The sequence below is a fragment of the Diabrotica undecimpunctata genome, chromosome 4 (genome assembly GCF_040954645.1).
Source record: "Diabrotica undecimpunctata isolate CICGRU chromosome 4, icDiaUnde3, whole genome shotgun sequence".
Lineage (NCBI taxonomy): Eukaryota > Metazoa > Arthropoda > Insecta > Coleoptera > Chrysomelidae > Diabrotica > Diabrotica undecimpunctata.
This window is the reverse complement of record NC_092806.1, coordinates 106,169,305-107,322,737: the sequence shown is the minus strand read 5'-3', so window position 1 is coordinate 107,322,737 and position 1,153,433 is coordinate 106,169,305. Positions and strand designations below refer to the sequence as shown.

Here is a 1,153,433-nt window from a genome sequence, read left to right as displayed (position 1 = left end):
CTCGGAGAAAACGTTTCAGCGAGATTGCCGAAATATCAAAGCAGCACTGTTTCATTGTTACGTTCTACACAGTTTTTTGCCATCCAGTTAAGTAATTTGTTGTACTGTCTGTCGTATGCTTTTCTCGATTTCTTTGGCAACAAGTTTTTTGTTGTTTTTTTTTGCGATTTTTTCAAGAATTTCAAAACTTTTCTCTATATTCACTTTTTAGGTTGGAGGGCAGCAGATGTTTATTTATGTTTGACATCCTCACCCTAACGCCATTGTCTACTCTACTATGAAACATTTTCTGAATTATTTAAAATATTACAATATGTGAATACAATAACAAATTAGTATGAAATAAAAGTTTGTATGCACTGTGGACATTATTAGATGTGTATTCCCTCAGGCGACGTACAAACACCCATGCCAGAGGCCCTCGTGTTTATTAGATAGTCGCCCCCAGCAATTAACATATGTACTTAATGCCATAATATATAATTAACTATTCTACAGTTGTATTAAGAGTTCAGCTTAAATTATTTATTATCTTTTATGTTGTTAGATCGTTTTCTTTTATGGATATTTTAAAAAGTCCAGAATGGAAACAAACATTGTAACGTGCAAATATTCTCTTGCATCAACTTCACGAATTCCTTGTCAAGCTTTTGAGTAGTGATAAAGTAGACAAAATTTTATGAATAAAAAAACAAAAAAATCTTCTTTAAATCTATCTTGTTTTAATTTAATTACACTTTATTGGTTACTAGACTTTCTACTTTTTTTTCTAACAAAAATGACCCTGCATCAACTACTAAGAATTATTAGCAGGGGGTACAAACACAAATTACAAGTATTCAATTTCTTACAATGTATATATAACTTAAATATATTCTATTAAATATTGTAAAAATTAATGTCTTTCAAATATTTCAGCACTTGGTTGAACCGGCAGCTTAGTAGATCCTTCATGTTGGTAGAGAGGTTATTTTTTCTTCTTTCTTGTGTGTATGTTTTGCATTCTAACAGAATATGTTTCACAGTGATTTGTGTCTTGCAGTTGTGGCAGAAAGGGATGGCTTCTTTATTTATTAAGTGAATATGGGTTGGGTTCATCACTTGTTCACAACGTTTGAGTGGGAGTGGTAAGGTGGTGCTGAAAATTTTTATGACATCTTTTAATTTGTTCAGGTTCAGGAGTATAATTTTTTTAGGTTTATTACAGAATTCTCTTTGAAGTGAGTTTCTTGTATACACAGTATTAGTGGAGAATATTTTTGAATTAATAGTTTGAGTGATTCGAGGTGAGCGAAGTACCCATTTGGGTTCCATTGAAGGATTAGTGATTTATCCATCGGATTTTTCAGTCTCTTCCGTTAAAGATGTGTGAGTGGGGTTAAGTTTTTTCTTTAATCTGGTAATATTGTTTTTTAATTTAGAGTTGTGAGAGTAACAATGAATAAAGTTAAGGATATCGGTTAATTCGGAAGGTTCATTTGAGTAGTTCTTTAAGATAGTTTCAGGATGTTTAGCATGAAGGGTATTAACTAGAAAGTCGCATATTTCATTAAAATTTAATATGAATGGGGGTGATCGGTTTTCAATTTTGTCTTTTATCAATTCTAGAGAACAACTAATGTCGTCGTTAGAGGTTTTAGTTTGTTTTTTAGGTTTTTTTTAGTTTATGTGTGATAGGAGGAGTAAAGATTTGTGAGTCCGTTTCTGGGTTACTTTGGTCGATGTCAGGTGAGGATGGGATTTGTCTTTTAACTTAAGTAGATACTTGAGTAAGTTGTTTATTAATGAAGGTTGCAGAGTTACAGTTTCAACAGGATTATTAATATTATTTAGATTTGATGATATTGTTTCTTTTGGTAAGGAGGGTTGACTTGCGTTTTCTATAGTTTCAGTTATGCTGGCGTTCGTTTCCATGTTTTGTTGTGTTTCAGGATCTCTATCATCTATTTCAGGTGTCGTATTTGAAGAGGTTTCTGAGCGTACGGTTGAGGAGTTAGCAGTTGTTATGATGGGACAATCTGTATCGTTATGTCCAATAGTCTTGCACTTAGAGCAGTTTAGTCCATCAATAGAGAGGAATAAACGATAGGTTTCATTGTGGAATACATTGAAGGAGTCAGGAATGGAGGTATTATCAAGGGGCGAAATAAATACTTACCGTCTGAAGCTTAAGACGTGGCTATATTCGGTTTCTGCCATACCAACTCTTAAGAAAGTCATCTTGGAAACTGCAGTGATGCCTAATTTTTGTAATTCTGCTTCAATGATACTGTTTGGAATTGAAGGACATGCGTTAGAAATTGCAAGTCGTTGTGCTGGTGTGATTAATCTTCTTATCTCTATTTCTGACTCATTTATATTAATATATTTGTAGGAATGAAGAAGCATATCGACTATATTTTTGGTAGAGAGGTAGATACATATTCTGTTATTTGGAATTCTAGATGCAAACAAGACGTTACGTGGACCAACCAGTGATCCAATTGCTACGATGTAATTGTGGATTTTGATGCCTTCGATACTGGAGAGTACTACTGCTTGGTCCTCTGTTGGGTGTTTGAACGTATTTACTACATTGAAATAAGTATTTTTTGGTGTATTTGAAGTAGAAGTAGTCATGTTGTTAATTGAAGTCATTTTTATTTTGTTTCCCGCGTTGCCGCAGGTCCGGTCCTGTCACCGGCCAAAGAACCGGCGTGGATCTGTTCCGAATGGTTCCAAAAAACCAGTTGAAAAAACCAGTAGGTTGAACTTGATTCGAATTGTATAGGTTATATTTACTATTGTAATATCTTATATAAAGGTTTTTTGTTACTCACGTCGGATTGAGTTGATTGGCATTATCACTGCACTATTATTTGTTGATAGTATTTAAGGATATCAAATTTTTGTTCCGTATTTTACATTTAAAAATTGAAAAATAACAGAGCGGTTTAAAACGTGGTATAATCATGCCACTGTCAGGGCCGTCTCCTTCCTACTTTTTATTAACCAATCATTGTAGTGCTTTTATGTAAGGTTGTAGAAACCCTTATTACTTTCTCGTGTATAATATATTTTCATCAAGGTTCTGAAACTACTTTCTTGTGGCATGTCTACTTTAAATATTATGTTGATATGAAATTAAGCCACAATTATTGGTTGTAATGAAAATCACATTTTTAACTAACAGTGTGTAACTAATAGTATTTGATGTTTCAACTTCCACTTTGGAAATCGTTTTCAAAAACTTATTATCAAAATTCTGGAAAGATATATAACCAAAGTTATTTGTTATTATGTTATGTAATTTTAAAATTGACATACGTGTCCTCGATATTGTAGACAGCAGCATTTAAATGGCTGAAAAAATTGGAGGGTGGTGTTTTTACCCGAGGAATATCAAATTATCATTATTTTTGATGTTTATTGTGTTATATATTTGATATTTGTATAAACTCTATTGTAATTGTGATCGTGTAGATTTTTGTATTGTGTGTGTTGCATATGTATTGTGTGTAAGATTGTAGGTGGTGTTTTTAGACTTCCTGTCATATTTTCATACAAAGTCGGACTAGCGTAGTGGAATAAGTCCGTATCAGCAGGCTTGTGTTCAACTAAACTAAAAGATTCATTGAGAAGTTTTATATTGACAGAACTCTGCATCATTCTTTAGTCAACTTTAATGCACTTGTAATATTGTATAGAGTGACTTAAGAGTTTTCCAGTGAAGGACGTCTTATACAATGGCAGGAAAGTTGATTTTACCTGCTGCTGACGTTATAACAAAACTGATGCTCGAGAAGAATGTCGTTAATCAGCTCTTGAAAATACCCCGATTACAGTAATACCATCAAAGGAATTTGCGACGTAGATGTTGATAATACCGATCAAATAAATAAATTTTAGATCAATTTAACTGCTCTGAAAACCAAATATTTTGAGATTCAGCTAGATGAAGCGACAAATGCCCACAAAGACGCTTATTTAAACTATTAAGTTAGGTATTAACAACTCTAATGTTGCTAACATATTAACAGCATTAGAGTAGTTCGATTTTGCCTACTTCGGAATTCGTTTTGAAAATCGTATATTGAGAACAATTTCCGAATTGAAAAGAAAACATCAAAATAAACTTATTTTCATTTAGAATGGTGATTAATTACATTGAAGGTAATATGTAATTCTTGATTTTTTGTCCAAATGTGTGATGACATTGACACTGAACATTCATATCTTTTATTTAACACCAGTGCATTAATCACCTCGGTGCAATTCATTACCAAGAGTATGAATTCAGAAATAAAATGTTTTCAATGTAGTTTAAATAAAATCGTGTTCTTATAAGTATCCAATTACATTTGAAATAATTCCCAGTTTTGTATTGTATATATTTTTATTTTTGCTCTCAACGTTAGTGCGCCTTCTTTATTTTTAGATTTATTTATGTTTTTATTTTCCTCCTGATTACAATTACTAAAAAATAAATTTACCAACTATTCACAGAGTTTTTAATTAAAACTAAAGTGTTATAAAAATATAAAAGTTTAACTTAGATATCTGAGCATGGAACTTATTTAAATTTAAGAATTTAAACCTGAAATTATCAGGTCTCGAGTACTGCTTTTTATTAAGGGCGCCTTCGGAACGGAAATAACCTAATCTTTAGGGCACAATGACTTTAAAAACTTTAGAAACCTCTGAATTAAAGTAAGATTTCTATTCTAAAAATAAAAGTGAAACTGGAACAAACCATGAAGTGGAAATATCCAGGAGTGGCTAGTATACCTGTTGAATACAATGCACGTGGTGTTCGTGTGTATTAAGGTATAAAAAATGCTTATTAAAAGCTTAAAATTTTTATTGTAAAGAAGATCTTTTCGGAATTAAATCATTCCATCATCAGTTTACTAAAAGAGAGAGTAAAAATACCAATATTAAAAAACAAGTAAGTTAAAATTTAAATATATAGAAAGAACACGTTGGTTTTTTACTACTTACATAAAAAGTTGTTAAAAACATTGTATGGCCACATAAAAACATTGGAAGGACATCCGTATTAAAAAATCCTCATGGTATTTATCAAGGTAAATGCAATAGACTGTTAACTTGATTATTAAAAACTGAAAATGGGGGCATCTTACATGACCCCCTTTAGTTGGTGAGGTTTTATCGACTTACATTTCCTCTGATCTGTGCTGGAGTCTTGGGCTAACTGATAGAAAGATGGTATGAAAAATCAGTTAGTACCCGTCAATGTCAAGTGGAATGATGTAGTAGGAGCAAAAGTCATTGTGTTTAAGTTTGTGAATAGGCAGTTTTTAGTGAAGAATTGTGTTTTGTGTATAGTAGGATCAATAGCAATTTTTGATATTTTAAAAAAATTGGGAGAATGTAAAACAATGAGTGACTGTGATGTAAAATAAATTTGGTATACCAAGGTAAGGCAAAATTTAAGTTAGGTAGTTAAAATTAATAAATCATTTTAAAGGCGATGAAAAGAATGTTATTTCCTAATTGTTTCCTTGTATGAAGTAAGTATAGATAGAAGTTGGTTTAAAATTTATGGAAGATGAATCGAGGAAAAAGAAATAAAAGAAAAAGAAAGAAAAGGAAATGGGAGATGAATGTAAAGATGTAAGCTGAGGATACTGAAACTGATTGTGATAAGAAATTGGTAGATGTAAAGTGAGTATTTATAAGAAAACTTTTGTGATTAGTTAGATAGTAGTTATTGGAGAGGATGGGAAATTGGATATTGGAAAAGGGGGATGTTAGTTTATTAACGGTGATAAGAATAGAGCTAAGTATGGCGGATTATATAAAGTGATATTAAGCTATGGGAAAATAGAACGAAATGTAGAAGTAAGTCAACTGGATTTGAAGTTAAAAGACAGAAAGTTAGATCAGGAGAATAATTGTCGATGAAGTGGGACAAAGTCTCTGTTGATGCTGGTGTGACGATGGTGTCACACAGGTTTTCTTATAAATACTCACTTTACATCTACCAATCTCTTATCACAATCAGTTTCAGTATCGCCAGCTTACATCTTTACATTCATCTCCCATTTCCTTTTCTTTCTTTTTCTTTTATTTCTTTTTCCTCGATTCATCTTCCATAAATTTCAAACCAACTTCTATCTATACTTACTTCATACAAGGAAACAATTAGGAAATAACATTCTTTTCGTCGCCTTTAAAATGATTTATTAATTTCAACTACCTAACTTAAATTTTGCCTTACCTTGGTATACCAAATTTATTTTACATCACAGTCACTCATTGTTTTACATTCTCCCAATTTTTTTTAAATACCAAAAATTGCTATTGATCCTACTATACACAAAACACAATTCTTCACTAAAAACTGCCTATTCACAAACTTAAGCACAATGACTTTTGCTCCTACTACATCATTCCACTTGACATTGACGGGTACTAACTGATTTTTCATACCATCTTTCTATCAGTTAGCCCAATACTCCAGCACAGATCAGAGGTAATGTAAGTCGATAAAACCTCACCAACTAAAGGGGGTCATGTAAGATGCCCCCATTTTCAGTTTTTAATAATCAAGTTAACAGTCTATTGCATTTACCTTGATAAATACCATGAGGATTTTTTAATACGGATGTCCTTCCAATGTTTTTATGTGGCCATACAATGTTTTTAACAACTTTTTATGTAAGTAGTAAAAATCCAAAGTGTTCTTTCTATATATTTAAATTTTAACTTACTTGTTTTTTAATATTGGTATTTTTACTCTCTCTTTTAGGAAACTGATGATGGATGATGGATGAAGATCTTCTTTAAAATAAAAATTTTAAGCTTTTAATAAGCATTTTTTTATACCTTAATACACACGAACACCACGTGCTTTGTATTTCTATTCTAATTAAATATTGTATTGCGATGTTGCCGGCATTTGCAATAAATACAGTAGACGGGGTTGATAAAGGTGAGTTTTCATAGAAGCGTAAATAACTCTTTCCGAAATCCTGCATTCAACATAAGATGGCTAAAGACGTTGTATAAAATATATATTACTTAAAATATAAAATACTAAGAATTTAAGTCTTGTTTTAAGAATAGCAAGAAAGTAATAAAATTTACAGAAAACCGCAAGTAACAAGAATAGTAGTCTTAAAACTGTGTTAATAACAAGGCTTAAAGCACTTAGAGAAATAATTAGACAACATAAAGGATGTAAAAATTAATAAAACAAACGTTCGAATTGGAAGTTAAAAAAAACTAAAAAAAACTAAGCAGGGATTAAATGATGGATAAGATATGCTAGAAATATCGTTAAGCCTATGCAGCCTCACTACACTTCGACCTATAAAGATCGTTTGTGCATACCTTAATCTAGTTATACTCTAGGAGACCTATACTTCTAATGAAGTTAATGAGCTTCCTAGGTGACTTGTTTGCTATATAAGAAGACGCTGGTCTGACCTTTCCTTGAAACATATCTTTTTACTTATTTAGAGAAGGGGGTTCGTTGCAGTAATCAACACTTTTATGAGCCATTTGCTTGGCTTTGTCCAGTGTAATCTTAGTTGATTGAGTTCCCGGTTTTAAAATTTCTCTATAATGTATGATTTTGAGTTACTGTTTTGGATTCCGCCAGCTTCTTAAGGGATTGTTTACAATCATAAATCAACTTTGACTCACAAGTAAATGACTTTAGAGCTTTTAAGACTGCTTGACTATCTGAAAAAATAAACGAGTGTCTCAGTTGAGATATTTTTGGGCACTAAGATCTATAGCATGTATTTCTTGCTGAAAAATAGTTAAGGCGTTTCCAAAAAAATTAAATAACCTAAAACTGGGCCCAGTAACTCCCACTCCTGCTCTTTTATCTCTCTTACATCCATCCGTATACCAGACGAGTGAACATTCTACTAGTTTTAGTTAAACTTTTAACCCATTTAGTAATTTGATATGACCATTTTAAAGGTTGTTTTGGAGTCTATTTTGACTGCCATGGCATTCGTTGGCCTGTACTTAGAATCCAATAAAATTTCTTTATCCGGGGCTATGGACGCTAAATTTTTAAGTCTTTACTTCGTCCACAATTTTTTCCGTTGGATAATCCTTACTTTCGGGAAGGTACGCAGTACGCAGTTTAATGTGAGGAGTTTCTGCTCCCTTTAAAAGTCTTAGTGTGGCACCCTCCCATGGTTATATTCAATGTGTCTTTAGCCACGGCAAGGTGACTTTGTTGGCGCAAATCAAAACTAACCAGCCAAGTCTGTTTTGAGTGCTTAAAAAGTAAAGCTTTTGCTCTTTTCTTTTTGGTATTTTAGAATCTTCTCTAGGATCATCTCCTTAACGACCTCTAATTATTCAACATATTCAGCCATTTGATTTAAGAATGATTTAACAGATTCATACACAGTATCGCCTTAATTTGCAACACTAATTAGTTTTTGTTGACTGAGGGCATTGTGGAGTGTTCTCTTTGGGACGGGGCCTTTTAAAACTTTGTTGGGGTATGTCTCCCTTATGGGCTGGACTGCTTTCTTTTGGGTTTTTTACAGAGTTAGATTTTTCTTTTTAGGAAATTTAAACCTTTTTCTGAAGCACCAGATAACTATATCATGTTTTTTCTGTGTAGAGGACTTAAGGGCCTAATCTCATCGCTCTAGTTAAGAGTAGCTTCTCCTTAATTTTTTAGGCCTGTTTTCGGCCTGTACATAAGAAACGCTAACCTCTATTTCAGTTTTCGATCGTTTTGGAGTCGATATTACTTATTTTCCATACAAGTTCCATACAGATGCCCACAAGAAGCTAGGGAACTAAATGTCACCTGCAGCTGAGTCCCGCATGCTACAGAAAGGCTACTGAAACTAATAGGTAGGTAATCTGAGGTATCTCAAAGTTTGCATAATAGTAGCCGTAGCTATAGGTAGGTAATGTGAGGTATCTCAAAGTTTGCATAATAGTAGCCGTAGCTATTTAGTTTTTGGCTTATGCTGTTCCACTTTAAAATTGAAAGATGTTTTGTTGTGGTTTCCTTCGACGGGGCCTGCCAATTAAACAAGCCCCTATATATATGTTCGTAATATGACTTAATAGACTCGGTTTATACCAGGCTTGGCAAGAAGAATATCCTGGCTTGCTAACATGAGAGCATGGTATAGAAAGACCTCAACTCAGCTATTTCGTATAGCAACCAACAAAGTCATCATAGCCAGAATGATCGCCAACGTTCGGAACGGACAGGCACCCTATGGAGAAGATACCAGGCAGATCACCCCCCAACAAAACGTCAATCTAGACACTAATCCAGTCAAGATTACAACGCAGGGGGTGAGCACCATCCTCCACGCTGTAAATCGTGTTATTGTTTACTTGGTTAAGTTGCATCTTAGTCTGCTAAAGCAGTTCATCTATACTTAGTCTCTCGACTATCTAGGAGAAATTCTCAGGTATTCCAGAGATCTAAGTGACGACAAGAACTGCTTCAGTACGGTCCTTTTATATCCGTTCTACGTACGCAGTTACCAAGCCTAGCCCGTTTATAGCGGTTACCTTTATTTAACGGAGAGCTCTTTATTAGAGAGATTCCATTCATTCACATGCACATACTTGTTATATTTCCTGCTCCAGACTAGAGACCTATCTAAATAGTCAGCTTGAGCCACTATTCGAAGACCTTCTTTTTCTTTAAGTTCCACTCCTCTTCGAGACTAGAAATCATTTTGGCAATTATAATTTTGTTGGTTACGCGCCTAACGGGGGACCACTACCAAAAGACATTGTCAAAGCAATAAAATATGTTTAAGAAACTGAATAAGAATGTTTCTTAAGAAATTTTATTGGATTTGAATGTTGTCTATCAAAATATTTATACTAGCAAACAAAACTCAAATGAGATGGAGCTTCTTGGCTTATAACTTCGCATGTTCTCGCTAAATTGTCATGAAAATATTTAAAACTTCCTAGTGAAAAACAAATGACTATGACTCAAAGTAGTAAATATTCTAGTAAAATTCTAATTACTGCAAAAAACAGGAAATATACTAATAATTACTTTAACATAGAACATAGAGTGATTTCGAATATTTTAATTATTTATTAAATCTCAAAGCATTAGTTGACATATTTTCTTTCAACTCGTTTCATTGTTAAATCTGTTTTCCGAAAACAATAGTAATTAAAGAAGTAATTTCTCCTTCATATATACGCTTAAATACATTCAACTCACTAATCAAAAGTCTTCCGTATTTTCCATTAAAATGGCTAAAACTATTGTTTTCGAAGTCACTCAACTTCCCTTCTTAATTCTCTCGAACGTCGTTCAATTTCAGGAAATATACCCGTTGTTCGGGGGGAAAGAAAAATCCGAGTTTGAAAATATTATAAAACTCTTCGTCTCTTTGTTAACTCGAGGAGAACCTAAGGAGCGGGATAGAAGTGTTTATCGATAAACAGGCTGAATACTCCGCTTTGTCTGTATATTGTTGTTGAAATTTGCTTCATTAAAACCGGAGAGAAAATATAATCAGAATTTTAGTGCAGCTCATTGAAGGGAGATGTGTACCTAGAAAATTAAAATGGGAAGTGAATTTTTCGTAGCGGAGCTAGAAAAGTTTTCAATTTATTTGATGACAATATGCTCTAACGGGTATGTAAATACATACTTTAGTATATTGTTAAATATGCATGTATATTAATGACAATGATTACGAATCTAAAATAATTTTATGATAAAATTTATAGATAGTGGGATATCAATAATCAAAATTATTTACTTTTTACAAACTGCTCCAGTAAGTGACCGTTTTGGAGTGTAATTTTCCTCGTCACGACGGATTTGCTTAAACATTTGGATCTAGGTTCCTTTTACCGTCTATTTCACTTTTGAATGTGAAGGGTTATGAGGGTTGCTTTTACTTTGGGAAGGGGAAAGCCACCCCTTCTCGGGGTAAAAAAACTTACGTTTAAAATTATCAAATACGGAAATGAATAAATTGGCTAATTCTGAGTAAATTTTTGTTCCATAGAGTTTTTTCACTAAGTCAATACTTTTTGAGGTAGGTGAGAGTGAAAATATTCAATTTTTAAAATTAAAATCACGTTTTCTTACGGTTTTTCACAGATAACTCAAAAAATATTTAACGAAAAAAATATTCTTAACAAAAAAAATGTAGCTTATATAAAAACAATAAAAAAAGGTGTGTTCATGAAATTCGTAAACCCAGAAGAAGCAGAATTGTAGCTCATGAAAAGTAGTTTCTTAGTTGTCAAATTTACAAGTGAATATTTCAACTTGAAATAACCAAATAATTAGGCGCTTTTTGGGGAAAACTCATCCAAACTTCTTGAAAGCGTTTAAAATAAGTTTTATTTTTGCTTTTATTGTTCTGAAGCTATTTTTTTAGTATATTAAAGCAATTACTATTTTTTTTTTTTTTTTTTTTTATTTATACAAATATACCCGCATCAACCACTAAGGGTTATTAGCGGGGGGACATACACAAACAGTAAGATACATATTGTTGCATAAAAAAAAATATTTTTTACAATCTGGTATATAGTTTAGTCATTTTAAGATAACTTAATAAAGACTGTAAATTTGACGTTAGTATACTTTTTAAATTATCACTAAGGGCACACGCGATTCTTTCGTTCTGGTACACTGGACACTCAACAATTATATGTTTCACTGACAACTGAGTATTGCACTTGGTACACAACGGAGCAGCCTCCTGGTTGAAGATATGCTTGTGTGTAAGGAAAGTATGTCCTATTCGGAGTCGGTTAATGATGACTTGGTCTTTTCTATTATTTGGTAAGATGAGTTTGGTTCCTACTTGACTTAGACATTCTTTGAGTTTATTAGCAGTGTGATCCCAAGTAGTTTGCCACGCTCTGTATACGTGGGCTTTGATATTTACTTTGTGATCAGTCCAAGGCATTTGATTTATGATAGCAATACTTTGGTCGGTGGTTGCATTGCTTGCCAGAGAGTCCACTTCCTCATTACCACTTATTCCCATATGAGAAGGTACCCAGATAAAGGAAATATCTTTTTGTTGAGTCTGTAGATAAGATAACTCTTCTTTGATCTTGAGAAGTATGGCGTGAGTTGTATATAGCTGTTTTATTCCAAGTAATGCGCTCATTGAATCGGTGATGATAACAAATTTGCTTTCATTGATAGAACAACATTTTTTCACGGCCTGATGAATTGCCGTAAGTTCTCCGGTATATATACAACAATTTGTTGGGATTCGTATGGTAGACTTGACGTTTTCGTAGATGTAGGCTGCAGCATGTCCTTCATAACATTTGGAAGCATCAGTGAAGATTTGATGGGTTGTTGGGTATTTGGATATTACATTTTTATAAGCTTGCTGTATAAGGAAAGGATGTGTGGAATGTTTCGGGAGTTCTTTTAAAGACGTGTCTATTTTTGGATGTTTAATCATCCAAGGAGGAACATTTACATGAATAGGCATAGTAAGACTGAACTGTTCTAAATTAAGACCAATACGTTTTATTCGTTCGGGAAATGGTAGTTTTTTTATTGCAATGTTTCTGTAAAGATCGGACGTTATATTTGTTCTGCAAAGTATTGTTGAGTAGGTTACGTTGCTGTTGTTTGCTGAAATTCTGGCAACGTAATTTAGTGATAGGAGTTGCCTTCGTTGGCTTAAGGACAGTTCATTAGCCAAAACTTGTAAGCTACTTACTGGACTAGTTCTTGTGGCACCTAAAACTAATCTCAAGCACATATTTTGAATGTAGTCAAGTTTTTTTAAAGATGTTTTGTTAGCAGTATCGTAGCATAAACAGCCGTAGTCTAGTTTACTTCGTATTAGTGATCTATATAGAGTAAGTAAGGTTGTTGTATCTGCCCCCCAAGAGGTATTTGACAGCATCTTTAGTAGATTAATTCTGGATTGGCAAGAACGTTGCAGATTGGTGATGTGGGTTTCCCAGTTTAAGTTACGTTCAAAAGAAAGTCCTAAGAAATTTATTTCTTCTGCTTGTTTCAAAACAACTTCATTTAGTGTTAATTGAACATTAGGATAATTTTTTCTTTTGCTAAAAATTAAATAATGTGTCTTTTCACTAGAGAATATAAAACCCGTGTTTTGCGACCAGCTTTCAATTGTGTGTAAGGTAGTTTGCAGTATATGTGTTCCCAGAGTTACATTGTTTGTTCTTAGATAAATGACTAAGTCATCTGCATATAGGCTAGTAAATACAGGTAGTTTTATTTGATGTATAATACTATTTATTGCAACTAGAAAAAGAGTAGGACTTAGAGTAGATCCTTGTGGAGTGCCGTTTTGAAGTACTCGTCTGGAGGATGTAAATCCATTGGTTCTGACTCGAAAAGTTCGTGTTTCTAGAAAATTCTTAATAAAGGACAACATGTGCCCTTGAACATCCCATTCTTGAAGTGTTTTTAGTATAAGATGTCTCCATGTTGTGTCAAACGCTTTTCTTATGTCAAAAAACACGGCAATAAGTTTTTGGTTGTGCAGAAAGGATTCATGTATACTTGATTCAAGTGTTATTAGATTGTCTGTTGTGGATCTACCCGTACGAAATCCACTTTGTCTGATACTTATTAGGTTATTGTTTTCGAGGTACCATTTAAGACGATAATTAAGGATTTTTTCTAAAAGTTTGCAGGTACAACACGTAAGTGATATTGGACGATAGGAATTTGGATCGTCTTTTGGTTTATTATATTTAAGGATTGGAATTATAGTTGCTTGCGACCATAGATCAGGAAAGTCATGATGAATAAAAATATTATTAAAAATATCAACTAATATTAGCTTTGCATTCAGAGGAAGATTTCGTAAGAAAAGAGGGTGGATATCATCAGGTCCTGGACTCGAATTTTTAGCACTTAAACAAAATTCTAATTCTTGAAGACTTACTGGTTTGTTTATTGGATTGCCACTCTCTGTGATTTGTATATTTGAAGACTCCGTTAGTTTTTTGTGCTCTAGAAAGGATAGGCTGTAATTAGAATCACTAGAATTACGTTCGTATATATCTGCTAGTATTTCTGGAATATCTTCTTTGTTTGAATGCATTTGGTTATTATATGATAGAGTATCTATACCTCGAAAGTATTTTGTACCTTTTATTCTACGGACTTTGTTCCATATGTTGCCTAAGGGAGTGGAAGGATTTATTGAAGAAACGTACTTTTTCCAACTTTCTCGTTTTGCTTTTTTGATTAATTGTCTGCTTTGAGCTCTGAGATTTTTAAACCTTAAAAGGTTTTCGATAGTTTTATGTTTCTTGTAAACGTTAAAAGCGTGTTTAGACAAAGTAAGTGCTTGTGCAATTTCGTTATTCCACCAAGGAACTGGCTGCCTTTGACTCGATTTTGTTTTTCCCACTGCGATTGTTGCTGCAGAAATAATAATGTTATTAAATATTTCCAGGTTTTGGTTTGCGTTATTGGTTAAATTATATTTGTTTGTTTGTTCTTCTATCAGTGTTCGATATAAATTCCAGTCAGCTGACTTTATTTTCCATGTCTGGTGAATTGGAAAAGTTGATTTATCATTAGTGTTTATGGTTATCGTGATAGGGAAGTGATCACTATCATATAAATACCCCAATGTGTCCCAATATAATAAAGGAGCTAGCGACGGACTGCATAAAGAGAGATCTATGGCAGAAAATGTACCATTGTATGAATTGAACCTAGTAGATTTGCCAGTGTTTAGTAAGACTAAATTTAAATTATCAATGAGAATATTTAGGAGATTGCCACATTTGTCGGTTTTGTTACTTCCCCAAGTACTGTTGTGACAGTTAAAATCGCCTAATATTATTTTTGGGTGTGGAATTTGGTTTAAAACATTGCTTAGTTCAGTTATGTCTAAATCAGTAGGATGAGGTAAGTATACATTGCAAATATTGATTTTCATTTTGTGGGTGACTGACACTGCAACTATTTCGAGATTTGTTTGTAGTTGTATTTCAGTTGACTCTATGTCATCCCTTACAAAAATTGCTGTTCCGCCGCTTGAGTGATCTGCAACTCGGTTTCTTAGAAAAGGAACATAATTTTTTAATGTCACACTTTGGTGCTTGAAATGGGTCTCTTCTAGGCATATGACTAAAGGAAGATATTCGTGTATAAGAAGCTTAATGGATTCTATATGTGTAAAATAACCGTTGGGGTTCCACTGTAATATGAATGTGCTGGCCATTAACTCTTTATGTGTTAACTATTTATTGTTGAGAACTTGATTCTTGGTCAGTTTCGTCAGTAGAAGAAGGACTGTTGAAAAGCAGTTTCTTCTTCAATCTGGTGATATTGTTTTTTAAAGTTTTATTTTGTATTTGGGAATATATAAAGTTTAAAATTTCTTTTATTTCTTGGCTTTCATTTGAATAATTTTTAACAATGACTTCAGGATGTTTTGAGTGAAGGGAATTTGCCAGAAAATCACATATTTCATGAAAAGTAAGTGTAAAGGAAGGGTTTCTATTTTCAATTTTTTCTTTAATTTGATTTAGAATAATTGATATATCTTCTTGGGTTTTAGGCTTTTTCTTAGGTTTTTGAGTATCGGGAGGAGGTAGGTCATTTTCAAGAATTTCAGGAGAGGATATTTGTCTTTTAGTTGCAGGAGTAATTTTAGTGCTTTTTCTATCGCTTTCAATTACTAAGGAATTATCTTGGAATATTTTTGGTTGATTCAAGATTTGTAATTCATTGTTTGTTTGTGAGGAAGTGGTTTGGTCTTTTGTAGCTGATGCGTGATTTTGTATGGTATTGGGTTCTGGTTCCATTAATGTTTCGGTATCTTCTTGGTATTGGTTTCGTGGTTGATCTTGTAGCTGATTATATTTTTCATTGGTAGAGTTATGTATATTCACGTGGTGGTCAGTTTCCATTTGATTAATTGAGTTGCTTGATGATGATAAAGAAGGACAGTCAGAGTCTTGATGTCCGACAATCTTGCATCTGGAGCAGTTTAAACCATCTATGGAAATGTATAGTCGATATGATGTATTGTCGAATGAGATTAGAAATGAGTCAGGAATTGATGCATTTTCTAAAGGACTTATGAACATTTGCCTCCTAAAGCTGAGTACGTGGCTGTATTCTGAGTCTTGCATGCCTACTCGTAGAAACGTCATGTTGGAGGCGGATTTTATACCCATAGTTTTTAAGTGCTCTTCAATTAAGCTATTAGGTATAGTAGGACATACATTAGATATGATGAGTCTCTGGGCGGGGGTTATAAGTCTTCTTACTTCAATCTGGTTACCATCAATATTTATATATTTGTGGGAGCTAAGAAATTGATCAACTACATATTTAGAGGAGAGGTAGATGCAGATGCGGTTGTTTGATATTTTGGATGCCCAAACAACATTTTTGGGCTGTACTATTGATCCAACAGCTTTTATATATTCGAAAACTTTTATTCCTTGTATGGTTGAAAGTATAATACCTTGGTCTTTTGAAGGATATTTGAAACTATTTAATGCATTGGAGTAAGATATATGTGACGTAGTGGGTATATTTCGTGAGGTAGTAGCTGATTCCGGTTCATCCATCTTCCCGCTGAGAATTTACGTACATTGGCACAGAGGATCTAAAGCCGGACTTGGCCACTTAATAAAATTAAACAGCAGCCTAGCCTAATTACTTGTTAGTAGCAAGAACCAGCAAAAAGTTGTTGTCAATAATCGATAAGTTGAATTGAAATCGATAAAATATTTTGCCTTTTAAACTTCTGATTTTAAGGTTATTAATAATGCAGTTTTGTACTCACAGAATTCTACGATTTTCAGTACACTGTCACATTTAACTTTGAACAGGATTTTGATTTTAATATTATTCACTAATTACACGTTCAGAACTAAAGAAATAATAGTTTAAATATTTAAATTTTTAAGAGAAACTTTGAAATGCGTCTAAACACTTTGACAGTTTTTTTTTAATTACTATTTTAATTGGAGATAAGCCATAATATAAGTTTAAAATAAGTTTATTGACGTTTCAATTTTCACTCGTTCTCAAATCGGAAATCATTCTCAAAATACAAAACAAAAATAAATTATACAAATTTTGTTTTTGTGACTTGGTGAACAATGCTTCTAATAATTTAGTTTTATTTGACTCATTTATTTTGACAATTCAGGCATACATGGTACATTTTAAAAAAGAGGACTTTAAAATGACATTGCCCATATTGCTGAGTTGCCTTCTTGTATTGTATGGTAAGATAGTTCATTCGACTACATAAAATCAAATTTTACTCGAGAATGTCCTTCAGAAAAATCATAGCATGTTATTAGTCTTTAAAAAGACAACGACGTTCCATGATGACAGTAAAATTCTTCTGTTCTCCTAAAAACCAGGAAAAAAACCTAATAAACTATCACTACATGGTAAGCATTTGGTCTTGCAATGAGTTTACTGTCAATAAACTCCAAACTCTAATTTTATATGTATGTTATTTAAATTATTAGGGATTTTCGAAGGGAAATTAAAACCTCAATATACTTATTTTAAACTTAAATTTTGGTCGATTCCCATTTAAAATACTAATTTATTTTTGTTAAGTTTTTAGCATCAAAATTAAGCGAGTTGGAAACATGGTGAAAATCACCCCCTAATTAGCATCACAAATAAAATTAATCGTTAACGCTTTACAATTTACTTTATTTATACAGAGTGGTCCTTAAGTAATTGTACAAAAAGAAACCGTATATTCTACACTTTAAAATATTACGATTTAAGCCAAATTGCTTTTATAAAATGTTGATATTAAGAAAGACACAGGGTGTTAAAGGGGATATTTAAAATTTTATTTTTTGCTGTAACTTTTATGTTTGTGAGCATTTATGTATAAAAATTTACAACTGGGTACTATTTAATATCAGAAATTATAATTTGATGCATACTTTGATGTAGCTGATAGAGGGCGCCACATATGCCACATATGTGGCATTCATTTGCACCTAACTTTTTTGCTCTTCAAGTTACCGGTATTTGCGATAAAAAATAATAAAGATACATTATTTTAACAAAAAAAAGGTATACTTGTTGATAATTTTAAAACTCAACAGTATTCGAGATAGTCGCATTTTAGAAATCAACTGCATAATTCTGATTTAATGCAATTACTCCAGGCAACGAAAGAAAATTAAAGAAAAACATCAATACTTCTGAATTTTGGTATAAAATATTTTTAATAAAGGTATTAGTTAACTAAATATTAAATAAAATAAATATATCAGTAGGATAATTAATAATAGGATTTCACAAAATAATAGAATAATTGGATTTTACATCACATTTTACGTTTTGTATTAAATTAAAGTCACAACCAAAACATTTTATTTACAAACCAAATTAAGAAATAGTTAAACTAAATAACATTAAACTTTTGTCAAAGTAAGTTTTTGTTATGTCCATTATTTTCTTTACCACGACACTCATTTTAAACATGAATTTTAAATAAACGTATGGTTTGGAACCATTGGTAATTATTTTTACGGACATGCGAATTACCTTGTAATTTGGATGGTGAGTTTTTTTTTACATTTTTTATAAAATGATTTTATTGATTTATTGGAAGAATTGTCATCAAACTTAAGACGAAATATGTGTTTTATGCAAGATGGTACATCACCACATTATAGAGAGAGGGCAGTGAGAATATACTATCTAAAAATATACTAAAATACAACTTTCCTGGACGTTGGATTGTTCGTGGTAGTCATATACCTTGGTCTTGTGGTGAGATATTAATATAATTATTTAATTCATAAAAATCCCAAAATAATACTTATTATTATACTCATAATACTTATAATACATACTGCAGCAGTTTCTTTAGAAACAATGATGTTATTTAATATGAGACGATATTTTATGGAACATATTGACAAATGAATTAAAGAAAATGGTGGACATATGGAACACTTACTTTAATAATTTAATGTTATTTATTTTTAACTATTTTTTAAATTGGTTTGTAAATAAAATGTTTTGATTATGGCTTTAATTTAGTATAAAACGCAAAATTTTTGATGTACAATCATATTATTCTATTATTTTGTCAAATCCTATTATTGATTATCCTGTTGATATATTAATTTTATTTGGGGGATAAAGGGGTAGAATGCGAATACATGGAGTTGATTCCAGTTTACTCCAACTAGCCTCTTCTACCCAAATCCGACTCTCACCTTTATGCTGGTGTCCCCTGTTAACCGAGCAACCCAGCTGGAGATCTGGTATCCAACCCGGGTGGAAAGTTGGGTCGGGAACTGACGAGAGTGGGTGAAATGGTCCTCCGAAAAGGGGGTTTGGCGTTGGGTTAACTACCCAACCCGGTAAAACCCTATAGTTACGAAATCGAAAGTCAAAAATGCCGGACGGAAATCTCGACGACGACCTGTGCAACGAAATAAGGACCTGAATAATGGAAATAATGATCTTAATGTATTTACCTGGAACGTTCGCACACTTAACGAAAATGGAAACATCCGCAAACTGTGTGACATATTAGCACAATATAATGCTGATATTACTGCAATACAAGAAGTACGATGGACAGGCCATGGCATAATCCAAAAAACAAACTACAATATATCCCTATAGTTGCCATAGAACCAGACATGAATTTGGGACAGCCTTTATAGTCAATAATAAAGTCAAGCACTTGGTTATAGATTTTAAGCCGATAAATCCGCGAATGAGCTGCTAAAGGATCAGGGGCAAGTTTTTTAATATTAGCCTTATTAATGTACATGCCCCAACAGAGGACAAGCAAGACGAAGATAAAGACAATTTCTATAATGAATTAGAAAGAACATATAACAATTGTCCCAGAAATGACATTAAAATAGTAATCGGTGATCTGAACGCAAAAATCGGAAGGGAAGAAATATATCTACCGCACATTGGTAAATATAGTCTCCATAATAATACTAATTCGAATGGACACCGAGTAGTCACCTTCGCAGCCTCAAAGAACATGATCGTAAGAAGCACATATTTTCTACACAAAAAAATACATATGGGGACTTGGACCTCGCCTGATGGATTAACGAACAACCAAATTAATCATGTGATCATAGATGCTAGACACTTCTCCAACCTTATGGATGTCCGCACCTATCGAGGCGCCAATATTGATTCAGATCATTTTCTAGTTGGCACAAGAATTCGGGCTAGAATCTCAAATGCGAAGAAGGAAAGAAGTACCAAAACAAGGCGCCTTAATATTGAACTCCTCAAAAACCCGCAAACGGTAGAAAGGTTTCAAAACTATATCGAAACTAAATACATAACTAAAGAGAATCTAACAATTAGCGAACAATGGGAAATGTGTAAAAATTACATTAAAGACGCAGCAAATAACATTCTAGGGCCGCAAAGACCACCACCACACAATGAGTGGTTCGATGCTGAGTGCGAGGACATTACAAGAAGAAAGAACAATGCATATAAACTGATGCAGCAAAGAAGAACCCGAGAAAGAGAACAAAAATATAAAGATCTCAGAAGAGAAAAGAAGTACATCCATCGGAGAAAAAAGCGAATTTATAAAAATAGAATATTGGAAGAACTTGAGGCATTAAAAAAGGAAAATCAAACAAGAAAATTCTATAAAAATCTAAATAAAGCAAGAAAAGTATTTAAACCAAGGATCGGACTATGTAAGGATAAGGAGGGGCATATACTCAATACAAAAGAAGAAGTATTAAAAAGGTGGGTGGAACACTATAGAGAACTGCTTACTATCGAAGTAGAAGATCCAAATCAACCACCCCCAGGAGCAAACAACAATACACCATTGGAGCCCCCATCAATTCAGGAAGTACGGGATGCAATAAAACACCTAAAAAATAATAAATCTTCAGGAAGTGATGGTATACCCGTGTGGAGGTGCTACTCTGACTAATCGTATATATAAAATCATACTGAGAGCCTAAAATGAGGAACAAATCCCAAAAAAGTGGTATATTGGGATCGTTTGCCCACTACACAAAAAGGGCGATGAATTGGAATGTAGAAACTATAGGGGAATAACCCTCCTTAATACAGCATACAAAGTGTTTTCGAGTATTTTATATGGTCGCCTGAGTGAATATTCAGAGGAACTTCTTGGCGAATATTAAAGTGGTTTTAGGCCTAGTCGATCAACAACAGACCAGATCTTTGTGCTAAGGCAAATACTGGAAAAAAACCAATGAATTCAATATCGACACATACCATCTTTTCGTAGATTTTAAATCGGCCTATGATAGTGTACTAAGAAATAAATTGTATGAAGCCATGGATGAATTCTACATCCCCGATAAACTGATAAGATTGGTTAAGGCTACAATGCGTAAAGTTGTTTGCAAAGTCGAAATACAGGGCGAACAATCACAGGCATTTGAAACGCATGTTGGGCTGCGACAGGGAGATGCGCTGGCCTGTCTCCTTTTCAACATAGCTTTGGAAAAGGCGGTCAGGGATGCCCAAATAGACAGCAGAGGAAACATTTTTAATAAATTATCCCAAATTTTGGCATATGCAGATGAAGTTGATCTAGTTGCCCGCACAACACGCAAGCTAGAAGAAATGTATACCACCTTATCAAACGCCTCAAAAAATATGGGCCTGCAAGTAAATGAAAATAAAACTAAGATAATGGCATCAATACCTAACAATAGAGCCAGAAACATCGGCCACCAATTCACGGTTGATAATTCTACCTTTGAAGTGGTGGACAAATTCACATACTTAGGCTCCCTGATCACCAAGGAGAACGTCATGACGGAAGAAATCAAGCGAAGAATAATCCAAGCAAACAAATGCTATTTATAAATATTATTTAAAGGCGCCCTCTTTCAGCTACATCAAAATATGCATTCAATTATAATTTCTGATATTTAATAGTATCCAGTTGTAAATCTTTGTACATAAATATTCACAAACATGAAAGTTATAGCGAAAAATAAAATTTTAAACTTCCACTTTAACACCCTGTATCTTTGTTAAATTCAAAATTTTATTAAAACAATTTGTCTTAAATCGTAATATTTTAAAGTGTGGAACCGGCGGTTTCTTTTTGTACAATTACTTAAGGACCACCTTGTATATTGTTTTTATGATCTGTAAGTTTGATTGTTTCAAAATGCTTATTTAAAAAAAAATGGTTTTAACGTAAACGAAAATTTTTTTAAATTTTGGAAAAAAGGTTTTTTTGTTTTTTTTTTGTAAAAAAAGTTGTTGTAAAAAAATTTAGGTTTTGCTTTCGTGAATATTCTAATTTTTTTGTTTTTCTGTAAGACAAAAATTGGTTAAAATATAGCTGTTAAAATTATTGTAAGCTAAAAATTATACCATTATAAACTGTTTTTTAATAACACATTTAATTATTTTTTTTAAATAATAGTAATTAAATACTGTATTAATAATTAAATAAATTAAAATAAAATGAAGCCACAAACAATCAAATGCAATTTATTAAATACCTCTATATTGCCTGTTTGTCTGCCTGCCTAAATAATCGCTCTCCAGGATAAACAAATTGAGTTACTAATACACTATTTGGTAATTCTATTTTAAATTAAGCAAACTTTAATAACTGATTAACTGCCATAATTTTGAGGGGTTATGCTACGTGTGATTATGCAAAAAAAAACAGTTATTAACATTTCTAAATGACTACAAAAATAAGGGCTTTTTGCAATTATTTCGAGAAGTAGTGTCTGTATTTCTATTTAAAAATAATGAAAATTAAAAAACTTTGTACGATGTACAATATTTATCTAAACTATATTATTTCTCTAAAATGTATAAGAAAACATTTTTTTTTCAATGCTTACGATTGTTTAATAAAAAAAAACAGAAAAAATGACTGTACAAGATTTTTTCAGTTTTTTTCTTCCTTGATAATTAACCATACCATTAGTAACACACACAGCACGGCTAATAGAGAAAAACACATAAGGAAGTAGAAATAGTAGAAAAACCAGCATATATACAAGTAACGCAGCACTGATTAAAGAATGTTGAGCTAAAGAAACTAAATCGAAAATGGTAAGTAGGCAGAATATTGAAATTGAACAAGTGAAGCTTGGAAATACACAATGTAATGTAGAACTAGTATATAAATACGATACAAGGGTAAGACATAAATGAAATAAGGTGTCGATTTTAATAACAATAACTAATCAAAATAACTGAATGAAATTTAGAAGTGAATTAAATAAAAATACTTCGGTAATGAAATACAGGGTTTGTAATTAAAAAAAAAAGGAACGAAAGGTATTGAAAGGGACGTTCAAAATAGGCCGAAAATATTGCATAAACGTGTTACGATAAATATACTGGCCTAACTTTTATGACTAATTATTCTGTTTTATTGTAGAAATTTCGGTGGAAGTCTAGAACCAAAATTATGGTGAACGAGCCGGCCAAGCTTCTCGATCTTTCGATGCTGTTCCAGTATATCAGGATTTCGTATATAAATACAACATTTTTATATGGAGAGACAGTTAATTCGGACGACGCGCTCGCGATAAAATGTTACGTTCGCTTTTTTTAATAAATTATGTATGTTTAGTGAAAATAAATAAATATCAGTCATTGTGCTTTTTAATGAATTAAGATAAGAACAAGACATTATAAATTAAAGACTTAACAATTAATAAATTCACAACAAATGGTGTCAGAGTGAGATCGAACATAAATTAGACTTATAATAATAATACAAGTGTGATATAAAATAAATTGTGAAAATGGCTACGATTTATGAGCTGACAGTGACTAATTTAAGAAGACATCTCGAAGACAGAGAATTAGCTTCTACCGGAAAAAAGGCTGAGTTAGTCCAACGACTAAAGAACGCTTTGCTAGAAGAAGGACTAGATCCAGAGACTTATATATTTGAAGATGCTGTCATCTCGTCGATTTCGAAATTAGAGAACAAAGTTTCCGGCGACATCGCATCATTGGAGAACAAAGTATCCGGCAACATCGCTTCTTTAGAAAGCAAAGTTTCTAACGAGATTTCTTCTCTGGAAAGCAAAGTTTCTGCTAACATCTCTAAAGTCACTTCAGAGATATCTGCTCTTGACGATAGAGTGTCTTCGTTAAAAAACCAAGTTGCTGCCGATATGTTGGCCTTCGAAGAAAAGATTAAAGAGATGGAAAGGAAGATGGAGGAAACAGGGACAGCAGAGAGAGGAAACAATCCAATTACAGTGGAGACAAAAGAAGAAGAGACGAAATGTAAGTTGGAAACACGGCCGAAATTTGAAGGAAGTGGAGGTTCTGTCCATGTGAAAGTCCCAACTTTCGATGGAAAATCGTCATGGAACAACTACATGAAACAGTTCGAATCAGCCGCAAGAGCAAATGGATGGTCTGAAAAAGAAAAGGCGGTAAACCTGACTATCGCTCTTCGAGGAGATGCCTTAGATGTGCTTCAGACCATAGCAGTAGAGGAGACCGATGATTTCGAACAACTGAAGAAGAGGTTAAATATGCGATATGGCCACGAACATTTGGAGCATGTATATCAGTCGCAGCTTAAAAATCGTAGACAGAAGAAAGATGAGGCTCTTCAAGAATATGAGGTAGATATTGCCAGATTAGTACGATATGCTTATCCAACAGCTCCCGAAGACATGATGGAAAAATTGGCCGTTCAAACGTTTATTGATGGTCTTCGTGATCATGAAATGCAGAGAACACTGCGATTAGCACGTCACAAGACGCTGGTTGATGTCCTATCCGCCGCCCTCGAATATGAGTCAGCTACGCAGGCCTCTGGCGGTTACAGTAAAGTTAGGACTGTAAAAGAGGAAGGAGATGAAGATAAACTTGACCAGCTCTTTAATTTGATGAAAAGCATGACATGCAAGAAAAAGAAGACCATAAAATCAAGAAACTCACCATCAGGAAAACCAGAACGAGTCAACCTTAGGGGGGCAGCTTCGACCCGGAACTCTTCCAAAGACCCTCTTATACTAATAGCTTCTTTGAAATGTCGTGAAGATAGTGTATATGTAGATGGAGACATAAATGGTAAAAAGCATACGTTGTTGGTGGATACCGGAGCGACCAGAACCATTATACGCCCGACAGTTATAAACAGCCGAAAGAAACTGTTACCAACGAGGTTGCGACTTCGGACCGCTACAGGTGAAAATGCCAACATTCATGGAGAAATCCAGGTACAATTGGGGATTGGAGCAGAAAAGTTTGTCCATACTGTTATAGTTGCTGACATCGAAGAGGATGTTATATTAGGAATGGACGTAATGAATATGCATGGATTCCAATTGGATTTTAAGAATAAGGTAATCAAAGTTGGCAACGAGGAAGTATTTCTCCATCCACATAATGACAACACTGTGCAAGCAGCCATTACAGAAGATACAGTCGTGCCTGCGAGAAGCGAAACGATCATAGTAGCGCGACTACAGGGAATTGTAGACGAAGGGAGACCTGTTATGATGGAGCCTTGGAACCACGACGATGAGGTTGGCCGTGGAATCATAATTGGAAAGGAATTGGTGACTTCGGCTAAAGAAATTCCTGTGAGACTTATCAATGTCAACGACTACCCAGTGACCATAAAGAAAGAGACAAAAGTAGGAACTTGTGTACCTGTGACATCCATAATTCGTCAGGCGACAACATCTGATAATTCCAACGACAAATTCGACCAAATGGTTGCAGTTGCAGGACAGTCTCTAAACCAGATGGAGAAAAGGAAATTAAGGGAATTTCTTCGGCAGTATCGTGATATTTTCGTACCGAAAGGAGGAAAGACGGGAAAAACTACAGTTGTTAAGCATAAAATTGATACTGGTAATGCTAAGCCAATTCGTCAAACAGCTCGACGATTACCACAGGCGAAAAGAGAGGAAGCTGAAACGATTGTTCAGGAAATGAAGAAAGACGGGGTGATAGAACCTTCTACGAGCCCATGGGTCTCTCCGGTGGTCCTGGTTAAGAAGAAAGACGGAACGACGAGGTTCTGTGTGGATTACCGTTTGCTGAACAACGTTACCAAGAAAGATAGTTATCCTCTGCCTCGGATCGATGACACATTGGACACATTGGCTGGAAGTAAATTGTTTTCCACTTTAGATTTGAAGTCTGGATACTGGCAGGTAGAAATGGACCCAGTAGATAAAGAAAAGACAGCCTTCACCACAGGATCTGGATTGTGGCAATTCAACGTTATGCCATTTGGACTTTGTAATGCTCCTGCGACATTTGAGAGGCTTATGGAAAATGTGTTGAGAGGGTTATCTTGGAAAACATGCCTGGTTTATTTAGATGACATAATCGTCTTGGGGGAGACATTCGAAGATCATTTGAGGAATTTAGAAAACGTTTTTAATCGACTTAAAGCTGCCCAATTGATGCTAAACCCCAAGAAGTGCCAGCTATTTCAAGGTAAAGTCAATTATCTGGGTCATATAGTCAGTAAAGAAGGAGTGGCCGTGGATAAGGGAAAAATCGATTCCATTAAGGAATGGCCAAAACCAACTGACAAACATCAAGTGAGAAGTTTTCTTGGATTATGTACTTACTACCGGAGGTTTATTAAGAAGTTTGCAGATATCGCTAAGCCATTAACGCGACTTACAGAGGAAGCAAGAGAATACCGCTGGGATATAGACTGCCAAAATGCCTTTGAGACCTTGAAAAAGCATTTAATAACAGCACCAATTTTAGGGTATCCACTGCCAGAAGGAGAGTTCATCTTAGATACAGATGCAAGTAATGTGGGAATTGGAGGAGTGCTGTCTCAGATTCAAGGAGGACAGGAACGAGTCCTCGGATATTTTAGTAAAGTTCTTTCAAAACCTGAGCGGAATTATTGCGTCACGAGAAGAGAACTTCTGGCAGTAGTGAAATCAGTAGAGCACTTCTATCAATACCTCTATGGAAGAAAGTTTCTAATCCGAACCGACCATGCCGCCCTTAAGTGGTTGATGCAGTTTAAGAATCCAGAGGGTCAGATAGCCAGGTGGATCGAACGACTCCAAGAATACGATTTTAAGATTGAGCACCGGGCCGGAGTTAGCCACAGAAACGCTGATTCTCTTTCCAGAAGGCCATGCTCAGCAGAGTGTTCCCACTGCAACAAAACGGAATCCAAGGAAGCAGCAGTGCTAAGAACGACGATTGTCAACGACGACTGGACGCCTACTAAGATCAGGGAAGAACAAGAGAGAGATCCAGTTATACAGAAAATCCGAAAATGGAAAGAGGAAAACCGTCGACCACCTTGGCAGGAAATATCAAACCTATGCTCAGTAGTTAAGACGTATTGGGCCCAGTGGGACTCATTTATCATCGAAGATGGCTTGCTTAAACGAGTCCTGGAAAATGATGACGGTTCAGAGAAGAGAAGACAGTTGGTGATCCCAAAGAGCAGAATAGCCGAAGTACTTCATCAGTTACACGACAGTCCATCGGGAGGGCATTTTGGTGTAAGGAAAACCCTTCAGCGAATTCGGGAACGGTTTTATTGGATGAACAGTTCCGACGATGTAAAAGACTGGTGTAAGAAATGTACTATTTGTGCCACGAGTAACGGGCCTTACCGAAAAAGGAGAGCTCCTATGAGACAATATAATGTTGGAAGCCCGTTTGAAAGAATAGCTTTGGACATCGCTGGGCCATTTCCAGAAAGTGAAAATGGAGGCAAGTACATGCTGGTAGTAATGGATTACTTCAGTAAGTGGGTCGAGATTTACGCACTTCCAGACCAGAAGGCCGCCACCGTTGCAGATAAGTTGATCCAAGAATATATCAGCCGATTTGGAGTGCCTTTGGAGATCCATAGTGACCAAGGCAGGAACTTCGAAAGCGATCTATTCCAAGGAATATGTGATAGACTAGGCATGAAGAAAACAAGAACTACAGCATATCATCCGCAATCTGATGGTATGGTAGAACGGATGAATAGGACAGTTGGCAAATATTTGACAAAGATGGTGTCCGATCATCAGCGAGACTGGGACCAATACCTTCCGCTCTTCACAATGGCCTACAGATCTGCTGTTAACGAATCAACAGGCCAGACACCAGCGAAAGTCCTATTCGGACGCGAAATGCGACTACCTTGTGATCTAGAGTTTGGGTGTCGACCTGGAGAAGATGTAGCAGGTGAAGATTATGTGATCGAATTACGAAGAAGAATGGACGATGTACATGAGTTGGTCCGTTCCCACCTTCAGATCGCTAGCGACCGAATGAAGAAACGGTACGATACACAAGCCGAAAAGGGTTGCTTTAAGAAGAACGACAAAGTATGGCTGTATAATCCCAAGAAGCGAAAAGGCTGTTCTCCCAAATTGCAGCAGTTTTGGGAAGGTCCATACCTCATTATGGAGAAGATCAACGATGTCATCTACCGAATAAGCAAGATTCCGAAGGGAAAGCCGATGATAGTACATCATAACCGGCTGGCGTCTTTCGAAGGTGACCACGACGTAGATGAAGAAGTGGAAGTAAACCAAGTCCACGATGTGTCTGACCTCACGTTTGAGGAATTCATGGGTGCCTATGGAGGTACCGGTAAAGCGAGACATGGTGTTACCACTGAAGAAAAGCAAGATCTACTCGCGCTCCCCGATGACTACTCGCTGGCCCTCACCATCCCGGCCAGTATCAAAGACGCACCAGGGTTGGCATCCGTCTTTCGAAGGAAGTTTGGTCGAGTTGCAGAACTTCAATGCCAGGTGCCAGCTCCCGGTAAAACCTTGAAACTCCAAGATGCATCACGTTACCTTTTCTACCTGGTAACAAAAGACACTGCCCGTGACCAACCTACCTACCGAGATGTATGGGAAGCCTTACTTCAATTGAGAGAGCACGTACTAGAGTCCGACGTGCAAAAGTTAGCCATGCCAAAGTTGGAGTGCCGCCAATTAGATTGGAGGGTTATCCGAAATATGGTGGAGGAGATCTTTAAAGACACCGAAGTCCAGGTGTTAGTCTGTTGCAATCCGCATAGTTACTGGTGCGGAGAGAAAACCGTCCCTTGTCATTTTTATACAACTGGAAGTTGTAAAAGAGGGTCCAGTTGCCGATACCAGCATACAGTTCCGGTTCCAGTCCCGACAAGGTTCCAGGAGGAACCATCTTTTAAGAGGGGGGCAATGTTACGATAAATATACTGGCCTAACTTTTATGACTAATTATTCTGTTTTATTGTAGAAATTTCGGTGGAAGTCTAGAACCAAAATTATGGTGAACGAGCCGGCCAAGCTTCTCGATCTTTCGATGCTGTTCCAGTATATCAGGATTTCGTATATAAATACAACATTTTTATATGGAGAGACAGTTAATTCGGACGACGCGCTCGCGATAAAATGTTACGTTCGCTTTTTTTAATAAATTATGTATGTTTAGTGAAAATAAATAAATGTCAGTCATTGTGCTTTTTAATGAATTAAGATAAGAACAAGACATTATAAATTAAAGACTTAACAATTAATAAATTCACAACAAACGTTATAAACAGAAGTTTGAATATACAAGCGAAAATCAGTAGAAAGAGAAGCAACGTCTGGGAAGAGAATGCATCTGCAATCGAAAACGATTTCGTATGAAAGACAAGCAGGCAACACTTTTTGTACCTCGCAAATATCTCTCTCCACTAAATAAACAGTGGATTTTTGGTGTATGGCTACATTTCGTACCGTGGAATGACGTGCCTTTCGATAATATCAAGTGTTTTAACAAATTATAAAGTATTTAATTATCAAAAATTTAAAGAATAAATTAAAGATAATTCAATTATCTTTGTATTTCAATAATCTTTGTTTTATTTTAAGAAGAAGCCCAAATTACAGCATTTCATCTCGTACCTTACCTACCAGTACCATTATATTTTTTCTGTAATTGATATAATCAGACATCCTTACTTTAAAATACAGGGATGAGTGCCTTAAGAACCGGCAAAATAACGCAAAAGATAGAAAACATAATACGTTGTGAAATAAAAAGAGATGAAAGTAGTAGAGGTGAGAAATTATCGATATTAACCTATAATTTACTTTACATTACATTAGAATTATCGAAAATTTCCTACCTTTAGACGTTAGCTTATGAGCTGGTTGACTTCAGTCATAGTAATACGTATCACGTAATGTAAGTAAAAACAGTTTAAGTAGGAGTATTTTTTTATCCAAAATTAAAGTATTGATCAATAATAAACTATGATTTGAGACGTCGCATACACTCTTCTCAATACAGAATTATCATAGCTTGTTATTCTGTATTCCTCAACACAGATATAATTATCAAATTACTACTAATTAAACTATTTACTTACATTTGCTTTATTGCCTTCAATCAGTTTTTACTTTATGCGAAATTTAAAAAATGTTAATGTTCGACGTCAACCTTGTAATATTATGACTGAAGTCAACTAGCTCATAAGCTAACGTCTAAAGGTGGGAAACTATCGATAGTCCTAATATAATGTAATGTAAATGTAATATAAGGTTTCTATCGATAGTTTCCCACCTCTACTACTTTCATCTCTTTTTATTTCACAACGTATTATGTTTTCTATCTTTTGCGTTATTTTGCCGGTTCTTAAGGCACTCATCACTGTATATTAATTTTCATATTTTACGAAAGAAAGTTACAGCTATCGTTCCCCAAAAATACGTTTCATCTATATTATGTACTTTCCATGAATATTTCAGATCGTACGATAAGCGTTTTTAAAAACCTCAAAGAAAAAACGAAAACGAAAACATCTTTTTAAGAACTCGCCACAAAATAGATTTCAAGAATATTAAAAAGCGAGATACCTTCATTAAAAACCGGAAATAACGTTAACACGTTGCAAGGACGTCGAGGCTGAGATGCCAGCCGTTGACATTAATGAAGAGCCTGTCTTCATTATCACTCAAAATTCAGGATACACGGTGAAAAATTAATCCGCCGAAATATAATTTTGTGTTGGTGTTAATAAAAAAAATCTTTTAGCAGAATCTATTAACGAATTCGCAGTATTGGTATAGTAATTATCAAATATATATATATATATATATATATATATATATATATATATATATATATATATATATATATACATATATATATATATATATATATATATCTAGATACACCTAGACGGAATAAATTCTTGAACTTCATTTTTTGACAACAGAATGACTATATTTAAAACATGCTTTGATAACAATATCAATGTTTTATCTTTTCTACTTTTTGTAAAAATAAAATTTTACCTTAAAATTTTTTGTGAAGATACCGATTTGTAAAAATTGGTTCGTACAGAAATTTTTAGTTATTATTCTTTAATCTAATTGTATTCAGTGTTAGAAAATTCCTCGAGTTCGAAGATATCAAAATTACCACCATGTAAGCGATTTTGACAGGGGCAGAATTATTGCGTATAGAGATATGGGTTTGTCGTATCGTGAATTAGGCTGTCGTGTTAATTGTACGGCAATGACGGTAATGCGTGTCTGTCGTGTGTGGACAAACAAATGTAGAGGAACACGAAGAAGACCAACTGGTCAATCGAGGCGTACCACAGAGCGTCAAGATAGGCGCTTTAGATTACTGGCTCCGACAGATCGTTTTGCTACTGCGCGTCAAATTGCTGACCAATGGTTTGAAGTAGTAGGTAGATCTGTTAGTATGAGTACACTATACCGTCGCATTTGAGCATTTGGACTGGTTTCATTCCGCCCACGACTAGTGCTTCCTTTGACTGCGGACCACTGTCATCAACGTTTGAGTTGGTGCAGAGAACGGAAGCATGGGTTGGCAGAATGGCGTAATGTAGCATTCAACGATAAATCACGATTTTGTTTAGGAATGCATGATAGTCGTAGGATGGTAAGACGCCGCCGTGGAGAGCGACGAGGTATCGGGTTTGCTGTTGAGTGGCTTGTACACAGGACAGTTGCAGTAATAGTTTGGGGGGCTATTGCCTGTGGTAGTTGATTACCACTTGTGTTTATTCGGGGCAACATGATAGCTGCGCGTTATGTTGATGATATCTTACAAACCACTTTACTGCCTTATCGGGACGGCCGTCGTGACGTCCTTTTTCAACAAGACAACGCGAGTCCCCATATTGCTTGTCAAACTATGGACTTTCTCCAAAAAGCTGGAGTTATTGTTTTGCTGTGGCCGCCCCATGTTCCAGATTTAAATTCTATCGAACATGTATGGGATATGATGGCAAGGAGACTGTATACGTTGCACTATCCTCCACAGACTTTGGCACAGTTAATACCTAAAGTTTAAGTTGCTTGGAATGAGGTGCCCCAAGCAGACGTCGGTAATCCCATTATATCAATGCCTAGTATATTCAGATACGAGGTCGCCAAACCCATTATTAATTTTTTTTTGATTACTTGTTAATATAAATTCTTGACAACGTTATCGTTTCAGTCTTGATGTAAATCTACCATGCTGCCAAAAACTTAAGTTCAAGAAATTATTCCTTCTGGTTGTAACATTTCTAATTACAGCATTTCATCGCATACCTTACCTACCAGCACCATTATATTTTTTCTGTAATTAATATAATTACATATCCTTACTTTAAAATATATTAATTTTCATATTTTACGAAAGAAAGTTAGAGCTGTCGTTCCCCAAAAATAGGTTTTATCTATATTATGTACTTTCCATTCTGGGTGTAACATTTCTAATGTCACTGAGTATTATAACACTGGGATGATAACAGCTGTTTAAATCTTATTAATGTCGAAAAGGTGGTGGGATATTGGGTTAGCAGCTGAACTTAGCTGATTGAACTATTGGCTGAATTAGAAGCCAAACTGTACTCTTATCAATGATATCATTATATTTTGTTAGATTTCTCTAACAGCTTCGGACGAAAGCTACAATAGTATTACAAAATGGCGAAATTGTATAAAATTTTAAAAAATAAGGTAAAATACTTACTAGTGTGAAGTTGCAGCAAAAAGTTCTAAAAAAAAGTCTCGAGGTGTTCATTGTAGTGAAAAAATTGACAAAAATCTTGTGTAAAACTGTTATTAAACTATTATGCAATAAACGGGACCAAAAATAATATTTTTGGATCCTACTATGCTTCCTTAAGGGATAAAGATAACCCTTAATATGAGCTCCATCGATTGCGCTAAAAATTATAGCCTTATCTTTTTGGAAATTGCTGCTGGGGTAAAGCTGTGGAATATGACTTAACGGTGGTATATTGGTTTTGATTAGGGGTAGGAATCGACTCAATATTTGATTTCACAGATATCCTGTACAGTGGAACCAAAATTCTCGCTGCTAACTTATCCAGTTGCCGTTAACCACGGCAAACAGTTTATTAGCTAATTTTTTTACTATACCTGAATTTTACTATACCATTCGTAAATCTAACCGTAAATTGCAAATTTTGTAGCACCGCAGAAGTGAATATGAAGTTTTTCTAATAGTTTTTATTTTGCTTAACATAAAGTTTGTGTTTGGTTATTTTTTAGGTCAGACTAAATTTTTAAAAACCAGTATAAAGTTTTGATTGTTTGCTGATTTACGTAAATTCTTTTAATAAATAATAATTAATATATTCTTAAATATAATATTGTAATTTATTATTCATTCTTATAATAATATTATACCCAAAACTCTTTGAATTCCTTTATATTTTTTTCTTTCAGGAAAATACGCGCAAGTATTACAAAGCACCTCGAGAAAAATAAACCCCACACAAAGTCTTCGAATATTAAAAACAGCCGCACCTTCATTATCAAAAGGAAATAAGCAACGGCAGATAGACCCCACCCCAGCCGCTGCCGTTAATGAAGAGACTTCTTCTCTACCGGCCGAGAACGCCATAAAATCTACGAGGAAGTCCTTAGGCGCTTCCGGGGCCTACAAAAGATTCAAAAACAGGCACAAAGAACCAGACGTCGCCGTCTCCGAAGAGGACAATGATCGTTCCGACGCTGCAACAGCCCAACCCAATTACAAGAAATCTCAGAAAAATAGGAGTCAATCACAGAACTCAAGAAACTCTAAGTGAGTATTTCTTTTGTAAGTGATTACTTTTAATTGCTTCAGTTGTTTTTAAAGTTTGCTGGTATTTTCTCTCTCGAGAAGTAGAAATTGTGATTGCGAATAGAAATTCTTTTTCTTTTTTTTTATTTCTTGCTAATGAAAAAGAGGCGGCGTTTCAGTAATTTAAAAGGTGATTGAGTACAACTACGAGGGGTATACGTTGTAACTATCTACAGTTTTACAGTTTATATTTAATAATGTAACTAACTTCAAACATAATGATTTAAAAAAAAATTAAAGGATGATATAATGTTTATATACGAGAGGGTTTACAATGAAACAATATTAAAGTCTTCCTAAATAATAAAGGGATAATCATGTAAATGTCTGGATAAGTGCTATTGTTAGAACATTTCTTCTTGGAGAGACTATCGGTTTTGAATGTTGGCGACCATCATAGTAACGTAGATTTTTCAGTCAGAAAATTTTTCGCCTTCCTGGTCATCATTTTCCATCTACTTTACTTTAAAGAATTAATTACAGCAACACTTATCCTTTGTTTTTTCCCATAATGTGACCGAGGTATTCAATTTTGGCTGTTTTTATTGTGGTCAATAACTCTGATAAATTGTGGCATGTGAATAGCTTAGCATTTTTTTTAATTGTAGATCTTGCTTTCTCTATCCTAGATTTTATTTCTAGGGAATGGTTTCAATTTTCATTAACGTTCGTACCAAGGTAGGTGTATGTTTTTACTCTTTTTATTGGTTGACCATTCATACAAATTCTTTCAATTTGCTGTTCCTTCTTAGAGATCATCATACATTTTGTTTTCTTAATGTTCAGAGAAAGTCTATATCTCTGACTCACTTTTGTGATTCGATCCATTAACTCCTGGAGGGCTGTCAGCGAATACCACCGTATCTCTGGCGCATCTAATGTTATTGATAGATTCTCCGTTAATTCAAATTTAGGCTTTAACATCTTCCACTGTTTCTTGAAAGATTTCCTCAGAGTATATGTTAAACAGCAAAGGTGATAGTATACATGCCTGTCAGACCCCACGTTTGATTTTAATATCATCGGATTCTCCTGCCTCTCTACGGATGGACGATGTTTGATTCCAGTAAATATTGCAAACAATTCTTAGATTACAGGTGTTTATTCCAATATTTGTTAATATCTCCATCAGCTTGTCGTGTTTTACATCATCAAATGCTTTATGGTAATCAATGAAGTATGCATAAATATTGAAATTCACATCTCTACATCGTTGAAATAGAACTCGTGTGCTGAAAAGAGTCTCTCTCGTACCCACTGCGTTTCGAAAATCAAACTGTGTACGGCTGATTTTTTCTTCCCATAGTCTGTCCAAACTAATAGACAACGAATCAATAGCAATAATCGCAAAGATATTCAACAACATATACAACTCTGGAGAAATACCAAGAGAATGGCTAAAATCTGAGTTTATTGCACTTCCAAAAAAACCAGGAGCCAAAAAATTCGAAGATAACCGTACTATAAGCCTTATGAGTCATCTCCTAAAATTGTTTCTAATGATAATGCACAAGACAATCTACAAGCTGTGTGAAAGTCAAATTTCCCCCAACCAGTTCGGGTTCACAAATGCTGTTGGTACTAGAGAGGCCTTGTTCTCAGTATAAGTCTTATTCCAGAAATGTAGAGACGTCAACTGCGACATACGCATGTCTGGTTGATTATGAGAAAGCGTTTGATCGAGTACAGCACGCCAAGATGATACAAATAGTAAAAGAAATAGGAATTAACAACCAAGATCTGAAAATAATTAGAAGTCTCTACTGGAATCAGACAACAAATCTCAGAGTTGAAGGTGAACACTGACTCTATGAAAATCCTGCGTGGAGTGAGGCAAGGCTGTATTTTGTCTCCTCTAATCTTTAATCTGTACTCTGAAAGAATATTTATCGAAGCTTTGAATGAAACTGAAAAAGATATTCTACTATAAATGGTTACCGACCAAATAACATCAGATATACAGATGACACAATAGTATTTGCGGACAACTTGGAAGACCTACAAGTTCTTATGAACAAAATCACGTATTACAGTCAACAATATGGACTCAATATAAACGTTAAGAAGACAATGCTTATGACAATTAGTAAGAAAATAATAACAGGTCAACTATACGTCAACCAATCCAGTGTAGAAAGAGTGACGCACTACAACTACCTCGGCACCATAATAAATGAAGAATAGACCAACAACCAAGAGATTAGAGCACCCATCGGAAAAGCTAGATCCACCTTCAATCGCATGGGGGCCTTCTTCAAGGAGTCACAACCTCTCTCTTGATACAAAAGTAAGAATGCTGCGATGCTACGTCTTCTCTGTCCTTTTGAAGCATTTGAGATGTAGCTATATCGGAGAATGCTTAAGATCCCGTGGACTTAAGTCACGATTAGGAGGTCCTCAGAAGAATGAATAAGAACCGAGAGGTACTGACCACCATCAAATCTCAAACGTCAGCACCTGGGTCACTTTGAACTGATAGAAATTCATTAGAGAATCTCTTGTTTACCATTATGTAATCAATTTGATTCCTTATTATGCTTCCTGGCTGATCTTGTGGAGAGACCCAAGTATACAATCGTCTTGGTGGTAGTTTGAGGAACGTATTTAGTATTACAAATTCTTCTCCCTCTACAAAATAGCAAGTGTTAAAATATATACATAAGTAAAAGTTACAATTCTTCGGACATATTATGCAAAATAAATCCAGATATTTTCTCCTTCAAGCCATTCAGCAAGGAAAAATATTTGGAAAACAAGGTCCAAGAAGAAAAAAAACATCTTGGTTAAAGAACCTCAGAATCTGGTTCAATACAACATCTGTGCAGCTTTTCCACGCTTCTGCAGATAAGATAAAGATTGCCATGATGATCGCCAACATTCTTAACGGAAAGGCACATCACGAAGAAGAAGAATAGTCTGTATATCCTTTGATATATGATTTTTAGAAATAACTTTTATAAGTGGCTCATTAAGCTGATGATCCGGAATTCATTGCAAGATACGGATTTTGTTTCTTTAGGTAGAGCAATAAACGTTGACTTCAGCCATGATCTTGGTATTATTCCGTTGAAATATATGTCATTGAATATTTTTGTTAGTCGTTGAGTACAGTGGGTAGTAAATAGCTTTATCAGTTCAGCATATGCATTATCAGGTCCAGGAGCTTTGCCATCTTTTAGTTGTGATGTTGCTTTTTTCACTTCATTTGATGTGATTGGTAAGTGATCGTTACATATGTAGGACGGAAGTTTTTTTGACATATTATCATCAAAGAGTTCTGGTATGTATTTGTTTTATATGCATATTTCTTGATTTTTATCTGTGATAATGTTCCCCTGTTGATCTTGCAGTTTGCTAGCGGTGTTGGATTTTTAAAGACCAGCTGCTTGTTTTAGCCTTGTTTGCATATTACATGTATCGTGTTTTTGTTCCAACAACTCTCTCTCTTTACACTGTGATTTTAACCAATTTTCTTTGGTCTTTCGTATTTTGGTTCTTATTTGTCTCTGAATATTTTGTACATTCTGTTGTTATTCTTTAATTTTCTTCTTTCTTCCATAAGTTGCAGTGTATTGTCATTCGTCCAACTTGTCCTCTTCTCTTTATTTTGTATTACATGTTTCTTTCTGATCTTGTTTCACAGGTTTCACATATATTCTGGAGTGATTCTTCCGGCTGATATGTTTGCTCCATGTTACTTAGCTTTTTAAAAAAGAATCCGTTCGACTGTTTCCTTTGTTTCCTTATCTTTAGGCTTCTCATATCACATTTTTTGTTACTATTTTTTTTTGTAACCTTTTTTTAACAAAACCTAAATTTACCAATAACAGGAATATGATCTGGCGATACGTCAGCACCTGGGTGACTTTTAACTGATAGGAATCCATTAGAGAATCTCTTGTTTACCATTATATAATCAATTTGATTCCTTATTATGCTTCCTGGTTGATCTTGCGGAGAGGCCCAAGTATACAAACGTCTTGGTGGTAGTTTGTGGAACGTATTTAGTATTACAAATTCTTCTTCCTCTACAAATAGCGAGTGTTAGAACATATACATAAGTACAATAAATTATATAAAGAAGTGTGGATAATCACTCCTAGCTAATATTTAAACAGAACCCGAAATTCAGTGAAACTAAATATACTAGGAATTCTAGTTAAGTAAAACGTACTAGTAAAAAGAAACCTTATAAATACCAAATAAATATCAAAGAAATCTAAGAAATGTGAAATATTGTAGCAAATATGAGATTTTTAATAACTTCTTCAATGATAGAGGTTCATTGATTAAAGAAATTTTTTTATTATGTGAAACTAATAAAGAAGTGGGATATCTATAACCTATATTTAAGAAAAAAACAAATCTCTCTGAGCAATGGAAGATACATATTAAAACCTTTCTGAACTTCACACCTACTAAATTCATTTATAAAAATGCCGTTTTTTTTTTTTATTTTTTTATTAATTCTACTTCTGGTTAGAATTCTGGTATATATAAACGATATCAGGGCAACTGCAGCAATTATGCGATTTTATTATCTGCTTTAAACCATCGATGGGTTAGTGTGGACATTTTTAGATTTTCGGATTTTTTGGTAACATCCCTTTTTAAATTCAGTTTTAGCAAATTATTCAGTCGTTCTTTCTATTGATTTACAACGAATATTACTTAAATATTATTTGTAAATGAAGATAAGTTACTAGGTATTTTCTGGTCTAGTGATTTTACGACAAAGAAAGAATTACTAGCATATTAAAATAATGACAAATGACTAAAATTGACAGATTGACATTTCGTAACAAATAATTTTACAAAATGTTTTAAATAATATTAATATCATGGTTTTGTTGACTGATTGTAAAAATCAATCTCTAGGTACATTTATCATGAGTGAAGGAAATAATCGAATAATGGAAGAAAATACAATGTATTTAAAAAATTATTTATATTCAGACACTACATATATAGATATTCTTACTTTATAATAACAAATAAATAATATCTGCATGGAATCTTTTTCAAAAATATTATTTTCGACGAAAAGAATATTTAACACTTAAACTGCTGGATGATCAAACCATATAGCAATCGAACCTTTTATATAATAATTTCAAAGAAGAGAGTAAATATTTATTAATTAAATGAAAACAAACAAGCTTCTTAGAGAAAATACATTAAATGAAAATCAGAATATAGGACCAGGTATCTTTTGCACTGCGATTTGATTTATAATAACCTAGATACCCCGATATGTCATCATTATTAGCTAACGCTTTAGCAATATACGGAGTAGGTTTCCCTAATTATATTTGTCTATACATTACATCTTGGGTCATACCAAGATCAATCTCTTTTGCCGACATGTCCTCTTCTTCCTCTCCTACTTTTGCCAGGAAATTTCATATTATAATCTTCATAGTCAGTGGTTAGCATTTAAGGGCTTAACATTTAGTGATCCTAACTTATGTTCTTTTATCTTCGCAATAATTATTGCCACTTCTTCTAGTATGCACTTGTCATTTACTATGAATGCACTCTGAGCATTTTTATTCAAGTACAGATAGCCAAGCAGCATTGGAGGCTCTTATAAACTCTATGGTTTACTCTAGACTAGTGTGGGAATACCGAGAGGAACTCGACAGACTGGCGGCACATAAAAGTGTTACACTGAAATGGGTTTCATGTCACCAGCGACGAAGGAAGGACGAATCAGAAGACGAAGGAAGGAAGAAGGACTTTGGAAGAAGAGCATCAGCAAAAATTTCCCTATCTCAAACCGGCCGTGAAAATGGAAATGGAAAATGCAACATAACTCTCACTTGTAAATACATTAGGATAAGCACAAGGGAAGGACTGACATACGCTAATCGAGCTGAAGTACTGCGGAAAATAAATAAGACCCAACTAAGAATCACAACAAACTTTCTTACTGGACATGTGCCAGTCAAGGGATACCTATATGCAATGAGACTGCTTTATGGAGACTTTGAAGCAAAGGAGCTTAAATAATAGTCAACCACATCCTTAATGACTTCAAGGCATTAAATCAAAGACAAATCTGGAGACTCTAAGTGACTTCAAACATAAGATACTCATGCTCTGGAGCTGTAAAAGCTGGTAAAGGATTTTAGAATCCTGAAATGGGTATTAATATATGAATTGAGGACAAGATAACTAACTGCAATACGACCGCTGCTTACAACCGACTGCTTTCAAAAAATTCTCATTTACGTCACATGCATTTGTTGTTACTCTTTTCTTTTTATCTGTCCGTCCAAAATTAAGTTTCGTACATTGTAGCTGGTATTATGGTAGTTTTAAAAAAAATCTGTCTCAGTTTTTTTTAAGTAACACACATTCATGAATGCATTCCTATCTATTTCCCCATTACTCTGTAACACGGATCGTAGATTATTAAAAATTATTAATATTCAAAAGTATTTCATGATCCAAGGGTATTATTTTACTTATAGTATTGACTCTATCTTTAAATATTAATTCCAAGTACTTTGCTTTTGTCCTATCAAGGTTTTAAATTTTCTTTTTTTTTTCAAGAGGTTGTCCCCAATGTTCCAGATTTTTACCTAGAACAGATTAAGTACTACCAATACTTATGCGTTATACTATGACTTTGAGATTTGTTAGTTGTAAGGCTGTTAAGTAGAATTTTCATTGTATCTAGAATGATTTCTCCACCTATTCTGATCATTTCGGTTGTTATTTCATCTGGACATGGAGCGCGGCCGTCTTTTATTTGGAATCAGGCTGATTTTATTTCTTTTTGTTTTATTAATTTTAGGAAGTAGTTCCGAGCCTACGTTAGATATATTGCGGAGTATTTAATCTGGTTTTGAGTATAGTTTTTTTTTGAGAATATTTTTCAACAGAGTCAGATATATTCCTTGTTTTTAGCATCCTCACATCTTATCTTCACATATCTTTTTAACAAACCAAAACATTAAAATTTTAATAATTTTTTAAATACATTGTATATCCACAGGCATGAACTAGGTAACCTTTTCATGTACAGGATATGACGCTAAAAATAGTAGAATTTATCTGAATTTTTTGTATAGGCATCGATTTGCTTGAAATTTTGACAGTAGTTAAAAGATAGTTCAAAGATCAAAATCTACCCCATGGAAATATGTGCTTTTCCTCTAAGGGTGGTTACCACCACAGCTCAAGGGTGGAAAAAGTTTATCAAAATTTAACTGACCACCATGGTTTTTTTTATTGACTTTGACCACCTTCGAGTTGGGGTGTAAACAACATCCAAAGGAAAGCACATATTGCCAAAGGGTAGATTTTAATTTTTGAATTATTTTTTACCTACAGTCAAAATTTTAAGCAAATCCATACGTATATAAAGAAATTCTAAGCAGAAAATCGTCATATCTTGGACTATTGTAGCATGTTTATTATACAAATTATTAGCATGACAGAATGGTTATAAATGTAACGATAAATTAAAATACCTACTAGGATGGTGGATGATTTAATTTATTATTTTAAAAATATGTAGCATCAATATTTATTGAAATTACCAATGCAACGATTTCATAAATATGTATGTACATTATTATTACTACTAAGCAAAGATGGTAATACTTTTTGTAATATAAGTTGGTGGAAAAAATAATGTGGTGCCAGAAGGGTTTATTTGCAAAATATTTTCAGTATAAGCTGTATTTTGTTTTATTATTGCTAAGTATTTTTATTCTAAGAGAAAAACCACCTCTTTATCTATTTTATTAATTTGCAGTACCTTAATAGTAAGTTTTGTAATAGACTAAATTTCTTATACATAGTCACCATATTGTAAACTGTAGATACATAGTCTGTGGCTAAATATATTGTGGTTACTGAGTTGGTTTTAGTACCTATTTTCAAGCCACTTTTGGGTCGAGGTTTTTCTTCAACAAATACTTAAATCATTTTATTAGTTCTATATTTTTGGATAATTGAGGTGGCTTTGTTTAATTGTTCCTTGTCCATTCTTGTCCAACAAGGAGCTGGCAAATTGATGGTCACTCCCAGGAGTTCCCATATACTAACCGAAGGCTAGTAAATCGTGGCCGTCCGGAGTTAGGCCTTTCTTACCTTCCACCTGGAATTGTTGATAGTCTTAAAATATAAATAAGAGACACATTTGTAAAATACGTATGCATATTACTTTTGGTAGTACTTTCATATTCCAGCCTACTTATTAAAAAAAAACGAATATGGGCTGATACTCATAAAAAATAATATCCAAAAAAAATCATAAAAACACAATGAATGAAAATGTAATTAATGGACATATTTAATAAAAAAAAGTCTTTTATAGTTCTTATTTTAATTTGAACAGGAAGCATATATATAAATAAATAAATAGCCATTTAAAGAGACAAGTCACGTCAAATACAAACATACGATACGAGAATGATAAAAAAAATATCATTAAGAGAGCAAATTAAAAAATATATTCAATTCCTCATTCAGACTATTCTGCGTGAAGTAGTACTTGTACAGTTTCAGATCGGGACGGAAACTAAAGCTTCTACAGCTATGATCATACAAGAAAAAAACTAAGGCCTAATATCAAAACAAAAATTAAAATTGTTTGAAATATGTCGTTGAATTGTGAAAAGTAAGTTTGCCAGTCTGCTACGCCATAATTTCCTAATGTATTTGCAGTCTGTAATATAATTGCAATAAGTACATTGACTCCCAAATATGTAACAAGTGGTTTAAAGGAAATCGTCCATTGGCAATTTCCTATATATCCATTACACTAAAACAATATCACAAATCTTTGGGTTTACTTGAGCTTCTGCTTCTAAATTATATTAGGTTTCTATGACTAGTTTATAGTCAATAGGCCGGCTGGGACCTTTCGCTTAAGCCTTTGTGTGACTGGTCCGTTAAATTTTGAGCGCCAGAGTATTGGGATGGTCTGCTAGTGTCTATATCGTTGTGTGAGTTTAGTAACTTCGTCTTTACCAGTTGTCATTTTGAGGTCCTGTGCGATCGTGTTGCTCGAAGCGATCAACCATTAGTTATACTTTGGAACTCTTTGATTTGGAAAACTTCTAGATTGTCGATACTGGATCTAGCTGCTCTTTTCTATAATTCTATTCCGTAACTCCATCTTAGTTTTACAATAACTTTATATATCAAAACTTTGTTGTAAGTTGACCATTTTGACTTTGGACCTATTAACCAGTATAGTTTGCTGAGGTTACGGTCCACTTATTTCATGTTTTTCACCTTGGTCCTCTTGGTTTTGGTGATCTAAATATATTTTCAATTATTTTGTGTTTTTCTTCTGTGGCAGAAGGCGACGGTTTATTGATACTGGAGGACAGTGTCCCTTGCGGCTTGTCTTTGCTACTTGCACAGATTTTGTCCTGTTGGCTTGTAAACAGCACATTTTTATCCAAGTTTGCATTGCGTTTAGGTTAGTCAGCCCCTGTGTGGTGATGCGGCTGGATGTTCGCGTGGTGGAATGACTGCTGTGTCATCTACATGCGATACTGTTGACTTCTAGGTATGTAGACAGATCTGCAGTTAATATCAGTTACAGCACTAAACCGATAACATTAACTAGTGGGAATCCAGCCATAATTAAATTAAATCTGGTATGCTCCTTGTTATGTGTTAAAAGTAATAATCATCTTACAGGAAGAACTGTAGGATTTGAAAGAAATTTTCTGATTTTTGTAAAATGCTATCATTCTTAACTCTGTCAAATATCTAGAAGGAGTCTAAGAAGATTCTATAGCAGCAATATTTTCTGTTTTCTTTGATTGGCGAATTTGCTGGTAATTCCGATAAATTTATTAAGTGGTATCGTGCTGTGGTCTAAAGCCAAGCTAGTAAAGTGAGAATAATTTTTTTGCTCTTTAAAACTTTCTTTGTTGTGGTTATTCAAGCAGTTTTTCCAAGATTTATTTAGTATGGGAAGAAAGCTGATAGATCAGTGGGATTTTATTGCTTTGGGGAGGTTTCCAAATTTTGAAATTAAAATTATTGTGGCTATTTTGAAATATTCTGTTTTAAAAAGGCTTTATATAGTTGTGGAATGTAATGTAGGGTTATTCTTTGTAATTCCTTCTATATTCTTAGGATTATTAGGTCATACCTAGTAAAATTGTTGGGGATTTAAGCTAGTGTGGATGCTATTGAAAGGTGTTGACTTCGATGTATGTAATTTTTTAAGGTGGAAGGGAGTTTATAGCTGGTAGGGAGATTCTAACATTTTTAGACCTACTTTAAGTAAGGAGTCAGAAAGTACATTAATTGCATAACAAAAAGCCTCATGAGTCACTTGATTTAAAATATTTTTAAGTAGAATACGTAAAAGAGAAATCTGATTTCCCATATTTTTAAACATTTAATTTTAAAATAACTACCAACCTAGAGATGTTAAAAAGAGTAATTACAATGTTAGAATTGTTTATCACATAACTATTGTATAATAATTATAATTATTATTAAATATGTATTCCCATTGTATCCTAATGATAAAAATTTATTACCGAGGAGCCATCGTGCACCTGTTTTGTGAAAGCTTCAGTTTACTCTTTAAAATCAGTTTAAAATAGCGATCATTTCTCTCTTTGGCCAGCTTGTACATTCCTTTATTTTCGGCGCGGCCGCGAAAATTCTTTTCATAAGTACGTTTGTAGTAAATTACAGCAGCTTTTTTTCATCACATATATTTTATTTAAATTGCTTTAAATAATTATGAATAGATTACTTTTGTTGAAAATATTTATTAAGTATTAAAAACTTCAAATATAATTCAAATTATATATAAAATATGTATAATTTTCAAAAAAATATCTTAGTCTGTACATTTATGGTTTTGGTATGATGCAATTTCATGTTTGCATGAAAATATTTAAGAATATACTTGTAAATACCCCCATAAAATATCATATAGTTCCACTGCACGTCCTCTAAAACAGCATGTTTGATCACAAAGCACTAACACTTGTAAATATGTAGACCCATCACAACTACACACAGTCAGCAAAAACCTAGAAGAAATAGAAACAGAAAAGCCTCTACTACATCCAAACCATATGTACACAGCGAGGAACCATCCACATCCTCGCCGGCCAAGAGGTTTTCGTCCACCAGAAAGACCAAGCAGAGCAAGACTGTGCAGAGCGAGGTTTCCAGTAATAATAACAACAACAACAATAATGGTTATTCTAGAAGAGCGTTTAAGCCCAAAGTTCAGCCATCCAGCGTTGACGTTAGTGGAAGTGGTTCGTCAAGTCTGTACAAGTTTAAACTTAATAGGTACGTATATCTTGCCTATTTTCATTCCTTTAGCTTTATGTGCAATATGTGGAGCGTTTCTTAAACTATTATTTAAGTTTCCGTTTATAATTCAGTTATATAAAATCCATACAATAGTCTAGTCGTTAGAGATTTGATCTCTAAAAATCATACGAACAAGCTAAATTTTGTTCAGAGAACAAGAATGTCCAGTTTGGGACCCCAAATATATGCAAAAAAGTTTAACACTTTTAACCCTGGCTTTCTTCGTAAACGCTTCATCGTAGGCGGGGGAGGCGATAAAAATCTTTTTACCTAGAATCTGTACGCTGCAGAAAAAAAATGTTTCAAATAAAAAATGTAGTTTATTTTGGAGATTATTTTTAACCATATAAATGGAAATTATTTTTAACCAAAATTTTTATTAGTGCTTTGTATGAAGTATGAACCATTATCTCAGAAAAATCGCTTGAAGCGATTGGCGATTTTGAATGTCAGTTACGCGCGCGAAATCAATTTTTAATTAAATTTGTATCAACTCGACGGTAAACAATCTTTTGATCAGAGTGTCTTATCAACAAATGTCAAAGTGCGTTTTCAAGGGATTTCGTATGAGTTTTTGCATTTTGCCGTACTTAAATGAAGTAATTTTTTATAAAGATCTTTCACTAAGATCGGTCAATGAAAGTAATAATTTGATTGATCTCGTGAGAATCGTAAAAAATGTAATTTCCATTGTTAGAGCCTAGTTTTTAAAAATTATAACATAAAATTTAAAATTTTTGTTTTCGCAACAAATATTTGAAATATGCCTAAAAAAATTAGAATTTAAACTTTTAAAGTTCAAACGATCATCCATTACGGAAAAGGTCTCCACGAAGGCGTTATCGCGTGGATTGTGTAGCTGAAGTTAAGTAGCTTCAAAAACTGACTTGTGTGATTAAAAATAAGCAGTTTTAAACACTTTAGATTGTTTGTAATATAAAAATTTAAATTCAGCGTTTTTTGGGCACATTTAAAAATGCGTCAGATTTGCTGTCAAAACTCAAAACCAAAATTTCATGCTATAGATTTTAAAGACTAGGATCGAACAATGGAAATTCTATAGTAACCAGTTAATTCAAGTAATAAATTGTAGATCTTATGAGAATCATAAAAAAATGGGAAAAATTGTGCAAAGTTTATTTATTTAACCTACTCATGCACTGTTCACGTTTAAAATTAATTTTGATTTTTGTCAAAAGGACACTCTTATCAAAAAGTAGGTTTAAAAACCTTTAAATTAAATAACGATCATAGTTATATTTATTAAGGGGATAAAACAAGGTCGATTTATAAGCTTTCAGTTGAAGGAAACATACTTTTTCCTTGCTCAAAAAAGGGACTACATTGCCCACCGGATGAAACGAACCAACTGAATAAGTCAAGAAGGAAGTAAAGTAATTGAAAATTGACAGTTCCTCAAGACAGTAGATAGTGGATTTTTGGCAAACACTTAAAAAAGCACCATGTAGGTGTTTAGCACCATATTGTGTAAAAATATTGTATTATATAATTAAAATGTAATTTTTAACAATTTAAAGTAAGTGAAAATTAAAGTAATAAGTTAAATTAAATAAGTTTATTGTATAATAAAGGTTATTCGTTAACAAAGTAACGATAATTGATTAAATTATCTTAAACTTACATTTGAGCAATGATGTATCGACTGTATGATTATAAGTTAGTTAAGAAAAATTATTATATGTTAAAAATAATTATGTTTACGTGACAATAATAAAGGTAGAAAAATGAAGAAGGTGATGAATAAATGTAAGAAGCTCACTTAATGATATTTTATTTATTGTGAAGTCAGTTGCCCATGCTAAGTAATGTTAATTAAAGTGTACAAATCATGAATGTGTTGCTTGTGTGAGTCCATTTCAAAAGGTAAAAGAAATAATAAGTTAGACTTACTCACAATCAATTTAATTTAACTAATCGGACGACCGGTTTCGCTTTCTATAATATGCAAAGCATCTTCAGGTCACGATACAAAGTTAAAATGATGCCGGTACTCTATTAATTGGTGGTTGAAAGAACATGGTTCAAACTATCTTGGATTGTTGATTGGAGAACTCAGGTCAACTATTGTAATTGTTTAACAGTAAACGGGGAAGTTCTTGAGGAGACAGATTTTATCCAATGAAGTAGAGATAGGTGAAATGTATTGTTTGTTTGATGAAAGTAATGTTCTATACCATTAAGTTCTTTAAAGTTATTTATATTTATTCTGGAGATATATTTATGAAATATGTGTTATTTATTGAGATTTATTGTTTTGTTTTGGAAGGTGACAGTTGTAAGACAATGAATAAGAATGGATGTACAGATTGTGTGGGTGTGCAATTAAATAAGCTTGTAGTTATCAAATTTCTTTGATAAAGTTGTTGCAATATCTGGCAAATTCTTGTAAAGTCCACAAAATTTTATGTTAAAATTAAATTAAGACACTTTTACACACACAGAAACACACAGGAAAACACTTAAAAAAACGGGGGACGAAACAGACATTTAATTTAAATCCTCTCCTTTTAAATTAAATGTCTGTTTCGTCCCCCGTTTTTTTAAGTGTTTTCTGTGTGTTTCTGTGTGTATAAAAGTGTCTTAATTTAATTTTAACATAAAATTTTGTGGACTTTACAAGAATTTGCCAGATATTGCAACAACTTTATCAAAGAAATTTGATAACTACAAGCTTATTTAATTGCACACCCACACAATCTGTACATCCATTCTTATTCATTGTCTTACAACTGTCACCTTCCAAAACAAAACATAAAATCTCAATAAATAACACATATTTCATAAATATATCTCCAGAATAAATATAAATAACTTTAAAGAACTTAATGGTATAGAACATTACTTTCATCAAACAAACAATACATTTCATCTATCTCTACTTCATTGGATAAAATCTGTCTCCTCAAGAACTTCCCCGTTTACTGTTAAACAATTACAATAGTTGACCTGAGTTCTCCAATCAACAATCCAAGATAGTTTGAACCATGTTCTTTCAACCACCAATTAATAGAGTACCGGCATCATTTTAACTTTGTATCGTGACCTGAAGATGCTTTGCATATTATAGAAAGCGAAACCGGTCGTCCGATTAGTTAAATTAAATTGATTGTGAGTAAGTCTAACTTATTATTTCTTTTAACTTTTTAAAGTGTACAAATTATACACAAATGTAAAAACATACTTACAAGTTAAGAAGATAACATTACTTTACATAGGCAACCAACTTCGCAATGAAAAAAATATCATTTAGTTGGGTTTTTACAGTTACTATATCACTTTCTTCATTTTCCTACCTCCATCATTGTCCCAGTAAGCATAATTATTTTTATCATATAACAATTTTTTCTTACTAACTTACCATCACACAACATTATTAAGTTAACTCGATACGCCATTGCTCCAATGTAAGATCTTGCAAAAACTGCATTTAATCAGTTATCGGTACTTTATTAACTAATACAATTTATTTCACAGTAAAATAATTAATTTATCTTATAACTCCATTTATTTTCACCTAGATTAATATTTTAAAAATTACATTTTAATGTTTTAATACAATATTTTTACACACAATACCTATATGGTGCATCCGGTTGGCAAAGTAGTCACATTTTTCGAGAAGGGAAACAGTATGTTTTTTTTAACCTATTAATGCCCAAAATTAAATTTTTATCAAAATTGAATCAAAACTTCAGAATGAAATAAAGAGAGGTTGTTTTTAATAGAAATGTGCAAAATTTACGTTATTTTCTTTGTAACTGTCTTTTTTTTGACGTATGATATATCATACGCTGGGCAATGAAGGACACAATATTTCATAAGATACGTTTTATTTTAAAATATTTACAACGTGTGATATTTGACAAAACATTTCTCGGGATGAAGTCCTACATTACATTTAATGCATCGATATTTGGTACACTTGCCACATTTGCCGCACCTTCGTTGTTTTTTAATTTTGTCCACCAAATGACCCACATTATCCAAACGAATTTCATCAGCAACATGTTTTGAAGATTTTGAACGTACTCCACGTGGTGTTGGAATATCTGGAGCTGTCAGCAGGGCCTCCACAATTCGTCTGTAAAATTCTAATAAAGAAATTGCCTCAATGTTGCGGTAAAGAAGCCACATGTTAACTATTGCCCCATTCAAGCAAAATCTAAATATCGCCCAATACTATTTTTTGGATCGAAGTCTACACCACCCATTCCCCTGTTATACATTTGCACAACGTTTGGTTAAGGGACCGCTATAATTTTTTTGTCTTTTCTGGACTATCTGTTACAGTTTCCTATAGTAAATATTTCTGGAGTTGAAATATTAGTTGCCATAGTAACTTCATTATTGTCATTCTAGCGAATAGAGCGTGGGAAGTTCCACGAATTTCTTTTTTTACTTCTTTGAGTGGGGCTTTTTCAATTCTGGCTTTTCTAATTGTGCCGATACAGTGTATCTTTTCATCTCTCAACCTTGTCAGTAAAGGTAAAGATGTAAAAAAATTATCAATATAGATAACAGATTCTTGTGGTAAAAACCCTATACACAGCTTTTCGGTTACGGAACTTCCTAATGAGTTGCCCTGTAATTTATCTCCACTTCCAGTATAGGGAAGAAATTTTGCAAGGTAACCTTTACTGGTCGCAACACACCAGAATTTATATCCGTAACGGATGGGTTTTCCTTGGATAAACTGCTTCATTGAATGATGCCCATAATATGGCTCCATCGCTTCGTCCACTGAGAAACTTTCGTTCACTGGCTGGAGGTAATTATGAAAACGTTTATTTAGATGGTCAATTAGGGGTTGAACTTTGAATGCTTTATTGGTTTGTTGGTACAACGTATTATCGTTAAAGTGTAAAAATCTATGAATCTGTTCAAATCTGTTTCGACTCATAGTATTACTTACTAGATGTGAGTGAGAGTCCCCTCGACATTCCCAATACATTCTTCTAGAAGGCAGTGGATGGTATCCAGAGAGAATAAGGATGCCGAAGTATTTATATAAATCATCAACGGACAAAGAGAAAGGGCTTTTGTGAAGCATACTTTACCGTTTCTTTGCAAAGATAGTCCATAAATTTTTTATCAAAGAATAATTTAAACACATCGATTGGCTTCAAATTTTGTTGTCTCCATTCATTTAGTATATGGGGTTCTATATTGTTTTTGAAAACATCATTTATGGCTCCTTTCTCTAGTTCTTTTTCTTCCCACTTACGATCGATTCTTTTCATAGATTTTTTTCTGTTTTCAGAAGTTTGTGAAATTTCTGCAACCTTCCTTTTTCTTTTCTTACTTGATGCGTGAGTTTTAGCCACAGTTTTATTTGACATCACTGATTTCTCATGTGCTGTATTTTTTCGAGAAACAGCTGTAATATCCATGCTTTGAGACAGTGTACCTCGGCCAATACTTTGAAAAGTGTAATTGAACTGGTCTTTCTCATCACTTCCGGCATCGTCTCTGTCAGAATCATTTCCATCATTTGGATAATACAACGTGAGTTTCATCACACTGGTCAATTTTCTTAGCCAAAGTATCGTCATCTTCTAAACTCTCATATATTTTCAACAATTCCTCTGCATCTTTGGGATTATTAGGATCATATTTTTGCGTCATTTTTTTCTAAAACAGAAATAATATTGATTAGTTACCATAAGTGCCCAGCGTATTATATATCATACGCAAGAATCAAAGATCTTCAAAATACTCACCAGTATAAATTTCAATACTATTTATATCACTATTCGATATTTAGAAGCCTTTCTAGTTGAACAGTATAAAAGATTTTTCAAAATAAGCCAAGAAAGTCATACAAACTCTACTAAAATGAAAACGGTGTACTATAATATAACCTAAGAAAACTTGGCGCAAAACTAATCGCTCTTCACCGCCAAGCGGTTATAAATTTTACATTTTATGATAAACAGTTACCTTCTATCATCTACTCTGTGACCTATATTGGGAAAGCAGCTAATTTATATTTTTTTTTTCTGACTAGTAGATGGCGAAATATGTAGCAATGTCTCGCGTATTACGTAAAATACGGTGGGCATTAATGGGTTTTAATTGAAATCTCATAACGTCGACCTTTTGTCATCACCTTAATAAATATAATCATGATTGTTATCTTATTTAAAGGTTTAACCTTCCTACTCTGCCGAAAAAAATGTTACAATCCTTCGTCTATGGGTACGGGTGGACCCAGTGGATAAAACTCATACCTGTTGTGAATTAAATTCCAATTTTTGTTTAGTAATTCTTAGAAGCTTTTGTAGTTTCATGTTTTTTTTTTGTAATAAAAAATATAATAAACTTTATATTAAATTAAAATTCTATATTTATCCATTGCAACTTTTACAAAAGATATTTGAATAAACTAAAAACATTTTTTTTGTAATTAAAAATATAATAAAACTTTATATTCAACTAAAATTATATATTTATTCAATGCTACTTTTACAAAATATATTTGAATGATCAGGACAAATAAACCTCTTACATGCTTGACATCTTTGTCTTTTTCCCATCCGCAGTCTTTACACCTTCCACGTTTTGGACTTACATTTGCATTTCCAGTTGTTCCAGATACTGCATGTAAATTTATTTGAATTTTTTGTGGAACGTTTGTTGTCATTCTAGTGTTATTCAATTTCTGTTAAATTATATGCCAAGTCTTTTATAAAGAGCCTTCTTTTATGTAGTTTGTTCCTATTATATTGAGGATTTACATGTATATATAACACATATACGTTAATTACCGCCAAATCTAAAATCTTATAAAATAAGCAAAGTGGCCACCTTCCAGTTCATCTTTTGCAGGTATAAGCTGACGCTAATTTATCTGTTGTATCTACACCTCCTTTGGTTCTATTGTATTTGTAGGACAAAAGAATAACAGATATACCCTTTTTAGGACTATATGAAACTAAAGTCATATTTTTCTGAAACCCAAAAATTGATGATAGGGCTTCTTTACTTTTATTTAGTAGAAATTCAACTGGAATAAAAGTTTTGTTCTTTGGTAATGTTCCAATTAGCGTTAGTTTACGTTTTAATAATTCAGTCGCTAAATGGTAGTCAGTAAAAAAAATTATCCGTGGTTATGTTTCGCCCAGAATTCTGAACATCTTTTATAAGTCGTAAAACTTGTAAGTCTGATTTTTTGCTTTTCCTGTATACACTTCTGCACAACACACATACGCAGTTTTGACATCAGCTAAAAGTCTTAATTTAATTCCATATTTCCCACGTGGTTTTGTTGGAATATACTGTCTGAAGGGACACTTACCTCTAAATGGTACAAGTTGTGCTACAAATAAATCAAAAAAACTTGTAATTGGTCACGTGCTCACTTGTCGAGCTTCCGTCGAATAGATCTATCCTCTTTATTATCAAATCGCAATAAGCGGCTGATGTTACAACATCGTTTCAGAGACATAGTAGCTCTAAAAATGGGCCTATCATCAGAATTTCTCCAAAGTTCCTGCAGGGATTCCTGCAGAAAGGCAGTTGATAGTACAAAGATGTAGGCTATAGAACATGCTATTAATAATTGTAGAATAGATTCCGGATATAGGCAAATAATACATAATATATACGAAAACGTAACTATGATAGTACAACTAGGCGAAAATACGATTTACATCTTTATTAAGAAAGAAGTTAGAGACGGCAACGTAATATCTCTAAAGCTTTTTAATCTAGCCCTAGAAGACGTCTTTAAAATTACAAATTGGTCAACATATGGAATCAACGTTAATGGCAACAAGTTAAACCACCTCAGATTCGCTAAAGACATAGTGATGATACCGAGCACATTCAAAGAATTACAAATTATGATAAAGGAATACGATGACAGGTCCACATAAGTCGTTAAAATAAATATGACAAAAACAAAAACAAGGACCAACACAGATGATCCCAAACGTGTAACTCTAAATGACAGTAAGATAAAACAAGTCCAGGATTATATCTACCTAGCCCAAATTCTAAAACTTAACAAAAAAAAACCAAAGTGCAGAAATCACTAGAAGAGCGAAGCTGGCATGGACAGGATTTGAAAAACTTAGTTGGATACTGAAAAACCTCAAAATACTTCCATACTTAAGAAGCAAAGTATTTAAGCTTCACAGGTCACACTGCTAGACAAAAAAACTTACGTTTTAATGTTACAATACAACACTGGAGACCTTACAAAGGTAGAACACCAAGAGGAAGACCACAGATGAGATGGGTGGACGAATAAAAAGAATAGCCGGAACAAAATGAAAGTATGTTACTTAGCTTAGAGATCGATGGAAGGAGTTGGGAGAGGCCTATACTTAAAAATGGAAGAGCAAAGGCTAAGGAGAGCATAAACTAGATTAAAGAACAATCGTTTAAAAATTTCAGTGACAATATTTATTTTACACTTTTGTTTTAACACACAAGACAGTATTCCTAAATTGATCTGGCAATAATATATAAAAAGTATATGTAAAATTTTAATTCGGCATAATTTGGTCTAAAACAATTATCATATCTTCTTCAGACTTCCATGGTTAGTAATTTATTTTACTAATTTCACCTTGTTATACATGATGTTGAGTTAATAAATTTTACGAATCTTTAATAAACCTAACACTTATGACTGTTCTCTTGCATGTCCAACTCAATTAAACTATCTGCACTTCCTAGTTACACTAAAAACTTTGTGACTGTCGCCGTTCATTTTTATTGTCTGCAGTTTACATTGTTAGAAACGTACCGCTCCAAATTTTGGAGAAACAATAGCGTAAGTTTCCAACAAGAAACTCTAACCTTCCTATCTGCGATCTCATTCATCCTATCGCGACGTCCTTCAGGAGAGTCTTGTGTTTACAAATTGCCTCCCTTTTCTGTCTTCAAAGTTGAAACTTTATTTATCTGAGCCGTATATCTCCCAAGAGATGGCAGTGAGGGTCTATTATAAGCTTATGGCTATAACTGGAAAATAGAGTTGGTATATGCTCCGCTGTGTAAAAAGAAATTGTGATTTACAATTTAAGTCTTTGTTGCAAAATGAAAAAGAAAACGTTACGAAAACAAATACGAATATTTCGTATTTGTTAATCTTTAATGACGTAGATTAAGTTTTTGGAATGATGATTATACATTCGAACCTATCTACATCTATTTACAATTAAGAAACAGGAAATTATAGTTAACAAAAAACAAAACCAAAATATATTTATTAATAAAAAATTCAGGGAATCTTATTAATCATTCGGATGCTATAAGTTATATATTTAACCCTTTCGACCCCCTTGGAACAACATGTCCCATCAGAAACTCAAAAAATTCTATTGGATACATGAAACTTATTTTTACATTGAAACTAAACATAGTGGTATTTTATAACCGTACGACCAAGTGCCTAATTCATAGGCAACCCAACATTCGTTTAACCTGTATTTATTCTCATTAATAAAACGAAGGTGTGTCTGTTTAAGTATTTGTGTGATTTCAAACAAAATTACGGCAAAAGGTGAGTTGATGTTGACTTATATTTATAAGTAAACCTCTGTAGAATGACTGAAATTAATCATATTATGACAAACAAATCGTACACAAAAATGACAATTCGCCAACAATTTTTATTATGATTCTGCATTAGATGATGTTGGAGATCCATTTGCCAATAGTGATAATCTGAAGGTCCAAACTATACAGATAGTGAAGTTTCTATTGATATCTATCTATCGATATTCTTCTCGCAACGATTCTGTAGAATCAGGTTTCAAAATCATTAAATCTAAAGATGAGATAAATAATCAAGAAACTTTAGAACGTGAAGGCAAGGAAAATAATAAAAAAATGATAGATACACGTGAATACACGTGGATACAAATGAATAACCCAGAAAAGCCAGAAAATGCTTTAGAAACCTACAATACTGATTACTTTGTTTCTTGCTTGAATTACACTTTTCAGAAATACAGATCAGACACCTTTCGTCAAAGTATTATTGAGAGCATGACGAAGTTTAGGAGCCGAAACAAGTTGAAACAATATATTTTGAACAAACCTATAAAAATAGGAATAAAGACATGGGTTAGATCCAACTGATACAGCTTGGCGGAAAGAGGTGTGCACACACTCTCAAGTACGAGAAAAGATGATAATGTCGTTTTAGCTTTTGACAGATTTTCAACTACTGTAAAACTACTTTACAAAATCAAGTTTACAGCTATTGGGTCTACCATAAGGACCAGAAAAAATATGTCTACTCAATAATAAGTTAGTCAGAGGAGAGTCACAGTTTATTTGTACCGATGCAGAAATAATTAGAAAGAAATGACAAGACACTAAAGAAGTATTGTTATTAAGTAATTGCCACACAGATACCTTAATCCCTGCAAAACGTAAAGGTCTTAATAATGCTAAAGCAGACGTCTCTTGCCCAGAAGCTATAGCTTTTTACAACTGCTGTATGGGTGAAGTTCACGTGGATGACCAAATGTCTGGATTGTCTGATTTAGATAGAAAATCGTTCAAGTGGTGGAAAAAAAGTATTTTTTAGACTCACAATGCTAGCGGCTGTCAATAGTTGGATTAGTTACAACCAACTATTCCATTTAAGAATTGTTTACTTACAGTAGGTGAAGATTTAGTAACTGAAGGAAGGAGCTCTACCAAAGTTTATGTTTGAAAAAGATCTGTAGGAAGACCTTCAAAGAGAATGAAGAATATAATAAATGTGCGGGATCATTTACCAATCATAGAAAAATCTCGTCGTCGTTGTACGGTGTGTTTTGCCAACAAAAAAGAAACACGAACACAAATGATATGTCAAATGTTAACCCTTATTTAAAGAGTGCTTTACTCCTTACCTATTACATTAGGAATGTCATACGATTAATTTTCGCATGAGACTCCTGGTTCGAAAAAATATCATTCCAAACAACTCTTAAAAATACTACAGCCGCATAAGCTTTCTTACTTGCATCTGAAAACATGCTCCAATGATCAGCTTCCATGGGTCCAGCCTGAATCCAGCGTGAAATCTCAATACTCGACAGTTCAGGAAGATGAGTAACACAATTACAAAATTCTTCAGCCATATCATTCTCTACTGAAGCATCCCATCCCTGGCGCTTCTCCCAAAGTTTCTCTAGGAACAGTTTGGGGAATAGGGATACTGGACAGGTAAAACCAACAGGGTCAAATATACTATAAGCTATGGAAAGCATCGGTCTCTTAGTTATGGGACGTTTCAATTCCATTCCTTGAAAAGTTTCACTATTGATTTTCAGAGTGTCTCTTGAAGAGTACCAGAGAAGACCAAGAACAGGGACAACTGTTTTTGTATCACCAGAGGCCTCCCACCTTCTTAAGTCCATCTTAGCCTCCTCCATAAGGGCGGTTGCTTCTGATACAAACACTCTCAACTCATAAACAGGGTTGTCCTTCTTTAAATCAGTGTTTGAAGGTGGGGCCTAATCTTATTGAACTTATTTATTCTGTTCTATTACGATTCAGACAACAAAAGGTAGGAGTTGTGTCGGATATTCGAAAGGCATTTCTTTAAATTTCTATACATTCAAAGGACAGAGATTTTTTGAGGTTCCTATGGGTGAACGATGAAGGAAAGGAATTTGTATTTCGACACAAGAGGGTTGTTTTTGGAGTCAATTGTAGTCCATTTCTTCTGGGTGCCACTATAGAGTTTCATTTAACAAAGGCGCTGGAGAAATGTTGTAATGATAATCCGTATTCTAAAAACACAATTAAAAAGCGTATGACTGTGTTTTATGTGGATAATTATGTGACCAGTGTTACTGATGAAAATAAGTTGAGTTGAATTTGTACCACCGAAAGAAACTGAATTAAATTAAAATTTAAGTCACATTTGTGTATTTTAATACAAAAGTAATTTTTTTTTTAATAGAAATTTAGTTTTGTATTTTTTTGATTTAGGAGTCTCATGCGAAAATTAATCGTAGGACATTCCTAACGTAATATTACCATTTATAAAAATCTTTTGTTATTAATGTTGTGAATTATTGTTACTTAAATTCAAAAAGGAAATTGTTTTTAAGGTTTTTATTTTTTAGAATAAAAGGTTGAAACCCATTGAAAAATTTTACTTCGATACCATTGGGATATACCGTCCTACTAAAAAAACCATTGGGACAATATATACCAGGATAAACGGACACCAAACTTAATTAAAAAAAATATTAATGTAATCAAAGACATCCGTAGAACAGCATTATATGCAGACAAATGATAAACTGTATTACATCAATATGACACTATTGGATAAAGCAGCACTAAGATTACTGTATTTGATTTAATTATATTTAGGTAAAATACCAACAGAATGGCTAAAGTTGTAGGAAACAAAGGTCATGCCAACACGTTGGGCGACAAATAGGTATAGTATAACAAACGTTGGTGATGTTTGAGGCACACAAAATAAACGAGGCCAGAATCAGGGAAGATTATAGGCGAGGTTCATTGGATCATTCTTATTTGCTCAAAAATAAAAGAACAACGGCAAAGAAAAAAATTAGAGAGATAATAGCTAGTAGATCTAAACCAGACACATTAGTAAACAACACAAAGAAAACATCTGTCTGGTTATCTGATCTGTTTATTAAAAATTTGCCAAAAAGAAAGGCGATACTTTGTTTTTTTTTTTTTGTGGGGAACAAAGAAACCTCAAAACCAAAAAACATAAATAAACAAATACAATAAATATTAATCAAAATATAATACAGACATACAAAAGATATTTATCACACTTACCTCGTACGTTAGCTTAGCAAACATGTCCGAGAAATGAAAAACAATACAAAATTATAACGAACAAGCCATATTTATTATTAAACAAAAACAAAAAAAAAATTGGGCATATAATTAAGGTCTTAAAACAGCAATGTCATGACAAATTAATATCTTTGAACATCGTTATTAAAGTTTAATAACAATTTCTCTCTATGATCTGGTAAACATATTTTTTCAAAATTGAATGTTACTTTAAAACAATTAAAATTGAGTCATTATTGTATCATGATACATGTAGTTTTTAGTTTTTAATATACATAAATAAATGTAGTGTTGTATAAAAAGAACAAATAGAACAATGATCAAAAAAATATAATTTACGGAATGTACCCCTTTCAGTAAACACTACAATAACATTCCATGACACTGGCTACATAAAATGTTAAAAATAAAAAAGATAAGATAAGGCATTTTTCCCCTGTGCAGATCACCATCTTTTGAAATATTCTTTGTTTCAATTAAGTTGCTTCTACTGTAGACTTACTGGTACTTTAAATGGAATAAAGACTTTCCCAATATTAACCAAACCATGTTTCTCAGCAATCAAAAATCAAAATAACGAAGGTATGCTCTGCCATACTTCGACAAGCAAATGAAGAATAAACTTTTACTCAACTGGTAATGCACTAAACTGGAAATTTTTAGATTCTAAGGGCTTTAAGCCCTAGAAAAAGGAAGAATACCAGCACTACTATTTCGTTCGGAACTTAACGATTGGACCTAATGGAAAACTAAGATTTTAGTTGTGTAAATAAATACTTAGAGTTTGTTTTCGCTTGTGGGATTATAAAAAGCAGTAGATCTTAAAGCCTATAGAACTTATTAGATATCATGGAGAAACGATTACCCAAGGCAATTTGGATTGATTAAACAAACACCTTTAAATTTTGTTTATTTTATTAACAGTAATCTATAAGTTTTCCGTCCTATAAGTTTTCCGTCCGATAAGGAGATTTTGAGATATTTATAAAAATCATTTCTTCGAATATATAATAGCAACACTTAAAATTTGTTTTCCCAAATCGAATTCTTAAAACGCAATACGTTTTTAGTGTATATTGGGAACTGTATAGATCATTAAGATATACAGGGTCGGACTAAAGTAAATATATTAAATGGGTATTTGAAATATTTGAAATGATAGCAATGTTTTAGAGGCTATAACTTCGTTTTTCAATACCATTTATACCAGCGGATAACTACCTAATGGTTCGTCTAATTCATTGTTTATAGCTCTACCTAAAAAGACAACAGCAAAAACCTGTGCTGATTATAGAACCATCAGTTTGTTAAACCACTTATTGAGAATTTTTCTAAAGGTAATACATGGTCGTATCTACAATAAATGCGAAGAATAACTGGATGACACAGAGTTTGGTTTCTGTAACGGGTTTGGAACGAGAGAGGCACTGTCTGGAATGAACGTACTTGCTCAAAGATATCGAGATATATCTGTAGACATATAATTTTGTTTTATTGACTTCCGAAAGGCATTTAATTGTGTTAAGCACTCTATATTGATCGAAGCTCCAAAAGACATTGGCTTGGACGGCCGAGATGTTCGAATAATGCAAATTTATATTGGAATCAAACAACATCAGTCTTAGTAGATGGGGTAGAATCACAGGCTCTTAATAATAAAAGAGGAATACGGCATGGATGCCTCTTATCACCCCTGCTTTTCAACGTTTACTCCGAAAGAATTTTCAGAAAAGCACTTTCTGAAAAACAAGAAGGAGTACTTGTGAACGGTGAAGTCATCAATAATTTGCGATATGCGGACGATACACTACTCCTAGCTTCTAGTCAAGAGGATCTGCAAACACTACTTGATCAAGAAGATCTGCAAACACTACTTTATAGTGTCTTTGAGAGTTGTATGGATGCAGGTCTGGATCTGAACATACATAAAACCAAAATACTCGTAATAAGTAAACAACAGAATATATAACCATCTATATACGTAAATAATACCAAACTTAAGCAAGTTGATAAAATCGTTTACCTTGGACAGCAATTAAATTGTAACGCAGAAAGTGACGGCGAAACTAGATCTAGGATAGAGCAGGCTAGAGCGGGTTGTAGAAGGATGTCCAAGGTATTATGTAACAGAGACCTAAAATTGGCACTGAGGATCCGCCTACTTCGCTGCTACATGTTCTCGGTCTTACTTTATGGTGTCGAGTCCTGGACTGTGAATAAAATTGATCTAAATCGCCTTGAGGCTTTCGAAATGTGGTGCTATAGAAGAATTTTAAAAGTTTCCTGGGTGGAGAAGATTCGAAACTCCACAATACTAGAACGTCTCAGCAAGACTACTGAAATCATAAAAAGCATCAAGCCGAGAAAGTTTTAGTATTTCGGACATGTAATGAGAGGTCCCAAATATAGGTTGCTACAAAATATCATGCAAGGAAAAATAGCAAGCAAACGCACTCCAGGACGAAGACGAACCTCATGGTTGAAGAACTTGCAAGATTGGTATGGTGGTGGTACAAACATGCTATTTAGGGTGGCAGTGAATAAAATTAAGATAGATATGATGGTAACCAACATTCTGATAGGACAGGGTACATGAAGAAGAAGTATTTGAAATGTGTGAGCTTTTTACTCATAGGTTTTTTTTGAACCGTTACAAAGTCTGAGTTTATTGCTTACAAAAAAATAGGATCCATGGTATGAGAAGAATACTTTTAGTACAAATCTTATAGTCTCAATCCAGAGGTACAGAGACGTCAATTTTGACGTATACACATTTTTGGTTAATTACGAGAAAGCATTTTGATCGAGTACCTAGACCATACCAAGATGATTTAAATACTAAAAGAAAAAAGCAGGAATTAACAACCAATATTTAAAATTAATTAAAAATCTTTTCTTAAGCATACCACAAATTTCAGAATTAAAGGTAAACAAACCGAATACATAAAAATCATGCATGAAGATAAATATTGAAAATAAGTGAAAAATACATTGTCACTTATTTTCAATCTTTACTTTGAGAAAATATTTAGCTTAGCTTTTTACTAAACTGAAAAAGACATTTTACTAAACGGGTAATGGTTAAACAACATCAAATAGGCAGACAGTACCATCCTATTGTGGAAAACCTAGAAGATCTTATAAAGACAATCACGTATAACAGTCAATAATATGAACTTATTATACACGTAAAGAGGACAAATCTCATAGTTTTTAGCAAGAAAAAGATAACGTAAGGTCAACTACGTAAATCAAACCCCAGTATAAAGAGTGACATACAACAACTACCTTGGCACTACAATAAATGAAGAATGAAACAACAACCAGAAGCTAAGAGCACGCATTGGAAAAGTTGGATCCACCTTCAACCAGACGATGGCCTTCTTTAAACCTTACAACCTCTCTTTTGGTCTTAAAGTTAGAATTCTGCGATACTACGTCTTCTCTGTCCTTTTTAATGATGTCAAGTCGTGGACTTTAAACGAAAAAATGTACAGACGATTAGAAGCATTTGAGATGTGGCTGTATCGGAGAATACTTAATATCCCGTGGCCTGACGATTAACGAATGATGAGCTCAGATAAAAGAGGTTAGAGGACTTCTAAATTAGACGGATTAAGAAGAACCACGAGGTACTGATTAGCCTCAAATCTCGAAAACTGAAGTACTCCAGACACATTTGAAAATTAATCCAGATATGGGCTTCTATAGATATATATATAGGATCCAGATATGTAGCCACTCTCCAAGAAAAAATATTTGAAAAGTGAGGTCCAGAAAGAAACAAAAAACATATCGGCTAAATAACTTCAGAACTTAATATCGTTTATGTTACAAAATTGCATAGGGAACACAGTAAACCTAATAAATAATCATTTGTTTTGATTTTGACATTTTAAGAATAATTCTTACAACAAAAAATGTTCTCCACAAAATAGGCCAGTTTGACTACTACCACAAATTTTGTCACAAATATATCTAATTGAATTTTTCAACTACGGTAATTAGGGATTAATTTAATGATACATTTTAAAGCCATATAATTCAGTATATGTAGATAATTATTTCATTATTAAATTAAACAAAACTTGTATTGAAAAACAAATCGAATCATTGATCACTGTTTATTTATTAAGAAAATACAAACAATTTACTTTAACAACTAAAATTGCGTTTTTGTATTTGTTGGGCTATAATATCATATTTGTTAATTAAATAGGATTATTTGTAGTCACATAAATCCCATTTCATTTAACTAGCGTGTTGTATTTTATTTGAGGTAACCTTTTTAGTATGTAATTACCTGCAAACTTTACGGTTATTGGCGATTTTAACAAATGAAAAGTGAACATTTAAAATAAACTATTATACAAAAAAACTGAAATACCATGTCTTTTAATTATATTTCGAGCTATACCCATAATAATATTTAAAATAAACTTTTAAATTAATACTGCGTAACTAAAGATTGGCCATAAAAGCCGCTAATAAAATGAAAGTAACACAGTAATGGAACGACTTATCCTGGAAATAACTTTAAAGTCATATTCGAAATGAAGAAATACGTAGAAAAATAAAATCAGAGGGTAATATACAACTTGCTTTCATTAAAGTGGTCTTGGGTAGGACATGTTGCCAGACCAGATAAGACCAAATGGCCTAAACGCATCATACAGTGGAGATCTAGGGTATCATAGTTATAAGAGTCAACCTTTAAAAATATGGCTGGACGATGTAAAAGGAAAGGCGGGAAGACAATAGTACCAGATAGCAAGAGAAGAATTTAAATAGAAATGCCAAGCACAAGTGCCTTCGTTTTCAAGGTAACTTCAGGGGCATTTTTTAAAAAAAAATTGGTTATCCAGCTCATTAGGGAGTTTTATAAACATTTAAATAAACTTATTAAAATAACTAACAGCACACTATAAACTATAAAAAGGACCAACAGTTTATATGCTTTATGGCTTATCCATCAGTACAAAGGAAATGCATAAAATATGGAAAAAGAACAAAGAAATCTTATTACTATAAGTTTAATAAGGTTCTTCTTACCCCAGTTTGTACCAAGTTTCACAACTTTATGACACTATGCTATCAACTATATAAAAATATATATATATATATTTATGGATTCTACAGTATTCACTGCCTTCCCTCGCTCAATAATTTCCATCTCTCTGTTGTCCAATTCTCCATCGTTTCTCCACCAGTAAGCCCCTCTTACTCATGGTGTCGTCTACCTCGTTCCTCCAGGATCTTCCTCCATCGGGGTCGTCCTCTTTTCCTCCTTCCTATGGGGCTCCATTCGGTTATTCTCTTTACCCATCTGTTGTCGCTAGTTCTACTTACATGTCCATACCACTTTAGTTTTTTTTGTTCTATATATGTTAATATGTCTGTTTCTATTGCTGATATTTGCTTTATTTCGTCATTACTTCTACTATCCATTCTTGTGACTCTGCAGCATCTTCACAGGTATTCCATCTCTGTTGCTACTGTCTTACTGCTGTTTTTCTTATTTATAATCCGATTTTCAGCCCCATATGTCATAATACTACGCACTAATATTTTATAAATCTGTGTTTTTGTCTTCATATTTAGGTGTCTATCCCACCATACTAAGTTAAGTTTTCGGATTGCTGTTCTTATTTGTCCTAATCTTTGCTAAAATTTCTTCCTCTGTTGTTGCCTTTTTCGTGATTATAAACCCCAAATATACGAATTTATCCTTTCTTTTGATTGTTACGTTATCGTCAACCTGTAGATCTTCTATGTCTTAGTGTGTGTCTAGTTATATAAATAAAAAGCTGAAAATTGCTTGTTTTTTTTAAATTAGTTTCATCACGTCCCAATTTAATTTTTTCAGAGCTTTTTGAAAAATCTCTTTGTCAAAATCTTGAAAATTAAAATTGAAACTATTGCTGGACAGATGAATAATTTAATGATCCCAAAATGTGAAATATGAAATTTCGATACTTCTCCAAGTATACAATTTATCATTTTAAAAACTCCCCTAATTAATTAATTAACATATAATTAGCAAACCAAAACAAAAAAAAAATAAATACTATTAAAAATATGTGATTAATTTTTATTACAGACGCCAAATTAATAATAATATGTTTGCTTATCTTAGGGCAGATTGTTCGAACGCTAATCAAAACTTGATTGTAATCAAATATTTAATTACAATCAAATACGTCACAGCAGCTGTCAAAATTATTAAAAATTGCTTATTATTATTATTGATTTATAAATAAAAACATGAAATTAACGAGAGAAAGAGTTTAATTATGGTTTATTTTAAATTAAAACGCAAAATAATTAAATTAAATAAAATAAATCAGTCAACAAAACCTCAAAATGTAACGTATTTGATTTTAATTAAATATTTGATTAAAATCAAGTTTTGATTAGCATTCGAACAATCGGCCCTTAGGGTTCTTACTTGAGTTCAAAAATTCCTTTACTTTTTAGAGTGTTCTATAACAAGTGGAGTAGAAGGGAATAAATAGAAGAATTCAAATTTTCGCAATACAATTAAAATATAATGACAAAATACCTTTGAATCTTTTTATACCAATAAATAGATCCCTTAGAATTAAACGTTTCCCTAAATTATATAATTTTTACACCTAAAATAACACAAGCAAATGGTACAAGTTTATTTCGATTAATTCATTTTTCTCAACAATTTGCTTCTATATTTTAAAACAATTAACTTTAATTAGCTCCCTAACGTAAACTTCATGCCTAGTTCTGCTTATAAAAACAGAACTGTCGATCAATAACGTGAAGTTTTGACTAATCAGCAAGTAACAATCCAGTGTACCAAAATAGGTATACTGAAACAGTTTACATTTCAAAAAAAAAAGAGCTGTTATTGCCAGTTTCGGACAGGGGATGACCTATAGATTATTTCAGCCTTATAATTGACGACACATTTTTATCCCAGATTTAAGAACACACAAATAATTATGCTATTCAAGTTTTTCTGAAAGATGGAATGTCTGCAAAGTCACGTATCCCAAATGAAAAGAACCTAACTGTTTTTCGAGAATATATGTAAAGAAATATATTTCTTCTCATCTCAAGGTGTCTACACTTTACTTCTGCTAACACAAGAGATAGCGATCGTTTAGGCAAAATAAGATCTGGACAACTGGAATAAGGAATCTCGTAGATACCATGGTCTCCATTGGAAATTTGGTCTTTTACGGATCTGACGAGATTGGACAACTTGGAGTAAGTAGTGAAGATGGTTTTGATGTTTAGAGGGTTAAGAGTTCTACTGATCTGGTCAGTGACACCTTTAATAAAAGGTAGAAAGATTTTGGGTTAATCAGGCGGAATTGCACCCATCTTTCGACATCCTCTCTGATGTTTTTTTCTCAGCTTCCGAGGTCTCAGCCTCCTGAGCCCCCAGACGCTACTAAACTGTTCACTAATCAATGCATTCAAATGCAAAAATAAGCTTTTTACTTTTTTATACGAGTTTTCATTTCGTATCTATAATCCTAGGTATCCTTAGTATTGCAGCCCGGATAGTATATTTTCTCCAATATTTCTAACGGTGTATTTCTTATTGCAACTTGGCCGTTTAGGTTGGTGTTGTTTTTAATAACCATTATTTTTGTCTTCTTACAATTTATTTTTAGGCCGTATTTGTATCATGATTTTACATTATCTATTATTCTTTGGATTCCCTGCGTACTGTCTGCCAGCAATACAATATCGTTTGCACTTCTTTTGTTGTTTATAAGTTGGCTATTTACTTTAATGTAGTATTTGATACCTACGCAATAAAAATTTTTTAGAGTTATGGAACTAAACGTTCTCCCTATAATTTTACTTCATTTAAATTATAATATTATCCTATGTTTCAATTTTTAACTAATACGTATCTATTATTTTAATGTTAATTAAAAAATTAAGTAGTTATTTTTAGTTTTACTTCGTATAAACCTAAAACGTAACTGCTAATACTATGTCTTGATAATAATCTTTTAAATATAAAAATATATCGTACAGTTATTAATAAATGCAAATTTTGATATTTGTTTCATATCGCAAATAAAGTTTTAAGAACAAACTAGCTCCATGTTATCAACAGTGTATTTTATCTTATTTCTCCCATAATTCTGCCTTCAGGAAACCAAAACTCGTTACATATTCTTGGCATCTATCTATATTACAGATCTCCAGGCAGATGGCAATACAAAACCACTACGAAGCCTCGGGTAACTATTCGAAAACAAAACAGCGACGAACCGGGAAACAATAACGAAACGCCGGGGATATCTTCTTCTCCGATGCCGCCGTCATCAGGGCAGGAAGTTCCCCACACTCCAATCAACGATGTCGTTACTCCCCAAGCCCGATCAGACGACGTAGATAGTCTTGAAGAATCCGAATCAATTGCTTCAATAATTGATGACGAAAGCGCTACGGCGAATAAACTTGACGTTCCTGCTCCTGCAGCTTTTCCAGTGGAAACTATTAAAGTCGAAATTTCCACCCCTTCTGATTTCGGGGATATTTACTACGAGATTGCGACCATCAAGTCACCCTACACGTTCCAGGTAAATTGTTTTTTTATTATTCATTTTGCATACATATTTCCTTAAATTTTCTATTTCAAACAATGATGAGCAAAAATATATATGTAGCAGTAATGTTTTAACAACTTGCAAACTGAATAAACTATCATTTTTAAATATTTTTATTATTTAATTTTTTAATATTAAGTACAAAATAAAGGAAACAAAATTCCTATAGTTGTCTCTATACCATGTAACACAAAAAGTTTTATGTAAAAAAATCTTTTATAAAGGTATATTAATATAGAAACCCTATTCGGCTATAACTCAGAACATTTTTTTAACCTTCCAGCGGTCGCGGCATTTGTACCAGCAAGAATGGTCGCGCATATTTTCTAGATACGCTAAATGCTAATTAGTTATTTTAAGATGTAGGTAATGAAATATTGTAATATTAATACAAAATATATTCGGTGGAAGATTAATACATTGTATTTCTTAAAAATTTTTATTGAATTTCATTAAAAACAACAACAGTGTCATAAATCCAAGATATCTCCTAGATATTGCACATTACACATATTATTGTATCGCAGTTTTGCAGTATTGACAAATATGCTTTTAATGTTCCATACAGATGAATTTCTGACAATGATCCTTGAACGTTTATCATTTTGACAAGGCTTACATTTTCTTTTACTTCCTGTGGCCTCCTCTACTGTCTCGATACCTAATTCTGTTTTTTTTTAAATTTTTCCTTTGAGCTCATTTTGAAGGAAGTATTGTGTTCTTCGTTCGACGTATCCTTTCACAAGAGCATTTGAAAGTAGCCGAAGGTATTTTCTTCTAAGTATTTTTTCGTTATTATTGGTGCAATAGATTATATAACTATTGATTGCGGCTACATTTAACATGGAAAAAAATACTACCATTGGCCATCTTCTGGTGTTCCTGGCAACATTGTAAGAAGCACAAAGCTTGTCTACTGTATCTACATCTTCCTTTGCCTTGTTATAGAATGCTATGATCTCGGGTTTCTTTTGGTCACCTGTTTCTGCGTCGATTGCTACGTCATCATGTAGGCTCGAAACTAATATTTCGTTTTTATTGCACTTAGGCACGTAGGAAACAATAGGTATGTCCTTCCGAAACCCAAAAATATGGGTATTGGGCTCATGCTTTTTTGTAACTTTAAATTCTTTGGGAATTTGGGCCTTATTTTTTTTCATCGTTCCTACAAAGGCAATTTTTTTCTCATTAAGATCTTTTATCAAATCAAAATCAGAAAACCAGTTGTCAGTGGTCAGTGTTCTCCCCGTTTAAATATAAGTATTGCCAACCTTTTTACCACGTCTCATTGTTTGTTGTTACTTATGGAGAATGGGCCATCTGGTTGAGTCCCTGCATAAATTTCCATGTTATAAATGTAAAAGATGCGAGCGTCAACCATTGCATAAATTTTGATCCCATATTTATTGGGTTTTTTTGGGGATGTATTGAATAAAGGAGCTTCTTCCACGAAATGCTTCTAGTTTCTCGTCAATTGTAACATTTTTCCCAAGCGAGTAGCATTTTTGGCAATTAAACACAAACTTCTCAAAAATATTCCTTATTGGACCCAAGCGATCCATTCTTTTACGTTCTACTCTCGTAGCTATGTTTACAATGTTTAATGCTCTCATTAAAAATAGAAATCTTCTCCAACTCATCACTGTTTTGAAATCATCCATTCTTCATAGTTCTTAAACCATGGTAAATGCTCGCCAAATAAAGCAAGCCCAAAAGGGCTGTTATTTCTAGTTTGTTTGTATCCCTGGCATCTCTTGGAGGACAATAATTAGATCTTACAGAACTTATGTACTTATTTGTGAAGTTCACGATGCTCTTAATCATAGGATCAGTTATGAGGTACTTCCAAATATCAACGATGTCTGTGTGATTCTTAGCTGGTCCAATGACCCCAGGGAGACGGAGTAATATATTGCGAGGTGGTCGCTTACTTTTTTTGTTTGAATTTTTTGCCAAATCCATAAGCTATATAAGCCTCGTTGGAACTGTCAGATTCGTCTTCGGCATTACTTCCATCACTTAATTCGGACTCGACTAATAAAAACCAATCGTCATCACGTTCCGAAACATGTTCCTCTTCGTCTGTATCGCTATCATTCATACGTATATCGTCATCTGACTCAGCAAACATCAAATTTGTAACAGCTTCTATATCAGTGGGATTATTGAGATTGAAAATCGTCTTGTTATCCGCCATTTCTAAAATAAAATAAACAAAATGGAACTAATTGCCACAAATGGTCGCTTGTATATGAGAAATACAGACCTCTTATATTAACGTAGAAAGTTTTCAACACAAAAAATGCATGAAATAGTAATAATATATCAATATTACAATAAGAATAATGTAACTATAACAAAAAAAACAGATGTTATAAAAACTTACCTAAAAAGTCGCGCGTATATCTGAAATACAAATGCAAAATTCTTAGCAACGTACTATCCCTTGCCAGGTTATTTGTGCACTGGAAGGTTGCTTTAGTAATGGAGTAGGAATTAGAGGTGTGCTTATTAGTTCTTTTAGACGAACTAGTTCAAGAGAACTATTTCACAAAAATGAACTAGTTCAGTGAACTAGTTCGCGAAAGAACTATTTGTAGGACCGAAATCGAAATCCAACCCTAACATAACTGGTTGCCAGATGTCTCGTCTTATCATCACACAAACTCGGCGCCGGCCGCGCGTTTTCTTCGGTTTTCAGTCAGTCTTTCACTCTTTCACTACCGTACAAGTAGTTCGGGTTCGGAACCATTTCTTTCGATCGTATGTTTAGGTTTAAATGTTTTAAATTTATTTCTCAAATGTTTTGCAAATAACATTTTTTTTATTTGCAAAAAATTATTAAGATTTGTTTTTTATTAACCGTTTTAAATATAAATATGGTTCACGTATGATTTATTTTTATATTTATGTATATTTAAACTCATAGGTATCTACATTAGGTTATTTCTAAAAGAACCTTACAAAAAAAATCAGTGAATTTTCTAGGAACATTAAATAACACATATTCATTCTCACTTTTACATAAAATTATATTTTATGTAGATGCATCAATCATTTTAACCACAACAACACAGCATGTCAACGTTCAAGCCAATGCATGATCATAAGATCCGAACCATTATGATATTAAGATAAGACTGTTTATGTTATTGTCACGTTCATAAGAATTATGATCTGTTATCTGAGGCTAATCGACACTTCTTTTTTTAAACTAGTCAGTCCATCCCATTCCCAAAATAATAAATATATGATCTCATTCATTCATTATTTTCTTCTTTAAAAGTTGAGACACAATTTATAATGCAAATCGTTCGCAGTGAACTAGTTCTATGAAAATTAATGAACTAGTTCAATTAGTTCAGTTGAAAGAATCGTTCATTTGAACTATTTCGATGGTGAACTACACATCTCTAGTAGGAATAGCGAAAAGCAGCCGATCGCAGCGCAACGTAGGTAATAGATATTATATTAAATCTATTACCCGTGTATCTACCACTACCACATACGCGCGACCGCTTGAAGGTTAAACATGAATTTACATGTTTGAAGCAACTAAATATGTGGGTAAAAGCTCTTTGACCTTTTTGTGAGTTGATGCTGTCATACTTCCTTTTGTATTCTTCAATATCCTTAAATCTTCCTGAAAATCAAGTCGACTTTGTATTATTTTTATCCATTACTTTCTTGTATTTAATTAAATCTTTCTCATTTATTCTTTATTTTTCTATTAAGTTTATGATTTCGTCTGTCTTGCAGTACTGTTTTGCTTGTTTCTCTGCCAATATATTTTCTTCAAGGACTCATGTAAATTTTTTAATTTTTTTTCCTCATTTTTTAATTATTTTATTATTTTATATACCTCTGGTATTCTTTTTGAAAGAAGTTTATTTAGTAGATTTGACGATACATAATATAATTTTGAAGATCTATTTGAGAGATTTCTACTTGCCATCATTTATACAGTTTTTCCTTATCTATTATTTTATGTTTAACTTCGTTTAACTACCACGCAATTCTCAAAGTTCCTTCCTAAGGTTTTTCAAGAATTTCAAATGCTGGTAATACTAATGATATTTCTGCAAATTGTACTATCTTCATTGTTCCAATTCATTGTTTTTTAATTAGTTTAATTAGTAGAGAAAAATAGCATTTTCCTCCATCAATGATTAAATTTTTTTTTGTTGGTACTTTCTGATGTATTGATTTTAATTTTGTTTCTTTATTCAATCAATAACCAAAGCAACTTTGTTATAATTTACAATTTTACTATTACTTTGCAGTACTTTATCTTCTTATATTTCTTTTTTTATAATAAAATAGTCTAGTCTATGTGAATAATATTGTGGATATTTTTGATTAGTCAACGTCATTTACTTTTAAAGATTGTTTTATCAGTCGTTATATCTCATATATCTCTTTGTATATTCTTTTGTACTGACGCACATGGGTAATAAAATAACCTCCTTTCTCTCATTTGACGATATATCTTTAAGCATGTCTCCAAATTGATAACAGAAAACTATTCTTTGATTATATTTAGAATGACTTACATACATATACAACATTAAATCTTCATTTAGCAAGTAAATATTCGACTGATCATATTTTACCACTAGTTCCTACAATTTCTACTTTTTAATCTTTTATTTCTTTATCAAAAATTATACCAACTCTTATTCGTCTTCTTTTTTTGTATAAGCAATTTGGTTTATTCATTGGCTGGTTGTTGCCTCTACGGAAAATTGTTATTCCCTGCCTTTCGCGTCCTCCGATTTTTCTTCTGCAACTTGGTAATTTGTATCTTGCTGTTTTAATAATTCTTGTGTCCACCATTCTATTGATGCGATTGTTTGATTTATTTTTTGTTTAGTGTCAACTTGTTTATACCCTGTACTTTCATTTTGTTCTGATAACGTCACTTTTTATTCGGCCTCTCAGCGTGTTTCTTGTAATTGTTCTGAATATTCTTATTTCTACTATTTTCATCATCCTCTGTATATTTACTGTGCCGGGGTGTGTTTTTAATGCATAAGTCATTATTGGTCTTATACTGTCCTCAACCAATTCAATTCCTAGTATTCCTTTACCTACATACCACAATTTATAACATTCGCATAATTCGTTCCGTTTTAATTTCCACTTCGTGTCTTGAATGCAAGAAGTTTGTAATCTTCTTTTAAACACTTCCATGAACTACATAATTTTTCTTTAAGACTTCCAAGAACTTATCTGCTTATTATAAAGTGATGGTGTGTGTTTCTTCTGGAAAAGTCCTAACCTGCAAATCCGAGCGGAGACTCTGTTTGCTTGCGGAACATTTTACCAAAGAAAACGCTCTCATTTTAATATAGTTTTTGTTTTGTTAAAAAAGGTGTTTATATTATTACAGACCGACAAAATATTCTTATTTGATGCCTTAATACATTTCCCATCAGTCCAATTTAGTCAAAAGACTATAAGTGCAACCAAAATTTGCATCGGCTTACACTTTTCTAACAGCCTTGTTGATCAGTACATTGTTGCCAGTATCCGTATATGCCCGTACACGTGTTATTCGTCACTAGGATGCACTTTCGGTACTAATGGGATAGCTTCCTTTTATACCATAGGGTAAGAAGTAGCCTTTGCTTTTGTGCAAAGAAATGTTATAATTATTAAGTATGCGAGGTATTTTTCACAATGTTTTTTTGATTATGTTCTACAGTCTCTCTTTCGTATCGTATTGTTGAACTAAACTGCCTTTTTTACATATTTGGTTTTATTTTATTTCATTTGGTACTGACCTACTTACCATTCTGTTATTGCCTACGGTTCGTTCATCCTTGTCTTTCTGTCTCTTTGCGGTAAGGTTAAGGTATTAAAGATGACTCGCGTACTTTTTTTTATTTGCTTTAAAGGTTACTTCTGTTTCTTTTACATTAATTACTTATGGTTTACTTATTTTTATAAGTATGCTATTGCCATGTTCTAGGTTTTTATATTAAATAAAAGTATTAAACAAAGAAATGTATATTAATGCTAATGCTAACACCAAAGATTATAAATACTATTATAGACAAAACGAAACTAAAACATAGACACCTGCTCAATTCTTATTTTAATTTTGACATATTATATTCATTTTAATTTATGGCCATTGCATTAGTGAAAAAATGTTTAAATACACAAAAAACTCTGTCTCAAATATTTGTGTTTAATTTTTTATGTATGTAAAATAAATTCCTTTAACATTTTGGTAAATTCACTTATCTTGTAAATTCACATTTTTGTAACATTATGGCACGTCAAATCAACTCACGCTCGTCAAAATAATGCCCCCTATATTCAACAATAAATAACCCGATTAGTAGCCAGTCTTTGGCTATACCTAGTTTACATTTTTGATAAAACGCGATAAGAACTTTGGTTTCGGGGTTAAATCCCACTCTCTTATGAAACTTCGGATAGCGATGGATGTGACGGATCTCGTTTGGCACAGTGAGTCGAATCTTTTAAAATTCTAGGTTAATCCGTATAAATCGTTTGAACTGCAGTCTCCACTCAAAGTGAAAACAGTTAGTTTAAGTCGAAAAACGAATTATATGCGAATAAATCTAATAAGTTGGTGGTAAAAAAGTTGGCTTGGTTAATATACTGGTAGAGTCCAAAATTCGAGATCGAAAGATAAAAAAAGTAGAAGCATATAATCTATTAATTTATTCATGTAAACTTGGTTTAAACCGTTTTAATCACGACATGGCTTTTTAATAAAAGAATAAAGTTATGATAAATAAGTTACATTTTGTTTACACCCAGGACAGTGACAGCAAAAGCACTATTAAAAATAAGTACTCTGATTAAATTCATTATTTCAGAAACAGACGACTTTTAAAAAAATCTTACAACACGTCAATTTTAATTTTTGAATGACCATCAACTGCTGTATATGTGTTGGATATTACGTCATCAGTGTCGGCGTAATGACGTAATCGACGATTTTTTTAAATACAAACCGAGGTCACGAGACAGCTCATTTGAAAGGTCTCCTTATCGTCTTTACAACGGTGTAATTACTTAAATATTTATTTCTACAGGGTTTACCAAAATTATGAACTTTGTTAAGTAACATGGAGTTACAATAAATATTCATTCACTAAACTAAAATACACTAAGGAACGCCACAGGGATTAAAACAAAATAGTGTTTTTTGCAGGTTCCGAAAAAACAATACATTGATAATAAACAATGCTACATTATAATCTGAAATTAATTATTGTAGTAAGTATTCCAAGTAATTTTTCAAAAATATTTAAATTAATATTGTCATTGACTCGTCTTTGTTTGTCAATGATCTGTGAATATGTAAAATAAAAGACGTCAAATTTTTACTCTTCGAGTTTTTTGCCGACACTAATAACAGCATTTACAAAAATTAAACTATCAGAAACAGAACGAATCGAGATTTTAATCATGAGTGGTTATGGAGATAGAGCGAGGACTTGAGCAGAAGTTCGTAATTTATTAAATGCTAAATACCCCAATCGCAAACCAATTACTCAATCAACAGTAAGTCAAATTAGAAAAACGAGCCATAATAAAGATCTTGCCAGAAGTGGTAGAAAATTTATATCCGAAGCCAAGAAACTGGACGTTGTACTAGCGTTTCAAGAAAATCACCATACCAGTTCTAGGCAGGTCGCACTAGATAAGAATGTCTACCAATCAACTGTTGTAAAAGTGCTAAAAAAGGAGAAGTGGCATCCATACAAAGTACATGTGGTCTAGGAGCTATTAAAAGATGACTTCGAGAAAAATCGAATTCTGCAAAATCGTTATGGAAAAATGTAACAGAGATCAGAGAGGGTTTCATACAAAAGGTACCTTTTTCTGATAAAACGTCTTTTATGCTGAACAGTCACGTAAATCGCCAGACATATCGATACTAGGCAAGTGAAAATCCACATTGAATGAAAGAGTATAGGACACAATATCCCGAGAAGGTGAATGTTTTGGGCCGGCATTATAAACAATCAAATTTGTAGGGCCATATTTTTTTGAGGAAAACTTAACTGCTTCTCGTTATCTAGAATTTTTTCAGGATTATCTGTTGCCACAGCTGAATCAGCTATTACCAAATAGAAATGATTTGTGGTACCAACACTACGGCGTTGAGATACGAAATTACCTTAATAACGTTTTCCCAGGTAGGTGGATAGGCAGAAGGGGGCCCATTGAATGGGTTCCAAGGTCTCCAGATTTGTCTCCGATAGACTTTTTTGTGGGGATATTTAAAGAGCAGAGTGTATCAAAATCGACCGAATAATGTAGAAGGGTTGAAGGAGCGCATCAGAACGGAAATTGCACAAATAGCACCTAAAGTCAACGAAAACGTTAGGAAAGAATTTATTGCCCATCTTTCACATTATATTATTGCTGAAGGTCGTCAATGTGAACATTTGTTGTAATTTAATTGCATTTAAGTAAACATTTATTGTAAGTTAATTGTGTTAATAAACCGATAGTTTTGGTTAACCCTGTAGAAATAAATATTCAAATTATTATATCGTTGCAAAGGCGATAAGGAGACCTTTTAAATAAGCTGTCGCGTGACCTCGGTTTGTATTTAAAAAAATCGTCGATTACGTCATTACGCCTAAACTAATGACGTAATGTCCAACACTATATAGCAGTTGATGGCCATTCCAACATTAAAATTGACGTGTTTTAAGATTTTTTTTAAAAGTCTTCTGTTTCTGAAATAATGAATTTATTCCACACATTTGCATCATACTGTATAGCACCATTGTACAAACATAAGACAGATGGAGTGACAAATACATAAATCAGAGAGATCATAAAAGTCAGACACACAATAACCGATGAAATAAAATACGAAGTGTTAATTTGGTTCCTCGAAAGACCTCGACGGAGTGGAGATGTAGTGTGGACGAAATTTAGTGATATAGGCGTAGAAGAGGATGCCTGGACTGATAGAGATGCCTGTAGATCGAAATTATTATTGGGTATCTGCCAACCTAGGAAGATATTGAGTCAGCAGCACAAGATGAAATAGGAAGAGAAACTTGTACCCAAAAAAATCACTGGTTTGACGATGAATGCAAAGACGCAACACAGAAAAAAAATGAAGCCTATGCAAAATATGAAGAAAAGAAAATACACAGAATGAAGAAACGAAACCACTTAAAAAAGGAACTTCAATATATAGAAAACCTCAACAGAGAGAAAGAATGAATTCAGAACATTCTATAAGAAAGTTAACATCAACAGAAAAGAATTCAAGGCAAACACAAATCAATGTAGAAGTTTAAATGGCGATCTATTAACAACAAGAACAGACGTACTAAACCGATGGACGGAATATTTTAACCAGATACTTAATATAGAGGAAGAAGAAGAAAACCCGGAAGACGAAAGCTGTGAGGTAAGCGGAGCAGACGAGAGGGAGGAGGATCTACCAACGATCCTGGAAGTTAAAGACGCTGTAAACAAACTAGCCAGAAACAAATCACCCGGAATAGATAATCTTCCAGCGGAATTATATAAAGAAGGTGGCCACGATATCATAATAGCGCTACAGCAGCTTATAAAAGAAATATGGATACAGAAGTCCCTTTCCAAGGATTGGAATATTGGAATACTTTGCACCATACACAAAAAATCTTTGAATGCTCTAACCATCGAAGAATTACGCTACTAAATGCAGCGTATAAAATATTCTCCAATATACTATGCCATCGTATGGCATCACATGCAGAGCGAATAATAGAACAATACCAGGCTGGTTTCAGAGGTGGTAAATCAACAATTCATCAAATTTCAACCCTGAGACAAATTCTAGAGAAAACACTGGAATACGGTGTAGACACGCACCACATATTTATAGACTACAAGGCAGCCTACGACTAAATAGAAGAAAATTGTTTAGAGCAATGATAGACCTAGGAGTACCAAATCAGTTGGTAAGTCAAACCAAACTAACCCTTAAAAAAGTTGAATGCAAAGTACGAATCCAGGGGGAACTCTCTGAACCTTTTAAAACAAATAACGGGCTACGCCAGGGAGACCCACTCTCCTGTATACTATTCAATCTAGCCCTGGAAAAAATAATACGTACGTCACAAATCACAACTACCGGTTCAATAACAAATCTGTGCAAATCCTAGCATATGCTGATGATATCAATATTGTTTAGAGAACGGAAAACGCAGCACGAGAGGCGTACGTAGCACTAAAGGAAGCGGCTACAAAAATGGGTTTAATAATAAACACCAATAAAACAAAATACATAAAAATAGGTACGCAGCCACAAATACTACGGCCACTTGTTATAGAAAACGACGTCATCGAAGCAGTCAACGAATTTGTATACCTGGGAACGCTCGTCAATACTGAAAATGACACTACCGCAGAGATAAACCGCAGAATTTGCACGGCTAATAGATGCTATTTTGGGCTTAATCTCCTTTTTAAATCTACAGTTATATCAAGAAATACAAAAGTAAAACTCTACAAAACAATAATACGCCCAGTCCTAACATATGGTTCAGAAACCTGGACTTTAACAAAAAGCAATGAAAACATGTTAAGATGTTTCGAAAGAAAAATACTAAGGCAAATCTATGGAGCGGTAAATAAAAATGGTATCTGGAGAAGACGATACAACTTCGAACTCTATAGAATATACCAGGAACCAGATATCGTAAAACACATTAAGATAGGACGTCTGAGGTGGGTAGGCCATGTAATGCGGATGGAGCAAACCGACCAAGCTAGAAAACGCTCCTTGATAGACCTATTGGTCAAAGAAGAAGAGGAAGACCCAGAACAAGATTCCTAGATAAATAGATCAAGATATAAAAATATGGAAATACATGCTTGGCGGAGGAAGGTGATGGATAGGGACGACTGAAAAAAAATTCTTGGGGAGGCTAGGACCCAGACAGGGTTGTAAAGCCAAAATGATGATGATTATCTGTCAACCTAATAACTTGTTATATTTTCAGAGGAACTATTTTTTATTAAATTTCTTACATAGGGCAAAAATTTGTTATTTAATACTTTTTTTTAGAATGACTATCAAGCAATATTTTGACATTGTGAGTAATTTTTTATCTACTAGAAACATATTGAATTAAGTTTAGGTCTAGGTAATTGCTGGATAGGATAAGGTTTAATAGCAATTTCTACGAAGTATTCCTTATCTTTCAAACTTTCCTTTTTTTATCACGCTACATATAAACTGTGTTCTTAGTTTTGACAAAAAATCAATAGTGTGAACAGGATCGCATTTCATTTGGTCGATTTGTGCCAACTATTAAGTTCTACGAAAATCTTTAGTAAGTTTTCCAATGAAGTACCCAAAACTAAAAGAATATATTAAAGACACAACTTGCTTTGTTATATTTCTTGTTAACTACTGCGTTTATTATTTTGAAAAATTTTATTTAAAATTACTACACTTACAGCGGTTTATTTGTGAGTAGTTAATTATGTGTAACATTCATTCAAAAGTTTATAGCAAGATAAAAAGTATTTAATTGGTTAAAAAAGAAGTAAGGCTTAGATGAACAACTGATGACTTATCTAAATTTGTGGGCCTAGATTAGATTTTTAGCAGACCTGTACATTAATGTGATTTAATCTTAAACTGGTAAAATAAATCTGACCGATTCTCTAAACCAGCAAATTCTTCGAAGCGAATCTTAAAAATTACCGCAATTTTCATTCTCCACCTTTAAATATAATGTCCACTGAAGTGTGAGCGCCACCCACGCAGCGTACCTGCTGACATCACGCACGAGTGCGTGATGGCTCACGGTGGTGGTGTTAACCCCTGTTCTTATCACAAACTTAAAATATGTGCCAACTTATTATTTGCGGAAGGGCTTGATAAAAACTGGGAAATAGTAGCTTATCAATATTCCTGTTCTTTGCTGTTACCCACGACGAAAAAAATAATTAGGAAATTGTTTCTAATATTTCAAATAAACTACACATCAAAAATACCTAAGAATCACAAAGTTTTTTTTTTCGTAAATAAATTAATTTACATCGGTTTTTAGAAATGAATATACAGTTATAATGCCTAATTAGTGAGCAATGAATTCATCTTAATTTTAGTCTAATACGATTTCTCTATAATCAAATAATCGGACAAAAGTTAAGAAGTGCGATCATTTATTGAAAATTTTTAAAATAAAAATCAATATAAAACATACAAATCTAACAACCAATTTATTTAACAATCTGTGTTTCCTCTACCAGAAATAATTACAGCTTGACACTGCCTTTGTATGCTTAAAATTAACCTATCAATTTTGGTTTAAGGCCCTAGGATCCATTCCTTTTAAAGAAGATCTTAAAGACCTTGTCTAGTATAAACATTATGCAGAAGAGCAGCAATCTGTCTCAATATAACCCCGATGGAATTTTAGATCTGGCGAATTGGCTGGCCACGGTAAAAGTGTAATATTCTCATTAAGGAACGAATATCTTACTGTTGCTGCAGTACGTGGCTTTGCATTATCCTGCATGTAACGCAAATTAGGACCTACAGCAGTGGCAGATGGAAGGAAGACAGGATCTAAAATAATATTATTATTTCGATATTGACTGCACCGTAAGTGCCTTCTACAAAACGGGAATAGCTCGATGATGAAAAGTTCCAAAAAAAAATTAATGGAAAAATCCCAGTAGTTGGCTGTATATCATCGTTTAAAAACCTTATACAGATGTAAAACACTTCACATTTATATTTAGGTATACAACATATAATTGAAACTTTTAAAAAGTGTCGTCAAAATTTATACAGTAGCATAACGTGTCGTTTTCGATCTAGATCAGATCATCCTCAGTGCCTTCTTTTCTAATTGAAGCTAACACTAAAATTGGAGCTGTGACATCAATATATGGTTTTACATTGTTCCAAATTTAAATTCTAATGTGACTCTAGGTCGATAATATTGGATAAAAATTTAATACTTAAAGAGCAACATATTTCTTTGCTCGACTTGAACACGTGGTTCTTGTCAGTTAAAACGATACAGACCAACTAAAAGTTCCAACTTAAATTATAACTTGTGGACCACTATATATCCGGACACCCTCTACTTACCTAGGTCTCTCTTGCCAATCACGTCCTCTCAAAACACTCACTTTTCTTGAATGAGGGGAAGAGACAAAACCGAGTTTGATCTGTGAATAACATAAAACACTACGATTTCCATGACGTAACATGGGAACCCTTAATGAGCGTCTGTCGTACAGGCCAGCTTTATGTAATCTAGGCCTCAAAGTTTTAAATTTTTATCAAAGACCTACGTTGACGACTTCCACGTCTTCCAGCGCCATTACCAAATTGTTTACATCAACGTCACAATCACGAAATAACGCTCCGAGACAAGTCACAATGTGCAAGATCAGATTGTGAAAGACTAGCCCCAATCATATTGGCAGTACTTACCGTTTGTTAAATGCCGACGATCCGTAACTCTCAATATGTTTAATAATCTTCTTTTAAAATCCACAAGAAAAATGAATTTTCTGTAGTTAGCTTTATACCTACCATAAATCACAAAAATTTAATTTAAGAAATCCTTTATAAAAGGTATAATAATATAAAAACTCTACCGGGCTAAATCGCAGAACGTTTTCGGAATGAATATTTTATCATCATTGCTTTTCATAAAACAAGTATTACCACTTTAGTTAAAGCAAACGTGAAAGTTATATTTTTACTAGGGTCATGATAAAAATGTGGTTTAATACTTACTAGGTTTATATGTTTGAAGCCAGTAAATATCTGGATAAGAACCCTTTAAGTATAGAGAAATAAATTTTAAGTTATTAGCTGATAATAAACTAAGATATGTAAGAAGTTATAAACGGAATTTACTTCATGGCAACGTAGGACTCAAGCACTGGAAGTTGATATGTCTATGAGAACTTGTTAATAGCAACTAATCAAAATGACGCATTAGGATGGAAGTCTAAACAAAGCAGTCAATGTAACCGGAAGTCTGTGTCTCAATGTGACTATAGCCAACATTGTGTATAATGTGCAAAAATATGTTAAAATTTGTTTAATTATAACAGTAGCAACCATAAATATGTTGGAATTAAAGTGTAATTTAAATTGATGGTTTGTTGGAAAATTGTAGAAGATGTATTGCTGTGAATGGATATAAGTTAGATAAAAGTTTTGATTGTAGGTAGGCAAACATTAATACAGATATCTAATAACTGTTTCCAATGTATCTGTAGGCGATCTTTATTTATACAATCGTCTGTTTCGTAGCTTGAAAAATGTGTTTGTAATGATCAAGTTCTGCTCTTGGAAAAATTATAATAGATGGTCCCCTCTCTCGTTTTGATTTTCCAAACACTTTTTACTTTCCCTAATATTAATTTTTGTATTAAGATCGCCTAGGATGCTTGTTTAGGATGCTTGAATATACATTATATTAAACTGGAATACTGCCACGAATATGGTTGGAGTCTACATTTATCCCACTTCCAAAACAACCTAATACATCATCATGTAAAGACTTTAGACTAATTAGTCTCATGAGTCACTCTCTCAAACTACTTCTTAGGATAATTCTTAATAGAATCAAGCAGAAATGTGAAGACACAATGGGAAATAAACAATTCGATTTCAGAGAAGGATTGGGAACAAGGGAAGCTTTGTTCTCAATGCTAACACTACTTCAACGATCATGGGAAGTACAGAAACCGTCTGTTTTATAGATTTTGAGAAGGCGTTTGATAGGGTTCAACATGAATAGATGATAAAAATCTGAGACTTTTATACCATCTATATTGGAATCAAGAAGCTTCTATTCTGGTAGACGGCAAAGAAACAAACAAAATTTGTATTTAAAGAGGTGTTAGACAGGGTTGTGTGTTGTTCCCAACTTTGTTTAACGTTTACTCTAAAATAATTTTTAACGAAGCCTTGGAAGGGCAATGTGAAGTTCGAATCGGGGGAGAAACTATTAACAACATCAGATATGCAGATGACACCGCGATCATGGCTGAATGTATTAAAGATCTTCAATTCCTTATAGATCGAGTCACTAGAGAATGCTCTTATAACGGACTAAGCATAAATACAACAAAGACAAAGTTACTTGTGGATAGTAAACAAGACCTCGGCGCTATACAACTAATTGTCAATAATGAACCGATAACAAAAGTTAACCATTTTAAATACCTAGGATGTTGGATAAACGAGACACCAAATCCGGATGAGGAAATTAAAACTCGTATAAAAATTGCAAGAGGACCATTTATGAAACTTAGCTCTATTCTGAGCAATTCTCAGGTAAACTTACAGCTGAAATTAAGTTCATAAAATGTTATGTGTATAATGTATTACTGTATGGATGTAAAACCTGGATTATGAAGGATAACATGATGAACAAATTAAAAGCCTTCGAGATGTGGTTATATCGTAGAATGCTCAGAATATCATGGGTTCAAAACATTTCAAACAGAGAAGTCTTGAACAGAGTAGGTCAAGGTGAAGGCAACTTAATAAAGATGATAAAAAAAAGAAAACTCGAATATCTGGGACATATAATGAGAGGAAGCAGATACAGGATAATGCAGTTGATGCTCAACGGAAAGATCGATGGAAAAAGAGGAATTAGTAGGAAGAAATACTCATTGGCAAAACCTTCGTCAATGGACTGGCTTATCATCAGATGAATTATTACATGCCGCGCAAGATCGAGAACGATATCGGCAAATCGTCATGGAAGCTACCCACACCTAAAACTTGGGCACAATACTCAAAGAAGAAGGATGCTTGTGATATCTCTAGTTCTTCCTATTTTCAGTGCCTTTTTAATATCCCAGGAAAACAGTTCTTCTCCGCACGCATTCGCCGTGCAGCATAGACTTGTGTCAATTTCAGTTTCCCTAAAATGTCACTAACTTAAATACTATTACCCTCTCTGAGACGGAAAAAAGCATTCCTCTGCTCTATTAGATATTTTCTTAACTATTACTACCTTACCAGTATAACGAAGTTAAATTAGTAATAAAACATGTACCCCACACACAATCAGGACACAACAGGAGTATTCTTTATTATTCTTTAATAGTTGATGCGGTTGATCATTAAAAAGATATATAAATTTATTTATAATAAATTTAAAACAGTATGTACCCAAAATCTGTGCCTTTTTATTGAATAATTTACCGATCACTGATTACATTCGCTGTAGTCTGATTTGCTAAGTTTAGAGGATGTTAAATTTTATACAGTTTAAAACCTATTATCAGCAAAAATATCTATCATATTCATTTTTGTACTATCCATCTACATACTAAATTAAATTTATTCATCACTGTGACTATGATTCCGTGTTCTTTGCCCCTAAAATAATGATATTGTGCATGTACAGGAACGCTAACGCATGAGCGCTCGAGACCGCGAAACCATAACGGGGTCCTTTGCCTTCCCTTTTTTAATAAAACGTTCAGTCCAGAACTGAAAAGTCACATCAGATTGCTCGCGTCAAATTTTCCGTGCTTATGAGCCCTTTAACTCCGGCTAGGACGAGCTTGTTAGGGGGAATTTCCGGTGATTTTATCTCTTTATTGACAAGTCGTTATGGAACGATTTTGTAATATTGACCAAAATGTGGAAAAAGGGTTCGAAAGTGTATGGCTCTAAATTGTAGACATACCATGTCGATAACAATTACATTAGGGTATTTAAAGAACAATAAGGTTCAAAAATTCGAACGATTTTTGATAAAACATATTTTCTAAATGTTTACCTAATTTATTTATTCATCTACGAAAGATAGTTTTTGCCTAAATTTCTAAATATCTGCACGATATATTTATTTATTTACGAAAACTAGTTATTTTTACCTTTTTCGTATCGATGGTGTACATATTTAAGAGAAAATAATTAAATTTTTAAAATCCACAAAGGAACTAAATTCCTCTAGGTGGCTGTATAACATGTATCAAAAAAAAATTATTTAAACATTACTTTATAAAAGGTATTATATATTATAATAATATATTATAATAATAAAGGTATAATATAATATATTAAAAATCCTATCGGGCTGTTTTCAGAATTAATATTCCATCATCAGTGCTATCTGGATGTATCGCTTGTCAAATTTAACGTGATACTTGGCCGATTTGAAATTAGGCTCCACCCACGATGCGCATTCGACCACAACACAATTCGTCCTTATTATTTCTTGGCTTTTCGAAGTGCAAGGTACTTGTATAGTCTGCGACAAAGTTTTTTTTATTTTACTTATGTTTAAAGTTACTGTGTGTTGAAGAAATATCGTATTAAAATAGATTTGACTTTTTAAATAATTATTGTTCAGTATTTTAAATTATAAACATGGATTTTCATTCAAAATTAGAAGGCAAAGTCTTGTCTGGACAAACGAGGGAGGTAATCGAAAATGTAATTATTTTTATGCAGAGAGAAGCGATGCAAAATCCGCATGTTAAAAATTTTAAAAAAGTTCAAGAGCGTGCTTCCTTAGCAACGGGAGTAAGTATAGCCACTATAAAACGGATCTCTCGTGAAATGAAAAATATAGATGAAGGTGCCTCTACATCATTTTCGACGACAAACAAAAGAATGAGATCTGCCCCAAAATCCAACTTGGGCGATTTTGACAAAGGTTTACTTCGGCGCATAATAATAAATTATTATGTCACGGAAAAACGAGTTCCAACATTGCGACATATAACAAAACAAATTAATGAAGACAATATTTTATACAGATTCGTATGCAACTTTAAGAAAAGTAATGAGAGATATGGGATTTCGAATGTAGAAAGCCATTTTGTACTACATTTAGTACCTCTAGCTCTTCTTCTAAACGATTTTAATTAGGCTTTGTCCGATTTTTTTACAAAAACGGACAAAAAGGGTTTCAAAATAACAGTTAACCTAGCTTTCTTCTGTTCGTTTGGAAATTCTTGATCGTTTAGTGGTTCGTTCACTATTCTTAGTATAACGTTGGATTTTTCCTTAATTATTACCATTTTATAATATATAATATAACGTATTACATATTTGTACTTGCTAAAGATGTAGTATATTGCTTACTTATCAAACTCAACTTTTACATTTCTATGATTTACCGACTGTTAAGATAGGAGTCTTTTTACGTAAGTTCATTATGGAACAAGATCATTTTCCTGGTTGCATGAAATATTGTTCTGAACCTTATTTTAAACTTAAACTTGTGCTTATTTCCAATAAAAATAATAATTGCATTAAATATGTGTGTTAAGAATTCATATCTATTTTTCGATAACCATTTTTCGTTTGCTCCTGTTATATTTTACCTGAGATAACACCATTGCTCTGGAGCTTATTTGGGGTTGATATTAAATCTGATCATATGTATGTGTTAGTCTTTTTAGTTTCATATTCCAATGTCTTTAAAATATACCTATACAGGATAATAAATAATGCGAATTACCAAAAAAATTTGATAGTTAAAGTAAATACGAAATCAGTGAAGATGAAAATACTGACCTAAGGAATAATTTTAAAGAAAAAATTCATTTGAAACTGTTTTCTTGTGACATGCATAGTTTAAAAATTTTGTTTATATAGGATTACGCCACAATTAATTGTAACGAAAATTACATTTTTAAATAATAAAAAATTGACGTTTCGATCTCCGCTGCGGAAATCTTTTTCAAAAAAAGAATATTTAAGAATTATGTTAATAAGGGTGTATAACCGCCAGAGTTTTCCTGATATTCCTCTTTCTCCACTTGCGTAAGTACACAATTTTGGCAGGTGGTAGTCTTAAATGTTATGCCTCTTATATACAAATTATTTACATATATATTTTTGTCATCTTTGGCAATGTAGAATAAATAATTAAACTGGAAATCCGGAAGTTCCGCGTCGCTGAGTCATATAACTTCTTCAACCTTACCTTTTTTTTAATCGCTTTTCGCCGGCAAAAAATATTTACACAGTGAATACAGTGAATAAAACACATAAATCAGGATAATTGGTATTTTAATTTTACAAATTATTACTTTGTCATATCATTCTTGTAGTCGATGACAAGCTGGATTCTCTTGGGCATGGATTAAGCAAAGTTTAAAAGATATTCTTCTTCCATAGTCACTTACAACCTCTTCAACTCCTTCTTCGGCTGATTTATGTTGCTCGGTCGACACTCTTGAACCTTACTTTATCATATTCCAGGCGTTTCGGTGGAATTAAGGTCGGTCGGTCATTCCAATACGTTGATATTGGACATGTGGTCATTCAAGACACTGTCTTGGCCTTGTGAGCAGAGGCACCATGCTGCATAAAGAAGTCGTATTCGTAAATTTCCCACAAGTTCAATGAATGTTTTCTAGAACAGTCACTTAGTTCCTTGCCCTTATTGTAACATACTTTGGCAAGAAATACAACCCTGCCTTTCCTTTATTTCTACTAAACGCACCCCATACCATTACACTTCAGGATGTTTGACGGGTTTAACTGTGAACTTTGGGTCGTACATTGACGCGCTTTGTGGACGACGAACAAATTTGGACTACTTTTTTCCATTGTGTATCTATCTATAAAAGGATTTTTACAGCTGTCGCCGCCTTCCTTCTTTCAGCCAACGTCTCCAATCCTTTCTGTTCTGCCATTCTCCATCTCTAAGGTCTCGTCTTTCCATGGCCTCGTTTACTTCATCCTTGATCTTCGGGGTCTACCTCTTTTCCTCCTTCCTATTGGACTCCAATCCGAAATCTTTGCTATCCACTTTATATGATCTGTTCTTCTCACATGTCCATACCAAATTAAACGTTTTTCTTCGATGTAGCTGAGTATGTCTTGTTCTACTGCCATTCTTCGTTTTATCTCCTCATTTCTGATGCGATCCATTTTTGTCACTCTGCAGCTTCTTCTCATGAACTCCATTTCAGTTGCTGTGATTTTGGACCTGTTTCGTTTATTTATTACCCAATTCTCTGCTCCATAGGTCATTATACTACGTACTAAGGTGTTATAAATTCTCTTCTTTGTATTTCTGGTAATCTGTCTATCCCACAGTACCCCGTTCATTTGTTTAGTACATGTTCTTCTCTGTGCTAATCGGCTGGTTATCTCTTGCTCGTTGGATCCATTTTTTGAGAGTATGAATCCTAAATATTTAAATTTGTCAGTGCCGTTAATTTCCCTATTATCGTCCATTTCCAAGTTTCTCACTGGCTCTTGCTCTGTTGTTAAATATTCCGTCTTTCCTAGATTTATTTCCAGTCCATTTTTTGTGTATTCCTTTTCTCATTTTCGGAGCATATAACACAGATCTTCTTTATCTTGAGCCGTTACCACTTGGTCATCTGCAAAGCTTAATGTGTACAAGAAGTTGTCCCGGATTGGTATTCCCATCCATTTTCCATTGTTCAGATGTCAAATACTGATACCTTTTATAAAAATCGAATCTTATTTTTTTCATTGCTTTTGTAAGCTAGGGCTTCTTTACAGCACGTGGACTTGGTAATGCAAGATCTTTCTGAAGCCGATGACGAATCATTCTTGATGAAACGTTCTGAATGAGATCAGGATGTTTATTTTTTAGTTCTGTGGCAGTATGGCAGTAGTGGAAGGGTTCAACATTACTTCACGACTGATGATGTTGTCAGTCCTAAATAATGTTTTTTTAGGCGCTCCAGTACCAGGTTTTCTGTCCGGAATAGAGTTTGAAGGCAACGACGCAGCCGATTGTTTTAATTGATCGCTTCTCTTGAAACCCCAATATCACGTTTTGCGGTAATTAAAGAGACTCCTTTCTCAATTATCGTTAAAGTACGAACTTTCTCCTGTTGTGTGAATTTCTGTCGATCCACATTTTCACTTCAATTTAGAATTTAACGATCTCAAACGTTACTAAGTAAATAAAAAGAAGTTTAACACTACTACTCGCACAAAGCCAACTGTGTACAGTACAAACACGCAAAATAAACTAAAGAAACTAAGCGGTCAGTAAACTAAAGACAGAGGCCGCCGCAAGTACGTTTTCCCCTCTCCTCTAAAATGCTAAACAAGCGCACACAGAGTTAATGCAATTTTTCTTCAAATTTAGTGATTAACTGGGCACTGTAAAGATTTTTTTTACCGGCACTGTACATTATTGAGCAAATAACGAAAATTCAACACCTAGTATGTCATACGGTCGGTGCATCCTCCACAGTATCTTGGATTACCGGATGGTTACCAGTCGCCGCTTCAGAAAAGAACGAAGGCATCTTCTGTTCCATCTGCTTATTTTTTGAGAAATTAGTATAGTTTGGATTGTCACTAACCAGAGGTTAACCAGGGGGCTCTCAACGGTGTGCTACTGGCAATACAGAATACTTAAGAAGTTTGATTTTTTTACATTTTAATATATATCTTACATAACAAACGTTCAGGAATACTATATACTCAAAAGGCACCTCGATTATTAAACAAAGATGTTGGTTCTTCCATTCTCTATATGCAATCGATACTATCTTCCTCAATGCCTAGGAAGATCAACACTGGACAAAGCGTTGCCATTGTGGAAATTCTACGGTGGTGGAAATACTAATAGAGATAGAACCCAGTACCTTCCGCTCGATTGCATATACAAGGTAAGATATCAACCAAAACAGCCAAATACATAAAAAGAAAGAAATAACATCAGCTTTTAGAACAAACCATATATAAACCATAAGCAAATATATTAAAAACAACAAGAGCCAAAATAAGCAGCACTTACACAGTCGAGTACACAAACTTAAATGTGGCAACTGTTCAAAAACTTACATCGGTCAAACTGGTAGAACTTTTAACAAACGTATCGCAGAACATAAATGGGTTTTAAATAATAGAAAAAAATATTCTACATACACTCTTCACCTTTTAGATTATATTCATTCTTGTAATGACAAATTTAAAATTCTTCACATCCAAAATATAGGCCTTAAACTATCTTTAATAAAATCTAAGGAAATTAACAAATTAAAAATACAGACATAATTCTGAATGACCAACTTAAGACAAACAGTTCTCCTATCCTCGACCTATTCAGTTAAAGACTAAAAAGTGTAAACACATACCAAAAATAGATTTGAAAACGTATTGTTTGTCAATATCATATTTATCATATATATATTATATATATATATATATATATATATATATATATATATATATATATATATATTTCCATGTTATTATATTATTATAGTTAAATATTCCCTATAGATTGTTTTTATAGTAACAATCTAGGTTTTCTTCTGCGCTTATTTTCATTGTCCTTTAAAAATTTATCATTTTTTAGTAATCGCTTATTATGTACGGCGCATAAACTCCACAGGCAAAAATACTCGGAGGTTTTTCCGCAGCAAAAAATTCGCTTCAACATTTTAAGGAGAGAAAATCGGATTAGAGAGTCATCACTTTTGAGGAAAAACTCCATTTATTCTTAATTTTAAGTACAGAGCGAGTAGGTAATTCCCCCTCAAAGTGAATTTTAGATGCGAGAGTATCGGCGTAAAAATCGATGGAAATGAACATCCCCTGCTTGGTGAATATTAAATATGGGATGTTATTTCTTTACATAAAAGTGACTTCCAAAATCAGATTATGCTCATTTTTTGTTTTATTTTTAAAGCTATTAAAATTCAGTTATCATTTTACAATGGAGTGTTGATCTATACATTATTTTTGGCCTATAAATGCAGACAAAGATCTTGTAACTATCCTAAGATCATTTTCGATAACGTAAGAGCAACTGGCTAGTTTTAATTAAAATTTAAAATTTAATTAAATATGTCGTTGATACTGATAATAAAATTGACCAACCTGTCAATATTTTGCCAATAAGATAAATAGTTGAATGCTTTGACGATATATAATGATAAACAATCATAGTCCAGTGTACCACAGTAAAAATATGGTATATCCTATGATTTCCATCAACATGCATTGATTTTTCTCTAAGCATAAGTCGCTCTGAGAAGACCTTATAAGTTCAAAATAAGCAGATAGCAGGTTCAGTATAAGTCGCTATGAGTGAACCTAATAAGGTCGATATACATATAAGCGTATGGCAGGAGCTCTGCATTGTAATTCAATCTCAAACATATTTTTGCTTTATTTATTCACTTATATTCGTGAGTACTAGAAACTAATTCGTGAAGGATATTTGCCGATTTTTATTGCTGGCTAATTATTCAATATATTTGCCTTGTGTATATATCTGAATTTTATTTTCAAGTTACTTAGTGAGTAGAATAAAAGCTAGAGAGATTATTGTAAATTTAACAAAAGTAACAGAGAAATATTACCTGATAGAGAAGCAACAAAACAATTATTTTTCAATACTTGTTGACGAAAGCGCAGATAGATCTACTATCAAATATTTGGTACTTTTATTTAGTACTATAAACTAAAATTTTCCAGAAAAAGATGGATTTCTGATACCAGTGATTTCTGAACACTGATACCAATCGAAGATGGTACGACAACAGCAGTACATAATAAAAATCATTAAATGTTATACCCAAAAAGACATACCTTATAAACTAAACATGTTAGGATTTGCATCTGATAGTGCCAATATTGTATTGGTGCAAAGAAACGTATTAGTGATTAAAGACATTTCAAGTTTTTGCAAACGTTAAACCACACTAACGCTAAAATAACCACCTTTAAAATTATATTTTCAAGTTGCATGATGATAGCTTACTTTCTGCTTAAACAATTTTTGACAAATCCTCGAACTAACATCTGAACTGTATCTAGAATTTTAAAATTTGCAATATCCACCCTTATAGAGCTTAACAAACTTAAATATTAATATTTATAATTCACTGAAACAAAAAAGGTGAAATATTGAGTCTAGATTTTACGGATGTGAAAACCATTTACCGTTACACTAAATATACGTTGGGGGAATGGTCCCAAAAGAGATCAGAATTAAACGTAAAACCGGTGAGCTGAATGAAGAAAAGATACACAATTTCTAGAGAGTTTTATACAGAGGAGGCACGACAAATGAAACAAATATCTCCTTTTAATGACAGAGATCGCCAAGCATAAAAGTATCTGAGGATGCTAAACTAGGGACAAATTGTTGACCTTAAAACAAAAAGAATATTTCTTCAATTGCTGACATGCTGGCTGTAATTGCGACTGAACTGGATAGAGAATTATAAAAGCTTAATCATACGGACTTGCCCTTTAACAACGAAATCTCAGAAATTAAACCATTCTGTAAACATGTTTTTCAAACAAAAAGTGGAGATGTTTCACAAACATTTCCTATTTGCGACATGGTAAACAAATAATGTGTCTGTCATATAGTTGCGCTGCCGTTGAAAGGCTTTTTTCAGCCATAATTATAATGAAAAGAAAGTTGGGAAATCAAATGTCCACGACGACTTTAAAAGACACTTTTCACACGAAGGCAGAATTAAGGAAATGTTTTTTATTTATGCAAATGAGGTGGATGTGAAAAAATAAAACAAAAGCATGTACGATTTTGTTAAAAAAAAATATTCCAAAAACATTGAAGACGTTGAAAATGTCAGTGAGTAATATTTCCATAGTAAAAAATGGATAACTTTGATTAAATCTTTTTATTTTGACTTTATTTACTTTACAATTCACAGAAATTCCCTAAATAAAGACAATTATTTTTTTTCTGAATTAGATGGCTTTGGTAAAGACCAATTAGCCAGACAATTTTTTTTGACTATAATAATTTATATTAACTTAATTGACAACTCCATTACAGTGCTTAAAGTATTAATAAAAAGTTAATCTCTGAGCAATTTTTTTTTTGTTTGCAATTTGTGGTAAATTATTAATAAGTAGTTGTATAACTATTTATCAATTCTATGAATGTTACGTCGGACAAAAAATTTGATGTTTTGAATTAATTTTTTTTTTGCTATTTTCTTTTGTTTTTTAAAGTTCCATTTGCAGCTTTTTGCTTTGTTAATATTGGCAACACTGTTCATCAGGAAACAATCGGATTTATCGCTCGGTATAACGCTTCATTCTGAGCGGTAATGAGGAAGAATGTGGAAACTTGACTAGAAGGAAATATGATTTTTATCTCTGTCTATTAAGTGGATTAGTATCTCTGTTAGTATCTCTTGTTAATTTTGTAATAGAATCTATATATGTTTTCCTTATCTGTATAGAAGTACTTAGGTAGGTAAAAACTTAACAAAAAATAAATAAAAAATATATTTGTGTGAAAAAATTTGTGTACGGACTTACTGCCTGCGCGCCCCCTGAAATGTTAAGGTAGTTTTTTATAAGTGATGTACGTTTATATATATATATATATATATATATATATATATATATATATATATATATATATATATATGTTAAAATGTTAACAATCAAGAGCTAGTTATCAACAACAAAAAATATAATAAACAGAAACGAGTGTCTTTCTGACATAAATCAAACAATCAATGTCAAAATGAATTTTTACAAAATTAAATTAAATTGGAATATTGTACTTACATAACTGTATAATTTTTAAAATAAGTTAAGTTTTAATGTTTTGCAAATTTGAAAATTTAATGGATTAACCTCATGTTGTAAGTTTTTTTACTAGTTTTATACAATGCTATTTAGTTCTAATTTCGTTGTATTTACTGATACCATATTTTAGCATATCCTGAAGAAGCAAATAAATTTTGCGAAAGCTTGATTAAAGAACAAAGAGTTTTACTTTCCTGCCCTATTAATGACTGCAACCTCAAAATAAAACTTTATTATATATATATATATATATATATATATATATATATATATATATACATATATATATATATATATATATATATATATATATATATATATATATATATATATATATATACATATATAAGAAATACTGGATATGATTGACTTTTGTGTAAACATTTACAATATATCACAAATTGTAAGTGCAACTTACTAGTCGTTGAGTGTCATAGCTTTATATAAATAATCTCAACGACTAGTAAGTTGCACTGACAATTGATATATTGTAAATATTTACACATTCTTCTAATTACAGTGTCTTGAAGAAGGAATAAAACAATTCCGAAAGCTAGACCAAAAGTCAAAAGAGTGTTTCTGTAACATCCCGGCCAAACCTTCTGACTGCAGCCCTAATAAACTGTGTTGTTTGTATATATATATATATATATATATATATATATATATATATATATATATATATATATATATATATATATATATATATATATATATATATATATAAATATACTGGTATATCTTCTTGCTCGGAATGTGTATCTTGAAAATAGTTTTTAAATAAATGGATAGAACTCAAACAAGTACATTAGTAATCGTATTGGCGTCATTTTTTTCTTGATATTTTTTATCTTTTGCAGTTTTCCTGCTGTTCTTGGAATGTATGTTAGTATTTTCTTTGTCCATATGATCAACAATTAGTATTACATGTTCAAACCATTGGAGTTTTCCTGTTGCCCGGATTATTAAAATAATGCCGAATTGGTCAGAACAACCCTTATTTTTTCTCAAAACAATGTATTTAAACTCATACTGAATTTAGTTTGTTAGGAGCACTTTTGGTATCATGACTCATCCTATATAATAAATAAATATTTATAATTAATAAATAATTATTTAGTACTTATAATAAAATAATTATTATTTTTTAACATTTTACAGATTGGTAACGTCAAAAACACTCGGTATGTAACCGTAACGTCGACTTTTGAAAAGAGTTTAGAGCGCACCGTCGACCCTACACCAAAACCGACCGAGCCCCTTACAGAGAACATCCTGGCGACATCGAGCAATTACGCCAAAGATAACAATTTCTTGGATTCCAGCATTGCTACATTGCCGCCTCTCTACCTCGCCTCGGATATGGAAACGCCACCTCTCGAAACGCTTACGGAAACCTTCAGCACGACACAGACCATGTTAAAAACTCACATTTTGCCTGTCGTACGCCACGGAAATGACACCAGCAGCTCGACTTTAGTGCAGACCTATCTGGTAACGAGGTGAGTGTTAATGATAAGTGTTAGTCTCTAATTGGAAAGCGTATTTAATCGCTGGAACGATTTCTTGTCTCAATTTGTCTGTCACGAAATGGATTTACATGAATGGAAAAGGTCGTTGTTACTTTAGGGGAGTTTAATTTAATTTAATTAAATTATTATTAAATGGAAGACGTTTTTAAAGTATTAAAAATATATTTTTAAATAAGTAAAGTTATTTAAAATATTCAAATACTTTAACGTTTTGTGACATTGGTAGGTGCGTTATATTTGATATTTGTTTATTTCTTTGGCAGATTTTTTAATAAAAAAACATATTATAAGTTAAAAGAAAAAATCCCAAATATGGAAAATATTACACACTAAAATGTGTGTAATTCTGTTCTTGTAATGAAACTTTATTACACAATTATGTTGTATTTTACATAGTTATTTCACATTTCACAAGTTATGAAACTTTATTACACAATTATGTTGTATTTCACAGTTATTTTACTCTGCGTTATATAAAAAGGTGGGAGTGTGTGTAGAAATCTTACAACCATTTCATTGTGTAAATTAATATTCTTAAGGTGGCACTACATGGAAAAATCGTATTAATTCGGCCTACAAAGGCAATTTGAGCAGATATTATAAAAGATAGAGACGTTGAAATCAGAGTGATATTTGAGGCGCATAGTGCAAGAGTGGCCTAACTAGTAAAAATTGATTTTGGGAAACAGACGATTTTTTTAAGACGAAGTTTTATTCAATTTGACCGCTCTGTGTTTCTCTAAGAACTATTAATCTTAGTTTTCAATTTTAAGACCTTAAATTAGGTTAGTTAATTTCATTTTCCATTAATATCACAAAAAAGTAAAATTTTCAAAATCTTTTAAAAAAAAAATTGTAGTCCACTCTTGCACTAACATTATATAAATAAAAAATAAAGTGCGTTTTTGCATAAAATATATTTTTACAATACTTGTATACAAGAAATTAACAAAAGTCAAAACAATGCCCTTAACTAATTTTTTTTATAAACATTTCTTCCACTATTTGTTCGGAATCTTCTATAGCGTAAAACACATTATCTTCTCCATCATCATTATTTTGTATACGTTGATCTAAATTTTTAACATTTAGATTGTTATGTAAATAAGGTGGTACATACACTAACAAATCTTGCAAATTTTCTAAATTTAGCTGCTTCAATGTCTCTGCTTTTTGGGTATAAAAGTGGAAGTTTTCCAATAAACGTACATGTATTGCGCTTCGTAATGTCTATATGTTTAAAACTAACCTCCGGATTATTAGATTCTTTATAATACAATTGTAGTGGTTCAGTTAAAGAGTATCGCAACTATTGCATTTTTAACTAGTTGTTAACGGTTTTATCTAATGGAATTCTATTATTTCTACTACTGTGGATGGTTTTTATTTTTTGGCTGTCCTAATCACTCTGGTCCAATCTCCGGGTACATAAATATCATTAAAAGTTTTCTTGTTCTTCTCTATGATTCCAAAGTCACGGTCATAGGATAAATATGAAGCCACGCCACTAAAAATTTATGGTCAATTTGCTACACTTCTGATATCTTGTTTTGTTTAATGTAATTACAAAATAGAGTCATATGATAGTATCCCGCTTGATAAATTATGGGAGGCACTGGGGAAAACAAATATAAATATAGAATTGATTGAAGCAGTAAAAACGTTGTACTACCAACAAACAACAAGATTTAAAACAGGAAATTTGATAACACCGGGATTCAAACTGACTAAAGGACTAAGACAAGCATGCTGTATATCCCCAACATTATTCAAAATATACCTCGAAGCAGCACTCAACAAATGGAAGAAAAAATGTACGAATATGGGCATACCACTAATAGACTTAACTTTGTACACTCTGTGCTTTGCGGGTGACCAGGTTATCATTGCTATATGATGACTACAAATACCTAGGAGTAAAGATCACTCAGGACGAAAAATTAGATGCAGCCTCTAAAGAACGAAATACACAGGGAAGTAAAGGCATAGGCTTTACTGAACAGCGTACTGTGGGATAAAAACATATCTAAAGAAAATAAAAGAAGAATATACAACACCATAATAAAAAGTATCACAACATATGGATGCGAAGTGTGGCCCCTAAAAGACAGAACAGAGAAAATGCTTAGATGAACAGAAATGGATTTCTGGCGCCGCTCGGCGGGAATCTCCAGACGCGACAGAATAACAAACGAGAGAGTCCAAAAAATCATGTGGGTTACACATAATATTGTTGATGACATCAAAACGACACAACTCAGATGGTACGAACACGTAAGGAGAATGCCGGAGAATAGAATACCAAGACAAATTCTTGAATGGCAACCAAGAGGTAGGCGAAGACCAGGAAGGCCTAGAAGAAGTTGGAGAGAAGCAGTTGATAAAGAAATCAGAGAACTGGAGGACGATCTATGAAATGATAGAATGAGATGGAGATTGGAAATCGGAAGACGTCGAAGAACGTTGTAAACCGGCATTATATATATATATATATATATATATATATATATATATATATATATATATATATATATATATATATATATATATATATATATATATACAAAATAGAGACATAATTAATTTTGACGTGTTAACATAGTTTTTGACATCATGCTGTATACAAGATCCAATCTCTTGAGGTCCTCTAGATGCTATGGCTTTATGCCAAATATACATGTGGGCCTGGAAACTTGACAAGTTGTGGACACCTAAACAGTATGTCCAGAACTGCCTTTTGTAGTAACATACCACAGTTGAAAGATGAGGTGTCGGAAATGTAGACATGAGATCAAACGCTATTACAGTGACATCGTTTTCAGCTATTTTACCCAATTCTGAATCCAATGCCATCCCAGCACGTTCGCTTTCTGCCTTTCGAATATGCAATTCTTTTTCTAACTTTAAACCTGCCAAAGTAACTTTAGAAGTTTCTGTTTCTATTTGTTGTTCAAATTCGTCACATCTTCGTCACAACTGTCACATACAGGCGTATGAAAAGTTAAATAAAATTTTTTTCTAAAAATATCCCTAAAAACAAATTGTGACACAGGATCATTTGTTTCTTGTTTGTATAAGGAATAGTCAACAAATAGACATATGCGTTCTCACAGAAACAAAAGAGAAAGGAAAGGGAAATGAAATCAAGAACGACTATATTCATTTATACAGTGGAGTTGAAAAATCATTAAGAGCAAAAAGAGGTGTGTCTATAGCCGTGCATACAAAACTCCAAAAACAATATCAAGAGTTGGGAAGAGATAGACGAGCAGATCATTATGATGGATCTTGAGAAACATGGGGAGACGATAGTTATAATAGGAGTATATGCTCCTAGTGACGATTCTGATACAAAAGTTAAGGATGAATTCTATGACAAATTGCTTGACGTGTTGACCCATGTAAACCGATCCAAAGAAATATGCCTATTAGGAGAGGAGATTTCAATGCTCGGGTAGGCAAAAAATTACAAGACAATGTGGTAGGAAGATATGGTGAAGACAAAATAAACAACAACGGAGAGCGACTCATTGATCTTTGTGAAACATTACAGCTTAAAATAATGAATGGATTTTATCAGCACAAAGATATACATAAATTTACCTGGGAACAACCAAAGAAAAAGATAAAATCTATAATCGACTATCTCATCCAACCAGAAAACAAAAGGCTCCAAACAAATGACGTAAGGGTGTATCGTGGTGCCGAATGCGGATCTGACCACTATATGGTGGTCGCAAAAATAACCATACACTACAGGAAAGTAAACAAGAACAAAATTGAACAGGAGAAGGTAGCAGCTTCCACAAAGATAAGATATAATATTGATAGCCTCAAACAAGAATCAGTACAATTTCTCTACAAACTTAGACTAGCCTCAAAACTAACTCACTTAACTCGAAGAGAAACAGCCGAAAAAGAATATCAAGATATAAAAAATTGCATTCATCAGGCGGCCAAAGAGGCATTGGGGTACGAAGAAGCTGACAAAAGAAAAAATCCTGAGTGGTAGAACGAAGAAGTAGGAAAATTAATTAAAGACAAAAAAAAAGCTTATCAAACATGGCTATCCACGAAAGACTCAGAAGACCGCAGAATTTACAGCAGACTCAACAGGGAAGCAAAGAAGGAAGTCACAAAAAAAAACGAAATGTGGGAAGAGAAATGCGAAGAGATGGACCGATGCTTAGGCGGAACCAAAGTGACACAAGCTTGGAAATTCATAAAAAGTATTAGAAAAGAAAGAAAAGATGAGGGAAATATAAACCTGATTCAAAATAAAAAGTGGGAAAAATATTACGAAACGCTATTAACAGAAAGTAGGCACGAATTTATGGAAAGACCTGACCATATCTCAATGACAGAAAACTCAGAGGTGCATAAGATAAACAAAGAAGAACTGAAAAAATAATTGAAACAAATGAAAAATGGAAAAGCACCCGGGCCTGGAGACATTCCCATCGAGTTGGTGAAACATGGACCGGATGCTCTTTTGGAAAGCATAGTGAATATTTTTAATAAATGCTTAATTGAAGGCCAAACGATTCCAGACAATTGGAATTTGGCCCACATTAGCCCCATTTATAAAAAGGGAGACAGAAAAGAATGCGGAAATTATAGAGGCATTAGCGTAACTAGCTCGCTGGGAAGGTTATATGGTCGTATATTGAAAAGAAGAATAGAAGAGGAGTATAAAGAAATTGAAGAACAAAGCGGCTTCAGAGCAGGAAGATCGTGCGTGGACAACACATTTACCCTTCAACAAGTAATTGAAAAACGAACAGCTCGAAACCTCCCTACGCATCTGGTATTTATAGATCTGGAGAAGGCTTATGATACAGTTCCTTTAAAACTCTTATTTAGTGTCTTGACGAAAACGGACCTTAGTAAAACATATCTAAAAGCAATACTGAACATCTATAAATGTCCTCAAAGCACTGTAAAAACAGGAAATACTTTCTCAAGGGTATTTACAGTAACGAAAGGCTTGAGACAAGGATGTTGTCTTTCCCCCACCCTATTCAAAATATATATCCAAGAAGCACTGCACCAGTGGAGACAAAAATGTGCGGGAATGGGGTTGAAGCTTAACAACCATTATCTGACAACGCTGTTCTTTGCAGATGATCAAGTACTAATTGCAAGCTGTGAAGAAGATGCAGATTATATGCTTAGAAAGCTCAAAGATGAATACGAAAAATGGGGGATGAGTATGAATATGTCTAAAACAGAATATATGCGAATAGGCAATGAAGAAGAATACCCGGATTTGGAAATTAGACAAATGAAAAGGTGCTACGAATACAAATATTTGGGAAGTATTATCTGCAGTAAAGGAACAACGGAACGAGATATAGACTATAGAGTGCAACAAGGCAGGAAGAGTGTTCAAATTCTGAATTCGATACTTTGGTCCAACAAAGCTACTATGAGAACTAAAATGACTATCTACAAAGTAATTGTAGAGCCCATTCTTACATATGGAGCAGAATGTTGGCAAATGACAGTAAAAGGAAAGAAAAAAGTTGACACGGTTGAAATGGACTACCTTAGAAGAGCTTGCCGTATATCAAGAGTAGAACGTATACCTAATTCTGAAATTAGAAGAAAAACAGATAGAGTACATACAACTTCTGAAAGAATAGAAACTAGACAGTTAATATGGTATGGACACGTACAGAGGATGGACGACAACAGATGGCCAAAAAGAGCTATGGAATACAATCCAAGTAATAGAAGGAAACGAGGAAGACCAGCCAAGTCTTGGATACAAGGTGTTATGGAAACCATGAAAGATAGAGCCATTGATGAAGACACCTGGAGAGATAGAAAAAGATGGCGATCGAAATGCGGGAAGCGGCAGAAGCTGTAGGATCCCCGCTTATATATATATATTTATATATATATATATATATATATATATATATATATATATATATATATATATATATATATATATATATATATATATATATATATATATAAGGAATAGTCGACAGATTTAAAGTGGGAGCTAAATAACAAAGATTGGGATTTTTTTTCTAGAATAATCTGACTAATATTTTGGGAACCTCGAAATAAAATGAAAAATATTGTCAAGTTTGTTTGATCTGAAACTCTCAAGACTTTTTTAAAAAACTCCTTGCAAACTGGAATATCTAGCCCTGTTTCTCTTGTCAAATAATTTTGTCTTTTCGCAATATCGCAATATTGTTAGACTGAAAATTGCTTTATAAATTCTCATCAATCACCAATACATTTTTATTTTCCCCTAAAACAAAGTGTATTGGTTTCTCGCAAACGATTATTATTAATAATAATAAAATACTTGTACTTTTTTCACTTGATGATTCCTCCATATCAGCAGTATTGTAACTGGAACCTGAATCTGCGTATGGCTCATCAATACTAGAGACATCATTGTCATCAAAGGTATTATTGCTTTTGACTGAAAGAGATAAGTTACAATAATTCAGGCGTGTATTAGTATACTTTATAACACCTTATTCAAAAATATCTTTCGAACGATTTCCGAAGTGGAAATTGAAACGTCAATAAATTTAGGTTAACCTTTAATTGTGGCTTATTCCCATTTAAATAATACCTACTTTAAAATACCACAAGAGAATAGCTTCAGAATAATATTAAGAGAGTTATATTTTAAATTGATATAAAATTAATTACAAATTATACACTTTCGGTAGTTTCTCTTCGCGAGGATTATTGGCATCTCCTGATGCAAAAAACTACCGCAGACTTGGGGGCCATCGTGTTTATCTTCGTCATTACTCTTGTTATAGTGAGAAAGTGCTGTAGTTTTCCTTTTTTGCTGCACCGCTGTACAATATTCGGTTATATAGTTATCACCATTGCGCCTGTCCTCCTGCAGAACTATTTAGATCATCTGATCTCTACTTATGTTTACTTAAGGTAATCTCGCTGCTAATTTCCATTGCTAGATTTGATCCCCTGAGTATTTTATTTCTTCCGCACCATTTATATCTACAAAGCATCCTCATATCGTACACAAGTGTAAAGACCAATAAAATTCGTAAAAGATCTCTGTTGCCTTATAAGTATTAATATAAACGTTAGCAAGAGTAAGTCATGAATCCACTATAACACAATTGTGTTAAAACTAACTGGGATAACTTCCTGGAATTGTGTAGAGTTTAGTTGTAGTAAATATTTTCGTTTTCTAATTTTCTTCTGTTGGCATTTCTCGTTAGTTATTTAGTTTTCCTTAAAACCGAGAAGTCAGATTTTAAAAAAAATACAGATTTACCCAGGTGAGTAGGATGCGTCCAAAATCTCACACTGATTTATCTCTGTCTATTCCGAGGATTCTGAGGGGGAAGACAAAAAGCTGACTATGCGGAGGGAACCCAAAAACCCCATAACTCTTTACGTTATAACATTCAATGCCAGAAGTTTACTGCCCGAGGAGAGATTCACAGAAATGGAAACTGAAATGAATAAAATTCAATTGGATGTCATAGGTGTCAGCGGAGTTAATAAGAGAGATGAAACTTTAAAAACACTGAAATCAGGGCATATATCCTATCAGACTTTCCCTGAAACGGCATCGGTCTCTTTGTCCATAAAAACCACGCGAAGAAGATAATAAACATCCAAAGTATATCATCTAGAGTGGCATATCTTATTCTGAAGTTGAACAGTAGATAGCAACTCAAAATTATTCAAGTACACGCTCCAACAACAGACAATACAGACGAAGAAATCGAAATACTTTATGACGATATATCTACTGCGCTTAATGATTCTTGTACTCAATTTAAAATTTTATGTGGCGATTTCAACGCAAAAATAGGTGTAAAAGAAGCAGAGCTAGAAACATCCGTGGGAAAATTCGGTTCCCCAGGAAGAAAGGACAGAGGAGAAACGCTACTAGGATTCCTACCCCAGAATAATTTATTCAACATGAACAGCTTCTTTTACAAAAAAATGCACAGAAGATGGACCTGGAAAAGTCTAAAGGGTAGAACAAGGAACAAAATCGACTACATCATAAGTGACAAAAAACAAATAAGTAAAGATGTAACAGTACTCAACAAGTTCACCACAAGTAGTGACCAAAGAATGATACAAGCAAAAGTCAAAATTAACACAAAACACAATGATATACCCATCCTTTTACGTAAAAAGGAGATAGAACGAACCTAGAGAATTATAATATACCTATTAGCCTGTTGAATCACATATACAAGCTCTTCACTAGGTTATTGACATCAAGATTGAAGAAACAATTAGCTTTCTACCAACCGAGAGAACAGGCAGGATTCCGATCAAATTATGGTACCAATGGTTTCCGCCATACAGTAAATACATCAATATTTACAAAAATTTCACTATGATTGTTAAGATACACAATAAAACCCGGCCAATAAAAATAAAACGTAGGATAAGGCAAGGAGATACATTGTCACCGAAATTATTCATAACGGCAATAGAGTATGCCTTTAAGATGATCAATTGGGACAATAGACAACAAAAAACTTAGCTATCTCCGTTTCGCAGATGACATTGTCCTTTTCACAGACAATTTAGGAGAAGCCACAGATATGTTAAATGAATTCGACTTTGCATGTCGGGCAAGGTGGGCAACTTGTCCAAAACCAAGTTTATGACAAATGGGGTCCCCAATAACCATTTAACTATTTAAAACAAAGTGGTTGAACTGGTGAAGATATATACGTATTTGGGTCACGAAATAAAAATCAGCCGAGATAACCAAACATGTGAAATCCAAAGACGAATTACTTTAGCGTGGTTAGCCTTTGGAAATCTGCGAGACATACTTAGGGCCAACATACCAATTAGTCTTAAAAGAAAACTATTTGACCAATGCGTATTACCGGCATAACCTATGGGGTGGAAACTATGACTATAACCAAGACTACGGCTTCGAAATTGAGAGTAGCACAGAGATGAATGGAACGGTCTATGCAGGAAGTGACGTTGCGGGACCGAATAAGAAACGGAGATCTGCCAAGAAGGACGAGTATTGCTGATGTTGTGGAACACATAGCGGAACTAAAACGTCATTGGGTAGCCTATGTAGCGAGAATGCATGAATCACGATGGACAAGCAAAATTACACATTGGAGGCCAAGAGTAGACAAAGGTAATAGAGGAAGACCACCTACACGTTGGGCTGACGGCATCAGGCGTATCACGAAAACTTGGCAACAAAGAGTACAAAATTGCAAAGAATGGAGAAGTTTAAGTGAGGCCTATGTTCAGCAGTGGACGTGATACATGAAAGCTGGATGATGGTGATGATGATGATATCTTCTTTTTCTTCTGGTTCCTATCCGTTTCGGATGTTGGAAATCATATTGGCAATCATGACCTTGCTCGCTGCGGCTCGAAACAGCTCCGTTGAGGTTTTCTTAAACCATGTTCTTAAATTCCGCAGCCATGATATTCTCCTTCTACCGGGTCCTCGCTTACCTTTGACTTTACCTTGCAATATAGACTGCAGCAGGGAGTAACGGTGCTGATTTCTCATAACGTGTCCCAGATATTGCAATTTTACGCGTTTGATCGTAAACACAATCTCTGGTTCCTTGTTCATTTTTTCTAGAACTTCCTTGTTCGTGATCCTTGCTGTCCATGATATTTTCAGCTTTCTTCTATAAAGTCACATCTCAAATGCTTCAAGTTTTTTAATAGTGGTGTCTGTAAGCGTCCATGCCTCCGCCCCGTACAACAACACAGAGAAAACATAGCATCTCAAATGTCTTATTTTTGTATCTAGGGATATGTTGTGACTTTTGAAGATGGCGCTCATTTTGTTAAAGACCCTTCTTGCCTTTCCTATGCGGCACTTTATTTCCTGTACATTGCTCCACTGTTCGTTTATAATAGTTCCCAGGTAGCAATACTGTTTTACTCGCTCTATCTGCGTCCCATTAATGTAAAGATGAGCCCCATTTATATTCTCCTTGCTAATAATCATTTGTTTCGTTTTGTGGGTATTAATGTTTAGTCCGTACTGTTGACTGTACTCGTTTATTCTGTCCATTAGCCTCTGAAGTCCCTCTAAACTATCTGCTATCACCATGGTGTCGTCGGCATATCTAACATTGTTTACTCTTTCACCATTTAGAAGGATGCCCACGTCTATTCCGTAAAGAGCCTCGTTAAAATTTTTCTCTGAGTACATATTAAATATCAACGGCGATAGGATACATCCCTGTCTAACTCCGCGTAGTATTTTTATGTGATCTGTTTCTTCTCCGTTAATTTTCATGTATGCGGTCTGATTCCAGTATAGTTCTGAAATTATTCTGAGGTCTTTGTCATCCAGGTCTGCTTCTTTTAAAATGTTTATCATCTTTTGATGTTAAACTCTGACAAATGCCTTTTCATAGTCGATCAAGCACGCGTATACGTCGCAGTTAACGTCCCTGCATCTTTGAATCAGTACCTGTACTCCGAAAAGTGCCTCTCTGGATGTCCGATAACTGTGTGTCCGATATTTGTTGTATCTGTCATGATGATGATATAGTTTCTCAAAATTATTTTCATTCGATAAGAAATATCACATCTAGTGTGATATTTCTTGTCACACCTTAAATTCTTGTCAACTAAAAATAAGTGAAAAATTGTATATTTAGTATTTCACTGTGTGAATTATTATTATTCAAAAGTTTTTAATAAAGCAACTCCGGTCTGACAACAGTAAACAATGTACTTGAATTTTGATGTCTAGTAACGAGGTGACTGGTGATTATAAAATTGTTCGTCGGAATTCGAAACCGTACTTAATTGCATCGAGTTATGACGCCTTCAAACTTAATAAGACGGGGAATGCACAAGTGTGGAGATGAAAATGGGTTAACATGATCCCGAGCATTGCTAAAGGAATTTAATTTCTTTACTAATTTAATGTTCCATTCACAAAGAAACTGTTGCCAATAGATAAGTGAATATACAAAGCAATGAATCGTCAAACAAACCATTTAAACGCAATGCTAATAAAATAGTATCAAAATTATTTGCCTTGATATTATTATTAATGTAGTGTTTTATTATTTACAGAACGTTTAAAAGAAATTTTTTTATATAAAAATTACTATGAGAATCATCTGAGAAGCTCTAAAAATGTTGCAAGAGAAACTTGGCCCATAATAATCGATCTTCGAAATAAAAGTAATACAGCTCAAATATTTTCTCTTACAAACCCTGAAAATCTAAATGAATACTTCTTTATTGTGAGCAAAAATATAACATCAGCTATTTTGCCATAACAAGATCCTATTTCCTATCTCCCCAATTCAAAAAAGGTCTTGAATTCATTTTTTGTAAGACCAGTTGATGAATCTGGACTGATCTACACAATCAGTAGTATCAAAAGTAAATCTTCGTGAAGTACTGATGGACTATCCATAAAAATTTTTTTAAACTCTGTTGACTGCCGCTCTAAAAAGTTCTGCACCACTGCATTCAAACCATTCCCTTAAGTTCTTAAGCCAGAATATTCTTCGTCTTCCCACATTTCGCTTTCCTCGGATTTGGCGTTGCATAATAAGTTGTAATTATGCGTACTTTTGCCCTCTCACGACATGTCCTAAGTACTCAAGTTTTCGTCTTTTGATAGTGTATATTATTTCCGCCTCATTTCATATCCTTCTAGTTACTTCCACGTTTGACATTCTTTGAATCCATGATATTTGTAGGATTCTTCTGTAACACCAAAATTCAAAAGCGGTCAACTTATTCAGATGGACATGTTTTAGTCTCCACGCTTCCAAGCCATAAAGAAAAGTAGAGAACACGTAACATCGAAGGATTCTCAGGCGTAGTTCTAACCTTATATTCCGGCAACAAAGAATTTTTTTTAAGTTTAATGAATGATGCACGTGCTATTTCAATGCGTGTCCTAATTTATTTGATGAGCTTTTTTTGAATATTAAAATAAATAAAAAGAGAAATCAAACGATTTCTACCTAGCGAAACCGAATTCAAATCTTTACCACTGTGTTTCCTAAAATTTGCGAAACAAACAGAGCAGTGACTATGCCGTTCTGACGAGACCTAAGGAGGTCGAAATACGTATCAGCGGTTGTCGCTGCACTGTATCAAAACAAAAATCTAATACCGTCATTCTGTTCTGATTAAAATAAATATTTGGTGGTGGTAATACTATACAAAAAGTATATTTTAAAAAAATTTAACTAAAGTTGTATAAATTCATTACAGGTTAGTGACTGCTACAAAAACTTTACCTCCCATGGAAGCATACCACTTTATTCCAAGTAAAGTACTTAACGAGTTTAACAGTCATCTGGATGAAGCTGGATCTGAGCTGCATTTGGAGCTTGAATTCGGAGATCAGAATGACCAAGAAGAAGGACTAATTAGAAAAGTCTCCCTACCAGCTGACCTTGATTTGGCAAATATTGGTTCCAATTTCGATCTGTCAGATGTGGAAAAATCTAAATTGTTGGAGGCACATATAAGGCCAAAGAAAGCACAGTCTCCCAATAAACCAACCATAAATGAGTTAACTAATAATCAGCAGATTCCACCTGTTAATCCAGATCAACTACAACAGCTCGCCTTATACAGATTACTGAACCCTCAAGCTGCAGGAGCTCAAGCTCAAGTAATCACTACATCAAAACCTGTAATAAAAGTTGAAACCTTATATGAGACTTTTGTCCTGCCCGTCACGCAAGGCCATAACACAATTCAAAGTACAATTTCCAAATTAAAGGGAACAATAACGAAAACGGATTATGAAATCGGTACGAGTACTATCGCACCTGCATTCCCACCTTTACAACCTCAACTACCACAGATTCCACAGTTACCACAAATACCACAAATTCCTCAATTACCGCAGTTGAATCCCTTCCTACCCCAACCTCAACCTCAGCTCATAGTAACTTCCTCCCCAATTATACAAAGCACCATGATAACTCAAACCAACAGCAAAGTTCTCAAGCTAACGTTTGGTGCTAAGACTGCACACACCACTATCTACTCCACTACAATTATACCAACTGTAACGACGTCCTTCGTTACAGCGTCGATTCCAGTACCTACAGCTGCGTACCCTGGATACTTCCCAGCTCCATTCCCAGGATATCCATATGTCGGGTAAAATTTAAGGCGACGTTTTAGGTTACTAGTCAATTGAAAACATGAGTTGTATTAAACAAAAGACAGAAAAGACTTTTTTCAAGAACTGGAGGTGATTGTGAATTGTGAACTTTTTAAACCAAAATTTAAGTTACCTCGAAATTAGTTCCGTATATTACGTAGTTTCTTATTAAAATAGTTTAGTAACTTTCTTTGTCGTTTAATTAAGTACATGTATCAATATCAATTAACTGAGGTCATTCCAAATTTATTTCATTTACAGTAATGAAACTTATGCTTACAAATAAACAAAACAAAATTACTCAATAAAAGGTACATTTTAAGTTTGACTTATACAATAAGTAAGTAGTAGTATGTGGTACCAAAAATTTTTGTGTAAGTTAAAAGAGTTGAATTTAATATTTTTAATAGGTTTTTGTAACGCACAACTAAATCCACGTTTTGTAACGCACAATTAAATAAATTGATATATATTTAAGGGATATATTAAAAAAAATGTGGTCCAGGTTTTAGTAATTTTAGCAGTTTTGTAATAATTGATAAAATTGTTATACGAGTAGCAACGACTGCGATTATCTGAAAAAAGTATATAGTTGAGAAACTTTACAGAAATATCTTATTACCAATAATCAATTGATAATTGCCTTATATCACAGTATTTAACAGTGTAGGCTTACACGATTCGTGCTTATATAAGAGAAGTTGATAATACCTGCCGCAACCACAGACGAAACGTCATACATATTTACAGACCATTGCCTAGACAGTCGGAAATCAGTGTAGCTTCCACAATTTGGTTTAAATATTCTTTTATTACTACTGTTTCTTTAATTTTTGTTTTTCACTTGCATTGATATTAAATATTATTTTATGGTCTCATCCTTTTTTTAAACAATACTATAAATTTTACAGGTGCCTTGGGCAAATTAAAAACATTAAAGATCTACTCAATTAAAGAGAATTAATAAACTGCAGAGTGGAACCAATAGAAAAATAAGCCAAATAGAGAAAATAATGATTCACTGGAATTGAAACAAATCAAGTAATGTGGTTTAACTACACCTTCTGTCAGGTTTATAAATCTGGACATCCTACGTCTTCTTTTAATTCCTAAGGTACGTTTGTCTTTCTAATAATTTATGTATTAGTTCAATACTAGTATATTATTAGTCTGTTCTTAATAAATTTTAGTAAAGGCCGTCCATCAAAGGGTACTAAAGTTTGGTCTATACAAATGTTATCAGACAACGTTATAGGTTGTATATTAAATACATTCCTATAGGTCTTGTGGAACTATCTGTATTTTTTGATCAGTAAAATCCGAATTATTCAGAAGAAATTTAAATTTATTTCTTGACATAACTTGTTTTATTTTATTAAGTGGAAAAACAAAGTAGACCAATAAGAAGATAGTTTCGGCATTAAACAGGTCCAATTCAAATTTGTAAGCTCAAAAATATTGGTATTTTATTTATATTCGTATTTCTCGACATTCTTATTTGAGCTTTAAGTGCTTTCTCGGCTTTTTAAGAAGCATATCAATGTGTTTGGTGGATCATTTTAGTAAGGAAATTTTCACCAAAATTTTTACAAGAAACCTATTAGTTTTTTCTCTGGTATATTTTCTATAATATCAGGTGTATTTTAAATTATTGACAAGAAGCGGGAATGCTTTCAAAACTGCCACCTGTGATAGCACTCCACTGTAAATTGCTTGAATTCGATCTTGCAAGTAACTTATCTGACGAAAAATCGTTGTACGATTTTAAGTTCTTTATAACTTCCTTAATGGTTTAATTAATTTTAGAGAAATAACTTGTACTTAAAACTAAATTGTAGTCATGATTAAAGCTTTTTGGTTAATTACTTCTGAGGTCAAACAAATTTCGTTCTTGGTAAGACGTTCTTTTGTCTTCTTTCTTACAGGCGAACATTAGTCAGAAGAAGAGATATCATTATCAATATGTACATAACCTGCTGATGAATATCCGAATGTTTCTTCATCTGACAAAATTTCCATCATGATTTTTTTAAGTTAAAGTTGTTTTTTCTCGTATTCAGACATCTTAGAGGCACAACTTATTACAGTTGCTCAGCCAATGACCCGAAATGGACTAAACGCTTGCAATCTAGAGCGATAATAGACTATTATAGACAGGTTGATTCCAGTAGGCGTGAATCACGATTAGTCGCGCGGCCTTCAAGAGGAATTTAGTACTGGGGACCGCATAGTGAGGACTATGCTTCGCAGTTCAAAGTATGATAAAAAAATATTTATGTAACACGTTTGTATACGGAATATAAATATGTTTTGAGTAGAAAAGTTGTCGTCCCAGAAAATCTTCAATACATTACGGCGTTTAACGTGTTAATTAACACTTTTTATGTTCAACTCTTTAAAACGCCCTTCCATACACTAATAAACACAAATAAATGTCTTGCTTTATTTCTAAGCATCTCTACTCCAGCATATTCCAATCTAACAAAGATTTTATTGTCCCTGTATTGTATCTTGTTTCTAAATCAACATTAGGTATTAATAATTTTGTTTTCAAGAGTTTCAATAATTATGTTCTTTGGTCTAAGCAATTTTTAGCACTTGTCTATGTGGAGATGACTACAAATCTCAATTGCAGCTACTGTTCGGGGATTTTACAGTTTTGTTAGCTTAATCTTTATGAACGTTCGCATAAATCATTTTGTTTCCTGCATTTTTTAAAGTGATTGCCCAATGTTGTGTATTCTATTCTAACAGGTATATATCATTATTTTTCTTCTTAGGATTCCGTTTTTATGTTTATTTAATTGCTGCTTATTCGTTTTATATAAAAAGCGTGTTTAGTAACTGTAATATTTAAAACAAAAATTAATTTAAGTAAATTCCTTACTTAAATTTTTTCATTTGATTTATATAGGTTTGAACTCATATTATCAAAGTCCATATAAATAAAACCTTCTATTTATTAAAACTATACAATGACTTTGTAATATTGGCTTAAAACTAAACAAAACCGGACCTACGTTTAACCAAATTAAAAATACAATTCCATAGGCCATATAAATTTTATTAATATTCTGTAGGAAAAAGTGCGGCAAAAATAAATTACAACAATATATAATGGAATGATACAAATCCAGTGCAATGGCATGTAAAGTAAAATGTACTGGAAAATTCCTAACTTTTTAAACAGTTCAGTTGTTTTTAATGGACTTTTACACAAATTGAGCATTGATACATGAGCATTGACTTTAGTCTTTATATCACAAATTGTACATATCCATTTATCATTTCCCTACGTTTAATAGACTTGTTTCCATTTATAAATTGGATTTGTTATAAAATTTGTGTCTGTTAAATTTATTTCAAACAGATTACGGAGACATCCCATAAATAATCATAGTCATTTTGTTGGAGCAATATGCATTAAAATCATTTATTTTATACGTTAATATGTTTACAATAAAGAACAATAAATATTTAAAAAGTAAAAATTAAACTGTCTAAATTTGTTATAATATATTAAAATATGTTTCCTTTTTGTAGTTGGACAACTATCTTCTACTAGTTTTTTATTACCAAGGTTTGTACTTGGTATTTAATTTCATATTTTTCCATTTATTTTTTGTATCTCAAAGTTTTCAACTGTAATTTGCTTTATTTATTATATAATTCGCTTTAATCATCTGTTTTATTTATTTAGTAGATAATATGTACCTTACCTTTTGGCCTTTAGCATCCGTTGTCGGTTGTCTTTCGGGCCAAGATCTTGCTATAACAGGTACGGAAATCTTTTCCTCGCAGTGCTGCACGGGCTAATCTGCTGGGCCAGTTTTAGTCCTTGCATTCGAACGTGTGTTTTTTCTCTCTCCTTCTGGTTAATATTTTTCTCACGAAAAGCTAGAGAAAAGCTAGAGAAAAGCTAGTTTTTCTCTGACAGGGTCCCTTATTCCACGAGAAATTTAATGCAACTTGATTATTGCAGGGTGTCCGGAGCTGAGTTGTCTTTAACTTTAACTCGGTGAAAATCACCTAACAGAATTAATAACCGTGACCAAATATAAAGTGTTCCTCCCTCATGTCCAGATCTCAGAAGGGATAAATTTTATTTTAATTCCAGCTTGTGAGATGCAACACAATCAGAAATTAAAATAGAAAACAATTTAGCTATAAAATTTCTAAATAATTTTCTCGTAGAATGACTGAAATTGAATTATTTTTGAAGTTATTTTCAATCTAATTGTGAATCGCAAGTTTGTGAATGCAGAACAAATAAGTGTAGTTATTTGTTAAGGCTGTATTTCTAAAAATTGTAGTATTTATAATTAAACACACATCATCTATTTTTCTTTTAATTCCTTTTCGCGACAAGGTATATAAAAGTTTAATTTCACCTTTTATATTTTTGATCTCTTATTTTTTTGTTTCAATATCATTTCAATCAATTTTATTAAAAAAGCATATTCAGAAGTAATACCAATTTAAAATGGAAACAAATATATTAATTCCTAATACATAAGCAAATAGTTAATAGGATTGTATAGTTAGTTAAGTTTAATACTTTTGTACTGATATTAGTAACTAATTTATTGATTGTGCAAACATTTCTACCTAAGTTTAGTGTACATTGCTAGTTTTATGTTTTTTTAACAGTGTTAAACTATATTGTAATTCAATAAATTTAAGTAAGTAATGTAGATGTTTTTTTTTCCTAATATTTCTAAGTACCTAGATAATAAAAAAATATCGTTATATAAATATATATATATATATATATATATATATATATATATATATATATATATATATATATATATATATCGATATATATATATATATATATATATATATATATATATATATATATCGATTCTTTTGATTTTTGAATGATTAGAGATAAAATAAAAAATATTCGACTTTCTTATATACAACTCCTCCAATAATTCCTGTATCTAACTTATATAGACAGAGTTGCTCAAAACAGATGGAACACGACTTCTAAGGAACACAGAAAGAAATATGGAAAATGATAAAAGGACAAAGAAAAGATGAACGAACTTATAAAAACGAAACACATTCAGAAGGAAACATGGACAGACAACTTTCGATCCCTATTTTCAAAAGGAGACCATAATGAGACACCAACACCAGAGGTGACGGAAAACGGAGAAATAAATATTAAGGAGGAATAAATAAAGAAATCATTAATGAAATTAAAAAACAAAATCATCAGGGGAGACCAGAATACCGAACAAACTTTTAAAGTACGGAGGGCCAGATCTGACCAAACAACTACTAAAACTAATCCAAAAAATAATAGAACAGAACAGAATTCCTCAAGAACGGAAATCAAGCATCCTAATACTTCTCTTCAAAAAGGGTGACAAATCGGACGCGGAAAATTACAGAGGAATTAATTTAAATAGATACCTTTAGAAATAATCAAAACGATCGAAAATATCTACCAAAACAACACAATAAAAATAGAAGAAAAACTAACTGGCTCTATTGAGGCTGGCAATGGGATAAGACAAGGAGATTTCCTGAATCCTTCGTTGTTCAACCTCATTATGGATGGAATAATAAAAAACTAAGAACTAAAAAAGGATACCAAATGGGAGAAAAATAGCTTAAAATAATTTGTTATGCAGACGATGCCCTAATACTCTCTCAGAGTGAAGATGATTGACAACGTACGCTGCATTAATTAATATACCCACCAGAAAATTAACAATGTTAATTTCTCAAAAAAAAATGCACGGCTATAACAGCAAATTTACTAAGATGTAAATTGGAGCTTGAAGGTCAGATAATAGAACAAGTGATGGAGTTTTAATGTCTAGGCATCACATTATTATTCAACGAATATCTCGATACAAAAGCGAAAGATCAATCACACAGAGCAAACAGAACCGCAGGAAGTTTTCCATATCTAGGCAAGTTGGTTCATATCTAGGCAACTTCCACCATAGTGATGGAAGTTGCCTAGATATGGACCAACTAGTGTAATGTCCAAAATTATTATTTTTTTTTGTGAGGTTATATATTATGCACTTAATGAAATATTGTTTATGCAAGTTTAGCGATAATATGCACCCGCGATAGTACACGTATATAGCTACACTGCACTTTGTTACTGTCTGGAACAAGTATAAATCGCAAAACAAGTTTTGCAACAAACAACTATTTATAAACACTGTAAATTACGAGAACGGCAAAAACGATGTTTACTCGTTCAGGTACATGTATCGAATTCCCTAGTAATATTTATTTTTCCTAATAACTGTATAATTTTAAATAAGAAGAAATCATATAACACATATCTCAGACGCGGAGTGAAATGATATCTTAAACTTGCGATCGAATTAGTAGTTGGTGCAGCAATTGTCAATGGCTACTGGCCATAGATGAATGCGACATAAATGAAAAACGAATCATTTGAGCTGAGGGTGTATAGAAGAATTTTAAAAATATCGTGGGCAGAACACGTCACAAACAAAGAGGTTCTGAGAAGGATGAATAAAGAAATAGAAATTTTAAATACAATTAAAACAAGAAAATTTAATTATTTCGGACATATTACACGTGGAGAGAAATACACCTTGCTCCAACTGAATATGCAGGCAAATATCCAAGGAAAGAGAAGCACAGAAAGGCGTAGAATGTCATGGCTGCGCAACCTGAGAGAGTGGTACGGATGTACATCAAACGAACTTTTCAGAGCAACCGTCTCAAAAGTCCGAATAGCTATAGAAATATTTTTGTATACCCATTCCTAAATCTTAAATATTTTAAATTTTCAGCTCTCATCAAAATAAATTACTGACCTATCTCTCAATTTGTAATTCGATTGTTAATCGGATAAGAGATATGTTTCTTTTTAATAATACCACAAAAATGGCACGGAAATGGGAAGTAAGCGTGCAAAAAATAAAACGAATAAAACAAAATACCACTGCGATATAGGTAGCAAGCACTTAGTAAAAGTAAAACTAAAGAAGCTAACGTATTTTTACTGTGGCCATAGTGGACAACACTCACCATATATTTAAAATGGATCTGGTGGACTAATTCTATACACCGCGACCTGAAACATGAACAGTCGTGGTGGGCATTATTGACTCACCCCGGGCACAACGGACCCACAACCTAAGTGGTGGACAACTTTTACCCACCATGGAATTCTGTGTTAATATAAATATTTTTTTACAAAAAACAAATTTTTATACATTCATCTGATTCCTAGATATTGTATGGCATTATATACTCTAACTTCAACTTTTGTCGCTTAATTCGTTATTACATAACGCTGTGGAAATATGTTAGAAAAACGAAAAAAATTTCGTTAATTTGACACATTATGTATATAAATATTTTTTTGAAAACAAATATTTAAATCGGAAATAATATAAGAAAATACTAGTACTCGAGTTGCAATACTCTAACATTTCCGCTTACTTCACTTTAGCCCTTCTCCGCAGTTTTCCCTAGCAGAACTTTTCTTTCCTAATTAACGTCAGATTTTTTTCATTCCTTTTAGAATTATAGTCCTCATACACTCTCCAACTTAAACAATAATATTAAGAGTTCTCCTGCCAAATTAACTTTTAGAGAAAGTTTTATTAGCTCTGATGCAAAAGACGCCTTCGGTGGTATAAAAAACTTTATCCATTTAGGAAAATGTTCGAATGGAGTTTCAGACATATCGGAGAGGCCTTGGGGCCACTGTAAATATCTTCTTTCTCCGTCGAAGAGGTTTAAAACTTTTTAAGTTATGGAATTCATACAATATTGAACCTTTTTAGTATGAAATAGCCAGTTTTGTAAAAAGTAAAATGGTACGCAATAATTTGTTAGATAATAAAAGTTGCGACAAATTTCTTTATCAAATATTTTTATATTATCGCACAATGCGAAGTTTAATGAAAAATTTTATTTTTAACCCTTTCGCTACTGAAATATTATTAGACGGGGAAAAAAATTTTTTTTGTGGAATTTTAGTTAAATAGGCATAAATAAATGGGATTATACAAAAAAACAAAAAAAAAATCCCCCACCAGATTTAAGAATTTTGTTGTACATGTTTGTGTACATTAATACCAAACACTAGTTGGTCTAAATGGTAAAAATATGTATTTTTTATGTAAAAGCTTTATAAATAAACCAAAACAAGTAATGATTATTTGTTTTATATTTAGCTTATATCTAAGATTAAAATAGATAAAAATTCATGAATCGCAAAAAAATCTAACACAAATACAAAGTCATTTCCAGTGGAAGGTCAAAAAGCAGTTCCTCTCCTTTCCTAGACACAAATAAACATCACACTTGCGGCGCCGGAAATGTGAACGCCCTTACAGTTGTTTTGTGTGCAGCGTCCAATCCCTTTCTCACTACTGTGAATAGGCAAATGATCTACATTATCTAATCGAACTCTGTCAATGGGACGAGTTTCAAATCTGCACCTTTTAGTGTTGTTTGAATTTGTTTCTAAAGTTACGTCTTGTAAACTTGGTCGCCCCCTTTTCTAGTCTTTACCACACATTGTACCAGCAAGTACCGAGGAATTTCCAACATCCATTCGAAAATGTAAAAGATCGAGAATTTTCTTGCTGTCAACACCTAGTCTTTTACAGTCTTCTTTGTACTCCAACCAACTGTTGCAGATTGCCATATCTATTGCCGTATACCATTTCTTCGATCTAATAAATATGCGATATAAGCCTAATAAAAAATCCATTTTATCTACACCACCCATAGAAGAATTATAACGCTTGATTACCTCTGGTCTTTCAACATCTACAAATGTTTTTTTTATTTTGTCCCATCTTTTAACGATATCTTTATCTCGAATACCAACAAAGTTAGATGCCATATTGACTACTCTGTTATCAAACCATTTAACTAAAATAACGTCACCGTCTTTACCACAGAGCTGTTCCATGTAACCCCTGGGTTTCTTGGAAAATTCTTTTTCACTGAGAAAAGGTGGTTTTTCAAATCTATTCAGTCTGGCAGTTGTCAAAGTTGTCAAAGTATAATTGTGTATAAAGTGCTTGAATTCTTTTACCAAGATGAATTATAACTGCGGCACGATGTCCAAATTTGTTTTGTAAAGTTTGGTCAATTTCGGTATTTTTTCCCTGATACAAAATAAAATCATATATCAGTCCACTTTCTCCACACAGTAGAAACAATTTTATTCCCAATAGATTAGGCTTACTTTTTATATATTATTTCACCGATAATTTTCCCTTGAAGGGGCATATCTGTTCGTCGACACATAACTTCTCCTCATGTTCTAATTCTCGACATCTTTTCAAAACGGCATCAAAAATTGGTCGAACTTTATAAAAAACATCTATATTATCTAGATTTTTACTATGTGTAAATATGTTTTGAGTTTATAGAATCTGTTTTTGGACATACTGTTTATAAAAGTGCTCATTCCTATAGCATTATCCCAATATAAATGTATTCTAGGCAGTTTCAAACATCCCATTATGATGTCTAAACCTATAAGGATCTCAATTTCTTTTGAGATTTTGAGAATTCGTGTGTGCAAAATTAAAATCGTTACATTGATTTACATAGATTTGTTTATACAGATTTGTTTTCTCTGCAACCTTTTTGAATAAAGCTGCCGGGATATATCTTGAGAAATATTCAATAGGCAACTTAACTTCTGTATCGCTATGTTCATCTTGAGGTTTGGTCCAATTTTGCATTGCCAGTGGGGCAGTTTGTCTTTCTGCTTTTGAGTTTCTTAAGCCTGCAAAGAAAAATTTTGTTGTAACTTTTGCCTGTAATCAACACACATTGGATTCAAAACCAAAATACAGTGCCTCTGAATACAGTTGTGCACGATTGTGTACACAAACAACTAACTGAAATTTACCTTCCAGTACAATTGTACGCGATCATGTATATAATGTTTTATACAGTTTTTTCAAAAACCTTTACCACATAATGATGAGATTACTATTAATAAATATTCCATAAACTTTCATAAAACCATGCAGTACAATAAAACAGCAACAACGTAACTGTAAATATATAAATGAAAGGTACTCACCTGATCCACAACTTCTTTTGGTCGCCATGTTGGTTGGTAATGATTATTTAAACCGATTTTTTATAGATAAAACCAGTGGCTTTAAATTATATTAAAAGATGTGTACCTGATCATGTACAAATGGGTTTTGCGGAATAAATATAGAAGTTCTCTTATTTCTTAAGGTTTGAAATCCATGTACACGATTGTGTACACCAGTAGCGAAAGGGTTAAATTAATTTTAATTTAGCTAGTATAGGCAAAGATAGTTGTCGAAAGTAGTAGACCGATAACAACTTACTTTAGAACTCTAGAATAAATCATAGAATTAGCTAGAATCATAGAATTTTTTCTAATTTATATTAACTAAACGGATTAAGCAGAACGTTGTAGACAATAAACACAAAAACCTGTCACATTTAATAATATTATGTTTAGTTTACAGAAAGAAGTTGTTGTGAAGAAGACACGTAATTGGTTTGGCTCATATAAAATGAGTGACTCAGAACCAGAGGTGACTATACAACAAATTCACTCTTTTAAGATAATTGAGGGTAAAGTTAATACGTTATATAAATTTCTAAATAAAGTACCATAACTACATTTTGATGTTTTTGTATAAGAGAAACTAAAACAATTCAGGTAGAATAAAGCAAAAATAAATTATTTCAAAATAAGCTTTATTTTTAAAGAAAAAAGGAAAAAAAAGTATAGGCGTTGTTCGCACTGACACTTTCGCAACAAAACTAAAAAATATTTTAAACCAGAAAAAAAAAGTATTACTCCGCCTCTTCCTCTCCCTCTTGAATCTGTGCTAGACCTGTATCCATCTCATTGGCACACTTGAGAGTTTTAAAATAGTCGTGGTGGATAGGACGCACGTACTATAAGAATGATATTAGATCTTTCTTTTTCTCTACTGTTATCCCTCTTCCTTCGGGAAATAATAAATCTATCTTTTTCGTGAAGTCTACTTCAGAAAAATAACTATTAGTGTTATTGTTGTATTTAAAATACATTTTTCTCGGCTCAGATTGTAGTAACTGAATCCAGGATATTTTTAGCCATTCTACTTTTTCTCCTGTAATTACTTTATTTCTATTTAGACAGTCGTCTGGCAAAAATATATTTGTGTGATATTTTTTTTCCTTGTTATTGACACCACAATTTTGATTACAAGTTGAAAAACTGTCTCCAGGCACAAAAAATTTTGGATTTATTTCCTTTACATTGCTTCTTTGCATTTCATTAAGAAGACCTAAAACGACTTTTATATTCCTATTCTGCCCACCATAACTATATATAATTTAGCTCTCCAGACCTAGAAGGCCCATGGCTTGGGTTACTATTCTTTTCCATTCTTTTCTGTTTGTTGCTTTATTTTTCCAGTTTGGTATTTTAAGTTTTTCTATGTCTTTTTCAACATCCTTCTTTCACCTGGTTTTCGGTCTGCCTTTCTTCCTTTTCCCTCCTATTCCTCCCATTAGCATTCTTTTTGGCAGTCTCGTGTTTTCCATCCTTTGGATGTGTCCCAACCATCTCAGTCTTTGTGACTTTATGGTCCCACGATATTCGATTCTCCATACATCTCCTCTAATTCCATATTTGGTCTTTTTATCCATATACCATTCCATAATTTACCTCCAAATATTTTCCTGGGGACTTTTCTTTCCCAGACTTGCAGCAAGACTTGCTCGGATTTGGTCATTGTCCATGTTTCATTGGCATATAATACAATAGGTCTTATTACTGTCTTATATATTCTTATCTTAGCCTTTCTAGATATGTTTTTGCTTCTTAATAAGTTGTTTAGTGCAAAAATACAACGGTTACCGGCCATAATTCTCGCTTGGATTTCTTCCTTCATATTTGGTCTTCTCGTGAATGTCGCTCCTAAATACTGGAATATTTCTACTTCTTCGAATTTATATGTTTTTTCATCTGTTATTACTGTCAGATATTGTTCTTGTAGGTAATCTCTTTCTGTCCATTCCATATATTTGGTCTTTTCTTCATTTATGTACATCCCTTTCTTTCTCGCTTTCATTTCTAATCTTTTTATTATTTCTTTTAATTTTTGCTTACTTCTGGCTATCAGTACAATGTCATCAGCGAATGCTAAGCATTGGTGTTTTCTTTGATATATAAGTCCTGACCTGTTGATTCCAGCTTCTCTGATGGTAACTTCGAGGACGATACTGAACAACAGCGATGACAGTGGGTCTCCTTGTCGCACCCCCTCACTGACCTTAAACTTATCTGTTTCTTCGCCATTTATTTTAACCCTATTCTCTGTTTTTCGGAGTGTCACTTTTACCATTCTTATCAGTTTTTCACTAATTTGCATTTCACGTAGTGCTTTGTATATTTCTTTGCGTTTTATCCTATCGAACGATTGTTTAAAGTCGATGAATAGGGCCATTGTAGGTTTCCCATATTCATAGCTTTCTGCTATGAATATGGGAGTATATGGGAGCTCTGTATTTTCGCAGTAGGAAAATTTGATCCAGTGTGCTGCGCCCTCTTCTGAATCCACATTGATATTCCCCCATGTCATCATCTATATTTTGAGATAGCTTATCTCTTATATATACTGCAAGTATTTTATATGCAACATTTAGTAGGGCTATTCCCCTGTAATTGTGGCATAAACTTTTGTCGCCTTTTTTGTGAAAAGGGCACAGTGTCGCTTCGGTCCATTCCTTCGGCAATTTTTCTTGTTCCCATATGTCTGTTAGCAACTTTTCCAAATGCTTAATTAGTACTGGTCCTCCATATTTAAACATTTCAGCTGTTACTTTATCTCTTCCTGGGCTCTTATTATTCTTTAGTTTCTCTATTATTTCTTTTATTTCTTTTTCGTTAGGCGGTCTTTCCTCTATTCGTTCTTGATCGATATTTTCCTTCACTTCTTCTTCCTCTTCATATTCTGTTGTGGGAATTTCATTTAAAAGTTCTTCAAAGTATTCTTTCCATCTGCTCAATATTTCTTCGTCACTTACTAAATTTCTTCTACTTTTGTTTTTGTAGTGTACAGGTTTTCCTTGGTACCTCTTTTTCTCATTTTTCACCCCTTGATATAAGTTTCTAATTTCTCTATTTTTATAGCTCTGTTCTATACCATAACTATCAGAATATAAATTTACGATGGATGTTGTTTCAGGCAAAAAAGAAATATACTTGATCAAACATGATACAATCTCGTGAGCACCAAGCGAAGCAACACTTTCATTCCATACAAACATATGCCCGATGTTTTCAACTTCATTATGTACACACAAATTGAAAACCCACATCTGTCGTTTGTAATAAGCTACAGATGGAGACAGAACTGGCACTGGCAAGGTTCTCTGTAGATCAAAAACTTTTCACTTCAATCTTAGTTTTCTCTTTCCCTTCATTTAATGTTTTGAGCAGAGTTTTAAAATAGTCGCATTTTTCACATGTGTCCTTTTATGGCCTGTGAAACGATAGATTAAAAGAAGAATTAAAAGTATCTATAAAGACAAAAAGAGACAATGGCTTCTTTTCCACGACTTCACAAAATATTTTATATTCATTATACATCAAGGACATGTTTAAATTGGGAGGCAAATATTTATTACTTGTGTGATGCCTACAACAATGTAATTCATATACTGAAAATTTGTTAATAAACCCCATTAGGTACTCTACATCATCTCTATTTTTCCTATTATGTGGTGCATGTTTACCACGTTTTTTTGAAATGGGAGTTCCCTTATATATAATAAAATTAAATAAAAGAAATGGTATACAAAAATTAACTTTAATAATATAATTAAAGCCTATTGTAAATCATCTAATTTCTTCAAAAAATTCATGATAACGTAGAGCCAGAATTATTATAATACAGTTTTTTAAAGAAATATTATTAAAAAATCATTTTGTCTTATCGCAAATAATACAAAGTACATACCTGTTGTCTCACTATCACTTTCACTAGGCTTATACTCCTCTTCTTTTTCATGAAAATCGGAAAAAGAATCAACATCACTCAACGACTCGGCCATCTTGAATGCTGTATAGGCATGTCTGGCGGTTAATGAAAGTGACTAATCGTGTTTTGCAATATTTTTAATAGATGGAAACAAGCGTTCTAAAGTTATTTGAAGTATAGTCATGTGTGGCTTTTGCTTAGAAAAAAATATAATTTGCAGAGTTGCACTGAACTTAAAAATTACAACTATGTTGGATAGGCACATCTGGCTCTGAGCCTCTCAAATTTTCGTTTTGCTTAGGAAATACTAATAATATTTTAATGAAATTTTTATACAGTGTCTCATAACCCACAGTCTGCAAGTGTAAATACCTATTTTGTTTTTTTGAATCGCTGAAGGTTAAATATTTGCGATTATTAAGTTCCCACATTGCAATCGTTTCTTATCGGCCAACTTAAAAAAAAACATTTAATATTAAATTAATTTATCATGAACGAGTTTAAAAACTTTATCAATAACTGTAATTCACGTCAATAAATTTAAAAGAATATAATGCCTTTATGTGCGAATTATAAACAATCTACTGCCAATTCACAAACAATTAAATATTTAGTTTGTATAAAATTACTGAATATCTCGTGCATTGGTGAATGCTAGCCGAATTACTCGAATATAAAGTAAAAATATAAGAGTAATATAATTTTATATATTGTCCCAAAGACCAACTCTGTTCTTAAAGATAAAAGGCAAGTAGTTCAAATATTATTGTCAATAAACTCTTGTATAGTTCTACTTGATTAGACAGGTACTTTTCTATTGACTGTCGGCAGTGGCTTACCATAGTATTTTATCTCATAATTCCATATGTTTACAAGTAGACCTTAGTAAATATTAGGAACTATCACCTGTCTATATTATGCTTGGTGTATTTGCTTTTCTCAGCAACCAAATTAAGCTTTGAGATTTTAATATGCCACTTATGACATGTTTTTGGTTCAGCTTCTTTCAGCTTAGAACCTTATGTTTTGTTCTCGTCGGCTAGTTCTAAATTGTAGATTTTAAAGAGGTCTAATGACCCTAGAACTATATTTAGTCTAATAAATACAGACTTCTAATAGTCTAAAATCCCACTGCAAAATCTCTACGTTCATAACGTAGGTATAGTTTATTTCACGAAAAATGGTTGAGTGCTTAATGATTGCAATAAAACCCGACCGCAAGTAACCCAGCTTAGTCAACATTAGTTGAGCAGGTAAGTATTCAGGTAAAATTGAAGCTACTGTGGAGTGTCGTTATCTTGTTTGTATAATAAATTCCTGGTAATATAAAAACGATTAAAAAATCGTATAAAATTATAAAAACGATTAGAATACATTTTATTCCATAAAGTTGTAAACATTTTAACAGTGAGTTTCACTATCAATAGTTAATCTTTTAATGACCACAATAAATTTGTTGATCGTTAAGTATTTCCTGGAATAATTATACAGGTTCCCTCTATTCTGTATAATTTGTAAAAGTATATAAAACCGATGAGGAATTTTTAAATATACATTTTGTTTCATTTAGTTGAAAGTGTTACAAGTGTTACCAGTATTATACCTATTTATACCTATAAAACAGCATTATGTGGCGTCCGTGGAAAAACATTGATGGTGCTTTTTCCAGTGCTCCAGCAAAGAAAAAGCATTTATCTGCTGACGCTAGAGAAATCGTAAAAACAATATATAGTTCTTTACTTACAAAAGGACTTACTGCTAATACTGCTGCCAGTGAAATATCTGATTTAACGAAAATACCTCTAACCACAGTGAAAAGAATTACATCAAATCCCATTAAGTCAAGAAGGAAACGTAAGGATGCAGGTTCTACCAAATGTATTAACGAAAGTGATAAGGACTTAATAAGACAAAAAATTTACACAATGTACGAAGAGCAACGGTTACCTACATTAGATGCTTTAAAACAACGGCTTACTAATGCTGATACACAAATAAACTGTAGCCGCATTAGTCTTTGGAGGATTTTGTCTAAAATGGGCTTCAGATATCGTACAATTGACAAAAGGCAAGTGCTTATGGAGTCCCATCGTTTACAAAAGTGGCGTACTGAATATATAACTTCCATAAGAAAGTAACGTACAGAAGATCGACCAATAATTTATCTGGAGGAGACATGGTTTGACACTCATGAAACACCATCCAAAGGATGGTCTATATTGGATATATATATATATATATATATATATATATATATATATATATATATATATATATATGTATATATATATATATATATATGGATGATATGTTGCAGGAAAACTGGCAAAATGTTCTCTTACAATTACAACCATGTCTTCAGGTGTTTTGTTTGATGAAAGATGATGACCTCTGCTATCTGATGTAGCAAACAATCCATATTCATCTGCTCCCTTTAAAGCTGTATCCACTTGAGAATACCTTGCAAACTTAATTTTTTTTCTCATTCTTCTGGAAATGATATTTCCTAGACGTTCCATTCTTAGTGCCTGTTCCAGTACGGACCCTTTGATATTTTAGCTTAGTCCACGAAACATAAGATAAAATGAAGTCCCTTTGCCTTTGACACTGTAACTTCCAGAAGCTTGTGCATAACTTATCACGTTCGTCTTCAGAAAAACTGGTTGAACATTGAAACTTACAGTTTTGGCAGTTGACTTTTTGTGATTTCTTTGGACTTTTAATACCAGTTTTGCTTACGTGGGGCATACATAACGATCAGTTCTGTTTGCTAATATTCTTTTTCCATTTTTCCGGATTAGCTTTATTCTATCTTGTTTTTTTTCTTTCTGATTCAGTATCACTCGGTCTGTGACGTAAATATGTTGTGAATTCAGCATCCTCATGTAGTTTGGTAGTAGTTATTCTATAATTGCCGTTTGTTGACTATTATTATTGAGTTTAGTTGGTTCTGAAAGAAAAGAACACATCGACAATATCTAATAATTTCACTCGTATATTTATATAAATACTATTTACTGTGGCAATAAATAAAATTATTAAGATAGCTATCATGGTAACCAACGTTCTGAAAGGACATGGTACATAAAGAAGAAGAATCCTTTTGTCTGACGGATAAAATGTGATTAATGGTAGATCTGTTTTTCAAAAAGCTTTATTGGTAGGATCCTACCATTTTGTCATTTGTTTTCCCTCTCTTATCTTTACTCGGTATTTCTTAGTATTGCTCCTAGTTCTTTTCTTAATAATTTTTAGATATGCGTCATTCTTCTCTTTGGTTTCTCGTTTGCATTCCTCATTAAACCAGGTATTTTACTGAACTTTGGGTACCCCACCGAGCACTTCATCTGCGGTTTTTACAGGGTGGTTTTTATAAACCTCCAGTTTATGTGAAATTAAACGATATCTACTTCACTTCTGGCATATTCTAATAGTTTACGATGTAAGCATATTTAAAAATTTCTTACGACGTCAGTACAGTTTAATCTATCAACGTTATATTTGATTATTTCTGGCTTAAACTTATAGTTCCTTACGTTTAATATAAAATGTGCTTTGAGAATCCCAGCTATGAGATCGGATTTAATATAAGTACCTCTATATCTTTTACAGTATATACTTTGTTTAATTTCAAAGTAAGCTCGACGTAAAGAGATTCAGATGCGTGATAGTTGGGTTTGTCGTGTCGGCATAACTTGTCATTGGTTGGCACTTAATTTCTAACCAATGGCAAGCTGTGACGATACATAGTTACGGATCACGTATTTGAAACTGTTTACCTCGAGCTTATCTCGAAATTGTACAGAGTATAGTACATTTGATGCATGTCTTAGATCAATCAGTACAGAGTCTATCCGATTTTTGGTCTGTTGATCTGCGGATGTCCACCTCACTTTAAATATATACAATTATGTTGAAAGTATGTACTACTGATAGTCATCTTTAGAGATGGTGCTAAATTTAGTCTCGTCCCATTACATTACTTCTTCGTGTATGTTATATGAGTTTGGGTTTAGCAGCCAAAACGAACACACGTGCAGACAACGACATCGACGAAAATAAATTCGCATATCGGACCTTTTCACGGTGTCGGAAGTCAAATAATAAATACAAGTGATTAAAGTAAAATATAGATAATAAGTGTTTATAAAAAAGAACTTTCGATTCGTCTACATTGAAAAAAAAAACGTAATTTAATTAAAATAGTGAAAGTAGCATTGATAAATAAATTAGGTTTCGGCAAAGTGACAAAAAGATAAGAAATATTTATCGGTTGGTTTTTAAGATCATTAGCCAGTAATTAAGTAAACAATACAACAGGATATCGTAAGTAAGCAGAATTTTAGTTTTAATAGTAATAATAGTAGCTTTGATACAAACAATATAAACATATAGTCAGGGCCAGCTTCTGAGTTTTAGGAATAAAAGTGTTGGAGTATTGGACGCAGCCAGCGCGGGTGTGGGCGGAAATTTGAATTGAGTAGAGTTTTCGCACAACTGCACCCGTGACGCAGTGACTAATAACCCTAGCACAGAAAATTACTATAAATAAAGAACAATGAATTCAGATGAGGAGTTAACTGATGAAGGAAAAAGGACGAGAGAAGATGATGAATATTACTCCAGGAGATCAAAAAAAAAACACCGAGAACCCCACAAAAAAGAGAAGAAGAAAACACAAGTGGAATCGACCAAATGATGAAAATGATGAAAGAATTAGCAATGGATGTAAAAGACATAAAAAAAGAACAATATAGATCACGAGACAAAATTACGCAACTAAAGAGGGAAATTACAGAACTAAAAGATCAACAAAGCGACTACAAAGATGAAATAAGAAAGATGCGAGAAACAAACGAAAAAGCTATTAAACAAATAGGCCAATTAGAGAAAGAAATTACCGCAGCAAACGAAAAAATAGAGAAACTGGAGAGAGAAAAAAAGAGGAAAAATTTAGTAATACAAGGACTAAACATTGACAAAAATGATCAAAAACTATTGCGAGAGGCCGTAGAGAACTTTCTAGAAAAAGAACTACAAGTGTCAGTAGATGTAAATGGAGCGAGAAAAATAGGAGAAAATACTACCTTAGTATAACTTAACAGCTTGAGGAACAAAATTGAAGTAATGAAAAATAAAAATAAACTAAAAAAAAACAAACGAGCGAATCTACATAAATGATGATATGTCAAAGGAGGAAAGAATTATCCAGAAAGAAATTAGAAGTAAGGCTATGGCAGAGAGATATAATGGAAAAAATGTAAAAATAGGATTCCAGAAGCTAATCATAGATGGAGAAATATGGACATGGAATAACAGCCAACGACAATTAGTAAAAGATAAAAATGTAAAACCAAAAAACTAACAGGCTAAAATAACGAAGACGACTGTGGCAAGATAAAGGTACAAGAGATGAACAAAATGTAGAGATCATTACTGGAAACAAAGTAATAAACGAATGCATATTAGTAGGGACATGGAATGTAAGAGGAACGTACGAAGAAGGAAAACTAAAACACATAATCGACGAATGCAAAAAATACAAGCTCGAAATAGTAGCACAACAAGAAACAAAACAATTAGGGCAAAACTCAATGGAAATAAACGACTATTTATTTTTCAACAGCGGGGGAGAAAATAGAATGTTAGGCACAGGCTTTGTGGTAAATAAAAAGCTGAAAGATCTAATCGTTGACTTCAAACCAATTTCAGAGAGAATATGTGTATTAAGAATAAGAGGAAAATACCAAAAAATAACATTTATAAATATACATGCACCGACTGAAGACAAAAGTATAGAAATAAAAGAAGACTTTTATAATCAAATAGATACAGTATTCGAAAATATCCCCAAATACGATGTAAAAATAGTGCTAGGTGATAGTAATGCAAAAATAGGAAAAGAAGAAATATATGTACCCACCATAGGAAAATACAGCTTGCATGAAACAACGAACGAAAATGGTCACTTCCTAATTGATTTCGCGAAAGAAAGAAATATGATCATTATGAGCACATACTTCCAACACAAAAGAATACACCAAGGAACGTGGAGATCACCGGATGGGAAAACCATAAACCAAATTGATCATGTGCTTGTTGAAAAAGATATGCAAAAATATACTGATTGTACTGATAGCCAGAAGTAAGCAAGAATTAAAAGAAATAATAAAAAGATTAAAAATGAAAGCGAGAAAGAAAGGGATGTACATAAATGAAGAAAAGACCAAATATATGGAATGGACAGAAAGAGATTACCTACAAGAACAATATCTGACAGTAATAACAGATAAAAAAACATATAAATTCGAAGAAGTAGAAATATTCCAGTATTTAGGAGCGACATTCACGAGAAGACCAAATATGAAGGAAGAAATCCAAGCGAGAATTATGGCCGGTAACCGTTGTTTTTTTGCACTAAACAATTTATTAAGAAGCAAAAACATATCTACAAGGGGGCTAAGATAAGAATATATAAGACAGTAATAAGACCTATTGTATTATATGCCAGTAAAACATGGACAATAAACAAATCCGAGCAAGTCTTGCTGCAAGTCTGGGAAAGAAAAGTCCTCAGGAAAATATTTGGAGGTAAATTATGGAATGGTATATGGATAAAAAGACCAAATATGGAATTAGAGGAGATGTATGGAGAGCCGAATATCGTAGGGATCATAAAGTCACAAAGACTGAGATGGTTGGGACACATCCAAAGGATGGAAAACACGAGACTGCCAAAAAGAATGCTAATGGGAGGAATAGGAGGGAAAAGGAAGAAAGGCAGACCGAAAACCAGGTGGAAGAAGGATGTTGAAAAAGACATAGAAAAACTTAAAATACCAAACTGGAAAAATAAAGCAACAAACAGAAAAGAATGGAAAAGAATAGTAACCCAAGCCATGAGCCTTCTAGGCCTGGAGAGCTAAATTATATATATATATATATACATATATATATATATATATATATATATATATATATATATATATATATATATATATATATATATATATATATATATATATATATATATATGTATGTTATATGATCCTATCGTTGGTCTGTATATCTTTTTTTGTCTCACCTTAACGTTCATGTCTCCAATAATCAACTTAACGTCGTAACTGGGAAATTGTCTGTATGATTGCTCTAATGTTTCATAGAATTCTTCTTTTTCTGTGTCTGATTTATCGTCGGTGGAGACGTGCTGGTAAGTCAAGATTAAGAACGGGTTAGGAATGTCAGGTATATAATAAAAAGTCCTAGCCTGAGATGTCTTTTAAAGATTCCAGACCGCCCTTCTCTATAAAGACGAAAAAAGGTATATAATAACCAAAGATATTAGAATAAACCTACTAACTTTATATAGTAACGTAAGGAGAAAAAGGAAAAATTGTGATGTTTAGTTTATTGCGGTCTTTGGTATATTTAGTCCAAGATCTTTAGAAACTGTAAAATATTTAGCACCATTTACTTTAACCAACGGCATCGTCCTCCACTCTGTTCTATTACATTCACATTTTTCTCTGTTATATCGTAACAAGCTGCCATTTCACAGTTACGCAAACAAATACCTTATCCTGTAACGATAATATATTGCCTACCTCAGGGTAAGAACATAGGGTAGAAATAGGGGACAGAAACTATGGGAGCGAAGATAAGGCAAGCAAAATAAACGCTACTATGCGAACGGCACTCTGGGGGTTGCTGGAGAGCTGGGGTCGTGGATAAGTGAATGGCAAGGGGGTTGAGATTGGGGTAACTACCAAAATATAAAAACAAGGGGTTACTGGCATAAATCTCCTAGACAAATGGGCAAAAAAGACAAGAAGAAATACCTCTAGCTATTTAAAAGGGACGCCGCTTCCAGAAAACTTCCTGCTGGAGGCAAGAACATTTCTTCCTTCCTAAAAAGTAAACCTACAAAAGATTAGGAGATTTTCTAAAATAAAAACAAAAATGGATCAGAGAAACAAATCAAAACGTTTATTTTTGTCTCATACAAACAGTTATCAACACATAAATGGCATAAAAAAATATACTATTTAAATAGTTGCCAAATACAGAATAGAAAAAAACTCACATGTGTCCGTTTACAAACTCCGTTTACAAAGGGGTTGGAGATACTACAAAAACTTACAAATGTTACCGCACAGAAATTAACCGTTGTTTAAAACAAACAAAACAAATAAATATCAAAACAAATAAAGCTATCTGTCATATGTTAACATTAAATTAAAAAAAAAAAAAACAATTAAAATGACAGCTAAGTTAAATCATAAAATTTACAATTTATTATTTATTACAAATCCTTTTAAATTTTAACGAAAGCAGTTATTAATAATTATCAAAAAAAGAGTCTGTCTTTACTTTAAAATTTAAAATGTTAATTGTTACCTTGATTTCACTGTTTCGCACTTAACTTTAAAAAAAATTGTTAACATCTATGGAACACCTATCTGGACATAATCTCCAACAGGGACAAAACAAACATTTCCATACTCAGAGACGAACAATCAAGAGATGTAGATGTTCTGTGGAGGAAGCAAGCTGACAACGGGGACATCCTATATAAACATTTCACAAAATTTCTTCAGTTCCGGTGCACTAATCTTATGGTGATTACTCTGTTCTAATCTGCCATTATGCCTTACATTTTACAAATTTCAACGCAAAATAAATTTCCCTTTACGTCTCACAGCTAGTTTTTGCCTACAAACTTAAAACAAACAATCTACCCTTTTTTGACCTCGTTCTTAGCAACGAACCGACAAAAAAACTTCTTGATTATTTACTTTTAAATTGGTTAACTGGAAATTTTTTACCTCACAATACATATAGAGAATAGGGGAATATTAATGTAAACAAAGGCAAAAAAAATATTCTCAGTCAATACGTCTTAGAAAAAACCGTATACCTGACTTGCAATATTATATTAAGGGACTCGAATGTAAACAAATCGTTGTTCAGCGACAAAAAAAAATCTTGAAAACTGAATACAAAACTTGTTATATTATCGATCGTTTTACATTCCCTTTTAAAAGACAAACGCAGATTTCCTGGTAATTTTTAATGCGTATTAACGAGATAAACAAAATAGGGACGGGCTATAAAACTTTTTACATAATTTATATTAATATATAGATAATATAGACACAAATTTAAAAACGCCACAATCCTATTACCATAGGAATTTTAAGTGAATGTTTGAGTAAGATTCGTGTGAATTTAATTCAACTATCATTTGTTCCAAGCAATTTAATGATAAAAGCAATACAATTATTTCCAGTGTTTATAAAACATATTCTCGCCATAATTAAAAAAAGTATACACCAGACAAAATATGTAATTTTCATGTAATGAAGATACTGCACTTAAAATTTTTCTTAAAATCATACATGCCAGAATTTACAAGAAATGCGAAGAAAATGTCGGTGAAATGCAATTCGGATTCCGCAATTCTATGGGTACACGTGAAGCACTTTTCACCTTACAAGTCCTACTTCAGAGATGCCGCGATGTCAGTTGTGATGTCTATATTTGTTTTATTGACTACGCCAAGGCATTTGACCGTTGTCAGCACCAGAAGATGGTCACCGCACTACAAAGAGTTGGATTGGATGAGAAGGACATTCGGATCATCATGAATTTATACTGGAACCAGCGTGCTCAAGTCAAGGTCGACGACCAGCTGACCGACCAAGTGAAGATCATGCGAGGAGTAAGACAAGGATGTGTGCTATCGCCGACTCATTTCAATATATACTCTGAGGAGATTTTTAATGAAGCCCTCACAAACCTAGACATGGGAATCCGAGTGAACGGTGAATACATCAATAATATCCGCTACGCCGATGACACTGTGTTACTAGCAACCAGCCTAAACGATCTGCAGGCCTTACTAGACCGAGTGCGAACTGTGATCGTAACATACGGACTGAACCTTAATATTAAGAAAACTAAATTCATGGTTGTCAGCCGTACAAATTTAGATCCCGGGACACTAATGGCAGGTAGCGAAGAGATCCAGAGAGTCGACAGATTCACTTACCTCGGAATTACCATCAACGTACAATGGGACTACGCTCAAGAGATTAGATCCAGAATTGAAATGGCACGGTCTACATTTATTAAGTTGAGATCCTTGCTGTGCTGCAGTGATCTCAGTTTGGGAACCAAGATGCGAATAGTGAGGTGCTACGTTCCTCCAGTGTTACTGTATGGAGTTGAAGCCTGGACACTGACGCAAGCCACTGAAAAACGAATCGAAGCCTTCGAGATGTGGATATACAGAAGGATACTAAAAATATCTTATGTGGACCATGTCACCAACGTTGAGGTCCTACAGCGCATGACAAAAGAAAAAGAAGTGCTTAATTTAATTAAACAACGCAAGCTTGAGTACCTCGGCCACGTGATGCGGAACGAAGAAAAATATCGAATTCTTCAACTTGTTATGCAGGGTAAAGTATTTGGCAGAAGAGGACCGGGACGCCGTCGTATCTCGTGGTTGAAAAATCTCCGACAATGGTTTGGGATGACCTCAGCGGAGCTGTTTCACAGAGCAGTCAACAAAACCATGATAGCCTTGATGATCGCCAACATCCGGACCGGATAAGGCACTGAAGAAGAAGAAGAAGAAGATACTGCAGTAACAAAGGTAGAGAATATCTTCTTTGGGGCACTATCCTGGACGATGCATTGGAAGTAGTTATTTCTCGGCTAAAAAAAATGCAGATCTCATTCCCATTTACTTTTACTTATGAAATTTAATGAACGAGGACGTGTAATCTGTGGAAATTACGAACCAACAAAAATTAAGGAATCGAATTATTTAAGCTGTAAATTAATTCCGTCAAAAGACTTTCCAAAATATTAAGCTTTTCTTTGTAATACAATGCCAAAGTGTGCTTGAGCAAATGGAATTTATTTTCAAAATTTAGAAAATACCCTTCATATTTCTAAATTAATAAGTAAGACCTATGTATTTTTCAGACCTCAAAAAATATATTTCTACTTAAAATTTTTAAAACATAATAAAAAAGAGGCCTATAAAAACTGGCTCTTTCAAAATGTACTAAGAAACTTTAAAAGTACTAAGTACTTATTATTTTCAAAATCTTACAGAGACCATTTAAAAATATTGTATTTAACAAATGAGGCCACAATTGTATTTTAATTGTAACGTACCCAAAAATTCAGGTGGTTTAGGCGACCAAACCACAGCAAGATTTTAATATACTCATTGATTTCGTTAATTCTCCTCTGTAAAAACGCCATCTCTTATCATAAGAAAACCATAACTTCCTTTGGACACTATATATTACAAATAGAAAATACTGCTTGCCTTTTATTTACCTATTGTTAGAAAGTATATTTGTTATGATAAAAATGTACCATTATTATCACATTGTATAGTTACTTAAGAGATTTTTTTAAACTTCTTTTTAGCTTAATGGTTTAATTATATTTAACTTTTCTTAATATATTTTTTTTTGTTATCTGTATTGTGGTGTTATCTTTTTCTAATATTTTTTTTGTAATACATTCTTGAATTATGAAGAATTATTTAGAATATTGAAGTAATAAAATTGTAATTATTTTTTTAATAAAATTCATAAAATACATTAGATTTTATTTATTTTAACGTTTCATCCCTAGTTGATATTAAAAAACACTTTTCATAAAACAAATGCATCTACTATAATATACATTTTTGCAATTATAATATAGCTCTTTGTATTCCCAATTGACAAGCCTTCAACCCAGGAGCCAATATTTCGAAATGACTTTTCAGAATTGAAACAAATGATCGAGAAAACTGTTTATCGAAGAAGAGATATAGAATAAGGGAAAATCAGATATTCGAAATGGATCTGTTCTTTTCCGGGTAATGATACTCCCCTGCTGTATTCTCCTCGTTTTGGAACTGCTTTTTTCCTATTTCCACTCAATCAATAAAACGTTTGTATGCTGATAAAAGGAATAAAGCCCTCCATATTTGCAATTAAGGTGAATTTTATTCTTGTGATGTTAAAAGTCACCCTTGCACCAAAGAGGTTGAAAAGTGATGACACAGACTATAACATTTTAATATATTATTCGATTTGATACAACATAACAGTAATGTTTAAATTTCTTTGCAGATATGTTTTATTTTATTTATTATTTTTAATGGGCATTGACAATTTCAATTGTCACCAACTATATTTTAATAGTTGGATTTCTACTTCGAGAATCGCTCTTTCCGGAGTTGTAATCAAAACGTCAAAAATAGTTGGATTTCTACTTCGAGAATCGCTCTTTCCGGAATTGTAATCAAAACGTCAAAAACGTATCTTCAATTAAAATTGTGATTAATTAACATTAAAAACAGTACATAACAAAATAACACAAAAAGATAGTATCAGAACCATATAATATTTTAGTGGCGATTTTAGTTTACTTAAAAATCATTGTAAAGGTAAGTTTTTTATACCGAGTGCTTCAAATGTTGATAAACACAAAAACACCAAAACAGAATAACTAAAAGTTTACTGCATTGCTAAATTAATACCTACCAAATTAAGTATTCAAAATGTTTCCGTTTTTAATTTCACAGTGTCCTTAACGATGGTAGAATGCGTCTATTACATTTCTTCATCTTCATCTAAAACTTAATATAGATTCATCGATAACTATTTACCTATGATCTGCAATACTTGCTGGTTTATTTTTATAAATTCTTCTTTTCATAAATATCTCAATAAAGTAATCTTTATGATTCAAATTGGGTGAACAAGGAAGCCATTCAGTAGAACCTAATCTACCAACCAATGGTCAGGAAAAAGTCTCATCTAAATAACTATCATCACATATTAATAACATACCGCTTATGCACGAGAAAAGTGTCACATTTCAAAAAAAGAAATACTTCTGAGATATTTCCATTTTAATGTCACGTCGGTTTTTTAATTTCAACTTGTAGCTCCATACGATAAAAACTTACTGTAGAACTTTGGCACTTTGAACTGTTGACGGTAAATTACCCAATATTTTTCTAGTTCTGGTCAAAAGCGTCACTTTTCATCTAAAAGAATAAGAAGGTTTTGTAGAAATAAGACAGTAGGACAAATTTGAAATTGTTATTTTATTAAAACATTAACTACAATCCCTCATAAAAGGCTCTATAGTAAATCGAATGATATTTTTTTCGAATAGAGACATAATCCCAGTCTTCTGTTTCTTATTGATTTTGGATTTTTCGGGATATTCTGATAATATCACTTTGACTTTGCTTTTAGTTTTCGTTTTATTGGTACGGAGGAATACTTGAATCCAAATGAATCGACACATTCTACTTTTTTAGTAGTTGTTAAATGAATAATGCGCAATTTGAAAACTTGAAAATTTTTCTTCCCTATTTTTCTTCCTTTGTATGTATTAGATTTGTAGGCTGGTTCTGTATTACAGTTGGAAACTGCACTGTAGGGTACTGAAAATCATTTGATCCTGGTCCGTTCCCTGTTGGAAACATTTTCTCTTCACTTAGAGCTCACTTTTATTTCACATTGACTGGATAAATAAAAATTTATTTATTTACCAATAATTATTTTAAATAATATACCAAATTTCGAGAAGATTAATAATTAATTAGCACAATTAAGGAGAATCTCAAAATTCACATTAAGTTTGATAGCTATTTTGACAATTTAAAGGGATATAAAGTATTTATTTATGTATTTATTTAAAAAAATAGATTAATAAAGTAGTATTTAAAACGATATATTTTTTAAATACGTTAAATACGTTTTTTATAAAAAATATTGATAAAAAGCGTTTTCTTTCATTCTCAAACACTCCAAATCGTTTTAACATAATTTCAACAATCAAGAAAGAAAAGTGTCACATATATATTTATCTCAATCTTTCACTACTGGTTGTTGTCTGAATTACTTTAGGTACTACAAAAATATTACAAAATAAAAAACCATAAAGCTTTGGTTTTATTAGAACAAAAGATATATAAATATACCAACTTTCTAGAAATTTCGCGGTTAGCTACGATTTTCTTTTTCCTGCTTGCATTTCACACAAATTGGAAAATTGGAAACTTCGCAAACTCCATGCTGATACTGAATAATGAACTTTCAAATGCGAGTAATTTGTGGAGTTTTAAATCGTCCCCGATTCCTTTAGTCCGATTTCACTCCTGTTCAACTCAAAATAAAATTAAATCTATAGATTGAAAAAGTTTTGTCTGCTTTTTTGCTCTTCTTGCTCGCCGTTTTTCGGTGACGATAAGAAGTTTTTGAAATTTGTTATTGTTCAGATTTGTTTATCTGCTATAGTATTTATCGCTTAATTCGTTTAAAAAGTTTTTAATTTGTTAATTTGTTCCGAAGACAAAAACTTTAAACAACAAAAACGTTAAAATGGGTAAACAACGAACTAAGCAAAAGTTTTTTATGTAGAAGAATATTTTACTCAAATAAGACAGTTAGTCCACGTTGTGAGACAGTTCTCGTAGAAAAAATGTTGCTTAACATTCCTAAGTATTTTAATAATTTTCCTGTAGGAACTACCAAAAACAAGCTCAGGATAAAATAAACCAAAACTAAACATACACATGTATATATGTATACCAATTTACAGCAATACAAGGTACAACGGGTTGACAGTTCCATATCAGTTTGATTTACCAAGGAAAATTAGCTGTACCTACTTCAATATTATAACTAATAACAACAAAGCTGAATTTAGTATGGGAAGCTAAAACTATTATATAATAGACAAACCATATTGTCTATCTGGTGACTAAAATCAAAATCCAATCCTTTACCTATTAATTAACAAATCAAGTATTACAAAATTTAGAAAGAGAAATTAACCTAATCAATCCTGTTAGATTAATCTTCTTCTGACGATGAAGAATCTAAGTCATTGACAGAATTATCTGGTAATAAAGTCTTTATATGAAATCAACCAAGACGTTTGTTGGACGAACCATCTTTCAATTCATAAAGTAAAGGAGATATTACTTTACTGACAATACATGGGACGTATTTTTGACAAAATTTGGCCGAAATAGCATCACCTTTACTAGACTTAACAAAATTACGTTTTAATACCCGATCACCAACAAAGAATCGCAAATCTATTTTCCTCAAGTTACACTGACCCTGTGACTTAAGGTAAGAAGTTTTTATTATCTTTCTGATGTCAACGATAAAGTTTATCTGATATTTGACGGAGATTTGTGGAATTGCCTGAAACTAAACCAAAATAATCACCAGATAAGGCAACATTTCGACCAAAATTTAAGTAATCTGGGGAACACTGCGTAACTTCATGGACAGAAGTTCTTGGCTTGAGCTATGGAGTGAATGTATTGATCCCAAGCTCTGTGGTCTTGGTATGTATATGATCTTAGGGCTGTAACAATACTGCGGTTTACACGATCACTATGATTAGCTTGCGGATAGTACGCAGCATTATAAAAGACCTTCTGAACTTTGTATTCAGTTAGAAGGTCTTTAAAAGCCTTAGCTACAAATTAAGGACCATTGTCACAGGAGACAATTTGGGGAACACCAAATAACAAAAAGACTTGCTCCTCCAAATATTTTACAATGGCAGGAACCGTGGCATTACGAAGAGCAAATACTAATGGAAATTTAGTAAAGTAATCCACGACCACCAAACAACAGGTATTGCCCTTATAACTACGAGGGTATGGTCCAATCAAATCCATAGATACCATCTGCCATGGGAAGTCAATGTTCCTAAAAAACCCATTAAACCAGCTTGTGGCTTATTACTTGGCTTGCATGTAGGGCAAAATGTGAATCTAGAAATATATTTCTTAATACAGTTGCGCATACCAGGCAATTAATATAGCTCCGCTATCCTACTAAATGTTTTAAAGGAATCAAAGTGACCAGATGTTACATTATCATGAAAAGTACGAAGGATTTCATCCCTATTTGCAGTTGGGACGACAATTTTCCAGTCCGACATATTAGTCAAAGTTTCAATTGGACTAACAACATGTTTATAAAGGATATTATGTTCTACTTTAGAATCAGGGTACTGACCAGGATTCTGAGAAAGCTTCTTCAACATTTTTTGGTACCACGCATCCTGAACTAAAGTGGATAAGTCAAGAAGATTGACATCAAATGTTCGCGACAAAGCATTAGCTACTACAAGACCATTTGCTTTACGGTGGACAATGTTATATTCAAACGCTGATAACTTACAAATCCAGCGGGACAACCGTGCACTTACGACCTTCTAAATAATACCTGAAAGCCTCCAAGCCATGAATTTTAGCAAGGAGTTCCCGCTCAGTAGTGGAGTAATTTTTCTGGGCCTTATTGAGCTGGGCCATCTGTCATGAGGTAAAAGTGTTCATTGAAATCAGGAGTATGACAGAAGTACTGATAAGAGCTTCTTTAATACGATGGAAAGCATCATCAGCCTCAGGAGTTCAGGTAATAGTCTGGCCCTTTTTCCTATTCATAAGGTCAGTAAGAGGTGATAATAAAATGGAATAAGAACATACAAACCGCCGATAGTACCCACACATACCCAAGATCCTACGTAACTGAGTAGTTGGTTTAGGTATGGGCAAGTCCTTCAAAAATCTATCTACTACTACTTCAATAATCACGGGATTTTAACCCTTTCCTCTCTATATATTGTAGAAACTGTTTGTTTAATTCATAAAAACCTACATGTTTTCTAGCGAAACCTAGTCATGACTACTTTACTAAAAATTCAAGCTTTGATGTGTATTTACTGATCCCATCTACTGAGTTAGTAAAGAAATCTATATTGTATTCGGCAAAAAAATTATACAACCATCTCACTTTGCAACTTAAATCTACAACTTCTTTCCTTAAGTTCCTTAAATTGACAAAAGCCTATTTATCTGAAAGACCTTATTATTTAGTGGAAGAGTTTCTCAACGAATAATATTAAGAAAGTACAGTTCGTTTATGTACAAGTAACAAAGTACCTATTTTTATTCAGTGTGAAAACCACTTACGGAATAAAATTGTTTGTGTCCTCATTACAGAAAATAATACAAAACTCTGGGACACGTTAACTGTTAAATTTAAATGTGCGCTTTTTAAACATAAATTTAAATGTACAGGGTGATCTACGCAAGTCTGGCATAGTCCATAATCCTTATTTTTAATGAAACACCCTGTATGTTTTTATGTTTTTAAAAGATTCTTAACAACCTGATTTCAATGAACTATATCATGTAGGGTCTATAATGAATAATACAAGGTGAAATTTTGAAATTAATAATTTATCACGTGTTATGGTATTAGCTAATACAGACAATACACTTCTACTCTAAGTGTTAGTATATTTAGTATATTGGGAAACATTTCTGTTTAGTAACCGTGTTAACATTTTTTGTCATGAATAGGTAAAAACTATCTAGATAGTCTGCTAATTATACTAAATCGGTAAATAATGCGGATTGTTATCAATCAGTTGTTGGTGTGTTGACATTTTACATTAAAATAATAAATTCCTAATTAAAAGCTAATTTCTTGCAGAAATAAAAATGAAATATTTAACTGAGACCCACCGAATTGAGATTTTAATGATGATCGGTTAGGGGGGGAATATTGTAGAAGTCAAGTTGAATTAGCAAACTTATTTAATCAGAGGTATCCTCAGTTGCCTAATATTGTGTCTAAAATTTATGCACAATTCATAGAACTTAAACATGTCAAACCATTAAAAAGAAAACCGAACTTCATTGAAGATGAGGTGAAAGTGGATATTTTGTTAAGTGTCGCAGAGAATCCAACGTCAAGTTCACGTCAAATTGCACGTCAAAATAATGTAATTCACACAACTGTTCTAAGGTGTCTTCATGAAGAAAAACTTCATCCATATAAATTGGCTTTTGTGCAGAAGCTAACAGAAGACGATTCAGATCGTAGAATGGATTTCTATGGATGGATGGACGGAATGGAAAGAATGATGAATAAAAAAATTAATACAAATGAAATAGCTCTTGGCACAATTCATTTTTCTGATGAATCAACATTTACATTGAACGGAGTGGTAAACTGACAAAACTGTATATATTGGTCAACGGAGAATTCTCATTGGATGCGTGAGATATACACTCAGTATCCTTAAAAGTTAAATGTTTGGGCAGGTATTATAGGAGATCATATTATTGGTCCTATATTTGTAGATGGTTATTTGACAGCGGAAAAATATTTAAGCATGCTAAGAGACGCTAAGATGTTCTTTCTCAGTTGGCTAACGTATATCCTAATCCAATAGATCTGACCCTACCGCATGAAACTGTCTGGTTCCAGCAGGACTATGCAACACCCCATTATGCTTTAATGGTGAGAAATTACTTGCATAAAATCTTCTTCAATAAATGGATTGGACTAAGGGATACTATTGAATGGCCATCTAGGTCGCGAGATCTTACGCCTTTGAATTTTTTTCTGTGGGGTTATCTCAAGAACAAAGTATATGCAACACAGCCAACTAGCATTGAAGACCTCAAAGAAAGGATAACTACAGATATACGGAATATTTCACCTCAAACTTTAAACAAAGTTCGGGACGAGTTTTATAGGAGACTGTGTTATTGCCAACAATAAGGTGCAGAGCATTTTGAGCATTTATGTTAATGTATTTTCATTTTTATTTCTGCAAGAAATTAGCTTTTAATTAGGATAATTACCTTGGATATTCTATGAATTACTTGTCTTGAAGAAAATTATACTTAACTTCAAGCTTTTACCTTGTATAATTTATAATAGACTCTACATGATATAGTTCGTTGAGATCAGGTTGTTAAGGAGCTTTTGAAATAATAAAAATATACAGTGTGTCTCATTTAAAATACAGATTATGGATTATGCCTGACTTGCGTGGATTACCTTGTACATGCAAAATTTATGTTTAGAAAGCGCACATTTAAATTTAAAAGTTAACGTGTCCAAGAGATTTTTATTATTTTTTAAAATAAGGACACAAACAATTTTATTCCATAAGTGGTTTCCACACTGTATATATTTGGGTATCACATGCAGCAGCTTAAACTTATTCGTAAACTGATTCGTAAGGTTTTATTATGTCATTTGCAATATAGTAAAATTTTGTAATGGATTGTATATTTTATGTTTTATTCTGTGATATTGACGATTTATATAATTTTAGTAAATTTTAATTGTTATTATTATTAGTATTATTATTACTTTTTTTAAGTTATGTTGGCTTTGTCCATAAAATTGTAAAATTTTCAGTGACAATAAAGCATATTTCTATTCTATTCTAAGTGCTTGACTATAAAAATATCGATCTAGTTTTTTTTCTATTTTAGTCCAAGAATAAATTTTCCAAGCAGGTAATTAATCTCCTGGTGCAACTTACTTAGGAATGATTTATTATCAATATACACGCCTTTTGTGGGGCACAACAATTTTTCCGACGCACCTTTATTTGTACACACACCGCAATACTCACGCAACACAAACAATTTATGGCTCCCCCGCAGCCCTATCTCAACATCGATACGCGAAAGTTTACAGGAACTTTGAAGTTCACTTGTGTTCGCCGCAAGTAACAAAGTATTTGAATACTTTAAGCGAGTTTGGCATTATTGTAAAAACGCAAAGTGTAAAGGCTGTGGCAAAACCAACACAAGAGGAATAAATAAGAATAACAAAGTTAACTTGTTGAAACCTTACATAAAATAGCTCATTATTATTAATATGAAATTTGTCGCTTCTTAAAACTTAACTTAATCTATTAAGTAACTAAGATTAAAACTATTTATCCCCTTCTTCTTCTTCTACGAAATCCTACTTTTTGTTTATTTTTCAAATATGTTTCATTTACAGGAAGATTACTACTTCACATTTTTCCTGGCAATTTGTTTGGAATAATTTAAAAAGATTTTTTATTCGGATTTTGTTTATGTTCATTACAATTTTTTTGGAGCCCATGTTGGTAAATATATATTTTTTTATTATTTTAAGGGCTTGTTATTTAAAGCTTATTTTTATGTACAAAAAACCCGATTTTACCTAATAACGATATTTAGCGAGCTTTAACCTAATAATGATAACCGCGGAACGGTAACAGTTAATTGCACTTTGATTAGTAAATTAAAGTCTTTTGTACAAAAAAAAATATACCCCCAGCCGGCTTTTTTTTATGTATCTAGATTCATTTTTATCTAATTAACATGCCACAGTAATTTTTCTTGTTTGATTTTTGATATATCATAAGTTTTTTTAGAATATACTGTGTGGCACAACGTTTGTTTCACACCGGCCAAAGATTCATTTGTTTATTCCAGCCGGCGTGGTTTGTTACGCGTACCACACTCTATATTTCGCGCCAAATGCATATTCATGGTTCTTGGAACAGTAGTGGGGTGACTGCATTTGCAGATCGTTTGTATTCTGTGTCTAGTTAGAAGTAGTCTTAGTTGTTATTAGTTGTTGCTGACGGAGTGTTGTTATCGTGCCATTTATTGCAATATGGGAGATTATGAAAAAGAACAGAGCCATCTGCAAACCATTTGGGATGAGATTATGTCTGATGAGGACAATGAAAGTGAATTTGCCGATGTTTATTTGTCAGAAGAATATGAACCTAAATCTTCCAATGAGTATTCTTCTGATGATTGCGAGGAGCCAGTTCCCAAAAAGCGTGTCAAGAAAAATGATGAAAAATCTGGCGAAGGTACTTCTAATGTGGTTTCTGCAACCGTAAGTTATTGAACTTTATTTTTATTTTGTCAACAATAAACAGGTAAACTTTTTGTAGACGGATTTGGAATCTGGTTCACATAAAACTATTTTAATCCAATGAACAAGGACTGTTGAACAACAAACAAATATTATTGATGTAACTATAAAAGAAGTAATTGATATGACCACAATTCTGAAGAAGTGTCATAGCAAGCAATTTCAGTGAGGGGAATTTGATGCAACATCGCTGAAAACATTCGATTATAGTGTAGAAAACGACGGAATAAAATCTTTGTATTACGAGAATTATATAGATCAAGAACCATATGATTGTTTCAAGATCTTCCTTACTGACGACATAATAAATTATATAGTTAAACAAACCAACTTATATGCACAGCAGGTTTTACAAAATTATACTACACCGTCAAATAAGAGGAAACACAAAAAGAAGTGGGTTACCACAAATACTTCTGAAATGGAAAAATTTTTTGGCATTATTATGTAGATGGGATTAGTCAAATATCCTCGAATAAAAGCATACTGCAGTAACGACATTTTGTATACAAATTTGATAAAAAGTATAATGTCTCGAGATCGTTTTGAGGAGCTATTAAAGATGTGGCACTTTGGCGACAATAATGACCGATCTGTAGTAAATGATCGGCTAAGAAAAATTACTCCACTTCTCGGGAAGCTAATTGAACAGTTTCAAGCAGTAATGGTGCCATGTGAAGAAGTATGCATAGACGAGACACTTGTGCCGTTTAGAGGACGCCTAAAATTTAGGCAATATATAAAGAACAAACGACACAAATTTGGCGTAAAACTGTACAAATTATGTACTATAGGTGGGTACACATACAATTTCAAAGTGTATTCTGGTAACGATAAGACTGATGATGGAAGTGCTTCTGCAGGAGTTGTGTTACAATTGATGGATAATCTACTTGACTGTGGGCGTACTTTATATACCGACAACTATTACACAAGTGTGAGTCTTGCAACCAAGTTATTAGAAAGAAATACACACCTAGTTGGCACTGTAAGAGATAATCGTAAACTCAATTCTCCCAAAGTGGTTAATACTAAATTAAAAAAAAAATTAAATTGTTGCTGAAGAAAGTTCTACTAGTATAGTAATGCTAAAGTGGAAAGACAAACATGACGTGATGAGGCTTACGACAAAATATCAAGCAGACACCACTGAAATGAAGAACATACGCGGTAAAATAGAGAAACCAACTGCTGTCGTTAGTTACAACAGGTGCAAGAGCTACATTGATTTATCAGATCAACTCAAGTCTTACTCTCATTGGAGTCTTACATTGGAGTCTTACATTCGATAAACATCGTGTGGACCAGATGGAGAACGAAAAAGCAGATGATATAGAACAACTAGAATACGTTTTGGTACACCATAAATGAAACCGTTGTGTTGTGTGTTATAAATAAGGCCTTAAAAGAATCAAATGACAGGAATACTGTAGCGAATACTTATTCCCGATCAGTTTGGCAATGCAATGGGTGTAAAAAGAACTATTGTATTCCTTCTTTTTTTCAGGAACATAAGATGAACAAGAAATAATATTTTTTTCGTAATTTTACATGTTTTGTTATAATTTACTAATATTCTGATGTTTCATATGCTTATTATAGCTTTCCACTAAAACAGAATTTTTACTATTTACCTACTTTACTATTTTTTTATTCACCTTACCAAAAATAGGTTCATAAAATCAAAACAAACGTCCGGCGCTTATCAGCCTCTCGCTAGGGCGGCTCTTTTTGTATTCCTGCTTTAATAGCACAGTCGCATGAACCGTTTTGTAATACACGCCGTCTAAGTGAAAATATACTATTGTACACCATTTGTGCCACGCTGTCCAAGGATCCAATCGAGTGTGAGACACGTATTATCTCACGCCGTACGCAACGTGTTGAAGTAAACAAAAACAAAAGTAGGTTATCTATAGTGTAAGTGTAGTCTCTAAGTTTAAAATGTCTTTAAGTTTGTTTGGTAAATGGTATTTAATTTGGTGACGATTGAACTTTTCGCACTCGCCACTACAGTTCATCCGTTTTTAAGACGAGCAGCATCAAAACATAAAAACGTTTATGCACGTGATAGGAATTTGAAGATCTGTTGTACAGAGTTGCAATAAGCCAAAGCGTTTATATTTTAATTAAAGCCTAAACTATGTTTAGTCCTTATATTTCGTAGTACACTTTTTGGAGTTATGTATAATAAATGTCTTTTTAATAATTAATAGTAATTTACAGTAAACAATTTTCGAATTTAAACAGTTGATAGTAGTTAATAGTAAACAACTTTTCATAAAATATAAATTTAATTTTATATATTAAAGAAAAAATAAACTACACTTAAAAAACAGTTATTTAATATTTTACAATATTATAATAATTGGATTTTTAGATTAGATTATTTTAGATAGATAACTTTAGATTAGATTATTGGATTAGATAATTTATTATAAGAAGGAAATGATAGGAAAGTATGATAGGACATCAATATTACAATTTTCAAATACGGTTTTCACAAGGGTTTAAGTTGGGACTTTAAGGTGATTTTTCGACAAAGACCGAAGATTATTAATTACACATTAAGTATTTTATTCATTTTTATGTGATTGTGTATTCGTATATTATCGTTAAACAGGAAAATATGTCATAGGGCAAGTTATGCGTGCACTTGTAGTAACTACCTTGCGACTGCTGTTTATCATTGCAAGTCAAATGTAATATAGTACTCATATGACTTCACTTTTGTATAATTAATTTTATAAATTAATACCATTAACCACTGATTTAGAAGTAGAAGGCAGAAGAAATAGAGGTAGATCTCCCACACGATACACAGACCATATTGTTGCTACCATTGGCGCTCCATTGTCAGAATGTGCTAGAATGACAGAAGATAGAAAAACGTGGAGGAACATTGGGAAATTTAGCTTTATGATATCACGATACCTACATCAGGTTAACGACTAAGAAGAAGAAAAAGAACCACTGATTTGGTTTAAAATTTTATCTACTGTGGAAATTTCATATTTAAAAAAGAACTAATGGGCAATCCTTATAGCATTCCTGGTAAATTCGTCAACATCGTCCAGTTTGCTCTTGCGGTTTTTATTTGTTTTTGGTGCAGCTAGTGTGTTAGAAGTTTTATACTCCTTTTTTTTAACCTATTCTCTATTCTTCGATTGTTGGATGTAGGTCTCCCCCAGTTCTCTCCATCTTTCCCTATCTTGAGCTATTCTCTGCCATGTGGGACCTCCTTGTTTTCTAAAGTCATCTTTCCACCTCATCTGTGGTCTGCCTCTTGATCTCTTTGCATTGTATGGACGCCACTTTCCGATGGCATTGTTCCATCGTCCATCTTGGAGACGTTCATTGTGTCCAGCCCATTTCCATTTCAGTTTTCTGCTATACGTTTTTCTGTATACTCCTTAATTACGTTAAATATTCTAGTAGCACAAACACGAACCTTATTCGTCGGTTCGTCACTCTTAAAATTGAAAAACGTGAACATTTAATTTCTAACCAATGACAAAACTCGGGACTGCTATGACGACATCGCCACACCTACCGACCGCGTGTACCGACTATCCATGTTGAAATCGGATGAACCTTAGCACATGTTATAGCTTAAGGGGTGAACCGCACTCGTCACAAATTGGGAGTTATTCTTTTTTAAAAACTGGGTATGTCTAAGTCGTAAACGGATAATAATTATGTGCTTTGGTTTCGGTACCTGGGGTGATTGCCATGGTCCAATCTTATGTTTTATCACTTGAAGCTTTGATGGTTTGAATTTCCAGTAATTGTTTCAGTTCTTAAAGATGTGCTTAATAAGTAGCTTTTGAGATCCATTGCTTACAGTTTGGGCTGATATAGAGATACTGTTGTTGTTTATAGCTTCTTTGACATTTTTGTCTGCTACGTTACCTGCTCTTCCAAGATTTGATGAGACCCAGAGAAACTTGATGTTTGAGCTTTAGTATTGAATTTATTTAGTTCTTCATTTGTTTGTAAAGGTAGTCGTATCTGCCTGTATATTTTCCTGAATATTTGTAGTAATGACATATAATCTGTCACAATTAATATTTTGTTCATCTTATTTGTATTTGCGTGCAGTATCGTTTGGTAAATTTTATAGAGTTCTCCTGTTAATATGGTTACAGTATCTGGAATTCTATATTTGAGAATCTATGTACTATTAATTATTGCTACTCCGACTTTATTTTTAGTTTACACGTGTCTGTATAGTATACTCTGTAATCGGAATGGGAGAGCGAGATCTCTAAAGTGTTGTATGATAAGATGTAAGTACTTGGAATTGTAATAGACGGCAATTCACTGTTGGAATTTTTATAATCCAAGGTAAAAATGAAGATATATTATTGTATTAATATAAGGATGAAAATTGCTTCCAGTTAAGTAGGTTTATTGCGTGATAAATTCTGCGTGCTTATAGGAGATTAAACTTTGAAGAATCATTAGCCATGGATATGTCTATATGTTATTAAAATTCCTTTATTTACAGTTATGCCGCCTAATAGCTGCCTACAAATCTTTAACGTGGGTTTACCTATTTCAAGCTTGTATGCTATTTATGTATGCTTCATAGACTTTAGGAAGGCCTTTGACCGAGTGCAGCATATGAAGGTAATAGATGAATTAAAAAACATCAATTTACACAAAAAAGACATTGAGTTTATTAAGGCTATATACTGGAACCAGAAAGCAGTAGTAAAGGTGAACGATATAGAAACAAATAATATACCGATTGCGAGAGGGGTTAGGCAAGGATGCGTCTTGTCTCCGACGCTTTTCAACGTGTACTCACAGGTCATATTCAGAAAAGCCTTATGGGAAAGAAAAGAGGGAATAAGAATTGGTGGAGAAATCATACACACCATGAGAGTTGCAGATGACACGGTAATTATGACTGAGAGTATAGAAGAACTACAAACTTTACTAGATGCAATAAATAGTGAATGCATTCAAATGGGACTGGACATCAACACAGATAAGACCAAATTTATAATAGTATCAAGGAGTCCAATAAATAATGAACAACTAACTCTTGGTGGACAGCAAATAGAGAGAGTGACAAAATATAAATATCTGGGAGCTTACATCAACACAGAATTAGATCCAGACCAAGAGATCTGGGTACGAATAGAAATGGCAAGGGCAGCGTTCTTAAAATTCAAACAATTGTTCTGTGACAAAAATCTGAATACTGCGCTGAGACTGAGGTTTGTTGAATGTTACGTCTGCTCGCAACTATTGTACGGGATAGAAACATGGACACTATGAGCGCAAATAGTTAAAAAGATTGAAGCCTTTGAACTTTGGATATACCGGAGAATGTTAAGAATTCCATGGACTGCCAGGGTCACCAATGAGGAAGTGCTGGGAAGGATAGGTCGAGACAAAAAATTGTTGAGAACGATAAAAGTACGCAAGACTGCATACCTTGGACACATACTAAAACAATAATAAATATAGTCTTCTGCAGGTCATCATGCAGGGTAGAGTCGATGGCAAAAAGGGAATAGGTAGAAAGAGGAAGTCATGGCTGCGAAATATTCGAGACTGGACAAACATGACTGTAGACGAATTATTCCACGTTGCAAAAGACAGAGAAGCTTTTAAAAATGTGGTCGCCAACCTCCGTTAATGAGGACGGCATAGGAAGAAGAAGATGCTATTTATCGGAGTTGTTCTGTACGCTCCAAGTACATTCCCTAGGCAGGTGTTATGTAATGTATTTAAAGTTTCTAACGTTGATGTGCTGGTAGATGCATATACATCCGTAATCAATTTTGTAACCAATTAAGAATTTGTAAGCACCCTAATGTGGGCTTTTTATAATTTCAGCATTTATTTACTTTGTACCCCTTGACCTGAAGATGCTTTGCAAATTGTAGAAGGAGAAACAGGTCGTTTTGGTAGTAAAATTAAATTGATTGTGAGTAAGTCTTATTTTATTTCTTTTACCTATTTTCTTTCTTAATCGACAAAGTGCCAATGGTTTCTTATATTCTGCAGACTTTTCTATAAGGTTCTTTATCACTAGTAAGTAATCGTTAGTGCTGTATCCCGATCTAAATCTAGCTTGTTCTGATTACCTTAGGCGAATATAAATATCTTTTAACTAAATATGTATTACAGTAATGTACTTTTAATATAACAATATTGCAATACTCATATAATTGTTTGCTTCATACAATTAGAATACTTCGTCACCGTTATCAATGCAAAAATCGTCATCATTATCATTATTTAAACATATATTTACCTTGCACCACCGACTTTAGTATTCTTAACACTTTTGTCACTCGAAACTTGCCAATAACGTCTACTAGTAGTCTTAAAAAATCCATGTCTCATCCAAGAAAACAAAATGTGTATAGATCTTGATTTTTTAAATTCACATATTGCTGCAGAAACATTATGTCTTTTAAAACTAATATTGGGCATTTCCATTAAACCACGGCGTGAATAATCTTTTTTATAACGAAAACCAATATTGGATACAATTTTTAATAAAGAAGTAAGAATACCACTAAAAATATACCTTTTTGCTAATCTCGCTTCTAGTGTTTGAAATAATTTAACTTGTTCCTCTAAAATGATTATTTGTTTAAAGATTATTGATACCGTAATTTCGGGTGACTTTAGCCCGCCAGGGTGATTTTGGTTCATTTTGGGAAAAAGAAATTTTAGTAACTAGTGCATATGTACAATATATTATCATGTAAATTTCATTATGCCGCACCATCAGTACCATATTAACTTCAGGAAAATTTTAATAAATCACGGTAATACTGGTTATAATAAGAAAAAAATGAATTTTTAAAATATAGCCTTTTTACATAAGATTTCTTCACTGTAAAAATTGGTTGGCAACCAATAATACTTCCAAGAGTAAGATTAATTGCATAGTTGCACATTGAATATCTGTGAATTCTTACCCGCCTGGCGTCAGTATTTCAGTCTAAACGTAGATGCTAATAAGGTCGGTTGTTATTTGCAAAGTGGTACAGAATTTAACGGTTTTCCGGTGTTTTTGGCCCAGTTTGTTGAATGTTGGATTTTGGTCATTCGTTGGTTCTATATTTAAATTAAAGTAAGTAAATGCTGATTTTTAATTTGAATTTAGCCTTGTAACAACTGCAGAGTTTGTTAACTGTATAGAACTAACGACCTTTTTTTCAGATGCCCTTAAATTACAAACGTGTTGCTGGTAGTAGAAATTATAGAAATTACACGGCAGACACAGTAGAAAGAGCTCTAGAAGCTTTCAGAAATGGAGTCCTATCTCAAAGAAAAGCTGCAATAGAATTTGGAGTGCCAGTAAGTACTTTAAAAAATAGATTAAAAAATGGGCACACAAAACAATATAGTGGTCAAACAATTTTTACAAAAGCTGAAGAGGACGCCTTCACGTCTCATATTTGTAGCTTACCTTTATACGGATTTCCATTGTATCAGACAGATTTACGAAATTTAGTGAAAAATTATTTAGATCGTGATGGTCGGATTATTAAGCAATTTATAGATAACTTGACAGGAAAAGACTGGTTAAATGCTTTCCTTAAACGCAATCCGTTGTTAACGCACCGTTTTGCAAGCAACATTAAACGATCGTGAGCAGAAATCAGTGAAATCACTATAAAAGACTACTTTAACCAATTGCAGAATGAACTCGCTGATGTCCCACATGAACAACATGTTGTTGATGAACAACATTTGGAACTATGATGAAACAAATTTAAGTGACGACCCCGGCAAAAATAAAATTTTAACAAAACGTGGAACTAAATATCCTGAGAGAATGATGAATTTTAGTAAATCGGCAACATCAATAATGTTTTGTGGAAATGCGGCTGGAAAAATGCTACCTCCATATGTCGTATATAAATCAAATAAACTGTGGTTGACTTGGGTAAAAAATGGTCCAAATGGAGCACGGTACAACAGATCGAAAAGCAGATGGTTCGACACAGCTTTTTTCGAAGACTGGTTCGCTTTTCTTTTATTGCCAACATTGAAACCTATTCCTGGCATTAAAGTGTTAATTGGTGACAACTTATCGTCCCATATATCAATAAAAGTTTTACAGCTTTGTGCAACAGAAAATATTAAATTCGTGTGCCTTCCTGCCAATTCTACGCACCTAACACAGCCATTAGATGTCGCCTACTTTCGACCGATGAAAATAGCCTGGCGAAATATTTTGGTAGAATACAAAACACTGAATGTTAACACCAACCTAATCCCAAAAGGTACCTTTCCCACCCTATTAAAAAAGCTGGTTGAAATAATTAGTGTAAATGGCGAAAAAAATTTGGAAAGTGGATTTAGAAAGTGTGGCATTTCTCCCCTAAACGCAGAAAAAGTACTAACTAGAATTCCAAATTATAAAACTGATGCTACGCAAGTACCTTCGAGAGTAAGTGACGCTGTTTTAAATTTTCTTGCAGAAAAAAGGGGAGTACAGCTGACGGAGTTAAAAGAAAAAGAAAAATAGAAATTGCTGCAAAAAAGAAAAACTAGAATGACAGCAAAAAGTAAGATTGGAAAGAAAACTGAACAGGCGAATAATCAAGCCAATAATCAGATTTGTAAAACAGAGAAAAAAAATCTACAACAAAATGAGGTCCTCGGAGACGTTAATAACGAAGTTGTACTTGACAGTAGCCTAGATCAAGATATGTCTGGACAAGCGACCATTGCTGCAGCTGGCTGTAGTAAAGTGACTAAATATAAGACGGTAAAAAACACAACGTTTAAATAAAATACAAGATTTTGGACACATTGCAGATACTACGTCTAATTCTGCATCTAATAAGAGCTACAGGAATAATGCTGATCTAGAAAAGCTTTCCATTGGAGTTGGAGACTTCGTAATTGTATCCGACTACGTCGACAGCTTTCCAGGAAAATTCGATGTATTTGTAAGAGGCAGTAATAACTGTTACGGTTGGGTGCAATTAATGGTACTCGATGAAAGAAGTTTGTGGCAATGGCCCGAAGTCCCCGTAAGAAAATCCTACCACCCTGGGTAATATTGATTTCACAGATTTCACAGAGCCATTTATTGTTCATTTTTTGTTTAAAAATGATGTTTTTTGTAAACCTAGGGTCCTATGTAGGGTTTCATTTTAGTTTTAGTTTTTTTTTATTGAAATTTAAATAAATATTTTTTTTAACTAATAAAATGTTTATTTATTATTCATCTTGTAGGGTGACTTAAGCCCAAACACTAATAATCATAGAGAATTAATGTAAAATGTAGCTTGAGACAAAGTCACCCGAAACCAGCGGGTGACTTTGCACACCACATTTTTATTTTTTTTTTGTAATAAAGTAAGCGCTTCGTTGTGTTTTAGTGTAATTTTTGTAAAAAAAAAGTAGTTAAAGACTCAAATACAAATAAATTAAGAAACATACTTTTATGTATTTAGAATACTAAAATCTACGTTCAAACTTCGAAAGTGAGTCAAAGTCACCCGAAATTACGGTATGTAAGATTGGCCAAAACCTTACTTTCTCTGTACATATCGTACACAGGCACATGCTTACATTTAACGCCGCTTCTACTCACTAAAGATAAAAACTTCCATATAACCTCACTTTTTACTCAAAATACAATCGTTTAAAAATATAAAATTTCATATTGCTTACAACACTTAATTTTACTATTAAAAAAAAAGTACAAATAATAACTTAGATCTCTAACTGCTTCAAATAGAAGTAATATAGATTGATGGTCACGTTCTGTCTCAAAATGGGTAATTAAAGCAATTACCATTTTCTTGGCACAACTTCTTAAAGCTTTGCGCATTTTTGGAAAATTTATAAAGGTTTGTTAGTTCTCAAAAGAACTTTTTTAGTTTAATTTGCGGTAAAAATTAAAACGACAAAGTAAATAACCAACACGACCTAAGCTCCAGTGCACAAACGCAATACCAAAAAGCCTTGAGAAATGAACTTGCAATACTGCAATATTTTGCCAACTGATAATTCACGAAAAGTCACTAGATTAAATCAGAACCTATGCATAAGGAGTTTGTTGTATGGCTGGATATTAAAAGTTACTAGAACGACACCATTTTATTCTTATCGTAAACGAACTATACTTTAATTATGTAATGTAAGGGTCATCTGAGCTTATTATGTGGTTAGTTTCAATTACTTTATAGACATAAATATTAATTACATTGTTAATTTAACAGTCACCATTTAAAACTTTTTTTCTCATTTTTTAAGTGTTAATACTTTCTTCTGTGGAAAAGATACAGCAAGCGATAAAAGGCAAAATCGGGGAGGATCAGGCAGGCTTCACGGTAGGAACATCATGCATAGACCACATATAAACACTGGAACAACTGTTGGAAAAGAAAAAAGCAAAAAATAGAGATATACATTTGGAATTTGTGGACCTGAGAAAGGCGTATGACACTGTACCAAGGTGAGAACTATGGGAGGCAATGTACAAATTAGAAATACAGACGGAACTCATAGAAGCTACAAAAGCTCTGTATAACGAAAATAAAGTGTCCATTAAAATGGGACCAAGAATCATAGGAGACTTCACCACAACAAAAGAGCTTATGCAGGGTTGTTTCACATCTCCAACCCTATTCAAAATGTACTTAGAAAAAGCTTTGACTACATGGAAAAGAAAACGCGAAGGCATGGGAGTACCGAGCAGATTTATAAAACATTAGTGCGAAGTATTGCGACATATGGGGCTGAAAATTGGATCATAAACAAGAAAAACAGCAGTAAGATAGTAGCAACAGAGATGGAATGCCTGCGAAGATGCTGCAGAGTAACTAGAATGGATAGGAAAAGTAATAACGAAATAAAGCAAAGAACATCTATAGAAACAGACATACTAACATATATAGAACCAAAAAGACTAAAGTGGTATGGACATGTATGAAGAACTAGCGACAGCAGATAGATAAAGAGAATAAGGAAGAGCCCCATACGAAGGAGGAAAAGAGGACGACCCCGAAAATCCTGGAGGAATGAAGTAGACAACGCCATGAGTAAGAGAGGCCTAAACGATGGAGAATGGGACAACAGAGAGAGATGGAAACAGTTGAGCGAGGGAAGGCAGTGAATTCTGCAGAATCCCTGAATATATATATATATATATATATATATATATATATATATATATATATATATATATATATATATATATATATATTTATATATATATATATATATATATATTTATATATATATATATATATACAATATAATATATATACATATATATATATATATATATATATATATATATATATATATATATATATATATATATATTGTTATGATGTATTTTTTGTTTGAATGATGAGCAATGAGTATTTTTAATAATATATAGGGTTTTTATCGCGGTTCTCAAAGAATTATTTTGTAAGTACTTTTTTAAATTATCTTTATTATAACTATTATGAAACACACATATATATCTAACCTAGCCAATGTAAATTTAAAATAAACTATCTTTAAATTGATATTCTTATAAAACTAATTAAATTCTATAGACAATCTAAAATTTAAACAAACTATCTTCAAAATTGAAATTGTTATGACACTAACTAAATTATATTAACAAAATTTTGTACCTTTCTTTCACTGAATGCCTAAATGAACTGTTTTCCACTATATAGATTCTAATCACCACTGAATGTCTTCGTACTTCAGTTATCCTTGTTTTTTGTGAAATTACTTTTTCCAATTATCAGCTTCTACCAATTTAAGATATAGTTTTCTTCACCAGCATTTATACACCACCAACCAAACCAGCAAACAGCATTTATATTTATTCTTCTTTTCAATATACCAATATCCAATTATTATAAGTTGATTTATACTAATCTCCAACCATAATATAATTTAATTTCTTCCAATATACCTTTTTTATCTTCAATAATTATTTGTGTATAATTATAAATGTGCATTAAATTATATGCATAATTTTTAATCTTCATTTAACTCACTATATTAAACAATTTCATATTTCTTACTAAACTTTTCTGACTGACTTCTTGAAAATTCTGAACAATTTACTTCACTATTCACTAACTAAATGTGTCTACTAACTTTCATAATGAACTGGCCTGACTTCTGACTAAAAACTGCCATCTTGAATCCAAATCACGGGTATTTATATCTTTTTGGATATTCCAGAACCATCTGGTAAAAGATCATGTTCCAATTTCGTTCTATTTCTTCGATATGGATGTTCTCGAAAAAATATCTGTTCCATCCACCGACATAATCATTATTCCAGAATGTTCGACCGTAAACAATGGTCACACTCTGCACTCTGGAGAATTCGTTAATGTTCCATTGATAATTTTGTTGACATTTAGGCTTTTCAGATCAGAATAAACATTCAAATTAGTAACTAACACTCTAATTTAATAAAATACACATTTCAAACAATATATTATTATAACCCCACTTTATATTCCTTATAATTCTTAATTTCTATCTGTCACTTCGAGAGTATTTTTGGTTGCCTATGCACATGGCTCACTTAAATATATTTACAACATTAAAATACAACTTTTTACAATTATTATATGATAATTTCTTAAAAATACCCTCACATAAATAATTTTTATTAAATTCTCTAGTATATAACTTATTTAAAACAACCAAATATCTAATATTATGTAGTATATAACTTATAAATTATTTTCTATTAACCCTAATCGTATCAATACCCCAAAATAATATTTAAAATAAATAATTTACTTATTATTTTTTTAAATATTAATTTTCTCATACCTTATTAAATTTAATAAATTAATAATTCAATTTTTTTTTTTTATTATTTAAAATGTGTTAAATACATCCCTGTTCGCTGTCTATGTCAAAGCAGAGAACAACGGAGCACAGTTCCGCTATTCTATGGTCAAACTGTCATGTCAAATGGGGCAATGGATGCGATATCAGAGAATAAAATATAACCTTAATTAAAAATATAATCGATATGGTGTTCTGTTTGTTTATAGACAAAATCTAGGAATTATTTCCATTCAAAATAACTTTCATCAATATAAATTGGTAAGTTTTTTTTCACTTTATTATATTAGAAAGACATTTTTATAGCAATTATAGTATCAATTTTGTGTCTAACCCCAAATTATGATTTTTAGGGTACAAATTAATTTCCATATATACAAAATTCAACAAGTATGATTCAAAATAATGAAATCTACCATCTACCATTTAACAAATCAAGTCTATTGAATAAAATGGATATATCAGTAAGTTATTAGTGTTATTATATTTGTGTTAAAGGTATAGAAATCATTATTCAATCTCTTCATGATATTGAAAAATGTCGTTGATATGAAATATGCCTCTTAGTCTGTTCTCTGCATCTATTAACACATAACTATTTAGTCCATTCTGATTTTCAATTGTATATGGACCTTCAAACATTGGTTGTAATTTCTTACAACGGTTTTCTTTAACATTACTTTTTCTAAGTGAACGAATTAACACTAGGTCTCCTTTTTGAAATGTGATTGGTTTTTTTATATTTCGATTTTGTCTTCTGATATATTTTTCAGCTTTCCTCCTAATTCGGTTATTCACTTTCTGCATTACTTGTTCTAACATATCCTGATTATATTCACTAATCCACTTTCTGTTTCCTATATGGCCAAACATTAAATATTCTGGTACTTCCTCTGTATTCAAATTATATGTGTATTATTTAAAAAATACTCTACTTGTGGTATATGTTGCTGCCAAGTTTCGTGTTGATTTTGGCACAGTATCCTTAAATATTTTATAAATTCTTTAATATATCTTTCTGCAGGATTTGCCTGAGGATGTCTGATACTTGTAAAATGAATGTTGATTCCCTTTTTCTCACAAAATGCCCGAAATTTTTGGTTGTTAAAATATGTAGCATTATCTATTATGCAATTTCCAAATGGTCCTATTTCTTCGAAAAATTGATTAATATATAATTTTAATGTTTTAACATTTGTTCTGGAGCAGGGATATAGTTTAATAAATTTTGTATATAAATCAACATATCACTAGTATATGCTTTTTTCCTGTTGGACTGAGAACTAAATTTGAAATAAAATCCATGGAAACTGTATTTAGTTTTTCATATACAACATTAGATTTATGTGTGTTCTGGTTTTTGAAATTCTTTTCTTTGTTTAGTTGACATATTGGGCATTGGGTAGTAATTTCTTTTGCTATACTTATGTCATTCTTTGCAAAATAATTGTCCCTAAATAGCATCCATAGCTTTCTTGAACCAATATGCATATAATTGTTATGTAAGTTTTTCAATATTTTCTTTGCTAAAGTTCTAGTTATTACATATACTTCTATGCCATTTATTATTTTATAATATACCCCATCTTTCCTAAAGACTTTTTGTTTTTCACTCAAATTGATCTGATCTCTTATAATTTCTTCTTTAGAATATAATTCAGTACTTTCTACTAATTGATTTAATCCAATTTTTATTGTTCGCTGCCCTTTTTGTGATGTATTTTCTAACCTTGATAAAGCATCTGCCACTATATTAGATTTTCCAGAAATGTATTTGATTTCAAAGCAGTATTCACTAAGTATTAGACTCCACCGATGTATTCTACTGTTTCCATATTTGTTATTTAATATAGACGTTAAAGCTTGGTGATCTGTTTCTATTGTAAATTCATTACCCAACAAATAAAATCTTAATTTTGTGACACAGTGTATTATACTTGCTAGTTCTAATTCTGAAACTGAGTAACCCTTTTCATGTGGCTTTGTGATTCTTGAAATGAATTGTATTGGGTATTCGACCCCATCATGTATTTGTAATAATACCCCTGATAATCTCTCTATTGATGCATCTGTTCTTAATATGAATGGCTGTGTGTAGTCAGGATAGTATATTTTCAAATTTGACAGAAAAATGTTTTTAATCTCTTGGAATGCTAGTTCTCTTCTCTGATCCCATCTCCATTTTACACCTTTTCTCAGTAGTTCAAGTAATGGAATTTCTTTTATACTTAGATCTGGTATCATTCTTTTATAATAATTAATTATTCCAATAAATCCTCTTAAAGTTCTTAAATTGTGTGGTGTTTTATATTCCTGAATGACTTGTGTCCGTTCTGGATCCATTTCGATTCCCTTAGTGTTAAGTTTATAACCTAGATATATGACTTCTTTTTGAAAAAATGTACATTTTTCTTGATTTATTTTTAGTCCAACTTTGTCTAATCTATTTATTATAATTTTTAGGTGTTTCTCATGATCTTTAGCCGTTTTAGAAAAAATTAATATATCATCAATGTAGTGAATTACAAAATGTTCATATTGATCCAAAATATCATGAAGACATCTACATAGAGCACTGCAAGATGATTGAAGTCCAAATGGTACTACTTTGAATTGATATACTACTCCATCTATCTGAAATCCTGTATACTGTCTACTTTTTTTTTCTAGAGGTATTAACCAAAAGCTATGCTGTAAATCAATTTTAGTGAAAAATGACATTCCTGTAATTCTTCCTAGTATTCCATCTATACTCATTGGTGCTTCAAATTGCTTTTCAGTGATCTTGTTAATATTCCTTGCATCCAGACATAACCTGATTTCACCTGATCTTTTACGCACTACTACTATAGGGTTGATAAAACGTGTATCTGCCTTCTCAATGATTCCATCTTCTAACATATTATTAATTGTTTTGTTTACTTCTTCTCTGTATTTATATGGTATTTTGTATGATTTTGTTTTAAAATCTTTTTCTTCTTTAACTTTTATACTATGGATATAATTTTGTGCAATTCTATTTTCTTTATTGACAAGTCCCTTGTGTTGCTGCAATATGGAAATGACTATTGATTTATATTCTTCAGGGCAATTTAAAACTTTTATCATATCTTCTTCTTTACAAATAAAATTATTCTTCATTATGTACTCATTATTCCTTGCTTCCAATTTTACGCACTCCGCCTCGTAGGCATCCATTTGCTTAAAATTTCCATTCCTTAAATATTCACTACAATAATTATTCTTTACATTCTTTTGGGACATTTCCCTATCATCAAAATACATTTCTTCTTCATAAACATCATTATTTTCTTTTAATAATATCCTATCAACTCTTATTCCTTCTTCTACCTCATCTTTCTGCATAAATTTAATTATTTGCCCTTCCAAAGTTACCATTTTTTCTTCAAAATCTATCTTTACTTTCTTCTTTTCCAATTCATCATTTCCCATTAATATATCAACACATAAATCCTTGACAATAAATCCTTGCATATTAATTTCTTTATTAAGAATATTAATTTTAAAATTGGCTAGTTTATCAATTTCACCCAACTTCTTATTATTTGCACCAATAATTTTAATTTTTGGAATCTTTATTATATCTGATAGTTTTAATGTATTAAAAATAAAATTCTCCGAGACTAATGTACTTTCTGAACCAGTATCTATCATAATTTTAATCATTTTATTTTTGGCCAAAGCATTTATATAAATTAAATTAATAGATTCAATAATTTTCTCTTCATCTAAAGAAATAAATTCAGAAGGTTTTTCATAATAGCAATGGCCTAACTTGTAATTCAGAAAGTTTACTGCACAAAATTTTGATTATTAGAATTGTCAGATTGTATCTGACCACTTGGATCTGATGTCCTATGTCTTTCCCTACTATGACTTCTACTCACATTTTCTTGCCTTGTACTATTTCGTTCCCTGTCTTCGCAGCTTCTATTCCTTCGAACACAATTTACCTGTCTGTTATAGTTAGGTCGCTCTGTATTTCTTCTATTGTTAAAATCTTGTCTATTATTATTAGTACTGTTATTAAAATGTTGTCTATTATAATTAGTATTATTATTAAAATTTTGTCTATTATAACTAGTATTATTATTAAAGTTCTGTCTATTTGGATTACTGTTAGTATTATTAAAATTTTGTAAACTATCACCATACCTAGTATTATTGTTATATGATTGTCTATATTGTTGATTATCATTTTTATTATATTGAAAGTTATTGTTGTTTTTTCTGTTGTTATTATTACTTGTCATATTGCCTCTTTGTATTCTTTGAATAAAATTAATAAAACTATCTATTGTTTGAATATTTTGTACAGTTACGGTTTGCACAACATCAGCATCAAAATGTCTAGATACATTTAAGACTGTTTCATCCTCTCTAAGTGGTGGTTCTAAATATTTTGCAACTGTTATCAATTTCAATGCATAATCTACCATATTTGATTTTAAATTTTCATTATACTTTCCAAAATATAGAATTTCTCTAAACTTGGCTTGCTCTAATTCACCCCAATAATAATTTAAAAATTTATTTTCAAATGTTTGAAAATTATCTAAATCATTCTCAATACTAGCAAACCAAGTTGCTGCATTGTCATTTAATGTCATTCTAATATAATCTTTAATATCATTAATATTATTCACAAATCTTAATTTATGTTTTAAACTATTTATGTATACTCTAGGATGCAAATTTTTTATATTACCAGAGAATTTAATCCCAGTCTCATTTGTTAAATTTAAGTAAGGTCTCCCTATGTCTCTCATTTGTGAAATATCATCTATTCTCTGTTCCACATTTCTTATTTGATTACAATTTATTTGGATATTTTGTTGTATATCGTCTAATTTTTCTTCTGTTTTTCTCCTGTCTTCATTAATTTTTACTTCTAAGTTACATTTCTCCAACTCTATTTTCTGTTCTATATCTATTTTATTATCTTGAATAATCCTCTTTACTTCTGTCCTCTCATTGTCTATCCTTTTCTTGTAGTCCTTCCGTATACTTTTTATTTCATTTGCAACTTTTTTTTCTGCAGCTTCAAGTTTTTTATCCATTTGTTTTTCCATTTGTTTTACAATTTTATTATTATTATCTTCTATTTTCTTTTCTAATTTTCTATAATTTTCTTCTAATTTCTATTCCATTTTTTTCATGTCTTCTTTGACTTCTTGTGAATTCTGTTTCATTTTGTGTTCTATTTTTTTCGTATTCTCTTCCATTGTCTTGTTCATCTGCATCATTAATGAAATCAAAGCTGCCATATTGACATTTTCCTCTCTTTCTGGATTCATTTCTGCAGTATCTTGTGGAACTTGAACTAAACTCTCCTCTTGTATAGGTTGTGTTTCTACTTCCACATCTTCTTCATTCTTTTTGCTTCTTGTACCTTTCTTTCCTTGAGACATTTTGAGACTTTACTTGTTCAAATATAATTAAAAATAAAATCTACAATTTTTTCTTTCTACTGATAATTAATTTAATTATATGAGAGCACTTATCTTCCCAAACTAATTCTTTTAAATAGAGAGCCCCACGTTGGGCGCCAAATTGTTATGATGTGTTTTTTGTTTGAATGATGAGCAATGAGTATTTTTAATAATATATAGGGTTTTTATCGCGGTTCTCAAAGAATTAGTTTGTAAGTACTTTTTTAAATTATCTTTATTATAACTATTATGAAACACACATATATATCTAACCTAGCCAATGTAAATTTAAAATAAACTATCTTTAAATTGATATTCTTATAAAACTAATTAAATTCTATAGACAATGTAAAATTTAAACAAACTATCTTCAAAATTGAAATTGTTATGACACTAACTAAATTATATTAACAAAATTTTGTACCTTTCTTTCACTGAATGCCTAAATGAACTGTTTTCCACTATATAGATTCTAATCACCACTGAATGTCTTCGTACTTCAGTTATCCTTGTTTTTTGTGAAATTACTTTTTCCAATTATCAGCTTCTACCAATTTAAGATATAGTTTTCTTCACCAGCATTTATACACCACCAACCAAACCAGCAAACAGCATTTATATTTATTCTTCTTTTCAATATACCAATATCCAATTATTATAAGTTGATTTATACTAATCTCCAACCATAATATAATTTAATTTCTTCCAATATACCTTTTTTATCTTCAATAATTATTTGTGTATAATTATAAATGTGCATTAAATTATATGCATAATTTTTAATCTTCATTTAACTCACTATATTAAACAATTTGACTATTTGTACCTGATTCACTGACTCCAACTAACTTTCATATTTCTTACTAAACTTTTCTGACTGACTTCTTGAAAATTCTGAACAATTTACTTCACTATTCACTAACTAAATGTGTCTACTAACTTTCATAATGAACTGGCCTGACTTCTGACTAAAAACTGCCATCTTGAATCCAAATCACGGGTATTTATATCTTTTTGGATATTCCAGAACCATCTGGTAATGGATCATGTTCCAATTTCGTTCTATTTCTTCGATATGGATGTTCTCGAAAAAATATCTGTTCCATCCACCGACATAATCATTATTCCAGAATGTTCGACCGTAAACAATGGTCACACTCTGCACTCTGGAGAATTCGTTAATGTTCCATTGATAATTTTGTTGACATTTAGGCTTTTCAGATCAGAATAAACATTCAAATTAGTAACTAACACTCTAATTTAATAAAATACACATTTCAAACAATATATTATTATAACCCCACTTTATATTCCTTATAATTCTTAATTTCTATCTGTCACTTCGAGAGTATTTTTGGTTGCCTATGCACATGGCTCACTTAAATATATTTACAACATTAAAATACAACTTTTTACAATTATTATATGATAATTTCTTAAAAATACCCTCACATAAATAATTTTTATTAAATTCTCTAGTATATAACTTATTTAAAACAACCAAATATCTAATATTATGTAGTATATAACTTATAAATTATTTTCTATAAACCCTAATCGTATCAATATATATATATATATATATATATATATATATATATATATATATATATATATATATATATATATATATATATATTTATATATATATATATATATATATACATCTAGCGGTTAATGTAAGCTCCGTTCTAAAACGGTATTATACTAACTCCAGGCGAATATACACCGTGTATATTATTATCTGGGTAGCGCTTTATGTGGACTCCGACCAACACGTCGGATTAAGTGGACTCCGTAATAGGTTAAAACACTTTTGGGATCCGTGTACATTTCTTTGCGTACACAACTAAACTCCTCCGATGTTGCCAATAATTTGATTAGTCGTAGATTTTTAAATTTTACAGCAGGTACGTTTTGGATCTTCAAATTTATTTAAATATCAATTAATTTAGTCATCGAGAAATTTCACAAATACGTACTTGGTTATTGTAGTTAAATATTTTATGGTGGTAATTTATATTACTTGCTTTAATTATAGATAAACTTAAATTAGTGTCTATTATAAACTTTGAAAAGGCAAGGGTCCATTTTTATGTACTAGTATCTTTTTTATGCATTGGCACTGAAACATTTATTATATTATAAATGTACGTTCCGATGTTTCGATTGCTACAGTTTATGACGAATAAAATATTTGTTTCATGAAGTAGTAAAATTTGAATTATAACAATTTATAAATCATTCTTAAAATTCCAATTTTTTACTGTCTAATTTCAGTATTTCGATTTTTAAATGTAGGGAATTCAATATCTTATATACTATATTTTAGATACACATAAACACATAGATACACTTATGGCAGATACTAAAAGAAGAAATATTTCGGTACCTTAATGTAACCTGATTCTCGGCAACATATCTATTACAATTACATATAATATGTTCGGTCTTATTGTTTTAAATGCTTTGTGATTGTACAAGCTATCGTTATTTCAACTTTAAATAATTGTGTTTTTGTATCTTTCACTGTCAGGCATATCAAAATTTAATATTTAATTTAGAAGTAAATGTATATATAATATTCTTTTTTTTGTCATTTGGTTTAAACATAGATCACTTATATTCTTCTTGCTTATTTATTTTTATTCGTAATACTTATTAACGTACTTAATAACGTACCCGTTTTTGCAAAAAGCAACAACGGGTACAAAAGATATCGGGTATCAGGGGTGGTATTTGTCAATCTAAATGCCACTTACGACATATTAAATTAGAGGACATTTCTCCAAAACTGTATGAAATCGCCTTAGATAAAAACATCACGTGCTTTATCCGCGTATATCTACAGAACAGAAAATTTTTCGTATCATTCAATGGTAAGATGAAGAACGCAGATGAATGGTCTCGCTTGGGGTAGCGTAATGGCACCTACACTGTATTACATTTACAGAAATGATTAACCGATACCAGTAGATACTAGGACTTTCATGTAGACGATACATTGCACAACCAAAACTTTTGTTGTTGAAGTGAAAAAAAATCTAAATGATGCCTTAAATATAATAAAAATAAACTACGAATTAATTTTAAGCCAAACCCCGAAAAATCTTAGGAGCGCTCCTTTAATTTGTCTAAGACAGGCGCTTTCACAAAACTGAATATCTAATCTAATATAAATCTAATATAATCTATAATCAAATAAAAATACCTTTTTTTTTAAACGCATCTACCACGCAGAGGCATTAGCGTATTTAGATTAATGTTACACTTGATACAAATAGTGTATATATATTAGTTTACAATTAATAATAATAATATGTATGTGTATTACAATGTATGTTTTAAATCTTATGAAGAAGTTGACAGTCTTTAAGATAAGAAATTATTCTTTGGGTATCTGTATTTTCTTCTAGGGCAGTTGGGTATGCTATATTTGAGTCGTTCACTGTTATATTTAGGACACTGTATTAAAAAATGTTTTACCGTTAGAACATGGTTGCACACTTCACAAACTGGTTTATTTTTGCGCTGTAGTAAATAGCCATGAGTAAGTCGTGTCTGGCCGATACGGAGACGGGTGTCATCAGGTGCCACCAATCACGCACCTCGATGTGCATTGCCCTTCCTTCTGGAACTTATAATTAAATTTAATTGGTTGAGAAATGAAAAAGTTTCATATAAAAGTTAATTTATCTTTAAATATGGGACATTTTCGGATCTCAAGTCAGTATGGTTTTACCCGTCTAGGGTAGCTCCCTAGAGCACTTTGCTCGAAGGGCTCTGCGAATTTTCTAAGACTCTGAAGCTGAGTTTTTTTCTTCTTAGAAAACCTGTGTTTTATTTCTACAAAAGTAAATAAACCATAAAGGCATTGTCTTTTTCAAGACAATGCCACAATAAGGGCGTACCGGCTAACTACGCAATATTGCAACATATTGCTCAATAGTTTGAGACATTAATAAACATGGAAACTTGCACCAAGATGCTATCGACTTTTCATACGTTTATTAATTACACCGGAGACGACACGGGTAAGCATCACATGCTCTCTTCTGTCTTTTACTTTTGGTTTCCAAAGATATGGATGTTTGTTAACTTCGTATAGCCTTAATGGAGTGTTGTTCCAAGTTTGTTGCCATTTTTGAATTATTTTTTGTTTTAAGTATGGTTTTAAATCGTTTTGTACCATTATGTTACTTTCTTCGGACATCAGGTTAGTTGGTGCGTTTTTAGCTAGTTTATCTACAACTTCGTTACCTTCAATTCTGACATGAGAAGGCACCCATAAAAAATGAACTTGGATGTTCTTATTTGAAATGTTTTTAAGTTCTTTTTTAATAAGAAGTAGAAGGGAGTTGTCTTTTTAGAATTGCGAATAATTCAGCCGAAAAGATGGTTGTAATTGACGACAATTTGAAACTAACTGAGATAGGTTTGTTAGACTGATGTCGATAGCCGGAATAGATATTGTCCGTGGCGCAGGGTTGCGGATTGAGGAGGTATCATAAGTTTTTGGAAATTGAAAATTTAATTTGGATAAGTATGAGCGTATACGAAAGTAAAAAGGATGATCAATTTGATGTGTTTGAAAATTTATTTGTAAATCGATCAGCAAAAACGTTATGCAGAACTGGATTATTTCGGTTTCATGACACCGCTGCTGCATATGTTAGGCTTATCGGAAAATATGAATTTTACTACAACGAAATATAAACAATTTATGAAAATTTGATGATTTGAAGGAAAAAAATGTCAAATTAGGCTAGAGCAATAACTGAAACAAAAGAATCAAGTGGAAATAATGTCGAATTAATTTGAAAAATTATAATACCAACATAAAAACAAAAATAAAAGAGGCTCTTTGAGAAAGAAAAATAGACACACTTTATTAAAAGAGGTAAAAGTAAAATGCTAAGAAAAAAATGCTTATATAAAATGAAGACCTAAAAGTCCGCCGGAGGGTTTGAAACAGATGTGAAAGAGGTCAAAAACCAAATCAAAGAATTGATTGAGATCAAGTACATCCCTAGAGAAGAATGAATAACATATCTCAGATAAATAAACGGAACAACAGAAACTGAGTATACACTTGTAACTCCAGAAATATCATTAAATTAATTAACGCAAATCGTACGAACTGAAATACAAGAATTCATCACACAGTTAAAAAATAGAACCCCCACGAAAAAAATACAGTAGAGTATAACTACTTTTGTACTCTAGCATTATGGTAAGAAGTTAAAAATATAAATACCTACATAATTATATTACCGAAAAGTTAATAAAAACTTCTGTTCGTTAGCGGCAAGAGAAAGCGTATATCAGAATGTATTATGAAAAATTTTGTTAATAATACAGTATGCAATATAATATAATGACAAGAATCCTTTTATATCTTTCCTTATGGCATATTTTTAAAACAAAGCTTCTATACTGGCATTGTATTACTTTTTCTCTCTACAGTAAAATGCTGAGGTGAGCGTCACGGAACTAGCGCCACAAGATGGCGTCGTGAAGGGTAGCTTCATAGAATAGCGGCTCTTGGCATCGATTCACTACTCTTGATCAATTCGTTTTTAGTCATCATATATTTACTCTAAAAATAACTAACAAAATATAGACATTAAATGAGAAGTAAAAATTAAAAGAATAATATGTCACTAAAAGACTTGATTTGTAACGATTATCAAAATTTAATAAAAGTCATAAATGTCATCCGGTTAATAACAACATTAAATCGTCTGTCAATAAAAAATGTGAAGAACAATTGGACAACACATAGTTTGGATTTAGAGGTGGATTGGGAACAAAAGAGGAATTGTGCGCAATGGTGGTACTATTACAAAAATGAAGAGATTATAATGAAAGCGTATTCTTATCTAATATAGATTTTCAAAAGTATTTGACACAGTTCAACCTGGTAAGCCCATACATGCATTAAAACACATAAACCTAGATACCAAGATATTAATTTAATAAAAAATCTACTAAAATCAAACAGCGGTCATGCGGGTGAAAGATGAGACAAATCAAGCAGAAATTCAAAAAGGAGTCAGCCAGAGATGTTTGTTGTGATGTGAAATGTCACCACAATTATTTAATGTGTACTCCCAACTACTATTTTAGGAGACACTATGGGAAAGAAGTAAGGAATGGAGTGAGCATCATTAATAACAAAAAATTTGCATACTAAACCCCAATTATTACAGAAAATATAGATGATTTACAAATTCTTATATAAATCATTAACAGATAAAGCAAAAAGATAGGACTAAACTAAACAGATAAAAGTCAATGTTTACAAATAAGAAATTGAGTATGGCTATTAGATTGAGATCGTCGAATGTTATGTATGGTTGCAACTGCTCTATGGGGTAGAAGCTTGGACCCTGAAAGCCAAATCTGTAAACAAATTAAAGGCATTCGAAATGTGGCTATATAGGCGTATTCTTAAAATTCCTTGGACTGTAAAAGTCTCAAACGAATTGTCTATCTGGACATCGTATCTGGGCCACATAGTTCCAAACGATAAATACTCTCTTCTACGCGTCATCATGCAAGGAAGAGTAGAGGGAAGAAAAGTCTTGGGAAGAAAGACAAAATCTTTAAATCTCAAAAAGAATATCTAAAGTCAAATTTAACACGATTTCAAGCCTTGTAGTGAAATTTTGTTTCTTATTACAATACCGGATCCTGGAAAATTTTAAATACATTAAATTAAATCTCTCGTAAATTATAAAGCCTATTCTTAGATTAAAATAACAGACTTCTTAGTATTATGATATGTAGTATTGTGATAATGTATAGGTGTCAGTATTCTTTTAAAAGAGATTTATAGATTGGTATATAAATTTCACGGTCATGTTTCATACGGTTTTATCTTTCATACAAACATTCTTAAAAAGTTTCATTTTACATACAATTAGCACGTTGGCTCTGAAAATGACCTATTAATATGCATTGTTAAAAATCGTATAGATTTATCAATTTAAAATGTTCTTTGTCGTCTTGATTATTTATCTCAATTCGTTCCTAATTAAGCACATGTTGTCCACAAGGTACCTCTCTCATTTTTTAATTACTACTTTTTTTTACCTTTTTGCCATAGTTTTCCTCATTTTCTTTATTCATATCGATTTCACTCATAACGAATATTGGGTAGTTTATTGTTTCATGAAACTTTCTCCTTATATGTCCGTATCATACAAGTTGTCTAGTTATTATAGCGTATATAATGTCGTATGGTAATTCCATTTTATTTAACAACAAAATACTAAAAACTTTGTTTTCAAAACTTTCACCAAATTAATAGTATCTTATCACTACAGCTGTTTCGGCAGAGTGCCTTTCTCAAGTCTCAAGTTTCTCGAATCCATCAATCATCTATTGTATTTCTTATCAAGATTTTGAAGCAGCTGTATTCCATTAGTCCATTTTTGTTGCTTTTTGTCACTGTTTCTTTTTTTTTTCTTTATTGTCATCATTACGTAGCGCTACAACACTAAGTGGGTCTTCGCTAACTACAACTTTTTTCCAAGTTGATCGATTTTCCACGAATCTTCAATGAAATGTTAATTTTCTAAGATATGATTGGATGTTTTCTCTCCATTGTATACTGAGACACCCAAGTCGCATTCTTCTGTGCTAAGTTTCTTCCATACCAGTTTTACAAGTTTGACATCTTGGCGTCTATGCATGTGTCCGATCTACCTTAAGCGATTTATTTTCCTGAACAATATCGTTATAAGAGCTTTCTTTATTCAGTATATGTTCTTATTCTATACGGATTTGTAGTGATATAATAATGAGGTTAAAAAATTTTAGAAAAATTATGCTCTGTATTTCTTTAGTGACATTATTATTAACCGTGATTATTGATCTAAGATATTTAAAGTATTCCATACTTTCGAAATTGAAGTTGTTGACTTTATTATTTTATCTAGATGTATTGAATTGCTCTCTTCTTTTGATTCGCTTGTATTTGGTTTTCATTTTGTTGATTTTAAGTCAAACATTTTTCGTACTCTCTTCACTTTGTTAATGTCGTTTGCGGACGGGAGAGAGTTTCTTATGAAATCAATATCATTAGCATATGCTAGGAGTGCTTTGTACCTTGGTCCATTAATGGATTGCATCTTAAATATGCGTTATTTCTATTTTAGTAAGCTGTTCATAAATTTTTTGAATATTTAAATCGAGAATCTGTATTTATTCGACTGTTTTATAACACAGTTTCTTGGCGCCTATTTTAATCTCTGTTTTTTTGGTTCGGTTATCATTATTACAAAGATTTTTCGGGATATCGACATAGGGAACTCGATGGTATGTCCTTAACGTTTCCATAACCAACGTTCGAATATTTGTCTTACTGTAAAGTCATGACGATTTTACTAGGAAATATAGTGCTATTTAATAATATTAAAGTTCAAGCAACAATTCCTATATGCCTTAACTTGGTACTGATATCTCTGCTCCCCGATCCCAGGTAGCAGTCAAGAAAACATTAAAACTGCTACACTCATGTTTCCTATTATCCAACGATTAGCCAGTCCAGGACTATACGCCTTATTATAGTACTGATATTGCTTCTGCCCCTCATAAGTGAATCCCCCTCATCCATTGTATTTCTTATACTTTCATTTCAATCCCTTCCAATCAAGATTTTGAAGCAGCTTTGCTCCATTAGTCCATTTTTGTTGCTTTTTGTCACTGTTTCTCCTTTCTCTTTATCATCATTGTTACGTAGCGCTATAACATTGGGTGAGTCTTCGCTAACTTTTCTCCAGTTGGTCGATTTTCCACGAATCTGCAATCAAACGAAATGTTAATTTTTTGAGATATGATTGGAAGTTTTCTCTCCATTGCATACTGAGACGCCCAAGTGGCATTCTTCTGTGCTAACTTCCTTCCATACCAGTTTTACAAGTTTGACATCTTGACGTCTATGCATGTGTCCGATCTACCTTAAGCGATTTATTTTCCTGAACAATATCGGTATAAGAGCTTTCTTTATTCAGTATATGTTCTTATTCTATACGGATTGGTAAGCGATATGATAATGAGGTTAAAACATTTTTTTTATTATTTTTCTTTCATATATTCGTAGTTCTTTCCTATTTTGTCCATGATTCGCATCCATGTATTAAAATAGGTCTAAAGTTTGAATTATGCTCTGTGATTCTTTAGTGGCATTATTGAAGTTATATTTCTATAGGCACGGTCGGCGTTGGAAATTTGCACGGGAGTGAATCTGTGAAACCATTACATATGTAAGATAATGAGTAAGAGAGAGACATAAGATATATTTTCTCTCTCTTCCTACCTCGGGAATAAAAATGTTCCTTTTGTATATATATTTAATATTATAAATATATTATATTATATTATATAATGTTATATACTTATATAATATAATATATATTAATATTATTATTTATGTGATATGTTTTGTATTATTTATTAAATGTTCATAATTATTTTAGGCTTTTGCATTTCAAAATAATCACTGTATGACAGACAACTGTCAATTTTGAAATCCGTTAGTATCATGTCTAATTGGCAAATCTTTTACGTGTTTGGTTCATACGCTAAATTTTAAAATTAAATGAAAATTTACAACATAATCCGAGTTGTTGGTTTTTTATTTTTATCTTCGTAAAGTAAGTTATGTATATTGGCAGTTTTAAATACTTATGAATATTGCATTTTAATTTGTATTGTATTATTATATTGAATTATGTTGCAGTGTATTGTATTCTAATTTTTATATTAATAACAAAATAAACAATGCATTTTACTGCAGAGTATGCGTAAAAAAATTTTTTTGCATTCAACTCCTTTTATACATATATGAAAATAAAAATATATATTTTCATTAAAATATTGATACAATCCTTCATTTACTATACTCCTATTACAGGTCAAATGTTTATATACAGCAAACGATGCACCATATACCTATATACCTAATTATTTTTCTCTTTCTGCTCTCTCTTACCTATAGCATTAAATATGTAATGATTGTGCAGATTGACTCCCATATAAATTTGTAACGGCGAACGCGTGTATAGAAGTATAACTTCTACCGGCAGTCCCACTGGACTGCCACACCCGTTTTTTTTATTAACCACGATTATTTATCTAAGATATTTAAAGTGTTCCATATTTTCAAAATTAGTAGTTATTAACTTTAATATTTTATCGAGATTTATTGAATTGGTCTCTTTTGTTGATTCGCTTGTATTTGGTTTTCATTTCGTTGATTTTAAGTGAAACATTTTTCGTGCTGTCTTCACTTTATTGAAGTTTTTGGACGGGAGAGTTTCTTATTAGAGTTATGAGATATATATCATTAGCATATGCTAGGAGTGCTTTGTCCCTTGGGCCGTTAATGGAGTACTTCTTAAATAGGCGTTATTTCTATTTTAGTAAGCTGTTCATTAATTTTTTGACTATTTGAATTGAGAATCTGTATTTTATTCGACTGTTTTATAACACAGAGTTTCTTGGAGCATATTTTCATCTTTGGTTTCCCGTATCATTATTACAGGGATTTTGCTGGATATCGACATAGTGAACCCGGTGGTATGTACATGATGTTTTCATAACCAACGTTCAAAAATTTTTCTTACTGTAAATTCATGATTATTTTACTAGGGAATATATTGTTGTTCAATAATAATAAAGTTCAGGCAATAATTCCTATATTTTCGGTATATAACTCGGTAATGATAATTCTGCTCCCCGATACCAGGTAGCAGTCCCGAAAACATTAAAACTGCTACACTCATGCTTCTCATTATCCAACAATTAGCCAGTTCAGAACTATACGCATTATTATGGTACTGATATTGCTGCTGCTCCTCATAAGTGAATAGAATATGCAAGGAAGGTTTTGACAATTTAATAGGATTTTGTATGTTAGAATATCTGAGAAAGTAAAGAATATCTATTTGCTATCCGGATTTAATCCATAAATTAAATAATAAAATGCTATAAAATAATGCTAGTAGCAGCAAAAAAAGCGGTCTAATAGTCACTAATGAGAAAATCAAATAAATGTTCTTTAACATACAAAAGAGAGGATCTAGATTAGGGCATAACGGAACAATAAAGCCATATAATTTTGAAAGATTGCAGCGTCTTAGATATCGTAGGTAACGTTGTTACATAAGAAATAAAAGGAAATATTCAGGTAGCTAACTGATGTATATGTATATATAACCCTCTTTTAAATCCAGAAGTCTAATTCGAATCCATAAAATTAGGGTATATAAAATAGTGAGCAAACCAGTGCTAATATGTGGAGACGTGACGAGAACGTATTAATTAGACCAGGATTGCTAGAAAAGCCATCAGAGGTATTTTCCGACTTACATAGGTCCGAGTACTAACCAATACCGAACAGAACTAATTCCAAGATCAAACACATATATAAAGATAGCAACGTCGTACAAGAAACTAAATCTCAATGCTAAAGTTGCGCTGGCTTTATCCAAAGACTATAATAACTGCATTTCCATGTTAAATTGGGAGGATGCCCCAAGAGAAAAAATGTCCTTAGGACTTCCACAAATGAAGGGGGAGGTAACATATGGTCAGATTTAGGAATAATGAGACTATCTACCGACCCATCATATTTATCAACACCTGCTATCCTACCTACAATCAATACTTATCTGTTGTGGACTATCAAATCAATTACATATAATCAAACGAACTAGGCTTAAAAAAATTATCCTAGAAAAGGCACTTCAGAAATATTGACATAAATTTTAAAAACGCCATTTACGTGGCTGTATTTTCAAAAAGGCAATATAATCTTGTTGCGTTCTGACTATACGATGACGATGATCTTTATATAGAAAATATAGAAAATAAAAGCAAGAGAACTATAATTATGAAACGACAAGATTACGAAATGAAAAGATTATATAAATCCCTTATATTTACACAGACTGGTTTACAAAAGGTAACCGAATGAGCATAAAAACACAGCTGTTTTAAAAACTTAATATTATTAGACGAATTTAGGATCAATTTCACTCAAAATATGATATGCTAAAATATGATATGACAGAAAAAAAGGCAATGACTTTTACAGCTGATTGCCACATAAATATCAATGTAAATATGATAATTGAAATATGAAATCCAAATATGATGATTTTGCCACAGCATATGAATATTGTCTTGTACTGTTATATAGCAATTTGTTGTCACATTTTAACCTGTTTATTTCCTTATTATCCATATATGAGTTGTAAACCGATATTACAAACTCATTTACTTATCACAAAGAGACTATATAAGTACAGTTATTACTAAACAAATCTGACTCGAAATATCGTCTATAAGTAACAGTATGCAAAATTTAAATTTTTATGGAGTTCAAAGTAAAAGCCTTCACGAAATTTGAAGTTACAATAAGACCACCGCAATCGAGCGTACTCTTACTCTGGATAATGAATAATTATTTAATCGGTTAATTCTTCAATCACCCGTTCAATATGATGTTTGTCAAATCGGTCCTTTTTAGGACCAACTATTCTACTTATGTCTATAAATAGTAAGGACATATCTACAGATACACACACTCTACTTTACTTAAGCTTATCAGACATATACGCTTAACACAAATGTGACGTATTTCTACTGCAGGAAGCAAATAGAGGGCCAAACCTAGGGTATTTGGTATTAAGCTAATCGCTGAAAATAACGAAATAAACATAATAAATGCCGGCAAAGAAGCAAAGAAAAACTTAAAATAAGAGAGGACAAAATCAGTCAGCTGAGGAAACCTTTCAACGATGTTGAGTTTGGATCCACTATCCACGTATATTATGAACAATATTACGGCTCCTGACTGAGGATCTAAACACAAAACTAATTATAAAATTTGGACAAAAAAATACAACAGTGGCTAATATCCAAAGTCTGTAGACAAGCAAAGTAAAGACAAAGTTGTTGCCTTGCTTAAACCTGACAAAAACCCCAACGACCACAAAAGCTATCGGCCAATATATCTATTTATTTTTTCACCTATACACAATACTTCTGCATATGATCCTGAATATAAACCGATAATAGAAGGAAAACTTAAATTTAAAGATAAAAGTGGCTATATATGACAGGGTAGATCATGTTCGTCACACATACTAAATCTTGCCCAACACAACGAAGACGGATATAAAAAATATCAGACATGAGGAGTGGTATTTGTCAATCTAAATTCTGCTTACGACACCTTAAATTAAAGGACATTTCTCCAAAATCTATGTGATATCCCCTTAGGTAATAGAACAACAGAAGATTTTCCGTATCACTCAATGGTAAGAAAAGATGAAGATTGAAAACGTAGAAGAACGGTCTCCTTTGGGGTACCGTAATGGCACCTACACTGTATAACATTTACACAACCCATAACAGTAAATACTAGGACTTTTATTATGTAGACGATACATCTATTGTTGCAGAACCACAAACTTTTGTTGCTGAAGTGGAGAAAGATCTAAATTATATCTTAAACACAATAAAAATAGATTATAAATTAATTTTAAGCCAAACCCTGGAAAAAGTCAGGTGTGCTCCTTCAATGTCCCTAACAGAGACGCTTTCACAAATTTGAACATATACCTGAACCAATAGTGTCATGAAATCATTAAACACACTTTGTAATTTACAGAACTTTGTTTAAAACTAAATGGCAAACTAGAACCAGAAAAATAGTATTCTCCGCGAACTTGTCAGCTAAAAACGGGAAGCACATCCTTTCACTCTTAAAACGTAGACGCTTAAACTCTATGCTTCTGCTGCCAAATATACCTAGCTTGTATGGGTGACATCAATACATACTTGACACGTAGATTTAGCTATAAATTAGTCAGCCAAATTAAGCGGATATTAAGACTCTCATCCATACATAAGCTCTACAATATCGTAGTTATCAATCCACCTAATATCCGAAGATAAGTAGCTAGAGAACAAAAGAAACAAAGTCTAGATTCGTAACATTCACTCCTCGAATAACAACCCATTTTATGACTAGAATCGAGGAAAAACTGGCTAGATCAACACATCTGCAAGATATACAAAAAAAAATAAGCTGCTTCTCGCCATCTGAACCCTCAAAAGGAACTTCCTTATGGTAGTTATCTTCCTTAAATCTGCCAGGAAGACTCTTGCCTGCAAACAGCGGTTAACCTGTGTGAATCTGGGGTGATAAAAGATTCATTACACTTTCTTCGTTGACTTTGCCATTCAAATCGCTCTTTTCTGAACGGACAAGGTTTATTTATTTAAACTCAACATGTAAAGTACAGTCAGTAAGCTATTACTTATAAAGATCATTGCCAATTTAACACTAGCTTCACTTATATTGACTACATATTACCCCTAAATAGGAGATAAAACATTCAGAAGTATCTAATATGGGTGAAGTGGTATAATTCTTGTTAGATAAATTAAGCATTCTTCCCTTTTTTGTGCACTACTATCCATTTTTACACAAAAATATCTATTTAAGCAAATAAATATTTATTTTGAGATAACCTTCTATCCAGAATTATATGTAGTACACAGATAAAACCAGAAATAAAATAATAAAAATCTGTATACAAGATATCATAAAATATTGGATGAAATAAAAAAAGTTCTTACTTATCGAATTCTTAAATAAAACGTATGAAGACATACACACGTTAACAAAATACATTAGGAAATTTCCGCATATGAAAAAAATCCAATTTGGTAACGAAATCCTTTTGTATCTATAAAGCTATTTTTAGAAAAGCACGTACCTACCAAAAACAGGTAGTTAATAGTATACATATCTGTTACACACTGTAATGCGTATGAACGATAACAAAAATAAGGAGTCCATATCAACCGTTCAACCTATACGCGAGAAGTATACAGCTTAATGGCAGAGTTGCCAAACTATCAGAGCTTACTTAAACCGATATACCTATGGTTCCAATATACAGTGAAAAAGATCTGAACGACCCCTATAAGATATACACGTGAACTATGCAATATACATTCATGATACAGGGGTACTTAAGGGCCCCACAAAATTTTTAAAAATTATGAAACTATACATGTTGACGAATCGACAGAGCCAATATTATGGAATGGTCAAGTGAGCTCCGTATATCGGTGTCCAGTTGACCACGGAGCTCACCTGAACCTGAATTTTAACATGGGCGGAGTCCACTTTATGCCGTAGATATATATATATATATATATATATATACAATATAATATATATACATATATATATATATATATATATATATATATATATATATATATATATATATATATATATATATATATATATTGTTACGAACATACTTTTGGCATGGCCCAGGTAACGGTTGCATTGCATCTCTAATACTCTCGAAAGTTCGCGGCGTATCGAGTGCGAGAGAGAATAACCGGTCACGTAGGCGAATTAGAGGTGGGACAACGCCAGAATATTCTCGAACCCAGTAACTGTAGTATATATAGGTAACAATGTTAGAAGTAGAGTTAGTCGATAAGAGAGTACCGAACTGTAAAGTTATAAATAAATGTATGTATATAAATTCGAACCGCTCGTTTTATTTAAACACGCTACAGTGGTATTACGGTGTGAGATTTGCAAATAAATTCAGCAGTGACTTTTGAAAAAGACTTTTGAACTTGAAAAGTATTATTCGTCGGGAACGACGAATTACGACGACTTTACTTTTAGGTACAATCAACTGAAGCTTAGTTTCTGTACCATCATCGTTCTCAAAGGTTCTATACAGAAGATCATCTTTTAGCACTAGGCAATTCCATTGGCTCCAGTAACACTTGACTTCTGGACTACATGCACTAATGTCTTGCCAAGAAGGTCTCTCACTTCGGCGCATCCAATCCAATACTCTTTTTATACATGGATCATCTGCTTGAGCGTCTTGTAGCTGTTGAGGCTGCCATTGCTCATTAATGACGGTGGTTCGTCTCACGGGGCAAAGTCGTTCTTCTAATTTAAGACAGTGATTACAATTTGCACTGCACGGCCGTCTCGAAAGGGCATCAGCATTTGAATGAACTCTGCCAGCCCTGTGTTCGATCTCGTAATCATATTCTTGTAATCGTTCTAACCATCTTGCCATCTGGCCCTCTGGATTACGAAATTGTAGGAGCCATTTTAGAGCAGCGTGATCCGTGCGAAGAAGAAACTTTCTGCCATACAAGTATTTATGGAAATGCTCACAAGCCTTCACTACGCCTAGCAATTCTCTTCTGGTAACGCAATAGTTTCTTTCTGGTTTTGACAAGACTTTGCTAAAGTAAGCGATGACTTTCTCCTGTCCATCTTGGATTTGGGAAAGAACAGCTCCTATTGCACTGTTGCTTGCATCGGTGTCCAACACAAATTTTCCTGCCTGTCTAGGGTAGCTTAAAATCGGTGCGCTGATCAGAGCCATTTGTAAGTGTTCAAAAGCTCTTTGACACTCTTCGCTCCACGTATATTCTTTGCCTTCTTCTGTCAACTTTGTTAATGGCTTGGAGATATTGGCAAATCCTTTGACAAAACGGCGGTAATATGTACATAGGCCAAGAAAACTTCTAATTTCGTGTTTATCTCTTGGTACTGGCCAATCCTTAATTGCTGCAAGTTTTTCAGGATCAGCTGTTACACCATTACTTGCTACAATATGTCCCAAGTACTTCACTTCTCGTCGAAACAAGTGACATTTCTTCGGACTCAACTTCAGATTCGCTGCCCGCAATCGTTGAAAGACTTCTGTTAGATTATTGGCATGTTTATCGAAGGATCTTCCAACTACAATTACATCATCCAAATAAACCAGGCATGTTTTCCATGTTAGACCTCTTAAAACTGCATCCATTAATCTTTCAAATGTGGCCGGGGCATTACATAAACCAAAGGGCATAACTGTGAACTGCCAAAGCCCTGATCCTATCGAGAATGCGGTTTTTTCACGATCAGCTGGCTCCATGTCTACTTGCCAATATCCACTTTTCAGATCGAGTGTGGAGAACCAACGAGAACCAGAAAGTGTATCCAAAGTATCGTCTATTCTGGGCAAAGGATAACTATCTTTTTTAGTTACTGCATTGAGCTGTCGGTAGTCAATACAAAAACGTGTTGAACCATCTTTCTTCTTTACTAGGACTACTAGTGATGTACATGGACTGTTTGATGGTTCAATTACCCCTTGTTTGTTCATATCTTTGATGATGTCTTCGGCTTCATCTCTTTTCGAAAATGGAAGTCGTCTAGGTTGTTGTCTGATTGGCTGAGCGTCTCCGGTATTAATTTTATGCTTTACTATGCTTGTTTTGCCATTATCCATGGCAAAAACATCTTGAAATTCTATCAGCATAGACTTCACTTTTTTAGTTCGTTCATCATCAAGATCTTGGCACGTTTTAATCATCGTCTCGACAAGCTCCTTTGGATACTTAGATTTCGACGGTTTCTCATTAGTATTCATGGAACAAATCGAAGCCACGGGAACACACTGTCCAATCAAAGTTCTTTTACTTAACTTAATAGCAGTTCCCTTTAAATTCATAACTCTTACAGGAACGAAATCTTGAATTCTCACCAAAGCTTTTGCCGTTAGGAACTCGGCATTATTCACATCTTCGACCATCCTTAAACTTCCCTCTCGGCAGTAACCATCAGGTCTAGTCATCAAAATTTTCTCACTATTACCGGGTATTGTTACGTCACAAGTAGTTATTAAGCTGATAACATCTTCTTGGTCTTCATGAAACGGCAACTCTTCACCACTGATCTCGAGAACTCCATCTTTGACATTCAATACAGCCCCAACTTTCCTTAGTAAATCCATCCCCAATATGAACTCATCGGAGATCTCTGCAATTAATACTGTATGTTTCACTGTGGTCTGGCCAATGGATACTGACAGATTAGCCTCGCCATATGTATTAATTATCTCACCAGTTGCTGTTCTAAGCTTTACTGTTGCAGGCAATAATTTAAGATGGCCTCGTACTACTTCTGGTCGTGCAATAGTTCTCGTTGCACCTGTATCTACCAAAAACGATCTACATTTATTATTGATACGACCCTCTATGTACAAGCTATGAATTCCACCTGAGGACGTAATGTTCACAGTTACTATGGGGGCTGTCTTTCTCGAGGTCGGCAGTTGCCCCTTGTTGTCGACCCGTTCTAGTTTTCCGACTGTTGTATCATTTTCTTGCAATTACGGCGAATATGACCTACGTCACCGCAATTCCAACATCTGGGCTCGCGTCTCTTCGGCATCGTGTTACGAACTACTTTTCGTACCATTTCTTCCAGACGTTCATCGTTTGGTTCGTCGCCTTCTTCGATGGTTCTTACTCGATGGCTCCGTGAAGTTTGACTAGCTGTTTCATGTTCCAAGGCAATAGCGAGCGCTTCATCCAGAACTTTTGGTCTTGCTAGTCGTAAAGCTTTCTGTAATTCACTTTCTTTTAACCCATTGACGAAGGTATCTACAGCAATTTCTTCCAAAATGTTGTCTGGTACTTCCGGATAAGCCAACCGCACTATACGAGCAACATCTGCTTCAAACTCTTGTAAATTTTCACTTGCTCGTTGAATTCTACTTCTTAGTTCCGCCTTGTAGACTTGTTGTAGATGGGCATCTCCGTAACGTTTGTCTAGTCGAGTGAACAAGGTCTGGTAACATTTTTCTTGACCCTTAGGAATCGATCTTAGTATATCTGCAGCATCACCTCGTAAAGCAGCAGTCAAGGAAACAGCTTTTTTTTGTTCTGTCCAATGATTGGCTGTCGCAATAGCTTCAAATTGTCTAAGGTATATGGACCAAGAGGACTTTCCATCAAATGGTGGCAATTTGAATCTCATATATGATGTGTCATTTCGTCTCTGGCTGATTCTTCTTTTACTACCGGATCTAAAGCTACTGTATTAACTGGTGGTAGCACTTTTGTATTAGTTATCATGCTCTCTAACTGTTTGATCTTCTCTTCTACTTTATCGAATGTTTTTGTGACTTCTTCAAATTTGTCATTGTTTTGATTACATACTTCGTCGAATCTTCTAGACATATTTTCGAATTTCTCGTCGTTTTGTCTAGCTATTTCTTTAATAGTTTGAGACGTTTCATTGAATCTTTCATCATTCTTTCGAGTAGATTCTTCAATCATTTGAGACGTTTCATTGAATCTTTCATCATTCTTTCGAGAAGATTCTTCTATCATTTGAGACGTTTCATCGAATCTTTTGGAAACAGTTTCGAATTTATCATCAGTTTTTTTAGAAGTTGTTTCTATCATTTGAGACGTTTCATCGAATCTTTTGGAAACAGTCTCGAATTTTCCATCAATTATTTTAGTTAAAACGGCTTCGTCTGCTGACTGAAACTGGAATGTCTCTGGGTCTTCTCCATTTTTGTTGAGAACAGTCTTCAGTCGTTCTTGGAGTGTCTTCTTGAACCCACTGCAGTCTTCATCGCGTTCTTCTAGCTGCTCACGCAACTGTTTTACTGAAAGTTCTACTAGCAGCATATTTGGTCAGGCACACACGTACTTTTTAAATGTTCTTTTATATAAAGATCACTACGCGGATGTTCCCGACGAATAATACTTTTCAAGTTCAAAAGTCTTTTTCAAAAGTCACTGCTGAATTTATTTGCAAATCTCACACCGTAATACCACTGTAGCGTGTTTAAATAAAACGAGCAGTTCGAATTTATATACATATATTTATTTATAACTTTACAGTTCGGTACTCTCTTATCGACTAACTCTACTTCTAACATTGTTACCTATATATACTACAGTTACTGGGTTCGAGAATATTCTGGCGTTGTCCCACCTCTAATTCGCCTACGTGACCGGTTATTCTCTCTCGCACTCGATACGCCGCGAACTTTCGAGAGTATTAGAGATGCAATGCAACCGTTACCTGGGCCATGCCAAAAGTATGTTCGTAACAATATATATATATATATATATATATATATATATATATATATACAATATAATATATATACATATAATATATTATACATATATATATATATATATATATATATATATATATATATATATATATATATATTGTTACGAACATACTTTTGGCATGGCCCAGGTAACGGTTGCATTGCATCTCTAATACTCTCGAAAGTTCGCGGCGTATCGAGTGCGAGAGAGAATAACCGGTCACGTAGGCGAATTAGAGGTGGGACAACGCCAGAATATTCTCGAACCCAGTAACTGTAGTATATATAGGTAACAATGTTAGAAGTAGAGTTAGTCGATAAGAGAGTACCGAACTGTAAAGTTATAAATAAATGTATGTATATAAATTCGAACCGCTCGTTTTATTTAAACACGCTACAGTGGTATTACGGTGTGAGATTTGCAAATAAATTCAGCAGTGACTTTTGAAAAAGACTTTTGAACTTGAAAAGTATTATTCGTCGGGAACATCCGCGTAGTGATCTTTATATAAAAGAACATTTAAAAAGTACGTGTGTGCCTGACCAAATATGCTGCTAGTAGAACTTTCAGTAAAACAGTTGCGTGAGCAGCTAGAAGAACGCGATGAAGACTGCAGTGGGTTCAAGAAGACACTCCAAGAACGACTGAAGACTGTTCTCAACAAAAATGGAGAAGACCCAGAGACATTCCAGTTTCAGTCAGCAGACGAAGCCGTTTTAACTAAAATAATTGATGGAAAATTCGAGACTGTTTCCAAAAGATTCGATGAAACGTCTCAAATGATAGAAACAACTTCTAAAAAAACTGATGATAAATTCGAGACTGTTTCCAAAAGATTCGATGAAACGTCTCAAATGATAGAAGAATCTTCTCGAAAGAATGATGAAAGATTCAATGAAACGTCTCAAATGATTGAAGAATCTTCTCGAAAGAATGATGAAAGATTCAATGAAACGTCTTAAACTATTAAAGAAATAGCTAGACAAAACGACGAGAAATTCGAAAATATGTCTAGAAGATTCGACGAAGTATGTAATCAAAACAATGACAAATTTGAAGAAGTCACAAAAACATTCGATAAAGTAGAAGAGAAGATCAAACAGTTAGAGAGCATGATAACTAATACAAAAGTGCTACCACCAGTTAATACAGTAGCTTTAGATCCGGTAGTAAAAGAAGAATCAGCCAGAGACGAAATGACACATCATATATGAGATTCAAATTGCCACCATTTGATGGAAAGTCCTCTTGGTCCATATACCTTAGACAATTTGAAGCTATTGCGACAGCCAATCATTGGACAGAACAAAAAAAAGCTGTTTCCTTGACTGCTGCTTTACGAGGTGATGCTGCAGATATACTAAGATCGATTCCTAAGGGTCAAGAAAAATGTTACCAGACCTTGTTCACTCGACTAGACAAACGTTACGGAGATGCCCATCTACAACAAGTCTACAAGGCGGAACTAAGAAGTAGAATTCAACGAGCAAGTGAAAATTTACAAGAGTTTGAAGCAGATGTTGCTCGTATAGTGCGGTTGGCTTATCCGGAAGTACCAGACAACATTTTGGAAGAAATTGCTGTAGATACCTTCGTCAATGGGTTAAAAGAAAGTGAATTACAGAAAGCTTTACGACTAGCAAGACCAAAAGTTCTGGATGAAGCGCTCGCTATTGCCTTGGAACATGAAACAGCTAGTCAAACTTCACGGAGCCATCGAGTAAGAACCATCGAAGAAGGCGACGAACCAAACGATGAACGTCTGGAAGAAATGGTACGAAAAGTAGTTCGTAACACGATGCCGAAGAGACGCGAGCCCAGATGTTGGAATTGCGGTGACGTAGGTCATATTCGCCGTAATTGCAAGAAAATGATACAACAGTCGGAAAACTAGAACGGGTCGACAACAAGGGGCAACTGCCGACCTCGAGAAAGACAGCCCCCATAGTAACTGTGAACATTACGTCCTCAGGTGGAATTCATAGCTTGTACATAGAGGGTCGTATCAATAATAAATGTAGATCGTTTTTGGTAGATACAGGTGCAACGAGAACTATTGCACGACCAGAAGTAGTACGAGGCCATCTTAAATTATTGCCTGCAACAGTAAAGCTTAGAACAGCAACTGGTGAGATAATTAATACATATGGCGAGGCTAATCTGTCAGTATCCATTGGCCAGACCACAGTGAAACATACAGTATTAATTGCAGAGATCTCCGATGAGTTCATATTGGGGATGGATTTACTAAGGAAAGTTGGGGCTGTATTGAATGTCAAAGATGGAGTTCTCGAGATCAGTGGTGAAGAGTTGCCGTTTCATGAAGACCAAGAAGATGTTATCAGCTTAATAACTACTTGTGACGTAACAATACCCGGTAATAGTGAGAAAATTTTGATGACTAGACCTGATGGTTACTGCCGAGGGGGAAGTTTAAGGATGGTCGAAGATGTGAATAATGCCGAGTTCCTAACGGCAAAAGCTTTGGTGAGAATTCAAGATTTCGTTCCTGTAAGAGTTATGAATTTAAAGGGAACTGCTATTAAGTTAAGTAAAAGAACTTTGATTGGACAGTGTGTTCCCGTGGCTTCGATTTGTTCCATGAATACTAATGAGAAACCGTCGAAATCTAAGTATCCAAAGGAGCTTGTCGAGACGATGATTAAAACGTGCCAAGATCTTGATGATGAACGAACTAAAAAAGTGAAGTCTATGCTGATAGAATTTCAAGATGTTTTTGCCATGGATAATGGCAAAACAAGCATAGTAAAGCATAAAATTAATACCGGAGACGCTCAGCCAATCAGACAACAACCTAGACGACTTCCATTTTCGAAAAGAGATGAAGCCGAAGACATCATCAAAGATATGAACAAACAAGGGGTAATTGAACCATCAAACAGTCCATGTACATCACTAGTAGTCCTAGTAAAGAAGAAAGATGGTTCAACACGTTTTTGTATTGACTACCGACAGCTCAATGCAGTAACTAAAAAAGATAGTTATCCTTTGCCCAGAATAGACGATACTTTGGATACACTTTCTGGTTCTCGTTGGTTCTCCACACTCGATCTGAAAAGTGGATATTGGCAAGTAGACATGGAGCCAGCTGATCGTGAAAAAACCGCATTCTCGATAGGATCAGGGCTTTGGCAGTTCACAGTTATGCCCTTTGGTTTATGTAATGCCCCGGCCACATTTGAAAGATTAATGAATGCAGTTTTAAGAGGTCTAACATGGAAAACATGCCTGGTTTATTTGGATGATGTAATTGTAGTTGGAAGATCCTTCGATAAACATGCCAATAATCTAACAGAAGTCTTTCAACGATTGCGGGCAGCGAATCTGAAGTTGAGTCCGAAGAAATGTCACTTGTTTCGACGAGAAGTGAAGTACTTGGGACATATTGTAGCAAGTAATGGTGTAACAGCTGATCCTGAAAAACTTGCAGCAATTAAGGATTGGCCAGTACCAAGAGATAAACACGAAATTAGAAGTTTTCTTGGCCTATGTACATATTACCGCCGTTTTGTCAAAGGATTTGCCAATATCTCCAAGCCATTAACAAAGTTGACAGAAGAAGGCAAAGAATATACGTGGAGCGAAGAGTGTCAAAGAGCTTTTGAACACTTACAAATGGCTCTGATCAGCGCACCGATTTTAAGCTACCCTAGACAGGCAGGAAAATTTGTGTTGGACACCGATGCAAGCAACAGTGCAATAGGAGCTGTTCTTTCCCAAATCCAAGATGGACAGGAGAAAGTCATCGCTTACTTTAGCAAAGTCTTGTCAAAACCAGAAAGAAACTATTGCGTTACCAGAAGAGAATTGCTAGGCGTAGTGAAGGCTTGTGAGCATTTCCATAAATACTTGTATGGCAGAAAGTTTCTTCTTCGCACGGATCACGCTGCTCTAAAATGGCTCCTACAATTTCGTAATCCAGAGGGCCAGATGGCAAGATGGTTAGAACGATTACAAGAATATGATTACGAGATCGAACACAGGGCTGGCAGAGTTCATTCAAATGCTGATGCCCTTTCGAGACGGCCGTGCAGTGCAAATTGTAATCACTGTCTTAAATTAGAAGAACGACTTTGCCCCGTGAGACGAACCACCGTCATTAATGAGCAATGGCAGCCTCAACAGCTACAAGACGCTCAAGCAGATGATCCATGTATAAAAAGAGTATTGGATTGGATGCGCCGAAGTGAGAGACCTTCTTGGCAAGACATTAGTGCATGTAGTCCAGAAGTCAAGTGTTACTGGAGCCAATGGAATTGCCTAGTGCTAAAAGATGATCTTCTGTATAGAACCTTTGAGAACGATGATGGTACAGAAACTAAGCTTCAGTTGATTGTACCTAAAAGTAAAGTGTCAGAAGTATTGCGTCAGTTGCATGACGGTGCATCAGGTGGACACTTTGGTATCACGAAGACTCTGCAAAAGGTTCGAGAACGGTTCTATTGGGTGAACTGTAAAGATGATGTAAGAAGATGGCGCCGGAAATGTGAACTGTGTGCAACCAGTAATGGTCCAGCTGGTAAAAAGAGGGCACCCATGAGACAGTACAATGTTGGTAGTCCTATGGAAAGAGTAGCAATCGACATTGCAGGTCCACTTCCAGAGACAAATGATGGAAATAAATATATCCTAGTAGCCATGGATTATTTTACGAAATTGACTGAGGCCTATGCGATACCAAATCAAGAAGCTGCTACCGTTGCAGAGGTACTTGTTAAAGAATTCTTTAGCCGATTTGGTGTTCTTTTGGAGATCCACTCCGACCAAGGGCGAAATTTCGAGTCAACCCTTTTCCAAAACGTTTGTAAATTGATTGGTGTCAATAAGACCAGAACGACACCCCTGCATCCTCAATCAGATGGAATGGTCGAGAGAATGAACCGAACAATGGGTAAACACCTGTCCAAAGTTGTATCAGAACATCAAAGAGATTGGGACCAGCACATTCATTTATTCCTAATGGCCTACCGCTCGGCCGTGAATGAAACTACAGGCCAGACTCCAACCTGCCTGATGTTAGGTCGTGAAGTTCGTTTACCCTGCGACCTAGAGTTTGGCTGCAGACCTTCCGAAGAACATGTTGCAAGCGAAGATTATGTCGACCGCCTGAAGTTAAGAATGAACAACATTCATGAACTTGCCCGACAACACATCCAGATAGCCAGTGACAGAATGAAAGATCAATATGATTCTCGATGTAAGAGTGAAAGCTATGAAGTAGGTGATCTTGTTTGGCTTTATAATCCACAACGTCGTCGAGGCTTGTCTCCCAAACTGCAAAGACAATGGGAAGGTCCATATGAAATTAAAAAGAAAATAAATGACGTAATATACCGAATTAAGAAGTTGCCGAAAGGTAAACCAAAAGTAGTTCACATAAATCGTCTTGCACCATATGCTGGCTCAAATGAAACAGAAGAAGCACGAACCCTTCAACATGAGATCAAAGATGACCGGCGACCAAGCTTTAATGAATTTATGTCAAATTACGCAGAGAGAAAGAGTGCTAAATTCGGCGTAACCACAGAAGTTCAGCAGGATCTTTTTAGTGTTCCGCATAACGTCTCTCTAGCCCACTGTGTTGCCCAAGATCTTGAGATGACTAAAGGAATCTCATCCGTATTTTATAAGAAATTCGGTCGTTTGGACGAGTTAAAAAACCAGCAGCCTAAAGTTGGAAGAGTACTGAGATTAGAAGATGGTTCCCGATCTTTGCTGTATATGGTGACCAGGAAGTCTTATACAGACAGGGCAAGCTACGAGGATATATGGCGTGCTCTAACTAATTTGAAGAAAATTGTGTGCAATTACGACATCAAGAATTTGGCCTTACCCAAGATAGGCCATGCACTAGATAATCTGGACTGGAAGATTGTCAGAAGCATGCTTGAAGTGATCTTACGTGACCGGCGTACGAATTACTGTGTGTTGCATTAACCCGATGGGATCGTATCCTTCAAAGTCAGTAGACTGTTATTTCTTTCTAAAGGGTTCATGCAGAGCTGGAGAGTCCTGTAGATTCCGCCATGCTGTGCCTACCGGAGTTGCTGATCGGGACGATCAGATTTAAGAGGGGAGCAGTGTTACGAACATACTTTTGGCATGGCCCAGGTAACGGTTGCATTGCATCTCTAATACTCTCGAAAGTTCGCGGCGTATCGAGTGCGAGAGAGAATAACCGGTCACGTAGGCGAATTAGAGGTGGAACAACGCCAGAATATTCTCGAACCCAGTAACTGTAGTATTTATAGGTAACAATGTTAGAAGTAGAGTTAGTCGATAAGAGAGTACCGAACTGTAAAGTTATAAATAAATGTATGTATATAAATTCGAACCGCTCGTTTTATTTAAACACGCTACAATATATAATATATATATATATATATATATATATATATATATATATATATATATATATATATATATATATTTTTTTTTTTTTTTTTTTTCTAGGCTTTTTACTGATGACGATTTAAAAGAATTAAAAACTTTCTGAAAATGTATAAATCTATTATGGATAATTTAAAAAAAAATAAATATTATAATTTTGTGCCATTTTCACAAGAATTTTTACTTCATAGTAAGTTTTTTAATTTGCAATATTAAAAATATATATGTAAATATTAATAATATTAAAATTCTTTTAAGAGCTATGTGTCAACGTGGAAAAACATTTTTAAAGAAAATAAAATAAAGTGTAACAAAATAGCAAAGCAATTTATGGTCTATGTATATAGCAAACAATTCATATTCCCTTATCATAATTCATATGGATTAAAATACACTGTGGCCGTATTTTGCATAAGGTTGACATTACAAGTATCGAATGTCTACTAACTTTTCCTACCCTCATATTTCCAAGTTTGTGGTCCTGGCGTAAACACATATATTTATGTATAAAATACGGTTGGTGTAAAGGTCACTCGTATTTGGAACAAATTACATTACCAGATGGTGATCATATTTCAAAAAGTTTCGTATAAAATATGGAGGAGAAAACGAAATTGGTACTTTTCAACTCTGCGGTTAGTATATGAGAAAATTTTAGGTGGATTCGTAGCAATATTTATGAAAGTTATTTTAACCCGAAGCACAAATGTTATACAAAGGAAAAAATATTTACTTTATTTTTATTTTGACTATGTAACTACAATGAAAATTATTCATGCTTCAAGAATAGAAACTAATTTTTATGATGATTTTGCCTACAGTTCAAAAGCGGTTTTAAAAATTAGCCTAAAGGGAAATGTCTTCGTAATACTTTTTAAAAATTTAAAATTTTTAAATATTTAAGTGTATATCGTATAAACGAGATATAAAGACAAAGTATACAAAAAAACATGTATACATGTGATGCAATTTTTGCAAGACCAATCTGGCAGTGCTATCGGCAAATATAACAACACAAATTAACATAGAAGTACTAATCATCGAGGATAGTCATAGTAACATCAGTACGCACACTACCGGGACAAACTTTAAGCTTTTCGCTGACTCATATTTACGGAAATCAGTTCATCGTGGAAGATTTCAATAGCCACAACACCTCTTTAGTGAGGTAACCATAATAGACAATTGGAAGAGTATACATAAGCTAATAGCTCAGCACTCTTGTAAGATCCAAAATTGCCGTTGCACCTTCTTTAGAAATATCTAGATGCGAGGTTTTAACACAGAAAATTTCATCATAAGGTTCAACATCCAGCACTGTTACATCAAAAGGGTCTATCAATAAATTTTAAATACTCAACACAAATCTCTAGAAATACAAGTTTACGTAGCAATAAGAATAACAAAAATTCCCGTCCGTAGAAGATTTAACTTTAAAAAGCACAATTGAATAGACTTGGCAAAGGGCATAGACGATTAACGGTGATCAATAATCTAAGCCCTACCCCAGAGAGTTTAATTGTTCCTGGAAAAATTTCAAGAAGATCGAGATGGTCAAAAAGATGAAGGTGGTCCAACCACTAACCAGATGGTCCGACCATTTTCAGAATTTAGCTGGCCACTCATTCTGCGAAACACTTAGAGCACCTGAGAATAGAGACCAATAAAGTAAATTAGTTGGGAGTATTGAAGAAGATAGGTAAAACCATTCTGACCAAATACGAAGGGCTATACAGTCAAATCAGATTTAATGAAAAAACAACTGCAAGTCGAATAGCACTGATGGAACTATTTGGCGAGAAAGGCAAACAAAGTAAATGGACATAATGGATATAACATACAATAGCAAGACGCAAGAAAGTTCCTTTTATCTTCATACTTGCCAAGCAAAAAGGCGACTCCAAGTTCAATAAGATGGTGTCACTCTCGAATATATGGAAAAACAAATCTATTGATAACATTTTTTTTTATTTTTTTTTGACAATGGGTGCTCGATCTATTTAACATCTGTCGCTATACCTACCAGATTCCAAAACTGTGGCGTAAATCAAAAGTAGTAGCCCTTCTGAAACCTGAGAAAGACCCTGAACTACCGAGTAGCTACCGTCCGATATCCCTGCTATGCCATTTGTATAAATTGTATGAACGCCTCATTTTAAACCGCATCCAGGAAAAATTAGATGCAAAACTAATCCCACAACAAGCAGGCTTCAGACCAGGTAAATCATGCACAGGCCAAGTGCTGAACCTAACAGAATACATAGAAGAGGGATTTGAGCAGAAAGAGATAGTGGGAGTAGCCTTGATAGACCTCACAGCGGCCTATGATACGATAAACCACAGAACCCTGCTAACTAAGATCTATAACACTGTGCTTGACTACGACCTGGTAAATATCATTAGATCACTGTTGTGTAATAGACGTTTCTACGTTTTGCTAAATGGAAAGAAGAGCAGATGGAGAACCCAAAAAATGGCCTACCTCAAGAAAGCGTTCTTGAGCCGTCCCTATTTAACATCTACACCAACGACCAACTAATGCACCCTCAGACTGAGAGTTTTGTCTACGCAGATGACCTTGGTATAGCCGTAAAGGGGAAAACACTTACACAAGTAGAGTCGACAATGGAAGAGGCTTTAAACATGATGTCAACTTACTACAAACAAAACTCATTAAAGCCAAACCCTACTAAAACCCAAGTATGTGCATTCCATCTCAACAACCAACTGGCGCATATAAAGCTGAATGTTTCTTGGGAGGGACAACGCCTGAAACATACTAATAGGCCCAAATATCTTGGAGTAGTACTAGACCGGTCACTAACGTATAAATTCTACTGTCAGAGCACAAGACAAAAGGTTTCTACGAGAAACAACCTTCTCCGGAAACTTGTAGGAAGCAAGTGGGGTGCAAACCCCCAGGTCTTGAAGACAACAGCTGAGGCCTTATTTTTCTCAACAGGGGAATATGCTTGTCCCGTCTGGGGTAGATCTAGACACGCCCAACAAGTCACCACGGCTTTAAATGAAACATGCAAAATAATTACCGGTTGTATGAAGCCTACCCCCCTACCCCTACTGTACCGGATAGCTGGATTCTCATCACCAGATGACCGTAGATGCGCCTCACAATATGTGGAGAAGTTCAGGCAAACTTTCGATGAAAGGCACCAATTATAGGTGTTTGACGAACCGCCAGGAATCAGCCGACTTAAATCAAGGAAAAGGTTTATGAGAAATGTCAGCGTCGAACCACCCGAACTGTTCCCCGTACATCCAGAACAACCTAATGGAATGAACCTGGACTGGAGAACCTGGCGGACACTGAATCGCATACGCACAGGTGTTGCCCCTGTAAAACAGAACCTCATTAAATGGGGCATCAAGACAGACAGCGACGCACTTTGTGAATGTGGGGAAATACAGAACGTGGAGCACCTGAGAGTATGCAGACTTTGCCCATCACAGTGCACCCTCGATGATTTATGGCTCGCAAATACAAAGGGTGTAGACGTAGCCCGATATTGGGCAGAAAAACTGTAGTCGGATCCAGTAGATAATGGTGATCCAACATTTTTTTTTATTTTTTCTAAAAAGAATTTAATTTTATTATTTTATGGTGTGGCATTAAACAATACAACTCTAAATTATTTTTACCCCTTTATCAATAAACCTTTTGTTTTAATAGCAATATTAGTAATTTAATAATTTTAACCCTGGTCGATAACTCATCGATTGCTAGATAAGTTATCACCGTCAGGCGTCCACCAGTGTCTCTTCTCACCCAGTAAATAGTACGCAGTACTAGTAAGGATGAGAACAAAGCCGGGTTCCTGTCTTTGTCACACAATAAACCCTCACTCTGAAAACTCTATACAATTTTTGGCTATTATTATTGTTTATGCATCGAGCGTAGTAGTGACATTTACAATTAATTATCATTTTACCTTCTCAGTGTAATTTTCAAGTAAACTTAAATTTTCTAGGACAAAATGTTTGGACAAACAATATTAGCGGAATAAAATACAGGTGTCGATTATCGAAAGGCAATTATTGTGAATATTTATCTAGGAATGTTGTTTTTGTTTAAATCAGTTAATCGAGTCAAAAATCAGTATGACTTAGTCAACTATCTTACAGAGTTTTCGAATTCACTGAAATTCAATGTACTCCCACTTAACACTTTACAATTAAACGTAGGATCAGTTATCATTGTGCTACGTAACATTAATTTAACCTCAAGTGTGCCATGGAATGAGACTGACTGTGAAAAAGCTAATGAATAGTCATTGAGACAACGATCAGTGATGAGTGATAAGTTATTGTTCCATCAAAAATATTGCAATGTGCAGATTTATAAGCTTTTGGAGCAATGATACTTTCATACCTAAGCTTGTGCCACAGTGAGTAGTCATTTTGATTTAGAGTAACTAAGTCAGCTTCTTTGCATGCACTTACTGTCACTACATGTTTACAGCATTTTACAAAATCAAGAGGGTTTGTAGCTCTGCTTGAAAAGACTAAAGATGATGCATTGACAACTTTTTCACATTATTTGGCTATTTAAGAATTTCATCAGATCATCAAATGATTTTTTGTAAGTATCACAAACTATGTTCAATGATTTTAAACACTGTAGGAAGTTTTCAGTATTCAAAGCTACTATAAGCTTACGTTTAGATTTCCATAGCTTTTATAAATTTTAGACTATAAATTTCAGCAATATTTTTCCAAATAACATTCTAGGTTATTTGTTGATAGATCTTTACTACGTCAGTGTAGCCTTGCCAAAAAGCCAAAAAGCTATACAATGCTTACATCCACCTAAAATAAAACAAAATAAATGTAAATTGATTGATGTTTATGTTATGTAAATATTTTTTCAAACATGAAGAACAAGGAAAAATTGCATCAATGGACCAATTACATCTAACAACCATTTAATGATGAAAGAGAACTGTCACTAAGGACTAAGAAGGATACTAATATTATGAGAACAATTCATCTATGATATCTAAAACATAAAAGATAGCAAAGCTTATGAATCAGATGCACTTTGAAATATTAAAACTTATTAGTAAAGATATTATTTATGTAGTGACTGCCACAAGACAAGGAAAATGTGAAAATACTGAAAAAATATTAGTTAAAACATTAAAAACAATAACAAAAAAAACCTACACAAATTAACTTGGATGTAAATAGGAAATACCAAATCATAATTCTTCTTTTTTTAATAAAAACAGTGGTAAAATTGATTGCCTACTGCTTAATGAACTTGTTAATAAAGTAGAACTAACTATAACTATAACATATATCATGACGGTTTGGTTTAATATCCAACTAGATTTGTTGTGTGTAAGAGCAGGCCCCTGAAGCTAAGCAAGTAAAATAGTTACGTAAATGTTCAGGTCAATCTTCACATTGAATAGAGAGAACAGTTTTTTCCCCTTCGTTGTAAGTGAAAGCAACAGCATAACATTTCTGTCAGACATTATGCTCAGGAATGATCCGATATTTAACTGTAAATATGTCCTCATCTTGTTTCACTTGGACATAGTCAACTGATGAATCACTGTAAGATTATTAAAAAAAATTATTAAAATCCTTTATAAAAGTTACGAGGACTTGATGATAGCAACTGGTCTTCGTAGACACTTTGTCTCAGGACGAGCAAATTCATGCAGGGTCTTACGTTCCCATGTTATCAAATCCACTGGTAACTCTAACATCTTAACATATAAGATCTAATAATGTAAAATAAATGTAAACTAATAATTTATAAAGGGGTTTTTAACCAGATATTTAGTGGCTCTAAACATGTGCACCTAGACACTGATGATGGAATATGGCTTCCGAAAACGCTTTGTCGTTTTGATATAGACCGATTGGGTTTTTTGATATATACTTTTACAGATTTTATGATTTTAGTAAATTTTTTGTGATACATGATATACAGCCAGCTACAGGAACTTAGTTTCCTTGTAGATTGTAAGAATATTGTTAAGATCTGAAACAAAAAGGTACTTAATTACTTAACGAAAATTGTTCATATAAATCCTGATATCAGTTTGTATTAGCATCAAATAATGAAATATTTATCTAATATTTGCAAAGTATATAAACTTGTTATATTTTGGTAAACTTTAATAATGTTAGGTATAAGCTATCATAAAGATGTAAAATAGGGGTTTTAGAATGATCAATTGATATGCAAAGGTTAGGTTTTGGTTTATTATAAACTGCATTTACCTGCGCATTAATAACTAAAAATCTACAGGGTGTTTTAAAAAAAGGTAACCCCGTCTCTAGGGTAGGTAAAAAACTGAAAAATAATTGGAGTATGTTTAGTTAAAAATTTTTGTAACGCCATCCGTTTTCAAGATACAGGGCGTTGAAGAAAAAAAAATTTACGCATTTTTTACGATTTTGCCGAAACTACTGGCAACATTGTAATGAAATTTTATACGAATATGTTTTGGAAGCTGATACATCCCATGAATTTGTTTTTATATCTGATTCTCATAGAGGACGCTAGTTACACGGATCGTACTAAGTATTAGTCAATATAACTTTTTTAAGAGTATAATTATTAATTAAAATTTCAAGTAAACTTAAACATCATTTAATTTTACACGAAAAAGGTAGTTTTGGTAAAACTCGATACTGTGTACCGTTTTCGGAATATTTTGATTTGAAAATTATGAAGTAATAATTGATGCTGGTAGTAATGATAAAGTTCTAATAGGTATACCTGTATTTTCTCCAAGTGTGCCATAAAAATCTGACATTTATTGATTGTTATGACGATAAATCAACAATAATTATAGTTTTGAAACCTTGTTATTTGTAAAATCAAATCAAAATATACTCAAATGTTGAATACACTGACATGTTATTAACCTTAGGCGAATGTTTAGGATGTTCTAGTGCAGCTGTGACACGTTATGCAGAAAAGTTTCCTAGAAGAAACTTACCAAGTAAAAAAACATTTAGAGCCGTTGACCGACGTTGTCGAGAAGCTTTGAATGTGAGACCAAATAAAATAAATTCTGGTAGACCAAGAACAACAAGAACAATTAATAAAGAAAATAATATTTTAAATTTACTTTATTAAGATCCAACAGTTAGCGTAAGGAATATAGCAAGACAAACAAATACTTCTTCTTCAAGTACTTGGCGGATACTGAAAGAACAGCAATTACATCCTTATCATTACAGACAAGTCCAAGAGCTCTTGCCAGATGATCTACCGGTTAGAGTGGACTTTTGTGAAACATTGCAACAAAGGACAGCCCACAATCCAAATTTTTTAAAATGCATTCTTTTTACGGACGAGGCCACCTTTACGCGACAAGGTATGTTTAACCTCCCATAATGCACACTACTGGTGTGATGAGAATCCACGAGTCAAAAGGGTATTACATTACCAACACTTATTTAAAGTTAATGTTTGGGCAGCAACTTAAGGTAACAAATTAATAGGTTATCATATTCTACCTGGAAATTTAAATGGTGATTTATGTATCTTGATTTTTTAAATAATTCCTTATTCGAGATATTAGAAGATTTAACGCTAAATGAGCGAAGATCTTTATTTTTTATTTTTTTATGCACAATGGAGCTCCACCACACTTTGATAGAAGGTGTCGTAATTGGTTGAGTAATCATTTTCCGAATCGATGGATTGGTAGAGATGCAGAAGCTCCGATTCATTGGCCTCCTCGGTCATGCGATTTTAACCCTTTGGACTACGTAGTTTGGTCGTATATTAAGGAAAAAGTCTATACTACAGAGGTAAATTCACGCCAAGAATTGAAAGAAAGAATTCAACGTCAATTTAATGACATCATAGCTGATCCCCTACCGTTTAGAAGGTTAATGTAGTCTTTAGAAAAAAGAATAGACTTGCGTATTCGCGAAAACGGAGGTCATTTTAAACACTTACTGTAATTGAATTTTATTTTATGTTCTTAGTAATTAATTTAATTTTCTTCTTGTGAGTTTTGTTTAATTACTAACTATTTTAATAACCTTGTAATATTCGGAAAACGGTACACAATATCGAGTTTTACCAAGAGTATCTTTTTCGTGTAAAATTAAATGATATTTAAGTTTACTTGAAATTTTGATTAATAATTATACTCTTAAAAAAGTTATATTGACTAATACTTAGTACGATCCGTGTAACTAGCGCCCTCTATGAGAATCAGATATAAAAACAAATTCATGGGATGTATCAGCTTCCAAAACATATTCGTATAAAATTCCATTACAATGTTGCCAGTAGTTTCGGCAAAATCGTAAAAAATGCGTAAATTTTTTTTTCTTCAACGCCTTGTATGTTGAAAACGGATGGCGGTACAAAAATTTTTTACTAAGCAAACCCCAATTATTTTTTAGTTTTTTACCAACCCTAGAGACGGGGTTACCTTTTTTTTAAACACCCTGTATATAATGGACTAAAATATATTGTGTAACATAATAATTACCTTGTAGGTTTCACTCTTTTGATCTCTGCGCTAGTAAATCGAGACTTGCCCGATGTCTGTTTGTGCGTTGCAAAACCTAGATTTACTAGAAACTACCACAAAAAGAAGTGTTTACCTCATTGTTGTTTTTTTTAACTACGGTAGGTATACAGCCCACTACTGAGAATTTTTCTTTTAAATTTGTATGAATGTTTAATGACGTCACATTTCAATTCGACCAATGGTGACGCGTTTTGTAAGTTTGAATCTGTCTCCCATATTTGTCACTTTTTATATAATATTTTATTGGTTTAAATAAAAACCTAATAAAAAAAATAGCCTTTACTGATAATAATATGACAATAATAAGGATACGAAAAAAATATTTGGTACAAATTTAAATTATATGCCTGGACTCCAGCCTTTGTTCCTATTGTCTGGACTATTACTTAAAAATTTACAATTAAAAGTAGAAACAGTCGTCATTAGGCTGCGTAACATTTGTCTACCTTGACTGTACCATAGAACGATACTGACCGTGAAAAGGCTAAGAAGTGCAGAACCGGGCAACTCCATTTTTAACCGAAATTGAGTTATTGCTTTCAGCATTTATAAAATTTGAAGTTGCGCATATTTTGGTGCAGGAATCGGGCAAATGAATCTTTATTACGATATATACCATAGCATTTATCTGATCAACCATTACGGTAGAAGAATCAGACAATTCCAGGAGTTATCTGATTTTAGCACTAAAATGGTCGCGAGTAGTGGGAGTAGTCGCAGTATGGATAACGTTCACTGGTCCGATGGTAGAGTGGTACTGGCACAGTATATTGCTTAAAGCAATATACTGTGGTACTGGTATCTAGGCGTTTTAGATGTTTAGATCATCGGACAACATTAATAGAGAAGAGGGGTAGAAAACGGGTAAGAAACGAAAGTGGATGACCAAGAAATGTAAGGAAACCGTTAAAAGCCTGTGAGAACAAGCATCTTTTTTCAATTAAAAGGATTGTTCCGAAAAGAACAATTGGAACACAATGCACTTGTCGACTTAAATGTTTTGACAAAATTGATGAAACACAAAGAATGTCTAGTCTCTCCTCTTTTAATGAATTAGAAAGTAAAGAGAAGCAAGACTCTAATTTATGTGAACTAATTTCATCAAACGTGAAATTGTGAAATTCAAACGTGAAATTTCTTCAAATGTGAACAACACGCTATTTACTATCGACAATATGCAGATTGAAAATGTGGAAAACTTTACGTATCTTGGAAGTGTCATAACAGAAAACGGAGGTACAGAAGACGATATTCGTATGAGGATACGAAAAGCCCAACAAGCTTTTAGCACGCTCAACCCTGTTTGGATATCTGGCGAGTATACTACAAGGATAAAGATCCGAATATTCCAAATGTCATGTCTGTTCTACTCTACGGATGTGAAACCTGGAAAGTGACAAACACCCTCTCAGACAAACTGAAGGTCTTTGTTAACAAATGTCTACGAAGAATTGTTCGTATATTCTGGCCTAACACCATCAGAAACGAAGATCTCCTACACCTGACCGAACAAAAGAGGGTACAAAATGAAATTAAGTCCAGAAAGTGGGGTTGGATCGGTCACACACTCCGAAAAAATAGTTCCAGTATCGCAAAGAATGCCCAGTACAAACTTGGAGGAGATCCATCATGGACGAGATAAGAGGCCAAGGAAAGTCTTGGAATGAGGTGAAGGCCTTAGCGAAAAATAGAACCCGATGGCGCGTTTTCACTGAAGCTCTATGCTCGTCTTAGGAGTTCAAGAACCTTATATATATAATTTCTTCAAAACCAGAACGGAAAGTGGCCAACATCAGAACAAACAAATCCAAAAAAGTTTTATTTTCACACGGGGTATGTTTTGGTATTTTTTACTTTACTTTATTTAAATTAGTGTTTTATTTAATAATTTCAATGAGAATTTTATTAAGTCAGATTATAATAAGTTTGTTATTTATTAGTACTGGTTTACAAAAAATTTAGTCAACTTTTAAAGATTTATTACCAGTCTGATACAGTTAATAGTTTTTTCTGATAAACATAAATTTAATTCGAGTAAATACAATCCACCATTAATATATGTTACGAATGTATTATAATATGCTGTTATACTAATAAAACAGTGTTTTGTTACAGATTCTTTTTTTTTTTTGCTTACAAAACATTAAGTCTGTAAAAAGGCGTTTTATGGTAATTATAGAGTAACCAAACATCGGGTTCATCGTCTTGCTTCGTCATTGAAAATTTGGATATTTACGCTACCTGATATGTAATGAAAACACGCCAATCGACCTAACAAGATGCCAAAGGAAATATTACTAAATATAAAAAATCATAAAAACAGCTTGCCAAAGTAAATGTCCCAGTATATCCGGGGAAAAAATATGACAAGGTATTTCTGCCTGCGGGGTTAAATATTTCGAAGATGCATAAGCTGTGTGTCCGATCAGGGGGTCGGCAGGAGGCTGACGGCCCCCTGTTCGGAAGTTGTGTGCTAGATCAAACAGTCGCCAATTTGGCAAAAACTAATTTTGGTCTCCTTGCCGGCTGAGTGATCGATGGGTCTGGCCATCAAGCCCGTGCTTGTCGCACACGGCCTCAATGCTCAGGTTTCGTGTTTGCCTAGGGCAATAATTGGTCCTGAAGGGCTGTTTCCTAAAGGGTTTTGCCTGAAGGGCATGCCTGAGGGGTCTTTGCTTGATGGGCTTTAATGACGTGTGGATCTGTGTCCAGCTATTTTTTCTTTAAATCTTTAAAGTTAACAGTTTGTTTGTTAGTGGGAATTTTGGGTGAAAATAATAGGGGTTGGGTTTAAGGGTGGGTAGGATATGCATTCTCGAGTATATATTGCTCTCACACATCCCGTGTATATGTTTTTTGGGATTTTGTTTTTTTGTTTTAACTGGTTAGTGAAAATAAAGTAAATAACTAAAATAAGACAAATCATAATAAAAATTGGGTGGTGGTTGGGAGTTAAGGATATTTTTTTGGTGAGCATACGCTCATTTTTTGGTTTTTTGATATTTTTTTTGGATTTTGGGGTTTTTTTTTGGGCCAAAACTGTTAAGCTATCTGGGATTACCATGCGAGTATCTTTTCTTTACGTTCAAAGTACTGTCGTTTAGGCCGTCTATGTAACTTCCTTAGATTTGGATCGTAATCAGTCAGCTCTCTTAGCAAACGGCTCGGATGGTTTCTGAGGTTTTTAAAGAGCTCATATGCATGTTCGTCCATCATGCTCAGGACTCTCTTTTGCTGCGAATCTCTATATACGTACCTTAAAGGTACGTACGTAGGGATTTTAAGAGCCTCCCTGATCATGAAGTTCTGTACAGTTTGGATTTTCTTCCTGTTTGTTTAACATGCATGTCCCCACGCTGCAGAGGCATATGTGAGGGATTGCAGAATGATGGCGTTTGCCATTCTTATTTTTGTTTTGAACCTCAGCTTACTTCTCCTCCCAATTAGCGAGGAGAGCTGACTTTTGAGGATCTTTGTCTTATGTACCGTTTGGTTTATGTGTTCGGTAAAGGTGAGACGTCTCTCTAGTGTTACTTCGAGATATTTGACGTTGTTTGTTGACATTCGACCGGAGTGTTTAAGATAGATAATTCCCTGTCTGGGATTCCTTGACGTCTTTTGTACATGACAGCCTGTGTTTTGTCCGGGTTAAAAGTGATTTAAAAAAAAAAACACACCTATCGCCTAAATATTTCGTGATTTCGTGTTGGTATCATGTGACCTCACGGGCTATGACGTGGATGACGTGCAACGGTAAGTAATTTAGATGAAGTATATACACCTGTATTAAGTAGGTACAGTTTGGTTTAAGATGTCACCAACTTAGAAACCATTATCACCTGGCTTTACTAATACTAAGTACACCAATTTTTAATCTGTTTATTTCTTTAATAATATTATTATTAATCTTACCAGGCTGATACACGCTCTAAACATTCCAGGTTCCAATTCTAGTGTTGAAAAGTCTTATTCTCTCGCCTCCGTTCTTCTGACAAGGAAATTGTTGATTAACTATCTAGGAGGCCTTATCTTTTTCGCCTCTGTCGGATCTTGGCTTTTGAGAACCATGATTAGTTACGATGTTTTTAATGTGTTTAATGTAGTGGTTTACCCTTACCTTCTACATCCTTACAACGTTTACAAAGTTTTGGTTCACCCACCTTCGGGGTCTATATCTCAACCTCAAGACAAAAGGGTACCCTATCACTGTTCAACTAATAACCCCAAAAGCGTTTGTCAGTAAGTGGGGGATTTCTTATATTGGTAATCGATCAGTAAAATTTTAAATGTACCTGGCTACCCTCACTTAGTTTAGCCTGCAGACCATCGAGCTGCAAGGGATGTCACAATTAAAGACAGTTAGATATCTTATGAGGACCAGGTATGAATAACCATCACCCGTCTATAACGCTTAATGTTGTCATTTCAATGTTGTCATTTCAATAAAAGTTTCTACCTCTATAACACAACCTTACTGACCATTGAAATATTGTATATTTTTTTTTATTTTGCAAGTTGGCGATCATTCTGGCTATAATGACTTTATTGGTTGCTATACGTAATAGCCGTGTTGAGGTCTTTCTATACCGTACTCTCAGTTTAGCAAGCCAGAATACTCTTCTTCGTCCTGAGGCCTTTTTTTCTTCAATTTTACCTTGCAAAATGCATTGAAGTAGCTCGTATCTGCCTTGATTTCTCATTATATGTTTTTTCTTTTTTTTTTCTTTATTGTTTTTGGTATTATCAATATGTATTTGAAAGTGAAAAAAGTGCTTAAACGTAGTTTTAACAATATAGTTTAAATACCTTTTGTCCACAGATTAGTCAAATCGTACACTGTGGCCGGTGTTGCCGTGTAGTATCCAGCTGATACTCATACTTGTATTAATAAGCTATGTGAAGATACACCACCACCACTTCTTTGAACGGATTCCAATTCTATATGTAGAGATGTTTTGGTCCCTTAAATCCGTTCCTCCCATATTATTGTTATATTTGGCAATAATTTGCGGTCTTGGAATTTGTACATTTGTTCTTTTTTTGCTATATCTATACACAGTTCCCACAGGCGCAGCACCATAAGCTCTAGATGCAGCAGCCACAACTTTATTGTCTACCCACTTTATGAAAAAAATACCATGATCGCTGTCGATACACGAAGGTCCAAATTTTTCAATTCCTTTTTTCTCTTCCTTTTTTTTATGATATATCGTAGAATTTCAAACCCATCTTCTGTGAATACTTTGAAAAGTTAAGAATACACTTAAAAGGTAATAAAATAATTAAGATTTATATAGACCTTTAGAACATAAAGCATAGTTCCTTTAAAACCGATACGGAAATAATAAATATTAAGCAATAATTAGACGAAACAAATAAGATTTAAGGATAATCCGAAAAAAAAAATCCAATAATGGTTTAGAATTGTTAGCTACTGGTAGTTTATATTGCAATGATGGAGATTTAACATTATAGAATATCAATTATAAATTACCATAGAGAGGTAGAAAAGCAGATTAGCACATCGTAGTCTCATTTGTGCTGAAAATCCTATGTATGTACATAAATTGAACAATATTACACAATGCGCATAATTTTAGGAGTGGCAATTTTCAACTCGCAACACAAATTGTTTGTAAGCCAATTATAAAATTGTTATTTCACATTTAACAAAGGAAGTAATGCTAATTGAAAAGCACTATTGCACGATAAAATAGTTGTTACGAAGCTTTGAGTAAATATAATATATCAAATATCATTTCCATATGTATATTTAATTAATTATTGCCCTCTAGTACATGTTTTGCTTTTAAATATTTATATTTAAATATTAGGATAGGTAAAGTCAAATAGACACTTAACAAAAATTATCTCCTGAAAAAGTGTCGTAATTTATAAGAGAGAGTAATAGCCGTAACATGCGAGTAGAATATTATACTTTTTCTACCATCTTCTCTTTTTATTAGTAGTATATATATATATATATATATATATATATATATATATATATATATATATATATATATATATATATATATACGTCTTCATAACAAGGCGAGATCCGATTAAATCGAGGACAACCCGAGATCCACCAATAAGAAATTAATTATTTGAGTATATTGTTCATAACTATCTTTATAATTAATGTCCTCGACGCATCAAGGAATTTGGATATCGGTTAAAATACTTGGGAATTCCAAGGTTGGCCAAATCCAAATTTCTAATTGATTCGATGCAGGGAAAATCCACTTTCGCTTCGTAAAACAAAGGATTTGTTTTACATAAAAGCAGGTAGATTTTCTCTCATCGGTCAGTCGAGCTTTGCCTCTTCTTACTGTAGACCTAGTCGGTGCTTTATTGTATCAACTTGAGCTATTGTTTTATTTCTGATTTCCTGTGTACCTTTTTATTTTAGCATTTGTCGTATATTCAGACCTTTTCAGGTTAGAATATTACTATTGTTCGTGTATTGATTTATTTACTATTTTATTTGATTATTTTTGATTGTTTATATTTCTTGTATTTGTGTCTAAGTAGTTCTTTCCGGTAAGTTAAAGAACTCTTAGAAATATTTTTCTGATATTTCACTTGTGTTTCATTGTGTGTCTAAGTCGTTCTTTTCCGGTAAGTCAAAAGAACACTTAGAAGTATTTCCATATTTGCACTCTTATTTCTGATATTTCGTATACTTGTCTTTGTTATTTTCATTTTCACGCTAAGTCGTTCCTTCCGTAAGTCAAGAAACACTTAGCTATATTTCTATATCTTTTCCGCATTTTATTTTCTTATTTTCTATTACAAGTTGTTTCTTCTGTAAGTCAAGAAACACTTGTAAATATTTGTATTCTTATTTTTGCATTTAATTTTTTTCTATTCTATATTACAAGTCGTTTCTTCCGTAAGTCAAGAAACACTTATAAATATTTATATTCTTCTATTGCATATTTGATTCTCTTGTTGTTTTTTTTCTGTTCTAAGTTGTTTCTTCCGTAAGTCAAGAAACACTTAGACATATTTTCACATATTGTTTTATATTTCATTTGTTTATATTCCTCTCTTAAGTTGTTTCTTCCGTAAGTCAAGAAACACTTAAGAACATTTCTGCATTCTTTTACCTTGTGTATTTTTACTCATATTTCTGCATTTTTCTATTCTTTGATCTTGTACATTTTTTACTTTTCATTCTAAGTTGTTTCTTCCGTAAGTGAAGAAACACTTAGAAACATATTCTTTGCACTACATTTATCATACCATTTTATTTTATTGTTTACCAAGTTATTCCTTCCGTAAGTCAAGGAATACTTAGATTATTTTACCTGTTCTGTTTTCCATTTTTGATCTGTTATTTTGTAACTGTTCCTTTGAACCGTTACCTGTAACAGATACTTGTCGCTGTAACGGTTATTCTGTAACGGCAACAGTACTGACCCATTTCACTAGCGACAAACGAAGATGGTAAACACCCGTTCCAATTCCGGAGACAGGAAAAAGTCCGAAGAGCCGGCGATGGGTCCTACAGGCCCAAATGCCCCCTCTCGGCAACATGGCGCCCAACCCACTAAAACCGAATCCACGACCCCAGGACCGTCTTCGAGCCAGCCTTCCACAGCTGACTTCATCTCCGCCCTTATGCAAGCGATGACGGCCCTATCGACCACTCAAGGCACCACACCCCAGATGCCTCATCCTGAGCCACCGAAGCCCAGGATTTCATATATGAAGCCCCCTCAGTTCTCAGGCCGGGACACTGAAAACCCTCTCAGCTTTCTAACCAAAGCCGAGACCTTCTTGACAAAATACGACGTGGACGAGGACAATTGGATAGATTACCTCATCGACAACTCACTCCACGGCGACGCGAAGAAATGGGCCCAGAAGTTTTCCCACACAGACCTACCGTACGACACCTTCCGAGACCGTCTCCTGAGGAAGTACAACGACCCCGCTTTGCTCTCAGCCCTCACGTCGAAACTTCATGGAGAACATCAACGGAAGGATGAACCCACGGAGGACTTTATCAACGGTAAAGCAGCCTTATTCAGACGTCTCGCACCATACACCCCTGAGGACCAGAGGTGTATCACCATCGTAAACCAACTGAGACCCGACATCGCGATCTGCCTACGAGTGAACATTCCAAAGACCGAGGAGGACCTCCTAACAATAGCCCAAGGAATGGAAGCTGATACCCGCCGGAACACCGTCGCTAACAAACCCCAACATCAATCCCAGCAACAATCCCGACAGCGACAGCACTACCGTCCCCCACGTCAAAACAACACACCACGCCACCCTGAAGCGATCGAGGAATGGAGGAACCCCAACAGACAGTCCAGGATGCCACCAATGAGCCAACCACCACCTCCACTACCTCAGAACCAGGGAAACGCCAACAGGGGCGCCAACTAAACCCTGTTGTGAAGATGGTGCCCCAACTGAACCCGATTCAGACACGACCCTCGACAACAGGCCTCCCCCAACTCCATGGAAGGATCAACGGACAACGTGTGAAGATCTTAGTCGACACCGGTGCATCTGGGAACTTCATTCACCAGAGATTGATCCAGAGACGGGACCTGCAACGAGGATCAGGATTGGTTCAGCTGGCGTGCACGGGCAGCACGTCCCGCACCCTAGGGACTGCTGAAGTCAAGATTAACATCGAGACTCTGGATTCAACCGTCAACTGCGTGGTTATGGAGGACTTGAACCACGACGTTGTGTTAGGGATGCCTTGGTTGGAACAGGAAGAGGCCAATGTAGACATACCACGTAAATGTCTACACGTCGGTACCACCTGCAGAACCACCATTTACTGGAAGAACCCAGCAAAAAGGCAATCCAGGACGCAGCGGCTGGAACCCCATCAAGCTCCATCCTTCGCTTTGCAACAAGTTGAAAAGTTGATTCAAGAGTACGATGACGTTTTCGACGACCGTCTACGTCAGCCGACCACCAAGGCCACCGAAATGAAAATCGAAGTGACCGACGCCACGCCTATCAACGTTAAGCCCTATAAATATTCTACGGAGAAGAAGCAGATAATGGCCAAGGAGGTGAGAGAGATGCTAGCCGCAGGAGTCATCCGCCCCAGCAAATCTCCTTACAATAGCCCGGTGGTTATTGTAACCAGAAGGATGGCACCCCCCGTTTCTGCGTAGACTATAGGAAGCTTAACAACGTGACCATCGACGAAGCCTCCAGCATGCCACCAATCCACGACTCCATCAAAGAGATTGGCACGGCTCAGATCTTCACCACCTTAGATCTGAAGAGTGGATTTTGGCAAGTCCCACTGCACAAGGACTCCAGCCCGAAGACAGCGTTCAGCCTGCCTGACGGGTCCTCATACGAATTTACGGTGATGCCCTTCGGCCTCAAGAACGGACCAGCTGTGTTCCAGAAGCTCGTGACTTCAGTCTTCGCAGGATACATCGATGTTTTCATCAAGGTATACATGGATGATATTATCATCTATTCAGAAGACTGGACCCAACACCAGAACCACCTCCGCCTGGTTCTAGAGAGACTTCGGACACACGGACTATGGGCATCCCTAAAAAAGTGTAAATTCGCAGCAGACGAACTGGAGTACCTAGGACACAAAATCACCTCTGCCAACACCCAACCTCTGGAGAAGCATGTGGAGAAAATCAAAGGCTTCGACACTCCACGGACGATGAAGCAACTGCGAAGCTTCATCGGGACAGCCAACTGGTTAAGGGATTTTATCCCTCGATTTTCGGACATCATAACACCCTTGACGGACCTCACCAAGGGTAATAAGAGACGGATGCACTGGAACGACGCCGCAGAAGCCGCCTTCCAACGTCTCAAGATCGAAATCGAGGGAGATCTCCTACTCCACCGACCAGACGCGTCCAAACCCTTCTGCCTCCAGACGGATGCCTCCGATGTCGGCATGGGCGCAGTCCTGTTCCAAGGAACCCAAGACGACAAGAGAGTCATCGCATACGCCTCCACGAAGTTAAAACCAGCAGAAACCCGTTACCATATTAACGAGAAAGAGTGCCTCGCATTAGTTTGGGCACTCAAGAGGTACAAGCACTTCCTCCAGGATCAGCACTTCACGCTGTACACCGACAGTCAAGCTCTCCTGTGGCTCCATCGGTTCAAGGAAGACAAGGCCAAACTATCCCGATGGGCCTTGCTACTTCAGGAGTTCAACTTCACCGTGATACATATCCCAGGGAAGGAGAACGAACTCCCTGACCACTTGTCCAGGAACCCAACCACGGAGAGAGAAGAAGAAGCTGACCAAGACGAGGAAGTGGTGCGACTTAGCTGGCCTACAACGGACGTGGAGGAAGACGAGTCCTTTCCTCTACTATGTATGATGGAGGACGTCGACGAGGATGAAGACACCAACCCCATCCTAGATGATCTGGTTGACCTACCACTCCAGGATAAAATCCGGAGAAGCCACCAGACACACCACGGTATGCAGCGGTTTCGGAGACGCTACCTAGAGATCTCCGGACGTGGACCACGGAACGAAGTCGAAGAAAACCTTCTCCGTGAATTCACACTAGTCGATAACGCCGCTTACTACAACGCTGGACCAGACCACAGGACGCTGATAGTACCCCCATCCCTCCGGAAGGACGTGATGAAGGTCTATCACGACTCAGAGGAGGCCAACCACCCAGGACAAGACGAGACCATCCGGGCCATTAAAAATATCTATTACTGGCCCACATTATCAAAGGATGTTCGCGCCTACGTCAAGTCCTGCCTGACCTGCTTGAGGACCAAAGCTGCTCCACGACAACCAGCAGCTCCTGTGATGCCCAGGGAACCCGCCAACCCCTGGGAGAGAGTGTCCTTCGACATTTTGGGACCATATCCACCAGCCAGAGGAACACGCAACCGCTACATCCTCTTGGCGACAGATTGCTTGAGCAACTGGGTGGAATATCGATGCGTCCAATCTACAAAAAGCCGGGACATCATCCAGTTCCTCCAGGAGGAAATCTGCGGCCGCTGGGGGAAACCTACCACCCTCATCACGGACAACGCAGCCCAATTTCGGACAGATGCATGGGAGAGATTCTTGAGACGGCACAACATCAAAGCCGAATTTAGCCCTATCTTCCACCAGAGAGCCAACCCGGTTGAACGCCGAGCTCAGGAGCTCAAAAAGGGACTCCGCGCCCGATGCAAAACTGCAAATGATCCGAAATGGGAATCCTACCTGGCTGACATCATGTTCAGCCTAAGGACACGGAGGAACGAGGCCACCCAGGAAACACCCGCTGAACTTCTGCTAGGCTATCTGCCACGGCGCGCAGAAGAAACACAGCGTGAGCATCGTCTGGCAAACACCGCAGCCAGACGAGACGAAAGGGTTGCCAGAGCGGTTCAAAAGGCCACTGTATATGCGAGGAACATGTTTCCTGACAACCCTAACGCTCCACCCGCCAGGAGGTTCATCGAAGGAGAGCAGGTCATGGTGAGGAACCACGTCCGAGGGAACTTCGGACCGACATGGACGGGACCACACACGATCCTGAAGGTGCTAGGCGATCATACCTATGAGATACACCGCGACCGGGACGTGAATAGGACCATCCATGTAGATGACATCCGCGCTGCTCCTCCACCTAGGGACGAACCTCCAGAGCAGGATTAAGGTTTATTACGACACGTGTAGATATCAAGGTGAACTGAGTAACCTTATATCTTCACGACGTCGTAAGACCTTCCTCAGGGTGAATTAAGTAGCCCTGCCAGAACAGCTGAGGATAACGGGGCCCTGTTACGAAACGTTACAGACACCAGGGTGAATCGAGTAACTCTACGTGTTCTGAAACGTCGTAAGGCCCCAGCCGGGTGAATTAAGTAGCCTGGCCGAAACACCTGGACCACCTGGACCACCTGGGCCATCTGGATATTATAATAGTTAAGTGTAACATATCTTAGTCGCTAGCGTAAGTTTGAATTGTATTTCTTTGTATTTCTTTGTATTGTATTTCTTTTTTTTAGGTTAAGGACTTTTTGTATTATTGTATTGTTTGATTTTTTTTTATTAATAAATTTTTTTAGCACCGTTAGGTCTTTCAGAGGAGGGGGGATGTCCTCGACGCATCAAGGAATTTGGATATCGGTTAAAATACTTGGGAATTCCAAGGTTGGCCAAATCCAAATTTCTAATTGATTCGATGCAGGGAAAATCCACTTTCGCTTCGTAAAACAAAGGATTTGTTTTACATAAAAGCAGGTAGATTTTCTCTCATCGGTCAGTCGAGCTTTGCCTCTTCTTACTGTAGACCTAGTCGGTGCTTTATTGTATCAACTTGAGCTATTGTTTTATTTCTGATTTCCTGTGTACCTTTTTATTTTAGCATTTGTCGTATATTCAGACCTTTTCAGGTTAGAATATTACTATTGTTCGTGTATTGATTTATTTACTATTTTATTTGATTATTTTTGATTGTTTATATTTCTTGTATTTGTGTCTAAGTAGTTCTTTCCGGTAAGTTAAAGAACTCTTAGAAATATTTTTCTGATATTTCACTTGTGTTTCATTGTGTGTCTAAGTCGTTCTTTTCCGGTAAGTCAAAAGAACACTTAGAAGTATTTCCATATTTGCACTCTTATTTCTGATATTTCGTATACTTGTCTTTGTTATTTTCATTTTCACGCTAAGTCGTTCCTTCCGTAAGTCAAGAAACACTTAGCTATATTTCTATATCTTTTCCGCATTTTATTTTCTTATTTTCTATTACAAGTTGTTTCTTCTGTAAGTCAAGAAACACTTGTAAATATTTGTATTCTTATTTTTGCATTTAATTTTTTTCTATTCTATATTACAAGTCGTTTCTTCCGTAAGTCAAGAAACACTTATAAATATTTATATTCTTCTATTGCATATTTGATTCTCTTGTTGTTTTTTTCTGTTCTAAGTTGTTTCTTCCGTAAGTCAAGAAACACTTAGACATATTTTCACATATTGTTTTATATTTCATTTGTTTATATTCCTCTCTTAAGTTGTTTCTTCCGTAAGTCAAGAAACACTTAAGAACATTTCTGCATTCTTTTACCTTGTGTATTTTTACTCATATTTCTGCATTTTTCTATTCTTTGATCTTGTACATTTTTTACTTTTCATTCTAAGTTGTTTCTTCCGTAAGTGAAGAAACACTTAGAAACATATTCTTTGCACTACATTTATCATACCATTTTATTTTATTGTTTACCAAGTTATTCCTTCCGTAAGTCAAGGAATACTTAGATTATTTTACCTGTTCTGTTTTCCATTTTTGATCTGTTATTTTGTAACTGTTCCTTTGAACCGTTACCTGTAACAGATACTTGTCGCTGTAACGGTTATTCTGTAACGGCAACAGTACTGACCCATTTCACTAGCGACAAACGAAGATGGTAAACACCCGTTCCAATTCCGGAGACAGGAAAAAGTCCGAAGAGCCGGCGATGGGTCCTACAGGCCCAAATGCCCCCTCTCGGCAACATTAACATATTAATTATGGCACACTTAGAGGGGAAAAGATTTTTGAACTTAAATTTTTTTGATAAATTAAAAGCGAAACGAGATCCGTAGCTGAAAAGGGAAGGGGAAGACTTATATACAAAATTTTAGATATTTTCCGATCAACGCGAGATCCCACACTGTTGCCAGCTCTAAAGGGTATTAGTCGAGCGACCAGAGCTCGTCTTGTATTGCATATTTCCTACTCAAGGAGTAAAGTAATTTGCGGTTACCGTGTTTTATATTTTAAAAATGTCTCGAGGGCAGCGGTTAGTTGAAATAGTGAAACAAAATTCAAAGATAACAGAAGGTAAGTAATGATTATAATTTTTCTGTATATAATCAAATAATTCAACATAAACTTTATAAACCGAATAACTAAAATGCTCTGTTTTATTGAATTTGTTGAATTCTATTCTCAAAGCTATTTTTGTTTATTATTTATGTACAAAATTAAAAAGGAGAAATTATTTAAACTTAACAGTTTATCTGTATAAGACAAGCTATCATTGTAACATTCTAATCGTGTTTTTACATAAAAATATTAGTTTTGCACAAGAGTAAATACGTTCCATATAGTAGAGTAAATCGACTGACAAAAATTTATTATTTACTTATTTGTCAATAAATTTGTTCTGTCTTAAATTAACTATGCTGTGGTTTTTTAAATGTTGTAATTTTTTAGATATTGGTCAGTAAGAATTTCTCACTGTGATTTGTTTTAAATAATTCCCTTGACTTTAGTAGACTGATTTATTTTCTTTTTTTAATAGGTCAGCACTTCGAAGGGCAAAAGTGTAGAATGTAGTCTGCGGAAAGGAAGGTTGTGGAACAAGAGAGACCGCTGCCTATACTGCAGTTTGGACGTAACAAATTTTTCGAGGCATATTTTTAGAAAACATCCTAAAGAGAAGAGTGTTTTAAAAATAACCATGTTACCCAAAAGAGATATTGCTAGAAAGCATATGTTAGATCTCCTAAGAAAGCAAAGGAATTTTTCATATTTGCATGCAGCCGATACCATTAGACCTGTCCAGAGACCTTCGTCTTTTTTAAATTCTAAACTGTATCAGCAGATTACTTACCCTGTATATACTGCAAAGGTTTATATAAACAAAAATCCCTGAAGCGACATGCAAAAAAATGTTATTATAATAAGGAAAACAAAGCAGGAATTAAATATGCAAGTGAAGGCCAAACCATGCTTTCATTCACAGAATCTCGAAAGAGATTTTTGGATAAATTAAGATTGAAATCTGAAATTTTTAATTCGATGCAGGCTGATCGAATTTCATTAAATGGAAAGGGAGATGTAATAATATGCCAATATGCGGAAGATTACTTAAGAAGGCATAAAAGGCCCCATATAAGAAGTGCTGTTTCAAATTAAATTCGTGAATTAGGCAGATATATTGTTAATTCCTCCACAAGATTTGTATGGCATTAATACTATGATAGAAGCACTTAAAGCTGAACATTTCGATAAAGTTGTTGCAGCGTCTCAAATAATTTCGGGTTATGATGAAGTTACACATTCCTTTCAAGCGCCTTCTTTAGCACTGCATATGGGAACCACATTGATGGCGGTAGCTGCAGAGGCCAAATCCCTACTCTTTAAAAAGGACCCTATTTTACCATTTCAAAATTATGAAGAAAGTTTAAAAGATGTTAAAAGATTTAATGAACTGGTGGACAAAAACTGGAAATTTTCTATGGAATCGCTTGCTCTTAAAGATCTCAACGAAAAGTAGTGTCTCAAACCACAAACATTACCAGTAACTCAAGATATTAAATTGTTTAAGGATTATGTGCAGCAAGTGGCTGAAACCTCTTTGACAAAATTAAATATAAATTAAAATGATGAAAAATCATTTAAAAAATTAACAGAAGCTGCTCTTGCCCTTTTAATTGTATTGAATAGGAAAAGAGTAGGTGATGTGCAGTACATCAAAATTGAATCCAATGTTAACACCTCCACTAACAGTAATCAGGAAGAGTGTCTAAATATACTTAGTGAAAGCGAAATTGCTCTTTCAAAACATTTAAAAAAATTATTACTATTGATAAAGGCAGCAAAGCAGTACCAGTACTTTTTTCTAAAAATATTCAAAGATATGTGGATAGTTTGCTTTCGGTTAGAAACTCTACAGACATCGTGCCAAAAGATAATCCATTTCTGTTTGGTCTTTCGGGAAGTTCCTCAAAATGGGCAGATGGCTCCAAAGCTTTAAGAAAATTTGCTGAGAATTGTGGTGCTAAAAATCCTAAAACTCTGAAATCGTCAAGATTACGAAAACAAAGTGCCACAGTGTTGCAGATCTTAAACTTAGATGAAACTGAAATGAAGCAAGTGGCAAGATTCATGAGCCACACAAAAAAAAACGCACGAGGAATTTTACCGGTGAGTGTTGTACTTAAAATAAAAAAGCTAGGGTACTTATATTATATATTTCTTTTAAGATTACCTCAGGCTATTTTCCACACGGCAAAAATAGCAAAATTACTTTTGATGGAGAAGGGCGTTGGTGCTGAAAACAAAGGCAAAACATTAAATGAAATTGATTCGCAACTAGAAATGTGGAACAATCAAGACACACGACTAGAAGAACCTGATGATATATCTAATATGTATGCATCAGAACCAAATTGTAGTAAAGAAATGGATTCCGATGTGTTGAATAGAGAAGACCACGAACTCGAATCAGATTGGTCGAAAGATATCTTAGTGGATCCAAACTGCAATGAAGAAAACTATGTCAACGCAAATAGAGATACTAAAGAGGGTAGGTAATATTTTATTATTTGTATTACATATTACATATGTTACTATAAGATTATGTTCTAATTTTGCTATGGTATTTAATTTTAATGTTAACAAAAGGAATCGTACATAACATATTGTCCCTTAATACCTATTACAATTAGATAACTCGAATTTTTGCAATTTTGAGTGGTCGACTTTTCACACTTTTTTGTTACTATAACAAAATAACTTCTAAGGCGTTTATAAAATATACTCCTATATACTAGAAGTTATTTTGTTGCAGCTAACTATATGAGACAGCTAAAATTCGAGTTACCTATTTGTATTACTTATCAATCGGCGATATGAGTTGATTAGCTTACATTTAAAGTTACATAAACCGAAAATCACTTAAATTACTAAAACATGTGAATTGAATTCATAAATTTAAACATTTTTAAGAACTTAAACTAAAACAATCTATTTACTAAATTGAAAATAAAGATAATATGTATTTTAATCTCTTAATTATTTTAGGTTTGAACCCTGAAATAATAAAAAATGTTTGCGGCAACAAGAAAAAAGGGAAAATGCATTACCGGGGGACATGGACTGCAAAACAGAAGTCTGTTATATCTGCATTTTTTAAGAGCCATCTTAAAAGTAAAGTGGCTCCAAAAAACAAGAGTGCTTAAAACTTAAAAATGAGAGACCTGATTTATTTAGAGACAAGACCTGGGTTCAAATTAAAGTTTTCGTTTATAATTTTTATAGAGCGATTTAACGTTCATCCATCTCTTGAAAATAAATCTTTTTAAAAGTAATACAGCTGCTGTTTATTAATATTATCCTATATACATATATACGAATAAACTATTCATTTACAGTGTTAATTCAAAACTCAATTTAACTAGGTACATATTTTACTGTTTACTAGTCTTAATACATAAATATTATGAATCTAATTGGTGTATTTTGAAAAGTTATAGTAGTTAAAAAAATGACTCTGGTTACTGCTCTTACTGGTACTGGTTACTTCTTTAGCCCTTTTTATTTTACTAATTATTAATATAATAATTATTAAATTGTTTATATAATAAGACAATTAAAAAAATCTCTGATTCAAAAACATTTTTTTTTCAAATACAACTAAATTTTGAGTCATTGAGTTAAAATCCCCTCCCCTTAAAAAAACCCTCCCTACTTTGACCTTCGTCCGGGCTCAATAAACGAATAAATATTTTTTTTTTTTTACTAAAGACACAGAAGTGTACTTACATTAAAATCTGGTCAGTAAGACCAATTATCAATTTGTTTCTAACTAAAATTACTAATAAGATCTTAAAATTAGGTGTCTACTCACTAGTATCTTTCCTATTATTTCTAATAACTAGCATTAAATTTAGCATGCATACTCGCACAACACTTTACTCTGCTTTTCACTCACTCATACCAATTCAAAAGGCTTTGTTCTTTTGAGCCTTCTCTCTAGGTTCGTATTGTCGAGGAGCTGGATAGCATCGACGTTTACATGATGATGGAGTCGTTGTTCATGGCTCCCTGCAAATTTCTTGATTATCTGATTGACGTCTTCCATCTTGAGGTCCCGGTGAAGGTCGTTGTTCCTAACCTACCAAGGCGCATCTACGATGTTCCTCAGTACTTTATTCTGGAATGTCTGGATTACTTTGATGTTACTAGGCTTGGCACAGCCCCAGAGTTGGCAGCCATAGTTCCATACTGGTCTCAGTATTTGTTTATAGATTAGAAGTTTATTATTTATGGATAGAGAGGATTGTCTTCCCATTAACCAATACATTTTCTTGTAGCGGATGCCTAGTTCTTCTCTTTTCTTCTTTACGTGAGCTTTCCAGCGAAGTTTCGCATCAAGAGTGATCCCCAAGTACTTTGCTGATGTTGCGATAGGCACTTGGACATCATTTATTCTAATAGGAAAATTATTAATTCTCTTATTGGTAAAATTTATATGGACTGATTTATTCTCATTTAGCTTAATTTTCCATTTTTTGGTCCATTCATGGATTTTATTTATTGAATTTTGTAGTTTTTCTGTAGCTTCTTCGACGGTGTCACTTACCGCTAAGACAGCAGTGTCATCTGCGAAAGTAGCTATGGTGTCGTCTTCTAGTTGAGGTATATCACACATGTATATTAGATATAGGACTGGACCCAATACACTCCCTTGTGGAATACCTGCTTCAATATCCTTGAGATCAGTGTATGCATCTTCTTGTTTAACTCTAAAATGTCTGTTCGCTAGATATGATTGTAATATATTTGAGTATTGTTTAGGCATGAATGATTTAAGTTTATGTATCAAACCCTTATGCCAGACTTTATCAAACGCCTGTGCCACATCTAGGAAGGTTGCAGAACAGACTTTTCTTTTCTCTAATGATCTTTCAATTATAGCAGTTATTCTATGCACTTGGTCAATTGTCGAATGCTTATTTCTAAATCCAAATTGATGATCTGGAATTATTTTCTTTTCTTCAATTATTGGCAGGATTCTTCGCAGGAGGAGTTTTTCAAACACCTTGGACATCACAGGTAGGAGTGATATTGGTCTATATGATGTCACCTCATTGGGGGGTTTCCCAGGCTTTGGTATCATGATCACCTCAGCTATCTTCCATAAATCTGGAACATATTGTAGTCTAAAGGCAGCATTTATTAAATTTGTTAATTTTACGATAGCTTTTCTTGGTAGATTTTTTAGCAGTCTTCCGGTAATGAGGTCATAACCTGGTGCTTTATTTGGGTCGATTTGTTCTTTAATTAACTCAGCTACTTCTTTTGGGGAAGTTGGCTTGATATTCTCATCTATTTGCTTTGGTTCAGGCCAATCCTGGTCATCGTCTTGGTCATCTTGCAACTTAAATGTGTTCTCTAGATGAGTGGCAAATCTCTCTGCCTTCTGCTGATTATTTCTGGCCCAACTACCGTCTTCCAGTTTTATTGGAGGAGAATGTAATATTGGCCTTTTAATTCTTTTTGTAGCTTTCCAAAGCGAATACTCTGTGCTGCTGTCATTTGTTCACTCTTCCAGATAAGATTAATAGATTCATTCTTAATTTTCTGGATTTCTCTTTTAAGTTGCTGGCTGGCATTGTTTAGGTTAGTTTTGTCTCGAGGGGCTCTCGTTTGCTGCCATTTTCTTCTTAGTTTTCTTTTTTCTTTTATTAATTCACGAATTTATTTAGGGTAGTTATTCCCTTTAACTTTTGTTTTCAAAACGAATAAATATGAAGTCAATTTGTTTATAAAGCTGTAGCTCGTAAACTATTTGACGTACAGTGTCCAAGTTTAGCAGAAATGAACTACATATATTGAAAAATATTCCCTTGGAATCTCAATATAGTATGTGAACAGCATAGTTGGTCCCTTAATTATAAATGATATGCAAAATAGATTTGTGTTAATAACTCTCAATCAAATTGAAAGCGGTTGGGTTTATTTTATAGGTCTTTTAAAAGCGATTAAAATAAATTTTTAACATTTTTTGTACAGCGAACAATGGAGAAGATATATAAGAAAAATTGTAAACAAATAATACTACAAATAAACAATATTCCGATACGACGTCTAGTTCTCGAGATATTTGACAATCGCCTTTCTGGACAGAGCTCTTTAATAATGTAAATATTATTATTCAAACAAGAAATAAGCCGAGGGGAGGGAGAGAGCTGACTGTAAAATTCATTTGCGATGTTGCCAAGTTTACCGGATCTCGGGTTGTCTACAAAATGTATATTTAGCATATACACAACAGATCACTCGCCCTGACCTCTACAGCGAATTTCGTGGAACTACTGCAATATAAAATTCGCCAAAAGGGGTGCAAAATGAGGTCCAGACAAAAATCGATTTCCTTGTACCCCCATCATTGTTACATCGAGATATCACTATATACACGTGAATACAAGGTGAGATCCAAAATCGGATCTCGCCTTGCAAAATGGATCTCATCTTGTATAGCTTATGATACAAACGGATCTCGCATTGATATGAAGACATATATATATATATATATATATATATATATATATATATATATATATATATATATATATATATATATCTATATATATAGTAGTATATATACAGGAATGAGTGCCTTAAGAACCGGCAAAATAACGCAAAAGATAGAAAACATAATACGTTGTGAAATAAAAAGAGATGCAAGTAGTAGAGGTGAGAAATTATCGATATAAACCTATAATTTACTTTACATTACATTAGATCTATCGAAAGTTTCCCACCTTTAGATGTTAGCTTATGAGCTGGTTGACTTCAGTCATAGTAATACGTATCACGTAATGTGAGTAAAAACAGTTCAAGTACGAGTATGTTTTTACCCAAAATTAAAGTATTGATCAATAATAAACTGTGATTTGAGACGTCGCATACACTCTTCTCAATACAGAATTATCATAGCTTATTATTCTGTATTTATCAAATTACTACTAATTAAACTGTTAACTTACATATACTTTATTGCCTTCAATCAGTTTTTACTTTATGCGAAATTAAAAAAAATATTAATGTTCGACATCATACTTGTAATATTATGACTGAAGTCAACTAGCTCCTAAGCTAACGTCTAAAGGTGGGAAACTATCGATAGTCCTAATGTAATGTACTGTAAATTAGAGGTTTCTATCGATAACTTCCCACCTCTACTACTTTCATCTCTTTTTATTTCACAACGTATTATGTTTTCTATCTTTTGCGTTATTTTGCCGGTTCTTAAGGGACTCATCACTGTATATATATATATATATATATATATATATAAATATATATATATATATATATATATATATATATATATATATATATATATATATAAATATATATATATATATATATATATATATATATATATATATATATAAATATATATATATATATATATATATATATATATATATTACTATTATTTATCTGTACCATTTGGTCTTCTTCTTCAAGTGCCATCTCCGCGGCGGAGGTCGGCAATCATCATAGCTATTCGAACTTTTGAGACGTTCTGAAAAGTTCATTTGATGTACATCCGTACCACTCTCTCAGGTTGCGCAGCCATGACATTCTACGCCTCCCTATGCTTCTCTTTCCTTGGATCTTTCCCTGCATGATCAGTTGGAGCAAGGTGTATTTCTCTCCACGTGTAATATGTCCAAGATATTCCAATTTTTTTGTTTTTATTGAATTTAAAATTTCCATTTCTTTGTTCATCCTTCTCAGAACCTCTTTGTTTGTGACGTGTTCTGTCCATGATATTTTCAGAATTCTTCTGTACACCCACAGCTCAAATGATTCCAGTTTTTTCATTGATGTAGCATTCAAGGTCCAAGATTCCATTCCATAAAATAAGGTCGAAAAAACATAGCACCTCGCCAACCTAACTCTTAGTTCCAGTTTTAAATCCCTGGTACATAGAACTCTTCTCATTTTGTTGAAATTTGCTCTAGCCTTTTCTATTCTTATTTTTATCTCCTGATTGTAATCATTTGTGAAGTTAATCATTGTTCCCAGGTATGCATATTTGTCCACTTGTTCGACGTTGGTTTCGTTTATTAGAAGACTCTCGTTATTTCTTTGAGTTTTCGATATTCTCATAAATTTCGTCTTCTTGACATTCATTGTTAGACCATACTCTTTTCCATACTCTGCTATTCTGGTCACCAGTCTCTGAAGATCTTCAATGTTTTCGGCTAAAATCACAGTGTCGTCCGCATATCTAATGTTGTTAATGGGAACTCCATTTACCTTTATTCCAGCTGTTTCACCCTCAAGAGCTTTTTTCAGGACCTCTTCGGAGTAGGCGTTGAAAAGAATTGGCGACAATACGCATCCCTGTCTTACTCCACATCTAATTTCAATTTCTTCTGACAGCTGTTCGTTAACACGTACTTTTGCTCGCTGTTTATAGTATAAATTTGATATGATCCTGAGGTCGTTGTAGTCAATCTTCTTTGATTTCAGGACATTCATTAAATGTTCATGTCGTACTTTATCGAATGCTTTATTATAGTCAATAAAACATGCGTATATATCTTGATTGACGTCCAGGCATCTTTGTATTAGTATATTAAGTGAAAAAAGAGCTTCACGTGTTCCTAGGCCTTTGCGGAAACCAAATTGTGTATTATTAACGTCTATGTCCAGTTTGTGATATATTCGGTTATGGATGACTTTAAGTAGTAACTTTAGCGTATGAGACATTAAGCTAATGGTGCGGTAATCGCTGCATTCTCTTGCGTTTTTCTTTTTAGGGAGACAAATAAAAATAGATGTCAACCACTCTTTGGGTAATACGCCTGAACTATAAATTTGGTTCAAAAGTGTCACTAAAACATCAATGTGCTTCTCATCTAGAATTTTTAGGATTTCTATAGGAAGCATATCAGGTCCAGGGCTTTTCCCGCTCTTCATTGTTTTTAATGCGTGCAATATTTCTTCTTTTGTAATATATGGACCTATTTCTTCTGACGTAAGTTCTATGTGCTCCAGATCTCCTCTTTCATCATCGAACAATTCATCGATATATTCTGCCCATCTTTGTATTTTCTCGTCCGTATGTGTTATAGCAGTACCGTGTCTATCCAGAATTGCACAAGTGGGATTTTGTTTTCTTAGTCCTGCCAGTTCTTTGACTTTCTTGTGTAGGTTAAACAGATCATATTTATTTTGAAGGTCTTCGATCTCTTTGCATTGTTCTTCAAAGTATTATTCTTTTGCCTGCTTTATCGTCTTTCTAATCTCGTGGTTTATCTCTCTGTATTTATTGTTGTCCTTGTTTTTAAATTGTCTCCGTTGTTCCATCATATTGAGTATCTCGTCATTCATCCATTCCTCTTTTCTCCTTGAGAAAGTCTTTAATATTTCTTTACAGGGTTCCAGTAGACAATCTTTTAGTCGATTCCAGTACTCGTCAATATCATTGGTGTTTGTGTTCAATTTGTTGCAGTTCACATGCAGTTCATTTTGGAGGCATTCTTTTACTTTAGCTTCTTTAAGTTTTCTTGTGTCTATTGTAGGGATTCTTTGATGTCTTTTAATATTTTTAAGGGTGAGTGTAATTTTGGCTATAAGTGGATTGTGATCTGAGGCCACGTCTGATCCAGGATATGCTTTCACGGCTTTAACAGCATTACGGTATCTTTCATTGATCATAATGTAGTCTATCTGGTTCCTGACTACTTTCTCCGATGTATCTGCGGGCGATCGCCATGTATACAGTCGTCTGTTTGGTAACATAAAAAATGTGTTTGTATAATAAAGTTCTGCTCTTGACAGAATTGTAACAGACGGTCTCCTCTCTCGTTTCGATTTCCCAGACCATAGTTTCCTATACACTTTCCGCTTTGTCCCTTTCCAATCTTTGCATTGAGATCACCTAGGACTATCGTGATTTCTCTTGTTTTCGTTATTCTAAGTGCCTCTTCGATATCTCGATAAAATAATTCTACTTCTTCTTCGTCGGCATTCGCCGTAGGAGCATAAACTTGTTTCAAATTCAGTTTGGCATGAGATGTCACTAACTTCAGTACCATTACTCTTTCTGAGATAGGGAAATAGCATTCCACCGCTCTATTAGATTTTTTATTAACTATTACTGCCACGCCGTGTCTGTGTTGGTTATTCTCGCTACCGGAATAATATATTGTGGCTTCGTCTGTTGAAAAACAACCTGAGTTGGGCCACCTAGCTTCACTGATACCCAGTACATCGATATTCAACCTGTTCATTTCTTGAATAACATTGTGCATTTTACCAGGCTGAAACATGCTCTGAACATTCCATGTTCCTATTCTAGTGTTGGACAGTCTTATTTTTTCATCTGCGTTCTTTTGAGAAGGAATTCGCTGATTAACGACCTGAGAGTCGTTGTCTTCTTCTCCCCTGCCGGATCTTGGCTTCCGAGGGCCATGATCAGTAACGCCGTTATTAGTTTCTAAAACCATGATGATTTTACTAGGGATATCCATGGGGATCTTTAATGTAGTGGTTTCCCCTTGCCTTCTACATCCTTATGCTGTTGACCAGTATATTGGTTCTTCCATCTTCGAGATCGATTTCTCAACCCCAGGACAAAAGGGTGCCCTACCACCTACCAATTCTTCCGCCCAGAGCCGTTGATTAGTAAGTGTGAGATTGCTTATACCGGCAATCGGTCGGTGAAATTTTCACCATATCTGGCTACCCTCACTTAGTTTAGCCTGCAGACCAATGCAGTTGTCCGGGGTGTGGCACTTGGAGCCATAAGTGAGAGTTAGGTGTCTTATGAGGACCAGTTACCAAGAACCATCTCCCATCTATGATGCTCGATGTGGTCGTTCCGATAAAAGGTGCTACCTCTATAACACAACCCTACACCCCTACAACCCTGACCATTTGGTCAGAAGGTGATAACTGCATTTTTAGCCATTTTGTGTTTATTGTACAAAAATAATCAAAACCACATTCGTCATCATTTGGGCAGACACTGCTACATGCATGACGAATATATATTGATTGACAACGTTGGTTATTTAATGATATATGCACATTTTTTTTGTTTATGTGTGATCAGATTATCATAAGTATTTTTGTCACGTAATGATCAAAATACATTTTTCATTTTTTATGGTCAAATAGTCATAAGTGTTTATATCATATAATGGCTAAATAACTCTTAATCTTATTACTGAAATCAGAAAATGATAAGTGTCATATTGAAGATGAAACGAAAACGATATATTTTCGTGACTATCGAAACTTAAAATCTCGGCATTAACAACGCCAATTTTTAAGTTCTTTGATTGAACTTGCTCCACCAAATCGTAAGCTGCAAGTATCACGCCGAAGCAGAACTGTGTTTTTACAGCAAAATATTTTATCACCCAACATTCTTTAAAAGTTGAAGGTTGTAGGACTTGCTGACACTGCTATTATACAGGGAGATAAACGAGGTAGGCACACTCCCTCCAACAAACGGTCAGATGAAGATATTAGTATTGTAAAGCTGTACAAATTGTACAATGACAATGGAATATCTTCAGGATTGTCGACTTCCCTAAGTTTCAGTATATACCGAAAATGTTTTTTAGAATTTGGTCTAAAATTAAAAAAGCCTCATAATGATATTTGTAAAACTTGTGATACTTACCTGTCTAAAATTAAAAATGTGACCAATGAAAATGATAAGTGTAGGTTGCAGTTGGAATATAATATTCACGAAGAAAAGGCCGATTTTCATTACAAATGTAAAGCAGATGATAACATTAGATTACGCAATTCTGAAGGAAAAGTACTGATAGCCGTATTTGATCTCCAGCAATCTTCCTACACCGTGCTTAAATACAAGTATCAGTTTTTACAAACGTAAATTGTGGATATATAATTTCACAGTAAGGAATTGCAATTCGAACACCACAAGCTACTTTATGTGACATGAAGGTAATGGTCAACGTGGTGCCAATGAAATTGCTTCTTGTTTACTGAAGTTTATTCAGGATATACCCAATGGGGTTAAGCATAATGATATTATCATATTCTATTCCGATACATGCCTAGGCCAAATTCGTAATAATATTCCGTTGCTCTATACTTACGTATTTAAGATTAAACCTTGTGTAACAACCACAGATCACAAATATTTGGTCCCAGGACATACGCATTTAGAATGCGACTCAGATCATGCCAATATAGAGAGGAAGAAGAAACAGTTCGATGGGGTAATTAGTGTGCCTCATGACTGGTATAATTTGGTGAGAATAAGTAGTCAGAAACATAAGGTATATGAAATGAAAACTGAAGATTTCTTCTCTTTTTCAGATTTGTTGAAATCAAGTTTGTTCGTGAGAAAGACAAAATATTTTGTTTCTGGAACCAAATATTTTGGATACTAAATACGCAAAGAATCCTTTAGAAAAACATTTTATACGTGCAGTTTACTTGAAGATGAACCACTTAAAATTATTGATCTAAGAAGGAATAATTACGACTCGTCAAACATTATTGTTTCTCATGCCTATGACAAACAGCAAATTCGAATCAGTCAAGAAAAATATAAGGACATTTTAAGTCTATTACCTTTCATAGACCCACTTTATCATCCCTTTTATAAAAACCTACCTCATTAAATGACGAAAAACGACGTTGTTAGTAATAGCGACGAAAGCGAAAACAAGATATTTTATATAAATATTGCCATTTTGTGTGCGAAACATTTTAACAAATAAATATTTTGTCGTAATTAAGTGTAATTCCAACATACGAAGATAATAAGTGATATCCTTTAACAATAATCATTTGGTCAAAACATGATAATTGGCATTTTTTCAAATTTTTCTTTTATTTTCAAACTCTGGTTTAACTATTTAGTGGTCATAAATTAAATTATAACATATGACATTAACTACTATTTTATATATTCAAAAAAATTGCTAATTTATGGGTAAAACCTTAAACACAATGTCCCATAAACGGTTTTTTCGCTCTCCTGTAAAGTAGTGAAAATGCACATAACATCATCTGATCAAATGGTACAGCTACTAATAAAAAGAAGATGGTAGAAAAGTAGATGTAATAGTCTATTCAAACATAATGATATTATTCTTCTTCTTGACGTGCCTATCCGTTACGAATGTTGGCGATTATCATGGCAATTCTTATCTTATCTGCAGGAGCGCAGACAAGCTGCACAGATGTTGTATTAAACCAGATTCTGAGGTTCTTTAACCAATATATTCTTCTTCTTCCTGGACCTCGTTTTCCAAATATTTTCCTTGCAGGATCGCTTAAAGGAGAGCATATCTCGATTCATCTCGCATAATATGTCCGAAGAATTGTAACTTTCGAGATTTGATGGTGGTCAGTACCTCTAGGTTCTTATTCATTCTTCTAAGGACCTCCTTATTTGTAACTCGGTCAGTCCACAAGGATCCTAAGTATTCTCCGATATAGTTACATCTTAAATACTTTCAGTTTTCTGCACATATCTTCGTTCAAGGTCCACGATTAAACACCATAAAAAAGGACAGAGAAGATGTAGCATCGGAGCATTCTTACTTTTGTATTAAGAGAGAGGTTGTGACTTTTGAAGAAGGCCCCCATCCGATTGAAGGTGGACTTAGCTTTTCCGATGCGTGCTCTAATCTCCTTGTTGTTCTTTCATATTTCATTTATTATGGTGCCGAGGTAGTTCTAGTGCGTCACTCTTTCTACAGAAGATTGGTTAACGAAGAGTTGACTTTATGTTATCCTTCTCTTGCTAATTATTATAAGTTTTGTCTTCTTAAGTTTATATTGAGTCCATATTTTTGACTGTAATACGTGATTTTGTTCATAAGAACTTGTAGGTCTTCTAAGTTGTCCGCAAATACTATGGTGTCATCTGCATATCTGATGTTGTTTAGCCGGTAACCATTTAGTAGAATACCTTTTTCAGTTTCGTGCAAAGCTTCAATAAATATTATTTTAGAGTACATATTGAAGATTAGAGGAGACAAAATACAGCCTTGTCTTACTTCACCCATGATTTTCACATAGTCAGTGTGTTCACCTTTAACTCTGAGATTTGCTGTCTGATTCCAATATAGATTTCTAATAATTATTTTCAGATCTTGGTTGTTAAATCCTGATTCTTTTAGTATTTACATTATCTTGGCGTGCTGTACTCGATCAATCGCTTTTGAGTAATCAACCAGACATGCGTATACGTCGCAGTTGACGTCTCTACATCTCTGGAATAAGACTTGTACTAAGAACAAAGCCTCTCTAGTACCAACAGCATTTGTGAACCCAAACTAGTTGGGGGAAATTTTACTTTCACACATCTTGTAGATTCTCTTATGAATTATCTTTAGAAACAATTTTAGGAGATGACTCATGAGGCTTATAGTACGATAATCTTCGCATTTTTTGGCTCCTGGTTTTTTTTTTAATGCAATAAACCCAGAAACTTCAGCCATTCTGTTGGTATTTCTCCAGAGTTGTATAGTTGTTGAATATCTTTGCAATTATTGCTATTTATTCGTTGTCCATTAGTTTGAGTAATTCTGCTTGTATATTATCAGGGACTGCCACTCTGCCACCCTTTAACTGTGTTATTACGGAATAAACCTTCTTGCTGTAATATTTTTGGTCCATCATTTACCTCTTCCTCTAGCTCAAAGGTGTGTGTCTCTTTGGTCTTTAAATAGTTTTTCTAGATATTCTTTCCACGTTCTTATTTTATTCTGTTTGTCCAAGATAATGTTTCTGTCAGAATCAGTTATATTTCTATTCGGCCTTCGTCTTAGTCCCCTGTGAGTTCTTTAACTTTCCTTTGTACATTGTGACTATCGTACTTTGACTGCAGAGTTTCAATTTCTTCGCATCTTACCCTTGCTTCTGTTTTTTTTTTGCTTCTTTGATTTTCATGGTTATTAATATATTTATGGTTTTATATTTGTCTGGGTTATTTTTGGCTTCTCTTCTCTCGTCCATTAGTTTCAGGATCTCATCTGTCATCCATTATTTTTTCTTCATTAATTGATCTGTCTTTAAGTAATTATTCTTTACATTTTGCACAATTTCTGTAATATGTTTGTTAGTTTGTTCTTCGTTCTCTTCATCTCTAATTGCAGTCACTTGCTTGTTTAACGTGGCTTGGACTATCATTCTCGTATCGAGGTCTTTTAGCATATGTAGGTCGTATAATTGTACTTTCCTATTCTGCACGGTTTTGAGTTTTACTCGAAATACTCCCACCAGTGGAACGTGGTCTGTCTCCAAGTCTACTCCAGGATAAGTTTTGATAGATGTAAAGCTGTTTCGGAATCTTTTATTCACTAAAATGAAGTGTATTTAATTCATTATTATTCTCCCGGGTCTGTCTTGAGAAAATTTCCACGTGTACAGCTTGAGAGGTGGTAATTGAAAGAATGTGTTGGTGACAACTAGCTCTAAGTCTTCTTCTAATTTTTCTTGGACTTCTCTCTCGTTTCTGACTCTAAGTCTATGTGCTTCAATGTACTGTGTCTTATCTTCAGCTTCAATTTTGGCAGTAAAAGCGCTCATAATGATGAGAACTTCCTGTCGAGGAATTTTCTGTATGATACTGTTAATGTTCTGATAGAACTTAGTTGCTTCTTTCTGCTCTTTGTCTCTAGTGGGAGCATTGACTTGGATGATGTTTATATTTATAGGGTTATCTTCTACTTGTAGTAACATTACTCTCTCTAATATTGGTGTAAAGTTAGTAACGCATTTGGCAACCTTGGATAATACAATTATTCCAACTCCATATTCATGTGATTCATTACTTTTTTCTTAGCCATATACCTTGTAATCTTCTCTCTGTATTTCTGCAGAATCTGGTCATCTCATTTCTGCTATTCCCATGATTTCAATATGCATTCTCTTCATCTCCTGTATTGCATTGTAGATTTTTCCTGCTTTGTATAAAGTTTCGACATTTCATGTGCAGATCTTGATATTCCTTCTTCACTTCAATTTATTATCTTTTGGTAAACTCAAAACTGTCCTCCCTGGAGACCCGATCGTAGGACTTACTCCGGAATTTATTTTAATATTGAGCATTACCATAATTGAGTGTGTAGGGCGTATCCCTGTGGATCTTTAATGAAGTATTTGACCTACTTGCGCTTCCGTATCCTTATGCCGTTGATTATATCTTTGGTTTATTCGCATTCGAGGCCGATTTCACAACCTCACGACAAAAGGGTGCCCTACCACTTACCAACTTATCCGCCCGAAGCCGTTGGTCAGTCAGTGGGGGATTGCTTATACCGGCAATCGCTAGGTGAATGCCTCGTCATACTGAATCACTCGCCACACTGAAAAGTATGAGGTAGAAGGACATATAGTGACCCGTCTGCTCTCGGAAACCTAATAGCCATTCGGGGTCGGAAGAAACAAGAGTTAGCCAAGAGACGCTGATAGGAATGATTAAAGACTCAAGACGTTGAAAATGAGTAATTTCTGAAGGCCCTTATGATGCACCAGGTGCATTTCATAAGCGTATGAGTATTAATGCACCTTGCGTTACCACTCATACCTCGGGGTGTTGACGACAGACTGTATGGCTCGTCCAGCATGTCATAGCATGAAGGATAGGGTGCGCGTCATTTTTTACTATATAGATACCCTAACTCCATGGCCTGACAACAATAATGGCATTAGCTGTATTCTATTTTAAAGTATTTTATACTTAAAATATTTTTATGTTTAATTTTCTAACAAGTTAGCAGTGATATTTTCAGCAAGCCTATAGAATTAATATTTTTGCAAATTTGTTATTTGGTGATATAAGAAAAATTACTAAAATAATCGTTTCGATTACAGTAAAATAAGATACGAAAGAAACTAAGGCTGATTACAACTACTAAAGTAACAAGCTTTGTTAGATGATGGGCTTGATTTGGAATATGATGAGGGACAAAACATTGTGAAGAAATCATAAGCGAAAAATGTAACTGTCACTAAATCAAAGACAAATATTAACAATTTATGTTATACTGGTAAAGATAAAGTGACGTTATTAAAGAAATACTGTCCACCAGTAAATTTATAAAGATCAAAAAACATTGTTACACAATTACCTTGCCCAAAACAGGTTACTCGCAATTTAAAAGACCCTGTAAAAATCTGGAAAAAGTTTTTTGGCGACTTTTTATCAATACCATATTACAGAGAAACTTATATGAGGCCTTAGTGATTTCTTAAAGGTGGAAGCATTGGTTGGTTTATTGTACTTACTACCGGTGATTCACCATAGTTTTTTTTTTTTATTTTGATCATGTCACAACAACGTTTTCTGTTTTTCCTTCGACATATAAGATTTAACGACTGTGATACATAAGAAACCAAAAAAGCTGTAGAAAAAGTAGCTCCAATTCGAGATGTCTTTTGCCAATTGAATAAAAATTGCATAAGTAATTTCAGACTGATAATAAACATAATAACCATAACAATAAACATATACAATAAACAAGTGAAGAAGACATAGAAGATCTACAGATTGATGACAACGTAACAATCAAAGGAAAGGATAAATTCAAATACCTGGGGTTTATAATCACGAAAAAGGCAACAACAGAGGAAGAAATTACACAAAGATTAGGACAAACAAGAACAGCAATCCGACAACTTAACTCAGTATGGTGGGATAGACACCTAAATATGAAGACAAAAACGCAGATTTATAAAACATTAGTGCGAAGTATTATGACATATGGGGCCGAAAATTGGATCATAAACAAGAAAAACAGCAGTAAGATAATAGCAACAGAGATGGAATGCCTGCGAAGATGCTGCAGAGTAACAAGAATGGATAGGAGAAGTAATGACGAAATAAAGCAAAGAACATCAATAGAAACAGACATACTAACATATATAGAACAAAAAAGACTAAAGTGGTATGGACATGTAAGAAGAGCTAGCGACAGCAGATGGATAAAAAGAATAACCGAATGGAGCCCCATAGGAAGGAGGAAAAGAGGACGACCCCGAAAATCCTGGAGGAACGAAGTAGACGACGCCATGAGTAAGAGAGGACTAAACGATGGAGAATGGAACAACAGAGAGAGATGGAAACGGTTGAGCGAGGGAAGGCAGTGAATACTGTAGAATCCCTAAATATATATATAATAAACATAATAAATACTGATACTAAATCCGTAAACTAATTTTTCGAAACCAGATTCAGATTTATGCTTTAATCTGTGCCTTTTAAGAATTGCAAAGCAAAACAGACGTTGATAAAGATGCTATTAGAGACATGAAGAATCTAAAATTGCATTCCACAACTTGTTTACTCAACTAAGCAAAAATCCTTAGCTAATTGGTTTCTAGTACTCATAGAGAGTATACCGGAATGAAAGGAAAAAGACTGTTAAGATTTGATTTCACGTATAGTGCATCAGTATATCCGCTTATACGTATTTCACGACTATTCACAAACGCTCTGAACGTGAAAATCCCTATTAGGGTGATATTAGAATGATCCCATATTAGGATGATCAACTTATCTTCTGGACTGAGTACCATATGTGGTACTCAAATGACTCTTTGACAATGCAAGGAAAAAGAGGCTGGCAGTCAACCTTTTAACTGTCTTTTTCCTTTTATTTTTGTTAGTTTTTTTGCTTAAGGGGGTTGCTCAGCACAAACCAGGCATCAAAGCATCTTTATATTAACCCAGATATTACTGAAACTTTTATTGTTAACATTTTGAATTAATTTCGATACCTGTCAAGTTTTGACATGTTCTTTTAAAAGGACGGTAGTAATATACGGTACCAGATATCATATATATTTTATTAGTATCAAAATTTTGGATGTAAAGGTATTTTGCACTTTTCACACAAAAACTGGACTTTTTTGTGACAATATCCACATCGCGATTGCTTTTCTTGATAAAGAACCAAGTGGTTAATACCGTCATATCTTGAATTGGCTACCGAATTCGAATTCCGCTTAGAAGGTTCGCGTTTTGTTTCTTTTTTAAAAGTTTCCAAAATATTAGTTGCAATAGATCTTCTAAATTTAAGTTGATCCAGTTTATCGTCTTGAGTTTTGTGAATCTGCCACGCATTTTGAATAGCCATATCAACGCAATGAGCAAAAAGGGGAAAATACCATTTCTTTCCTCTTATGGACACTCGATATAAACTGATGTTCTGGTCACTGCGATCAACGCCACCCATGAAGTTATTGTATATTCTAACAATATTTGGTTGAGGAACTTGAATATGTTTTTTCTCTGCTCGTGAAAATCTCTTTACAGAGAAGCAAGGTATTACTGGTACAAAATTGGAAGCAATAGAAACGATATTATTATCATGCCAGCGGCAAACCACTATTCCTGTATTTTTATCAAGACGATACTCGTATTTCCCACGTTCAGTTTTTTTCATAATAGATGAACAGGGTAAAGGGCATTTCATTGTGCGATTTTCCCTTACAGTGCCTGTACCAAATATGCCTCTTTGTTTTAGCTCATGCAGTAAATGCATAGAAGTAAAATAATTATCAAAAATAAGATGGAATCGCCTTTGAGGTCATACTTAATTCAATCTGTCTGCATAGGATAGAACTACTGATGCACCCAATCCAAGAACTTTATATTGTTCAGGTGTTGTAGTGGAATTACCTTGGTAAGGAGAAAACCAAACTATGTACCAACGGATTGGTTTTCCCTTGGTGAATTCTTTTGTGGGATGGCGACCAAAATACGGAATCATTGCCTCATCTATGCTGTGATGTTGTTCTCAAGGGGAAAATTGTATAAATTTTTTGTTTATTACGTCGAACAGGGGTCGCATCTTGGCAAATCTATAAAATTTATCTAATGACAAGTTATTGCAAACATGCAAAACTTTCATTATGTGGGAAAATCTATCCCTAGATATAGCAGCTACCACCATCGCGTTGTGCGAATCGTCACGATTCTCCCAGTACATGTACCTTTTCGGCACAACCACATAACCACTCAATACAAGAACGCCTATAAAACATCGATTCTCATTTTGAGTAATGTCGTTCAAAATATTTCTTTGTCCTGCGTAGATGTTAGTGTATTCGGTAACCAAATTGATGACTTCATCATCAAAAAACAAATTGAAAATTTCCATCGGCGACTGAGTCATTTTCGGTCCAAATTGAGTTTTCCAGTAAGTACAATCAGGGTGTTGATACAAGTCTCCTTGAATCCAGTGTGCAGATAATCTCTTCTTTAATTGATGGGGCAGCTTTTCCTTGGAAAGAAACAAAGCCAATGGTATATTGTCATCATCCGAATCTTCTTCTGGTAGGCTGGAATTCACAGAATCTTGTGGTAATTCAGTCGCGTTGTCAAAAACAAGTTCTACATCGTTTCTCAACTGACTACCCGGTAAATTATTTATTGTAGTTAGTTCTTCATCGCCGGAGTCGCAATCGGTGACATCATCATTGGCATTTTCTGGGGGAAATATGATCAAACCATCTGAAGGGACTGGGATTTCATCAGAATCAAGCTCTTCTAATAGCTCATGCAATTTGAGAGGCCTCCTGAAACAATACGCACGTTGGTAGTACTAATTACTACCGTCCTTTTAAAAGAACAAAATGAAATCCCAAGCGGCGAGCCTTTGAAACAACGTGACAACTATTCGAGCCAAGAATATACGTACATAAGTCCGCATTCTACAATAATCCACATGCCAATGCCGTGAAATACCAGTTTTTTAATTCTAGACTTACCTCCAATTATAAGCATCCATTTTGCAGTCCAAAACCTGGCAATTTACACAGATAACCTCACAATTACAGAATGTGCGCGCACTAAAATCGTTAAAACTTGTCGAATGCTGGCTCTTGAAAACACTCCATTTAGAGCCATCTATCAGTTGGTAGCTGTACTAACCTAAATTACGCATAATCGTTGATTGAATAACCCAAACAATCAACGGCATAATTTACACTGCCTTTTAAAAGGACGGTAGTAATATCTGGGTTAAACTAGTTATTTTTACCTTGTAGTTAAATCTTTCTTGTTTTATACCTCATGATTCTAGAAATTTGTATTATGGATCATCCTTGCTGTTTTGCTATGTTTTTTAAATTCTTAAAAAATCCTTATCTTTAATACTTCGCATCAGCTCTTTATAGATATAACAATATAAGTAAATTAGGCTACTTCTTGTTGTTACAGTGTGCATATGACATCACGTATCTTTAAAACTTGAACTTATAATAAAAAAGTAAGTTTCGGTTATAGCACAGCAAAAAAAGTAAAATTCTATTATCAAAAAAAAAAAAATATATTGCGGAGTTTTTATGAAACACCGTGTATTAAATGTGAAGTAATCACACCTTCTTTCTATCAGTGTTAATATATTCTTAAAACAGAACTAATTTACATAACTATTAATCATTAAAAACATTATCAAATGAAATATTTGATCAATAATATAAATGAATGTGTATTTGTTGTTTCTACTCCAAACAAAAACATTCATTGCAATGAAGCAAAATGAAATAATATTTTTAAATAGAGTTTCCAATATTTATGGATTTGTACAATTTGGTACTAGATCAAGTTGTTTATACAAGTTCATATCCGTTGCGCCTTTAATTACAATAATTTGTATGTTTTGTGTTTTTCAAATAAGGAACCTTTCGCAAGGATTTAATTTAGATTTTAGTGTAAACTATGTAACATTTTCGATATTTCAATTAAATGAAATGTTTTCATTTTTAATATTGGGTACAAATTTTCTGAAACGAAGAATATGGAAAAGATTTATATATTTACTAAGCTCTAATAGATTCCATGTAGAAACAGGAAGTTGGTTTGTTTGGAAATATCTAGCTATAGGTATTTTGCCACCATTATTGTATTCCATTGGCTTTTTGTTATGTACCGCTAATACAATATTAGATTGTATTACAGTAGGTTGCACCATACTCCTTAGTGGCATTTATATGTTTTCTATCTGTATATTTATTACAAAATTAGCTCAAATTATTACAGAATACCAAAAGAAACTCAACAATGAATTAGAAGCAATTTTAAGTTATGACTTATATCACCTAAGAAAAATGGGGTATATGATTAGTTATAATTCTGAGCTAATTGATTATTTTAACGCATTGTTTGGCTGGATTAATCTAGTCCTTATCTGTCATTCGTGTCTTTTAACCCTTCTGATATTTCGTAGTGGACTTGAAATCAATGGCAATTTTGCCTACTGTAAGGTAGCATACATTTTTTTATTCATGGTAAGTTCATTTTTAATATCTAGCTTGTTTTCAATTTCTTATATATATATATATTGTTACATTTTTTTTAACTAAACCTAGGTTTTATTACTAAAATAGTCTCCTAAAGTTTGTTTCATAATTTAATTATTCAATTTAGTCAAAAGAGGCGAATAAGCGTACATAACGGAATAAAAAAAGAGTTTATAATAGTCTAGGATGTGACCGTTTTCTGCTCAGAATTCTTTTTATACATATGGATTTGTTTGCAAATTTGATAGTAGATAAAAAATAGCTTAAAGATTGTGTATGTGTAAAGGAAAGGAATGGCCTTAGACATAGTCTATTAGCCACATGATTTATTTTTATTCATACACATATAGGTACATATTAGGTGCTTATAAGGTTAGATATCGATTTTAGCTTCTTTAACGTAATTTATTATTGCATCTGCAATGCGTTTATTATGACTTAATAACAGGGAACCAATGTTGAGAGGGAGAGGGGTGTTGTATTTTATTAGAGAATTATATAGTCTAGAGATAGCCGTAAATTTTTTTTTACACTCCAGAAATATGTGGTTAATATCACCTATGGACATGTCACAGTCACATAATGGGGAGTTTAGTATCCCTAATTTATGAAGGTGCGCAGGAAAACGGCCATGATTCAATTTTAAGCGTGTTAGTGTTGAAGTATACCTTTTTATATAATCAAAAGTTATGTCCGGTATTCTATTTGGTAGATGTGGGTAAAGCTGGAAATAAAGATTTTTCGATGTCTTGCTGAAATTATTGTAAGATTATGACCATCTGACTTTAGCAGCTTTGTTAAGATGAGTAGTTAAGTCGGTATAAGAAAAAAAATTCTACAAATTTATCTGATTTACAAGCTTCTTTTGCTTCACAATCTGGTATAATAAGTTTTTTATTCCACCAATTATTTTTTGATTATAAATATTCATTGGAGATCCTTCAATTGCTTGCAAAACGGACTTTGAATCTGACATCATAGAAACCGTTTTAACTGGATTTATTGTGCACCATAGTAGGCTTTTTTTTATCGCGATAGACTTAGAACTGTAAATAGAGAGTGTATCTGCTAGTCTAAATTTTTCGACATGGTTGATGTCTGAAACAAAAAATGCTGCACCTGTTCCATTTTCACATTTGGAACCATCTGTAAATATTTTAGTAACATTTTTTCTAAAAGCATTCAATGTGGTTGAGAGTATTAGGTTATTTAAATTAGCGTTTTTTCCCCAAGGAAGGGGAGTTTTTTATTCTCCAATAAGGAGTTGTAAGGTTACAAGTATTACTAAAGCTATTTTCTGATTAATATTCGTATTAAATGCCCTGTATTTAATTATTTGTTTTTCAGCTAAATACTGTCTACGTATATTTAACGCAGGTTCTTGTATTTCTGCAAGGACTGCTTGGTTAGGTGATGACATCATTAGACCCATATAAATTTTTAAAGCTCTATATTGTATAAGCTCGATAGTTATCAGATTTGTTTTAGATGTTGCCTCATATAATGTACAGCTGTAGTCCAATATGGAACGAATATATCGCACCCTCAGTGCAAGACTGCAGTTACTCAAAATTTTATGAAAATGAAGTAATCATGGAATTCGATTGTAAACATGCATATCTATCCCCTGTAAAACTTTAGTAACTTTCAAATGCTTAACCGGCTAAATATTACAACAACAACAGTTTAACTATTTTGCGTTTTTGTACATAAGTTCCGTGCAAAACTGTTGTAACTCTAATGTAACAGAGTTACAACAGTTTTGCACGGAACATTGCAACGGTTTCAATAACAAGCAATGAAAAGCACGAAACAAGTAAGATATTTGTCATATTTATATGTATATCTGTGGTATTTAATATTAATATACAGTGTGTCTACGTAATCCATTAACGGTCGAGACAATTAACAAAGATTAACGAGACCAATCTATTCATGTAAGTTTTATGTCCTTTGTGTGTCATTATATTTTCCATAAAATGTTTGCGATGTCGTTTGACCATTTATTTATTAGATTGGATTAAAAACACATAAATTAAGACTAATTATTTACAGCCAAAAAGTATTTTTTTTATGAAAGGAAAAACAGTTATCTTAAAACTTGTGTATTAACAATACTGACAGGTTAAAAATATCTATTCTCAGAAAACTTGTTCTATAAAAACTAAATCCCAAACTATATTAAATCTTCACGTAACCTACCGGGGCGATTGTCATCATATTATTGTCCCCACGTAATTCCCAACTTTTACTAAGGTAGTGAATTCTAATCCTTTTGTTATTCACTTTACTCAAGGTAGCCTAATTTGCATATTTTTATTATAGTCCTTTTGTTTTGAATTTAAATAAAAATATTCAAAGTTTTACAAATAATATTTCTACCTTGTTATGGTATTGTCATTACAAAGCGAAGGATTTGTGGCTATCAGAAACATGTGCAGAAATAATAATATTAAATTGTCGCTAACAATAAGCCGTTTTATTAGGTATAATACCTATTTATTCTAGGTAGCTATCTGATTTCTTGGACTCTATTAAATGTAAAGTTTATTACCATACTAAACCACGATTGCTGTTGGGGATTATTTTTTCTTTACTTACCCTATGATTTATTGGAATTTATTAAACGTATATACTAAACCCCGAGAATTACTTTCCCTTTATCTACCAGGTGATTTCTGTGAATACTTTAAATGTAATGTTTAGTACTATTCCTATCGTTGTTGGAGATTACTTTCTCTTTACCTACCCTATTAACTCATTAGAAACGAGTTCTCAGGGAAGAAGTAAGAGTAGGTACATTTTAGTAGTATATTTTTTAATATAATCTGTTATTAGCCCTTGTAAGTGATAGATGCAGAATTAACGATTTCGAAAATGTCAAAATTTTATAGTTCCAGAACATTGAGGATTTTATCCCTGTGTGCGCAGACAAGTGAGGATAGCAACGACATGCAGAGTAAGTTGAATTTAAATTAATCGTTGTATTATAATCTATTTATCTACTCTTGTTTTCAAATTCAATGGTGGGAATTTCTACGACTCATGTAAACTGAACTGATTTAAGCGAAATGATTAAAAGTACATAGACAAATAAGAAGAACATAGAAACAATAATACTAAAGTTTATTTATCAAAATAATTTTATATTCGAAACCGCACGATAGCAATATTACTACTTATTTACAGAGATTGTTTCAACTTCTTCTTTTTCTTCTTCTTTCGGTGTAGCCATGTTTACCTGTTTTTTCAATGCGTGGTCATTATATTCTATTCTTCTGTTTCTTACTCAATTATTGTTTGTTTTAACTTTAAAATCATTATTATTTTTCACAGGTATGATATAAAGGACCGATATAAAAATTCGGCATTGTAGAAAAGATAGTCCTCACATAATTTTCTTTAAGTACAACTATGATGACGAACTATGGAATTCTTTTAATCTAAAAAAATCATCGCGGACTACACATAATATACGAGAAGTGCTACTTAAACCTGCCTACAAAGAACAGCCAAAAATTCAAATGGCCAAAAAGAAAGATTTGGTATACTTATGCCATTCGAGTATGATACCAGAAGCTTACAATAGTTTTTATGAAAATATTCTGGCCCAAGATGATCAAGAAGAGGACAACAACTAAAAGAAACTGTGTCTACACTTTTTACAATTTTTTCCGTGCAAAAGTGTTGTAACTTTAAAATTCCAATACTAAATGTGTAGTGATTAACAATTTTCTCCGTGCAAAAGTGTTGTAACTTTGAAATTCCTAATTTTTTTAACATTAATATTATTTTATTTAAATTTTTATTTTTCGTTAATGTAATATAGGCTAAAAAGCATGCAAAATAATAATTAAATGTTAATTTTTCTTTAAACTTGTGTCTTATTTCACCGATATTAGAACGAAAATAAACAAAATCGTGTTTATCTTGAAACTTACTTATTCTGACTTACTGCAGTCTTGCACTGAGGGTGCGATATGCCTTGTAGAGTGTATACGATACAGTAACATCAGCTCCCCATTTTTTCTTGGAAACTACTTTTAGCAGATTTATGTCTTTTTTACATCTTTTTTAAATATATTTTATGTGGTTAGTCCAAAGCAATGTTATATCTAATACTATACCTAGGTACTTATATTCGTCGACGTATGGAATCGTAAAACCATCTAGACAAGCAGATCTAGTAGTTCTTACTCGGTGACGAGTAAAACATACCAAGGCAGTCTTATCATGAGAAACACTAAAACCCATGTCCATAAACCACTCTATTAGTAAATGAATCCATTCACTCAAGTCATATAAACATTTCTCATATGAACCATGGCTGAAGTAAAAACATAAATCTTCCGCGTATTGTATCATGTTGAACTTGTCACCTACTAACGTATGCAAATCTGCAGTGTAAATATTAAATAAATAAGGGCTCAATACGGACTCTTGAGGTAAACCGTTACATACTGTGTGTGGACCATGTAATACGTTATTATGATCCCAAATAAATATTTTTTCATTATGAAAGAGACTTATGATATTGGGACATACGGTTTTATTAATTCCAATTATTTCCATTTTTTTTTGTTAAAATATTTAGGTCAATTACATCATAGGCCCCTGATAGATCTATAAATAAAGATAATGTATATAGGTTTCTGAAAAAACTTATTTGTATTTCTGAAACTAAATGACTCACAGCATCGATTGTTCCTCGTCTTCTACGAAAACCATATTGAATGCTTGGTGATAGAGATCTCTATTCAACAAAATGTTCTAATCTAAACTTAATTAATCTTTTGAATGTTTTTTTGACACATGATATTAACCAGATTGGACGGTATGAAGATGGAATTTCTGGATCTTTATAAGGTTATATAATATTTATTAAGATGGAATATCTGGATCTTTATAAGGTAATATTTTTAAAGCAGTCGGAATATTTTTGTTTTCTTCACCAGTCATTAAATAACTGCAAAAGAAAAAGTTTAGCAGAATATGGTAAATTATAAATTATTTTATAGGTAAAGCCATCTAACCCGGGAGCAGTGTTCCGACTATTTTTAATCGCTAAATCCAGTTCGTTCATTGTGAAAGAAGAAGACAATTAATCTTCGTGATTAAATCGAAATTTGTTAAATAGTTTTACTACGAAATTAGAAGCAGAAGGAGGACTTATTTTGTTTAGAATTTGATCTATTTATTTTTTGAAAGCGGTTTTTGGACGGAGAAAATTTTTGTTATTTACATCTTAACGAACTTCCAAATTTAGGTCAGTGGTGTATTTTTGTTAAGCTTGTTTAGAAAGTTAATCCAGCTGCAACGTTGTTTGTTTTTAAATAAACGTTTAGTTTGGGCGGCTACGTTTTGATATACTAAATAATTATTATGACTGGACTGAATTCTATAATTTTTTAAGGCCGTTTTCCATTTTTCTACCATCCTGCTACATTGCTGATCCCACCAAACTAGTCCAGGAGAAATGGGAGTAAAATATTTTTTAATAGGCATAGACAGATTCGCTGCAGTGGAAATCATCTCGACAAAAGTTACTGCATTATTCATATTATTTTCAGTAAGTAACTCAGTAACATCTTTTTTCAAGAGTATTCGAAATAATTCCCAGGCTGCGAATGTGTCATTTCATTTAGTAGAGGGATTTATTAAAAAGTTGACGGATTAATTTGGATGTCGATAGCTATTGGGAAGTGGTCTGATCCCATTGTATCATTTAAGACGGTACAAGTTAATTTATCAACTAAAAAATGGGAAGTTATTGTTATGTAAACTGCTGAATGATTTCCACTAGAGTTAATTCTAGTGGGAGTACCATCATTTATTACAACAAGGTCTAGATGATCTATTGCGTCTGCTAAAATTTTTCCATGTCGATCATCAGGTATAGGTCTCCAACTATCATGGTGCGCGTTAAAGTCTCCGCAAAAAAGAAATGGGCCTTGACCTGCTGAAATAATTCTATACAATCGGTAAATTTGACAATACTTTATACTGCTATGGTACTTTATAGCAGATAAAGTAATTGCGCAAACTTCTAACTCTTTGTTTGACGATTGAATAGTATTAACCTCTTTAAACACTTACCCTTCAGCTATAAATATGCCTACCCATGCTACATTTTTTAACTAAATTGACCATATAAAACAAAAATGTCAATTTGTGTACTGTGAGTAAAATTAATTAAACTTGCTTTCTTTGCTTTTAATGATCTAGTGTTCCATTGCAAAATACATGTTTTTCTTTTGTAATTTTGTAGTTGGGAATCGGGAAGGCTAATAATATTCGAATTCAGACCCAGTAATATTAAAGTCCTTTCCGTGAGTGGGATTATCGGAATCAAATATATTATTAACAAATTCTCTTATATCTGAATCTGCAAAAGTAACTGAGCTATGGAAAATGTTACACCGAGAGTGCAGTACGGCTAATATAGGAATGCACAATTACCGGATTTCACGCCTTGTGCTTGGCGATACAAAGAGGTCCAAGTGGCAGTCACAGAACCGTACCCAGATCTCTACGCCGGGCTCTGTTATTTATTATAAAATAATATATTGATAAAATAATTGCCTTCAAGTAGCCAAATAAGTGGCATGAATTTGAATAAAAAGACCTTGATTTTTTAGCGAGAATTTTATTATAAAACTGTATACTTTATTAAACTAACAAATGTATTTTAAATTACATTTCTTGATAGCTATAAATATACCGGGTGGAACCTCCGGTAACTCGATTTCCGTGCACCCAGCCCAATATCCAAGAAAAACTTTTTCTTTTGTAAATATGTGAAAAATTATCAGGAACGGGAATATCAAAAAAGCTTTGCACATTTTTTAATCCCGGCCTTGTTATTAAAAAAACAAGTTGCGCACTTGAATCACTGCGAAATTTTAACACCTACTATGAAATTTTTTTTTGTGGAAATCTGAAGTGCAGTTTTTGTCCTTGTTAAAACAGAATGCAGTCTCGCATTTTTTACACACAACATAAGTTTACCTAGTTCCTTGGCATAGCAAGCTGGTAGTTTTCAGCGAAACCTTGTGTTATTCCATATGGGATAATGGTTTTCCTTGCCCACACTTGACCAGATGAGCAGGTATAAGGTTTATAGTGTAAGTTTTTTAACATTATATTATATTTATACTTTATTAAACTAACAAATATATTTTAAATTACATTTCTTGATAGCTATAAATATACAGGGTGGAACCTCCGGGAACTCGATTTCCGTGCACCCAGCCCAATATCCGAAAAGCCCATACTCTGATTGGACTGGTAAATGCATTTTATTGGTTATACAGTGTAAAATAATCGAGGTTACTAACAGATATTCAATTAATTATACTAAAGTCGTTCTCTACATCCGAGATGTTGGATTCGCTTTCGCTACTCTCCCCTGTGTTGGCGTGTATTATCAATTGGTCTACGTCATCTTGCAGGTTGTCCGCAGTCCACATCTCAGTTTCCGTTTTCTCAACAACATGAGTGACATAATTGCGCCAATTTTGCTCTGTGACGCGTGCGAAACCGTCGTCGACCAACTGACGTACCTCATCGTTTTTAAAAGTGGTATTATGGGTACCTACATATCGCTTAACTTGGTTCCACACCATTTCTATAGGATTCAATTAGCAGTGATATGGAGGAAGCCCTTAAATAATAAACATTATGTTGTGAAGCATACTCATCAAGATAATACTTATCGTATTGATCTTTAAAAGCACGCGCTGCTTCTAATAGCTCGGATTTCAAATAACACTCCTCGAAAAAAATGTCTTTTTCCACTAGCCATTCCTTGATTGCAGCTTTATTCCAGGAATTGTTAGGGAATTTCTCTTTACGGGAGTGGTACGATGCATTGTCCATTACAATGACATTCCTGCGACCATTATTTTATTATTTTATTATTATTATTATCGCACCATTCGTAATTTATAGATTGGCCAACATTAACCCACGATTCGTTTAAATATATGATATTGCAATGGTCTTTTCGCAAACGTCGTATAGTTCTCAAATAATTATGGCGCCAATGAATAATATCCTCTCGCTCCACCATGATGCTTCTTCGGCCACGTTTCTTATAAACAAATCCAATATCTTTCAGAAGTCTGTACAAAGTAGAAAGAGACAACGGCTGTATATTCTCATTACCTTGTATGAAGTTATGTATATGCTTTAAGAATGGCGGCAAATTTTTCATGAAAAATTCACAATGAACAATTCTCCGTAGAATACTTCTTACACCCTCCTCATATGTGAATATTCTAGAATTTGATTGACACACTCGTTTTTAACGTTTTTTTTGGCGATTTCAACGTTCCACTCTGTTCTTTTTTGCTTTTTTGAAATTGTAAATGCCTCTTTCGCTAACATCAGTCATCAACGAAGTACGTCTTACAGCAGCACTTACATTAAGTTGTTCCGTATTTTGTAAAAAACACAACACATTTAACACTACGAGTTTAGCGCAACCGTTAAATAATTCACTGGATTTAAACTTATGGGACTCCATGCTCTCTGTTGAAACTCGGACTAAATTTTGAAGTGTAGTTTCGTTTTCCAAAAGCACTTTCACCCCCTACTCATCCTTAGGATGGGTAGGGGGTGAAATAGGGAAAGCTTGGAGTTTATCAAATACTAATTATGACAAACAAGTTTATGGCCATATTTAGGTGATTATGTTGATGATGGTAATTTGTAGCAGAAGTTTTACAAAAGAAATAAAGACCTATTTATAGAAACAACATAACTGTATTTCTAATATTTTACATACAATAGAAAAAATCTAATTTCTATGAAAGAATTCTAAATTTGAATATTATATATAATATCTATGTATAATATCATTTCCAAGTTTCCAAATTCTTTCCTAGAAATTATGTAGGTTTTTTCTATTTTATGTAAAACATTAAAACTACAGTTATTGTATGTTGTTCTTGTAAAAAGGTGTTCGAATGTTACTCTTATGAATATGATTCAATTGTATATCTCATGTTGACGTTTTATATGCAAAATTCATAGTTTTCGTTGTCAGTAACTCATCAATGCCTTTCTATTCTACTGTATACGTATACAAGCAATCAACAGCTGGAGAAAACCGACAACCCTGCGCGTTTATTCTCCATAAGAAAAGCATTGCCGTATCTTACCCATACTGCACCCTCAGTATGACATTTTCTATAGACGAAAAATTTTTTTGAAGTTGTTTAACGAATGTAGAAAGTATAACTACGGATTTTATAAGGATTAGGAAAAACAGTATTAGCATTAAATGTTAAGTGAGAAGTTTTTTTTATTGGTGAAGTTTGTGGGGGATAAAGGGAAAGGTTTTCGTTTTTTTGAAGTAGGCATAATTGTTTTGACAGGAGGTATTCTTAAGACTGCTGAAGAAGGTTGAGAGGATTTTTCTTGACATCAGGTAATGGTGGAAAGTTATTAATATTATTTAATATCGATAACTTGTTCGTAATCATTTTTGCATAAGAAGGATCCATTTGGATCGCCAACCTTCGAAAGGAGACGGCGCCATGATAAGAAGAAAGAAGAATTTATATACTTATTTTTAGCTTCTTTAAAGGAAATATTGTCCTGGGCCATAATTTGTTTTATTTGTTTTTGTTTTGTGAAGACAGCTTAAAGATTAAAATCTACCTTATGCTAATATATGTTTATTCTCTGGGAGTGATTACCACCGCAACATGGTTGTCGTTAGAACAGTGAATTTTAACAAAAATGTTCTTTGGAGTTTTTTTAAAAAGTCAATATTTGTGGACTTATTCGTGAGTGAAAGTTCACAAACTACACGTCAAAAAGCAGGTATTTAAACAGTGTTTCGCGAATAACTCCAAAAATTTAGATCGTATCGGGAAAAGTGTTTGGATATAAAAATAAGGTTATTAAATAAAGAGATTTGTATTTTATTACTCTAAACATAATATTAACAAAATTAGGGCTGTTCGAAAGTAGACTTTTATTCTTATAATTCAGCTTATATTTTTTGTGGAGCAAAAAGTAACAAACTCATCCCTGCCAAAATCACACTAGTTTAAACTACTCGTTATTCTGAAATGAAAAAGACAGTAAAGATTCCATTTCACGTACAAATCGTCTATGTATCTGTTTATACGTATTTCGCTTTAATAAAGCTCATCAGAACAGTTATTCATAGGCGTTCTCAACGTGAAAAATAGATCTTTTCTGTCTTTGGGAAGCAACGATAAAATGGCTTCGAGACAAACGCAATAGCGACATCTGATATTAAATCCGTAAAATAGTTTCGAAACACAATTGTTCTGATGAGCTTTATTAAAGCGAAATACGTATAAACAGATACATAGACGATTTGTACGTGAAATGGAATCTTTACTGTCTTTTTCATTTTATTCGGATCTACTCTGTATGAGTACAAGAAACCAATTCGCTAACGATTTCTGTTTAGTTGAGGAGACATGTCGTGGAATGCAAATTTTACATTCCCCATGTCTCTATTAACATCTTTATCAACGTCTGTTATACCTTGCATTTATAGAAGGTTCAGATTAAAGCAGAAATCTGAATTGTGTTTCGAAACTATTTTACGGATTTACTCGTTATTCATTTAAAATTTAGTTTATTTATATATAAAAATTTTATTCTGGAAATTTAACTGGTTTAGAAATTTAAGATTGGAAAAAATTCGAGTTGAAAGTGAAGACACTATTTTCGGATTTTTTTAAAAATCCCTTTTATTTAAAAATATACAGATAAAAACTGCTAAAATATAAAAAAATAAATAGAGGAAGGGCAGGCGAAATAAGATACTTAAGGTTTAAACTGGTATTTAAAACAAATCTGTAACTTTCAAGGTCTTAACAAAGAGGGGAAGTTTTTCCTATAATATAAAAAACACAAATTATTGTAAATTACCCCATTATGCTTGTCGTATAAGGTAAAATGGGGTACATAATTAAAAACTATGAAAAGCGTATTGACAAAATTCGCTAGTAGTACAAGTAGGTACAGCTTAATCATCCTCATCTTCTACATCTGTACATGGATTGTGACCCCATTTACGACAACTGGAACCACTTATCCTCCCTGCGTAAACTTGAATAAACGTCTCCTCGGTACAATCAGTCAATGTCACTATTTTTGCCTTTTGAGTCTGACTGTACATTTTTAATTTTTGTTTACTTCGATTTTTTACTTGTCTGTGATTTGGTTTGATTATCGGCTATCTTTCTTTTTGCTGGTGTGCCTTTGTTTTTGAATGAACTTAAAATTCGACTCACTTTTTTTCAAGGATCCTGGTTGAGGCTCGGGCGTCTCTCTAATGGACGATCTTAGTTGAGGCTCGGGAGTTTTCCCTCTAATGGACTGTATAATCGGATTTACTTGATTTTTAGGTTTGCTGGGTTCAATTTTTATATCATTTTTAACTAATAGCAAATAATCTGTTTTATGAAAAACAGCCATATCTACAGGCCACTCACCGATTGCTTTAAAACTAAATAAGGACGAAATTTGCTAAAATGTAACTACTTTTTCAGGATGTGCTCTAAGCCATTTCCTTACTTCATCATAATATGCATTTAATGGCTTTATAAATGCAACATCTAAGGCCTGAACACGATGCGTGCAATGGGGTGGAAACATATAATATCCACCCTATTTTCCTCGCATAATTAATTAGGTCTAGATTTTTTGTATGTGAGGAATGACCAGCTAGCAAAAACAGAACCAGTAAATTCTTTGAAGCTCTAGAATACTCAACAATCTTCTTAAACCATGAAAAAAACAATGTTTTATTTATTCACCCTTTTTCATTAAGCTCAACCCATCCACCAGGCATGAGACCATCCAAAAACCCCTATTGCATGCGCTTTCGGGAAAATGTATGCATGGGAAGAAAATAGTCTCCTGAGAAACAAATTTCTGCTCCTATTCATCTGCCTTAACGGTTCCTACTGTTAATTTATATTTCTGGACAGCTTCTTTTAACAGTTTCACGAATTGTTAAACAGTCACTTTAATAAATCCCATCGCAAGGACACCTGACCTAGCCTCGGGCGTTCTGATTAACAACTCTTTGTGTCTATTTATAAATTCGTGCATTCATTCATTCGTGTCCAGTCATTTTATGATTTTTGTTAAAATAGTGCTCAATTATTTTTTTATCAGCAAGGTCAAGCGCAAGTCTCCTACATTCTTTCATGTTCAAGCCAAACAATCTTGCTTCTGTATCTCTAAGATAATCAACAGGTTCTAATTCTTGTTCGGGAGTGAAAACAGCGTCACAAACTTTGCAACAGAATAATTTGCATTATCTCGTTGTTTTTGACATGATATTCTGAAGTTGTTTGAGGTACAGTAAATGCTTTTGATGCTTGGTAGTAACCCATCTCACCAGTTACTACAGAATTTACAGCCTGTTGCATGCTCTCTGTTGACCACTTTTGACCATCAGTTTTCCTTTTGTAGGTAAACACCATCTGAAATAAAACCTAACAGTTTTTGAAAACTTGCATAAACTAAAATACTATTTTTATAATAAAATAAATAGGTGATGATGTTAACATATAAATACTCACGGAGTAAAACAGGGTACCAATAAATAGGGTAAAACGGGGTACCATTTATACTCTACCCAATGGTACTTCAAAATTTGACAATATTACAAGTATTTATTTTTTAACATAATCACAAAGATATTCTCTAGAGCACATTCTCTGTTAGTTGGAAATAATGTTATTTAATAATAAATTGGTTTAGTAATACTAACGATGGATTATATTAAGGCTGATACTATAACTTGGTTAACTAAAAACGCATATGTACCATTCACAACTAAAGGGGTACCCCGTTTTAGACAGCTACTTCGTTTCGTCCCTTTTTTTGTTTCTATTTACTAACAATTAAATGATATATGGTTATTTAAATGTTGAATTTGCATGCGTTTAGCACCATCTTCAAGCCCTGTTAAAGTAAAGAGCTTGAAAAAAATTTAATATATATACTCTATTTTTTAGTTTAATATAAAAGCTACAAAATGGTGTTTATTGAATTTTTTTCAAGCCCGTTGTTGAAAAAGGGTTGAAGATGGTGCTAAACGCATGTGAATACAACCTTGAAACGAAACAATCATCTCGTTTATTTTTTAGTTTATAGAAATAAAAAAATCAAAAATAGCAGTTTTTTGTATTTAAGCCTTTTTTCTGTATCCTTTGTAGTTCTTGTGTTATTTTGAAAAGAATGGGTTTTTTTTGAGAAATTTCAAAATAGTATCTTCAACTTAAATTCAGAAACTAGAACAAACAATCCGAAATGTTATCGTTGTCAGCTCCAAAGAAGAAGAAATCACAATACAAAAAGAAACGTTCAAAGACATCAACGATGAATGAAAATACCTGATTAAGAAAAAGAACAAGAAAAAAAAAAGAGCTAACAGAACAAGGAATCAAGAGGATAAAATAATTGCTGATGAATTAAATAGGAAAGTCACGAGGCAATTGGTAAACTATTGAAACGGAATCTGGGAAATTATATCCAAGCGCTAAATCCTAATTAATCGGCGTTCTAAAAACTTTTAAAAATACTGCGTAAAGACAAGAAACTAATTCAACCACTACATAGGGAAAGTGTAATTGTATACTCCGAAGAGGAAAAAGCAAGATTCATGAAGAATATGCCGAAGATGGGATGCTGAAATAACTACCATCCCAACAAAGACATAGGTTTTACAGAAGAGGTGCAAAGAAAGGCCAGAAATCTAAAAAAAGAAGGGGTAGAATAGGTAAAACCCATATCTCCCCTGAAGACATCAAACAGTACATAAAAACGCAAACGTAAAGAATGCACTAGATCTGGATTACATTACCAACAGAGCTCACAAAAACCTGCCAGCGAAAGCAACTGTCTATATATCCTACATTGTCTATATATAGCATAATAAACAACATGCTACGGTTAAGATACTTCCCCGACAGATGGTAGGAGGCTCACGTAATTATGATTGAAATACCGGGAGAAATGAAACTTCTCCAACCGATAAGTATATTATCATCAATAAGTAAGATCTTTGAAAGAATTCAAGAAAAAGAAGAAGAAGAAAGAAAGAACTTAAAGAAAACCATTCCAGAAGCACAGTTCAAATTTCGATCAGAACATTCATGCAAGCTACAGGTACTAAGGCTAACGGAACATATAACGAAAGAGTTTAACAAAAAAATTTACACAGCAGCTGCCTTTCTCGATGTCAGTAAAACTTTTGATAGAGTTTGGCACGAAGGCCTTCTATACAAAATGAATGAATATAGTTCAGGTAAAGAGATGACATGTATTTTTGCGTCATATCTAGCCAACAGTAGGTTTAGAGTTTGAATAGGGTAAACCCTGTCTAAAGTCGGAACTTTGGAGGCAGAAGTTCCGCAGGAAGCAGCACTGCCGCCTTATTTGTACACCATGCGATATTTTTTGTAACAAAAAGAACTAAAAGATACGTCACAAAACCTTAAACTTAAAGTATGTATATTAAAAAGTAAAGATCGAAGATATAATATTCACGCAAAAAAGTAAATGTAGTTTTTAATACCGATAGGAGTTATGCTTTAATGAAAACACTAGATTAGATCGAAAAAAAATTAAAGGAAGATCTTTCCTTGGAAGGAATACCTCGTTATCTATTTATAGCAAACTCTAAATATATAATTAAATAATCAGATTAATAATTAATAACATTATAAGAGTTGCTTGTTACTTATCAAATAGTGTCCCTAGTAAAAATATCCCTAAGCATTCAACTAGTCTAAATAAAGCTGGACAGTTGTAAAGTCAAACCTTCTTCTTCTCATTGCGCCGTCACCCTTCGAACATTGGCGATCTAATTGGTAATATTTAAACGCAAAATGGCGGCTCCAAAGATTTTGGATAATGTTTTGCTGAGCCATCGACGTAGATCATTGAGCCAGGAATTTTGCTTCGTTGAGGCCTACCTGAAGTATTTTACATCTATCTCCTGCATTAGATGTCCCATGTACATTAGTTTTTTATAAAATGTCTTTTTTTTAATCAACTTCTGGTTAAAAGCACATCCAGGTATCTGAAAGACGTCACTTATTTAACTATATTATAGTGTTCAGCTATTGCTAGTGAGTATTCCTGACAGTATCCAGTGATGGACGTAGTCAAAATGTTTATGATAGTCTATGAAACAAGCGTTTATTTCCACGTTTATATCTCGGACTCTCTGTATAAGCATATTGAGAGATAATAGAGCCTTTTGTATATACGAATATGTTTGAGTTGCAAGAACGTTTTTAATACATATAAGACATTAAGTTTATCATGCGCTACTCATTGCATTCAGATCCAGTATTTTTTGAGTAAGATGATAGAAATTGACTACACCAATCTCAGGGAATTTTTCTATTTTGTAAATGGTTTTGGACAGATTTGGTAAAACGATTAAACCTAAACCATTTTCGTGGATTAAGAGTTTTTAAATAGCTGAAATAAAAAGACGCATACAATTGTCTTGGGTAGCTTTCGGCAAGTTAAGCTTTATCTTGACTTAATCTTGAAGAATCAATATATACCAATGTGTCTAAAACGTACAGTCTATAACAAATGTATCTTGCCTGTAACTACATATGGACTGGAGACCATGACCTTCACAAAGAAAACCTTAGAGCAGCTCAGTACAATCCAAAGAGCGCTGGAGCGGGCCATGCTAGGGATTAGTTTAAGAGACAGGATTCGAAATATCGATATTCGTGAAAGAACAAAGATTACTGATGTCGCAGAACGTATAGCAAGGCTCAAGTGGCTATGGGTCGAACATGTTTCCCGAGATAATTCCGAAAAATGGACACAGAGATGTATCCATTGTGTCTCCAACAAACTGGAGACCAAGACAGAACAGGCGAGGAGTAGGCAGACCACAGAAGAGGTGGGCAGATGATATCAAACAAGTCGCGGGAAAGCAGTGGATGAGAATTGCCAAGAGTAGAAATCAATGGAAGCAAATGAAAGAAACCTATGTCCAGCAGTAAACGAATACAGGCTAAAGAAGAGAAAAGAAGATTAGTATCTGTTTCCACTTTAGTTGTATTTACGATGATAGCTTTACTACAGATATCATCACGGACCTTTAATGCATTGGTCTCTCGTTTCCTTCTGCATTCTGATGTTCTTGACCAATATCTTGGTTTTTTGCCTGCGAGACAAACTTCTCAGTCTCAGAACAACAGAGTGTCCTTTCACTTACCAGCTTATTTGCCCGAAGCCGTTGGCCAGTAAGTGGTGGATTGCTTATCCCGGTAAATACTCGGACGTCAGAGCCTCGTTGGTGATCTAGCAGGATGCATTAGATAACCATAATCTACTTAGATCATAATACAAGCAGGTGAGGTTGACATTTAAAAAGAAGGAGCTATATGTTGCGCATCACTATGCAATAACATTTCTGACAGTTTTTTATAAAAACAATTTTGTGACATATAGCCATTTAAGATTTTTCTTAAATAAAAAATACATTAATGCAGCGATTAGTTTTTACTAAACACTAATTATAATACTTATATTGACTGTACGTTAAACAAATGTTATTGCTCGTATAGGATATCATGTTATATCTTAATAATTTGAAAATGTATTTAATTTATGACAATCGATAAATTGCTCTAGTATGATTCCAATTTCAGGTCTCCGTTATCAATTTAATCGAGAAGTGTGATAAAATTGAGAAATACAACAAGGACTTTGTGCTCTCATGTTATTTCCTTCAAGAAAATATGTCGAAGTGTGAAATAAGAGATGAATTGGCACACCTAGCAAGTTACGCAGAAAATATCGCCCCAAAATGTTCCGCAGCTGGTTTTTTTAATATTAACAGATCAATTTTAGGTCCACTGTTTTCTTCCATTACTACTTATCTGATACTCTGTATTCAGTTTAATTTAACAGATACTGCGGTCAAAAATTAAACTACTCGCACATAGCACTATGATTAAACTCATTTTTTTTAAATATGCATTTTTTTTTAATAATATAATTCTCCTACTTTAAGGTAAACCAGATTTTAATCTCATCCTAGAATTTCAATTAAAAAAAAAATGAAAATATCTTTCTTTATAAAAGACCTAAAACCAATGTAATTCTAATTTAAAATATGTTTAATTCAAATTATAAATATAAAACCTAAAGAGCGCAGTTGCCGAAAGATAGGAGGTAAAACGTTAAAAATAAAAACAAGTTTTTTACTGCTTCAAAGCGCTTAGATATATTTTGAGGAATTTCATGAAAAATATGCTCTTTAAATTTTAACCCAAAATATATCAATTTTATTTAAACTTTTATTAGAAGTATGTGTCTGCCAGACATGTATCTCTAAAATTATAAATTCTGAGGTTTTCTGGCGTTTTCTGCGCGGTCGCGCATTATCTTCTGGGAGAAGTGGGTTGGGGATTATCCATATATAAAGCAAAACATGTGGATCCACTATCTGCTGGATGCACGCTGGTCATATTGTTTCTGATAAGACAATATGACCGCAATGACTATTCGAACAGTATGATACAGACGTCTTTCCATAGAAAATTGAAGATCTCGTCTTTTACCACATTACCTTCTCATCGTTGCATGGCCATTATCCATGGCCAAATAAAATTTGAATATGAGTGAGAGGTAGGGCAAAATGATGACTGTATAAAGTGAGTCCACAACTAAATTATTGGTGATAAATAGTTGGCATAGTAATAGGCTTGCACTTACTTTAAAACACTAGTCTGTAATTTACTTGCTAGGTGTGAAGCTGCCACGTATAGATCCAAGCCTTTGTGTGTGGCTGTTCTTGTGACACGCCCTGTACCTATAGCTCTCTTGGACACGATCTTCCTCATACTATGCACAACAACAAACTAACAGCATATTGATAACTTTGTGCACCCTCGTGGCTATTTTTCTAAAGGACATATCGGCCTCATGCAAGTTCATAATCCGCCCCCTATAAACTCGAAAAGTTGTTGAAAACTGACTCGTCGTCCCAATCTACAAATAATAAACAGATTAAAGTAGCTCTTTACTTGATCAAGTGGCAATTGTACATACAAAATACAACTATTATTGCTTACTTACTTTTTTTGTAAGAACAGAGGCTATCACAAAAACCACTTTATCGAACGTATTTTGTCCTACTTAAGCAAACATATTTATATTCCTAGAAATCAGTTTTACTAAATTCAGTAATACCATTGTAATACTAGGTATTCTTTTTTATATCACTTGGTATATTACATAAAAGTATATTTATTATGTAGTCTTAGGTTTTAAAGTAATTATTTTACATTGAAAATAATAATTATTTGAAGTAAATATTATCATTATTCATCATTTGTAAATCATGTTTATGTACTTTAGTAAATAAAGCATTGAAACAATAATGTAATTGACTATTTATTTTATTCTATTCAAACAAAAAAAATACTCTATAAAATGAAACACAATAAAATGATATTTTTATTAGTTCTCTCCAATCTTTAAGAGTTATTTAACCAACAAGTGTATTAATAAGGGCGATTAACAATTGAGATATTTTAACGCGTGAGCGAAGCGAGCGCGTTAATGTTCGAAATTGTTAATCGCCATTTTAATTCACGAGTTCGTTACAAAACTTTTCCGTCGACCGAACTTTTCAGAAATAGAAATATCTTAGTTTAAATTTTTATTTACTTAACGATAAATAATGACATACAATGACAGATAGTACTTACAGCGGCTATGTCATTTTAAATAATTTTTTAGTGGGAATATAAATAGGTACCTATATGTTTGGTTGCCTACACCACAGGTCACTGCCAATCACAGAGCGTTAAATGTGGTTAAATTAATTTATACAAGCAATGTATGTTGTGTTGCGTATAATAAAATCGTTCATTAATAGAAAATCATTCATTAATAGGGGTCATTAATCAATGATTTTGAGGGTGTTAAAATTAATTATAAATGGATGGTCGACGGAAAAAGTTTTTAAAGTTTTTTTTTTTATTTATTTATGCCTCAACTTCATAGAGTCATTGGCGTTGTACAACTTAAAGTTTTACAATTTATTTAGTACATTTATGGAATATAAGTATGATGTCAAATTTTTCATATCAGTTACGTCACTTAATTTTGCCTGTAAGGTATCTTGTAATTTATATTGAAGTCTCTTCATGCAATATAAAGGACACTCCAGTAAAATATGGCGAACACTGAACACAATATCACATATGTAGAACTGTGGTTTTAATTCACTCTCCAGCAGATGTTTATGGGTGATGACATTGTGGCCTATTCTCAGACGAGATAGGATGGTTTGATATATACGCTTATTTGGGGTTGATTTCCAAGGTAATATAGAATGTTTTACTTCTCGTAGTTTGGATGTTAACTGATTCCACTTGGTCTGCCAATCATTAATTATTAAGTTCTTGATTATAGGTTTTATATCTAGATGTGGAATGCTTCTGATTTCTACAGCTTCCGGACTCGAGATTGCTAGTTTTGCCAACGAATCTACTTCTTCATTACCAGCAATTCCGATATGGGAAGAAATCCATACAAAGTTGACATTTATGTTCATAGTTTGCAGTTGGCTTAATGCTAATTTAATAAGTAGCAGACTTGGATGAGTAGGATATAAGTTATTCAGGGTAATTACAGAACTTAGTGAATCCATAATAATGACAGGGTTTTTGATACTATTTTCTACCAAACCACAAAATTTATTGCATTGAGAATAGCGGTTAACTCGGCTGTGTAAATGGATGTTAATTTAGGGAGTTTCATTAATATTTTTGTTTAATTAGATATAAATACTGCTCCCACTCCATCTATAGTTTTAGAGCCATCGGTATAGATAAGATTATAGTTACTGTATGTCTTGAGTTCTTGGAGGACATATTAATATAATGCTTTGGGATGGTTATCTGCTTTTTTATATATGGAGAGTTTGGTATTGATAGATGGAATGGAATAGTCCAAGGAGGTTAATTAACAGTGTTAATATCGGGTATACAATAGGTATCTTGAAATTCGAATTCAAGTTCATTGAGGTATCTATTTACCCTTTCATAAAAAGGAAGGTCAAGCCTAGCATGTGTTTTAAAGATATTCCTAAAACGGTCTGAATTTACATAGTGGCTAACAGGATTCATAGGATTTGCCTGTATTGATGCCGCATATATGTTGGTGAAAGTTGTTTTCTTCAAAATTCCAGGGGGACTTCTCCAGATTCACAGTGTAAACTTTCAGTAGGGCTAGTATAAAAGGCACGTAGTTTGGTTTGCAAAGCACTATCTTATATTCGATCGAGTTGTTTTATGATATATGGTTTTGCTGAATCATAAATAATACAAGCGTAGTCGAATTTGGACCTGATCAATGACTTGTACATAAGGGTCAGTTTTTTACTATCTGCTCCCCAAGTGTTGTGTGCAACAGTTTTTATAATGTTAAGTGCAGATTCACACGTACTTTTTAGATCATGAATGTAGTTATTCCAGGATAATCTGTTGTCAAATGTCATGCCTAGACATTTAATTTTCTCAATATATTTTATTTCTTTATTAAATAATTTTAATTCTGGAGTGATATAACTCCTTTTTTTGAAAATAACATAGCCTTTGATTTTGTTGTTGATAATTAAAGACCTGTGGAATTTGTCCATAATTCGAGATTCCATAGCACTTTCTGTAGATGGGTCTGAAGGGTTTTATCATTTATCCCCTTAACAAAAAAGATTAAGTCATCTGCAAAGAGTCTAGCTTTTACTATTAGGTCACAAGTGGAGATAATATTATTTATTGCAATAAGAAATAGGGGGACGCTTAAATTAGATCCTTGGGGAATTCCGTTTTTTTTTTAATTTTTGTATTAGATACAGTACCGTTAACTAGTACATTAAAAGTTCGATGAGATATAAAATTGTTTATGAATTGTGCTATATTACCTTTTATTCCCCATCCACTAAGTGTTTAAATAACACCATGTCGCCAAACTGTATCGTATGCTCTAGTTATGTCAAAGAATACTGCGATACATTTTTGTCCACATGCCATTGCTTCATGAATCTCAGACTCTAAACTAATAAGATTGTCCAGTGTTGAACGATTTTTTCGGAATCCGCTTTGTTCCGGGGCAAGTAATTTATTATTTTCTAAAAACCACATTAATCTGTTGGATATGATTTTCTCGAGAACTTTACACATTACACAAGTTAGAGAAATAGGTCTATATGAATGTGACAAATATTTTGGTTGATTTTGTTTATAAATAGGGATGACCATGAATCGGAGTACTCCTGATTTTTGTAAACTGGCCGTATCTCCATATATTATTATAGATATTCAGCAAGTCTTTTTTTGCAGATAAAGAAAGTTTTTGGAAGAAATATTGCAGGGATGTTATGAAGACCGGGAGAAGAATTTTATTAAAAATGGGTGCAAATACATGTTGCGTATTTAATTGTTTTAATGAGTGTTCTAGTGAGTGTAGTTTTTATAGGTTTACAAAGATTACATATAGTAAAAAAAAGAATAAAAAGATGGATTCGTGCTATTAATATGAAAAAGTAAACATCACATAATTTCATTTTTATGCAATTGAAATTGGAAAAATTTAAATAATTCACCTTAAATGATATTTCACTTCAACATAACTGCAGCCTGCCTGATGACTTTAGAGATCATAATTTTTACTATTATTGTTTTTAATTACATGCCCTTCGACATGAAAAACTTGATTTGCCAGTACTAGATTTTTCCCTTTCTTTTAGGTTTGGGGTTGAATAGATAAATTGTGATGAATTTTTAGAAACCCTGTTTTAAATACATTTATTTTGTACATAACCTAAAAAAATATAATTAAAAAACTAATTATTAATAATTGTTAATTTCGTATGTATTATGTTTAACCTCAAATTGGGAGGTCCAAAACTGTCAGACGAAGCCGGTAGGTGTCGCGTCAGCCACGAACGGAGCGAATAACCCATATATCAATTCTGTACTCATAAAAAAATCTTATGTCAAAAATATCGGTTTGTTTTTTTTTAACAAACAAATTAACGTACTAAAAGTATTTTAGTACGTTAAAAGACCGATAAAAAGCGATTAAATTTAAGAGTTAATTTCAAACTAGAGATGACAATCAGTCGGTTTCTATTACTTTTTATCGTTTTTTTAAGGTTTATTAAAAAACTTACTATAACTCAAAATCTATATTTTTGACTAAAGACTTTTTACTTACTTTTGAAATTTTTATTAACATTGTCTTAAGTTGCTGATTTTTTTTTTGTTTCCTTTAGAGAAATTTCTTTGAATGTAAATATGTATTAACCTCCAACACCACAATATGTTCGTTGCACATAGAAACTCTGCAGCTGCGACTAGAATGACTGTATACCCCTTCGATTTCTTTCTGTGCATCTAGAGTTTCTAAAACTTCTGGTTGTACAGGACCCTTAAGTTAGCGGTTAGACACATGAGCGGAATCCAATTTAACCTACGTAATATTTTTTCACCCATTTTTCACTAATTTATTACCACCCTAATAATTTTTCACCACCAAACCAATCTTAAGGGGAGCGAGTCTGCTGGCTTAAGATTCAAGCTAGCAGAATTCAAAAAAGAAACTTTTTGTTTGTGGCATATTTTTCACCAGTTTTTCACTAATTTATTACCACCCTAATAATTTTTCACCACCAAACCCCCCTTAATGGGAGCGATTCTGCTGGCGTAAGGTTCAAGCTAGCAGAATTCAAAACAAAAACTTTTTGTTGATGACATATTTTTTCACCCATATTTCATAAATTTATTACCACCCTGATAATTATTCACCACCAAACCACCCTTAATGGGAGCGGTTCGTCTGGCTTAAGGTTCAAGATAGCAGAATTCAAAAAAAAACTTTTTGTTGATGACATATTTTTTCACCCATTTTTTACTAATTTATTACCACCCTAATAATTTTTCACCACCAAACCAATCTTAAGGGGAGCGAGTCTGCTGGCTTAAGATTCAAGCTAGCAGAATTCAAAAAAGAAACTTTTTGTTTGTGGCATATTTTTCACCAATTTTTCACTAATTTATTACCACCCTAATAATTTTTCACTACCAAACCCCCCTTAATGGGAGCGATTCTGCTGGCGTAAGGTTCAAGCTAGCAGAATTCAAAACAAAAACTTTTTGTTGATGACATATTTTTTCACCCATTTTTCACTAATTTATTACCACCCTGATAATTTTTCACCACTAAACCACCCTTAATGGGAGCGGTTCGTCTGGCTTAAGCTTCAAGATAGCAGAATTCAAAAAAAAAAACTTTTTGTTGATGACATATTTTTTCACCCATTTTTCACAAATTTATTACCACCCTAATATTGTTTCACCATCAAACCACCCTTAAATGGAGCCATTCTGCTGGCTTGCGGTTCAAGCTAGCAGGTATTAAAAAAAAACATATTTATAATATACCACAGTGTTTTGCTACGTTTTACAAATTTATTACCACCCTAGTAATTTTTCACCCCTTAACTACCCCTTGTGAAAAGTCAATAATTGTGTTAGATTAAAATTTAAGGAGAATTTTTTTTTTCATATTTACTCTCCACTACTTATAACTGAAATAAAAAAGTGTTTTGTTAAGTTTTTACTAAACTTTGACCATCCTGATAATTTTGCTCCCATAAACCTATTCGAAAACTTTCCTACTAGCTGAATATTTGAACCAGCAAAATTGAAAAAAAAACGTATTTTTGAAATACCACAGTATTCTGCTAAGTTTTTACGAATTTATTACCACCCTACTAATTTTTCACACCTAAACTACCCCTTGTGATAAGTCAATAATTCTGTTAGGTTAAAATTCAACGTGAAAAAAATCTTTTTTACAATTTTACTATCCTCTACTTATAACTGACATAAAAAAGTATTTTTACTCTGATAAGTTTCCATTTCTAAACCAATCTTATTTGGAAACGTTCCTGCTAGCTTAATATTCGAGCCAGCGGAATTAAAAAAAATTATTTATGATATACCACAGTGCTTTGCGAGTTTTTACGAATTTATTACCAACTTAGTAATTTTTGATCCCTCGACTAACCCTTAGTGGAAGTCAATAGTTCTGCTACGATTAAATTAAAGGTGAAACAGTTTTATAATTTTACTGAATACTATTTATAAATAAAATAAGAAACTGCTCTGGTTAGTTTTTACTAAAATGTTAACCAACTTCACCAATTCCACCATCTACACATTTACGTTAGTTGAATGCAAAACAAATCTTTTCGAAAATGTGAGATACTACAGTATTATGCTAGATTTGTACTAATACATTACCATCCAAGTAATTTTTCACCCTTCAACTACCCTCTATGAGAAGTCAATAAGTTAAAATTTAAGGTGATAAAAAAATCTATTTTTATAATTTTACTGTATTCTACTTGTAACTGAAAATATAAATTGCTTGCCAGGTTTTTACTGAATTTGACCCACCTTTATAATTTTTGACCCCCTAAGCCTCAGTTAATGGGAAACATTCAACAAGACACACATTGACGCTAGGTGAATAAAAAATCTTTTTAAAAACACAAGAGTGCTCTGCTAGAATTTTACTATATTTTTACCAGCCTAGTCATGTTTTTCTACTACCCTAATTGAAAAACATTTTCAGATGTTATTCTATACTAACTTATATTTATTTTTTTAATGTTTAAATATTAAAAATATGAAAACACTTTATTCCAAAAACTATAAATTTTACCTGTTTTAAAAAATTGACTCTGATTCGAGTCGTATTACATGGCTAAGCGAAATCGAATTGTTAGTACCTTTTATGAATATAAAATAACTGAAATCAAGTTGAGTTTTATTACATACAATGGAATTTTTATATTTCACAGAATAAATTACCAGGTAAGAAATATTTAAATTGAAATAATTTTATTACGTCTATTACATTATTTAACTAATTGTAAAGGAGGGTCGGGACCGTGCGCACCTATTGTTAAAAGATTAAAAGATTAGGTACATGAAAATTTGAAAAATCATTTAGGTATTTAATATTTTAATATTATTTAAATAAGAAGAGTATTAACGATTGGTCAAAACATAATTTTAAGATTAGGTGTATAGCATAAAGAATTTATATTGGAAATAATTTTAGGATATAAATATTTTAAGTAGGTATATTCAAATGAGACCGAAATTACCGGTTGGTCAGAACAGCTGATATAGATTATTTGCGTAGTAAAATAAATTTATATTAGCAGCATTTTAAAAATTTAAAAATATTTGTATTTTAATTCTTTGTCGATTTTTCATTTATTGTCAGTTTAATATAGGTAAAAATTAAAGGTTATTGCAAAGAAATATTAACCTATTTATTTTATTTATGGAAATGTTTGAAAGAATCGCCCACGGAGAGATCTGGTTTCTCGGCACAATCCACACACTCATAAATTGGGTTTTTTCTTATTTTTAGGATAGGACATACTCTGCATCTTTTCGTTTTCGTTTCGCGTTTGTCCGATTTATTAGCAATTATTTACAGGAAAATGTTCGCGTGCGATATTCCGTCTTTCTTTGCTTTTTTATAAATTTATTTACAAATTAATTCTAACCTTGATATCGTCTTTTATTTAGTATATTGTTTAAAACTAAGTCTAACTTTCCACGGTACCATCGATTAATCTAGTGATAATTCTTTTATTGGATAATGCAGAGCAGTCATTTTATTATTAAAAAGTCTATAACTGTTCTTATTCTATAAAACCGATCTTGAGGAATAATATTAGGTCTCATTGGATTAAGGATGAAGTTTAAGCACCTTAAAATTATAAGAAAAAGATCTCTTCCGATGTTTTGCAAAAAAGATTTTAAGTTGAATAGTGGATCTGTTTTCCAATAACCCTCCAATCTTGAAATCCGTATGTGTCAGTGTGGAAGATAATTCCCATAAATACTAAAAATTCAAATAAGGAAAGTAGTTTACATCTTTAAATGGTAAAATTTACACAAACACCAACTTCACCAACTTTTTTATATGCTAAATATTGCAATATTGTTGTTTTGTACATTGCCTATTTTTTAACAAAATTTTACAACTTAAAAAGGGATAATTCCCCTGAGTTGGCTGTATATCATATAGTTAAAAAACTCGAACATTAAAGTAAAACACTGTTGTAATTGGTATATTTAATTAAATTTTAAAAATCCAAAAGGATTAAGTTCAAACCGTTTTCGGACTTCTCAGTCCATCTTCAGTGAAATTTGTAGTACTTTTAGTAAGTAATTAATAAGTAATAGGTAAGTAGTAATTTTTAATTAAATATACCAATTATTACAACAGAAGTGTTTTCCACACACACACACACACACACACACACACACACACACCGTGTAAATGTATTGAAGTATTTTTGAAAAAACAAATTTATTTAATTTTTGTTAAAGGGGTAGTAAGGGGTGAAAAATTACTAAAGTTGTAATAAATTCGTAAAAACCTAGCAGAACACTGTGGTATATCACAAATATTTTGACGTGACAACGTCTTAAATTAGGTTGTGGCTCGGAGTCACTCATGAAAAAGTGTAACGCCCGCTCACGTCTGTTACGATGAGTCACCGAACGAGAGAGAGGCCCGCCGAACCGGCGAATACCTTGCGTCTCTCTCCCACTCAAACATGATCGGTCCGCTGCGCGCGCAGCACTAGAGAATTAGGCGCGTTGAATCGGTGCGTGCTTGTGTCTCTGTCTTTCTCGAGCGTTCTTGGCGTTGGAAAACCGAGAAAGCGTCATAATACAAGTTCACACGTGTGGTTAAAGTATCGTCAGCTGTGTCTGTAGTGAAAATGTGGAGTGCTTAGATTCGTCATTTACAACAACTACAACAATGAAGGTAAATAATTGTACACTAATATTTCATTATCGTAAACTATGATTGATTGATTAATTGTTAGATTGACACAAAAGTTGAGAAACTGAGTTTATAGGTTATGTCATACTATTGACAAATGTTGATAGTGTTAAGTAAATTATTAGTTTAAATCACTCTGCAATCAATCGTAATTCAGTCGATTCAGTATCGTCAACAAAATCACTCAAATAGAAATTAGTTAAGTTTAAGTTTACATGTACAATGTTTTAGTAAACAAAATATATTTCTATAGTTAAAATTTGTGCAATTCTTATTTTCATTCAATTCCTTGTTCCTATTGTGCAATTTAATAATATTCATATCAATAAATATTCTACCGAGAAAAAGACGTTGTCACGTAAAATCTTCGCCCGTAAAACCGACTTTACAGGCAACCGATTTTTTTTTGAATTCTGCTAGCTTGAACCTTAAGCCAGAAGAATCGCTCCCATTAAGGGTGGTTTGGTGATGAAAAATTATTAGGGTGGTAATAAATTAGTGAAAAATTGGTGAAAAAATATGCCATCAACAAAAAGTTTTTTTTTGCATTCTGCTAGCTTGAACCTCAAGCCAGCAGAATCGCTCCCCTTAAGGTTGGTTTGGTGGTGAAAAATTATTAGGGTGGTAATAAATTAGTGAAAAATGGGTAAAAAAATGTTACGTAGGTTAAATTGGATTCCGCTCATGTGTCCCCGCTAGCTTAAGGGTCCTTGGTTGTACGGTACTACATTCAATTCGCCTGGACATATCACATTTGTGGGAGGGAGGGGTAATACATATTTTTGTACAAACAAGAAACAAATAACATACAAACATTCAAAGTAAATAAGTTAATACCTATTAGTGATTAGTTAAATGCATAATACAGTTGTAGAAGCAATAAATAAAATTACCTCTTACCAGAAACTCTTCCATCAAAGTATCAGGTAGAGTATGTTTAGCATCAGTTTGATTTTTAATATGATATATTAAAACACATAAAGATAGGACGTCTGAGGTGGGTAGGCCATGTAATGCGGATGGAGCAAACCGACCCAGCTAGAAAAACGCTCCTTGATAGACCTATTGGTCAAAGAAGAAGAGGAAGACCCAGAACAAGATTCCTAGATAACATAGACCAAGATATGAGAAATATGGAAATACGTGCTTGTCGGAGGAAGGCGATGGATAGGGACGACTGGAGAAAAATTCTTGGGGAGGCTAGGACCCACACAGGGTTGTAAAGCCAAAATGATGATGATGTTGATTTTTAATGGCAACTGGCTGCACATTATCTATTTCAGTTGTACCTAAAACCACAACATAAATGTTACTCATTATGTAACCATAAGATATGTTCTTGATTAGGCTTATTAAACATCATAAAATTTCACAATTCCAGATCCTGTTTATATTATAAAAAACAACAAACAATTTATATAAGTAGATACTGATTTTTATATGACTTTTATAATGAGGCATTATAATTGAGAATAAATAAAAAGTATCTACCTTTTAGCCTTATGACTTTCTTTAATGGTTCGTTTGTATATTGTGAATATTGGGTGTGTGAGAACTTCGTAGGATGTGCTTGCATAAATAATGTCTTCCTTTTGTTTCCTTTCGTCATGTATACTGGTTCAAAATTTTGCTCGCACATTTTATAATTATTATGCAATTCAACATGCATGGAAAGCACATCTTCCCTGTTTGCTGCTTTTAGCCTAATTCAGCTCTAGAAAAAAGTATGTTAAGCTAAAATATAAATGTTCAGATAACTGTCATAACGCGTTTGAATTTCAAATTTAATTTGTTTAACTGCTACGATCACTCGGTATTGAAAAAAAACTTATTTCCTTATCAGATTTAGATGGGCACCTACGAACAACATAATAAAATCCTCCTTTTCGTGTACTGCATCTCATAATTTTGTAATAAACTTATCACAATGAGTTTATTACAATAATATGTATAATAACTATTATTCTTTTTTAAAGTAATAAAAAACACACACGAGACGACATTTCTCAATACGTAAACCACCTTCAGTTTTTAAAGGATGACAGAAAAACTATTTAGAACATAGCGGAGCCCTTCGTTTTGCTTCTTGTTGGGATGGTGTATTCTGTGATATTGTTGGTGTTCCATACAAAGTTGATTTAAAAGAAGTGTAATATTGGTGATAGCTGTGGGATCAAAGAAGTATTTAGTATTTGTTATTGGTAAATACAAGATCCTGATTTTGATAAAGAAATGTATACATCCGGCACCCCCGTACCGTTTTTCAAAATGAAAGAAGAAAAAAAGAGGCGTAGACAAAAAGAGAAAGAGAGGCATAAACAAGAGAAAGAAGAGAGGCTTAAACAAATAAAGTTAAAAATGATGAATAATTTATCTCAAATTCATGAAAATTCAACAAAATCAACAACAAAACGATTTAAAAAACGATCTAAAGAATAAAATATTACAACCAAACCATTCAGAAAATAAAATAGTACGATTATAAACGATTTTATATCTAATTTAGAAAGACAAAAAGTTGAGTAAGTTTAGTTAAAAATGAATACCCAAGTGTCTCTATCTAATATTGGATATGGTTCATCTAATAATGTCGAATCTAAACACAGCGCTTACATAGTTAAACCAGGTATAATTATTAGTAGAAAACCATTTACATTCGGTGGCCAAACAGCATAGGAAGTGCTGAAAGCTTCTTTGATGGTATCGCTGCAGGGAAGGCAGTACCCCAGGATGCACTTAGTTATACCTCTCTCATTGAAGCTGTAGAGACAAGATATGGCGGACATCATCTAAAGCAGGTTTTTCAAAAATAGCTAAAAGTTCGATATTAAAAACATAACGAAAACCTGCAAGAATATAAAGCCGATATTAAAAGATTATTGTATGTGGGGCACCCCTAGGCACCTACAGATTTTCTGGAACAAATTGAAATACCAGCATTCATAGATAATCTACAGGATGTTAAAAACCAACAAGATTTCCGATGACAATACCACAAAACGCTAGAAAAATATCTCAGCCTAGGTGTATGAAGCAGCGAAAAGCATTTCCAGATCTAGCCCAAAATTACAAAAAGTAAAAGTTTCGAGAAAATATAATATTAACAACCGCAGATAACCAACAATCAATTTTATTCTAGATATTAATCATCCTGCTTAATTTTCAACAAAAATCTCAAAATCAAAATAAAATGTTTTAAATGCGGAAGAATAGGGCATTTGCAAAATAATTGCAGAAGCTGATCCCAGACAAGGACAGAAGAACAAAATAGTGAGGTTGTAAGGTCCTCACTATTTTTTAGACTAAACAATTACATGAATTATAAGATGCTTTAAATGCATTACAGGCTTAAAGTCGGTGTCAGTTTAAAGAAGAGAAAATGTAACTGAAGAAATAAGTCTCCGGAGGACTACAGTTAAGCACTAAGAAGATAACGATCAGATCTTCCTTGAAAACCTAAAAAAGAGTCAAAAGAAAGGCAATGATTAAAAAATTACACGAAAATGGAATAAAAATGAAGTAAAACCTATTTGGCAGAAAATAATCAAATACAGTGGTACTGTAAAGGCGTACTGAGCTCAGTGGAAATCTCTGTATTTTTCAAATGGTCTATTGTAGCGGAAGTGGAAAAATCCTGATAAAGTACGTACATTGCAATAAGTGGTACTGCCAAAATGACACGTTAAAAGTGTATTACAAAAACTTCATAGCAGTCTCTCGGGAGAACATTTCTGAGTTAAACTAACACTTGCCAGAATTCGAAACAGATTTTACTGGATCAGTTGCCGCAGAGATGTAGAAGATTGGTGTAAAAAATGCGATTTATGTAGTGATAGAAAAGGCCCTAAAACAATTAGTCACAATACAAACAAAATGGCACAATATCTTTTCAGAAAGCCTTTTGAATGACTTGCAGTGAATATTGTCGGTTCACTTTCGATAACAGAGGGTACAAGTACTTAATGGTCGCCATGGGTAATTTTTCAAAATGGCCTAAATTAGCTTTTAATGCTTGTAAAAGTAAATCACTTATAAGGAGACATTTTCTCAAAAACCTTGTAGGGAACTTGATGAAAGAACACCTACACACACGATCAGAAATCACAACACTTCCACGTGATATAACCGAGTGTTTGTTTATGATGTTTCTAAAGCAACCAGTTACTCATTAAGAAGACAAAAATTCTGCTAAACGTGGTAGATACTTCAACTGTTACAGTAAAAAATTAAGGTTAATCTGCACCCTCCAACAACCAAACTACACATTTAAATAATTTAAGTAGGTATATGTAATCACTAGAAGCATTTTGACAAATTTTGAGCAAACTTCATGTTTTCGTTTTCGAAAAACTCAAAAAAGCTACTTTTTTTCAAGTTTAAAGTGGGAAAACCAAACATAGAATTTTTTATAGTAAAAAGATATAATCCTAAGAGATTGTTGCGTTCTGCACATATGATGACCTCTATATAACAATTGAGGTCATCAGAAAGTAAAAAGACTGTCTATATTCAATTTAGATCTCGCTGGTTTCTCGCTATCGCTTTTGGTATTAATATTAAAATAGAAAAAAATGAAAGCCAGAGTATATGAAACTCTATTTTAAAAAGAAGTAAAATCAAATCACAAATATTTATAAACAGACATGCAATTATAATTAAACAAGAATATCTACAAACTTAAATATTAGTGGATACGAAACGATACCAAAAAGACAATTATTTTACGGTTAGAATAATGATGAATAATGATGTTAATGGCTTAAACAAAGCGACAATGGATTTTTGTACGCGAAATCTTGGCAAACTATAAGGGGAGAATCAAAACTGACAAAAAGTCTGTTAATATTTCATCAATATTTATATACAGTTGCGAAACCTCCGGCTTATAATAAAGCTACTGGTAAGAAACCAGACAAAATGGTAATAATAACATTATACAACCGTAAAAGTGGAAATGTGAAAAGTCGTATATATGTCTATGAAATGTGCAAAATGTAGTGCATTCATTTGTACACGACATTCTAAATTTAATATTGTATGTACAAATTGTAGTGATCACATAAATTGAGGTTTTTTTGTATAATTTATTAAAGTTATTACAAATAATTAAAAAAGTATCAAAAATATTAAGGAACTGCATGTTAGCCAATTTCTGTCGCGCGCCAGGTTTTGTAATCATTTAAGGCGAGCCCTTTCCAAGGTTAAACAAACTGACAAGTTTCAATATTAAATCTTTTTAAGAAAATATCCGAAGACAATAGAGATATTGAAAATTGAACACCACATAAAATAAATATAGGAGCAAAAATACCGTCAGAAAAATTAATGCCTGAGAAATCACAGAAAACGTACGAAACGGTGTTATTGGAAAGAAAATGATAACGAAGCAGTCTTTCTAATTTAGTAATTGGTAAGATGTCTTATTTGCAATTTCTTATTTTGTATTGATTTGTTGATTATTTAGAACTCAGAGAAACTGAAGGAATCATGAACATAGACGATGTTAATTTAAGAGTAGGTAATGTAATTTGAAAAGAAACAGATGGCCCGAAAGAACCACACAAATTTGAATTTACTGATAGTCCAGAATTTAACATTGACGAAGAGCAACTTCGTGGTCATGTACCGATTACTTAGTATTTGTTGATAATAAAATTCAAGATTTGTTAATAATAGAAACAAATAGATATGCCCAACAGAAAGTAAATAAGGGAATTGTAAATAAAACCATAAAAAATTATTAGCTTTTGTGCAAATGGCAATACTCAGATAGAGATGAATTACTTCGTTTTTTAACAGTTATAATGTGGATAGGACTAGACAAGAAACCAGAGTTGAGAGATTATTGGAGCAAGAATTCACTTTATAAAAAAGCGATTTCTCAAAGTTAATATATAATTAATAATATATATTTCACTAAATGGCAGACTATACAAAAGCTCACCTCTTATAACAATATTAAATAGTAAATTTCAGAAAATTTGTAAGCCTAACAATTTTCTGTATATTGATGAGACGATGGTGCCTCTTTGTGAAAGGTTAAGTTTTCTTCAATATATACCTGGAAAAAGGTGGTGAGAAAGAAATACCATCAAAAAATCCTTAGTTTCTAGAGTAGTTATGCAACTCTTGCAACTTCTTTTAGGTACCGGAAGAACAATATTCACGGATGATTCCTATACAAGCGTTGAACTAGCACGCGAGTTAAACAGACAATGCACCCACATAGTTGGTACATTACGTTGTCATCATCACGTAGCGCTACAATCCTGGATGGGTCTTGGCTGACTGTACAATTTTTTTCCAATTTCAGTCAAATGGAATGTTCATTCTCCGGAGATCTGCTTGGATGTTATCCCTCCATCGCATTCTGGGACGTCCTAGTGGTCTCTTGCCTGTGGGACTTTCCTCCCATACCAGTTTTACAAGTCTCTCGTTCAGCGGCGGCCGGCCAGGTGAAGTAGGTGAAGGTAAGGTTCACCAAAAAAATATAATTAAATTGAGACAAATAAATAAAAAATGAAAGCAATTATTATATCTAAATTCTAAAATCAATTATTTATTCTCTTTTAATTAATCTAAAAATTAAAAAGACAACTAGATTTATTAGCGGTACGTACTTGACGGTCAAGTCCTGACCTGTTTCACTAGCCGTGTACTGAATCTTAGTATTCAGGAATAGGTGAATATAATTTTTGAAATTCGAAATGCATCTGCATGAGCGTTCACGGTTGCCATGGCAACTTGACGTCAGCCTATCCTTAGTGATAGATGAGAAAACTGGTGAGTGCAGTTCCGACTTTACAAATACATATATTATTCATCTTTACCCACTGTTGGATGTGTATTTGGTATTCCTATTTTCCCTATAAAGTGTTCTCGTGAATTTCGTTTGAACAAAAATAATTTTAGACAGACATAAATCCAATTACTTGACATGACTTCTTCTTCTTCTTCCTATGCCGTCTCCATTAACGGATGTTGGCGACCACGTTTCTAAAAGTTTCTCTGTCTTTTGCAACGTGGAATATTTCGTCTACAGTCATGTTTGTCCAGTCTCGAATATTTTGCAGCCATGATTTCCTCTTTCTACTTATTCCCTTTTTGCCATCAACTCTACCCTGCATGATGACCTGCAGAAGACTATATTAAATGGTGGCTAAATTAATGACTTGGTGTGTAATATATTAGAGACTCCGTTTAGGCATTGGAAAAATGAAGATAAAAGGGATGTTCTTTTACATGGTCGACTAACCAGTATTTTAAACATCTGAGTCTGTTCCAGAGTGGTCGGCTGCAATCAGCATCTGACTCAGAGTGGGCGGCTGAATCGAAACTCACCAACCCGTTTAAGTAGGCGTGGTGATTTAATCGCCAAAAAGCCCTCAATGAAATGTCAAGGTTCAGAATTAAAATACCCCAGGCAAGCAGAACGAATCGTATCTAGTATAAGTGCCCTAAAAAACTGTTTTCAAGTTATTAGAGCCCTAAACTCTATACATTTTTTTAACAAATTTTTAATGCGCGACGTAGGTAACAAACCTCCTTTTGGTCCGACAAGCTTTCCTTATCTTCACCACTTTTTTAGGCCACGAGCCGCCGCTGCTCTCGTTATGCAGTCAGTGCACGTGGCCTGCCCATCTTAGTCGCTGTGATTTAATTTCTTGGATAATACCAACAATATCCACGAAAGACATCTTCAACAAGGTGGAAGGAGCAACAAGTGAAGTAGAGCTGAAGATTAATGAAGAGAAGACATTACATTGTCAGCAAGTAGGAAGATAAGAGAGACCTTCTCTTTCTAACCACTAAGGATCCTCCTTTAATGATTAAAGTAGAAACTGAACGTGGACCTGTTACTAAGCCATCGACTGCTGTCGAATACAATGCAACGAAAGCCTTCGTTGATATTTTGGACCAAAAAGCGGCATACAGTTCTTCCATTCGTAAAAGTATCAAGTGTTACCGAAAAGTCGCTATCGAACTTTTGACTAATACGGTAGTTGTCAATGCGCATGTTTTTTATAAATATGTTACGTGTAACATAGTACTTATTACTTCTTTCCGAGGGAAAATAGTTTTATCATTGCTACACACTAGGGGTGCTCCCGAACCAAAACAAGAACAATCCTTTCGACACTGCATTGTAGAAAAAGAGAATAGAGGAAAATGCACATTTTGTTATAAATCTTTTTCAGAACGCGATTTAAGGCAATTCGCAATGAAACATGCTAATAAAGTACATAATGTTGTCCATGCTACCCCTCAACTACTTTTATGTGCATTAAGTGTTTTTTGATACCCATGCAAGTACTGTTAAGACGTTAATGTAATAGAATAGCATAAATATGTATATTTGTTGCAATATATTTTGTTCATACTTCAACTACTTTTATGTGCATTAAGTGTTTTTTGATACCCATGCAAGTACTGTTAAGACGTTAATGTAATAGAATAGCATAAATATGTATATTTGTTGCAATATATTTTGTTCATACATTACAAACTGTGTGGGACAACTTAGCTTACACGGTCAGGACTGAAACCAAGAACAAAAAATTTTATCCACAGACCGTGTGCACCAAAAATGACCGCAATGTTTTTACCTTGTTTTAATGGCTAGAACGTCAAATTGTTATGCATACACAAAATAGTATATTAAAGTATAAGTGGATAATGAGGTCTTTAATAACACACGCGCAATTTTCCAGCACGACGGCGCAGCCGGAGTGCTCGAAATAGAATAAGTTTAAAGACCAGTTATCCAAGAATACTTTTTACGCTATTTTTTTATTGTTACACTTTGAAATCATGTATTATTACTAAAAAAATTGAAATAAGAGCTGAGAATATAAAATGGTTGAATTTGTGATGTACATTAGTATACCTTTCGTTATTATGGAAATGAGAAAAACAAAAATTAATTTGCAATATGTCACATTAAACTAATTATTATTACTGTTTGTATATTGCTTAAAAGAAGAATAAGAAGAATGTTTGAAATATTATTGGGAGTGCCATTAATGAAAGTACAACACCATTGGCTTCCGAGAATGTCAATAGCATTAATGTGAACAGCATTTCCTCTGGTTTAAAAAACGGAAGTATAAATGTTTCAAACAATACCAACTGTACACATTCATTTAAAAGATTAAGATTTCCAAATATTTGAATAAAGCTTTTAAAATATTTGTTAGTAATATTTTATTCATAATTTTTATTTGACTTTCTAAGTTATGTACTTCTGTCAGGTCAGATAAATATTTAAAACTGTTGATGTTGCCATGGTAACTTTTAAATACGCGCGTTTTTGAAAGTTGAATTTAAACACGCTACGGCGTACTTTAAATAAGAAAAATGGGGTATCAATATAAACAACTAATTTAATTTTTGTTATTGGAAGTGTAGCATTTGCATTTTTCTTGATATATATTTTGAAATCCCCTCGTGTATGTATTAAATTGAAATCCCCTCATACATGTATTAAAATAACGAAGAATGTTTTCCATGCTTCTCTGTTCCTATCGTACGAGTTAAAACCCAAATAGTATTTCGCCAAATACCCAAATAATATTTACGTCGCCGAGTAAAATAAAACATTTTTAGAGTTGGTTATATTTCCTTGGTATTTTCTTTGATTAAACCCGCTCGAAATATGCGTTTCAAATAAACATCCATTTAGATCGCTGAGAAGTTTTTGCCGGAAATATAATTGTTCACTCTCGGTAAGAGAGCCAGAATTTATTTTCTAATTCGTAATCTTTTCGTTTTCCTTTTTTTGTCATGGAAATATAGTATAAAGTGACAATAGCAGTTAAATATGTAGTATTGAGCAGTCAATAGTTACAGGTTAAGTGGAGGTTGAAAGATTTGGAGGTCAAAGGGAATGGTCATTATATAGTTGTGTGAAAAGCCGGCAAATTTGTCAACGACAAAGTGATTTTTACTCAAAGTAATGTGTCAACTCTGAACGAGTAATCACTGTTTTTTTTTGTTGTGTGCCATATCTCATATGAGGGATTTGTAATGGCGTTATACAACAGTTTTTGAAGATAACCTCATGTTGCCATTGTGCTGTACCTGTTCCAGTCTTTAAGGAAGACCAGTTTTTAAGGTTTGTGTTCCAGCCAGTGCTAGCTTCCACCCTCATCTTCTTATCCCTGGTCGTCATCCCAGATCTACCTCCAGAAATTTTAATAGATCCAGTTTCCGACCTCAGAAAATATGTTAAGTAAAGACATTTAGTGCAACCAAGGTAACTTTTTGTTTTAAACTTTCAAAAAAATAAATAAACATTAAAGTAATAATTGCTTTCATAATTTAAATAATAAATAATAAAAATAAAAGGTTTTAATAATTGACACTGTAAATCTTAGGGTGTGGCTATGCTGTCATTTTAATTATTCTTTGTTATAAAATTCAATGTTGACATATGACAGCCAGATTCATATTTTTGTGACATTAGCTTCTTTTGTTTTTAGAAAAGGTTAATTTATTAGTAGGTTAAAATTTATTAGCCACAGTTTATAGCCCAGTAACATTTGTAAGTTTTGTTGCAATTCCCACTTGTAAACGAATAGGACACATGTAAGTCTTTCTTTGTTATTTTTATATTTATATTTACTTTTGTGGCTATTAATATAGTTTCTATGTATTATTTGTATTTGTAACTGTTTGTGGTGAGACACAATAAATGTTTAATTTATTTCTCTAAACCATTTTTTTTTATTTATTTAAAAAAAGTTTATAACCCCTTTTTATTGTTGTAATCGTTATAATTTGGCACCTCGAAGCGGCGTCCATTTTAAATTGCTAGAGATCCTTTCTGTTGTATTGTCTGTCCATTTGTTGCAAAAGACTTATGTAAGCATCCCTTTGTTTCTTTTTTGTAGTTGCCCCAATCAAACCCCATTCAACTTATCCACGACCCAGCTCTCCAAATAAGCCCTGAGTGCTGTTCGCACAGTATCGTTTATTTTGCTTGCCCTATCTCCACCCCTATGTGGTAGGCAAAATATTACGTTACAGAAGTACAAAATATCCTTTGGCTCGAGACAAAAGGAGCGCATTTATGCTTTGGGGCTTAACGTGTTAAAATTGAGTGTATGGGCTGTTTGTAGATGGCAATTGATTGAATTCCCCATTGTAGGATAACGGGCAAATTTACCAGTATACTGTAATGCTAGTTAAGCTTGAGATTTATATTATCATGCTATATTATATAAGACAATCCTGTAGTTTAAAAAAATATAATTATGTTGTGACCGGCTGTAAAACAATGATTTCATTTAATTGAATTATTATTTATCACAGCCTTAGTCCGTTTTCAAATTTTTTAAAACTTACAAATATTAAGAAATCTTTTATTTTTTGTCACATATAAAAACGCTGCTATTATAAAAAAAATAAGTAGATCAAAATTCATTCACTTCCTAGGCTCATTTGGCCCATGGAATATGGAGCCCGCCTGATTGCTAAATTGATTCAGTTGTGTGTTACTCCACAAATAAGTTCCCTTTAATATAGTTACAATAAATAAGCTGATATATTTTAAAGCAGAATTTTATTAACGATAAAACAGTAATTTTCTTAAATGGAGTGAATATTATTTGTTTGTATTCGAAGAGCAATCACTATTTACTACTGACAGTATATTAGTATTCAGAGTTAACGAGAGGTTTTCTATACATATGGCAAATATTTTTGGAATTCTTTTATTCGTTTTAAGGTGGATTGGATGTATTCCTCTTAACATAGGAGGTAAAAATAAATGCTTTCGTAAATTTTCAAAAGGATATGCAATTCTTCTGTTAAGTACTTTGTGCACATTGCTTTTTTTAGATGTGTATAATTCTCATGATATCATTAGTAAATATGAAATTTTTAATCTGCACGCATCTATCATGATTATGGTGTTTTTATTGGCGAATATTTTAAGCCAAGAAAAATGGGAGGATTTATTTTTAAAACTGGATCGCATAAACGGAAAATCGTTTTGTAACAAAGAGAAAAGGTTAAGTTTTACGATCCAGTTTCTGGTTATAATTTTATTGCTCTTGCAAATTATTGGTGGTATTCAGATATACAGCTTATGGATGAATTTTAATCGACTGCATTTAATACGCATTCCTCTTTCCGATGTTTTTCATATCGGAACTTGTATAATCGTTACACAGATATGTGATATTATAGCCCATTCACAAAATAGTCTTCAGGAAAATATAAAAACATTGAACATGCAACTTGACTTGCTATTAAGATGTAATTTTTTTCAGCCAAAATCGATTGAACACAAACTAAATGTTATTTCTGATGCATTGTATAGTGCTAACCAAGTTATTGGATGGTATATGTTGATCGTTATTGTAAGAACTTTATTGAACATATTATGGCTGTTTAGTTTTTACTTCGGTCAAAGTTTTCCATTTGACAATAAATTAGTTGTGTTGTTTAACTTTCTGCGGATTGGTATATATAAGGTGAGTTATGCTTAAATTTGTTTAACTTTTTGTATATACAAAACTGTACAATAAAACCGGACGCATATATTTGTAACATAAATAAACACATTGGGCACTATATTTTAAAATTTTTTTTTTACAAAATACGCTTTATATGATCATAAAAATGTAGTAAAAATTCCCAAAAACTTGTTCACTAATATGAAAAAATAAGGTAGATATTATTGTTAATAACTCAAATGAGAATAGTGGGTATTAGTTAATCACTTTAATAAATATAACTATGATTGTCATCTAATTTAATAGTTATTTATTGTACAAGACGATAAAATTGTACTTTATCTTCGAGAGCGTTTTTTAGCGTCGAGACGTCAGTCGAGACGCTAATTATGCTCGAGAAGATAATGCGATTTTATCGTCGTGTGCAATACAACATTTTTTTCCATAACAAGACTTCAAATTCAGGTGAAAAATAGAATTTCAAAGAAAATTATAATTTTTAGCACAAAAATCGCAATTGTGTTGCTCCGTTGCTAGGGATATGAATTACTCTGTCAACAAGTGTCAAACAAATGTTACGTTTTGCTTTTTGCGGAGAATATTGATGCGTTTTGTGTACAAAGTGAATAAATACGAAATGGACGGAAAGGAATTGACACAAGAAAAGGAAAACCTGCCATTAGATGTAGAAAATACAGCGTTGGAAGCAGAAAGTTTATTGTTGCCACAAAAATCTAGGATGATGTATAAGAAAGAATACCAGTCTTTTAAAAAGTGGAAAAGCATTAAGAATATCAATGTTGTGAGTAAAAAAATACTTCTGGCGTATTTTTCTGAAAAGTCGAAGAAAGCGATGCTATCGTCATTATGGTCGTTTTATTCGATGCTGAAGCGTACGTTGTTGGTGAATGAAAATTGTGACATTTCTAAATTTAGCAAGTTAACCACCTTACTTAAAAACCTGAGTGGAGGATAAAAAGCTAAAAAGTCCAAAATCCTGGAGTCAGATGACATTATTAAATTTCTGACAGAAGCTCCTGATGACGTCTATTTGTTGATGAAGGTTATTGCTATTTTTAGTGTGCATGGAGAGACTAGGTCCGATAAATTGTACAAGTTAGAAGTGTTTAACGTGGACGACAGAAAATCGGTGATAATCGTTTCATTATCTGATACTAAAACCAAGCAGGAAAGGTCGTTTTGTATTACTGACAAGAAAACTGGTCTGAGTTTCTTGGAAATTGTGAGAAAGTATATTGCCTTGCGCCCCAAAAACGTTCCTCACAGTAAGTTTACTTTAGAAGTATCCAAGTGTATACTTCTCGGACCAGAGAATCAATCCAGTACCTCGAATCTACCCTTGCGGTTAAAGTGATACTTTATCTACTCAAAACAGTTGTTATAGCAACACGAACATTAGCTGTGGAGAAAAGGTTTTTAAACGTATTTCAGTAGCTATACTAAATTTCAATAAGCGATGCAATGGACTTAAACATTAGTACGTGTAGGCCTCTAACAGGATCGCATTTACGATTATATTTTCGTTTGACCAGAAGTATTATTTTGTAAAATACGAAATTTATATTTTAATTTTGCAAAAATGCGAGGCAAATAACCTGATTGATTTTAGTTGATATCCGACAATAGTAAACTTTTAGACAGGACGAAAAAAAACAAAGAAATTATACGTTTATGTCAGAAATGGCCAAAAAATTTTATATACAGGGTGTTGTCAAAAAATATAAGTTTTATTAATATTTTTTGTTATACTTGTTTCTACGATTCCAAAAAGTTTAAATATTGAAAAACGGTTTTTTTGGCATAAAAATACAAAGTGAATTATAATTTGTTTGAGTTTGAGTTCGGCGTAAATATATGGCACAGATTGAGATCTCGGCTACTTTTAAACATTATTCTGATAAACTGGATGGAGCATGAGTTCTATGGGGTTTAACCCACAGTGATACAGAGGCAGTCTCAATACTTGTTTATTCTGGTATGGCATGTTTAATTTAAGCATATATTGATCAAATGTTATATTTTTCGAACGAAGCCAATTCTGATACATTTATCTATATAAAGATCTTTATCTGTAGATGATACATTTATTAGAAAAGAAGCCAATGTCCAAATATATTTAGTTTTCAAGTTATTTTTATCATAATTTGGCCTAAGTCCATTTCCATTAAAATGAAAAAAGGCCAATGTAAATCTCACTGGAATTTGGCCCTTTAATTATTATTTTAAACAGGGCCAATGTCCAGCTTCCTGGATATTGGCCGTTTACTCCTTTCTTTAGTGATCATTGGCCCTAACTAAGACATTGTGACAGTTGTTTCTTTAACCTCAAAGAATTTACTAGGCTGCTGTGTGATGTTTTGTATTTCTTGCTAAGGGTATATTATTGTACAATATGAGTAAAAGAACTCTAACGATACTAGAAAACTGTAGATTGTTTTCTAAAAATGGTAAGTAAAAAATTACTGTTATTTGTAAAAATATAAATTATTCAAATCATGAATGTGTTGCTTGTGTGAGTCCATTTCAAAAGGTAAAAGAAATAATAAGTTAGACTTACTCACAATCAATTTAATTTAACTAATCGGACGACCGGTTTCGCTTTCTATAATATGCAAAGCATCTTCAGGTCACGATACAAAGTTAAAATGCTGAAAATAATAATCCCATATTAGGGTGTTGTCTAATAAAGATAAAACCAAGATAAAAACAAAGATAAAAACATAAATATCATCACCTACCTATGTTTTTATCTTGGTTTTATCTTTATTAGACAACACCCTAATATGGGATTATTATTTTCAGCATTTTAACTTTGTATCGTGACCTGAAGATGCTTTGCATATTATAGAAAGCGAAACCGGTCGTCCGATTAGTTAAATTAAATTGATTGTGAGTAAGTCTAACTTAATATAAATTATTATATTTGATTTATTTTAGTTAGCGAAGGTGCTAGTAGAAGTAAATTAACGTCCGCAAGTTGCCTTTCCCCTGACTTAGATTGTAATGTCAATAATAATATAATACCATTAGTCCTTTAACTTCTAGTAAATGGGTAAGTAAATAAACTATTTCTGTACCTTCTTAGTTGTTTGTTATTAATTTACTTTTCTATTTTGTGTGGAAAATTCATGATTCACGTTTCAGGTATTTTCTAACAAGGAAGAATTTTTGGGCAGCAAAGTACTAAAGAAATAATAACACTAAAGGAAATTCCCTTTGCGGTAATAATTTAATTCATAAAATTTATTGGTTACAAAAAAGCTTTTGTTGGTAGGTAGGTATATTATTATTTACCTACTGACAAAAACTTGCCATGGCAAACTACCTATACGTTAGGTAACATGTTGATTTTTTCAGACACATTGTGGCCTAGAAGAAATAGAACATGTTCCTGAGAGTGATAATGATTCATTTCGAGACCCTGATTATGCACCATCAGATATTTTAGGTGGTACAGAATACCTAGTTACAGCAGTGTTTGAGGTAATTGATAATGAAATGTTACAAGATAAAAAAGAAAAGACACCAGGAAAAGATAGGACAAGGAAGCGAATGAGGAATAGTAAATCCTGAAAGGAAAATAAAAGAAGAGAACTGAAAGAGAAAGGGAAATAGTATGTATCTAAAAAAGGAGTAATTCAAAAGGAAAAGCAAATAAAACGTCCATGTGATTGTCAGAAAAAATGTTATCAATAATTTACTGAAGAATATAAAAAAAGATTGTTTGAAGGTTTTTATAATTTATCAAAAGATGGACAAGATCAGTATATAGCAGAAACCGTCAAAGAAACGACAAAAGGAAGAACAAGAAATTGAAAACTCTGACAACATTAGGCTGAGGAAATTTACCAGAAGTTATTTTTTAACTACTGATGAAAACGCGTCTATTGAAATGTGTCAAGCGACGTATATTCAAACGTTTGATTTAACTTTGAAAAAAGTAAGGATATTTGTCGAGAAAAATGAACTAGTCAATCTAATATCTGCCCAATGGATGGCAGAGCAAAGCATTCCAAACATTATAAAATCCAGGAAAGATGTGATTAGGAAGCATATCAACAGTTTTCCGGCTTATAATAGCCACTATTTCCGGCAAAGTGCTTACAAAAAATATCTAAGTCCTGATCTTTCAAAAAAACAAATGTATCGACTTTATTGTGAATATAAAAATAATAATATAAACTATGAAAAGGCGTCACTGTATAGAAAAATATTTAATGAAAAATTTAATCTTTCTTTTCACGGTCCTGCAAATGACACTTGTACTAAGTGTGACCAGTTTAATATACGTCTAAGAAGTATGGAAAATAAACAACTAACTGAAGAAGAAGAAGATGAACATGAACGGCTTTTACTTGAGAGGGGAAAAACATTTAGGTTTGGCTGAGAGTGCTTATAAGCAAAAGTCGTTAGACAAAGAACGAAGAAAAATAGACCAAACATTTGTGGTTGCTTCTTTTGACTTAGAAAAATATCTACCAACCCCTCCGGAACGGTGTTTCGTTTTATAAAAGGCAACTATGGACCTACAACTTAACAGTGTTTGAGACTACTACAGCAGGCAATGTGGGAATTTGTTTCCTATGGAACGAGACAGTGGCTGGTCGTTGTGGGCAAGAAATAGCTTTATGTATAAGAAAATTCATTTTGTCGCTACCAATAGAAGTAGAAATGCTTCATTTGTACAGTGATTCTTGTTGTGACCAAAACAGAAACATTTTTGTGACCACAATGATATTGTTAGTGATGCGTGAGATGAAGAAAATAGGAAAAAGTGTGAAAGAGGTACATCATAAAATCCAGAGCCTGGCCACACCCATATGAAGGCAGACACAATTCATGAGGCCATGGAGACAGCTAAGAAAAGAACAACATCTGAAATTGAAGTTCCACATAATTGGAGTAATTTTATAAAATGTGTACGGAAGACTCCTCCCCTTCAAGTAGTAGAGATTGAACAAAAAGATTTTTTAAATTTTAGTAGCGTAGGTACTATCAGGAAAATTAGTACATCGTAAAAGGAATGATGATGGGAAAGCTGTACCGTGGATGCAAATAAAGTGGTTAAATTACACCCAAGGACATAAGTTCTAATGATTTTACAAAAAAGTTTTGCAAATGATGAAGATTTAAAAAAAATTGATTTAAGGAGGCGTTCTACTAGAAATCAAAAAACGAAATCGAAATTGAGCAACCAGAACCTATTAATTCAGGACCTTTGCCTTTAGCCGACATTAAAGTAAAAAAATTGTTGGGTTTAATACCTACCATTAGTGAATACAATAGGCCATCAAAATCTTTAAAAATCAAATGACATCGATGCTGACACTATTTCAGTTCCAGACACAAACGACGAAGATAGAGTTTAATTTAATTTCTTTTGTATTTTGTATGTTAAAAAATAAAGAATTTTCTTCTAAATCATATTATTTTACTAATCTGTTGCAGGGCCAATGTCCCTATTCGACAAAATGTGCACAAGGCCAATGTCCTATATTGTCTAGGTACCTATAAAAAAAATAAAATAGTATTCAGTGCAGTGAAGCTTGGCATTAAGTTAATACATATTTAAAAAAAACACCACAATATTTTATAAACTGATTAGATATTTGGATAAACAACATACTTCAAACCTGTTAACCCAATTTTCTCCAAACAGAAAAAAGGGACATTGGCCCTTTTTCTATTAAGGTACAGAAATAATATTGTTTATATTATATTTATATGGTGGAAATTTTAAGACGTAACAATGAACTGGAATAATCTTTCAATTAATAAAAATAATCATAAAAGTTAAATCCTGTCTACCTGGTATAAATATACTACGATCCCTTGCCTTTAAAAACTGGGGTGCCGATTATTCAAGTTTAATACTTATTTACAAATCCATAATTCGATCAAAACTTGACTATGGAGCCATCGTCTACAACTCCTCCAAAAAACACATTTGAAGTCACTGGATATTATCCAAAATAGATGTCTACGTATTTCTTTAGGTGCTCACTACACAAGTCCCATTCTAAGTCTTTATTGGGAAAGTGGAGAACTTCCTCTTTCTTTCAGAAGACAATATCTAAGCCTAACATATGCAGCGGCAGTGTCATCAAACCGAAATAATCCAGTACTGCATAACGTTTTTGCTGATCGATTTACAAATAAATTCCAACAAACACACCAAATTGATCATCCTTTTTACTTTCGTATAAAATCATACTTATCCAAATTAAATTTTCAATTTCCAAAAACCTATGATACCTCTTCAATCCACAACCCAGCACCATGGACAATATCTATTCCTGATATCGACATCAGTCTAACAAGCCTAAGAAAATCAGAGATATCATCAACCGTCATTAAACAAAAGTTTTATACACTATTATACAGATATGGCAATACCTACAACGTATACACCGATGCGTCAAAAAATGAAGACAGAGTTGGAGCAGCAATTTATTCGGAAGACTCCTCAGTTAGTTTCAAATTGCCATCAATTACAACCATCTTTTCGGCTGAATTATTTGCAATCCTAAAAGCACTATTGTTAATACAAAACAAAAACAAAGAAAGATATATACTAATCACAGATTCTTTAAGTTCATTATCCTCACTGACTCAATTGTACTGTGACAACCCCCTTCTACTTCTTATTAAAAAAGAACTTAAAAACATTGCAAATAAGAACATTCAAGTTCACTTTTTATGGGTGCCTTCTCATATAGGAATTGAAGGTAACGAAGTTGTAGATAAACTGGCTAAGAACGCACCAACTAACCCGATGTCCGAAGAAAGTAATATATTGGTACAGAACGATTTAAAACCATACCTAAAACAAAAAATAATTCAAAAATGGCAAGAAACTTGGAACAACACTCCATCAAGGCTATACGAAGTCAACAAACATTCACATCTTTGGAAACCAAAAATAAAAGACAGGAGAGAGCAAGTGATACTTACCCGTCTCCGTATCGGCCATACACGACTTACTCATGACTATTTATTACAGCGCAAAAATAAACCAGTGTGTGAAGTGTGCAACAGTGTTCTAACGGTTAAACATTTTTTAATACAGTGTCCCAAATATAATAGTGAACGACTCAAATATAACATACCCAACTCCCTAATAGATGCCCTAGAAGAAAATACAGACACCCGAAAAATATTTTCCTATCTTAAAGACTGCCAACTCCTTCAAAAGATCTAAAATGAACATTATTATTACACACAAAGATATTATTATTATTATTATTGTAAACTAATGTATATTTTACTTATTGTATCTATATTGTATTAATCTAAATACGCTAATGACCCTGCGTGGTTGATGCGTTAATAAAATAAAAAAAAAATCATAAAAGTTTTAAACTCAAACGATATGCTGAACTCTTGCGTGTTGACTTATCCATTACTTTCGATTTTTGATGAATTTATATCGAATAATTTTTACTCCCAGGATAGCCACTACGATAAGGTCCCACCTCGATAAGGTCTGTTGTAGGAGTAGTAACATAATTAGTTTAAATTCCTAAAAACATGTATTCTGTAACATAAAATTTTAAAAGTTTATGAACATTTTATTTTTATTAAATTACACTATTATAATTTTAAACTATTAAATGTGACGATGTTTTGTATTTTTTAGATTGCGTTGCTTTTGATTGTACAAAGATTCGATAAAATTGATGGAAACAAAAAGAAGTTTATTAAAATATGTTATCGCATGCAAAACAATCTACCCAAATGCGATGCTCAGGAAAAGTTGTTTTTCCTGGCAAACCACGCAGAAAAAATATTACCCAAGTGTTCGGCAGCAGGATTTTTTTACCTTAACAGATCAATTTTAGGAACGCTATTTTCTTGCATTATGACCTACTTAATTATATTTTTACAATTTTATGTTAGCAAATAATAAGAATACGATTATTTTATTAGAATAAGAAAAATAATTAATATCCACAAAAAAAATGAATTCTTGTAGTTGACTGTATAGCATGAATCACAAAAATTTTTATTTAAAAATCTTTTATAAAAGGCATATTAATATAAAAACTCTATCGGGCTACATCATTGAACGTTTTCGGAATAACCATTCCATCATCATTCCTATTCTACAAAAAAATGCAAGCACTTTAATTAAAGTAAACGTGAAAGTTAAAATTTTAACCAAGGTTATAACAAAAATGTGGTTTCACTCCGGTAATCCCGCCAGAAGTCCGGTATTAAAATAACCGAATTATTTTAAAATCTAAAATTTATTTCCTCTTACATCGACTACACCGCTTTTCGACAAGAATACAGTCGACCAAAGTTCAATTACTTGAGAGATATGGTCAGCTACATGGAAGCATGGAAGTAATAGTACTTAGAAATTATTGTTCTGGTGTAATCGAACCGTAAAATTAAATAGTTCTAGTTGTCCAATTGATTTCATATTTTTTTGATAAGTACTTATAGTATCTATTTAATAGACCGTTACCGTATTTGGCAAAAAATACAAAATTAGTGCTGTTTTTTAGTGTTGACTGATACCTACCTTTTGGCCGGTTTGTCGGTGTACGGTAAAATAAGTCCTTCCCGTATTTAAATAAAAGTACTTCTTCTTTTTTAAGTGCCGTCTCCCGATCGGAGGTTGGATATCATCATCACTATCTTTACTCTATCTACTGCTGCTCTGAAGAGTTCTATAGAACTGCATTTAAACCAGTCCTTAAATTCTTCAACCATCACATTCTCCTTCTTCCTATACTCCTTGTATTGTACTCCTGTATTATAAGCCTTAGCAGTTCATATCGCTGTCCCCTCATTACGTGTCCCAGAGATTGTAACTTTCTTATTTTTATTATTTCGGATTCTTTGCCCATTACTCGCAATACTTCCGTGTTAGTTTTCTTCTGTGTCCATGCCATTCTAAGCATCCTCCTGTAACGCCACATTTCAAAAGACTGTAACCTATTTATGTGTTCTTGCTTTAATGTCCAGCTTTCAAGTCCATATTGCAGTATCGAGAACACGTAGCATCTCAGTGCTCTTACTCTCAGTTTTAATCTAAGGTCTTTGTTGCAGAGAATTGTTTTCATTTTTACAAATGCATTTCTTGTTATTTTTATTCTGGCTCTTATTTCGGTTGTTTGATCATTATTGTCTGAAATCCAGGTTCCTAGGTATTTGTATTTATCAACCCTTTCTATCGGTACAGTTCCCAAATGTATGTTTGTTTTCTTTGTTATTATCATGTATTTGGTCTTTTTTATACTCATTTTTAGTCCATATTTTTCACAGAAACTGTTTGTTTTGTTTAGCAGTAATTGCAATTGTTCAGCAGAACTTGCCATAATCACGGTGTCATCTGCATATCTTATGATGTTAATAGATCTTCCGTTAATTATTACTCCTGCACTTTGAGATAGTAATGCTTCTTCAAAAATGGCTTCACTATATACATTAAATAGTAATGGGGACATAATATATCTCTGCCTAACTCCTATTTCAATTTCTGGACTAGGTTCGTTATCTATTACGATTTGTGCTCTTTGATTCCAGTAGACGTTTGTTATTATTCTTAAGTCCCTATGGTCTATGTTTTTTGTCTTTAGAATTTGGACTAATTTTTCATGTCCTACTTTGTAAAATGATTTTTCAAAATCAACGTAACAAACATGCACATCAACATTCATATCCATGCATCTTTGGGCTAACACATTACAAGCAAATAACTAAGAATTAAGAAAATCATTAAGGATGGAAATAATCATGAAAGAAACAACAGAGACAAAGAATAGATATAGGGAGCAAAGACAAAAAGTAAAGAGGGTGCTGAGAGAAAAAAAAAGAAAACACATAGAAAATAAGCTAAAAGAAATAGAAGAGAATTACAGAAATAAAAAAAAATAAAAAACCTATATTAAGGTGCTAGAAATGAAAAAAGAAGGTTTTCAACAAAAACCCATATTCGTTAAAAACAAAGCAGGAAATAATATAAGCGGGGAAGCAGAAATAGCCGAAAGATGGAAAGAGTATTTTGATGAATTACTAAATGGCAATAATAAGTCAAACCACAGAGAATGTATGGAAGCAGAAGCAAGAATCGAACACTTAGAAGACATAGAAGATAATCCACCCAGCAAAGAACAAATCGAGGAAATCATAAAAATCTGAAAAACAACAAATCCCCTGGAAGCGATAACATAACAGCAGAGATGATGAAATATGGTGGAAAACTGCTAAATAATTGGATATACAAGATCATAAAGGAGATATGGATAAAAGAACGAATACCAGAAGATTGGAAGGAAGCCATTATTTGCCCATTACACAAAAAAGGAGACAAAACAGAATGCAGTAATTACAGAGGAGTAGCGTTACTAAATACCGTATATAAAATCCTATCAAAATCCATAAAAGATAAGCTAGAAAAAGAAATTGAAAATATAATAGGCGAATATCAGTGCGGATTTAGACGAGGGAGAAGCACAACGGACCAAGTATTCATAATCAGAGAGTTACAAGCAGAAAGCTATGAACACAACTTAGCAACGATAGCGGTATTCATCGACTTCCAGCAAGCATACGATAGAATAAAAAGGAAGGAATTAAAAGAGACCCTTGAGGAACTGGGAGTTAGCAGAAAGTTGCGTAACATGATAGATCTTACTTTAGAGAATACAGAAAACAGAGTCAAAGTAAACAATCATGTATCGGACAAATTTATAGTAAACGAAGGATTAAGGCAGGGCGGTCCTTTGTAATCATTACTCTTTAATTTATGCCTAGAAAAAATAATGCGAGAAGTGAAAATCAATAGAGAAGGACTCCTATATCATAAAAGATACCAAGTTTTGGCATTTGCGGATGATATAGTGTTGCTGGCAAGAGGAAAAAAAGAGCTACAGGAGATAGTACAGAGAATAGTAAAATCAGCAAAGAAAATGGGACTTTACATAAATGAAACTAAAACAAAATGTATGCAGTGGACAGATGATCAGTTCAGGGATGGACAAAAGTTTAAAGTAGAAGTAGAAGAACGATTATCATACGAATTCGAAATGGTAGAAAGATTTACATACCTAGGTACAATAATATCGCGCAAACCTAACATTAAAGAAGAAATACAAGCTAGAATAATGGCAGGCAATAGAAGTGTACATGCTCTTAGTGGAATGTTGAAAAGCAAGTTTTTATCAAGAAAGGCAAAAATACAGTTATACAAAACAACTATACAACCAGTAGTAACGTACTGCAGTGAGACATGGACAATGACAAAAAATGAACAAAATTTACTGGGGAAATAGATATGGGAAAGGAAAATCCTGAGCAAGATATATGGAGGAATGATAAGGGACTATTTATGGATAAGAAGATCAAATGATGAGTTAAAGAAATTATATAATCAACCTAACATAATAGGAGTCATAAAGGCACAGATACTAAGATGGCGAGGTCACCTAGAAAGGATGCCGAACACGAGAACTCCAAAAAGGGTACTGAACTACACTATAACTTTAAAAAAGAGAAAAGGAAGGCCAAAAAATAGATGGAATCAGGAGGTAGAAAAAGATATGGAAGAAATTGGACTAGAAGGCCAGAAAAGAAAAATGAATAACAAGAAGGAATGGAGAAAAATCACATATCGAGCCAGAGAAGATCTCAATACATAAAGGAAAGCGAAAATGAAGAAAGAACAAATTTTTTAAGCCATGGGCCTCTAAGGCCTTTAGTGCTATTGTATATATAATATTTTCAGGAATAATTTGATGTGTCACCTAAATAAAACTGATTGCATTCACAAGGTATTTTATAAATGCAATTCTTTTTCATATCTTGTTCATTGTTAGGTTTGGTTTTGGACAAAATAGATCTCAACGTGTTTGTTGTTTTGAATGTTGTTGAAATGTTGAATTTATTTCCTATCATTTTAAGTTTTTTTGATAATCCTTTTATGTATGGTATTGTTATTTTTCTCGTATTATTCTTTGTGTATGCTGTAGGTTATCGTTCTAAGTTGTTATGTTCTATTTGATCGATTGTTGAAAACTCCTTATTTATAAACGGTAAAGAATAATCATTTTTTAATAAAACAGATGTTAACAAATGTTTTTCCTTAATCAAGGCCATTAAATGTTAGAATAAGTGAACATCAATCTTACATTAAAAATAGAGAATTTGATAGATCTCAAATATGTAAACAAGCATGAGATAATGAACATAGGGTTCAATGAAATGATTAAAATATAGTCCTAAAAGAAACGGATGGTAAAAAGAGAAAAATCAAAGAAGCGGCTCTAATTATGCTAAATGAGACCAATTGTGTCGCAAATTCCTCGGCAGAATGTATTAGGATCTGGTTACCCATATTGAAAGAGGAAGTTATTAAAAGGAAAATACCAGTATTAGTAAGTTAGTAACATATAGAGCATGCATCAGTTATGTTTTTTAAATAACAAACATATAGAATCAGAATTTGGTGTTTATTGAAGAAAAACTAAATGAACGACCAAATACTTACCATATCCGGATAGTATTATGAGCTTTTTTTTTGTTTCTTGGTTTTTTCCTCATAATTTACTATGGAATCACTAACAGGAGAATTTTAGTGTCATCATGACATGTATTTGTCTTTTTAAAGACGAATTACATGCTATGATCTTTTCTGATGGATATTCTCAAGCTAAAGTTGATTTCATGTAATCGAATGAACTATCTTATAAGTAAAGTCGTCCCAGGAGCGCAACTCAACAATATTGGCAATGTTATTTTAAAGTCGTCTACATTAAAATGTATAATGTATGTCTGAATTGTCAATATCAATGAGTCAGATAAAATTAAATTATTAGAAGAATTTTTCACTAAGTAACAAAAATACAAAATTTGTTTAATTTACTAATGTTTGTATTTTGAGAACGATTTCAGGAGTGTAAATTTAAACGTCAATAAACGTACTCTAATTGTGGCTTATTCCCATTTAAATAGTAATTACTTTAAAATGCCACAAGAAAATAGCTCCAGAACAATCTATAGGGAATTGGTCTGCACCTACTGCTTTACCATTTTTGCTGTTTTTTAATGCCATTTTAATTTCCTCTTTTAATATCTTTAAAACCAGATCCTCTTCTACTTCTATCTCCATCTGTTCTGTTCTATTGTCTTTGAACAGTTCATTGATGTATTCTATTCAACACAAGTTTCCCATTTGCATCTTTCAGTATCCCAGTTTTCTTGTTCTATTGTTGTGAGTTAATTCTTTAATTTTTTTATGTGTGTTAAAACTATCATGTCTTTTCTGATATTCTTCTATTTCTGCGCATTGTTCTTTTAACCACTGTTCTTTCGCTGTCTTACCTTTGTACTAACTTCTAACTTTTTTGTACATCTGATTAACTTTGTTTTGTTTCTCTTCCATTGAATCTAAATTTCTTCCGTCATCTATTGCTTCTTTTTATATCTGGTTGGTATTAGAATTTCTTATTGACTTTTATTAAAAGTACATATTTGTATTATTTATACTTTTATTACTTCTACATTTATTTTTTTTTTATCCTAGAATATGAAGAAGAATAGATCTCAAAGACGAAGAAAGTATGGTACGAAAAGGTATCACGAGCTGACAGGTGAGGCAAAAAGACACAATACGATCTTTCCACAATAACCGATGAACAAATCGACGAGATCATGAACTCTACTCTTAATTCAGATGACGAGTCAGTTTACGAAGGTAACGATGATAGCATAGCCGATCCGGATTATGACTACAAGGCGGATGTGCTCACAGCCGAAAACGATAAGACGATTTCTTCTTGTAAATGTAATTGATTTGGAGCTCTCCATGAACCTTTTGTTAGAGCTAACTAATATCACTAATATAAGTGATGGTTTAGTGGGTGTTTCAGAACCACAAGTAAATATATCTATTTCTGAAATGGCAACATTAACTTTACCGGAAATTATTATAGCAGAAACTACATCACCAGAAATTTCAACAACTGATCCTCAAATGGACGTTTCAGTATCACCCGTACCGTTAGCATCAAAATAAACAATTTCATGAACTTCCACACAACTAGCAACAACCACTAAATTAAAACCAAAGAAAAGATCCAGATTCCGTTACCAACTGTAGAAGCTACGGGACCACAAATAGTACCATCCGCGGATGGTTTCACTGGCACAGTTATGCTAATAAAACACGGAAAATCGTAATGGATTACTATTTTTTATCTTTCTTCTTTCAGGCTTGAATGAATTCGACAAAAATTCAGCAATGTTCACAAAAATTTTTATGGCGAAAAAAGTCAATACAATTGCATGTCAATGAAGTCGCATTTCGATGAAACACTACATTGCCATATACTGTAAAGAATCTGAAGGCACGTTTAAAAGACAAACACACAGTTCAACGTTGATGCATTGCAGATTGGACAATGCGTCTGAATTCTATTATACATGTCCATTTTTCGTTATCATAACATGGAGTCACACTGTGGAGAATTTGGATTTAGACAAATTCCTTAGTGTATGCCATTGAGGAAATTTGAACGGATGAAAAATATTTATGTTTTGCTAATAAAGCGGAGTGCATTTAAAAAGGACAACCTGAACATCATTCGTTTTTTAGAATCAGGAGAGTTGCCAATATTTTAAATAAACGCTTCCATTCCCTTCCAAAGAATATGCGGTTATGTATTGACGAGCAAATGTGTTCGACAAAAATGGCGCACCATTTACGACAGTACATGTCAAACAAGCCCCATAAATGGGAACTAAAGTTGTTTATACTGTGCGATACCATGTAATATTTGTACCAATTTGAAATATATAACGGTGCTGGAAATAACATCATTGTGCCATGAAAACCAGATTTCGGAGCTAACAGCAAAGTTGTTATTCGGTTGTCACAAACAATTCCAAATTTCAATTATATCGATATTAACCGTCACCAATGGGGCGCCGATCCTAAGGTTAATCTAACGTTTTATAGAGCATATACCAAGTCAGTTCTTGACTATGGTTGCTTTTTATATGGGTCTGCTACAAATACTAGACTTAAAAAATTAGACCAAATCCAGTACAAAGCTCTACGTTTGGTTTTAGGTGCACTTAAATCTACGCCTACTGAAAATCTATTAGCCGAATGTATGGAACCTCCACTACTTTTAAGACGTCTTTTTTTAGCTGAAAAGTTTATCGTTAAATGTCAAAGTAATAACCAATCCTACCTATTGCAAAAAATATCCGAAATATCTGTGTCTAACTTAGTTGACAAATGGTGGCATAACAAAAATTCTCCAACTTTAGCTATAACATTTCCTAATGTTTCTTTCTATTTAGAAATCCCAGCTAAAACTAATTTCTTCCAATCTAATTTCAATATTCTTTATTCCCAAACCAAAGTTTATTTCCCTACTTTTGATGATAACAACGCCATTCAACTTCAGAAACAACTTGCCAAATTTGATAAGCCATATAGGATTTTCACAGATGGGTCAAAATCCATTTTGGGAGCTGGTTGTGCGGTATATATCCAAAACAACCAAGAACACATTACGTTTAAATTAAACCAACAATGTTCCATTTACTCCTCAGAACTGTTTGCAATATATCAAGCTCTGGAATGGACTATTGAGAAAAGAATGTCTGATCAAAAAATAGTAATCATATCGGATTCAAAATCTGCGTTGTCTGCTTTAGATAATTCGCATAAGCATTTATACAAAAACAGTATTATGGTCAAAATTTTAGAAAATTAACTAAAGCTACTTGAAAGAAATAATTCAGTCTCTTTCATTTTGGTAAAAGGACATACTGGTATCTCGGGTAACACCAAAGCAGATTATTTTGCTAACAAAGCGGCTTCAAAAGGATTAGAAATTAGCTGGCTCAATAGAAGTGATTTAGTCTCGCTGCGTAAACAAGAAGTAAAAGAAAACTGGGAAATTGAATGGAATGCTTTTTGTAACGGAAGTAACAACCTTTATACAAAAATTCACCCTGTTTTACCTACTGTACCTTTTGCTGCAAGAAGTCATCCCAGTAGAAGAGTATATTCAATGTTTGTTAGATGCCTTGTTAATCATGCCACTGTGAAAGCCTATCTTCATAGATTTAATTTATGTGAAACCGAACTTTGTGATTGTAATGGTAACACTGACGATATCAATCATTGGATAATCGGGTGCATATATAATGATGCTGCTATTAAGTATCTATTGGAAAATCTGATAAAAGAACAAGTACCTTTTCCTCAGTGTCAATCTTCCATTTTATATATCTCTCGTCATAATATTAGGTTTAACCAAATGTTTTGGGAATATTTAAAAAGGACTAAAAGAAAAATTTAGGATGGAATGTGTAATGTGAATGTATAAATCTAGCTTTGCTCCCTCTGTCTATCCTTATCCCTATCCCTTAATAAAGTCGCTATGAAATGTTGTAATAAAGTCGCTATGAAAGGCACCTTAGCGTGAATAGTATCCCTACATTATGTAATCCCTTGTTGGTTCTAAATATTCACTTTAAGTTGGTTAGGGCATTGAATGAAACGAATGAATGTATGGTTTTTTTATCAATCTACTGATTCTTGTCATACTGACGTTTACATTATATTTTTAATCTACCTCTATGTGAAGTACTATTTTGTTAACAAATGCAATAGGTCAATACATCATTAACAAATTCAAGTAGTCAAATCCTTTATTCTGGCTGAATGGATCAAGTTATCCAAAGCCATTAATTAAATAAAAAAAAAATTATATCGATAATATTCAATATCGTATATTGTGACAATTTTTACACATCGTTGCCTCTTCTAATTTATTTATAAGATCGTGGAATGTTTAGGATAGGGACAATACGTGCAAATCAAATTTCCAATTGTAAACTTTCGCTGGGTACAGATAGTGAAATTAAAGACGCAGAACGGGGTTACGCTGTGGAATATATGGGTTAAGCATATGCTGCGAACCTTACCACTGTCTTCTGGAAAGATACCAAGAATGGAAAGATTTGTTTTACTTAAGTTGGGGTCTAACAATTTTAAAAATTGAATACAGACAAACAGATAGCAAAAACGACTCATTACGACAAAAAAAAAAGAATACATTAATGTCGACTACCCCCAAATAATTCGTGCGTACAATTCGCATATGGGAGAAATTGACCTCATGGACTCTTATATGGGACGAAGTGGACTGCGTATTATAACAATGGATGCAATGACGCATTCAAAGAAAAAGAAAAAAATCATGAGACTATGTTTCGTGAGTAAAAATTGCTTAAGGTCTGTGCTTTTCTGTTCACAAAAGACACACTGGTAGACCCTTAAACTCACCCCTCACTACTAATATCTAGCACTAATGCTGGTATAAAGGCAGCACATCCTGTTGAAGATGTATGTTACGATGGAGTAAATCATGTTTCTGAATGTATTCCAGGTCGTAAAAAGTCTTGCAAATACTTATTATTCTGGTGCCAAGGATTGTTGGAAAGTGTACCAAGTTCGCAATTCATGTGTTTCGTTTATTAGTATTTTTTTTGTTAAGGGTATATCAATAAAAATTTAAATTATAAGCAGTTTTTATAAGCAACAAAAAAGCACTAGTCCATTTTTCACTGAAGCGCGATATATCGGCCGTATGGCCGGGATTCTTCTTTATAACTTTGAGGCTGACTCAATATCGATATAGCAAAATTAACTTTCCATTCATGTTTCATGTAGCAAAATCACCCGGAAACCAAAATTTTTAGAAAGTTGAACCGCCTATTTCTATTTTGCCGATTAGAGGGTTAATACTTACTAGATTTACATGTTTGAAGCCACTAAATATCTGTATAAAAACCCTTTGAATATAGTTAAATTAATTTTAAAGTACATTTTAGACGCAGTGTCTCTGAGGACTTGTTGACTGCAACTGATCAAAATGACGTATTAGGAAAGTCTTAAGCAAAGCAGTCAATGTAACCGGAGGTATTTATCTAAATGTGACTATAGCCAACATTGTGTAAAATTAAATATGTTAAAATTTGATTAAGTATAACAGTAGCAACCATCAATGTATTTGAGTAAAGTGTGATATATTCTGAAAAGAATTTTAGAATAGGTATTATTGTGGGTGAAATGAAGTTAGAAAAAAGTTTTGACTGTAGGTAGGCAACCATTAATACATATATTTGATTTAATATTAATCAGGTAAAAAACTAAATAATAAGACATTTTTATCACCATTTGGTGCATGGAATTTCAAAAGCAGATATGTGCACGATGCTGGATTCTTTATTATTAAAAATTTAGATGTTAATTGATGTATGTGCGGATTTATTAGATAAAATACCTGATAATAAAGCCTAATACTAGATATTAGAGATTATCTAATATTAGATAATAAAGCTGACAATATACCATTAAAATTACTAATTAATCATCACAGTCCATCTTTTTAACATTCAAAAACTTAGAACTCAAACACTTTACATTTCTCAGTTAGCAAATGTTGTTTTTTAAACATGTAGGATTTTATTTTTACTTAAGTTCACTTAAGAGATCTTATCATATAACTATATATCCATTACTTAATATTTTAGTTAAATAGTGCCGTATTTGATTTATTAATTATGTTGGTTATATCATATTCCATATTATAAACGGTCACATAAAACCTATTATATTACATTCGAAAGGTGTTTCTTTAGAGGTATAAAAATTTATGTTAAGTTTGGTTTGGAATTTCAGTATGAATAGAGTTGACGCCTGAACAGCGCTTCCAAATTGTACAAATTTATTTTGAAAATTCTGATTCTGTTCGAAATACGTTTCGCGCTCTACATTTATTTCATGGTCGACTTAAAAGTCCATCAGGGCAAGTAATTCGATTACAATGAAACGTTTTTGAACCACTTTTACTCTAAATGGTAATATGCATAAACGGACACGTCTTAAAATGAAGTGCGTACAGAAGAAGGTGTCACTGCTGTATAGTGATATAGAGCTATCGTGCGTAGCAGTTAAATACGTGTCCTTCCACTTTATGACAGATTTTGCAAAAAGATCTTGCTTTGTGTATTTACAAAATCCAACTCATGCATAAATTAAAGGTAAACTGTCACCTAGCAAGGACTAGATTCGTAGATTCGGTGAGCAGGTCCAAAACGAGATTGCCGTTGATTTTGATGTTAATAAGCGAATTTTGTTTAGCGATGGAGCTCAATTTTGGTTAAATAACAACTAACAAAACTAACAAAACTGCCCTATTTGGAGTCAACATAATCCTCAAATGTATGTTAAGAAACCATTACGTTCAGAAAATTTGACTGTTTGATGTACTTTATGGTCTTGTGAAATCATCAATGGAATGTACTTCTTTAAAACCGATACTGGCCAGAATGTCACAGTCAATGATGACTGCTATAGAGCCATGATTACTGTCTTTTTTATTTTTCACGGCGCAACATGTCACACAGCTTGTGCCACAATTGATTTATTGAAGGAAACGTTTGGTAACCGCATAGTTCCACGTTTCGGACCATGAATTGGCCTCCAAGATCGTACGATTTAAAACGCTAGACTATTTTATGTAAAGACATGTGATATTGCTAGTCTACGCCGAGAAGAATAAAGCGATTGATCACTCGGAAGATAACATTCTCAATATTGGAAACAGTGATTAACAATTGGACCCCCGATTAGACTACGCCAGGGCCAGCTATGACGTTATATGCCAGAAATCATATTTAACCCTGCGTTAGTGTGCCTAGATAAAGTAGCACGAGAGGTGTTTATGTTGGTTTTTTACTTATTTATGATTCAAATGAATTAAATATGGTACTGTAAAAGTCTTATGTTTAAATGGTAAACATCATTTATCCAACATGTTGCAATTATGCTTGTCAAAAAACACGAGTGAACAATAATACACTCAGATATTATAAAAAATTTTATTGATCACACAACTCTTAATATTGCCTAAGATTCTACAAACTAAATAAAACAATGTTCGCTAAAATACATTAAAAAATAAAAAAGTTATGACTTCTTAAAATTGTCGCAATTTGAACACGTCATTATTGCGTGTTGCAAACAAATTGAAGTATCACATCGCAAGCATATTGAAAAAGTCTTCTTATCTTTATTTCTTGGACAAACAGAACATCTACTGTTAGTCCTATGTCGCTTAAGTCCCAACTGATGTACCTCTGGTTGCTAAATATCACGTAGTGGTCAACGCAAGGAAGGGTTTTTTCTTCGTTGGTTTCGAAACTCAGAAATCAGCTGCACCCCCAGTTCTTTCAAAAAAATTCGTCTTTTTAATTTATTGCTCCATTCACTCCAGCTGTATTCAAAAACGAAAAAAATAGTATCAAATTCCAACGACGACTATTTCTTGATAGGCTGTAATTCGCAGATAGCTCATCCAGTGTGTCTAAACTGCCTTTGGTTAAATTGTAAAAGTCGATAATTTTAAGTAATTTCTTTTCACCAGATGTTTCAATTATTAACCAGATTTTGTTTGACATTTTTTGAATTTTTTGGCACATATGAGACAGCCGTTATATCTTCTTTGAAGGCACATTTTGGACTGCAAATTTCTCTTCCTTGTGTGTTCAGAAGTAAACCAGTTATCGAAATTAATATTAGGATTAGTACCAGAAACTGACCCAATCAAACGTTTAACTATGATTTGTGGATTGTTACTTTGTCGGAAAGGTCCTTCTGGCTGTGTGCCGATGTAAACTTCCATATTTAGACAGTAGTAAGTTTTGGGATCCACTAGCGTAAATACTTTTAAGCCATACTTCACTGGCTTATTCGGTATGCATTGAATAAATGACACACTTCCCCTGAACGATTTCAGTTTTTGTCTATTGTAAGATGTTGACTTGGTATATAGTGTGTGTTACAGTTGACCACGAGTTGATCAAATATACCTCTAATTGTTACCAATTTGTCGATCTGTTTCCGTTCTACTCTATTTTGCACATTGTCGAAATAAAAAAATTACAACAAAATGGAATATCTTTGTCGTCACATTAATGTTGTAAGATCTGAAATATTTTGTCGGTTTGACTTGTAAAGTCTCGTCAAATAGAGCAGGACTATAACAGCTTTGATTTCTATTTTGTCAGTATCTTTGACTAAATACTGATGTCATGCATCGTACCGTGGAGCTTTTGTCGTTAATTTTACATTTGTATAGTTAACAATGCCATCTAACATTTCTTCTGTAAAGAATAACAATCAACAATCAAGAACACTCTGCTTTTCTAGTGCTAGTCCTTTTACACCAGGTAAATATGTAATTAGATTGTCCGACCTTGTTCTCACTTGTTTGTTTTTAGGAAGCTTGAAGCACTTTGATTTGTCTTTATCTAAAAATATCTCTTTCCATTATCCTCACTACCGTTTTCTAAACCACTTGAAAATTTAATTTCTTCTTCAGCCTTCATTTCAGAATCCTCCCTTTTGTGTGCTGTCTCTCCTTGAGTCCCTTGTTCCAATATGATTGTCTCTTGACTTTCTAATGCGGTTTGTTCTTACTAAGATTCACTATCAATGAACGATTTATCATCGTCAGAAACACTGCCAAACTCCGCCCATAAACGTTTTAACCTTTCCTGCTCTTGTTCTTCTTCTTCACGTGCCATCTCCGCGACGGAGGTTGGCAATCATCATGGCTATTCTAATCTTAGATGCTGCTGCTGCTCTGAATAGTTCAATTGATGTGCATCCGTACTATTCCCTCAAGTTACGCAACCATAAGATTCTTCTTCTTCCTACACTTCTCTTGCTCTGGATTTTCCCTTGTATAATCAGTTGAAGTAGGTTGTATCTCTCATTACGCATAACATGCCCCAGGAATTGCAGCTTTCGTGTCTTGATGGTTTCCAATACTTCCATTCTTTTGTTGATTCTTCTCATGACTTCGTTGTTTGTTACATGCTCGGTCCATGATATCTTCAGGATTCTTCTATACACCCACATTTCAAATGCTTCCAACTTTTTAGCAGTCGACGCGTTAAGTGTCCATGCTTCTATCCCATAAAGCAGAGTCGAGAAAATATAGCACCTTGTTAGCCTAACTCTCAAGTTCAATTTTAGTTCTCTTGCACAAAGTACCTTTCTCATATTATTGAAGTTTGTACGTGCTTCCTCTATTCGAACTTTGATTTCTTTGAAGTAATCGTTTGTGTGATTAATTATTGTGCCAAGATAGTGGTAGTTTTCAACTTGTTCTAAAGCACTACCGTTAATTGTCAGGCTTTCACCATTATTTTGGGTTTTTGATATCCTCATAAATTTGGTCTCTTGTTCGTAAGACATAATTATTCTACAATTTAGTAAAAAATATCAAAAATATCATGTAAATTTATCTCTAGAACACAAAACAACTAAAAGTTACAACAGTAGTGTACCGGTGTATCGCACACCCCAACCGTCTTTGACCAACTCCTAATTCAAACTGAAATTGTATGTACATTGTAACGAAATATTTTGAATACCACATAGGGTATTACTATGGGGGTTGAAAATTGGGGACAAAAACAATTGAGGTGGAGATAGGATAAGTAAAATAAACGAAACTGTTGCGAACGGCACTCAGAGTCAATTTGGAGTAGCTGGGTCGTGGATAAGTTGAGTTGCAAGGGGGTTGGATTGGCAACTACAAAAAATAAACAAAATGAGTCTCCTGGTCAAATGGACAAAACACAAGAAAAAGGACCTCTACCTATTTAAAATGGACGCTGCTTCAAAGGAACCTCCTGTTGAATGAAGGAGAAAGGCTCTTCCTTACTAAAAAGGAACACAAAACGGGTTAGGGGACCTTTTTAAAATAGGAAATAAACAAAATGGTTTAGAGAAATAAATTAAACATTTGTTGTTGTCAACACAAACAATTAAAAAATTGACAATACAAAAATACTATATTAATAGTCACAAAAGTAAATACAAAAATAATAAAGAGAAACACTTACTATGTACTATTTGTTTACAACATATATTTACAAGTGGGAGATGCTACAATACTTACAAAAAATTGTTACTAGGCTATCAGTTACTGGGCTATAAACTGTGGTAGAAATAAATTATTACAAATAAAGAATTATCTTTTTAAATGAAATTATGTAAAGAGGTTAACCTTCTTTCAAAAACAAAACAAACCAATGTCAAAAATAATAAAACTAGCTGTCATATGTTAACATTAAATTTTACAACGGAGAAAAACAAAATGACAGCAATGGCCACACCCCAAGACATATAATTTTAATTATTACAATTTCTTTTTTATAATATGAAAACAAATTATTATTTGAAAAGTTTATTCTTCCTTTAAAAGTTTAAAACAACAAAAGTTACCTTGATTTCATTAAGTTACAGTTTACTTTAAATTTCTGGGAGTGGGAACTGGAACTAATTCAGCTCCATACTATGAAAAATGTATCCTGAAACGTTTCAACACATTTTGCCGGCTTCTGGTAACTATAAAACGACTTCTCTCTGAATCGCCCATCTTCTCAATCCTAAAATTTGAATTCTCTTAACCCTCGATATCGGCCAAGGCTACTAGTTTTGCGTCTCACCTCTTTATCGTTTCTTCAAACATCAAACAACCCAAAATTCCTGTTAAACATATTGCAAAACGACCTTGAATCACTTCCAGTTCAACACGAACACGTACAAATAAATAAAACCTAGTATAATCATAAATTCTGTCTTGGGGAGTGCGGGATGTGTACAAAAAGACACCAAAAATTATATATAGCCCAGGAGCGTACTAGATAATTTGTACACATCCAATATTCGGAACAAGGTCATCGTGAGAAAACATGTATAAACTAAAGCTACTAGGCGCTAGAAAGCGTCATTTCATCTACTTTCGATTTTATAGAAATAAAAGGAGTACCTGGGGTATGGTATATCCCACAACACTAACTGGTAGTTAAATTATAACGCCAAAAGATTTTCTTTCGAATAAAGTCAATTCCATGTTAATTTATGAAAATCATCTTTGTTTTATTCCATTTCAACTTTCTATACCTCTAAAAAAACTTTCTTTATAACCGCAATCTTAAACACCACAGTACACAACTCCAATCATACCCTGACTTTTAATTAATAATAACTTTTCCAGAATTCAGCTACAACAAAATCATAAAACCCATTAACGCCTACGGGTCCCATATGGGGACACAAAACCGCCCTCTATTTATGTGCGTGTACTAACTAACAAATTTAATTTGAAAGTCACTAACTGAGAACTAATCGTTCAAAATGATCATCGGATGCGCCTGACAAGATCAGTTGCTTGTTGTACACGCGAGTGAGAGGTTGTGCTATTTTTTATTGGACAGATTATTTTCGACGACGAAAATATGGAAATCCCGTTACGGTAAGTTAAATTATATGGATCTTATTTATTTTATTGTATATCTAGGCAATAGATTTTAATTAAAAAACGTATATTCGCAATACTGTTTGTTGATTTTCTAAATATATGGTTCTAGTTTTTCATAATTTCCTCGTAAACGTCACTGTCACCATATGGGACCAGTAGGCGTACTACGGACAATATGTATTAACCTATAGTTTTATACGATAATTTTAGTTTCAGAGGAATAACTCGTCAAGAAGCCTTAGATATCGCCTACTAATCTGATAACGAAGTCACTGATATATACATACAGCCACCTGACTGTCAGGATCTGACCGATAAGGATTCAGGGGATGAAGATGAGGGTGGAATTGTTGAAAATTTGAGTAGTCGTCAACTGTTAGGTCCAACTGAAGTTGTATTCCAGCTGTTCAAATGGTACGAGAGTGGAGGACACATCTGAAGATTTAGCAAATGAGCAATTACATACTGTGGTACAAAGTGACGCTAAAGCAAATTCAGTACTGATGGTATTCCATGGTATTCTTTATGTAAGGTGGATGGACAATAATGTGGTAACAGAGGCCAGTACGTGTTTTGGGGTTACTCCAGTGAAATCTGTAGAGAGATTTTCAAGGAAAGAAACGTACCTATACCACGTCCGGATGTAATTTCCAAATACAATAAAATCATGGGAGGCACCGATCTGATGGATGCAAATGTATCTTGGTATGTAAAGTATATTGATTATAATAATATAATAACATACATTGTTTCAGTTATCGTTTTGGTGTAAGATCAAAAAAGTGGTACTGGTCGATATTCACATATCTTATTGATGTATCTATACAAAATGCTTGGATTCTCTACCGCAAAAGTGGCAGAAATATCAGCCAGTTGGAGTTTAGGCGAAGTATTGCTCAGATAATGTTATAATTTACTACATATTTACGTAGTCTTACATGTTACTGTGATTTTTAGACATATTTGGCAAATTACAAAACGACAGCTAAAGGTCCAGGTCGAATGCCTAAAGCTGCTGGAAGTAACAGCCGTGTTGGAGACGATGTCAGATTTGATGGGTTAAACCATTACGTAGTAGTAGTGCCAGAAGGAAAAAGAAGAAGATGTGCCGGGTTCAATTGTATAAGCAAAGGGCGTACAATGTGTATCAAGTGCGATGTTGGTTTATGTTTAGAATGTTTTATGAAATTTCACACAAACACTTAATTCAGATAATATTTTGTGTATACCCTGGAACGCCTACAGGGCTTATACGGTGACAGCATGTTTTTTGTATATTTTGAAATAAAAATTAATTTTTTTCCAAACGTAGGTTAATTTTACACCTTTCTTTATGAAAGTTCAAATAAAAAAATCGTAAATTCAAAAAATTATTTTTCTCGGCGTTAATGGAATATTCTCATCTAAGTAACACAACTATTGAGCGGCATTTATCTCAACTCATATTTTCATTCATAATTCCACCAGCAACATACTACACCATTTATTTTGTTCGCTTTCTAGGTATATCTAATATATCAGCACATACATCAACTAACATCATAATATTTAGACATAAAGAATCCAGCATCTTGCACATATCTGCCTTTCAAATTCCAGGTAGCAAATGTTGATAAAAACATACATGGCCTTTTTATTAAATTTTTTAGCTCATCTGGCATGAATTAGATATATGTAGAGATGGTTGCATACCTACATTCAAAGTTTTATCTAACTTTTACCGCCCAAAATAATATATATTTTACAATTCTTCGAACAAAATTTCAGAGTATTTCACACTTTAAATTCCAGCATACTGATGGCTGCTACTATTATAATTATACTTCTATAACTTTTAACATAATTAATTACACACAACGTTGGTTATAGCCACATTCAGATAAATACCTTTAGTTACACTGACTTCTTTGTTCAGATTTCCGCCCTAATATATTATTTTGATCAGTTGTTATTAACAAGTTGTCAGAGAAAATTCTGCTACCTTGTCCGAATCCTACGTTGCCATGAAGTTAATTCCTTTTATCACCTAAAGATTTTAGTTTTTTAACATTTAATTTAACATAAATTTAGCTATACGTATTTAATATGATTTTACCGATGTGTTAGTGGCTTCAAACATGTAAATCTAGTAAGTATTAAACCACATTTTTGTTACAACCTTGGTTAAAATTTAAACTTTTTCGTTTGCTTTAATTAAAATGCTAATACTTATTTTAGGATAGCACTGGTGATGGAATAGTCATTTCGAAAACGTTCTGTGGTGTAGCCCGACAGCATTTTAACATAAATATACCTTTATTAATGACTTTTTTTAATAAAATCTTTTTTTCATATAATTAAATTACCGTTAATTCTTTTAGTAATAGCTCGTTTCACTCTTTTTTATTCACGTGTGGGATAAACTGTTGTGATATCATATCAATTTCATGCACTAGTATTATTAACAAATAAAGCGAATGTAATTATAGAATATTTTGTTTTATTTTCTCCTTTTCAGTTTGTAATTCCTTATTTTAACAAAGTATTATGAACGTAATATTTATGTATTTCTAAATTCGACGTTAGTACTTATCTTAGCTTCTTTCATCATCAGTTGGCGCTACAGCCCTTCGTGAGCCTTGGCCTGCTTCAAAGCATTCTTCCATCCTTGTCTATCGAGTGTCTGTCTTCTCCAGTCCCTCACTCCAATCTCCCTCAGATCGTCCAGATATCTGAGTTTAGGTCGTCTCCTTCTTCTTCTTCCGACCGGCCTGTTTAGCATAGTTATTTTAGTGGGATCACTCTCATCTATCCGCATAACGTGGCCCACCCACCTTAGGCAATTTATTTTGATGGTCTTCACAATATCTGCATCACCAAAAAGTCTATAGAGTTCAAAGTTATATCCCCTTCTCCAAAGACCCTGTTCGTTTACTCCGCCATATATGGTCCTCAATACTTTTCTTTCAAAGACTCGCAGTAACTCTTCATCTCGGGTCGTCATTGCCCATGTTTCCGATCCGCATGTGAGCACTGGGCGTATTATTGTTTTATAAAGTTTGCACTTTGTTGCTATTGACATACTTCTCGCTCTTAGTTGAGGGCACAGGCCAAAATAACAGCGGTTAGCCACGCATATTTTTTTTTTATCTCGTTGGATGTGTTATTTTTGTAGTCTACCAGTGATCCTAAGTAGCAGAATTCTTCTACCATTTCTATCGTTTCTTGTTGCACCTCTAAATTATTTTGTTGAATTCTTGATATGGCCGGCATATATTCAGTTTTCTGGATATAAATCAGAAGTCCGATGTTTTCTGCGGCATTTTTGATACGTGTGAAAGCCTCCATTGTTTCATTTTGGGTTCTTCCAATTATGACGATATCATCAGCGTATGCCATTATTTGTATACTACGGGTATATATCGTGCCTTTTAAGTTTATTCCCGAATCTCTCATAACATCAGCGTGTATGATAGCGTATCTCCCTGGCGCAGTCCTCTGTTCTTTTTAAATGGTTTTGAAACATCCCCTTGTACGTACACTTTACATTCGACTTTCGTCTTAGCTTCTTTGGCTAAGCAATATATTTTTCGAAAAGCTTTGGTCAAATTAAATTTTTTTGTAAACTACCCAATTTTTTAAAAAATCAGATAAAGTGTGAAGTTTGGTAAGTTTATTAATTCTAAATTAATTGCCAATTATAAACCTGAGTTCAGTTTCAATTTAGCTTTCTTTAAACGACGTAAGGATTACCAACAAACATTGTTTATTATATGTTCAGATATTTTGATGGAAATTTTAATGAACTATGAGCGGGAAAATATCGAAACAAGACGAGACAAGATTAAAATTACAGGTTCAATGTAATTTTAATTTTATTTATTTTGTTCTCAAGAAAAGCAAGTTGAATTGAAGCAAAGTTTAGTTGAATTGTAAAATTAAATGGATTATCTTTGTAAATCGTCTCTTTAAGGGAAATATAATTAGCATTCATTAAGTAATCCGATCGCTGATTAAATTTAGAACTTTTTTTGGCTGGTTTGGGTGGCATCGAAAATGTCGAAGGAGAAAGAAGATGATGGGGCAAGAATAACGGATGGTGAGAGAATAGTAAGAGTGTCAGAGGGACTATCTGTAGAGTGTCCTCTTTTTTGTTCCACTGTCAATATGGGCTTTGAATTAGTATGAGAAGTGATGGATAAATCCATAATGGTAGCCGAGGTGGGTGTATCGTTAACAGGGATTGACTCAATTTCTGAAGATGAAAATTCTTTTGATGAATTTAGGGAGTCAGCTGAACGTAAAAAATAGGGAGGAGCATTAGCTGCAATAAGTGTGTGGTCTGGTTCATTTAGGAATTTAGGGCAGGACTCCGCTGTATAACCCGTAAGCTTACACCGTAAAAAAACACTTTAGTCTGTCAGTGGATAAAAATATTCTAAAGGGTTTATTTTTATGGTTATCAGGGGAAATTACACTTCCAAGTCCTCTTTGTCATGAAGTATACATGTTACCCTACGTAAACTCATGATATGTGCATATTGATTATCTGATGTTACCATTTTACAAAAGTATCAGGTGCTGCTAGCTGTAAACCAATATCTTTGAAGGACTGTTCGATTAGTGAATGCATGATAGAAGGACATACATTTAAAATAGGGATTGCTTTGAACAGAAAAATAAGCCTGCGCATGGGGACAACAGTGGAAATAATTATGACGTGCGGTGTATTTTTAAATAGTTGATTAATGATGTCGGTAGATGTGAGAAAAATGCAGATTCGATTATTCGAAATGCGAGATGCAAAAGTAATATTTTTTGGGTAACTATTTTACCAATTGCTTTAAATATTTAAATAAAACGGTATTTAAAGTGAAGTGCATCACAATAGCTTGGTCCGTTTTAGGAAACGAGGGGGGAGAATGCACAGAACGTATGGCAGCGACATAATTTTTGGTTGGAATTGGAGTTATTTTGTGTAGATATAGATGGTTGAGTGCATTTCATGGTGTGTGTAGTCCTGGTTACCAAGACCGCAACACAATATGTGATAGTATCTATTAGACCCTCTTCCAAATAAAAAGAAAGAAAAAATAATCTCACCTGATTTCTCTAGATTTTTACTGGTTTTCATTAATTACACTAATATAGCCACAATTAAATTGGACTTGTAAAATATTAAATCAAATTAGATACTCGTTTTCTTATCACATTGTGATGGAAACACAAGTATTGTTAATTCATAGAGGAATGAGTTCATATGTTTAGCATTGTTTAAATCTTTTAAGTCCATGCGGAACTTTAAAAAGCGTATTTAAACTTTGACAGTTATTTGACGTTTTTGTGTAAGAATTAAAATAAGTATGCTATATTAGTGCTGTTTATTTACATATCTTAACTTGATCCTGGAGCAAACAGCGGTAATACTGCAAACTACGACTGTGAAATTTCAGCGGCTCAAAATATGTTTTTGTTTAGATAAATTAAACAAGTCAACCAATTTAGACCATAACAGTTTTAATCTCAAAAGAAAGTTCGTACTAGCAGCGTTGACAATTTCGCTGCAATCTTAAATGTTTATTTTGCAAGTAATTCTTAACTTTAAATGAAACAACAGGCTTTAGTGAACTTTATTACTTGCCATTTTCTTCTAAGCCTGCCTGTTTTATTTTAAAAATAACTTAATTAAAAGTTTTTACATTCGAGACGAATGGCAAAGAAAAGTACCTTGGTTCATAAATATTCAAAGCATATACACCTAGAAATAACTATAAACTCTACCTATTTTTCTTACAGATAGACCAGGAAATAAAGTTAACTATTTCTTCTGGTAGTATTAATATATTGGAGAATATATAGCATTTCTTTGATTCGGTGACATTAACAATAAAGCTGAACAATTTAATTACTCAAAGTTTCACTTTCTTACTCAAGACATTATATCTCTTAATTGCGCTCAGTTACAGGTGTACGTAATTTTTCAATTGAAAATTTTTTATTTTTATTTAAAACAATTTTCAGTATATTAGCACATTTTAATCACAAACAGTTAGGACACTCGGAGTCGGCGCCTTTATGCCGACTGAAACACTGAAAGCAACTGAAAAACTTCTATTCCTACTAAAGTAAAAAACAACTCTTACAATTATTTCGGGAGGCAATTTTGTGTGTAAACTAACTTAAATAGACTTACTGTTAACTTCTACAACAATATTTTAACAAAAGTAAACTTACAAAAAATTTTAACAAGTAAAAATGATATCTGAAAAATTAGGAGAGAGTGAATACGTATATATCTTAATTTCTAAAACAATCTTGACAAAAGTTTCGGGTGACACTACGTTCCTTTCAACTTGCTTTCTTACAGTCATCATATGATTTCACTTTTCTGTCTTTATGTTTCGGACAAAAATGACATTTTGTTTGCTTAGCAGGTTGTCAATTTGGAAGTTCTTCTGTTGGATTTCTTAAAGTCTTGTCTTGATCTGTACCAAGAATTTTTATGATTGTGGTTTTTAAATCGTTAGACAGCTGTTTCATATCTTTTCTTTTTTTCAGATGTTCATTCAAAAGACTTTTACCGAGTGATATCGTGTAATATTTTTAAGACAAAGAACATTGACTATTTGCGCTTTTATAAAAAACATATGCATTTTTTCTTGTTATATCTGAATTTATATAAAAGACAGCCAAAGGCCATCTTTTTTATTATAAGTTTTTTACCTGCCTTTTTAAATTCCATTCTTTGCAGTTTCTAGTAGAATAGTTGTGAATTTAAGATTTTTTAGTAGCAATGGTACTTGTACCTTTTTAAAGGATTTCGTACAATTCTAGCAGTAATAACAGTTTCTTTTGAAATTAGGGTGCTGTTACAAGGAAAATTGATTTCAGTTAGACTACTTACGGCAGTTTCACGCTGTTCCTGTTTCAAGCTGGTTAATTTATCTCTCTATTTAATGTTGCGAATTGCAGATTTTGATGGTATAGGGTCTTCGAATGAAAACGAAAACGTACCGATTATATCGTTGGCACTACTTCCAGAATAATATCATTTAATAATTTGAATTTTATGTTCAGTTGTAAAGGTTACCATTTTCCTAACTGGAAATATCAATTCCTTTTTTTTGGGAATAAAACCACAATTATTATTTATTTATTTATTAACGGGATGTCCCCATTTTTTACAAAACAATTAACAACATAAAATATCCCAACCATAACACAAATACTAAAACTAAATATTAAATAATTATTAAATATTGTTAAACAATTATTAAATTACATAAATTAAATTTTCCTGAAAATCATTTTAAAATGAAATGAATACCCCCAAGTTCTTATAAAAATGAAATCAAAACTCACAAGTTTCTCCCAAAAGCACCTGAATAGCGGAAACCTCGTAGTTTCTTGTTTGTCTGGGCAATCTGTATGGTTATAAAATTAGCAAGTTCCTTTGGACACAACTTAAAAATCAACTGCTGACAATCCTCTGCAGACAATGAATTAAGAACATCGGCTTTTTGCATCAGAACTTGACTCTCAAGTTCATTTATTTTTTGGGACAAACGATAATTTTCATTTCTCAATTCCTTTACTTTTAATCTGAGAACTTCCTTCCTTGGAGTATGGGAAGATAGAAGTAAAGGTGAGTGCTCAATGTTGCAGAAAATTCTGGCAGTGGTGAAGTTGTCTGATTGTTTACATTATCTGTAAACAGAAAAAAAATGTATTATACATAAGTCAATACTCTTGACTTATGTATAATACGTAATAATAGAAAAAAAGTCCAATTTAGAAATGTTATAATGTATGGTACATTTCTTTAGGAAAAAGAGTACTAATTCTATCACTTGATATAAATGCAGCCTCTGAATGTTTACTACTAGTATTAAAATGCATATAACTTTTAACAACTTTTATTTTTAACTGTTTTTTAAAAATAGGATTATACATGAGTCCGCTAGATACAAAACTTTGTATTTACTGTATAAGTCAAACTGAGTTATTTGCAAAAAACTGATAAATTTTGCAAAAAACCTTAGACATAATAAATGGCACTGTTTTGTGATAGATAAATGCTTTATTAGGTAAAATATAATGATTTTTTTCTTAGAAAAGTTATTGGGTTTGCTAGAAAAGGAAGAAAAATTTGAAAATACCGAGTTTTGCAAGTGAACTATGTAAATACAGATTTATGCAACTAACATTTGCAAATACATGATAATAGTCAACCATTAACGATATTAGTTTTTGTTATATTAGTCTGTTTTCTAAACCTAGTGTGTTAGGAATAAGAAAGAAAGCATGTGGAAGTAAACTTTTAGTGAAGTTTATTTTTATCCAAAGTACAAAAGGTATTACAAATTATAATATGTACATATTTATAATAATTCCTAAACTCTAAGTTCCTCTGGGTCCTCATCATCAATATGATCATTTTCTGCAGCACTCTCGATATTATTTGCTTGTACGCCAGTATCTATAATTTTATAAAATTTGAGATCCGGCTGGTCTCTCCAATTTTCACCAAAATGGTTTCTAAGGAGAGTGCCTATGGACAATTTATCTCCTTTCAATGAACATCCAATCTGTTGTAACTTTGGTTTCAATAAAGAAATCTTTTTCCCTTTTCGTATTATAGACTTGCTAAATCCTATGTCAGAACGATAAAATATTTCCCCCCTTACCGTAGCCATATAATCTTTGTCCTTAGAAAATATAAATCGTTTCGTTGCATTACATTTAAAATGCCACTAAGAAGGTTTTTTAACAACAACGTCACTGGTCTTTCTCCAGTCCGATATCTGCCAGTCTTTACCAAGTCTCAGCACCTTTGAGTGTTTTCCAATTATGTCTTCATATTCTTTTCTGTTTATTACAACATTCTTATTTTTTATCTCCCTTTCTATCATACCGAAAATCCTATCTGGTAGCAAAAAGGAATGACCAACAACAGCAAACGTAAACTGCACTTCCTTGATGTGACCAGGTGCTTCATAAACCAACCAGTAGATTATCATAGACATCATCGTGCTATTTTTGTTATGTTTACCACATCCATCTGCAAATAGGTAACCTTTTTCGATTTGATTTTTAAAGTTGAATTTTATGAGAGTATCATGTACAGCAGAGGCAACAGCATTTGAAGCTTTTGGATGTTCAAACTCCAGAAACACATATGACGTCACATTTGCAGAAGAAAGATGGGATTTCGAATTTCCAACCACGATGGTGAAATTATAAAAATTTATTTGCTGTGAGAAATAAGCCGCCTGGTCGGGAAGCTTTGGCAAAGAAAGATTTTTTGACAATCAAAAGAAAATATTTGTATGTTATGATTTGATTCATTTTTTAACAAAGAATAAAAGGCTTTAGCTCTTAACGTATGAACTCTCTGCTCTGTTATAACCTTTAACTTTTTATCTTCTGAATTTTCTTTTCTCAAAATTTCCCTCTGAGACACGCAGAACAAGCATCTACTAAGAGAGTGCCGAATGATATGTTGTAGTGTTCATTAACGTATGTTCGGAAATATGATAACTTTACGGAATGATGTGGATGACGTTGACAATACATTCTGTAAAGCTTTGTAAAATTCAGATCACATGGTAAATACAATCTAGTCGATCGTCCTTTATTATAATGACTCTCTGCACCGTTCAAACGCCCCATAAATGTTTGGATAGATATTTTATTGGATCAAATCTACCTTTTGTTGTATCTCCCCCTCTTCTCTCTTTTGGTATTTCACCCCGGATAACAAACGTTCTTACAACATGCTCTATTCTTTCAGAACTTAAATGAGTTATTCCAAGAAATGCTGTCTTGCATACTCTTAAAAGTCCACCCTCTACTGTAGGAACAAAACATTTAATTGAAATTCCATGTAGGTTTGTACCTAATCTCTTGGGCTTTTGACCTTCACAAAATTTCAGCAAAAAAATATCTTGTTTTATTGTGTCAGTTGTTGAATACAGATTATTATGGAAACGCTGAATGTCTCGCATCTTTAAATCTATACAACAATACACTTTCTTTGTATGGTTACAGGTGGGAAAACCGGGTAAATCCTTAGGTTTATGCCTAAAAATATTGACAATAAGTCCCAAACCTATCTAGTAAATTGTAGACACCTCTTACCTCTTAAGTTTCATTACATTTCGTTTCCATTTTTCTGTTTGTACAACTCGTTTCCGGCTTTTTTCTTTTTCACAAGGTCTAATATGTACATGAAGATCCATAATGTTAATTATTTGCAATAAACTTGGTGTTTTTAGTACTCAAATAACAAACAGTGAAACCGGTAATGGCGAATGATGGAATAATTGACATGTGCACATGAGACGTGTCATGTGACTCAAACAATGTAAGCGATTGGCCAATTGCAATTACACAGTTATGCAACTGGCATAGGCTGACAAATACAGAGTTTTGCGTCTGATTCAAGATTTCTAATGCCTTTTTCTTAGTAAATACCTTACTTTGCTGCTGAATTTCTACATCAGCAGATGGCTATAACATGTGACAAATAACTGTCAGCTAAAACTCAATTTTTACAATTTTTGCAAATACAGAGTTTTGCATCTAGCGGACTCACATAGAGTGGATCAAACAGACTAAATAACCATGTATAACCTGTATAGCATTTTTAACTTTGATATATAATAACGTAAGGAACACTATTTAAAATTGAAACATAGGTTTCAATAGTTTAGAAAACACTAAACAAATCAAAAGAAGACAGATTATATACATATGTTTTATAAATAAAATTGAAAAAATGTTAAAAGTTGCACTATGTATTTACATAATTCATTATCAGGATGGAAATCTCTTGATACTTTTGGAAAGTTTCAGGATAAGCAGTTAATATTCTGCAAAATATTAACTGCTTATCCTGAAACTTGATTTTGTACAGACTCTTCCCCACCTTGCATTGAACACCCATTTCTACAAACATTGATATCTGCAAGAAATAAAGTTAGCTGTTATTTTTTCCCTCACTTTGTTAGTTTTAATTTTAATTTAGTTTTAATAACGTTTTGGACTTGATGTCTTATAATGAAACATTAATATCTGATACTAAGAATAAATATCTTTTTGGGATAACTAACATATTAAAAACTTCACTGTCCAATGAATCACATATGATTCAAATACCGTGGTTATATACCTAATCCGTCCATGAATCAAATGTGATTCAATTCATGATCTTCTTCTTCTTCATGTGCCTTGTCCGTTCCGAACGTTGGCAATCAACATGGCTATTCTGACTTTGTTTACGGCAGATCTGAATAGTTCAGCAGATGACAATCCGAACCATTGCCGCAAGTTTTGGAGCCACGAGTGTCTTCTCCTCCCTGGACCCCTTCTGCTGTCTATTTTCCCTTGAACGATCAGTTGTAGTACTCTATATTTATTATGTCTCATAACGTGACCCAAGTATTCCAACTTTCTTTTCTTTATACTTATTCCTACCTCTCTCTCTCTCTTTACCTATCCGGCGTAGTACCTCTTCGTTGGTCACGTGCTCAGTCCAGGATATACGTAATATACGTCGGTAAGCCCACATTTCGAAGGCCTCTACTTTTTTCATCAATGTTGCGGTCATTGTCCACGCCTCCATTCCATATAACAAAACCGGAAATACATAACATTTCAGAAGTCGAATTTTGAGAGGTAGGGTGAGGCTTTTAGAGGTGAAGATTTGCTTCATGCTAGTGAACGATGCTCTTGCCTTTTCTACTCTTATACGTATTTCCTTCGCTTGATCCCAATTTGAGTTAACTGTTGTTCCCAAGTAGATGTACTAATCCACGTGTTCAATTCTTTCATTGTCTAATATCAGTTGCTGTAGTGGTTGTTGGGTTTTGCTTACTAATATCCATTTGGTTTTTGTGATATTTAGTCTAAGTCCGTATTGTGCACTTGTTTTTTGTATCTTACTCATTAGGCAACTCAGTTCCTCCACGCTACTTGCTAGAATCACAGTGTCATCAGCATACCTTATGTTATTAATTATTTCTGCATTTATCTTTATGCCTTCTGTGCTTTCCTCCAGCGCTGTCTTAAATACTTCTTCTGAGTATATATTAAAGACAATAGGAGACAAGATACAGCCCTGTCGTACCCCTTTCTTGATCTCAATTTTATTGGTCAATGTAGATCCTACTTTCACTTTAGCTGTTTGGCCCCAATAGAGACTCGCTATTGTTCGAATGTCTCTGTAGTCGAATGTCGAATGTTCGAATGTCTCTGTATCAATTCATGATATTTAATATTAGAATCACATTGGACTTGGAGACTCTTCATAGCTATTACCATTTGGATAGTGAAGTTTTTAAAATAATAGATAAGTATTTACCAAAAAACACTAATAGAAAATGATTTACTTCAATGTGAGTATAAATGATCAAGGTGATTGGCTGAGGATTCCTGCATACATGGAAAAATGGTAGGAACTGCAGTAGGCTTAAGCCTACGGGGATAATTTAAAAAACAATTGTCACCAAAATGTAGATGACAAAGTTGATAACTTTTATGAAAAGCTGGAAGCTTTACAATAATTCCTCCCGTCCAGCAGCTCGTGCCCAGGTTTCTGCCCTAAAACAAATATATTTTAAGATTAAGAATTTGAAAATTATTGAAAATTGACTAGATAAAATAGAAATATTCATAACATCAGACTGGTACAATAAAAATGTAACATTCGCTCTGTTATATATATAAATATAGGTAAGTACACAAGTATTATTTTAATAGTTGTAGAGATAGAGCAGCAAATAGGGTTCTACAAAAATGAACCAGTCATTATTAAATCATTTAAACTTGTAATTTTTGTTTATTAGTTACGGATATTGACAAACAGAAATACATACCTTTGGGGATCCTTGGGAAACGTAAAAAACGTACCTCCCGTCTTCGAACGCGAATTTTTGCAAGTGTTCACAGCACAATGGTCTCCAGGCATAATGAAGTTACAAATATACAAATATCTCTTGAAAACTACAAAACTAATATATACGTATATAATATACTTATAGGTTGAAATTTGATAATACAATTAAGTTCTAAAAGGACTCTTTTTAGACTTAATGAAACGAAAAATAAAACTCGACGACAAAAAAATAAACAAACAAATCACGACAGATGACTACACGTCACATTAATACCAGTCGGATTAATACCACTAGCGTACGGACTGTTTTCAACATGGCGATATGGCCTGCGCTAAATGATGCGCGTACTTTTTCCCGCCTATCGAGTGTCCATACTATATTAGTCTCTTAAGAAACTATCTTAAACTATTTAGTTGATATTTAAGCAATTTATTTCGTTCTTTCGAGTTAAGCTTTCGGAGTTTGAACCAAGTTAGACAGAATAGTTGTTACAAGTCCAAGCTCCGTAATATTAGACAATGGACAGGTCGAACGATCGAGGATTGGTTTCGTATAGCTACCGACCGAGAAACCTTTCATCAGCTTGCGTACGACACGGCACATAAAGAAGAAGTTGGTACTAGGTTGTATGGTGTCAAAAGAACAGTGGAAGGGGGCTTGTAAATGACCTCAGTGTGTAAACAACACGTGCTGCACCCGGTTGTGTATAGGTAAAGACATTTTATGAAATTAAATCGTTATTTTATTCACTATGAATTCTAACCAGGGTAGTGAAGATTCAGATGACAGCTTTGAGCTAGATGTGTCTGAGACATCAGAAATTAAAGGTAAAAGTGAAATGTTGAAGATGATGTCACTGCAACCGGTTTACTTTAAGCAGTCTGGTAATGGGTTCGAGTGGATGTAGACCGTCCAGGTCCAGCTCCACCGATGTTTCCTTTTGCTGAGAAATCGGAGTGTTATTTCGATATACAGAATGTTGAAAATAAACTTGAGTTATTCAGTATGTTCTTCGATGATGGACTAGTGGACAAAATTGTTCAAAAAACAAATCATTTTGGTAATCAGAAATGGCGATCAGGCTTTTGCAGAGTTATAAAAAAAAACAAATGGACACCAACAAATAGGGATGAAATGCGAGTAATTTTTGCAATTATATTACTGCAAAACTCGATAAAGCAACCAGTGCACTGGGTTCCTCAAAATAAAGCAACACCTGAATTTCTCTAATAATAAATCTTTTTAAAAAGATACTCACTTAAGTCCAAAACTCTATAGGATCTGGGAAGTTTATAAATACCTAGATGCTAAGTACTAATATTTGTATGTTTTCAAATGAGACGTAACAATTGACGAGAGCTTACTTCTCTACAAAGGCAGACTGGGATAGATTTAATACATTTTAAATAAAAGGGCACGATTTTGTATAAAGAAATATATGCTGTGTGAATCCTTCTCCGGATACATTAAGCATAACATAATTTATACGGAAAAGAATACAAAGTTTGACGAACAATATAAAGATCTTGAAAGTATTAACACGTATTGTTATGCGTTGTAGCTCTTTTAATTACAATTCGAATAAGACATCGTAAGATCCGATCGGTCAATTTTTTTCAAGATACGTTTAGTTTTTTATATGTTCGTGTCTTAAATGTTTATAAATTCTTATATAGTTATAAAAAACTTCAATCAAATCTCAGAGAGTTTAAAAAAGTTTGCAGACACAGACAAAGAGCTACTTGGAGAACCTTCTGTGAGGAAATCGAAGATTTCCCGCAGGTTTTCAGGCTACCAAAAGCGCTCTCAAAGGACCCACATCGGCATGTCGGCAGACTAACGAAGGAAGATGGAAACAGAACTTCCAACCTTAGCGAAAGTGCTGAGGTCCTGATGAAAACACACTTTCAGGTTCTAGTGTCTCAACAACACCAAACTGGATGGAAGAAGTAATCATACCCTCAATAAACGACTGGCATCTCGCCAGAACAATGATTAATGAGGAAAAGGTAAAATGGGCCATATTGTGCTTCACCCCTTTCAAATCACCAGGGCCTGACGTCATATATCCAGCCTTACTACGGTGTGGACTGGATATCCTTCTGCCGCACCTCGTGGAAAAATATTCAGAGCCTCTTTGGTTCTGAGATATATTCCTAGGAAGTGGAGAGAGGTACGTGTGGTCTTCATACCAAAACTAGGTAGGATAACCTACACCCTACCAAAGGCTTTTCGACCAATTAGCCTAACATCCTTTCTGTTGAAAATTATGGAAAGGCTATGCGAGAGGTACATAAGAAATGAAGTTCTGGTCCATAACCCACTTCACCCAAATCGGCATGCATATACTTGGGGAAGATCTACTAATTTTGCACTGTATCATGTAGTGGAAAGAATTGAAAGATCTCTGGATAATAAAGAATCCACCCTAGGTATATTCATAGACATTGAAGGAGCGTTTGATAAAACCACATTCTCATAACCATCAGCCAACAGCTCAACGTTAGGAATGTACCCCTGGCCGTAAGCGAATGGATATTCAGTATGATCTCTAATAGAGCAATAAGTATAAATGTAGAAGACGTTTCTGTTAGAGGCATGCTTACGAGGGGGTGTCCACAGGGAGGGGTGCTATCACCACTACTCTGGAACATAGTTCTAGATACCCTGGTTGACCAACTCAGCAGTAACGGTTTCTACACAATAGCCTATGCAGACGATATTGCTGTCCTGCAAAGCGGTAAGTTTGAGAACACACTATGTGAGAGATCACAAGTTGCTCTCCGACTAATAGAAACGTGGTGCAAGGAACACCTACTATCTATAAATCCTAAGAAAACAGAGATGTTGCTCGCTCTTCACCAGGAAAAGAAGAATCACGGGCTTAATACCCTCAAGAATTCTAAACTACACTCTAAATATTTCTGACGAGGTGAAGTACCTTGGTATTACCCTTGACAGGAAGTTAACATGTAACTCAAACTTAGATGGTAAAGCTAAAAGAGCATATATTGCCTATGAGCAGTGTCAACGAACGGTCGGACGCACCTGGGGTCTTACGCCCAGGGTGATCGTCTGGGTCTACACTGCTGTCATTAGGCCAATGCTAACTTACGAAACTATTGCTCGGGTACCAAAAGTGCTACAGGCAACAGCGATTAACAAACTAAACCATATTCAGCGGATGGCTTGCATAAATATAACAGGTGCCATGAAAACAACACCAACTACTGCAATGGAGTTGATGATTGGCATCACGCCTCTAGATATATATGTCACAGAGGTGGCGCTAGTGACAATGATGCGACTGCGCTCAGCTGGTGCAAACCTTGATGTAGAAATGGGACAATTGAGAACTCATTTCTGGCGGGGAGAGCTGTATGCGCTACCACTGCTACAGGCAGGCTGCGACTCAATTGAACCAAAGTTTGTCTTTAACAAACCCTACAAAACCAAAACAAAACAAACGTGGCAAATGCCTATTGCATATACACCGATGGCTCCAAAATGAAAGAAGGCTCAGAATGCGGGATATACTCCAGATCACTGAACCTAAGAATAAAGTGGGGTATGGGCAAAAATGCCAGCGTAGTTCAGACAGAACTGAGTGGTATCTCCATAGCCGCAAAAGAGATAACCCAAAAAGGTATAGCAGAGATAACTATAATGATCTGCACAGATAGCAGACAAGCGCTACTAACCTTGAATAGACCACGTGTCACATCAGGGTTAGTAATGAAGTGTCACGAGGCACTAATTCAAGCTTCGGATGGTAATATTATCATCCTGAGGTAAGTTTAAGGACACAATAGGAATAAAGGCAACCGCATTGCTGACCAATTATCTAGGAAGGCAGCAGGCATAAGACTCTTATGACCTGGGGATCTTTTTGGTTGGTCAACTACAACAATCGCGAAAATTCTCAAATGTCACTCCCATACGCAAACCGTAAAAACATGGGAAGAAGGGGAAGGATGTAAACTTGCCAGGGTAACACTAAGTAAACTTGAAGAGTCAACATCAAAGAAGTACTTGGGAATGACCAGGAAAAACCTACGTTTATCAGTTGGTTTTTTAAATGGTCATTGTCAACTAAGCAAACACCTTCACATACTGGGGCTAGCAGACACACCTCTATGTAGGAAGTGTGAACGAGAAGACGAAACTGTAGAGCATGTCCTATGTGAATGCCCGGAGTTATCGTTAATACGAGAGTACGCGTTCGGCGAGTCTTGACCCACACCTGCCTATAAGAGAGATGTCTCCTGGTGACTTGTCCACCTTCCTAGAAATGGCAGGATGGACAATGAGCTAAGGATGACAGCACCCTGGGAGGATGCACAATGGGTCAATTGTGGCCTAAGTGCTGTGAAACTTAACTCGCCCTCCCTACTCTATAGATACAGAGATACAGATGCAGAAATATGAATAAAAGTATTTGCTTTAAATATTTTTCTATCCCTTATTGATAACTTTTGAAATAGGAGCGACCTTTACGTTATAAATTAATTGAGAGCGCTGTCTCTACGTTACACACATTTTTCTTATTGATTCTTATAGCTGAATTCAGGAAAAACATTAAAAAAATTTTCTTGTTCGACCAATAGAAGTGGAGTGTCCCAATGGATACAAAATATAGGGTGTCCCATAAGAAAAATTATAACTTTGATACTCCGCAATTTATGGGGCAGTCCTATTAAAATAATTTTAAAATGTAGCTTTTATCAACTTACCAACTATTATTATAATTTTTTTTAAATCTTTCACTCTTTCAAAGAACATTAAAATACAAACATTAGTAAATTAAACAATTTTTTTAAATCATTGCCTAAAATAGCAAATCCTTCACTGTATTCTTTAAAATTTTTATTCACCAGAAACATTACTTTAGTTTCATATGGAACCATGCCTAACAAATTTGTCGTATTATTATCGACCTTGCACAATGAACATGAAATTTCTGGTAAAGATCAAAAGTTTGAACTAAAGATTATTTTGGATTATAACAAAACCAAAAGTGAAGTTTATATTTTAGATAAATTGATCTGAGAATATGTAACATGCAAAACAGAAATAAGAAGATGGCCCCTCCATATATTTTTTTAACTTTTTGGATTTTACATGCTACAATGCTTTCGTTTTATGGAATATGAAAAATCCTGAATGGAACACCCAAGTTAACATAAAATATCGCAGAAAACTAGTTCTGGGGGAGCTTGTAAAACAATTAACCTAACCCAATATAAAACGAAGAGCTAAAGCAATACAAGAAGATCTCACCGGGTACTGTAAATTCGTAATCGTTGCAATAGAGACCGCCGGTATAGGTGTAAAGAAGCAAACAGAAGTGCCGGAATCTGCAACAAAACGAGGTCCGTGTTATTTTTGTAGAGGTAGTGATAATAAATATTCAAAGAGGTGTTACTTTTGTAAAAAAATTGTTTGTAATACTAATTCAAAATCTAAAGAAGTCCACATTGTTAAAATTAAATGCAACTACTACCAAAAAGACGAGGATAGAGAACCATCTTAAAAAATTTAAACAAATACAATAATTTAGGACGATAGCTTTTATGTTTCTTTGTTGTTTTTTTAAATTAAAGATAGTCTTTAATAATACTGACTATTTAAAACACACTTATAAATAAAATAATGGAAAGTATGTTAAAAGAATTGGTAGCAGAAGGGAAAGTAATGGGCTTAGTAATAAATCAAGAAAAAACAAAAATAATGAGATTTGACAAAAAATATGAAAACAAAAAGACTAGACTGAGGGAATATATATTTGAAGAAGTAGAAAAGTTTAAGTATTTGGAAATATTATTAACAAACAATGGAGAAAGATAAACAGAAATTAAAGAAGGGATAATTACAGCAAATAAGATATACCATGCAAACAAAATCTTCTAAAAAATAAAGTACTGAGCAAGAAATTGAAAATGAAGATATATTAACCCATTTCCGGCCAAAATAAGAAAAAATCGTTAATTTTTAGTAAAGTTTTATTTTTCTATGTTAATGAGAGCTATTTGTAACAGAAGTATAAAAAAATTTGGAATTTTTTCAAAAATGTTTGAATTATGACATGGTGCGTATACGCACCATTGGCCAAATCTAAGAACATAATTTGTACAAACAAAAGAAACTAATTTAATTTCTATTGTGAAATTTTTCAAAACAATCTGCATGTAAATGTACATTACACTTTATACAAAGGTAAATAGTATGATTTTTACACTCTTTGCACCTTTTTCGAGTCTTATCGGCATGTTTTGTTATTGTATGTCCCATTTTATCAAATCTTACTTCTGATGGAACGGGTTCTCTTGGTGGCCTCCCAATGCTGGTACTTTTTGTAGCGTCGCCTTCACATTTCATCAGACAGACTGCTAAATAAGATTTGAATTCTAATTGAGACATATTTGAACTATTTGCTATTCTATATAATTTCCACGAATTAGTTATGACGCTATCTAATGTATTGATGAAAAGAGGCCACCACCATTTTTTACCTCGTATATTTGTTCTGTAATTAGCAATGGCGTTGTCGTGAAGATCTACTCCGCCCATGTATTTATTATATTGTTTTATGAGGTCAGGTTGTGGGATTTGGATATCTTTACGTTCTTTTCGGTTGTATCTTTTAGCAGTTGTAAGTGGTTGAACAGCAAAATTATTACTAGCGACTGTAACAACTGAATTATCATTCCACCTAACCAGAGTAACTTTGGATTTTTCACTGTAAGCATAGTCATATGCTCCTCTGTCTTTTTTTGTTAATATTTTGACCCCATCTAAAGGAGCTTTATTTGTTCGATTTTCTCGAATGGTACCCGTAGCAAAATAATTCATCTGTTGTAATTTTTCGAAAAGCTTATACGACGAAAAATAATTATCAAAAAAAACTCTGTGGTGCAATGGATTTTCAAGTGCAGATAAAAGGTCAATCACTATTTGGCCACCAAGTCCAAGTGGAGATTTTTCTTTTTCCGTGTTTGCTCCAGCGTACGGTATAAAAGTAAACAAGTACCCATCTGATGAACACAAACACCACAACTTGAAACCAAATCTTACCGGCTTTCCTTTTATAAACATCTTACAGGAATGGCGACCAAAATAGGGTACCATTTGTTCGTCGATCGATAGATTGTGGGCGAATATTCCAAACTGTTTATTCCTAGCGTTTATGGCTTCAAAAAATGGTTGAAGTTTTGCGAATTTATCATTTTGATTGAGATTTGCATTGTTTGATAGATGGATATTTCTTTTGATATTCCTGAACATGTTTCTACTCATACATTTTCTTACAATAGGCAAACCCTTATCTTCGTCCAAACTCCAGTATAAATCTGTTTGCGGTAATATGTGGTAACCCGATAGTATCAAAATACCAAGAAATTTTTTTAAGTCTTTTATGCAAAATTTAAAATCCTGACGATTATTATCACGAGCATATTTTACTGAAAACTCAACTATCATGGTCAAAAGTTCTTCGTCCAAAAACATTAAGAAAATTTCCAATGGTGTTTTGCCCTCCAGTGCGTCTTTTATTTGTTGTAGACTATTATGTTCATTTGAGGTAGGTAAATGGGTATAAACAACTTCTTTTTTTTCCCACTCTATATTTTCCCTCTCTTTTTTACCAGAAAATCGTCTTTTCTTTCCTGGCACAGGTTCTTCAGGCTCATCACAAATGTCATTATCGATATCAACCTCAATTTCCAAGGTACCAGCTATTTCTTTATCAATTGATTCGTCATTCATAAGTAAATTCTCGTCAATATCCTCTTCATCAGTCAACTCGTCTACATTAGGTGGTATATAGACAGCATCCACAAATCCTATCAAAATTTATGATGTTATTTATACACGAAAAATAAAAAATTATATCAACATACCTCGTTCTATTTCTAAATCATTAACAATTTCTTCTAACGCACTTTCTAGCTCCCTATGGGTCAAAATATGTCTTTTTGGCATAGCTAAATTCAGTAATAAACAGCACGTGTATACTTAGTTCTTGTCGATACGAAATCTACCGCATAACTAACCACTATAACTACTAAAGAATGAGCCGACAAGATCTGTCGAGTTGCTGCGTACTTATTCACAGATTCCGCCAACGGTGCGCTAACGCACCACTATATAATGACAATCTGTTTCTTAGAAAAATAAATATCTTATCACCAAAAATGACTTATACATAGATTTGTTTATCTTTTCAGAACAGTAATAAATAAAAAGCGTCCAAACAAAAATGTATCATATAGTTTATTTTTAAAGTTATGGCTAGGCATTTTTAAAATGGTAAACATGAACTATATTAAAAAATTCACAGAAAGCAAGGAAACAATAAAAATAGAAAGATAATATATTGAATTAAATGTTTAAAGGTTGTATATTAAACTACCGCAATGAGGTTTTCTGTTGAAATGCTTTAATAAAAAAAAAATCTAAAAGGTAATGGTGCTTATACGCACCATTGGCCGAAAATGGGTTAAACAATAATTCGACCGACTATGATGTATGCTGCCGAAACCCTTAGCATGACAAAAAAACAAGAGGAAGACCTTAGAATACTAGAAAGGAAAATGCTGAGAGCAATATTAGGACCAATGAAAATTATAAAAATTAATGAAAACCAATATAGACAAAGAACGAATCATAAACTACTAAACGAAATTAAAGAGGATATAGTTTGTAAAATAAAACAGCAAAAGGCAAAATGGCTAGGACATAAATGGAGATCAGGACCATCTACGACAATATTTTTAATATTGGAATGGACACCAGCTGGCAAAAGAAGACGTGCAAGACCAAGATCTGCATGGCTACAAGAAGTAACAAATGATCTCAACAGGGCGGGCGTACGGCAATGGAGAGAAAAAACCAGAGATATGAAACAGTGGAGAAAAATAACAGGAAAAATTAAATAAAGCAAATGAGGACTGATGTACCTCGTAACATAGATCTAGAGAGCTTAAGCGGCGTAACTCCGTGTGGGGTGTTTAGCCACAATATACATAAATGCCACAATATATATAAGAATGGTTACCGCTTGACCCATCATCGTAATCTAAGTAAGTAAAATAATCTCTGTACTCCGAAGGAAAAGCCGAGATTTAAAATTTAGAAAAATATCTGTGTATATCCATAGATTTTGGTATGTCTCTCCAACGGTAAACTATAAGAAAACATGTTATTTACTGGTCTATAATACTTCTCTTTAGTATTGGTCTTAGTGCTTCTCGTTAACTTCAAATTAAAATAAACCTACACAGCCGAAAACGAGCGGAGTTAGTGAAAGAAATACCAACTACTTCATATGCAGCTCCAGCGGATTGGTTTTCTAAAGAGGACACAACTCTTAGGCGCTGTTTGTATTCGGAAGTTCTGAAAGTTTGGATTAAAGGACGAGTTTCTAAATAAGTAGAATGTAAGTGTTGTTGTTTTTTGTTGGGCACGACAAAGTTAACGAGCAGAAGTAATAAAGATAAATAATTTTTTATGTTTTCTAACAGAAGGAATTATATACTTTTTAAACCAAATTTTAATGATTAAATCACTGTTACACTGAGTTATTTTTTATTTTTTTAAAATCTGTATCTATCTAAATGTAAAAATGATTGTTTGTCTGTATGTCCTTTAAAAAATTGTAAAGGATGCATTTGATCATGTGATGATCTTTGGTAAAGTTGTTGGGCATTATCTCAAGAAGGTTTTTAAGTTGGTACGACCAACTTATATATGGCACTCGATATATGGCACCTTTGTCATTCCAATAAATGTCATATATTGCCGTGACATTCCATGCTGATTTGAATTAAAACGAAAACAGCAAACAAATGATGACGTATCTAGTTATTAGTGACATAACACTTTGTCTAACTAAATAGTGAAATTCATATCCCGCTCACATGGAATAAGCAATAGTGTGCGTATTTTAACGTTTGAAAGAGTTTTTCGAATGGTTTTTTTAAATTTCATTGTGAGTTAAACTAATTTAGATAAATAATTTAATCGAATTAAATCCGATCAGATATTATCGTAAGTGGAATTAAAACCGATTTCAAAAATTCTCGAAAGCTGATTTTTTTTCTTTCAAATTTTCCTCAGCGACTTGGTGATCACCGTCAAAAATATATCTGTGTGTAAACAAACTGTTTGATTAAATTGGATATATTATGAGGTTTGGATTGCTGATTGACATCTTGTAAATTTAAAAGCATTTTTCCGTCGTTCCCGTACAATTATGCCTACAAATCGACAAGCAATTGGCCGACCTACACCTCAAGCATGGAAGAAAATAGCTTTACGAGCCTCAGAATCAGAAGAGCAACGAGCAGTAAGGCTGGAAAATCTTTGAGTACATGACTCTGAGACTCGTTCGTCTAAATAATCTAAACGACGAGAATTAAGGTTAGAAACTAATCTATTAAGTACTACTCACTCCCGTTTGTCTGAGAAAACTGAACAACGGGAAAGGAGGCTGCAAAATGTTCAAATAAGTACCGCTCAATCAAGCTTAACACTGCACGCTGATTTAAATATTGGTGCATTCCATTATTATAGTTATAATGATAACATTCTTTATCCAAGTGTCATCCTTAGAAAATGGATAAAATTTGCATGTATTTTTGCACCCTCAAATTTAAGAATAAAACGCCAAGGAATGTGCTGCGCCAGTGAAAAAGTTAAACTTCCAGAACTACATCCACCACCCGAACCACTATAACGTTGCTATCAGATATTACACGTGAGTCGAATCATTTCTTAAGAAGCATCCGCAAATACAATAACTACATGTTTCCAAATGACATCGTTAGGTGCAACGAACATCGTGCGTGAAAATTACATGCCAACATTCAAAGTCCAAACGCAAAAAAATAGTTATTGCTATAAAATTCATACAAATATTTTATATTGTGTATAGGAATGAATAAAAAATATTTTTGAAAATATTTTATTGAAAAACAACAGATACAAAATAAAAAACACTAGTATAACAATACATTGTTATTTGTAATATAAAATTAAATTAAAAAAAAAGTTCTTCAAATCTTTGAAATAAAAAAACAGTTCGTAATTTTTAGTTAAAAGCGATATAGGTTTATTAAACAAAATAACTCAGGTTTTTAACAAATATATAAAGTAAGCATTTCACTTGATTTATTAAGTGAGACATTTTATGTTGTAGCGTCACTCAGGCAAAGCTGACATATTCCATGAATATGTTCAAGGCACATAATTTTTTTGCATTTTATGCATGAAAAGCGAGTACACCTGTTCTTTTTGGTAGTACAAAATGCACAACGACCCTTTGTTTGATTTCTTTCTGGAATTGCTGCAGGAGTTACTGCAATTCCAGAAAGGCAGATACCACCACCACTAACTGGCAGATTTGTAGTCTACTTTTTAAATAAGGATATATAAGCTCATTTTCAAGGTTTCTTAGAATATCACGTCGTTTCACGTTTTCCTTATTCTTATCGTTTGCATTAAAGATAACCATTAAATTCGTGCCAGATATATTCAATATGGTATAGAATATAACCACTGGCCAACGCTTTGTGCTTCTTGAATAGTTGTAGTTAGCACTGAGTTGGTCTACCATGTCGACTCCTATTTTTGTTAAATTGTATAGGGCGATAATTTCTATTTATTTTGATTACTCCTACTATAATCAATTGCATCATCATGATGTAGTGAGAATACAAGCAATACATTTTTAATTTTTATTTTGGAAATATGAGAAACTGGTGTAATATGTTAATTAAAACCAAACATACTTAAGTTTATAGGATTCTTTGGTTTTGTGAATTCAAACGGCAATTCTCTTTTATTCTTCCTAATGGTTCCCACTCCTGTAATTTTCTTCTGGTATAACTTGTTCACCAACTCGATACTTGTAAACCAGTTATCAATTGTTAGATTTCGGCCTGAATTATAAATAGGTTCACATAGCCGTTGAACAACTTCACTAGGTCTGTTACTAACTTGAAAACGTCCTTCAGGTTGTTGGTCAACATATACCTCTAAATTAGCCGTATAAAACATTTTAGCATCAAAGAGTGCAAAAATTTTTATGCCGTACTTGTTCGGTTTTAATGGGATATACTGATGAAATCGACACTTACTCCTAAATCCTGGTAACATTTCATCGATGGTGACATATTTGGAAAGACTGCATTCACTTTTACAATGAGTTACAAAAGTGTCAAAAAAACTTCGTATAGGAGCCAACTTGTCTTCCTTTAGTCGGTTTTCACGAGTTGCTTTGTCATCGAATCGCATACACCGAAGGAGAAATTTAAATCGTGGAAGCGACATAGTCAGGCGGAACATTTCTATACTTGATCCATCAGTGTTACAAAACTCATCTGGATTCACACGATTACCTTTCAGACATGCAGCGTAATAAATCAGTCCTATTAAGGCCTGCACTTCTAATATAACAGTGTGTCTATCAACACTATCACAAAGTTAATTCTTATTGAGTCTATATATTTGTTCGTACTTTCCACAATTATATCGAACATAGCGTTATTCACAAAATATTTCCAAATATCACTGGGAGTCTTTAAGTCACGTGTAGGTAATCTCGACATCAGTAAACGTACTAGGTAATTTTTTTGTCTTGTTCTAACATTTTTCGGTGGAATAGCCTTTTACCATCTGTTAACTCTATCTTTTCCAATAAACGCTAAGATATTACTTTCACTTTCTTCTCCCTTATCTGTCACATCTTGTTCCGATTCACTTTTGATATCACATTCCTCAATTTGATCGATTTCGTTTTCACTTCCCTCATCGTTAAAATAATTTTCATCGTTGGTAGGAACCATTTCCCATAATTCCAAGTGTTTTTGTTTGGCTTCAAAGGACATCTATAAATAAGAATTGAAAAAAACTTACAAATAAAATACAATAATAAAATGATAAATATTTACTTGATCTGCAAGTTATGCCAACAAGTAATAGCTACACCGTTAGTCGGTACGAAGTCGCGCACCGAAAATAACTATCCAGGCAGGTAGGAATGTACACTAACATGAGTTTGGTTGATAGGGAGAGGTACAGAAAGTGGCGATATAAAAATAACAGTTATTTGTAAATCCCGAATGAATAATTCTGTCGTCGGTGTGTGATACCGATAGCGATTAATGAAGGGTTAACGCACCAACAATCGATTAAAGTGGCGATTTTGATAGTTGGCGAAGATTTGAATTGCGCGACATAGTTCTTCATCGTAGAAGTGGTGACGTTTTGTATATTTGACTGAATTAAACCGAGTTGTGTTCTTTAGAATACATTTTCCATTTACGAGACGTAATCGTTAAGGATGCTAACGTGAATCCAAAAGAATTTGAAAGAAAGATCATATTATCGTCTACTACATGAATGGGGTAGTTGGGGGTACAAACACGCATGGGGCAAGCGAACGGACGATTTTAGTTACAAACGTTTGGCAACACTGTGCCATATGTGTTGATCAAATTTTAAAGCTGATTTAAGGCATTGTTTATAAACTATGAAGTAAATATTATTTTTTACTATTGCACTGTAATATTGGCATAACAAAATAATTTGTAATAAAATCAAATTGGCATTTTTTGTTGAATTAGTTTATTCGGATATTTTCTTGGTTTGATTGTGGGTTATTATGTTAGGAGTTGTTGATTGAGGTTAGGTCCTTAAAATCTCAATAGATGGTTTTGACAGTATTGCCGAATGGTGCAAAAATAGGCGAGAGTTATGGGGCAAAACTACAAATGCGTATTTTTCCTTATTATCATAAATTAATTTTGTTTCTACTAATTATGGAATTAAATATTAAATTCATCTTATTCTTGGTTTCTGTTTTTTAGAAACTACAAAAGAAAATCAGAGCGCAAGCCTTCGACAAAAATTATTTTGTGCTAAGCTCGTGAACTTATTAATAATGGCGTTTCTATACGTCAGACAGGAAATGCTATGGGATGAAGCGATACTACGGCAAAGGTTGAAAAAAGGAAATGGTGTTCAGTCTTTTGGCAGATTTAAAGCAGTTCTAACCAAGATCCAAGAAAACGAAATAGTTCAGCATAGCACATAACTCGACAAAGGATTTTATAAAATTACGCTGAAGTCATTGCGTTTTTTAATTTACTTTTATTGTCTAAGAAACCGTATTGACCATCCATTTTCACCTGTAAATTAGTTGGCTGGTCGGTACTTCACTAGATCTTTCATGAAAAGGAACTGACTATCTTTACGGACTTCACGAAAAACAAGTATTGTGGGCTTCAATAGAGTGCAACTAGCGAAGTATTTTGAAGTTTTGGAAAACACTATAAAAAAATATAAGTTACCTCCCAACTGTATCTATAATATCAATGACACGGGCATTCAGACAGTCCGAAACCATCTGGCTAAACATGTTGCCTCAGTTAGAAAGATAGATGTAGCAAAAGATGTAGCTACCGAGCAACGACAAACAATTACGGCTGTTTGCTGTATAAGTCCAACTTCTTTTATTTAAAGACGAGCTCACTGCCTGCGACATGGCTGTTACTGATAGTGGTTAAATAAACACTCTTACGTTTATCAAGTATCTGGAGCATTTTAAAAAACATTCGTGTCCTAACCCCGTTTTTCTAATTTTAGATAATCATGTATCGCACACAAATCTTCAAGCACTAACATTTGCAAAAGATAATTTAATCCATTTATTGAGTCTATTACCACCTTATAGTCATAAGACCCAGCCACTTGATTAGGCATTTTTCAAACCAATAAAAGCTTATTATGAGAGCGTTGCTGACAGCTAGACCAGTTTCTATCCAAGACAGGTTCTCTCCATTTACCATGTGGCTGGTCTCTTATTCACAGCATTTGCAAAAACTGCTACTATAGATACAGCAAGAGAGTGCTTTCGGTGCTACAGAAATCTACCCACTAGATAAAAATATTTTTTCGGACGTAGATTTTATGTCAGCGGAAGTAACAGAGCAAGATTTGGGTGAAGATTCAGGCGATGAAGGTCATGTTTTTATCCAGTTTCAACAAGAAGAAAAATAACTTCTTACTGGCGCGATTGAGCCTATGCCGTCATCAAAATCGGAAGTCAGAATTTTTGTACCTCGTTCTTAAAATATTTAAAAAGAGACATATACTAACACGAAAGAGTCTCAGCCGTTGAAAGATAAAAAGGAAACGAGCCAGAAAAAGTTTATAGTCGACCCTACTACCATCGACACCTAATAGGGAGCGACCTTTATAACAAGAAGAAAATAAGGAAACACAAAAAGAGAAGGAAAGGAAAGCATTACTAAAGAATTGGAAGATTAAATCTCAAAGTGCTAAAGTTCGTGTTGCCAAATGGAAAGTTTTCGACGAATCAGTAGCACTCTCCTATCAAGAAAGTATTGATTCTTGTGACATTCATTTTTCCAACAACGATGAAGAGCAAGACTTTGATATTGCACCAAATATTTGTAAGACAACAAAAGATGTTTTTAAAAAAAAATGTTTTAAAGGTTTTAAAGCCAATAAAAACCAGCTCTTTCAGATTTTCAAATTCATAAGGTTCTCTCACGACCTCGCCAAATACAGTACTTTTTTTGATTAACGTTTTATATTTTACGTTTGGTTTTTTTCAATAAAGATTGGTTTTTTTTTAAATGCCTACCATCTCATTTGTTTGGTGTTTTATACATTTTGGTATTTTAAATGCCACAAGAAAATAGCTTCAGAACAATACATTTTGGTTTTGATCAAAAATACGCACTCTGCTACTACTGCCCCATTTGTAGGGGCAAAAGTACGCAAATAAAGATTGTTTAAAAACTTTTTTTTACTTATTAGTAAAATTATAGAACTACTGTCGATACTTAAAATGAAAAACAATATGTAAGCTCTTTCGTAATAACATTGGCAAAGTTTTAAACTGCGTGTTTTTACCCCCAACTACTGTACGCACAAGATGCGATGACATACGTTGCGCATATGGTGGTTTAGATTTGTTAATCAAATTTACATGCAATCCAACAAGAGATGAAATTAAAGAACTTGTATTAGCTGGATAACCAATAACCATCTTCGAGCCGCAACGACATTTCCGCATGCGTTTTTAAACAGAAATTGAAATCTTTGATAAATATTATTATCAATCATAAATATCGAAGTAGCTTTTCACAAGCATGAAACTCGTTTTTATTACCAATTCGTATTTATAGCTATCAATAATTACATTGACCAAAAAGTAGAAAAGTCCGTATCGGATATTGCAATTGACATTACTGAAATCACTCATCAAAAGTCATAAAAAAAATTAGCTAAGTAAACCTTACACCAACAGCTGGAATAGGCAAGATTACTCCAAAACATGATGTAAGAATTATCAACAAGGGTAATTATACTAATCACGTATATTTCCAACGCGATACTAAAACTTAACCAATGAACTTTGATCAAATATAAGGCAGATATCGAGTACAGTTTTATTAATTAAATCTTGCCCAAGTACTTTCGCTTCCTACAGCATCTTCAGGGGCATCTGAAATAAGCCAAGAATCGTTTTTTTAACTGAAGAAATTAATTAACTTCGATAAAAAACTCGAAGTTGATGGTTGATAAAAGTTTTTATGTGAATAACGTTTTAGACTTACTTTGTCAATTTTGGTCTATCCAACAAATAAAGAATGTCATGAACATAAAATTGTACATCACACAACACTACACAAGGACAAACACTTTAATTTTTTTAAAAAATAGGCGAAGCAACATTGTGGTCGGCATCAGGAGAGAGAATGTCTCCCGATCTTAACGGAAATGTTAAGGTTCACCTTGAAATACAGTAAAAAATAATTAAAATTTTAATTAAACAATAACGTAACCTTACAATATGAACATTCATAGTAAATATCTTAATACTTTGATGTTCTTACCTCACAAACTTCCGAAGAACAAATAATACCAATCGCACAGAATGAATGTTTAGAAGCAAAAGTCTTTATTTATTCTTCAAACTATTTAAAAAACCAATGTTTTCAACTATGGAAAAATTGTAACGTCAGACTTAGGTAGACCATTATTATTTTTGTACACTACAGGCCTACCAACAAACAGAAATACAAGAAATTTTGACGATAAATACCATCATAATAGCATAGCATGATTCCATAAAAGCTTTTACCGTTTTACAGCTTGAGTATCTAGAAAATACTCAAGCATTGTTTCAAAAATGGAGAAAAAAACAATTAAACCAAGCTAACGTAAACTCTACTAATACAGCAATATACTCGTAGAAAACTTCACCACAATATTAATAAAATTTCTCGATTTACAATTATTGCATCTCCTATGGACTAAAAAGTTTTATCATAATAAAACTATCATTAAAAAATAAATTTACAATAATTTTGTTTAACTAAAATTTAAACTAGATAATTAATCCTAGTATTAAGATGCTTTAAAAATTATTCATAATTTTTCTAAGACTTTTTTATACGTAAAGTAGAAATGATTAAACCTGCTAATTCGGCGAACTAAAATACAACTGCTTCAAATATTTTCGACCTGTTTATTTTAGTTAAAATAAGATAAGGACAGCAGTTATCTTGTTTATGTATGTCGTTCATTGACTATTGTATGACGAAATCATCGCGCAGTGATATTTAGTAACATAATTAGAAGGTAAAAGTTTACGCAAGATAACGAAACACTATATTTCTATGCAATATCTACCATAAATAATATATTTGCTATAAATAAACCATCGTTACAATATTCACATAATGGGCGACTTGATTAGGAGATAAGGTAACCATGGGTTCTTCTGCTGTATCCTACATACAAAAGAGCGACCTTCAAGTAGAAGTGACGGTCAAAATCGGATACCGATACTGCCTTCACTAACACCGACTTCACGTGCTTGATGATCAGCTTTGTCGTTTCCTTGCAAACCGGTATCAGATGGAATTCAAATGAAACTAACTTGCTGATTTGCTTCATTTAGAATCCGTAGGGAATCAGTAATTATCCAGCTTTGGAGTTGGTGTGGTGACTTAAATAAATTAAAGCTTGTAGAATTGTGTATAGTTCCCAGACAGGAAACTACTAATCGATGGTAATTTAAATTGTAATATAGTATTTGAAGCAACAACTGCTGATCCTACACCATAAGTGGATTTAGAGCATCTGTATATTATATGTGGTACCAATCGGAAAAACAGGAAAGGTTGTTACGGAATAATTGGTTAAGTATTGCGTAAGGGGTTATTAAATTGTCGTAGTTAGTGAGAGTCATATTACATTGTAAAGGAGCGTTTGCTTCAGATTGAAGGTAGAGCTTTCGTTAACATATTAAATAATTTTGGAAATTGGATATTATTAGACGATAAGTACCTTCGAATTCTCTTGTAGAATAGAGGATTTGTCCAACTGATTTCAGTTTAAGTTTCTTTGAAACCCTTCGGAATGGTATCATACAGAAAAGGATGCAATTTTGTCGCTTGAATGGTTGACGAGTAAGCTAATTAAAGATATATTCTTCTGAATTTTAAAGATTGTTCACCTGTTAAACATAAGTTTTCTTTGAAGAAGAGAAAACAATTAATCCATAGTCAAGTTTGGATCTTATTAATGTTTTCTAAATATAAATAATGCTTTTAAAATCTGCTTCTCGATTGTTGTCACACAAACATCCTAAAAAATTAAAGCCAGTTTGGTCAGATTGTTTAACGTTTAAGATAGTTTTTTATCAAAAAAATTTCTTCAAATTTCATATTGTCAACCTAATGTAAACTGTTTTCATATATTTGCAGATCTAGATATAGACAATTCTCATATTTTAAGAATATTATACACTTTGTCTTGGCTGTAGAAAACTGTAAGCTTACAAATTTTGGCTAGTTTTATAGATGGTTAACGAGTTGAGGTAGATGTTCTAATATTTTTTTTTTATTGAAATCATAAAAAGTGATGCACTGCTAACAAATTTTTGAGCAGTTCTATCTACTCAGGCTTTAAATTCTTTCTTGCTTACAAAATTTTCTATAAAATAGAGCATTCTACCCCTGACACTCCAGTGACTTATATGTTTAAAATATCTTACCTCCAAGCCATATCCAATGCTTTTGTTATGTCAAAAAATGCAACAAGACATTTCAATTTTATGGAGAAGCTTTCATGTATTTCTGATTTTAAATTTATCAGATTGTCCAGGGTTGGTTGTTTTTACAAAATCTACTTTTTTCGTTAATTATTAAACTATTTGTTTTTTTAATACTTTACGAACCGTGTTTTTGAGTGAAATTGGTCTATATGACCCAGGTCATTTCGTGTTTTGGTTGGTTTTAATAAAGGAATTATTAGAGCCTCAGCCCATTTTCAGCGAAATTTGTGGCTACTCCATACTTTGTTATAGAGATTATAAGACGATACATTTTGAAATTCTGTAGGAGATTTTGAACAAAACTTATGGGAATATCATCTGGTTATGCTGCAGACTTTTCAGCGGGAGTACTAAATTTAGTTCTTCCACTGTAAACGGTATGATAATAAGATTATCTTTCAGATCATTGAAATCTATTACTTATTATTCTATATGTATTTTCATATCTAAAAATCTTTAAAGTATTGTCACTAGTGTTTTTTTAAGATTGCATGCAAATAATTCAGCAATATCAATATTAGACTAACATATATTTATTTATGTATCAGAACGGAACTTTGTTATAACTGTTGCATGCAGATATTTTTCTAATATTCTTTCATAGAGTGATCCTATAGAGCTAGTAATAGTAAATAGAAATTCTTGCCAAATTTTTTTCTACTTGTCTACATCGATAGAATGTGATTTCTCGGCCAATCGGCTTCCTTTAAGTTCCAGCTGGGAGTCGTTACATACACTGTTATCCAAATTATCAATTATCAAAGAGACTCTAATAGGGTAGTGGTCACTACAAATTATGTAGGTTTTAAGGAGTATTGGGATTAAATAGGTCTTCATAAAATTTTTTATTTTCTTTCTTCAAATAGGGAACCATTGCCAACAAGTTTTGTTTTTTTTTGTCTTCAGAAATTCTACTCTGGCAGGTCAAGTTAGGAAGAGTCATTTCTGCAATAGTTTTAATTGTAACATTTCTCTTTAAAACTTTTGTTGATTTCCAAGTTTCCAATTCATTCAGAGTTTCTCGTATTTTAACTAATCCCGGATTTTGTCGTTTAATGTTTATCCATCGAGCTTTTGAAATTTAAAGCTTGGTTGTACTGATTGAACTTTCAGAAGCAACTTTAAAATCGAAGAAGTTCTCACGGTTCATTATTGTAACAAGAAATTTACAGTTTATTTACAGCTGTTGTCATCATTCTTACCAAATCCATAGGTACCTCATACTTCTCTTTTCAATTTGGACGAAATTACTGTCGCAACTCACAAACACCGCGCAAAATGTCTTCCTACACACCTGTAAAATGTTGCCTTCTTCGTTGGGCAATGTAAAGGAAAGCGTAACCTGTCTCTTACCCTCTTCTCGTCTTTTATAATTTCCATGCCTTCTTCTCTTGATAGCACACACATGGATAAAATTCATAGCATACGTATTTTGCCATACAACCATAAAATTCATGAAAAAGCTTTAATTTTTGTTCATACTGTATCTCTTTACACTTGAAGTTGCATTTGCACAATATTTAAAAATAAAAAATTTCAAAATAACTACTGCACAAAAATAAAAGCAATATTCGACTAACCTTATTTTCAGGAGGCTGCTTGTCAAGAACGTTTTTATTATTTTTCTTTGTACAGTACTCTTCTCCAGCATTTCTTTTTTTTTCTGCCCTCTTTTTTTCTTTTTGCTTATTGCCATTTCTAGAAATACCACCAGCATTCATTCTTATATGATTTTAAGATTATACAGATCGAGATAAACAATAACAACTTTACTAATACAACATCAAAACAGTACTGAAACTGTCATATTTATTGGCACTTACCACATTGTTTACCGGCGACGTTGTGGCGATTGACAAACACGCACTCTGTTGAATATTTTTTAAGTACGTAATAATAACCCGGCGACTTAGCGCATTATACAGGTTGTTGGTTATGATACTTGGAATATTTTAAAGGTATAAAATAAAAATGAGATTTTTTGGCCCTTACCACATTATTTATTTTATGTCTTCAACTAGTGTGTAGTAGGCTTCGTGATTTAAAGAAGATATTTGATAGTAAACTATTTGACTTTGTTAAAACTTTAGTAAAGACCAATTGGATATTTAATAGGAGAAAATAGAGAAAATATTGGATTGATTAGCAGTTGCTGTTTCTGTTGTAATGGATTTGTGGGTTAATTGGTTAATTGATTATATTTTCTTTCAGATATGTTACCGTTAGAATAGGATATTTGGTTAATATTTTTTGTATTGGTTGATTTGGTAGTACAATTTTTATCTATATATCCTGTGGTATACCATTCAGAAAAATTTATACTATCTAAGAAGAAGTAGATTTTATAAGGGATATTGTCATGAGATATAAGAACTGAATTAGGGATAGTTTAACTCTTGACTACCCATTCAAAATTCCTACCAACTACCCCCACCTTGGGCGCCAATATGTAACCTTTTAGATGAGAATTTATAAGACCATAATTAGACCAATATTATTATATGCAGGAGAAACAATGACGATGGTTAAAAAAGATGAAGAAGACAGCAGAGAGAAAGAGTGTGAGAACCATACTAGGACCAATCAGAACAGAGCAAAATGAATATAGAAACAGAACAAATGCAGAGATTAAGGAAGAACTTAAGGAAAACATCGTATCTAAAATAAAGCAATGCAAAGATACATGGTTAGGTCACATTTGGCGAACAGGAGATGAGGCAGTGACATACGAAACGATAGAATGAAATCCAGGAGGAAGAAATAGAAGAGGAAGACCAAGATCAACGTGGCTGCAAGAAGTTGAAGAAGACCTCAAAAGGGCAGGAGTCAGACAATGGAGGGGAAAAACTAGAGACAGGATAAAATGGAGAGATATTGTCAATAAGATAACATAAACAAAACTCAAGAAATAGGATCTAGAAAGCTTTCGCCGTTTAACCCCACGCTGGGGTGTATAGCCATTAGATATATATATATATATATATATATATATATATATATATATATATATATATATATATATATATATATATATATATATATATATATATATATTGTTTAATTGCTACTTATTTCTTTATGTATTTGTTTATAAAAAATTATACTTATACTTATTTTGCCTTAATAATTGATTAATAATAATGAAACAAATTTTTTTACAAAAATGTTTCTGCCAAAGAAATAAACACAAATTTTAATGATAGCATAAATTGGAAAAACAAACAGTTTAAGAAAAGAGTAAGTAATTAAATATAAAAAGACATATAAAAAAATACCGCAAGTTATTTTAAAATAGGAAGTTACTCAGTATAGATACAATAACCAATTAAGAAATAATATAAAAATATTACGAATTTGTTTATGTAAAAGTTCAGGTCAAAATACACTGGAGTCGTTATAGGTCGATAAAACAGAAGTCCTAGGAACGATGAATATCGTTAGAAAGAAATATAGAGGTATATCTGAATACCTTGGAACAATTTTTATTTACGATGTCGAACACTATTATGTGAGTACTTACAACTGTTATCACTTATCACTGAATTTAATTTTAACTTTTAAAAAAATATTTCTTTGTACTTGTTACTTTTACGGATGCCTACAAGGCTTATGGTTAACAAAAAACGACACTTTTTTAGTTTTCTTTTTTTTTTAACAGAAACTGCTCCTTTCGGCTAACGGGAATTAAATCTCTACACTGTCCCTACACTCACTGTCGTTTTCTTTTATTCCTTTAAATCTCTCTTGGCTCAACACCCCTTCCATCAATAACTTTCCTTCCTTTTCATTGGTAAACACAAATAGACTTAACTAGAAATCAGTTAACTTTAAGCATCAGCGAGAAGTCTTCTTGAAGTCAGTCTTTTTTCCCCACCTTTTGACCGGAAAACCCACCACTCTTCGAGTGTTCCTGTTCGATTTCGGAACTTTTCTAATATTACTTTTCCTAATAATAAGTAGGTTACATTAGAGTACTAGTAAGAACTATTTGCATAAATTCTTTAGAATAGGAAAGTTGGATAAATTGTTTCTGGGAGCCGGGAAAAGTAGTTTTCTATTTTCGTAATTCCAAATGGTCTAGGATGACGTAGGTTTTTATGATAACAAAAAACTAGTAGATATTTTGTTTGTATTAAAAGACGCAATAGGACAAAATGAGGAGAGAACAATAGAATTGGCGAAAGAAGGAGGAAATAAGATATGTCTTTTTTTGGAGTGTTGTGATTGATTAAGGAAGGTATTTTAAGGAAGTGGTAGGCAAGCAAACCGAGGTTTGGATTTGGAAAAAGAAACACAAGTTCAGTATTTTGATACGAAATTTAAAAAGGTGTTTGTTCTTTCTTCGTCAAATTGTAAAAGAAAAATAACTTTTTTTGTTTTTTATTGGCGATAAAAAATGAGTAGTAAAAAAAGTTTGTTAAGTTTTGTGAAAGCAGCTAAGTAGTGTAAGCAGAGATCTCCAAAGCTCACAATGTAAGTTTCTTTAAATACAAATTATTTGAAAATAGGCTGTCTATGTCTTTCTCAAGAGGACACCAGATTCGAAGAGTTAGAAGCAGCAGCAGATTGTCAATTTTAATTTCGATAAGAAATAATTTTTTGGACAAAGATTGCTTAGGAGAGTACCTAAACCAAGAGGAGTTAGAGAGCGCAAGGAAAAGCAGTTTCAAGTAATATATTCATTTTTTTTATTTTTTAAGTCAAGTCAAGTTAGGTCATTCACAGGTAGTTTAGAGTTAATTAAATTTATTTTGTTGGTGATTGAATAGAAACAATTTTCTCATTAATTTCTAGAACCGGAGAGCACGTTAGGAACATCTGATCTGTATGTTGTAGATGTTGAAAATTCGTGGTATAAACTTGTTCTGTTAGAAGATTTTATGTATTTATATTTTTAAATCTTATTTCGATACAAGCAATTGACAAAGTTTTTATTTGATATTTTTGTGTGTTTTTATTTATCCTTTTAGTTTCAAATACGAAAATAAAGCACACAGCACAACTTGAGACAAATTGAGTTATGGGTTAGGTCATTAATTCAAAATATTAAAATTCAAAAACTATATATATATATATATATATATATATATATATATATAGTTTTTTCTATAAGTTATATAGAGTTTACTATATATGTATATATATATATATATATATATATATATATATATATATATATATATATGTATGTACATGTTATATATGCATCCCATGTATAAAAATATTTTATAAACTCCGTTAATATTTAACGCAAACCATTCAACAGGTGAATCACTATGTACATGATATTGTTCAATTAATGATAAAATTGTTATCTTATCAGTTGTAAATAGGTGAGGTGAAATTAATTTCAAAGATCTATGTTCAGTGAGCTTTGTTTTAAAGTGCGGTAATACCGGTTTTATTATACATCTCTGTATAACGTTTTCGCGAGTTCTTAACCCCCTTTTTTTGTGAAAAATGATTGGGAAAGTAGACAAAGAGGAAGATGCTTCCTTCGCCAAATTAGAAAATCAGATTGCGATCATCAAATACGTAATACTATTTACCAACGTCTTGCAGTGGGTAAGTACCTTTAAAATATTTCCCTGTTGGTTTACTAAGTAAGTTTGTGATAATGAGATTTAGAACCTGCTACTGGGGTGGCAGCTCAATTAACCTGTTGCGTTTATTTAACGGTTAATATTTAGATAAAGTGAAGACAAAAATATGAAACTGATGAATTATTTATTATAGAGGTTACTTGTGTTATGTATTTTTGACTGCAGACTTATATTACCCGCCAACTGTCAATAACGATTTCAACCAAATACCGAAATTATGCTTCAAATGCTTTCCATATATATATATATATATATATATATATATATATATATATATATATATATATATATATATATATATATATATATATATATATATATATATATATATATATATATATATATATATTGTTATGATATGTGAATTCGATGCAAGTAAACTACAAGTTGCTCTTATTTACCGGCTAGCTTTATGCAGATAAAAATAATTTTTTTAAGTTGATTAATTTGTAATATTGTTAAATTTAGAAATGCTTTTAATAAAAATTATTGAACGCCTGAAAATAAAAAAAATTTGACAAACATTTATTCTACTCACCTTGTATTCTCTAAATCTGTATTTTGAATTTAAATTTTTTTTACTTATTTGTCTTAGAACATGCAGACTCTTAACTCAAGCGAGTTCTGTGACCTGTACTGCTTGATAAAGCTATATAAAATTATATAAAGCAAAAATCACCACACAAGAAGTTTTATTTTTAATGTACTGTGCAATTATTCACAAGTGATCAATTAAATATTACACAACGATATCTTGTATAATATATAAAAAAAATTATTTAAGATTCTTCCAATAAATAAGCCAATACTTAACCGTTTAATACTAATATGAATGGATTTAGATTTATGACGTAATACAATATTGAAGTAAGTATATGAAATTAGTGTTTTGTGAAGTTGCAACAAGAAATACTTGATCTAAGATCTAATACGTTTTTGTTTGTCAAAGTATTTATAACCTCACTTACTATCTTTTTAGAGCGAAAACAAAGGTTTATAATCCTTCAATTTTTTAGTTTAACTGTTTTGTTTAATGATTTTAGTAAGCAAAAGAAACGGTGAATTATATTTGGTTAATATTACAAAAGCGATAATAAAATTTTTGTGAACTTGACTTCAAATTATTTTGTTTTTTAACACAAAGATGATTTAGAATGATATAGGCTGCTTAAAAAAAAAAGGTAAGATTATTTCTAAAGAAATTTCAAAACTTGCGTTTAACTTTATTAAAGTTCACTTTCGTCTTTCAGATAATCCCTTCTCTAAAAATTTTATGGAAATCTTCAATAACAAAGATTGCATCTTTCAGTGACGTCTTCTAATGGATTAGGGCCGCAAAACTATCAGAATTATCTCTCCAATGGTTGAGAAATATTTATAAGTACCCAAAATGAATTTTAAATGATCTTCAGTCAAAAATAAACACCAAACGGTCTCTTTATTCAGCGAGAATTCAAATGAGTGGAAAAACTCACCTTTCTGGTAGCTGTGGACCTCTTTATGATGACTGCTAACAATTCTCTTATCGGAAAATATACTGTTAATCTGCAGGCTTTGCTAAAATTTAATCAGAAACGATGGTTTCTTATCGGCAAGGTAATTTGAATATACTTTGTTATAATTCAGGACTTTTTTAAGGTTTTTTAAAATACTTTTGAAAAATTGTGACTGCTGAAAAAAATCAAAAAAATTTTTTTCCTCTTCGTAACTATTGATTTTCTATCTTTTATTTTTCATTGCTTACCAGATCTCCAAGCATTTTGACAATGTTTTTTAAGATCTGACAGGATTTTTGTATATTTTTGACATTTATGATTAAAATAAAAATATTTTAAATTTTCATAAATTGTTAAATCTTGAGAATTATATTGACTTTTGAAATGAATTGAAACAAATACTAGAGAATTTAAGCATTCTTTTGACATATAATTTCTACAACAAATGATAATTTAAATATTAAAATTTTTACTAACAAATTTGACATACACCAATTTTAACATGAATTAGTTGCTTTTATTTTGCTTTTATTTAATTTTAAAGCTATCTGAAAGCATTTTTGATATTGAATCACTGAGAATTGTCTTCAGATTACCTGTCCATTAAAGATTATATCATTCTGAACTCTTATTTATGAGATATATCCTATTTCACCTCCTAACACGTTTTATTTTCCGAGCTCTATCCATGTTAACTGTATGTTTACTAACAAATTGAAACTTCTTACTTTGTGAATAAATGACTTAAATATTTTATCTGTTTTAGGACTGTTGAAGATTCTATTGACTTGTATATATTAGAATTTGGATTATAATAAAAATTGTAATTAATTAATAAATACAAATTTATGGTTTTTATTTCCACTCGATCCGAAGTGGTTTGATATTTGCTTTTTGTATCTTTATGTTGTGGCTATATTGGCTTATTCTGTAAGTATCTCTTACATAAATAATATAATATATATATAACGAACAATAACTTAAGTTTAAATCATAATCAATTTCATGATCAACAATTGTTTTTGGTTTAATTTTTTTTTTATATATTTTTTTTTAATTGAAAAGTGTTTATCAACCAACTATAACTCAGTGGCTATAATAACTCACGTATTAAAAGAATCTTATTTCTATTATGCTAAATTTGCTTATAATAAACCAACTGGTTTTAATTATAATAATAATAAAATTATTTTGAAAACATTAATTAAATCTGGTGATACAATATAGTCCTTATTGGTTTGTTACATGTCTGTGAATTCTGCTTATTTTTGCTTTTAGTTTCTTTCTTATTGTTGAATCTAGTTTCAACTATTAAATTAACAACAATAATACAATTGTTTGAGTTAAATATATATGTGGTATATTCAATATTGTCATTTTGTTTTATGTTCATACTATTCATAAAAAAAACTGTTTAGGAGCTTTAATTTCATAACAATTCTCCAAAAATTAATATTTCATATTTGACAATTTTTTTGGCAAATATCAAATATTCATTTTTCTTTGACTGGTTTTTTTGCAAGTTGTGTGATTGTTTCTCTGAACGTCGACACAAGTGTATGTTTCAGTGATTTTATGAATGTGTGATGGTTAAAAACAATTAAATTTTTGATTCAGTTGCATATATATGGTATACAATTATGCTGCAGATAGTTTGAATGCTCTCTTTGAAAAAAAATAATAATTAGTTTTGTTCTTTTAATTTTGCATGTGTAAGCTTAGGTTGCTTTAGTTTGTTTTATTAATGCATGTTTTATTTTGAATATATACAAAAAAATATAGAGTTTAAGTTTTATTTAAGCACGTGTGAGCTGCATTTTGTGGTTAGAGTGTAAGCTAGTTTGAATGTGACTTTATTATCATTCGGTTATTTTTAATAAGTTTTCGTTGAGGGTTGAGTTTATATTCTACTTTTGAATCCATTTTATAGTTGTTTTTCTTCCTTGGTTTCTTAGAGTTCTGCCATCTTCGTTTCAAATTTTTCCTCTCCAATCCTTCTTCTGTAATTCCATTCCAAGTTTTATTATTATACTGCATAATTATATCATTATAATCTTTCATAATTCATCATAATTCATATTATATTATATATCATATTCATAATCATAATATCCGCAATAATTCATATTTCATCATTTTTCATAAATAGCAGCATTATTATTATTATTATTCCATCTTCTGTATCCCATTCATGTCCTTTACTTAAAAAAAAATTGTTTCATTTTATAAATATAACTTAAAATTAATAATGTCTTCTTATTTCTTCACTTATTGTTCATATTTGTAAATGTCTTTTATGTTAAAAACTCCTCTAAGATACCCACTCTCAGGATATTTCAATAAATAACTATTTTCTCCATCTTCTGTTTCAACTTCATAAGGTCCCTCCAATGGTGGTAAAAGTTTGTTACAAATGTTATCTCTATAATTGCTTACCCTATGTGCTCTAATTAATACTAGTTCTCCTTTTTGAAATTTTTGGTTTGTTCTCATCTTCCTTTTGTTTTGTCTTTTCAAATATTTCTCTCCATTCTTGATGATTCTTAGTTTTACATCTTGACAAATTTGGTCATATTCAGGTTCTATTTCTATAATCCAAGGTCTTTCTGGTCTTATCCTTTTCATTAGAAATAGTGGTATCTCATTAGTCACAGTGTTTGGTAACTGATTTATGTATTGTTCTATCCTTAATAAATGTTGATCCCATACAGTGTGTTTGTTTTCTATTGATATTCTTAAAAATTTTATCACTTCTTGAATATATCTTTCCGAAGGATTTGATTGAGGATGTCTGATGCTTGTAAAACTTAATTTGGTTCCATTTCTTGTCATAAAATTTTTGAATCGGTCGTTTTGGAAATATGTGGCATTATCCAGTATGCATTGTTTAGGTTTTCCTATTTCTTCAAAATAATTGTTTAAATTATTTATGATAGTGTTGACTTTTGTATTTTTACTGGAATAAAGTTTGATGAATTTTGTAAATAAATCTACGATTACCATGATATGTTTATGTCCATTTCCTTCCGTTTGTATCAAGTCACTCAAAAAATCTATAGCTATTATATCTAAGGGCTCTTGTGCTATTATATTTTTGGGAGTATTCCAATTTGAAAAATTCTTCGATTTTTGTCTTTGACAAGTATGACATTTTCTAGTCAAGTTTTTGATTATGCTTGTATCCTTCTTGGTGATATAGTTTTCTCGAAACATTAACCATATTTTCTTACTACCCGCGTGTCCATTCTTTTCATGTAAATCCTTCAGTATTTCTTCGGCTAAATTTTTGCTGATGTAATATAACTCTTGCTCTCTAATTCTTTTAATGTAAATTTGATCTTTCAGTATACATCTTTCCTTTTCTTTCTGTGTTAAATTTTGCTGATCTTCTCTAATGGCTTGTTTTGAGTACATTCCCTCCTGTTCTTTTAATATATTTAATCCGATTTGAATTTTTCTCTCTTCTCTTGTTCCTTCCTCTTCGTTCCTTGTCAAGGCATCTGCAATGACATTATCTCTTCCTTTTATATGTCTAATTTCGAAGTTATATTCTTGAAGTAGTAAAGTCCCACGATGTATTCTATTATTAAGCAATTTGTTATTCATGATATTTATTAACGATAAATGGTCAGTTTCAATATAAAATTTTGATCCTAATAAATAATACCGAAATTTTGTTACACAAAATAGTATGCTAGCAAATTCCAATTCGGTGACACTATACCTCTTCTCGTAATTTCTGGTTACACGTGACACAAATGAAATAGGAACTTCTTCATTGTCCTGGACTTGTAACAACACTCCTGCAAATTTGTGCATGGAAGCATCTGTCTGTAGAATGAATGGCAAATCGTACCTGGGGTGATAAATTCTTAGATTAGTCCGAAATATGTCCTTTAAATTTTGAAAGGCCTGGTTTTGTTCTTCTTTCCATTTCCATTTTTGATCCTTCTTCAATAGTTGAATTAATGGTAATTCTTTCTCACTCAAGTCTGGAATTAATCGTTTAAAGTAGTTGATTAGGCCTATAAATCCTCGTAAATGTTTCAAATTTTTCGGTGCTGGATAGTTCATTATTTTCTCAATTCTTTCTTCGTCCATAGAAATACCACTTCTGTCTAATTTATATCCTAAATACGTGACCTCTTGTTGATAAAACTGGCATTTGTTTAAGTTAATTTTTAATCCTGCTTCATTCAATGCATTCAACAAAATATTTATGTGTGTTAAATGTTCGTGTGATGTGTGAGAATAAATGAGAATATCGTCAATGTAGTGTATAATAAAGTCTTCGTATTGATCCAAAATTTGATGTAAAGCACGTACAAGAGCTGAACATGCACTTTGCAAACCGTATGGAACTACTTTAAATCTATATATTACCCCATCTATCGAAAAGGCTGTAAAATCCCTACTATCTTTATGCAATGGTATCAACCAAAAGCTATGCTTCAGGTCAATTTTTGTAAAATAATTTGATTTAGTTATTTTTCCAAAGATTGCATCTACACTTTGTGGTGCTTCATATTGTGGTGTTGAATATTTGTTAATGTTCCTGGCATCGAGGCATAATCTTAACTCACCATTGCTCTTCTTCACTACCACTATAGGGTTTATGTACTTTGAATTGCTGTTTTCAATTATTCCGTTTTGTAACATCTTCTCTATCTCCTTTGAAACTTCTTTCCGGTATTTATAAGGAATTGGATATGTCTTCGATTTAAAATTTTCTATTCCTTTTACCTCAATTTTATGCATGTACTTTTCAGCCACTCGGTTTTCGGATTTTATCAAACCATCATATTTTTGCAACAATCTTCCTACATCTTCTTTCCATTCTTCTGCACATACTAAATTTTCTTCCAATTCCATTTTACTTTCTTCTGGTTCATTATTTATAAAATTGTAGTTTGTATGATTTTTAATATTGTTAATTTCCTTTATCTTTAATTCCTCTTGTTTTGATTCCTCGTCTTCTGTATTTCCAAATTTCAGTACTTCTTCTTGAATTTGTAAAGTTTTGTTTACATAATCGATGACCATTCCATTTCTGTCCATTTCGTCTGTCCCAATCAAAATATCATGTCTCATGTTTTCTACTATTATGAATTGCATACTATATTCGGTTGTATCAAATAATACTTTTCCCACTATTCCCTTCTTTGCTTCATATAGTTTTTTGTTGTTTGCACCCACTAGATTAACCTTTGGAATTGAATAACAATATTTTTGAAAATTTAATTCATTAATAACTTTATTGTCAATTAGTGAAACTTCAGAACCCGTGTCTATTAAAATTTTAACTTGTTTTTGAAAGAATTTACCCTGAATTAAAATTAACCCTTGCAAATTTTGATTTTTCTTTTCTTCCCCAAATGTTATGAACTCCCTTGGATGCTCATAGTGACATACGGCCGCATTTAGCAGGTGCTTTATTGAAAATTTGGTGATTGTGAATCTGTTGTGTATTGTGTGTCAAAGGGTTGTGATGGTGATGATGTGTTGAGTGTTTCAATTGGTGACTCTTGTTGACTGACGTCGGTGTATGATTGATGGTGACTTAGAAAATTCACTTGTCTTTTTTGGTTATTTCTATTTATATCTTCTAGACTTCTAGTGTTATGGTTTCGATTGTTTGTGTAGTTTTGATTTGACTGTTGTTGTGAATTGTTTGTCTGATTCTGTTGAATGGCACTGTTTGAAAATGCATGATTCATATTGCCATTGGAGTTAAAGTTTCTGTTGTTATTATTGTAATTATTTCTGTTAAAATTTCCGTTGTTTTGATTATTGTAATTACCGTTTTGATACCGTCCATTATTTCCATAGTTATTGTTGTTAGTTTGATTGTTACGATTATAGTTTTGGCGATTAAAGTTCTGATTATTTTGGTTGCGGTAGTTATTATTATTATTCCTAAAGTTCGAGTTATTATAGTTGTTGTTACCATTATTTTGTCTATAGTTATTGTTAAAATTACGATGATTATTGAAATTATTGCCGTTCTGATTATTGTTTCTGCTGTAGTTATTGCTCCCATTGAAGTTGTTATTATTGTTATTATTTGCTTGGTCATTGTTTTGATACATGGGGTTTCGTTGCTCATGCATCATCAAAAATTGGCACAGTTTGTCTATTTCTTTAAAGTTGTATAACATCATGATATCTTCCAATGTCCGATCAAAGTGTTGCACGATACAACCCACAATGTATTCTTCGTTAAAACCACAGTCTAAGTATTGAGCTGTGCTGTAAATTTGCATGGCGTACCGGTGGTATGACATGCTACGATTTGGGTTGTATTTGCCACTTAACAGCTCGTTTTTGATTGAACGCTGTTGTGCTTGACCCCAGAAATATTCACTGAATTTGGTCGCAAAGTCTTCCAGATCCACCAACTCATTTTCTTTGTTCGAAAACCATAGTAACGCCTCATCCGTCATCTGGTTTCTGATGAATTCTTTAAAGTCTTCGAAATTTCTGTAAGATGCATATCTGTGCCTAAGGAATTTCATGAAAGGTACTGGATGCTGCTGTTTTATTCTTCCACTAAAATAGATTTTACAATCTCTTTCGACCGTTTGTACAACCGGCCTTGCATCCAATTCCTTCTGTGTCACTTCTTTAAAAGACTCTTGTACTCTCCCAATTTCTTTCTCCATTATCTCTTTGGTCTTATTCATATTTTCATCTATTTCATCTTCTTTTTTCTTCCACTGTTCATTAATGTCTCGTCGAAATATCTCTTCCTTCTGCTCAATATGATGCTCCAGCTGTACTGCCAACACTCCCATTTGTTCGTCAATATCTTCGAACTTTTTTTGGTTATTTTGTTGTTCTAGCTTCAAATTTTGTTCCATTAATTCAATCTTTTTATTTTGAGTTTCATTATTCTTTTCCAGCTGTGCCGATAACACTTCCATTTGTTTTTTGCACTGCTCTTCCATCTTGGCCATTTCTAGGGTTAACTCTTCTTTTACTTCTTCTATCTTCTTTCCCAACTTATCCTCAACCTGTTGTGCCATCTGTTGTATTTTGTCATCAAAATTTTGTGTTATTTCCCGTTTTATTTCTTTTTTTGTATCTTCAAGTTCTTTTGTCATATGTTGTTTATTTTCTTCTGCTTTCTGGTTTATATTTTGCTCAGTTTTTTTTATTTCCTGTAACAAAATTGCCATCATCTTGTGAAAGTCCAATTCATCCTTCTTTACGGGCTGAGCTTGGTCTCCACTTGCCATTTGCCTTTCCATTTGTGCTTCTTCTGGCTGTCTTTTCTCCTCCATTGTCTCCTGTACTTCTTCAGTCTCTTTAATTTGTTCTTCGGTTCTGTCTGTCACTTCCTGTTCTTCTTCTACGTTCTTATGTGATCTAGTCTTTCTTTTGTCCATGTTTATTTTTATTTAATTTCAATTCACTCAATAAACTTATTATCTACACAAATTATACTCTTAACACCCTGTATATTATGTTATTAAATGTTTAAGGTACACCACTGGTTAATACTTTGTTATAATGCACTACCTGTCACCGTCCAAATACACAGCCACACGTTGGGCTCGCCAAATTGTTATGATATGTGAATTCGATGCAAGTAAACTACAAGTTGCTCTTATTTACCGGCTAGCTTTATGAAGATAAAAATAATTTTTTTAAGTTGATTAATTTGTAATATTGTTAAATTTAGAAATGCTTTTAATAAAAATTATTGAACGCCTGAAAATAAAAAAAATTTGACAAACATTTATTCTACTCACCTTGTATTCTCTAAATCTGTATTTTGAATTTAAATTTTTTTTACTTATTTGTCTTAGAACATGCAGACTTTTAACTCAAGCGAGTTCTGTGACCTGTACTGCTTGATAAAGCTATATAAAATTATATAAAGCAAAAATCACCACACAAGAAGTTTTATTTTTAATGTACTGTGCAATTATTCACAAGTGATCAATTAAATATTACACAACGATATCTTGTATAATATATAAAAAAAATTATTTAAGATTCTTCCAATAAATAAGCCAATACTTAACCGTTTAATACTAATATGAATGGATTTAGATTTATGACGTAATACAATATTGAAGTAAGTATATGAAATTAGTGTTTTGTGAAGTTGCAACAAGAAATACTTGATCTAAGATCTAATACGTTTTTGTTTGTCAAAGTATTTATAACCTCACTTACTATCTTTTTAGAGCGAAAACAAAGGTTTATAATCCTTCAATTTTTTAGTTTAACTGTTTTGTTTAATGATTTTAGTAAGCAAAAGAAACGGTGAATTATATTTGGTTAATATTACAAAAGCGATAATAAAATTTTTGTGAACTTGACTTCAAATTATTTTGTTTTTTAACACAAAGATGATTTAGAATGATATAGGCTGCTTAAAAAAAAAAAGGTAAGATTATTTCTAAAGAAATTTCAAAACTTGCGTTTAACTTTATTAAAGTTCACTTTCGTCTTTCAGATAATCCCTTCTCTAAAAATTTTATGGAAATCTTCAATAACAAAGATTGCATCTTTCAGTGACGTCTTCTAATGGATTAGGGCCGCAAAACTATCAGAATTATCTCTCCAATGGTTGAGAAATATTTATAAGTACCCAAAATGAATTTTAAATGATCTTCAGTCAAAAATAAACACCAAACGGTCTCTTTATTCAGCGAGAATTCAAATGAGTGGAAAAACTCACCTTTCTGGTAGCTGTGGACCTCTTTATGATGACTGCTAACAATTCTCTTATCGGAAAATATACTGTTAATCTGCAGGCTTTGCTAAAATTTAATCAGAAACGATGGTTTCTTATCGGCAAGGTAATTTGAATATACTTTGTTATAATTCAGGACTTTTTTAAGGTTTTTTAAAATACTTTTGAAAAATTGTGACTGCTGAAAAAAATCAAAAAAATTTTTTTCCTCTTCGTAACTATTGATTTTCTATCTTTTATTTTTCATTGCTTACCAGATCTCCAAGCATTTTGACAATGTTTTTTAAGATCTGACAGGATTTTTGTATATTTTTGACATTTATGATTAAAATAAAAATATTTTAAATTTTCATAAATTGTTAAATCTTGAGAATTATATTGACTTTTGAAATGAATTGAAACAAATACTAGAGAATTTAAGCATTCTTTTGACATATAATTTCTACAACAAATGATAATTTAAATATTAAAATTTTTACTAACAAATTTGACATACACCAATTTTAACATGAATTAGTTGCTTTTATTTTGCTTTTATTTAATTTTAAAGCTATCTGAAAGCATTTTTGATATTGAATCACTGAGAATTGTCTTCAGATTACCTGTCCATTAAAGATTATATCATTCTGAACTCTTATTTATGAGATATATCCTATTTCACCTCCTAACACGTTTTATTTTCCGAGCTCTATCCATGTTAACTGTATGTTTACTAACAAATTGAAACTTCTTACTTTGTGAATAAATGACTTAAATATTTTATCTGTTTTAGGACTGTTGAAGATTCTATTGACTTGTATATATTAGAATTTGGATTATAATAAAAATTGTAATTAATTAATAAATACAAATTTATGGTTTTTATTTCCACTCGATCCGAAGTGGTTTGATATTTGCTTTTTGTATCTTTATGTTGTGGCTATATTGGCTTATTCTGTAAGTATCTCTTACATAAATAATATAATATATATATAACGAACAATAACTTAAGTTTAAATCATAATCAATTTCATGATCAACAATTGTTTTTGGTTTAATTTTTTTTATATATTTTTTTTTAATTGAAAAGTGTTTATCAACCAACTATAACTCAGTGGCTATAATAACTCACGTATTAAAAGAATCTTATTTCTATTATGCTAAATTTGCTTATAATAAACCAACTGGTTTTAATTATAATAATAATAAAATTATTTTGAAAACATTAATTAAATCTGGTGATACAATATAGTCCTTATTGGTTTGTTACATGTCTGTGAATTCTGCTTATTTTTGCTTTTAGTTTCTTTCTTATTGTTGAATCTAGTTTCAACTATTAAATTAACAACAATAATACAATTGTTTGAGTTAAATATATATGTGGTATATTCAATATTGTCATTTTGTTTTATGTTCATACTATTCATAAAAAAAACTGTTTAGGAGCTTTAATTTCATAACAATATATATATATATATATATATATATATATATATATATATATATATATATATATATATATATATATATATATATATATATTATATATATACATATATATTATATATATATATATATATATATATATATATATATATATATATATATATATATATATATATATATATATAAATGTTTTGGATGGGTTGGAGTCAATAAAAGGGCTATTGGTTAACTATTTTTTTATATCTCGAGCTTTCAATTGTGTTTATATATATATATATATATAAACATATTGTATATATATATATATATATATATATATATATATATATACAATAGGTAAATTGTTGCATCATCAATAAATTTCTATATTTCAAAAACTATTGGTAGTCTGTTACTAAAACACCCAACAGACTAACATTAGCGTCCATTTCTAATAAAATACAGATGACTAATTCCCCATTCACCCCTGAACAAACCACAAAATATGCTTCGCTTTCGTACTAACCACGAATCACGCTTACCAAACTTTTCAAAAACGTACCTGTGGAAATAGCCTTAAAAAACACCAAAACCGTAGGATAGTTATTTTCGAACATAAAAACTCCATTGGCCAATTTAGAACAGTTTTTGGTCATATACCCTGTGCAGAGTGCAACCCCTGCTATATTGGCCAGATCAGCCGCTATCTTCCCGGTCGACTAACGTCCCACAAAAGCGACATTAGGATTTCTAAATTATCTTGTGCCCTTGCACAACATGCCATTTCAACTAAACAGAGTATCGATTTCACGAATACCAAAATACTGTGCAAACAACAAAATTGTCATAAGCCATCCATTCTGGAAATGTATCAAATTCCAAAATATCCAGCTTCCCAAAATAAAAGAGCCGACATCGATAACTTGAGCTAGATATATCACTCTCTCATCATACAGAACAAATAAAAAACCCCATACAGGACAAATACGAACTTCATATCCCTATTCTTCTTCCTCTTATAAATAATTGTCTAAATTGGTCGATTCTCCATTGAATATATTATATTAAAAAAGTAAAAAATAAATTTAAATCCTTTTCAAATAAATTTCGTTTTTTGAAAAAAATAAACACATGTACGAAAGCAAGCCACATGTGGAACTACTGACATGCAACAACGGATAGTAAACAACTCAAATATGCTGGTGTAGTTTGACCATTGAAAGAACTTTAAGAAAACATCCAAATGAAGCCATTGGTAAAAATAGAAAAATATCCAAAATAGTACTGGCATACAGTTTTTCTTGAGTTTTTTGTTTTTTTTTTTCTGGTTAAGTTTGTTAAACTCTGTTAATTTTTTACTTATATTCTAAGATCATTACTTTTTGTAGAGAACTGAGGATGCTTTTAAAGCATTAATAAAAGCGATTTATATATATACATATATATTAGTTTTGAGTTTCTTGAACCGTACTGTTTAATATAAAATTAGTACTTCTTGGGTTTAGGTTCAATAAGATATATATTACTTGTGGAACTCGATTTTATTTTCAATACCAATCAACATTTCGGCAGGAAACCCTTGCCTTTGTCAAGATTCAAAACGTAAAACAGACAATGTCTGTGTAAATGAACTGGCAAAAAATATGATAAAATAGAATATATTACCCAAGGAGGCTTGTTATATGTCTCCTTGGGTAATAAATTTGTAGTTGGCTTTCTCCTCTTTTTTAAATCTAATTAGCCAACGAAACTTTTTACAGTTTACTTTGTTATTCTGAGCCATCAGTTTTGTGGGTAACTAATATGGAACTAAATAAGCCACAAAAAAACGCCGAACTCTGCATTTCTATAACCAAAATTAATGTTTTCTCTCTACTTGCCGAATTAGTTAAGCCAAATCATGTTGATGTTCTATTTGATTACTATTTTTTTTCTGTAAGACTATGATCCGTATTGCACTCCATATATGTATGGCCTGGTATTAAAAACTTGTGGTCAATAATTTTTAAATTCGCGGAGTATTGTAAATCAATTGAATCAGCTCCTGTTATGAAAGTGTTTTTATTCTGATCAGGATTCTTCTTCTTCGCGTACCATATCAGAATTATCCGACGTTGGCGATCAACATTGCGAAGGCTCCTCGATCTTCTGCAATATGGAATAATTGTCCTGCATTTGATATCTGAGTCCATTTACGAATATTTTTTAACCAGGAAACTTGATTTCTTCCTACACCTCTACGGCCCTCTATTTTACATTTATGGATCAGTTGTAATATTTTATATCGAGTTCCCCTTACTATATGTCCCAGATAACACATTTTTCGATGTCTAACAGTCTTTAGTAGTTCTCCATCTTTGTTGACGCTGTCCAAGGTATCTTTAGCATTCGTCTATGAACTCACATTTCCAATGCTTCAATTTTGTTTATGATCGATACTTTTAGCGTCCACACTTCTGCACTATACAAAAGCACGGACCAAACATAGCACTTAACCATTCTTTCATCATTCAATCTTCGCTTATCCACTGCTGGACATAGATCTCCCTCATAATTTTCCATATATTTCGATCTTGTGCCTCTTGCATCCAATTCCTATGACAACGTTTTAGATCGTCAGTCCAACGTGTTGGTGGACGACCTCTACTTCGGTAGGCATCATCTCTTGATCTCCATTCCAGTATCCGCTTTGTCCATCTATTGTCTGTCATTCGAGCCACGTGACCTGCCCAGTTCCATTTTAGTGTTGCTACTCTCTCTACTGCATCAGCCACTCCTGTTCTTTGTCGTAGCTGGCGATTTTTGATCTTGTCTCGTAGTGAAACGCCCAACATAGCACGCTCCATGGCCCTTTGACACACACGGATCTTTTAGATATATACTTTAGATAGACACAAGTTTTAGATATATTTATTTTCAATCCCCTTTCTAGTGAGGAAAGGTAGAGCTGATTTAAAAGTTCTTTGGCCTCATCTATCCTATCAGCTATTAGTACAATATCATCTGCAAACCTTAGATGGCTAAGCTTTTCTCCGTTTATGTTTATGCCCTTGTCGGTCAGTTTTCCCCTTTTACATATATATTCCAAAAGCGTAGTGAACAGTTTCGGCGATATGGTGTCCCCCTGGCGTACTCCACGTTGTATCGGGAATTTCTGGGTTTGACGATCACCCACTCTAACACTGGCTGTTGCGTTTTGGTATATATGTTTAATTATATTTATATACCGATAGTCAATTCGGCATTCTGTCAAGGCTTCCAACATTTTTTGTTGATTTACGGTGTCGAATGCCTTTTCATAGTCGACAAATATTAAAGCTAGTGGTTTATTATATTCAGTGCATTTTTCTATAAGAAAATAGATAAAGAAAAGTCTAAAGAAGAAGTCTTTCTATAGAAAAAAAAAAAAAAAATAACCATTCTTTGTCTAAGATCTAAACTGAGATGATTATTGCCAAGAAATGACTTTATTTTCATAAAAGTAGTTTTAGTCATTGCTATTCTACGTTTTATTTCTATGTCTGGATCTAGTTGGTCCGTTATCACAGTTCTCAAATATGTCATTTTGTGAACTTTCTCAACTTGGACTCCGTTTAATTAAAGCTCGTCATCGGGATGTGGGCCACGACTACACAATAAAAATTTGGTTTTGTTTGAGTATATTTTAATGTTCATTTCCTCTCCTACCTCGTGAATACGATCAAGCAGAATTTGGAGACCTTCAATATTATCTGATCAGGATATCAATCTAAAAATAGGTGTTAAAATTATAATTTAAATCCTTTGTAAAGTATTTACACAGACAAGAACCGATTTCATTTTCACCACTTTTTACTAAAGATTCATATTACAAAAAGTAGCAGTGAGCTTGAGAATTGCCAGGGTCGTGAACCGTAAAATTCAATATCCACAACTGCCTCTTCAAAAACTACTCATACGTCAGAGGTTTGGTGTTGGCATGCATTGCTGGATATCAAAAGTGATACTCTTAATTGTAGCATGATTCTTAGTTATACGTCTATCATCTTTCTTTTTATATCCTTGATTACTTTGTAAATTGTGTTCGTTAAACTGTTCTTTCAGTTGTATTGGTTGAATATTTGTCGAGCTTCAAAATTATAAACCAACTGAAATGGAAAAAGAAATTGTTGAAGGAATAAAACGGAATCATATAATACCGACGTGATAAAATTTTTGCTCAAATGAGCGAGTCCCACAATAACACAGAATAACTTAAATTAAAAGCATTAGACAAGTTACTTTAGTGATCTGTCAACACATCTGTATTATTATAATTTATTTTCATCCATAAATATGTTTACTTATTAAATTTCTAGAAATTTTTATTCTTACGAATTATCGATTTGTTCATATTTTTACGGATAACGGTTTATCAGCAAGAAGTATTTATTATCTCGCATATTCTGAGTATTTCGTGAAACCTGTTGTTATCGATGACGCGCTGAGTAAACATTACTAATATTTTGTGATCGTAAAACAGCCTTATGATATATGTAGTTTCTCGTTAGAACGCAAATATATCTCTATTTATTTTTACGGCATCTAAGATAAGGTTTATCTTGTTGATAATTAAACGTTAATATGTTATTCATCTAGTAAGTTAAAATGTTAAGATTAAACAAAATGTATTTGTGTTTGCAACATAAATTTCAAAAGGGAACATCCGTAAACTACATCGTAAACTTTTTTTTTTAATAACGTCCTCCTCCTTGCTCGTGAAGCTTCGTTTATAGTCTAGGCCTCCCTCATATCGACATCGCAATTGCAACTCATGGCCCACCCCTCTTTTCAGAGATTTTTAAACATTTATCAGTGATTTATAGTATATCTTATATACTAAAACGCTAAGCCCTTTTCTTGTTCACCACTTTACTCAAAAACCATATCAGATAATAAAAATATTTTTTCGGAATATTATTAGTATTACGTATGAGATTGTCAAGATATACTTTTGGTACAAAAATTCACTTCCGGTTTTGAGATGACCGGAAGTTAAAATTTACTTTAAGTTTTAGACCCCACAATGTATATATGGATCGAAAGGTCTCGTCGAGACGAATCTAAATATGTACTTCCGGTTGCGATCTGACACCGGAAGTGACCCGAAACGCGCATAAAACGTCAAGATAGAGCAAATCTGACACCGGATTCGCGATCAGCATGCAAAATTAACTGCTAAATGATATCCATGTCGACATTTGATGAACTAAAAATTGCATTCTGGTTTTGAGGTCGACTTCCGGTTTCATTTTTATTTGTCAAATCAATAGAGAATTCAACGTAGAGTTCAAAAATGTAAGTTTACGAAATTATCATTTATAGTTTTTGAGTTATTGATAAAAATATTTTTACTTCCGGTCATTGTATATATTGTATATTTTTCTCGCAAAATAAAAATTTCATTTAAAAAACTCGATGTCGAGTTGGTCCGCTACTATTATATAAATTTAGTATTGGAACATAATGACGGTATTAAATTTTTGTTTCGATACAAGGCAGCGACAGCCGCTTATACGTATTTCGACCTCTTTAGGTCTCCTCAGTCTCCCGTTCTGAGAAGACCTAAAGAGACCTAAAGAGGTCGAAATACGTATAAGCGGCTGTCGCTGCCCTGTATCGAAACAAAAATCTAATACCGTCATTATGTTTTCTTACTTACTTCGTTTGGAGTACCAGAAACTGAATTCACTACGAATTTTGACCAGGATGAACGGCATGTGGAATGCAATTTTAGATTCCCTTGCCGAGTAATTTATCCAGCTGTTTGCTTCGCAAGTTTTAGGAAACACAGTGGTAAAAATTTGAATTCGATTTCGCTAGGTAGAAATCGTTTGATTTCTCTTTTTATAGTATTGGAACTTTACGTTTTTCATCGTAATAAGCATAGTCCCCCCTAACCGTTACTTATATTAAAATAATTAAGTATTGTTATGATTTAACTTCGTCTTCTTTCTTTGTAGACATGACTCTGTCTGTTTTTATTGTGCCTTCAGTAAGTTGTCGTTAAATCGTTTACGTGGTCTTCCTATTGATCGTTTTCCTATTGGGAATCTTCTCTTACTGTTTTTACTACTATCTTTGTTGTCATTCCGCTTATGTGATCGTTCAATTATTCTACTCTTCTATTTTTTACTCAGTTTTTGCTGTTCTCCACCTTGCATCTACGGCGTACATCTGTACTTCCAGCTCTGTCCCATAGTGTTTTATTATCAATTTTTCCAAGTGTTTTTATCTCTGCTGTTTCTAACATCGTTTGCTGTTTCTAACATGTCATTATTGGTCTGATGACTGTTTTGTAAATTCTGCCTTTCATTTCTTTTTCGATATTTTTATTTCTCCATATTGTTTCATTCAGGCAACCTTCGGCTCTGTTTGCTCTATTCACTTGATCTTTCACTTCCGTTTCGATCTTTTTGTAGCTAGTTAATGTGATGCCTAGATGTTTAAACTCCATCACTTGTTCTATTTTCATACTCTTCAGTTTGAATTTACATCGTAGTAAATTTGCTGTTTGTTAACTATGCATTTAGTCTTTTTTGGGGAAATTAACATGTTAGATTTTTTGGCGGTTATATTAAATTGCTGCAGCATACGTTGTAAATCATCTTCACTCTGAGAGAGTAGTATTGCGTCGACTGCATAGCAGATTATTTTTTTTTCATTTGGTATCTTTTTTTAGTTCTTACTTTTTTTATTATTTCATCCATAATCAGGTTGAACAATACAGGACTTAGGGAATCTTCCTGTCTTATTCTATTGCCAGCTTTAATGGGGTCAGTTAGTTCTTCTTCCACTTTTACTTTTATTGTGTTGTTTTGGTAGATATTTTCGATCGTTTTAATTATTCCTAGAGGTATCTCTCCTGCAAACAATAATTGGATATCCTCCCTTAATTTAACCAGATCAAATGTCTTCTTAAGGTCCAAAAATAATAGATATACCGGTTTATTGTATTCTAATATAATAGGCACGTGATACGGAACGAAGAAAAATATCGAATTTTTCAACTCGTTATGCAGGGTAAAGTATTTGGCAGGAGAGGACCGGGACGCCGTCGTATCTCGTGGTTAAAAAACCTCCGACAATTGTTTAGTTGCCGAAGAAGAAGAAGAATGATTTATTTTGCACTTCTTTTTCTTCTTCTTGTAGTGCCTATCCTTTTCGGATTTTGGCTACCATCATGGCAATCTGTATTTTGCAAACTGTCTTTTGCATTTGCCTTATTATAAATATAGCGTCTTTGTTTTATCTTCCTGACCTAAAACCTTGTTGTTCTTCTGCTGTGTTATAATTTCATTTAATTTATTTGTTATTACTTTGGTTGTTAATTTTAGTACTGTATTTAATAAATTTATTCCTCTGTCAGCTGCATTGCATCCAATGCAAATGAATGTTCAGAACATCGAACAATATCTTTAATGAGCCATTTACTAAAGATATTTCTAAAAGTCTTTCACAACCGAGTTTATCAAAAGTTGAATTCAGATATTAGTGATACACAGATGGGGTTCAAAAAGGGACTAGGTACTCGAAAAGCTCTCTTCGGTTTGAATGTTCTTACACAAAGATGCCTAGACGTTAATCAGGACGTACATGCATATTTTATCGATTTTGAAAAAGCGTTTGACAGAGTACGCCATGATAAGCTAAGAGACATTCTTGAAAAAAAGGACATAGATAATAAAGGTCTGCGAATAATTCTCAATATATATTGGAATCAGAAAGCTAACATCAAAATAGAAAATGAGATATCACAAGCAATAGAAATACGTAGAGGAGTACGATAGGCATGCATTTTGTCACCACTACTATTTAATGTTTATAGTGAAAGCATCTGCCAGGAAACCCTTTTGCAAGCAAACTAAGGAATCGTAATCAATGGAGAGGTTGTAAATATTATTCGATACGCAGACGACAGTGTACTAGTTGCAAGAACAGTAGAAGAATTACAACGATTACTTACAAATATAAAAATTGCCTGCAACAATTATGGCATAAGTATCAATATCAAAAAAACCAAGTATATGGTCTTCAGTAAGAACATGACACAACCAGCACATATTAGTATAAACGGCATTCAAATTGAAAAAGTATAAGTTACAAATACTTGGGGACTTTAATAAACGACAATGAAATAAAAAGACGTATCGAAATTGCCAGGACCACCTTCATAAAGAAGAGGAAATAATTCTTCTGCAACAGAGATATAAGCATCCCTCTACGATTAAGAATGCTAAGGAGCTACGCATTTAACACGCTAATATACGGTGTAGAGGCCTGGACTCTCAAACAGAACAACATAAAAAGTATTGAAAGTTTCGAGATGTGGTGCTACCGTCGAATGCTGAAGATAAGTTGGGTTGAAAGAGTCACATTTGAAGTAATTCGAAGGATAGGAAAAGACCCAGAAATTTTGTCAACGATCAAACGAAGAAAACTCGAATATTTGGGTCACTTGATGAGAGGATATAAATACGCATTACTTAAAATTAGAATGCAAGAAAAAATAGAAGGAAAACGGAATCCAGGCCATAGAAGAATGTCATGGTTGCGTAATGTGAGAGAGTGGTTTGGCTGTACCACTAATGAACTCTTTAGGTCAGCTGTAAAAAAGGTCAGGATAGCCTTGATGATTTCCAATCTCCGATAAGAGTGGCACAAGAAGAAGAAGAAGAATTTTTCAGGTCCAATTTGTCTCCCTTTTGAAGCGAGGTATTGAGATGCTTTATCTCCATTCTTGAGGAATTCTGTTTGGTTTTATTACTCTTTGGACTAGTTTTATTAGTTGCCTGGTCAGATCTGGTCCTCCGTACTTTAAGATTTCATTCGGTATTCTGTCCTCTCCTGGTTATTTTCTATTTTTAATTTCTTTAATTCTTTCTTTATCTTTTCCTCCTCAATATTTATTTCTTCGTTTCTCTCCACCTCTGGTGTTGGTGGTTTATAATCGTCAGCTTTAGCAAATAGGGATTGAAAGTAAGCTGCCCATGCTTCTTCCTGAATGTATTTTGCTTTTATTAGTTCGTTCGTTTATACGGATTTAATTCTGATACGGTTGTAAGCCTATGGTTTTTGTTGTGTTCTGTATTGTAAAAAGGTTTTTATCTTCTCTTCACATTTTGTCTTTACTTCTCCTCTAAACTTTTAGGGTTTTCTTTTTTCATATGTTACCGTTCGTTACTTTCCTTTCTTCAAGTGATTCTGTTGCTCACTTCTTTATATTATTTTTAATTATTTTCCAGCTTTCCTCGATGTTATTGTTTTCTTATATTTCGTTCCCAGCCATCCTCTCTGATATTTTTTTTGTATAAGTATTCCCTGGATGGATACATTTGTTAATTATAACATAATCTATCATAGATCTTTGTCCACGGATGTTAATGAATAACTTTTATGATTATGATTATACCATGAACTTATATGATTTAACTTTAACCATTTACCAATACTAAACGAATGTCTTAAATAAGTACAGCGGAAAATGTAATTAAATATAGGCTGTTCCATTTATAGTAAGCAACTTATAAATAATTTAAATTTTGGATGTTGACGGCGAAGTGTAAAACACCCTGTATGAATGGTCTAGATTTTTTTATTTTGAAAAAAAAAATAGAAATATATCGAAAATACTCCATATTTGGTATAGCACATTGTGCACAAATTTTATCTTTTATCTCAAATTTCATGTAAAAATTGAAAATAAAATAAACAATATTTTCTATTTAAAATAATAAAGTTGACGTCTACCTACAACCGGTATAACTGGGAGTGCCACATTTAAGACATTATATTTTAACTCAGGGTCATCCAAAACCCGCACCTTCATCGTTTCATATTTCAACAGCATCAAAAACTTGGAGGCCTACGTTATATCTTTTTAGGTTTAATTCAAAAATACTAAAAGAAATATTTTTTAATTGTCTCTTATATATTGGAACAATACTATATATATATATATATATATATATATATATATATATATATATATATATATATATATATATATATATATATATATATATATATATATATATATTGTTATGATGTGTTTTTTGTTTGAATGATGAGCAATGAGTATTTTTAATAATATAATATATAGGGTTTTTATCGCGGTTCTCAAAGAATTAGCTTGTAAGTACTTTTTTAAATTATCTTTATTATAACTATTATGAAACACACATATATATCTAACCTAGTCAATGTAAATTTAAAATAAACTATCTTTAAACTGATATTCTTATAAAACTAATTAAATTCTATGGACAATCTAAAATTTAAACAAACTATCTTCAAAATTGAAATTGTTATGACACTAACTAAATTATATTAACAAAATTTTGTACCTTTCTTTCACTGAATGCCTAAATGAACTATTTTCCACTAAGTATATAGATTCTAATCACCACTGAATGTCTTCGTACTTCAGTTATCCTTGTTTTTTGTGAAATTACTTTTTTCAATTATCAGCTTCTACCAATTTAAGATATATTTTTCTTCATCAGCATCTATACACCACCAACCAAACCAGCAAACAGCATTTATATTTATTCTTCTTTTCAATATACCAATATCCAATTATTATAAGTTGATTTATACTAATCTCCAACCATAATATAATTTAATTTCTTCCAATATACTTTTTTTTTAATCTTCAATAATTATTTGTGTATAATTATAAATGTGCATTAAATTATATGCATAATTTTTAATCTTCTTTTAACTCACTATATTAAACAATTTGACTATTTGTACCTGATTCACTGACTCCAACTAACTTTCATATTTCTTACTAAACTTTTCTGACTGACTTCTTGAAAATTCTGAACAATATTACTTCACTAAATGTGTCTACTTAACTTTCATAATAAACTGGCCTGACTTCTGACTAAAAACTTCTAAAACTGACCTAAAAACTTCTTAAAACTCTTCTGACTGCACTATCTAAAACTTTTCTGACTAAAAACTTTCAAAAACTGCCAAAAACTGCCATCTTGAATCCAAATCACGGGTATTTATATGTTTTTTGGATTTCTAGAACCATCTCGTAAGATATCATGTTCTATTCAGTTCTATTATATACATGTCTGAATTTTCTGGAACAAACCATCTCGCAAACATGGCCATCTCCGGAGATCCAGAGAATTCCATTCTTTTCTATTAATAATTTTGTTTACATTTAGGCTTTTCAGATCAGAATATATAATTAAATTAGTAACTTAACATTCTAATTTAATAAAATACACAATTCAAACAATATATTATTATAATAATAACCCCACTTTGTATTTGTATTATGATTCTTAATTTGACACTTGGAGTATAAATATCTGTCAATCTCCGAGAGTATTTTTGGTTGCCTAAGCACATGGCTCACTTAAATCTATTTACAACATTAAAATTACTAAATACAACTTTTTACAATTATTATAATATGCTAATTTATTAAAAATGCCCTCACATAAATATATTTTTATTAAATTCTCTAGTATATAACTTATTTAAAACAACCAAATATCTAATATTATGTAGTATATAACTTATAAATTATTTTCTATAAACCCTAATTGTCACAATACCCCAAAAATAATATTTAAAATAAATAATTTACTTATTATTTTTTTAAATATTAATTTTCTCATACCTTATTAAATTTAATAAATCAAAATTTTTTTTTTATTTAAAATGTGTTAAATACATCCCTGTTCGCTGTCTATGTCAAAGCAGAGAACAACGGATCACAGTTCGGCTATTCTATGGTCAAACTGTCATGTCAAATGAAGCAATGGATGCGATATCAGAGAATAAAATATAACCTTAATTAAAAATATAATCTATATTGTGTTCTGTTTATTTATAGACAAAATCTAGGAAGTATTTCCATTCAAAATAACTTTCATCAATATAAATTGGTAAGTCTTTCCACTTTATTATACTAGAAAGACATTTTTATAGCAATTATAGTATCAATTTTTTGTCTAACCCCAAATTATGATTTTTAGGGTACAAACAATTTCCATATGTACAAAATTCAACAAGTATGATGTCAAATTTATTCACAACAAAGAAATCTACCATCTATCTATGAAATGGATCTATCAGTAAGTTTTTTTTTTAAATTCTTTTCTTTGTTTAGTTGACATATTGGGCATTGGGTAGTAATTTCTTTTGCTATACTTATGTCATTCTTTGCAAAATAATTGTCCCTAAATAGCATCCATAGCTTTCTTGAACCAATATGCATATAATCGTTATGTAAATTTTTCAATATTTTCTTTGCTAAAGTTCTAGTTATTACATATACTTCTATGCCATTTATTATTTTATAATATACTCCATCTTTCCTAAGGACTTTTTGTTTTTCACTCAAATTGATCTGATCTCTTATAATTTCTTCTTTAGAATATAATCCAGTATTTTCTACTAATTGATTTAATCCAATTTTTATTGTTCGCTGCCCTTTTTGTGATGTATTTTCTAACCTTGATAAAGCATCTGCCACTATATTGGATTTTCCAGAAATGTATTTGATTTCAAAGCAGTATTCACTAAGTATTAGACTCCACCGATGTATTCTACTGTTTCCATATTTGTTATTTAATATAGACGTTAAAGCTTGGTGATCTGTTTCTATTGTAAATTCATTACCCAACAAATAAAATCTTAATTTTGTGACACAGTGTATTATACTTGCTAGTTCTAATTCTGAAACTGAGTAACCCTTTTCATGTGGCTTTGTAATTCTTGAAATGAATTGTATTGGGTATTCGACCCCATCATGTATTTGTAATAATACCCCTGATAATCTCTCTATTGATGCATCTGTTCTTAGTATGAATGGCTGTGTATAGTCAGGATAGTATATTTTCAAATTTGACAGAAAAATGTTTTTAATTTCTTGGAATGCTAGTTCTCTTCTCTGATCCCATCTCCATTTTACACCTTTTCTCAGTAGTTCAAGTAATGGAATTTCTTTTATACTTAGATCTGGTATCATCCTTTTATAATAATTAATTATTCCAATAAATCCTCTTAAAGTTCTTAAATTGTGTGGTGTTTTATATTCCTGAATGACTTGTGTCCGTTCTGGATCCATTTCGATTCCCTTAGTGTTAAGTTTATAACCTAGATATATGACTTCTTTTTGAAAAAATGTACATTTTTCTTGATTTATTTTTAGTCCAACTTTGTCTAATCTATTTATTATAATTTTTAGGTGTTTCTCATGATCTTCAGCCGTTTTAGAAAAAATTAATATATCATCAATGTAGTGAATTACAAAATGTTCATATTGATCCAAAATATCATGAAGACATCTACATAGAGCACTGCAAGATGATTGAAGTCCAAATGGTACTACTTTGAATTGATATACTACTCCATCTATCTGAAATCCTGTATACTGTCTACTTTTTCTTTCTAGAGGTATTAACCAGAAACTATGCTGTAAATCGATTTTAGTGAAAAATGACATTCCTGTAATTCTTCCTAATATTCCATCTATACTCATTGGTGCTTCAAATTGCTTTTCAGTAATCTTGTTAATATTCCTTGCATCCAAACATAACCTGATTTCACCTGATCTTTTTCGTACTACTACTATGGGGTTGATAAAACATGTGTCTGCCTTCTCAATGATCCCATCTTCTAACATATTATTAATTGTTTTGTTTACTTCTTCTCTGTATTTATATGGTATTGGGTATGATTTTGTTTTAAAATCTTTTTCTTCTTTAACTTTTATACTATGGATATAATTTTGTGCAATTCTATTTTCTTTATTGACAAGTCCCTTGTGTTGCTGCAATATGGAAATGACTATTGATTTATATTCTTCAGGGCAATTTAAAACTTTTATCATATCTTCTTCTTTACAAATAAAATTATTCTTCATTATGTACTCATTATTCCTTGCTTCCAATTTTACGCACTCCGCCTCGTAGGCATCCATCTGCTTAAAATTTCCATTCCTTAAATATTCACTACAATAATTATTCTTTACATTCTTTTGGGACATTTCCCTATCATCAAAATACATTTCTTCTTCATAAACATCATTATTTTCTTTTAATAATATCCTATCAACTCTTATTCCTTCTTCTACCTCATCTTTCTGCATAAATTTAATTATTTGCCCTTCCAAAGTTACCATTTTTTTTTTTAAATCTATCTTTACTTTCTTCTTTTCCAATTCATCATTTCCCATTAATATATCAACACATAAATCCTTGACAATAAATCCTTGCATATTAATTTCTTTATTAAGAATATTAATTTTAAAATTGGCTAGTTTATCAATTTCACCCAACTTCTTATTATTTGCACCAACAATTTTAATTTTTGGAATCTTTATTATATCTGATAGTTTTAATGTATTAAAAATAAAATTCTCCGAGACTAAAGTACTTTCCGAACCAGTATCTATCATAATCTTAATCATTTTATTTTTGGCCAAAGCATTTATATAAATTAAATTAATAGATTCAATAATTTTATCTTCATCTAGAGAAATAAATTCAGAAGGTTTTTCATAATAGCAATGGCCTAACTTGTAATTCAGAAAGTTTACTGCACAAAATTTTGATTATTAGAATTGTCAGATTGTATCTGACCACTTGGATCTGATGTCCTATGTCTTTCCCTACTATTACTTCTACTCACATTTTCCTGCCTTGTACTATTTTGTTCCCTGTCTTCGCAGCTTCTATTCCTTCGAACACAATTTACCTGTCTGTTATAGTTAGGTCGCTCTGTATTTCTTCTATTGTTAAAATCTTGTCTATTATTATTAGTACTGTCATTAAAATGTTGTCTATTATAATTAGTATTATTATTAAAATTTTGTCTATTATAACTAGTATTATTATTAAAGTTCTGTCTATTTGGATTACTGTTATTATTATTAAAATTTTGTAAATTATTACCATACCTAGTATTAATGTTATATGATTGTCTATATTGTTGAATATCATTTTTATTATATTGAAAGTTATTATTGTTTTTTCTGTTGTTATTATTACTTGTCATATTGCCTCTTTGTATTCTTTGAATAAAATTAATAAAACTATCTATTGTTTGAATATTTTGTACAGTTACTGTTTGGACAACATCAGCATCAAAATGTCTAGATACATTTAAGACTGTTTCATCCTCTCTAAGTGGTGGTTCTAAATATTTTGCAACTGTTATCAATTTCAATGCATAATCTACCATATTTGATTTTAAATTTTGATTATACTTTCCAAAATATAGAATTTCTCTAAACTTGGCTTGCTCTAATTCACCCCAATAATAATTTAAAAATTTATTTTCAAATGTTTGAAAATTATCTAAATCATTCTCAATACTAGCAAACCAAGTTGCTGCATTGTCATTTAATGTCATTCTAATATAATCTTTAATATCATTAATATTATTCACAAATCTTAATTTATGTTTTAAACTATTTATGTATACTCTAGGATGCAAATTTTTTATATTACCAGAGAATTTAATCCCAGTCTCATTTGTTAAATTTAAGTAAGGTCTCCCTATGTCTCTCATTTGTGAAATATCATCTATTCTCTGTTCCACATTTCTTATTTGATTACAATTTATTTGGATATTTTGTTGTATATCGTCTAATTTTTCTTCTGTGTTTCTCCTGTCTTCGTTAATTTTTACTTCTAAGTTACATTTCTGTAACTCTATTTTCTGTTCTATATCTATCTTATTATCTTGAATAATCCTCTTTACTTCTGTCCTCTCATTGTCTATCCTTTTCTTGTAGTCATTCCGTATACTTTTTATTTCATTTGCTACTTTTTTCTCTGCAGCTTCAAGTTTTTTATCCATTTGTTTTACAATTTTATTATTATTATCTTCTATTTTCTTTTCTAATTTTCTATAATTCTCTTCCAATTTCTGTTCCATTTTTTTCATGTCTTCTTTGACTTCTTTTGAATTCTCTTCCAATTTTTTTGTATTCTCTTCCATTTTCTGTTCCATTTTTTTCATGTCTTCTTTGATTTCTTTTGAATTCTCTTCCATTGTCTTGATCATCTGCATCATTAATGACATCAAAGCTGCCATATTGACATTTTCCTCTCTTTCTGGATTCATTTCTGCAGTATCTTGTGGAACTTGAACTAAACTCTCCTCTTGTATAGGTTGTGTTTCTACTTCCACATCTTCTTCATTCTTTTTGCTTCTTGTACCTTTCTTTCCTTGAGACATTTTGAGACTTTACTTGTTCAAATATAATTAAAAATAAAATCTATAATTTTTTCTTTCTACTGATAATTAATTTAATTATATGAGAGCACTTATCTTTCCAAACTAATTCTTTTAAATAGAGAGCCACCGCGTTGGGTGCCAAATTGTTATGATGTGTTTTTTGTTTGAATGATGAGCAATGAGTATTTTTAATAATATAATATATAGGGTTTTTATCGCGGTTCTCAAAGAATTAGCTTGTAAGTACTTTTTTAAATTATCTTTATTATAACTATTATGAAACACACATATATATCTAACCTAGTCAATGTAAATTTAAAATAAACTATCTTTAAACTGATATTCTTATAAAACTAATTAAATTCTATGGACAATCTAAAATTTAAACAAACTATCTTCAAAATTGAAATTGTTATGACACTAACTAAATTATATTAACAAAATTTTGTACCTTTCTTTCACTGAATGCCTAAATGAACTATTTTCCACTAAGTATATAGATTCTAATCACCACTGAATGTCTTCGTACTTCAGTTATCCTTGTTTTTTGTGAAATTACTTTTTTCAATTATCAGCTTCTACCAATTTAAGATATATTTTTCTTCATCAGCATCTATACACCACCAACCAAACCAGCAAACAGCATTTATATTTATTCTTCTTTTCAATATACCAATATCCAATTATTATAAGTTGATTTATACTAATCTCCAACCATAATATAATTTAATTTCTTCCAATATACTTTTTTTTTAATCTTCAATAATTATTTGTGTATAATTATAAATGTGCATTAAATTATATGCATAATTTTTAATCTTCTTTTAACTCACTATATTAAACAATTTGACTATTTGTACCTGATTCACTGACTCCAACTAACTTTCATATTTCTTACTAAACTTTTCTGACTGACTTCTTGAAAATTCTGAACAATATTACTTCACTAAATGTGTCTACTTAACTTTCATAATAAACTGGCCTGACTTCTGACTAAAAACTTCTAAAACTGACCTAAAAACTTCTTAAAACTCTTCTGACTGCACTATCTAAAACTTTTCTGACTAAAAACTTTCAAAAACTGCCAAAAACTGCCATCTTGAATCCAAATCACGGGTATTTATATGTTTTTTGGATTTCTAGAACCATCTCGTAAGATATCATGTTCTATTCAGTTCTATTATATACATGTCTGAATTTTCTGGAACAAACCATCTCGCAAACATGGCCATCTCCGGAGATCCAGAGAATTCCATTCTTTTCTATTAATAATTTTGTTTACATTTAGGCTTTTCAGATCAGAATATATAATTAAATTAGTAACTTAACATTCTAATTTAATAAAATACACAATTCAAACAATATATTATTATAATAATAACCCCACTTTGTATTTGTATTATGATTCTTAATTTGACACTTGGAGTATAAATATCTGTCAATCTCCGAGAGTATTTTTGGTTGCCTAAGCACATGGCTCACTTAAATCTATTTACAACATTAAAATTACTAAATACAACTTTTTACAATTATTATAATATGCTAATTTATTAAAAATGCCCCTTACATAAATATATTTTTATTAAATTCTCTAGTATATAACTTATTTAAAACAACCAAATATCTAATATTATGTAGTATATAACTTATAAATTATTTTCTATAAACCCTAATTGTCACAATATATATATATATATATATATATATATATGTGTGTGTGTGTAAAAACTATTTTGATACCAAAGAATTATATATTTTATTCCTATATGACGAAATTACTAAACTCTACCTTACACACATAAAATATCCCAAATTTCCCTTTTACCTTAAAATATTAAAACGTGTACTTTAATAACTTATAAATATTACAGTCTTGAGTAGCTCACTCGGTATCAGGAATCATCAAAAGTTATCAGTATTCACATTAACTGGTATTCCCTACAGTGTGGAGGTCATCAAGTCAGAATATGGCTCACAGACGGTGAATGTCACAAGCGCAACCCCTAGGGTGAAATATAGGAGAGATAAATCGGGTGCGCCCCCCTGTTGACATATGACAACGCCGTTCTGGGCACGTTTTTCTTCTTTCTTTGCGTGTGTCGCTACTAGAAAGCGTGGATTCTAGATTTCGAGGCTAATTTAGTGGGTGGCGCAATTGTAAGGATTAAAAATAGGTCGAAACAAAACAGTTCTTGAAACATTTGTTGAGTATTTTGAAAAAGATGTAACAATAAAAATATTAAGACAGTTTAAATAATAGGCAATAAACAGCAGAAAAAGTCATATTTGTAAATGCTCAATTAACCCCTCAGTAGTCAACTAGGAATTTTTGAAAACTACAGTCACGCGTGATCAAAACGACCGCTTCTTTTTTTTACTTATTAGCTCGTGTTAATAAAAATATTTGAAACTTGTTTAAGTAAAATACTATGTTATTAAGATTTGATAAGTATTATAGTAGGTAACATATAACATAATATTGTTCTGAAGCTATTTTCTTGTGGCATGTTAAAGTAATTACTATTTAAATTGAAATAAGCCACAATTAAAGGTTAAAGTACGTTTATTGACGTTTCAATTTCCACTTCGGTAATCGTTCTCAAAATACAAACATTAGTAATTAAACACTAATGTTTTAATATAACATAATAATATAAAAAGTGAACTAATGTTATGAATACTGGACAGAACACTAACAAAAATATTCTCTACTCTGACAAAACAAAGAAAACTTCTAGTTAGTCTGATACATGTTTAGTTTGGCACTCTTTTGTATGCTCTCTGCACAAAAACTTTGTACATCCACGGCAGAAAACAGTCGTTTTATGGTTCTTTTACGTCGCAAAAGTAGCATCCACCATGTAGTCTATCCGTCGTTGGATTGTAGTTTATTAGAACTATTACATATTTCTTTAATATGTAATTTTAGTTCTTTCCTCTGTTTAAATTTTCTACTGTCGCTCGGACTCGAAAATGTTCATCCATAAGATAAAATGCTATAAGATTTAAAAATTTTCTTCTAAGCATTTTGCTTTCAGCAGGTTTGTTCCTTGTATAAATTACTAGCGAATTAATTCCTGCGATCTTTAGTAGCGCGTTGAAAATAACCATGGGTCAATGTCTTGTTTTTCGCGAAACATCCTAGGAGAAGTACAGCTGATCAACGACGTCAGCCCTGCCTTTTGTATAGTAATAAAACGTCAAAATTTCTGGTTTATAATGTTCAACTGTGTCTTTATGTATATCGTTGTCATCATGCAGACTTGAAACATGCAATACACCTTTCTTCTTTTTGGATATATACCACACCAAGGTACATATATCGCTAAAAGTAAACATATCTCATTATAGTGAACAAGATCTTTGAAGTAATTGAGGGGGCAGTTCGCTTTTGTTCTTTCTGATAATCCCCACAACTGCAAATCAAAATTCTTTGTTTAAAACATCAACTTGAGAAATACTAAGGAACCAAATATCTTAAGCACTGTTACGCTCAACATTCTATATTGGCACACATATTTTTTTTATAACTTCGTTTGGAGGGAATTGTCTACAGTAAACGAGCCATCTTGTTGACCACCCACATAAACCTCCACATTTATGGTTTAATACATTTTGACATCACATAAACTAAAAATTTGGAGCCCATACTTCGAGGTTTTGCTTGGAATATATTGAATCCAAAGGCAGTTCCCTAAAAAACCAGAAATCATTCCATCGCACGTAACAAATTCCAAATGGTTATAGCGCGACTTACACTTTTCTATGAAATTGTCAAAACATATTCGAATGGCGTCTATCTTATCTAGTCTTATACGTTCTTCACGATTGATCGATAAGTAGTCAAAATATTTTGATAACTTAGCCATTAGTTTCCCATATATATTTTGTATTTAGGTGTTGGCTTTATATATACATGCCAAATATAAGAACCCTATAAAACCGTAAATTTTAGATTTATTTGTAAGCTTTGCCTCCCTCTCCCTTGAGAAATTGCTTGCTATACTATCAATATATTTATTAGTGTTTTCCACAATTAAGTAAAACATTTCCTCATCAAAAATAACTACATATTTCATAAATATTTTTTAAATCTTTTGTAATTTTATTAGGCTCAGGTTAATGTTTTATTATATAAGGCCTGATTATATGTACTTTTTTGTTTCTTCTTGGATGTTTTTTTCACATTCTGTCATGTTTTCCCATAAAAACATTTTCTTCTTGTATGTTATTTAATAATACTTCTCATGTTTTCTCTAAATCCTGTTCTTGTTCGTTTTCCGAATCTTCAGTCCTCTGATCAACACCTTTCAAATCATCATTCACCTCATAGTCCTTTTCAAATAAAGTGGAACAAATTTAATGTAAAAGTTTGCTGTAGCGTAAATTTAAAATATAAATCTTGGATGCTTAATAAAAGAAAAAAGGGAATCATGAAATGGCATAATAATAATTTGCTGTCAATTGAGCAAAGTTATTTTAAATTTGATCACATGCGGAATTTCTGACCGCAGTAAAAGAAAACGAGGTATACTCAAAAGTTTACTAAAGAATGAGACAGTATATTACTATATTTAAAAAACTAACGTAACTAAACTAAACATAATAAAACGATTTACAAAAACTATACAAACTTTTTAGATGACCAGAAGCACGCGGAATTTATGACCTTTGCCTTGTGACTCCAAATCAACACACCTCCCGTATCTCTAATTTAGTACTGACGCTCTACGTTTTGAATAAGGGAATAAGTAAGCTAATGAAGGATGTAGTTGCCAATTGTAAATTTTTGGCCAAAATATTAGTAATTAGTAATAGGTGCGGTCTTTTTGATCGCTTAGCGACTAGTTAAGGGCTAATAAAAAAAATACTTCTTATTTGGAAATATACTTTGCCTTTCATAAAAGTCGTTAAGTAATATTGGATGTTTACATAGAGGATATAATATATTATGTAGATTCCCTCTTTGACTTGTTTTTCCTCTGTATATATTCCCTTAATAACATGTTGGGCCTCTTGAAAATTTTGTTATATACGAACAAACATTTCAGAATAATTTAACATGGAGACTCACACCTGAGCTGTAAATAGTTATATAAATAAAGAGATACATTACAAAAATAATTTGGTGAAATTCACTACTATCTTTAATGCATAACAAAATAACCAAGTTTTCAAACAAATTAATCTTAAAAAATACGAGCTATATTTCAAACCCTAGTAAGCTGCATGTGTAAAAAAATAATTATAAATATTTATAAAAATTAAGATTGCATCGCTACCACATTTAAAAAAGCATTGGAGTATTTTAGTATAAAATTGTTGTCACGTTAACCCCGATTTCTTGTTTTTTTTTATTCGTTTTTTCTAATTTTTATATTACGACCCTTTATTTGTATTATGTGACTTATATATAGGAAATTTAGTTTAATTTGTGTCGAAATATGGCTGAAAAAAAATTTGTAACGTATTAAAATTTTTAACACTGCTTTTTAAACTTCTACTGTTGTTTTATTAGTTATGATTACTATTTTCAGGAGGATTGGTGTTTATTTGGACCTGATAAATTAGAAGGAGCTCAGCTACATGAATAATATAAAAAATAATAAATTTAATGAAAGAATAACAATAACTTAGATTTTAATGTAATAAGAAATAATTACAAAATTTAGTGAATCCTTTGGTAGCTGTTTTTTAGCCCCAAATTGGTCTTTAAGTACTCTACCATTCTTTAAGTACTATTCTGGAAGTAACAGTTCTGGAAGTTGACAATCACCATGATCATTGTAACTTTCGAAGTAACTGTTTTAAATGATAATTTTGAACTGCAATCATACCATTTCCCTTAAGTTTTGAACCAAGTTATCGTAATTATTATACATTCAAATCCTTTATTTTTCGTTTGATGATGATCCACAATAGTTACTATGTTATTTTTCGCATTATTTGTCCTAATGTAATATCCTTAAAAGATCTTCGAAAAGTTTTTTGTCATATTTTTTGTCATTTCTCCACTGTAGCTTAATATTCTATTCCTGATTATTTGTAGGCTTCCAACTTTTATACCCATTAAAAACCCATTTACCTTTATACCTGTTGTTTCTAATTCAATAGTTTCCTGTATTATTTGTTTCAGATTAGTATTTTGTCATTTGGACTTTGAATTATGTGAATCCCATTTTTACTATTATTCGTCGATTGTAATATGGATTTAAGACTATTCTCGCCCAGGTTTTTGGTTCTGATAATTTCAATATATTTTCATGTTTAACCCTCTCGAAGGCTTTTGTGCAGCTTAAAAACAGGCGCAAAGGTCCTGTTTACCATCTAAGCATATTTGAATAAAACACTAAGAAAACCATTTGCCACTCTTATGGCATACGTGCCAAAAACTCAAAAAAGTATTATACACAACACTCCAAACCATAATTATATATTAGTGACATACTTATAGGCTTCCCTAATACTACCACTAATTTTTTTTTGTCATATTTTTTGTCATTTCTCCACTGTAGCTTAATATTCTATTCCTGATTATTTGTAGGCTACCAACTTTTATGCCCATTAAAAACCCATGTACCTTTATACTTGTTGTTTCTAATTCAATAGTTTCCTGTATCATTTGTTGCAGAGTAGTGTTTTGTCATTTGGACTTTGAATATGTGAATCCCATTTTTACTATTATTCGTCGATTGTAATATGAATTTAAGACTATTCTCGCCCAGGTTTTTGGTTCTGAGAATTTTAATAGATTTTCATGTGATGATTTTCATTTTAACCCTCTCGAAGGCTTTTTTGCAGCTTAAAAACAGGCGCAAAGGTCATGTTTACCATCTAAGCATATTTGAAAAAAACACTAAGAAAACCATTTGCCACTCTTGGGCTTACACTATTAGGGAAGCCTATAAGTATGTTACTAATGTATAATTTTGTTTGTTTGGAGTGTTGTGTATAATACTTTTTTAAGTTTTTGGCACGTATGCTATAAGACTGGATGCAAGGAGGACTTTAATCGGTGCAAGAGGCACAAGATCGAAACAGATGAAAAATTATGAGGGAGATCTATGTCCAACAGTGGACAAGCGAAGATTGAATGATCGTGATGACATAAGACTAATTATTGTTAGCTATATAAACGCCGATTTTAACGTTTCTCGGGGATTGTTCCAGTTATGTACATTATGTTTGTTATTTGATGTATTCGATTAAATTATTTGGTTTTTTAACATTGATCAGCATTAACAACTCATTTTGTATTTGGTCTAGATTAGAAAAAATGTCTTAATAAGGTTTACTAATAAAAAATATTACACTTCTGCTAAGATCCTTGATGTGTCTTCAAAATAATTTTTATACTAATTGCTTCGGTTTTTATTATTTCTATAAAGGCGGTTTTTTGATAATCAACAGACCTTTGCAATCATTTTAAAACTAGCATCCAACCTACTTGTAACTGGCTATTAAATTAAAGCCTGTAAAACAAATTATCTTATACATTTTTTCCAGCCTGGCTAAACCTTTTTGACTAGCTGAAATCAGCTTTGAAAATGTTTACACATTTATTACCATTTGCAAATCTTTCGATTTCTTTTTTTATTTACATATTGGCTTCAAAAATCGAGTTTTCTGAAAAATACCTTTGTCATTCATACCAAACATACCTGTATTTGTTCTAACGTTAAAGATTCAAGTTATCTAATTATTTGAATATTATGTTGATCTACTTTTTGTACTGCCGTCTACTTCACAGGTTGCCTACTATTTCGGTGAATTGTTCTCGATTTTATGCAACCCTTAAAAGTAGTTACAAATTTAAAACGTTACAGTCATGTACAGTTCATTTTTAAGGTATGCTCATGGTAAAAAAGTTAAACTTTCAAAATATGTTGACTGTACATAAATTAATAAATTTTAAATGAAGAACGAATAGTTTAAACCAGGGTTGTTTGGGCGGGGGTGAGGTTGTTACTTTCTGCATCACAAAAAATATATGCGGACTTTATTTGAGTTATAACTTACCTTTATTTTCATGCAAATAACTTTTACCAGTAGTCATTTTAAAAGTTTTTTTTAAAGTCTTTAGAAAAGTTTTTACAAGTTTTGCATCAACATGTTTTTCGGTTATTCAACATCATGTTTGGGTTTTTTGTATTTAGTGAATTAAATTACACTTTCAAACGGCTGTTACTTTGTCGATATTCTCTCTTTCTCTCTTGCTCTTTCTCCAATGGCGAGCAAGTCGAGCCTTGGCCTTCTGCAAACTACTCCTTTAACCTTGCCGGTCCCGCGTCGATCTTCTCCAGATTCTGACGTCTAGCAAATTTTTTTGCGTCCACTGCCACTTTATTCTCCCACCTTTTCCGTGGCATTCATTCGGATCTTGCGCACTGAATTTTACTATCTAGGGCTCTTTTTGACAATCTTTCAGTCTCCATTGTCACTACATGACCAGCCCATCGAAGTCTCTGAAGTGTAACGAATGCTGAGATCGGTACCTCTTGAACAGTTAGTGAAGTTCATGGTCGTACCTGGATCCCCATACTCCATTTTCGTTAATAGGTCCAAATATCTTTCTTAGGACTTTTCTGTCAAAGAATTCCAGCTTTCGTTTTGTGTCTTCTGTCATCACCAATGTCTCGCATCCATAACATGCTATTGGTCTCATAATAGTTTTGTAGACCATGATTTTCGATCTCCAGTGTATGTTTTTGGAGCAGAATACGTGGGTGAGTAAAAAGTAAGCTTTGTTTTCTCTTACTATTCTTCTTTTGAATTTCTGGTTCTTCTGTTATAGTCGTGTTTATCTAATTTAGCTGTGCGTCTGTTTCTCCTAGTCTTTTTCTGTTGAATATTTATTTCTAGTCCGGTTTATTCTCTCCATGTTTTTAATTGTGAATATATTTCTGCCGCCTCTTCTGTTCTGCGAGACATGATGCTAATGTCATCGGCATAGGCCGCAATCTGTATTGATTTATTTGTTAGGGGATTACCTCTTCCTATATTCAGCTGTCTCATCACATACTTAAGAGTCGGTTTGAATAGTGTCGGTGTCAGCAGGTCTTCCCATTTTAATCCTTTGACTATTGAAGAATTCTTAGTGAGCTCACTTTGTAATCTTACAGTTGCTGTTGACGATTTTATTATTGCTTTTACTAGTCGGGTGTATTTTTGGGGGATGTTAAAGCAATGCAAGATTTGATATAACTTTTGTCTATTAATTGAGTCGAACGCCTGTTTGAAATATATAAATATGATGTGGATGTCAATGTTGTATTCCCACGATTTGTTTAAAATTTGTTTCACTGTGAATAGCTGGTGAGTTTTAGATCGTCCTTGTCGGAAACAGGTTCGATATTTCCTGAAAATAATTTTTTGTCGATATTATATTAACGTTAATATTAAAAAGCTAATCTCATTGTTGTATAAGGCCTATTTTATAACACAATTTTTTTTTAATAAAGTTTAATTTTTTGTGAGTTATTTATGAAAAAACTTAAAAGCATGCTTTTTTGATGTGTAACATGTGAATACTCAGTCACGAATAACTCAAAAAATATTGACTTCTTAAACGGCTTAATACAGGTAACAGATCTAGGGTCATAAGACAGCATCGTCACGGGTAGCGTCACAAAATGCGGACTTTACATCAATTTATCACTCTCGATAAATTCGTTTTTAGTAATAATATATTTATGACAAGCAGGTTTAAATAATTAAAAACTGCATAAAAATAACTAATAAAATATAGACAGTAAATGAGAAGTAAAAAATTAAAAGAGTATTATGTTATTATAAGATTCAATTGTCAAAACTTAAAAAATTATAAACGTCATCCGATTAATAACAACAGTTATTTTTTTTTTATTTAATTTAACGTGCATGTGACAGCTTCGGTCATTAGCACGAGGCACCGTGAATACAATTATATATAAGGTACAATTACATATTATAATATACTATAGATATATATTATTTAGTAAGTTTTCTAGCTTCAGGAACTGGATAGCTGTGATGACTTGGTTCTGGTTCGATAATATATCTGTGATGTCGCCCTTCACGCCCAGTTCTTGGCGTCATTTATTTTAATGAGGGCAGTCCACAAGGACGTGTAGAACGCTTAGTGGAGATTGGCAATAGTAACAGATTGGCTTAGGTGTAGAATTCATTAGGTGACCATGTGTAAATCTGGTGTGACCGATACGCAATCTTCTAGCAACAACCATCTCATTTCTAGTTATACCAGGGATAACGAACCGCTCAATCGTCTGATCTATTTGGTGTAAAAATGTAGTGGATTGTTTCAAATGATTGTGCCAGTCATTTCGTTCGAGTTACTTTATACTAGTTTTTAGGTCACTGGCAATTTGTATATTATGTAGTGTACAACTGGATACAGCAGCTTCTTTGGCAAAGTGATCGGGTGATTTTTTTCTACAAGAGGGCGATGGAGGGGAGGGAAAGTGTTTTGATAATATTTAAAGCACTCTGCTCTAGTTTCCTAAATATGTTGTTTCCAAGAAAGTCGGGAGTCGAATATTAGTCCCAGAATTTTGCGGTGATCGACGACTGGGAGAGGGTGGTTATTCACTAAGATTTTAGGATCAGTGGAGAGTGTTTTTCTGGTGAATTTAATGAGTTGTGATTTTGTAGATGAGAGGGACAGGCCGATGGCAGTCAATCTATTTTGTCATAAGTCCACTGATGTTTGGAAAAGTTTGCAAGTAGTAGTGGTCGCAACACCATGGCAATATATTACAATATCATCAGCATACGTAGTAAATTTGACTGGGGAGGGAAGACTGTAGCATATATGGTTAGAATTATGTGTTTATATTTTTATGATATTTGATCTGAATTGGATAGGTTTGTCATGAGTAAACAACCTATGTTTTGTTGCTACGTTAACAGGTTGCGTTAGAAGTAAACATAAAAATCTATTGAATTTGTTTAAAACATAAAAAATTAATAAATAATAAAATTATTTTGTATGCCAACTGTACCGCCTACTGTACTCCTACCTTTTTTGTAAGGTTTTTACGTTTCATGATGTTATTTTAAATTTAACGAAATCTTATAATGTGTCAACCTACTCACCATGAATACTCTTTTTCAATTTATTCTGCATTATTAGGAATACTAAAAAGGCATTTCTTGTTATATCTAATTCTATTCCAGCCGGGATGCGAATGGTTATTTAAAAAAATCTTATTGTGGGTATTCGTTTATATTTATATGACCAGTGATTTAAGTAATACATTTTGAGCCAAATATTTTGAAATTATAAATTGTAGCAAGCCAATCTTTATAAATTTTAGCCTTGTAATATCTTTAAATCTGTATTAACAAGTCGTTACCTTTTCTAAAAACCCTAATACTGATGCTACAAATTTTTTTGTAGTAGCTCTTGAGGAAAGGGCTGATAAGTTTAGTTTGCAAATAGAAGGAAATATGCTAAAGTTTGTGGTTTTTTCTTGAAGAAAATTGGCGAATGGAGAGTGTAGGAGAGGTTGAAAGAATGATTAGTATTTATTTTATGCTGATGTTTTGGATTGTTATAAAAGCAAGAGGGAAATTCTGGAGTGTGGTGTTGATTCTTTTCTCGCGTGTGTGAAAATAAGATATTTGACATTTAAGATAAGTAATATTTTTTTATTTCTAGACATTTGTTATATAAACAGTTTATGAACAGATATATAAACAGTGATTTTGATTTTATTTGTAATATTGCATCATTTAAATAATTTTGCCGATTTTATTAATACACATACGTACTGTGTCCGTAAAAAATGAAATAAGTTCATTATTTTCTAAAATATAAATAACAAAAAAAATGCATCTTTTAGATTTCCAAACTTAATTCTTCACGATTTACAACAAAAAAAGTTATACTGTGTGATTATTATATATAGTACATGGTACGATAAGTAGGGCCTTGTAGATAGAATTTTCAAGATATGGGCTTACACAATGAATATTTCCTATATATTATAGTTTTTCATTTCATTTTTATGTTTAAATTTTATTAGTAGTTGAATAACATAAACAATGTTATATTGTTAACTGAACAATTACATTGATTGCTTTACGTTAATTCGAAAAATCAATTCAAATGTAAAGTAAAGAATTCACATAATTATAAAAAATGGTTACGTTGACAGAGTATTTACTTAAATTTAAGTTGTAATTTGTTTAATATTAAATGTTTAAAAAGATCCAAGAAGCACTCAACGGTGAGTAAAATTGAAAAACAATTTAGAGAAATTGTTTTGTTAAAAACAATTTAGAGAAATTGTTTTGTTCAAAATGAAAAAATACAACGAACATAAAAAGTTACAATTACAAAAACGCATCCATTTAAAAAGAAATGTGTACGAGCATTAACACTTTAACTGCCACATGTACTATAGATGGACATAGGCAATTTTAGTTCTCTACCAAATGTACCTGTATTACACACTGGTTTTATCAGCACTTCCACCATGTATTTATGGCTGGTACACATTTACCGTGTATTTAAACATGAATAGTCTGGCGTAGAACTATAAGATCAAAACATATTAGGAGGTCTTTTTGATTTTTAAAGGTAAAAGGCACAATAAAATGAAAATTGACAGTACAGCATATATAATTAAAGTAACCTAGAACGTAACTTGAAAATTAAGTACTGACAGTCAGTTTTATTGTACAGGTTCTAGTTGTTTTTTTGTGAAAACATGGTTGACAAAGAAATATTTTAAACACATAAAAATAATGCCTTTACATCCATTGCATAAACATGTTACTCGTTTTGTATTTTCTACAGCATAATTTCAACCATTTAGTTAATAGGTATTTTTATAACAAATCGTGCATCTTCCTCTTTTGTTCAAAGCATTTTGAGTAGGTTCATGTTTGGTTTAAACTTGTACAGGAAGGAATAGGTAACTACTTTAAAGAAGTTGCATGTACACATTTTCTTTGAATTTTGTAACTGGCATTTTCTTTTAGTTGATGGTATTAAAAATAATTAAAGCATTCACCAGTGAAGTACTAGTAGTCATCTTAAATGCCACTTTTCTGTACCATTTGATAGACTTTCGTAAACAGTTTAATTAAACTGTCTTTTGATTTGATATATCCATAAACACTTTTGCGTTATTTTACTCGACAGTGGCTGCAGGTTATCTTTTAGAAACATTTCTATGCGTTACCTCTATCATATCGTCTTTATGTTTTGTAGACAGAAAAAGTATGTCTTTCTTATCATACCACTTCATAACTACAACATTATGTTTGTTTTGTTTGGCAATAATCTCCATTTTCTTGAGTTTAGCTCCTGCAAAATCTTTGGAAAGGTTTTTTTTGGTTTTTTCTCAATGTTCCTATAAGATAATTGGATCCAGATTCCAAAACTTTAGCAAAGTTAACTGATGTATATCAGTTATTCACATCAAGAGTCCTACGTTGATCATATAAGAGTTCAATTATTTTCATAACTACCCTTTTAGCAACCGGTTATCCAATAAGTTTTTCTTTACCGCAATATATTTTAATTGTATGGGTAAAGCCTTCTAACAAACAAATTTTAAACAGCTTTATTCCAAATTTATAACGTTTACCCTTCACGTAGGTACTGTCGAAAGGAGACCTTGTCTTTAAATGGATTATCGTTTGATCAATGCAAACAGTTGAGCCTGGAATCATACATCGATGAAAATTAGCACTTAGTTTATTGAGAAGACATTGAGTTTTGAGTGAGACATCACTGTCTATCATTTTCAGGACACTTGTCATTGTTTTCTAGACGAAACATGTGCAAGAGCAATTCGAACTGATTTCGGGGCATGTATTTCGAAATATAACTTTTATACAATGCAATTTTAAGCCAGTAACCAGCCAATGATGGCTTTGGGTCTAGTCGTTTTTTGTTTGGTAGATGTTTTTTTTAAATAATGTTTGTATTTTGAGAATGATTTCCGAAGTGGAAATTGAAACGTCAATAAACTTGCTTTAACCTTTAATTGTGGCTTATTCCCATTTAAATAGTAGTCACAAATATATTTGTAAAACCCATTTGTTTTATTACTGTCCCAGTTGTAAACTAAATTAAATTTTGTAGGTATTTGTTCTTAGGTTTTTCTGGGAAAGAAAAAATGACTTCTATTTTTGTTAATAAGTTTTAATTTATATTCCTCCTCCTATGTGCTTTCTCTGTTAAGGTTGGCGATCAATATGGCAAATTTCTCTCTGTTTTGGGATTGATGAATTATTTCATTTCCTTTTGTGTGGGTCCAATCTCTGGTTATGATGATTGCCGACCTCCGCCGCGGAGATGGCACTTGAAGAAGAAGAGAAGAATCTCTGGTGTTTCGTAGCCAAGATTTTTTCTTTCTTTCTTTTACCTTCAACCTTGCCTTCTAAAATTACCTGGAGATGCTCAAATTCCCTATGGCGCATTATGTGTCCAAGATATGACGTCTTTCTAATTTTGATAGGTTGATGAGGGCGTGTGTTCATTGCTCTCAGTACTTCTTCATTCTTACTTGTGCGGGTTCAGCTTATTCTTAGCATTCGGCGGTACATCCACATTTCAAATGAATTTAATTTGTTGACGTCATACTGTTTTAATGTCCAGGTCTCACAGCCATATAGTAATAGAGACCACACATAACGCTTTAGTGTTCTCAATCTTTTTGAGATTGATAGCTGGGGGTTACAGAGCATTTTACGCATATTTATAAAACCAGATCTTGCTATTTTAATGCGTCTTCTAATTTCTTTTGAGTGGTCTAGTTGACTAAATAGTTCTCTGTCCGGGTATATGAAGCTTTGGGAACTCTGAAGCGTGATACCATTTATTTGTATGTTAGGTTTAACTTGTTCATGGGGGTTTTTGTGAAATACCAGAATTTTGGTTTAAGAAAAGTTAATGTCCAAGCCCAGCCTGTGACTTTCTTCTGATAATATGTTCATCAATATTTTTACATTAGCAACATCATTTTTATTTTATTTTTACAACGAAAAAGGATAACGCAGGCAAACAAAGCTTATTTTGCCCTCTCCCATATATTTCGGTCTAAAAGTGTCCACCGAAATACAAAGATGAGAATCTATAAAACTTTAATTCGGCCAATAGCATGTTATGGCAGCGAAGCATGGGTCCTGAAAGAAACATCCAAAAACAAACTCGACACATTCGAAAAAAAAGTACTGAGGAGAATACTAGGACCTGTGAGGGAAAACGGAATCTTCAGAATTCGATATAACAACGAGCTCTATCAACTGTATAAGGAAACACCCCTGTCAGACTTCATTAGAATACAAAGATTGCAATGGGCCGGACATGTGATACGAATGGGAGAGGATAGGCTACCAAAACGAGCACTGAACGCCAGAATGCAGGGAAAGAGACCAGTTGGAAAGCCAAGAAAGCGCTGGGAAGACACAGTAAGCAGCGACGCACAAGCACTTTTAGGAGTCCGTGTATGGAGAAGAGCAGCCACAGACAGACAAGGAGACCAAGGCTCATTTTGGGCTGTAGTGCCGTAGAAGAAGAAGAACATCATTTTTGTTTAATTAACTATAATTTTTTGTTTAGCTCCATTAGCTTATTTTATTTCGATTAAGGACCGTAAACCATAGTTGGGTCATATTCTCTCAGGTTACTCAGATTTACCTGTATTATAATTTTTTACTACGCATTGTCTAAATCTCCTATTAATATTTTAGTAGGATATTTTTGCCTGTCTTTATTCTTCTAGGCTTTAATCTAATTTATAACTATCTGTAAACTGGGTATTATTGTAAAGCTATTTTCGGATAACATTTTTGGAATAACTACTATATTTTTTAACAATAAAACAAAATTTTACATAACTAATTTATTTTTTCGATTTCCACCTCAATTTCCTCTGGAAATCGAAACTTCAAATATAAAATAGTTTTAATTAAAATGATAAATAGTTCGTATAAAAGATAGCAGTTTAATATGTATAAACTTTTTTTATACTACGATCCTCAATATCAAATATTTTTATTACCTGTAACTGTTTCGTGTAACAGTTAAATTTTGGATGGAAAAATTTATACATGAGACCAAACACTTTGTGTTCATTTAAGGAAATCCAAAAATGATTAATGTATACCTATGAAAATTAGGAATATACGGTTACGATTAAACGAATGCAGTTGAAACAGAGCTTTTAGTGTATTAATATAGTTTAAATTTTAACAAAAAGATATACAAAACGTTACCAGTTAAAAAAATACTGCCGATAATAATTTGTATTAATCCTTCAGTAGTCGCTAAAAATTTTTGAAAATTAACAGTTGCGCGCGGTCGAAACGACCGTTTGGTCTTTTACTTCTTAGTTTGTGTTAATAAAAGTATTTGGAACCAGTTTAAGTAAAACACGATTTTATTAAGGTTTAATAAGTAGAGTAATATATTACATAACATAATATAAAAAGTAAACTAATGTTAAAAAACATTAGTTTTTTTGGACAGAACATTAAAAAAACTATTTTCTACTCCGACCAAAAAAGGGAAACTTTTAGTTAATCCGAATAAGTTCAGTTTGGCACTCTTCGCATAATGCACGTGTATGTTCTCTGCATAAAAACTTTTTACATTTACAGCAGGAAAAGGTCGTTTTCCGGTTCTTTTTACGGTCGCAAAAGTAGCATCTACCATATACTCCTTTATTCGTTGGAGTGCCGTCTGTGTTAGGAATATTACATATGGCCTTAATACGATACTTAAGATCTCTATTTAAATTGTCTACTGTTGCTCGGACCGGTAGATGTTCATCCATAAGAGAAAATGCTAAATGCTTCAAAAATTTTCTTCTAAGCATTTTATTATCAGCAAGGTTGTTACTTGCATGAATCACTGGCGAATTAATGCCTGCGATATTTAGTATCGTGTTAAAAATTACTATGGGCCAACGTCTTGTTTTTCGCGAAACATCATAAGAAGAGCATATCTGATCAACGACGTCAACCCCGCCTTTTGTTTTGTTATAAACCGTCAGAATTTCTGGTTTATAATGTTCAAATGTTTCTCTATCTATAGCGTCGTCATCATGTAGACTTGAAACAAGCAATACAACTTTCTTTTTTTTGGGGATATACGACACTAAGGTACATCGCTAAAGGCGAACATACTTGATTTTAGAGGACGAGATCCTTGAAGTAATTCAGGGGGCAGTTCCCTTTTGTTCTTTCTAATGGTCCCCACAACAGTCATACCAAATTATTTTTTTAAAACATCTATAGGAATGCTAATGAACCAATTATCTAGAGTAATGTTGTGCCCAGAATTCTTTATTGGCGCACACATTCTTTTTACAACTTCTTTTGGGGAATTGTCTACAGTAAATGGGCCATCTGGTTGACGACCCACAAAAACCTCCATATTTATGGTATAATACATTTCAGCATCACATAAACTAAAAATTTTGAGCCCATACTTTGAGGGTTTGCTTGGAATATATTGTATCCCAGGGCAATTTTCTAAAAATCCAGGAAGCATTTCATCGCATGTTAAATTTTGCGAAGAGTTATATCCCGATTTACACTTTTCTACGAATTTGTCAAAAAATACTAATAATGGCGGCCATCTTATCCAGTCTCCTACGTTTTTCACGATCGACCTTATTATCAAATCTAATGCATCTTAGAAGAAACCGAAATCGGGATAAGGACATAACTAATCTAAATATTTCGATATCTTCGCTATTAGATTGCCAGATATCTTCTGTATTCGGGTGATGGGCTTTATATGTCCCTGCCAAATATCAAAGGCCTATAAGAGCGCAAATTTCAGATGGGTTTGTAAGCTTTGCACCCCTTTCCATAAAGAAATTGCTTGCTATACTTTCAATGTATTTATTAGTAGATTCTCTTCTTTTTAACATGCCATACACCAAAGTGCGTAGGCGACTATCTCATTACTAGAATTTTGTTCTTGGCGGCGTGACATAGCTCGCCTGTATTGTGTATTCCTGTCCATTCTTTAATATTCCTTAACCAGGATAATTGTTTGCGGCCGGCTCCTCTCCTATCTTTGATCTTTCCTTGTAGGATTAACTGTGGTATTTTATATTTTGCTTCTCTCAATATGTGCCCAAGGTAACCAATCTTGCGTTTTTTAATTAATTTAAAGAGTTCTCTTTCCACGCCGGCTCTCTTAAGGACGTCATCGTTTCGAACTCTATCCACCCAAGATATGCGCATCATTCTTCTTAATGACCACATTTCAAATGCTTCAAGTTTGCTGATAGATGTTTTTTTCAAAGTCCACGTTTCCATGCCATAAAGCAAGATGGACCATATGTACCACTTGACCATTCTGTAGCGTATTTCGAAATTTAGGTTTTGATTATATAGGAGCGGTCTGAATTTCACAAAAGCTTGTCTTGCCATTTATATTCGGGTTTTTATCTCTTGTTGTGGATCTGATTGGTCATTGATTGTGGTGCCAAGGTATTTAAAAGTTTTCACGCGTTTTATGCGATCGTCACCTATGCATATTATCGGGTTTTCTGGAGGGTTTCTACTAATGACCATATATTTCGTTTTCAAAATGTTGATTTTGAGGCCATATTTTTTACCTATGCTATTCACCCTATCAAGTAATAATTGCTGATCTTCCAATTTATCAGTTATAATCACTGTGTCGTCCGCATAGCGTAGGTTGCTAATTGGTATGCCGTTCTCCTTAATGCCTAATTCCGTGTCTTCTAATGCTTCCGCAAATATATTTTTAACATGTAAATTATAAAGCATCGGAGAGAGTATGCAGCCTTGGCGGACACCTTTCCGGATTTCAAATTCATCCGTATTCATCACCAATATAGTCTTGATCAATCCTCACCTTTGCCATTTGGTTCCAGTATAGATTCTGAATAATTCTGATCTCCTTCTGGTCAATGTTGGCCCTATGTAGTAGTTCCATCATGATATCATGTTTAACATTGTCAAATGCCTTCTCGTAGTCGATGAAGGTGAGGTAGGCATCTTTTCGTTGATCTAAACAGTTTTGAATTAAAGTGTTCAAACATAAAATTGCCTCTCTTGTTCCTAGTCCTTCCTTAAAACCGAATTGTGTTGACCCGCTAAGTTCTTCTAGTATCTTGTACATTCTTGAGTGTAATATCCTAAGGAAGAGTTTCAGCAGGTGACTCAATAAACTGATTAAGCGGTGTTCATTGCATTTTGTGGCATTAGCTGTTTTTGGGATCATCACAAAGGATGACTGCAGCCATTCTCGCGGAATGTAACCAGTATCATAAATTCTATTGAACAGTTTTACCAAGATTTCGATATTCTCCTCGTCTAGTAGTTTTATTGCTTCTATATTAATTTCATCTGGACCTGTTGCTTTATGCATCTTTGTGGTTCTAACTGCATATTCTATTTCACTTTGCATTATTGATGGCCCTGATAAGTTTTCGGAAGGAAGTTTGCGCGTTGGTTGTGTTGGTCTTTCGTCATTAAAAAGTCTTTCTGCGTATTCTTTCGACGTCATTGCTATCTCCTCTTCTGACTCTATGTATTCGTTTCTGTCGTTGCGTATTCCTGTTCTGTGGTGGCTTTTGTGTATATTCGATATTTCTTTGATCTTCTTATGTAGTCCAAAACTATCTCCTTTTTCCTGCAATTGTTTTATTTCGTTGCACCTTTTCACCATCCAACGTTCTTTTGCTTTCTTAATTTTCTGGCGAATTTATTTTTTTTTTGGATGGATTCTGTAGTGGATTCTACAATTATGTAAATCATGTACTCATCAATGAAATAACTCCATATTTAATAAATGTCTTTCAACTTTTTTGTAAATCTATTAGGCCCAGGTGATTGTTTTACTAATTGCTCATGCCTTTTGTTTTTTCTTTGATGCTTTCTCCACACTGTACCATCTTTTCCCCTAAAAACACTTTCTTCTTGTACATTATTCAGTAAAACTTCTTCTATTTCCTCAAAATCCTGTTCTTGTTCGCTTTCCGAATCATCCGACCTCTCATCAATAACTTCCGGATTTACTTCATTCTCGTCATCGTCGTCGTCAAATTCTATATCAAGCGGTTTTTTTTTCATGAGGGCTTGAAGTCTTCTTTGTTCCTTCTCATAGTCTATTCTAAAAATAAAGACAAACAAGTTATATAAAAGTTTGCTGTAGCTTAAAATTTAAAAAAATTAATATTTGATTCTCAATAATAGAACAAAGAAAATTATGAAATATCGTAATAGTAATTTGCTGCAAAGTAATTTAAAATTTGATGACTAATTACATAGTAAAAGAACGAGAGGTATATTCAAAAGGTTACTAAACAATAAGACGAAAGTATAATAGTATATTATTAAAAAAAAAAAACTAGCGTTTATACATACCTTAACGTAATAAGAAACACAATAAAACGATTTATAAAAACTTTTTAGCTGACTAGACGAGCGCGGAAATTATGACCTTTGCACTGTAACTCCTAATGAACAAACCTCCCGCTACTCTGATTTAGTACTGAGGTTCCTTGTATCGAATGAGCAAGCTACTGAAGGCCGTGGTTGACAAATGTAATTTTTTCCGAAATATTAGCAATTTTTAATACGTTTGGTCTTTTTGACCATGTAGCGACTAGTTAAGGGTTAAAACGATGTTATCTGAATAAATTATTTCTGTAGATCCCTTGCTCCCCTAGCAATTATATTCGGATAAGATGGCACTTCAACTCAAAGCACAGGATCTGTAATACCGCATTAAATGAGCTATAAAAAATCCAGCAAAACCAAGTTATAAAACAGAAAAATTGTCTTAAACTACCAAGAATTTGCATATCTGCAAACATTAACAAAGTTCAAATGCAAACTTTCTCTAAAAATAAGGACATTAAGAAAATGGTTTTCCTCCTTAATTGATAAACGAATTAGGAGAACAAGCATAATAAAAAATAACCCTAAAAAAACTAATTATGTACTCAGTTTCTATTAAAATTAAACGTGAGAAAGAACATTTCAGAAAATTGTTTTTCGCCGGCGATGAAGCCCAGCCCCCGGCATAAATTATCTGGCTAATACTCCGGTGTCGGGGCCGTTATATTCCCGGCATAATTAAATTCCATAAATAAAAATAAATTATCTGGTAAACGCGATAATAAGCATGCAAGGTAGTTCCCAAGAAAGCAGCGAGAACTTATGCAATCTTTGTATAAACGAGGGCCTGCTCTAAGCCAGCGTATTTGCATATTTATTAGTTAAGGGGCTAGTTTACGTTAACCGATGAATGATATTAGGGCAATTAGATCTATAAATGCCTTTTAAGACCTAATCATTAATATTATCGAATATTTATACAAATCATTGGCAAAACTCCCAAGTTAGTAGAAAATAGTGTGAATTGATTTAGGATGACCTGTGATTGTTGTCCCTAAGTCTTATGGAACGAGAAATAAGAGTGTTGATAACTGAATTAAGTTGGGCGAGTAGATAATATGACTGGGCATTGAGATAACGGTTTGAATGAGTGGATTTCCGTTACACGGAATAGGAAAAACTGTGAAGTGGTTTTTTCCAAATAAGAGCATCAAGGAATGGTTAAGACGCTTAGGGCTCAACTTCCGTCGTGAATTGAATACGGGATGTATTCAATTCAGGTGGGAGGGGAAGAGATCTAATGTGTCTTTACCATGGGGCCAAATGACAAAGGTATCATTAACGTACCGTAACCAGCAGGTGGGTTTGGGATTTGATGAGGACAGGGCTGCTGATTAGAAACGTTCCATATTGATATCAGCTATTACGGGAGAATGGGGTGATCCCATTAATTAAACAATGGAAATGATTTTATAATTAAAAATATGTATTAGACATGCAGTGGTTTATAAGAGATATTGTATATATTGTATAGAGATATTGTATATCCCCCAAGATACAATATATCTTGGGGGATTTGATGTGTGATGAAAGTTTAAATATCGAGTTCAACTTTAAAGATTTCCTATCAAAAAAAATAAGTGTTCAGAAGAGAGTACGACAGAAATGTATTATCTCAGAAGTGCTATTTAATTTATAATGAACTGAACTTTCTGTGAAGCATTGCAACACTAGTCAGCATGAATAGCGATAAATGAAATTTTATCAACAACATAAGATATACTGACGATACAGCAATAATAGCCAGCAATTTGAGATACCTCCAGAGACTCTTTAATAAACTATACAGTATTAGTATGACGCACGGTTTAAATATCAATATCAGGAAAACCAAAATGCTGGTCTTCCGCTACAAAACTCTTATTGATTGAGACTAACCAACATTCAGAAGAAATTCGTTCACGTATTTAAAAATCATGACCTGCGTTCGTCAAAACGATTATTTTGAATACTTTACCATTAATTTTTATACAATGTGTTAAAAATTAATTTTTCATTAAACAGAGATGAGATGTTGTCGAATAATTTTAGTAACCCCTCAATATCTTTTGCAAAAGTTTGGGTAACACTTAATTGGTCGGGTGGACCTCACGCGTCTTTAAAAAATGTATCATTTCTTGGTAACTAAGAACACTTTCGTTAGCGTCGTCTTCAGAAAATGCTTTAATTGGCTGCATTAATTTATATTTATTAATAGGATCACTTGTTGGGGTAGTTATCTTCTTTTTTAAACGTGTATCTTTAGCAGGTTGTATAAAATATTCAGAAGTTTTCGGTGGTAAATTCGGGACGAGATGTGCCAATTTTAAGGAATTATATGAGAGACATAAGTTCACGGCAACATCGAAGAAATATACGAGCATATAAAGGCGAGTATAAAGCAAGCAGCATTCGAAGCCCTTGGGGAAAAAGAACATATAACAAATAAACAGCACTATAATGAAATAAATGAACCAACAAAAAGAATAATTGAAGAAAAAAAGCAACTATACAGAAAATGGCTGACTACAAACAACGATGAAGTTTATAAAGAATATAGAGAAAAAGATAGAGAAGTGAAAAAACAAATAACACTGCAAAAGAACGAAGAATGGGAAAGAATCTGCTTAAATATTGAAACATATATAGGAGGTACAAGAACTTCGGAGTCATGGAAAGTACTGAGAGGATTGAAACAAAACTCAAAAGAAAAAACTAAATTGGGAAATATACAGGACAAAGAATGGAAGGACTACTATAAGGAACTATTAACAGAACAAAGACCACAATTCATTGGAAAAGAAAACAGGCGAAGACGAAGCAGATTCCCACAACAAGAAATAGAAATAACAGATAGGGAAATGAGAACGGCCATAAAAGCAATCAAAAATAAGAAAGCACCGGGACCTGGAGGCATCTCACCTGAGCTTATAAAATACGGATCAAAAAAATTACACCGGATGATACAATGGATATTTCAGAAAGCCATAAATGGAGAACAGCTCCCAAAGGAATGGACGGCGGCATATATGACATCTATATTTAAGAAAGGAGATAGAAAACGATGCGAAAACTACAGAGGAATAAGCGTAATATCATCAATAGGAAGATTATATGGGAAGATACTGCGAGAAAAGATAGAGCAAGCGATAAAAGGCAAAATCGGGGAGGATCAGGCAGGCTTCACGGCAGGAAGATCATGCATAGACCACATATACACACTGGAACAACTGTTGGAAAAGAAAAAAGCAAAAAATAGAGATATACACTTGGCATTTGTGAATCTGAGAAAGGCGTATGACTCTGTACCAAGGTCAGAACTATGGGAGGCAATGTACAAATTAGAAATACAGACGGAACTCATAGAAGCTACAAAAGCTCTGTATAAAGAAAATAAAGTGTCCATTAAAATGGGAACAAGAATCATAGGAGACTTCACCACAACAAAAGGGCTCCTGCAGGGTTATTCCACATCTCCAACCCTATTCAAAATATACTTAGAGAAAGCCTTGACTACATGGAAAAGAAAATGCGAAGGCATGGGAGTACCGGTACGGAACGAATACCTATATACGTTAAGTTTTGCAGACGATCAAGTAGTGATTGCACAAGACCAAGACGACCTCAGCTACATGATGAAGAAACTACAAGAAGAATATACCAAGGCTGGCCTAGATATTAACCTCGCGAAAACAGAGTACCTATCTACAAGTGAAGAAGACATAGAAGATCTACAGATTGATGACAACGTAACAATCAAAGGAAAGGATAAATTCAAATACCTGGGGTTCATAATCAAGAAAAAGGCAACAACAGAGGAAGAAATTACACAAAGATTAGGACAAACAAGAACAGCAATCCGACAACTTAACTCAGTATGGTGGGATAGACACCTAAATATGAAGACAAAAACGCAGATTTATAAAACATTAGTGCGAAGTATTATGACATATGGGGCCGAAAATTGGATCATAAACAAGAAAAACAGCAGTAAGATAATAGCAACAGAGATGGAATGCCTGCGAAGATGCTGCAGAGTAACAAGAATGGATAGGAGAAGTAATGACGAAATAAAGCAAAGAACATCAATAGAAACAGACATACTAACATATATAGAACAAAAAAGACTAAAGTGGTATGGACATGTAAGAAGAGCTAGCGACAGCAGATGGATAAAAATAATAACCGAATGGAGCCCCATAGGAAGGAGGAAAAGAGGACGACCCCGAAAATCCTGGAGGAACGAAGTAGACGACGCCATGAGTAAGAGAGGACTAAACGATGGAGAATGGAACAACAGAGAGAGATGGAAACGGTTGAGCGAGGGAAGGCAGTGAATACTGTAGAATCCCTATACATAAGTTTAACGCCTAGCTTTTGTAGTTCTGTTTTTAGAATATTATTTGGAATTGTTGGACATACAGTGGATAGTATAAGTCGCACTAGAAGTAATTAATATTATTCCTTGTATTATTCTTCTGTTGATAAACAAATACAAATCATATTATTAGCTACACGCGAAGATAACATTATATGTTCTGAAGATATAACTGATTAAAGTGGTATAAGGTAATTTTCTAATTTTATATATATATACATCGGTTTAGAACGTCTTTCGACGTTCTCCGATACCTAAACACCATCTCTTCCTATCTTCGCAGTCGTTTGTTGTTAAATTTCTTTCGCTCATGGACTTGTTTACGCCGTGTTGCCATTCTAATCTGGGTCTTCCTCTTTTCCGTCGACCTATCGGTTGCCATTCTATTACTTTTTTTGGGGAGTCTTGATGCTGGCATCCGTTGCACATGCCCATACCACCTTAATTGTTTCTTCTCTATATCTTGAGTTATATTTCCTTCTATTCCCATACGTTGTTTTATTACATCATTTCTGATTCGGTCTCGTCTGGAAATATCTAAAGATCTTCTCATTGCATCCATATCTACTGCTTCTATTCCCTTTTTGTTCTTTTCACTAATTCTCCATGTTTCGGCGCCATAAAGAAGAGTAGTTTTAATCATGGTCTCATATATATTAAATTTCCTTCCTTTCGTTATCTCTTTACTCCACAGTATACCATTGAGACATCCTAAGACTTTCTTTGCTTGAGTGATTCGTTTTTCTATTTCCCGTGTATCAGTTCCTGTATTGTCAAAGATAACACCCAATTAGTCATAGCTCTCCAAGTATTGGAAACCATCAAGACACGAAAGCTGCAATACCTGGGGCATGTTATGCGTAATGAGAGATACAACCTACTTCAATTGATTATACAAGGGAAAATCCAGGGCAAGAGAAGTGTAGGAAGAAGAAGAATCTCATGGTTGCGTAACTTGAGGGAATGGTACGGATGCACATCTATTGAACTATTCAGAGCAGCAGCATCTAAGATCAGAATAGCCATGATGATTGCCAACCCCCGTCGCGGAGATGGCACGTGAAGAAGAAGAAGTCATAGCTCTGACAGCAGGAAATATGTTGTCCGTTTTCGAGGTCTATGTTATCTGACTCGTTTCCAATACAAAGATATTTGGTTTTTGTTGTATTGACATTCATTCCCCAGTCGTTATATTCTTCTATCAGTTTTCTTAGCATGTACTGCATGTCTTCCCTGTCGGTCTAATTTTCTAATTTTACATTTTCTAATTTTACATTTTCTAAAAAACTGAATACAATAGCTTGCTTTCCGGATGGAAAATTAAGAATCTCGTTACTGATGAGGAAGTTTTTTTAGGCGTTGGTGGTGAAATGCAGATCATTTCTTGAGCTAATTTGGAATTATTATTATCCATTACAATAAACTTTGAAACTAGTCATTAGATCTGAATGTGGTCCTGGATCATAATTATACCAAGGCAATTTAGCTAATGTAAAAATAAAAAAAAAGAAATTCTTGTTTCTATTTAAAATATTCAGTGGTATTTCTTTTGTTCTCAAATGAATCTTGTATTATTACTGATAATTCTTGATGTAATATAATCTGACTTACAGAGTCTCTGATGCAATTCCCACTCAGCAACTTCACCAAATCAGTCTTGCAATTTTTTAAACAGGTATATTTAACTTAAAATTTACTTAAGAGCTGATATTTTTCTACTATACTAGTAAACTTCCAGGTTAGGATCTTATATACTAAATACTGCTTATTATAATTTAAAATTGTCTAATAAAATAAAAATGTCAGTATTATTAAGGTGAGTTCCTTGAATAACTTTGTTGGAGGATAGTTTACTCGACTATGTGAAATCAAGTTAACACAGAAACACAGATGAGAAAAGTAATAATAATATCTGAACGGTGTTTATAAAAGCTGCCATATTCAGTAATAACAGTAACATTGTACTTTTGGTAAACTTCCTGTAAATGATAACGGAAAAGAGGAAAAATGGCTCATATTACGACCCCGACAAATAATTATTCGGTCTTATATTTAGCTCAATATTAACATCGACGTCAAGTTAGAGTCTTGGATAAATACATTAATTTTAAAATAAAAATGATGTCTTGTATCGTATATACATTATTAAATTACTCATATTGTGATTTTCTTTGTAGCCACTTTTTCTGTTAATACCGGTAACTAAATGCTACATTCTACTAGAAAGTTTGCGACGTAGTTGGTATTATTTAGTACAATGGAAGTCGCTTTCTTTATTTTTCTCCTTAACTATACGTTCCTTTAGGACATACCTAAATCTTTTTTAGAATCTCATGCGCCTTTATATAGCTTATATATTTTTGTTTGCAGATAAAAATTTTTTCTATCAGGATAGTTGTAAAGTTATTATTACCAAGAAATTCTTAATAAGAGGATGTTACTGTTACGACTGTATATAATCACCAATGTTAACCAATTTTGAATCCAAATAAATAAAAGAAATTATAATTGTTTTAATAGTTCATAATCCAGTGATTATTATAAAAAATTTTCTGCAAGGTATTGTGAAGTTACTTTTTAAAATCACGCCTTAAATATAAAGCAGTGCAATTTTAAAGTTTTCTGCTTTAAAATGTATGTTAATATCTGAATTGCCTTTATACAATTCAGACAGATAATTTTTAAAAAACTATTTGAAGAATTTTTGTACTTCCGGTATTTTATTCACAAAATTATAATAATTAATATAAAAAAAAGTATGGGCCTTGGATAGTGCTGCAAAAAGTGCATACTTTATATTACGTTCACGTTAATTTTTTATAAGAACACTACACATTTAAGTTCTGTAAAATTTAAAAAATCCTAATTTTTTTCCTTTAAAATTTTGCTTAGCTGTTTTAGTAATTTGAAAAATTTGTTCAATATAATAAATAATAATATTAGTAATGCTTATTTAGGAAGCTCACATACTAGGTATATCTAGATTAAAAGAAACAAAAAACATTTTTTTTTGCATAAATACTAAATAAACATAAAAATTTACTGAAGTAGAGCTACTATATCCACTGCTGGAGATAGGCCTTCCTTAAATTCGTCTTATCTTTGCGATTTTGTGCTGTTTGTTGCCAATTTTTGGTGAAAAATAAAATATTTAGCAATAAATGTATAAGTCTAAATAGCTACATAATGTGTATTTATAAAAATACATTAATTTTAATGTTAATATAGCATGTGACACAAATTTAAGTAGATAATTATTTAAGAAATGTAGTTGGTAATAAAAGTCTACTTAGATATTTATTATTTATTACTATTGTCCATCAATCAGTTCTCCATAAAATTGTGTTGTTTTATTTCCAATCCATTATAATACCTACACAACTTATTGATCATATAATATACGTTTTGATTATTATCTTGTATTTATGCTTAATTATTTATTTTGATTATCATTATATTCTAAGAAGAATCATGAATCAAAAAGGTATATTAAACAATTTTCAATAAAAACTTTCCATTTGTAAAGACTTTTATTTAATTATATATATATATATATATATATATATATATATATATATATATATATATATATATATATATATATATATATATATATATATATATATAAAGTATTCAACTATTGAATTCAGAGGTGTTTAATCGGTCATTCAGGTAAGCAAATAAAAAAAGAAGTCAACTACTTCATAAGTTTATGGAAGACGTTTCGCTTTATATTTCTAAAGCTTCATCAGTTCACTAAAATACAACAGGTGACATAGTGTTAATAAGAAATACAGATGTTTATAGTTCATAACTCAATATGTAGTATATTTATCGATGTTATTATATATGTACTGTAAACTTTACTCATTATTTAAAACTAACTTAAAAAAAAAAAAAAAACACACAAACTCTGCAGAAAATAATGAGTGTAGAGTTTGTGTGTTTTTTGTATTGGCATCTTCCTAGTTGGTCCAATAATTCTGATATTTGTGGTAGAGAATAACGGTCTTGTACTGTGAGTTCGTTAAGTTTTCGATAATCAATAACAACAGCCATGTTTGTTTTCCTGACTCATCTAATTTCTTCGGTATGACCCAGACTGGACTCGACCAGGGCGACACGCTTCTCTGGATTATTCCTTCTTCTAACATTTTATTAATTTGCTTCTTTACCTCTTTTTTATGTATTTAAGGATATCTATAGGATTTAGTGAAGATAGGTTTAGCGTTGTTTGTTTCGATTTTGTGCTTGATTTCGTTTGTGAAGTTCAGTTTGTCGCCTTCGACATAAAATATATCTGCATATTCAGTGTATATATCTAGAATTAGTTCTTGTTCTTCGCAATTTAGATGATCAATTCTTAGTTGTTCTTTAATTTTTCGTGTTCTATCTACTACGGGTTCTTCAAAATCATTTCCGTTGTAGGATAGGAGTTTTTCTTTATTTAATGGCCTTGGCATAGCCAATTGACCAGACTATTTTGTAATTTTTATTCACAGAACAACAATCAGAGTTCGAGTTAGTACTAAATGTAAGTTAAAAGTAAATTAAAGAATTAAATTTTTTTAATTTTTATTTTTATTTTTACTTTATTTTTATTTTTATTTATTATATTTTTTTTTATTTTTTTTAAATTATTTTCTTATATTACTTTTATATTACTTTTTAGTCATCTTTTATAATAATTTTGTTTTACATATTTTTTTTTTATTTGTTTATTTTTTTTTTATTTTTTCGTAATAAAAGGTTTATTACATGATTGCTGTGTTCGCAAATTGCTTACAAGTTACAATTATCTCTTAATTTTACGGTTGGTACATTATATTGTTTAAAAATTATATTAACAATTTCTTATTAACTGATAAATACAATTAAAGATTTCTACGTTTCCAGAGAAAATTAATTCATTTATGTGAAATGGGAAACAGACATTTAGTTTTCGTAAGTTTTCATAAAAACATTATTTTCTTGTTGGTTTACACATTCTAATAGGATATGTGTTAAATCTGTATATTTACCACAAGTACAGTTTGGAGTGTCTGCTAGATTCATTTTGTACATTCTTGAAGGTGTTAGAGCATGATTTGACCTTAGCCTATTAATAGTTGTTTTAATAAAACTTCTGTTGGACTCTGAATGAAACCACCTTTTTTTAAGAAGTGTGGGTTGCCAATATTTAATGGATGACTGTCTTTCGGATTCCGTATAATTGGCTTGCCATTTTAATTTGAGCCAATGTTTACTACATACATCTATATCTGACACCGGTAGAATATTGTTGGCTATGGTTTCTCCGCTTGATAATGCTTCTTTTGCCAAAGCATCTGCTATTATGTTACCCTTTGAATGTTGAATGATGCGAGTAACTAAAACACAACATTAATTTACTAAAGATCTTTTATTGTGATGAAAACAAAATGAAAATGCTTCCCATCAAGTATATACTAAGTTTAAAAGATAGTTGCCGTTTTTCTTATTATAATTAGATATAAATAACATATGTTTATAAATTTATAAACATTTTAAACTATATTTAGTATAAACACCATCTAAAAAAATATCACATTCAATACTATTCGCATATCATCAACTCCAAGTTATTACAAACAATATAAAGAGTCAGACATCGATTTAGATATTAGAGGAAAATAATATTCAGTGCATAATTTATATTCGGGATGTATGTAAAAATAAAAATTTAATAATTTTATTAGTCTTCCAAAATATCCTCTCCATTTATGTCTTGGTGAGGTTCATGAACAACTACACCATTTTGAATTTCTTTATTTCCATTCTTTGAATAATTTCACCTAAAAAATATCTATGGTAAGACATTCATAATACAGACAATAAATCAATCATCCTATAAACAGTAAGATAAACAATCTATAGTTATGCTATGCAATAATTGCTGCAATGAATCTGCTTATATGTAAAGTAAAAAAAAATTTTTTTCCTTTTCTTCCCTTTTTATGTTCTTATATCTGTAGAACCAAAATACTTGAAACATTCTAGTAGAGTATACAATTAAAAACTTAAATTTATTTTTTTTAATAACTTACTTTATGATATCATTACTTAGTATACTATCATCAAACATACCAAGTAAAATATCATTCAATGAGAACAGTAAAAGGTATGTACATGATACTTAAAATAAAAATATTTGTACACTGGTATGTCTCCAAAAATATGTCACACAAAAACTGTTGTACTTATGTCTATAAAAAGGAAAAATATTTTGATTAAACCAGAAGGGTGCTATTACAATCATTTCTTATGTAGCTCATAAATTTTAATTATAAAAATTATTTAGTAGTAACAATAATATACTTGATTATAAAAATTAAACTTCTTAAATGTGTTAGATAATTTTACTATATAATAGTGGATAACCCATATTTACTTACTTAAAATTGATTTGCTTCAAGAAGTTATATAATAATGAACGACTCATATTTTGGAAGATCTAGGCGGTTCTTAATTTCACTTAAAATGTTACTTAAAGTGGACATTTCATTCTTGAAAAAGAATCTTTGTACTATCTGTCCTACAGATGTTTTAACTCTTTCATCATATGTTGCAAGGATAGAAGTGCGACCTCCAATATTTTTAGGACATCTTACTGTTCAAGTATGCTCATATTCCTTAATTGTTCTGTAAATAGTTGAATTCGCAATACCTAAAATTAGCACATTACTTTAGTAAAGCTTGATTTTAGCAATAACTATTCTGCAAAACTAACCTGTTGCCTGTTTTATTTTTACTACCATGGCTGTTATTTTCATTCTAGAAATTTTTATTTGTTTGTACATGTTTATAATGCATTGTTTTTCATTTGATGATAAATGACCTAAATCTACTCAGGGTTTTTTAGGTTGAGAAGGATAATTACCACTAGTACTTGGCATTGAATCCATATTGTTATCATAATAACACTAATATGTAGCTAAATAGTTCTAAACATAACTGTTTTTTATATAAATGCAAACGAAAAATCTGAAAATTAAAGGAATAACGCAGAAAATACAAAACATCGTCGACATAAATTTTGAATTTTAAAAATTCATAAATGTCATTAGTGTCAAAATAGTGGGCTAAACTTGCCCGCGGTTGGACCAATTAGAAACAAGCATTACGGCGCGATAAATTTGAATTACTCTTCCTGGTTAAAAAGCAAACCATAGTAAGTTTTTTCCTATAACTGTATGATATGTTAGACCTAAAATAAGTAATAACAGCATAATAAACTATACTTTTACTTAATTATTTGCTCCGATAACCAAAAAATTATTGTTACTTACATAGTCGATTGGCGTACTATAATATAGTATGCACCACTTAGTAACACGCATCAACAATGACGTCAATTTTGGTACTAAATTTGTAGTGAGGAAGATTGAAGATTTACACTAAACTCTAACGTAGAAGACTGTGTGGTATGGGGATACAGGAGCGGCCTTGCATATTTTACATCAGGATGTAAAGCTATGACGTTTTAAATAAGAATGGCGCACTTTTTACGCCTTAGCGACCACTTAAAGGTTGATGAGAATAAGGCACAATTAAGGGTTAAAATAATAGCTTTAGAACAGTAAATTCGTTACAGTAATAAACGAACAAAATATGTTTTTCTCGAAAAATTTCAAAATTAATTAAACTTTTTACCAGAAAATGCAAAAAAATATATTACCGCATATTACATATTACAATAATATGCTTATTTAATTCATAACTATAATTCAATGTATTATTGTAATTTATTTTAATTTGTAATGTTTATTATAATAAATTATATATTATTTAATATAATATAAATTGTTTCACTATCAATAATCTTTGTAGTGGAGACACAATAAATAAATAATTATAATTTAAACAATATCGTTAATATTTCGTTATCGTTAACAAATATAAAAATAAATAATATCGGATTTCCTTTTCTCTATAAATTTTTCTTAAACCATTTTACCTTTTTTGCCCACCGACTAATACAATTTGAATGGCTTAAAACTTATTTAGCTTAAAAATTTGTAAGTTCATTTTACTTCAACTTAATTGACCTTAAAACTTCTCGCACTGAAGTTTTAAAATATCATGTTTTCTAGCCGTAATATATTGTAGAGCGGTTGGCTTGTTATTGAAATATACTTTAATCCAGCTATATATTAGTTCTAGCCATACAAAAATTCGGGATAAACTTTGCAGAAAAATTATTACTTTCTAGATTTTTGAGTTAATACATTGAGCACAAAAAAAAGGTAGAATAATGGCCTTGATTTTATTAAAGTTTTGGTGTTAATACACATCTCCAAGAAATTAACGCACCACTTCAATAAATTAATTTTATTTGTAAACAGGCAAAGAATAAAAAATAAAACTTCGCCAGGTTTATTTTACATTTTATTAGTAATCAAAACAATTTCTCTAATCATCAGAAAATGTTGAAGTACAGGAGAAAAAAAATGAAACGAAAAATTCTAAAAAATAATGATAAGGAAAGTAAACTAAAATATGAAAAAAAGTCTTAATAACGAGTGTTTCACCCTCTCCTACGTAGGAGACTCACATCGTTGGCCCATTCTTAAAATTAATTGCCGTATTTCATTTTGGTCTAGTTCTCTCCAAATCTGGATCAGCCTCTCTCCCACTTCCTGTACGTTGTTTGGTTGGATCGGTGTCGCTCTTAATTGCGTACCAAGGATATCCCAGAGAATTTTAATTGAATTTAAATCCGGACTATGTGCTGGCCATTCCATAGTGTTAATTTTTACCTCTTCTGGATAATTTCTGACGATCTGTGCAGCGTGAGGTCTGGCATTATCTTGCATTAGTCAGAAATTTTCACCGATACAAGGAGCGAATGGTACTACATGTTGCTCCAGGATCTCCAATATGTACCTTTCAGCTGTAACAGTTCCATTTTCTATGACTACTAGGTCCGTACATGCGGTCAAAGAAATACCACGCCACAGCATAAAGGATCCTCCACCAAAAAATGAGGTGTGAGACGTTACACTGAGCATATATAATATATGCTCAGTGGCATATATTATATCGTTCGTTGGGTTGTCGCAACACACTAACACGTCTGTCGTTATTGTACAAACAAAATCGGGATCCATCAGTAAATAGCACTCGTTATCAGTTAGCCTCTAACTAATTAACGTGTTCTCTGGCAAAATGTAGTCTCCCCCTTCGATGCTCTGCAGTTAATAGAGGACCTCAGGCGGCAATCATAGGTGTTAAGTTGTATTCTATAAGTCGCTGGCGAATGGTTTCAGTACTAATTTGTATAGCAGGCACGTCTCGAAGCTAAATTTGTAGACTTAGATGTGTTACAAAACGTTGTCGAAGAGCAGAAATTCTTAAAAATCGATCTTGAATAGGGGTAGTTACCCGGTTTCGTCCTTGCCCTGGTCTGCGAGTATGATCCCCTGTTTGGAGGAATCTTTCTAACACCTGTGAGACGGATGTGTGGGACACATTAAACCGACGACCAATTCTCCGGTAACTCCAACCTTCCTCCGACAGTATCACTGCTTGGGCACATTCATCTCGGGTTAAATTACGTGAATAACACTCCATAATAAACACAATTACCAATAATTAACAATTAAACAGTAGCCGAATAAAATTCGTGGACACTTGAAAATTAGTAAATTTATAGAATTAGTACATTTTTTGCTTCTTTTTGTTTTGTTGCAAAAAGAACTATAGCGATAAAACACAGTCAATAAATAAAGAGTGTACGAATAGCATATACAAGGGGCATGCAAAATATAACATGACAATGGTAATTTTTATTAACGCTAATAAAATATTTTAATATTTCAAAGTGGTACGTTAATTTCTTGGAGAAATGTATTAACATGTAAGACTTGAACCATATTTTCATATTTGGCACCAAGATATAATTTATAATATTATTCTGTATTTTGGTTAATATTGTTTATAATATAATAATAGTGCCTAGTACCTAGCTTACGATATGCATCATGTATATCTACATTCTAAAATTTTCTTCTGTCATTTTCCATCTGTGACTCTGGCAACACGGCCTGTCCTGTTTCATTTCAGACTAATTCTTTTAACTGCATCCGTAGTAACAGTTTTTCTCCTTATTATTTTATTTAAAACTCTGTCTCCTAAAGATATATTCAACAATGACTTCTACATTTCCCTCTGTATCACTTGTATTTAATTATTACTTTTCTGATGAGTCTCTGTCTTTCTGATCCATACGTTAAATGCGGAAGCATACACTCATCAAAGATCTTTCTTTTCTAGCACATAAAAATATTGAATCCAAAGACTTGCCTCAGTTTTCTGTAAGCTGTCCATGTTAGACATATTTTACTGTTTAACACTGTTGTTTGGTTGTCTCTGTCTAGTTTAATCACGTGATCCAGATACCTATAGGTATCCACTTTTTTAATTTGCATGCCAACGTGGAAATATGTTTGGCCAGTACAAGTTTGATCATGTATTGCAAAGCAAAAGTTAATTTTAAGGCCAATAACAAAAAAGTTGGCGTGCATGATCTACCCGGTCTGCAATAAGGACTTTGTGGGTTGCAAACCTCAAGTTGTTTAAAAACTCTGACTGCAGGTGTTGCGCTGTTATGTATATTTCGAAGAAGAGTTGTGTACCTCTTAATATGGAGCTATGCTGGACTGAGTCAAATGCTTTCTCAAAGTCTACAAATATTATTATTAATGGCTTGTTGAATTCTATACCTTTTCCTATCAAGGACTTCATTATTTTTTGTTTTTCCAAAAAAAGTAAAATAGTATATTAGCACAAAGATAAATACAGAAAATAAACATATTAACGATTACTAGCACCTGATATGTGATTTCCTTATATCACTACATAAAACATTAAATACAACCAATAATACTAGAGTAGTTTTTTCAAAAGGCGCAATTTATACAGCTACTATAGTTCTATGGAGAGCCAAGAAAGGATTAGTTGTTTAAACTGTTTCTAAAAGGCATTTTTGTGCATATTTCTAATTACTACGTATGTGTGGTGGTGAAAGATGAAGAACAAGGAATTGTAATGGCGATCTTACTACCACATAGGGTGAAATTAGCATATTAATAAATTTAATATCGAAGGACCATCCACGAATGTGAGAACAAAGAAATAAAATAATTTACAAATATTTATTCTAATGGCTAACTCTATCTCTGTAGCTAAAATAAGATCTGGTCAAAGTCCTGTCATAAAGTTCTTATCTCACATATTTAAACCGCCGATTTGATACTAGTTTACCGCGAAACATAAACACAATAGAACTATTTACAGCTTAAAAGTAATTAACTAGGACATAAACTAAGGACGTTGTCTTTAACACTAATCAACTTATGTAACTACGTAATAATAAGCGGCGTTTGCTAACGTGTAGCTTCCCAACTGCAAGCGAGGTACAAAATAAGTGAGAGTTGGTACTCAAACAAAAACTGAATGGGGTGTCCTCAATCTGTGGTGTCTAAACTATTACTCTTTTCTGCCTAAATGTTGCGTTCGTACTCGATAAAGTCTAATGCTATTCTCACTACTGACATCGCTACAGACTACACTCACAATATAACTGCATATTCTATAGGCGGTCTAACAACTACCCAATAGGATTATTACTTGAAAAAATGACTGCTAGAGCGTTAGCAAATAGTTGGAGAAATTTCATATAGAAATTTATCATATACTTAATGGTATTGGACAGAAGTGTATTTGCCAGATAATGGTATTTACAGATGCGATTTGTTAAAAGTCAATTGGGAACTGTACTAAAATTATTCCATTATCTAAATTCATCACAATCAAGTGATCTATCTTGAGCGGTTGCAATTCAGTTGGTACATATTTTCTTTAGGTCGTCTGTCCATCTCGTGGGTGGTCTTCTCGGGTTTCGCCTATCCGCTCTTGGTCTTCACTTCAAATTTTTTCGGTCTATCTATTAGCTTTTACTCTATCGACGTGTTAAGTCTACTTCTATTTAGTTTTAGTTATGTATTTAATAATGTTCTCTACACTGAATTGCAGTGTTTGCGGAAAAATAAACAAAAGTATTGTATAACATCTTCTTCTTTCTTTGCCCTATCCGTTTCGGACGTTGGCTATTAACAAGGCTATTTTGACTTTGTTTACGGCACCTCTGAACAATTCGGTCGATGTTAGTCCGAACCATTGTCACAGGTTATGCATCCATGAGTGTCGTCTTCTTCCCAGTCCCCTCCTACTGTCGATTCTTCCTTGGACTATAAACTGTAGCAGCCGGTACTTAGTACGCCTCATGACATGTCCGAAGTACTTAAGCTTCAGTTTCTTTACGGTGAAGATTATTTCGTTGCTTTTGCCTATTCTCTGCGTTACTTCCACGTTAGTGATGTGGTCTGTCCAGGATATCCGAAGAATACGGCAATATATCCACAGCTCAAAGGATTCTAGTTTCCTCATGGTGGCTTTCGTTGTGGTCCATGCCTCTGCTCCATAGAACAAGACCGGGAAGACATAACACTTGACCAGTCTTAATTTTAGTTCCATTGAGATTTTGCTTGTGAACCACTTTTTCATATTGTTGAACGCGTTTCGCGCTTTTTCAATACGTGATCTTATTTCTGTTGACTGGTCCCATTTTGTGTTGACTGTGGTTCCAAGGTATGTGTATTTCTCCACTTGTTCTATTTTTCGGTTGTTTAATGTCAATTGCATCGGAGGTTGTTGTGTTCTGCTGATGAGCATGCATTTAGTTTTGGTTGTATTGAGTTCTAAACCGTATTCTTGACTTGTTGTGTGTATGCTTTGCATAAGTCTTTGAAGCTCGTTGCAGTCATTTGCGATAATAACTGTGTCGTCAGCATATCTAATATTATTGATTACCTCTCCGTTTACTTTGATACCCTCCGAAACTTCTCCCAGTGCTTCTCTGAAGATTTGTTCAGAGTATATATTGAACAGGAGCGGCGAGAGGACGCATCCCTGTCGTACACCGTTTTTAATATCTATCTTCCCACTGTGTAAGTTGCCCATCTTTATCTCAGCACTTTGGTTCCAATAGAAACTGGTTATTATGCGCAGATCCTTGCCATCAATATACATCTTCCTGAGCATTTCCATGAGTTTATCATGTTTGACCTTGTCAAACGCCTTAGAGAAGTCGATAAAGCACAAGTGGACGTCCTTGTGCGTGTCTCTGCATCTTTGAATTAAAACCTGCAGACTGAAGATCGCCTTTCTTGTACCCAATGCGCTTCGGAATCCGAACTGTAACTCCGATATATTTACTTCGCATTTGTTATATATTCTAGTGTGTATGATTTTGGTGAAAACTTTGGTAATGTGATTTATCAAGCTTATTAAGCGATGTTGATCACAGTGTTTTGCACTTGGTGTTTTAGGTATGGCTACAAAGTTCGATTGAAGACATTCCTCCGGAATCTCCCCTTTGTCGTAAAAGGTGTTTAAAAGGCCTATCAGAAAATCGAGGAAGTGGCCATCCGTTTCGCATAGGAGTTTTATGATCTCGCCCTGTATGTTGTCGGTACCTGGTGTTTTGTCGTTTTTTAGCGATGAAATGGCTTTTCCACTTCAAACCTTAGTATCTCGGGTCCAGTCATGTCGTCATCTTGGTCCACTGTCGTTCTGCGTTTATCGTTAAAAAGTCGTTCTACGTAATCTTTCCATGTGTCAATGAGCTTCAAGTCGTCGGATATAAGGTCTGTATAACATCGTAGCAACTAAATGTTCGGACATTTCAACACAGTAATTTCTTTAAGTCCGGGTAGGGATCGCGAGTACTTGGTATAAGACTATTTTTCAAAATTTGTTGTTACTTTGCTACGTTGTGTCTTTCACCAATATATATCTTTGTAGACCCGCTAATGACATGCACCCTTATTTCTCAATTCCATTACTTTGGATAACCTATTTTTAAAAGTAACCAACGCATGAATCAAATTTCGCTTTGTCACTGAATATGCCTCTAGACCAGTTATCAACGGTCCATGAAATCGTCGTTCTCGCTCAATTGGAGAGATTTGTTTTTTGCTTCTCTGTTAACTGTTCTTTCGCCTAAAATATTGAGTATTTAAAAAACAGCGCATTCAATAAAAAATTACATATCAATCTTATAAAAATTAAGTCCTGATTTGTATATCCATTCTCCCTTAATATTTTGTTGTCTCTTTCTTCATTCCATTGTGCTGTGATAGCTCAGCTCGTAAAGTTTTGCGACAGCCCATTTTGTACATTTTCACTAGTAATCGTCGATCCCTATCAGACTCTGTTCATTTTTAAATAAATATTTTATCAGAGCTTTTCAACGACTAGAACGTTTTACATCTATTATTTATTAATGTTCAATGCATACAAGTTCCCAAATTTCTATCTGTATACAGTAGTAAAACGCCAAATGCGAATAATATAATACTAATATCAGAGCGACAAAGAGAATAACATTAATTTTAATTAAATCAGAAGCTTCAAAACCACTCATTACAGATCCAAATGCGTGAATGAGAAATCATACAGTTGTTAATCCCACTGATCGGAATTTTTACCTAGTAATAAACATATATTAAAATATTGTGTTAATTAGCTTGCCTTTCCTACAATGTCTCTTATGTTAAAAATCTGTTCTCCAGTGCCAATCGACAATTTAATAAAGTTTACTGACTACACCATGTGCCAATATCCACTTAATTAATTAATATTTAGTAACAACTTTATTTTATTTCTTAAGTTTATTTGGATACTAGTCACCATTTTAGATCTTAGCTCATTTTCATACTACCTAGCTATAAGCAATGGCAGTCGGAATAATTTCAATCATGATAAAAAATTAGCTCGCTGAGACTGGGTTGGTGGAGTCAGACGTAGGCATCCCGTAATTATTAAAAAAAAACATGACAAACTTCTGCAGCGAGGGCTAAGGTATTTAATAAACATTACGTGAGAATAGTCAACAGTTTTTTATTATATTTTAGTATCTTTAACCCTGCGTTAGTCTGGTGGGGTCTAATAGATCCATTGGTTCAAATATCTAAGCGCCATATTATGTGTACCTACTCCAACTACGGTATCGCGGCGAGTATCTATCTGCGTTGAGTCAGGACATCCGTAGTGAGTACAATTTTAACCATTGAGCAACGCCTGGGTTCTTTTTTGAGTATTTTATTTTACTTATTGGGTCTTATATGAATGAATAAATAAAATAAATTATTTCTCAGGACTGTATTAACCAACAACGAATAAACCGATATTCGAAGATTAACTTTATGCGTAGAATAAATTCTATCAATTTCATTTCATCAATTACAAGTAGTAGTACCGAGAGAAAAAAAAACAAGATAAGCTCGACCTGATTAGAGAGATATTTAGTCAGTTTGTATCAATTTCGAAAGCTGCTTTTTTATTAAGTAAGTATTTGACCATCGACGAAAAGCTTAAATCTTTTTATGGCAAATGCTCTTTTCACCAATATTCCGAATAACCCGGCCAAGTATGGCCTTAACATTTTTGCATTGGTAGATGCTAGATGTTTTTACACATTATACATGGAGGGATATTTTTAGCAAAGCAAAACAGGTGAAGACATCGTTATTCCTCTAATTGAGCCAGTAAGTAAAACTGGTCGTAATATAAGCTTTCATAACTGATTTACCACCAACATCCTTATGATATGCCTTTTAGCTAGACACCGATTGACTTCAATGGAACTGTTCAAAAAAACAAGGACTTGCTGCTACGTCTACTTTTTAGTAAAGATCGGAGTATGCCATCTAGTATGTTTGATTTTTCCAGTATTTTATCAGTAGTAAGTGACATTGATAAAAAAAACAAAAAGGTCATTCTTTTTTCCACTTTTTACCATAATGATTTCATTGATACGAGTGTAGGAGAACAAAAAAGCCACATAATGTTACACACTTTTTATAATCTAACAAAGGGAGGTGTAGACATTATCTATCAGCTATGTGCAACATATGATGTATCCAGAAATTGTCGCAGATGGCCACTTACAATTTTTTTTCTCCCTCTTAAATACTGTCGCTCAAGACACTCTCGTGATTTATGGAAATAACACAAACGACCAGAAAATCACAAGGAGTGCTTTTATTAAATTACTTGAAAAGGAGTTGTTAAACGAGCAATAAGAGATAAGACTACAAAACCAAAGACTACCTTGTTCATTACGTAAACTTACCACCAGTGGGAGTGCGCTTGTAGACAGTGAAGAAAAACCTAAGAAACGACGATTTAAAATGTTCCCACAAAGATCGGATAGAAAGTCGTAATATTTTTGTTGAATGTAAAAAAACAATATGTATTCTGCATTCCGTTATGACATGTTAAGATTACAAAAACGGACAATCCGCAGATAATGTTACCTATTAATTTAATCTTGTTATTCATTTGTTTATTTAGAAAAATAACGTTTTTTCATAGTGTATTGTTTTATTAAAGAGAACAAACATATGATTTCCAATATAATTTTGGAGCTACGGCATTTTAGATAGTTTAGATAGTTGACCAGACCCCAGCAGACCTAAGTCGCTATAATTAGGTACCAGACTATCCCAGAGTTAAAAAGGCAATTCTATCCTGTCTACAGGGTTTTCAATGTTAACGAGACAGGACTCATAACTATCTAGTTCAAAAGCTCCAAGATTCTCGCTCTCAAGAGTTGGCGTCAAGTTGGCGCTTTGACATCGGCTAAAAGAGTTCAGATATCAAACTTTGTTATGTATATGTCAGCTAAAGGAAGCTTTATTCTGCCATTCGTGATTTGTGTCCTAAGACTAAGGATGAAAGTACATCTTAAAGATAGAGCTTCACCTGGAACTATCATTATCTCTCACCAATCTGGATGGATGCAAAAAAAGATTTTGCTTTAAGTTTTATCCATTTTATGACTCATGCCAAACACTATCTTTCCACCTAGTCGAGTTAGTCTTATGACAAAGTGGCCAGTCTTGGCCACTTTGCCATGACCATGTTCGGACATTTTACAGTATACTGAAAAAATATTTTGAAAAATACAAAATGATATATTTATAGTACTACTCAGCATATCAATACATAGGTTACTAAATATGTAAGATATTGACGTAATTTTGTTTAAAAAACAATATAAAACTCCCTTAGAGTGGCCACTTTGCCCGGGTTTCCCCTATGGTTAAATTTTAAAGAATTTCAGTTTAAATTAAAAACAGATATTGAATATTGTTTAATATTGTCGTTCGATATATTCAGCAGTACGCGTGAGGTCAAATACAATTGCCTTCTGTCTTCTTCTACTTTATGTTCCATCTTATGTCAAAGGTTGGAAATCATGATCAATTTGCAGATTTCGTTAACCACAACTCTAAATACTACTGAACTTCCTGTAAACCATTCCCTCAAGTTCTTCCCACATTTCGCATTTCTCTTGCATGCCTTCCTTTTTTGACCTAAAAATATCTATAATTTGTACATTTAAAATTCAATTGCACTTGAATAATTTTAATTTAAAACATAAATTTCTCTTCGTCATTGGTAATTTGAATGACAGTTTCATCTTACTTTAGTGGTTTTTAATATCAAATTGGCCAATACGGGTGAAACACATACTATCAAAAGAAGTAACCTTATGAATAATTAAGCATTTTTTTTTCCATTTACAACATTTTTGCACAAAACAATTAGCATTTTAATATCATTGTTTTTATAATTTTTTATTATACACACTTGTCCTCTTTTAAAAATTGGAATCTAGGGCGGTTGCAATATTAGTTGTGAACATTTGATGCATAATAAAAAATCAGGCAGTGGGTAACTTTATATATTATACATTTTTTTACCATTTTTTTTCGTTTTAGATATGCAAGAATTAGCAATGAAAAACTTGTCTATATTACATTACTCATTCACCAACGCAATACTTGATTGAAGTGTTCTGTAAATATTGTTGAAGCCACAGCGCCAATTTTTGTTTAATTTAATCCATAACTCTAAAAGTTTTATAGCTGGATAAATACCAGCATTAAAATAAAATATTAAACTTTAACGATTGCACAAATAAAAATGTGAAATTAAAAAAAAAATCTGCTTTTGTGTACTACTTTACTGGCCAGTGGGAGTAATTAAGTACGGTCGAAGTGTGGAAGTTTGTTCCGACAAAAGTTCTGCCATACCAGTAGTAAAAAATGTGAATTCTAGTAAAATTTACAGAAAATAATTTTTTTTATAAATTATACATATAAATTTTATGTTACTATAACTTTTTTTACCAGAATTATATACGTCAGAATTATACGAATATAAGTCGTATACAAGATTTTTTGAGCGCCTCAATAAATTAAGTTTTAAACTACTATATATATATATATATATATATATATATATATATATATATATATATATATATATATATATAGTAAACTCTTAAATATTGGGGAAATCTGCAAGAAGGACTCTAATGAGTATCAATTGTTTCGCCGAACGTTTTCGCCAAAGAGAATTAATTTGGCTTCTTCAGGAGGGCTGAAAGAGTTTATAATTAGCTACCATATATTATCTATTAAAAACATTATTGATCTTACCGTAACTTAGAATTGTAGAGTTAGAATGTTAAAAAACTTAGCTAGTAACAACATAGTGGTGTTTTTTGTTACTATGTGCAAAAAAAAGTTTTTTTTTAACGTTGGAAATGTATGGTAGCTTTGAACTTAAAACGCAAAGGTTTACCCAAGGTTAATCGAAAAACCCAATGTAACTACATTTAAAATGAGGTAATTCTTTGAATTGTCGGCAATAACTAAATTTTTGATTGTAAGAAAGTTTAAATGTGAGGTTCTGTTTTACCAGAACGCATGTGCTGACAATTCAAGTAGTTCTTTTGAATCTTTATGTCGTTAAAGTTCATTGGTAAAACCGAATGAAGTTAAATCCCAGTATAGGGAAATATTATTTTAGATTTTCATTTTAATTATATTATATTGTTCATGTATTATTATAATAATATCTTATTGAGATGTATCCAAGAAAAACAAGGGAATGTTATCTTTTTTTAGTTAATGAAAATTAATTATTAAAGTAGGTTAGTTGTTAATGGATATATCAGTCAAGTTAGTTATCTGTGATGTTGTATTGTTCTTGGTATCTGATTTAAGTAAGAAGTGGTATATATCGCTTAAATTCTTAATGTCACCCTTAACATTGATGGAGAAATCGTCAAGGAAAATATAAGACATTTCAATCAACTATCTTTTAGATTTATTGTTCTCACGGTGGAGAATTGTAGTGTTAGTATAGTCCATGAGATGACCAGTGGAATGGACATGTTTGGCTAATGCGCAGCGGTCAGGGTGAAGTCGAGAATCACTTTTGTGTAGCGTAATACGTGATTTCAATAATTGAGATGTTTGGCCGATGTAGGAATTGCTGCAAGAGAGGCATGGAATGTTGTAGACAGTGTTACTAAGCCTATCTCTGGGAGTTTTATCTTTTATCTTAGAATAAAGATTAGTAATTGTTAGGGTTGATCTACAAGCCACATTAAGTTTAATGTTGTTATTATTATTACCAAAGCTATTTTCAACACTTTTCAGAATCCTTGTTAACCCCAGAGTGATATCTCTGAAATATGGTAATGAAAAATATTTGTTGATAGGAGTATCCGAGACTGGGTTCCCACTTAAGACATCAGGATCAGCATTGTTAGTCGCGAAGGAAGGTGAAGTATCTTCGTTATGAATAGTATTAAACAAAATCTTATTCACTAATGGTGTTGGATAAGCGTTTGAAATTAAAAGTTTCTGTCGGATTTGTAGGTTTTTTTGTATGAAATAAAGGATCTGATAGTTTTATTACTCCATTTTTTATCTGTTTGATTAAGTTGACTTTGGTAGAATTATTATGGTAAGAGTGGTAGTTAAGGTATCTACCAGAATGGGTCGGTTTTTGATACCAATCTATTTTAATGTTATTGTTTTCCCCGATCATCCTTATGTCGAGAAAGGGGACGGACCAATTACCATCTTCCCTCTCTATAGTGAACTGGATGTAGGGGTCATAGCCATTAAAAAATATCTAATAGTTCATCTACCTTGTCATTGGGTATAGCCAAAATGATATCATTAACATATGTTTTAATAAGTGGAATTTGAAAGGATACTAAAGGAATGACTGAGTCTAATACATAATCCATAACGTACGTTGCAATGATAGGAGAAATCTTTGCTCCCATAGGGGTACCAAAAGTTTGTTGATAGAATTAACCATTAAATGGGAAGTAAGTGTTAAAGAAAAATTCAACGATGCTGATGAATCTGTCATAAGACATGGAGCAACAACCTCTAATACGGTCCCAGTTGATCTCTATTGATGTCAAACATATTCCTAGATGAACGTTGCTGAATAAGGATACAACGTGAAGGCTAACGAGGACATAATTTGATGGTAGTATGTAACCATTATATTTATTTACTATCTCAAAAGAATCTTTATTGTAATATTAAACTTCATAATTATATGCATTAGTAAGTATGTCTGTAACAAAAGCTGAGATATTTTTAGTGGGAGTTCCAATGGAAGCTACTATGGGACGAACCGATAGTGTTGGTTTGTGGATTTTTGGCAAAGCATAAAACTTTGCAATGTTTCCATTTTATGTTGTTAGTTTTTTCTTTGTGTTACGGTCAATCTCATTGGAAGAGGCTAAGGATGCGATTAATGTATTGCATTTCCTTTGTAAAGAAGAAGTGGGATTGGATGTAAGTGAAATGTAAGATCTATCATTCTGAAGGAGAGAAGAACACAGTTGTAAGTAGTGAGTTCTTTCTAAGATGACTGTAACATTACCTTTTTCTGCTTTGTCACTAAAAACTCAGGATTATATTTAAGAAATTTTTTAGTTTTAGTGTATAGTAGTAAGTTTTAGTATTTAGTAAAATAGTAATTTAGTAAGTATTTGTATAAAATATTTATACAAATTTTGTTCATTATTACATATTTTTCTCAGGTGTAATATAAAAAGCTCCTTTCTAAAGAGAAGTAACAAAATTAAACAAAAACCTGTAGCGGGTTTTTGTAATGAATTTTAATTTGCCATGTTTCCGCCGCAAAGTAATTTGGATTTCAAATTTGATCTGATTGATATCGAACCAGGAGAGTATTTTAATGAATTTTGCATATAGAAATTATAGTCATGATTGTGTCTATTTTCCAATTCCGTTTATCCCGTTGATTTAATTAGATCTAGTGCCAAATCGGCTTAGAGATTGAATATAAAGCTTCTCATTTAACAAAATAGCTTTATGACTGGATAACCAGCTTTTATGGAGCTATAAAACGTTTTATTATTATACTTTGACTATTAAAAATTATCATGATTTTAATGATAGATGAAATCACGAAATAAACACTTAAAAATTCTGATTAAATAAGATTTTTTTATAAATAAAAAAAAATTACAGAACAAAAAAATGCTACTAACGGATGTTTACGCCCCAAGTTTACCTAAAATACTAAAATTTGAATTGAATAAAAACACAGTTATTATCTTCTCTATGTTGTATTTTTTTATTAATTTATAAAGTAGATAGGATAGGGTTATGTATGGAAGAGCGCATCAGGTAAATGGCCTCTTAATTTTCGATGCCCATTGTGCATAAATGTAACTGAATTTCGTTGATCATCATCAGCATTCTAAGTGGCTCGACAATCTGTTGTGGATCTTGACCTGCTCAAAAAGAAGGCGCCACTCCTGTCGATTCCTGGCAACTTCCATCCATTTTCTAACCCTTAGAATCTGTAGATCTTCTTCCACATCATCAATCCATCTCCTACGTGGTCGTTCTCTACTTTTTGTGCTCTCTGGTTTTGAAAATGTTAATATCTTCGTGTATTCGCGATCTGATATCATAGAAATGTGTCCATCCTATCTAAGTGTCTGCACTTATGTGTAACTGATAAAGTTCAAAGTTGTATCTTCGACGCCATAGCTCATTTTCAATTACGGCCCCAAAAATCTTTCTCCAAAAACACTTTTCCTTTCAAAAATATCAAGTCATCATCATTTTGAGATGAGGTCCACGTTTCAGCTCATATATTAAAAACGGTCTTATTAAGCTCTTGTATATATTGAGCTTTACTGCACTTTTCTATTTTTATTTTTTAAACGTTTCTGGAGACCGTCAACAGTTCTGTTTGCTATTGCTATGCGTCTTTTTATTTCGTCACTTGTCGTGTTTGTTGCGTTTATTAGCGATCCAAGATATGTAAATTCTTTGACTTGCTCAAAGGTAGGTATAGATGTTAATTTAATTTTTTTGTTGCATATTTCGAAGGTTTCAATCTAATTCAATTGCCGCGTCCGCAAGCATTGTAAAACACTGCACCATATCTCTCATACTTCTGCCCGCTATAACCGTCAGTGAATGCGAGAATTTGCGTCGATCTATTAAATATAGTTCTATTCATTTTATTATTTAATTTTCTGATTGCATTTTCCAAGGCAATATTAAAAAGGAGATACGCCAGCATGTCCCCCTGTCTTAGACCATTATTAATGTCAAAGAAAGTATGGTTTTCTCCTTGAATTCTAACGCATGAACTTATGTTTTGCATTATTAGTTGGGTCAACTTAACTAACTTAGGTGGGATCCCAAAATCTATCATTGCATTATATAATGCAGTTTTTTTCACACTGTCATAGGCTGCTTTGAAGTCTACGAAGATATGGTGTGTATCTATGTTATATTCTAGTAACTTTTCTAGAATTTGCCTATGTGCTTGAATTTGATGTGTAGTTGACTTTCCAGTAGTATATCATTGATATTGACCAACATATCCTTTGTAAAATGTTTAAGTCTTTCAAACAATACATTGTTAAAGATTTTATATGCAGATACTAACAAAGTAATGCCTCTATAGTTCTTACACTCCAGTTAATCACCCTTTTTATGCAACGGACATATTACTCCCTTTAGCCCTCTTCTGGTACCAATTTATTTTGCCAGATAAGTACTATTAGTTTATGGATTGCTGCAAAGAGTTAAGCGTCACCTTTTTTTTGTACATTTTCAAACATATTTCATTGATTCCTAAGGCTTTATTCTCTTTAAGTATTAGGATGGTATTTGACACTTCTTTTCTTGTTTGGTCTTCACTGTGTAGTTGATGTTGTAGACTTTGTTGATTTTGTATGTTGTAATTTCCTTTAATCTCGTTTATATTTAGATGTTCGCTGAAATGTTGTGCCCATCTGTTAAGAACTGAGTTTTTATCATGTATAATTTCATCGTTAGTGTCTTTACAGAATTTCGTCGATGCAGCGTTGAATTTTCTCCTTTAATGCGCGGATGGTTGTAGGATTGTTAGCATACACTTTTGGGTTTAAATAACTGCATAAAAATAAATTCAATGGTGTTAACACACGATCTAGGTGGCAAATTCTGAAATGGGAGAGTACACAAACGAGAATTATCTCACGTTGTATGGCATATCCCAGCGCCTGGTTCAATCCACCAATGTCATTTACATTCATGTCATCCAATTTATACAGAAAGATTTATAGTATCATGTTGTGGTAGTATAATTATAATATATATTTATATATTATGTGATTTATAAATAATTTTATCTATACTCTGAAGAAATCTTAAGGAAGGCTTTTTGGATGACAGTTAAAACAAGAAAATTGAAATAGATGGTAACTTTTTAGAGCAACCGTTCGTTAAATCCGAGTTGTTATGATGATTGACGACCTCCAATGAGGAGATGGTACTTGAAAAAGAAAAATAATTATATTGATTAGTTGATGTTTTAAAAATTTGCTTTGTGCAGCTGTAGACTTTTCAGGAATGGTTGTACTTTTTGCGTACATGATATTGCTTATATATTTCTTTCGACAATGTAAATTGTTGAAATAAAAAACTATTGCTTTGTTTGCTTTATCAGTTTCGTAAATAATGTTTTATAAAAATACGAAGTTCTTTTATCATTAAGTATAAATAAATATTGAAATATATTTTGATTCTTCGACTTTCACGAAAAAATATACATGATTTAAAACAAATCAAGCCACTGCCATGTTTAGAAAAATCTATACATATAAAACATATTTTGCACTGCCCATATATTTCTTCTGATTAAATTTCATGCTTTGACCAAATAACTCTCATAAATCCAGGAATATACATCTACGCTGTGACTTTCAGCTTTTGAATATATTTTAATAAATATGCCATCAGATCTCGCACTTTTCACTCAATATGTGAATGATATTTCTGCCGCAAAAGAAAAACAGTTTTCTCGTAGGAAATGCTTTTCAGGACAAAATATATGGCTGGATGACCATTGGGAATGGCAAAGAAGTATACTCGTGAAACGCATTTTTTTTATATCTCATGGATATGAATGATGAAAAAAATGTATAGGGATTGCGGAAAATGAACACTCAAAGATATTTGTAAATTAATGTTATTAAATTAACTATTTTGACTCACTGAATTCTAATTTTGAAATCATGAATGTGTTGCTTGTGTGAGTCCATTTTAAAAGAGGTAAAAAAGAAATAAATTAGACGAATAAAATAAATACTCACAATCAGTTTATTTTTTCGTCACCTCCAATGCAAAAGCAAGTTCAAAATTAGAAAAAAAGTAAAAAAAAAGAGGTAAAAAAAGAAATAAATTAGACTTACAATCAGTTTAATTTTACTACCTAAGACGACCGGTTTTGCTTTCTAAAATTTGCAAAGCATCATCAGGTGAGTGGTACAAAGTAAATTAAATGCTGAAATTATAAAAAGCCCATATTGAGGTGCTGTCTTATAAGGATATAGATCAAAAAAGTTATAGATCAAGAAAAGTTTTAGTAATTATGCCAATATTACATGTCTGTGTTAATTAATATGCATAAATTGCATTAACAGACAGAGTAACAACCCACAAATTGGCAAGAGAAAAAATCTGTTGAATTGTAATAAATTAGAAAAAACAAAATACTACTTACATTCCGGCACAAGAGTTATTATATAGTGATTGGTGATTCATAGTTCAAACTATTCTTTATTACTGATTAGACAGTTACAACATTGACCTAAGATCAATCATTATCAGTAATAGGGGATGGTTAAAACTATGAATCACCAATCACTATATAATAACTCTTGTGCCAGAATGTAAGTAGTATTTTGTTTATTTCTAATTTATTACAATTGAACAGATCTCTTGCCAATTTGTGGGTTGTTACTCTGTCTGCTAATGTAATTTATGCATATTAATTAACACAGACATATAATATTGGCATAATTACTAAAACTTTTTTTGATCTATAACTTTTTTGATCTATATCCTTATAAGACAGCACCCTAATATGGGCTTTTAATAATTTCAGCACTTAATTTACTTTGTACCACTGACCTGATGATGCTTTGCAAATTTTAGAAAGCGAAACCGGTCGTCTTAGGTAGTAAAATTAAACTGATTGTGAGTAAGTCTAATTTATTTCTTTTTTTGCCTCTTATTTTTTACCTCTTTTCTAATTTTAAACTTGCTTTTGCATTGGAGGTAACGAAAATTTGTTATAAACAATTTAATTGCTTAAAAGGTCAATATTCACAAAATAAAAAATATAAATCTTGTTACAAAATATAGTTTGTTTCTTTAAAAAAATCCACAAAATAATGTTTGATAAACCTCGATCTAATAATTAATAGAACTGGAGATATTTTAAAATTATGGCATTTATGTGATTTTTCATTTTAACTCGGCTAAATTTTTAATAAATTATCCTTATAATAGCTTAAATCGAAGTAAAATATACCAGCTTTAAAATTACAGTCAAAATATTGTTTTAAAACAATTATAAATGAATATATTTTATTAAACAGGGCATATAATTTGCGTATATGTTTTTTAGCTACTAAAACTTTCAAAAATAGCAAAGCAAGGTAGACAGTTGTATTGTATGATCCAAGACAAAGAATTTTATATATTATAAATATGTCTAAATATCTCTTTTAATGCCGTATAGTAGTTTTAAAGTAAATTTGGCGCCGACCGTCTAGTACTCTATAAATATGAGATTTACTTTAGAAGCGGAATACAATAATTATATAAGCGCAGCGTATGCGCGTGTGGTTTAAGCCGCAGAGATCAAAGACGAAAATGCGCTTAAGTGGCTACCTTTCTACTTATCATATGTCAAAAATATAAATTTATGAAATAGTTCCTAAAATAATGTGTCTAATGAAAATGTGTCTAATAAAAGTATAACACATAACATAACTAATTTGAATTTGTGCAATTATTGTCAAAAACATAAACCTTATGCTAAATTAAGCAGTACAGAAATAGCTGGCATCATGTACATCTTTTAACGATTGAATGTTGGAGTGGAATACGCAGCAACGTATTTGGATTGAAGACTTACCTCCAACTACAGATTAAATTTCACTACATCTTTTAAGGGCAATTTATACATTTTATACCCAAACAAACTGTTTAAGTAAATTAGTAAATATTGTAAATTTTGAAAGTTTTCGATGGGACACACACAATAATTTATTAATGCCCAAAAAATTATATGTGTTCTTACAGCCTTTGGAAGACTTGCCCTCTAGTTGCACTGATGGAACGTGCTTGAAAGAAATTCTATGTTTGTCACTGGGAGTATCGTGTATTTCTTATTGTAAATGTCAAGAAACCGTATATCCGAAGATATCCGTAAAGATATTTATAACGCCGGTTAATGAAGAAGAACTCCAATAAATTATATGCCTTTTTTTAATATTAAAAATATCCGTTTATAATTGGTAATTTGCATTTGCAATTGCAATAATTTTGCAATATCTCCAATTCCAATCATTTTATAGTCTTTTTTAAGGGAATAAATTGGATTGTGTAAACATGATTTATATTTGTTAGTTTACGAATTATAATTATTTAAACAATTAAACTGTTTATAAAAAATTCCCGTCTCTTTCGACGTAAAAGCATCTTAAAGTTTTAAATTCGAATCAGCGGGTCAAAATAGATAAGAATACACTGTAAAACTCCATGGACTTTGATCGGTACGAAATAGCCCTAGCCCCAGGACTACAAGGTGAAGTTTGCCGAACGTTAAGAATAAAGTAGCATCATACTTGCTTTATTATACTTGCGACCATTATACCCAATGAAAGCATTTTGGAAAGATTGTGTACCTAGTCACCCAACGTTTTTTAATAGTATGTATCGGCAGTGCTAAAAGTACAAATTAAACTATCAACATACATTTTTTTTCAATATTTAAGGTCTACACAAATGCTAAGGCAATATTCAGCTCGTACACATTTATATAGCAATAACATTTACATTTATATCAAGTCATTCTTTTTTTATGGTAAATAGGTCATACAGATCTAATAAGTCATTTAACGTTTGAGCAGTTGTTTGTTATTTTTCATAATTCAGGAATTTATACGAAACTTTCTCTAAGAAGACATTCTCTGGTTATTCTTTGTTTAAATGATCTACATGAGAAAAATTCCTTTAAGGAAATTGAACCGTTCGCGCCAGTTAGTTTTGTAGTTATATTTCTATATGACATATAAATTAAATCCAGCACATAATTTTTTAGAGTTTTCCTCAAGACTGTCGTTAACTGAATTGAAGATCCTGCATTACCTTTTCTAGAAGCTTTCCTCTGTGATCTGTACACTTAGAACCCCAAATAAAGTTATGACCGATAAAATCACCTACGATGATTCGAGGAGAGGGTATCTGTTCAATAAGGCTTTTTAAATCTTCATATGTAGCTGAGGAACTAGATGGAAGGTAAATGTTACATATAAAAAATTAAAACGGGAGCGGTGGTCTCTATAACTATAGCTTCAATGTTACTATTAACAGGAAAAACATTTGCAAAGATTTTTTGACAAGTGTTATAGCTCCACCTGAAGAGGAATTATTGTCATGTACTCTATCTTTTCTAAAAATGAAAATATTTTAAATTATAGTTTTTTTGGGGGTTTAAATTTGTTTCTTAGAGACATATTATTTCAGTAGAGAATTCAGGAATAAGTTTTTGTAAGGTTGGAAGTCATTTTTATTTTTCCATGGTTTTGCATGAATTCGTCCACGATATGTTTGTTTGCAAGGTACATGCAAATCCGATTATTGGATAGACGGGAGGAAAATATAATATTTTTGGGATGAATTAGGTTACCCAAAGGAATTAAGTAATCTTGCAGTCGCGTATTTTCTAAAGCGCTGAAGACAATTGCTTGATGTTTTGAGAGAAATTGTGTAGAAGCTGCTGATGAATAGGTTTTATGAGTATTTGTTTGTAATTGCGATACATGTGGTGTGTTAGAGAGACTCTAAATATTAGGTTCCATTTTTGATTTTAACACGGGACATGTGTTTAAAAATAATACGGACCTGACTAGTAATCAAACAGGTAATAAAACTGGAATAATGTTTCTTGAGTTGTATCTTATTGATAATTGTTAAATTACAAATCAACCAAAAACTGGTTGATCACGTTATATTATTGAAAACCAATATGATGTGTTCACTTACTGGTATTTCATGTAATTGTCACTTAACTATTTATAAATAAACTGTTATAATTACTGCATAAAATTTGCAAATTTGTTGAAACCAAAATAAACACGCCTTTCGGTGGCTCATTCAGCGCCGAACTCCTAAAGCCAAATTGTGTGTTACTTATTTCATATTCAAGAGTTTTAACCATTCTGCTGAGTATTATTTTCAGACATGTTTTTAAGTGTGTGACTCATTAAAGCTATTGTTCTATGATTTAAGCAGGATATTGCACTTGATTTTTTGGGTATTGCCACACAGGCCGATTGCATCCATTGTCTATTGATTGTGGCAGTCTGATATAGGTTAAAAAATTTAACCATTACATCAATGACATCTTCATCAACCAGTTTTATTAATTCGATGGGCATATTATCTGGTCCGGTAGCTTTGTCCTCTTTTGTGTTTTTGATGGCATATATGACTTCTTCCCGTAATATTAATGGTCCGGTATCCTTTGTGGTTTCCAATGACAGTTCTTCTCTTTCATCATTAAATAGCTTTTAGATAAAAGTTATTATCTAAGTAAAAACAAAAATCATTAGATGTTTAAAACCGAAAAAATAAAGATTATTATTAAATTTTTTTGCACACATTTTATTCGCACACGATCAAGTGATAATGACTAACTATAGGAAATTTGTGAATTACATGAGGCGAAATCATATCGAATAATACAAAAATTTGGACAATAATAAAATAGAACATAGTAATAAAAGACAAATGAAACTGTTTCGATGTTAAAATAAATGGTATAAACCCAGTTAAAAGTGAGATAATCTTAGAGTAAACATTGCGTTTGATACGAAATTAAATGACCTAAATTCATTTCAATAAAAACAATGACATTCTCACAATGAAAACTCCCAGTTACGTGTTTCTTACTATTGTGAATATTAGTAAGATAAAAAGTATGCATTATATTAATATTTATAGTATTTTAAAAAGTCTTTCATCATGTCCTACTTCTGTAATTTTATTTTATTATAACTATACAAATAAAAAATGTATATGATTTCTAGTTATCGACAAATAAGTAATTAATTTTTTTTTATATTTAAATTAATGTGTCTTGGCTGCAAAGACCATTGACACAAACAATACTGTGTACAATAATTACAAAAAGCACATGTTACTACTTGCTACAGTTAATCTATAAGCTTAGAACCTATAAATAAATAATACAATAGTTTTACCAATAGGTTATAAGTTAAAGGTAAAGTACATGGAAAACAGGGGTCATATTCTGTTGAACAACTGAATGTCTTTCAAGAAAAAAAACTCGGTTTCTCTTCATTAGGTGGAATGTATGTACTGCATATGGTTATTTAGTCGGGACACCAGACAGTTATTGCTATGGCCTCTAAATTGGTAGTTAGGATATAATGTATAGAAAATAAATCATTAGACATGAAGATAGATGTTCCTCCACTTGTTCTTGTATACGTAGTCCGAAGGAAATGGTAACCTTCAAAATTTTTAAGATCACGTCTATGAGTTTCCTTGAAATTGGTTTTTTTAAGGCAAATGAGATCTGCTTTTATATTATTGATTAATTGTTGTAAGCGTTGTAAGCGTTGTAAGCGAGGGTAGAATCCATCGCAGTGCCACTGCACTAACGTGAAAGTAAAATATAATTAACATTGAGAACGTTGAGAGGTTAGAGAACAGTCGGTTAGATAATCTTAATCATTATTTGTAGATTGCGATGTTGTGCTTCCTATTTCTGAATTGTCTATATTAAGTTGCTGTTTAATTTTCTTAGAAACTCTTGTAAATCTATTATTGATTTTTCTATCTTCCAGTGAAGGATATACTCTAAACATGTTGTCGAGTAGTTATCGAACATTTTGAGTAAACTGCTGTGCTTCTTAAAGAGGGTTATTACTGCCGAAAGAGTTTTTCAGAAAGGCAAGAAAATTTTTAACCGGTAAAGAGAATAAGTTTGGATTTTCTTGATAAAGATTATTGATTGTGAGAACAGAGGTAGATTGATCGGGTGCGACTTTCTTGGATTTTTTAATTTTATGCTTTTTATGCACTTTTGCATCGGGTGAAGGCATTTTTATGTCTTTGCTGGGTAAGTTAGTAAATGTGTTTGTTTCTTGGGAGGTAGAATCGCTGAAGTCAGAACGAGTTCTTTTCTGACCAGTGGTAGGAGGAAGAAATTCGTTGTTTGCGGCAATAGAAGTGGTGGATATATCGACAGTTTTTATCTGTTGACTGGGAACCGTATTTTGTATTGTGTTTGGTGGTGCCATATTATTTGATATTGGGTAGCAGGAATGGGGTCAGCTGGGGACGTTTGTTCATTTAAGAGAGGATTGCTAGGTAGATTTTGACAGTTATTTGCTATATGTCCATGTTTTTTGCATATAAAACATGCCATTTTGTCGGTGGAGAGAAATATTCTGTACGAATTATTGTCGAATGGAATTAATAATGAAGTTTCAATTTCGAGGCTATCTGTGGTTGGAGTAACGTATACCTGTCTTCTGAAGATCTTAATATGCGTAAATTCATCACCGGGGATTCCAGCTTTATTATATGACACTGGTGAAGCAAGTTGAAGACCTAGATCTTGACGGTGTTTTTCTATAATTTCATGAGGTATTGATGGACAGACATTGGAGATTATTAGTCTGTTGGCTGGGGTAACCAGTCTTCTTACGGGTAGTTCTACAGAGTTGATTGTAATCGTAGGGTATTCTGTTAAAATATGTTCGACAAGTTCAGGATTTGTTAAGTAGATGTATATCCGATTATTGGAAATTCTTGAGGCGAAGCATATGTTTTTGGGGCTAACAATGTTACCTATGGCTTTGACGTATTCGAGTAGTAATAGGTTTGGTTCAGCATGTATTAATACGGCTTGATCTTTTTTGGGATATTTCGGTTTGGGTTTTGACATAGTAGCAGTTGCAGATGAATTTGGATTATTACTGAAGATGCTGTTCCCAGACATGGTGTTGCTAACTGTAGGAGAACATTGATTTAAGTTGTTACTCATATAGTCAAAAGTAACTATTTTTGGTTTTCTTGTAATAAAGTTTCGAATGATAGGCAGCAATTGTAGCGCATATCTGTATTACTGGTTGCCTGGCTAATACTTTGCCGAACCAGTCCTTGATAGGACTGGCTTATGTCAAATGTGACAAAAAATGTTAATACAGCTGAATGTTTTGGTTAGAAAAGTATTAATAAACAATTTCTTACCGAATAATATTACAGCTCTTGATGTTAAAAACTCTAGAACAATTAAAAACACAACAATTACTAATTACTTTTTGTTGGTTAAATACTTTTAAAAACTGGTATTTACCGCGATAAACAGCCAATTTTTACACTCATTCACAGAGCGGCATGTACTTGTCTCGTATATCGTAATTTAATTAAAATCAGATAAAAATAAAAATTTTATTGGCTACAGAAATATATTAATAACATTTTCTGTGATAAAAGGGTATACTTTTGTGTTGAAATTCGAAATTTTCAATGTTTAGAGCTTCCATTTTGCTGGATTTATTTCAATTTGCTTAACCATAGTGTGGGATTACAGCATTTACTTTATTTCAGTAAAATAATTTTGAGGTTATTTTTATTTTATTCATAACAGCAATAATCGCTTTTGATTATTAACTATACTATAATAATTAATACATAGATACTTAAATCTAAACAGTTTTATATTTTTGATTAATTATAAGGTTCACAATTAGGTAAGATTACAACTGTTGATCCCACAGCATTTATAGTTTTGGATGAATCTGTATAGATTTGACAATTATCTGGGAAAGATGAAAGTATGTTGTTAAAGGATTAACCAATTGTTGCATTGGGGGTCTTAAGCTTATTGTACTTAAAAAAGGGAGGTGTGACTGAATTTTCTAATTTTGGGAATTAAATATTATGTAGGAAGACATATCTTTTAATTCTCTCGTAAAAGGAAGGGTTTGTCCCTTTTTTATTTATATAAGTTACTTTGAAACGTTCAACTATATTAAGGAAAGTGGGATGCGATTTTATCGTACAAATGGATGATGCGTATGTTAGTTACAGACGAGTTGTACATTCTTCTGAAATTTAAAGGTAATTTCCCGGCTAAACATTAAAGAATTTTATTGAGGCTAGTATAGAATGCTCCTGTAGCTATTCTTACTGCTGTATTTTGTATGATTTCTAGTTGAGCAAGTATCTTTTTTCAGATGAGTATACAACTGACCCATAATCGGTTTGGATCGTACTAGTGATTTGTAGATACGAATCAAACTTTTAAAATCTTAGCTCCAATTAGAATTGCACAGTTTTCACATTAAATTAAGACCAGTTGCCAAGATTTATTAATTTGCATAATATGGTATTTCCAAATAGTTTCTGATAAAAGATCATTACTAAAAATTTTTAGTGTTGCACATAAGTTGTTGTTTACATATAACTGAAAATCTGGATTTGTAAAGTGCGGTTTTTTTGAAATAAAACCCATTTGGTGTTAATTGCCTGAAATTGCAATCCTACGGCTTTTGACCAGTTTTGAACGTGAATTAATGCTTACGATTTTGAGTTTAAAAGTTTAAGATTTTGTTTACCGCTACTAAAAATAGTGTTGGTCTATAATAACAGATCATTGAGTTGTTAAATTTGTTTGATCTTTAGTGCTTGGTACTGTACCATTAATCTTAACTTTAAATTGTCTCTTGTTAGGAAAATTATAAATAAAATATGAATGTATATAATGCTTGTAGCATTTGACATCCCAATGTCTAAATCTATTAAGAATGCCGTATCTCTAAGCCATGCCAAACGCTTTTGTTATATCGAAAAAGACATAAGACATTCCCGTCCAATTGCATATAATTTATGTATTTTATACTCTATCAGGTCTATTAAATGATCTATTGTAGATCTGTTTCTGTGAACGCCGCTTTGTTTATTGAATAATAATTTTTTATTTTCCAAAAACCATCTTAGTCTACAATTCACCATTTTTTTCTAAGATTTTGCACATTTTATTGGTAAGAGAAATTGGCCCACAGAAATCAGGATCAGTTCATGATTTATTTGGTTTTAGTAATGGAATTTTTATCGCCTGTGTCAATTTTGTGGGAAACTTATTATTTGTCCAAATTTTGTTATATAGGTTAAGAAGATATGTTTTCCATTATCTGTACAACAGGGTCTTCCTGTACGACGGGGTGTTGAGGCTAAAGATTCCAAGGAAATGCACTCTTGTAGGTTACGCCGATAATCTCCCATTGGTTGCGAAGGCAAGTCAGAAAACAGACGTGGCTCAGGCGGCTAACACAGCCCTGCGTCGTTTTAGTAGGTGGATCAGAGAGAGTAAAGCTCTTTGCTTTATATTGGAAGGTGTGGAGGTTGCACCGGCTAAATCGATTAAGTATCTGGAAGTCTGGTTGTCGAAAGGACTAAGGTTCGAAGTACACATTCAAAAGGCTCATATTTTAAAAGTTTCAAAATAGAGAAGGCGAACCGAAATCTGGAGGCGTTAATACGGCTAATCCCAAATATTGGAGGCCCAGGTAGCACCAAAAGAAGGGTGCTGAATGGAGTTTTCCAGTCGGTGGTAACTTACGCTGCCCCCGTGTGGTGTAGCGTACTGAATACTGCGAAATACGCTAAGATGATAGAGACTTTGCAAAGGCGAATGCTCCTTAAGGTATCTAGCGCATGTAGAACGGTTTAAAATGAGGCTCTATATGTCATTGGAGCAGTGATACCGATCGTTTTGTTGTGCAAAGAGCGAACGCGGGTGTATGCGAGAAGGATGGATGGAAATATAGATAAAAATGAGAGAGAAAGAACAAAAGTAGAGTGATAAAGAGAATGGAGGAATTATAGCGTAAAAGGCAAGGTGGACGAAGAAGCTTATTCCCGATTGAGGCCGTGGTGAGAATGTAAGTTCAGGACACTAGACTACTTTCTGACGCAGTTTCTGACCGGAGATGGTAGTTTTTGGCACCTTCACAAATTGAATAGGCAAATCTGTCTTGGCAGACTATACTGTTTGCGGGGTACCTGCGGCACATTTTTAACTGCTAGAGATGGGCAAACAAGAGGGGTGATTTCAAGAGGCGAATGAATTTCGGTAGGGATGAAAGAAACGATGTAAACATAATGTTGAGAGGAGAGAAGTACACTATCTAATTTCTGAGGAGACGAAGGAAACGGAGCAAGAAAACAGAGAAGGAAATTGAAACAGGGATCTGAAATTTATGGTCATTATATTTTTATTAGTTTATGGCGTAACGGCTGAAATATTTTCTAATTTATAGTAATAAATATGGCTATTTATAAGTTTTTAGTTTTTTATTTTAGTTCTTTATTGAGTGGAAAGACCACCACTCTGGAACAGTGGTTAAGGTTTTAGCCGGAACACGGTTAATCCGGCACTACCCTGGGGTTTTCTAGCCTAGTATCCTACTCGGTCGAAAGATGCCAGGGTGTCTTGCTGCGTGACGTTAGATGTCCAAAAAAGATTTCTAACACCGTTGCCTGCCAGAATTCAATGGATACCTTTTTAGGCTCTTAATGGAATCTGGCAATACGGCAATTAAAAAAAAAGGTTAAGACAATATTTTTTCCATTATCTGGTAGATTTTGTCAGAAATCGTCTGATCCTGGCGCCTTTTTATGTGCTGGTACTTAAAGAGTGACAAAGCTCTCTCATGGTCAATGTTTTATTAAAATGATTATCGTTAATGAAAATTAAAACCTATTATTTTTTTTCCAAAATCATCTAAGTATTTATAAACTCTTCAGTATAGTTTTTAATGCTGGAGTTCATTTTAAATTGGTTGGCTAAAATAGTAACATTGCTATGTCGTTATTAGACGTTAAATATTGCTTCCAGATATTTTTCTAACATTTTTCTTAAACTCTTTATTGTTTTTTTTAGTTATATATTTAGCTTGAGCCCGTAAATTCTTATATTCTATGGTATTTTAAGGTGTTCTGTAAAGTTATTTGTAAAATAATTTTTAAAATTATTGTATTATGTCAGTACACTCCGCGTTCCACCATGGTAATGAATTTCTTTTATGTAGAGTTTGTATTTTACCTATAAATATGCATTTCACTAGCAAAATCGATTAGAGAAATAAAATAATTTAGAAAATCAACTCCTTGATGATTTTCTGTGACTTCTTTTATGATATGGCAGTTCTGTTGGATATACTTTTTGAAGAAAGATAGGCTTTTTTAGATCCCATTTTGGAATTGGAGTTGTATTAATATAATTATTGAAACACACTTTAATAGAATAATGATTACTTTCAAATAAAAATAGGATTACATTACATAAAAGCTTTGGTGAGAGTATAGAATCACGTAATGACAAGTCGATTTATTTATATCTTATTATAATTAAATATTTTGTTTGAATATGACAGATTTGTTACAAGACAACAATGTATGCTTTGTCAATAAGTCAACAGGAGGCGTTAAAAGCAATGAATTATTTAAATACAATTTAATTTGTTTAAAATATAAATAATTAATAAAATTAAGTTATTTAATTTTAAAAATAATATTTAAGATTTAAAAATATAGAAAATATGGTATAAAGCATCACTGTAGTCTACTGTACCGCCTACTGTAACATATTTTTTTTGGATAATTTTCTTTATTTGTTATCTTTTTTTATTTCTTACTATTTTTGTTATTTCATCCATGATCAGGTTGAACAATAGATAACCTAGGTAATGTCCCTGTCTTTCTGTAACGTTATATTAATTTTCTTAATTCCTACGCATAATAATTATTTTGTGTTAAAAAAGAAACTGGTAGGCTATATCTGAATGTACAATAAGTGCATTAGCTAAAGGAATATTCGGATATTAAAGTGCAATTTTTCTCTATGTTTTAATGGTTTTATCTAAGCAGAAGTAGCAATCACGAATAGTTCTTAGGTTCTTGTGTAACCATAAGAACAGCAAAAACCATAGTTTCTTTTATTATTTTTTAACCAACCTCATAATATGTCACAACAGAACAAGGGTAGCAACAAATATGTGGAGCTCAAGTTTTGTGCTTATCATCATTCATCATCATCAACCTGTATACGTTTACTGCTGGACATAGGTCTCCTTCAGTTCTTTCCATCTGTCTCTGTCTTGTGGGGCTTGCATCCAGTTATTGCTAACACGTTTCAGGTCGTCAGTTTATCTAGTTGGTGGGCGTCCTCTGCTTCGTATTGCTTCTTGTCTTGGTTTCCACTCTAAAATACGTTTTGTCCATCGGTTGTCTGATAATCTCGCGACGTGTGCTGCCCAATTTCATTTTACCGACGCGATTTTTTCAATAGAGTCTGTTTTTTTTTTGTTCTACGACGTATTTCTTCATTTGGGATTCGGTCTCTCAGAGAGACACCCAACATCTGGCACTCCATAGCCATCTGGGTCATGCGAATCTTATAAACTACCTTTTTTGTGTTAATATTTTCGCTCCATAAGTGAGTACAGATAACACACATTGATCAAAGATTTTCCTTTTGAGGCATTTAGGTAGATCCAATTTAAATACTCAGTTTAATTTACCAAAGGTTGACCAGGCTAATCCTTTGCAACGTGGGAGCACACATGTCCCGTTATCTCTGCCCCACCGAATTTCATGTCCTAGGTACTTACACGATGTAGTATGCACAATATCCCTACCATCAATATCACTATTTCGATTTAGCACCAGATTAGTCATTATTTGCGTCTTGTTCATATTAATCTTTAGTCCGACCTCCAAGGAAGCGTGATATAATTTTTCTAACATTATTATTGCATTATCTATACGATCGGCTATAAGGACGATGTCATCTGCAAATATGAAATGACTGAGCTTCTCTCCATTTATGTTGATACCATGCTCGTTTAGATGTGTCTTCTTACAAGTATGTTCTAAATTCGTCGTGAATAGCTTTGGAGAGACTGTCTCCTTACCGTTATCCTTGCTGTATACAGAATTTATTTGTTTCTTGTTCAGATAGTTTTACGCTAGCTGTGGCATTTTGGTAGATATATTTAATTATGTTAGTGTAGCTATGGTATATTTGTCATTCCGTCAATGCTTTTAACATTTTCTGATGGCTTATGGTAACGAATGCTTTCTCGTAGTCGACAAATATCAGTGCCATGGTTTGTTGTATTCTGCACACCTCTCTATCGGGTTATTTATTAGTAGTAAGTGGTCGTTAGTGCTCTATCCCGATCTCAATCCAGCTTGTTCTCTAGGCCGATAGAAGTCTAATTAAGCGCCCAGTCTTTTTTTGATAATTTTTGTGAAAAGTTTATATATGTGTAAAAGCAAACTGATAGGACGGTAGTTTTTTAAATCTGTTATGTCTCTTTGCTTGTGTATTAAAGTAATGACTGCATTTTTCCATTAAGAACGAGTTTTTTCTTGATAGATGCATTTGATGAAATGCTTGGCCAAAGCTTGGATAAGTTTATTTTCACCTAGTTTGATTGCTTTGATTACTACTCCGTCATCGCCAGGGGATTTGTTATTTTTTATTTCTGAAAGTGCCGTTTTAATTTCGTATAGAGTTATTTCTGGCATTAATTCTGATCCCTGGTTTGTGATTTTGGGCAGTGTCTGATCTTGCTTTTCGTCGGTGCTCTGATACAATTCGCTGTAAAAGTATTCGACAACCTTAAAGACTTTGGTTCAATCAGTTGTAATGTTTCCATCTTGGTTATTTATTTTGTACATATTTTTCTTGCCTATGGTGTTCTTATTTTGCCTTAAAACTTTTAAACCATTGTTTTTATAAATTATTTTAGTTATTTTTCTTTTATTGTTTTCTCTTACAACTTTTCGGATAGAACGGTGGATATTTTTATTTAATTTCTTCATTGTTGTGTAGTTTAATCCGTATTTTTCTGTCAGCTGTCTCCTTTTACCAATTAGCTCTTGTTATTTTGGCTCAGTTTTTCTTTAATGGGTCAGAACCGTCGGCAGCACTCCCTTTCCGTTTCTTTTAGAGCCTTCATTATGCCATCATTTGCTTGATCTACATCTTCTACTTAGTCTTGCAAGTTTCGTATATGTCTGGTTAGTGTATCTTCATACAAGTCCTTGTTTTCTGAAAAAATCAATTTTTTTTTCTTGTTTTTAGGATCATCTTTGTTCTGTCAAATTCGACATTTAATAGTACCTCAGCTCGGAATAATCGGTGGTCGCTTCCTATTGAAAATTTGTTGAGTACTTCGATGTCTTTGATGATTTCTTGACTGTTTGTTATGATATAATCTATTTCATTTTTGACACTGCCAACTGGTCTGACCAATATCTGTTAAGGTTGAGGCTTTTTCTTAAAAAAAGGGTTGATCATGAATAAATTTTCCCGGTATAAGAAGTTCAGCAATCTTTGCCCTCGTACATTTGTTTTGCCATAGCCATACTTACCCATTGCTACTTCTGCATCATCTTGTTTAAACCCCATTTTCGCATTAAATTCAGCCATAATTATTGTGTAATACGCTGGTGTGGCATGTAACGCTGTTTCTAGGTCCTCATAAAATTTTTCAATTTCTTCATCCGAGTGGGTAGTCGTTGGAGCATATGTCTGGATTTACTCCCTTAATGTTATATCTTGCATTTAGTTTGAAGATGAGATATACAATTTTAATACCAATATAAAAGTAATTGACAGTTTGCACAAAAGAGTGAGAACACGTATCTCACATATATATATATATATATATATATATATATATATATATATATATATATTTATATATATATATATATATATATATATATATATATATATATATATATATTTATATATATATATATATATATATATATATATATATATATATATATATATATATATATACATACAGACAATATTTACTAAATTGACAAAATTAGGGAGCATATTGAATTTTATACAAAGCGTTCTGAAATGAAAGAAATGTTGCCATTAAATTAAATTTTTGCTTATTTAATAAAACGTAGTTGAGAGTTTCTAAATAAACCTTAATATCATAAATTAATTTCCCTGCCGGTTGTAGCGGAAAAATTAATAGGAGGAAACTTTTTAAGTGATTGGAAATTAAATATTAATTGCCTACTAAGTTTTGAGGTAGGCGTATTTTGTATCGAAAATATATTAAAATTGCTAGTAATATTTACCCACTTAACTGAAAATAATGTAGAATTTTCATTAGAATCTTAATTTTATGAAGATCGATATACTTTTACATTTGAAAAGCTTTCAGAATTGAACACTAGTTTTTTTTTAATAAATAGCAAGCCTTAAGGGAATAAGAAATAAAATAAACACGTAACTTTTTATTATTTTTAAGCCATTTTTCTATAGATACTTAGTTAATTGTTACTTTAAGTGATCTGATTAATTAAATTTTATATTTTAAAACCCCGTTTTCGATCTATAGACCAAATATTAAAATTAAAAGAATCATTACATTTTTGCGGCAAGCAACAATACGAGTAAACCCAGCCTGTGAGACTTCGTCTTCTTTAAGTTCCATCTTGTATCGAAGGTTGGAAATCATCATGGATATGCGCACCTCTTTGACTGCAGCTTTAAATAGTTCTGCACTACTGCATTCAAAGCATTTTTTTTAAGTTCTTAAACCACGATATTCTTCGTTTTCCCACGTTTCACTTACCACTTAACACCAAAGCATTCTTAGTCGTAGCCCTAACCTTATATCCTGACAACAAAGAAACTTTTTAAGTTTAACAAATGAAGACTGTGCTGATTTAATACGTGTCTTGATTTCTTTGGTTTAGTCTACATTTTATTTTATCCATGATTTTAAGTCTGTGAGTACTCACTAAAAAGACCCATATCCCCTACTCATCTAAAGAACTCTTATTACTAGCAACCGTTATACAGGGTGTCCCATAATTAATTGGACATTAGCTAATGGGCGATAGCTGACATCAAAATAAAGCGTTTGAGCTCAAATTGCTTAGAAAAAATGTTGCTAGTTTTCGTTCTACAGGGAGATTCATTAATATTTTTTTATATTATTTTTAAGGATATATTGAAAACTATTCAACCGATTTAAGTGAAATTTGGTATCTTGCTATTATTTAGTATGCTTAATAAGAAAATGGTATTAGTTTTACCATTGACACTAAGTGGCGCCACCTACTGTAACATTGGTTCATTAATGGGGCCATAAAAAAAAACATGAAATAACATTTAATTCTACACAAAAAAGGTATTCTTGTTTCAAATCAAAAAAGTACATCGTTTTTATAATAAACGTACCAAGCAGGTACCTAGGTATGCTGTGAACTTAATGGCAAAGTCAAGGCGTAAGTACGAATTTGTTTACTATTTGTTGTCAAAGTGCAGTGCGAGTCTATTATTAAAAAAGAATATGTGTGTACTTTGTACGCAGGTAAGAAGTTATACTTCTATTATATGACTTCAACGAAATTAATATATTTTAAACAGTTTATTTGTGTTTTATTTAAATATTAAAGTAATTTTAATACTTACAAGTTTCCTAAAAATTTTCTTAAATAATACCGAAAATAAAAAAAAGTAAGCAAGGCAATAACATGACATGTTATGGTCCTAAGCGGTCACCCATCCAAAGTATAACCCCGGTAGACACAGCTTGACTCCCGTTTTCTAGCGACAACTGATGTAGCCAGTGTGCTATGGCCGTAAAATTCATACTAAAGTGAATTATTTTGACAGATTATATCTACAAATAATATTAAGATTGCCTTTTAATCTTCTTATCATTATATTTTAATATCTATTATCCTATATCCAACGAAGACAAATTCAAAGACACAAAAATTATAAAATATATTTTTTTCACACTTTATTTGCACTGATACATACGTAAATTCAAAGATTTAGCAACTAGCACATTTTTATAAAAATTCACTCTCAATATTTTTCCCAATTGCACCTAAAGAAGTATAACTTCAAAAACATGAACTAACATTCAATTCTACACAAAAAAGGTACCTAGTCTTCTTTCACATAAAAAAAGTACACCGTTTTCGAAATAAACGTATTTTGTTAATGATGCATATCTCTATTTAATTTTTTGCAACACAAGTATGCTTTGAACTTAATGACAACGTCAAGACGTAACTACGAATTTATTTATTATTAGTTGTCAAAGGTAACTACGAATTTATTTATTATTAGTTGTCAAAGTGCAGTGCGAGTCATTATTTGTCAAAGTGCTATTAAGTTTTTTATAAACCACTTAAGATAAAGGAAAAATGCCACGTCGTAGTGAATTTTCTAATGTAGAAATGCCCGATATGATCTGTTTGTATGCCCAGGAAAATTTTTGTTCTCGTAAACCAGCTGAACTCTATTTCGAACTTTATCCCAATAGAAGGCAACCAAACCATACAACTATTAGATCATTGTTCGACAGATTAGGCGAAACAGGGTCATTTCATCCCAAAAACAGGAATGCTGGAAGACCGAGAGTAATTGATGCGGATATGGAAGATGAAATTGTTGTGCATGTTGTAGAAGATCCAGAAACCAGTACAAGGCTTGTTTCTGCGGCCACTGGTATAAGCAAATCTACGGTGTCAAGAATAATATGGACAGAAAATCTGTATCCGTATTGTTTTACTCCAGTACAGAATATTTTACCACAGGATTTTTCAGCAAGGCTCCGATTTAGTCAGTTTATGATGGGGCGGCATTTAGACGATCCAATGTTTTAAAATAAAATTTTATTTACCGATGAAGCCACATTTACTAGAAGAAGTGTATTTAACTGGCGCAATAGCGATACCTACGCGACAGAAAATCCTCATGCATTTCAAGAACATCATTTTCAACACGAGTTTTCCATAAATATCTGGTGTGGCATATTTGGGGATTGTATTGTAGGACCATTCGAATTACCAACTAGGCTTGACGGAGTAACGTATCTAAATTTTTTGAGAAAAGATTTACCAACTCTTTTAGAAGACATACCTCTAAATGCGGGACGGAACTCTTGGTACATGCATGATGGTGCACCACCACATTATAGCCTAGAAGTTAGAAATTATCTAGATAAAATTTATCCTCAAAGGTGGATTGGTAGAGGTAGTGTATACCCATGGCCAGCACGCAGTCCCGAACTAAATCCCCTAGACTTTCACTTGTGGGGCTACCTAAAGTCACTTGTTTATAAAAAAAAATAAATAACCGTCAAGAGTTATGGCAAAATATTGTAGAGGGAGTTAACGTAATTAATGCCCAAAGAAACTCATTATTTAAAATAAGACATAACTTACACAAAAGATTTAGATTATGTAGTTTATCTAATGGTGCACATTTTGAACACTTATTGTAATTTTTTTTCGTTTCATTTTGAATTATTCACTTTGTTAATTGTTTTATATTCACTTCATTGTTTGATTTAATTTCTGATTTTTTTTTAAAATTGGTTACTGAGTCAAAGGTTTATTAAAAATAATTGTTTCAATCATATGCATTTTGTTTGCAAAAATTATCTACTACTAATACATTTAAAATTCACTTTTATTTAAGACCTTTTGAATAATGTTTGAATTTACATAAGTTTGTGTAAATTTTTTTTATTTTATGCACGTCTCTAAAAAATACGTTTATTTCAAAAACGGTGTACTTTTTTGATTTGAAACAGGAATACCTTTTTTGTGTAGAATTGAATGTTATATTATGTTTTTTTCCTAGAATGTTTATACAGGGCGGGAAAAAAAATTATGGCCCCATTAATGAACCGATGTTATAGTAGGTAGCGCCACCTAGTGTCATCGGTAAAACTAATATCATTTTCATAATAAGCATACTAAATAATAGCAAGATACCAAATTTTACTTAAATCCGTTGAATAGTTGTCAATATATCCCTAAAAATAATTTAAAAATATATTAATGAATCACCCTGTAGAACGAAAACTAGCATTATTTTGCCTAAGCAATTTGAGCTCAAACGCTTTATTTTGATGTCAGCTATCACCCATTAGCTAATGTCCAATTAATTATGGTACACCCTGTATACAAAAGCACAATAGAACGTTTTCATTAAATTTAAGAGGCCTCTAAAATTTAACTTTTAACGGTCCTGTTAAAGTTTTAAGTAACATTAACATTCTATAAAGAAATATTATAGAGGACCACTGAAATCTATTTCTTTAGAGGAATCCTCTAAAAGGTTTTCAAACAGATATGGCAAGGTCGCACGTTTATTATGTTTAAACTACTGGTCAGGTAGAAATTGACCAAAAACTAAGTGACGGAGACCAAAAACTTAAGAAAGAAAAAGAAACTGACAATCTGCTTGACTTTATTTGCGTTCGCGTTGATTTTATTTTCATTTTAATACAATTTTATTATGTCTCGTGCTCCACGAACCACAAAATCTCAAAAAGAGTTTTTGATAAGTTTTTTAGAAGAAAATAAAATTCTAACTACAACTAAGAATAATCATAATGAATTGGGAATCGTCCATAGTGTGTTACAAGAGAAAATGGTGATGGAACTAATTAAAATGGGGCCGACCAAAACCCAAAATGCATGGAAGGATGTAAGTATATCTCAGCAATATATATATATATATATATATATATATATATATATATATATATATATATATATATATATATATGTATATATATATATATATATATATATATATATATATATATATATATATATATATACATATAAACAAGACACCACAGGTTCATTCTTAAATAAGAAGCAAACGTACACCACATGGCACATGGTTCCCTGAATCAAAAATTTTAGTTGTGGCCATGTGATGCAATTATATGCTTCGAAGTTTAAATGAGGATTTTGAAAATACCATGGACCCAACGAGTTACAAACGCAGAAGTGTTAAGAAGGCTATAAAAGAATTGCGAGGTCATAAAGCACATTAAAACAAGAAAGCTGGAATATTTAGGCCACATTACCAGAGGTGCGAAATATGAGATATTAAGGCTCATAATGCAAGTAAAATCAAGGGTAAAAGATACATAGGAAGACGAAGAATTTCCTGGCTGAGAAACCTAAGAGAGTGGTATAGTAGCACCTCAGTAGATGTTTTAAGAGCAGCCGCCAAAAAGGTACGGATAGCTGTGATGATAGCCAACCTCCGATAAGAGAAGTAACTACAAGAAGAAGAAGTTTCAATAATTTAAAACAACAACAATATATTACAGGAGTTTAAATACTTATTCATAGTTATTTATCATTTTTATTCGTCGATACTCATAACAGAAATAGCTAATATACTTAGATTTAATAAATCTTCCTCTTCTTCTTCCGCTCTAAAAGTAATTCTGCTTGTTTAAATACCTCTATGGAAGGTTGTCATTCCATCTTTTGTAAGGTCGTGCGATACTTCTTTTGCCGATTGGTGACTTATCTCTTGCTATTTTAACGACACGGGTCTTCTCCATTTTGCTTATGTGATTATTTCATTCGTTTTTTCTATTTTGTGTCCATCCATTGATACACTGTACGTTACATTTCTTCTAATCTCTTTACTTTTCTTTTGATCTCTCAGCGTATTTCCCATAATTATTTACAGTAATCTCATCTCTGTCGTTTCCAGTAGCCTTTGCGTTATGGCTGTGTCGGGTCTTGTTTCTGAGGCATATGTCATTATAGGTCTTACACTGGCTTTATAAATTCCTAACTTCATCTTAGTGTTAATGTGTCTCTTTTGACATACAGTGTTATTAAGGCATCCTGTCAGTCTATTTGCTTTTTGTACTTGATCTTTTACTTTTTTGTCCACGTCTCCATAGTTAAACAGTGTAATTCCCAGGTATTTTATTTACATTACTTTTTTAATACTGATGCCATGAATTTCTATTTTATATCTGGTTGGTTCTTTGCTGACTAATATTACTTTAGTTTGCTAAGGTGAGATTGTTATATTAAATTCTTTTGCTTTTATGTTAAATCTGTGGACTAGTTATTGCAGACTATCTTCGTCTTGGGCTATCAATATTTCGTCATCTGCGCAACAGAGTATTGTTATTTCTTTGTTTACCATTGTGTATTCTCTTCCTTTGTTATCGCTTTTGATAATTTCATCCATGATCAAATTGAAGAGCATGGAGCTTCATGAATCCCCTTGTTTAATGTCGCTGCCTATTTCTGTAGGTTCTGTAAGTTGTCCATCTATTCTGACTTCCATTTTTTTGTTTATGTAGACGTTTTCTAAAGTTTTTATATTATTCAGGAGAAATTCTTTATTATACAGAAAATGGATTACATCTTTGAGTCTTACTTTGTCGAATGCTGGTCTGTTATACTCTAGTGATTTCTTAGTAATTTGCTTTATAACGAATATTGTATCTGTACACGATCTTCTACTACGAAAACCCTGTTGTTTATCTGCTAAACTTATCCACTGATTGAATAGCATATAAAATTTTAGTTGTGAGTTTCAGCGTAGTATTTACATAACAAGTTAATACTTTTGTATTTTTCTGGCTTTTTTATTTCCTTTTTTGCATCAGTTTGCTTGTTCTCCATTCTTCCAGTATATTATTGCGTTTTATAATTTTATTAATTAATGTTCTTAAATTGTTCTGTTCTTGCTGCTCCACAATATTTCTGTAATTCGTTTAGTATCCCGTCTTTACCTGATGCTTTTCTGTTCTTTAAGTTTTCAAATATTTTCAAAACATTCTGTACATTTATATTAAGTTCATTATTTGTGGTAATTTCCGATCTCTCAGGTTCTAGCGTCGTTTGTTCTTTCCCTGCGTAGAGCTTTTTTAGGTAGTTAATCTACGTATCCTTTTTTATGTGTTTTTGTTTTATTAGTTCCTTTACCTCCGTTCTTTGACCTCTTATGAAGCGCCATATTTCCTTTTGCAGACTGTAAAAATCATGTTCCATTTCTTTCAAAAAGCATTCCCAGTGATCATCTTTGATTTAATAAATGGAGCAATATTTTCAGTTTAGTGTCGGTTATTAATATACCCCAATTTTCACCATGTTTGGTGAAATTATGAATGGGCTTATTTAGTTGTTTATCAAATAAATGTTACTAAATAATCGAAAAATCATTATATGTATATATATTATATATATATATATATATATATATATATATATATATATACGGAACGAAATTTTAATGTACTTTTAATAAACTTTTAAATACCTACTAAAAATCGTATTGAGATTGTGATGTAAAAGATGACTAACAATATCTCTTCACAAGTAATATGTAAAATTGTAGTGAGAACATACAATTTTAATTTTCGACCATTTATTAAATATGCCTCACTTAGGTTATAATAATATGCCCAGAGGAAGAATTATTGCTTTAGTGGAGTAAAGAATGTCACAAGAAGAAAGTACACGGACGGTGGGAGTATCTCTATGGGTTATATTTAAAAACATATGTAAGTCTTTTTAGTTAAAAACTTCAAAATATAGAAGGACTTGCGGAAAGTACCCACCGAAGAGTAGGACCATATTTTAGCTTAAATCGTAAAACTAAATATCACACTATATCATCTAAAGCTTCAAATGTATCTTCTATGTTATATTGGTATTAGTATTTAGCTAAAACTTTCAGGCAAAGAGTTCAAATTCGAAAATTATTCAACAGACAGTAGTTAAATGTTACCAGATATGAAGGCAACATAACATCGACCATCTAAACTGGTGTCTAAAACACTGAAATTAAACAAATTTGGATTAATGTTAAATTGGCAGAGATCTGACTAAAGGCCAGTTAGACTTTGCTCGAATAATTATTGGGTGGAAGGCCAGCTAGATTCTGACGTACATGATTGATATAATACTCAAAACTCAAACAAAAAGTTACAATGTTTTGGATTTCTTTATGTAACAATCAACAACTTTATTTTTTGTAGAGTAAACTCTTACTGGTAAAACTATATGGATTTAATATTGGAACCTATTGTAAGATTTTAGACTTTCATTGAGCGCTAGATTTTGTATTTCTTCATGTTAATACAAACGACTAAAGTTGCAAATTTTTTTAGAAATGTATGATGTAATTGTTTTATATTGAAACTCTGAATTTTATATTGATTTAAATCTTATAACCCACTAATGGAGTATGATTAAAAGAATTATAAGAACTCGTTAATATAAGTGGCACTGCAGAATAACTGGTGCCAGAAGTTTTCAGTTCGTGTGAAACCCTCCTTATATGAGAATTAGACAGGCTAGAATAACGGTTAATGAAATGAGATAAAGTGAAATAGTTTTATATAGTAGTGACCTTAGTTTACCACTAAAATGCTTCTCTATGATACTTGATCCCAGGAAAGAAAATTAGTGACTGACTAAAAACGTCTGAGATATAGATCTGCAGAAGAATATTAAAAATAAAATGGGCAGGTAGACTAACAAATAATAAGATGCCAAGAAGTATAAAAAAAATAAACTGGTAATGAATACAATTAAAATAAAAAATGCATACTCTAGGTCATGCAATGAGAAGAGATAAGTATTTATTTCTACAGATACAAGAAAATTGATAGAAGGAAATAAAAGCAACGAAGTACGACGAATTTTTTGGTTAACTAATTTGAGAATTTATTATTTAAAGCTGAATTATAAAAATAAATAACATACGTAACGATACGAAACCTCTAACAATTGTGAAAGCACCAAAAACCATACCAAATTTTAGAAAAAAGCTTTTAATAGTAAAATCTTTTTAAATCGCAATTTTCTGGTTACCTTTCAACGTTTTTTAAAAAGTAAGTTGGCACTGAAATTTATGGTAACTTTCTTTAAAACTTTAATTTTAAAATACAGTAATTTTATATAAAAACATATTCTGCAATCAAGTTACACAATCCAATTTTAACACAAAAGTCCACGAAGATAAAAGCCAAAGTCAAAGTAGTAGCGTAGAGTTTGGTTAAAAAGAGTATATAAATACTCTCAGAAAAAGGTTTTTGAGCGAAACTAAGCCTGCCATATTGTGAGATTATCTTATAGAGACCTGACAAAGAATAATATATTCAAAAAGGTTGCAGCGCTGAAAGGCATAATTACATTTCTTTTCTTTACAATTAAATCTGAAACGTAGACTGACTCTAAATGTAGCAACTTGCAACTCGCATAATCAGCGCTGTGAATGGAGGCTAGAGTTTAATTGCTAAAGTTTGTTGTCGATCTGGGAGTATAAGAATAACTATTTTGTACGTTGACAAAGAAAGCACTATAAAAACCATATTTAATGCCTGAAACCGTTGAAAGGCTTGATTTTTGTAGGAAGTAATTTGCATTTGGGCAATAAAATTTAACAAAAAGATTTCTCTATGTGATTGTTTGTAAATATAAATAACCGTAAACCATAATATATATATATATATATATATATATATATATATATATATTTTATGGTATGTATATATATATATATATATATATATATATATATATATATATTGTTATGATGTATTGTTTGTTTGAATGATGAGCAATGAGTATTTTTAATAATATAGGGTTTTTATCGCGGTTCTCAAAGAATTAGTTTGTAAGTACTTTTTTAAATTATCTTTATTATAACTATTATGAGACACACATATATATCTAACCTAGCCAATGTAAATTTTAAAATAAACTATCTTTAAATTGATACTCTTATAAAACTAATTAAATTCTATAGACAATGTAAAATTTAAACAAACTATCTTCAAAATTGAAATTGTTATGACATTAACTAAATTATATTAACAAAATTTTGTACCTTTCTTTCACTGAATGCCTAAATGAACTGCTTTCCACTATATAGATTCTAATCACCACTGAATGTCTTCGTACTTCGGTTATCCTTGTTTTTGTAAAATTACTTTTTCCAATTATCAGCTTCTACCAATTTAAGATATATTTTTCTTAACCAGCATTTATAAACCACCAAGCAAACCAGCAAACAGCATTTATATTTATTCTTCTTTTCAACATACTAATATCCAATTATTATAAGTTGATTTATACTAATCTCCAATCATAATATAATTTTAATTTCTTCCAATATACTTTTTTTAATCTTCAATAATTATTTGTGTATAATTATAAATGTGCATTAAAATATATGCATAATTTTTAATCTTCATTTAACTCACTATATTAAACAATTGGACTATTTGTAACTGATTCACTGACTCCAACTAACTTTCATATTTCTTACTAAACTTTTCTGACTGACTTCTTGAAAATTCTGAACAATTTACTTCACTAACTAAATGTGTCTACTAACTTTCATAATAAACTAAACTGCCTGACTATAACTTTCTGACTGACTTACTAAAACTGTGAACAATTGACTTCACTAACTAAATGTGTCTATCTTCTACTAACTTTCATAATAAACTGGCTATCTTGAATGCAAATTACGGGTATTTATATCTTTTCAATCTTCCAGAACCATCTGGTAAGAAGTCATGTTCGATTTAGTTCTATTTCTTCTATATGGATGTTCTCGAAAAAAAATATATGTTGGATCCACAGACATCACCATTATTTCCAGAATGTTCGACCGTAAACAATGGTCAAATTCTGCATTCTGGAGAATTTCGTTAATTTTCTATTGATAATTTTGTTGACATTTAGGCTTTTCGGATCAGAATAAACATTTAAATCATTAAATATATATAAATTAAACATTTTAAACTAACATTATTATTATATCCCCACTTTATATTCCTAATTATTAAAAATGTCACTTGGAGAGTATGTATATCTGTCTATCACTCACTGTATAGTTGGTTGCCTATGCACATGGCTCACTTAAATATATTTACAACATTAAAATACAACTTTTTACAATTATTATATGCTAATTTCTTAAAAATGCCCTCACATAAATATATTTTTATAAAATTCTCTAGTATATAACTTATTTAAAATAATCAAATACTTTTTTATATCTAATATTATGTAGTATATAACTTATAAATTATTTTCTATAAACCCCAATCGTATCAATATATATATATATATATATATATATATATATATATATATATATATATATATATATATATATATATATATATATATATATATATATGTATGTATATTATGTGATTATTTCAACCAAAAAATAATTTATAAATACGTTGGAATTATCGGGTAAAGTGGTCTCTAATGAAAATCTTCTAAGATACTCAATATTTCGCTATTTATTTGATAGCTTCATCAAAAGTAAAATAAAACAATTTGAACATTACAAAAAATGGCTTAAAAATACAATTAAAAACACTCACAGAAATTAAAAGATTTCGCAAATAAAAACTGACATTGAAGTATTTGAAATATTGAATATCAAGATTAAATTGTCTTAAGCACGTTCGGTACGAATACGATACGATATTAAAATTACTTCAAATGTTGTTTGATGCGTTGTTTTAGCATTTGTGATGTTTTGCCAATGTAGCTATTTTAACAGGGCAATAAAAATGCGTTATTATTCGGAAGCAAATATCACCAAACAATGACACTAATCAAATCAAAGCTTTTGTCCGTATAATAAATTAGTTAATTACAAAATACAACATGCCAAACGAACAGTACTTTGATTATGTAATTTTGTGTGCAAAATATTTGCGATGATGTTACTTGGTCAGGTCAAACTGACCGAAGGATTCAAAAAGGAATTTATGTATAAACTCATGTTTAATTCGTAATGTAAATTATAAAGAAAAAGTTAATAAGACTTTTACAAAAACTTAACTATCCGTTTTACCTATCGATTTTTATTGTTCTATTTATGTAATTATATGACGTATATAGAAAAAAATAATAACCTAAACCGTATAAATTGTATAAATGAACGTACTACTACCGCAATTTAAGAAAGAGACTTTGTCGTCGAAAACTTATGGTATTGGATTATATTCCTATTCTCTGCTAACGAGACAAGTTCCTTTCATATTTCCTTCCCCTTTCTTCCGGGCCACTTTCAAATGGCTTTCGTTGTTTCAGTGTCTCACCCCTGTGTGTCCCAGCGTTCTATATTTCCTAGTATATCTTAATACTTCCTTACAGTGGCGCAACGAATTTGATTGTACTTTAATACGTTTATTATTAATAAGTTAATTAAATCAAATTTGGTTCAGAGACATTTGCTTTTGGCCAGTATATTTTACACGGTAGGGTTTTGCTTTGGTACAAATACATTTAAGAACATTCTGTATATTCTGAAGAACCCATTATTGAATATAATTAATAAAACTAGATAGTTCCTCAGATAACCACTTGTTATGAAGACTTAATTATGTATTCGTTATTTTGTAAAGTCGTCTGAAAATTAATTTACACATCCCACTAAAGACGGATAAACAGACCAAATATGCAACAGAACATTTTAACACAGTTGTACAGGAAGCAGCATGGAACTCAACCCTATTACCTACAAACTAACACAAGAATAAAACTTCTAGAATACAATAGACAAAAAAATAATGGAAAACAAAAGGCTCAGAAAATAATGGCAAATATAAAGATTACCCAAGAGTAAGATATCTTAATAAGGTACAAAAAGTAATGAAAAAACTGATAAAAACAGAAAAAAACTTTTGAGTAATACAAAAACTAAATACAACCCAAGCCACTGACTACATGTTATAGAAAGCTACAAGGACCTTACGAAGGCAAAACTATTTAATGCTACCTTAGAACAGAAAGAGAAAAAATGGGCGAAAAGTCCGAAAGCTGAGACATCTGCGAAACACCTTAAAAAAGTTTTTATGTCAAATGATAGTTTATAATCTCCACAAACTCAAGAAAAGGTTATTTCAGTACTTGCAAAACTTTATCAACTAGAAATTCCTGAAATAATATTCAAAAAAAGTTAAATAAAATATATTATACAACACAACATCGATCCAAAAATGGCCACAGGAGAAGACCGTATTACTGAAAAAACTCTGCAGCAAGTCCCAGAGAAAAGTTTCCAATTTCTAACACAGTTATTTAACCCTATAATAATATTAGGTAATTTTTCACCACAATGGAAATTAGCACAGATAAAAATGAGCACCAAAGCCAGGAAAAGAACTAGAAAATATACAGTCCTATCGTTCTATTAGTTCTCTTCCAGTGGTTTCCAAAGTTTTTTAAAAGCTGACACTTGCTATACTGGAAAACTAAAAACTAATACCATCATACCAATTTGGTTTAACAAAACAATATACAACAATACAACAGATACATAGAGATGTAGAGAGAATCAATGAATACTGAAAATAATAGGTACTGTTTAGCGGTATTCCTTGACAATAGCCGGGCATTTGATAAAAAAATGGCATAATAATCTTTTACGTTCACTTAAACAGAATTTACCAACAAATTACTATATAATTTTAAAGTCCTACATCACCAAAAAAACGTTCCAGGTAAAGTATATGTAAGAATACACAAGAATATAACAAATTCTCGCTGGGGTGTCCCAAGAAAGCGTCCTAAAACCCATTGTATACCTTATATTTACTGCTGCCCTACAGATAGATACAAAGATCACCAGAGCCACTTTTAAAGATGATACGGCAATACTATTATTTAATAAAAGTTACAAAATATCCTCAGAAATCCTACAAAATAAGGTATGTACTTGGACAGAATAATAATCTGGAGAAATCATATCTTTACTAAGCAAAAATCACTGTGTCATAAGTTGAGAAAGATGTATTGGTTTTTAAGCAGAAAATTAAAATCAATTTCTAAATTCATAAAAAGATTTTAATCCAAAATAATAAAAACAATATTAGGAGTTCCATGATTTATATTCAATAAGCCAATCTATTAAGACCCCGAACTAACCTACTGCAAAGTTGATATCAAAAAATGTTCAAAAAAATATACAAAGTATCTTCTGAATCCGGATGTGTTTGCAAAAAGGTAAGTGAATAAACTAAAAAGTTTAGTGAAAACAATTTTAGCGTACCAACTATGATTTCTTTGTGATTGAATAATCAAAGAAAAGTTACGAAGTTCACTAATTTAATTGAAATTTTTAACATAAAAGTGAATAAAAAACTAAAATCTAACAAAAAATGTGTTTAATAATCTGTGATTTTTTTAACAGCATTCTTTAAAATTTAACACCTTCTTGGTATTCTTAAAATTAATCATTAATTTTGTTTTGACACAATAGGATCCATTCCTGTTTAAAAAGATTTTACAAATCTTGCCTAGTATAAAGACTGTGCAGATCATTATGAAACCAATCTCTTTCTGTTGCTGTATGCTTCCACATCACGACCTACAGCAGCGGAAAATGGAAGATTAGTCTCCCTTGTCGACTAGGTCCTCTCCAAACTCTCACTATTTTTTTATCAGGGCAGAGATAAAACCTAGCTTCACCACGCTAAAACCACAGAACTTCATTCTTGTAAGCCCCACTGCCACATGTTTTTATTCTCACCTTAATCTGAGTCCACGATTTCCTTGACGTAACATGGGGGCCCTCAATGTACGTCTGGCATGCAGGTCAATTTCTTGTAATCTATTCCTCAAATTTTGGTAACATGGGTTAATCCTACCACATACCCATCATGTCGAGGAGGAGTTTCACGTTGACGACCCTGATACATTTCAGTGAAATTACCAAATTCTACATAATATAGACACTACAATCGCGAAATCCCACTCCGAGACACATCAAAATATCGTACATCATCTTGTGAATCATTTTCACCGTACCTACAATTTGAATGTAATTTAAATGTCGGCACTTCATGAGTATCTTTGCATTTAATTATCTTGTGTTAGTAAAATTATAATCTTAAAAATTTGAAGCACTATTTCTTTTCAATTTGATGTGTTCCTTTTTTGATGTCTGTAGTTGCAAGCAGTTTTTTAGATAAAAAAATATAAAATATTGGAGAAATTTTTGATTTGGTTGAGGATACAGGAGTTATAATTATTGATAGAGAGTTTGTTATGTTCGCAAAATTATCATGAAAATACGTATTGTTTTCGGTATATTAAAAAATTCACACTTACTTGTCGGTCGCTGTATTTATAAACGCAAAATAGTATTGTAGCATTTTTACTTTTCACCCAGTATGGTAAGGTTTTAATTTACGTCCTATAATTATTGGAAAGTGAGTTTTATATTACTTTATATAAACTTTATTATATTTTTATATAAACATTTTATTTACAATTAAACGTTCTATAATTATTGGAAACGTACAACAATTTACGTCCTATAATTATTGGAAAGTGAGTTTTATATTACTTTATATAAACTTTATTATATTACTTTATTAAAACATTTTAATTGCATCTCAAAATCTTCAAATAAAAATACTTTAGTATAAATACAAAATCCAATTGTTAGTTTATATGGCCTGATGCCTCTACCGAAATAGCTAGTTACTGTTATTCTCTTAACTCGTTTTCTCTGTTTCGTCCATATTATTACGTTAGTTCATTTACATGCCAGGAAATGAAGTTAAAGTCTGGCTTGAAGCCAAGTCGTGCTAGAATTAGCCCAGTACTATCAGATTCCCAATAAACATCGTAAGGGAATGAGATCAAATTCTTATGTTGGCGGTGGAGTCAGATGGTGCCAACGTATACCATCCCGGTACATTAATGTTTGGATATTGAAATATTTTATGGTTTTATTGTTGAGCTGCCTCTTATCTTCCATGGATTTTTACTTTGGTCCAGAACCACTCCTAGAATGAGGTTCATCCATTTATTACTGACTACAGAAATCAAGAATTGCAGTGAAAGATCTAATAGGTAGATTAAAAGAAATCCCAAAAATCACCATAAGTGTTTTTTTTACTTTTGGTACTCCTGCTAATTACTAAAAAATGCAAGAGCTTAAATTTTTTTAACTTTCGGTCGTGCAGTGGTCAGTAAAGTGTTTTACGGGATATGTCTTATTGTAACAGGAATAATCTCTTTATTTTATTTGTATGTATTTAATGTAAAAATAAATGTATGTGAATTTTTATATGATCAGGGTAAATTCCCAATTTTTGTTAATTATTTTCAGTTTTTTTATTGTTATTTTATATTTTGCTATGTCATCGAATGAAAAACATTATACTTTTTTTTTAAATATATGTTTGAGGGTATCATTCGGTAATGGACATTTCTGTGTTTATTAAATGAAATTTATACGTCCGATTAAACTAGGTTTTTGTAATTTAGCTAGCAATAAACGTAATTAATTATTATATATTATTTTTGTCTCTAATAAACTTACCATCTGTCGGAGAGAAAGCGCACAATTTGAATAAGTTTGAATATACTCCATATAAGGTGAGCGTGATTATTGCTTTTTACATGGGACATTTTACAAAAAGGTTTTACCTATTTTTTTTTAGTTTTTGAATCCTCCGACATGTAGGATTCCTAGTTTTCCTTGTCACTCAACGCAAAGATAAGGTGGCACCCTCATTCTTTTTTGTTTAAGTCCATTTTTTATTCATTTTTCTTTAATTTGTATGATTTTAACTTTCTTTTTACTTAATTAGAGATCTTCAAAGCCACTTTCCAGCGCACGCCGTTGTGTCCTTCAAAACACTTAAAAGCCGTCATATTTTGAACAACTTTAGAGCTAGAATTCTTCACTTATCTTAAATTTTAAAAATAAACTTTCCCTGTAATTAATTTTTTCATTACCCAAAACAATACTTAAATTCTGGACATCCTTTCCTTCCATCCAGGTTAAATTTATATTACGGTATATTATGCAACAAGTGCAGAAACTTTCAAATTTCCAAAATAGCGGCATTAGCATCAGTCCGTACCTCATTTTAAATGAGATTATACGCTACAGTTATTCTACATCCACACTTTTTGCTAAAAATAAAAATCTTTTAAACTCATATTTTTCTCTTGGAGCTAAAGGTAATTAGCTTAATGATAACCCATTGACTTATAATCTCAGGTCTGGTGTAGTATTTTTAGTTTCAGAACTATCGCTAACCATTTTACTTTAAACTTATAAAATTAATATTGTCTTATATTTAACGTTTGTGGACATACCTAGTACTAAGAGACTCAGATTATTAAATATTTTGGTTGCCCAGCAACATGTAGTAGGTCTTAATGGGACAACAATGATACATATATGATTTTTGTTAAGAATTATCTGCACAGAAACAAATTTTATGACACAAAAATATCACTATCCTATACACTTATGTCATATTTCCCTTATTGTGAGAAAACATCAAGTTTGATTAAATAAAACTATGCACAAAAGCGCTATTAGCGTATTAAAAAGTATAAAAAAGTACTAAAAATATTAAATTATTAAGAAATATTACAAACGTGCATTAAAAACTATTTTTTATACATAAAAGGTATATTTTACTAATGGTGTTTTGTCTAAAAATTTACTTATTGATTCCCTTGGAACTTTCTTAGTTACGTTCTTGTCCAACACTATATCTTAATACTTCCTATTCTCTTCCATTTCTTCTCATTAAGTTCGTTGTTGTGTCGTTGTTGGTTTTAGCTCGACTGGGGACGGGATTTCACCGTTATATTTCAACAGAATATAAAATATTTAAAAAGCTTTTACGGGTCTGCTTGAGGTAAAAATTGGTCGTAGAATTTTGTGCCAACTTTAATTGGCTGATGTGAAAAGTTGTTTCTTTATTAATGGAAAGAATAATGGATACTTTACCTTAATTATTTACATTTGAGGATATGCTTAGAGACTTTATAAGTGGAATTGTATAAAAAATTTAGGTTTATTAAAACCACTTTAACACACTGATGTGACATTTAAATACTGATATATATATATATATATATACATATATATATATATATATATATATATATATATATATATATATATATATATATATAAAACTTTATTTTACATAACGTGTCAGTCAATAATACCTAACTACTTTATATATATATATATATATATATATATATATATATATATATATATATATATATATATATATATATATATATATATATATATATATATATATATATATGTAAATATATACAGTGAACAGCTAAATTATGGAATATTATCATTATTTCGAAAACCGTCAAGTTTTGAGGGAAATCCCGAAACAGGTCGATTTTTGTTATAAAATACCCATCTTATAACGTACATGGAGTAGGGATGACGTCACCGGTGTGAGTGTAGTGACATAACCATAATTTTTTTAAATAGAAATTGGTATAATGAAGGGGAAGGGGAATTTAATTCTCTATTTAACGAATTTAATTCTCTATTTAACGACATTACATTTTTAACTAAAATATTTTTTTAGGGTACAAAAACAATTTTTTTTTATTTAAATTCAACTAAATTACAACTAATGACTTAATTTATAATGTACTTTAAAGTAATCAAATTATGCATAACAAATATTTTAAATTAAATGTTCGAAATGCCATCCATCGGTTCCTGCCATGACTTTCGGAAGTAAATACTTAAAAAAGCAAAAATAAGTAAAAGTAATAATGGACACAAAAGTTATCTCATAAACACTGAAATTTTTTGTCAAATGTTAATTCAAGCAAGTGATAGTGGCATAATTACTGTAATATTTATTGACGTAAATGTTTTGATTTTGTAAATTGTCATCAGTTGTCAATTGTAGTTTTTACTTTTGAATACTAAATTATGGCTCACCTAAATGAAACACAACGCATAGAAATAATAATTCTTAGCGGATGCGTAAATAAAAAAAAAGAACACAGAACGAGGTATGCAATTTATTCAACGCAAAATATTCAGACAGACCCATCAGCCAATCAACAGTAAGTAAAATAGTCCGAAAATTTGGAGAAACTGGGCACGGTAAACATATTCCAAACGCTGGGCGTCCTAAAATTAAAGGCAATGTGAAACTTGATATTTTATTAAATATACATGACAATCCTCACAGTAGTTCAACACAAATGGGCAAACATGCTGGAGTTTACCAACGATCGGTATTACGTATTTTAAAAAAAGAAAAATACCATCCCTACAAAAGTAAACTACATCAGGACTTAAACGACGACGATCCCGATCGCCGGCTTCAATTTTCTGAAATTATGCAGGATTTATGTATCCGCAATCCACAAGAAAATTAGAATATCTCGGACATATTACACGTGGAGAGAAATACACCTTGCTCCAACTGATTATGCAGGGAAAGATCCAAAGAAAGAGAAGCATAGGGAGGCGTAGAATGTCATGGCTGCGCAACCTGAGAGAGTGGTACGGATGTACATCAAATGAACTTTTCAGAGCAGTCGTCTTAAAAGTCCGAATAGCTATGATGATTTTTGACCTCCGCCGCGGAGATGGCACTTGAAGAAGAAGAAGAATCCACATTTCATCAATCAAAACCTTTTTTTCGATGAAGCCACATTTTTTATACATGGTACCGTGAATCGTCAAAATTGCAGATATTGGAGTCAAGAAAACTCATATTGGATGACTGAGTCACACACGCAATATCCTCAGAAAGTAAATGTATGGGCAGGGATTATTAATGACAGAATCATTGGCCGTTTTTTCTTTAAAGAAAATCTAACAGGAGTACGTTATTTAACTTTTTTGAGAAATTAACTTATACCTGTCCTTGCTAACATGTATCCAAATGCCAATAATCCAAATTTATCTAGTGATAATTTCTGGTTTCAACAATATGGAGCTCCTTCGCATTACGCACGTGAAGTACGTCCATTTTTAAATCATTGCTTTCCCAGGAGGTAGATCGGAAGATGAAGTTTTATAAAGTGGCCAGCAAGGTCGCCAGATCTAACACCTCTAGACTTTTTTCTGTGGGGTTACATAAAATCAAAAGTTTATGTCAGACCCCAAAACTTACAGGACTTGAAAGATAGAATTAGACATGAAATGAGTCTAATTACTCCAGAAGTCATCCGCAATGTACTTGATGAATGTGTCCGTAGATTCGCATATTGTCAAGAAACCGATGTATGGCATTTCGAACATTTAATTTAAAATAATTATTATGCATAATTTGGTTACTTTAAAGTACATTATTAATTAATTCATTAGTTGTAATTTAGTTGAATTTAAATTAAAAAAAATTGTTTTTGTACCCTTAAAAAAATATTTTAGTTAAAAATGTAATGTCGTTAAATAGAGAATTAAATTCTCGTTTAAATGAGTTGTCGCATTATACCGATTTCTATTTAAAAAAATTAACGATTGGGTCACTACACCTACAACGGTGACATCATCCCTACTCCATGCACGTTATAACATGAGTATTTTATAACAAAAATCGACCTGTTTCGGGATTTCCCTCAAAACTCGACGGTTCTCGAAATAATGATAATATTCCATAATTTAGCCGTTCACTGTATTTATATTATTATACATTATTTTTTATTAGTCATATTAATGTCACAGAGTTAGTTGCCATATTCCTTCGAAACAGTTTAACCGATTTTTATGAAATTTCGTGTATATGCCATTTTCAATAAGCAGTTTATTTTATAAACATTACATGTTATTTCAAGTTTACACTCTTTTTAGAAGGTTAACATACATTAAAAAATTGGTATCTGACATTGACTGATGATATCTGGCAGGTAACTTGTAACACGAGAGATTCAGGCTTATATCTTAAAATATCTGCCATGGTGCAATTGATTAAATTATGATGCATATTAGAAAAATCTTTGATGTCAGTCTTATTATTGACAGAATTTCTTGGTATTAGTAGAAGATCTTTTTTTATGTGAATCATTTCCAATATGCATCTTTTGTTGTAATTTTGTTCTTTTTCAAAAATCTGCACATTTTCAAAATCAAGAATGGCTATTTTCTAGAGAATCCTTGGCTAGGGCTGTTGTATTTAATCTGTTGGTTTGTACACTATGTTTGTGTGCAACAATTCTTCTATGTAGGTATTTGTATGTTTGACCAATATATGTCGAATTAAAGTCATTACAATTTATTTTATAAATAACATTTGATTGATGATCTGTATTTACCTTGGATTTTGACGATTTATGTCCAACATTATCATATTTTGCCATTATTTTATGTTAAAGATGCCATTATTGCACGTTAAGGTTATGTGTTCGTTTGATTTAGTATCATTGTTATTATTATTATTGCTAGGTATCGTTTGGGTTTGTAAGAGTAAAGGTAATTTACTCTTGAGAGAAATTCATATTTTTGGACATACCTCATATAAGATTAATAAAATTTGATATGTGATAGTTGCAGCTTAGGTTTTAGACCATACACAGCTGTTTTTCGTAAAATTAATAATAAAGGAGTTATCATATGTGTAATAAATCAAAATAATGTTTGTCATCGGTAATTTATGAAAAATTTTCCAAAAAATTGTGTTCAATTAGAAACATGAAATTGCATTATTATAACTCAGTTTTTAATTACAAACACCTTTTTTTTACAATAATTTTCGAAATGGCGAAATATAAAGGTACATTACTTTTTAGCGAAATTCATAACTTTTGACATATTTTAGGTTCTTCGTATAATATTAATTAAATTGGATATGTACTGGATATCTAATATCTTAGGTTTTACACCATTCAAACTTTTTAATAAGTATAACTTTTTACTTAAAATTAATAATAAAAATGTTTCTCACATGATACCGACTTAATTTAACACACTTTGTATATATATAGTATATACACACATTGTATTTATATATATATATATATATACATATATATATATATATATATATATATATATATATACATGTATACATTGTACATATATTTGTAAATCATTCGTTATCAGTATCAGTCTATATCTGTAAGAACAAAGCTGCTGTTAAAAGGAAAACAGTTTTTTTTTAAATTAAAAGGAGCTTGCCAATTTAAAAAATGACATCTTCATATAGACGGAAAAAATAATTAATGTAAAAAGGTGACGTATATGTGAAGTAATACATTCAGTTGGTCAAAAGAAACTCAATTATACAAAATATTGGTCGTGAAAATCAAAAATTCACATGGTGTATTCGCGTTTGGAAGATTTATAGCAAAAATTACTTAATCTATGTATAAATAGATGTAATTAGGTGTAATTGTAATCTAAGTATAGTCTTAAATGTTACACTGCGCAAAAAGGAACCAACATATTCTACAGATGAGAAGATATAAAAGAAATCGTATATACAAGTAATTATATATCACCAATAAGGACGCATAATAATACTTTTGAACCAGATTTTCTGAAAAACAGGTCTTTGACAATGCCGCTATGTTGTTTATTATATCTCACTATATTTGCTGCCCCCTCTCCTTTTCACTGATGTATCATACGTGTAGATCCGACGAACTATTCTGTCCCTCCCTGACAAAAAGAGCAAAAATGACCAAAATTAATCTTAGAATTCAAATTTCTTCAGAATCTAGCCAAAAATTGATTTCCTCCCTCAATCTAACACATTTACTCTTATGGAAAGCTGCTGCCAGCAATTGCAAAATACCCCGTTTTTCAGACGATCTGGAGAAAAAGTATTATTATGCGGCCATATCAGTGCTGTATAATTACTTTTATAGGATTTACCCCGTAAAATATTCCAGCTTGATATTTGGTAATATTCATATTTTGTAAAAATGCTTAGAGAGGTCGTTTTTTGTTTCATATGGGTCATCTTTTAACGATATAGATATCGGATATTTGTCAACCCCCTTCCATCTAGTACCACAAATTTATAATTTTAAATAGGAAACAGACTATGAGGTCTGTTATTTACCTGTTATTAGAAAGGTATTTCGCTAGGAAATTTAGACATCAACGATTTTTCTTTTATACTCTTTACCCTAATTGTATATAAAAACGCGAGTGCGCCAGTTTGGCTCATATGTTTTTTAACAATTTCCGCCTATATCAGGGACTTTATTAAAACAGTTACCAAAAACATTCATTCGAATTCAAACTTTCAAAAGTAATAAACATGCATAAAACCATTTTATTTTCTTTCAACCGCTGTTATATAATATAATAGACAAAACATAATAACTCAATTCTTGCGAAAAAGTGTCGATTTGTTAAAAGTTTTACACCTGCTAAACACTAAACATAACGTGTATAATCATAAAGATGCATCAAAAAATGTTTTGCTTATCTTGCCTTAATTGTTAATTTTAAAATATTTGAACTAAAAGAAAATGAAATAAGAAGCTATCTCGTGAACCATATGTTACATATATTAAAACAATTTTTATACTATATTAATATTATTATATTCTGAACAATAATGTAACTTACCAATATCTATCAAATTGGACTCAATCCAAAAACAATATATTTTTAAGAAGAAATACTTTGTTGGAGTTTTTGTTGTAATTAGGAAAGGCCGCAATACCAGTTACATGTAACAAATCAATATTTTTTAAATCATCGAGCATTCGCAAGTCCAAAAAACTAAAAACAATTAAGAAAACAATAATCTACCGAAGCACACTTTATTACTTGTGCTTTTTTATTTTTAACTATATATACTAAAGAAAATGAGGAAAACTACTTAGAGGAGAGATTTATGGTTCATAAATCATCCGCAATATCTCTTGGCGTTTTTTCCTTAAAAATATATTATCCCTCTGGCTCGTAGAATATATCGTTCGGCGAGTATCAATAATAGACCTTGCATAGTTTCAGTTAAAACAACATAAACTATAAAATCGTTAAAAAATGTGTTTTCTTTTAAATTGTTTAAGAAGTACGATCAAATAATCTTTTTTGTTGGTTGATATTTTACTTTAAATATTAGTGTCATCAATACAGTTTATTTTAATCCATCAATACTTTCTGCTGTTAGTTCTTACTTCTAAATTATGGATATTTACTTTTATTTTATCAAGTGTTTTCTCCCCTCTTGAAACATATCTTCACTGTTAAATCTGGTCACTATCTGTTAAATCTAAAACTAAGATTAATACTATTAGAGGAATGTCGATTATCATTGAGCCGAGCTATCAACATCCTCTTAGATATTTCTTCAGACAATACTACACTGATCACTAACCAATGCATGACTGTTGCTGTGAATAGAGGACGGTTCATTTATACCGTCGATAATGACGTGGTTTGCGTAAAGGTTGGTGTGGGGATTAGCGTGGAATTGGTGCGGAAATTTGTGCGGGGGTTGACGCATGGGTTGTCGTGAATATTTCTGACAGTGGAAGTTTGATTGACGGGTGAAGCAGACGATATTTTCTGTATGAGATATCTCCAAATCGAAGGTAACTGTATGCCGTCATTTCTTTTATTGAGACAATTTGCCTGTTTTAAATTTCTATGGCTTTTTGGATAATTCTTCGTTTATAGAAGCGGATGTAAGCTATGGTTCTGTAGTTTTTAAAATCAATTATGTGACATGTATGAAGCTGTTGTTAACCTTGAGCTGAAATTAAGTTGGAATTACAAACAGAAATAAAATGTTCATAAATCCTATTTTGGATATTACGGTTTGTTTGGCCTATATAGGATCAGGGGCAGTCTGCACGGGGAATTTCATAAACTGCGTGTTGTTCTTCTGAAATGTTGTCTTTAATTAATCGGACAAGGGATGAAAGTTTTTGTTGGGGGATAAATATTTTCTTTATTCCTCTTGATTTAAAAATTTTGTCGATTTTGTCAGTGACACTTTTGATGTAAGAAACGAAAGCTTTCGTTTGATGAGGATCTAATTCTTTGGGTTGAGATTGAATGGGAGATTGATGTCTCTGGAAGCTCCTATTGGTGGAATTTTAGCGGTAACCGTTTTGGACCAGGGCTTGTTTTAAACTAGAGAGCTCATCGGGTCTACTTGCATCATCACAAAGGCGTATTGATCTGGAGACAAGCGTATTAATGACTAAGTTAATTTGTTACGGGGCACGATGAGAGTTGGCATGCAAGTAACGATTGGTATGGGTGGGTTTTCAATAAACAGAGTAATAAAAACATTGGGTTTGGTGTTTATTTATGATAACGTAGAGAAACGGTATGAACGAATCAGTTTCTACCTTCATCGTGAACTGGATACTAGGATCTAGACCATTTAGATGGGTTTGAAAAGACATCGCAGCATCCCTGCTATGGGGCCAAATGACGAATGTATGGTCAACGTATCGTAGGCAACATATAGGTTTGAACATTGATGTGGATAGTGCTCGGATATCGAAGTCCTCCATAAATATATTGGCAATTACTCGAGAGAGTGGGGGTCCATTGGGGCACCATTTATTTATATGTATAATTTATTTTGGAAGATGAAATAAGTGTTGGAAACATAATGTTCAATGAAACATAAGTCTTGCTGGATACTGTATTTAGTTTTCAGAATGTTTAGAGTTTCGTCTATATAAATGTTTATAAAAAGTGAAGCCATTTCAAAATAAACTGAAATATCTGACGGTGATATAGGGTATTGTTTAAGAAGTTGGATGAAATGAAAAAAATTTTTGATGAAGGACGAAGTATTTTCAGCGAGCGGTTGCGGAATTTTGGCCAAGTAATTCGCCAATGGCTGTATCGGGTAGTTATATGTACTGACAATGGGACGTAGAAGAATATCGAGTTTGTAAATTTTGGGAAGGCCATATATTCAAGGTGTTTTTCAAGATTATTCAAGACTTTTTACGAGGAATTAGAGGTTGTTTTAAGTCAACAGACAGAGAGGTTTTATTGACAATGGCTTCTGTTTTTAACTTTAGATAATTTTTTGGATTATTAGGAATTGGTCTGTAGTCTGAAGCATTAATGAGATTTGAAAGTTTATTAATATAAGAAGAAGTGTTGAGGATGACGGTGGCAGTGCCTTAATCGGCGGATTGGCTAATGTGGGAAGTAGGAGTTTTTGAGTTTTTATGAACTGTAGCGATGTCGTATCTAGTTATTTCAACGTCTTTGGAAGGTAAACTAGAGATGGATTCTTTAGTTTGACAGATGATTGTCTCAATTGACATGTGACTTGGGGTATTAAAGTAATTGAAACCTTTTGCTAAAGCTTGAGTAGCAATGGTCGAAATAAGGGTATCAGAAAAGTTATGAACCAGTGTAGTGGGTTTGTGGTTTTGGAAACTTGTTCTGCAAATAGATGCGCTAATTTGAGCTTCTGAGTTTCAGTTGTAAATTCAAAAGTATTTAGAGCTATCTGTGTGTTGATGCTATCGAAAGTGTTCCATAATATAGGATGTACAGTAATGAAAGGATGAATAGATGACCAAATATATATATATATATATATATATATATATATATATATTTATATATATATATATATATATATATATATATATATATATATATATATATATATATATATATTTGGACTAAGTTATTTTCATAGATATGTATATATATACATATATATGACTGATTGCTGATACTATAAATCAATATATATATATATATATATATATATATATATATATATATATATATATATATATATATTGTTATGAAGTGTTTTTTTTTTTTAATGATGAGCAATGAGTATTTTTAATAATATAATATATAGGGTTTTTATCGCGGTTCTCAAAGAATTAGCTTGTAAGTACTTTTTTAAATTATCTTTATTATAACTATTATGAAACACACATATATATCTAACCTAGCCAATGTAAATTTAAAATAAACTATCTTTAAATTGATGTTCTTATAAAACTAATTAAATTCTATAGACAATGTTAAATTTAAACAAACTATCTTCAAAATTGAAATTGTTATGACATTAACTAAATTATATTAACAAAATTTTGTACCTTTCTTTCACTGAATGCCTAAATGAACTGTTTTCCACTATATATATTCTAATCACCACTGAAAGTCTTCGTACTTCGGTTATCCTTGTTTTTGTGAAATTACTTTTTTCAATTATCAGCTTCTACCAATTTAAGATATAGTTTTCTTCACCAGCATTTCTACACCACCAACCAAACCAGCAAACAGCATTTATATTTATTCTTCTTTTCAATATAGCAATATCCAATTATTATAAGTTGATTTATACTAATCTCCAACCATAATATAATTTAATTTCTTCCAATATACTTTTTTTTTAATCTTCAATAATTATTTGTGTATAATTATAAATGTGCATTAAATATATGCATAATTTTTAATCTTCTTTTAACTCACTATATTAAACAATTTGACTATTTGTACCTGATTCACTGACTCCAACTAACTTTCATATTTCTTACTAAACTTTTCTGACTGACTTCTTGAAAATTCTGAACAATTTACTTCACTAAATGTGTCTATGTACTAACTTTCATAATGAACTGGCCTGACTTCTGACTAAAAACTTAAAAAAACTGCCAAAAACTGCCATCTTGAATCCAAATCACGGGTATTTATATGTTTTTGGATTTCTAGAACCATCTCGTAATAGATCATGTTCCAATTTGTTCTATCAAATACTTGTCTGAATTTTCTGGAACAAACCATTTCGCAAACATGGCCATCTCCGGAGATCCAGAGAATTCCATTCTTTTCTATTAATAATTTTGTTTACATTTAGGCTTTTCAGATCAGAATATATAATTAAATTAGTAACTTAACATTCTAATTTAATAAAATACACATTTCAAACAATATATTATTATAACCCACTTTATATTCGTAAATATTCTTAAACGTCACTTCAGAGTATAAATATCTGTCAATCTCCGAGAGTATTTTTGGTTGCCTATGCACATGGCTCACTTAAATTTATTTACAACATTAAAATTACTAAAATACAACTTTTTACAATTATTATATGCTAATTTATTAAAAATGCCCTCACATAAATATATTTTTATAAAATTCTCTAGTATATAACTTATTTAAAATAATCAAATACTTTTTTATATCTAATATTATGTAGTATATAACTTATAAATTATTTTCTATAAACCCTAATTGTCACAATACCCCAAAAATAATATTTAAAATAAATAATTTACTTATTATTTTTTTAAATATTAATTTTCTCATACCTTATTAAATTTAATAAATTAATAATTCAATTTTTTTTATTATTTAAAATGTGTTAAATACATCCCTGTTCGCTATCTATGTCAAAACAGAGAACAACGGATCACAGTTCGGCTATTCTATGGTCAAACTGTCATGTCAAATGGAGCAATGGATGCGATATCAGAGAATAAAATATAACCTTAATTAAAAATATAATCGATATTGTGTTCTGTTTATTTATAGACAAAATCTAGGAATTATTTCCATTCAAAATAACTTTCATCAATATAAATTGGTAAGTTTTTCTTTTTTTTTACTTTATTATATTAGAAAGACATTTTTATAGCAATTATAGTATCAATTTTGTGTCTAACCCCAAATTATGATTTTTAGGGTACCAAACAATTTCCATATGTACAAAATTCAACAAGTATGATGTCAAATTGATTCAAAATAATGAAATCTACCATCTATCTATGAAATGGATCTATCAGTAAGTTATTAGTGTTATTATTACTTGTCATATTGCCTCTTTGTATTCTTTGAATAAAATTAATAAAACTATCTATTGTTTGAATATTTTGTACAGTTACGGTTTGCACAACATCAGCATCAAAATGTCTAGATACATTTAAGACTGTTTCATCCTCTCTAAGTGGTGGTTCTAAATATTTTGCAACTGTTATCAATTTCAATGCATAATCTACCATATTTGATTTTAAATTTTGATTATACTTTCCAAAATATAGAATTTCTCTAAACTTTGCTTGCTCTAATTCACCCCAATAATAATTTAAAAATTTATTTTCAAATGTTTGAAAATTATCTAAATCATTCTCAATACTAGCAAACCAAGTTGCTGCATTGTCATTTAATGTCATTCTAATATAATCTTTAATATCATTAATATTATTCACAAATCTTAATTTATGTTTTAAACTATTTATGTATACTCTAGGATGCAAATTTTTTATATTACCAGAGAATTTAATCCCAGTCTCATTTGTTAAATTTAAGTAAGGTCTCCCTATGTCTCTCATTTGTGAAATATCATCTATTCTCTGTTCCACATTTCTTATTTGATTACAATTTATTTGGATATTTTGTTGTATATCGTCTAATTTTTCTTCTGTGTTTCTCCTGTCTTCGTTAATTTTTATTTCTAAGTTACATTTCTGTAACTCTATTTTCTGTTCTATATCTATCTTATTATCTTGAATAATCCTCTTTACTTCTGTCCTCTCATTGTCTATCCTTTTCTTGTAGTCATTCCGTATACTTCATATTTCATTTGCTACTTTTTTCTCTGCAGTTTCAAGTTTTTTATCCATTTGTTTTTCTATTTGCTTTACAATTTTATTATTATTATCTTCTATTTTCTTTTCTAATTTTCTATAATTCTCTTCCAATTTCTGTTCCATTTTTTTCATGTCCTCTTTGACTTCTTTTGAATTCTCTTCCATTTTTTTCGTATTCTCTTCCATTTTCTGTTCTATTTTTTTTATGTCTTCTTTGACTTCTTTTGAATTCTCTTCCATTTTTTTCGTATTCTCTTCCATTTTTTTTGTATTCTCTTCCATTTTTTTCGTATTCTCTTCCATTGTCTTGTTCATCTGCATCATTAATGACATCAAAGCTGCCATATTGACATTTTCCTCTCTTTCTGGATTCATTTCTGCAGTATCTTGTGGAACTTGAACTAAACTCTCCTCTTGTATAGGTTGTGTTTCTACTTCCACATCTTCTTCATTCTTTTTGCTTCTTGTACCTTTCTTTCCTTGAGACATTTTGAGACTTTACTTGTTCAAATATAATTAAAAATAAAATCTATAATTTTTTCTTTCTACTGATAATTAATTTACTTATATGAGAGCACTTATCTTCCCAAACTAATTCTTTTAAATAGAGAGCCCCACGTTGGGCGCCAAATTGTTATGAAGTGTTTTTTTTTTTTAATGATGAGCAATGAGTATTTTTAATAATATAATATATAGGGTTTTTATCGCGGTTCTCAAAGAATTAGCTTGTAAGTACTTTTTTAAATTATCTTTATTATAACTATTATGAAACACACATATATATCTAACCTAGCCAATGTAAATTTAAAATAAACTATCTTTAAATTGATGTTCTTATAAAACTAATTAAATTCTATAGACAATGTTAAATTTAAACAAACTATCTTCAAAATTGAAATTGTTATGACATTAACTAAATTATATTAACAAAATTTTGTACCTTTCTTTCACTGAATGCCTAAATGAACTGTTTTCCACTATATATATATTCTAATCACCACTGAAAGTCTTCGTACTTCGGTTATCCTTGTTTTTGTGAAATTACTTTTTTCAATTATCAGCTTCTACCAATTTAAGATATAGTTTTCTTCACCAGCATTTCTACACCACCAACCAAACCAGCAAACAGCATTTATATTTATTCTTCTTTTCAATATAGCAATATCCAATTATTATAAGTTGATTTATACTAATCTCCAACCATAATATAATTTAATTTCTTCCAATATACTTTTTTTTTAATCTTCAATAATTATTTGTGTATAATTATAAATGTGCATTAAATATATGCATAATTTTTAATCTTCTTTTAACTCACTATATTAAACAATTTGACTATTTGTACCTGATTCACTGACTCCAACTAACTTTCATATTTCTTACTAAACTTTTCTGACTGACTTCTTGAAAATTCTGAACAATTTACTTCACTAAATGTGTCTATGTACTAACTTTCATAATGAACTGGCCTGACTTCTGACTAAAAACTTAAAAAAACTGCCAAAAACTGCCATCTTGAATCCAAATCACGGGTATTTATATGTTTTTGGATTTCTAGAACCATCTCGTAATAGATCATGTTCCAATTTGTTCTATCAAATACTTGTCTGAATTTTCTGGAACAAACCATTTCGCAAACATGGCCATCTCCGGAGATCCAGAGAATTCCATTCTTTTCTATTAATAATTTTGTTTACATTTAGGCTTTTCAGATCAGAATATATAATTAAATTAGTAACTTAACATTCTAATTTAATAAAATACACATTTCAAACAATATATTATTATAACCCACTTTATATTCGTAAATATTCTTAAACGTCACTTCAGAGTATAAATATCTGTCAATCTCCGAGAGTATTTTTGGTTGCCTATGCACATGGCTCACTTAAATTTATTTACAACATTAAAATTACTAAAATACAACTTTTTACAATTATTATATGCTAATTTATTAAAAATGCCCTCACATAAATATATTTTTATAAAATTCTCTAGTATATAACTTATTTAAAATAATCAAATACTTTTTTATATCTAATATTATGTAGTATATAACTTATAAATTATTTTCTATAAACCCTAATTGTCACAATATATATATATATATATATATATATATATATATATATATACGTCATATCCTATTTTTCATATATTTACGGTTCATTCTGATATTAAATCTATTACGTCTCAAAATATTTTTGATCACTTATACCATACTTCCTTCCTTCTATTAGATAATTTTGCATCTTCCTAACACAAAAAATTAAATGTAATATACCATAAATCTATGGATCATCTCCGTAAGAAACTTGACATCTAAGATACCCGTGAGTTTAAGAAAATCCCATTTAATCCTAAATGGATTAAGAATCTTTCTAACGTTGAGGTTACTGAAAACTTTTTAAAATTGTTTTTGCTAGCTTTCAAATTTTGCCTTTAACCTTTACTGAAGGAATACTCCATTTGCAGAATCTTAGTTGATGTTGGGAATATTTTGTCCTTTTCTGACAATCCTGACCTTCTAGGTCTTGGGTATCTTCCAACAATATCTTGTTGAATTTTACTAATCTTCTTCGTCAACCACTTACTGAGATAAGAAAAGTGTTTAGGAAAACGGTATCGTTTTTAAAGATCCACCCTAATCAGTAAGTTCTCACTAGTGATAAAGGGATAAATGATGTGAGATCTTAATGGATAAAGACCAATATCTTAGTCTGAGTCAATCTCTATTAGATGATATTATCAGCCTCTTACTTCTAATCCATGTACCAAATTTACTAATAAAATAATAAACTTAATACTTAAACTAACTTAATAAATAATAACATAATTTATAAACCCTTAGTTAAATCATTAGATAATTATGACGGTTATGCATCGAGATTTTACTGTCTACCTGAAATACACATTAAACAAGCTTACATTAAGCATGAGACCCATTGTATCCTCAATTAACGCTTCTAACACCAAGGTTGCTCAGTTTGTGACAAACATTTTGTCTGAATCTTATAATTGTAAGAATGATTTTTTTATAGTTGATTCCTTTTTTTAGTAAATTTAATAATGAATTCCAGTTACCGCGAGGGTACATTTTTGTTACAAGGGTATACAAGTTTTGATGTAGTTTTACTTTTTACTAACTTACCTTTGGCAAGTGTTCTATTTTCCATAAATAACTATTGGAGTGCTGAATGGAGACATTCTGATTGTTATTTGGTAAAACATTAAATGACCTAGGACCTAAGTAAGTGAAACAATGCTGTAATATTGTTCTTTTACTTGTCGGGGTATTGATTTATTGCTGTTTTTGTTCGAGCATGCATGTAAGGGAAACTGCATTGTATGTTTATTTTTATATTGGTATACTCGTACAGCAACCAGTATAAAATAAAGCTGCCTAATATCAAAAATATTAGTTTACTTGTATAGCAACTCAGTGGAGTAAAGCTTGAGTATGCGATACATTGACTTAAATATTTTTTTGGACAACATTTAGTTGTTCTAAATGATTGATATATTCCGCAATCTCCCCAAGAATACCATTCTGTGTCACCATTCATCCACATTTATACTGAAAATTACACGGTTCCTATCTATATTAGCCATCAAACTGGATATTGCTTGTCTACTTGGAGAGGCAGATTTTCATTTTCCCTTCATTCCTTAAGACTTGTCGGCCTTTTTCTACATCTTAAAAGAATTAACTTCTTAAATTATGATAAAGTTTTATACATCTATGTATAAATAGTTGCATAGCTATTGGGCCTGTTAAAGGTTTAATTATTGGATTATATTAATTTAGTTCTGTGTATTGCTAGAAAAAAAAAGTAAAACGACCCTACCTAATTTACTTCGGTCACATAGCTAGAAAAACGGGTACAATGGAATTATTGGTAGTAGAAGGAAAGGAAGAAGGCCGAAGACCAAGAGGAAGATCTCCGACACGATGGGTAGACCAAATAAAAATTCTTGTGGGAAAAACCCTACATGAAGCCGTCCGTATGGCAAAGGATCGCAGTTAATGGTGGCAGCCAATACAGGCATAATATTTAGAGTGTCACCATGCCCTTACAAGGGCTCTAGGAATGGGGAGGAGGACTGATAGTTCTCAGAGAGGTCCTTTTTCGGCTCTTGTCTTGTTTAGTCGCTTGAAAAGTAAACATATACAGATTACACCTTGGTCAATCAGCCAGATGAAGTTGAAAATTATATTTCTGATTCTTTGTTATCTAATTTTATGAAATTTCTGTTAAATTATGTAAATATGTAGGTAAATGAATTTCGACGCCAATTTGTAGCTAAAGCCATAAGTTAAACACAGATTTCTACTTTGATGTTTGCCGAAATGGATAATGGTCAAAAAATTTGTCCATATTTGTAAGCAAGGAATATTGCGCGTATACAGTGGTAAGGCGTTTTACCTAAAGCTATTTTTTCTATTTTTAAGAGTGTTTCTCTAAGTGTCTATTCTTGATGGTTTTTAGAGAAACTTAAGTATCTCCCTTACTTTTCAGTTTTTATTAAATAGTTTCTGTTTATTATTTTTGGTTTTATATCATACGAAATTTTTTTACGGTTTTTTTTTAACTATTCTACATAGCTCTTGGAGAACTAATTTAAACTTTCGAAGGTTAATTTTTAATTTTTTTTATATTACTTTCCTTTGTATAAAACTATCATACTATTTAGAAGATATGAAAATTAATTAATTTTGTATAATATTGATTTTGCTAATTTTGTTTAAAAATATATGTATTGTATTTATGTTTCTTATTTCTAAAATCCACCGAGAATAACTCATCCTAGGCCAGAACAGATTGAGTCCTCCTTATGCGTTCTTACCTACAGAGAATTCTCTATTCTCTATATAGTTTGATTTTGTTCTATTTCTGTTTTCTGTGCTTATAGCCACAATAGTTATTATAACTCAATGCTTTACGACGACTACAACGATTTTATCTGTCTTGTATTTTCTAATAGTTGTTTCTGTTATACAAATTGTCCATATTTCGTATTTATATTTTCAAACATTGAACTAAGTTCAAATAATTTTCTAATTTTGTTTTCTTATACAGATTTTCTTGTATACGATTGTAAAGTAAGAATTGTTTAACTTTCGGCCAGGCGCGCCCTAAATAATTACATCATCAGGCGCTCCGCAGCAATTTGCTGCCATGTAGTTTCTTATTGTTTTCGACACTTTTAATTATTGATTAACTGTATCGTTATTTATTTTGTCAAAAAATAAGAACGCTTTATTAATTTAACTAATTTTAATAAATTGTACAGAAAAAAACTTTTAATTTATTTGTTCATTACAATTAATACATACAATATTAGATTTAGAATGTCTTTTACAAGTGAATGCACTAAATTGTGTACATTTCATAGAGGTATACGACTTGATTTTTTTACTGTAACAATAATTGCAGCATCTACCACGTTTAGCAGGATTTTCGTCTTCTTGATAGGGTACTGGTTGCTTCGGAAACATCCTGGACAGGAACTCGGTTATATCACGTGGAAGTGTTTTAATTTGTGATCGTGTATGAAGGTGTTCTTTCATCAAGTTCATTGCAAGGTTTTTGAGAAAATGTTTCCTTTTGAGTGATTTTCCAGAATTTGCAGCGGAATGTAGAACAAAAGCATTTATGCCTCCAATATTCATTAAATTATAGAATATAACACACGGCATCTTTTAGTAATTCGTGAAACACTGTATGATGAACATAATTTATCTACAGTATCAACTCCTCCTTTTGTTTTATTGTAATCTAAAATCAACTGTGGTTTCTTAGTATCCATGTCAACTGTACTTTCGTTGTGCATAGACGATAATAATATGACTGACTTACTTTTACGCGGCACGTAAGAGGTAATCATATAATCTTTTTGAAATCCAAATATGCTAGATTGAACTGCCCTGGATTTATGTGGAAGAAACTCTTGAGGAATTTCTCTTTTGTTTTTCTTCAGCGTCCCAAGGAGAGTAACTTTCTTCTGCAGAAAATATCTAGCTAACGGAATACTAGTATAAAAATTATCTGTTGTTATGTTTCTTCCTGTCATTTCTACGGACTCTATTAGACGTTTTACAAAGCCAAAGGCCGAATTTGATACGTCGTATGGGCCACTTGACTGTTTACCGCAATATATCTCTAAATTGGCGGTATAAAATGTTTGAGCATCACATAACGCACACATTTTTATCCCGTACTTAGCAGGTTTGTTGGGTATATATTGTATTCAGCTACACTTACCTCTAAAGGGATGGAGCATTTCATCAATTATTGTATACTCTGACAAATTGTATGAGTTTTGACAATTTTTTATAAATCTGTCAAAAAACGATCTAATGGCCGACAGCTTGTCTATTTTATATCTATCACTCCTTGTATGTTTATCATTAAATCTCAATGAACGTGCAATAAATAGGAAACGTTTGTAGCTCATTACCGCTCAAACAATATCAATCGCTGTGTCATCTTTTTCCTAAAGTTCCATCACATTTGTGTAATTGCCGTGCTTTATGCCAATCAAATAGAGGAGTCCAAAAAAGGCCAATAACTCACTCCTGTCCACATTCCTGCAATCATTATCTCTCAAATATTGCGTTTTATCTCTATGTTCATTTATATATAAATTGGTAAAAATTTGAATTTCATCAACCATATCAATATTGATAATAGTAAAAAACGCATCAATTTCTGTTTTTATTTGACATGCAGTTCCTTTTAATCCCGGTGGTACTCTCATTATATTTTGTTGCTGTGTCTTAGATGTGACAAAAGAAGTTTTATACCACTTACTTGTTTTATCCTTGCCAATGAATGTATCTTCAACGTTTTCGTAAAACACTTCCTACTCATCTGACATATCTTGCTCTGAACATGTATCGTCATGGTTTACCTCAATTTGTTGTTCATCAAAATCACTATCACTTTCCAATATTTCATCTGTTGCATCTTCAATATCTGTCGTATTATTTAGAATTTCCTCTAATTGTGCTTGGGTTATCGCTTCCTTTGGATTTTTACGAGACATGGCGTAATCTAAAATTATAAAATATGTTATAATATAGAATTCTACAATAATCTAATATGTTTCATATATATTATTAATTATTATAAATAATTATATGATTAACAATCTTACTTACCAATAAAATTTCAATTTCTCGAAAAAGATATATAATATATTAGTTATTTAAAAAAAAATGCGCGAATGTCACTACCAGGCGCCTTGCAGCAATTGTCTGCCTCGATGTACTATTCACAATAAAGTACGATAACTAACTAATTGGATTTGGATTTCACAAGACGATGATGGGTACCGACTAAGGATTAACACATAAGGGAATTTTAAAAATATCACGAACATAGCGTATCTCGTTAACACTTTACCTGTAAATATTGAGTTTACGCAGCAAATTACTGCGGCGCGCCCGGCTGAAGGTTAAGTTGATTAATAAAACTTAATATAAATTAGTAACCTTTTGTTTAAAATACATAGAAAGTTTATTTCAGGCATTAAAGTTGTTATTGGTTGATGTTAAAATTGTTCGTTGGACTTTTTACAATTATTGTTAAATAAGTAGTTGGATATATTTAGTTATTAATATTGCAAGTGTATGTAAGAGCTAAATAATTTTAGATCATTAAAGTATATGCAATTTGTTTGTTGTTGAATTTTTAATAAAAAACTTTCTACATTTATGATAATGGTTACCTGAATTTTAAGTATAGTGAAATTATTGATATTATTTTGGAATTAAGTGAGTAATTTTTGTTGATCTGTAGTATCTTCTAAGTTATATAACTAGTATCTGTAGTAAAGTTTATTGGTAGTATGGCTCCATTTAAACCTAAGGTTAAACATTTGCTTTCTGAAGAATTAGCTTATGAGTTAAAAGTTACAGGATTTAAGATGTCATTGAATGTTGAGTTTAAAAGGTTAATCTTGTGGGGAGTAGTAATAGAAGATAGGAGAAAATACTAATAGACGTGTCCTAGATACAACCGTTGTTATGGACTTTAGAAATGTTAGAACTGTTAAGATGGGGAAACCGCTATAGTGAGCTTTAGAGGACCTGTTTTTTGCTTGTTAATGACTATTGAATGTTTGTTTCTGTATTTGCACCAGTAAGCAGTTTTGCATAATACATCTTACTTAGAGAATACAGAAAACAGAGTCAAAGTAAACAATCATGCATCGGACAAATTTATAGTAAACGAAGGATTAAGGCAGGGCGATCCTTTGTCATCATTACTCTTCAATTTATGCCTAGAAAAAATAATGCGAGAAGCAAAAATCAATAGAGAAGGACTCCTATATCATAAAAGACACCAAGTTTTGGTACCAAGCACCAAAGAGTTACAGGAGATAGTACAGAGAATAGTAAAAGCAGCAAAGAAAATGGGACTTTACATAAATGAAACTCAAACAAAATGTATGCAGTGGACAGATGATCAGTTCAGGGATAGACAAAACTTTAAAGTAGAAGTAGAAGAAAGATCATCATACGAATTCGAAATGGTAGAAAGATTTACATACCTAGGTGCAATAATATCAAGTAAACCTAACATTAAAGAAGAAATACAAGCTAGAATAATGGCAGGCAATAGAAGTGTACATGCTCTTAGTGGAATGTTGAAAAGCAAATTTTTATCAAGAAAGGCAAAAATACAGTTATACAAAAAAACTATACAACCAATAGTAACATACTGCAGTGAGACATGGACAATGACAAAAAATGAACAAAATTTACTGGAGATATGGGAAAGGAAAATCCTGAGGAAGATATATGGAGGAACAATAAAGGACGGTTTATGGATAAGAAGATCAAATGATGAGTTAAAGAAATTATATAATCAACCTTACATAATAGGAGTCATAAAGGCACAGAGACTAAGATGGCGAGGTAGCATAGACAGGATGCCGAACACGGGGACTCCAAAAAGGGTCCTAAACTACACTATAGCTTTAAAAAAGAGAAAAGGAAGGCCAAAAAATAGATGGAATCAAGAGGTAGAAAAAGATATGGAAGAAATTCTACTAGAATTCCAGAAAAGAAAAATGAATAACAAGAAGGAATGGAGAAAAATCACATATCAAGCCCGTGAAGATCTCAGTACATAAAAGAAAGCGAAAATGAAGAAAGAACAAACTTTTCAAGCCATGGGTGCAAAATGCTGATGCAAAACTGCTTATATAGATATATATATATATATATATATATATATATATATATATATATATATATATATATATATATAATATATATATATATATATATATATATATATATAAGCAGTTTTGCATCAGCATTTTGCAGGTGGTTAGCATCAGTAAAACATATCTCACTCCGGAGACGTAAATTTATTATCAATTTAAGCACTGTAATATGGTTTAAGTATTTTTTATATTCAAGTTTACACAACAGTTTATTACACACCTATTTCGCAGCATCCCCATTTATTTCGTTAAAAATATTTTAGTATTCTGTCAACTAAAACGATTTTCGGCAAAATATTGTTCTGCATTAGGATATAGTAAATAACAAGAGAAATTGTTCTAGACGCTAACCGAAAACATATATACCAAATAAATCTTCAGTATGTGTTGGAAAGTGTAAGATTAATATCACGACATCGTCTCAGTTTTTCTATATATTAAAGAACGCTCTTCGTGTATGAAACTATTTTTTGCTCGGAGGCCGCTATATTTTTGTTTCAACCGCAGATACGTTGACTAGTGCGATAAATCTTCGCCGGGTTGTGGCGAGGGAAACGAAAATGTGTGATATATTTCAGCTATTAGATGATAAATTAGATATTTCTACTGATTGAATCGATAGGTTGACAGCTGAATTCTCTCTCGGTTCAACAAGATGATGAAGATAAGTAGTAACGATTGGTTGCCCCAATAAAGAAATATTTTTCGTTTTTATGCCACCAAAATCTTTTCTTTTTGGTGTGATTTATATATTGTTTTTATTATGTTTGATGTTGAACGCAGCATTGCTAAACGAAGGGAGATTGAGGAAAATGGATAACTTATTTTATGACTAAAAATTGAGGAACTAATTTCGAACATAACAGAATTTTCCGAAACGTTCTTATTGAACATTAACAAATTTTCCAATTAGTTACTACACATAATTTTAAATTCCGCTAATAATCTTGCATAGTGGATACGCATTTTTATAAATAAAGAAAAATTTAATCGTACACAATTTATAAAAATTTGATTTTCCAATGGGTAATACTATTAGATAATATTGAAACAAAAGTATGACCTTCAATTAATTCGGGTTAATACCAGAGCAACTCTAGAAGTATTCTTAACATATGTTGAGAATTGCTTTAGCTTTAATTAAAAGCCTTTTAGATCAGTAGCCTGAACTTATTTGAGAAGGTTGATTAGGCTATTTCGGGAATTAGCAAATGTCTGATACATTTGAAAAATGATTCTAGTACGAAATACTCGTCACGATGTTACCAAAAAATACTACTACTACTATCGGTTAACAGCGTTCTCCGACGCCTTCCGACTCCTAACCGCTATTCTTCTCTATTTAACCATAGGCCTGGAGGGATTTCTCTTTCCTCTAGTTCTTTTTCAATTCCTTCTCTCCAGCTTCTTCTCCGCCTTCCTCTTTTTCTTCTTCCTTGTGATATCTACGTCAAAATCTGTTTCGGAATCCTGTCATCTGGCATTCTCTGTACATGTTCGTGCCATATTAACTGTTTTGTTTTTATGTCATCAACTATTGTATGCTTGACTCACATCATTTCTCGTATTCTCTCATTTGGTATCCGATATCTTCTTGATTTGCCTGCTGCTCTTCTCCAGAAGTCCATTTCTGTTGATAGTAACAGTTTCTCTGTTCTTTATTCTCTCTGTTCTTTGTTCCAAGAAATAAAAGAGACTAATTATGCAAAGGTGTTTGGAGAAGGAGGTACAACTACGAGATATATCACAGATATAAACATATATTTGGTGGTAAAGACGTAGTATTCTTTATAAAAATAGGAAGACTAAGATGGGCAGGACATCTGGCAAGATCACAGTAGAACAACCCTCCTAGAAGAGTCCTTATGTCACAACCTGTGGGAAGTAGAATTAGGGGTGAGCCAAAACTCAGATGGAGGGACGGTGTAGATGAGGATGGTAGACAAATAGTTGGCAATGGATAAAACTGACTGGCGTAATAGACTTGGTAAGGTCAAGGCTCTTTTATAGGGCTGTAGCACCAATGATGATGAATTATGCAAAGGTCTCCTATAAGAAATTAACATAGTATTTAAGTTGTTCAATACGATGATGTGGTTATTTCTTTAACCACACCAAAAAAAGTTCAAAATGAAATGAACACGAAAATTAATCCCAAAAATTGAATCGAATTTAGGCATCGATTCGTTTAAATTATATTCCACAACTATGGAAGGTAGCCGAGATCAACATGATCCCAAAACCAAGCAAACCACCAAACAAAAAGACGTCGTGTTGGCCGATATTCTTGCTACCAATTATGTTAAAACTGTTTAAAAAGCTTTTGCTCAAGAGGCTGAAAAAAGTCTGAAAAAAGTCCATGAACACTACTAGTTTGCACTCATTTTACATATATTACCTTGGTGTTCGCCACATATAGCGTGATAACATTAGTTACAATATACTAGTCATGGGTTTCTTTTCATTCGGACAATGTAAACATGCTTTGCGTTCCTTTTCTTCGGGTAACGGACGTTAAACTTTTTCGGAAATTTTAAGGACATCTTTAATATGGAAATATTTCTGCTTTTAAGATTTCGACGTAAAGTTGTAATACTTAATTGTTCTTTCAGCCAGGTTTTCGTCGAGATGACAAACCAATTCAACCACATATTGGTATCGGGATAAAACTCTTCTATATTGTTTTAATGTGTTTGTAGTATAAATAATATACGAGTTAATACTTGCAATATTTATCATATTATAGAAGATATACAAAGGCTATCTTCCCGTTTTACGACCGGCATGCGGCATTCATATTTAAACACATCTGATCAAATGCATCCACTACACCTTTCGTTCCATTATAATCAACTATTATAGTGAGTTTACCATTGATTTTGCAAACGTCCACCTTAAGAGTAAGGAAAATAAGGTAAAGGTAAGTAAGGAGTGTAATAGAGTACGACATAATATATCACCTGAAAAAAAAATGTAAGAAATATTCTTCAACTTTTGTGTAGTTTCTGGCATTTCCTTTAGGACCAGCTATAAAACGAATATTTCTAGCCGCTGCTGTTTTGTTTTTAACAATCAAGGTATTTTGTTTGACCACTTATGCCTTTTTTATCTTTTAAAGCCTTTTTTAAATTTACAATAAATTGAGAAACAGTGGCATTCTCACCTAATGTTCCAGGTACTTCTGTATTTTTTTCGCATTCCAGCAATATTGCTTTTATATCTGGATCAATTAAATTTACACATGAACTGGTTACACTGGATCGCTGAAAAATTTCTGAATTATCACTAATCTAATAGTCATCTTCGTTTAACTCCCAGTCACTTCCACTATCTTCAAAAGGTTCGTGCTCACTATCTTCACCATTCAATATATGCTCTATTTCATCGTTTATTTTATTTACCCTCAAATGTTTTATTGAGGGCATACTGCTACAAATAAATAAAATAATATTTATTAAATTATAAAAAAAGAATAAGATCTTCTTCTTAAAGTGCCCTCTCCTCAATGGAGGTTGGCTACTACAATTTTAAACTCTTCTTTATCTTCAGCTGTTCTTATTAGCTGTTCAAAATTTAGCCCTGTCCATTGTCGGATGTTTCTGAGCCACGATGTCTTTTCCTTCCTAGGCCTCTTTTTCCCTCGATTTTTCCTTTCACTATAAGTTGGGCATAATGGTACTTATTATTTCTCAGTATGTGGCCTAGGTATGATGTTTTTCTAACTTTTACTGTGTTAAAAAGTTCTCTTTCCTTGCCTATTCTATGCAACACTTCTTCGTTTGAGGTATGCGATGTCCATGAAATTTTGAGTATTCTCCGGTAGATCCACATTTCAAAGGCCTCCAATTTATTTACGGTTGATGTTTTAAGGGTCCACGTTTCAACTGCATATAGAAGAGTCGACCAGACGTAGCATTTTGATAAGCGTAGTCGAATTTAGAGTTTTATTCGAGAATCACAAAGCAGTTTTTTTATTTTTTCGAAAGATTTTCTGGCCTATTCTAGATCTTATTTTTAGATCAGGATTTAGGCTGCTATCGATCCAACATCCCAGGTACTTAAATCTATTGACCTGTTCTAAAATGTGCCCATTTATTGTGCAAGGTTGAGGTACGTTTTGGTTTTTTTCGGATTGACATCACTTTGGTTTTTTTAATGTTTATTTTCATACCAAATTGCTCACAGGTCGAGTTGGTCTTGTCTATGAGTCGTTGTAGACCTAAGTCGGAAATCGCAATTAACACTGTATCATCGGCGTATCTGATACTGTTGATATTTACGCCATTCACATTGACTCCATCCTTGGAATCCTCCAATGCTTCTTTAAATAGAAACTCGGAGTAAAGATTAAACAGTAGAGGCGACAAAACACATCCTTGTCTAACTTCCCTTCTAATTTCTACTTCTGCGGATGTGGAACCTTCGATCCTAACTGTGGCGTTTTGGTTCCAGTACAAGTTTTTTAAGAATTTGATGTCTTTTCCATCTAAACCGGCTTTTTGCAAACGTTCTAATAGTAGGTCGTGTCTTACTCTATCAAATGCTTTTTCGAAGTCTATAAAGCATATAAATATATCTTTCTGTTGGTCGTAGCATTTTTGGGCGAGAACTAGTAAACTGAACAGGGCTTCTCTCGTTCCCATGCCGGCTCTGAATCCAAACTGATCGTCTCCGATGATTGTTTCGCACTTTCTATAGATACGATTATGTACGATTTTTAGTAGGACTTTTACTGCATGACTCATTAGGCTTATCAGACGGAACTCATTGCAGTGTTGTGGGTTTGGCTTTTTTGGTAGTGGGATGAATATTGACTCCAGCCAATCTTAAGGTATTTTACCTGTATCATAAATGCGATTGAACAAAAGGACAAATATTTGGATATTTTCTTCGCTGATTAATTTTAACGTTTCTGGGTATATTCCGTCTGGACCTGGGCTTTTATTTGTTTTAAGATGATTAATTGCATTTATGATTTCAGATTTCAGAATTGTTGGCCCTTCGTTGTTATTTTCCAATCTTGGTTCTTCTCGTATGTCGTGAAAAAGAATTTTAATATAGTTTTCCCATTCTTTCAGTTTATTTTCCGTTGATTCTAGCAGTTTGCCATCCGTGTTCAGCATGGTGTGAAAAGTCGTTCTCTTGGTAGTCGATGTAAACTCTTTTACCTTTTTATGTAAATAAAAAAATAGTGCCTTTGTTGTAGTTCTTCTATTTCCACGCATTTTGTTTCCAGCCATTTCTCTTTTGATTCGGTTATTTTTTTTCGAATTATTCTATTTAGTCTTTTGTATTATCCGTTCTTGTCATTTTTTCCTTTAGATTCTCTTCGTTTGTTCATTAGTTGTAAAATCTCTTCTGTCATCCATTCCTGTTTGTTATTTCTAGGTGTTACTTTTAGATGTTTTTCCGTTACATTGTTTATTTGTTCTTTAATAGTTTTCCACAGAACGTTTATGTCATCGTACTCGCTAATTCTATTGTGGTCGATATTTCCTAAATTTTTGTTTAATTCTTTATTTACTGTCTGATGTATGGTGTCGTTTTTCAATAATTGGATGTCTAATAGTTGGTGTTGAGGTTTTTGTTTCTTTATTAGTTTCCATCTTGCGCGAACTTTTGCAACAAGAATTAGATATGACTTACCAAAAACGTGTAACGGCTTCCAAGTAAACTCGAGAGAAAAAAACTAACGTAGAAAGTGAATTTTCGTAAAATTTACGACATGCCTTCAAAAAATCTAATACATAATTACAGTGATAATGAAACACACCCACCACCTGTTAAATCAAGACTAAAGAAATAGCTACTAAGGAGTGGAATGAAATGGAAATTAATAGGTTACGCTATTGCCCCGAACTTCGATGAAAACCGAGGAGCATCGTCAAATTTACGATAGTCCACCCCTAGAAAGGTATTGAAGGTACTAGAAAGGTTTCTAGGGTATTGCTAGTTTTAATTTTCTTTACCAAGCATCACATTTTTAACTTATGAAAAAAATATCTTTTTTTAACGGTTATTGGTAATAAACTTTAAATTATAAAATACATTTTTAATATTCCATATTGCTTGCGATCTGAAAATAGACACAACAAATAAAAAATATGTTTCACAACTTGTGATTTAAAAAAAATAAACAAAGTTTTAGGAAAATCTATCTAATTTTAATAGGAAACTAATCAATTTTCTATCAATTAATCCACTATTATTTTTCATTATCATGTATTGTTTTTTATTCTTTAAGATTTTCTACAATTCCAGTATAAAATTTTTATTTTAATCTATTGTTCTTTCCCAAGCAGAAAATCTCATCTTCGTTTGATTAAATAAAGTTTTTGACTAAACTAATTCCCGGAAGCACAATATATCATAAGATTTATAATCAAGTTAAACTTTCTCAAAAACATTTATCGTATTGCAAAGAAATATACTGCGGTATTTTCCTGTCAGGACTTAAAAGTTTGTTTTGAAGAAAATTGGTTATCTCCCCAAAGGAAACATCTGATCATAAAAGTGAAATTAGAAAAGAAAAAAGGTACAGATTTAATACAGAACACATTGCGACATGGAATATAATATAATAAAAAAGTAATATAACATATTTTTTACAATATTTTTTGTTTAAATTAAATATTTCTTTCCATAGCTAATGTTTAAGTGTTGCTATAACAACTGTTTTGAGTAGATAAAGTATCACTTTAACCGCAAGGTTATCTACTCTTGCTGTTAAAGTGACACTTTAACAGCAAGAGTAGATAGAATGTTTTAACTTTTTTTTATTCAATAAAATTTACAAATTCAAACACATTAAGGATTAAAAATAACTTAAATTTGACAATTAACATTATTAGAAATATCTATTTTTGGAGCATCACAACTTGTACTCGTTTGCTTAAACACTTGATTTAAGATACTGGATTGATTTTCTGGTCCGCCAAGTATACATTTGGATACAGCAATCTTATTGCTTATTGACTCTTCAATGTAAGATTCTGCAACAGATGACGATTTCCATCCACCTAAACGTTTAACTTTTACTAGATCAGCTCCAGAATTTGCGAACATAGTAGCTGAAGAACAACGGAATCAATGCCCTGTCGGTAATTTACAAAAAACTTACTGTGACGTACGTTTTTGGGGAGCACGGCAATATACTTTCTCACAATTTTCACGAAACTCAGTCCACTTTTCTTGTCAGTAATAGAAAACGACCATTCCTGCTTGGTTTTAGTATCAGATAATGAAACGTTAAACACTTCTAATTTGTACAATTCATCGGACCTAGTCGTTCCATGCACACCAAATATAGCAATAACCTTCATCGACAAATAGACGTCATCAGGAGCTTCTGTCAGAAATTTAGTAATGTCATCTGACTCCAGGATTTTGGAATTTTTAGCTTTGTATCCTCCACTCAGGTTTTTTAGTAAGGTGGCTAACTTGCTGAATTTAGAAATGTCACAATTTTCATTCACCAACAACGTACGCTTCAGCATCGAATAATACGACCATAATGACGATGGCATCGCTTTCTCCGACTTTTCAGAAAAATATGCCAGTAGTATTTTTTCACTCACGCCATTGATATTCTTAATGCTTTTCCACTTTTTAAAAGACTGGTATTCTTTCTCATACATCATCCTAGATTTTAGTGGCAACAATAAACTTTCTGCTTCCAACGCTGCATTTTCTACATCTGATATAATAAGTAATACGTCCATTTCGTATTTATTCACTTTGTAGACAAAACGCAACAATATTCTCCGCAAAAACCAAAACGTAACATTTGTTTGACATTTGTTGACAGAGTAATTCATATCCCTAGCAACGGAGCAACACAATTGCGATTTTTGTGCTAAAAATTACAATTTTCTTTGAAATTATATTTTTCACCTGAACTTGAAGTCTTGCTATAGAAAAAAATGTTGTATTGCACACGACGATAAAATCGCATTATCTTCTCGAGTATAATTAGCGTCGAGACGTCAGTCGAGAAAGTGCTTTCGAAGATAAAGTCCAATTTTGTCGTCTTGTACAATAAATAACTATTTTATTTAATATATATTTTTTAATTTTTAATAAACCATAATTTTAAGACCATATTAAAATAAAATTGTAAAAAGGAGTTTAGATATAAAAGTTAATGGTCTCAAGTACCTATAAATATATTTGGTAGAAAAGAAGCAACGCTATAAAATATAAAGAAAACTTTATTTATTGCACACAATAATCCACCAAATAGAGTAACAATGATTAGTTACTTGGAGTGTTTATACAAATAAAAATATTAGAAACTTGTTTTTGTTAATCTATCAAAGACAAATTTTGGATTTACTAAAAAGCCCCTCAACTTACCCGCACTTTCGAGATTTTTACAGCGTCCTGCTTGATTTTCTTGAACTTGCTTTACTACATGTTTAAATTTGTTGTAAACTTCAGGTGAAAAAAGAGTTTAATATTTATGGTGCCTGTTGTTTTTAATAATGAGGCCATTATTTCCAAAACTCGCTATTTGACAAAATCTTGGAATTATTTTTTGTTAATGTAATTTTAATTTTAAAGACGAATCAAATGATAAAAGTAGAATTTTCCAAAACTAATTTTTCTACATACAAATGCTGTCGAGAAAATTACAGTTATATGCAGAAATCGCGCTTTGCTTTGAGCTTTTACTTACAAAACTCGCTGCTAACTCTACCACCAATGAAATTTTTCTGTACGTCCACGTGATAAACACTAGTTTATAATCATTTAATCGACCAAACACTTTTTTTTTTGTCGAATAGCAATAGTTTTGTATTATTTTTATGGAGTTAGTAAGTGAAAAAGTTTGTTTTGTTAAACCTAGTCTACGGAAAAAAGGACACAAAAAACTTCTTTAGTCAGAAACAAATAAAAGGCATGTTGATAAATTTGCTAGATAAGAGCTTCACCACAAAATATATGATTTTAGACTTGTGCGACAATCCTTTGACTTCTTATGCTGTTTTGTTTGTTTTTCGCGTTTTTCGAATGTTGAGTAAGGCTGGACAAAAGTTTACTAAAAGAGTTTTACTGTTAAAGAAATATACTAAAAGCACTGCCAGTCTTTCCAACTTATGGTCATAACGGATGACATGGATTGCTATATTATTGTAACACACTCACGATGAAGCTAGTGAAAAATTTTCACGCCTACCTTTATCAGTCAAAAAACTAAAGAAAACAAGACCTTCTGATATTGGCTCATTGTTAGGGAAAAACGAAAAACAGGGAAATCTAATCGTCCTACAGCGTCAATATACGTTTGAGTGGGGGTAAATTGATAATAATATTTCTATATTGATAATAAGTCCTTTCTAGGAATCACAAATTTAAGCAATGACCGCACACAAAGGATTAAAAAAAAACTTGTTGTCACTGGGAAGCTACCCAGGGAACGTAGATATAGATGCAAATAGAGTTGGTCCAAAAAGCAATGAAAAAAGAAACTGCATTAAAAAGTTTATAGAATCCAATTTATGTAACGAGTCTTATTACTACAGAGGAAAGGAAAGCGTGAGGGTCTACTTGCCATGTAACTTGATTTTTAAAAAACTTTTCGATCATTCTCTTCGGAGATTGCATTAACCTAAGCATGTGAAGCTCAGGTATTTTTGAAAGTATGTAAATGTTAGCTATAGCATCGCTTTTGGAACTTCGCTGACTGACTGTTGCTCCACTTGCTTAAGAACAAATGAGCAGTTAAAAGTAGCAACTTCTTTAGCTGTTTAACAAAAGTTAGCCACTGAGCATCGTGTTTTGTATAACAAAAGCAAAGGCTTTTTTAAAACTCCTTAAAAATCAAAAAATTAACATAACTTACTTTTTATTCGAATGTCAATAAACTAGGCACCGCCTAGACTGCCAAAAAAACTGCATTATTTAACCAGAAAATTGACTATAATAATTGTACAGTTATTGCTGAAACCTTTACAAATAAACTAAGACCAAGAAAAGTGTTTTCTTACTTGTGGACAGAAATTGCTCGAAAAGATTCTAATATAAAAGCATTAGTTTTTCAACATGTTTAAAAGAATATTGATTTTGATGTCAGCATAGAAACAGTACGTTGGTTCGCTGATAGTAGCGGCAGAAAAATCACTTAATGACTTCTAGGAGAATCCCCGAAACATATTAAATAAATTGAATTAATTTTTCCAACCGTAATTAGTGGCTACAATGATTTATTCAGTAAGCATTCCACTGTAAGGAAAATCGGTATCGATTGGGATGTGTTTGATTTGGAGAACAAAATCAAAACGAGTTATTATGCTACCCAGTTTATGGCCCTTTGAATTTAATAAGGCAAAACGGTTTATTTTTTACAAAAAAGTCAAAAATGTTCTGATCCAAGGTAAACCCAATTACTGCAATTTTGTTGGAAAAGCTAAAAGTGTTTTTAAGAAAAATTTTTTTCTTTCTTCAATGGCTCCTGAGGAATTACCACTAGAAAAAGAAATAAAGGAAGATAAAATAATTATTAAAAGTTCCCTTTCCAAACAATACGGAGAAAATTGGAGAATTTTTCTTAAACTATTTTTTTTTAAATAACACTTAAAGAAAGATTCTACCTCTTCATAACACACTGTTGATGGTTTGGAAAATAGCCAAAATGCCGAAAATGTCAGCTTTTTCGTTTGATTATAAGTCTTTTGATTTTTTTTTTTACATATTATTTTTATGATTAAAAATGTAAAACTTTTATTTTCATGAATAAATCGCTTATGTTATAAAACTTAATACTTTTTGTTTTTATTTTAGATATTTATTTGCAAAACTGGATAAAAAATCTGTATATAGGTGGGGCAAGAAGCTTCTATTTTCCATTGCTAAAAACTCTAAATAACATTAATAAAATTCTTAACGCTGTGAGCTAAATACTGCTTGACCATTAATCGTTTTTTTTTTCGACTTCCCAAAGAACAGCTTTCTAGCAAATAGCGAGTTTTGGAAATCATGGCCTCAAATGCGACTTTTTTTAAAGCATACATTAAAACTCTCAAAAGTAATTCTTCTATATTGATTCCAAAGCCCTGGTGGTCCAATATTTCCATTTCATATTAAGAGTTTGGTATAATTAGAGACTGTATGTACATAATCATTTTTAAACGCATAACATTGATTTTCAGGAAAATTCTTAGTTAGATACAGTGATTTTGGTATCCAATCTATATTTTTTTATTTTGTCATCCATTTATTTTATGTGTCTATAAATATTTGGTATAAAAAATACTTGTTTGTATTTTTTAAAAGTTTTTAATAATAAAAAACCAATTTAGAAATAAAATTTACCGTTGTAAAATATTTTTTCTTATTACTTATCTATATGTCAAAGAAAGCATTAAATTAATTTTTTTATGCACCTATATTTTAATAACACATCTGTTTTTCTTTTTAGGTAAGTTCGTCTACAACAAATTTAACAGTCATTAAGTAAGTTTAAATATTATAAGTTTTAAGTAAGTAATTTATATAAGTAATAAAATATTTAAGTAATTTTAAAAAATAATAGTAAATAGATCATAGTGTATTACCAATATTGTATTGTATTAAAAAAAAGGAACGACGGCCCGACGAGCCGACGAGCCGACGAGCCGACGATCCGACGGAAAAGGTTTTGCCATGGATTACCGAATGCTACCTTCAGAGCTAATTTCCTGTATTCATCAGAAAATCTTGACCTTGTCCACTGACCAAATCTTGTCAGTAAGTGATTACCTCTACCGGCAATTATTTGGTATCACCATTTATTACTATTTTAAAAACGATATAGATACTTACATATTATATCTGAACATACCTCCAAAACATTATTTTTAATTGATACTCAAAAATCATAGATTGTTAAGATTACTTATTGGAGTTTTTCTAGCTGTGATACTTATGGGGATCTAGCAAGGATCTTTGTTTATAGCCCTTGGTCTGAAAGGGGAAACTGCTTATACTTCCAATCACTAGTATTACACAGTATCATAGCTGGTTAGGTCAATATGTGACTGCCACCTGTGACTATATGTATTAAAGCTAGAAATATAATTCAATTTAATACAATTTACACATATGTTCTACATCTCTGTAGAATGTTCTTTGTTGGCCATTACAATGATATTTTTCAGAGATAAAGACATCCCTTTTTAGTCTCTCTTCTATGGAATACTAAAGACCACTTACTTATTTCAGAGCTTTTCCTTCACAGAAGGTGGAACCTACACGAAATACAAATATTACCTTTATATTTTCTTATAGTTGGCAGAGATCATTTTTTTATTTTTGGCCATAGATCTTCAGGCATTCTCATTTGTCTTTTTTGTTCCTCACACTATCAAGCCTAGTAAGCTAGCAATATCATAACCAATAATTTTTTGATGTGGCCTTAATTTTTTGAATTCTATGATTTGATTTGATTTATTTCCAGAGTTCAGCGCTGTGCAACCCAATTCATTCTATTTCTGTTTTACAAATGTTTTTTTTTCTTATTTTATTACTTCACAATAGTCAGCGTAACTGTCTAGTGGCTGATATCGATTGGCCAATCCGGGAATGTTTTTTTTTTTTTTACTTCAGTCTCTAAATGTTATTTACTCTTAAGTATTTAAGGGCTTCAGTTGATCTTATAGTTCCCATTTCACTGTTTAGGCCCTTTGATTTTTTTCATGCAGTTAGTACCTACTCAATTTTTTGTGTACTAGTTGTAAGGCTTCACTTGGTGTACTCATCTACCAGTTTTCTTAGCATAGTCTATATTACTCTGGTCTTCCGGTCACTTAAATTTTTTTATTTGTGTATGTTAATTGGTTTTTGTATTTGATCGTACAGCTTTATTAAGTTTGCTATAGTTTTTCGACAAAATAATTATTGTTAGTCCTTGTTAAAATTTATTTCATATATACTTGAGTGCTAAAAATCTATTAAATTTTAATTCAGAAAATATTTTTTTATTTGTATTTTCTCGTTTTCTGGTTTATAATACTTCACCTAGAATAACAGACAGTTCTAAATCTCAAAATTGTCGGTACGTGATTTAATAGTATCTATCGAAATAAAACATTTATAGGGATTACGGTCTGAGGTTTTGAGGGTTTAAGGGTTATTTCCATAGGCGCAGAAATGGTACAAATAAGTCTGAAAAGGTAAACAAACGAACCATTTAATACTTGTAACTTATCCACACAAGCAGGCTTTTAGTTAGAAGAGATTTAAAAACGGACTAGATATTATATAGTAATTTTAACAACAGTTTAAATATCGAAATAAGTACCTCCTCAATATACAGCTGTTTAATAGATAATTTTTATAGTTTTTGTCGCTTAAGAATAATTTTAATAATATATAAGTAATATTACCCCTTGTAAAGACTGTTAATATAAGAGAGGCGAATTAAATTAGTTTCGACTAAGTAACCACTCGGACGTCGCACCCTGGCGTAAAATGGCTTTTAATACATACTACACATAGTTGTAGATATATAGCTACTATATTATAGTTATGGTTTATAAATAAATATATATTTCTATTGCTCTTCCTGAAACAGAAATCAAAACTTCAGGTTTTATAATTATTTTTCTGTATAACTTTGAATATAAAACCTGTCATTCCTTTTTTCTCTATCTATTGTAGTTTTGTCTGAGACGTATAGATGGGCAATATTTATGTAAAGGATTTATATTTTTATTTCAATCTAATTTTTTGACGCTGTTATTATTTTTTATCAGATTTTGTGTCTGTTCATTATGCTTATATAACTCTTCGCAATAAAATTTTACATTTTTTTTACATTTTCTAGTTGATTTACCCCTTTCTTCTTCTTCTTCTTATAGTGCCGTGCGCCTGTAGTGCGTTGGCGAATTATATTTAAGGCTAGACGTCTATCTTAAGCGGCATGCAAAAGCTCACCAGTGTTATTTATGCCTGTCCAGTTCTTTATATTTCGTAGCCACATTTGTTTGCGACCTACACCTCTCTTGCTCTTAATCTTTCCTTAGATAATTAGTTAATGGATTGCGCATTCTTTTCTCTCAGGAAACATTCTTCGTAAGGTGCACATTTCGAACGAATTCAACTTGTTAATCGAGGATATTTTAACGTTCATATCTCCAAGCTGTATAACAATATGGACCATACATAGGATTTCACCATCCTGTAGCGGAGATTGAAGAATAGATTGTTAATACCTATTAGGGGATTAAATTTAATAAAAGCTTGCCATACTGATTTGGTCCAGCTTTTTCTTTCTTGTTAAGGATCCCATTGGTCATTCATTTGCCATGCATTTAGACTTTTTAGCATTTATCCTAAGCCATATATTTTTCCTACGGTATTTATTTTATTTAGCATTAACTGCATATTATGTTCGTTGATTATAGCGGTATCGTCGGCGTAACGAATGGTATTTATAGGGTACCTGACAGCGGTAGAAAATGATTAAAATATATATAGAGATGTAATTAAATATAATTAAATCTCTATATAAAATTACACAGATTTATATATATATATATATATATATATATATATATATATATATATATATAATAAAAGTTTTGACTAACCAAGGCATTGAAAAACCTAACATAGAGACTTCAGCAAAATATATACAGAAAAGAATTTTTCACTACCAGAGGCATTCGACAAGGAGACGCCATATCACCAAAGCTCTTCACTACAACTCTAAAAAATATATTTAGCAAAATGGACTGGCAGACCAAAGGCCTATCAATTAATGAGAAATACCTTAACCATCTAACATTTTAAAGACGACATCGTTCTAATTGCTAATAATCCTGCAGAACTACAAAAAATTATAAGCGACCTAAATGCAGCTAGAATGAAGTTGGCCCAAAAATGAACTTAACAAAAACAAAAACAATGTGCAATGGGCTAATGCACGTCCACGATGTAATAATAATCAACGCTGCTGAGACAGTAGACGAGTATGTACACTTGGGACAATTAATACATAAAAAATCTGACTCCTTACTCGTAAAAATCAACAGAAGAATGGAACACGAATGCAGTTATATTTTAATTAAGAATACGCCTCCACCTGAAGAAGAAAGCGTTCGACCAGCGCATATCATGACATACAGCTGCAAAATTTAAACATAAAGAAAGACATACTAACGAAACTCAAAGTGATTTAAAGGTCAATGGAGAGATGCATGCTAGGTACAACAAACACACTTTAAAAAATAATAGTATGGATCAGACAGAACCAAGGTCACTCATGTAATTCACAGAATTAAATGTTTAAACTGACAGTGGATAAGACCTTTAACAGAAGATATGACAATAGATGATGCACTATAATTATATTTTGGTATCCAAGTGCAATCACGAGACCAAAACGACGTCCAAATTTAAGATTGATAAATATAACATAAGGAAACAAGCCAGTTCAACATGGCAGAGATAAGGGAATGTTAGACAATCGTGGGCAGAAATGAAGAATGACTATTTAAGGGACGCTGCACCGTAATCGGTAGAATACGCTGAGAATAACAATAATGATGATGATAATGATGATGATGACGATGATATATAAAAGTAGAGTTGTCCCGTAAATTTTATTATTACATTCAATAATAATTAAAAAAACATGCATAACTTTTTTTATCCAGTTTTCCTAGCGTCTTACAACTTTCGGTTTCAATTTCCTAGTTAGACTGTCGTTCTCAGGTCCAGCCTAAATATTCCCCTTCATTTTTCTTTGAATGCTATCTAACCATATTTGCTTTAGTATTCGCCTTTCTCTCTCTTTTCCTTCTTAAAACCGGTACAGATATTACTATTTACTTAAAAAAATTATATACCATTCATTCTTTGAACCATAGCAAATAAGCTGTCTGCGTTCAATTTCTTCAAAAATAGTTCTTCATACTCACATTTTGTTGTGTTTTGTAGATGGGTATTTTTTTAAGTATCGTTTTTCTGGCAGATGTTTGCTATAAATCTATTTCTAAGGGCAATATACGAGGTTATATAGATTAGGTTAGCTGCACATACATACAGTACGATACTGTTTAAGAACGAGTTAAAAAGGAGGTGTTATCTTTTTTGAGACATACATACCTTTGAACCCCAGTATGGGATTTATACATTTTTAAGCATTTGGATCATTTTCCCTATTACTACTTGTATTTCTACTTTTCTCTATTTTTTCGTTGTGGCCAAATGTGTGTGCCCCTACAAGCTTTAATTGCCATATTCTCATCTATGATCAAATTTCTTGTTAAGTTTCCAATGCACAGATATTTTGTTTTTAACCGATTCACGTATAAAACTGATTCTTCATGTTTTTTATATAAGGTTTTAGCCATAAATTGTACATCATTTTGTCCTGGGCTATAGTCACATAAATATCAACGAATTATTCAATTGTACGCTCATTCCAGAGCAGGATCTAACATAACTTCAATTGTTTATATTTTAAAACTGAGAATGCTGTATTCAAAGAATTTGTTTTTAAACGACTTTAAAAAATTCCTGCTTAAATATCCCTACTTGTGACAGAAGGATTTAAAAAATACTTTATAATTTGCAAAAAATTCAAGTTTTTATATGAAGGCTTGTACTAGATGGCTCTACAAGCCTTGTTCGCGTGGCAGTATATTTCCTTAAATCTATTATAGCGAACAAGCTGCTATAGTTGTTAATGCCTTTTAAAGGAAAAGAGAACAGCTTCTTTGCTTCTCTTTATTATTTTGAGTAGTTCAACAATTTTCTCATTTGTAATTTCAGTGGCCATTTCCATTACTACTTTCGGTATTTCAACTAATTTTCTATCAATTTTTTTATTTAAGAAACTACAAAAGTATTTATTAAACATTTTTTTATGTTCTTTTATGTTCTGTTGTCCATGTTCGGCTATTTTATATATTTTATTTTTCTCCTCCTACTTTTCTACCGACCTACTTTCTTGCCACTCTTTACATATGTTTATTTTCTTCTTTATTTTTTTAACTAGGTATATTTAAAATCACCAGGTTTTTGTTATTCTTAAATTCTTTTCCAAAGTTTTTGTTAAGTACTTTCATTGCATTATTTATAATAATACTACCCATTTTTCTTTCAAATTGTATTACAACTTTATTTTCTGTTCAAGCTTTTCTCTTTTTGTGGGTTTTTGTAATATATCAGTGTCGTTTGACTTTTTACTATCGTATCCAGAAGCAGCAATTTAAGTTGTTGGCTATATATGTTGGCTAAAAAAATTATTTTGTCTTTTTCGAAAGAAAGTTAATCATCGTCCTATTTTTGTAACTGATATTGTTACCATCTCCTTCCAAAGAAACTTAACAATATATGTAATTATCGTATTAATCCTAATTCCAATATATCACAGCAGATATTATTTGCTTATCTAATTGGTCATAGAAATCTTTTCTTTTGTTTTTATATAAATCGATTTAAGGAGCATGCAAACGCTTTCTTATTAGTTACAAATATTTTCTCTTTTATTTTTCAATTACTAATTATTGCTCCAATTCCATATCCACTTTTCCGTTCATAGCACAGTTGGTTTCTTTCGCCATTTGTCATTTCTACTTTGTCTTTCCAATACAAGCAATTTGTACTCTTCTCCTTTTAATAGCACATGACAACTTCTCTCACATCCTCTTACCAGTAAGACTTAAAAAAATTAAAAATTCATTTTGGGTACGTAATCACAAATCTCGAAAAATATTTTACTACTTTTTTCTTTAAGTATATTATAAAGACATATTATCAGAATGAAATATCTATCAAAAAGGACTTACACAATTATTTAGATGGGAGTAATTATATCCATTCCAAATAAGTCCAAGAAACTGCATAACCGGAAATTTTAACTACTAATTGATATTAAACGTCATTTGCCACATGATATAATATTTTGTTAAATTGTACCCTATACTCCGCCGATGCAATGGGGTTGCAGGGTCCGGGGAGGCAGGTTGAGCAGTCAAACGTAGCGGTAGTTTCTGTTTCGGGAAGATTAGATTTACTGACGCCTACTCTGAAAGGCAAAATGGAGTTGTGATGTACTGACTGGTTCACTCTCGTTTCAATATTGGATCCTTTGGCGGAGCAGCTTATCAGTCACTGGAGAATGTCATGGTGAATGTACATCAACATTGGCTAAACAACGTAACTACAATAGAGATTGAAAAGTTTAGCCTTAAAAAAGGAAGTATTAATTAATGAAGGTAAATCATGTAATCCAGGTGAATAAAAAAATTATGTTTCGTTATACAATTAAGTAAATAAAATTTTGTTAGAAATTATCAGATACAGTCTACTCCCATACAACCCTCATTAAGGTACACGTATTAAGATATACATTTTTCTTAAAATTATACAAAATGTAGTGGCATACTTTATGGTTTTACTAAACAACCGTTAATCTTTGACAGATAACAGCAAACTTTTTGTTATTATAAAACTTAACTGTTTTTTGGCAATCATCTGATTCGTTTGCACGCATTTGTGTGATCTCCAGGTAACGAAATCTGTTACTAAAAAATTCTATTTTTATAAATTAAAGGTAGTATAGTCGGACCAGCTCTTTAAGATTTGGTTTAAATCCAATATATATCCGGAGAGTGGGGTGGGTAAAATGTTATGGCCCAATTTTATCGAATAATGCCGCGTATCAGACCATTAGCCATAACCCCGCGGAGGTGTTGTTGTCACCTATCTATGGTTGTCACCTGTCAAGAACTACACTTTATGTTTATAGTTTAAATTTTTATTAAATAGTGAAGTTAATTGTAAGAATGCTTAGAGCAAATAATATGGATTGTTACAAAGATTTGAATAACCCCAGCGTATATATATACCTTAGGTGTACAATACTTTATCAACGGTAAGTTTCTAACTTAATATTATATCACACCGTTTGTATTTTGTGGTAATTTATTCCTACTAAGTTTCTAACACTAAGTTAACTAAATTAAATAAACCTTGAATTCTATACCCCTAATTAGTAACTAAATATCTACCTTTACTTATGATCTAACCTAATCTAATTATACTTTAAACTACGAATTATAATTTAAGGTTACTTTTATTTCAGATATCAATAGTTTCAATTATCTAAACGTCTGGTGGAAGAGAAGGTTATTATAAATACATCAGTTGTATGTAACCACAGATAAACTATTTGAATATGTGACTAGTATTATCCCAAATATGATAAGGTAGACAAGATGGTTGCAGGGAAGGTAAAATGGTTCATTCTCACCAAGTTTATTGTTCACTTTCCTTCTTAGGGTCTATAGCTTGGTCTTCTATATATCCAATAACCCTACAATCAGCTTCTTGAAGTTGTAGATCCAAACGACGAACAGCTTATATGGAAGCCAATGAAAAGTAAACACCAGATAGAAGATTTGAAGGAGGAGACGAATATAAAATAAAAGTATAAAGTCGTTGATGTAAGGTGACCTTAATGTAAAATAATTCTCAATCAAGAATTTAATCCGCTATAAGCGCCTATTTTACAAATAGAATTGATTCCTGATCCTGTTGAGGTGAAATTGAGTTTTAAATCCAGAAATTTCCTGTATATTCAGTACCCTTGGCACATGTGAACCCAAAAATCTAAACTTTTTTCCTCAAAAAAAAGACAACTCAAAAAACCCACAAATCCAACTTTTAAATGAACTGATGACAAGATATCTTGTCTCCAACCTATTAGGACCAACAATTCAAAGTACAACTTTTAGTTCTATGAACCAATAAATTAACCTTTAGAAGTTGATGTCAAATAACCTGTAAGAAGAGGCTAAATGTCATGTCACTCAAGATAAGCATACCCTGCCATTAACCTAACAGGTGACAGTTTTGATAAAGAAAACATTTGATAAGAAAACAATTACCTAAAGAAGAACAATTTGAAAGATACATGAAGATACTACCAGAAGAAAAATTAATTAATATTAAGCAATAACCTAAATTAACTATAACTAAGTAAGTTTTTATAAAATAAATTCAAAGCCAATTTATTGTCTATTTTATTTCTAGTTTCATTGACCACATAAGGAAAATAAACAAAGGAAATATTAAACCTGTAACAACTCTCCCCTAACTACAAAAAAGGTTTTCCTCAAGAAAACCGTAATGGAGCCATTAAAATAATTAAAATTTGTATAAATATAAGAAGATCATTAATGCTATTCTAAGTCTGAATCGTCAGTTTTATCGGCATCTGGTGGGTGACTTTTTAAATCTTTCGCATGCCATACTCCTAAGTTTCGTCCTTTATCGTCTTTCAGTTCATAGGTCCATGGAGATAGGATCCTGGTAATGTAATAAGGTCCTTCAAATTTCGGGGCCAATCCCGATGTTATTCCTTGAGCTTTATTTGACAAGGTGTATACTCGTTTCCAGACTCGTTGGTTGAGTGTGAACTTATCATCTCTTCTTCTAAGATTATAGCGAGTCCGACTTTTCTTAAAAGCAGTTTGAATTCGTTCAGCTACATCCTGAAATACCTCCAGAAGTGCTTTTGATCGAGATAAGGGATCATAGATATCGTCGAGAATTTCCAAGGCTGTGTTGTCTGAACCTCGAAGGTTTAGCTCTCGGGAAAACATAATAAAATTTGGGGTCATTTGGGTGACCTCATGGCGGCCGGACCGCATAGCACAAGCAACCTTTTGCAAGTATGTATCCCAAAGGCGATGGTTCTTTTCCACATAGGCACTCAACATGGTCTTGAGTACTCGATGATATCTCTCAACAGTGTTTCCCTGAGGAGAATAGTTTGAAAGGTAACGTTTTTCTACACCATACTTGTTCAAAATCGTATTGACCTGATGACTATGAAACTGTTTCCCATTGTCCATAATAATCTTTTCAGGTACCCCAAATAGTAGAAATACGTTATCTTCTATATGTTCTGCGATTTTTGAAGAGGTGGCGTTTCGAAGAGGAAAGAACAAAACAAATTTGCTAAATACATCACAGACCGTGAATATGAAGGTGTATCCTGCTGACGAACGGGGAAGAGGTCCAACTAGATCTAAGCTCAAACTTTGCCATGGACGTGAGGTAGTCGGAGTCATACTTAGCATCAACCCTCGTGGTGCTTTCTGTTCGGGTTTAGTTTTGAGGCAAGTTTCACAGCGACGAATATAACGGGCAATATCTGCTTTCATTTTTGGCCAATAATATTTTTGATTTATCCTACCCAAGGTTTTATATACACCCTGATGTCCACAAGTGACGGGTGCATGATGATCATGAATGAGAGAAGTGCGATTTTCTTTGGGAATTACTATTTTCCATTCTTGAACTCGGCTGATGAGGTTCGGATACGGAACCTTGGATAGTTTATAAAGTTGTTCATTCTCAATTCTCCAATCGGGATATTTATCTGGAGTCTTCTTTATTTTTCCTAGTTGACGGATGTACCAAGAATCTTTTATCGGAGGATTAGACGGAGTGGTTTGTATGGTTTCGACGCAAGGAACTGATCGGGAAAGAGAGTCTGGTACTACATGTTCTGCTCCTTTCCTATGTATAATCTCAAAATCATACTGTTGTAGACGTACTGCCCATCTGGCTACACGACTGGCCTGGTCCTTAAAGTTGTACAGCCATTTGAGGCTGTAATGATCGGTAATTACCTGAAATCGCGTTCCTTCCACATAGGATCTGAATTTCTCTACGGCATGCAATACCGCTAGGCATTCCTTTTCGGTGGTTGTATACCTACGTTCTGCCTTACTAAGAGATCGGCTTAGGTAGGCGATTACTTTCTCTCCGTCCTCGAATTTCTGAGATAATGTTGCTCCGATACCATAATCACTCGCATCTGCTTGGATTATAAAGGGCAGATCGAAATTAGGACAGGTAAGTATTGGAGCTGATATCAGATGTTCTTTGATTTTCTGTAAGGCAGCCGTGCATGAATCGTCCCAACAAAATTTAACATTTTTATGAAGTAACGCTGTCAACGGGGCGATAAGGGTGTCGAAATTCGGTATAAAGCGGCGATACCAGGATGCCAGTCCAATAACTCTACGAACCTCTGAGGTGGTTTGGGGGTTTGGGATGCCAACAATTGCTTCAACCTTTTCTGGGTCCACAAGTAAACCAGATTCATTAACTACATATCCCAAATATTTAAGTTCTGGTTTACAAAAATGGCATTTCTCTCGATTGAGCGTCAAACCCGCATCTTTAAGTTTCCGAAAAACTTTAGCCAGTACATCCAGGTGTTGTTCAAAGGTTGGAGTACAAATGATGATGTCGTCTAGATAGACGAATACGAATTGTTCCAGTTCATATCCTATGACACGATCAATAAATCGTTGCCAAGTCGCGGGGGCTGAATGTAGCCCAAAAGGCATTCTCTTAAATTGAAATAGTCCTCGCGTGGGGACAACAAAAGCCGTTAGAGGTCTGCTAGCCTTAGCCACTTTTATCTGCCAATAAGCTGACTTGATATCTAGTGTCGAAAGATATCTTGCATCCCGTAATTTGTCCAGGGTGGATGAGACAAAAGGTATAGGATATGCGTCCTTCTCACTAACTTCGTTAAGTTTTTTGTAATTGACACAAAATCGGTAGGATCCATCAGGTTTTCTGACTAAAACAATAGGAGAAGCCCAAGGGGAAGTCGATGGTTCTATTATGTCTTCTTTTAACATCTTATCTAGTTCAGTATTCACATGTTTTTGCAAAGCCGGTGAAAGAGGGTAATGTCTTTGTTTTATAGGTTGAGCAGTGGTTCTTATCTCATGTTCGACTAAATCAGTACATCCTATTTTACTACCCATTGCACGGAAAGTGGTCTCGATCAATTCGTCCAAATGCATCTTTTGTGTCGTAGATAGACGCTTGACGGAATGGATGGCCATTATGTGATTTAGTGGTAAATCATTGTCTGTCCGAAAAGACCATTGTCCGGAGTATAAGTCAGGAACGATGTTCATGGAAATCCAAAAATCTATGCCCAGGATAGCGGTGTGTGGAAGGCTAGGTACCACCATTACTTCCATAATTTTCACCCTATCTTGTAGTTGGATGGGTATAGTGATGGAACCAAGAATAGGACACCTTTCACCGTTGGCGACAGTACATTCCCTAGGTTGTCCCGAAGGTTTCAGTGTACACACTCTTTTGAGTCGTTCCCAACCAAGACTACCGATAACTGTCTTAGAACATCCACTGTCCAACAAAGCTAAAAATTGATTACCTAAAATCGTGATGGACAAATAAGGTCGAGTGTCATGCTTTGCATGAGCTAATACAAAATCTAGTAGTACGGACATAGAAGAAATTTTGGAAGTCGGATTTTCAATAGCGACCGATCCCGACCGACTTACTGTGGACCGGCCCGGAAGTTTTTTGTGCAGGTAGGACAATTCTTTACCATTACTCCGGCATAACCACACTTAAAGCAGAATTTTTTACGCGGATCAGGACAATTTCGGAATTTATGCGTATCTTTGTGACAGTTCCAACACTGTGGTTGTCGGCTAGTAGTGGTGGAGTGAGAAGTAGGAGAAGAGGTAGGAGGGTCTCCTAAAGTACTGGTCCTACTATCAGTGTGGTCGGAAAAGTTTCCTTGTTGGCCAGTGCTTCCTAAGGAGGTCCGTATCGCGGAGATGTGTGGTGGTTGAGATGGACGATGGTATGCCAGTTCCGGTTCAAGTAAGTTTCTGTAGGAGGTAGAAGGTGGGGTGAAATTCTTCACTCTTTCTTCTGTCTCCTCAACGGCTCTACATAACCGTATCAACTCGTGAACTGTCCTAACCTGATGGAGGGCTAATTGACTCTGGATATATGGTAAAAGGTTTCTTCGTAAGATGTTTACTCGGTACTCTTCGGATGGCTGACGGTCTAATCGGCGAAATAAGTTCTCCACTGCGGTTACGTAAGTCAGAACTTTCTCTTGGCTACCTTGAGTCCTACGGCGAATTTCGTCCCATAAACTGTACTCGTAGTCATATGGTCTAAACGCATCCCGTAACTGAGTCACTAGGTCATCCCAAGAATGAAAATTTCCTGTCCTGAACCAATACAACGCCTCTTTTTCGAAGAGTTCCGGGGCAGATAGAAGAAGTTGGGCTTTACTTATGCCACGTGAGAGCCGGAGTTCTTCAACTCGTTCCAAAAATTCGTTAACGCTAGAACGCCCGTTGAATCTGAGATTCCATCGATAAACGAGTGGATTTGAAGAATATGTCCCCTCTCCGTAACCAGGTATAGAAGTAGTATTAGGTCCCAGACGAAGGTTACCAAACTGCGGGGCAAGGGATCCTGCGGTATCCACAAATCTACGGGAACAACTAGGTTCTTCTAGCGTTGTCATATTACGGGGATATTCCATTTCATCAATAGCCACTATCCGCGAAATATCAGAAGAAAAGTGAACTTTGGAATTGGATGAACTAGGAAGCTCCTCGTGTGTTTTGTTAAGTCCTTGTGGAAAAGTTGCTCGGGCTGAATCCAGGTATGAACTAGATTGCCTAGTCAAAAATTTGCTCCTATATGGGGGAGGGTGGTTTAAATTGTCCTCCGGGTGGTCTACAATGTCTCCTATGATGTTTAGGCTTCTTGAGATATTGGGTAAACATGGGGGGTTCAAGATATCCAGAAGGGATCTTCGGTTTCCCTACTAACCACTGGAATCCGTTGACCATTTGGTTCTGTTCCGATAGCGGCAGCCGGATCCTCACGTGAGAGTAGATATCGGTTTATCTCTCGAGTTACATCACCACGGTTTCTTCGCATTGGACTAACCATTTCATATGCCATATTTAAGTTGGTAAATAATTGGTTACATTGCGTAGTAAGTTTGCATCGTTCTTGCTCATCTTCACGGTTATCGCCTTTAAACCTTTCCAATCGATGAGATAAGTGTATCAGTCGTGCACATATTCTACGAAAATCATTTTCATAGTTATCTGGATCAATTTCATTTATCATTTCAGCTAACCCTTCTACTTTATCTCGACAAACTGCATATTCTTCAGCGAAAGTCAATGAAATGCAAGATGTAGCTATTTCTTGATTTCCTGTTTCCTTTTCAGATCGAAGTACCTGTCGTAATTTTGCTCGCTTTTCTTCTACTGTAGCGCCAACCGGTATGCCTCTTATCCGTAGTTCATATGTTAATTCCTCATTCTTTAATCTGTTTACTTCCATGATAATTAATAATAAATATCCAATTCTTAATACATTCAATGAAAATATAAAACAGTTTTTCGAACTTACAACTAACAACAAAAAGAATGGTACTATCTAAATACCGAATAAAGTGTCTATTTCTATAATAATTTAAAGTTCGCAAAAAAATTTATATAACAAATGAAAGAGTATACACAAAAATATAGTCATGTAAACACACAATTTCCCCTCCTTCCAGGAAGAAAAGAAATTTAAAAGAAAGTCACTCCTAAAATGTGAAATTTTTTTTTTTTTTTGTTACAAAAAAAATTTTTTTATAAATAATATAAAGATTTAATTAGAAAGTTGTATATAAATAAATATGATAATTTTGTTGTGTTGATGTTTTATATATATATATATGTTTATTAAAGATTAAGGTGTAGGTAGGTTTAAGTACAATATAGCACTAGTATTATTATTTTATTTATTTATTTTTTTATAATAACCTTCCGTTTTCTAACTACAAAATGTAAACCACAAAAAAATAACAATAGAAAAGCCTTTAAACCACGTAGGGCGCCACTGTTACTAAAATATTCTATTTTTATAAATTAAAGGTAGTATAGTCGGACCAGCTCTTTAAGATTTGGTTTAAATCCAATATATATCCGGAGAGTGGGGTGGGTAAAATGTTATGGCCCAATTTTATCGAATAATGCCGCGTATCAGACCATTAGCCATAACCCCGCGGAGGTGTTGTTGTCACCTATCTATGGTTGTCACCTGTCAAGAACTACACTTTATGTTTATAGTTTAAATTTTTATTAAATAGTGAAGTTAATTGTAAGAATGCTTAGAGCAAATAATATGGATTGTTACAAAGATTTGAATAACCCCAGCGTATATATATATATACCTTAGGTGTACAATACTTTATCAACGGTAAGTTTCTAACTTAATATTATATCACACCGTTTGTATTTTGTGGTAATTTATTCCTACTAAGTTTCTAACACTAAGTTAACTAAATTAAATAAACCTTGAATTCTATACCCCTAATTAGTAACTAAATATCTACCTTTACTTATGATCTAACCTAATCTAATTATACTTTAAACTACGAATTATAATTTAAGGTTACTTTTATTTCAGATATCAATAGTTTCAATTATCTAAACGTCTGGTGGAAGAGAAGGTTATTATAAATACATCAGTTGTATGTAACCACAGATAAACTATTTGAATATGTGACTAGTATTATCCCAAATATGATAAGGTAGACAAGATGGTTGCAGGGAAGGTAAAATGGTTCATTCTCACCAAGTTTATTGTTCACTTTCCTTCTTAGGGTCTATAGCTTGGTCTTCTATATATCCAATAACCCTACAATCAGCTTCTTGAAGTTGTAGATCCAAACGACGAACAGCTTATATGGAAGCCAATGAAAAGTAAACACCAGATAGAAGATTTGAAGGAGGAGACGAATATAAAATAAAAGTATAAGGTCGTTGATGTAAGGTGACCTTAATGTAAAATAATTCTCAATCAAGAATTTAATCCGCTATAAGCGCCTATTTTACAAATAGAATTGATTCCTGATCCTGTTGAGGTGAAATTGAGTTTTAAATCCAGAAATTTTCTGTATATTCAGTACCCTTGGCACATGTGAACCCAAAAATCTCAACTTTTTTCCTCAAAAAAAAAACCACTCAAAAACCCACAAATCCAACTTTTAAATGAACTGATGACAAGATATCCTGTCTCCAACCTATTAGGACCAACAATTCAAAGTACAACTTTTAGTTCTATGAACCAATAAATTGACCTTTAGAAGTTGATGTCAAATAACCTGTAAAAAGAGGCTAAATGTCATGTCACTCAAGATAAGCATACCCTGCCATTAACCTAACAGGTGACAGTTTTGATAAAGAAAACATTTGTTTTATTAAAATTAATTAATATTAAGCAATAACTTAAATTAACTATAACTAAGTAAGTTTTTATAAAATAAATTCAAAGCCAATTTATTGTCTATTTTATTTCTAGTTTCATTTACCACATAAGGAAAATAAACAAAGGAAATATTAAACCTGTAACAAATCATATAAAAGTTTTTCTTGTAATTTTGATCTAAGTTACATTTTATTATGATTGTTTAAATTTTAAGCATTCTTAAATATTTTATTTATTTATTAAGTAACACTGCGACCGCACATTACAACAAACAGACTAAAATAAGGAGGTCACATGAAAGGGATGCCACAAGTAGATTGGTTAAATAAGTCTGCCGTAGAAGGCAAAGGAATTCGAGGGAGTCTTTGCTCGATCAACGTTAATAAAGATGATTTAAACAAAAAGAAAGTTAAGAGATAGCGAATAGTAGCTGAAGTTTATTCTGCTTCAAAGCAGATAGTTGGAAAGATCTAGGCCCACCATGGGCCGTAACGTACTTGGTGGTAAAAGTGTGGACATATCTAAAAGATAAGAGTAAGTAAATTTGTACTTTAATTTTTAAAATTGTAATAAATAATTTGTAATCGCTCAGATGAATTTACGTAAGATAAATATAATTAAAAGGAGCAGAAAAGAATTAAAGATTATTTGTTAAAAATATACGTCACAGCATAAGCTTATTGATTAAGTTGTTTGGGAATAAGAAATGGTTACTATTTTTCACTGGAAAATATAAATAATTTTAAATATCCTGTGATAGTCTAATTAAGATATTATCGTAGATCCAAGTATCCAAATATAAAGATTAAAATATATACTAAATTCATAATGATAAGAAAGTAGTTTCTGCCATGAGTACGGAATATTATTTGTTGCTTTATGTTTTTAGAAAACATTTTAAATAATGATTGCTGATATATAATATGTAAAATAACAAGGTATGTATGAAATATATTTATCGGATTCGGACCCTCCTGATTTTAGCAAATATGGAAGTCCGAAATTGCCTGGAAACGCCGCAAAATAGCTGCTTATGAGCCTAGTCCTTAAAATAGAGGGGATATAATGGACCCAACTTAGGAGGTCCAAGTGTCTGAAGGGCTCACAAATAGACTCTGTCATGATCTACTATAACTATAAACCCTTACATCATTATTATCATCATTGGTGCTACAGCCCTATAAAAGAGCCCCGACCTTCCCAAGTCTATTACACAAGCCAGTTCTATCTATTGCCAACGGTTTCCAGTTTGCTGCTCCTATTTGTTAACCATCCTCATCTACACCATCCCTCCATCTGAGTTTTGGCCTACCTCTACTTCTACTTCCCACAGGTTGTGACATAAACCCCTATATATAGCATCTGTAAAATTCATCAAATTGGTTTGTTTCTATATTTGCAGTGCAAAACTTACTCTTTTAAAGAAGTAACACTACATTACAGCATATCATGTTACGATCATAGAAGCAATTAATGAAAATACAACATAGCTTACGTTTCTAAACATAAAGGGTTGCGATAAAAATTTAACTGTGTCTGCCTTTATTACTTAATTTATTGTTATCATTCATTTACATCAAATATTAAATCCAACTGACTGTTTGCTCGTTATGAAGAGGCTAATCCTAGGTTAATTAGAAATTCTTCCAGCTCCTTATTTGTTCGCCATATTCATGTTTCCCTTCTATTTTTACCTGCATATATAGCTCTGAATATTTTCTTTTCCACCTTTATACAAATTTTTCCACATCTGATATTTCATTATTTAAACTTACTACCAGACGTCAATGTGGATCTTATTCGCGTCTTATAAATTCCTATTTTTTATTTTCTTGATAAATATTCAGATTTCATCAGTTTCTTTTAGCTCTAATTCTTCATTTATTCATTTCTTATTATCATTTCTCTTTCATATTAACCCTCAGAAAAGTAAATTTGTTAGTTGTCTGTTGTTTGAATTCCCTTGCTTGTAAGATGTGATAGTGAACTGACCATTTTTGTTTTGCTCTATGTTCCCTAAAATCATGTACTCTGTAATCCTGGTTTTTTTCCAGTATCAAATTTAAATGCATGGCAAATAAAGTTTCTTCTTGTCTTATACATCTGTTGCCTTCAAATTTGTCCGATCCATAATACATGATATCGTTTGTTATTTAATGTAATTCGTAATAATTTAACCTTTTTCGTGGATATTCCCAAGGATTTCAGTGCTTTATAAATATCGTTTATTTGGATTCTATTATATAAATGCTTAATATATATATATAAAATAAATACATAAATTAACACTAAACAAAAGTTTGTTCAGGGCGCAAATTTAAATTTTTTTATTTATTTATATTATATTTTACGCTAAATAGTAAATAACAATAAAACAGTATATCAACCAATCCAGCTTCGTTAATAAATTCAAATTAAGAACTAATTTAAAACTATCTAAAATGTTGTTACTTTTCAGAAGAAACCTAAAGAGAAAATTCACAAAACATTAAAAAAATCAAGTTGATTTTCTTCATTCCTGTAATTAACTGATGGAATAATGTAATTACTAAGGATGATAGCACACCACTGGTTAAATTATTTAAAACTGATGTTGGCATATCTCGTAACAAGTAAAAAACGAAATAAATATACAAGATGAAAACAAAACCGAGGACTAAAATAAATAATGAAAAAACAAAGTATAATATGCTACTCTTAAAGAAAAATTACACAGACAATATATAAATTGATTAATGAATTATGTATATTTTAAAAACTAGAGAGATTTAGGTAGAATGAGAGATTGGTCAACCGACACGAGAAATACGGAATTAAGATTTATACCTTGGTGGACGCTAGAACATTTTTTGCACAAAATCTCGAAATTTACCCCAACAAACACGCAGAAGGACCATATCAACTACCCAACGATGCATCTAGTGAAGTAAAACGACTTATACGACCCATAAGTGAAACCAGTCGAAATGTAACTACGGATAATTACTTTTCCTCTGTACCCTTAGCCAACTCTTTATTGAACGATCATTGCTTGACAACGATAGGTACTTTGCGTAAAGACAAACAACTAATTCCCCCTGAGTCGACAAACGTAAAAGAAAGACCTTTATGTAGTAGCATTTTTGCATATGGTGATGATGGAAACAAGTGTGTACTTGAATCATATGTGTCAAAAAAAAATAAAAATGTACTACTTATTTTAAACACTACACAGCGATGGTTTCATTGATGAAAACACCAAAGAGCATACCATGAAGCCAGAGATTATTACTGATTACAACCTCACAAAAGACGGAGTGGATGTTGTTGATAAAATAAAGACAGAATACTCGGTGACTGTGACTCGATTTAGCAATCACTGGCCGTTTACTGTTTTTTGCAGCCTACTAAATATTTCAACTATGAACAGCCAAATAATTTACAACAATAACACTAATATTGTAACATTTTGAAGAAGCTACATTGCGGAGCTTGGCAAGCAACGTTTAATGTCCCATATTCAACGACGTTCCAATATCCCAAATCTGCCTTTTCAGTTGAGACTCAGGATCCGAAATATTACCGGAGAAGAGCCATCAGTTTCTCAAGGGGCAACTCCAACTAAAAACCAAGATGTTCTTTTTGCCTTTTAAGGAAGAACAGGTTTACTTTACATTATAATACTAACTTTAAGTTGCCGATATGTAAAGAGCACACTGGTTTAACAAATTTTACTAGCTACCACTGCCTAGAAGGGGAAGAAATCTAATTTTATGCGTATTGCGTACAATTTTTTTGGAATAAATCACCTTATTTGTTTTTTTTCTAGGGTAATGTGTATATTTTTGTAGTTTACTTAGTAGTTTTTTTTGCAGTTTTGTTTTAAAAAAATATAAGTTTATCGTTTTTTGTGAGTTAATAGCCAATAAACTTACCCAATAAGTATTAATGACTCATTTATTTGACCTATACCCATATGTTAGATAAAATCTAACACGCGAGTGATGGCGTAATTTTTTGAGGTGCAAGTGATGGAGTTATTGAATATAGCAATAAAATTGTTTCATTTGTGCAAAACTAACTGTTTAATTTGTTTAACTATTTTAACTTATTGTTTCTTAAGCAATAATTTTAAAACCTTATCCAAGAATTTTTATATATACCAGCGCGGTCCAATAAATACTTGGATATTACTCAGATAATACTAAAAATTTTTGGAAAAATGGCGATTTATTTCTCAACTTCTTCTTCTTCTTGATGTGCCTATTCGTTACGAATGTTGGCGGTTTTTACAAGATAAAATAACAAACTCACTGAAGACCTTCTCTGATTGGTCCAGTAATCAGTCGCTCCTGTTTAATGTTCACAAAACTAAATTTTTATCTTACATCTCGTTCAAATTCTACTAAACCAAATTTAAGTATTTCCATCAATGGTGAGGGTATTTTGAGTTGTAGTGATGTGAAGTTTTTAGGAGTGACTTTCGACTCTCATTTATCTTTTAAGACTCATTGTTGGAATGTATGTAAAAAACTCAATTCTAAATGTTATCAATTAAGAAATTTGGGTAGAATACTTAGTCTGCAACACCTTCGTCGTTTTTATTTTGCTGAGGTACAATCGACAATGAGTTACGGTATAACTGTCTGGGGTGGCTCTTCTAGTATAAAGGACGTTTTTAAGGCCCAAAAGCGTATTGTCAGATGTATTGCAGGTGTTCCGTATGGTTGGTCGTGTAAAAACCTATTTAGAGATTTAAATATATTAACAGTGTATGGAATTTACATTTTGGAATTATTGATACTAATTCATAAAAATAAAAGAACTTTTTTATGTAACAGTGATATTCACTCACACAACACAAGAAATAAAAGACAGTTTGTAGTACCCTATCGACATTTAGAAATAAGTAGGAAGTCATCTACTGTCTCTGGTTTACTACTGTATAATCAACTTCCTCAAAAATTTAAAAACATTCATTCAACTACAGCTTTTAAAAACCAAGTCAAAGAGTACCTAGTGACCATGTGTCCTTATACATTAGGTGAATATTACCAGAGTGTATCTGTGAATGCCCAAGCTGCAACATAACCAAATTTAATATTATTTTAATTATATTATGATGTCCATATTGTACGTTTTATATGTATTTTAATGTTTTAAATATTTTTAGTGTATTGTTTTCATTTTTTTGAAATGACTTTATAGTGATTTATATTATACTTTGTAATTATTTAAAATTTATATTTATAATTTTAGTTTTGACTTGATGTAAACCTTGTTGTAACTTACAGTCAAATAAACTATCTATCTATCTATCATCATGGCAATCTTTATCTTATCTGCAGCAGCGCGGAAAAGCTGCACAGATGTTGTATTGAACCAGATTTCTCAACTTAGTTTACTTTTACTCCGATGCACTTGACACACCGATGCTTTATTTTCTTTTATTCGTTTTTCAAGTTTGAAAACAAAAAGAAGTAACTCGAGGCCAAATCTGAAGAACACTTTGGATGACCCAATTCGACCAATTTGGTCATATCGACAGCGAGGGTGTGAGCCGGTGCGTTTTGTGCTGTGTTAGAACGTTTTTCTTCTATGAGTGGTGTCGCTTTTTCTGCAATTCGAAATCATATTGGCCCAATAATCAGCACTATTCTGTAACTACAAATCGAATAGAAATGAGTCAAATCGAATAGAGGTCAGCAAGTCGGATCGGAATTGTAGGAAACGGTATTCTGTAACTCATCTTGACCTCTACTATCGGAATGTTGTGTAAACCCTATTCATTCTACAAATTCCCAATCGTCAATAGAACCACGTGTAAGCCAAACAGGGTCGTCCTGATGTACGATCTATGTATCATATGATTTTTAAAAATTTTTACTTTTGAAACTGTTAGTGTAAGAATTTCTGGAAAATTAATCATTATATCACAATTAAACTAAACTCTAAAAAATAACACGACTAGTATATAACATAACAATAATTATAACATAAATATAACACAATATATTAACTTAAGAATCAACACTATACAATTTGAATTTAAAATGTTGGCAAGTTAGGATCTGTAACATGAGAATCTGTCTAATAAATTATATTTAATAGCCTCTTGACGAATGAGATGGCGAAAATTAACACGTGCTCATAAAAGGAATAAACTTTAGAAATTGATTTCGACTAGACAAGCTTTGTCCAGATCAAGTTTCGACATCGAAATTGGTCTTGATGCTTGCGCATTGGTATCATTATTGTTTTGACATTTATTTGTTGACTTGTTGATATAAATTAGGGGTTGATTGATTTTTGTAGTTGCTTCATTTTTTAGTCTTTGGCGTTATTTATGTAGATCTATTTAGATAAAGTTTACTAAATAATTTAACTGCTCAGTCTTTAACTGATGTCTTTTTCTTTGGTGTTCCGCTTGCCATTTTGTATTCTTGTAACGAACGTTCTTTTTTAACTTAACCAAAACAAATCAAAACTACTTGACGACAAGCTTGAAATATAACCTTCTTTTTTGATGAATTTTTCGCGCGTACTAGCCTTTCCAGTAACAACGTCACAGAACACTTATTTCTCTTTTTAGTGTGGTGTTGCCACCAACTTCTGAGCGCGTGAAGTAGAAGTTGGCGTTTTCGATTTACACCGATTACGATGTGAGTTACAGAAGGCCAATCCAAACACAAAAACGACGCGATAGATATCCAACATTCCGATTTTGGGTAATTACGATTCGACTTGGTCATTTCTATTCAATTTTAAAAGTTACAGAAAAGATCTGAATATGGTAAAGTAAAGCCCTGTGACCATTTTTCCCTTCTTAAGGTGGTCGATGTAGATCACACTTTGTGAAACTTAGACAACAGTGGCCATCATCATTTTGACCGATGGGATATTGTTTGCCTTCTTCAAGACACGTTGGCCGAGTGACGTCCACTGCTTTGACTCTTTCTTAGTCACTGGTCTGTACCAGTGCATCCATATTTTGTCGATGTTTACGAAATGATGTAGAAACTTTTTCGAATTTCAATTAAACAACGTCAAACACTGCTTTGAAGTGGTCTCACAGTTGCGTTTGTTATTATTTATTTAGTTATAACATTATTATAATGAGTACATCAATTGTATTTTACAATTGTAGTAAATGTTTAAATTAAATTAAATTTGTTGGTATGGATCTTTAATAAATAATCTAAAATAAATTCACCTCTTCGCATTAATTAATAGTGTTGGCATGCTTTAAAAAACTATCATTTATAATCAGGATTAAATAGAATTTTAATTACTCCTACCAAATTATATTTTTATTATTTCCATAAAATTTCTACACAGTCTCATAAAAATGTCACCTTTGGAGCGTTATGTCGGATGCTTGTCTTTTTATGAGTCACTAGATTAGTCAAAAATGTACCTTCTTAGTTTCCTCGCTTTAATTAAAGTGGAGTGCGCAGCCAAATTTCTGCTTATATTATCTTAAAACCTTTATTAAGTGAATAATTCTTGTTAAAATTGTAGGCAGCAGTAAAACGTGTTCGTGATGTCTTGTTAATTACGAAATCAAGTACCTTTTAGTGCCTTAACATAATTTATACATCCTGGAAATGAAAATATACCTTTATTTCTCTTAGAATGGCGGGAATAAATCCTAGGGTTATGCTGTAGAATTTTGAGGAAGAAATAGTACGGGAGAAGAATTTTAATAAAATGAAACACTTAGTTTTGCACGATTTTTTATATTCGATAATTTGAAAAGTTTTTGCAAGCTCATTTTCCTGGCGCAACATTTATTGAAGGTAAAGCACCGATTGAGCGTGATTGATCTATAAAGATTATTAAAAACAATAAAGGGTCTCGTAAGTAAAATCTTTACAAAAGATATAATCGTTTAGTTGGACAATAATTGTGTTAATCCTACAAGTATTCACAGGATGATATCTCAGTTAGTACATTATATACGTTTATTTACATAAAAGGGCATTGGATAGCAACTTTTTTTTAGGTCTATTAATGATGTCGCAGCAGAAAGAGCCCTCATAAAAACAGTTGTACTAATGTCTACTAATATGTAGTTGAGAAATAATAACAAAGCATGTCAGCCAACAATCTAAAGACTAGAAAAATTCAGATTATTATAAATTCTCTACAAACGAACATATCAACATACAAAAAATTATTTGAACTTTTATGCGGGAAACAATACTTACGTAATAAGCACCATTATGACTAAGTAAAGGTCGATTCTCACTATACGTTCCGTTTACTTTCCATACCCGTTCCGTATACCTCCCATTATTTTAACCACAATTCTCAGTAGACGTCGCGTTCACTTACAATAAGTCTGGTTTTTCTCAATGAACTTTAAATTAGAGTGGAAACAACTTCCACGTTCAGTTGTGTAGACAAAAATTACTTTTTCTGAGTCATCCAGTATCACAGTTGCTAAGATTTTGCATTATACACATAAACAAACAAATAATTTAAAATTTACTTACCTGTGGCATCGAGTTCCTTGACAATAGCTGACCAAATATTGTCTTTAAATAAATTATCGCTATCTTTTTTATTTGCAAAATCATATAAGGCATTATTTTGCCTGACAAGTTCTATCAATTTTTCGTCATTCATATGTATTTTAACAACTTAGACTGAACCGCGATGTAATAATATTCGCACTATCCATTCCATACCCGACACATCGCAGCTTGTCGCAGAAAAAATACGTGGCCGGTAATCTTGAACGCGAGGCTTCGGGAATGGTAGGTAAACGGAACGGAAAGTGGGCATATACTATATGATTTGTGTTTAATAATATTTTATGTAAATGGAAAGCCACGGATATGGAAAGTAAACGGAACGTATAGTAAGAATCGACCTTAAACGAGAATGAAAGCATAAAAGATTATGTAAAAACTGTCTTACCGATGCTAAAATTCTGTAGACGTCTGCTGTACTTCTATGGAAAATTATGACAATGACTATCAGACAAAAAATCTAAAATATTACCTACAATATTTCGACACCTGTTTACATCTGTATTGGTACATTCCAAAACTTTACTAGCGCACTGGTCTGCTGCTTCGATTCCATCAATAACAATATGAGACGAAATCAATGTGCAAATCAATCAATGTGAAATCAAATCAATGAAATCAATGTGAAAATGCTGAAATTTTGGCAAAGTATAAATTTAAAATAATTTAAGTATTATGTTTTTCCACAATTATTGATTGTGATTGTAATAAAAATCACATTTTTTTAATTACTAATATGTGAGGTTTCGACTTACATTCCAAAAATCGTTCTCAGAAAAGGTTTTTGAACAAATTCTCAAAAAAATATGTATATCCAAATATTTTGTTATTGGTTATGTCATTTCAAAGTTGACATGCTTGACCTAGATCTTTTAGGCCAACTACCCATAGTGGCTACAAACTTTTTGAGGGTGGTGCTTTTACTTTGGAAATATCAAATTCTGACTGTTTTTTGTGTGTTCTGTGTTATATGTTTGTGTGAAAAAAGTATATAATAGTTGTGGTTGAGTACTGTAAATTGAGTAAAAGTTGATTTATTTTTCTGTGTATTGTGTGTTGCATATGTGTTTTGTGTTAGATTGTAGACGATGATTTTGACCTTCTATTACTCTGCTATTATTGTTTTATTCTTGTTGTTGACTACTTCTTTTAGCATTGGCAACCAAGCCGATTACATTCTGCTATTGAGTTTGCTAGACATTATTATTCGTTGAGTAGGAAAAATGTTGCTTCTCTGATTTTTCTCTTTTTCATATCTGTTTTATTTATTATTAATAATGTATCTTTCCATTATGGTCATTGCTTGTTGTCCCAGGCATGTTTACATATCTGAAATTTCTTGAAGTCTTTGTTTTTGATGTATATTTCATGCTCGTTTATACTAATATTAAGTGGTTTTGCTGTTTCTCCTAAGTAAAAATTGTTGCATTTACAGGATATTTTATAGATACAGCTTTTTTAACTTTCTTTTGTGTTGTTGGGTTTGGTTTTGAAAAGGATAGACCTTAGTGTGTTGGTTGTTGTAAATGTTTTTGAGATCTTGCACTCATTTTTTATCCTCTTCAGTTTATTTGATAAGCCCTTTACATATGGAATTGCTATCATTTTTGACTCCCTTCTTGTAAGTGTTTGTAGATTGTTTGTAGTGTTTTGTTGTTGTATTTACTCAATATTCTGTAATTTATTGTTTATAAATTACAATGGGTATTCTTTTTTTAGTTAGAACCCTGTTACCAGGTTGGTTTCTTCCTAAAATGCATTTTCATTAAAGTAGGCGGCGCTTCGGGTTCTATCATATAGGGATTGGATTATTTGTTTCCTGATGTTTACATTGAATTGTAAAGTGTGTGAATTGAAGTAGTAATTTAACTTTTAACTAGTCCGGTACTGTAGCAGTAGCATAACTGGTCCGGCGTAGTCTCCTAAACTACTGTTTCCAAGAATGCGAAATTACACACAAAAATAATTTTTTTAATAAAATTAATGTTACTAACATATCCTGATTATATTTATATAAAATAAACGTATTATATTTGGGCCTTATTTGGGCTAAGAAAAAAAAATAATAAAATAAAACTGAAATCCTTACAATTATTTGTGAATTTAAAGTAAATAAAAAAAAATATAAAAAACTCCATGAAAAAAAAAAGTGTATTTCTAGGATAAATGTTTAATCTGCACACTTTAGTCCATCCATTTAAAAAGTTTGTTTCCAGCATCAGTCAAACTTTACCATTTTTATATACAATTTTTACATAGTGGTTTTTTAAGTCCCAAGCAAACAGGATTTTATAACGCAAACACAGACATTTTTGCAAGGTAAACTGAAAATCTTGCGCTTTTCTAAAATAAGAACAAACATCTGATTGTCCTCTTTAACTCCCAGTATCTGGATAATTGTAATACGTAATTGACGTGGAATGTTCATTATTCTTTTCATGTGATCTTGCACTAACTGCATAGCCAACTCTAAAGCAAAAACACTTTTTTCTTTGATTACTGGATTATTTTTAGAGCACTGATATAAAATGTATGAATTTGATACAAAAATGTCCAATACACGGAAAAAATTGTTAAGGACCATCTTCGGGTTTGACAGCATGAGGTGCTTTTGAAGCATTTCTCATCTAAGGAATTTATACCTTTCTTTTTCTTTATATATTAAGAAATAATTTCTGGTTTATTACTAAAAGCATAACTATAATATCTATTATGCATTGAAGATATAAGTACTGTAGCCTTTCCCACTTTTCCTACATGAGAAATTAAGGTACATTCTTCCCTAAATCCACAAATTGTTGACCCCTCAGGTCGGTTTCTGTTGTGCAGAAAATATGGAGATATTTCAGATTTATTTTTTTTTTCAGTGTGCCCACATAAGTCAATTTTTTCTTTTTAAAAATATCCACTAATTGAACTGAAGAATACTAATTATCAACTGTGATATTTGGGTTGCTACCAAAAAGCGGTTCAGCTAAGCACAACACAGTTTGTATAGGCTTAGGAAGTTTTTTGTACTCGTCACTGATACCAAATCCATCTTTTGAGTCTTTTTCGCTGTAGATGTAAGTATTATACAAATACCCATTAAGTGCATTAGTAAGACACTGTAGTTTGAGTCCGTATTTAGCCGGTTTGATAGGCACGTACATTTTAAACCGACATCTACCTCGAAAACTTACAAGCTATTCATCAATTGTGGCAAAAGTCCATACACTTTAACAATTTTCTATGAAAGTATTGAATATAAATAAAATACCTGCAGTTGGAGCATCTTGTTTGCGTTCCTCCCTATCTTCAAGATTGTCGAATCGAAAAGCATATCTTTTTTTGCTCATGACTGCTTTGAAGATTTCTCTTCCAGTTCCATCTGTTGCAAATAAACGGTCTATATTTTCGTGACTGGAATTGAAAATGCCAGTGAAAACAAGAAGTCCCAAAAATGCTCTTAACTCAGTAACATCCATTACTCTAAGATGATGGATATAACTAGCAGAATATTTCTCACGCATTGCTGGTAATTTTATGTCTGTATTCTGCTCAATATGTTCTAGAATTTTACCATTGAACAGCATATTCCAAACAAAAAAGGGTATTGCATCCTTGCCCAGCATTTTTGCCTTTGTTGTTAGAATGAGTACTTATAGTATTATGTTTACGTGTTTTGGATGAAGGGATAACTTCTGTACACCAATTGTGTCGATTTTTACCATAAACATACTTTTTGTTACCATCACTAACTGCTAATTCATCACAATCTGCAGGTTCGTCAGATCCCGAAAATTCCGAACATGTATCGTGTTTAGATTCAATGTTATGGTCTTCCGAAATATTGTCTACATCACTGTCACTATCACATTCCTCATTGTACAACTTTAAAAGAGTTTTCTCATAATCGTCATCGCCGAAACGCATCGGTTTTGATGACCCGGCCATTACTTTTAAAAATGCACAACACAAGAAAAAGTAACACACATGGTCCGACGTCGTCTGAGCAACAAATCCCGACCTAACTGTTGCGACAACTTTTTAGGAACTGAGAAAAACTTGTCACAAATACACCCACTTGTCAAGCTTGAATATTTAAAGGATTAGATAAAACGACTTGCCTGTGGGCGGTGCCGATTGCCAATAAGAAAGAATTAAAAATATTGAATCGTCTGTCAGACGACGCCGGACTAGTTAAGAGTTGAATATCTGTTTGTGTGGGTTGCTTTTCTGTAGACTTTGGTTGGATATCATGTGTCTTTTTTTATAATTAGCACGTCCAGAAAAGGAAGTGTGTCATTTTTTTATGGTGAATTTTATTGATTTTTCTTTAGCTATTGTTAGAGATATGCAGATGATATGTTTTCTCCCTTTGGCACCACTGATCACAAGCATTAAAGAAATTTCTGATGGATATTAACAATAAAGAAGATCTAATTAAATTCACTGGGGAAAAAGGAAACAACAATTCAGTTTCTTTTCTGTGGATGGTTATCTGGATACTTATCACGAAAGGAGACAAATAATGTGTAATCAATCACAGTGCAATCAAAGTCTACAGAAAACCAACCCACACCAACAGATATTTAAACTACCCCTCCAACCATAACGTAAACATCAAAAAAGAAATTTTAAAATCATAAGATGATAGAGCCCGAAGTACCTGCTCGAATGAAAATATATATCAGGAAAAACAAAACTTACTAACAAAGGTATTGACAAAGAATAATTACCCATTGCCATAAACAAAGAATTACGAAGGATTGAAAGAAGGAGACAACAAAACACCACAAGCAATCCAGAAACACTCACAAGAAGGCACTTTAAAAAACATTTTAATTTTTGTCGATAGGATACACTATTCAAAAGATATCAAATTTTAACCTTCTGGTGGACGCGTTATCGGTCCTGTATGCCGCCTTTTTACTAATTTTAAGATTTCGTTAAATAATATTAGTTACGTCCGCATGTCCATTGTCCGTCCCTCTATTATGAAATGCCTATATTGGGCGACTTACGACGCACATACCGCGTTGGTATAATTATGATTTACTTAACCTTCCAGCGGTCGCAACTTTTGTACCAACAAGAATGGTCGCGCGTGTTTCCTAGATACCCCAAATGCTAATTAGTTATTTTAAGATGTAGGTAATAAAATGTTGTAATATTAATACAAAATATATTCGGTGGAAGATTAATACACTGTATTTCTTAAAATTTTTTATTGAATTTCATTAAAAACAAGAACGGTGTCATAAATCCCAGATGTCTCCTAGATATTGCACATTACACATATTATTGTATCGCAGATTGGCAGTCCTGACAAATATGCTTTGAATGTTCCATGCAGATAAATTTCTGAAAAATTTCACAGCTGAAACGCGTGATCCTTGAACGTTTATTATTTTGACAAGGCTTACATCTTCTTTTACTTGCTGTGGCCTCCTCTACTGTCTCGATTCCTAATTCTGCTTTTCTTTTTGAAATTTTTTTTTTGAGCTCATTTTGAAGGGAGTATTGTGTTTGTCGTTCGACGTGTCCATTCACAAGAGCATTTAAAAGTAGTCGAAGGTATTTTCTTCTAAGTATTTTTTCGTTATTATTGGTGGAATAGATTATATAACTACTGATCGCTGCTACATTTAACATGGAAAAATACTACAATCGGCCATCTTCTGGTGTTCCTGGATACATTGTCAGAAGCACAAAGTTTGTCTACTGTATCTACACCTCCTTTGCCTTGGTATAGAATGTTATAATCTCGGGTTTCTTTTGTTCACGGGTTTCTTTTGTTGTTGTTTTAGGAAATAAGAGTCATGTCCTTCCAAAACCCAAAAATACTGGTATTGGGCTCACGCGTTTTTGTAACTTTAAATTCATTGGGAATTTTGGTCTTATGTTTTTTCATCGTTCCTACAAAGGCAATTTTTTTCTCATCAAGATCTTTTATCAAATCAAAATCAGAAAACATGTTATCAGTGCTTAGTGTTGTCCCCGTATTAAATATAGCTGTTGCCAACCTCTTTACCACGTCTCGTGGTTTGTTACTTATGGAGAATGGGCCATCTGGTTGAGTCCCTGCATAAATTTCCATGGTATAAGTGTAAAAGCTGCGAGGGTCAACCATGGCATAAATTTTGATCCCATATTTATTGGGTTTTTGGGGAATATATTGAACAAAGGAGCATCTTCCACGAAATGCCTCTAGTTGTTCGTCAATTGTAACATTTTTCTCAAGTGGGTAGCATTTTTGGCAATTAGACACAAACTCCTTAAAAATATTCCCTATTGGGGCCAAGCAATCCATTCTTTTACGTTCTACTCTCGTAGCTGTATCATCAAAATGTAATGCTCTCATTAAAAATAGAAATCTTCTCCAACTTATCAGTGTTTTGATATTATCCATTCTCCATAGTTCTTCAAGATTAACTCAATTACCATGGTAAATGCCCGCCAAATAAAGCAAGCCCAAAAGGGCTGTTATTTCTAGTTTGTCTGTATCCCTGGCATCTCTTGGACGACAATAATTAGATCTTACGAAACTTATGTACTTATTTGTGAAATTCGCGATGCTTTCAATCATAGGATCAGTTATGAAGCACTTTCAAATATCAACGATGTCAGTGAGATTCTTAGCTGGTCCAATGACCCCAGGGAGGTAATATATTTCGAGGTGATCGCTTACTTTTTTTGTTTGGATTTTATTTTGCCAAATCCATGAGTCGAAAACATTTCCATTTTTCTTTAGATGAGCTATATCAGCCTCGTTGGAACTGCCAGCTTCGTATTCGGCATTACTTCCATCACTCAATTCGGACTCATCACAATCGTCATCACGTTCCGAAACATGCTCCTCTTCGTTTGTATCGCTATCATCCATGTATATCGTCATCCGACTCAGCAAAATTTGTGACAACTTCTATATCAGTGGGATCATTGAGATTGAAAATCTTCTTATCCGCCATTTCTAAAATAAAATAAACAATATGGAACTAATTGCCACAAATGGTCGCGTGTATATAAGAGATATAGACCTCTTATATCAACTTAGAAAGTTTTCAACAAAACAATGCATAAAATAGTAATATCATATCAATATTACAATATGAATAATGTAACAATAACAAAAAAAACAGATATTATAAAAACTTACCTAAAAAGTCGCGAGTATATCTGAAATACAACTGCAAAATTCTTAGAAACGTACTATCCCTTGACAGGTTATTTGTGCACTGGAAGTGGAAGGTTGCTTTAGTAATGGAGTAGGAATAGCGAAAAGCAGCCGATCGCAGCGCTGCGTAGGTAATAGATATTATACTAAATCTATTAGTCGTGTATCTACCATATACGTGGACCGCTGGAAGGTTAAGTAAAATTGGTTTAGAATTTTATCGCTTTATTTAAAAAATTGAAGTCGCGCGCGTAACTGTATTCGTTAATTCTACACAAAAAGTGTTTATCAACGTTTTGTTCAAAATTATCTTACCTATACATTTCTTAGGGCTTATAGTTTCTTCGCAAATCGATATGTATCCCCCCCTCCTCCCCCCACAAGAGAACGGTAAACATTGCTAGGGGGGACGATCGAGTAGGACTGAAAAACTTCTTACATCTTTTTTGGGGTGCCAAAATTGACATTATTGGCAAAATTCAGCTTGTTTGTCTCATTTTTAGAGATCATATCTCTGACGACTGGACTATTCTTAAAATAAATTTTTGATATTATCTCTCATTAGAAATAAAAGAAATGAAAATGAACCATAATCTGGTTTTTCGTTATTTTTGCAAATCCTCCCGCTATAGACTTCTCGTAAGTATCTATACATTTCGAGGAGAAAATAATACTAAACCTACTTTTCCACGTTCTAATGTTTGCGGGCTTAGTCGTATTCGAACATTAACGTAGGATACGTGTCGGAATTGTGTGCGTCGTTCGTTTTTCTTGTTGATTCCTTAAGCCGTTCAGGATCTACCAGTCTTTGGTCAACGGCGGCCGCTTTTCCCACCGACTCATTATTTAAGCCATCTTCCAAAACCGACTTTGTACGGCCTTACTCAATCAACCTCGGATCTAATAGTTGTCACGAGTTAAGACGTTTGCTGCATAGCGCTTGAATGTTCACGGACATGGACGTAGAGAGAAATTATATTAGGAGTAAAGTAATTACTGGTTTATAATTAATAAAGGACTAAAATAGACATACATATAAACGTATTGCTTCGTGTATGGCATTATGCACTAGAAGTTAGATTTATACCGGGTGTACCTACCAAACGAAGTGGGACGATCGAATATATCGCGAAATTTACATTGGATCAAAAAAATTTAAAAACACGTGTTCAATATTTTTTTTTTATTTTTTTTAAAAAGATTCTGTTTTATTGTTTATAAAATTTAAAGGTTGATTAAATCGTCTATTTTTAATATATATTATTCTTATTATTTAAAATCAGAAACGATGTTAAAAGTCATCATCATCGTCATCATCATCCAGCCTTTATTTATCACGTTCACTGCTGCACATAGGCCTCCCTTAAACTTCTCCATTCTTTGCGATTTTGTGCTCTTTGTTGCCAATTTTTCGTGATACGCCTGATGTCATCAGCCCAACGGGTAGGTGGTCTTCCTCTACTACGTTTGTCTGCTCTTGGCCTCTAATGTGTAATTTTACTCGTCCATCGTGAGTCATGCATTCTCGCTACATGGCCTGCCCAATTCCATTTAGGTTCCGCTATGCGTTCCACAACATCAGCAATACTCGTCCTTCTTCGCAGATCTTCGTTTCTTATTCGGTCCTGCAACGTCACTCCCAGTATAGATCATTTCATTCGTCTCTGTGCCACTCTCAATTTCAAAGCCGTAGTCTAGTTTCAATGTTAAAAGTAGCAAGTGAATTTTCCATCTTGTTATGGATATGATTTTTGTTATAACCTTTAAAAATTATGTGCACTCCTTTTTTCACTGTTTCTTAAGTATCATACAGTCATCCTTTAATTTGTAACATATCTGTAGATTATCTTTCGAGGCGCGAACCATTTTGATTGAACGCACTATTCTTCTTCTTACTTCTCTCAGCTCTCAGCAACGTAATGTTTGAAGCGAAGCTTTTATACTGGCGTTGTATTACCCTTTCCTCTACAGTAAAATGCCAAGTCAAGCGTCGCGGATCTAGTACAACAAGATGGCTTCGTCATGTGTAGCGTCATAAAATAGCGATTCTTCACATCGATGCACTATTCTCGATCAATTTGTTTCTGGTCATCATATATTTACTCTAAGAAGGTATAAATTAAAAAATCCATGAAAAATAACTAATAAAATATAGACATTAAACGAGAAGTAAAAAATTAAAAGAATATCCGTCACTAATTCGATTAGTGTTAATTGTTAAAATTTTAAAGTCCTAAACGTCATAAAATTAATAAAAAATCATCTGTTTAAATTTTTATATTTCTAATTTTAAAATAATTTCATATATAAATACAATAATTATTATTTTTGCACATATTATTTCTTTTATAGAATAATTAAATTTACCATAAAATGATATATATTTATATTTTATAATTAATTTAATATTTATCTGAATTTGACAAGTATGTCAGAAGTAAACAACCTATGCTTCGTTAATACGTTAACAGGTAGCGTTAGGAGCAAACATAATAATTTATTGGATTTATTTATTACATAAAAAATAATATATAAATTACTTTATTCAATTTTTAAATATTTTTTAAATATTAAACATGCAGAAAACATACTCTAAGATAGCTAGTCTGCAGTATCGGCTTCTGTTTCACTTTTTTTTTAACCATCTTACGTATGTGATTATTAATATTGCAGTTTTTATGTTTCCAGCTTGTTTTCAGTTTTTCTTGAGTTTTTTTTTGGACTTTCCAATGTCACGCTGTTCTTGGTAGTCGGTTTTCCTTTATTCCGAATGCTTATATGTTCATAATATTTTAGTTATTGTTACTGTTAAATGTCTTTGTTTTTACCCTTTTTGATTTCACAGTAACCAATGTCTTTTGTTTTATATGATTACTTTTCTTCTTTTTCTTATATCTGTGTGCCAATATCTACTGCTATTCTATTGACATTATGAACTCGATTTCCTGTCTATTAGTGAGTTTATTTATTGTTGATGAATTTATCTATAGTCCCAATATTACTTTTATTTTCATTTTCGTCACTTTTAGCGCAGATATCTTGTTTGTTTCACTAGACATACATATTTTGTTTTGTGGAGACTGGCTTCATGAAGATGATTTCTTACAGTACCACGGCGTATGGCTACCCAGTGTGCTTGCTGCAAAGCGCTAAACAATTCACGTACTGTTGGTTGTCTTCTAGAGGTTAATATTAAAAATCGGTCTTGAGCTGCAGTTGTAGCAGGCTCATGTCCTACATAAAGTTGGCTGAACTTACAATTTCACAAAAACACCACCACAACCGACTTATAACACTCTGATGCACTCAGCTACATGAGTTTTCATCATGCCACCTTAAAAAAGCCCTATTTATCTCATCCACGGTTAAATCACTCCAAAATAAAAAACAATATTCTCTATGCACTAACTAAACAAGAGTTTAATCATTATTTTTTTAATCCATGTCATCAAACGTCGAATGTAAGCATGCCTTAGGTGTGTCCATCCATTACTATTAGTTGATTCTTTGCATCCATTTGTGACCAGCCAATAGCTTAATGTCATCAGTCCATCTGTTTCGAGATCTGCTGTACTTCTCTTGTTTGCTTTTGAGCTCTGTTCATTCTTCCTATGTGTCCTGCTTAGTTTCATTTTCAACATGGCAATATTTTGGATTGCATCTGTAACTTTTTTTGGCTTCTCATTTCTTCATTGTGATCGCTGAGATTAATGTTGAACATTATCCATTCGATAGCTCTCTAAGTCACTTGGAATTTGTGAACTTGTTGTTGTGAAAAACTTCCGTTTTAGTTCCATACTATCGAACAGAATTAACAGAAATGAACAATACGTAGAGCACCTTTCTACCACGTAGAGCAAACAAAAATCAAAAAGCACTGACATTGTTTTTTATTTAAACAATAATATATATATATATATATATATATATATATATATATATATATATATATATATATATATATATATATATATATAGGCCCTCGCCCTTCCGGTAGGGATCTATGGAGGAGTATCACTGAGCCGCAAGCCCTTATCTCTTGCCGTACTGCTCCACCATAGGTGGACACCAGCATATTCTAGTCTAAGTCGCAGATTTATTTAGAATTTTAAACTGCTGCGTTAGCCTTTTTGTTTTCTGTACACCGAGCTGGGGATCGAACCACTGAACCACTCGCAGTGAAGCGAGTGAGAATAGGCCGCCCAGCCCGCTTGGCTATCTGACCGACATTTTAAACAGTAATAACTTTATTTGGCCACCTTGTTTCAAATCAAGTAAACGAGAGTTTGTTGCCAGTGAAAGCACCTAGCTGACACTTTAAAGGTCTATCAAAGTTACTGAAGCCACCTTTTTTTTGTATTCTTAACAAGAAAAAAACAGTCGTCTATGATTGATTAAAGACTATGGAACTAGAATTTTAGATGCAGCTCTGGCAAAGGAATTTTGTATATGAATATTTTTATTATACCCTGGTATGTATTAGTTGTTGTATACTATATTCTTCATCATCATTCAGCCAATCACGTCAACTGCTGGACATAGGCCTCTCTCAGTTCTTTCCAGTTGTCTCTACACTAGGCCGCTTGTAGCCAGTTTCCCGGTACACGTTTTATCATCGATCCATCTAGTCGGTGGTCGTCCACGGCTTCTTTTATAGATTCTGGGCCTCCATTCCATAATACATCTTGTTCACCGTTCATCTTTTATTCTGGCTAAGTGCCCTGCCCAGTTCCACTTAAGCGTCGTGGTTCTTTCGATGGCGTCTTGAACTCCTGATCTTTGCCTGATTTGTTGGTTTGTTATGTGGCCTTGAAGGCTCACGTTCGGCATTGTACGTTCCATGGCTCGTTGTGTAACTCTGAGTTTATCCGCAGATTTTTGCATGAGTGTTAAAGTCTCTGCTCCATAAGTTTGTACAGGCAAAACACATTGGTTATAAACCTTTCGCTTGAGACACATGGGAATTGAACTTTTTATAATATGGCTTAATTTGCCAAATGCTGCCCATGCCAGGCCTATTCGCCTCTGTGTTTCGTGTGTTTGATTGTCTCTGCTTATTTTGATCTCGTGTCTCAGATATTTGTAAGTGTCTGTTTGTTGTATGGTATTATTGTCTATAGTTATATTTCAACTCATTACGAGATTTGTCATAAGTTTAGTTGTCTCAAAGTTTATCTTCAATTCTGCTCTTTCAGACAGACTTTTAAGCGAATGTATCATAGAAACTTTATCCTGTAAGTTATCTGCGATTAATACAACAATATCTGCAAACCTTAGATGATTTAATCTTTCTCCATCTATATTGATGCTCATATCTTGCCATTGAGTATTTTTCAATATTGACTCTAGAGCTGCCGTCAACAATTTTGGTGAAATATTGTCTCCTTGTCTAACTCCTCGTTCTAAGCTGAATTTTTCTGTGTCTTCGTGCAGTCTTTGTATACTTGATGTAGCGTTCTCGTAGATGTTTTTGATTAGTGTCGTGTACCTGTAATCTATTAGGCTTTAATTCAGGGCTTCCAGTACTGTTTCAAACTCTACAGAATCAAAGTCTTCTCGTAATCGACAAATGCAAGAACCCGCGGTATGTTGTACTCGATGGACTTTTTATTAAGATCTTTATGGTATGCAAAATGGTCATTTGTGCCATATCCTGCCCTTAGTCTCTTTGTTACGATGAAAATCGTAAAGAGTTTGTACATATGTGTCAAGAGGCTGATGGGTCTATAATTTTCTAATTTAGTAATATCGCCTTTTTTGTGTAACAAGACTATCACTGCATTGTTCCAGTCTTTTGGAATCGTACCCACATGTAAGCAATTATTAAACAGTTCGCTTACTGATTTTAATAGAATTTCTCCTTCTGCTTTTATTACCTCAATAACGAGTCCATCATCACCATGCGATTGTTGGTTCTTTATTTCCTTTAAAGCTGCTCTTATTTCTGACACAGTAATGGGTAAAAGTATTTCCGATCCCTGATTTATGAGAGTCTTTACTCGTGTCGGGAAATTGTCTTGTGGTCTTTGGCTGGTATAGACGTCTTTATAAAACTGTCTGGTTATTTTCAGAATGTTTTGTTTTTCTGTTGTTGCCTTTCCGTCTTTATCTCTCAGCTTGTATATTTCTTTTTTACTTTATGTGAGTTTTCTTTTCATTATCTTTAAACTTTTGTTCTCTTCTACTGTTTAAGTCAATACATTAGTATTATATCTTCTTCCACCTTGTTTAATTTCCGCTGAAATTCTTTTATTTAGTTTTTTATATTCTTTATTGTTTCCCTGTTCGTTCTTTCTTAGGTTTTGTCGTATTTCCATGAGACCTGTTGTATCTTTGCTAATCTTTTCACTTTTGGTGTCATTTATCTTGCAAAATTTGAGTTGTGCGTTTCCAGTTAAGTCTGTTATTAATTTGTTGTGATCTTCGATACTTAGAGGTTTGGAATTATTACTCTGTAAAGTTTCGGCTAAATTTTTTATGTGTGCTTCTGGCTGATTTGGTGAATTCCAAACTATGCGTTTGCAACTGTTTATCATCTTTTCTCTTTCTTTTTGTAGGTTTATCATTACTCTAGCTCTTACTGATCTATGGTCGCTTCCTACTGATACTTTATTGAGTACAGTGACATATTGAATATTTTGATTTTTGTCTGTAATCGCTGGTGGCGGCGTGTACCTGGATTATTTTCAGATTATATCTCTTATTTAGTCTTAGATTTATATACATAACTCTTGGGGAAATGCAGTCATTGTTCGGTATATTTTTCTGTAATTTTTTGTGTACTAATAAACCTATTCATCCAGTTGTTGATTGTGTTTCCCCTTCATAGTGAAATATATTGCCTGATTTTAGTTTGACCTGATCTTCACCTCTTCCTTTGACTTTGCTAATTCCTATAATATCTGATTTCACATGTTTGAGTTCTTCCCCAGTTGAGTCATTTTTTCATCCTTAGATAAGTTTGTTACATTACACGACGTTCATCGTTCTTGGTAGCCTCCTATAACCCGGGGATTCTTCGCACCCTCTGCCCGCTGTCAGTGAGTCCTACCGCTACCTTAGTTGGGAAATAGCGAGCTGCCGGGGACTGAGGGCCGTTTTCTTGAATGTCTGTTTATGCTGAGGGGGTTTTGGCATTTAAACAATACGTTTGCCAGGCGGGTTGGTGAGTTGATTTGGGAAATTAGTAGGATAGTAAGTATTGGGTAGGAATGGGGTTAGGGCATGGTTTCTCTCCACAGGAGTTGAGAGCGAATCAAGGCTCGCGTAGGCCATGGTCGCATCCCTGAAGTAAGTCTATATTCTTAATGGATTAAAAAAAAAACGACAAACCAGTGGAGTTAGTTTCGTACTTGAGGACCATTTCTTAGTATCACCTTATCTGATTCAACTGTCGCTGTAGTTATTATTTAATATACACCAAACCTTTTCTGTATGATGCAGGAATCCTCTGACAAGCAAGGAGACTCATCTATTTAAAATCGATGATACTCATTTCTAATAACAGCTCGCTCGAGAAAGTAATGTCCAAGTAATATCCAATGTTTAAAATAAGTTTGTTCAATTTTTACTTCGGAAATCGTTCTCAAAATACAAACGTTAATAAATATCTAAATGTTTATTAAATTTATTAGTATATTTAAAATTATGTTGTAACATTATCAGTTGAATAATTTTTACTAGGATACGGTTTTTGATTGACATTTTGATTTATATCAAATGTAATTCTCAATAACATATTTCCAAAATAACTGTCAAAGTGAAAATTTGAATTTAAAAGTTCTCCGATAAAAATTATAGTTTTTAATAATTTTAAACCAGTCGAAGCGATACATTGATATCGGGTAGACGTGTTTATTGATAAAGTCATTAAGCTCCCAGTTTTTGTGACAATTAGAATATTTTAATTTCGTCGTGTTTAAAAATATTTACATATTATAGTAAAATAGTGATAAAAAAGTGAAAATATTCTCCCCTGATGGGGGAGAATACCAATAAGACGCCAATGCGCGAACTAAATACTTCTGAAGTTGTTAGTGTTAGTGAACAAGATATGGATACAGGAATTAATACCACCATTTCTCCTGCTACAAGGGAAGTCAAACTTTTTAATATTAATTCTAGTAATTACGATTTTCAAAATTGTTGTGTATATATTGAAAAGACCAATGATCAGAATATAGGCCGATTGCACCCTATGGTTGTGGGTGATATTTTACATCAAAAATTAAAGATCAACAATATTAAGGAAATTAAAAGTATAGGAAGAAACCGTGTTAAAGTAATCCTCAAATCTATTTTGGATGCAAATAAATTAGTCACTAATAGTCATTTAAAAGACGATAATTTAAAGGCGTATATTCCCAATCACCTCTTAGAAATCAAAGGGCTGATACGTGATGTCGATACCAAATATAACATTGAATATTTGAAAAAATATATGACCTCTACTTCACAAATTATTGATATTAAAAGAATGCACAGGAAAATAGAAAAGGATGGAAATACAGAATATGTACCTAGACGTAATGTTATAATTACATTTGAAGGCAATTGTTTACCAAACTATGTTGTAATTAATTATGTATATTTTCAAGTTGAAAAATTGTTAGGTAAAGTTACACAATGTTATAAATGCCTCAAATTTGGACACATTTCTAGACAATGTAAAGGTACACAGGAATACTGCATACGATGTGGAGAAACTAAAACTGATACACATACATGTGATGAAAAAAAAATGTATTGCATACACTGTAAAAGTGATAAGCATATATCGATCTCTAAAAACTGTCCTTTTTTCGAACATCAAAAAAAAATAAAAAATATCATGATTGAACATAAAATTTCATATTTGGAGGCCAAAAATTTAAACGATTCTTCTTTTTCTGGTCTTATTTGTAATAACAGATTTGAAATATTGTCAAATTCAGATAGAGAATTTCCAAAATTAACTAACACATCTGAAGTTAATAAACCTGCTTATTCCAACCTATTGAGGCCTCATTTACAGAAAACCAAAAATATTAGTCAACCAAGTTGTAGTACATCAAGCACTGATTATAGAGAAAATAAAAAAAGAAAAGTATCATCTCCAACTCCCGAATATCCTACATCTCCTCACATCCCTTTCAGATTTGGACCATCTCAACCTTTACCACCCTTAAACAAGGAAAGTTTTTCAACTATAGACAATGATAAAAATAAATTAGTAGATTCTTTAGTAATTCTTTTCTCAGATTTTATTCAAAATATTAATTGTTTAGAACAGGCAAAATCACTTGATATTAATATGTTAGCCAAAGGTATTAATAATGTTCTAGATAATAATTTTAAAAAATAACTAATCTAATTACTTTCAAAGCTAAACTCAAAATAATACAATGGAATGCTCGATCAGCTGTTGCTAACAAAAACAGCCTTCTCAACTTTTTAATAACCGAAGATATTGATATAGCTTTAATAAGTGAAACCTGGTTTAAACGGGATGTTGTTTATAGTTATAGAGGTTATAATGTAATTCGCGAAGATCGGGATGACGGCTATTCCGGAGTTGCTATTTTAATTAAAACTGGTATTCCCTTTGAAAACATAAAAATTAAAAAAAATTATAATAAAGAATTGCTTGCTTGTGGTATTAAAATCAACTATAACAAAAGTCATTTAACTTTACTCTCTGTATATAGGTGTCCGAAAGCTAAAACTAACACCGAAGATTGGGATAAGTTATTTTCTCAATTAAAACACCCTTGTATCATTGGAGGAGATATGAACGCACATAATTCTCTGTGGGGCTCATCTAAAAATGATAAAACAGGCCATCAAATTGTGGAGACAATTCAGAATCTAGATTATGTGGTAATGAATAATGGACAACCAACTTGCCAAACGAGACCAGGAAACACAGATTCCATGATTGATGTCACATTTTGCTCACCTTCTCTCTTTGATAAAATTTCGTGGTCTGTAGATACTGATACTTTGGGATCAAATCACTTCGTTATAAGGGTTGTAATCGATATCTTGGGAACTGATGCGAATATCATTTATCCCAGCAGTAAGTGGAACATTAAAAAAGCCAATTGGTCAGTATACTCTCAGTTTATTGAAACCTTATTAACTAACAACCCTCACGCCTACTCAGACACGCAAGAAAAATATAATTTCCTTATTGACTGTATTAATGAAGCTTCTAAACAATCAATTTGTCAATATAAATCATTTAAATGTAAACGTACTCCCGCTCCGTGGTGGGATTCGGAATGTGATGAATCCGTTTCGGAAAGAAAGAAAGCATTAGTAAACTACAAAAAAAATCCTTCTCTTGAAAATTTTTGTAAATGCAAAGAAGTGAATGCTCGTGTCAAAAAATTCCTGAAATTGAAGGCCAAACAAAGTTGGGTTGAATGGTGTTCAAAATTAAATAAACAAACTTCATCTAGTCTTATTTGGAACCAAGCAAGGAAAATGAACAGGAAAAAAGTTAACTTTCCACTGCCTCTAAATAACACATGGGTAGACGACTTTTTTGATAAAATAGCTCCACCTTACGTAAATAACCAGATAGATGTAATACCATCTGAAACTCTCTCATCTGATCAAAATCATTTTCTCTTAACACCTTTTTCAAGAGCTGAATTAGAGTTTGCCCTTGATAATCGCGTCAGTACCTCACCAGGATATGATGCAGTCAAATATCCTATGATACAAAATTTGCCAGATAACGCAAAAGAATTACTTTTGAATATATTTAACCAGATAATTATTGAGGGTAAAGGCATAATCGATTTTAAGCGTATTATAGTTGTCCCTATTCCCAAACCGGGAAAAAACCCTAAATTAGCTGAAGCTTACCGACCTATATCATTATTATCATGTATATTGAAGACTCTTGAACGGATGATTAAAATTAGGTTAGATTGGTGGCTAAGGGATCAAAGTCCCTTACCCGCTAACCAACATGGCTTTAAGAAAGGTTATGGAACCTTAGATTCCTTAACAACACTTGTTGTAGACATTCAGAATAGTTTTTCCACTAACAGTTATGTACCTGCTTTATTTTTAGACATCGAAGGTGCTTACGACTCGGTATCTCTTACAATTCTCCAAGAAAAAATGATTAAATTTTTTCATATTCCAGCGCAGTTTGCTTCTAACGTTGTGAACTTGTACACAAATAGGATAATTTATTTAAAAGACAATCATACTCTTATAGGACCTAGACTTAATAACAAAGGATTACCTCAGGGCTCCGTTTTGAGTCCTATTTTGTTTAACATTTACACAGCAGATCTACACAACATCACTATTACTAATATTGCATTTAATATTGTACAATATGCTGATGATTTCTGTTTGTACACAGAACACAAAAAATATCAGCAATCCATTGAAAACCTGAATGAAGTGTACGGATTCCATAAAAAATGGTTTATAGAAAATGGTTTCGAATTATCCTGCAGTAAATCACAAGTTTGTTTATTTACCAGACATAACTTTCCTAATGCTAGTACAATAAATTTAGGTGGGCACCAATTTTCCCTTAAAAACACAATTAAATATCTGGGAATGATACTCGACCAGAAATTGACCTGGAAGTTACATATTGATGACATGTTGAACAGATGCAATAAGGGATTAAACTTTCTTAAATCAATTAATAAAACTTGGTGGGGATCGGATGTTGAAGTAAGTTTATTATTTTACAAAGCTTACATACGATCTATTTTGGATTACGGAAGTGTTTTGTATGGATCAGCAAGTAATGTACTACTAAACAAAATCAACGTTTTACAGAACTCAGCCTTACGAATATGTTTAGGAGCCATGAGATCCACTCCAGTACAAGCTTTATATTTGGAAGCCTTAGAACCTCCTTTAAATATAAGACGAAGGTTTTTGTCCAAAAAATATTTAATGAAAGTATACTTACTGAACTCATCTCTATACGAAAAGATAGTCACTTTGAATTGCCATGACCTGACAAATAAATATTGGCAAAAAAAGAAATCTCCCTTACTTTGCGAAGCGTATAATCAAAATATAGCACTTTTAAAAAATATAGATAGAACGAACTATATATTCAAAAATTACTCTTCTTTCTTTTTACATACAGATATTATTGTACCAAATTATAGTGAAAATATATATTTAAATAAAAATATTGTTCTATCTTTAACAAGCAAATACAAAGAGGCAATAACTCTATATACAGATGCGTCTAAATCTCCAGATGGAACCGGATGCGCTTTTTTTATACCATCGGAACATATAGAAAAGAAATTCAAACTGAACCCGGAAACTTCGATTTATACAGCAGAGGCTATTGCAATATATGAAGCTTTATTATATGTAGCTGAAGTTGAGTTTGCCCATATTCTAATTCTGTCGGACTCCTTAGCAGTGTTAAAATCCATTGGTAAATATGGACCACCTAACTTACAAGACTGCCCATACATTTATAGAATTAAACATATTATTCAAACTCTTTTAACTAAAGGAATCAATGTACATTTTCTCTGGATTAAAGCACATGCAGGATTTGAACATAATGAATATGTCGACTTATTAGCCAAAGAAAGCATTTTATCCGATACTGGTATTCTACATAAAGTAACGCTTTCTGACAGTATTGTTTCTTGCAAGTTAACATTGCTTCGAGAGTGGAGCTACCAGTGGAAGGAATACTCTTTTGTGAACCAAAATAGATACTCGATAATTCAGCCAGATATTCCCAAATTTCCTTGGTACAAGTCTTTTAGAGCTTCCAGGAGGCACATAACCTCCATTATTAGAATACGTTTCGGACACGCATGTTATCCAAAGCACTTATTTAAAATAAAGGTTTTGGATGATGACAAATGTGAGCATTGTGGAGAGGAAAGTGATTTAGATCATATATTTTTTGGTTGTTCTAAAAACAGAGTGTACTCATCCAAACTTATAAATGATTTATTAAAATATAAAATAGCAGCTCCTTGGAATATACTATATTTATTATCACTTGGCTCTGTAGATATTTACAACTCCTTAATTCAATTTTTAAAAGACAGCAAATTATCATTATAATTCTCTAAAAATTATTTAGTTAGTAGATGTAATAGTCTTTTATTTTGATAGGGCATTTAGGTAAATAATTATAATGATGACTGTCTTAGTCCTTTTGTGTCTGGCTGTATGACGATAAGTCTAAGCCAAAAAAAAAAAAAAAAAAAAATTCTCAATAAAATTAATTGTGACTTATTCCCGTACAAAATATCCACCTCTTTGGTTTTAACAATAATCATAATTATCGAATTAAGTTAGGATTTTATTGATATCTATTTCCCCTGTTAAGTCTTAAAGCAACATACTATAAATTTTCTTAGACAAAGTGAGTAAATTCTACATTTCAACATAAAAGAGAAGTCTAAAGTATACGTAAGATCAGTGTAAACATATTCCGACATTTTCACAACCAAACTTTGTATTCATACCTATAAATCTTTTATTTTTCCTGCGCCACTGCTCCTAGGTAAGGATATTGTCCAGGATCAAGCACGTACAATGGGATTATTTATCACCACCTGGATCGAGGGTTATTGGTTTCTTTCGATTGTGTAGGTATTGTAGGAGAATCTTTTCTACGCTCCAGCAATATATACCAAATCAACTTCCGCAGCTTGATCTAAATTTAGTTGACTCGATGCAGGGAAGCTGTTTAATGAAGAGAGAATATTTATTGAAAGAAACTGCAGTATACGTATAAGGATAAAAGGTGTATTTTTTTTTTAATTAAATCAAACTATAACAAAATAGGATTTTTATATTATGATCTTCGGTTTTCATAAAACATACATACATAGAAACAAAAGTTTGTATTGTTGTATTATTTTGTCATTTTCTATATCTGCAATTGTTATTATTCCAATTTTTAATTAATTTAAAATGCAGATTTCAATTAATTTGTTGAGAAAAGCTTCTCAATAATTGGCATTTTTTTACTTAACTTACTAAAAAATCATTACGGTAGGGTATTGTTTTCTTTTCTTTTATTTCACTTAAGATTTTCTGAACACGGTGCCGGGCAAGCAATGTAGGAAAAATTAACACTAGTGCAATCGAAAAAAGCGGAGGTGTTAACCTTCTACCACTGACGTGTACTTTCTGGAACATAACTACGGATGTGGTGCCATTTTGACCCCATGTAATTTCTATTTGGTATTGCCAACATTTTTTAAAAATATGACAAATTATGTACAATAAAATTTCTTTAATATATTTTACATTAGTGTATGCATTTTTTTATAATATTTTTCCAAATTGTTAGTTATTAATATTGTTACATATTACAAGTTACATATCAAAATATCCTAAATAATGAAACGGTTTACTAAAAATGTTGTAATTTTTTTATTGTTTAAAATGTTTATAAAATAACTAAAATAGTAAATATGAAAAAACCAAATAAAACAAAAAATAAACCCCCCATATAAAAAAATACAACACCCAAACTTTAGCAATTTTGTAATTCAGATAAAAAGTTACTTTGCACATTTTTTATAAATATTAGCTCTACAGTTGAAAGGCTCCTTTCAATCATCTAGAGGGAGTGGGTATACTTTGTTGAAACCACGTTTGATGATGCCAGTGGAAGTTTTAGCTGACGCTACTCGAACGATATTGTCCTTTCCCGGATGTACACTGATAATTCGACCCAGTTTACAATGGGTTGAATTTGTGTTGTCGTTCTTCATAAGGACTACACAAATTGCTCGAACAACGTTTTCGAACTAAAAACCTATCATCCGTGTTTTGTTACTAGGTACACATAAGTCCTGCCAATAAATACCTAAGTAAAAACTCTTTCTGTGATACAAAATTTAATATGTCTTATATTTTATTTAAATATAAATAAAAATTTATTTCATGTAACCTGAAAGGGATTTTAAATTATATACTTTTTATAAAGAATTTATTAATAAACTTTTGTGATTGGTGGTATAGAGTCAACTACAGGAATTTCATTTTAATTGGGGTTGAATAAATTCGAAAAAATTCAGTAGTAAAATTTTAAAAAAACTTGCTAAGATTTATTTAAATAAAAGCTTGTAAATATTTATTTATTTATACCCTAACAAAATGTTTGTTTTCTTTTAAAACTGAGTCTGTTATAAAACAAAATCCAGATGTAGATTATTATTTCCGAAAACGAAAGGGTTTACAGACCTCTGGTAAACCCGCATCAGGTCCACGGTTATTCTCAATGGTGTAAAAACGTACAATTAGAGGAAAACCAAATATATCTAAAAAGCACTTTGTACCTATATACAATGTTGTTATTTTAAAATATGACTTTCACAAAATAGTGAAGAATACTATTTTCATTTCGCTATATCTTGTCTCGAAACAACCATGAAATTATGACTTTTTTCATTTTTACGTTGACAAATATGTCAAATGCAATTAGTCTTAATTTTTTAATTGTTATACCATATGGCTAAATCAAAAATGTAGATAAAGTGTAATATTTCGAAATACTCTTGTTAAGAAAAAAATCCATAGCAATAGTTTCGAAAACGCAACACTAGGAAAAAAATGGGTTAAATCATAACTTTAAATTTTTCATAAATACTTGGTTACTTATTTATTCTAAAATTACCACCATAATTTCTTTTATTATTTTGTTTTTATTCCAAATACAGAGTAATTAACAGTTTAAATTGACATATAATTGAAAATACATAGAAATTATGGTATTATATGCCGTCTGAAGAACTAATTCCAGACAATATAAATGTTAATGATATCAGCCTTTAGCTGTCAGGTCAAATGGAAATAATTTCACGTAATGATGATCGAAAAAATAGAGAAAAATGGCACATTTTCACAAATCTAATGACCAACCAATCTGTCTAATACCTGAAGCACGAACGCATTTAATATGTCATGAAAGGGTTTAATAAAAAAAATTATGTTGTTTTTATTCTAAATACAGAGTAATTAACAGTTTAAATTGACATATAATTGAAAATACATAGAAATTATGGTATTATATGCCGTCTGAAGAACTAATTCCAGACAATATAAATGTTAATGATATCAGCCTTTAGCTGTCAGGTCAAATGGAAATAATTTCACGTAATGATGATCGAAAAAATAGAGAAAAATGGCACATTTTCACAAATCTAATGACCAACCAATCTGTCTAATACCTGAAGCACGAACGCATTTAATATGTCATGAAAGGGTTTAATAAAAAAAAATATACAGCAGCAGCATTTCTAGATATCAGTAAATCTTTCGATAGAGTATGACACGAAGACCTGCTGTATAAAATGAGCCGGTATGGTTATAGTACGGCGATGACATGTCTCTTGTCGTCATACCTAGGCGACGGAAGTTTCAGAGTTTGGATAGGGCCAACCATGTCCGAAGTCAAAACTATCGAAGCTGGTGTGCAACAGGCGGTGCTGTCGCCATACCTATACACCATATATACGGCAGATACACCATCTGAACCAAGTTCGATGCTAAACCGATACACCAATGATACAGCGATCTAGCAGTATTAACCCAGATCTTGCGAGGGGATACCTACAAAGGATAATCAAAGAAATTCAGGCGTAGTGCAGTGGAAAATAGCTATGAATTCTAACCAGTCTTATAATACTCATATGTGTGTCAGTGTTGATTATCTGTATTAACCTTTTTTTTGTTAAGTTTAAATTAATTGGTATATCAGAGCATAAATTTATAATATTATTTGTCTTACCTGGGTGCTCGCTACTGGGCAGTTTTTCACTATGTTATTGTACATAAATTATACGTGTGGCTTTTTGTTTGTAATGAGACAGATTGCAATAAACATTGGATCGTTTGATGTTAAAAAGAAAAAAAAAATCTGACGAAAAACAGGCTGTTATGTATAAAAAAAATAAAAGGCAGACCAAATGGGTTACTATCTTTATTCAAAAATTCAAATCAAGCCAAATATTTTGGCATAATGTTGGATAAAAAGTTGACCTTCACAGAGTACGTCAAACAACTGATCAACAAAGCTAAAATGCTCATAAGTGAACAAATTTAAAACAAAGATTAGGATGACAAACTGCATAATTTTGCCAACACTAGCATACGATTCCGCAGCATGGCGCATACACGTAAAACTAACAGAAAAAGAATACAGACCATTCAGAACTTGATGATCAGAGAGGCACTCGGTTTGTCCAGCAAACTAACGGCGCCATCTAGGAAATAAATATGAACTACCATATTTCAATCATATTTTGTTCTAGAAACAATACGTTTAATTAATAATATTACATTAATTACATATTAATATAATTAATAATTAATTTAAATAATATTTTTAAGGTAGAATTTAATACAAAATAATTTAAAGCTTCATGTTACTTTAGATATAAAATCCTAACGCCATCTAAACAAAGAAATCTGAATTAAATATTTTTTTCAAAAATTGCTAAAGATATAGGTTACTGTAATTGTAAGGTAAAATCAGTGTCGTATAATATATATTTAATATATGTCATTGGGTAAGATAAACATACACTTACTATAAAAATCAAATGACGTTTAATAAACGTCAACGCTTAACCAAAATAAAATAAAATAAAAACTAAATAAGATTAAATAAAATTAAATAAAGGTAAATGGAATTAAACAAAATCCAATCAAGTTAAACAGAATTAAGTAAAATTAAAAAAAAAACATGATGTCAGGTCAGAAGTGCACTAGAATATACTTTATATTTACTTGGACTATATTTATGCAAAAAGCTGAGAGCAAAAAGGCTGACTAGATAACAATTGATTGGATTCCTCCTCGCATGCGATGGGCAAATTTACTGGTAATATTATAAAAATCAAAATAACTTGCAGACAAAATGCGTATTAGTAAACATTCCCAAGGATTATTAGTAAATTAATCGAAGTAAAATGTAAATGAGGTATAGGAAAAAAATAAAAAGTCATGGCTGTGTAACACAGGATATTGGACCCTCACAACAAGCTTCGAAATGGTTTGTAATTACCTTCTTGTAACCTACTTCTAGGTCAGTTTATTCCAGTCTATTATTTTGCAATGTTTTGTTTCAAAAACATTGCGTCTTTTGATTTAATATATATTCTACATTAATGCTTTCACATCTTACAAAATGTTTGAGAATTTGAGACTGGAAAACTGATCTATATTATAAGAAATGATACTAAATGGTTGAAGTAATTAAGTGACCACTTTTGATTGGGTCACGTAATTCACAAAATTAATTAGACATTAAACGAAAAATATAAGTTTATCAGTTTTATTGCACATAACCATCATACCATAAAAAGTATTTTTGTTTTATAAGTATTGTAATGTAACGAACAACAATACAAACAAAATATTGAAATTGAAACTAAATACTTGGAAATATAAGAGAAATAAATATTAACGTTTTCTTCAATAATTGAGTCTCATAAAATACGATTCTTGACAAAATATGACAGACGTCTTTACTGTGAAGAATATTGTATCATCTATATTTGCCCTTTTAAATAATAAGACATATTTCGTTAAATTCTTACTCTCCTGTAAATAAAAGTATAAGTTTCTGAAACTCATCGAATATTAAGCTCTTACTTAAAGTTCCATCTCAAACGATAAAATATTAATATCTCGATTGCGAGATAGATATTTCAAATTTAAATGCATAACCTAATCTACAGACTTAAACTCTTAAATTCCAGATATACAGACAATTATCCCAGAATTACATTTTCATGGTATTTCTTGGGAAAATTCAAAGAGAACGTTAGAAAGGAGGATACGCCTTAGATCTAAATTGTTGTAGGTGTATCTGCAGGAGGGATTTAAGGAATTTTGTAAGGGATGTTCCATTACATTCTTATACAGAATGATTTTTAGATTGTAATTAGATTATTAATTTACGTGTAAGCTAAGTAAGAGGGTATTATTGGATATATGTTCTTAGATTACAATTTTTGAACAACATTGCTATATTTTTGATAGTTTTCCATAATAAAAATTGCTTCATGATTATGTATAAATAAATATATATTGGCGTTTTGTTTACTTTTACAAAAACGTCGATAAATTATGTTTGAACAATCCTATACAGTATGTCTCAGTATGTGCCTTTTTTTATTAAGTTTACAGAAAATAACTATTCCCCCTTTAAAGTTCGGTATAGTACAAAAATTAAAATTTAACCAACAGATTTATCAAGAATAAAATAACTTAATTTTTGAAAATATCATAAATGGTTTTTCAAAAACATGTAAAAAAAAGTTGCAATAGCTAATAACCATGTTCCAAAACGATGCAATAGAAAGAAAATACATATTCATACAGTTGACGAAATATCCACAATCTTGCCGCAATCTGCGAAATTATAAATAATTTCAAAATTGATACTAAAACCAATTTTAATATGTAAGGATGTTTCAACAGTAATAGCCGAAAAATCTATTTTATAAAAAATGCTTATAAGGAAAGTGCAAACGAAAATAACAGAATTCTTAGACTTAGTTTTTCTCTATATAGCCCATCTCCAACTCCTTTATCGGTTTTAGAGTTATCTGTATACCAACGTTGATCTGCCACTATGAGATATGTTTTACTCGACTGTCATTCGTAATCTGGTACCATTTCCAACTCTTAACAATTTTTTAATTATCTCTCCAGTTTTGATCCCGTTATCCTTTGGGCCTGCTTCCTGGCGTTTAACTCCTCCTATGAATGCTCCTACTTTCGCCTTATTTTTCATCCATATATAATATATATAATAATATATAATATATAATAGTATATAATGGAGGGAGGTCAATTATGATTTTCATGGAGATCTTTGTGGTAGTTGTCTATGACACTTATTCAGCTTCTCGTCTATTGTTGGTATTTAGACTACCATATTATTGCACCATAAATAATCATAGGTCTGACTACACTTATACACTACATTTATTTGGGTGTCAATTTATGTTTTCTTAAGTATCCTTAGAAATGTTCAAAGGGAAACTTTCTTTGTTGGTTTTTCTTACCAAATAGACGTTCCATGTAAGCCGTTTTTCTAGAATTAATCCTAGATATTTGACCTCAGTCGCCCCTCTTAAAGTTTCTTCATACAGAGCAGGCATCCAGATATTATCTAGCTTCCGTCTTCTTGAAAAACTGAAGGCGACTGTTTTACTAGGATTGACAGAGTGTTTCCCTGTTGCACCACCTTTTAAGGATATTTAATTGGCTTTTGAGTGTACTGCATAGAACATTACCATATTTATATACCTCTTACCATAATTACTAGATCCTCTACCTAGGCCTGCATTTCTACTTCTGTGCGTCAAATAGGGAAATCAAGTTATCCACCAGAAGTGACTACATGAGAGGTGAAAGCAACCCATTGGGGCACCACTTAGCTGGCTAAAATTTCCTGTATTTTCCAGTTATGCTTTAATACAACAGCATACGATAGCGGATATCTCTTTGGCAACATAAATACAATTTAGTAGTGCATTATTAATTTCACCTTCTATATCTAGAAAGACGATTAATGCAATATCTTCATTAATAATAAAGTGACTGATTTTCTATACTACTTCGTCCGGTGCCGTTTCTGTTTTTCTTCTTTATATGAATGCTGGTTGTCATTAAGAGGTTGATTTTCTAATAACTCTTCCTTAATATGTCTATCTTAATTTTTTCTATTGTCTTTAACAGAAATTATGTCAGAATGATCTGCCTGTAGGATTTAGGTAGGGCGCTTCTTGTCTTTTTTGCGTATGTACACTATCTTTCTAGTTATCCAAGTCTTTGGTATATAACCTGGTGCTATGCTAGCTCTAAAGGGCCCTGAATCTGGGAAACCGTTTTGTAGTTAGAGCTCTAGCGGTTTCTTTTCAGTTTCGGCAAAGGTGCTCATCGAGTTTTTTAAGTAGGTCTGGTCCCTTTGTCGGATCTTTGGAAAGAATTTTGTCACTTCTATGGCTGGCTATATGTGAAACACTCTAGCTGAACCTACTCCATTATTCTGTTTTCACTATTCTTATCTTTTTATTGTATTTTTTAAGAGATTTTCTCAATATTTCTGTTTCCCAATTCTGTGGCTATATTCGATAGCCTGCTTACTTCTTTTCTAAATTTTTTAAGTGTTCTGCAACATTAAGGCGTTTGCCTGTTGTTCGGCTTATCAATAAATAAAAAATAGGAATATTATTAAATTAAAAATACATAATGAATTAATATATATATATATATATATATATATATATATATATATATATATATATATATATTATATATATATATATATATATATATATAACGGTATATATCGGTATATATATATATATATATATATATATATATATATATATATATATATATATATTTTACATACAATTCTTAATTTGATTGGTGTAGTAAACCTTAGATTAATTATTACTATCGTTTCTTTTCTTAAATCGTTCGTGTTTACTTTAGCACAAATAGTGTACTCGTCTGGTACTGTTATGTTGATATTTAATTTAATTTAATGATAGAGGTGTATAAAGGCTTGATTACTTCATTAATTGTGTCAACTCACATTACTTGTGGTAGACTTCGGTATATTACCAATTTTTATATTACCGCCTTATTTGTTGGAGTCTAAAAAAATGTCACTTTTTTATTGTTTTGTATACTCTTTCTTTGTTTTAATTTGAAACAAGGTATCCATACAATTTTATCTAAATATAAACTTTTATGAATTATTAACGATAATTATACCACATTGTTAGTGTTTTGGAATTCTGTTTTTCTTCATGTTAGAAAGTATACTGTTCGTTTACACAATTTTTTATATACCTACATAGTTCTGTTCTTTGCAATATATATATAAAAACTGAACTAGTCTTGGTTTTTCATATTAAAAAATTATCGTTCAACTTATACTCCACTTCCAACTTCTTATATCTGCAAATACTGGTTAGTCCTTTGTAATTTTCTCTAGGGACGTAAGCTTATTAAATAACTTATAGGTGAGCTGATGACGTGTATGGATTCATATACAAAAACGTCTTCAATTAACGATTAAGTAGCAAATTCCGCTTTAATTTTTTTTTTTTTTACAATTTTGTAACCAATAATCCTCTTACAAGTATTCTTGTAAACTACGTAATATCATTGTTTGTCATGAAATGTCGTTGGAGATATGTATCATACCCATTGCTTATTAAACATCACAGTATTCTAGAGCTTATCATTCAAGCAAAAAGCTCAGTACCGAACAAAGAAGAACTAAACTAATTACAGAAAATAATCTTCAACTTTCTCAATATTATAACGCTGTCAAAAATAATCTCGCTTTTTAAAACATTAGCAGAATCTGCCAGTTCACTATTATATACAGCAAGTTGCCTAGATAACTTGTCAGATCCTTTAAGATTGGTTTCATAAAAAGTTAATTCTCGAAGTTAAGTCTTATTTGAAGCACGAAAAGTTGCCATAAAAGACGCTACTTTTTCTGGTTAATGCTCATCCCTATAAGGCAGCTCTAAGATCTGACGTTGAAAATTTTATTGATATTTTTTAGCCAATGTTACATCACTTGCTCAACCAATGGATTAAGGTATTATTGAGAAAATGATACTCCTGCGCAAAAGAATTATAATGAACTTGTTGAATAAGGTTTTGGAAATCGTTCATAAAGAAAGATAAACGTATCATGGAACATGATGATAAAGAGACAACCTTATCTGAACTAACTGAGCTAAAACGCAACGCCAATGCGGGAAATTGATGAAACCGGTATGGAGACGTGGAAACAGTATGGCAAATATGATCAGGTTATTAGATTATTAGCAATGACGATATTGTTGAACTAGTTTTGAACCATATTGTTATATCACACGAACCTGATTCATCTGAAAATGAGAGTAAAACCGTTTATATTACGGGACAGTATCGATCAAAAGAATACATAATCAGGAGACTAAGAAGGCTGTCAATGTTCTACTAGACTATTTTGAGTAACGAGAACTTCGGATATTTTCGACAATTTGAACTTGTGCATCTCCCCAAAATATATAACCGCTTTAAGTAAATGCGAGTTGATCTTCATACATATGTAGTTTTTCCTATTTTTTTTATTTAGTGTAAAAGTTTACGTGGAAATCTGTTTTCTACTATTTAACTTTTTATGCAATTTGTGTTAGATTAAATTTATGAGATTTATTGTTTCAGTATCTTTTTAATGTAGGTATACATATGTATGTACATATATGTATATATATATATATATATGTACATACATATGTATACCTACATTAAAAAGATACTGAAACAATAAATCTCATAAATTATATAATATGTAATATATAATATATAATATATAATATATAATATATAATATATAATATATAATATATAATATATAATATATAATATATAATATATAATATATAATATATAATATATAATATATAATATATAATATATAATATATATATATATGTGGCTAAACACCCCTTTAGGGGTTACGCCGCTTACGCTCTCTAGATCTATGTTTTGAGGTAGATCAGTCCTCATGTTCCTTATTTAATTTTCTCAGTTATTTTTCTCCATTGTGTCCTATCTCTGGTTTTTCCTTTCCACTGTCGTATGCCCGCCTTGTTGAGATCATTTACAACTTCTTGTAACCATGTAGATCTTGGTCTTCCACGTCTTCTTTTGCCAGCTGGTGTCCATTCCAATATTGAGAATATCGTCGTAGTTGATCCTGATCTCCATACGTGTCCTAGCCATTTTGCTCTTTGTTGTTTTATTTTACACACTATATCTTCCTTAATTTCTTCCAGTAGCTCAAGGTTCGTTCTTTGTCTAAATTCATTTTCATTTATTTTTATTGGTCCCAGTATTGCTCTTAGTATTTTTCTTTCTTGTATTCTAAGGTTTTCCTCTTGTTTTTTTGTCATGCTGAGGGTTTCGGCTGCATACATCATCGTCGGTCGAATTATTGTTTTGTATACCTTCATTTTCGATTTCTTACTCAATAGTTTATTTTTTAGTAATTTCTTATTTGCATGGAAGGTCTTATTTGCTGTAATAATCCTTTTTTTGATTACTGTTTCTCTTTCTCCATTGTTTGTTATTAATATTCCCAAGTACTTAAATTTTTCGACTTCTTCAAAAATGTATTCGCCTAGTCTAACCTTTTTGTTTTCGAAGTTTTTATCAAATCTCATTATTTTTGTTTTTTCTTGGTTTATTTTTAATCCCATTACTTTTCCTTCTGTTACCATTTCATTTAACATTTTTTCCATTGTTTTTCTATTTTTTGTTATTAGCACAATATCGTCAGCGTATGCTATTATTTGTCCTTCTCTAGTTCTAAGGGTACCTTTGTTTATTTTCCTGACGATGTATTCCAGGGCAAGATTAAACAGGGTTGCTGATAACGAATCTCCTTGTCTAACCCCTTTATTTATGACAAATTCTTCTGTGTCTCCTACTTGAGTTTTTATACTCACTACAGTTCTACTCATTGTCATTTTTATTAATCGTCTTAATTTGTTTTGTATTCCCATTTCTTTCAGAGCTACCATTAATTTTGATCTTTTTATTGTATCAAATGCTTGCTGAAAATCTATAAAAAGCAGTTCAATTTCTATTTTATATCCATGAGCTTTTTCCATAATTTGTTTAACTGTATGTATGGCATCTGTTGTAGACTTTCCCTTAATAAATCCGCATTGATAGTGTCCTATGATATTCGTCATAGCGTTGGTCAGTCTTCGATGTATTAAGGTCGACATAATTTTATATGCTGTGTTTAATAGCGTCAGTCCTCTGTAGTTATTACACATTTGTTGGTCTCCTTTTTTATGAATCGTGATAATTTGTCCTTTGTTCCATTCTTCCGGCATTTTTTCTTCGTCCCATATGTCTTTTATTAAATTGTACAGTTTTTCTTTTAATTCTTCACCACCATATTTTATAAGTTCCATATTGATCCCGTCTGATCCTGAAGATTTACCATTACGGCTGCTATTTATAATTTCCTCAACTTCCTCTTTTGTTGGTCTTTCTAGCTGGTTTCCTAACATCATTGTCTCTTCTTCTACGTTTTCATTTAGGTCTTGATCTTCTTGCTCTGTTAATAATTCTTTAAAATAGTGAGTCCAAATTTCTTTATACTCTTCATCATTTTCTGATACTTTTCCATTTTTATCTTTTATGCCTTTTATCTTTCCTTTAAAAGTTTTGTTTTGCTCGCTAATTTTCTTATAAAATGCTTTTGTGTTTCTGTTCTTACTTTTTTTTCTATTTCTTTTATCTTATCATCTAACCAGGCGCGTTTAATTTTCCTTATTTTTTTCTTACATTCATTCCTTATTCTATTGTATTCTTCCCTATAATCCTGTCTATTTGTTCTTATCCACATTTGTCTAATTTCTATCTTCTTTTTTAGCATGTTATGGCATTCTTCATTATACCATTCTTGTTTTTTTTTGTTTCTTTTTATTCCTATGTGTACATCCGCTGTTTCATTTATACATTTTTTTAAATTTCTCCATTCTGTTTCTATATCCTTTGTATATTTACACTGTTCCTTTAGTTTTTTGTTCATGTCATCAGCATACTTAATCCTTATGTCTGGAGCATTCAGTTTTTCTACGTACCATTTGTCTTTCATTGTCGTGTTTTTTAGAGTTCTTTTGACTTTTTGTTTTACCTTTGCAGTCACCATAAAATGATCTGTGTCTGCATGCGCACCTCTGTAAGTTCTCACGTCCGTAACCGATGTTTGTTTCCTTCTTGTAATCAGAATATGGTCTATTTGGGACCATGTTTTTTGGTCTGGGGAAATCCATGTTACTTTATGGTATTTAGGATGTTCGAAATTTGTACTAATGATAATCATATTGGTACTAGCTGCTAGGTTACATAATCTTTGACCATTGTCATTTGTTTTTTCGTGTAATGTGTGTTTACCTGCTACTTGGTTAATGTAGTCTTCCTTACCTACTTGGGCGTTAAAATCTCCCGTTACCAGTATTGTGTCTTCTCTAGGTAAATTCTCCATTTCTCGTTCAAGTTCCTCATACATTTTGTCTTTTTCCTCCGCAGCAGCACTTTCAGTTGGAGCATATACGTTTATGATTGATATATTAAATGGTTTGGCGTTAATTCTCAGGTAAGCCATACGTTCATTTATTGGTTTAAATTGCATAATGTTATTTTTTATTTTTCCCATAATTATGAAAGCAACTCCATATTGACCTTGTTTTCCATGTCCCGAATACTGTAGTGTGTAGTTTTTTTTATTTATTTCTCCTTGACCTGCCCATCTAATTTCTTGAATCACTGCAATATCAATTTGGTATCTTTCTAGTTCTGAGACAATCTCCTGCATTTTTCCTGGTTCAAGCATTGTTCTGATGTTCCACGTACTTATTTTTAGTTCATCGCGTTTTTTCATTTTTCTATTATATTTTTTCCTGCTCGTCTGTTTTATCTTATCTAATCTATTCATGTCCTTTTCCTTTGTCATTTTCGTTTCCGTTTCTTGTTGTGTGTACGATATTTGTTGTTTTATCGGTTCTTTGGCGTGTCTTGGTTTGCCTTTTCCAGTTCATTCTTCTCTTTGTTCCATTTCCATATAGCCCCGTCAATATTTAATTTTTGATAACCTACTCTGGTGTTCATACCTTTTTCTTGTTGAAATTTTGCAATTTTCCGTATTTCTTGTTGGATCTTCATCTCTTCTTGCGTTAGATCGTTATTGATGTATATTTCTGGCTTTGATGCCCTTAGTTTGTTTTTGTTCTTCATGATTTTAATTTTTTCATTTCTGTTTTTTAGTTTTACAAGACATGTTTTGTCGCCTATTTTATAAGCATCTTCTATTTCTACTTTAATGCCTAATTCTTTTTCCACGAAATTTGCCATAATCTCGTTGACTACATTTGGGTTATTTGTATCCATCGGTAGACCCTGGACAATAACATTGTTAGCCTTTCTCTCTTTCTCGAGCTGTTCTACCTTCAACTTCTTATATCTGCAAATACTGGTTAATCCTTTGTAATTTTCTCTAGGGACGTAAGCTTATTAAATAACTTATAGGTGAGCTGATGACGTGTATGGATTCATATACAAAAACGTCTTCAATTAACGATTAATTAGCAAATTCCGCTTTAATTTTTTTTTTTTTTTACAATTTTGTAACCAATAATCCTCTTACAAGTATTCTTGTAAACTACGTAATATCATTGTTTGTCATGAAATGTCGTTGGAGATATGTATCATGCCCATTGCTTATTAAACATCACAGTATTCTAGAGCTTATCATTCAAGCAAAAAGCTCAGTACCGAACAAAGAAGAACTAAACTAATTACAGAAAATAATCTTCAACTTTCTCAATATTATAACGCTGTCAAAAATAATCTCGCTTTTTAAAACATTAGCAGAATCTGCCAGTTCACTAGCAATACAGCAAGTTGCCTAGATAACTTGTCAGATCCTTTAAGATTGGTTTCATAAAAAGTTAATTCTCGAAGTTAAGTCTTATTTGAAGCACGAAAAGTTGCCATAAAAGACGCTACTTTTTCTGGTTAATGCTCATCCCTATAAGGCAGCTCTAAGATCTGACGTTGAAAATTTTATTGATATTTTTTAGCCAATGTTACATCACTTGCTCAACCAATGGATTAAGGTATTATTGAGAAAATGATACTCCTGCGCAAAAGAATTATAATGAACTTGTTGAATAAGGTTTTGGAAATCGTTCATAAAGAAAGATAAACGTATCATGGAACATGATGATAAAGAGACAACCTTATCTGAACTAACTGAGCTAAAACGCAACGCCAATGCGGGAAATTGATGAAACCGGTATGGAGACGTGGAAACAGTATGGCAAATATAATCAGGTTATTAGATTATTAGCAATGACGATATTGTTGAACTAGTTTTGAACCATATTGTTATATCACACGAACCTGATTCATCTGAAAATGAGAGTAAAACCGTTTATATTACGGGACAGTATCGATCAAAAGAATACATAATCAGGAGACTAAGAAGGCTGTCAATGTTCTACTAGACTATTTTGAGTAACGAGAACTTCGGATATTTTCGACAATTTGAACTTGTGCATCTCCCCAAAATATATAACCGCTTTAAGTAAATGCGAGTTGATCTTCATACATATGTAGTTTTTCCTATTTTTTTTATTTAGTGTAAAAGTTTACGTGGAAATCTGTTTTCTACTATTTAACTTTTTATGCAATTTGTGTTAGATTAAATTTATGAGATTTATTGTTTCAGTATCTTTTTAATGTAGGTATACATATGTATGTACATATATGTATATATATGTATATATATATATATATGTACATACATATGTATACCTACATTAAAAAGATACTGAAACAATAAATCTCATAAATTATATAATATGTAATATATAATATATAATATATAATATATAATATATAATATATAATATATAATATATAATATATAATATATAATATATAATATATAATATATAATATATAATATATAATATATAATATATAATATATAATATATAATATAAAATATATAATATATAATATATAATATATAATATATAATATATAATATAATATAATATAATATATAATATATCTGCTCATATACTAATAGAATTCTATTTTGGAGGTTACTTTGTAAAATTTGTAAATTTACTTAAAAAGACAAGTAATATGATTTTATAACGTTTGGGCCATTTTTGTTTGTAGTCATCTAGTAAATATAATTTTTTGTTTTTATTATTTCTGTAAAGATTTGCTCATGCTTATGTCTTGTTTGGAAAATAATTTGATTGCCTTGCATTAATTTTAGTTACAATTTTTCTACCGTTTCTTATCACTTTAAATCATAATACTGCATTCTCCTGGATTTATTCAACTATTCGTATCTTCTAGTATTATTATTATTATTATTATATTACAAATAAGGGCAGAGGAGCGAGCTCCTATTATGCCCAAAAATCAAAAATAAAAAACATCCTTATAAAACTAATACCAATTATAAAGTTAAGTAAACATAAACAATTAAGTATATCATACAAAAGTTGAATGGTGAGACAATAAATAAATAAATAAATAATGCTGTCAAAGAAAAAAATCCTATAAATAAAATAAACCACTATCAAGATTATTTTTAAAGATGTTAACACTATAATAGTTGCCGATATGGTGTCTTGATCCAAATTGTTCCAGATATTAAAGATTCTATTTGGCAAGAAGTTCACCCTGGACCTTGCAGTAGTTTGTTCCCTTTTCAATTTGTATCGATGGCCTCTTAATCCTTCGTCTTGATTCAAAGTGAATATGGTGCTTAGGTTTCCAAAGTTATGTTTTAAAATACGGAAGGACATAATTAGATTACCTCGAAGACGTCGCTGCTCGAATGTCGTAAGATGAGCCATGGATAATCTATCTTCATAGTTAGGTCTTACACGACCGTATGCCAGTCTTGTAGCTTCACGCTAACATTTTCAAGTAGGAATTTATCGCGAATGAGATCTGGATTCTACACTGGTCCGGCAAACTCAAGAATAGAAGTTAGAGATATACGTGTAAAACATTTACGGATCAAAAACAGTTTCGAGTTTGCACGTTTATACACCGACACTATGTGATCGGACCAATTTAAGTCACTATTAATTATCACTACGAGATCATTGTGGGAGGTTACCGAGTTTAAGGGATGTCCATTAATAAAGTACGGTAGTGATGGGTTATTTTTGCCGATATGTAAAACAACGCATTTTTCAATGTTAAGCGGAAGTAACCATTCTGAGGACCATTTGAATATTGCGTCAAGATCTTGTTGAAGAACATGTTGGTTAACAGTTGGATTCACATATAATTTTGTGTCATCAGCGTAAATGGAAACCTTACTGGATACGATGAGCGGAAGATCACTAGTGTAGACACAAAATAGTAGCGGTCCAAGTACTGATCCTTGTGGGACTCCACTCTTGACTGGCTTATCTAGTGAGTGGTCTTAACCAACACGAAGCCTGGAGTATCTATCGGATAGAAAATCTTCAATTCAAATGTTCAGCTTTCCGCGGATACCGTAGTGATCCAATTTAGCTAGTAATCGACGTTTTGGAACACGGTCAAAAGCTTTGGAGAAGTCTAAGTAGACTACATCGACAGGATTCCGATTGTTTAAAGATAATGACCAATCATTTACACAATGAAGTGAGTTTGTGATCGTTGAACGACCTTTGATAAAGCCATGTTGTTGGTGAGAGATGATATTTTCTTGAAGAAGAAACTCAGACATAGCTTCTGAAATAATTGATTCCATGACCTTGCCGACAATAGGAACCAGGCTGATTGGACGATAGTTATTGCAATCAAGTTTATGTCCTTTCTTGAATATAGGAGTAACCGAAGCCAATTTCCAGGACGAGGGGAGAGAACCTTTAGAAGATAAAGATGTACGAATGTACCGATAAACTTTTTTACTATTACCACTAGCAATGATAGATTCTTCAAATTCTGTTCTTAACTTTAGCAAAGATTGTTTGACTCGGTTAGAAAAATTACGGTGGGCGAGAAAATCATCAAGGGATCCAGTAAGTTTATATCTTCGCCAAAGCTTTCGCTTATGTCGAATTAAATGGGTAGCTGAGAGGTTAATCCAAGGTTTTATTCGGTTTCTGTATAGCTGCCGTTCGGTTGTATAATCAGAAATTGTTTTAATAGCAGTATGAAGAAAAGAGTCCCACATTGACGATGGATCAGAGTGATTAAGAAAAATAGATTGCCAGTTTAACTGGGATAAAACTGAATTTACATTAAAGAAATCAGTAGTGGCATACTTTACGAAATTATTTTTGCAAAGCGGTGTTAAACTAAATTGAATGTGAGCAGTAATAAGTGAGTGGTCAGAAAGACCCACAGCAGAGGACACTTCAAGTGTAGAAATTAGTTGATCATCATTTGTGAAAAATAAGTCTAAAATTGAAGGATTATTGTTCGCTCTAAACCTTGTAGGTTCAGTTATCAGTTGTAATAAATTTGAGTTCATGACAAAGTTTCTAAACAAATTTTGGGAATTGATAGTATCAGTTTTGGAAATAATGGGCCAGCTTATGTCTGGAAAATTGAAATCTCCAACAACAATAAGATTTTCAAGGGATGATAATTCCTCAAGTTTGTTAATAAGCATATTGTCCTGAGTAAGTACTGTATCCGGAGGTCGGTATATGCAAACTATATTAAATATGAAAGAGTTATTAGTAATAAGTAAGTGGATAATTTCTATACCGGGTACGTCTATTGTTTTATTACTAATGGAAAAAGTATTGGTAATTTCATTTGCTAAATAGATGCATACTCCTCCCCCACGACGAGTACCTCTATCTCTACGAAATATAGTGAAATTATCAATGTTTACAAGAGCGTCGGGAATAGAAGAATTAAGCCACGTTTCTGTTAGAAGAGTAATGTGAGGTTTTAAAAGTTGAACAGTACTTATAAATTCATTAAATTTGGACATAAGTGAGTTTAGATTTGTATACATAAGAAGCCAATCCGTAAATTTTGGTGCAGAAGAATTATGAACGAAATTTCATTATCTTTGGACAGCCATTCATATATTTAATCGTAAGGTCATTTTCTCCATTATTTTTACGAGTTTCAATCTCAGTACGAAGTTCCTTTAAACGAAGTTGCTGCATAGGTGTCTTGTCATCAATAACAGAATAAGTTTCAGTAGATTTGTTTTCCAAAAGTTAATTTTTGTTACGAAGAATTTTTCGAGTATGGTGTTCAGAACTCATTATCACTTTCATCATGCGGGGATAACGTTTATTTTGATCTGGTTTACCGACTCTATAAAATGTAACAGGACTTTCTTGACATCCAATGATTTCTAGGGCTAAATTTATTTTATTCTTATCATGATCTTTTTTATTTTGTGCGTCCCCTGTAGGTTCACGGACGCCTCTAACCAAAAAATTTTTGGAACGAGATATGCGGTCAGCTGCTTCATTGACAATGCTGTCGGTAAATTCTGTTGTTGTAATAGAATCAAGTTGATTTAATTTATTGCTGAATTCAGATAATTTAATATCAAAGTTTTCAATTTTCTTCTTAATGTCCGCTTTAAACTCGACTAGTAAACTCTTGATTTCAGTAATATTCCCAATTTTTGAAGTACATGGATTGCAAAGTATACATATCCCACGTACTTTTTACCTCGTAACTCGAGCATCGACCGAAAGATCCCTACAAGCAATGTGTATTGGTTTCTTACAGCCATCACACTGGAGCTTTCTATCGGAGGTAGAAGTTAGCTTTGAGCAATTAGCGCAAAACGATATATTGGGCATAATTAACTTTGCTAGTTTTAGATATGAATTGTAATTATTTGATTGATAATAAACACCAAATTTATCGTTATCACTTACTTGAATGTCTACAAACACAATCACAATAAATTATTTCTTTGGTTTTAAAATCAATTAAATTTTAATTTGTCGGAGTGTAGCAAAATACGACCGCTTCAATCGAAGTCTGATATTGGTATCTCAAAATAGTAAATAGCAAAGTATAGGTACTTCCCAAACAAATATCTGTAATCCTCAGCACAATCACCTTAATATCTGTAGGAATTAAACTTTAAAATGTACAAATTATTTGTCTTTTCATTTCTGACAGTGTAATATTTCGTTAATTTTGTTGGTAGCGTGTTTAATTTTGATAGAGCGCATCATATATTTTTTCTTAACAAGTATTTATCCAATAATAAAGAGTCGTTACGAGTACATAAAAATAGCAGATAACCATCATCTCTATACATTAATTTAAAACATGGGAGGGTATGGAAACTTAGCACATACCCAATAAAATCTAATTTTCTGGACAGTTAAACACAATTTCTTACCTCCATCTACCCTCCACCGTCGCTTCACCCTACTACCAACTACGACTCAGAACATTTTCCGTATGAATAAAATATTGATTTAAAGCCCGGACTAAGTGCTTATAGCTTTTCGAATCTACAAGTAGGCTATTTACTATGCACCCTTTTAATGCATTAACATTATCCAACATGTGTTGGAGTGCACTTTCTGTGAGATATTGGGGTGAAGTTTTATTTTCTGACATGACCTTGATTACAAAGGTATTACACTTGAGTGGTGACTGCAAATCGATTTTCTCCAATATAATACGACCATCGGACCGCAGCGTCTGACCCCTGCTCGTAAATTGTTGTAAACGCAGCCATAAATCAAACCGTCTTAGGAAAAATGTGTTAGATTTAAATGTATTATTCAATCCCGTTAAAATGTTAAAATAAACAACAATTAAATCTAAAGTATTTAAAATAGTTACTTTTTGTCTTTAATATTGATCTTTTATTAATTATTGGCAATTTATTAAATTTATCATGCCCAAATATAAGAAAAAAATGCTGTTTCAGTATCAAACTTGTTAGTCTAGAATTTAATCATAAATTCTTGTAATAATTTTCTATCTTCTAGTAAAGATCTAGTTATTTTTTTGTGCGATTGTTACACCCATATAATATGATACTGCAATCAATTTTCTAAGAACTTGAAAATTAAGTTTCCTACGTTATTTTTAATATTTTGTCTGATTTTAAGTAGTTATTTTGTTTTACAAAATATTTTGCAAATATCTATAAAACCAATTACTATTTAAATGGGAATAAGGCATAATTAAAGGTTAAAATACGTTTATTGACGTTTCTATTTACACTTCTGAAATCGTTCTCAAAATACAAACATTAGTAAATTAAACAAATTTTGTTTTTTGTTACTTAGTGAAAAATTCTTCTAATAATTTAATTTTATCTGACTCATCTATATTGACAATTCAGACATACCTTATACATTTTAAAGTAGACGGCTTTAAAATGATATTGCCAATATTGTTGAGTTGCGTTCCTGGGACGACTTTACTTATAAGATAGTTCATTCGATTACATGAAATCAACTTTAACTTGAGAATATCCGTCAGAAAAGATCATAACATGTAATTCGTCTTTCAAAAGACAAATACATGCCATGATGACAGTAAAATTCTCCTGTTAGTGATTTCATAGTAAATTATGAGGGAAAAACCAGGAAAAAACCTCATAATACTGTCCCGACATGGTAAGTATTTGATCGTGCATTTAGTTTACCTTCAATAAAACCAAATTTCGATTTTATATGTTTGTTATTTAAAAAACATAAATGATGTATTCTCTATATGTTACTGACTTACCAATACTGGTATTTTCCTTTTAATAACTTCCTCTTTCAATATGGGTAACCAGATCCTACTACATACTGCCGAGGAATTCGCGACACAATTGGTCTCATTTAGCATAATTAGAGCCGCTTCTTTGATTTTTCTCTTTTTACCATCCGTTTCTTTTAGGACTATATTTGAATCATTCCATTGAACCCTATGTTCATTATCCCATGCGTGTTTACAGATTTGAGATCTATCAAATTCTCTATTTTTAATATAGGATTGATGTTCACTTATTCTAACATTTAATGGTCTTGATGTTTCACCTAAATAAAACTGATCGCATTCACAAGGTATTTTATAAATGCAATTCTTTGTCCTTTCTTGTTCATTGTTAGGGTTGGTTTTGGACAAAATAGATCTCAACGTGTTTGTTGTTTTGAATGTTGTTGAAATGTTGAATTTATTTCCTATCCTTTTAAGCTTTTCCGATAATCCTTTTATGTATGGTATTGTTATTTTCCTCGTATTATTCCTTGCATATGCTGTAGGATCTCGTTTTAAGTTGTTTTGTTCTATTCGATCGATTGTTGAAAATTTCTTATTTATAAACGATAAAGGATAATCATTTTTTAATAAAACAGATGTTAACAAATGTTTTTCCTCCAAGAACGAATTTTCGTTAGAACAAGTAATTTTGGCTCTATCGTATAAGGATTTAATAATTCCCTTTTTAATATTAATATTGTGATTTGATTTGAAATTTAAATATCTGTTGGTGTGTGTTGGTTTTCTATACACCTGAGTTTCGTATCCAGTATCGTTCTTAGAGATTAAAACATCCAGAAAAGGTAATGTGTTAGTATATTCCTTTTCCATGGTAAATGTTATTGTCTCTTCTTTATCGTTTATATCATTTAGGAATGTGTCCAACAACTCTGATCCATGAGGCCATATTGAGAATACATCATCTACATATCTCCACCATACTGAGGGTTTTAAATTTTGTTTAGAAATAATATTTGTTTCAAAATCTTCCATAAATATATCGGCTAATAATGGAGATAAACTAGAGCCCATTGCTAGTCCAAAACTTTGTTTATAGAATTCATTATTTAGTTGAAAGTATGTATTATCAGTACATAATGTTATTAACTCCATTATAGCTGATATATTTAGTCTTGTTCTAGTTGCCAATGTATCATCACTTTCTAATTTTGTCTTGACTATATTTAAAGTCTTATCTAATGGCACATTCGTAAATAAACTATTTATGTCAAAACTTACTAAAGTATTATTTGAATTAAATTCAATATTTGATAATTTATTTAAAAAATGTTGTGTATTTTTTATAAATGTGTCATTTTTATTTTCAATTGGTTTTAAAATATTTAATAAAAATTTTGATAGTTCACTACAAGGAGAATTCATGGTACTACAAATGGGTCTAAGTGGTATCTAAACAGGAGAATTTTACTGTCATCATGGCATGTATTTGTCTTTTTAAAGACAAATTACATGTTATGATCTTTTCTGAGAGATATTCTCAAGTTAAAGTTGATTTCATGTAATCGAATGAACTATCTTATAAGTAAAGTCGTCCCAGGAACGCAACTCAACAATATTGGCAATATCATTTTAAAGTCGTCTACTTTAAAATGTATAAGGTATGTCTGAATTATCAATATAGATGAGTCAGATAAAATTAAATTATTAGAAGAATTGTTCACTAAGTAACAAAAAACAAAATTTGTTTAATTTACTAATGTTTGTATTTTGAGAACGATTTCCGAAGTGGAAATTGAAACGTCAATAAACGTATTTTAACCTTTAATTGTGGCTTATTCCCATTTAAATAGTAATTAATTTAAAATGTCACAAGAAAATAGCTTCAGAACAATATCTATAAAACCATACATAACTGGTAGTTCTGTATGATCATCATCATCATCATTATATTCACCATCATCATCATCATAATCATTATCAGCCAGCCTTTTGCATTAAAAGTTTAACATAGGCCTCCCCTAATTGCTTTCAGTTCTGTCGGTCTTGAGTTTCCTGTAGCTAATTTCCAGAGATTCTTTTGTCGTCGTCTGTCCACCGTGTAGGTGGTCTATGTAGGTGGTTTACCTCTGCTTTTTTTTGTCAGCTCGTTTTCTTCACAGTGTAATTTTTTGGATCCGTCCGTCACTCATTTTGGCCACATGGCTCGCCCAGTTTCACTTCATCTATGCTATGCGCTCTATGACATTCGTGACTTCTTTTTATTTTTTGTTTCTAGCTCTGTCTCTAAGAGTCAGTCCAAGTAGCGAGGGTTCCGTTTGTCTTTGGATTACTCTGACTTTGATTTGTTGTAGCCTGGGTTAAGGAAAGTGTTTTGGCTTCTTAATTCATGACTGGAAGCACACATTGGTCGAGCGTCTTCTTTTCTAAATAATTTGGTGTGTTCCTCTTGAAGATATTTGATAGAGCTCAATATGTGATTCATGCTAAAGTGATTTTTCTTCGCAGTTCAGCAGTTTAGTTGTCCCTAGCGATATGGATTTCACGACCATAGTATTTATATTTATGAACTAATCCTATTTCACTGCAGTCGACTTTGAGATTTTCGCTTGTTATCACATTTGGCATGTATTGTACCTTTCCAAAATATATATTCAAACCAACTTCATTACAGTTTGCTGTGGAACCCTGAGAACCTTATCATCTTGATTGTATATAAATATAGATAAAAATAAAATAATACAAAAAAAAGTAATTTGAACACAATGATGATGTTAAAAATTATCTTATATTAATTTTAGTACTTAAAACTGTAGATAGTTTTAGATAATCTATGCAAATTGTCTCAAATTCTCTCATTAGGCTGTTAACTTCGATCGCATCGAATACTTTGCGAAAGTCTATAAAAGCTAGGAATAATGGTTGGTTGTATTCGATGTATTTTCTATAACCCCTTTTATACAGTGGAGATGGTCGTTGGTGCCAAAGTTTTTCCTACTACCTGATTTCTACGTTGGTAAATATCCAATATACACTCCAAAATATACGAAGATGTGAAATTCGTCCTTGTAAGGCAATCAAAAAAATATGACATTATGCTTTCTATCTTTCACATGTTTTTTTCATGTTTATTCGATGTTGTTATAGTGTAGATAAAGACAAATAGCATTTAGTGCTTATAACGCACACTTATAGCAAACACATAATTCTATAGAGTTGACCACTCAAAAGAGTTCACCCCAATATTTCGCAATTTTCATTGAATTTTGTGAAAATTATAAAATTGGTCGATTTTTATTTTGAAATGGGTCACTTTTCCTATCCTTTTCAGTTTCACGAACCTTTAATTTTAAATAGGGAATATACTATGTATGGCACATCATTATACAGGTATCTTGCTGAAAGTTTAAGGCATCAATTTAATCATGAGAAAAATATTAGTTTATGAAAAGTGTTAGACCATTTAAAGACTAAAATGTGACGTCTATGTTTTGTTATTATTAGTAAACTCATTTATTTAACTTTATCAAGATTTTTGAAGCGTAGAATTTATGCTAATGATCGAGTATAGGTAGATCAGACAAAGTATTAATGTTGCTGTGCTTAATTTTATTTAAATAAGTGAACACTTTCCGCTTTTAAATTTTAATAGATAACTGTTGTTACTGCCAAGGAATTTCACTTTTAATTTTAGAAATCAGCTCAAGCTGACAAAATCATTTCCTTTCAATCTTATATTTCTTATAGAATGAAATCTATAGGAGGTATCACAAATTTTATTGTACCTTTGTGGTCAATAGCATAAGTTGGCAGGTTTTTTAAAGGGTAGAGGTACTAGAGAACAAATTCTTAATGTAAGAAACATCATAGAAAAAGGCATTTAATAATGTTAGATCAAGATAACCTGGCATATATTCGAATGAACGGATACCCATCTGACGAATGCACTTTGGAGAAGGAAGTATGCCAAGGATGCGTTTCATCTCAGATTTATGTCAGCTTTCATAATGCGCAGAGTCTTGGATGGTTGAAAGGGAGGAGTAAACTTATGCAGTGTCAAGATATCTAACTTGCTTTTCGCAGACGACACTACAGTTCTAGTCTATACTCTAGAAGAAATTACTTATTAAAAAAACTCAAGGTAGAAAGTGCTAAATTTGGACTTTGGAAGTTAACTACAACAAAACCGAAATCATGTTTATTGATTTCCAACAACAGGTTCCTAAATCTCGTTCTAAATCTCAAACTATTGCGGAATGCTAGGTAGTTTCTTCTATAATATATCTCGGAGCTCTAGTTAAGGACACAGATAGTTGTTAACCTGAAATTCGAAGACTTATTCAATTAACAAGAGCAGCAAAGACTGAACTAAACGGGGTCTGGCCTGATTGTCGCATTATTATGACAAACAAGAAAAGACTTGTTTTAACTCTGATGATTTCTATATTTTACTATGCATCCGAGACACGGACGCTCAAAGAATCATATAAATGGCGCATTGAGTTTTTTTTTACTGTGGACATGTAGACGACTGCTTCGAATTCCATGGACGGCTCGCCGTACGAACATCTCGGTTCTAGATGATACTAAACCCAATCAGCGTTTTTCCAGTACTGTTTGCTCTACATATTTAAAGTTTTTTTGTCATACTCCATAGCGATGGACAGACATTATAAAAAAGCTTCTCAACAAGCAGTATACTGAGGCAGTACATATAACAGATGAACGCGACCATTATATAAGTATTATTAATCAGATTCTCCGAGCTGTAGAAGTTTAATGATAAACCACAAGATATATGCAGAGATGCTTTTAGCCCATGATGATAATGATGATAATGGCCGATAGCAAAAAATATTATCAGATCTTCAGAAAGGTTATTACAAGAGTTCTCACTTGACATGTCTGACTCATATATCACACACGTAAAGTGACCAAAGTCGACAGAGCAATATGCAACTTCTGTTATAATATATCTTTACGTTCAGAAAAACCTAAGATATCAAAACAGGGAGGAGTCCGCCAGTGTTGCGTACTGTGACTACTACCTCTATATATATATATATATATATATATATATATATATATATATATATATATATATATATATATATATATATATATATATATATATATATATCTCTCAATGGAGAAGTTTTAAATAACTTGCGTTTTGCAGACGATACAGAAATAATAACGGATAACAACAATGATCGACAACAATGATGACTTAACGAATGCTTTCATGAATAGGGACTAAGGATGAATTTAAAAAAATCTAAATGCATGATCATGAATCATAACCAAATCAGCAGATGTAAACATTCAATTGATTGTTTAGGATACTGTAATGAAGAGTGTTGATACCTACAAATATTTAGAAACATAATAACATCAAATGTAGATCAAACCAAAGAAATTACGACGCTTATTAAAATATCACGTGAATCATTTTTTAACCTTAAAAAGTTTCTTTGTTGGCGGGATATAGGGTTAGGACTACGAACGCCAAAAAATTCTTTGGTGTTACATAATCACTACTTTTTCTATTGTTTGTAAGTGTGGACATTAAAACAAGTGCATCTTTAAATTATAGTGTTACAAAAGAATCCTACAATTATTATTGACTCAAAGAATATCAAGCAAAGAAGTTACTAGAAGAATAAGATATAAAGCTGAAATAATATTGACTATAAAAAAAAGGAAAACTTGAGTATTTACGCCATGTTATGAGAGGGCACAGATACTCATTATTTCAGCTTATTATTCAATGCAAAATACAAGGAAAGCGAAATGTGGGAAGACCAAAACTATTGTGGCTTAAGAGTTTGAACTATTTAGAGTAGCAGTCAACAGGGTCCGCATAGCCATGATGGTTTCCAACCTCTACATTCGAACATACGCTGCAGATAATATTACTGTTCAATAGGTATTTTCCAGCTTTATTAATAACTAGAAGAAATCTTTATATAACCTGATTAGGTAACAAATATAGTTCGTAATAGGTATTTTTAAAAATAGGGATTATTTGGTCCAAAACATAAATATGTTACTTAACCCTTCAGTAGTCGCTAGGAATTTTTGAAAATTAGTAGTCACGGGGGTCGAAACGACCGCTTGGTCTTTTACTTCTTTTACTTCTTAGTTTGTGTTAATAAAAGTATTTGGAACCAGTTTAAGTAAAATATGATTTTATTTATTTTTAATAAGTAGAGTAACATATTACAAAATAATATAAAAAGTAAACTAATGTTAATAACACTGGACAGAACATTAAAAAAACTATTTTCTACTCCGATAAAAAAAGGAAACTTTTATTTAATCCGAATAAGTTCAGTTTGGCACTCTTCGCATACTGTACGTGTATGTCTTCTGCATAAAAAACTTTTTACATTTACAGCAGGAAACAGTCGTTTTCCGGTTCTTTTTACGGTCGCAATAGTGGCATCTACCATGTAGTCCTTCATTCGTTGGAGTGCAGTCTGTGTTAGGAATATTACATATGGCCTTCATTACCGAATACGTAACTTCAGATCTTTATTTAAATTGTCTACTGTTGCTCGGACGCGTAGATGTTCATCCATAAGAGAAAATGCTAAATGCTTCAAAAATTTTCTTCTAAGCATTTTATTATCAGCAAGGTTTTTACTTGCATGAATCACTAGCAAAATAATGCCTGCGATATTAAGTATGGTGGTAAAAATTACCATGGGCCAACGTCTTGTTTTTCGCGAAACATCATAAGAGGAGCAGAACTGATCAACGACGTTAACCCCGTCTTTTGTTTTGTTATAAAACGTCAGAATTTCTGGTTTATAATGTTCAAATGTTTCTCTATCTATAGCGTCGTCATCATGTAGACTTGAAACAAGCAATACAACTTTCTTCTTTTTGGGGATATACGACACTTAGGTACATGTATCGCTAAAGGCGAACATACTTTATTTTAGAGGACGAGATCCTTGAAGTAATTCAGGGGGCAGTTCCCTTTTGTTCTTTCTAATGGTCCCCACAACAGTCAATCCAAATTCTTTTTTTTTAGAACATCTATTAGAGGAATGCTAATGAATCAATTATCTAGAGTAATGTTGCGCCCAGAATTCTTTATTGGCGCACACATTCTTTTTACAACTTCTTTCGGGGAATTGTCTACAGTAAATGAACCATCTGATTGACGACCCACATAAACCTCCATATTTGTGGTACAATACATTTCAGCATCACATAAACTAAAAATTTTGAGCCCATACTTTGAGGATTTGCTTGTAATATATTGTATCCAAGGGCGATTCCCTAAAAATCCAGGAAGCATTTCATCGCATGTTAAATTTTATGAAGATTTATACCCCGATTTACACTTTTCTACGAATTTGTCAAAAAATGTTCGAATGGCGGTCATCTTATCCAGTCTCCTACGTTCTTCACGATCGACCTTATCATCAAATCTAATGCATCTTAGAAGAAACCGAAATCGGGATAAGGACCTAACTAGTCTAAATATTTCCATACCTTCACCATTAGTTTGCCAGATATCTTCTGTATTTAGCTGATGGGCTTTATATGTCCCTGCCAAATAGAAAAGGCCTATAAGAGCGCAAATTTCAGATGGGTTTGTAAGCTTTGCATCCCTCTCCCTAGAGAAATTGTTTTCTATACTTTCAATGTATTTATTAGTGGATTCTACAATTATGTAAATCATGTCCTCATCAATGAAATAACTCCATATTTCATAAATGTCTTTCAACTTTTTCGTAAATCTATTAGGCCCAGGTGATTGTTTTACTAAATTAGGCTTGCTCATACGTACCCTTTTGTTTTTTCTTTGATACTTTCTCCACACTGTACCATCTTTTCCCCTAAAAACACTTTCTTCTTGTACAATATTCAGTAAAGTTTCTCCTATTTCCTCTAAATCCTGTTCTTGTTCGCTTTCCTAATCTTCGACTTCTCATCAATAACTTCCGAAATTACTTCATTCTCGTCATCGTCATCGTCATATTCTATATCAAGCGGTTCTTCTTCCATGAGGGCTTGAAGTTTGTTCCTTCTCATAGTCCATTCTAACAATTAAACCAAACAAGTTATATATAAAAGTTTGCTGTAGCTTAAAATTTAAACAAAATTAATATTTGATTCTCAATAATAGAACAAAGAAAATTATGAAATATCGTAATAGTAATTTGCTACAAAGTAATTTAAAATTTGATGACTAGTTATATATTAAAAGAAAGAGAGGTATATTCAAAAGGTTACTAAACAATAAGACAAAAGTGTAATAGTATATTATTTAAAAAAAAACTAGCGTTTATAAATACCTTAAGGTGATATGAAACACAATAAAACTATTTATAAAAACTTTTAAACTGACTAGACTAGACTAGATTTAGTACTGAGGCTCCTTGTATCGAATGAGTAAGCTACTGAAGGGCGTGGTTGCCAAATGTAATTTTTTCCTAAATATTAGCAATTTTTAATACGTGCGGTCTTTTTGACCATGTAGCGACGAGTTAACGGTTAAAAAAGGTTTTTAAATCGCCACATGCCCCTAAACTAAATAGGACAATTAAGTTAGTTTTTTTACTTAACAAAACTGTAAAGACGGGTTAGTGAAGAAAATTAAGCTATAATGGTAACAAACTTTCTGAAAAAGCATGGAACATATAAAAGAATATAAGTCTTATAGACAAGGTGAAGGAAATAGACAAGGTGATCTCAGTAGAGTAAAATCTGGGCGCGGAATCCATAAATGTGGATAAAATCAAGAAATAATAATTAAAAGTCATATCTTCAAAACCGCTAATTTTTATACTTTACAAAAATACGTTTATTTAATTGCTGCCACCCTATCCCAAAAAACAACACAAATTAATATGGCAATTAACCAATAAATTAGACTGTTTTTAAAGGTTTGTACCTCTTTGCTTAAACCGAAATTTTAATTACACTTTTATCGACTTTCTACTCGACAAGTTCTTTAGAAATTCTAACACATAATAAAATATGTAAAAGTTTACCAACTTAAAACAATATTTTTTGATATTTATAAAAATAGTTCAGATGTGGATAATTTAAAAACTGTATAATGAATTTAATTCGTTACAGCTCTAAAACATTAATAATAAATATATCTTCTATCTTGCTTAGAGAGCTCTAATATTCTCATCACGAGCACTACGAGGTCATTCTCCGTTTATTATATCAACTTCAAACAGCCCTTTTTCAGCTGTAATTTTCAGAGCTGTATTTTCTCTAGTTCCCGGTGAGTTATCAGCTATTTAAATGGAATTTTAAATTTTATTTACGATGTGTTACATAACAAAGAAAAAAGGGCTATATATATTTCTTTCAAAAATTAACATATTTTTTCTACAATCGCTTAATAAAAATATGACTCTTCTTCTTTAATTTAAGGACGTTACAATACTTGATTAGTTCAGGTGTATTTTGTTTCAAATCTTCGAGATAAAAAGTTATACTCTTATTAATATTCGCATCTGCTCTAAGTTGTCATTTAAAATTTTTATTTATAATGTGGCACTTGTCACTACATTTAAGTTTACATATAACCTAACGGGAGGAAACGGATTACGAAGTCATAACGGAGATGGAGGCAATACATGGAAGAATTATTCAAGGAAGAGTAAGAGACATAAGTCAGTTTTTCTGTATATTCAGGACCAGAAATAACGCTCGGTGAAGTAACATATGTAATAAAAAGACTAAAAACCAACAAAGCACCTGGACCTGATAACATACAACCTGAAATATTGAAACTGTTTGAAAATAACTAACTCAAACTCCTAACAAGTCTACTGAACAAAATCTATGAAACTGCATAATTTCCTACAGATTGGCTAGTTTCCACATTCATCTCTCGACCCAAAAAAGCAAATGCCACCAGATGCTCTGACTACATAATTATAAGTTTAATGAGCCATGCACTCAAAATCCGTCTTTCTGTTATTCACTCTCGCATATATAGAAAACTTGAAGAAAACATTAGCAGTGTTCAGTTTGGGTTTATAGAAGCGGACTAGGAACGCGAGGGGCCATATTTTCATTACAAGTAATGATACAAAGAGCTCAAGACGTAAATTGAGAAGTCTACGCATGCTTCATTAACTTTGAAAAAGCATTTGACAAGGTGCAACATCAAAAATTATTTCAGATACTGAAAGAATCTAGTATTGATGACAACGATTTACGCCTGTAAAACTGTACGAGTAGACAACGAAACCTCACGACAAGAATTCACGATAAAAGAGGAGTACGTCAGCGCTACATGTCTTAACGATGTTGTTTAATACTTACTCAGAAGTGCTGTTCAGGGAAGCCATTGATGGTTTAAGAGAAGGTATAAAAATCAATGGTGAAATCATAATCAATTTAAGATATTCGGACGATACGGTTTTCTTTTTCTTCTTCCCGTAGCACTACCACCCGGGGTGGGTTTTGGCTCACTGCACAACTTGCTTCCATCTTGAACGGTCGTCCATAATAGTTGGGTCAGTGAGCAGTCCCATTGTTCTTAGATCTGACCATATATTGTCTCTCCATCGCATTCGTGCACGTCCTAAGGGTCTTCTTCCTGTAGGGCCTTCGTCCCATATTAATTTGGCAAGGCGGTTGTTAGAGAGTCTATGGACATGGCCAGCCAGACGTTGGGATTTAATTTCTTGGACTATATCGCTCGCTCTATACATCTGCTTGACATAGATATTGTTATCTGCAGTGATCGTTGCTCCTAGATATTTAAAACTCTCCACTCTTTCAAAGTTATATGGGTCTATTGTCACATTTTGCCCTATTCTATCTCGTCCCTTTTGTCTGTTGATGCACATGTATTTGGTTTTCTCTTCATTTACCCTTAAACCACTTTTCTTTGCCTCTACCTCCAATTTATTAAAGGTCTCCTTCACATTGGTGACAGTGTTTCCCACAACGTCAATGTCATCTGCGTATGCTAGTAATAATTTTGGTCCATTTACTGTCAGTGATTCTGTTTTAAGGTGTGCTGCTCTTACTACTTTCTCCAGGATGATATTAAAGAGGAGAGGTGACAGCGCATCTCCTTGTTTCAGGCCATTGCTTATTTCAAAAGATTCTGAGAGTTTGTTACCTATCCTTACTCTGGATCTACAGCTATTCACACATAACTTAACAAGCTGGATAAGTTTTTTTGGAACTGAAAGTTCTGCCGTTGCATTCCACATCTGATCCCTTTTAATGCTGTCGTACGCTTGCGTACGCTTGCGATACGGTTTTGATTGCTGATAAAGTGGAGGATCTTCAAACATTAATAGACCGTGTAGTAAAAGCCTGTGGCAGATACCGCATGAAATTAAACTGCAAGAAGACCAAAATTCTTGTAGTAAGTAAAAACGACGTAATACAGTACCAATTCACAGCTAATAATGAACCCTTGAAAATAATCGACAAAATTACATACCTTGCATCCAGCCTAAATAAGGAATGGGACCACTCATAGGAAATAAGATGTCATATAGAAAAGACGAGAGCTGTCTTCAATTGGCTTAGGAAGATTTTATGTAATATGCACCTAAACATTGATATATTAACACGAGTCTTGAGATGCTATGTATTTTCTACCCTTTTATATGAAGTCGAAGCCTGGACCTTGACGGAGGCAACATCCAAACGAATAGAAGCCTTCGAAATGTAATGCTACCGACGCATGCTCAGAATTTTCTATATCCGTCATGTTACAAACAAAACCGTGATCCAACGTATGAATAAAGATCTGGAAATTATGCGTATCGTGAAAATCAGAAAGACGACATACTTAGGGCATGTGATGCGCAATGAGAACTATCAACTGATTCAACTAATTTTACAAGGCAAGCTGGAAGGCAAAGGATCTCAAGGGCGCAGAAGGACATCGTGGTTGAAGAACATCGAACGGTGGGCAGGAATGACTACCATACATCTATCTAGAGCAGCTGTCAACAAAGTTGTATGGACCAACGTGGTTGCCAACATCCACAAACGATAGGCACCAAAAGAAGAACAAGATATTTTTTATAAAATATAGTACACATGTTTAAAAACAAACATCTAACTTTTTTATATAGTCAATCGACTCTGAAGTCACCATTAGGAAATCCTCTAACCTACCATGATAGGCTCTTGTGGGACACTGTTCTGTGATGTGACAGATGGTCTGTGGTTGTCCGCAATCACAGAGTGGGGTTTACCCATTGGTCGTTTACCCAATTTGTGCATCATGCAACCGCATCTGCCGTATTGGATTCTGATTCGGTTGAGTATAGTACATTATGGTGCGTAGCAAGTCAAAACCTTGTGTTTTTTGTGTGACGCACAAAAGCTGCTATTTTGTTGTTCCATCCATTCTCGAGTCTAAGTAGTCGTTAAGTTGAACTTATTTTTCACAGTTTAATGTAAAAGCTATACCTGTTGGTTATATCTATTGTGTCATATATTTACCCAGGTTAAAGTAGAAGATTTTTTTAGAGCTCAGATCCTTCGTCATATGTTTGATCAATGAAACTCCATAATAAATTCTTTTTTAAAACTCTTATTTCTTCAGGTAATACTTTTCTATATATTGGCCAAATTCCTCACCGCAAAATAAAAATAGGTTTTTATTTTAAAAATATTAATGAACTTTAAAATTATTTTTATAATATAAACTACCTATAATATAAACTACGCCTTCTTCTAAGATATCTTGCTTTACTAATTCCAATTACTTCTTTTTTGGGCGTCTCTTATTTTTATCTATTTGTCTCTTCTTCAGTATTCGTTTAATATTTAATATTGAGTTTCTCTGGTATTCTAATGCTTTGTCCCTCTTTGGACTTATATTCGTTTTCCATCATCATCATCCAGCCTTCTGCGTAAAAAGTTGAACATAGGCCTCTCCTAGTTTCTTTTAGTTCTGTCGGTCTTCAGCTTTCTACAGCCAGTTTTCAGCTATTCTTTTGACGTTGTCTGTCTATAGTGTAGGTAGTCTACTTCAGCTTGTGGTCTCCATACTCTAATTTTTTGGTCCCACCGACCGTCGTTTATTCAGGCCACATGGCCCGGCTAGTCCTAACCCTGTCTCTAAGAGTCGGTCCAAGTAGCGTTTAATTCTTTTTTAAGCTAATCTGAGTTTAATTACTGTAGCCTGGATTAAGAAAACTGTTTTGGCGCCGTTAGTCATGACTGAAAGCACAACATATTGGTCGAACGTTTTCTTTTTCAAATAGTTTTGTATTTTGCTCTTAAAAATATCTGATATAGCTTTATATGCCGCCTATGCTAAAGTGATTTATTTTTTAAATTCAGCTGTTTATGAAATAATCCTATTTCGTTGAAGTCGACTTATCAAAAATTCGCTTGGTACCGCATTTATCATTATATTGTGTCTTCCAACATTTATTTTAAAACTTTTATTTAATTGATGGATTCGACCGTTACTTGATGGAAATTCATTTTATGTAACAATAAAACACTGAAAACTTTGTTTTTAAAACTTCCACAAAATTTATTTTACACTCTTTCACTACAGCTGTTTCGGTTGATTGCCTTTCTTAAGTGATGTATTTTTGTCATGCGTTTTTTTTAGTGCGTTCCTTATTTCGTCTGTTCAAATATCAGGCAATAATTCCAATCCTTGGTTGACTAACCTTTTTCCTGAACTTTTCAACTTTTGTGTTAGTTGTTTATTATGGTTATGTTGACTTCTGTATAATTTTGTATAGAAATCTTCTACTACTTCCACTACTTAGTAATTCATCTTTGTCGGTAATATGTCTCTATCCTTTAATTTTATGATTTCTTTTTTTGTCATTTGTCAATTTTCTATATAGACCTTTCAGACTTGTCTTATTTTCAATCGTTTTTTCTATTTGTTCACTGATATGCTTTCGGTTGTCTATCCAAATAGATTTTTGTATCCTTTTACTTATCTCTTTAAGTTCATGATGTGCTTTGCTTCTATTACTTTGCATTTTGCTTCTCTCTTTTATTAATGCTTGTGTTTAGGAACTTATTCTTTTGTTGCATGATTTCTTTTGGCAGTGTGCCTTCCCCTAAGCCTTTCTATCACATTCTCTTTTTCTGCAGAAATGAAAGTTATGAAAAGTATTTACCAATTGTAGTGGTTTACTAAAACATTTAGTGATAAAGATAAAGATAGAGATAAACACAATTATTCTATCTATCTAATACTAGTGCATGTATAAATTATACTTAAATAGTAGTTCTAAATATCCGTCACTAATGTAGCAATAGCGCCACAACCTATTGTGTATCCAAATTATAAATCTGAAAAACCTTCTTTTTTTCTAGCTACCATAAATTCTATAATCTCAATCTCCACTATCCACCTACCCTCGTTAAGGTATTCTCAGCATGTTATATATTCATCCGTCAAATCCATCTGGTCCAATCAAGTTAAAAAACAGTACAATTTTTACCCTGTCTGAGCTCATCTTATTTTTTTAATGACTGCGCCATGTAATAATAACAACTTTAATTAAATTTATACCTTTGCAGCAACGGTGTAATTTATTTCTTAATGTATACTTTAAGTCTATTTATTTTTAAACTAGTGACTTAGCCTATTAGTACAATAATAACCGTGTACGTAAAATGCATGCAGAACAAGCCACAGCAAAGCAATTGAAACATGCGTATTAAATAAAGGTTAATTATTAACTGATGGCTCTTAAATAAAGTATTGTACTACAAAGAAAAAAAACAAATCATTTTAAAATACACCCAAAACCAAATAATTTTGCGTTACAATAAATTGTAGTCCGTTCCTGTAACAGAGTAGTGGGCATTTCCCAAATGAAACTGGATGAGAGGAAAACTGGAGGAATGTATCGAGTTTTATGGATATATGGGATGATGTTTGATATCCCTTGATATTGATACAAGATCATACTGTAGGTGTACGTTTTCTAATACACGTGCCAGGCACTTAAATTGGGAATTGAAATAGGAAATTTTACTCAACATATTTTGTTACAAGTGCGCTCAACTGCAGGAGCGTTATCATTTTATTGTTTTGAAATGGAGAACTTTCGTAAATGAAATTTCTACGTAAGAGAATTACATCAACAATTCTGCTGTATGAAATAATCCCGTATATATAATTCTACAAAAAACTCGTTTTTTAAATAAGTGAAAAATTTACAATTTTATTTACAGTCTCTATCGTAAAAACTTATAAAGAATAAAGGTTGACATCTGTGTTTTAAAATAAAAAAGAAAGGAAACAATATTGACAAAGTTGAAAAATGCATTCACATATTCAGTGAGGAAATAGAAATGCAAGGCAAAACAAAGAATCTTAATAGCTGTCCATTCCAAGCTTAAAAATAAGAATTAAAATTGGGAAGAAGTAAATAAAATAGTTATAGTATTAAACATCACAACAAATGTACACGACATGGTAACTATTGAGGTAGAAGCGTTAAACAATGATGCTGATTCAAAAGTCAAAGACGACTGTTATAGTAATTAGACCAATGTTAAAAATATAAGCTTTCGAAAGAACATTTTTCTTATCGTAAGCTTTAATAGTAAAATGGGAAAGTCTGACAAAAGTTTAATAGTGGGCAGATATGGGGAACATATACATACCCCAGCAAAAGAGCCATTGGGTAAAACTCGGAATGGTTTGACGATGGTATCAATACTTTGGAAAAAGACAAAAAAAGAGCGTGGAAATACAGACGAGCGTTACCAAGATGGCAGAGGCATGAGAATTTTCAATAACTTAAGAAGAGACACAAGCGAGAAAGTCAGAATACAACTAATAAAATTCCAAGATTGGTGATCGCATTATGAAAGTTTAGTAGCGGAAAGTTGACAAAAATTTATATGGAAAGAAAAACAGTTTGTCAAATATAATAAAACAGAAGATAAAATTACAGTCGACTAAATTAAAAAAGGATTAGATAGTACAAAAAATGGAAAGACATCAGGGACGGGAAATATTCCTATTAAATTTATAAAATATGATTTAGATATGCTTGTCGAGCAGATATGTATTGCTAACCACTTTAATAAATGAATCTCAGGGGAAGAAATATCTAACGAATGGAATTTAGCAAATATACTCTCGATACATAAAAAATCAAACAAAAAACCTTTACCAGATTTATTGTGGGATAATTGTGAGGAGTTCGATAGGAAGACTATATGAAAAGCCACTCAAACCAACAATAGAACAATACCTAAAATAAATTGAAGAACAGAGTGGGACAAACAGTTTAAAGGAGACTAGAGATAAACCTAAATATCTACTTTGTTTTTGATGACTAAGAAAAAGCTTACGGTAATGTGCCTTTGATAAAATATTTGATGTTTTGAGAAATAGCAGCTTAAGTCAACCACATGTAATAGCTTTTAATAATAACTATAAGATGTAATAAAAAACCTATAGTTTTAAACTACAGTGATATATTTGTTTAAAATATTCTCGAAAAAAAATTTCAATAATGATTTATAAATTTAGTATTCTTGCCATATGCTTTTAGACTCGCTCAGTAAAAAACTTTATTAAATTGGAACATTTATTCCATTTGCAATTAGTATTGTTCTAGATTACTCCATTCTGGCAAATAAAATTAGAAATGCGTAAACTTATGCTGGAATTACATTCACTTCGCAGTCATCACCATCCCCCTCTTGTTCAGTGTCTGAATTTATAAGTGTTCCTCGATGTTATCTATTTTGTCCCCGGATTTAATGTCATCAAAAAACTGATCTGTGTCGATTTCTACTTTCTGGAGCTATTGAAATAAACGACCTTCCTCCTTTTCGAAACTCATTTTGCTAAAACTAATAAATTTTATAAAGCAAAATGTAATATAATACATGTTTACATAAAAGAATACATGATATCAGCAAAATTACTCATCATGTGTAAAGTAGATTCCAAGGAAAGAAAACAAAACGACAGTCACAAAAGGGCAAGAAGTTTATAGTTTAACCCTTTCCGACACGGCGTACACTGTAGTGTACATATACTTCAAATGCTAGTAATGGGCTATTTCCGAATCAACTCTCTGTAAGTCATGCGGCACACTGTAGTGTCGTATGACAAATTGCATATAAAATCGACGCATCACATCAAAACGTTTACCTTCTACTGTTTTGTGTAAAGTGACCATTCTTAGTACAGTGAATATCACGTTGGCGTATAACCTTAAATTAGTTATAAGTGTTTCTGGTGTTTTTTGCGTGTTTATCAAACTGTTATATTTTTCTCGAGTCTATTGTAATTTCAGGTAAGTTATGAATTATTGGTTTCTTAGAAAACTTCTAATATTTTGATAGCATGAAGGTTTACAAATATGTACTTTACAGTGTACATGATGACTGACAGACGGTACTGGAAAAAACCGTTAACTGAGAAGGAACTTTATGAAATCATCAATGGAGATAATTCCGATTTAGAGGAACTAGATATGGAAGAGGATAATTACTTTGAAGATCGTGATATGCAGTGTAGGGGTAAGTGGGACTCTTCTTAGTTTTTTATTCCTTTTTCTTTAGCAAAATTGTGTGATATTAGAGTACTGTTGTTTGTAGATGAGAATAAATTGGTGGAAGGCGATATATGTGAGGAACCAGAAGAAGCTGCGCTGTTTAAAATTGTGTCCGAATCACATGATATTCAAGACACGCCAATGCAAGTAATACACACATGTCAGACAGCACACGAATTTGCAAGCGAATACCTGAAGTCACAAAATTTAATTGAAAAAGAACAGATCAGTTGGACAAAGGGGATCTATGAAATGTCAAAAAATATTCAGTTTTATAAAAATAAGAAACAAGAAGTGATAAGTTTACCCAGTCCAGTAGAAATTTTTTACCAGTATTTCACGGATGAACTCCTTAATATCTGCGTAGAAAAAAAACTTATATGCTGTTGTTAACTCTGTGCCAAACTTTCCCGCTACAAACATTGCAGAAGTCAAGACATTTTTTGGAATCCTGTTAATAATGGGTAATTTGAATTATCCGAGAGTCCGGATGTACTGGGAACAAAAATTTGCAGTTCCTCTAATATCTGAAAATATGCAAGTAAACAGATTTTTCAAACTACGAAATACGATGCATTTCACTTCCAACGAAGATCAACAGCCGGAAGACCGACTGTAGAAAGTACGCCCCCTTTTCAATACCATAAGAAAAAGATGCAGGCAGTTGGAACCGGAGGAGGTATATAGTATCGATGAACAAATGGTTCCTTTTAAGGGTGCTGTGAATATTAAACAATACATTAAAAATAAGCCGACGCGATGGGGTATAAAGTTATTCCTATTATGTGGGATAAGTGAAACAATATATGATTTCATCGTCTCACCAAGGTGCAAATACAGAATTGAAGGCAGAGTATATGTTGTTTGGCCAGTCTCCGGCTGTAGTAATGCACCTATCCGAGCAAATACCTCCAGGAGCACAACTTTATTTTGACAATCATTTCAGTTCTTATTGATTATTTCAATGGTTGTCAAAGAAACCAATATATGCCGCTGGTACAATTCGATTGGACCGCTTTTCTAAACCACCTTTTACTATGTGCCAAGAGAATAAAAAGAAACTTACCAGGGGTTTCGTCGAGAACGTTATCTGCAGAAAATCTGGTGTTGTACTAACCAAGTGGATTGATAGCGGAGTTGTTACTCTGGGTTCCAATTTCGTTGGAGTAAGTTCTTCTGATGTATGTCGAAGATGGGATAAGAAGATAAAAGAGTATATTGAAGTGACACGCTCCAAAGTAGTTTCTCTTTATAACAATGGGATGGGAGGTGTTGACAAGTGCGATTTTCTTATTTCTTTGTACAGGTCGTTTATAAGAACAAATAAATGGACTGTTCGATTAATGTCACATGCTGTTGACATGGCTGTCACCAACAGCTGGTTGGAATATAGAAAGCAATCGGAGGAGCTGAAAATACTGCAACAAAATATCATGGACCTTATACATTTTCGACACCACGTTGTTGAGGCACTTATTTTGGCAGGAAAAATACCCAGCAAAAAACGGGGGAGACCAGTTTCAAATAATCCTCTACATCCTCAAGGTAGTTCTCCTGTAGGTAACGCAGCAGGTCCTTCTGGTAAACAAGTGCGTCCGATTGAAGATATTCGTTATGATAACTTTGGCCATTTACCGACTTTCTGTGACAAAATCGCTCGTTCTAAAGGAAGCAACTGTGGATCAAGAACGTATATTCGTTGCACAAAATGTCAAGTATCATTATGTATTGCTCGAAATCAAAACTGTTTTACAGATTTTCATACCAAATAAATGGTTTTTGTCAATTACAGTCTTATAAATAAAAATTATTTCATATTGATATCTGTCTGTTAATCATTGTGTACACTGCAGTGTACATGACGTAACTTCAGAATGTCAAATTTGACAAATTTCCTGAGGAGCTTAAAAATTGTAGAAAAATATTTCTAATAATCGCTAAAACTTAAAAAAAAATTATATATCGTTTTAAAAAATTCGTGTCGGAAAGGGTTAAACCTCATTTTTTTTATACCATCTAGTGCGACGCTTGGGTCTCAGAGCTTTGGCACCACTGCTGCAGGGTTAAATCTCTCCGAATTCGTCAAATTAAAAGTGTTAATTTTTCCATGTTTTTCCTGGTAAGATATTCCAAAACAGTGACTCAGCTGTTGACTAACACATCAATTCTGTATTATGAATACTGTACTATAATACTTTATTAAATTTCAATATAAGCGCTAAGTAAATAGTTTCGCCTACACGTGATTGGTGGGTGTGTCGTGTCCTCGCAACTTTTTATTGGTTACCACTTAGTTTCTAACCAATGTCAAACTGTAACGACATGACATAAACACCGATCACGTATCTGAAGCTGTTTGCCTCGAGTTTATCTAGAAACTGAATGATGTATAGTCTATTATTTCTCTCTTATACCACAACATAAAGTCATTTCACTTTTAACAAAAGTCGTTTCGCTTGTAACAAATAAATGCAAGTGATACTCCGTTCACATTCTCTTATCACTCTATAATTCGATGTCTGGAAAATATATGGACCTTTTAATGAATTAATAATTTCACATTTGAGCAATATATTAACGTATTGATTGAATAAGATTAACGGTGAATCAGCTAAGACTAATTCATGATTTGTTTATTGTTGTTATGTAGACTCAAACGGCGTATACTTATTTATGGTTATCACCTCAGCTATTATAGTTAAATGTGACATTAAAAGTAAAAATTTTCTTACAATTTTCCTCCCACCAATTTGAAAAATATTTTCTATGGATTACGAAATCGTCTCATTCGATAATCGTATATATTACGTTTTTTTTTCAGCGAATTTTGGCTAATCTTTATTGAAGTTTAGGTAATGGGATATATTCCTAAACTTATATTTTTTAGGTTAGCAATAGTTTTATTACTAATTACATTATAATAAACAACATTACTTTCTTGTAACCAATTATACTGTTCCATTAATCCCAACCTATTCCAATATGCTAGCTAAATCGAGCACAACCGGAGAACACGGACACCACCCTCTAAATGTCTATAAACCCATCACCCTGATGAATGTTGTGGCTGACTGTACGTCTGTTTTGATGTCGTGATAGTTCGGCCCATTTACTTCTCAATGACCACACTTTATTATTGCCGCTCTGTAATTGCAGCCGTAATCGGCCACTCCATTCCAAAATGACTCCATTGCTTTTCAGAATAGACTTTATCTAAGATGGGAACCGATATGTGTTGATTACGTTAAGGAAACTTGTTTAATCCCTATTTCTCTCAGTAACGACGCGCGCTTGAACGTACAGAGAGTTAGAAAAGAGCGTAATGTCTCTGAGCTGGAAGTTTGTGGTCTTGGAGACAATTTTAGCTCTCTTATCCCCTTTTGGTCTATCTGGTTTTATTTTATGTCGTGAAATTAAAGTAGATAGTGTGATTTCAAAGTAAAATTGGTTAATGTTACGGTGGTGCAAAGTAATATTTACATTGTGATATAGTATAGTAAATATATTATATAATCATAACATCACGTGTTAAATTTTATTTTATTTTTTGTCTTTTATTTGCGTTTCTTTGTCGTTCTTTTTTCTCTATTTTAATTTCTAATATTTAAATTTTCCTTTTTTTCTGAATTCATTTCCTTCTTTACTTTAATATTTCGATTTTCTTACTAAGTTTTTTTTTTATTTTGTTAAGTTACGTCAAGTTGTTAGAATTTCCATATATATATATATATATATATATATATATATATATATATATATATATATATATATATATATATATATATATATATATATATATATATATCTGAAGTATTTAATTGATTGATGACTTGTTACAGCTTTTTTAGCATAACTATGGGCAAACGGAAATTTTTTAATCAAAATTCGCTAGTGAATTAAGTAGATCAATGGATGTTCGGATATTTCTCGGATAAGTCTTCGAGTAGAAACGGATAGAGCTATGGTTCTGGAGTTTTTAAAATCAATTTTTTAAACTGTACGATGATGTTAATATAGAGCTGAAATTAAATTGGACTTGCAAACAGAAATAAAAATTTTATAAATAATATTTTAAATTCTACGATTGGTTTGACCTATTTAAGATCGGAGACAGTCTGCACAAGGAATTTCATAAACTCTTGATGTTCGTTTGAAATGTTTTCTTTGATTGGTCAAAAAAGATATGAGTTTTTATTGGAAGGTAAAAATTGTCTTTATTTTTTATAAAATAATCTACGGTTAAATGCTCGAATAAATGAATTTTAATCAAATAAAAGGAAGATATCGAGCACAGTTTTTTATAAAATGTTCCCCAAGTACTTTCGCTCTCAGAGCATCTTCAGGAGCAGAAAAAAGCAAAAAAAGCTTGCTGTTTATCACAATGTTTTAAGCCAATGCCACAAATACCATCAGATATTTCTACTTTACTTATACTAGCCACGTTAAAAAAAAAAAACTTTTTACTTCTGCAATTGAAGACATCAAAACTTCCTTTAACTCACACAACACTATAGGTTCCTTTTTAAATATCACCAAAGATAGGATAAACACTTTTGACAAAAGCGGTATTTATAAATTTAAATGGGATGATTGTGATGCCTGTTATGCAGGTAGAACCATTCGAAAGTGATCTACTAGAATCACAGAACATTTGAAAAAATCAAACTCTTTTCAAATGTTCAGACCAAAGACCAAAATTTTGGTCACCATTTATTGTCCAGTAACCATAATTTTAATATCAATACTGGTTTATCTATTTTATATGACATTAGTAAAAAAAAAACAAACCCCATGTTTACACTTTGTTTTCAATTTTGATTTTTAATTCTAAGTGTTTCAATTTCATAGTTCGATTTCTTCTTTTTTGCAGTATTGGTAGTGCTTGGTAGACCTTTTTATTGTAGTCAACCACCCTCTATCCAATAGAATGTTTAATCTATTTCTTACATTTACACTCTATGTTCAGTTCAGTTGCCCCCAAAATAACAACGAAAATATTACTGAAAGGTTTGAGTGTGAGATCTGGGTTATGGAATCTACATAAAGTAATCTTTATGTAGATTGCATACCTACTTGACTTTCTATATTAGTGTTAGTTGGACTTTTGGTCAATTTTCAGTTTATCATAGAATTTTGAAATGTATATATCACATCCCCATGATTGTGACTGCTCATCCAAGTTGTTATATGTCAGATGTCACTTTAACCTTTATTTTCTCTTAAGACTAGGAGCTATTCTCTCTCCTGCTGTCACCTACTATGTAGCTTCTTTAAATTAAAAAAAAATTAAACTCTTTGTCATTTATCTAGTGTTATATAAGTGTATTAATTAATGTTTATGACATTCATAAAAGTGCTGAATGCCTATAATATTGACAAAGTTAGTCTAAAACATTAAATTAAATTTTTTTTTATTAACAAACAACTTTCAACCACCAACGAGTTTTTTTAAAGTTAATTAATATTCCTTCACTTGAAAAGACGTTTCTTGACTTATTTCAAATGCTCCTGAAGATGCTCTGAGAAAGAAAGTACTTAAGCAAGATTTACTTAAAAACTGTGTTCGAGATTTAATTAGAAGCTGTGACAAGTAGAGGTAAAAAGATGACCATAATAGCATATACAGATTAAATCAGTTTATGTGAAGTCGTTAAGGACATCCAGCCTCACCGCGCTTCAACCTACATAGATCTTTTTTGCACACGATAATGCAGTCAAACTTTAGCGTTTGTCCAGTAACTTATTGTGTATGTCAAAGGGCGCTAGACTGACCTCTTCCAGAAATTTTAGTCGTTGCAAAACAGTGCAAGGTTGCATAGTATATATTTTGCCGTTATCACAGAAACGATAGTTCTCACTCTATCTAATATGCCTATTTTTTTTGAGATGATATCGCAGAGGGCAGTAGCCAGTGCGAAGGCCATTGATCATTTTGTATCTTATTTAGTTCGAGACAGCAATTTGTTATAGTGAGCGACACTTTTATGAGCCTTTTTTCTTGCCTTTTTCTTGTTTTGTTAGACCAATATAATCTTAGTTGATTGAATTCCCAGATCCGGAATAACTCTCTGATGTGGCTTTTCGATAATCCACATAAAAGTTTTAGGCACTGGAATGGAGTACAAGCTCCTTCTTTTGCAAGGCTGTCAGCTTCAATCAACTTTGACAAGTAAATGACTTTAGAGCCTTTAAGACGGCTTGGATTTCTGATAAAATAAAGACTTTTGCCCTATCTATGTCTCGGTTGAGACATTTTTGGGCACTAATATCCATAGCAAGTCTAGTGTGACTCTATTTATTAATCGAGCCAGTAAATTGTATTAACGTCTTCTTGTGAAAGGTATACCATTTAAAAATGGCTTAACAAAAAAATTTTAAAGGATAAGAAATAAATACATCACAACATTTAAAACAACCATTACACTAGGATCTATCCTGTTAAAAACCAAACCCAACAACAACCAGGAGAGATGAACAAATGACACTGCGCTAGTGCAACAATTTCTATGTGGGAGAAACAGCAAGACAACTAAGTATCAGCATAAACGAGCATGAAACAAATGTTAAGAACAGAGACTTTGACAAATCTCATTATAATATGCCAGCATGCCTGGGATACCGAGCGCAGAGTACAATAAAAAGTACATCAATAATAAAAAAAGAATAATATAAAAAGAGAAAAGTCAAAGAAGCAGCTAAGCACAGTCAAACTTTCGTTACGGACTCACTACTTACAGAGTTGACCTATATTTTTAATGTAGTTGAATTTTCTCAATGTGTTTTTTTTCTAATTTGATAGATTATCAGATCGAACAATAATTTAACTAACTTATTATTACGTATTCGTAAGCCATTTTTGATAAGTATTCTACATCAATATTGCTTAATAGTCTTTAAATTTTATTAAGAGATTCTTAATTATTAAGCTGCCGATTAAGAATACGTATTGGACGATTTTAATCTATTCATTACATCTAGTTTCATCAGATTTAAGTTTCGCTTTTAGTGGCCCAGAAGAGCTCTTTTTCTTCTTCTTCTTCTTTGCGCGACTAGGATTATACCTGTTTGTCTGCCTCTTATTCTGTTTCAGTCGTTGTTGCCTATACATTATCTTTCCACCTTTTTGGCGCCCTTCCAGTGGGTCTTCTGCTATACGGCTTGTTGTTTTTATAGATGTTCGCTAATCTATCTGGTTTCATTCGGTTTACATGTTCGTTCCAGTTTTTTTTTTTCTTGTTTTTATCCACCTGTTAATGTTTTGAATTTTGCATTGTTCGCGTATACTTAATGACCTTAATACTTTCATTTCGATATTGTTGATTTGTTGTTTGGTCTTTTTTGTATCGGTCTTTGTCTCTGCTGCATATGCTAGGATTACTGTCTTACTGTTGTCTTATGTATACTTTCCATGGTCAGATATTTGTTTCTCCATATGGTTTCTCGGAGGCGACCACTTACTCTTGCCGCTTTTGATGCTTGCCTTCTGGTCTCTGTTCTTATATTCCTATCACTAGTGATCTCTACTCCTAGGTAATTGAATTTCATTACCTGTTCTACAATTTTGCCGTTTATTTCTGATTTTAAGAAGAGCTCATGTACCACATTTATTTAAATTTAAAACCGTTCTTATATCCAACTATTGAGTATTATAATGGCATACATATAATGTTTTCCTAAATTTATCTATATATTTCGTAACTAACAATCAATTTCCACGGTTTAGAGCTATTTAAATGTGTTAAAACCACTTTTGTAAATACCACGTGGGGACTAAGATAAGAGGTATTATACTATGGAATATGTAGATATATAACGTTGTAACAATATTTCATTCCTACTGTTGTAATATATATATAAATATATATATAAATATATATATATATATATATATATATATATATATATATATATATATATATATATATATATATATATTCTAATTTAAAATATCTTACACTAACATACTCGTTAAAACCTCTTTAAAATTTAAATCTCTTGAAAACAGTAATTTGGCCATTCCATATCGATTTCACCTCGCTATTATTTAGTCGTAATATCTCTCTAACTTCTTCGCTGAAAGATAGAAAATAATTAAAATAACTGCAGCAAAAATAGCATGGCGGTAAAGTTAATGTGGCCTGAAATTCAAATTAATGACTAAATGTAATTGTGGTTGCTTCGTTAATTAGAAAATTTTGTGATTCCCAAGGGGATTGCTGTAATTTATCTAAAGTAAAATATCCCATTTAAGTGCTTGCAGATAAAGGATTTATATGCGGTGTTTGAGGAGTGATTTCCAAGGTTTTAATAGCAAATATTACATTTTTGAATTTATTTAAGTACCTTTTTATCAAAGACGCTACACTTTTCTTATTATGCTTTAAAATATGTTGCAGAAAGTTCTAAAAAGTAATATTGACTGAATATTTAGTTTTTGTGTCTTGAACTTTCAAATAACGTATACCCATTTATTGTATATATTAATGCCCACTAAAGTATAACTAAAAAGAAAAGAAATCATTCAAAATTGAATTACAAATGCATACAGATAATAGATAGATATGCACGAAAACTACAAGGAAGGAAAACATGATATTCCAGACTGACTAGTTAACAAAAACTCTTGTGTGGTACTATTAAGTACATAAAATGCTTTTTTTGTTAATTAGGCTTTGCAAAAAATTTCTTTTATTAAAACATCCAATAGGGGTTATTAACTAGTTACAACATTAATAATTTCAAACACATGAATAACAGAAAGCAAATAACCTACACTATTAATTCTCTACAAGAATGGTCTAAAACAGCAGGACTGAAATTTTTTACGGTTAAAACCAAAGTAATGTGCATTTCTCGAAAACATTAAATTGTTGCAAATCTTTCAAAATTAACACTTTATAATCAAGTTTTAGAAAACTTTGAGGAACGTTGAGATTTCTGGGTATGATTTTTGATTCAAAACTTACTTGGAACAAATACATCCAATTAGGCTATGTTAGACAAAACGTTTTCGGAATCCATATTCCATCATCAGTGTCTAGGAGTACATGAATGTAGCCACTAAATATATGGGTAAAGACCCGTTAAAAAATAATTAGTTATATTTGGTTTACAGTATTTCTTATAAAATATTAATATGTTAAAGTTACCGTTGGATTAGGTAACATGTTACCTAATCTAACGGTAACTTTAACATGTTTACAGAACATAAATATTCTTAAAGTACTAGCAAATCATAACTAGGGCGCAGACACAATACACCCACTAAATATTTACAAATCCTTTATCCGCAGTAAATTAGATTATGGATCAATTGTATATAATTTAGCTAAAGACTAAACATTAAAAAAATTAGATATTGTACAAAATAACGCACTAAAACTAGCTCTAGAAGCCTACAGAAGCAGTCCAGTTAAAAGTCTTTATGTCGAAGCAAATAAATCTCAACTTTATATTAGAAGATTACGTCTCAGTTTACAATGCGCAAGCAAGCTATCATCTAATCCAAACAACCTGGCTTACCCCTATGCTTTCTCGAACACATTACCATTCTAATTAGAATCAAAATCCTAATCTTCGACCATCATTTACCAAATAATTAGCAACTTTACATTTTCGGGTATTATGCATATCAATATTGATTATGCTCCCCCTTGGACTACAGATTATATATTGTAACATAAATCTGTCAACTTATACTAAGGACAATATCCCTTTATTTTTTTTCTCTAATACTTCTACAACATTAAAAATAAATATTCATCCTGTCAACTAGTTTATACCGATGCATCAAAAACACCCGAATTGGAAATAGTAGGATCCGCCATTGTCACAGACGATTCTGTGCTCAAGTTTTGACTACCTAAGGACTACTCAATATATTCTGCTGAACTTTTTGCGATATCCAAGGCAGTACAACAAACTCTTAATCGACATGAAGACATGACAGTAATATTCACAGATTCTTTAAGTGCAATCCAGGGAATTCAGAAAATATATCCGAATCATCCGATTTTAGAACAGATTAAAAAATACCTTGTGACTCTACAAAATAATCATAAACAACTACATATTGTGTGGATACCATCTCATGTGGGGATACCAGGAAATTAGATAGCTGATAAATGGCCAAAGAAGCTTGTAAAATGGAGAGATCCGATGATAGAACTAACCAAATTCCTCACTCAGATATAAAAAAATGCATCAATGAGTACACAAAAAACTGATGGTTAGAAAGATGCCAACTCTTAAGAAATAATAAATTGCGGCAAGCAAACCCAGATCTATCAGCGAAAACAACAAATTTAGTAAAGCGAAAGGACCAGGTTGTACTAAACCCTATTCATTCTACAAATTTCCAATCGTCAATAGAATCACGTGTAAGCCAAACAGGGTCGTATTAATGTACGACCTATGTATCCTATGATTTTTAAAAATATTTACTTTTGAAACTGTTAGTGTAAGAATTTCTTGAAATTTAATCATTATATCACAATTAAACTAAACTCTAAAAAATAACACGACCAGTAGATAACTTAACAATAACTATAACATAAATATAACACAAATTAATTAACTTAAAAATCAACACGATACAATTAGAATTTAAAATGATCACAAGTTGGGATCTGTAACATGAGAATCTGTCTCGCTTACGGTAATAAATTATACTTTATAGCCTCTTGACGAATGAGATGGCGAATATCAACACGTGCTCATGTTTACTGATGGGAATTTGGTAAACGAATAAAACTTTACATCGTATCCGAATAGGACATACCAGACTGACGCACGGACACCTACTAAGGAAGGAACCTTCTAGAATATGCTAACCCTGTAATACCAATATAACTGTAGGCCACATTGTTATAGACTGTCCATTATATCAAATGGAAAAACAAGCTACTGGACTACCAAGTGATATAAGGTGCGCTTTAGACACTGCGAATCATTGGGTTTTTAAAGAAACCGAAATTGTATAATTAAATATAAGTGATGCTTCAAAAACAATTCTAAATTATATTCAACTTTGTAAAAACTTTATAGTTTATCTTTTTTATTAATTACTATGATATATTATAGCCTATATTGTACCACCGCTAATAACCTTCTATTGTTGATGCGGGTTATTCCCAATAAAAAAAATAATCTACACATATTATTCAGATAAAAGTTTGGGTCTAAAATTGAGAAAAGTGCATATTTAATTTAAATTATTTATCGTTATAAACTTAACCCTTCACTGCATGAGTACTTGCAAGCATGGAATAAAAAATATTTTTTGTATTGTGGTTTTTAATAAGGCATAGAAAAGGCATTAGTACATTTAAAATAATTGTTTAGTGCTTTATATAAAAGATTTTTTGCAAACGCATATATAGTTTCACATGCATTAACTATAAACTGGAAGTTTTTATATATTAGTAACGAAATTGTGATAGACAATTCCTTTTTTGATTATAATATAAAAATACTTTATTTTTTCTTTACACAGAATTTGACGGTATCTCTTGATTTCTTGCATAAGTTTTTCTTAATTTTATTTTGTTGTTGTTGGGGTTCTTCCATTGGTTAACACATGTAGAGTTCCTTGATGACTAGACGTTTGGAGTCCCATTTTGTCCTACTGGAAGACCTCTTTTTCTTGGCAGTGATTTCCGAGATTTACATAAATGTTCAGAAATTGCTTATTTGAAACCAAACAATGCTATATAGCAATTTTAATCATTTTTTCTAAGCCAGAGTATCCAAGCGTTTAAAACACATAGATCCAACATATGAAAAAAAATCGATTTTACCATTTTCTTGATATTAGATGGATTTTGTAAAGCCCCAACATAAAGTCTAATATGTCCATTCCTTTTATAAACTGATTATAAACTTTAACAGCTTGTTGGCATGAAATCTCTTTGTACATCTTTTCTTCTTACTGGCGAAACACAGGAGTCTTCCAGGCTTCTTAATGGCTCTTTACTCTGGGATGTTATCATTAAATTCCCAGAAATTTTTATAGGTCATTAACCCAACGCTTAGGTGGTATCTCTGCTATGTTTGTCTGCTCGTGGTTGTCATTCTAATATTCTTTTAGTACATCCGTCGTTCGGTGTTCTCGACACATGACTCTTCCATCTTTATTTTATTAAAGTTTCACGTTTTACTATGTCTTTGACCTTTCATTTACTGATATTAAGCATTACTTGTTTCATGAAACTCAGGGCTTTTGCTAAATGTTCCGCTGGCTTTTTTTAATGTTAGTGTCTCCACTCTATATGTAATTATCGGTAACACTTGGTAACCGGATGTGGTGACACCATCAGGTCTTTACAGTTTTTTCACGATTTCTCTCCATCCTTCTCTGTCCTGGGCTAGTTGTTCGGCTTCATGTAATCCTTGGTTAATCAATATTTTTGTTTGATCTACCCAGCTATTTGGAGATCTTCCCCTATGTCTCTTTCCTTCAACTCTACCCTCGACTATCAATTTTTCCATCGTACCTGTTCTTCTAGCAATGTGTCCAAAATACTGCAAATATCTCTTATTGATACTGCAAATATATTTACAAGGAATCTACGTTCCTGTATTTAGCTGTATACCATATATTAAAAAATTTATTAAAATCCTTTGTAAAAGGTATATATTTAAAAACCCAAACGGGCTGTGTTAGACAGAACGTTTTCGGAATACATCATTCCATCATCGGTGTCTAGGAGTACATGAATGTAGCCACTAAATATATGGGTAAAAACCCGTTAACAAATAATTAGTTACATTTGTTCGACATTATATCTTATAAATACTTATGATGTTAAAGTTACCGTTGGATTAGGTAACATGGCGACATATGACTCCACGTTGAAGTTGCAAGGACTTTATGGAAGCAACTGGGGGCAACTATGGGGGTTTTTAAATATATACCTTTTACAAAGGATTTTAATAAATTTTTTGCAAATATATTTATTTAGGCAATATATCCTTTACTTTAAGTTGTTTTAATATCGATACGTTAGTGCGATGATCAATCCAGGATATTATCAACATCCAGCGGTATACCCACATTTCAAAAGCGTCCAGTTTAATTTTATCCGCTTTCTTTAAGGTCTACGTTTCGGATGCATATGTCGCTATGGGAAAAATGAGCGCCCTTACCAGCCTTAGTTTTGTGTATATTGTTATGCTAGAATTTTTCCAAATTGCTACCAGTTTCATCATACCCTAGTGTATGTAGGTACATCACTTTTAAATATCTTCAATATAATATCTGAATGAGGCGCTCTCAGTGTTCAGAAAAAAATGCTGCAATATGGGCATTATAATCGAAGTCGAGAGATTGTATACGATACATTTTGCTGACGACCAAGCCTTTCTATATATGCTTAGAAAATTGTAGAAGGAGTACACCAGGTGAGTCTGTAAAATTAATATACAAAAAAACGATTATTTAGTTACAGGAGAAAATTCAGAAAGCCTACAAATTGAAATAGGAACTATAACATCAACTGAAACCTTTAAATACTTGGGTATTTAACTTATATCAAAAGCAGAGATTAACAAAGAAATACATTCTAGGAATGGCCAAGCAAGATCAGCCACTAGACAGCTTTACAGACTAGTGTGGAATAATAAAATAACAAAAGAAAATAAAAGAAAAAATTATAAAATAATAATAGAAAGTACTGGGTTGTACGGCGCCGAACTTTGAGAAGTCAATAAAAAAACAAATAAAAAATTAAGACAATGGAAACGGCCTATTGGAGAAGATGTTGCCGGAATTTTAGATCTGATAGGGTGAGGAATGTAGACATTAGGAAAGAAATGCAAATTGACTTTGATATAATAGATACTATCGAAGCCAAAAGACTAAACTGGTATGGATACATGCAGAGAATGCCTGAAAATTTATGGCCAAAAAGATACAAAAATGGACTCTGCTAACTAGAAAAAAACGAGGTAGACCAAGACGATCATGGACAGAAGATATCGAAGATGAAATGATTTCCAGAGATTTAAAAACTAAAGATTGCTTCGACAGAAAACGATGGAAATTAGTATGCGAGAAACAGCGTCAGCTGTAGAAGACTCGCCTATAAGACATATAATATCTTCCATAATTTTTCAAAATAGCCCAACTCTACATCTATGTTTTTTTTTAAACGACGTTGCCTATTCTAATTTTTTGTGGTAGCACTAGATTTAATATTATTTAGGTTTAAAATAATTCGCTAAGCACCAGTTTTGCATTAACAATGTTGTCTATGGTAAGAATCATTTCATATGCAAAAGTAAGGTTAATCTACGGAAGAAAATAAAACAACCATAAGGATGTTAAAATAATGGATAATAATATATGGACTAGAAAACATCACAATGGAAGAAGTGAAAAAAAAACAGGTCGATTAAAAAATGAATATAAGGGACAAAACCAAGACAAAATAAATGGAGGAAGTGTATAAAATATACGAACTTTTTTACTAACGGATTACTAGATAACGAACAAGAGATAGCGACGTACATAGCAAGTGTACTTCAATTGTATTAGACATATCGATTGTGTAAAATTGATTTTATTTTGACATAATACTCTTGTATCATACTTCTTCTTCTTATGTAGATATGACTCTGTCTGTTTTCCAATGTGCCTCTAAAAACTTGTCGTTCCGTCATTTTCGTGGTCTTTTTACTGATCGTTTTCCTATTGAGGAGCCCATGTCTTGTCGTCTTCACTACTACTACTCTATTTGTTGTCATTCGGCTTTTTGTCCTTTCTGTGTCAGGTCGTGTTTCTGCCGCGTGTGTCATCATTGTTTTGATGACTGTTTACTGATAGTTATATTATATAATACTATTCAAGATTAAATATATAAATATTTAACAGTTATATTTTATACTATAATTACGTGATATTTTTCGCTGTAGGTATTTAAAAATTAAAATACGATAAACAAAGAGATTTTGAACAGCATTGCTTGTTTTGTGCTTTATTCCAATACTAAATTTACATTTATACATTCAGCCCTTTATTTTACTCTAATTTAATCCTATTTTCAATTGTTAATGAAATTATTTACTCTTACGAGGACAAAAAATTATGATAAAGGAGCATACATGGCAAAATATCATGAAGTAATTGCTAATAGATTTAATTAATGTTATTTAGTAAACAGTTGCAGAAGTATACATAAAGACAAAATAACATTAACTGAGTTAAAATATTTTCCGTTTTAAACTAAAGAAATTTATACATATCTCTACTCCGTAGTTTTGTGGCATATTACGCACATTCACAGCGTAAAACACAATTACCTAAAAAATAACATCAGGAATTTTAAAATATATTTTTCGTCATGACGACAAAATCTGATCGTATTTCAATAATTAGATACATTTATTTCGTTCTCTTATAAAAAAAGACTAATAACGAATTCAGAAAACAACTGTTCACTATTCCCACAAAACGAAAATACGTGAGAAGTGGAAAAAAAACTTCATAAAACTTCCGACAAATTCATTACTTGTTTGAGGGAGCCAATATAAAAAAACATAAATGACCAAAAATAAGGGACATTTCCAGATGATAGCTTCCAATATTGGTTCAGGGGATTTGCAGACCCTTGTCTATCAATCATAAAACTTTTCATCAGAAAAGAAATCCCAAGAATGGACTAGGAAGTTAATCCAATATTTTTAAGAGTCAATGCTTTGCTGACGCAGGCCAAATAGTTTCTAAGATTGAGTGCTGAAAGTTGGCAAGTTTTTTAATATATGGGACCTAGCGACACAATCTGGATTTAGGTTCGATAAATAATAAAAAGGTCATGGAAATAACTTCGAAAACTTTTTTCGAAAGTATGAAAAAAGTTACCTTTCACCTTTATGACAGCCAAAGAAAACGTAAAGAAGTTTATTTTTAAATGTTGTATGTTGCAATCGTGAAAGTTGATATTTTGTAGAAAAAGTATTTTGCTTATACAATTTAGAAATATTGGTTAAAGATTATTTATTTATAATAAAGGTATATCTTTTTCTGTTAATAATAAATAAAAAAGCATAGAATTTTATATTTACATTTACAACATACATTTACCGGGTTTGTCAAAAGAAGCGGGACGATCGAATATTTCGCGAAATTTACATCGCAACAAAAAATTGAAAAACACGTGGTTATTATTTGCAATAAAAACACGAACCACTATATCACTCGCAGGGGGCGGGGTGAGGGGCAACTTTAAAATCTTAAATAGGAACCCCTATTTTTAATCGCAATTGTAGATTTTAATTGAATATGCAACAATCCCGAATAAATACACATTCAGATGAAACACCATACACATGTGTGTATTATTTTTCCAAAAATCTAGCAAGTGGCACCAAAAAACCACATTTTTTAGTAGCGATAAGGATTCTACGTGAAAAAATAAAAAAAGTGTATCTGATTTTTTTTCAATTCGCGATAGATGGTGTTGTAATCACAGAAAAACAAGTACAGATCAGAAGTATGAAAACTAATTTTTATGGTACTTTATCGGGAGAAATCGTTTCCTGTTTGGGGAAAATATGCTGGGAAAAATATCCCCAAATGAAGTTTAAACTGAAATGAAATGCAATCCAGTATTTGGCCATTATAATTAAAATAATAGCCTAATACGCTAGCAACGGCATCTGTACGAAGTAACAAGACGTCGAGAGACCTCTCTTTGATAGAGAATTAGGTGAACCGCTAATTTAAGGTCTATTACTGGAGGTTGTTAAACGACCTTTACTCCGACGTGCATCTACAGTTCACCATCTGCAGTTGACAGATGCTATGTTTTTCACTCTTGACGTAAAGAAAAGACGTTAAAATGGAGGTTGCATTTTATTTAAATTCGAATTCCACCATTGTTCTACAAGTGTTTCGAGTTATTCAACTCATCATCAGGAACACTTATGAAAGTTCAAACTGAAATAGATATATTAGGAATGTCTCTAAATCAGCGTTTTTCACGTGTAGTTATTTTATTTACGATATTTGAGATGGTTATTTCAAGTCGTAATACTAGGAAGTTCGTTACCAGCAAAGTGTAGAAGCTTAGCTGAAGGGAATGGGACTTTTATTTGGAGGAGCCTGGTGAGTATATGCCCTTGGCGATGGCAAGGTGTTCTTAGAGTTTGATTAGCTCTGTTGTTAGAGCCATCTATTGTGCGGGGGACGTATCTTTTGCTGTGAGGCCAGACTCTGTCCTTTATTGATGGTAGTTTCACACTTGGGTGATTTAATACTGACGGATAATCTGCATGTTTCCTCATGCACAATGGCGTTGGTTTCTTTATTTTATTGGGAGTTTTATTTCAGGTATTTCCGAGTTTTCCAGACAGTGCGCCTAGGCGTTAAGCCCTTTCTCTTACCCTTACTGTCTACGGTGTTTTTAATGATGATGTCCCAGTTAAGAGTCCCGATAAAATGAACTTCCAAGTAGAAAACCAAGGTTCTGAAATCAAGATTTTCTCCTAGGGGGTTATCAGTTTCTTTAAATATTGGGGCTGTTATGTGATATTTACAGGATGATGCTCCTGCTCAGTACACCAAAACAGTACAACAGTACAACTTCATTTTATTTAATAATTTTTTTGTCACTTGTAACGTAACAAATATGTGGTTACCTACGTTATTCAAAAAAATTGATAGTCAGAACGATGGAGAAGCTTGATATCTTGAAATGTGCGTGGTCGCCGTAGAACAGAGCAAATGCTGGAGATGGAAATATTAAAAATTCCATTCGTGTGCATGTAAACTCTATTCCAGCAAAATAATAACACTACTCAAGAAAAGAACAACTAACATGTATTTTGATGGGTAACTTTTCCCACATTGTATTTACTGTATTTATTGATGAGTTTAATACCGGCTTTGTGCACCAAAAAAAAATTGCAAATATACGAATATAAATCTTGGACCCTACGATAAGCGGAAAGAAGAAAGATAGACGCCACTAAAATGTTCTGTTGTAGAAGATTGTTATGAATTCCGACCGACCATAGGATAAATATTTCAATTTAAAATGAGCTAAAAAGTCAGCAAACGGCTATCCAGCAATGTTTATCTCCAATAATTAAAATACTTTTAACATGTTATAAGAGCAGACTTGGCAGACAACATGGAAAGACTTATCCACCAAGGAAAGGTAAAAGCCCGAAGATCACGAGGAAGATGTAAAACAAAATGGATCGATCAAATTACAGGCATATGCAAAAGACCTATGGATAAGTTAAAAGAAATGACCAGAGACGGAGATCTTTGTAGTCATACAATACAAAACATCACGATGACCAGTACACTCCCTCGGAGGAGTCAGCATTACAGATAGAGAGGAAGAGAGAGAGAGAGAAAGAGAGAGAGAAATTACAAACAAATGCCAAATACCCTGATAAAAAGGTTACTAAGAAAACAGCAACAGTTGTAACTGCTTGCTTTGATTTGCAAAGAATATTAGCTACACCCCAATCAGAGGTATCATAGTTTTAATATTAGAGGAAATTGTAAGTGTATGATCTTACTATTTTTAATATTGAATCTGCGGAAGGTTATTGTTATACAAATATTATAAACTGTTTTTTAATTTGTAAATGCTTATTTTGTAATAAATAAATCTGACAGATATTATTTTATGTACTTATTGTTAGTATGTATGATATGGATTCTTAAATACTTGTTTGAGTAAAAAAATTACTTTATGGTAAAATCAATAAAAAAAAACTAATGATAATCTCCTTATTCTGATATACTTATTAGTTACAATGTATATGTACCTAATCAAACAAACATACTTTGTTGAAATATTATCATTGTATAAACCAATTACAGCTGGGTACTTACCCAAAGCTGGGTATTATAACTCGACCGAGCGGTACGTAAAAGTGAAAAGCTGAGGAAAAGTTATAAAATATGTACTGAAAAAAAACTACTAAAAAATATTAAAACTGACGAAGTAAAAAATAAAATGTTATGAAAATTTTTTTAAATCACTTTTCTCTAAACTAAGCAAAAGTGAGTTACAATGTTTTTTATATCAGGTGTCAAAATAAACGCAACGATATCGCCAAATTGTAGACGGTTCAATTTTTAGACGACTTTTTCTATGGGCCTGTTGTATACATGTGTGCGCTCGCTTAAGGATTAAAATTACTAGTAAGTTTTCATAAAAATAGTTATTTAATAAGTTTGCTGTTTTTAATAAGTTCAGTTTTCTTTAATAGGTTCGCACAAATGGAGTCTGTTATGTTCATTATACTACGATATGAGATATGACTTTATTGCAGTATATATTTTGTAAAGTATTCAAAGTTAAAATATAATTTGTCGCAGAGTTAAAAACTATGTTACTTTCCGCATTAGTGACGCTTTTGACTTTTTCCTTAATTATTTACCCGCCTGGGCATCTACACTTCACAAGAGACGATGTTTCAGTTTCATACGTAACTCTGTCCAATTAGCTTTGTTGTAATTAGAACTAGTGAGAAACAAATTTACTCTGCAGTCGTGTGCAATGCGGTCTGTTTTGTTTCAAGTCCGTAAGCTACAGAATAACAGTCTACTCCGAATAAATGTAGGATATTCTTAATTAAGCTTTGGTTAGCGATAGAGAAATTTGTGACTTTTCTGGTTTATTATTTCCTACAACACATTGGTCGATAGTGATATAGTGTGAACCATTCAAAACATGAGCAACTGAAATGAGTATGGTGCGTGAAAGCACATAATTAAGATATACGCTTGAGTGCAAAATTAACCGGCCATTCAGATTTTAATATATTTTTTTGGTATATAATGTTATGAGAGAGGAAATTTTGACGGCAATATTTTCGACTGTTATGAAAGTTTGTTGACTGGCAATTTTCGCGAATTAAATTTTGACAGTTAAATTACTAGAGGTTAGTCGATTAATTTTGTCAAAATTTCATAAGCGAAAATTGCCAAAAGGAAACAAACGTGAATGAAACCAGAAGAAAATTTTGCCGGCAAATAATTTGAATAATATTTGACACGACTATTGCACCATATCAGCGATCATCCCATCACCCATCATCTTTATTTATTTGTTAACAATATTAAATGGACAATTATTATAAGCTATAGTAATTTGTCCATTTTTTCTACCAAAGCATGATTTTGTGTATAATTGACCTGTAGCATTTGAGAACTCGAAGGTCCAGCTTCGTTTGTTGTTCTGAGATTTTCAATCAACTTCTAGTGGTGACTGGTATCCAGCTGCAGATATGGTTTTAGAGAGCTTGCATTTAAGTGACCCATTTCAAGTCCTTTTCAGAAACATTTTGCTTGAACCAGGCTGACATATCTAAAGATCGATGAGAATGGTTTGTTATTTTATGTTTTTTTTGTGTCTATTCCAATTTTTTCAGCTGATATTTTTGTCCACTTAGATGCGGTGTTGATTCCAAGTGGACAGTTTTTGAACCAAGATCCATCCTTTCAGTTGGGGTGAACGGTAAGAAAGAGTCTATCTGATAAAATCTTTGGTCCCTTATTTTCCATTAGTTTTAAAAATATTCTAACTGGGCAAAAAATTTCGTTTGATGAATTTCTTACCAGCAATTTGCTGCTTGCCAAACTTTTCGAACCGCCTTGATTTGTTTTGGAAAAAATGCTGTTGTATTCAATTCGGCCCGTAAATTCTCCTATCACATCACATTCCTTCTGGACTGGAAAAAGTGAATCTTGCAGTTTACGGCCTCATTGCCTCTCTAAGCAAGTTCAAATCAGCAAAGATGAAAAAACCTTTTTGGTGCTCCATTGGGGTTTTCTCGTCGTAGCTTTGGATGATTTTTAATAGTTCTTCGGTAAACAATGCTTTTGAACTGAGTGTTCTTTTTTCTTAAATACTTTAAAGCTGCCTCCGCTTGGTATCTCTGGCCAATCTTGCACATTTGAAAGATAAATCTTCCAAAGGGTCGATTTTTATGCCATACTACGTAAAATATTTCTCTTTTACTATTTTTGCTGTAGTATTTCACATTGCCTTTACAGACGACTCTTTATAGTCTTCGCCATTGCCTTTTTTCATGTTAAAGCCATAATTCTCAAGAATTTTTGCTTAACTTTTTATGATAGTACGTCTTTCAAGCGTAAGATTTTTCACCCGTAAAAACTCCGAAAATTGAATCCAAATGGAGCTTCTGGACTCTGAGTGTTAAGTGGAACATTTTCCGAAACCAATGTTTGATTTCTTCAGCTGACTGGCATCTAAATCTTTATTTTTCGTCTGGATTCATTATATCTATCTAAAATTGATTAAGTCTCAATGACGTTTGTCAAACTGACAAGAATAGAATTACCAGACTCCTTCGTGACGGATTTGTCATAAATTTTTCGCTGAGAAATCACGGACAGGAAATAGTTCTCTAGTAGGGAACGTGACGTTGCTATGCCGTTTTATCAGTTAAAAATAGTCTAGTAAAATAGTCGTTGCTGTATAAAAACTTATTTAATTTTTTTAAATTTTACTTTATGCCTTATTAGCGATAACGTTTTTTTCTTTTTTGAACCTATTTAGATAATTTTGCGAACAACAACAGTTCTACATATCCTTTTGTTATTAATGTGAAATAGTGTCTTAAATTAAACAACAATATTTTAAGTCCATTTTGATATTATAAGTGTTTATAAGTTTGGCTTTAGTGTTTTTTTTTCCTTTTCAAAATTTGCAATAACAAAATGATGAAATCAGAAGAAATATCACAAGCTGTCGCTTTACAGGATGATGGGCGGAGCGTTCATTACATTAAAAATGATTTAGGAATTTCTCGAAATACAGTGTTTGATGCAAAACAAATATTTCGGATAACAGGACAATATACCAGGAGGCCAGATCAACGTAGATAAAGAACCACAATTCATGTTAAGGATCGCCTTATTAGATAGCAACCGTTACGTAACCGCATATTATCAGAAGAAGTACTTGTTCAACAACTAATAATGTCCATAGAACCACAGTTTCCATTTATACCGTTCAAAGACGCTTAAATTAATATGGATTAATGTCCAAAATACCTGCCACGAGACTTTTATTAACAGCAGATCGTCAAAGCCTACCTCGGGGCAATTTAAACGCTGAAAGGAATATTGAACAATTTTTGGAAGATCATTTAGTGCCACTTATTTTATTTTTTAAAGACAACCTTCCTGCGATTCAAGATAATGCTCGTCCGCACATTGCAAAAAAAACATGAAATTACTTTAATGAAATTGGGATTTCTTTATTACCATTTTCCCCAAAGAGTCCAATCAAGCATGCATGGGATATTTTTGTACGACGTATTCGACATAACCGTGTTAAGTTTCAAATCGTTAATGACTTGGAGCAAGCAGTTCCTGAGGAAAGGGAGCAAATTACTATGAAAGAATTTGCTGCCATAATCCGAAGTATACCTGATTGAATTAGGGCTCATGGAGCTAATACACCCTAATAAATATCGTTTTTTACTTAAAGATGTTTACAAACTTTTGTTTTTTTCCTGATTTTTAATTTTTTTAAATTTTCATTATTTTTTCATTGTTAAATTCTTGATTTGTAATAATTTTACTTTTAAATTTTGTTTATTATTAAATACTCAATTGGGAACACCTTAAACTTTTTCAACCGCCAGTTTTTAGGAAAAATCTGGGTGTCTGGTAAATTTTACTCTCCAGTGTATTTTCAAAAATAATATATCGTAAGCTTATCTGTTACACTAAAATTTTAGATTAGGTTAATTTTAAAATAAAAAAGGATTTTCTAGCAGTTCTGTTAATAAACAAATTAACCTAAGTTAACATGATTCTGATTCTGATTCTCAGATCAAATACATGAAAATAAACAAATTCTTATTCTTTTATCATAAATATATACGGCTACAGTGTGTCTGTCGTGGTTTAACCATGAGATTCTAACCACAAATCAAGTTTATCCATATAAACTTTAATTATATTTAAAAACAATTGCCCCGATATTTGGATAGATAACATCGAAAACACAGTCGAAGCGCAAAGGTATTTAAAATTTTTATATAATTTATATTTTAAATAGTCTATTTCAATTTTTGGGCAATTAGGAGTGGATTAAAAACAAATAAGTAGTTATATACAGAACGAAAAGATATCCCATAAAAGATGAGATATCCCATAATAAGGTTGAAGGGTTTGCCCAGGCGAAATATTATTTCACTTTTTTTAACAAATTTTAACAATAATTTTTTGGTTAGAACAAAGTTTTTGTAATTTTTTGGATCATTATAAACAAAAAAGGTCTATTTTAAGTTTTTTCGAAAGTTGATCGTTTTCGAGTAATACATAATTTAAAACTTAAAAAAAGCTCCTTATAAAAATTGTTTGTTTATTTAACTTACTCAAAAATATTCGTTAATATTTTTCTCCAAACATATGCGTTATACCAGGTAACAAAAACATATTTACCCTTAAAACACAATATTTATGCAAAATAAGTAAAACGAAAATACTATACAAAATATGGTACATCAGTAAAAAAAAATGTTCTATTAAGTTTGGGTATAGTAAGAAACAAAGAATTGTAAGCTGAACTTCCGAAAGTGTCAACTGTAGGACGCCAAAAAGATGCAAAATATTTTACTTCTTTTACCCCCGGCTTTTTCCTAACCCACCCCTCCGAGAGGAGAGAAAACGAAAAAAAAAACGATATATCAAAAATCTGGACGCCATAGAAAATAATGTTTTAATAATTATATATTTTATATATTTTATTATAATATATTTTATTACCGTACTTATTTGGTGTTTTTGGCTTACAAACTTTGAACTCACAGCGTCCTCTAAAGGCTCTAATTGTTCATCGGCTGTACAATAGTGTGACATAGTGCAGTGTTTTGGCAAATTGGTGTTAGTCTTTAAAACAGTTTTGGATAGGAGCAAATTTATTTTTTTTTATCTATGTAGATACCAATAAAAATTTTAATCGCTCGTATAACATTGTAGGGCGAAATATTTCTAAGAAAGTACCGTTTTTTCTGCTATGTACAACAGGCCTATAAGTGCTTTTATTTCTATTATATTTGTCTTTATGTAGTTTCTGTTTAGAAGATCAGCATCTAGGTCAATATGTATGTTTCTATTTGTTACAATACGTTCCAATATCTGGTCTGTTATAAAACATCCCCAAATATCACTAAAGATTAATTTATCCCTACATCTGGTAAATGCCTCATTAAACTCTCTGCTCTTATACGCACTCGCTTATTACCAAGATGCTTTCGCCATTTGGTCTTGTTATCCTTACCAAAAAAATAGGAATTTGCCGGCAAATATTTTCTGCTTCTTCCTCATGAAAAACAATATTTTCTGCTTCTTACAGTTAGGTAACATATGAAGCTAATGAATGACCTAGCCCGAATATCTAAACAGGTCGTTAATTATCGGTATGAATAGGTTCGCTCCATCTGTGAGACCATGCGTTAGCACTGAAAAGTTAGGAAGTAAAATTAGTCAAAGGAAAATTCATGAGACAAATTTGAGATGAAATGGAGGATGTGATACCAAGACATTTTTATGGTGCACAAAAAGTAAAATAAATAAGTTACGTATTTAAAAAACTAGTTCCCCCTGTATCAGTTAAAAATAACTACAAAAATTTTGTAAATGAGAACGAAATAAGAAGAGAATCACAACTTTATATATCAGAGTTATTTAAAGATGCCAGAAATAATATTACCGAATTCTACCAAAATTATACTGACGGTCCAAAAATTATGAAATCAGAAGTAAAACACAATTTCAAAAATGCTAAAATTAGGAAAGCTTGTGATAATACACCAACTGAATTGATGAAGCTCAGAGATGAAGATACCGCAAAAATACTAGTAAAACTTTTTAATGCAATATGTCATACTGGAGTAATTCTTGCAGATTGGCTCAAGTCTGTCTTTGCTACAATACCAAAAAAAAACAATGCTAGAAAACGCTCACAATATCGATTAATTACGCCTCCAGAGTGTGGCGCCTAATGCGCCACACTCTGGATTTTCTTAGAATATTCCACAATAAATTTAAACTCAAATGCGAAGAAGATCTCGAAGATACCCAGCTTGGTTTTAAAAATGCTATGGGTACCGTGGAGGTACTTTTTGCGCTAAATAGTCTATTACAAAAATGTCTTGATCAAAGAAAAGATGCATTTGTATGCTTCGTGAATTTTGAAAAGGAATTCGATAAACTACAACATCTAAAATTAATACAGATGCTAAAAAATAGAGGAATGTAAGACAAAAAAAACGGGTGTGGCAGTCCAGTAGGACTGCCGGTGGAAGTTACACTTCTATACACGCATTCGCCGTTACAAATTTATTTGGGAGTCAATCTGCACAATCATTATATATGTAATTCTATAGGTAAGATATAGCAGAAATAGTAACAGAATTAATAACAACTTACTAACAATGAAGGATTGAATCAATATTTTGGTGAAAATGTATATTTTTATTTTCATATATGAAAATATATTTTATTATATGAATATATATTTTCATATATCAAAATTTATTGTTTATTTTGTTATTAATATAATAATACAATACAAATTAAACTGCAATATTCATAAGTATTTAAAAATGACAATAATATACATAAAAAAATACACTACAACACAGTGCAACATAATTCCATATAATAATACAATACAAATTAAAATGCAATATCCATATGTATTTTAAAATGACAATAATGTAATAATATTAATAAAAAAGTCCTCCCCGACTGGGAATCGAACCTCGGTCTCCCGCGTGACAGGTGGGGATACTGACGACTATACTACCGAGGACATGACACAAATGTATTTTAAAATTGACAGTTCTGGATCATACAGTGATTTATTGAGATTATTATTTTGAAATACAAAAGACTAATATAATTATGAACATTTAATAAATAATACAAAACATATCACATAAATAATAATATTAATAAATATTTTATTATATGTATAATATTATAAATTATATATATAAAAGGAACATTTTTATATTCGAGAGAGGAAGAGAGAGAAAATATATCTTCTGTCTTTCTCTTACTCATTATCTTACATATGTAATGATTTCACAGATTCACTCCCATACAAATTTCCAACATGGAGAGCGCGTATAAAAGTATAACTTCAAAAAAATCAAACTATACTAAACTGTACTAAAATCGTAACAGCTATCGTAAATATTGAAGACAATTACACCGACGAAATCTCCACACAACGAGATCCTTAACAACGTATAATTCGTTTTTTCGAGATTTGCCATTATATTTCAGTTTTATTCTTCACTCACATTAGCTTTTTCTATTTGTTCTATTTGGTATTAGAGTTAACAGACCCCGAAACCATCAGGGTCTGTTAACTCTAATGCCAAAAATTGGTCGCATTGCTCCTGTAGTGATCCTGTCTTAAGTTAACCTATTTCTTTTCTAACTTGGCTGCACCGTACTGATGACGACCAATTAGTTAAAAAATACGTATTTATAGTTGTCTTCGTCGTCGTCGATGTACCTATTTTGTTTTTTATTTTTCTGTTTTTCGACACATACCATTACATTTTACTTTAATTATTCATTCGCATATTACATTATTAAAAAATATACATTATACAATATAATTTGCGACAATATAAAAGAGGCATATTGTAATAATATACTAGTTAAGTTTGATTGGTTGGTTTTTATATTGCGTACTATTTTGTATTTTTTATATTCTCCTTGCTCCTTTAAAGATCCAAAAACATTATAACTAAACAATATTACGAACACATAAACTCCTTATTGCGAAAACGTTATTTAAAGTTTGTTTCTAGCAATAATTCCTACTTTAATTTACTCTAATATTTAAGTAGAAAATTTAATTAGTAAAGAAGTAGGTCACTACACAAAAATGTAATATGGAAAGGTAAATTATACTGTGTATAACTGAAACAGTTGTATATCAAAATATTGCATGGTTTAATTAACCACTTTTTGCATGTAAAATATGTTACTACATCAGCAGAAACAAATAATTATAGGTGTTTTATTGTTGTATTTTATTAAATAGCTAGAAGAAAACACCCAAGTAACGATTAATTTATATTAGTATAATTATAAAATATTTAGAGGAAACATCTAGTGATACTGTATTATACACTGACCGGCAAAAAAGCAGCTACCCTATAAATTTCCGATAATAAACATTCATTAGAAGTTTTATGGACTGTTGCATGTTGTACACTCAACATCTTTTATTTTTAAAAGAAAAAACGGCCATTACTGCTTTATTCCTTAGCATTATTTATTTAATTAGAAGTCTACAAAAGAAAATAGTGTAACATCAAAACGAAGTAATTATAAGATTTGTCCCAATCATACGAAATTTCCTAAACTAGTTTTCAGTGTTTTCAATGTTTTCACGAATATCCTTATTATGTTCATATTAATAAGACGCTTAACTGAAAAGATTTATAAAACTCACTGAGAATGCATTTACACTTTAAAGTCTTTAAGGAAATAAGTTGAGGAGGGGAGAACTGTTTGTCAATAATAGAAAAACAGACTCTACATACGCACTTCACCTTCTAGATCATAATCATTATTTTAATGACGAATTTCAAATTCTTCACATTCAAACTAAAGGCCTTAAGCTATCTTTGTTAGAATCTATGGAAATTAACAAATTAAAATACACAAATATAATTCTGAATGACCAACTTGAGACAAACAGTTCTCCCCTCCTCAACCTGTTTCATTAAAGACTATAAATTGTAAATGCATGCCAAAAATATATCACTTGAGAAAGGTAATCTGCCGAAACCGCTGTAGTGCTAAGATTTTATAATAAATTTTGTGGAAGTTTTGAAAACAAAATTTTCAGTGTGTTATTGTGACATGAAAGTTTAAATTTAGGCATATTTGAAATGCCTAATATTTGTTACCAAAACTCAAAATAAAAATTTAATGTTTTAAATTTTAAAGATTAACCTCTACCAATAGAAATTAGACAACCACCGGTCAACGAAAGCGATAAATTTAACTGATCTTATGAGAATCGTTAAAAATAGCAAAAATAGCATAACGATTATATTATATCAAAGATCTTTAAAAAACCTCACTTAATTTGCTGCAAAACATAAAAACTACATCCAAAAGCAGCACCCTTTACCTTTAAAACGCATTTTGACTTGTTTTGATAGAAAAATCTTTTCAAAAGATATCGAATTTTCACCGTCGAGTTGATACAATCGCTGGTTGCTTCAAGCGTTGTTGCTGAGAGAACGGTTCATTCTATACAGAAAGTAGTAACACATATTTTTGTTCAAAATTATCTCAGCTACATTTTTTATTTAAAACATTTTTTTCTACGGCATACAGATTCTTGGAAACTCAATTTTTTCCATTTTTCGCCCTCTATGCGGGGCGTTTTAGTGGGAAGCCAGGAGATAAAAGTGGTAAATATGTTTGCATATTTTTGGGTTCCCAAAATTGACATTCTTAGCAAAATTCAGCTTGTTCCTATAATTTTTAGTGCTTCAGTGGCATTTTCGTCTCTGACAACAGAAGTAATTTAAATTTAAATTTAAAATAAATTAAAAAAAAACACACATATTCCATAGTAAATGGTTAAGGTTAAATAATGCCTTTTTCATGAGTGCCGACTTGACGAAGAGCTACCATTCTTAAACTGCCGTCCTAACACAAAAGGTCCTATAAAACCGTCGGATCTCAATATAAGTTTAGCTACGATTTTATCCCTAATTAGTAGCTAGGGTTACTAATTATGACCTTAACGTTTAATGTTAATAGGTCAGTGTCCGTGATTTTCTCCTTCATACCAGTTATATGTTTGTTGGTGTTCATGAAAAGGAACTTGCATACAATTTTCCTAAATTTTCTTTGCTTTTTGCTTCTCTCATATGACATTTTTCGTACAAAAATGGCATAAGAGATACAATTTTCGTTAAACTTCGTATTGAAATTTGACAGTTTATATCTACAAATTTAATTTAATTAAATTAAAATCTACCGATTTTTGAGAAAATCGAGTTTTTGTTCATTTTTATTGTATAATACATATTATTTTAACCAACTCTATATATTTTTTTACATATTTTGTGAAAATAGAATCTAATCCTTAATTTTGAACTACATTTTCCCGATTAGTAGATTTTTACTTATGTCACTGAAAAAAAATATGACTTAGTATCTAAAATATGTTTTTTTATATTACTTACTAAAATTGTCCTAAACGAAACTAATATTCTAATTTCCTAAATACTTTAATTAATTAAAATAATTTTTAAAAAAGTAATAGCTTTATAGCGATAAGATCAAACTAGAATATTAGGAAAATTGATCATTCTCTTCCTCAAAACCCTCCGTTAACCGGCAAGTCTTCCCCAAATTTCATACGATTTTGAGGAATGTGCACTTTTAAATTGGATAAAATAAGAATAGTCTTTTGAGCTAAAGCCACATCGCGACATATATTACGAGTCTGTGGCTTCGTTAGCGTGTCCTTAACGTATTTTAGTATAGGAATTTCTTTTAAATTAATAAAATCATTTTCAAATTCTTTTTATTACCTAAAAAAATATTTGCATTAGTTAAAATAATGACAAACCATATATTATAGATAAACTAGAGAAATAATTTTTATACTTATGTTTGTACCCGTACCATATTAAGGGAAAGGTTCTCTTTGAACTTAAGCTATTTGGATGAAGTCTAAAAAATTTTATTACTCTCTTCCAAGCGCTATAAAAAAAGGGGGCCTAAATGTTCTTTGTTTTCAAAAAAATGACGATTACTCCCAAATTTCTAACACAGCTGCGATCAAGTATCTGCATGTTTCGGTACTTCTTTTAAAAAATAAAAAAGCTGAAAAACATATGAAGAATTAGGTCTATTAAGAAACAAAATTCTAAAGTACCGTTACATTCTCATAAAACACTATATCGGCACCTCTCATTCGTTTCGGCGAGGTGCTAAAGGGAGATTTCTGGATACAGCCATTGGCGTAGCTGCGGTAATTGCAAAGGGTTTTTAAAGTTTATCTTAAAGTAATATATAATAATTAGTTACTTATATTATTAAAAAAATGTTTCGCCATTCAAACCACCTTCAATATAACACTTTTTATCTACAGAAATCTTGAGCATATCGCAATCAAGCAAGCAAGCAATCAAGGGCCATTCAAAAGTCTACCTTTTCTCGTTCTTCACATTCTACCTGTGGCGCATAGGCAAAATTGATGTTCACGTTGATATTGGTTGTATTCAGATGGACACTTATTATTCTATCACTTATATTAACTTGCATTTATCTGAATGGCATAAGAGCATCATAATCCCCATATTTAAAAAAGGACAAAAAACTTGCCCACAAAACTTCAGAGGAATAAGCCTCTTAAATACAACGACAAAATTTTTCACGAGTTTTCTTAAGGACAAATTGGAAAGGCAAATCACTAATGTTGAAGAACAACAAGGTTTTACAAGAGGGCGGTCTATATTAGATGCAGTATTCATAATAAAACAAATAAGAGAGAAAGCTATAGAGTTCGGCATATCAGCGTATATTTGCTTCATTGATCTGACGAAGGCGTTTGACAGGGTTCGTCTGGGAGACATTCTAAATATATTAATAGAAAATAAGACACCGACCAATATATCAAAGATAGTCCATAACCTAAATAACAACAATGTAACCAAAGTTAGGGCAGGAGACCAATTCAATGAAAATATTCCAACACCGGGAGAAATTACATAAGGCGACAATTTAAGCCCCTTCTTGTTTAACCTACTCATGGACAAAATTATAAATAAACAAAGTAACATCTCTCAATCTCGGATACAGAATGGGCAACAAAAGAATTGGTATGGTGTGTTACGCAGATGATGCAACAAATATTGCCGAATCAGAAGATCATCTTCAGAGACAGCTCTTTCAGTTCTTTCAAATAAGCCACCAACTAAATATAACCATTTCTACCAACAAAACTAAATGTATGACAATAGCAAAAGATCAGCTAAGGTGTAAGTTAGTGGTTGAGAACAACTCCATAGAACAGGTGATGCAATTCAGATATCTCAATAGATATATCAAGCACACACGACCCAGTAAAGGATCTAAGGAGTCAGATCAACAAAGCATCCGCATTGTCGGGATGTCTGCGGGAGATAGTCTGGTCAAATCCGTATATCCGCACAGATAGTGAAATTAGAATCTACAAGAGTTGCATACGACCGATCATGACATATTGCATAGAAGTGCGCGAAGATACCAACAAAACGAAACAGATGCTAAGGGTTGCCGAAATAAAAACCCTAAGAACAGTAGTGGGTAAAACAAGCAGAGACAGGGTAAGAAATACAAACGTCAGAGAGCAGTGCAAAATTCAAGATATTGTAAGATGGGGAAGGCAGCGTAAGAGGATGTGGTACAATCATGTGAAAGGAATAGATGAGAATAGACACCCAAAAATTGACCTACAAAACAACGCCCAGTTCAAGACCTCCCGGAAGACCACCTAAAAGATGAAGGGATAGTTAGCAATCTACCTCTCAAGAAATTAACCAGAGGCAGCTTCAGAATTAAATAGATCGAAAGATCTCCAACAAGTAGAAGAAGAAGAAGAAGCATTTATCTCCAAGATCTCTTGACATATTATCTTTTTAGCGAATTTCCCGCACACAAAGTACACCAATCCTTCTCCTCTATATGAAATCGGCGAGCTCTCATCCTTTACTTGTCATGCTTCAGACGTTGAGAGTTGCAACTCTCGGTGGATGCATAAATAGATCAAATATTATTAATCTTGAAAGTGACCAAATATTTTTATTGTTTATTAACATTAAGAGTTTAAACTTTGGCAAATTGTAAATGATGATCTAAATTTTATGATCCAACTTCTAGATGGTATACACAATGATGAAGTAAAAAGTAATAACCCGTTAAAATGATGGTACTCCTAAAATACCGCCAAGTGGAAGGAAAAACTGATAGCTGCAATATCTCAGCTAGTTTCTTATTATTCGTTAGAGAAGGTTCTGTTTTTTTCTTTGGAAAGTGTATTTTATTACGAGCTTTTCATTGAGTATGATATAAAAAATATCAAAGATATTATAAATATTTAGAAGCTAGAGTCATGTGTTGAATGGCGCTGTAAGTGTAGGTTGTGTTAAGTTGGTTAATATATATAGTTCTGAAAAATAGTAATAATTGTTTGTTGATAGTTAAAATTCATCGCATTTGTTCTTCATTAAGTCACGATGAATGAAAATTTAAGAAAAACCCGTCGACAACAGAAGCCCAATACGTCGGATCAGGAACATCTTGAAAGTCAGGTTAAGCGGCTATAAACTGACGTGAAAAGTGACATTGAGGAGATCAAATCGCTTATTGATCACAATCCAAATTTAAACTATAAAACATTTAACGAGTTTTAACCCAAATATTTAGTGGCTCAAAACATGTACACCTATAAACACTGATGATGGAATACAGACTCCGAAAACGTTTTGTGATATAGCCCGATTGGCTATTTTAATGATATAGCTGTTATAAAGAATTTTAAATAATTTTTTTTTTAGAAATATGTTTACTTTAGCTGTCAGAAGAGAGAAAAAAGCCTTCTATTCAAACAATTTGGATAATAAAAACGGGAAAGATCTTTGGGATTCCTAAAACTGATAGGTCTTGGTAGGGATACTAAAAATACTACGCAACTATCAGGAAATTTAAGTGATATTTCTGCAATGAATGAATACTTTATAAATTGTATTCCTAATATGAATCCTGATTTAAGAATTAACAACTTTTATATTAATAATTTTCGTGTAGATATAGGTGCAAATTTCTCTTGTGTCCAAGAAATTGACGTTTTAAATGTTAATAAAAGTATCAAGAGTGCTGCCACGGGATGCGACAAAATGAATATACTAACAATTACTATGAGCCTTCCGTTTTTATTACCATATTTGACACATATTATCAATGTTTGCATTATAACAGCAGAGTTCTCATCGATGTGGAAAGTTGCTACAATTATACCGTTACCGAAAACTAATAATCCGACAGGTTTTAATGAAAAACAGCCAATTAGTATACTACCTACGTTTTTAAAAATTCTATGGAAAATTTTAAATCAGCAACTACAGGTTTACTTAGATAAACATAATATTGTGCCAGAAAATTAGTCCGCTTTCAAAAAGAATCACAGCTGTACTAGTGCCCTTCTAAAAATAACTGATGCCATATTTGGTGGTTGCGATAATGACTTAATTACAGTGCTGATTCTTTTGGATTATTTCAAAGCTTTTGTTAGACCATTTTCTGTTGAGTTCAATGTTTAAGTATGTCTAAGAAGGCATCTGATATGCTATTCAATTATCTCAATAAGAGAAGTCAAGCTATTCATTACAATGGTAAGACATCGAACTATCTTAAAACAAAGAAAGAGGAGCCACAGGGCTCTATATTGTGTCCCAAATTATTTAGTATATATACTTTAAACTTTCCTGCTAATTTTTTTTCCAGTAATTAGCACTATTTTGCTGATGATACTCAGATCTACTAATCCTTTAAGCCTAATGAGTTGAAACAGGCAGTGGCTGCAATTAATTATGATTTAGAAAGATTTTCTCAATTTTCTTCTTGTCATTGTCTTCGACCTAATAACAGTAAATCTGTAGGTATAGATTTTGGTCCAGTGACACAAAGAGAAATATTTTTAAGGGATTTTGCTCATATAACCACCATTGATAATTCGTCGACAGAATTTAAGGAAACTGTCAAAAACTTAGGATTACATATAGATCAAAACTTAAGACTTCGTGGTCATATAGACAAATGCTTGCAGAAAAGTTATGTAAATTTGAAATTTATATTCCAATCTCGTCATGTATTGACTAAAGGGTTAAAAAAAATTGCTGTGTGATACTTTGGTATTATCACACTTTAATTATTGTGATATTATTTATAATTCCTGTATTACAGAACGTGATAGTTATCGTATACAAAAAATGCAAAATTCTTGCCTTCGTTTGATACATGGTATCCGTAGAAATCAACCAATAAGTTACAAACTTAAAGCAACAGGTTGGATAAGTATGAAACTCAGACGACATTTTCATTCAGCTTGTCAATTCCAAAAAACTTTTATTTTTAAAACCCCACCATATCTCTATAACTAATTACTATTTAAATGGGAATAAGCCACAATTAAATCGAAAACGATTTCCGAAGTGGAAATTGAAACGTCAATAAACGTATTTTAACCTTTAATTGTGGCTTATTCCCATTTAAATAGTAATTAATTTAAAATGCCACAAGAAAATAGCTTCAGAACAATATCTCTATAATAAAATAAAATTCCGTACTGATGTACATAATATTAACATTAGACATAAAAACACCATTTCTATCCCTTATCATCGTACACAGCACTACAAGCGATCCTGTACATATCATATCGCCCAAGTTATGAATAATTATACCACTACTCTCAATATTACTCAAAACAAATTTAAAAAGTTCGTTTTTGAAAAATTGTGACATATTGCATAGGTAGGGTATAACAACCATAATTATAGTGAGTAGAACTTACATTTAGGACGCATATTAATTGAATGCTAGAATCAATTATTTTTTTATTTTCCTATATTAATTTAAAAAAAAAGACTAACCTCTTTTTGTTATACGTGGTATACAGCCAGCTGCAGGAATTATTTTCCTTGTGGATTTTATATTAATTTAAACTAAAATTTATTTAATTTACATTTTGATTATGTTTTTATATAAATATTTGTACTATAAATTGGTTACAATTCTAGATATTTTTTATTATTTGTTTGCCCAGGATAGCTGAACAGACATGATTTATGTCAGTACTTCGCACTGTACATTTCCTGAACTAAAACTTGCCGTGAGCTTTTTTAATAACTACTAATTAATTTATGTAAATAAAATTATTTGATAATTAAAGGCCTTCCAGATTTAGCCATACGGCTCCCACTCCCTATAAGGGGAACAGAGTACTAGGTAACTTGGTACGTCGGTGTATCTCCCAAAAAATTTCGCACGTATCTTGACGTCGAAAGTAGCACATATTTCCGCATAATCTTATATAGATGTTTATTTAGACCCAGCTTTTTTATGTTTTCTAGGAGGTTCTTCGGGATGACTCCAGTGGTAGAAAGAATAATAGGTATCGTCTGGGTATTTTCCATTCTCCATTGTCTCCTTATTTGTATTCTCAGATCTCTGTACTTGGCGATCTTTTCGTTATACTTAACACGCAGATTATTGTTATTAGGTATTGCCACATCGATTAGTGTTGTTTGTCTTGTAAGTTTATTAACTAGCACGATATCTGGTCTATTATGTGCTACAGTTTGGTCTGTGAGCACAGTGCGATCCCAGTATAGCTTGTAGTTGTCATTCTTAAGCATACTCTCAGGAACGTATTGATAATATGGGAGATGGTTTGTTTGTAGAAGTCCCAGTTTAAAAGCTATCTCTTGATGGAGGATCTTCCCTACTGAGTCATTCCGTTCCTTATATTCAGTTGCAGCAAATGCCTGGCAGCCCCCGGTAAGATGTTATATAGTTTTTTGGGCTTGACATCCATATCGGCATTTGTCGTTTTGGACCTCAGGGTCTTTGACGATATATTTCAGATAATTTTTGGTTGGTATAACCTGATCCTGAATGGCGAGTAATGAACTTTCTGTTTCAGGGAACATCTTTCCTGATGTCAGCCAATAGATCGACGCTATATTGTTGACATAGTCTTGACTTACTTCATTCGGATGTCGCCCGTGCAGATGTTTACCCATCCAGATGCGCATTTTTTCGTTCTTAGTAAGATGGTTTATGCGCATTTCTTGTTCTCTCAGTTTGATCGGTGTTGTGTCATCTACTGCACAAATCGCGCGATGAAGAGTAGATGTCTCCGCCTGCAGCTGAAAATAAGTTCGTAAATTAGTAATATGGTTTTCTAATTGCTGGCTTATATCAATAAGTCCACGTCCTCCTAAATACCGCGGTAATGTCGTTGAATAAAGTAATATATAAAATATAAAGTAATAAAGTACTAAAGGCGTTTATTATTAATATTATAATTATTAAAATGTCTCTCTTTTAAACTGTTTTTAATAACAAATTTATTAAAATTTTAATGTCTTTTTATACTTTAAAAATGAATTACTATTTAAATGGGAATAAGCCACAATAATGTGGCTTATTCCCATTTAAATAGTAATTAATTTAAAATGCCACAAGAAAATAGCTTCAGAACAATATTTAAAAATGAAGACTCAAATAATCGATTCCGATTAAAAGTATACCTCTAGGGTGACTGTTTGCGGAAGTAGAGTTATCTAAATAATTGCTCTTCGACTCGAATTAATGTATTTTAGCTATAGGAAATTAGTGGTTATTAAATGAAAATGTTTGTTGTTAGTTTATTAAAAAAATGATGTTAAAGTTTGGGTAATAGTAATTGTGAGTGTTTCCCTTGTTTATAAATAAATGAAATGTTGCTAATTATCAGGCGATTCCAAAACTTAATAAATTAATTTTCTAGACTGCATTGTTAATTATACAATTATCAGCAGAAGTAAAATTTTCTGGTTATCGTTATCGAAAATTAAAAACACGCTTCAGATTAAACAGTACGGCATGAACCGAGGCTAATTTTTTTTAAACCGATTCAACGGTCGGAAGAGTGCACACAAGAGAGCAATTAATTCCGCCAAAATAAGATAATTATGAAATCAAACTGCGACAATGAGAAAGAAACAGAAAACAGCGGAACTCAAACAAAAGTGTTTCCACATTTTAGGGTCACTTGCCAACTGGTTACACGCGAAATCGCAAGAATTTAATTACGTCGTTTTGAGGTTTAAAAGGCAGAAGTGGATATCTGAACAAACAGCAAATTTTCAATTTCCGGCACGTTTTGTTTGTTAATTCAGCGTAGCTAGTTCATTTCAAAAGCTGGAGAGGAATTTTAAAGCTATGTACAAATCAATTATTGTTTTTTATGTTTTCTCTCAATGTTTTATAAAAATAAGGCTATTGCTGTGTCCGAGACTAGCAAAATACCATTATGAATTAATGACTAGAACGAAAATTATAAAACAGAAATTGTTTGGTAATAGAAATTTTAGCTTTTAATGACAGTAAATTTGTGCGGAATACAATTTACGTTTTTGGGACAAGGAGTCATTTTTCATAAAAGGAAATTGATTATACAAGAGATTGAGGAATAAGAAAATGTGAGCCATATTTATACAAAATTTTGCTTTTTAAATTTTAGTTTTTTCTCCAAAAACTTTAAATGTAAAAGTGTGTAACTAATGTTCTTGTTTCTCTTCGAATGGAACTAGAGTACCAGTTTACGAGAGTATACAAGAACTATAAACACCGGTTTTAAAACCAGCTTGTAAAGGTTGAGTTACAAATTAAGGTTACAAAAAAGCTTTAATCTCCCATAAATTAAAATTGTATACCTAAATCTTCTGAACTGAATACGGATCATCTGACAACAGGTGACATGCAGACGAGAACAATTAAGTCTAAGAATATGATACTTTATGGTGAAAATAATACAGAGCAAGCAGATTTGGCTGAAAAAAAAAAACGTAGTGTAGGACGTTGTTAACCCGCGATTACTAGCGTTATAAGATTTTGTCTAACATTTTAACATTTTTGTTTAACATCTTAAATAATAATTCATTTTGCCTGCTACCTTTGTTAAAACTTTTTTCAGTAGCTATTAGGTAAAGGTTCCGTATCTGTTAAAAGGAATGTTTTTCTACAAAGTTCTTAGAAAGTATCCAATAACGCGAGTGATCGTGTCGAAAATTTTGAAACTTTTTTTTTTACAAAAAGTCATTTTAAAGAGAGCAAAAATAATACAAACCCTTTGGAAAGCTTCCCAAAGAAATGTTGCACGCAGTTGAGTCTGTTGTCTCAGATGAAGATGTATGGTCTGAACACAGCGACTATGAGAAGGACACAGAAAATCTGATGTTGAGTACCCTCAAAATCATACAACTGAAACGGTGACTTAAATAAACTATATTACGTTTACACTATAAGTCTTTTACCAATGATCTCTAAAGTATTTAAAAAATTTCTCAGAAAACGGTTTAAGCCAATCCTCTTAGAGCGAAACTTAATCACATAACATCAATTTGATTTCCTCAGCTGACATGGAACCGAAGAACAAGCTCATAGCTTGGTAAAACAGACAAATAATGATATAAAAAACAAGAGGTACTGTAGTGCAGCCTTTCTAGACATCAGTTAAGCTTTCGACTAGTTATGGTATACCCAACTTCTACAAAAACTCAAGAAAAATCCTATTCAAATCTTGAAATGTTGCCAGTGTAAGTCCATTTCAAATAGGTAAAAAGAATTAAGAATAAGACTTACTAGCAATTAATTTATTCTACCACCAACAACAGGTTTTATATTCGCATACCTACTACAATTTGCTGTGAATTACATTATCAGTTGTTGCAATATGTGTCATTTCTAAAAAAACTCTTTTAATAAAGTACGTTTCTTTTTCAATGATTTTGACATCTGCAAAATTCATTCTGTGATTCTGGGTGAAAACTCACAACTTATTCTTTATCACTTACTACCCCTGGAGACCACCTCAAAAACCAACCGTTCACTTTTAGAAACTGGAACTAACTGTCTCTCTCATCTCATCTATCCATCCATCCAACCTCTCATTATACACACCCATCTCACCACTTTCCAAATTCTCGGCCAATCAGAAATTTGCATACCACTCCCCACATAAAATCAGAAATACCTACAAACTTTCCTAATTCATATTATTTCTACAAGGACACTTAATTTCTACTGGGTATTTACAGATTCCAAACAACCATTTACTTATTAACTATTTTTATTGTCCTGTTCATGGCGCAATCCCGGATTACGGAACACTTTATGGCTTATGGGAAAAAACCATCGTTAACTTCTATTCATTGTACCCGCACTATCCACTAGTTATATTTATACAAAAGATTATTTATGACTAAGATTACCTTTGGTTAATTCCAGGCAGTTCGGAGTATTTTTACTTTCTATAATCTCTAAAATGTTGATTTCATCGTACATTTAATATGTTTACTCTTCAATTTTGAATGCCACAACAATATGTATATATATATATATATATATATATATATATATATATATATATATATAAAGAGAGAGAGAGAGAGAGAGAAAAGGAGTACGACCGTCAATCCAAAATAAGCTAAGGTAGACTCGAAGAGTGGTGGGTTTTTCGGTCAAAGTGGAGAAATAAAAGACAAAGAAGGTGGCTACTTCATCTATTTATTGAAGACGTTTCGCTTTCTGTTTAGAAAGCATCATCAGTTCATCTAAAAAGAACAATGTGAAAAAACCAGACATCCAAAGAGAAGTTAAAACATGTGTGTTACCTCAAAAAGACATGTAGCAGTCAACGATATTAAATTTGTAAAAAAGCTTCCAATAATGGAACATTCAGAGATAAAGTTATTTATTCAGTATAAACAATTAATTGAAACTAGGAACAGTTTACAAATTAACGAACTTAGCACAGCAAAAGAACATGTGATAATAATACATGTATATAAAAAATTTGTTATAAAAAACTTAAGTAAAAAACATTAAAATTTTGATGTGTAAAGAACTAGAAAGATCATGAGATGCACTTCCAACAATGTATTAACAGTAAAATTTAAATTTGACTTTAGGTAACATTATTAATTAGTTGAGATTAAAGTATAATATTTAAAAGTAAAAAAGAAGTTACCAGTCAGCTTACTGAATGCGGCAAGTAAATGAATCCACAGGTGTAACACCCACGCTAACAACGTGAAAATACAATGGCCTTGAGGTCAACAAGTGACAGAATAGCAAGGCGAGATACCAACAACTAATGTAGTAGAGCGGTATATTTAAAGATTATAGTAAATTTGGGTGACAACTTGTCATTGTAAGTCAAAAAGCCAAAAAATGAAAGGGAAAGGTGGTTAAAAACACCACTTTCCCCCCAGTGATTGGTTCAAAAACTCAAAAACAAAGCAAGCGAGGTCAATCCAAAATATCATATATTATAATATCTCCGTTGTGACTGGTTAGCCAGCCAACAGATGAAGATCGATTTAACTTCCACAGTCCAAGGTTCATAGCATTTGGAGCTGTAAATGAAAAAGATTCTATGAATCAGTTTCAATAAAAGGTTTTATTAAATAAGTCAGCCAACAAAAACAATTACTTAATGTATGCAAATGTGATATTGACAAAATATTTAATAAAATTGTAAGTTAATAAATCAAAGTTAATTAACGGAAGAAAGAGAAAAATTTTAAAATTTTTATTTTATTTATTTTATTATTAGATATAAAAAATATGATCACAAACACCTTATAGGACAATTCAAAGTAAATAACATATGAAGCCTAATTCTGCAGAATTAATGCATGATAAATTTGGCTCAAGTTGCTAATGTCGGTTCTTTTATTAAGAGTATTTGGGTGTTTTAGTATTGAACATATTTCCAAAAACTGTCTTTTGACGAGATTGCGTTCAGTGCCAAGAATTTTAACTTCATCAAAGTTCACTTTGTGCTTAGAGTTAATAGCATGTTGGGCAAGAGCACAAGTATGCTTAGATAAGTTGATTACTTAAGTTGTTTTTTACTTAAGTTTTTTATAACAAATTTTTTATATACATGTATTATTATCACATGTTCTTTTGCTGTGCAAAGTTCGTTAATTTGTAAACTGTACCTAGTTTTAACTAATTGTTTATACAACTTTATCTCTGAATGTTCCATTATTGGAAGCTTGTTTACAAATTTAATATCGTTGACCGCTCATGTCTTTTTGAGGTAACACACATGTTTTAACTTCTCTTTGGATGTCTGGTTTTTTCACATTGTTCTTTTTACATGAACTGATGATGCTTTCTAAACAGAAAGCGAAACGACTTCAATAAATAGATGAAGTAGCCACCTTCTTTGTCTTTTATTTCTCCACTTTGACCGAAAAACCCACCACTCTTCGAGTGTACCTTAGCTTATATATATATATATATATATATATATATATATATATATATATATATATATATATATATATATATATAAATATTTTTGGATATAAATACGAGCTTCACAATCTAAGTTGTATCTAATTGTATAATGCATTGCCTTCAATCAATATACCTCTTATCCAATTAATACTATTTGGAGCACGTTCTAGTTAAGCATTGTCTTCACAACTCGCTAGAGACGTCTGTTTGTTACAAATGTTCCTTTGGAGTGTAAAGATTAGTAGCTGTGGTCAGATTTATTGCAATAGGAATATTGCAGTAAACAGCAAGGAAGCGTGTAATTTCGTTCTGTTTAATAATGCAGTTTTGTGTGATCTGGTTTTAAGATAAATAAAGTGGAACGTGGATTAGATTATAGGATAATGTAGATGAAGGTTATGCGGAGGACATTAACGATGGCATTTAATTAGAACGGCACAACTAATAATATATTTTATTTGTTATATTATTTTCATAATTTTTTTTTACAATAATTAAATTTTAATTTGTGTCTTCCACTAATCTTAAAATTATAACGTAATAAAGTGCCAATGTAACCAAGACATACAATTATTTATTTAAGTCTAAACTTATACCAATTTTTTAGTTAAACAAAGTAAAACTCTATTTAAGGTTATTAGTGAGTTTTTGATCTACTTACAATTTTCTGTTATATGCTTACAATTTTCCAGATTGTAACGTACAAACCAGAATCATCTCAAAAAATATTGTGATACAGATTTACTTCCTATTAAATTTGAGATATCTTTATTTGTTTAGCAAAACATAATTAGTCTAATATACCATTTAAACTCATTCTTGAAAACATTATCATTTGATATAACATTGAAATTTGATAGGTCATCATGGAAGTTTAAGAACTTTTTAATAAATAGTTTGCATATGGCATATAACAAAGGGTCGAGCCGGTTGAGATCGTAAAAAATGGCCCCAGCCATATTTCAATAATCAAAATACCTTGTTGTTCTTATCAAAAGCATCAGACCAAAAAAGTTTAAACCCTTAGACCCAAACATAACCTCGAAAGAAATTAAAATATGTTTTTTCGTTTGTTGGCGATATATTCGGTTTTAATCATTGCAGAAACTTATTCTTTTTTTTTTAATTGTAGAATATTTTATTGTCTAAATGACGGTATTTCTTATAACTTTTTTGGCGAGAAATTAAAATTTTTACACGCTTTAGAAATTTTTAAAATTCGTTAAAAAAAATTGTCTCGAATAACAGTCCAAAAATATATATATATATATATATATATATATATATATATATATATATATATATATAAATTCTGCAGGATTTTTTTTTAGATTTATATAAGTGTTGCATCATAATAAAAGAAAAGGAAAAAATAAAATCAAATGAAAAATAAAAATATCATGTTGATCTACATTAAAAGTACTAAACCAAATGATTTTTAGAAGTTGTGATTTGAAAGTGACTTTAGAGTTCTAGAAGGTCAAAAAAATTTAAAACGTGTTTTTTTATATCTTTCTTTTTTATTTTTAAACTTTAAAAATTTGTTTTTTTTTTATTAAATAAGATATGGAATAATAGCGTTATTATGTACTATGTGAAAAAAACCTGAAACAGGTCGATTTTTATTCTTAAATTGACAATTTACAGTATAAAAATATTATTTTCCTCCAGCACCCCCTTTGAATTATAAGCACCTCCTCGAAAATTTTAAATAACAATGGTAGTCGTGTGGCACCTTGTTAGAAAGGGATTTTAGTCCTCTATTGGGCAATATAAAGTTTTTTGAATTTGTGCAAGCATACCTAAAAATGTTGATTTTTTACTATTAAATTAAATGTTCAACTTGACCATCATTATTCACTTCTTGACAATAACCGAGGCGATTTTGGAATTCTCGTACAACATTTTGTATGACCTCGGGGGTTATTTTGTTAATTTCTTCCGTTTTAAATCAGCAATATTGCCTGGTCTATTAAAATATACTTTAGTATTCATATATTATAAAATAATCAGGTATTTTCGTATCTGTTATGCTAATCATTAGGGAAAAAACTTTGAAGATAATAAAATATTAGTCAAAAAGCCAAATAAACAATAATTGATATGAATCTAGTAGGCTACTGTAATTTAGGTATTTAAAGTTACTAAAAGACGTCAGTATAATATTTGTGCGAGTATTAAATTTAATTATGGTTCATTTGTCCTAAACTCATAGAATAGACATTTTAATTATGACTTGTTTAATTATGGTTGAGGTAATAAAACAAGAACTCAAAAGGAAGTTTGTGAAATGTTTAATAATATATACCCTGGTCAACAAGTTTCGCAGTCTACATTTAGCAAAATTAAAAATAAGTTTTATATAAGTTATACTGGACATGTAAAAAATATTGAAAAACCAGGTAGAAATGTTAAATTTACTGATGAGAAAAAGTTATATGTACTTCTAGAGATTGAGAAAAATCCACATAAGACAACTCAAAAACTTGCCGCTGTCAATGATGTAAGGAAATCATTTATTTTGAGAGTTTTGTGTAAAATACCAAAAATACCACCCTTACAAAGTTCAATTGGTTCAGGAGTTAAATGAAGTTGATCCTGATAGAAGGTAAGAATTCTGTGAAATGACGATGGACAGAATGAACGCAGATTTGTAGTTAATAAACGAATTAGTTTTTTCTGATGAAGCGACGTTTCATTTAAACGAAACGGTTAACAAACATAACTGTAGATATTGGAACAGAGAAAATCGTCTCTGGCTGTGTGAGACTTGCAATATCCTAAAAAAGATAACGTTTGGGCTGGTATCATTAACAATAAAATTATTGGTCCTTATTTTTTTGAGGGCACAGTTGATGGTGAGGTTTATTTTTTTATTAACTTTTTAGTGCCTACATAACAAAGATTTTTTCCTGATGTTAATCAAATCAATCAAATGTTGTACGAGAATTCCAAAATCGCCTCGGTTATTGTCAAGAAGTGAATGCTGGTCATTTTGAACATTTAATATAATTGTAAAGAATATTGAAACATACATTCTGAGTATTATGTGACATTATTATCTTCATTAAATTTAAAGTTTTGTGATAGAAACATTATCAAAATTCTACATCTTAAAAATCAATTTTCTCAGTTGTGATTGCACCAAACTTAAAAAACTTTATATTGCTGAACAGAGTAATAAAATACCTTTCTAACGGGGTGCATACGACCCCCTTTGTTATTTAAAATTTTCGAAGGGGTGCTTATAATTCAAAGGGGATGCTAGAGGGGTATACTATTTTCATACTGTAAATTGTCAATGTAAGTATGAAAATCAACCTGTTTCAGGTTTTTTTTCACATAGTACATAATAACGCCAAAAATGAATGTAATCCATACATATGGACCGCATGGTATACATACGAACGAATAATTGCAAAAAAGTAGTAACTCACCAAATAAAATTTTATTGCTGCTACACATACTTTGATAGCTATAACATTATTATAAAAATCATTGGTCTAATAAATGTTTCTCTTTCTGTTTTTTTTTTAATTATTTTAGCAAGGTAATCTTAAAAAATTATTTAAACAAAAAACATGAATTTTGATAAATTCTAATTAAATTAGAATAGCAACCAATACAAAGTTAAAAATAACCCTCAATATCATGAATGCCAACTTCAAGAGAAAGTTAGTTTGTAGTTTAATTTATTTTTGACAATTATGTTGCTATCATGAAAATTTTGTTTAATATTCTTTTTTATTTAATAAGAAAAAAGAAGATTTATTTAATATTCACAGATACCTGAAAAAATGTAACAAGTATATGGAAAATTTAATTAAAAATGTGATATGTTGTTGGTTTTATAAATAAATTATAATATTTATTTTTACTTTGTCTAAATAAAATTTACAATTTTATCATTTTTTCATAATTCATATATAAAACCAACAAACATTTTTTCTTATTAAATAAAAAAGGATATTTACCAAAATTTTCATATTATCAATATAATTGTCAACAATAAATTAAAATATAAACTATAAGTTGTAATTCATGAAATTGAGGATGATTTGTAATTTTCTATTGGTTGTTATTCTAATTTATTGATAATTTATCAAAATTCATTTTTTTTGTTTAAATATTTTTTTCAAGATTACCTTTCTAAAAGAATTAAACAAAAAGAAAGAGAATTATTTATTATTCCATTGACTTGTATAATAATGTTTTTAAGTATGTGTAACAGCAAAATTTTGTTAAAAAATCTAATTTAAGTTGGTGAATTACCACTTTTTTGCAATTATTGGTTCCACTTTATCAGATCTTTGTTAGACAGGCCATTCACATTCCGACTTTTAGTCCGACTAGTGGTCCAACTTCTGCAGTTGGATCTGAAATCGGACCGTGAGTGGGTTGGTTGGATTAGTTGGACAACTAGTGGTACGAGTCGGAAGATCTAGTGGGACGACTTGAAGGTCCGACTTCTGACTTGCGACGAAGTCGGAGTGTGAATGGTGAAGTTGAAAGTCGGATCACAGGTCGGATCGAAAATTTCTTTGGTCAGTTGGCCTTTGGCACCTGTTACGTATGAGATTTCTATGAATTACTTTACGCAAAGATCCCTAGTTCGCAAATTATTAATAGAAAATAACCTTTCAATTGCACGAAAATTACCATTATTAAAACACACGATTCTTAATCATCATCTACTTTTTGTTAGGGCAAATAATTTTTCTTTCTGTAGATCTATTTCGGACAGTCCCACACAGGTACAATTTCCAACAATCCGGATTAGCTACGGAAAAAATTATCAACAAACAACGAAAATTAAATCATAGTAGTACTGAAATTCAAAGTAACTCTTTCTTTATATTGTTCTGAAGTTTTGCATCTTATGCAAATTTACTATTTTAATTGGAAATAAGCCTGAATATTAGTTACAAATTAAATTTATTTGACGTTTCGACTTCAACTTCAAAATATTTTAATAACGATTTCCGAAGTGAAAGTCCAAACGTCAAATATATTTATTTTCTAACTCATATTGTGGCTTATTCCCAATTGAAATATTAAATTTACTATTTACATTTGTAATTGATATTTCCTCACTGTATACAATATGCTTACAAGATCAGCTCCAAACAAAATCTCAATTGGTGCTGTCTGTCCGACATCGCTAAGCAAAGAGCCCTAGTTCGCAAATAAATAATAGAAAATAACTTTTAATTGCACGAAAAATTGTTCCTATTAAAAATATACGACACACACACAACAAAGTAAGTCCCAGCTCCAATTTAAAACAAGTTTTTATTTATTTTTAAAATATAACCACACAAATCCTTAAAATTTATAATTTTCCAATACTTCTTAAAAGTAATGAACAGTGAAGGAATTTCCAAGTGGTACCGCAAGTCGCAACGTGAATGCCCAGCTTTATTTTTAGTTTAGCTCTTGAAAGTAATTATAAACTCAATAGAAATCTTATAAAGTAAAGAATGGTTATCTAATAGCCCCTTTTTATTGACTCCAACCCATCCAAACATATTTATATTTTTTCCAAACTGGTCACAAGTAATTCTTTTTTCTTACTTATATAGTTGGCTGTCTACCATATAGTTAAAAACTGAAACATCGAAGTCAAACTCTTCTGTTGTAATGGGTATTTTTGATTAAAATTTTATTACAAAAAAAATACGATGCTGTAGGCAATAAAATACCCTATAAAATAAAAAAAAAGGTTCTACGATAATTAAAACGGAAGATGGAAAACAAAAAATATGTTTTAATTTTTTTAAGGTTGTGGTTGGGTCCAGGGGTCTTAAAATATTTTTCGGTCTGGTACTTTTTAATGTAGACTAACATGGTATTTTTATTTTTGGAATATAGCGGCGCAATTTTACCATCTTAACCGGCTAGACCAAAAATAATTTTTCATTAATTTGACCATGATGCCCCATCTATAAAAATGTGAAAAAAATCATGGAGAAAAACTGACAGTTAAATAATACACATATTTTTTTGAAATGGCGTTCGAGACAGTTTTTTTAAACGATTTTAAAAATTTCAAAAGCTTTCAAAACTAAAAAAAAAGGAATTTTTGCGATGATTTGAAACAAGGATAAATAGTCAATAAACAAAAAATACATTTTAATTTTTTTAAGATTGTTTCGGTCTAGATGTACAAAAATTTTTTTGTCAGATACTTTTTGCTATATAACAACATGGAATTTTTATTTTTGAAATATCGCTGGGGGCATTTTTCATTATCTTAACCGGTTGAACCCTTTATTTGTTAAGCTTTATGTTTGCCGAAATAAACGGCTTCGGATTCTCTTGTTAAATAGCTTTAACAATTATACCTACGTTTAGATCATTGTCCATTTCACAGTCTTTCGAACAACTCTCCCATTATGACTAAAAACTGCAAAGGCTTGGCATATTATTTGGTAAAACAATAATTCACAATTTCCTTCAATACAACCGGCCATGAGTTCTGTCACTGAGTACATATCGTCGGCATACTGCCAAAAGTGACCAAGTCAAAAAAATCTCATTTTGATGTTTATTGACCAAATGACTTAAAACTATAAGATCTTTTCCAGAAAAAATGCCCAACTCGTGATATAAATATGGTTGCCTAGTTTCAGGCATGCCTTAGAATGCTTAAGTCATAATACTGGTATTCGCTACCGCCAAAACTGACCAAGGCGACTTGGTCACTTTTTTCGGTAGGTTGTTGTTATTAAACTTGTCTGATCAATTTAACTTAAGTAGACGTTACGTACAAGGATACTTAATTTTGTGTCAAAATCATTGTCCTAAAGCAAAGAAAATTCAAAAAATGTGTTCCAGGGGGAAGTACATAGCCTCCTTGTGTGCAGAAAATTTAACAAATGAAATTGCAGTAAACATTACAGGTATGTAATTATTTATATTATGTTCCAAAAATTACGTTATAGGTTAGATATTACTTTTATTGTATTTGATTGATTATGATTTATTTTTAATAAAATATTTCAAGTTATGCCAAAGGGGTATTACATAAATAATATACGAGTGAAATGATTAAAGATTATTGCTAACTTCTTTTATTTTAGATCCAACTACTAGCCTCAATAACAGTTCATCGGGTGGTAATCAAAATCAAATACCTATCAAACTGCATGTAGATGCTGAATTTACAACGAGTGAGACTGAATCAGAACCATTTGGAACAGTGAGTGATGATAATTACATTGCCACTGAAGATGAAACCAAGATGAAGTAGAAAAAAGCCAGTCCAGAAAAATGGAAAAAGAATATTGCCAAACAGAACAGATCGTTAAGTATTCCCTACGTAAGTAAAACTGGTATAAAAAGTCCAAAAAAACCAAAAAAGGTCAATTGCAAAAACTGTAAATTTCAGTGTTCAACCAGTTTTTCTGAAGAAGAACGTGACAAGTTATGCGCAAGTTTCTGGAAGTTACAGTATGAAAGGCAAAAGGACTTTATTCTATCTTGTGTTTCGTGGACTAAGCCAAAATATCGAAGGGTTCGTACTGAAACAGGCACTAAGAAGGAAACATCTAGGAAATATCATTTGAAGAAGAATGAACACAGAATTCAAGTGTGCAAAGTATTCTTTCATAAAACTCTATGCATTAGCCACGGGCCTGTGAATACAGCTTTGAAGGGAGCAAATGAACATGGATTGTTTGCTATTTCAGATAACAGAGGTCATCATGTTCCATCTAACAAAACATCTGAAGACATGATAGTAATAGTAAGAGAACATATTGCCAGCTTTCCTGCGATGGACTCCCATTATTGCAGAAAATCTTCAAAGTGACAGTATCTAGATCCAAGTTTATCAATTTCCAAGATGTATGACTTATACGTCAATAAATGCAAAGAAGATAATAAACCATACGTTTCCGAAATTACTTATCGTCGTATATTTGGGAAAGAATTTAATTTATCTTTCTTTCACCCGAAAAAGGATCTTTGTGAAGTATGCGAGAAACACAAAAAGAAATTAATATCGGATGAAGATTACACAGCTCATATTGCGCGACGTGACGAAGCAAATCAACTCAAGGCCAATGACAAGGTTAGAGCAAATGCAGATACTAATTTTATAAGTGCAACTTTTGATCTACAAAGCGTTTTAAATATTCCAACTTCGGCCGTTTCTCAAATGTATTATACAAAGAAGTTATGTGCCTACAATTTGACTATTTATGAAGCTGCGAAACCCAATAATGCTCACTGCTTTTCTTGGACGGAATTAAATGGTCAAAGGGAAAGTTGTGAAATAGGAACTGCGTTACTCTGCTGGATAAAAAGTATTCCAACTACTATAAAAGAAATTAGTGTTTTTTCTGATAGCTGTAGTGGACAGAACCAAAATCAATTTATTTCTGCTCTCTTTCTGTATATTGTACACCACATGCATTTTGATGTTATCCAACATAATTTTTTGGAGAAAGGGCACACATACATGGAAGTGGACTCAATGCATTCTGCAATCGAAAAAGCAAAGAAAAATGTATGCATCTTTACACACAATGACCTTTTAAACATTTTCCGACTTGCACGTTCTAATCGCAATAAAAATAAAAGTTGTAGTCCCTATAATGTTCAAGAATTAAGATTTTCTGATTTCATTGACTTAAAAGCTCTAGCAAATACCTTAATTAAAAATAAAAGCAAAGATGAGAAAGGAAACAAGGTTGAATGGCTAAGAATAAAATGCATGAGGTATGAAAAGGCTAATCCAGGATGTATTTTATTTAAATACAGACCTTCAGAGACCGAGTTTCATGTGCTTCGGGTAGCTGGAAGAGGAAGACCAACAGCAGCGGCGATGGATCTACAGCCATTATATAAATCGTTGTTACTAATAACGGAAAAGAAGAAAAACAGTTTGCTTAAACTTATAACAAGTAGCATAATTCCGCCTGAATATCATGATTGGTACAAGTCTTTGCCTGTGAATAATAAGGCGCTTGATAGAGTTCCAGAACCAGCAGTATCAGATTCAGATAGCGATATTGATATTGATTAATTTTATTGTATGTAAGCAATAAACATCTATACTACAAACAATTTTTTTTATTTTTATCGGTTCTTACGTTGGTTTTACCATGTCAAGTTATACATGCCCAAGTCATATTGGTTAATTTTATCTTACATCGGAAGTGACCAAGTCATCTTTATTGCATTTTTGTTAGTGTACCATAAGAGTTATTTTATTATTAACTAAAGTATTTGCCTCTAGATGACTAACCGAAACATAAAACCTTCAAAACTGTGTAGTTATCATGTTCGATTTTATAGGCACTTCTAAAACTTTACACTTCATTTTCTCGAAACTACCTAAACATGACTTGGTCACTTTTGGCAGTATGCCGACGATATGTTTGAAAGTGTTTTAATTTTCATTTAAAAATTTTGGAAACTATAGAGATATTAACAATTTAATATTGACAATGTCAAACCATAACTGCCATTTTATTGTTTGTTTGATGGCCATTTAAACTTGGGATTTTATTGGGTTTTAATTTGACAAACTTAATTTATTAAAAAAATATTTTATGTCCTAAGACCAATGATTTAAAAGTCAATATTAATAAAATTAAAACAAAATAAAACACTAAATAAGCAACTTAAATTTTAGACGCTACCGAGTAAATATTAAAACATAAAGGTTTTATGCAATTCAAGATAAAAAATCAAATAAATAAACCAATTACCTTGCGGCTAACGTTAAGCTAATGTTTTTATGTCTATTTCACGAAAACACAATCGTTCTTGCATTAAGTTAGTTAAATGTCTTCATCCAATATCTCCAACTATTAAACAAGTTTGTATTACAAAAACTAAGCTGTTGTCTCCGTAGGGCAAAATACGACGATTGTGGATTAAGGTGTGGTTTTTAGGAAGCTAATAAAGGCTTTAGGGTCTTGCGTATTTAATTAAAGTTTATTTACCACGACATAAATAATATTTATGATGATGACAATATAATGGATACATATTATATATATATATATATATATATATATATATATATATATATATATATATATATTATATATATATAATATATATATATATATATATATATATATATATATATATATATATATATATATATTATATATATATATAATATATATATATATATATATATATATATATATATATATATATATATATATATATATATATATATATATTTAATACTATCTTTTAGGGTTCTTTTATTACTATTTATATTTAACAAAAAAAAAACGGGGCTTCAATTTATTGTTTATAGTTGCGTTTAAGGAAAGACTAGACAATAGAAAAATAAATTTACAAACTAACCTTTTGTCTTTAAAACGAATGACTCCACCTTACTCTCCTTTGATTGTGATCTGTCCACCTCGCTCGTACTTCCCAGTTTCTACAACTACACCTGCTCTCTTCTCTGCCTATTGTTTTCGATAAAACAATTTTACAACTGCATTAATATTTGTTCAACTCCTCCCTGAAACTCCTAACTCCAGGAACAACTCCTTCTCTTCAGACACAAGAATATCTCAACTGATCGACTTCTTTCTTCTTCTTAACATGCCATACACCAAAGTGCGTAGGCGACTATCTCATTACTAGAATTCTGTTCTTGGCGGCGTGACACAGCTCGCCTGTATTGTGTATTCCTGTCCATTCTTTAATATTCCTTAACCAGGATAATTGTTTGCGGCCGGCTCCTCTCCTACCTTCGATCTTCCCTTGTAGGATTAACTGTGGTATTTCATATTTTGCTCCTCTCAATATGTGCCCAAGGTAACCAATCTTGCGTTTTTTAATTAATTCAAAGAGTTCTCTTTCCACGCCGGCTCTCTTAAGGACGTAATCGTTTCGAACTCTATCCACCCAAGGTATGCGCATCATTCTTCTCAATGACCACATTTCAAATGCTTCAAGTTTGTTGATAGATGTTTTTTTCAAAGTCCACGTTTCCATGCCATAAAGCAAGATGGACCATATGTAGCACTTAGTGCATGATCGACTTAGTCAAATATAAATCTGTTTAAATATAAACATCTGTTTTGGTTTCGAAAATTAGTTTACGGATTTTAATATCAGATGTCGCTATTTGCGTCCATACGAAGCCATGTTAGAGTTTCTTTCTAAGACAGAAGAGATTTAGTTTCACATTCAGAGCGACTGTGAATATCCGTTCTGAAGAGTCTTTTAGGGCGAAATACGTATAAACGGATACACAGACGCACTATACGTGAAATCAAATCTTAACTGTGTTTTTCCTTTTATTTCGATATAGTCTGTACGAGTAATAGAAACCAAATTCGCTACGGATTTTTGATTAGTTGAGGAGATATGTTGTGGAATGAAATTTTTTCATTCCCCATGTCCCTATTAATATCTTTGTCAACGTCTGTTTTGTCTTGCAATTCTTAGAAGGCAGATTAAAGCAAAAATCTGAATTTGGTTTCGAAAATTAGTTTACGGATCTTAATATCAGATGTCGCTATTGGCGTCCATACGAAGCCATGTTAGAGTTGCTTCATAAAACAAAAGAGATTTATTTTCACGTTCAGAGCGACTGTGAATAGCCGTTCTGAAGAGCTCTTTTAGGGCGAAATACGTATAAGCGGATACACAGACGCACTATACGTGAAATCAAATCTTAATTGTCTGTTTCCTTTCATCTGTTTTTTACTTACAGTATGTCATCTATTTCTTTAACTTCTTTTGCCTGCTACCACAAACTGCTACTCTTTCCACAAATACAAAACATACCTTTTCACAAAATTTACTTTTTGGAAACTCCGGCCTTTTGGCTACTTAGCACCGTCTTATTAGAAATACTGTAGTGTCATACACAGGTCTTCAAAGCACAATTCCATTTCGTTTTCTGGCAGGACTTACATCGACCCCTCAAAAATCTCTCTATATTTTCTAAACCAATTATATCGCACAAATATCCCTCTCATTTACAGCCGTTTTCTACCAATCTAATTTGAATGTTTCCACAAAAATCCCACTGCTACCAAAAAACCATCAATCAACATTTCTTAATAAAAGGTGGTAAAACACTTAATATCCCTCATACCTGGTTTATATTTTACAAACTTCTTTTTTGTAAGATTTGTGTTTGCTTTTCAGCAACACTCATTTTTTGGGTTTCCGCTGATTTTTTCAGCTTTCTGTTCTGCAACTTTTTCAGTTGGTGTGTCGGCAACTTTTTCGGTTGGTTTAGCAGTGCATTTGTCGGTATTTTTTACTTTTACGGCTCTTTTTAAACGGCATCGTCATTATTTTCTCTCTCTGTTATTTCTTGCCTTTTACTGTTTCCATCATGATCCGAGGAAAAGCCTTTGAATTGTTTTACAGTTATTTGTTCTATAAGTGTCATAATATGCTTCACTAGTTGAGTTTCCTTGCCCTATAATATTTTCCGTAACTTAGTCATCTCGAGTTAACAGATTTTCGATTTTTTCCATAATGTTTATGAAGAAGCTTATTTTTAGCCTCCATTTTCTTCTTTTAACTGATGAATGTATCCATTGACCAAGCTTGTTAGCTTTTTTCTCTTTGGTTTTTTTTGCTCTTTTTTCAATTCCGAATAGTCTTCTTTGGATCGCTGTCTTTTGCGGATTCAGAGGTTGTCTCTAAAACGTCTAGATTGGAGTTTAATTTTGGAGCATTGTCAACTTTAAAATATATCAATAGACACTCAGAATTATTTTTGGGACCTGATATAGGAGAGGAATCACTTATATCTGCCTTACGGCTTGGTGAGGTACGTTCAAACGACATTTTAAGGTTATTACACAGTAGACTTTGTTTTTTTTTACCGATTGACCGCTGTCAATCGGCTTCTGGTTGTCGTTCCAGGACCCAAAGCGGTTGTTCACTTCCTGTGTTCTCAGGAAGGTTTCTCTTACTACAGACCCTGTGGCCGTTTCTGTTTTATTATGAATACAATTAGTCAAGATCCTACAGTGTCATATCAGACGCGTCATGTAGTCTAGCCGCAGGTTATCACCCGATATGCTTCACTAGCGCTATCTAAAAAAGAACCTCCGAGAGAAGTGAATAAATTTAACTTTCCTTGCTTTAATTTGTTCTAGAGCTGCGCTTCTCCTTTTGCCTAGTTAAATTTTGATTAGCTATATCAACATTCGGTATCTTACCCACCTAGGTCTGATAAGACCTGTATCAACAGCTTAATCTCAACGATATTTGGCACGTCTACTCTGCTTGCTATCCGTAGTCGAACTTAACTGATAAATATTTACTATGATTCCATTCACAATTTAAGTCGATGCTATTAAACTTAATTCAAAACAGCCCGAAATTAACGAAGTATACGGTGGTCCATATATTTTATAAAAACAATGAAATAGAAAAAGAAAATATCCGTAATTAAATTATTTATTTATAAAAATTAAAAAAAGTTTTATGGAAAATAAACTATACGTTTATACTAAAATTTTATTTTAATGTCAGCACCAACTGCCGCTTTTAATGAAATTGGGTCAACAAACTGCAACAAATGTACATCAATGTAACGTTGGTGGCAACTTCACAATAGCTGAAAAATTCAACCACAATCATAAACTCTGCCATATGGGACGCGTTGCTCAACATATAGTGTTTATTTAACAAAAAACACACCTGCTACCGCGGAAAGCAAGAGAAAAAGTGGGTTATAAATTCACTGGGACAGGATTTTTAAGGTAAACAAGGCGTTGAGGCAACGACGAGTTTTATAATATTTTGGAAATACGTTTAAATATCAGAGGTATTGTTTTCATATAAAAAATATCTTTTTGATATACATGTGCATATAGAAAGATTAACTTTACGTAATATATACGAAGAAATATTTAATGATGAAATAAGTTTTTATTTTTTTTTTTAAATAAATGTAATAATAAGGGCAAAAATATACTGACGAATTGATAAGACTGAATATTTGTAGAAACCAAACTAAGAGATGAACATAATACAAACGGGAAAATGTAAAATAAAAAATATACCAGGCAAATGTACCTACGATCAAATAATAAGTACAATAGGAGTTTAAAGATTCTAATACTAGACGATATAGTCATTTCATTACATATTATGGCCCATTGAAAACTTAAACTAAATAAATAACTTACTAGTGGTGTGAACTAGTTGTCCAACATAAATGATTTTATTTCACTTGTTACAATTTTATTCAAGTTTTTTCTCTAAAGTTATCTCTAAAGAGGTTCTGAAACTGTTTTCTTGACTTACATTTCATATTCGTTTCGGGGATTCGATTTCCAATTCGTTTCAAGGTTTCCTTTTCAAAAATGTATCAAGAATTTAAAAATCTTATCCTGTACATGATTTTAATTATAGGTGGGTGGAAATACTAAATTAACAGAAGACTTAATTGTTGTCAATTAAGTTGGAATTGGCCATGTTGTGAGTAAAAGTCTGAAAGATGTTATTATAGCTTAGGCTTAATGTCAATTTCCCTCTAATTTTTATTTAAAATTTGGCTCATGCCTACAAAATCGAGGCATCTGTCAAATTAATTGATATTTCCACCCACCGCCAATTATAAACATTTACGGTGGAGGCACCACTTCAGGAACTTTTTTATTATTTTTTTATTAAGCAACAGGTAGGATTCAAATAAAATCTTTGAAATCAGCTTTAATAGAAGATCAACTGATTATAAAGATTCAGTTCATAATAGAAATATTATAACGTTTTATATTTTGATCATAAATATTTACTGTTGAAACAGAGGAATATAATATGGTGCCATTTCTCGACACTAGTGTAACAAGATATGAGGATAATACAATAAGGTTGGACTGGTACAGAAAGAATACAAAGAATACATAAAAACAGAATAAAAAGAATTTGTCACCCTTCTAACTACAATAAGAATATCAAGTTACTTTATGAAATTCTTAGAAAAGAGAACACACCAAAGACAAGCATTGGAAGGAGAATCAGTAGAACTTTTCTATGGGAGATTCTCTTACATCAAACCTTTTCAGACAGTTTAACATAGTGATAGTAAATTCAGTGTACAAAAGATTATGGACGTACTTTACTCACCTGACAAAAAGAGTTAAAAAACTAGATAATTTTAATGTAGTGTATTCTGTTCCATGTGGTTCCTGTTCGGAAGTGTATGTCGATCAAACCAGCCAGAAACTATCAAAAAAATAGCTTTGCGCAAAAGTGGTGTTGTGAGGAAATCTACAAGTACAGCTTTTAGACAAGATGTTAAGAATACTAGACACATGGCTAATTAAGATAATGTAGAAGTACTAAAAAAAGTACACAACCAACTCTTTTATAAACTGTAAGAAAGATGTGGAAAACTTGAGTTGTATTTACACATTTTTGCTTCGACAAGACTTGACAAGACGTAACATAATGGAATATGGAGGCAACTTATAATATACACAGATGACCTACCTGCACTTGAGAAAAGGTTTCATCTCACGGCTGATTGTATTTTTTTAAAAGTTTTGTTCCGGCTGTGGGTTCCATAATTTTTACATGAGGTATAATTGTGAATATAACCTTATCACATGTAACATTGAGATGTTGACAGAAGATGGCAAGATTTTCAGCAAAAGAGAAGAAAAATTCTTTTATTCTACTTCTTCCCTTTGAAGTGCCATGGACATATAGTGCTTTTTTTAGCTGTTTTTGTGTTGTAGTTGTAAAGATACCCTTTTATGTTGTAATCTTTTTATTTAAAAATTTAAATTGTTTTTCACATATTCTATGACAATGTTCACTACAAGAACTAATTGAACATTTTAAATGTAAGTTTCAGACGTAAACTTCCACGACTTGTACTCAATAAGTTTTTCATTTATGTTCTGATATAGGTGACAGCCTATCACCGAAAATTGTAAATTTAGAATAAAGTTCTTCACCAAACGGGCTTATACTATCTTTAGCCAATCCTTCACCTAACGCTTTCCCGAAGGTTACCTGCTAAAGAAGATATATCTATATATATATATATATATATATATATATATATATATATATATATATATATATATATATATATATATATATATATACATATATATATATATATATATATATATATATATATATATATATATATGTATATATATATATATATATATATATATATATATATATTGTTATGCTATTTAAATTGTATTATATTGCTTACTTAGGAAAAATCCTGTCTATATTTATTAAATGATCTAATCTCCAATTAATCACAATAAATCAGCATTAATTAATTACAATCTCAGGCAATTTAAATTGTACTATTTACCTTTGATCGTGGATTCAAAATATTTTCCAATTGGCTTCCTAATCGGGATAGGTAATATGACCTGAATAAAATACATAGAATTTCAACTGAACTATATGTGAGATGTCCTTTATTTTAATGAAATTTTATATAACAATCAATCCTGTAATATTTGCAATATACTAACTTTAAATATATGAGAAGTTGTTTTCTATCATGGACCCAAATGTTATTTTACATTGATTTGTAATATGTGTTATAACTAAGCTCTTTTTATAATTCTTTTTTTTTTTTTAGTGATCGTAAAATTAACTGTCTCTATTCTTTATTCAATTTATTTAATTAATAAATGAAAATCACACTCCGGCTCTAATGAAAATTGACTGACCTTTCCTTCTCTGCCGTTGCAATTCTATGGCCACGCCACAACAAAAAAATCCTTTCTCTGCTTCTGCTCCTATTGTGGTCCAGATGACGTACACCTTTCTCCTATCTGTCACTGTATCTGCAACCCAACAACTCGTGTTAGTCTATGCAGCCTCCCTTTGAGCCAATCTCCGCGCCTGTTTACAACTCCAAATGTTTCCGGCTTCGTCTGCTATTAAAATTCTTATACCCTTTGGTTTTCTATCTCTCTGTACCCCGTTCCTCACACTGGTCAGCTTTTACACAGCAAATAAACACACCCGGTAAATTACGTCTTCGGGACTTCAAACAAACACAAATCACAAAGCTCCTTCCTTCTCGGACGACTAAAACTGACTAACTAACCTTTTTTCTCTCTCCTATCTCATAGCCAAAACCAACCTCCTTGCATTCAAAAATTGACCAATAAAAATCATCCACCTCTTGTGACGTATATCGTTACCAACCAACTCTCTCTATAAAACGTCATTCGGGTAATTCCAGAAAACAACCTTCTTTAATTATTCTAACTAAATCTATCTGCTTTACAAATATTTCTTACTAATAGCTACAAACCATACCTGTTTCTCAATTCAATGTCTTTTGTTAATAAACTTTTACCGATATATTCTTTCGGGGAGAAAACCACAGCAAATCCCGGTCTATTGTTCAACACTTTCTATATACACTTATTCCGGGTAAATCCATTCCACAATAACCGACTTATTTAAATTTCTTATCGATAATATTTGAAAGTCTTGTCTCTGAGGCCTAATGAACAATTCTTCGAACAACTTAAAATACATATTTTGTCTTATACAGGATGTTTGAAAATTTATATGCCCGTGTCTTTATGAAATATCAATAATTTTAATTTTTATTTAAGTAATAAAATTTGTATATCGGTTTTTTATTGCTTATGGACATTCAAAAGTACAACAATATATATATATATATATATATATATATATATATATATATATATATATATATATATATATATATATATATATATATATATATATATATATAAGAACATCTGTAAAAGTATAAAAGTACACAGGTATCATTGGGATGTATGTTTTGATATATTCGATTGAAAAATATACACACCCCCCCCACACATATACACCCCCCCCCCCCCAAACACATATACGGATCAAACAAATCATATATACTTTATAGTATCACAATTTATTATATTTTATTGTATAAATATTTTGTATAACTTTATTACGTGATTTTTTAACTAATATACAATTTGAATTGTATATAATGTATATTTTGTTTTTTGTTTCTTTACTTGTCTTTAAGCTAAGGGTTACTATCCTAGTACTTTTTTAAAATTCTGATGCGTTAACCCTTACATTTTTATAAAAGCTTCGAAACCGATACCGTTGCTTTTACAGCATAAAATTGACGTGGATACTTCGATTATAGACACCTAAAAGCCGTATAAGAAAAAATGTTATAAAAATAAATAAATGGACTCACTGGAGAATACACCTCGTAGTCATTTATCGTCTTTTAGTGAAAAATATCTGTAAAAATTCAGAAAAAATTCGACCTCGAATAGTTATATAACGATGGTTTTAGATAGCATTTAGACAAATACGTGTATACATACATATATATATATATATATATATATATATATATATATATATATATATATATATATATATATATATATATATATATATTATGATATGTTAAGCGACCTATAACACTGACTAAAAAAGCATATTTCATAAAGAGTGCATTGGCAATAACAGTTTTAGTGTTTGTATATTTGAGAACAATTCACATTATTGATATTTTAGAAAACTATTTATTTTATACAAAATAGTTTTTAATTTATTTTTTGTTGACATTAATAAAAATCTTATAAAACACTGTATAGGTAAAATTTTATTTCACCTACTAGAAAAATCTTTTGCTTAAAACTTACCCATCAATTTACAAACATATTGTTTTCCAGGCTCTCGGTGCAGCAATCTTCGCTCTTTGCCTTTGGCTACGATTCGAGGAGGGCATTCAAGAATGGCTCCAGAAATTGGATTCAGAACAATTTTACATCGGAGTATATGTACTTATAGTCGCTTCACTGATCGTCATGATTGTGTCCTTTATAGGATGTATTAGTGCCCTGCAGGAGAGTACCATGGCCCTTTTAGTGGTGAGTACACCTTTATTGTGCTTCCCTATTGTTATTGGTGTTTGCTGTTGTTGAAAGTTGTAGGATTATTCCAGTAGAATGAGCAGTGTATTTGGCAGTTATATTTCCCAATGTAACGGCAAAGGTAGTTCAGAATTTTAGCAATAATAACGACAAATAATTTTTTAGGTTATACAAAGTCTGTTGGGATATTATTTTTACTTAATACTTCTTTCTTATTACATATATACATATATATATATATATATATATATATATATATATATATATATATATATATATATATATATATATATATATATATATATATATATATATATAATATACATTATTAACGTTGAAATAGTAATTTCTTGCTTTTTTTTATAAAAAAAAGCCGGAATGCTTTTTTATAAAAATGCGTGCATTTTTCTATATAACTTTTATAGTAAATGTAATAAATTTTTATTATATATTATAATAATAATGGATGCAAACCAGAATAATAAAAATTTTCCGATAATTGGAATGTTTTTAGAATACGAATCCGCCAGAACAGTTTTATGTGGTTTAACAATATTTACGGCACAATCATGTACATGTACATAATACATCGTCAACACAACTTTGTCAATCTATACGTTTGGATTTGTAGATGTGTATTTACATATATTATATTGGGCATGAAATAGCGATAACGTTATGCTATTTTACAAATTTCGAATAGAGATGTTGACAAAGCTTTGTATTTTCGAGGTATAGACTCCCCTTTATGTATCTAATGTAAGAACAAATCTAAAAGATTGATTTTGCACGTAATTAGAAATAGCGCAGATGAGTAACAAAAGTCATTGGTTGGTCATCAAAGTAATTGTTATCTTTGTACGATACCATGACGGTTGAGAAATCGGCACACACATACTTGCTGGTCTCTGAGTTTGAGTGTTTTCAAATACTTTCGTATGCCTAATAATGTACAGGTACTTTCAAATTACGTTTAATAAACTGTACCTGAGAGCCAGACTAACCCAACTCCATTTTTGGCTAATATAGGATGTATACAGTAATGAACTGCTTGTTTCTTATTCTATAAGAGCCATATAAACTTTTCTCCATAATATACATAAAATTAAGGGAAATTTAGATGTTTAAAGAACCCCAAGTGAAACTTACTTTTAGAGCCAAATAGACCTAATTGGTAGATAGGTTACTTTGGTTCAAAAAAGTTTATTTAAATAAACCTATCTTGGAGTTGGCTTTCTATGGTTCTAACTAGTTTTGCTTAGGTACAGCGCTCTTTATGTTGTGTCAAGTTAAATCCTAACCTTACTAAATTATTCAAATTAAAAAAGAGTAGAACCGTTGAACTGTTATAAGCAAACGAGTTGATGTGATTTTATTTGTTTGTGCAAGATTCTTTTTATCGTTTAATTGTAATATGGACAAAGCAAAAATTATTATATTTTACAGTAAACCAAGAAGAAATATGGAATACTTGAAGGAACATAAAACACATGCAAGGAATAGTGCACTAAATGCACTGCCCAATGAAGATACAACTTCACTGATGGAAGAAAACATATTCTCTTGTAATACAGGTAATACTAATGGTTTGTCTAAATTACTGGTTGGTTAAGAAGAAAATTACATTGAAGTGATTCCTACATGACGCAGTGAAACAAATGAAGATGATAATTCAGATTTTACATCATTACATAGAAATTACAGTAGAAAATACTGGTATATAAAAAGGTAAAAAGCGAGTACGGTGTGAAAAGCAGTGGGAAAAAACCTTAGGAAATCCAAAAATTTTGCTGGAAAAAAATACGTTTCATCATTAGGAAAATTCGTTCCAGCAAAACAAATGAAGCCTACTTGTCGAAATTGTCGAAATTAATGCTCCACAAAATTAGATGAAACTCAGAGGTAGCATATTTTTTTTGCCTTTTAAAATGAAGAAACAACTTGGAATTGCAAAAGATAATATGTTGCTTCGCATGTAAAATCCCGGGACATTGCTCGTAGACCAAGCCACTACCGAGAACCAAATCAATGACGGAAAAGAAAAACAAAATACTTTTACGTACACACTAACATGTAATAATCAGGATATAAAAGTCTTCAAAGCTTTTGTCTTAAATATTTTATCAGTTTCGAATACTTTCATTAAAACAGCTTTAAAAAAGCTCTTAATTCTGGTATTATAACACCAGACTTACGAAGACGACATACCCCATCCAATAAAAGATCGGAGGCTACTGTGGAAAGTAGAAGAGAAAACATTAAAAAGTGTCCAACGTACCAGTCACATTATAGTCAAGAACGAACAAAAAAATTATATTTAGGTAGGCACTTAAACATTTCCAAAATGTACTCCCTATACGTAGAATAATGTCGATCCTTACGGCAGATTCTAGCAAAAGATTGGCAGTTTAGGCAAGTATTCAATAAAGAATTTAATTACTCCTTCCATCTACCCAGTAATGATACATGTGACACTTGCGATTCATTTACTGCCAAACTTAGAGAAAGTACATTAAGCAATGCCGAAAAAGAAAAAGTTAAAACTGATCAAGAAAATCATTCTACCTGGTGTATTTTGTGGGATAAAGTAAGAGGAGAACGTGGAGGTAATTAAATGGCGTCATGTTTGTTAAAATGGGCTACTAGTTTTTTGCATAACTCAGGTGCCAAAGAAATAACAATATGGTCAAATAATTGTTCAGGCCAGAATAGGAACATGATGATCGTAATCTTGTACTTCTGGCTGGTGTTTAACATTCAAGGGATTGAAACAATAAATCATAAATTTCTACTTCGCAGCCACACACACATGGAGGTTGATGGCGAACACAGCATCATAAAGAGAGCGTAAAAATATTTATTATCCTCGGAAATATTTACTTGTAATGACTGTGCTAATTTTATAAAAACTTGCAGGCCTAAAAACCCATTTAGAGTAAGTATCATGCAGTTACAGTATTTTAAGTTATTTTCATCTTTGATAAATTCTTCTATGAGTCCATTTACGGTACGAAAAAGAACTGTAGAAAACCAACATTTTCAAATTTCTAACGTCGTTTGGTAGTAAATTCGAAAGCATGACTTTGGGAAATTGTATTTTAAAAATTCCTTTTCGGATGAACGAGTAAGTTTGTAATTTACGATACCAATGTTAATACCTTTCTTATTCTTATTGGATATTGTTGATTTTATTACACCCATGTACTGATGCTATGTTAGAGCTAAAGTGACCCAACTCCATTAATTATTAAACTATTTAATTTAAAGCAGTGTCGTTACACAAGATAATACATAAATTGTATTTATATATACACACATGTCCAAAAGTTTGGAATACGTACAAATAATATATCTACGCCTATGGTGGTTTTAAAACTGTTGTTGATATTCATTCTAGAGGGTTTTTAAATGAAAATGATAAAAAATTTGAATCGTTTTTGTATGATTTTGGTCACTTTCAACTGATTAGCGTATTTACACATTATTTCAGTCTTCGTTTAAATTTGAATTGAGCCGTTTAAAAATGCCTAAAAACGTGATATCTCATTTTGACAGATCCACAGTAATTGCTTTGTTACAACAGGACTTTAGTCAAAGTTATATCGTTAATATTGGTGACGTTACTCAGAGTGCTGTATCGAAAATTAAAAAAAAATTCCAAGATACAAATAAAGTCAAGGATCGTCTCAGAAGTGGTAGAAATCGATGTACAACAGCAGCACAAGACCGGCAAATAACATTTATAGCTGGTAGAAATCGTCTAGAATCTACAAGTGGTATATCCAGAGAAATTTCTAGGCTTCAAGGACTGAATATCGGCTTCACGGCAAACAATAGCACGCAGACTAAATGCGGTAAATTTGTATCGTAGAAGACCGCTACGTGTTCCTAAACTAACCTACCAACACAAAATAGTAAGGTTGCAATGGGCTATAGAAATGGCGCATCATGATCCTAACTGGAATAACGTGATGTTCTCTGATAAGTCAAAAATTGACTTGGTATCTGATTCGCGAAGAACACTGGTTTGGAGGGCCCCAGTACGAGAAGCCCCACTAGAAACAGCTAAACCGCGTGTCCCATTTGAAGGTGGCAGTATTATGGTTTGGGGTGGTATTATAAGTGGTACACGGACGCCACTGCTGGTTCTGGAGAGAAGAGTCACTGGTGCTGTATACATCAAGGAAGTTTTAAATCCTGTCGTACGTCTATTTCGAGGGGCAGTAGGTGATGAATTTGTGTTTATGCATGACAACGCACCTCCTCGTCGAACATCAGCAGTACAAAATTTTCTTGAAGAAGAAGGAGTATCTACATTACAGTAGCCCTCGAATTCCCCCGACATGAACATTATTGAACATGCTTGGAACATTCTCAAAACATGCATCAAGAAGCGAAACAATCCCCCTATTACACTTTAAGAGCTTAAAGATGCTGCTCGTGAAGAATGGGAGAGAATTCCGCAAGCTCAGCTCGACCAGTTAATCGGCAGCATGCCAAATCGCCTACAGGCCAATGAAGGAAATACTTATTATAAGTTTTATTACAAATTATTTTTTTCTATACTAATTTATTTTTAAATGTAAGTTGTACATTGTAAGTTTTTCACTCCAAGAAAATAAATATTTTTTTCGCATATCGTTTATCTGGTTTTGAGATTTATTTAGTATTGTTGATAATTGAAACAAAATGATGTTTAAATATTCAGAAGATTTTATATATAAAAATCAATAAAAAGATGAAATATTCCAATATTCCAAACTTTTGGACATATGTATATATATATATATATATATATATATATATATATACATATATATTTAAAAACTGCAAATGTATTGGATTAAAGTAAATATATTGACTTACAATATATGCTTTGTATTTGTGATTTCGCGCCCTCCTGAAAAATTGCAATAAAGGATTTGGATTAGTCTGGCTCTCAGGTACAGTAAAAAATCATATATATATTTACTAAAACTTGCTAAAGGGCAACAAAAATTTAAAAGTTTTGAATTTTTATTTCTTAGACTTTCTCTTTTTTTTGTTTTTCAATATTTTTGCTTCCCACATTTTTTTCACTGATAGAGTAAGAACGTGTATCATTTGACATTTCACAAAATATTACTTTTGGATTTTCTTATTGGACAAATTATAATGCTAAGAAAAAATTTTTTTGTGCAACCCATTTTTCGGACTGTTTTAAATTATTTTGAATTTTGTTATTTTAAAAAGCACCTACTTGTAGCTTTGACTGGTTTGTAGGTACCTTTCTATAGAGGTTGTACCTTTGGAAGTATAAAAAATTAATTACAAATATGTGTTATTTTTGTTATAATCATTAAAATGGATAAAGTTAACTAAGAAATTGTATTTTACCAATATAAGTAACAACAATAATAATAAAATATTGTTTAATGAGTATATTCAAACATATTGTAATTGTCAAAAGATACGTTAAATTTAATATGAGAGAAAAACCTTTCGATTCTCTCACGTTTTGGCAGTGGTTATTAAGGCACTATATGTTGAAAATCGACTGTAAATGGTTCTTCCTTTCCTACTATGAAATGAAAGCGTTGCGTTTTCTCTTAAAAATTTACAATATCACTAGTATTATATCAATCATTTTCAGCACTTTAACTACCTAATGTTTGCTTAACTTTTTAGAGCTGAGTTTAACCAAAATGCGGTCTCCTACTTGTGTCTTCTAAAGACTACTATGTAAAGAACTACTTCTAATCGAATCTTAGGAAAATTATGCTCTTTAACCATATTAACAGAATCCATTGTATTAGACGTGTCACAGCAGGATATTTGATCTTCATCGTCACTATCAGATGAAGAAATGAAAGGAAGTTTAATCAGCTTCTTTTTTACTTTTTTCTTAGGTATCTTTATTTCTTGGCGTTAATTTTTTCTTTCTGTTTAGCAGCTCCAACATAATACAAGTTTCTCTGGTATACTGGCCAAAATTCTAATTTTTTCTTTATTACGCATTCCTCATCCCAGTAAATAATTTCTAGCTGGAGCTTTTGGAAACGGAACTATAGACTCTATAGATATATTGTGAGACAGATCGGTTACAGGTAATGTATGTTCACTCTGTAGTGCAGTTAAAGACTTTAAAGTTAGATCGTCACCTTGAAAAAAAAATAATGCACGGAACAGCTGTAGAAACGGAAGTAGACGGAGTAGATAAATTTTCAGCTGGGATTAAAGACAAATAATTGTGTCCTGAGTCACCAGGAGCGCTAGATAAAGTAAATTTTTAGCCATTGTTGTATTCGGTCGATATGTAACATACGATTGCATATATTCTTCTTCTGTAAAAATATAGGTGTTAACTGGCCAAACACCTGTAACCTCAAAACTTTTTACAATATTTTTGGTGTCAATGCTTGTAGATAAGCTTTTCTGTAATTACATAACAATTAGTCTTTTGGAGTTTTGTGGTAAATAGTTTTATATGGACCAAAAACTTGTTAAATAAACTACACCGGAATTTTTGGTTCTATTGAACTATGCATATTATGATTAACCATGATCATTAATATTGGTTTTTCCCGGGTGGGTTTAGTATAAGATACTATGTGTTCCAAAAATTGCAGAAAAATCTGTGCTGTCGACCATCCTGAAGAATATGCTGCGCCAATTCATGCATCTGGGTAGACCTTCATCTGGGCCAAATTAATACATCTTGATAATGTTAGCGTAAATATAAAAGAATTGCTTAACGCTTGTTTATTAAAACTAGTGGCTGTAGCTAAACTTGTTGCCTCCGCGTTTCTTATAGATAATGCAGGCCATCTTCTTATATATTAAACCAGCCATTCTCTGCCTGCAATTTGCTTGTTTTGTGATATTTTTTTACCCAGGACTGTGACATAATAAGTTTCAAATAAAAATAGGCAGCTTTTCCTAGATAATCAAACAGTTGCTATTCTTCTGTAACACTAAATACTTTATGAAAAGAGTAGTTTGGTGAGGAATTTATGATATCGTTAATACTAGTAACAAAATTATGCTGCTTTTTCATAAAATTGTATAACGTAGATTAACTTATATTTCATTTCTTGGTCACACTACGTATTATTTGACAAAACTTTATGTAACATCTCCTTTAAAGACTCTTGTTGTACACGTTTATTGTTAGAAAATTATATATGAGTTAAATATAGTTGTGTGTCTAATTCGTACTAAGATACCAACATATCTGACTTATCTACAAAGCCCATATATTTATTGTAATCTTTTACTAAATGTTTGCAATTAATTTTTACTGGTGTCCTATCTTTTTGTTTCCACTTCACAGTGATATGTTCTTTAATTTTGATAAAATTACTTAAAAAATGAATGGATGTTTTATCCATCCATTGCAAAGCGAGAACGCCAGCTTCACTCATTCTTTAGGTTGAGCAACCCTTTTTCATTTTTTTTATTTGTTTATATTGTTGTATATCTTTTCGAGCTGTTCTACATATTATCTTGTCTCTTAGCAAGTCACATTGTAATTCAATAGAATTAAAATAGTTATCGAAATAAACTTTATAATTTTTTTCAACTAAATCTCTTGTGAGATCTATTTTTACTTTTGCCCCTAGGTGTTACTGCCTTACATATTTTACTTTTCCGTTGAACATTTGCAATTATAAAACATATCCTGACTAATCAGCACGTACTTATACCTTGTAACCCCTTTTATGGTCTTTATCAGCATATATTGGCATAAACTACTTTGTCCTTTGAACCCCATTATTAATTCGTCTATTGATTGTTGTATGCTGAGATATAATAAACTTTTGTTAGCGGTTACAAGTTCGTCTAGCAATGGCCGCACTTTTATCACACAGTTTATCGCACAGTTTATCACAATCGCCATTGTCTTTATTGGGTTCTGATTAATTGTCGTGTATATGAAGATGAGTAAGTAGCCATAATATAAAAATAGTATACAAAATAATTCGAACAATATGCTGCTATCCCCCCTATCCCCATTTTTCTCTTTAAGTCGAAAAAATTAAAATGAAATTGTAGGAAATCGCATTTGCAACAATTTCATTTCTAACCATTTTTGTCGAAAAGTTTGAAAATGGCGGTGAGATTGAGCAAAAATGGTTCTCCTTTTTCATTTTAAAATTTTAGATAACGACAAACACAACGGTTAGATTCAGTCACTTTTTTCAATTAACACTACTCTTAACTACCGTAAAGGTCAGAATAATAAAATTTGAGGCAGCTCGCCATACAAGGTTGAGCCTTTTTTTCATTTAACTCGACTAAACTATATACAGTGCATACATAAATGTTTTAAAAGCTGAATTCTGTTTTTTTATTGTGATATATTGTGATATATTTGTGAAATATTCTTCTTAGCCGTAATTATTACTTTCAAATATTTGAAACTTTTAACTCTTTCGAGGTTGAACTGCGATTTTCTCTGACTGCGAAGTCAAAAAGAATCTCTAGTAGTGGCTTGATAGATCAGGTAAGCTTTAGATAGGACAGACAGAAAAATATTTTAATATTCTCAATAAAATAATATATTATAGTTTATTCGTCTTCCGGGTTTGGACCGTGTCATTTGTGAGTGACCCAAAAGTGGGTTCATCTCGACGTTTCGCTACAATTGTATGTAGCTTCTTCAGGAGAACAAAAAAAGAAAAAGAAAACAAAATACAGGAAGATGGGTAGTTAGCAACGGTAACTCAGTTAGTCAACGCAACCAGAGGCGAATACTAACTACCAAGATGGGCGTTTGGTCACAGTAACTCAACTACTTAACGCAGCCAGAGGTGAAAACCAAATGCCAGGACAGGGATTCACGTCCAACAGCTCAGAACACTAACGCGTCGAGAGGCGGGGAGTGAATCCGACGATTACTCCGCTACCGCTCTATTTATAGTCGCGGTGACCTGTCGTGTCGGGACGTATCGGCACATTCCGTGGCGCGAACGTCAAGAAGCGCGCGCTGGCCAATCATGTGGCTGCATCATGGTAGCGGGACCGGACGGCGGCTCTAGACTGAAATTCCAGATGGGAGACAAGTAGTATCCTTCCTCTCGATTGATATTATGTGGATTTTTTCGGATCTCTAGAGATTCGCGGATTTTCCTGGAATAAAAGAAGGGGCTCTTAGAAATAATATGGGTTTTTTCGAACAATATGGAATGACCGGTTTCTTGGCAGTGTTCTGCAAATGCAGAATGGGAGAAAAGACCTGATCGAATGCATCTTTGATGCTCTTGAATCCGAGTTTTGACGGAACGACCAGTTTCGCCAATATACACTTGTCCACATGAACAAGGAATAGAATAGACCCCACAGGAAGATAGGGGCGGTAATGGGTCCTTAGGAGAGGGTAGATATTGTGAGATTTTCTTGGGTGGTCGAAAAGTAGTCCTGATACCTTCTTTCCGAAGAATTTTGCCAATCCTATCAGTGACACTTCGAATATACGGAAGAAAAGCCACAGGAGTATTACCCGAAAATTCTGAATTTGTCGTCCTAGGGTGTAAAGGGGGATGTAGATGTCGGTGTGTAATATTTTGAATTGTGGACTTGGAGTAACCGTTGGCGACAAGGGTTTTTTGCAGATGGCCAAGTTCTTCTCTAAGGTTGTCAGGTTCAGAAATCGAAATGGCCCGATGGATGAGAGAGTTGATCACAGAATTCTTTTGGGCAGGATGGTGGTGTGATGAAGCATGTAGGTAACGATTCGTGTGAGTCTTTTTTCTATAAACAGAGTGACCGAATCGGTTATTGGGCTTGGAGGTGACTAACACATCGAGAAAGGGAAGGGACCGATTATTTTCTACTTCCATTGTGAATTTTATACTCGGATGTTGTGAGTTAAGATGATCTAGGAAGGGAGAAAGGGTATGTTGACCATGGGGCCAGATGATAAATGTATCATCAACGTAGCGGAACCAGACTTTTGGTTTTAGGGGGTAAGATTCTAGGGCTAAAGACTCAAAGGCTTCCATGAAAATGTCAGCAATGACAGGGGAAAGGGGAGAACCCATTGGTGTTCCAGATATTTGTTTGTAGAAATTGCCTCTAAAAGAAAAATATGTTGAAAGGAGGCATTTTTCCGCAAGATCTGCCAAAACCAAAGACTTGTTATCATTGGTCAAGTGATCTCGCAGAACAACTAGAGAGTCATGTATGGGGATATTGGTAAATAGGGATGATACATCGAAACTGACGAGAATGTCTTGGGGATCGACCGTGAGGGAGGAGATTAGTTCGCGCCACGGAATGTGCCGATACGTCCCGACACGACAGGTCACCGCGACTATAAATAGAGCGGTAGCGGAGTAATCGTCGGATTCACTCCCCGCCTCTCGACGCGTTAGTGTTCTGAGCTGTTGGACGTGAATCCCTGTCCTGGCATTTGGTTTTCACCTCTGGCTGCGTTAAGTAGTTGAGTTACTGTGACCAAACGCCCATCTTGGTAGTTAGTATTCGCCTCTGATTGCGTTGAGTAACTGAGTTACCGTTGCTAACTACCCATCTTCCTGTATTTTGTTTTCTTTTTCTTTTTTTGTTCTCCTGAAATAGCTACATACAATTGTAGCGAAACGTCGAGATGAACCCACTTTTGGGTCACTCACAAATGACACGGTCCAAACCCGGAAGACGAATAAACTATAATTCTGACTCTGGCCGTGGAAGCCTACGATTTCAAAATAATATACTTAAATATACTATACTCAACAAAAAGCAGAATGAGAGGCTGGATGTAGTAAAAACAATAAATCAGTAGACACGAAATCATTTATTTTAATATTTAAAAAAGAAAATATGTGCTTTTTACATTTTTTCTATATTATGTCATTGTCTATTTTTAAATCGAATTATAAAGATAAAATCGTAACACGATGGCTATCAATGCCATTTATACAATATTGTGTTGATTTTACTGTTTAATTCCAGTGTCCAAACTCTAATAATGAAAATATATATATAGCCTTTATCACATCTACAGTCATTAAAAAGAGAAAAGTTTGTTATTCCCTTTATAGCGGCATAAAAACTAATCATAAAACGTCCATTAACCGTCTTTGATGCTTGTGGAAACATCATTTCATGTAGAACGTTATGTGACGAAAAGAACATTTTGTGACAAACAATAAAAACTGGCTTCATAACCACTGACAATAGTGACATAACGATGACGGTTTCTATTGAATGTTTTGTGATTAATTTCTTGCTTTGCGGAGCGGATTGCCAAGCTTTTCGGAGTTAATTTGTTGAGAATAATGAAATTTTTTTAGCTGCTGTAATTTAGCTGCTCTCTACTGAATTCCGTAATAAAGTAAAAAGAATATGAAATCACAGGATAATTACTGAATTTAAAATTTTCTTTTAAAATATGTACTTTGTTTTGATTTTGATCATATTGGTTCTGCATAAAAAAATTTGGGATTCAATAAAAGCTTGATAAATATAATATTATAATAACTATTTTTACATGGAAAAATTCGTAAATTTTTATATGGATCTATTAACAAAATGTACCCATTAGTAAAGCTCGGATTTATAGGCAACAAAAATTGAAGAATATATAGGCAAAGATTTTTATTAAAAAAGGCAGGAATAAGAACATTTAGGCAAAATATAGGCAATAAAGGAATATACCTTATTATTTATTGTACAGAGTGAACTAACGTAATATTAACTTAAGGCAGGTATATTTACATATATCATAATCATATTAGTATAAATAAACTAGTAACTAAATGACTGTAAATTAATAATTAAACATTTTAACCACTTAAAATTTTATCATTAATAAAAATAACTAAATGTTTTTCAATATTTGCGGTCTTAAAACTATGTCTTCGATCACTTATAATTAATTTGTACATTGAAAACGAACGTTCGACATCGACAGATGTAATTGGAGCATATTTCAGAGCGGATAATAAATCTGGCATAATTTGAAATTCCTCGGAAAATGTCCCATTCAAAACTTTAGCAACATTAGGTAAAAACGAAAAACCTTCATTCTTGTCGAAAACATATTTCATTTTTTTTTTAAATTAATTGACCGTTACTTCCACGTGCCGATTTAATTTTCGTGTTTAAATTATCTATTAATTTTATTGACTCACATAACATTATCTCTTGTTTTTCTAATACGGTAATTGTGGTAACTATTAATTTATAATTGTCATTGATATAAGCGAGTTCCTGTTTCAATTTGGGATTTTTTAATATTTTTTTTTCTTTTCGAATGGTTTCGGAAATATCATCATCAAATTCTGACATAACTAATTCTATTTCATTGCAGTGTTCAAAATAAAAAAACTGCTTTGAGCCACGTTCCCCACCTTGTAGTTACTGGTTTAGGTGGCAAAGGGACACCCGGAAGTCTTTCTTTATATATTTGCACCCTCAACGGAACCTTTACAAAAACTTTTTTCATAAAATTTATAAAATTATTTAACGGAAACAGATTTCTTATTTCTTCAGCAATTCTATTTACCCCGTGGGGTACACAAGTGCAATGAATTAAATTAGGATAAAAAATCTTTAAATTAACAGCAGCTTTTAACATATATGCCGCAGCATCTGAAAGCATTAAAACTATTTTATTCACTGGTATAGCGTTGGGTAAAAAGAGGTTTGTTAAACTATCTTGTATAAATCGACTTATTGTTAAATTGTTTGTTTTTTCCAATTCTTTAACGGCAACTAAATAAGGTTTTCTCGCAAAGTTTTCGTTCAAAATTCCAATCAATAAATTAGCTATATACCTGCCGCATCCATCTGTCGTTTCATCCACGATAATATACAAAAAATTGCCCTCTAACTCCCGCTTAATTTTTGAAATACATTTCAGATAACATTTTTCCACAGTATGTTTTCTCAATGTACTCTCGTCCGGTAAGGATTTATTGAGATATTTTTCGAAAAAGCATTTAAAACTAGGGTTAATAACTTTATATAGAGGAATGCTGGATGCATTCATCATCTAGCATAAATCAAATTTAAATGCGTCTTCCTCCTTTTTTTTTGAACTGATTAAACTATCCCGCAGAGATATTCGAGCTAACTTAGAGGAATTTAATTTTTCCAAATTACGTTTATGAAGTGGGGTCCCACAATGCTGGTCAATAAAGTACTTTTTTCTACTTGAAATCTGAGAATTAAAAAAAAAAATAATTAGAATTCTAAAACCGCTTTAGAAATTAGTTATGTTGTGGGACGAGAAAAAAAGAGAAATAATAAAACTTACCGATTTGCCGCATGGTTTACAAAATAATCCATCTCTTTCTAGAGAAAGTTCCGAATAAGGTGCGATCCATAGCCTTAATTTAGATGTCATCTTTTCATACAAATGTCTAAAATGTTTTAAAACGTGTTCTTTGCTTTTCGGTATACGCAACAAAACTAAACTAGTATATAGCAATTTGTGACTAAACTCTGATACAGTAACCGACTGTACAACTGATAATAAACTAAAGCTTAGGGATTTCCAAATAGTTAACCCTCAAGTCTCGATCAGGTACATTTTCCTAGAAATCTGTTATATAAACAAACCATTGATATTTTATTATTGACCCAAAATTTTATTATAGAATGGTTTAGTAATAGAATAATATCATGGGTAGTATCATGAAATTTTAAAAAATGCACAAATAGGCGGGATTTACGAAAAAGGGCAAAAAGTGCAAAAAACAATTATAATAGGCAAAATAGGCAAAAAAGGCATTTTGCCTATAATCCGAGCCTTACTCATTAGAACGTTAACAAACTACTTTCTTGATGTCGGAAATATCCTTTTTTTTTAAACGTAGTTGAATTATTTTGTTTTTTTTGCTTAATTTTCAATTATCGACATCAAAATTGCAAGTCTATTAGCAAAGTATTATTGTTTGATAAGTAGTTGCCTTATTGCTAAATAAAGGTCATCGTCTTATTACAGTTCTACCTAGGCTTTTATCTTGTTTTGTTGGGTTGAGACTAAAATTTTTCTGAATTTATTTAAATCATATGAAAGGCAGATATCCAGCACAGTTTATTTAATAAATTTTACCCAAGTACTTTCGCTCCTAAAGCTCTAGGGGCGAAAGTACTTCTGCAAGATTTAATAAATAAACTGTGCTTGATATCTGCCTTTAATTTGATTAAAGCTCATACATTTATTTTCAGAACAAGGAGTTTTTATTCCGTTTTTGGAGGTTTTGCATCCATAATATACAACACTTTTCTGTTTAGAGATAATTTTTGACCGGAGCAGTCAGTTTAGTGCGCCTATTATTTTTTCACCTTTATGATGACCTTTCTTTGATTTTTTCGATTTTTGAAATGAAGCCAAGTATGAGTACTTAAGAAAGTTGCTAAATTAAGAGCACCAAAGGAGAGACAGCGGATGCGGGATTTCAAATAAGAATGTAATGCCGGGGATAGCGAGAAATAAACTTGTCGAGTCGTTAAATAGGATGAAGAATGGTAATATAGTAAGTAGTACCTGACACAATACCTAGAGACGTTAGGAACGGTTTAGGAGAGGAATCAATTTATATTTTGTTTCAAATGATGAGTAGGATATATAAGTAGGAAAAGATGCTTTATACATGAAGAGAGAGTGTGGTGGTATTATTGTTTAAAGATAAAGGGAACATTCAGGACTGTAAGGATTATTGCAAACTTTCTCAGTTATTTTATTTATTCTTGTTTATAATCATAAATAAACTGGCTCTGTGCAGAATATTTTCAAACCTTCTGCTTGAATATGCTGGACGTAACTTCAAGCCCTATGCATTTTGCGCTTAATAAACTTATTTTAAACTTTAATTGTGGCTTATTTTTATTAAAATAGTTATTACTGTAAAAACTATAGAGGGAAGTAAAGTTCACACACAATGAAAATTTGGGAGACAACCGTAGAGCGAAGGTTAGGGAGAGATACATCGATACGAGAATAAAAGTTTGGATTTGTGCTAGGGAAGAGGAACACGGATGACTTGTTTGCTTTAAGACAGTTAGTAGAGAAATACAGTAAGAAGAAAAAAAGCTGCATTTGGTATTTTTAGATTTTTAGAAGGCCTACGACACAGCCACTAGACAAGAGCAATGAAGATGTAAAAGAGATAATTGGGTTGCTGAGAAGTACGTAAGGCTCATAAAGGAAAGGACTGCAGTCGGATTGACCGGAAGTTTTCCAGTGACAACTAGTTTGCATTAATGCTCTTCACCGAGTCTGTACCTTATTGATATTATTGTTGCGGACGTACTGACAGAGAAAATAAGGGAGGGGGCTCCTTGGTCAATTCTCTTTGCTGATTATATTGTGTTAATAGAGGGGAGAGAAGATTTGTTGTAGGAGAAGTTAGAGGGTTGAAAAAGAGCTATCAAAAAAGAAGGACTTAAGATTAGCAAGTCTAAAGCGGAGGATATGTGGTAGAAGATTAGGAGAATTTAAATAATTTAGCCCCTACATAACGAAAAATGTGACACTATGTCGAGAAATTGCCCACATGATACAGGTTGGTTGGTTTAACTGGAAGCGAATGAGCTGGGCAAAAACCGAGAAGGGCTGAAAGAAAAGATATACAGGAGTGTGGTGAGACCTGCTTTGGTGTACAGCGATGAAGACGATTCAGAGCAAGAGCTAAAATGAAAATGTTACGGATGATGTTGGGTAAGACTAGAACGGATCGGATCAGAAATGACTTGATTAGGAAAACGGCCATGTGATGACAGTTTCAAAAAAGATTCAACAACAAAGACTACAGGAAATGAAAATACATTTTGTCATGTTAGACGTAGAAATGAAAATGATGTAGAACGAAGGATATAACTGTTATAAGTTGATGGAAGAAGAGGTAGAGAAAAACTAAGGAGAAAATGAAAGAACTGTATGGTAAAATATTTGTAAGAAAAAGCTTTAGGTGAAGAAGTACGGATGGCCAAAAATGAGTGGTGAAGAAAAGTAAGGAATAACGATTCCTGAATGGAAAAACGCTGAGGAAGTAGAAGAAGAAAGGAGAAATAATAAAAACCTCCCAGAAAATATAGCATTTAACTAAGAGCCTAGGAGCTTACTCACCTCACGATATAATTATAAAGTTATTACTAGAGGGATTAGCACTCGATAGCTACTTTTCTTAAGTTATTTTTATTATTTAGTTGTAGTTACTTAAAGCTCTTAAACATAAATTTGCGGTTTTTTTAATAGCTTTGTACTATAATTGTACTTTAATACAATAGTAGAACTGATAATTGTAAAAATCCGACATTTTATTCATATACAATTATTTTAAAACGAGAAGTATAAAAATTTAAAAAGATAATTAGGATTGTTGTTAATTGGATGACATTTATGACTTTTAAATTTTGACCGTTCGACACGAGACGAATTTGGTATAATTTTTTTATTTTTTTGTTTGTTTTATTACATCTTTTACTGACAGATACTTTTATTTTTATTTGTATATTCTGTTAGTTATTGTTTTATACAGTTTTTAATTTAAAATTGCTTAGAATAAATATATGATGACTAGAAACAAATTGATGGAAAGTAGTGAATCAATGTGAAGACCATTATTCGTCGCGCAACTCGGGACGCCGTTTCGTGATGCTTTTTCCACGGCTCTGGCTCAGCATTTTACTATAGTGAAAAAGTAATAGAATGACAGTATAGGAGCTGCGCTTAAAAAAACATATTTTTTAAATTTTTTTTGAGAATAACTCGTATAACAATATAATACACCAAACGAAACACATTGATATCTATCAGAATCTAATACATCTATCAAAAACAATTTTTTTTAATTGTCATTCACGCAATGTAAAGCGAAATATAGCTTAATGAATTAAATTTTTTCTTGACTGAACATTTACTTGAATACTTTAACATTAAATATAGAAAATTCAGCAATCAATTTATGAGAAAAATCTAAGTAAATAGAATAGTTTGGAAAGTGTTTAAATATATTTTTAAATTAGCTTTTGTCTTTAGGAAAGAAATTAAAAGACAGAAATAAATAAAATAGGTGATATAATCTAAAAATAAAGAAAAATTGGAATAAAGGTAACGTTATTATCACCTAAACCAAAACTTATTGTAACCCTTGAATAAACCACTTTATTTATGTTACAATAAAATTTGTTCAGCAAACGGAAAAATATAAAGAACGTTAATCTAACTTTAAATGGACATATTCTAAAAAAAACAAACGAAATAAATTACCTGGGGTTAACTCTAGATTGCACCCTAAACTGTAAAAGTCATATACATACCTTGCAAAAACAATGTTAACCTAGAATTAATCTCCTTAAAATTCTCTCAAACCGTACGTGGGGAGCAGATACAAGAACCCTATTAAAATTATACCAATCACTTATACGTAGTAAATTAGACTACGGTAAAATCAGTGTTTTCACATTCTATTAAACATACGACTCAATATGTTATGGTACTGCTAAAAACCTACATTAAAAAAACTAAACTCAATTCAGTCAACGTCACTAAGAATTCTCTGTGTGCATTTAGAACCAGCCCAACGAATAGCCTTCAAATATTAGCTAACGAATTACCTTTACACTTACGAAGACAACATGCATTCAAATATCTTAAAACCTAAATGTATTAATAATTACAAAAATAAACCTATGAATACACTCCCTTTTCATGAAAGAATTAAATTCAATGGTTACCACTGTGAGGAGTTTAGTGCCATCATAAATCCAACCGAAAACTTTCCCTCTTGGTCAACTAGCCCACCAATTGTAAATACATCTCTTACTCGCTATCCCAAAACATCCACTAACCCAACAGCAATACATCAATCATACCATGAAATAATATCCCTATATCCAAATTCTGAACATATCTACACTGATGCATCAAAAACTCAATCAGGACTAGCAGCGGCTTACATACATGGATCAGACCATTTTAAAATAAAAGTCCCTCCGAGTTGTAACATATTTACTGGAGAAGCATTGGCTATTTTAGAGGCACTGAAGGTTTGCAGAAGAAAATCCGCACCTCATTATATTATAATATCTGACTTATTAAGTACACTAAAAGCTTTACAGCCATCGTGCCATCACACGTGGGAATAAGGGAAACGAAGCAGTGGATCAATATGCGAATGAAGCTGCACTAGATGAAAGCATCCCTGTATCACACATGCTAACAAGAAACGACCACAAAAACTCGATTAAAAAATATATTAACAACTTATGGCAGAGTAATCGGAATTACACATCCAGCAAATTAAAAGATGTCATAGAAACTGTCGGCACCACCTTACCACTTCCACTCAAACATTGTGAACAAGTGATAATAACTCGACTACGAATAGGACATACTAGTATACCAATCCATATTCACTTAATAAATAAAGAAGCCATCCCTTTCTGCCACAACTGCAAGACACAAATCACTGTGAAACATATTCTGTTAGAATGCAAAACATACACCCAAGAAAGAAGAAAAAATAACCTCTCTACCAACATGAAGGATCTACTAAGCTGCCAGTTCAACCAAGTGCTGAAATATTTGAAAGACGTTAAATTTTACAGTATTTAATAGAATATATTTTAAGTTATATAATACATTGTAAGAAATTGAATACTTATAATTTGTGTTTGTACCCCCTGCTAATAACTCTAAGTAGTTGATGCAGAGTTATTTTTGTTTAAATAAAAAAAAATAAAATTTGTTCCAGAAGTTTTAATATTTTAGAAATCATAAATTTAGAAATACTTTTTTTTACTACTATATTAGAAAGAGCATTTATTAAGAATAAAAAAAATCTATGCTTTTTAAAATATTTACAAGGCAAAAGAACATATCGGCACTATATGAGTTATTTTTCTTATATGAGCTATTTTCCAACTCAAGTCAAGTAAATCGTTGCAGTTTTCCAGAATTCTTAAAGAAAACTGTTCAATCGCTGGACCAGGGCCCTGAGTCTATTTCATTTTGATGTCGAAATTTAAAAGCGACTACGCCATGACAGTTGCGATCGCTAGCGATTCTCATTCATTTAGATTGTAGTTAAAACTAGGGATATTTACTTTATCATCTTGACACTGCTGAAAATTTGGGTTAACCCTCTTGTTTAATGGGTGCATGCTGCACTATGCTTCTTGAATGTTTGTTTTGTTTACGTTACGTGAACGTCTTTTTTTTTCTTGTTTGAGTTGTTAAATCATTAATAGTGGCCATTCTCAATTATATTTTGAATTAAAAGAAAAGATGGCAAGGAAAGAAAAAAGGCGATGTAGGAGATCCTTAAGTTATAACCATTTACGTTAATATAACCACTAAGATTTGACTTAGTGGTTATATTCTAATATATTTTTAAATTTACTGCAGCTTAGTAATACTTACCCTAAACATTTTGGGTATCCTAGAGGCATAAATACCCTCCTCCAAATATGGTTTTAATATCCTTATCAAATAATTTGCAGCTTGTTTATTAAGCCGGAATTGCTGCCCAAATTGAACATCACTTAGTGAAAAAGGATTTTGAGTATCCAGTAACATTCTTCTTATCCTCCGTTGTGAGCGTCGGATATCTATCCTCTCTAATTCCTCCACAACCAGAAAATGTCCGTAAAACGCAGCCATATTAATACTTTTTGCCTCAGTTTTCATTGAAACAATCAACCGCAACACCGCCTACCTAAACCTAAAGTTCATTTCTTCCAGTCCAGCCAGTCATGTCAGATTAATTTCGACTCGAAATGAAATTTTAACCACTTTCTTGAAGTTGAAATTAATTTCGATAAATCGAAAATTAGTGACGTCGTTTGGTTAGTTCAGTTGAAATCCACAAGGCTCGCAAAGTCGCATTTCGACGTCGCCATATTAATTTCGACATGTGTTGAGTCGAAATCTCAATTAAAATCAGGGCTCAGATCTGTTAGGAGCTGAAATTTTCAAAAAAAAATCTTTCTAACTGTTTCCAATTTAATTAAGTAACCTACTATTATTTTAATAACTTTTAATATTTTCCATAACTAGATTTAAGTTTACCATTTATATCAGTTTCTTCTAGTAGTTTGACTTATAACCTCTACTTTTGTTTGTAGAAGAATAAAAAACATGAATTATTTTGCCGGAATTGGTGTCTGTAATTTTAGAAATTCTACCCACAAAAAAGATAATTTCATTTTCAGAAAATGTGATACATCAAATAAATTTCTACGAACATACAATCATGAAATGTCTCTTTGTATTGATTCCTGAAGCCACAAATTCGATAATTTGTTCTATTTTTTATGTTTCCTGAATATTTTATGAACATGGCAGACTTATAAATTGATTTACTTTGATTTATTTATAGGTTAACACTATTACGTTGATTTTTGTATAGACCTGACAACGGAGGGTGCTTTTATTTATATTAATAAAGTACACCAAAAAGTAAATATTTAGTATTGAGTAAGTACATATTTATAACAACTTTCGTAAAATATAATAAGAAATAGCCCATATATCGATATAAAAATATCTTATAAATTAAAGATTTCAACGGAAATTATAAATGGTAAATTTGAAATTAAAAAAATTGAATAATAATAATTGGCTTAAAATAATAGGACGTAATAATTGTAGATATACCAAACAATGGGGGCTATGATGTATCACTTACGTAAATAATTACATACTAGTGTAAAATTCAGAAAACGTACATCAGATTACAGTTCTCAAAACATAATGTGTAAAAACAGTATGATGTATCATGCCCTGCGTTGCTATGCGTAACATGACCAAGCCACAGCAGAAAATTACATAAAATGTTATTTATGGTTATGCCATTTATAAATGATGTGGCAGAACGAAATTATGTAAATGTAGAGCGACGTCAGTTACGGGACACCAGTAACCCATGTGAAATAGATAACCAGCTCTCCAAAGTCCCCTCTTTTGTATAAAGATATTATTCGGCATTTTTTTACAGGCCTCTGGGTTTTACAGGTATATTTATTTATGCACCATAAAGAATATGCCTCCTATACCTTCTTTATTACATGAGTTGTACTGGAACGAAGTGTGCCTTGATTTTAGTAACGTTAATATTAACGCCTTGTCTCGCATAAGCCTACAATGTCCAATTGTATAGCTTAAAATTCTTTTTGCTACCCTTCGAGGTTATCTTCTGTGGTTATTGTTCTGATGTAATATGTTTCGATGTGTATTCTGTGTGTACTAAGCGGATTCTTGCCTTTTCAGGTTCCATGAAGCAGGCCTAGTTTGGATGTGATATTCGGCATTAAGCCTTAAATTTATAGCCTTAAAAAGCCATTCTGGCTTGATACGTTGATTAGTTTAGATCGACCTTTCGGTCTCTCGGTAATTATTGACCTTTCGGTCTAGATCCGTTATGTTCAAAGTTAACACTGATATCTCGTGTAATGTGGCTCTTTACCACACGTTATGGTCTTGACTAGACAGAGGCTAAGACTCAACATGAGAAACCTTTTTCGTTCTTTTTTAAACTTCGTGATATAAATTTGTATATCGCATAGGATTTGTTAGTTTTATTCCAGTTTTTAAAACCAAATTCAAATAAAAATAGTCAAGTTTTAGGACCTAAAAAAAGCCGATAGATCAACCCAAGACTATCTGTGTAAAAAATCAAACGAATTGAAAAAAAAATCCTACAAAAGTACCACTGGTGGAATGCAAGTTCATAAAATTCCAAAATAGTTGATTGACCTAAATATCAATGATTTAAAAGTGAAACTGGAACAAACCATGAAGTGGAAATATCCTCAATGATTTAAATACCAAAATATCTTTTTTGATGACAACTGTAGGTTATGCAATGTTATCACTTCAAATATAGAAAAGCTTTTATATTATTGCATGTGTTTTTAAATAAAGTAAAGAGTAGTACCTAGGACGAGGAAGGGAGAAAATAGCAAAATGCGAAATAAGGCAAAATCTTATTTTTTCGCGAGAATGGAAAAGAAGAGTCAAATAATGTTTTAAAAAATTTCTTGTAGAAAATTGTCTATTTTTAGTATGACTATAATTAATGCCTTTAAAGAGCAAAATGAAAGCGGCGCACATAGTGGACAAGATAAAAAGGGCCATATTATTCCTGGCAATAAAAATTCAGGAAATACAAGAATAAGAGCAAAGAAACACATGAGAGCTTTTCTGTCATAAAAAGTCACTACACCAGAAAGTCTTTAAAAAGGCTTTATTTAGATTGCAATCGGAATATTAAAAAAATGCACGAAATTTTTCTGGAAAAGTGTAAAGAGCATAATTTGCCAAGCTTGAGTCAGATCACTTATAAGCGAATTTTTTACAGGGAACGTAATATTCAAACCTAAGGAAGACCAATGTTTTACTTGTAACGGGTAAAAAGAAAGCATCGTAACAAGAAAACAAATCAATGGTTCTCGACTGTAGAAGTCATTTAGATATAAAATATTCTGACGCGAAAGAAAAAAATTCAGAAAAAAAAAATAGCAACAAATTTAAATTAATTACATGTGCTATGAAAAGCGTTTTACAAACTCAATCAAGGAAGTCTTTTGTATTATCGTAAAAAGCTAAACCACTACAATTTTACAGTTTACGAATATGCTTTACCTAATTAGGCATTTGGCATGGCATGGTGCTGTGAAATTGGTACTTGCGTGGGAATTAACATTTATTTATTATCTAATATGGAATATTTTACGATTTTTTAGTTACGCGGATAGAAGTAGATTCCATGCATAGCACTATTGAAGGTGCCAAAAAATTTGGAGATTTTTAGTGTTCACAAATAGTAAAATGTCTAGAATTGACAAAAATGGGAATAAATCTTCCTATAATACTGATATCGTGAAGTTAATTATAACGAGTTCTTAGATTTAAAAATGCTTGGTCAATTTACCATTGTTATCATAAAGAGTATCAAAAAGGATAAACAGTTTTAGTTTTGTAGCTTGGTATTTATATACTTGGTAATAACTTGGTTATTCATTAATTATATTTTAAACAGCTTTCAATTTTGGATTCAGAGAAAAATTTTTGTTAAGTCATTTAACAAAAAAAAAATAGTTCTGCAAACGCTCCATACTTGGTTCAAAACCCTGCCAAGTTCTTTTTCTGTTCGACACTAAACAGACCAAAAGATCTGACTAAGAAGACATTGAAAATTAAAAGCATCCACTTTTTGTACTGTTAAACCTGTTTTTTGTATTAATGTTCTTGTTTTGTGTAAAACTTACATGAAAAAATTTAAGCAAATTACTTATATAAGTAAAAATTATTGTATTATTTACAATGTGAATGTAAATATACGTAGAATATACGTAACTCTTAATTTTATAGTCAAATTTAAGAATTAAACACATTTAGTTAAATACTTCATGTAAAATGCATTTAGTCAACGTACTCAAAATCTAAAATTAAATAAACATTAGTAATTTGATAATATAGAATTTAGTTTTTCTAATAAGTAATCATTATTAATACTTTATGAAAACGGTCGTTTAATTACAAAACAATTTTAAATGTGAAAATCAATTAAATTATTTTAAAATATTGAAACGTTTATCTAAAAAGTAGGTTTTTCTGACTTCGTGTATTTCGTTTGTAAGCCGACGCGACGATATATACCTATATAAAACTATAGTATATAAAAGTTTAAACACTGATTGAAGAAATATCGCGAAAAAATATATATTGAAAAGCATTAATAAACACCCAATTCCAATTATTTTCAATGCCAACTTGAGAATGTTTGTAATCTAAATTTTCGCATCCCGTCCACATCATAAATTTTCAACCTCAAGAAAAATACTATTTAATATATCAGGCTGAATCCAAGGAAATTGCTGATTGCAATCCAGACACAAGATTTATCAAAAAGGAAACGGATTCCAAGTCTCGCGATCATTAATCCAAAAATAATAAAAAAGATTTACCAAACTTTTCACTGAGAAGTGATAAATTAGGGGTAACCAAAAAATTTCTCTCTCAGCTTAGTTGCAATTCTGTCACGCACAAGGTACAATAGTTCACTGAGAGTCATTTGTAGATGCCAGAGTATTTTGCTACTATGTACTGTTTTCATAAAGGACAGCGGCGTCCGTGTAAAATCTACTCTTTTATAGATATTATTCCTTTATAGAAAAAAAAAAAACAAAAATATAATAACTGGATATGGGATTTTAAATCAAATGTTAAGAAATAATTACAGCTAGATATTTTTAACGTTATGTAAAAAAATTTCAGGAGAATAAGAAATATTTATCTATCTGTATAAAAGCCTAGGACGACAAGTTATACTGTTTGTCAGGTAGGATAACTGCGCCACTTAGGAATTAAATCTGAAATAGCAACTGAAATCTCAATCACATTTTGTTCTTAAAACGATATGGTTGATGTATCTAACAATTTTGATTAATGACGTATAATATAAATATATAATGTTTATTAAATAAATATATGTATTTATTAAAGAAATAACATTGTTTATAAAGAAATAAATGCTTTATAAAATTTACAAAAGAATATTATGTAGTCTTTACTCTTACATAGTTCATAATGACATTGCATCATAATTCCTTTTTTGTATAGGTATCAAATTATTTTTGCCAATTTACGCACTTTTTTAATTATTTCAGTATTTCTTTTTTTCCAATAACTATACTTTCTTTGGTATTGTTTATCGCAATTATGTGTTAATATGCACTTTATTGTTATTTATATTACTTCGGTAACCCAACATGTTTGTTTTACAAAAATCTATACGGAAAGAATAGTTAACACGCTTTTGTGATGGGGTAGCGACTATTTTAAGACAGAAAAAAGACACATGGCGGCATTACCAAAAGGGCATTATTTCATATCCTATCATTCAAAAAGATTAATATCGTTCAGTGGTTTGATTTTTTTTTAAGAAAAATCGAGTAACAAAATCAAAATGTGCATAGATGCTGCGTACAATGACCCTCATTTTTTGATAGCAATCGCCAAAAATTGGTATAACAAGTTTCAACCTAGTCGCACGTCGGTTCCATCAAAATGGCTACCACGGAGGATAACGTAACAAAAATTCACGATTTTATATTGGCATACCGCCGACTGAAGGTGCACGAGATAGCTGAGACAGCAGGCATATCGAAAGACCGTGTATGTCATATACTGTTTAAAATTTTGGATATTAGAAATCTATCCGCACGTTGTGTGCCGCATTTGCGCGCACTTCGGTTAACAAGAGCAACCATGAGTTTACTTCGGAACAGTGTTTGACAATATTTAAGCATAATCCTAAGGAGTTTCTACATCGTTTCGTAACCGTTAACGGAACATGGATCCACTGGTGCATATCAAAGACCAAGAAAAGTCGAAACAGTGCGTGTCACCCTGCAAACGTACTCCGAAGAAGAGAAAACTGTTGTATTGGCCGGAAAAGTCATGCCCACCATTTTCTGAGTTTCACTAGGGGTGATCTATGTCGTTTACGTAAAGAAATGCAAAACGGTCTTAGGGTTCTACTAGGACGAAATATAAGACCGATAAAAAACGACCGAATTTGTCGAAGAAAAAAGTGCGAAATTTGTTAAATTGGGTTACAAGACTGTTGATCCATCCACTGTATTCTTCAGATTTGACCACATGTGACTTCTTTTGTTTTTAAACTTATAAAGGCACTAGTAAGACAGAAATATAAGTCGAATTAGGAGATTATTGTCGCCTACTTTGCAAACCTCGAGAAAACGTATTTTTCAAAAATATTCAAAAGATGTATTTTGTATTTATATATGTATTTTGTGATGTGTGCCGAACCCTTAAAATTTTAATTCGAGCAATCAGTTTATTTATTCCAAATATCTTTTTTTTTACAATAACGTAAATCAAGAAAGAACAAGGTTTATTTGTTTTTGTTTCAAGGTTTTCTAACAAGAATATATTAATATATTAATAATTAAATGTTGCTTTAGTCACATGCGGTATACATCGGTTTACGAAAAATGACCTCTCACTTAGATCTGTTCTGGTCTGTGTGGCTGTTCGCCTAGACGTATAGCTGAAATGGAGTTGGGCAGGTCACATAGTGAGACTGAAAGACACAAGACGAACCATAAAAATAATGGAATGGCGCCTACGAGAAGACAAACGCAGCAGAGGACGACCACCAACAGGCTGGATGGACGACATTAGAAGAATATCCAAGAAATGGCAACAAGAAGCACAGAACAGTGAAGAGTGACGAAAAATGGAAGAGACCTATGTCCAACAGTTGGCAGAAGAGGTTGCATGATGATTATGATGATTATTCAATTTATTCCAAAAGAGGTAAATAGTAACTTACACATAGCACTTATCAATGCCGGTGATGGCCTGACCAACGTCATTTTTAAAAAATTGATCAGTGATGCCGCCAGCCCAAGATCTGCACCACACAATGATTTTTTGGGATGTGTTTTACAGTCTTTGATTAAATTTGTGTTGGTATTGTCTTAAATTCAGCAGTTCTGTTTGAAGACGTACCAATTCGTCCAAAAATTGACCTCGCTGAAAATTATTGTTCGATAAAAATTCGGATTAGTTTCAAACTTCTCCAGAGCCCATTTAGCGACCGAATCCAAATTAGTCGTTGTCTATGATTATTTACCTTCAGCTCCTTTGTCAAAATAAAATGTTAAATTGAAATTTAAAAGTTAAAATTAAAGAAAACTTTTAAAAACTTCAGCTAAAGTAATATTAACAGGTAGCTCGAATGGTGTAAAAGCGACTACCGAGAGTAGAATGGATTTAAAGACCCCAAGAGAAAAGAAAGAACACCATAAATTTTTTTTGGAAAATAATATGACAAAAGCTATTCATCATCATCTTTTTCTCTACAAAACCCTGTGTGGGTCTCGAACTGTTCAAGAATTAGTCTCCATCCCCCCCCCCCCCCCAGACAAAAGCTAATAACACAAAAAATTTGGTGACACACTGTACCAAAATAGAGAGATGTAGGTAAGGATACAATTAAATAAGAAATGTGAAATTCTTCTTCTTCTTCAGGTACCATCTCCGCTACGGAGGTTGGCAATCATCATAGCTATTTTAATTTTTGAGGCAGTACCTCTAAAAAGTTGTTTTGAGCTGCATCCAAACCATTCTGGCAGGTTCTTCAGCCATGAAATTCGTCTTCTTCCGATGCTTCTTCTGGCATCTATCTTTCCTTGCATTATGAGTCGCAGGATGCCATACTTCTCGCCCCGCATCACATGTCCGAGATACTGTAGCTTTTTTGCTTTAATTGTTAGTTCAACTTCCTTCTCTTTAGCGAGTCTTCTCAGTACTTCATTGTTCGTAACTCTATCTACCCAGAAAACCCTCATAATTCTTCTATAGGTCCACATTTCAAAGGCGTTTACTCGTCTCATTGTGTCTAGATTTAACGTCCATGATTCCACTCCATAGTATAGTACACTGTATACGTAACATTTTGTTAGGCGTACTTTAAAGGCCGTATAAAACCGTATGCATTTTCTTGTATCATTTCCTATATCGTTTCTGATATAACAAAAAAATGGATAGTGTCATACAAGCGTATAAGTTCTTATATCAAAAAGGATACAAGAATTTGTGTCCGCTGCAGTTTCTTGTACAATAAATGCGCCAATTTGTGCGCAACGCCGCAAAAGCAAAAACGTAATACTTCTGTCATAATGGCGGCTGGAGGAGAACTTTGATATACAATTAGACCAAGCAGACATCAGAGAAAAGTGCCCACAAACAATAACCGAAATTAGAACAGCAGTAGCCAAATTAAAAAACAATAAATGACAGGGATTGGATCAAATAGCATCGGAATTACTGAAAGTAGGAAGAGATGTATTACTAAAAACAATACATAACCGCTTTAAAAATTCGTGATAAGTTTAAAGATTATTTTATATCTCCAAATAAGAGTGTAGAATTTCAAGAGCATGCCATTCAAACACATAATTTGTAAAAAAAACAAATAAATTATTACAACCAAATTATTATTTCTGTCTTTCATTACAACCTGTTAAATATGATCAAAAATTGTGGTTTTCAATTTAGTTTTAATATTGGGACATTTTATTTCTTTCATTTTTGAACCACAGTATTTTAAAAAATAATCAGTAGCATCTGGCTTGGGGTCCTCAGGTACTGCAGTTCTATTTTTATATGTGTCGAAATTTCGCCCAATCATGTGCCGAATCTCATACAGTTTCCGATAAAAGAACTTGCATAGTGTCATACAGAGCACAAATGTACGTGCAAGAAACGATACAAGAAAACATAAATAACTTTCTATATCAGAAACGATATAAGAAATGATACAAGAAAATGCGTAGTGTCATTAAGAGCTAATGTTAAATCTTTGCCACATAGGACCTTTTTTATTTTCATAAAATTAGAACGTGCTTTTTCGATTCTGACTTTAATGTGAGATTGAAATAAATTATATCTAGGATAGCAATCAAGAAGATAGAAATCATTGAGAAGTGAAAAATCAGTAGTTGAGAGAAAGAATTAAATATAGAAATAATTATGGTTAAACAGAAAATATTATTGTATATGATAAAAACAGCTAAAAATTAGAATATTAATGATTTTTCACATGATTTTTTTTATAAAATTTTTATAACAGGTAAAACTGCTGATAAAATAAGTTTATATCTTTGTGCATTTTTGTAAGTGTATAATATTCAATAGCGATTAAATACAATATGACATCCTCTTAATTTTAACCTACGTCTCTGATATGCCGTATTTCTCATTCAAAAGACGAAAATATTGCAAATTGCTCAAGACTTCTTATCTTAACAAAAGAGAAGCCACAAAACATCGTAACAAAACTTTGTGCAGACCGGATAAAGCAAACAAGACAAACATCCAAGTCGGCGTCGCCTGACTGTTCACTTAATGTGAAATGTGATTTTCCGTAAAGTAACAGATTGATGGAAATAATTTGTTGTTTTTGCCAACAAAATCAGTGCTGATAATAATAATTTAATGGTCACTGTTGTATTTTCTGTCCTTTCACCGGTCACTAAATTTTCGTTTCAACTAACGATCAATTCAGTAATTACTTTGTCATTAACTGAAGAAAAAAAGAAATTTTAAATTATAAAGTCCATAAATTTCAGTTTTTGTCAACATTATTGTGCTTTTAGTTAAAAGTTGAACTAAAGGATGTTTCGAAACTAAAACTTGTGAATTGGTATTAACATAAATAAAGTATTATAAGAGTTATAGTTATTGAGTAAACAAAATGTAACTGTTTTTAATGACATAAACGCCCACATTTTGTGGTTGCCAAAAATGGTTGTAATAACCAGAGAATAATTTTGAAATGTGGGAGTATTTTATCTTTAGGTTTGAACATGTCAACTGTGATTTCTTACAGTATACAGTGATGAGTGTCTTACCACCCGGCAAAATAGCGGAAAGGATAGAAGACAGATTAAGTTGTGAGATAGTATGAGATAAAGCTAGTTCTTGACGTGGCTATTTCACTTCAGTCATAATTATACGGATGACCTCGAAAATATTTTATTTTAATAATTTCTGATGTTAAATAAATTAAGATATATTATAGTAATAAACATTAATTATTAGCGATTTTAAATTATAATTTTTTAAGTTTATTTAATAATAAAAATAACTTAACTGAAATATTTGATTAAACTAAAGGTAGGTATGTATATATATATATATATATATATATATATATATATATATATATATATATATATATATATATATATATATATCGGTTTCAAAACGTCTTGCGTCGTTGTCCGATGCCTAATTTCCACGAATTTCTATCATTCCATTGTTCTTCGGTCAAGTCTCGGGAGCTCATTGCCTTTGTTATTCCCTCCTTCCATGTTCTTTTTGGTCTTCCTCGTTTCTTACGATTTGGTGGTATCCATTTCATGGCGATTTTTGGTAGTCTTGTTTCTGGCATTCTTTGAACATGGCCATACCATATAAGTTGTTTCCTTTCTATGTCTCTTGCCAGTGATCCATCTACCCCCATCCGATTTCTTATTTCATCGTTTTTAATTCTGTCTGCTCTAGATATTCGAAGTGATCGTCTAAATACATCCATTTCTGTTGCTTCGAGTTTTCTTTTATTGCTTTCTGTTAGTCTCCATGTCTCTGTACCATAGGTTAAGCTAGTTTTTATGAGAGATTCCATCCTAAAACAATTATTGTGTGTGGAATTGGCGTAATAGTTAGAGACGTGGTCTAGTGACAAGAAGATTGGAGGTTCAATTCACACCAAGGATAAAATTTTTGTGTTAGTCAATCAAAAAATAATAGAAAATATGATACATATTAGGTAAAAAGTTTTCGAAAAACTCATTATTTACAATTTATTCTTATTCCAATGTTAAAAAACAGAAATACAAAATAATTCAATTTCAGTTTTACAGTCTTCAGTTGTGATGGCAAAATAATCCGGTTAAGACTGTTTAATGCCAAATCCATCACTAAATTCTCAGTGTTAATATCAATTCCTCTGTACAGGTAATGATTTTCAAAACAATTAACAACATTGTAATGGATGCGCGCGAACAGCTGCCTGCTTTACAGCTAACCAAATCATCAAGCCATCAAAAATAATAACATACCGAGAAGTGTTTTTGCGTAAACAGAAACTTTTTATTGAAAAAATAATTCGTGAAAATGGTTTTAACGGTCGAGGAAAAGTGCAAATTGTTATCTGGCATGTGAATTGATTATCAGACAACATGATTAGACAACAATTTATAAATATGTTTCCAAATAGGCCGGCTCCAGCACGATCAACAATTCAGTCTATTATACGTAATTTTTTTACTTATGGATCCGTGTTCACTCCAAGAGGAGTTCGTAGACGAAGGGAGGTAAATCCAGATTTGGAACTAAGGGACACTTTGATTTGTGCAAGTATTGAGCAAAATCCTACCCAATCAACATCTCGTCTCGGAGAACAATATGGAATTTCAAGATATAGAGTAGGTAAAATTTTGAAAAGACATGGATACCGTCCCTATAAACTTCATAAATCCAACGAACAATTCCCTTGGGATCAATATAGACGTTTAAAATTTTGTCAAACTGCAATGGAAATGTCACATCAAGATGAACATTTTTTAGAGAACGTTTTGTTCACCAAGGAATGTACGTTTTTATTGCAGGGCCGTCACAATTCAATGAATGCTCGGTATTGCTCTCGAGGAAATCCTCGTCAGATTTATGTCGCTCGTACCCAGCGTCCTCGAAAAGTAAATGTTTGGTGAGGCATAATAGGGAATCATGTCATTGGTCCATTTTTTATAGACGGTATGTTGACTGGGTGGAAATGCTTGGAACTTCTGCAAAATTAAATTGTCCTAGCCCTTCGTAATTTACCAATACCTTTTGATTCCATATGGTTTCAACACGATGGTTGTCCCGCACATAGTTCTCGCATCGTCAGTGAATATCTCAGTGCGAATTTTCCTAATCGATTGATTAGTGGCCACGCAGATTTTTTTGGCCTGCAAGATCACCTGATCTTGCACCTTGTGATTTTTTTATGTGGGGATATATCAAGTCCAAGCTATATGGAATTGAAGACGATAGGCCTAATTCTCTCCAAGAATTAAGAGAAAAGATCTCTGATTCAATGAGAGGTATTAGTCCAGAAACATTAACTAATGTTAGACGAAACTTTTATAATAGATTGGGTTATTGTTCTGCTGCTAATGGAGGCTTATTCGAACATTTATTGTAAATACATTTTATTAGAATAATTTTTTTTTTATTTTTATAGAATTTCTACCTATTTAAATATTTTTGGAAGTACATTTATTTAGAACGTTCTTTTATGTTTGAAGAATTACTTTATTTTCGAAGTACTACATTGTTTTTTCAATAAGATTTTCATGTTTTACTATAAACACTTCTAATAAAAACTGAAATAAATGTCTAGTGATTTAAAGCAAAACGATATAATATCTGCATAATTTCAAATTTTTAAAAAAGTAAAACCTTCATGTGGGATTTGAACCCTGAGCGCCTGCATGAGAACATCGTGACTTGAACTCTGATCCATCAAACTTTTATATTTCTTTAATGACAGTTTGGGATATTGTTCTGCTGCTAATGAAGGCTTATTTGAACATATTGTAAATACGTTTATTTATAATATTTTTTTTTATTTTTGTAGAATTTTTATTTATTTAAACATTCTTTAAATGTTCTTTTAATTTTGAAGAATTTTTACTTTATTTTCGAAAGTACGACGATACTTTTTTTTTAATAAGATATTTGTGTTTAACTTTAAGCACTTCTAATACTAGTAACGACTGACATAAATGTTTAACGATTCAAAGCAAAACGATCTCTGCATAATTTCAAATTATAAAAAAAAAATATTTTATTCACATTTTTGCTTTATTGTTGTCAATCAGTTTTTACTTTATGCGAAATTAAAAAATGGAAATACGTCACACATACGTTACACATAATAATTATGACCGAGGTGATTTAGCTCGAAGCTAACGTCTAAAGGTGTGAGACTATCGATTTATAATGTTAATTATAGGTTTCTACCGATTATTTCCCACCTCTACGAGTTTCATCTCTTTTTATTTCACAAGGTAACTGTGTTTTCTATCTCTTACGTTAAAAAGCCGGGTGGTAAGACACTCATCACTAGACTTAGGCAAATATGCAAATAAAAAAGTATGAAATATGCGCATAAATATGCAGTATTTTATGCAAAAATATGCAGTATTTTATGCAAAATATATTTATCTAGAAAATATGCATGTAATAAAAAATATTTACAATATTTTTTTATTTACAAAAATACTTACATTATTATAAATACATAACATATACAATTATTTTAACATAAATATTATTTTGAATTGTGGTAACAATAGATTATCAAATGATGTTCAAAATTTTGTAATAAAAACGATGGTTCTAAATTAAATGGTTCGGAAAATGTCCCAGCTAGTACTTGGACCACTTCAGAAAGAACCTGGTAACCACTATTTTTTTCCATGGTTACTTTAAATTTAAAAAAAAAATCCTTTCCAATAGTACCTTTAACGTTTTGACACCATGACTTAAATTCTTTTATTAAAACTGTACTCTCTAACAATAATAATTTGGAGGATTCTAATTGAGTTATAGTTTTCTGGACAAAACTATAATTTTATTTTATGAATGACAGTTGCTGTTGGAGGATGCTATTTTGGAAGGCTTGCTTAGCAACTGTCATCCGTTAAAAGGTTCATTATTTTTTTTAAATCAACAAAATGATCCGCATAGAAATTAGCTGCTTCAAACCATGTTCCCCAACGTGGTAAAATGAGTTGCGGTGGCAGTGGAACAGCAGGAAGCATATCTCTGTAACATTATATTCTTACAGGTGATTTCAAGAATACCTTTTTGACGCTCGCTATTAAACTGTTAACTAGTGGAAATTTTTTTTCTTACTTCCTCCGTAACTCCGTTTATTCCATACGCTAAACAAGTGACATGTATTAAGTTTGGATAAAATATTTTTAAATTATTTCCTGCTTTCACCAATCAGATAAAATAAGTAATAATTTATCATTAGGCACAGCAGCAGGAAGAAAAAAGTTTGCTAATGCTTTTTGTAGAAACCGTGATATTGTTAGAGCGTTGGTTTTTTCCACTTGCTTACAAGAAATTAAATATGATTTTGTAAAGTTTTCATCGCTAAGTACACCAATCGATAAGTGCACAATGTAACTTCCTGGCAAGTCAGTGGTCTCGTCCACACATATGTAAAAGTAATTATTACCTAGTTCGGCTTTTATGTTGTGGATAACTGAGGAGTATAACAAATTGACATTATTTCTCTTTAGAGTTCGTTCACTGGGAATGTTTTGTTTGCAATATTTTTTTATAAAAGAACTTAAGTTTTCATTAGATAATTTTGAAAGCGGTATATTAGAAGATACTAATGCACGACACAAGTCTTCGTTAAAAGTTTCTTGTTCGGGTTGTTTTTTTGGAACTGGACTGAAAGCACTTGGACACTGAAGGTTGATATTTTTCACCGGATGTGGTTTTTACTTTTTTAGCTAAATGTTTCGCGGTTCTGACATGCTGATCTATTTGAATTTTTTTCAGATAAAATCTAAAAAAGAATATAAATATTCTATAGTTGTACCCATTGTTAAAATCTAAGATTGTAAAAGTAAAGTAAAAATGAACCGTTTTTTGCATAACAATTAAAATATTTAAATTAAATTACATAAAAATCGGTGTAGTAATCTTGAGAATGTCAAGAAATGACTGTGCAAGAAGGAAGAACACCCAAATATTTACAAAAGGCTCTTGGTCTTTTCTGTTTACATTTAAAGAAAAAATACTGTGAGCACAAATTAAAAGCACACACAATTAAGTCCAATATATGATATGTTTTTGTTTTTAGCAAAATTAAAGCAAACTATGCTATTGTTAGAAAAAAAAATGTTAGCGACCTTTCAGTAGACTATTGAATGATTTGAATTTTAAAAAGATATCCTATTTTTTATCGCAAGTTGTTTAAAAAATGCATGAAAAAAGAAAAAATACATTGATTTATTGCGAACTAGCCTTGTGTCAGTACTTTTCTTAAACATAATCTCCAATATTAAAATCTTTGTTTGTACCACCGTGTAAATTTTTAAAATAAAATAAAAAATAATACGTATGTACTTACGGTTTTGCCACAACATGAGCAATAAACTTTATCCATATCCATTTTTTTTTTGTAAGGTTTTATCCAAGTTGAAACATTGCTTATTTTCGGCATTTTCAAAGCACAATAATTATTCACAATTAGAAATACATGTTGTTTACGCCTCCAATTTTACAACAAAAGGGAAACCAAGTGAAATTGAACGTCAAAATAAAAATGTTTACCTAGAGACATAAACTGGAAAGCACAAACCCTTAATTCCAGGACAAAACGTGACAAAACTATAAGCCGCTGTCTTTTATTAGTTACTATAAAAAGAATTTGAATACCAAGTGATTATAAAACAAAATTAAATATTGGCATTTTCATGGTATTTGTATGTTTGAATATAAAAATATATAGTTAACACCAAATTTTCAAATTATATGCACTTTATGCTCACTTTTATAAAAATATGCAAAATTTGACATTTTTGCATTTTTTATGCATTATATGTAAAATATGCAATTTGCATATTTGCCTAAGTCTACTCATCACTGTATAAAATATGTTTATGTTTTTTTGTACTTGTTATTATGATCTATTTATTAATTAAAGATAAATACTTATGTTATGTATTATTTGCCGCACATAACAAAAAAACATTGAAATGTTAACAGTTGGCTAATTTAGAATAAATATTGATTTTAATTAAAATTAAGTCAAAATTTATTTTGTTTTCTACTTCGAGATCTAGCAATTCTTATAATTTCAGAATTCAAATTCAAAATTTTACTAGAAAGCCGTGATATACATTTTGCCGAAAATGTATACCACCAAATTTAGTTCTCTTCCTATTTTCAAATGCAAGATCAATTTAAAAAAAAATTAAAGTACAAGAGGTTGGTTTTGGATCAGAATATTTGCTTCTTTAATCTAGACTTGGAATTCTTATAATAATAAATTAATTAATCGATTGGACACCTTAAAGAATATTCGCTTGCTAAATATAAAGAAAATATACAGTGTGGTTAAAAAGTTATAAACAAAATAAAATGTTGGCAAAATAGATGAAACGCCCAATATCTCGTATTAATGAAGAAAGTTATATTAGGTATATGGAGTTTTTGAGATCGCCTAAGTGCCCCCATTTTTCAGTTAACGTATGTTTCTTTCTCAAAGAAACACTTCGTTATTTTTCTTCTGTAATTCAGCATCTTTTAATCATTTCGTTATTTTTATCTTTCTTGTAATAATTTTGGATTTAGCATTGGGATTATACGTTATCTCTCTTCTTTGTTTCGTTAAAGTTAAGTAATTTGTAATTATATCAACAATGCAAAAACATGTCAGATTAAACTCTAGGGTTCTTTATTTAAAATAGGAATCAATACTTCCGTCGAGTTATGTTATCTGGGTAAAAAAAACTTATGAAAAACTTTGTAGGGAATTTTAGATGAAATCGATCAAAGCAAATCTTTGGAACGAAGTAACAACAGTCTATTGAAAAGTTGCCGAGTTTATCAAAAGTTTCAAAATCATTAGTCAAAAATCCTGACAGGTTTGGAAATTAGTTTTTTTCTTGTTTCATTTGTTGCCTTTTACCTCTTCTTATTACCGTTCGAAAACTTTGCGAAATGAGTTTGAGTTTTCAAAATAATTTAAGTAAACTTTAAGTGTTTGAGGGATGTATAATTAGTTGGTGAGAAAACTAATGAATAGCTATTTTCTTGTTTACACGTGAGATGTTATCAAACAATGTTGATGAAATTATTTTTTTAATAAAGTTTTCGCTATTTACTAGTTAAAAATTTTCTTCTTCTTCTTGCGCCTTTAGTAAAATATCCTTCCATAATTTTCGTGCACTTCCCGCTGACCGGCTTTATATTGGAGAACCGTCTCTCACCGCCTTCACTACTCTATTTTTTTTCATTTACTTTATATGATCGTTCCATTCTACTCTTTTATTTCTTGCACCACCTTTTTCTCTCCACCTTGCATCTCTGTGTTATGTCTGTACTCCCAGCTCTGTCTTATAGTGTTTATCATAAATTTTTCCGAAAGGTTTTGATCTCAGCTATTTCCAGCATTCTTTTTGTACTTTCTGTATTAGGTCATGCTTCTGCCATATATGTCATTATTGGTCTGGTGAATGTTTTGTAAATTCTGCCTGTCATTTCTTTTCCGATATTTTTATCTGTCCATATTGTTTAATTCAGGCAGCTTGCGACTTTGTTTGCTCTATTGGTTTGATCTTCTACTTCTGTTTTGATTTTTCCATAGCTAGATAACGTGTTGCCTAGATTTTTAAAGTCCATCACTTGTTCTATTATTTGATCCTCTGGCTACAATCTACAATCATATTTACTTTGAGAGATTAGTATTGCGTCATTATTATTCTAAGTTGTTTTTTCCACATTTATTTATGTCTGCTATTGATTATTTTTAATAACAATTGTCCGTGGTTAGGGCACAATTTTTTAATGAGTTCAAATTTTCAGTTGTATTATCGTCGCTGCTTGTCACGTCATAGACCTGGTGGACAAAGACGCAATAAATGGAAGCTGCTAGGCTGCTAGGTACTATACAAATACTAGCATGCTTATGCAAAATAATTGCTACAGCGCTGTTGGAAGTCCTCATAAATCTTCCACCACTTAATATCTATTTATAATGCGAAGCATGATCTGTAAAGCAATGATTCATATACAGCCAGCAACACATAAGCCAGGTGCATAATGCTGACCATAGAAAGCTGGTTGAGGAGCTAAATGTAGATATCATAATGGGGCACCCCATCGATGTAATAGATATGAGATATAGCTTTTGAAATTTAAATTTAATATACCAGGCAGGGAAGACTGGAAGAAAGGTGAACCCATACAGTCGGAAGCTACCTAGTACACTGATGGCTTAAAAACATCGGAGGGTGCAGAAGCCACTATATTAGGGATAAAGCAAGGCATAAATTTTCTAGTAAGTCTATCTAAGGATGACAATCTTTAGGCAGAAATAACGGCAATCCATTACTGCATGGAAGAACACGGCAGAAAAGAACGCACCGTTCAATTCTGTAGAGATCAATTATGAGCTAATATGGGATTGTGTTGAAGCCCCAAATAAACAATAATGGCAGCAAGAAAGTGAGTAGCTCACAAACTTCTAGAATGATGAAGGAATTCACCAGAACAAAGACAGGCCAAACAGAAGAGATTAATTTACCGAACAACTTCGTCCAAAGTTTCTATTCTTGGTATTCCTTCTTGAAATGGGTGCTGGTTGCCATTGAGAAAATAATTTCCAAATGGCCCCTCCTTAATGAGTCTGTCAAATTTTTTTTCTATTTTGATTTAACAGAATGATGTAAGAAGATGTTGAGCGTTGTTTTATTGTCAATTTTATAAATGTGCACAATCCTTACACTTTGATATGTAATCTAATGTCATATTTGCCCTAAATATTCTGGTTAGATGTTTATGTTTACATAAAGCAAAGTGGTTTATGGTTCACTTACGTTCTCTGGTTTCATTTTTATTGTAGGGAATTAGTCTTCTTTTCTAAGACGTTTAAGTGCTTTAAGGTTTTTAGCCGGAGCCTGCTCAGCAATAAATGAGAATCCCGGAAAGTGCTTCCGTAGTAAGAGCTCTAGTGCTTCCTTTTTAGACTCGGCAAAGGTGTCATCCGGTATTTTTAAATGAGTCGAATTTTTGGAAAGAATGTTTTGAATTCGAGTGTCGACAGATTTATCTTAAATACTTTGGCTGAACCTCCTCCAAGATTTTCTTTCAACTCTTTTTATCTCTTTATTGTATTCAGTAAGAGATTTTCTGTATATTTTCCAGTTCTTAAATTCCTTGGCCTTACTTGATAACCTTCTTACTTATTTTCTTAGTGTTTTAAAGTTGTCTGCTCACCAATGCGTTTGTTTGTTATTCATCTTAGTTTTCATTAGGTAATTATCCTGGTGTAATGAGAGAATGGCTTTCCTGATTCGATTATTTGCCTTTTTTATATCTAGACATATTTTAATATTACCAAAACTATTTTCTATCTTTGCTGACAAATCGGTTTGATATCTTTTCCAATTTGTATATTTCGAATACCTATTATATAGCTATTTAAGGATGTTTTACCTATATATAAGATAAATATCCTTCTTTCGATAGTTGCCAATTAACAATTTTATTGCTAATTTATTCAGTACATAATTTTATATCAATAATATTAAATTAAATTTAAAATATTGTTTTGGCGTTACACAATAAAATAGTTTTGAAACTTTATAAATTTAATATAAACTTATTTTTGCGATCCTTTATTTAGATATCTAGAAAAAATCGCCATTGGCAAAACGTCAATCCAGCAGTACAGTTCACCAAAAATAGCTGAAAGTCTGAAATTCTAACTGCCTGCGCGAACAATGAAGTGAGAACGCACTCGGAACGAAAAAGATAGCCTGTACGCGCGGGTGAACTTTAAAATATAGGTACAATCGGAGACACAATTATAGAAACGTAAAGTTGGAATAGTTTGAATAGGTCCTGTTCATAATTTGTTACTGTCATTACTTTCCTTCGGTATATTTCAGTATATTTGTGGTATTTGTTCTACAAAGTGAGATTTGAAAAAATTGATACAACAAAACCCGCTTGTATTGCTATAAGTTATGACAATATAAACCAAAAATTATATTTTTATATTGACCATATATATACTTTATATTACCATTATATTGACCAAAAGGTTTTGGAGAAAAAGGGCGTAAGCAGTAGCGTAATAACGCAGTAATAAAATCGTCTAATGCAATACTAATAGAAATTAGATGTTCGGTTCCAGTGAAGCATAAATATGGTATCTTTGTACCAGTACCTTTTTTTTAAAAGCGGCCTTTATCTTTGAATATTTACCCAAAGTATGAAAAAAGTGTTGAAAAAAGTGTAAACTCTGAGAACAGGTCAATTTACAGAGGACTATGTACATCTTTAAAAATACGAGAATAGAATGATATATTTATAATATAACATTTCTCGTATCATATTTCCATAGCATTTGTCGTCATCGTTTTATTCAGTCCAGTTCCGAGGCATCTTGACGATTCCATAACAAAATATTTTTTATCTGGCTTTGCGGTTCGTATTTACAAAAAATGTTTCGCAGACTGTACCGGCTTGTTCACGTCACAAACGGTAGATATTAAGTGGACGCTCAGTGCGAGATCCGTCGGATGACGAATGCGCATCATGGGCGTGGTTATTTTCAGACTTTCAGCTATTTTTGGTAAACTGTAATAAAAAATTGAGAGCAACAACTGGTGAAAATACCGTCAATCCGAAGTAATACAATTAAATAAACTATTGAAAAAGATTGACCGAATAAAAGAAAAAGTGATGCAAAAAAAGTAATTTCTCAATTGCTAGAAAAAGTCACATAGTTGTATTAAAATTACTTTTATTTAAAAATAAATAAAAGAACACAAAAGCTATACTCTCTTAATGTCATAAATGGATAAAGATTTATATGTTTTCAGAGTAGAGTTTAGTTATGTGCATGTCCAATGTTTTCAAGATATTCATTTCGTATTTCTGTGCCATTGAATTCCGACGACTATTTTTATGTCGTTGTAAATTGTAGACAAAAACATGAAGTAAACAACACTATCCTTTTTAAGTGGCATAAAAACAGAGCTGCCAAGTCAATATTGCCATTCATATAATTCCCACTTGTTTTCAAACGACTAGACGTCCAAAGAGAATTTAGCTATTCTCTTTTGTTGCTCTAGAAATCCGTTTAATAACTGCCATTTAATATGATAAATGAGAACACACAGGAAAGGCAATATTATTTATAAATAGTGAAAAGATCTCAACTACTAAAAATGTTATTATGAAATATTGTCGTTTATTTTATACACATTTATATATTTGGTGCATTCGATTCCTGCGAGCGTCAGGAAATTTTGTAAACTAATGCGATCATGAAAAAACCAAAATGGATATCAAAAATCCAGATTAAAAGTTTTGTTTACTGGAATTTAATTTTTTTTAATTAACCTCCTTTTTTGAAGTAAATTTGGTAGTACTAGTGTAAAATACTAATACTAAGTATTTTAAAAAAGTTGGTAGCATTGATGCTACCCTTAAGCTACTTCGGGTAGGAAGATCTTTATCTACTTTCACTGTATACAGCATTACAGCATGTATAAACGCTCACGTGCATATTTTGTCCCATATGCTGTTATATTGTAAAAAGTTATTAAAAAAAAACTAGTATAGAAAGTTTTATAAATTAAGTAAGTAATTAATTTAATTTAATTAAAAAAAAATGAATAAATTTTTTATATAGGTACTAAACTTATAACCGGTTAGATAAATACAACATTTAAATTTTTCAGTTATGCGCTTAATTACCGATAGAACATTCTATTATGATTCAACAAATAATAAATAATTATTTTTTTTATATTTTTTTAAATATTTTTTTTATGTATTTTATATTTATAAAATTTAATTACATTTCTCACTTTCGCCAACATGATATTCGTGTTCAGCGACCTCGAAAAACCCCAAAAAAATAAGTTTTGAAAATGATTTTGTATAGAATCTGCATAAAACTACCGGAGACGAGGTGAGTATGCTGTCGCATTGGGTACCAGGTACCTCGCAGACCTTCGATACTATAATATTCGCCTCCAGCAATTTTGAAAATCCCAGAAAAATAAGTTTCGAATGATTTTATAAAGAATCTGCAGAAATATTTCGGACATGAGATAGGTACCGTCGGCCCTGGACTTCAGGTGCATTAAAGACCTTCGCCGACATGATATTCGTCTCCAGCGACCCTCAAAACCCCCTAGTAGCAAAACTAGACGTATTTTATTCAATATTTGCTGAGTAAATTTTTTTTTAATTTGCAATTTTGCAAAATGCAATTTTCCGAATGCAATTTTTATTTCTTTACGATCGCGTTAGTTCACAAAGTTATCTGACGCTCTCGCTAAGCGAATGTAATAAACTGCATCTTAATCCGTCTGACTGCGCCGATTTTTGAAGATTGAGCCGATTTTTATGCTTTATTAACTCGACTAGATACCGCCTGACGCGTAATGGAGCTGTGCGCAGTAGTTACATGGAATTATTGTTATTTTTGCTTGTGTTGCTCATATTTACAATTATTTAATAAGATAAAATTATTTTAAATCAACTTTATTGAATTATTTATAGTAGATGGTAGACTAAATCTAAAATCAGATCAGAAATCCGTTTTGCTTAATGCCAAGCAAGTACAAAAAACAAAGTTTATAGGCATAAGAATACATATTATTATGCATATTGGTATGGATATAATGTTACCAGAAATTAAATGTCTGATATCATATATTATTATATAACGGTAGTCCAAGATAACAAAGAGAAAATGAAATTAAAGATGGAAATACATGTCTTTAGTAAATTTAAAACAGTTTGCAACTTTTTTATTCAAAGTTAAGTTTTAACTTTTAATTAATAAAGTACGTTGAAGAAACGAATAAAATCAATGACAATTGGAGAATAAAAAAAATTCGACTTAGGATCGAATTGTCTTTTATTTCAATTTTTTTACTTACTACGTTTTCACGCAACTATGGCTAAAATTTACAATGAAATTACCAGATCCACCAAGTCTCATAACGAAAACAAATTTCATTACATACTACGGTAATTCCGGATTAGATGGACCACTTTTTTCAGTTTGACTTTAAAATAAAAGCTATGATATTCTGTTATGATTAATTTTGTTTAGAAGAAATACTGTATCTACATATACTATTTGTTTCATTTGAAATATTTCTTTTTGACAAGTGGACTATCAATCCCATACCCTCCGGTTTAGATGGACCACAATATAGAAGATAGTTGCACCAGTAATTTTAAAGTCATTGTAATAAAAAAAATAAAAGAAATGTTTTTCAATAAAACAACGTATTGCAATTATATTTTAATAAATATAATACTATAATACATAATAGTTAAAATTATAACTCTTTTCCTTTGAATATGATAAAAAATTAAACAAACAATTTTACAACTGCGTGTACAATACAACATATTTTTTAGTTTTTTTTCCTTCTTAATCTTCATTTTTAGCTGCGTTTTATCCTTCAATTCCCTTTAACCACAACCATCGCTTATTTGACCAAATCTAGTACAGTTTTCATGCATTTAATGTGAACATTTGATATATTTGGTATAATCTTTTATTTTATTGGTTCGGCAGTAATCTTCATAAGAACGTATACATTCATTTATGTTCAAATAAAGTACATCATCGATATTATCACTGTCTTTATAAGATAAATATATACTTGGGGGTTTTCCTAGTAGGTCTTTTAAATAGGCTAACCTCCTGTTGATTTTAATCCTGTCTTGTTCATTTTCTATCTCTAACTCTTTTTCTTTCCTTTTTTCTTTTCTTCTCCTTTCTTTTTTTTTCTACCCTTACTTTTTTATTTTGTTGTTTTATATTAATGCTTGACTCTTTTTGTCTTTTTTCTTTTTAAAGGCAATTATATTTTCTGAAGAGTCTAAAACTGTAAAAATTTAAGATTTTCTTTTCAAAGACTTAACTATATTGACATAAGGCAATGGATATATTTTCTCCAATAACTTAGAGGGTGTTACATTTTCAGATAGTCATATATGCTTTAATTACTATTTAACTGGGAATAAGCCACAATTAAAGGTTAAAATACGTTTATTGACGTTTCAATTTCCACTTCGGAAATCGTTCTCAAAATACAAACATTAGTAAATTAAACAAATTTTGTTTTTGTTACTTAGTGAAAAATTCTTCTATTAATTTAATTTTATCTGACTCATCTATATTGACAATTCAGACATACATTATACATTTTAAAGTAGACGACTTTAAAATGATATTGCCAATATTGTTGAGTTACGTTCCTGGGACGACTTTACTTATAAGATAGTTCATTCGATTACATGAAATCAACTTTAACTTGAGAATATCCGTCAGAAAAGATCATAACATGTAATTCGTCTTTAAAAAGACAAATACATGTCATGATGACAGTAAAATTCTCCTGTTAGTGATTCCATAGTAAGTATTTGATCTTGCCTTTATTTTACCTTCAATAAATACCAAATTCCAATTTTATATGTTTGTTATTTAAAAAATATAAATGATGTATTCTCTATATGTTACTGACTTACCAATACTGGTATTTTCTTTTTAATAACTTCCTCTTTCAATATGGGTAACCAGATCCTACTACATTCTGCCGAGGAATTCGCGACACAATTGATCTCATTTAGCATAATTAGAGCCGCTTCTTTGATTTTTCTCTTTTTACCATCCGTTTCTTTTAGGACTATATTTGAATCATTCCATTGAACCCTATGTTCATTATCCCATGCATGTTTACATATTTGAGATCTATCAAATTCTCTATTTTTAATATAGGATTGATGTTCACTTATTCTAACATTTAATGGCCTTGATGTTTCACCTAAATAAAACTGATCGCATTCACAAGGTATTTTATAAATGCAATTCTTTGTCCTTTCTTGTTCATTGTTAGGTTTGGTTTTGGACAAAATAGATCTCAATTTGTTTGTTGTTTTGAATGTTGTTGAAATGTTGAATTTATTTCCTATCCTTTTAAGCTTTTCCGATAATCCTTTTATATATGGTATTGTTATTTTCCTCGTATTATCCCTTGTATATGTTGTAGGATCTCGTTCTAAGTTGTTTTGTCCTATTCGATCTATTGTTGAAAATTCCTTATTTATAAACGATAAAGGATAATCATTTTTTAATAAAACAGATGTTAACAAATGTTTCTCCTCCAAGAACGAATTTTGGTTAGAACAAGTAATTTTGGCTCTTAAAAATTTTAGCTCTTAAAAAAGCCCAAAAAAAATCGTTCTTGGAGGAGAAACATTCGTTAACATCTGTTTTATTAAAAAATGATTTTCTTTTATCGTTTATAAATAAGGAATTTTCAACAATAGATCGAATAGAACAAAACAACTTAGAACGAGATCCTACAACATATACAAGGGATAATACGAGGAAAATAACAATACCATATATAAAAGGATTATCGGAAAAGCTTAAAAGGATAGGAAATAAATTCAACATTTCAACAACATTCAAAACAACAAACACATTGAGATCTATTTTGTCCAAAACCAAACCTAACAATGAACAAGAAAGGACAAAGAATTGCATTTATAAAATACCTTGTGAATGCGATCAGTTTTATTTATCCTATATATATAATCCTATATTAAAAATAGAGAATTTGATAGATCTCAAATATGTAAACATGCATGGGATAATGAACATAGGGTTCAATGAAATGATTCAAATATAGTCCTAAAAGAAACGGATGGTAAAAAGAGAAAAATCAAAGAAGCGGCTCTAATTATGCTAAATGAGATCAATTGTGTCGCGAATTCCTCGGCAGAATGTAGTAGGATCTGGTTACCCATATTGAAAAAGGAAGTTATTAAAAAGAAAATACCAGTATTGGTAAGTCAGTAACATATAGAGAATACATCATTTATATTTTTTAAATAACAAACATATAAAATCGGAATTTGGTATTTATTGAAGGTAAAATAAATGCAAGATCAAATACTTACCATGTCGGGATAGTATTATGAGGTTTTTTTCCTGGTTTTTTCCTCATAATTTACTATGGAATCACTAACAGGAGAATTTTACTGTCATCATGGCATGTATTTGTCTTTTTAAAGACGAATTATATGTTATGATCTTTTCTGATGGATATTCTCAAGTTAAAGTTGATTTCATGTAATCGAATGAACTATCTTATAAGTAAAGTCGTCCCAGGAACGTAACTCAACAATATTGGCAATATCATTTTAAAGTCATCTACTTTAAAATGTATAATGTATGTCTAAATTGTCAATATAGATGAGTCAGATAAAATTAAATTAATAGAAGAATTTTTCACTAAGTAACAAAAACAAAATTTGTTTAATTTACTAATGTTTGTATTTTGAGAACGATTTCCGAAGTGGAAATTGAAACATCAATAAACGTATTTTAACCTTTAATTGTGGCTTATTCCCAGTTAAATAGTAATTAATTTAAAATGCCACAAGAAAATAGCTTCAGAACAATGTCATATACGCTTATTATTGTATTGTTTAGACGATTCAGACATAGAAGTATCTTCATAATTTCTTGAGCTACCAAGATTGATATCGTTTATTGAGCTACTAGGACCCGCAACAGTCATACCATTCATATCATTTTGGGAAAGAACAGATAGATCTTGAGGACTGGAGTTGATAGATTCTGATAGAAAACATAATACTTGAAAGATGAAAAGAAAAAGACAGTCTGTTTTCTTGCCACGCCTAGCCACCTGCTGGTATATTAAAGGATCTTATTGTTTTCCAAGGTTGGCAAAATTTTTCCATGCTTAAGTGTCGCATACTCTATTGGTAATGCATCAGGTTCAAAAAGAATGATACCAAAATCAAAAATATTGATTTTCTCAAGATAAGTTAAGGAGCGTATCAAACTGCAGCCGATTGAGCTACCTTAAGAGATTATTGGTCATGTAGTTACAGCAAGTGAAATAGTAGTTTATTTTGAGAGACATAAAGAAAGCACGATCTAATGGTTGAAGCCAATGGCCATAGTGGGCAGGAATGCCTATTAAAATTATTTCATTTTTCTACAAACTCCCGCATTTTATCAAAACTAGTATGCGATATGTGTCCATCTAGAAAAAGAAGTACTTTTTCTGCTGGTTTATTTGAAGTAAAATGGATTTTTATCCAATAAAAAATTAATCAGTATTTACATAACTTGATTTTGGAGACATTTTTACTTATCTCCTACAACACTTTTCATGGGTAAAATCATTGTTTAATTCTTTAATTCAGGATTTTTGCTAAATAATAAAGCATGGAACGTACTAAATTTTGGTTGAAGTCAATCCTGTTAATTTTAGTTCTTTAATATGCCCAACCATTTTTTCGTTTTTAACTCTTCACAATGAGCTTTTTCCCATTGGACCTATAATAAAAATCTTTGACTTAATACGCCTTTTTAAAGTGGTTTTTGATATTATGTCAAAGCATAAGCCTCTTCTGCAGCATTTTCTGCATAAATTTTCTTATTCTCAACAGCTTTGACTGCATTTTTCAAACTGTATTCAGACCATTCTCCTCTCTGATACGTGCCTTTTTTTTATAAAAAGTAGGCATTTTTCTGTAAAAAAAAATATTAGAATATGACTTAAATTTGAAATAGATTTTTATAAATAATCTTTAATTTTAAAATATGATTAAGACCTAATAGGAGATGGTCCAACCATCCCAAATTTTTTTAGACCGTCTCTCCCTCTTGTCAGTGATACATGGACCAGCTCCCCGTTGAAAAAAACAACCGTACCAGCACAAAATTTTAGGTTAAGATTATAGCTAGGTGTACAATAAAGTTACAGCAATGATCTCAAATGAAAATCATTTAAATTAACTTAGCCACATAACAAAAAATCTAGTATAAGGAATAATTTTTCAACTCACCAATAGAAACAAACGAAGTTTTTTTTGCAAAATACACATGAAAATTACAAGAAAAAGCAGCGTTCCGTCTACTCAGAAGCAAGTATTCAACACACTGACTTCAGCTGGATGCAAACAAGAACTTACGTGGACCAACCAGTGATCCAATCGCTACAATGTAGAGGATTAGTACTTGATCCTGTGTTGGGTGTTTAAAAGTATTTATTACATTGAAATAGGTGTGTTTTGGTGTATTTTGAGTAGAAGTACTCATGTTGTCAGTTGAAGTCATTTTTATAATTTTGTTTCCTGCGTTGTAGCAGGTCCGGTCCTGATACCGGCTAAAGAACTAGCGTGAATCAGTTCCGAACCGTTACAAAAAAACTAGAAGTAGCTTGAACTTTATTCACTTTTTATAGGTTAAATTGACTATTTTACTAACTTATATAAAGGTTATTTGTTACTCACATCAGGTTGAATCGGTTAGCATCAATACTGTACTATAATTTGTTGATGGTATTAAATAATATAAATCTTTGTTTATTGTTAAACAATCAAAAATTAAAAAATAATAGATCGGTTTAAAACGTGGTATGATTATGCCACTGTCGTAATATAAGCTAATGGTTGCTTACAAAACAGTTTAAGCAAGGGTCAGCAAAATGTAAATGAGGAAAATTAAGGTATTTGGAAAAGAGGTTTTGAAGAAAAAAAGGTTTATACGTAAATAGTTAAAATAAAAATTGTATTCTATTAAAATTTGCATAAACATCCCTATATATTTGTTTCCTATTGAGCCATCAATTTCAGTTATTTAATATTTTAAAAAATAATATTTTATTTTAAATTTAATTATTTACATGCACAATCTTCAACAAAGCATAGAGCAAAAACCAAATAGGTCTCATTATTTCGAAGCTTATTTGATTAACTCCAGTCTGACGAGCGAAAAATACAACAAAAAATATAAAGAGCCAATTCGAAAAGTTGTACGACAAAAGTGTATTGTTCTGTCGTAGTGGGAGAGCCCTTCTCATAATACAACGTTCTTCACTCAACTCTAGCCGCACAAGGCTTTCATAACAATTCCCTAGCTATACAGTAATTTCCCTGTCTCTTGGATTTTAATAGACCTTTAACGATTTCAGTGTGAAACTTTTCTTCCCTCGGACGAGTTTCAGAAAATTTCATGTGATTCAGGAGAAAGCTTTTTGGTATAAAACTGACCGCATCGTGATATGGACGAACAATAAGTTTTTAATTTGCATATCTATAGGGTACTGGGGATATATAAGGGAAACCTTGTTAACAAGCTCGGATTATAGTAAGAGGACTGAGGAGAATAAGGACTGTTTTGAAAATTTTCATAGTTAGCTCAATTATAATCTCAACATAATTAAAGCTTTTAATAATTCATTAATGCAATGTACAAAATTCTTTTTTAGGGTATGTTCTTTGAATATAATAAACAATAAATTTTGATTGGGCTTTAGAAAGTGACACCGTTAAAATGCATGAAAAGTCAGAAATAAACTTAATTTCAGTAAAAGATGATTTCTCCATGACGGAATTATAAAACACAAGTGGATTATTGCACTAATTTAAAAAAATGTTTCAACATAAAAGTCAATATAAAATATAAAAATCCGACAACAAATGTGTTTAATAATCTATATTTTCTTCAGTAATATTAATTACAGCTTAACATCTCCTTCACATGCTTAAAATAAATTATCAAGTTTGTTTTGAGGCAATAGTATTCATTCCTTCCATATGATCTGAAAGACCTTCTCTAGTGTGAATATTATGCAGATAAGAAGCAAACCGCCTCTGAAGCATATTATATACATGCTCGATGGGATTAAGATCTGGTGATTGTGTTGGCCACGGTAAAGTGTAATATTCTCATTACAAAACCAACCACTTACGGTTGCTGCCGTATGTGGCTTTACTTACTTACTTACTTACTTACTTACTTACTTCGTGACGTTACAACCCTTCGTGGGTTTTAGCCGACTCGACAACAGGCCTACACTGTTTTCTGTCTTGAGCAACCTCCATATAATTTTCCAGGCCCATAGTGCTTAGGTCTCCTCATATATGATCTCGCCACGGGAGAAGAGGGCGTCTGCGTGTTCTCCTTCCAGTTGGGACTTCCTCCCACACTAGTCTTACTGTTCGTTCGTCAGAATGTTTTTTGAGATGTCCTGCCCAGCAGAGTCTTCTGGACTTTATTTCTTTTATGATGTTGGCGTCTGGGTAAAGTTATTCGAGCTTTGTTAGTTCTTATCATATATTGTCCTGATGCTTCATCCAGCACAGGGCCAAAGATCTTCTGATAAAAATTGAGTTGTTATTAGTTGTTAATAAATATTGTAGTATTGTTTTATATGTGATTCATGCTGGGTCAAGTGACCCATTAAAAATCTTTCGTAGGCTTATAGACTATCATATTCACAGCAGTTATCATTTGAACATATGTATTAAATGCCGACGCTCCATGACTATCTTTGAATAATCTCGTTTTAGTAAAATTTAAGGTAAATACAGATCTTTAAAATTTAAAGCATATTTCTTTTAAATATAAAGCAATTAATTGTATGAATTTATAGCTCTGTCACTGTTGCTTTAATAAAACCGTACTATTTGACAGATTATTTTAAATGGCGTACATTGTATCGTAAAGAACAAGTTTTCAAATCGAATGGTACTAAGTTTTTAGTTTTACTTAAGTTTTAGCTATTAAGTTTTTATTGAAAAAGGTGGAATGATAATGGTGTTCTTTAAATATTTCTGATGTGTAGAGTTATAATTAAACTTGTTAATAATTTTTTAGTCAAAATTTGCACCCTCTATAGCTTTTGTTAAAAGTACTAAACAAATAACTGTATTTAATACAATTAATAACTAAGCGATTGTACCGTGGTCAGTAAACCGAACTACTAGGAAGAAGAATCAGAATACGCCTTAATATTCTGTCATGTCTTAGTCATTATTCATTGTATATGATGGGCAGAATTGTTTAGAAAGGTAAGGAATATGCAAAATGTATAAACAAGCACAAGAAAGGAAACTTTATGGAATATAAAACTAAATGTGTTTAGACTGTGTAAATTATGTTCACTTTCGTAGTCGTAGTTTAAATAAAAACTGTTTAATCTGAAATAAAGAAAGTGGAAAGTAGACTATCTCGGTAATTTGCGTAGACTGCAATCTAATGAGAATTTGGCAGATTAAAATTCGTGGGGCACCGGAAAAAAATAAAAACATTGTTTCATTTTATTTAGGCATACTATTAATGAGTACAGGAAACCAATTCGCCAAATCTCTATTACATCTTTAGCGTAGTCTGTTTTGCCTTGCAAATTTATATAAGGCACAGATTAAAGCAAAAATCTGAATTTTGGTTCCTGAAGAGAAAGCAAATTTGGAGAAATATAAAAATAAAGAGAATGCCAATCGATTAGAAACAGAAACCATAAATAAATCTAAAAAATAAAGATCAACAAAGGGTCGCAAGAGACGAGTTAAAAATCAATCCCAGCAATCTCGAAAACTTTTATGTGAAACCACTAAGCTACATGTAAGTCAAAAGGACAAAACCGTAGACACTAGACAGTTTACAGATTATCGCTGCAAAGACAAATGTTACGACAAAATAAGTTTAAAAGAAAGGCAACAAGAATATAACAGCTTTGGGTACTTAATAACTATCAAGATAAGTGCCTTTATGTATCATCTTTAGTCGTAGTTGTGCCTACAAAAAGAAAACGAGCTAAACCATTGACTAAAATAAACCACACAAGAAAATACTACCTAGCTGGTAAAGTAGTATGTTCAAAAATGTTTATTTAAACTTATCCGAGAATATCTCCGGCAAGAGTTGACCGGATTTTAAGAAAATTTGGTTCAGAGAAGTCATTAAAGATTATACAGGAGAAAACACAGCTACCCATCGAAAAATGCCTGAAGATTAACAACAAAGAATTGTTGAACACATCAGCAAATTTTCAAAATATAAGTCTCATTATTGTAGAAACGAAAGTGAAAGACTAGAAGATTTAAAAAATATTGTAAATAGAAAGAAAGATATAAATGGAAATTCTATTAACTGGCTTAAAACTAAAGAAATACTGCTCATGAAAGAAAATCCTTTTAAAATATATTTTAGCAACAATCACAGAGGAAATTTTCAATAAGTAAACATAAATAAACGAGTCAACCAGAACTACAGAATTTTAATATTTCTCCAAACTGCAAATTTTGTGGCCTAATGGAAAACCTGTCTCTATCGCAAAACTTAAAATGGCATAATGTCGTTATTGGAGCTTGTTCTATTAAATGCTGAAAAATTCTATGAAAATATCGTATGGAGTGAAATTATTTAAGAAAATATTGACGGCTTTAATGGATTTATGGATATTCATTGGATTTTGATATTTAAGACTTATACAGATTGAACGAATTTAAAACGGAACATACGAAATCAATGTATTTCGGCTCAACTCCGCTCTAGGTGGTTGGCCAACAAAAGGTTGTCAAATAATTATATTATAAAAATCCAATACTGCAGCGGACTGCTGGATTCTGAATTCATTCAAGAACAAGTCAAAACTCCACCCAAATAGGTTGCCTAGAATCACTGAAAAAACTAGACTACACAAGCAGTTATTATGCTGTCAAACCACTTATCGCTTCCTTATAGTCCAAGAGATAGAGCCGAAATTTTGAACTGATCAGTAATATGACATTTCTCTATTGGAATATATTCATTGTAACTGGGTTAAGACTTTGCCTTACAGGCGGACGCCCCTCGTGGTACAGGGGGTGGCTATACAGGGATGAAGTTGTAATTTTTTTCGGAAAAATTAACGATCGATAATATGGCTGAAAATTTGCCCAGAGTAAGATCTTGGTATAACTAGACGAAATCCCAAAGAGGGGAACGCGAGAGTGGATACATAAGGGGTGGCGGACAGGAGTGAAGTTGCAATTTTTTTGGGGAAAAATTAACGATAAGTAATATGTCCGCCATTTTCATGGCTCATTATTTAGCACCTAAAAACTCTAAATCCAAAAGGGCGGACAGCTGGGTTGGTACATAGAGCCATAAAACGGGGTCAAATGTACCACTTGCCTGCGCATTTTAGGTCTCGGTAACAATTTTCAAACTGATTTTATTATGATATTTTTATACCGATTGATTTGAAAATTTGTATGCTCACTTCTGTTACTATTCTGAGAAGCGTCAAGTAGAGTTTTCCTCAAAATTTTCCAAAAAAATTTCCGTAAATGAAAATTTTCGTAATTTTTAAAGGTAAAATCTAATTTGTAGAATCCTTTCGATTTTCTGTATGTTTTTTTTACAAACTAAAGTCATATTTACTTTACAAATCACATTTTTTTCTTAAATATAAATATTTTACGAATTAATTTTTAATTGAATAAATGTTTGATGTTTGATATTTTATTAAATTAAAGTAATATTATAATGTTAACTATTAAATATTTTTAGTATAACAAATAGTAATTTTACTTATTTTTTATTACAATAAAAAGGTTTTTAAATTTATATTGCATAAATAATGGTTGTTCAGATATAAGAAAAATTTGATTTATTATTACATTAATAATCAAATACAAAATATATTATTTCTATTTATCAATAGGTAAAATTCAATTTGTAGAATTCCTTTAACATTTTACAAATAATTATTAATAAAAATCAATTTAATAGTGGAATTATCAATTTTTTAAGTTTTGAAATTTACTTTGTAGATATTTTCAATATTTTTTTTAACTTTTAAATTGATTGACTTTTTTTTTCATTAGTTAATTATAATTTTACAAATTCTGTTTGGACATTAATTTTGCATCATTATTATTTTAAAATATTAAAATAATAATGATGCGCGTTCCATTTAGATCAGTAATTCTAGACGCATGCGCTAAATGTAATAAGTATCAAGATGCTTTTATCCAACTTGGTGAAACTGACTTCGATTGTAATGAAGTTTTTGAAACCTTAGAAACTTTCATATGTCACTTATATGGAACAGGACTGACGAGAACAATTCCAAAAAGAAAAGTAAACGATGTCAGATTTTCACTATTTAACCGGCAGTATAAGTTGCATGATGTAAACGAGCCTTTTTTAAAAAAAAAAACTAAAAAATTTCGATGCTTCAAGCTTACCACCAGGTCAAGATGAATTACACCAACATCTACTGCGAGCCCATTATATTTCAAATATTTGGACAAATGCTCATAAAAAAGTACCAACAGAATTGATTGTTGAAGAACATGGTTGGGAGTTTGAAGATGAAACATATAAATTCAAATGGTTTAGTGGACCTCAGATGCCAGAATCAGTTCGAGAAGTAGTGATTGAAAATGAAGCAGATAATGAATGTGATATTATTGAAAGTGAAAGTGACGAAGATGATGAATGTGATGACATCAATGAGAGTGAGAAAAATGACGAAATTTTTCTAAATTTTTTTTTCTTATCGGAAAAATCGTTTGAAAATTTTTGGAAAAAAATCATGGTATAACCTACAGAAAATCGAAAGGATTCTACAAATTAGATTTTACCTCAAAAAATTACGAAAATTTTCATTTACGGAAATTTTTTTGGAACATTTTGAGGAAAACTCTACTTGATGCTTTTCAGAATAGTAACAAAAGTGAGCATACAAATTTTCAAATCAATCGGTATAAAAATATCATAATAAAATCAGTTTGAAAATTGTTACCGAGACCTAAAAGCGCAGGCAAGTGGTACATTTGACCCCGTTTTATGGCTCTCTGTACCAACCCAGCTGTCCGCTCTTTTGTATTTAGAGTTTTTAGGGGCTAAATAATGAGCCATGAAAATGGCGGACGTATTAATTATCGTTAATTTTTCCCCAAAAAATTGCAATTTCACCCCTGTCCGCCACCCCTTATGTATCCACTCTCGCGTCCGCCCTTTGGGATTTCGTCTAGTTATACCAAGATCTTACTCTGGGCAAATTTTCAGCCATATTATCGATCGTTAATTTTTCCGAAAAAAATTACAACTTCATCCCTGTATAAAAACCCCCTGTACCACGAGGGGCGTCCGCCTGTAAGGCAAAGTCTTAACCCAGTTACAATGAATATATTCCAATAGAGAAATGTCATATTCCTGATCATTCCAAAATTTCGGCTCTATCTCTCCGACTATTAGGCAAGCTCCTCTTTCCTTTAAAGGAGACAGATAGTTGAACGATATTTTATACAATGTCTATCACTGGGTATGGATTTATTTTTGTCCAAGTTTTATATTGGTCCACTATTTCAAATGCAGTTCAAACAGACATATATTAAATTGTATGTTCCGTTTTAAATTCGTTCAATCTGTATAATAAAACATTATCATAACACATTAAGCCATACATATTTAAAAAAAATCATTAACGAATTAAGTGACATTTGATCGAATTTTTATTATATAAATTATTTTTTAAAAACTTAAAAAAAAAACATGTAACAGATTTTTTATATTTGTATTTCTCTGTCAAATATTAAACTTCACTACTATGTTTTAGAAATAGCCCCAAAGACAAATTTAAAATCTTTAAACCTATTTTTCTCAAAACTACATTTTGGCACTTCATCCGCTATTACATAACGCGGTCCAATTGTAATTTAATCCCATGCATGTAAATACAATATTTAACTACAACATGCCATAAGAAAACAGTCCAAGAACCTTTTTAGAAAATACTGTTTTTGTAGAGATAAACTATGGTTTTGTGTACTAAATAATACAATATAAAAAACATTAAAATTTCTGTTATCATTTTAAAACAACCCTCTTTTTTGTGGATAGAGCAAACCATAGACCCCAAAAAGAAGGCCGATATACTTGATATATTTCTCACATCTACTCCGTTCAGAACTCTATTCAAATCAAACCAAAGATAGAAAAAAGGATTGTATAGCAAAGACAATATTTTCCACACACTCGCGCCTTTTACGAGAAGTGATGTTATTGGACCCAGTAGACCTTAAAGCCTGAATATTTATCAAAATCTCCTGAGGGACTTTTTTCATGATTTCGTTATTTGCCTAAGATATCACGTAAAGTCGGATGAAAGGAAAAGATGGAAATTTATGGGGCTAACATGACACGAATAACTTTAGAACAATAAAATTTATTAGGGGTATAATGCAGATTGTTTAATCGTATTTGTTTTCGAATAATTAAATACGTGTTATTGAAAAATCCACAAGAAGTTCGAACTTGCTTTTATTATATTTAAAAGACAGCATATCTTTTTTATAATCTTTTAATCTAACTTAGAAACATGAAAAACAATGTCAATTTTAGTTATATTTATTCTGTTTTGAACCATTCACTTTCGAAACGCCCACGTAAAATGTGAAAATATGAAACTCTGAATAGTTTGATTGATGTGCATCTGTACCGTTTCCTTAAGTTACGCAACCATGAGATTCTTCTCTCTCCTACACTTCTCTTGCACTGGATTTTCCTTTGCATAATTAATTGAAGTATGTTGTATCTTTAATTACGCATAACATGCCTCAGGTGTTGCAGCTTTCGTGTCTTGACGGCTTCCAATATTTCCATTCTTTTGTTGACTCTTTTCATGACTTCGTTCTTTGTTACATGCTTAGTCCATGATATCTTCAGGATTCTTATATACACCCACAGTTCAAATGCTTTTAACTCTTAAGTAGTCGACGCGTTAAGTATCCATGCTTCGATCTTTTAAAGCAAAGTCGAGAAAATGTAACACTTTGCCAGCCTTACTCTTCAGTTCTAAGTCTAATTTCAGTTCTCTTGCACAAAGTACCTTTCTTATTTTATTGAAGTTTCTTCGTGCTTTCTCTATTCGAACTCTAATTTCTTTGAAGTAATCGTTTGGGTAAATAATTATTGTGACAAAATAATTGTAGTTTTTAACTTGTTTTAAAAGTTTTTCCGTTAATGGTCAGGCTTTCATAATTATTTTGGGTCTTTAATATCTTCATAAATTTGGTTTTCTTGATGTTTATTGATAATCCACAATCTTTCCACACTTAACTATCTTGTTCATTAGTTTTTGGAGGTCTTGGAAGTTGTCTGCTATTATGATAGTATCGTCCGCATATTTAATGTTGTTAATTGGTTTTCCATTGACCTTTATTCTTGCTGTTTGTCCCTCAAGAACTTTTTTTATAATTTCTTCAAATTATGCATTGAATAGTAGTGGTAACAATACACACCCCTGTCGCACTCCTCTTTTAATCTATGTGTTTATTAATAAGTACGTGTTCCTGCTGTTTATAATATAGATTTGTTATAATTCGAAGGTCATTGTATTGTAATTGTTTTGCTTCGAGGAAGTTCATCAGCTCTTTGAGGCAGACTGTATCGAAAGCCTTGCTATAATCTACGAAATAGACGTACATATCTTGGTTCACATCCAAGCATCTCAAGATTGGTGCGAGTGAATGCAAAGAGAGCTTAACGGGTACCTATGCCTCTACGGAATCCAAATTGTGTTTCTTCAATATCCATATCAAGTATTTGGTAAATGCGTTTATGGATGATCTTCAAAAACAGTTTAAGTATGTGATACATTAGGCTTATGGTGCGGTGGTCAGGCATTTTTTAGCATTTTTCATTTTTAGGACACAAATAAATGTTAAGATGTATAATGGGGTATGTCAACCGACTGATAAATTTCAGTAAAGAGCTTTAAGAGGACATCCATGTACTTTTCCTCTTTATCTGTTCTTAGCCATTTATTTCTGGCTTGCACTTATTTTCCTGTTATTTCTCTACATTCTTGGATATAACATCCATTTTTTGTTTTAGTCTAACTTTTACCTATCTGCATATTTGCACCTTCTTCTATTTATTTTTTTATCGTCTCCCATTCTGTGTTTATATCTTCTGCTTTATATTTCTCTTTTATTTGAACTGTTACTGCCTCTTCATATTTATTTCTTACTTCTTTATTCCTAATTTTATTGATATTCCACTTTTTATGTTAGTTTTTCTGTTTTGTTTCAATTTTAACTTTTTGTCTTATAGTGGCTGTGACCATGTAGTGGTCTGAATCTGCACACGCACCTCTGAATCAATATATTCATTAATAATTCTATCAGCATTATATTGCATATTTTATTCTGTTCGCTTTCTATTTAATAAATCCGTAGATACATAAATTAACATCCTAATCTTTAATAATCAATAATTCATCCTACATATATCTGCTTAGTATTTAATTTTTCAATTCATCACCGATGATTCACATATATGTAGGTATTGATGGTTGCCTAGATACAATAAAAAGTTTGATCTAACTTATATCCATCCATAACAGTACCCCTTCTAGAATTTTCCAACAAACCTATTGATGCTTGCTACTATTATAATTAATCAAATTTCACCATTTTTAATTATACACAATGTTGGCTATAGTCACATTGAGACACAGACTTCTGGTTACATTGATTGCTTTGTTCAGATTTCCGTCCTAATGCGTCATTTTGAGTAGTTGCTAAACTCCATTCGCTTAGCTCGGACAAATTTTGACAGATTCATTGTCGGAAACCTACAACACAACAATTCCTACTTCTCAGTATTAATAGCTCAAGTATCCTGCTATTACAGACTTCTTTCTTTAAAAAAAGAAGAATTATTCTAAATAGTCGAAGTGTATACTAAACCCATCAAATTTTGGGTAGTATATATTTAAAAAATATATATTTAGTTGTTATAATTTAACATAACTATTTATTATATGGTGCAGATAAATAAATATTGATTGTCGGTAATTCGCAAAGTTCTATTTTATTTACTATTTAGTTTGTTTACTATTAATATTGGCTATGAGTACGGGTGCTTGGTTGTATAGTAATTTCCAGCCACTTTTAGTCTGTCAAAAAGTAACTAACTTCGCGAAAAAATACTTACTAAATTCACTAGACAGTTCGGACTGGGATTAGCAAACCGAGTTTATCAACAAGTCCTCATAGACACTTCATTAAAGGGCCTATCAACATCAGTGTTGGAGTCCTACATTGCCGTGAAGTAAATTCCGTCTATAACTTAAACATCCTAGCTTATTATCAGCAAAAGTGTAACTTAAAATTTATTTATCTTTATTTATTAAAGGGTTTTTCCCAGATATTTAGTGGCTTTAAACATGTAAACCCAGGAACTAAAAATTACATTTTTGTTAAAACCGTAGTCAAAATTTAACTTCCACGTTTGCGTTAATTAAAGTGATAATACTTAGTTTAGAAAAAGCGTGGATGATCGAATATTCATTCTGAAAACGTTCTGGGATGTAGCCCGATAGGGTTTTTGTATTATTATGCCCATTACAAAGCATTTTTAAAATACAAGTTATTTAATTTTACTACAAATTTTATCTGGTTAGGAAACAACTGATTTTCATAAACAATTAATAATAATTATCTGGAAAGTATAAAATTATTTTAGAGCTAAACTAAATCAATCATCAATTATTTACCGGTATGATTAATTTTCCCAATTAATAATAATAATAACAGGTCCTAACAAATTACAAGCCATAAATTAAACGGCCTCTTTGGTTAAATAATAGCTTTGCCATAATATCACACGATATAGATAGCCGTGGAATCAGATCCAAATGTTTACGTATAAATTAATTATCACAAATTACACTACACTGACTGAGTTTAGCTTCCATTGCTTTATGGTCTCAATAAATTATTGATATCGTAGTATCGTTCACCCAAATCCTGATCAAATTAACTAACTGGATGAATTCTTTCAACTTACAATTCCTGACAATTTGGACGATACTATATTCGGAATAATTTTAATATTCTGGTAGTCAAGCTGATGTAATCTTTACATATACAATACATATATATATATATATATATATATATATATATATATATATATATATACATATCTATATATTTATATATATATCTATATATATATTTATATATATATATATATATATATATATATATATATATATAAATATAGATATAGATATATATATATATATATATAAATATATAGATATGTATATATATATATATATATACATATCTATATATTTATATATATATATCTATATATATATATATATATATATATATATATATATATATATATATATATATATAAATATAGATATATATCCCTTGACTGGTCCGGCGTCGTCTGACAGACGATTCCATATTTACATTATGCATTACATAAGTAACATAATTTTTTTAAGTAATTGAAGGGATTCCCTTCGATTATAATTTATTATTTATTTATTATATTAATTTATATTTATTTATTCCCTTCGATTATTATTTATAAAAAAAAATTCTGATTGAGAATTCCTATCCATCCTCCCTTATCAATAAATACCTTTTCTTACAAAGCTATGGTTCCTGTTTAAATGACATACCCAATGGTTACCTACTTAGAATAATATCAAATAATTCTGCTGTACTGTTAAAATTGCAGTTAAGAATGCTAAGACTGTCAGGAATTTGTTTTCTAAAACTAAAACACCTCTGTCCCTTCTGGAACAAGTTAATGTAATTTATCATATACCTTGTGCTGAGTGTGACTAATGTTACATCGGTCAGACAGGGAGATCACTGAGAGGGCGTCTTACGACACACCGCAGTGATATCAACTTATCTAAGCATACTTGTGTTCTTGCAAAACATGCTATTAACTCTAAGCACAAAGTGAACTTCGATGAAGTTAAAATTCTTGGCACTGAACGCAATCTCGTCAAAAGACAGTTTTTGGAAATGTGTTCAATACTAAAACACCCAAATACTCTTAATGAGAGAACCAACATTAGTAACTTGATCCAAATTTATCATGCATTAATTCTAAATAATTATGCTTAATATGTTATTTATTTTGAATTGTCCCATAAGGTGTTTGTGATCATATTTGTCATATTCTAATAATAAAATAAATAAAATAAAATAAAATTTAAAAAAAAAATTTTTCTTTTTCTTCCTTTAATTAACTTGAATTTTTTAACTTACATTTTTATTAAATATTTTGTCAATATCACATTTACATATATTAAGTAATTGTTTTTGTTGGCTGACTTGTTTAATAAAACCTTTTATTGAAACTGATTCATAGATTTTTTTTCATTCACAGTTCCAAATGCTATGAACCTTGGACTGTGGAAGTTGAAATAATCTTCACCTGTTGGCTGGCTAACCAGTCACAACGTAGTTATTATAATATATGATATTTTGGATTGACATCGCTTGCTTTGTTTTTGAGTTTTTGAACCAATCACTGGGGGGAAAATGGTGAAAATGGTGTTTTTAACCACTTTTTCCTTTCATTTTTTGGCTTTTTGACTTAATGAAAAGTTGTCACCCAAATTTACTTTAATCTTTAAATATACCGCTCTACTACATTAGAGGTTGATATTTCGCCTTGCTGTTCTGTCACTTGTTGACCTCAAGGCCATTGTAATTTCACGTTGTTAGCATGGGTGTTATACCTGTGGATTCATTTACCTGCTGCATTCAGTAAGCTAAAGACTGGTAACTTAATTTTACTTTTAAATATTATATTTTAATCTTAACTAATTAATAATGTTACCTAAAGTCAAATTTAAATTTTACTGATAATACTTTGTTGGAAATGCATCTCAAAATCTTTCTAGTTCTTTACACATCAAATTTTAATGTTTTTTACTTAAGTTTTTTATAACAAAATTTTTTATATACATGTATTATTATCACATGTTCTTTTGCTGTGCTAAGTTTGTTAATTTGTAAACTGTACCTAGTTTTAATTAATTGTTTATACAAATTTATCTCTGAATGTTCCATCATTGGAAGCTTTTTTACAAATTTAATATCGCTGACTGCTACATGTCTTTTTGAGGTAACACACATGTTTTAACTTCTCTTTGGATGTCTGGTTTTTTCACATTGTTCTTTTTAGGTGAACTGATGATGATGCTTTCTAAACAGAAAGCGAAACGTCTTCAATAAATAGATGAATGTCACCTTCTTTGTCTTTTATTTCTCCACTTTGACCGAAAAACCCACCACTCTTCGAGTGTACCTTAGCTTATACATATATATATATATATATATATATATATATATATATACATAAATATATATATATATACATTAATATATATATATATATATATATATATATATACATATAAACTAAACCTACTCTTGGGGAAATCACAATCAAAAAACTTATCTCAACTGTACCGCCTAACGTTTTCGTGAATGTTTTTTCACATCTTCAGGGCTGAAATAAAAAAAATATTAATTATCCAAAATTTATCTTATGCAAAGTGTAAGTTGTGTTACCAATACGTAGAATTGTAGAGCAAAGTCCTTCAACGTTAAAAAGGATATTATGTAAAAATGCATACCTGCCCATGATTCTCTAATATTTGCTTTTCTGTCCCATGCTGTACCGACTTGTTTCCTTATGTCATAGTCCCATCTTAAATTTGGACGTCTTCTTGGTCTCGGTCTCTTAACGCCTCTTGGATACCATTGTGTATTTCTAGTGGACCAGTTATTGTCAGTTGACTACCTAAAAATATTCCGCCCACTGCCATTTCAAAGATTTTATTTCGTGGATTACATGAGTGACCTTGGTTTTCTGTCTGATCCATTATATTCTTTTTTGATCTCTCCGTGTTATACGTGGCATGCATCATTCCTCTAGTGACTTTAAGTTTTGCTATTATCTCTTTGTTTAGTGTTCAAGTTTCGCAGCCGTATGTTCGTAAAAATAAAAAGCTCGTTTTATTTTTTTGTTAATTTCTGGGAAAAAGAAGCCAGACTTATGTATTAATTGTCCCAGGAACAATTGCATACATACATACATACTCATCTGCTGTCTCAGGTGCAGTGTTTTAATTATTACATCTTGGACATACACTAGCTCATTGTATATGTTTTTTTTTCTGTTAAGTTCATTTTTTGGCCAACCTCATTGTAGCTGCAGTTAGATCGCATTTATAAGTTCTTGTATTATTAGCAATCAGAACAACGTTGTATGCAAATCTTAGATGGCTGAGTTATTCTCCATTAATGACTAAGCCTTTGTGTTACTAGTTTATTTTGCTAAATATATTTTCCAGAGTTCCAGTGAAGAGCTTTCGTAATATTGCTTCTCCTTGTCAGACGCCTCTGGTAGTATGAAATTCTGAAGTGTTTTCATAATTTTTTTCCTTAGCTTTTGCTTGTCTGGATACTTTTACTCTATATCTCTATGCACGGTTTGTCACCGCCTTGCTTAATCAAACCTTTTATTACGGACTACGAAAACGTTATAAAATCGCAAGCCCTCTATGAAGGTTAATGAAAACCTTTTTCAAACAGTAACTGAGGATCATATCAGGAACCAGTAACATTTATAAAACATTTATAAAACATACGCATCTGCTTTAAAAACATTACTAATACCACTTCACAGCACATACAATGCTGGTATAAGAATTCTGCCTCAGGACAACTCTCGTGAAAGCATACTGAATAAAGACGGCAAGCCACCCCTACACTACCAAAGAATATATTTCTAATTTTTCCGTTTCTTTGTTTATTTTTATCTTAGTTTTTGATGATACGGATATTTATATCTATACATTCTTTAATTTCAAAATGTTGCAGCTTTAAATTTACAATTCCTAAACTAATTTTGCCACTTTTAAAAATTTGTTTCTTATTAGGCAGATAGATCTAAATCTATTTTTGCATTGTTTAAAAAATCAATTATGTACCAAGTACATTTTTTTGGTATATTAGGAAAAATATAAACTTAGTAGATACAAAATTATCTTATTTTCAGATCAACTATCGCTTTAAACACTCCAACACCATCAACAAATTTTACATAAATTTATTTAGAATTAAAATTTTGACCTTCATATCCAATAAGTTGTAAAAAGTTGTACTAGCTGTACTTTATTTAAGACTTGTATCAATTAAGGCTTGACCTTTCTAATCCAATAGACTGATGCGTTAGGTAGGTAGGAGACATCTTCAATTTTCCGTGCTTCCGTAGGCAAATCGTTAAAATTTGCAACTAATTCTAGAGAAGTCTTTTCTCTAATTTTTTGTGCAATAATACGTACACTATCTCTAATTAAACTGATTTCTTAAGACTAACTGCTTCTTATTGTGTAATTACAGCAGAAATAAGAATCAAAAGAGATATATCGACATAAACCTTTAATGTATGTAAAGAAGTACATCGTGCAAATGATTCTAGAAGTAAAAAGAAGAAGCATTAAAATAAACAGAATTCCAATAGAAAATATACGATATACTGAAGACAGAACAATACCAGTACCAACTTTAGCGGTTCTGAAGGATACCTTAGATAGGATTGACGCCACTGGTACGTAGTTTGGACTTAAGATCAATGCTAGTAAGATCAAATAATTGCAATAAATGGTTAGCCGATAACCAATACTTTATTGACAGTCTCAGCCATACGCAGGTATTACGATTTAAACATGGGCACCACGGTCAACATAAAATGAGATTACGATAATGAAGTTAGTTAAAATAAGAATCAGTTACGCAAGAATAGCATTTGCTAAACTTAAAAATTTTACGTGTTGTGAATTGCTACATATGACCCATTTTACTACATTGAATTAGTGCATTTAGATCGCTGAATCGCATTGATGTATTTGAAATGTGGACTTACGAATACCATGGACTGCATATGCCACGAACAAAGCAATTTTAAAAACCGCTGCTTGTATATCCTTAGGGGTAACAAATACTGTATTTCCAATCTAATCTTACAAGAACTGATACAGAGCCGATGAGGAGGCCCAGGAAAAACAACATTCATTACTAAGAAACGTAAGGTATTGGTGTAATATCATAGACATAGTCACAGTATTCCGAAGAACCGAAAATTTTTTGTTTAGTATAGACAATGCAATTAAATTTAAGAATAAGAAAACAAAATTTAAGAATCGTTCACCAGTATTATCTGCCTCAATCCAGGTTTTATTCCATTCATTTAACAAATAAATATTTTATCATTTTTATTCAGCTGTGGCTTTTAAATAACATTGTATTTATGTCAGTTCCATGTGGAAAATTAAAAATTCAAAGAATGATTTATTCATGTCTAATTTGAATTTATATATAATTTAATTCCGGATTAAAATTTATGTTTTAAATAATAGAATTTGGTATAAAGGTAAAACGAACCTAAATAATATGCTTCAGCTTTTGTCTAATTACTAAATAGACCCCTTGTGTATTTTTAATATGCTCGCTATAATATGCTCGATAAATTTATATTTTATAGTTTTGAATTTTTAATAAAAAGTTATTAAGAAAATATAGAAGCTTTCTAAGTACGTATCCATTTTGCACATATATCTAGATGTTGTAGAAATTTCCTATAAAGGATTTTTCTAAAATTAATAATTATTTATAAAATAGCTAAATATTTATCTTATACGAAACATTTTTAGAAACTTATTTATCTGTTAGAATAATATTAGTTTCACATTGGTTAAATTTGTTGCCATAGTATTTGCTAAATCAATTAGTAAGTTTCTGTATGCGGAAAGCAAGATTTCTTTGGCAATATATTATATTGAATTTATTTTTGTATTACACTACACTAAGAAACTTTTTCTGCCTACCTGCGAATTCGTGCAGTTTACCGAGTTTTTTAACTTGGGTTTCTCCTATTTATATTCTGAGTAACCTGAGAAATTGATAAAAAATATATTCGAAGAAAAAGAAATTCCATAGACTTCTTCTATACTCCAGTAGCCAGAGACAAAATGCCACTGAACCTTTAAAAATCATATGAAAAAGCTGAATTTTTCCGAGAATGTTACTTTTAGGATGACAAAAAAAATGCAAGGAGTTTACCACTTTATCAATATGAGTTTTAAAGGCTAAGAGTATAGGTTTTCTACACAATTTTTGTGATTTCTTGTAAGTAAACTAATTTTTTTTAAAGGTGTTAAATTAAGAAATATGACGCGATTTTTGCCATTTTTTAAGATCAGATCAATACAAATTATCCCTTTCATTGAATGGTTACTATTTAGTTTTGATTATTGGAGACCAGTCATCAAAACCTAAAGCACAAAATTTTAGTTTTCATTTTTTGGAACAAATGTAGGGCATTTGAAATATGCTTAAAAAACGATGAATTTAAACTTTTACATTACAAACGATATAAAACGTTTTAGCTGCTCTTTTTCAATTACACTAGTACGTTTTTTAAAAGTACTTAACTTCTTCTACAAATAACACTTAAATTTGTCTTATTATAGACATTATCCGTGACATGCAATATTTTGTAATGTAAAAGTTTAATTTCTGCATTTTTAGTCATATATCAAATATTTGTTGCCACAACTAAAAATTCAAACTTTTAGGTTTTGATGATTGACCTCAAAAATGGAAATTTTATTATTGTCACTAGAATCGTAAAAAAGGCAAAAATTGCGAAATGTTTATTTATTGAACAAATTTGTAGAAACTGACTTTATTTTTGACAAAATACAAAAAATTGTATGTGAGAACACTCTCCTTTAAAAAGCTTTTTGATTTTTGTTGGTAGGACTCTGTTATCAGAGGATATTGAATTTTTACCGTCGAGTTAATACAAATTTTATTTAAAATTAATTTTGAGCGCATAACTGATACACAAAATCGGCGATTGCTTCAAACGTTGTTTATGTGAGAACGGTTAATTCTACACAAAAACTACTAATAAACAGTTTTGTTAAAAATGATAGCGAGATACAACTTTTGGAGAAAGGATTTAAACACAACTTTCCCCAACATAATAATCAGAAAACTGTAGAATAATTAGGCGTAGAATGTCAAGTAGCATTAAACAAAACTGCTAACAATATCGAAAAAAGTATAATTGCATACACCAGCCATTTCAATTAAAAATAAATCAATAGAGAATAACATAGTATTTACAAAAGCAGAAAAAGGTAACACTACTATTGCTATAGATAAAATAGAATATAACAACAAAACAATAGAATTTTTAAATAATCAAAATATTGAAATGTTACACAAAGATCCGACAGAAAAGTATCAAAAACAAATTAAGTTAGCGTTAGAAAATTCGTAATCAATAGTAAATCGAATAGAACAAAAATACCTCAATATCATGAACCGACAGCCTCCTAAATTATACTCTTTCATTAAACTACACAAACCGGATCACCCAATAAGACCTGTAATTTCTTTTTATATAGCTCCGTCATATACACTTTTAAAAAAACCGTTACAAATTATTTTAGAACACACTAAATTTTCACCTAAATTTATCATAAAAAATACAATAGAACTAATTCATAAAATACAACATTTTCAGTTACCTAACAATTCCAGATTAATTTCATTTGACGTAAAAAATCTTTTTCCTAGTATCCCTCCTACACAAACTTTTATTCTAGTAAAAAACCTTTTAGACCAAAATAGTACAAAACCAGGACTACTTTGAATTTAATAATGAAATATATACAAATACCAGTGCAGGACTTATAATGGGCAATCCTCTAAGCTCATTGCTATCAGATATTTTTATGGATCATCTAGAGATAAATATTTCAAAACATCCCATATTCAAACAGTTTTTATATTGGTGGAGATACGTAGACGACGTACTGGTATGTTTCAGAGGAACTAACAGGCAACTCGACCAATTTTTATCGTATAACAATTCACTTCATAGTCATGTTGAATTAACAATAGAAACAGAAAAAAACTCAATCCATAAATTTTTTAGATTTAAAAATTATCAGACTCAAAAACTAACATGACTTCTCCATATTTCATAAACCTACCCATACTTACACGACTATACATAATTCATCATCCCATCCCACACAACATAGACTGGCAGCCTATCATAGTATGTTACATTAATTAACAGAAATTCCAATGTCAAAATACAATTTTGAGACAGAATTAAATATCATTAAGCAAATAACAGTAAACAATGGATACAACAAACAAACAATTAATAAAATGTTAAATTAAAAACTACACAAGAAAGCCCTGAAATTAATATTTCCACCACCAGAGAAAAAACCCAGTACCTTCTGCTCGATTACATATACAGGCAAAATATCAACAAAAATAGCCAAACAAATAAAAGAAAAAGGAATAACACCAGCTTTCAGAAAAAATAAAAACCTAGGCAAATATATTAAAAACAACAAGAGCCAAAATAAAAAACATTTACAGTGTCGTGTGTACAAACTTAAATGTGGCGACTGTCCAAAAACTTACATCGGTCAAACTGGCAGAAATTTTAATAAACGAATAGCAGAACATAAAAGGGCTTTCACCTTCTAGATCATAATCATTCTTTTAATAACGAATTTAAAATTCTACACATTCAAAATAAAGGCCTTAAACTATCTTTTTTAGAATCTATGGAAATTACCAAATTAAAAAACACAGATATAATTCTAAATGACCACATTGAGACAAACAGTTCTCCCCTCTTCAACCTATTTCATTGAAGACTATAAAGTGTAAACGCATGCCAAAAATAGATCACTTGAGAAAGGCTATCAGCCGAAACAGCTGTAGTGATAAGAGTTTAAAATAAATTTTGTGGAAGTTTTGAAAACAAAGTTTTTAGTGTTGTATTTTTACATAAAATTTAATAGTGTAGTCTGAAGGATCATTAGTCCCATAATATTTATCTAGCTTTTCTTCTGTTTCCTTAGTCGTTTTACTTTTTTAAATAGTAATTTTAATGAGAGATCTAACATTGATTTTTTAAAGATGCGTCATTATTACCAACACGTGAACTATACGTCGCTGTAAAAAATATACGGATGACCGCATCGCGCTAAAATTTGACATTTTGGCCTAGAAAAGGGTTGGGTTTTTAAAAGTAATGTTTTCTTAAGGTTGAACCGCACTAATAGTCGAAGGAGGTTACTAATCCGACCACCAGATACATTCCTACAAACTAACCTTTCAATAAGGATGAGCTAATAAACCTGATATTTGATCATCTGAGCTTTAGATGTAGGGGATTTTAATAATCATGCATTGTAAAATTACAGCTATCCACTTTGTAGAGGTTAGATTATTGAAAAGGTTATTATGTAACTGCACCGGTATCTTAAACGCTGGCTCCTATATTCACGTCCATATTTATTACGACCCAAATCACATAGGGTGTGAGAAACCTCAGAGTTCAGAGAGTAATCGTTATAAGTTCAAATTTCAATCCAAACACCAACATCGCTTTAGTAGCTTTCGAATACATATTTGTCTACAATCTGATGCAATCAGGTCAGTCGGCAGCTAGATATACCGTGAGTTGTGGAGCTTTCAAGTTGTCTGGGGTTTGTCCCACCCCACGTGTCGGAAGTCGCATGGTTATTTTTTCCGTTTTTATTTTGCACTTCCACGTAATTTTTAGAGATAAGCCATCTTATATATATCCTATTTATATTGAGTTATTCATAATTTTACTCTCGTAGATTTGGAAATAATGGACGAATATGAAAAAAAGCTGCCTGTTCTTATGCGTATGTGAGAAGAGTGTGAAAATAAGGACACATTTATTGATCAAGATAACTCAGAGACAGAAGATAATATTGATAATGTAAGTATCAACAGCGATTATCCCGATATGGAATAAGAACCCGTAGAAGATAATGATAATCAGCAAGCTGTTATAGAAGGTATCAGACAAGTTTGTCATTATTTTCGAAAAAATGGAATAAAAGTAAAGAACCCAATAATCAAAATGTTTAAACAAGAGCGGATAACTAGATTACACATCTACTGGGAGTCGAAAATCATGTAAAGCATGTCAAGACACCAATTGAGAGCTTTCTGCTATTTATTGATGGAAAAATAATTGCCGACTTTGTTAAGCATACTATCCAACGAATTGCAGAAAAATCTGAAAGTTGAAAGGACTCTTCACATTCTGAAATAGAAATCAAGGCTGTGTTGGGGCTCATTTACCTGTCTGGTGCATTCAGAAATAACCATCGTCATTTATATGAATTGTGGAACACTGATGGAACAGGAATGGACGGTTTTCGTTGCACAATGAGCCAACGTCAATTCGAATTTTTAATTTCATGTCTACGATTTAGTAACAAACAAAATCGTAAACAAAGAGCAAAGTTAGATAAACTAGCTCATATCAGAGTTTTTTCTTTAAAGGTTTTGTGGAAAATTACAAATCTGCGTATTTTCCCTTTGAATTTTTGACAATTGACAAAAAACTTGAATCGTCACAGAGGAAGATGTGCTTTCAGTAATCTAAAATATTTAGTAAACTACCTACTTAATATGGGGATGTATGTGAAACAACAGCCGGAAGGTCTCTTCCTAGGTAGCAATTTCCCGAAAGACATTGTAGAAAGATGCCTATAGAATTCCTGCAAGAAAAAGGAAGAGAAGTTTTTTGACGTGACAACGTCTTAAATTAGGTTGTGGCTCGGAGTCATTCATGAAAAAGTGTAACGCCCGCTCACGTCTGTTACAGTGAGTCACCGAACGAGAGAGAGGCCCGCCGGACCGGCGAATGCCTTGCGTCTCTCTCCCACTCAAACATGATCGGTCCGCTGCGCGAGCAGCACTAGAGAATTAGGCGCGTTAAATCGGTGCGTGCTTCCGTGCTTGTGTCTCTGTCTTTCTCGAGCGTTCTTGGCGTTCAAGACACATTACAGCAGAAACACTTCCTTTCATTTCATATTTCTCCTATCATCGTCCTATCCTCAACAAAATCACTCAAATAGAAATTAGTTAAGTTTAAGTTTACATGTACAATGTTTTAGTAAACAAAATATATTTCTATAGTTAAAATTTGTGCAATTCTTATTTTCATTCAATTCCTTGTTCCTATTGTGCAATTTAATAATATTCATATCAATAAATATTCTACCGAGAAAAAGACGTTGTCACGCAAAATCTTCGCGCGTAAAACCGACTTTACAGGCAACCGATTTTTTCAGTATGTTTGGATGTCAGAACGGATACACTATTCTTTCGTATGCACCAAAGAAAGAAAAAGTTGTTTTACTTATATATTTTCTCCACCATGATACAACAGTACCAGCTACTCATAATAAGCTACCTAAAATTATTTCTCTTTAAAACTCTACCAAAGGCAAAGTTATTGTAGTAAACGAGCTATCTACAACGTATAATGTAGCACGCAACAGTTATCGGTGGCTTTTGACAATTTTTTTCTCTCTAAAGAATACTGCAGGAATCAATAGCCAGATCAATAACAGATAAAACAACAATTATAGTCCTAATATTGCTAAAAGCCTTTTCCTAAAGAAACTGGGTTTCCCATTAATCGAAGAACATCAAACAGAAAGAATGAGTAACCCTAGATTATTTAGAGAGTTGAGAAGCAGTATCCAAAAGATTTTAGGTAAAAATTCGGAACCGCCTACAAAGAAGAGGAAACTTAATCAGCAGGGACGATGCTTAAAATGTCCCAGAAATAGAGAAGGAAAATTAGATACGTGTGTCAGGCATGTGAAATTTTTGGTGTGTTTAGAACATTGTGTGACATACTGCGAAAATTGCTCCAAATTTAAGAACTGATAACTCAATAATTGATTTATAGAATTTAATTCTGTTTTTTTCTTTAATAAGCTAGATACTCCGTTTACTGTAGTTTCTTCTTTTTATACTATTATATTTAGATAGAAATGTATTGATTCTCCGGTCATAATACATGTTTTTTCCTAGAAAAAAAAATTGTTATTTCATATAATTGGCTTAATGTTAAATAGTAAACTATTATTAGCAAATGCTCTTCGGGAATTTATTACTGCAATGTATCCTGAAGCTATAGCATTACATATTATTATGAAAATCTACGAGATATAGGACTGAGGGTATTTATTTTCAACTTGTGGTTTTTCACACGTGTATATCACCGTTACAAAATTTCACCTGACGGATCCCGAGATAACATGGCTTACGACTTCATTATAATCATTATTTTTAAGTCTTTATAACTAATTCTGGTCCAATTTTTAAGCATTTCCAAACAGTTTTTGGCACTTTAGTTTTAAATGAAGGCGAGATTTTTTTAAAGCCTTTTTTTAATGAGCTTTTATTTGATGATGTTCAAAATATTTAAATTGCCTAAGTAAATGTAATTTTTTGACGTTTTAGTTTTAATCATAGTTGATTAAAATTCGCTTCTCTTATATTTTGCTGCGAAAATACTCGCACAAAGCATTATCGCAAGGTATAATTAATAATATGTAAGACAATAAAGACCTAAATTATGCTGGCGTCAGTTTTAAGTGCAGGAAAATGAAAAATATTAGATGATTTTAGGAAAAATAAAATACAGGTTTTACTCTAATCTATTATGTTTATTATGTGGGATTAAGCCACAATTCATTGTAATGAAAATTAGATTTTTAACTACTGTTTGATATTTTGATTTTCACTCTGGAAATGGCTTTCAAAAACAGTTATTTTAAAAATTGTGTGAAAAATATAACTAATACGTTGTTAATAGGGTTACGTATTTTAAAGCTAACGGTTGACTTACTTGGCCTCGATCTTATAGGCAATAGCCAACTTTTCTTCTTCTTCTTCAGTGCATTATCCGGTCCGGATGTTGGCAATCATCAAGGCTTTGTTGACTGCTCTGCGAAACAGCTCTACGGAGGTCATCCCAAACCATTGTCATAGGTTTATTAACCACGAGATACGACGGCGTCCCGGTTCTCTCTTGCCAATCACTTTACCCTGCATAACGAGTTGAAGAATTCTATATTTTTCTTTGTTCTGCGTCACGTGGCCGAGGTACTCAAGCTTACGTTGTTTCACTAAATCGAGCACTTCTTTTTCTTTTGTCATGCGCTGTAGGACCTCAACGTTGGTGACATGGTCCACACAAGGTATTTTTAGTATCCTTCTGTAGATCCACATCCCGAAGGCTTCAGTCCGCTTTTTAGTGGTTTGCGTCATTTTGCGAGTTTTTGTACTATTTAGCTATGTATTATGCGTTTATGTATTGTGTATAGTGTGTATAGTATTATAATTTTGTATATTGTAAGTTGCATATGTATTATATATAATTGTAAATGACCTGTCTCCGACTTTTTATTAATTTTCATTATAACCAATTGTATCTTAGTTCAATATAAACATAATATTTAACCCTTATTCGGGCAAGGTATATCCAATGGTCCCGAGACGCTACTTCTATTATCATAAACTGATAATAAATATTTATTAAATTTTATGCATTAATACATATTTTTAAAAGTGTGTTTCCGATAACATAATGTTTGGGAAAGTATTTAGTATTTAAATCCGTAAAATATTTTCGAAACACAATTCAGATTTCTGCTTTAAGCTGAGCCTTCTAAAAATTGCAATTCAAAACAGACGTTGATAAAGATGTTAATAGAGAAATGGGGAATCTAAAATTTGCATTCCTCAACTAAGCAGAAATCCTTAGCGAATTGGTTTCTTATACTCATACAGAGTAGATCCGAATAAAATCAAAAAGACAGTCAAGATTTGATTTTACGTACAAAGTGTCTATGTATCTGTTTATACGTATTTTGCCCTAATAGGGCTCATCAGAACAGATATTCATAGGCGTTCTCAACGTGAAAAATAAATCTTTTCTGTCTTTAAGAAGCAACACTAAAATGGCTTCGATATGGACGCAATAGCGACATCTGATAATAAATCCGTAAAATAGATTCTGCCTTATCCTATCAGATTTCTGCCTTAATCTGAGCCTTCTAAAAATTGCAAGGCAAAACAGACGTTGATAAAGATGTTGAGACGTAGAATTGAGAATTGAATTAACTGAATTGTGTTTCGAAACTATTTTACGGATTTATTATCAGATGTCGCTATTGCGTCCATATTGAAGTTTTTAGTGTTGCTTCTTAAAGACAGAAAAGATTTATTTTAAGGGGAAAATGCCTATAAATAACTGTTCAGATGAGCCCTATTAGGATGAAATACGTATAAACAGATACATAGACACTTTGTACGGGAAATCAAATCTTGACTGTCTTTTTCATTTTATTTAGATATTTTACTGTTAATATTTTTTTACAGTATTATACAATATGATCTTGTTTAATGATATATTCTAACAACTTATTTACTTTAAATAAAGATAAGAGTATTTTATTTTTCTTCTATTCAGTAAATTTTCATTGTCAAACTCGCTAACACATGGTAATCTGTTTTTAAGTTTAAAGAAATGCACTGGTCTTTAAGGTATTTGTTATCTCTAGAAAACACAGAAAATGCTACAAAATATCAAATTTCTGTAAACCATTTATTTAAATGATCGCCTTTCAAAATTGCAATACAATAGCGTGATTTATCGAGATGCGCTTATCCTGCTAACCTACGGACCACCTAATAAGAGTGGTCAGAGGGTTTTTGCTAATACCATACCAAGGGAACACAGTACACAGTTCGAAATGAGACATCGGACTGTAAACATCTCCAGTTTATCGGAGACGTTTACAGAGATTGCTCAATAAAAGTTACACCATTTTGAGCATCGGATTCATGGTGGAGGGTAGGTAAACCGCAAAACTATGCGGTTTAGCGTGAACAATTTTATATACAAAAATAATCTACAATCAATTTAAATAAAAAAGGTCCTATGCATAATCCTTCTAAAACGAAAGGTTCCAAACGGAGAGTACCAATTTTACCATGGATAAGGGTTAACTTAGACATGACACAAGACTATAGTTTAAAAACCTTGATAATTTTAATCTGAAAACCTAACAAAATATATATAAAGAATACAGTAGAAAAATAAAATAATAATATGGATTCAAATAAAGTGTTGGTAACATTCGGAGATTGTTATAAAACTATTCTGGTGACCAATATCGAGTTTAATTAAATATGATAAATACATCAAGTGGTTGTTTAAACAACCTCATATTGTGTATGGTCTTTTACCCAAATTAGGAAAGCTTTATTGCTAATATAATTTCTAATATTTTAACATAACATAAACAATCTTCCATTTTTATATTCATAAATTATAACATGTCCAAAATCTTTTTTACATAAATGTTCGACTAGATTGTAGATAAATAGGAAGTTTAACTCCATAGACGTCTCCATACCACGACCTGAAATATCCTTTCTTTATATCTCCATCTATGTTTCTGGGTTTCAGATATAACCTTACCTTAGCATGCAGTTATATGTTTTCATCGCTGCGCCGCTAACGCTCGTGCGCAGGATATTTTAAGGTCCTGGCTGAGCTTCATAGCGGTTTTGTTGACTACTTTTCAGTAGTTTCTCTTTAATTTTGAAGGTACGTTCTGTAACAGAACAGATAATAGTGTTATAAGTTTTACTAGATCTAATTTAATTGATTATTACTGATGTATTTTTTGTCCCACGATAAGCTAAAGAAAGTATCGTCACTAGCAACAATGACCGATCGTGAAGAAGCCTTTAACTATGACAAGGTCTGATGGCTCTCGGGAAGTTGTGAGGACTTTAACTAGATATCATTTTATCACATATTTTATACCTTTTTAATTATTTTAATGTACTTTCAAACTATTAGACTAACAGAATTAATCATAACTCTTGTATTGGGATTAAAGAAATAAAATAGAAGGAAAAATTTAACGGTTTTTCTATTATATGTTGCTTTATAGGAATTAGCACTGGTTCAGTATCTTTTGTTAAAAAAATTTGGTCATTATATCGTTATCCAAGTGTTCTTTATAAGGAATCGTATTGATTTCTATGCTTTTAGATTTTTCATATTAGAAAATAAGTTAAAATAGTATCTTTTACCATCTTAATGACTATTTTTAAAAACTACGTCTGGTATTTAGAACTTTCAATAAAATTGAATTATTCTAAATATTTTTCCTTTAATTAAGAAATTCTAAAAAAATTTTAAAAGTCTTTTTTAAATGCCCCTCATAATTCCTGCAACTTCAATTATCTTCTTGAAATCACGAGTTTTGAGAATGTAAAAGTTAAAACAATCATTATAATAATTATCAGAGGAGCCATCAAATCTCAGAAAAGTAGTTAAAAGTATTGAAATGGGCTTTACTTCCTTTTCTTTGAATGCAGCAAGTATCCAGGACTGGACTGATGCTTAGAAAGTTAGATATTAAATAATATTATCCTAAAACTAATTGCGTGTGACGTTTTTAAAATATACTTCAGGGAAAAGCGAAGAAATATAGGATAAATCTTTGAAAATTAATTTTTATCTTTCTCAATACAAGAATAGTTTAGTATATTTTAACAACCTTTATCAATTTCACAAGTGCTATCTGTTCCGGAGACTTGGTCTTTTTTCGCCTTTACTTCTACTACTGTAAAGTTATTTACAGTTAAAATTATTTGCAGTAGTAGAAGTAACAGATTAAGCAAGATTTGTAAAAATGCAGAACTTTGTCCTATTGGTACAGGTAACACTGCTTGTAGATCATAAGTAGCCAGATGTATATTGTTATCAAAATTTTTTGTTTTCAGTTTATCGTTAGTTTTTTCTTTACAGCTTAGATCCTTTTTCTATAAGTGATTTTAATTGATTGTTTGCATATTTTCTTTTTCTTCTTATCCGCCATTTTCAAAAGATTCCCATTGGTTACAATGATCTTTATTCGCGATAAAAAACCCTATATTAAATTGGCTGTTGAAAATTCGAGAATAACAATCGTAGGTTGCTGACTCCTCTTCGTTTGCTTCTTTTCGTGCCTTTATATAGTTCCTGTGAACTTCCACAATAACTAAACCACCGTCTATGTATTGCCTCAAAGAATCACTTCGAAGATAGTGACTTTCAATTCGTGGAATTGAATTTATATGGCTACGAACAAAATCCAAATTTTTGTCACTTATTTTCTTGTGACTCTCGTGCTTCCCAAGTTCATCTTCTGGTTTAATAGTAGTTTTTTCGCTTGAAACTGCTTTAATTATAGAGCCAATAGCTCTTTTATTTATTTCAAAAGTATTAATGAGAAACGTTTTACATAACCGTTCTTGTTTTCCTTTGCCTGTAATAAAAAATGCACAATTTGTATTTCTGAGAGTGGTTTTTGATGTAGAAATACGTCGGTAGCTCAACTTAAGTGACTGAATACAAGAAGCCAAAATATCTCGCTGTCTTTGCAAGGACCCCAATACCCAATACTCTTTAAACTGTGTCTCTCTCAGCTTTTCAGATACCCTATTTGGACATTTCAAACGGCATTTGTCGGTACACACAGGTTCCATTTTTTTAGCAGCTACTCTGGAAGGATACCCCTATCCAGAATTCTTTAGTCTTTTCCTATTTTCTTTTAACCAATTATCCACATTCCTTTATCTTTTTTTCCCTTCTTGACTGAGAGAGCATTACCAACTACTACTATTACATAATATTTACACAGCCAATTGTTGATGTTTGGGGATCTTGGTGTATATTTTACTTACATAAAATGCACTATGTCAATATTGCCTTACAATAAGGAGAAATCTAGATGAAAAATGACACAAAATACAGTTACGTCAATGTTTTCGCGTATTTGTAATAAGACCTTAGAGCAACGTTAACATAAAATACAATTGCGTCAATGTAGCACCGTCAATTGTTTCTCCGGAGATCGGATGATTTTTCAAATATGACGCATTTGCTCCCTGGTGGCTAAAAGCTGAACAACACGTCTGATAGTGATTTGGCGAATGGGGTCACCAAGTTTGGATCCAATGACGACATAAACTCATTTTCGATAAATTTGCAGTTAGGTCAATGTTCCACCGGGACAGCGAATTTCGTCCATTAAGTTTGTTAGCATATTGTAAGGTATGTTCTAAGAAAGAACTTGTCATTACTGTTAATCTACAAATGTAGTTAAATAAATAATATTTCTTCTTGAGATCCACTTTAACAAAAGAATGATGCCGTTTCTGTGTACGAGAATATGATTCGACAGTACCTAAATAGGTTATTAATTGAACTATTGTTAATCTTATTTCCAGTTAATATTAAGACACCTTCACCTTAGGCATTATCTCTTTAATTGTCGGTTTTTAATTAAGATAAAACAAACCATACCAATATACTTTAGTCCTTTCTCTTAATAATATCACATTATAAAGATTACTACTTCTTATATACTGTCGCATCAAAAACCTCCGACAGCTTTGGAGCTACTATATTCTGATCAACAGCAAAAGTTGAAATTATTACCGTTTCCTACTATTTATACTACCATAATTTATAATATCCTACAAGTATTGATAGTTATACAAAAAGGACCGCTAATATCAAGGCAGTACAATTCGTCAGCTGTATACAAAACATTCAATTGGTTACCTTGTAAAAAGCAAACCATCAACATTGTAATAGTTTGGATCTCATCGCATGCAGGTTTTCGAGGAAATAAAGAAGCAGAGTCCTGTAACTTCCCCCTTAACTTTCATAGTGAGTTAAATAGGAGAACTTCTAATCGAAATTAAACCACCCATACAAAAAAAGCACTTGAAAAGTCGAAGAACAGAAAAGTTGCAGATAACAAAGAAATACCAAACAAATTAGTGAAATTTTGTAAAGCAGCAATGACAAAACAATTACCAATATCAATTATTAACAAAATTATAAAACGCAATAATATACCGGAAAAAAGTAAAACTTGCGAACTAATTCTACATTTTAAAAAAATAAATAAAAAACAGTTAGAAAATTACAGAAGTATAAACTTGTTAAATACTACCTTAACCTAAGACTAAAATTTTACAAAAACGAGTAAATCAGTGGATAATTTTAGTAGATAAACAACAGTGTTTTCGTACTGAAAGATTGCGTGCAGATGCAATACATTCGTCCTAAGGCAAATTACTGAGAAATGACTAGAGGATAATAGACCAGTATTTCTTGTCTTATTGATTCGAAGAAAGCATTTTGACGGAGTAAGACTCAACGATGTAATCCATTGTGTGTACTAGAGAAGTTGCCCTAGGTATGATAACAATTATTGAAAACATTAAGCAAAACAACAAAGTGAATGTCAAAGTAGATGGACAATTTACAGAACACTTAGACATAGGCAGCCCAATATGATATGGAGACTCATTCAGTCTCCATGTCTTCATTATCATCATTATCTTATGGCCTACTCTATGATTCGTCGCTATGCTGTTCAGTGTCTGGCAATCGGTTTTAACTCCATCTAACCACCTAATTCACAGTAAGCATCGGCTTCTTCTTCCCACTGGTGTTCCTAAGGTTAGCTTTTTTGAAATCGTGTTGTATGGCATTCGTAATACGTCTGGTTCATTAAGTAGTTGGTATAATTCGAAATTATATCTTTTGCGTCACTACCCTTAAACTTTTATAGCTTCAAATATTTTGCGGAGTATTTTACACTTGAATATTCTTTGATCCTTGAAGGTTTATTTGTCTTTTAATTGCTTTACTTCTTTTGTTCGTCTTCTTCTTTAAGTGCCATCTCCGCGGCGGAGGTTGGCAATCATCATAGCTATTCGGACTCAGGTTGCGCAGCCATGACATTCTAGGCCTCCCTATGCCTCAATCGAAGACTATTTCTTGTTCTTCATCTGCCAACATGTACTTAATTTTGTCTTCGTTGATGACTAGACCAACCTTTTTCGCCGCTGGGGCCGTTTTCAATTGAAGTAAATTTTGCTTGACATATCGCTTGCAGTGTAAGACTAATAATGACATATTTATCAAAAACAAGATACGACACAGCCACAGAAATTGTAAGAGATACATGACTAAATGTTAGAAGAAGTATCGGACATCCTCACAAAAATGGAGTGACAACCTTCTCTAGAGGTATTAATCCGCCAACGAACAAGCGGAATTGCTTATAAAAAGCAAGAAGATGAAAAGAAAAACAAAAAAAAATGTGAAGAAAGCTAAACAAAAGTCGTGGTAACAAAATTAGAATTGATCAATTACGTTCAGGTCATACACGAATAACACAGGCATATTTATTCGATGTAAGAAATCAACCTGGGTGTAATAGAAGTAAGACAACTCTAAATGTAAAACACTAAAGTGTGCAAAATTGTTTCAAGATAAATTTAACAATTATCTTTCCCACAATCTCAATATATTAAAAGGCGCAAACTACAACGTAAGCAATATTATAAATTTCCTTATAGAAACTCACTTTTTTAATCAATTTTTAATTAATAAACCGTTAGTAGTTAATACAACTGAAATTAAATATGGAGTACAAGAACACATAATCAGATAAACAGAATAATATGACGATTATAGTACCGTACCCCTTATTAACACAAGGAAAAGAAAAAGTCAAATATCAAAGTAACCATGATTTAATGGGACTGGATTAAATCTGGAAAAAAATTAATTTCACTTATGTGAGTACACTCGTTTTATTACGTTTTCAAAATTCATACTGCAGTATTACGATAACCATCGTGGAGAGTACGGCCCACGAGTAAGAAGTAATTATACGAAAAGGATTTGCAAACTGTACAAATATTACAGGAAGCTTTATTTTTATAGTTATTATTATTATGATCGTGGAACTAAAACTGTATTAAAAGTGAAATACAGATACAATAATCATTAAAAAAACTTCGGACGTAGCACGAACTACATAATGTATATTACTTGATGTTATCGGGGTAATAAAGTTAGCATAATTTCCATTGCTATATGAAACTGGTTTGTAGAAAGTATATAACCCAACGATATTTTATTTAATTGAATGGTATTTACTTTTACAGCATAATTTAATGTTTTACTAAACTAAACTGTTTTTGTTAAACTAAAAAAGGTTTTATATTAATTGAATTTTTATATCAAAAAAATTAGTGGTACTTTACATAAAACAATAGAGAGACAGTAAAAAATAAATATAAATTGCAAATATTTTAATTTTATTAGTAAAATTTTATTAATTATATACGAGTATATATATATATATATATATATATATATATATATATATATATATATATATATATATATATATATAGAAAAGAAATTTAATCTTTGCAGATTAGTTAAATAGTAAACTCTTAAATATTGGGGAAATCTGCAAAAAATACTCTAATGTATATCAATTGTTTCGCCGAACGTTTTCGCCAAAGAGAATTAATTTGGCTTCTTCAGGGCTGAAAGAGAATAAATTATAATTAGCTACCATATATTATCTATTAAAACATTATTGATCTTACCGTAACTTAGAATTGTAGAGTTAGAATATTAAAAAACTTTGCTAGTAACATAGTGGTGTTTTTTGTTACTATGTGCAAAAAAAGTTTTTTATAAGGATTAAAATGTATGGTAGCTTCGAACTTGACACGTAAAGGCTTACCCAAGGTTAATCGAAAAACCCAATGCAACTACATTTAAAAGGAGGTAATTCTTTGAATTGTCGGCAATAACTAAATTTTTGATTTTTAGATAGTTAAAAGTGAGGTTCTGTTTAAGCCAGAACGCAAGCGCTGACAACTTCATTATTAGTTTGTATGAATCTTTATGTCGTTAAGGTTCATTGGTAAAAAACGAATGAATTTAAATCCCAGTAAAGGGAAATATTATTTTGATGTTCTTTATGTAATTATATTAAATTGTTCATGTATTATTGAATCTTATTGAGACGTATCTAAGAAAAGCAAGGGAATGTTATATATTTTTTGTTAATGAAAATTAATTATAAAGGTATGTTAGTTGTTAATGGATATATCAGTCAAGTTAGTAATCTGTGATATAGTATTGTTCTTGGTATCTGATTTAAGTAACAGGTGGTATATATCGCTTAGATTCTTGATGTCACTCTTAACATTAATGGAGAAATCGTTAAGGAAAATATAAGACATTTCAATGAACTCTCTTTTAGATTTATTATTCTCACGGTGGAGAATTGTGGTGTTAGTATAGTCCATGAGATGACCAGTGGAATGGACATGTTTGGCTAATGCACAACGGTCAGAGTGAAGTCGAGAATCACTTTTGTGTAGTGTAATACGTGATTTCAATAATTGAGATGTTTGACCGATGTAGGAATTGTTGCAAGAGAGACATGGAATGTTGTAGACAATATTACTAAGCCTATCTATGGGAGTCTTATCTTTTATCTTAGAATAAAGATTATTAATTATTAGGGCTGATCTACAAGCTACATTAAGTTTAATGTTGTTATTAATATTGCCAAAGCTATTTTCAACACTTTTCAGAATCCTTGTTAACCCTGGAGTGATATCTCTGAAATATGGTAATGAAAAATATTTGTTTATAGGAGTATCCGAGACTGGGTTCCCACTTAAGACATCAGGATCAGCATTGTTAGTCGCGAAGGAAGGTGAAATATCTTTGTCATGGACAGTATTAAACAAAATCTTATTAACTAATGGTGTTGGATAAGCGTTTGAAATAAAAAGTTTCTGTAGGATTTGTAGGTTTTTTGTATGAAATGAAGGATCTGATAGTTTTGTTACTCTATTTTTCATCTGTTTGATTAAGTTGACTTTGGTAGAATTATTATGGTATGAGTTACTCATACCATAATAAGTTTTTTAATATTCTAACTCTACAATTCTAAGTTACGGTAAGATCAATAATGTTTTAATAGATAATATATGGTAGCTAATTATAATTTATTCTCTTTCAGCCCTAAAGAAGCCAAATTAATTCTCTTTGGCGAAAACGTTCGGCGAAACAATTGATACACATTAGAGTATTTCTTGCAGATTTCCCCAATATTTAAGAGTTTACTATATATATATATATATATATATATATATATATATATATATATATATATATATATATATATATATATATATTAATTATATATTTTATTAATTTATAAACTCTTTTTACGTTTTTTCTATTTAGTTAGAACTACATATCAGGTTACACTTATTTAATTCATTTTTGTAGTTTAGGTCAAGGGCTTTTTTTTCTAGTCCTCGCCCAGTTTTCACTATTTCACTATAGTTTAAAGATGATCGCTGTTGTAATAATTATCCATATAAAGAGAGTGACCAGTAGGGACCGGCTCAAGCCCATCCGACCAAGCTTTTGACAATACTGAGCTCGTCTCGAAATTTACAGCCGAGCTCAAGCCAAATGTTGGACCCAAATATTGTACAAATTCTTATTAGAAATTGCTGATGGTTTCGTAAGAAATATTGTTTGTATTACTATGTGTATTGTATAACTGTTCGACTTCTTTTTTTTTAATATTTAAACCACATACTTTAGATAGCCCTACATAATATAATCCAAAGGTCTTCCAATCCACCTGTTCCCAAAAAATTTCGGCTATGTACCTTCGAACATCTACAGCATAATGCGGAGGCGCACCATCCTGTTGAAAGCATAAACGTTCATCAAAACCTCCAGGATTAATTCTTCTGAAAAATTAATTAATTAAAGTAGGTATGAGGTGTTCCCTTAAAAACATGAGTTATGTGGTCCGTTTCAATTACCTTAAAGAAGTAGGGCTTATGATTATATTATTTATTTACAATGTCAGCCAATACGTTTACCTTTTGCGGGTATTGTGTATGATGCTCACGCATCCAGTTGGGTTGTTCTTTTGCCTATTAACTAGAATTCTGACGGTTGACCTTGCCATTTGATGTGAAAATAGCCTAATCAGAAAAAGTATTTTTTGCTTAGCAAAATAATTGTATTCTTTTATCTGGATCATTCTCGTTTAATTTCTGTGTGCACGTATCTTCTTTAAAAGTAAGTAAAACATCTGATGCTGTATCATAATTTACATAGGGACGACCTGATTTGGATGTGTTTTTAACCCTACCAGTTTCTCGAAACTTATTTTCAATCTTATTTACCCTTAACTACATTAGGGGCCTTTCTTGATATTTATAAATAAATAAATTACACACTACCATCAAAGTTTCCGATCTGTCTCCGTACCCAATCATCATGAGTATCTCAATTCTTTGCTTTACACTTAAATAAAATTTATTTCTACTTCAAATTGATTCTAAGCAATAGTACAGAACGTTATCGAAATAATACAACAATTATTGTATTACTTAATTGTTATTGAACGTCAATAAAATAATGACATTTCACTACAACACTAGTAAGTTACTTTTGTGCAAGTGACAAGAAATAATTTATATTCTAAGCGCATATATTTCAAATTCTGTCCGCCAAGACCCAACTATTATACCTTTTTAAAATCAGCTCATTTTTATTGATCTAATATGTGACACGATAAAGGGTGTTAACTTTACAAAAAAATCAGATAGCGTCATCACCTTTATGTCTATCACTCTGTATCATTTAATTTGGTTGTAACATATAGGTCATTAAAATTAAAAATCGACCTATTATAGATTTTTTTAAAAGGGGACACACAATACATTGAAAAAAATTTCAACAGACAACAAAACAAAGAGAAAATAAAATAATTGTTTCTGTATGTATGGTCAGTCTAAAAAATTAGCAGTTCTGAAACAATTATTTCTCTTTCGAAGTCAAAATTCTTGACCTTTCTTTACCAACACTAGTACAGAGGATCTCCAGAACATACATATGGGTTTCTCGTACTCTCATTTCTAAAAGTTCGTCATCAACCAATATTCTGAACCAATTATAAAGATGCTCATCCGGTGATTCAACCAATAATTTATTTCCTTTTCTTCTTTTTCTTCTTCTTGTGCCACTCCTATTGGAGATTGGAAATCATCAAGGCTATCCTGACCTTGTTTACAGCTGACCTAAAGAGTTAATTAGTGGTACAGCCAAACCACTCTCTTAAATTACGCAACCACGACATTCTTCTACAGCCTGGATTCCGTTTTCCTTCTATTTTACCTTGCATTATATTTTGAAGTAATGCGTATTTATGTCCTCTCATCAGGTGACCCAAATATTCGAGTTTTCTTCGTTTGATCGTTGATAAAATTTCTGGGTCTTTTCCTATCCTTTGCATTACTTCAAAGTTTGTGACTCTTTCAACCCAACTTATATTCAGCATTCGACGGTATCTCGAAACTTTCAATATTTTTTATGTTGTTCTGTTTGAGAGTCCAGGCCTCTACACCGTATAATAGCTTATTAAATACGTAGCCCCTTAGCATTCTTAATCGTAGAGGGATGCTTATATCTCTGTTGTAGAAGAATTTCCTCATCTTTATGAAGGTGGCCCTGGCAATTTCGATACGTCTTTTTATTTCATTGTTTTGGTCCCCAGTTTCATTTATTGAAGTCCCCAAGTATTTGTAACTTGATACTTTTTCAATTTGAATGCGGTTTATTCTAATATGTGCTGGTTGTGTCATGTTCTTACTGAAGACCATATACTTGGTTTTTTTGATATTGATACTTATGCCATAATTGTTACACGCAATATTTATATTTGTAAGTAATCGTTGTAATTCTTCTACACTTCTTGCAACTAGTACAGTATTGCCTGCTTATCGAATTTTATTTACAAACTCTCCATTGATTACGATTCCTTTGTTTGCTTGCAAAAGGGTTTCCTGGCAGATGCTTTCACTATAAACATTAAATAGCAGCGGTGACAAAATGCATCCCTGTCGTACTCCTGTACGTATTTCTCTTGCTTGTGATATCTCATTTTTTATTTTGATATAATTTCTATTCTAATATAGATTGAGAATTATTCGCAGATCGTTATTATCTATGTTCCTTCTTTCAAGAATGTCTCTTAGCTTGTCATGGCGTACTCTGTCGAACGCTTTTTCAAAATCGATAAAACATGCATGTACTTCCTGATTAACGTTATTTTTTTTAACATATTGTTAATTTGATATTCTCACTTTAAAATGTCTTAATTATTTATTTTAGAAACAACTCTATTATTTTCACTCACCGGCTAATATTCGCCTTCGCTTGTAGAACTTTCAGTTTTATTCTTGTTCTGTATTTGAACTGGAAATACAATAATATAAATTAAAAGTTTATATATTTATTATTTTGCTAACTTACATTCATAATCACTATCGTTGTCATCAACAAACTTTCTTGATCTGAATTATATAAAAACTCCATTATTTCTTTTAATGTTCACTTATTTTAATTTTTCACACAGTTGGGTGATTATAGTATAAGTATATAAAGGCCTCGATTACGCACCGTCCGCCAGGATATGGCTCAACTTGGCTAGACCCCATACACGCGCCTCCCACAGCGAAAGGGCTAATTAACTACATCTCAGGTTACAGTTACAAATACAAAGAATACAAATAATCGAAAACAGAGTAAAGCGCACTCAAATAAACGTATAGAGTATAGATAATTGTTCAAGCTTTCGTCAGTAAAAAAATTTTTTTACCTCTGCGTCTATACCTAGTTATCTGTGTAATTTTTGCTCTTTGTTTAAAAAAGGTAAATCATCATTATAGAATGTATCATGGCATACACACACCTAGCGAAGTCATTAACGCCCACTTTAGGCACTTCCGATTCAATCAATCCGGGTAATCAGTCTGTATTACACAATATTTCTCCATTCATTTCTGTTTTTGCTCATGGTTTTTCTAACTAAGATTTTCTTAAAAGTCCAAAATTATCTAGTTCTGCTGTCTCATTTTCGGTCTTCCTCGTGATCTGCCTGATACAAGCCTCCATTTGGTGATTTTCTTGATAAGCGATTCTGGATTTTTCCTTTATATGTCCTATCCATGTAATTATCTCTGCCTTGATAAATCTGACGATGTCTTTACTTTCAAAAGTTCTTTTAATTCGTAGTTGCTCAGTTGTCCGAGTTTATTATTACCTAAGTTTAGTGGGCCCTCTATTCTTCAAAGGTTTTTTCTATCTAGGATTCTTTATCTTTTTTCTCTTTCTCTAGTTAGGCACATTTCTTTAGTACCATATGTGTTTATTGGTACAATTGTAGTTTAGTACAATAAATTTTTAGTTTAGTATTCTGAGTAAGCTTTTTGTCTTTGGAAAAATTGTTATTTTTCCAGTAAGTTTCCTGTCCTGCCAGAATTCTTTTATTCATTACTATGCTTTTACCATCAATTATAATAACTGAGAGCCCAAGATACTTACCTTTGTGTAGTACATTGTCAAAATCATACTCGTCACTATAACTATAACATAAACTGTATTTTTTCTTGATCTTATTAGGTATTTTGTTTTATTTTGATTTATTGCCAAACCTCTCTTGGATGCTTTCTTACACACCATTGCAAATTCTTTCTTTAAACTGTTTAGATTTCTGCTAATTAACTCTACGTCGTCAGTGTACTACACGTTGTAAGGTCAATATTATAATTTTACCTTTTATTTATGGAGTTCTTACCGTTTCTTCAATAGCGACATTCATGACGAAGATCGAGAGTGGCCTTGTCATACTCCAGTTGCTATTTCTATATTTTTGGAGTTGCTGTTATCTAATATTATTGCTGCCATCGATCCTGCCATTGTCATTGTCGTAAGTTTTATGAATTTAATTGGGATATCTATGTTTTTCATTTCTTTTTCACGTCTGTTGAAATCTATGAAAATGATATGTACATCGATATCATGTTCGTAACGCTCCTTAATTGACAGTGTGATTATGACAATGCAGTACACATTGTGTACTGCATCCATTGTTGATCTTCTCTGTCTAAATCCCTGCTGGTAATCTTCTATTTTAGTTTCAATGTATTTTAGGATTTTTTGTCTGATTAATGAAACAATATTTTGTAGCAGCTGTTCAACAATTTCAGCTCTTTATTAGTTGTTGCATTCTGAGGTGCATCCTTATAGAATAAATATTTTTATTTTAGCTTTCACTAATTCTTGGAATAATTCAATGCAAAGTAATTAAAAAAAAACTAATAGAAATAGTTGTTAGCTCCATTAAAATAATTGTCAAAATTAGTAAACCATTGTGTCTGATGTAGAAGAATCAGTGTGAATGGTCAAAAAATAGGAAGAGTAAAAACATACAACTACCTTGGTACGAGCATCAATGAAAATTGGGACCATTCTCTAGAAATCAAGTAAGATAGAGCAAGCAAGATCTGTATTTGAAAATGGCAGAATAGCAGCAAATATCATGATTGATTAATGCCCGTAGAAATCAGATTACTACGAGGTTATACCTTTTCTATACCGCTGTACGGAGTTAAGTCATGTACTCCCACACACGTCATCTGCAAAAGATTGGGGCTTTCTAAATGTGGTTTTTTCATTAAATCCGGAAGATATCTTATACCGATAAAACGTTACTAATTAGGACGTTTTATTAGGGATACAGAGAGGAAAAGAGCTGTTAACCACAATAAAAACAGCTAAAATAAATACGTCGCTTAAATCATGAAAAACAACGCCAGATATAAGTTGATGCAATTATTTTTATCGAGAAGTAAAAGAAAATCGAGGACCAGGAAGGCGAAGGGTTTCCTGGCAGAAAAATTAACATACGCGGTTTAACTCAACAACTTCAAATCTTTTCAGTGCAGCAGTGTGCTAAATAAAGATTGCCATGATGATCGGCAACACCCCAACGGATAGATACTACAAGAAGATTATGTCTATACCTGTGATACCCGAATAACGGGTAACGTAATCAATAGCTAAGAAGAGAAAGTTATCAAGTAAGAGAGTGAGAATACGGTAACGTTATTTTATCGATGGAGCATGCTCAGTATGAAAATTGAATAACGCGAATGATTTTAACGTTAACGAGCTCCGTTACCGTACGTCGGATAGCAGGTTTGATATACGGTAACGTTAGCAGCAAATCGCACCAATTCGTCAAGATTCGGGACTGGATCATTGAAGTTCCTGCTCTGTAATTTTATTTCTGTGCATTAGTTAACACGTGCTTCCTGTTTTCTTGGTTAAGCATCTGCGAGACAATTAAAACATTTTATAATATTTCATTATATTTATCAATTATGAACACGGAAATCGTGAAAAAGACAAAAAGGAAAATATGGTTTTTAAATCACTAAGTCTATAAGGGTATGCTAGACGACGCAATAATATGCACAGCCCGTCAAGTCCTACAATATGCAATATTTTAGTTATTTAAAGTTGTAGTTCCTTTCGATTGTATCTGGTATCCCTAATAATTGTGCAAGCCTTAGAATGTCCTGTTTTTCAAATAGAAAATACTGTTAGGCTTGCTCAGGCTCTAAACTATCAAAATTGAGCACAGAATGTACATTTTGTTATCACTTAAAATACTTCTATAACTTCGTCATTTTCTTCAACTGATATTGCTTCTTCTAAGATGTCTTCTATATTTCTGTAAAAAAAAAATTGAAACCCAAAATGTACAAAACTTGACAAAATATTGGGTGAAAGAAAACATAAAACAAAAAAAATTAATTATTTTGCTATCACATACGACATTTGACTGACAGCTGCCAACTATTAACGTGAAGCACCAATTCGACCATTTGATAACTCTAAAATTACATATTCGTTAAAACGTATACCGTAAAAAAATAGCGTTTACGTGTCAAAATAACGGTAGGATAAAATTTAACTTGATAACTCTCTAAGATTATGTTCTACAAATCTATATTTATTAATTTTATAATAAAATTCATGGTTTAGTACTATATGTATTCTGATTATATAATAAAAGTTTAATTTCAAATGCATTATCTACATTTACTTATGTTCACTGGGTGTTCGTTGCATAGTGGACGATTACAAACTTCAGACGATGTCTTTCCAAATCGCTTTTTGCTATATACATACAAATGTAACAATTTGTATGTCTTTAGCAAAAGACATCCAGTGAAATCTCGAGTTAAGGATTTAGAAATATTTGATTTAGTGACTACTAAAGATCTTCACAGCATACATCCAATTCCGTTTCTGGTAGAAAAATTTCATTACACAATAAATACTAATGCTGGCAAAGCCAATTGTTTTCCAAATCTTGTAAAACAATTTTGCACCTACTCGTAGAACTCTGTAGAATATTTTTTATATAAATTATGTAGAATGCTATATAAGCTACGTCTAGTATCTTATAAAAAAGGGTACTGGCCAAAAAAATGCAAAATTCTATGTTTAGTGGAGTAATGGAAAACAATCTTGTCCCCCTTTATTTTATTTAAGTACTCACTAATGTCGAGTTTATTTTTTGACCACGTATATTATCATCGTTATGTATAGTTAACAAAAAATTAACGGTTTTTTTTTTTCTTTTTAGGTACGTATAAACAACTAGTAACATGGTCTACATTAAATCCAAATATTGACGATTCACGCTTTGAGGAAGACAGCATGTTCCCGCGTAATGTATGGTTTATTTGTTTTTAGTGTAACGATAAATTCCAAAACATCAAAATACGGGCTAGTGGATATATAAAAAACATTTTAATCTGTTAATGTCCGTCCTTTTTTAAACAATTTTAAAAATAGATAACTGGTTGGGGAGAGATTTATGGGGGTTATCTAAATACAACATCTACAGGTTAATATGTCCAATTATACTGTGATTCTTTTATTAGTTTTATAGGCCTGAATTCATTGTAAACTCCGAAGCCAATGGTAGAAATATATCATCAATTAGTACTTAATAAACTTAAAGGAATGTGAGTACAAAGTTTATTCTACATCATGTTGCCAAAATATTTTTGATTGTTATGATACAATAAGAATTGTTTACAACGTCTTTCTAATGATTAGTACCGCGTCCAATTAATGATTTACCAGTATTATATTTGTCGAATAAGTGAGTATAAAGTAAGAGCATCGCAGTACGAACATCAAAGAGTCTGAAAATTTTTTTTTTTTTTTTAAGAAAATAAGAAAAATACAAAAGTGATAAAGACATAAATAGGCATATACAAAATATCAATTACATAATAATGTATACAATATATATTTTAATTATTAATGTATTGTATTAAATTTTATTGAAAAGGTTTATAGTTTTCAAGAATTCTATCAAGTCAGCTACGTATTTAGATGCTCCTAAAAGTTCTTTTAATGTTTTTGGAAAGTGATGATATAGTCTTTCCACTGAGTATATTGGACACTCAATCAAAATGTGCTTCACTGTCACTTTACATTCACAAACAAAACACACTGGTTCCTCTTCTTTCTTCAACAAGTATTCATGTGTTGTAGAAGTGTGTCCTAATCTAAGACGTGTTATTAGGACTTGATGTTGTCGCTTTGAAGTCCAGAAGTTCCATGGAAGGATGGAAGATTTTATTTCTATCAATTTAGTGGTGCTTCTATTCCATTGGTTTTGCCAAACATCGTGCAATTTTGATTTTAAGTAAGGTTTTAAATCCAAATGCACCGTTAGATTTTCCACTAATGCTGCTGTATTGGTTACTGCGGACCTAGCTAGACTATCTGCCTTTTCGTTACCATCTATTCCAACGTGTGACGGTACCCAGAGGAACTCTACTGTCAAATTGTTTTGGTATATACGGTATAAAATTAACTTAATCTGCTGCAATGTTGGATGAGAGGGATATATCTGAGAAATTGATGTCAGACAACTAAGTGAATCAGATATTATAAGAGATTTTTAAAGTTTTTTTTCTAGAATATAGGTTAGGGCCTTATTGATGGAGTATGAAAATTGTTTCCTATTTCTTGAAGAAAATAACTGTTCTTCTAATATTGTTCTGAAGCTATTTTCTAATTGTGGCTTGTTCCCATTTAAATAGTAATTAACTGTTCTTCTAGTATAAGACAATTAGCTGGTATATAATTATGACATTAATTGGTCTGTTGATATTCCAAAAATCTTTTATACTCATACTAGCTCGGTATAAAATAAGAATCTACTTTCCACAAATCTTTTAACTATTTTGAATTTAAATAACCTACTCCTGCTATGATAAGAATACCTAAGAGAACAACAAACTTTTTTTATCATAAGGTTTCTAAAATTTCTGAGGTTTGCTTGGGTTTTTAACATCACACTCCTCAGATACACTTAGTGTTTTTTGATTGGTCTCATTTAAAATTATGTGAAACATTAAACATTACATTACTGACAACATATTTAAAGTTCATTCTATGATAAGCGGTTTTCGTTGCCAAGCAGTTTTACTTTTTGCAACCAAGATATAATCGTTTATTACCATTAGCTTTCCAGGATAGTTGCTTTCTTCCGACTTAGCGTTTTCCTTCGATTTTGCTTTGAATGATCAACCGGAGTAAGCGATATTTAGGTCGTCTAATTAAATGGCCGAAATATTGGATCTTTATTATTTTGATGATGTTGATCAATTTCCGTTCTTAAAGTAACATTCGAGATACATCAAGTGTGTTTTGTAAATCATCTGTAAAACCTAAAAAAAGTTAATTACTATTTAAATGGGAATAAGCCACAATTAAAGGTTAAAATACGTTTATTGACGTTTCAATTTCCACTTCGGAAATCGTTCTCAAAATACAAACATTAGTAAATTTACTTTTTTTTTTGGAATCATCGTCGCGTTTTGGAAAATTCTCCATTTGGGTTGTTGCCTTTGTAAATTACAAATGCATCAATTGCTGCGAGATTAAGGATATTATAAACTACTACCATTGGCCAACGTTTCGTATTTCTGGAAACATTACAATATGATGTGATCATTCTGTCTACAACATCTACTCCACTCTGTACATTAATTATTACAATTATAAAATTGTATATTAAAATATTACAACAGTAATTATTTCAGGTTTTTTCTGATCACCGGTATCTTCATCAATCCGATCATCTCTGTGCAAAGTAGAAACAGCAATCCCATTTTTTCCTTTCTTCGGTGTATATGATACGGCAGTCATATCGTTACTAAATGCAAAAACTGAAAAATATACCTGCCTATTTTTAATTTGCGTTATTTCTGGCTAAGTGAAACAAGATTGCAAGAAAAATACAACTAAGAAGCAGAGCAAATTTTGTTACACATTTGATCGGGTGAGGTCTGCTAGGACAAACGGCCATGCAGCAGCTATTTAGAAATTTCAAAAACAGTTTTGTATAAAAAAAAACGAATGGTATTTAGTTTTTAGGAAGGTACTGAAAAAGTAGAAATTAAAAAAAATAAAATGAGAGAATTATCCAAAATTTTTATTTTGTCGTAGACTCACAGACCACACACGATGAACGGAGGGTTAATTCATCCATGTCTATTGTAAGGACTCCTAAGTCATGTTATATTTAAATGATTTTTATACTCTTCAAATCATATTTTCTATGACGTTATCTCGTCTGTTTTAGATTGGCGTCCATTTGATGGTATTTCTTATGTTTCTCCCATTCCCGCTTGGTGTAAGTGACCTAGCTAACAGACTTTCTGAGATTCTCTATATCTGTCCTATGTAGAATAAGTCAAGTGATAACAAATTTTCCATTTATCCAATGGCACTAAAGCACAAGTCGGTCTGTGGTCTCCTTCAGTAAGCTTCACCAAAAATCTCGATTTACAGCCGTTCTTTTTTATAAACGTTTTTAGGAGTTCTTTGGCATTCTAATCTACTCCATTCAAATACCTTTTTCTTGGTCTTTTAACAGGCTTTTTCTTGCATTTTCTTACTTTCAGGAAGATTCAGGGGATTCTGCTGTCACGCATCCGTTTCACGTTTCTGCCTAACGTACTCGCTGCAGCGATGTATATCGTGTTAGTGATGGTTTTATATATTGTTCGTTTATATATAATATCCGGTTTATAGCGTCCTGCATCCTTCGTTTCACAGTCTACATTCATGCGTATCGACCCGCGACTCCTAGTCGTAGATTTCTCCCTCACACTCTGACATCGACTTTTGAAGAGCCACTTTGTTTTCGGTCTTCCGTAGCAGCTGAGGTAGCTGCCAATCCTATTATTTGTGTTCCTTTTATGATTTGTTCTTCGGTATCTGTTTCAGTACGTCCGTCTCTCCATCTTTGCCAACAAATGGATATATTCGGAAAATAACAAATTATATTCTTCTTCTAAGTTGAGTACAGCGTTTTTAGCTCCAATGCATATGTATTTCATTTTTTGGAGTTAGCGTTTAGTCCCCATCGCTCGTATTTATTTAGTAATCGCTTTGTTCATATACTTTATATGATTATTATAATGATTATTATTTTATAATCACAGAGTTTTTTTTCCGGTGTGCATCTCGCAATTTAAATATGTGTTTTATGGATAAATAGTCTTTATCAGCCAGATAACAGCTTTTATTTGCTAATAAATATTAAAAAATAACTTTCATAAAAATTTATTATTTTGAAGTATAAAATTATAGACTGATAATTACAATCGAAATTCTCTTAAGCTATAAAATTCTTATTTGTTTTACCGTATGAGTACTGTTTATGGGCTATATTTAAACTTTTAGCATAACAATGTTAAAATATCACAGAAATCAGTAAAACAGTAAATTGTTTTTACTCTCTTATTCCATGCAAACAAAGACTTAATTCAGAGTCATTTTACGAATGCCCCGATTAAAAAAAGAAAAATGGGCTTTATAAATGATTAACTAAGAAACAAAAAAAAGCTCGTTGTGTGTCTCGATCCTTATCATCTCACTGTTTAAATACCTCTTGTTCAGAATCAACGTTGTGCACGCGATGTGGCATTTTTTTCGTGACTTTGCGTGATGCCCTGAAGTTGACAGTAAATGAATGGAACTTAAAACAATTAACCGGCGTATAATGTGAAAAAGTTATTTTATCAAAAGATAACAGTGTTCATTACGGAATTGCTGGGCGTATGCATAAAACGATGATAATCCATTTCAGTCATTGTGTGAAATTATCATAATTATGTGAATTATTAGCACTACATGAACTTAGGGCTAATCCATGATGATTGACCATATTCCTGAATCAATCATTTATTATTTAATTATACATTAAAACTAAGATTACAAAACGGAGAATTATTTATCGTTTATTGCTGTTTGAAGAGAGAGTTAACTGTTTTATAACAGCCGTCAGCGTCATCCCTAACACTGTTGTCAACCTTAAACTACGAAAGATAAACGCAGTACACTTAAACCTAGAGCTAAGATTAATACTATTATAAAAATTAATATTAAACTCACCAGTCTTCCGCGTTGATCGCGTCGATATCCATTGGGCCGAGCTTTCGACATCCTCTCTGATGTCTTCTTCAGGGCTTCCGAGGTCTCAGTCTCCCGAGCCCCAGACACTACTACACTTACTAGTCACTTCACTACTGTAGTAGTTCTAGTAATAGCGCGACATTCGTAATTCTTTCTCGCAATTCCCCAAGTAACGCAGGTTGAGTTATATAAACAACTGACTTGAAGTCCCCATAGAAATAAGTCAGGTGGCGGTAAGTCTGGTGACCTCGGTGGCCACTCGATAGGACCTTTTCTTCCAATCCATTTGTTCGGGTAATTAATATCTAACCAGTGCCTAACTGAAGCTGCATAAAGAGAAGGTGCTACATATTGTTGGAAGCGCAGCAAGTCTTCGTTTAGAGCTAGCTTGCCTTAATCGTCCCTTTGGTTCTCTAATACATGCACAATTAAAGGTTCGATGGTGTTTTCCACATATCGAGATAAATGTCGCCACTTAAATTACCTGGTATGAACAAAAGGCCAATTATAGCATCGCCTAATATCCCTGCCCAACCATTTAGTTTATCAGAATATTGAGTGTGACCTTCCCTAAATCAATGCGAGTTTGCATCACTCCAGTACCGACAGTTTTGTTTATTTACATTACCATTCAGCATAAAAGTACATTCATCAGTGAAACAAATATTTTTTAACGTTCTCGATTCAAAGCGAATTCTTTCAGTCATGAGTTCACAAAACTCAATTCGTCGGTCTGGATCATCATCGCCTAGTTATTGTAGAATTTGTGTTTTTTACAGGTGAAACTTTTGTAATTTCAACACCTTTCTAACCGACTCATGTAAAAGTCCTGAAATTGCAGATACTTTACGTGTTGATGCAGCACTTCATTCAGTAATCTTGGGGCATCCCTTTTTTCGCATTTCTACGCCTTCAGGTATATTGCAAACCATCGTGACAACTACCGCTGAATGACAGTACAGATCGTACAAATGATGAAAACTAACGACATTTAAAATTCTCAAATAAACCAAAAATTTTTGAATCTGACAGAACCCAAAAAACAGATATTTTCAACTTGTTTTGCAAAAACGGCAAATTAAGTTATGGTAAGCTGGCTAGTATTAACACCCTGTATAATAATTAAACAATAAATATACAGGATCATCAACAGAATCAACTAAAACTTTATTATATTTTCCATTTAAGCCAAAGTTTCACAAGTATTGCTTCACCCTGTATAATTAATATTTATACCAATGGATAGCATTTTTTATAGTCTTTTCAATGATAAATCACAAGTCGGGGTTTGCGATTTAAACTTTTTTGGTTGTGGCTATTTATTTGATAGCTTTCTCAGGAGTAAACTGAAACAATTTTAACATTAACAAAAAATGGCGTACAAATACATTTAAAAACACTCACAGAAATTAAAAGATTTTACAAATAAAAACTGACATTGAAGTATTTGAATTATTAAATGTCGAGATTAAATTGTCCTAAGCACGTTCGTTACAGCAATACGATAAACAATTAAACTTACTTCAAATGTAAACATAAAAATAACAAAAGAGACGTTAGAAGAATGATATTTCTTTGATGAATTATTAAGATAGTTGTTATTAAGGTGAATGTTGGCTATTTTGAATATTTAGAAATTTTGTTCAATATATTACAATATATGTTACTTAACTGTCCAGTGTCCGGTTTATAATTTAAAGTGTTTTTATTTTTTTTAATGTAATACATCTCAAGAAATAATCTACTTTTGTAGTTATCAGTATGTGCCAAAATGTGAGTTTTGTTATAGTCTAGCATATGATCAGTGTTTTCATAGTGCTCAACTACTGCGCAAGTATTTTTGCCCAAGCGGCAATCACTTTTATGTTGTGTGATGCGTTGTTTTAGCTATTGTGATGTTTGGCCAATGTAGCTATTTTGACATCCTAGAAACGGTATTTCATCAACAACATTACTTTTATATATAAGGTTGGTACTGGGTCTTTGATTTAAGAAAACAAACAACTACTTTCAAAAATCAAAGACCTAGTACCGACGTTATATAAAGGTAATGTTGTTTATGAAATACCGTGTCTAGGATGTCACAATAGACACATTTCAACATGTAGATAAATCAGTAAAACTTAAAGCTATGGTTTGTTAGAACAGTGAGCGACGCATAACTCACAGTCAGTCTAACGCCGCTCACATTCGTCAAAATCAAAGAAATGGTTCTCTATGAGAACGGTTTGTTAGGTTCTGCTGAAGTGCGCACACTGCAGACCGATAGCCGTGTACGTCGACGGTGTGCGCTTGAATCAACTGCGATTTGATTTGGATGCAAACGTTCAGCTGAGCTCACAGCGTACACATCTATACCGAAATTATAATTGTATTTTTATATAGTTATTATTATTGTAATAATTAAGTGATATCTACTAAATTTTCTCCCGGGGAAGATGAAAGACTAGTGGATCTAGTACAGATCCCTGGAAAGTCTAAAAATTTTATAAAATTTTTCCTCGTTTGAAACAATCTTTCTTCGACTGTTAATTTAAAAGCACTTTCTGTATTAAGACATGAAAAAAATTCGTTTACATTTTTATTTCTTTTATTTAAATTTAACGTTATCTTCTTCTTCCTCCTCTTCTTGGAGTAATAAAATTATTGCGTTAAGTTTGCGAAAATTCATTTTTTTAAACGTACTATATTTGAAAGAATAAATGTGAAACTAATTTCTAAACTTGTTTTCAGAGCGACAGAATATGTATGCGAATTAATCTAACAAACCGACTCACCCAAAACTGCCGTGAGTCGAGTATAACAGATTCTGCTGCATGTATATGCTGTGCGCTGCGCACTATTCTAACAAACCGTAGCTTAAGAAGCAATGAAAAACTGCTGAAGCAATTTCATTTGATCATTTGCGAAATTTTAGCTTCATCCAGGTGAATATGAACACCTTGTTGTGGTAAAGTTGGGCTTTTGAGGAGTCTTTTACGACAGTAAAGTTATATGTGTACAGTTGGCAGCTGTATTAAGCAATTTGGTCTTTTACTTTTGGATTGATCAAGTTCTTTTGACAGTCAAAATATAAAACGGGAAAAGCTGGCTTTGTTTTCCTTTTCTTAGTAAAAACTGTTTTTCTTTTGAGTACATGATTTATTTTCCTAATTTGAAGCTGATTTTAGGCAAAAATGTTTTTGTAAACTCTCAAAACTTAAAACTTCCCTAAAAGATAGTTTTTTTACGATTCAAATTCTTTTAAGGTACGTGGTGATTATACACTGTGAGCAGTTTATTAATAGTTAAATCAGAAGCCAAATACTGTAGGTTACTTTTTTCTCTACAATAGTGGACATGAGAACATTGCAATTTTTCAGCCTTGCATGTTTCTTCTGAACATAAAGGTGTTTTTGTTTTGAACCACCTCGATTCTTTTTCGAGAGTAAACCTTTTCGTAAAAAAGTGCGACGAATTCTTTGAATGTGATAGTTGAAAACTTGAAGAATATTCCTTAAATGCATTTTGACATACCTGCACTTTGAAGTCCTTCATTTTCCTTATTTTTACAAAGTATTTGATAGCTACCTCACCTGATGGATTCTTGGTAAATCGATTTTTTGCGTTTTAACCCCCTACGAGGGAGGTTTTAAGGGAAATCCCGGAGGTAAAGTGGTAAACTTTTTTGCATCGTCTTTGGGGTTCCAAAATTAATATTCTTGTCAAAATTCAGGTTGTTCGTATGATTTTTAGTGGTCAACTCTGACCACATGTCGACTGGACTTTCTGCAAAAAATTATGGACTTTGGAGTTATTGTTCTAGAATCTACGTGAGAAATTTATTAGAAAGTGATAAAAAATAGGTGTATGTATGATATGGTATGGTATTTCGTTCTGGTGGATATTAAAATCCATCTTTACATTTTATTTTGGTTATAAACAATACCAAATATTTTATTCCGATTTTTTATTAATTACAGGTTTTATTTTTCTTGTGTGGTTTCTTTCTTTCATTAGTTACATTTTCTTTTAATTTATTTTTAACTATTGTACTTTTTATGCACTTTTTTCTTTTTGTGTTCCTATTTTCTCCTTTAGTATTTTTATTACTTATCGTTTTTATAAAATCTTCTGTTTTAAGCAACCTAGAAGATTTTTCTTACGAGCATCTTTAACTTGTTTGCAAGGTATGCATGTTTAAGTTTTGTGCTAGTTATCTTTTACTAAGTTCCTTTCTAAAATATTCCAAATAATATAAGTATTTTAATCTTACCTACAAACTAGAGGGTTTACTTAGAAAACTGAATGTCTTATGTAATTATATAGAACCGGAGCATGTTTTCTGGCCTAATTGTGCCCACTTTTAGTAAATTTCTAAATTTCCCAAAGTATATACACTTTAATTAATATCTTGTATCTTTAGGCAAAGTTGTCTGAACTTCCCTTTTGAAGTATACTAAAATTGCTGCCTTAACACTATATTGATTTCCTCAATAAGATGATTAAAATGTATTAACATAAGAAAGGATGTATCAGTGGCGTGTTTATCTAATACAATTCAAGCAAAAAATACAAACGTTGGCGTTAGTAAATTTTAAAATGATATTGTTTGTTTGATGCATAATATATGAAAAAATGTATAAACAATAAAATATAAAAGCACTATTAAAAAGAAAGCACTAAGTATATAAATAATTTTTGTGTCCATTTTGTCATGAAGATCTTAACACCTTCACGGCGGTTCGGGACCCCGAGGTCCTGTACATGTAATGATCTAAAATTTTTGTAGAAATCTTTCTTGACTTTCCCAATATTCGAAATGCGTATTTTTACTATTAGTCAACCGATGTCGATAGTTTAAAGAGCGCCTTGTATAGAATTTCGCGGCAAATCTCATAGTAACCGAAATGAAGTTCGTGACCCAGGCGACCCTAGCCGTAATATAATAATAATTTTGATCGTAACACGGTACGTACCGCGGAGGTCTTTCGATCTTTTTAAGTTTTGTGTCAAAATTGCAGTATTGTATTAATCTTTGAAGGTAAGCTATTATTACCTATAGATTTATTTATAGTTTTTACATAAAACTACACTAATATTTAGATAACCAAACCGTTGAGCTTCTCCGTCGTATAAGACTGACTTGGGCAGCCTTCGGCAAGCTGAACCATATTTTCAAATCGTCTAATATACCAATATGCCTTAAAAGAAAAACGTTTAATCAGTGTGTTTTGCCAGCGTGCTATGTTGGGCGTTTCACTACGAGACAAGATCCCAAATCGCCAGCTACGACAAAGAACAGGAGTGGCTGATGCAGTAGAGAGAGTAGCAACACTAAAATGGAACTGGGCAGGTCACGTGGCTCGAATGACAGATAATAGATGGACAAAGCGGATACTGGAATGGAGACCAAGAGATGATGCCTACCGAAGCAGAGGTCGTCCACCAACACGTTGGACTGACGATCTAAGACGTTGTCATAGGAATTGGATGCAAGAGGCACAAGATCGAAATAGATGGAAAATTATGAGGGAGATCTATGTCCAGCAGTGGATAAGCGAAGATTGAATGATGATGATGATGATGACACTAATATTTTAACAAGAACACATTAAAATTACTATAAAGTTTTGGTTTATTTTGCAATCTAAACCATTTTAGACACAGATATTTTTCCATTGTTGCAAAATTAAATACTACATGATTCTCTTTGCAAGACACAAGGTAGTATCTATATAAAATATAGATGTATGTGTGTGAAGATGCTTTGGATTATAAAATAGAAGAGCGACCAAAATATTAAAACTAGCTCTTGAAACTAGAAAAGAAAACCAATCTTCTCAATCAAAAGTCATTGTACAGAAACTAGTTGATTATGACGAGTCACCTGCATGTTCTGTTTTTTCGGAAGAATCTGGTAATAATCCATTACAAGAGCAAAATGGAAATTATTTTGGAATGGTTACAAGAGTTACTTACGAAGAAGCAGTAAATCAAGACAATTATATTAGGGAAGATGTGTTGGAAGAAGAAATTGAATATGACCCGTCTGAGAATACTACTATGTGTAAAAGAACTAATATCGAAGTATCAAGTGACAATGATGATGAGCCATTTTCTAGTGACGATTCTATAATAGATAGAAACTACATGCCGTCTTCTGAAGAAGAGTCAATTTCTGAAGCAGAATCAGATTTATTTTCTGCTTCAGATGCAGGGGATCAAGATAATCAATACTCTGATCAAAATGTCACTAACATTCGAAGTCAACAATGTGATCTATGAGGGCCTATTTTTCCGAAACTCGACCCGTTTGTAACAAATTGTACACAAAAGTTAAATGTTAATATGGAAAATGTCAAATAACCGCTAGACGCTTACATGCTTTTTTTAACCGACGATGTTTTGGAACTGATTATTAGGGAAACTAGTATGTATGCAATTCAAAAATTAGATATTTCCAAGAAAAGTAAGAAAGGAGTTGAATGGAATAATACCGATAAAAATGAAATTTTATCATTTTTTGCAATAATTTTGTGCTTATTGGAGTAAAGACGAAATGTTTCATAATGCATTTGTAAGTTCCATCATGGCCCGTGATAGATTTTTAACATTGCTCAAATATCTACATTTTTCCAAAAACACCGTTGCTATTGAAAATGGGCTCTGCAAAGGAAAACCATTGCTTGATATTCTGCTGGAAAACTTTAAGTCTGTCTTGACACCTAAGAGATTATAATAGATAAAAGCATGATATCTTTGCAGAGCCAGATTGTTATTCAAACGTACATTCCGAATAAAACACATAAATATGGCATCAAACCATACAAATTATGTACAGTAGATTGTACTAAAATTAATTTTAAGTTTAGACCAGAACCTTATACGCTGATAATTTCTATTCCAGCATTTTTTTAGTGAAGGAATTGTATCAAAAAAATATCAAATATTGCGGAACACTTCAATCTAATAGAAAAGGGATTCCAAAATCTTTTGAAAGAAAGATAAGGAAATCTGAGGTATATGGAGAAGAAAGTGGGAATTTAAGAATAATAAAGTGGATAAATAAGATACCAGTTTTGATCATCACATCTGATGTCACACATGAAGCGATCTTTGTAGAAACTAGTAAAATAGATAGAACAGGTAATGAAATAAAAAATCCAAAATGTATTATTGATTACAATAAAGCTAAAAAAGGTGTGGATATAAGACAAATGATCAAATGTCCGCCTATTTTACGGTTTTGAGGAAATCAATAGAATGGTATCGAAAGCTTTGTTTCGCGTTGCTTTTTGGAACATGTGTTGTAAATGCATGGGTTGTTTTTCAGTTAGCCACATGAAAAAAGTTGTCTATGATGCAATTTAGAAGGCAATTAGCCCATTACTAGTTACTACGGTTACGAGAGATAAGATAAATAAAACACCAAAACGAAAAATTCATACATTTGTAAAACCGGAGGTTAAAGGACGCAAACCAAGAAAAAAGTGTGTAGGATGCTACACAATGTTACGGAAATCACTTTCAAGTCGAGAAGCGAATAAAAAAGTTAGAAAAGTAATCAGCTATTACGCTGATTGTACATGTCAGCCAGGATACTGTTTACCTTGTTTCAACGAAAACCATGTAAATTAATTTTTAATGCATATTTGTTAATTTTGTCCAGGTATTTCTTTTATAAATAAAATACAGATTTTTTCTTTTAAAAATTAGTCTTATTTTTTATTATATTTATTTCCTGATAAAACCTTGTATTTAAAATATAATTGTCGACATTTATTTCACATATTAGAATTTTAAGAATATTTGTTTATATGGAAAAAAAACCATTTAAAAAACGGCACTATTAGGGACGCCGGAGACCCGAATCGTATACGAATAAAATCTTGATACAGGATGTTCGTGACCCGAATCGTATTTTAATAGTTTCAGTGGAAATACCACCCGTCGTGAATGTGCTAAAGCACAATTCAAATTTTTTAAACAAATTTGACACTTTTTGAAGTGATTGTGCCACGTAGGTCATCTACTTGGGGTAAAATTAACTATGAACTTAGTATACAACTATAATTATATTTAAAATTATGCTTACTTTTAACTTTGTTTTGGACAGGTAGTATATTCAAAATAGTATCAAGTCTACTTTAATCTAGAGTTTGGACATTCACTTCTAGTTCCGGCGTCACATTTTGATTCATCTATTTCAGGGTTTTCTCATAGTTCTCCTAGGTTTCAATGTGTAATTTAAAATTTATTTGGTGAGTCAATTTTTATCCATTCACTTTATATGTTACTTTAATTTTGCTCTGTATTCTTTTTTTTGTCCTAATTGTCTTTTATTTGTATTGTATGGTACGTCTAATTTTCTCTTTCTATTAAGTATTGTTAGGCCTTTTGCTTTCGTTTCGCTCTTTTGGATTTTACGGTTATCTCTTTGCGTCACGACCCAGCCTAAATATTCAGAATGTTGTGTTTATTGTAGGAGATGTGACCGTTGTTTTATGAAGTTTAATAATTTTTTTATTTCCACTTGTCTTTTTCTTCAACGTTCCGAAAGTTATTTCACATAAATAATAAAACGTATTAATTTTGTGATCAATATATTTTGTTTTCTCAAAACTCCTTCCTAAAATAATTGAAATGATTGTTTTATTGGTTGTTTAATTTCAAACACAATAGCTTTTGTCTACTTCGTGTACTTTTGTTTATTTTAGGACGAAACACGTTTTACAGAGAAACTACAGTAATTGATGCTAATTAGCGCATAATATTTCGTCTTTTGTAAAACAAATTACAAGAACTTGTTTCTGGAAAATACAACTATTTTCTAAATATTAAATGTATGCTAAAACGCAGCAAACGATCTTTGAAATAAATGACCTGTAAATGAGTTAGCATTTTCACAACGTTATTATTATATTCTTCATTGTGATATGCATAAAAGAGGCCACAAGCCTATGCTGCTGGACGAAGCGCCATGCAGTTTCTTTAAAATTTAATATGTCCTTCATTTACTACAAATCTGCCGTTTACATAATTTTTTGTTTGAATCTAACTTCATCAGAATTAATATTTAAAAATCACTAATTTCTGTACTCGCAAAGATCGCTACTTTATTGATCCTGTAATATCACTGTAATATTCCCTATCTTTTGCAACGTCAAATATATGCTAAACACAGAGGTTAGACCAATCTCTGATATTTCTTAGCTAACATTTTTTTATCTTCCCTCTACTCTTCCTTACATGATGACGTGTAGCAGAGAGTATTTATCGTTTCGACATATGTGACTCGGATACGATGCTTTATTATTTAAATAATGGTCTTTATAAGCCATATTCTGCCGTATTTAGTTTGTTTTAACACTTTTTAGTTTCAATCTTTCGTAGTCCAAGAAATTTTAAAAATACTCCTATATAGTATACAGGCACATTTCGAATGCCTTCAATTTTTTAACGGATTGGTCTTTTAAAACCCAAGCTTCTACTCATATAGCAATTGCTATCACACATAGCATTAGTCGAAACCCAATCTAGTAGCCAATTTTTCTTTCTTATGTGTAAATATTGGTTTGTATTCTTTAAATACTTTTCAAGCTATTTTAGTTCTGACCTTTTACTCCTCATCTTGATCTAACTGTGAGTTTATAAACGCTTTGAGGTATTTATACTTCTCGACCCTCTTTAACGGTTTACCCTCCAATGTCAAATGTATGTTGTTAACAGGGATATTCGAGATCACCATGTAGTTGATCTATATTCATTGTTGGTCTCACATTTTGCTTTCTCTGTAAATGATTTCTGCAATAATTTGTAAATTATTTTATATTTTCTGCCATAATAATCTGCGGCATCCTCTGCAAATCTTATGTTATTAATAATTATGCTCCCTTGAATCCTTACACGTTCAGTTCTTTCCCATAGTGCCTCCTGAACAATTAGTTGAGAGTACACATTAAATAATTTTGGCGGCTGCACGCATTACTGTCTGACTTACTCCACTTCGAATTTCTACTTGGTTTATCACACTATCTTGAACCGTACGACCGCTGTATACGTTTTCGATTAACAAAAAGGCCGAAACCGAATTCAAATTTTTACCACTGTGCCTTCTAAAACTTGCAAAGCAAACAGCTTGATAAATTACTCGGCAAGGTAATCTAAAAATTGCATTCCACCTGCCGTTCATTAAGGTCAAAATTTGTAGTGAATTCAGTTTCTGGTACTCCAAACAGAGTAAAGAAATAAAACATAATGACGGTATTAAATTTTTGTTTCGATACAGGGCAGCGGCAAGCCGCTTATCAGAAACTGAATTCACTACGAATTTTGACGATGATGAACGGCAGGTGGAATGCAATTTTTAGATTCCCTTGCCGAGTAATTTATCAAGCTGTTTGCTTTGCAAGTTTTAGAAGGCACAGTGGTAAAAATTTGAATTCGGTTTCACCAGGTAGAAATCGTATGATTTCTCTTTTTGTTATTAGATGACGTAGTTACGTCCGTAAATAGATATTTTGTTAACTATTGGTCTACGACCAGATAGATTTTGTTTCGATTCAGAGCAGTGGCTATACCGCTCTGAGGAGACCTAATGAGGCCGAAATATGTATAAGCGGCTTGCCGCTGCTCTGTATCGAAACAAAAATCTAATAACTTCATTATGTTTTGGATTAAATTAATATCTTTGGGATTTATTTGTTTTAATGCACGAATAAGTGTAGCATGTTGAACGCTGTCAAACGCTTTTTGAAAATCTATATAACATAATAAATACATTTTTATTATATTCCTTGTTTTTTTTTGTAATAGTACCGTTATTGCACACAATGCCTCTCTTGTTACCATTCCACCTCTAAATCCAAACTGTGTGTTGTTAAATAATTGTTCTTCACATTTTTTATATAAATACACTGTTGAATTACTTTAAGTAGTATTTTTAACGTATGGATTTTACCATATGGACATATGGATAAAAATTTAGGATTATTTTTCTTGGGTAAGGTAAAAAGATAGATTTTAACCATTAATCAGGAATTTGACCGTAGTGGTATATTTTATCAAATAATTTAGGACACTATATTTTCGTTATTCAGAATTTTTAATATTTTAACTGGAAGTTCATCAGGACCTACTAGTTTACCAATTTTTGAATTTTCCATTACTTGTTTTTACCGCTGATATTACAGTTTGTTTATTTTCATTAGTTGGTTATGTTTTCTTTATTTCTTCTCTATAATCTGTAAATATATCCTTGATGTATTTATTCCAAGTTTATTGTTTTTTGTTTTCTGATAGTTGGAGATCTCAACTGGACTTTATTATAACTTGTGTTATTCTCTGTCGTGCCGTATCCGTAATTTCCTTCAGTTCCTTATATAGGTTATGTATGTTATGTTGTATATTAAATTACTCTATTTCTTTACAATTTTTATGATTTCGGCATTCTTTTGATCTGCGTTTGTACTAGTTTATTCATTTGCTTGTAATTTTGTTAATATTGATATTTTTGTGTTTTGGTTTTTCTTAAATGAGCTTTTAATATCTGGTGTCATAAAGTCGTTTTTGGCACTTGGGCACTTTTCTATCCACAAACTTTAACCTAGACTAATCTTACACTTCAAAATTCACATCGATAACTCTGACTGTAATATATTGTAATAATAAATTTTACTACAAAATCTATGTTTTTTTATCACAGCAAAAAAAATTGTGTATACACGGAAAAGATATTAGAATTTAACTTTCGCTTTTTTCTGCCTCTGATTTGCGTCGGTAGACAACAAAACCTCAAACTAAAATCTAATAAAAAACTTTGAATAAAGTAAAATGGTATATTATATTTATTATAAATTTTAAATTACCCAAAAGGGTTAAAAATTTTAGAACGTTTTCAGTCTTATCAGATTATTATCAATGACAACCGAAAAGTAAGTATTTCTACTTAAAATAATTAATACAAACAGGTAAAATATTGGGTGTTAAGCTAAAAAAAATGGTAAATACTTACATCTTAATGGTATTTGAAACTAGCTACATAGCTAGTTCTAGTAACCTTTACATTAATTACATATTGAATAATTAAACTTTTAAATGACAACGGAGAGGTAATCATGGACAAAAAGAGTATTGATAATACCTGGGAAAATTATATACGAAATGAATTTTGGATAAGAGGAAGAACAAGTCCCCAATACCTACGGAAACAGGACCACCTATACTAGTGGCAGAAATAAGAGCAGCCATAATAACACTAAATTAACGGAGAGCTCCAGGACGAGACGGAGTACAGTCTGAATTTCTTAAACTTCTTGATGATAAATCTTTAAGAATACTATGTAAAATCTTTAATAACATTTACGACACAAGCAATATTTTAAAGACTGGCTAGTTTTTGAATTTATTACGTTACCAAAGAAACAGGGAGCGAAAAATTGCGGAGGATATAGGCTAATAAGTCTAAAGAGCCATACGCTAAAACTTTTTCTTAAAATTATTCATCGCAGAATATACAAGCTATGCGAAGAGAGAATACAAGACACACAGTTTAGATTCGTGAAAGAGGAGATGACGAAATGACGAGTGCATCTCTCGTCGTACGAGAGATGCACTGTTTAGTCTACAGGTAATATTCCAAAGATGCAGAGATATGACTTGCGATATTTACAACTGCTTTGTGGACTACCAAAAGCATTTAACAAAGTTCAACACCGAAAAATAATGGATGCTCTAACAAAAGTCCAAATACGTGATACAGACCGGCGTATAATACAAAATGGAACCATTTAGCCACAATAAGAACAAATATTGGAGATAAACCGACGGAAGCGATACAGAATCTGTGAGACGTTAAATAAGGATGTATACTTTTACCTATATTATTTAACCTATATTCAGAGAAAATATATAATGAAGCCTTGGAAAATTGCGAACTTGGAATCCTTTTAAATGGAGAACGCCTAAACAACATGCGCTACGCAGATGACATCGTTATTTTTGCAGACAGTTTAAACAGTTTACAGCAACTGATAAACAAAGTTAATGAAGTAAGTGAAAGATTTTAACTACAAGTAAACATATCAAAAACTAAATTTATGGTCATCAGCAAAAATAAAATTTGAGACGTCCAACTGTTTATCAAGAATACACCAGTGGACCAAGTAAAACAGTTACCTATCTTGAAACAATATTAAATGAACAATGGGATCCACGATTCTCTCACAAGAAGTAAAATGTAGAATGGAGAAGGCTAGGAGTGCATTCAATAATATGGCCAAACTCTTTAAAGCCACAACCTTAATCTGGAGATAAAAATAAGGCTTCCACGATGTTATATCTTTTCGATAATATACTATGGAGTTGAATTCTGGACACTCACTAATGCGGTGGAGAAAAACTTGAAGCCTTTGAGATGTGGCTATACAGACGAATCCTCAGGATATCATGGACGGACAAGATAACCAACGAGACTTTACTGTGAAGAATGGGGAAAGAAAGAGAGGTGATGTATACCATTAAAAGGAGAAAGTTAGAATATCTAGGACATATAATCAGAAGCGGCACTAAATAAAGATTACTGAAAATAATCCTTCAAGCCAAAGTATTCGGAAAGCGAACAATTGGGAGAAGAAGAATATCATTGTTAAAAAACTTGAGTAAATATTTCTCGACAACAACAACTAATCTATTTAAAGCATCAGTTAGTAAAATAATTATAGCCAAAATGTCGCCAACATTCGAAACGAATAGGTACCAAAAGAAGAAGAAACTTTTAAAAATATTGTGATACCTAGTCGATGTTTGAGGATGTCACTTTAATAGAACATACATATTATTACTTAAAACGAGGACCTGGATATTAGAGTCCTACAGAAGATTCCAGTCAACTGAATAGATCAGGAAGTATACAGTAGCACATGGTAGACATCGAACTGATTTCAATACCCTTCTCGGTGGTTTAATATTACAGATTTTCTTTAGATTAGGATAAACTAGACATACCTTTAGGTAATCCTAAAATATATTTTTTAGATATATTGGATTATAACAACCTTGTCAATAAGTTTATTGTGCAATAATTCTTTATAATAGGTATATCTTATCGAAAGTGATCACTTCCCAATCTAGTCAGTCGACTAGTATCTACCGTAGGACTCTAATTCCTTGTTTAAAGTAGGGATCTGAAGTATGTTCCCATAAAGTGGAATTAACTAACATGGATCTCGTGTCACAGCATTTTTAAAAATTTTAATAAGTAATCTAAAGGTTATTAAATTTTGCTATGTTGTTATAAGTAGCATATAGTAGGATCGTTTTAGCCTGTCGCATAAGTAATAAAAGTGTCTGTTTAGATTTGCCTCAGGTAGTCAGCGGTTCTCAAATTAAAAATGTACGGTTTTCTTAATTTGATAATACGACATTGGGGATTTTTTTTAATAAAATAACTTTGTATTATGTTTTATAATATTTGAATATCATAATGTAAATTGATAAACATTGAGTATGAAATATACAGGGTCATTCACGCAACATGTTGGTTAAAAGTTTCCAAAGTTCTGGTCGTCACTGGTTTCTGCAAACTTGGAATAATAAGTTATGCAAAGCATTCTCCATTTTTTAAATATTTGCATTTTTCTAGCACTTCCGGTTGTACCGGAAGTCGCCATTAAGTTTCTTATTTTAAATAGAAACTGTGCTTTTTGTTATTTTCTTTTAGAATCTACGAAAAGTTCTGGATCGATTTTTATTGGGATATCATTCTCGAAAAAATAGCCGTTTTTGAAAAATTTTTCATATTACACATGCAACTTCAAAAATTCATATTGTGGTTAATATTTATGCTAAAAAAACAAAAATTATTTTTCAGCGTGTACTAAACTCTGTTTTTATTTAAGCATACAAAAAATTGCCAATGTTAATACTGGGTGTTCAAAATTTTGTATTATATTTTTATTTTTATATATTTTATAAATATATCTATAAAAATATATATATATCTATATAAAACAAAGACTTATTCCTACTTCCCACCGAGGTAAGTTGTCCTCCTGCGGTACAACCAGCCCCGGCTTTCCTCCGCCCCCTGGTCTTTGGAGCCAGGTCTCGACTATTTCGCGGTATCCCCCATCAGGCAATGTGAGATTTCCGTGTATTTACATTTAAGTGGTAATTTAGCCCATTTGGCTTTATCACTACCGGTCAAAGCAATTGTTCGGCGATCTAATGATGGTTGTGTGTGCCGATACTTGCTTGCCCTTTTCTGCACCAAGTGCAGTCAAGAGCGAGCAAGCATCGAATCCTTTCATCCGTCGTCTAATACCCAGTCATGTCCTTAATCTACCTTACGTGCTAATCTAAGTTTTTTGGTGCTTGCATTCAAGAGCGTCGTGCGGCGTGCCTCCGGCTCTCTCCTGCATGCGGTTTTTGTTTTATTTTTTGTTTTTTTTTGTGGTTGGTTGTCTTTTGTGTTAATTTTTCTACCTACATCTTAATTTATGGACAGGTATCATCACTATCTGACTCGCTATCCGATTCATCTGAATCTTCATCATTACGAATAATTAAAGGTCTTGCTTCATCAATAACTTGTTCTATTTCATATGACTCTAAAATTTTTTTTTCAGTATGCTCAATACATTTCCGCCATTGTTCCTCATTGACTTGGTTTAGTTCATCGTGCTGAGTTGTAAAACGATGGCTTCGTCGGTGGTCTTACATGCATGTTTATCATAATAGTTTTTAGTGATGGCCCACACCAATTCAATTGGATTGTACTGGCAGTGATATGGTGGTAGTCTTAGGACCTTATGACCATATTTTAGTGCCATTTGGTCAAGGTCATGGACCATATTTAATAATTCAGCTTTTAAAACTAGATGTTCGTGTTCTATATTTTTCTCCGACAGCCACTTTCTTAAGTCTTCTTTTTTCCAGCTGCTTGTGGGAAACTTTTTCTCCTCTCTGGTGTGATACGAAGCATTGTCTAAGACTATTAATGACGGATTTTCCAGATTTTTTAATAATTTTTCCTCAAACCAATGTTCAAAAATATCGGCGTCCATATTTCCGTGGTAATCATCAGTTTTTTTTTGTCGAAGAAAATATAAGACTAGCATTGGGTATTGTTTGGGAAAGTATGTACTATTTCTTTTCATATTTTTACTATTAATATTTCTGTTACGGTACTGTTATGTGATCTAAATTCAATGCTATGTATCCTAACGACTTTGGTAAATATATTGCTTCCTGTAAAACCTGGTCGTCTCATGTATTATGTTTAAGTGCGGAGAATTTGACTTCTCTTTTGTCTTGTGTCGCCAATACACACAAGTGTACAAGTACGGTTTCGTATTACGGTCACAATTAACAATACAATAGGGTGATTTATGGGTTTGTCCTTTTGCCACCTCGAAGCGTGGTCAGAGGGTTGTTTCTGACCGTCTTAAGTCTCAACTCAACACACTTCATCTCAACACAGCGAACGAGACACACCAAGTTTGTTGGCTCTCGTGCCATAGAGCCGCGTCGGCAGGCGTCCTCCAGGAGATCTCCTTGGCTAGGAATCCATCAGTATTTTAAAGGGTAAGTCAATATTCTTTGTACAAACATCAATAATGAGTAAGACCAGTTATTTTCCTAATTTATTGACAGTTATATTTGCTATTTTTCGCTAATTGATTTAAAAACAAATTATTTCATTTTTTCGTTATAATTATTTATCTATTATCATTTAACCAGCGATCTCATTAAGTTTTATACAAAACAGGTATAAAACCTTCCGTATTTCCTGCACGCAATATAATATATCTTTTGCCATTACTCGCATTTGGTAAAATAGCATTTGGTAAAATCATCTTGCCAGGATGATTTGGTACTATTTCCTTTCGCAAAAATCTATGTTTCTTCAAGAAACACAAATTGTCTGGCAAATTCGGAATTCTTGTTTTTTAAATAGTTTCTTATAAATGTCCACCTTTTTCCAACAACATTGAAACATAAACGACTCGCACAACACTTTACGATTATTGGTTTTTTTGTATCCAAAACCCATAGCTTTTAATACTTTTGATAAAACTGTTCTAACCCATATCACAAAGTTCTCTGTCCTTTTTCACGATTTATAAAAAAATTGTTTTGGTAGCGCCGATTTATCCTCAAGTACTACAGCCGACCAGTAGGAGGTTCGGTACCACAAAGCAGCTAGAAAAGGGAAAGCATAACAGAGTGGCTGTAACTAGAGTCATAAATTATTTTTCGGGCGTTAATCCAAAATACGACAGGGTAAAACGACTTCACTATAGCTTCATTTACTATTAAGATGTTATTTCTCACATTTTTTATCTTAATATCTTAACAGTTAACATTTTACCTCTTTGTATTAATTATTTTAATAGAGATTTTTTCACTGATGATGGTCTGATAAAACCGAAACCATTATGAGATGTTTAGTCCTTTTTGGATAATTTAAATTTTATAATAAATATATTGCATTTTACATACAAATTTTTACTTCATTGTAAGTTTTATAACTACTTTATAGAGCCAACCATTGAGATTTTCATTTATATTGATTAAAATCTAACACTTCTCCTCCTGTTTATCAATAAAAATATTTCTATCAGTTAAATTTTATTAATAAAGTGTAGACTGTTTGACGCCGCCCATGGCGTGGTTTCTGTAAACATTAACACTTGGATTAGTTTTAAACCAATTTTAGCGAAGTTTCGCATTATATGTTGGTTTTTGATCTCAAATAAAGGTTCATCTCTCTGATCCTCAAATTATAATTAACGGCATTAAAATGATTAAGTTCGGGTATAAGGCGATTATATTAATTTGAAAGCGATGTGGAGATACGAAAAGACTTTTAGAAACTTCGTAAGTAACTCATTCATAAAGAATTAAATCTAGGGGATGAAACGATTGCTGATGCATTATATACGATGAGATATCTGGATCTGAGGTTAAAGATTTAAAAATTAGCCTTTTTGGTAATCTTTTTATTATCTATTTATAGATACAACGTAAAAAACAATAGGTGATTACATCGCAGTTAGTGATTTCGTGATGGAAAAGGTTAAATCTTATATACTAAAAGGCTAAGCCCTTTTCTTGTGCACAATACTCCTCCTAAACGGTGATAGATAGGAGAATAATTTTTTTGAATAATTAAACAAATTGTTGAGTAGATTCCCCCTAAGGTTTAAAATTTAAAAAATTTGAACGGGTTTAAAAATGGCGGCCATAAAATGAATTTTTCCTATAGTAAAGTATAGGAATTCAATATTATACACAATGCAACAACGCGTCAATTCTCGAATGCTGGAATGCACCAACAAGTGTTTCCACTTAAGGAATAACGATAATGACCACTCAAAATTCGGGATCCTCCTGTCTCCGAATTTAATTTATGGGGTCTGTTTTACACTATCTGATGAGTTGGTATTTTTTTATTTTTATGTTTAGTTAGAAAGTATTCTGTTTCCAACAAGTTCAGCGTGTGTGAGGTGTTGTGATTGATATTTAGAGATTTAGACTACGTTTTAAACTCAAAATACTTAAAGAATTAAATAATGAGGTAAGCATTACTTTGTTTTTAATGTATTAGTAAGAAATATATTAATAATTTTATTGGGAATAAGCCACAATTTCACTTTAAATTAGGTTTATTTTAAATAAATAAATAAAAAATAAACTTAATATAAAGTAAAATTGTGGCATATTCTCAAAAAAGTGAAACAGTAGGCGGTAGTGTAGACTAGCGCGGAGCATCATACTGTTTTCTGTATTTTTTAAATTTAAATAATATTTAAATATAAATTTAGTTAGTTAGTTAGAGTTCTCAAACCGACTTCTTTTTTTTAAACGTGGAATTTTACAATCTAAAATATGCAAAAAAAAGGTACTGCCGGTTTTACTTCCGTTTTTTATTTAAGAGGGGTGGAGTCTAACAATCATATTGTTTCCGTTTCCTAATGCAAATCTTCCTGAAAATCCTAAAAAACTACTGTATCGATTTTCAATTTAAAAAAAAAGTCGTCGATACAGTTTATTTTTAGGATTTTTGGAACATTTACACCAGGCGACGGAAACGATGTCTCGTTAGACTCCGCCCCTCTTACAGCAAAACTTACATCAAAACTCGATGTCGAGTTGGTCCGCTAGTTATACATTACATCTATATTCTTTTTGTTTTTTTTTGAGAGTTTTCTAATACTACTTTGATTTTTTCTATATTTCTACCTTGTTTGAGTTAATTCTACTCATTAAATCTTTAAAAATGTTTTTCGCTATTAATTACAAACACAATAAATTTTTTCCCTCATGAAAATATCCTTTATTTTTAATATGTTTGATCTTTTTGTTTTTTTTTTGCTTTTACATTTATATTTGTAACTATGCTAAAGTATTACATATGTCCTTTGTATACTTACCTTACATTTATTTTTCGTATATTTATTTTAGGTCTTTTTTATTATTACTGCCAAATAGTGCAATGTTATTTATCAACACTATTTTCCAAAAGGTAGTATCGATAATATTGCTTTTAGCACTGGAATTCGTAGTAAGAAAAACATCAGAAAGTAGAAACAACATTATCATCATCATCATCATCATCATCATCCAGCCTTCATTTATCACATACAATGCTGGAGATAAGCCTCCCTTAAACCCCTCCATTCTTTGCGATTTTATGCTCTTTGTTGTCAATTTTTGGTGATACGCCTTCTTCCTCTACTACGTTTGTCTGCTCATGACCTCATGAGTGGTTTTCCATTTGCCTTCTTGATTGCAGTGTTACACTGTTCATTGGACCAATATGTAGTTGTCGCCTGTAAGTATCCTCTATTAAACCTATACTCCAGTCGTCAGAGACAAAAATGCTACTGAACCTTTAAAAATCATACGAACAAACTGAATTTTGCAGAGAATTTTGGGACCCCAAAAAAGATGCAAAAAAGTTGACCACTTTTACCCCCGGGCTTCCCCCTAAAATTTCCCTCGCAGTGGGGTAAAAACGAAAAAATCGATTTTCCAATAATCTGTACACTGTAAAAAAAATGTTTAAAATAAAAAATGTAGATGAAATAACTTTAAACAAAAATGTTTACAAGCATTTTTTGTGTAGAATGAACCGTTCGCTTAGAAACAACGCTTGAAGCGACCGTCGATTTTGTGTCAGTCGCGCGCGAAATCAATGTTCAATAAAATTTGTATCAGCTAAAAGGTGATATTTATGATATTTAGGTGTTTTATAAATTTTTCAAACGCCTCATATTTGTTACCAGAACTCAAAATCAAAAATTTTATGTCATAGGTTTTGATTGATCTCTAAAAATGGAAATTTTACTACAAGTCGTCAATGAAAGTGATCAATTTTATTCATCTCACAAGAATCGTAATAAATTACAAAAATCGCGCCACGGTAATTTATTTAACACCTTTATTAAAACTGAGTTTATTCTAGGCAATATACAAAGACTGCATACGAAAGATGTAGTTTTTGCCTTTAAAACGCATCTTGATCTTTGTGGATAGGACGTTTAGATCAGAAGATATCGAATTTTTACCGTCGAACTGATACAAATTTTATTGATCATTGATTTTGCGCGGGTAACTGACATGCAAAATCGACGGTCACTTCAAGAGTTGTTTCTAAGAGAATAGTTTATTCAACACAAAAAATGCTTCTAAACATTTTTGTTTAAAATTATCTCAGTACATTTTTTTCGACGGTGCGTGTACAGATTCTTGGTAAATCGATTAGTTTACGTTTTTACCCCCCTACGAGGGTTGTTTCAGGGGGAAGGCCGGGGGTAAAAGTGGTAAACTTTTTTGAATTTTTTTAGGGATCCCAAAATTAACATTCCATGCAAAATTCAGCTTGTTCATATGATTTTTAGGGGTCAACTCTCTGACAACTGGACTACTATGAAAAACTTCATGCTTTATAGCTGTATTCTTAGATTTCATAGTTCTCTTAATTTTTTTAAGTATGCTTTCCTAAGGCATACCCACTATGCCCTACATTAAATAATTATGCTGCTTCAGATTTCATGAACATCAACACCTGTAAATTTTTCATATTTGTATTGTACAACATATTTTAATAAACAAATGCATTAACCACATATATGTGGTTAACAAAACATTGCTGGAGAGATTTTTAGTTGTTTCTTATTTTATTTATTGATTCTCCTGACTTATCTATCTTTTTTATTTATTTGATTAGGATATTGCTAAATCTAATTATATGAGTTAATTCTATAGGTCCGTTACGGGCTATTGCGAATCTTATCTTGCTTTCTTTACCACAGCTTGCTTTGTTGTAATGTTGGATCTTTCTTTATTGTTAACCCTAAGAGTTTTGGACTCTCCTGTCTATGTAACCTCGTAACCAATTGTACAATAACCTCGTACAAAATAAGCCAACTAAGCGACTATTTAAGTATCTACCTTAAGTTTTTTTTATTTTACCTTGAATATTAAATGTGTATCGAAGACATTATTAGAAAAATCACTGACAAACTAGAGATCTAAGCGGTATGAATCAAGATGATCATGATCCGAACAGGAAGTTAATGCCAAGTAGAAAAAATCCCTGTTTGACGGGATTCTATCGTTAGTTAGGCTAAACCTAGATGATCTCAGGGCTACAGTATTGTGCGAATTATTGGAATTGTTGTGACATTTTTTAATATTCGACGTTGGCAACACTGTACACACGTTTACACTTAAACAAGCATTGAATACATGACCTCACTTTTCTTTGCTTTTCGCTTGAGGGTGTTTTAGGACATTTCCCACTAAGCTGGTGTTATTTTCGGCAATTAGTGAGTTTGTTACGTTTAAGTCTATCATGAATATCATGCCTAGGAAGCGTGAAAAGATTACCACGTTAAGTGAACACACTTCAATTTCACAAAGAGGAGAAATCGCAAGAACATATCAAGTAAGTGAGGGGATAGTAAGCAAGATTTGAAAGCGTAAACGAGAAACCAGATCCATGGATGTGAGAAGGTTAAGAAAATGTGGAAGAACTAGAAAGCCAATACCAGCAGATGAAAAATTTTTACTTCAAAAGAGCAAATTGGAGCCAAGAAAAACAAACCAAGTGCTACAACAAGATGTAGAAGCATCAGGTGTAGTAATTTATGACTTGACTCTCTGAAAAAGACTTTTGAAGAATGGTAGAAGGACAATGCGTCCACAGAAAAAAACAGTTTCTTACTTAACGAATGAAGAAACAAAGGCTATTTTGGGTCAAAAAATAGAGACCAAACTCACTTTGTAGTTTAGAGACAGAGGTCAAAATTTGTTAGAGAGTCTGATAGTGAAAATCTTATACCATCTCACATTGAATAAACTTTAAAACATCCAGTCAAAAAAATGTTTTGGGTATGTTTTTCATACATGAAGGTTGAATCTTTGGTACTAATGGAAGGCATGATGAATAGCCAAAAATACAAATCCTTTTTGGAACAGCGTTTGGACACAGAACTCCAAAAATGTCAACCCCAAGGAGGATCGATTCTTCAACAGAACTCTGCTTACTGTCACAAGTCAAAGCAACTAATGATTTTTTTTAAAATGAGAAGATTTATGTTTTAGATCGGCCTAGTAATTCACCAGACATCAACCCCATTAAAAATTTATTGGCCATTTGAAAAGCTAGACTGCGCAAAATTAACTACTACAAAAATAAAAATGATCCATGACTGACTGACTGACCAATAACCGCTGAAGAAGCATTCATCCAGCTTTGGTTTCGAGATAAACGGATATCTGGGAACTATCAGAAGCTCATAAAATCTATGACAAAACGGGTAAAAGCAATAACTGCAGCCAAATGATGACATATTTCCTACGAAATAATGTAAGTTTATCTTTATAGTTTTGTCAAAATATGACGTTTTTCTAAATAAACTGTATTTTCATTACAGCAGCCTAAGATTCCATTAATTCGCACAGTACTGTGCATGATACAGGCAAAATGAAAGTTAGAAAAACAACGCTAATATGTATATTCAGGGTTTTTAAAAATGAGATTTGATGATGCAAGAACTCGGCCTAGGCGTTAAAAATTCACTAACTAGCAGCCACCAGATGTTAACAAATGTTTTGAATATATATTATTAATGTGTTTTTGTAAATAATAAATTAAATTAAAAATATGTGAAGAATAATTCGTATTACAGTAGGTACATAAAATGCACATTTGGTTATGGGGTCAACTAGACTCCACCAGACTTAAACAGTAAATTTGTCCCATTAGACCGGCGGAAGGTTAATTTCACAATGCGAATGAAGCGAATCAATCTGTGATGATATTTCCTAAAAAATTACCAAAATTTGTACATGTACATAGGTAAAACAATAAAACAATAGATAAACAATTAACATTTTAAATCGACTGTATACACACCTGAAAATAGTTCATTATACAGGATATCCAGAAAGTCTCCTGACAAACGAAGACTAAAGATTTCTCCAATATTTTTAAGACAATTTAACCCAATTCACCTAGTACGAAAATTCTTCCTAAGAGAGCTAAAGCTCTTTGAAGATGTCGCCTTGTAATTAGTTCTTTTTTAATACCTCCAGAACGCGTATAGTTAGAAAAACGAAAACTAGTACGAATATTTATCATTCAGAGTTGAACCGATATCATTCATTGCGAATTTATAGTACCGATCGTAGGCGTCGGTTGTGGGTAGGTCAACGGTTATTTTAACCCATAATTTTTTTGTATTTATCTTTTATGCGTATATTGTACTAGATTATTAAATTTTCAGGTATTTTAGTACTAAAAGGTACTCTTACTATAAATCGATATGATGCACCATTTTCCAGAAATATCGATTAAAAATTTTTGTTGATTTAAAAATAAATGCAGCATACAATTCGTAAAAAAAGTTTGGGAAAAAAAGCAAAAAATCTAATTGAAACAAAATTTTATTTAAACGGTTTTAAAAACAAAGTACTTATTACTATGAAACGAAACTAACACAAAAGAACAAGTATTAAAAGTAGATTAGTAGTAGTTACAAAAGATGCTTGATGTTGATAACCATTAATCTCTATGCATTAATTTGGCCTTTTGCCTAGATAACGTCAGATTATTGCAAAAATTCCAAGGTTATTTCTAAATTCGTTGCGAGCATCTTGTATCCTTAACCAGAGTTGTGTACGATTTTGTATTGGAACACAATAATCGCAAGGAATAAAATCCGGCGACCTTGCTGGCCAAGCAACCAAGCAGTCTTTTTCCATCCAGTGGTCTTCGTAGGTATTATTAATAAAGTCTCCTACATTCCTGCTAAAGTGGGTCGGACAGCCATCATGTAGAAACCATAAGTTTTAATAAATATTTAAGGTCACATCGTCTAATGAATCAGGTAAAACATTTTACAGAAAACGTGAGTAATCAGCACCATTTAAACGAGCAGGCAATTCCACAGACCTAAGTAGATAGTCGTTAACTACTCCTACTCAGACGTTTATGATAAACCTATGCTGATGCTTAAATTCTGGAATAACGTGGGGATTGTCACCAACATACGAATTATATTGTTCACTATGTATATAAAAAATTTTATTTTTTGTGAATGTAGCTTTGTTGAAAACAAAATGTAGCTGAAAAAAATTATAATTTTCATTTTTCTGATTTTGCGAATTCTTCACGAGCAGAAAAATCTCCTTGAAGCAATACTTGTAGCTTTGTAAAACGTACATTTTTGTTGTGTAAGACATTCTCTACAAAAGGTTTTAAAATTGTGGGATACATGGCTAATTTCTGGATTTTCCTCAACTTCCATTAAAATAACATCTTCATAAGCTGCGGTTACATAATCATGTAATCCTCTTTCATTATTTTTTGCGACCACTGAACCTGTTTTTCTTAATGGTTGATAAAGAGCTGTAAATATTGAGTGAGTGATAGTGGGGCATCTACGTTGTGCTGCTCGAGAGTTACACCTCATTTCGCCATAAACTAAAGCATATTAGCGTATTCCTCATTAGTAAAAATCATTTTTGTTGAATTGTTGTTAGTTTTCTATGCCACAAAGCAAAAAATTAAAAGATAAACTTCGCGGAACGACCACAATCTATTAATGAAAAACGTCTATTAGACTTCTGTTTACAGGTCAAAGCCAACTTATGGAAAAAATATTAATTTAACTTTCATGACTAAAAAACGAAAAATTTTCAAATCGATTTTTCTGGACAACAGTGTATCCTATCGACTTAGAGTAAGGGTATCTTTCATTACTATAATACCTTAAAATTTAATAATCTAGTATCATGGATGCTCAAAAGATAAAGGCAAATAAGTTAAGCGTTAAAATAACCGTTGACCTGCCCAAAATGGACGCTTATATCGTTACTAAAAATTTAAAATTTATGAAATCGATTCAACTTAAGAGAATAAATAATCGTAATAGTTTTCGTTTTTCTAAATGAAAGAGTTCTGGAGGTATTTAAAAAAAATTATTACAAGGCATCATTATCAAAGAGCTCTAGCTCCCTGAGGAAGCATTTTTAGATGAAGTGAATTAGGTTAAATTGTTTAAAAATTATCTGAGGAATCTCTTGTTTTCGTTTGTTAGGAGAGTTTCTGGACACCCTGTTTTAATTTAAATATACTTTGTATTACGTTATATAAACAATACAACTACAGTAATTCAAAAGGTTTTATTAATTTTCCTAGGTTATTTAATAAATTGGTTGTTTGCTGGAAATAGGAATTTTTTAAAGCGTATTTTAAATATACATTTGAGCAAAGAAAATTGGCGTCATCCAACTAAAAGCATACTCTACCCTCTAATGTTTTAAAAAGCATTCAATATTCCCTTGAAGGTTATTTATTAAAAGACGCAAAAGCCTTTATTCAAATTTTTGCAAATTTTTCATCAAAGTGTCCGTCGTTAAGTAAATTACATCAGACCTCGGCTTTTCTTCTCAAATTTCAAGTATTCTTTTTTTTTTCGCCGTCTCACGTTTATAACTTGAAATCACCCTTCTCTAATCTGCAGTACGAGAATATTAAATTATCATAATGGCTCTTTATCATTTGACATCAAATTTCCCCATGAGAGATTAAAATTTCTGGTACAATGTGGGTCCAATCTAATAACAAAATAATTCCAATTTAGTGCGTTTAAATTTTACATTAATCGAAGTGTCCTACCCAGCTCGAATTCTTTTACGTAAGACTTTAGACTATAAAACCGGATGTATGTGATGCAATATTATAAGATACATTACATATAAAACGTTTATAAATATTTTAAATGATAAATAAATTTACAAAACAAAATTTTGCTGTCTACAACGAAATAGTTTTATGAACAGACAAGGCAACTTTGTCACTAAAAAATGCTTAGAATAATGTGCACTGAACTATACAAGTCTGCTATCCAATTGGTCGCAATTATTTTGACGTTTTGGTCCATCTTGTAGGGGGGTGTTACTTGGCTTCATTTGTCTGCTCATGTTTTACATCCAAGCGACTGTTTTGTTCACCCGCCGCCTTTTATTCTTGGAATATGTCCCACCCATCTCATTTTTTTGTTTTGTACTACGTTTGGTAATGAAATAATACGTTTGATATTATTGTTGAGAGTAAACCAAATAATGTAAGACTAAATACTTACTATGTCCGGATAGTATCATGAGTTTTTTCCTGGTTTTTACTCATGATTTAATGTGGGATTACTTAGATGAGAATTTTAATGTCATTATTGCTTGTGAAAGCCTTTTAAAAGAAAATTCACATGCTGTGATTTTTCTGACAAGTATTCTTAAATTAAAGTTTTTTTAAGCACTCTTCTCTGTTCGGATTGCCGAATATAGGCCTCTCCTAATCTCGCCATTCCTCTCTGTTGTTTGTAAGACATTTCCACATTGGAAGCTTCCCTGCAGTTCTTTTAATATCGTCGCTCCATCGCACTTGTGGTCTTCCTCGTGGTCTTTTGATTTCATATGGCCGCCAATTCCCGATTTCTGTATTCCATCGGTTATCCGTAAGACGTTCGTTATGTCCAGCCCATTTCCATTCCAGTTTAGCTGCCAGTTCAAAAGCATCTTTTACTTTTGTTCTATTACGAATGTTTTTATTGGTTTTATGGTCTTTGAGTGAGATACCCAGCATATGCCGTTCCATAGCTGTCTGAGTTTTCTGATCTTCTCCATGTTTATTTTAGTGAATGTCCAGGTTTGAGCTACATAAGTAAGTACAGGTAGGATACAGGAATTAAATACTTTGGTTCGCAGTCTTTGAGGTATATTTTTATTTTTAAGTACATATGAGGGTCTTCCGAATGCTGCCCATCCCATTTCTACACGTCTGCTTATAGTCTGCGGTAGTCTAAAACATTAAAGTTCATTCCATAAATAAATAAACCATCTTCCAATAAAGTCATCCCAGAAACGCAACTTAAAAACATTAACAATATTATTTAATTCATATAGTTATAACTGTATAATATATGTCTAAATTGACAATTTAAATGAGTCAGATAACATTAAATTATTAGGTTTTTTAAACAAAATTTAAAATATATTTAAAAACAATTTCCGAAGTGAAAATAAACTTACTTACGTAAGTAATATTGTGGCTTATTCCCAATAAAATAGTAAATTGTACTAACTACATAATAATTAAAGAGTAACAAGGTAGTATATAAAAATAAACTTAAACAAAACCAAATTTTTAGTCTTTAGTCGTAATCCAAATCCAAATGCAGAGCTTCAATTAAATGGAGTCCAAGTTAAAAGAGTCCACAAAATTTTATAATTGGGAACTATCATAACGGACTAACTAGATTTAGACACAAAAATAAAACAAAAATTAGCAATTACCAAAACTACTGATATGAAACTTAAGAGCTTTCTTTGTATAAGATCTTGATAGTCTCAGTTTAGAACTAAAGAATGGTTAAATGCTATATTTGGTCTGTACTTTTGTATGATGCAGAAGTGTGGACAGTAAAAGTATCAAGTATAAACAGAATTAAAGCATTGGAAATGTGGATTCATAGACGGATGCTGAAGATACCTTGAACAGTAAGAAAAACCAATGAGGTAGTACTAAGAATGGCCAACAAGATAGAGAATTGATAAAGACTATTACAGGAAATACGGGAAAATGTTTTAATTAAGACATGTAGTTAGGGGAAATCAATATCGGATACTACAACTGATCCTTAAAGGTAAAACGGGAGGCCGTAGATGTTTAGGAAGAAAACAGGTTTCTTGTTTTAAGAACATTGCTGAATGGACGTAATATCAAATACCGGACAATTATTCCATACGGCAGAAGTCGAGAAGCCTTCGCATTGATGATCGGCAAGTTCAAATAACTGTGATATGGCACATGAAGAAGAAGAACAAGGTAGTTGCCACAAATTCCATCCTATGGCTCTACAGCCTCATTTGAGCACTGACCTCCCTCATCAAACGTCTCCATTTATTACAATCTGTAGCCATTCTCCTCCAATATCTCCAAGACCAAGGAGATTTCTAGCGTCCTTATTTATATCATTCTCCTATCGCTTTCTCGGTCTTTCAATAGGTCTCGTCCGCTGCATACTTGCACTCCATAGTTTTGTGGTCGATATGTACCGAACTGTGGTGTATTTATGAATTGAACGACAGTAACTGAATTAAAAAAAAGAAATGTTTACAAAAACTTTTTTCCAAAGATATTACTTTCAGTATTTACTGTTTCCAAAATGGGAACGTTGGTAGCAACGAAACACTATTATTCAAAGTTTCCTACATGATTCCCCCTCATAATTGTAACAACTTGAATAAGTCGCCACGAGCTTGTTTGAAGAAAACACGTGGTATTTATAATGATTCAGAGTTTTAATTACAGTTCAGTGGAGAGATGGACATCTCTTTGGATCCAAAATGTTTTATAGTAAGTTAGCGACAGTAAAAAAAAATAATACGTATAATATAATATATATATATATATATATATATATATATATACTTAGATTATCTATAAAAGTCAAGATGTATGATACCCAACGACATACAAGCTTCCACATCAGCAGAACCAGTGGATATTGTTGTTTTTCCTCCTAATTCAGCGGATCACGGTACTAAAAACAACCAGGATACTATTGACGATCAGCTGTTCGATAATCCTCATGTACCAGACGAAGTACGTAGTGAAGTAGAAATCCGTGCTAATGAATATTTAGACGAAGATAAAGAAAAAATATGTCGGCCCAACATAGATGAAAAAAGAGTGAACAGGTTGGAATTCAAGCTCAAGCTTCCACACCACCAAGAGTAGGCGATGAATAGTTTGGAAAAATATGAGTTGGACATTTTTTCGTTATTTTTTTATACCTGAAATAATAAAATTTATTTGTCACAATACTGAACTCTAGGCGTAGAGGAACGGATAAAAATATTCAGAACTTTACTCTTTTTGAGAAGAAGCTTGCCAGTTTCTGGGGTTTCTTTTGATAAGTAGATATCATTATTTCCCTTCTTAAGGTTGGTTACTGGGCTACTGCAAAATAAATGCATATGAAGGTATATGATTTGATATAACAAATCATATTTTGAGAAGGACATAATAAGGAAGATGTAATGTATGCCAAATAAACACAGGCTTAAAACGTACTAAATGTGAAAAGAATCTACATAAAAATGTTTTTTTTTGATAAATATAAATATTAGGTTTACAGCTTTAATTTACATATTTTGAGTTTTGTTATTATGTAAGACATACAATATGTTTTTACTGCATTGATAGTACTTTGTTATATAGTGGTAACCTATAGATACGAACGTTCCCATTTTGGGAACATGAATGTTCTCTCAAAACAGAGTATTATCATTATTTTTCGCAAAATATTATGATCAAAAATACCCCAATAACATGTTTTTTATTGATATTAGTGATTTTTTTTTTCAGTTTTTAATGACTCGGCATTTATAGGGTTAAGGGTATTTGTTAGTAGTGAGCAGACAGTTGTAATAAAACTTTTTGTTACCTTTGGACTAAAATTATTGTTCTGCAGCCGTCCCGAAAATAAAACTTTTGGTATGATTTATTACATCGAAAGTACCGTTTTACATAACTCGTACAAAAAGTAGCTACTTTACTAGTTTTTTTTTACTTTTTTGGAACAATTTTGGGTATCTAGGTAACGGCTTTGACAATAACATCAACTTTATATTTTATTATGATAACGCTTGTCATTTAAGATTCGTGTGTTTTCGCTCAGTTTTTCGTTTTTTAATTCCAAGGAATGTAAACCAGCAGTGAAAGTGAAGCCAAAATGATTCCTGATTTTTCGGTATATTTTAAATCATGTTCGGTAGAATAAAAGGGCACTAGCTCCTTTTATACCAAAACTATCAGCTAGCTTGTTACCAGCAAATTATTAAAGCACCGGAACCAATACCAAAGTTACTTTTTTGCTCAAGTAACTGTTTTAAAATTCAAGTTATTACATACTTACCTGTTGTAGTCTTTAGTGCACCTCGGGTGTTAAAGGCAATAAATATTGGCCAAATTGGCAAGTTTTTTTATACATCCTTGAGTACAAGAATCTTTTGCTTGCAATTCTCTTTGAACTAGTGTATAGTATTTCATATATTTATTAATAGTCAGGCTGTGTTAGTAATAATAACAACTACTTTAGCATGTTTTTAGGACCTATCGTTATAATAGATCAGATCATCAATTGAAATTTAATCGATAACTATTTAAAGAGCATAATTCCAAAACTTCAAAAGTCCAAAAAATCGACAATTGTGATTTTAACTCCATTGTATAACCAAGAATCGCCTTTAACGATATAATCATTCATGTTTAACAAAATATGGTCCAGTCCTAGGAAAAATCCATACATACTTTTAAGTTTATTTTCAAAATGAACTTAAGTCCAAAATAAATTTATTCCAAAATTTACTAAGTCCTCTGGGCATGCGCTATGATTGCAATTGCGTGCAATTGCAAGAACTAACAGCTGCTACAAGCATTAATGATAGTACCAAAAGCTCAACCAAACTGCAATTGCATAAGCTACGAGCGAAAAAGTTTTATCAACTCCTAGAAAAAAAAGAGACCAGCGAAGTGGTTGAAGTTTGTTTTGATATGCAACAAAACCAACCTTTGCTTACCAAGTTTTGACTGAAACTGTGACCTTACACTTTGACTGAAAACAAAAGTGGTAAAGGGTCAAATGAAGTAAGTTCCGCACTAATGCATTTTGTTCGTTCATTAGAAGTAAAGTACCTTGCTTTAAACCCAGATGAAAGAGCTCAAATCTTAAAACTATATTATGATTCTTCTCCGGGTCAAAATAAAAATTCTGCAATTATATTTATGCTATTATGTTATGTACAAAACAGCATATTTAAGGAAATTTAGCACATATTTCCAATAAGAGGCCATAGTTTTATGCCGGCTGATCCCGTCTTTGGACGATCTGAAAAAATAATAAGGAAACAAGAACAAATTTCGGGTCCTCAAGGTTATTACAATATTTTTGATAAAAATTACAAAGTGTTGCAAAATGGTTAACAATGGGTTAATAAACCCATTGTTGGCCTAAAAAAAACTAAGTTAACGAAAGTTAACTGAGCAACGAATCTTTACTTATTACAAAGAAAAAAAAACAGTTTCTGTGCAAAACACTTACACCGGCAATGCCTGTTCACACAGTGTATTGAAAAGTACCAGTGTTAATATTTCACGTGCTCTAGAAACAGCCACATTGTTACCATCTGTTAATAAAATTAGTGCTGTTAAAAACGCAAATGTCGGACATCTTTTAAAATTTGTCAAGTTAACCAATGAGGAAAAGATGTTCTGCGAACGTGCACTGCAGAATGTTGGCAATGTCAATGAAGACGTTGCGGAAGAAGTCATGGACAATGAGGACGTATTTCTTTAGTGTAATTCATAGTGTATTTGTTTTTTTTTTGTTGTTTTAGTTAAGTAAATCTCTTAATAATTGGACTTAGTTTAACTTTGGAATGTTATATAATCTTTTTTATTTTATCGTAAAGACAAAAACAAATAAAACCTAAATTTAATTAAAAGTGGTTAATTAGAAGGTTATGATTAATAAATCTGCAAAAAATCTTTTCTCTACCAAATTCGAATCACTGGCAGGAGAAATTCGGTCGTACTGAAAAATCACAAATTTGGAATTGGTAAGTTTTGAAATAACGCTCTTCATTTGGTTTACTTACACTCATGTATAATGATAGTTCAAAATCTTGTTTTCTAGCCCTCATGTCTGACAATAACAAACTTATTTGCTTGCCTTTTGCTTTTTATCTGTTCTTCGTTAATATATTATGCGATCAAATGTATTAACGCTGTGAGTTTTTCATTAAAGCCGTATTTTAACATAATTCCATATTTATATCACAAAAAATAGTAATATTTGAAAATATTGTATGGGTGTATTATATTATCCTTAATAATAAATCATTCTTTAAAAGAAGTTGCGGCTATATCATTTTTAATATTTAAACTAAAAACGTTATTCTGTAATGTTGTCTATAACGACATTATTTCTTATAAAGAAATTTATTCAGGCCTTTTTCTGGGACTCTATATACATTTTTCCTTGAACAATTACAACGCCTATCGCTTTAATGGAATGATTTACATTTTAAACATCCAGAGAAAATTACCACATCTTCGTCGTAATTAATAAAAGAAGGAAAAGATAATGAAAGATGAGGAGAGGCTGGGATGTTTAGGCGTCTAGCTTAAACATAAACCGTTTTTTCTTGGGGATAACACAATTTATTATCTCTTTAGGGTCACTTTGGGACAAAGTAATTAATAAAAGACCTGTTAGATATATTATTAAGTGAAAAATATTTATTAGCATATGTCATGATATTTTTTATTTTCCCTCTTTTCGTTATAATGATGATGATTAAAATTAAATTTCTAACTATATTAAAATTTAGATAACGTTATTTGTAAATTTGTTTCTATACGTATGTCATATATTAGAAATTATTGGCAAATTTGGTACTATTAATTATAAAACCCATAATGGTTAAAACCCATAATTTTATAATACACTGTTTTATAACAACTTTTAACATTGTGCATGATGTACCTGTTCAAGTTCACTATTTACCACTAAAAGGGCCAGGATGTCACAATTTTGTGTGGTGATATTTGGAAATAATGTTTCGAATAATAATGTAAAACCTAACGTTAATTTTTTGTATTATAATATAAAATAGGGCAAGGAAATAAAAGGAAAAAAGAATAAATGTTACAACAGTTCAATATTTACTATGTGAAAGGAACTAAAAGTGATCGTAATTTTCTGAAATTACATGGGCAAAAAAAATAATATTTAATTTTTTGTCCTCTTTCATTTAATAAAACAGATATGAGTGTTATTGCTTCGGTTTTATTCCACAGTCGTTTTTATATGTTTGTTCTTGTCATTCAACAGCTTTTGCTTCAGTATAATTCACTGTCTTTAAATGCTCATTCAATAAAAAATATATTTCAATTGGAACGTGTGTATAGTCAAGAGTTGCAATTGCAGAATTGCAATAATTTGACTAAAATAATTTGAGCAGAGGTTCTCTAAGATTTGTACTATGTAGTCTGTCCTATGATAAAGTACTATGATAAATCTGTCCTTTACATCTGGTGCTGTACCAAAAAAATCTTAAAAAATCAAAAGGAATACATGTTTTTAAAGGTAACGACTCAACTATGGCAAGGTACAGGCCTATAAATAACCGATTTCGTTTGTCAAAGGGTCACAATGGCTTAGAGCGTAGTAGTAGTACTGCTTCTTCCTCCCCGGTTGCGTTTCTACAGTTCCTTCTAGGTTTTTTTTAAGTCGTTTTTACAAGATTCAAGCTACTCTTTCCGTAGTCTTTTTTTTTTCTCCTTTCTTATCTCTGCAGGGTATCTTTTATCTATCTTTCCTTGTGCATTCTCACCACGAGCCCTAACTATATGAGCCTTTTTGTTCTTCTATTTTGTCGTCTATTGTGGATAATTTGAGATTTTTATCTCTCTTATTTCTGCATTTGTTTTTATTTTGCTTAAAGGTTTTCTTTAAGAAAGAAGGGTAAATAGTTTCCTTTTCTAATTTTAAAAGCCGAGAAATCATAGGTTTAACGAACAGTATTCTCATAATTTAAGAAAAAATTAAGGATTCTACGTCAACGTATGGCGGATTATCGAATGACATGGATTTGTCCTCATGTAGAAGAAATAATAACGGGATTATATTAAAAGCATATTCTTGAAAACATAATCTTGCCATCAGTGATCTAGATCTTCCCCAATGACATCTTTATCTTTTAACATGACAATTGCCCGGTGCATATGAGTATAATTGTTCGAGAATGGTTGGAAGAATGAAAAAGGTTTGGTTTTTCCGTGACCTTCCCGGAGTCCTGACTATATCCCCAATAAAAATAGAATTGAACTATGGGAAGCAATTGAGGAATGGGAGGAGCTTGTTGAATATAAAATGAGGAGATTGGTGTTATCTATGAACAGAATATTGTAAAATTGTATTTACAATAATGAGGCTTTCAGCAAATATTTGTCGGCTTAGTGACACAAAAATGTAACTACATTTTTTCCCGTTTTAAGATATCTACACTATTGAACTTACTTTAGTGAGTTCTATTGAGTTACAAAAAACTGTATCTCTCCGACCACCTAAAACCCCAGTAAGGAGTTTTCGTAACTACATTGCATAGCAATATTTTAGTGTCACAGAAATGTAAGTGCTGTTACATTTCTGTGATACTATGTTTTCGTAATATAAATAAGCTGATATTGAGTTACATTTTTGTGGCATCAATTTTTTTGCACTGAATGGTGATTGCAGATTGCAGGTAGTAACTGTGGATTTGATAATTTGTTTATTATGTTTAGTAGGGTGGTCCGTTGTATTTGCAGTTCTGTTACAGTTGTGAAACACATGAATAAGTTGATAATTTGTTTATTATATTTAGCAGGGTGCTCCGTTGCATTTCCAGTTCTGTTACAACTATGTGACGTAAATACGTGAATCAGTTTTAAGTTAATTGTTGTAGATGTTGTTATAATAATCGTTATACTCGGTTATTGACTAATATAGTATTACTCTACTTTGGTGACAGTTGGAGGTAATATTAATAGTAAGATCGCTTACATTAACTCTAGATAATGTTGCCTCTTAAATCGCACTGAATTTAAACTGTACTCAAGTTTAGAATAAAACACTGAAATTAATTTATAATGTATATTTGATCTACTCGGGTGTTACATCAAACTACTTGAGATACAATAAAAGTGTATATATTCACTTATAGATGAATTTCCAGAGAAAGAACGTCCAAACTCTTAGACACTGCAATCAAAAGTCCGTCTAATCTCTTAGACTAATTAACGAAAAGTAATTCTCTTTTTCTCAAATTGGACAAACTATCCCATAGAATAGAATAATGTCCACTTAAAGAATTCCTTCTTAACAAGAACCGCCTTATTTTCATTTTCGGCGCAAACATATAAACATACCGGTATTTTTTAAAAGGGGAAGCAAAAAGGCAAATAACTGTACAATATTGAGGAAAAGGTTCTCTTTGAAGTAAAGTAGCCGCTTCTTTTACCCAACGGTTACAAGTCCGATAAAGGTAGCTATTTGTAAGAAGTTAAAAACGTTATTAGTCCCTTTCCACCTAAAAAAGCGACCTAAATGTTCTTTGTTGCCAAAAAATGACGACGAAGAATGTTACTCTCACATTTCTAACAAAGCAGTCATAAAGCAATCTGCATGTTTCGGTACTGCTTTCAATGAATAAAAAAGCTAAAAGATATACGAAGAATTAGGTCTATAAAGATACAAAATTCTAAAGTACCGTTACATTCTCATAGAAGACTATATCGGCACCTCTCATATGGTGCAAAAGAGAGATTTTTGGATACTGCCATTGGCGTAGCTGCGGTAATTGCAAAGGGTTTTTAAAATAAATCTTAAAGTAATATATTATAGTTAGTTACTAATCTTATACATAAATATATAAAAAAAATACTACAACATTTTGTAAAAAAGATTTATTTTATTTTCATTTTTTAATTTTAATCAACCTATTCTGGGCCCACCACTAGTAATTAACGTCACTGTGACGTAAAATGTGCGTTTAAACGAGATAAAAATTCAAAAAATCGGCTACTAGATACGTAAGCGTGTAAACTACTCAATGGCCCTAGCCGAACCTACTGTTTACAATAAACAAAAAATACAAAAATAATAAATTATTTTTAATTTAATAAAAGCCTAAAATTTTTTAATAGGTTCAATTTAAAAACCTGAAACAACATCTAATTTTTATTATACAAGAAATATTTTGGATGTAACCTCAACTTAAGTTTTTTTTAAAAGGTACACAAGGAGTCGTCACAAAATCCAGAGAATATAGTTTTACGTCAATTTTATTTATTAATTACATACGATTAAAGAAAGTCTAACCTGCCCTTAAAATGAAAATGTTTTCTATCTAGACGATCTATTGGCATCTTTTGTCGAAAAAGGTGGATTTCATACCCGCAAGCTAAAACCAATTGTAGTCAATAGACTATAGTGCTAATAGGCTTCGTTTAAAAGTTTATTGAAAATTTTTTACGGGAACCTATTTATTTATAACAATGTTTAAAGAAATTATTAAAAAGTGCTTTTTTTCCCTCCTAAGCCAGTTTTTTTTTGATAACTTGAATTATTTTAAGACGAATGTTTGAAGACGAATCTTTTAAGTTTTTTGGTAAAATGCCTACTTTAAGCGAAAAATACTAATCAATTATTAAAAATGCCAAAAACAGCCAATTTTAGCGTTTTCGAGACCATTTTCAATAGGTTGGACTCGGCTTTAGAAAGATAAACAAGATGATATGAAAGATTAGGTCAAGTAGTTTTAAAATGCGCAATTCCATTTTAATTGTATATTGCAAAAGTAAACTGAAGTAAAAATCCATAAACAATTTAATATACCGTTGTATACAATTTAATATACCAAAATTATTATTATTAAATAACCCACGTTTCTATCACGATTAAAAGCTTAAAATTAATTTTTATAATGAAATAATAGAAAACTTTTTTGATGCATAATGTAGACAGTCATGATCTTCAATAAGATGATCTTCAATCATACGCAATACCTATGTAACCTACAACACACATACACAATACACGAACACTATTTTACACACAAACGCTTATAGCACACATGCTTAATGCAGCAGAACGCTTAGAATAATAAGAATTTGAATTTACATAGGTCAAATATCCACCCTCATATCTTTTCATCCAAAGCATGGCCGTTGCCAATAACACTGTGGGCAAGTGAATTAACTTAAATTTAAAAAAAATAACAGCATTGTCAACAAGTTTAGCCGTTATACACTCTTTCTAGCAAAATGAATAAATAATCCTTTTTGAGAACGATTTGCGGAGTGAAAATCGAGAAGACAAATTGTTAAGTTAAAAGTGTAATTATTACAATAAATTTTGATTTCGTGTAATGTAATTATTACAATAATCTCATATAAACACAAGATTTTACTTGGACATGCTACAATAAAACAGTTTCAGATTTTTATTATACAATTTGGTATCTTGATTTAGGAAAGATCCCCTTTTGCATCATGTATTAACCTTCCAGCGGTCGCGCGTATGTGGTAGATGATAGCGATACAGCCGAAGAGGAACATGTTTCGCAACGTGATGACGATTCTGAGTCCGAATTGAGTGATGGAAGTGATTCCGAAGACGAAGCTGACAGTTCCAACGAGGTATATATAGCTCATCTAAAGAAAAATGGAAAAGTTTTCGACTCATGGATTTGGCAAAAAAATCCAAACAAAAAAGTAAGCGACCACCTCGCAATATATTACTCCGTCTCCCTGGGGTAATTGGACCAGCTTAGAATCTCACAGACATTGTTGATATTTGGAAGTGCCTCATAACTGATTATATGATTGAGAGCATCGTGAACTTCACAAATAAGTACATAAGTTCTGTAAAATATAATTGTTGTCGTCCAAGAGATGCCAGGGATACAAACTAAAACTAACAGCCCTTTTGGGCTTGCTTTATTTGGCGGACATTTACCATGCTAATCGAGTTAACCTTAAAGAACTATGGAGAATTGATGATTTCAAAACAGAGATGAGTTGGAGAAGATTTCTATTTTTAATGAGATTATTACGTTTTGTAGGCATAGCTACGTTAGTAGAACGTAAAAGAATGGATCGCTTGGCCCCAATAAGAAATATTTTCGAGGAGTTTGTGTCTAATTACCAAAAATGCTACTCACTTGGGAAAAATTTACAATTGACGAGAAACTAGAGGCATTTCGTGGAAGCTCCTTTATTCAATACATCCCCAAAAAACCCAATAAATATGGGATCAAAATTTATGCCATGGTTGACGCTCGCATCTTTTACACTTATAACATGAAAATTTATGCAGCGACTCAACCAGATGGCCCACTCTCCATAAGTAACAAACCACGAGATGTGGTAAAAAGGTTAGCAACACCTATATCTAATACGGGGAGAACATGATCAGTGACAACTGGTTTTCTGATTTTGATTTGATAAAAGATTTTGATGAGAAAAAAATTGCCTTAAGGAACGATGAAAAAAAATAAGGCCCAAATTCCCAATGAATTTAAAGTTACAAAAAGGCGTGAGCCCAATACCAGTATTTTTGGGTTTCGGAAGGACATGACTCTTGTTTCCTACGTGTCCAAGCGTTATAAAAACGAAATATTAGTTTCAAGCCCACATGATGACGCAGCAATTGACGCAGAAACAGGTAACCAAAAGAAACCCGAGATTAGATCATTCTATAACAAGGCAAAGGGAGGTGTAGATACAGTAGACAAAGTTTGTGCTTCTTACAATGTTGCCAGGAACACCAGAAGATGGCCGATGGTAGTATTTTTTTCCATGTTAAATATAGCCGCGATCAATAGTTATAAAATCTATTCCACCAATAATAACGAAAAAATACTTGGAAGAAAATACCTTCGACTACTTTCAAATGCTCTTGTGAAAGGACACGTCGAACGAAGAATGCAATACTCCCTTCAAAATGAGCTTAGAAAAAATTTCAAAAAGAAAGCAGAATTAGGTATCGAGACAGTAGAGGAGGCCACAGCAAGTAAAAGAAGATATAAGCCTTGTCAAAATGATAAAAGTTTAAGGATCACGCGCTTCAGCTGTGAAATTTTCTAGAAATTCATCTGTATGGAATATTCAAAGAATATTTGTCAACACTACAAAACTGCGGTACAATATTATGTGTAATGTGCAATATCTAGGAGAAATCTGGGATTTATGACATCGTTGTTGTTTTTTATGAAATTTAATAAAAAATTTTAAGAAATACAGTGTATCAATCTTCCACCGAATATATTTTGTATTAATCATACAATATTTTATTACCTACATCTTAAAATAACTAATTAGCATTTAGCGTATCTAGGAAATATCATCAATTAAAATCAAAGGCCGTGACAGCTGGAAGGTTAAATAAACTCTCCTTTAAAAATAACATATTTCTAGTACACGTGTGGGCACAATAAAATTTGAATTTTATTAGTGTTGAAGTTTGAGACATCTTAATATTTATTATTAGTTTTTAGAGATTCCTCTTACTTTCTTAATTTCTTAATTTTTATATGAGCTATCCCACGTGTAATTACAACTGAACTAAAGTTATAAATAACCTCAAGTTACATTTTATGTTATATTATCTGTAAGAAACATATCGAAAACGACGCCATTATCACTGTCTGATCCTATACGTGATTCCAATACCAAAAATCCAGATCGCCCTAAAAAATGTTCTTTCCTTTTCTGGAGATGTGCTACTAGAAGAAACACATAATCAGAAATGTCCAGCCGTTGTTCCCAAGAGTCATGTCAACATTTTAGTGTAATTGGATACGAACATCGCAGTGACCGTCCTAGATGCCCTTTATATACTGAAAAGTTTTCTATCTATTGCTTTGCCTCGCATAACTGCCTTTCGGGGATATCACGTAACTACTGCTTCGGAAATATTCATAATCCCTTACTCAGAGAAAAAGGGAAAGATAAAAAATAAAATAATATTTTTGATTTATAATTGATATAACCTTCGAAATGATGATTTTGTAATAAATAGGCGTGGTAATCGTTACCATAATTAAAATTTGGTTATTTTATTTAAAATTTGAAAAATCATTACATATACCCATTAGGTATATAAAAATAAATTTGCTTATATATTATTTGTTTTAAGTTCGATATTCAGAAGATACACTGCATAAGATCGGGCAAGATGATTGCGCTTAGGATGAAGAATAGTTTATCCCCTGGATCTTTTGCTTCTTCGATAGGTCGTGGACTTTATATTTATTTTTTCTATAAGGTTAGTTGAAGGTAACTGCAGACTTAATCGCATAATTGGCTTAGCAAGGGTTGTTAAAAATGGTTTGTTTAATAAAACTCATTACATCCCAAAGACCATATAATGACACTACCCAGACTACAATACACTTACAATTAGTTATTAGTACATGATTTATTTCTCTCTTTTTTAACTCTCTTTCTCAACGTTCCGCTGCTAAATTTATGTCTTTCCTTTTGAGGACATCTTCCAAACGTTGATATGTCTGTACCTTAATAGAAAATGGGCCAATGTCCATTTTTACTGTTTGGAGAAAATAGAGTTAACAGGTTTGGAGTATGTTGTTTATTCAAATATTTAATCAGTTTATCAAATATTTTGGTGTTTTTTTAATATGTATTAATACAATGCCAGGCTGTATTATACTGAATACTATTTTATTATGTTTCTTTATACCTAGAAAAACATGGTCATTGGCCTTGTGCAGATTTTTCCTGATAGGGACATTCGCCCTGCAACAGTGCAGTAAAGTAGTATGATTTAGAAGAAAATTCTTTATTTTTTAAAATACAAGATACAAAAGAAATTAAATTAAACCCTATCTTCTAAACTAAACTTTCTAATCTAAACCCTATTGTCGTTGATTTCTGGAACTGAAATAGTGTCAGCATCGATGTCATTTGATTTTTGAAGATTTTGATAAAATGGCCCAATTTATTCACTAATGTAAGGTAATCAGTATCAGTCAGTAGTTCGGCTATAGCAGTCGGACGATACGGACGCGAGTCAGCGAAGTGTACTTAGGTGGGGACAACTGACCTGTTGCCAACGGAGCTTCTCAGCTCCCGGTGTGTAAGACACCGTGCGTGACACAGGCACTTGTTTACAAATAAGTGAAGAGTGGATGCGAGGCCGTCATTAAGTTAAACCTCGAGGGGTTGCCTTTATAGGCTCCTCGTAGGAGGCTTTTGATAGCTTCGTGTTCACGAAAAATTCGGGTTCATCTCAGTGGGTCGACAGGGATGACACTGTAAGGCTTAGTAATTTGCATCTAAGTCGGACAGAAACGGCCCCTGCCTCTGAGGTGAGAGAAACGGCAAGAGGATCCCTCCCTGAGAAATCAGGGAGTGAACTACCGCGAGGTTGCTGGGACGACACCCAGGAAAACTGTCAGGCAGCGGCTTGACAGAGAGAAAAAAACAGAGTCTACCAAGTAGTAAATTCTCAATCTTGTTTGAACCTATGTTCACCGCCTTACGGCAATATGAGTGACTGCCCTCCCCTAAATAATGTTGTCACGCAGGTGGCAACATGCGAAGAAGAAGATGATGACAGGCCCCAGTCATCCACCCCAAGTGTCTCAGCTGCAATAGATTTATACAATAACTTCACAGCAAGCCTAAACGACCCCTTGATAAATTTACCAACCTCCGATGACGACTCCTCTTATTCGCCCGAGTCCGAGGACGAAAAAAACAGCGAAGATGATATGGACGCAGCCATCCCCGACGAAGCTTTGAACGCTGAGTCGGACGCACCGCTGAACGCTCAGTCGGACGACCATCTGAACGTCGAGTCGGACGTACCATTGAACGCCGTAGCCCCGCCCCTAGACGACAATAACGTCGAGATGGAAGCACCATCTAAACAGCTGAAGAGACAGCGTGCCCCAGAAGTAGACGAAGACGAAGAAGAAAGAAAAAAAGCAAAAGAAATGGAAGCCATAGAAAGAGCAAAGGAACTAAGTAGGTCAGTCAATGCACTGACCGAACAGATGAAAGAGATGAAAAGAGAAATGCGTGCCAGGGAAGAGAAACTTCTTAGCCAGCTAAACGAGCTAAGAAAAGAAAATCAGGAGAAAGATCGGGAGGTCAAGAGACTCACCGACAAGATATTCGAGTTAATGGACGCATTAACTCAGCAACGCAACGAGGCAAAACTCGTTAAAGAAAAAGCAGAGGCAATCCAAGAACCACCTAAAGAAAAACCAGCCAAGTCGAATTCGGTGAAAAAAACGAATTCGAAAAAAGTAACTCAAAAAGAAGTTACAGTGATACCAATCACCACTAGTGACGACGCTATGGAACTGGAAGCTGAAGACGAATGGCACTCCACCTGCAACACCGAGTGGAAAACAGTCGAAACAAAAAAACCAAGACAAAGCGCTGCGGAAAAGCAAACCCAGCTGATCCAAAAGCGAAACGAAGAGGCAATGTCAAAAACAATAAAATCAAGGCAGGAGAACAGACAAACTCCTGAAAATAAAAAAGAATCAACGACAAAGGAGTCGCAACCTCCTACCAAAAAAGTTGATGCAAAGAAAAAGGAGGCGCAAACTCCTACCAAAAATGTTGGCAACATGGAGTCACAACCTCCAACCAAAAAAGTTGAAGGAAAAGCGACCCCAGAGATCACACCCGAAGTGGTCTCCACTCCAAAACAACAGAAACCACCGGCGATAATTTTAAAATCAGTCGGAGAACACCAAAAGATACTGCAGCAAGCAGCATCCATGAAGATTATCTCGGCAAACAAATTTGCCAGATCTGGAAGGTCTATAGTCATCCAGACTAAGACCAGGGAGGATTACCTGAAAATGGTAAGACTTCTAGAGTCTTACACACCAAAGATCGATTTTATCGCGTATCCTATTGATACCGATAAAATGAAGAGAGTCATCATTAGAGGACTATCGGCAAAAACCGATACGAATCTAATTCTAAATGAAATAATAAGCAAAGGAGTGGAGGCCACCAAGGTTGTAAATATGATCTCCAGAAAACCGGACAAGAAACCTCTTCCAATGTTTTTAGTCACAATAAAAGCAGAAGAGGACACCAAAATCAAAAACATATCTGACCTATGTTATATGAGGATCAGCATTGAAGACGAGATGAAGTCAAGACAGGAAACAATCCAATGTTTCAACTGCCAAGGCTTCTACCACAGTTCCAAATCTTGCCACTGTGGATCTAGATGTGTAAAGTGCGGAGGAAATCACCTTAGTAGCGAATGCGAAAAGGATAGAGAAACAGACCCAAAATGCGCTAACTGCGAGCAAGCGCATACAGCAAACTACCGCGGATGCCCAAGAGCTCCAAAGAAGAAAGCCGCCCCACAACAACAAAGGGCAAGGCCAATCAGCGCAAACAATACCAACAAAGGAGTCAGCTACGCTCAGGCTACCAAACAGCCTGAAAGCGTACCCACTGAAAACACTGCCACAAACGAAGCAGCAGCACTAATAGCAAAATTCAACGCCGATCTAAATGCTAAAATGGCACACGTCACTAGCATGCTAGATCAAGTTCAACAAGTAATGACAGCCATAGGAAACATAGGTCAGAAATGTTAGTACACCAAACGGAAGATCTTCGCATTGGGTCATGGAACTCCGGCGGATTATCCAAAAAAATCAACCTTCTGGACGAAATGATAAATAGATTAGAGCTCGATATCGTAGCCCTACAAGAAACCAAATTAGTGGAAAGGAAGAAAACAAAATTTCCCGGCTACGATATCTACAGGACGGATCACAGAGCATTATCAGGTGGAACAGCCATAATTGTGAAAAAAGAAATCGAACACGAACACATCCCAACACCAGATGGACTGGTCACAATGGAAGCCACACTCATAAGAATAAAAGCCAACAACGACTCATTAAAAATAGTGTCTGCATATGTCAGACCAAATGAACCGATCCTAGATGAAGACTTGAGCCTAATATTAAACTCAGAAGAGCCAACAATAATAATAGGAGACCTTAATGCGAGATCTCCCAATTGGCACGACAGGACGACCAATAATAACGGACGACGACTATGCAACCACTTGGAAAATAGACCAAATACGTACGTGATCGGACCAACTGAACCGACATGCTTTCACGGACAACTTCCCACTCATCTAGACATTGCAATCCTACACAACGTGGGTCAACAATATGAGATACACTCTCTTAACGAAGGCGATTCAACACATAACTTAATCGTACTGACCCTGGGCGCAATAGAAACAAACTATTTGCAGCCCCACAACAGGAAAAAGACTAGTTGGCCTAACTACAGAAGAATTGTGAGCGAGAACATCGGTAATATCCCCACAATCAACAACATAACAGAATTAGAGGACAGTGTAATAAAACTAGAGGAAACAATTAACAATGCTATCGATGCCAGCTCCAAAACCGAAACAATAACCAGACAAAAAGGAAGATTTAGGGATATAAGCACAGAACTTAAAAACCTAATCAAACAGAAAAACCGTAAAAGAAGAAGAGCCTACCGCACAAGAACGGTAGAAGACAAAAGGATTGCAAATGAGCTAGACAGGGAAGTGAAAAAACAACTTCAAAATCATCGAAATGAAAGCTGGGACTCCTATATCGAAGAGCTAAATCCAAACAAATCTGCGTTCTGGAAACTATCAAAAATTCTACGTAAAGACAAAAAACCCATACCCCCTCTACACGGAGTAAACGGGATTGTCTACACAGAAATAGAAAAAGCAGAAGTCCTAAAAGACGAAATAGAAAGGGCGTGTAGAAACAACGAACACCCCAACGAAGATATAGACTTCGAAGAAGAGGTAGAGAGGACAGCAAGAAGACTAAAAAGGACAAAAGGCAGAATAGGGATACTTCATACATCTCCCGAAGAAATAAAAGAACTTATAAAGCAGACCAATGCCAAAAAAGCCCCTGGTCCAGACAACATCACAAACAGGGCGCTGAAAAACCTACCAAAAAAAGCTATTGTCTATATTACCAACATCATAAACAATATGCTGAAGCTAAGATATTTTCCAGATAGATGGAAGGAAGCTCACATAATCATGATTGCAAAGCCAGGGAAAAATGGCACATTTCCTCAAAATTACAGACCAATCAGCCTACTATCATCTATAAGCAAGATTGCGGAAAGAGTAATTCTAAAAAGATTGAATGAGGAATCTCAAGCATTACACACCATTCCAGAAGCTCAATTCGGTTTCAGAAGTGAACACTCCTGCGAACTACAGGCATTAAGACTCACAGAATTTATAACCAAAGGTTTCAACGAAAAGGCCTACACAGCAACCGCATTTCTGGACGTCAGTAAAGCATTTGACAGAGTCTGGCACAAAGGACTCATCTATAAAATGAACTCATTGGGATACAGCGAGGCGATGACATGTCTCCTTGCGTCATACCTTGCTAACAGAAGGTTCCGAATTCGTATAGGGGCAACCCTGTCTGAAGTCGGAACCCTGGAAGCGGGTGTGCCTCAGGGTGCTGTGTTATCACCATACCTGTACACCATCTATACGGCCGACACGCCAACAGAACCCGGATCTCTGTTAAGTCTTTACGCAGACGATACAGCAATAGCGGTTAGCTGGAGAAACCCGGATCATGCAGCTAATCATCTGCAAAGAGCACTAAAAAGATTTCAACGATGGTGCATAAAATGGAAAATAGCCTTAAACCCAGACAAAACTCAGGCTGTAATGTTTAGTCATAGAAAAAGTGTACCAAACCGAGAAATCACGATAGACAACACCCCAGTTGAATGGACCAACCAGGCAAGATACCTAGGAGTGTTACTCGATAAGAAGCTAACATTCACAGAACATATCAACCAACAGGTATATAAAGCCAAAGCGCTGAAAAGTCAGCTCTCAACGCTCATAGGAAGAAGAAGCAAACTTAGATTTAAAACCAAAATCAGGGTTGCAAACAGCATCATCATGCCAGTCCTAACGTACGCCTCGGCAGCTTGGGGACATACCTGCAAGTCAAACAGGATGAAGATTCAGAGATCTCAGAACCAAATTATTCGAGATGCACTAAAAATACCAAAATACGTACCTTTAAGGTACGTATTCAGAGACTCAGGACAAACCAGGATACTACGGACGCTTGACGAAAGAGCCTACGATATATTCAACGGACTTACAAACCACCCTAGTAGGATGCTAAGAGAGCTGACAAACTACAACGAAAACATCAGGACGGTACACAGAAGACCAAAACAGCAAATTGCAAGATATAGGGAGAACCCAAACGAATAACCAAAGGATGCAATGGTGCATAGTCGTCATAACCTCAAGATCAAGATAAATAGGAGACCAACCAAAAAAACACTCTGGCGAGAGGGTACGCTTTTCTTTTAGGTTTTTAGGTTTTTTAGGTAGAATTAAGTCCAATATACACCGGGGTGAGTGAGAGCAGTATACACTTGGGAATGCTCACCCCAACACACGCACACAAATAGGATAAGGAAAAAAAAGGAAAGAATTGGGACCCAGGCATATTATAGTTCCGAAGCTCCAAGGAAGTCCACAAAAAACAAAAAAAAAAAAAATAAAAACAAAAAAACAAAAAAAAAACAAAAAAAAATATATAAAACGGTCTCACTATTTGAATCACTCGGATTCATCCAGTACTTAAACATTTGTCACTTTTTCGTAAATTCACTTCAATGACCAAATATGGAGGGCCCATCAGGCCCCACATATACCGTTACAACGGACTAGGCCCCTAAGGCGGATCAGATGAACACTGATATTCTCGCGAAATCCGAGCACTGAGGTCTTGTGCGGCATACAAGGGCTCAGTGGCCGGACCCTACTCGGATGCTCGGCCGGCGAGGAGAACAAAATTTATTTTGCCAAATCGGCGGCCGAGTGACCGAGCACACACTCTTTTCCGAACATAGAGTCGTCAGCCACGGCTGGGGGCTCTATGGTCGGAACACACGCTTTTTTTCTTTTGTTTTAGGGACTCAAGTCCCGAAGTCATGATAGAGTAACTTCAATAGAGTCAGTAATGTAAATAGGGAGAAAAGCCTAGATGTGGCTACCCCTACAGTTAGGTGGCATAACCACAGTAATTAAAAACAGAGGGTGTTCCATTACCCAGGACACCTTAAGTAACTTTCAAATCACTAAGATCATAAGCCTCCTCACGTAAGTCACACGATGAGGAGGGGTGGAGGAAAAACCTGGGGGTCAGATAGGTACCACTTCGACTAGCGAGGTGAGACCGGTTTGATCTTCGGACATGTGGATCCCATTCTTAGATTGGTATACACATGTTCCTAGGGGCAGGGTTGATCACTGCGTGTGTGTGTGTGTGTAATGTAAGGTAGTAAATCCAACAGATTTTTTACTTTAATATTGGCTAAAAGTAAAGGTTCTGAATTAATAAGTTCTGGTTGCTCAATTTCCATTTCGTTTTTTTGATTTCAAGTAGAATCCCTCCTTAAATTAATTAATTTAAAAGCTTCAGCGTCTGCAAAACTTTTTTTGTAAAAGCATTGGAACTCATATTCTTGGGTGTATTTTAACCACTTTATTTGCATCCATGGTACAGCTTCTCCATTATCATTCCTTTTGTGATGTATTAATTTGACTAATAGTACCCCACTAAAATTTAAAAAATCTTTTTGTTCCATCTCTACAACTTGAAGGAGAGAAGTCTTTCGTACATTTTTTATGAAATTACTTCAATCGTATGGAACTTCAATTTCAGATGTTGTCTTTTTCTTAGCTGTCAATATGGCTGCCTGAATTGGGTCGGCCTCCATATGGGTGTGACCAGGTTCCATAAATTTATTTCAAACTTGTTACTTCTGTCAAACGTTTTTCTATTTTTTTTTTATCTCACGCATCGCTATCAATATCATTGTGGACACAAAAATGTTTCTGTTTTGACCAGAACAAAAATCACTGTACAAATGAAGTATTTCTACTTCTATTGGAAACGACAAAATAAATTTTCTTATAAATGAAGCTATTTCTTGAGCATCATGACCAGTGACTGTCTCGTTCCATAGGAAATAAATTCCCACATTGCCTAATGTGGTAGTCTCAAACACTGTTAAGTTGTAAGTCCATAGTTGCCTTTTATAAAACGAAACACCGTTCCGGAGGTATGGGGTTGATAGACATTTTTCTAAGTCAAAAGAAGCAACCACAAATGATTGGTCTATTTTGCTTCGTTCTTTGTGTAACGACTTTTGATTATAGGCACTCTCAGCTAAATGTAAATGTTTTCCCTCTCTTGCTTATTTCCCATACTTCTATATATATATATATATATATATATATATATATATATATATATATATATATACATATAAAGTAGTTAGGTATTATTGACTGACACGTTATGTAAAATAAAGTTTTATTTTGAGGTTGCAGTCATTAATAGGGCAGGAAAGTAAAACTCTTTGTTCTTTAATCAAGCTTTCGCAAAATTTATTTGCTTCTTCAGGATATGCTAAAATATGGTATTTTATTAATGACTGCAACCTCAAAATAAAACTTTATTTTATATACATATATATATATATATATATATATATATATATATATATAATATATATATATATATATATATATATATATATATATATATATATATATATATATATATATATATATATATATATATATATTGAGATATTATTAAATATAGGAGAACCGAAGGTAATCTAGAATGAACTTAAATAGTGATTAAAGAAATAATTTATAAGTTATATACTAGAGAATATTATAAAAAGTATTATATAAAAGTATATATGAGGGCATTCTTAAGAAATTAGCATAATAATAAGTTTAAAAAAATTTTTATTTTGCAATGTATTTGGTTATTTTAATAATTATGATATTATAAATATATTTGAGTACGCCATCTTTATAGGCAACCAAATATACACTGAAGTAAATTTGGTTGTGGGAACTTTTGTGAATAATTATGGATTTAAAATAGTAAATTAATTTATATTTAAATGGGAATAAGCCACAATTAAAGGTTAAAATACGTTTATTGACGTTTCAATTTCTATTTCGGAAATCGTTCGAAATCCGAAGTGGAAATTGAAACGTCAATAAACGTATTTTAACCTTTAATTGTGGCTTATTCCCATTTAAATATAAATTAATTTAAAATGCCACAAGAATATAGCTTCAGAACAATATTTAAAATATTGTTATTTATTAAGTTAAGATGTTTAATTTATATATAAGTTTATATTCTGATCTGAAAAGCCTAAATTTCCATATGTTTAATTTATATATAAGTTTACATTCTGATCTGAAAATCCTAAATTTTCATAAAATTCTCGATAGAAGAGTAAAGAATTATCTAGAACTCTAAAATAAGACGTCAATAGAAAGAATTTAACCTTTTTTCGGAATAGAATGTTCACGAACATTGTAGTGTCTATGAACTAGAAGGACTCGAATATATTTTCTTTCAAGAATATTCGTAAATATTGAAATGATATAAATACGATGTGATTTGGATTCAAGAGGGTCAGTATATTCAGTATGGTCAGTCAGTCAGTATGGTCAGTGTATTGGAGTATTAGGGTATTAGTACAGTATTCAATAATGCAGTATTCAAGATAGTTAGTAATCAGTGATTCGGTAATTGGAAAGTATATTAGATGAAGATTAAAAAAATAGTATTAAGAGAATATTAGTTGAAGATTAAAAATTATATTATGTATATGGTGATTGGAGATTGGAAGAGAAAAAAAGATTATTAGAAAGAAGAATAAACAAAAAAGCAATAAAAAAGGAAGAATATTTTACCGATTTATAAATGCTATTAAGAAGAAAAATATTTTAAAACGGTGGAAGCTGATAACTAAAATATTGTGGTGTATTTGGCAATGCAAGTTCACAAAAAGAAGGATAACCGAGGCTGACAACGAAGACATTGAGTGGTGATTAAATCTTTATTTTGGAAAACAGTTTCATTTAGGCATTCAGTGACAAAAAGGTACAAAATTTTGTTAATATAATTTAATTAGTGTAATAAGAATTTCAATTTAAAAATAGTGTTTCATAATAATTATAATAAAGATAATATCAAAAAGTGCTTACAAACTAATTTTGTGAGAACCGCGATAAAAACCCTATATATATATATATATATATATATATATATATATATATATATATATATATATATATATATATATATATATATATATATATATATATATATATATATATATGTTATTTAAAAACACTAATTGCTCATAAAACTGTACACAAACAAAACATCATAACAATTTGGCGCCCGACGTTGGTTCGCGGTTCTAACAAATCGTAGCTTAAAGACTACGTGCAACTGCCGAAAATAACAGCTAAATCTCTACAAATTGGCTTTACTTGTTTCGATCGTTTGTTAGGCAATTCCAATAATTTTGGTGAAAGTGGTTGAACTTTGTTACAATTTGCCTAGTTTTTAAACCATACCACATAATGAAATAACAGGTAGAACGTAATACCAGATCCACAACACAAAATAAATTTTGTATCCACAGTTGGATACCTGGTAGCAAAGGTTTTAAATAATCCCCAACTCTAACAGCTGCAGTTTGTTCGTAATAGATATTGTTTATTATACGGTGATCTCCGCTGTCTAGACCAAGCGAATTTAATATTTATCAGTTCGTCATGTTTTATTCTATCGAATACTTTCTGATAATCAACAAAACATACATATGGATCTTACCATTCACGTCAAAATGCTTCTCTAATACACAATGCATTACACTTTTTATATACTCTTATTTATAAATATAGCAATATTTAATTCCCTAGATTTTATAAAAACTATTTCTTTAAAATGCAATTAACTAAAATGGAGTTTGTCTACAACTGTCTTTAATACATTTCTCTTATTGCCAGAGACGCTGACAAAAACATTAAGTTTAAATTCTAGGAAATAATGACACTTTTGAGTTCTAAATTGTCGGTAAGAAAAGTTTAAGTGGCGAGGCGTCAAGAGAAATCGATTACACCGAAATGTTTTTAGCTTTGAAGTTTGGAGGGTTTTCAAAGCCGCTTGGAAGTTGCAATTAAATGCTCAGAGTTGCGCGAGGTGGGACCTAGCGCTGGGGAAACATCGACGTTGGGGTTTGCCGAAGCCTTATTTATGGGTTATTATCGTTTCTTGCTTGTTTTAAACTAAAAATGACAAGAAATCGATAATAGGAACGGTTTGTGAGTGTAAAGTAAAGTAGGGTTGCCTTGTATAAAAAACTATTAAATATTTTGCTTTTATTAAATAATTTCTAAAACGAAAGAATAAAAAACTGATGAGTAAGTTACGTAAGAGGTATTTTAAAACAAAATTAGTTAATCAAAATAAATAAAACGCGGCCATGCAATAAAATTAAGATTATAAAAGAACGAACTTTATTGATATAAGAATTGCTCTGGTCTCTTTCTATCTATTATTATAAAAAATATGTTAAGCTTGTGTTCCTATAGTAAGACAGTAGATAGTCTATGTATATCTGAGCACATCCCCTAATTCGCATCCCCTAAAATCGCAACCCCCGGTCGTAAGTTCCAAACGGCTTAACGTAGGATGACGTACGAGGGCTCGTTGGAAAGGGGATGAAAAATGGGGTTGAACGCAGTATGTGCCGTGCGCATCGGAGCATGCCAAAAGGTCATTACGTCATATCTTTGTTTCTATTGGTCCGATCGTGACGTACGAGGGCTCGTTGGAACGGGGAGGAGACGGGGAATACTTTGACACAAAAACAAAGATGGCAGCAGTGCCAAATGGGCGCTAGAACGTATCTTCGTTGCTATTGGTCCGATCATGACGTACAAGGGGTCGTTGGAAAGGGGGTGAAAAATGGGGTTGAACGCAGTATATGCCGTGCGCATCAAATCATGCCAAAAGGGCATTATTAGGTATCTTTGTGTCTATTGGTCCGATCGTGACGTACGAGGGGTCGTTGGAACGGGGAGGAGACGGAGAATAATTTGACATAAAAAACAAAGATGGCAGCATTGCCAAATGGGCGCTAAAACGTATCTTCGTTGCTATTGGCCTGATTTTGACGTATGAGGTGTCAAATGAAAGCGTTGGTGACACAGAAGCCATGTCAACGTTCAGTATGAACATTATTCTTCTTCTTTTCCGTACAGTGCCTAAGAGAACGTGACATTCGACGTAGAACGTGACATTCGACGCAGGACGTGACATTCGACGTAGAACGTGAAATGTCACGTGACATTCGACGCAGGACGTGACATTCGACGTAGAACGTGACAGTTATGTGACATTCAACGCAGGACGTGACATTCGACGCAGAACGTGAAATGTCACGTGACATTCGACGCAGGACGTGACATTCGACGCAGAACGTGAAATGTCACGTGACATTCGACGTAGAACGTGACAGCTATGTGACATTCAACGCAGGACGTGACATTCGACGCAGAACGTGACAGCTATGTGACATTCAACGCAGGACGTGACATTCGACGCAGAACGTGACAGTTATGTGACATTCAACGCAGGACGTGACATTCGACGCAGAACGTGAAATGTCACGTGACATTCGACGCAGGACGTGACATTCGACGTAGAACGTGACAGTTATGTGACATTCAACGCAGGACGTGACATTCGACGCAGAACGTGAAATGTCACGTGACATTCGACGCAGGACGTGACATTCGACGTAGAACGTGACAGTTATGTGACATTCAACGCAGGACGTGACATTCGACGCAGAACGTGAAATGTCACGTGACATTCGACGCAGGACGTGACATTCGACGCAGGACGTGACATTCGACGTAGAACGTGAAATGTCACGTGACATTCGACGTAGAACGTGACATTCGACGCAGGACGTGACATTCTACGTAGAACATATTTCTTCGTTGCTATTGGCCTGATTTTGACGTATGAGGTGTCAAATGAAAGCGTTGGTGACACACAGAAGCCATGTCAACGTTCAGTATGAACATTCTTCTTCTTCTTCTTGTCCGTACAGTGCCTAAGAAAACGTGACATCCGACGTAGAACGTGACATTCGACGCAGAACGTGAAATTTCGTGACATTCGACGCAGGACGTGTCATTCGACGCAGGACGTGACATTCGACATAGAACGTGAAATGACGTGACATTCGATGCAGAATGTAACAGGGTGTCAAAGAGATCTTATACATAGAATTTTATTAAATCAAACATCACAATGTAATTCATCATTCAAAATCCTTTAATTTGATGGGTCATACGTCGATTTCCGCTTATCCGTTCAAAAGATATATGGTAAGGTGTCATAACGGCCGTTATAATAACTTGGTCGAACTATAAATGCTTATTTATTGTTATTAACATTAAAACAAAACCATTGGCATAGAAAAATCTCTTATCGCAGTTTGATCTCTAGCAAACCCTAACTCGCTCAATTTTGCACCAAGTGCTCCGTGCAGTATACCATTAGAAAGGTATTTTCATGTATATTACGAAAATTACCGACCAAGTGCGATACGATCATTATTTATGGCTAAAAACCTCATAAAACGAACCAACGTCAAATTCCCAATTCTCTTGTACTAATACAAATTATATCTTTATAAAATTTATCTAGAAACTTGCCATATAAAACGTGACATTCTACGTAGAACATATTCAGTAGTAATGCGTAGGAGAAATATACACATCTTTCATTAAAATATCTTTTATTATTGAGTTACATATAGATACAAGTTATATATACAACACTGAAACTTTTATATTAAAAAAAGACATAGACATGTACAAGTATTGTTTATTTACATTACATTAGTACCAAAAAAGCACTTCTTTATAATCTTCCTCCATCTTTAGTAAGCGATTGGGATATGCCAGCCAAAATCGTCCCTTTTTCACAAAACCTAGTAGTTCAAGTAGCGTTTTACTCAGGTAACCTCTATTCAAATATCGGATAAGGGTATTTCGTCGATCAGTATTTTTAATTATGTGATGTAATTTAATTTGAACGTCGTCCGTTAATGCCTCAATTTGCGTTTTTATGTGTAAAAGTCGTTGTTCTCTAAGTATTCGTTCTGCTTCCAATCTCCTTTGATCTTCAATTCGCAGGTTTGTCAATTGTTCTTTACATGATTCACATAATATGTACTCAGTCCTAGTATCGATCCAATCGTTCATTTTGAATATTTCTATACAACCGCAAGGTTTTATAGTTTCACTTATTGTCTCATAAGGCATTGTGTATCCTAACCAGAGGAATAAATGTAAGAGACTTCTGAAGAGGTATCCGAAACGTTTAAGAAAAGAACTAGCATACTCCAGAGTGCTATTCTCTGCATACACAGACACAGAGAGCAACAATAAGGCATGTAAACAGACCAGCACCTTGATTTATACTAATTTCCAAAAAATTGTTAATACGGTTATTTATACAAAAATCCAAACACACACATCTTCTGACTGAAGAAGGTAAGAAATAGTTACATAGACTGTACTCGTAAAATATGTTTGCAAGTTAAATGGTCTCGTCCAACAGTACTTGATCCTAACCTTAAATATGATTGGCTATATGTATATGGTTTTTCCGATGACTAAACGATCTTTCTAACTATTCTTTAAAGGTGTATTTTTCGCTACTTATTATTTAACATTTTAAGTCGTAAATGTATTGCAGTTTCGCTAAAAAACTTTTTATTCTTTACAATTCTAACATAATATTTCTTAAAAACATATCTTTTACACTTTTAATTATATACAGATACAAGTTTAGATATTAGAGTTTTTAATTGTTGTAAGATATTTTCGTTTGGACAAGGCACTTCAAAAAGATTCCAATTAAATGATCCTGCTGCAATAACTTTTCTCCAAAAATTGTTAATACAGTTATTTATACAAAAATCCACGGCACTAAGCTTGAAACGTCTAAAAAACTCAACGTACGACAACGAGCAAGGTATCGATGGAAAGTGGCGGTGAGAACGAATATGTTAAGATAAAAATCAAACGTAAAGACATTGCCAAAGGACACTAAGTTTGTAACGCCCAAACAACTCAACGTACGACAACGTGCAAGGTATCTATGGAAAGGGGAGCTGGTAATAATTATGTTAAGATAAACATCTAACGAAAAGACATTGCTAAAAGGACACTAAGCTTAAAACGTCTAAACAACTCAACGTAAGACAACGTGCAAGATATCGATGAAAAGGGTAGGTGGTAATGATTATGTTAAGAAAAAAAAAAAAAAAAAAAACGAAAAGAAAATGCCAAAACTGCATTAAGCTTGAAACGTCCAAACGGCTCAACGTGCAATTAAGCTTGAAACGTCCAAACGGCTCAACGTGCAAGGTATTGATGGATAAGGGAGATTGTAACGAATATGTTAAGATAAAAATAAAGCGCAAAGACACTGCCAAAAAGACACTAAGCTTGAAACGTCTAAACAACTTAACGTACGACAACGTGCAAGGTATCGATGGAAAGTGGCGGTGAGAACGAATATGTTAAGATACAAATCAAATGTAAAGACATTGCCAAAGGACACTAAGTTTGTAACGTCCAAACAACTCAACGTACGACAACGTGCAAGGTATCGATGGAAAGGGGAGGTGGTAATGATTATGTTAAGATAAAAATCAAACCAAAAGACATTGCTAAAAGGACACTAAGCCTGAAACGTCCAAACAACTCAACATACGACAACGTGCAAGGTATCGATGGAAAGGGGAGGTGGTAATGATTTTGTTAAGATAAAAATCAAACGAAAAGACATTGCTAAAAGGACACTAAGCTTAAAACGTCTAAACAACTTAACGTAAGACAACGTGCAAGATATCGATGGAAATGGTAGGTGGTAATGAATGTGTTAAAATAAAAAAAAAGGCAAAGACAATGCCAAAACTGCATTAAGCTTGAAACGTTCAAACGGTTCAAAGTGCAAGGTATTGATGGATAAAAATAAAGCGTAAAGACATTGCCCAAAGGACACTAAGCTTGAAACGTCTAAACAACTTAACGTACGACAACGTGTAAGGTATCGATGGAAAGGGAAGGTGAGAACGAATATGTTAAGATAAAAAGCAAACGCAAAGACAACGGTACTAAGCTTGAAACGTCTAAACAACTCAACGTACGACAATGTGCAAGGTATCGATGGAAAGGGTAGGTGTTATTAAATATGTTAAGATAAAAAGCAAACGCAAAAACAATGCCAAAACGGCAATAAGCTTGAAACGTCTAAACAACTCAACGTACGACAACGTGGAAGGTATCGATGGAAAGGGGAGGTGGTAATGAATATGTTAAGGTAAAAATCAAACGTAAAGACATTGTCAAAAGGACACTAAGCTTATAAGTCTAAACGGCTCAACGTACAATAGCGTGCAAGGGGTAGAAATGCAAATATCGATAGAAAAGGGGTGGTCACAAACATGCTAAAACAAAACACAAATGCATAAACATTGCCAAAACTACACTTCAGCAAATCTTTGTTGTTATTAGTCAGATTACTACGTGTAACACGTTAACTGAAAGAGGAGCGATATTTAATACGTAAACACAAAAATCAAAAGACAAAGACATTATCAAAACGGCACTATATCGGATCTTTGTTGCTACTAATCGGATATAGAAAATAATAATCAAAGCAGTCTACATGCAAACATTAAAAAACATCGAAAATCATGAGCGACAACACGTAATAAAAATACTTTAAAAAACATCAAAAATCATGAAAGGCAACACGCAAAAAGTAATAAACACATACAGCCAAGAAAATAATATTCACAAGCAGTACACATCAAAGAAAATACGGTTAAGATACATACTCAATTATGCAAACGAGACATGAACCTGTAAATTAACAACAAAGAATTGTAAAAACGTAGCGAGTACATACCCAGACAGGCGTAATCTTTGGAAAAAAAAAAACGAGAGACAACCAAACAAAAATTTGTGAAATATGCTCAAATACAACAAAACTATGTTAAATACTATCAAAATAAATACCCGCAAAGAAAAATGAACAAAGTATAGCGTGAACAATGGTAAAATATAATAAACTATGTAAACTACAGTAAAAAAAACACCCTACAAATAAAGAAGAAGCAAAAAAAAAATAACATAAAACATAACAGAAGAGGTACTAGTGTGTACAACAATTTAAAAAAAAGTAATAAACACGTACTGAGGGCTAGCAAATAATGTTCAAATAAAATCGACATACAATGAAGTAATAAAACACTTATCGATGGATAGGAACTAATGATCAAAGCAGTCGACATACAGTAAAAAATACATTTGAAAAAACATCAAACTTATAAGAGGCGACACGCAAAAAGTAATAAGCACCAATCGACTAATAGGAAATAATGATCAAAGCAGGTGACATGCAATGAAAATACATTAAAAAATATCAAAATTATAAGAGGAAACATACAAAACAGTAATAAACACCTACCCGTCGGAAAGGTAATAAAATGCAGTTAATTCAATAAAACATATTGAATTATGCTAAAAACGAGACATAAGACAGACAATTAGCGACAAATAGCAAAGAACATCAAAAAATGTTTACAAATACCTGAGTATATATCCGATAGATGTAATCTTTGGAAAAACGAGACAAAAAGAAGGAACTTCTGTGAAATATGTTAAAATACAATAAAACTATATAAACTACAGTTAAAAAATAATAACCTACAAAGAAATAAACGAAAAAAATATATATATATATATATATAATGAACAAACATATCTTAAAACAGAAGAGGTGTTAATATGTAAAACAAGAAGGGTTACAACCTCACGGCAAAATACCGTCTAACAAAAAAAAAAAGCAAAGGGCAAGCCGCCTAAACACAATAACAATAAAATAAATTATTAAAAATAATTATTTCTAGCAGCCGTAAAAAGAAATAATGCATAAAGTCAACGAAATACCGTGAAAAATATATGAAAAACATCAAAAAACATACACACAAAATGTAAAAAAATGGAAAAAGCAATCTAGCATTTAACATGTAATGGCAGCAATAAAAAACGTCAAAAAGGACAAGAGGTGTTGACATAAACAAAAATTACTTGTCACCGTCCCACGGCAAAAGAAATTAGTGCATAAGTCATCGAAATACAGTGAAAACACAGAAATATCTACCAAAATACTGCTAAGGGTAAAGGTAAAAACAGTGCCAAAATAGTAGAGTAGAGCTAGACGTAATCTTTGGAAAAATGAGACAACCGAACGAAAATCTGTGAAATATGCTCAAATACAATAAACTTATGTAAACTGCTGTCGCAAATAAAGAACTGCAAAGAAATAAACAAATATACAGGGGTGATATGCTAAAAAATAATAAAAACTACATGTAAATTATTTTCAAAAATAAACACCTGCAAGGAAAGAAGCACAATCTAAAGCGAAAAAAAAAAATGCTGAAATATAATAAAAATATTTAAAATACAGTCACAAATAAATACCTGCAAAAGAAATAAGCATATATAACGAAAAACAGAATACAGCATGCGTTTTATGTAAAAATAAGCAACTATATATGATAATCAGTACTTGTCTGAGTAAACACTATTTGCGAAAACACTCACACTACGGCTGCAGAAGCTTGGATATTGTCTATGTACAGAACACATCGACCCCAGTGTTCTCAGAAAATAACACAGAAACAGTAGACACACTAACAGTGGATGTATGTTGCAGATGCTACAGACTCTGTCACTGTAGTGTCACACGCCGTTTATACCGTTAAATATCACAGAATACTAGCGGTGTGTAACAATATAGTTTCTGAAGGATACGACGTTTAATTTTGATGACTGAACACTTACATACTGATTTGAAAACTGTACAACCAATTGCTTCCACCCCATGTATTGATAACAAAAAACCGATAACTTGAAAAAACACATAAACATGTTTACTATTTTGGCGAATTTTCTAGGCTGGGATTATGAACAAATAATGGATCACACAATATTCGTTCAATCTAAATCAAAAATAGTCTCAATACAAGCAAAAATAAGAGTGTATAAAATAATAATTCGTCCCACAATAACGTATGGAAGCGAGACATGGACTCTGAACCAGCGGGAAACGACAAAATTACTGGTACTGGAAAGAAAGATACTGCGGACTATCTATGGGCCTTGCAGAGAAGAGACAACAGGAGAATAGAGAAGAAGACACAATGATGAACTTTAGACAGTTTATGGAGATGAAAATATAGTACGCTACATTAAAGCAAACCGAATAAGATGGGCGGGCTACGTACTAAGATCGAGTGACGAAAGACTCCTGAACGCCACATTCTGGGAAAGGCCCGATGGCAGAAGGTCAGTTGGTCGCCCAAGAAAGAGATGGAGTAGCCAGTGATCAACGCAAAATGGGAATACAGCAATGGGAAATAGCTACTCAGGACCGACAACAATGGAGGGAAATAGTAAACGCGGCCAAGACTCACATAGAGTTGTAGAGCCAAATGATGATGATGATTATGACAATATTCTTTCAGGAATTGCGGTTTTCGATCTAACCACGAGACTGTAAGAAAACAATAACTAGTAATGTACTACACAAAAACAATTAAATTTATCATCTGTAGTTTCAAATGAAATTAGGAAATAACAATTACCTAAATATGCCAAATAGCCAATAAGGCCTGTCGTTCGATAGATCCAATAATATGTTATTTTTATTGGCAAAAAAAAAAAATCAACCGAATCGACTGCTTTGACAAAACACAAAAAATATTTGTAATAGAACCACTGAAAGACCAAAAGACCGATATTATCGGTCAACAAAACCAATAGTGATCGATAGGGTCTGTGACAAGCAAACGCAAGGACAATGCCAAAACGGCACTAAGCTTGAAACGTCCAAACGGCTCAACACCCAACAACGTGCAAGGTATCGATGGAACGGGGAGGTGGTAACGTATATGTTAAGATAAAAATAAAACGCAAAGATATTGAAAAAACGGTACTAAGCTTGTAAAGTCCAAATGGCTCAACGTACAACAATCTGCTACTAAATGACATCGACAAATAGAATACCATTTTACGTTAGAAGCATATACTAGAAGAGCAAAGTCACTCTCATTTAAGATTAAATGATACCATTCTCTTGGTGACTCTTCGTAATCATTTACCATCTAAATAGATGGTAAATGTATTAGGTTAGATGGTCTCTGCATACCTCTGTCTACGTGTTACAGATGGTTCTGTGTGCCTCTGCATGTCTCTGCGTACCTCTGTCTACGTATCACAGATGGCTCTGCGTGTCTCTGCGTCGAATATCACATCATTCATGTTATTTCACGTGACATTTCACGTGAAATGTCACGTCCTGCGTCGAATGTCACGTGATTCATGTAAACGTTAAATGTCACGTTATAAACGTCACATTTTTACGTGAAGACGTCACGCGTCACGTCAAAACGTCACGCATCACGTCAAAAACGTCACGTTTTAAAGTCAACACGTCACACCTTACATATGGATAACATGGGAGTAAAGCGTCTTTTCGTCCCTTGAGTAAAGTTAGCGATGGTTGAGCGATGGTTAATTTATTAGGTTAGGTGGTGCCGCGAAGCGACTACTTTGAAACTACAGATGATAAATTTAATTGTTTTTGTGTAGTACATTACTAGTTATTGTTTTCTTACAGTCTCGTGGTTAGATCGAAAACCGCAATTCCTGAAAGAATATTGTCATAATCATCATCATCATTTGGCTCTACAACTCTATGTGAGTCTTGGCCGCGTTTACTATTTCCCTCCATTGTTGTCGGTCCTGAGTAGCTATTTCCCATTGCTGTATTCCCATTTTGCGTTGATCACTGGCTACTCCATCTCTTTCTTGGGCGACCAACTGACCTTCTGCCATCGGGCCTTTCCCAGAATGTGGCGTTCAGGAGTCTTTCGTCACTCGATCTTAGTACGTAGCCCGCCCATCTTATTCGGTTTGCTTTAATGTAGCGTACTATATTTTCATCTCCATAAACTGTCTAAAGTTCATCATTGTGTCTTCTTCTCTATTCTCCTGTTGTCTCTTCTCTGCAAGGCCCATAGATAGTCCGCAGTATCTTTCTTTCCAGTACCAGTAATTTTGTCGTTTCCCGCTGGTTCAGAGTCCATGTCTCGCTTCCATACGTTATTGTGGGACGAATTATTATTTTATACACTCTTATTTTTGCTTGTATTGAGACTATTTTTGATTTAGATTGAACGAATATTGTGTGATCCATTATTTGTTCATAATCCCAGCCTAGAAAATTCGCCAAAATAGTAAACATGTTTATGTGTTTTTTCAAGTTATCGGTTTTTTTGTTATCAATACATGGGGTGGAAGCAATTGGTTGTACAGTTTTCAAATCAGTATGTAAGTGTTCAGTCATCAAAATTAAACGTCGTATCCTTCAGAAACTATATTGTTACACACCGCTAGTATTCTGTGATATTTAACGGTATAAACGGCGTGTGACACTACAGTGACAGAGTCTGTAGCATCTGCAACATACATCCACTGTTAGTGTGTCTACTGTTTCTGTGTTATTTTCTGAGAACACTGGGGTCGATGTGTTCTGTACATAGACAATATCCAAGCTTCTGCAGCCGTAGTGTGAGTGTTTTCGCAAATAGTGTTTACTCAGACAAGTACTGATTATCATATATAGTTGCTTATTTTTACATAAAACGCATGCTGTATTCTGTTTTTCGTTATATATGCTTATTTCTTTTGCAGGTATTTATTTGTGACTGTATTTTAAATATTTTTATTATATTTCAGCATTTTTTTTTTTCGCTTTAGATTGTGCTTCTTTCCTTGCAGGTGTTTATTTTTGAAAATAATTTACATGTAGTTTTTATTATTTTTTAGCATATCACCCCTGTATATTTGTTTATTTCTTTGCAGTTCTTTATTTGCGACAGCAGTTTACATAAGTTTATTGTATTTGAGCATATTTCACAGATTTTCGTTCGGTTGTCTCATTTTTCCAAAGATTACGTCTAGCTCTACTCTACTATTTTGGCACTGTTTTTACCTTTACCCTTAGCAGTATTTTGGTAGATATTTCTGTGTTTTCACTGTATTTCGATGACTTATGCACTAATTTCTTTTGCCGTGGGACGGTGACAAGTAATTTTTGTTTATGTCAACACCTCTTGTCCTTTTTGACGTTTTTTATTGCTGCCATTACATGTTAAATGCTAGATTGCTTTTTCCATTTTTTTACATTTTGTGTGTATGTTTTTTGATGTTTTTCATATATTTTTCACGGTATTTCGTTGACTTTATGCATTATTTCTTTTTACGGCTGCTAGAAATAATTATTTTTAATAATTTATTTTATTGTTATTGTGTTTAGGCGGCTTGCCCTTTGCTTTTTTTTTTTGTTAGACGGTATTTTGCCGTGAGGTTGTAACCCTTCTTGTTTTACATATTAACACCTCTTCTGTTTTAAGATATGTTTGTTCATTATATATATATATATATATATTTTTTTCGTTTATTTCTTTGTAGGTTATTATTTTTTAACTGTAGTTTATATAGTTTTATTGTATTTTAACATATTTCACAGAAGTTCCTTCTTTTTGTCTCGTTTTTCCAAAGATTACATCTATCGGATATATACTCAGGTATTTGTAAACATTTTTTGATGTTCTTTGCTATTTGTCGCTAATTGTCTGTCTTATGTCTCGTTTTTAGCATAATTCAATATGTTTTATTGAATTAACTGCATTTTATTACCTTTCCGACGGGTAGGTGTTTATTACTGTTTTGTATGTTTCCTCTTATAATTTTGATATTTTTTAATGTATTTTCATTGCATGTCACCTGCTTTGATCATTATTTCCTATTAGTCGATTGGTGCTTATTACTTTTTGCGTGTCGCCTCTTATAAGTTTGATGTTTTTTCAAATGTATTTTTTACTGTATGTCGACTGCTTTGATCATTAGTTCCTATCCATCGATAAGTGTTTTATTACTTCATTGTATGTCGATTTTATTTGAACATTATTTGCTAGCCCTCAGTACGTGTTTATTACTTTTTTTTAAATTGTTGTACACACTAGTACCTCTTCTGTTATGTTTTATGTTATTTTTTTTTTGCTTCTTCTTTATTTGTAGGGTGTTTTTTTTACTGTAGTTTACATAGTTTATTATATTTTACCATTGTTCACGCTATACTTTGTTCATTTTTCTTTGCGGGTATTTATTTTGATAGTATTTAACATAGTTTTGTTGTATTTGAGCATATTTCACAAATTTTTGTTTGGTTGTCTCTCGTTTTTTTTTTTTTTTCCAAAGATTACGCCTGTCTGGGTATGTACTCGCTACGTTTTTACAATTCTTTGTTGTTAATTTACAGGTTCATGTCTCGTTTGCATAATTGAGTATGTATCTTAACCGTATTTTCTTTGATGTGTACTGCTTGTGAATATTATTTTCTTGGCTGTATGTGTTTATTACTTTTTGCGTGTTGCCTTTCATGATTTTTGATGTTTTTTAAAGTATTTTTATTACGTGTTGTCGCTCATGATTTTCGATGTTTTTTAATGTTTGCATGTAGACTGCTTTGATTATTATTTTCTATATCCGATTAGTAGCAACAAAGATCCGATATAGTGCCGTTTTGATAATGTCTTTGTCTTTTGATTTTTGTGTTTACGTATTAAATATCGCTCCTCTTTCAGTTAACGTGTTACACGTAGTAATCTGACTAATAACAACAAAGATTTGCTGAAGTGTAGTTTTGGCAATGTTTATGCATTTGTGTTTTGTTTTAGCATGTTTGTGACCACCCCTTTTCTATCGATATTTGCATTTCTACCCCTTGCACGCTATTGTACGTTGAGCCGTTTAGACTTATAAGCTTAGTGTCCTTTTGACAATGTCTTTACGTTTGATTTTTACCTTAACATATTCATTACCACCTCCCCTTTCCATCGATACCTTCCACGTTGTCGTACGTTGAGTTGTTTAGACGTTTCAAGCTTATTGCCGTTTTGGCATTGTTTTTGCGTTTGCTTTTTATCTTAACATATTTAATAACACCTACCCTTTCCATCGATACCTTGCACATTGTCGTACGTTGAGTTGTTTAGACGTTTCAAGCTTAGTACCGTTGTCTTTGCGTTTGCTTTTTATCTTAACATATTCGTTCTCACCTTCCCTTTCCATCGATACCTTACACGTTGTCGTACGTTAAGTTGTTTAGACGTTTCAAGCTTAGTGTCCTTTGGGCAATGTCTTTACGCTTTATTTTTATCCATCAATACCTTGCACTTTGAACCGTTTGAACGTTTCAAGCTTAATGCAGTTTTGGCATTGTCTTTGCCTTTTTTTTTATTTTAACACATTCATTACCACCTACCATTTCCATCGATATCTTGCACGTTGTCTTACGTTAAGTTGTTTAGACGTTTTAAGCTTAGTGTCCTTTTAGCAATGTCTTTTCGTTTGATTTTTATCTTAACAAAATCATTACCACCTCCCCTTTCCATCGATACCTTGCACGTTGTCGTATGTTGAGTTGTTTGGACGTTTCAGGCTTAGTGTCCTTTTAGCAATGTCTTTTGGTTTGATTTTTATCTTAACATAATCATTACCACCTCCCCTTTCCATCGATACCTTGCACGTTGTCGTACGTTGAGTTGTTTGGACGTTACAAACTTAGTGTCCTTTGGCAATGTCTTTACATTTGATTTGTATCTTAACATATTCGTTCTCACCGCCACTTTCCATCGATACCTTGCACGTTGTCGTACGTTAAGTTGTTTAGACGTTTCAAGCTTAGTGTCTTTTTGGCAGTGTCTTTGCGCTTTATTTTTATCTTAACATATTCGTTACAATCTCCCTTATCCATCAATACCTTGCACGTTGAGCCGTTTGGACGTTTCAAGCTTAATTGCACGTTGAGCCGTTTGGACGTTTCAAGCTTAATGCAGTTTTGGCATTTTCTTTTCGTTTTTTTTTTTTTTTTTTTTCTTAACATAATCATTACCACCTACCCTTTTCATCGATATCTTGCACGTTGTCTTACGTTGAGTTGTTTAGACGTTTTAAGCTTAGTGTCCTTTTAGCAATGTCTTTTCGTTAGATGTTTATCTTAACATAATTATTACCAGCTCCCCTTTCCATAGATACCTTGCACGTTGTCGTACGTTGAGTTGTTTGGGCGTTACAAACTTAGTGTCCTTTGGCAATGTCTTTACGTTTGATTTTTATCTTAACATATTCGTTCTCACCGCCACTTTCCATCGATACCTTGCTCGTTGTCGTACGTTGAGTTTTTTAGACGTTTCAAGCTTAGTGCCGTGGATTTTTGTATAAATAACTGTATTAACAATTTTTGGAGAAAAGTTATTGCAGCAGGATCATTTAATTGGAATCTTTTTGAAGTGCCTTGTCCAAACGAAAATATCTTACAACAATTAAAAACTCTAATATCTAAACTTGTATCTGTATATAATTAAAAGTGTAAAAGATATGTTTTTAAGAAATATTATGTTAGAATTGTAAAGAATAAAAAGTTTTTTAGCGAAACTGCAATACATTTACGACTTAAAATGTTAAATAATAAGTAGCGAAAAATACACCTTTAAAGAATAGTTAGAAAGATCGTTTAGTCATCGGAAAAACCATATACATATAGCCAATCATATTTAAGGTTAGGATCAAGTACTGTTGGACGAGACCATTTAACTTGCAAACATATTTTACGAGTACAGTCTATGTAACTATTTCTTACCTTCTTCAGTCAGAAGATGTGTGTGTTTGGATTTTTGTATAAATAACCGTATTAACAATTTTTTGGAAATTAGTATAAATCAAGGTGCTGGTCTGTTTACATGCCTTATTGTTGCTCTCTGTGTCTGTGTATGCAGAGAATAGCACTCTGGAGTATGCTAGTTCTTTTCTTAAACGTTTCGGATACCTCTTCAGAAGTCTCTTACATTTATTCCTCTGGTTAGGATACACAATGCCTTATGAGACAATAAGTGAAACTATAAAACCTTGCGGTTGTATAGAAATATTCAAAATGAACGATTGGATCGATACTAGGACTGAGTACATATTATGTGAATCATGTAAAGAACAATTGACAAACCTGCGAATTGAAGATCAAAGGAGATTGGAAGCAGAACGAATACTTAGAGAACAACGACTTTTACACATAAAAACGCAAATTGAGGCATTAACGGACGACGTTCAAATTAAATTACATCACATAATTAAAAATACTGATCGACGAAATACCCTTATCCGATATTTGAATAGAGGTTACCTGAGTAAAACGCTACTTGAACTACTAGGTTTTGTGAAAAAGGGACGATTTTGGCTGGCATATCCCAATCGCTTACTAAAGATGGAGGAAGATTATAAAGAAGTGCTTTTTTGGTACTAATGTAATGTAAATAAACAATACTTGTACATGTCTATGTCTTTTTTTAATATAAAAGTTTCAGTGTTGTATATATAACTTGTATCTATATGTAACTCAATAATAAAAGATATTTTAATGAAAGATGTGTATATTTCTCCTACGCATTACTACTGAATATGTTCTACGTAGAATGTCACGTTTTATATGGCAAGTTTCTAGATAAATTTTATAAAGATATAATTTGTATTAGTACAAGAGAATTGGGAATTTGACGTTGGTTCGTTTTATGAGGTTTTTAGCCATAAATAATGATCGTATCGCACTTGGTCGGTAATTTTCGTAATATACATGAAAATACCTTTCTAATGGTATACTGCACGGAGCACTTGGTGCAAAATTGAGCGAGTTAGGGTTTGCTAGAGATCAAACTGCGATAAGAGATTTTTCTATGCCAATGGTTTTGTTTTAATGTTAATAACAATAAATAAGCATTTATAGTTCGACCAAGTTATTATAACGGCCGTTATGACACCTTACCATATATCTTTTGAACGGATAAGCGGAAATCGACGTATGACCCATCAAATTAAAGGATTTTGAATGATGAATTACATTGTGATGTTTGATTTAATAAAATTCTATGTATAAGATCTCTTTGACACCCTGTTACATTCTGCATCGAATGTCACGTCATTTCACGTTCTATGTCGAATGTCACGTCCTGCGTCGAATGACACGTCCTGCGTCGAATGTCACGAAATTTCACGTTCTGCGTCGAATGTCACGTTCTACGTCGGATGTCACGTTTTCTTAGGCACTGTACGGACAAGAAGAAGAAGAAGAATGTTCATACTGAACGTTGACATGGCTTCTGTGTGTCACCAACGCTTTCATTTGACACCTCATACGTCAAAATCAGGCCAATAGCAACGAAGAAATATGTTCTACGTAGAATGTCACGTCCTGCGTCGAATGTCACGTTCTACGTCGAATGTCACGTGACATTTCACGTTCTACGTCGAATGTCACGTCCTGCGTCGAATGTCACGTCCTGCGTCGAATGTCACGTGACATTTCACGTTCTGCGTCGAATGTCACGTCCTGCGTTGAATGTCACATAACTGTCACGTTCTACGTCGAATGTCACGTCCTGCGTCGAATGTCACGTGACATTTCACGTTCTGCGTCGAATGTCACGTCCTGCGTTGAATGTCACATAACTGTCACGTTCTACGTCGAATGTCACGTCCTGCGTCGAATGTCACGTGACATTTCACGTTCTGCGTCGAATGTCACGTCCTGCGTTGAATGTCACATAACTGTCACGTTCTGCGTCGAATGTCACGTCCTGCGTTGAATGTCACATAGCTGTCACGTTCTGCGTCGAATGTCACGTCCTGCGTTGAATGTCACATAGCTGTCACGTTCTACGTCGAATGTCACGTGACATTTCACGTTCTGCGTCGAATGTCACGTCCTGCGTCGAATGTCACGTGACATTTCACGTTCTGCGTCGAATGTCACGTCCTGCGTTGAATGTCACATAACTGTCACGTTCTACGTCGAATGTCACGTCCTGCGTCGAATGTCACGTGACATTTCACGTTCTACGTCGAATGTCACGTCCTGCGTCGAATGTCACGTTCTACGTCGAATGTCACGTTCTCTTAGGCACTGTACGGAAAAGAAGAAGAATAATGTTCATACTGAACGTTGACATGGCTTCTGTGTCACCAACGCTTTCATTTGACACCTCATACGTCAAAATCAGGCCAATAGCAACGAAGATACGTTTTAGCGCCCATTTGGCAATGCTGCCATCTTTGTTTTTTATGTCAAATTATTCTCCGTCTCCTCCCCGTTCCAACGACCCCTCGTACGTCACGATCGGACCAATAGACACAAAGATACCTAATAATGCCCTTTTGGCATGATTTGATGCGCACGGCATATACTGCGTTCAACCCCATTTTTCACCCCCTTTCCAACGACCCCTTGTACGTCATGATCGGACCAATAGCAACGAAGATACGTTCTAGCGCCCATTTGGCACTGCTGCCATCTTTGTTTTTGTGTCAAAGTATTCCCCGTCTCCTCCCCGTTCCAACGAGCCCTCGTACGTCACGATCGGACCAATAGAAACAAAGATATGACGTAATGACCTTTTGGCATGCTCCGATGCGCACGGCACATACTGCGTTCAACCCCATTTTTCATCCCCTTTCCAACGAGCCCTCGTACGTCATCCTACGTTAAGCCGTTTGGAACTTACGACCGGGGGTTGCGATTTTAGGGGATGCGAATTAGGGGATGTGCTCAGATATACATAGACTATCTACTTAAGACTGTTGTTTTTTTTTGTTCTTTTTATTTTTATGTAGACATGACTCTATTTGTTTTTCAATGTGCCTTAAGTAAACTGTCATTCCATCGTTTTCGTGGTTTTCCTACTTATTGTCTTCCTATTGGGAATCGGTCTCTTTCGTCTTTACTTTACTTTATATTTAAACTACACCACTTGTTCTATTATCTGACCTTTAGATATTTATCGACAGGTCAATTTCGCGGTTTTTGTCACCACAAGGAAATCAAATGAAGCGTCGGTAAAATTTAAATTCAACGGACAATTAAACTAATAGACTATAGTGTATTGTAGTTAAGATAGTTAGTGGTGACCGAATGAACCTCTGCATTTTTTTAAGATGTTTGCTCTAACTTTACAGTTTCTAGAATATCTGAAAGACCACAAATTGTTTTGTGAGTATAGTAATCAAAGATTGTAGGAGTTTACATCTAAACTTCTTCAATATATTTGTAGTAAACTGAAGAAGCTTTTCGAAAATTCAAAAAAGGGAAACGTATTCAATAAACCAATGACGTAGTTGACATTTTCCCAAAATAAATAACCGAATGAATCTCTGCATTCATTGTCCAAATATTAAGATTTTGTTATAAATAATAATAATAAAATACGTTTATTAATATAAACGTGGTAGATCTAAATAAACGTCTTAATTTTTTTTTCTTTGAATAAATAAAATAAAAAAAATGATTATTTGGTATTTAAGCCACAAATACGTCAATATCCTATCTAAAAGCCTAAAACAAGGATCTCCTTTACACTACTGACCTCCCCCACATTTAACCCAATTTTAGAGTAACTCTACAATGGACAATGTAAACTGGTCGAACAGAGAGGCTAACATAGTAGACACACACAAATATACACAGATACACACTGTGGAAAGGAGCATGACAACGTAAAATAGATCAACCGTTTTTAAATGAGAAACAAAACATCCAGCTGAAATTTGTTTGAGATTGTTGTATAGACCTGGCAAAAATGAAATATTTTCACTCAAAATCAAACATATTTATGCATTGGCATTAAAATCATAAAAATATACAATCTATTTATATACGAGGCTACGCCGACAAGTCACTGTTTGTCCGGTAGGGTAAATATGCCACATAAGAAAGAAATTTTTACTACCAATATCTGACATTTCAATCGAATTCTCTTGTTGAATGATACATTTAACTATTAAAAGTAATAAAATTAATTACGTGTTATTATAATTAATATTGGTTACTGTAATTTTAGGTAAGAAGCAAAATAATTAAAAGATTCATGTTAGTATAGATTTAAACTCCTAGCGCCACCTAGGAAATAAATCTGAACTACCACCTGACATGCCAACCTACTGAATCAATCATATTTTGGTCTTGAAACGATATGTTTAATTAATATTATTATGTTAATAATATTATTTACATAAAATAGTGAGGCATATTAATTAAATAAATAATTTAAAATACGATTATTTTTTTGGAAAATTGCCAAAAATATTGGTTGATTTAATTTTAAGGTAAGATAAATTTAGCAACATAATTTAAAGTTTCACGTTAAATAGTTATATTATATAATTTAATTAATTATAATAAATATAAACTTTATTATTATATAATCCAGTTTTACACCCGCTATTCACCTCTCACTGATTCCCTTAAAATCTGTTGAGTTGATGGGAAAGTGCTCAAATAACAAAAGATATATACTGCTGATGTGCATTTCCGCCTTAGGGGTGGTTGCCACCTCATCTTCGGATTAAAAAATTCTTTTGATCAAAATAATTACGTTAATTGATAAAGGCTTAAATTCTAAGCAACTTTCATTCTATAGAGATTTTTTATAAAGTCAATACTGTTTGAGTAATTTATGGTTGAAAACGTTTCATTGAAAAAAGTCACGTTTTTAAACAGTTTTTAATCGAAAAAGTATGCAAAAGAAAAATTAAGCTTACAAAACAATAATAAGATTCATTTTTTTAAAAATATTCTAGATATAATACAAAGTGAGATATTTATGATCGGTCAAAGGAGACGTTCTTTCGAATATTTGGATCAATGTATTCAACGTTAAAGTAAGGATGAATGTTGTAAGGAAAGAGTTGATTTTTCGGGGTAATGATACAAAAAATTCTTATAGTACATAAAATGTTCTTTAAAATAACCACATCAAAAGTAATTTTCATGTAAACTGAGTATATGAAAAAATTACAGCTCGTCATTAGAGTTACAGCTCGTTAAAGATGGACTTTTGCAATACTTAAAGAAAAAAAAGGCAGTATAATCACACTAATAACCACCAGAATTATTCGTTTTACTTCCATAATACATTTCATTTTCGTGTTTTTAATTAGATCCAGGAGTTTGACTGGTTTAAAAGCATTATTTAAAAAAAATTATTTATATCGTCTATTTTCAAAATTTTTTATTTTGAAAATAGACGATAAGAGAAGTAAGAAATTTTTATACGCTGGTTTGATAGGTAGATCGATTTAATAAGACAACTTCACGGAAAAGTTGGGCTATTCTCCTAAGGTAACTAATTTGTTATGAAAAGGTTCTTTGTATTTTTTATTAATTTTTTTTAACTTTTAAACTAAGTACCAGATCGATTTGGCTAATTTTGATTTTAAAGTATTTGTATAAAATAAAATATACTAAATTATTAAAATAAAATTAAATAAAATTGAACAAAACAAAATAAAATTAAACAAAATTAAGTAAAATTGAATCAAATAAAATAAAACTAAAAACCATGGCTCAACATATCATATTTAATTTTTTTAAAATCATTATACAATAATATAATGATAATAAAAATGAAGTAATTGTACTTAAATGTATAGTGGTATAAAAAAATATTCACAATCTATCTATATAAAAGATAAGACAAACACTCACACTGTTTGTTCGGTACTATAACTCCTAGCGCTATCTGGGAAATGAAATGTGAACTACTAACTGATATTTCAATCATATTTTGTTCTTGAAACGATATCGTTGATTGCTATGCTAATCATTTTACAAATTGGAGACTCATATATCCTTACTTGGATATTTTCCTATCTTATCAGTAACTATTTTTTCGCAAAATTGCTAAAAATATAATTTACTGTAATTGTTAAGTAAGATTTTTATTAAGCAAAATATCTTTTGAGCGTTTTGTGGTGGAAATAAAATAGTTAGTCGGTTCGTGATGTATTTTACATCATTAGAAAAGAGAGGGGGTAGCGAATATGTTGAGACAGAAAAAACACACATGGCTGTATTGCCAAAAGAGTATATTGCATTTCCGTTGTTACTGGTCAGATTGGAGCGTGTGATGTGTTTAATACAAGGGGAGGATATAAGGAGTATACAAAACAAATAAGGCGACTACCTTGTTTATTTTGTATATATCTACTTCATTATTATTGAACCTATAGTTACACACGGGATATCATACAGCACTATGGATAAAAATAGTTTAACTACAAGACAACTTTTGGTTTATTAACTTAAAGAAGGTCTCTGACTGAGCATAAAATAAACAACTGCTCGAATCCGAATAAACGACACAGCAAATAAAAAGGTAAAATATAACGAATATTCTAAAGAAGAAACACACAAACAAGGTGACTACCAAAAGGGCACTAAACAGCTTCTTTAATAATGAATGTATACCGATGAGTATATGAGATATTACATGACACTATGAATAATAATAGATACACTATAAGGTAAATTTCTTTTATTGATCTAAAGACGACCTTAACTGAGTACAAAATAAACAAGTAGCAGAATACCAGCATATGAGACACCAAATAAAACGACGTGAGACATATAGTACATAATATAATAGTATATATATATATATATATATATTAGTTACCATCCAAAACTAAATTTTACCATAGAAATTGAACAAAATAATAAAATAAATTTTCTGGATATCACCTTACATCGTATAAACAATACAGTAAAAACCATGTGGTTTACAAAAGAAACATGGTCTTCACGATATCTTAACTACAATTCTCATCATCCATTTTCTATAAGAAGTCTGTAATTATAAGTCTTGCAGATAAATCTATACAACTAACAGATCCAAAATACAGACCAACTGCAATAAAAAAAGCAAAAGATGCCCTTCTAAAGAACGCATATCCCGAACATCTAATCGAAACTATTTTCAAATCAAGACTTAATAAATTTTATAACAACACAAATAACAACAAACCCACCCAACAGCATCAAAACTAATTACACAACTCTTCCATATATAAAAGGTTTATCCGAACAATTAACAAATCTTTTAGCCAAACATAATATAACAGTGGCCCACAAAGGCAACATTCTTTTAAATAAATATTTCACAAAACTAAAAGCACAAACTTCAAAACTTAAGCCGTTGTCTTCTGAGAACAGTTCGAACAAACAGTATAACAAACTAGACGATGACCGTGAAGGCCTAACGCATTTTATGTACCAAATGTCCGAAAAAGGATAATACTGATTGTCATATGTCCAAATTAAATACCAAACCTTTTTGGAATATAAGTTAAATTTTAATATTAATTGAATTAAAAAGAAGTCTACCATGACAATCAGCTAAGCCATAAATCTTATAATTTCATTTATTTACAATTTTTTAGTTTGTCATGAAAGCAAATTTTTTTATTATTGAAAAATGTCTATTTTTACTTAGAAAAATTTTAACAAAAAATACCTTATATTACTCTGGCTGGTATTTCCTTTCAGAAGTTTTTGAGATTGGAATTGGATCAAAAGCACTGTCCCACACAAAGTGTTAATGGTCTGAAACGACCATGGAACACGACAAAATGGGCAACTCTTGGGAAGGTTGGATACTGATTCGGGCCTCGGATTATCCTGGATGACAACAAACTGCATTTTTCAAAACTCGGCCTCTCAAACGCTTCTACTTAAAACCATGTGGACCTTGTCAAATTATAAAGCTGCTTTTTAAAACTCCTATAGGACACAGCACAACAAATAGGTGATTAACTCAACAAAGACTGCCATTTAGCATCTTAAACTCAAATTCACCTCTCCACAAAAAAATTGCCGGCTTTGAAGAACCACACGCCGCAAGCTGTTTTTTCCGAATCAAAATACTAACCTTCACTTAAACTCCACACTGCTACTGTCTACACATTATATTTCAATGCCAAAAAAAGAAAATCGAACAATAATAACAAATTTGAAGAAAATCTGAACTAAACAATGAAACCAAATGCGTTCCATCGTAGAGTAAATCACTTTACACTCATTTTCTATAACAAAAAACGAATAACGAAAAATCATTACGAATTTAAAAAAGAAAAAATCGGACAAAACAATGACCTGATTCCTATCTTGGTCTATTGCAGAGTGATCTCATAATCTCCCCGCATCACTTTCTCCGCCAACCTAAGTGGATACTTATTTGACGAGCAATATTAAGCGGAATTTACATGAAAGGAAATACCAATGCAATTTGTGTTATTATAAACACAGACTAAAACTGTTTATATTATCAATCTTAGCGACGCAAAAAAGATTGAGAATGTTTTTCGGTGTTTTAACATATACGAAAATCGAAATGCTACAAACTCAATTTGTTTCTGTCTCTACTTGTATGCAAAATTTACAGCGCCGTGCCGTATCGTCTATTGATTTTTAAATACCTGTACGAATATAGTAATAATATTTTTAGAAAAAGATTTGATTGATTACTAAATGGAGTTAATATTTTAACAAAAACGAAGCAAGGGTTCTGGCTGTATTGACTTATTCCATTAATTGGAAATTATTATGAGAAGGCGCTTGTATATATCCATTTAGTAGGTAGTGTATTCTCTTTGAGGATCTGCTAACAAATTACTGTTCAATTCCAGAGAGTATGTAGATGTTAATAGTATTAATATTCCAAGTGTATGATATAATTAAAATGTCAGCCCCACTAGGGTAAACTTTAGCAACCCTAATAAAACCTAAAATAAGATTCTGTTTGAAGTTTGGAGATAAAGGAGTCTATAGCGGAATGATAAAAGTAGAGCTCGTGCTATAGTTTGCAACACGTTCTTGATATATAATAAGACGGAGGATACGGATTAATAATTATGTCTCATATATTATGACATACCTGTATAAAAGATATATTGGATGTTAAAACAGAAGTGTTTTTGTTTCACATCCTAAGTTTTATCGTTTTTACTTTATTTAAGTTTATATTTTAAAAATATTTTTAGCTTGTTTGTCAGTTGTTCCAAAATTGGAATCTTTTTTGAAATTTATATATGGTGATGCAAGAGTTTATTCTTGCAAAAGTTTTTTATCTTTTTAATAACATTTTTAAAGTTTTAACAATAACTGATCGTTCTCTAGAATATGGGATTTTAAGCGAGCGGCAAAGGACCAAAAAATGCTTAATTTTCCATAAACACATAACTTTCTGACTTTTTGGCAAGTTTGGTATCAGAATATTTATACTAAATATCAGCACAACTTTTTTTAGTATTTTTTTTTAATTTGAGTAAGAAAACATCGAAAAAAAAGAAAAAATTTTGGTTTTATAATTTTAATAAAATTTCGGCTCACCTTATCTCGGCTCTGTTTAAATATTTCGATTTCAATTTTTGACAGAATCTGCTATGAACATTTTTTCGAAACGAAATGTATCCGGACTCTTAGCCTTGTATTATCTACAAAATGACGACTTTTTTAAAAAATCGTTTGCAAAAAATTTTATTAAGAAAATATGCAGATTTTTATGACACACATCTTGGTATTAAATTTAGCTGGAATTCAACGATTTATAGGTCATAGTCATCTTTAACTTACATAAGGAGGTAACAGCCTTAAGTCACACAAAAATCAAAGTTGAGTTAAATGTGCTAATGCATTGTTCTGTTATAGCCAAAGTGATTTATTATATCGGATTTATGCAAAAAAGATTAATATTAATAATAAAAGCAGGTTAAAAACCACCTTCACATGCAAAACAACTTATTTCCACTATACTGGTTCATGCTAAGAAGTTTATTTCCAACCAACCAATAGGAGCTCTGCAACTGCCACTTAGCTGACCCGGTGAGTCTCACGTCTTACAAATTTAAGGATAAATGAGGATTTATTGTCAAAGTATTAATAAAAAAATAATAATTACTTGATTATTTAAAAAATAATGGATGGGGCAAATGCAAGTAAGGAGGTTGCAAGTGGAAAAAGGAAAAGTGAACAAATAACCAGGTATGTAGCTCCTAAAACAGCCCTAAATTACCAGTCTGATATATACAACACAAATCAAAAGACATAGACGTAGGTCGGTAAACAAAAACAAAAGGAAAAAACTTTGACCTGAGCAAAAGTACTCAATACAATATTTTTTTTCATTTGTCTCTGGTGCTAAAACTTTTGTATATATAAAGCTTTTTCGCACCGTTGTTGGTGTTGTAAAAACTACACTGACTCCGATACTTACAGTACGTGCTGTCTTCTCAAAGAACAATTAAAAGTGCATCAGCAAAGTCTGCTGAAAAGGCGCAACTAATGGTTGAAAAGCGGATTCATTCAAGATGAGCAAAAGCGTTTTATGAGTACATGAAAATGGATGATTATCATTCTGTTAGCCTTTGCTTTGATCTTTAACCAATTCAGCCACAACCAAAAGTCCAATTATTTTAATATATATATATATATATATATATATATATATATATATATATATATATATATATATATATATATATATATATATATATATATATATATATATATATATATATATATATATATATATATATATATATATATATATATATATCCCCTTCATAGCGTAATCCGCCTTTGGGTTCCCGTTTGCCAAGCCTGTCTATTCTGCCAGTCTTCTTCAGATAGATTTCGTGCTGACAATGCTATTGAAATATTTTCCACCCATGTTGTTGGTGGTTGTCCTTGTTTTCTTTTCTCTGGTGGTATCCATTCTAATATTCTTTTTGGTAGTCTTTCTTCCCCCGTACGTCTAACATGTAAGTACCATGTTAATTGTTGTTTTTCGATGTCTTCTATAATTGATCTTCGTACATTTATTTGAGTCCTTATGTCCTCTCATATGTTTTAATCTAGACTTTTTTGCTGCTCTCCTCCAAAAATCCATATTAAATGCCAATAGGTTACCTTTAAGTTTTTGTGATTACATCCATACTTCTGAGCCATAGACGATTACTGGTTTCAATATGGTATTATAATTCTTTTTTTTCGTTTTCGGTCTTATATTTTTCTGCCATAGTACGGAATTCAATGCACCTATAACTTATCTCCCTTTGATTATTATGTCTTTTATGGCTTCATCAGTTCTTCCTGTCTTTGTTAATTTTACCCCCAAATATATACATTGATCGCATTTCCTAATTTTTCCGCCTTCTAAGTTGAGGTCATCTGCAGTATTGTCTCCTCCTTTGCAAAGATAGTGCGTTTTTTGTAAATTTACTTCGAGGCCCCATTTTTTGTACTCTTCCATTAGTTTTCTAGCCATATACTCCAGGTCTTCCTTGTCTTGTGCAATAACTACCTGGTCATCTGCATAGTGCAACGTGTCAATTATTCTAATAACAAGTAACAATTATAACAAATTTGGTTTTACAACTTTTGTATTACTAATTTAACAACTCAAAACCACATGTGCTACAATTATATAGAGAAGATGGCAGGAAAAAGCAGTGTGAAAATATCATCCGCTCTCTTTAACTATTTAAAACAAGCTGATTTTTAGGGTGTTCTGTACTAAGGTTGTTTAGCGATGGTTTTGTTTCTTAAAATAAAAATAATGTTGTCCTGACAACACTGATTAACTTTTTTGGATCAGACCAAACATCAATCCAAAGGATTTTATTGTATTTCGCTGTACGCGGACCTAGTTTCATACCCACCGACCGTGTTTTTGGAAGGGCTAAAAAAAGTTACGAAAAAGACTCATAATTTTAATGTACCAGGAGTACCATGGTATCTACACTGGTATAGAGAAGGTAAGAGATCTAGGAATGTATTGACCACTTTTTGATATTAAGACGCTAAGTGAATAATATAAGGACATCCAATAAATTAGTGAACTGAAGAGAATTAAAATATGCTACCGGATACAAGAAGAAACTGAACACCTCCGAAGGTTTGAAAACTACAATTATGAAGGAAAAGAGTCTTATATCTTTGAGAAAAAAAAAGGAAAAAGAATTTTAGAGAAGTAAGTTTGAAAGAACTGCCACTTCCTCATGTGTTAACCAAAGAAAAAACAAAGATGTTTACAAACTTTTGAAAAAAAATTTTTCTGACCCACGCCTTGGTTGGTACAAAAGTTTGGTTTTTGATGAACCCACTACAGCAGTTGCTGGCAAAGAGCAGGAAGTAATGAGTGACTGTTTAGACGATGAGCGCTGTGACTTTTATATTAAAAACAAACTGTTTTTTTGTTGCATTAACTACCTATTATGACAATGTTGGTCACTTAGGCCTATATTATTATTTTACAAAAATAGAAGTTTATTTAAAAAAACATTGTTCCTTTACTTTATTAATTTTTTACTTTATTTACATGCAAATCATCTTATGTCAACAACATTTTACATGCAAAACGACTTATTTTCAGGTGTTTGTGCAAAAGGTCTTCTTGCCAAAACAAAATCAGATTTTTAAACTATTTTTTAGCTCCCTTAAGTAAAATAAGTGTTTTCTCATGTTTGGAACCACTCATGGTCATGACTGCATAACATTGAATAAAACTCATTATCCTTTTTCAGATCAAAGCTGTAAGTTTTTCGCCCTCTCTAAAAAATTACTTATTTGTGACTTAAACTTGTTTGCATTTTACCTCCTTACATAAATATGGCTCTTATAATATTCCATAATTATTAAATGCAGTAAATGTTGTCAAAGTCTTTTCTTATGTTATCCCATTTAGTAAAGTATCATCTTAGGAATGAACTACAATTTATAACACACTTATTGTGTTTTCAAGATGTTTTTTTGGTACACTATTTTCGATTCACAAGCTGGTATATGTAATAAAAAACTTTATTGTATAATTTTGTTTTTCCAATGAGATATTGACAATATGCATTATAAAATGTTCGTGCTTTAACAACCGTGTTGTCTTGCAACCATGACATCAGTTTAATTACTGAATCATGGTTAAATACTAGTGTCCAGGATGCTGAGCAGTTTGAGAAAAGGAATAATGTAGCCAGAAGAGATAGAAATAATAATAAAACTCGTGGTGGTGGTTTGATCCTTGCAGTTAAGAAAAATGTAGTGTTTGAGCAAATTAATTTTATCATTGACAGTAAAATTGAATGCCTAGTAGTAAAAATAAAATATCACAAGAGTAACTTATTATTAATATATGTGTATGTTCCATCTTCTGTTTCTATTTTAGTATTTAAAAATTGTTAGTAAATATTGTTTGTAATAATGTAGATGTGTTTCTTGTTGGAGATTTTATTATACCCAATTATATATAAGGCACATGTGATAAAAACTTAAAAATGAACCAGTGGTGTCTTACAGAAGTATGCTTAAAAATTTTAAATTTGTAACACTGGAGCCTAAACGGAGAATGCAAGCAATGCAGTTTGTATATTATGCAGAGGCTCTGAATCAAAATTAAATCTCTCTTGTCACAATACAATACTTATATAAATAACCATTATGACGTTACAACGCTATCTTATAACAACAATAGAAATCCTAAGATTTCCTACTTGGTGAACCTAAATTCAAATTTTTACCACTGTGCTTTCTAAGCAGGTAACAATTTGAATTTAGTTTCGCCAAGTAGAAAATCTTAGGATTTCTAGAGTAGTTAATACAGACAATAATTTAATAAGTGGTACAATCTTGTTTACTTACAATCATCTATGTCAGACCGACTTGAATATTAGAATGCAAAGGATATTTTTTTGGCTAAAAAACAAATTGCCTCGTACAAATAAATAACTTCCTTATTTTTTTATTCAATTATCAGGTATAATATTTTTAACAAAATATTTTTATTTATTGATAATTTTATTTACTTAACTCTTATATTCTTAACGCTTTTAGTATTTTAACCTGACAAAATTAAGACATATAATTCTCACTGTAATCAATTCTTCGTGGAAAACTAGAGTTAATGATGGTTCATTAACTCGATTATTAATTTTCCACCAAAACTCGGTTAATTCAGGCAACAACAGCTTGGTGCAGACATCATATATTCAAAATTTCATTAGAAACATGTGTGAGAGACATGTTGTGCAATTTGCCCTATTTATTGGTTCCTAATTGAATTTTACTCCGAATGTGTGACGCTCTCGCGAAATACGTTTGCTTGTTAGTTAGGGATTTGGTTGAAATTAAAATAAAAACGTGACCACTGTAATTGCTCAAAAAACAGAGTTTTAATGCCTGACAAAAACTCGTGCGTTAATAGATATCACGCAAATAGGAGGATTTTAACCAGACGATTTTAACCAAGCTCTAGTTAACAGGTTTTCTTTGAAGTTGACATTTTATATTTTCCAATGTTTTGTGAATCATTTTTAATTAAACACCCAATAATAAGTACGTATCAAAATATTCTAATTTTCCAATAAAATGAAGAGTATAAAATAAACAAACACAAATTTATTCTTGTATAAAAATACGAAGTGGGCAGACATATAACCTACTGAGCGTTAGTTGGGTTAGCTACAGGTTCGAATCTCGGTTAGCCGGGTTGGTAATGTTTCTAATAAATAGAAAAAGATATATAAATATTTGTCCAGAAAATCCTAGTCATTTAAATATACTAAGCGATTTTTTTTGTATGTTACGCAAAACATATGTGTGACACAAGGTGAAACAAGGTATGACATAAAGTTCCAAAGATCTCGATATCTCATATCGTCATTTTAGAATCTTCTAAAAACAAAAACACAGGACACACTCAGAAATTTAGAAATAAAATAAATTTTAATTTGTTACACAAATATTGAAGTAAATTATTAGTGTAAACTGTATATTTTCTTATATGAATCTATAAGACGTGCATAAGTTCGATCATGACTAAGCATAAAAATCAGAGCAAAAAACACAATAGAGAGAATGTCAAACCACCACAACAATGCGAACAATAAAAGCAATAGCAGAATATACTCTATACGACCGTAAAAGGTATCCAAGACGTAGTGAGATAGGTAAGAAATAAAAGAAGAGAATTGAAGGACCACAGTACCAGACACAGTACCAGACGATCGGTTGGCCAAAATTGCCAAACAAAAATGTCCAAACACACCTCGACTGCATGAACGACTGCCTAAGTGGGAAAAGAGGAATAAAAATTGATGGGAAAATGCTCAGTCATCTGCGTTTTGCCGACGATATAGTACTTCTGTAGAAACAGAGCATAGTGTCATAGTGTGGTGAAATAACAAGTTTTTGTTCTGGTGTTATCTAAAACTTTTTAAAATTTTTTTTAGACTTGTAATACTCACATTTGCTGTCAGTGTCGTTTATCTGTATTAACCTTTGTTAAGTTAAAGTTTAAATTAATTGTTATATCATATATTAAATTTATAATATTATATGTCTTACCTGGGTGCTCGCCACTGAACGACTTCCTACTATGTTCTTGTACATAAATTATACATATTGCTTATTATTGCAATAACGACTTAATATTAAAATAATTGATCAATATCTTTATTTTGTCTGACATCCTGTTATTGTTTATCTATCTGCTGTTGGCGGTTCTTTTATTTTGCAATGTCTCAAATCTATCATTTCTTTTTTTTTGGGTCAGCGTCTTTAAAGGCATTCCGTCTATGACAATGTACAATAATATTCCGTACTTATAGTTTCTAACTCGAGTCCTTGTTTTTCCTAGCCTTTGTTGTTTTTACCGATTTTATAACTTTTAAATGTAAAAATGTCTGTCTGTTTATCCGTAAACAGAACTCATTCGTTATCAGAACCGGTAGAATGACAAATGAGATGTCAAATGAAAGATTGTAACTTAAAGTTGGTAGTAAAGGTGACAAATTTGACCACAGACTTCGGATTCCGGAGTTGCAATATATACTATCGATTTCATATCTATCTATCCGTTCATCTGTGCGTTTATAAACATTACTGTTCCGTTATTAGAACAGATATAATGATTATAAGCCAAAGATGCTAGTAAAGATAGGAAATTGGAACCTGGAACTTCCAATTCTAGAGATCAAGCGATATATTTTTCGACTCGGCTTAGCAAGACAAAAACAAATATATACTTCCGGTCAAAAATTTGTAACCGAAAGTGCCACATTATGAACGCAGAAATAGTACATGTAATATATTAACCGACGCATACTAAAAAGTTGTGCTGACATATTCAATTCTGGTTTTGATGTAATTTTCAGTTAAAAAGTATGTGTCGTTCAAATATGCCGAAGAAAATTGTTCTACATTCTTTAACCATTAGGTGTTTCAAAATGTCAATAGTGTATGGTACAGTAGCGTATACCTTAGACTTCAAGTATTCCCACAGAACAAATCTAATGGAGTGAAGTCCGGTGACCAAGTTATCCATTTTATCAAACCTCGTTGCCCAATTTATCTACCGAGGATCAAAACTATTGTTGGCCTTCGCTAATGATCTAGATGCAGTCACTGCTGTTAGACAGAATATAACTATTATTGGCCACAACTGCGAAGTAGAAAAAGAGTTTAAATATCTATGGTGGTAATCAAAGATGATAACTACATAGACAAAGAGGTATCAGCAAAAATAGCTGCGAGAAATAGAGTATTATACTCCCTATTCTCATTATTAAGATCTTAGCTGCTAAAAAATCTAAAATAAGACTATACAAGTCAATTATTTGCCCAGTTGTTACATATGGAAGTAAAACATGGATTATATTTTAGTGGAAAATAAATAATCTGCTGATATTTAAAAGGAAGGCTCCTAGAATGATATTTGGAATTCAAAGAGAGTGGAGAAGGCATCGTAATGATGATTTGTTTACTTAGACTCAGTGAAAATATCGTCATACATATAAAAGCTAAGAGCATGTCATATGGTAAGATCAAAGGAAGACAGAGTGCTAAAGACAGGGTTGTTTGAGAGACTAGACGGTAGAAGATCATTTGGCCGTCCCAGAAAAAGATGAAAGGATGATGTTGATGCTGATTTATCTAAGATTGGAATACAACAATGAGAAGATGGAAGGCTATAGTATATATTATAGGATATAGCTAAAGTAAAGCTATATCCTTACCCCGAGTTCTAAAGCTAGTCAAGAAAAAGAAATTTATCTAGATTATTTTCCAGAATTTTAACAATTAACGGCTTAATTACGTTTTGTAACCACTCCAGATACACTTCACTGGTTAAGTCAGCAATATTTAAAACAGGCTTAACTGTGTGATTTTTCAAAATACCTATTCAAACATTTACTATTTCTGGAAATTGAGTATAATTTTCATGAAATACATAAGAATTTGTGTCAGTTCAATAAATCCCATTATGAGTTTTAACATTTTAATTACTAACGCTAAAACAAATTGTCCTTATGTAATCTGGCTGTTGGTTAATTAAATTGGACATATTTTCATAGAATTTTAGTCTTCGATCGGGGTCATTATCAATAATCTGGTGCACAAATTCCAATTTGTATGGATAAAATTTTTTTTAGCCAACAACTTGCGTAGTGTCTTTTGACTGTTTTCACAGATAAATGCAACTTTAGCTATGACATGAGTAGGGTTCATTACCGTTTCTAAAATTATTCCAATTTTTTTTGTGATCACTAATTTTTGGTCCAACAGAATATTTTACGTCTTAAACACTACCTCTTTCTTCAAATCTCCGAAGAAGCTTTCTTAAATAAGTCCTCGATATAGGAAAATCGAAGTACCTCTCAATAAAAAGACGTTCCGCTGCATGGAAATTGTTTCTACATTAACCAGTTATTAAAACAGCTGCTACTTGGTGACCGTGGCTCTGTAAAGTGTTACTGTTACTGTTACGTCACCTATTATGACTAGTTAGAAAGCTTTTTTTTTTCTTTTATGAGAGGGGGGTGGTTAAATTTTCAAAACATACCTCGGTGTTATAAGGTGGGCAGAACCGCCCGCCAGCCTCGGATATGCAGAACTCCTCCAGCGTGGCCACGATGATTGAAAAGCAGCTGCTTCGTGTTACTTTTCTTTGTGTTCCTTTCTCTCTAATGTTCTTCTTACATATCTCTAAACTGCTTTCCGCCGATCTGACGATCTAAGCATTTCCTCCACAGGTTTGGTGACTGATTGCACCTTACTTCCTAGCTCTTTCTCAAGCAGACTCCTCTCACCTATCCATCTATAGCATAACAATAGAGTTTATGAGACAGTGTCCGATATATCACAATACAGGACTTTGTCATTTTCTGCCTTTCCAAATCTGAAAGGTATGCCCTGAAGCAACTATCTTCTGTGACCATATGTTTCAGGAAGTAATCCAAACGTCGGTGTCCACAATCCATCCATCTCCTCAGATTAGGAGTCAACGACTTCGTTCACTGCGTCATCTCGTCTCATTCCTCTTGCCACACCAATATGGACCTCTCCCTTTCTTCTTTTTTTAAATGTTAGTTGTCTTTATTTCTTCTCTCGTATGATCTTCCTCTTTCTTTCACTAGCTCGTGCATCGGAATACGCTCGGTAATAACTCCCAACGCCTTTGCAGAGACTGTTCTGTATGCACACGCCACCCTCAGTAGACTCTTTCTATCTGCTCGGGTAAGCTGCTTTCTGTACGCCTTTGTTAAAACTGCAGGTCTCTAGACAGGCACAGCGTAGAGGACGATCGATTCCACAACATAATGAAGGCCCTCATCCTCTCAGTTTTACATCTTACCGCAGCTCTTTGAGTCACCGCCTTTACGTGGTCACGTGTTTACATCTGCAAATGCAAAAGGGGTTACACCCTCTCCGTATTGTTGGCTCATAACCCCGTCATATGCCAAGTTCCACAGCGTGGGTCCTAGGACCGACCCCTGCGGCACTCCAGCCGTCACATTAACCACTACTTCTTTTTCTACCACAATTTTTCTCTTTGACAGATAGTCGAACACCAAATTCATCCAGTACCTCGGACACCTTCTCTCTCCTAAAGCCTTCATTACCTCTTTTCATTTTAATGTGTTTAAAGCATTCCAGACGTCAAACAACAGTAGGATTGCCCACCTCTGGTTAACGCCCCACCATCAGCGCATCCACCGTGCTTCTATTCTTTTTGAAACTGCAGTGCCCATGTGACAGCCCATCTAACTCTTAAATCACTGTGTCTATTTACCCTCTTAGAAGCCTCTCGTATAATTGACCTATGCACGACAGAAGGCAAGTAGTTCGATACTTCCTTCCCCCTTTGGAAGTATCACGAGCCTCGAGATTTTCCAATTTCCCGTTGAGAAGCCTACGTCTGTTTGTTTCGTCCTTCTAAATTTCACTATTATCAGTATAATCGTTTAAAAGATATAATGGAAGAAAGGATTTTTGGATTGCACTCTATAGAAGCTGCACACAATTTTTTCTCATTAATATCCTTTATATTCCTCTTTTAAATTAAATACGATAATAATTATTGTCTGTTCATAGCTATAAAAAAATCTAACTGTATTATTATGTTTTGTGTATTTAGTATTCAAGATAACAATGTCTTTATGTTATCGCAAATCCTGAAAATTCACGATATTTCTAAAACAAATTGATTACATAACAACAATAGCTACAATCAAAGAAAGATTTTCCTTAATTTATACAATATAAAAATATGTGAAGCTGTTAGGGACAAATATTCCAAGACACTGTTTTTTTTTTAATTAAACATTAGAATTTTCTCTGAACGGAAATAACTTTGACGACAAATCCCTGAAAGACCTTAACGCAAATCTGGCTCACTTGCTAATGGGTAAGATTATCTCACAAGAACAAAACGTTAAAGGATATAAACTTTCGGAGCGAAGAAGAACTAAATGATAAAGGTTATAGTTTTCCAATTACTTACGATTCGAAATCCTATTACGGAGTTTTAAACTTATCTAATAAATCAAAGTTCCATTTCCATCTTTTTGACAAAAGTTGAAATTAAAACGTGGTCTATCTAAGGTGACAAAATTAAAATATTAACTTTTGCAATTGGATTTGTGCAAAATCGGTTCTATATTATCAGAAACTCGTTAAAACTATTTAGTAACTACAAGTAACTATAAAAAAGTCTAAATTACACAGTGTAGTAAAACAGCACACATGATCCACAAAGTGAAAGAAATTGTGTGTTCCAAAATATAGTCAATGGTTTTTAATAATACTTGCATAATAATTAAATATATTCTGTGAAAAGGTATAAAAGTCCATATAATTTAGTGCGGTCGTCAAAGATTTGACAGCTAAAAATCATACAAACAAGCTGAATTTGGCCAAGGATATAAATTTTGGAACCCCCAAAAAAAATGCAAAAGAGTTTACCAATTTTATCCTCGGGCTTCCCCCTAAAATCCACCAGTAGTGGAGTAAAAACGCAAAAAAACCGATTTACCAAACATCTGTACTCTGTAGAATAAAATATTTTAAATAAAAAATATGTCTGAGAAAATTTTGAACAAAAATTTTTTTGTAGAATAAAACGTTCTCTCAGAAACAACGCCTGAAGCGACCAGCGATTGTGAATGTCAGCGATTGTGAATGACACCATCTATCTATCGTCCGTCGGCAAATTTAAACAAAAATATAACTTCCAGACCATCTTTTACCACCTTTAGTCCAGACAAATAATGTATGCATTTAATATATTTTTTACCACTAAAAATGAGAAGTTTTAATTAAATAATGCTTCAAATATAATGTGCAGGATAATTTTGAATTACGTTCCGCTAATGAACTTGCTTTTTTTTTCCTTAAAGTAGAAAAAAGTTTCAATTATATTCCTTAATATTTCGTCTATAGTACGTCGGTTCACAATTTGTCGATAGCTCACTACAAGTTTAACCCTAATTAGAGAAATAAAATACAGAGAGGATAGGTAATACGATATAATAGTAAAAACCAACCTGAAACTGACGGTTTAAGATGTTTTCGACTAACCTACCTTGTATCTGAAGGAATACAATACCTTATAATCCTATTAGGAGGGTATAGTGAATGGTTAGAGATCACCGACCAGTGTCGTAGAGTATATGATTGAAACATTTATTTGAACTAAATAAATATATTTTTTAAATAAATTGTATTTTTTAATTAAACTTATTTATCATATTTAAAAATAAAAAAATTCTTGCCATTTGTAAAAGATGCATTTATTTAATTAAGGGGAAAGGCGCCAAATGTCGCCTGGCAAAATTTTCAATGTGTTTTAAATGTATCCATTATTTTCGAATCCGGAGAAAACTAATAAATATTTTTGAAAAATTTAAAAGCAGAATGAAAGATTACATTATTACTGAGGGCAGAAAGTCCCTGTAAACTTCTACAATGTTTATTTTAATATGTTATGTAACAGGGATGGAACATGGCGACAGGCGACATTTTGCGCCTTTCCCCTTTAATACCTTACGATTACAACTACTATTACCTACCTTATATAATTACGATTAGAAAACTATTCAAATTAAAAATAAATAGGATCAACTTCGGAATCCGGTCGTCTTGAGGGTTAATAATTAGCGGTTGTGTCTCTACGGTAGCATCAATTATGTTATCAAGATCCCACATTTTTTGTTATTCTTCTATTACATGTCTTACTGTATCTTTCCAGTTTTGTTCTGTAATATGTTGTAACGACTCGTATAACAATTCACGTACAGCTTCTATTTTATATGACGTATTTTTTCTAGCCACATAACTTTTCATTTGTGTCCAAATGAGTTCAATTGAATTTATTTCTCAGTGGTACGGTGGAAGTCTAAGGACTGTGATGTTTTGCCTTTCCTCCATTTTGTCAACTACGGATTTCTTGAACTTAGATTTGTGTTGCCGGCAATTTTTAAAAGTTCTGCTTTTACCATTCCATCTTCGTAAGGGAGATACTTATTCCGCAGCCAGTCAAGAATATCCTGTTTCTTCCACGCAGTCGTTGGAAGTCTTTCTACTAGTCGTGAATGATAAGGTGCATTATCTAATACTATAATTGAATTTGGTGGTATGTGTTCAATCATCTGCTCAAAATACTCTTCGAAAACATCAGCTGTCATCTCCTCGTGATAGTCTTTTGTGCTTTTGGACTGAAATTCCAACAAACCATGCTTACCAAATCCTTTTTCACTGCCAATACAAGAAATTATTAATCTACTGCCTTTACCAGAAGATGGGGAGATGCCAGTAGACCAACCTTCCATAAAGGCTTGCCTGGAGCTTAATATATTTTTATCTGACCAAATTTTTTTAGAGTATGACCTGAGTTTACCCACGTTTCATCCTGGTAGAAGATTGGCCTTCCTTCATTCAGCCCGGAATTTTCGTATGGATCTTAGATAATTTCTTCTCCAACATATTATCTCCTCCCGGTCAATCAAAAATGATTTTCGGTCTGATTTCTCCCACCGGAAATTTAATTCTTTTAAAACTTGCTACAATTTAGTTCGTCCAATATGAGGCAAATCCGGGTCGTCTCTAACTTCTTGTAAAATTTTGTTTAGGTTTGGTATTTCTTTGTTAAAAAAAAATCCATGAATTTTCCTTCGAATACCATTTTTGGCAAATTCATCAATTTCAATAGGCTTTTTCCCTCTTTTTAAGTGTTCGTTTGTGTTTAGGCTAGGTATACCGTGTTTTTTTCTTTCTGATAGGAACCTATATATAGTTGACTCTCCTACGCCTGTCATGTTGGCACAACTTTCGACTATGTTGCGAACAGTGTTTGTGGGATTCTGAGAAACCAGAGCATCGTGAACATTCAGGACAATAATCTTCTCTCTTGGTAAATAGACAGACTTACTGACTGTACGCAACAGTTTACTATAACTTCACCCTTTCAAGTTAAGTTTCGAATATAAACTGAACGGACGAGGCACGTGGCCAAAGCCGGCATCTTTATACCCATTATATTATTAAAAATTTGAGGAATTCCATCCTAATTATCTTGCAACGAATAGTACCTTCGGATATGAATTCCAGGTTTTCTACTAAAGTGATTAAACGCGAAGATTAGTATTGAAATATCCAAAGAGATAATTAGGAACACCTATGATTTACGACCGTTTTATGAGTTTGAGGCACATTTCGTGCTATCAACAATTTGTGAACGGAGAAATAATAGGTAATAGATATAATCCTATAACAATTTTAACTGTACTAATGCCCAAGTATCAATTTTCAAGTTTTAAACGGATTGATTTACGATGAGTAATCCGGTTGTAAAAGTACCGGCATGTGCTTTATCTAATGGACTGGACTTGCAAATTTTTAGTTTAGTTGTATCTTTGCAACTAGCTTGTTTATAGATAGATGTGCATTGTGCATTGCTTTAATTTTGAGTTGTGTTGCAATTTTGTTGTGAGTAGTTATAATAATTGTATTATTTTTTTGTTGTTTGTTTTTTTGTAACTGTCTATTTGTGTATAAAGAAAATGTTTAGACCATGGGAAAAATCACCTACAGTATTTCGTGCATGGGAGCAAGAGAACCCAAGTAGTAGTAGAGAAAGTGTAGTAGTCAACAATCTTTTGAGAATAAGTGATACAAAAACAATGACACTGAGACTGTAACTGTAGAAAAGTGTTTAAGACTCCTAAAGAAAAGGATTGTTTTGAATGAACAATATTTACATTTGTTAAATATACTATGGCTCTCGCTGGTAAGTACTTAAGAGCCCTGTTCGTTATTTGATCTGGACCAGGTGCCTTTTTCGGCGAGCTGTTTTTAATTAGCTCGTTTAACTCCTCCGGTGATATGGGAGGGATAATTTCATTTAAATTTTCGGGTCTTTCTCTTTGTCTTTCGACTTCTTTTACGAAGTTGATGTCCTCGTCTGGGTGGTAATTTAGTGTACACTGTCTTTCAAAATTATTCCTCATTACTTCTGCTTTTTCCTTGGTAGAATACACTATTTTCTCCGTGTAGTGAAAGGATTGGCTTCCTGTCACTTCCAAGTATTGTTTGGAGTCTTCAAATATTTTGCATATTTGGGCCTTGTTCCTCCATGTCTCTGATATGGTTTTCCCAGCTTTCACTAAGGTGTTGTTGTAGTGATGATTTGACCTCTCTGTTCAATCTATTTGCTCTGTTTTTGTCTGCCTGGTTCCTTGCTGTCTGCTTTGCTCTGTTCTTTTCTCTTATCAAATCTTTTATTTCTTGCAGTATATCCTTTAATCTTCCCGTGTGCATTTCTACTTTCTCTTCTATAGTGCTATTTCTGAATGTTTGTTGGATGATCTTTTCCAATTCTAGGACTCTGTCTTCTATTTCTCGTGGGTTGTCTATCCCTGAAACTATATATATTTCAGTGTTCACAACTCTTTTGAAGTTTGTCCACTTTGTTGTCTTTTTTACTCTTTTGATTGTATTTTCTTCTTTCCACGTTCCTAGTTCTAATAAAAAAATAAATTAATTGTGGTCTGTTGTGTCTTCTTTTAATATTTGCAATTCCGTTTGTAGTCCTAGGTTTCTTGCAACTACAATATCTATTTGTGTAGAAAGTCCGTTTCCTGGGTAGTGTGTTGGATCTGTGGGGCCCATTGCCATAACGTCGTCATTGTTTTCTAAATATGTATTTAGTAATCTTCTTTTTCTGTTTGTAACTCTGTTGTTCCTATTTGGGGATCTTGCATTTAGGTTTCCTATTATAATTAAGGATACGTCGTTTAGGAACGTGTTTAAGTCATCTTCGATCAGGGGATATTGAGGTCTTACGTAGGCGGAGGTAATAATGACTTCTCCTTGCTTCATTTGAATTCTTACTGTTGTTGCTTGCATAGTATTTAGTTGTGATGTTAGAATTCAGATGTGTCTTATGCCGGAAACTTGACATTGTTGTTGTTAGTGAGCTTTGTTTCCTGTATTGTCATAACATGCAAGACATAGAGGAACGGGCAATAAGAACAGCAGAATATAAACCCAAACTATGGCTTAGATATGTGGACGACACTTTCATCATATGGACACATGGAGTAGACAAACTTACTGCATTTCTAGAATACATTAACAGTATCCATCCCAAGATCAAGTTTACGATGGAATTAGAAAGTAATCAACAACTACCTTTCCTAGACGTCTTAATAATAAAGAAAGAAAACGGCAACATTGGATATACAGTGTATCGAAAACCAACTCACACTGACAGATACCTACATGCAGATTCACACCACCATCCTGCACAATTGAATTCAGTCATAAAAACTCTGACTATAAGATCTGAACGACTAACAGACGAAGAACACAAGAAAGAAGAAATGCAGAAAGTTACAAAAGCGTTAAAAAACAACGGCTTTTCCACACACAGAATCGAAAAGGCACGAAGACCACAAAAAACAACAAAAGAAATAAAAGAAGACGAAAAACCGATTGCCAAAACCACTCTACCGTATATTAAAGGCACAACAGAGAAGATAAGCAGGGTCCTGAGAAAACACAAAATAGAGACTGTCTTCAACACCGACAGAAAAATCGCAAATATATTACCATCTGCCAAGACAAAGATTCCCCTAGAAAACCAAGGAGTATACAAAATTCCCTGTGGAGAATGCGATAGAGCCTATATTGGACAGACAAATAGAAGGATCCAAGTAAGACAAGAAGAACATCGCAATGCCATCGAACGAAAAGAAACGACGTCATCCCTAGCCCAGCATTCTTTAGCTACAGGACACAAAATTGACCTCAAACATACGGTAATGTTAGCGAATGTCGAAAACAAGAGAAAACGAATTATCAGAGAAGCAATAGAAATAGAAAAACAAGAAAATAATTTAAATTCTCGAGACGATGCCCAAAGATTGCCAAAAACATGGAAAACAATTATCCCGAAGAATAACGCAAGAACGGAATCGACCAAGACCCCGCCCACTGACCTGCGCACCAGACCAATTACAAGAGCGCGCGCAACACGCAGTAACTACAAAAGCCAGCTGCCTAACACCCGTAGCGTCACTTCCACTCGAACATCGACAAGAAGCAGACCATCCAGAGAGACTTGAAAATGGCAAGTGAGATCTTGCCGAATCGTCGTCAAAATGGTTTTTATCAAAACCAACAACATTTAACGTGGAGTCAAACCCGGAATACCATTGATGTAACATACAGCTCCCGCGGAAATATCAAAACTAACATATATATATATATATATATATATATATATATATATATATATATATATATATATATATATATATATATATATATATATATATATATATATATATATATATATATATATATATATATATATATATTTATTTACGGTAACAATTGACTTCCCACATGTAAAGTTGTAGGTTCAATTGGCTTCCGCTGGTCAATTGGCATCCGGTATTCGGATGCCAATTGACCTCTTCAAAATAATATCAAAAACGCATAGTGGATGATATTATAAGGCTCTTTACGCGATATGAACCCGGAATCCAATTGGACCGTTTTTTGATTCGTAAATAAATCGTAGTTCGAGGCAAAAAATAAGCAGCGCCACCATCGATTTGTGTATATTGAGTTGAAGCGATATTCATGTCGTTACAGCTTAGCGGTTCAATTGGCATCTACAGGATGTGATACGATTTTGGAAGCCAGTTAGTCACTTAGATTGTCTTAGATTCCAGGTTTATAAAGGTTCGAGTAACATCTGGTCGATTCGCGTTTGAGTTTAATTCTTAGAATGGATATTTTTTGTTTAGTTTTTGGATTTACAATATATTATTGGTTTTATCTTACTTTCTTGTTATCTGCAGTCTTTTATTCTTTTTGAAAGGTTTTATAACCTTATTTCTCAGCGCCATGTGTATAATTTTTTGAAGCACATTGCTAAAACGTTGTGTATTAAAAAGCATTTAATGTTAGGGGTTGTAAATGCATTAAAAATGTTGTGAATTTTGAAAATGTGGTTTGGCGCTGTGTTAATAAGATTCTTTCGTTAAGATGCTTAGTTTTAATCTATCTCTGGTTATGCTTTGTCTTTTTTTCTGTGAAAATATTAACTAATATTATAAATGTGAGTGTAAGGTGTTTGTCGGCTTGTTTTTTTTTCGCATTCCCTGTTTAACTTTTTAACCGATCATATTAATTATTTTTGCAATTTTGACAGGGACACAAATAAGCACAGATGATACATTTTATTAAAAAAAGTTGTATTTTCAAGGGATACTTCTCGGCAGAATACGCCATCACAATCGAATCGAGGATAAAAGCTAGTATTTTATATGTAAATGAGAATGCAATCCACTCTCAACTGATCAACATTTAATATGTCATCACAGGTGTTCCGTGTGCAATCCTGCCAGGTCACCCATGTACAGCTTGGAACAACAAGAGACATTTGCTGATCGGTTTAGGTCACCGAAACCCAACCAATTATGATTGGATCAACAGAAACAACTACTCCGTGGGCTAATACCCCTACCGGCATTGAATTATACTATTGATCCAATGGTCGCAGAACAACACAACCCATCAAGTGTGAAACGCCAAACAGCTGTTTCGGTCCGCCAGACCTTATCAGTGACGCTTGGCTTCTCCATTGGAAAGTTGTCCGTTCTGCTTAAGGGGACAAGGTCCTCTGAATCTCAAATGTAAATGAGAATGCAATCCACTCTTAACTGATCAACATTTAATATGTCATCACAGGTGTTCCGTGTGCAATGCTGCCAGGTCACCCATGTACAGCTTGGAACAACAAGAGCCATTTGCTGATCGGTTTAGGCCGCCGAAACCCAATTAATTATGTTTAGATCAACAGAAACAACTACTCCGAGGGCTAATACCCCTACCGGCATTGAATTATACTATTGATCCAATGGTCGCAGCACAACACAACCCATCAAGTGTGAAACGCCAAACAGTTGTTGCGGTCCGCCAGACCTCATCAGTGACGCTTGGCTTCTCCATTGGAAAGTTGTCCGTTCTGCTTAAGGGGACAAGGTCCTCTGCATCTCAAATGTAAATGAGAATGCAATCCATTCTTAACTGATCAACATTTAATATGTCATCACCGGTGTTCCGTGTGCAATGCTGCCCACGTACCCATGTACAACTTGGAACACAAGAGCCCTTTGCTGATCGGTTTAGGTCACCGAAACCCAACCAATTATGTTTGGATCAACAAAAACCACTACTCCGAGGGGTAATACACCTACTGGCATTGAATTATACTATTGATCCAATGGTCGCAGATCAACACAACCCATCAAGTGTGAAACGCCAAACAGCAGTTTCGGTCCGCCAGACCTCATCAGTGACGCTTGGCTTCTCCATTGGAAAGTTGTCCGTTCTGCTTAAGGGGACAAGGTCCTCTGAATCTCAAATGTAAATGAGAATGCAATCCACTCTTAACTGATCACATAGGTGACCTAGCAGCATTGCACACGGAACACCTGTGATGACATATTAAATGTTGATCAGTTAAGAGTGGATTGCATTCTCATCTACATTTGAGATTCAGAGGACCTTGTACCCTTAAGCAGAACGAACAACTTTCCAATGGAGAAGCCAAGCGTCACTGATGAGGTCTGGCGGACCGAAACAGCTGTTTGGCGTTTCACACTTGATGGGTTGTGTTGTTCTGCGACTATAGGATCAATAGTATAATTCAATGCCGGTAGGGGTATTAGCCCTCGGAGTAGTTGTTTCTGTTGATCCAAACATAACTAGTATTTTATAGTATAGCAAAGTAATACATTTTCGGGTAGATCAGATATGTAGGATTTAGTGCTCGCTCTTCTACCTATATTTTATTAAAGTGTCTTATGAAATTTCAATTTCTGGATCATTTTTTGTCTTTAACTGGGATATTATTACTCTCCTGCCTTCTACTATTCTTTGCTTTTCTCACCACTCCTGCTGATATCTCTATATTTGTGTTTCGTTTATTTATTCGTTCATAGTTTGTTATTAATTTTGCCTCACACATATTTGCGTCTTAATAATTTTAATAATATAGAAATCGTATTACCTGAATAAAGGAATCATGTTTTGTTCAAATAAATTTAATAAATTAACACCATTTCTACATACCATTTTGAAGATAATCATAACAACTTGAAAACACTACAACAAATGAAATGGAATAAGCAGTTGTTCCACATCTCTAACGTAAGGATATGAAGAAAAATTGATTCTTAATATCGTGTGTATTTTTCACCAGCGCGAATTAGTGCTTGAAATCTACGTGGCATGCTGCGTATAAGCCTGTCGATATCTTGTTGAGGTACCTATATTTTCCCATTCTTCGATTAGAGTTTCTTTTAGTTGTTGAAGGATTTGAGGTGGATGTGGGCGCCTCGGGACACATCTATCTAACATATCCCAAAGATGTTCAATTAGTATAAGCGAATAAATGCAATACACTCTTAACTGCTCAACACATCAAGGTGTTATAGCAGGTGTTCCGCGTGCAATGCTGCCATGTTCACTATTGGAGTCACTGGAGTAGTTGTTGCTATTGATCCAAAAAGTTAAGCTTTGCTTGGGTTTTCGGTAACCTTAACCGACAGCAAATGACTCTTGTTTTCCACGCTGTACATGTGAACATGGCAGCATTGCACGCGGAACACCTGCTATAACACCTTGATATGTTGAGCAGTTAAGAGTGTATTGCAATTTTTCGCTTATATTTTATAGTCAGAGGACACAGTCCCCAAAGCAGAATGGACAATTTTCCAATGGTGAACCCAAACGTCACTAATGATAGTCTGGGTGGACCGAAACAGCTGTCTAGTGTTTCACACTTGGTGAGTTGTGTTGTTCTGCAACCATTTGGATTAATAGTGTAATTCAACACCGGGAGAGGCATTAGCCATCGGAGTAGTTGTTGCTATTGATCCAAAAAGTTAAGCTATGTTCAATTAGATTTAGATCGAGACTCAGGGGTGGCCAATCCATGGTTTGAATCCCGTGCTGCTGAAGGAAGTTCTTGGGTTTGATTTCCTTTTACGACCCTGTCCGATGCGTCTTTTATATCGACCGGTTTCTACATATCGATTCCAAGCATGATGGATGACGGAAGAACTGACGATAAAATTCCTTGCCACCTGTCGAATACTGGTACCATTTTCATTAGTAACAACAAGAACGATTTCTTGCTTATTTGTATATCATTCTGTCATCTCTCATTTTGAAAAACTAGTGTGAAACTTAACAATTTATGATGAAATGTAAAATTTCTAGAATAAAACAACTGAAAACTTTTGTTTTCTGTACTTCCACAAAATATATTTAGTAATTGTCACTACAGCTGTTTCGGCAACTTGCCTTTCTTAAGTGATGGTTAACCTACTGTGCGTTCAGGTTATATAGTTTCACTGAACAGGTTGAGGAGGGGGGAGTTGTTAGTCTCAAGTTCGTCATTCAGAATTGGTGTCTTTTAATTTTCATAGATTCTAATAAAGATAGCTTAAGGCTTTTATTTTGGACGTGAAGAATTTGAAATTGGTCGTTAAAAGAATGATTATGATCTAGAAGGTGAAGTGCATATGTGGATTCTGTTTTCCTATTATTGAAAGCCCTTTTATGTTCTGTTATACGTTTGTTGAAGGCTCTACCGGTTTGACCGATGTAAGCTTTTGGACAGTCTCCACAGGTGAGTTTATAAACCCCAGTGTGTAAGTGCATGTTTTTCGTTTGGCTCTTGTTGTTCTTAATATATTTAAATGCTGGTGTTATTCTTTTCTTTTGATCTGTCTGGCTATTTTAGTTAATATATTACCTGTATATGACGTGATCGAGCAATATATTGTATTGGGCTTTTTCTCTTGTGGTGGGAAGATTGATTTAAGGGCTTTCTTGAGTAGTTTTTGCTGTAACATTTTGTTTATTATGTATTCGTTGTATCCAATATTTATTGCTATAAGTTTAATGATATTCAATTCTACTTCGAAGTTATTATTTGACATTGGGATTTCTGTCAATCTGTGGAACATACTATAGTAGGCTGCTAATTTATGTTGTGCAGGATGGGATGAAGTACTGTGTATGGTTGTGTCAGTATGTATAGGTTTATGAAATACAGAGAACTCGTGTTTGTTTTCAATTCTTATAATTTTTAAGTCTAGAAAATTTATTGACTGGTTTTGTTTTATTTCTCTTGTAAATTTAATATTACTATGGATTGAATTAACGTATGATAAGATTTGGCCAAATTCATGAAACATAAAATAATGCAATGTCAAAACATGTAGCATGTTATTAATTATTCATACTTTATAGTACATTCTTAACTTTTGTTAAAGGTATTTCATACCGAAATTAAGAAGTATTCATGGTTTAGCCTATTTCTCCTTCGTGGCTATGAGTAATTGCATTAAATCAGAGTTGTGCAGCTGATTTGTAAAATGGGATTATTTCGTAAACTGTTAAGTTTTAAAGTTATTAACAATTATACCTTTTTTTACAACCTTACAACCACAGTTGTAAGAAGTCAGATACCAAAAAATAAAGGAGAAAGTTATGTGCACTTTGCGTTCGGCAATAATGTACATACATTCTTAAACATCTTCACTTGCAAAAATTTTCACAGTGAGTGTTATCAAATGGTCGTATACTCTTATAAGTACTTTTGTTTGCTTTCTAAGTATTTTTCATGGACTTTGAATTTGCTAAAATATTGGAAAGTGTCATCGAAAATGCAAATCGAAGAGAAATACGAACAAGAACGAGAAAATACAGCCCATATAGCCCATAATGCGACGTAACAGCCCAAGACATGAAGTTACAATCATTGTAACATTTAATTTTAACATTTAATCCTACTATACCAGAATTTCTTTAGTAATACCAAATAATTCATTACAACAGAGCTCTTTTACAAAGGGAATAATCAGACTAGAAGTTGTTAAAAGACGATAAAACATTTTTAAATTACTGAGCTTAAAAAATGTAAAATAAAAGTATTTAGCAAATTAAATCAAATTTGAAGCTGTCATAATTTTAAAAGAAAAATATTCAATCTCGAAAAAAGCAATAACTACCAGCCTACAATTTATAGATAAAGAGTTATATACTCTAACAAGTTAAATTTTTAAACATCCGTTTCGACAACAAAATATTACAATGACTGAACAGATGAATTGGCTCAGGTAGAATTCCACCGAAACCTTTAGGTATTATTGTCGACTTGAGTCATAAACCAATGGATGCTAAAGGTCCAAAGCCAATCGATGCCAAAGAAACCGCAACAGCGATTGATGCCAATTGGTACCGCAACAGAATTCGCTGTATATTGTGGCCCGTGAATATTCACGGATGCCAAATGGGAATACTTTTCGTCCAGAAGTCAATTGGTACTACAAAGAAATATATATATATATATATATATATATATATATATATATATATATATATATATATATATATATATATATATATATAGGGTTTTTATCGCGGTTCTCAAAGAAATAGTTTGTAAGCACTTTTTTTAATTATCATTATTATATCTATTATGAAACACACATATATATTTAACACAGTCAATGTAAATTTAAAATAAACTATCTTGTAATTGAAATTCTTATGAAACTAATTAAATTATATAGACAATGTAAATTTTAAACAAACTATCTTTAAAATTGAAATTGTTATGACACTAACTAAATTATATTAACAAAATTTTGTACCTTTTGAAACGACTTTATTCAGTTTGGCGCCAATTGAAACAACTCAAGTTGCAAACGCAAAAGCGCCAATTGAAACCTAAATAAAATTTAGGGGTGGTATATGGAGAAGGAGATGATCAATTAGAGAAGAACTAGCAAAGAAATTATAATAAAAAGAATGGCTTAGCTCAAAAGAACACAGAGACACAAAACCTCAAGCACGAATTCGGGCTAGCCTCACTACACTAGAATTTGGCTTTGAGATAAGGGGAAAAGAGATCTTTTAACCAAAAGAATACAATATAATAATGCACCGGAAAATCTGGAACTATAAAAGGGGTAAGATAAGAGAATATACGGAGATGCCTAGGAAAATACTAAAATGGGCGCCAGCTAATTTCTGAAGGAAATTAACAAAAAAAAAAAATAAATGAAGTTATGAACAACAAGGAATAAAGTACTATTGATTTAATACCCTGTAATAATGTTTAAAAACCGAAAAGACACTATTGACCTTGTTCTGCTATATTATAACTGTAAGCAGGAACTGAAATAAAAGCAAAACTATTTGTAACAAATATATTTATAATGTTAACAACTAACAAAACTCACCTATATATATATAGAGAAAATCTAATTACAGTAGTGGGGCTACGGTATGCGAGGACCAAAAAGCCACGACAAAATTAAATATCCCCACTACTGGGCCAAACGAAAAGGTGTATTAGTAAATCTATAATCTAAGTCCATGGGAGAAGCGAAATCTTAACACTAAGGTTAGTTACGAAAGTTAAATCCTAGATAGGTAAGGTAGGGAATATAAATACTAAAAAAAAACCGTGACGGTTATACCAAAGAAACTACCTTACCTAACAAATATACGACTAATATGTGTCGAAGCAGCTAAACACCAGATCTATGTGTAAGTGTTATGCTTACACACAGATGCTGGGAGATATCTAAAGTGATCAAGTGTGATGAGTATGGCCAACAGACTCGGAAAGATATATATATAATTTTTAAAAACCCTGATACATAAATTTCTTCCCTTCCCTTTTAAAAACCGCTATACAAAAATCATGAACCCCTTCCCTAACAATGAATCTAATTTAATTAATTAATAGCTATTTACCTAACTTTTATAGATGTTACAAAAAACTGTAATAAGTACTAACCTTGGTATATGCATATACAAAGTTGTAAATTACAAGAAAAACCTTAACCCTGAGAAACTAGTTGTTACTGTCTGTCACAACACTACAGCGGTCCTGGATAAGTCCCCTTAAGACTCTGACGATCCTTGAGGCTCCAAAAAAAAAACGAATGAAGAGGAACGCTGTGGTTCTGGAGACAATCGGTTCCTGGTTTCCAATGGGTTGAATTAGGTGTTTGGTTAAACTAATTCTAGTATTAAACGTTATCCTAATCGGGTGAAATCTACAAAAAATAACATTTAGAGAAACATCAAGGCACCCAAAGATGACTGTCAACACATACTCTTACATCGAATTACCACAACAAACAAACATTTTATTTTATCAGCTGACTGTCATCGTGTCTATTTATTGCGTCTGCGCATTTAAAGAATATCTAGCAAATCAGGCATGAAACTTTTTATACCAAGTAGGCATACAAAAAAACAGAAAAACTAATTAGGTGTCCGATAAATTAACGATCTAGGCTCAAGGCCACATGATACATATGAGAAAACTCGGATTTTACACTTTTAATATTTCAAAAGACAATGAAAATATCAATAAAATGATAGGCCTATAAAACTAAATGATTTAATTGCTCACCTGGGTTTTAAATAATTATTTCAGTAGATTTGGAAGCCGGGTCTTAAATATTCATTTCTATAGATTTGGAAGTCGGTTTTTCAATCAAGATTCTTTATCATCTGTTCTAATTTCTCCCTTGATGTTCGGGGAAAATATTAAATCCAATCCCAGATGTTCTACCCGATTTAAAGACAAAAAAAATGCCGGTTAAGGCTTGGAGAGATACACCTCTCTGCTTGAGTTGTTGGCCAAAACTGACTTTAGCGAGCGCTGTACCTGTAGTTTGCGCATCGTCGTACCGTCTATTGCCCATGAACGTTTCATAAACGGGATTCTGAGGGGTTTTAGGATTTCAATAATAAATTATATTAATTAATTATATGTTAGCAGTTGTGACTGCTACATCCTCCCTCAACTCCAGAAAAAAAAAGGAAAACTTTCCACTTACCAGAAGTTTTCTTTTTTTTTTTTATTGTCTAGGACAATCTAGCCTTAAAAACAAACCAGACGATGAATATGATGAAGCCGAAACGTTGTGGTGTCAACCACAAGGATTTTGAGCTTATCAGCCACACTGTTTACTCATTAGATGGGATAAAAGTAATGACACTGACAGACGTACAGTAGACAGACAGCATGTGATCTATTTAATAATGCGTAATTTACCAAAAAAAAATTAAAATAATTTAATTTATTTAGACAAAGTATTAAGAAAAGTAAAAAAAACATATAACCCAATCACTTAGGTACTTTCTAAATATAATTCAATAACCTTATATAGAGTAAATTAACCTTCAACAATACTTAAATTCTATATTTCCAAGTATTAGTAAAACTATTAATAAACTACACTACTGAGGTGTGTTAACAACCTCTAAAAGATAGGACCAAGAACCATTCACAACACAAACTCAAACAAAGTCCTATCAAGTTTACCAAACGTTGACACTAGAGCGAACAGATTCTATCAATCACCCAAGAGTTCAATGAGGGCTTAATTTATTAGGACTAGTTGAAACTATATTACTACAAACCTAAACATCTATATGATATGGTTCTGGATATCAGCAACATATTCGAAAATTCAAGGTAAAAGATAATTCCATACATCTACTTGCTTTAGCAGCGGTAGGAAAAACACACAATCGGTAAAGGCACTAGCAAGCCTAGATACTAGCAAGCCCACTATACTCATGGTATAGGGTATGCTAAAAAAAAAAATAAGTAAGTTAACTGCAATCCCAACTCGTAGTAAAGAATATGCACGAAAGGTAAAAGATAATTGCAAGTCCAGATCTACTCATGGTAGAGGATATGCACAAAACTCACTTCTACCAGCTATACACTTGGTAGAAGGAAAGGTAAAAGAGATCCTAACTGTAATACCCAAACTGTACTATTGACGTGGTCCAATTCTTTACTCACGACAAGAACAGTAAAGGACAGATTTTTAGGACTCCATAATCAAGATAAAGATAAGATATATATTCATAAGATATAGATAAGAAATAAACTTATCAAGGTAAAGGTAAAGATAACTAACTTAAGGTAAAGGTATGAGATAAACCAATTAAGGTAAAGGTAAAGGTACACTCAAGGTAAAGATAAACTCACATCTACCAATCCGTACGAATGGTAGGTAGACAGGTACAAACTCAAGATACTAAGATATGTTAAAATCAAATTCTTGAGAAGATAACAACATAGGAGATAACAAACCAAGTTAAACAGACTTACTTATTGCTGAATATCAGAACGATCCAATTCTAAATGACACATTCTAATTTCAACCTAAGAGACATTCAAGAAACAACTAATATGTATAGATATATTTCTGAGCCAAGTGAGGGCACACATCCAGGGTGATCAATCCTGAACCCACGCTAAAACACCGACACAGTAAGTGAATATGAATGCATAAGCTTTATGGCCATGGTCCACAAAACCATACAACACTATTAAAGAAAATATTTGGAATGTTTTCCGCATTATCCCTGTAGATATCTATTCAACTCAGAACTCAAGATGGGGAAATTCCCATATATCCATCCTGTACTCCTATGATATGCAGTTGGACTTTTAGAGAAAACAAACAACAAAATTAACAAGTCCATAAACTAAGATAATAACCAACATTAAGATAAGATAAAAAAAATAGAAGGCAAAATAGCACTACTCTTATTGTTTTGCCAGGTAAACAAAAATAGATAAACCGATCTTAAACAACCAAACTGGTACAGCATTGATAAGGGACCAGTTAATCTTCATCTGAAGATGAAGAATCCAAATTATCTGACAAGTTATGTGGACCTACTGTCTTGTCCTCCAGTAAGTCTTTGACATGAAACCTTCCTAGTTTCCTGCCAGTGGAAGTTTCCTTCAACTCATAAATTAAAGGAGAAATGACCTTAATAACTGTGCAAGGTATGTACTTCTGACATAACTTGGCCGATTGAAAGTTCACTTTATCAGATTTGACAAAGTTTCTTTTCAACACAGAATCTCCAATTCTGAAGGATAACTCTCGCTTTCTCAAGTCATAATGGCATTTATTTCTAGCATAAGATGCTTTCAAACGTTTGCGAACATCCACATAAATATCAGGAAGATGCTGGATATCTTCTAAACGGTGTAATTTATCTGATATAGTGGGAAAGTTATTGGCATTTTCTGAAATTGTACCAAAATAATCACCAGAAAGAGGAACATGACGACCAAACATCAAATAAGATGGAGGACATTTGGTTATTTCGTGAGAAGAAGTCCTGATAGCCTGTACTATAGAGTGGATATGAGTATCCCAAGCTCTTTGATCAGGAAAGGAATATGACCTTAAAGCAGTCACGATTGATTTATTAACTCTTTCGGTATGATTGACTTGTGGATGATAGTTCGCATTGTACCAGATCTTTTGGACATTATATTTAGACATGAGGTCGCGAAAAGCCTTAGCTGTGAACTGTGGTCCATTATCGCAAGACACGATCTGTGGAACACCATAAATTAAGAAAACCTCATTCTCAAGATACTTGATAATGGATGAAGTAGTTGCCTTAGACATAGTATGAACCAAAGGAAATTTTGTAAAATAATCAACAACTACCAAGGCATACTGAGAACCTTTATAAGACCTAGGATAAGGACCAATGAGATCTAAAGATATAAGTTGAAATGGAAAATCAATCCGTCGATAACTACCCATTAAACCTGGTTGGGGAAGATTTGTCGGTTTGCATGTAGCACAGATTTTGCATTTAGCGATATAGCTACGTACAGTTTGACGCATCTTCGGCCAGTAATAGAGTTCCGATATACGACGGAAAGTTTTGTAAAAACCAAAATGAGCTGCAGTAGGATGGTCATGAAAAGTGGCCAAAACCTCTGCTCTATTAGGAGTTGGAACGACTATCTTCCAATCCGACATTCCAGTAAGGGCATCCATGGAACTTAAGACATGTTTATACAAAACACCATGTTCAACTTTAAAATCAGGAAATTTACCTGGTACATTCTGTACATCATACAACATTTTTCGATACCAGTCATCTGGTTGCAAGGAAGATAAATCTAACAAATTAATATCGAACGTTCTAGAGAGTGCATCAGCGACTACTACACCTGCAGCTTTACGATGAATAATCTTATAATCATATTGTGCCAATTTTAAAATCCACCTAGCCAAACGAGGAGATGGGTTCTTCATATTCTGTAACCACACCAAACTACTATGGTCAGTTATGACCGTGAAAGAACGACCCTCAAGAAAATATCTGAAATGTTCAATACCAGTAATTATAGCTAGCAACTCTTTTTCAGTTGTAGTATAATTTTTCTGGGCTTTATTTAATTTCTTGCTTGTATAAGCTATAGGGTGTTCTTCTCCATCTACCATTTGATAGAGTACACCTCCAGATGCAGTGTTAGAACAATCTGTCATCAGATAAAAAGGCTTAGTAAAATCTGGGGCTACCATAACAGGAGAATTTGTGAGAGCCTCCTTGATTTTAATGAAAGCTTCATTAGCCTCAGGAGTCCACACAATATTTTGTCCCTTTTTCCGATTTTGAAGTAAATCTGTGATAGGAGACAACAAGGTCGAATAAGACTTAACAAACTTCTTATAATAACCAACCATTCCTAACAATCGACGGACCTGAGTGGTATTTTTAGGCACAGGAAAATCCCGAATCGCTGACATCTTATCAGGATCAGTACGAAGACCCTGAGAATCTACAACATATCCTAAAAACTTAATAGAGTCACGACAAAAGCTGCTTTTATCCAAATTAATAGTCAAATTTGCGTCTTTTAAACGCTGAAACAACTGCTGCAATACAGAGATATGAGTTTCGAAATCAGGAGTAATGACAAGAATGTCATCAAGATAGTATTGACAAAATGGGTCTAAAGCAGGACCTATTACCAAATCCATTAATCGACACATAGTCTGAGGAGCAGACACAAGACCAAAAGGCATTGTAGTGAACTGATACAATCCTTTGCCATTTACTGCAAAGGCAGTAAGCTTTTTACTCTCCTCGCTGAGAGGAATCTGTAAAAACGCCTTCTTTAAGTCGATAGATGAAATAAATTTTGCATTCTGTAATTTACTTAGGATGATATCTATACGAGGTATAGGATAAGCATCTCTGTTCATAGTTATACCGTTAAGTTTACGTCCGTCAAAACAGACACGAAAAGTCCCATCTTTCTTTTTTGTCAGCCACAGAGGGCTACAAAAAGAAGAAGTACTGGGCTCAATAATACCTAACTTAAGCATTTCATCTACCTCCTTTACTAAACTTTCATGCCAGGCTTGAGGCAAGGGATATTGATATTGCCTGAAGGGCTTAGACGAACCAACATCAATGTGATGTTCGATGAGATGAGTTCGACCTAACTGATTTTTCGATGAGATAGAAGAGAATGATGTGATGACACTATTTAACTGCTCTAATTCCTGAGCATTAAGTCGACTCATATCTTTAACAGCATTGACACAAGAGATATTGAAAGAAGACACAGATAAGGAAAATTCAGTAAAATTTAATTCACTATTAAAAGTTCTCAGAAAATCCATACCTAGGATGACTGAATTCTTAACTGAAGGAATAACAAAGAATGTAATCATTCTTTTACAAAAACTAACAGAAATCTCAGTAGTGAATTGACCTAAAATTGGTTGAATTTAACCATCAGCTGTAGTCACTTGCAAACTTTGATCTATTCCTATATTTACATTTGAATTCTGGAGAAATTCCAGACCTAGAGAACCTAAAATAGAGATATTGGACCCTGTGTCCAGTAAAGCTAAACAAGAATGTCCTAAGATAGATATTTCAAGATATGGACGATTATCCTTGTTTTTTCGAACTAACAATGAGTTTATATCTAAATCAACAAACGACGACAAGAGATTACTTGAAGAAACTACAGAAGAATCACGGTGTTCATGCTCAATTAACGTTGTCCTCTCTTCGGTTGGTATTTGCCGTTCTGTGGTCTTTTGTCTTTCGGTAGAGCGTGAGATGTTTGGCTTGTGGAAGCTTGGGCATCCAGACTCGAGAAACTGGTTCCTTGGTTTTGAGGAGTTTGGACAGTGTTTGTATTCCCTGTATTTTGACGAGGAGTAGGAGCCAGGGCCAACCCACCCCTTCTGTCGTTTCCCGAACAGAATTCACACTCAAATTTACGGACACCTTGACGTCCACAACCATAACAGAACCGAATTCTAGGCTCAGAACATTCGTAATACCCATGTCCTGACTGACAACAATTCCAACAGGTAAGCTTCGAATTAAAAGAAGAGACATTACCAGACCGAGAATAGTTAGGCCTACCAGAATAGGATGAGTCATTATTTCTGAAATTTCTACTATTACTAGACCGTGAATAATTAGGCCTACCAGAATAGGATGAGTCATTATTTCTGAAATTTCTACTATTACTAGACCGTGAATAATTGGGTCTATCAGAATAAGATAGTTTCTTTGCTAGTTCTTCTCTAATTGATCATCTCCTTCTCCATATACCACCCCTAAATTTTATTTAGGTTTCAATTGGCGCTTTTGCGTTTGCAACTTGAGTTGTTTCAATTGGCGCCAAACTGAATAAAGTCGTTTCAATTGGCGCCCAACGTTGACTGTCAACACATACTCTTACATCGAATTACCACAACAAACAAACATTTTATTTTATCAGCTGACTGTCATCGTGTCTATTTATTGCGTCTGCGCATTTAAAGAATATCTAGCAAATCAGGCATGAAACTTTTTATACCAAGTAGGCATACAAAAAAAACAGAAAAACTAATTAGGTGTCCGATAAATTAACGATCTAGGCTCAAGGCCACATGATACATATGAGAAAACTCGGATTTTACACTTTTAATATTTCAAAAGACAATGAAAATATCAATAAAATGATAGGCCTATAAAACTAAATGATTTAATTGCTCACCTGGGTTTTAAATAATTATTTCAGTAGATTTGGAAGCCGGGTCTTAAATATTCATTTCTATAGATTTGGAAGTCGGTTTTTCAATCAAGATTCTTTATCATCTGTTCTAATTTCTCCCTTGATGTTCGGGGAAAATATTAAATCCAATCCCAGATGTTCTACCCGATTTAAAGACAAAAAAAATGCCGGTTAAGGCTTGGAGAGATACACCTCTCTGCTTGAGTTGTTGGCCAAAACTGACTTTAGCGAGCGCTGTACCTGTAGTTTGCGCATCGTCGTACCGTCTATTGCCCATGAACGTTTCATAAACGGGATTCTGAGGGGTTTTAGGATTTCAATAATAAATTATATTAATTAATTATATGTTAGCAGTTGTGACTGCTACACTTTCTGTCACTGAACGCCTAAATGAAACTGTTCTCCTTTATATAGATTTTAATCACCACTCAATGTCTTCGTTCTCAGCCTCGGTTATCCTTGTTTTTGTGAAATTCCTTTTTCCAATTATCAGCTTCCACCAATTTAAAATATTTTTCTTCTTAATAGCATTTATATTTATTCTTCTTTTTAATACACCAATATCCAATCACCAAATATATTATATAAATTTAATTTTCAATTAATACTTTCTTCTTAATTATCCAATCACCATTTCCACATAACATAATTTTTAATCTTCAATAATATTCTTCTAATATACTTTCCAATACTATCAAATTTTAATACTAAATCACTGATTATTACATACTTTATACTTTCTTCCTAATTCTGACTGACTAATCTTGAACTTACTGAACAATTGACTTCACTAACTTTAACTAACTGTCTGTCTTCTTAATAACTAATTGTCTGACCATCTTTATACTGACTTCATCTTAACTCACTGACTGACTGGACCCGCTGACTCCAAATCACCGAGTATTTATATCTTTTCAATGTTCCAGAACCATCTGGCAAGAAATCATATTCGAATTGTTCTATATATGAAGGTTCTTCTGTAAACAAAGGTTAAATTCTGTATTCTAGAGAATTCTTTACTTTTCTATCGAGAATTTTATTGACATTTAGACTTTTCAGATCAGAATATAAACTTATATGTAATTTAAACAACCTAAATTAATAAACTACACTATTTCAAATCCGTAACTATATGTAAACTAAACATTTTAAACCAATATATAACCCCACTTTATAGTTATTTTATATATTTTTATATATTTATAAAATTTATATATTTACAATATTATAATTATTAAGAAAAAACTTTTTACACTTATTATATGCTAATTTCTTAAAAATGCCCTCACATAAATAATTTTTATAAGATTCCCTAGTATATAACTTATTAAAATAACCAAATACTTTTTATATCTAATATTATCTATAGTTTATTTTTATGAACGAGAGAGTAATTAGCATAATTTTAACTGGTACCTCCGACCACTCCATGGGCGTGCTCAAGATTAATTGAAAAATTACTTTGAATAATTGTAAAAAATAAATGAATTATTTCAGTGTTATAAAGTGTTATGTGTATGTAAACAAAAGTAACCTCTTTTATCACACACTATATTAGAACTGACTGGCCTACATTAAAAAGGGCTTTAAAAAATTCACATTTTTTTTAATTTTTAAAAATTACAAAAGAGAAAAAGAGTTTTTAAAACCGTCTAAGGTATGTTAAATAGATGAATAAAAATATTAATATAAAACTTACAGCTACTTGTTACAAATCCAAATCAGATTCAGAAGATGAACTTTCAGAACCAAGATTTATAATAACTGGCTCGATCATTTTATCAGTAATATTGTCCAGCTTCCACATTTTTTCCTCTTCTTTAATAGTGTGATTTACTGACTTTTCCCAGTTTTCAGGTTTTACATTATTTACGGCCTCCAAATACAACTGTTTAACATCATGAATTTTAAAAGTGGTATTTTTTCTTGAAACTTCACTCTTTATCTGTGCCCATACCAGTTCAATCGGGTTTAATTCACAATGATATGGTGGGGATCTAAGTACTGTCATTCCACGATTTTTGGCAATTTCATCAATTTCGTATTTTTTAAATTTTTCTTTATAAAGGGCACACAACGAATAAAGTTCCTTTCTTATAGATCCGGGATGGTACGTAATATTTTTTGAACTCAGCCAATTCTGCAAGTCTTTTTTTAACCACTTGGTTGTGGGCAGTCCTTCTATAAGTCTAGAGTGATAACTTGCATTATCCATTACTATTACACAGTTCTTAGGAAGAAGATCTATCATTTGTTCGAACCATTCTTGAAAGACATCAGCGTTCATGTCTTCATGGTAGTCACCGGTACGAGTTGATTCAAAAGTTAATAAACCACCTTCAACAAAACCGTCTGAACTGCCAATGTGTACTATTATCAGCCTGCGTCCCTTTCCTGATGGTGGGTTTAAACCAGTAGATAAGTTATTTACAAAAGCGTGCCTTTGACTTGTAACACTTTCATCCTGCCAAAATTTATTTGGTGTATGACCCTCGTTGATCCATGTTTCATCAAGATAAAATATTTTTCTTTTTTGGTTTCTCATTTCATGGTTCTTAGAAAATGTCTTCTCCATATGACAATATCGCTTCTTTCTAATTAAATAGACTTTCTGGGATTCTTTTTCCAACGGAAGCCTATTTCTTTTAAAAGTTTCCATAACGTACTTCGACTCATTTCTGGGTAATCCTTATCATCTCGAACTGAGACAAGAACTTTATCCAATGTTGGAAATTCTTGTCTAAAGAAGAATTCATGCACTTTCTGTCGAAGTCCTTCTTTAAAATAATATTCTATTTGAAATTAGAATTGGAGCATTACGTGGCATTTGAAAACTAACACATTTCTCTTCTTTAATAACTCTGTAAATCTTAGATTTCCCAACACCAAGTGTACTGCTAACTAACTCAACGGTCTCATCAACACTTTCACATAAACGTTTGTCTGTAAATGATTTAAAACAATTAAATATTAATGTTTTTTCATTAACTGTTAAAGGACCAATTTTTCGGCGTTTACACGACACTTCCAAATTTTCCATAACACTGGTATACACAATAAACTGCACCTTGCAACTGAAGTACCTACTTTTAGTGAACTGTTAAGAATTTTGAATACGCCACTTGGACCTTCCTACAAAATGGAAAAACCCACTATCACATTTTCTGTGGAATAAGTTTAGAAGGTAATTATCTAGTCAATTACTGTCATAGATTCCTGGAATTAAAGAATTAAATGTTTAATTGTTGAAACCCTTACTTCGTGAAATGCACTCATTTCAGATAAAATAAAACGTTTTATTTTATCTAAAGAATTAAACTTTATTTTGCAAATAGGTAGGTACTTATTAAACTTTTATTGGTTATATATAACCAATAAAATAAACATCTTACATTTCTTGCAAATTCATTAGTACCTGTTAACCTCCATCACTCCGACACTGGCAACCTTATTTAGGGATTAGTAACCCTCACAACTATTGTATTCTATTCTGCTCCAACCTTTATACCTGGTGGTCATAGTCAATTTAAAATTGTTTTCCTATATACTTCTGTAAACTTGTTGACAAATATCTGTTTTTCATTGAGTTACCCGTATCAATAGTTTATTGATTTGCATACATAATTTATTGTTTTATTACTCTCTCATACATAAAAATACACTATAGTGTGTAACTTATAAATTATTTTTAATCACTATTTTTCTTTCTCGTATATTCTATATCATTTCAATACATATATATATATATATATATATATATATATATATATATATATATATATATATATATATATATATATATATATATATATATATATATATATATATATATATTATATTAAGGCGTACGCATCAACTCGTACAGTTTACACTCACTTCCGTATTATAATACAAACTAAAATGCAAATTTTCTTATCGCCGCATAAATAACTACTAGTATAGATCCATATCCTTCTAGTAAAATGTAATAAACGTCGACATTTAATTATGAACCATTGACTCATAGTTCAGAGCACTAAGTTTTGAGCATGATTTACGTTTGGTAATTTCTGGTAACCATAATCAAATTTCAATAGTAACAAACAAGTCGTAACAGCAAAGTAATGTGCTCTACGTCACTAACCATTAAGTCGTTAAAACAATGATATGTTTTCGCTATCGCTATACCACACTAGCTAACTAATTGTTTTGCTCATGTTTATGTAATCATGAATAATATATGACTCTTTGGTAGGCGGGGTGAATTATACTGTTGTTGGATATTTATGTCCTAAATGGTTTATTAAACAGAAATGTATAAATATCTGTCAATTTGGAGTCCTGCGACTGTTTTATCGATATTTGTCTTTCAGTTTTACCATTATATAAATCGGTGGTCCTTAATTTTTTTAGGCTATAGAACCCTAATTAATCAACAGCATCTTAACACAATCACAATTTTGATTAACAATGCTATCTTTAATAAAACGGATTTATAGCATCGATATTCTCACCAGGAGTTTTTGGAATGTATAACAATAAATTAAAAAGATAGGAAATTGTTAATGTTGTTTTAATGTTGGACTTTTTAAAATGTCTGAACCGGAGTAAACTGAACTTTTTAATCAGATGCATTTACTTCGCGACAAGATCTTAGCGCTGTATTGACATATGCAGCTTCATGTTAGTATTTCCAGTAAATCTTAAGTATACTTTGTTTCAAGTTAAGAAAATAACATTGCGCTTATGGAGATCAGTGTTGCCAAAACTCTCAGGCAGGTGTTGGTCTTAGATTGTCGATATATTATGGTTCATTCTAATCAGAGCCGTATTCCGCACTGTGTAGTTGTAGTTAATTAATTTCACTAATAAAAGGATATGTATAGTTGAATACAAAATAATGCATTATAAATATTTGTTTCTTTAATTGTCAGATATAGGTATGTAATTATTATAGGTCTAATAAAAATAGTTAAATTTTACTATTGTTTAACATTACATATTTATTTACGCTTTAGATAAGATGTAACTAAAAAAAACAAGTGCAGCTTTAATTTTATTTTCATGTAAGTAATAACAACAATTACTTATTTTTCCTTGTATACAGGGTGAATCACCACTAACGGAATGGAAGATTGCAGCGAAAGAGTAAAAAAATTTTAAAATTTTTAAATTATTAGTTTGTAGGTTGATAAAAGCTACATTTTAAAATTAATTTGAAATATACAGGGTGTCCCAATAAATTTAGGCGTATCAAAGATATATTTTATCTTCTTATTTTTCTTCCTCTTTATATGCAATCCTGCTTGTTCATTGGCAGATTGATACCTCTATGGAATGTTGTCAATTTATATTTTGCGCGGTAGGCCGATACTTCTTTTACCGATTAATAATTTATCTCTTGTTATTTTGACCACACGTGTCTCTCCCATTCTGCTTATGTGTTTTATATTTAGTGTCTATTTATCTATACACTATACTTATATATATATATATATATATATATATATATATATATATATATATATATATATATATATATACATATATATATATATTGTTATGATTGTTTATTTTGAGTTCAAACTTAGTTTATTGAGCCAATAAAAAAATTATAACTTATCTGTTATCAAAAGTAAAATAATCCTTATATTACCTGTGTTCGATGGATTCAAAAGATTTTCTAGTTGTCTTTTATCGGGAGAAGAAGAAAGGATAATAATACAAATATATTATATTACAAAGATTTACGTTTCTTTATTTTATATGAATGAATAAAACAATTATTAAATTCTGTCGTTATCTTATCAATCAGCATACAAGAAAATAAATCAAATTATTATGATAATAAGATTATAAAACTACATACATTTATATTACGTGAAAAACCAATTTTACTTAAAATTTTCTTTACTTGAAAAAAAAAAAGAAACCACAAAACTTTAAACTTTTGATTAACCTAACAAAACCTCAGTTCTTAAATTTGAATGCTAATGACCATGATGTCGAAACGATCCTTCACAGATATAAAATTCAATAATTGTAGAAACACTTACAGTTTATTTTCTTCTTGAGTTGTATGTTGGAACATACCCAGAAAAGTCCAGTCTTCTCAAAGATGTGATCTCCCCTCTTTGGCACCTTGGCTCCTTCTTTACGTCTCTGCAAACCTCCTTCAGACTACACAAAAAAAACGCCTGATTCACTTCTCCAAACTCCGCTACTTATTTATGACACCAGGACCTCCTTTTGTCAACTTGATGCCGTAAGAATACTTTCACATATACTTTATAAAATGCCCACGGTAGATACAAAGACCTCTTTTAATTCACTTGTTATCTCCGTCTTCAAACTATTCACTTCTTTTCGTTACGCCGGTATCCAAAACTCACGAACCACACCCTATCTTGAGAAAAAACGACTGTTTCCTTTCGATGACCAAAATATATCTGACTTCTCCTGTCTCCTCATCGACTCCCAAATTCCCATTTAAAAACGACCGTCCAATCAAAAAGCTTAAATTGTGTTTACCATGATTTTGGAAAAGCCTAATTTCGGTTTCAGAGAAAACTAAATAGCTTACTTTAAAATTGGTTTTTTTCAATACATCATTTATACATATTTCAAAAGATTAAAATATGGTCATTTAATACTCGACTATACAAACAATAAAGAGATTAACTTACAGGTAAAATGTCTTCTAATTCTAAACAAAGGTTTTTTGATAATTTTGTTTGCAACGGAAACAGGTCGTTTGCCAAACAAATTTCTATTCTTATCTACACTAAATCTTATCTTAAATTAATATATATATATATATATATATATATATATATATATATATATATATATATATATATATATATATATATATATATATCGGTTTCAAAACGTCTTGCGTCGTTGTCCGATGCCTAATTTCCACGAATTTCTATCATTCCATTGTTCTTCGGTCAAGTCTCGGGAGCTCATTGCCTTTGTTATTCCCTCCTTCCATGTTCTTTTTGGTCTTCCTCGTTTCTTACGATTTGGTGGTATCCATTTCATGGCGATTTTCGGTAGTCTTGTTTCTGGCATTCTTTGAACATGGCCATACCATATAAGTTGTTTCCTTTCTATGTCTGTTGCCAGTGATCCATCTACCCCCATCCTATTTCTTATTTCATCGTTTCTAATTCTGTCTGCTCTAGATATTCGAAGTGATCGTCTAAATACATCCATTTCTGTTGCTTCGAGTTTTCTTTTATTGCTTTCTGTTAGTCTCCATGTCTCTGTACCATAGGTTAAGCTGGTTTTTATGAGAGATTCATAAATATTGTATTTTCGTCTTTTACCAATTTCTGAGCTCCAGAGAACTCCGTTAAGGCATCCAATTGTTCTACGGGCCTGGGTTATTCGTTTTCTAATTTCCCTATTGTCTGTGCCTGTGGTGTCGAAATCAATTCCTAGGTAGGTATATTCAGTGCAGAATGCAATTTCGGTTGTGTCCATCTGAATGTTGGATAGTTCTGCGCCTATTGGGAGATATTTTGTTTTTTGTGTATTGAGTTCTAAACCCCACTTCTTGTATTCTTCCTGTAGTTTTCTGGCCATATATGTCAGGTCTTCTTTATCGTTGGCTATAAGGACTTGATCGTCTGCAAACTGTAGGGTATATAGGCAAGTTTCTCCCAAATCAATGCCCATTCCTCTACACTTTCTTTTCCACTGATACAGTGCTTTCGCCACGTAGATTTTAAACAATGTGGGGGATATGCAACACCCCTGCCGGAGTCCCTTGTTTACAGGAAATTTTTTTGAAAGTCTATTTCCAATTTTTATTCCCGACGTTGATCCTTCATAAAGCTGTTTAAGGGCGTTAATTACTGTGTGGTTAATGTTTGTTTCCTGCAAAACTTTCCATAGCTTTTTAGCGGGTACAGTATCATAGGCCTTCTGAAGGTCTATAAACATAAGGTGGGTTTCTTGATTGGTACTTGATCTTTTTTCTATTATTTGTTTCAAAACAAACACATTATCGGTGCAGCTCCTTCCCGCTCTAAAGCCAGATTGTTCCTCTTCTTCTTGTTCCTTATATTCTTGTTCGATAATGTCTCGAAGTATCCTTCCATATAGGCGACTTAAGGTACTGGTTACTGATATACCTCGATAGTTTGAGCAGTCCAGTTTACTTCCCTTCTTATGTATAGATGATATGAAGGATACTTTCCACTCATGCGGGACTGGTGCACCGTTTAGATATTGGTTTATACACCAGGTTAATCGTTCAAACAGTTTGTTAGTACCGCATTTGATTAGTTCTGCTGGAATTCCCTCCGGACCTGCAGCTCGACCATTTTTTAGTAGTTGTATCGTTTTTATGACAGTCCTCTCATCGATGTTTATCGTTTCTCCCTGTATGTGTATTTCAGTTGGAGACATTTCTCTATATTCCTCTCTGTTTTCTGTTAATAGATTTTCGTAATGTCGGATCCAGTTCTCTGTTGTTATTAATTGTATGTTTGTTTCTCTTTTTTCATTTGATTTAACTTTTGTCAGGAATTTCCACGTCTCTGAGCATTTTCTACCTCCCATATATGTGTCTATCTCTTTGCATTTTTTGTCCCACATTTCTCGTTTAGCTGTGTTTACTAGTTGTCGTGTTCTTTTTTTAATATCTTTGTATTCTTCTCTATCCAACTCCTGTTTTGTATTTAGCCATTTGTGGTATGCTTTTTTCTTCCGAAGTACTAGTTCTTCAATTTCTTGATTCCACCAAAGTTTTTTACTAGCGGAATTAGTTTTTAGTCCAATGGCCTCCTCTGCTGCTTCTTTGATGCTACTTGTTATGTTTTCGTAAATTTGTTCTACTGACTGGTCTTCTATATTATGTAGCAACTTTTCGTCTAATCTGTGCTGGTATAGGTTTCTTGTGCTTTCGTTGATAAGTATAAATAGATATAAATTAATATATACATTTTTGTTTATAATGATTTCTTAAAATTTTATTTCGATGGATTTTTTTATTTATTTTTCTTTGGTTGGAAAAGAAAAAGTATGACAATATATATATATATATATATATATATATATATATATATATATATATATATATTATATATATATATATATATATATATATATATATATATATATATATATATATATATATATATATATATATATATATATATTAATGTTTTGGATGGGTTGAAGTCAATAAAAGGGCAATTGGTTAACTATTTTTTATCTCGAGCTTTCAATTGTGTTTACAATTATTATCAAGAGCTGCTAAAAAATACAAAATATCTTACAAAGTTGAACTAGAAAGAAAAAAATTTTTTGTTAACTCACCACATAAAATTAGTTTGATTAATAAAATTGCTGCTAACATATTTCAAAAAGAATTATTATAAAAATGTTCTTATCTAATAAATGTTTCCCTGAAGTTTTAACCCTCCGTTAGTCGTTAGGAGAAACTGAGCATCAAGAGTCGCTACGGTGTCTGAGACCGACAATTAAAAAAAAATAGTTATTGCTATTCGCTCCGTGCGTGACCATGGTAGGGGTACCTTGAAATGATGCCAGCGTGCGTAGCAGCGAAATATGACAAAATTGGAATCTTGTTACCCATAAATTTTATCAAAAATGTGTGCAAATACATGTTGCGTATTTAATTGTGCTAATAATAGCAAAAATAGTAAGTGTAGTTTTGATATGTTCCCAAAGATTACATATAAATTAGAGAAAAGAAAAAGATGGATCGGTGCTATTAATATGATTAAGTAAATATCACATAACCTCATTTTTATGCAATTGAAATAGGAAATATTTCAATAATTTACCTTAAATGATATTTTATAAGGCTTCAAGCTAACTGCAGAGTGCCTGATGACTTTAGCTTTTATATCATAACTTTTACTATTACTGTTTTTAATTATATGCTCTTTCACGTTAAAAACTTAATTTGCCAGTACTAGATTTTTCACCTTCTTTTTCGTTTGGGGTTAAAAAGATATATTATGATGAATTTTGAGAAACCTAGTTTTTAATACTACATTTATTTTGTACATAAACTGAAAAAATATAATTAAAAAGTTAATTATTAATAATTGTCAATTTCGCCTGTATTTAACAATGTCAAACATATGTCATATGTTTAACCTGAAAATTGGTAGGTCCAAAACTGTCAGATGAAGGCAGGTAGGTGTCGCGTCAGTCACGCACGGAGGAAATAAAATTCAGTCAAATATTTTATATTGTGTATTGGAATGACTGAAAAACATTTTTGAAAATATTTTATTGAAAAACAACAGATACAAAATTAAAAACACTAGTATAACAATATATTGTTATTTGTAATATAAAATTAAATTTAAAAAAAAGTTCTTCAAATGTTTAAAATGGAAAAACAGTTCGTAATTTTTAGTTAAGAGGAATATAGATTAACTAAAAAAAATAACTGAGGTTTTTAACAAAAATATAAAGTATGTATTTCACTTGATTTAGTAATTGAGACATTTTATGTTGTAGCGTCATTCTGGCAAAGCTGACATATTCCATGGATATGTTCAAGCCACATGAATTTTTTGCAGTTAATGCATGCTGCGAGTACAGCTGTTCTTTTTGGTAGTACAAAATGCACAACGACCCTTTGTTTGATTTCTATCTGGAATTGCAGAAGCTACATCTGTGATGCCGCAAATTTCGCGAATTCGGCATTTGAGGCTAACTGGTATATTTGTAGTAGTAACTCGACTTTTTAAATAGGGATGTATAAGCTCATTTGCAAGGTTTCTTAGAAAATCACGTTGTTTCACGTTTTTCTCATTCTTACCGTTTGCATTGAAGATAACCATTGAATTAATGCCAGATATATTTAATATGGTATAGAATATAACCATTGGCCAACGCTGTGTGCTTCTTGAACAGTTGTAGTTAGCACTGAGCTGGTCTACCATGTCGACTCCTATTTTTGTTGAATTGAATAGGGCGATAATTTCTGGTTTATTTTGATTACCGCTACTATAATCAATTGCATCATCATGATGTAGTGAGTATACAAGCAATACATTTTTATTTTTTTTTTAGGAATATAAGAAACTAGTGTAATATGTTGATTAAAACCAAACATACTTAAATTTATAGGATGCTTTGGTTTTGTGAATTCAAACGGCAATTCTCTTTTATTCTTCCTAATGGTTTTCACTACTGTAATTTTCTTCTCGTATAACTTGTTCACCAACTCGATACTTGTACACCAATTATCAATTGTTAGATTTCGGCCTGAATCATAAATAGGTTCACATAGCCGTTGAACAACATCACTAGGTCTGTTACTAACTTGAAAACGTCCTTCAGGTTGTTGGCCAACATATACTTCTAAATTAGCCGTATAAAACATTTTAGCATCGGATAGTGCAAAAATTTTTATACCGTACTTGTTCGGTTTTGATGGGATATACTAACGAAATCGACACTTACCCCTACATCCTGGTAACATCTCATCGATGGTGACATATTCGGAAAGACTGTATCCACTTCTACAATGAGTTACAAAAGTGTCGAAAAAACTTCGTATAGGAGCCAAAAAAAAGCAACAAACTTTTTATGTGTTCATCTTTTGTACAAAACCAGTCTGCTTACAGTGTACAAAGAACAAAGAACAAGTTGCAGATTTCAGGGAACCTAACATGTGGTCTCCAAATCGCTCTGATCTTAATCCGGTTGATTACAATATGTGGAGTATATTAGAGCCCATGGTTCACGATAACTTTATTTTTAACACTGTCGATAAATTAAAACATCGGATAGTTTTTTGTTGGAACTAATTCGATCAAAAAATTATTAACTGATTAATTGGACAGTGGCGTCGAATACTGCAAGCTGTAGTAAATAACCATGAAGGAGACGTTCATATTGAATTTAGTTAATTTATATTGAGTGCCTGACTATTTATTCTTTGCCTGAAATGGACGAAAACGCCCAAGAGCCGCCCCCACCGAAAACAAAACTAGAGAAGCTATTTCAAAGCTGAAAAATAACAAAGTACCCGGTTTGGGCAATCTTCCTGCTAAACTCTTTAAAAATGGTGGTGACACCCTTTTTAAACACATGCATAAATTAGTAACCGAAATCTGGCAACGGAAGGAAACGCCCGCGGACTGGAAATTTGGTGTAATGCATCCAGATGTTGTGTGATAATTATAGAGGCATCGCCCTACTTAACGTGGCATATAAAGTATTGTAACGAGATTAAATAAAACGAGCGGTTCAAATTTATATAAATATATTTATTTATAAGTTTACAGTTCGGTACTCTCTTATCAACTAAACTCACTCATAACATCGTTACATATATATACCAAAAAGTATTATTCTCTAAACTTCTGGGGTAGTCCCACCTCTAATTCGCCTACGTGACGTGTTGTTCTCTCTCGCACTCGATACATCGCGAATGTTCTTGATGCCTTTTTCGAGATGCAACCGTTACATGGGCCATGCCGAAAATATGTTTGTAACAGTATTGTCGAACGTATTGTACAGAAGATTGATCCTCTATGCTGAACAAATATTTGGGAACTGCCAGTGCGCTTTCCGACCCAATAAATCAACAACGGATTAAATCTTCACAGTCAGGCAGATTCTTGAGAAGATGCTTGAGTTTGAAGTCGACACCTACCACATATTCGTGGATTTAAAGCCGCATACGACTCAGTCAACAGACAAAAACTTCTACAGGCTATGGTGGAATTTCAAATGCCGCTTCATCTCGTTTAACTAACGGAACTTACACTCAAAGGCGTAGAGAGTATCGCCAGAATCCAAAACGACTTTTCAACGCTCTTTCATTGTAAAAATGGACTGAGACAGGGAGATGGATTGTCGTGTCTCTTATTTAACCTTGCACTAGAAAAAGTAATTCGAGAGTGCCATATTAATACAAATGGCACCTTCTTTAATAAATCTGTACAGGTGGTCGGATATGTAGATGACATAGACATTATTGGTAGGTTCACAGAATCTCTGATTAAAGCATTTCGATCACTAAGGGCGTCTGCACTAAGAATGGGATTAAAAATAAACGCACAGAAAATCAAGTATATGTATTCTACTAGATGGAACTACCAGTGCGCTTTCCGACCCAACAAATCAACAACGGATTAAATCTTCACAGTCAGGCAGATTCTTGAGAAGATGCTTGAGTTTGAAGTCGACCAAGTTTCTGACCAAGTTTCTGACCCGTATGTTAACACTGGCCTTATTAGTGTTTTATATATAATAACTTTTTTTCTGTGTAGTTTTGGGGCCATTTATTTCCTCAAGCCATAATAGCACTTATTGGCAAGCACTATTCTTCTTTTAATTTCTTTGCTGACATTGTTGTCTTTGGTTAGCAGCGGGCTCAGGTAGACGAAGGTGTCCACACCTTCCAGTTCCAGATCATCAATTAATAGTCTAGGTATCTGGTTGCCTAATCTAGTACAATAGATATACTTGATTTTCTGTGCGTTTATTTTTAATCCCATTCTTAGTGCAGACGCCCTTAGTGATCGAAATGCTTCAATCAGAGATTCTGTGAACCTACCAATAATGTCTATGTCATCTACATATCCGACCACCTGTACAGATTTATTAAAGAGGTGCCATTTGTATTAATATGGCACTCTCGAATTACTTTTTCTAGTGCAAGGTTAAATAAGAGACACGACAATCCATCTCCCTGTCTCAGTCCATTTTTACAATGAAAGAGCCTTGAAAAGTCGTTTTGGATTCTGGCGACACTCTACGCCTTTGAGTGTAAGTTCCGTTAGTTAAGCGAGATGAATTGCTTAAAGATTTTGAGAGAAAAATTCTAAGGAAAATATATGGAGGAGTCCAAGAGCAGGGTTTGTGGCGTAGGCGCTACAACTTTGAGTTATACAGAAATTTTGGGGAACCTTACGTTGTAAAATGTATTAAATTAGCACGCTTTCGATGGATGGCATTTGTAATTAGGCGAGATGAAGATGCAACGATCAGAAACATTTTCGACGGAAGAGGACGAGTGGGATGACGAGCCAGAGGAAGACCAAAACTTAGGTATCAAGATAGCATAAAGGATGATCTAAAATCCATCGGAGTTAAAGTATGAAGAAGAGAAGAGACAGGGGCGAATAGAAGATTGTTCTGAAGAAGGCTTTGGCTCCTAACGATCTGTAATGCCACTGATGATGATGATGAATTTTTTTTATTGATATATTAACTTCAAAATCTGTATTACCTTTCGGATAAAAAAATTAATTTAACAAAGATACCATGTACGTACTTTCACAATGTCATTTATTTTGCTCCAAATGCTTAAAAGTGTTTAATACGAATTTTAGGGTAGTTTTTCTAGATACTTATTTAAGAGTATAACTAATTTTTTAATTTAAATATACAGAGGGTTACTTTTGTAACGACCTTGAAAATAAGCCACTATAAAAATGAACCCCCGTAAGTTTTTTCGTTAGTCGTGTAAATTTTAATTTAAATACGCGCTATCAATATAGGTTTTATATTTCATTAAAATCTTAAAATCAAAAATAGCTAAAAAAGTTATTTGGGGTCAAAATGGGTTCCAAATAAATTTGGCCCACCCATCATTGTATAATATATTATAAATTATACCTGGAATCATGAAATCTATGAACAGTGTTTATATATTATCCCTCTTTTAATTACAATGATTTTAAAGCTAATGCTTTTAAAAATAATTTGCAAAAACTTTTAAACTACCACTAAACTCCTCACAATAACTCTAAGTCCCACTCAATAAAATTTTCAATCATCCTCTATGCATAGTCGGCCTTTGTTTTAAGAACGAACATTAGAACTCTCCCAAACTTGTTCGAACTTTTTAATAACGTTCGAATTCCCAAGTAATTGGAAAACTAACCGTGATTATCTAATTTCTCTCCCAGCTCTGAAATGTTCATTCAGCTGTTTCTCTATTTGATTTGGAACACTTTTCCCTCTTTGTTCAATAAGATAAATTGATTTTTCTGCTCTGGGGAGCACTATAAACGGGAACATAAATTGAGAACGTGTCCTCCGGACAAGAAAGAAATGCCCGAATTCAAACCTTCCACAGAAGCTGAACATAGTTCTTATCCCTAGTTTTTTTTCTTGTAGTAAAGATAAAGTACTTGAAAAACTGCGTATTTTTAATCATGGTAAAAGTATTTTAAAAGCTTTGTGCTTCAAACGAGAATGTATTTAAATGTGATTTCATGTGTAAATCTCATTTTTGATTAATTATATTTATTTACCAGTGTACTCTATTATATAGATAGTATATTTAGATGTTATATTTAATTGAAATTAGCAGTTAATGGAATACTGGATGAATGGAAGGCTAATACCTTCAACTTCCATAAAAGCTTAAATAAATAACAAACACCTTCAGGAAAAGTAACTACTTAAAAAACAAAAGATAATAACGTTATAACAGTCCACAGCAAACTTTACAAACTCTGGCAAATATATCTACTAGACCTCTTCTTTGACGATCGTAACTTAAAATACACACTTAACCCTCTATAGCCCCGTGTGTACTCAAGGCAACAAGGGTGTTTTTAATGCAGAAAACTTTTTTAAAACAATTTGCGACTCTAAGATGCCCTCAGTTGATTTCAGGCAACATTTGGTTATACATTTTAATACACTTAGTGCCATCTATGAACCTATGACGAAACCTATATGGAAATTTTTAACAGTATGTCAAATGCACATGGCTGTCTTATTAGTTTGTATTTTCGATCGTGATTTATTGTTATACATTGTGTACAATTTATATAAAAATATATAGAGGCATTATATCAGCATTTAGATATTGATAGCCGTTGAAATTTGTTTATTTTATTGTGTTGTTTCAGTACTGTGATAAAAAACGGGTATGTTACTTTGAATCCACACTGGACCATATCATTTTAAATTTTTTTAGGATGAATACAAAAACGTTCTACGGGAAAAGCAGTAAATATCCGTTATTGTTTGTAAACGTTCCCAACAAATCCGAGGAATTCAAAGACTCTTACTTTGAAGAGAGTGATAATAAATTTTCCATAGGTACTCAGATATCAATCGATCCAGGATCAAATGAAATGAAAAATGAAGACGATTTGTACGAAGCAAATTTAGACCAGGATACCAATTTAGATTTAGACTAAGATGAAGATAAGGATGATACCGATAAAACAGAAAAACACACTGAACAAAATGTGTTCAAAAGATCAAAAATGATCGAAAAAAACATTCAGTGAAAGAGTGGTCCCCGAACAGTATTTCCAATTCCAGAATGGAAATAAATAAAGCATTGAATATGACACTAGCAGAATTAAACCAATTTATTGGATCTGTTCTACTGATGTCAATATATGGCTTGCCAGGGACAAGATCATTTTAGCAAAAGGAAACACGTGTTGCTCAAATAGTTGACACCATATCTAGGAATCGCTGGGAAGAAATAAAAACTAAAATTCATTTCAATAATAACGAAAATATGAAAATATGGTCAACAATAATGATAAGTTATACAAAATTAGACCATTCATCAACGGTCTAGTTCAAAATTTTCAGATTATTCCAATGAGTGAAAAATTGTGTATTGCTGAAAAAATGATACCATTCAAAGGGGCACATTCTTTAAAACAATATGAAGAACAAACCCCAAAAATGGGCATACAAGCTATTTTTTTGTGTGATAGCAATGGTATTGTTTATAACTGGGAATTATATACAGGAACTGTTGAACATCCTCTTCATTTACCTAATGTAGGCACCAGCGGTAATGTAGTAATAAGATTGTGTGGGATAGTCGAACCAATACTATAAAGTATATATTAACAACTGGCTCAATAGCATTCAGTTGCAGATTGAAATGGAAAAACGTGGACTGCAATGTTTGGGAACTGTTCGTCCAAACAGAGATTGCCTGATTGCCATTTTTCTGATGACAAGAATATGAAGAAACAGGGCAGAGGTACTGTAGAAGAAAAGCACGCTACAGTAGATGAAATAAGACTAACAGCGTTAAAGTGATACGATAATAAACCGGTTCAATTGCTTAGTACATTTGTTGGTTCTGAGCCTACTTCGTTGGTCAAGAGGTGGGATAAGAAACAAAAATCAAGAATTGATGTACCTATACTTTTCAAATGCAGTGCAATTATATAATAAATTAATGGGAGGTGTCGATCTCATGTATTCACTAATTGCTCTTTACCGAACAGACATAAGATCTAAAAAGTGGCATCTAAAAATATTTTTTCACCTCCTGGATTTAGCTGTTGTTAACAACTGGTTGGTGTATCGTCGTGATTGCGATTACTTTGAAATTGAAAAGAAAAATCAGTTGCCTTTGTTACAGTTTAAGTCCCACTTATGTAGCGTACTGTTAGCAAGAACTGACCAGATCAAAACCAAAGGACGTCCCAAGCTCAGTGCAATTGAGAACGAAATTAAAAAAAAAAAAAAAAACAGAAGAGAGGACCTACTGCTATTGTACCACCAAAGGAAGTTAGGCTTGACCAAACCTCCCACTGGCCAGTATTTTCTGAAAAAAAGGGAAGAAGAAAAAAACCAGGATGCTGTAATACTCCTAAAGTAATGTGCGATAAAGTTGCTTTTTGTTTTATAACTACAAATAATTGTTTTTTGATTGGCATAATAAATAAGTATATAACTTAATTCGTTAGTTTTTGCTGCCCACAGTTGCCTGAGGGCAACACTCCCAAAACTCTCCCCAAACAAAATTTAAAAAATCCAAAAAACTTACTAGTAGTAAATGCATATTTAAGCATATATACAAATTAAAACATTTTCTCTTAAGTTTACAAAAAAGTCGGGCAATAGAGGGTTACCTGGACCACTAATATTAGAATCAGAAGTGGAATATGCGATCTCAGGTATAAAAAGTAATAAATTTATAAGACCCGATTATGTAAATGCGAAAATATTGAATCTTTTTAATATTAAGCACCTAAACAAACTCTTTTATAACGTGCACAATAATGGCAAAACACCATCATATTGGCCAAAATCAACCTTGTTAACAAATTCAAAGAAACACAAAGTCAGTTGCTGAAAAGTTCATTGCTTAATCAGCTTAATAAGCTACGTACTTAAAGCGTTTTTTATATTTATTTATGAACGGAGTTATAACAAAAGTAGAGAGATAATGTTTGGTCTTAAAAATGGTTTGGGGACACAGGAGGCATTTTCTGCAAGCACATATTGGTGCAGAAATGCTGTGACCACAGAAGCAATATTCTTATTTGCTTTATCGATTACTAAAAAACTTTGGACCTCGTAAGATATGATTTGGTATTACATCTATTAAGGGAGAATGGTGACGACGGAAAATATGTGGGGATGATTTGAAAGCTGTACATAAATCAAAGAGCAAAATTAATATTTATTAATAGTGCACAGACAGAACAAGTAGAAATAAATAAGAACGTGAATCAGGGCTGCACCCTCTACCCTCTACTATTTAACATATAATATATAGTAAATATTTTTTTAACTTAAACAGCAGAATGAAAAAGGTATTAAAATAAACAAAATTACTATAAATAATTTTCGATATACTGATGATACAGCTGCGATAGCTTACAACTTATAAAAATTACAGAAGGTAGTAAGTAGTATTAATACAGTGGAAGAGGAATATGGTCTCAACATTAACACCATAAAATCGAAATTAATGATAATGAGCAGGCGATCCCATATGCCAGCACAGTTGAAAAATAAACATCATTGCTACTGCCATGCAGGTGCGTTTTAATAAATACGCGCAACTAACTTTATACAGTGATTCTGAATGAATAATAATGACAGAGATACGGGGTGTTAAAATTTTTCTTACAAAGTAACGATTTATTTATTGCCCTGAAAGTGGTTAAGATACGCAAATAAAATTTGGTGGGTTTTAAGAGCTGGTTATTGCGCATTTTTGAGATAATTAGGAATTTTGTATTCATCATTGGGGCATACAAGTAATGGTTTTAATTTTTTTAAAGAAAAAAATAGTACGCCCCTGACATTTTTAAAATAAAAAACTATTTTCGAATTCTTCATTTAGTTTGTGCTTAATTCGTTTGCGATGCTAATACATTATGACAAAAAAATGCAAACCATACTGACAAAAGCATTTTGAGAAAATTACTGTCAAGAATTTTTCCCAAGAAACATTCTTTTGAGAAGATTCTCGCTTCATATCACTAGTTCAACTCAATACGATCCATTTTTTAAACTATTTTTTTGACGATCCTGACTAGACTATAACTTAAAAAAATTAGTCCAGCTGTAGAAAAATTTAAAATACGAAACATTTTATTTTTCCAAGATGTAATGTGATGTAATTTCTTCTAGCGTCGTTCAACAGCCTCTGGTGAGAGGCTTTGAGTTTTGCGGTTCACCTAATTTGCCATCAAAATCTTTCGACTTCTTGTTACTTCGTATAGATGCCGCTGCTAGCGTACCAGACTGTTATTTTAATCATAATCACTTCATTTTAGTTTGAACTTCCTTAAGTGTTCCTGATGAGTAGTTGAATAATTGGACAATCGTGTAGAATCTGTAGAACAATGGTGGAATTCGAATTGAAAGGAAATGTAATCTTACACTTTCATCTATATATATATATATATATATATATATATATATATATATATATATATATATATATATATATATATATATATATTTATATGTGCGTAAAAATAATAATTTAATATAACATATCAATTATATCAAAATTAAACTGCTGGGTGGGTAGAAGCGGATGAAAATAAATATTGTCCCTCAAATATTTAATTGCCAACCGAATAGGAAAAGATTATATTATCATTATTCTAGAACAGCAGCCCTTACGAGGGTTTAATATCAATAAATTGACCATACAGTTGCTTCAACTTCTTCAAAGTCTCCAAATTGTTTTGGGAGTATTATGGAAAATAACACATATATACATATTTCCTTGGTTTCTTAATTAATTTCACAACTAACAACATATTGTTTTCCCTTAACATTATGTTCAGGTGTTATTTTTGCTGTTAAGGTAATAATCTCCATATTATTATCTTCCAAATTTAAAAGAAAAAGATAATTAAGTTAATTTTGTTAAATTTCAGTACAATAGCAAAAAAAAAATATAATATTGACACCATACTTAGTATAAGGTATGAAGCTTTATTATTAAATAAGTAAAATGAGAATAATGATCAGACTAAAATATTGTTACGATAAATATTATGGCGCATAAAACTGTAAATACGTTATTTCTAATTCTATTCTAGTAATTTCGCCACTCAGCTAAAAGACCTCTTTTGTCAACATTAATGGTTGAGAGGGTCGCCTTCTGAATTCGAAGGCATTCTCGATTAACGGCATTTTATATTTAAAGAGGAAATTTTGTTAAGGACAGTTAGTCTGAAAAATACCATCGCATCGAGTTTTTTTTAATGTAGCGCGCGTATTGTAATAGATGTAAATAAATTATATAATTATTAGTGTGAAATAAATTAGTTATATTGTACAAATAAAGACTTTAAATAAACTTTTAAGTGTTATAAATGTAGAACCTTTGATAATAAATAAAGACAATAAATTAGATTAATAAAAATATTACAATATACTTAATTATCTGCTTTAACCCCCCGAACTTTTTTCATGGAAAAATTTTCACCAATTTCACCCTATATTTTAAAATAGTAGCCACCATATAAAACTGACCTTTGGAAAAACCCACACTTCGGTAATAAAAAAAAAATGTATTACCAAAAACGCTCAAATATTATAAAATATGTAGATTACAGCAACTATCTAAAGATTTATCAAACTGACAAATACCATAAAAAAGTAAATGAATGTCAAACGTAATGAATTAATGATGCCGATCCTTCAACATTCTCACTGTATGACGTCATGACCAATGAGGGCGCTTATTGGACTGGCTACTATAATTTGAATCTTTTCTCAATTTTAATTGTTTTTAGGGGCCAAACGAGAGAAAAAACAACTTTTTTTCTTAGATACATATTTTAAACAAATATTTTAAATACTTATCGAAGTTTCCCAAAATCAATATCTACAACCAGAGACAAGGCTGATTTGTCTTAACTTTTCTGTTCATTATACTTATAACAAAACCACGAAATCCACTTCCAAAGTTTATTCATAATTTATAATAACCCCCATCAAAATCAGCTCAAACCAAACTCAAAGTTTCTGCTCTAAATGCACTTATGCAATAAAATTGCTGATAGTTGATTATGACAAGAGAATTTTGCGAAAACTTGTGAGCTTGAACTTAGTCATGCATTAGACATTTCATTAAAAACAGACTTTTGCATAGTGCGTCACGTGTTGTTAACTTCTTACATTTAGCGAAGTTTTCGGAGTTGGCTTTTATGTGTGAGTGAAACCATAGGCGATGACAAAAGGGTTACCATTATATTATAAGGAGAATATTTAATAATTTTCACATCGTAAAATAATTTAAGAGTATATAATGAGTTCATTAACGAAAAAGCCAGACTACATGAAAGCACAACACATAAATTTAGAAAGTATATATATATATATATATATATATATATATATATATATATATATATATATATATATATATATATATAAATATATATATATATATATATATATATATATATATATATATGTATATATATATATATACATATATATATATATATATATATATATATATATATATATATATATATATATATATATATATATATATATATATATATTTCTAAAGTATTCAACTAGTGAATTCAGAGGTTTAATCGGTCATTCAGGTTGGCAAATAAAAAAAGAAGTCAACTACTTCTGTTGGTCTTCAGCGGAGAACCATCTAAATGAAGCCAAATGTTCGTTTAAAATTTTTTAAATATTCATATCTACGAATATGAACATTATTTTCGGCAAAGTTTGTGTGTTGTTTTTTGTTTTTTGTTTTTTGTTTTTTCTTTTTTGATTAAGTTAGTTTTAAATATTGAGTAAAGTGTACAGTAGATATATGATAACATCGATAATATACTACATATTGAGTTAGAACTGATGAAGCTTTAGAAATATAAAGCGAAATGTCTTCGATAAACTTATGAAGTAGTTGACTTCTTTTTTTATTTGCCAACCTGAATGACCGATTAAACCTCTGAATTCACTAGTTGAATACTTTAGAAATATAAATTGACGGTCGTAGTTTTTACAATATATATATATATATATATATATATATATATATATATATATATATATATATATATATATATATATATATATATATATATATATATATATATATATATATATATATATATATATATATATATATATATATATATATATATATATATATATATATATAAATATATATATATATATGTATATATATATATATATAATATTATATATTATAATTATTATTAATTATTATTGACTCGCATAATACGAGTAACCAATAACCAATATTGCCAAATAATATCCTGATATAGAGCAACGGCTATCAAGCTATATCAGAAAAGGAACTGCAATACCGTTAACAATGTTTAACAAAAAAAATTGAGAGAAAAAAGCACAAAATATGGTAGAGTGTAATGGCATAGCTCGTAGCCGAAATTAAACAAAAATATAGAAAACGTGGAAGGCAATCGTAAATCCGTATTGCTGACCCATTGGTCATCGTCGATACGGTGCCCTCAAGTTATAATCACAAAAAACATTAACGGGCCAAAGGATCACTACAGGCGAAATGCAACAAATTTGTGGAGAAAAATTTATAAATCCTAAAGCAACAACTAACATTTAGAACACCAACAACGTTTAGAAATTTAAACTTTCTTAGCTTCAAGCATCAGCGAGAAGCGCTACTACCTGACCTGACAATCGCAAGTCCGACCTTGAAAAAACGTTTTGGTCAAAACAATGGTTTCAATCAAAACCAAAATCATTCAACGCGGTGTCAAACCCGGAAAATTACATACAATATGTTATAGTCAAACCTTAAAACTCCGCCGCTCCTAGCTTGGACTAGCCTGACGTCCGGTCTTAGCAAAACCTCCAAAATAAATTCCATTTTCGGGTATTAAAACTTACGAAACGTTATAATTTGTTAGATTAGGTATCATAAAACGTAATTAAGGACAAGTGCGGATTTATCCCTAGTTTACAATAAGTAATATTTGACAAAACAGCTTGTAAAAGTTATTCATTCATTATCATCGTCATGAGAAATATTTTTTAACAGTATTACTTATATCAGCTGATAAAACTATCTTCTGCCAAAATAACGTAGAATGCTGTTCGAAAATTCCTGGGTTATTTAAAAGTAATTTAACATCTTTCCACTTCTTTTTCTTAATTAAATGGCACAAGGCTCTTTGTTTGCCTAAAGAGATTGCCATTTCTTTTCCCATTTTTAACAGTGTCTAAAAAACGTATAGAAAAATCCGAGTAGCTGGACTTGCCGCCCGCTCTACTACCTGTTATCTATAGATTTTATTTTATTTCTGCTATATTGAACTCGATTTTGTATTGTGCCTCATAACCAATAGTTTCCAGTCATGAGTAAATCATTCCTCGCCAAAGAAAACCACATACCCAAACTTTTTAAATGTAATATGGTACTCAGTTGGTAGCAAAACTTCAGTTTTCCGTAATGTTTTTTCAACTTTTCTTTAAATTAAATCTACTGGCAAATAACTTGTTCGTGATCTTTTTCCCGCCGAACGAGCCGAGTCAGACCTCTTCTTTAAAACTAGCCAATATCGTTACTAACACATTAAAAAAAAAACAATGCACCTTTGTAACAGAGATTCTTGACGCTTACTGTACTCATTAACTATAATCTAACGAGTAAACACCAATAATGAGTAACGTGTCTTCTATGAGCTCATATGTAGATTGACCAGGAAGATTTAAGACGCCTTGCAAATAAAACCAGTAGGGAGATGAGACTTTTGAAAATAAATACAATTTTCAAATTCCCTTTCAAATGATAAATAAGACGTTTTGGTGCATGAAACTTTATTGTAAACTTGAAAAAAAAACTATAACGTCTTTAATAAAGTAAAAACTTTGAAAAATCGAAAGGTTGGATCTTTGACACTTTGGAAATAAGCTCTTTAAAGATTATTTACATGTAATTTTGTTTGGCAAAGTATATGAATTTTATTTTGTGGTTTAATATACTGTAAACATACCTATTCCCAGCTGTGATAGAGCCATATGAGATCGAAATATTGTTGGTATCATATAAGATAAAACAATTGACGGTTTATACAGAGTAAGGACGACACACGAAGCAACAGACATACTTTTTTGAGGTATACTTGAATATATTTGAAATTGAGTATATTTGAATACTTTACACTTTGATTTGTAGTATTTATGATTACTTAACTTATTAGTAATCATACTGCTTTGTTCCAGCTTGTATACTAATAGATTTGGGCTTTGTACATTTCCAAAAGCTTTATCTTAATGTAAACATATTTTTATATTGGACAATGAATCTTCACGAAACGATACATTAAGGCAAATTGGATAAGATGGGCATGGCATATATATTGACATTGAATGATAAAAGACTAGTAAATACAACATTCTAGGAAAGGCCGGATAGCAGGTTAGTTGGTCGCCTAAGAAAAAGATGGAAAGATGTAGTAACGAGTGATCTACGTCAGATAGGGGTGCAACAATGTGGAACTGCTGTACAAGATCAGCAAGAGTGGAGGAAAATAGTAAGCGCAGCCAAAACTAACTAAGAGTTGTAGAACCAATAAAAAAAAAAGAAGAAACAATGAGTTTTTAGTGTCCATGTAGTTGCTAAATTGGAATTAAACCTTCATTATGTCTCTTTTGCAGATGTATGTCTGATATCTGGTATCTCATATATGATATCTGATATCTGAATATCGGATATCCGACAAATATTAGACATCTTCAAAAGCAACATGCTAAATTATTTGAAAAAGAAGACGTTCGACCCATGTGTGCTTCCAATCATTTGTTTAATACATGCTACAGCAATCAAACTCCGAATAGCCCAAAAACGAACGAAGCACTCCCTACTTCGACTGACTTTCGGAGACAGAGTTAGAAACGAAAAAATAAGAAGAAGAACAGGCGTCACAGATGTCATAGAGTGCGTAGCATGGCTGAAGTGGAAGTGGGCGTGCCATGTGGCCAGAACGAATGACCTGCGGTGGACCCAAAAAATTACGTAGTCGAGACCACGAGCTGACTGAACAAGCAGAAGTAGACCACCTACACGATGAACAAACGATGTCAAAATAATCGCTTTAAATTGGCCGCATAAAGCTCAAGACCGACAAAACTGGAAGAAGTTAGGGGAGGCCTGTATTTAAATTTGGACGCAGAAGGCTAAATGATGAGAAAGATGATAATGTCTCTTCTTGGTATATCAGGAAGTTATATTAAGCTTCTTGTTGATGCTATATGTAATAAATAATGTCTATTTTACCATATGTGAAAACATGTGATAAACATGTAAAACATACGCTGTGTTTTTTTCCAGAAAAATACAGATAATTATTTTCACGAAAATTAAAAAAGTTTGGATTTGGATTTGGAAAAGTAGAGACTATGGTTTTATATTTAATACGGATACTCAAATTTAACTTGACTACCCATACATACTTTAACGTTTATTAGTAGTTTAATACAATTTACTATTTTTGTAGTAAATAAGCCACAAGATTACTTTAAAATAAATTTATTTTCATGTTTTGATTTCAACTTCGGAAATGGTTCTCAAAATTCTAACCGTAGCTGTTAGTACAAAATCCCACTACAGGATCACTACGTTGATAAGGTAGTTCATTAAACTCACATTTTTACATACATTTAAAATTAAAAGAATACATTGATAATTGGTCGAAAATTGACCGCAAAAATTTATTATTTAATTAATAGTAATTAATTTTTGACAAATATTTTATTACTTTCATTTATTTTTTTTAATAAAATCCGCTGCTCATGACTTATATGCATGTTTTGTATATCAAATTAAAGCTAAATTTTTTTTAATATGATGATATAAGTTGGCCTGAGAAACAATGGTCGAAAATTAGGATTGCCAGCTGTTAAAAACACGATGTATCAAAGATAAAGCTACATGTAGTTAAGGCGCAAGGACACTGGTTTGACAAAGGATAATTATGTATATTATTATATATCTATCGACACATGCTTCAAAAACTCACACAACTAACACTGCAAAACAAGTAGAGTTGCGCGTTAGCTGTCTTTTATTTAATTTTTAATACCTTACGTTTTTAACAGCTGGCAACGCTAATTTTCGACAATTTTTTTTAATCAAACTTATATCATCATAATTAACAAAAAATTAGGTTTAATTTGATATAAAAAAACATGTATATACGTCAAATAAACGAAATAAAATTCCTGTCCAAAAATTATTTACTACAAATTAATTGAATTACAAATATTTGCGACCACATTTTGACTAGCAACCTATTATCAACATGTTCTCCCAAGTTAAAATGTATGTAAAATGTGAGTTTGAATAACTACATGAGCTTTTTCATATTGTTAAATGCTGCTCTAGCTCGTTCTATTCTCTCCCTAATTTCTGTGGCCTGTTCTCAGTTTTGAATTTACGTTGGTGCCAAGGTACACAGATTCTACATGGTCAATTAGTCTGTTACTTATCCGTAATTGTCGAGCAGGTTGTTGCTTTTGCTTATCAGCATCCACTTTGTCTTCTTGAAGTTGAAGATCAGGCCGTATTCCTCACCAACTGAATAAACTCTTTCCGTTACCTGTTGTAATTAGTTTATGGTACTGGCAAGGATCACCGTGTCGTCGGCATATCTTATATTGTTCGTTAACTCGCCGTTTATTTTTATGCCCCCATTTGCATTTTCCATACATTTGTTAAATATCTCGGAATAAATATTGAATAGAAGTGGGGATAACACTTTCAGTGAGTTCGTTGAAAATTTTTGCTTTTGCTGTTTGACAAAAGTATAGGTTTGCCACAATTTGAATGTCCTTGTCGTCAATACCTGTCTTTTACAGAATATCCATCAATTGTTCATGATTGACATTGTCAAATGCTTTTCTAAAATCCACAAAGCACAAATACACGTCCTTATCAACGTCTCTACACCGCTGTATAAGCAGCTGGAGAGCGAAAACTGCCTCTCTAGTTCCAAGTGCTTTCCGAGAACCAAACTGCGATCTATCGATATTTGACTCACAATTATCATATATTCTTCTATAAATGATCTTAGTGAACGCTTTAGTGACGTGACATGATTGATCAAGCTTATAAGCCGGTAGTCATCACAGATCTGGGCATTCGGTTTCTTCGGGATTGTAATAAATGTTGACTGTAGCCAGTTCTCCGGGATTTTACCACTATTATTTATGTTGTTAAAAAGTACAATTAGATTATCAAGGAACTGTTTGTCTGATTTACATAGGATCTTTAATATTTCGCAGGGTACATTGTCCGGACCTGTTGACTGTATCTGTTCATGTAAATTTTGGAATCTTTTTTCTAATAATACAGTTTTCTATTAATCCACTGACATTTTTCAAAGTAATATCTGGAATACTGATCATTTTAATGTCCCAAATGTTATGATATCTACTGAGTATGTACTGTAACCACCGTTTAAATATTCAATAGAGTTTATATTTACTAATCATTTGCTTCCATATCTTTTAGCAGTAGCAAATAAAATTAAAAATAAGTAATTATATAGTTCACGTAATAAATACGCTATATCTACGAGTAATAACTGCAATATCTTGGTTGCAAAACCTGCTTTTTAAGTGCTCTGTTTCGAGTTCCTAGTTTAAGTTTCTTGGTTGAATGGGTAATGTTCGTTAAAGGTGGAAACTTTACCCTCCTTCAAAATACCACTACATGGTAATAAGGATCTACTAATTAGAGTTTTAGCTATATAAGATATGCGAATGGCTAATGAGGCAACACTTTGAACGTTGTTCGTAAAACTTTACTTAAGTCTTTGCAGAAGTGTATACTTTGGGATTATTTCGGAGGAGAAAATGGGATTTCAGACGGATTTTCTATTGGATATATTCATCTTATACTTTTACTTTTAAATAAAGGTACAACTAAGCAACTTTTAAGAAAAACCGTAAAAAAGAATTCTCTTTTACTTTATATATATATATATATATATATACATTTATCTCGAGCTTTCAATTGTGTTTACAATTATTTTCAAAAGCTGCTAAAAAATATAAAACATCTTACAAAGTGGAACTAGAAAAATACAACGGGTGTGTCAGTCCAGTGGGACTGCCGGTGGAAGTTATACTTCTATACAAGCATTCGCCGTTACAAATTTATTTGGGAGTCAATCTGCACAATCATTACATATGTAATGCTATAGGTGAGACATAGCAGAAAGAGAAACAGAATTAATAACAACTTACTAACAATTAATAAACAACTTTTGACCTGTAATAGGAGTATAGTAAATAAAGGATTGAATCAATATTTTGATGAAAATGTATATTTTTATTTTCATGTATGTATGAAAGGAGTTGAATGCAAAAATTTTTTTACACATACTCTGCAGTAAAATTCATTGTTCATTTTGTTATTAATATAATAATACAATACAAATTAAAATGCAATATTCATAAGTATTTAAAAATGATAATAATATACATAAAAAATACACTACAATACAGCGCAACATAATTCAATATAATAATACAATACAAATTAAAATGCAATATTCATAAGTATTTAAAAATGACAATAATATACATAACTTTTCTACATACGCATATATGTTTAATTTACCATGTAATAATATTAATAAAAAAGTCCTCCCCGTCTGGGAATCAAACCCCGGTCTCCCGCGTTACAGGCGGGGATACTGACTACTATACTACCGAGGACCTGACACAAACGTATTTCAAAATTGACAGTCTGGGTCATACAGTGATTTATTGAGATTATTATTTTGAAATACAAAAGACTAATATAATTATGAACATTTAATAAATAATACAAAACATATCACATAAATAATAATATTAATAAATATTTTATTATATATATAATATTATATGTATATATATCTTTATATAATATATATATATATATATATATATATATATATATATATATAATCTTCTGTCTCTCTCTTACTCATTATCTTACATATGTAATGATTTCCCAGATTCACTCCCATACAAATTTCTAACGTGGAGCGCGATTATAAAAGTATAACTTCAAAAAGTCCTCCCCGACTGGGAATCGAACCCCGGTCTCCCGCGTGACAGGCTGGGATACTGGCTACTATACTACCGAGGACATGCCACAAACTTATTTCAAAATTGACAGTTCTGGGTCATACAGTGATTTATTGAGATTTTTATTTTGAAATACAAAAGACTAATATAATTATGAACATTTAATAAATAATACAAAACATATCACATAAATAATATTTTATAATATATATAATATAATATGTAATATAATAAATATATATATATATATATATATATATATATATATATATATATAATATTAAATATATATACAAAAGGAACATTTTTATATTCGAGAGCGGAAGAGAGAGAGAAAATATATCTTCTGTCTCTCTCTTACTCATTATCTTATGTAATGATTTCACAGATTCACTCCCATACAAATTTCCAACGTGGAGCGTATAGAGTATATATATAGCGTATACGTATAGAAGTATAACTTCAAAAACTCACCAAATAAAATTAGTTTTGTTAGTAAATTTATGCTGCTAAACATATTTAAAAAAACTATTCTAATTTTTTTTTCTATCTAATAAATGTTTCTCTTAAATTTTGTAATATAATTTTGAAAAACTTTTGAATTTATAAATAAGTTAGAATAGCGACCAATTACAAATAAGCCTCTATGTCATGAATGAATTATATTGCCAAAAATAAAATTTTGTTTAAAAATTCTATTTTGTTTAGTAATAAAAAAGAAGATTTATTCATCATTGATAGATGTCTGAAAAAATGTATATGTCTGTAAAATGTATATGGATAATTAAATTAAAATATGATATTTTACTCGTTTTAAAAAAAACTATAGAGAAATAATATAATTATAAATTTTGCTTAGATTTTAAATTTCTGATCTTTTGTTTAAATTATTATAACTTCTGCTAATACAAACCATTTCTAAAAATTATTTTTTAATTTATTTCTTTCATTACACAAAATTGATGTTATCAAACTCCATAATATGGTCTTTGTTGATTACATGCTCTGCTAAAGCACAAGATAATTTTTTAATTCTACAATCACTTTTGAGGGAAATAATGCGATTTGACAGATTTCTTTCGGTCTCACCAACATACTCAGCGTCACATTGAGTACAACTAATGTTCTATACTCCATTTGTTTTATCTAATTTGTCTATAGGATACTTAGTTTAGGAATATAAAGATGAAATGGTTTTGATATTTTATGTTCCTATTTTTATATTGTCAATAACCTTTAGTGTTTGTATTAATTTAGGTGTTAATGATGGTATAAAAGGTAGTGAATGATAAAATAGATGTTCTGATTCATTATAGTCATCACGTAGCGCTACAACCCTGGGTGGGTCTTTGCTGACTGTACAAGGAAGAAGAAGTATATCTTGGTGAGAAAACTTTAGAATCTGGTTCAATACAACATCTGTGCAGCTTTTCCTCGCTACTGCAGATGTGATAAAGATTGCCATGACGATCGCCAACCTTCGTAACGGATAGGCACATCAAGAAGAAGAAGAAAGACAAAAAAACTCTAACCTTTCGGAAAAAATACGAAGCAACTGAGAATTACACAGTAAATATACAAGGCAGACTATTTAACGATGCTACTCAAATACTTAAATTGAATGAATGGTTACGGTTGTAGGATGGAAAAAGTGGCATATTAGTAAAACGGCGACCAAATTCTGTACAGCGCAGCGTTCAGCTGAATGGTTTGTTGTACTTGTGGAAATATGGCTAAGGTATTTCCAAATTTTGGAAATACCTTAGGAAAAGTTTTTAGGAAAAGTCCAGAAAAAGTTTTTCGGAAAATGGAAAACGGAATTTACAACAAAAATACAAAACTACTCGATTTTGTAACCATAGTGATTGTTAGTTGCTAGATTGCCATTTAAGGTGTTTATTTAAAACGAATATCAAAAAAAGTTTAACTCAGAAAATGAATTAAATTTTCTAACAATATCATCATTATTGTGGCTTTACAACCCACCCTTCGTGGGTTCTAGACTCTTCAGGAATTTATCTCCAATCGTCACTATCCATCACCTTCCTCCGCCAAGCACGCATTCCCATATTTCTTATGTCTTCATCTATGTTATCAAGGAACCTTATTCTAGGTCTTTGTCTTCTTCTTTGACAAAAGGTCTATCACGGAGCGTTTTTATAGCTGGGTGGTTTTGTTCCATCTGCATTACATGCCCTATCTACCTCAGATGACCTATCTTAATAATATGTTATACGATATCTGGTTTTTGGTATATTCTATAAAGTTTTAAGTTGTACCGTTTTCTCCATTATCACTGCTCCATTAATTCGCCTTAGTACTTTTCTTTTGAAACATCCTAACACGTTTTCATTACATTTTGTTCCAAGTATCTGACAGATATGTTAGAACTGATCGTATTATTGTTTTGTAAAGTTTTATTTTTGTATTTGTCGATATAATTGTGGATAGAAAGATGAGATCGGGCCCAAAATTGCATCTGTTGGGCGTATAAATTCTGCGTTTTATTTCTGCGATAGTATTGTTTTAACTGTTAAGGAAACTTCCAGGCATACAAATTCGTTCACTGCTTCATTGACGTTTTTTTTATAACAAGTGGTCGTAGGATTTGTGGTTGCGAACTTATTTTTATACACTCCGTTTTGTTCGTGTTTATTATTGAATCCATTTTTGTAGATGACTTTTTTAATGCTACATACGCCTCTCATAAGTTGTTTTTCATTCTCCCAACAATATTGATATCACCAGCATAGGCCAGAATTTGCAATTATTTATTATATATTGAACCAATGGTTTTGATTTGTAAGATATCTATTACTTTTTTCAGAGCCAGATTGCACAGTAAACAGGAGAAAGGGGCTCTCTAGCGCAGCCCGTTATATACTTTAAAAGATTTAGAAAGTTCCTCCTGAATTTGTAATCTACATTTAACTTTTTAACAGTTTGTTTTGTAAAATTTACCAACTGATTTGGCATTTATAGTTCTTTCGTTGCTTTAAACATTTCTCTTCTACTCATAGAGTCCTAGGCTGCTGTATAGTCTATAAACATGTAATGAGTATCTATGCCTTAATCCAGTATGTTTTCCAAAATTTGCCTAAAGAGTTGCAATCTAATAAATTGTCGATTTACTACCCCTGAAACTTGCCTGGTATTTTGCTACTATCCATTCTGCATATGGTGCCATACGGTGACATATTATTGTGAAAAATATTTGATATGCTGTATTCAGAAGCGTATATTCTCTGTAGTTAGAGTATTTAAAGATGTCTCCTGTTTTGTGTATGGTGCAAAGTATTCCAATATTCTAATCATTGGAGAGGGATTTCTGTGTCCATATTTTCTTTCTAAGATGATTTGTTTCTGGCTAGTTTTGCTGCATCTTTAACTTCAAGAATCATTGGTGGTTCATCTTTACACTTGTCTGTTTTTCTTACCTAATCGCTTTTATCCTACAGGTTTCCCCTTCCTCTATATTAAGTGCCTGGTTAAAGAATTTCACCCATTTATTAAATACATATTTCCTTGTTGTTAAGGTCGCTACTTTAACTTCTGCATTAACTTGTGGTTACCCTGAATTATCTTCTGTTGATGTTTACTTTCTTATAGAATACTCTTAATTCTTTCTCTCTGTTGAGTTTTTCTATATATTTGAGTTCCTCATTTAAGTGTCTTCGTTTTTTTTGTATATCTTCTTTTCTTCTCTTTTCTTTGTCTGGTGATTTTCTACAGTTTTTCTAGTTCTTCAGGTAAGCATCTTGCTGCTAATGTCTCTTTCTATTTTACCTTTGGCTCGCTTTGGCTTTAATGTCTTCCTTATTTCTGGTCCATTATCAGTCTTTATCTGTGGGTCTTTTTGATTTAAATTTTGATTCCTTAGCCTGTTGGTGATGTTTTTTGAGTACTGTTCTGCATTTGTCGCATCTCTGCAACAATAACCGCATTTCAAATTAATAGTATATCCAAAATTAATATGCATGTTATAAAATTAAATTTTTTTACATCAAGGTTAGCTTTAGTCAACAATTTATTTTATTTCCGTTTCCGCAGTCAATTAACTTATTTTTTCATTTATGTGTAGTGTAGCCAACCGCCAAGTTATTTCCTATTCATCATTTTACTAATGTTAAACTTGTATCATTTGTGTTTTACAATAATATTGTAAAATTAGTTACTTTATTACTGTTACTTTAAATAAAATTATTGTACACAATATTGTTTGTGTCAATGGTCATTGCAGTCGAGACACATTAATTTAAATAAAAAAAATTAAATAAAATAAATATAAATAAATAAAGTAAATACAGTTACTTTAATTACTATTATTTTACATATGAAGATTTTATTGAGTTGTCTTTATTATACTTAACCCTTTTAAAATAATTTTATATTTCCAAATACTTCTTTATTATTGTTGTCTAACAAGAGATTTGGAAAGTTTAAACTGCGAAGTACTAAATTTATTAAAAATGCTAAGAGCTTTCTGTAATTAATCCAACTCTATTTCAAAACATTTAAATGCTGTCATTAAGGGTATTTGCTTTTTAAAGCGAAATACATATAAAAGGTTTTTGCATAAAAGACCCTTATCCCCGAACTTCACATATTAATTTGAGTTTTGGATCTTTCCGGTTCATTTGTTTTTATTATACCCCCAAGGCAGATTTTGTTTTATTACGGAATTTAAGCTGAATATAATATATAAAAAGGTTTTTGTTGTGTTCCTCTCTATATTTGCGCAAAAATATGGACAGTTTCTGCGACTTATTCCCTTGTAAACATTTTAAGAAAGATACACAAAATATTAAAAAAAATAAACACGATTTCACCAAAAGAAAAGATAGTTAGTTTAACCTGATTAAACCACAACGTATGTCCCTAAACTTTTCGGAAAAAAAAATATGTATTTTCTAATTGTGAATTAAATTTAGTTTATGAACTAAATACAGAAAATAAAGTCCACATATTTAAGGTTTATAATGCATTTTTATAGATCAGAATGAGTTCCATGATCTTCGATGGCACGTAAATTTGGTCATGCATGTTCAATAAGCCTTTGGCCTGTTTCTATCGATCTAACAAAATTTTTGCAAAATTCTTCGCCTTAGCTAATCTCTATTTTGGCATTATTATACACCATTCGACTCAAAACAGCCCAAAACTCTTCTATAGGCCTCGCATGAGGTACATTTAGAGGGTTGTCGCTCTTGGGAAAAAAAATTATATTTTGAGCAGTTAACCAATCTGTCGTTATCCTGGCGTAATGGCATGACGCTAGGTCGGGCCGTAATATGATTTCATCATTGAGGTGATGAGTATTTATAAATTGAACAAGCTTTGTAACACATCTATCAACGTAATTTTCAGCATTGAGAGCTTCACCGTGAAAACGCACAACAAACGGCTGTGAAACACCAGCTTCTGAGATGGCACACCATACAAAAATTTTATCGGCAAATTTTACTTTTTCCTTAAACCTCACTTTGTTTGGTGCATCTACTACATTGCGTACCTATATAAAATCCATCGTTGCCCTTCATTTCGAAACGGGATAAAGTAAAATACTTTTCATCACCAATAATGGGAATTTTACCAGGAAAATGATTACGTCTGAATGCACAACAACATCTAAGACTTTTTTCTAATTGGGCTGGTGTGTACTTAGGAGCTTTTTTTCTTTTATATCGTTTTAAATTATTTCTAGAATTTGTTCTACTTACAGTCATTGAAACATTATATCTTCGGCCAACATTTCGCAAAGATTTTCCTAATTGTTTCTCCATACTCTAAATTAATTTCTGTTCCCCAGCAAAAGTTAAGACTCTTGGTCTCCACTTTTGGGCAAATTAAGGCATGGTCTACCATTTTCGCATTCTTTAATTGTCCCGTAAATCGTTGACACAGAAATATTTTGAGCACTAAAAATTCTTACTATCGCGTTTTGGTACATGTCTAACTAAACGATAAATACTTTGAAAAATATTAAGTTTGTACCCTAACGAACCGTATTTATCAAAATTAACATTGTTTATATCGGTTAAGTTGTTTACTAACTTTGGTTTTTAATGGCAACTTGATCAAATGCTTCCTACCAATAATACTTTAAAAACTAAAATTTTTCGAAAACTTTAGGGACGTACGTTAGTAGTAAATTAGTAACAATAAACTCAATGATTACAGAGGAGCAACTTTAAGTCTCTGTCTCTGGCTACTTAAGATTTTATGAAGAAATAGAACAAAGCAAAAACTTGCTTAAAATAAATTAATGTTTAAATTTTATTAATTTAATTGTCGAGATACTTACACTTTATTCATGAAATAGTGTAAAAATTGATTTCAAATATTTTTAGCTGTTTTATCCCCATTTACTGAATTCACTGCCCTATCATTCAAACATTGAACGCTTAATATATGATCTTGGGCTTAAAATATATCTTTAGCGAATGATTCAGGAACATTTAAAGGTCTATGAAAAATTCGCCATTTATTACTGGTATTCCAAAGGTACTTTCCAAATAGCTTTTTGCTCTGCATAGCCAATAGTTGAAAATTATAATGGCATAATAGGAAAGCTGTAACTCCATATCTTTCATCGAACTCTCACATTAGAGCATTCTAGTTTTTTTTAATACTTTTTTAAGTTTTTAAATTTACATAGTTGAATCTGATAATTGACCATAAGAACCAATATCCACATAAAGAAACCAGTAATTGGCTTTGCATATTACCAACGATAGTATCAAGAAGAAAAATTTTTATGGTGTAAAAGAAAAAACTACTATTGTTCGGTTTTTATCACTTGAATGTATTAACCGTCTATTGGCCTACACAATTTAAAAAAATTGTGAGTTTACAATACCAATTAGCAATTTTCAGCTAGTTCACTTCAGTCGGAGTAGGAATACAGATTTCCTTCCTGCCTTCCTAAACTGTTTAACACACTTCTCGTATAATTTGAGCCATAGTAAAATTAGCCAATCCTATAAGCAAAATGTAATTCGATCATTGAACATCCAGATGTTGCAAGATATTTACAAAAAATATGTCAAAAACTAATTATTAATATTCGTTTCTTTATTTGTTTCCTCCGCCATCGAATTATTAACAATACACCTGCCAAGAAAGGTCGGTTTTCACGCTATGTCTTATTGTAGGTTTTATAAGACAGGATAAATTCTGTCCAATAAAACGTACCATTAAACTTCAAAACGTACGTCTTGTCTAATGATAATTAAATCCAAGGTCAGATTGAATAACTGATGGGAGAAGCATCATTTTGCGAGAGCTTCTAGGACAAAAAGAAACGTGTAGACTTATGTTCAGATAAGACGTCAGACCATGCCTCAGTTCATGACTAGATCCACTCCAGTTTACTTCCTTTGTTTCCAAAAAACCTAATAATCTCAGACTAGTGGCAACGCACCTACGATTTTCTTGGGGAATTCATTGAAATGTATAAAAGTTTTCCGTGTTTTCCGTATCTTTTTGACGAGGAGTCTCAAAAGATACAGTCTTTCAGTTTGTATCGTATTATCAACTCTAGTAATTGACAATAGACCGATGCGTTCACTCATAAATAATTATGTCAGTCATTAGGGTCATCTTTCAGTTTTGTTTTTTCAGAAGCGACTTCCTTAAACATCTTGTCGTTTTCCTCTTTGACCCTTTTTCCCTTAGTTGTTGTATCTATTAATTTAAAAAATTAAAAAAAGCAGTTGTGTCTCCTCCATATAGTCCAGGAAATAACGGTAAAAAACTTAATAGACAAAAGACCAACATTGGAACAACACAATACAACATTAGACACTTACGAGGAAGACCACAGTTGAGATGGGGAGACGATATAAAAAAATAGCCGGAACAACTTGGACGTATGTTGCTCAAAATAGAGATCGATGGAAGGAGTTGGGAGAGGTCTATGTCCAAAAATGGACGATAGAAAGCTTAAAAGATGACAGTAAAAATAGTGGTAAAATAGCTGTTTTTTTACTGCAGCATGTTTTTTGTATTTTTTTAATTGTTGAGTTATTTTAAAAAAAGTGGGATATTTTGAGAAATTTTGAAAATAGTGTATTTAATTTAAACTTAAATTTTTTCAAAACTAAACAATATAAATTAGTTAAACTTTCAGAATATAATGTTTGTATAAAGTAAATTGTATATGAACAATAAATAGTTTCAACCAGGAGGGTTTGGGCGGGGGTTAGTCTGTTAATATCTTCACCACAAATAATATAAGCGGACTTTATTTTGGTTATATCTTACCGTTATTTTCATGCAAAATTCTTTTACTAGTAGCCACTTTGAAAGTTTTTTAAGATAATTAACAGGTTCACTGTCCACAGACCACATTTGGTCTGTAGACTAAAAACACTACCAATTCACAGATCATGGATTTCATAACTATCCATTTCGATACAATTTTCAGGGTGTTTATAAAAGTGAACGTAGAGAATAACCTCTATTAGACGTGGACTTGACAAACCATTTCCCATATATTACAAATCGTTTTGGGACAGAAAAAACGTTCCATTTTATCATAATTGCGATAAAATGTATTATCAAAACAAAAGACCTATATTTTATTGCGTTTTCACTTTTAACAAACTTAATAATGGACATGTAAGATAAAATATAAAATCTATTGAAAAGTAAATATTTATTGAAAAAGAAAAAGTATCAAAAAAATCAGTTAGTACTTGATCAACACAAAGATAATCTGAATTTCGTGTAATATCATTGAATTTGCTACTCTTGTGCTGTGTTTATTCTGAGTAGAAAACGGGGCTTGTTTAAGTATGTAATAAATGCATTGATTCTAGTTGTGCTGCTCGAGATCAATTTTAACGTTCCGAACGTTGGCGATCATTCTGGCTATGATGACTTTTTTGATTTCTATACGGAATAGCTGTATTGAGGTCTTTCTATAAGAGCAAGCCAGGATATTCTTCTTCGTCCCGGGGCCCTTTTTCCTTCAATTTTATATTGCAAAATGCATTGTAGTAGCTCATATCTGCCTTGATTTCTCATTATATGTCCCAAGTACTGCAGCTTACGGCCCTTCACAATGTTGACCAAATCTGCGGTTGTGTTTATCCTCCGTAGTCCTTCATTGGTGACTTTGTCCGAAGCACTGAGTGCACGTAACATTTAAGGAGCCTTACTTTTGTTTCTAGAGTGAGGTCATGGCTCTTGAACAGGAGTCTCATAGTCAAAAATGCATTTTTTTGCTTTTCCAATGCGACATTTAATCTCTTGGGTATTGTCCGACGACTCATTAATTATAAATAGTTCCCAAGTAGTTGTACTGTGAGACACGTTCAATTCTCATTTGGTTTATATACAGATTTGCTTTAGTTATGTTTTCCTTGCTGATGATCATTGATTTTGCTGGTATTTATATCCAGTCCATAATTATGTTCTAATTATTTCCATAATGTTGTTTATTAAGTTTCGCAGCCCTTCTACGGTATTGGAAAACACTATTGTATCATCTGCATACCGCAGCTTAAATCAGGTGTTTATTATTACTAATTGATTTGCTTCCGAAAAAATCTCCAATGTATCTCCCCGATCGTTCCGGTTTCCTAGTCCAAATGGTCCAACTGCAGATGGCGTTTTACTGGCTCCAACTTTGGCGTTGAAGTCACCCATGACAATTGTTAGGTCTCGCTATTGATGTTGTAGGTGCATACACTTGAATTATATTGATGACGATCAATCTTGCTTTCAGTTGTATGAGCATCACTCTTGCTGAAATTGGGATGAAGTTGTCAACATATTTTGCCAATTTTTTTGTCAATACAATGCCAACACCTAATTTATGTTTGCCGTTATCTGATTCAGAATAGTAAACACGGTGTTCCCCAATATTTTCGGTTCCTTAACCTGGCTAACACATTTCGCTTATTCCCAGAATACATAATTTAATGTGTGCCATTTCTTGTATTGCATTATGAATTTTACCTTCCTGTGCCATGATTCTACTAGGACTTACCCAATCCGGATCTTTAATGAGGTGCCTTGTCCCAATCTTTCTTCCTCATCTCTATGCTTTTTACAGCTTCCACGGATGTTGCAGAATTCGACAGAAGTTTCGGTGCGTGTTAGTGATGATTATGTTACACTATTGGTTGTTTAGATCAATTTTAGTGTTGCTGAAAGTCGTAATAATAAATCATGAATATTTAAGTTTGAATATATTTTTTTAAATTTTATCAAGACTGTTAATTTTTTCCCAAAACTTATATCTTGTACCTTATTACTTAACAAAAAATGTTTATGTTATATCTCACCAAGCAAATTTTGATAAAACAGAGATGTAGTATGTATATATAGGTTGGTTAAAAGTATATTTGATCAGCTTTATTTATTGATAACTAATAGTATAAATAAAACGATATAACTTATGTATTGATACTAGTATAATTATGAATAATATGTAATAATAAATAATAATTAATAAATTATGACAATAGTAAATTATAAATGAAAAACAACAGATAAATATACTGAATTTGACTGGTTGCGTTTGACTATTTTTATAATTATGTTTTTTTTTTTTTTAGGTAAGTGCTTTCAACTGCTAATTCCAAACCAGACCTTACACGTTTTGCCGGTAAGATAATTCATTAGTAAAATTTTAGAATACAATTTTTGTTTTTAATTATTGCTTAACAAATGGAATAATAATTTGCTCTTTTTTATGTTTGTAAGTAATACAGGGTTAAGATAAAGTATGTATCCAAATAAATATCCAAGTTTTAAAACCAAAAAGAAGCATAACGCATTTGAAGCCATCATTTTTGTTACTACTCTTCTTCCGGTTTCACCGGCAGTACCTTCAACTTATTTAAATTTAAATGAGACACCCTATATATTTTGCAGTCTTTGAAAGAACTTGTTATTCTTATTCATATAAAATTTAATAAAAACAATATGTTAAAACGAGAAACAAATTACTTTACAGTTAAAGAATATAACAATTTATTTACTAAGACCAGTGAAAATAATAATTTAAAAAAATTTCTTTAGAGTTTTAAAATGCCAGCAGATTATATCCAGATAATTTGTGAGCCTATTGATTTAATTACTAGTGTATTGAGAATAAAAACGGAAACATGTATCTTAAGATATTTTTTTGTATTAAAAAAATGGAGCAAGAACTAAAGGAGTACTTTTAGGAGATCTAGTATATAATTGTTGCCAAATTAAGTCACAGAAATAAGTTGTATATTAAAAATGGTTTATTTAAATATAAAAGATCGTATTAAAATGTTAATGATGATCGATTAAAGTGATTGTAATAAAATTCATGAAGAAGTGTTTAACATTTTTAATGATAAAGTATCCCGAAAGAAATCCCATACCACGTTCAACGGTTACTAAAACATTGCAACGTTTCAGTGCAACTGAGATGATCAAAAATTTGACAAAAACTAAAAGACCGCGAACCGCTTCGAATGAAGTTATTAAGCATAACATTACAACTTTTTATGCATTCTTCTATTAAAAAACCTTAAACTTTTACAACTAATTTAGCTCTAAACCATGATATAAGTGGACGTTTTATCAGGAAAATATTCAAAATTGAATTAAAATATCATTTGTATAGGATACAATTAGATCAAAAATTTTTAGTCAATAATTTTGAACGATGGATAGAGTTTTGCAAGCGATTGCAAAACGCTTGGAATGGAGATTTGTAATGACGACGAACGTTTTGCACCTACGGTATCTTTGTTTTGTGCGTTATTATTGTCGTTTGGTCGATATACTTCTACCATATACTACTATATAGTTTTATTACGGCTTTACTTAATATAATTCATTTCTATTAGTTATACTCTCTCTGACCATAGAAGCATTCCAGAAGTATATCTGTTTTTTCCGTCTTTTATGTTTTAATAGAACCTATACTTGCAGCTGGTCTTTTATCTTCTGTTACTCCGCTAGATCTTGAGGTAAGATTATTTTTCATTTTTACTATTCCTTCTACTCTTTTCTTTATCTCTGATATTGCTAGTATATTTAATTCAGCCTCAAACTCCCGTTATTGTCTTATTTTTTTACAATGTATGCTGTTTATATTCCTCGCTTCAATTTTCTAAATGATATGCTTATTTTTTTCTCACCTGATGAGTCTACGTGCTTTATGCGTTTTATTTTCTGATTTAATTTATTTTTGTCCTATCTCATAGTCAAGGTTTTGTCAGTTTTCCTTTATCATATTTGTTTTCTGCCACTAATTGTCTTCGTTTTTCCGATTTCTGTTCCTTCTCCTTTAACTCTTTGAGACACAGAAGTCTGTTAATGTTCTAGACCCTAGTTGCACACAAAATAAAGTTTTAAATTTTTGTCTTTAAGGTGTAGTTGGTAATCAACAGAAATAAAAAATATAAGAAATATTCATTTAAAAAATCTGTCACTTTGACACATAAAGGGTGGTACAATAGTTGTACCACTGTGCAGCACCAGTATTTTTTTTGTGTATTAGAAATAATGAATATTGTTTTAAAAATCTTTATTTTCAAATAAAAAAATATATAATTTTTTGTGATATTGTTGGAAACAATCTTTTGTTTTGCTGAGGCATAAAGGAACCTTACAAATGGTACAAGTCTATTCAGTACGGTTTTGCTATGCTTTAGTGCTAAGTACATCGGGCACACCTTCTTGTTGACCGTATTGGCTGATGGTATGAAGACGTAAATCTTCCTTCTTCAGGCAACCTTATTTGTCTCCACCAATAATTCATATTATGTTACTCTTCTTCAAAAGTCTTTTAGAGATTTTTTTGTAGATCGCGTATTTTATGTAATATAAAGGCGTTTACAACAAAACAGTCTAGAAAATGGAAAAAAATTCTTATCCACTATTTTTTGCTTTTCATATCCAACTCGTATGAAGACTTCAATTGGTCAAACCTGTCTACAAAATACATGTTAAGATTATAATCAACCAAAGCCGTAGGATATGGAACAGATATTTTTTATCCATCTTTTTGCCTTTTTTGTACGTAGGTTGTACGGGTGGGACCGTGAAAATTAGAAAGAATATAAACAGATCTTCTATCTTTCCATTTAATAAAAGTTATTCCATCACTACTTGCAAGATCATCGTACTCACCCTGCTTTAGTTGCTTATCTTCACGTCATTTCGTCAAATGCTTTCTGTTTGACATAACTGTTCCACATGAATTAAATCCGCGGTCTTTTCGTTTTATTTGTAAGTCATAGGAATTAAAGTAATTATCAAAGAATTAAATATCGTTTTTTTGCTTCTAGTTCTCTGTCAACCTTAAAACTACTTTTTTGCCTAAAGAGTGTTCTACATAGTCGCCTGTTTTGCCTGTAGAAACAACAAAATTATATAGTTAACCATTTTTATCAGTGAGTGTCTAAATCTTGTAGCCTCTTTTTATTGGTCTTTTGGGCGGTGGGCCCCACCGCGCTCCATTGCTCCAGACCATCACTTTCCCCCCTATAGCACTGTGATGCGCGATAGAGGCACAACTATCAGCCAAATGCTCTTCATGTGGAGGTTCTGGGTAATAGAACCCCAACATGGTTTCCTAACCGAATGCAAAACTCAGGACAGCGCATTGTCGCTATATTCCTGTTATCTTAATGTGGCTTATCCGCGAACTAAAACTTTAAACATCTTTGTTAGGCGGTTAAGTATAGTGGTACATTTTAGCCGTCGCTGTGCCGAACGATAAATTTATTCTGTTAGGTGGTACGTTTTATGGACCGTTGTGCAACATGGACTAATTTTTAGTGTTACAAAAAATATATCTGTGTACTTCAAAGAGTTAAACCACGTTTTTTTTGCATCCCAATACTTTTAAAAATGCCTTTCTTTTCCCATCCCTAGTTCATATATAAATATAAAATGTAACATAATCCAATTGGCTAAAGTACAACTAGCTTCCAACAGTCGGAAGGTCAGTAGGAAGGTGAAGGCATAGACTTGATGATTGCCAATATTTGGAACGACGGCCTTACGGCACGGTATGTCTTACGTTAGGGGTGAGAAACAATAATCGTATCTTACAACGATCTCATTTTTTTACAGTAGTCTACTATCTACTAATATTTGACAAATATACGGAAAATGCAAATGAGAGCATAAAAATAAACGGCGATTTAACGAACAATATAAGATATGCCGACGACACGGTGGTCCTTGCCAGTACCATAGACGAATTACAGCAGGTAACGGAAAGAGTTTATTTAGTTAGTGAGGAATACGGCCTGAGCCTCAACTTCAAGAAGACAAAGTGGATGCTGATAAGCAGGAAGCAACAGCCTGCTCGACAGTTACGATGATAAGTAATATACTAATTGACCATGTAGAATCTTATGTGTCCCTTGGCACCAACGTAAATGCAAAATGGGAACAGGCCACAGAAATTAAGGCGAGAATAGAACGAGCTAGAGCAGCATTTAGCAATATGAAAAAGCTCCTCATAAGCAGGGATTTGTCTCTTCCCCTAAAACTACGTCTAGTTAAATGCTACATTTTTCCGATCTTACTGTATGGTGTGGAGGCCTGGACGCTGACGGAGACGCTCACGAGAAAACTAGAAGTATTCAAAATGTGGGTGTATCGACCCATTCTTCGTATATCCTGGACCGAACATGTCACCAACATAGAGGTAATCCAAAGAATCGGAAAGGAGAAAGAAATCGTGAATACAATTAAACAAAGAAAGCTTGAATATCTAGGCCACATATTGAGACACGATAAGTACAGTCTACTGCAATTGATTGTCCAGGGAAAGATAGACAGTAAGCGAGGGCCAGGCAGGGGAAGACACTCGTGGCTCCAAAATCCGAGGAAGTGGTTCGGGCTCACATCGGTCGAACTATTCAAAAGCGCCGCAAACAAGATCAGAATTGCCATGTTAATAGCCAACGTTCGCAACGGACAGGGCACTTGAAGAAGAAGAAGTCTACTATCTCATAGATAAGCTAATACGAGTGGTAAAAGAGTAACTAGGAAATCTGTAATTTATAAATCTAAAAATTCATAATTACTATCTTTTATATATTGCATTAGATAAATTAGATAGTACTACAATTATTTTCAAGAAAAATTAAGGTAGTACTATTATATCCATTTAAATTTATAATATACTCACACAAAAATTATAGCCACTGTATATTTTATCCATTTTTAATATATTTGGAATAATACTACATTTATGTCTCGTCGTAATACATTTTAAGGGGGAATTAATTACATATCCAAAGCAGAATATTTCTTTTACAGCAGTCGACAATAATATTACGTCAAAGAATGTACATCCGCTTCACATCCGGATGGAATAAAAGGGACCCTAAAAGAAAATGCGCGACATTCGTAACCACAGACTGTCATATACTTTTCTCGTCTACTTATTTTAGAAGAAATATATGAGGCGTTATTCTCTAAATAACTAGATGTCCTCTTGCATACAAAAGAAACAAACGATGATGAATTCAACCTTTCTTTGCATTCTTGCATCTTAGAATGGAGAGAAGTAAACCTGCCAAGATTTATGCGCGGGAAAGGAAACATGTGACGAAACGAAGTTTTCGCGTTAATTTACAAAGTTTTGTTAACCTTTTAGTTTCTTTTGTATTTTTCTGGAAACAATGAGAGAAAGTTTTTATTGCTGACTCGTAACTGTGCTTTGTTCGAACGCTAACAATTGGTTTAACATTTTAATTTAAAAACATTTTAAAAGTTACGGAGCTGCATATCTGCGAAAAGCGTAATTATGTAAAAATACAAAAAAAAATTATCAAATAATAAAATATAAATAAGCAAATAATACAGAATAGAATAATGAAAAAGAAACAGAAGCAGACCAAATAAAAATGAAAATTCTAAGACATGGATGTCTGTTGCCATACACTATAATACAATTTATAAAATATGCTTTAAAAAGAAAAACAAAATTATAAATATAATTTAACCTAGAGAAATGTATATTTTATTTAAGGATTTTAAGAAAACCTTTGACTAGATCGCTGGACACAAACTATTTGAAATTAGCGAAAATTGAGGACACCCAATATATTTTATTTGTGCGATCAAAAGTATGCATAGAAATAGAAATAATAGAATTATTGCGCACACAATTAATACAAACTATCTAATCTGTAAGAATTTTAATAAGAAAATCACGACAATAATAATGAAATTTATAGTGTGTTAAAGTAAATATAGTATTTATAGTAAATTTAGTATATTTAATGTAAAAAAAGATTAAAACTATTTGTAGAGGAAGAAGAATTTGCAATACTAAATACGATCTTTAAACTACCACTAAGAGGTTTGTATATTTGGGTCTCTCCGCAAGATCAATCAGGAAACATAATAAGGAATCAAATTGATTACATATAATGGTGAACAAGTCATTCTGTAATGAATGCCTATCAGTTAAAAGTTACCCCGGGGCTGAAGTATCGTCAGATCATATTCCTGTTATTGGTAAATGCAGGTTTAGAGTTAAAAAGGTCACAAAAAAGAATAGTAACACAAAATGTGATATGAGATGACTAACAGATAATTAAACAAAGGAGACAGTAGAACGGATTCTTTCAGAAAAGCTAAGTAACATGGAGCAATCATATAATCCAAAAGAATCACTCCAGAATACATATGAAACCTTTAACAAGATCAGACAATAACATTTAATAGAAAATAAAGAAAAGAGGAAAAGTTGGATGTATGACAATATACTGCAACTCATATAAGAAAGAAGAAAATCAAAGAATAACAAAAGAATGTACAAAAATATTCAGACACAAATAAGAACCGAAGTATAGAAGTCCCCCTTCTCCCTAAGACCCCCCTCGTAGGAGGGTAAAAACGCAAAAAATCAATTTACCAAGAATCTGTGTACCGTAGAAAAGAATGTTTTAAATAATTAATGTAGCTAAAAAAAATTAAAACAAAAATGTATGTTAGCACTTTTTATGTTAGCACTGTATGTAGAATAAACCATTATCTCAGAAATAATGCTTGAAGCGACCGACAATTTTGAATTTCAGTTACGCGCGCGAAATTAATGTTCAATTAAATTTGCATCAGCCCAACTGTAAAAATTCGATATCTTTTGATCCAAGTGTCCTATCGACAAAAATCAAGATGCATTTTAATGTCAAAGAGTACAGATTTCACCTTTTATAAAGGTGTTAAACGTGGCGCGATTTCTGCAATTTTTTGCGATTCTCGTGCAATAAATGGAAATGATTACTTTCATTGACCAGTAGTAGTAAAATTTCCATTTTTAGAGAAGAATCTTTAGAGTCTATGACATAAAATTTTAATTTTGATTTGTGGCAACAAATATTAGGCATTTGAAATATAAATAAAAAACGCAGAATTCAATGTTTTACATTACAAACGATTGCATGCCACTGGAAATGCCTCAAAGAAGACGGTTTTTGGGTGTGGGATGTAGCAGAAGTTTTGTTCTTTTGAAAAACGTACCAGTTAGTGTAACTAGAAAATAAGTTTTAAACGTTTTAGATCATTTCATATGTGAAAGTTTAAAACCAGCGTTTTTTAACCATATTTCAAATGCCTTACATTCGTTGCCAAAACTTAAAACTAAAATTTTATGCTATAGGTTTTGAAGAAGGTTAGACCTTACTAATCGAAACTTAATTTATTGCCAGTCAATGAAAGGGATAGACCGATCCTTGGCAAAATTCAGCTTGTTCGTATGATTTTTACGGGTCAACTCTCTGACTAGTTGACTATTATGTACATTAAAAGCAAGATAATGTCATCGAATGCCATAGTCTGTTGACTAGTACGCATTTCGATGCGCATCGCTCCGCGTCGAATTTTCCCATTGGCTCTTGACCTGGAAATCCCTATTTATCGCTCGAACAGCGCATATAAATATTGGTGATTTTCAGGTCGGCCAGGTCAGTCCCTCACGGGCTCTCCGAGAGCTTAGTGCTCTCGGAGCTCTGCTCCTGTTCTATTTTCCATACTCTGTGGCTGAGAGTTATTTTCAACTTTAACTTGGTGTTTCTATTTCGACAATCCTTTGTCATGTAAGAAAATATCTTGTCTTTCTCAAGACAAGCCATCGGAAGACCACAACCTAATGTACCATTTTCGACGAGGAATTTGTTGTGTAAGAAATTTTTTCAAGGTAAGACACCGAAGATATAAATATTTACAAGTCCATACCCAGTAAATGTACTTAAGTAGAGGAGCTCTCGACAGTATATTCGAAGCCCTCTACAGAGCACCCGGGGATATCAGAAGGTGGTTAGACCCCTATTTGTTCCCCCGAGGTGACAATAAGAACCCCTACAATAATAAAAATTTAACACACAATGGCCACTTCTACTCATTTAAATGAATCTGAAAGCTTCGTTATCTTAGATATTAAATAAATAAATAAAATAAATTAAAATAGAATAATAGAAAGAAGATATGTAGTTGGTCGCTAGTAAAATGGAACGAAATTTTATATCCCAGGGTACAAATTCCTAAACACTAAATTAAAAAGGAAGGAAAATAATAATAAAAAATAAAATATGTTTATATTTTTTTTAGAACACTTTAAATATTTGTATTGCATTAATTGCATTTGTGAAAAATAGAAGTTCTTCCTGGTTTTATATTTACATCACTACTTAATAACATATTATATTCTTAGTCTTAGAACATAGACTATTTGGATGTTTTCAAATAGCATACAACCTACAACATCCAAAACAACCTAAAGCTCCCATGTAAGAACATAAATTGTCAAACTACTTTCATTAGCTTAACACTAATTTAAGGCCAAAGGGCATGATTTGTAAATTTTAAACACGTCCTTTGGCTATAACTGGATACCGGGTTAGTTGTTAGAAATGTTATTACGTCGCCCTCTCGTTTTGTAACGATGTTGTTACCTCGCATGTCGATGCTCATCTCAACCTTAACAGAGGTGGGCGTAACCTCCAAGTTATCAGGTATAAACGTTAAAAATAAAGCAAAATGAAACGAAATCTTTCATTGATTATTTAAGTAGACATCTTTTATTACTTTTACTAATAAAAATCGTAGAACAATAATTTTTATATGTCACTTATTAAGTAAATTTTACATCAAAACTATATTCTTTATAAACTCGTTAAAACGCTGATCTCGTTAAATGTTGTAATTATTCATTTTTAAACCATCTGGATTTCTTTAAAGTCTGAATTGTTTCATAAAATACTATTCAAAGAGTATAAAAAAATGTGATCACTACAATTAAAAAGGGAACATGCACCATGGATACGAAGATTGGTATTAAAGATGATTAAAAAAATATTTGTGAGCGTCATAGGTACATATACAACAAAAACAATTGCTGTGGTTACACATGCATTGCATATGGAATAAAAAATAATAATAAGTACCTCAACCTTAGATTGTAGATTGCTTTTTCGAAGCTTCTGTACTGGTATTGTATTTCATTTTTTCTCTATAGTGAAATACTGAGGTGAGCGTCACGGAACTAGCACCACAAAATGCAGTCGTCATGAGTAGTGTCATAGAATAGCGGGTCTTCTAAATTAGGTTTCAGTAGTCATTATAGATTTACTCTAAAAACGTTTAAATTAAAAACTTCTTCTTCTTCCTATGCCGTCCCCATTAACGGAGGTTGGCAACGACATTTTTAAAAGCTTCTCTGTCTTTTGCCGTGGAATAATTCGTCTACAGTCATGTTTGTCCAGTCTTGAATATTTCGCAGCCATGACTTCTTCTTTCTACCTATTTCCTTTTTGCTATCGACATTATTTCTTAGTATGTGTCCAAGGTATGCAGTCTTGCGTACTTTTATCGTTCTCAACAATTTTTTGTCTTGACCTATCCTTCTCAGCACTTTCTCATTGGTGACCCTGGCAGTCCATGGAATTCTCAACATTCTCTGGTATATCCAAAGTTCAAAGGCTTCAATCTTTTTAACTATTTGCGATTTTAGTGTCCATGTTTCTACCCCGTACAATAGTTGCGACCAGACGTAACATTCAACAAACCTCAGTCTCAGCGCAGTATTCAGATTTTTGTCACAGAACAATTGTTTGAATTTTAAGAACGCTGCCCTTGCCATTTCTATTCGTACCCTTGATCTCTTGGTCTGGATCTAATTCTGTGTTGATGTAAGCTCCCAGATATTTATATTTTGTCACTCTCTCTATTTGCTGTCCACCAAGAGTTAGTTGTTCATTATTTATTGGACTCCTTGATACTATCATAAATTTGGTCTTATCTGTGTTGATGTCCAGTCCCATTTGAATGCATTCACTATTTATTGCATCTAGTAAAGTTTGTAGTTCTTCTATACTCTCAGCCATAATTACCGTGTCATCTGCAAATCTCATGGTGTTTATGATTTCTCCACCAATTCTTATTCCCTCTTTTCTTTCCCATAAGGCTTTTCTGAATATGACCTGTGAGTACACATTGAAAAGCGTCGGAGACAAGACGCATCCTTGCCTAACCCCTCTCGCAATCGGTATATTATTTGTTTCTATATCGTTCACCTTTGAAATTAAAAACTACATGAAAAATAACTAACAAAAGAGAGACATTAAATAAAAAGTAAAAAAATTAAAGTATATGTGGCAATAAAAGATATTAACAGAAACAATAAAATAAAAAATCGATGCGAAAATTCGATTCGTAAGCATTCTCGAACGTCAAAATTCATCATAAATATCCAAAGTCATAATCTTCACCCCATCCAATTAATAACAATAAATAAATTAATAAAACAGAAAATATAGTATTTTATAAACCAACACGTTACAATTTAAAAATAATTAAGACTGAGCAGTTTGGACCTGTAAAATGACAATTATTTTCTCTCAAGACAATAAATCATATTTAATATCCTCTTGGCAAATGGGAAGGCGAATACCGTCGGAACACTTGCGTATCAGGCCTCGATAATTTGTTTATGTTGAGAATATGCAATATGAATAGAGTTTATTCAAAATAATTTGTTTGCAATAATGTTACTAAAATTGGTTTGTTTCAATTTATACTAAGTTATATCAGTAGTAGTATATTATGCAAATAGGGTTGTAATTATATAATTTTGTCGACTGGGAGCTCCTTATCGTCAAGATTTTTCCACCGATCTAATATCACATATTTTTAAGATTATTAATAGATTTAACCCGTCGGTCTCTAGTTAATGTTATTAGCAGAAACATTTTTTTTATTGTTACATTGTATGTTTACAATCTACTTGATATACAGAGTAATAAGTTAATAGCCTTTAAGTTAATTAACGTAAGTTAGGTACCGTCCAGTGACGGTCCTCTAAGTATTATTGTGGTAGATCTTCTGGTAATATTCTCTTCAATCTTCTTTCTGCAAGTTGTTGGGGGAACAATTTATTTATCGGTTCGTTGTTGTGATTAGTCTTGCGATTATTTTTATATTTTATTGAGTGATACTTTATTAGGTCCTTAAGTAATGGGATGTCCAGATCATAGTGAAGTGTTTGGTTAGATACATACCATGGAGCTTTTCTTATCATACGGAGTAATTTGGATTGGAATGTTTGAAATATCTTCGTATTTGAAGGCTTACTACAGCCCCATAATTCTGTTCCATATGCCCAAACTGGTATGAGTATAGCTTTGTACAGAAGCAGTTTATTTTCAAGAGATAAATGAGAACTTTTGTTAAATAGCCAGTTCATATTTTTTAGTTTAAGATCTTATTGTTTCCATTTAGTTTTAATGTGCGTTGTCCATGTAAGGTTTTTATTCAGATGTAATCCCAAGTATTTGACAACTGGTTTTATAGGAATGGGAGTATTATTAATATAAACTTGTGGACATGTAGATTTTCTTATAAAAGTAATTTGTATTGATTTGCTAGAATTGACAATAATCTTTCATCGTTTAAGCCAGTTTTGTAATTGGACTGAATGATTTTGTACTTTTTGTGATGCTACATTAGGCTCAATATCCACTGCCAAGATTCCCGTGTCGTCGGCAAAAGTAGCTAAGAAGGTATCATTGTTGGTTGGAACGTCTGCTGTAAATATCAGATACAAAAATGAACCCAGAATGCTACCCTGAGGTACGCCAGATTGTATGGTGTGGTAATTTGTCTTCAATTTTGACTTGAAAGTAACGGTCAGTAAGATACGATTCTAGTAAAGTAAAGTTCGTGTAACCTTCTGACTAAGCTCTGTTAAGTGTAATTTCAGTTTGTAGAGGAGGCTTTTATGCCATAATCTATCAAATAACTGTTGTATATTCAGAAAAATCCAGCGCAAAACTTTTTATCTTCGAGAGTTGTTTTAATTATATTTACTATTCTGTGACATTGTTGAATGGTTAAGTGTTCACATCTACATCCAAATTAATGTTGTGGTTATATGCCTACATGCAATTAATCTAAATCCCCAAAAAAGTGGCGGATACTAGTCGCGTAACGATATCACCAGTGACGCATCACAAACAGAGTGTCGGAGTGTCGCAGGCGATCTAAAGTTTATTTCAAAAATAAGGTGTTAAATGCGTGGAATCGGGAGTGGAATGACTCTAGTTCGAAACTTAAAACCATCAAAAGTGACGAAAAACCATGAAAAGTTTTTTCATGGAAGTCCACAGCCAAAAGTAGAAGATGCCAAACTATTATTATACGTCTACGACTTGGACACTGTAGGTATACTCACGCCTATCTCTTCTTAAATAGTGAACCTCCAAAATGCGAAACATGCAATACAGTAAACAGTATAAAGCACTTCTTGATAGACTGTCCTTAATATGTAAATCAAAGACAGTTTTACAATTTGCCAAATAACCTGAAAGCACTCCTCAACAAAAGTTCAATTGCGGACAATTAATTTGGTTACTTAAAATGTATAAATATGTTACACAAAATTTAACTTAATTAATTGTTACAAATGTTCAATTGTTCACAAATTGTAATAAATTTATTGTTACAATGATTGATTGTTACAAATGTTAAATTTAATATTATAACAAATGTTACAGGAATGTCGCTAATAACCTTTGGGTGGATGCGACTTTGTCTCTTTAAATAAAAAAAAAATAAAAATAAAATATTTTAATATTTTAAAAATGATAAAGAAAATCCCTAAAAATAGCAAACAGTATAATGATTCTTATTCAAAATACAGCTTTTTCTTTTGTAGATTTGCTTATAAATATGTTATTAATTTAATCACTTTTCCTCATTTAATTGCCGCACATTTCCTTTTATTATTTAACATATATTTTAGCATATTTTAAAAATTACATTTTCCTACAGATTTGAAATATAGGCACTCAACAATTATAAAAAATAACGTTAATTAACAAAAGTAACAAAACCAACTCTTCAGTGCCTATTACCTCGATCCACAGAACAACGTCTACTCGCCTCGTTCCTTTATGGATATTTGAAAATCCTTGTTGCTTTCCTGATGGTCAGACAATTACGAGTTTTCAGGAAGGAAATGATATTGTCCCCTGGTACGTCTTAGGCTAGAGTGGATCAATATCTTAGTAGAGTAGTTATATATTCAAATCATGTTTTATATATTTTACGATGCGGGAATAGTTAGTTATTGTTGTTTTGGAAAATAAGGTATAAAATAAATAAATTATTTATGTTTCTTGAGGAATTAGGAATTCGCCCAATAGTTGCGGTTACCAAGCACTGGCTTAAAGTCAACGAGTCTTTTTTTGAAGTAAAAAATTAACCACAGTTGCTAGGTATGATCATCCAAGGTCAGCTCATGATGGCACCCTAATTCTTTCTACAAATAATGATTTCTCTTCTATTACAAAATATGACTTTCTGTTGAATAAAGACTTTTTCGAGTTTTCATTGGTTAATAACAAGAATTTTAATCTATACATTTTTTGCATTTATAGATCACCTGATTCTTTTACGGAACTATTTTTTCAGAACTTGTTAAATTTGTTAGACGACCTGCCGATTAAAAGCAGAAAGATTCTATGCGGTCACTTGAATATGAATTACGCTGTTGAGTTTGCTACCCAATTATCCTTGGTTAATATATTCGAATCGTATAGTTTCACAACGCACGTTAATTCTCATACAAGAATTACTATTATTGATTATATTGTCTCAGATTTCTCACCCCTTAATGTACCCTCTACAATTAATAATGCAAGACTTTCTGATCATGAAAAAGTATATACCAAGTTTAACACTGGAGTTCGGCCCTGAATGAGCCACCGAAAGGCGTGTTTATTTTGGTCTCAACAAATTTGCAAATTTTGTGCAGTAATTATAACAGTTTATTTATAAATAGTTAAGTGACAATTACATGAAACACCAGTAAGTGAACACATCATATTAGTTTTCATTAATATAACGTGATCAACCAGTTTTTGGTTGATTTCTAATTTAACAATTATCAATAAGATACGACTCAAGAAATATTATTCCAGTTTTACTACCTGTTTGATTACTAGGCAGGTTCGTATTATTTTTAAACACATGTTCCGTGTTAAAATCAAAAATGGAACCTAATATTCAGAGTCTCTCTAACATACCACAAGTATCGCAATTACAGACAAATACCAATAAAACCTATTCATCAGCAGCTTCTACACAATTTCCCTCAAAACACCAAGCAATTGTCTTCAGCGCTTTAGAAAATACTCGACTGCAAGATTACTTAATTCCTTTGGGTAACCTAATTCATCCCAAAAATATTATATTTTCCTCCCGACTATCCAATAATCGGATTTGCATGTACCTTGCAAACAAAAAAATCGTGGACGAATTCATGCAAAATCATGGACACATACAAATCCAGAACAATATTGTACACGCTAGAAGATTAATCTCACCAGCGGAACGTATTGTTTTTTCAAACGTATGTCCAACAATACCACACAGTCTGTTAGTTGATTATCTACAAAGTATTGGACTTAATATGGTCTCTCCTGTCACTTTTCTGAAAATAAGTTCCACCCTTCCGGAATATAATCATATTTTAAGTTTCAGAAGACAAATATATGTCAGTCCCCATAATATCTCCTTACCTGACTCATTCACCTTAGACTTCGATAATACAACATATCGAATATTCTTATCTCAAGAAACTATGGCCTGTTATAACTGCAAAAAGTCTGGACATATCGCCACCAACTGTCCCGATAAACTAGAATCAACAACAAATTTAATTGATTCTAATAACAGTCAATCTACTACTCCTTTCACCCCTGACATCATGCCTCAACCTGCATCAACATCCATATCAAACGAACAAATTTCCGTCCAAGAAAAATTAGCAAACAATCTGAGCAATCCCAATGGTCAAGAAGAAGTTAACACCTTGGAAAGCTGCAAAGTAATCAATACCGATCTTCAGCCAAAACGTAGTATCAATGATGTTCTTACGTCTCCAGAAACAACTCATACAGAAAAATCATTTGCTGTACCTACATCCAAACCTAGAGCCAAGAAAGTTAAAAGCAACGAGGAGCCTACATGCATGAAATCGACAAAATCATATGACCTTGAACCTGCCAAAGATTATATCCAAAATCATTTACCCACATTTGTTCTCAATTTTGACCAATTAAATCTACTCCTAAGCAATGTTAGCGGCGTACAAGATCCTTCTAACATAATTCAAGAGTTTACTTCTGACCTTTTGGGATTAGTTCATATGTTAACTAAAGTTTATCCGCAATTAAAAGATAGATCAACCAAACGTTATATCACCTTCTTAAGAAAGAAAATCCTCCGACACTTGGGTAACGACATCTCTGAATCCGAGGGCGAGTCATCTCAGGTTAACCCGTAAATTCATATTTTTCGTATACAATACAATTCACTAAACTACTGCAATGGAATATAGATGGATTTTTCCATCGACTCCCAACCTTACAAAAACTTATTTCTGAATTCTCTACCGAAATAATATGTCTCCAAGAAACAAATTTAAACCCCCAAAAAAACTATAATTTTAAATATTTTAACATTTTTAGAAAAGATAGAGTACATGACAATAATTTCTCTTCAGGTGGTGTTATGACACTTGTCAAAAAATCTTTGGTTGCAAATGTTTTTCCTGTCAATAGTAACATTGAAACTATAGTTATAGAGATCACCGCTCCCGTTCCAATTTTTATTTGTAACATTTACCTTCCATCTAGTTCTTCAGCTACATATGAAGATTTAAAAAGCCTTATCGAACAGATACCCTCTCCTCGAATCATCGTAGGTGATTTTAACGGTCATAACTTTATTTGGGGATCTAAGCGTACTGATCACAGAGGAAAACTTTTAGAAAAGGTAATGCAGGATCTTCAATTAAATTTTCTAAATGATGGTTTACCTACAAGATTTAACATCTGCACTGGAGAATCCTCCGTGATAGATTTAAGCCTCTGTGATCCAGGTCTTGCTCCGCGTCTCTCTTGGAATGTTCTCGAGTATACTTATGGTAGCGACCATCACCCTATTACCATTGATAATCTCTCAGGTCAGCCTTGCCCAATATCCTTCTTGCCCAAATGGAATATAAATTCGGCTAAGTGGATCGATTTTGAAAATTATATAGATAAGGCTTTGGAGAGTCTTATACTGAATGATAATATTAACGATTCTTTAGGCACTTTTAATAGTGTCATTCTGCAGAGTGCGGAGCTCTTCATCGGCAAAACAAAGCCCATTAAAAATCATGTTTCTGTGCCTTGGTGGAATTCGGAGTGTAACGAAGCAGTACGTGCCAGCAAAACAGCTTTTAATAGATTTAAGAAGAATAAAACACTCGAAAATAAAATTAACTACAAAAAGATGAAGGCCAGAGCTCAACGTTTAATAAATCAAACAAAAAAATCCAGTTGGGCCCAATATGTCTTTAGCATTAACAGCTCCACTCCTGTAAGAGAAGTATGGAAGAAAATACGTAAAATTTCTGGTATAAAGGAGTCATCCCCAATATCTAGTCTCAAAATAGGTAATCAATTTGTCACCTCTCCTCTTGAAATTGTTAATACATTAGCTAAAAACTACAGAGAAATGTCTTCCAATGAAAATTTTGACCCTGTATTTCTGGAAAATAAACTAGAGGCCGAAAGGTCTAACCTCTATTTAGAAAACTATAACATTCCATTAAACGCTCCTCTCACGTTACAAGAACTAAACAACTCACTGAACGATCTAAAAGAAACAAGTCCTGGGCCTGACGATATCCCAAGTATTTTCTTAAAGCACCTACCCACTTCCGCTAAAAATTAGATGCTTCAATTATTTAACTTCATTTGGCAGCGACACCAGTACCCATCTGTTTGGTCAAAATCTATCATTCTCCCATTTCTTAAAAGCCAAAAATCTCGTCTAGATCCCAATTCCTATAGACCGATAAGCCTAACTTGTGCAATGGGCAAGCTACTAGAAAAAATTATTAACTCAAGGCTGATTTGGCATCTAGAAAATTCGAACTTACTTATAAACGAACAAAATGGTTTCCGACAAAACCGATCCGGTATAGACAACATATTGGACCTGGAAAGTGATATTCACGAATCTCTGGCAACAAAACAGCATTGTATCGCAGTATTTTTTGACTTAAGAAAAGCATTTAATACATGTTGGAGATTCAACATTTTAAAAAAGTTACAGTCATGGAACATTCGTGGAAATTGCCTTCATTTTATCAAGAACTTTCTAGAAAACAGATCTTTTCGTGTAAGAGTTAACAACTTCTATTCCGAAATGCAGGAGGAAGAAAACAGTATCACTCATGGCTCAATTATTAGTCCTACACTTTTCTTAATTGCTATTAATGACATAATCAAGAACCTCAAAAAACCTTTAAAAGCACGTTTATATGCAGATGACTTGGTGGTTTACGTAAAAGGCAAAGATATTAATTTAACTTCAACAATTTTGCAAACTTTCTTACAAAAACTCGAAAAGTGGTCTCACGATACTGGTTTTCAATTCTCGGTTACAAAAACCATTGGTATGGTATTCTCAAAAAAGAACTTCTCAAATAATCCCAATCTCAAGTTTTTCAATACATCGCTATCCTTCAAATCATGTGTAAAATTCTTAGGTATGTGGTTTGATAATCAACTTACTTGGAAAGAACATATTAGACAATTAGTGTCGACTTGTCATAAGAAACTTAACCTAATGAGAACACTGTCAAATAGATTTTGGGGCTCTGACCTCTCTACCTTACTTACAATCTACAGAACTCTAATTAGATCAAAAATTAATTATGGATCAATCGCTTACGCCTCTGCTTCCCCCACATTGTTAAAACAACTAGACTCTATTCACAACACAGCACTTAGACTCTCTCTTGGCGCATTTTGAACGTCACCGGTGGAAAGTTTATATTCTGAAAGTGGGGAGCCTTCATTATATCACCGCCGAATTTCCTTAACACTTTCACACGCAACGTCAATAGCCTCAAATGTAAACAAACCTCTATTTAATAATACGTTTACTAATAAATATATAAATCTCTTTACCAATAGTACCAAACATAAGCCTTACTATGAGCGAGTACGGTGTTACCTGAGATGTCTTAATATAAAATTCCCAAATACCTTTCCAATCAATATTAAAAGCCCCTCTCCTTGGATAATTAATACCCCAAATTTAAATACTTGTCTAACCCAATACAACAAACATATTAACTGTTACGCAGAGATTAAGAATAATCTAGATCTAATTCTCCGTCAGCATTACGAACATAGCTATAAAATCTTTACAGATGCATCTAAGTGTGATAAAGGAGTAGGTGCTGCATTCGTTACTCCAAGCGATACATATCAATTTCAGATCTATCCTAAAGGTCCCCTTGAGAAACTGATAAAACTAGAACTCATGAAGGCTCAAGAAAATTCTAGGAGTATCAGATTTATATGGATTCCATCCCATATTGAGAATCGAAATAACGCGAGTGATATAAAAGCTTTTATAAAAAATCGAGTTTTGTACAAGTGGAAAAACGAATGGCAATCTTCTCAAACATCACTGAAACAAATTAAAAATGACGTTACAGCTTGGCAACCCTCAACCAGGAACAGAAGAGAACAATTGGTGATAACTAGATTACGAATTGGACACACGAGACTTACTCACTCATATTTACTGTCCAAAAGTGATCCACCTATTTGTGAAACATGTAATGTACAAATAACCGTTAACCATTTATTAATTGAATGTCATAGATTTGCCCATTTTCGTCTTACATTTAACATACCTAACAGTTTAAGTAATTTATTAGGCACTAATTTTTCTGTTATTAATATCGTAAATTTCTTAAAATCTATAGGAATATTTTATAAACTCTAATTTTGTAATTCTGTAGCCGCCGCTAATAACCATTATGGTGGATGCGGCTGTAATTACTAAATAAAAAAAAAAAAAGTTTAACACTCTTAATAAATAATCCTCGAAAACCCAACGTTTAGGTAGGATTTTTTTCGCTCAGAACTTTCGTAAATTCCAAAATTTGTGCTTGACTTCTGGGTGGCACTTTCCTTCTGTGGACGTGGACGATACTCTCAGTCATTTTTTAGATAGGCTTGTCTGTGTAATAATTCAAGGCATTTCCTTTATTTACAATTAAAGCAAAACGTCATACACCCTGGACTACCAAACGTATCCGCATATCAGCCAAACATACGCGTTTACCACTGTACATCAAGAAATTTACTACCGACGTCTTTGTCACTGAATATATCTCCAAGTACAGAGAAACCTGTCTAAACCTTATCAAACCAGCTAAAAATGTACTATTAGAATTGTCTGGAATGCTTTAAAAATTGTGCAAGAGAAACTTGGTCCATAATAAACGATCTTCGAAATAAAACTGTCACAATTAAAACATTTTCTCTTCGAAACCCTGAAAATCTAAATGAATACTTCGTTAATGTAAGTAAAAATATAACATCAACTATTTTGACACAACAAGATTCTATGTCCTATCTTTCCAATTCAAAAATGGTCTCAAACTCATTCTTTATAAGACCAGATGATAAATCTGAACTGATCCAAACAATCAGTAGTATCAAAATTAAATCTTCCTGTAGTACTGATGGACTATAAATAAAAATTTTGTCAAATCTCCCAAAAAATGTGTTCCTGGAAGTCCTGGTCTTACTAATTAACGATGATTCCTTTAAAAAAGGTATATTTCCTAGTGCCTTAAGACAAATATTATTATTTCTTCTTATAAACAGGGTGAAAAATTAAATGTCTTTAACTATAGATCCATTGCCCTACTACCAGTCCTATCCAAATTTATTAAGAGACTTATAAAAGCACGACGTATGTCCTTTCTCGTTGAAAACAATATTTTATTATAAAGTCAGTTCGGCTTTTTACCTAATAAATGTACCAGTGATGCTATGTTTTCTGTACTACATAGGGTCGATCAAGCGCTTAAAAATAATCTTTACACTGTCACTGTTTTTTGTGACTATGCCAAAGCTTTTGATTGTATCAATTACGACTTTTAATAATAAAAACTAAATTTCTAGGGAATTCAATGTATTTCTTTGAATTGGTTACAATCTTATTGAATTTACGAAACGGATAAGAAACAACTAGTTAGGACAAATGATATTGACTAGTCACAAAAGCATTGTATGTGGAGTACCACAGGGTTCAGTATTGAGTCCTCTACTTTTCGTTATATTTATAAATGACATCACGATGGACCGATTGAGCACCGCTGATATAGAGTATTTAATTTCCTTTTGTTAAATTTTAAAATGAAGTTATTTCGGGAATATTCTTTAAAATTAACATTATTGATTATTTAATTTATCAAGTCATCGTGATGTAGGGTTGAAATAAGAACATTGCCATTTTCTGGAAAGTAATAAATAATGGCAAAATACTATTGTACTCCAAATAAAGAGTTAATACTTCTATTTGTATTATTAAGAAATTGTTTTATGTTAATCTATATCAAGATTACTAATCTCCTTAATTACTAAATAATGGAGTCATGCATCTCTTAGAGCGTGAACTATGACATCATATTTAGGTTTGTTGAATATGTACTGCATAAATAAGCATGTACCTCTAAAAGTTTTAAATTGATCGTGAACAGTAAGGTGTTGACTACCTTTTATTGGTTGTTTAAATTGGAATTAGTTTGTTAAATTGATTGATTTTATTCCAATATTTTTTAATTTAAAATAACAAACACGTGAGTGGGTATACTCTATCCAGAGATTTAGTGTCTTATTTTAATAAATACAAGTTATTTGAATAACACTTGTAAAACTGAATAATCCCTTTTAAATACTCTATTGATGTTTAATTATCACAGCTACCCAAGCTGCTAGAACCAGCATATAGCCAAGTCAACTGTAGGTAGGTACATATAATCAGATCAAATATTATCATTCAAGCGTAATGTCAAAAAACTCTTTTTATAAACATATAAATTTCCCATAATTGTGTATTCTTTTATCAATCATTATTTTAAGTCTCAACGAAGAAAATGCGCCCAAAATTATGAAGATCTTAATTTAGTCGAATTGACTGGACCGGTCGTGGAAATTAAGAAGTTTTGCGAAAACGGGTAATATCTGAAACAGCACATTCCAACTGACAAACTCGTATATACAATTATGATGAGTCAACGTTTAACTTCATTGACTTATTAACAAATTACTTGGAATTTATATAACATTCTACCTGTTATTTATCGTTAATTGTGTTTTAATTTGAAGAGAGTTGTACGATAACACAATAACACTTAAAAGTCTGCGCTTTTGATGGAATTGGTTGTAAAGTCGTTTGAGTGTTCAGTTTGTGCAAAAAATTAGTTCAGTATTGTTATAAAAGTGTTTATTTTTAAATTTAGAGTGTGTACACTTGCCGTTGAATCCACGTAAGTTAAATTTACCTTTATTGTATAAAACAATGTGGCGTTCCTGGAGTCCAGAGGATAATAGGGCAATTTCACCAGTTAATGAACCGAAAAAAAAAGAACAAGGAGGTGATCTCATTCAAATATAAGAACATGAACACTGCCAACGAATACATTTATCTACTGATGTATTTATCCGCAGTCAGAAAAATTGTAAGTAATCCTATTATACCAAGATTAACAAGACAAGATAACAGTATTTCTCGGAAGCTCGATTGTGCAGATAAAGATCTTATTCGTCGCAAAGTGTATGCCTTATATGAAGAACAAATTGTACCTACACTAGATATATTAGTTGACAGGCTTTACGTCGACAACACTGAAATTAGGTGCGGTAGAACAACTATTTGGAAGAATTTGCAACGTATAGGGTTTAAATACAAAAAAGTAGATAAAAGACACGTACTTGTGGAATCCTATCGTTTACGGATATGGCGAACGAAATATTTTAACAAATTTAAATAGTATCGTCGAGAGAATCGACCTATTATTTATTAAGATGAAACGTGTTTTTATACTCACGATACGCCATCTAAAGGTTGGGTAGATAATGTCAATCTTGTTCATCAAAAGCGCCTTCTAATAGAAGAAAAGGAATAACAATATTCCATGCTGAATCAGTCGATGGATGGGTTCCAAATTCCCTATCTCTATCAGTTAAAAACATCACTGATTCATGTCTCGATTATCATGATAGCACAACTTCAGATATATTTGAAGACTGGTTTAAAAATAAGTCAATACCCAACTTCTCCCTGATAGTGTTATAGTTAGGGACAATGGAACATAATATCATAGCAGGCAATTAAATAAAATTCCCAGTTCAAGCGATACGAAAATAACAATACAGAATTACCTATATGACAAAGATATTTATTTTCACATAAATAATACTAAGAAGGATTTATTGGACATTTTAAAAAGTTTCGCATTGAAAAAAAGAATACTTTTGTGATAATTACGCCAAAAATATGAATCATACGATTTGACTAGCTTTTATTGGTTGTTTTACTTGGTTCAGTTTGTTAAATTAATTGATTTTAAAAGGAAAGACAGTTAAGATTTGATTTCAAGTATAGTGCCTCTGTATATCCGCTTATACGTATTTCATCCTAAAAGGAATCTTCGGAGCGGCTATTTACAAATGCTTTGAACGTGAAAACAATCTTTCCTGTAGCAACATCTGATAATAAATCCGGAAACTATTTGTCGAAACCAAATTCAGATTTCTGCTTTAATCTGTACCTTCCAAGAATTGCAAGGCAAAACAGACGTTGATAAAGATGTGATTGATTTTATTCGAAAAATTTTATAATAAAATGGCATGTGAGTAGGAACTCTAATTTCCCCTAGTTATTTGAAGCGAGTACTGTAGTGATAATTATTTATGTTGTAAAATCTTAAGCTGAATAAACTTAATAACGTAGCCTTATTTTTATAGGATACGCCCATGGTTTAATGATGTGGTTTTAGTGTTTAACATGAAATCGTCGAAATGAACTTTACTAGTTCAAGGGATAAAGGACTATATTTTATTTTTCGGTGCTTAACCCTCCGTTAAATTAAATACAGCCATAGGGTCGAAAACTGTAAGTTAACACTGAGATTTGAATGTGTCTGACAAAATCTCTGTATAAATATTTTGCTAAGCTTAAGCTTTTATGGCACATATCAAGTCGTTGGGATGTGCAGATTATTACGGAGATAACCGACTCAAATGTTATGTGTTGCCGTTTGCTGCTCTGTTAAACAAAATAATAGAGATTTAAGAAGTAGAAATAACTGTTATTAATAAAGAAGTTAACTACGGTCTCATACTACTACTAATACAAATAGATAAAATTTGCTATTTAGATGCAGAGGATTTAGGATTTTATTTATAATTAAAGGAAATTAGGATTAAGTGACCTCAATCACAATGTTGCAAAATAAATTTTATTTATACGATTTTAAAATAAAATTCTTAAAACAAAATATATTAAACTAGTTATGTAATTACGTGTAAGATTTTAAAACAAAATTTTTAAAGCAAAATATATTTAACTAATTACTTAATTACGTTATTTACTATTTTTATTGGGAATAAGCCACAATATTAACTTAAAATAAGTTTATTTTGACGTTACTTTTAATTAGTTTTTAAACAGAAAGTTACCTGAAATGATGACAGTAAAATTCTCCTGTTACGTTGTTTGTTTGTGTTTATATGACTGCGGACACCAAATCCATTCGCCAATTTTACAATTCTTACTAATTTTTTTAGTAGTTATTGTTTCATATACAACCTTTTACCTAAATCTATTATCAGTATTGATCTCTAATATAAGTTTTTTTTTTGGTAATTTGTTTCTAATTTTTTTTTCTTTTATTAGGTGCTTTTTTACTTATTTATATATATAAAATAGGTGATAAGGTCCTCAGGGTACCACAGCAAACTCTTATGCAGCTATTTACCTAATTTAATAGCTACTTTGCCATGGACTGTCCAAGTTCCTCATTTTTTCCCTTTTTTTCCATTTTTATTTTTTTTTTATTTTTTTTTATTTAAGTATTTCTTTCTTTTACTTTTTTTATTGCTTTTTTTATTTTTTTTATTCTAACTAATTATAAAGAAATACTTACTCTATATGTACAATTACAATTTGAGTTTAATATGTAAAACGTGTTTACACAATAATCTATATAAAAACTCATTGTTTTCTAATGTTAATAAATAATTTAAATTAATGGGATGGTTAACATTGGTCAAAGAATACAGCGAATTAAAAAAATTATTAACCTTATTAGATATAAGAGAACAGTTCAAAATTCTATGCTGTAGGTTACCCATCCGACCAGAAGTAAATTGTGGACTATCAACTATCTCATTCTGAATATAGTTCTTGCCATATATCTCATGTCGACTCCTTTTTAGAAAACCAAGATTTATCCGTAATATGGTTTCTGATTGCTCGGTAATGGTTTCCTGTATTTATATTCTCATTAATATACCTTTCTTTCTATTCTTTCTTAAGCTCTTTGAATATGTCTGATTTTATATCTCTAGACGTACAAAGATAATGAGTTAATACTCCTTGTGTCACCTCGTTGATGCCAGTTGATCTACTATTTTATTTCCAGTTATTCCACAGTGGGTTTTAATCCATTCCAACTTAATAGTTTTGCCTTGTTGCTGAAGTTATTTAATTTTATTTATTATATATAATTCAATGTAATTTACTTTTAATTTAGGATAAAGAACTTTTGCTGTCACTATAAGTTATAAACTATGAATGATTTATATCTGATAAATATTTCAGTGCTTCCACTATGGCTATTAATTCAGTTGTGTATATATTCAAGATGGAATTGAGTTTAAACATTTTACTGTTTATATTATTGTTATCTCAGTATTCACATCCCACACCTTCGACGCTTCGGATGCATCTGTATATAGCATACAACAATCTTTGAACAATTGTAAACTGTCAGATATAAATATTAATTTTGTTAAAGATAAAGGCAAATTGCTGTAGTCCCTTAACAAATATACCTGTACTTGTTCCATAGTATTATAAAGTCAATATAGTAATTTGGGTTTATGTCATATTTATATATTTCTTTATCATATACTGTCATTTTTGAATAGAAATCTACTATGTACTGTATTTCAAGTTTTCTTTTTTATCCAATATTTTTCTGTTAAGTCTGCTAAGAACAGCTGGTGTACTTTGGATATTAAACTTGACTTTTTCTTATACAATCTAACTAAAAACCTGATGAAAACTTCTTTTCGTCTTATATCCATTGGCATTTCACAGCATTCGACTTGAAGGTTATTAATGGGTGTACTTCTTAGGGTTCCTATACACAATCTAAGGCATTCATTAATGATTTTGTTTATTTTGTTTATGTACCTTTCGGGTCAATATGACCCAACTATGGCTTACGCTCCTTAATCGAAATAAAATAAGCTAATAGTGCTAAACTAAACTTTACTAACAAAAAATTATGGTTAATTAAACAAAAATGATGTTGTTAATGTAAATTAAACCTTATTAAAAAACAAAAGGTATTTTTTTCTTTCATTAACCAGAAAAGCCTAATGACAAATATCTACAAAATTTAATTCAGTTTACAACTGGGACAGTAATAAAAAGAATGGGTTTTACAAATCATTCCACAAACTTTTAGTTGATTCACCATGGGACTTAAAAACTCCAGCTAACAATAAAAGACCAATGTATGCTTGAAAACCAATTTTATCCAAGTCTTTCCAGTTGGTTCCAAAAACACGCTGGCCTTCCATGTTTGTCATATTAATAATTTGGTTTGCAACTATGTCAGAAAAGAGTACTTCAAATGAATTTTTGATATCGAAAATTCGCGCACATGTGTACCTTGTAACTCCTGAAACATTATTTATAACATTGGCCGTAGAAAAACGACCGCGTTGATAAGGAGGATGTGGTACGTAGAATGGAATAACAGAATCATCACTACTTTCTTCTTCACTCTCACTACTTGTATGGTTTTCTGTTTCTGATATGTATTCATCACTGTCTGACACGTTCGCGAGCTCGCGCAGCTCATTTTCGGTTAGCGTTCTTCGATGCGACATTATCAACATGCAAAAATAGACTAAAATGTATATGAATGGCATGAATGCGCTTAACATATCATCAGTCTCCTACCACTTGTCTATCACTCCCACTTCCTTCTACATGACGTGCCCTTCTGCCTAACATCGTTCAGCTACACTTCAAATTTTTTACAAGTTCTAGCTTGCACAAACTTGTTTTTATTTATAAACTTACATGACTGACAAACACTGTTAGAAAATATAAAACACTGCCAACTAAACATACGTACACAGGAAATTTTTAACGGTTTAAATACGTGGGTCATATTGACCCGAACGTATCATAGGTAACAATTTAATTTTTATCAAAAAAATCAGGAAGTTGAAGTTTTATCTCATATGCAATTGAAAGAGCTCAGATTAGGTAATAGTCACGGAATACCAAAACGTTACGCCGCGTAATAATTTGTAAAATAAGAAATAATTTTTTTTTGGGTCAAATAGACCCGAACAGGACAGCAGGGTTAAAGATCATTGGACACACGACACAGCCTTGTCGGGTACATCTTTGTATATGGACGCTTTAAGTGGTGTAGATGGAATATTTTAAGGTTACTTCTTGGTTCCACTAAAGGTTTTGAATTATGCGGATATTCTTTCCGTCCAGTTTCATTTTCTGTAGTTCATACAACAATTTTTTAAAGAAATACTTTCTGGTAATTGAGACACTTTTGAATGAGTGTACGAGACGCAAGCAACTAATTTGCTGTTCCCAAGGCCTTTCTAAATCCGAACTGAGAGTCACTGTTTAGGAATCCTAATTTATTTATTTTATATCCAATATTATTATAATACTTAGTTTATTTCGGGTAGAATAAGTTTTAGATCTTTAATAATTATATTTCCTTGAAATGATGCAGAATTACCTTATGTGCTTATTGGTCGCATTTCATTCAAAGCGTGCTATAATATGATTTTACTTCGACCCACACAAATCGCTCCTATATCCAAATAGGCATGCTCCAATGAGTAGATTTTAACCGACAAGGTACTACTTCACTTCCAACCTTCAACGAAAAATGTGAAGAAATTGGAAGTTACGTATCGGGAGGTACCGTCTCGCGTCCAACAGGAATTTTATGGAAGGAATCCATTGAAGGGATTGAGCTGTGATGAATTAAGTAGTCACATTTGGGTCTGCATAGTTAACCAAATCCTAAAGAACACCAATTTAAGGTAAGCGATTTTGTGCACAACTTGTAGAACCATATTATTTGAAATTCAATCTTAAATTTACCAATTCGTTTTCATATTTCCTACAATTACTATTCAGTTACTTATGTCTATTTCACATTTTTTTAATAAATTCGATTTTGTATCATCGTTGAGAATATTTTTAGTAAGTGATTGATTATGCTAATGAGTCTAAATTCGTCGAATTTGCGGGAACTAGATTTCTTTATTATAGCTATGAATTCTGAGTTAAGCCATTTCTTTGGTGTTACGCCATTTTCATATATGTTATTAAAAATATGTGTTAGTAGTTTTATGTTGTTATCATTTATTAGTTTTATTACATTTTTTTTATATTTTGTCTGTTCGACAAGTGTTTTAATTCTTTCCATTCATTTCAGTTCATTGTATCGCATGTTTTACCTCTACGTTTAGGATTGGGGGTCCTTTTATGTTCCACGTCGACGTCTGTTACGAAAAAAATATTATTTCTTGTTCATCTTATAATCCTGAAAAAAAAACAAGGAATACAATAATTCTTTCTACACCCATTGCATTGCCAAACTGATCGGGAACAAGTATTCGCTGCAGTGTTCCTGTCATTTGATTCTTTTAAGGCCTTATAACACACAACATAACGGTTTCGTTTATGGTGCACCAAAACGTATTCTAGTTGTTCTATATCATCTGCTTTTTCGTTCTCCATGTGGTCCACATGATGTTTACCGAATAATAACCTTGCAGCTAACAGCTTTCTGTATTCCGTTATTTGAATTGTTTTCTGTGTTACCTCCTTATATATTAGAAAGGAATTTACTAATGCACAGCCAAAAATCAGTTCAACTGCTAATTTTTGGTACCACTTATTACCTCGTCTAAGGCAATGAGAGTAAGACTTGAGTTGATCTGATAAATCAATGTAGCTCTTGCACCTGTTGTAACTAACGACAGCAGTTGGTTTCTCTATTTCACTGCGTCTGTTCTTTATTTTAGTGGTGTCTGCTTGATGTTTTGTCGTAAGCATCATCACGTCACGTTTGTCTTTCCACTTTAGCATTACTATACCAGTAGAACTTTCTTCAGCAAAAATTTCATTTTTTTTTAATGTAATATTAACCACTTTGGAAGAATTGAGTTTACGATTAGCTCTCACAGTGCCAACTTGGTGTGTATTTCTTTCTAATAACTTGGTTGCAAGACACACTTGTGTAATAGTTGTCGGTATATAAAGTACGCCCACAGTCAAGAAGATTATCCATCAAATGCAACACAACTCCTGCGGAAGCACTACCATCATCAGTCTTATCATTACCAGAATACACTTTAAAATTGTATGTGTACCCACCTATAGTACATAATTTGTACAGTTTTAGGCCAAACTCGTGCCGTTTGTTCTTTATATATCGCCTAAATTTTAGGCGTCCTCTAAACGGCACAAGTGTCTCATCTGTGCATACTCCTTCACATGGCACCATTACTGCTTGAAACTGTTCAATTAGCTTCTCGAGAAGTGGAGTAATTTTTCTTAGCCGATCATTTACTACATATCGCTCATTATTGTCGCTAAAGTGCCACATCTTTAATAGCTCTTCAAAACGATCTCGAGACATGATACTTTTCATCTAATTTGTATACAAAATGTCGTTACTCCAGTATGCTTTTATTCCAGGATATTTGACTAATCCCATCCACGTAATACTGCCAAAAAATTTTTCCATTTCAGAAGTATTTGTGGGAGCCCACTTCTTTTTGTGTTTCCTCTTATTTGATGGTGTAGTATAATTTTGTAAAACCTGCTGTGCATATAAGTTGGATTGTTCAACTATATAATTTATTATGTCGTCAGTAAGGAATATCTTGAAACAATCATATGGTTCTTGATCTATATAATTCTCGTAATACGAAGATTTTATTCCGTCGTTTTCTACTCTGTAATCGAATGTTTTCAGCGATGTTCCATCAACTTCCCTCCACTGAAATTGCTTGCTACGACACACTTCTTCAGTAATTGTGGCCATATCAATTACTTCTGGTATAGTTACATCAATAATATTTTTGTTTGTTGTTCAACAGTCCTTGTTCCTCGGATTGAAATAGTTTCATGTAAACCAGATTCCAAATCCATTTACAAAAAGTTTACCTGTTTATTGTTGACAAAATAAAAATAAAGTTCAATAACTTACGGTTGCAGAAACGACATTAGAAGTACCTACGCCAGATTTTTCATCATTTTTCTTGACACGCTTTTTGGGAACTGACTCCTCGCAACCATCAGAAGAATACTCATTGGAAGATTCAGGTTTATATTCTTCTGACAAATAAACATCGGCAAATTCACTTTCATTGTCCTCATCAGACATAATCTCATCCCAAATAGCTTGCAGACGGCTCTGTTCTTTTTCATAATCTCTCATATTGCAATAAATGACACGATAACAACACTCCGTCAGCAACAACTAATAACAACTAAGACTACTTCTAACTAGACACAGAATACAAACGATCTGCAAATTCAGTTACCCCACTACTGTTCCAAGAACCATGAATATGCATTTGGCGCGAAATATAGCGTGTGGTACGCGTAACAAACCACGCCGGCTGGAATAAACAAATTAATCCTTGGCCGGCGTGAAACAAACGTTGTGCCACAAAGTATATTCTAAAAAAACTTATGATATATCGAAAATCAAACAAAAAAAATTACCGTGGCATGTTAATTAGATAAAAATGAATCTAGATACATAAAAAAGTTATTGTACAGCCGTACGCAACGTGCTAAATATGTTTGCATCTTTCTATAATTATTCTTTCTTTTTTGTCAGCTAGAGTGGATATATTATGTTTCTTGTTATTATCTAGGATTTCTATTTCGTCACTCATTTTATTTATCCATTTTTCTTTAGCTTCCTTGATATTTGAATCTATGATTTATTGGATTTCTATATAAAGACTGTTCTTGTGTTTGTTTCTATCTTCAATGAGTTTCAAAATATCTTTCTTCATCCATTTTCTTTGTTTCGTACTTTTTACAATTTTTCTTGAACTCTAGATACTTAATTTATATCTATGATTATTCAAAACGAAATTAATTTCATTCCTTACAATCTTTCGATTGGTGTTTTGAGGTGGGGAAGTAGTTTAAACCAGCTGTCTGATACAACATATTTTTATTTTTGGCAAAATTGTATCAAATAATCACTCCTATTAAACAATGGTATTTCTATAATAAATGAAAATATTTATTTACTAAATATTTCTTTATAAAATTACAAATCGGTGACATATGACGCATAATATATGTATTATAGGTTATTCAGTTATTACACACTTCATATATTTATATTTGGTTTTAATAAGAATCAAGTCTGTTCTATTTTTATCTTATTTTTAATATTATTATTATCTTCAGCAGAAGATGACCACCTATATATGATTTTCATTTTAGTAGTCTGAACCATGTGTCGGTTACAGCGGAACCTTCATTTTGACAATTTTCTTTCTTCTTTCCTTTCCCAGTAAGCATTTTCTTTCCCTCTTCGATATAAGAATATTTTTTAATCGATATTTTGTTTTCTACACCCATGAGTAATAACTTTTAACTAATTTCGAATAAAAATAACATAACACTTTATATCACGAGGTTCACCCTGTTCAACGAGGATCATCGCCGTCATAATATTGGTGTTTAGTGATCTCGAAAACTTCCAAGTAATGACTTTCGACTGACCCTTTAACGATTTCTGGTCGATATATCAACCGGTTATGAATCACTCACTTCTTAATGTCGTACAGGTTTGTGAATAAGCCAGTTATCACGATTCTGTCTAAGGAACGATCTTTCGATGACTTAGTAACGGTAAATGCAAACGCGCGCGAACTGCAGTCACAAGTGGTTTATTATTCAACCTGTGCGCCTTTAGTGTACTAGCTGTGTTACAGGTGTTCTGTTTTGTTGTTTTAAGTGCCCGATTTTTATGAAAAAAACCGATATTTAGGTAAGTTTTAATTATTTTATATTATATTTGTTTATACAGAACGTTATCACATTATGTAAAGTAAACGGAATGCTGCTTCTTCTTCTTCTTAAGGTGCTATGCATTTCTGCGTAGGCGTCCACCGTACATCGTCTTGTCAGGTGAGATGTTAAATATTCTGGATTAAATAATTCTGTTTTTAGCAGCATTGCGAAGCATTTCATAGCTGTGGATTCCTGTCCATTGTCGAATATTGCGCAGCCATGACATTTTTTTACGTCCGAGACCATTCCTACCCTCTATTTTCCCTTCGAGTATCAGTTGCTGAAAAGTGTATCGTTCTCCTCGTATAATGTGCCCCAAGTATGCAGTCTTCTTACTTTTTACATAATTAAAAAGTTCCCTATCCTGTAAGCCCGCTCTTCTGACTACTTCCTCATTTCTGACCCTGTCCGTCCATGATATTTTGAGCATTCGACGCAGGCACCACATTTCGAACACTTCAAGTTTGTTAATGGAACTGGCCTTTAACGTCCATGCTTCCATTCCGTGCAGGAGAACAGGCCACACGTAACACTTAAGCATCTTGTATCGGAGGTTGAAGTCCAACTTGCGATCAGTCAGAAACTTACGAAGCCTCAAAAAAGCATTTCTGGCTTGTTCAACTCTGCTCTTTATTTCATTCTCGGGGTCCCAACCCTCATTCAGCAAACATCCCAAGTATTTGAATTGCCTGACTTGTTCGATTTCTTCTCCAGAGACATATATCTTTGCGTTGGGGTAATCATTTCTACTTATAATCATTGATTTTGTCTTCTTGATATTTATTTTCAAACCCCGAGCTTCACTTGCAAGAGTTAGATCATTCAAAAGGCACTGAAGATCTTCGATGTTATCTGCCACTATGGCTGTATCATCGGCATACCTGATGTTATTAATAAATATGCCGTTAACTTTAATACCCTTATTAGAGTCTTCCACTGCTTCTGCGAAGGCTTTTTCTACGTATAAATTAAACAGCATTGGAGACAGTATACAACCTTGCCTTACTCCTTTTTTAATGGAGAAATCTTCTGTTTCGTTGGAATTTTGAAGACGTACTGTTGCTGTCTGATTCCAATACAGATTGGCAATGATTCTTATATCCTTTGCATCCAATCCCAACTCTTGTAGGTATTTTATCATCAATTCATGTTTTACATTATCGAATGCTTTCTCGTAATCGATGAAACAGATAAAAACATCCTTTCTTTGATCTAAACAATTCTGTATCAATGTTTGCATACTAAAGATCGCCTCTCTCGTGCCAAGTCCATTTTTGAAACCAAACTGACTCCATCCACTGACCTCTTCACATTTCTTAAACAATCTAGTGTGAAGTATTCTCAGGAAAAGTTTCAAAAAGTGACTCATTAGGCTTATTAGTCGGTGGTCCTTGCAGAAGTTCGCACGTGGTGTTTTTGGTAGGGCGATAAATGTAGATCGAAGCCAATCTTTTGGAATCTGGCCCGTATCGTAGATGTCGTTAAAGAGCTTGACAATAATGTCTAGGTTTTCTTCATTGCAGCTTATTAGTGATAAATACAATAAAATACTGTTAGAAGGCAAAATTTTTAGGTTACGAGTGCTTTTATTTCTGTTCTACTTTTTAAATTAGTAGTATTAGCAAAATTCTTTAAGCTTATTTTCATTAACTAAACATTATATGTATGAAATAAAATTCAAAATTAGTATATAAAGTTTCGGCTGAGATGTTATTCCATGTTATATCCAGTTCATACTGCCAACACCTTAGTTGATTTGAAACTGGTAATTATTTATTTTGTCTGTATAATAATGATAGAAATTTTTATATCAAAATAATAATTATAAAGCATTGGTAATAATAGCAACATTAAATTTTTTGTTATAGTAAATGAAGTATCTGTTTAAGAATGTCCAGAATCAGGATTAACAAGCTACAAGAGCTAGATCCCAATCAACTCTACAGATGGATTGATGGTATAACTGATGACCAAGCCATAGACTCAGAAGATGGTGGTGACAGTAATGCAGAGGATGCTGTAATATACAATGTAACAAATGGTACATGCACACGCTCAAATGTGGATGCTCCTTCATGTAAGTATGAATGTATTGATAGTAGACATACCTACTAACTGATGTTATTTTTTTAGCATCAGCTAATGGTAACTCTGAAAGTATTCTTTTGCCTGATAGGCCACGACCCAGTTATGAGTTTGAGGAAGCTACAGCATTTGACTCTGATGATTCTTTGACTGACCCGACTTATCAATATTCCAGTAAAAAAATATGTCACATTGATGATTACGAGATGCTAGTGGATGATGACGACGATGGTGATAATATTCCTACTGATAACGATGACAATTTTCTTACATATAAAAAGGAAGCTTCAAATCCTCTTTTGTTTTCAAAGACTACATTTTCTGAACGAAGTGGTCAACGCCAGTCAACGTTGACTCTCCGATGTCCATCTTCCACCAACTTTTTGGTCAAAATATGCTGCAGAACATAGTAGAACAGTCTAATTTATATGCTCAGCAGCATGGAATGACAATAAATTTAAACGTTCAGGAGCTCAATTCATTTTTTGGGGTGCTTGTCATAATGGGATTTCATTCCTTACCGTCTCTCAAATACTGGTCAAGTGATAAACATTTTAGGGTAGAGAGAATTTGCGAAGTAATGTCCCAAAAGCGGTTTCTTCAAATATTACGATTCATCCATATAAATGATAATTCAAAAATGCCAAAAAAAGGTGAAACCAATTTGACAAACTATACAAAATACGTCCACTGATTGATAATATCAACAATAATTTCAAACAGAATTGTGTGCCTTCTCGAAATATATCCATCGATGAAAGTATGGTTGGCTTCAAGAGTAGGTCAAGCTTGAAGCAATATATGCCTCTAAAACCAACTAAGCGAGGTTTCAAAGTTTGGGTTGCTACATGTGCTGAAACAGGATATATGTATTCGGTTGAAGTGTACCAAGGTAAGTCCACTGAAAGCGACAATTACTCATTAGGGAAAAGGGTTGTCCCATCCCTTTCAAAAGACGTGTGGAATAAAGGTTATTGCTTTTACTTCGACAATTTTTTTAGCAGTATTCCCCTTCTACAAGAACTGTCTAAGAGACAATCATTTGGCTGTTGCACATTTAGAATTAACCGAAAATATTACCCAAAAGAGTTTTTACGAAGTGACAAAGATATAAAACTTGGAGACTCCGACTTTGCTCAAACTGGAGACATATTTGTGGTAAAATGGAGAGATAGAGGGAAAAAATGTATGGTAGTGATCAGCAATATGCATAATCCTGCTGAAAAAGGAACTGTAAAGCGTACTAATAAAGCTGGAGTACGGAAAGAAATTGAATGCCCAAAAGCAGTTTCTGATTACAATCGGTTTATGGGAGGCGTCGACAGATTCGATGAGATGCTTTCTTGCTATGATATCTCTTGGAAATCCAGAAAATGGTGGATGAAACTACTGTACTACATCCTAAATGCTACAGTAGTAAACAGTTATATATTGTATAATCTTGGAATGAAAAGAAATTCTCGCAAACCTATGTCGCATTTGGCATACCGCAGCTTTTTTGCCAATGAGCTGATAAATCATTTTTCGAGTAGAAAACAAAGGGGTCCTGTAGCAACAATATTTCGTAAAATAAACAAGATTGAATGACGAAAGGTGTCTACTGATCCTGTAGTTAGAAATTCGATAGTTGGTGAACATTTACCTGTAAAAGGCACCTCTCGGCGATGTGCTTCCTGTAGCACAGAGAAGAAACCAAAGCGATCTCACATGATATGCAAAAAATGTGATGTTGCCCTTTGTTTGGAATGTTTTACACCTTTTCATTTGTAATTGTCTCTTATAATAATTGCCTTTTGAATAAAACTTTGTCTAAAGTGGTTTTTTTATTTAGTAACACAATTTACTTAACAAATTGAACAAGCGGTTGAGTTTTCAACCAGTGAAATTTTCAAAGTCGTTGAGACCGCAATGGTTCTTTGGTTGAAAAATCAACCAGGTCCTGTTCGACAAAGAAAAAAACATAATGCCATAAGGATACATTATTACTCTATTTATACTTGTTTTGCATCGGTTTAATGAATATAAGCTTTGGACGACGCAAAAAGTTTTGCGCCTTAAAGGGTTAAAAATGAAAACAACATTTTACTTTAGAAGGTGAGGTTTACCCTGGGAATCAGGCAGCTTAAGGATCATCGCCGTTATCATATTTGTATTGATCTACCTTGAAAACCCACGAGTTATGACTGTCGATTAATTTAGAATTAAATTAACATACTCCAGTAAACCAGATCCAATGTGGGCAGCAGGAATATGGGTATTATCATAGTGTTGTTCAGCAACTTCGAAAACCCCCGAGTAATAAAATTAAACGCATTCCTGTCGATATTTTCTTAGTTGCAAAGTATTCATTTTCTATGAACTTTAAAAATACATATTTCTTGGGAATAAAATAAAATTTTTATTTTACCAGCATGAAGTTTGTTTACAAACTTTCCTGACGCTTTCCCGAATCTAATGCAAAAAGTTTCACAGACAGAATGTGCCTTGGAACTTTTAGTTTCTTTTTTTTTCCTTTTTTTTTAATTAGAATTCTTATTTTTTTTCGTCTCTCTGTGTATATTGTGGCAAGGCCATCTAAATTAAGGTAAATTAAATTAAATTAAATATTTTAGTTCTATCCAAAATAACTCGATGGACATAATTTAATTGTGTGCCTATAGGTATTAGTCTCTAAAATTTCTATTCAATTACCACCGACCATGTAGCCTTCCAGCTTCACAATTTCGGAAGCGAAATTTGCCAGAGTATACCTAGTCGATGTCAAATAAAGCGGACTACTATAGGCTTTTCTATTCCACAAATAAATTGGGAGTAAATATTTATCGCCGGCAGACTCGGGAATGCATACGTTACCGTTGGGGCGTGTATGGACATGTCTACCTCGAGCTGTTACTGACAATGGCGTACAAATGCGTTTTGGAGATGGATGGTCGTTTGACCCATCTATCATCTGGATCCGAGCGACCTCACATGCACACACGACCGCCTAAGGCTTGTAGTTACTGAACACTGCATAATTCCGTTTTTATGTTTGTCACATTGAGAAAAAATGAATGCATGAACTATGATTCGTCGAGCTTTATAGAGTGGTATTGCTAAAAGATATTCATTTTAAATTATCGATTGAGTATATATTTAGCCTAGTTTCAAATAAACTAATAATAACAAAAATATTTACAAGCTATTTTAAGGTAAAGTTTTTCTAAAATAGAATAATTATCATTAAAATTGATTTATTCTGTTTTTAAATATTTAAACTACAAAACTACAAAAAAACATTGTAAACATATCAATTAAAATTTTTAAAGATTTTAAAATGGTATTACGAAGTTTCAAAGCTATTCCGGGATAAATGATAACATAATAGCAGAATCCGTGGCCAAAAATACATTATCACGCAGAGCAAATATAAACGACTTTACCGGTATCACATATGCAGGTTTGTAGTAAACATTGGCTTAGATTAAAGTGACAAGCAATAATATGAAATCTGAAAGAGATTCATCCTTTATTTAAACAATAATAATCCAAACTTCTTTAAAAAGATGGTTTATTTGGAGTCAACAAAATTTTAAAAACCATTAACCATTTCAGTCCCAGAGGTACTTAGAAGTACCAGTAACTGGAACAGTCACTATATTTAGATATTGATATCATAGCGATAAATATTTAAATATAAATATTTTTTTAATAAATTTTACACAATCTAATATTCATAATTGATGTTGCGTTGTTACTAAAACAATATGGTACTGAAAAGTACCATATTCATATGGATAAATTCAGAGTGGAAAAAATATTGAGGTATATTATACTAACTATATTTTTAAATTATTTATCTTATGATATTCTATGAAACAGTTTTTGTTTTAAATAATACATAGAAAAACTTTACATAAAGAGCAAATTGACATCGGTTAAAAATTGATTGTATTTTGTTCATACTAAAAATTTCACATCTGGTCAGCCAACAAATTTTGGCCAGCGATTTCCTCTATTGAGGAATTATGATTTTACAATTTTACCTTATCAAAGATACGCTAAAATTATGCCTTTATTTTTTTCCTCTTCGAGTCTTGTTTGTTCTGTAGGGAGAAGCAAAACAGAGGCTACTAGTAAGGTCTCTACGAAAATCCAACTAATTTTTTGGAGGTGGTTCTAATATTTTTTTAGCTATAAAGAAACTATTTACAAGGGTTATTTCTAGGCGCAAGCCCAAAAAAGTCGATGTCACCATTTATTAGATCTTCTGTCCAAACCGTAATATCAACTCAATTGGTCGTGATGGTCTACACCACCACGTGGTCTATAATCTTCTATTATTTGGGGTGCTGGTATGTTGAATATTTTTGACATCACATTGGTTTCGTTTCAATGTGGTTGATTTGCTCCCATAAAAGTTGGAAGCAGTAGTGACTATGCAATTATTCTTTTACTTAAAAAAGAAAATTCCTGCTTTAGAAATACGGTAGCCAAAGTCACTTCTAGCAAGTTTTTTATCTTCGAACTTTTTTTTACAAAATCCTTTCTATTAGCTCGGAGCTCTTCAACTTTTAGTTGCTCCAGTAGTTTTATAATGTTGTAAATTTTATCAAAACAGTAATAATTTTATTTTTTCCCAGTATGCTTCTGTCAAAGATAAAACAACTCGTTCACCTTAATTATATTTGAAGTATTTCTCTTGATTTTTTTCATTTCCGCCTTGATCTGCTTGAAATTTTGTTTACAAAACCATTCACGTCGGAGCTTATACCCTCTTTTTATCGGTTACATCGGATTATATTGTTTAACAGATGGTTGGACTTTAAATTTTACAATTGACTCGTCTACACACATTTTCTATCCACCATAATAATTACCCAATTGAGAATTTAGACAATCCAGCAAAGGTTTAATTTTATATAACCGATCGGTATTATTTTTTGGTATTAGCGAGTTGTCGTTTACATGCAAAAATCTCAAGATGGTGTGTAAGAGTTCTTCCTTTGACACATTTAGTTCTTTTTCTTGTGTGGCCTAAAGGTTACTCTAAATAGATATATCTTCTATGCTTTTCTCTAAAAGTTTAACAAAAATATTTAAACTTTTATATATACTTTCAAGGTCAGCGACAGATCCTTTTCCGCTTGGAACATCTATGTAATATCCAAAATCTCCCTGCACGCTCTATTTGGAACCAGTCTTTTAAAAATTACCAAAACTTCCCGAGTTTTCCAGAATTCCCTCAAATTTCCTATTTAGGTTTTCAATAAACAAATCCGACAATGGAATCTGGCTTTCTCAACTTTGAGCTTTTGCAATTAACATATTTCAGAATTCAATCCAAAATTTTACCAGAAAAAACATTTTGCCGAAAATTAAAAATATACAACTAAATTTAGTTTTTCGTCCTCTTTTCAACTGCATAATCCATTTTAAAAAATCTTATGCACAGAAAGTTGTTTTTTGGGTCAGATTTTTTTTCCAATATTTTTTAATTGGTACCTGAATTTTTTATATTATAAGAATAAATAAATTATTCGATTAGAAACATTAAAGAATATTCGCTTGCCCAATATAAAGAAAATATAGTGTGATTAAAACGTTTTGAACCAAATAAGAAGTTATCAAAAGAGATAGAATACCCAGTATCTTTGTTATTGATGAACTAAGATCCATTAAATGTTGGGTTTTTAAAATGGCTCAAGTGACCCGTTTTTCAGTTAACGGATGTTAATTTTCCAAAAATACACCCTGTACAGTAGAAATAAAAAGGAAAAGGAAAATAGATATATAATAAATTTTATGTGGCTGGTTTAATAAAATGAAATAAGGAAAATACGAACAAAATAAGATTAGTCACAAATAAGCAAACTAAAAATAGCAAATTAGATGGCAATATTAATCGTCAACACTCGAAACAGATAGGCTCCATAAGAAGAAGAAAAAATTTAGAAGAGTATAGTTTTTGTTTGGCAATTCACTTGATTACGCCAATGTACGACATGGATAATAACAAAATAATATATATTTCCATGATAAACGTGTGAGTTTGTTTGCAGTGTGCATCAGTAAACATTTTTCATCAGAGATCATTAATAATAACATTAAGAACAGAGCATACAACGAATTCATTTTCAACCGAAGTTACCATGTTGGTAATATATGTGCAAAGATAAGCGGCATAGACAAACTTATTATTATAAATCGCTGTCAGCTGTTCTGCTATGTTCTGTACCGTCCTGATATCCTTCTGAAATAATGGCATGACAGCGACAACAATAACTCGCTGCTTGGGGTAAAATTCCTTACGTTACAAACGCTTTTACACGCAAAATCATAGAATTGAGTGTTTCTTAATGTATTCTGTTCACAACCTCTGACACGATATTTAAACGAGAGAGTTCTTGCGTTCTTTTGAAGCCGATATATTTTAATTTTAATATTCAATGTGGTTTCACAACGCTTGAATTTCCTTAGCGATTTAAACCGATCATCTTTTTACAATCAAATCTTTTGAGATGGATTTATTTTACATATTATTTTTTAATTACAATTCCAATTTATTGATAAATTTAATTAAACTGTATTTATGACTGAGTAAATATAATCCAGTAAAATAAGGCAACAAGGGGGCAAACCTCGGAATGACAGATAATAAGCTGAAAATTTGCATACGTCTTTATTTTGATGGTATAAAACTTACCTCAAAAGTCTCATATAATCACGTGTCCGCGACTTAAGATATTAAAGGTCAAAGGTCACGAAAATGAGTTTTCTGCAAATATCTCGTTTCCCTTACACTTTATGACATTTAAGGTGGTAAGAAAATTGTAGAATGGAAAATTCTCTTTAATTTTTTTCTCAAGTAATATATAGTTAATTATGCACTTAAAATACTATTATTATCATTAAATTTGCTGTTGCTGTTGCTGTTTCTGCGAAACTGTAGCAGATGCTCCTTTGTTATATATGACCTAACCGGTTTTTTTTTAATATGACTTTCTACACACCGTGGCGAATGAGTTTGGTACTTCTATGTATATACGCACAATAGCGGTGGAGGGATATTTCACTTGATGATGGAAATGGTAGGGTAGAGCTATTTCTCTGCGTTAGTATTTCTTTACCGAAAGAAATTTATTTTATCGTTCAGTTGAAAACAACATCTTAGCATCGACAGACGTATAATTTTGAGTGTATATTTTTAATTGCAATGGCTGATTTGTGTTTTATTTGTAACAAGTTAATATATATATTTGTAACAAGTTAATACAAGAATTATTTGAAAATGGAGTACGTATTTTCTGAGCAGCGTATAATGCTCCAACATCAGAAGATGATATAGACTCTTTTCGATACACCCAGTTCATCAAATCAACAAGACTCAACAAACCAGTGCAGTTATCAAGTCTTCCACCTTCAAGTGCAGCAGCTCGTCAGCATATCATTCGTGTCTATTATCAGATCCAAATTTGGTTGGGAAATGATTTAGAACCCCAAGAATTCGGCTGGGTAATGCAAAATGAATTTCTGGAACCAATAACAACATTATTACCGCCGGCACCAGAAGAACTGCTAAATACTATATTTTGTAATTGCAAGAAAGGTTGTGGTTCTAATTGCGGATGCAGGAAATCAGGATTGCAATTTACTTTAATTTGTGGGCAGTGTAATGGACAATCATGTCTAAACCCTTCATCAACTTCAGATGATTTTATTGAAGAAAGTGAATATGCACCTGATATTCTTGAATATTTTTATTCTGATACTTTAATAAACGAGAATGATGATGATGAATCCGATATTGAGCAGTCAGAGGAAGAAGAAGAAGAAGAAGAAGAAGAAGAAGAAGAAGACGATGAAGAAGAAAATTAATACAAAAATATTAACCATACATAATAAAGGAATATATATTATATTTGTAACTTTAATAAATCGATTATTGGATTAATAAATAAATATATAATTTAAAAAAATAATAAATATGATTTTTTCAGTATTTAATTAAATATAAAAATGATTATTGTTGAATTCTGCACTTGATCTTAATTTATCGTATATACAGCTGTTAAAAATATCATTAAAGTTCATTTGAAATATTTCATTTAATATTGTGTTTGTTAAAAATAAAATAAATATTATATAAAAAATATATATTTTATAATTAATATCTATAAATATAGTTTATTAAATAATATATAATAAAAATTTAATGATAATAATAGTATTTTAAGTGAATAATTAACTATATAACTTATTATTTATTGAATCCTACTGTCTGACTTCGCGTTACCGTATACATAGGTAAGCGGTCCCCCACTATTTGCGCTCTATCTTAAGAAGGGTTGAAGGTACATAAAAGTACTTGGGACAAAAATTAAAGATAATTTTCCATTCTACAATTTTTCTTACCACCTTAAATGTCATAAAGTGTAAGGGAAACGAGATATTTGCAGAAAACTCATTTTCGTGACCTTTGACCTTAAATATCTTAAGTCGCGGACACGTGATTATATGAGACTTTTGAGGTAAGTTTTATACCATCAAAATAAAGACGTATGCAAAATTTCAGCTTATTATCTTTCATTCCAAGGTTGCATCCTTATTTTACCGGACTAATACAATATAATAATAAATATATAGAATATTGACCCACGTTGATTATCGTAGTTTTGTCTTTAATTATTTATAGGAAACACGGGCCACAGAAACTTTTAATATATCACTGATTCGTTCCCCTGATTGTTTAATGGAGGTTTAATTATAAGTAACGTCGAAAATGCTTAAAACTATGTTACTGCTGTAGCAAAACATGATGCTTCTTGGAAGAGTTGTAAAGCTTTTATTTTACACTTCCAGAATAAACCTTCTCTTTCAACGTATGCTTTAAGTAAAAATTGGCTTAAGTAGAATCATCATCATTATTCTGGGTTTACAACTGTACGTGGGTCCTCGCCTTAAGAATTCCTCTCCAACCGCCCGTAACCGTCGCCTTTCTTCGTAAAGCACGTATTCCCATATTTCTCATGTCTTCATCGATGTTATCAAGGAACCTTGTTCTAGGTTTTCCTCTTGTATTGTTGATTGATTTAAGTACAAAGAGTAGTATAAGTATAAATTCCTTATAGTAGTATACGGTTTTTTAATTATTTGTATTTAAGAAATACCAAGTGCGTATTTTTTATGGCAGCGACAAAGTAAAACTTTGAGTTTACCGTCAATCACAGAATACAAAGAATGAATGGACACATCTGGAGAAAAAAATATTCATCGGGCAATAAACCATATATTTTAATGCAAGACGGCCGTCAATAAAGAAGTTTACCTGGTGTACGTAGACTTACAAAAAGCATATGGCAGTGTACCCCTCAGTAAACTATGGTCAACCCTACAGCAAACCGACATTAAGCAGTCTTATCAAAGCAGTGCAAAGTCTATATAATGGAACGACTGCAAAAATTAAAACTGGATCAAGGATATCTGAGCGATTTAAGGTCACGAAAGGACTAAAGCAGGGTTGCTGTATTTCGCCTACCCTTTTCAAAATTTATCTGGAACAAGCACTCCAGATGTGGAAAAGAAAATGTAATGGCTTGGAAATCCCTGTCAATGACGAGACTACACTGTACACCTTATGTTTCGCTGATGACAAAATACTAATTGCTCAGGATCATAACGACTTGAGTTACATGACTCGGAAGCTAATAAAAGAATATAACAAATGGGGTCTCGAAGTCAACATTAAGAAAACTGAAACCATGTGTATTGGAGGGACAAAGCAGTCCATTATATTAGACGATGGGGTAGAAATTAGACACTGTGATGAATACAAGTACCTGGGTATAAAGATAACTCAAGATGGAACACTTGATACTGCTATAAAAGACAGAAACATACAGGGTAGAAAAGCCATATCCATGATGAACGGCATTCTGTGGGACCAAACAATAACTAAAGCGAACAAACAACTCATATACAACACCATACTTAAAAGTGTAATCACATTATGGCAGTGAAGTTCGGCCAATGAAACAAAGAAGAAGAAGCTGGAGAAAGGGAATTGAAAAAGAACTAGAGGTGAGAAATCCCTCCAAGCCTATGGTTTAACAGAGAAGAATGGCGGTTAGGAGTCGGAAGGCGTCGGAGATCGCTGTAAACCGATAGTAGTAGTAGTTTTAATGCAAGAAATGTTGTTCAATTTAATAACCACTGAGAAAACATCAGATAGCCAAGCAGGCTGGGCGGCCGGTTCTCACTCGCTTCACTGCGAGTGGTTCAGTGGTTCGATTCCCAGCTCGGTGTACAGAAAACATAAAGGCTAACGCAGCAGTTTAAAATTCTAAATGAATCTGCGGCTAAGACTGGATTATGCTGGTGTCTGATCGGCCTATGGTGGAGCAGTACGGCAAGATATAAGGGCTTGCGGCTCAGTGATACTCCTCCATAGATCCCTACCGGAAGGGCGTGGCGCCTAAAATACCGGGTATATATATATATATATATATATATATATATATATATATATATATATATATATATATATATATATATATATATATATATATATATATAGAATAATAAACTCTTCGCCATACTAATTTAGGAAATACTCACAGTCTTAAGTATTTTTTAAATGTTGTTTAGTTGAAGGGTTTATTTTAAAAACAACCAATGCCAAAAAAGTTAATTTTTAGAAATTATTAAAAACTTAATAACCTGGTAATATTCAAGCCAATGAATTTTTTCTTAATTTTATGAATTAAGATATATACAAGCAAATATTATTTAATGTACTAGGTGTCAAAAGAGTATTTACTTTTTGAAAAAATAATGAAAAACACTTTGACTTTGGCTGTTTTTGACTGAAATACAAAAAAAAATCCCACGTTTTGCTGTAAATATTTTAACCCAGAACACAGATGACAACACAGTATGTTTTTTTTTTTAAATTTGAGTTACTCACATACAATCTACAACAACGTCAACAGTTGGTACCGTTTCAGTGACTCGAAATGTTTGATAAAAAGGAACGTTTTTAGGGTCCTTTTAAAAATGCAGATAGTTATAGAATATTCAGAATTTTCTCAGAAATAATAGCAATGGGACACTCATATCACTTATCTATCTTATTCCGAACAGCACAGTGAATACATGGACCAGAATATGTACTACGCGTTTTAACGTATGGAAAATCTACAAATATCTTGATAATACGTGCTTCTCTAATACCCAGACTTGGTCTTGGGCTCTTTAGAAAGTATTAGGAACATTCTTTATTTATATCGAAAAAATTTTACTGAATCATATTAACCACCTTAAATGAAGATCGCTTTTCTCTTAAGTAACATTTGAGTTACTCCCAATCTTCTGGAACTTCTGGACTACATATTCTCTTTTTTTTTAATCATGGCAGAGTCCTGGTCATTCGGAAGAACGGAATTGCCTCTGATTAGAAATATGTAGGTTTTTTTTTAAATCTTTAAAGAATGCACCAGCATATATTGTAAATAAACCATAGCCATGGTTTGTGTTTTGGCCAGAACATCCGTCACTAAAGATAACAAAATGATCATTAGATAGATTTTTATGATAAGAATAATGCAAAAGTATAGAAGTTACATCGTTCGACCTTTTTTTTGCAATATCTTCAGTATAAACGTACATTGATGCTGAATCATCCGCCATGTCGTGAATGCCAAATACATAGCACCACAGTTGTTTTTTAAAAAATAAGTCGTTAGTTCTTATATGCGGTAATGGTAGGGTTTGTTTAAAGTCAAACGATATAGCCATACATCTACCTGCCCTTGCTTCCAATTTATAATTGTTTTTTAATTCCGTAAATTTACTGGCTCTTTTTAAGTGCAACTCTTTTTCCAATACCAACTGATTTTTATTTATCTCATCACTAATGGTTTCTATTTTTAAAATCCGTTCATCATACGTGAACAAGTGTCTGTTCTTGGTACACTAAAGGAAAAGTTGAAGTCTTTCGTAAAAAACATTATAATAAACATGATATGACATGTTAATTTGGATTTCCTGCAAAAAAATTTGTGCATTTTTTCACACTTAGCTCCTCCTTTCAGAAGTTTTAATAGAATCCTGAAGTCTGTATCTCCTGATTCGACCTCTGGCAATACCATGGAAGCTAAAAAGCAGTGTGACGCTGATGTTTTTCCTTATCTTGATTCCGAAGTTTTTATTAAAAGGCTACAGAATGATCAAAAGAAGAATCGTCATCTTCATCTGCATAATGGTCTAAATATGGTATATTAATGTTTACATCTAAAACAAAGAGAGTATTCTTTAACTAAGTACGCAGTAAATAAGCTATAAAACGTCTGTATGCAAGTAAATATAATATTAGACCGTTAAAATTCTTACTTGTAGTCTATTCCTGTAACTCTGGCAGGCATTTCATTGGCCTTATGGTTAACATAAGCTTTTCCCGATACCTTTTATTTTTTGATAAAATCACTTTTTCTTGGCTTTCTTTTACGTTTACCCGGCCACTCAACATTCGGTTCGCGGTCTCTTAATGCTCTTGATAACATAGCAATAATAATTCTTACTTGTACACCAAACAATAATATGATGTGATAAGCACAACTATAGATATGCACGTCATTACCTCATTAACTCAAATTATACTAAAACAAACATAACCGTTGCCAATTGGGAGCAAAAACTGCCGATGTTAAATGACATTGGTTGTTACTAATAAAATATATACTAATATTGGTTGTTTATGCAAAAACAGTGTTTTTAGAACTCGTTATAATTTTAAGACTACGGCGGTTATTGTCACGATACGTTTGTGACAAGTGTAAATAATAATTTGCTATCAGATAGTCAACCGTTAAAAATTCTATAAAATTGACATTAGTTGTTTTTGTAATAATTGCTTCAATTTGGGCTGCCGGTTATAAGGTTTACAACGTATGCCCCATCATCAGGCCCCCATGCGTAAGTATTTGTTTTGATAAAATTTACAAGCTAAATACAACATGAAACAAACAATAACCAACTAAATCAAAACAAAAAATTAAATAAACAAACAACCATAACATTAATTACGTCAGAGAATAAATAATCGACAGAACCATAGAAATTGGGAGCTTCAAATAATTTTCTGAAAATACTGCTGTAAGTCCATATCGAATAAACACTCAGTGGCACCTGAGATTCCACCACCAGCCAAGCCAAGCTTTACACCTACACGCCGCAGTTTCCCTAGGGATATCCGTGGAACTGGAATACGTTTTTAACTTCTCTATATTCTACACCTTTATACTCGTACTCCTTCTACACGGTGACTGACTTTCAACGCAAGCAAAAATTTAATGGTGAAAGAGATAAACACGTAAAAAAAAGTATATATATATATATATGTAAATACTTTTTTCTTTTTGGGTGTGGTAGTCAATAAAAACAGAGCTTTGCTAAGGTTTCCTAAGTTTGAATGGTGCCAAAAAAAAGGCTATAAAAAACTATAAAAAACTTACCCGAATGTAAGATTCGTGGCAGAAACAACAACGTTAAATAACATGATATACTGAAGTTGCAATTACACTTTAAAAATTACTGTTAAAAAAACACTTTAAAATTACTAAATACGTTAAAAGTTAAAAACAAAATGAAGGACATGTTAAAACAGTCGTCGCTGCAGGCTTGATTTCAGTCACATTTCACGAGCAGAAAGAGAACGTGGGTGGACAATTATTGTTTAAATAGTTAGGAGAAAATACAAAAAACAACTTTGAAATTAACGTCTCACAAAATACTGTTTATGAATTTTGAGTACTACCAACTGTATTACCAACTTAAAAATAAGCGGGAAGTTAAAAATGTTATTTATGACATAAGCAATCGAAAAAAATTAGTATTTAGTAAATAGGTTTAGAAAAAATAATAACTCAAACAAAACAAAACTAAATTAGTAACTGAAGTTTGATCACAAGTATTCAATTAATACTGAAATTTTTAACAAAAGAAAAGAACAAAGAAAACTCTGAGATGCAAAATAGCTCAGTCAAAAGTCAATATAAAATTGTAAATTTTGCTAAGATTCTGGATTTCAGATCTCTTATTAAGATTGTTATTATCACTCTTGCTGATATGTACCATCTCTAAGAAAGTTCTCTTAAATTTATTTTTCTCTCTGGCTAATATTTTTACATTGTTAAAATCTATCTTATGGTCTAGATCGATAGTATGCTTTGCCAAAGCACAAGTAGGTTTGTTTAATCTACAATCACTCTTATGAGAAATAATACGGCTAGACAGAATCCTGCCAGTTTCACCAATGTACGTGGATGGACATTCAGTACATTGAATGCAATAAACAACATCTGTAGTCTCTAGAGTAGTTAGGGGTTGTTTTATTTTGCTATACAGCTGACGTATGGTTTTGATGTTCTTGTTAGCTATTTTGATATTCATAAAGTCTTAGTGAGTTCAACGGTTAGTTTTGGAATATATGGAAGGGCATAAAAATACACACTTGTTGAAGCTGAATTATTTTGTGCTGAGGGCACTGATTGTGACATAGTAAGTCTGTTGTTTCTATTAACAAAGGGAACATTAAAAATTAATTTATTAATCAGTCTTAGAGGATATGAATTTTCAACAAAAATATTACGTAAGAGGTTGAGATCATGTTGGAGATAATCCGGATGAGATAACCTTTTGACACGTTCTTTCATCGCTAGGACTAAATTAGTTTTCATCCTCGGAGGATGGTGAGAGTGGTAGCTTATGAATCTATTGCTACATATGGGTTTTCTATACCATTGTGTTTTCACAACATTATCCTCACATCTATGCAATCTCATGTCAAGGAAAGGCAAAGATCCCTCCCGCTCCTCCTCCTATATATATATATATATATATATATATATATATATATATATATATATATATATATATATATATATATATATATATATATATATAGTATACTCGTATACAGTGCTTTTCAGATAAAAGTGTCCGACTAAAATAACTTTTGAACTTCTAATTTTTATAAAATTCGCAAAAATACGTCAACTAATATTTGAAATTTAAATTTACTGGGATAGGCACCCCTCAACCCGCGTATCATCGCTCATTTTTTTTTAATTACTTCACCATTTTTTTTTATTTTATAATTATTGTATTCTAATTATTGTACTGATTTCAAAAATGTATATTACATTCGACTTGAAGTGATTAGCTTATGAGATAGACTATTTTTCTTTATTTACACTCTGCAAAAATGAATCGAAATTGTACAATTGTACAATTGTACAAAAATAATAATTGTGCAAGAGCAGCTGCTAAATTTTTTATTGAAGCACACCGCAGTAGCCATGCAACTTATAAATATGTGATTGAACTGATGCAAAAATTTAGAGCAACAGGGCCAGTTTGCAATAAAAAACATAATTAACAGAAATCGTAAATAATAAAGAAATGCAAGTAGCCGTTTTAGGGTGAGTTAACTTAGGGCCTGAGCAATCACAGTTACTAAGCAATCGGTGTTTTACCTTCTACGGTCTTCCGAATCTTCCAGAAATTTAAGTTTCATGCATTTAAATTTAAATTGGTACAAGATTAATAATGCATAATTATTAAGCAATATTTGCTTTTCCGATGTATGCTTATTTTCATTAAATGGCTTGGTGAACGGACATAATTGCAAATCATGAACGTATTGCTTGTGTGAGTCCATTTCAAAAGGTAACAAAAATAATAAATTAGACTTACTCACAATCAATTTAATTTAACTATCCAGACGACCGATTTCGCTTTCTACAATATGCAAAGCATCTTCAGGTCTCGATACAAAGTTAAATAAATGCTGAAATAATAAACCCATATTAGGGTGTTGTCTAATAAAGATAAACAAAGATAGATGATATAAATTACAGTAATTATGCCAATATTACATGTCTGTTTTTCAAAATGAATAAAATTTTTAAGCAGACAAGGGAAGACCTACAAATTGGTAAAATAGTCTATTAAATTGTAATAAATTAATAAATGAACAAATAAATAAAACATTACTTACATGCCGGTACTCTATTAATTGATGGTTGAAAGAACATGGTTCAAACTATTCTGTATTGTTGAATAGAGAACTTAAGTCTGCTATTTTAATTGTTTGACAGTAAACGGGGAAGTTCTTGAGGAGACAGATTTTATCCAATGAAGTAGAGATAGGTGTAATGTGATTGTTTGTTTGATGAAAGTAATGTTACATACCATTGAGTTATTTAAAAGTTATTTATATTTATTCTAGAGATATATTTATGAAATGTGTGTTATTTATTAAGATTTTATTTTATAAAGTTGACAGTTGTAAGACAATGAATGAGATTAGATGTACAAATTGTGTGGGTGTGCAATTCTTTCAACTTGTAATTATCAAATTTCTTTGATAAAGTTATATTGTTATATATGGCAAATGATTGCAAAGTCAAGTATTTAAAATTAAAAATTAAGGACAATTTAAGACACACAGAAACCACTTAAAAGGGGGACGAAACAAACATTAAATTTAAAAAAGGGGGACTTGAATGCACTACATCTCTTACTTGGAGACAATGAGTTTTTATGTTATCTATTAGATTTTAGATGTAAATTTGACAAATGTAGGTTAAAGTGTGACAGTTCTTCTTCTATTTCTGAATACTGTAAGTTATCCGGTTTTATGGATAAAACTTATATTTCACCGATTCACTCCTGTGCAAATTTCTAACGTGGAGCGCGTATATAGAAGTATAACTTCAAAAATTAAACAAAAGGCATACAGATATTAGTTACAAAACAATAAGAAGTTTTTAAAGTTTTTTATGAAAAGGTGATATTTTAACTACACATGTCATTAAGTTAACTATTCTTCTGTGGAATTTAAAAACAGTGCATGATTTACAACAATATTTATGTATAAACTATAAATATGATTTTACATTAAATTTTCTTTGGCTCTATGTATGTATGTTGTCTTTTTAATGTTAAGATAAAACAAAGTCAAAATATATCTTGTTCAATAGAGTACCGCCCTGTAGGTAATATTTTCATTGTCGACATATAAAGCAACTTAACTGGATGTTCCTGGTAATGGAGTTTTATTAGTAAAGGTGATTCCGGGAGGGTGTCGACTGTTTTCTTTTTGAGCGGTATAAAGAGAAAATTATTTGTCTTTACCTTTTATGAGCTCGCTTATGTTATGTAATAAAATATTATTTTTAGACGTTTTACCATTTCATTCTAGAACGTCGTCAAAGAAGATAACAAAATAGACCGGTTTCTGAAACGGTTTCTTGCATGTTTTTTAAGTGTGAATAATTTAACGGGAAGTTTGTTTTTCAAGAAATATATTCTGCGAAAAATAACACTTACATAATTCTACCATTATGTCCATATGTATGGAATTAATTCAATTTTAGCGTTATTATGTATTACGTGAAAAAATCTGAAACAAGACGATTTTTATTCTTAAATTGACAAATTACAGTATAAAAATATTATCTCTGTCCAGCAATCCCTTTGAATTATAAGGACCCCCTTAAAAATTTTATATAACAAAGGAGGTCGTATGACACTTTCCTGTCTCTTTTATTTCTTCTAGTATATCTTTCATTATTTCCCTGTTTTTTGCAATAAAAGTAATATCGTCTGGCTATGCGATTACTTGACCACCTCTTTTTTTAAACTTCCTTTATTTATATTTCGTAGTACATTTAAAGTTAATTCTTTTTGAAATATTTACACTTTTATTGAGAAAAACGGAAATATTTAAAGGCCTGTGAATTAGGTTTTCAAGGTAATAAAAATTTAAATGACATATCAGAGTTTCATTAGTATAGTGTAATTTTTAAATAATTTAATATCCTTAATATCTATCCATATAATATACCTAAAGTGTGATCACTATTTTTATATACAAAATTTTCTCATTTTTTTTAATAGAACATCCTGTATATTGCATTTTGTAGAAAATGCAAACGAAAAACTCTTTCTTTGTTAAAAGGTTGTACATACGTAGCATGACTCGTTATGTAAATATGGTGGATATTTTATTAAAATGATTTTTGCAAAAATAATAACTATAATCTGATTTTCTACCTGATACACAACCCTCACTGAAAGCGATTCTGCTGACTGCTGACTAACTGTCACAACCCTAAGTCCTCTATTATTTAATATGATTATGAATGAAATGATAACAAAGTAAAAACTAAAAAATGATATCAAATGGGAGAAAAACAACTTACAACTACTTAATGTAACCGCCAGAAAATTTAACATTTTTATTTTCTCAAAAAATAAAACTGCATGGTTATAACAGCAAATTTACTAAGATGTAAATTGGAGCTGAAGGATCATATAATAGAACAAGTGATGGAGTTTAAGTATCTAGTTATCGCATTATCTAGCTACGAAAAGCTCGAAATAGAATTGGAAGATCAAGTCAATAGAGCAAACAGTGCCACAGTTTGCCCGAACGAAACAAGATGGAGAAATAAAATATTGGTAAAGAAATGAAGGACAGAATTTACAAAACAGTCATCAGACCAAAAGTTACATACGCGGCAGAAACACGACCTAATACTAAAAGGAAAAAAAGGATGTTAGAAAGAGCATAGACAACAAAAATTAATGAAAAAACACTATGAGATAGAGCTAGAAATACAGATAATATTGATAAAAAAACACTATGAGATAGAGCTAAAAATAGAGATAGTTTACGTAGATGCTAGGTGGAAAACATCGAGGACTGGGTAAAAAGTAGAAGAGTAGAACGAAACTATCGTATAAGTCAAATGACAATAAATCGAGTAGTAAAGACGCAGAGACGGTTTTCCAATAGGAAGATGATCAGTAGGAAGATCACGAAAACGATGGAACGACAACTTACTGGAGGCACATTAAAAAACAGACATTCATGCCTACATAAAAAAGAAGAGGGAGAAAAAGAAGAAGAAGAAGAAATATATTTTTTTAGTTCAAAATACAATCTATCAGAATTATTGGTTTCCAAGAACACGTATTTAAGGAGTAAATAATTTATTAGGGTGGTAAACGAATAGCAAAAAGAGGTAAAAGAAATAAATTAGACTTACTCACAATCAGTTTAATTTTACTACCCAAAACGACCGGTTTAGCTTTCTAAAATTTGCAAAGCATCATCAGGTCAGTGGTACAAAGGAAATTAAATGATTACGGTACAAGAGTTTTTATATAATGATTGGTGATACATAGTTCAAATAATCCCGTATTGCTGATAATGGGTGATCTTGGGTCAATGTTGTAACTGTTTGACAATTAAGGAGGATGTTTCTTAAGGGGAGGGATGTTAACAGATAATATAGAAGTAAGGTATATGTTATTGTTTGTTGAATGAAAAAGTGATGTTTTATATTATTTAAATTATTAAGGTTATTTATATTTATTAAAGAGATATATTTTTGAAATGTGTGTTAAATTATTGAAATTTTTTTATACAGAAAAAGGACAGTTATATGACAATGAATGAAAGTAGTTGTACTATTTTGTGAGTGTGCAATTTCTTTTGGCTTGTAGTTATCAACTTTTGGATAAAAGCATTTAATTTCTGTTAGGCAAAGAATTGTGATGTCAAATAATAAAATTATAAAACTAAAACACAATTAGGGACAAACAGAACACAATTAAAAGGACAAAACAGACATAAAACTTTAAAAAAGGGGGGCTTATTGGCACTACATTGCTTGGTAGGAAAGGAATTGAGTTTTTTTGTTGTCTACTAGTATTTTACTAGTATATAAAATACTAGTAGACAACAAAAAAACTCAATTCCTTACCAAAACGGTTTAATAAACGTTCTCCAAGTAATGCTGTAATTTTAAAGGTTGTTAAAAAGTTAAGAAATAAGGGTAATATATTGTGCCAACGAAAAGGAAACGTTAGGGCGTCCCAGGACAGTTACAACAACGATAACCATAAACGGGTTTTTGGGTGAATCTTGAAAAATCCGAAAGCCAGCCAGACAAAAACAGCGTTGCATCTTGGCATAAAACGAACTTCCTTGCAAAGAATCCTGAATGAGCTGGGCGCATGTTCGTATCTGATTCAGGTACATCACAAATTGCATCCCAAGAATTATCACAGTAGAGTGGAATATTCAGAGTTTTTGCAGTGCAGTATGAAAATCCTAAATTTTTTAAAAAATGTATGGTTTTCAGACAAAGCACATTTTCATTTGTCAGGCCATGTAAATCGTCGCACAATTCGCTTTATGGGCTTTGCCAAACCAGATAAAGTTCACGAAGTTTCTTTACATAGCGCAAAAGTGAGTGTCTGGTATGCAGTTTCGGGACACGGAATCATTGGTCCATACTTTATCGAAGAAAATGGTAGGCAAGTCACACTTAACCAACAGGAGTACATAAAAAAATTAACACGCTTTCCCTGATCTACGCCAATTTTGTCGTGAACGGAATTTGCCATTTCTAGACCAATTTTTCCAGCAGGATGGGACAACTTGCCATACTGCTGTTGCAGTTCGTCAATTTCTTCAGGGACATTTTCCAAACAACGATTTACTGACTTCCCGTGTCCTGCACATTCTCCAGACTTAACATCTCCAGGCGCATACATTTAAGGCATAGCTAAAACTGCCGTTTTTAAACGGGCACCACAAACCATCATGGAGTTAAAGGATGCCGTTAGAGCCTTCTTTGCGGAATTGAGACAACCACCTCATAACATTACGAGAAATCTAGAATATAAGTATGACCGTCTGTATTGAGAGAGGATGAGCTCATTTAGAACATGTTATAAGGTGTCAATAACATGTATTTTTTAAAACAGTAAAATAATAACCAGTTCAGTACTGTTTATTTTGGGCTATATTGTATTTCTGTCTATTTGGACGTTTTCAAATTTACCCCCCGCAGTTTTAAGGGATGAACTTTTCTTATTACATACTCTGGACGAAAATATGTTACGTTGTTATCAAAGGTAGTTTAAAACATTGCAAAGAGCATTGAATATTCAATAGCGCACTATGCTGGAGGATTAAATTTATAAAAAAAATAAAAAAGGAAAAATAATTAAAAATAAAAAAATTGTTACAACCAAATATGTCATAATAGAAATAAAATAGCTAAAAAGCATTGCTATGTGAAACCTAAAGATTCAGAGTTGATCAAGAAATTAAAAATACGAACAAAAAATGCATTGAAAACACCGAATGATTTACACTATGCGGCTTTATTTTTGGACCCAAATTTTAAAACAATAAAATTTTTCAGTAAGGCAAGACAGATAGATTTAAAGGAATTAGTAAAAGCTATGCTTAAAGCTATTTAAGAATCCCTTTCTACGAATAAAAATTTTTAGGGCGAAAACAGACCAAGAAAATGTCGCCAAACTGACGAACCTATTAACTCCACAAACTCGACATACACATAATTTTTAACAATAAAATACCGATACAAAAAAGACGAAACAACAAATCAACAATATCGAAATGAAAGTATTAAGATCAATAGCGGGCATATCATTAAGAGACAGACAAACCAACAGAAGTATACGCGAACAATGCAAAATTCAAAATATTAACAGGTGGATAAAAACAATAAAAAAAAACTGGAACGAACATGTGAACCGAATAGGATCAGATAGATTAGCGAACATCTGTAAAAACAACTAGCCGTATAGTAGAAGACCCGTTAGAATGCCGCCAAAAAGGTGGAAAGATAATGTACGGTCAATAACGACTAAAACAGAATAAGAGGCAGACAAAGAGGAGTAATCCTAGTCGCACAAAGAAGAAGAAAAAGAAGAAGCATTGAATTAAAAATTTTCGTGTTGTTAGTATAAAGTGATATGATGTCTTTTGGGGTTGGTGCTCCTAGGTCATTGTGGATGATTGCATTGGTCACATATCAAGGAGCGTTAGCTATCATATGCATTTTAATTGGAAGGTCTGCAAAATTTTTTTGTTTAAAGGCTTGCTACAGCCCCAGAGTTCTACTCCGTAAGTCGCCGTCACCAATGACAGTTGTGACTTTCTGCCATGTAACCAATTTATTTCAAATGTCTTGGACATCAAGGGTAACAAGCTTATCGGATGATAGGAAGAATGTGCTGTAGGCAATGACCTGGCTTTCCAATCAATATATTATGAGCATATTTCTACTAGATTGGAAAATGACTTAACTGCAGCATTCTACTATAGATAATAGTAAGCATGAGAACTAATTTCCTGGTTAGATGTTTTAGGATTCTTTCAGGGATACAATCGTATCCTGGGCTTTGTGTTGGTACTCAATATTATCCTGCGAACACCGAATGGAAAGAATGCTTTTATTGGAAGTGATAGTTGGCAGGATGCTTCTATATATTCACTAACAACATCATTATTATTTTTTTGAAATAAATGTGGTGTAAATATATTTTTTAAATATTCTGCAAATATATTAGCTTATTTATTGTCAGCCTGTGTCCAACTTTTTTTAGGTTTTGCTATTGTAGGAACTGGTAGTGTCGGTTTCTTCAAATTTTCAGTTGCTCTTCATATAGAGTGGTCATCTGGAGAGAGAGATTGTTAATATAAAAATTGAAGGTGTGATTTCGAGCTTGGTTTAGCACTGACGTTAGCTGAAGTCTATGTAGGTATCTTATTTAGTGGATTTCGGGACCTTTGGCATTTTGCACGCGCTCTCCTTTCTTTTTTGTTTAGAATTTGTTTGATATGTTATGACACATTGATGTCTTCAAGATTATCCTTTTTACTCATAGGAGTAGATTCCCAAGCAGCGTGTTGTATTACAGCCGTTAGTTTTTGTAATGCAAATTTTAGTTAATCAGGTTATTTTCTTCGTTAATCAAACGTTATATTCTGGTTAATGGTGTTTTCAAATTGTTCCTAGTTTGTTTTTCATTAGATAGTCTTAATGGCTCTTGAAAGATCAATATTAAATTATTCTTACGACAAAAGATTCAAGCAAATGTGGATGTTTTAGAATTTTGAAAAAACTTCAATGATCTACTTCCACTAAACAAATTAGCTAGCCGAATTTGTAGTGTGCCTGCTGGCTCTGCCATTTCGAAGAGGTTGCTTTCTTATTTAGGTTATTATTGGAAAATTTGGATAAATTATTATTTTTGAGTACCAATTAGGACTTGAGTTTGTAGTTTGTAGCTTGACTTAAAATAATTGTTTAAAAATATTATCTTTTTAACGGTCATACTGTTTTAAAATGTTATGCATAAATACATTTTCAAATGTTAGAAACAATCAATTATTAGATTTAAGAAAAGTGCTCCGACATATGTCGATGTTTATGTTGACATTTACATTGAATTTGGATTAAACTTAATTTATGCATTTTATATGATGTGGCTCGTGACTCACTTGTTCGTGAGTAATACTCAATTTAGAATCTCATGTACGTGAACGAGCTTGAGTGAAATTAGCATAATTTAGTGAATAAATGTCTAAGATTTTTGCTTGAAGCCTTTAAAAGTACACGAGTTTTCAACATTCATATAAAATGTTGAGAAATTCCTTTATAGCTAAAAATGAAATATATCTGTAATAATTGTTTGTTAATTTTGTTTTTGTTTAAATAGTAGTCTAGTTAGTAAAGTTCACAAGTAGCACAGTCTGGTTAAAAAAAAAAGGTGGAAAAATATTTCGCAGATATCTGAAGCTTTTAAGACATAGGTGGGGGATACTAGATGATGAATAGATGAAAAGATACTCCTAGTTTTACCTTCCTTTTTTTTTAAGCAATAATTTATGGTCACAATTTGATTTTTTGTCTATAAATTTTTTGCCTTATATTTTAAATAAACAATATTTATGTCATTATTTTATGTCAAGAATATCTTTATTTTCCCGTTTTTTTAATTAAAATTGATAAATAATTTACAGAGATATTTGCAAAAAAGCAGTTTTTTTGCACTAATTTATAAATTTTATTATTTTTTTTTATTAACAAAATAAAATGGTATTAATACATTTAAACATTAAGGAATTACCATCTTTTAGATTTGTGCGAAATTTCCTCCCGATCAGTCAAATATTTTATAAGTTATTTAATTTGTTTATCCCTGAGGTTAATTATTTAAACTATTGAGCTTGCCCTATGCATGATGCTAGACACATTCAGCAAATTTCATAGGATTCTTTAAGACTTAGACTATCTTAGAAGTTAAATGGATATTGAGTTTTCATCGAAATTATTTACAAAATAAACGTTTGAAAAAGGGGTATGTTTTTTACTTACAAACAATTGTAATAACTTCTATATTTTTCAAGCTACAGACTTGTACGTACAACCATTGAATAGCTGGTAACAAAGCTCACATTAAAAAATAAAAAACCTTCTATGACCAATAGGAACGAAGTTAGTGACTATTTATAAAAAAATCATATATTCATTGTTTATAAACATTAAGAAGTAAAATTTGCACAAATTTTGAATGAAAATCTAAATTTTATATTAAAACTTATAGCTATAAAATTTATCTAATTTTTCGAAACGACGGTACTTTCGAAAGATCGACATAGGAAAGTGGAAAGGATATCTGTTTCAGCTCCGTTTTTTTTTTTCGGCATTGGAACTTCAAATTGCAACACGTAGGAAAAATTTTCATTATATCGGCTTTCTTTGCAGCTGCAAGCCTCTTTTCTTATTGTGGGGTAGCTCGTCGAAATATGAATAACTACATAGTTTTCACTGGCCGGAAAATATGGGAAAACTCGGAAAAATTGAGTCCATTTGAAATTCACCCTAAATACTTATTTTTTTTAATTTGCTCGAAAAGTCTGTCTCAGTATTAATAATGATGACATAATTTTCACCCCCCATAAATCTCGGAAAATCCCGGAAAATCAACATATGTTTTTTTATTTTATATCAATGATGTAATAATACTTATATATTTTATAAATTAAATTTCAGGTAATTCATTATATTACACATAGGTACACATTATATTCCTTATATTAATTATAATTGTTTATATTTTTATAATTAACAATATTGATTTTTATTCTATTTTTCTTACAAATATGATATACAATATTAATCTAATCTGCCTTACTGCTTTGATAAAATAAGTCGATTTTTTCATCGCTTGCCTTATTAAATTTTGCAATGTTTATTGAACTTTAATTTTTTTATTTTCTTTACATACATTGGTTTAAAAGTTAAAATTTAGTTCATTTATTCGACTTCACTGTCAGGTCTGAACCTTTTTGTTGCAGGTTGTTTGTCTTCACTTATTAAATCAGTCTTTTCATACATTAACATATTAATGGGCGATCTTAATGACACGGTGGGTCAAGGTAAGGTAGGAGAACAAGTAGAAAAATATGGGCTTGGAAACAGATATGACAGAGGAGATCGATTGATTCAATTTTGCCAAAGTGAAGACTTCGTAATAACAAATACCTTTTTCAAATTACCTCCTCGACAGGTATATACATGGGCATCTCCACAACATACCAAAGAAAAAATAGTGAGAAATCAAATAGACTACATTATGATAGCAAGGAGGTATCATAATTCTGTTAAATGTACTAAGACGTACCCAGGAGCTGATATAGGCTCAGATCATAACCCGGTAGTTACTGTGATAGAGGCGAGACCAAAAAAGATTAGAAGACCACACAGAAAGGCACTAGATTTAAATAAACATAGAAACAAAAATTTACGTCAAGAAACAGGGGAAGAAATAAATGAAAATCTCCGTTCAGTGCAGCAACAAACTAACGATACAAATAACGTTAACCAAAAATTAAAGTACATAAATACAGCTATACAAACAGCAGGAAAGAAACAAGAAACAAAAACAAAGAATAAGGGGTGGATAACACAAGATATACTAGACTTGATGGAACAAAGAAGAAAGATGAAGAATTACCCAGACAAATACAAAGAAATAAATAAACACATAAAAAAAAGAATAAAAGAAGCCAAAGAGGAGTGGATTAAAGAACAATGTGAAGAAATGGAAACCTATGAGAAAAAGTACGATGCGTTCAATATGCACAAAAAAGTAAAAGAGATAACAGGAAGCATAAAGAAGTGCCAAATAGGTAAACTTAAAGACAAAGATGGAAATCTTATTGTAGATCTAGAGAATAAAATAAAAAGATGGACAGAATACCTGAATAAATTATTTGAAGACGATAAAAATAACTTAACTCAGATAATCAATGCAACTGGGCCAGACATATTGAAAGAAGAAGTAGAATACGCAATAAGAAACGCTAAAAATGGAAAAGCAATTGGACCTGATGAAATTCCTACAGAACTGTTGAAGCTTTTGAATGATAAATGCGTAAACATAATATTAAATTTTGCAGCGAGGAGCTAAAACAGTTTCCCCTCCAGTTTCCTATGTCGATCTTTCGAAAGTAACTTCGTTTCGAAAGGTTTGAAGTTTCGAAAAATCAGATGAATTTTATAGCCATAAAATTCAATATAAAGTTTAGATTTTCATTCAAAATTTGTGCAAATTTTACTTCTTAATGTTTATAAACAATGGAGATATAATTAACAAAAAAATTGTCGCTAACTTCGTTCCTATTGTTCATAGAAGGTTTATTTTTTTTTGTTAAATAAGAGTTTTTTTACCAGCTATCTAATGGTTGTACGTACAAGTCTGTATCTTGAAAAATATAGAAGTTATTTCAATTATTTATAAGTAAAAAACATTCCCTTTTTTCAAATGTTTATTTTATAAATAATTTCGATGAAAACTTAATATTCATTTAATTTATGAGATAGTATAAGTCTTAAAGAATCCTATGAAATTTGTTAAATGTCTCTAGCATTATTCATAGGTCAAGTTCAATAGTTTAAATAATTAGTCCCAGGTATAAACAAATTGAATAACTTTTAAACTATTTGACCGATCGGGGGGAAATTTCGCAAAAATTTAAAGGACGGTAATTCCTCAATGTTGAAATGTATAAATATCATTTAATTTTGTTAATAAAAGAATTAATTAAATTTATAAATTAGTCCAAAAAAACTGCTTTTTTTCAAATATCTCCGTAAATTATTTATCAATTTTAATTGAAAAAACGGGAAAATAAAGATATTCTTGACATAAAAAAATGACATAAATATTGTTTATTTAAAATATAAGGCAAAAAATTTATGGACAAAAAATCAAATTGTGACCATAAATTATTGCTTAAAAAAAAAGGAAGGTAAAACTAGGAGTATCTTTTCATCTATTCATCATCTAGTATCCCCCACCTATGTCTTAAAAGCTTCAGATATCTGCGAAACATTTTGCCGTGAAATCGATGATTTTTGTATAACCAGACTGGGCTAAAGCTATTTATAATGGATTAACTAATAAATACTGCAAGAAAAAGAAATACTAGTTTCATGTGAATCATATATTAAGACTTAAGACAAAAAAAAAGAGAATATATATAAAAACGAACTGTTGGCGATGTACAAAACAAACTTAACCCTTGAGTAATCGGATACATGCAAATTACATGAACAGTCGGGTGAGGTCTGTAAAGTCCAGTTTTTCTTTTCCACAATACATTAGAAATTATTAAAATGAAACTATTTAATATAAGTACAATCTTTTTTTTATTTTATTTTTAATAAAATTCAGGTATTTTATTTCCATTGCTTGTTTAATAGTGATGCCATCAATTTATATTTTACATCTGCTTAATTCTGTACTGACTACTATTGTTCTAGTTTTCTGAAATGAGATTGTCATATTAAACTCTTTTGCTCTTATTTTAAATCTGTGGACCAGTCTTTGCAAACTAACTTTATCTTGGGCTATCAATATTGCGTCGTCTGCTTAACAGAGTTTTTGATTTCTTTGTTTCCCATTTTATGTCATCTTCCTTTGTTAACGGTTTTGATGATTTTATCCATGATCAAACTAAAGAGCATGGGGCTCAATGAATCTCCTTGTCTTATTCCGCTGCCTATTTCCATAGGTTCTGTAAGTTGTCCATATATTCTGACTTCCATTTTGTTGTTTTGGTAGATGTTATCGATAGTTTTTATAATATTTAGGAGAACTTTTCCATTATACAGAAGATGGATTACATCTTTGAGTTTTACTTTGTCAAAGGCCTTTAGGTCAATCAGCCACAGAAATGCTGGTCTATTATACTCTAGTGATTTCCCAGTAATTTGTTTTATAACGGATATTAAATCTGTACACGATCTTTCACTACGAAAACTCTGTTGATCATTTGTTAAACTTATCCTCTGATTTATTAGTACTTGCAAAATTTTAGTTGTAAGTTTTAGCGTAGTATTTATTAAGTTTATACCTCTGTAGTTTTCTGGCTATTTTTTATCTTTTTTTTTTGAATAGTAGAATTAGTTCACTCGTTCTCCATTCTTCCGGTATTTTATTGTGTTTTTTAATTTTATTAATTAATGTTGTTAATTGTTCTGTCATTGCTGCTCCACAATATTTCAGTAACTCGTTTGGTATCCCGTCTTTACCTGCTGTTTTTCTGTTCTTCAGGTTTTCCAGTAGTTTCCGAACTTCCTGTACATTTATATTAAGTTATTCATTTGTGGTAATTTCTGGTGTTTTCGGTTCTAGCGTCGTTTGTTCTTCTTCTGGTCTTTTAGGTAGTCAATCCACGTATCCTTTTGTATGAGTTTTGGTTCTATTAGTTTATTTACCTCCGTTCTTTGACCTCTTATGAAGCGCCATATTTCCTTTTGCAGTCCGTAAAAAATCATGTTCCATTTCTTTCGAAAAACGTTCCCAGTGATCAGTTTTTATTTTTCTTACCAGTGCGTTATTTCACTTCTAATTGTCTTGTAATTATGGTATGCCTCTTGTATTTTGGTTGAAAAAAGACTACTCAAGGGTTAACTAATGTGTCTGAGATAGAAATAGGCTTTCTAAGATATTCTATTTACCTAAGTCGTTGAGAAATGTGATATTTAATTTAGATATAGAAAATATTAAATGATGTTTAAAAAATTATATCATATTTACAGACTTTAAAATGCCTTGGGCATTTTGTGATCCTATACAAAACTATTTCAAGGCTAAAAAACTTGCAAGTAAATTTTTAACTTATTCAGCAAGCTAAATAACTCGCTATATTAGAAACGATAAAATAAATTAGAAATCATTTGTTTATTAAACAACAATTTTTATTAATATAACTTGTAAAAGTGTTTTACATAAACTTATCTACTAATTGTAATATTAATTAATTTTAAAACTCTGTACGGAGGTGGAAAAATAGTTAAATTTGTTTGGGTTAAAGCTCAATGGGATTATCCATAATGAAAAAGTAGACATACTAGCCAAAAAAAAGCATTGGAATCCATTAATTTTGTAAAATAATTAACAATTTGGAAGATATATAATTACCACATAGATAGGCAGAAATGGATGGATAAAAATAGTCATAATACCAAACGACTTTTTTATTAAGGCATTCAGCCGAAAAATCCTACTAAACCATAGTTCTCTAATTTTATTTCAATCAAAGACGCATTATGAATTTTATGTAAAAGTAGATTTATTCATTCACTGGTACTTTCACACATATTTAAATCAAAAATTTTAAATTCTCCTAACTGAGAGAGAGGAGAATATGGCAGACTAGAATATATTATTAAATTGTATTAAAAATAGACTAAAGATCAATATTTTTATGGAAGCAATAAATTTGGGTTAATATAAGTATCGAACAAGTTTTAACGCATAACTTGTTTAAAAATAAGAATTTATAGCAATAATTTATAAAAAAAAAGTATACCAAACTTGTAGATAAATTGAAAAAGATAGAAAATAAATAAATAAAAGTGGTAATATAATTAGTAAAAAACAATAAAACAAAAAGTAAATATCATTCCAATTATAAAAAAAATTTTAAACAATAAAAATAGTTTACCAATTTTATAATGTAGAATTTTTTACCGAATTTATACTGTTTTTTAAATATTAATATTATTAATCATTGAGAGTGGTACAGAGATGAATGGAACGGTCTATGCTGGGAGTGACGTTGAGGGACCAAGTAAGAAATGAAGATCTGCGAAGAAGGACGAGTATTGCCGATGTTGTGGAACGCATAGCGGAACTAAATTGGAATTGGAATACAAACGTAGTAGAGGAAGACCATCTACACGTTGGGCTGACGACATCAGGCGTATCACCAAAAATTGGCAACAAAGAGCACAAAATCGCAAAGAATGGAGGTACAGGTTAAAGAAATGAGGTTAAGGGAGGCCTATGTCCAGCAGTGGACGTGATAAATGTAGGCTGGATGATATTGATGATGAATAATATTAATGAAAAATAATAATAAATTTAATTTTTCTTGTCCTAAGAATCAAAGTCAAATATGATTAGGCAAATATAATAATAGGTTCCTCGGGCAGTGTCTTAACCACAGACACATAAGTAATCGCGAGAAGGCGTAAACGGACATGGAAAACTACTTGCACGTACCACCTAATTGCAATTTAGTATATTTAATATGAACCCCGTGTCTTCATACTGGTTCTTTATAGTATTATCTACGTTTCTGATATTTTCTCCAGTTGCTATCACCCATTTTACAACAATAAAATGTGAAACCTTAAATTATCTACATCTGTCTGTCCGTAAACATAACACAAGTAACGGCATAGCTCGCAACAGAGAATAAAAATATAATTAAATATGTGTATAAGATGAAACGCAACCGTATATACGTATTTTTCACTATTAATCGTGTTCAGTACGGTGCAGCCAAGTTATAAAAGATGCTTGTTAACTTGGAAAAGGATCATTACGGGAGCAATGCGACCAATTTGTGGCAATATTGTTATAAGACTCTAGTCTTCTAACAATATTGTACTGTGTAAAGAAGAAGAAATCCTTGTGAGGATTTCAAAACAAAAACTAACACATCCACTGAGAAAGCTTGGTTTCCTGAGGAAAGAAATGCCTAACGTTTAGAATGTTTCAGACATTAAGAAAAGGTTAATGCAAGGAGTTAAAAGCAAAATAACTCTGGAATCTTCAGAGTATTCTAACAATATTGCTAAAAATTGGTCGCATTCCTCCAGTAGTGATTCTGTCCCAAGTTTATATGCTCCTTTTCTAACTTGGCTGCACCAAACTGAAGACGAAGAATTAGTTAAATCGAAAAATACGTATATATAGTTGCCTTCCTTCTTATACACATATTTTATTATATCTTCTTCTCTCTCTTGCGAGCTATGCCGATACCTACTAACTTTATTTTGCTATTATTTCGCACTGACCTTTTCTTGTTTTTTGAAACGTTCTAAACGTTTTGTATTCCTTCTGTAGGTAGTCTAAGTTCTTCCGTGGATGTGTTAGTTGTCGCTCTGGAATCCTCACAGTCTTCTAACATTATTGCCAAGAATTGGCCCCTTTGCTTCTGTAGTGATCCTTTCCCAAGTTAACATGCTCCTTTTCTAACTTAGAAATACGGATCTACGGACGTACAGTACATTCAACCAAATTACATCTCTAAACGAGGTTTTCTGAGAAACCTTTCGTTGTAGTAAAAGGCACGGTAAACTGCACTGGAGTTTTCCATAATCTTTTTAATTACTTACTTTGTTTAGAATATCTTTGCCTGTATTAAGTTACAGTTAATTTGTATAAAATGAGGAGCAAAAATCCAAATGGAATTTTAAATATTATTGTTTATTTGGCTATTATGAATGTATAAATATAATGGTTAACCTGCTGTACAATTATTTTGTAATTAATATTATAAAAAGGTACTTACTGATTATTTAAATTTATAAATCGTCATCATTGTCACTAAATTCATTACCGCTCTTATTATGTAAATCTATAATCACTGGATTAATTTTACTAATTTTATTTTCCCGTATCCACCACCCTTGTATTAATTTTTCACATTTGTTTACAGTTTTGGCCCATATTTCTGGAGTTGCAGTTTTAAAAGCGTCTTTCCATATTTTCCTAACTGCATGTATCAAACTGTATCCACTGCATCTAATGTGATTATCATAATAAGTTTTACATGTACCCCAAATGTGTTCGATGGGATTAAACTGGCAGTGATACGGCGGTAACCGTAGTACTTGATGTCCATAACTTAATACAATTTGGTCAACTTTATAAACTGTTGGTTTTTCATTACCTTTCGAAATTTCCAGTAACTGAGTGATTTGAAGGCGTATTTCGGAAAATTGATATTACTCGTATTTTCAACTAACCAATTTTTTGTGCTCGGTACGTTCCACAACTGTTTTTGTTATTTCTCCAAAATCTCCGAATGGTAAGGTGCATTATCTGAAACTAAGTGTAACTGAGACTAGGTAACAGCTTCTCCTTAAGTTATTTAACAAACATATCTGCATTCATGTTTTGATGGTAATTAGAAGATTTTGAGTTTGTAGAAAAAATCAAATCTGCGTTTTCTATAAAGCCTTCTTTTCCTCCTGCATGAAGAATGATATGTCTTTTGCCTTTGCTATATGTGTGTTTTATGCTGTCGTCTTGCCAAATTCTTTAATTCCACCCTTTGCAAATTGTCTTTAAATTGTTGTCTCATCTAAGTATACGAATGTTGAATTTTTAGATTTAAGTCTATTATATTCTCTCAAAAATTTAATTCTTTTGTGAACCACACTACTCATTTCGCATAAAAGTAAACTATTATTTTCTTTTTTGAATTTAAATCCTAAATATCTCAACACTTTCCTAACGCTAGTCCTCTTAATTTCAGATACTTGACTTTTTTTTATTTTGGCAATTAAAGTATCTCAACTGACATGTTTATTGTTTTCATGCATACGGTACAAAATATTGCGAATTTCAAATTTTTCTCCATCAAGTAAATCAATGCTCCTAGAATGTTTACGAGTTGCTTTCTTGTCTTCGTGATACTCAGTCACACTAAGATCTTTTAAGAATCTCTGACAGTCCTCATTACAGTTTTTAGCTTACTTTTACTTATCCCGAGTTCGTCACAAACGCGTTGATTTATACATAATAATGACTTTAAAGGTCCACCATTGTCTCTTTCCATGGTAAAATATTTATGCACATTTGCAATTAATTTATCAATATCCAAGTTACTTCTAGGCATAATGGTTACTTGAAACTACACGTTTGAATTACAATATAGTAAGTTTAGATCAATATGACAGAAACCTTCTAACTGTTGTGATTAAGAGGTAAAATATAATATAACCGCTTACAAAGATCCGAAACACATTAAGCAAATTAGCCTAATGATCATTAGGAATGCCTATTTTAATTTAATTATATTTGATAAAAAGTTTAGAAATGGTTGGAAACCGTACATAAACAAATTAAAACGTTTCTTACAATTACTTTAATTTTAGTACAAGTATTTTCATTTGCAAATAAAAAGTTAAATATATAAAATTTACGGTAAATAATTAATTAATTATGCAAGAATACTGTTTATTAAAAAAAAATGTATCAAAATATGCAAAACGAACAAAGGGTGAATGACACATATATTATTTATTTTATACCTAAAATTTAGCAAAGTGTTAAACATTATGGAGAGCAGCAGTGCAGTGTACGTATATATATATATATATATATATATATATATATATATATATATATATATATATATATATTAATATATATATATATATATATATATATATAATATATATATATATATATATATATATATATATATATATATATATATATATATATATATATATATATATATGTTTTGTTTGTGCACAGTTTCATGAGCAATGAGTGTTTTTAAATAACATAAATATAGGGTTTTCATCGCGGTTCTCAAATAAATAGTTTGTAAGCACTTTTTGAAATTATCTTTATTATAATTATTATGAAACACACATTATCTAATATAGACAATGTAAATTTTAAATAATCTATCTTTAAATTGAAATTCTTATGACACTAATTAAATTATATAGACAATGTAAATTTAAAACAAACTGTCTTTAGATTGAAATTCTTATGACACTAATTAACTTATATTAACAAAATTTGGTACCTTTCTGTCACTGAATGCCTAAATGAAACTGTTTTTCAAAATAAAGATTTTAATCACCACTCAATGTCTTCGTTGTCAGCCTCGGTTATCCTTCTTTTTGTAAACTTGCATTGCCAAATACACCACAATGTTTTAATTATCAGCTTCCACCATTTAAAAATATTTTTCTTCTTATTAGCATTTATAAATCGGTAAATATTCTTCTTTCTTTTTTTTATTTGCTTTTTGTTTATTCTTTTTTCTAATAATCTAATACTCTCTTCCAATCTCCACTCACCATATACATTATATAATTTTAATCTTCATCTAATACTCTCTTCCAATCTCCAATCACCATATACATAATATAATTTTTAATCTTTAATTAATATTCTCTTAATTCTATTTCTGAATCTTCATCTAATATACTGGATCACTGATAACTGAGCATCTTAACTGAACGACTGAACTATACGAACTGACTATATTAAACATACTGACCCCTATACTGAACTTACTGACCCCTATACTGAACTTACTGACCAGCTTGAATGCAAATCACATCATATTTATATCATTTTTAATGTTCACGAATATGCTTGAAAGAAAATATATTCGAATCCTTCTATTTCATAGACATTACAATGTTTGCGAAGATTTTACTGCGAACAAAGGTTAAATTCTTTCTATTGACGTCTTATTTTATATTTCTAGATAATTCTTTTTTATTCTATCTAGAAAACTAGTATTATAACTAAAATTCTATTGAGAATTTTATGAAAATTTAGGCTTTTTAGATCAGAATATAAACTTAATAAATGACACTATTTTGAATCCATACTCATACACAAAAGTTCCTACCACTAAATTCACTTCAGTGTATACTTGGTTGCCTACAAAGATGGCGTATTCAAATATATTTATAATATCATAATTATTAAAATAACCAAATACAATGCAAAATAAAACTTTTTAATTTTATTAATATATTAATTTCTTAAGAATGCCCTCATATAAATACTTTTTATAAAATATTCTCTAGTATATAACTTATAAACCATTTCCTTAATCAATATTTAAGTTTATTCTAGAAGATTACCTATGTTTCTCCTATATTTAATATCATCCCAGTATATATATATATATATATATATATATATATATATATATATATATATATATATATATATATATATATATATATATAAATATATATATATATATAAATATATATATATATATATATATATATATATATATATATATATATATATATATATATATATATATATAAAATAGAATATAGATACCTTAAGGACAACCGCTTGATATATAAATTTTTGTGTCTTTTGATACATAATGTTACTATTTCTGCAATATTTTTTTCTATATGTTCCCTTATATTTATTAATGCACATTACATACATATGAAAAAAAATATATCTTTTGTGCCTTTTTATAAAAACCAAATTTTAGGGCAATATTTCCGTTTTTATTTCAGTTTTATTGCGAGTTTTAAACAGTAAAAATCCAACAAAGGAACTGCCTCAAAGGTTTTTCTTTTGCCTTTTTGTTTCTCTAAGACATAAAATAAACGGTCTAGTATTTTGCATAACTATCACATAAATATTTCCTTTTGAAACAAAATACGTTTATAGCCCTTACAAAACCATAACTAACCTTTTAAACGTATTCTATCCCTTAGATGAATCTTCGAGATGCCAGACGCATAAACAAAAGGAAATTAAACTATAGCTAACAGCCCTCTGGATACATATTTCCGCGAAAAGCCAAGCGGAAGACATAAAAATTCTAATATATTTTTACAATAACCGGAAAGATAATCGGAATATAGTACGTTGGTGTATAATCGTGAGAAACATTGCCGTCGCGAAAGTGCAGCTTCTCGCTAATGGGTTCGTATTACTCCCTGGGAATTTAGGGAATAAAGTAGACGAACAGAGTTGGTTTAAAATAAATGAAACATTTTAAAGTTTCGATATTTTTTATTTTCTGATCTGCTAGTCCTTACACTTAAAAAATTGTTACGCGTTAGCAGAAGTTGGAAATATCAGAGATTCATTGATTAAAATGAAAACTTATTTGCTACCTTTAATGGGAAGATTTTAAGTAACTATTTTTACTAACTTTAAATAACTCCCTATAGCATCTTTAAGGAGCGAAAGTACTTGGGTAAGATTAAATTAATAAAACTGTGCTCAATATCTGCCTTTAATTTGATCAAAGTTCATTTATTCGAGCATTCAACCTTATATCAATAAAATAACTAAGGCTATTGATGCAGTTCGAAATAAAAAGAGGTGGTGAAAGAAAACCAGTAAACATTTTAATGTGCCGAAGACAACAATGACGAGATTAATCAAAGATAAGTATGGTATGCCTATCGAAGCAGCACAAACAAATAGAGACAGACCTAAAATATTGGGCGAAAATCTGGAAGACGAGCTAGTCCAATATTTTTGTGCAATGGAAGCATCATTTTTTGGAATCACTAAAAGTGATTTAAAAAGAATGGCTGCGAAGATGGTCCAGAGAAATGGCATTAATTATGCAATCAAAGAAGAAATAGCTGGTAAAAAGTGGGCTAATCTATTTCTTAAACGGCACAAAACAAAACTGTCAGAAAAAAAGCCCACTAATACATCTTATAGCAGGACTTTTGGGTAAAATAAGGAAAATACGCAGAAATTTTATTAACTTCTGGATGATTTGTACGTTAAAAATGAATTTACTCCTATAAAAATCTATAATGTAGACGAGAGCGGAATCAGTGTGGTGCAATCTAAGATACCCTAAGTTATAGGCCTTAAAGGTAAAAATAGGTTATTGCCATGACATCAGGAGAAAGAGCCCTTATAACGATTATTGCATGTTTAAATGCCACTGCTTTATTCGTCCCTCCTTTCAGCTGTCACCTGTGAAGAAATCTGTGCTGTTACTCTTAGATGGCCATTAACTACTAACAAAATATTGAAGTGATCGATTTGGTAAAAACACACCATGTTACCATTGTGTCCATACTCACTTCTCACTCGTCATACAAACTTCAACCTTTGAACAAAAGTTTAATGGGTTGTCTCAAAACTATTAATAGAGCTCTTTGGTAAAGTATACATTAAATGTTAAATAAAAATAAATTAAATAAAAATAGCTGAAATTGCAATCAATGAAATTAAAGCTACAGGTGTATATCCACTGAACAAGAAGCTGTTTTCTGAGGCTGAATCTATTAAAGAAGCAAACAAAATAAATGCTAGATTCATCTTTCTACGAATCCATGTCAAAGCAAAAACGGCAGATAATGAAAGCTTTGCAGGGATCAGGTAACAATGTGTTATGACGATGGATGAATCACAAGTTAATGCAAAGTTTGACCCGAATTAATCGTCAACGTCAGGACAATCCTGTGTTGCCGTCTACATTTGACAATCCTTATAGTCCAAAATCATCTATGATAAGCCCGTTTGATATCACTTCTATTCAAAAAATCAGATAAAGGACCACTAATAGGGGCCAGAAAACCCTACAGTTTATCATACCCTACCATATTCTTATAAACATAAGTTGATGGAATCTAAAAAGCTACAGAAGCTAAAGTAGCCATAAAAACTGAACATCAAGAACGTACTCAAGGTTTCAAAAATAACCGCAAAAATATTTTGAGAAAAATATAAAAGAATCAGACACCGAAGATGAAATCAGTGTCTAATCTGGAACATCTGAATTGGACATTATTCCGGGAATGTCACCATCTAAAGAGGATGACGCTTTATGCACGTTTTGTGACAGAAAATATTTGGATGATTGTAAATAAAAACTTGTACATTATGTGTTCTTTGTGAGCCCATTTGATTTGTGCTGATAAAAATGTCTACGTCTGCGATTTTTCTAGATGAACTAATTTGTCCTAAATATTTTCGTATATTTTATATTTATATATATATATATATATATATATATATATATATATATATATATATATATATATATATATATATATAGATATATATTTTTTTCTTCTTGTGCCACTCCTATCGGGATTGAAAATCATCAAGGCTATCCTGACCTTGTTTACAGCTGACCTAAAAAGTTCATTAGTGGTACAGTCAAATCACTCTCTCAAATTACGCAACCATGACATTCTTCTACGGCCTGTATTCCGTTTTCTTTCCATTTTTTCTTGCATTATATTTTGAAGTAATGCGTATTTATTTCCTCTCATCGGGTGACCCAAATATTCGAGTTTTCTTCATTTGATAGTTGACAAAATTTCTTGGTCTTTTCCTATCCTTCGCATTACTTCAAAGTTTGTAACTCTTTCTACCCAACTTATCTTCAGCATTCAATGGTAGCACCACATCTCGAAACTTTCATTATTTTTATATTATTCTGCTTGAGAGTCCAGGCCTCTACACCGTATAATAGTGTGTTAAATTAAGTTACTTAGCATTCTTAATCGTAGAGGGTTGCTTATATATATATATATATATATATATATATATATATATATATATATATATATATATATATATATATATATATATATACATATATAATATATATATACATAATGTTTATATAATCTATTTCATCTCTATTTCAAAAGATTTGGTAATATTAATTACTCTAATGTCTAAAATTTCCTTTATATATTGGTAATAATAAACATCTCATTATTTCCGTCTTTCTTCTCCCTTTTCTTCTTACCTTTATGAAAATATTGGAAAATTATGCAAATATATTTACGTTTGTATTTAATATCAGCCATAAAATTATTCTTGACTTATATTCACCTCTTCATTAATTTAAAGCTGCTCTGACGAAAAATCTAATTTAAGAAACACCTTCGTCGAAAATTTATTTCAAAGAATTCAGATAATTCCATTTACATTTTTTATGTCAGTATCCAATGATTTGGGGAATTGATGTTTTAAAATGTTATTAAACCTACAGAGAAACAAATTTAATTCATTCAAAGAAGTATGGAAGATATCAAATAATATAAAAGAAACTTCAAAAACGTAATATTTTTTATTTTACGCGACTTTTCAACAAAAATTTACTTTTAGTTGACGTTGATTTTGTACATGTGTTTAAGAAAATTAATTGTTAAGTAATTTATTTATTTTATATTAGGACTACTAGATCTAAAATGTTTAATATACAATTTTATCTTATATACTTTTTCCTCACGACCCCATGATTTTATAAATTCTAGTGTGGTCAAAAACGTTCCACTAAAATTTGAAGGTCTTTGCTTTCGGACTGAATGTTTGGATTCGGACTGCTTCTTGTCTAGGCCCTATACGAGCATATTGCACCCGTCGAGGAATACAGTAACATCTCAAAATTTGTAAATATAAGTTTATTATGCTTCAACGGTAGACCGACTGATGGCGCTTGTTACACTTTTGCCATTGTGGGAAAAGCCCGCCCGCGTCCGTAGAATACTATATCCACCCAGTCACTCTAAGACTGCCGGATAATTCGCTCAAGCTCCTTTAGAAGTTACGGTGTTTCGCGGACGATTATTATATATTTTTAGTTTATTATTAAGAAGTAGCGTTGTTTCACGGACGATTATGGTATGTTTTAGGTGGTTTATAATGATAATAATATTTATCATTTTTAATTTGTTACTAAAATGAGTTCGTGAAGTGCAAAACTTGTTTAGATGGTTAACCTTAAACCACCAAGTCAAAAACTTATTGTCCCAAAAATAAAACACGATAATAATACAACAGTAAAAGAGCAGTATTCCTTTAAAGATGAAGATATTTTGGCACCTTTTCCTTTCAAGACAGACAATGTTTTCACAACTATTAACCAGGACACACTCCAAATCTTACAATAAACATTTCCTGTTGAAAATGTTGAACTTGTAGAAACATCAAAAAATGATTCAAAAGTCAGCAAAAATCAAGTAAACGAGCCATTATCGTCCTCCAGCTCAAGAAGTTTAAAATCTGGCGGCATTTATTTCCCTTCTCAGTATTTTCAAATTATGAGAACAGCAAAGAAGAGCACTCCATACTTTAAGGTCAACGAAATGAGCCATAAGGATTTTATTGACTTCAAAGCTCTTGAAAATGAGCTTGGTGACAATTTTGAGAAAAACGAAAAAAGTGAGAATTTACCATTTTCTGATATCAAAGTTGTAAAGTTTTCACAAGACAACCCCTTCAAATTTTCATATAAAATATCCTACCTCGCTGATGACTTTGAAGAACTAAATACATTTAAAAACCAACTCCAAAAAGATACAAGATCATCGGCGATTACCTTGTCTGTGCAGGAAAGGAAAGAAAAAATTATAAATTGGACCGTAAAGAAAGCGTACAATGGGCCCATTCCCATAGTTCCAAACAAAAAAAAAAGGTCTCATGTACTTGGTGGACAATGACTACGTTAAAAGAACCTAATACGAATTTTATAATAGTCTTAGGGTATAGGACAAAATTTGTGATGATTTTCAAGACTGCATTGCTATTTTTAGAAATGTGTTATTGTTGTACCCTAAGTTTTTATTTATATTACTCGTTACAAATGACTAAAGTTACTTGTTAAAAGTTATGAAAAAATTTTTTAAATATAAGGTTGAATGCTCGAATAAATGAACTTTGATCAAATAAAAGCCATATATCGAGCACAGTTTAATTTAATCTTGCCCAAGTACTTTCGATCCCTAAGATCATCTTCAGGGGCATTTTGTCAATTGCGGCCTATCCGACAAGAACAAAATGTCATAAACATAAAATTGTACATCACACTACACTACAAAAGGACAAACAAACATTTTAAAATTATTGAAGGAAGGCTACATTGCGTGCAGAAGCCGGAGACAGAATGTTCTTGTCAGATAGGCCGCAATTGACGAAATGCCCCTGAAGATGATCTAGGGATCGAAAGTACTTATGCAAGATTAAATTAAACTGTGCTCGATATATGCCTTTTATTTGATCAAAGTTTAAACAATTTTTTGTTGCCATTTTTTAGAATATTACTGTTGTTTTTGTTCCTCAATTTATATTTATAACAGTTTTTTGTGTTTTGTTTATTTGTTTACTTTTATCAAAAATAAATTAATTTTTTTTAATATCGTTAATTTTTTCTCGCTTTATTTCATCAATAAATTATTCAATGACAGAAATGACTACTATAGTATTTTTCATATAAAAATGCGTGCACGTCGTTCAAGATTTACGACATCAGAACCATCATAATTTAAATAGTTAGTGAGGAATTTTAAAATGTCAACTATTTGTCAAACTATTATATTAACAGTAAATACACTTAGTTTGAAGATTACTGCAACACATTAAAATACATAAGTAAACATTTTCATAAAAAATTATATACTCTAAACTTTAAAATACCACTTTTAGAACATAAATAATAAAAATTTCCCGCTATTATTTCTTGTATAAAATAATCTATCTTATATGAAAGCTTATCAGCTTTCTACAGACTATTTAGTTGTTTTGGCATAGCACAATCACAATACACAACAATAATTAGTTTTTTAAGCTATTAATCTAAATTTAATATGTATTTATAAATACAATTTATTAATATATAATATATTATGATCAAATTGTTGAAGAAATCAAAACATAAACAAAATTCTTACTCTAAAAAAGCGGCAACACTTTAAACAATTTTGCCACACGCTGAACTGTCAAAACATTTGAAGTATTCCCGTATCAGTTCAGATGGTTCAGAAAACCCATATGTAGTAATAGATTTATAAGCTATTACTCTGATCATCCAAATAAGATGAAAATGAACCTTATAACAGGATTAAAAGAACGTGTTTTAAAACTTTCTCATCCAGATAATCTACATGAAGATCTTCAATTGTTAAAAAATATTTTAATTGAAAACTCTTATCCTCCAGATATACTACATAGGATGCTTTTTTCTAATATTGTTAATATAAATAACTTAACACCATTTTTTGCCAAATCTCAAAACATTGTATCTAACAATCAGAACATCTATTATCATTCACTACCTTTTATACCATCATTAACACCTAAATTAATACAAACACTAAAGGTTATTGACAATATAAAAATAGCAACAAAGAACATCAAAACTATTTCATCTTTATATTCCAAAACTAAATATCCTATAGACAAATTTGAAAAAACGAATGTAGTATACAGCATTAGTTGTACTCAGTGTGAATCTGACTATGTTGGTGAGACCGGAAGAAATCTTTCAAATCGCATTATTTCTCACAAAAGTGATTGCAGAATTAAAAAACCATCTTGTGCTTTGGCAGAGAATGTAATCGATAAAGACCATATTATGGATTTTGATAACATTAAAATTTTATGTAGTGAAAGTAATAATTTCAGAAGGACTTTTTTGGAAATGGTTTGTATTAGCAAAAGTGATAATAGTTTAAGCAAAAGATCAGAAATTCAAAACCTAAGCAAAATTTATAATTATATTATTTCTTTATAATTTATATATAAAACTTGAAAAATATTACATTTTTATTTAATTTTCCATATATCTGTTACATTTTTTCAGACATCTATCAATGGTGAATAAATCTTCTTCTTTTTTGTTACTTAACAAAAAAGAGTTTTTAAACAAAATTTTATTTTTGACAATATAATTGTCAAAGGTAAACATTTTAAGTTGGTATTTATGACATTGAGGCTTATTTGTAATTGGTTGCTACTTTAAACTATTTATAAATTCAATTATTTTTTTGTTAAGAAAATGTTTTCAAAATTATTAAAATTTCAGGGAAAAATTTATTAGATAAGGGCATTTTAGTATTAATTCTTTTTGACATGTATTTGCAGCAATTTCTATTAACGAAACTAATTTTATTTGGTGAGTTAACAAAAAATATTTTTCTTTATAGTTCAACTTTGTAAGATATTTTGTCTTTTTAAGCAGCTCTTGATAAGAATTGTAAACACAATTGAAAGCTCGAGATATTAAATAGTTAACCAATAGCCCCTTTTATTGACTCCAACCCATCAAAAACATTTATATATTTTTTCCAAACGAGTCACAAGTACTTCTTTTTTCTTACTCTTATATATATATATATATATATATATATATATATATATATATATATATATATATATATATATATATATATATATATATATATATATATATATATATATACATATATATTGCAAAAAGTACGACCGTTAATTAAATTTAAAATATATTCTATGGTTGAATTTCAGAGGTTTGATCGGTCAATAATTGGCAAATGAAAGTCGTCAAATATTTCATTAATTTAATAGAAAACGTTTCGCTTTTATTTTTTTTAAAGCATCATGAGTTATTTACAAATAGAAATGATATTAAAACTTAACTAACTAAACGAGAAAAAAAAACACAAGAAAAACTGTATAAGAGCACTATTGTTCATTTATTTTATTTTTTGGTGATTTTTTTTTATTTTAACCCATAGCTTCATTTGGATGTTAGTTAAATATTTTTCAAGGGTCAAACCACACTAGAATACTTTCTGTTGTTTTTCAATTCGTTGTTGAATGTCATAATTTCACACGTGGCTTGCTTTCGTACATGTGTTTATTTGGAATGCAGTGAGGTACGATTATCGAGGGAATTCGTAAAAGAAAAGTGACCGACCTTTTTTTAAAAAGAATTATTTTCTTTTCCTCTTTTTTTATTTAATATATTATATTCCATGGAAAATGGACTAATTTGGAATATTAGTTAGAGAACAAAAGAAAAAAAGGGAAGAAGAATAGGGATATAAAGATCTTGTATGGGGTTTTTTTATTTGTTCTGTATGATGAGAGAGTAATATATCTGGCTCAGGTTGTCGATGTCGGTTCTTTTATTTAGGGCCGCGAATGGAGTTTTTGTCTTTGAAAATAACTTTCCTAAGGTTCTGGTGGTTTTCAAGGCTTAACAGGTAAGTTTTTAAAAAGTTTGGTTAGCTTGTTCGTGATCTGTGGAAAGTACGAGAGCGAAACATATCTTGTGATTTGTTCAGGGGTGAAAGGGGAATTATTCATCTGTATTTTATTAGAAATGGACGCTAATGTTAGCCCGTTGGATTTTTCAGGAATGGACTGTACATAGCTTTTGGAATATAGAAATTTATGGATGCGGCATAGGAGTTATGTATGAGAATGGACTTAGCAGATTGAGGGATTCTTCTTTGTAAAGCGGGTGTGTAAACGTGTGTACTCTAAGGAAGAGGGCTTGTAACAGGTTAAGTTTATATCTAATTGGTGTGTAGAATGGTAATTTAAGACGGTTGCTAGCCATTTCTTTTCTGGTTTCTTAACTAAGTTAAAAATGCCGTACAAAAATTTTTGATCAAGTTATGCTCCCCCCCCCCCTCCACCCCGCTTTAAGTGGTACGTTTACCTTACCAGTAAAGCCACCTTTACCGATAAAAATTGACGGCATAGTTTCTAAACTTGTTATTAATTACATATACATATTGTAATATTATATATTGTAGTATTGATTTATATATTATACATGCTGGGTCAAATTACCCTTTAAAAATGTTCCATCGGTTTGTAGTCTATTAGTACATGCTTCGGATCAATAGCTTACTTTACTAATTACACCGTCAAAACCAAACTTTGGTTATTTATTGGTTTGCTTTATTTATCAGGAACTTTTAAATATTACCACGAAGATACAGAAGGTGTGTGGGCTACAGATGGTATTGTGCGCGGTAACTTCAGCTACTGGAGGGAGCAAAGTAAACATTGGCAAAGCTGGGATTTATAGACAACAAAAATAGAAGAAAAAGGTGCCTATATAGATAAAGAATTTTATTAAAAAAAGACAGAAATCTTATATGAAACATATAGGCTATTAATAATTAAACATTATACCCACGTAAATCTTTATCATTATTAGCTACAATTTAATGCTTTTCAATATTTTTAATATTAAAACAATATCTTCTTCACTTAAAATTAATGTCAGAGGCTACAAAGAAGTCTACGCATATAGCTTCAGTGACCAATTATTTCTATAAGTTTTTTGCTCTGTTGGTGATTTCCACAGCTTGAGGAGTAAGAATATGTGGGGTCTTTTCTAGAGTTCTGGAAAGACGTAACTCTTAGCACACTTTTTTAGAATCTCTAAAAGTCATTGACGGGTAACGCACCCTAAAATGCTTCATCTGTTCTAGTACAATATCGTCTCGATAAGACATTTTGTATAATTTCGTGGCTCCGGTATTACATGATATTTCTTGACTAAATCTCAATAATTGTTGTACAAAATATATCACAACATGCTTTAAGATTTACGTTTACTGGCTTTGTAGTCAAAATTATCTTTTTAACGTATTGAGAAAAACTGGCGAACGTTTTGTAATGCTGTTTTCAAAAAAATTAATTATTTTGCTCAATCAATTTAATTAAAAGTCAATCAACCTAACTATACTCATATAATTTTTTAACAAAACTATATACTGTTGGTAGTATTATATCAATTAATAGTCGTAACAATCGATGTATGTAAACAGTTATCTTACTACTGACGAAAAACAATATTTGAAGATTTGTTGCTACCTATACAAGCATGCTTTAAGTGATGTGGAGTTGGGTCATATATATCATACTATATTTTAATTCTCAGTATATTCCTTGGGTGGATATTTAACTATGTATATTTCTCTTACACTTACTGCGTCTTTTTGAAAACGTATATTTTTTCTGAATTTGCTAACCAGTTAATTTAAAAAAAAAACCTTTAAGCTCTAGTAATCCAGAAAAGCAACTGTCGCAATGAAATCAAACAAAGAAAACCATTAATTTATATTTCTGAAAGTCCTAATGAAGTTTAAATTATTTAGAATGACACGTTTGGCTCTTTTTCTGCCAGTTCTCTGCTATTCGGAGTTATATCAGGTGCAATTCGACTGTATTGATTTTGATCAAATTTATTGTTCTGTTTAATACTGTTTGAAAAGGGATTTTACAATAAATCACATGAATTCATTCTGGTAAATTTTGCTTTGTCGACATTTTGAAGGTGTTTTACAGCTTTGCGTTTTGTTCGCCGGTGTGATACAAAATCTGTGATTCGGCGCTAATTGGACGGCCTTTGTCTATTCTATTTAATTTTGTTAACTATTGCAATTATAGAGACACGTATGCAGTAGTCAAAGTAAAATTTAATTAAGAGTACTAAGTCATTAATACAACAAAAATATATATTATTGACATTCACAAAGAATATAATCTATCACAACATACACACATGCTTTATTTATTCGTAGTAAAGAATTTGATTTATTTGATCCTTTAAACAAGAATTTATACAGTAAAAACAGTGCTAAAATATTAGGGAATTGAGAACTTAAAGTAATCTGGGTTAACTTTATCCTTAAATTTAAAAGCATAAAAGAACGTTTTGTTGTTTTTATATTAATGGCATAAGCATTAAAAAATACAGAGTTGGCCGTCGGTTACAAGAATCTCCCTGATACTTGTCACTATTTATTGGATTGTGTGAAAATGCTGGTTTTAATTCCAAAGAGGACATCTTCTAACGATATAGATATCAGTCACTTTTCAACATCCTTTTAGTACCTCAAAAATATAATTTTAAATAGTTAATATAACATGAGTGCATATCATTATACACGTAGGGAGGGTCGAATTTTTCAAATCGAACAAAACAAGTATGGGTATAAATCGCAAGTTGCATTAGACTATTAGAAACAGTATAAAGATAATAAAAATTATATCACATATATATGTTTTAGCTCTCTACCGGGACTTGAAATTTCCCATAAATGGAAATTTTCCCCCTGACTGTCGAATTAGTTTTACAAAATAAAACAAAGTTGTATTCATTTAAATTTTTAATTTTAAAGAAAATTAATGCGTGTTACGCTACTGATGAGCTGTTGTTACTAGTTTCACGCATGCGCAAGCGAGATTGCTAGACTGACCTTTCAGCTAATTTCGTAGAAATCGCAGTACAGTTTTGTCTCGACAGGTCGGCAGACCACAATTTTTTTTGTATGATTTGTTGTCGGATTTTGCATAATTGAAACTGCTTCGTGTTATGTACGGCATTATTGCCTATATAACGTTTAATAACTAATAAGTTAATTGAACTGAAAAAGATATAAGTGGGTTAGTAAAATGAGTTTTACACTTTTAAAAATTCGAAGTAAAGTGCGCTGTCCTATATTTGGAATACCTTCTGAACCATCTTCAAGTGTTTTGCCTACTGTTAGTGACATTATAAGTTATATACTATATGTGCGATATGATTTACAAGAACAAAACTCTGGAAAATAGCCGCCTATAACCAAAGTTCACACTGTAGTTTGCCAACGCATCGAAAAGGTCTGGGCTTTGGCTTCAATTCCAACTGTAAGCTCAAAACGCATTAAGGACCTTCTTAATAGGTATTATGATCAATATATTAAATTAATTTGATATCCAAAAAGAAAAAGGTCTGATGCATACAGAGAAAAAGTGGGCGCTTTCCGAGAAACTTCCATGGCAAGACTTTTTGACATTGTATCGTGTAAATGCTTGACTTTAGATTCTTCCAAATGTCCTAAGAATCATAAAGTACCTATTATCGAGCGGCTTTTTCTATTAAATCAGAGGGAAGAAAGAAAAATGATGATAACAGGTGTCGATAAAAATACTACCCATCAATTACAGCGCGCATTGGATCGACAAATGAAACATCATAAAGAAATCGAACTCAATGATAGAAGTCGTTGCAAAAAAAGAAAGATGTCTAAAATGAGTAAGAATGTTTCAGAAGCACATGTTGATAACTATATTGTTGACGTTGATACGGAACCTCTACCTTCAACATAAACTTTGGAGTCTAATAAAACCTATAATACAGTACGTCTCCCAAAACTCGCAAGAATCTGCGATAGATATGGAGTTTCAAACCGATCCGCGGCTGCTATTGCTACTGCAGTGTTACAAGATGTCGGTCTAGTGTCCTCCGAAGAGAACTGTTTGGTTATAGATAAGAGTAAGATACGTCGAGCACGAAATAAAGCAAGGCAACATCTACAAAGTAATGTACACCGAAGCGCTCTAGAAAGTATTTATTTCTATTTACTTCTAGAAAGTAAGATGGGAGAAAAGATAAAACTATTCTGAAATGTATAGGATATGACGAAACTAGTACGAATACTGGATGGAAGTCTGGAGCAATTTGATTTATGGACTTACGTCTGCAAAGGCCTCTGCAATGGTTTATTTGCCTACTACACGCAAACGAATTGCCTCTAAGACATTTATTTAGTGTATTGGATGGTCGAACCAGCGGACCTCACTAAAAACTTGCGACCATCTCTATGTTAAAGCGTTCATCCCTGTCTCGGGTAACATTTTTTCTCAAAAAGAAGATGTGATAAAATGTTTAAGCACCGATCCAAAATACATGTACGAAATGTGTCAGGCTGTATCATTGGGTGTGTGTAGCGACTCGCTAACAGGCAGCCTAGCAATATGTTACATTCTCGCTGGCTTACAACGGCCAACCGCATATTACGCCTTTACATTGGAACCATTGACCTATCTGAAGAACTCCACACATTAGTTGATTATATCATAAAAGTCCGTATGGTACCACATCAAAGAGCAACCTTCGTGTGAAATGGGTCCCAAACATCTTTTTAAATTAATTCAATACTCCAGATGTTTATCAGATTAAGTAAAAATAGTTGTTGATCCAGTAATAGAACGTAATGCATTTTTTGCTCACCCGGAAAATCTTTTGCTTACTATGATTACAGACAACAGAGGTTTCGTCAAAGAATTAGCTCTAAGACGTATCATAAAAGCAAGAAAGGAATCACGTGATAAGGTAAGTAAGGTGTTTAAAGTTCCGAAACTAAATTTCAATGCAATAGACTTCATTGAAATGATACACTGTACCGATTTACTAGTAACTTCACCTCCCTTACTAGGAGACATTACCGACTCAATTCTTGTGGATACGTTGTCAAACATATGTTCAATTAAAATAGAATTTTCAAAATTTCCTTGCCATACTCAAGCAGTTAAGCGTTGCGTAAAACTGGTAACTGAGGCATCTATCACTGTAGTAGGTGAAAAGTATCGTGATGGATTAATTTACCTGATGATGAATAATGAACCTATTTATGATTTAGGCCGAAATCTAACAATTGATAATTGGTTTATAAGTATCGAGTTGGTGAACAAGTTATACGAGAGGAAAATTACAGTAGTGGGAACCATTAGAAAGAATAAAACAGAATTGCCGTTTAAATTTACAAAACCAAAGCATCCTATAAATTTAAGTATGTTTGGTTTTAATCAGCATATTACACTAGTTTCTTATATTCTTAAAAAAAAATTAAAATGTATTGCTTGTATCCTCACTGCATCATGATGATGCAATTGTTTATAGTAGCGGCAATCAAAATAAACCAGAAATTATCGCCCTATACAATTCAACAAAAATAGGAGTCGACATGGTAGACCAGCTCAGTGCTAACTACAACTGTTCAAGAAGCACAAAGCGTTGGCCAATGGTTATATTCTATACCATATTAAATATATCTGGCATTAATTCAATGGTTATCTTCAATGCAAATGGTAAGAATGAGAAAAACGTGAAACGACGTGATTTTCTAAGAAACCTTGCAAATGAGCTTATACATCCCTATTTAAAAAGTCGAGTTACTACTACAAATCTACCAGTTAGCCTTAGATGCCGAATTCGCGAAATTTGCTGCATCACAGATGTAGCTTCTGCAATTCCAGATAGAAATCAAACAAAGGGTCGTTGTGCATTTTGTACTACCAAAAAGAACAGGTGTACTCGCTTTTCATGCATTAAATGCAAAAAATTTATGTGCCTTGAACATATTCATGGAATATGTCAGCTTTGCCTGAATGACGCTACAACATAAAATGTCTCAATTACTAAATCAAGTGAAATACTTACTTTATATTTTTGTTTAAAACCTCAGTTATTTTTTTTGTTGAAAGAATTGCACACCCACACAATTTGTACATCTAATCTCATTCATTGTCTTACATCTGTCACCTTCATAAAATAAAATCTCAATAAATAACACACATTTCATAAATATATCTCTAGAATAAATATAAATAACTTTTAAATAACTAAATGGTATAGAACATTACTTTTATCAAACAAACAATCACATTACACCTATCTCTACTTCATTGGATAAAATCTGTCTCCTCAAGAACTTCCCCGTTTACCGTTAAACAATGACAATAGTTGACTTGAGTTCTCCAATACAAGATAGTTTGAACCATGTTATTTCAACCATCAATTAATAGAGTACCGGCATGTAAGTAATGTTTTATTTATTTGTTCATTTATTAATTTATTACAGTTTAATAGACTATTTTACCAATTTGTGGGGCTTGCCTTGTCTGCTTAAACATTTTATTCATTTTGAAAAACCACAGACATGTAATATTGGCATAATTACTGTAATTTATATTATATATCTTTGTTTATCTTTATTAGACAACACCCTAATATGGGTTTATTATTTCAGCATTTATTTAACTTTGTATCGAGACCTGAAGATGCTTTGCATTTTGTAGAAAGCAAAACCGGTCGTCTGGATAGTTAAATTAAATTGATTGTGAGTAAGTCTAATTTATTATTTCTTTTACCTTTTGAAATGGACTCACACAAGCAACATATTCATGATTTTTTTTAGTTAATCTATATTCCTCTTAACTAAAAATTACGAACTGTTTTTCCATTTTAAACATTTGAAGAACTTTTTTTTAAATTTAATTTTGTATTACAATTAACAATATATTGTTTTGTTATACTAGTGTTTTTCATTTTGTATCTGTTGTTTTTCAATAAAATATTTTCAAAACTGTTTTTCAGTCATTCCTATACACAATATAAAATATTTGTATGAATTATTTTATAACAATAACTATTTTTTTGAATTGTCGGTCTCAGACACCGTAGCGACTCTTGATGCTCAGTTTCTCCTGGGGACTAACGGAGGGTTAAGGATTTATTTTGAACTACAAACGGATAAATGGGGTTTTGTTCGGCGAAGACTTTGGCTTTAAGGAAATTGGCTGCCTATTGTTGATTCGATAATTGGCCGTAATAGATTCTCCCAAAAATATTTGCAATCTCACTGCTGGCTGTTATGAAATTATTATTTTCCTTTAAATCTGTGAAATTGTGTGAACTATGCAAACCAGATAATATCTGTCTAACTTTTAGATATCAAAGAGAAGGGTATTGTTATTAATTCTCAATATGTACTTATTCAATGAAAATATTTTAGCAGTTTAAAAGTTAGTGGTGCCGGTATTTTAAGCATTTTATATTTTACTTTATTTTCAGGTGTTTTATGCCAATTATCGCTGACACACAGAATTCATTTGTGATACAGCAAAATCATTCTCTCAATCTTAGCATACATGACGTCTTTCTGCGACCACGATTTCTCTTAATTTTTTTATTGCGTTATGTTTTGAAATAATAATTGGATGAAACAAACATAAATATTAACATCACTACATCGCTGGAGTTTTACATACTGACTAAATATTTTTAAAATAATATTATTAAATAAACTTAAAATATACTTAATCTTACTAAAAGATTTCTATAGCTTTACTCGATTAACTTCGCCAAACTTTAAACTTTAGCAAATATTAAATGAAACTATAAATCACAAATTAGGCATCGTAAGTAGTGAAAAGTAGGCGAAATCACGTGTATCATTTTGAATTCGATCATTAATGGCGCGTAAAGAAATATGTTTCCTTGCTGGACACTTTACATTGTAACAATACAAAAAATATTTCTGCTTATAATAGTAAAAACAATACACTAGATCCAGTTTATAAAATAAGTTTTCATCCACATTAATATTGCGTAGACCGAGAAAATGTGCGTAAGTCGACTATATGCCTAAAGATGTCAAATACTCAAATTAGTATATTCTTTTTATTTCAAAACGATATTAAATTATTGAGTCTGGCAGTAGAAAGAATGCTAGCAACCGCAGATGCTTGTTTGGTATGTACATATTGTCTTTTAAAAACATGCCAAAACCTGTTTATTTGAAAGAAGTTATACCTCAAGTCATGCATGATATGAATAATATTGTTAATATTAACCAAGAAGTCTATTTAATAATGAAATTTATCAATGTCCTGACATTATGTCGAAATCTGTTTATACAGCACAATAAAGACACAATACATGAATCAACAGCTGAATCAGCAAACTGCCGCAACTGCACAGTGAAGCAAATACATTCATTTTATAAGCGTCAATAAAAAACTAAAAATTCCGTCAAAGGAAGAACTGGAATACAAAGTAAACCTTTAACTTGCATGGTATGAAACAGGAATAATAACACAGCCCAACAAAATGAAAAAATTTGGTGCTTGAGAAATATGCTTGATAAATGCTTAAGAATTTCAAATATTTTTGAAGCTCTGATTTTAAAAGTGACTTCTTTTTCATAATAGTTTTTTTTTTAATTCATGGTACAATTTTAACTTCGCTCAAAAAAGTATACACATAGGCACGTGGAAATCACCAGACCGACTTACAGTAAATATAAAAGATCATTCTATTGTAGACTCAAGACACCAATCCAATATAATAACCACATCAAAAGAGGATACGGGTTCTGATCACTACTGGATCGATAGTAGGGCAAGGGCTAGAACTTTAAACATTTAAAAAAGAAAATGGGTTCTAAACATGAACTACACAATGTAGAAGGACTTAAAAATACAAACAAAAATAAACAATATGAACAAAATATAAACGTCAAACTAGAAAACAGACTAAAACATGAAAACATAAATGAAGAGTGGGAAAGGTACAGAAACATCATGAAAGAAATAGCTGAAATATTACTAGGTATGAAAGGTGAACAAAGAATATCAGATTATAATAGGGAGGAAAAACAGAGCATATTTAATGATGCAACAGGGGTATAGAACCCGACAAGCAGAGAAGGAATATAAGTAACCAAGCAAGGAAGAAAAGAAAATCTACCGCAGAAATAAAAGCAAAACTATGAACAAAGAACTTCAAGAACTATAAGATCTAAGTAGGCCAAAGGAGAAAATTTTACCAGAAACTAAACAAAAACAAAAGGAATTTAAACAAAAAAAAAATAAAGAAATAACTAAACAAAACAAAAGAAATTCAAACAAAAGAAATAAAGAATAAGGAGGGAATATACTGACAGAACAATACCAAAAACTAAAAAGATGGAATTCCTAAATAAGACCGAAAATATTTCGGATTAAATTAATATATTATATATTATAATATATTATAATATATTATTCTAATCTAATATCTAAATAAAAAATAAATTCTCCGCCACTGATACGCTTCTTCGCTACGCAACGCAATCATAAAGACAGCTAAAATGTGCGATAACTTACAATATCGTGCATATGACTTATTTCATTATTTCTTTGCTGTAGTATAACAAAATTTAGCAAAAATACTTATTGCCTAAATGTACCCCACTGTATGTTCTATTTTAGTTACATTATATTCTGTAATAATTACTGAAAACATCGGCAGAGATCCAAAATTATCAGCTATTAGCACTTTGACTTTTGGGTACTTAAATAAATAGCCTTACCAAATAACTAGAAAGTACAAACTTCTATTTAGCAGTCTAAATGTCTACCTAGGATTTTATTAAACTTTTAACTTCTTGGAAAATTCTAATTCTATTTTAGCATTTCGTTAACTAGTATGCTCGACAGAACTTAACTTTTGATAACTGTTTTCAAGTTTAAAATTTAAACTTTTCTGTCGTGCTGGTCTCTGCAGCATTGGAAATGGGAATGCAAATCAAGTTTTTGTTAAGTTGGTTAATTGTAGCTTAATGGCCTCTGTCTGGAAGGACAATAAAACAATGATATCAGCACTGCAGCTATTAGTCAGACGGACAAAATCACTGGTTGTGTAAATAAAGGGCCTATTACGCAGATTGAGGCCTAACAATAGAGGTAAACTGAGCTCTCCCGTTTTATTACTTGCTAAGAGGATGGGAGGTTTTCGGTTACAAATTCGGACGTTTGTCAACAGAAACTTTGTTTTGTTCCGACGTATATAGTGTTCTTTGTTAGAGTGACTCATATATACTTTTAGAAATTTGTTATTTCAGATATTTGGTAAAAAAATTCGGTGCATTTTATAATATAGTTCCTGTCTATTTATTTGATAACAATAAACATCACGTACGTAGACAGAAATGGGTGCCCTTTAAAATTTGTATTTATTTTGTTGTTGTATGAACCAAAAAAATATTTTAGTGTCCATATTCATTATTACAATATATATATATATATATATATATATATATATATATATATATATATATATATATATATATATATATATATATATATATAAACAAGCGAGTCTTCTACAGCTGGCGCCACTTCTAGCATCCTAATTTCCAGCGTTTTCTGTCGAAGCAATCTTCAGTTTTTAGATCTCTGGCGGTCATTGCATCGTCGACATCGTCTCTCCAGGATCGTCTTGGTCTACCTCGTTTTCTTCTAGTTGGCGGAGTCCATTCTTCTTTTTTTTTGGCCATCTATTTTCAGGCATTCTCTGAAGGTGTCCATACCAGTTAAGTCCATTATGTCTAGATCGATTTCCATTTCTCTCCGAATATCTTCGTTTCTCACCCTATCAAGTCTAGTGAGCTGGCAACATCGTCTCCAGTAGTTCATTTCCATGGCCTTAATTTTTGATTTGTTTCTTTGGTTTATTTCCCAGAGTTCGGCGCCGTACAGCCCAATACTTTCTATTATTGTTTTGTAAATTCTTCTTTTATTTTCTTTTGTTATTTTTTTATTCCATAGTAGTCCATGTAGCTGTCTGGTGGCTGATCTTGCCTGGCCAATCCTGGAGTGCATTTCTTTGCTACTTCCTGCTTTTGATGTTATTTTGACTCCCAAGTATTTAAAATTGTCTTTTGGTTTTATAGTTCCCGTTTCGATTTGTAGGCTCTCTGGTTTTTCTCCTACAACTAAGTACTCAGTTTTTTGTATATTAATTGTGAGGCCCCATTTGGTATACTCATCTTCCAGTTTTCTAAGCATGTAGCCTACATCACTCTCGTCTTCAGCTAGAATGGCTTGGTCGTCAGCGAAGTGTATTGTGTACAATCTATCATCTCCGATTAGGATGCTCATATTGCAGCACTTTCTTCTCCACACTGAGAGTGCCTCATTTAGATATATTTTGAAGAGTGTAGGTGCTATGCAGCAGCCTTGCTTTAGGCCCTTACTTATAGGAATTTCTCTAGTTAATCTATTTCCAGTTTTAATGTTTGCCGTCATATTTTTGTAGAGCTGTTGTACTGCTTGTATATTTTTTTGCTTATTCCTTGTTTTTCCATTGCTACCCAAAGCATTGAAAGTGGTACACTATCGCACAAAAGATCTCTATAGGTCGAAGTGCGGTGAGGCCGCATGGCCTTAATGACCTCACATAATCTAATCTAATGTCAACTTTTTTGTCGTCACTATTGTTGGTCGACCAGATCGCTCGACATCTTGAACACTACCTCTTTCTTCAAATTTCCAAAAAAGCTTCCTCAAATAAGTCCTCGATATAAAGCGATCGGGGTAACTCTCATTAAAAAAAAAGTTCTGTTGCGTTGAGTTGTTTCTACATTCACCACTTATTAAGACATCTGCCAACTTTGTCAGCTACTGTACGTACCATTCTGTCCATTTTAAAAATGTAAATGTCGAATTAGAGAATAATTAAACTAAATATTTAAAATATATACACTTTATCAAAAAGTTAGCCAATTAAAAACAACTAGAGAATTTAAAAACAAGAACTTTTTTGAAACACAACCAGAGGCAAACGTTAAAATCTTTATTAATTACATTTAAAATTCTAATTATATTATATTAGCTTAAACTTAATTAAAATTAGTTTGACTGGATATGTATGTTTCACAGAGAACTACAAGGAAAAGAAAAACCATAAATTTATCTATAGTGATAATTATCATTAAAAAAGAACAGAATATGATTAAATGATAAAAAAGTTTTTATAATTAATAGTCCTTTTTACCAAGTAAATAAGAACGAATTAAATATGATAGGTGTTTTAGTATAACTTGATGCATATAAAAACAGTTATCTTTTTTACAACTTGAAACAAAAAATAGTAAATTTAATTGTTCCAAAACAGTTATATTTGTGAATTTTTAATTACTGTATCAAATGTATTTATTTCACTCTGTACGTTCTCTAACACATTCACTCTCACACATTTCGCGCAGTTGATTTACGACCTAACCATTAAAGGATGATCAAATCCAAATAAAATTTTTATCTTTGTTCCAGTACATCGGCACCCAAGTGCTCAGTTTTATATTCGGTTTATCCGGTTCGGCGGTTCTTCTGGATAACAGCGCCAGAGATTCCCACTTCCAACCGAGGATCCGAGAGAGTATGCGACGTCTTATCATGAATGCTCATCACGACCAATCCAGACAAACACTAGCCATGATTCAGGAAAATGTAAGTGACGTTTATTTTTTGTCTTTCTTTTTTTGCAGGAAAATTCAATTTAAGTTTTATTTACGTAAACGAAAAGGTATCTACGTTTGAACAAAGAAATCAGATAAACCATAAATATGTTTATGCTGTTAAAAAAGTTATAAAATTTATTAGACTTTGTTTAAAATTATTCGATTTCTTTAGGTAATGTCTTTATAGGAACAGAATTTTAAAATCTTCCACGTAGAACCTTGATTTTACCTTTACTTCTTCAGCATACTGATCCCTATATTGTTTATATTTACTAAAAGTGCTTAACTGGATAGTCATTAATAATATTTTTTTGGTATCTCAAGTCAAGCCAATACAACAAAATAGAAAATAAATTATTATATTTATATGGAATTAAGGTACACTTAATTCTACAAAATATCATTTTTAAAGGCTATTATATTTTTAAATGTAAATCATTATATTGTAAATGCTGTTTGTCGTTTCAAGTTCCACCCCGGTTCGTTTTCAAACAAGATTGTTTTAAAAATTTTGCGAAAAATATAGCCAAAAAGTTGTTGAATGCTTGAATATTGTTATATTTTTAGTACAATTTTTAAAATAGTCAAAATAACCAAACAGATTTCGAGACGCATATAATGGATACCAATTGCCCCGGTACTAAAGAAGACCATCCAGATCAATCGAAACAGCGACAGAAGCCTTAGACTACGTTTACTGTAGCAGCCGTTTTTTTATTTGTTTGATAATAAAGTTAATCACTTTTCATCACCTTTATATTTAAAATATAACTTTCTATTTCTTCTTCTTTTACGTATAAGCAATTCTGCTTGTTCGTTGGCGGATTAATACCTTTATGGAAGTTTTCGCTCCATCTTTTGCGTGGTCGTCCGATATTGTTCTGCCGATTGGTTACTTATCTTGCTCTTTTGACGACACGGGTCTTCACCATTCTACTTATGTGGTTATTCCATTATTTTTTTGCCTACCATAGGGTATTACTATGGGGGGTTGAAAATTGGTGACAGTAGTTATTGAAATAGAGATAGGGCAAGCAAAATAAACCAAAATTATTGCGAACGGCACTCAGAGTTTATTTGTAGCTGGGTCGTGAATAGGTGAATGGCAAGGAGGTTAGATTGGGGTAACTAAAAAATGAAACAATCATGAATTGAATCAAACATTACATGAATCTCCTGGGACAAATTGACAAACAAAACAAGAGGAAAGACCTCTAGCTATTTAAAATAAGGACGCCGCTTCGAGATGACAAATTATAACGATTACAAAAACGAGATGTAACTATTGAAATAATTATTAAAAATGCAAAATATATCTTTTTAAATGAAACTCAAAAAAGGGGTTATAAACTTTTGTTCTAAATAAATAAAAAATGGTTCAGAGAAATAAATCAAACATTTATTGTTGTCTTACAAGCTCTGTTTACAAGTGGAAGGTGCTACAAAACTAACAAAAAAATTGTTACAAATAAAGAAATATCTTTAAAATTAAACTATTGACTTGAGAGGACTTTCTTTAAAAAAACCAAAACAAATTAATGTCAAAAATAATATAACGAGCTGTCACATGTCAACATTAAGTTTAAAACAGAACAATTAAAATGACAGCTAACCACGCCTCAAGACATATATTTTTAATTATTACAAATTCTTAAATTTTATTAAAAGCAATTATTATTATTAAAAAACGTCTATTTTTACTTTGAAATTCAAACACAAAAAAGTTACCTTGATTGCACTAAATTGCACTTTAAAAGGTTTATGGGGTTACCTTCTCTGCCACACGGTTAAATCCATCTCTTCGGCGGCTTTTTAGGACAAATACAAACTTGAGGTTGAAAGTTTGGAAAACAAACTTTGGACTGGGCTTCTTAAACAACAGGAACAGGCAGAATTAGATTGCAACTACACATTGAATCTTACAGGTAACTTTACACTGCTACACATTTTCCATAACAAAGAAACAAATAAAAAACATTTACGAATCTGAAGAAAATTCGGACTAAACGCTGGAAGCAGTTGTCTCTAACAACGCCTCAGCGAGTGAATAAATTCTTAAAAATCCTTCGCTTAACTTGGTATAACCAAAACACTAAACGGGAATATTGATTTAAAACGCAGTATCGAGCGTCTTAACAATAAAAGAATACCGAGGAAATAATCATCTGTAAAATAATAAACAAACTCTAAAATGGTTTACATCAATTCGACGACGCAAAAAGGAAATTGAAAGATTCGGTGTTTTAACTTATACGAAAGAAAACAGAAATACACCGAAATTACTCTTCAGTGTTTTAATACATATACGAGGGGATTTCAATATATATAAGAGAATTTAGAAATGTTACAGTGTCCATTCATTTATACACTGTACATTACATTTTCTTCACATGTCTTCACTTCTCTTTCGATCTCTCAGCGTATTTTCTGTAATTCTTCTCAGTACTCTCATCTCTGCCGTTTTCAGTAGCCTTTGCTTTGTGACTGTGTCGGGTCTTGTTTCTGAGGCGTATGTCATTATTGGTCTTACACTGGCTTTATTAATTTTTGACTCAGTGTCAATGTGTCTGTTTCGCCATATAGTGTTATTAAGGCATCCTACCAGTCTATTTGCTTTTTGTACATAATATCTCACTTCTTTGTCGAGGTCTTCATAACTAGACAGTGTAACTGCCAGATATTTTATTTCCATTACTTGTTCAATACTAATGCCATCAATTTCTATTTACATCTCGTTGGTTCTTTGCTGACTACTATTGTTTTAGTTTTCTGAGATGAGATTGTCATATTAAATTCTTTTTCTCTTATTTTAACTCTGTGGACTAGTCTTTGCAGACTATTTTCATCTTGGGCTATCAATATTGCGTAGTCTGCGTAACAGAGTATTTTTGTTTCTTTGTTTCCCATTCTGTATCCTCATCCTTAGTTAAAACCTTTGATACTTTCATCCATGATCAAATTGAAGAGCGTGGGGCTCAGTTAATTTCTTTGTCTTATTCCGCTGCCTATTTCTATAAATTCTGTAAGTTGTCTATTTATTCTGACTTCTATTTTGTTGTTTTGGTAGATGTTTTTGAATGTTTATATTATTTAGGAGAACTTCTTTAATATACAGAAGATGGATTACATCTTTGAGTCTTAGTCTTTCAAACGCTTTCTTTAGGTCAATTAGAAAAAGAAATGATGGTCTATTATGATTTAGTGATTTCTCAGCAATTTGTATTATAACAAATATTGCATCTGTACACGATCTTCCACGACGAAAACCCTGTGGTTCTTCTGCTAAACTTATCCTCTGATTTCTTAGCGTTCTAGCTTCTAGTAAGTTGGTTCTATAGGTTCTATAAGTTATCCATCTATTCTGACTTCCACTTTGTTGTTTTGGTAAATGTTTTTTAAAATGTTTAATATTTACTAAAAAAATTTTAAGTCTCTTAATTTTAGGTAAGCATTATTTAAATTACTTACAGTAGTAGTAAGGGTTAGTTCATCGTCACTCTATGGTAAATGCTGGGGTTGTTATATTTGATGACCATTTATTTAGAACACAACTTACACTATTTTCTTAACATTACTTATTTTAATTATATTCAGTACTTAGTTGACGTTGCTGAGACTACTTCATAATTAATGATACGCGTTATATCAAGTTGCTATCTTGACGTTAATTTAGTTCTGCCCTTAAGATAAAAGTCGTTGTCTCTTTTATGATAGACCTTGCAACAGTCAGAAGTCGTTCATTAGTGGGTCAAGTTTGTTTTACTTAACCTACGACAAATTTGCGATTCATAATTCTGCCGACTTTACACATTCTAATCGAGGCTATTTTATTGATGTCCTCGATTCGAATTATTAAACATATTTTATATAAACAAATGCGAAATGTATTACACGTTTCTTTTAAACTTTATCTTTTTATGAATTGTAATATTTTAGGGATAATACCACAACTCTCATTGTCGGAAACATTGGACATCTGTTCGTTTTTTTTTTTTAATCACTAACGCAACTAGCTAAGTTTACTTCAGGATTTTCCATCAATAGAGCTGCATTAACCAAACACTTTTTAATGTCTTTGGTTAAAATATCTCTTTATGTTAACACAATCCAAATTAAGGCGTTAGCAATCATTATGGACTTTTCCAGTTTAGTCGTTGATTAAGAACATTCTATAGATGAAAACATTCTTCTATTCAAAAACTTTTTATACGGGGATTTAAAGTTTTTAATAATTCCTTGGTCTAACGGTTGATAATGTGCAGTCCTATTAGGTGGCAAAAATATTATTGATATGTTAGATAACTGAACATCCGGATAGGATATTGCATTGTCTAGGAATATAAGCATTTTTCTTTTTTGACGTTGCATTTTTCTGTCAAATTTATGCAGCCAATCTGTCATGATATCTCTAGTTATCCAGGCCTTCTTGTTGTAGTAGCAATCGACTTAGAGTTTATTAATATGAAAACTTTCCTTAGCATATTTACCCCAGTGCACTTTTCATTACGAAATGTAAAGATTTTACTTGGTAAGGCTCGATAATACAGACCAGTCTCCTCAGCGATATAAATATGTTTAGGTAAATAGCTTCTTTAGAAATTTGGCAGTATTCTTTGTCACTCCTAAACGTCGTCAAGGTTAACATTTGCAGCTTCTCCAGAAATTGTTCTAAATTTAATGTTGTGTCATAAGCAAAACTTGTCAAGCCAAACCTTGGAAGCTTTAAAATTCAAATTGAGTTCTTTCGCCGGCTCTATAGCTGTTTCTTTTATTATCGGTCCAGAATGTTAGTATGTCTCACTTTACAAAACCAACCGTACACTATAGTATTGATAGCAACAGTTTTTTCTATTTGAAACTTTTCGGCCAAAACTCAAATATTATAATTATTTTTTTTTTAGATGTTTTTATCACCGATATTTTTTTTCCAAACTTAAAAACATTCTTTTAATCGAAGTCATTGTTAAACTTAGATCGGAATATCGCAACTAAATTAGACGAATATATTCTAAAATGGGTTTTTCCAAATCAAACTCGACGTACCCAAGGTACCTACCCAGTTTTATGACCATAAGTACCTACTTATATAATTAGTTTTATGGCTACAATAATGTATGTACAGCTGGTTCCTAAAAAAACTGATACGACTCTTAAAGTGTATTTTGTAGAAAATTGAGCAGTGTATTTTGAAGGATAAATACTTATTATTTACATACTGTCACTGTCACTGCCAACTATTAAAATTTGTCAGATAACTTATTTTGTTCAACCTCAAAAAATGGTTCCACATGCTAGCAAAGAACTAAAAGCAAGAATTGTAACGAAATTAGAAGATAACTGGTCACTATCTGACGTAGCAAACCATTTTAACGTAAGCAGAAAAACAATTTTTAATATTCATAAAAGATGGAGAGAACAAGAAACTCTCGAAAGGAAGCAAAGATCTAAACGACCAAAAATATCTACCGCTCATGAAGATAGTACGCTTTTGGAGAGATTAGAAGAGAATCCTTTTAAAGATGCAAGAACTGCAATGCAAGAATTATGTCACACATTAATCTGAATCAGAAAAGATCATGTTTCCCAGTGTAGGACAGTTGGAACCAGAAATAATTTTATCCTTCCAGATAATTGTCATGCTCGCACTGCAAATATAATAAACCACCATAATAAAAGAACAAATCGACAAATTATTATATACACTGATACAAAAGAAAAGGACAATTAAAAAACAGTTTAAAAGCCACGTATGCCGGCCACCTGTGATTTGTGAGGTTAAGAGAAAATGTCATTTCTAGACATTTTTATTTATTTATTTGTGAGGCATCGAGTTAGAATCTATGGAGAGGGCATCACGTGACTAAAAACGACCTCACTTCGGCCATATTGTTATGATCGTTTTGACAGACCGTGTATGATTGTTTACGTTTGTTGTTTTTCGAATATTTTTAGTTTTATAATACTTTTAGAAAAACTGTAATATTATATTGTGATAGTGCATAATAATGGTTTCTTGTTCTCAACGTAGTTGTAGTAGCAGAATTAATGTTAAAAAAAAATCTTCAGGGATAACGTTCCACAGGTCAGTATACAAATATCTAAACAAAGTAATGGCCCGTACTTCAGAAAATAAATTAATAGTATTCATAAAAAATCTTATAAGTAAGGTAGATCGTGCTATTCTTAAGAATACTCAAATATCTTCATTCTAAATATCTTGAAATTTCTTATTAACTACTGCAACATAATTATTTTTATTTCTACACAGTATTTCCACTGTGATATTCGGCAGATATTTAATTTTGTTTTTTTAATAATAACTTTTCTAACTTTGTTAATTGAACTAAATTTTTAAGTGTCAGTTAATTTGTAGCAATCAAATATATAAGTTGTAAAACGAACGTATTTCTTTTATTCCATACCGTATATTCATTTTACCCTTTAAAATACTATTTATATTATTATCTCTTTCAGATACTACTTGTTATTTAACTATATTAATTTATCTTTATGTATAATTATGTCGTGTTTTTAGTGTTTACCGCGGGATAAATAAATTATAGTTTATTAGAAATGTATTGCACTTTTTTAGATTATGATTAAATCTTCTGAATAACTAGTCATATTTGTATGGTAGTTTTAATATTATTGAGTCAGACTTTGATCCTTAGCCATATTGGTATGATCGTTAGCCACACCTACTGACGTCGTTTTTAATATACACGTTAATATGCTCATAGCTTCTCCATAGATTCTAACTCGATGTTGTGAGGTTAAGAGAAAAATGTCATTTCTGGACATTGCAAACGACACCACTTCTTCTTTTATTTTTTCTTTTTCTTATGAAATACTACTACTGATAGAATACACATCAAAATGTCAGTCTATCTAAAAGTATTTAGTATACAATTTTGGTTTTTGCAGCGTTGTCAGCGAAGACTTCTCTTTTCCTTTTCTTTATATATATATATATATATATATATATATATATATATATATATATATATATATATATATATATATATATATATATATATCTATACAAATATATACATTAATTACCAGAGATTGACTTTGTAGTTATACGCCACAACCTCTTCAGCGTTATTTATTAGTTATAACAATTTTATATATTTATTGAAATTCTATTTACATCCAACTTATGTTTATATTACGAGAAGCACAGACAATATATGCTGATCACAAAAATCTATGTAAACAATCTCGTTCAGAAAAACCTAAGTGGCGTTTATTTTTGTTGTTTTTCTGACGAAAATTCAATCTTGGCTCACTCGTCGGGCTGTATAATATAATATATTGGGGTATTCGCATCGGATTGTAGGTTCTATACCGTTGGAGGTATGAGGGGGAAGTATTTGGTATTCTTGGAGCGTTTTATTAGACAAATACAAAATATAAGACATTTATTTTTACTGCTGCGACGAAAGCATATATTGGAGAGAAGTGCACTCGATAAAATTAAATTATTACGTCTTGGATATAAGATTGAAAAAGTAGAGTCAGTTAACCCGGCGTCACATACGTGGATTTTTCTGTCATTAGTACATATGTGGGGTGTGACAAACCCCAATTTCTAAGAAAATCAGAATTTTTTCTGGCAGTTTTTTATATGTTTTCTAATTTCATGGTCTGAAGTGATCATCTAGGGACTATTTAAGCAAAAAAGAAATAATCAGAACAGCTTTATTCAAAAGAAATTAAAAATAAACTAATAATGGGCAATTCTCCATAAGCAAAAACCACAACTTAACTGAACAATCTTACCAAAAAATATAAACACCATATGATCAAAAATACAATAGTAAATGAAAATCTAATAGTAAGATAATACAAGGAAAAACTCTGCCCGGTTGTACATTGAAAGTAAAAAAAATTTATCGCTATTTGAATTCATGCAATTTTGACAACTTATAACAGCATGCTCCAGGCACAGTAATGATTCACAGTTTGAACAGAAATATTTAGTTTTCCGATCTCGGCTTCTTGGACATACTGAAGATCTTCCCATGAGTTTTGGCATCTTGGCAGGTGGCACTGCAGGGGCATCTTGGCCAAAATGTGCAATGTTTTGACGAATACTCCTTGGTATTCTTGGATTATTTTTTCTTTCAGATATGTGGTCCTGGATCAATTCAATGCCCAACATTTTGATAAACAATCTTCTGGCAAGTTTGAAATCTTGATTGTTTTCTCTGTATATCACCAAAGCATTTATGGCGGCTGTATTCAAGAGAGAAAACACGATTGTAAGAGGCTATCTGCGTGAGTTTCTAGATACGTTATATGATGCAGACAGTTCATCCACTACATCTACTCCACTTTTAGTAAAGTTGTAAAAGCTTATTATTTCTGGTAAATTTTTATCCCCAGTCGCTTCATCAATAGCTCCATCATGGTGCATGGTGGACAACAGTAGGACGTTTTTATTTTTTTTCGGCACATACGATAAACGTGTAATATCTTTCTGAAAGCCAAATAAAGATGTCATTTGTTCTCTGTTCTGGACTGTCGAAAATTGTGCTGATGCATCGTTTGTTCTTACTCAGCGTGCCTACTGACGTAAGTTTATGTTCGTTCAGCAATTTTATCATTAATTCATAACTACTGTACCAGTAAGAGCAATGCTAGGTATATCACTTAAGGACAAGAAAACAAACACATGGATAAGACAGAAAACCAAAGTCACCGATGTGGTGCAAAAATCATTGAAGTTGAAATGGGAATACGCTGGACATGTAGCTAGGAGCGATCTAAACAAATGGCACAGATCAATTGTAACCTAGAGACCATACCAACACAAAAGACCCAGAGGCAGACCTCCTATGAGATGGACAGATGATCTGAAAAGGACTGCCGGGAAAAATTGGCTACAAGTAGCGTACAATAAAAAACAATGGAAAGGAAGACTTGAAGAGGCTTATGATCAGATGTGTACGTGAATGGCTAGACGAAGAAGAAGAAGTACCAGTTGTCAAAGGTCACATTTCGGTTGGAACCAGAAATAGGTTGTATTAGCTTCTCTACTATATCTATTGGGGAATTACTAACACTGTAGGGACCTTTTGGCTGTTTTCCTGCATACACTTCCAAATTTAAAATGTAGTACGAACGGGCATCAACTAGGGCTTGCACTTTGATCCCATACCTTGCGGGCTTGTTGGGCATGTACTGTTTGAAAGCACATCTTCCACGAAAAGACTCCAACTTCTCATCTATCGTCACATATTGAGAAGGAGTGTAGTCCTGCTTACAATTTTCAATAAATTTGTCCAGAATTTCACGAACTGGAGCTAATTTGTCAATCGCCAATCTGTCTTTACGATTCTCGATGTTATCGAACCGAAGACAGACCATCAGGAATTGAAAACGATTTATAGACATCGTATTGCGTAATATATCGACACCAGTCCCATCTGTTTACCATAAGTCTCTCAAATTCTGACGATTAGAATGAAACATACCTGCTAAATAAAGAAGTCCGATAAATGCTTTAATTTCACATTCATTGGTTGGTTTCACCATGCATTTATTTTGATATGCAATTGATTTTTGTTAAATTTTGAGATTGGTCCAGTGCACTATGTTTTCGATCATTTGTCGGTCAAAAAACAATTGCCAACAATCTAAAGCACGTTTAGCATTTTTTGCATAATGCTTCACACCCGGCAAATGAGTAATAATGTTCTCTGATCTTGTTCGAACCCGTTTAATATTTGAAGCAAGTTTGTTCCATTGTGTTCCGTCTTTTCCGAGATACATTTCTTCGTTACTTGGAGGTCCGTCAGTGCTTTTATTTTCCGTCTCATTCTGAAGTTCTGTTTTTAATGTCTCCATGTCTGAATCTCCGTCAGAAACTACATCTTCTATTGCGATATCCTGCTTCGAGTCGGTGTTGGGGTCGCTTTCAGAGATATGGTCAATATCGTCATCGATTGCCGATTCGATGGCATCGTCATCAATTTCAGCCCATAGAGCTTCAAGCTTTTTCTGTTCTGCTTCGTATGACATGATATTTTAGCTAAAAAATTAAACAATTGAATATGCAGATTCAAATAAGTCAAAAATAAAAACTTACTTATAATGTGAAAAATGCAAACGCGAGTACATAGGTGGGGTTTGACACACCCCAGAGCGTTTCAGGCGCGTGTAACTTCACTCACTGCCTACAATGTACTGAAGTAACTCCTGACTTCGATGTTGGGGACATTTATGGGAAGCTATTGGGGTGGACGTGCGCATAAGTCTGCGTTTGATTTTTTTTAAGAGCGATATTTGGGAGCTGGGGTTTGTGAAACCCCACATATGTAGTGCCGGGTTAATGTTTGTAAATGATAGAGGTGTTTGTATATTGTAAACACAAAATTAAATCATAAGTAAAATAACTCCCACTATTTTAGTCTATGACTTTAGGAGAAATTAAGAAGCATCTTAAAAACTGCATACAAGATAAAATTACAAAGATAAATCTACAAAATAATTGCATGCAGGTAAAATATTTCTTATTGCAGAAAATGTGAACATAACTAATAAGTTAACCTTTGGGTTATGTTCAATTTTATACACATTTCTGGAACATACCCTAGCCAAAACCTTTTTATTTTTGAGGCAAAATTAAAAACAGGTCTCGTCATCATTAAAGATCCTTGTTGGGCCTTAAAGAACATCTTCAATTCATCTTTTATCCAGATAAGATTTTATGTTGTTATCCTCTATTTTGGTAATAAAAAATTCAGAGTTGTTTCTCTTCATTCTTTGAAAAAATGGATCTGGTCCATGCGTTATCTTGTTGTGAAATGTTTCACTTTTATAGTAACTTATGGTGACTCTGGGAATATTAAAAGTTCTCAAATCTTCTCGCTCACTCATACCATTTTAAACTAAATCCAATGCTTTTTGAACATCGTTTTCGGAATACTTTTTTTATAAGAGTTTTCAGTTTTGGATCGTTTTGGCATAGTTGCTAAAAGATAATATAATAACACTAGTTTTCAACCAATTTGCGACTCGAATGCAAAATTTTATTTTTTGTTACTTTTGGCTCTCTGAACATGAATATGATGATAAAAATTTCCTAACACGTAAGATTTTTGAGTTATGATTTAAAAAAAAAAGTATTTTAATAAAAAAAATTTTAAAGTCATTTGTAATATATCGTAGCGAAATGTTATCAAAGTAACGTTTTTCCTAAAAATTGTGCATAATTTGGCAACACTGGGATGTCTAATGTCTACGAATAACACACTATTTACTACCCATTTAAACCTATATATTAAATTTCTTCGTTCTCCAGAGCCGCATCTATTTTTAGATGGCTGATGGTATACGAGAATTTCGCCGTCGTTTCTCGACCTTTCAATTTTCTATAAAATGCTACAAGTATGGCTGTAAAAGCAGCTCGCCGGTAATCACACCCTCAGTGTTGGTTTACCACGGATAGTGGTATTTCATCAAAAAGCGAAAGTGTATGGAATAAAGTTAGTTGACACTAGTAAAGAACATCTTCGAGTTAAGTGTGTGGGATAGTACAAAAATGTCCAAAGTCCAGAAACGTGGTTGTGTTAACCCCAAGGATAGTTTTTGCTACGTATGTGGTCAGTTTACCTTTAAATCGCAGAAAAGGACAATTAATAAGATGACAAAAGTAAGTTAACATAAGTATTTTGGATGTGTTATTGGCGATCAAGATCGGGACTGGGCTCCTCACATATACTGACAAACCTGTAATTGGTTAAATGCTAAACGCTTTTCTATGCCGTTTGCAGTTCCGATGATTTAGCGCAAACCAACAAATCATTTTAACGACTGTTACTTCTGCATGGCAAAAGTGTCTGAGTTTTCAAGGAAGAACAAGCATAAAATTGAATATCCAGATATTCTCTCAGCAATAAAACCGGTTGTTTATGGAGAAGATTTACCAGTTCCGGGACCACGCCAAATTAGGAGGAAGATTTGTAAATGTATGACGATAAAAGTGAACCCAATGATGTATCAGAAACAGACGATTCTTATTTTACCGAAAGCGATGATAAAGCACCCCATTTCATCCAACAATCTGAATTGAATGATTTAGTTCGAGACCTTCACTTGTCCAAAGAACATGTTGAACTTTTAGGTTCTCGATTACAACAATGGAATTTACTATCCAATGGAACCAAAGTTACAATATTTAGGAATCGTAACCAGAAGTCATCCTCGATTTTACTATGCACCATAAAATGTGTGTTTGTGTTAATCCAAATAGTGTTATGGAAAAATTAGGATTTACACATAACCCTGAAGAATAGTGTTTGTTTATAGATTCTTCTAAATCAAGTCTAAAAGCAGTTCTGATCCATAACGGCAACAAAAGACCATCTATTCCTCATGCGCATGCAGTTGATATGAAAGAAACACACGAAAGTATATCGCTGATCCTAAATGCAGTAAGCTATGATACATATAAGTGGCAAATATGTGGTGACTTAAAAGTCATCGGAATATTTCTAGGTCTTCAGGGAGCATTTACAAAATTTTGCTATTTTCTTTGCCTTTGGACAGTAAAACAATACAGAGCCATTACAAAATTAAGGAATGGTCACCAAGAGATCAGTACATTCCAGGTCAAGCTAACGTAAAAATATACTTCTAGTTGATCCCAAAAACGTTCTGTTACCTCCGTTACATATTAAACTGGGATTGATTAAAAATTTCGTTAAAGCATTAGATAAAGAAGGAGATGCGTTTAAATACCTTAAACAAATTTTTCCTAAGCTAAGTGACGCGAAGCTTAAAGAAGGGATATTTATTGGACCACAAATCAGAAAAATACTGAGGGATCAACAGTTTGATGAAAAATTTAGTGATGTTGAGTTAGCTGCGTGGATTTCTTTCAAAAGAATTGTTTTCGAGTTTTTGGGGAACAAAAAAAAATGTTGTAGAAGAACTTCTTAAAAATGACTGCAAAATGGGCTGTCGCATGTCTCTAAAAATCAAATTTTTGCACTCCCATTTAAATTTTTTTCTGGACAATTTGGGTGCGGTCAGCGACAAGTAAGGAGAAAGGTTTCAGCAGGATATTCTCACAATGGAGTAACGCTACCAGGGAAGATGGGATGCAGCAATGATGGAAGATTACTGTTGGTTCTTCATGAGAGAAAGTGATACAGAGTATAAAAGGAAATCAGCGTTTGCAAAGAATTTGTATACAAAAGACTTACCATAGGTTATGTTTCTAGTTCTGGACTTATTTATATATAGTACATAAGAATTTTTATAATAAATAACATTTGATGCATTCTATAACTCAAAATAAATACTTGGTGAGAAATTTTGGTGTTTGAATTCGCAATCAGGATGCTTTAAACCCCCGGTACAGCCACTTTAACATCACTCGCAGCTTTTTTTTTTTAATTTGTTGACTAATAACAAATTATAATTTGTTATCAGCCGCACATAAAACACTAGGCATCAATATATGTCAATCACTAGATTTTTACAAAAACTGATGTCTTAGTTATTGGTCTAGATGGGAAATAGTTAATATATTAATAATTGTACCTAGTCTTTTGTAGTTGGCCACCTTAAAATTTCTCTTCTTTGTCATCCATTTTCCATCCACTTCTGAATGTAGGTCTCTCTTAATTGCTTCCATCGTTCTCTATCTTGCGCCAATCTAATCCACTGTTTGCCTTCCACTGTTATTATGTCATCTACCCATCTTTTTTGAGGTCTTCCCATGCTTCTTGTTGTCGTCCTTGGTCTCCATTCCATAATTCTCCGTGACCACCTGTTGTCATTATATCGGGCTACGTGACCTGCCCAGCGCCATTTCATTTTTGCAATTTCTTCCACAATATCCCTAATCTTCGTTCTACGTCTTATCTCGGTGTTTCTAATCTTGTGTCTTAGTGATATTCCAAGCATGATTCGTTCCATTGCTCTTTGCGTTGTTTCTAATTTTTTAGCAGATTTTTTGGTAAGGGCTACTGTCTCCAAGCCGTAAGTACAAACTGGTAGTATGCATGTGTTATACACCTTTTTCTTTAAGTTTACAGGAATGGAGGTATTTTTCAAGATATATATGCTAATTTGCCGAAAGCGCCCCATGCCAGTTGTGTTCTTCTTTTAATTTCAGCATCTTCATTTGGTTTTCCTAGTTTGATAACATGACCTAGATATACATAATGTGCAACATTTTCTATGGTATGATTTTGTATTGTTATATTTGTCTGGTCTCGGCTCAGTATTTTTGTTTTGCTGTAGTTCATTTTTAAGCCTACCGCTCCTGAAACTGCATTTAATTGTTGTAACATATTATTTAGTTCTTGGATATTATCGGCTATTAAAACTATGTCATCTGCGAATCGCAAGTGGTTTAAGTATGATCCGTCGACGTTGATACCCTCATTGTTCCATTCTAGTTTCTTAAAAATGTCTTCTAGAGCAAGGGTAAATAGTTTGGGAGAGATGGTGTCTCCTTGTCTTACTCCCTGTTGTAGTCTCATGGGATTAGTTTTTGTGCTTTCGTCCAGCTTTATCTGCATGGTGGCATTTTCATAAAAACCTTAAAATTTACCTTATTAAATAAATAACGTAAAATTAGTTATACAATTTCGTACAGGACATACACTATATACTCACACTAACATAAAATATACAGTAGAAAAAGAATTGCAGTATATAATACTTACCGGCTACCACAAGTTTCTCTAGAAAATTTTGGTTGAAAACTATCGGCACAGAATAGTATCTCAATCAATGTCGAATACTGACTAAAACGTTTTGTTTACCTTGAAAAAATACGTGTCATATTCTAGAAGACATGATTCCAAACTTAAAAAAAGTAGTCAGATTAAACAAAATATCAACATTTTCCTAATTCTAATCAAAACATATTAATAGGCCAATAACTCGCTCATGACCAACAATTAGTGCATTTACCCTATACAACTATTTTTTCTATAACCAAGACAGCATCACAGATCTACTCTTAATAAAAATAATTTGTATTCAATATAATAACTGAAAGTAACAACATAAAGAAAGAGTATCATTATCTAAGATTGGTAAGCAAAGTTGCATAAGAACAAAAAGTGAAAGACAAAAATCAGAGCGTCTTTGGCTATTTGACAAAATAAAGAAATTATTAAAAAAATACAAAAAAAAATACTTTACAAAAGGTGACAATAACTTAGTTAGTCCAATACAAAAACGAATAATTTTTCAAAAATAGGGAACTACTTTGTAGTAACGTATGGTCCTAAAGGTTTGGGAAAAATTTCACCTAGTCTGATTGAGAAGCACAATGCATTTAACAAAGAAGGTCATGGAATTGAAATGTCATCAGTTATTGACATTTAATAAACAAAGCAGAATATTTTGGTTTGTGCTCTGCAAAATGTCTTATAAAATTGATATTCGTCGAGGTGTTTATAATATGGTTGGGCGAATGTCGAAACGAGATATTGTTAATATTTATCGAGATCAAAATATAAGCAAATCGACAATTTATCGCATAATCAGAGAATGTGAAGAAGGGATACCATGTGTTAACTTGCGTAAAAGTGGCCGACCGCGGATTTTAAACCATATAAGAGAGGCAAGACTGATTGAAGCAGCTAAGAACAACATTGGGGTCTCACCGCGAAAACTGGCCAGAAGATTTCATGTTGGAAAGACTACAGTATACAGGACCCTATCGAGTAACAATATTATCTACCGGAAAAGAAGGAAAGCTCCAAAATACACAGAGGATCAATTAGAGAGAATTCCGAGATGTTGCCGCGCGTTAAGGCTAGTGCATTTCGTCAACAAGTTGATCGTGATGGACGATGAAAAATATTTTACTTTGTCCAACTCTGAGATGAAGGGTAACGATGGGTTTTACACGAACGATTACGAAAATGTACCTGATGAAATAAAATTCAAAAGTAAAAAAAAATTTGAGGACAAAATTTTGGTATGGTGTGCAATTTCTGAGGCTGGCTTTATCTCACAACCCTACATTGGTGTTGTTCGAGGCGAAGCCTTAAACGCAAATATTTATATTCAAAGATGTCTTTCTAAATTGCTTCAGTTTGTGAACACACATCATGCAAAAGATCAAATAGTCTTTTGGCCAGATCTTGCTTCATGTCATTACGCGAGGATCACAAGGGACTGGTACGAAATTAACAACATTACCTTTGTACCGAAAGCAGACAATCCCCCCAACCTACCTCAGGCTCGTCCAATTGAAGAGTTCTGGGCCATATTAAGTCGGAAAGTCTATAATAACGGATGGGAAGCACAAAATCAGAAACAATTAAGACGCCGCATATATACAAAAATTAGAGAAATTGACGCCGAGGTCGTCCAAAGGATCATCCAACGTGTCAGGGGAATTATTAGGCAAATCGAAAATAATGGTCCCTTGTCTGTCATTTAAATTTTGATTTATAATAAGGATAGTTAAGTTAAATTGTTGAATAATTTAATAAAAATATAAGATTATTGTGGTCAGAGTTATATGCTTTTGAAATTTTTCCCAAAACTTTAGGACCATACATTAAAATCATTGTAACATGATGAATTCAACTCAGAAAATTAGAATAGTAATTAGAAATAAATTACTGAGATGCTCAATAAAAGTCGATGGAGTTTCCATCGACATTAAATTAATTAAAATAAAGTTTCCGGTGATTACAATTTCCAGCTATGGTGAGCAAAGAGCAAATAGATTAGCAGGATGCGTTAATAACACCATTTATGTCAAGAAATCTCTAAGGAAAGTATAAGCCCAATAATATACGTACTCATCAGAAACACTCATCACACTCTTTTGTAGATACTTAACGGTGATAGCAATAACGCTATTGACATCAATATTAATGACGAGATTATTAACACTGATGCCAACAATGACGACAGCTCAGCAGGGGATATAAGTAGCGAAGAAGAAGATATCTTATCCAAAGCCGGCGAGAACGACAAAGATAAGAATAGAAGAAAGAGACAACGTCCTGGTGAAAGCGATTCAGAGTCAGGGAAAGAATGTTCGTCTACGACGACAAACAATTCCAAAAAACACACAAAAATATTAAGTGCGTTGCTTACCCAATAGATGTAAAAAGAGCCAAGAGAGTAGTGACCAGGGGTCTTGGTGAAACTACAGACCTCAAAGGAATGCAGCAAGAGCTAGAAAACACAGGCATTGAACTCATAAAAGTTAATATGATTTCTAAAAAAGACATAGAAGTAACAATCAAAGAAGAAGATAACAAAAAAACAAACAAAAATAAAATCATGAAAATATACGTAGACAATGATGCAATGTTACAATTGCCAGGCGTTCTATCTATCACTGCTTAAAGGCTTGCTAAAGGCTCTTTCGTGAGAACTGCGCTGTGGAGCGTCGGGTTGAGGCACAGCAGACCCTCTCTATCGGCGGGCGGTCAAAAAGCAAGCGAACTTTAGGATATCCCAAACACAGATGTAAAGATGGAGATTGCGGTTGTCGCATCAATTTCGCTTATTTTTTGAACTTTGATACCTAGTTCACATATTTTAAAGTTGAGGAATTACAACAGTAATTATCCATAAGTAAACTACGCTAATTCATTTAATTTTTTTATCCTAGGTTAAAAAAAGGTATTATTTTATCTATGAACATAAAATATGTTAGTCTCTTTAAACGTCTTTTTGAAATACTACATCTGTAAAACTTATATATCTTACTCAATATTGGAAGGGACTACAATATATTGCAGGCTAAACTCTACCTACCGATAGAGAAAAGAACAGAATTAATGATTAAAAAGTATAAATAATAAAATAGCCAAAAGCAAGATCTCCAATTTCCTATTACAATTTTTTGATTACTACTCTCTTTAAAAATAGCGATTAAAACGTTTCCATTAGTTCTGTCGACCTGGGAAGCACTTTAGCAACACGAGTTTATAATACTCTCTCGCTAATTCAACTCTATTGGAGGGATAATAAACCCTGGAGAGTGAATCACTGCGAGAAGTGCTGATAAGGTGGATGATCATATAACGACAAATTCGTATAGAAATCTCCAGAGAGTAACGAGCGTGTTATTGTATAATGCAATATCGTTAATTTTAATCAAAGTTGTTAATACGAATCCACGATGCATGGAAAAATAAACTAAATAGGATGCAGGTTATTTGGTTTTCAAGAAAAAGTTTACATTTTGATTAATAAATAGTTATTTTGGATTTTTACTACCTACAACCTTTTTGCTAACATACTGAAAACTTTATTATATTATTAATTAACCCAAGTTTAAACAATATTTATAATAATGGGAAACATGTTTTTAAAACGTGTGACAATAAATGTAATTAAAACACAGTAATATAAATATTTTGTTTTTTGGCAATAAAAATGTAAGTGTAATTAAAATAAAAATAAAAAATATTGTTAATATTTTATTTTATATATACCTAGAAAAATGACTGGAGCATTTATGCACCACTGGTAAATACCGGTAAAAATACAGGTAATAGAAAAAATTTTCTTCGAATTTTTTCTGTAAATAATTTAATGAAGGATTAAGCGGGTCATATTTTTTAACTGCATTTAACATTAATTAGAGTAATGTAGTGATTTAATTACTATTTGTTTTTATTATTTATTATAAATTTTATATTATTGCTCTGTACCAATGGCCACAGTTATTGAGGTACTTTACGTAAAAAAAATTGTTTAATAAAAACTCTTTGTCTGATAAGTTATATTCTGTTAAAGAAGTTGTACTTCAGTATGTACAACTTTAAAGTTCCTTTAATATCCCTTGATGCTCTGGTCTTTCAATATTGTTATCCTCGTCGATGTCTTCTACCTCGATAATTTCATCTTCTGCAGGATGGATAAGTATATACGGCATATATTATATTACATATACAAAAAAGTCAAACAAAATAGAACTACAACATAAATATCATGATTATAATATATAACTAGAGATCGTGAACTTTGCACTTAAAAAACCCTAAAATATGTTCAAAAAACAGCTGACATACGCACTAAAATATTCTTTTTATGCTTTTTATAGCCCTCTGGGCATAAACATCTATTTAATGCCCTTGGTACATAAATGTAAACACAAGCATATGCACCAACAGCAGATAAGTCAGAAGAAGAAATAACTAAGTTCTATAAAGATCTGGAAAAAGCAAGACTAACAAAGAAAGAGGACATAAACATAATAATGGGCGACTTTAACGCCAAGGTGGGTAAAGGAAGATATGAAGACATAATTGGAGAGTACGGCCTTGGAGTTAGAAATGAAAGAGGCGACCTGCTGTGTGAATTCTGCCAGGAGAACGGTTTTGTCGTCATGAACACATGGTTTTAGCTCCCACCTCGTAAGTTATATACTTGGAAATCACCAGGAGACCATCCAAATCGAATAACTAGAAACCAAATTGACTACGTTTTAATAAACAGAAGATTTCGTAACGCTATCAAAAGAATCGCAGCATATCCAGGTGCTGATATTGCATCCGATCATAATCCGCTAATAGCAGATGTGAGGTTAAAACTAGCAAAAATTAAGAGAACAAATACAAACACCAGCACGCCTATAAATACAAGTGAACTGATGAGAGACGAAAATCTGAAGTAGAGTTATGCAAATCAAATTAATGAAAGAATGCGAATAATAGAACAAAATGATGATATCGAAGAGATGGTCAATGATATTAAAGGAACGATTCTGGTAGTAAACAGGGAAGTTAAAACACAGATCAGAAAGAGAAAGCATAACGAATGGATGACGGACGAAATTATGGATCTAATGGAAAAGCGAAGGCAACATAAACAACAACGTAATCAAGACAAATACAAACAGATACACAAAGAAATTCGCCAGAAAATTAAGAAAGCAAAAGAACGTTAGATGGTGGAAAGGTGCAACGAAATAGAACAATTGCAGGAAAAAGGAGATAGTTTTGGACTACATAAGAAGATCAAAGAAATATCGAATATACACAAAAGCCACCACAGAACAAGAATACGCAACGACAGAAACGAATACATAGAGTCAGAAGAGGAGATAGCAATGGCGTGGAAAGAATACGCAGAAAGACTTTTTAATGAGGAAAGACCAACACAACCAACGCGCAAACTTCCTTCCGAAAACTTATCAGGGCCATCAATAATGCGAAGTGAAATAGAATATGCAGTTAGAACCACAAAGATGCATAAAGCAACAGGTCCAGATGAAATTAATATAGAAGCAATAAAACTACTAGACGAGGAGAATATCGAAATCTTGGTAAAGCTGTTCAATAGAATTTATGATACTGGTTACATTCCGCGAGAATGGCTGCAGTCATCCTTTGTGATGATCCCAAAAACAGCTAATGCCACAAAATGCAATGAACACCGCTTAATCAGTTTAATGAGTCACTTGCTGAAACTCTTCCTTAGGATATGACACTCAAGAATGTACAAGATACTAGAAGAACTTAGCGGGTCAACACAATTCGGTTTTAAGGGAGGACTAGGAACAAGAGAGGCAATTTTATGTTTGAACACCTTAATACAAAACTGTTTAGATCAACGAAAAGATGTCTACCTCACCTTCATCGACTACGAGAAGGCATTTGACAATGTTAAACATGATATCATGATAAAACTACTACATAGGGCCAACATGGACCAGAAGGAGATCAGAATTATTCAGAATCTATACTGGAACCAAATGGCAAAGGTGAGGATTGATCAAGACCAATATACGGATGAATTTGAAATCCGGAAAGGTGTCCGCCAAGGCTGCATACTCTCTCCGATGCTTTTTAATTTATATGTTGAAAATATATTTGCGGAAGCATTAGAAGACACGGAATTAGGCATTAAGGTGAACGGCATACCAATTAGCAACCTACGCTATGCGGACGACACAGTGATTATAACTGATAATTTGGAAGATCAGCAGTTATTACTTGATAGGGTGAATAGCATAGGTAAAAAATATGGCCTCAAAATCAACATTTTGAAAACGAAATATATGGTCATTAGCAGAAACCCTCCAGAAAACCCGATAATATGCATAGGTGACGATCGCATAAAACGCGTGAAAACTTTTAAATACCTTGGCACCACAATCAATGACCAATCGGATCCACAACAAGAGATAAAAACCCGAATACAAATGGCAAGACAAGCTTTTGTGAAATTCAGACCGCTCCTATGTAATCAAAACCTAAATTTCGAAATACGCTACAGAATGGTCAAGTGCTACATATGGTCCATCTTGCTTTATGGCATGGAAATGTGGACTTTGAAAAAAACATCTATCAACAAACTTGAAGCATTTGAAATGTGGTCATTGAGAAGAATGATGCGCATACCTTGGGTGGATAGAGTTCGAAACGATGACTTCCTTAAGAGAGCCGGCGTGGAAAGAGAACTCTTTGAATTAATTAAAAAACGCAAGATTGGTTACCTTGGGCACATATTGAGAGGAGCAAAATATGAAATACCACAGTTAATCCTACAAGGGAAGATCGAAGGTAGGAGAGGAGCCGGCCGCAAACAATTATCCTGGTTAAGGAATATTAAAGAATGGACAGGAATACACAATACAGGCGAGCTGTGTCACGCCGCCAAGAACAGAATTCTAGTAATGAGATAGTCGCCTACGCACTTTGGTGTATGGCATGTTAAGAAGAAGAAGAAGAAGGTACATAAATAACTATTTCCGTCGTCCGTCGACCGTTTAATGCATATTAATAAAAAATGCAGTAATACTTCTATTGAAGGTATTTGATTTATTAAGTTTATTATTGTGTTTTTATTGCTAAGTTACCAACTACGTAATAGTGTACTTTATGCCCGCGTAGGCATAAAGTGTACTGTATGGCCCGCACAGTTTTACTAATGTGTTCTACTAACGGTTTTCTGTCATCTAGTGCTGTAATTTTTTATATTCGTTGTCGTAGGCATATCTCGACTTATGTAGTAGTAACTTTTGCGTTGCTTTTTCCGGTTTTTTTAAAAGTTTGTTAGGGATCTCAACAATATCTTGAATATTCACGGTTTTAGTTTGACACGTTTGACAGCATTTCCGCAGCGTAGCAACATAACATGGACGATGGAATGTCTACTATAGATAAAGTCACGTTGAGATGGCAGTGTACGGATATAGGATAACAGCGTTGCCAATTCTACTGCCATTGTAAGTTTTGCTACTTTTGTAAAATAAGCAGGGCCAAACTCACGGTAAACTAAGATATGTTTAGGTAAGCTAAAGTTGTTAATAGAAAATTCGTGAATGAAATAAGTGGTAATAATTCCTAAAATGCTTTTATACATAATACCGCAGTTAATAGGGAAAAAAATATGAAAAATATTCTACAGGTTTTTTAATGTTCTAAACGGTAGATAAGGGATAACTGATGATAATTCCTTGAAGAATTACAGCCAATTTTGCTTTGTTTATTTTTTAAAGAAAGATGAAGTTTGGAAAAAATCATTTTTTTGCCTATTTTGTTCCTCGTGCATTTTAGGGAAAAATGTTTCAAATAAATGTTGCAGATCTTTAACAGTTTTTTAATTTTTTAGTTTGTAAATTAAAATACATAAACAAATGACTGAGATAATTGCAAAAAACCCCTAATTGAGGCCCCTAGAACACAAGGGTGTAAGTGCAGTTGCTTATCACTTAGCAACTGATATCTAACAACAGGCACGTACTTTTGGCTTCAAACTTTCTACATTAACAACAATAACACCATCAAAAATTACATGTCATTGAAAACATGCTGAAAACTGAAAAAGTGCTACCTAGGTTTTTAAATTTATATCGAACTTTGAACAAAGATTTTTCAAAACTTTGTTTTTGGCACTTACACCCCTTGTGTTCTAGGGGCCTCAATTGTGCACTAATTTATTAAATGTTCATAACTTTATTTTTTGCATAATGACGTCTAATATAACTACTTGAAATTATGTCAATTAATGAGTTATTTAAGTGTGCTACATTTCAACCAGATCAACTAAATATTTTATTACCTTTACTGAGAAAAGAATACCCCCGAAAAACAATTTTCAATCATCTTCATTTTCATAATCTAGTTCATCTTCAGAATCATCGTTTAATGAAATTCTAATAGGTTCAATGTCATCTTGATGTTGTCTACTGTCCAAAAATTATTCTCCAATTTTATAACATGGTTGACGTAATTTTCCCAATGTCCATTATTCTGTACTTTATCATAACCTTCATAAATCAATGTTTTAACGTCGTTTAGTTTGAAACTTGAATTCTTAGAGGACACGTACCGTTTCACTTCACTCCACACCATTTCTATTGGGTTCAGTTCACAGTGATAAGGCGGAAGTCTTAAGATATGTACATCTACGCGGCATTGTTCGTCACTGTGATTCCTGTATTTTTCACCAATACAATCAATTTTGTATTTGTCATAAATATTTTTAAATACATTAGCAGTTTCCAGAAGTTCATTTTTTAAGTAATCTTCTTCAAAATAAATGTCCTTTTCATAGAGCCACTCCTTAATTTGACGTTTCACCCAATATTGTTTGGGAAAATTTAATTTCCTAGAGTGATAAGATGCATTGTCCAAGATAATGACATTCTTTTTATTTTTTGGGAGATTCGGTATTAACATCTCTTCAAACCATTTTTCAAATAGATCTCCGTCCATCTCTTCATGGTAATCTTCAGCACCTTTTTTGGCAAGAAAAGTGATGTCAGCACCTTCAACAAATCCGTCTTTGTTTCCTGCATGGACTAAAACAAATCTTGGTCCTTTTCCGGTCGGAGTTTTTAAACCTGTGGTAAGTCCATTTACGAAAGCCTGTCGGCTATTTTTTATTGTTGTATCTTGCCATACTTGCCCATTGGTTATTCCAGTATTAACCCATGATTCGTCCATATAAATGATATTGGCTCCTTCGTTCCTCAGTTTCTTTATTTCCCGGAGATAGTGACGCCTCCAAGCGACTATTTCTTGTTTTTCTATTAATATTGAATTTCTACCTTGTTTGCCATATATAAAACCCATGTCGTGCAATAGTCTTCTCAACGTACTCTTGGAAAAATTCGGAAGATGCTCCATTTGCTTAATTTTTTCTAGTACTACGTCAAGGGTTGGAGGAATATTTTCCATAAAAAAACCGTGCACTACTTGTCTTATTCTAGACCGAGTTGCTTCATCATATCTATTCTCACGACTATTCAAATAACCGGTTCTTTTTTTTCTTATAGGAGTTACGAGTGGACCATTTTTACTTTCACTTCTATATCGGAATATCGTTCGCTCAGAGACTCCAGTCATAGCAGAAACTTCCCGCACTATTGTTGATACACTTTTATCATTATTACTGTTTGATAAATAGTTAAAAACATTTAACACTATTTTTTTGCATTCACTATTTAACAAATTACCGTTTTTGAATTTTATTACACTCGCGGCCATTTTGACACTGACACGACACAAACGTCTGATATCAACTGAAAATTCTTTTAATGACTCTCAAGTATTTACCTGAATTTATAATTGCTGGCATTAGACAATAATTTTGAATTTATAACTAGGTATATTTTTTTAATTCTAAATTATTTTTTAATGTCTGTAACTGTAAATGCAAGTAGAGAAAGTGTGTCATTAAAAGGACATTAAGATCAAAAACGGATTATACAAATAATTATTTCATTTCCACGAATTGTAAATAATTTTAAATAGAAGATATAATTCCGAAAAGACCAGATTTCCGAAATATAACTTTCTATTTTTAAAATACCAACAGAAAAATTAGATAATTAAAAAAATGTAGTATTTTTCCGTTTCACATTCATAAATATTTCCGAAATTATAATTCTTTTATAGGAGCCTGCCCATAACGTACGATTGTAGGTACGATTAAAAACTGACAACAATGTAGTTATTTCTGGCATATAGAAAGTACAGGCCTATCTCTGGAACGCTGCCATCTGAATGTGAATTTATCTATAGTAAATATATTGTCAAAATGAAATCGAATTTTCGGATTTTTTAGAACATATTTATTTGTAGATGCAACAACGAACTAATACGACATAAAAGTTTGTATGCACCGCGGGTATAAATAGATGTATATGCCCTCGGGCGACTTACAAATCCTTGGGGCCGAGGCCCTCGGCTTTGTAACATCGTCGCCTTCTGGGCATAAACATCTGTTTAATACACTTCAAACCCCCAGATATACCCAGATCGCCTCGTCAAACCAACGAATTAGAGGTGGACTACTCCAGAATATTCTAGTACATAATACCTTTTATACATAAGCAGACCTTCTGTGAGTAAAGTTAGTTGATAAGATATTTTCGTGCTGTTAACTTATAAATAAATATATTTATATAAATTAAGAACCACTCGTTTTATATAAAAACGGTACAATATTTATTTGTAGATGCAATAACGAATTAGTACCACATAAAAGTTTGCATGCACCGCGGTTATTATTATAGGAACTTACAAACCCTCGGGCTAGAGGCTCTCGGGTTTGTGACATCGTCGCCTTCTGGGCATAAACATCTATTTAATACCCTTGGTACATAAATAACTATTTCTGTTGGCCGTCCATTTATGATTAGTTTTAACACCTTCAAAATCATTGATTAATGACCCCTATTAATAAATGATTTTCTATTAATAAACTATTTCATTATAGGCAACACAACATATATTGCTTGCATAAATTATTTAAACGCCCTATGATTGGCAGTGACCTGTGGTGTAGGCAACCAAACATATACCTATTTATATTCCTACTAAAAAATTTAAAATGAAGTAGGCGCTGTTAGTACTATCTGTCATTGTATGTCATTATGTACTTTATTGTTTAAAATTCTGTGTATTTGAAAAATCAAAAGATGGATATTGACGAAGAGTTTAATTTAACCCCACCAGAAGTGGCAGAGACTGCAAATGAAATATTTTTAAGTTTACTGCCTACAAAAAGCAGAGCATTTATTGCATGGTGTGACGAGAGAAAAATAATACGATATTTAGAATCTGCATTGTTAACATATTTTTCAAACATTGCCGAAAAAGGACTAGTAGTAAGTTTGTGGCCCAAAAATTCGATGCTAAAATCAACCTTAAGTTTAAAATTAAACATTGATATATATCTAAATATAATAAGTTAATTATATTTATTAAGAAAATAAGAACAGGTTATGTACCAAAGAAATCAAAAACACTTGAAAAAGAACAAGTCCAGAAATTCATCTCTGATGGCCAACACGGAAAAGTTTTGTAACGAACTCGTGAATTAAAATGGAGATTAACAATCTCGAACATTAACGCGCTTGCTCCGCTGACGCGTTAAAATATCTCAATTGTTAATCGCCCTTATTAATACACTTGTTGGTTAAATAACTATTAAAATCAGTGCATTAAACAAATAATTTTTTCATAACGAATGACAGTCCTATTCCAGAACTTACATTTTAAAGTAAAATTATATTTAGCTTAATATAAATTAAACATAATACTTACCGGTTTGTTACAAACCGTGCAAAATATATGGTTGTGATCAATGATTTTGAACTCTGTTTTACTATTAATCCACTTTTTCAGAAGAATTGATTTACTTGCACTTTGTTTTGGCATTTTCAAACACTTTTGATAAACACTTAAACACAACTTTACTGAACCAAAGAATAAACCAAACTGAAATAACTGTAACGGACAGAACGACAATTGCGTTTTGTTTTTTGCTAATGCAAATTCTGGTAATTTGTTATTTGTTAAAATTTCGGTAAAAATTATATTGACTTATGATTTTATTTTAATGCCGGCAATCGGCTTATCGCGTTTTACTGCCCATATTGTCATAATATGCTAATAAGGTGTATTTCGGAGGAAAATCTTTTTACCTACCTTGCTAAATTGCATTAGTTGCGTTCTCAGATATTTGTTTATATCGTGGTACCTATACCTAAAAATAATAATGAATATGCACTTATAAAATTTATCAAAAATATGCAAATATGCACTTAATATGTATTTTGCATATTTTCCAAGCTCTATATATAACAAATAATGATATGCAGAAAAAATATGTATTTACTGTTTACATTGTTTTAAATTTCATCGACAGCTTTTTCTATAATATTTTGCAATTTTGCTTTAGATGAATTCTAATATTTATTAGTTTATACCTTAACCAAAGGTTCATCCTCAGTTCAATTCTAAATTTCACGAAAGTATGTATGTAAAATTTCAGAACGACTTAAAAGGATTATAACCGCGTCTATAATGGAATAAAAAGCAGTCTGAGATTATTATTTTCAAAAACAAAATTATTTGCACACCTCTGGTAAATCCGCATATCTTCCCAGGGGAGCAAAACGCATCAGTAAATTGAACTCATAATTGAATGAAAACCAGCGATATTTAAATATACACAGAATATAATACTAAAATAATGACACATTTTACATAGATGGAAGATGTATCTATATAAAAGGTGTTATTATTTTGGATTATAATTGTCATATTTACACAATTGTATTAAATGTATTTTGTCTTGAAACAACTGTAAAATTATGTTTTTTTTTATTTTCATTAAGACTTTGCATTGAAAAAAGAAACTAAAAATGTAGTCAAAATGTGATGTTTTAAAATACTGTTGTTAGGAAAAAATTGGAACAGAAGTAGTTCGAAAACGCACCACTGGAAAGAAATGGGTTAATGTCTACTTCTAATAATATACTATTACAAACCGTTGAACAATAAGTTTAGAAAATAAACTATTAATTTTAAACTTAATAAATAAAATATGTTGATTTGTCATATTGGATGTACAACAAAATAACTATCTCTTGTTAATTTTAAATGATTTCACATTAAAAATATTCGATAAAAAAATTCATTTTCAAAAAGCATTTCCTGATATTTTACGGCAAAAACTCACAAGAACATCCATTAAAATTTGTTATCAACTTTAAAAACATCCCTTTTCAGAATTGCCCTATTTATATAGCTCCATAAATTTTCTTTTCATTCCGGAAAATACAGCCCATAGGCCTACTGCAATAAATTGGGCATTAGCGAAGTCCTCGCACATCCATTTTTTCTACCACCTTTATCATTATTGAGATTTTCCCATCTCACGAAAGCGGACTTCATTTAAAATGTTTCGAAGGGGATTTAACAAAATAACAAGCATTCTTTGACATACCAGAGAGGAGGTTTACTATAGGTTGTTTGTTAATACCAACTCCTTTTAAAAAAAGCATTTGTAGTATATATTTATCAGTTTGTGTCGGAAGACAATTATTGAAACTGTTGAACAAAGGTCATATACTGGTAAGAATTTAGCGGTGTTTTTATAAAACTGTATATATATATATATATATATCTAACTTTAAAATTTAATATAATTTTTTTTTATTTTAGAAAAGTAGCATCCACTTAAGGATTATTGGCGAAATACATGATACAATTTTGTGGTACAAATAAGTATAAGGTTACATAAATTATTTTCAAAAACATATTAGATTTTATTGAATACACCAATTATTTTTAAAAAGTCAGTTAAATATTTTGGTTCCTTATTATTGTCAAGCAGGAATAATATAATATTTGACACGATATTAAAATCAATACGTTTTTTTTGTAAAATTTTTGCATTCAAATCGAATATGTCTGACAATAGTTGACACTACTCACAAAAAGGTAGTTCAGTTCTTGGGAAAAAATACGAGTGATTAAGCCTAGTCGTAGGCGGTTAAATACTGTTTGTTCATAACAACTTTTATACAGTGTTTTGATTTTTTTACTGTGTCACATTTTATTATATTTTCTGAATCCGCACTAGTCACTGCACTACGCGCACACTAGTCTGCATCTTCATTTCCGCTAATGCCCACGTGGGAAGGAATCCAAATAAGGTTGACCATTCTGTCATTATGTTGAGATAAGTGAAGCTCCAACTTGATCATGTTTTAGTTGGATAATTTTGATATATTCTTTGTACCGATGTTATCGAACTAAGCGAATCAGAAAGAATTACTACTCTAGTTATGCTATTGTCGTAAAAAAACTTAAGTGCTTTGTAGAGAGCGAATAGTTCGGCTGTATATATACTGCAGTGTATAGAAAGTCGAAACAAGTGCATATTTGAATTAACAATGAAAGCCGCACCAACTCGTTCATTGGTTTTCGAAGCATCTGTAAATATATGACAGAAGTTTTGGCAGAGTTCCAATATATTTGACACATCAGCTTTAATGAGCGAGGAAGGTGTTTCTTTTTTAATATAGCAGCTTAGGCTAATATTACATAATGGAATCTTGATGTACCAAGGAGCTGGATCATTGACGAAGTTGAGTCGAAAAAACTCGTGAAGTCAAAATTAAGTTCACGCAAATATTTTCTGACTCTTTCGTAATATGATTTTCTAAAAATTTGGTTTGGCATTAAACAGATTGCAATAATTATTAGTAAAGGTGTTACTGTACAAAAGTTTATTCGGGGTACAGTAGACTGAGGATGTCTGCGAAAGAGTTAGTTGCATTCGTCTGCGATAAAGAGATGGTTCGCCCAGCTCTGCGTATATACTCTCTGTAGGTGTACTCCTAAATGCTCGCAATACTATTCTCATGCCGTTCGTAGGAATTACATCTAGAGTTTTTAAAAGAGTTTTTCTTGCAGATGCATAAGCAATGCAGCCATGGTCCAGTTTAGATCGAACTAATGATTTGTATACTGATAACATAGTGTCTTAATCGGAATCCCACTTCTTATTTGACAGTTTGTTTAAAAGGTTCAATCTTAAGTGGCAAGTTAAATGGAAGAGTTTTATATTTTCTTTCCATGACTGTTTGTTGTCCAAATGCGTTCCTAAGAATTTTAAATGAAAACAGTTGGCTATTGATTTTTCATACAAAATAATACATACTTGTGTTGATATTTGTATTTGTTTTTGAGAAAATAATGCCTTTTGTTTTGGAATTAGAAAATGCAAAGCCATTGTTCAAAGACCAAGTATCCAATTTATTTATGGAACATTGTAAATTTCTCGTCATGGTTCTAATATTTTTTTTTACAAAAATTATTACGTCATCCGCCATATAGTCTTGCTTTTAACGGCTTTTCTAAGATTTATAGAATATCGTTGATTGCTACTGGAAAAAATGTGGGACTAATGACAGATCCTTGAGAGACTCTATTTTATAAGTATTGGATTTGTGAATAGGAATTTAAAACTTTAACTTGGAAGAACCTGCTATTTAAAAATTTTCTTATAAACTATAGACAATTTCCCCGTCTGTTCCACTCGTATATTCTACGTAGTTCATTGTTTTTACATGCTGTATTAAAAGCATTTTTTAAGTCAAAAAAAAATTGCCGTACATTTGCTGTTAGTTTGCAAATGATTCTAGTATATTGCTTTCTGGTTCCAGAATAGAATCACTAAGATTAAGATATGCGTCAGATGTATCTCTTGAGGTAAGAGCATGCGCATTGTAATTTTGATCGCTAGAGAAACTTTGGTAGTATTCTGCCAAAAAGTTTGCAATGTCTTCATCGGTTGATATTATTTGATCTTAATGTTTCAGATATTTACTGGCATTTCTTTGTGTAGTGTCACAAATTTTTCTAATTTTTTTTATGAGGCTGAGCAGGAAGACGAAATGTTTGATTCTCAACAGTATTTTCAGAAGATGGAGATAATGTTTCTTCTAGGGTTTATTTAGCAGAGAAACACGGTGATTTTTTGGTCATCGCTAGTGAATTCTGTGAAATTATCTCCATATTTTCGGCTACAGCAGCAGATTCTAGTGGAGTATTGTCGTTGGTTTTTAAATCTTGGGTTTAACTTGGTATAGACTTTATACTCTCTAACTTCAAAAATATTGCTAAAGATGTTACTGTATTAAATTCTGTCAACACTGTTAGGGGATTATCGATTAGTTAGGGTGCGAATAGAAGTAAATACGAAATTCTATAGAAGAATATTATTAACACAGGATAAATTACCAAACATAGAAGCAGTCGAAATAAATCAAGAGAAATATCAAAGTAAACGAAAAAAGAGACTAGGACCTCTACCAATATTCAACACAAAAGATATAAATGAAGTAACACAAAAATTAACGAATGACATAACATTAACTGCGAAAAAGATCTGTGGTAAAAATAAAAATCCGAGAAAAACGAAATTGAAACAAACAACACTGGATTTAATGGAAGAAAGAAGAAGAATATCGAGAGAATCACCAGAGTATAAGCCTATCAACAATAAAGTTAAAAAGAGCATAAAGTCAGACTTGTGAGCATATCAAACAAAACAAATATTACAAACCATCGAAAACAATAGAAACATGAAAGTATTGAAATCAAACTTAACTAAAGGAAAAACAAAGATAACTAAAATTAAAAACCAACAGGGGAATACAGTGACGGAAAAAACTCAAATAATTAAGAACCTACAAACGTTCTATGAGAATCTGTATACATCTACTATACAGAACCCCGGAACACACCATAGAACAATTCTAAATATCGGCTCGGAAATTCTCCATAAAATAACTTCTTCGGAAATTAGACATGCCTTGAATGAAAGCAAATGAAAAATAAAAAAGCTCCGGGTGAGGATTGTATACCGTCTAAAATGTTAAAAATGGGCGGCAACATCGTTGTAGAGGTTGTGGAAGTTTTGTTGTATACAGGGTCGCCGCTAAGGTATTGGCCGCCCGTGTGCAACTTAATATTTGCCGCCCCCCTTCCAACACTTTAGACATACATACTATTATTTAAAGAAATGTGCAGAAGATGCATAATATAACAATAATAGTTTGTAAATAGATAAATACTTACTTGAACATTTAGTCCATGATCCAACGTCCATATATTATCCGAATGTATATCCTAATATCCCATCCTAATATCCTAATTTAAACGTCCATTATCCTAATTTAATAACCATGATCCAACGTCCAGAATATGTATATCCTAATATCCTAATTTAAACGTCCAGTTAATTAAAATAAACCGTGAATAGAAACATAAACACATAAAAAAACTAAAAACGCACTTTTTGGGCTTTCGTCTCGTCTCGGGCTTCAATGTTCAATGTCGCACACACTTCATGTTCTATAGATAACATTGCAGAAAGCAGAAACACATCTTACTACAATTGTTAATTATTGTTCTACGTGCGCCTCAATGTTTTTTCTCCATTTCATTACATTAATTGTTCTGTCTTGTTGGTGGTTACAGGTTCGGGTGTTTCAGCATCAGCACTCGCAACTATCGCTATTATTGTCATCAAATCATCCGTCTCTATCTGCAGGAATATTCAATTGTTTGGTACTTTTTTCTATGGTATGGACTTCGCTTGAAGTTGATGGTCCTAAATTTATATCCGAGTCTTCTATATTTTCATGTATATTTTTCATCAAAAATGATTCCAGTGCACCGCTAATTTTTTTTTTTTTTCGTCTCAGTTTTTGCCTCTTTTATTTTTCTATATTAAAAATCTGAAAGTCGTTTTCTTTTTCTTTCGGACATTTTGAAATTATCACTTAAGAACGAAGCCGGGCGAATTTAACAAAATAAATCCAAAAACACTGCAAATAAGTTGTCCAAATAATGTTTCTCCAAATAATATGTAGCCGTAACGCGTATACGAATAAAATTGCTCTGATCTCGACGTTACTTCGAAATACAGTACCTACTGTGCAAAAGAAGGTACACTACTATATTTAACAAACAAAATCGTTTATCAATAGCGTGTTTAAATTCATCGAATTCTCAACTAAGACTAAACATAAGACATAATAACCCATCTATAAACATAACCATAGGAACAATATTATAACAGAAACTTTACAACCACTTGCCTAAATTCTTGTAAAGTATCTACGTGTGAAATCTCAAATAACTGAAGTCCAAAAGCCGCCAGCCGCTTTGAATTAAAAAGTATTCCCGAAACTGCTTTATGACTATACCTGCAAAAGGGCGGCAGTTCATACAATAAATAATATTTTCTGACATTTTTTTTTTTAGATTAGGATGAAAAAAAGAAGTATATTACATGATAAATGAAACGCATTTAAGTATTATCACGTAATGAATAATTATTATTGTTTGGAATATTAGAGTTCACAGAATTATCTGAATCATCACTATTTAATTATTTGAATTTATTTTCGTTTTTAAAAAGTATTATCATCAGTGGACTGCTTTTGGCCGCCCCTATTGTTGGCCGCCCGTGTGCGGTGCACACTTGGCACACATGGTAACGGCGGCCCTGGTTGTATAAGTGTCTAACAGAAAATAGAATAGCTAGTCTGCAGGAAAACGCCGAAATAATACTTTTACACAAGAAAGGACACACTACTAATATTAAAAATTACAGACTTACATAAGTTTGTTGTCACACTAATACAAATTGCTAACAAGAATAATAACCAACCGCATAACACAAAAACTTGATTTATAACAACCGGTTGAACAGGCGGGATTTAGAAAAGAGTTTGGTACTAACAATCACTTACAAACCATCAGAATACTGATAAAAAATACCACAGAGTATAATGTACCTCTACATATGACATTTATTGACTTTTACAAGGGTTTCGATAGTATTGAAACTTGGTCCTTTTTGTCAGCCATGAGGGATGCTCGAATAGACTCATGGTACACTACACTTATTAAAAACATTAATGAACAGACCACATTCCACATCAAAATTGATGAAGATGAAAAAACCTTGGTAAAGGTATTAGACATCATCATCATCATCATCCAGCCTCAAGAGTCCACTGCTGAACATAGGCCTCTTCCTCATGTTTCCAACCCCGTCTATCTTGCGCCGCTCTCATCCAGTTTTTATCGAGTCTTCTTAAATCGTCAGTCCATCTTGTAGGTGGTCGACCGACGCTTCTCTTGTCTTTCCTTGGCCTCCATTCCAATAACCTCTTTGTCCATCGCCCATCTGCCTATCTGTATCAAGGTATTAGACAAGGTGATATTATTTTACCAAAGCTTTTTACCTTAGCATTAGAATATGTATTCAAACAGCTCGACTGGGAGCAAAAAGGTCTAAACATTGATAGTGTACGTTTGAGTCATTTGAGGTTTGCGGACGACATAGTATTATTTAGTTCAGATATATATATATATATATATATATATATATATATATATATATATATATATATATATATATATATATATATATTGTTATGATGTGTTTTTTGTTTGAATGATGAGCAATGAGTATTTTTAATAATATAGGGTTTTTATCGCGGTTCTCAAAGAATTAGCTTGTAAGTACTTTTTAAATTATCTTTATTATAACTATTATGAAACACATATATATCTAATTTAGCCAATGTATATTTAAAATAAACTATCTTTAAATTGATATTCTTATAAAACTAATTAAATTCTATAGACAATCTACAATTTAAACAAAACTATCTTCAAAATTGAAATTGTTATGACACTAACTAAATTATATTAACAAAACTTTGTACCTTTCTTTCACTGAATGCCTAAATGAACTGTTTTCTACTATATAGATTCTAATCACCACTGAATGTCTTCGTACTTCAGTTATCCTTGTTTTTTGTGAAATTACTTTTTCCAATTATCAGCTTCTACCAATTTAAGATATAGTTTTCTTCACCAGCATTTATACACCACCAACCAAACCAGCAAACAGCATTTATATTTATTCTTCTTTTCAATATACCAATATCCACTTATTATAAGTTGATTTATACTAATCTCCAACCATAATATAATTTAATTTCTTCCAATATACTTTTTTTTAATCTTCAATAATTATTTGTGTATAATTATAAATATGCATTAAATTATATGCATAATTTTTAATCTTCATTTAACTCACTATATTAAACAATTGGACTATCTCCAACTAACTTTCATATTTCTTATAAAACTGCTTGACTGATTTACTAAAACTGTGAACAATTGACTTTACTAATTAATTGTGTCTATCTTCTACTAACTTTCATAATAAACTGCTTGACTTCTAACTAAAAACTGCCATCTTGAATCCAAATCACGGGTATTTATATCTTTTCAATCTTCCAGAACCATCTGGTAAGAAATCATGTTCCAATTTGTTCTATCACTTCTATATAGATGTTCTCGAAAAAAATATCTGTTCGATCCACCGCCATAATCATTATTTCGAGAATGTTCGACTGTAAACAATGGTCACACTCTGCACTCTGAAGAATTCGTTAATGTTCCATTGATAATTTTGTTGACATTTAGGCTTTTCAGATCAGAATAAACATTTAAATCATCAAATATATATAAATTAAACACCTCAAACCAACATTATTATTATAACCCCACTTATATTCGTATTATGATTAATTTCTATCTGTCAATCCACTGTATAGTTGGTTGCCTAAGCACATGGCTCACTTAAATCTATTTACAACATTAAAATTACTAAAATACAACTTTTTACAATTATTATATGCTAATTTATTAAAAATGCCCTCACATAAATATATTTTTATTAAATTCTCTAGTATATAACTTATTTAAAATAATCAAATACTTTTTTATATCTAATATTATGTAGTATATAACTTATAAATTATTTTCTATAAACCCCAATCGTCACAATACCCCAAAAATAATATTTAAAATAAATAATTTACTTATTATTTTTTTAAATATTAATTTTCTCATACCTTATTAAATTTAATAAATCAAATTTTTTTTTTTATTTAAAATGTGTTAAATACATCCCTGTTCGCTGTCTATATCAAAGCAGAGAACAACGGAGCACAGTTCGGCTATTCTATGGTCAAACTGTCATGTCAAATGGGGCAATGGATGCGATATCAGAGAATAAAATATAACCTTAATTAAAATATAATCGATATGGTGTTCTGTTTGTTTATAGACAAAATCTAGGAATTATTTTCATTCAAAATAACTTTCATCAATATAAATTGGTAAGTTTTTTTTTTACTTTATTATATTAAAAAGACATTTTTATAGCAATTATAGTATCAATTTTGTGTCTAACCCCAAATTATGATTTTTAGGGTACAAATTAATTTCCATATATACAAAATTCAACAAGTATGATGTCAAATTGATTCAAAATACTGAAATCTACCATCTACCATTTAACAAATCAAGTCTATTGAATAAAATGGATATATCAGTAAGTTATTAGTGTTATTATATTTGTGTTAAAGGTATAGAAAATGTTATTCAATCTCTTCATGATATTGAAAAATGTCGTTGATATGAAATATGCCTCTTAGTCTGTTCTCTGCATCTATTAACACATAACTATTTAGTCCATTCTGATTTTCAATTGTATATGGACCTTCAAGCATTGGTTGTAATTTCTTACAACGATTTTCTTTAACATTACTTTTTCTAAGTGAACGAATTAACACTTGGTCTCCTTTTTGAAATGTGATTGGTTTTTTTATATTTCGATTTTGTCTTCTGATATATTTTTTAGCTTTCCTCCTAATTCGGTTATTCACTTTCTGCATTACTTGTTCTAACATATCCTGATTATATTCACTAATCCACTTTCTGTTTCCTATATGGCCAAACATTAAATATTCTGGTACTTCCTCTGTATTCAAATTATGTGTATTATTTAAAGAATACTCTACTTGTGGTATATGTTGCTGCCAAGTTTCGTGTTGATTTTGGCACAGTATCCTTAAATATTTTATAACTTCTTTAATATATCTTTCTGCAGGATTTGCCTGAGGATGTCTGATACTTGTAAAATGAATGTTGATTCCCTTTTTCTCACAAAATGTCCGAAATTTTTGGTTGTTAAAATATGTAGCATTATCTATTATGCAATTTCTAAATGGTCCTATTTCTTCGAAAAATTGATTAATATATAATTTTAATGTTTTAACATTTGTTCTAGAGCAGGGATATAGTTTAATAAATTTGGTATATAAATCAACTATCACTAGTATATGCTTTTTTCCTGTTGGACTGAGAACTAAATTTGAAATAAAATCCATGGAAACTGTATTTAGTTTTTCATATACAACATTAGATTTATATGTGTTCTGGTTTTTGAAATTCTTTTCTTTGTTTAGTTGACATATTGGGCATTGGGTAGTAATTTCTTTTGCTATACTTATGTCATTCTTTGCAAAATAATTGTTCCTAAATAGCATCCATAGCTTTCTTGAACCAATATGCATATAATTGTTATGTAAATTTTTCAATATTTTCTTTGCTAAAGTTCTAGTTATTACATATACTTCTATGCCATTTATTATTTTATAATATACTCCATCTTTCCTAAGAACTTTTTGTTTTTCACTCAAATTGATCTGATCTCTTATAATTTCTTCTTTAGAATATAATCCAGTACTTTCTACTAATTGATTTAATCCAATTTTTATTGTTCGCTGCCCTTTTTGTGGTGTATTTTCTAACCTTGATAAAGCATCTGCCACTATATTGGATTTTCCAGAAATGTATTTGATTTCAAAGCAGTATTCACTAAGTATTAGACTCCACCGATGTATTCTACTGTTTCCATATTTGTTATTTAATATAGACGTTAAAGCTTGGTGATCTGTTTCTATTGTAAATTCATTACCCAACAAATAAAATCTTAATTTTGTGACACAGTGTATTATACTTGCTAGTTCTAATTCTGAAACTGAGTAACCCTTTTCATGTGGCTTTGTAATTCTTGAAATGAATTGTATTGGGTATTCGACCCCATCATGTATTTGTAATAATACCCCTGATAATCTCTCTATTGATGCATCTGTTCTTAATATGAATGGCTGTGTGTAGTCAGGATAGTATATTTTCAAATTTGACAGAAAAATGTTTTTAATTTCTTGGAATGCTAGTTCTCTTCTCTGATCCCATCTCCATTTTACACCTTTTCTCAGTAGTTCAAGTAATGGAATTTCTTTTATACTTAGATCTGGTATCATCCTTTTATAATAATTAATTATTCCAATAAATCCTCTTAAAGTTCTTAAATTGTGTGGTGTTTTATATTCCTGAATGACTTGTGTCCGTTCTGGATCCATTTCGATTCCCTTAGTGTTAAGTTTATAACCTAGATATATGACTTCTTTTTGAAAAAATGTACATTTTTCTTGATTTATTTTTAGTCCAACTTTGTCTAATCTATTTATTATAATTTTTAGGTGTCTCTCATGATCTTCAGCCGTTTTAGAAAAAATTAATATATCATCAATGTAGTGAATTACAAAATGTTCATATTGATCCAAAATATCATGAAGACATCTACATAGAGCACTGCAAGATGATTGAAGTCCAAATGGTACTACTTTGAATTGATATACTACTCCATCTATCTGAAATCCTGTATAATGTCTACTTTTTCTTTCTAGAGGTATTAACCAAAAACTATGCTGTAAATCGATTTTAGTGAAAAATGACATTCCTGTAATTCTTCCTAGTATTCCATCTATACTCATTGGTGCTTCAAATTGCTTTTCAGTGATCTTGTTAATATTCCTTGCATCCAAACATAACCTGATTTCACCTGATCTTTTTCGTACTACTACTATGGGGTTAATAAAACGTGTGTCTGCCTTCTCAATGATCCCATCTTCTAACATAGTATTAATTGTTTTGTTTACTTCTTCTCTGTATTTATATGGTATTGGGTATGATTTTGTTTTAAAATCTTTTTCTTCTTTAACTTTTATACTATGGATATAATTTTGTGCAATTCTATTTTCTTTATTGACAAGTCCCTTGTGTTGCTGCAATATGGAAATGACTATTGATTTATATTCTTCAGGGCAATTTAAAACTTTCATCATATCTTCTTCTTTACAAATCACATTATTCTTCAATATGTACTCATTATTCCTTGCTTCCAATTTTACGCACTCCGCCTCGTAGGCATCCATCTGCTTAAAATTTCCATTCCTTAAATATTCACTACAATAATTATTCTTTACATTCTTCTGGGACATTTCCCTATCATCAAAATACATTTCTTCTTCATAAACATCATTATTTTCTTTTAATAATATCCTATCAACTCTTATTCCTTCTTCTACCTCATCTTTCTGCATAAATTTAATTATTTGCCCTTCCAAAGTTACCATTTTTTCTTCAAAATCTATCTTTACTTTCTTCTTTTCCAATTCATCATTTCCCATTAATATATCAACACATAAATCCTTGACAATAAATCCTTGCATATTAATTTCTTTATTAAGAATATTAATTTTAAAATTGGCTAGTTTATCAATTTCACCCAACTTCTTATTATTTGCACCAATAATCTTAATTTTTGGAATCTTTATTATATCTGATAGTTTTAATGTATTAAAAATAAAATTCTCCGAGACTAAAGTACTTTCTGAACCAGTATCTATCATAATTTTAATCATTTTATTTTTGGCCAAAGCATTTATATAAATTAAATTAATAGAGTCAATAATTTTATCCTCATCTAAAGAAATAAATTCAGAAGGTTTTTCATAATAGCAATGGCCTAACTTGTAATTCAGAAAGTTTACTGCACAAAATTTTGATTATTAGAATTGTCAGATTGTATCTGACCACTTGGATCTGATGTACTATGTCTTTCCCTACTATGACTTCTACTCACATTTTCCTGACTTGTACTACTTCGTTCCCTGTCTTCGCAGCTTCTATTCCTTCGAACACAATTTACCTGTCTGTTATAGTTAGGTCGCTCTGTATTTTTTCTATTGTTAAAATCTTGTCTATTATTATTAGTACTGTTATTAAAATGTTGTCTATTATAATTAGTATTATTATTAAAATTTTGTCTATTATAACTAGTATTATTATTAAAGTTCTGTCTATTTGGATTACTGTTATTATTATTAAAATTTTGTAAATTATTACCATACCTAGTATTATTGTTATATGATTGTCTATATTGTTGATTATCATTTTTATTATATTGAAAGTTATTATTGTTTTTTCTGTTGTTATTATTACTTGTCATATTGCCTCTTTGTATTCTTTGAATAAAATTAATAAAACTATCTATTGTTTGAATATTTTGTACAGTTACGGTTTGCACAACATCAGCATCAAAATGTCTAGATACATTTAAGACTGTTTCATCCTCTCTAAGTGGTGGTTCTAAATATTTTGCAACTGTTATCAATTTCAATGCATAATCTACCATATTTGATTTTAAATTTTGATTATACTTTCCAAAATATAGAATTTCTCTAAACTTGGCTTGCTCTAATTCACCCCAATAATAATTTAAAAATTTATTTTCAAATGTTTGAAAATTATCTAAATCATTCTCAATACTAGCAAACCAAGTTGCTGCATTGTCATTTAATGTCATTCTAATATAATCTTTAATATCATTAATATTATTCACAAATCTTAATTTATGTTTTAAACTATTTATGTATACTCTAGGATGCAAATTTTTTATATTACCAGAGAATTTAATCCCAGTCTCATTTGTTAAATTTAAGTACGGTCTCCCTATGTCTCTCATTTGTGAAATATCATCTATTCTCTGTTCCACATTTCTTATTTGATTACAATTTATTTGGATATTTTGTTGTATATCGTCTAATTTTTCTTCTGTGTTTCTCCTGTCTTCGTTAATTTTTACTTCTAAGTTACATTTCTGTAACTCTATTTTCTGTTCTATATCTATCTTATTATCTTGAATAATCCTCTTTACTTCCGTCCTCTCATTTTCTATCCTTTTCTTGTAGTCATTCCGTATAATTTTTATTTCATTTGCTACTTTTTTCTCTGCAGCTTCAAGTTTTTTATCCATTTGTTTTTCTATTTGTTTTACAATTTTATTATTATTATCCTCTATTTTCTTTTCTAATTTTCTATAATTCTCTTCTAATTTCTGTTCCATTTTTTTCATGTCTTCTTTGACTTCTTTTGAATTCTCTTCCAATTTTTTTATGTCTTCTTTGACTTGTTTTGAATTCTCTTGCAATTTTTTTATGTCTTCTTTGACTTCTTTTGAATTCTCTTCCAATTTTTTTATGTCTTCTTTGATTTCTTTTGAATTCTCTTCCATTTTTTTTGTATTCTCTTCCATTGTCTTGTTCATCTGCATCATTAATGACATCAAAGCTGCCATATTGACATTTTCCTCTCTTTCTGGATTCATTTCTGCAGTATCTTGTGGAACTTGAACTAAACTCTCCTCTTGTATAGGTTGTGTTTCTACTTCCACATCTTCTTCATTCTTTTTGCTTCTTGTACCTTTCTTTCCTTGAGACATTTTGAGACCTTACTTGTTCAAATATAATTAAAAATGAAATCTATAATTTTTTCTTTCTACTGATAATTAATTTAATTATATGAGAGCACTTATCTTCCCAAACTAATTCTTTTAAATAGAGAGCCCCACGTTGGGCGCCAAATTGTTATGATGTGTTTTTTGTTTGAATGATGAGCAATGAGTATTTTTAATAATATAGGGTTTTTATCGCGGTTCTCAAAGAATTAGCTTGTAAGTACTTTTTAAATTATCTTTATTATAACTATTATGAAACACATATATATCTAATTTAGCCAATGTAAATTTAAAATAAACTATCTTTAAATTGATATTCTTATAAAACTAATTAAATTCTATAGACAATCTACAATTTAAACAAAACTATCTTCAAAATTGAAATTGTTATGACACTAACTAAATTATATTAACAAAATTTTGTACCTTTCTTTCACTGAATGCCTAAATGAACTGTTTTCTACTATATAGATTCTAATCACCACTGAATGTCTTCGTACTTCAGTTATCCTTGTTTTTTGTGAAATTACTTTTTCCAATTATCAGCTTCTACCAATTTAAGATATAGTTTTCTTCACCAGCATTTATACACCACCAACCAAACCAGCAAACAGCATTTATATTTATTCTTCTTTTCAATATACCAATATCCACTTATTATAAGTTGATTTATACTAATCTCCAACCATAATATAATTTAATTTCTTCCAATATACTTTTTTTTAATCTTCAATAATTATTTGTGTATAATTATAAATGTGCATTAAATTATATGCATAATTTTTAATCTTCATTTAACTCACTATATTAAACAATTGGACTATCTCCAACTAACTTTCATATTTCTCATAAAACTGCTTGACTGATTTACTAAAACTGTGAACAATTGACTTTACTAATTAATTGTGTCTATCTTCTACTAACTTTCATAATAAACTGCTTGACTTCTAACTAAAAACTGCCATCTTGAATCCAAATCACGGGTATTTATATCTTTTCAATCTTCCAGAACCATCTGGTAAGAAATCATGTTCCAATTTGTTCTATCACTTCTATATAGATGTTCTCGAAAAAAATATCTGTTCGATCCACCGCCATAATCATTATTTCGAGAATGTTCGACTGTAAACAATGGTCACACTCTGCACTCTGAAGAATTCGTTAATGTTCCATTGATAATTTTGTTGACATTTAGGCTTTTCAGATCAGAATAAACATTTAAATCATCAAATATATATAAATTAAACACCTCAAACCAACATTATTATTATAACCCCACTTATATTCGTATTATGATTAATTTCTATCTGTCAATCCACTGTATAGTTGGTTGCCTAAGCACATGGCTCACTTAAATCTATTTACAACATTAAAATTACTAAAATACAACTTTTTACAATTATTATATGCTAATTTATTAAAAATGCCCTCACATAAATATATTTTTATTAAATTCTCTAGTATATAACTTATTTAAAATAATCAAATACTTTTTTATATCTAATATTATGTAGTATATAACTTATAAATTATTTTCTATAAACCCCAATCGTCACAATATATATATATATATTGGACATACCATTAAAATCGGCAGAGAAAACCAAATAGCCGAAATAAAAAGGCGCATACAATTGCCTTATGTAGCTTTCGGTAAGTTAAGCTTTATCTTGAAGAATAAAGATAGATATACTAATATGATCTCAAACAAGTCGCAAGCAAGCAGTGGATGAGAATTGCTAAGAGTAGAAATCAATGGAAGCAAATGGAAGAGGCCTTTGTCCAAATACAGGCTGAAGAAGAAGATATAAGTACATTAATTATATAGTTTTTTGTTTTTCCTTATTTTTTTTTAAATCACCTTTTTAGGCTCTTTGGATTACATTTTTTTCAATATCATAATTTTCTTCCTCAAATATTATACAAATATGCACTTTAAGATTATTGAACAAAACAGATAAAAAATAGTAAGTTCTTCTATAAATAGGTATTTAAGTCGAAATAATGCATCAGAATGAAAGTCCTAAAAGACTATCTAACACATGCCTTTAACCCTGAAGTACCCGCATAGCAACTGAGAATCGCCAAGCAGTTTTTATTTTGCACTATTTTTTAATTACATACCTAATTCATGTCATTTATCAAATGCATAAGTTGGCGTTCCAGATGCGTCATGCGGGTAATTATTATGGCATAAATTATCACCGACACATTATCTGATTCGGGAATTTTGGTACCGTATGTTGTAATGCCGTATCTTGCCGTTGTAATACCGTATGCATGACAGAGGCAAACAGTGTGTGGTCGTAATTAGTTCTCTTCATGATCCTTCATTGAAAGTTGATTTTGTTCGAACAAACAAAGAAGAAAAAAAAAGTACCCTGTCCACAGTCAGTAGCTGAATACAATAAATTCATGGGAGGCGTTGATCTTTTTGATCAATACCTTGCTTCCTACTCCATCTCATGGAAAAGTCGTAAATGGTGGATGAAAATTTTCTTCTAACTTTTAGATTCTGCGATTGTGAACGGATATATAATGTACAAAACATCAATGGCCGCTGAAAGAAAAAAAAAGCCATGTTCCATTTACAATTTCAATCTAGCCAATGAACTAATTGACAAAAAGAAGACAAAAAGCTGGCGATGAGGCAAATATACTTTGCAGTGTCTTATGAGATATCTATCACCAAATGGAAAGATAGAAGAATAAAAGCAGTTACTGTGTGTAGTAATATGCACAATGCTGCTAAAACTGGCCACGTTTTTCGCACGAATAAAAAAGGATAGAGAGAAGTTGTTGAGTGTCCATCTTCTATAGTTGATTACATTAAATATATGGGCGCTGTTGACCGCTTTGATCAAATAATGGCAGCATATTCCATTTGTTGGAAAAGTAGAAGATGGTGGGTGAAGCTTCTATAATACTTTATAGATGTATATATTGTGAATGCCTATATACTTTATAGAAAGGATCTAAAAAAAAAACGACCTGGCCTTTAGGAGCAAATTGGCAGATCTGCTCATAGGAAATTATAAGACCAGGACCTATAACTATAAAGGGAAATGATTTTGGGAACATTACGCACGTTTCAGTTAAAACAACCAAAAGGAGGTGTCAAGAATGTTCCAAACGGGGAATCCAGAAGCCTAGTAATGATAAATGCCATGTCTGTGATGCAGCTTTATTTGTGGAGTGTTTTGGGCCATACCATAACACTTAAGAAATTTAAAATATATATTGTTTTATTCAGATAATGTTTTGATTTGATACTGTTTCTATTTTTAGTGTATTTTTATAATAAATAATATTGAATGGTTTCGGTATACTATACCAGAGAACTTTCATGATTTTTTCCCCTTTAATGCTCCCTGGTACAATGGTTTACCACATTTTTACAGAAAAATTAACCATCAAAGAAATACAAAAACAATTTTTTACTACTTAGTGTACATATTTTTGTGTAAAAATGCACTTTTCAACTCAGTTTAGCAAAAAAATAATTTTGCGCCTTAAAGGGTTAAAAAAACATTTGGCTTATTGAAAAAGAAAATAATTTAAATATTTGTGTCACTATTAGTAATATTATTGTAGAAACTTTAGTATATTTTTAAATTTCAGTTTATGTTAATACTTGTCGTCGCATTTGTTTATTTTTATCTAAGCATTTTGACGTGTAACAAAAAAGCAAAGCTTGAGAAAATATCGATCGTGCAATCGTACCTGACGGCTCTGCTTTGGAATCCATATAAAAGTCTTCAATCATGTTGACGCCAAAGAGACGCCCGTATTGAAAGAGAAAAAATATAAATAAGGAAATATCGAATATCCTCTAAAATTCATTATAGTGACATACGGCCTCGTCACGTCTATTGATTGCCATTTTCCGACATGGATCAGATAACTTAGACGTTATGAAGTGACTTTTGTTAATTTTAAAATATAATATACAAGAAAAAGAGAATTTAATAGGAATTAAGTAAAACTAACGTATTCAATGATTATTATTTGTATTTGTATACAAATTTTCACGGCTTATGACGTAACTAGACATACATTTTATTTGGTGATATCTCTATTGTTTTTCTTCGGTGGAGAAGTTTATAAAGAACGAGAATATTTATTGAAAAAAGGACTACATTTTTATGCTCTATCATTTTCATCATTTTTATGTATATATTATTATTCCAGTCGTCAGAGGCGAAATTACCACTAAACCTCTAAAAATCATACGAATAAGCTGAGTTTCACCAAGAATGTCAATTTTAGGACGCCAACAACATGCAAAAAAGTTTACGACTTTTACCTCCATGTTTTCCCCTAAAATCCCTCTAGTAGAGAGGGAAAAATGGAAAAAAATCGATTTACCAAAAATCTACACACCATAGAAAAAAATTTTAAAAAAATGAAGCTAAGATAAATATAAACAAAAATGTTTTTTAAAATTTATTATGTAGAATTAGCCGTTCTATCAGAAACAACGCTTAAAGCGATTGGCGATTTTGAATAACAGTTACGAGTGCGAATTCAATGTTAAATAAAATTTGTATCAGCTCGATCGTAAAAATTCGATATATTTTAATTAAAGTGTCCTAACGATGAAGATTAAGATGCATTTTAAATGCAAAGAGTTCAGCTTTTGTATGTTATTTCTGTTTTATGGCGCAAATTAACTTCGTTTTTATAAAGATGTTAAATAAATAAAAGTGGCGCAATTTTTGCAATTTTTTATGATTTTCATGAGATCAATACAATTTCTCCCTTTCATTGACCGGCCACTATGAGGTTTTAGTTACTAGAGCTTTATCTTCAAAACCTATAAACTATATTCATTTTACAAAGTCGCAACTGTAAACAAATGCACGTGAAAGCCAAGCAGGGCCGTACTGAGGTATATCATATGATTTTTAAAAATAGTTACTTTCAAAACAATTAGTGTAAGAATTTCTTAAAATTTAATCATTGTGAGCAAAATTTAATGTTCCATTGAAGAAAAATGTGTTAAAATAATTCATTAATTGAGAGACACATAACAAAGTGAAAATTTTTGAATAAAGTAGCATTGTCATAAGTTTATAAAAGCATAAAAACATACCATTTAAATTACTCAGAGTCTGAGGAGCTACATGTGCTGCTGTCTTCGTCTGGATTTATTATTATTGTTACAATATGGTTCTCTATTATATTGTAAAAACTTTCACATTTTGGTCCACGTAGGTAAACTAATATTATTTATTGGATCATAAAAAATATTTTTCATATGTGCAAATTTAAAAGTAGTGTTTTTGGCTGCTACATAATTTTTTACTTCTGCCCAGATGAGCTCAATCGGATTGAGCTCACAATGGTATAAGGGCAGTCTTAACACTACTTTGTTTTGACGTTTTGACATCTCATTAATGATATATTTAATATTATTGTCATTTATCTTCCTTAACGATAGCCAGCAGTTGCATTTTTAACATGGAGTCTTCAAACCCTATATTTTTTGATTTCAGCCACACTTGGATGTCAGCTTTTCTAGAAGCAATAGTTGGAATTATTTCCAATTTTCTGGAATGATATGACGCGTTGTCCATTACGATGATAAAGTTGTCTTCTAATCGGGACAGTATATTTTTGAACCAATTTTCGAAAGATTTCCCTTCCATGTCTTTATAGTAGTCCCCACTTTTTTTTTATTCAAACACCCACAGCCCTTCTGGAACAAACCCATCTTTACTGACAATGTGACAGATTATTAGACTTTTTCCTGATTTTATTATTTTAAAACTTACTTGAAGTGAAAAATCACATAACCATTTACCTGTAGGATTTTTTAACCCCGTGTTGTGAATTTATTAAAAGGTTCAATATTTATAACACTTATGGATTTAATTTATTTTTTTATTTATATTAACTTATCTGAAAATAATTTATATATATCCGTACGTAACAATTAAAGTTGTGGCCGCGGGTCTTCAGAATTAACTGTCCCTTCCAAATAAAATGTCCTGTTATATATGCCATTGCCTTTACGCTAGAACCATCGAACAGCCTTCTCGACTAGCGGCGAAATTATAACGGTAAGGCAAACGGGTATTTTTACATCGGCTCGACCGTTTCTGGAAGGTCCCTTCAGGTAAATAGAAGCCTCTCGTAAAATCTAAAACATAAACATGTGAATAAAAACATGTTTACAGGTTAAAACTATGACTCATATTTTTACGTAACATTACCCCCCTCTCAAAAGATGGTTCCTCCTGGAACCTTGTCGGGACTAGAACTGGAACGGTATGCTGGTATCGGCAACTGGACCCTGTTTTACAACTTCCAGTTGTATAAAAATGACAAGGGACGGTTTTCTCTCCGCACCAGTAACTATGCGGATTGCAACAGACTAACACCTGGACTTCGGTGTCTGTAAAGATCTCCTCCACCATATTTCGGATAACCCTCCAATCTAATTGGCGGCACTCCAACTTTGGCATGGCTAACTTTTGCACGTCGGACTCTAGTACGTGCTCTCTCAGTTGAAGTAAGGCTTCCCATACATCTCGGTAGGTAGGTTGGTCACGGGCAGTGTCTTTTGTTACCAGGTAGAAAAGGTAACGTGATGCATCTTGGAGTTTCAAGGTTTTACCGGGAGCTGGCACCTGGCATTGAAGTTCTGCAACTCGACCAAACTTCCTTCGAAAGACGGATGCCAACCCTGGTGCGTCTTTGATACTGGCCGGGATGGTAAGGGCCAGCGAGTAGTCATCGGGGAGCGCGAGTAGATCTTGCTTTTCTTCAGTGGTAACACCATGTCTCGCTTTACCGGTACCTCCATAGGCACCCATGAATTCCTCAAACGTGAGGTCAGACACGTCTTGGACTTGGTTTACTTCCACTTCTTCATCTACGTCGTGGTCACCTTCGAAAGACGCCAGCCGGTTATGGTGTACTATCATCGGTTTTCCCTTCGGAATCTTGCTTATTCGGTAGATGACATCGTTGATCTTCTCCATAATTAGGTATGGGCCTTCCCAAAACTGCTCCAATTTGGGAGAACAACCTTTCCGCTTCATGGAATTATACAGCCAGACTTTGTCGTTCTTCTTAAAGCAACCCTTTTCGGCTTGTGTATCGTACCGTTTCTTCATTCGGTCGCTAGCGATCTGAAGGTGGGAACGGACCAACTCATGTACATCGTCCATTCTTCTTCGTAATTTGATCACATAATCTTCACCTGCTACATCTTCTCCAGGTCGACACCCAAACTCTAGATCACAAGGTAGTCGCATTTCGCGTCCGAATAGGACTTTGGCTGGTGTCTGGCCTGTTGATTCGTTAACAGCAGATCTGTAGGCCATTGTGAAGAACGGAAGGTATTGGTCCCAGTCTCGCTGATGATCGGACACCATCTTTGTCAAATACTTGCCAACCGTCCTATTCATTCGTTCTACCATACCATCCGATTGCGGATGATACGCGGTAGTTCTTGTTTTCTTCATGCCTAGTCTATCACATTCCTTGGAATAGATCGCTTTCGAAGTTCCTGGCTTGGTCACTATGGATCCCCAAAGGCACTCCAAATCGGCTGATATATTCTTGGATCAACTTACCTGCAACGGTGGCGGCCTTCTGGTCTGGAAGTGCGTAAATCTCGACCCACTTAGTGAAGTAATCCATTACTACCAGCATGTACTTGCCTCCATTTTCACTTTCTGGAAATGGCCCAGCGATGTCCAAAGCTATTCTTTTAAACGGGCTTCCAACATTATATTGTCTCATAGGAGCTCTCCTTTTTCGGTAAGGCCCGTTACTCGTGGCACAAATAGTACATTTCTTACACCAGTCTTTTACATCGTCGGAACTGTTCATCCAATAAAACCGTTCCCGAATTAGTTTATCTTTATCTCCTTTCTCTTTTACAGTCCGAACTTTACTGTAACCGCCAGAGGCCTGCGTAGCTGACTCATATTCGAGGGCGGCGGATAAGACATCAACCAGCGTCTTGTGACGAGCTAATCGTAGTGTTCTCTGCATTTCATGATCACGAAGACCATCAATAAACGTTTGAACGGCCAACTTTTCCATCATGTCTTCGGGAGCTGTTGGATAAGCATATCGTACTAATCTGGCAATATCTACCTCATATTCTTGAAGAGCCTCATCTTTCTTCTGTCTACGATTTTTAAGCTGCGACTGATATACATGCTCCAAATGTTCGTAGTCATATCGCATATTTAACCTCTTCTTCAGTTGTTCGAAATCATCGGTCTCCTCTACGGCTATGGTCTGAAGCACATCTAAGGCATCTCCTCGAAGAGCGATAGTCAGGTTTACAGCCTTTTCTTTTTCAGACCATCCATTCGCTCTTGCGGCTGATTCGAACTGTTTCATGTAGTTGTTCCATGATGATTTTCCGTCGAAAGTTGGGACTTTAACATGAATAGAACCTCCACTTCCTTCAAATTTCGGCCGTGTCTCCAACTTACATTTCGTCTCGTCTTCTTTTGTCTCTAGTGTAATTGGATTATTTCCTCTCTCTGCCGTTCCTGTTTCCTCCAGCTTCTTTTCCATCTCTTTCCATATCTTGTCTTCGAAGGCCAACATATCGGCAGCAACTTGGTTTTTTAACGAAGATATTCTATCGTCTAGGGCAGACATCTCAGAAGTGACTTTAGAGATTTCCGAAGAGATGTTAGCAGAGACTTTGCTTTCCAGCGAAGAAATCTCGTTAGAAACTTTGTCTTCCAACGAAGCGATGTCGCCGGAAACTTTGGCTACATCACCAGAAACTTTGGCTACATCAGAAGAAACTTTCGAGATATCGTCAGAAACTTTGTTCTCCAATGATGCGATGTCACCAGAAACTTTGGCTACATCAGAAGATACCTTCGAAATATCGTCAGAAACTTTGTTCTCTAATTTCGAAATCGACGAGATGACAGCATCTTTAAATATATAAGTCTCTGGATCTAGTCCTTCTTCTAGCAAAGCGTTCTTTAGTCGTTGGACTAACTCAGCCTTTTTTCCGGTAGAAGCTAATTCTCTGTCTTCGAGATGTCTTCTTAAATTAGTCACTGTCAGCTCATAAATCGTCGTCATTTTCACAATTTACAAATATTCACTTGTATTATTATTATAAGTCTAATTTATGTTCGATCCCACTTCTGACACCATTGTTGTGAATTTATTAAAAGGTTCAATATTTATAACACTTATGGATTTAATTTATTTTTTTATTTATATTAACTTATCTGACAATAATTTATATATATATATATATATATATATATATATATATATATATATATATATTTATATCCGTACGTAACAATTAAAGTCGCGGCCGCGGGTCTTCAGAATTAACTGTCCCTTCCAGATAAAATGTCCTGTTATATATGCCATTGCCTTTACGCTAGAACCATCGAACAGCCTTCTCGACTAGCGGCAAAATTATAACGGTAAGGCAAACGGGTATTTTTACATCGGCTCGACCGTTTCTGGAAGGTCCCTTCAGGTAAATAGAAGCCTCTCGTAAAATCTAAAACATAAACATGTGAATAAAAACATGTTTACAGGTTAAAACTATGACTCATATTTTTACGTAACACCCGTATACTGTCCATCTAAAAACGCTTGTTTATAAGACGTTACCGAATTGTCGACCCATACTTTAGATTTGGTGTGACCAGCATTTAGCCAAGCCTCGTCTAAGTAGTAAATTTTGCGGTTTTCATTTCTGTAGGACTTTTCTGTAGGACTTATTTTTTATCAGAAATTCTTGTCTCCACAAGACAATTTCGTCCCTGTCCATCAAAATGATGTTTCGCTGAAGACGTTGAAACTTAAAAATTTATTTCTTTCAATAATTTAAAAAACGTAGTTCTTTTGCAGTTAGGCAAAACCGGATCTTCATTAACAACCCTCAGAACTTTGTCTACTGTGGGTATTTCATTTCGAAAAAATATTTGATGGATTTCTTCTAATTGCTTTCTTATTGCTATGTTCCCGTAATTTCGTATTCATGAATCATATTGCATACACTACGGCTACACACGCCTACAGTAGATAAAAAGTAACACTATTTGTTAAATAAAGTAAAAATGCGCACTCTAAAAAAAATAATGGAGAAACAATATCAGTACCTGTTTTATCTGCTACTCTAATAGAAATCGCACTTTTCGACATCGTAGGGTTCTCCTGCATTTCCGATTGATAATCATTTTCTTTGTTTTAACGTCAAATTGCCCTTTTACGGGTATTTTTTTAGGTGGAGTGTGGATTAAATCAATATCAAGGAGTTCATCGACTATATCAGTGCTTGACATTTTTGTTATTCTATTTATCTTCAATAACTAAATGTACTTAGTTGATTAAGAGAATGTCAAAATAGCCTAGGGAAAAATAATATGTATTGTAATAAAATCAGCATCATCGAAAATATCGGTAAAGTTATGAAACTGCTTTCTGTATACCTTTTTAAGTTCAGAAATATTCCACTTACTCACGGTAAAACCTTCCCAAAGAACAGCTTCGATGGACATGACATTTGACATACACATAGCTAAAGTGTTAGATAAAAAAATTTATATTGTGCCAATGTGTGATTTTGCCCTAGAGGTGAGTTTCACCTATTCTCAGGGGAGAAAAAACATAGTTTCAAAATAAGTCAGGAATTGGATAAACTAACTAATTCTAAGCAACCTTTGTTCTATGACTTTGACTTTTTTCACTTTAAGTCAATACTTTTTAAGTTATTTAAGAGTGAATATATTCAATTTTCAACAACAAAAAACAAGGTTTTTAAACGGTTTTTGCAAATGACTCAAAAAGTAAGTATTTTATCGAAAAAATATTCTTAGTTAAAATATAGCTTATAAAATATCAAAAAAAAAATGGTGTACGTATAAAGCCACAAGCACATTTGTAGCTAATGAAAAGTAGTTTTTTATTCGTCAAATTCCAAATCGAATATTTCAACGTGAAAGAATAAAAAAAAAACAATCACTTTCCCCGACAGCGAGTTTTCCCCGAAAAAAACTTAATTTTTTTGATATTTCTCTTTGAAATATTCGATTTGAAATTTGAATTACTTTTCATTAGGTACAACTCTGTTTTTCCGAAGTCTACAGACTTCATATAGGTATAAGTACATAATTTTTTTTAACTTTTCTTAAGCTATATTTTTGCTAAGAATATGTTTTTCGATAAAATACTTATTTCTTGATCTATTTGCGGAAAACCGTCTAAAAACGTGGTTTTTTATTAAAAAATGATCATATTCACTCGCAAATAACTTAATAAGTATTGACTTTGTGCAAAAACTGTATAAAATAAAAGTTGCTTAGAATTAGTCAGTTTATTCAATTCTGGACTTATTTTGAACGCATGTTTTTTCACACCCGAGAAGGGGTGACACTCACCCCCATGGCAAAAGCACACATCGGCACAATATCAATTTTTGTTGTTGTTAGCTCTGTATATGCCAAATTTCATGTCAATTCTAGCGGTTGTTTAATATTTACAACAAAACCGTGAATAATTGGACTAAAAAGCAAATAAAACTTTTCGAAATATCAATAAATTAAAATATTGGTTTCTCTTTCCTTTATTAAAGTGATTACCGCAATACATTTTTACTTTTGATTAACAAATACTTTGTTTTTGAATACTAAAAGTTCAATACACACTATAAAACTTAATACTAAACTCAAAAAATAACACAGCCAGTAAATAACTTAACAATAACTATAACATAATTATAACACACAATATATTAACTTAAAAACCAACATGCTACAATTTGAATTTAAACAGACTGACAAGTTTGGATCTGTAAAATGAGAATTCGTCTGGCTTAAGGCAATAAATTATATTTAATAGCCTCTTCACGAATGAGAGAGCGAATATCAACACATGAGTTTGTTTACAGTTGGAAATTTGCTGAAGAATGTACTTTAACGTAAAATTTTAGTTTTAAATGTTTACAATATATGTAAGGCATTTGAAATATCCTTAAAAAACGCTGAATTTAAACTTTTACGTTACAAACGATCTATAAAGTTTAAAATTGCTCTTTTTAAATTAAAATAGTACAATTTTCAAAAGCTTGCAATAACTGCTACAAAATACACACAAAACTGTCTTCTTGGGCGGATTTTTCGTCACGCGCAATCGTTTTTAATGTAAAAGTATTAATGTGTTTTTTAGTCATATTTCAAAATGCCTCACATTTGTAGCCAAAACTCTTAGGTTTTAAAAACTGGTTTAAACTGAGACTCAAAGATTCTGCCGGTTACCGGTATAAAATAATTTAAGTATAAAAAAGTACTTAGCTTTAGCTCGTTCTGAAGGAGTCGTTCAGTTCTCCACGAAGGGTTCCGATCTTTGTGGAAGTTAGCCGCTGTTGGTGGTTGTTGGTTGAGCTAAGGGGGGTTGTTGGTCGAGATTATAAGAGTCATTTTTGTCCCCATGTTAGTAAATGGGTTTCAAATTATATTCTGATGCATCAGTGGATTTAAGGTAGTATGGGTGGTTGCTGATTGTTTCCCCAAGGTAGTGTGGTTGGATGTTGTTTGCTTCCCAAGGTAGTGTGGTTGGCTATTGCTTGCTCCCCACGGCAGTGGCTAGAAAATTCATACAAAGATCAGTTTTCTCCCAAAAGAAAAAACACGATCAGCAATAAAATAAAGAGTATTCAGAAAAAAACAATCTCAGCAAAATCTCTGATCACAGCGTGGCATTAATAAAAATAAATTTATAGGAAAATATTTTATTAATAAGATATTAAAGAAAATAATGTAATATAGGTACATATAAAGAAAATAAAAGTTAAAATGTTTTCAGCTTTATTTTAAGAAAGAAAGTATCTGCTATGCAAAAGGAAACAAGTAAAAAACAGGCCTAAATCTAGAAAAAGATACTTACCCGTGTATACGGCTAAGACACTAACCAATTTGTGTGACTAAAGTTTCATTGTTGAATGATTGTAGTGATATGATTGAAAAAAAAAGCGAATAAAAATTTGTATCGGCTTATATAGGATAGAACGGCTACTAAAAATATTTATAATTTAGTGAGTTCGCTTTGGAATATTATAGTACGGGGGACAAGTACCAAGCGGAGCTTGGTGTCACGTTCAATTGGTTGATTGAAACGTTACACGATTAATGGAAATTTTACTACGACCAATGAAACTGATAAATTTTATTACACATTTTAAGTTTTGTCGACAGGACACTTTGATCAAAAGATATCGAATTTTTACCGTCGAGTTGATACAAATTTTATTTAACGTTGATTTCGTGCGTGCAACTGGCATTCAAAATCGCCGGTCGATTCAAGCGTTGTTTCTGAGAGAACGGTTCATTCTACACAAAGAGTGCTAATAAACATATTTATTTAAAATTATTTCAGCATTTTTTTTTATTTGAAATATTTTTTTTTATAGCTTACAAATTATTGGTAAATCAATTTTTCCGGTTTTTATTCCCCTACTAGATCAGTTTTAAGAGGAAGCGCTGTGGTAGTAAACTTTTTTGCATCTTTTGTGGTGTTCAAAAATTGATATTCTAAGCAGAATTCAGCTTGGTTGTATGATTTTTAGGGGTCAAATATCTAACGAATTGACTATCTCCCTTTGTATTGTATCTAGAATGCGTTTTTTATCAAAGGCATATTTTTGTGTTATTTATGAAAAACTTTTAAAAAACGTTACTTTTTTTACTAAAAACTTGCTGTTTTTAACAAAAAATATTTCAAACAGTATTGACTTTAGAAAAAACTATATTAAATGAAAGTTGCTAAGAATTTAATCCTCTATCGATTTCCGTGATTCACCCTGGACCAGAAGCACAAGTTAGCATTCTATAACTTTTGTTAGGCTCTCTATATAAACACTTTCGCATCAACTCACCAAATTATAAGTGAATCGGTTCAGTTCGACAAGATTGGGAGGTCTAGTACCGGTCAGGGCGTTTGCCTATTTACCACCTGGGTATGCTTCGGATGTAAGGTTCTAAACACGAAACAGTTTGGATTCAGATGGCACAAAAATCGGCGAAAAGCATGCGATAGCTCTATGTTCTCCGTGGACGTTGAAAGCTAGATGATGACGACGATGATGATAAAAGCTTACCCTTGTACTACACAAAAATTGCTAAGTGATCTTATTTAACATAATACAGCAACTTATTAAGATATAACATCCAAAATATTATGTAAATCTGTATTTATGGACAGCAGCTCTATTTATTTTGTTAGCGTGCATAATTGGTTTTAGAATATCCGTGATATTTTATCCCTAAGCTTTTTACTTTTAAACCGTTTTATTTTACTAGCTATCAAAACATTTTGGCTATTTCAAAGTTTGAGATTTCCAAATCAGAATATTTTTAATTAACTTTTTCAATTTGAGATGCTCGTTTCAGCTGTCACAAGGCTACCTTTTTAATTAAACTTTTAATCTTTCAATAAGGCGCTAAGACACTTAAATTAAAACTACTAATGCAAAGGTGGAATTGTTTTAAAATTTAGTTTTTGTATTAATGAACAAAAATGTTAAGGTGACGAAGTCTAATTCTAGTTATTTCTGGTTGGAGTTTTCTATTCAGTGGTGTAGCAATTACATCAACAAATATTTTTTTTCTGGATTTTTTTTGTTGCATTTACATGCTATTGTAATTAATATTTTAAACCTTTCGAATAGTTTTATTTTTTCATAGTTATGACCTTTATTTATTCGTCTTAGTTATTGTTCTGTAGCTAATTTCTTGTGGAATTTTAAAATAATTACTATTTTAATCAAAATAAGCCACAATTGAAGTTTAAAATAAGTTTATTGACATTTTTATTTCTACTTCGGAAATGGATCTCAAAATACAAACATAATTAAATCAAACAAATGTTATTCTTTTGATATAAATAATTCGTCTTAAGTCTTTATCATTCACAATGCGTTCTACAGGAGAAGAAAATAACGCCCTATACATATTTAAAACTAACAATTAGGAAAAGGTTATTGACATATTCACGAGAGCATAAATTATTATCAAGTGCTAGAACAAATTGTGTTTCAATAAATGCTTCACGGGAGAGAATATTAAATTAGGTACAATGTTGTTGATTAATTTTCCATTAACGCTAACTTCCACTTTGATGTTATTAAAACCTGGAATATAACGTCACTTAGACGGGAAGCCGGAAAAATAGAGTTAACAAAGGAAATGGACAATTATAATATCCAAATATTAATAATCATAAAATAATTATACTTTCGTCTAGGTGTTTTTTTTTAGGAGCGGCATCCTGTGAATGGGGATGCTCTCTGTTCGTAATTCAAATACTGTCGAACAAAATCTGGCATATGGCCGTAAATGTAAAATGCACACCCATGAGAATGGAGTTAAATGGTTTATGTTTAGGGTATCTACATGGGGATCACCAAGGCACGTCTGAAGAAGGCGCTGGACTTGACAGCATGCGGGATGTCGGTGGCATGAGTTTGTAGATGCAGGTCTCTGACAAATAATCAGTTACAGTGAGCATAGCTGAAGTATTTCGGACATGTAATGAGAGGTCCCAAATATAGGTTGCTACAAAATATCAAGCAAGGGAAAATAGCAGGCAAACGCAGTCCAGGATGATGAAGAACCTCATGGTTGAAGAATTTGCGAGACTGGTATGGCGTTGATACAAGCATGCTATTTAGGGTGGCAGTGAATAATATTAAGATAGCTACGATGGTTACCAATGTTCTGAAAGGATATGGTACATGAAGAAAAAGTGACTGAACAAGAAGAACTACAGACGAGCCAAACATTACCAAATCTCCAATCGCTAAAGATGATGTACCGGAACATCAGCCGGTGCTCACTCAAGCCGGATGACCGAGGCAACACATGAAATAAACTGTGTCTATGAATGAAAATAATTTAAACTTTTATTATAAGCTGAATAACTTCAGTCAAGAAACCATCAACTATCGACAAAATTTGTATGCCGAATTTTAAAAGAACTACTAAAAAATTTAAAGTATCTAAACAACGAGTAGCAAAGCAATAATTGGTAATTATAAGAAACAATCTAATCCCAGAGACTAGACGCGATACCATCAGAAGTGGCATCAAACGAGAGATACATAACCAAGAAGCAGCTGTAGACCAAATATACAATGAAATACATCACACAAGAAACTGAATATAATACACAGCTAAATAACAATGAGTTGTACGTTAGCCTACTAAGCGAAATGGAACGTGTCATACAAGAACTTAACGGAACAAACCTACTAGGCACACTATCGCACTGAGAATAAACTCTTGTAAGAAACTAGATATGCTGTTACAAATTATAAACGCCGAAGTCCTACCCAATTATTTCGTAGATTTTGCATATGCTGATCTATTCGACATTTTATGTTTTGATAGTTGTTCGGATTTTTGTCTCCGATTACCATATTCAATAGTATCTTTTACGTAACTAGTGCTAGGCATTATATTTTTTGTAATAGATATAAAGTTTAGCTTTACATTGATTCAGCCGTCTTCAGGGTCAATTTCTCCACCTCTGGTTAAAAGAGTACCCTTACATTTTTCTGTACTGTGTCTTAAATCCAAGCTTTCAAACTCACCAGATTTTCCGTTTTAAACATTATTTTTATATGATTTCATCACTGTTGTGGTATTCATCGGTAAGCATAGACAAAGGCCTACCCCTGCTACCAGCCAGGTCAGTTTAACTCTGGATTTTATAGAATTACTACTCTATCCCTTTCCGTCTACCTGTGTTTAGTACTAGCTATATCTGGTGTAGAGCTACTTAGTTCACCCCACAACCGATATGCACGTAAAGTTTTCTCAAAACTAGGGAATATTACCTATCCATAGCATAATTATTAAAGAAATTTCTTTAACTTTCGACGCTATTGAAAACGGATGAAATAGTCCAGAAATAGAAAAAAAAGTTACTATATTAACCATAAAATGAAAAACAAATAATATTTCGTAAAGTATTAATCACTGTAAATGAGATATTTGGAAGATTCTCTTATATTTCTTGTGCGCCACGAAAATTATGAACTTGACACAATAATCTATTTATAGCTTATAAAATTTTATTTTTCAGTATTTGTTTAATTTTTTTAATTTGTGTAGATTATCCTATTGCAGAAACTATATTTAATCCCCGTTTCTAAATAATTTCAGGTTGGTTGTTGCGGAGCTGATGGCGCAACAGACTACCTACATCTCCAACAGCCCCTTCCAAGTCAGTGCAGAGATACAGTTACTGGAAATCCTTTCTTCCACGGATGTGTAGATGAACTCACCTGGTTCTTCGAAGAAAAATGTGGTTGGATAGCAGGTTTGGCCATGGCGATATGTATGATTAATGTAAGTAAAAATTTGTGTTTTTATAATGCCACTTTATTATTTAGCTAATATAAAATATGCATTGAATAATCAATATTTTAGTACATAATAAACACAAAATTAAACTGATTAAAAAAATTAATTGAATAGAAAATAGAAAGCGCAGCTATACTTATTTAAAAACCATAAGTTTTTTTTGTGGTAACTGATAATCTAATTTATTTCTTTATCTAAACCAACTAAATAGTAGTAGATAACAATATAACAAATAGAGACGAAGAAATAGATTTACACTAAAAACGACGTACCCAATAATCTTATATTCCATAAATTATTAGCTATTATGTCAACTCTTAAACTACTTAGACATTGAGCCGGCGTTCTCAATTTCCTTACATTAATATTTATGTTGAAACATTCCTAAACCTATATTAACCGTTATTCAGTCCCCACTAGATAAACAGGCATATATATTAAGATATCAATAGATTCTAAACGTGCTTTAATCAGGAGATTCCTATGACCTAAAATGACGGATATTACTTACAATAATGTCCATATAACTGGCGTTCTGTGACAAATCAATACGGAAACATGAACATGGGCGGAACTTTATATAAATTTCATGAGGGATTATTTAATATTATGTATTTCGTTAATTAAAAATTAAAAAGAACAGTAGGTTATCGAATCTATTCATCATCATTTTCTTTACCTTTATCACTTTGCGAGGTAATTACAATTCTTTATAAGTTTTTACTTATGGTCATACCAATTTAATCACCTTCACCGGCCTGTCCTGACTAAGCATCTCCCCTAGGTCTTCTTTGGTCTTCTTCTCCTACTCCTTTCAGGAAACGGCAGATCGGAAATTCTTCTTATTTGTATGCTCTGTTATCTTGGCAACAATTGGTGTCACCCCTAGACTTCCCCCAATATACTTATTCCTAATATTATCCTTTTTTGTCACTCCACTCATCCATCTAAGTATTCTTATTTCTGCCACATGCATTCGTTGTTCCTCTTTTTTTAACCTTAAGGTTGATTTAGAGAATTTTCTCTTCAGCATCATTAGAGTTTTTCGGTCACAAAAACACACTACTTGCTTTCTCTCACTTCATCATCCTAATCACAATTCTTCTGCATATATCTCCATAAACTAGCTTTATGGCCCTGTAGTTTGTACCTTGTTGTATATCTCCCATGTTTTGTAAACAGTTACTAGTTACTGCCCCTCCATTTACCTGAAATACGTGCAACTTCCATAATTCTATTAAATGAACCTGTTAGCCAACTTGTGTCTGTCTGCTCTAAAGCTCTCCATACAAATATTACCTGATCCAAGTTGTTTTCCTTTCTTTATTTTTTAAAGTGATTAAACCACTTTCGCGTTTGTTATTTTCGTGACCATGGTGTTACTGTCTCCGGTAGCTCAATTGAGTTTTTGTCAAATCATTCATTTAACAAACTGTCAAAGTACTTTATTCATCTCTTGTTTTGTCACTATTTTCATAAATTAGTATTTTATTATTTTCATCTCGCATACATTTAATAGAGTACTACAACTGATCATTCAAGGGAAAATAGACAGCAGAAGGGGTCCAGGGAGGAGAAGACACTCGTGGCTCCAAAACTTGCGGCAATGGTTCGGATTGTCATCTGCTGAACTATTCAGATCTGCCGTAAACAAAGTCAGAATAGCCATGTTGATTGCCAACGTTCGGAACGGACAAGGCACATGAAGAAGAAGATACATTTAATCTGATTAAAATCTTTTGCTTTCTTTGCTTTACGTTTGGCTATTATATTTGTTTGTTTGTTTCTCATTCCCTGGTTGATCCTGTAGTTTTTTGTACGCTTTTCTAAGTTTTTCTATGCTTAGTTTTCAAATTGTTGTCGTGCATTAGAATTTTAATATTTTGTTCTTGAATGCGTCCCGTCTGGTCAAAATCTTTTTTTGTCTCTGCTGTATGTTAGATGTTTTTGTTTGATTCTACTTAATATAAACTTTATCATATGAATTTATGGACTTTTATTTGGTTTTACTTTAACTGTTGCTACATAAAATTATGCTTTATTTTTATTAATCTTGTAAATTATAGATAAGTGTCAGTCTGCCTTCCTAGGTTTGCTTCATGCCGTGTTTTCTTGTTCGTTCGTAAGTCGCTGCTACACAACTGCAAGATATGTACAAAATCTATGTTCGTTTGTCTATTGACACATAATCACTAAATAAAAGGATAAATATTAAAGGAATCGGGTGTAAAACTTAATAACGTAAACGATAAAGAAGTAAACTCGTCGTTAACAGACACATATGATAACTGTTTAACAATATGTACAGTACTGATAACTGCCTAATAAATTTAAAGAGTCACTTATTTATGGCGTTCATAAATACAATACATTGTATTTGCCACTAATGTTTGGTTTTTAAAATGGCTTACTTGGGAAGACAAGAAGCACTTTTTTGCGACAAATATTATGACGAGATTCAGAATAAGTTTAACTGCTCTATCGATAATAAAACTCAGAATTAACAATGGTATGTACAAAATAAATGAAACTTTATAAACGATTGTAATGGGGCTGCATCTTTTCAATTAATTTATGTTTACTATATATTAAGACCTCTCTCTTTAATCCTGACCCCCCGGAGGAAGTGTAGTGGTCATCGTGCTGTCTGTATTGAGCGTCTCCAAAGATCTCTGTCTCTAGTCATTTCTTTTAACTCATGCATAGGTCTTTTACGTATTCCTGTAATTTAATCAATCCAACGATATATTAAGATATAGTTTACGTATTGAGTAAAGCTTGAAAATGAATAAAAAAGCGAGCAGAAGGGGAATACAGTAGAGGTGGAGTAAATATCACTACCCTGTGATTTAACAGCTATAATTAGTAAAATGACACTCACGACCTGTGAATAACAACAAAATATACCGTGACTGTGATTTTGATCTTATTCTACATCACGTTTTCGTCTTAGTCGTAAAGTTGTGAAATGAAAGTCGTGTAACAGGATAACAAGGAACGAAATAGAGGTAGTCGGCGGTATTGTAAAGTCTCTTTCTAATGAAGAATGCAAAGCACAGCAAAATAAACATCGCTAGTTTAGTGTAATATTAATAATGCATTAATATTATTATTGTAAATAAACGTTATTTGAAAAAAATGAAAACGGGTATTTAGAGTTTCAGTTTACTGAATTAGTGTAACTCGTCGTATTTGCATTAATATTCAATCACTTTTATTCTCATATATTTTTTAAAAATGCCACCAGTGCCAAATAAAAAAAGAAAAATTATTAGTTTATGGAACTTTTTTATAGAAGTGGATGATAATTGTGCATCATACAATATTTGTTATGCAAAGTTGTCTTATAAAACGAGCACACCTAATAAAAAAAAGACGTGCAAGTAAAACATACGACCATATTGGAGATACCGAAATAATAACACGTGTAGAATTTTACGATGGTTCATAATGGCAACACTTTTTATTCGGAGTTTAACATAAGACTATTTCCTTGGTCTGTTAAATCACAGTCACAGGTAAAAATTACAATGAATGAAAAATCACGATCACAGTTATACCTGTGATTGTAGAACCACGGTTTAACCCATCACTAAACTACAGTGATAATGAAGCCCAAAAAGAGACTGGCTTCAAAGTAGGTAGATCGACTATTGACCATCTCTTAACGATTGCACAACGTATAAAAAGAAAAATAGCAGGAAACCAAGAAATACACCTTTTAGACGTAGATCTTCGAAAAGCGTACTACAGTATACCACAACAAAAACTATGGAAAGCTTTAAAAAAAACAAACGTTAAAGTTACTTTAGTCAAGGCAATATAAGAACCCTATAAAATCAACAGAAGCAAAAGAAAGATAGGCCAGGAGATACTTAAAAGTTTGTGGGAGACAAAGAAGAACAAGAATGCTGTCTATTTCCGACTTTGGTTAAGATATACTTGGAGGAAGCGCTGAAGATGTGGAAAACAACATTTGCTGGTATGGGAATCCCTCAAAACGATACCACATTGTACACACTCTGCTTTGCAGATGACTAAAAGAGTCTTGGCTCAGGCAATGAGGATCTAGAATATATGACACGAAAAGTTATTTAGGAATATAAGAAATGCACTTAGAAGTAAATATTCATAAAAAAACAGAAAAAATATTATAGGAGAACAGCAAAGTCAGGGGAGGTCACACTTGCCATTGTCAACAATGTCGACAACTGCAAGTATGACCTTAATTTTTCTAAAACCCAAAACAATTTAACGCGGATTTAGACCCGAAAAACCACAAAAACCACATATAGCTCCTGCTAAAACTTCAATACATATTTACATATTGTACATATTTTATATATAATATAATAACTTCAATACATATTTACATACTGTACATATTTTATATATATATATATATATATATATATATATATATATATATATATATATATATATATATATATATATATATATATAGTAAACTCTTAAATATTGGGGAAATCTGCAAGAAATACTCTAATGTGTATCAATTGTTTCGCCGAACGTTTTCGCCAAAGAGAATTAATTTGGCTTCTTCAGGGCTGAAAGAGAATAAATTATAATTAGCTACCATATATTATCTATTAAAACATTATTGATCTTACCGTAACTTAGAATTGTAGAGTTAGAATAGAGTTAGAATTCTAACTCTACAATTCTAAGTTACGGTAAGATCAATAATGTTTTAATAGATAATATATGGTAGCTAATTATAATTTATTCTCTTTCAGCCCTGAAGAAGCCAAATTAATTCTCTTTGGCGAAAACGTTCGGCGAAACAATTGATACACATTAGAGTATTTCTTGCAGATTTCCCCAATATTTAAGAGTTTACTATATATATATATATATATATATATATATATATATATATATATATATTCTATGTATTGTATATTGTATAAAGTATATTGTATCATGTGTAGCAGAATGAAAAGTATGTAAAGTACTAAATGGAATTCCTATAAATATTCTACGACATGGTTATCTAAGCAGACAACACAGGGAAGTTACAAAAGGCAACGAATTTTATTTAAATTATGGTCAAGCTGTACAGTGTTATTATTAACATTATGCATACATACAATAAAAAGTAAATAGGACTGAGAAAAAGAGGTAAAGATACAAGTAACAGTAAATTAAAATATTTTATGTAAATTATAACAAATTTATTCAAAGCGAGACTTCTTTAAAAACTCTTATTAGCTTTATAGAATGCTTTATATGGTAACACCAATGTACCGGATCGATACTGATTTAGTTTATATAAGATTGAAAAATCGTAAATAAAGGTTAAAAATGTAGTATTGTAGAAGTATCAACCAATTAAGAGGTCTCAAGATAAGCAAACACTTAATGAAAACTACGAGATAACAAACTAACATAGATAACAGAGAACGATTTAATACTAAGGTCATGGTTTTAGATATAACAAATAGAATCTCTTAAAATATATCATCTTAATGGTCAAAATGAAACTGGACCAGATCGGAAACAAGACCAATGGTTCAGTTTCATAAGAAAACCTTATTTCAAACCTTCTCTTGATAATAACAAACAACAACAAAAATTATCTAATTTGGTGCATTCGTTCTGAAGTGAGGCCTGTACAAACATTTCGGCGATTCATTTTTATTAATATAGATAAAACAGAAGCTGATAACTCACAGAATTTATTATTTGTTAAACGTTTATTATTTTAAAATTATATTGATACTAATATTTTATTATAGAAACCGTAGCATATGTTTATTTTTGTTTAAATTATGTTTACATTATTTTTATGAGGATTCCTTCCAAATACATTGAATATTAAGGTCTATTATTAAAGAATTTCCATGAATGAACCCTCATTCTTCTCAAAATATTTTATTGTTCCTGGAAGTTCCGTCTCTGTGAGGGAAAATTTATTAAACCGACGCAGTCCCTCCCTTAACCAAGACAATAATATTGAACCTCCATACTACCTAAGTTATGGCCAATAATCCGGCGTTTTAACGCCGTAAATTTTGGGATATTCAAAGAAAACAAATTTGAAGTTCGACGTTAAATGAATAACGGATCCTTTCGGGATTACTTATAAGAAGTGCTTGCTTGGCAATATCGGCTTCTATGTTTTCAGATGGGAATTTGGAGCAAAATGATAAATTTCCCGGAGCACGTTGCAATTGGGTAAAAACTTTTGCTTTATGGTAAGAGAAAAGCTGTTGCTGCGAAAGTTTCCTTGTGATATTAAGTCTCGAATTACGGGCGATAGAGTACACGGTATAAAATAGTTTCTTGTGCACAAGATATCAGTTTACTCTCAACTTTCGAAGAGACTTCAGCCTTCTGTTTACTATATAAATATAAGTTTAAGGAAACACTAAATGATACAATTAGAAATTAGGACAGTAACAAAATACAAGTAAACTAAAAAAGAAAAAAAACAAACACAAAACAAAAAATAACTAAAAAAAAAGAGGTTAATCTTTGTAAATGGGTATATTTATAAAAACCCTTAAAAGGGCTACATCAAAAACACGAACGTTTTCGGAACAACAGTTCCACCATCAGGTTAAAAATACCTAAAATAAGTATAAACCATTTAATTAAAACAAACGTGGTTTAAAATTTTGACTAAGGTTAAAAAAGCAAAATGGTTATACTTACAGGTTACCATGCCTGAGCCACCAAAATATTAGGGTAAAAACCCTTTAAAATATATAATGTTACCAAAGATTGTACATAATGTTATTCATGTTATTTGATGTTTAATATTTTAATTAAATTTTACTTCAGGTAACATACACCCATGCTTTAAGTGAGTTTCAGTGTCCGGAGAGTAAACCTCTTCAAACGGACTTCAGCTGGTAACTGATTGACAAGATACCCATGAACGGTGTCGAAAACAAAATGTCAATGTACCATGAAACAATATTAGTTAAACATAGTATTACTACAGCCAAAAGATTCAAAACTTTGATGATGTTAAAAATGATAACAGCAATCCAGGTGTTGGGATTTAAAAATTTTTAATTATTTAGTATTGGATATAAAAAATGTAAAAATAATTATGTTGTTAAAGGTCATGTTTAAGAGAATGACGTATGCATTAGGCAGCTTATATTACTCTTTGTCGTATGGAGTGTGGTCTAAAAAGTGTAATTTGTGACAAATTAGCTTAGATATATGGAATTGTCCTTTTATGTTGTTCACATCTAGGACAAGGCAAAATTGAATAGTATATATTTGTAGCTATATAAGACTTCGTATTTAAATGAAATTGTTTAATACTGCTCGCATGGTAAAAAGGTTAATATGTATAAGTAAGTCCAATAAATTGAAAAAAGGGTTAGAAATCTTCCGGCTGAAGGAATTAAAGTTATAACATATGGAATTAATTTAAAATTGAAAAGGCTGAGCTCCTCAGAGACTTGATAAGAATAAAAGTAAAGGAAATGACAAAAGAATAAAGGGGAGGGGGTTAAAGGAAAATAAATGAGATAATCAACAAATTAGAGATAATAGAGGTCCTTCATGCTTAAAGCATCTAGCACCCTGAACAAAATATGTTTTGGTTGTATTAAATTCGGTATATAAAAGCCTGAAATTTTATTTGTGAGTATGCTGTACTAAGTTGTTGACTAAGATAGGGAAGCAATGGTTGATTAAGGATTTTGGTAAAGTAGGAAATAGTGAATTCTGATAAATTGTTGGGTTATGTTTAAAGGGTTACTGAGTTTAGAACTAATGAGTGGATGGTAGATATATGAAATGACAGAGAAAAGAAGAATGGACAGGAATATGATGTAAACGTGAAGAGTGTAAAAATGATGAAATAGTGAGGTATGATAGATGTAGATGATTATGAAGGTAACAATAGGGTCGGAAAAATTGGGAGGGAGGGTTGTGACAATAGTGTAAAGAGAATGGTTGTTTAAAAGCAACAATTGTTGAAAATGATTAAGATATTGACGTTTATAGAGGAAGGTCAGGTAAAGAAGATGAGGCGAATTTGGGAAGTGTGGGCTATGAGAAGAGTTGTCGGTGTAAGGGTTAAAAGTCACGGTTGAAAGATACATGGCGATTAACGCAGTTGGGGCTTCTTTGCTTTTCTTTGACTATTTCCAAGTCTTCATATAGATCTAATTTTAGAAAAAATTTTTGAGGGATATTATGTAACAAAGAGACGTCTTCTGGGATGTTGAGGGTATGTTTATGTTGTGCGAGATGTTGTGAAAAGGTGGAAGTGTTCTCTTTTTTAGTGTGTTCTAGGGAACGGGAAGTTAGTGATCTACAGGTTTTACCTATATATGTAGCATCACAATCAGAGCACTGTAATTTGTAAACACCACTACGATCCATGTAGTTGATGCGATCTTGTGAATTGGTTAAACATTGTCCTAGATTGTTCAGGACTTTAAAAGAAATGTGGGTATTCTCAACAGATCTTTTTAAGATATATCTGATATCTCCAGAAAGACGTTCTTGAAGGTATGGTAAGGAAGCATAATTAGGTCTTATGGTCAAGTCTGTGGGGAACGCAGCCCCTCTCAATAGTTTGAGTTGTCTCTTATGAATTAGTTTGTTAATGAGGTTGGGGTCATACCCATTGTTGGATGCTATTTGCTTTAGAATATTGAGTTCTGTGTGGTAGTTGGATTGTGATAGTGGGATTGTTTCTAGGCGGTGAAAACCCATTTACAATTTTCTTGTGGATTTTAAAAAATAACTTTTCTGCCACTGTATTGGATATTTTTTTACTGATAGCGTGTAATAACAGATGAAAATATTTTTACTTTTACACACGAATTTCTTACACATGAAAAATTTGCAATTGGTAATTTTCTCACCTATTAACCACGACTTTAATTTGGTTTCCCGTTCTGTCGTACACAGTGTATTTTCTCTAGGTGCTTTGTTTTTATTTGAAGGGTGCAGATCCTTAAAGAGCTAAGTCACTAAATATTTATTTCGTACAAAACGAAGTTTAAAGTTTAAAATCAGTTATTGATAAATTATTGATTGTTATCATGAACTCTATTGATTAGATCAGTTACTTGGAAGAAGACACACACAAGAAATTAAACTTATATTAATATTACGCAAAATAAAACAGAAGCTTTAATTGGTCAAACCACCAAACGTTATTGGCCTAAAGTGGCCAAGTCCAAAAAAACAAGTTAAAATAACAAGTAAACAAAAGTTATTAATATTAAATAATTCTAATTCTTGGGCAGGTTATCAAAAAATTGTTTCCTTCGTCACCAAAGAATCATTTAAATCTTGTAAGCATTTAAATTTTTAGCCAAGATTGGTATCAAAACTAAAAATAATGTTGTTTAATAGTAGTATTCCAAGATATTAATTTTTTTATACCTGAATAAGAATACGGAGGAAGTTCAAATTCATTTTATATTAGCACAGGTCCCTTTTGCTTACTTTTTTTTTTCCTTCACTATTGCTGACTCCCATGCTCTATTATAGGACTCTCGGTGATATATTAGTCTACCGATGTATTTCTAATTCTCGAATTGGACGTGAATTGAAAGGATATATCTTTAAATATTCTGTTTTCGTATTAAAAAAATTCCTCCATGTTCGAAAGTAGGATTAATCTATTTCCACAACGTCAAATGGCGATGGTTTTGCATGAGCACTTCTAAAAATTTCAACCTAATCCAAAGAAAACTCAGCTCGTTGTTTGGATTTTATCAAGCCCATATTTTTATCAGGTTTCATGCGGACTGTTCACGAACGTGGAAAGTAACTTTAACATAATCAAGACTACGGATCTTATATTATATATCGTGGACAAGATAATACAAAAACCGAAACATGGTGAAATTTTTATTTTGCCCCCCACACGAGTCGCAGAATATTTCAAGCGATCTTACTTTTACATCTAGAAAATTCCATAGAAAGTCATTTAGCATTGAGCATACACCGTAGCTTCCCTTTTTGCCAAGTGTTACCGGGTAAATGTAAAACACACTTTTTGCTGTAGATAGAATGTGGATATTAAAGGCATAGACGTTCAGCTGACTATTATAGTAAACATCGTCTATTGTTATGTTTGGAACATCAAGATTTTTTCCAAAGTCGAGACAAATAGCTTCGTGAGTCACAGTTTTTTTTTCTTCGCAGCCCTTCTTCTACTGTAAAATACTTCAGCATTTCTTTTGTGTACATCATTTTGTATCATAAGCTAGAGTATTTTCTTTTGCAAGGTCCTTAATTCGTAGCACAAATACATTTCTTACACAAGTCCTTTACATCGTCGGAACTATTCATCCAACAAAACCGTTCCCGAATTCCCTGAAGGTTTTTCTTTACATCAAAATGCTCTCCTAATGAACTCTCGTGATCTTAGTCCTCTACAAAATAGAATCTTATAATATTTAATGTAATATAATTAGGGAAGCAGAATCAGTATCCTCCTGTGGTATCTCGGTCTATGCCTTAATTAACTCCTCCGCAAGTGCGCTCAAAGTTTAAGAAGGATAGTCTAAATTAGAAAATCTTTGACCTATTATGTCCCATACGTATTTAATTGGGTATATATCTAGGGATCTCAGAAGCTAGAGCAAAATATTGACTCCGGCCTGTTCAAAGAAGACCATTGTGACTCTCACACTGTATAGCCTTGCATTGTAGTGCTGAAAAATTGTATGTTGGAGCATCTTAAGGTAGGGTATGTGATGAGGTTCCCTAATTTCTGATACGTAGCGCTAAGCTGTTATATTCTTTCTGACAAAGACTAGAGTTGACCTCTTATAAGTGATGCACCTTACGTTATATTCAAAAGAGTACTGTATACGTGCCGTTCGGCAAAAAACTGTAAATTTTATCTTTCACCACGTCGTCCTCTGATCCTGTGTCTGCCACCACAAATCCCTAATCCGAATGGGGATTTCTCACTAAGCATAACGTCATTCCATTCCTGGTGTCAAGCCAATCTTTTTCGGATCTAAATAAGACGATTACGTATTAAGACGATGTTTAGGAGTAAGCGGTAAAATCAGTGTAGACGAAATGAAAAACGGTCAAAACTACGAATTAAACAAAAAACTCTTCGCATCCAAATTGGTTTTTCATGTTCTGCAAACCATTGATTTGCAATAAACCTAGTAGTAAAGAAGCAATCTTTTAAAGCCTACAACCTTAGACGATTAATCTTTATGTTGTCTTGTTCTTCGGTGCAGCCCTATACCCCCAATCTTCGTGTTTAGCCTTGCTAAGTTATGACTCAGCAGTTAGAAATTAGAAATAGAAAAAGTTAGAATTTTTAGTGATTAGCTAATTTTATTTAGTTTAAAACTAAGACAAAGAATGGTTAAGTGCTATGTTTGGTCCGTACTTTTGTATAGTGCAGAAGTGTAGACGTTAAAAGTATCGATCATGAACAAAATTGAAGCATTGGAAATGTAGTTTATAGACGAATGCTACAGATACCTTGGACAGCAAGGAAAACTAATAAAGTAGTACTAAGGAGCGTCAACAAAGATAGAGAACTGCTAGACTGTTAAACATCAAAAAATGTCTTATCTGGGATATATAGTAAGGGGAAGTCGATATAAAATATTACAACTGATCCTTAAAGACAAAATAGAGGGCCGTAGAGGTGTAGGAAGAAAACAAGTTTCTTGTTTAAAAAATATTCATGAATGGACTCAGATATCAAATGCATTATTTTATCTTGCAGAAGATGGAGAAGCCTTCACAATGGTGATCGCCAACGTCGGATAATTCTGATATGGCACGCGAAGAAGAAGTCAATTAAAAAAAAAATAAATAAATAAAAAACGAAAACTTAAGCTAATATAACCGAAGTTCTAATAATGTATTATTTAACAAATATATACCTGTATAGCAAATTTTATTAAAATTAAATAGTTTATAATAATGGCTTAAATTTTTAAGTGACTTTAAGGCCCCAATTTAGATCAACAGTAACAAATCCAAAATAAAAATCACCTGAGATAATCCACACATTTTATATTTTGTATACCTTATATAGAGGTAAATAAAGCAAACATTTCTGTTAGCATTTTTCTACCTTAAAGATTTTTTAAGCTGTCTTAAGTTTTTATTATTACATTTTCCACCAAGAATAAAACCATAAAGAAAGGGATTAAAAACTAAAATAAACTAGTAAAAATACTGGCTAGATTTACATTTCTACCGAAAACAGCTGAGAAATAATTACTTACTTAGGTAAACACTGAATCTCCCGACAGAGTTTGTGTTTCTAGATTTTATTCTTTTCGTAAAATTAATGTTTTTACTCATCTGGCAGAAAGAATGATCAAAAAGTGTAGACAAGAATTATTTGCTTTCGGGATAAAGTAAGTCATAATTAAGGTAATTGGTAAAAATACCTGAAAGAATAATTTTACTGAGAATTAACGTTCTGCCAACAACTAAAGACTGACAAGTTAGCTTACAGGACAAAAGTTTTCCTATAAATGTAATACGTTTCAGCAACCGGCGAGAAATGTTATTATACTGTGTAATTTAACATCTTTTGGTAATATAAAATGTGGTCCTCAACAATACCAAGCAACATACGGTACAATGGAGAACAATTTAAATAGAAATCTCACGATGTACAATGTTCATGTCCCAATACTCTATTCCATCCTCAAATAATATACTAAGTGACATAGAAATCCGAACACCCAGTTTAAGTGATTTTATTTCAATAAAATTTGGTGTAATTTATTTATCTTACAGAAAAAAACAAGTGATAAAGTTTTTAGCCTTATCAGTTGGAGATTCCGGTTTTTATATTTTTTGTTTTTAAATTCACTAACAATTAGGGATGGCGGTTTTTGACAAAACACCGGTTTTCGGTTATACCCGTTTTTTTTGCTTACGGTTTAACCTGGCGGATATAACCGGCCCAAAAAAAACGGTTTTTGTAAAAACCGGTTTTCGGTTTTTCTGATCCAATAGGTTACAAGTTTGCACTTTCAGTTTGCAATTTGCAAATTTGCAGTTTGCAAATACAGTCTGTATTTATAAAATAAAATAAAATTACTGTTTTTTACTGTTACTGTTAAAATTAAAATTAGTTTTGAATAATTACTTGAGAATAATAATTATAATTGGGATCCAAAATTACCTAATAACTAACCTAATCCTAATTACCGTAAAAACCTAATAACCGATATTTACTTTAAAAATAAAAAACCGGTTATAACCGGGACAAAAAAACAATCGATAAAACCGGTTATTGCGAAGTAAAACAACCGGTTTTCGGTTAAAACCGATAGGTTTTTCCCATTCCTACTAACAATCTAAAAATGAATATTTCAGCCGCAGTAAAGATCCAAATTTGGCGGATTGTGGTTCTTGACATTCTTTACAATTGATTACGATGCCTAGAGTACGGAGACCTGTACGATTTCGTCAACTTAGTAAGTTTGATAGGGGCCGTATAATGGGACTTTAGGAAGCTGGACTTTATTTTCGGGAAGTTGCAGTTAGAGTGCAAAGAAGTGTAGACACAGTGGTTAGGTGTTGTCAGGCATGGCTTCAAAAAGGCCGTACGTAAAGAGCAAGGGGCACTGGACGCCGCCGTAGAACAACAGACCGTGAAGATCGCCGCCTTAAGATTATTGGCCTTAAGAGACCGTTTCTCCACTACCAGCTCCATTGCAAATAAATGGTTTGCAGAACACGGAAAACCTATTGGCATGCGAAGTGTTTACCGACGAATGAGAAGTTTTGGCCTGTTTTCATACCGACCACACTGGGTCCTCCCTTTAACTCCAGAACACCACCGTAATCGCCTTCAGTGGTGCCGAGAACGGTCACGCTGTAATCAGGAATGGAACAGTATTGTCTTTAGTGACGAGTCTCGATTTTGTTTAGGCATGCACGATGGTCGAGCGAGGGTTAGAAGGCGACGTGGTAAAAGAAGGAATCCACAGTTTTTTGTTGAAAGACATGTTCATCACACTGTTGGAGTTATGGATTGGGGTGCTATAGCTTATGGTTCCAGATCACCTTTACTCTTTATCAGAGGTAAGATGAACGCGCAGCGTTATATCCAAGAAGTTCTAGAACCCCACCTTTTACCCTATCTTGACACCCTGGCAAATCCAACTTTCCAACAAGATAATGCCCGACCACATGCTGCAAGAGTCACAATAGACTTCTGTCAACATAATGATGTTACATTGTTAGCATGGCCACCAAGATCTCCCGACTTATCCCCAAATGAGCACGTATGGGATATGATGGGTAGGAGATTGCTCAATTTGCAACGTCCTCCTCAGACTCTACAAGCACTTCGAGAGGAGTTGGTGGTTGCCTGGAATGAGATACCACAAGAGGACATTGACCACCTGATCAGAAGCATGCCTAGGCGCGTTAGAGAATACGTAACACATCGGGGTGCATCCACATTTTATTAAAGGTAAAAGGGCTTTAAAGCACTGCAATCATTTTCAAATTTTAATCATTTACCTATTATGCTTTATTAAGTACTTACAAAAATACTTACATACAAAATTTTATTAAAATAAAATCATTTAAACTGGGTGTTCGGATTTATATGTCACTTAGTATATATTTTAATATCGTCGGTACAAACACAAAAAACGGTAATAAAATTAAGCATACTGGGCAATAAGCCCTATGTAAAAAGATACACAAACCATAAAAAATCACAGAATATTGTAAACTCAGACATCTAGTACCAAAACTGTTATAAAATTTGACTTGGATCGAAATTGTTTAGAAATATTTTTGGGATTGTTGATTTTCAGTGTTGATTAGAGATCACATTTTTCCACGTGTTAAACTTTACTATAAACTTTACTTTAGATAAACAAGACAAACTTACAAAAATTAGTACAATGATCGACCTGTTAAACAAAAGTTTCTTAAAATATGGCGTTTTTAGTCAATACTTATCAATAGGTCTATTACCTTGGCCTATATTTGTCAAAAATGTTTATAAAAGTGAAGCCTGTTCATTTTGGGCAGGAAATTTGGTGCATCTTATCTAGGAATGGATATTAATACAACTTTGTCTCTTATTCTGGAAAATCTAACTACTTTCATTCAAAAGAGTTTAATATGAGTGAAGGAGTTGTTATCAATCTTTTAAATGTTTTGGAAAACAAGTCTGCACACAAGATATATACAGATCTCTTACTTTTACTACAAGATATAAACCAAGATTACCTAATCATATATTTATTGTACATAAATAAATATAAAATTTTAATTTTCTTATTAAATCAAAATCAAACAAAACAAATCTTGCCTATAGCTGTACATAAAAAGATTTTGAAATGATACTCATGGTTTACGATGTTGTGTTCAATTAGTTGGACAGGATTACAGAATGTAGTGGTTAGTTGCTGATGTAGCTGAATTTAGATACTTTAGATTTAGATATGTTTGTATCTTCAGGTGGCCATGAGTTCTGAGTAACAGCTGCACTTGTTATTGCATGGTCGACCATGTGCTGTAGAAAGTCTTTAGCAGGGCTCAGGAAATTCTACAAATGTGATTTCGATATGCCCACCAACAGGTACACATGACAAATTAATAAGGCCAAAAAACCCAGAAAAAAATTTAATTTATAAATGAATTTTGAATTTGAAAATCCAGCTTAAATAATCAAAACTTTATAAAAACCAATCTCCCTTTCTATTTCAGCCTTGAAGTGACAGAACAGGGCAGAGGTATTAACTGACAAATACATATATATATATATATATATATATATATATATATATATATATATATATATATATATATATATATATATATTTTTCAAATGATTTTTTCGACCGTACTGTTTTAAATATTGATTTAGAGTATCAGCAATCGGTCAGGAAATAAAACTCTATTTGTTTAGTCTCAATATTTCGTCACGATTTTGTGACTTCTTCAGGAGAAAACTGTAAATTTATTAGAATAATTAATGATTATATGTAAACAAAATGAATATTTTAATACTTACAACTATAAGAATGAAAATTTAAATTTTTCTGGCATATCTAAATAAATGACATATTTTTGTTTGATTTTATTAAGGAGTTATGGTAACCGCAATATGTTATAGAGTGAATTCCCGTTGTACAATTTTCAGCGAGTAGGTTAAAATAAACAATTACTATGACAGTATTATTCATTTTATAAAGTGGAAAGATGGAATTAATAAAATTGAGAAAGAATCAGGAACACGATAAATTGATCTATAAAATGTAATTGATGGTATGTAGTCAGTTACTGCAATACTGATATTTAGGAATGTAATAAAATTATAGGTACAGTTACTAGAGAATTACTATAATAAGTATGTGTTTAAAGGTTAAGATCTATCATATTATATATTGTTTAGTATGTTGCAGTAGATATTACTTAAATGATTGGTGTCTGTCTTATAATTGATAGATTCAGGAGTTTTATTAATGTGTACCATTTCAAGGAAAAGCCGATTTTTATAATTATCAACTTGTTCCAAGATTTTTACATTATTAAAGTCAAAGTTATGTCCTGTCTTCAAGTGGTGGTCCACTAAGGCACAAGAGTTTTTTTGTATGTTACAGTCACTTTTGTGTTGAGTGACACGTTTTTTAAGCCACTGTTGACTTTGACCAATATAACAACTTTGACATTGACTGCAATTTATTCTATAAATTATATTACTCATTAATGAATTTGGAGTTTTAGCTTTTATTTTTGTGAATAACATTAAATTAATTAAATACAATCCACTTCTAAATTCAAGGTTATTCACAAAAATAAAAGCTAAAACTCCAAATTCATTAATGAGTAATATAATTTATAAAATAAATTGCAGTCAATGTCAAAGTTGTTATATTGGTCAAAGTCAACAGTGGCTTAAAAAACGTGTCACTCAACACAAAAGTGACTGTAACATACAAAAAAACTCTTGTGCCTTAGTGGACCACCACTTGAAGACAGGACATAACTTTGACTTTAATAATGTAAAAATCTTGGAACAAGTTGATAATTATAAAAATCGGCTTTTCCTTGAAATGGTACACATTAATAAAACTCCTGAATCTATCAATTATAAGACAGACACCAATCATTTAAGTAATATCTACTGCAACATACTAAACAATATATAATATGATAGATCTTAACCTTTAAACACATACTTATTATAGTAATTCTCTAGTAACTGTACCTATAATTTTATTACATTCCTAAATATCAGTATTGCAGTAACTGACTACATACCATCAATTACATTTTATAGATCAATTTATCGTGTTCCTGATTCTTTCTCAATTTTATTAATTCCATCTTTCCACTTTATAAAATGAATAATACTGTCATAGTAATTGTTTATTTTAACCTACTCGCTGAAAATTGTACAACGGGAATTCACTCTATAACATATTGCGGTTACCATAACTCCTTAATAAAATCAAACAAAAATATGTCATTTATTTAGATATGCCAGAAAAATTTAAATTTTCATTCTTATAGTTGTAAGTATTAAAATATTCATTTTGTTTACATATAATCATTAATTATTCTAATAAATTTACAGTTTTCTCCTGAAGAAGTCACAAAATCGTGACGAAATATTGAGACTAAACAAATAGAGTTTTATTTCCTGACCGATTGCTGATACTCTAAATCAATATATATATATATATATATATATATATATATATATATATATATATATATATATATGTATATTTGTTATATATAACATATTTATTTTTAATTTTATTAATCTTTATCCGGGCAACACGTTTTAGTATTCTTTTTTGATTTTTTATTAAAATTAAATATAAATTGTCTAGATTAAAAAAATGTTCCACTATAGTATGCGGTCTACTAGTCAAGGGTGCGATCTGCCTGAAGGATTTGCACAAAATTATGAAATGCAAGAAAACTTTTGTAGAAAAAATATTTATTCACAAGTAATAAACATGTGGATCCAAATAAAGCCTAGAAAGACTATTATTTAATTTCTTAACAACATTTATTTTTCTTTATTGCAATATTTACAAACTTTTTTAATTATACAGTGATCGATACACACATTTCTACTGCATATTTCACAAATTTGTTTTTGTTTGCTGTATTTTTTTGTTGGGCACATGTGACCTCTTTTCCTTATTAAAACTGGAGGTTTTTCTAGTTTTTGTGTTTTATTGTGTGGTTCAACTTCCTGTAAGTATTTTTCAATACACTGTTTTGTTTCCCATTGTAGTCCCCTTGATTTTCTTCTCAAAATTTGAGGCAATACTAGTTGTTCTGCTGTTGTTGTACGAAACAATCTTCTCTTTTCATTTTTGGTTTCGTTCCATTTTGGATGAAAATTTGTCCAAGAAATAAATGGGGCTACCTCAGCCACGTCTAAAATATTCATAAAAAATGCAAAAGGCCAACGCGTTAGTTCGTTTTTTGCACATATATTTATAAACCATTTGGTCTAGCGTATCGACATCACAATTTGTACTATTATAATAGAGTATCATATTTGGTTTTTTGTCAACATCATCTGCACAGTAAGCATTATGATGCATAGTAGATAGGATTAGGACACTTCTTTGTTTTTTTGAAAACGTAAGAAATAAAAGATGCTTTTGGAGTGAATCCGAAAATTAAAGATTTCTCTAAAGGGTTCTTGTTTGGTAGAAATTCCTGAAGAACATATCTCTTATTTACGATGCCCACAAAATCGTTGTCTCAAGTTACATTCCTCTTGGAATTATAATAAGGCTCAACAAGTTGCTTAACAACTTGAGTTGCAATACCTTTGTCTACTGTATTTCCATTTTTTCCTGTATACGTTATTCCACCTAAAGGGTAATATGTTTTCAGGTCACAGGCTCACCATATTTTCATACCATAATTCCACACATCGCCTATTGCTGCTAATTTGTCGTTCCTTCTTCATTCAGATCTCGTGTCCTTATCATCAATTCGAACAAATCTTTGAATCGTTTTAACCCCATGGTAGCTTTAAGTATAGTAGGTCCATAAAACTTACTCCAAATTATATCTACATTATGGATGTTGGCACTCAGGTGCCCTACAGTTAGTACTAGACCAATAAAGGCATATAGCTCTGTAGAGTAGCAATATTTCCAGTTCTCTATCCCCAAGACTTTTTTGGCTTCTTTATTTGTACACTTCACTATTGTGTTCACAGTTTTTCCGTCCACAAACAATCAAAATAGATCAACAGATCTACACTTTGACCAGGGGCTAACATTACTTTGTGCACTTTTCTTTTTATTATGTCGCAGGATCGCATACTTCTTGTCGGTTGTGGTTGACTCTTCCATTTAATTCCATACGTAGTTTTAAAAATTATGTATTTTGCAATCTGGGAACTTGTAGCTACACATTCTTCTTTATTACCACTCATTACTAATTGCTGATCATCATCTTCATGTTTCCGAAAGATGATCTTCAATTTCAGAGTCACTTTTAATGCCACATACTTCGGGAGATTTTTCATCATTAGAATCCCATATGTTATTAGCAAATATCTTGCAGCTCTGCAGTTAATAATTATTTTCGGGATATTTTATTCGCATTATCTACTTTCATTGTAATTCAATATAATTTTAATAGCTTAGTTGTCGACACTAACATTAATATCAAACGACTGATAGCAGATGCATTATTTATTTCAAAATATGTATAGGTACCTACCTAACAATATTATTGCATTCCAACAATGATTATCAGTTTTTAAAATTTGTTTAGAATACATAGATAAAGCCGCCTTTAAATTTTGGTGTTACAGAAAAATCCTAGGAATATCATAGATTCAAAGAATGTCAAACGTGGAAGTAACGAGAAGGATAGGAAATGAGGCGGAAATAATAATAACTATCAAAAGTCGAAAACTTGAGTACTTAGGACATGTGATGAGAGGGCAAAAATACGCATTATTACAACTTATTATGCAAGGCAAAATCCAAGGAAAGCGAAGAATTCGAAGACAAAGAATATCCTGGCCTAAGAACTTAAGGGAATGGTTTGAATGCTTCTTCTTCTTCTTCTTCTGGTTCCTATCCGTTTCGGATGTTGGAAATCATATTGGCAATCATGACCTTGCTCGCTGCGGCTCGAAACAGCTCCGTTGAGGTTTTCTTAAACCATGTTCTTAAATTCCGCAGCCATGATATTCTCCTTCTACCGGGTCCTCGCTTACCTTTGACTTTACCTTGCAATATAGACTGCAGCAGGGAGTAACGGTGCTGATTTCTCATAACGTGTCCCAGATATTGCAATTTTAAGCGTTTGATCGTAAACACAATCTCTGGTTCCTTCTTCATTTTTTCTAGAACTTCCTTGTTCGTGATCCTTGCTGTCCATGATATTCTCAGCATTCTTCTATAAAGCCACATCTCAAATGCTTCAAGTTTTTTAATAGTGGTGTCTGTAAGCGTCCATGCCTCCGCCCCGTACAACAACACAGAGAAAACATAGCATCTCAAATGTCTCATTTTTGTATCCAGGGATATGTTGTGACTTTTGAAGATGGCGCTCATTTTGTTAAAGACCGTTCTTGCCTTTCCTATGCGGCACTTTATTTTCTGTACATTGCTCCACTGTTCGTTTATAATAGTTCCCAGGTAGCAATACTGTTTTACTCGCTCTATCTGCGTCCCATTAATGTATAGATGAGCCCCATTTATATTCTCCTTGCTGACAATCATTTGTTTGGTTTTGTGGGTATTAATGTTTAGTCCGTACTGTTGACTGTACTCGTTTATTCTGTCCATTAGCCTCTGAAGTCCCTCTAAACTATCTGCTATCACCATGGTGTCGTCGGCATATCTAACATTGTTTACTCTTTCACCATTTAGAAGGATGCCTTCGTCTATTCCGTAAAGAGCCTCGTTAAAAAAAATTTCTGAGTACATATTAAATATCAACGGCGATAGAATACATCCCTGTCTAACTCCGCGTAGTATTTTTATGTTATCTGTTTCTTCTCCGTTAATTTTCATGTATGCGGTCTGATTCCAGTATAGTTCTGAAATTATTCTGAGGTCTTTGTCATCCAGGTCTGCTTCTTTTAAAATGTTTATCATCTTTTGATGTTGAACTCTGTCAAATGCCTTTTCATAGTCGATCAAGCACGCGTATACGTCGCAGTTAACGTCCCTGCATCTTTGAATCAGTACCTGTACTCCGAAAAGTGCCTCTCTGGTACCCACTGCGTTAATGAAGCCGAACTGTCTGTCTGATATTTGTTCCTCGCACTTCTTATAAATTCTTCCATGGATGACTCTAAGAAACAGTTTCAACATGTGGCTCATTAGGCTGATTGTTCGATATTCTTTGCACTTTTTAGCCCCCTGTTTTTTAGGTATCGCTATGAATTCTGATTCTAGCCATTTATCAGGGATGATTCCTGTATTGTATATTTTATTGAAGACAGCCGTGATCCAATTTATTCCTACATCCTCCAAGAGTTTTAAAAATTCAGCTTCGATATTATCAGGCCCTACAGCTTTTCTGCTTTTCATCCGTTTTATTGCTTCTTCTACCTCGGATTTAAGTATGTCCGGGCCCGTCATCCTCTCTGAAAATGGATGCCTATAATCCGTTCTTTGATCTTGAAAAAGTGTCTCCAAATATATTCTCCATTTGTCCTTCATCTCTTGGGTGTCAATAATTAATTTTCCATTGGTGTCTATGAGTTTCATTTGTGTTCTCTTTTTAAAAGTACCCGTTATTTCTTTTACCTTTTTGTGTACATTAAAATTGTCATGCTTGGCTTGTAGTCTTTCTATTTCTTTACATTTTTCTACAGCTTCTTTTTCTTTAGCTTCTCTTATTTTTCTTCTGATGTAAGCCTGCATTTTTTTGTATTCATCTTTATTTCCTTTAATTAACCTTCTGCGTTCCATTAAGTGAAGGATTTCTGGAGTCATCCAAGATTTCTTCTTTGTTTCTTTGTTTGGTTTTAGCAGATCTTGTTTAGTTTTCTTAATTATTTCTTCGAATTGATTGATTTCTCGTTGGATGTTATTTTCTTCTTTTAGTTGCTTAACTTGATTGTTAATATATTCCCCCACTTGCTTTTTAACTTCCGGATGTTGCAGGGCTGTCATGTCGTAGTTAGGTCTAGACTTTTTCTTTATTGTCTTCAGTCTCACATCCATGACTCCCACTAAAGGTATGTGGTCAGATTCAATGTCCGCTCCTGGATATGTTTTGACAGATTTAAAACTGTTTCTGAATCTTCTATTTACCAATATATAATCTATCTGGTTTCTAATTACCTTATGGGGTTTATCTGCTGGTGCCTTCCATGTATACAATCTCCTCGGTGGTAGTTTATAAAATGTGTTTAGAACCACTAGCTTGTTATCTTCTGCGAATATTTCTAGTCTGTCACCTCTTTCGTTTCTTTGTCCTAACCCAAAAGGTCCGATTAGAGACGTTTTCCGTTCGGCCCCAAGTTTTGCATTGAAATCCCCCATTATGATGCTGACTTCGTGTTTAGGTATTCGTTCTAATATATCCTCTATGCTTTGGTAGAGAGTCTCTACTTCCTCGTCGTCTTTATCTGCAGTGGGAGCGTATATTTGTATTATGTTTACATTCACTGGATTGGCTCTTATTTGCAGTAGTATTACTTTGTTGGACACTGGGACAAAATTTAAAATACATCTACTAATTTTTCTCGTTATTATCACACCAACTCCATGCTCTAGTTTTCCATCTAGTGACCCTGAGTAGAATATTCTGTGATCTTTTTTGTCAATGCTTCCTGTTCCGGGCCATCTCATCTCGCTTATTCCCATTATGTCAATGGTCATTCTTTCCATTTCCTGAATGGCATTGTCTATTTTTCCACTCCTTGCCATAGTTTTCACATTCCATGTGCAAATTTTTAAATATTGTGGTTTTGCCGCTTTTTCTTTTTCATAGGTACTCATAACTGTCCCCCCCGGAGATCCGATTGGGGAACTTACTCCGGAATCGTATTTGGTTGTGAGCATTACCATATATGATTTTATACTAGGACTATTCAATGGAATCTTTAATGTAGTGGTTGTCCTCGGCCTTCTACATCCTTATGCCGTTGACCTCTACTGAGGTTCCTTCGCCTTTAGGGCCAGTTTCCCAACCTTCGGACAAAAGAGTGCCCTGTCACTTACCAGCTCATCCACCCGAAGCCGTTGGCCAGTAAGTGGGGGATTGCTTATACCGGCAATCGCTCGGTGGAATTTTCGCCATATCTGGCTACCCTCACTTAGTTTAGCCTGCAGACCAATGCAGTTGCCCGGGGTGTGGCACGTGGAGCCATAAGTGAGAGTTAGCTGTCTTATGAGGACCAGTTATCAAGAACCATCTCCCGTCTATGACGCTCGATGTGGTCGTTCCGATAAAAGGTGCTACCTCTATAACACAACTCTACACCCCCCAGAGTTTTGAATGCAGTAGTGCAGAACTTTTTAGAGCGGCAGTCAACAGAGTCCGCATAGCCATGATGATTTCCAACCTTCGATAGAATATGGAACTTAAAGAAGAAGAATGTTGAAGGAAACATACTTCTAAACAAATTCAGTAATGCATAAAATTCAATAAAAAATTTTTAATCAATTTATGATAAAATACTTGGCGTCTCGGGCCCCTTGGACCCACTTGAACATTGAAAATGAAAAATACAAATTAAATAGGATATTTAATCAATTGAAGAGTTGTCTAAAAAGTTGAGAGGCAACTGTATTTAAAACAAAAATAGTAAAATGGGAGATAAAGTTAATTAGATGAATAAAATTAAAAGAATTTGAAATAATATAATTATTAAAAAAAAATAACAAACATGTGATGTTTAAAACGTTACAAATTGATTGAATTCTGAATAATAATTCATTTTTATATGTACAAAGCTGATTCTACAAATTTTATTAGTATGATTACTTTAGAATGAAGCATCCAGCTCCTCTTAAAAGAGAGGTGCCCTGCAGATAGAGAAAACAAATAAAAATCACCGACGCTTACAAATTAGACGCTTTAAAACTAGAATAACACATAAACTATTTACCTGCAATAGCTCGTAATTTCAATGTAAAACTAAAAGCGTAAAATGTGCATAGACTAAATATTACCCCTTTTTTAGCAAAATTTTCTGATTTTTCTTTTTCAACACGTTTTTTTATTTAATCAACATTTAATCTGAACTCCCATTTAACGATGAACGAACTTGAATGGACTCTATGAACAAAAATATTCTCATAAAAATCCTATTGATTTAGAGTATAAAGCCTTGCATAAAGCTAATAGCGATATGAAATCTTTTCATAAAGCAAGCTATATCTAGTGAGTTATACTGGGTAATAAAAATAAAGTACACTGATAAAAGTCATTTTTATAGTTTTTTTAGTGGAAAATAGCAAAATCCATTTTAGCAAAAATTTAAAACCATAATTAATAAATGTATAACCCCTATATGATGATATTATTTTAATATTATTATTTTTTTGAGAAGAAAGATCATAATAATCTTATAGTTTTAAGCGACACACCAATACAAAATATAGCTTTACAGTTTCATAGTTTTTAATAGTTAACAATTAGACTAGTAGACAATCATCTATTGTTCATCTCAATGTTTAGCCAGTTTTTTATGTGTTTTGGCATAAAACTTTGTTTCATCCTTCCATGGAACATTCTACACTTCTTCCTTGCACTTCATTACTTTCAATACCAAAGTACAATCCTTTAGGTTTGTAATTTAGTATTTCCTAAGTTATTCGATGGCGTAGTAGAACAATTCAACCTCTCGTATTTGAATTCATAATCAACAGAGTAATATGAAGTCATTTCAGGCTAAAATGCCTTCATCAGATACTCAGGCTGAATGCAAAGTAAAAGCGGCAGGCCAACGAATGAATTGTTTATTACTCAAGTGGTTAACGCAAAACGATGCCATCTTCTTTGTTGGCCATTAATGAAAACGATCTACTTATATCGTTTCTATCCTTTGCGCTGTACGAAATGTTCAAAAGGTCACATTTTCACAAAAGGGATTAGTAGATTAGGAAATATTGACTGGCCTCATGGTTTACCCAATTTAAATCCTAAGGGTTATTTTAGTTGGACATGATTTAAAAGTAGAATTTATAAAACTCAACCAGCAAGTTTTGCGAGCTAAGGCAAATATTTATTGATGAATCCATATTAGTTTCTAGAGAAACATATTCTAGAGAAATCTAATACATATTTTAACATCGTTTAGGATACTCTCAAATTAACAATGGAGGACATTTTAAACACTTGATTAGGTATTCAATAATTTAGCACTGTGCTAAACTTATTATTACTGTAGTAAAATTATTGAGATCATTAGGCGTTTTTAGTATTTGTTTTCTCTCTTTTAAATGTTACTGTCTATATAAAATCAAAAGTCTTGTATACGGTTGAACAGATATTGAAGTGGAGATTTTAATAATGGTACAATATACAGGGTCTTCTATTTAAAAATATAAAGTGACTAATGATATCAGAACAAAGGTAAATCTGATCGTTTCAATCATCAAATTTCAAATCTCATATTGCAAAATAGGTGTATATTAGTTTGTGTATAATTCGGATCACCTATTTAAGAGGTAATTAGACGTTTTCATACTTTTGTCCCAACCAAAATTTCTATCTTCTCTTGGATATAAAATTCCCCTAGCCTAATCTTCTCTCGACGCAATGATAATTGATTGGTACTTACAAATGCTGTGAACATTAACGCACTGCTACCATTCATGCAGGGAATCACCACGGCTACAACTTTTTCAAGCACGTTTGAAAACAAAATTACTTTTTACTTCACAAAAACTTAATTTTATTCTATCGTTCAAATTCATTAGCCTACAGTATCTTTTTTTCTTCAAAAGTTATTCTTTTTGCGACTAGAAACAGACTGTCTTTTCCTGTGATTTTAAAATCCCCTCAACACATAACTTCTACTCCCCTCTCTATTTTCTACCAATGACCTTTTAATATCCAAAATAAGTAAAAGTAGTCCAGAGATGGAAGCCCCAAGGAAACAGAACAAGAGGAAGGCCCCGTAAAAGATGGATAGACGACGTAGAGAGGGATCTTAAAACCATGAACATCAGGCAGTGGCGAAGGAAAGTATCCGACAGGGCAGAATGGAAGAACATTGTTAAGCAGGCCAAGACTCACAAAGGGTTGTAGCGCCATTAGAAGAAGAAGAAGAAGACCTTTTAATATTTCAAATAAACACACAGAATTCCAAGTTTCTACGAAATCCATAACATTATTATTTTCTTGTTTTCGATACACACCCAACAATAGAATCTGTATAAATTAAATTTCTGAACTTTCCGATTTTTGACAAGACAGTAGCTGAATACTGTTAATCGGGGTTTTATGATCCCCTCGTTAAAAAAGGTTTTAAGGTGTTTCCCTGAATTTTAAATCTGTTATCTATTACAATCTAATCTTTAATAACTAATTTATTTTCACTCAAATTTTGATCGTAAAGCTTCTTTTAAGAAGATTTACTAATATGATATGCTTATATCTATAAATAGTTTTTGTCAATTTTCCTCTTTTCTGTATTTTAAAACTCCATCTATATTTCTGAACCATAACAATATATATATATATATATATATATATATATATATATATATATATATATATATATATATATTCGGTTTTTTATAACGTCTTACGACGTTGTCCGACTCCCAAACGCCACTGTATTCTGTCTTGAGTTAGGTTTTCGTCCAGATTTCGAGCGCTAATCGCTTTCCTAACTCCCAGGTTCCAGCTCTGTGGTGGTCTTCCTCGTTTCCTCTTCTCTGGGGGTTGCCACATCATCGTTTTTTTAGGCAATCTTTCGTCCCCCATTCGGCTCACATGCCCATACCATATGAGCTGTTTTCTCTCAATATCCTCAACTATAGTGCCCTCTATACCCATTTGTTGTTTTATCACTTTATTCCGTATTCTGTCGGCTCTTGATATTCTCATCGATCTTCTGATGGCATCCATTTCCGTGTCTTCGACCTTTTTCTTATATTTTTCGGTTATTCTCCATGTCTCAGCTCCATAAAGTAGGCTAGTTTTAACCATTGTCTCATAGATGTTCCATTTTCTTTTCTTTGATATTTCTTTACTCCATAGAATTCCGTTCAAACATGCTATAGCTCTTCGTGCTTGTACAATTCGATGTTCTATTTCTCGTTCGTCTTTTCCACTACGGTCGAAGATGACGCCCAGGTATTTATATTCGTTGCATGGATTTATTTTTTGATTGTCATCGATATCGAGTTGTTCTGCTTTAGCTTCAATTGAGAGGTATTTTGTCTTTTCTAAATTGATATTTAATCCCTATTTCTGGTATTCTTCAATTAGTTTTCTAAGCATGTATTCCACGTCATCTTTGTCATTTGAGATCACCACCTGATCATCTGCAAACTGTAAAGTATATATGTAATCCTGATCGTTCAATTGTATACCCATTCCTTTGACTTTCCTTTTCCATTGTTTCAGAGCTGCAGAGATATAAATCTTAAATAGAGTCGGAGAGATACAACATCCTTGTCTGAGACCCTTAGTAACTGCAAATTTTTCAGCTAAGAGGTTTCCGAATTTCATTTGGGAGTTTGAACCATAATATAGATCTTTGAGAGCACGAACCAATGTTTGATGTATGTTTGATGTGCCCAGGACTTCCCATAGTTTATTTAGCGGGACTCTGTCATATGCCTTCTCAAGATCTACAAAAGTCATATGTAACTCTCTATTTGTCACAATTTTCTTTTCTATAATTTGTTTAAGACAGAAGATGTTATCTGTACATGAACGACCTGCTCTAAATCCTCCTTGTTCTTCGTCTTCAGACGATTGATAATCTTCCTCTATCAGGTCCCATAGTATTCGACCGTATAGTCGACTCATTGAACTTGTGACCGATATCCCTCTATAGTTTTTACAATTTCTCCTGTCACCTTTTTTATATATTGGGGTCATATATGCTGTTTTCCATTCATCTGGTGTTGGATGTCCATTAATATATTCGTTAAATATCACCGTGATCATTCTGTGTAATTTCTCTGAGCCATTCTTTATTAATTCCGTAGTTACTCCCTCTGGTCCACTTGCTTTCCCATTCTTCATCCCTGCTATAGCTTTTTGAGCTATGTTGATGTCTATGGTAATATGCTCTCCCAGAATTTCGATTCTTGATGAATTCATATCTTCTTTAAATTCGTCTCTGTTCTCATTTAATAGATGTTTGTAATAATGTGTCCAATCCTCGGGATTTATGGGATTTAGAATCACTTTCTCGTTAGTCGGCTTCTTAACAGAGTTTATAAACTTCCACGCCTCAGTGCATTGTCGTCCTCCAATATAAGATTCTATCTCTCTGCACCTTCTATCCCACATCTCATTTCTGGAGGTCATAACTATCTTTCTAGTTTTCTTCTTCATTTCATTGTATCGGTCTTTGTCTACGTCATCTTTTGTATTCAACCAATTATGGTATAATCTTTTCTTTTCTGTTACCGCATTTTCGACGTCTTCATTCCACCAAAGCTTGTTACTAATTTTATTTTGTTTGATTCCTAAGACCTCCTGTGCTGTTTGATAAATTCTTGATATTATGTTCTCATATTTGTATTTGGTATTTGTTAGTGTTTCGTCAAGTTTGGTGTCCATTCGAGTCTTATATAGTGTGCGGGTGCTCTTATGAATTAAACTGGACAGATTGTATTGAGGAAGATCAATTCTTTCTAAAAGTTGTTCGTCTTGGCTTGATGAGACACTGTCCTTTAATCTATATGGGAAAACAATTTTGGAATATATTTTATATATATATATATACATATATATATATACATATATATATATATATATATATATATATATATATATATATATATATATGTATATATTTATATATATATATATATATATATATATATATATATATATATATATATGTGTGCAAACGAATAATAACCCAGAAACCTAACTTAAATAATAACATATAAACTCGTTTTCTGTGTGTGGAAGTTTCGCCGTTGATTAAAACACGTATAGAATATACATCTCGGATTTAAAGATGGTTGACTATGACTGAATCTTTAGAGATGCTCTAAATAGAACAATCGTCTTCATAGTTATGTAAATAATATCATGGGATAACATGAATATAGAATTTATATCAACTACGAGAGATGCATCTGAAATGCTATTTTAATTTATTGTTTTTCGTTTCCTTTTACTACATACCACTATTGTAATTAATATGGGGAACTAAAGAAATATTACTGCGGAATCTTCTACTAAATTGGTAAGCTGTTTCTTTTTTCAGTATATCTAACTATAAAATACGTACACGCTGGCGCTGGTGAAATTAATTAAACCCAATTTAACATGCAGGGACATATTTTCTTGATCAAACAGGATTTTTCATCCTGCAGTTAAAAGTACAAATATTATATAGCAGAATTTTTTTAATCAGAAGTTTTTGTTCTCTAAGATATCGCCTATTAAATTTAAAAACTATCAAACAATAACTAATTTTTAAAAATTTTTTGTTTAAAGACTGCATTTTCAGTCAATTTAATGATACTGAGTACAAATCTGCCGAGCTTTTTTGATTCACAAGACGCACAAGATGTCAAAGTTGAGCTAGCTAAGCTAGCAGTACAATATAAACAGATGAAGTTTAGAAAGTTTCAATTAGTCCTAGATTGGTTAGATTGAATTCTTCTTCTTGTTGTGTCACTTCTACAGGATACTGGAAATTTTTAGGTTGGGTTAGCTTTGATTAATATTGCATGGACATATAATACAAGATAGACTGACTGCTTTAATAGCTTTTATACAGTCAAAGCAGTCCCTACATCTCTGTCTAATAGGCCGAGTTTATCGACCACGTGTTCTTCTTATTGGTCGGTTAGGTCACGTGGTCGATAAACCTGGAAAATTAGAAAGAGATGTAGGGACTGCTTTGCGTCAGTTTTCTCTGTCGCACCAGGAAAATGGGCTGATATTGCAACGATCAGTCTTTCTTTTATTGTATGTCTATGATTAATTGCGTAGATATAAAAAATAGACTGACTGCTGTCATAGTGATTCTAAAATATATTTCCTATATTTACTACAAAATTGAAAAAAGCTTTTAATAAGTTCAAAGCACAGTGTAAACATTATTATTGCTTTTAATACATATATTATTTGGAAAGAACAATGTTTTAAACTCTGCTCAAAAAAAATCAGGATGGTACCAATATCATCATCATCATCATCATATAACGGGGGTCCTACGGCGATTGCCGCTTCCCGCATTTCAGCCTCCATCTTTTCCTATCTCTCCAATCTCCCTCTTCTAAGCCTCTAGATTGCATTGTTTTTGTAATTTCTCTTCTCCAAGAATTTGGTGGTCTTCCCCTTTTCCTTCTTTCTGGCGGAGCATACATTAAGGCTTTCTTGTATTCTATCTGAAAGAGTATCTCTAATTCCTGTACGGTTTCGTATTTCCTCATTCCTGATTCTTTCCATTCTCGATACTCGACATGACCTTCTAAGATAATCCATTTCCACAACGTCTACTTTATCTCGTTCATTCTTTGTCATCGTCCAACATTCGGCACCATATGAGGTAATGGGTTCTACAATTGCTCTGTATACGCGAAGTTTGGTATGCATCTTTATTTTATTAGACCACAGTAATGAATTCAGTATTCGGATGCATTTTTTCCCTTGGGCTATTCGGTTTTGTACATCTATCTTAACTCTGCCATCTGCTGATATGATGCTTCCTAGATATTTATACTGGTTGCAGCCTTTCAAGCCTCAGATCTGTGGTATTTCCTCCAATTTTTAAATATTCTGTTTTGCTTATGTTTACAGTAAGCCCCCATTTGGCATATTCCTCAAATAATTTTCGATTCATATAATTTATATCTTCCTCATCGGTTGCAACCACCACCTGATCATCTGCAAACAACAATGTATACAGAGTTTCTTGTCTCACTTCGATGCCCATAAATCTACATTTATTTCTCCAATTCCTCAATGCTTCTTGGACGTATATTTTAAAGAGTGTCGGTGACAAACAGCATCCTTGCTTTAGGCCTTTAAAGACTTTAAATTCATTTGAGGTTCTGGTTCCAATTTTTACACAAGTAACTGCATTTTCGTACAATTTGTATATCGCTCGGATATACGTCGAATCCAATCCGGACCTTTCGAGGACCTCAAACATTTTCTTTAACGGGACACTATCATATGCTTTCTCAAGGTCTATAAATACCAAATGGGTCTCTCTACTTCTTTCGACACGCTTTTCAATTATTTGTCGTAGGATAAATATATTATCAAGGCAGGATCTCCCGGTACGAAGCCGCTTTGTTCTTTAATATCTTGTATCTGTCTTTCAACCCTCTTCTTTAATATTCTGCCGTACAACCGGCCCACAGAGCTCGTCACACTAATACCTCTATAATTGGAACAGTCTCTTTTATTCCCTCTCTTATATATGGAGCTTATATAAGATTTATTCCAATCTTTAGGAATTTCCTGGTCTCCACACATACATTTATTGAAAAGGTCCGATATAAAAGCATTATAAATTAAAACATCTCTAGATCATCAATTCAAAGCTTAGAGTATTATCTACCTCAACTATCATCATCACCATAATGGTGCTACAACCCTTAATAGATCTTGACCTCAAAATTTTTGTGCCATACTGGTCTGTCGCTTGCTTGAATTTTCCAGTTGTCAACAGCGATCTTCTCAGCAGCTTCTCTTCTATTTTAGTCTGTCCATCCACCTTAGCTACGGTCTACTTCGCGTTCTTATTTCCTCCGGCTGCGCTGTTGTGTACATGCCCTGTCCACTGAAGACACTTTAGCTTGATTATAGTAATAACACCTTCTTCACCAAACTTATGCTTGAAAATATTTTGCACTTTAAAGTTATACCTACGCCTCCATATTCTGTTCTCACAGATCCTTCTGAATATCTCGAATTCGATATTTCCTAAACGAAAAGACTTTGTAAAAAAATCTAAAACACGTCGATTTTTAAATTTAATGTTCTACATTTTACAATAAAATTTCATTGTACAAGGTGATACACATTACAGTGATGACGTCATCGGTTCTTTTTTAAATGTAACACACCCTGTATTTTAGGACATTTTTAGATCGATAAGAATGATCTGATTCCAAAAAAAGTATAATACTGGGGGTCTAACAGATATAATTTGAAAGATATGTGCTTAGAAAATTAATTTTTATTGATTTGTAATATTAATATATTATAAATAAATTATAATAAATAACTTGAAAGTAATCCAGTAATTAATACATGACTTAATCTTAAATGTTCGAATTGTAGCCCGTTTTGTATATGACAGTAACCTAAACATTGTACAAATTCTTGTAGAACCTTGTTTATGCTTTCTTAAGAAATATTGTTATTTCTTCACGAATTCTTTTTTTAAGTCTTGCAAATTTCGTTTTATAAACAACATTCTTTAAATGACCCTACATAAAATAATCCAAAGGATTGTGGTCTGGCGACCTCTCAGGCCATTCAATATTTCCACGTCTTCCAATTTACCTGTTCGGAAAAATTTGGTTTAGGTACCTTCGGACATTTAAAGAATAATGCGAGGGCGCACCATCCTGCTGAAACCATAAACTTTTATCAAAACAAGATTAATTGTACTGGGGAATAAATTAACTAAAGTAGGTACGAGATACCCACATAAAAACTTGTAGTATGCTGGCTCGTTTAAATTACTTTCGAAATAGTAGGGTCCAATGATTTTATTTCTTACAATGCCAGCCCATCTTCTTCTTCTTCAAGTACCATCTCCGCTACGGAGGTTGGCAATCATCATAGCTATTTTAATTTTTGAGGCAGTAGCTCTAAAAAGTTGTTTTGAGCTGCATCCAAACCATTCTCTCAGGTTCTTGAGCCATGAAATTCGTCTTCTTCCGATTGTTCTTCTGCCATCTATCTTTCCTTGCATTATGAGTCGCAGGATGCCATACTTCTCGCCCCGCATCATATGTCCGAGATACTGTAGCTTTCTTTCTTTAATTGTTAGTTCAACTTCCTTCTCTTTACCTATTCTTCTCAGTACTTCATTGTTCGTAACTCTATCTACCCAGGAAACCCTTAGAATTCTTCTATAGGTCCACATTTCAAAGGCGTTAAGTCGTCTCATTGTGTCTAGACAGCCCATACGTTTACCTTTTGGGGGTGTTTTATATGATGTTCCCGCATCCAGTTGGAGTTTCCTTTTCCCCGTACCTACAATTCTAACTGTTGACCTCGCCATTTAATTTGAATTAGCCAAATCAGAAAAAATAATATTTTGAACCAAGAGAGAGTTTCGGTGGCTGTTATCCATCATTATTTCGCAAAGTTATACACAATCACGATCACAAAGTATAATACCTAATATAAAATTATTTTAACACGCGTTTCTAATCCTTGCATAAAACTGACCGGAGAAAACAAGAAATAAAATACGCCACCCTTAAAGCATCAAAAAACAGTTAAAACCGCTTATTTTTAGAACACACTGCTGATGTCTTTTCACTTGACTTCTTTCACAATGCAAGTTGTGAAGCAATCAACAATTTTTTAAATGCTCCATGCCAAATCTTAACTAGAGAAATTAAAAATTTTAAAACTTTTAAAGAACTAGGTTGATTGTACTAGGAGACCTGACCTAAGACTATAACCTAAACTATAAACCTAACTACAAACTAAAGAAGTATTATCACAAAGTTGTTCAATAGTTTTGTTGGTTACATTCTTTCCCCACACTTCTTAAATAATCTTTTTTGAAAACGATTTGCGGAGTAAAAATCAAAACATTAACATAAGTTAAAAATGTAATGTACATTGCAATCAATTGTGATATATTATATACGATGTATCCAGATAGATAATTCTAAAGTACCGGGTTTCTCATTATATTTTGACCGCCACTTATTTTCCTTAATTTCGAGAATACAAAAAAAAAGTTTCAAACAAAAGTTGTCTTATTTTATCTGTACCGACCAACAATGTAACAACAGACCAAATTTTGTATACAGGGAGTGCCCAATAAAATTCATCTTCAATATTTCAAATGGGACACCCTGGATGTTTTTATAGTTTTGAGTAGCCAAGCATTTCCTGATTACCAATATATACCATTGTGTAGCATTAGTTTTGTTCTATAATGGCATATGGTACTACAAAAGGGTAACCAGAGGTGGCTGTGCAACTGACATTTCATGATGAAATAATTATTAATTTATTATGAACTTTCAGTCCTCATACCTAAATGAGTTATACTGCAGATGAAAAAGTAGATATATTCTCAATTTATGTAAAAAATAATTAAAACTATCAAGCGGCAAAAAGAGAATATAGGCTGATTTATCCAGATCGACAGACTCCTTCATCTGCAAATACATTTTTATGTAATTATCGTTATGTCATAAATGAAAAAATGTTTGATCGGAAGAAACGTACTATCGAAGGAAATGATGATGAAGATATTATTAATTTGCTTTACTTTGAAGGTAAAAATTAAATACATAAATAATAGATTAAATCCATAATAACATTTTCATTTTAGAAAATTCCGAAACTAGGCTAAACAATGCTACTAATGCATGAGAGAAAAGCTGTGCGACGATTTATAGAGTTTTAAAAGAGCAGAACTATAAGCCGTACAAAATATTACCGGTACAAGATCTTACCGATGTTCTGTATCGGTAATCTTCTTTCTCTGAAGAGAAAGCGTTTACAGATCTGTCGAGACATGCTTACAAATTTGAACAATGATCCTAATTTTTTTTATAACATTTTATGGACAGACGAATTAAATTTTTCAACTTCGGGCATTTTAATAGAAGAAATAGATATTCGAGGGAACAGAAAAATAATAGGAAAAGAAAAATTTAGCAAATAAAAAAGTCAGGAAGAAAATCAATAAATGTGTCGTGCGGAATATTTCAAAACAAGATAGTTGGACCATTGTTTTATGATTATAAATTAACTGGAGAATCATATTTGGACACAGTCATTACAGAAGTGGATAAGTTATTTAATCAAAATTATACACAAAATCAATTAAATAGTATGATATGGCAACAAGATTGAGCACCGCCACATATGTCGGATGTAGATAGTCTAATTTGTAGTGTACATAAGTATTTTACGGATGAAAAAGAAAATGGCGGTCCTTTAAAATCGGTAATGTCTGTTCAATAACGCGTATGTGATGCTCTAGGAATTAGTGAAACCAAACTAAGAGGAGTATTACAAAATCGCAATAATGAACGGCCGAAAGCAGATCACCGAAAAACTCGCCTATCATTGAAAACGAAAGATATTCAAATTTGAAATTCGTGATACCATTTATCGAATGCGAGAAAACAAGGAACATGTAACCTTAAATACAATTCTCTCGGAATTAAAAGATAGAAAATTTAATGAAATTGGCAGAACAAGTCTATGGCAAGTGATACATAATTTGGGTTTTAAATTTCAAAAGGAGGATAACAGAAAAGCCCTTTGTGAAAGAAGTTCTGTTGTGCATAAAAGAATTAACTTTCTAAGAAAATATTTTAAATTAAAAGAAGAAAGGGCAAATTTTATATATTTAAACGAAACATTGATATTTTCTAGGGGTGCAACCAAGAGAATATGGCAAGATGATAACGTAAAGTCTTTCAAACATACTGATGGAGAAGGGAAGCGACACATAATTTTACATGCAGGAGGGAAATCGGGTTTTATAGAAGGTGCTGATTTAATAGTTTCATCTAAATCAAAATCAAGTGACTATCACGATAATATGAACACAGAAATGTTTGTAAAATGGTTACATAAAAAACTTCTCCCAGGTTTAAGTGAGCCCAGGGAGATTATTTTAGACAATGCACCTTACCATTCTGAAGTATTAAACAAAAGTCCAACGAATTCTTGGACTGTTAATAAAATTAGAGAATGGTTGACAAAGGAACATATACCATTTACACAACATATTTTAAAATCAGAATTATTACGCTTGGCAATTATCCACGCAAAACCAAAAACCTTTTTTGTGGATCAGATTATTGAAAGTTACGGTCATTAAGTTTTACGTCTGCCACCGTATCATTGCCAGTTTAATCCCATCGAATATATATGGGGAATAGCAAAACAATATTATGACAACCATATTGGGCCTAACGGTTATAGCGACAACGCAGTTCGGGAAACTTGGCGAAAGGCACTTCAATTGTAACTCCAGAAGTGTGGTGCAACTATATTCAAGTACGAGAAACTAATAGAAGATTGGTGGACTCGTGAAAATAAAATAAACGAAATAAGTCCAATCATAATAACAATTAATGGTGATGACAGTGATGATGCTGACGATTATGATATTTGTGATGATAATTACTGATTTTCATTTTTGTTGGCAAGTTAAATTTTTTTATTTTTCATTAGAAATTCTCTCCATGGAACAAAGATACATAGACCATATTTTCTGTGTGAAGTGTAATATAAAATTATTATTCGGTTTATATAAGCCACATTAGACTCCATTAATGAAGTAATTCTTCTTATTATACTGTCAATTATATAAAAGATTTTCCATTATTATTTACTTAAAAAAAGTTATGGATTATTTTTTATTTCTTTTGACCAGTTGATATTTCCCCAAAGAGCACTTAATTAAAACTGGGTACTTACAATAAAATTTTTAATCCGAAACCCGCGTAAATATAGCGAACCGACTTTAATGTCGTAGCCGTTCAAGAACATTTAAATAATCTATTTAATGTGTGGATTGGCAATAAGGGTACCATTACATGGCCACCAAATAGTCCCGACTTAACACTATGTGATAGCTTTTTATGAGGGGTTTTTAAAAGAAAAAGTGTATTTTAATTCAAATACAAATATTAACACTATCACGGAAAAAGTTCGCGCGGAAATTGAAAATTTAAATGGTCATAACAACACAATACCTGACGCATTAGAAAATTTGAGACGAAGATATTACTTGTGCATTGAAAACAATGGAGGGCAGTTTGAGCACTTTGAGCATATTGTAATCTTAAATGTAGTATTGTATCTTAAATGTAGTATTGTAAGACATAAGTTTTGTTGACTTTCTAAATATATTTTTCCTGGAATATATTTTTTTCTGAAAATATCTTAGTATAGTATTGTAGTACCATAGGCCATTATAGAACAAAAGTAATGCTACACTATGTTATATATTTGTAATGAGGAAATGCAGGGCTACTCAAAACTATAAACGAAATACAGGATGTCCCATTTGAAATATTGAAGATGCATTTTATTGGGCACTCCCTGTATACAAAATTTGGTCTGTTGCTACAATGTTGGTCGGTACAGATAAAATAATACAACTTTTATTTGAAACTTTTTTTCGCATTCCCGAAATTAGGGAAAATAAGTGGGGGGTCAAAATATAATGAGAAAACCTGTATTTACTAAATATAGAGGCTAAGATTTTGGTCACCAATAAATGTACTAAATATTAATAATGTGAGTCTTGTTAGTTCAGTTTTTATTCTCGTGATAAACTATGGAACGGTAAAGGATTTTTTAATGTAAATTTAAACAAAATCTACATTCCAAATACAATTAAAAGAAAAAGAAATAAGATACCTGTTTGAAAAATATATAATAGAAGTTTGCGTAAAAAAGAATCGATTTAAATTAGACTTTCACATAACCCGACATAATAGTTCCGGATCAGTTCCGGATTCTTTTCATCGAATGATTTATTAGAAAAACCAAAGTTCTTCCGAACGCGATTCATTCTGTAAGCTTCCGATTAATAAATCGTTGAAAACTAAGTTGAAAATCCCGAAAGCCAATGAACACAAGCTTTCGGCGCCTTCAAATTATTCGAAAACACTGTTTCGCCGACACAAAAGTGAGAAATAATCTACATCAAAAGAGTTAATGATAAAAGTTCCAGGGCCTTAATTTCCAATTCTAAAAAGAGAAGTTTTCGGTAGTCAGCAACTTCAGCTAACTATTGCTTGGGATTTTTTAGATTCGTGCCTGCTGAGAGTGGGTTGAAGTTAATTCCTTTTTAATCGTACATTGATACTACGTTTCAGAAAAGATTGTTGTTTTGAAAATCCATAAAGACTGAATAATGTTCTTAGTAATTGTTATATTATTGTTAACTTTTTCTTAAATGAAATCGTAGGTTAATTACTATTTAACTGGGAATAAGCCACAATTAAAGGTTAAAATACGTTTATTGACGTTTCAATTTCCACTTCGGAAATCGTTCTCCAATGATTCCCAGTTAAATAGTAATTAATTTAAAATGCCACAAGAAAATAGCTTCAGAACAATATTAAGAAACCGCTATGGGCCCAGCGTTATTCAAAATTTTCGGAGGAGAACGATTTCCGAAGTGGAAATTGAAACGTCAATAAACGTATTTTAACCTTTAATTGTGGCTTATTCCCAGTTAAATAGTAATTAATTTAAAATGCCACAAGAAAATAGCTTCAGAACAATATTATGAAATCGTAGGCTTCCACGGCCAGAGTCAGAATTATAGTTTATTCGTCTTCCGGGTTTGGACCGTGTCATTTGTGAGTGACCCAAAAGTGGGTTCATCTCGACGTTTCGCTACAATTGTATGTAGCTTCTTCAGGAGAACAAAAAAGAAAAAGAAACAAAAGAAAGGAAGATGGGTAGTTAGCAACGGTAACTCAGATACTCAACGCAACCAGAGGCGAATACTAACTACCAAGATGGGCATTTGGTCACAGTAACTCAACTACTCAACGCAGCCAGAGGTGAAAACCTCTGGCTGCGTTGAGTAGTTGAGTTAACTAGTTTAGTAGTTTAGTAGTTGAGTAGTTGAGTTAAAACCTTTGGTTTTCACCTCTGGCTGCGTTGAGTAGTTGAGTTACTGTGACCAAATGCCCATCTTGGTAGTTAGTATTCGCCTCTGGTTGCGTTGAGTAACTGAGTTACCGTTGCTAACTACCCATCTTCCTTTCTTTTGTTTCTTTTTCTTTTTTGTTCTCCTGAAGAAGCTACATACAATTGTAGCGAAACGTCGAGATGAACCCACTTTTGGGTCACTCACAAATGACACGGTCCAAACCCGGAAGACGAATAAACTATAATTCTAACTTTTTCTTATTCGTTTTGTACTCTATTATTTCGTTGTACCGTAATTTCCTGTCGTTTTAAATACAATATTAATGTTCCAAACGATCTAATAAAAGAAATATAATTTTTGGGACTTACAACTTAATTAAGACTTATTTTTTATATTACCTTGTACACTTTATAACTAATATACTCTATAGCTTCATAGTAATAACAATTTCGGCTTGAAATATTATGAAAATTATGACTTAAAAGCTTCCTATACCTTATTTATATTATATTATACATATTTATATATTATATATACATCTAAATCACAGAAAGCTTTTCTGGAAGATTTATGTTATATATTTTGTGTAGGGTAAAGTACAGTAAGCTATTATTAATAAATTGTTGTCGTTTATGGCCATCAGAATAAATGACACCTTTGTACGCTACCACTTACATGGGAAAATATGGGTTTATTGGTGTTTAGTTTCGAATTTGTATTCATCTGTGCATGTCTAATAAAGGGCAATAACCTTAAAATGACCATAATTACCAATTAAAAAAAAAAGTTTTAAAATCTTTTTACAGATCATATTTGGTTTCACCATAGGTTTGAGATCACTTTTATGTATGACATTTGTACAGTACGTTGGTAGTAGATACAACGTCTAATAGCATCATGTCGATAACATGCCCTTTTTAACCGTTTATACCCTTTTTAACCAAGTAATTTATTGACAACAGAACTCTTCTGGTCTACAAACATAAGAAATTAAGCTGGTCCAATTGCTTCCTGATGATTGGGAAACTTTAACAAAACACTTACAAAAATAAAAGAAATATCACCATTTATATCATCATTATTAGCGTGTTCTACCAATTAGGGTGCATCCTCCTTTATATAGTCGTTCTTCATTTTTACCCCGATTGTCTAATATTCGCTTTTATGTATTATGTTGTACCGGTCTATTTCCTTATGTCATCCCGTCTTAAATTTTGACGTCTTCTTGGTCTCTTGAAGCTTTTTGACTACCACAGCGTAATTTTAGTGGACCAGCTACTGTCAGTTCTTCTTATTAAATATTCGCCTACTGCCATGTTAAAAATTGAATTCTGTGGATTACATCACTGACCTTGGTTTTCTGTCTGATCCATTCTTTTATTTTTGGATCTCTCTTTGATATACCTAGCATGCATCACTCAAATGACCTTTGCGTGAGTTTGTTTTTTACTATTATCTCTTTCTTTAACGTCTAAGTTTGGCAGCTGTTTCGATTGGTAGTATACATTTACCAAATGTTTTTTTATAGATAAAGTGGCATCTTCGATTTGAATATAACTGTGTTTGTACTAAAAGACGCCCAAGCCAGTTTCATTCTTCTGTTGATTTCTGGGAGTAAGGAGCTAGATTAATGTATTATTTGTCTCAGGTATATATATATTCGTCTACTATTCCAAGTTTATTTTTAGATCAACTTCATTGCTTGCTGAATTTAGCTCTCTTATAAGTTCTTGTAGTCCTGTAGGATTATTAGCAATCAGAACGATGTCGTCTGCAAATTTTGGACGACTGAAGAATTCCCTTTTAATGTATAGACCTTTGTTCTACAAGTTTATTTTGCTAAATATATCTTTTAGAGTTGCAGTGCAGAACTTTGATGATATTAAGTCTCCTTGTCGGACACCTCTGGTAGTATTTTAACACAAAATTAGCTTCTGTTTTTCTATATATATATATATATATATATATATATATATATATATATATATATATATATATATATATAGAAAAACAAAAGCTAATTTTGTGTTAAAATACTACCAGATATATATATATATATATATATATATATATATATATATATATATATATATATATATATATATATATATATATATATATATATATATGCAAAAGTCTCTTTGTACAGTTTTTACAGTACAAAGATTTTATTACTGCCTTAGGATATATATAATCGAAAACCTTCTTTTAAACTGTTGTTCACGAGCTTGGTAAATATCTTAGTTTTTTATATCGTCTCTGCTACATTTCTTATGAATAAGAATATGTGTGATATATTCCAGTGATCTAGTATGCATTTTGATATTAGGCAGTTCATAAATATGCCTGCTAAGACTTTCCAGGTTTTTTTGCCAGTACATTTAAGCAGTTTCACTATTATGCCACCTATTCCAGCTGCTTTACCGCTTTTAATTTTTATAACTATGGTTTATTCTACTTCTTTCGGAAGTACTTATAGTACATCTACTAGTGATTGCTTCTTTAAGTATTTTAAGGGCTTTTTATAGTTCACTATAGAACCTAGTTACGGGTTGTATTATTATATTTATGTCTGTAATTCTGGTGTTTTCGCTTATTAGAGTAACGGTTAGCTTCTTGCCAATGGATAATTCTTTTTTCGTTTTCTTATAGTTTATTCTGTTTTCGATTGCATTTTTACCAGTATTTCAATGTACTTTCTTATTTATTTCTTAATATTTTTCCTGATTGCCTTACAAAGTTCTGTGTATTGTATTCTCTGTAAGTTACTACTTATTTTCATTTTCCTTTTTTGATTTACCATTATTTTGGTTTTATCAGACAGTTTACTATGTTCATTTTGTTGTTGTGGACTATCAATTTCTTTGGCACTATCAAAGATGATTTCCATTAATTGAGAGCTGTTGACTTGCTATCGTAATCTTTTATCAATTGTCCTTTAGTAGTGTTCCGAGTTTTCTTCTAGATTGTTAATATTTATGCCGGTTACTGTTGGTTTTGTGAGCAATTTTATTTTTTCAAGTTTCAGATTTAAAATATTTTGTGCTCTAATTAGTCTATGGTCGCTAATACCTTAAGAGTATTATCTAAACTTCTGGTACAAAAATTTTAAAAATTAAGAAAATGAAAGCTGATTTTCCAATATGAAAAAAAGTTACTTTGCAGTGTTTATCTAAACTTATAACTGGATCATCTGTTGACAAAAGACCAAAAAGATTTCGTTAGATTATGACCATCTGTACCTTCCAACGTCGAAATATTTTTTATTTTATAATTTTTTAAAATTGTATAAGTAAAAAAGACGAATTTTGTTATTTTTAATAATTTTTTGTTTAAATTTGAATAATTTGAGGTTTTAAAATCAATTATAACAACACAATAAACAATATCTCAAAAATGCGGCTTAGTATTTTATCTAAGTTCCGAGACAAACGCGTTTTAAAAAAAGCGTATTTTGTTTTATACTCACACAGTATCGTCTATTCCAGGCTCATATAGTGACGTGATTCCGGCTAAAACATCTAGAGCATCTTTTTGGTTCTGCATTCGAAGAACTCTGTTTTTTTTTGTTGCATCTACAGCCATTTTTTCCGCTCTAATAATTTGATTGTTATCTGGCGCAACTGAATAATTATAACAACTAGACAGTATACCTATTCCAATTTCTATGTAAATGCTCACTAACCTCACTTACTTTGTAACGATAAGACTACCAAAGAGAATTAAAATAATATTAAAAACGTAATACCCCAATCAACCATGGAAACTTATTATCTATGCTTTGCCTAGCTCAGTATCTCAAGTTTAAGTTCATTTTATCTTAAACCAGGAATCAAACCTGAACCCCGAGCTGATACCAAATTAAAAAAATTTTAACTAATCATATTAATTAAAAGGAGGAAACAATCAACCCTGCCAATGCTTAACAAAAATATAGTGGGGGTGATACTTAAGGCAACGATGGCATCAATGGGCTGCTTGTGTGTCCTCCAATTAGACGGTTAGGTCCTCCTGTGAACTGCAGTTGTACCATGTAAGTGACTCCCAATTAAGTGGTTTGGTCCAATGGTCAATAAATTTTCACCCAATGTGACAAATAAAGTTTGGAATATAGCCAATAAAGTCTGGAATACCTCACAATGGAAACGAAAACAAGGATATATAAATCAACAATAAGACCGATAATAACGTACACAGCGGAAACAAAAGCAGATACGCCGAAAACACAAAGACTACTGGAAACAACAGAAAATATAGTCAGACAACGTCAATTGAGGCTAAAAACCGAAGTAAAACAGGCATTTTACCTATTTATAAAGTAGGAAAAAAAAGAAGAAGTCTGGAATACGGCCAATAAAGTCTAGAATACAACCAATAAAATCTGTAATACGGCCAATAAACCGTGAATATGGTTAATTAATTCAGCCAATAAACTAAAATACAAGAAATAGCTCGAATTAGAGACACATCATAAAGGGTTTAATTTCCTTGCCATTTTACAAAATTACAAATAAACAAATAGCGGATGGTAAGGATAAAATGAAATATAATTACCATTACTTAGTTAAATTCTGTTAACGAGTCCTATATGCATAGAATTGATAAACGTGGTTTCGAAAGAAGTGAGGTTACGAATATTGATAATGTTGTCAGAATTATAGAATAAAGAAAACAATTAAAGTAATTACCCCAAGAGAATATTGCAGACCATAAAATGAAGCGTTTTATAATTCCTACCTTCTTTTATAAATTTAAATTAAAAACAAAACGTAATCCCACAATTAAAGGTGACTGACAGAAGTAGGAAGGGACTGCATGAAGTTAGCACAGATGTCATAGGATGTTCCTATATGATGGAATTAGCTTTTTTTGTCAACATAAAACAGAACACTTAGTCTACCGGACACAGAGAGAACGCAAATATTTATTCTACAGGTGAGAAAGAGAAAGAAAAGAAAGACAGAGGGCGCCAACTACTTTTTGAAGAAAAAATAGTAAAAAAGAAACTAAATGTAAAGAAATTAATAAATTAATAAAGAAATTAAAATAAAATAATTATTTAAATATAAATTAATAAAAATGTCACGTTTATAACGCTAAAACTTATATCAATCATTTAACAAGTTTACTCAATTCACTCACTTACCTCACGCACTTACCGAACTCACTCACTCAACTCAATTACTCACCTCACTCATCCCGCCCACTTACTTACTTTAGTTGGTCACCTCACTCACTCATCTTACTTATTCAGCTCATTGACTCACCTTGCTCACTCAAATCACTCACTCCTAAATGCCTATAACTCCATCAATTTTGGTGGGGACCTTAAAAAATTAACTCGATACCCTTTATGTATATCCTCCCATTGCACTTCCTATGTCGCATGTTAGGAAACGTCTAGTTGTTAATTTTGTACAAGTCAAAAGTTTTCTTCACATTAATAAAGTCAAATGTGTCTTATTATAAGTCTATTTGTATCCATAGTGACCTATGATATCTCGTATGTCGATAGACCTTCATTAATAACGAAGTTGCTGTGTGGTGCCCCTTTGGGATTTAAATTGTCTGTCTCTATCTCAATATAATCTTTATCCTTTTCCCTATTATTTAACATCACACGCTCCAATTGGACCAATAACAGCGGATATATGATACCCTTTTGGCAATGCCGTCATGTTTGTTTTCTGGCGAATCGTATTCGCTATCCTTGCTCCTTTGTATCTGGTGTATCATACGTCACTATGCGACGAACTATTCTATTTCATTACAGAATGCTTAAAAAATGCAAAATATTTTTTTCTTGCGGTATTTTACATGAGAAATGAGGCCGTTCCATTGCAGCCTATGTACTATCATTTTACCAAATTTTCAAGATTCTTGTATGAATAGTACAATAAGAAGAGGGATAAATAGTTGTTCATAAAAAAAATGGCAAGTACAGAGAAGTTTATAAACCCCTGGCAATAAGAAAATTTTACAAAACACCTTGTAGATCCAAATAACGTGCTCCTACCGTATCTACATATTATTAGTCTCATACTGTCTAATTGCGTTTTTTTTTTAATAGTTGAAATAATTCAATTTAAAACAAAAATACCAAAATTTAAATCGAACTAACATTTTCGGCCTTTTCGATATAGAAATAAGTTAATTGTCGCATATTAGACAAATTAATATTTGTAATTTTTCTAATTGTTTCAGGTCCTTAGTATTGTTTTATCTACGGTACTCATCCAGGCATTGAAAAAAGAAGAAGAGGCTTCCGATTCATATAGAAGATAGATTTAATGGGATAAATATATCATGTAGTTATTACGTTTAGTGTATCTTTAATTGAATTACTTTGTATTTGGATATATACCTCAAATAGTAAAAAACAGGAAAATGAAATAAGAAATAAAAACTAAATTGAACCATTAAGAAAATTGAACCATCTAAGATAAACTGTTTTTGTTAAGTTAGCTAAATGACATAAATTTGGAGTTTTTAAGTTCTTTATTATATTTGTAATATTAGATTTTGGATAAGGTTGTTTTATACGTGGTGTTAAAAAGTCCTGCATCACCTTACCAAATACATGAAAATAGAAGTTTAAGGCATTTACCTTTAATATTTTTTAACCATTTACTATCTACATCAAACAAGCACTTAATCACAATAATATAAAATTGAAACACAGCAAAAATTTTGATTAATAAAAAAATGTAGTTCGGAAAATGTTTTATTCAATATTACAAAAAGTAGGCTATTTACATCAAGACGATATTGTACATCACATTGAAGTAATTTAAACTAATTTTATTACTTAATTGGCTAGCCCTTTTTTTAGTAACTAGTTCACATCTTTTGAGCATGGAATTTATTAATTTTTGCAGTTCCTCCATGGAAATACAGTGATGCCAAGCGTGGATTAGAGATTCAATTAATTTTGTTTTCTTTGTGGGTTTGCTTTTTAAAATGATGTTTGATATACTTTGCCATAAATTTTTGATAAAATTGAGGTCCGGGGATTGAGCTGGCCAGGCCATCCTATCTATTTCATTACTCTCCATCCAAGCTTTAACCAATTTTGCTCTATGGCAAGGAGCATTATCATCTTGAAAAATATATTTTTCTTTGCCATACAGGTATTTTACACTACGCAGCATCTTATTCTGTAGTATCTCAATGTAGTTGGTAGCATTCATCATCCCAAAGACAACGTGTAGGCGACCAACTCCTCGAGTGGACATGCAACCACATATCATAACGGAGGTTGGATGTTTAATTGTGGGAAGAACACATTTTGAAGAAAATTCTTTACCAGGAAATCTTCTGACGTAGGCATTTCCAGCATGATTATTAATGTTAAAAGTGGATTCATCACTAAACAGTACACTCTGCCACTGCTCTGCTGTCCAAATTCGATGTTCCTTGGCCCACTGCAAACAGTGCAATCTTTGCTTTTCTGAAAGTAGTGGTTTCTTCCTTGCCTTACATCCTCTAAGTCCAAAACTAAGCAGTCTTTTTCTCACAGTGGAAGTGCACACGCTTACATATATAAATTTAGACCACAGCTTCGTCAATTGGGTGGCATTAAGGCTTCTATCTGCCAGACTTGTTCTTCTTAACGCAGCGTCATCCCGAACAGAAGTTTTCTTTGGTCGGCCACTACGCGGTCTGTCTTCGATTTTTCCTTGTTTAGCATACTTCTTAATGACTTTGATTACTGTAGATTGATTACAGTTTACTGTGGATGCTATTTCACGACTAGATTTGTCATTTTTATGATGAAAAATAATTTCAAATCGCTTTTCGTCCGATAATTTAGTTTGTTTGGTCTAGGATGACATTTTGACCTTTTCATCAAAAATCAAAAAAAGAATAATTGTGTTAGGGTAACAACAGTGTTTATATAAACAAAATATGTGGCAAATTCGTCATTAACATTTAGTTTAATAGTACTTTAACGACTTAATAATCACCTCATAATTTTCTCGGATTATGGGAAATCCCTTCAATCAGACTATTTTAATCTTTTTTGTAGAATTTTGAGCTAGTAATTAAAAAAACATTAGTAAGTATACCGATAATGCTATTTACAAGTACAAAGTTAAAATGAATTAGCGAAAATATACAAAAAAACTTGTGTTAAACCTCAAAAACTATAAGGCGCTAAGGTGATGTAGGACTTTTGAACACCACTGTAGTTAGTATTTTTAAAGTTATTGTATAGGACGGAACCTAATTATATAAAAACGTACAACAATAAACAATTTTCGACTTACACTAATTAGAAAATAAAGATTGTGAATGTTATATAAATAATAATCTACTGCTTAGTGACGAATTAATAAATAGTTAGTTATGTATAATATTTTTTGCATTTATTACCATAGATTAAACTGTTTACATTGTTAATAATACTGTAAATATATATATGGTATATATTTTTAAATAGTAGCTTTGATCCTTTTATACGCTAAATAGAACTGTTTTGGTTTACAAATATGTATTTGCCGATGACAAAACTTTATCCATTATTTCATTTTAGTAGAAATTTATAGCAATAATATAACATCTACCATAAACCATAACACTATTTTAATTTTCACAGAATATAATATATTTGAAACGTTTTGTTAAAACATCAGCTTACAATAAAAAGAAAAAATAACAAAAATAATAAAAAACTAGCTTTCTCTTTTAGGTGTTAACAACCTGTGCATATTATGGTTATATTACTCCTTGTAACTGAATAACCCCTAAAGACAGTAACACTGATCTTGCACTATTTTGTTTATTTCCAGAATTATGTTTGCGTTTTGCAATCCATTATATCCAGCAATTCTATTTATTTTGTTTTTGTAAATTTTCAAAGTTACGGTTGAATTAAAGATTTTTGTACCTAAATTATATGCCTGTATAGAATTGTTTTTTCCATTGACAAAAGTAGCTGTTCTCAGTTAATCGTTTTTTTATAGATTTGTTATGTATTTGGCATATTATTTTTATAAACTTATTATGTAGGTATTTCCTTGGCATATACAGCTTTATTTTATTTTAAGTATTTGCCCATAGAATTGTTGGTTTATTCCAAAGCAAATCTGATGTTTAGCTAGCTTAGTAGATTGATTTAAATTCTAAAATTATTTTATTATAAGTTTTAGGGTATGTAAGTCGTAAGATATAATGGTAGAAAAATAACAAAAATAATCAGAAATTAGATATTCCGTCACACAAATAAATAGGTTTGTAGAGATAAATTACATTTAATCATTTTTATTTATATCATTTATAATTTTTTAATCAATAAATTCTTATTAAAAATCTTGTGTATCATTTTCTAATAATCTCCATAGTCTATGTTGTAGCATTTGCAAATTCTTTGAAATATATATTGAAATATATTGAAATCCCCTCGTATTTGCTAAAGCAATCGAATAATATTTTAGTGTATTCATTTCCTATCATACGAGTTAAACCCCAAATAGTATTTCGTTCTTTTTACGTCGCCGAAGTTAACGTAAACCATTTTAAAGTTTGTTTATATCACGGACGCAAATTCTTTGATATTTTTCTTTGATCGAAACCGCTAAATATTCTGCGTTTCAAATAAATATTCATTAGGATCGCTGAGAAGTTTTTGCCGGCAAGATAATTGTTCACTCTCGCTGAGGCGTGGTCAAGAGCGGTTGAGCGGTGGGCCTCAGCGTTATGTCCAAATTCTACGTCGAATTTGAAAGCTTTCTGTTTTGTTCCTTTTCATGGAAAACGTGTAGCAGGGTAATCAGTTTAATGGTTCAGTTGCAGTTTAAGTGAGGTTTGGAAGAATCGTTGTTTCCATCCTCGTTTTGTTTCTCCCTGGCAGTTTGGAGATGAATTTATTCGTGTTCAGAGATTTCCAATCCAGTTTCAACCCCCAGAAACTTAAGTGCTTTTTTGGTGAAATCAGGTAACTTTTTGTGTTTTAACTTTGAAGTAACGACAGACTCTTTTTTTAAATAATAATAGCTTTCATTATTTAAAAAGATAATTGTTTATTTGCCACAGTTTATAGCCCAGTAACATTTGTAAGTTTTGTAGCAACAGAGTTTTTAAACGAATTGGACATAGTTATGTAAGTTTTCTTTGTTTTTTTTTGTATAAATCTCTGTAACTGTTAATATAGTGTTTTTTGAGCCATCTGCATTCTTGTAACTGTTTGTGGTGAGACACAATAGACGTTTGACTTATTGCTCTAAATCATTTTTGTCTTTTTATTTTAGAAAAGTCTCCTAACCATTTTTGTATTTCTAATTATTATTTCAATAGTTACAACTAGTTGTTGTAATCAATATAATTTGGTACCTCGAAGCGGGGTCCATTTTAAATTGCTAGAGGTCCTCCCTGTTGTTTGTTTTGTTTGTCCATTTGTTCCAAAAGATTCATGTCAGTACTCTTGTTTCGTTTTTGTAGTTACCCTAATCTAATCCCCTTGCCATTCTACTTATCCACGACCCGGCTCTCCAAATAAACCCTGAGTGCCGTTCGCACAGTTTCGTTTATTCTGTTTGCCCTATCTCCACTCCAATAGTTTCTGTCCCCAACTTTCAAACCCCCTATAATAGGTCTACCTATGTGGCCATACCCTATGTGCTAGGCAAAATATTACGTTACAATGTTGTGAGGCCGCTCCTGTGGGAAAAAAATTTCTGATTTGGTTTCTTTTTGGTTTTTATTTAAAAAGTCCCTTTTAAAGAAATCAAAAGGACGAATCTAAATTTTTGGACAGAATTTTTAATAACAATTTTTTAATCAAATTCCAAAAATCACCTCTTTTGCTCCGAAATATAATTTTTTTATCCGGTTTTTATTTTTGGGGTTAGAAGTGATATAAAGTCTAAAAAGTGCGTAGAGACGCATTTTCGAGGTTTATAAACTCATGTAAATTATTATTTTTAAGGTTGCCAAGTACCTAAATTAATGTTTAAACATTTAGTTTTAAGATTCTGAGGAATAATCGGGGCTTATTTCAAATTAGACCTTTCTTTTATAATTATTAATTATTTGCATACACTCCAATGTTAATAATAAAGCTAGTTGATATATTATAATTAAATGTTGCCGTAAATTGAAAACAAAAAATTATTGTACCGATATACAAAAATTAATAAAATCCCAAAATATTAATAAATGTCAAGTACTTATTGGGAATACTTTGCGTAAGTAGGTATAATATGTATAAGAGCGACAGAGACATACCACATAGTGTTGGACACCTCGGCGCGTCAGCTTAAAAATCGAGTTGGTTTTTATTTGACATCAATATGATGTTCCTTAAGATACTAGGCTTAATTTTTTAAAGTTAACTATTATGAAAACCATTGATTACAAACGTCAAACCTAATTGCTTAACTAGATTAAATCCAATAAAATCTCTAGCAAACCATCACTGGGTAGCTGATGAAGATATTCTAATTAAGGTATAAAGATCTCTCATTTGCTCTCGACTGGATTATGGATGCTTACTATACATGTCAACATCAAAGACTTATTTAAAGACTCTTAACATTATTCAAAATCCCGCATTACGAATATGTCTCGGACCTTTTGAATCCAGCCCCGTCCAAAAGTCTTCGCTATGAAACAAATAAACTTCCTCCTTCGCTACGCAGGCAACAACTTCTTCGGATATACTTTGCTAGAGTGTCTGCGCTAGAGAATCAAAACAACTCTATATATATATATATATATATATATATATATATATATATATATATATATATATATATATATATATATAAGCTTATATACAAACCCTATAATTATGAGCCTAACAATAAATACCGGACATTACCTAAAATTTTACTTCTCCTGTCACGACCTGTTGATTTTTTAATAACATATACTTATATACTGTCATCAACTCCTCCTTAGATTTTGATATGGTATTCCCTACCACAAATTAACTGGTCAACACAAACTCATATGATGATATTCTCTACACAGATGCATCTAAAACTGAGACAGATATTCTGTAACAACTTTAAATATTATCATTTAGAAGTTCTACCTTGCAAAATCCACATTTATCCATATAGGAGAGCTGTATGCCATCTTATAAGCATTAAAAGGCTTATTAAATCAAACTAAAGCCAAGAACACTGCAACATGTATAGATTCGATGTCCTCCATCGACTCGAATAAAAATATACATTCTGTTCAACTAACATCGGATCTAACACCTCTTTTCAGGTTCCAAATCAAAAAGTCTTGGCAACACCAATGACAGAATTTAACCTCAAAATTACACAAAATACAATCTAACATCAAAACCTTTCAACTACCTAACTTAAGTAGAAGAGACAAATTAATTGTTCGCAGGCTAAGAATTGGTCACACACGACTGACACATGGACTCCTAATGGATTCGGAGAAATCACCTGTGTTTGAAAAGTGTAGTGAATCATTTACTGTTAACCATATTTTTACAAATACGAGCGAGTGTGTCAAATACGAGCAAGAACAAAATAAATACACTATACAGGGTCTTACAAATGTTATCCTTAGCCAATTAGAACTTGTTAAAAATGTACTAGATTTCCTTCGAGAAACGAATACTTCTTTTGTATATTCTCCTTATTCTTCTTCTTTAGGTGCTGTCTTCTTAGCGAAGGTTGGCGATGACCTCTGCAAAGTCTTCCCTATTTTGGGCTTTCCTTATTAAACTTTGAAAGTCTAATCCTGTCCAATCTTTGATGTTGCGCAGCCAGGTCATTTGTCGTCTACCCGGGCAGCGTCTGCCTTCTATTTTCCCTTCTATAATAAGCTGAAAGAAGTAATACCTGTCGTGTCTAAATATGTGTCCAAGATAAGACGTTTTACGCTTCTTAACAATTTCTGTGAGTTCGCGTTCTCTATTCATACGCCTTAAAACTTCTTCATTTCTAACGCGGTCGGTCCATGGAATTTTCAGCATACGACGAAATACCCACATCTCAAAGCTCTCTAGACGTCGTAACGAGCTGACTCTTAACGTCCAAGCTTCCACGCCGTGTAATAGTACACTGTATACATAACACTTTATCATGCGGTATCGTAGGGACAAATCAAGATTACGGATAGTGAGTAACTGTCGCATCTTTAAGAAGGTGTTTCTTGCCTGTTCTATTATACATTTAACCTCTTGTTCTTGGTCTAAGGTTTCATGTATCCAACAGCCTAGATACTTAAACTTTTTCACTTGTTCAACTAGATTGTTGTTGACTAGTATGTTTATAACTGGTGTGTGTTTTTTTGAAATTACCATTGTTTTGGTTTTTTTTTACATTCACGTTAAGGCCGTATAGTTCTCCTTCTCGCACTACTTTGGTTAACAGAATTTGTAGTTCTTCTTCACTGCCAGCTCCTTATTGTAAATTATTAATAATGTAATGTAAAGTGAATAGTAAAAAAATTGACCCAGTACCCTTGTAGTTTAGACACAATAAACCAAATAAAAAATTAATAAGCAATTTAATTTGAGCCTAACTCAACTAACAGAATCTATCAATACTAAGTTACACTCTTTGGCGTTTTTAGTTTAACTATCTTAGTTTCGTAAACTACTTTAACTTCTACACTATCCTCTGCACCTTTTCGCACTTACTCTGTCAAATCATGTGATTTTGTTCGTGGAAGTCGTCTAATCCCATTAGTACTGTCTAAAAGCTGACGAACCTCTGGATTTACGTGCTGATGAAGCCTTTTTTCATGGTTCTTAGCTTATTTTTATTACTTCAATGACAGTTTTTACAGGTAAGTCTTTATGAAGGTTATCGTTAAGAACATACCAGGGGGACGCGGATAATTAACAATTATAAAACAGCTTTCTAAATTTAAATAAGCACTGATGACTTTAAACAATTTTGAAACTAAATATTTAAACTTCAATTTAGGCACTTATTATATAAAATATTAATTGACATATGCGTTTTCAAGCCTTGAAAATGCATATAAAAGAGTCAAAGCCTCTTGGAGGTATAGCGACTACAGGCATAAAAACTAGAATAAATTAAAACTAGAATTGTACAATATATCACAAATCATTATGAATCAATTTAAGAAAAAACTAACCAAAACACATACATTTACAGTTAAAGAAGAAAGGACAGTTGTTTCTTGTAGTCATTAAATGAGCGAGTTTGGGATCCTCTTGACTGAAATAAAACTTTATTAAACAATCAAAACATATTTAAATAAAAAAGATACATTTAAAATTTTATTTCTTTTTAACAGTTAGGAGAGTAACCCGTTCTAAAGATAATCTTTCTGGTAAAGACTTAGTTAAAGCTTTTTTAAAGCGATATATTAATTCATCATAGATTTTCAACTAACACTAAAAGGACATAAGCAGCTCTTAATGGACACCAAATGAAGGTTTATACAGAAAATTTAAAGCAGACCTTTTTCAGAGATTCCACACCTAGATTCTAGGCTACCTTTTTTGTGGTCTACAAATCTAAACATCTGTGGGACTCGTGGACAGAGAATGATCCACCTAGCTATTCGCTACGTTAACGCAGTGTCTGAAAGGTTCGTTTTTTCAACTTTGTTTTTCAACTTTGTTTGTTTTTTTTAAATTTTGTAATATCATTGATATTACACAATGTCAACACAATGCAACAGGCTCAAACTAAATATTGTCCGACAAGCAAAAAAGATGAAAAACTGAGTCAACCCACGAAAACCCTTATAGAACTAAGGCGACAAATGAAAGGAGATAACACTACAAGCAAAGAAGCGATAAATTAAATAAATAAGACGATTACAAAGGCAATAAGAAAAGACATAAGAAAAGAACATGAAAGTTTTGAAGAGGAGCGTACAAAAGGGGAAAATAGAAATTAACAAACTGAGAAACAGAACTGGAGAAGAAACAACGAACAGAGATGAAATATTAAGAATAGTCGAAGAGTTCTACACAGAGTTATATAGATCAAGAAAAAAAGATAACAATACGGAACCTCCAATTACACTAAAAACTGGGGTATTAAACCAAGGATCAGATTTAATGCCCGATATAACAAAATCAGAAATCAAAGAAGCCCTGAAGAAAATGAAAAATAATCGAACCCCGGGTGAAGATGGAATAGTATCAGAAGCACTAAAAATTGGAGGGGATGTATTACTTGAAAAAATTAAACAACTTTTCAATATCTGCCTTCACAGGTTGTTTACGCGAATACTAGTTAAGAGAATGGAAAGAAAATTAGAGACTTATCAACCAAGGGAACAGGCAGGATTCCGAAAAAGTTACGGACCAAATGACCATCTACAGAGTATAAAAACCGTAATAGAGAAAGCAGTGGAATACAATAAACCTCTAGTTCTAATATTCATCGATTTTCACAAAGCCTTTGACACAGTTGAGCTAAGCAAAATATTACAGGCGCTTAAAGAATGCAGGCTAGATTATAGATATACTAAATTATTATAAAAAATATACCTGCAGGCAACAACCACTGTCAGATTACATACTAACAGTAATCGCATAAAAATAGAACGGGGGGTTAGACAAGGAGACCCAATGTCACCTAAACTTTTTAATACGGTGCAAGAACATGCTTTTACGAATTTGGATTGGATGACAAAGGGAATAAAAATAGATGGAGAATATCTAAACAACTTACGTTTCGCCGATGATATACTTATAATAGCTGAAGATCTAGGTATGGTAAGAGAGATGGTACAGGAACTCGTTGTGGCTACAGAAAATGTAGGTTTAAATATAAATATCTCGAAAACAAAAATCATGAATAATTTGGTACAAAACCAGAACATCAGTATTGGTGGGAAAGAAATAGAACTCGTAGATAGATATAAATACTTGGGACATGAAATTATGATTGGCAGGGATAACCAGACTCATGAACTGAAGAGAAGAATCGGCCTTGGGTGGGCAGCATTTGGAAAACTGAGAGAAACTTTTAAAAGTGAGCTGCCCACATGCCTAAAGAGAAAGGTATTTGATCAGTGCGTCCTCCCAGTCTTGACGTACGGAGCAGAAACACTTACCTTAACAAAAGCAGCAGCTACCAAACTGAGAGTCACGCAGAGAAGAATGGAGCGGTCCATGTTAGGAATAACTCTGCGAGACAGAATAACCAACGAAGACATCAGGAGAAGAACCGGAGTGACAGACATCATCGAGAAGATAGCCAGACTAAAATGGAGATGGGCAGGACACATAGCCAGAATGACAGATGGGCGATGGACAAAGAGGTTATTGGAATGGAGGCCAAGGGAAGACAAGAGAAGCGTCGGTCGACCACCTACAAGATGGACTGACGATTTAAGAAGACTCAATAAAAACTGGATAAGAGCGGCGCAAGATAGACGGGGTTGAAAACATGAGGAAGAGGCTTATGTTCAGCAGTGGACTCTTGAGGCTGGATGATGAATATCATTGATCAGTTTTTGTGATAATAAAACTTACAATGTGTAAAACCTTACATTGTGTTAAATAATAATATCAAAAATCAAAAGATTTATATTAAAATAAAGGCTGTTTCTTAAACTTTACAATGGTGTACGGTTTCTTTAACCCAGATAAATTTTACTATAAACTAGACTTAAATGAACTGGTGTAAAGTAAACCCATCACATAACCTACTTTATACCATATTTCAAATGTACGTATTTTAAACCCCGCTCAATGTATTATTTTTAATTTAGGCAAATATCCATTTTGATACCCTTAGTATTAATATAAATAATCGCAAAATCTTTTATTTTATTTAAAACCTACATATTACAGATAAATAGAATTCAAGTAAAAAATGTGGATCAAAGTAACCCCGTTTTACGATACTTTATTTTCAATACTTGTTCAATACTGATGCCACCAATAATTCCTATTTTACATCTGATTGGTTCTTTGCTGATTACTATGGTTTCAGTTTTCTAAGATGAGATTGTCATATCAAATTCTCTTGCTCTTATGTTATATCAGTGGACCAGTTATTGCAAACCATCTTTATCTTGGGCTATCAATATTCACAAGCATCGTAAAATCTTTGCTTAAAAACAGAAGATGTCACCTTTGAGGGGAAGAAAAGTCGCTGACGGAACCAGAAGAATGGCCTAGTGCAGGGTGGGGTGGAGTACTATCGCTTATGATGTTTAACGTTGGCACTAACTAATAAATATAGTAGCCGGTTTCAAACAGTCTCTGATATTTACTTGGTAGGTCGCGTGCATTGCCGCTAAGGTGCGGGACGTCTCGTACAGCCTCTAGAAGTGACTTTCAGGAGAGTTTTCAAACTATTTCGATAAAGGCCTCATAATTTGCTGGGTTAGTTTCAAGGTTTTCCCCTGCGCGGTTTATTTTAACACCGTATCTGTCTCATTTTAAAGTACTGAGTACTTCCTGTATGCTGACGACCTTACTTTGTACATGACAGAACTTTTAAAAAGGTCAAAACCAGGCTAGAGAAAGCACTTCAATGCTTTACAATTTACTATTATAGGAACTCGCTAAAGCCTAACCCCACCAAAACTCAAATCTACTATTTTTACCTAAGATCAAACGAAGCAAACAGAAAGCTTAAGATCTGATAGAATGGACACCAACTCTAAATGGGACGCTCAGCCGAACGTCCTCATAAATACAGTTAAGGCTCTTAGCTTTTCCATGGACGAGTATGCTGCTCTGTCTAGAGTAGATTGACAAACGTTAAGAAAGTGGACGTAACCCTGAACAAAGCATGCCGAATAGCAAAAGGGTGGTTCAAATTAATGCCACTAGAAAAACTATATCAGTGTGCGCAATCGACTGACTGGACCTGCGAAGACTGACCACGGCAAGCGCTTCAGGCACTCATTTTAGGACAAGCATGTAATGTTCGATGCGGAAGAGCACTTAGACGACGACATGTGGCTAAAATCCAGGAAAGGTTTTCTCAGTGGCGTTCTCATGAAACCTTCGGACTGCCATCACCTGAAGCCAAACACACCGACTGGTTTGAACTGCGACTGAAGGACCAACTTGCTCTGTTGGTGAAGATCAACAGTGAAAGATAAGAGCATCTGGATTAAAATGACACCTTATTGTACGTGCGGTCAACGACAGCCCGTTTCCAATATACTGTGGTCGAGCATTTGAAGGCCAACATCAAGGCAGCAAACTGTGACCGATTTTGGGCCGAACATCTAAAATATTTACGCTTGGTTGCGAAAAAGTAAAATAAAAGCTTAATATAGCATGGAAGAAGTGCAGTGATTAACTTGACTTTCAAATCTCGCTGTTTAACAAGATGTGCAATGAAGTTTATGATATTACCTCTAATATTCCATGTGTACAGTCATTTGATAATAACGTAGCCCCATGGTATATTAAATACTTTTGTAATCTCTCTATAACACTGCAATACTTTTCTATTTGTTTGAAAAATATTTAACTTCATTCGCGTTTTAAAACAAGTTCTGAAGAGCGTTATTTTTTTACTACTTGGTATCTAACATTACGTACATTAGTGACTAACATGATTTTTTTTCTTCTGCTCTAAACAGTCCAAAGGCAAATAGTAAAAATTACTTTTTATTACTACTACTCCTATTACAGAGCCAGCAAATTCTTTATCCTTCCGAACCCTTTTTGCTTTGATATTTTCTTTGCACAATTTAAGGTGACAAGACCGTATCTGTTAATTTATCATTACGCGGTCAAGATATATAAGCTGGGGAGCCGGGTTCGACTCTCCAGCTTTTTTTCAAAAATTGTTGAACTTATAGTTTAACTAAGCCGCCATCGTGCTTTAGAGGGCACGTAAAGCCATCGGTCACGTTTACAGAAGTGACCTACTTAATACTACCTTACTTACCTTACTACCTTAGCCAGAAGGTTACATAAAATTTACTTTAATTTTACTTAACAATTTTCGGTATGAACAATATATTTTAACACAAATGCGTAAATGTTTAGAACTAAATAGTTAATTATGTTTCTATTCTAACTCTTAAAATGAAATATATTTTTTATTTATATTCTTTTCAATATTTTTAACCTACTTTTTAGCTTCCATTCGTTTAAATTATGTCATCGACCCCTACGGTGGGATCTTATACTGTATATTATATAAGTTGACACGTCCGAGGGTATAAAATGAGGGAAGGTTTAGTATATTTTTAGATCCTTTTTATTTCTTGTTCATGATACTTTATGGAGTCCAAGTTTTAGGTGTCGAAAAATATAAGTTTAAGACAATGGTGTGTAAGGAATGGCTTTTTTGTGGACAATTTAATAATATTGGTTATTCTTGGTTATTTTTGCTTTAAATCTTTATAGGTCAAATTATTTATATGATGAAATTCGCAGTGTATTTTGTGTAAATAGTATTAATTACAGTTCCCTATAACTTGAAACGTAGTATAATGTTAGGAAAAATAATGAGGCTCTATTTTAGAGGGTGGTAAATTATTATAACAATTTGCAATTAGAAACATGTAATACGGGCTTAAACTTGGTAAAATATTTTACTACTTTTTAAGAGAAAAGTAACAAACACTATTTTGATGTTTAGAATTTTGTAGAAAATATAGATGTGTTTACAATCTATTACCTTTTTATCTCAATTTGTTATGTTATAAATAAAAGAATAGATATATGTAAATATAAAAGATGTTCACTTTGATACATTTTAAAAAATATTTACATGTTACATATTTGTATTAAATGGCTCGAAGCATTATTTACAAAGAATAACTTTACAAGCTTGACAACATAAATGACTTCTTTTATGTTTTTCTTGAGTGCTGCAGAACGAACACCTCCGATAAGTATAAATTATAGGTAAAAGAGCACCTACATTTGACAAATGAATTAAATTCTTTACTATGCCTCGTCCATAGAGAGAATTAGTTTTGCGTCCAGATCACTATGCATTTACTGGCCTTCTCCATTGTTTTGTACTAGAAAATGGGCCAATAAGTTCATCTTGTAAAAGTGCGATTTTCGCTTTTGTATTTTTTTGTACAATATCAACGAATTGACGATTGCTGCATCCAAAAAATTGTAAAATAACTTCCACCATCTTCGTAATTTACAAACAATAGTATGTCGAATGAATCTGGTCAAACAAATTAACACCTCCCATTATGCCGATTATAGTTGTGAATTGCTCTTGAACAGAGTTGTTGTTGTCATATCTAATAGATCATGCATGTTACTGGCAAGTACAACAGGTTTCGCGTTTTTGTTTTTTCATCTATATACAGTGATATCTGCAGCAGAAGCGAAGTCAAGTTGTACTTACGATAAATTTTTATTCGCTGTCAATTCATCATGTGGAACTTTAATCTAAATGTTTTCTATTCGATATAAATGTTTCACATGCACAAAGTTTGTCGTCTTAATAATCTTTTTGTAAGTGAAAATAAGGAGAAAAAATAATCAATATACAAGCAATATCCTTCTTTCTTTAGAAGTTTTAATAAGTCTACTAATAAGTAAACAGCTTTTTCATCTAAAGCTAACTGCTCGGAATTTTTGGATTTGCCTTAAAAGTCTACCATATAGTCAGTATCGCTACAAGCAGTTGCCCAAGCTTTGAAGCTGCGTTTGACAGGCTTTAAAGGCATTATATTCTTTCATTGAAGAACGACTTTTTAATATCATCATACTCTCATTAATAAAAAAATATCTAGAAGATTTAAAATTATCACTGAGTTAAGTAGAAAGCTGAGTAAATATGGGATGAATTTTATACAAATTAGTATATTTACTCTTTCGTTTTTTTGGCATTTAAGTATTGTCCACTATATAAAAATATTTTAGTAATTTCAATGTTTGTTAGTTTAACTGTTTCTTTGACACAGATGATGTTAGTTCGTTGTGCTCGACCAATACAACCTTATACTTAAAAATCTGTTGAGTATAAACAAAATTAGAAAGCCAACGAATGCTTTTAGCTTTTTCATTGATAAGTTCGTTTATCACCTCGCTGTGATGCATATAAGTTGTTTTTGATATTCAATTACCTTTACGACGTTATTGTCAATAAACCATTTAAAAATAGAAAGATTATCTGTTTCAATAATACACTGTACACCAAAGGGCTAACCAAATACAAAAGTCTTGTAAACAAGATGCTGAAGTGGAGAAGTCTTCGTCCAGTTTAATATTTCAGGCTCTATTTGAACGTTTTTCTTTGGTCCAAGTTTTCCATACAATTCTGGCTCTTCACCATTCATCATCATCAGTAGCTCGACAACCCTTTCTGGGTCCTGGCTTGTTCTAGGATTTTCCGCCATTCTATTCTGTTCCTTGCTTTGTTTTTCCAGTTGGTAATCTTAAGTGTTTTCAGATCTTGTTCCACTTGTTCCATGTATCTAAGTTTGGGTCTTCCCTTTGACCTTCTTCCTACTGGTGTTTGTCTCATAATATGTTTTGGTGTTTCAGTCTCCAACATTCGTTCAACATGGCCCATCCAGCGCAGACGTCCGATCTTTATGGATGTTATGATCTCGGGTTCGTTGTATGCTGTGTACAGTTCAAAGTTATATCTTCTGCGCCATATGTCATTTTCCTTTATCCTCTTATATATGTGTCTAAGGATTTTTCGTTCAAATGTGCCTAATAGATTTTCATCGCTTTTCGATAGTGTCCATGTCTCTAATCCATATACAAGGACCGGTTTTATCAGGGTCTTGTATATTTTGCATTTGGTGTTTCTTGCGATGTTGTTAGATCTTAGATGTTAAATTAGTCCATTATATGTTTTATTAGCGATATGTATTCTTCTCTTAACTTCTTCACTGACATTGTTATCTGCGGTAACTAGTGAACCTAGGTATGTAAAATTTTTCACGCTTTCGATGTTATAGTCTCCTATTGTCAGATTCTGTAGGTTTGTTTGGCCTGTCGATTTACTGACCTTCATGCATTTGGTTTTTATTTCATTAATGTTTAGGCCACTGTTTTGTGCCGCTCTTTCTATCGCATTAAATGCTTCTATCATCTCTCTTTCGCTTCTGGCTATGATATCAACATCATCTGCAAATGCCAATATTTGTACACTTTTTGTTATTATTGTTCCTCTGGTGTTGACTTTTGACTCCCTAATTATTTTCTCTAATGTGATGTTGAATAGGATACAGGATAGGGCATCTCCCTGTCGTAGGCCCGTTCTCACATGAATTGTATCTGTTAGTTCGTTTTGAATTCGAATTTTGCTTTGTACTTTAAGTGTTTCTTTTATGATATCAATGAGTTGAGTTGGAATATTAAACTCTTTCAGTACCTGAATCAGAAATTCTCGATGGATGCTATCATAGGCACTCTCAAAGTCAAAGAAAAGATGATGTGTGTCTATATTAAATTCAATAGTCTTTTCCAAGATTTGCCTCAAGACGAAGATCTGATCTATTGTGGAATTCTGCCTGCGGAAACCACATTGATATCCCCCAACTATTTGTTCCGCATATGGTCTCAATCGGTCATACACAATATTTGACAGTATTTTATATGCCACAGTCAGTAGCGTTATTGCTCGGTAGTTTTTACATTGAAGCTGATCTCCCTTTTTATGTAGTGGAATAATTACTCCGGTATTCCAGTCTTGTGGCAGTTGTTTATTATTCCATATGTTCACTATTAGCTTGTGTATCGCATTCAATAGGGAGTCTCCACCTTCCTTTATTAATTCTGCGCTGATATTGTCTAATCCAGGTGACTTGTTGTTTTTCAGTCTAGTAACTGCTTCTTGCATTTCAGCCACCGAAGGTGGGGTTGTTTCTCTGGTATCCGTTTGATCCAGTATAATTCCATCATATAGTGGATCTTTGTTTTTTTTAAACTTTTCTTTGAAGAATTCTGTCCATCTTTGTAGTATTTCACTCTGTTGAGTTACTATATCTCCTTCTTTGCCTCTACACATCATTGTTCTTGGTTTAAATTCTTTTCTACTTTTGTTAAGTTTTTGGTAGAATTTTCTGGTTTCTGATGGTTTATTTACTTCTTCCATTTCTTGGAGTTCTTTTTCTATGTGTTCTCTTTTCTTTCTGCGATGCATTTTCTTCTCTTCCCTCCTTAGCATTCTATATTCCTCCTCTGCCTTTCGTGTTCTATGTCGTTGTTGTAGTCGTTGATATGCATTATTTTTCCTCTGTTATGTTGCGAAACTCTTCATCGAACCACTGTCCTTCAGTTGATTTGGGCTTTTTTTGTAGACCTAGGATCTCTTTGGCCGCGTCTTGTATGATGGTTTTACACGCTTCCCATTCTCTGTTTATTTCCTCATGCTTTTGTCTCTTTTCTAGCCTTACTTTTATATATTCTTTGTATTTTGCCTTTTTGCTGTTGTCTGCTAAGTTTTTTATTTCATATTTTTCAATTTTGGATCCCTTTTCTTTTTTAATGTTTGAGATTCTGGCTATTATTCTACTTTCCACTAGATAGTAATCGGAGTCTGCATTTGCCCCTCTTCTGCTGCATACGTTTATTACGTCTGAGTGATGTCTTGAGTCAATAATAACATGATCGATCATGTTTACTGTAACCCCATCTGGAGATCTCCACGTTCCCTTATGAATATTTTTTCGCTGGAAGCATGTGCTGGCAATGACCATGTTAAGGGAAGTTGCTAGATTTATTAGTCTGATGCCATTGTCATTGGATACCTCATGAAGGCTCTGCTTACCTTTACTTGGTAGGTATTGATAGGCCCTTCACAATTACTACAGTAATTTTGTGCTTGTAGCCATTTTTGAATATATTTTTGATCTTTAATATTGCAATAAGGATCTCGTAAGCGTCTGAAGAATATGGATTAATATGTTGTTCCAAAATTATACTTGATGCATTTAGTTCTTATAAGTGGGTATTACTATATTGGGCGTGTACTGATTTTTACTCGAGCCTGATCATCTACTGGATGGGGTTGATCTTAAAGACGAAGAACCGCAGCTTTTTTATGTGTTATAATATCTACTTACTGATAAGCTTCATTGCTTCTCATTTTGTTCAAATTATAGCTAATAGGTGTCAGGAAAAAAACAAACTACTTACGTAGTTTTCCCAATTTTTAAACAGAATCACTTCAATATAAAAACAAAACAAAAAATCACATGGATTACTATTGCTAAAAATCTGGTATAAATATTTACCAACTTCAAATGTTTACAACGGTAGTTAGTACATGAATTATCGTAGACGGTAAATGGCGGTTTAAGTGTCAGTAGTCGACCTTCTATTTAGAGTAAAGGCGCATTGTGCATAAAAAATGTGTATATATCGAACCTAAATGAAAGGTGGTAAAAATATATGCCACGGACCGTTAAAGGGTTAAATATAAATATGTGACAACAAATATGATATTGGTTATTCTGAGAAAAAAAGAGGAGTTAAAATGTAGTATTTACATTTATTGTAATTCAGTAACAGTCGCATTATGCTTTGTTTCGTATAAGGTCGAGTGTTAGGATTCTTCTAATATTAAGAATTTGGAATAATTTTTGAAAATATACTTCGATACGTGCGTTCGATGTTGGAAATTTGTAGGGTAGTGAATCGGCAAAATCATTACATATGTAAGATATATTTAATATTTAATAATATTATTATTATTTTATATTAATTCGGTAGATATATACATTTGGCCAAAGTCTTTTACAAATAAATATTCTACCTGGAACTTCTATGATTCGTAATAACCTTTCCATTTTTGGAATACAATAAATAAATAAACACTAACACAAAATACAACCAAAAAACTGACATCTTAAATAATAATGTTCTTGTCAAATAATGACATTGATTACCCACCTTATTATTTAAGGTTACTGGTCGAATGAGTTGAAGCGCGGTATTTAGAACCAGTACCAGTAGAAAGTCGCGAGTTCTGATTTTTGATTTTGATGATTATTTTAATTAATATGTTCTGATTTTTGGATTGGTCACTTTGGTTTTAAAAATCAAAGAATGGAAAAATCATTTATTTTTACATAGTAGTCATGGCGGAATTTAGTACATAGTAGTCATGGCGTAGAGATGAAAGGGACAAATATAATGATTGTTATTTTAAATTTCTTTTATGTATATGCTTATATGTATGGAAATAAATCTCAAAAAAGGTCGATTTGATTTTTAAATTATTATTTTTTGGTATATACATATGATACTAGTGACGATATCCATCTAATACGATTTTCACAATTTAGTGGGGATTTTGAAACGGTGACACAAAGAATAAAAAAAAACCAAGGACTTAATGATTTATACAAGTTCTTTCAAATAATATATTATTTTTTCCATGGTCCCATTTAAAAGTATCTTACAAAATGGTGCCAAGACGCTATTAATAAAACTGAGGCTTAGTTCAGGTACCTAAAAATTTTGTAATTCAAGTTTTAAGCTTCAGAAAAGAGTTGTTTGGGGACTTATTTCGTTTTTTTTTTTCACGTTAGTATATTGAATAAATTTATTCATTTTCGCTAGAACATATGTTGAATATGTTGTAATTATCTCCACAATTTATGAGAACAAACTAAATACTAAAATTTTTGACCCTTTTAATATTTATTATTAAAGACTCAATAGTTATTGTCTGTCTGTTTTTCTGCCTTTATGTGCTATAACTATAAAGAAAAAAACCTAAAAACTTGATACTTCACACATGGCTTGTAACAAGGTCGAACCCTATTGAATTTCTTCTTCTTATATTCTTTATAAGCAATTCTGCTTGTTCATTGGCGAATTAATACATTTATGGAAGGTTGTCAATCCGTCTTTTGCCCGGCTGTCCGATACTTCTGGTAACTTACCTCTTGCTATTTTGACGACACGGGTCTCCCACATTCTGCTTATGGGGTTATTCCATTTTAATTTTTTCTTTTTATTGTCTATTCGCTTGTACACTGTACGGTACATTTTCTTCTAATGTCTTCGCTTCTCTTTCGATATCTCAGCGTATTTCCTGAAACTCTTCTCAGTACTCTCACTCTCATCTCTGCCGTTTCAGTAGCCTTTGTGTTGTGGCTGTGTCGGGTCTTGTTTCTGAGGCATATGTTATTATTGGTCTTATACAGATTTTATAAATTCTTAACTTTATCTCAGTGTTAATGTGTCTGTTTCGCTATATAGTGTTAATTCATCCTGTCAGTCTATTTGCTTTTTGTACTTGATTTCTTACTTCTTTGTCCAAGACTCCATAGCTGCACAATATAGCTGCACATTAGTAATAATGGTATTTTATTTCCATTACTTGTTCAGTATTTTTCTAAAATGAGATTGTCATATTTTTTTGCCCTTATGTTAAATCTGTGGACCAGTCTTTTCAGACTATCGTTATCTTGAACTATCAATATTGCGTATATATATATATATATATATATATATATATATATATATATATATATATATTGTATATATATATATATATATATATATATATATATATATATATATATATATATATATATATTGTATATATATATATATATATATATATATATATATATATACAATAGCAGTAAAGGCCTTAGAGGCCCATGGCTTGAAAAGTTTGTTCTTTCTTCATTTTCGCTTTCCTTTATGTACTGAGATCTTCTCTGGCTCGATATGTGATTTTTCTCCATTTCTTGTTGTTATTCATTTTTCTTTTCTGGCCTTCTAGTCCAATTTCTTCCAATTCTTTTTCTACCTCTTGATTCCATTTATTTTTGGCCTTCCTTTTCCCTTTTGTAAAGCTATAGTGTAGTACCCTTTTTGGAGTTCTCGTGTTCGGCATCCTTTCTAGGTGACCTCGCCATCTTATTGTCTGTGCCTTTATGACTCATATTATGTTAGGTTGATTATATAATTTCTTTAACTCATCATTTAATCTTCTTATCCATAAACCGTCCCTTAATATTCCTCTATATATCTTCCTCAGGATTTTCCTTTCCCATATCTCCAGTAACTTTTGTTCATTTTTTGTCATTGTCCATGTCTCACTGCAGTATGTTACTATTGGTTGTATAGTTGTTTTTTATAACTGTATTTTTGCCTTTCTTGATAAAAACTTGCTTTTAAACATTCCACTAAGAGCATGTACACTTCTATTGCCTGCCATTATTCTAGCTTGTATTTCTTCTTTAATGTTACGTTTACGTGATGTTATTGCACATAGGTATGTAAATCTTTCTACTATTTCGAATTCGTATGATGCTCTTTCTACTACTTCTACTTTAAACTTTTGTCCATCCCTGAACTGATCATCTATCCACTGCATACATTTTGTATTAGTTTCATTTATGTAAAGTCCCATTTTCTTTGCTGCTTTTATTATTCTCTGTACTATCTCCTGTAGCTCTTTTTTTCCTCTTGCCAGCAACACTAGATCATCCGCAAATGTCAAAACTTGGTGTCTTTTATGATATGGTGTCCTTCTCTATTGATTTTCGCTTCTCGCATTATTTTTTCTAGGCATAAATTGTATAGTAATGATGACAAAGGATCGCCCTGCCTTAATTCTTCGTTTACTATAAATTTGTCCGATGCATGATTGTTTACTTTGACTCTGTTTTCTGTATTCTCTAAAGTAAGCTGTATAATGTTAAGCAACTTTCTGCTAACTCCCAGTTCCTCAAGGGTCTCTTTTAATTCCTTCCTCTTTATTCTATCGTATGCTTGCTGGAAGTCGATCAATAGCGCTATCGTTAGTAAGTTGTGTTCATAGCTTTCTGCTTGTAATTCTCTGATTATGAATACTTGGATACTTGGCCCGTTGTCTTCTTCTCCTTCTCCTTCGTCTAAATCTCGTCAAGTTACAGATACTATTTAAAAATATACCAGTCAAATTAGTAACACTTGGTATGCTAACTGATTTGAAATTATCGGTCTGTTAGGTTAAGCTGTATAAAATGTCACTCTTGTTTTTCATGTATACTCATATTTGTACGATTCCATTCATAGTAGTTAACACACTTTCAAATGAATACCTTTTGAATTCATAGATCTCTTCCTATATAACTCTTGGTTGGCAATTTTACTTTGTCACTAATTGCTTAAGCTTACAAAGCCGATTAAATAGTTTTACCTAAAGTTAAATATAGACAACTATAATGTCTATTAATAATAATTACTGATATTACTTAACTTTGGAACTTCCTTCGTCATCCATGTTGGATACGATTTTTTTTTTGTTACTTACACTAAAGCTTTTTAACATGTCTGTTCTTTAAAATCCATTTTAACTTGTACAAAACTTGCTTAGTTCTATTTTTTTAAAACTCAAACTGAACGTTTTGTACTTTTTAATCTACATGATGGAAGGTAATATATTGACAGAACAGCAAGAGATACTAAGTAGATGGACAGAACATTTTACGGAAAAGTTTGAAAGAGATCGGAGAGAGACGAACCCTGACATACCATTAGACCAAGCAGACAACAGAGAAAAGACTCCACCAACAATAGCCAAGATTAGAGCAGCAGTAGACAAATTAAAGAACAATAAAGCTCCGGGATTGGATCAAATAGCATCGGAGTTACTGAAGGAAGAAGGAGAAGCACTAAAAAAAAACAATACATGAATTGATAACAAAGATATGGTCGAATAAACAGCTACCAGCGGAGTGGAATAGCGGTATTATTGTACCATTACATAAAAAAAAGGAAATCAGTCAAAACCAGTGGAATCACGCTGCTGAATGCAGCATACAAAATAATGTCCAACGTCATTTATGAAAGACTTAGATCACACGCTGAAAAAATAGTTTGCAAATACCAAAGTGGCTTCTGTAGACAGAAGTCAACAATAGACCAGAAATTTGTTCTGTGACAGATCCTCTAAGAAACAAGTAAATATTACATCGACACACATCATCTCTTCATAGACTTTGAAATCGCATATGACAATATAAACCGAGAATTCTTAATAAAAGCAATGAAAGAATTTAATATACTAACACAACTCATAGAACTGATAAAAGACTATCTAAAAGTAGAAAGTAGAATCCGGATACAGAATTAATTAACGGAAACAATAGATGTGAAAAAGGGACTACGCCAGGGAGACGCTCTATCATGCATCTTGTTCAACATCGTACTCGAGAAAATACTAAGGGACACAACAGTCAATACACAAGGAACAAACATTAATAAAAGCGTGCAAATACTAGCATTTTCAGATGATGTTGACATAACTGCAAGATCAAGAAGAGAAATGATAGAGGCATACAACCAAATAGAACGAGCTGCACAAAATAGTGGTCTTAAAATCAATCAGACCAAAAAAAATATATACAGGTAAGTAAAAACGCAGAAATAAGGCATCCACAAAATATAACAATAGGAGAATACAACATAGAGGGGGTAAAAAACTTTATATACTTGGGATCCCCAGTCACGTCTGATAATAAGGTTACGGAGGAAGTGAAGAGGCGACTATTGCAAATAAATGTTACTATGGCTTAATTATGCAACTAAGATCAGATAATGTTGCAAGAAAAACAAAATGCCAAATATATAAAACCCTAATAAAACCGGTACTCACATACGGCTCAGAAACCTGGACACTTACTAAAAGATAGGAAACGTTGTTAGCCACCTTCGAAAGAAAAATCTTGCGACACAAATATATAAGAGCACAAAAGAAAATGGAATATGGCGAAGAAGATACAACTTTGAACTATACAAAATATACCAGGATCCGGATATTAAAACATTAATTAAAATAGGACGGCTGCGTTGGATAGGACATGTAGAAAGAATGGAAGAAGGCGAAATACCAAACAAAATATTTACACAGAAACAGATGAAAGTAGGAAACAGAACAAGAGAAAGGCCAAAGCTGAGATACTTAGAACAAATAGAAAATGATATAACAACCTTAAAAATAAAAAACTGGAGAAAAAAAGCACGAAACAGATCAGAATGGAGAAGAATCCTGGAACAGGCCAAAACCCAAAAAGGGTTGTCGAGCAAGTGATGATGATGAATCTACATAATGCATAAATTAAGCTTTTTCTTAAATTAAATCATATTATTGCTGCATATCTTTTGTAAGGTAAACACTGTGCAAATTTTTTTGGATCTATAAATATTTGTTTATTTAAATAATTTTGTAGATGAACGGATGATGTGTATAAATTTAATACATGTAACGTCTTTAATAAAAGGATGAAGTAGCTGATATCGTTTCTTTTACTCTACAACTGTTGAGCGAGCACCCTCCACTATCTTAGTGAACCACAGTTAGTATATATATTATACTATATTATACATACTATACATTATTGTATCAGTAAAGGCTAAGAAAGATAAGAGAGTTAAAGAGATTTCGCTGCATTTATAACATAATTGCGATTTAAGCTGTGACTTCCAATATACAAATTTACCATACCCGCCCAATCAATTTTATGTAAATCCCAAACCCCATACCAAACCCGGTAAATCCGCCGATGTTTCATGGATCCCACCGCGAATGAGTTTTTTATCCCTTTAATTCCCTTTACCTGACCGCAACAGCCATGAGGATCTAAGGGTGTCTTTTTTCGGAGAGAGGATTTTTAAGAGTGGTCTTTGTTTGGATTTAGATTTTGTTTATTTAAAACCTATTTGAGACTTTTAACGGCGTCTCTGAGTGAACATTTTGTAAACTTTTTTTGGGATAGCTACATTAAGACGTAGACAGGGATTTATTGAATTCTGTTTAAAAAAAGAAGCTGTTTTTTTTATATCATATTTTTTCATATGATATATCATCATGGCTATAGATGGTGTTTCGGAGTATTTATTAAATTTTAGTTTATTGATTAATATCTTGTTTAGGAACCACTTTAAATAAATTATTTTAATTAAGTATGGATTGATATGTCTCTTGATCAGTTAAAATATTCAAAAATAGGCAAAATATCTAATATTATTGTTATAGATATTGTTGGTACGATAAAATTTGATAATAATATGTGTCAAGTCCTATCGACTCAAAACAATTTGAGTCCAAACGTAACACAGGATAAGTACAAACGTGAAACAGATAAAATATAGTACAAATATATTAGTATATATATATATAGTATAAATAAACAGATATCATAGTACATGGCTTAGGATCATACAAACGTAACTATATTTTTTTTATTTCGGTATTTTTGTGTACAGACCTAGACATCTTAAACTGCTGTCTATTTAATTATCTGCATGTGTCCACCTTGCTTTAGTTCTGGTTGGCGCTTATGGCTTATCCTTGAAAATCCTAACGGTAAAATTCAGTGAAATATCTATTTCAAAAATATCTTTCTTTACGAAAACAAACGCCATTCACGAAGAATATTAACGTCATCTTGTACTAGATTTTATATTTATATATATATATATATATATATATATATAAGCGGGGATCCTACAGCTTCTGCCGCTTCCCGCATTTCGATCGCCATCTTTTTCTATCTCTCCAGGTGTCTTCATCAATGGCTCTATCTTTCATGGTTTCCATAACACCTTGTATCCAAGACTTGGCTGGTCTTCCTCGTTTCCTTCTATTACTTGGATTGTATTCCATAGCTCTTTTTGGCCATCTGTTGTCGTCCATCCTCTGTACGTGTCCATACCATATTAACTGTCTAGTTTCTATTCTTTCAGAAGTTGTATGTACTCTATCTGTTTTTCTTCTAATTTCAGAATTAGGTATACGTTCTACTCTTGATATACGGCAAGCTCTTCTTAGGTAGTCCATTTCAACCGTGTCAACTTTTTTCTTTCCTTTTACTGTCATTTGCCAACATTCTGCTCCATATGTAAGAATGGGCTCTACAATTACTTTGTAGATAGTCATTTTAGTTCTCATTTTATATTTATACCTACTTAAAACCCCCTGTTTTGAAAAGTCTTGGGTCTCTACAAAAAGCGATCGGGCGGTCTTCTATTCAGTGCGGTTATGGGGTAATTAGAATAATACGAGTATACCAAAGTAATCTTATTTATTGAATAATTAATTCACAACTTAGCAAGGGTACATACAGGTAACAAATAATCGTCCTGTAAATGATTCATAATAATCAAATCGAAGACAAACTTTTATAAAATTTGATTACAAAATAATGCATAACAAGATATTTTGAGGTCACACTACCTATTGGTTTTTTTATGTCTTATATTTTCTTTTGTTTATTTTTGTAACTTTTTTTTACTGACAAATTGGATTTTAACGTAGATTACAGTTTGATGATAAATATTCTGAAATGGAAAATGTTGAGATGTGGCGAATAAAAACATTCATGAAATTAAAATGAAAGGATTTACGTCTATTAGTGGTGCGATTTATAAAATTAGTACTTACAGCCCAAATCGCGGGAGGAATATGTGCATCAGTTTTCAAATATTTATTATTTACTATATAATTTCTAAATTGAACCACTTTCACTTCTTTAGGTAACAATGTATCTGTCTTGACAACTAAATAGATAATTAGACAAAATAATAAGTATTATTAATTTCAAAACAGGAGTATAAAAAATTGGAAGGAGGTAGTCCGGGCCCAGTTAAATGGTCAAGCAAAAAGAATGACAAAATCCATTGAGTAGATCCGGAGATATAGAAAATTTTATTATTTTGAAATTGTTTGTTCGGTATTTAAACTCCATGGATTTGTAGGTTCTTGCTAGTCACAATTTGATCTACATTTTTGAAAATTCGTAGAAGGTCCTGTAAAGGTACAATATTTGTGCAAATTTTTAACAAAAAATACAAATCCCATTCTTTAACATGGCGTCAAAGAGGTTCCTTAATTATTATAATCAAATTAGCTGTGAATTAACAAAAAACATGGCTAACTTTAGCATAAATTAACCTATGCCAAATTTTTTTATTTGAAAATTCGGGTGAAAATACTAGCTTTTCGAATGTAAAAAAAGATTTTTTCTAAGGACCATGTTTTTAAAGTTATTCTAAATGTTTATAAACTACATAATTTCAAAAATTTGGCATCAGGATTTTTGATTATAATCAATCATTTTTTTATCTTTATTTAATACATATTAATGGTATAAGTCTTTTACTTTCATTTGTCACCCACAGCATTACCCTATCTTTATTATTTTCTGTCTTATCTTATTGTAAAAAAAATGCCTCTGGGAAAAACAATTACAATAACTTTTAAACTAATTAATACATCGGTTCCAAATTTTGAGGGTTTGTTAAGTACCCCAATATCCAACCTTGGCTGGAACTCTAAAGTTTAAAGTTTAAGTTTACTAAAAGTTTTTAACAAATATCAATTGTCACTTATTTTGCAGTTTGCAAAGCAACAAATTGACTTTTTAACTTACAAAAATCGGCATTTTGAAGCTTTGTCAATATTCTAAAAAATAAAATTTTTTAATTTTATTTCAAGTATTTATTTCTAATGGAGTGCAAAAAATCGCGTTTTTTGCATTAAATTGTTAATAATTAAAAAACAGCTCCGAACTGTAGGCAGGAAACAGGTAGGGTTTGTTCTTATATGTCTACAATAACTAAAAAAGTTGTCAGCTACCTAGATTATTGATTGTCACGAGAAAATCCTTATCCACGTAGGCATGAACATAATGAGAGAAGAAGCAGGCTTATTTTCGTTGGCCAAAATCAGGGAAAATCAGGAAGAATTGAATGAAAGAGAAAAGCAAAGGGCTGAACAAGAAAATAACCTATATTTTAAGAGGGTCGATGGTAAAGAACTCTATGTAATCACGGAGCAAATGGCAAAAGAAGTTTTTTTAAAGTTACACTGTGACAACGGACATATTGGAAGTAGAAAGGTGTGGCTTATGTTCAGGGAGAACTACATTTGTCGACAGGACTATACAATAGCCAAAGAGGTGACTCGAAATTGTGTGACATGCCAAAAGTGTAAAAGTAGGAACTTTAAAAATGAAAACGTCACAAAAAACGTCGTAGCTCGGAAGAAACTGGATATTGTTGCTATTGATATGTTGAGCGATTTGATACCAACAACTCAAAGGAATAAACACATATTAGTTATGGTGGATCTTTTCTCAAAATATGTTAAATTGTACGCATGCAGAACCACAAAAGGAATTGAAATACTTAGGAAGATAGACAATTTTATAGAAACGGTGGGAAGACCAGACAATATTTTATTGGACAATGCGACATATTTTAGGAACGAACGTTTTAAAAGGGAATTAAGAGAGAGGGGCATAGATACAAAATTTATAAGCATCCGTCATCCACAGAGCAACCCATCGGAGCGTTTTATACAAGAAGTCACAAAATTTCTACGAATTGCCGCGGAAGAACATCATCGACATTGGGACAGAAAAGTGTTTGAGATCGAGACCTATTTGAATTGTGCTCCAAATACGGTTACCAAAGAGACGCCTTTATATATAATGAAAGGAACAATGCCTACAAGACCGTGGGAAGACACCGCCCCCAGACAATACGAAGAAGTGATCGAGTTGGTTCAAAGAAGATTGAGACGAAGTGGAGAGAAATATCTCCAAAGACAAGAGAGAACCCGAAGAAGAAGGCCGATCAAATTCCAGAAAGGAGATAAAGTCTTAGTGAAGGCACTGAGGGTGTCGAATTTACAAAATGGTATTTGTGCTAAATTGATGCCGATATTTGAAGGTCCATATAGGGTCAATACGGAAAATGGGGTAAATAGTTATGAATTAGCGCACATAGAGACAGGAAATATACGGGGTATTTTTAACATTCACGACATCTATCAATATCATGAATAGATTTTAATAACATAGTGAAATAATTTGATCCTAGAAAACTTTTGTCATTTTTAAAATTTAACAAAGAGTTTTCGGCAGATCAAATGGCGGGGATTTGTTATGATATGTAAAATCGAGAAAAATATTGGTTTGTTTAAAAATATTTCAAAATTCAATAACATCAAAATAATTCAGATAAGTAGGATAATATCCAACAAACATTTCGAAGAAGGAGAGTTATTAATTTCTTGAATTACCTGTACTAAACAAAATGTAAGCTTTACATCAATCATTTCTTTGTTATACTTGAGTGACCCGCATAAGTTTAAGTGAAAGCCAAAGAATTGAACGGGGTTTTTCAAAATCCATTAATGCAGTGATTAAAGACAATAGAAGGGATTATAGAAAGAGGTTTTTGTTAGTTTTTAAGATTTATAAAAAAATATTATTTGTAAATAAGTTTTAGGAAATTTATAATTATAGGTAAAAATTTGTTTGTTATCGAAATGAAAAAATGGGGGAATTGTGACGAGTTTTGATTGGCGGAGATTGAAAAAGGTGGGATAAGTATGTAGGAGGGAGTTTAGCGAGATTGGGGAGAGAGAAAAGATATGAGCAGTTGGTTTTCCAAATCTGTAAGAGGAACAGTGATTGTTCTCTGGTAGTTCCCAAGAAGTAGCAAGCAGTAGTGTTGAATGTTAGTGAGTTTTTGTGGAGTTAGTGTATCTGACAGAAGCTGAAGCAGCAAATTATTGTAAGTCATATTTTCCTACTTATATTCCAAGAGTCACTGTTCAGGCCAACGAGAGATTCAGTTTATCATAAAGAGAAGATATTCCAAGAGTCATTTTTCACTCGGGCCAACGAGAGATTCAGTTTATCGAGAGGAGAAAGGCTATCATAATTTGAATGTTTGTTGCTTTTGAAGGAGATCATTAAGGACGATATACTTGCAACAATCTGTTGTAAGATTGCTGATTACATAGGGAGCGGTTGAGAGGAGATAATACAGTCTACAAGGAACAAGGATTTGGACCACTCATCATCAGAGAGAGATATTTTTGTTTTCTGCAGTTTTTTTTCTTTTATTGATAACACAATTTTTACACGTAATTTATAAAGGATATAAATATTTTGATTAGGAGAGTTAGAATAGTTTGGATTTTGAGTTTTCAATTAATATTGTTTGTACCATTAATTTTGATTGTTCACGTACGGAGAACAAAATTTTGAGAATCCTTATATGAGATTTGTTATTGAAAACTTTTGAGTGTGAATTATTTCATTATTTTTATTTCAATATATAGTGTTAGATCATATGTGTTTTTTATTATTCCGGTATTCTCTGGACCTTACCTTTCACATGTAATAGCATAGATTTTGAAGCACGAATTTAACCCTGAGATAAAAGAATTAAAATTTGTGATAGAGTCATAATCATATCATTTAAATAATTTTAATTAATCAAAAAAAATTAATTAGCTAATTATTGCTTGGCGCACCAAGACTTTGAATATCACAATAATATATATATATATATATATATATATATATATATATATATATATATATATATATATATATATATATATATATATATATACCTATATATATATACCTATATATATATACATATATATATATATATATATATATATATATATATACATTACGATTCCAATAAACTGCTTTATGTCACTTCGTGTAATATTCAGTGGTTTATTAGAATTATGCTGTATGGCATATAACTTTAACTCCTCCACAATTTCGTCTAAAATGCTATCTGTAAAGAATAAATTAAAATATTCATAGGGACTTTCTAGTTATATGATATGATTTGGAAGATATTGTTCTGAAGCTATTTTCTTGTAACATTTTAAATTAATTACTATTTAAATGGGAATAAGCCACAATTAAAGGTTAAAATACGTTTAAATACGTTAAAATACAAAATACAAACATTAGTAAATTAAACAAATTTTGTTTTTTGTTAATTATTGAAAAATTCTTTTAATAATTTAATTTTATCTGACTCATCTATATTGACAATTCAGACATACATTATATATTTTAAAGTAGACGACTTTAAAATGATATTGCCAATATTGTTGAGTTGCGTTCCTGGGACGACTTTACTTATAAGATAGTTCATTCGATTACATGAAATCAACTTTAACTTGAGAATATTCGTCAGAAAAGATCATAACATGTAATTCGTCTTTAAAAAGACAAATACATGCCATGATGACAGTAAAATTCTTCTGTTAGTGATTCCATAGTAAATTATGAGGGACAAACCAGGAAAAAACCTCATAATACTATCCCGACATGGTAAGTATTTGATCGTGCATTTAGTTTACCTTCAATAAACATCATAAAATATAATAATAATAAAATGGAATGATTCAAATATGGTCCTAAAAGAAATGGATGGTAAAAAGAGAAAAATCAAAGAAGTGGCTCTAATTATGCTAAATGAGACCAATTGTGTCGCGAATTCCTCGGCAGAATGTAGTAGGATCTGGTTACCCATATTGAAAGAGGAAGTTATTAAAAGGAAAATACCAGTATTGGTAAGTCAGTAACATATAGACAATACATCATTTATGTTTTTTAAATAACAAACATATAAAATCGGAATTTGATGTTTATTGAAGGTAAACTAAAGGCACGATCAAATACTTGATCTAGAAAATACTATCCCGACCATGTCGGGATAGTATTACGAGGTTTTTTCCTGGTTTTTCCTTCATAATTTACTATGGAATCACTAACAGTAGTAGTATTTTTGATTACAAGTTAATTGTAAAATAAGTATACTCTTGCCCTTGGAGTAAACCAGAGTTTCTGGAGGCTCTACCTCTACAGTGCTATTAACTATATTAGTGTCTACAGCATTCTTATCCATTTCGTTCACTGGTTCAGAATCCTGATTATCATACTCATCATATGTACCAACTGGTTCGTCAGGTAAGAAATCTGGATCGACAATGTCATCATCATCATCATCATCAAACCTATCTTCGCTATCCGAAAGCTTATCTATTACATCGGCAAGTTCCTTGTCAGTCAGCAGCCTTGTATCTTTCCAACTCATAATAATGTATCTAAAAGATGAAATTTACTAGATATGCATGATGTTGTTTGTAAACAACAAAAACAAAAAACATCATTATGAGAGAAATATACGCAGTACTGTATACCGCAAGAAATCATGCATTTTACTTACCTTATTAATAAATCGTAAAATATATTTACTCAAATTACTTTGGTAAAACTAATAAAAACAATCTGAAGCACGTGTCAGTGTCTAATCGTGTACACTACCTAACTAAGAAGACACAATACTGGTCAACACCATCTATGATTGTTTAGTCTACTTACGCTGATTAATACTGCTTTGTTAGTGAACAACGTCATGCACAAACTGATTCATTTTTATCTGCTATTAAGACAAATGTTTATTTTTAGTATGTTATTTTTAAACAACATGATGCAGTGAAGGGTTAAGGGAAGTTGAGTTTTAATTAAAAAACTAACTATTTCTACTGTGGGTATAGTCTTTGATTAAATTCAATCAACGGTATAATATGTGTCTTTCATTTTGCTTCTAATACATGGATTACTTAATACTTTCCACCATTTTGTACTTATATAGGTTAAAAGTTTACAAGTACATTCAGTCACTTCAACACGTGTGTTAAACAGTATTCAATCTGAAGTTGAATTTTATATTTTGAGTGCATCTGAAATGGACTTAATATTAGCTAATATTGATGATATAGCTAATGGATTATTTCTGGGAGATTGCAGCTATCCCTGCATAAGCTAGTAAATGGTGAGGAAAGTACTTGACGAGTCAAATACTGGTTTTAAATCTGATAACAGCAATACATTATTCGAGCCACTACAAGAAAACATTAATAGTTCCAGTTCGAGCGTATTCGAGAAAGTAATACGTGACGGATCGCCTGTAGGAGACATAATACATGATAAAACTGCTGGCCCCTAAAATATAATACGCAAATTAAAAAAAAAGCAAGCTAACTTGACTCAATGGAAAAAAATATCAAAAAAAAAATTGTGAAATAGTCTATTAAGGTATGTGCCACATCCAAGAAGAGAGCGAAACAAACTTTTCGTTCTTCTTAACATGTTTCGATAATATCAGTAATTCGATGAACTTGGTTTATTGTCGAATAACTCTCCCTAAAACAAAACTGATGGGTGAGGATCAAATTATTATCTTCTGTAATTGGTTTTCATCTCTTAAGCAGTAGCTTCTCATAAAGTTTCAAAATGACAAGAAATAATGAAATGGTTCTACGGGATGAAATTTCATGTGTTGATTTATGGTATAAATATCATAATTACCTGTGCTACTTTTTACAATTAAGATACATAGTTCAACCGAAATGATGCACTACTAAGATTAGTAAGTTTATGCGTATCCTTTTTGGTAGTTGTCTTAATACTTCTCCAGTTTAAGATCAAAGCCAGGTGCTTTCTTTGAATTTATGTTTGTTTTAATTATGTCAGATATTTTTTAGTGAACTGACATAATTATTATATTTTATGGACCTGGTTTATTCGACACTTTAGAATCTTCTGCATTTTTGACCAGTGGATTTTGTATATTAGGTCGTTTTAGTCGCTTTGTACCATTACAAAGCGTATAGTCTGTTTTCTTGCCATTGGTGAATTCACTCAAATAATCATTAATTTATTTATTTTTAATACCGTGAATTCTACGTGCATATTTTAGGTTGCTTTATCTAGTGAGGCTCTGGTCTACTGTTATTTTCTTTTCGTTTATCAAAAATAAGGTCTCTAATTTGTTATTGGTACTTAGTTTCGAAGTAATCAGCGGTGTTTCAATTCTTATTATTATTTTCGATATTTCTTCCTTATCCAATCTGCCTCCTATGTGAGTTTATCTTCAAAGTTACTGGTGTGGCATTGATTCTTTTTTTTTTGAATTGTTGGAACTATCGCCAAACTTTTTTATAACCCCGTTTATTTATTTTGCAAATCTAAATAATTATTTTCTATTTTCTATTTGTTCAAATTGCTGTTTTATTGTAATTTTTTTTATTTAATAAACAACTTTGTTTATATTCTAAATTTTCCAAGCATTTTGTACTTGTTCATTTTGCGATCTTGTAGTGTTTTCCTGAAACTGGACAATATTTTGCTGTACGAACATCTTCTCTGATGTTTATACAGTCTGAACCTTTTAAAACAAACAACAGGCTGCACTAGGGTGCCTCTTTATCCTGAATACTGTTTAATTTAACACTAGATCAAGTAATAAGTATGTCAAAAATCGCAACCATTGGTTTAATGTATAATAAATCAGTGGAATCTTTGCCTATGCTGATGATATCAATATTTTTGTAAGAACGAAAAACGCTCTAAAGGAGGCGTATGTAGCATACAAAAAATCAGCTACAAAAATGGGCGTACTAATAAACATCAACAGAACAAAGTGTATAAAAATAAGCACGCAACCACAAATCCAACGGCCACTTGTTATAGAAAACAACGTCAACGAAGCAGTTAACGAATTTGTATAACTAGGAGTGCTCCTTAACGCTAAAAATATTACTACCGCAGAGATAAACCACATAATTTACACGGCCAATAATGCTATTTTGGACTCCATAAATTTACAATTATGTCGTGAAATACAAAAATGACACTCTAGAAAATAATAATACGCCCAGTCCTAACATATGGTTCAGAGACCTGGACTCTTACAAAAAGTAATGAAAACCTGTTACGATGTTTCGAAAGAAAAGTACTAAGGCGAATGTATGGAGCAGTAAATTACAATGGAGTGCGGAAAAGACGATACAACTTTAAACTTTATAGAATATACCAGGAATCAGATATCGTAAAACATATTAAGATAGTATTGTTCTGAAGCTATTTTCTTGTGGCATTTTAAATTAATTTATATTTAAATGGGAATAAGCCACAATTAAAGGTTAAAATACGTTTATTGACGTTTCAATTTCCACTTCGGAAATCGTTCTCAAAATACAAACATTAGTAAATTAAACAAATTTTGTTTTTTGTTACTTAGTGAAAAATTCTTCTAATAATTTAATTTTATCTGACTGATCTATAGTGACAATTCAGACATACCTTATACATTTTAAAGTAGATGACTTTAAAATGATATTGCCAATATTGTTGAGTTGCGTTCCTGGGACGACTTTACTTATAAGATAGTTCATTCGTTTACATGAAATCAACTTTAACTTGAGAATATCCGTCAGAAAAGATCATAACATGTAATTCGTCTTTAAAAAGACAAATACATGCCATGATGACAGTAAAATTCTCCTGTTAGTGATTCCATAGTAAATTATGAGGGAAAAACCAGGAAAAAAACCTCATAATACTATCCCGACATTGTAAGTATTTGATCGTGCATTTAGTTTACCTTCAATAAACACCGAATTCCGATTTTATATGTTTGTTATTTAAAAAACAGAAATGATGTATTCTCTATATGTTACTAACTTACCAATACTGGTATTTTCCTTTTAATAACTTCCTCTTTCAATATGGGTAACCAGATCCTACTACATTCTGCCGAGGAATTCGCGACACAATTGGTCTCATTTAGCATAATTAGAGCCGCTTCTTTGATTTTGCTCTTTTTACCATCCGTTTCTTTTAGGACTATATTTGAATCATTCCGTTGAACCCTATGTTCATTATCCCATGCGTGTTTACAGATTTGAGATCTATCAAATTCTCTATTTTTAATATAGGATTGATGTTCACTTATTCTAACATTTAATGGTCTTGATGTTTCACCTAAATAAAACTGATCGCATTCACATTTTATAAATGCAATTCTTTGTCCTTTCTTGTTCATTGTTTTTGGACAAGATAGATCTCAACGTGTTTGTTGTTTTGAATGTTGTTGAAATGTTGAATTTATTTCCTATCCTTTTAAGCTTTTCCGATAATCCTTTTATGTATGGTATTGTTATTTTCCTCGTAATATTGCTTGCATATGCTGTAGGATCTCGTTCTAAGTTGTTTTGTTCTATTCGATCGATTGTTGAAAATTCCTTATTTATAAACGATAAAGGATAATAATTTTTTAATAAAACAGATGTTAACAAATGTTTTTCCTCCAAGAACGAATTTTCGTTAGAACAAGTAATTTTGGCTCTATCGTATAAGGATTTAATAATTCCCTTTTAATATTAATATTGTGATTTGATTTGAAATTTAAATATCTGTTGGTGTGTGTTGGTTTTCTATACACCAGAGTTTCGTATCCAGTATCGTTCTTAGAGATTAAAACATCCAGAAAAGGTAATTTGTTATTATATTCCTTTTCCATGGTAAATGTTATTGTCTCTTATTTATCGTTTATGTCATTTAGGAATGTGTCCAACAACTCTGATCCATGAGGCCATATTGAGAAAACATCATCTACATACCTCCACCATACTGAGGGTTTTAAATTTTGTTTAGAAATAATATTTGTTTCAAAATCTTAATGAACAAGAAAGGACAAAGAATTGCATTTATAAAATACCTTGTTAATGCGATCAGTTTTATTTAGGTGAAACATCAAGACCATTAAATGTTAGAATAAGTGAACATCAATCCTATATTAAAAATAGAGAATTTGATAGATCTCAAATCTGTAAACACGCATGGGATAATGAACATAGGGTTCAATGGAATGATTCAAATATAGTCCTAAAAGAAACGGATGGTAAAAAGAGAAAAATCAAAGAAGCGGCTCTATTTATGCTAAATGAGACCAATTGTGTCGCGAATTCCTCGGCAGAATGTAGTAGGATCTGGTTACCCATATTGAAATAGGAAGTTATTAAAAGGAAAATACCAGTATTGGTAAGTCAGTAACATATAGAGAATACATTATTTATGTTTTTTAAATAACAAACATATAAAATCGGAATTTGGTGTTTATTGAAGGTAAACTAAATGCACGATCAAATACTTACCATGTCGGGATAGTATTATGAGGTTTTTTTCCTAGTTTTTCCCTCATAATTTACTATGGAATCACTAACAGGAGAATTTTACTGTCATCATGGCATGTATTTGTCTTTTTAAAGACGAATTACATGTTATGATCTTTTCTGACGGATATTCTCAAGTTAAAGTTGATTTCATGTAATCGAATGAACTATCTTATAAGTAAAGTCGTCCCAGGAACGCAACTCAACAATATTGGCAATATCATTTTAAAGTCATCTACTTTAAAATGTATAAGGTATGTCTGAATTGTCAATATAGATGAGTCAGATAAAATTAAATTATTAGACGAATTTTTCACTAAGTAACAAAAAACAAAATTTGTTTAATTTACTAATGTTTGTATTTTGAGAACGATTTCCGAAGTGGAAATTGAAACGTCAATAAACGTATTTTAACCTTTAATTGTGGCTTATTTCCATTCAAATATAAATTAATATTAAGATAGGACGTGTGAGGTGGATAAAGCATGTAATGCGAATGGAACAAAATGACCCAGCTAGAAAAACGCTCCTTGATAGACCTATTGGTCAGAGAAGAAGACCCAGAACAAGGTTACTTGATAACATCTATGAAGACATGATAAATGTGGGAATATATGCTTGGCAAAAGAAGACGATGGATAGGGACGACTGGAGATAAATTCTTCAGGATGCTAGGGGTTGTTAAGCTAGAATGATGATTATGATGTGTTTTGTTCTAGTTCTATAGCTATTTTTTCAAGTAGGTATTGGAATTGTCTGAGAATATATACAATTATTCTTCATAAGAAACAAAAATAGAATAAAACGAAATTTAAAAGTAGGGTACGAATTAGAGTTTCGTTAGGATAGCTTAGGTAAGATTGGGTTAGGTTAGACTATATCAAACAGGATTTGTTTCACCTCTTCCGAGGCTCGCGAGCCGCCATTGATAAATATTAGTTCTAGCCTAAATATTTTCTACAAACTACATACATTACAATTAATATAGCAGGAAAAAATATTTCATAAAAATAATAGAGGTGCGTGGGGTTTACGCAACGCTAGTCATTATAGGGATAAGGCACGCTCAGAAAATTAAATAAGCTTACTATTTTCCTATTTATTTTGTTAATATTTCAATCGATACTAAACCTATTATTACTATAGCTATAGGGAAAACATAATATTATTATTTTTCATATGACTACATTTAAAAGGTTCAAAATTATAAAAATATTAATGTAACATGGAATATCGAATAACAATATATTTTGATTAAAACCTAATTTTACTACAGCATAGGACTATATAAAATAATATTCGTGTTCATGCTATTTCTCTTTCCTATATCCTGTGTAGTAATTTTTTATTATCAGAGCTAAATGGAGTTTTATTTAAAACCCTTAAAAACCATAACATGAAAATTTTGAAAATGTATATCCATGTAAAAGTATTTACTCTGTTATATTAAACAATATGGTAAGTAAAATAGTTTATTATGAAATTATAATTTTTCATAAAATAATAATTGGTAGTTTTAGTTAGACGTCTTCTTATTCTGCTTCTTCTTCCGCAGCCTCTTCCTTTTAAGAGGTCGCTATTTGTTATTCTTCTTTACCATTTATTTCTGTCTATTGTGTCTTCTCCATTTAAACCTTTCTCTTTTAAGTCCTTTGCCTCATAGTTCGTTCACCTTCTTCTCGGTTTTCCTCTCCGTCTCGTTCTTTCAGCATCTAACAGCTCCATCATATCTCTAATGTGACAAAATCATCATCGCCTTGGTTGCTGAAAGTTTTTTGAGACTGTAGTTATTTCGGCTCCTTTCCTTATCACATCGTTCCTAATCTTGTCCCTTTCGGTCTTACCCAACATCCACTGCAACATTTTCATTTTGGTTATTTCTAACTTTTTTTCCTCAACCCTCTTTATAGATAACACTTTACCGCTGTACAGTAATGCAGGCCTTACCACACTTTTGTATATCTTTCCTTTTAGAATATCATCGATTTTAAGACCACAGTTAGCCCACTCACTCGTTTTCAGTTACACCGCTGTTCATGATCTATTGTTTCATTTTTCGTTGTGTAGGAGCCAAGATATTTTTCGTTTGTATTCGCGATTACATAGTGCTTAACAACTACCTTACTTTCATAGACTGGCAGGTGTATATGGTTTATGATATTGATGTTGCTACAAAATTATTCTATGAAGTTCTGTCTATAGAAAATGCTTAGTATTAAAGAAATATAAAGAATTAGAAGACTGACTCTGAAGGAAAAACATGACTATTATATTTAAGTTAATAGTCGTTCTGATGATAACTATATTGGATTTTTCCACATAAGAGTTGAATTTATACAACTGTCTGGAATTTGAATCAGGAACTATATCAAAGGTATAGATACTGGCCTAAAAATATATCCAAAATCATTTTGAAAGTATATCAATCTTAAGCGATCTAGGCATGACCTACCTAACTCCTTATTTTATCAAGTCCACTCTACAACAAATGGTCACGACATAGCAAATTTATTTATACTTCTTTCAAACTGTATATTTACCAAATAACAACAACAATTACCTACCTATTTATCCATGAAATAGCAACATTATTATAAATATTTGTTATTCTAAGATTACTATGATCGATATTTTTAATGGTATAAATGAGCTTAGTACGCTTACTGCTGGCCCAGATAGAGTGCATAATTTTTTATTAAAAAAGTGTGTCTGTACGCTTGTAACGTCGCTTGTTTTATTTTTTAATAGATCTCTGGAGACTCCACGTTGTTTCTATATTTAAAAATGGTCAAAAACATTAAAAATGATCGTAGTATTTGTATACAATCTGCAATTCCTAAGCTCTTAGACTGTCTTATGAAAAGCTACGTTCTTGGTTATGTAAAGGTTTAATATCAAAATCAGAACGTGGTTGTCATAGAAAAAAATCCACTGCAGCAAACTTGGTTTTCTATCAATCTGATACATTATCTCAAATAAAAGGGCATAAATAGGTAGAGCCAATATAGACAGATTCAAAGAATTTGATCGTGTATGTCACCAAAAACTTTTGGGCAATTAGTTAATGTAGACAGGTTTGTTAAATGGATTAAAAACTCTACATCTGGTAGATGTCAAATAGTGAAGGAGGTTGTCATCTGTCTGATACTATCTCAGTAACATCTGGAGTTCCTCAAGGCGGTCACATTTCTTCACTTCTTTTTAATATCTTCGTTAACGACATCACTTCCTATTTCCTAAATAGCCAATGTCTAATGTTGGCAGATGACTTGAAATTTTGGAAAGTTAAAGATAGCTTAAAAGATCAAGGCCTTATTTCCAGATAATATAGACCGACTACAAAGTTGGTGCAATCAGAACAAACTCCACTTAAATGTAGAAAATGTTGTTTTATAAGTTTTTGTTCGTAAAGTTATTATAATTGAAATAAGCTTTACTACTAATAATTAGTCACTGAAGTATGTTTCTTGTATTCAGGATTTGGGTGTCATTTTTGATGAGAAGCTTACTTTCTCTGCCCACATATTATTTCAATAAAGGCATCTAAATTTTTTGGTTTCGTTACTAGAAATTGCAAGTATTTCTTCATTGAGTCAACAAGATTAGTGTATTGTTGCTTATTTTGAATTCTTTTGGAATACTGTTTAGTTCTTTGGTCATCCTATTTTCAGAACAATATTGATACTACAGGAAGAGCCAAGCATAAATTTTTGAGAAATTGTGCTTACCATGTCCACTCTACTATTGAAAATTATGATTACTCCCGTATCTAACAACAATTATCTTTACCCTCACTCAAGAATCATCGTGATTTCAGGAACTTTATTTATATATAAGATCATGTATGGATTTATTGATTGTACAAACTTGTTAAGCCTGATTAAACTTAATGTCCCCCATTATGTTCTACGTTACCACAATGTGTTCAATATTCGTTTCCATAGAATAACCTATGATAGTCACATTACATTGGATACATTCACGGCGCTATTACATGTTCTCGATTTTAATATTTTCAGTATAACGTTAACTTAGTTAAATTTAAAAAGATCTCTGTCTTTTTGATATGTATACTGATATTATCGGATAGCCAAGCGGGCTGGGCGGCTGGCTTCTCCTTCGCTTCAATGCGAGAGATGTCAGTTCAAATCCCCGGCCCGGTGAATAGAAAACAAAAAGGCTAACGCAGTAGTTTAAAATTCTAAAATGGATCTGCGGCTTAGTCTAGAATATGCTGGTATCTGATCGGCCTATGGTGGAGCAGTACGGCAAGAGATAAGGGCTTGCGGCTAGGTGATACTCCTCCATAGATCCCTACCGGAAGGGCGTGGAACGCCTAAATACCGGGTATATATATATATATATATATATATATATATATATATATATATATATATATATATATATATATATATATATATATATCTATATACTGATATTATTGAATTTTGTTCTTGTTATAATTTGTTTGTTTACTACGTAAATTTTATATATTTTTTTTTTAATATGGCTTCGGCAGTTTGCCATACAGCCAGTTACATGATCTTTTAATCTCATTAGGCGCAGTAAAAAGTTTTTGAATAATTTGCAATCGAATAGGCTAAAATAAATAAATTTAAAGTTGGAAAATCAGTACAACATTTAACAAAAAGAAGAGAAAAAATATATATACATACACATATATATCCATAAACACATACAATTAACATGGGTCACTCGCTTTACGTCCAGGGGCCCATCAGGACATTATAATATATAACGTACACAGGAGAACTAGGCCACGGTAAATAGGATTAAACATATAAAGGAGAGAAAACAAAGGTAAAAAGTAAAAACATTTTTTTTTGTTTTTTTTAACTAAAGAAAAATATTACATTTGGTCAAAAAATTGATTATGCAATCGTAAATTAATCTATTTTGAGTCGGTAGGGCAGATAAAACGTTAAACGGAGATTTACCGGTAATATGAACTATATTATTGTATAATAAGGTGGATTCCAAATTATATTTGGCACAACCAAAAATTACATGATCTAGGTCACCTTCTACTCCACATTCCACACAGTTTTTACTCTCGATCACATGAATCCTTGCAAGATGAGCATGAAAACAAGCATGTCCAAATTTAAGCCTAGATATGGTTGTTATATAACGCCTAGGGACATTATAAGTTCTGTGCCAATGTGCAACAGGGACAGTTGTGTGTAAAGAAGTGTATCTATTTGGGTTGGTAAAACAAAACTCAGATTTGATACGTTACCTAGATGAGGAATATTGTGGTAGATGGTTTCGACGACCAGGTTCTATAGAATGTCCAGACCAGTCATTGGACCTGATACCATTAGATTTTTTTTCTGTGGTATTACTTGAAATCTAAGGTTTACGCTACATTATCTAGCAGTATTGACATTTTGAGACTTTTTAAAAAATGTAGGGCAATTTCACCCCACACATTTAAACGAATACGACGACGACAAGTGTTTAGCAATAGGATGCATTACTGTCAGGAAGTAGGTGGAGCACATTTTTAACAGTTATTATAAGAACTGGCTCTTTATTCTTTATTAATTAAATTCGAAACTACAATTTTAGTAAGGTAACGGGTACACTTGTTGGCCAGTCACTAGTGATTGGCCACTTTCACGAAAATCCGAAATATTAAGATTTTCAGAAACTATAAGGAAATAAGTTTATTTGAATTGAAATTCGGTAACATTGCTATATATTTGGTCTAGCTATCATCTCTCTCAGTTAATAGTACCTAGTTGTAACGGCGTGTATTGTTCAAGATGCATCCAGTTTTAAGAGTTTTTTAAAGAATTTGATAAGGAAGGCTATTCACATGGTGAGATACCTTGGATAATAGTATCTTGTATGTGGGTATACTTATGTTTTGTGACGAATTAGTGCAGCACATCTAACATCATCAGTGGTTTTAATAGTAAGGTTATAAATTTTTGGCGGTAAATTTGAGTGGCCAAGCACTATATTAAATATATCTGCGTTATAATGATTGCTGACAACAATTGCTCTACCTATTTTAAATTAAAATATTCATTATAATTTAGGCTTTTTTAGCCTATTTTGGTCCAACATAAGATATTTTTAAATGATTTTTATTTTTAGAATCAAAAATGCCAAATATCCGGAAAGATAAAACGTATCACAAACAATATACAGAACAAGATCTTCAGTTTGCTTTTCAGGCCATAGAAAATGGCATGAGTCAACAAAAGATGCTAAACAATTTAATACGCCAAGATTAACACTGCAGTTTGGAGCAAGCGAAAAATTTAATGAAAAACCTGCCTTAGTTTCAATCCTTTTCTTTGTTTGGAGAAAGAAAATCGTTTAAAGCAAACCAACTAGAATATTTACAAACAAAAACGGTGTAATTTCACGATCAAAACTAGATTATTTTCTTACCAATATTCCTCAATTATACAATGAGGCTGTCGTGAACTACAATTTAGGTGATCATCTAGGACTTCATTTTAGTTTAAACATATCTGAGAGTAACAATACTGCTACATCCCAGATAGCTACTTATAGAAACTTATCAAAGAATTGTTTGTCTAATCTTTTATTGACTCTTGATTCTGAGAATTTCGAAAATGTTTATACATATTCAAATGATGTAGATGATGCATATAGAGCTTTTTTGAACACTGTCTCCTATTATATTGATATAACATGTCCTTTAATATCAAAACGCATAACTACTAATACCAACAAAAAATGGATCAATACTGAAATTCTTCAGCTTAGTAAAAAGCTGAAGGCTTTATTTTGGCTAGCAAATGTTAGTGGTAATCCAGATTTAATGTATAACTATAAAATATAAAAGGCCAACTTTATCCGTAAGGTAAAGGATATAAAGAAAGCCTCATATCAAAGTTATCTACATAATCAAAATAATAATAAAAGAAGGAAGGAGATATGGAAAACTGTGAATCGTCAAACTGGTAAAAATAAAAACAATTTTGAGTGGAGCATTACTGACAATAATAAATTATTGATACATCCAGAACACATAGCAAACAAATTTGGTGAGTATTTTTGTACATCAGTCAAACATACATTATTAAAACATTTCAATAACTATACCTTTAACGATTTCACAACTATGACAATTAACAACACATTCTTTTTTTCTGAGGTCTCACCATTTGATATTGAGAATGCTATATCTTCATTAAACTACACCAGCTCAGTAGGTATTGATCAAATCCCCACTAAAATAATTAAATACATTTCTTCATATATTGTTCTGTCTCACATCATCAACATATCTATCAAGGATGGCAAGTTTCCAAGTGACCTTAAAACGGGAGTAGTTAGTCCAATTTTCAAAAAGGGAGATCCATGTTTGGTTGATAATTACAGGCCAATCACAGTAACAAGTGTACTCTCTAAGATTATCGAAAAGTGTATTTACAGTAAAATGTTAAATTTTCTGAATAAATATGATATCTTAAATAAATGCCAGCATGGGTTTCTTCCTAATAAATCTACAGAGAGTGCTTCTATTTCATTATTTAATTATATCCACGCTGCTTTGGATCGAAAAAGGTATGTGGGTGCACTCTTTTTTGACTTAACTAAGACTTTTGACTCTATTGACATTGAAATTATACTGCATAAATTAGAAGCCCTTGGTTTTCGGGGTCATTTCTTGAACTGGTTAAGGTCACACTTACAACATCGTAAATTCCTAGTAAAAGTCGATAATAAGAAGTCATCTGTTTTTAATCTTGATCAAGGTGTACCGCAAGGCTCCGTATTGGGACCCTTAATATTTCTTTTATATGTCAATGATTTGATAAATTTTTTAACTGCAGACCATACAGTTCTTTATGCAGATGATTCAACAATTGTAGTTGACGAGTCAACTGAAGTCGAACTCATTTCAAAAATGAACTTAGTAGCACAGGAATTTACAACCTGGTGTAAAAGGAACTCTTTAATGGTAATTGCAAAGAAAACTATTTGTATGCAGTTCTACTCGCGCTGTAAGCCATCCCATGGTTGTAAAATCACAGTTAGTTCTGAGGAAATACCCTTTAGTGATACAACACTATTTCTTGGTAGTATTCTAGAAAGTAATATGACATGGGATGAAAATGTCACTAAAGTCTGCAAAACAATGAATAAGGGTTACTATGCGATCCTTCAGTTGAAAACCCTATTTAACACCAATCAATTGATAAGTGTGTATTATGCATTGGTTTATTCATATATGGCCTATAATGTTGTCTTATGGGGAAACTCTAGAAACTCTTCTAGAGTTTTTATAACTCAAAAGAGAATTCTTAGATTGATATTCAATATTGATAATAGACAATCATGTCGAAAATATTTTATTGAACACAGACTGTTGACTTTTCATGCTTTATATATTTATAAGTGTATTATTCACGTCAAAATTAAATTTCAAAATTTTACCCTTAACTCTGACTTTCATAATTACCCGACAAGACACGGGAGGTTGATAAGCGTGTGTAAACACTCCACAACTCTTTTTGAAACTAGCCCTGATTTTGCAGGATCTAAATTTTACAATTGTTTGCCACTTAATATAAGAAATAAAAATAATATTCAAAAATTCAAAAATAAATTAAAAGCATGTTTGATCCAATTATGCGTTTACAACCTAAATGATTATTTTGACTTAATAAAAGACTACAGGGAATGAGGACCGACGGGTTCAGAGACGGTCTATATCGCATATCTTTTTTTTTATATTAATCTATATTTTATTGATTTTGTTTTATGTAATTGTCCTATATAATTTGTTGATCATGCTTTATGTACTATATGACTTGTCCTATATCACAATGTGATCTGATGGGATTAATAAAGAATATTCTATTCATTGGATTATAAAATTGCAAGATAAAGGTTTTCCAGTAAGAGTGAAAGATATGTAAGACTCGGTTAAAGGTTTTCTTGACGCAAATTAAGGTGCCAATCCTTTTACTGACAATCGGCCCGGAAGGCGTTGGTACTGATCCTTTTTAAAGCGACACACAGATTCAATTGAGAGAAATCCAGAAGCGGTTACTGCAGCAAGTTTAGTTGTGTCTGAAAAATATATAAAAAAATGGTTCACCGGTGTTCAATAATACTTGCATCGTAAAAGTTACATTGATATTCTTCAAGACCCTTCATATACTTTAAATGGCGATGAAACCTGCTGCTTCTTGTGTTCTAAGAATAAACGAGTGTTGGCTGTGAAGGGAAGCAAAAATGTTTATCAAATAGAGCATCACTCCAAAGGTAATTTGACGGTAATGATTACCCTTGCAGCACCTGGAGAAATAACAGCACCAATGATTATTTACATATTTACCCTTATAAATGAATTTCTAGCAATTTTCTAAATTCCGTTTCACGGAAATAAGGCATAGGATGTAGTTATACGGGATGTATAAAGAATGAAAACTTCTATAAATATATAGTACTTATTTGCAAAAATAATAAATTTCCAGTCATTTTGTTCGTTAATAAACATAAAACTTACTTAACCATTCAAACCAGTGAATTATGTTTAAAGTAACAAATTATTTTTGTGGCATTATATCCCAACGTGACCAGAATTATACAATCTGCAGATATTGCTTTATTTCAACCATTAAATACAAATTGGAAACGGATAGTATTAAAATTTAGACGCGAAAACCGATCTCAGTAGTTACCAAAGAGAATTTTGCATTTATACTTAACACAGCCATTAGTCAATTAAAATCAGATTCCATAATTAATGGCTTTAAAGCATCTGAATTGTATCTATGAAACCTTAAAGCAATAGGCTATTCCAAGTGTATAGGAAAGATCACAGACCCGTATAAAGGTATAAATCACACTATTTCTATGACAAAATCAATAGATATCATATGAACACTTTGTACACACAATTGGAGCCGCATTAAAATTTCAAAGTTTGGATAATTGCGAAGAACTAAATAGAGATTAAAAATTGATCGTTAATATATTTAATTTATTTCAAAATACCATAGATCTACTTCCTCTGGCATTCTACTGATGTGTTCGTTCTACTTCTGTTTCCGTTTTGTCACCCATCCATTTATGTCTTCTATATTGCATGATTGTCTTATGTTTTCGCTTCTTTCCCTATCCAACAGACTTTTCCCTGATATTTGTATGAGTATTTTCATCTCTGTTGTTTCTAGTAGTCGTCTTGTTTTAGATGTGTCAGGTCTTGTTTCCGATGTTTATGTTAATATAGTTTTAATTACTACTTTATAGATTCTTGTTTTTGTATCTTGTCTTAGGTGTTTGTTCTTCCAGATTGTGTCATTAAGAGATCCCGCAGCTTTACTTGCTTTTAAGCTTTGTTGTCTTACTTCTTCTTCAATATCTCGCTAACTAGTTATAACTATTCCCAGATATCTATATCTTGCTTCCCGCTTTATTATTTTCGCATCAATTTTGATTTTGCATCGTACCGGGTGTTTAGATGTCATACATTTAGTTTTCTCTGCTGATATCTTATTATATTTCTTGGCTGTTGTATTGAAGATGTGTGTTATTCTTTGGAGCTCGTCTTCTATTTTGGCGATTGATGCGGCGTCGTCTACATAACATAATATTTGGATTTCATTGTTCCTCATTCTGTAGCCATGACTTTTACGTACTGCTTGTAGTATTTCGTTCATTATTATAATTAAGAGAAGTGGGCTTAACGAGTCACCCTATCTGACACCGCTTTTTACTGGTATACACTGTGTTATTTTTCCATTTATCTTTGCCTGTATTCGATTATGAAAGTAGACCATTTCGATGGTTTGTATAATATGGATTGATATGTTTTTTTTATACAGTAGGTGGAAGACGTTTTCGACTTGGATGCGAAAAAAGACTGTATCAGGTCTATAAAACACAGATAATATGCTGGTTTATTGTACTTGATGGCATTTTCTGTGATTTGTCTTAGTGCAAATATGGCGATCTGATTCATCTGATAAAGTTGTTAATTTATTGATTTTGTTGGTTAGGACTTTTAGCTCTGCAATTGTGGTTTTGCTTGGCTTGTCGTTCGCCAGACGTAATTGGCTGAAGAGTATGCAGCTCGAGTCTTCCAAATCTTCTGTAAGCTACCTTCAGTTATATTTGCGTTTGGGTGAACGTTGTGTTTCTTCCTTACCACATAAAACCATCCTTGTACAAACCTCCTCGTTGGTAGAGCTGGGAATCCATATTCGTTGGATCAGAAACACGAGCACTTTTTAGAGAGCGTACTCTGATTTGCGAACAGTGATTTCTGATTGTACAGGGTGCACCCGATTGGTAGTGTGCGCCATATTCACGCTCTAACCGGTCCCTATGGGATCCTTGACTCCGCGCGCCTGTGCAGTTAAAATCCAGTCGGGTTTTCGAACTTTTTCGAACCCAGATTCCTGGGATCCCAGTTTTAAAAATTGCGTAGATCACAAATTATTTAAGTGATGGGTAAGTTATTTTTTCCTATTTATTCAGCTATTTTACTAACCATCGAACGAGATGGTCATGTCTATTACGTCACCTGTTATGACTTATTGAAAAGCCGACGTTCGTTTATTCCCTCCCTTCAACTTTCACTATTATAAGTAAGTATAACTGTTCAAAAGATACGAGGGAACTTTCGACTAGCACTGTATATTATACATGTAATGAATTATAATGTAAATAGCACTAAACACTGAAAGGTGTCAAGGGTTTATTGATTAAATAAAAAAAATTAAATAAAGAAATACAAAACAATCTTAACATACTCGCTGAAAAATAAACATCCATTTTTAATAAATATATTCAATCAAAAACAATAAAAACAATTATTTATTTTTTGTAGTTACTTTAAAAGTATTTAATATAAAAAAAACTCCAAATCTCAGAAGAAGAATTTATAAAACTTCCTTTTTAAAAAAGACCTTAACCAGAGGGCATAAAGGAAATTGAACATAACAGTCGGTAACCTATTTCCTGTATCGTTATTTTTTCTTTGAAAAGAAAACTCATGATTTCCTTAACAGCGGCAACTTAAAATATTCTTATTTATCTCATACGACAGGTCTCTGGTAAAGAAGGCGGTATCGTGATCGAAATCCGTAGACAATACTAAAGTTGACACTTTACCGGAAGTATCTCGGTTATTCCGCAGCGTCACATTGTGCTCAGAAAATCTCCTACCTCCGTAAGGAGTAAGAATAAAGCCTCGTGGAGATTAGCAAACGCGGGGCTTTGGTATAATTCTATTCCTCTTAGGTTTCCACTGAGATTTTCGTCTTAAATGTAATTATACTTCCTCTAGGTCTCTGTCGAGATTTTATTCATGTGTTTATTGTCTTTGAAGGGGTGTATTTCCTTGCAAAATATGGTTTGTCTAACTTCCATTTTTGGTGACAATTTGATTATACGTTCATTATACGTCTCAATTATTTGGGTTCAACAAGTAGATAGCTGAATTAATAAAATCCTGCAAGAAAATAGTTATTTATGTTTATATTATTAGTTAATTGATTAATAATGACATTTTAAACAATAACCAAAAAAATTCTTGGTGACTAGTTCACTAACTATTGATGAAACATAGAATTAAAGTAAAAAATCACAAAAAAAAAGGAATAAATATAATTGCTTATGCAATAAAAGAAATTTTTAAATTTAATTTTTTTTATATAAGAAAAGCGAAAAGCTCGAGTTCGTTTGAAAAAATATTACCATGAGATTTTTTTACATATTCTTTCATGAGATACCTCAAAATAAGGTTCAAGAGGTCGCCCAGACGAAAAGTTATTTAAAATTTTTAAAACAATTTTTTAAAACAAATTATAAAAATCAATTTTTTTTGGCGTAAATATATTTTTTTTTTATTTTTGGATCATTCCGAACAAAATAAGTTTCTTGTAGTTTTATTGTAAACTTGATGGTTTTCGAGTTATAAATAATTTAAATCCAAAAAAAGTCAAAATTACGATATTCAAGGCTCAAAAAGAGAAGTAAAAAACATTATTTTTGAATTCACCAAGAATATAAATTTAAGATCAAACCTTGTTCTATCAGTTTCCGATAAGTACTTTGGGCTTATTTCATTTTAACGTATGGTTTTTAATCGTTAATGAAGAGCTTATGACAGGACGGGCGCTCGGTCTGCGGTGTATATAAGAGAGAATAGCAAGATCTAGGGTACACATTTTTGCTGGAATAATTTCTCCTGTACAGATGAGCGCCCGATCTGCCATACGCGCTTCATTATTAAACAAAACACAATGGTTTGAAAGTTATTATTGCACCAAGGGTGTTATTAAGATGATTACGCTCAGAGAGTAACATAATCCTGCCAGAGGGCTTCTGGTCTGAGAGATGGATGTTGCTCGATAGGTGTAATCATTCAGTAACATCATTGGTACATATAAGATTTCATTTTTTTCTCTTAAACAATATCAAAATTGAGACATGTTAACTATTTATTGCACTGCACCTATATAATATATATGCATATTTTGTGTGTACCACTAGTGTACCGGATGAATATGCCCATAGAGCAACATCCACGTCTCGAGGCAGAGGCTCTCTGGCTGGGTTATGTGGCACTCCGTGCGTAATCATCTTAATAACACCCTTAGTATTGTTCTGAAGCTATTTTTTAGTCACATTTTAAAGTGATTACTATTTTAATGGAAATAAGCCACAATTTAAAGTTAAAATAAGTTTATTGACGTTTCAATTTCCACTGCAGAAATATTTTTTAAAATTCAAACTTTAGTAAATTAAACTAATTTGGTTTTTTGTTACATGGTGAAAAATTCTTTTAATAATTTAATTTTACTTATCTGACTTATTTATATTGACAATTCAGACATATATTATACATTTTAAAGTAGACGACTTTAAAATGAAATTGCCAATATTGCTGAGTTGCATACCTGGGATGACTTTATTGTAAGATAGTTCATACGATTACATGAAATCAACTTTAACTTGAGAATACCCATCAGAAAAAAATCACAGCATGTAATTCGTCTTTAAAAAGACCATGATGACAGTAAAAATCTTACCTACTTACTTACTTACTTACTAGCCAACGCCCACCCTTGGCATGTTAGCCATTTGGTGGCGCGCTGACCAGTACCTATAGACGAGCCGTTTCTCGTAGGCGATCATCATCCTCCTCGGGTGGGTCTGTTTTCAGCAGTTTCATGTAGATGGGAGGCCAGGTAGTCATACCCCGTAGTTGTTCTGAAGACGGCTACACTAATGGGTCTCGGCAAGTTGCGAGGGATTGGTTACTCTATTAGGTGGGCCCAAGATTTTCCAGCACCGGCTTGTATTTGCTGCTCTTATATCTTCGCTTTGATTCCTCTTCTAATGGTAGACTTTGCTGATGTGTACGATTGGAAGCTAGGGGGCTGTGGAAGAGTAGTGCCTTCTTTTGCAAGTTCATCCGCCGCTTCATTTCCTTCAACACCGACATGACTAGGGATCCATTGTAGAGTAATTAGCCACCCTTTTTCATCAAGGCTTGGCAGTCGATGAAGAAGGCAACTTTTTGGGGGTGTTGGATATTCTCAAGATTTTTTGCAGCTTCGTGTATAGCAGCAATTTCGCCGTCGTAGTTGGTGAGAGGGGCACCCACAGCTATAGAGCCCTTTGAAGAACGTTGAGACATATCCTGCTCCTATTCTTCCCGAGTCCGGCATCGAGGATCCATCGCAGTAGATGTGGAGCCACTCATGTGCTGGGTACTTGGTGTGTATCGTCTCTAGCGCGGCTTTCCTTAGGGCAATGTCTGACGATAAGTGCTTCGGGTCGTTATGGTTTTCAAACAGTAATTCTGTATTTGGTAGACATCGGGCCAGTGTGGTTTGCGCTGGGAAGGGGGCGGCTTCCGACAGGACAATGTGGTACTTTTCCATGATTTGGTTTGCTACTGTAAGCGAAGTGGTTTGTGTTTTAAGACGTGAGGCTGCTTGTCTATATTCGTCCAATTTTTGTGGAAGTAAAATTCTCCTGTTAGTGATTCTATAGCAAATCCTGAGGAAAAAACCAGGAAAAAAACCTAATAATACTATACCGATATTGTAAGTATTTGGTCTTACATTTAGTTTACTCTCAATAAACACCAAATTCTGATTATATATGTTTGTTATTTAAAATAAATTCAACACTTCAAAAACATTCAAAACAACAAATACATTGAGATTTATTTTATCTAAAACTAAACCTTAAACAATGAACAAGAAAGAACAAAGAAATGTATTCGTAAAATACTTTGTGAATGCAATCAGTTTTACTTAGGTAAAACATCAAGACCAATAAATATTAGAATAAGTGAACATCAATATTATATTAAAAATAAAGAATTTGATAGATCTCAAATATATAAACACGGATGGGAAAATGGACATATGGATCAATGGAACGATTCAAGTATAGTCCTAAAAGAAACAGATGGTAAAAAGAGAAAAATCAAAGAAGCGGCTCTAATTATGCTAAATTAGACTTATCGTGGCGCAAATTCCTCGACAAAATACAGTAGGATTTAATTACCTATATTAACCATCATCCGGACACTTACTTTTTCTGACGTAGTAGGACAAAGTGTGTCCGTCGGACACATTGTAACAATATTATGGTATTTTATGTTATAATTATTAAAATATGTGACAATTCTTTTAAATTTTTATTTTTAGCTAATAAAGTAATAATTGGTGAGTGCTCGGTCTATAAAAAATAAAAAAACGGGTGTGGCAGTCCAGTGGGACTGCCGGTAGAAGTTGTACTTCTATACACGCGTTCGCCGTTAAAATATAGGAGTCAATCTGCACAATCATTACATATGTAATGCTATAGGTAAGAGAGAGCAGAAAGAGAAAAAGAATTAGTTATATAGGTATATGGTGCATCGTTTGCTGTATATAAACATTTGACCTGTAATAGGAGTATAGTAAATAAAGGATTGTATCAATATCTTAATGAAAATATATATTTTTATGTTTATATATGTATAAAAGGAGTTGAATGCAAAAAAAATTTACACATACTCTGCAGTAAAATTCATTGTTTATTTTGTTATTAATATAAAAATTACAATACAATAAATACACTGCAACATAATTCAATATAATAATATAATAAAAATTAAAATGTAATATTCATAAGTATTTAAAACTGCCAAATACATAACTTACTTTACGAAGATAAAAATAAAAAACCAACAACTCGGATTATGTTGTAAATTTTCATTTTATTTTAAAATTTATGTTTTTTGCGTATATAACATATATTTAATAAGATTAACGTGAGGTTTTTAAATATTTCAAAAATAAAAGAGTAAATTCATAATTGGGATTCGAACTCACAACCACCAGCGTATGAACCAAACACGTAGAGGATTTGCCAATTAGACATGACACTAACGGATTTCAAAACTGACAGTTCACGGTAAAACAGTGATTATATTTTAAATTACAAAAGCCTAAAATAATTATAAACGTTTAATTTTAAATAATACAAAACATATCACATAAATAATAATATTAATACATATTATATTATATATAATATTATATATATATATATATATATATATATATATATATACAATATTATATATATAATATATATAATATTAAATATATACAAATATATATACAAAAGGAACATTTTTATTCTCGAGAGAGGAAGAGAGAGAAAATATATCTTCTGTCTCTCTCTTACTCATTATCTTACATATGTAATGGTTTCACAGATTCACTCTCATGCAAATTTCCAACGCCGACCGTGCGTATAGAAGTATAACTTCAAAAACAAAGCAAATCTTAACCTATAATTCTAAAGTATCTACAATGATCTGACATTGTATTAATTTCTTAGGAAACTAATACACACACAATTTTACCCTGCTGTACTCGTTGTTAACGTTCTTGTTGCAACTATTACAAGTTAGTTTTTCCGTTCTTGATTTTTTTAATGAATATAAGTAACATCTTCTTTTCTGTGTTGACTAAGGTGTGGCACTTGTGGCAGCTGCTTCTTCTGCAAAGTTCACCATAAGGAATCTAGTTGATTTAGACAGTCCTACGTTCAATCTGCGGATAATATAGGACTTTATAAGTTGTTCTGCTGTTTCAATTATCAATAGACGTTTTTTTTTTCGTGTTTTTTTATGTTCCAGTTTGGATGCGGTTGATCCAATTAACATAAGTTGTTAGATATCATACATCTAACATATTCATAAAATATGCAAAAATACAACGGTTTGTTTTACGTTTGCATATATATTGATCCGCTATCTGGTCGAGCGAGTCAACTTCATCTTTTGTTTTATTATAGTCGAGAATTGTAATCTATGAGTTATGGTTCATCTCCTCTCTAATCTTATTCGAGTAGTGCATTGTTGACAACGTTATGACACTTTTCATAGGCGTATGTAGAAGGCAATGCCTCCTTGTTCTTACATGGCTGAAACTCAGGAAAAATAAACTTTTTATGTTTTCTAACTATGCTAGCAATTGTTTAACTATTAGATAGCATATTATAAGCAATATCTTTGTCGGTAAAATAGTTCTCACATGTTAAGTTTCTGTTGGTTTTACGTTCTAAACCAGTAGCTACTTAATTACCTTCTTTACCGAGATATGGAATTGCATTTAGAGGATAAAAGGTTTCTGAGTCACATGCCCATCATATTTTAATTCCATACTTGTCGGGTTTTGAGGAAAATATATTGTTTAAACAGACGTATTCCACGATAAAGAATCAACTGCTCGTCGATTGTTATATTTTGTCCTGGCAAATAATGCTTTTTCAAATTTTCTAGTACTTGATTACATATATCCCGTATAGCAGCTAGTTTATCTTTTTTACGTATCTTGAATCTTGTCGTTTTGTCGTCGAAACGAATAAAACGCAAAAGCTCTTTGAACCGATTTATACCCATAATGATTCGAAAAATCTGAGGTCCATAAACTGAATTCCACAAAGCTTCATAACTTGCACAGTTTGATTTAAAATACACGGCGGTAAACAGGAGATCAAAAAAAGCATATATTTCATTTCTATCGTGAGACTTACATAGTTTATTTTGCAATACAGGATGAGCCTCTGGATTGGTGTAACGGACAATGTCATCCACAACATTTTCAGTCAAATATAAGCGAAATGTGTCTAGTGGATCTTCAATGCTTGTTTTATGTGAAAGTAAAACTTTGTGTATTGGTTCTTTTACTAAATTATAAACTCGTGTTCGTCCAGTCGGAAAAGGTTGTGATCCCCACTCAGTTTTTTTTTGCAACACACATTTCTGGTTGACTGTTTCTGATGTGCTGTTCAAGAGCTGAAATTTTATTATGAAGTATAATAGTCTCAATCTACGTTTTATTTTATACTTACTTATAAATTACTAGTCAAACTAGTCATAGCTTGTTTAGTACTTCACGTGACCGACAGTGGATAAATATTGATGACCAGTGGCGTAACCGCATCGAATAGCACATTGTGTCCGACGGACACGTACTGTCCGGTTAGGTCAGTAAAAATAATTTTATTTTGATTAGCTTAAAATATTTAGTTGTTGTCCTAATAAAGTCCTAATTTTTAACTCCATTTCTAATTTAGTTGTTGTCCTAATAAAGTCCTAATTTTTAAGGTAATAGTATACTGTAATTTTTGAAATATACAGTAATATATCTACAAGTGTGTCCGATGGACCCACCTTTTCCGGATAAGGGTTGAAAAGAAAGTTAATAAAAAGAAAATACCACTATTAGTAAGTCACCAACATATCGAGGATACATCATTTAAGTTTTTTAAATAACATTAATATTAAATTAATATAAACACATCATAATTTCTAATAACCATTTAGTTTTTTCTCGCGTATATGCGAATTTTAATTGGATTTTAAAAAATCACATGTCATTATAATAGATAACAAGCAGATGGGACATTTTTATTCAAAATTATCTCAACAACATTTTTTATTTAAAACATTTTTTTTCTACAACGTACAGATTTTTGATAAATCGATTTTTTGTACAAAAAACTTTATTCTTTTGTAAGATTTTGGATCATGAAGCATTATGTTAATAAAAACCGGACCTCCTCTGTGATATATCTCATAAGATAAGTATAAAGTTTCCATTACGAAAGTGTCTTCCAAAAACATGGATGCAGTTCGATGGTGAACAATCATTGTAGACACCATAACTTATAGTCTGTAGACTGTAGATTGTTCACATGGAGGAGTTCTGCTACCTTTTTGGCAATATTGGTAGATGGCTTTCTCAAAAATTTATCCACAAAAGATTTTTATTTTCTAGGATATGGTGACGATATTGCAATCATCGTCACTGGCAAATTTGTCCAGGTGGTGTCTGGGAGAATGCAATAGGCCCTAAATATTGTTGATAACTGGTGTAAATTAGGGAGATAGTCAATTCTCAAATAATTTTTAATAAATCGTCAACTTCACAAAAAAGACAGCATTACAAGGCCTTAAACCATTGATGCTGGAAGGGATGAGATTTCATTTGCTAAAGAAAGAAAATACCTAACTATCTATATATAACTAACTATATAGTTCAATTGGTACCTCCAAAGACAGCTAGGGAGCGCATAAGGCTTAAAGTTAAACTCCAGTTCTAAAATTCGGATGTAGAAATATTTTTTTTTAGTATGGACTACTTGACTAGGATACTAAATGGTTCCTGTTTAGTAATCCAATTATATCGGCATTTTGCCGTATAACTTAATACTCTCAAGTATATTTTTTCAATGTAAACCTAAGTATTGTTTGGTTTCGCGGTTAGTTAGTTTCCTAAAAATGGACTGGCTAGTCCGAAAACGTTTTGGACTTTGGTCCAATCTTACTAAGTTGATCATTCTCTGTCTGAAATATATGTGTGCTCGGTCCCTCAGTCATCGATTTGGCAAAAAAATATGTTCTCCTGGCCGGCTGGGCGTCCCAGAGTTCTGACCACCGAGCCCATGTTTGTCGCACATGACCTTGATGCTAAGGTTTCACGAGAAGGTCCTCATTTGATCTACCGGAATGATTTACGCCTGTGCGGGTGGTAAGAGTATAAAAGACCTGACGGACCTTTTATGTCTATTAGATTGAGCTCGATCTGAAGGTCCGTATACACTTGATATGTAATGGGTATGCGTGATTAGTTTAGACAGAATGCGATTTTTTTAATATTTTTATGTCTTTTACCTTCACTACCTTAAAATAATTATGGGGTGTGCATTCCAAGTATATAGTGCTCTCACACACCTCGTGTGCCAAAAGTTTTTTGGTTTTTTATTACCTTTTTCGGTACCGTCTTTCTTTGTGGCCTGTGCTTTTATTTGCAGATACTTGTGTAGTTAAAGCGTTGGGTATTTTACTCCTTGGTGTTGTAGGAATATTTGGTTTTCTTTATGGCACTTTTGAACAGCCTTTGTAATTTGCGGTGTACGATGTGCTCTTGTCCTTTGTACACTCGTTGCGTGTATGTTCTTCTCCTGTTTAACGCATTTAGCGCCACAATGGTAGCATCTTGGCCCATTTAAGAAGCTCTGGCAGTTATAGCACTGCTTGGTATCTTCCTTAATCCTGACCTCCGGAGGGAGTATAGTGATTGTCATTTCTTTTAACTCATGCATAGGTATTTTGCAATTTTGCATATGCTTGCCTTTGCATATTATGACAATTTTCACTTCTTATTTGCTTACATGTTTTTTTAGCGCTTATATTCCAAACTATACTAATGATGTATAATAAAATTTTATTATAATTATTATGCAGTTTTGGTAATCTTATAGAAAAATTAAACGCTATCATACCATACTCTTATGGTAAAATTTAAAAACGAAATATCTTAGAGTCGCATTTATTTGACATTATAATCAAATTAGCAATTTTTAAGAATCTTTCTTACCGTAAAACCCTTTAAAAATATTGAAATGCCCTGTCTTATTTTTAAGACTGTAATTAAAAGTCCAAGTTATGAATATAATAAATATATAATATAATAAAAAATAAAATATAATATAATAGAAATGTGATACTATTTCCATAGAAAATTATATTAAATTATTACAATGTAGAAAGTATAATCTGCTTTATCATTAAAGTCGAGATATTCGTGTGTTCTGATTTCTATCTTCGAGAAATCCACTGAATTTGTAGAGATAGGTTTCCGTCTTTATTAGAGATCCATAAATGTCAATGGTTCTGTATAAGGCTCGTTTTTATCAAAATTTATTAACTCACAATCGTGTTATGGTTTTAGGCGACTCGAGTTATTACCTCTAGACATGCAATAACTTAATTATTTTCTGTTAAATTTTGAAAACGCCTCACAGACCCTATTGACCCATTTTCTCGATTACTCAAATGACGTGTTCAATATCTTTGTGTCTCTTAAATAAATTTGAATTTCATTGAATGTGAATTTTTCAAATAATGCGTTAAAAGAATAACATTTTAAGAAAATAAATTATAATTTTTTTATTGAATAAGAGCTGTCAATTTGTCATGAACTTCATAAAAGACAATACAAAAGAAAGTATTTTTAATACAAAAGGAAATCAATTTCTGAATGAAAAATAAGAGATTCGATGATAAAAAAGCTATTATACATTTTAAGTATTGTCTAAGTTATTAAGTTCAAAGTATATAATATATATATATATATATATATATATATATATAATATATTTGTATGTGTATGTTGTGTGTATGTTCACTATAACAGTGGAGGGTTCTAGGTGAAAAATTGAATAAGAAAGGGGATATTAGCTACTTCATCTTTTTTTTTGAAGACTCAAAGTCAAAAATTTATTTTTTTTTTGAAGACCTTTTTTGAAGATTTCGTGTAGTAATTCATACACATTATCAATTTATCTACAAATTAATTAAAAAAGCAAATATCCATAGAGACAATAAATTTTGCATATGGTTTACCCTGCAACAGATATGCAGCATATTAAGTTGGAAGTTAGAAAAGTAACTTAATTTTTGAACCATACAGATTAAAATACAAAACGTTCAGTTTTATGTTAGAAAAAAAAAACAGAAATAAGTCAGTTTTGTAAAATATACAAAAGGGTTATGTGTTATAAACAGTATTATAAAAAACTGTATTGTAAGTAATAGAACAAAAACAAAAACCTATCCAAAATGGAAAGTAAACAGTGATCTAAAGTAGCACTGATTTATCTAAAAAATGACACTATTATGGTTTATATTTAACTTTAGGTAGTAGCTTGTTAAAAAGCAGTTATTGTCAAAATAATATTAACAATTAAGTACTATACGAACACTTTAAAGGTTAGGCTAAATATTAAGAAATCCAATATTTGAAAGTGTGTTGACCGACTTACGAGAAAACTCCTGCGGAACGAGTAGAGCCAAAAAGCCAGAATGACATTTGATCAAGCTCTTACTACCAGGGCGGTAATTTCAAATAAGGTAACATACCAGACTGGTACCCAGGTTATTGTAAGTTGATATCGATGATGTAAACAAAGTTTTAAAACACCTTTATCAGTAATGTGGATCTCAACTTTGCCTTAAACTGTGTGGTCACAAATATTGCTCAAATAAAAGCTCTAATGATTGGAATGAATAAATCATAGCGGTTAATCTATGATTCACTACACTCTACAAATTAAAAACTATATAAATGGAATTAACAGTATATTCACAAGGAAAATAAATTCCTGCAGCTGGCTGTATATCATGTATCACAAAAAGAGGTTTAATCTTTGTATGTAGGTACATATTTAAAAACCCTTAAAAGGGCTACATCGAAAAACACAAACGTTTTCGGAATAATAATTCCATCATCAGGTTAAAAAGCAGGTTAACATGCCCGAGCCACCAAAATGGGTGCAACTCTTTCCAAAAAATAAAGTTACTAAAAAATGTACATGTTTTTGTTTAAAAATGAGTAATGTTTAATACTTTATTAGATTTAACTGCAGGCAACACATAACCATGCCTCACGTGAGTTCCAGGGTCCGGAGAGTAAACCTCTTCAAACGGACATCAGCTGGTAACAGTATATATTTATTGGTATTTAATATATAATTAATTATTCATTTATTATAATCATAAGAGAATTTATAAAAAATATTATTTTTTTATAGAGTATTGAGAAACTTTGAGAAATCAATAAAAAAACAAATCAAAAATTAAGATCATGGAAATGGACTATTGGAGATGATATTGCCGGCACACTAGACTTGTTTGGGCGAGGAACGTAGACATTAGGAGAAAAATCAAAATCCTGAAAATAGATCGACAAAAAAATAGAAAAAGGGACTGCGCCAACTAGAAGAAAACGAGATAGACCAAGACGGTCATGTAGAGATGTAGAAGATGCAATGACCGCCAGATATTTAAAAACTGAAGATTACTTCGACAGAACAAACTGGAAATTAGAATGCGAGAAACGGCGTTAGTTGTAGAAAACTCGCCTATTAAGTAATTATTTGTCAGTGGAACACAAGTTGTGCTATTTCGAATAAAAATAATTTATTGCATTATCTTGTAAATAATAATATTGATCTAGCAATAATAAGTGAAATATAGTTTAAACCCAAAAACGTATATAATTTCGTAGGTTATAATGTAATTCATAAAGATAGACATGCTAGTTTTTCAGGAATGAGCATTTTGGTCAAAAAGTGGATTTTACACCTAGAATTAAGCATAAATTCCAATTTTATCCTCGACCTTCTCGTTTGTAGTCTTCTTCGAAGACTATCGTATTCGTATCTTTGAAGCTGTTGCTCCAAATAATTGGTTAAATGTGCACTGGAACCAGTCAGTTAAATTACGCAGCCAAGACATACGTCGTCTCCCCACGTTTCGTTTGCCCTGAATTTTTCCTTGGATAATTAACTGGAGCAATTGGTACTTTTTCCCTCTCATCACATTACCAAACCAACTTTCTTCTCTTGATGGTGATCAACAGCTCCCGTTCTTTGTTCATTCTTCGAAGAACTTCACTATTTGTTACTTTGTCTGTCCAAGGTATTTTTAAAATTCTTCTGTATATCCACATTTCGAAGGCCTCTAGTTTATCAATATTGTTCTTATTTAAAGTCCAAGTCTCTACTCCGTACAGCAGTATCGAGAAGATGTAGCATCTAACCAATCTCATTTTCAGGTTTAAGTTAATGTCATGACTTCCCAGAATGTCCTTTATATTAACAAAAGCAGCTCGAGCCTTTTCAATTTTAGTTTCTATTTCTTCTGTGATGTCATTGTTGTTATTAACGCTTGTTCCCAAATATTTATATTTGTGCACACGTTCGATTTTGTTATTGTGAATGTACAGGTTTGCATTAAATCTTTGTTTTTTTGAAATAATCATGAATTTCGTCTTCTTGACGTTCATTGTTAACCCTTCGTTTGTAGTACTAATATTAAATTCAACAATAAAACTTTAAGTATAATTTCCGAATATTGAATATGTAAGACAGAAAGTTTAATAATTTATAATTTTGAAACGTTGACTAAAAACCGACATTTTAAAGTTCTGTAACTCACAAACAATTATTGATTTTTGAGTCTTGGTATAACGAGGTACTTTTAATCAACATAATCTATGCTACCACTCAGCAAAGTATCAGTTAATTTAACCCAAACCACAGTTACATAAAATAAGTGCCGGGGTTCTTTAAGTTTATTAATACAGTCACATTGGTTTTAATTAAAAATGAACAGTCTATATGACGCATAATGATAGCACACCACTGGATTTATTTTTAGGGAAAATTTTCTACCTACAGGAATACTTATATGCTTATTATCGCTACATAAAAAATTGTCAATTTGTGATATGATTTTTATTAAGAAAACACTGGTTTTTGTCTGTTACTGCAATATTTGAAAAAAATTTGGGTTCTGGTCAAATCTCTTAACCTTCATCTTCCCACGTCGGTAAAATTACGTGGAGTCCCATGTGGGTTCAATTTGTACCCCAGAGAAAAAAATGCGTATATGTAATTTTTATTATAAGAAAATGAAATAAAATTTTAAATTAACACATTTTTATTACATCAAAGGGTATATCGAACGAAAAAATAATTTTCTTCATTTAATTAAATTAACTGTAGGAATAAAAATAAATCTTAGGACCGAAATCTAGTCAGAAGTTTCTTGGCATCGGATGCAAATTACTTCCTTCATATGGTGTTCTGCACATACAAAATTTTTACAAAAATGCTTACCAAATTGCTTTGATTTACGATCTTTATTTCGACTACGTAAATAGCAACGTCCACTTGAAGATCGTTCACATGCTGCTTCCATTTGCATCTTCAGCAGCGCCAACTCTGGAACAACATCTTACATGTACTGCTTCAATGTCTTACTTAATCGTACTCCCTCATTATATCGCCTGGTAATATTTTCTTTCACTAAAGCTTCTCCTAGATTTAGTAAAAAATTACGTTCATTATCTTTTTCTCTAGACTTAGTAAACCATACTTGATACACCATAAGATGTAAGCGTTCAGGCCAGAAATATCCAATATTTGGCCAAACACTGCCATTGGCCATCGGTTGCATATCCTACGAGCAGAGTATTGCTTTACCATCTTATCTGTGGTATCTATTTCGTTCGATGTTCTGTTCTTAGAGTTGCGACATGCGCGTAGTAATTTGCAAAGCCACCGATAATACAGATGACACAGATTTTCACGCGGGGTACGAATGTACCCCAAGCCGATCATAGTTTATTTATTTTTAATTTGAAACATCGCTACTGATTTTATGAATAGGATATTATTTGCAATACCCTAATGGACACAAATAACCAATAACCAAGAGGTTATTGGAATGGAGGCCAAGGGAAGACAAGAGAAGCGTCGGTCGACCACCTACAAGATGGACTGATGATTTAAGAAGACTCAATAAAAACTGGATGAGAGCGGCGCAAGATAGACGGGGTTGGAAACATGAGGAAGAGGCCTATGTTCAGCAGTGGACTCTTGAGGCTGGATGATGATGAATGGACACAAAATGAAATTAGCCAAACGAAACAGGGGCTAGTTTCAAAAATATTACAAAAAATGTGTATCTAGGGTACAGCTGTACCCCACCCGGGAAGACGAATGTTAATCCTGTTAGAACCCCCCTGTTTTAACTCCTCATGGCATAATTTCTGCTTCCTTTACTATTTTATTGAAACATCATTCATTATCTTTTAACAGTGGCATATATTGAAATATCCCGTTCCTTATGTTGCTCAGTTACAGGCCTTATTGTAGCCCTATTACGTAACCAACATTATTTATGTATACGAGAATTATTTAAATATGAGTTCCTGGTATTAGTTTGATTCTATTTTTTTACTCTTAATTTTATTACGCATATTTATAAAATAAAAACTAACAATGGGAAATTTTAAATAAATATGAACTAATACAACAATTCCGATAATAAATTGGAAAATAATTGTAGTTTGTAACACGTAAATATATATGATTTATATTTGACATTCATATTTACATAAATTCCGTTCGACCGTTTTGTAAATTTTAACAAACGTGACAGGTTTGTTTAAATGATAATTTGTTTTTACCCTTTAAAATTTAATACCTTTTATTATAATTAATCTGGATTTTAATGCACTGTCATTCCAGCAAACTGTACTAAATCGCGTAAACCAAGTAAACCAAATAAATAAAATACATTCAGTGATTGCCAATAAATCCCAGATTTATTTGTTGAGCTAATATAATTTTTATAAAACGATTATACAATTTTTATAATTGTAAATATTTAATTTAATTTAATATATTTTAAAAATTATACCAGAATTTATAAACTTATAATCAAACAAATTAAAATCAAAATCCAAATAATGAAAAAGAACAATTTATATAAACGAGAGATAACCCGTTAGACCTAATTTATATAAAAACTTATTGATTAGCCCATTAATGGCCAAACATTGAAATAATCAGAGTTTTTGCAATTCAAGTTTATATACTTTATTAATAAAAGCATAATAACAATATTTCACTTAAAATTATAAACAATAATTGAAATATACAAAAAAATAATGTTTTATTAACGAAACTTGACATAATATGAAAGGTATAGGGGAAGAATGATCATAGTCACAAAAAGTAAATTTTTCAGGGGAGCGTTTTTAAACTTTAAAGACTTGTGCCGATGGTTTGATGTTTTTTATGCACTTTATTTTTATTTTAAAATTGACTTTATCTTATTGAGATTCTATAATTCTAATACTAAACTTGTATCAGCATCGATTTATTATTATACCTGGTGTAAACAAAACTACTGCATGGACAATGATCATTATTCCCCTGTAACTTGGGAGAATTTAAACAAAACAGCTGTTTGTTTAACGTAATTTAATTGTACATAAATTATTTTTATGATTTGGATGAATTATATTTTATTAACATATTTTGTTTACAATCCAAAAAACGAAGTTTATGTTCAAAAAAAAATATTTTTTTTATTCGGAGAAGTCTTGTCTTTTTTAATCTGAAAAATAAATCTTGTTTAGTTATCTAATATAAATTCTAAATAATTTTCATGAGATTGGAGTCTCTCAAGATATGTACCTACTAACCTTTTAAAGATAATTATCATAGTTGCCCTCTTCGCCTTGCTGTTTGTAGGGAAGGCTATTGTAGAACTCTTGGGCTTCCAGTCTACAGAATTTCTTTAAGACCTGAAGGTCGCTGTACTTGGACCTTGGTACAGGAATAGGCTCTGGATATGAAGATTGTAGCTCCGTAGGGGCTTTGGACGAGGGTTTGTTAACACTCATCTGTGTGGAAGTGAACACTCCATTGTAACTATCCCGGTGTTCAATTGTTCGTGATTTTGTCTGCGAAATCTTCACTTCTCGAATGGGACGTATTGCAGCACTAAATTTTTTCGTGTACTCAGTTGAGAGAAAATTTCCCTATAGCTTGAAGTTTTTTCTTTCAAATTTCGCAACATAAAAAAGGCGAAGGCTTGACTTTTGCTGATGCTATAATGTCCCTCCAATCTTCAGGCATTTTGGCTGACAAACTTTTTGGGATCAAACCCATATTCTTATCGGCTTACATGTATGAGTGGCCTCGTATAGGGAACGTGATTGTCACCTCCTTGAATCTTTTTTTAATAGCAATCATGTAGTGGAAATATCTGAGTACAGTAAAGTTTTTGTTTTGGCCACTATATGAGTCGCAAAATACATCAGCTCCTCAACTGATTCATCTAAGTAGTTTTCAATGTAGTGATTTATCATTGAGACAACATCATTTGCTCCTTTTTTACTTTCTGTTTGTGTGTATGTGTACTGATTCAAATGTTGCGAATACGTGGACAATAAATAAATAAAAAGATAATTGGCGTCTAAAGTATACCTCACTTGTTGATATATCTGGAATTTGTAGGTTTCTGCCAAAGTCCATGGCAATAGCTCCAGTTTTAGCAGTTTTTCTACTAATTCTTTTAGCTTCTCTTTTACGACTATAAAAACTGTCAGCTTCCTTTTCGTGCAAAGTTATCTAAGCACGTAATTTCCTTAGCTTTTGTTCCAATGAAACCTTATTTTCAGCAGATGCGTTTTCTAGCGATTTTTCTAAACTGTTTTCTTTTACTTGGCACTCATCACATAACGCACACGTATCGGTGCGTGGGTAGCCAAAGGCAATGTAAAATTTTGTAACAAACATTTTGCGGAATACTTCGTAAGGGATTTCAAAATGCTTATCGCTATACTTTTTCAAGAATAAAACCATCAGCTTTTAACCATATAGTTAGATGTTCAGGTAGGTACACTCTTTTTGAGTGCTTAAGACTATAGTGCGCTTTTCTACCCTTAAGAGAAGAAAAAAATCTATCAAGGCTTTTTTTGTGTCATCTGGTAATTTACGAGGACGGTTGTTATGCCTACCTCTACCATCAATAGGAGCTTTACTGCTGTCTGCACAAGAGCTTTCTTAACTGTTATCAAGCGTCGGTTAGTGACACCAAAAAACGACATAAAAGCTTTAAAGCAAACTTTTATTTCTTGCAGCTTGCCTTCACGTAACACTCTTACCTTATATTCATATGAAAATTCATGAAGATTAGCATCTTCTTCGGGTTTCCTAAGTCATCTTCGTTCAATTCCATGCACAGAAATTAGCCCTGCCAAAAATGAGTTTTGTTCATTTCTGTCTTTCAACCCATTAAAAGTTTTGATCAACCGAGAACGCTCTGAATCGTTAACATTTTCAAAACATTTCAGACGTTTGCAATGAAAATCACCGCCAACCTCATTAGTACAATTTCTTAATATTTTATCGACATCACGAACTCTATCGGTCACTTTCCTCTTTTTAGAACTGCTAGGTATGCTAAACAAGCCTGAATCATTTTCTTCACTGGAACTCATTGTAAGAAAAGGTAGAACTACGGTAACTATAACTACTACGCAGTATCACTTTAGAATACTTGTTTAGATAAACAAAACACGAGAACAAACAATGTGAGATGCACTCTCGACAACGCAAACAAAGCGACTGACTCAACGAAATAAGCCCGCTGAGACCTGTTCGGACTCGGACCCTGATCGTTTTTACGTTGGGACTGTGGACTAGGATCATTCTTCTCCTGCATTTCGTTTTTATATTCGGTTCTACAGCGGACTACGTCTGATTTTCACGTGTAATGTCAGCACGAGGTTAATATTTTCGCATACTGTTATCATAATGGCATAGATTTTGGATTTTTTATTTTTTGTGACTATGATCGTTCTTCCCCTGTACCCTTCATGTAGTAAATTGAAAGTTATACGTTTTATAGTGTGTAAACAAAATGTCTTGGTTTTATCATTTAAAAACCAAAGATATTGCTACAATAGTTAATTATATAAGATAAAGTGATTACTTGGAAGTTTGGTAATATGGCAGTAGCGTCATTATGGCATCTCATTTTTTATGGAAAGCACTAAAACAGTCAGCATGCAAGTGAACCTTGCATTTTCCGCACATATAAACAGAGTTACTTTTGCACAATCTGTACCGCCGTCTACGTCCCTCCTCTTCGCGAAGGATATTATGACCAGTCTATATTGAATATCAGAAGGTAAACTTTCTTTAGAAGGACGACTCCTTGCAGATGTGAATGGTGTTGGCTCTGGGTCTAATTCGGAGTCACCTTCTTCAGCAGCTGTTTTCACTTTAAATTGTTTTCTTTCTGTATAAATGACAAAACCAACGAAGAACGGAATTGCAATTGAGAGATTTGAGAGTCATTCGCAATGTTGTAAATTCTCCATGAATTTACAGCTGTGCTATCCACAAGATTCCTAAACAAGAGCCACCACCACTTTTTACCTCTTACTCGGATCCTGTAATTTGATACCGAATTATCTAGGAGATCATCTAATGTGTATTGAGATTTCTGATTTCTGGATTTGCACCACCATAAGGAATGAATTGGTATAGATAACCCTCTGAGCTACACAAGCACAAGACCTTCAAGCCAAAGCGCACTCGTTTACCCTTCATAAACATTTTTGCAGAAATAGTCCAAACTTTAAATATCGTTTGTTCCTCAGCAAAAATAATGGACTCATTTTTTAGTGGGCAATGGACTTATTGATTTTTATCGTAATAAGAGAAATTTGGGGTCCGAAAGACCGTGATCATTTCCTAAAAAACTTAAAAGATGATGCATGGCGAAAATAAATCCTGTAAGCTCCTAAATAAATCTTCAGTCGTAAGAAATCTAAGCGTTGCTTCCAATTTGAAATAATAAAATGCCAGTTATTGTATATTATATCTACAATATACAACACTAATGAGCCAAATTGTTGATTTTGACTGTCTTGAATAAAGATTACAGCACTAAAATATGTATATTTTTTTTTTCAATATGTGGTCCAATCCTTTGAAGCAGATTTTCAAAATCTGAAGGTCACTCGGGTAAATTTTTTCTATTTACCACTCATTTCTTTATTCTTTATATCCAACGTAAGTTTTGTATCTAAGCGTACTCAGTGTGCCAACACCGTCGTGCTTTTTTTTCTGCTTTTGGAAAAGTAGTCATGAGTAAAAGCTGCACTCGCTCTTACCAAAATAGCTGTATTATATTGACGATCAGATATGTGTTCACTCTCAAAATATATAACATTCTTTCACTTCTATATAAACAAAACATTGTTATTTCGCACAAGTTAGTTCGTATTTCTTTCGTCGCTTTTCATTGATTGTGACTAGTTTGCGATGAGTTCGCCGTAAACATATTTTAAACGAACAGTTCGGCTCGCATATGTATACCCTTCTCAAGATTCACAGATGACATCCTAATTAGAGTCGATTATATGGTAGAGATAATAATAATGGAAAAATTATATGACGCTTTCTTGGAGGTAGGACTGAATATTAACATAACCAACACGCAAATAATGACTTTCTCCTCAGTCTCCTGACCTCCGGAGAAAGTGTAGTGGTTATTATGATGTAGTGTATTGTCTTTGCACAAGGTCTTTTGCATATTTCTGTAATTTGGCAGAGCCATCTTATTGGGGATCTTTGTCCTAAATTTCGGTTTTCTACCTTTCCTTGTATCATAAGTCTTTTCACATGTTTCCAAAAATTAGTTTATTGAGAATTAAAGTATTTGTCGTGATTAGTAGTATAAGATTAGTAACATTCTTCTCCAACAGAGCATTTCAGTAATGTCTCTCTTCTTTCCGCTTGTCGTAATGTCTAAGATTCACATAAGTTTGTCAGTATAGATAACATTAAGCGGTTGATAATTATTGCTAAATCGTAAAATTGGTATTAATGGAAGGAATTTTGAGAAGACTGCCTCGTGTGAGTACTTAGGACATGAAATTAGATTGGTCAGGGATAACCGGATATATGAACTCTCACGTCTCATAGGACTAGCCTGGGCAGCACTTGATAAATTAAATTATACCGGACCTACCCATACGCCATAAAGGGAAAATCTTTGATCAGTGTGTGTTACCTCTACTTACTTATGGAGCGGACATTAGGGAGTTAACATTATCAAAAATGGTGGTGAACAAGATTTGCGTGACTCAGAGGGCGACGTATACATTATCCCATATACATATTATCAGATATGTACGATAATACATTTATGTCTACGTTTCTGAAAGGATCTTCTATTTTTAGACTGTCCGAATATGAAATGAAGAGACCTCTTTCAGTGAAAGAAATGCAACATCAATTCATTTGGATGATAATTTTCTTGTAGAGGAAAGAGTTATAACTGATATCGCTGGAACATTCAAAATCCATACAAGGTCTCGAGATAAGGCTAAGACGCCCACTGAATCCATATTGGAACCATCTACAAGTAGGGGGAAGAAAAAAAAGTAAGTTTCCAACGAAAACGCAAGCTAACGCAGCATACACCTTACTGGTCTAAATCATCAGAAAACTATTCCTCTTCTCCAAAAGAAAATGAATTTAATAAAAAGGAAGAAATGCAGCTAAGCTTTCTGGAAAAACACCATTTAAAATATTCTCCTTAGTTTTTGACGATATTGTATTCCAGGAGATACTCGAATTCTGCCTGCAATATGCCCGGTACAACAACAGACATGATTTCAAACTCTGGCTAGCTCAACTGCAGAAGTTTTTTGGTATTTCAATCCTTACCGTTTATCGTACACTTCCGGCGTGTGATATGTATTGGTCAAAAGACCCAGATAAAGTGCATGAGTCAAAACACTTTCCGAAACATAAAAAGAAATCTTCATGTCTCTGATAATAATAACTTAGACAAACATGATAAATTTGCCAAAATACCTCCATTATTTTAGCTTATAAACGAACGATATTTGCAGTTTGGACTATTTTTGCAAAAATGTTTATGAAGGGTAAACCAGTGCGCTTTGCCTTCAAGGTCAGGTGCTTTTGTAGCTCAAAAGGTTATCTATACCAATTAATTCCTTATGATGGCGCAAATCCAGAAAGGCAGAAATCTCAATACACATTAGGAACGCAAGTAGTTTTGGATCTGCGTGTAATGCAAAATCCTTCAGAACATAGAGTTTTTTTCGACAACAAGTTATGCACTATGTCCTAGGTGAAAAAGGAATTTTCTTTACTAGCACAGTGAGAGAATAGGTTACCAAGATGTCCTCTACAAAGTAGCAAAGTGCTTGGAAAGAATAACAGGGGCAAATTTTATCATGCTTTCGACAAAAGGCAGAAGTATCGAGATGGAACGATAATTCCGTTCTCACTGTAGTCACCAACAATGGAACGATTCATCCAATTGATTCAGTTAAAAGATATAATTGGAAGCTACGAAAGGAAGATTCTATACCTTAGCCCAATATGGTTAACGCTTATAACTGACATATGGGAGTTTCTTAATATTGCTCTAAAGCTATTTTCTTGTGGCATTTTAAATTAATTAATATTTAAATGAGAATACGCCACAATTAAAGGTTAAAATACGTTTATTGACGTTTCAATTTCCACTTCGGAAATCGTTATCAAAATATATTGCATATATATACAACAAATGTTTTTTTCGTTATCAAAATACAAACGAAAGAAAAGAAAAGTTGTTTTACTTCTCTTCACCATAATACAACAGTAACAAATACTCATATGAAGCTACTTGACATTATTTCCTTTTATAAATCGACGAAAAGTGGAGTTGACGTAGAAGACGCAGATCTGCAACGTATAATGTAGCACGCAATAGTCACTGGCCTTTGACAATTTTTTTCTCTCTAATCAACACTGCAGGAATCAATAGCCAGATCATTCACAGACAAAACAACGATAGTTCTAACATTGCTAAAAGGCTTTTCCTAAACAAACTGGGTTTCCAATTCATCAAAGAACATCAAAAAGAAAGAGTAAGTAACCATAGATTATCTAGAAAGTTGAGAAGCCGTATCCGAACGATTTTAGGTGAAAATTTCAAAACGCCTGCAAAGAAGAGAAAACCTAATCAGGGACGATGTTCAAAATATTCCAGAAATAGAGACAGGAAAACTAGATACGTGTGTGAGGCATGTGAGGTTTTTTTGTGTTTAGAACACTGTGTGACATACTACGAAAATTGTTCCAAATTTAAGAACTGATAACTCAATAATTAACTCGTAGAAATTGATTTTCTGTATTTCTTTGATAAGCTAGATACTCTTTCTATTGTAGTTACCTGTTTTCATACTATTAATTTCAAAAGAAATGTATGATTCTTCGGGCATAATACACATTTTTTTTCTCGAAAAAAAATTGTTATTTCATATAATTGGCTATATGTTCAATAGTAAACTATTATTAGCAAATGTTCTTCTGGAATATATTACCTTAATGTATCCTGGAGCTATAATATTAAATATTATTATGAAAATCTACGAGATATAAGTAATGAGTATATTTTTAACTTGGGATTTGTCAAACCCCCACGTGTCGAACAGCGTTACAAAATTTCACCTGTCTGGTGCCGGGTTAAATTATTTAATAAAGCTCATCAGCGCCAAAAAAGAAACTTATAATATACTTCTCCCAGATATTTTGTTAGTTATACATTTGTGAATAAAGAAGGGAATATTGTTGCTTATGGGGATAAGTTTTTTATGATTACTGAAATTCAAGAAACAATGTGCTATATTTTCTTAACCGGTAGCTTTTTACTTATCCAGTGTTATAAAAATCTCATGTGTAATAATTTAATAAAGCGTATAGCTTATTTTATTTGATAATCCATAAACTTTTTCTCATGTAGCCATGAAAAACAATTAATCATTTTTATGCAAACTAGTGGACAGAAATTACATGAAAATCAAACATAGCATATGTCAATAACTAGAATAAATATGGCTTTAATTGATATGGAACTAAATGAACTGGAAAAATAATCGTATAGTTAAATTTGTCGGAAACGAGGTACTGCAGAAGCATTAATGAGTTCATTGTTCGAAGTAACGTGCACGTTATGTTTAAACGTCACTACTGACAAATTATACTCAACGAAAACTCTCGTTTTATTGCTACGCAGAGAGTAGAAAGAACGAACTAATTTGTATTTTTATACAAGGTATTAGGTAGTTAACAGAGCTCTAGAAATGCAATTAATGTTTTTTTTTTCTCGGGATTTTTATTTTCTATATTTTTCTAGATTTTAGATGCCATTGCAAAAAATTAATTACAATTTTGTTTTTCAGAAAATACAGTTTAAAAAAAATCCTTGGGTGAATAAACCAACTGACATTCAATAAATCAAATTTTTTTAACATAAAAAAGTTTTTAAACTAGTATTTAGTATATCGTCTACAAAAGTTTGCTTTTAAATTGCTGCTCAAAATATAGTTCATTTTTAACTGTCCACTGGGTCCGCTCCATCTTTTCCCATCCATGAAATTATTCACTTATAGATATTTTTTTACTCATAGAAACTTTTATTGCAAAATTAAGTCGTTTGTCCATAGAAATCACAATAAATTAAACAAAGATCAACAATATGGCATGTCTTTGATACCTACCTTGTTTACTGTAAATTTTGATGTTTATAATTTTTTATTGACAGTGACATTAGCTTATTAAATTTGTCGTGTTTATTGATTGATTTGAATTTTTTTTTTTTTTGGTTTTTCAAATTATTTGACTTTGGGTATGTCATTTGAATTATATATTTTCAAGCATAATTGTGGCGGTCGACGTGAGAAAGGCACATACGCTTATGTGCCCTTTTTACGCAGAATGACTATTTAGGTCTGCCATATTTTCCTCTTTTTAATAATATAGCTATAGTGATTGTTTATAAACTGTTTTTGCAGGTGTTTTGTATACTTGCAGAGCTATTTATCCCTTCTCATTTGTCTCGGTCTCTTGTCATATTTTGTCATAATATATAAGTAATATATTATAGTGAGGTGAAAGTATCGGTGTTGTTATTCTAATAAGATTTATTCTATTATAATATTATTATATTAAGTTTTATTCTGATAAGAACCATAATACGTAATGGAGAATATAGTGGTTATGAAGATATTCAAGAAGTTAATAGTTCTGATGGGAAGAGGAAAAGTAAAGTGGTCCATAAACAGAAAAATAGGAAATCTCTGTCAGGAAAGAAGGCTAGTTCCAAGTCATTCAATTGAGTTGCCGACTGTTGCCAAAACAAATATCACAAAAATCTGCCTCTTGATTTTTAAGTAGAACTTTTTGATTACTTCTACAAACTTCCAGAACAAAAGTCTCCAAGATACCAGTTATACAGCTGTATGAACGTAGAACGTAGTTAAAGATCCAGAAACTAGAAGGAAATATATTAACCAAAAAAAAAAAAACAAGAGATCATACCTGGGAGTATAATCTATGAGAAGAAACGTTGTTTCGTTGACAACGTCAGATGACGTTGTTGTGTTAATGAAGAGCACTTAGCTAGTATACCCCATGATGAAAGTCATTACTGTAGAAACAAAAGTAATTTGCAATATTTTGACAACACTGTATTAAATTAAAATCATTGTGTGGATTGTTCCAGGTCTTTTTCAAAGAAAGAAAAAAGGAAACTCTCAAGATGTCTTATTAAACATGTTATCAGTACTTTAAAATTAAGTTTTCCTATTCTGTTCGCAAACCTAAAACAGATGCGTAATATGTATATTGCTTAATCCAAAGAAGAAAAGTTCTCATACCTAATTTTGGAGTTTGACTATTCCCAAAATTTCCCAATATCAAAGTTATTCAAAGACTCTAGTTATTGCTATACATTTACTGAGTGTAATGGAAAGAAAAATTCTAACTCTGTGACATCTTTTTTATTTGATTATATCAAAATACAGATAAGTAAATTTTCTACCATCAAAACTAGTGTGTTGTTATCTGATGCCGCATAAGGACATGCGTTTAAGAAATTTAACTGTTACAAGATTTTCATCGTGATTTGCAAGAGTATTCCAAGTAACTGCCATACAACTGTTTCCGATTAGAGGTCACTGCTTTTCCCAATGTGACAGAAATTTTGGTGTAATCAACAAGGCTATTAACAAAACTGAAGTAATAGGAAGTCCTAAGCCATACCTTACTGCTATAATAACATGCAGGAAAAATCATTCGCCATTTAAAGTAAAAATGAACAGTGACTTCAAGACTGGGACTCTTTCCTTAAATCCTTTTTCTTGCCTAAACTTGTGTCTAGAAATAAATTCCCTTCAAAATTATGAAGTACGTTATTGTAAAGTATGATCGTAGCGGTGGCATTTTATGTTTCCGAAGCTATCCAGAAAACTTTGAACTGTTCAGATTTTGGAAACATGGAGTACAACAGTTTTAGACTGTCACTAAATGTCACAGACCAGAGGTGAACCAGAAGAAAGTTGAAGATGTTACAAGCCTTTTCAGATTCCTAAATAAATATAATATAAAATTCATTAAATATGAAATGTTAAATGGATAGTGTTTATTAATATATTAAAAATGTATTATTTAATATATTAAAAAAGTATTAATTTCTATAATACTTTTTTTTCTTTACAAGCAAAATTAATTTCAATCAAAAATCTTCTCAAAAACAACTTCTTGTATTTCCTTATTTTTAAACATAAGCTTTATTTTTATCGATGTCATACGTAGCAAATTGCTTTCTAGATAAATATTTTTAATGTATTGTAAGCATTCTTAATTTTAAAACCATAAATTAGAATCTATAGCAACAAGTTAAAATTTCAAACTGGTTTATCTCAAAACATACTTTTGTCGTATGTGCCCTTCTCACGTAGACCGCCTCAATTTTTGTTAGAACGACTAACTGTTGCTCTCTTAGTTTGATTACTTCCGGTAAGTATTCATTTTTAAGCTATAGAGAAAAGTAATAATTTCTTATCTTCAAATTGTCGTTAGACTTTATGAGTCTGGCTCTAGTTCCGTCAAACGGAACCTTATTTGTATTCTTTTGAGATCACTTATTATTATTTTTATTATGTTATATTATAATATTATAGTGTTCAATATATTTTTCAGAAATGCCTGGAAAAATGCTAAATTCCCAAGCGCAACAACTTGTGTTGAATTTATATGAAATATGTTGAGCTAGAAAAGAAGTAAAGCAGGAACTATGAATCCTCTTACATCTGTTCAAGAGGTAAAATATCTAATTTTTGTTTGTTAATTAGTTACTATTAAATAATTATTTTTTAAGAAAGTTGTCGCTGTTGTAAAAAATCATCATCATCATCATCCAGCCCCATTTTCACATCCATTGTTGGATGTAGGCCTCCTCCAAACGTCTCCAGTTCTCTCTATCTCTAGCTGCTGCAATCCAGTTTGTTTCTATTCTCCTTAGGTCGTCGGTCCATCGGGTGGGTGGTCTGCCTCGACTTCTCTTGTCGGCTCTTGGTCTCCACTCCAATAATCTCTTCGTTTATTATTATTGGATTATTGTAAAAATATCACGGCGGACAATATACTCGATACTAAAAAAAAGAAAACAAAAATAGTCCTAAAAGTAAGACGAATGATGCCTGAGGCATCAAAAATGGCAGTACTAAATAGGTTGTCTGATCTTCTTCTTTAGGTACCGTCTCCTCTAAGGAGGTTGGTAATCATCACAGCTATTGTCACAGAGATTTCACCTCTGAACAAGTCGACGGAACTGATGTCGTTCTTGTGGATGTCTTCAGTGTGGATTTTATGATTAACAAAAACCTGTTTAGGTACTTCAATTTTCATGAAATTTTCTATCTACTTATTTTTGGCTATAAAAATGATAATGAATTCCTATTTTTAGAGAAGCATTTTACTCGGAGTTTGACCGTTAAGGGATAAAGAAGTAGTGGATATTGGAAAATTATCGCTTAGTACATTGTTAAAAGACATCGAATTTAAATTTAAAAATGATGACAATCGACGAGCATTAATAATTGAGCAAACTAGTATTGCTGTCTATGAGCCAGATTCCTTCGTAAATATATGAAAAATCTTGAAAGTAATTATCATTTAAATGGAAATAAGCCACAATTAGGTTAAATTATGTTTTTTGACGTTTTAATTTCCACTTCGGAAATCGTTCTCAAAATAAAATAAAATAAAAATAAAAACTCTAGGCAAGACTAGTGTTAAAAGTGTCCGGAAAAACGAGGTTATGATGGTAAACGTTATGTAGGTGTTTACGCTGGTTCATGCAAAGGATTTGTTTTGGGAGCAAATTTATTGTTTTGTTCGAAATCTAACATAGCTGATTTTTATGGTGAAATCAACAACGAACTTTTTACTAAGTGGATAAGAACACAAATGATACCTAATTTAGAAGAGCCATCATTGGTTGTAATCGATAATGCTTCTTACCACAGTGTCCTTTTAAATAAGCAACCTTCAACTACTTCGAGGAAAAATGGAATTATTAGTTGGTTAATAACAAATAATGTTTAATATGACCCACATCTGTCTAAAGCTGAATTGCTACAAATAGCCAAAAATAACAGAAAAGAACATAATATGTATATATGTAATTGACTAATTGCTCCGAGAATATGGTGTTTTAAATATGTGAAATAAAGCACTGGAACAATGTAATGCAGATATTTGGGAGAAATGTGTCAGACATGCTAATGAAATTACCAAAATATGGTATATCCGATACAAGAGTATGGTGAACGTTGACATTCAACTAATTATAATAAATCCTGGTGATAGCTCCAATACAGAGAGTGACGAAAATTAAAATACATGAGATTCTATTTCGGTTGGCATTCGGTTGGCAGTTTATTGTTATATAGTTACTCAATATTTTATTTCGGTCTTGTTTGAAGATATGTTTTGTAGTTTTTTTAAGAATATGCTATGGTATGGAGCGTTATCTATTATAATTATTAGGGATGGTTTAGACAAATTTTTTAATACTTGATTTTAAAACCAATTTTCTTGATTCATTTCTTCATGTTAGTCCGTTATAGCTGATTTAGAGGAAAATGTAGCCTATGCACCCTTAATGAAGCCATTTTTATTACCAGCATGTGGAATAATACACCTACAAAAAAAAAACAGCAATATGAGATTGTTCCATCAGTCCTCGCCTTGGATCATCTTTTAGCCATTTAAAACCAATGTCTTACAGTACAATATTGCGTGACATACGATAACCACTACACAGAACTGTTTCCTTCAATTGAATCCATAAATGAGTCAAAGACAAAGACAAATATTTGTAAGATTGTAGGGTTGATAACTTAATTTGTGAAAAATTTGCACTTGTATCACTGTTTCCCCAAAGGTGCGATATATTAAAAATAGTAATTGTTTTTTATGTAATTCACTCTGCAGTTTTATATTTCTCAACATTAGGGAATATTAGATCGTCTTAGATTAGATTATAATGTCCAATGTTGTTGGAAAAAGGTGGAAATTTATAAGAAACTATTTAAAAAACAAGAATTCCGAATTTGCCAGACAATTTGTTTTTCTTGATGAAACATGGATTTTTGCGAAAGGAAATAATACCAAATCACCCTGGCAATATGATTCTACCAAATGCTATTCGAGTACTAGTGCAAGTAATGTCAAAAGATATATTATATTGCATGCAGGAAATACGGAAGGTTTTATACCCAATGCTAGTCTTATATTTTCTTCGACAAAAAAACTGATGATTACCACGAAAATATGGACGCCGATATTTTTGAACATTGGTTTGAGGAAAAATTATTAAAAAATCTGGAAAATCCGTCAATAATAGTCTTAGACAATGCTTCGTATTACACCAGATAGGAGCAAAAGTTTCCCACAAGCAGCTGGAAAAAAGAAAACTGTCGGAGAAAAATATAGAACACTAACATCTAGTTTTAAAAGCTGAATTTTTAAATAAGTGCAAAGAACACATTACTTAGAAAAAATTTGTCGTTCACCAAATGCAACTAAAATATGGTTATGAGGTCCTAAGACTACCACCATATCACTGCCAGTACTATCCAATTGAATTGGTGTGGGGCATCACTAAAAACTACTATTATAAACATGCATGTAAGACCACTGACGAAGCTAGCGTTTTGCAACTCTGGCAAGATGCACTAAACCAAGTCAACGAGGAGCAATGGCGGAAATGTATTAAGCATACTGAAAAAAAAGTTTTAGAGTCATATGAAATAGAACAAGTTATTGATGAAGTAAGAACTTTAATAATTCGTAATGATGAAGATTCAGACGAATCGGATAGCGAGTCAGATCGTAATGATACCTGTCCATAGATTAAGACGTAGGTAGAAAAATTAACACAAAAGGGTACCAACCACCAAAAAAAAAAACAAAAACCGTATGCAGAAGAGAGCCGGAGGCACGCCACACGACGCTCTTGAATGCAAGGACCAAAAAAATTAGATTATCAAGTAAGGTAGATTAAGGACATGACTGGACGAATTACTGGGTATTAGACGACCAATGAAGGGATTCGATGCTTGCTCGCTCTCGACTGCAATTGGTGCAGAAAAGGGAAAGCAAGTATCGGCACATACAAACATCATTAGATCGCCGAACAATTGCTTTAACCGGTAGTGATAAAGCCAAATGGGCTAACTTACCACTTAAATGTAAATACATGGAAATCTCCCATTGCCTGACAGGGGATCTCGCGAAATAGTCGAGGCCTGGCTTCAAAGACCAGGGGGCGGAGGAAAGCCGGGGCTGGTTACTTACTATTTTCCAAAAAAAGTCAATAAAATAATACCAAGAATGAAAAAAAAGTAAGACAACAACACGAACACGAGGTGTTCCACAGCTACGTGGTACAGCAAATACACAAAAATTAAAATAAATATATATATATATATATATATATATATATATATATATATATATATATATATATATATATATATATATATATATATATAGGTATATAAATTTATTTACTAAATTTAACTTTATACATTCAACGAGATAATAGCCATTTCGTAAATATTACATTGAAAGTAGTAGCTATAAATGATAATTATCTACACATCGACGTACGTTTCATTTAATATTTTGATTTAATTTGTTTTTTAATGAATCAGGATGCACTGGAAAAGATACAGAGGAAGTACTTGACGAGCGCAGGCGTGTTTTGTACATAGACATATTATAATACAAAATAGACTGATTGTTGCAGTACCAGCCCGTTCCCCTAGTGAGATAGAGAAAACTGACTCAACGCAGTCCCTGCATCTCTTTCTAATGGGCCGGGTTTATCGACCACGTTACCTTCTCATTGTTGACTTAGGTCACGTGGTCGATAAACCTGACACATTAGAAAGAGATGCAGGGACTGCTTTGGGTTGGTTTTCTCTGTCGCGCTGTGGGAACGCAACTGTATTGTAGCAGTCAGTACATTTGTATTATATGTCTATAGTTTTGTATGCTATATTTGATAATTCATAATTCATAAATATATTTGACAATTCAAAGGCAGCATCACCCATTTAACCCACCGCTGGAAGATGCTTAACAAAATATTTTTAGTTTAATTTTTAAAATTCTTAAAATTTTGGCAAGCTTTATCTTTTATATTTCATCTTATTTCAACTAAGTCAACAAAGTCCCCGAAAAGATTCTCTCGTCGATCGCCAAGTATGGACTGGAAATAAAATGCTGTTGACACTTGCATACAAATCGTTTTAAAACATCTCGTATAGCTACCAGTTTATCTAGTCTTTTTCGTTCTTCTCTATTTTCGATATTATCGAATCGTAGTCACTTTAAAAATATAAATCTCTGTATGGATATTGTTAGTCTCAGAATATCAATAGAATAGAATAGAATATCAATTCCTGTTTTATGAATAAACCAAATATCCTCCAGATTTAACCTTTTTGCTTTATAGACGCCTAATAAATATTTTTTTTGTAGCTTAGACTTTCGTCATTCAGCCAGTCTGAAAAGGTTATAATATATTCTTTAAGAAAGCCTATAGTAATCCGAAAACCGCACGAATTTCTATTGCATCCGTAGGCTTGGTGATATACGTATGTTGGTCATTATAATTTTGAGCAACTAAACTGATTTTTTTATTAGTGCATTGAAGAATAATTATCAGCAAGAAATAGGCAACCTGTAATGTTTTAAATTATTTCGAACAACGGGAAGCAGAGTGATTAAATTTTCTTGTTCTAACAAGATATATCCATCTAAAAGTAATATTGTCTTGGGAAGATTATTTTCCACACAACTTTCCACTGATTGAAGTTGGTTTTCTAAAACATCCTCACTGGGAGGAAAGCTAACCTGCTGAGTTTCATTTACAGATTGGCTTTCAGATCCTAACTTTGATCCAATTAATTTATCCTGCCAAAGCTTCAAGGGGACTTCTTGTTCTTTCTCCCAACTACACATATTTCTATATGTCTAAAATTAAAAAAGTCTAATTAATTTTTAATATCTATCTTCTTCTTCACGTACCATCTCCTCTAAGAAGGTTGGCAACCATCATGGCAATTCGCACTTTCGACACCGCTGCTTTAAAGAGGTCAGCAAAAGTGCAGTTAAACCAAGCACTCAAATTATTTAACCAGGAGATGCGTCTTCTTCCACGACTCCTTCTACCCTATATTGTTCCTTGTATTATTAATTGTAACAAGTTATAACGTTCACCCATGATGACTTGTCCCAGATATTACAGTTTTCTGACTTTAGTTGTATTTGAAACCTCTTTATCTTTTCCCAGTACTAGTAGCGCCAGAAGAATCTGGCGATGTTGCCACTATTTTGACGAGCTAATGAACGACGTGGGTGATCTTCACCCCACAACACAGTTGCCGGGTTAAAGTACTAAAGATAGCAGTGCCAAAAATTTATATATATATATATATATATATATATATATATATGTATATATATATATATATATATATATATATATATATATATATATATATATATATATATCGGTACCTCGGAGGTAAAGAACACTATGTCCATTTTTTTACTTTTTCAGGAGAGTAGTTTTAAATTTTTTTAAATTTGTAATCAGTAAATACTCCAATGTTTCTTATATTTAACCAAGATTAATATATTATTTTTGTGGTGTGTATAATCGTTTTTCATTCCATGAAGTGTTATATAGGCTTGAGGTTTACCGTTCAATATTTAAAATTTTTTTAAAAATGTGTAGTTGGACATAGTGTTGTTTACCTCTAACAACTTTTTTTAAATAATGTGGCATTGCATGTTAAGGTCTTTACGAAATAAACAATAGAAACACATTAAACAGCTTATACTATTATTTTATTAGAGGTAAATATTATAATGTTATAATAATTAAGTAAAATTATAGACGACAAGTTTCAAAAGTGTTAAAGATGCTCCATATCATCTTCATCTTCTTGTGGGTAATCGTTTGTGGCTACATCGCTATGTGTTAAATTTTGATAAAACGCATGACAAACTGACGGAACAAAAGGCAGTAATGCAATTAAGTCATTGTACTTTTGTTTTGTAATTGGTAATGGGATTACTGAGACTTGATTTAATTGGGCTGGAAACGTTACTTGCTGTCTTCGATACCTCATGAAGTCCACTTCATACATATTTGAATTATTGAAATCGGTCTTATAAAAGAACTTCCCAATGTGTTCTTGTTGGACTTGTAGGAAAATACATGTTGACAGTAGAACAGGGTCTTTATTAACATTTTTTTTCTATTTTTACAAAAGGAGGATTAGATGACTGTTAAAGTCATTTGGATCATTTGACATAGCACAAAGAGGGCGTGAGTTTAGTACTGCTTCTATTTGTGCGAGAACTGTGCTAAAGGCTTCAAAAGTTAAAGTGGTATTGCCTAAAAGCCTTAAAATGTGATATTTGGCACTTTTTATGGCTGCCTCCCAAATTCCACCATGATGCGGAGAATGGGCTACAATAAATTTCCATTGGATTTCAGAAGAGGAGAGAAAATTGAATATGGACTCAGAGGTTTCCTTTTGTTTAAGAAATAGTGCAACTTCCCTCAACTGATTTCTAGCTCCTAGAAAATTAGTGGCGTTATCTGAGTAGATAATTTGTGGACAGCCTCTCCTACTGATGAATCTTTTTAAAGCAAGTAAGAAACTTTCGGTAGAGAGACCTGTGACTAATTCGATGTGCACTGCACGAGTAACCATACATACGAACAACGCTATGTAGGATTTTATTTTTGGAGCCTTTCTTAAATTGGAGCTTTTTATAAGAAATGGACCACCAAAGTCTAGACCAACATTGGTAAATGGAGGGGAGAAACATGAACGTTCCCGTAATAAATCAGCCATTAACTGTGTGGCTGTCTTTGCTTTAAATTTAAAACAGTCGTGACATTTATTAATTATTTTTTTAGTTTCTTTGAGACCATTTAGACACCAATATCTTAAACGAAAATTGGAAAGAGTATTTTAAGGGCCTGCATAACATAATCTTATATGTTCTCTATGCAGCATTAATTTTACTATGTGATTATGAGAGGGTAGAAGTAATGGGTACTTCTGTTCATATGGGACGTCTGAGTACCTTAGATGACCACCTACACGAATCATTTGCTGATTATCTATGAATATGTTGAGTTTTAAAATTGTTCTATTTGAAATTATCTCCTTATTTTTAAGACAAGAAAATTCTCGAAAAAAGTGTGCCTTTTGCAAAAGTTTTATTATTAAATTTTCAGCATTTTTTAATTCTGAAACAGAGAAGGGTCCAACATATTTTTCATTTGGAAACTTGAAATTGTGAATGTACCTGAGAATAAGTGTGATACTGCGTTGTAGGTTTGAGAAGTTTGAAAATTTGAGAGATAAATTTTCAATGAAACTTATTGGACTTTCTTGTGCTAGATGAACTATTTTCTTTTCCTCGGGTATTTTACTTACATTTGGTTTTGAATCATAAGAAGTTAAATCTAAGTCATAATTAAGTAGAAATGAGGGACCTTGAAACCAAAATTTTGAGTTTAGAAGTTCAGGAGCAGACATGCCTCTTGACGCAATATCTGCGGGGTTTTGTTTTGACTTTATACATCGCCACTTAAATTGTGGGTTTTCTTGTATTTCAGAAACTCTATTTGCAACAAACTGTGACCATCTCGAGCTATGTGAGCCTAACCAAGCAAGTACGATTTCTGAGTCCGTCCAGCAGTTTATTGAGTCTATTTGAGTTAATTTATTATTTAGAATTTCAACTATTCTTTTAGTGAGTTTGCTGCATAAAACAGCACCCATAAGTTCTAACTTAGGTAAAGTTAATGTTTTTATTGGAGCTACCCTACTTAGAGGTGATGAGTGTGGAACAGACATTTCTTGAGCTATAAGTAACTCTAATATATATGCAGCTGGCGTATGCCTTTTCACTAGCGTCGGAAAATGCGTGTATTTGTATAGTACATATATAATTTTCAATAAAAAAAGGTCTGTGAATTTTTAAATGTTTTAGTGCTGAAATATGTTTGAGAAAATTTAACCATTCATTTAAGAGTGTAGAGTCTAAACTTTCATTCCACTGAATTTTTGAAAGCCAAATTTTTTGCATTATTATTTTTGCAGTTACTATTACAGGATTAATTAATCCCTTGGGGTCGAAAAAACTTGCGATTATTGAGAGCACTTGTCTCTTAGTGTAGGAATCTTTTATTTCGATTTCTGGTACTGAAATAGAGAAACTATCTAATTTAGAGTCCCAACAAAGACCTAATATTTTATTAGAATGATTTTCTGGAGATATGACATACGTGGAGTCAGTTGAAAATTGTGAAATATTTTCTAATAATTGTGGTGAATTTGAACACCATTTGTGAAGAGATATGCCTGCCTTTTGTAGCAGTGCAGTGATTTGCTCATGCGCAAGTGTGAGTGTTTCAATACTATTTGTACCATATAATATGTCATCAATATAGCAAAATTTAATGAGCATATCATGAGCGAGAGGATATTCTTCCTTATGCATGTTTGCGAGTTCAATTAAACATCGTGTGCTAAGGAAAGTAGCTGGTTTCGTTCCATAGGTAACCGTTTCCAATTGTATACATTTTAGCGGCTCCGAGGGAGAGTTGCGCCACAAAATATTTAATAAGAAAGTTTGGTTGGGGTTAATTCTGATTTGTCTAAACATCTTTTTTATGTCAGATGTGAACACATACTTAAAGAGTCTAAAATTGACTAAAGTGTCAAATAGTTCTGGTTGTGTGGTATAACCCTTTAACATAATATCATTAAGGCTAAAACCAGAAGTGGTTTTCATGGATGCGTCAAAAACTACGCGCAAACGAGTTGTGAGAGAAGTGTCTTTTTCTACACTGTGGTGAGGCAAGAAATATTTGTTTTCTGAGTGTACATTCTGCAGAGACAACGAAACATATTTTGCATGTCCTAATTCAACATACTCATATATAAAAGATTTATATTGTTTGTAAAGAGAATCATTTTTTGAGAATTTGTTCTCCAAATTTAGAAATCGCCTTCGCGCCATTTGGAAAGAGTCGCCCAATTTATTATTTTCATTAGGCGTGCATAGGGGTAAATCTACTTGGAACTGTCCATTCGGTAGGATTTGTGTTGTGGCTTTAAATATTTTCTCAGCCTTTTCATCATCAGGACTTAAATGCTTTATTTCGGGAACTTCTTCAATGTCCCAAAACCTTTGGAGAAGATTATTTATATTTTCTTCTTCAGTGTGAGATTGAACAAATAAAGAAATATGATTCGAGTGTGAATAGTTACAGTTTGAGTGAGAGTACATCTTTTTCTTAGATGAAACTTGTGGAGATAAGTTACCGAACATGACATATCCTAAATGAGTGTTTTGAAGCACTGGAAGACCTGCTCCAATATGAATTAAACCATCCTTTAATAGATCACAGTAAATTTCTGCACCTAATAAGAGATCGATTCTCCCTGGGGAGGAGTAAGAGGGATCACTGAGCTTTATGCCAGCTGGAATTTTTATTTTGCTACGATCTAGAGGTACCTGAGGTATATTACACGTAATATTATCCAAAACTGCACATGATACTTCAAATTTCATATCATTGTTTTTATATGGGAAAAATTCAATGTTTACCATTTCATTTGAGATGGAACAATTTTGAGAGATTGTGGAAATTTGTAATTTTTTATTAGTGGTAGAGTAATTTAGTTTATTTACTAAATCTTTTGTTGCAAAGCTCGATTGAGATCCATTATCGAGAAGACATCTTGCGTGTACAGGTTGTCCACTTTTAGAGTAAATTGTTACCAGCGCTGTGGCTAGCAAAACTTCGTTTTTTGGATTAAAAGTGGAGAGAGAAGAGATGCAAGATAAATTTTGACTTTGTGTGTCTGAGAGTAGACAATTTTTATTTGTCTGAGTGCTTAAGTGAGTAGAAGTGTTTAGTGATTCATTATATGAATGTGTAGAATTAATTGTTTGAGTAACTTGGGCATTATTATTCCTTTGAGGAGCATGAAAATGACTTTGAGAGATATGTGGTGCACTATGGCGAGTTTGTGAATCACCCTGTATACTTGCGGAGGATTGAGAGGTTTGTGGTGCATTAAAGCGTGATTGTTGTCTATTGGCGTGACTTTGATTACCATCATGTGAATTTGAAGCACTTTGATTGCTTCGAGTGGGAGAGAATACATTATTTTCATGAGTGTGAGAAAAATTATTTTCTTCATGCAGAAGTGTATTGTGCTTTTTATTGCAAAATTTACATGTGTATTTAGTGATGCATTTTTCAGTAAAATGCTTAGTGCCAAAACAGTTTCTGCAAAGCTGTGCTTGCTTTACAAAATTAAACCTTTCTCGAGAATTTGTGTCTTTAAATAAGTTACACTGATATATTTTATGACCAGTTTGTTTACAAAATATGCAATTTTCATAGCTAGATTTATTATAATTTATAGTGGAAATATGAGCAGTTTTTTGAGTAACTTTATTATTAAACTTTGACTGAGTTTCAGTGTAATTAAGTTTCTCTAAAACATCACATCTTTTTTCTAGAAATTCAAAAAATTGTTTGAGTGCTGGAACATTCTTAGAACCTACTTCATATTCAAAAGCCTTGTGAGAAGCAAAATCTATTTTTTCTAAAAATATTTCTATTAAAAGGAGGTCCCAATGTTCAATTGGAACTTCGAGATTACTAAGAGCTTGAAGCGTTTGCTTTGTGTGTACAAGAAAATCTCTTAGTACCTGAGGAGTGCATTTAACTAGAGATTGAGACTTTAACAGCTTTTTTATAAGAGTACTAATCACTCGTGATTTGTCATCATATCTTTCTTTTAGGGTTTTTATAGCGATAGCAAAATTTGCATCCACTACTTCGATGCTGCTAATTAAGTTTAAAGGTTCTCCTTTGAGGAAGTATTTTAAATATATAAACTTTTGTACATTATTTAAACTTGAATTGTTTGTGATCAGAGTTTCAAATAGTTGAAAGAATTCATTGAATTCTGAGAAATTTCCGGTAAAGGTTTTCATGCTAATTTCAGGCAGCCTCGCACTGGAAACAGCATTATTATTTGAGCTAGGTACTTTATTTTCTGTTAAATTTAATTCTATTATTTTTCTTTGCAAACCTTTGAGTATGTTGAAGTATTTTTCTTCAACATTTGCTCGATCAGCTGATTGTTGGTCGCTGTCATCAGTCTGTTCGATTTCTAATTGAATTTGTTCATATTGTGTGAAAAAATTAAAAAGTTTTTCTTTCCTATTTTCAAAATCAAGTATTTCGTTTTCTGTGTCTTTATTGGCTATAAACCATTCTGAGATACGTGTAATTGATGCTTTAAGTGATTTGCGCTTTTTCTTTAAAGCTTCCATTTTTTATTTAAAGTGAATTTATTTGCAAATATATGCTGAGCGAGAAATAAGAGTAAATAATTTGTTTAGTGTAAATGTCTTTTTTAACTAAGACGCGATTTTAATTTTAATAGAGTATTTTTACTAGAGTGATAAACAAATATTATTCGTGAGAGCGGGCTGTGAGACAATCTGTATAATAAACAATTGTCAGCTATCTTTAGCGATATTGAGAAGAAAGATCTGATGTCAAATCAAAGCCATTAGTTAATGTAAATATTAATAAACAAATAAAAGTCGAAACAAATATCTACCAATATAAATTATGTGCATGCAGTGATTATAGAAAATATAGAAAGAGTTTTAACCTCACCAAATGTTTTTCAAGTATCCAATTTAATTACCGCTGTCGCTTACCAATACATAACGCACTTTTCACAAAACACACGTGTCTAATCTTGAACGAAGGTCAACTTGTGCAATCTTTCTTCTAGGGACGAGAAACCATTATTCTTTCTTCCTGTTGCTCTCCGGCGTGTGTAATCCTTTTCTTTCTTCAGTCCTGTTTCATCAAATAATCTGTGCTCGATAGGACCACGAAATGAGGGGGCCTTGTAACTGGATCCCTACATTCGAGGGTTGGAAATCTTTTGATTCCAAGCCTTACTTCAAAGGACTTGTGAGTGGATGTATCTCCATAGGTTTGGTTCTCCAGTGACCGTTGAAGGATAAGGATTGTTAATGTGAGCAAATATAACTCCAGAGAAATAAAATCACCTTTAGTTTATCGACTTATAGTTAACTATTTTTAGAGTAGAGAGGTTCAAAACGACCGTAGCTGACAGTACAATATCAAATAATTCTTTCTTTATCACACGTAAAAGAGAAAACCGTATTTATGAGAAAAATGCCCGATTTCGGCGTAGAGAAATATTTTATACGTGAATTGAGAGTGTTTTAAAATGCGATGCCTCAAGGGCGATCTGTGAGAACGAACTAATAAAATAATACTTGGTGCGTAAAAGTGTAGATTACCCCTCTTGTATTTAGGTGTGAAAACTATTTAAGAGGCTGTGGCGCCATTAAGTCGGCTATCCCGAGCAAACTAGATATTAGTGAATATTTTACTTATTCTACACTAAGAAAAGTGTAAAGAACTATATTTTTATTTTATATTTTAAAATGATATGTTCATTTCTGGAACAATGACAATTTCTTATCGAACAGCGTTTTGAAGTTTTTGAAATCTGCAAGTTCCATATTGTGCACTGTGTATTTACCTGATGTTTGCCTAACTAGTTGTTGCCAGTCCCATGGTGTTAAAATTGCCAAATTGGAGAGATTCTTTCTTTTTCTTTCGATTAAAGCATGAACAGTGTCTGCTTCCATATGTATGTGCCCTTTCAGTAAAAACTTTTGAGTGATCGTCTTTATTTGCAGTATCCAAAAATAGCCCATAACAATACTTATATTTTTATTTTGTCCATAGCAGTTATTGGTCCAAAGAGTGATGTCCTCTACTTGACTACCTGGAATTGTATTGTCAGCCCATTTCAAAATTGACGAGACAATTTAATTTGCACCTCGGGCCCCTTTCGACTCGTCCCACATTATACATTGTACAGAAGAATCACTGGCATCATGTATTGTAAAATTTAATATCCAAAGCTTCCTTTTGTAGAAACTAATACAATTGTTTTTTAGTGGTGAAGGCAAACATTTTTGCAAATCACCAGATAGTCCTTTGTATTTTGGTGACTCTTTAGCTATTATAAAGTCCAATTGTTTTAAGTTATACCAAGTTTTAGATTCAATTAGGTGAGCATCATGATCAGCCTGTACACTGGTTAGTTCATCTGCAGTAAGATTATTTTTTAATTGAGCGGTGAATGTACTGCATGTATCGCAAATGTCTCTTACGGGCGGTTTTAACGACAACTTGAAGTCTTTATTAAAAATATCTGCGTACAACCACTTTTTTGCTCTGAGCTTTGGATCTACATGTCTTTAATTGCATTTATCAATGTACAGTTGATACATCTTTTCTATTGTAAGTTCTGTGCCCAGATAATCTCTCTTATTCCTTTCTCTGGAATAATGACTCGTATTTTGGGAATGATTTAATATGTTGATGTATACTATTTATGGTTTCGGTAGGAGTTTTATTGGTTGGCGTGTGTCTACCTCTTTGATCAGCTTTTATTAAACCTCCTGGCTCAATTTTTTTCAACATATTTACTACTACTAAATTAGATATACAAAGTGTGTTTACAAACATAACCTTGCACATCTTCAATAGCTGATTGTTCACTGTAAAATGGTAGTGTAGTGTATTATTTTTAGATTTGGTAGAATTTAGATCTTTTTTTCTTGATCGAAGAGTAAGTTGGATGTCGATACATGAGAAGATAAATTGCTTTTTAAGATCTGAAACGTTTGTCTCAGTCCAGTATGAGTTGAAAATTTTTTGTCTTTCTTATTCTAACCATCTTTCAGAGCATTTCATGCGACACATGCAAGGCTTTAACATTTTTTCAGGCATGTCTTCACCTCTTTTACTGAGATAATCTTTCCCACCAGCTATTTTTCGTTTGCGAACATTACAAGCCCAATTTTGTTCAATTACTACACGTTTTTTACCTTTTTGTTTGCACTTAGTTATATTTTGTACATTTCTTTTAACACTTTTGTCTTCTTCTAAAATAACTTCATTATGTTCATTGAAATTGCCTGCATCACTGCTTAGGGATAAATCGTCCTAAAGAAGATTTTTTTTTATTGCCCCACTAATCGCTAATCGTAGGAGTAATAATAGCTTTCTCTTTTACCTTTGTTTTCGCTGGTTTACTTATACGTCTCATATTATTGTCGTCCGATTCTGAGCTTTCACCACTTAGAGGCTCATAGATTTTATCAATATCCAGCTAACAAACCAGCTAAAAGAAGGACTTGAATCGTGTTTTATTATAATTTATGAAAATATTTTAATTCAAAAATAATGTTAAAAAATAAAAAAATTAGACACGACTTTAAATTATTATGTTTAATTTCAAATCGAGAGCTGTCATTCGTTTCTCGTAAAGTGTAGCACAAAACTGTATTGAGTTGTGGCGTACTAGAATAAATAAAACACACTGGAAAAATTAAAAATTTAATTTGAAATTAATACAAAATGAATAACATTTACAGTGAACAAGTCTGGAATTTAAATATATGTATTATAATTCGAAACTGCTGAAATAATATTATTTTGTCATATCTCCATTATTAAAAAATTCTTCAAACATTTTGGACATTAACTCAACCGTCTCTCTGGTTATTAAATTTATTAGATACCGTTTTTTGTTGTTAATAATAAAAATAATATTTATCTAAACACATTTTTGAACGTTATTTTTTTTATTTAGATTTAGTGCAACTCCGTTATCTGTGATGGTAATAATGAATTGTTTCACGAACCATTGTCTCCAGTCTGAACCAGAGATATGTAAGAGAGGCTCTCTTATATATCTCTGGTCTGAACACTGGTTTATATTGGGAAAAAAAGTGTACCATTTCTATATGACGGGAATTGTAGAAGGGTACATAACACTATGTCCGGATGGTAAATGACGGTGCACACATATAGTACAGGTAAACAACACCAAGTCCACATGGTGTTGTTTACCTCTGACTGGACGTGGACTTAGTGTTTATTAAAAAGTCGGTAAATTGCCGTAAAATTGTCTCTGGACATAGTATAGTTTACCTATGTGTAGAGCCAGAAAAGTTATATTCAAAAGTGCAATAATCTAAATTTCGATATAAATGGACATAGTGTCCTTTACCTCCGAGGTACACATATATATATATATATATATATATATATATATATATATATATATATATATATATATATATATATATATATATATATATATAAGGAAAAATATTAATTTAAATCCTACATTGTGTTTTAAATAATAAACTACAAACAAATTAAATTTATACTAAAATGTCCAAACGTCGCTTTAGAGCTAAAGAATACTTTTTTTTTCATCTAGTTGAGTGCTCTGATATATAAACATCAAAACTAAATCATTTAGTCTCTCTTTGGTACTAAAATTTTTTAAATAAGTCTTTAGTACTTTTTATTTATTTTTTTTATTTGAAACTGCTATGCTAACCACAAGAGTTATTAGCAATGGTCGATTTTACAGATAATATGAATATATAAAAAAAACAAAGAATATAATTATATTTTATTGATTAGTCCTAAGGAAACCAAGAAAAATATGGTACGATTATGGTCACTATAGTCACGTAGAATGTATTTTATTGTTGTAGGTAACTCTTAATGTTGTATTTCAAATGCGTACAACGGACACTCCAGTAATAAGTGATGTACTGTTGGATCACTATAACACGCGTGACACAATGGTTTGGGTTGCTTCCCTAGTAGGAATATGTTATCTTGGTGTATCCTAAATGTAGTCTGCAGATGATAACTTAATCTCTTCTTTTCATAGGTAGTTTTCATGGTAGGACAGTTTGTTTTATGGATCTAAGGATAGAATTCCCATGTTTCCTGCCATTTGTTCATTATTTTCTTTTTAAAATATTGTTTGACATCAAGGTGGTGACAAGTAGACATTGACAATGAATTCGTTTCTCAATTGCTTGTTTTTCAACGTTGTCGGCTCTTTCATTTCCTTTTATTCCACAATGTGAATAAAAGGGTTCAAAAAAAACTGAACAGTTTGATGATTGATTTTATATATAATGAGTTCCAACTTAATTAAACTTAAAATGGGGTGTTTAGTAAAAAGTTTGTTTCATGAGGATAATAAACTCAATGAATCATTATTAGGCTATTAACAATGTTAGTTTCATTGACCAATTTTATTGCCTAAAGAATGGCAAATAGGTATATATAAACACTATAGCAGAGTATATAGTGAATTGCTAAGGGAGTTGAAATGACCGTTTTTCGCTGGCTGTTACAAATGCAGCACCCACTTCATTTTCCGATTTGGACGCATCAGTATAAATGTGGATGGATTGTGATGACTATTTACCTTCTCTAAGCCTTTGGTTTTAACGAGGTATGACGAAGTATCAGATTTTTTAAATGATATAAGACTAATATCGCACATTGGGAGAGATATTGTCCATGATGAAGGATTATCAGAATTTGTAAGTGTGTATATAGGAGGTACAGTGATGTCTAAGTTATTTAAAATTGTACTGACACGATGGTTAAATGTAAACCTAATCTTCTTCTTGACTGAAACGTTGAGAAAAATCTGTTAGCAAAAGTGTTTCTGAAAACAGGAATGGTTGGATTTGCCGCCACCCTTGTAGCGTATGAAAGACGTGCCTTCTAAGCTGAAGTGAAGACTCCCCAGATTCACAGTACATCCTCTTAATAGAACTTGTGTAACGTGCCCCCAATGCTATCCTGTTTGCGGAATAATTAACTGGATCGAGAATTTTTAGCTGAGTTGTACGCAACTGCCCCATAATCAAGTTTTAAGCGAATTAGGGATATGTATAAAGTCATTAGTGTTTGAAAGTCCGGGCCCCATAGCTTGTAAGTTATACTTCTTAACAAATTTAGTCCATTTTGTGTCGATTGTCGAAGAAAGTGCACATATTCTTTTCAACTTAAACGATTATCTAATTTCATGCCAAGAAAATAAATAGATTTTATGTATTCAATAGAATTTTTATTGAACACTAGGTTTGGAGTGATTAAACTAGCCCTAAAGCGTTTTCTAAAAAGTATAGCTTTTGTTTTGTTAAAAGAGAACCGCAGACCAATAGTATTAGACCAATGTTCTAGTCTGCTAATGGTCTTTGAATATGATGTGATACTGATGATAAATTTTTCCATCTTGAGTAGATGTCCAAGTCATCCACAAATAGACAGGCTTTGACTAGAGGTGAAAGTGAGTTATACAGCACTCAGCATTATTATTGATTGCAATAAGAAATAAAGTATTGTAGATGTAAAATTTATTGTTTATAAAATAAAATAAAGTGTCTATTGAGAATGACAAAATATATTATAAATATATATTATAAAACTGATAATAAGATCTTTCCAATAAGTATTATACTAGTATATATGTATAATATCCCCAATATTTAATAAATTGAGTTACGACCCCGAACCACTCGCATTTTAAAGTACCTGCCAGATATATTTAGAGTCATATACCACTTTTTCTTTCCATGGTAAACTTTTCATGGATTTAAAAAATGCAGATATAAAACAAAATTGTGTATTGCCAAAATTTTGAGTATCCTGTACACATTTTTGTTGCTTTGTTGCTTATGTTAAGACCAAAAACAGACTGTGTTGTTCCAGATTTTGACTATCATTTTAAACTTATACATGTTAAAAGCTTTTAACATGTATAAGTCATGTTAAAATCAGGAGAATGATTTTCTATAGTGTTTATTTTATATATAAAGCCACAAAATATATAATTGTATAAACCGTACTACAGTCAATAACATTTATTTGCCAATATCAAACTTTTCCAATTGAACGTCGGAAAAGCAAAAAGTAAAAGTTTCATCCGACAATACAACATAAAGCACCGAATGAACATATTCGGTTAAAACTTTCAAACTCAATATTACTTTAGGCTAAACAGATTCACACGCTGTGCTTTTTCATTGTCCATCGGTTCATCCTTTATGAGAAGTTTTGAGGGCTTCTGGTCGCTTTTCTCTGTGTTCTGAAACCTGTTAAAATAAGGGCGACCTCATAAAAGCCGAAGGGCTCACACTCGTATTCCTGTAGACTATTTTCATTGTGCATTTCCCAAGTGTATTACATTTTCCAAGTAGTAGGAGTTACATGACAAACTCATCTATTCTCCCAGCTGAAACTGAGAATTTCCGCAAATTTTGTCCACCAAGTGAAAGATTAAACTATTAAAGCGGATTCCCGGCAAATGGGTAAACGCCAGCTAAATCCGGAGTTGAATTTTTAAAATAAAATCAGTTTCTACGCAGAACGAGTTTTTTACAGCAACGTATTCTGGTCAAAGCTTTATTAACGGTAGTTGCGAATGGATAGTTTAGCCTGATGGAAACGAGAAGTGGGAGCTTAACTCTAACATCAATTTTATAAAAAGTTCATTTGAAAAATTGCGAACTGGTACCAAAAAAAAACAGTAAAAATGTTCTGTATCTTTTTCCATTTTGTTATGTTTAAAATTTTTCGTGTATACATTGTCATAGTAGTATCAGTCGTAGTTGCGTACTTTTTTTATTTGCACTTTACACCTTATCTCTTCTTCTTCCTAGTCAATAACTTAATTTTAAATGTTGTGAGTTTATGAAATACCTTGAACTGAAAGTTTTATTTTTCGTATTTCAAAACTATTTTTTTAATAACTTGGGCCGAAAAACTTGAAAATATTTTTAGCTCCTACGGTAATTAATAGACTTAAGCAAATATACACAATAAAGTGAAAAATTTGCTCTGATTTACCCAAAAATATGCATTAAATATGCATTTTTTTAAATATGCATACTGTAAATATAAACATTATTTAATAATGGTATACTAATTACATTAAAAATTAGAAAACAATATAAATAAATTTAAAAACTAAGTAGTTTGTTGTAATGTATGATATAGAATCGGTCATTTTAAAAACCACATATATCCAGTAGTAGTGCTTTTGAGAAAAACGAGAAAAACTGTTTTAACGCAATATATTGTTTGAGAGGCCAATTATTGTGGCTTGCTACTAATGTACATAATATTATATGCAATGGTTTCTATCAAATGTTGCAGATTTTGACATAATATTTTTTTCATAAAACACCAAGTCGATGGATATATGTGGTTTTTAAAATGACTGCTATTTTTCCAAAATTTTCTAAAATAAAACTACGTTTTCGCAATGTCAACGTAATAATATACATTACATATTAAACTTTGAATAGAACAATAGAAAGAAATTGCCGTAAACAGTAATGTATACAAAAAATAATAATTTTACTAATCATTTTTGTACTCTACTGCTATTGTAGGCCAGTCAAAAATTTCGGAATAAAACTCTTTACAGTCTTCTACTTCTTCATTTTCTACGTAAGGCTAAACTTGCGTAAATTTATTATTTTCTTGTCTTTAATACAAATTTTTTGGTCAGAGTAAGCTTTCTCTACAGGAAAACCAGAAACAGTATCTGTTATTGAAAGTTTAAACGAATGTTGTGTAAAACCATCTATGAAGTCACGTGCTATCACATATCCTTTTGTTGTATTAGTGTAAGAAAAGTGATTAAACGATGCAATGGTGAATGCTTGCTTTTGATCTTCTGTTACATCTCTGCTAGAAGTTTTCACGGATAAGCACGTTTTTTTATAATATTTAGGCCACCATCATTTTAAATTCTTTCTGAGGCTGTTATTTTCAATCAAAAATACGGTAAAATTATTATAATATATACTGAAATGGTGTATAAATTCGGTCAAATTTCTTTAATTTTCGCTTAATAACAGCAAAATCGCGGTCACATGGCATATATGAATGTCCACGAACAGGAAAGTATTGATCCACGGTGTGAAATATACCAAGTTGAACAAAAATAGAACACATTCTTACCGTAGTGTGGTTTTTGTTTTGACCTGGACATCCATTCATGAAAATATGAAGATGTTTTACCTCTGTAGATAGAATTTCCTGTTTCATAATGAAATCAACAATAAAAGAACAAAACTCATTAAAACATTTCCTTCCTACCCCTTCATGATATAGGTACAAGAAAGATTTTCCAGTTTTCATATCATGTATATTAAATACGTTGATAGTAAATTGTTGCAGGTAAAAAGTTTCCTGTACTGGAATGCACGGGAGCATCAGATTTTGCATATAATCTACACAAATACCTTCAACAGAACGATCATTTTGACATAGTTCTGTGATTTCTTTCATTTTATTATAATTTTTTTTTGCAAATGGACCATTTTTTCTGCCATTGCTACACGTTTTGCAGTATCATTGAGGGTTTTTGATTTGAGTATTAAGTCTAACTCATTTACAGCATGTATCCACTTGTGGCCTCCCAATTAAAAAATTATAATTCTGCTTGAACACTTTTAAGTAAAATTTATATTTAAATGTCAAGTCAGGACAGCGCCACAAACATTTCATGCATGATTTTCACATTTAAATATTCATATTCTCCACTGGTATAATGCCCTTTTTTTCTGAGAAAAGACTGAATGTGTTCTCGAATTTTTATAATAGTAGAAACACGTTTGGCAATAGCTGGATTCTTTTGCCACGTAAATCTTTTGGCAATTTACCAATAACTAATAAGTTACAAATACGACATAATCTGTTGTCTGTTATCTCGTGTAATTTTACAAAAGCTTCTTTACATACGTATTTTCTGCCAGAAGAAAACAATATTGAATATGTATATGAGGAGCAGTGAGGTTTTCTTTTTACATTTTCTCACTGTACTGGACGCCTCCGAACAACAGTTTTAGGTGTAATAAGATTTTGTAAATCGTATCCTGTTCATCTTTTGTGCTAAATCCTCTAAATTTTGCATACACTTCTTACTTTATTTCATCTGAGAGTTGAGCAATACACTTCTTCCTGCATCTAAAATTAACATTTTATAATCAACTGTTTGAGGTTATGAAATAAGAAATACTTACTTACAACTTTTGCCTTGTTCAATTTTGGGAACCCTATTTTCTTTATAATTTATATACTCTATACCTTGCACCCGAGCTTTTTTAACTATTTCACACTTAAAGGTAACATTTTTTACACCCTTTTTACGTCTTTCTTTTGATTTACTTACGTCGGTATCCATTTTCACAGAATTATTGTTGCTTTTAAATAGTAATGTCAACATTACGATGAGCGCGCTTCCTAACGGGTCATTTAAAAAACAACATATATCCGGGATATATATGGTTTTCAAATGGACTGAATATTTTTGGAATGCTTATATCACTAACTAAGGATGGGATTAGTGATTTGTTCACGAAATGATAGAGGCTGGTACAAACTACATGATAAGGTTGAAAAGTTATTTTTGATAAAATGTGGATATATGTGGTTTTTAAAATGACCGATTCGATATAGTAGTAGCATTTTTAAATTCACAAAAATATTTGGTTCTAAATCTATTTCTCCGTAAATAAAAACTAACAACAAGGACTTCATCTACATCAGAGAGTTTCTACAGCCATTGTTTTTTTCATAATTGTTTCAAATTTTAAACAATCTTTTCTAGTATGACCTTTAACATTTTAATAACCTGATCTAATTTCTTTTATTCAGGCTATGCTTTCTACCAAGTTAAACTTTGATGATTTTAATTGAATAATAGTTTTTTAAAGCAAACTAAAATTTGATTTAATGAAAGAAAGTTTTTGCTGAAGAACGTTGTTTATAAAAATTTGTTTAACATCTAGCAGATATTACGAACTTTTATCCGTTTAAGTGTCAATTATATCTTATAAATCTACAAAACAGTCTTAATGAAAAAAGCGGCTTCCAACCATGTTCCCCATCGTGTTAGAACGGGTTCTGGCGGAAGTGGAATAATTGAAAGCATTTCTTTATAAAGTTAGGTTCTTTTACGATATTTAGGGAATACCTTTTTAGCTTGATAGCAGGGAGTTTACAAAAGAAAACTTTTTCTAATTTCTTTCGCAACTTTGTTGATCTGATGACTTCTAAAAAATTGCCTTATTTTAGCAGGAAAAATAGCCATCTTAATATTGTTTTTAAGGGATTCTCTATTTTTTTTTATTTGCAATTTTCTTTCTTTATTAAAGATTTATTGAATATTGTTCTTTTCTCCAGTATATGTTGTCAAAAATTAGACGCTTCCTCTAAACATTTTTTATGATACATATTTTTAGAATACATTTTCTAAATAGAGTTTTAACTAATTTTCCAGTGGAAAATAGTGAAAACTTTAACAGTAAAAAAAATAAGGCACAAAACTTGCAGAACGCAGCACCTAATGTTGAAAAATATACCACCCAGTTAACCAACCCATTTAAAATTTTAAGTTTCTGGGACCGAAAGATGGAAATTTACACTTATAATCTGGAGTCCAAGGATTTTCTAAAAGCTTTTTTGAGTATCTGTATCTGTAGAGTAGGGAGGGCGAGTTAAGTTTCACAGCACTTATGCCACAATTGACCCATTTTGCATCTTCCCAGGGAGCTGTCACCCTTAGCTCATTGTCCATCCTGCTATTTCTAGGAAGGTGGACAAGTCACCAGGATACATCTCTCTTATGTGGGCAGGTGTAAGCCAAGACTCGCCGAACGCGTACTCTCGTATTAACGATAACTCCTGGCATTCACGTAGGATATGCTCTACAGTTCCGTCTTCTCGTTTACACTTCCTACATAGAGGTGTGTCTGCTAGCCCCAGTATGTGGAGGTGTTTGCTTAGTTGACAATGATCAGTTAAAGAACCTACTGCCAAACGTAGGTGTTTTCTGGTCATTCCCAAGTACTTCTTTGATGTTGACTATTTAAGGTTACTTAGTGTTACACTGGAAAGTTTACATCCTTGCCCTTCTTCCCATCTTTTTACGGTTTTCGTATGGGAGTGACATTTGTCAATTTCCGCGATTGTTGTAGTTGACCAACCAAAAAGATCCCTAGGTTCTAAGAGTCTTAGGTCCGCCTTCCTAGATAATTGGTCAGCAATGCGGTTGCCTTTATTCCTATTGTGTCCTTTAACCCACTTCATCATCATCAGCCAATCCCGTCCACTGCTGGACATAGGCCTCCCTCAGTTCTTTCCAGTGTTCTCTACACTGGGCCGCTTGTAGCCAGTTTCCCGCTACTCTTTACTCTTTACTCTTAACCCACCTCAGCATGATGGTATTACCATCCGAAGCTTGAGTTGATGACTCGTGATAATCCATTACTAAACCTGATGTAACACGTGGTCTATTTAAGGTTAGTAGCGCTTGTCTGCTGTCCGTGCAGATCATTATAATTTCCCCTGCAATGTTATAGGACAGCAATATCGTCTGCATGGGCTATTGTGTAGAAACCGTTGCTGCTAAGTTGGTCAACCAGGGTATCTAGAACTATGTTCTAGAGTAGTGGTGATAGCACCCCTCCCTGTTGACACCCCTCGTAACCATGCCTCTAACAGAAACGTCTTCTACATTTATGCTTATCTCTCCATTAGAGAGCATACTGAATATTATTCGCTTACGGCCAGGGGAACATTCCTAACGTTGAGCTCTTGGGTGACAGTTGGGAATGTGATTTTATCAAACGCTCCCCCAATGTCTATGAATATACCTAGGGTGGATTCTTTATTATCCAGCGATCTTTCAATTCTTCCCACTTCATGATGCAGTGAAGAATCGGTAGATCTGCCCGAAGTATATGCATGTTGATTTGGGTGAAGTGGGTTATGGACCAGAACTTCATGCCTTATGTACCTCTCGCATAGTCTTACGGTGTAGTCCATCCTACCTGGTGTTTGATATGAAGACCACACGTACCTCTCTTCACTTCCTAGGAATATATCTCAGAACCAAAGAGGCTCTGAATATTTCCACAAGATGTGGCAGAAGGATATCCATGCCCCACCGAAGTAGGGCTGGATATATACCGTCAGGCCCTGGTGATTTATAAGAGATGAAACACAATAATGACTTTTTTGAGTAACATCGTCTACCTGTAAAAGGCTGTCACACAAATACGCTTACCTCTATATTTCCTTAAATATATTTACTGATTTTCAAAGATATAAACCAAAATCAAGTTTTGCTAAATACTGAGGGTACACTATTTTACTGCTTGAAGTAAAAGCTACTGACGCTAGCCTACATTTAAATCGGTTAGGGAACCATGTTGGAGTTCTATCACGCAGGATTCCCACATAAGGAGTATTTGGCCGATATTTGTGCCTTAAGAGCTGTATGGGGAAAGGGATGGTCTAAAGTATTGGAGCACGGTAGAGTAATGCCTGTTTATACACAAATTAATACACTTCGATCAATTTTCCGTGTTTTATGCGGTTAAAGGCCTTTCTATAATCAACAAAGCACACATACAGCCGTTTTTTAACTTCAAGATACCTTTCTGTCATCAGTGTCAATCCCATAATTGCTTCTCTAGTACCTGTACCAGTTTTAAAGCCATATTAAGAACGACTCAGGTATTCTTTACACTTATTTTGTATTCGGTTATAAATTATTCGCATAAAATCCTTAGCGACATGACTCATTAGGGATACAGTTCGATAGTTTTCACATTTCCTTGCTTTTTGTTTTTTAGGAAGAGCTATATATTGTGGATGTTAGCCAGTCATGCGGTAATATACCATGTTCATATATAATGTTGTAGAGGGATAATAATTTCCTGACACCATTATCACTTAGGTGTTTAAAATGTTCGGCTGTTATTAGGACTTCGCCGGGTGCCTTGTTGTTCTTTGCGTCTTTTATTGCCTGCAAAATTTCTTCGGTGAGAATGTTTAATTTTTCATCTGTGTCTATTTGTGGGGGCTTTTCTATTTTGTGATCACCAAACACAATATCTTTAAGATAATGCTATAAGATAATATATATCTTTAAGATAATGCTACAAATTGTAAATCACAATATTTTTAAGATATTGCTCCCATATTTCCTTCTGTTTTTCAGGGTCCAAGTCCATTTGGTTTTTCTTGTTTGTTACAATCGATAAGTGTTTGGGTTTCCATATTAGAGCTACTTCTTTAATCTTTCTGTGTAGTTCTCTATCTTTATGCTTCATATACAGATCTTCCGCTTCTTTACATTTTTCTATAATCTACACTTCCTTAGCTACATTTATTCTTTTCTCTTTGTATCTTGTTAAGTTTTTGTTTTTTACCGTCCGTCTCCTCTCCATAATTTGTAATATTTTGTTTGTCATCTATGGTTTTCTAAGTTTACGGTTTTCTCTCTGTATACTTTGGTCTACTGAATCTAAGACAGTATTTTTAATTTTCCCCCACATGTCTTCAATGTTTTCTTTTATTGTCTTCTCCTTAGTGGGAGCTATTGTCTTAGACTCTAACTGCGTGTCTACCATGCCTTCATACTTCTGTTGCTGTCCTTGGTTAGCACTACTCCATGCTATTTTCTGACTGGGTTTAGCCTTGTCTACTCTTTTAAGCTCTAATCGGATGGTTGCGACTACAGGATTGTGGTCTGAATTTATATCACAGCTAAGGTACGTTTTTACATATATTAGATAATTTATTAGATAGCTATTAGAAAGCTAATTTATTAGATAAGTTTAAAGATTTGCGATGTCTAATGAGCCATGAAATCCACTTTGTGCATAACCATTTTAATTTTTTCCTGAAAATCTGGGTGATGTCAGTGAAGAACAAGGCGAACGATTCCACCAGGATATCAAGGTGATGGTGAAACGAAACCATGCACATTGGAACACCATGATGGGTGATTACTGTTGGTCAGTTCATCGGAAACTACAGAGTGCCTCAGATAGGAGAAAAAGCTACTTAAGAATTTTTACAGAAAAAAAAAATAAAAAGCATTATTGACTCCTGAAATGATTGTACAGACCTATACTATTACAAGATAAGAATTAGATATAAGGTGTTATTCGAATATTGTATCATTTTAATGTATTTTGGTCGTTTGAATTTTTTAGATTATTATAATGTAGAATCAACCAGTGTGATATTGTGGAAAAACTGTGGAAAAATGTAAAATCTATTTTCAGATTCTTTTTAGCGCCAAAAATTAACTAGGATTCACATAAATTTGTAAGAAAAGTTTTATAATCCTTTTTTTGTTGGGCTGTGTAATCCGTCCTTCTTAGTTTCTATACACACTTTTTTGAAGATCGAATATGTCTCTTAAATGTCTGAGATATTTGAATGCGTTTTGAAAT

At 32.3% G+C, this 1,153,433-nt stretch overlaps 4 protein-coding genes across 4 annotated transcripts in view; all 4 read left to right on the top strand.

Moving 5' to 3' along the window:
* The window catches only part of LOC140439837 (uncharacterized), an 895,210-nt gene extending 783,498 nt beyond the window's left edge, over window positions 1–111,712 (top strand). The window contains exons 13-17 of the mRNA XM_072529991.1: window positions 33,652–34,012; window positions 45,050–45,349; window positions 66,393–66,777; window positions 93,521–93,861; window positions 106,120–111,712. Coding sequence (XP_072386092.1) covers window positions 33,652–34,012; window positions 45,050–45,349; window positions 66,393–66,777; window positions 93,521–93,861; window positions 106,120–107,026 — 2,294 coding nt within the window. The 3' untranslated portion in view covers window positions 107,027–111,712. The remainder of the gene's footprint in view (window positions 1–33,651; window positions 34,013–45,049; window positions 45,350–66,392; window positions 66,778–93,520; window positions 93,862–106,119) is intronic.
* Window positions 111,713–149,676: 37,964 nt separating this feature from the next.
* LOC140438879 (uncharacterized) lies at window positions 149,677–150,339 on the top strand. The gene has a single exon (XM_072528518.1). It carries the CDS (start codon window positions 149,677–149,679, stop codon window positions 150,337–150,339), a length of 663 nt encoding a protein of 220 aa, XP_072384619.1.
* Window positions 150,340–210,700: 60,361 nt separating this feature from the next.
* LOC140438341 (uncharacterized) lies at window positions 210,701–212,289 on the top strand. The gene is made up of 3 exons (XM_072528017.1): window positions 210,701–210,944; window positions 211,004–211,326; window positions 211,824–212,289. The coding sequence occupies exons 2-3, from the start codon at window positions 211,053–211,055 to the stop codon at window positions 211,979–211,981; spliced, it is 432 nt and encodes a 143-aa protein (XP_072384118.1). The 5' UTR covers window positions 210,701–210,944; window positions 211,004–211,052; the 3' UTR covers window positions 211,982–212,289.
* Window positions 212,290–332,265: 119,976 nt separating this feature from the next.
* Tsp2A (tetraspanin 2A) lies at window positions 332,266–1,055,439 on the top strand. Its single transcript, XM_072529990.1, has 5 exons — window positions 332,266–332,475; window positions 617,456–617,653; window positions 948,332–948,508; window positions 1,006,986–1,007,171; window positions 1,052,332–1,055,439. Exons 1-5 carry the CDS (start codon window positions 332,371–332,373, stop codon window positions 1,052,410–1,052,412), a joined length of 747 nt encoding a protein of 248 aa, XP_072386091.1. The 5' UTR covers window positions 332,266–332,370; the 3' UTR covers window positions 1,052,413–1,055,439.
* The last annotated feature ends 97,994 nt before the right edge of the window (window positions 1,055,440–1,153,433 follow it).

Coding starts and splice junctions, on each gene's coding strand:
- LOC140438879 (XM_072528518.1), top strand. CDS start 149,677: ATGTTTTGTGGAAATGCGGCTGGAAAAATGCTACCTCCATATGTCGTA.
- LOC140438341 (XM_072528017.1), top strand. CDS start 211,053: ATGGAGAAGGGCGTTGGTGCTGAAAACAAAGGCAAAACATTAAATGAA. Junction 211,327..211,823: donor AAATAGAGATACTAAAGAGG/GTAGGTAATATT, acceptor TAATTATTTTAG/GTTTGAACCCTGAAATAATA.
- Tsp2A (XM_072529990.1), top strand. CDS start 332,371: ATGATTGGGAAAGTAGACAAAGAGGAAGATGCTTCCTTCGCCAAATTA. Junction 948,509..1,006,985: donor TAGCCATGATTCAGGAAAAT/GTAAGTGACGTT, acceptor AAATAATTTCAG/GTTGGTTGTTGCGGAGCTGA. Junction 1,007,172..1,052,331: donor TGGCGATATGTATGATTAAT/GTAAGTAAAAAT, acceptor TAATTGTTTCAG/GTCCTTAGTATTGTTTTATC.